This window comes from Schistocerca gregaria, chromosome 1 (assembly GCF_023897955.1).
Source record: "Schistocerca gregaria isolate iqSchGreg1 chromosome 1, iqSchGreg1.2, whole genome shotgun sequence".
NCBI classification, from domain to species: Eukaryota; Metazoa; Arthropoda; class Insecta; order Orthoptera; family Acrididae; genus Schistocerca; species Schistocerca gregaria.
Window position 1 is genome coordinate 737624264 of NC_064920.1, and position 1046643 is coordinate 738670906.

A 1046643-nucleotide genomic window follows, 5' to 3' on the forward strand; every position below is an offset into this window, starting at 1 on the left:
CGCAGTATTATTATCCTTTCGAAATTATTTGTCTTCATCATTTCATCCCCATCGACACGCAAGTCACCGAAGTGGCGCAACTCGAAAGACTTGCACCAGGCGAACGGTCTACCAGACGGGAGGCCCTGGCCACACGGCATTTCCATTTTTCCACAGAACTCTTTACAGGTGTTAACTTGTCATTTGCTCTTCGTGCCCTTTCAACAGGCTTGTCATCGAAGCGTAACACACGTGAGATGCGACATTACGGGGGGAAAGATAGTTCTACCTTTTTATGGATCACACAAACATTTTGTTGATTCACCATACAATTGCGACACACTAGCCAATAATAACACATCAATATCGGATTCACGTGTAACTTTATCTAATTTTTCCCGTCTGTCACCATAAACTTTTTGAACCGTAATATTTCGACCACTATACTCTGAATATTATAGTTCATAAGAGCTTCCAAATAGGATTTAACATCAGGGAGATATCGATGATCTTCCTTCCCGATCGCCATCATCATACCTCCGGGGCCTTGGTCAAATTGGCCGCGACAATTCACATATCATTGCATTTGGGCCATTTTCTGCGAGAATTTACTTTTGATCATTGTTCAGTTTAGAACTTTTCCCCACAATAAGCATACATTTTTATAACATCCCTATTCATATTTTATGGTGATCTGATATATATATACGTCGACAATAGTAGGTACTGAACTTCTGAAAGAAATATGGTCTTCATTAATCTATACGGGAGACATCTGACATTTTTAAATCCTAGATTACTCTTAGTGCCTTCGGTAGTCAGCAGGAGCTAAATTTTCGCCAAAGCAACTTTCTTTTATTTCAAAAAGAAAATGGTTGACGTGTAGGCAGGTGAATGCTAAAATGTATGTATGGATTCTTTGCTGCAAGAAACGGAGACATATTAGAGTAATATTTGATAAAGAGTTACCAAATCGGTAGATACGGCATTTGACTGTAAACAGTGAAACGTGTATTGTCATCCACGTGATTATTGGTATCCATTAAATTTCGGTTACACGATAAATCACAGAAATCTAAAGGCGTCATTGCAAATAGATACCTAGATATCACAATTATGAACAACTGAAACTAGAAAGATCACGTTCAAAATATTGTGGGGAAGGCGAGCCAGTGATTGCGTTTTATTGGCAGAAAACTTAGATGCAACAGATCTACTAGAGAAACTGCCTACACTACGTTTGTCCGTTCTCTTCTGGAGTATTGCTGCGCGTTATGCGGTTCTTACCAGATAGGATTGATGGAGAACATCAAAAAAGTCCCAAGAACGGCAGCTGGTTTTGTATTATCGCGAAATAGCGAGAGTATCACGGATAGGATGCGTGAGTTGGGACTGCAGTCGTTAAAATAAAGGCATCTTTTTTTCTCGAGGAGATCTTTTCACGAAAATTCAATCAGCAAATTCCTTCTCCGAGAGTGAGATCATTTTGTTGACGCTCGCTTACGTACGGAGAAATATCATCGTGTTAAAATAAGAGAAATCAGAGCTTCCGCATTCTTCCCGCGTTGTTCGAGAGTGGAACAGTAAAGAACCAGTGTGAAGGAGGTTCCATGAACTGTGCCAAGTACGTAAATGTCAATTGCGGAATAATGATACAGACGTAGGTCGTGGTCAGTGGATATGTGTACTGTCAGAATCTACGTTGGTTAAGATGATGGTAAAATGGCTAAGCAGGGATGGCTAGAGGACAAATGTAAGGATGTAGAGGCTTATCTCACTAGGGGTAAGATAGATACTTCCTACAGGAAAATTAAAGAGACCTTTCAAGAAAAGAGAACCACTTGCATGAATATCAAGGGCTTAGATGGAAACCCAGTTCTAAGCAAAGAAGGAAAAGCAGAAAGGTGGAAGGAGTATATAGAGGGTCTATACAAGGGCGATGTACTTGGGGCAATATTATGGAAATGGAAGAGGATGTAGATGAAGATGAAATGGGAGATATGATAGTGCGTGAAGAGTTTGACAGAGCACTGAAAGACCTGAGTCGACACAAGGCCCCCGGAGTAGACAACATTCCATTAGAACTACTGACGGCCTTGGGAGAGCCAGTCATGACAAAACTCTACCAGCTGGTGAGCAAGATGTATGAGACAGGTGAAATACCATCAGACTTCAAGTAGAATATAATAATTCCAATCCCAAAGAAAGCATGTCATGACAGATGTGAAAATTACCGAACTATCAGTTCAAGAAATCACGGCTGCAAAATACTAACGCGAATTCTTTACAGACGAATGGAAAATCTGGTAGAAGTCGACTTCGGGGAAGATCAGTTTGGATTCCGTAGAAATGTTGGAACACGTGAGGCAACACTGGCCCTACGGCTTATCTTAGAAGCTATATTAAGAAAAGGCAAACCTACGTTTCTAGCATTTGTAGACCTAGAGAAAGCTTTTGACAATGTTGACTGGAATACTCTCTTTCAAATTCTGAAGGTGGCAGGGGTAAAATACAGGGAGCGAAAGGCTATTTACAATTTGTACAGAAAGCAGATGGCAGTTATAAGAGTCGAGGGACATGAAGGGAAGCAGTGGTTGGGAAGGGAGTGAGACAGGGTTGTAGCCTCTCCCCGATGGTATTCAATCTGTATATTGAGCAAGCACTAAAGGAAACAAAAGAAAAGTTCGGAGTAGGTATTAAAATCCATGTAGAAGAAATAAAAACTTTGAGGTTCGCCGATGACATTTTAATTCTGTCAGAGACAGCAAAGGACTTGGAAGAGCAGTTGAACGGATTGGACAGTATCTTGAAAGGAGGATAATGGAATGTAGTCAAGTTAAATCGGGTGATGCTGAGGGAATTAGATTAGTAAATGAGACACATAAAGTAGTAAAGGAGTTTTGGTATTTGGGGAGCATAATAACTGATGATGGTCGAAGTAGAGAGGATATAAAATGGAGACTGGCAATGGCTAGGAAAGCGTTTTTGAAGAAGAGAAATTTGTTAACATCGAGTATAGACTTAAGTGTTAGGAAGTCGTTTCTGAAAGTATGGAGTGTAGCCATGTAAGGAAGTAAAACGTGGACGATTAAGAATTTGGAAAGAAGAGAATAGAAGCTTTCGAAATGTGGAGATACAGAAGAATGCTGAAGATTAAGTGGGTATATTACATAACTAATGAGGAGGCATTGAATAGAATTGAGGAGGCCAAGAGATGAATACACTAAGCAGATTCAGAAGAATGTAGGCTACAGTACTTATTGGGAAATGAAGCAGCTTGCACAGGATACAGCGGCATGGAGATCTGCATCAAACCAGTGTCAGGACTGAAGACCACAACAACAACAACAACAACAACAACAACAACAACAAGATGATGGAAAAAAGAAAATGGTCATATTCCACATAGAAACTGAAGACCATGAAACCATGAAAACACCAGATGGGATTATTAATTTTTTATTTTTAAAATTTATTTATTTATTTTTGTTTGAAATATGTATTTCATTAAATACTCACATGTTGTCTTTCGAGAGAAGTATTCAGTTCCTGTGGAGCAAGGTAAAGTAGCCCCGAAATTCTGATGTGGAGCTGCTGTACTTAAATATGACAACTCCTTTCTATTTTCATATGTTCAAATAGCTCTCAGCACTACGTGACTTAACTTCTGAGGTCATCAGTCCCCTAGAACTTAGAATTACTTAAACCTAACTAACCTAAGGACATCACACACATCCATGCCCGAGGCAGGATTCGAACCTGCGACCGTAGCGGTCGCGCGATTCCAGACTGTAGCACCTAGAACCGCTCGGCCACTCCGGCGCGCTTCGTATGTTCCTGAGGTAAAAGTTGTAATCGGCGTGCTGTACACAAGAGGGGCGTTCAATAAGAAATACAACACTTTTTTTTTCTCGGCCACTTTCCGTTGAGAAAATGTGGAATTCGTTGCGGATAATTGTGGAATATTCGTGCTTCAGCCCCTGTAGTTGCACGATGTTCCGATTGGAGGCAACGCTGTAAGTAGTCTTCAAAGTGGCGTCTGTAAAGGAGGTGCTTTGCAAGCAGAGAATTGTGATTTAATTTCTTTTGGCGGAAAACCAGAGCATCGTAGATATTCATAGGCGCTTGCAGAAAGTCTTCGGGTGTGAACAAAAGCGCGGTGAGTCGTTTGGCGAGGCGTGCGTCATCATAGCAACAAGGAAGCGGAAACCCGTCCGAGTCGTCATCGCAACAAGGACGCGCAATCCTGTCCGATCTTCTCCCTTGTGCAGGCTGGCCGCTCACACCTGTGGCTGCTGCAATGTTGGACTTGAACGTATTCGTCGCCACCATATTGCAAACGAACTTCTCCTTCTCCATGACAGTGCAAGGCCTGGCACAAGTCTGCGCAACCGAGAGAAGCTGACAAAACTTCGTTGTTCTGTTCTTACTCATCCACCCTATTATATCCCCGATATCGCACCGTCCGATCACATCTGTTTGACCCAGCGCAGGATGCACTCCCCGGGAAGGTGTACGTTGACGATGGGGACGTTACTGATACAGATAGACGTTGGCTACGACGTAGATCAGTGGAGCGGTACCATGCGGACGTACCGACCCCTCTGCCAGTTGCATTGAGCGGAAACTATTCTGAAAAATAGGGGTCGTAGCCAAAAGATTGGGGAATAATACAGCATATTGGGATCCTGAATAAAACCAGCCTCCGCCGGCCGTCGTGGCCGAGCGATTCTAGGCGCTTCAGTCTGGAAACGCGCGACCGCTACGGTAGGAGGTTCGATTCCTGACTCGGGCATCGATGTGTGTGATGACCTTAGGTTAGTTGGGTTTAAGTAGTTCTAAGTTCTAGGGGACTGATGACCTCATATATTAAGTCGCATAGTGCTCGGGGCTATTTGAACCATTTGAAAACCAGCCTCCTTTGAGAAAGAAAAGAAATACTGCATTACTTGTTGAGCGCGACTCGTACGTACTGTTTCCACCGAGTGAGTCTATGATGACCGGCATCTCTGCGGGACGTAAAGCTCTTAACGAAAAAAGTAAGCGCAATACGCAAATAAGATACTTTGTATGTGGTGTAGTAGGCTTGGGAAGCTGGAGAAGGCGCCCTTCGGCAGCGTCGCAGACGACGGACCGGAGCGGAGAGGAACGGCCGCAGCCCGGCGCGGCGCGCTGTTTGCGGAGGACGCCGCGGTGTTGCGCGCCGCCGTAATGACGTGGCGCGGACACACCCTTCCCGTGTAGCCGCCTTATAATGCCTCTCGCCATTAGCCCCCGGCCCTTGATTAAGACCTGAACAGTGCCGTCCCGCAGCTGTTTGCTCTGCCCAGACGCCTCCGCTCTGCCTCTGCCTGTTCTCCTGCACCTCCTCGCCAGCTAATACAGTGCCCGCTGCGCCCCGGAGTTAACGCGGCTGCAGCCGTCCCGGATTTTCGATCTAGTCCAGATTTCGCACTCGCTTTGGAGTGCAGTTCCCTTGGCATTTCTCCATTTTCAGTTTGACATCTTCATCTACGTAGCCCCGAGCTAGCGCATTTATGGTTCCAGCCAAGTCTTCTCCGACGTGTCTTACTTCGCAGTCTTGCTCCACTGCGCTGCACACGATTTCAACTGCAGAGATGTGTGTAAAAAAATGATTGCTGCTCCAAATGTCCGCCATCTTGCGAAAGCTGTTACTGTACACATCAATCCGAAGACGGTTCATGCGGTTCCCCGCACTCGCTTATGTTGTGCATGTCTTTTCCGAACTCCGTGAGTGCTGCACCGTACGCCCGTTCGAACTTGCTTACTGTACTTAAATCTTCGTCTCCCTAACTCACCCTACAGTTTTTTACCCACTTCCCCCTTCATCACGTTTCCCTCAGTTACCAAGTTAATTATTTCTTGATAGCCCAGAGCGTGGGCTGTCAATCGATTAACGTCTATCCTCGAGATGTGTGAGATACTTAACTCTTTTCGACGCAGTATCTATTCGTTGGTTATTGAATCTATCCATCTCATCTTCAACCTTCTTCTGGAGCATCACATGTCAAAACGTTCTGTTCTCTTTTTGTTTGTTGTGTACGTCGCCCACATATCATTTCTATATAAGGCTACATTACATACAAATGTCATGGGTTTTAACAAATGCGTCCATTATTTTTAGAGTCTCACTTTTTCCATGTGGTGAAACCTATTGTGGTTCCATTGTACAAAATAATGATTCACCTGTAATTTGGGCTCCGTAGAAAAAGGGTAAGGGGGTGGCTCTGATCCCTTACTTTTCAAAAAGAAGCGAGTAAGTGCATAATAATTTTAGTTTTATTTTCTGTTCAAAGTCTGTTGCATGTAATTACCTGAGTAGCTACTTATACTTCATTATTTAGTGTTGCCGTATTACATTTAATAATACAATCTGTCAAGCCACTATATACGAGGGCGTGCTGAAAGGTGATGGCTTCAGACTTTTTCTGTGAAAACTCTTAAAGTAAAACTAATGTTAATCTACATTGTTATTGTTCATGTCAGCATATTTGCAGCTCTGTTACAAGGCGGTTTGCAATGTGACTACGTCTGTTCATGAGAAACCGCGTGCTGCAATCGAGTTCCGATTCGAAGAGTTCATCTTCACATCCAGCGCCCTCTCCTTCAGAACGACAGTGCTACACCACACACCGAGCGCTGTGACATGTGCAACAAACCGACGGCTTCGGTTCACCGTCATCGATCATCTTCCATACAGTGCTGACTTGGTCCCGTCCGATTTTCGTCTCTTTCCAATACGTAAATAACACCTTCGAGGACTACTTCACTTTGACGGTGATGAGACGTTGCAAGCAGAGGCGAAGTTGTGGCTCCATCAGCCAAGTCAAATATCGTACAGATACACTATCAGCAAACCGATATCTCGTTGGGAGAAATGTGTCCGTCGCCAGTGTGACTACGTTCAGAAATACATACGTAGATATGATGAATAAAGATGTAGAATGTCAGTAACATTTGTTTTATGTAAAAAAAAGAACTGTACAAGTTTTCAATTAAAAACTTCCGACACATTACGTTTTAGCACATCCTCACACAGTGTTTCTAAGGCAAATATCACGATAAAATTTCATTTCCTTTGGTTGTTTATTTTAAATTGTTAACTGTAGTTTTCCATGAGCTTGACGATTCTTTCAGCCAGATCTTTTACAAGTGACTCGTAAGTAATAGATTTCAGCTATTAGTCGTCTTTTTTAAATTTTATTGGCAGATATAGATTTCATATTTACTAAATAGTTAATAGATGGCGCCAAACACCAGTCAGATGCATGTTATTACAATTTGGCTATTCCGCTATAGAGGTTAGCACCCGCTATATCTATGAACTATTTATATTTAGTAAATATGATGTTTTAATAAACGGAGATATAATATAAAAATAAATATATTTAAGCCATATCAACTAATAGATGTATACAGCACGTGTCTTCTAATGTTTTATAAACTCTAAATAATGTTTTTTTTTTAATTTAAAAAGTTTTACCCACCTGACGTAATTTAAATGTTTTAATAATAATAACGGATTCACAAGGAGCGAACATGGAAATTTTATTACTTGATGATAAATATGAAGTATGTTGGACGATAATTTAACTTATGTTTCATTTTATCTAATTAAATTTGAAGTGATTTACTTCCCTTGAGGTTTATACGTAGTTCACATAGATAGCGCCATGTAAACAATCGATGTATTCTCCATACTGCCTGTCTTCCGTAAGCAGTAGTATTCAATGAACCGTGTATGAAGCTCGACCAACAGGAATTACATGCATTGATCAAAAATGATAGTGGCATGTAATATACAAACCATATGAGTTAAGCCATTAATTGCAACTTTTTTTTTGACATCATCTAACTATGCACTTCTTGTATTCTTAGCATTCAGAATGGCTAGTTTCTAGCCGAAATCTAGATCTGCCAATAAAATTTAAAAAGGACGACTGATAGCTGAAATCTATTATTTACAAGTCAATATAACAGTCATTGAATGCAACAGCTTTCTGAATGGCAGGTAACCTGATCTTTTACAAGTGCCAGTTTAATAACTACTGTTAACGAAATCTTCATTTTCGTGCCAGTAAGAAAGATTGGTTTTAAGAAGTTTGCCATTCAAATCATAGGTGGTAAAAGATATTCGAATTTAATTAGAAAGAAACTGTTCAATCGCATTACTGATGATTTTTGGGGTATGATCGATTTCTACTTTAACCTCTTTAATACTTTTGTCTGATGCTTTTGCCTGACTGTTCTGTGTGTTGTCTATTTTCGTTTTTTATTCGGAAGACTTATTAGGATCAGATACGGTAACAGCGAGAGAACAGGAGGCACAGGCACCATAAATGATGTCGAAACACAGCGCTTTGCCTTCAGAAGGGGCGCAGAATCATGCTTCGACATACCGTGATACGGGAAATACAGTTAGCACAAATTGCCTTCGCTTCTTATGGTCATGATACAAGTTTATCAAGAAACATAAATATTTTCAAGCAGTAAATAACTTACACCGTCGACTTGTATGATAGCTTCTGGAGCACGAGCACGGAAAAGCAGTACACGAAATGGTGCTGCGACAAGAGACCGCCATTCTTTCCTCAAAACCCCTTCTGAAAATGATTTTATGTATTTGATGCATGCCAAATAAATAAAACATCCTTTTTTGCAAAATGTTTTCAGTCGAAACACATGCATTTTTGGAAGAAATCGACGCAGCACACAGACTGACTCCACGCTACAGTGCCTGCTACGTCAGAGCAGGACACAGAACTGTTTCCAGATCCAACATGTGTATAAATCATTGAGCCACCAACATAGTGCACCTGATTCAATGGAGCAAAAATCAAGTGGCACGAAAAACTGCTTCCAGGCTTTGAGTTTTCACTATTACCAACATCTGCACCATTCATCGAATCTGTAGCATAGCATAGTGCACTTACGAATGTAGTGTTATTCTTTTATCTCCACAAAGATTTAATGTCACTTTCGTTGGTCCAGAAAGGTGTTCATTTTTCGGGATCGCACAGTTTCAATAACTTGAGTCAGACGCAGAAGGTTTAATTACTAATAAAAATCAGTTTAAGAGAAATCTGCAGGATTTATGGGTGGCAAACTCCTTCCCCATCATTGAGGAATTTCTTAGTAGAACCGACTGCTGTGTATACGCTACTAATAAAATCAAATAATGTCACTGTTAGTATAATATAAATTCTATACAAATTCAGTGCAGTATTGCAATCATTGTAAATAAGTGTTGTACTCGTAACATGAATTTCATATTTGATAATTTGTGACTACAGTAGCCTAGGAATTACCGTAGGCACTTCAGTGTATTGAACATATCCATGTTTTATGACAAATTACCTTATATGTGTAAGAGTTTTTTGACTTATTCCACATCCATGAGGACCATCGAACTTGGGATCCGTGGAGGGTACATTAGCATATTTATTTTTCTTTGTAAATATTTATTGCGTATTGATGTTTTTCTGACATGTTCCGCATCCTGTAGGATCCCCTCACTGTGGATCTAATGGAACGAAAAATGCATCTGATCTGATCTAATCTGTAATGTACTAGCTGAATGCAAATGGCAGTCAACATGTTGTTAAAGGCTTGGTGTCAGATCGAGAGTTTAATGCAGTGGTAATTTTTGAAAATCCACAGATTAGTGACATTAAAGTAGTGCTGTCAGACTATTAATCGTACCAGTTATGTCAGAAGGGGAGGGGGAAAAATCTGTCTACAGTGCGTGCTGACTACATGAGATATCTTGAAGCAATGCAGACTGTGCTTGAACCTGCCCAGCTCCGTTATTGCCACCATTGTTAAGATATAATACCAATCAGCAGATTTTGTTCTCCTTTCCTTCATCGTGCATTATGCTCATTGGACCTAGATATGACTCTCATTGCACAATCTGACTGTTTTCAGACAATGTTGTTATTAATCTTTGCATTTGGATACACAAAATGCGATGAAAGACAGGCCACGTTTTACCACATACGACAACAGCAGCACATAGATAATCTGTAGCTGTTCAATTCGTCGATAATGTCAGCATTCATAATTTTATGTAATCTATATTTTTTATTGCGCTGAGAAATCCCTTTCATACTGCCCGAATCTTACTTTCTTGATTTTTTTATTGTATTTCTAGACAGTAATGTAAGTGGGGCGTAAAATAGACGTACTAAAATAGTGCACCTACCTAGGAAAATACCTCAGTTACACCAGCCTTCTTTTTTTTTCACTGCTCTGTTCTGATATATGTTCAAATTACTATTGAGAAAATATTTAATGCTTTGTTTCTTTTTCTATGTGCTGTGCTGCTGGTTCCGGACATTTCATCTACCACAGGGTGTAAGTAAATGAAGCTTTGTATTTCATGTTTTCTTTTAAATTATTGTTATTTATTTGTGTTGCATGTACAAAGTTTCATGATGATTAGTGTATATTTCTTGTTCTCGATTTTAATATGAACTTCACAGACCAGTATGTGCTTGTTGCTCTTGATTTTAATACGAACTTCATAACAAGGGTCTCAACATTTTTTACAGCGTGTGGAAACCGTGACGGAAAACAACGTCATAAATCTGGAAAGCGTAGCATGTTAAATGGATTGTAGAGATGTTAGTGTAATTAAAATTATAGATTTATAATATGATAGTATACAGTGTCAATAGTTCTCTGAGATACCAATGTCTTGGGTGCAATAGGACCCACAACCACAGCAATTGGTATGAATGATAACATTTTGTCTCATGCGCGTCACTGAATGGATAAAAATATTGATTTATTTTGCATTCATCAGTGTGCTGTTTCGTCTATGTAGCTACATTCAAAATGATTGTCCGAAATACGATCAAATGCGATCAAAAAGTCGTACACTTGAAAATAAATGTGTCTACAAATAAGAGTTGCATTGCATTTGTTCAGTCAGCCAACTCAAGACAGTGCCACAAGTATTATCGACAACAAACGATAACGCTTGTGTAATGGGTGCAGGTGACATTACATGTGTAGTATCTGGCAGTTCATAGCCGGGTAAACATGTCGTTTTTCCAAGAGCAACGAATTTTTATTGTTGAACAATATTCTGCCAGTCGTTCGTATACAAGTGCTGTAGACGTCAGTCATTGGATATATCTCGAACAGGATCAATCTCGCATTTCGGGAATGTGGATCAGCAGCAGCCAAGAAGAGAATAAGGAGACCGGCCATTTACACGGATGCTAAACAGACACAGTTGAGAGCTGTAATGCTGTGTTCACCTTCAAACAGTTTGGAGAGACCATCTGTCTAATTTCAGGCTTCGTATGATGTTAATCAGAAAGGATGCAGAAGTTCAAGTTTCATCCATACTCGTCTCATGTCGGTAGTGTTGGGGAATTTAAAGCTCCAGATAAATGAAAAGAACTAGCATACTGTAAGTGGTTTCATCCTTTTGTTGACACTCATGCAATTGCAGAAATGGCCGTGTCTGCCTCACTGATGAAGTATGGTTTCCCCGAAACACAAGAAATTTCAAGAAAACACCTTACACTGTCAGAGAACTGGAGTGTTGTGTGCCAGGACTCGTCATCGAGTAGTGGGCCATGTTTCCTTTGAAACCACATTCAACTGTGATGTGCAGCAAGACATCGTTGTACCGTTTACTTCGCTTCTTGAGGCAGATGAACTTTAGCCCCCTATATTGTTAATGCAGAAGTATGGTGCTACTAGCGACACATAGACTGAAAGAATGAATTTCTTAAGCGACTTGTGTGGTGATCAAACCATCCTTAAGGGATTATGTCACTCACATTCTCCCAATTCAGCATCTCCAGACCCCTTGCTGCGAAGCTATCTTAAATGACAAGTCTATAAAACAGGCCGCAGAACTATAGATTAACATAACGGAGCTTAACATCAGCGTCAGCATGTCTGAAAAGTGTCTTCAGATATGGTTAACGAGTACGTGCATGCGTTACTGAACAGGGCATCCATTTTGAGCATATCTTATGAACACTGTGTGTAAGGCGATGAAATACAGGCGGCCGGAGTGGCCGATCGGTTATAGGCGCTACAGTCTGGAACCGCGCGACCGCTACGGTCGCAGGTTCGAATCCTGCTTCGGGCATGAATGTGTGTGATGTCCTTAGGTTAGTTAGGTTTAAATAGTTCTAAGTTGACCTCAGAAGTTAACTCCTATACTGCTCAGAGCCATTTGAACCAGAGAGCCATACCTCGGGTTCTATTGGCGATAGAAAGGTAGGATCAAGTGTTTTGGATAGCCCTTGGGCTAAGGACGATTTGTATACCCAACAGAGGGACCAACTTACTGTAACCATCCTACAATATAGAGTCACGATTGAAGTATTACACACTTCCACCAGCCGAGGCAAATGGAGGAAATCAGTTGGTTGTGTTTACAACAGATGTGGTCTACAGTGCGCCTAGAGGGACTTACGTAGACACCATTTAGTTCATGGGCGGCTCCTGAGAAAATCCGAAAAAAGCTTTTTCATCCGTTTTTCGCTGGTCAGCAGCAGTTATCTAAATAACTAACGGCTCAAATTTTAACGGTATATTCTCAAGGCATTTATCCAGACATGCCATCTTCCTGTTTTCAAAAAAATCCTTAACCGCTGTCGAGAAAAACCACGAAAACGTGTTTTTTCAGTACCAAAAACTAGTTTCGTCTGCCAAGACGGTATGCGCATGACCACAATTCTTACGGTACATTCGAGATCCGGATCTCGTATAACCATGAAAATTTTCTTGATATGTGCATCTGTTCCCGAGTTACGGAGGTTCAAAGTTACCCTACTTGTACACGTAAATAGCGCGCGTAATATGCGGTGTGAGGCGAAAACGTCGTTTATAAAGTGACGTAGCACGGAGAAATATGATTTAAAGTGTCTCCATTATCACCAGAGAGGTTGTAGGAACCCGATGTTGTAGTACTGAAGCAGGTGTAATATTTTTGTGCACATAAAATCTGATCTGAGGTGTAAAATTAGCTTTGTGTTATTTCTATTTCAAACAAATAAACTGTCAAAATTTTACTGGCCTATAAGTCCTTTTTATATGGGTGGCATGCCTTGCCGTAGCAGGGAAAAGAGGGAAACTAGCTCAAAAATGTTCCTATTCGAGCACAAAAAGGCGAATATGCCCCAGTTTAAAAGACTGACTGAAAGTGGGATTAGTTGCCTGCTTATACCTTCCTCGGCACTTTGAAAAATTATCCCAAAAATTTTGACTTGTGAACATATTCGTACATTTTTATGCTGAGAAAGGAGGAGACAGTGGCAGTGGGAAAGAGACTGAAAAGTAATAAATGGTGGAAGTTATTAGATAGTCGTTGTGGTACAGAAAGAGGGAAGGGGGCAATGGCAGTATGAGAGAAAGAGTTTTACATAATAGCAGTGGAACATACTTGACAGTGACAGAAAAGTGCTTGGAAAAGAGTGAAGGAGACAGTGGAAGTGGGGAGATCCGGTGATAATGAGCGATAGAATCTATGACAATGACAACGAAGAAGAAGAGTGACAGTGAGAAGAGACAGTAGCAGTGGGAAGCAATGAATGAGATGATAGCAAGAGGGAGAGAGTGACAATGAAATGAGACAGTAGTAGTAGGACAGGAGGAAGGAGACTGTGGTTGTGATACAGTAGACTGTGACAGGTAGAGAGACCCTAAAGAGATAATGACAATGAGTCGGGCTTAGGGAGTGAGAAAGGGTTAGTGAGAGTGGTGGATATGAGAGACATAACAGCGGTGGACTGACGGGTTTGAGCGGGTTACCGATGTGGGAGCTTTTGAGAGTAAGGGGTGAGTTGCATGTTAAAGAAAGCGCGAATATGTTCACTTGCCAAAATTTTTAGGATTTTTTTTAAAGATACTGAAGAAGGTGGAATGAAGCAGCTGGTGCCCCGTTTTTCAGTCTGTCTTTGAAACAGGACCATATTTAGCTTTTTTGTGCTCCGATAGGAGCATTTTTCCACTGGTAATGCTTTTGCTGTTAAGTACAAAATGAAAGGGGCCAACAATATATTCGTTTGTTTACTTGAACACGATATTTAACAATACATTTAAGTTTACTTATTACCGACGAATCCGAGATATCATCAATCTATCTTACAGTGTAAGTTAAATTTTGGGGCATCTTCTGTAACTGTGTTTACATCTTCGTCAATACAGCCACTATTCAAGTTTGCATACAATCGATTATCAGATGGTAATCCGGCACAGGTATATCGTTTTGCATGTTGCGACGTACGAGCGTTCCAATGAGTAGACATCGCAAAGGTAGTAATGACGAGAGTGGTCTGTGGGCGGTCGCACCAAAAAATGTGTGCCGCCGTGGGACGAGCTAATAGTAGTCGCCTGCAGTCACCGCCGCCGCACTTGTTTTGCGTCGCGGACAGCCGTCATTGCGCACGCGCGTCGCGTGTCCGACAGAGCCCGGGAATCCGTCACCCAATCCGCAAAAACGGAAGCGCCCTTTGTGGGGCTGTTCGGCGGCCTTTTTAATCCCTGTCTGCGACGGCGGGCTTTAGATTTATGAGGCCATTAGGCCCTAATAAAATCACAGGGAAATGGTTATTAGGGTATGTCAGTATGTGAATTTATGGTCCGTCCTCATAAAAAGCGTTATACGCAGCCTAAAACTGATTCCTGTAGCCTTGTTATTCTTTATGTCGTTTGGAGCCGCCTTGTCAGTGATATACTTTCGGCTCCGACATGGTTTCTTGCATGGGACGCCAGGTCACTACGCCGGAATCTTAGATCGACACACAGATGAACATTGATTCTCTGCCGGCTACTGCAATTAGGCCCATTTCACCTTCGCCTTTCTGTTTCTTTTACAGAACACACTTCGCGAATTAAATTAGAAGCGCAACATTACAGAAAGCTTAGCATTAACAGACTTATTTGCGATCGTCAAGTACACATATTTCCTTGCACTTCCGAATCTACACCATCTTAAGCTCGTCCCACGAGGCTCAATCCTATCTCATGTACTGTCATTTGTGCTTGCTACTTATATTCGTTCTCTTGAATATGTTGTTTATGCCAGTGATTTCCAGAAATTTTAAGGTTCTGTGGTCACAGTGTCTATTCTGGGATATCGGGCATAACTGAAGACCCCGTTTGTAGTGGCTAGGAAGATTCAAACCAGGACCTAAATCCGAACAATGAGTAAGAAATTTCTCTGTTTCAACGGGAGCTATAATGCTGGCAACGCATGCTATCTTTCGATTTTGATCAGTACTCTCCAGTAGCCGTATCAAAGAACTGTGATAAATTTGACTATCTTCGTTTTACCTATACTTTCTTCAGTGATCTGAAATTTATTTCCACTTCTCCGGGCCGTCACCACACCCGTCTTCGGGCTGGAAGCTCATTGACTGGAGTAGAACTCTCTTTAGTGATGAGCCCCGATCACCAGTGAATGGAGATGCCCCAGACAGCGATGGGATACCAGCCGGACTGTCGCCCGCGATACGGCTCGACAGCCAGGCGTGGCGGTCTGTGGTGCCATTGCTTTTAATAGCAGCACACCTTTGGTTGTCATCCGCGGCACCCTCACAGCTCAGTGGTACGTCGACGATATTCTACGCCTCGTTACGTTGCTCTCCATGGCAAGCCATCCTGGACTTACATTCCAGCAAGACAATGCCCATCCGCACACCGCCCGAGTATCTACTGCCTGTCTTCGTGCTTGCCAAACCTTACCTCGGCCAGCAAGTTCGCCAGCAGTCTCTCCATTTGAGAACTTTTGGAGCATTATTGGCAGGACCCTCCAAGTAACTCGCGCTTTTGACGATCTAAAGCGCCAGTAAGACAGAATTTGGCACGATATGCCTCAGCAGGACAGCCAGGATCCCTGTCAATCAGTGCCAAGCGGAATAACGGATTGCACAAGAACCACAGGTGGTGCCACGCATTATTAACTTACTCGATGCTTGAAGCTCTTTCTCTTGAATAAATCATTCGATTTTTCTGAAATGCTGATCATTTGTTTGTCTGTACACGTACATGTCGTCTGCCGATTTCCGTCCCATTCGGGTTATTCCTTCTTGATGTGTCGCCTTTATTTATTTATTTACGAGAGTGAGTCAACTGAAAACCTTAAATTTGTAATAACAAATAGATATTTCGCGCCGTTATCCTGTAAGTTGGTAAGCGTGCTACAAACAGCGTGCATAATGGTCTGTAGGTGGCAGCATAGTGCAGATGCACACATACCGTCTCAGTGTCAGTAAAAAGATGGCCGCCCCACTTGCGACGTGCACCAGGGAAGAACAGCGTTGTGTTAAAAAGGTTCAAATGGCTCTGAGCACTATGGGACTTAACAGCTGAGGTCATCAGTCCCCTACAACTTACAACTACTTAAACCTAACTAATCTAAGGACATCACACACATCCATGCCCGAGGCAGGATTCGAACCTGCGACCGTAGCGCAGCGTTCTGTTATTCGGTTTTTGCGTAGCGAAGCTGTGAAACCTATTCGAAATTCATCGACGAATGAAGGTTCAGTACGGTGATGTACGTTTGTCACAGCAGCAAGTCTACGAATGGAGTAGGAAATTCGCAAATGGTGTGACTTCAGTGGAAGATGCTCCTCGTCCAGGTCAGGCACAGAACATTGCAGCAGTTGAAGGCATAGTGAAGGAAAACCGCCGATTGACACTGAATGACATTGCAGCATGTTTACAGATTAGTCACACCACATTGTGCATGATACGCTCCAGTTTCACAAAGTATCTGCAAGATGGGTGCCACGGCAGCTGACTCCTGAAATGAGAGAACGACGTGTTGATGCTTGTGAAGAACTTCTTTGGCTCTTTGAACGAGAAGGTGATGGCTTCCTTGCAAGAATCGTTATTACGGACGAAACCTGGGTTCACTTCCACCAACCGGAAACGAAGAGAGCTCCACCAACCGGAAACGAAGAGAGCGAGCAAGGAATGGCGCCAATTCTCGTCACCAAAACCAAAGAAGTTTCGAACAGATCCATCAGCATGGAAGGTTATACTGACTCCTGTTTGGGACGAAAAAGGCGTCATTTTGGAGCATTACATGCCTAGAGGGACCTCTGACGCCAATGCGTTATACACAGATCTCCTAAAAAGTCATCAAATCAGAGCGACGTGGATTACTGTCAGCAGGTGTCCTTTTGCAACATGACAATGCAAGGCCCCACACTGCCTGTACAACAGTTGCAACAATCACAGACCTGCATTTTGGGTGTCTTCCTCATCCACCATACTCACCAGACCTTGCCCCCAAGTGATTTCCATATGTTTGGACCACTGAAAGACGCAATGGAAGGAAAGAAGTTCCGTTCTGATGAAGAGGTACGCCACGCGGTGCATGAGTGGTTGCGCGGACTACCAAAAGATTTTTTTTCTGAAGGAATTTATGGGCTTTGTAAGCGCTGGAGGACTTGCATTGAGCGTGGGGTTGAAAAGTGATACAGCTTTGTACCACTTCTGCACAATAAGTAATATTTAAAAATATATTTAAGCTTTTCATTTGACTCATCGTCGTATTTATTTGGTGACCGGTTTCCGTCTCTTATAAGACAATCATCAGACAATTTTTTAGTCTGTAAACAAGATTATTACGTGTTGCAAGTAGACGAGGGATGAATACAACCATAGAAGTAAAATATCAGAAAATAAATGGCTGCTGTATGCTATATATGCTTTTTTACTTCTGTGACTTTATTCAGTCCACGACCATTTATAGTGTGTAATACTCTTGTTTACCGAGTAAGAAAACGGCTGACGATAGCCTTGCAAGGAACGGACACCGGTCACCATATGAAGTATATGTAGCTTACATTCGATCCAGACTGTGCTAGTGAAAGAATTTTAACATAATTTAATTAATCGCTGTATCTGCCTGAGCGCAGTGTTAAAACAATCTTATCCATTGTGCAACATTTTCACAGTAAAATTGCTTTTAAATGAAGACTTTGTTCTTATCACTAAATTTGAACATTCATGTAATCATCGGACTTTGTTCTTATCACTAAATTTGAACATTCATGTAATCATCGTCATGTCATCCTGGCGTTCTCGAATATATCTAAATAACTTTCTGCGGAACGTTCAACTTCGAGCAGTAGAGTGCGGAGCTGAATTGCACGTAATCTAGATGAATACTAGGCTAAGCTACAGTGCTTTCTCTGCACTAGTTGTTTCACACTTTCCATCGATTAATTGCATTTGGATAACTGTCTTCCGAATGTGTTATACCCATAATACATTATAAATTTATTTCTCGTATTCGGCCCATACATAGAGAAAGCGACTTCGGCCTGTCAATCGCTTGCGGATATTTCACGCTATAGTAATTTTACACTTTTTTTAATCTTCCAAATGCACTTATCAGCTACAATGATGAATATCTTTTTTTATTTTTTATTTTCAATGCTTTGTTGGGAAGTTTCTTTATTGGGAACTTGTTCACTCAGTGCGACTCGGGTTAAACCGGTTTTAACAGAATAGTCATTACTTTAAGGCGACTGGTTATGATGGATGCGCGCACCTGTCGATCTCGATTAGCCACAATGAGTGATGTAATTGGAGGGAGAGTGAAGACAGCTGCTACTCAGAGCATACATTAGTGTTCAGTGTAATACTTGTGTATGTACCTAAGCATTTCAGATTAGACGTACCTCCTAAAGTGCCTTTCATCTGCATCACCGGATATGGAGGCACTGCTTTGGATACCAAAAACCTTTGTTTAGAATGCTTTCACTAGAGTAAGACCTCAAAAGGACATGAAAGATATGACAAGAGATAAAACTCATTCGTTTATTTTAATCACACTCGACAAAAAGACATTTTCAGACTACCACAAACGATTCTCGGTATTGCTTCTCAACAGAGCTATGACGTTCTCGCTTGTTTGTAGGCCTAAGAGGATGATCCTGCAGGTTAGTAAATATATAACTCGAACAAAAGAAAAAAACTGTAAGGCATAATTATTACTTGTCGCCTTCTCTGATATATCAGTACGTAATTATGCAATATTAAACTCTAAAGCTACGGTTAGTTTCAAATTGTAGAGAGACTGGCTTCTGGGTATCCCATCAATGAAAAGAGATTTGATGTGGATATGAGAAAGTCGGATAGAGAATCTTCTTCAATATGGTTATATTCGGAACAATCCTCAGCGGTTTACTGGATGAGAACAGGTACCAGGATAAATGTTGATGGCAACGTTAAAGGCGCGGGATAGTGTGTTTATTATGTATTTCATTTTCTATATCTGTTTACCCACAAGCACATAAACCATAAGCCCATACTTCATTTACAGTCCGTTAGTACTGTGTGCAATTCTTGGAGGCAAAAGGGGTATAATATCGCTCTTACATTCTATAAATTTGGAGTAATATTTACTGAACTGTAGAAATTCCTTCTAAATTTGCATAAATGATGTATGACTGAGCAAATTAAGTTGCCGGGGCAAGGTTCAAGAACCATCGAAGCATGTATCTGGGTGACATCGCAAGCCAACCGCGATTTAGACATACCCTATGAAATCACAATATTAGATCAATCGGCGTACGCTTTGTCATTTTGATACTGCAGTTAATTGTTTAAAGAAATGAAAAGTGGCAATCCATAAAATATTGGCTACTGTTGTAAACGTCGAAAGAATCATGGATTCTTCTAGTTGCAGAAATATTGGTTCGTAATTCCGCATTCGCAGAAATATGTTACTCAGAATAAGCAAATAGCTCCTTCCACTAATTTTTAATGTAATTTCTATGGTAAATGTACTTAGAAGTCACCACCTTGAACAACACAATGTTCTTTTCTCCATTTACGCTTGTTTCGTTGGTTTCGCAAAATCACTTAGTTGTTAGAACAATAAAAGCACAAAGTGATGATGGTACAACCATACCGAAACACCGCTGTGTTACAGAAGATTGAGAATGTTGGCACTAACGTAACCCATCATTAAGCGACCACAAAATCTAAAGTAATGAGCTTCAAAATTCATAAGAGGACAATTCGTGTGTTATTCAAACGGCACGTTTCTCTCCGCGAAAGTAAACTTTGCGCCACCGTTCAGACTAAATTTGACTTTGCGTCAGCGTGTGGCCTTCTTTCGCACTAGAGCAAAGCGTTGTCGAAACAAACGTGAGCTGTGGCTACTTGGCGCATGCGCTTGTGGAACACTCGCGTGCTGCCGTATCTCCCCCTGCTTCATACGTATGCAATACGGGCCGCGTGCACATTACCCACGAACACGCATCCGGAATTTCTCGCTAAATTACACGATCTGCTTTTGTGGTCACCTGATAAGCGAGCACCTGCTTATGAAAATATATGCACAGACATTGTTATTGCAGGAGGTAATTGTGTCGCGCCTTATGAGGACATCATTTCTCAGGTGCATTATCTTTAATCCGAATGTTAGCGGATGACGTTTTGGTGCGTCTCGATCCTTTTAAGGTGTGCGGCTAATCTTTAATATCTTTACGTTACTTACCGGCCGGGTACCATCAGTCGTGATGCCGTATATGATACGGCCCGCTGTGTGCAAATTTCTACGGGTGAATGTTCACATGTTGATCGTTGCGGAAGTGGCAGGTAGACGCAGCTGCCTCTGTATCTCGAAACGCACAAGGAACATTAGACTGGCTATATAAGAAAAAACTACCCACCTTTCTACATGCACACAGGTGTTCGTTCCAGCCCGCCTCTGTTGCCTGTACGGCGATAAGGGGGAAATTTCTTGGCCTGACGTCTAAGACTGTGTTTTTGAACTAAAAGCTTTTTCCTTAGATTTTTCATTATCAAATAACTTTAGTGGTTAAGTGAATGGTGCTTTGCCCGAAAGAGAAAGTTTTATCTTTTGCAGTCTACATCTATTCTCAAGTATTTTCAATCCATTGGGTTCGGACAGGTGCTATGTTTGTCAGTTCATCAGTTACTGTTTTGTGTCCTTCAAGATAGGAAAAGTACTGCTTCACTGAAATTTGACGTTGTGAAACAGGGACACACGATCGATTTGAAATACAATCATTTATTATGAAATGTTTTGATCTCATTTCGTGGCGAATGATTGTAATAAATCCACCAAATGCGATCAAGACATTCGCGAATAAAAGATTGGAGTTCTCCTACATCCTGCAAAACATTGCCAGAACCGTTGCAGCGTAAGAATTACACTTTTTCTTCTTCACTATAGAGCCACCATCTTCCACCTGTTGCTTTGATAGTGTTTCAGCTCTGGTATATAGTACTAAAGATACGTACAGGGTGTTTTAAAATGAATATAAGGGCTTTAAGACTTTGTAGCATTTATTATATTCAACTTAGAATTATACATAATACATAAAATGAAAGAACAATTCAGTTTTTCTTAAAGGTGTTCAATGTAAGCACCATTCGTCACACATCGAGTCGATAGCGAGTTCTTCCCAAACCTTGATCAGCGTGTTTGTTTGTTTTTGTTGTGGTCTTCAGTCCTGAGAGTGGTTTGATGCAGCTCTCCATGCTACCCTATCCTGTGCAAGCTTCTTCATCTCCCAATACTTAGTGCAACCTACATCCTTCTGAATCTGCTTAGTGTATTCATCTCGTGGTCTCCCTCGACGATTTTTACCCTCCACGCTGCCCTCCAATGCTAAATTTGTGATCCCTTGATGCCGCAGAACATGTCCTACTAACCGGTCCCTCCTTTTTGTCAAGTTGTGCCACATACTCCTCTTCTCCCCAATCCTATTCAACTTCTCCTCATTAGTTATGTGATCTACCCATCTAATCTTCAGCATTCTTCTGTAGCACCACATTTCGGTAGCTTCTATTCTCTTCTTGTCCAAACTATTTATCGTCCATGTTTCACTTCCATACATGGCTACACTCCATACAAATACTTTCAGAAACGACTTCCTGACACTTAAATCTATACTCGATGTTAACAAATTTCTCTTCTTCAGAAACGCTTTCCTTGCAGCGTGTCTGGAGTAGTTTTTCTAAAGTAGGGTAGATCAGTTGGCTGGGGAGGCACATACACGTGACCTTTTATGAACCCCCAAAAGTAAAAACTCCATTCCGTCAGATCGTGTGTGAACATGGATGTCATGCAAAGAAGGCCTTTGCGGCTGGTCCAGTAATCGGGTACAACGTCCGTGAACCAATCGCGTACTGAATTATGCCTGATAGGCGGCCACGATCTCGCTGCCAAAAAAGTTCTGTGGTTCAGCTTCTTCAAATTCAGGAAAGAGCCATAGTTATAACGCATCAAGATAAGAGACACCAGTTTCAGTCGCTTCACCAAAGAAGAAAAGCCGAAAATATTCCTGCCGATATATGACATAAAAACATTGTTTAGGGGAATCTCGTTGCAACTGTAGCAAGTACAGGGGATTTTCTGACGTCCAGATGCGCACAATCCAGACGATCTTCGTCGACTGCGAGAAACATTTCGTTTGCAAAGTTGGCACTTTAGCCGTAGTCTGATTGCTTTAGAGCTTGTAACAACTGCAAATGATAAGGACGTAGTTGTAAGCGTCTTTAAAAATCATAACGCAGACGTCACTGGAATTGCCACTTCACCACTAGCCTTCCGAACTGGTTTCTTGAGGCTGCGCGTGAAACACTCTCACCTGTTCAACACGTTCTTCAGCGGCTCTTGGTCGTTCCATACCCTTCTCTTTGCGCAAAGATATACAAAGAAAACTGTATGAATTGCTTGAAAGTCTCTTCCGGTTTGATGCCAGATTCTAAAATCAACACGATCCAACTATTCGCTACCTTAAGGAGAACCTTCTGCTGCTGATTCCCGCTGAGAACTGATGTGCCAAGGCTGCAAATTGACGTCCTATATGAGCCTCCGTACCGTACGCGGCGCTTGTGCCGCCCACCACAGTTGCTGCCTTCCAATAGCATTTGTAGAATGCTGCGGTAACGATATGTCGCACTCAGAAACTAGTTTCGAACACTCGGGATGGTTGCCTCGAAGAACGTTCAGTTTTGATACGGAGTAGTCCATAGTTCCACGTCCCGTAAGAGGAAACACATTTTCTCTATTAATCAATTTACCCGCCAACCTAATTTCAATTGCCTCTTTATAAACACTGTTCCAAAAACCGGAAGTGTTGGCAACTACTACAGTTTCGTCAGATTTCATCCCGTATCCCTCGTTTAAACAGTGTTCTGGTTTCGCGATGTTCAACGCGCCTGTCCTTTGCTTTGCGAAATGAACCGCCGATATCAGCCTTCCCATGTTGACACGGAATTTTACATATGCCAGGCTTCCTAGGCCCCAAATCGTATTTCACAGAGCCGAGCAGTTGCCCTAATCTTGGAAGGTGGACGGAATACATTCTTAATGTTAAAAATTCTTAAAATTCTTCCAGTCGTAAACGATATGCCTCCAGCATAAGGAATAAAGGCCCCCGACCTATGCTACCTCCGGGGATTGTCCAAACGTCATAGCCCGACGATTCTGATTATCAGAGTATCCAGTTTCCTTAAAAACAACCATCAAATTTGCAAGTTCTTGGCTTAAACTGTCCGCGTCGGACAGGCATATTGTAGAGGTAGAGAGTTGTACGAAGGTACTGAGTTCGAGAGTACCCATTTGAACGAAACATACACAAATAACATTAGGAAAGTGTCACACTAGCGGTCATTTTTCTCATGCTCAATCCATGATCAGAACGGGAAGGAACTGTAAGATACGACACGCAACAAGTACACTTCGCCACGCACTTCACAGTGGATCTCAGAGAATGCACAAAGATGTAGAACACGATTATTATAGAAAGTTCTTTAAACAGATTACATAGGTATATGTGACACTTAACTTGCTCTATTCCGTGCTACTAACGATTTTTACGTCTAAAACTGCGCCAGGTACAGAGCTTTATGATTGAGAACGTTTCGATTTAAATTTGTTAAGCTTCACTCGTCTATTCCTTGCTTTTGAAAATTGTTTCGGTGTTTCTTATTTCTGTTGCTACGTTCTTGAAATTTTCTTTTTTGATTCAGCTAACGTTACTATATTTGCTTTGTATTAGCCTTCACTCTTTTCCTAAGATTCTTTTTCTAACTACACATCGCATTGTATAAATTTTTCCTTCGACTTTCTTCCCAGTTGCCCTTAAAACATCCTCAAACTTGTCACTTTCACTGGAGTTTCTTGCTTTATTTTCCTTGTTGTCGTTGTTACCGTTGCGTGGATCGAGTGTCCGTATTCATGATTTATTCATTTTCATACACAATTCTTTCCCGGTTTGAAACAAATCTCTGCTTCGTTTTTCCGCCTCCTCAGTGATAGATTAAATGTAAGCATAAAATCGGTTTTATATAGTCAGGATCGAAAGATGTATTTTAAGCCCACATTCAGTTTTCAGATTTTCGCAACAAATACAATTATATTTCACTCGTTTGCAAGGCAGTTTCTTTCAGTCTCTGCAGAATATTTTCTGCTTCAAATTTATACAGTGTTGCAGAAATGTGTTGTTAATAATATGGACCACCACCAATAAAATGTATTTGTTTTCTTTTCTTAATTTGTGCATTACATACTCCCACATAACACTTTATTCTCCGTTCCTTGCATAAATCAAACGCAACAGCACCGTCGGGACTCTCAGAGAAGGTAAAAGTAGATTACCTCGTGTTCTTTGCAGTAGTGGAAATGGTTCTGTGGAATGCATCCTTTATACGTTGAAAACTTCGCTTGGCGGCCACTCGTACAAGTTTATTATGCGTAGCGGCGTTCGTGTTGTTTTGCAGTTGTACCGAATGCGGATAATGAAACACAGCATTCAGCTTGTGTATGGCCAGGTGAGAAAAGAAGGTGGACATAGCTCTCGTCGTTGCGCTGACTTGACTGTTAACTTTCTAAGCGACCTAACAGTCACTAAAGAGCTACTCTTCTTCATACTCCCCGCGGCTGCGCTAGGTGACAAAATCTACTGGTCTTAATGTACTTTCCCAAACTAGGTGGTAACCACGTAACTGCAATCAGGCTCTTGGTGATACCTTTTTCTTGTTTTTAATGCTGCTATTTTGAGAGTAAGTAATCTAGCTTTTTTAGAAGCTACTCTTCTTTTCTTATGAATCTTCCGTGTCATTGCGTCTCTGCCAGTTTTTTAAGAGTTACTCTGTTACAAGCTACTCTTTTTTTCGTATGAATTTTCCATTTCATTAAGTCTCTGTGCACTATGATGATTTGCTGTTTCCATGCCGTCGATTCTGTAAGGACAAGGTTACTACCCCGCCCGAATATTCAGATTTAATGTATACATACTTTTCCCCAAATCTCTCTGTCGATATCGGGGTGGTTCCATTAATAAGACCACGGCCGACTGATGCCTTTCCCAATTATCGCCAACTGGTTACTCATTTATAATGACATTGACGTTGACATGAACATGTTATGTAAAATCGTTATTCATAATGTAGGTGTGCCGTACTGCCTTGTTGGATGTCGGTTATCACAGCGTTGCTTCTTGATGTTCAATGGAACTGTGAATATGCGGCCATTTGTGCTGTATTGGAAATTTGTGGTAAGGTCTTCTGGGACCAAACTGTTGAGGTCACTCTACTTGATCTAATGTAAACTAACTTACGCTAAGGACGACACACACCCATGCCCGAGGGAGGACTCGAACCTCCGGCGTGTGGGGGGGAGCCGCGCGGACCGTGGCAAGACGCCCTTGACTGCGCGGCTACTCCGCGCGGGTTATGGTGTATTAGTTCACTACCCAACATACATATAAATTTCAGCGAAACACACAGGAAGTTGCTATGCATTGCACTGTTTTATACTCACGAAGCTAGTTCACAGCCACATTGTTTGGATGAGTGCCCTGAAGATCGAAGTGCTGTCAATTTATCATCCTATGTTTTTCTGCTGAAAATAAATCTTTCTCTTTGCTGTTGTTCTGCTTCCACCAGAACTTGACTTGTCATCTTTATAAAATGGTATCATAACGAAAATCATTATTAAAAAATTACGATAAATTACCACACAGATACCGCAGCCTGTTTCTAAACTAGGATACGTCTGAACTAATGTCGGGCTCCTGCTGTATACAAATGTATTGGTGAAACTTTCATCGGGTCATTTCATATATAATCTTCACCTGTGTCTGTATCTCACACTTAATGAGTCAACTCCGTACACAGCGACAGCGAGGAGCTGCCATGGCCCCCGCCCTCCATAAAAAGTCTTCACAAACCAAGCTTGCATCCTGCCCCGCCAAAGAGATTCAGTTCATTATCACTTTGAAGGAAGCCAGAACACATAATGGACGATATTGGCTAGTAGCAAGTATACCCATTGTCATTTGTCATATGTCGTGAAATCTGAAAACTATTTTCCTAATTCACCGCGAAACTAACGTGAGTCCCCCCCCCCCCCCCTCTCCGCCCGTCTCACCATCTCACCATTATCAGTTCAGATCTTGAGTGCGCTGTTGCGATGAGCACTAACTGGTGGTCGGCAGACAAGCGTGGAGAGACAGAGATTTCGTGATCACCAGTTTGGATGTTAAGCTTCTCGCTAGTCTCATTTCTACTACTTGTCGTTACTTATTGTGCTTCATCTTCAGTGAGGATAGCAGTGTCATCAGACGAATCTTATCACTGATATCCTTTCACCCTCAATTTTAACCCTACTCTTGAAACTTTTTTTTTCATTTTCATCATTGGTTGTTCTATGTATAGACTGACCGCAGGGGCATAAGACTGCTTCCCTATATTTTTTTTTTTTTTTTTAATCCGAGCACCTCGTTCTTGGTCTTCCCGTATTATAGTTCCGTCTTGGTTCTTGTGCTGTACATATTGTACTCGTGTATTACCCATCGTTCCCTATACCTTGCTGCACCATTTTACATTGTTAGCTTATTTTACCATTTTACATTAGTGAACGCTTTTTCCAGGACGAGAATTCCTGTGTACTTGCCTTGATCTTTCCTCATTCTTGCTACCATTATCAAACGCAACGTCATAACGGCCTCTCAAGTGCCTTTCGCTTTCCTAAAGCCAAAATGATCGTCATTTAGCAGATCCCCAATTATCCTTTCTATTCTTCTATTCATTATTCTTTTCAGCAACTTGGATGCATGAGCTGTTAATACTGACTATGCGATACCTCTCGCATTTAACTGCTCTTGCTGTCTGCATCCTCCCGTTGTGTGGACGATATTTTTCCGAAATTATGATGGTATGTCCCCTGTCTCATATCATAGACATCAGCTTGAGTAGTCGTTTGGTTGCCACTTCCCCCCAATGATTTTAGAAATTGCGACCTTTCCCTCTGTCCTCTGCACTTAACAGTGAGATTCTCATTGCAGTCGTAATGTTTCTACCCTTGCTGTTAATTTCACCGAAACTTGTTTTGACTTTTCTGTGTGATAAGTCCTTCCGACGAACTTTTCTTTTGCGACTTATTCATAGTTTTACTACAGTCATTTCGCCTTGACTTCCCAGTACTTCCAATTTATTTCATTTTATAAGTGATTTATATTTCTGTATTCTTGTCTTTCTGTGAACGTTTTTATTCTTTCTTCTTTGAAGTATTTCTCCTGTTACCCAAGGTTTCTTTGTTATGTTTTTCTGTCCATCATCTGTTATTGCTCGTTTTAGAGATACTACTCTTCAACTGAACTGCGTACTGTGATTTTCCTTATCAGAGTATCCACGTCTTCAGCCAACTTCAAACACGTCTCATAATTCCTCAGTACTTCCGAATGCCACTTCCTTCACCATTGATTCTTTCAGGCGTTTCTGTTGAACTTCAGTGTACTTTTCATCAGTACTATATTGTGATCTGAGTGTATATCTGCACCTGGTTACACCTTAAAACCCAATATCTGGTTTCGGAATATGTGTCTGACCATGATGTAATTCGGGTGGAATTTTCCATTGCCTCCGGGCCTTTTCCGGGTGCACCTCCTCTTTTCATTCTTGGAACAGTATACGCTGTTACCAGCTGAAATATATTGCGGAACTTATGTTTTCTTCCCCCCCCCCCCTCTCATTCCTACTAACAATACCATATTCTCCCATAATCCTTTCTTCTACTCCTTCCCCTACCACCGCATTCCAATCCCCAATGACTAATAGATTTCCATCTGCCTTTACGTATTGAATTACCTGTTCATTATCCTCACATACCTTCTCTCTCTCTCTTCATCCGCTGGTTGCGACGTCAGCATGTATACCTGAACTATTGCTGTCGGCGTTCGTTTACTGTCGACTCAGATGAGCACAACCCTATCACAATAACTCACGCTCTGCCATGCCTTCCTATTCATAATGGATCCTACTTCTGGTATACCATTTTCTGCTGCTGTTGATATTATTCCATATTATTCTGTCCAGAAGTCTTCTTTGATTCTCACTTCACTGACCTCGACTGAATCGTTCCCCATTTTGCATTTTCTAGCTTCAAAAATGGCTCTGAGCACTATGAGACTTAACTTCTGAGGTCATCAGGCCCCCCTAGAACTTAGAATTACTTAAACCTAAATAACCTAAGGATATCACATACATCCATGCCCGAGGCAGGATTCGAACCTGCGACCGTAGCGGTCGCGCGGTTCCAGACTGTAGCGCCTAGAATCGCTCGGCCACTTAGGCCGGCTTCCTAGCTTCCCTACCACCTTCCAACACACCTCTTTGTAGAGTCTCTTTCCTCTTAGCAGTCCCCTCCCGGAGGTCTGATTAGGGGACTAATCTGGAATCTTTTGCCAATGGAGGGTTAATAATGTTCCTTTTTCAGTTAAGGCCACATGCTCTGTGTATGTACCTTATGCGTCTTTGTTGCAGTGGTTTCCATTGCCTTCTGCGTCCTCATGCATTTGACCATTGCTGATTCTTCTGACTCTTAGGGGCAGTTTCCTGCCCAAAGGGCAAAAGATTCCCTTAACCTTCATCCACTCTTCCGAACGCTTTGACAAGGATATTGGCAGAACGAGCGTTGCTTCTTATGCCGGAAATCTTCAGCGGCCATTGCTGCTGTTTTTTATTGAAAATTTAAGCAGTGGTTAGATTCGAATTCAGGAACTGTGATGTTTTGAGTGCAAGTCAAAGAATCTACCCCTAGACCACGGGGTAGACGTCGCGGATGAAAGACTAATCCTCAGATTAGTGTTCACGACACGTACATGTAGCAGCTGAAAAGCAGAGAAAATACTCTACGAACTTGCATGCATTAACATTGCACAATAAAGACTACTAATCAAAGACATCAGAGCATACCACTGCACTATGTGAATTGGTCGTCAGTTTATGGGCACATATGCTTGATCTGATGACCAGGAGGGCAGCAGTGAGGCGAGGACAAAGGAGTGTACTCCAGAGTCTCGATACTGTCGGCAGCATTCCGCACTACCTCAACAGAGGCGCTGTGTGTTGTTGGGGTCTTCACGATCGATATAACGATCAGGTATCGGGCCACGTACTTAAGTGGAAAGACGTGATAAGATCGGGGAAATAACTGCGGGAGACATCGAACACAAACGTCAGCTGAACACTTGGGGGTTGGAAGTCTGGCGGCAGGAGTAGGACCAAAATGACAAAGGCCGTGGGCTCTACAATTTTTCCCATATATCAGGGAACAGTTAAGGGTGAATCATACCATTCCCAGCCGTGGCACCGTTCATTTCCTGACTGGGCATAGCCGATATCCAGCGCACTTACGGTGCTTTCTCGCTTTTTGCGCACCTTAACTGCCACTGCTTGAACATGGATTCCCTGAACACGTTGTGCTGTACTGTGAGCGGTACTTACACGTACGGTGAAAAATAACAGTAATCACAACAGGAACAATACGTACACACTCAGAGGCTCACACAAATGGGAACAATACATCTCCGAGACGGAACACACTATTTATAAACAAGTGAGACCGTACTGGCGTCGTAGCAGACGTCAGAGATATGACTGGGGTAGCTCAGATGAGGACTCCAGTACTACGGACTCCTCCGACACAGAAGACATAACACACGATGAAGAACACGTAAAAACCCAGACATAGGAACACGAAACATAGTTCAAACCTAAGAAACATCATATAATCGTCGTCTTTTATTATACCAGGCGCCACGCTAAACCTGTTATTACAAAAACGTAGTTTTTGTAACAGGTGGCGTAGGTTAGAATAAAAGTACACTCTTGTGATTCAAATGGCTCTGAGCACTATGGGACTTAACATCGGACGTCATCAGTCCCCTAGATTTAGAACTACTTAAACGTAACCAACCTAAGGACAACACACACATCCATGCCCGAGGCAGGATTCGAACCTGCGACAGTAGCAGTCACGCGGTACCGGACTGAAGCGCTTAGAACCGCTCGGTCACCGCGGCCTCTTATCAATAATAATCGTTTGTCACTGAGTATGCAGATACGATGTAGAATGTATAACGTAGTGTGACCAATTATTGTACTGGGCACCCCTGTGAACCTGTAAAGCGCTAACCTAATATTAAGTAGACTGTCAGATCAACATTCCTTAGTAAGTATCCTCGGGAGACACTGCACTGAGATGTGGGGCTCGAGATCTCTTTCCGTGACCTCCTCCCCGGGCAGCGCATGTGAAGGAACCTGTACTACTCAATGTCTCCATCCTCTTTCATAATTATTCTTAAATCATTTTTTTATTTATAATTTCCTGGTTCCAATATGATGTATGATAGTTTTATAAGTACAATACACATGCCATTTACACAAAGAAAGAGGACAAAAGATATCCACGAGGCCCCACCTCCACGTGGTGCAGGGTGGACTACGGATCCCACGGGGTCAGCAGCTCAGCATGACAGCTGCGTGCTGAGGGGCCGTTGGTTCCGGCTTAAAGTGTACTGAGTGGAGCACTACGGCCCGCTCAAAACTTATTAGGAGTCGGGCCTTGGTAGTCCAAATGCAGAGATGGAAAAAAAAATCCTCGGGCGAGCCGTCTTATTGAAAAATGCAGCTGTTTTATCAGTATGTCAGTTTACATGAAACGACATGAAAACTGTTGCGCCGTTGTAGTTCTATTAATTTTATTAAAAATCTTACGGAATGTACATTTACATATAGAGCCGTTTATAGTTGTTTCAAAATTGGCCCAATGTTGAGTAGAGGCCGATTCCTTACCAGATGGTAGAGTAAATTGGAGTGCATTCCCCTCCAAAGGCATGGTCTCAGGCTCGAGTCCCGGTCTGGAATCTGTCTTAATCAGCGAGCGAGTTTTAAAACCGAGCACATTCCGCTGTACTGCGAAACATTAATCCTGTAAACAACTACTGGGCTGTAAATAACCCATTTCTCCGCGACATCCTTTCTTCCAGGAGAGCTAATGCAGCAAGACATGCAGGAGAGGTACCGTGAAGCTGGGGACAAGCAAAAACATACTGCCCGAACTGAAGCTGTATGGCCGAGTCGTGAGTCGTTCCCTAGATAGCTCAGCTGGCAAGAGCGTTGTCTACAAAAGGCAACGTTCCTGGTTCGTCTTCCTCTTCGGCAAACGGTTGTTTTTTCTTTTTAGACAGACAGATTTTTGTCGGTCCTAAGAGAGCTCAGCGATATGTGGAGTCTTTTCAAAATAAAAAAGTCCATTTTGTGTGATTTGATATCAGATTAAGGAACATAGTGGACTATTTCAGTCGACTTGTAGACGGCACCATTCCCATTCACTTTAGTGGTGCTGTCGGGTTCAACTTAAATTAATGGGCACGCGACTGTACAACGGGCATCGATCTATTCGCAGATGCCAGTGTCGTAGATCAGTCTAGAGAGAGCACACGAAAACACCGTGTCTGCAGTCTACACGGCTCAGGCAGCGACTGTGGCGGCACGGCCGGGTCCACCGTTCGGCATTAGCCGCCACGGACCTCTCCGATAATGACCACCGTTTGTTTTTGCTTGGACCGAGCGCAGGAAGTCGGCTGGCGTCATAAATTTGAATGAATTAGCGTGCGGCGGTGACGAGTAGTGACGACCGACCTCCACCCCTAGAGAACCGTCCCCTTCCCGATACCATCATCCTTCATTACCTGCCACTGCCAGCGTCGCGTGCCTCCTTTGGGTCGCCTGCCGGCGGCCGTAGCCGCCCCGTCCAGTACATGAGCGAAATTTTTCAGTTTCTCTCAATCTACGGTGAAGGAGAAGTTCTTATTGTACCTGTACATTTCTGGCGGTTCTAAAGTGCTGTTTCTTGAAGAACTGAAGATGATAACTCAGTACGAAAGAAATAGGCTACCTGTTGGGTGAAGGGCCGTTACCGAGGGCCTACACAAGAAATCCACGACCACAACGTCCAGTCATGTTGTTATGACCTCTTCTTCGATATGACGGCTACGGCATCACATATGTTTCCTGGTGATGTGCATTGGATGGGTAGATGTTTGCGTTGCCAGGTTGGCTGTCTGTACGAGTCTTCCTCAGTAGTAGCGTGTGCAAAAGGAGATATCGAAGTTGCAAAATATAATAATGATCGGCTTTCGAGCAAACAGGTGCAGTACTTTTGATACAGTCAAGCTTTCGATCTCTCGCCGTGCCTCTGTGTGAACGTGTGTTGGGAGTGGACTAAGTGCACTACTGCGAACACTCTCCATGGACTCACCGAGCCCTAAATGCCGTTGATGTTGGTACTGAAAGTCAACTACAGTAGTAAGTCAATGCCAACCGACATTCAACAGCTGAACACCTCACCATCCAAATAACAAGTAGTTCAGGGGACTCCGCTACATATGAGGTTTCGCAGCGGGCGGGCGGTACCTGAATATTAATGATAGTGAATCGACAGAAGGTATTTATTTAAGTTTGCAAGGAAGTATCGAGTCTGGATTAGCTATGATTGGAAATGGTTATCCTTCTCCGGTTCATCGCGTGTTGTATTGTATAGGGCGAATGAACGACGGCGTGTTCTTCGCATGACGGCGTGGAACAAATATGCTATGACTGCTGTTACGACACAAGGCAATGGAAGTTGCGTTATAATACGTGGGATGTTTTCGTAACATTTTCTATGAATATCTTTCCATGTGTAACTCAGTCTAGGTGTAGCTAGTTACGCAACCATCCTCAAAGATCACGATCATCCTTACATGTCGCGTTGTGCAACTACTAATACCCAATACATACATTCTGCAACAACAAGCAATGTTTCGGGAAAGAAGTTTGGAATCGAGATACGACGGTTGCTGCACCTTCAGTGTATTTTAAAGCTACGTATCCGGTATTCCTTAAGCCTAGACTGACAAAAAGTTACCTGCAGCGTAATGCTGTTATGTTGTTGTGTCTGTCGCTGAAGAAAATTGAAGAGATTTAGATGACCTGTAGTTTCGAGAACACTGCCACAGAAATTCTACTCTCTGGTTGAGCTTTTTAAACCCTGCGTTAGTTGTATAAGACGGATAACTGCACTCGTTAAGAGAGGCGACTTTGAATCACTCAACACAACATCACTACTTTGTGCATAATGTTGCTATACCACTTTCTGTTGCTTGAGAACACCTCTTGATGGGTTTCTACCAAAATAAAGGATAGGAGCTATGTCATATTACAAAAAGCTACAAAACTGGTGATTGATTCATGATACCTTACAATGTATGTGCTACATAAAAATGCCAGCACTTTTTTGCTGTTTTTTGAAAAGAAAGTCTCACATTTTATTCAATAAGAGATCCTATAATGATGGTTCAAAATGGTTCAAATGGCTCTGAGCACTATGCGACTTAACTTCTGAGGCCATCAGTCGCCTAGAACGTAGAACTACTTAAACCTAACTAACCTGAGGATATCACACACATCGATGCCCGAGGCAGGAATCGAACTTGCGACCGTAGCGTATCATGATGAATGATGCTAAAGGAAGACATATTAGGTAAGATGTAGAAGAAAAGACGGCGACTCAAGACAAAAATGGGCATCAAAACAAAAATACACACTCATTATATGTGCGGTAAAATGTGAGGTAAATATTTGTTACAGTGTGTTAAATCACTGCAAACACTTCCCTACATTACGTGTTTGAAGTCTCCCTCTGTTCCTCCCTCATCCTCGCTCGCTCGCTCGCTCGCTCGCTCGCTCTGCTTTGTGCTGGACCCGAACTCGAACTTGGCTTTCCCACTTAACGCGAGAAATTTCATTAACCCCTTCTGCCATCTGGGAACACTTCCCTTCCGACGCGAATTCCCAGCCTGTTACACACTACTGGCGTAGCGTCAGCTACCAGTGAAACCCTTACTTGCAGTCCCCGACTCCCGTAAGAGCTCGGGCACTGCGTGCACCCGCGATGACAGAAAGGGTCTTCGATCATTGTCATCTTATTGACATGTGTTTTTGCCTGACTGGATGGTGGACAGTCGTCTGTACTGAAATTTCACTTTGTCAAAGGGTGTAAAGCCAATCGTTAGACTACAGTAGTGGCCTGTGAGAATTTAGGTCACATCCAAGTTTCACGGATATCTTTCATGAGGACTTGTACTTACAACATGCACTTTGCCGAATAATGTGTTGTTTCTATTGGATGGTATCAGGGATCATATTTGTATACGCTATGTAATAGTATCCAAGCCTCATCCAATTACTAAATATTGCCTGTCCAAAATTCGTGTCAATAACCTACCCGAATGGAAAAACTAGTAGAAGCCGACCTCAGGGAGGATCAGTTTGGATTCCGTAGAAAGGTTGCAACACGTGAGGCAATACTGACCCTACGACTTATCTTAGAAGTTAGATTAAGGAAGGGCAAACCTACGTTTCTAGCATTTGTAGACTTAGAGAAAGCTTTTGACAATGTTGACTGGAATACTGTCTTTCAAATTGTGAAGGTGGCAGGGGTAAAATACAGGGAGCAAAGGCTATTTACAATTTGTACAGAAACCAAATGGCACTTATAAGAGTCGAGGGACATGAAGGGGAACCAGTGGTTGGGAAGGGAGTGAGACAGGGTTGTAGTCTCTCCCCGATGTTATTCAATCTGTATATTGAGCAAGCAGTAAAGTAAACAAAAGAAAAATTTGTAGTAGGTATTAAAATCCATGGAGAAAAAATAAAAACTTCGAGGTTCGCCGATGACATCGTAATTCTGTCAGAGACAGCAAAGGACTTAGAAGAGAAGTTGAACGGAATGGATAGTGTATTGAAAGGAGGATATAAGATGAATATCAACAAAAGCAAAACGAGGATAATGGAATGTAGTCGAATTAAGTCGGGTGATGCTGAGGGAATTAGATTAGGAAATGAGACACATAAAGTAGTAAATGAGTTTTGCTGTTTGGGGAACAAAATAACTGATGATGGTCGAAGTAGAGAGGATATAAAATGTAGACTGGCAATGGCAAGGAAAGCGTTTCTGAAGAGGAGAAATTTGTTAACATCGAGTATAGATTTAAGTGTCAGCAAGTCATTTCTGAAAGTATTTGCATGGAGTGTAGCCATGTATGGAAGTGAAACATGGACGATAACTAGTTTGGACAAGAAGAGAATAGAAGCTTTCGAAATGTGGTGATACAGAAGAATCCTTAAGATTAGATGAGTAGATCACATAACTAATGAGGAAGTATTGAATAGGATTGGGGAGAAGAGAAATTTGTGGCACAACTTGACAAGAAGAAGGGATCGGTTGGCAGGACATGTTCTGAGGCATCAAGGGATCACTAATTTAGTATTGGAGGGCAGCGTAGAGGGTAAAAATCGTAGAGGGAGACCAAGAGATGACTACCCTAAGCAGATTCAGAAGGATGTGGGTTGCAGTGGGTACTGGGAGATGAAGAAGCTTGCACAGGATAGAGTAGCATGGAGAACTGCATCAAACCAGTCTCAGGACTGAAGACCACAACAACAACAATCTACCCGACCTATCACCGATAATACTGACATATCGTTGAGAAATGATCAGTTTAAATAGTGATTGTCTCGCATCTACGCAGGGTCGGCATGGTTACTATTGGATTTGGCAAGGTTAATTTATGGGGTGGTCTGATGCCCTACCTGTCGCCACCTCGTACCCCCTGGGGCGAAAGTAGTATACCCCAGCTGTTTGCGTCTAGCGTAAACCATGAAACAGCGCAAACTTCTTCCAAATGTCTGCGAGTCGTGTAATTGGGGCGGGACATGGGCCCAGCCCGGTATTCACCAGTGGGATGTGGAAAACCACCTAAAAACCACGTCCAGGCTGGCCAGCACGGCAACCCGCGTCGTTAATCCGCCAGGCGGATTCGATCCGGGGCCGGCGCGTTACCCGAGCCCAGGAAGCAGCGCATTAGCGCTCTCGGCTAACCTGGCGGGTTACTGTGTGATAAACTATGTATAGAAAACGGCTTCAGTTTGAGAGTACGTGGTGAAAATGTGTTGTGTGAGACGACTAGCCCAAGATTGATGTATGTAAATTGCAACTTGGAGCCGTTTACTTCTTTTTCCTATAAATAAGTCACAGTTTTTCCAGTGCTATGACTTATCACGGATGTTTTCCTTTATTTTGTTTCATGTTGACTTCCTGATACCTTGGGAAACAACCAACTGCGTTCCTCTTCTTACGGTGTTGGCGATTTCGCGGGATGCTGCTACGTGTAACTACGGCGACTTTATGGGATGCAGTATGTGAGTAATACTTTCTTCCTCTATGTTACCTACGCGCGTTGGCGGCTGTGTGTGTGTGTGTGTGTGTGTGTGTGTGTGTGTGTGTATCGCGCGCGTTCGTGTCCTTGTCCGTTTTCGTGCGTGTGTACGCGGGCAGATGTACACCGTCATGCGCTCACGCTTTCTGCTTACAGGAATTGGACAAAAATATTGATGTGGAGAAATGCATGCTTGGAGATAAATGCAGATTAGGTTGCACTGTTGTATTTGACTACAGACGGCACCTGTGCAATGTCCTCAATACGTCGCAACCGCCAGCCGTTGTTAGAACAAAGTTCTGTGTCGTCGTGAGTGCATGATGTCGGAGCTAAGTGTTGGTAATTTGCGGAAGGGCTGCACTTCTGTCACGTTGAACGATTCTCTTCAGTCGTCGTTCGTCGCGTACTTGCAGGATCTTTTCCCGGTCGCAGCGATGTCGGAGATTTGATGTTTTTACCAGATTCCTGATATTCACGGTACACTCGTCAAATGGTCGTACAGGAAAATCCCCACGTCACGGCTACCTCGGAGATGGTATGTCCTATAACTCGTGCGCCTACTATGACACTACGTTCAAACTCTCTTAAGTCGTGATAACTTGCCATGGTAGCAGCAGTAACCGATGTAATAACTGCGCCAGAGACTTGTCTTATATAGGCGTTGCCGACCGCAGCGCCGTATTCTGCCTGCTTACATTGTATGTGAAATAGCATGCTTGTACCAGTTTCTTTGGCGCTTCAGTGTATTTACTTTTAGATTGCCGAGATTGGCAGTAGCTGGAATGGGCAAAAATCTGCCGATGAGAACTACAGTGTCTAGGAGTCAAGAGAAAGAGGAAAGATAAAAAAAATATATCACTTTAGTTTCTCACCGATTAATCGATATATCATTAACTACGATACCGGCAATACATATCGATTTTATTATCAGATGATGTCGGTGTTTGGATATACCGATATTTTTTGCTCATCCCTAAACTAGTCGGAACGACCACATTGACCATATTGCCGAAGGAAAGCTTTACTCCTCATTGTGATGCAACAAAGACTCTGAATATGTTGCGGGCCTCGAATGCACGTATAGCTTGTATGGCGAGACGCTTTTATTACTGCGAGGCTGCTGGTGCCGCGCTATGATTCACGGCTGACCGACAGCCTCTTTAACGTCGTTTCCCATTGTATGTTGATGCGGGCGCACACCAGCCTTATCGCGGGCCGCGGTCTTCTCGTGCGTCGCGCAGCTCGATGAAATCGCCCTTATTACTGCCTCCGGTTTCGTGCGCGCAATTTATATTTCGTCGTAATGCCGAGTTGCGTTATCGCTCCGTTATTACCGTTCTCTGCGTAATAGACGCCGACGTAACGGAGCGGCCGGGCGCGACGCGACTGCTTTTTGCCAGCGACCAGCTGCGTCGTATCGGGCGCGCATCTACAGGTGTTGCCGTGTATCGCATTTCGAGTCCCCGTGCTACAGCAATTATCGGTCCAGAATGGCTGTTTCTCCGACGACTGCTCCGGCGTAGCATTTCCTGTGCGTGTCTCTCGGCGCCCTCACGCCAACTCGTAACGTGCACTTTAGCTGTTACGATGTTGCATGAAGGGCTATCAATAAATGTCTAGTTTTTGTGCGTTGTTGCAATTCGCGTGTTCACACCGCAGTTACGGACAAGGAGCTCCCATTTGTTACAGTTACGGTTATACACCCCACGACTGTAGTAAAGAACAAATCCTGTCCGTCTACAAGAAAGATGGAATTGACGGTGTGCTCCGTTTATCGCTACAAATCATACATCTCGGATTACCTTGTACTATAGCTTGGTTTACATTGTGAGTAGCATGTGGTTCTTAGTCACCGTCTTTCTTAACAGGAAGAAGCAATTTGAAGACGAAGGAACTGGTTTCAAAGCCCACTCTATCGGCCCTTATTTATTTTTCCTCCACATAAGTCTGAGCAAGAGTTTGTCTAATGATCATTGCAATGAAATGTTAATTTTTTACCGAAACAACTCTATTGTTAGTGCTCGCGTGAACTAAAATTTCTGTCACGGTCGTATAAGAACCACAGCAGAATAAATTAATGAGATGAGGTACGATACTGTCGGAAAGTACTAACGACAAACAGATTGCGTACATGTTCCAACTGCATTCCAATCCCCACATCTGGGCAAATGCTGAAATCATACACAACTAAATTTCTATAAGTTGTGAAGACTTGTCAGCAACACTAGTTTTGGACTCTTTTTCTGACATAGAAGCAGGAAACCGAGCTACTCCTATATTACTGGATGTTACCGTGTCGACTTCCTCGTTCCATTTCAACGTGTCGACGCCTAACTAGAATTGGAGTCGTTCCACTAAGCGAACGCCTTTTTATCATTTATCTTAGTCGAAAGTAAGTGAATAATCGTAAATTCTAATCATTAATTATTACGCCAGTTACTGTTTTAAATTTGAATTATCGGGATATTCTCGGGATATTGGAACACCGTAAAAATTCTTGTGTAGCTTAATAGTACTACAAATTTGAAATTTGGTCTTTACGTTCTATCTTCGTCCAAATTAAAAGAAAAAAATGATGATTTTTGAAGGTTGTTTCCACTTTCGCTAAATTTGGATCATCACAGTGGAACAACGCCCATTAAACTTAACGCGACGGATGCCGGTAATTTGTGTGATAATGGAATAGACGTTAAATTGTGCCGAGAAAGATCCTACTCTGTGGTCATTTCACATTTTGTTTGAGCCAAGTTTATAATACAATAATTTTGTGTGATACACTCGAAAACACGAATCAGAAAAAAATTGAAGGGAACAGTATTCAGTTTGTTTGCTAGATTATATACTGTGATGGCGAGAATATTCGAGGATCAGTTGCTACATTCCCAGACGTTTGTATAGATACATTGTGATAGAAAATGTCATAGTTGATCAGGACAAAGAACTAATTTAAAGTTCAGTATTTCATAGCATATGATACCAACGATGCCTTGATGCTCCTGGCGTTAATCACATGACGAAGTTTTCATAAGTACCACGTAAATAACATTAAGTTCAGTTCACGCAGCCATTTCATATTTTTTCTAATTTTCAATACTCATTACGCAAGAACTCCTGCATAGGCTTTCCCCTTTAGCGCTGAGCTGAATCAGTAACTGGCGGTCTTTATGAGTATGCCCATATAGCAGTGGATGTAACTTAAAGATTTAATTGTTGTTTGGTCTGAGAACCGTTAAGTGTTCTAAAGCAAAACACTCACCACCCAGAATTTGTAATGGACTCCATGCCTTCCTCCAGTATGATAACCAGCCCACTCAGAGTTGTAGGGAGACCAACAGCTTAAAATTGACGTGCGGACCGCGGTACAAATGTAGACTATTTCTTATAGATGCAAAGGAATAAGAATATCCTAAGATCAACGTGGAATGAATCCTGTTCATTAGCATTTTCAATCCGACACCACAATGCGCAGCCACCAGCCTAAGCAAAAGGGATATTAAATTCTGACTTCCAAAGACGCAGCTGAATCTATCGAATATTATTAATACTTTATGACCTTTATGGGCGCTAATAAAACTGGGTAATGCAAATGTGTATGAGATTGCAGCAACCAACTTAATGTGACGAATGGACTGAAGTGAATGTGTTTCACATTTGGGAACACTACAGTGACAATATAGAAGAAATTACTCATCCTCTGTTGCCACAGCGGACTTCAACCTACTTAACTTGCTGCATCGTAAGACTCTAAGGAACAGACAAATGTATATTATTTATTACGTAGCTTTCTATTTCCGCTGAGAACTGTAGGAAGCGCAGGAAAGAGCAGAATATGGTAGAAACTTGTCATTATGTAGAAAATTGTATCGGAACTGCGACGGTCGACTTCTGAGGACTAGCGCCGATGTAGAGTTAGATAACCTGAAGTCAGTACAGAAAAGGAAGTTAGTTTTCAACTCTCAGGTATGATACGATATTAAGTTAAACCCATTAACTACAACAGTTTCGAAAAATATAGAAGCGGTATAGTGTTTTGCCCTAGTGATTCAATACAGAAAATACGGATACTAGGAAAGAAAAGCCATAGTTCTGGTATTAACAGTATCGGTACATAGTCAGCGATGCTATACATTGGTCACATTTCCTTAATGATTCACTTTTACAATTTCGCCTCTTTCAGGACACTATTATTTCGTTCCACTTTGCGCTAGAATGTTTAGTGTTCCCAGGAGGAATGGTCAATATTCAGAGCCATGCAAGAACGATCATTCGAAGCAAAAATGTTTAGTAAACGTGAGCTCTTTAAATTGCATACTTTAAGAGTTGTGAGTACTTCTTCATCCTTGATACTATGAAACAAATCTCTTCTACTGCAGCTCTTTGCTTTCCATATTTTCGGAGGAGATAGTATGGACTAAAAGAAGCAGAAAATGTGTAGTCAACAGGGGCTCTAAAGTGCATACCTCAAGAGCTATGAGCACTTTTTCAGTAAAAGAGATGGGTTTCACTGTAGCGAAGATGGAGAAGCGCCCATAGTTCCCAAGGTATGCAATTTAGAGCCCTTGTTTAGTAGGGTCTTTATTTAATGATTGTTCCCATCATACCCCTGAATATTGTCCATTCCTCCTGGGACACCCGGCATTGACACTTGCCATGTTTTTCGGTGTTGTACACTTGTTCGCGTGTTCTTTTTGCACCACTTAGGGCAAATTAAAAAGTGTACAGAGTGATACATTCATTAGAGACAGAAAATTCGGTCTCTTCCTTCGCTGAACTAGGTGACGCCTAAGCACAATTCGCCCCATTTAGTGGTAATAGGGTGTTCATAAATTAGTTACACGGAAGTAATCTTTCATTCTGAAAAACGTAAATTACTTACAGAATTGTTTGATACAACACTGAATGCAGTATATCTCCAAATATTATTTACAAATGGTCAATGTGGCTACGTTTTGTAACACGACAAGTGTCCCAGCTGATTTCCTGCCAAATTCTATGATGATGTACGGTGACAACTGCCTGTGTTATCCGTTTTCACAGCTCGTCTTGGAGGTGGTGGCTTGCGATATTTAATCCTAAACTGTCTCTGAGGTGTAGTAGCGGATTTGGATTTATGAAACCATAGAGAGACTTCGCACACACTGACCCATTGTACGAATCCATGATAAACTGTTGGAATAACTCATTCGCGCATGCCACCTAGCGCGAACGTCGGTAACTTAACAGACTTAGGCAGAATGAAACTTGATACAGTTCATGGAGTGTTGTATCCAACATTTCTGTAAGTTATTTACCCTGCCACAATGAAAGGTTACTTTTGTGTGACTGATTTATAAACACCCTGAATATTTCCAGAATGAGATTTTCACTCTGCAGCGGAGAGTGCGCTGATATGAAACTTCCTGGCAGATTAAAACTGTGTGCCGGACCGAGACTCGAATTCGGGACCTTTGCCTTTTGCGGGCAAGTGCTCTACCAACTAAGCTACCCAAGCACGCCTCACACTTCGTCCTCACAGCTTTACTTCTGCCAGTACCTCGTCTCCTACCTTTCAAACTTTACAGAAGCTCTCCTGCGAATCTTGCAGAACTAGCAGTCCTGAAAGAAAGGATATTGCGCGAGCTTCTGTAAAGTTTGGAATGTAGGAGACGAGGTACTGGCAGAAGTAAAGCTGTGAGGACGCGGCGTGAGTCGTGCTTGGGTAGCTCAGTTGGTAGAGCACTTGCCCGCGAAAGGCAAAGGTCCCGAGTTCGAGTCTCGGTCCAGCACACAGTTTTAATCTGCCAGGAAGTTTCACCCTATATATTCATGGGAATCACGAAAACCTTAAGAGCTGCAGTGTCCGATTTCTTTCTTTATTTGGCTAAAGCGTTTGCGGATATGTTTTCAATCTCTCTCTCTCTCTCTCTCTCTCTCTCTCTCTCTCTCTCTCTCTCTCTCTCTCTCTCTCTCTCCATCTCTCCCTCCCTCCCTCCCTCCCTCCCTCCTCTGAGCGAGGTGTCGCAGTGGGAAACATAAAGGACTCACATTTGGAAGACGGTCGGTTCCGTCCATAAAGTTTTAAGTTTTCCATGGTTTTTCAGTCGATTTGCATCCCCACTCCCAGCTTCTTCCCAGTCTCTAAATGACGTCGTCTGTGATGGGACGTTAAGCCCTTCTCTCTTTCTCCCCTGTCCCCTCTCTCTTCTTTACCATTGGCAACACTGAGATGATTCGACTGTTGACAGGAAGCTAAAAACCTAAATTCTCCTAGCACGGATACGAGCGGAAAACAGCTTTTGTTCGCGAGCTGTTCGACATGCAAGGAGGGGTTTCAGCAGGAACAGTTGGGTCAGCGGCCGCCAGAAGGCCCATTGTCCCAGGGGCAGGCTGTCCTTGCCGAACACTATCCGCGGAAATTTCGGCGGACAGAGCACGTTTTGGATGCTGGCCACCGGACTTTGAGAGGCGCCAGCGGGGGCATGACTCGGCATACGAATTTCTGGCGCGTATTGTCTGCTAATGGGCTAATTGCGATGACGATTGTGGGCGGCCGGCGGCAGAGGCGAAACAACGGCGGGCGTGCGCGGTGCAGGCGCGCGTGCGTGAGGCGCGTGTCCCGGAGGCAGAGACGCCGCGTGCTGGGCGCTCACGTCGCCACGACGCACGTGGGCGCTGCCTGCCTACCTGCCTGCCTGGTACACCTGCTGGCTCTTCTGCCGCCGCCACGCACTGAGAATACCCAAATGTGCGCTTCGCCTTTCGTTTGCCAATGACGTGAGACCTGCTGGCCATTAAAACTATAACGCCAGAAAGGGTAGCAAATACTCAACTTCTCCTTATTGTCCTAAGGAAGATGCGTGATTAAATTTGTACTAGATATGATAGATATACAAGGTGCGATGTCAGGCAACAACGGTGGCTCTAACCAGGCTGCACATCGAGTCGAACTCAGCTCGGGCGACAGTTATGTCATTCCACGCTTCTTCATCTCTGCCAGAGGTCACTCACAGCTGCTGAGTGGTGGCGTCTTAGTCTGTCGGCAACTCGTGATTATGTGTTTTCTTTGGATAAGAGTTTTGGAGTGGGTACCGGTCAGCACAGCAGTCGAACACCCTGCGTATCGAGGAAGGATAGGACACCATTGTCTTGCATTCGATTGTTGGAAGGTAGTATCTTGGAGAACTCGAAGATACGGCACAGCCAGTGTGCCAACACGTCAGAAATGTAAGGCCGCTGTCCAAATTATTGGCTATAAAACCAAGGGTGATCACATTGTGAACTCAATGCTACTTCGTACAATCGCGTCTTGTAGACAGTAATCTAGTCTGTAAACATTTTTTTCTCTTTGGGTCCCCCACGCACGGATATGTCCATCGCGATGCTCTTTGTAGAACTGAGACACGTAAAAAAAAAGGGGGCATCACTGTTGGCGCACGTATCTCTGTTGTCGCATCAAGGGAAACCGCAACTGTGGTGTCGTATTTGAGAGTCCATTCTCCCCCATACGTGGCGAGCGAGGCGGCGCAGTGGTTAGAACACTGGACTCGCATTCGGGAGGACGACGCTTCAAATCTGCGTCCGCACATCGCGATTTAGGTTTTCAGTGATTCTCCCAAACCGTTTCAAGCAAATCCCGGGTTGGCTCATTGATTCCTCTGAAAGGGCACAGGCGATTTCTTTCCCCAATTGGAATTTTTCCCCGTCTCTAATGATGTCGCTGTCGTCGGTGCAGTAAACACTTACCACCTCCACAACCACCACCACCATCATCTCCTCCTCCTCCTCCTCCTCCTCCTCCTCCTCTATCCCATAAGTCGCACGGCCCATGTGGAGATAAGCCTTGCTGCAAACAAGCCTGACCCAAGGTAAGTGACGTGGCTCTACGATCCTGTACGGCCGAGCTAACCATGTGCTTGCCCTCTTTGGCGCTAGTCGCTTGGGGCCCCTTGAAATCCTACATGGTGTTGAGGTTCACCCTCCTGACCCCATCGATTCCGTATTCGCGTGACAATAGTGGGATCTCGATCAACGCGAGCAGTAACATGGCGGAATGATAAACCAGTATCGTCCGCAGATCGTGGTCGTGCGGTAGCGTTCTCGCTTCCCGCGCCCGGGTTCCCGGGTTCGATTCCCGGCGGGGTGTTGTGTGATGTGCTTATGTTAGTTAGGTTTAAGTAGTTTTGAGTTCTAGGGGACTGATGACCATAGATGTTAAGTCCCATAGTGATCAGAACCAAACCAGTATCTCTAAAGGCCATGATTGTGCCGTTGTCAAACTCCGACATACGGTGGTAGACGTTTCTCCATTTTGAACGAGGCGTAACATGATATTCTCACAAGGAACTAACATTCAGACGCGATTACTGAACGAGAGACCTACTGCTTAATATTTCCTTATGCACAGAATATTATAGGTGACGTTAATGCTATCTACTTTGTGCTGTTGTGCGAGGCCTGAGCAACAAAGACTGAGCCTATTTTTTTCACTGATGTTTATTACTCCTTATCAATGTTTGTATGATCTTTTTCAAAATAACCCCTTCCTAGTTGGACTTTTCTCTGATAAAAAATGGTTCAAATGGCTCTGCACGGTTCCGGATTGCGCGCCTAGAACCGCGAGACCATGGGAATAAAAAGGAATGACAGAGTGCAAGACAGGGGCTATAAGGTTATGTGGTACACAGGTAATGTTGAATTGAGTCATAAACTACGTGACTTGGTTTGCGACGTGAGACAACGCATGACAGATAAAGTCCCCAGCCATTCCGGGAAAGTTCTGGTCGTTTCCTTGCAATGCGCTTCCTCAGTTTAGCCAATACTTACTTGTAATATACAGCTGTAACAGTAGTGTCAAGGGGAATGCTTGCTGCTAAGTTGTTCCACGAGAATAAAAAAAAAATGTTATCACCATCACTTTCCCTGCAGATGGAAGAAGTTTCGATTTTTTGGTGTTGGAGAATCTGGCGATTTCCGCTCTTTGCTGGCTCGATTTCTTTCATGATCGTAAAGAAGCAGCTATGTCTCATCACCGGTGATAGTCGATTCGAGAAACACATTCCCTCTATCTGCTAATAGACGCAACACTTCAAGGCTTGTCTCCATTCGCACAGCTTTTTGTTCGGGAGTCAGCAGACGTAGCACCCAACGGGCACAAACACTGGTCGTATGGAGATGATCATGCATAATCATAAAGACACTGCCATATGAAATTCTCAGCACCTCACTGAGCTAAAGAAATGTTGTCCGCCTATCCCCAGGAAAGTTACAGCAGATGTGTTGACGTTGACTTCAGTCACAGCAGAAGCCGAAACGCCAAACCCCCTTGCTTAACACATACAAGTCGGCCTCCTTGAAGTCTTTGAACCACTTAAACTTGGTTACACAAGGTAATGCACCTTCACCGCGCGCTTCCTAAGTTTTATTGCGTCATACAGCCCCACTCGCGTCTCTGCGAAATGCGAAGAGCGGCTACAGAACAGAGCATTACTACCAACCTACTGCCACGAGAGTGATTCATGGTGTACATAGGAAACTATCACGGAAGCTACAGGAAAAATCAATCTTAGTCTTTGTTGATCAGCCCTCGTACTAATGATTCGCTTACCGAAGTATGTAGTGCAGTCCGTGGTAGTTTGACGTTTGTTGCGTGCTGCCTTTCACTGAGTTGCATTTTTAATCTCCAGCAGCTCACTTCTATCACCTACAAACGACTAGAGTAATTACTGATTTTGTGGACGCTCCTGAATACACCTCTAGTGGCAGTGCAAAGTTTCGTACTGTATTCAGCATCATCTGTCCTGCCTCAGGAGGAGAATAGAGATATTACGAACAGTGGTGACCAACTGGATAGGGGATACCAGTATAGTAAGTAGTACGTTACACCCATTTTCAGCATTCTGGCGGCGGCGATTTGTGGTGGCTATAGTGATGTACTGTGTCGGCCCTAGCACGGACAGTCCGTGTCTCGCGACCTGGCCCGGCCGGCTTGCCAGAATCTTCAGTCGAGCGCAATACCCCAGGAATACTGGCGGGGTCGAGGCACTTCGCCGGCCATTCGCGTCCCCAGACCGCCGGGCCATCCTGTTACCTCTGTTGCGTGACGCTCCACGTCTTACTGCAAAACCTTTTGTTTACTGGTGTTGGCAGGTTCGCAGCGGTTTCAATGAATATTTAAGCTTCGCCGTAGTACCTGTTTCTCCACCATTTTTACTTCCTACCAGCATTTGCGTAGGTAGCTTTCTAATGATTAGGGGAGTGTATATGACAGATTCTTCTAACTGCACTTTTCAATTTCGAATTATCAGACGTAACTTTTCAGAATTAAAGGCATTGCATTCATGTATGACGGAATCGCTAATAATTACTGTAATAATAGTAGGAATCGTTTAGCTCACGAAATGTTTCGTAAGCTTTATGATGATGCACATAGACACGACCAACCCCGCTGTCGTTGGATCAGTCAGCAGAGGCAGTCTGCAGAACTAAGGGTGAGCGGTTAGCGTTTTATTGCCACGACCGCCCTACCCGCAGCTCGCCTTTTATCTAACCACAGTGTCCTGTTCTCATAAATTGGACAGGTAGCTGAAACGTCAGAAGACACGTAAACAGGCGATCGTGACCTTAAATGTCACGGTACAAATCAGACGTACCTTGATTGCCACTTTGTTCTCTTTCATAGTTTTTTTTTACTCTCTAAGTTTACATTTACACTCCGCAAGCCTTCGTATGGTGTGTTGCAGAGGATACAGGGTGTACAAAAATTGTCAACCTCCACCCCCACACCTCACCTACTTTTCGCCATCCTCTTACATTCACGTATAGTCCGCGGGGAAAAAAGATTGTACAATCGATGGAGAACAACATGGAAACACCAAGAACGCTACACATTCCCATGCCAAATACAGTGTAGGTAACTCGTTGGCATTCAAAACAACTTCCAGGCGTCTCAGAACGGTTGTCAGGAGAATTTCATACCATTATTCTTTGCAAAAAAAGTGGTACGTTCAGGTGGTGGCGATTGATGGGGGGCCGGCCGATGTGGCCGAACGTTCCTAGGCGCTGCAGTCTGGAACCGCGCGACCTCTACGGTCGCAGGTTCGAATCCTGCCTCGAGCATGGATGTGTGTGATGTCCTTAGGTTAGTTAGGTTTAAGTAGTTCTAAATTCTAGGGGACTGATGACCTCAGCAGTTAAGTCCCATAGTGCTCAGAGGCTCAAATGGTTCAAATGGCTCTGAGCACTATGGGACTTAACATCTGAGGTCATCAATTCCCTAGAACTTAGAACTACTTAAACCTAACTAACCTAAGGACATCACACACATCCAGCCCGAGGCAGGATTCGAACCTGCGACCGTAGTAGCAGCGCGGTTCCGGACTGAAGCGCCTAGAAGCGCTCGTCTACCGCGGCCGGCTTGCAGAGTAACCAAGGGGCCCGTGGAATAGCACGCTATGGCTGACCAAATCATCATTTAACCACCGCCTTGTTTCACTCTTTGTTACTTAAACTTGTACAGAATTTGGAAACAGTGTGGAAAAAGACTCATTCCACCAAATGACTTTCTTTTACTGCTCCGTAGTCCGGGTTTTACGGCTTCGGCACAACGTTTTCCCGTTTGCATCACTGGCTTCGGAATTATAGGTCGCCCTGCAACCCCCTGTTCAGCGCATGATGTATCTCTGCCTTTCATGTGTGCGAAATAAATTTTCGATACGGTGCCTGCTGACACATCAAACCCTTTGGCTCCCTTGGCTGCGGAAGCACGCACCATATGAGCAGCAGTAACAATATGCCCACGTTGGGATTCACTTTGCAGCGACATTACCACACACAACGCCGTTCTGACACGACTGCCACTGGCAACGTACTGAGGACGTTGCACAGCTGCCTGTCTTGGTCACGTACAACAGCGCCGCCAGCGGACTTGCCTAGCATCTGCATTTATATTCAAGCATGCGTTTCTCGCATTGTTCCCATGTTTTTGTTCGCCTCCTGTCCATTGCCTACTCTACACAAGCCGGAGCCTTCAGTGTGATAACATCGTACAGCTGCCAGAACGATGGCTCAACTTCCATAGCTGGCGTCTCGTGGATCATTAAAAACAAAACTGTTTTACTCTCTGACTCATGCAGTTGTACGTTTAACAAATGTACTCAAGAACTGATCACTGATACTTTCGTATTTAAGTAGCTACAATTGCAGTTTTAACAAGTGTCGATAATTATGAAACTCAAAAACGGAATATTACACAAATATATGGTAGGACGTGTTGTAGTTACACACATAAGCGTAATGCTACAATGAACATATGAGCTCAAGATCAAATTAGCAATACTATTCCCGTTTAAATGGCTAAGAATGGATGTTAATGAATGAATAAAATTGTAATACACGAAAATGAAAATTCCTTCCAACTGTCAAGCACAGAGCAGCATGAACGGTACGCGCATACATAACACATTAAAAACAGTTTTTTCATACCAACAAAAGTAAAAGATGGTGGCAACTTCTTATCGTGTATTAAATATTGTTTTTTAATGTTACTGTGCAATCGCTTAAGTCAAAGCAATTTCATTATTAGTTGTCTCAGTGTAAACAGGAAGATGCTGTAAAATGTCCGGTTTGACTAATAACACATTTCTGATAAAGAACTTCGACAGATTAATCCTTATAATCTCAACATCCAGCAGGAATTACTCGAAGAGAAATCTAAAAAAATTAGGAAAGTAGGAAAAAATGTACAATGCGAACACAACTTCCCTTTGAATAACTTAGTTTTGTGCACGGTCAAGGTTTTTTTAAAACCGGTATGCCCTTCATTAGTGTCTAATCAGCAAACCAAGAGATAAAACTACTATCAGATAAATGACAACAAAGTACGAGGGAGAGTCAAATGAAAACGATACAGATGGTAAAAAGTAAGTAAACCTTTCATTATTTCATAAATATTCAGACAAGGCGGTCAGCGCCGTCATGGAAAAACGTTTGCTGTTGCCTACTGAACCAGTGTTGTATGCAGGAGTGCACCTCTTCACCCGAAGGAAAATCGACGTCCATGAGCGTGTTTCTTCAGGGCTGCAAAAATATGGAAATCGCATGGGGAGAGGTAGGGACTGCACTGAGGATGTGTAAGGGCTTCCCTGCAGCGCAGTCGAAGCAACCTTAGCAGTATGTGGGCAGCCTCCAGATGAAGAGATGTAAGCCTGGGTACAGCCGTAGTTCCGTAGGCAACCGCAAACATTTTTTCATGAAGGCATTGATCGCATTGTCTCACAGTGAGGTAAATGTGTTAGCAGATGTGGCTATTAATTTTGAAATAATAAAGAGTTTACTAATTTTTTTCATCTGTCTCGTTTTCATTTGATTGTCCCTTATTTATACGTATGATTTAATTTCAACTGAACGCCGTAAAATAGCAGTAAATTTATAACTGCAAGTCTTACACTAATTTGAATTTTTGGAATTACTTCCACTGATAACTTGTGGAAAATTACAAATCGTTTATTACAGTAAGGTACAACTTGTCACCTCCTACAATGCTACCTACATTTTCATTCACGTCACTAAAGCTTTTCCTTCAAACTGCTCTTTAATTCCCTTACGAAGGTTTTCCTCCCGCAGTCTTCTTTCATTTGGAGCTTTCCCAGACGCAGAATTACTAAGTTCCCTTAAATAATGTTGTAGATGGGGGGAGGGGGGGGGGGGATTTATGGAATCGCACGTTGACATAATTTTCGTCGCGCTTGAGGGTACGACTCCTCGTTTACTTCCAAATCTTCAAAAGTGTGGTTTGTTATTAATTTCTTCTTGTCAAAATGGTTCTCATGGACCACAAATCTCTTTAAAATAACCCGGCTATTCCACGGAATCGCTCTGTACGTGTCCATATCTGCCGGGAATCAAAATGCTGTGGTGCAGCTACGTCGACACCCTGAGAAACCCTACATCTAAAAATGTGATTTCTAGAAAGTAAATTTTTATTGATTTAATAACACATAACACGTCTGTGCAGTTTCTCGTTTGGCTTCATGCTGTATTTCGAAATCACAAGGCTCCATTTTCAGGCACATAATGCTGTAACTGATGTGCAGTACATCCGTAATTGTATCCTTTGAACATGTGCAGCTCATCCACTCTGAATCAGCCGACAGGTCCAACTAAAGTACCATGTAGGTGATCTGTCTCTAACCTTAATTTGGTTACATTTTGGTGTAATCAAGTCAGCTTGATATATTCTGTTGAAGGTAATAATTGCCATGAAAATATTATCAGTTTACGGCCCCCACTCCGTCCATCAGAGTGGAAGCTACAAGATCCTGATGTTCTTTTTTGAAGTTTTGCCAAAGCATTTCAGGCACATTACCTTCACATAAAAAAACACCGCAGTGCGCACATTATTGAGGACCTATGTGTCGTGGCGTATTGGTGTTCTTACGCCGTGACACGTTCCATCAAGATCGACCATCTAAGAGGAAATGGACGAACATTTTACTATAGGCTAGCTGTTGCGCTGCGCCAGAAAATTGGCATGAGTTTTGAGGGAAAAAAAGAAGCTAATTTAAGAACTGACACGCCGGCTGGTGTGGCTGAGCGGTTCTAAGCGCTACAGTCTGGAACCGCGCGACCGCTACGGTCGCAGGTTCGAATTCTGCCCTGGCATGGATGTGTGTGATGTCCTCAGGTTAGTTAGGTTTAAGTAGTTCTAAGTTCTAGGGGACTGATGACCTTAGATGTTAAGTCCCATAGTGCTCAGAGCCATTTGAACCATTTTTGAGAACTAACAGATTATCTTCAGTTATTGATGGTAGCCTTAAAACTAAGATCCATATTGGTTTACACATGTCAGTATCCGTTCTTTCCACTGCCCATAGAGCCATTTGAACCATTTTTGAGGGATCCATATTGGTCTACATATGTCAGTATCCGTTCTTTCCACAGCCCAAAACATTTGTAAATGTCGTTTTCCACGAAGCTGCAGACGAGCTACGCAGCTCTTTGACTACTGGCGGAGCGAAAGATCACGTCTGTAGTAAATCGCGCATCCGCTGTCAACTGAGTTAAACGATTTTGTTCAAACTGATCCCGGCGAAGAGGGAAATAACAGTGACAAACAGTCCCTTAGAAAACGAAGCAATGTCGACTCTTCTTTTGCCAATATACTAGCTAAAATTGTGGTAAAAGTGCGATCACGGTGTCGGCGGAATTTCCATTGTCTGCTGCTGTTGGCAACTCTTTTTCTTAATGAATGATAATTAGTAGATCATTAGTCGGAAATAAGTAAGCAATCATTCGATCGTTCGTGATTTCCTATGCTTCGTAAATGAAGTTAGCTGGTATTTTGTTCCGCTCTCAGCAATATAAGCTGTTCTGTTAAGTTTCAATGTAATCACAACCTGTGAAATCGTGATATATTCGGGAAAAATACACCGTAAGTGCACTTTAGATGAACATCCTCACAGAAGAATGCCACCATTGATCTAAATTGTATTTCTATGATACGAGGGATTCATGTGTCTTATTTTCTTTTCCGTTCATTCGTTACAACATGTACCTCAATTCATCAGTCGAGCCTATCTTCTGTCGTACACCCACTGTGAAGACGGAGCAAGTTGGCATAGTAGTTGCGGCATTGTAGACTGGCATTTGAAGGGCCAGTTCTCCTGAGCATAAGGATTTGGATTTTCCGTTGTTTTCCTAAAACGTTTCAAGCAAATTCCAAGGTGGTTCGTTTCCAAATCTGTGACCAATTTTCTGTCCCATCCCTATCCAGCTTGAGCTCACACGCCGTCTCTGTTGACATTATCGGCGACGCGCCGTTGAACGCTATCTTCCTCTTTGTTTGAGCGTTCTGTGGCAGTTTTGCAAAAGGAAAAAAAAAAGTTCAAATGTCTCTAAGCACTGTGGGACTTAACATCTGAGGTCATCAGCCCCCTAGACTTACAACTACTTAAACCTAACCAACCTAAGGGCAGCACACGCATCCATGTCCGAGGCAGGATTCGAACCTGCGACCGCGGTAGCAGCGCTGTTCCGGACTGAAGTACCTAGAACCGCTCGGTCTAAGAGTCTTTTCCCTAAATTCGTCGTTCTAAAAGTAGAAAGCCCTAATAAGTATAATTATGAAGCTGAACAAGTTGAGGTTGGTATTTCGTGCTGTGTAGTAGCTTTAAAATTTTTGATCATCGTTGTATTGATTTCAAACTAAATAGTAATTTTCGTCTTTGTTATGTTCTCATATAAGTTTTGTAACAGTGTGTACGCTGTTGCGTTACTTCCTAGCAGCACCTTGCGAACCGCTACTCGCACCCGACATTGTTCTCGGCCAGCACACAGTTTTAACGTGCTAGGACGTTCCGTAATAGTGCACACACGGCTGAAGAATGAGATATTCATTCTGGAAACAATTTGTGGCTAAGCCATTTCTCCTCTTTTCTTCCAGGAGACCTAGTCAAACAAGATAAACAGGCGACCTTCTGTGAAGGTGGAAAGTAAGAAAGGAATACTGCCAAAAGTGAAACTGTGTGGACGGGTCGCGAATTATAGCTAGATAGCTCAGTCAGTAAATGCTTATAGGCAATGTTCCGGGTTCAATACCTGGTGCAGCTCCTAGTTTTAATTCACCATGGGGAGAGAATATAATAAGCAGCTTTTACTGCCAAAGCCGCAAACACGGTAAATAGAAGCTATCGATAATTGATGTAATTCATATCGTGATTTTGTTGATGTGCATGTTCTGTGTGTTCACAGTTGACAACTAATCTGCATAGACAGTACGACGCTGACTTCAAGTTAGTCATTAACCGAGTGGAGAAAGCAGACATGATTTCGAATTTTCTTATTTGGAGTCAGATGACTTATACATTACAGAATGTCGTATGTGTGCGCAAAATTATCAATGATTTCAGTAGTTTCCGGAACTGGAGCAACAGGTTGTGCAGTATATGCGGGAAAAAGGTAATGACGACTTGCCTTTATTCGAAAAATTGTCTGAGTGGAAGCACTAGATATGAAGAAATTTTCCAACACCTAGCAAAGAGTGTGTTAGATTGATGAAGAGGGTGAGATTTATCTTGTAACGAAAGAAAACTGCGTTTAGACTACTTAATTTGTTTATCCTTATATTCTGAGCAGTTATTCACTCAGATTGGATCACTGTTTCACTTTGTGTTCTAATACTGGGTAATAGTAATTAATAGTCTGTTTCTTAAACGTAATATAACGTTAAACCTCAAAAGATGAGATGCCTGCTTCTTGCGTAGTGATGTGCCCGGATTCCTGTTTCAGCAGCTGTAAAAGAAATGCGCCCCTTGCCGTTTGTTTGCATACACTGAAAAACAGCGTCTCGCAAAACATAGGCTCGTGTTTCCGCTGCTTTCGTGTTCCAGAGCGGCCACTTGGCGTATGATGACCACTGCGGAGACCCACTAACAACTCTTTCGGAAGGCCGATGATAAAAAGCAGAGTTGCTAATGAGCGAAGGGCCGGCTGTCGCTGATTGAATTACAGCGAGGACACCTGCCTAATACCGGTGTCGCGTGCAGCCAACAGTAGCCGAGCCGCTTGCTTTTTGCCGCGGCGCCCCGCGATGGGACCTGCAGCTGCCCATTCCTCTGCCTGGTCAGCCCTACCCGTTCCCAGCAACCACCATACCAGAAGTACTGAAGTGCTTAACAACGAAATCATTATATTTGACTCGAGCTCTTTGCACAAAACAATAATGGTTACCTGACATGATCAAATGGTTCAAGTGGTTCTAAGCACTATGCGACTTCACATCTGAGGTCGTCAGTCCCCTAGACATAGAACTAATTAAACCTAACTAACCTAAGGACACACACACACACACACACACACACACACACACACACACACACACACACACACATCCATGCCCGAGGCAGGATTAGAACCTGCGACCGTAGCAGCAGCGCGGTTCCGGACTGAAGCGCCTAGAACCGCTCGACCACAGCGGCCGGCTGACAGGATAAGTCAGTGCAGGAGGCGATCTGTAACTTTGTAATGCAGTCTTCTGTTGAAAACCAGCTTATTTGTCAAGATCTCTATATAAACACAATTACTGATTTACTAAGTTTCGCAATATGTATTGCCATTCTCAGATCCATAAAAATTTGCAGTGGTAAGTACATCATACAATGCTTACATCAATGTTCAAAGTTGTACATATGCTATGATAGAACACATGACATGCTATTGTAAAGCATCGACTCTGTTATGCATAATGTATAGTCCTCATGTGACAGACTGGTGTAAAGCTTGTATGTTGTAGCTGTTTTATGGATCTGAGGATGGCAATACATATTGTCGAAATTATTTATTAGTAACTGTGTGTACATACCGATCTTGGCAAATAAATCGGTTTTCAAAAGTATACCACAACACAAAGAGTAAAATTTACATAAGTTTATTGCAGTCAGGCTTAGTACAAGTACATAAGAATTAGAATCACGTGCTGCACAGGCACTGAAAGAATTTATAAACAATTGGCTAACCTTTGTCAGCGACTGTCTTGAGGTGCACACCGCCCGATAAGATGATGCTATTGTATAGTTTTTCCAGGGCGTTAAATTATTCACACAAGACAGCTAAAACATCTGAAAAACTCACAAACAAACATGGAAACAGATAAGGACACACACAACAAAAAATATGAAAACGGACAATTCCAGGCTAATGCGTAGGGTATGCTTAATAGAGATTAGCTGTAAATACAAGAAAATCTTTCATAATAAAAATTTAGAAGCCCATAAAAGCTGATATTACTAAATAAAATCACTATTAACCTTATAGGTATTAATTACCGTAGAGCAGGCACTTAGAGTAATTTTGCGCCAACACCAAAAGCACAATCAAAGTAGCTCATAACGTAGCGTACATGCATGAATGCGCGCGCGCGCGTGTGTGTGTGTGTGTGTGTGTGTGTGTGTGTGTGTGTGTGTGTGTGTGTGTGTGTTGTATCACCCCGATAGGTCGTGCAGGTGTATTGCTATTGTTGTGATTGTTCTGTACCAATCGGAAGGTCACTCCTGACGTCTTTTGTAATCAGACTAAATGTAATTAATAGGCGTTTTTTAAAATTTTTAAGCACATTAATGACTTTGGCTAAAGTAGAGAGAGTACAATTGCCAATAGCAATAAATGCATCTCTTAAAAAGAGAAGTTTCTTAACATGGAATATAAATGTAATGTTAGGAAGTCTTTTTTGAATCCATTTCGGTGGAGTGTAGCCTTGTACAAAAGTGAAATGTAGACCATAAAGAAGTTCAGACAGAAGAGTATAGAAGCTTTTGAAATGTGGTGCTACAGGAGATTGCTGAAGATTAAGTAAGCTAGTAACTAACGAAGCGGCACTGACTCGGGGAAAAAGAAATATTTTCCACAACTTCGAAAACAAGATTTCGATTGATAGGACGCATCTTGAGACATCAAGCACTAGTCGATTTGATACGTAAGGGAACTGTGATGAGGGGGGGGGGGGGGGGGGGGAGAGGAAATTGTCGAGAGGAACTAAGGCTTGAGTACAGTGACCTGGTTCGGTTGTTTTTAGGTTGGTGTAGTGAACGGTAATGAAGAGACTTGTATAGGATAGACAAGCGAGGAGAGCTGATCTAACCATTCTTTGGTCCGAAGATCACAGGAACTACAAGACGTTTGTGGACGGCTGACATAGGCGCACCGTCACACGTTGTGATTCACCTCATCTAGTGGTCTTTAAATCATGAACCATGAACCTCGCCGTGATGGAGTGCCGTGCGTGCTTCGGCGATACAGATAGCCCTACGGTACATGCACCCGCAACAGAGGGGTATCTGTTGACAGGGCAGACAAACATGTGGGTCCTGAAGAGGAGGGGCAGCCATTTCATTAGGTGCACGGGCAACAACCAACATGGCCTTGCTGTACATAAAATACATAAAATCAAGCCATAATTTTTCTCAAGGCCGTGCAGGCGCACTGTATAGTTAAAACAAAAGAGTGGCACCCTCTTGGGTAAAATTATCCAGAGGTAAAATAGTTCCCCATTCGGATCTCCGGGCGCGGACTACTCTGGAAGATGTTATCACCAGGAGAAACAAAATGGGCGTTCCACGGGTCGGAGCGTGGGAAGTTAGATCCCTTAATTGCGGAAATAGGCTTCAAAATTTAAAAATGGGAATGGATAGGTTGAAGCTAGATATTTCATGAAGCGTTTATTACTAAAAAATCTGTCACAGTTGCAGAACATATGTTTGGCGACCCGTTTCGAACCACCTGTTCCATTCTCAAACATAAACTATTGATTCTGCACTGAAACTGCCTGATCTTAACAACGATCATCACCATGGCAATACACACTACAGTTAGTTTGTAAATCACGTATTGCCATTGTGATGGTCGCTATTAAGACAGGTCAGGCTTGAGAATGAACCAGTCTGTTCGAAACGAGTTGCCAAACGCATGTACAGCAACTGTAATAGATTTGTTAATAAATGCTTCATGAAATATTAAAATAAGTTGCTAGTCCTGTTTCAATGAAATGTTGAAAATGAAAAAATAGAAGTTACACCTAGTGGGGATTAAGGAAGTTCTGTGGCTGGAGGAACAGGATATCTTGCCAAATGAGTATAGGATTATAAACACAAAACCAAATAAGGGTACTGCAGAGGTAGGTGTGACAATGAATAAGAAAATGGGAATGCGGACAAGCTAATATGAACACCATAGTGAACCCATTATTGTAGCCAAGATGCACACGAAGCCGACAGCCACAACATCAGTACAATACAGGGTTTACATAAAGTCCGGTAACACTTTCAGTTATTTATTGAACAAGAACCAAACATTTTACAATATCATACATATGTCATTTTGAAGAGAAACCCTGACAGTAGGTTTTTTTTTTCGTGTATACCGCCATAGCGTAGTTTGGTAATTGGCCGATAGTCAGCGCTAGTCGCAGAGTTCAGGTGCGGATCAAGCTTTCTGTGTGTTGGTGTTCGACAAAAACAGCTGTTCAGAGGATACTTAGAACGAAGTACGGGAAGAAGGCACCAAGAAGGAAGGGCATCTACCAATGGCACAACAAATTCGTTACGACGGGTTGCTTGTGCCCGCAAAGAGAAGCGGACGTCCCAGTCGACGACGCCGTGCTTGGACGGGTACGGCAAGAGTTCTTTTACCGTATTGACGTCTGCCGGTCACTCGTGGTTCGCATATCGACTGTTTGTAACAAAAACTTTCAGAGTTTCTCTTCACAGTGCGATATGTATGACATCTGTACAATGTTTAGTTCTTGTGCAATAAATAATTGAAATTGTTTACGGACTTTATGTACACCCTGTATTATGCGGCAACTAGCTCCGTAGATGAGGAAGACAGTGAAGAAGTCTATGGTAACATAAAAAAATTATTCCAGATAGTTAAGAGAGACAAAAATTTATAGTTGGTGAATATGGACCGGGGGAAAGGAATGAAAGAGCAAGGCACTTGGTAGAATTTTGTACAGAGCATAATTTAATCATCGCTAATATTTGGTTTGAGAATCCTGAATGAAGGTTGTACACGTGGAAGAGACCTGATGACATCGGAAGATTCCAGATTGATTATATAATGATAAGACAGAGATTTCGGAACCAAATTTTAAATTGTAAGACATTTCCGGGCGCAGATGTCGACTCCGACCACGATTTATTGATTATAAACTGTAGATTAAAAATAAAGAAATTGTAAAATGGAATGAAATTAAGGGGATAGGACGTGAATAAACTGAAAGAACCAGATATTGTAGAGAATTTCACGGGGAAATTTAGGCAACGATCCACTGGAACAGGAAAGGAATATAGAAGAAGGCGAATGAGTAGCTTTGGGAGATGAAATAATGAAGGCAGCAGAGAATCAAACAGGTAAAAAGACCAGGCCTAGTAGAAATTCTTGGATAACACAAGAGATATTGAATTTAATTGATGAAAGGAGAAAATATAAAAACGCACTAAATGAAGGACGTGAAGGGAAATACAAACATCTAAAAAATGAGATTGATAGGAAGTGCAAAATAGTTAAGCAGGAATGGCTAGAGGTCAGATGTAAGGATTAGAAGCAAGCAGCACTAAGGAAAAGATGCCGCCTGTAGGAAAATTAAGAGAGATCTTTGCAGAAAAGAGAACCAACCACCTGTATGAATATCAAGATATGACATGGAAAACTAGGAATAAGTAAAGAAGGGGTAGCTGAAAGGTGGAAGGAGTATATAGAGGACTGTATAAGGGAGATGAACTTAGAGGCAATACTTTAGAAAGGAATGAGGACGTTGACGATGATGAGATGGGAGATATGTTACAGTGGGAAGAATTTGACAGCGCTGACAGATCTAAGTAGAAACAAGGCCCCTGACAACATTCCATCAGAACTAGTGATAAACTTGGATGAGCCAGTCATGACAAAACTATTCCACCTGAAGTGCAGGATGTATGAGTCTAGTGAAATACCCCCAGACTTCAAGAAGAATGTAATAATTCCAGTTTCAAAGAAAGCTGGTCCTGACACGTATGAATATTACCCAACAATCTGTTTATTAAACATGGTTGCAAAATACTGACACGAATTCTTTACAGAAGGGCGGAAAAACTGGTAGACAACTTGTACAGACAGCAGTTATATGAGCCGAAGGGCATGAAAGGGAAGCAGTGGTTGAGAGGGGAATGTGTATTGAGCAAGGAGCAAAGGAAACCAAAGGACAACTTAGAGAAGAGATTAAACTACAGGTAGAAGAAATAAAAATGTTGAGGTTTGCCGATGGCATTGTAATTGCGTCACAGAAGCAAAGGATTTGGAAGAGCTTTTGGACAGTATCATGAAAGTGGGGTCTAAGATGAACATCAGTAAAAACAAAACAACGATAAGGGATGTAATCGATTTAATCAGGTAAGGGTGAGGGGATTACATTAGGAACCGAGACACTAAAAGTAGTAACTGCGTTTTGCTGTTTGGGCAGTAAAATAACTGATGGCTGAAGTATAGAGATTGTGATATGTTAGCTGGCAATGGTGAGAAAAGCGTTTGTGAAAAGCAGAAATTTGTTAACATCGAATACAGATTTGTTAGGAAGTCTTTTTCTGAAGGTATTTCTCTGAGGTGTATCCATGAATGAAAGTAGTACGAGGATGATAAACAGTTAGACAAGAATAGAATGGAAGCTTCTGAAAAGTGGTGCTACAGAAGAATGCTTAAGATCAAGGATCAGCTATTTAGTGCTGGAGGGAAGTGTATGTGCGGGGGAGGGGGGGGGCGGTTGAAAATTGTAGACACCAAGGGATGAATACAGCAAGCAGTTATTCGGAGAATGTGAGGAATGCACAAGATAGAGTAAAGTGGAGAACTGCATCAAAGCAGTCTTCGGAAAATGAAGTTTTTTTTTGTCATCAGTTTACTGACTGGTTTGATGTGGCCCGCCACGAATTCCTCCCCTCTTCTTACCTCTTCATCTCAGAGTAGCACTTGCAACCTACGTCCTCAATTATTTGCTTGACGTATTCCAATCTCTGTCTTCCTCTACAGTTTTTGCCCTTTACAGCTCCCTCTAGTACCATGGAAGTCATTCCTTCATGTCTTAGCAGATGTCCTATCATCCTGTCCCTTCTCCTTATCAGTGTTTTCCACATATTCCTTTCTCCTCCGATTCTGCGTAGAACCTCCTCATTCCTTACCTTATCAGTCCACCTAATTTTCAACATTCGTCTATAGCACCACATCTCAAATGCTTCGATTCTCTTCTGTTCCGGTTTTCCCACAGTCTATGTTTCACTACCATAGAATACTGTACTCCAGACGTACATCCTCAGAAATTTCTTCCTCAAATTAAGACCGGTATTTGATATTAGTAGACTTCTCTTGGCCAGAAATACCTTTTTTGCCATAGCGAGTCTGCTTTTGATGTCCTCCTTGCTCCGTCCGTCATTGGTTATTTTACTGCCTAGGTAGCAGAATTCCTTAACTTCATTGACTTCGTGACCATCAATCCTGATGTTAAGTTTCTCGCTGTTTTATATTACATAATTTCACCTCGGTATGTTGCTTGCGCTAAACCCACGCCTTTCAGAAATATTTTGCACATGACAACTTATGACATTGTTGATGGCTTGCGATTAGAAAGATATCTTGGCGACCTCATGTTGCTTTTCGGGAAAAGTTCCCGTGGATCCAATTGGCTCACCCTCTCCTTTCCTTACAATCCTATCCCATGCATCACAATTTGAATATAACAGCAGACTTCGCAAGCTCTCCTTGCAAACGCCCATGAAAAACCAGTCGTTTTAATTGTGGCAGATTGTTTGATGGTACATTTCTGTAAGCGATCGTATTTCTTCAGTTTGATTCAAAGCTGGTTACGATGATGGGTATGCAAGCGGCAACATTACTTCAGTAACTGTTCTTCAACTCTTCTTGGAGCTTGATACAATCAGCATGAGCCAAAAGTCAGCGGCAGACTCCAGTTTGTAGGAAGATTTGTCAGTGTGCGTAACGAGCTGTACAAAGTTCTTTTGCTATACATTTTTTGATGTCTTTGCTGAGTTGTAACTGACATGTACTTCATTGTAAAATTCTTACGAAACGTTAGATTAGAACAGTGTACTGTTTGTTCACTTGCAGAAGGTGGATGAATCTTTCAAAAAATACTAATGAACTTGCTAAGTGACGAAGTTAGCAATTGACAATAGCTCTTCCCACCAATTTCTCTCATAATGCTTGTCAGTGCCGAGCTTGTGCGTCAACTCAAAATGTTTACACCGTATGTGCTGCCTAGCTAGTGTAAGGTTAAGATTGCGCTATGTAAGAAGTCTGACATGAATTTGGGAATGCAACGGTAAAAGAAATAACAGTTGCTTCTGTGGAGCTCTCCGCACCCATCTGTATTTTGCAGCAATTTTTTTGTTCAACCTGATAGTGGTGAGAGAGAAAAAGGTAAATGAAAATCCATACAAACGAAAAAAGTAACAGTTAGGGAATATGGCACACTAAAGTACTGTAATAAATGATCATCCCGCCGTCTTAAATGTGCGAAGAACTCAAAACACAGTTAACGTCCTTAATGATACGCCTGTTTTTATACGAGGAGAAGTCAAAAAGCTAAGGGACTTTCGGAAAAAAAAGTATATTTATTCCAGTGATAGAAACCTGAAACACACGTTATTTATCTGCAGAGCATCCCTGCACTTCAACGCAATTTGCCTAACGTTTCACAGGTTTTTTTTTTATTCCGTCGGAAGAAAATTATTTAACAAAGGCATTCGCCAAACAGCCGTGCAAATAGATAAGTTAATTTTATTTTATTTTTGCTACCAATTTCGGCAATTCAGTTTGCCCATCTTCAGGCTCCATGTACCCCTCTCAGAAATTATCGATATTGGTATACTGGGGCCATCTGTTACTGGATGTCGTGAATTCTCAAGTGCTTCCTTCAAAGGTCCAAACATATGGAAATCGTTTGGAGCCAGGATGACACCTTTTCGCAGTATTCAGCGACGTTTGGATCTTATTGCTGGTTTTAGTTGAGTTCACAACTCATGACAATAGTCTTCGAAGGAGGCACTTAAGAATTCGAGGCATCCAGAAACAGATGACCCCAGTGTGCCAATACCGATCATTTTTGAGAGGTGCATATGGGGCCTGAAGATGGCACATTGAATTGCCAAACTGGTAGCGAAAATAAAATAAATTAACTTATCAGTTTGCACGGCTGTTTGGCGAATTTATTTGTTAAATATATGATCGGCCTCTGTCCCAAGCCACAATAGATCAACATAGACCAAAAAGTTTTTTGGTTGCACCTTTAACCGATTTTGCGCCGCATCAAATCGTCTTTTCCTGAGCGCTTCCATTAATGGTCCAAACTTACGGAAATCGCTTGGAGCCAGGTCTGGACTTTATGGCGAGTGTTCCAGCAATTCGAATCCCAACTCCTTTATTGTTTCGGCTCTCCGTTTGGCAAAATGTGGCAGAGCGTTGTCTTGCTGCAGGATGACACCTTTTGTCTTGCTGCAGGATGACACCTTATCGCAGTGTTCCGCGACTCTTGGATCTGATTGCATGAAGTTTAGTTCGCAACACCTCACAATAGTTCTCACTGATCTCAGTTTTGCCTCTTAGAGCGAAATGAACAGCTAAGACAGGTCCGAGAATTGTGTTAGCATAATCTTACGGGCTGATGATTGATGTTTAAATCTCTTAACTTCTGGTGGTGATCGGCGCTTTTAAAAGATGCTCGCAGTCTTACTTTCCGGTTCGTGGCGATGCACCCACGTTTGGTCTACAGTAACAATTTGCTGTAAAAATCCATCTCCCTCGCGATGATAGCCGGCCAAATGTTTACGAAAGATGTCCATCCTTTGCGCCTTACGCTGCGGTACCCGCCTTGCGCACACTTTCCGAAAATTTAGCCTGTCGTCTAAGATGGAATACACTGAGCCATGAATGATATGTAAAGTATTGGGGATTTCGTCCACTGTGAGTCGTCTGTTTTCCATCACCAAAGTCCCAACGACTTCCAAATTGTCCTCAGTTGTTGACGTCGATGGCCTGCCCAATCTTTCCTCGTCACGTAGAGAAGTTGTTCCCTGTTTGAAGTGCTCTATCCATTCGTAGATCTTGCTTCGCGATACACAGCTGTCATCATACTGCACTTGTGAGTCTATATGATCTTCGCATTTAAGAACATCATCTAAGAACATCATCTTCGTATTCGTCATCGTCTAACAACTCGTGAATATCCTCATCTAATTTAACGAGGCGGTTCAGAACGCTTCCCAATCTGTCATTGTAATATTTATAATCCGCGATTTCCGATGTGTCTGACAACCTTGCAACTTCCGCTACGAGTCGCGTAACGTTTTCTCTTTCTCTCATACGTTTTCTCTTTAGAGATTGTAACTGTGCTTCTGGTTTGTGTGCTGGCATGTCCATTCCGTCCGATTACTCGAAAGTTTAAAGCAGTGTCGGCTAGCGATCAGCTGGTCCTAGTAAGGCGTTATCTTTGGATCGCTAGTCGAAGTATTGTGATTCACGACAGCACTTGAATTCGACGAGTAATTTCCGCAGGTTTAACATCTTCCGCAAACAAAAAGCGAATCACTGCCGTCATTTCCTCCTAGGTGCAGATCGACGATGGAGCTGCCGTGCTTCATGGTCTGCCACAATACGACGACTGACGCGGGAATAAGAGGGACACGTTGTATAGAACTGTTGCAGAGGACAGTACTTCAGCCCTGGATACTAGCAGCGTTACCAAGCCCTACGGCGAGAAATTGCAAAAATCTATTTTTTTACTTTCCCTCGTACATATTTTAAATGTGAAGGTTTTCAATTTAGTTGTTAGCAATTGCAGAAGCAATGGGGAAATACGGAATAGTTACGCATATGAACCGGAAAAAAGAGAATCTAAGTGTATGGTTCAAATGGTTCAAATGGCTCTGAGCACTATGGGACTCAACTGCTGTGGTCATTAGTCCCCTAGAACTTAGAGCTACTTAAACCTAACTAACCTAAGGACATCACACACATCCATGCCCGAGGCAGGATTCGAACCTGCGACCGTAGCAGTCGCACGGTTCCGGACTGCGCGCCTAGAACCCTAAGTGTATGAGATGCTATCTTGTTGAAGGATGTTGCAAATTGCGTGGACTGACAGGAGGATTCAGGAGGTTCTCTACAGAATCGAAGAGTAGGAAATACGGGTCGAAATCTTTGACAAAGAGAATTGACAGGTTGATTGGACATGTTTTGAGACACCTCGGAATAACTTTCTAGGTACGTGAGGGAATTCTACTGGGCAAAAATTGTAGGGGAAGGCGAAAGTTGGGATATATCCAACAGGTAATTTATAATGGTGCGTGCAAGTGCTACTCTGAGATGAAAGGTTGGCACAGAAATTAATGGTAGTTCGCATCAGATCTGCCAGACTACCGATGAGCCAAAAAGTGCATAAAATAGTGTGTTTAAAACATAGAAAACTGTGTTTTAATATGAAAAAATGAACGGTTGTTCGATCAGAAGCAAACAAGTTCTTAAATCTGTCGAATCATTTGTTAGTCGTGTGTAAATTTGTCCGTGACACATGTAACAATTATATACATATCTCGATGTGACTATTTCTATCTGAAACCGCTTGTAATGAAATGTATGTACGTTATCGGAAATAGTTGTAAGAGATCACTGTAGTTTCCGAGGAGACTTGTGTCAAATGACACTTATTTCCTTACGAAGAATCTCATCAACGACTAGTCGTACTTTTTTTAAAGGAAAAATAAAAGAAAGTAGCTTTCGGAAATAACATTAGGAATAAAAATTACCATCATTGTTCACAGCATAGCTCTGCTCTGGCAAGAAGCCATACAAAATTCGGAGTGAAATTTAAATACTCATTGATACTAACAATAAATTGAAATAACTTTTTGACAAGTTCTTCCTGACCATAGAGAAAAAGGTGAGCTTCTTTGTGTGTGTGTTTGTGTGTGGGTGGGTGGGTAGGTGGGGGGGGGGGTGGTCGAAGGGAGCGAGGGGGTGGGTTTGTTACTTTGACACATAGATTTCAAAGAATGTAAATGCCACTCACTTGAATGGTTGATACATATTTCCGAAGAAAAATTTAATTTTGAAAATTTGTTGATCCGTTCTACATCATAAACATCTCATGACAATAATTCATAGACGATTCTAGAGAACTCATGTAAGGTATCAAAATAATTGTGGCGACCATAATTGTTTGATAATACTGCACATGAGCTATTATCAAGTTACCTTTCATTAGGAATGTGGGTGCACTCAAGGACTGTGATATGATTTTCAGATAACAGAGTACAGCAATCAGTCGTCCTTTTCTTTCAGGTTTCTTTAGGCAAATCTAGATTTCGGCCAGTGCCTAGCCATTATCATTCTACTATTTCATAGTATCAATGGATGTCCTAATACGTCAGTCCCCTGTTCTTCGGGCTTCTGTCACAGTTCGTTCAAGCCTACTTATAATGAAGGTAGGTTATATTTGTCTAATAAAACCTGAAAGAAAAGGACGCATGATTACTGTGCTCTATCATTTGAAAGACATGAGCTACTATGTTGAGTGGGTAACAGAAAAGAAAGGATTTTTTCACAAACAGGAACTTTTTTCTCTCTGATCTTATTTCAAGAAGCAACTGCTAATAGATTTTACGGACAGAACGTAAATTCAGAAGATAGCAAATGAAACTATTTTCCTGTCTAACGTCCTGTGCTTTATTACGAGCCCCAAAAATTGGCTCGCACTAAATGGCATCGTATGTAAAACAATATTTATCTCCGCTGACATATATTTTGTTTTGACGTGGTAAACTTTTTCCTCTGTCTCTTTTGAAGATGCAGGAACTCATTTTGATGGCAAGTACAATAGGTGGTAATCACCAACAACGCTAAAGAAATAAATGTGTGATGCAGGTATTCTATTATGAAATACGATCAGTAATGTTGATCTACTGAAGCAACTTTGGTGCTTCACACTTCCTGCTGTCATAGCGAACACGGTCCTAAATGTAGGTACCCAGCACCTGTCTAGATGCTTCTTTTTAATGGCATGCGCACTTCTTATGGTGTGGAAAAAAGCTCCGTGGGTTGTGTACTCAATTTTTGTATCCGTGACTTTAACCAGCGTCATTATTTTTTATTAAATGTCGATGTATTTTTTTGAAAAACTCTTTCATCCTTCGCCACAAGGGAGAGGACGAAGCAGACAGCTTGTCCAAACAGAATACCAATCAGATATCGAAGACGCTGATCCGACGCTTGGCCCTAGCGTGCGTGGCCCGACAGTTTGTCACGGTTGTTTAGCTTGTAGGGTCACAGGAGAATTTGTCACGCAGCAGGTGTTATGCCGAGTCACGAGGGCTACGTGTGGCCTGTGTGGACACATGCAGTCGCTCGGTTTCGTTTATGTTTGCGCTGTTCCGGAAGCACAAAGTGATTGTTTTGTAATGTCTTCGTAAATATTCCCTTCTGACTTATTGAAAATATTATTCTTTTGTAGTTGACTCTCATATGCAGGTTTATAAGATCATGAGAAGAAGACACAGTTTTCAGACGATATCATGCTTACGCCTGATCAACTACAGCAATTCATTCAATAGCGGAACGAAAGTTAAAAATGATGGTGAACACAAAATGTCTACTCCTAAATTTTTCGACGAACTTCTATATGTAAGTTATTCGCTCATCTTCGTATGCAAGCAATATAATAAATTTTAGTCAGATTTTAGGAACCGACTTCTCATGACACATTACAGAAATGGGGTGCAGGTAGTATACCATTGTGTTAACCAAGGCTTTGAAGTGATTGAGTGGACCAGGAAACCAGACTATTCTGTGGAAGACAGACAGCTGTTAACTGACTGTTTATCAAAGCGAACGGATCTTACCCGAAGTAATTTCTGGACACCTCTAAGTACCAGCGCATCCTAATGATGATGATATTGCATATAACTGTTTGTTAAACTAATTGAGCGATATTTGCCGTGCATAAATATGAGCAGTGGTGTACATAAATAATTAGAATCAACGAAAACAGAGAACAGAATACGAGTTAGATTTAAGGACTACAAACAGGTGCTTTATAATGCGTCAGTCAGATTCTGATTCCTAGTTCCTTGAGGATGACCACCAAACTTCAGAATTATTGTTTATTTCGAATGTTCTAAAAATGAATTCTGTAACAAGGCTTTGCTGATTATGGAAAGTAATTACTTTTGTGATGCATTAACAGATTAGGGAGTTGTCAGGTTAAAACCACAGAGTGTTTGAACATCCCTTCTAACTTTAATTTAAGTTACGAAATCAGGTAATTCGACTTTGAGCTGACATTTTACATCAATTGGTAGTGCTTGATAGAATGAGACTTCCACAGATTGACAGTTAATTCTATTTTTTCGATGTATCTGATACAGGAACATTCTCTTATCCAAACTAACGAGGCAAATGTCGCAGACTCAATTTAGAACTTTCATCAGATTTAGAAAATTAATTGCTTGCCCAGTGAAGATTTTCACATGTGCTTAACCTGCTGTTACTATCTGTACGCCGCAAGCGTCTTGCGTGAGAGACAATTAAAAGCGAGGAGTCAAGTAACTGCTAGGCATAAACTGCATTTAATACTGTATTTTGGTCTATTTTAGTATATGACACAGAAACTTTTCCAACATGTACATATATCCGTTGTTTCTTTTGCGATAAACGTGTTAGAAAACAACTACACTGATTCTGTAACAGTTCCTGTTGATGGAACACGAATGATTTGCCAAAAACTGTTTCACTTTGTTTTAAGGACTGGCATATTCTGGGCAGCAAAGACTACGGTGCCTCTTTTCTGAAGTTTGAGTTTTTACGTAGTTTTTTAGTTTTAGCTACGTAGAAATAATAATAGTTAATGTTCAAGCACAGTGGCTAAGATTATTTATGAGCAAGGAGAAACTAAATCGTAGAGACATAATACAAACTTCGTCATAGCAGGGCGAGAATGTTTTTTCACAATTGATTTATAAGTGACGAAAAATGTAGACTCTGAACATTCGAATTCTCATGGCATTCTTTTGCTGATTTGATTCTGATTGCAGTTCATTGCTCAATGAATATAAGCATGTGTTGAGAATATAATTTGAAAGCAGAGTATGATTCAAAGTCGTGTGTATTATTTATACAATTCCAGTAACAACTTCAAAAATATTGTGAAACATGTTTCATATTTTAAAAATGATATTTCTGTGGGAGAGTTTTGATTCGGCTACACCAACATTTGACCATACTGTATAATAGAAAAAGTAATCTGCAATGCGGCCAAGTATTTTCAGTGATCTTCGTCAAGTACCACAAGCCGAAATCACAGGGAACTTTGGCTTGGAGTGGACCTATTTTATGAAAAACATTTATTAACATAAATTACAAATGTTGCAATGTTTTATCTCATTAGTATTTCATACGAAAGAAAATTTTCTTTTTTTTTTCTTTAGTTGCAAGACGGGTAAGGCTATATTACTGTACTGCAATGCCTGTGTTGTTTCGATGTACTGTGCGATGTCCTTCAGACCTACCTGAGTGTCCGAAGGACCAGGCATTACTACGATCGTCAGCTGTCTGAAGTACAAGAATTATTTACGAATGTGATACAACTCCAGCTTCACTATTGATTGATGACAATGAAAATTTGTGCTGAGCCGTGACTCGAACTCGGATTTCCCACTTTACGCTAGCGGTCGCTGTAAACGCTTCCTCTGTCCGAGCCGCCGGCCGCGATGGTCCCGCGGTTCTAGGGGCACAGTCCGGAACCGTGCAACTGCTACGGTCGCAGGTTCGAATCCTGCCTCGGGCATGGATGTGTGTGATGTCCTTAGGTTAGTTAGGTTTAAGTAGTTCTAAGTTCTAGGGGACTGATGACCACAGCAGTTGAGTCCCATAGTGCTCAGAGCCATTTGAACCATCTGTCCGAGCACACAACCTATGCGGACCCAGATTTTCACGTGTCGCCGTTTTGCCTACATCTTTGTTTATAGTATTTCATGCCTAAAAGTATGGCCGCGATTTCAAATCATACGTCTCTCCCTGTACGGGACTCGCAGTACCTGTGCCAGTGTAAGATGTAGATAAAACGGTGACACGTGGAAGTTCGAGTCTTTGAGGGAATGGGCTCGGAGAGCCGAAGTGGTTAAGGCATCCGCTCCCGTAAGGCGGGGAATCAGAGTTCGAGTCGTCGTCCGGCACTAATTTTCATTGTCGCCATTCAATAGCACAGCTGGAGTTTCATCATATACGCAAATGCGAGTGTAATCCTAGAACGGATGAGGTTGTTTCGTTGCACGTGTTCTGCAACTTTGGCATGCAAGAGCGAGAAGACTGGTAGCTTTATTGTTACTTTACTTGTATTTTGTTGTAGTTTAATAGTCACCAAAAATGATTTAACTTTGATTTCTCAACCATAAGTTCATTGAGCGTGGTATATAGCAATTATAGCTTGTTAAAACTCGCACTTCTAAGCATTAGATCTGTGATAATTCTGAAATACTTATAGTATCGTGAATTCCTCCCTTGCGAGTTATTGAGTCGTGGCTGGTTGTCGATTTTCTGTTGTAAAACCAGGGCCACTTTGCTTCGGATGACAATGCGGTCGGGAGAACGCTCAAGTGAATTTACAAAACAAGTCAGCCACTGTAGCATACGCACAACAGTACCGCAACTGCAAGCGTCGTACGCGACTCGGCGTATTTCGTATGACGTCAGCGAGAACAGGAGACGTGCTGAAAGGACCGAAAATGTTGCGGTAAGACATGTCTGCACTATATTCCGAAGGCACGCCAAAGCAACGAGACACTACTGCGTGCAGTAGCCGCAAGTATTCTGAACGACGACATTAAAACTGAACCTGTGCAGAGGAATTTATTTCTCATTGGCTCTATTGCCTTCTGTGATACATCCAATTTGTTCTGTACTATTTATGTTTTGACTTGCTATGTTTTTCATTTGCATAGATTGTCTCTTTAATTTCGTACTTTTCGTTTCCCGCGACGTTTTCACCTGTCTTTTCATTTGAATATTTTTTTCTGTGATTGGATTGCGACAGTTGTCAGAATTGTGAACTCGCTAATTAATGAAAACGGATAGACGTATACATTCCAGAGAAAACTCGGGTACCAATGAATTACGTCTTTCGCATAGGCTCTCACTTCGCAGTTAGGTCTGCCTCGGTGGCTCTGCGGTTTCGCCTTTTACCGGGCGCAAGGGGCCTTATAATTTACAGCCGCTCCAAGCCCGCCATTAAGAGATAACCTAACAAAACAAGCGTGCGGACAACCAGTAATAAAGGCACCTCGCTGAAGTGGGTAACTGCCACTCGTTTTAATTAGGCAGACGTAAAGATAAACGTCTGAAATGCTCTGCCCTGCGCATAAAAGCGCACTCAACATCACAGTTGTAACGCGAAGACTCAATCCAGGGACTCATAAAGTAGGTCGTACTGTCTAGAATTAACCGTGAAACTCTTATCCCCCCAATGACTGGTTAAAAAGTGTGTGTGAGAACGCCGTCACACTAAAAAGTAACTGATAAGATTTCTTTAACGTCCATCATCTTACAAAGGACAAAAGTTAGCTACAAAAAACGTGAAATAATTGCCTCATCACGTGACTTTAAACCAAATAATAGGTGATTATTGAGCCATAAAATTATTGATCAATGATCTTCGAAATGTGCAAATAAAACTCAGTGACCATGACACTGTCAAAATGCCCTTCACAACTTTTTGCACAGAAAGAAGTTTGAGGTACCAAGTGTGCGGATTTTGCGCTACGTTCTGTTGAATTTTTCAGTACGTTTTTGTAAATCGACCATTAAACATACATTGCCAAAACAAGATAATCTTTCCTACCGGAGAAGGGAAAGTGAGCGCTGTCTAGCGTTGGTATGTAGGGTAAATTAGACTACGTTGGAATATAGGCTACGTCTGAATATACGTCCCAACGGATGCAGAAGTGACCTCCATAGGATTGCACGTAATATGGATAGTAGCGGTTGTCACACAGGATACACATAACCGTGCTCATGTTGAGTGGCCACTTGCATGGAGTTTGTACTAGGGTTCTTTTCTATATCCTGTAGCACCTGGTTCTCCGAATCTAGTGTACGCACTGCCCGCCCCCTCGCTGCACGTTCCTCTATCTGAAAGGATTCGCGATCACACAAACGCCCGAAAGGGCTTCAAATGTTGTTTGATGTGGTTGGTTTCTGAGAGGATATTTATTTGGTACAGCTGTGCTGCCCCTCGCTACTTCCATCTGCTTGGCCGTGCACAAACACCGGTTTTTTTTTCCGACATGACCATTCTGCTGCTTACAGTACGCTGCTTCGATCACACAGCCTGCAACAAACGAGGAACACACGGCACATGGTCAGAGGAACTGCCATTCGTTAGCGCAGGGTTCCTCCATTTGCAGTCACGAATTCGTCCTTGCAGTTTATCGGTCTTATTAACGTGCATCCTGTCTGATGGTATGAAACAACTTTAAGATGATATAGGCAGTCTTTAGAAAGAAGCTTTTAGAAGAACTGGACATGTGCCCTAAGCAAGAACGGTAGAAACTTACTGTGAAAGCTCATTTCTGTCTGCGCACAGTAGGTCTGCTTCCTGCATTGGCAACATTAAACTGGTCGAAAGCTGCTCTTCTGACGATTTCTAAGCATCTAAGTACTCTATCGATCTGACAATCACTGCTTCCTCTAAATTTGCGTCAGTACAGTCGTGGGCGCATTGCCGAGAAAAACCGTTCGTGGATAACAGTTTTGTTCAAAGAATGAACACCATTTGTTAGATGTACTTACCTTCCAGAAAGTCAGTGAGTGGATGATAGCTGACGCATATGTTGTTGTTATTGTTGTCTGCTGGTACAGTCAGTGGTTCAAATGGCTCTGAGTGCTACGCGACTTAACTTCTGAGGTCATCAGTCGCCTAGAACTTAAAACTAATTAAACCTACCTAATCTAAGGGCATCACACACGTCCATTCGAACCTGCGACCGTAGCGGTTGCTTGGCTCCAGACTGTAGCGCCTAGAACCGCACGGCCACTCCGGCCGGCTGGTACAGTCAGAGTTAAAAGCAGAATACGATCCCTGCCAACCATATGACAGCTGACCTCTTCAGCCGTGGTTTCATTGGAATAGAGATTTTACAGTGCACATTCTTTGAAAGAAGTCTGTTGCCCGCGTGACCCAGAAGACAATAAAAGGGCTGATTCTCGTATCTTCTTCATTATGTGCATAGTTACTACTGAGAAGGCCAAATCGTGGACCGAGGACTTCTCGTGTGAAGGTGAACCATTTCAGCTGTCCATTAAGACTGCAGGAGCATTGTCACTCTAACATGAAAACTGTATGGAATTCACATGCTCGTCGTTGTCAAGAGTTTGTTCCTGTCCCAAAGAAAGCGACTGTAAGTTTATAATGATGATTCTAACATTTTGATAGCACACCTGCACGATCATGGTAACGAAACATAGTTAGTATTTTAGTGTTTCCACTAAGAATCAGATACTGATGGCTGCGTCAGCTAGTCGAATGCGCTCCTGCAAGCGCTCCTTCTTACTTGTGCAGGCAGGTCAATGGATTTTGCTCCGTGTTGCGTAGGCTAACCTCAAGCATTCTTCTGTGACGTCACCACGACGGCTGTTGGTTGTATCCTCGATAGTTTATACTGATAGGTTTGAAACTGTGAACTACCCACGATTTCTGGTTTGCGACTTTACATCTACATCCATACTCCGCAAGCCACCTGACGGTGTGTGGCGGAGGGTACCTTGAGTACCTCTATCGGTTCTCTCTTCTATTCCAGTCTCGTATCGTTCGTGGAAAGGAGGATTGTCGATATGCTTCTGTGTGGGCTCTAATCTCTCTGATTTTATCCTCATGTCTCTTCGCGAGACATACGTAGGAGGGAGCAATATACTGCTTGACTCTTCGGTGACGGTATGTTCTCGAAACTTTAACAAAAGCCCGTACCGAGCTACTGAGCGTCTCTCCTGCAGAGTCTTCCATTGGAGTTTATCTATCATCTCCGTAACGCTTTCGCGATTACTAAGTGATCATGTAACGAAGCGCTCTGCTCTCCGTTGGATCTTCTGTATCTCTTCTATCAACCCTATCTGGTACGGATCCCACACCGGTGAACAGTGTTCAAGCAGTGCGCGAACAAGCGTACTGTATCCTACTTCCTTTGTTTTCGGATTGCATTTCCTTAGGATTCTTCCAATGAATCTCAGTCTGCCATCTGCTTTAGCAACGATCGACTTTATATGATCATTCCATTGTAAATCACTCCTAATGCGTACTCCCAGACAATTTATGGAAGTAACTGCTTCCAGTTGCTGACGTGCTGTATTATAGCTAAATGGTAAGGGATCTATCTTTCTATGTATTCGCAGCACATTACACTTTTCTACATCGAGATTCAATTGCCTTTCCCTGCACCATGCGTCAATTCGCTGCAGATCCTCCTGTACAACCCTCTGCTGGCGGATTGGATGGATCTGTTTCTGGAAGTAATCACATACTCAGCACTTAGTTAAGAAATTTCATGAAACTGGCGGCTATTATCACCCAAAATGCGGAGTACTCTAGTATGTGAATACAGTCTTCCGCAACAAAATGCTCTCTGTCGCGGCTCGTACTCCCACGACTGGCTGTTAATACTCCTTAAAGCCACAGCCTGCTAAAGACTCCGTTACGCTGTGGTCCCGCTCCATATCCTCTTTGGACATTCAGCAAATTTTAAACTGACGCGAAGTCGTTGTGGAAGTTGGTGGCGATCTTAACTGGCTTCATCACGATCCCCTGGCGGCTTGGAAAGAAAGATGGCCTGGTGGGTCCATGTTGACGGTTGCCGTAGCGCTCCTTTCAACTCTGCCAGAACGGAAAAAAGTAGAACCTGTGCACAGGTTAATTCTCGGTCAATGTGACATCTTTCTCTGTGACAGCATCAACGATTCAAAGCTTCAGTTACTGGGAACCGAATAACCGCTGTTTTATCGTACACACACACACACACACACACGCACGCACACACGCGCACACACACACACACACACACACACACACACACACACACACACTACGATCATTGAATAGATCTTACGCACACACACACACACACACACTCTACGATCATTGAATAGATCTTACACACACACACACACACACACTCTACGATCATTGAATAGATCTTCGCACCTACTTGCAATAGCAAATGTTGCCAGCTGTCAAGTATTTTCTGTCTCCTTACTTTCTTCGTTATTCTTCATCCATTTCTTTTTTTTTTGTGGGATTACAGAATTTGATGATTTTTTGAAGTAAACACAAGGATAGGCACCATCTTTTAGCATTTTCGTCTCTGATTTGGAAAGTGAAGTTTTTGAGCCAGAACAGTACCGATAACTAACCCATGAAAGATGCTTTGTGTAGTTGGTGTTAGAGAAGTTTAGTTAGGACTCCTTCATCCACGTGGTCCAGTAGATTCACGCCTCTCGTAATTTCGCCATTACACGATGTAATTAATTCACGGCCCATAAGGCAAACTTGCCAGACTTGAATCAATTTCCTAAACTCGTATATTTGTGAAAGTCTGTTGATAATGGTCGCTGTCCTTACGTGACTTGCGAAACAAAGTCAATTCCTATCTTATTGATTGGAGGGCTTCTACTATCTGATTACATTCAGAAATACTCAACATCCAAGGCCTGTACGGCATTCTGTGCACCGTTAACAATCTTATTTCACCTCTGAACTGGTTCTTTGCAGCACCCTCAAAAGCTGGTAAACCAGTATTAAATTTTGATGAATATTATGATTTAGCTCCTTCTCGTGTTATCAAGAAAAGCTCTGGTTTTGCGAATGCAGATAATGCAGTGTGTAAAGTATTATCGGAGTACTATGAACAGACCTACGTAACCAGTTACTTTCCGCATTGTTTTTATTTTTTTTATACCGTCTGGTTATCACACTCATTGTTTGCAGAAGAGATCCGGTTTGCCAAAAAGAGAGCTGATAAGTAACTTACAGGGCCGAAGGTTAGCAGTGGGATTCCTTCTTTCTATTCTTTTTTATTTTACTGTCTGTAGAAAATAATAAACATACGCATGACACCTTCCCCACAGGTAAATATACGCGGTGCCTCACAGGAAGTAGTACCTTTTAATTTGGTTATTATTAGCTTTAGCGTATATTTACGCCAGTGTAGCTTGTACACTATCTGATCAAAAGTATCCACGTGTTAGCGGGCATTAATAAGTGGTGTGCCACTCTTTGGCGTTATGATGGCTTGAACTCTACTGAGGACGCTTTCGTGAGGTGGTGACTGAAAGTCTGTGGAGCGGTGGCAGCCCATTCTTTCTCAAGAGCTAAAACTACACGAGGTAGTCATGTTGAACGCTGGGGTCCGCTGCGAAGTCGACGTTGTAACTCCTCCCAAAGGTGTTCAACTAGATAGACGGGGCAAACCAATCCATTTCAGGAATGCTATCGTCCATCATCCATTGCCTCTTAGATTGTGGTTTAGGATAGGAATCATTGTCATGCTGATACATCTCCTAGCAGTTCCTCTTCTGTACATAGTGTACAATGCTGTAAAATGTGTTCATATTGTTCAGCATTTAGCGTTTTCCTAAGCGTAATAAGGGAATCACATCGTAACTATGAACCCTCCCCCTCCCCCCCCCCCCTCCCCCGTACCGTAACACTATCTACTTCTTACGTCACTGTTGCCACTGCACATGATTGCAGGTAACTTTCTCCAAGAGTTTGCCATACACAAACCCTTCCGCCGGATTGCCACAGGGTGTAGCATAGCTCATCAGTCCAAAGCACTCGTTTCCACTCATCCACTCTCCAGTTGCTTCGATGTTTACACCACCTCAAGCGTCGCTTAGCATTGACTACAGAAATACGTGACTTATGTGGAGCTGCTCGGATCATTGTACCCTATTCTTTCTATCTCCATACGCACACTTATTGTGTTAGTTCGACTATTTGTAGCACCTTGGGACTCATGAGTGAGTCCTTCCGCTGTGATTTTTTTTACAACCAGCCTTCAGATTCCTCGATGGTCACTGCCCACCATTGCATGAAGTCTGCCTGGTTTTCGTTTAGCTCTGGTTCTTCCTTCGCTCTCCACTTCAAAATCACATGTTTGCACTTGGACAGCTTTAGAAGAGTTGAAATGTGCCTAATGGACTTGTTACTCAGATAACATCCAGTGACTACACCATGTTCTAAGTCACTGGGCTGCCTAGCGATCAGCTGTTACTATTTACCTGTTGACAACACAATACTCACCGCCTCCTTGTGCACTGGCGCGTCCGCTTCTCGTGTTATTTAGTGGTCAGTTCTGCATTACATAGTGGTTTCCATATACTTTCAATCAGATAGTGTACGTAACATTTACACACATTTTGTCATTCCCGAGAAGTCGAACACAAATTTATTTCTTAAAAAGTGTACCACACAAATATCTTCCATCATTGGTGCTGCATTGCTATAGAAATTCGCAGGACCTCCTCATTGCGTTCGCTATCATTTCCTGAGCAATGGCCTCTCGGACTGTGTATTTCAACTCTTCAGTATTTTGGAGTCAACGCGAATGTCTTTGTTGCCGAGATGAAGCTACAGGATGGGGAAAAAAAAACCAGAGGCTGAAAGAACAGGTGATACGGCTGGCTGAGGGATATCACCGAATTCACATTTGACCATCGGTGTCTGACGTGGAGCAGTGTCAATGATGGTGGCTGCAAGGCATTTCGTCTTAGCAGTAGTTGTTGTTTAACTCTAGTGAAGCAGCTTAAAGAGGATCTAGTGCAGGAGAAAGCCATCATCCCTCTTGAAACATCGTTGGTTCGAAATGCGTGAGAAAATTTTTCTTCAAACAATTTCATGGTTATAATTTTCTTGTTTCCTTTCTAGCCGCGAGTTTGCGAAAGGAAGATTTGCACTTCCACCGTAATCGTGTTTTTGGGGATCCAGCATCTGCGGCACTGTTATTTGCCATACTAAGATTCAGAAGAGAGAACCTCTGATAAAATAGACGGCGCCAACAATCTGTGCTCAACTTAGCGTAGTCCAGGTCAGACGTTAAGTTTTTAGAGCAAATGATCCCTAACTGATGCACCGATGGCTGTTGTTTGGTGCGGAAAATCCGTGCGATCAGCTGTTACTCGTCTCATTCATGGAGTTGTCGTTCTAATTACGGCGGTTTCACACGCTGTGTTTGATGTACGCAGAATACCATATTCTGACGTGAGGTTTACATACGTACGCGAGAGTTGCTGACACAGTTATATAGATCTGAAGAGAAACATAGTCATGTATAAAAAAAAGTGCATCTAGGACTGAGAAAGAAACGATGTATTAATTTTTTTTTAGGTATGTTTCAACCCTCAATCGGTTTTCTGGCGTACGAGGATACCCCTCCTACATTTCATTGCGCATGACGCCGGAATTTTCCGTACTGAGCACTTCTGCTTCTCAGTAGCTTTAGTTCAGTTCGTTATGAGCGTTTGTAATGATCATTCATTGTTGCGAGCTGCTGTTAATATGTCTTGGTAAGTAGAATAGGTTGCTGGCAGTATGACGTGACCCAACCACACAGTTTACGTTACGAACTCTGTAATTTTAAACGCTTTGTATTTCGTATTAATTACGGAAATATCGCTCGGCATAGCTAACAACGACAGAGTGGGCGTTTCAGATCCAGATTTTGAGGCCCTTTTCACTCACTGGTTACACGAGGTGCAATATCTTGAAGACAGTGATGCTAAAGCTGGCAACGAAAGTGATCCTGAATGTAACAGTGAACACGATACATAATGTGACCTGAATGCATCAGATATTGACGAGTTTGCGAAACAACGAAACAGAATACTTTCTATGAGCAGAGGAACCTAAGATAAATGTTCGATTGTCATTGCGTTGCCCAGTTCCCAGTGAGGCCTCGCGTTCCTGAGTGCAGAATTTTGGTTCAGTGAAACGGAAGAGGTGTTACCTGTGTCCTCAGTCGACGGATAAAAATACTAAAGAGGTCTATATAAACTGCAAACGCCATATTTGTGCTTCCTGCAGGCACTCAGTCGGCTTCGAGTGTGTGGATGAATGAAAATCTGCTCAGGTTCAGGGTTTGTGAAATCGCCTTCAGATGAAGCTTACCTGATTAATCTTTGTTCTGCTTTATGTTTTACAGTAGTGGACATAAATGCACTGCTTTGAATTACCAATTGTAAGCTTCTAAAATGAAATTTTTCACTCTACAGCGGAGTGTGCGCTGATATGAAACTTCCTGGCAGATTAAAACTGTGTGCCGGACGGAGATTCAAACTCGGAACCTTTGTCTTTCGCGGGCAAGTGCTCTACCAACGGAGCTACCCAAGCACGACTCACTGCCCATCCTGACAGCTTTAATTCCACCAATACCTCGTCTCCTACCTTCCAAACGGAAGCGGTGTTACCTGTGTCCACAATCGTCTCCTTGCAGGAGAGCTTCTGTGAAGTTTGGAAGGTAGCAGACGAGGTACTGGCGGAATTAAAGCTGTGAGGATGGGGCGTGAGTCGTGCTTGGGTAGCTCATTTGGTAGAGCACTTGCCCGCGTAAGGCAAAGGTCCCGAGTTCGAGACTCGGCCCGGCACACAGTTTTAATCTGCCAGGAAGTTTCACCAATTACATGATTTATAGTGTTTTTTGTTTCAATCATTAACAGAGAATGGTGCGGTAACGAGATAGTAATTTTTAAATCGGACATTGTTATGTTTTGATTTTGTAAAGCTGTTTTGATGTCAGTAAATACCAAATGATAGCGGGAACAGCCTGTATTGATTACTTTGTATTTCTGTCCAAATGCTTGCCTAGAAAATGCAGTAAGAAGCAGGGGCAGGTAAATATCCCAGGAGACAGTTTATTTCATAAAACATTCGCGACACCATGTGAGGGTAAATGAGTGAGCGAGACATGTAGCGCAATTGCACTAGCGGAAATTACCCACTGAGGCAGAAAAGTGCGCGCGGAAGATACCCTCGTAAAGGGTTAATGACGTATAAACTGCTTTGGTCTAAAAGGAAAAAGGTCGATAGTCGTCCTATGTGCTCTGTAAAAAAACTTAAAACTGATCAGAGCGAGTGCAGGTCTAGTCTGCTCCTTGTCGGATCTGCGCTATGGACAGACTACCGTAACGAGCAGGTGTGCATTCGTAACGAGCAGGTGTGCATTGCGTATCGGGAAACTACAATTTCCTAGAAATATGAGGGGTGACCTGTGTGCTCTTGTGGCCGGTGCGGCGCGGTGTGGCGCGGGCAGTTTTTGCGCTGGGCCCGCGGCCGGCAGAGACAGGCAGGCGGCGTCCGCAGTGACACGGCCACGCTATTGGCCGGGGGGCGGGGCCAGGTGGCGGCGGCGGCGGCGGCGGAGGCAGCGGCGACGACCCGCGGCCGGCGCGCCTCCCTGCCGGAGGCCGAGCTGCTTCAGTCTGACGCTCCGTATTTGTTTATTCTTCAGCAGCGGTCAAGATGTGAGCTTTCCATACAGATGTGTGTGTGGCAAAATTTATAATTCAAATGTTGATATGCAATAGGGGTGTTGGTGATCAAGCCGCTGAGCGCTCCAGCTCCAACATCATAATCTTCTCATTAGCACTTACACTCCGCTGTTGTTTATTTCAATGACGGATTTTTCAAATTAAATTTACGCTTTTATATGTATATGCGTTTCAGTGATGCTGCAAATGTAACTGCCCTCAAAAATAACCTGACAGCCTGCTTGTACAACAGCTTCAGTGCTCGTAACCGCTCAAGTAAACCGTACAAGAGTGTGTCCCTGTATCAGAGTTTATGATGCACCACCTAAACAAAAGCCCAGGTGATAATTCACGCACCACGTACATTTTATTTTTAACTGTAAAAATAACGATCAATGTAGTTAATCCAGGGCATTGATACGCGCGTGAATGAACACAGCGTGTATTTTGAAGTCAAAGTTTTTCGATACGTCTGCTCTGCTGTTCCGTGTATCGACATTTTATTAAGAACAGCTTCATCTCTTCCTCGCTAGCGAGAAAGGAAAAAAACTTTAGATAGCTTCAATATGCGTACTGCGTTAGCGATGTGGGTGTCCAACTTTATCCATTCAGTTTATTTACATCACTGTCTTCTGTGTCTTGAAAACATAATTATTTAAAACATATTGAACATTACCAATCGAGGAGCCGATTTTTTCTTGAGGTAAATGACAAAAAGAAAGTTTTTAATTGCTCTTGTGAAGTGGTAAGCAAGAGGAACTACAATTACATGTATGTAATAATCGTACTCTTGTCAAACTGGAACGCCAAAATAAGCTAATCAAGAGTACAACAGGTACTAAATGAAAGGAAGAGGTATGGGAAACACGGGAAATAACTAATCACTGTTTGTCCGTGCGATCTATTCCGTGTTGTATCTTCGAATGATCTGTTAATATCCTTCAGTTCGACTTCTTCGCAGTTCGTTACCAGCCACGTTAAATGGTTTAATAAATGAGCAGCATAAATGCTGCTAATACCATTGAATGTAGTGGCCAATTTCACATGCAACTGTGACTTATTTATACTGTATAGTGAAGTATAATACTCTACCCTAAGCATTGAGTTAGCCATAATAAAAGGAATGTGTAATTGCTTGGAGGGTCTGTTTATGTGCCGCACACACTCGTGTAGACTACAGAAAATTATGACATAAAAGTAAATGAAAACTCGACTTGCTGTGTTTCGATTTTGAAACGTATCAAGGTCATGCGACACAAAACACAGTGTTTATATAATCATTTAAAAGTGGAACATTAATTTTCTAAGACATAGTGCGCAAAATAGATAGAACGCGATCTTTCTTTATTGCAGCAACAACGGAGACTCAATCGATTGTAAATCAGTATCTTGAAACAATAAAAAAGAACTATTCAATATAACCGGCTTTTGCAAGGCTTATAGTCCGTTGCGCATTTTGTAGTAGTATCTCGTCCAACAAGAAATAACAAAGAAGTTATAATCCAGCTACTAAAAATGCCTATCAAGTGCCTCCAGCAGAGAAAGACGAGGTAAGCAAAAGAAAAAAAATTAGTACTTACTAACTAAACACTCATAAAAACCACGAAGGAAAGTTAGTGATGTGATGATTAATGTTTACGTCGTAATTGCATTTTTTGGTAAAACTTATCAGTCTCGATACTATTAGTAATAGTCCCATACGAGAACGAAATAGCTAAAGGGACGACTCGTGATGAAGAAATTAGTCACCGTGGAATCTCATCCACCGATTTCCTAAGAAGGATAAAGATGGAGTCTCGGAAGTGTGGAACAAAGAACGGCAGAGACCTCCAAAAGTAGGAGAAGAGCTTATGCACGAATTTACATTGGTGCGACAGCTGCCTATCTTTCAGAACAGCTTTTTAAAAAAACTGAGCTTCTGTTGCAGCTTCTTCAAGAAGATGCTTCTGTAACTCCACTGTTGCAAGGAAGTAGTAAAAGGTTAACGAAGTCTTACATATGTTTTTATTAAACTTGGAACTCCACTACTAATATGGAGCTAATAATGAAAAAGGGGAATCTGTTAACATGTGATCTAAATTTAAATGTCATGAAGTCTCTTCTACAGATATTTATCTAGGAATGTGGATGACAAGCAGTTCAGACAAGAAGAGAATGGAAGCGTTTGAAATACGGTGCTATGTAAGAATGCTGAAGATTAAGTGGATAGATAGAATAACAAATGAGGAGCTACTGAATCACTTTGGGGAAAACTAAATTTATGGCACAGGTTGACTGAAAGAAGGAAGAGGTTAGTAGGACATCCTAAGTCTTCAAGGAATGTCAGTTTGGTAATGGAGGGAGGCTTGGAAATTTGTGTTAAGTTCCTATGGGACCAGATTGCTGAGGTCATCGGCCCCTAGGCTTACACACTACTTAATCTAACTTACTCTAAGGACAAAACACACACACACACACACACACACACGAGGGAGGACTCGAACCTCCGACCGGGGGAGCCGCGCGAACCGTGGCAATACGCCTGAGATCGCGCGGACACCCCGCGCGGCGAGGGAGGCCTGGAAGGTAGCAGTTGTAGGGGGAGGCAGGGAATGAATATTCTGTGAAGAGACTTGCGCAGGACAGCGTAACAGGGAGAGCTGCATCGAAAGTCATCGGGCTGAAGTCAACAACCATGAAGCGTATAGAGTGTTGTATGAAACTGGGAACTAGCGTATTTATTTTACTGCAACATTTCATTGCACTGTATTAATAGTCATCAGTAGAATAGCGGTAGCTATAATAGGTTCTCAGATTCCAGTTTAGAAAAAAAAGTTCAACAAAAATGTATCGTATAGTGCAGGTGGATTCTTGCAGAAAGGAAGTTGGAAAAGTGTCTACTCCATCTCGTTGTTACGCGCAGTAGGAAGCAGCCCAACATCAGAGGGCATTTCCGCAAAAAAAGCACAACTATTTCGATGTCAATAGGACAAAGGAATTCATTTGCCGACTTACAAAGTTTTGTTTCTGTTGTTCAGCGGGGTAGCGCAGTGTTACTTTATTTTAAAATCCGCCTATATTATCACATATCCACGATTTCATACTGTAGATTTTAAGAAATTTCTTTGTGCAATATTTCTCGGTTGACATGCTATGAGAGCCTGTTACTGTAGAATTAAGACATGTTATTTGCATCTTGTTCAGTAATAACATGTACTGCTTCATTGAAGGGTGATTTAAGAAGGCCCGAGAACGTGGATCAACGGACGCCGCTAGGGCACGCTGAACGTCATGCGCATCGACTCAGCGGATTGCTGGTGATCGTGTACGTTAGGAGGGAACGACCACGACAAGATTGCAGAAACTCTTTAGATCGAGCTTAGCTTATGTAAGCTGTGTTAATAAAAGCCCCTTCTCCCAAGTGCGCTTGCTCAGGTTGACGTCGCTATCACGAGGAGTCACCACTGAGCGAGGTTTCCTGCTCACTGATGACCGTGTCTTTGCAAATCTGAAACTTCCAGAAAGATATGAACGCAGTTTTTTCTTCTGTCGTAACCCTGATCGCTACAACACGAACACTAGACGCACATAATGTTTAAGGGCAAGGAAAGAAAAAAAGAAATCATTCGACAAGGTCGTCCTTACAGCTGATGCACGCGTTGGAGACAAGATAATTGTCAGCGACTCCACAGTACTCGGGCTTGCGGTAACGCTGATGCAGGAAGCCACTAGTCACACACGTAAAACCGCCACTGCCGTTACTTTATTTACACCAGAGGAAGTCTTCATCCATGAGGAATGAAGCCCAACGTCGATGTTCCCGCACTCATCGCTCGCATCCACACCCGTATTAGCGACACACATGTGCGCCGCTGTGTACAAGCAGCTGTGACAGAGGTGAGTGGCTTGAGTTACCCACACCTGGAAGCAACCGTACAAGTTTAGCCGCACCGAGTCTACACCGAGGCTGTTAAATGATGAGTTCCATCAGTTATCTATGGTACAGATTACAACGACTTCATTGCCAGCTATTTCCCTTTGAAATGCATATTTAGTACCAGCGAAACTCGTCAAGGAAACTGGGGATGTCCTGTTAATGTACTGAGCAAAGCATTGTCATCATAGAATACATCCTTGGCAATTTTGTGGTGCGCTAGGCTACGAATGTATGTTCTTTGTCGAACTCGATGGCTAGGACGGAATGGAGTATATGGACAGCAGTGACATCGCGTTGCCGATACAAAATGGTTCAAATGTCTCTAAGCACTATGGGACTTAACACCTGAGGTCATCAGTCCCCTAGAACTTAGAACTACTTAAACCTAACCAACGTAAGGACATCACACACATCCATGCTCGAGGCAGGATTCGAACCTGCGACCGTAGCAGCCGCGTGGTTGCGGACTGAAGCGCCTAGAACTACATGACCACAGCGGCCGGCGTTGCCGATACACCTTCTCTGTTGAAACTTAAGAATTTGGAACGCGTTCAAATGCCGTCTAGGTACAAATGTTCCCACGAAGGACCTACAACTCATATACACACTGGCCGTGGATGAGTGTTCCGCGGAGAGCGGAGTGGGAGAGGGGGTCTTAGTGACCCCACCTGTCAGATAAAATTGTCTTATAAGTTTAAGAGTTCGTCATGATGTTAGTTGCGTCAATCTGTCAGAGGAAGTGGTTTCGAATAATCTTGTCTCCCAGTAACATTGAAAGTAATTCTAGCGCAGCGCCAACACAAATGATAGCTACTTATTTCGGACTAAGCTCTTTCGCGGCCTGAGGAGACACTTCACTCTACATTATCATCATTGTCTTGCTGAATAAAAGTGGATGCACCGATTAGCCAATTTTGCAGTCGTCTTCAGCAGTAGTTCCTCATTTAAGAAGATCTGCAAGAAACGTTACTGACGGTCCCTAATGCCGCCATAGGGACGTCACTGCGACCAGACCCTGCCGAGGAACACAACAACTCGACATATTTCGAAATTAGATTAAACACTATTAGATGTGGTCGATTATGCTACACGTAAAGGTCAGATATAAACAAGTCCTGAGACAACGTACTTGAGTCAGTTGAATAAATGTAACTGAACGCTAAAAAAAGAAAATATCGTGAACTGTACCCTTACGGTGCGAAAGTTCCACCAGAATCGATCTACCCGGTGGCAGCGAGCGAGCAGTTTACTATAATATTTCCTGTCGCCCCTCCAGATGAAAGAAACGACGGATGTCCTGCATGGCGTAAAGCTATGTGTTAAAAATATTCTGAGCCACGGAACCAAATGTGTTCTATTTTGAAAGCGACCACCTGTAACTTAACGTATTTGGTAAATACGTAAAATTACAGCCTCAGCCTTGTCCCTTGTCTGTCAGAATTCATACTCTTCATATGAAGGGCATAAGAAAATGTGTAATAAAATGTTTGCCCACTGCCACTCGATCGTTCTTAAACTCGTCACTGAGTAAGAAGACACAGACCGACGTCCAAAATCCGCACGTTAATACTCCGGACAGTACTTATTTAGTAGTTGAAGGACTCTCATTTTTTTTCCTCAGCCTGAATGACGAATTTAGCTCTTACGTGACAGATTTAATGTTTACAACATACTGCAGAGGATATACCCAGAGACAAGTTAAGAGTTGTTACAGCGCGTATAGATGCGCGGAAGCAGACATTCTTCCCGCGCACCGTACACACACGAAACGGGAAGAAGCCCAAAACAATGCCACAGTTGGGTGTAACATTTGCCATCTACTTGACGCAGTGGTTTACAGAGTGTGGATGGTCACCAGGATACATCAAACTGACAACTTCATCGTATAGTTGACTGGCTCAAAGATCACGTTTGCTAAATAAATGATACTTGGAGAATTACTGGAGAACAGTAGCACTTTGCGGGGGGCACTAAGTATATCTCGCTAACAGAATTCCAGATGGTCCCTCGAGATGCGTACAATAACTGACAGTGGCAATCTGGAATTCGTTGCATATGCTGTGAGTATGATAGAGGATTTTACAGAGTGCTCGTCGTTGCTACATTTTGTAGACTCCTGAGTTTTAAGCGTACTACCAGCCATTCTACACAAAGGCTTGCTTAATGCGCAGCACATCAGCGAGAATTGAGATTATTTCCATATTTGCATAAGGTGCTTTGCTCGTTTACGTGAGTTCTTCTGCATATTTTCCCCCAATTACGACGAGGCCAACCCTAATCACCTCATTTCCATTATCCCCTGTCAATTACTGGCGGGGTTTCCATCTAGCCGGCGCATTCCTCCGTGAGCCGCGTCCTTGTCCTGCGCTAACGACTCGGAGGAATAAAGCCACTCTCATTAATACAGCTGATAAATATTTTATCAGAAAAGTTTACGTCAGACTACGAAGTCGTCCACAGGTTCTAAAATAGGCAAAATTAAGCACTACAGTCAAAATATGTCGCAGAATTTTGCAGTTCAAATGTTTCATTTCTATACATCAAATATAAGCTTAATTTTTGTCCATATGCTTTTTACTTTTGAGGAGTTGGTGCAAAATGCTTGTCGCATTGCGTCGAGATTACGATATTGTGCTCTTAAGTTACCCATCACTCGCGTGACTGAAGCGGACACGGGGCGATAAAATTACCAGAATGAGATTTTCACCCTGCAGCGGAGTGTGCGCTGATACGAAACTTCCTGTCAGATGAAAACTGTGTGCCGGACCGAGACTCGAACTCGAGACCTTTGTCTTTCGCGGGCAACAGCTTTTGGTAGGGCACTTGCATGGTACTGTCCAATAGTAGGCCGCCTCCTGCTGTCCTTTCAGAACCTCTTTACCTTCTCCCTACTTTCCTTTGTCAGTTTCTCGTAGTTCGGCACTATCCCTTGTCCACCTAGTGGTAAACTCTGTCCTTTTCTTCTTTTATCAGTATCGTCCACTTCTGCTATATCTGTTGGATAGCATTTATTTCACCAAGTCTTCACTGCTTCGTACTTAATTCTCCAGTTAATGAAACACATTTTGTTCCTCTCGTTCTTCCCCCTACATTCCATAGTTTTCTGACTATTCTAACCACATCTGTCCTGGTCCACTCAGTCATGCCCCTTTTAATCTGACAGATCTTCCCTTGAAGGAGCTGGCGTTAGAAAATTTGTTGTGGCGTATTTGTTAATGGTTGATAAAAATGTAGCTATTTTAAATATACTGTGCAATGCTTTGATCGGACGTGACGTGCAGCAGATATAATATACTAGCAACAAAAATTACTGTAATTCCTCCTGCAAGAACTAAGATGATTCCTCTCTCTCTGATCAATATTTCAATGTTAAGAGGCCGTTTAGTGAGGATGTCTATATAATTCGTGCAGGTGAAAACATAACTGCGATGTGATAAATAGTTTTGGAAATATTTGAGGTTAACAGCTTAATTAATTCACTCCATATAGTGCACACGTGTGCCACAGTGAATGCAACTTAAAAAAACTGGTTGGATATAACAAAAGACATGATGATCCTAATCCTTACAGGACAAATAGATAAGCCACTGTACAGTGAAATGTTTGTCACTGTTTTATTTCTTCGCTTATGGACCGAAAATACAGAAACATTCTCTTTTACTCCATACGCGTCCTGCCTAACACCTCACACAATTTTTTTATGCTGTTTCCCTGACAAATGCACTGCACTGTGCCCATTTCCGAAACAAAATTAATATAAATCAGCCGTTCGCCTCCGTTCCAGTTGATATCGCTTGATAGTTTTGCCTTTGGTCACTAAATAATCGGATAGGTTGGAGACGTTTACCACTAGTAATTTAGCATATCGGGGTATTTCGTTTTGTTATCACGTATTTACTCACATTTAAAGAGAGCATCCAGTCAGAGCGCCAGTTGTTACGCATTTTGCACCAGATTTCTGAATTTTTCTTTTTGTGCTATTTCTTTAGTGTTTCCGAAATATGTGTCATCATATCAGCGGCTTAGATTGGTCACTCTTACTTTGTTGTGTCTGATCGTTGTCCCGTCAATTCATTGCTTTATTCACTGTAGATATTGCGGGCCATGCACCAGGCGGTTCTGTTCTTCCTCTTCCGTGCATTTAGCCTTTCATTTATCCTGATTCCTCCATTCTAAAAATTGTTGCTGGTATTTAAATTTCTGCGCCTTTTCCGCGGTGTTCTCTAGTGGTTGGTGGTGGTATGTTCTAATCTTGTTTTAGGCTGTCCATGGTTGTACCATTCAGGCTCTCATTCTCAAGTTGTTTATTCGTATCTTATTCGTACCATATGACTGTGTCGTCTGCAAAAACAAAGCCAATCTGCATGCACGCACATGTTTTAAGGTATTCCCAGTTTATTAGCTGTTACTATCCAATGAATGTGTTTGAGATCTCTTTGAGTGCAAAGAACTTATGTTGAACACAAACTAGTTTTAGTTAAGTTTCGCCACCATCTTAGGATTTTCATTCATTTTTTTCTCACCACCGTGAACCAAGATATTCTACATTGTTTTCTGCAGACACGATCCAATCAGTTGAAAGAAAAACCTACAACGATTGTTAAAGTCCTCAATATGAACTTTAATGCTGCATTTCGGCGCTGCGCCGTTAACTCGACGTCATTCTCCTGGATTGAAAGTGCCATAAAAGCTTTATCGTGACAAGAGGATAGTATGGTTCTGTGCTCGTTTTTTTTTATGAAGTGTGTGGTCACTTTCGGCATCTGTTCATAACGTGCTACTCTCGGCCTCTTGTTGAGACAACAGTGCTGAAAAGTGGTCGGGTAAATCGACAAAGGGGCCATAGTAACTAAAGATCCATTTTCTTACTTCCCTGTAATACGAGAAGTTCATTTGTGGGTTAAATATGTGGATCAGTGCACATTGTCGAGATATCCGTTTCGGAATAGTATTTACTTTGACGTACGGTAAATATATACTTCCTGGTGTTTTGGACAAGCACTCGCTTGAAACTCGTTTGTAGAACGCATTCTGATTGGTTTTTTCAGAAGCGGTTTGAAACACAACCTTACGCACCGGAAACAAGTCCTCAACCGAAAGCCGTGGGAATACAGGGCGAAACACACGAAACGCATTACTGACGAACACACCAGTCGCCCCTAGGATATGTGCTTGACGGGCTCAGCCAAGTGCTGTGTTTGTCTGGAGAAGCGTGAGCTCCTTCTGTGATTATCTGTTCTCTTTCCTTCGTTTCCTTCCCTTGGAATTTAAGTTCATTCATTTCAGTTTTACATGCACTCAGCTATTAATCACAAATCTGTTTGCATCCTTTTGCAGGTTTTTAAGGTATTCAACAGGAAACGCATTGAAAGTACACAAATGGTAAAACAAATTCGAGAGAGAAAACTAAAAGGATAGTATAGTGGCAGAAAAAGAAATTTGGGGTATATTCCTCGTTAGCTTTGTTACTAAACATAATGCGCGCAAGAAAATCTGCTGTTAACGAATTGGAAGTCATTAATCAATGACAGTGGTTGACACTAGCGTCATTTATCTACTGAAAGAATATAACCTACCCTCAGTTGTGTGGTATGATAGTCAACGATTCGCCGTGCAGAATAAAGTAATATATAGATAACGCGCACGAACAAGAGGAAAAACTTACAGAGGCATTATTAGTAAGAACATGCAGGGTAGGATGATAAATTTGTTATAGAAAGCAATCAGTGGGAAGCAAAATAGTATACGTTAGATATATGTCTAGAAATAAAGCATTTTGGTTTCGTGAGCAAAGTCGAGACAACAGTGAAGAAAATAAGATAAACTGACAGTGGGAATACCGCACTTCAGAAAACTGATGTTTGAAACGGAGTCGGAAGAGAACATCTACGTGAAAGGTGTGAAGTAACGTACATCACAAAATTTGGAATCCCTTGCAATTCGAGAGGTTTCTAACTTTTCAACAAAGTGCGGGGGTGTGGGCGATTTCTGCTACCAAAATGTATTTTTCCCCTTTTCTGATGATACTTCACAGATTTCGTCTGATGCCAGATGTCGAATAAAGAGAGGAACGATCGATTACAGTCGCATGACGAGTTATGTTTGGTGTTTCGCCATACGTGTGCTTATGGCGCTCTACCCGTTACTATTGCTCTGTAATATGTCTTCGTCTGTTTTACACTTACCCTTACTGCGAATCAGAAACCATGACCCAAAAATACGTAGACTTGGGAAGGCGAATTTTGCAAAAGTGCGCAAGTTATGGTTGTATCCAATTTATTTGTCTTGAATTAACATGTTGAAATTTCTCGTAGAATTTCGTACAGACAGGTCCCCAAAAAAGTTTGCTTCAGCCCTCTTCGCAAAATATAAAATGTGGCTTCATTGTTTTCCTGTGACCAGACGCGTCTCTGTCGGAATGTTGCTTTCGATGTACAGATCTAGTTGTCTTTCACCTTGAGACGTTGCAGACAGCCCCGACACAAAAATAATCCATTCTGTTTTATCTGATGGAAAGATTGTGGCCAGCGGTGTTTCCTGGGATGCAGTAGGTATTCTCATCATTTATTAACTTGCAGGATTAAAACAATAACTTCGGAGTATTGCACAAGTTGTTGTTACGAAACAAATATCTGACGAATGGCATGGATTGCCTGGATAGAAAAGTAAATACAGTTGTCTGGACAGCGCCCATACAGAAGCCTAGGCCCTTAAAAAAACTGAGACATTTGAAGTACGTGTTAATAAAATGTCCATTATGTTCTACATACTCCATGGTCAACTCATCGACTTCTGTGTGGAAACGATTGGAAAACGTTGTGCACCGTAATGATTTTACTGTACTCGTAGACTGGTATTTTGCAGACCTAGTTGGATTACACAAAACACAAATATGCAATCTAATCCTAGAAAATCGTTAGATATAAGTGGCTTGACCTGAAAGGAGACTAGTTGAAAAATGAGGGACTTCTTTGTACACCATGAGTGCTAGCGATGGAACAATTCACTTTGTCCTCTTTTCAGATATCTACAGAAGTTAGTTACCATTATGAAAGAAAACACACACAACACTGGTGTAATATTCTACAATATTTATTATTTATGTCACAAACCGGTTTTCGACTGTTAGGCCACCATTAGGTACAAAGAAAAGTATGTGGTGCACAGAGTATCTCCATTTCCAGAGATGAAAAATGTTAGTGTTAGGTGCAGGAATAAAATGAGAGAAATTAATTTAATGTAAATACGGTGCAAGATTATTTACGTAAGATAAAATATGGGAGACATTAATTAAATAGCTATATACAAATAGCAACAATTGTTCATAGAGGATAATAAATTGAACAATTAACTTTGGTGACACATTCAAAATGTGTGACTGAACAAAATAGTCTTGTGTTTAATAGGTTCATTTTTATCCACAATATTTTGAAAACTGACGTAGTCCCCCGCGCCATTTACCAAAAGCGATGATTTTGGACGTGCTCACTTCCTGAACCACCGACCGGACGCATCAGTATCGCGTCAGTTTGCTCGGCGTTTTCTATTTGGCATCAAAGGTAGCTGTCCTCAGAAAAAAATAACGGGGTGCCACTCTCTAAGAGTTGTGTCGCTTGCACAAGTGATGAGGGAGCGCGGCCGTCCCCCGGCGATGAATCGGCGAGTGGTCGGAGCGCTGTATCGAGTCGCGGCCGGCAGGTGTCCATTATTTAACGCGCGTCAAGGTAACCGCGCCCCTCGCATGGGAAGCCGCCACAAAAAGGCGCGCAGGTAGGGCGGGCCGCGGCGCAGCCGAGCGGTTAATTGTGTCACCCGAGGGGTGGGCCCGCACCGCCTCGTCTTTTTGGGCGCCGCGCGAACCTCGGCCCGTGTTCTCCGGGGCCCCGCCATAAACCCGCGCCGCGGCGGCTCCGCTCAAAGCGGCGCTGGCGCCACCGCCGTCTGCCCTCCCCAGAAATGACTCGTGACTGCTCCACCGCCTGCCCCGTGACCCCGCTCGCTTCTGGGCCCGGGTATCGCCTTACATGCAGGCCAAGCAGCAGCTCCAAACATCAGTGAAATGCTGACTGCCAGTGTATGGTGTTCAGATTCAGAAATTCGTAACTCAGTTGCTCTTAGCTTAGTTTCTAACAAGGGAACTTCCCCATCGCACCGCACCCCCCCCCCCCCCCCCCCCTCAGATTTAGTTATAAGTTGGCACAGTGCATAGGCCTTGAAAAACTGAACACAGATCAATCGAGAAAGCAGGAAGAAGTTGTGTGGACCAGTGAAAAAAATAAGCAAAATATACAAACTGAGTAGTCCATGCGCAAGGTAGGCAACATCAAGGATAGTGATAGCTCAGGAGCGCCGTGGTCCCGTGGTTAGCGTGAGCAGCTGCGGAACGAGAGGTCCTTGGTCCAAGTCTTCCCTCGAGTGAAAAGTTTATTTTCTTTATTTTCGCTAAGTTATGATCTGTCCGTTCGTTCATTGACGGCTCTGTTCACTGTAATAAGTTTAGTTGCTGTGTTTTGCGACCGCACCGCAAAACGGTGCAATTAGTATACAAAAGGACGTGTCTCTCCAGTGGGAACCGAAAACATTTGATCGCATGGTCATAGGTCAACCGATTCCTCCACAGGAAAACACGTCTGACATATTCTATACGACACTGGTGACGGCATGTGCGTCACATGACAGGAATATGTTGTGAACCCACACTTGGCGAATGGGTAAAAAGATTCTTCTACCTTGCCCGATTTAGGTTTTCTTGTGGATGTGATAATCACTCCCAAAAAAGTGATGAAAACATAAGAGTTTGTCACATAAACTGCAACAAATGAATGCAACAGTTTTACAGTCGCACAGTTTTCCCTGTGCCCTCTAAAAACATATGTTTTTAAAGTTTTCAATTTTTTCCGTGTGTAGACCGTTAAATCCTGCATATGTCCAAGCAAATCTGAACATGTCCTGGAATTTTGGAGAGCGAAGTTGATTATGTGTGAGTGACTGAACTTTGATAATTGTCTGAAAATAAAAAATTTCACTCGTGGAAAGACTTGAATCAAGGACCTCTCGCTCCGCAGCTGTTCACGCTAATCACGGGACCACAGCACTCCTGAGCTCATGCTCTCCTTGTTGTTGCCTATCTTGCGCATGGACTACTCAGTTTGCGTATTTTGCTTATTTTTTTCATAGTTCCACACAACTTCTTCCTGTTTCCTCGATTGCTCTGTGTTCAGCTTTTCAAGGCCTACCCACTGTGCCAACTTATAACTAAATCCGAGGGGGATGCGATGGGGAGGTTCCCTTGTAAGCAGGGATATTTGCGTGCTTGTCGTGTCCTATATTTGTCCACAGGAAAGAAATGAACGGAACATTCAGCTTAAATACTACTCACTAATGAGCACACCAAACAAAAACGTTAATCACCTCCAAGTGTCACGCCGTCTAGTGTCCTAACGACGGCCTCAGTTCGGCGAGGAAGTAAGTCCACAAGAGTATTCATGTACAGTACATCATATCCAGCTGAAGCTACTTATTGATGTGATCATTAAATCCCATAGACCTACCAGTTTGCGGGTTCGTACGCTGCTACGTTTCATCCACTGTTACGAATAGTCAGACGTTTTCTGCGGCATTAATATCCAATGATTTAGTCGGTCGGACGAGTGGCGAAATCCTGCAGGTGTCACAGCGCTTGTGTGTGGTCTGGCATAGTCTTGCCGAAGGAGATGGTGCTCCACATGTGGAAGAACTCTTCCGAATTCGTGCTTTCGGTTTTCTGAAGCTCTCGCAGTACACCAAAATAATTAAGTTACACACCGCCATGTTACTCACCGGACTCGAATTCGGGAGGATGATGGTTCAGATCCGCTTCAGGCCATCCAGATTTAGGTTTTCTATTATTTCCCTACAACCATTCCTGGATGGTTCTTGTGAAAGGGCACGGCCGATTTCCTTCGCAGCCCTCGAGACAATCCGTGCTTGAACTCCATCTCTAATGACCTCGATGTCTACGGGACGTTGATCCTTCTTCCTTCTTTGCCATGTCGCACGCTACAGTGAGGAGCCCTCTAGCGGCATAAGTTGCAACTTGCGTCAGCGAAGCGGGAAAATCAACCGAGCAATATGCATAACACGTAACTCAATCAATATTGAGAACAGAATAAAAAATTCGGAGGCCTTACCTTTCAACACGTCCTCTTGTAAGAACCCAAGGCAGCCTCTTGAAGCAGCAAATGAAGAAGCACAGTGGTCAATGAATTCGAGAAAATTCAGATTCAAATCACCTGTCAGGACATTTGGGTTTTTCTTAGTTCGTTACACCTTTTGCGGAGAATATCGGCGTGGTTTCTTTGATTAGGACATAATTAATCTCCTTTCCAACTTTTGTTTAAGTTAACCTTAAACATTTGTGTGTAGTGTCTTCGTTGTCAATGGGGCCTTAACAGTAATCTTCGTTTCTTTTATCGAGCTTTCCTTTCTACCGTATTATGGACATATTGCAATAAACGATGCAGTTTAACATGCACATAGTAGTTTGCTGCAAACTAACGGAAAGGGGTAATAATAGACTACATCTTTGTTTCCTATGTCTTTCATAAGGGTACGTTTGTCTATATATTTATAAAAAGGTCACTCGCTTAACACCATCATGTCTCAGGAGATGTCGAACTGTGACACCCATCCTCTGCCAACTAATTTCCTTCAACTAGTTACGGGAACTTGTAGGGCACATCCTACGACACAACAACATCATTGGAACAATAGCAGAAGGAGCTTTTGAGGGAAGGAATTGGCGGGGGTGACCAAGGGTATCATACATGCAACAGATAATGAATGACGTTGGATGTAACACATACGTGGAAATGAAGAGGAAGGCAGACAGAAAAGAGGTATGGATGGCTCTCTGCTGCAAACCAACCTCAGGATTGAACACTAAAAGAAAGAAATGAAGTTACGGGTGTAGCATTTGTTTTAATGCAATTGAATAATATTTTGCCAATACATTTTTATGTAGGTTGAGGGAATAAAGAGGTAGAACAACACGAGTTTCAAACAAATTTGTTGGTGTGTCCGTTGATTGAGATTAGGTGGTTTGACACTATGCGGTTAGATTATAAGCGGCTCGCTTGTGGGTTGTTTGTAGAGGCGAGATGGCGCCTCGAATGTTGGCTGATTTATCCTTAACAGCCCGCGAGGCCTGTGCCCACTTGGCGTGTGATCTCCAGGACCTGGAGCCGCGCAAAATGAGAACAAAGGTCGGGCGACGGGAAGGTGTGTATGCGGCGGAATGCCCCCCTCCCCTCCCCTCCCCTCCCCTTCCCACAAACGACAATTCTAGCAAGCAAAAGTAGTGGCAGGTCCCACACACTGTTCCCTTGCACATTTTTGAGACTGACTCATGACTTTGTAGCCAAGAACATGAGTGCAAGAATCTTGCAATTCGTACAAATATCTTTCCAAATGCATTAAAAGTATGTAATGTTACTTTTCATTTTCTGGCCCGGGAGAAGACTTTTCCTTCCAGAATTCTGCAACATTCGAGCCCTTTACGGTGCGGTGTAAAACATCTTCCTGAGTGCAGGATTCGCCCGTGGAGTCTCCATGTTCTAGGGACCGCAGGGATCGTGACACCCTCAAATCCTTCAGCCACCGGTAGATATCACGGAGAAAACGAAACGCCTTTTTCAAGGTTAGCGCCATCAGTTTTGAAGAGATGCACGCTTGGGTACATTTGTGATTTAATAGGGTACCGCAAACATTTTTCCATGAAGGCAGTGATCATCTTCTCTCAAAGTGGGATAAATTTATCGACAGTTTTGGTGATTACTTTTCGAATATTAAACAGTTAACTTACTTTTTATCCGTCTGTCCCGTTTTAATTTGATTGCCCCTTGTATTTGACGCAGAGAGCAATACTGCTGTCCTATCGAGGCGGAGAAATTCTGATATAGAAGGAAGTACCAAGATTCTCCGACAGTGGTTACTCACTTTTGCTCTTTCATTTTCCACTTCCAACAATCGTCATTAGCTGCTGGGCTGACAAGTAAGCCTAAGCTATCGTTAAATTTCATATACCACTTTGTTTTCACTTTCATGTAACTGTCTAACATGATTGGTTCCAGTTGTTTCTCATAAATAATATAACCCAAACATATTACTACATCCTTTATATAAATAAAACTGTAAATGTTCCTTTATTCAGAATCATATGTCTACAGAAGTTTTTCAAGAATTAAATTTTTACACAACAATCCAGTGGAATACGTACATGTTCCTTTATTCAGAATCATGTTTTTCAATAATTGCTTTAAAATTTTTGCACAACAATGCAGTGGAATATGTACATGTTTTATGTACCTCTTTTTTATATATATAAATAAATATGTAACGTGTAAACGAGAAGCGTCATTACCAAAAATATTGAAACTTCTTCATCGATTTACTTCAAATATTTACACAATACTTTAATGAACGTTCGGATGGACATGGGCTATATATTTTTAATATTTATATAGGGCATGAATTTTATTATAAATGTGTGTGTAATATATAAAGGGGAAACGTCGTTACCAAAAAACTCGGGTACTCGATGATTTATTGTAAATTTTTATCGTTACTATAACAAACTTTTGAACACACATAGGTTTATATATTTTTAATATGTACAGTATTTAAGTATATGTAGACTGTGTACACAGGGAGATTCAGGAGGAATGTCACATAATTTCTGAGCTGAATTTACATGTGAAAAGTCCTCTGAACGTGAGAGCAAGTTTCTATTGTTACGGAACTGGGACGGCTTGAAGACTACACACATCCATGAATCAGTATGAAGACAAGCGTGAACATAACTTACTTAAATGCTGTGGAGGCGTTCTGGTGAACGGCTGACTGATCCATCCTATTATAGGCGTTCAACCCCCCCCCCCATCCCCACTCATCTCAATGCACATGTTAGTGCGTAGGAGGGTATGGTGTGTTGCACATTGATCATCATCTCAGCGTGGTTTAATCCGGGCAACAGCGTCGGTGATGCGAGCCAGTTCTTCACATGTATTCACCTTCGTAGCGTACCCATCCCCCTTTAACTAGCACCATAAACAAGTCTGATAGGGTTAGGTCGTATGATCTGACAGACCAGTTAATGGGTCCGCCATGACCAATCCACTATTGAGGAAATGTGTTACTCAGATACCGGGGTACCTGTCAAACGGGGGAGGGGGAAGGAGGAAATGGAAAGAGAAAGGGGGAGGAAAGACTGGCATAGAAATGGGGAAGGAGGTTGTGGAACGAGAGGGAGGAGAGATAAGGATTGTTGAAGAGATGGAGCTAGAGGTGAAGGGAAGGAAAAGGTGAGCAAAGAGAGGGGGAAGAAAGAGGAGATGGACAAAAAGTGGGGGGGGGTGGGAGGAGGAGGAGGAGATGGACTGATACAGGGGCAGAAAGAGATTTCGATGCGTTCCCAATTCCCATACATGTCAGAAACGAGTCTGTTCGATTTCTTTCTCTTTCATTTCACCAGACAGAGCCACAGCAACACAGCTGGTTTTTATATGAAATGACGTCAATATTCTTACATTTCTTTACCTTTCAAATTAGTCCCTAATCTGTGCATCAAGCTGATAATTTATCAAGATCACATTAGTTATTTTTGGGAGTAAATCTTCGTTCCTAATATTAGACTTATGCTGTGTAAGATAACGCCTGTTTTTAAAGTTGTGATACAATTTCTTAGTAGCATATCGAGTGTTAAAAGGAAAGTCGAATGCGACAAGCTGCAACAGACTCTTTTTTCCTTGACCTAAATTGATATTACGTAAAAGTCATTTTTAAATTCATAAGGCATGTTCATAAGAGTAGCACATTTCTGTTTGCTTGCTGATTCCATAGATACATCCAATCCGCCTGATATTGTATTTTAGGATTCGCGTAAGAAGTCCAAACTTCGAATGTTGAAAGCAGTTAAATTTATGACCCCATATTCTGCCGCCATGAACTGAGGAATTATAGCAACTAAAGATCATAATAGGATAGTAGATTTCGTGGGGGACCTATTGATTTTGCTAATTCCAAAATTGTGTCACGTATTAATGAAAGACTTGTGACACAGTACTGAAATGCAATTAAACGACTGTTAGCAAAAGTAATGTTCACACAGCTGATGCTAGAGAACAAAATATCATGTTATAGATATACAGCTGTAATCTAAACGTGTCAGATGAGTTGATGTCGATAAAATATTAATCGTAATATTAAATTCCCCATAACTTCGGAAGTATTACGGCCTCGCAAAATGTAAGACCAGTGCAAAAAAATGTTTACCCTGATAAGTTCCACACATGATTTCACGCTCGTTTTAAAATTCGTAAAAATTATATTTATTTTTATTTTGCTATGATAGCAGAACGAGTTGTGGGAGGAATAGTTGACACAAATGTTGTTGCTATCACATTAACGTACATTGCAAGTAATTTAATGTACAAATCATCAACTTTTTATGCTACAACTAATATAGATTGAAATGTTGATAGTCATCATGCAGCTTACTCCACAATGAAGTAGATATTTATACTTCGTGACCTCACTTCACTTAAAATGGTGGGGAGACGCAGGGCTTATATTGTAAGAGACGTGACTGACAGTTCTGATGGAGTTAACATTGAGGTGGGTCGTCAGACCCTCAGTATTATATTTTACTGATTCCTTACCGAACTTAGGTTGCTACAGCTCAAAAAAACATAGCCAATGGTTGCTGACATTGTGAAATCTGATTGTGAATTCTGCTGACGTAAAAATTTTAATTCTTTGGAGACATGTTTTGACATATTATTTTGTACATGGAACACAATGCCTAACGCAGTTGAACCCTTTGACTAAACTACTGGAATGGACTGCTTTCAATTAATTAATTCATGATGTTATGAAGCCCGAAAGTTGGATTTGCGGCGGTGAATGGGATTTCAGAATTTGTTTATTGACCTCGAGTCTAGAAAACTCCACATAGGCGCTATTTACAATTCCTTCCTACACCATGTATCACAAGTATTTTAAAGAAGTTTCTCATGCACTTTCAGCCGAGAGAAGCAGCAACAGTTTCGTGTGTCGCGCTGATGGAGGCTTAGTTGTCCATTTGAAGCGCGTAGCGGTGCCAATGAAAAAAAGGCATATTTTAGGCCGTGGGCTTAAATAAATCCCTGGAGAGCAGTGTCACGGAGCTGAGTCCGGTATCTTGACCGACGGAGGTATTGTGAAGGGCCTGCGGCGGGATTACACGTTGTAATGCTGCGGCCGCTACCTGCTTACGCGCCGTCTGCTCCTGTTATTCTGTGACCCGGCAGACGAACGTCTACCGGCTGTCTTAACGGAGGGGCGCCCTCCCCAACATACGCGCCTCAGCCCACCTTGCGGGCTGTTATTTTGGAATCTCTTGAGGAGTACTGTCAGGTGGCAGACACCTGCTTATCTAATCGCAGATAAACTACTTCGTAGGTATTTAATTTCGTTTATCGCCGTACTGAAAGTAGCCGTTTCAGTGGTGCCGGTAAGGAAAACTGGTTTTTCTTGTTGGAATGGAACACAATGAGCTAGTGACGTTTATACGGGTGAACAACATTTCATTTCGATTCATCCAGTAAATCTCAGTCGTTCACTTCTTTCCCTTCACGCCCATATTTTTTAGGTCGTGGCACAGTACGAGGCGTTCCTAAAAAAATACTGGGACTGTTGTGTTGAACATTCTATTTAGTAAATGTACATTAAGTGATCAAAAGTATCCGGACACTTCCAAAAACATACGTTTTTCGTATTAGGTGCATTGTGCTGCCATCTACTGCCAGGTACTCCATATCAGCGACCTCAGTAGTCATTGGACATCGTGATCGGGTCTCACTTGTCATATGTCTGTAAGCGAGATTTCCACTCTCTTAAACATCCCTACGTCCACTGTTTCCGACGTGATGGTGAAGAATAATAAGACGCAAGTTGACAACTGACTGGACAAAGACGAGATTGGCTTCAGAAAGGTGCTACAGAAGCAAGTTCTGTGATTCGCTCCGTAATAGAAAGCAGATCGAAGGAAAAAATCAGATCTTTCCCTAGCACTGGTTGACTCAGAACAGCCTTCGACAAGTTGGAGTAAGATGTTCAAAATCTGTAGAACATCAGAGCAAAAGTACAGAGACAGACGGAATGTTCTGCATCTACAAAAACAAAGTTGAAGTAGTAAACGTGGAAGGTCACGAAAGACAAATTGGTGTCAAGAAGACTGTAAGGCAGGTTTGCAATTTAACATCAGTGTTGCTTAACTTGTACGTCGAAGAAACAATGAAGTAAGTGAAAGAGCATTTTGGAAGAGAAATAGCAGTAAAATTGGCAGACGGCATAGCTCTCCGGGCCGGAGCTATAGAAGAGTTCGAAGACCTTTTGAAAGGAATAGACAGAAGAGCAAAACTCGCTTCACACCAAAACGGGGCAGTGGAAGAAGTGAAAGAACCTCCCCTACCTAGAAAGCGAAATTACACGGGTTGGCTGCAGCCAGGAAGATATCAGAGGTAGACTGACACTGGCGAAGAACCCTTTTTTTTCCTTCAATAAATGAACCTTACCGATGGCTAAGTATTTCCTTTCAGTCTTGAAGGTTCATCAAACTGGATTAAGGGAAGGAGATGGTTCTGGAAAGAGCTTCCTGATTGTTCAGTTAATGCGAGTATGTTGCGTTTATGCTCAACAAATTGCAGTGGAACGCGCTACATGGGTAATATTCTGCAACACTGGAATTCTTATTCATAAATTTCCGAGTGAGGAAAGTTAATTAAATTCCTCATACATTTATTCTGCGTAATAAATTTCGCTTTAAAATTAAAGAAGTACGAGCTTACACAGATGCGTATATGCAGTCGCTCTTGTAATGTAGCGCGCAAAAGAAATAAGAAAAGAATAAAAATTCTACATAGCAGTGAAATTTGTATAGGATGTAGGGTAAAGCGAGGAGAGATGACATATTTCGGAAACGTTATGTAAATCCCGTAAAAGTGCATACATAAAAGTATAAATACTTTCCAGATGTTTGACACATATTTCTCGTCTTTGAGAAGAAGACCGCTTCTGCGAATATATAAACGAAATTGTGATTTTAAACAGTATCTAATAAGACTGTATTTTGTAATTCTCCTCCTAGGGTAGATAAGATGACGCAACATGGGTGCGAGAAATGCCACGTGATTGTATTTTGGAACTGCTTCGTTTACTTACGAAGACAAGTCTAGTCTATTGGTTTCAAACTGGCTTAAGAAGCTTTTCAAATCAGTGGAAACAAAGAAGGAATCACAACAGCAATTATTATTAACGCATGTCGTAACGTGAAAACTGAATGAAACTGCTCATTTATAGGTAACTAAGCAAACAAAGAAATTACGAGACAGGAAGTCTTATTGTACTTTCGTTTAACAGTAATTTTTGCTGTTTTTTTCTTTTCACGTCTTCCACAAAGGGCACACATGATGTTGTAAACTGAAGTCTCCATGCAACCAACATTTACACACTACACATTGTAATCAGTCAGCCGTAGATCGAGTTTCAGAGAAAGGTTCCAGACATCGTACACATTCATCTTCATTGAATTCCTCTGTGTCATTACAGGGGGCTGGCCGCATTTCTCAAACCATTTTCATTCCAAGATGCTCGATTTTTTATATGATTATAGGTATTCGGCATGATGTATTTACTCCACAAGCATAGCACAGATGATTTAGACAAATTGTACTACACTATAAGCACTAAATAGCCGCACAATAAGTTGGTACCCGTTCTAGGTTTACGTCTCTCCTACTGCTTTCATGCGGCAACTGTGTTGTGAAGAAGACTCACATGGATGACCAGCATTAAACACTCCGCACGCCAATATCATTAACCTGTCTCTCGCGTGCGTCATTCAGTCTTTCGTTAATTCCTTTGCGCGCACCCATCATGTAACAATACTAGCTGAAAAAACCGGTATTACTCGAGTTCTCATTTTAGCAATTTTCTAATAGAAACGAAAAAAAGACTTGTTTGTAGAATGAAATTTTCACTCTACAGCGGAGTGTGGGCTGATATGAAACTTTCTGGCAGATTAAAACTGTCCAGCACACAGTTTCAATTTGCCAGGAAGTTTCATATCAGCACACACTCCGCTGTAGAGTGAAAATTTCATTCTAGAAACATGCCCCAGGCTGTGGCTAAGCCATGTCTCCGCAATATACTTTCTTCCAGGAGTGCTAGTTCTGCAAGGTTCGCAGGAGAGCTTCTGTGAAGTTTGGAAGATAGGAGACGAGGTACTGGAGGTATTAAAGCTGTGAGGACGGGGTAGCTCAAGTGGTGGAGCACTTGCCCGCGAATGGCGGAGGTCCCGAGTTCGAGTCTCGGTTCAGCACACAGTTTTAATCTGCCAGGAAGTTTCATTCGTTTGTAGTGTAAAATCTTGGACAGTTTATGTACGCTGGTCGCAGCTGCTTCGCATGTCTACAACTCGATTATGTAAACATCCCTTTGACACGCCTCTTTGGGCGCTGATGACCACGCTGTTTAGCGCCCGTAAACCTCTCTCTCTCTCTCTCTCTCTCTCTCTCTCTCTCTCTCTCTCTCTCTCTCTCTCTCACACACACACACACACACACACACACACACACACGACACGCCTCTTCATATCTCTAAAAACGGCGATTGTTTTCATCTACAACCGTTTATACTTCAGAATTGAAAGCTGACAAAACCGCTACCGGGTGTCAGGGATTTTCTAAAGTTAACTCGGCTGTAGGAGTGTCGTAGTAGTAAAGAATAGTATTAAAATTTCATGTACGACACAAAGTTTTTTCACGTAAATCAATGTTTAGGACGTCATATCTCTTGAAGTATGTGTCGTACAATGATATATTTGTGAAGACATTTGTGGATGAACGAAATAAGTGTTAATAAGAGTTAGTAGCAAGGAAGTAATAAATTTAAAAGTGATGCACAGTGCGGTAGTTTTCACTCATCTCATTGTTTATTATGTATCTCATGACCTACGATAGGTTGGTAGTTCTTAACCCTGCAGTAATTGTTGTATGACAGTAAAGGATATGTGTACGATTTTGGTTGAAATCGGTCCACTGGTTTAGGAGGAGATGTGGAAAACTATCTCTCTCATATATATATAATGTTCACAACTTCTACAGAATTTGTAGTATGCCTGCCTCTACAGCTGCTAACTCGCTACTGACAGATTTGTGCAGCCGGATAGCGGCAACTATAAGTGCGTCTTCTCTATTACACGCATCAACTCTGCTAGCTGTATCCTAATAGAAATGTGATGGTTAGATTTGTTTCTTTTCTGATAATAGTCACTTACTGGCTGTTATACACATTGTTGAACAGTTGTTCAGTTCGATGAATATCAACCTACTGATTTCGCAGTCGAACAGAATTACGCTACTTGTAGGAAATTACAAGTCAATGATATATTGTAGAGCGGGACGGAGGCAAGACGACTCATCGTGTCTTCTGCGGACGACAGAGTCAAAAACCCTGCTTAAACTTCACTCAATATTCAGTCGGGCAAATTTGGTACTCATATCAGTAGAATGGTACAGTGAACACGGTGGTCGACTAGCGCGTGAAGTGATCATTAATGCCGTCGTACTTGGCAGTGTTAAAGAGCCGAGGTTTTACGTACCCGTGGACGAGAGCAGCTGAGGAGATAATACAGTACAAAATGGGAGGTTGGCCGTAATGAAATGCGGGTGGGTGAGCTCGCAGGTAGGCAGGCACGAGACGCGGCCGTCCAAATTAGCGTTCGGCAGCCGCGGGGCACGGCCGTCTCGCCGGCTGCCGAGGACAGTAATTGTGCTGTCGCGGGCCCCAGATGCTATCGCCTCGTTTCGTATCGTATCGTCTCCTATCGTATCGCGCCCCATCCCATCCCGTCCCGTCCCGTCCTATCGTAGCGCCGGTTCCCATCTGATAACGCTGCAGTAGTCTGCGTGCACAGTAGCCGTCCGAGCTCGCGGCCAATTGACTTGTTTATACGGCAGCGCCGCTATGTTTGCCAGCCGCTCCGGAATAATCGTGAATATCAATTAAGATGCCTAGATGCGACCGCCAGATAGCAGCTCCGGTCAGATGCTGGGCGCAGATAAGGGCGGGATTCGAACCCGCGCTCCCGCCGGCTTCCTAGCCTCTTATGCAGCTCGTCGCTGCATCGTTTACGTCGTTAACCGGTTGCGCCTCCAGTATGAATTAATGAATGATGATGGTGTTCGTTCGCTTTGTGGCCGAGTACCCAAAATGTATATACGTGCCACACCAGTAATGGTGGGTAGCCATTGACGAGCAGAAACAACATTGTTTATGAGCAGTTACACGTCGTAATTATAAGCATAATGTTCATGACTCCGTCTAGACGCTTAGGCGCAAGTGGGAAGTTCCGTTTCCAGGCTGGTGAAACAGGTTACGTCTCTGACATCAATCCCACATGCTGCTGTGACTGAGCGGATGGAGAAAATCACATGCATAACAATTTCATTTTGTTTAGATTGTTTACTTAGATATGGGGCGTAAGGAGACACGAGAGAATACCCCCCCCCCTCCCCCTCTCTCTTTTAATGTTCTGCTCCTGTTTCATAAGTACTTTCCCTACTGTCAGAGAGGATACACATATCAGATACACCTCTGAGAAGCCCACACATCGTTTTAAATTGAAGACATTAGTTGAACAGTTCGGAAATTGGGAGCAGTAGTGTGAGATATAAATGATAACAAATTGCGAATATTCTGATAAATTATGTTTTTTATTAGGTTGTAATTGTAAGCCGGCCGTTGTGGCCGAGCGGTTCTAGGCGCTTCAGTCCGGAATCGCGCTGCTCTACGGTCGCAGGCTCGAATCCTGCCTCGGGCATGGATTTGTGTGATGTCCTTAGAGGTTAGTTAGGTTTAAGTAGTTCTAAGTTTAGGGGACTTATGACCTCAGATGTTGAGTCCCATAGTGCTCAGAGCCATTTGAACCTTTTTTTTAATAATAGTAACGCACCGATACTACTACGTATTCTTTCAGTGACGACTACTTATTATTTTAGTGGAATACGTGGAAATTATTTTGATTGATAATTTGATTGAAATAGCGACAAGGAACTTGTCTTGGAACCGCAATGACCTGTCGTGGAAGGCATTAGCTTCTCCGTCTAGATTGTAAATGTCTCTGAATTACATTTCCTCATTGCCAAATTATCAAACACACTCGCGAGCGCACTAACCCTTATTAGTGTTCGTAATTTTGGAAGGGGACAGGTACGAATGCGCTGTGCAGTAACTGAAAATTACAAAAATATCTCAAATTATACTTCTCAGAACTTTTTATGCCTTATTTCTCTACCCAAAGGAAATCGAAGGAGAAGGTTTTAAGTTGCAAAACAGTAGGCACAGCAATAACAAGTTATTAAGTCTGGTGTACAATCAGTTGCAATTTCTCCTTGCTTTTATACTTCATTGAGGCGGTTAGCATTTCATATGTTCTTTACAAATTTTATTGTATTCATTGACCTTTAGCATGCGCCATACAGTTTCATCCTACAGCGTAGTACCTCTGTTTTGTGCTAATGTTCAATTCGGATTGTGGGTATGTTTGTTGTGGCCAGTTTCATATTGCGATCACCGTAAGATACGCTTTAAAATAAAACAAAATTTACTGCAGTAGTAGGAGATGTAATAGGGGTATAAAACAGAAAAATAGCGGCACCTATCATACCATATAGGAGTAAACCACAGCGTACAAAATAAAACGTCGCGCTTGCATCCTGCTGGTGAGGACAGGCAAGTGACGAAGCTATTTCCGCAGTCGTTCTTATTTATCTGTGTTCCGATGGCAGTAGGATGGAGTGCTGTAAAATTTCGGTATATCCATTGCCAAAACAAATGGTGTATCCACAGTCACGTGACATAATAGCAGTATGAATTGTTTATCACTCGGCATTCCTATGAATATCCACCGACTTTAGGAAAGGATATTTTGTGCGTTTAATCTGGGAAGCTAATTTAAACATAAAATAGTAATAAAGACTCATTCTTGCTACCAGAAAAAGGAAATGAATGTTCTCTGTGCGCTGATAAAAAGATTCCTGTCAAAAGCGAAACGTTACTACACTGCTCCAATAACCGAGCGAGGTGGCGCAGTGATTAGCACACTGGACTCGCATTCGTGAGGACTACGATTCAAACCCGCGTTAGGGTCATCGAGATTTAGGTTCTCCGTGATTTCCTTAATTTGTTCAAGGCAAATATCGCAATGGTTCCTAAGGGCACGCCCGATCTTTTCCCCCATCCTTGACACAATCCTAGTTTGTGCTCCGTCTTTGATGATCTCGATGTCGACTGGACGTTAATCCCAATCTCCTTAGTATTGTAATAGGACTGCATTGTAGCGCTTCAGTGTCATTCCTTAGTCTGTTCGAGAGGTGTAGTAAGATTTGGATATCAGTTGACTGCTAACTTTTTATCTAATTTTCGTTTGTTTCTTTAGCTACACAGTAAAACAGCGGTGACAACACCACAATCAAGGATACTTCATCATTGCTATTAGCCGACCTCACGACGGAATGTCGCTGAATATCCACTGATGAGCGAGAACATTAAGATCCCCGATCTACTTTTGATGTAAACCCGTCCAGGTGGTAGCAGAATGGCTGCTAGACACGTGTCCATCTAGTATCAGTGAGCGTGCTGTCCCTATGTAGAGTGGGGACGGCGCGTGATCCGTCTCGAGTCTGCCGGAGGGCAGATTGTGATGGCACGAGGCACGAGCATTTCGGAAACTGCACGACTTACCGGGTTGTTCGAAGAGTGCTGTGGTGAGTGTTTCATCATATGGCGAAGCCAAGGTGAAACCACGTCCAGACGTCGTCGGGTTTGGCAGCCACCCCTCATTACAGATGTCAGACGTCGTAGGCTGAGCAGACTGGTAAAACCAGACAGGCGGCGAACAGAAGCGGAACTAACATCAGACTTTACAGCTGCGCAGAGTGCATGTGTGTCTGAACACACAGGGCACAGAACACTCCTAACAATGGGCCTTCGCAGTCGCGGACCCTTGCATGTGGCAGTGTTAACGCCGCGACATTGGCAACTTCGACTGAAATGGGCATGTGACTGGACGTTGGCGCAGTGGCAGAGCGTTGCGTGATCTGATGAATCCCGATACCTTCTTCTTCATGCCAATGGGAGGGCGCGAATCCGTCGCCTTTCAGGGGAACAGTTCCTCGACAACTGTACTGTGGGACGGAGGCAAGCTGGTGGCGGTTCCGTTATGCTCTGGAGAACATTCACATGGGCATCCGTGAGTCCAATGGAGCTCGTGCAAGGCATCGTCACGGGTAATAAGTATCATACTCTGGTTACATACCGTGTACACCCCTTCATGACGATCTTGTTTCCCGGCGGCAGTGGCACTTTTCAGCAAGATATGTGTCATGTCACAAGGACTGGTGTGTGATGGAATAGTTCCGGGAACACAGTGGCGAGTTCCAGTTGATGTGCTGGCCAGATCTGAACCCGATAGAACGTATCTGGTGTGTGACTGAACGTGGCGTCAGAGCTCATCGCCTCCTCCCCGGAATTTACGGGAATTGGTTGATTTGTGTGTGCAGATTTGGTGCCAGTTCCCTTAAGTGTCCTACCAAGGCCTCGTTGCTTCCATGCCGCAAAGCACCGCCGCTGTTATCCGTGCCAAAGGTGTACATACCGGATATTAGGTAGGTGGTCATAATATTCTGGCTGATCAGTGTACATCACAAGTAAAACAGTGTCCGCGATTCGCCAGAACAGTGTCTTAACGTTTGCCGTGAGAGGTATGCAGTAGTCCAGTTTACTGGATGTTCCTAAATTCTAGAAGCATGTTGAGGCGGTTGCCGCTAAACAGCTAATAGCATTCAAGTGCGTCCACCTTAATGTGGTAGTCGGCAGTGAGCGTAAAGAAAGGAGACTTAATTAGTATCTCCGCAGGGACAGGAGCAATACGCAGGAACAAGTCCCGCGTTCCATACGCTGGGGCTGGCAGTCTGTACCTGTGATATTTTCTGTTGCCATTGGAGTCTTACACCCGCTGATGACCCAGATTAGCCCCTTCACTCAGTTCAGTATAACAATAGGATACATCGAAGAACTTACAACACAAAACAAAGTGGAGTTCATAAAGCATTTTGTAATGGTTAACCCGCAATTCCTTGCTAAGGTCAGCGGTGTCATAATTGACGTAGTCCAGAGCCCGACCTCAACCTGTATCCTACGCAAAAGTAGTTCAAAATATCCCCACCTAGAACTGCCACGTTAAAGTGTCAACCGTTGATGCCACCAACATACAACACACGAATATAAGAGATGTAATCCATGCCCTCGCGTTCAGGAGACAGCTTCCCATCACCTGGCTGTCTGCATATAACCCGTCGTATACAGGGGTTTCAAAATGTGTGTTGAAGGTTAAACACAGACAACCCGATGATAGCAGCTGTACTCCCGAAACGCAAACCTGTTGGTAACATTCTTTGTATTTGTGTGTTGTATGCTAAATAATTATAAAGATTAACTTCACACCTGCTGCCTCCAGTCAGTAAGATGGATAATGACAATAATAATCATTTTGTGTGACACAATGGCCTGGCGCAAGTCATTCAATTTGGCGCCACTTCGGCGAATTCCGTGTCCCTAATCTATCCCATTTATCCAAGCGGGGAAGGGGACCTACAGTTTAATGTGTGATGCAAATCACGTGCCGTTTCTGGTGATTGTCACATCGTTAGCAGCTGAAGGCGAGATTAAAGTGATGATCGAAAAATCCGTGGTCCGACCGAAAATTGATCCAGCGACTTCTCAGTTTGCTGGCACGTGCTTTACTGCTAGACCACCAGGCCCGACATTACGGACACTATCAGAATCTCGATTTTTTTCTTTTTGCTAGGTAGTGTGTGTGTTTTGTATTGAATTTGCGACCTAGAAACGACGGAGACGCTTCGTCCCGTCGCAGCCCTCAGTGGTTCACAACCCTGCAACAGGCTACAGCAGTGCACCCACCCCTTCGCTGCCCCACACCGAACCCAGGGTTATTGTGCCGTTCGGCCCCCAGTGGACCCCCCCCCCCCCCCCCCCCTCCGTCCGAAAGAACAGACACCATTTGACCATCGTCTTCTGTGAAGATACACAAACAGTGCCCGAACTCTTACGGAATCGGCAAAAAGCCGCGACTAATGAATATAATGAGCAAGGTCACCATGAATATAGTGCTGGACAATAAGTTTGGAATGTGGGTCTCACGGGAGGCGTACCAGAGATAAGTCCCTGCATTCACACTATCCTCTGTGTCCTCGGTGGTTCAGATGGACAGAGCATTTGCCATGTAAGCAGGAGATCCCAGGTTCGAGTCCCGGACGGGGCACACATTTTCAACTGTCCCCATTCACTTACACTCGTATCAATGGCTGTATGCAGCTAGGGGTATTCATTTCATTGTAATTTCATTCTGACGAACTGCATGGTCATCGAAGTAAGGGGAACCAGCCCGCATTCGCCGAGGCAGATGGAAAACCGCCTTAAAAACCATCCACAGGCTGGCCGGCACACCGGACATCGACACTAATCCGCTGGACGACGGATTCGTACCGGGGACCGGCACGCCTTCCCGCTAGGGAAACAGCGCGTTAGACCGCGCGGCTTGCCGGGTGGGCTTTGCTAGGTAGTGCTTCACAGCTGATAAACTCTTGTGTACAAAACACATACCCACAAATGCTAGGTGAACTGTTCTTATTTTAGAACGTTTCGGTCCTTCAGACCATCTTAAGGTGCAAGAACAGTAGTGCAGTACACACATGTTCACATTATGAGTTCCGAACATGTTTATCAATTCAGTCTTTGTCCAAAATTGCTTACAATTCCACATGAAGGAAAAAAAGAACTTCACTATCCTTAATGAAGAACATAAACTACTCAAATTCCTTTGAACAGTTCATGCCGTCCATTGAAGATATCTAATGTGACGATTTTGTTCAAATGAGGTTTTACGGGATTTTTGACACAGACTGACTTGATAAACATATTTGGAAATCATAATGTGAAGTTGCGTGCGGTGTACTGATGATGTGCCTGAAGAAGGCTTAAAAGTTCGAACCTGGTCGTAAAATAGCTGCAGTTCACGTAGCAGCTGTTGGTGTGTATGTGAGTTCAAAAATGGTTCAAATGGCTCTGAGCACTATGGGACTCAACTGCTGTTGTCATTAGTCCCCTAGAACTTAGAACTACTTAAACCTAACTAACCTAAGGACATCACACACATCCATGCCCGAGGCAGGATTCAACCTGCGACCGTAGCAGTCGCACGGCTCCGGACTGCGCGCCTAGTTATGTGAGGTCCATACAGTTCGAATAGAATAGTTCTAGGCGCATGTCGATCCAAGAGATACCGACACACACACACACACACACACACACACACACACACACAGCGTACCCGCAGGTGGCAGGGCGGGCAGCTGGTCCCGCAGCGAGGCGCCTCAGCTGCCGGTAATCGGCCCTCTCTCCAGATATCGGCCGCCAATTACGCTCTGGCGTCCCCGGCGTAAAACTGTAATAGCCGTACCGCTCCCGCCAGATCCCTATCGTGCAGGCGCTCATTCCCTGTTCTCACGTCGACCTGCGTGCAAGTCTTTGTATTTCCAAAGCTCTGCTTAGCTTCCGCTTTACACGGCCGTTAAAACAAACTTACATTAATGCTTCATCATGTGTCGTGTAAGTATTCTCGGGAATAAACCGAGACGCTCCAAAAGTACTCGGGTCTAGTAACGAAATGGTTGGCTCCGTGGCTGTTTGTGTTTGAGAAAGCGACAAGTGCATCGCTCCGGTTGGTGCTTATTCGCTTTCGCTTTCTTTTTCCTCACTCCCCCCCCCCCCCCCTCCTCTCTCTCTCTCTCTCTCTCTCTCTCTCTCTCTCTCTCTCTCTCTCTCTCTCTCCCTTCTGGTTATGATTGTAATAACGCATAGAAAAACAAACAAATGAATGACGAAGGAGAGTAGCAACGCGAAACTGGAGTACAATGAATCGCGGTATGTAAAAACTTAAAAATAATAATTTTGGGTGAAAAAGTTAAATCTATCATCATTCCGAAGGTTAGTTTGAACACGACAGAGCTTTAGTAGGCCTTGGCCTATGGAGGTGGTATGCCGTTACCTTCCTCCCACCCTGGAACTCACTCACTCAGCCTGTTGTTGAGAGGACGTACAGTTTAACATGGCAACTCGCCATCTTCCGCATCAATGAACGTTGCTAGAGGTGAAATAAATGGTAAATGAATGTTCTGATAAGCTAGAGAAATTATAGATGTAGGTACACTTTTGTGGTGTTTTGTCATATAAAAGCCGAGTCAACTTCATGTATTACGTAAACTGCTACAAGAGTAACCTCATGAATAATTAAGTATATGTAGTAGGACTTATCATAAAAATCCGAGTAAATGAGCACTTGCACTTCAGGTGTTACTCTTTGGACACTTCTCTCCGAGATGGGGAATTTAGCAGAATGTCTACTACGTTTGGTACTCTGCAGCTCGTAGAAATTGTAAATATATCATCTTATTAATTAATTGTTCGACAAAAGCTGCTGTATGGTAGTATTTTATTTAACCGGACTAGTTTCGGGCGTTGTCCATCATCAGCGGTCTGTATAACAAAAAAGACCCATATTTCTTGTAAGTTATTTATTGTGTACACTGTGGTGTTTTATGTATATGTGATTTTTCAGTTCACTGTAATTGGACTTGCCTCGTACGTGATGTTCTCTGCCGTAACCCAGTGACATTATTTCGTAATGTTCATGTAATAATATGTATACATGATTTAACTGCGTAATCACCGTACGGAACTTTTTTACGCAATATATCCAGTTGTCATTGGCAGTTGCTTTGGATGCAAAGATTACTTTTGATATATACCATAGAATATATATAATGCTACTCGTAATTTGTATTATCTCTGTTAACAGAACAACAGTTAAGTCTGACAAGTTAGTCAGCTGGGGCTTGGTTACCTGTTTTCACACTCCGTTTTCGCGTATAATCCCTGGTAAACCATTTCCTACACTTAATCATTACTCATCAGCACTTAACAACACAAAATAAACAAGGACGACTTATGTCTGTCGTAGATTGATGATGATCGTGATGTTTCTCACGTCAGATTACGGCGATGCTGTTGTATTTGGAGCAGTATCTTGCCACAGAAACAATTAGTAGATCTACCATGGCGAAATTTTTTATCCTGTAGTTTGGTAACTCGGTAACTGGCCCGAAAAGAGTTTTCGGCATTTTATTGCGACGCAATATAAACACGTAAGATATCAATATCAAACTGATCGAAGCAAGTCCGAACAGCAGGATATAATTTTCAAGTGAAGAACGGACAGCATAGCAATCGGGCAACATCGCGGCGCCTGCTATCTGCGATATGTAGAATTTAAACGACCGTCATATCGAAACAGAAAGGCCATGGATCATCATCCTTGATTTTCTGCTGAGCATGGGTTAAAGCTTTCGTGCTCATTTTCAGTTCTGCCTAGGTTTCTGAGTGGGGATATATTGGGCCAATTTTGTCCTTAGTTATTAATTTCTACAGTGGAGCCTGACCCAATCTGTCCGAGTAAGTGAACTCAAACATCAATCGATAGTCTGCATCAAAATACTATCATGAGTGCGTTGGGGCAGTCATTGTATATGTTGAGATAGGTGTTTGATAGGTCAGCCGCGGGCTAATTGTAATGAGCTAATGTAGCGGTTTTTGGTTTTAAGCTTCATTTAAAGCTGAGAGAGAATTTCTAGATTAATTACGAAATCCTCGGCTTCATTCGGCGACGACCATCCGTAAATGTGTTTTGAGATAAGTAAGGAGAGCTGTGAGCGGTTTGGCGGGGTAGTTCCCAGCAGGTGGCAGCCGTACCAGGTGCACGCTCCTTCTGTCCGCGACCGGTTTCCACTGCCAGCCACTAACCGTCCACCTCTCCTAGACACCAACTTGTCCGTTGCGCTCTTCGCAACTGAACTGTCTGTGAGCGCCCGTAACAAAGGCACAGCCTGAGCTGTTTCCTACTTCCTGCGCGTCACTTGTTTACTGTGTTGCTAAGTTCACACACTTTTCCTCACCTCACTGATTTTCAAGTATGTCTCCAGTTTCCTGTTCTGCCATCCATTTCGGTTGAACGTAGCGATACTACAGTAGCGCATGAACAGGACCATATTCCACTTTCCCTAGTTTTCCGGATCACCGGAAGCCAGTGCGCGCAATATCCACCATTATGAAAAACCAATTACTGCAATTACTTTCATTATTTACTTAAATGTGTTTCGGTGCAGTTGCAAAACGGCTTTGTTTAGTTTACTTATCTCCATCTTTTGTCGTTAGTGCAAGTATCAGTCTCAAGTGGCTCAGAAATTTTTGTTTTCAGCATTACCTTATCTGATTTTTTGGAAGTGAAATTGCAGTGTTTCATTGTACCTATTTCGAAGCGCAATCAACTTCTTAATTTTCTCGAGCTTTCATGTTTGCTGTTTTGATGTTTTTCGTGGTGGTTACAAATATTTCACTGTGTACTAACAACGTATTGTTCTACCCGAGATGGACACAAGCGAGCATTGCGTCATGTACGTCAGTGTGGATGATTGTTTAGTAACGACTTGGCGAAAAGCACGGTACAGTGGTACACCAGAACGCAAATATTCGATCAAGGAAAGTGCTCACATCCACTCCTCTCACACATGACAACGGAGTATATTTCTAAGGAAAACTAAAGTTGCTTGAATCCTAATGAAGTTGTCACAGACGGCGATGCAAATGCTACACAAGGAACGCTCGCAGTTGACTGTAATATAAAACTTTAGCATTCTGTGTGTCAGCTCTAGTTCAGTTTAACTGGATTTGCTACGATGCTAATGACGTGTCGAATTTTTTCCTGAACGGTTATATCTCAAAACCTGTCCTGCGACTCCATTTCAAGCTTTTCAGACTGTTTCTGACTATCTTGTATATGTACGTATTATAAGTTAAAGTACCCCGCGCTGCTCGTCGCCTGTATTAAGGTCGTTCTCCACAACTTCCTACTCCATCGCACGCCCTTTTCGCCACACTTACCCAGCTGCTTCGAGAAAGAGTTGTTCACCGCCAGGAGGCATGACTGTGGTTCTCCAAAGAGACGCCGCGCATCCGAAATGGAAGAAGTCGTACTGCATCACGTTGAACACAACCCGTCAACGAGTACACGAGCAATTCCTTTGGCTATTAATGAGTGGAAGTGTGAAACAAGTGATGTTCTGGGTTACTAGTAAAAGTGGTCGCGTTACCAACATGTTTTCAAATAGCTGTAGCACGAAAATGGTACGTTTCAGGAGATGGATTACAGTACAAAATATTATCTACTCACAAGTACCAGAGTACCAGAAGTGTGTAACGGGAATTTTCAAACACTCTGTATACCAGAAACCCCTATAATAGAAGACTCGCCTGTAGCTTTATTTGAATATTTATCTTAGGATTTGATGAAATGGATGAGAGCATCAGCAAAGTCTTGTAGCCCAGATGCAGATGCAGCGTACTGTATGGTGGAGCAACTTTTCTCGTTCTTATTATAACCCACCTTAACGGAGAGTTTATTGAGTAGACAACTAAAACAAAAAGGTCTTGTTTTCATGCATCGATAGGACAAGCTTAACGATTCTACTAATTGCTTCCAGTGCATGAGAAGTAATCATGGGAGAGGGGTGAAATGCCATTCCAATAGGTTGTCTATTGCTGTCCACAAGATTCAATTAAGTTGCCGCGCTAACGTCCCCATCCGACAGATGGAGCAACATCAGCAGAGAGAGCTGTTTCCATTCTGTGCACTATTGCCGAGAGACTTTGATGTTAATGCAGAATATTGGCGGAAAGAATCTATTCTCTGCCATCGATCTTCCTCTTGAATGTATATTTATTCCTCTGGCGCCTAAATGTATATTTACAAGAGAAATAGCATTTAATATGTAAAAACTTGCGAGTTGTACCTTGATTAAGATAATGCGTTAAATTTTTGGTCGTGACTTAACAGTCTAGGTGAAGTGATTCTCAATATAATAGAAGAGAAAAATGTTCCATTCTAAGTACAATGTATGAAACCAATAAGAGCAAGATGTACTAAAATCCATCGAATCCATATTACGCCAAGGAAACTATTGTACCATCGCTTGCTATAAGACTCTTACTGTTATATCGTTTATACAGAGTGAACCCGAACGCACTTGACGAAATTTCGGAGGGTGTTCGGGAATCCTTCGTGAGTATTTGGGTGTAAGCGATCCATGTTCTCCGTTAGATTGTTGCAGAAGAAGAACGTAATTTTGATTTAATTAGTCTGTTACCCCATCTAGCTTTGTTGATGTCAAAAGACCTTCACGACAGGGAAAGGCCTGTGGTAAGCAATCTGTATAACACAATGTATATAACATAAAACACAGCCTAATGAAACACCTCTCGCCGCGTTAACAGCTCAGCGTGTAGCGTGACTGTGTCACTCATTCACTAAACACATTCACCGTCAGCTGTTTCGTCAATAGAACTATGCTGTGTATCACTGTTAACGCACAGCTAAAACTGCTGGACAAAACAAACCCTAGACGGTACCGAGCAGTACTGAACGCGAGCTCGATGGCAAAGAGTGAAGCGAGCATTACTGCTGCCAACAGCACTTACCGCAAGTGAAATGGACAAGCTTGTCTTCAGACATGATACGCAGCGCACACCGCCGACATTTGCGCTGTTTGGCAGATGCTTTGTGTGCAACACAGTTTCACACACAAATAGGCGAAGGAAATCAAAATAAATGCAGTTATTCAGAAACGAACCAACGGAGACCGAGGATTCCTTGTACCAAAATACTCGGAAAATATCTCCGAACAAGCTCCGAAAATTTGTCACGTGAGTTCGCGTTCATCCCTGTTTATACGCAGTGCTGGCTATCGTAAATATCGTTGATGTGGAAGAAAACAGCTGTGAAGTTGCATGTGGGATGGTATCGAATGAACCTCGAATGTCGTGACGTGCCAGTCCACTTGCACGTGTTGGCACTTCTCAGACAGCGACCATCGCCCTGTGTACATTCGGTTGACAGGCTGCATCGCGAGTGCGGGCGACTGTGTCGCCTTCAGTAGCGCAGCGGAGGCAGAACCCGGGAGCCGGCCACTTAGCGGACGGCTGAACAGTTTTCCGCAGTTAACAACAGTCCTGCGAAACGCATTAGGCTGGCTGCCGTAATTCACATTAGGGACGGACAGGTGCACGTTGCACAGGGCTGCGACGCGTCTGTACCGCGTTAGCCTAAATACAGTTTCCGTGTCCGAGCATGTAAATGCCTTGTCGGGCCATTACGGCGTCTTGGAGGCTCCGGCGGCGCCGATAGGGCGCGGGCCAGCGGCCGCCGCCGCCTCGACGTCTCCGGACAGTTCGCTACTGCTGCGGAGTATAGGTGGCGCCATCTGTTCCCGCCAAGGCACTTCCACTCGTCAACCCCTGTCCCGAGTTCCTGTTACAGTTACGCCTGTATAAGCCAATGTAGGAGGAAGAATAACTTCCGAAGCTGTTCTCTCATGATCAATTTTTGGATCATCGGTCTTCTGACTGATTTGATGTGGACCGTCTCGACTTCCTCTCCTGTGCCAACCTCTCCTTCTCATAATAGCACTTACACTCAACTTTCACAACTATCTGTTGGTATGTATTCCATTCTCTGTCTTCCCTTAGCTTTCTCTAATACCAGTGCAAGTTATTCCATTGCTACCCTAGTACATGTCCTCTCATCTTCTATCTTCTTACCAGCGTTTTTAATATGCCCCTCTCCTCCGCAATTCTTGGGAGAACCACCTCATGTCTTATCCTACCAGTCTATCTAATTTTCAACATACTCGTGTAGCGCGTCGTTTCAGACGCTTAGATTCTCTTCCAGTTACCCAGTAATCTTGATTCACTTCCAAAGGTTCTTTCCCATACATTTATTTCTCAAATTAAGGCGAACCTTTGATAGTAGAAGTCTTTTGTTGACCAGGAATGCCCTCTTTGCCTCTGCTAGTCTGCTTTTTCTTGCTTCGGCCACCACATGTTACGTTGCTTACAAGGTACCGAAATTCCTTCACTTTGTTTACCTCGTCGTCCTCGATTTCGATGTTTAGTTAATCGCTATTTTCATTTCTGCTACTCTTCATTGTACTCGGTTCGATCAGGCCTCGGTAACCTCAACGGTGCCGTAGTTCTTTAATGAGTTTTATAGGCGAAGAAGGTCCATCAAACAGTTTAATCTTTTTTTAAGGAAACATTATCCCCAGACGGGCTTAATTTGTTTTTCCATTATCAGTGCTGTGTGTTGCTTTACAATGGCTTCGTAAGTTTCACCGACATGAATTTCTTTTCTAATAAAGTTCAAAGAAAAATAGAAGCTATTCGTTAAAGTGGCACAAAGCTGGTAAATATTTGAATTTAAATTTTTTTGTTAAATGCACACAAAATGTGAAGACCAGGTCTTTCAGTGCGTTTTCCGTTTCGTGTAATGTTGAGGGGGAAGTAGAGGGAAAACTGCACTTCCCAGTATTCTGTGCCTTCACGTTTGACTTATTCCTGCGATTTTATTGCGAAAAGCTTCGCTGCAAACAGTAACAAGCAATATGTCATTAATGGCCTCTCTTCAAGATCTCTGAAGAAAAGAGCTCCTAAGAAAGTAAAATATTTTTACGTAAAAAATGTGTATCGTTCAGCTATAAGAATTATAAATAATTTCCCTACCGATAATATACTTGCTTATTTGCCTGCTGTCACAAGCAGAAAATGTTATTTCGAACTCTCGATAACTTGTACTATGTGCAGAATATTGGAGACGTTACTTGGAATGCTATGTAGCACTGGGTCCTTCGCTATCTCTAGGGTGATTCACGTGTTACTGAGGTACTTTCAGGGATCAGTAATAAATTGTAAAACCCAGCCTGTTATCGATTATTATATTTTATGTGCGACAACAGTAAGTATCACGGTGGACGTAGATCCTTATAACGTCTTCCTGAGGAGTTTCATCATACTCGTGACTGGTTTTTACTCAGAACCAACATGGTACCGGAAACTCTGCATGTGACTACTGCGCCCGTCGCTGTATCTCCACTCCTCCCGAAACGGTTCTTCTTGCTTTTTAGTAATGCGCACGTTCTTCAAGCTTCTTTCAAAATCACAAGGGTTGGCCATTGCCCTATTAACTTTCTTTCGAATTTTTTTTTGTTTTCTTGTAAATGAGATATGTAAATACTGTCGAGGACGAATGATTGCAGTAACGTAATCTCGAATGAGTGTGAATGATTTACTAACAGATTGTTGCCATAGTTTTCATTCCTGTGTATTACAGGAAGACTGGGAAAGTGCGTTTTATGCCGTTCTGTTGGAAAACGTCTACAAGATTAAAGTCCAGAGACCTTTATTAAATTTCTTGTGGAAGTTCTAAACCACTCAGTGCGTTTCCTTCAACAAAGCGATAGGCAATTTCTTCTCCTTTCTCGGTTGAAGGAAGATAACTGTCCTACTGTAATAACTTCACTGCCTGCGGGACAAAAAAGCTTCAAAAAGAAGAGACAACTTACAACAGTTTCGTTTCTGTGTCTTTCTGGACTGAAGACACTCCTTGTAACGCCGATATTATGTTAGGAATGAGATGTTTATCGCCGCATCCACTTCCGGATTGTAATTTGTATTAATGGGATTATACTGTTTGTAACAGTAAACATCCGATATGTGCACTTGAACATGGGCCCTGGTGCATTTATACTGCCGTGAAAACGGGAACCCTTCTTACAAATACGATTTTTACAGACTCAGAGACTTATCTTCAAATGGTTTTGTTGTTCTCTCGTAACATTCCATGGCGGTCATTGTTCTTGTTGTGCCAGAGTAAGCCTAGTCATAACGGTTGTTATAAGAATGGTGACTGCATCCAAGTCCGAATGATTTACGCAATAATAGCTAGAATACTGAAAGCAGAAAAAAAATTATAAAATGAGGAACAAAGTTTATTGCAGAATCCGTATTTATAGACCCTTTTGTTATCCACTCAAAGAGAGAAAAACGACAATAAATGAAGGATGAAGGCGAAGCTACATTAGTGAAAATTGGTTACAAGCATTAAAACGGACGTCTGCTTGTCTCATGTAGGTTAGTCGTTCAGAACCCAAGTGCCCATCCTTAGTCTAGAAATGTTTCTGATCTGTCCGCCTCCGTAGCGTAGCGGTAGCGTTACCGCCTACCACGCAGTGGCCCGGGTTCCATTCCTGGCAGGGGAATGGGTGTTGTGTGTCCTTCATCATCATTTAATCATCACTGACTTGCAAGTCACCGAAGTGGCGTCACTAAAAAGGACTTGCAATACGGCGGCCGAACTCCTCCGAATGGGGCCTCCCGGCCAACAATGCTAAACGATCATTTCCATTTTATTTCTGATCTTCCTGTGCTCATCGATTCAACAGGTGAGAACACCTCCTTCAACTAATTTATGCTTCATTTCATATAGTTTCAGTTTCATTCGCTTCATAAAAGGGACTTCTATTTCCGTACGGTAATATATTCCTTGAAGATTCAAGTTTGCTAAGATCGATAGTAATTATTTTTATTATTACCGCTTTTCGACAGATCTACGTTGTCACATTGAATCTTGTAACATTATTAGATGTCCATGCTTTTTACGATTTTTACAACGCTGAAAGTCACATAGCGATGTTGCGTCAAATTGTAATAAAAAGTGGCAGTGAACACCAGCATGTCACATACAAAATACCACAATTAAAACATGTAGCATGTTGTGCTGATGTCCCAGCATACACATGCCTGTCGAAACTGTTAATAGCAATAAAAATAATTACAAGTGATCTTGACAAACTTGATTCTTCAAGAGTAATATAACCTTCACATCACCTCCAACGACTGACGCACTGTATAATAACGTATTGGTGTGTCGATGAGTTATTTACATTTCTTCCCGCTTTCCGCTTGATCTACCAAATATGTTAACTAGGTGAATTACAAGCTGAAAGTCAGAAAAAGCTCCAAACAAAAGTTCTTTTTGCAGGAAGATGTGGACAGAAGAAACGTAATAGACAAATCATCGTTAACACAATTTTTTTCGGGTCAAGTATTCTCACTTGCTAGGTTCACTCCATTTCATTTCGTTGCAAAAATGCAGAGCAAATGTTATATTTCGTTTCATTTTCGCAAATTTTAATGTGTATCTAACAAGCAAAATTTCTTCTTGCCGCCGCAGGTTATGTTCTGACAAAGCAAGACACGGATGCGAAATCCACTTGATACCGAGCGAGATGTCGTTAGTGGTTAGCACAATGGAGTTCGCATTCGGGACTTCGACTGTTCAAACCCGCGTCCGGCCATCCTGATTAAGGTTATCCGTGATTTCCTTAAATCGCTTCAGGGAAATGCCGGAATGGTTTCTTCGAAAGGGCACGGCCGACTTCCTTTCCCTTTCTTCCCTAATCTGATGGACCGATGACCTCGCTATCTGGTCGCTTCCCCCAAATCAACCAACCAAGCTTCACTAATGGAATAATGCGGCACAAACATCACTTAACTGGCACATTTTGATTGCTTTCACGTGTGATTTTATTTCAACACCGCAAAGGCTATGTATGGAAGAAGAATGCCCTTCACTTTTCAGGCACTATTCACTGCCCCAGTGTAGGAAATCAAACCATTCACTCTACGTAAAATTCATTAACCTGTTTAAAAGAAAAAAAGTCTTGTCTCTGGCTACGTAACTGTTAATAGGCGCGACAAGAGGCGACCGGGGAGATGGTAGATTAAGAGAAGTGCCGGCCGGATAGCCTTCGGTTCACAGTCCACGCCTACAATAGCGTGGGCGGCAGACTGCGTGGAGCCTCACTGTCAACATCCCCAGCGACACAAACACAGCTGTCTGTGCTATCAAAGCACACTTGTCCGGTAAACAAGGGTGCTGTAGAACAACACTGACAGTCACATGTGACTAACCGAACTCAAACGATTTCTCATAGAAAACCTTCCTCTCTTGTCTCAAATTCTGTAGTTCACAATTCTTTGGCTTCGAAACTATGCCGTAGATGAAAAATTGTGTTATAATACGCACTAACGAGACATTTTAGACGCTGTAACGTCGTTTTTTATTGCGGATAAAAAAATTTTATAAGTATCAAAATGAAGTCGTAAATAATCGGCATAGATGGCGCACATACAGTACTTTTTAAGCTTAGAAAACACATTTGAAAACTTACGAAATTATTTAGGTGCTTGGACGTGCTTAGCGTTAACTCTGAAGTTTTTCGTTGACAAATTGTAAATATGACCTTAAAGAAATGTTTTTGCTCACTTTCATGTGGGAAATACCGGATTCTCTAATGCTAATCTCTTAATGTACATACAATAAAATTATTAACAGAATGTCCGTAAAATAAAAAATCGCAGCAATAAACAATGATATAATTATGATACCCAAATGTAGAATATTTGCACTGGATGCATATATGAGATGAGCGAAAATTTGTTGTCTTATTCGATATTAAACTTAGCTTCGTTAATTGGTATGTTTTCCCACGTATTCTATGGGATTTATGCCTTCTTTTGTATCAGTTGTGCCACCACCGTACTTACTTATGCTCATCGAAACCTTGTGCCTATCGGTGTCGAAATTGATTCTGATTGTGAATTTACAGGACGCATGTAACAGGTCCAGATGAACTCAATTTTATCATCGCAAGTTTTTACCAGTCACCCGATTCCACCGTGACTGTCTCAGAATCATTCAAAGAGTAGCACGGAAATACCCAGATCATGCAGTATTATTCGTAGCTTAACCTATAGAGTATTGAATAGGACGTTTTTGGATTCATTGCAGGTGGTACGGACGGGCAGTCTTGCGAACTACTTTTGAACACATTTTACGAAAACTGTCTTGTGCAAGTAGTTCAGCAGCCCACACGTAATGGAAATATTTTAGACCTTGTAAACTTGGAACTGGCCTAACTTTATCGACGGTGCTGATGATGCCATCATAGTGACGATGGACGCCGCTTAATTTAATAAATCCATCAGAAAGGGTAGGAGAGTTTTTTTTGCTAGAAAGAGTGGACAAGCGCTTGTTGGCATCACACTTAGAAAATGAATGGGTGCCATTTAGTTCTGGTATGATGGACACAGAGGAATTATGGACAAAGTTTAAACGGATTGAAAATCTGGTCCTGGAGAAGTTTATGCCGAGTAAGTGATTAATGACAAAATTGGGATATTGCCGAGAAAGCAACTGTTGCATCTCGGTTCAAAAGAGGCCGAACATATGATGAGGCAAGAGTTAGTAGAAATTTGGTCGTCTCTAAAAAGATCGAGGCGCGAAGCGTACAACAACTTCCACTATGATGCCTTAGCGAAAGATGTCGTCGAGAGCTCGAGAAAATTCTGGCTCTGCGTCAGATCACCAAACGGGTAGAGTTTTCTACCTAGTCTCTTGTTCACCAGTCTGGGGTGACAACAGATGACAACAAAAGGAATGCTGAAGTTTTGAATCCTGCGTTTAAAAAATCATTGACACAGAAGGTTCATACAGACCTTCCATCGTTTGACCCCAGACTCCCTTATGGAGGACTTAGTAATAGCCACGCCTGGTGTAGAGAAAAAAAATACAGATCTATAACCTTTACAGCCGTATGCTGCAGAATTCTTTAATATTTTCTCAGTTCGAATATAATAAATTTCCTCGAGACGGAAGGTATTCTACCCACATATCAGCATGGATTTAGAAAATATCGCTCATGCGAAAATTAGCGTGCCCTTTTCTCACATATCCTGCGAACCATGGCTGAAGGACAACAGGAAGATTCCATATTCCTACATTTCCGGAAAGCGTTTGACACGGTGCTCCACTGCAGACTGTTAACGAAGGTACGAGCTTAAGAAATAGGTTCCCAGATATGAGAGTGGCGAAGACTTTTTAAGTAGTGGAATCCAGTACACTGTACTCGACGGCGAGTGTTCATCAGAGACAAGAATATCTTCAGGATTGCCCCACGGATAGGATTGCTGTTGTTCTCCATATAAATAAATGATCTGACGGACAGGTCGAGCAGGAGTCTGTGGCTGTGGTGTATGGGGAAATTTAGTCGTTGAGTGAGTTTAGGGGGATACAAGAACTTAATGAAGTTTCTAGTTGGTGCGATGAATGGCAGCTTGCTGTAAACGTGTGAAGGATACCGCACGTGGAATATCAGTGCGATCCATTCTTGATTATTATTCGAGTGTTTGGGTTCCACACCAGGTCGGTTAAAATGAGACATCGAAGAACGCACAGGAGTGCTGCTAGATTTGTTCCTGTAGGTTCGATCACCACACAAGTATTAAGGAGATGTTTCAAATGGGACGCCCTGGAAGGAAGACGTTCTCTTCGTGAAACACTGTTGAAAAAATTTGGAAAAAGAGACATTTGAAGCTGCCTGTAGAAATAGTCTACGGCCGCCAATGTACATTTCGCGCAAGATCCACGAAGATAAGGGAAATTAGGACTCGTATTAAGGAGGCATATTAACAGTCGTTTTTCCGTCGCTCCGTTCGCGAGAGGAACAAGAATGGGAATGACTAGTAGTGGTACAAGGTACCCTCCGCCACACCCCGTACAGTGGTATTCGGAGTATATTTGTGCTGTAGACGTAGTTGTAGAAATAATAGGGCGGTATGTTTGGCAAAACACGTCGTGTATTTACTACACAGTGTGCAGAAAGAAAGAAACCGGCGGCGCATGTTGAGGCGGGCTGTGGCGGATGCGGCAGCCGCGCCCATTGTGGTGTGTGGCGCGTGCCACGTGCCCGCCGCGTGGCCTCGCCCCGCCAGCCTCCGGACCCACCGCCGCTCATGCCGTATTCCTCGCCCGCCGCCTAGAGGCGCTTCTGGTTTCTTAATTGCTAAACCCCATTGTGGCTTCTTTCCTACACTAATTACTTCTCGTGCTGCGCCTAGAATCGTGATTTCTCCCCGTAATAAACCTTTGTTTGTGACGTGGTCGGTCCGCTCTTGACGCAGTTGCCGCATCCGCTTGTTGCTTCTGAGTCTTCCCTATAGGAGGAAACGTTTGTGTTCAGGGATAAGCCTCGGAAAATGATTGTCTCTCTCTGGCTCCTTATACCAGCTCCGCGTTGTTGATATGTCTGTAAAAAAAAATCTTGTTTACAATTTGTGTACTTTACCATTCTACAGTTTACATCATTTTCTGCATATTTAATGAACATTTCGCCTTAGAGTCGTAAGTTAAGCGATAGTTAAAAAAAGAAATCGAAGAAAACCAGAACTACTGTAAGAGTATAAGACGCGCACGTGGCACCAAAGGGTAATTACTGAGTGTGACGGCTCAGTGGTTGATTGACTGGACTCATGTTCGGAAGGAGAGGTGTTCAAATTGCCACCCGGTCTTCCAGATTTAGGTTTTCTGTGGTCAGTTCAATCGAATGTTGGGATGATTCGTCAGGCAGGTTAAGACTGCTTGTTTCTCTACCTGAGCTAGAGTTCCGCCTCATATGGCTTCAAGGTCAACTCGACGTTAAGTTCTAACCTTCCTTCCCTTTTCCGGGGGTACCCAGAAGGCCGCGTCACCGTTGTTTTCTGTCAGGCGATGCCCCGCAGTGGATTGTACGACGGTAAGTGGCTTGTATACGGTGTTAATTGTAGCATTTTACCACGAGTAATGGGGAAACGGAGTCATTTGCAGACATCTTTCTTTTCTGTAGATACCATGTGTGAAAGTACCATATTGACGATGTACAGTTAGGGCATATTCTTGCAGGCGATTTTTTACTCACCTAATACCACCATTCAGAGATTTATTGCGTTGTTGCGTTATAAAGCTTTGGCTACGAGTCATCTGATACAGAATTTTTAGAATTTTAAATCGAGATCTGCCATTTCCAGTATCCACAGTGAACATTGTATTGTATTTTATTCTATTCTATTGTATTGTATTGTTAACCGGAGACCTAGAGACGATGGAGAGGCTCCGACCCCGCCGCAGCCTCAGTCGCAGTGGTTCACAACCCCACGACGACTACCGCAGTCCACTTCACCCCTCCGCCGCCCCACACCGAACCCAGGGTTATTGTGCGGTTTGACCCCGGTGGACCCCCCAGGGAACGTCTCACACCAGACGAGGCAGATGGAAAACCGCCTAAAAACCATCCACAGACTGGCCGGTTCACCGTACCTCGACACAAATCCGCCGGGCGGATTCGTGTCGGGGACCAGGCGCTCCGTCGCAGTCCGGAAAGCCGTGCGTTAAACCGTACGGCCAACATCGAAGCAACATCGAATAAGGACTTCAGCCGTACCGAATGCAAATGGAAGAGCACAGTGAAAAAAGAAATATATATTATCACTGTTTCAATACGCTTTACACGGATTTCTGCCGCTAGTATACATTCTTACTTCTACTGTCGCGTCACTTATGCAAATGAAATAACATATATGTATTTATTTATTTAATCCAGCTAACAAAGATTTATTTCGTTGTTGCTACATAAAGCTTGCCCTATGTGTCACCTGATCCAGAATTTATGTTCGAAGCCTACCACGTCCAGTAATAACTATCTAGTTGTGCACAAAAAGAAGTATACGTAGTTTAGAAGCAGCAACGTAGGCCTGTCAGCCTCCTCGGGAACTTCTTAAAGTCTTGATTAAACTACATGAGTTCCCCGCATTGTCTCGTTAACCTCCTCCTTATACCTGTACGAGACACATTGAGTGTTTATTCTGCATGTGTGCTTTAACTCAAACTACAAATTCTATACAGGTTAATTATAAATTCCCATTACTGTCTTAAAGGGCGCTTACTGAAAACTGGGAACAGATTCAAAATATTAACTCGCTTGGACCATCAACTTCTTTGGCAGCACATAACAGGTGAAGCACGGACCCACAGAAGCGCTGCCAGTTAACATTCGGTGGCTGTTCCTTCGAGACATCTTGATATCTCCTCGAAATATTCGTGGGCTTGGGGCAACGTCGATCTAATCCAGTTGTTTTAATTTCACAATCCCCAAGATTTAGCGTCGTTCAGTTCTTTTTCATTTATTTTCCGATATACATGAAAAATCTCCTTTTAGGAATCCTGGTCGCAGCCGTAGAGATGTGACGCAGAGTCGAATTTTGCAAACTTATACAATAAGTCTTTCCGTGTGTTACATTTACAATAGTCACAGAAGGAATTATTTTTAGAAGCTTATAAGATAATGTTACTAACAACTGGAACAATAAAACATTCTCGTATATTTTCCAAGATATCACGTGGTTTGTGGTTCGTAATATTTTTCCATAAAAGAACAAGTGTCTGTTGTTAGAAATCGACTTAGCGTCATGCAGGTTGCGCCTTAGAGAATCAGATTGTACCAAGATAACAGAGGCATACTTTTGTCGTGCATTGGTCCTACCTGTTGTGGAAGAGACTCCTGTCCTCACAGAACCACACTCACTCTGTTGAGGAATAAGATTCTCTGTGTCTAGTTTCCTTTTCTCATTACCTTCAGGAACCTCATGGATCCAAAAGTAGGTCAACAGTATTAACCATTTCACCACCTGTATGACTGGTAACCCATTCTTCCAAACTCTACTTCTGATCAGACGACAACTTGGCTCCTGATACGAAGATAAGCTTACTGTTTATTGGACATACTTTCCTTCGTTCTGTTTGTTCTTGTAGTAGCATCTGACTATTCCCCTCCTCTAGGAGCACGTCATATCCTTCTTTGCTGTACACCCATTAGTAGGTCACACATTATCATGTGGATATATAGTGGAAGACTGAAGCTTCTGCATTCAAGAAGTTAAATTTTGCACATCTTACACTTCCCCTTACACACAAGTCTCCCTAAGCTGCTGTCTTCCTCTACCGCCAAGGACTCATTAATTCGACATTGCACCTGGACGTCGTCAGATATACCGATGGCTCCGTGAGTGGCTTGCTATTTTCTTTTGATTCATTGTAATTATTCCAGATATTTAACACGTCCTACCAGATAGTGCACGAGACCAATGGCTGCTTCAACTGTAACGATTTGGAGTCTGCGTGATATGGGAAGAAGGCATCCGGTGGTTGAGGAGTCGAGTCTCTCTTGACGTCTACATTATTAAACGATTAACTCGGACACAATGATTGCAGGTTGTCTATCTAACAGCTTCCAGGGGCAATAAAAATCTGATTTTCAAAAATGGTTAAAATGACTCTAAGCACTATGGGACATCTGAGGTCATCAGTCCCCTAGACTTAGAACTACTTAAACCTAACGAACCTACGGACATCATACACACCCATGTCCGAGGCAGGATTCGAAACTGCGACCTTAGCAGCAGTGCGGTTCCGGACTGCAGCGCCTAGAACCGCGCGGCCACAACGGCCGGCATCTGATTTTCAATATTTCATGCAATTATTGACCAAATTTAAAATGCTGTCATAATCTACACATTAAGAGATGTTTTGTTATGTTAAAATTTCACATTGTAAGACGATTACTACAGTTAGAAACTGTACGTATATATGTCTTAAGGCAGCGTAATTTGACTCGCAAACTGCCGGGATTTTATTTATCCAATATTTGAGAATGAGACCATTTAGCGACATACAACAAACTTTACACAAAACTTCAAACATTTACGAAACTTTTTCTCGACGACACCTCCCACAAAATAATACAAGGAAAAAAGTTTATCGCTTACTATGTTTTTGCTGTCCATGCAGTACAAGCATCAGACATGACGTTTTAATTTAGCACTTCGTTACTACTAACTCTATTTGCATCACATTTCGCAGACAGTATCCACTTGCCAAATTCTGTCATTGCGCGACGCATAATTCAGGAGATATTACTCATAAACCTGAAGCTACATGGAAAACTAGCTTTTCATGAAACGGAGCGCAAAGTACCAAGACTACCCCGACAATACTCATTCAGTGTTTCATAATGAGAGCACTTAGCAAATTTCAAAAAACGTTAAACATAATTTGGACCTTTTTTAAGCTTATTCTCCCTTACGGAGTTGAAATGAAGAATGGGAGGGCGGGGAGGAGGGGGGGGGGGGGGGGGGGGGGAGGAATTACTGTTACATACATAATATACTTTCTGATGGAGATAATACTATCGAACCCCAAGTATTTAATTTACTACATGTCTTCTCTGACCAGTAGACAATCTAAGAAGGCCACACACGTAACTGCAAACTTGACAAGCATGCATGAGAAGCACTCCTTGCATGAGAAGCACTCCTTGCAAGCATATTTGACCAACTGTAGGCCAGTTTTATGTAAGTATTAGGGGTTTTCAAAGTGCTTAAAGGTTGGATCGATTTTCAATCATGCAAACTTGTCCAACGGTACCAAGGTAAATATGCTTGAGTTTGCGTATCGACAATGTGCAGGCTTGTGCGAAAAAATGTCAGTTTTTTTAAGTAAAGACTAAACTGCCATTTGATTGTGTATTCTTATATTTATCTTTTGTGCTATCCATATTTCGGCCTTCGTGCCATTAGCAAGTACAACGCGAGAAGTTGTTAGCCCATTACTAAGTCATATTTGTTAAGGCAGTCCAAAGCATGTGAAGACGGCTAACAAATGTCTTTAAAAAGTAAATGTCCTTAACTTTTAGCATTGTACTTGATAATGACAGAAAAGCCGAAATCTGGATAGTACAAAGGAGAAACAATAATACACTCTTTTAAAAAGTGTTGCGTGACTGTGGATCAACGCCATCGAAAACTTTTTAAAATGGCGGTTGTGAGGCAATCTGTGTAAAAGAAATATACTGACTAATTCGAAGCAAATTATTAGAAAAGGTCTGGAAATTTGAGTATACGTAATCTAGCCTTGTTTCAACAGCATTAAATCGAAAGCCTATCACAATAATGTAAATAGGGATGTTGCATATGTTATACTTTTAAACCAATACAAAGCAGTTTACTATATCGCAGACATACTTATTAGACTATTGTTAAAAGACAAATTCTCCTAGAACGAACTGCAGTACGGGAAAAATGGAAGGTATTTATTCAGCTTGGGCAGGAAGAGAAGTACATAATTCGACACTCAAGAACAGATACGTGCTAGAAGTCTCCAACAGGCCTACCCATTAGCACGTGTTAAGTCTAACATTGCTGTCCGTCTTCCGTGTGGTGTTATAACTTGTCTGATGACTGTATCCTGCCGGCCACGGTGGCCGAGCGGTTCTAGGCGCTTCAGTCCGGAACTGCGCGACTACGGTCGCAGGTTCGAATCCTGCCTCGGGCATGGATTTGTGTGATGTCCTTAGGTTAGTTAGGTTAGAGTAGTTCTTAGTTCTAGGGGACTGATGACCTCAGATGTTAAGTCCCATAGTGCTCAAAGCCATTTTTGACTGATGGTACTTTTTAATGGAATATGCGAGTAATAGGAGTTTGAGATATCTTTCTGTATTTATCCTTAAATAATTATTCCTGTGATTTGCATATATCTCCAGCAATGAGTAAATGTGAGTTTACGTTTTTCGTCGCATTAGCCTGTCTCCCCCCTCCCCCCACTATGCATCGCAGAGGGAAAACTAACTGAAACGAGCAAGTCGTCTTCGTCCAAGACCCACATTTTTCGAAGAATAAACCGATGTTTGCACAAGAACACTCGGACTTCGTAGGGGGGAGGATTTTACTAAATGCTTGATCGTGCTAGTTTCGACATGCTCGCAGATACGTGTACGGACGACACGTTTCGAAGCGTGAATTGGTGTTATACAAAATGCACCCGAGCAACATAGCTCTGTTCTGCACACCCGCACCACAGCCAGCAGCCTTAGTCCGAGAGCCGTAACCAACTATGGTAGCTAGTATACCGCGAGAAAGAGATGAATACTTTTTCGAGGTAAACAGGGTGCACATTTTTCACCTTTTCAGTGGCAAACAGTACCTCTTTCAGAGGAGACGTTCCGATAGGACACGATAACTCGCCAAAGCGCGCTGATACACACGAAAACTCTCGTACCCGAATTTTCCATTCATTCGCGTAAATTTTCTATACGGGAGCGTTTGACAAAATCATAGCTCGATGGCGGGGATAAACCCTCCGGCAACATTCCATTAAGAGTACCATGCATATTCGGGCGTTAATTTGCAGCTGACGTGTGTGTGGGGGGGAGGGGCCCGGCGCCGGTGCCTGTCCGAGCGGAGGCCGGCGCGCGCTCGTGTGTGTTTTCCATTACCGCGCCGGCGGAGGGCCTGACTTTTTGACAGGGTGTGTGACGGTCATTTAGCAGTCCCGCGGGCGGCGGCGGCGGCGGCCGTCACGCGCGCTGCCAGCCCGCCATGCATATTTATAAGGCGAACAGCGGCACGCGCTCTCCGGCCGCGCGCGCCCTGAAATGTTTAGGGCCGAGTCGGAGGCACGGCCGGCCCCGGCGCGCGACGCCTAAACAAAATTCGCTCCACGTTTTTGTTAATCGACTGTGCGTGTTGCTGACGTGCGCTGTCGCTGCGAAAAAGGGGAAACACGGTTAGTGGACCGGCATCGCCGCCTTCTCGTCCTCTCGCCGGCCTCCCGCACCAGGTATCGCCCATCGCCCCCCCCCCCTCCCACCCCCGATCGGTATTGTTTGTGCCAATAAAATGGAGATTTGGAGCTCCAACCTCCTCTGCTCTGGATCAGCTCAGCTAATGGTGCTGTCTCTGCCAGTAAATTTTCAGTGGTTGCTGGCCGATTACCTACGTCTACAACTATGTATAAACCCTGCAGCTCAACGTACAGTGCGTGACGGACTACCAGCGGCCGTGGCAAGGGGAGGGGGGTTGTCTATGGGGGCTATAGCTCCCCCCCCCTCCCCGGCCTATAATATTAACTGGATAAAATTACTTCAGAAAACAGCAGATATTGAAATGTCCCCTTAGAAAATTTGTACATGACTGTGCTTAAACTGACACAATATTTTTTAGCGCAACGCAATCTGACTTTCAATAATCCCTACAAAAGAATGGCCCTGACTAACATTAACCTATACCTTTCACAAATCACTTACCTCCAAAAATCTTCCGTTACTCATGCTACTGCAATACAGCGAGCGCCACTACTGCCAGCTAAATAAAAGATTCAAACTACGGAAGGCACTAACTACTGATAGGCATAGTTAGCAAATGAAAGATTTTGATAGATAACAAACAATGTATTTACCTTAATAGTGTTCAAAAGTCAGAAATATATACCAGTTAATGGCACCCAATCTAACAAATTTCAAAACTCCGCCATTCCTCTCCCCACATCCACCACTGCTGGCGGCTCACCTCCAACTGCGCAACGCTACGCGCTGTTAGCATCCAGCTGCCGCTGCCCAACACTACAATGGCAGACAACAATGCAAACTAGCCTTAGACTGCACACAGCACAGCCAGTGATTTTCATACAGAGCGCTACGTGGCGTTACCAATAAGAAAACTTAAACACTATATTACTCCAACCGATTCAGTCATTTTTTATATAATTATGTAGCAATATAGCTTGCAATATATTCCAAACACATTGTAACGAAAGAATAAGAGCGGCAAATAGCTTACTATCTAAACCAGTAAATATTATTTAACTTAAAATAGGCGTCTTATCATTTATTAATTCACATTTTTTACCCTCAACTCCAAATCAGTTACCAAAAACTACTTTAAGCAACACCGAATTTTACCAGTTTGTCGGTAGAAGACCCCAACTCTCCTTTTATTAAGCCATATTCCATTCCCTCCAAACCCCCCCCCCCCCCATTAGCGCCCCCCATGACCGACTTCTAGAATCGTCCCTGTGGACTGCTATTATCATTTTTCTTTCCTGTTCCATTTCCATTTTGAGGAACGGAAAACAGAATGTCTGTATGCTTCTGTGCGTTCCAGTATTACCCTTCTTATTTTCATCATTCCTATGCGAGCTATTTAGTGGCGGCAACATAATGATCGCATCGTTCTCTTCGACTATGTTGTTGCTTTCAGTCTTGATACGGGTTCCTTGCAGATTTTCACGTCAGTTTTTTGTGTGCGCGCAATGTCATCTGGCCGGCCGAAGTGGCCGAGCGGTTCTAGGCGCTACAGTCTGGAACCGCGCAACCGCTACGGTTGCAGGTTCGAATCCTGCCTTGGGCATGGATATGTGTGATGTCATTAGGTTAGTTAGGTTTGAGTAGTTCTAAGTTCTAGGGGACTGATGACCTCAGATGTTAAGTCGCATAGTGCTTAGAGCCATTTGAACAATTTTTTTTGAAACGTAAACAAAAGAATACCTTGAAATTCTTGAGTCATTTTATGCTCTTTATGCTCTGTGTGTGCTTCCATGTGAATTGAGGACCGTGCTGTCTTGCGCTCGTTATCACAACAACAACAACAACAACAACAATAACAAAAACAACACCCATTTTCTCGGAAGATAAAATATCCATCGGGGGCATTGAACAAATGTCGATGATTAATTAGTCCCTGACTGTATACGGCGTTCAACCGTGCTGCACCCAATCAGCAACTATGAATTTAACTGAATTACAAAAAAGAAAATAAATTTCACGTAGATATAGTTGATTACCAGAATGCCAAAGAACATGACGAGGGATGAATCACAAGTCACCCAGACTAGGTATGCTGACTGAAGGGATACAGTGACCGTCTAACAACGGAATTATTTTGTTGCACTTCCCAACTTCGGGGACACAAATAGTATCATCACCGATTTAGACTTCTTAGCAAATCATCATCAAATGTTTTGAATTCATTGCTTAACAGCCCGTCAACTGAAGAGGCCAGGAGAGCGGTCTTATTTTTAACACTTTACTTGACTTTTTTAAATATTTAATATACATTTTCCCGGAGGGCTGCGTAATAAATTCTCAGGAGCGTAGGTTGTCGAAAAGAACACCGATGTAACATTTCAAGGAGTACTTCGTCAAAAAATCTCCTTCATCCCGCGCACTTGCTTCCCTTTCCACTAAAGACCATCTTAACATTAACAACATTGTAGTACTATGTTTGTATTAGATTTTTGTGATTGTTGATTAAAATGGTTCAAATGGCTCTGAGCACTATGGGACTTAACATGTATGGTCATCAGTCCCCTAGAACTTAGAACTACTTAAACCTAACTAACCTAAGGACATCACACAACACCCAGCCATCACGAGGCAGAGAAAATCCCTGACCCCGCCGGGAATCGAACCCGCGAACCCGGGCTTGGGAAGTGAGAACGCTACCGCACGACCACGAGATGCGGGCGATTGTTGATTATCAATGTTTTGCGGAGATGTTTCTTCTTCACGAAAGCTATTCCCTTGTTCCCTACGTATTGTTTATTTGAAGTTGCTCAGTTTCAAGCGGTCTCAGATACTGTGTTTACTGTGGTTTGTTGTCATTGGCAATGAACGAATGCGTTCCTTCGTTACTTCTGATAAGAGCCGAGTAATTTATAATCATGTTGAGTGACCTTTGTCCTGTATGCTCTCGCATGTTGTTGTTTCCAATCGATGAAGTAGTTGATGTCATGTGACAAACTGAACTAAACTGCTTTCGTTAAAGGAAATTTACCAGTGTTCTTATGGTGTTCTTTGGGATTGTGTGTACGGATTATGTTGCTCCACAGACATTGAAAAAGTAAACTGAATGCTCCTTGATTGCATCTAACGGCTGTAGAAAAAATATAGCGTTTCTGCAGCACTAATCGCTTGTTAATATTATGAACATAGTATTTACTTCCACTTCCCATAACTTTGCTTCCACAAAGTCTAGTAACTGATCAGTTTCCCGCAGAAAAAAGAGCAGTACCTAATGGCGACCTTATCTGCAAAAATATCTTATAATGTGCCTTAATTTCCAAATAAAGAACATGACGAGGTTTCATGTTCATTCATGTAGCAGGGAAAATGCAGAATGAAATCGGCAAGACATATCGTTATCAATACATGAAATGAAGTGAACGAAATGTGAAGCAGTAACTAATTAACGCCTTCATTTTCACTTACATAAATATGTTACACGAACGATTGTCGGTAGCTTCGCTGCCCGACGGTAATCCTAAAGACGAGATTGAAAACATTGCTATCACAGTGCTTGAGATTCTTCCTCCCGCTTCAGCGATTTAATGTAGGATAAACAATTATACGAACAAAACTAACAGCGGCTTCAGACCAAAATGTGATGCATGGAGAGAAAAGTGTCATTTCGATGCTTCTTCCTTCATGCATGCTGCCCAGTCAGAAGCTTCTTTTATAGTCATTCGAATAGGTAATTAAAGCTAAGCGCTGTGTGGAATCATCGAACGACCACTTGATCTGTGTTTCGAATGATTGTGTCATTTTCGTAATGAAAGTATTGATAGCTTTTTAAAATGCTCAGGTAGCAGCTAGAAAGCCTTTAAACCCTGCAAGTCATACAATAAAAATGTGGAGCTTGTATTGAGAGATGATTAACAATGGAAAACCGAAATGAACCCGCGCGGAGTGGCTGCGCGGTTTGAGGCGTCATGTTACGGACTGCGCGGCCCTCCCGCCGGAGGTTCGAGTCCTCCCTCGGGCGTGCGTGCGTGCGTGTGTGTGTGTGTGTGTGTGTGTGTGTGTGTGTGTTTTGTTCTTAGCATACGTTAGATTAAGTGGTGTGTAAATCTAGGGACCGATGACCTCAGCAGTTTAGGAATTCACACACATTGGACCTTTTTTGAACCAGACTGAATTTCTCATTGTGCAGCGGAACGTGCGCTAACATGAAACTCACAGGCAATTTAAAACTGCGTGTCAGACCAGGACTCGAACCTGGAACCTTTACCTTTCACGAGCAAGTGCTCTGCCAACTGAAGTACCGAAAACAGGACAATAGGTACTGGTGGACGGTTCGCTAGTCGTGATCGGGTAGCTGAGTTGGCAGTGCACGAAGCAAAAGAAGAAGGAAATTTGGTTATTAAGACTTTGAAATATCTTCCTTGATCAAATTCAGGTGTCTTTCTATTCATGTGAAGTCCCCTCCCCACCCACTTTCATCAGTGCTCTCTACTCGAAAAACAAAATACCCCCGCGAATTAGCTTTGAGGAAAGTTGCGAGCGAACTCGCGGAGTAGTAAAATACTAGACTCCTATTCGAGTTCAAATGCCCGCCTGACCATATGGAATATGGTTTTCTTTCGTTTCGCTTATGGCGAATGCTAGGATGGCTCCTTCGGTAGGACATGACGATTTCCTGTTCCATCCTTTTCCTATCCGAGTTCGTGCTCCTTCTCTAATGATGTCGTCGTCGACGAAACGTTAAACGGCAATCTTCCTTGCTTACAGAAAAAGAAACTGCATACAGAAGTAGAGATTTTACAAACATTCACTAAACTGAAATGAACTTCAGTCGAGAATAAAGTGGTAAAAACAAAGAATTTTTTGGCGGCACGGTATTCCTATTTATTCTTTTCAACTGAACACAGACAACTGGAGTACTTTTACGAAGCTGTTCTCCACCTCTACAGCGCCGCAAAAAAAAAAAAAAAAAAAAAAAAAAAAAAAAAAATCGCAGACCAAAAAATAATTAACATGGATTAATGAAACTATGGGAATACATTTGTCTAGGTAACATATTTAAGTGATTAACTTCGCTAGGTCACTGGTTAATGTAAGCGCGAGTTAAGCCATTGCAAATGTGAAGTGCTGGTACATTAATAACCAGTGTAACCGACAGAGTCTTGAATTCAAGCATGCAAACGTGCATTCAGTGTGTTGTGTTGCACACGTGTGTGTGTCAGTTTGTGGGATGGAGTTCCACATCCGTAGCATTTGATCGGTCAGTACAGCGACGGTTAGTGTTGCTTGTGGATGACGCTGGAGTTACCTTTCGGTGATGTTCCACATGTGCTCGATTGGAAACAGATCCAGTGATCGAGCAGATCAAGGAAACATGTCAACACTCCTCATAGCATGTTGGATTACAACAGCGCTACTCAGGCAACTGTTATCTTGTTGGCAAACACCCCTGGAATGTTGTTCATGAATGGCGGCAGAACCAGTCGAATCATCAGACTGACATACAAACTTGCAGTCAGGGTGCGTGGGGTAACTATGAAAGTGCTCCTGCTTCATACAAAATCGCACCTCAGTCCATAACACCAGGTGTAGGTCCAGTACATAGACAGGTTGGGAGCAGGTCCTCAACTGGCCTCCTTGTAACCAACACACGGCCATCACCGGCATCGAGGCAGAACCATCCTTGAAGTATCCGATTAGTAACAGTTATTTGTGTCACTGTGGTGCCAACTGCTGCTCGCATTGCTGCTGTAGCAGGCGCCGGACGTGGACGTGGACGTTCTCCCCCTCGGTAAAGCCACGAGGCCGTCCGGAGCCTTCCTTGTCTTCTTGCGGCTGTACATTCTCGTGACGGCCACTGCCAGCAGTCGTGTGCAGTGGTTACATTCGAGCCAAGTCGTTATGCAATACGGCTCAAAGTACATCCAGTTTCTCGTAGCCCTGTTCTTTAAAACTTAGTGCGATGTTGCAACTGTCACGAAATTTGAATAGACATCGTCTTTCAGATGTAATCACGCCTGCCAACTTTCTTTCATGTTGAACAACTCCTTTTCGGTGTTCCGATTTTTTTTCCGTGGATGGAATGACTACACAGCATAACTGAAATGGCGTGGGAGTCGGTACAGGTTCCATCAGACTGGACAAAAGCAGTAATCACACCTATCTTTAAACATGGAAACAGAAAAGATTGTAACAACTGCAGAGGTATCTCTCTAATCAGCGTTGTGGGTAAAATCTTCTCAGGTATTGTTGAAACGAAAGTGCGAGTATTAGTTGAGGACAAAGTGGATAAAAATCAAAAATCACTGTGGGTTTAGGCCTCTTACAGATTGTCAGGACCAGATCTTCAGCTTACGGCAAATAATGGAGAAGTGTTACGAGTGGAACAGGGAAATCGTATCTATGCTTTATAGATCTAGAAAAGGCATATGACCGGTTTCCTAGGAGGAAGTTATTGCCTGTTCTTCGAGATTATGGAATAGGAGGCAAACTTTTGCAAGCAGTTAAAGGTCTTTACATCGATAGTCAGGCAGCAGTTAGAGTTGACGGTAAATTGAGTTCATGGTTCAGAGTAGTTTCAGGGGTAAGACAAGGCTGCAACCTGTCTCCACTGTTGTTCATATTATTTATGGATCATATGTTGAAAACAATAGACTGGCTGGATAAGATTAAGATATGTGAACACAAAATAAGCAGTTTTGCATATGCGGATGACTTAGTTGTGATGGCAGATTCGATTGAAAGTTTGCAAAGTAAAATTTCAGAGCTAGATCAGAAATGTCAGGACTATGGTATGAAGATTAGCATCTCCAAAACGAAAGTAATGTCAGTGGGAAAGAGATATAAACGGATTGAGTGCCAAATAGGAGGAACAAAGTTAGAATAGGTGGACGGTTTGAAGCACTTAGGATGCATATTCTCACAGGATGGCAACATAGTGAAAGAACTGGAAGCGAGGTGTAGCAAAGCTAATGCAGTGAGCGCTCGGCTACGATCTACTCTTTTCTGCAAGAAGGAAGTCAGTACCAAGACTAAGTTATCTGTGCACCGTTCAATCTTTCGACCAACTTTGTTGTATGGGAGCGAAAGCTGGGTGGATTCAGGTTACCTTATCAGTAAGGTTGAGGTCACGGATATGAAAGTAGCTAGGATGGTTGCAGGTAGTAGTAGATGGGAACAATGGCAGGAGGGTGTCCACAATGAGGAAATCAAAGAAAAACTGGGAACGAACACTATAGTTGTAGCAGTCAGGGCGAATAGGCTTAGATGGTGGGGTCATGTTACACGCATGGGAGAAGCAAGGTTACTCAAGAGACTCAGGGGTTCAGCAGTAGAGGGTAGGAGGAATCGGGATAGACCAAGAAGAAGGTACCTGTATTCGGTTAAGAATGATTTTAAAGTAATAGGCTTAACATCTGAAGAGACACCAATGTTAGCATCATTCAATAGGGGATCATGGAGGAATTTTATAAGGGGGCTATGCTACAGACTGAACGCTGAAAGGCATAATCAGTCTTAAATGATGATGATGATGATGATGATGTAGTTGATAACTGATTCATGTAATTCTGCAGCGCGTATCACGATTGGAAAAATAAAGTTCCATTTATCGCCATGTTTGTACCGGGCTATGAAATATTCTCCTTGCCTTCGTATCCCCGCACCTCGCAAAAAAAAAGAAAAAAAAAATGAGGAACACGAACTGCTCCATTCAGCTACCTGTTTCCCTTTCTCCAGACCGCATCATCTTCGCCCACGTGCCAAAATGCGGCGATGCTGACACAAGCCTCCGACCGTTGTGCCGGTGAGTGTCATTATGGCGCTGTATCAGAGGCTCGTTTCGTTTCGACGTCTTCGTTCTCGTGCGAAATATTGGCGGCAGCTGCGGACGTGCCCTGGAAGGGTTCGGCGTGTAATTCGCGAGTGCGGCCCGAGTGTCGCGGTCGGCTCGGCGCGCGAGGTCACGGGCAGAAAGGGGAGTCCCGCGATAATTAGCCCGGCGGCCGCGTAACGAACCGAATGTCGCGGTAATTAAAGAGCCGTCTAGCCGCGGCCTGGGCTCATCCCTAATGAGCGGCCGTGTCCCGCCGCGGGCAGCGCGCCCCGGCGCCCCTCTGCCGCCGCCGGCGCCGCCGCCGCCGCTGCTGTCCCACGCACGCGGCTTATGTCCGCCCCGAGACTCCTTGCTGCCTCGCATGACTGGCTCACTGATTGCGAATCTGTCTGCTGGCAAAGTCTTCGCACGCAGCACATGGCCTCTGACATTTGTACACATACGAAGAAAATGGGGGAGAATTTCCATCACTTCCCTCAGCTACAGTGGAGGACAAATCTCACTACTACTGATAAGACGGATGCTTAATGTAATGCGTGGCGATGGACTCTGACCACCGTTACTTTTGTGATTTGGTGTCATCCAAACGGCTGCTGACAATTTTACTGAGTACGCTGTAAGAAGAAATAAAAACTTTGAGGCTCGCCGATGACATTGTAATTCTGTCAAAGACAGCAAAGGACCTGGAAGAGCAGTTGAACGGAATGAACAGTGTCTTGAAAGGAGAAATAAGATGAACATCAACAAAAGCAAAACGAGGATAATGGAACGTAGTCGAATTAAGTCGGGTGATGCTGAGGGAATTAGATTAGGAAATGAGACACTTAAAGTAGTAAAGGAGTTTTGCTATTTGGGGAGCAAAATAACTGATGATGGTCGAAGTAGAGAGGATATAAAATGTAGACTGGCAATGGCAAGGAAAGCGTTTCTGAAGAAGAGAAATTTGTTAACATCGATTATAGATTTAAGGGTCAGAAAGTCGCTTCTGAAAGTATTTGTATGGAGTGTACCCATGTATGGAAGTGAAACATGCACGATAAATAGTTTGGACGAGAATAGAAGCTTTCGAAATGTGGTGCTACAGAAGAATGCTGAAGATTAGATTAGAAGCCGATTCAGAAGGATGTAGGTTGCAGTAAGTACTGGGAGACGATGAAGCTTGCACAGGATAGAGTAGCAAGGAGAGCTGCATCAAACCAGTCTCAGGACTGAAGACCACAACAACAACACGCTGTAAGGTTTTCATATGTTTTCTGCCATTGTAAATAGTTCAGCTTAACGCATGAGCGCGTTGCGCGGGTAAAGGGTAAGATGCTCGACTCTGTATTTAACGTTACCTGTGGTACGCTTGATCGCTAATCAGTGATGCAGCGCTAGGGCATAGTGATTAGAGAGGCATAGTAGTGAACAGCTGAGGAGGAGAGCTGGTATGTGTGATTATGGGAGAATTTGTCGGGAATACTTCATTATGCAGATGAAAACTTGTTTGTAAAGACATTTTCTTGATTGTATGGGTGGAGAAGATTTTTGGAGGAATATTTCAAGGTAACCATTGCACCCTTAAGAATGGAAATAATGTTGGTCAGAACTGCTAACTGAAGGACATTTTTGTCCCTTAGATAACTAATAATATTCATGATTAATTTTAATTTCATCTCTTTGTTTTCATAGTGTCACAAATAACGCAGTTGGTTTAAAACTATGTAATTTTTTTGTAGTGACAGAATTTCATAATTGTTAGTCATGTTGTACAGTCTCCTTTGACAGTAATCTTTCTTCAGAGTTGAGAAGTATTTTATGTGGATATTTCAAGTCACACATTGAACTTCATGTTTCGTATCTTTACAATGTACTTCTTTATTGAGTTTGAGTTTAATAGTTTCCACTGGGTACACAGTTTCTTTTGGAATTTAATTAGGTTCATTTTCTATATTTCAAATTCAACATTTTACGAAGATTAAAGTTTCGTTTCACGACACTGTTCACAAGCGCAATACAGGGCCAACCAACAGTCAGTATTGTTCAGCAGTTAAATATAATGTCTTAAGGAAACGTTACACGAGGGGAAAGCTTTTGAAAAAGAACATTCAGTACTTAGTATATATGTAAATTACGTAAAAGCTTACAAAGTGAGCTAAACTTCGTATAGTCAGGACGCAGTGGAAAGTTGCCAACTGTAAACTTGAGGACAGTGTATGAGATAAATGCGATTTGTTGCAATGTTCTGCCGTAAAAAAAAAAAAAAAAAAAAAAAAAAAAAAAAAAAAAAAAAAAAAAAAAAAAACGCCGCTTTGATTTTCAGTGCGATATTATTACTTAATGTATGGCATACGGTTTCTTCTCAGAACCTGTAACGTTTTCGTAGGTAATGATTAACGTGAGACCATCTAACGTAATCATTCAGCTTTTCTCATCGCCAACTGGCATCCCATATGTCGCATGTTTCTCTTAAAGTATCATTTTCACCTTACGATAGCGCAATGTTTATTGTTGATAGTAGTAGTTGTACTTGTCAACATCTCAGTCTAGCATATGTATGTTCTTGGTTTTGGGGCGACTGCTAAAATTTTACGGAGTACATTGATGGATTATGAGGCAACTTCGAAAAGAAATTACGCATTATTATGGTATGCCAAGTAACTTTGAGTGCCCTCTGACCTGCTACAGGGTGACATTTTCCAACAGTCACCAAGTCCCTGTTAACGACGGTCGTAACTTCCTAACAATCGTTCGGTTCCTCTTGACGGCAGAAATCTGCTCGTCGGTGACGGTGACATTCGAGAAAACCGCTCTGCGAACGTCCTCAGCACTGGAAAGTCTCTCTTCCCCCCGCGCCGCCCCACCCCCTCCTCGAGGTTCCTTCCTTGCCGAAAAGAGGGAAATCGGTGTAAGATCTAGACTTGCCGATAAGCATCATGCGCCTCTGTGCGGCGTTGATCAAACTGTTGGTCCATCCAGAGTTAGGTTATCCGTGATTTTCCTAAATCGCTCCAGGCAAATGTCGGGATGGTTCCTTTGAAAGGGCACGGCCGACTTCCTTTCCCATCCTTGACATAATCCGAGCTTGTGCTCCGTCTCCACTAACTTCGATGTAGACGGGTCATTAAACCCACTATTCCTTCCTTCCTTCCTTCCTTCCTTTCTTGATCAAATTGTTGCCATCATTTCACTACGGCTAGACGTGACATTGCATATCGTCAATACATCGACAGATTTTGAATGTGAATCTGTGTGCAATTTAGACGTCCCCCCCCCCCCCCCACCCATAAGAATTGTTATCGTTCTATCTTATGTACTTCAGCTTGGAGTATGTTGCCCCTTGTCGCGCCATTTCAGTCGCACACTGTTCTGCACCAGTCATCAGTACCGCAGCAGAGTTCATCTACAACAAAACCCGGAACATGTTAGGATTTATGACAATATTCCATTCTTGTTGCGCAATTGTCATACCGTGAGACGACACGTGTAACATACTTTCTGATGTGTCAGTGTATATGTTTCAGTACATGCACCAGGAAAAACGTTTTGACGAAGTGCACACTATCTTAGCAATTGCACAATATCAATAACGACCGAATTCCTGATGGATCCGTACTGCGTAAAAGCACTTGCGGTGCTTGAGTGGCAGTGGGAAAACGGTATATGCCCTCAGCAAATTCTCCCATTGCACTTGAGCCAAAGTGATCTTTTCCTTAGACTGGTGTATAAATAAAAGGTAACAGTTTGTCGTATTGCGAACTATGAAGCAAATGGAAATGGCATTTGGTCGGATCTGTCTTGTTTTACTCTTTCAAATGTCGAAATGGTTCAAATGGCTCTGAGCACTATGCGACTTAACTTCTGAGGTCATCAGTCGCCTAGAACTTAGAACTAATTCAACCTAACTAACCTAAGGACATCACACACATCCATGCCCGAGGCAGGATTCGAACCTGCGACCGCAGCGGTCGCTCGGTTCCAGACTGTAGCGCCCAGAACCGCACGGCCACTCGGCCGGCTCTCCAATGTCTGTCCGAGTTTACATCAAAAGAGTGAACCACGATAGGGGTTCGGCGATGATTTGGCAGCCACATCTTTGTATTCCTTGGGCCTCACTTTACTGTCAAAGGTTAGGGGACTATGTTGGCTATCAGGTCAATGCCATGGTCTAATGTTTGTCCCCAGTGGTGATGCTGTATTCCAAGACGACAGGGTCCCCATTCCACGACTGTTTCAGTGAGCGCGAAGATCAATTGTCACATCTCACCCGCCCTCTTAGTCACCTATTCTCAATATTATTGAGATTTTGTGGTTCACTTTGGATACGAAGGATACTTAATCGCTAGCCATCTCCATCGTCTGCACCTGAACTTGCTATTGTTTTGCGGGAAGGATGGTACAGGATTCTCCTGAAAACCGTACAGGACCTGTATTTGTCGATTCCGAGGCGACTGGAAAGTGTTTTTAAAGTCAACGTTTTTCCTACACTGTGTTAAGCGTGGTAATGTATAGTACTAGTTGTGTTAACTTTTTTTTTTCCAGATCCTGTGCCTATTGACAGATTTGTTTCGTCTCTTGTCTTTCCAGTGTTACATTATGATGTATCAGCAATGTTACGTGTACCTACGAGCCGATCTCACAGTATTTTTTTGTCATCAGTCTTTTCGACTGGTTTGATGCTGCTCTCCACCTGTGCTAATATTTTAATCTGTACGTCACTATTACACCCAAGTCCACAGTAATCCGTTTTTCATATTCTATTCTTTGTGTGTCCCCTGCTATGTTTCCGTTCCAGTGCTCCTTCCAGCGCCCGGTTTAACAGTGCCTGAATGCCGTAGCAGGTGTCCCACTAACCTGTGGCTTCTTCTGGTGTTTTCCATTCTTCGTTTGTTCCATATTTTTTCAAGGGTTTCTTCATTTGGTAGTTTATCAGTCCACATAGTTTTTGGCATTCTTCGATTGTACCACATGTGAAAGCTTCCAGTTTCTTGTTTTCCGGATTTCCGATGCTCCCAGTTTCACTTTCCGTAGAGTACAGTGCTGTGCTTCATCCGTACATGAAGATACGTTTCTCTGCCCGTGGCAGTCTACTTTTTATATCCTCTTTTCTTCGACCGCACTGCATGACCTTGATTAATAGAAAAAAAGAATTCCCCCACTTCTTCCACTACTGTGTCATTTCCAGTTTCGATGTCGAGCAACTCAACAAGTTAGCTGCTACATAAATCCGTTTCTACTGACCATGTGTTTACTTGAATCTGTCAAGACTAAAAGTGACCGTATAACGGGGACGGAGGATAATTCTTCTTGGCTTTACCCTTTCTGCTACGACACTACTAAATGACTGTTGTCCGTAATTTGTGATAATATTACTCCTATAAAAAGAAAACTGCTTCTTTAATTGTGTGGGAAGGAAAAAGAATGAATAATAGCGACATTGTGTTTGAAGGACTGTAAGTAAGCGATTACGCCGGAGGTAATATATTTAGCGTTGTTCACAACACGCACAAATTGGAACAGTTAATTAATCTCTCCCTTGCGATTGTCATCTCGCACGCCTTCGTTGGCATGATGTGAGACATGAAAACAACAGTGAGGCATGGCGCGAATGCGAGCAGGCGCCTATGCTCGTTAGTCTCGCCTCGTAGCAGAAAGCCGTGGTCTGTTTGCAGCTGGTTCGACGAGACGCACCACCGAAGCCGCTTCGTTTTCGCGGCCCCTAATTTCTGGCAGTTTGGAACGTTGCCGATAGACTTGTGAACTACTTTTATTCACAATGAAAGCATACATCCATCATATGTTTCGCACGTTTGTAGTACAGTCTCTGATGTTGCGGACGTTGCTCTGGTACAATGCACTTCTAAAAATATTTCGAGAAACAGAGCTGAAGAGTCTTAAGAGTGTGTTGAAAACCGCTGGAGGACGGGAACCGACAAGCAGCGACGTTAACGCAGCCGGCTAACGCGGCGGACTAAAAGGCTACCCGCACAGCATTTGAGTCATGTCGTTTTTTTCGCTTTTCCTAATCTTTCCCCACGGAGGTGTATCGCTACAAAGAATTACAGTTCTTGGAAATGGAACAACAATAATAGTGATGGTAGTAGTGGTACGTTCGTGGCGAGGTATAACAAGGAATCGTGATGCAATGAACATTTATCTATATATTCATGTAAGTGTCGCATATACAGTCTACTTTTTACAAAGTCGGTACAGGAATGTAAACTAAATGAATGATCACTGCATCGCTATTCCTTATGACATCTTCATTATTCCTCGCCATGATTGTGCCAGAATTATTATTATTAATAATAATTATTAATTATTATCATTAAGAAGGGAACCGCAGTTGCATGGGCTAGCGAGTAGAATGGACCATGTAGTATTTCTCAAGTTTGCCGCATAGTAGGGAACGCATGCAGAGGCATCACTCTTTCAATTTCTAGACTTGATTGATGTAGGTGTTAAGTTAGTGTCTTCAAGTAAATTTTACCAATTTCTGACTGTCGAAGTCGGTAAACGGTGTAATTTTTAGCATCAGGTTATACTTTGAAAGGTAAGGAGTAATATTATCATAGTAATATTAATATTTAAGTAGTCTGTATCGTAATAATGAAATTGTATTCACTGAAACGTGTTTCTGTTTCCACCGTGTTTTAATGGAAGTGTCAGTTGTGTAGCATGGGTCCTACCAAAGTCAGGTGATATGGACCGTACAAGTAACCTTTTGTTTTAGGGCGCAATGCCGAGGTCGAACAAGCAAACTGGCGGTGAGGTTGGAGGGAAGTGATCCGAGACTGCAACTAATTTACCGAAAGTCGAAATTAAGGAAAGGTCTGCCGCCGATAGTGGAAATGTACCAGAAATACACACAAAGGAGATTAAAATTAGTTAGGCATCTATGACACCTATTATGGTGTTTCTCAAACCAAGGTTTGAAGAAAATTACGAAGAAATGCTTGTAGCACACATGATAGATTTAGATTCAAAGTTAATGCCGTTTGCTGTGATTGAGTTTCAAAAGTTGGCCTACGATTTGCCATAAAATTTAAAACTGCCTCACAGAATTAAGAGAGAAAAGAAATTGGCAGATAAAGACGTCTATAAAAGCACCCTGAACTGTCTTACACAAAACCTCAGTCCACAAGTTTAATTCGTTCTGTCGGATCCAATAGTTGAAAGGATCTTTAACCAAATTTTAGTTTTGGTATGTAAACAGATTAATATGAGGCACCCAAAACAAAGTTTTGAGAACAAGAGACGTTTGTGAAAAGCAATTTTATAAACTAACTACAAGTCCTAAAGGTCTGTATTGTTTTTTAAACTAGTCTCAACATCCTATACATCTTACGAAAAACTAATTTACCCACTTTATGTTACGAAATAGGAGATTTTCAAGCAGGACTTAGAAACGGTAGATCATGTGCAGAACAGGTTCTTAATTTAAAAACAATTTTGAGAGTGAGAGCTAGACAAAATAAAAATACAGTAGTTACTTTCGTAGACTTCAAGAATGCCTACGACTCAGTTGACAGACGAATACTATTCCAGATACTTTATGAATCGGGGATAGATGACAACACCAGAAGACTTGTTGAGCAAACGCTCACAGATACAACATTAAGAATTAAGTTTCAAGGCGAAATTTCTGAACCATTCAAAATCAAAACAGGAGTTCGACAAGGAGACGGACTGTCCCCAATTCTCTTTAACTTGGTTTTAGATAAAATAGTAAAAACATGGGAAGGCACATTAAAAACAAAATGTTTAGCCTTTTGCGGATGATATGGCATTGATAACTGAAACCGAACAGACGCAACAGTTATGCTTGATCTGTTACACGAGACTGCTGAAAACACTGGGCTAAAAATATCCTATGAAAAAAAACCGAGTATATAGAACACAAACCTAATACAGAAAAGTTTATGAAAACAAAGTATGGAAAAATTAAAAGAGTTGATAGATTCAAATACCTGTGGCGTGGATCCAAGCCAATGGAATGGATAACAATGGAATGGACAACACAGCAAATAAAGAAAGAATAAAAAAGTTAGAATTTGCGTATAAATTAACACAAAACTACTATAATAAGAAATCAATATCCATACAAGCGAAGATTAAAAATTATAATTTAGTTATTAGGACACAAGCAACGTATGGACCAGAGTGCCTAACATTGAATAAGAAAGATGAATTAAGAGAACTAGAAAAAAAGAGAGAAAAATACTAAGAAAAATTCTAGGTCCTGAGGCAAACAAGGAAAATAGGTGGATTAAAAGGAGAAACGAAGACCTATACAAAAATAAAGAAAAGATCACAGAGTCAATGTGGAAGAGGCGGCTAAAATTTTATGGGCATTTAAAAAAAAATGTGATAAACACGGATTACAAAGGAAATTTTTAATTACGTTAGTAAACTGAAAAAACTGTAGGATGGATAGAAGCAGTAAAGAAAGACGCCAACAAAATAGGTGTTACAGAAGAAATAATATGTGACAGGAATCACTTTAGGCTAGTTATAGAAAACGCGAACGATGAATAAGATGAGCCAAACCTCGACCCAAGAGAGTGTGGACAGATGAGCAGAGACGAGCAGTTGGCGAGAAAATGAAGTAGTGCTGGGAAGAACGGGAGAAAAAGAAATACCATAAATTTTAAGTTGTATGCGGTCCATAAATTTAAAAAAAATGTTAATTCACAAATTTCCCATATAGGCTAGTGACGGTAGTGTCTTTCGAAATTTCTTAAGTCCGTTTATTAATGTAAAACTAGAAACTAGAATTGGAACGTAAAGAAGAGATAATAAATGTCACCTCCTCTCTCCCCCCCCCCCCCCCCCCCGCGCGCTACCCACACACACACACACACACACACACACACACACACACACAGTTGTGACTTATTCCAACACTTCATGGTCCTGATTATCATCATCTTCATTAAGCACATTCTGTGTCTTAAAGTTCAGATAAAACTACGGATACACCTCTGATTACGAAGCATTACTGCTACGTACATGGTGTAAGCACTAAATTATGTTGTTAACCTAGATAATGGATCAGCGCAGAGCAACGAAGTTGTGCTTAGTGCGTTGAGTCCTTATGGAAGTGAATATCCGAAGAATCGGTGATACAGCTTTGCGCGAATATTTATGTATATTGTGGGACTATACATATAGACTGAGCTGGTTCGCCATAGGATCATCAGACGTTAAAAGCATGCAGAAACGCTCCCACCTTAAAATCGATGAAAATGTGCTTCAGGTACTTATGGTTCTCAGCGCGTCATATGTTTGTGAAACTCAGAAACACCTTTTTTATTTAACAAGTTAAATTTCGTTTTACGGCTCATACTACCCGACACTTTTCTTAGCATCTCGAATTGTAAGTCTTGGAAAATCTTTTCTTGTTTATGGGGTCGCACACTGATATGAATGATACCCCTTCAGAAGATGGGATGCCAGACATGTTAAAATGTTATTATGGGAAATTAAACGAGGGAACTGACGACACACAACTAGTTTGTTCACTAAGTTATGGTCCCTTCTGCCGAATCGGTAAATATCGCGAGTAGTCGGTAATATTCGTACCATTGTACCCTACTACTAATGTTTGCGATGTATCATTGGGTAACACAGACACAGGCAGTAAGCAGTAAACAACGTGTTTGTGTTGTCAGCACTGATCCCTACACCTCTTCCCGCGCACATGAGCCATAACGGCGCGTCAGACTGTAATCTTGTTTCTCTTTGTTGTTAAAATCCAGCAGTGGCGAAAGGGTAACATTCATCTCACAAGACAGCGTAAACGTGACGTCATTTTGACATCACACGCATGATCCATTCTGGCAAATTTAGGTGTTATGTATTATAACTTGCAGCACGCCATTTCAGAGCAACGATGCATTGTAAATACATCACAAACACGTCACCGTTACTACTAAATGCCAGTCAATAACGATTCCGTGATATTGGCCTTCAAGAGATAATGTAATAACCAAGACAGGAGATTAAAATCACATGATCAAGCGCTAGCGTAGTGAATAATCTCGTGGTTTACGAAGTCGAAGGATGTATGTTGGCATCCCACAACTTTTATTTTTAGCGTTGTTAATTCATTCGTGGACTTTCTTATGAATGTATGAATGTAATAAAACTTTGCGCTGCAGTATTCGGTGTTATTTACGTTTCCGACTGTTAAGCGAACGAAGGAGGAAATAAATACTCGGCGATTCCTGTGTTTGTGGTTAGGCAGGAACCTCAGACGACAGCTTTAATTGCTGCGACTGAAACAATTCATATCCTTCCTTCTCACAAATATTTGGTCGTTTATTACCGACCGTGTGGTTAGACAGGAACCTAAGAAGACCGCTCAAATTGCTGCGAATGAAATGAGGAGCAATAATATTTATATACTTCCTTGTCACAAAGTCGATAGCAATTCCTGCAGTTGCCAATATTGCGCGTGACGTCAAAATGACATCACGTTTGCATAAAGTCTTACCAGATGAGCGTGACCAGCAGTGAAATGGCATTCAGCGTACACGGAGTATCAAAACTTTCATTTGTGTGCGTCACGAGCTACAAACCCGATGCGAGCCGAGTGTCGGTAGAGATATCCGGAAATGCGTCCCGCACGCATCACGTGCGGCTTTATAACGCGAACGCCTTGCTCTTTCTGCCACGAATTTCTTCCACGGGTCGGATTGAAACAAACCGTGATTTACACCAAAAAGAAATGTTCAGGTACAGGTTTTTTGCAGTTACACCTTATATCAAAACGACGAAAGTTTTATACCACTTGTGGCTTAAGTGGCCCATAAGGCCGCCGTTCCACCATTATTACTATTCCTTTGTGAGGAGAGATAATTAGGTGTAGCGATACTGGTATTTGATGGAAGATTAGAAGGAAGAAAAGGAGACGTGACTCGAACGCAGTACTGACGGACTTCTAGCATGCCCCAAGCCCCTACCACGCCGTAGCGGAGAAGCGAGACAACTGTCCCCCAATGAAGCAGCTGACCGCCGCCATTTGCAGGGATGAATCCTAGTACTGGAGTTGTGGTTTGAAGTATATGAGACTCAACAAAAGCAAATTTAAGCACAAATTAAACACATGTTTGTTTAAAAAAATACTGAGTATTCGAGTCTATTTTAAAAGTATACTTAAATGAATGAAGTTTCCTAATTTTCGAAATACGTCTGCACAGAGATGCGAAATTTAAGAAGTTAAGGCTCTTTCCTGACAAGGTGGAGCGAGTGTACATCGAGTTATTTGCATTAGATAATTACATGTAACTTTAAAAGTAGCAGACAGTACGATTATTATTTAGTTCACGTAATTTTCCTGTCAGGTCCTGTTTGCTATTTGGCGACTACTGTGTACATTTTGCACGCTTACTTTTGTTTAGCACAGTATTGTCTACACTCGAATTTTTGTATGATTAATCGTAATAACCAATATCACTTTAAATAACGTAGGAATTTCATTCGCACATTAGTTTTTAACACTGATAACACCTCTGAAAGTGGTTGAGTTTGCAACATTTGATCAAATATTTGACCATTTACGAAGTATAATCGCCACCTGACAACTCGTGTTAAGTATCTAAACGCAATTATTCGAACTACCTCTGATACCTACTTAATATATATTTGATTGCCTTGGTAACCTGGAAAAAGAACGTTCAAAATTATACACACTGACAGTATTCCCACACTATTTAACCTAGGCCTATATTGCACTATTTCCAGGACACTATACCTTCTTCAAATGAGTTGGAAATCCAAATACTGTCGGTATAGCATCGTCCTTCAGTTGACGTCTATTTACATAATTTTCCATGTAACAATTCTCTTCAAAATGAAGAGAGCACAGAAAATGATTTGCTGTCGGTTGTTCTCTCTCCGAGTAGCAACTAACCATTTTCGATTTAGAAAATCATTCGTAAGGGGAAACCTAAACAGAAACAAACGCTCATGATCTGTTATTTCTCCATGAAAATACTATATATACGAGTAATATAAAGTAACAAACAACCAGAAATGGCTGATCTGTGAAATGTAACATTATTTCCGTCTTCGTACTGTTTCAGTTAAAAGCAGCACACGAACCATGTTTACGCACTGTTTCCCTGCAAATGGCCGCTTCTATCACGTTCAATATGGGGACGCGACACTAGCGCCAATGCGCGGTCTAGTTTTTATTTAGTAAGTCTATATCATTACCCATTAGCCAATTGCGCTAACGCGGTGCTCGACGGCTGGAGCTCTCGTATGGCAGTCAATAGGCTTCTCTTTTTCTAACACGCTTGACAACCCGTTTTTCTAGAACGACGTTAATCACATCTAAGTATGTACCACAGCCGTGTGAAAGATGAACAGAATCAGTGACCCGTTGGGTGTATATTTGCCTTGTTATTCCGAACAACCTTGTGGCATATTCAGTGTGATGTAGCACCGCCGTTCCCCTGCGAGTAGGCAGGCCGCCTTTCAGCCGTCCCTGTAGTGTGGGGCGTAGATCGTAGTGTGTGTTCGTCGCGCGCCACTTGGCACCGTACTCCCCGGGGGCTGCGCGTCACGTGTCTCACTCATAATCGGCCGATGGCTGACGCTGACGGGACCGGGAGACTAGGCTGGCAGCTGTAAAGTGATACGACAGTCGCGCGCTACGAATTGACGCGAACCCTTGCAATAAAATCGTCGCGCCCCGCTTTAAAATGAAAAGCTGCTCCTCCACTCTGTTGCAGCACATGCGGCCGCTGCTCCGAAGGGGAGTCTGTTATGAGATACTGCAGCTGTGGACGCGTGCAGTTAGCTCTATCAGCTTACCTTGTGCAACACGACCAACATATAGCCGTGACGACGACACGTGTCAGCGCACTATTAGTGGGACATTATGATTCACTAAATTGCCAATTCAAATCGTGGCCTATAATTCTCGATGTCCTTAATTTTACAGTACATAAGTAACTGTTACGGCCTTAGAAAAGATATACACATTGATTCCTAGATTCTAGTTCAAAATTGGTTCAAGTGGCTCTGAGCACTATGCGACTTAACATCTGTGGTCATCAGTCGCCTAAAACTTAGAACTACTTAAACCTAACTAACCTAAGGACATCACACACATCCACTTCCGAGGCAGGATTCGAACCTGCGACCGTAGCAGTCACGCGGCTCCGGACTGAGCGCCTAGAACCGCGAGACCACCGCGGCCGGCCCTAGATTCTAGTCTCTGTCACTGTAATGTATACCAAGTTTGCGTAATATCTGTCTACACATGCATGTACAGGAGGATTCAGCTATCCCCATCGATGTCGTGTTATGCCGCCCGCAATTTTATATCTGGCCTTCAAAAACGACTCGCGAGAATTTTATATTCTCTCGCTTGTTACGCGAAATTGTTAGTCCAACAGAAAAATGAACAGGGCCTTTCTGTAGGAAATTTATTTTAGTTAAATTTTGTACTGGGATACGTTTTAGTTGGAGGCCATAGTTTTCGAATTGTTGAAGAAATACTTACAGAAATTACCTTCAAATGCACCTTCACCACTTACTTTCATCCCTCACCAATCATGATTTCTAGTATGTTGTTCTTGGCGCTCCCTTCTACCTATCACTGTACCTAAGTTTCCGATTACACGAAATATTCCCGTAATTCGACCTCTTTTGGTCTCTCTGTATTGGGCTATTGCGCCACCAGTATAGTAGGCTACTTCGTTAACATTATTAATCTAAACGTGCCCATGAGGTTAATGGTCGAAAAAGACTTTTGTAAACGTTGCAATAAAACTAATTATGTTGACAATACGTTCCGATCTTAATCTTACAAGTACAGAATTTTCCTAGAAGGCCTGACGAATACAACGATGTGACTATTTTATGCTGTTAAATTCACAAAATTGTTAGGTAAAATTTACACAAACTTCAGCTGTTCTTTCCTATTGCGTTCGCGCTCGGTGAGGGCAAAATACACGGTGCTCTATTTATCTAAAGTTATTGAAATATCTCGAAAACTTCACATCACACATCAGATCCAAACAGTTTATTATAAGGGGGGGGGGGGGGGGGGACGACGACGACACATCCAGTGACACCAAACTCGAACCCCCACACCATCCACCTGTGTGTGTGTGGTGGTGGGGGGGGGGGGGGCAACTTAAAAATCTTGAATGAAAGCCCCCCACCCCCATATTTTTATTGCAGTTTCGGATTATAAGGAGAAAATAGACAAGCTGGAGCAGATTTTTTTATCGTTTCGTGACACATGGCGCTGTAATCGGAAAGACTGGGGATGCTATTAATTGGAAACATCAAAATTGGTAGAAAATCATATGCTTCAAAGTGCTATTCAGTGACAAGAATTAACCTCCCACTTCCATGCTATGAGGGTTGGACAGGCAATTATTTCTTAACTTTTAATGGGAAACCCCGTTTTCGACGTTAAAGTCGTATGGCTTGAATCGATGGGAGACCTCGAAGGGCAGGTTCAGCTGCCTGAATTGTAAAGCTTTTCGCTATCCTCCGCGTCCGCAGGCACCTTCCCTCCGCGAAGTAGGAGAGCTGTGTGCCGAAGTGTTATCTGTTAAAGTGTAGGTGACTGTAAGTGGTGAATGTGGAGTGTAATGCCATATTTGTGTTGGAGATGAAGAGAGAAGGGAGGGGGTGAAACAAGGTGTCCGCATATAGCCTGTTCCTTTTGAAAAGTAACAATGGGACCGCAGAGATTAAAGTCCCCATCCGACAGACGAATCTCCATCAACAGTGTCACCCACTATGGAGAGGTCTGTAATTTATGGCGGGACACTGGCGCAAAAATTGGTGATCAGAAACTTTATCCACCACCTCTCCATCCCTTGAAGACCAAATACTAGCAGTGAAAAATTCACATTTCACAGCATCAGGAACTTGATGTTGATGATTTTCATAATCGAAAAGTGTTTTGTGAATGAGCACTTCAACAAATTCAGACTGTTCCAAATTTCTATGCTAATGTCCTATTTTCAGATGAGTCTACATTCACGAACTATGGTGTTAGCATTAACATACTTTCCTAGAATTTAGGAAATCCCCACTGGTTACGACAAGTAGAACATCAGCGTTCTTGATCCGTTAACGTTTGGTGTGGAATCGCAGGGAACAAATTCATTGGTCCTTATTTTGTTGAAGCACTTTGAATGGGATTATATATTGAAAATCTTTGGATCAGGAACTACCAAAAATACTTGAGGATGTCTGGGACATTCGGCAGATTATGTGATTCAGCATGACGGTTGCCCAGTCATTTGAAGAAAGGATCAATAAGCGTTTTGAAGTTTAAGGTCAAACTTTTGAACACTTACTCTGATTGCGAAAAAACAAAAAAGAAAGAAAACACTCCGATATGTGAGAGGCAAGGACACTCACATTAGTAAAGCATACCAAAGCGAACAGAAAACTTGAAGGCCCACGTCGTTGTTTGTGGGAAACGCTATACGTAGTTTTTGACTTAGTGTTAAACGAATCAATGAATCTTTTTCTTATCGCAGTGCACTGCTTTTTATAATAAGTCAAAGTTCCTTGTATCGTGGGATACCACATTCAGAATAGGGTTTCCCATTAATAGTTACGAAATAATTGCCCATTCTATCCTCGCAGCGTGGAGGCGGGGGGTTAGTTCAAGTGTCATTGGATAGCACTTTGAAACATAAGATTTTCTACCCATTTTGATTTTTCCGCTCCACCATCTGTCGCGAAACGAAAAAAAAAAATGTTTCAGACCAAATTTATGTAATATTCTGTAGAATCCGAATCTGCATTAAAAAGCTGGGGCTTCGATTTAAGATTTCAAAGTTCCCCCCCCCCCCCCCCCCCCCCCCCCCCCCCCCCCCCCACAGACACACACACACACACACACACACACACACAGGGTGGGGAGTCGTGTTTGGTATTAGATGTCTCTCTCGGAGAGGAACAAATTTTAACTATTTAAATGTCTTCAGAAAAATTGAGCACCCTGTGTGTGCGTCTGTACGGTCTATAGTCTCTCTTATCTTATTCTGATGTTTTTGCGAATAAATTTACGCAAAAGAGTTTCGCATCGAAAGGACCATTTCCGTTAGTTTGATTCATAGCCACTGCAGTGTTATCTACTCCGCCGACAGTTTGAGCGCATTAGGATGGCACATCACCGATATTTGTCCACCAGCAGCGGCTGCCAACTCTGGACTCCGCGTTTCCGTGTGCAGTGATGCAGCCAGTAAAAAAATAAAAAAAAAAAAAAAAAGTTTGCTATCCTGAGATATCACTATCACGGATATTTCATTTGGTAATGCAAGGTAGAGAGAGAGAGAGAGAGAGAGAGAGAGAGAGAGAGAGAGAGAGAGAGATTATTTTCTTTAAGAGGTGACGTATATGCTTGTTACAGACGGCGCTGCACTGGGGCGCCAAGCACGGAAACGCGCACATCGTCAAGATGATGGCCGGTACTTACCACGCCGACGTCAACGCCAGATCCGTAAGTTACCTTCCGATACAATGCTAACAATTGTGTGTCATGTGTCGCAGACGTGCCTCAACGTGCTGGACTGTTCGTTAACTACTGTTGTCAGGCACTGTTGTTCAGGTGGCGATAACCAGTCTGGCCCGGGCATTTATTGAATTTTCTCCGTCATTTATTGTAATGTATAAGCACAGATGTCCCTGTCTAAAAACATTACAGTGGAAACATAATTGTGTGAGCCTGTTGGGAAATCTGGACCACAAAAGTATTCCACAGAGTAAGATAATGCGTCATCCAGCCGCTTCGCGAAGTGATGAAAATCCCTGCACACTCATTCTTATTTGTCACAAGGCAGGAAAAAACAAATCGTTAGGCGGCGTATCAGGTGAATACGGGCAATGAAATGTTAATTCTGTGCTGTTATTCGTCAAATAATCAATTATTTGAAGTGCAGTGTCAATGAAGGATGGTTTCATCGATGACTTTTGCCCAACAATTTATTGTATACCATTCAGCATTAATTCTTCTCAAGAGCGCGAGCCCCATGTAACTCCGCAAACTAATTGTAAACAGTCTTTTCTGAAACTTCCTGGCAGATTAAAACTGTGTGCCCGACCGAGACTCGAACTCGGGACCTTTTGCCTTTCGCGGACAAGTGCTCTACCATCTGAGCTACCGAAGCACGACTCACGCCCGGTCCTCACAGCTTTGCTTCTGCCAGTATCTCGTCTCCTACCAGTTCTGCTGGTTCGCAGGAGAGCTTCTGTAAAGTTTGGAAGGTAGGAGACGAGATACTGGCAGAAGCAAAGCTGTGAGGACCGGGCGTGAGTCGTGCTTCGGTAGCTCAGATGGTAGAGCACTTGTCCGCGAAAGGCAAAAGGTCCCGAGTTCGAGTCTCGGTCGGGCACACAGTTTTAATCTGCCAGGAAGTTTCATGTCAGCGCACACTCCGCTGCAGAGTGAAAATCTTATTAAGGAAACAGTCTTTTCTGAAGTTGACTGGTGGATTATCGCTAACGGAACGAAGAGAATCGAGACACTGTTGTTGAGTTAGGCCTTAGCGAAAGTCGTACATCATACAACGAAATCCTTTACGTGGAATTTTCAATTTTTCCATCGCGTTCCTTAAACGCTCACTGCTCACAAACTACTCGGTCAGTTTCTGAGCTGGTAGTATTTGAGCAATAAAGGATGACGAACTGTAAAATGGTAGTAATGGCACACGTGAATAGCGCCATCTAGTGCTAGGTCATAAAGAAATTCAAGGGCGGCCATTGTAGCGCTATAAATAGGCTATAACGTCAGCATTTTGAGCTTTCCGCTTCTGTCACATTCGAAGTGGCCCAAAATAGGCTGACAAGCCAGAACCTTTTGACCACTTGCTTGACACCTCTGAAATATAATACAGCATTTATTCTGCGTTGCATGGATTCGACAAGTCGTTGGTTGATTTCTGGAGGTGTGCGGCACCAGATTTCCACGCACAGGTAACACAGTTTCCATAATTGCGTTTCCGTCGTTTTTGGGCTTGGAGCTGGCACCCGATAGCTTCTCAGATCTCGTCTATTGGGTTTAAATCATGCAAATTTAGTGGTCAAGACACCTACTTGAGTTCACTATCGTGCTTCTCTAACAACTGCAGCACAATTCTGGCCTTTCGACGTGGTTAGTTATCTCACTGAAAGAGGACATCGTCATCTGAGATGACATCAAGAATTAAGGGCAGCATGTGGTGTGCAGTAATGTTCAAGAAGCAGTTCACAGCTGCCATGGTGCCTTCGGTAAGTAACGCAGGCCCCATGAAAACGCAGGTGGATTTCCTTGATAGCATAATACTGGCCCCACCCGCTTTCGTCCGTGGCGCGTTGCATGCTTCGAGCAGCAGTTCACATGGATGAAGGCGTATTCGGACAGGACCATCTACATGGTGTTACAAAACATGTGATTCACCCGACCAGGTGACAAGTTTCCACTGATCTGTGGTCGAATATCGATGATCCACGAAGTCGTAATTGGCGAAATAGTTGGGTCAGAATGGGAATACATGCTATGGAGCACCAAGTTCATCAAATATGCGCTGAATGAACCTTCTTTGCAGAGCAGGCAAGCAGCCGACTTACACTTCGCATGTTCTGTAATGGAGGGGTGACGGCCAACAACTTGTCGCCTACTCATGCTTTTATCATCCTTCAACCACTTTCCATTGATCTCACGACACTAGTACGTAAACAGCCGACGAGCTACACCGTTTCCGAGATTCTCGTCCCCAGGAGTCGAACTTCTAAAGCGTTTTCGAGAAATCGAGCTCCACAGTCGCTTTTGTCAGCGAATCGCTTTTAAACAAGCTCTTTACTTATCGCGTTACATGCCGGTAAGGCCACCAGCACAGCTTTATCTGTGACGGAAAGGGGGCACATCGGGACGCAGGCAACGAAGGGCAGTGCAGCGCAGGTTTTTGTGACTAACGGCCGTAAATGCAGCAGCGCAAATAGGCACAGGGCAGGGCAGCACAGTGCCTTCGCGGCACAGTGTCCGGGACATAGTTTACTGCGCGAGCGCCTCGCAGCTGCCCAGGGCTGCTTACAGATCACGTGTCCTCGCGGACTGGGCACGACAATGGAAACTGCCTTCCAAAAAGCGCACTAGCGCTCACATTGTGTCGCGAAGTACTTGTTTGCTGCGCTGGCCAGCCCTTCCTCACCTGCGTCCCAGTATGCGCTACTGCTTAATACTAGAACGGGTTTCATTGCATCGGCCTGCATTGAGCGATGCATTAAGAAAAAACGAAAGTCATTTTTTTAAGCGCCTTAAATTGATTTTATGAACCGTATGTAGTATGTCTGTACAGTAGCTGCAAATTTTCAAAGCGTCATTGCTCCACAAGAAACGTTAGCGTCACCTTGTAAACAAGAAAACGAAAGTTAAACGGTTTCGCTTACATCCCAGATCTCTGCATTAAGAAAAAATTGTTACTCTGTTAAATTAGTTCATTATACAATTTTCTACAGCCTTTGCTTGTCAGATTTTGTTTATTCAAATAAGTATTATTTTTTGTGCAGACATCATCTGCGATTATGCATGCTTGTGAAAAATGTATGGTAATATGCAAATGGATTAATGAGAGAAAGATATTTTACTAATATATATCCTTATTTTGTGCCGCACGTCTCGTCGGTCCGGCTTACTCAAACGGCAGAATGGGGTAAGTGCAATTCAGTCTCACATTTTATGATATTTTTAATGCAGCTGTGCCTTGTATTTCACCTGGTTGCGATTTCAACTCTCCAAGAAATTTTGCATGCATTTCGTGATGCGCTCGTGATTTAGTTGAATTAGATATGAAAATGGTTGGGAGCAGTGTACAGTAGTACAATAAAATACTGAAAAAACAGCTGCAGGCCGCACCAAATAGTTTAAAACAGTTTGTCTCCGCAGAACCCAAGTTAAATGCTATCACATATGTCGTATACTCAGTATTTCGCTGTTTTGGGTAAGGAGTATGCATATTCAGCGCCTCATACAAGCAAGTTGTCTCTCTTTCCTAACGAGCGACGTGGCGCAGTGGTCAGCACAGTGGACTCACATTCGGGAGGACAACGGTTCAAACCCCTCTCCTGCCATCCTGATTTAGGTTTTCCGTGATTTCCCTAAATCGTTCCAGGCAAATACCGGGATGGTTCTTTTGAAAGGGCACGTCCGATTTCCTTCCATAGTCCGAGCTTTTGCTCTGTCTCTAATGACCTCGATGTCGACGGGACATTAAACATTACTCTCCTCCTCCTCGCTTTCCTGTGTAAACTGTTATGCTTTGCTTGCTTTAATATTTCATATAACAGTATAATACGTGATATATAAGTCCTCTTTGCTGTGTGATTTATAATGCCTTACGTTGTCAACGCTGAACACCGAGAAAAGAGTAACCTTGATAAGCAACTTGCCGTCTATGACGTGCAAGGTAGTTTCCCAGGGAATTTTTGTCATGCCCGCTGTCGCCATTAGTCCATGCTCTCCGTCTGATACAATTACCGCCTTCACTCTCCTTGATTCATCGTGCAGTACAAAAACAGCAATATCGCCATACATACGCCTTCTCCCCTGTATCTCTTCGATTACCGGTGGCCCCCGCGGCTGCCGTCACGTTTTCTGGCAGTATTTCTAAACCCTCCAGTTCCGATCCGCCTTGTCGCCGGTCGACTGTTCCGCGTTTTATTAAGGGCGACATGTGCGATTCGGCACCGGCCGCACTGCAGCGAATCGTGTATCTTTTAAAATGAAACCCTGCCCTCCTGCGGCGCAGGGCTGTTCCCAGGAAGTGAGGAGCCGTGCGGACATAGGGACAGCCGCCGTATGTGCCTCGTCTCCCTAGCGGGAAGCTTCGCATTTTCCAGACAGAACGACACTCCAAAGTTCAGTCTTCTGCTGTAGGAAAAATGATCTTGCTCAATTTCTGTCCTGACAAAAAGTTACGTGTACAATACCTGATTAGAAGTATCCGGGCACTTATTAGTGGACATTAATATCAGCTATGCCGTCCGTTCGCCCTTTATAACGGCTTGAAACCGGCTGGGGACACTTTCAAATAAGGCGTTGAATGCCTCTGGAAGAATGGCAACCCATCTTTCCTCAGGAGCCGAAAGCAGAGAAGTTAGTGATGTTGGACACTGCGGTCTGGAGTGAAATCAACATTCTAACTCGTCCCAAAGAGGACCATTTCGGTCAGGTAGGGATGGACAATCTATTTCAGAAATTTTCTTGTCCACAAATCATTGCCTCAAGGTCTGTCTTAATGGTGGAGAGTGCATTGTCATACTAATACAAACAGGTATTGTCCTCAAAATGTTCGTCCACTGTATGTAGCACACATTGCTGTAAAATGTGTTCGTATCCTTCTGCACATGGTGTTTTCTAGTGCACAAAAAGGGGGACCACGCCCTGACCAGGAAAATTACCTCATCTGTAGTTAAGTTGGCATTCCACAGGATAGCAGGTAACATTCTCCAGGCATCCGCAAAACCCTTTCATTCGATTGGATTTCCACAGGACAGAGAGAGATTCATCACTCCGAATCACTCATCTCCAGTCATTCACAGCCCAGTGGTTTCGCTCTCTACACCACCTAAAGTGCCGCTTAGCATTGACTGCAGAAATGTGTGGTTTCTGAGGAGCTGCTCGACCATTTAGCCCATTTTTTGAACTCCCTAAAGCACAATCATAGTGCTAGCTGGACTGCTGGAAGCATCATGGAACTTGTAAGTGATCTCTTCCATTGATTTCTTACAATATTTTAGAACCACTGGCCACAGTGTTCAATGATCTCTGTGCGTCAGTCCATGAGGTCTGCCTAGTCTGGTTTTAGCTGTGCTTGTTTCTCCTCATTTCCATTTCACTGTCAGACCACCAAAGTCGACTGGGGTAGCTTTATAAGGTTGTTATTGTGGTGAAATCCGACGAGTATTCCATGATCAGAGTCAGTGACCTCTCCTGACAGACCCTTCAGCTGTTGCTGCTTCTCTACTGTCAACACAATACTCCCCACCTCCTTTTATACTGGTAGATCTGCCTCTTGTGGCATCTAGTGGTCAGTTCTGCGTTACATATGGGTTTCTGTATACTTTCAATCAGATAGTGTATAAAAGTTAACCGTAAAAAGAGTTTTATTAGGGAATTTGTGAAATTTGCAAGCTAAACCTTATCTAGACTCAAGGGAAGAATTAACACGCCACTTTGTAAGAGGTTGTTGTGCTACCATTATGCAAAATAATCGTCAGGGATGAAGTGAGATCGTGCCATAATTGAGGTGTTTGATTTGTATTTCATAGGAGCAGCATTTAAACCTCCTACCCCCTCCCCTGACAACGTTGAGTCTGCAATTTTCCTGAATCGCTTGAGACAAATTTTAGGTCACCCCCAGGTCCCTTGCCCTGCTTGTCGAACTACACTAGTAGCCCTTCAGTGATGTAATGGAGGTTGACGACTCATCATACTCCAGCCTACCTACCTTTTGGATGCTGTCATGATGTGACATTGTTGACATGTGCACAAACATAAACTAACGAATAATAGTCTAGTATCTAAATATTTTGTTAGTCTTTTCCTGTTGAAATGCCTGAAAATTAATTTTAGTGCCTGATTATGTGCATATAGCGTAAGTGCATGATGAAAGTAGCACTTATCTTTTGGTAACCTGAGCATGAATTCCTTTTCCGTTAATAACTTATAAGGGTTTACGTTTTCTGTAACTTCTGTTAAGTAAATGTAATACAACTGAAATTTTGATGTGTTTGTACATCCAGGGCTACACTCCTCTACACCTAGCAACACAGTTTGGTTATGAAGAAATAGCAAACCTTCTGGTGAATGCTTATGGTAAGTTTGTGCTCTGGTAGCTAGCTTTTTGTGGGTTTTATTTTTGCACCAAAAAATTGTTTCATGTGCAATTTTATAATTACTGTAGTTGAACTGTGAAAGTGTTAAATTTGGCTCCAGTGTAACTGATTAGTGTCACTTGAGAAAAGGCCTGGGCAGAGAAGAAAATTGGGTCCAAATTTATTGCCTATTTTTAGTTGCCTGCAATTAATAGTTTCACAGATGATCACTGTTAGTAATGTAACTGGTGTTCAGTTGAAACAACTAAATTTCATTATGCAGACACACTATGAGCATTCATTCCTTTTCCAGCCAGTTCTGTCGGGCTGAAGTAGTCACTGTACAATACTTGAGTTCCTACTCGTAGAATGCTATTATACACTCTTAGACACAAAAAAAAAGCACCATGAAGGGACTATCCAAATGGGGCTGGAATCAGTGGATATTATGTGCATGTAAAGACAAACAAATCATTATAATTTCAGAAAATTGGGTGATTTATTCAAGAGAAAGAGCTTCACAAATTGAGCAGGTCAGTAATGTGTTGGTCCACTGCTGGCCCTTCTGCAAGCAGTTATTCAGTATGGCATTGACTGATAGAATTGTTGGATGTTCTCCTGAGGGATATTGTGAGAGGGTTGGAGGGCCCTCCCCTACACTAAACATTCTCAATCGGGGAAAGGTGCAGTGACCATGCTGGCCAAGGGCAGGGTTTGGCAAGCACGAAGACAAGCAGTAGAAACTCTCTTTCTGTGTGTGCAGGCATTGTCTTATGAAATGTAAGACTAGGATGACTTGGCTTAATGGGCAACAAAATGAGTTGTAGAATATTGTCGATGTACTGATTTTCTATAAGGGTGCTGTGGATGACAACCAAATGAAATGAAATGGCATCCCACACCATCACTCCCGGTTGTCAGGCCATATGGCAGGTGACCGTCATGTTGGTATGCCACCGCTGTCTGGGCCATTTCCAGACACATCTTCAGCCTGAAATCTCGTTAACTGGAGAAGAATTGTCTTCAGTGATGAGTCCCTCTTTGGCATAAAGCTGCACAGAAAGTTTTACTGAAAGGCGATTCACTGGTAAACCAGTCTTGATGTTGTAGTGCATAGTTACATGTAACAACATAGACATGCATTACTGGCTTCTGGGCTGCCAGTCTCTTTCTATGTTAAGTACACTCTGTCACACAGCTACCCCACTACAGTAGCAGCTGCAGCGGGTGAATGCTTTCCTGTGTCTTTGTGGTTGTACAAGCTAGTAATATGTCTGTTATACCATGTGTGGCAATACGCTCCATGTCAGACTGCAAGTGAGTGGTTGTCTTTCCTCATTTTTATTTGATTTTTTCATTCTGCATTTTCTGTTAGTGTGGCATCTTTTATGAGATGAAGAAAATCCACTTCATTGGAACAGTTTCAGTTGTACTGTTCCACTACAGTTTGTATACTAATAATACTTACTTAAAAACTTGCACTAGTACATTAGTTATTATCTAAGAGCATTAATCATCTGTTTCTGCTTTTTTTGAAGGTACATTGGTACCTCTGAACCAGAACAATTCTATGCATTTCCTGAATCTACAGAACCAAGTATAATGCACTCATAGAAGGAATGGATAATACACACTTTCATTTAACTTTTGAATACACTAAGATTCCCAGTTTCTTAAGTCTGAGTGCATATTCCTTGAAGACTTTTGCTTCAAAACCACTGAGTTTAAAGTGAAGACACTTCAGACTGATTTTCAGCTGTGATGAGTGTTCCATTAATATATTTGAGAATGAATGTATAAATTCTAAGCTTTTTGGAGAGACTTGTGCATAATCTTAGAGTCTCTACTGTAATCAAAATAATTGCTCGTTTCCATAGCAGGAAAATACCTCTGGCAGTTGCCCCACAGAATCATTCCATGAAATGAATATTAATAATTATCATCTAAAGAATTTATTGTTAATTATTGTTGTCATAAGTACATAATGAATTAATTGTGAATGCTGAAATAATGAAGCTAAACTCCATACGCAGTCACACCACAAAGTGGTATAGAACAAGGTGTACAGAAACAACAAAAGCCACAGTTATATGATAAATATTGTCATGGTAGTATCTAGTGTGTAAATGACCAGACTTTTAATCTTGCACATATTACCCAGGTGCTGACCAGAACCTACGTGACTACAGTGGGCGAAAAGCTCGCCAGTATCAGGCAAGCCAGGACACAAGTGTGTCAGCCGACACATTCCGCAGTGAGTATTTGCCTCAGGCTCCTGGTAGTGCGAACCCTGAAGAATCTGACCAGGGACTAGGACTCCGCTTTGCTTCCACAAGGCGTTCTCGGCTCTCACTCCAAACCACTCTTTTTAAGCGTAACTCTCCTGCTTATAGATCACACAGACTGCAATCATCTAACAAGTAACATCTGCATTTCTCAGCTGATAAGGCATGTGAGGACTGGTGTGGTATTGGTCAGCTTGTTTTGCAAATCAGAAATGACATTTCAACTTAACACAATTAACAACAATGTAAAAGCTTTTCATGTTTCTGCAGAGGAATACTGATGTAGTATGTATTAAAACTAGCTTCTTTTTAGTAAGCTTCCACATACTTTATCTTCAATATGTGCAGTAGTGTATCATTAATACTGTTTCTTCAGCTCTATTTCAGTTAATACTTCCTTTGCAGTTTTTTTTAACTAGTTTCTTTATATAGCCTCATTTGTATCAAAAAATTGATTGATTGTGCTTGGTTTTGCCAAGAACAATGCTTAGAATGGATAGTTGCTGGTCTTGTGAAAAATCATCTGGTGAAAAACTGTTACATTACAGTAAATGTGTCCAGGGGAAATGGTGAAATGCATAAAGATTAAATGAACACCTTGGCACCTTGATTTTTCTACTTTTTTTCAGATCAAAATCAGGACGGTTCCTTCAAGATACTCTTGCTAGTTCCTTGCAATATTCGTGTTAACTGATAAAGTACGAACTCTCTCTTGATCGTATTTCTGATGAGTTGTTCAAGGAAAAATAATGAAGTTGAAGAAAATAACATAATGTTCATACAAACTGCCTCTTTAAGTCATGTGCTGTTTGAAAATATGGGATTTAAGTGGTTTTTCATAGGTAAATAATAGGAAATCTCAATTTCATACAAAGTACTGCATAAAAAACCACTATTAGAACTAACATAAAACAATGAAAATTATTATATGTATATTTAAAGTGTGTATCTTTATAGCAAGATCAGACAGAGCAATAAGCATATTAGCCTCTTGCTGCTGAGTGCTTTTTACACTAATTGCAGTATACGTAAATTCACCTAAACTGAAATTGGGCATGGGGCAGATGGAATGGCGGGTAAGGGCATAAAGGCCTGTTTTGTTCTTTCGCAGTAATAAATATGCCATCTCAGTCACATGCTTATAGTTTATTACTAACATATAATGGCCAATAATTAATGCTTACAGCAATTGAGGTGTTTTCTGGACCAACTCTGGACCAACGACTTAACTGAAAGATCCTGAGATCAAGATACAGAGCACCAACAGTTTGAGATAGTTTCTTTATTCATTCTAAACTCTCAATGTGGACTAAATTCAAGTCAAGTGTAGATGAAATATTATGTTTTAAAATATATGATATGATATATTTAAAAGTTACTGACTGATTTGGATTGATGTTAAGTGGTTGTTCCGGAGAACGCCTCAATTAGTGAATGGACAGTAAGTTGTTTTCTTCTTACATATAATTAAGTATGTTGTCAGATACTTTGTTCCTTGACAAAACAGCCGTTTATTTACTTACAAGAGTAAATTATGTCCTGCTTCTGTAAAATCTTTGAGGAATTTTTACATTTACATTTTAGTTAAATGGAAAGCTACATACTACCTGCCTGAAACATTTGTAAATTTGTAATGTACACTTTTGATTAGGTACTTTTCTATACAAGCAGTCTGATACTCTCGTAAAGTTACACACTTAGAAGATTTGTATGAGTGAATCTGGACCTGAGCAGTTGTTTCCTAGTTAAGCACGCTTCTGTATGTTTCGTGTTTCCTGTAGATGTTGATGATTCTTGATTTGAAATGTTAGTATATGACTCAGGTACAGGAAAATGGTGAAAAACACCATCCCAGCTTTCAGATCAGAGTCTTTAAAAAGTGTATATATATCACTTACAAAAGGCTGCTAGTCTATTTTAAGCATTGTTTTGGGGCTACTTTGCATTATAAGGAAGCTTTGTAACAAATGAAAAAGTTTTCAGTAGATGTAAAACCATCTAACTTTGATGTTTGTGGGATATTTTGTAAAACGGGTACTACATAGATGTAAACTATGTCAAATCTTGTACAGTTAACAAGTGTATGGTACTGTATGTTTTCAACTGAAGAGAGTGAATAGTGATTTTTCTGTATCTTTACTGTCGTTCATATACAGCCCATATCTTATTACAAAATCTTAGAATTGAACATTTTTGATACAAAATAATTAGCATAGTTTGATTAACCCATTAAATTGTAATGGTAATGTGTAATTCATTGATCAGTGAGTGTTTTGTAATTGCTTTGGATGTAGTTTTGTGTAGTTTCAGGTGTTAACTATTTGAAGTTAAATTCCAATTAATGAGGTATTCTTAATGTTCATAGTTTCCTACAAATGTACATATCCTTAGCAGCATGGCTAAATTATATTTATAAGAAGTAGAATGATGCTTTTAGAATGTTCTATTAGACTTACCACAAACCTGTGTAATAATGTTGAACTAATTTGATACAGATGTTTTATTTTATACACTAAATAATGCAAGGTATACCTGCTTCAAAAGACTGTAACCTTCAATCTGCTTCCTTACTCCAAACACATTGTTTCCATTTCTTGTTGTAGTGCTTTCTGTAGTTCAATAACGTTTATCTTGAAACAGTTTTATTTATGCTTCTTTCTCAATTTACTTGTAGTTCTTTTAATGTAATGAATTCTGATTAATACTTGCTTGACTCTGTTTTCGTTGGAGCTGCATGATATATCACAACTCACTTTTCAAACATTATACACTTTTCTTTTGTTGTAGGAATCAAGGCTGCCGCTACAATGAGGCAAGTAGTTTGCTTGTCTTAAAGTTGTCGGTTCTTCTGTAAGTGTTTGTAGTGGGATTTTGTGCACAAAGGTCTTGAATTATTATTCCATAATTCTCTAATGTTTATTTGTAAATATGGCATGTTTAACAAACCTTATTAATAATGTATTAGAGTGGTAAAGGGATAAAAATTGGTAACTATTTTAAATGTAGCTTTAGATCACATAAAGGAAAATATGTATGGTTGTTGAACACACGAAGTACTTTCTCAAAACCTGATGTCTTTTATGATCTTACACTGTTGCTTTCAACTGTATTTAAAAGTTCCAATTTGCAGTGACATTCAAGTTACACCAACTGCTGTTGGCTCATTGTATTCCAAGTGTGACAGACTTTTACATAGAGATATATATATGCAGTTTCAGGAATTTTCTGACGCTATAGTACTTTATATAATGTTCACCAGGCATCTCGCAAAAAAAATAAAAAAAATCATTTATGAAAGCATTCTGTATTTTTATTAAAATAATAGCTGTGTAGGGCTGCATGTTGATATTTGTTTACAAGCATATGTATTGCATACAGCATATATAGTAACAGGCACTGGTATTATTTTAAACCCTCCCATTACTCTTTTTTCCTATTTCATTCAAAGACACTGACCAGAAGAATGATTACCTTTATGCATATACATTTAGCTTAATTGCAACAAAAGAACATCACTTAAGAATATACTAAAATAACAAGGAGACAATATGGTTGACATCAAGCCACTGCCCTCCTAAAATTTACCAAAAACTTATTCATTGTCACCCTAACCAACTTTATGTTAGCCATAGCCACTGTGCCAAACCAACGTCTGTGGAAGCGAGGGTGGCTCCACCCTGTACCAGTCTCTTCATGTAATACATGAAACAGGCATTTCTCAGCATGCAGCAGTTTGGTCCTCTCGTACAGATTATTCAATAACATCTTTGTAGTCTGGTCTCATTACATTATATTAATACTTGTTCCATAGCTGATGAATACAACATTTCATAATGGTGTGGAACATGTCAACTTAACAAAAGTTTTCTTTACGTAATACAGTTTTTTTCTCCTAGTTTATATCGAAATTATTATTATGATTACTATTATTTTAAATTACTACTTGATATCAAAAAATTCATCTACTGAGTAGAAGGAGTTATAATTCAGAAATTTTTTAAATTTGTTTTTAAGTGCTTGTCGACTAACTGTCAGACTTTTAGTTCTATTTGGTAGATGACCAAAGATTTTTGTGGTGGCATAATTCACACCTTTTTGCGCCAAAGTCAGATTCAACCCAGAATAATGAAGATCATCCTTTCTTATAGTGTTGTAGCTATGCACTTTGCTGTTATTTTTGAATTCGGATGGGTTATTAATAACAAATTTTATAAGTGAATGTATGTATTGTGGAGGGTACTATGAATATCCTGAGCTCCTTAAATAAATGACTGCAAGATGACTTTGAGTGGGCTCCAGCTATTATTCTGATTACATGCTTTGATGCAATGAATACGTTTTCTCTTAATGATGAATTAGCCCAAATATAAAGCTATATGAAAGCAGTGAATGAAAGAAGGCATAGTAGGCTAGTTTACTGATACTTTTATTATCAGAATTTGCTATAGCGCTAACAGCGTAAGTGGCTGAACCTAAATATTTCAGCAGATCATCATTGTGTTTCTTCCAATTCAGTTTCTCACCAATGCACCCAGAAATTTTGAATATTCTGCCTTAGCAACACACTTCGGTTTTATGCCATTTACTGTACATAACTGCATATACCGCGTTTTCTCAAAATTTAGTGAGAATCCACTTGCAGAGAACCACTTAACAATTTTCTGAAAGACATTATTTACAATTTCCATATCTAAATAATGTTTGCTGGGTGTGCTGACTATACTTGAATCATCAGCAAAAAGAACTAGCTTTGCATCTTCATGGGTATTGAGTGGAAAGTAATTAATATATATTGAGAACACTAAGGGACCCAGTGCTGAACCCTGAGGGATTCTTGATACCTCCACAGTTAAAGGACTCTGCTCATTTTTGCAGACTATCTGTAATCTTAATTTCAACCTTCTGCATTCTTCTAACTAAATATAGATTAAACTGATTGTGCACTGTCCTACTCATACCACAATACTTAAGTTTATCTAGAACAATTTCATGATACACCCAGCCTTTGAGAGATCACCAAAAATCCTAATGGGTGATGTTCGGTTATTCAGAGCATTGAATATTTGATCAGTGAAATCGTGTATAGCATTTTTTACAACCAAATTGACATTTTGTTAGTTAGCTTCTCTTGAATACATTACTTTTTCAAGTATTATGGATAAAGCTGTCAGAAGTGAGATTGGGTGGTGGTTGTTAGCAGCAGACCTGTCCCCTTTTTTAAGCCATGGTTTAACAATAGCATATTTCAGTCTCTCTGGAAAAATGACCTGTTCAGTGAGCTACTGCCTATGCGGCTGAGAATCCTCCTTATCTCTCTCATTTCTTAATATAAGCATAGTTCATTTCTTGGCAGCCATAGACTTATTACTCAGAACTTCAAAGGATCACTGTGTCAGCCTTCAAAAGCTATATCTTAAATGGTGCATTTTAATAACCATTTCTCCACTGTGTACATTCATACGAGTAAGTTTGTCATTCACAAAATTCAACAGGATGGCAGCCGTATTGCTGGTAGTCTTGTTCACCATCAAACTATGAAAACATTCTTCAGCCTTTTGATGAAGCTCAGAATACCCTCGTTGTTCATCTCTGGATCCGAATGAAACTTAACTTGTTAGTTGAGTTTAGTTTTAATTTTTAAAAAGTTTTTAAAGATGTAACAGTTGGAATTTGCTACAATTTTCTTCTACTATAAGGTTAACTTCTAATTTATTTTTAAACACAACATAAAAATGTATAGATTGAATTCATAGGTTTTTAATTTTTTTTAATTGATACAAACATGCTTCATAATGAATCAGATTTAAAGGTTTGAAATAATATTTTTTAATCTATTTGAGGAAGATAGCAGTAGTAAAAGAATGCAGTATCCTTTGTGTTTTGTAGTCCCTGTGTATTTACAGGGTGTTTCAAAAATGACCGGTATATTTGAAACGGCAATACAAACTAAACGATCAGCGATAGAAGTACACCGTTTGTTGCAATATGCTTGGGACAACAGTACATTTTCAGGCAGACAAACTTTTGAAATTACAGTAGGTACAATTGTCAACAACAGATGGCGCTGCGGTCTGGGAAACTCTATAGTGCGATATTTTCCACATATCCACCATGCGTAGCAATAATATGGTATAGTCTCTGAATGAAATTACCCGAAACCTTTGACAACGTGTCTGGCAGAATGGCTTCACATGCAGATGAGATGTACTGCTTCAGCTGTTCAATTGTTTCTGGATTCTGGCGGTACACCTGGTCTTTCAAGTGTCCCCACAGAAAGAAGTCACAGGGGTTCATGTCTGGCGAATAGGGAGGCCAATCCACGCCGCCTCCTGTATGTTTCGGATAGCCCAAAGCAATCACACGATCATCGAAATATTCATTCAGGAAATTAAAGACGTCGGCCATGCAATGTGGCCGGGCACCATCTTGCATAAACCACGAGGTGTTCGCAGTGTCGTCTAAGGCAGTTTGTACCGCCACAAATTCACGAAGAATGTCCAGATAGCGTGATGCAGTAATCGTTTCGGATCTGAAAAATGGGCCAATGATTCCTTTGGAAGAAATGGCGGCCCATACCAGTACTTTTTGAGGATGCAGGGACGATGGGACTGCAACATGGGGCTTTTTGGTTCCCCATATGCGCCAGTTCTGTTTATTGACGAAGCCGTCCAGGTAAAAATAAGCTTCGTCACTAAACCAAATGCTGCCCACATGCATATCGCCGTCATCAATCCTGTGCACTATATCATTAGTGAATGTCTCTCGTGCAGCAATGGTAGCGGCACTGAGGGGTTGCCGCGTTTGAATTTTGTATGGATAGAGGTGTAAACTCTGGCGCATGAGACGATACGTGGACGTTGGCGTCATTTGGACCGCAGCTGCAACACGGCGAACGGAAACCCGAGGCCGCTGTTGGATCACCTGCTGCACTAGCTGCGCGTTGCCCTCTGTGGTTGCCGTACGCGGTCGCCCTACCTGTCCAGCACGTTCATCCGTCACGTTCCCAGTCTGTTGAAATTTTTCAAACAGATCCTTTATTGTATCGCTTTTCGGTCCTTTGGTTAGATTAAACCTCTGTTGAAAACTTCGTCTTGTTGCAACAACACTGTGTTCTAGGTGGTGGAATTCCAACACTAGAAAAATCCTCTGTTCTAAGGAATAAACTATGTTGTCCACAGCACACTTGCACGTTGTGAACAGCACACGCTTACAGCAAAAAGACGACGTACAGAATGGTGCACCCACAGACTGCGTTGTCTTCTATATCTTTCACATCACTTGCAGCGCCATCTGTTGTTGACAATTGTAACTACTGTAATTTCGAAAGTTTGTCTGCCTGAAAATGTACTGTTGTCCCAAGCATATTGCAACAAACGGTGTATTTCTATCGCTGCTCGTTTAGTTTTTATTGCCGTTTCAAATATACCGGTCATTTTTGAAACACCCTGTATATTGTATGTTGGTGCATGCAGCATAAATATCAACTGTATATGAGCTGCAAAACTACCTTCTGCATGGGATTATAGAATGAAATCTTCAAATAAGTTCACTGGTGTGTTTGTCTGTGTTTTAAATCTACTAACAGCAATTTTTGGACTTAAATAGGGCATGTTTGTGTGTAGTAGCGTGTGTGACCTAAGCTTGGATGTCATGTTCTTTCTTGAGGTGGGTGGCATTTTCCATTTTTAATCAAATTTTAGCTAACTGTAATGTCCTGATTATGAAATAACTTTCTTTTTTCTTGTTGCAGAAATCAAAGCAAGGAAAAAACAGGCAGGTAGGTCTCTTTCATTTCACGTCTTTATCAGTGTTATGTACATTTGCATTCTGCCTCTGATGATCTTGTTAACAACAGGAAATTTAACCATTATCTTCCTTCCATATCTTGCATGAAAGTATTTGCACAAATTAGTTTTCTTGCATCGTATTATCTTCCATAGCTAATGCCATTATGCCAGTAGAACATGGCCACAAGGAAGGAAGGTAAGGGTTTAATTTTCAGTTGGTAACGAAATTGTTAGAGACGGAACTTAGTATAAAGTAGTCAGATTTGACAAATATTTCACTACAGATGTCTCTAAATTTATTGCAGAAAAGGACTTAGGATTCTTGAGAATTGGTTCACTGAATGTGAGAGTGAAGAAAACAACTGAAGCATTCAGCAACTTCTTAGGTGTAGGAATAAACAGTGACAAAATACATAAAACCTGGGGCTCAGCTGATAATATACAGCAGGTAAGTGAAATTTAGTATTGTATAATTGAGTGTATTAATTCTTCACATCAAACTGTAGAAAAAGTAAAGGCAACCATTCATCTTATAACATAAGCATAGAGATAACATCACACGTGTGTGCGCGCACGTGTACTTACATACGTACATTTTTATCTGTGTGTGTGTGTGTGTGTGTGTGTGTGTGTGTGTGTGTGTGTGTGTGTGTGTGTGTGTGAAATGTATATTAATATGGCTACATGCAAGCCATTTACAGGTATTGTGACTTTATATCGTTGAGAGGATTATTCTTGTTTCTATTACTTATTCCATGAACTCAGTGCTGGTTAAAAAAAGAGATTTATTTTTAATGACAAATTTCAGTAAGTAATAAATATGTAGGAAACAGCCATTAGTATCCCTAGTTCCCTAAACAGGCTTTTGCAGGATGTTCTTCAGTCCACACCATGAATAATTCTTGTTAGACATTTGTGGACACAGAAAAATTTAGCTTGCCTTGAAGAGTTAACCAAAAAACCTAATCTCATGTGATGTTATGGAATAAAAGTAAGTATGGCTAACCAGCTTTTTTATTTTTATTTCACCTGTGTCTCACAAAATTCGCATTGCAAATAGAGATCAGCAGTTCTGTGGTTTTCTCCTCCCATTTGAATTTATTGTTGTTGTTGTGGTCTTCAGTCCAAAGACTGGTTTTGTTCAGCTCTACTCTATCCTGTGCAAGCCTCTCCATCTCTGAGTAACTGCTTACTTTATTCATCTCTTGGTTCCCCTCTATGATTTTTATCTCGCACACTTCCCTCCAGTACTAAATTGGTGATTCCTTGACGCCTCAGAATGTGTCCTACCAACCAATCCCTTCTTCTGGTCAGGTTTTATCACAAATTACTCTTCTCCCCAATTCTCTTCAGTACCTCCTCATTAGTTACTTAATCTATCCATGTAATCTTAAGCATTCTTCTGTAGCACCACATTTCAGTAGCCTCTATTCTCTTCTTGTCTGAACTGTTTATCATCCATGTTTCACTTCCATACATGGCTGCTATCCATACAAATAGTTTCAGGAAGAACTTCCTGACACTTAAATCTCTACCCAATGTTAACAAATTTCTCATATTCAGAAATGCTTTTCTTGCCATTGCCAGCCTACATTTTATATCCTCCCTACTTCAATCATCACCAGTTGTTTTGCTTCCCAAATAGAATATCTCATTTTGAATTCATTTTCAAGCTGTAATCCCAAGAATTTAATTCCGTCAACTTCTTCTGTCTGTTAGTCATCATATTTTAGATATATGCAGATGAAAGACTTTTTACAAGCTCTAAATTTCTTGTAGCCAGTTTTTTTCCTTGGGGTTTTAATGATAAAGTATTGACTAGGAACAATTTATCTATGTCCATAAAAATTTCATTAACTTTCTAAGATTATACTTGATTTTCTATTTATTGGAATTTTTTTGTCATCTGCAAACAAACTTTTAATAGTTCTCAGTTAGATGATGCCCAATAGATGAGTCCATGTCTCTTTTTTTAATGACACATTTTATTTCCTGTCACAGATATAAGTTTGAACCATTTTGCAACATATCCTGTTACAGTATAATATTTCAATTTGTTATTTACACAGCCAGGTGCCTTTGACAGATTGCAAAATACACAAGTAGCCTATTTATTGTCTAATGAATTAAGTACATTCTCACTGTATTTGTAGGTAACCTTCTCAATATCAGAATCCTTTAGATATCCAAACTGTGACATTTGCAGCATTTATTTGATGTCATATAATAATGAATATTCCTGGTTGGAATAATATGTAAAATAATGGAAAGACAACCACTCGGCTGTAGTGGACTGATGCGTGGTGCATAGAAAAACATACCAGAAAACAGAAGTCACACTAGTTTTCAAGTTCTTGCTCTTTCCTAGTAAAAGTACACACATCACAAACACCACTACACATACACCAAAATGTACACCCCTATTGCTGCAGCAAGACTGATTATTGATTATCGATTATAAAAAGCAGTTGCCTGAAGTGATATAAGTCGTGAGGGGGTAGGGAATGACATGCGAGAGAAGGAAGTGGCATAGCATGAGGCAGATCTTTTGACAGATGATTCAGCAGCTACACGATGAGATGTGAGGAGTTCAGAGGGTAGAGCATAAAAGAGTTATGGCCGGGGGGGGGGGGGGGGGGGGTGAGAGAGGGAGAAAAAATTATATCCACATCATCGAAACTAGTCTTCTGCCACTCACCCAACCTACACCCCATGGCTCATTAACTTCTAGTCGATCCAGGTGCCAGACCTATCCCATACGTTCACCCACTGCCTCCTAACACAGTTCAGTCATAGACATTTCCCCACAGTAAAAGGCAAGGGCAAGTGTGAAAGCAGATATGAACTAGGGTAGAGTTATTGCACAGCATTCTATGTGGGCTTGACAGTTAACCAACTGTCTACTTGCATGAAGGGTGACAGTCAAACTGTGGTAAACCACAAGCTTGACCATCCAGTTGCTGAACATGCTGCACACTACACCGCAAATGACTTCACTATGTGGACAGTTTGGATACTCTCTTTTGCCTCAAGTTTTCCTAAATTATGCAAGTGGGAGTCATCTCTCCAGCAAATTCTGTACTGTCACAATCCCCTTTGCCTAAATCTCCACTAGCCTATTTCCCACTGTGTCACCTTACCTTATCAGTCCACAACATTTCTTCCCCATTGAGAATGTGAACTGCTTTCTTCCACCACTCTCTCTCTCTCTCTCTCTTTCTCTTTCTCTCTCTCTTCCTCTTTTTATACCCCTCTCCCACCTCTGTCTTGCTCTTCATCTCCACCTTCCTTTCCTTTTCTTCAATCTTTCCCTTTCCTCCCCCTCCTTTTTTCCTCTCTCTATCTGTTTTATGCTCTACCCCCTGAAATCCTTTTGTCTTGTTGCACAGTCACTGAGTCATCTGTCCAAAGACCTGCCTCACATTATCACACTGTCCCCTCCTTGCCTTGTGTGTCCTTCCCTATGCCCTCCCACCTCCACCTGCCCAGGCAGCTGCAGTCAGTAATCAATAATCAGCAGTCTTGCTGCAGCTGTGGTAGTGTACATGTGTGTGTGTGTGTGTATGTGTGTGTGTGTGTGTGTGTGTGCGTGTGTGTGTGTGTACTTTTAATAGAAAATGAGCAAAAGCTCGAAATCTGGTGTGAATTTTGTTTCTATTATATGTTTCTATGCTTAACACATAAGTCTGCTGTAATTGAATGATTGCCTTTCCCTTATTTTACCTAATATTTCTTGTAAGATGGTTAAGAAGCTGACACTACATCACCTTTTCTAGAATTTTTGAGAATGCTGGCAAATATGAAATTAGATGAAAATTTAAACATATTTCCTTATCTCCTATCCTAAACAACAGCTTAACTCCAGCACATTTCATCCATTTGAAAAATGTTGCAATGATAAGTGACTGACTACACAGATAATGGAATATGTTACTAAATTCACAAGCCTGAACTTTCTTGATATTTCATCGTAACCACTGAATTTATTTATTTTAAAGATTTTAAGGTTGACATTACTTTTACAGGTGTAGTGAAGGTCATGTCATATTACTGAAGTTATTTGTGATGACTGGCCTGAGATATTCAAAGGCAGTATCTACTGGACCTGACAACCTCGTCTTTTCAGTAACAGTTATGAAATTCTTGTTACAAAGTTTTGCAACACTGCACACATCTGTTAACAATGTATCATTTACTTGAAATGCTATCTGCTCCTCTTCATGCTTGGTTGTACCAGTTTGCTCCTTGACTATATCCCTCATTGTCTTTATTTTGTTACTTGATGTGACTATCTTTTTCTGGTAATGCATTTGCTTTGATACCAATATTTTTACCTTTCATATTTTGCAGTATGTCTTGTAATGATCTACAGCATCAACATCAGAGCTGTGTTTGACAGACAGATACAGTTTCCCTTCTGTTTTACAAGATACCTTTATTCCTTGAGTAACCCATGTCCTCTTCCAGATTTTGCTCTGATCAGGTTTGGTATTGGGCTAAACTGAATTCAAATGAGGCAAGGACTTCAATAATAAGTGTTGTATTTTTCATTCATGCCATGAGTACTGCATACATCACTCCAATTCATGTCTCCTAAAATTATGAATTTTTGCTGTACTAACTGCCCTTATGAATTTACATCGGTGGATGTTATATAAATGTTCAGTATTAACATTTAATAAAATGAACTGCAGTTCATGGACTGAGAGGCCATCAACTGTTGGTTTTGTAATACAGTTTAGTTTGTTAGACCTTTCTATAAAGATATTATCGCTATTTGTTTATTTGAGCAATTAGCTTCCCTAGTTGGAAAGTTTACAGTAGGAGTTTAGCTGAATGATAGTATTACTGACTGTAACAATTTCTTACTGGTAGATTTTTTTAAAGAAAATCTGCATTAAAATTTCTTTATTGTTTGTTGTTAAATAGTACAGTATAACTTCAAGGTGATTTATGAACAGATTAAAGTTATCTGCAAGTGCTCAGTATACACATACTATTGTGAAGGATTTATTATGAAATTCAAGTTCAATCGCACTTACTTTGTATACTGATCTAGGAAAAACTTATGAATGTCTCTGTTTTTAAATTTATGAAAATTCCTAATTAATTTGGTAACTCCTCCTTTCTACATTTCTGATCGGAAAAACCACGATTGTAACCTAAATCCTGTAACACAACACTTATCATGATTATGTGATGTTCAGACAGGCAGATTATGTCCATTGGGTTTTATGATTCTAATTCATCAATGCTTATAAGTAGTTCATTAATTTTACTTTGTAGGTCTCAAGTATTTTGTTGCAATAAAGGATAGCTGGCATTTCACACTGACAGGTAAAATGGGTAGAAATAAAATTTCTACTGATCGCTGAAAATCTTTAACCAAAAGCTGTTTGTGCTGATGCAATAAGCCAGATTATATTATTTGGTTTCTTTCTCAAATTCAAGGTTTTTTCAAGCCTAACCTCTCATTCTTTCTGTTGTCTGTATCCTAAAAAAGGTTCTTCTCTGGAACCTGTAACCACTGGTATTTAATGACTTAGGGACAGAGCCACCCATTTCAAATTTCCTGCTATTATTAGCCCAGCCAGCTTGCCCTTCTCTTTCCTGTTGAGGTGGAGGCCATGCCTAGTATAATCCTATCTACTGACAGACTCAACAGGAACCGCACCAATATGTGGCCCTGCACCTGACATAAGCAGCTATTTCAAATGCAGATTAACTGTCCAGACCAAAGAGTACAAATGAGGTCAGTCATGGCATCTCATAACAGGTACAAACTGTACATTGGTATTTCTAAAAGCTGATACAGTACCTACAGATTGGAAAATTGCGCAGGTCGCACCAGTGTTCAAGAAGGGTAGTAGGAGTAATCCATTTAACTACAGACCTATATCATTGACGTCGGTTTGCAGTAGGGTTTTAGAGCATATACTGTATTCAAACATTATGAATCACCTCGAAGGGAACGATCTATTGACACGTAATCAGCATGGCTTCAGAAAACATCGCTCTTGTGCAACGCAGCTAGCTCTTTATTCGCACGAAGTAATGGCCGCTATCGACAGGGGATCTCAAGTTGATTCCGTATTTCTAGATTTCCGGAAAGCTTTTGACACCGTTCCTCACAAGCGACTTCTAATCAAGCTGCGGAGCTATGGGGTATCGTCTCAGTTGTGCGACTGGATTCGTGATTTCCTGTCAGGAAGGTCGCAGTTCGTAGTAATAGACGGCAAATCATCGAGTAAAACTGAAGTGATATCAGGTGTTCCCCAGGGAAGGGTCCTGGGACCTCTACTGTTCCTGATCTATATAAATGACCTGGGTGACAATCTGAGCAGTTCTCTTAGGTTGTTCGCAGATGATGCTGTAATTTACCGTCTAGTAAGGTCATCCGAAGACCAGTATCAGTTGCAAAGCGATTTAGAAAAGATTGCTGTATGGTGTGTCAGGTGGCAGTTGACGCTAAATAACGAAAAGTGTGAGATGATCCACATGAGTTCCAAAAGAAATCCGTTGGAATTCGATTACTCGATAAATAGTACAATTCTCAAGGCTGTCAATTCAACTAAGTACCTGGGTGTTAAAATTACGAACAACTTCAGTTGGAAGGACCACATAGATAATATTGTCAGGAAGGCGAGCCAAAGGCTGCGTTTCATTGGCAGGACACTTAGAAGATGCAACAAGTCCACTAAAGAGACAGCTTACACTACACTCGTTCGTCCTCTGTTAGAATATTGCTGCGCGGTGTGGGATCCTTACCAGGTGGGATTGACGGAGGACATCGAGAGGGTGCAAAGAAGGGCAGCTCGTTTTGTATTATCGCGTTATAGGGGAGAGAGTGTGGCAGATATGATACACGAGTTGGGATGGAAGTCATTACAGCATAGACGTTTTTCGTCGCGGCGAGAGCTTTTTACGAAATTTCAGTCACCAACTTTCTCTTCCGAATGCGAAAATATTGTGTTGAGCCCAACCTACATAGGTAGGAATGATCATCAAAATAAAATAAGAGAAATCAGAGCTCGAACAGAAAGGTTTAGGTGTTCGTTTTTCCCGCTCGCTGTTCGGGAGTGGAATAGTAGAGATAGTATGATTGTGGTTCGATGAACCCTCTGCCAAGCACTTAAATGTGAATTGCAGAGTAGTCATGTAGATGTAGATGTAGATGTACAGTCTTTACCAGGCCACACTTTATACTTTATACACTATCTCTGTCAATGCTAGCATTCAGCCAATCTACTATAACCATGATCCTAAATCATGTTGCAGATTATCACCAGGTTTTTAAAAAAAAGATGACCCAGTATTCTGATCATAGTTCATCCTGGAAAGGTGGCTTACACCTCTAGCATGAGAACTACCTAACAGCAAAACTTTGTTTCTCTTCACTAACTTACCTGCTGTCTTACTTTTCAGTTTATTGCTGAATGTTTGTTGTGCCCTGTCTACACGTACATGTGACTGAAGGTTATTAATTCTTAACTGAAGTAACAGGCCAAACTTATTTTTCACATTCACCACAAAGGCGTCAGATGTAGTTGTAAGTCAGCTCCTTCAGCTACTTGTTGCCACTTCACATGTCCCTGTACCCTTCTCCCCCCTTAACCTGTCCAGATCTTTCCTAGCTTTGGCTAATCCAGCCTGCAGGGCAGCAACTTTTCCCTCCTGTTTCACTATCTTCCTTTCTCTACCATGTGTTCTAAAAACCGCTGAAGACACTCATTTACTTTCCGAATTCCCATGCCACTACAGTTACCCCAATGGAAAAAAAACTGCAGCACCCATCTTACCACACTCCAGAACTAACTATTCTACATTCAACCAATATAAAAATAATACTTTGGTTGGAATAAGTCAATTAAATTAGTGATATATAAGAGTACTTATACACAGGTGTCTGCAAACAAACTAGTAATGCAAAAACTTTGAATGAAACATCTTAAAATTTGCACTCTTTTCCAGAAATGTGACATGGACTCAGGGCCAAGACACCACCTCATTCCTTCACAACCACAACACCTCTCCCATCTGCTTCATGTGGTTCTCCTCAGCCCAGCATGCCACCTTCCTAGATGTCTATGTCCTCCTCTCCGATGGCTCCTTGCACACCTCTGTCCATATTAAACTACCAACCATCAATAGCACAACCAATTTGACAGCTACCCTCCCTTCCACACCAAAAAATCCATCCAAACTGTATCCGCAGTGATACTTCCTGTGGAAGTTGCAAGTGTAAGACCTGCACAATCCACCCACCCAGCAATTCCTATTCCAGTCCTGTCACTGGTTGATCTTACCCTATCAAAGGCCATGTGACCTGTGAAAGGAACCATGATATACCAGCTCTGCTGAAATCAGTGCACATCTTTTTATATTGGTATGATTATCACCATCTGCCCACCACAATGAATGGCCACAGCCAGACTGAGCGAGAGCAGTGGACCACACTGTGTGGCACAACATGCAGCTGAACATAACATGCTTGATTTCAGTGGCTGCTTCACAACCCAGGACAATGTGGATCCTCCCCTCCACCACCAGTTGTTCTGAACTGCACAGACTGGGGCTATCCATACAATACATCATCGCTCCCAAAATTGTCCTGGCCTCAACCTATGATATCCTACTCACCCCACACCCTCTGTCCAACAGTTTCCATCCTCTCCGCCATATCACCTCCTCCCAACTGACTTACTGTGTGCCACTCTCTGCCAATGCACACGCTGGTCTTTTCCCTCTTTCTGCTCCTCTCCTTTTTCACTTCCCCTTTCTCCCCCCGACCCCCTCTTCTTTCCCTGACAGCCTCCCAATGTTGCGTCCAGCAGTCTTTTACTGCTGCCATCTAGTCCCCACAGGCTCCGGCAGACATCATTCTTGTCTCCTCACATCCATATACTGTTATTCCTCCCCTTTCCCTACACCACTCCAGATTGCTGGATTTGTTCAGTGTGACAGATGTATTTTGGCCACAGTGATTGGAGATAGCTGTAATGTGTGTGTGAGGTATGCCTGCTTATGTAAATGTAAAGGTTTTGGCTGAAAGCTCAATATGTAACAATCTTTTTGTTGTGCCTGCCTGTAACTCAACATGTCATCTTCACAATGAGTAGCAATCTACCCTTTTCATAACACTGTTGATATTGCAACCCATACTTTCCAGTGTTTGATAAATGATACATGAACAATATTTTCTGTCAAATGAGGCAAGTCAGCTGGTATTCTATACTACTATACAAAGACAAGTCATCATTTAAAGTTGTTACCATTAATTCAAATTTTTCTGCAGTACCCTAATTAACATTTTGACAGACAGGTTGCATCTTTTTTAATATACAAGAATATAAGTACTGGGATAAACACAACAGATACACGTAACAGAGACTTTATTCATAAATAATATATTGTTCTTCACTATTTACAGCAGTCTGCCCACACTGAGGTAAATTTTAGATTCAACAACTGTAGAAATCACCTGGTTTGGAGACAGACCTCTTCAAGCCATGATTGGAACACATTTTCATCTGGAATGGCAGTTCCATGAAGATTGTTCAATAGAGAGCAGGAAAGGTGAAAATATGAGGGCACATTATCATGTTCTGTATTAATGCTTTGTTTTTGTCAGTCTAGCAGAATATTAGTGGATGCATGCAGGTCATTGTACAGGGAGTTGTTGCTTTGTTTGAGCTCAACCATTCCTTTCTTTTCCTTTTGTTAGCATAAAGATATCAGTTCTTGTCACCAGTAATGATACAGGATAGGAATGGTCAGTGGTGTTCATAAGCCAATTGATGACAAGCAATCAGAGATGCACATATGGCCACTTGCTGATTTTTGTGATTTCGGCTAATAGCATTTGGTGCCCATACAGTTGATTTTTGAATATTCCCCATACATGGCGCAAATATTTCTGGCTTCCTCTGTTGCTGTCAGCCCTCTATTGAATTCAAACAGAAGAATATGTTGGAAATGTTCCAATTTCTCCACTTGGCACTCCATTTACTAGCATCCACAGCTCCACTCACTATCTCCAAATGACAAAATGATAATATGCAAACTTAAATAACAGCAGTGAACTACAAATAAGAAATGAGAATTGATAAATAAATCCATAGCAACCAGAATACCAGCATGCAAAACATAATTGCTACGAACATGTGCACCAATCTGATGTATCTATAATAATTTATAAAGAAGTAATGTTGCTAGCAAAAGTCACATAAAGTTCTTCACAGATTTAATTCAGTATTTCTCATGATACTCTGTGAAACATTTGGACAGACGTAGGTTGTATGTATTGTTATCAAAAATCGTGACGTTCTTGGCCAGCTTACTTCTGATTTTTACAAAGTTCTCTAATAAAAATTCAGGCAGGCAGACATAGTTTATATACTTGCTTATACAACAATGTACAGTTTTTCTTTTAAAATTGACTGCAAAAAAGAAAACACTGTGCTGTGAAAATGTGCAGTTTTGTTTTCTTTCTCATAGTCAATTTTAAGTTGTGTATAATTTTTAACAAACATTGTATACACAAATATGCACTGTTTTGTTTTCTTCCTTGCAGTCAGTGTTGACAGAAAACAGGAAAGTTGTAATAATGCTGAAACTTTCTGGCAGATTAAAACTGTTTGGCAGACTGAAACTCAAACTTCGGACCTTTGCCTTATGCAGGCATGTGCTCTACAGGAAGTTTTGTATTAGCACACACTCCACTGCAGAGTGAAAATTTCATTCTGTATTAATGCTTATTGAGTTACATTTGGCATACTACTATGGAATCTGAATCATTTGAAACTTGGTAATCCTACTGGTTTGCAGACTAAAATTACACAAAACACTGTCATTGGATCTATTATCCTCACAAATCCAAGGAAGATTAAGGTTTAATGTCTTGTCAACAACATAGTTATTGGAGCACAATCTCGTAATGTTTCAGGAATAAAGAATGAAAAATGGGGAAGGAAATGAGGAAATGACCATGCACTTTCAAAGGAAACGTCCTGGTATTTGCCAGGAACGATTTAGGAAAATCACAGGAAACTTAAATCAGGATAGCTGGACACAGATTTGTATCATCACCCTCCCAAATGTGAGTCCAGTATGCTAATTGTAGGGCTACAGCGCTCACTTCACAGGTGCAGCAGGAGGAGAGGTCTCTCATATTCTGTATACCAATGATTCTAATATATTTTACCACTCATTTTAAGCAATTTCATTTCCCAATCAAGTTTTCATTGGCAGTAACAATACACAAGACTGAAGGCCAGAGAGAGTGGAAAGAAGAGATGGACAGAGTAGGATGGTGGGAAGAAATGGAAATGGAGAGGGGAAAGGAGGAGATGGAGAGATACAGGGAGGAGAAGGAGGTGGACAGAGAGAGTGGAGATTAGGAGAAAGGCAGAGAGAGGTGGAGAGAAAGAGATTAAGATGTATATTCAATGCTCATACATATTTAACATTTGCAAAGCATTGTCTGTTTTGCTAAAGGATATCAGACTCAGTGAACATGGAGTCCACATTAGATAAGACCTGTCGTGTTGTTTGGGAACATGTCATTTAGGAAATCCTGTTCCCACTTGTGCCATTACATAGACTAAACAAAGTTCTGTGTTTTGTCTTCAGCCGAGAAAAGAAATTAGGTCTAACATACCAAGATTACAAACACACTTACTTCAGTGTAAAGCAACTCCCCCAACTTTTCATAAGGATATGGAAGAAAGAAACATCCAATTTGGGAGACTGTCATTCACACTGAAACATTTCATGTTGATATTTTGAGTGTCAGATGTAAACATTATTATTGTTTATTGTTTTTTGTGTGAAATATTGATTTGTTGCTCATAATCAGAAGAGTATGCTTCATACAGAAACATTCCATTTGCAAACTTGCTGTGCAAACTACCTGCCCTCCTCACATGTTTCATGGGACAATGTGTGAAAGATACTCTTACATATTTAACTTTTGGCTTATGTACTCTTGCTCATGCTGTGCTTTTGCATTGTGGGTGGAAGCAATTATGATAACTGAGAAGCTGTAGAGATAGTATAGAGGTCATTTTTCCTACGAACTTATACTGGTGTGTGGTAGTATCTTAGACGCAACAAATAGTGCTTTACTTCTAGTTTTTATTTGTCCATTTTCTCCCTTTAAACACATGGAAGGTGCCTCAGTGAATGCACTGAATGAGATGTTCAGTGGGTTAGGACAGTGGGCTCACATTGAGGATAAATAGGACTCAAGTTTCCATCCATATACTGCAATATAGGTTTTTAATGTTTTCCGTAAATTACTCACAGAGCATGCCAGGATATTTAGGATATTTCCTTTGCAAAGGATACAAATAATTTCCTTTCCTGTTGTTTGTCAACGTGAGCTTGTGTGCCTTTTCTAAGTGATCTCATCATTGATGGGACATTGAATTCTAATCTACCTTTTTTCCTTTCAAGGGATGTAGGAAAAAAGTAAAGGGCTGTAATGAAATTGTATATCAGACGTCTTCCCTCTGTAACAACATTACCCATGTATGTGGTCTGTCTGCTGCAAATCATTACGTCAACCAGTGCCCACCTGATTCCAAACTTATGACTGTCATTCCTGCTCACCTTAATCAACTTTACATTTATGAACAAATCTCTAAATGCATCCTCCTAATTAAATTTCACCTGGTCCTACCTCAAATACCAAGCCACTTTCCTTGATGTTGACCTCATCCTTACTGGGGGTCGGCTATACAGTTCTGTTCATGTTAAATCTAGTAACAAACAGTACTTGTTGTACTTACATTTTGACAGTTGCCATCCTCTTGATGTCAAATGTTCCCTGCCATACAGCTGTGACATTCAGAGCAAACATATTTGTTCAGATGCAAACTCTTTATAACAATACACAACCATTCTCACCTCAGCTTTCACTGGATGTAATTACCCACCAGCTTAGTTAAAAACAGATTTCCCAGGCTATCATATCCAACCCTGGTAATGCTGATTCCTCCAAAAAACAACTTAGGACCACTCCTCAAGTTTTCAAATCTTGTCTGGTACAGTCCTCAACAATCAGTCTTTCCTTCACAATCCGTCTGATAACCAACCCTGACTCAGAGTCTAGGGCAACTTTTCTGTAACTCTCCCCATCTGCTTAAACTAGCCAGTCCATTTCCTTTATCACTCTTCCTTCTCCTTCAACCATTCTGTCAAAAGAAGACGCCACTGCTCCAAAAACTTGCACATTTCCACAACTTTTATATGTTTTTGCTACTGCCATCACTTGGTGAGTAGAGTTTTTATCTGTCCAACTATATTAATCATTAAATCATGACTCTCATAGATTAATACCAAGTCTCAGTCTCAGAGAATAATACTTCCATCAAATGTGACTATCCACTGAAATAAGAAAATTACCATCATGGGGATTTATAAAAGGAAAATTAAGAGAAGAGAGACAGCAGGGATGATTGACAAATAAATCACTGAAAACACATGCTTGTACTTTATGGTAATATACTAATAACAAAAACAAAACACAAACTTCACAATATATGTATACAGGATGACAATTATTGAACTATGTGAAATAAAATCATCATAACTTCTGAACAGTTTGCGTTTGGACGTTCAAACCACACGGTTGGCCATGGGACGTGATGGGAATTAGTGCGCGCATACATGGTTTGGTTTAGCAACAAAGCCCACTTTCATGTGGATGGGTTCATCAATGAGCTAAATTGGCACATGTGTGGAAGTGAGACTCTGCATTTCGCGATCGAGAAGTCCCTTCACCCTCGACAGGTGCAATGTCCAGTCATGGAAAAATCAGTGCAATATTCCTTAATAGCATGGTGACTACTGAACAGTACATGAAGGTTTTGGAAGATGATTTCATCCCCATTATGAAAAGCATCCCTGGTTTCGATAAGATGTGCTTTGAGCAAGATGGAGCTTGACCCCATCAAAGAAGAAGAGAGTTTGATGTCTGGAGGAGCACTTTGGGGACTGCATTCTGGCTCTGTGGTACCCAGAGGCCACTGGCATGGGCATTGGCCGCCATATTCTCAGGTTCAGAACATATGCGACTCCTTTTTGTGGGGCTATATTAAAGAAAATGTGTATAGCAATAACCACACAACCATTGCTGAGCTGAAAACAGCCATTCAGGAGGTTATTGACAATCAACAGCATCGGTGTTCTGGCACTTCAGTGGGTCATGGAGAATGTTGCTGATCGCCTGTGCCACATCCAACGATGGCAGGCATATCGAACATGTCATAACCAGATCCTAGTATCTGTAGTGATGATTAAATGTTGAATAAAGTGTGTGCACACCGTAGTAGGTAACTAATTGATGAGTTTTCATATAGTTCAATAATTGTCACCCTGCCCACAAAGAATCCAAATGTAGCTTAAAAAATTATTTGTTAATACCTCTTTAATTAAAATAATTAAAAATTAATTCATACTTTTTCACTGTGGTGCTACAATCTATTATGAGATTCTGAATTTTATCTTCAAGCCAGATCTTTTCTACAAAGGGACAGTTTTTAGTTTTGCTTCCTTTCCAACTAGCTGACTCAACAATGATGTTGTAAATTGCCATATGTTGCCTTCTGCTAATCACTTACATTTTGTTAGTAAACAAACAGAAGGCTAGTAATACAGTATTTACAGAAAATCAGCAGTAATTGCGCACTACAAAAACTACTCAAAATTGCTAACAAATGTTATTAGAAAAACATGAAACAGAATCAGTAATTGCAACAACAGATTTAATGCTGTATGGAATGTAGTAAAATGAGACGCAGCGCAGTGTAACAACTTGCAGAACAGGATAACATCTCTATCAATTTAAATAGAAAGGCAGTAAATGATTGGTCACAGATGGCAGATATGTTTAATAATCACTTCTTAAATGTTGTAGAAAATTATGGCACAAATATTTCAGGAGAAAATTCCAAGAAGTATTTTGAACAAGCAACTTCCACAAAATTCTGTCATAAGGATGTCACACCCACTTCTTCTTCGGAAATTAATTACATATTCTCTGAAAAATAAAAGCTCATCTGGAACTGATGGTGTTTCCGACAGAATACAAGACTTGTTACTATATAATAAGCACAGTCTTTTCTGAAATATGTATTACATCACTAACTCAGGGAATTTTTCCAGAGAGACTGAAATATGGCATTGTTAAACCCCTGCATAAGGAATGTGATATGAAAGATATCAATAACTACTGACCCGTTTCACTACCGACATCATTTTCCAAAATTTTTGATAATTTTTTTTTTTAAATAGTGATATCCCAATTGACCAACATTAAGATCCTAAGTAAATTACAGTTTGGATTTCAAAAGAATTACTCATCTCAGATTGCTATTTACACATTCACTCACCAAATTCAACAAGCACTATATAACAGAATACTGCCAGACGATATTTTTGTGGCCTGTGTAAGGTATCTGACTGTGTGGATCACCACATTCTCCTGGATAAATTGTGGTTTATGGAACCATTGAACAATAAGTAAAAAAAGAAAATTATACCAAATAATTCAACCAATGTAAGCAGGGGAGATTCTTCCGACTGGAGATAAATCACTCATAGGGTTCCACAAAGCTCAGTATAGTCCCACTGTTGTTTCTCATGCATGTAAACAACCTTCCAGCTAAGATCATCAAGCAGAATTAGTTCTTTTTGCTGATGATGCATCTATTGAAATCATTCCAAACATACAGTTTCTCCATCAGCAGATGGTAGGCAGTGAGCAGTATGAAGCTCATCAGGTGAAGGCCATCATCACGAGTACATCTTTAGCTAGTTCATAGAGTGAGGTTGTACACTAGATTCACTACAGTATCCCAATCATGGAATTGAGTGCTGTTATTGTGAATGCCATCAATCCCGGTGATCAATTCATGATGCGAGTGGGAGTATTTAAAGGGACAACAGAATGGATCGTAAATAACTGTCTTAAAAGTATTATTGCATGGTTTTCTGCATACTGTCCCTCTAAAATCCAAAAAGACAAAATATGTTCACTTCTGCACATGTGGAGGTGCTACTCCAGTGCAACGTGTAACACATGGTGAGGGAATAATAACTATGTTAACTTTTAGGTGTCCCTATTTTGATGACAATTTAAACTGGAAAAAACACATTTTGGAACTCCTCAAACAACTTAGTTCATGCACATTTGCAAAAACAACCCAAGTCACATTGTCATAATTCTAAGAAATGTAATAAAACTATATAATTACTAAATTTATATAATTATATAATTACTACATGAATAGTTAGAACAAGGTGAAACTTAAACTGAAGATTAAGTTGCACTGAACAAGTTTATTGTTAATATTTCACATCAACCTGCTATGCTGTTTGTAGCATAAAAGATATTTTCGGGCTGTGGATTTAAGTTGTTTTTGCAATCCATGCTATATTGATAAAAAAAAATTAAGAAGTACAAAAACAAATTAGTTAATTTTATTTTGAAAACAGTACACTATTCTTATGTTTCTCGCAGCACTGCAATACAGTATGTTTGATTGTGTTTGCAAATTAATACTGCTCACAGAGGGAGAAACATACAATAGAACAAAATAGTATTCAATGTCGACAGTACAGTAGACCTATCTATGTTTCTTGCACATCTGCTGTAGGCCAAGTTAGTATTTCATTTCAGAAGGATGATACACTTTCACTGTCAGGAACAAACCATACACATTTTTTATTGTATCACTTTTCATCTGGCAGTTGTGATTTCTTCCTGTAAACAAGTTTCCAGGTGAAGTTGTTGGTATGAAGCTCATTGATGATTTCCATTGCTTCCACAACTCCTTGCATTGATGATTTTCATAAGAATATCAATCTCGATAACACCAGTTTGTTCTGTGCAGTTGTACCACACATTACTGTAGTGCCAATAGTTGAGAAGAAAAATAATCAAAGTCCCAGACTTGGGGCATTTCTGTGCCCCATTCAAACTTCCTACATCTGTTTTCATGGCAGGAAACAATGACTATGGTTCCAGAATGAGATTTTCACTCTTCAGCAGAGTGTGCGCTGATATGAAACTTCCTGGCAGATTAAAACTGTCTACCAGACCGAGACTCGAACTCGGGACCTTTGCCAAGTGCTCTACCAACTGAGCTACTCAAGCACGACTCACGCCCCGTCCTCACAGCTTTACTTCTGTCAGTACCTCATCACCTACCTATCAAACTTTACAGAAGCCCTCCTTTGAATCATGCAGAAGTAGCACCTGTGAAAGAAAGGATATTGCTGAGATGTGGCTTACCCACAGCCTGGGGGATGTTTCCAGAATGAGATTTTCACTGTCCAGTGGAGTGTGTGCTGATATGAAACTTCTTGGCAGATTAAAACTGTGTGCTGGACTGAGACTCGAACTCAGGACCTTTGCCTTTCGTGGGTAGTGCTCTCATTCTGGAAACATCCCCCAGGCTGTGGCTAAGCCATGTCTCTGCAATATCCTTTCTTTCAGGAGTGCTGGTTCTGCAAGGTTTGCAGGAGAGCTTCTGTAAAGTTTGGAAGGTAGGAGACGAGGTACTGGCAGAAGTAAAGCTGTGAGGACGGGGCGTGAGTCGTGCTTTAGTAGCTCAGTTGGTAGAGCACTTGCCCGTGAAAGGCAAAGGTCCCAAGTTCAAGTCTCATTCCGGCACACAGTTTTAATCTGCCAAGAAGTTTCAATGACTATGGTTGTTTTTGTGCACAGTCTGGAGCTGCTACTTGCAGAGTATGGATTTCTGCCTGTAACTCAATTTTCACCAAAAGTGGACTCGACAGGTTCTTGAAATCGGTGATTTTATAATGTTCTGGTGTGAGTCAAAATTTAGAAGGAAAGTGTTCATTGCTCAAATATGTGGTGCTCACCTATGGCCATCTTGTAATATATGATGAAAGAGTTACAGATTTTGACCACTACTGCACAGTATATTTGTTATCTCATGAAGTTTGTTTTAAACAATCCACTATAGTTCAAAAAGAAAATGATGTACGTAATAACAATACCAGAAGAAAAAAAAAACACCACGAGTAATGAAATGTTTGGGCTATTATAGAATGTTTGAATAGATTTCACATTTAAACACAACATTTTGTTCCAGTCTACGGAGGGTATTTTCAAGAAGGATTGTAACTTCTTTGAATGTCTGATTCATGCCCTGGTTCACTACCGACTGCAGCAAAATGTCATTTATGCATGCTTCCATGAAGTTGTGTTACGTCACATGTTTTGAATACTCTAGCACAATTGGCCATTGGCAACTGCTATCATCTTTTGTTTTGTTTGCACCTTCTTCAGCACTGTAATTCAGATGTCATTCAATTTGACACCTTACTCCATCCTATTAGTGTTTCTGGAGTGTTTTACAGTGTTTGTGGCCTCCCTGTATAGCCTTTTATGGTATCTAGTTGTGGCTGCCAGTACTTGACTCCTATCAAAATGAATGTGGTAGTGTCCAGGCTGCAAAATGTGTTCTGCAACAGCTGATCTGTCAGCCCCCACCCCCCCCCCCTTCTGTAGCTGCCCTTGTGCACTTTGTCATTTTTTGATCCTTCTTTTTTGTAGTACCCACGTACACCTTCCCGCAATGAGAAACAATCCTAGAAATTACTGCAGTTTGCGAGCATCATTGGTCAATTTTAGACAATCTTGTATCTTCTGGGTGGGCTTGTAGATAACCCCCATGTTCCGGTTTTTCATGTGACATCGCACCATTGCATGGAAGCAAGCATAATCAGAATTTTGCTGCAGTCTGTAGTGATCAAGGATGTGACTCGAACACTTAAAAAGTTACAATCCCCCTTGCAAATGTCCTTTGCAGATGAGGACAAAACGTTGGGTTTGGATGTGAAATCCATTTGACCATAGCATAATAGCCTGGAACATTTTATTAACTGTGACTTTTCCATTTATGAAAGTTTACATTGTACAATTAATTACTCCACATTAAGATTGTCTTTAGTAAAAAAGGGTCACACAATGCTGCCACCAAATGTTTTGATCATTTATCTAATAATATATAATGTCTAAAAAAGATGCTGTGACTTACCAAACAAGAAAGTGCTGGTAGATAGACACAATAAAAAAACACACACACAAATTTCAAGCTTTCGCAACCTACAGTTGCTTCATCAGGACAGAGGGAAGGAGAGGGAAGGACGAAAGGATGTGGGTTTTAAGAGAGAGAGAGTAAGGAGTCATTCCAATCCCGGGAGCGGAAAGACTTACCTTAGATGTAAAGGCCTTTACGTATGTCTGCTTGTTTCTGTATATGTGCGGATGAATGTGTGTGTGTGTGTGTGTGTGTGTGTGTGTACCTGTATACCTGTCCCTTTTTCCCCCTAAGGTAAGTCTTTCCGCTCCCGGGATTGGAATGACTCCTTACCCTCTCCCTTAAAACCGGCATCCTTTCGTCTTTCCCTCTCCTTCCCTCTTTCCTGATGAAGCAACTGTGGGTTGCGAAAGCTTGAAATTTGTGTGTGTGTTTGTAATTTTCTATTGTGTCTATCTGCCAGCACTTTCTCGTTTGGTAAATCACAGCATCTTTTTTAGTATATTTTTCCCATGTGGAATGTTTCTTTCTATTATATTCAATATATAATGTTTGGAAGACAGCACAGTTAAATTTGAAAACAAGCTGAAAAAGTTTCTCTTTGTCAACTCCTTCTATTCCATAGAAGAATTTCTAATTTTGTAATGTGTGTATTTACATATGAATGTGTGATGTGAATGCAAAATAACTCGTTTCACATCATTATGATTAAGCACACAAATGATCCACCAAACATGAAACTAACTGACACAAGAACATATATGGGTTAACAAGTATTTAACATATTGCCAGCACAGGCAGATGGCATGTCTCTGGCTGGCTCAGGTACACCATATGAAAATGACTCAGAGAAAAAGCATTTTATACAATAGAATAATTCAAAATGTGCCCTAAAGAGGATCTTAAATATTAATGATGTTTCATGTATATATATTTGTGTGTGTAATGAATATATCTTGTGATGTATGACAGACACTGACAGTTCTGTGTGGAAATCTAGAATGAATCATGCTGGTCATCAGTTACTGACTCATACTGGTTACAAGTTACTGACATGAGGTGTAACTCATATTATGTAGTGAGATTAGAGCACATATCTTGTGTAGTGATGACATCATAAAACACTTTTGTATAAGCAGCTACACATAAATGTAAAGATTTGCTGTGAGAACAAGTTAGGATCACTGTGTACATGATGTAATTTGCACATAGCTATAGTGTACCAAGGAGCCCTACTATTGCACCTCATCTACATGCCATATAAGGTATATTATGCAATGTTTTCACACAGTGTGAATTGTCAGTGTCACCAGGAGCTCATTATGTGAACAAATCTGCTGTAAGCCAACCTACAACCATACTGTGACAATTTTAATTATAAATTTGTGTTGTAATAAAGTTGTTGGGGTCTGACATTTTAACATTCAGTCTAATAAATTCTTTTTTTTCCCTCTTATGGATCTCCAAGAGGTGCTGAAGGAAGACAGGTCTGTCAATAAGTACGATTTTTCATAGCATGTTGTTCTTAGCAGTTTATGCATGAGTAAATTTGTTCCTACTTTTGCTGTTTGTGGCTGCTTAAAGATTATTGTTTCAGAAAAAATGGACTTTGAGATTGTTTAAAGTAAAGAATGAGGCACTTTAGTATTGTTTAGAATAAATAGTGGATGTGAACCATAATTAAGTTGACTGATTATCTATTACTGTTAGTATGATTAATATTATAGTAGCATTATGTTTTATTTTTTTGAGGGACTGGTGATTATTTATTATTGCTAGTGTGTTTAATATCAGTAGTGTGGTTCATTATTGTTCTCACATCTCTACATGCTGTTGGCTATTAGTGCTGTGCTCTTATTTAACAGATGTCACAATTAAACTTATAACATACGCATGTATAGTGTTGAAGTGTTCTGTTGTTATCTTACTACATCTACTTCTACATCTACATACATACGCCACAATCCACAATACGGTGCATGGCAGAGGGTACCTGATACCACAACTAGCATCTTCTCTTCCTGTTCCACTCCCAAACAGAACGAGGGAAAAATGACTGCCTATATGCCTCTGTATGAGCCCTAATCTCTCTCATATTATCTTTGTGGTCTTTCCATGAAATGTAAATTGGCGGCAGTAAAATTGTACTGCAGTCAGCCTCAAATGCTGGTTCTCTAAATTTCCTCAGTAGCGATTCACGAACAGAATGCCTCCTTTCCTCTAGAGACTCCTACCTGAGTTCCTGAAGCATTTCCGTAACATTCACATGATGAACAAACCTACCAATAACAAATCTAGCAGCCTGCCTCTGAATTGCTTCTATGTCCTCTCTCAATCCGACCTGATAGGGACCCCAAACACTCAAGCAGTACTCAAGAATAGCTCACACCAGCGTTCCATAGGTGCTCTCCTTTACAGATGAACCACATCTTCCCAAAATTGTACCAATGAACCAAAGACGACCATTCGCCTTCCCCACAACTGCCATTACATGCTTGTCCCACTTCATATCGCTCTGCAATGTTACGCCCAAATATTTAATCGGCGTGACTGTGTCAAGCGCTACACTACTAATGGGGTATTCAAGCATTATATGATTTTTTCCCTATTCATCTGCATTAATTTACATTTATCTATATTTAGAGTTAGCTGCCATTCTTTACACCAATCACAAATCCTGTCCAAGTCATCTTGTATCCTCCTACAGTCACTCAACGGCGACACCTTCCCGTACACTACAGAATCATCAGTAAACAGCCGCACATTGCTATCCACCCTATCCAAAAGATCATTTATGTAGATAGAAAACAACAGAGGACCTACCACACTTCCCTGCGGCACTCCAGATGATACCCTCACCTCCGATGAACACTCACTCCTACTTTATAGGAGCAGTCAGACAAAACATGGGGGAAAGATATAAGATTAAAGTGTTGTATTATTATTACTCTTTAAACATTTCTTCAGTCCTGAAAGCAAATGGAACAGTATATGGACTGGCCGTAACTGTAATTAAATGAGCCAATACTTCACTACGGAAATAACAGAGAATAGTTTAAATGCTGTTGACTGTGCACACTGTCTGCCGTTATGAAAAATGATGTTGATGCCCTTCTTTAGAAAGATGTTTGTTGGCTCTGCTGACCTGCTGCAAGTATTCTAGTGAATTCCTTGACACCTATGTTCATAAGAAAGCAATGGTGCATTTATGAAAAGGCTTGTCGTTTGACTCTTCTTATCATTTTTGAACTTGTATGGTCATCTGCTTGTTGTCTTTAGAGACAATAGTAATGGTAAGTATTCTCAATGCCTTTGAGGATAATAACAAGATACTATCATCCATCAATTCGTAGCTATTATGTGCAGACTTACAGCTTACTTTACAAGCTATCCAGCTGTATCACACTACTCCATCAGTCCACCAGACATTAAATACTTTGTTCTTGCAAATGCCTTGAAGCATGAGCAGTAATGAAATTATAACATCAAGATTCTGCTGACGAAAGCATTTAGACACTAAACATAATAGGCAGCTTCTTATTTAAAATATATATTTTAGTCTAGGGATTGTTCGAGCCATAAGAAACTGAAGATGAACCCCTTCACTTTTCTTTTGTGGGAGTTTTCATAGTACATTGTCACTTGTCAGAAAACTGTGTTCTATTATTATAACAGCTGGAATTTTTCGTTGATGTTGGAAGAATATTAAACTAGTTTGAACACCTAAATGCATTTAATCTTCCAACAATTTTGTAGATATATTTAATATCGTTGGCTGATTTACATGCGAGTGGCACACACAAGCTCTGTGGCATTAAATATAGGGTGACACAGAATAACGGGAATATCTGAAATGAGTAGTGGCAGCTATGGGCAGGTTGCAGCACTGCAGTTTCATGACAGTTAGTGAGTAAACTGTCCACAATTTCAGTAATCATGGATCTGTGTAACAGACAACAGCATGTGTTAGCCACAAAAACATTTTATAAAAACAATGATAGTTTGGTAGTGGCACAGAGGGAGTTTCGATAATTTAATTTAGAACATCATGATGCCGTTCTGTCGAAACACATGATAAAATGTTGGATTAAAAACTTTCAAGAGACTGGATCTACCCTCAAGAAGAAATGAACAGGACAAGCAAGAAATGTGTGTTGTCCAGCGGACATTGATGTTGTATGTGAGTCTGTGTTATGGAACACATGGCATTCAATTCATAAGCAAGCAGCAGTGGTTGGAATGTCCCAGGAGAGTGCTTGCAGAATTCTTCATCTTGATTTAAAATTTCATCCATACAAACTACAGATGGTGCAGCAATTGAAAGACAACAATTACCAGTTATGATTAGGATTCTGTCAACAAATGATAACAAAAATAAACAATGATGATGAATTTCTAAACAAGTTATGGATGTCAGATGAGGCACATTTTCATCTCACAGGTTATGTTAATAAACAGAACTACCATTACTGGTCAAACATAAATCATAACAAAGTTCATGAGTGCCCTTTACACGATAGTAAAGTGACAGTATGGTGTGGTGCTTCACCACATGGGATTATCAGACTGTAGTTTTTCACAAGTGAACAGGGAAACACAATAACTGACAATGCTGATCTTTACATGGAGATGTTACAAACTTTCCTTACACCTGTATGGAACAACTTTCCGAATGTTCAAGAAGCCCGGAGCGACATCACACACTGCACGGCAGTCAATGACATATGCATGAGAATTGTTTGGCAACAGTGTAACCTCACGATTCAGTAACATTCCCTGGTCCCCTAGATCGCCATATTTATCCTTTTGTGATTTTTTCTTGTGGGGCCACCTCAAGAGCAAAGTATATACAACTCAACCAAGAACCCTGGATGAGTTAAAACAGAGAATTTGGGACATAATTCATAGTATCCCAGCTGAGATGTTGCAGCAGTCAATGAGAAATTTTGACAGCAGATTTTACAAATGTCTTCGTACAGGAGTACACGATCTAAAGGACGTAATTTATGTATTACAATAAGAATCGATTTACTTGAAGCAGTTGGTGTGAATTGATAAAAGTCACATGTACTGAATATTAAATGATTGTGACTGGAAATATTCTTTTTCTAGCACATTGCAAACATCATTACAGAGCAGATTTATCAATATTTAACATTAAATGCATTTTGGGGGTGAATTTTGCTGATGATTGTGTTACAGTATTCTCCACAAATAGAAGTAAATCTCATCTTTTAGAGTGCATCATTCTTTTTGAGTCATAGATAGCACAGTATTGTTAAATTTGTAACAGATATTAGTGAAACAGAATCAGTATTGCTATTATCTCAATGGTCCTTTTCATTAAAGATTGGATCAAAAATTACTTTTAAGGGATTGCTCAGATTGGCATCATTATGTAGCTGGTTTTTTATACCTATTTTATTAGTTGATAGCTCCTTATAGAACTAATAATGTTCAACACATATATGACTGAACTGCAGGGAATATTGCAGTATTCCTTGGAAGATGTTCTTATGAACATTTAACTGCTAGAACATGTTCAGCATGATACAGACATTTTTTTATTGCATCTACAGTCCAAAATAATCAGGAGCAAAGTTGCTAAAACAAATAACTGTAATGCTAGAAGTTATTCAACAAGCACTTGTGAAGTTCTTTTGAGTATGCATATTAGATTATGACTTTCAGCTATAATCTTTGGAAATATTATGGTTGTCTGCACCCTCCAATGAGATCATTAATATACTATGAAACAATGCAGTAAGAAGCTGAAACAAGAAACAAAATTAAAGCAGTCCTACAGTCTCACAAGTAGTGTCACAGGATACACATGCACTTTGAATATTTAAACATCTGAGAAATGCAAAGAAACAAAAATATTTTTAAGAGAGAAAAAAATATATGTGATTTGTCAAAGAAATTTCCTCAAAAGAGATATGGCAGGCAAAAGATAAAAGTGAAGCTAATTATAAATGACAGAATGCACCAGAGACAAAAAGATATCCAAGTGCTAAAGCAATTTACCAAGCCCCAGGTTTTTATGCTACAATTTATATTCTGCTACAAATTATTGTATTTTTTAGAGCAAAATACTGATCATTGGTGATGCATGAAGTGTTATGCAGTGCATGGATGTTTCCTCCTATTTACAGCATGTAGCCAATCATGGTACTGTAACGCCACCCAAATGTGGAGAAATGGAATAGTGCAATAGTGCCATAGGATGAAATGCACATGACATTGAACAGGGCAGTTCAGTAATTTTCTTATTCACAGTGCAGTGGTTCTTGCTTTATTGATATGGACAAGACCATTGTAATGCTAATTAAAAAAAGGGTTCTAAAGCATGCTATTGTGTAACATGTTTTCATTAACATCTGTACTCATTTAACCATTCATCAAAGCTACTGGTGTATTCTGTACTAGAAGAACAGATTCACACCATTAGCTACTGCCGCCTTGTTTCACTGCCAACATACACTCCCAGGTAAAAACAGTAACTATGAGTCCGTTCAAAAAATTCCAGAACTTTGTCCACAAAATTTTTCTGTGCTTACCTTTAACTTACTGTGCATGGTCTCCTTCAAAATACTCTCCTCCACAATTGATACACTTCTCCCAATGCCGTTTCCACTTGCGAAACCAGTCTTGGTACACCTCTTGTTGGATCGTGTGAGGTGCCATCTGCAAATTTTCTTCTATCTTACCTGTCATTTTAAATCTTCATCCTTTCGACGGGGTTTTCAACTGTGGAAATTAAAAAAAAGTCCACAGGGGCCAATTTTGGAGAATACGGATGATGAGGCAGCACAGTGATTACATTTCTGTGCATTAGTCATGCACCAACAAAGATGAATGTGCAGGTGCGTTATTGTGATGCAGTAGCCATCAACTGTCTCATCTCATTTCAGGCCATTCTCACATTTTCTCATAGTCGTTGCAACACATCCCGATAGTATCATTGATTAACAGTTTGTCCATGTGGCATGAAGTCATGATGAACTAATCCTTCAAAGTCAAACAAAACTAGCAGCATGGCTTTGACATTTGACCTGACCTGATGAGCTTATTTTGGTCTTGGAGAACCTTTCCCAAACCATTGTGGAGATTTAACATTGGTCTCAATGTCATAACTGTTGACCCATGTGCCATCACCAGTTATGATTCTCTTAAGGAACATCGTCCCATTTGCACGATCCAAAAACTCTTCACAGATTGCAAGGTGAAGATCTTTCTGGTCTTGACTCATGAGCTGTGGGGTGAACTTGGTGGCAACACGATACAGTCCAGCTTGCTGTCAGGAATTCATGACACGATCTAACTGTAATGCTACATTTTTCTGCAACCCCTTGGACACCCAGTCTTCGATTGGCATGCACAATTTTGTTGACGTTTCTGACATGAGCATGACTGGTAGACATTGAAGGGCGTCCTGAATGAGGGTCATTTTTAAATTATTTGGCGTGTCTCTGTAAAGGTTTTCTTGAGTTTCATGCAAAATTTAATGCAGACTTGTTGCTCCTGTAGCTTGGTTGTCTCAAAATTTGCAAACTGTGTGACACAATGTTTTACTCATTACAGCACTGAACAATAACTGATAGACATTAAACACAGAAGTGTGCAGAGATGCCAACTGCATTTTGCTCCAATATACCATTGGTGCGAAATTACAAATATTCTGGAATTTTTTTGAACAGACCTCGCACACCACATTCAAACTTGTACATCTGAATGTCACATTACAATAATGGAATTCTGGGCTGAAACAGTAAGTAAAATAGAGGAAAGGCAATCACTCACCTTTAGCAGACTGATGTGTGGCACACAGACACACATAACAGTACGCTATTAACTAGCTTTTGAGATCTGACTTTTCTTCTGGATGAAAGTACACACATTCATGTACATAACTACAGACACCCAAATGCACACTACTGTCACTGCAGCAACACTGTTTTTTATTGCTGCTGTGGTTGTGTGTGTTTGGATGATAGTCGGCGTTTGGGTATCTGCGTGATTGTGTGTGTGAAAGTGTTTACTTTAAGCCAGAAGAAAAGCCAGAGGTCAAAAGCTAGTTAATACTATGTTCTGTTGTGTTTGTCTGTGTGCCACATATCAGTCTGCTAAAGGTATGTGAATGTCACATTATATACTAAGACTCATCACTGCAATAAAAATCCTACTCTGGTGCCATAGATTGCTGATGGCATTATTTACACCATTCAAAGTAAATCTGCACATTCAGTCCAGTGAAAAAGTGGTTTCTGGGCAGCAGCCTAACCATGAAAATCTAATTTTATCACTGTTTCATGGACTGTTCTCTCTCTGACTTCTGTACTTGAGCTTCTGTGAAGTCCACTGGTAGCTGATAAAGATGTCTACCAATTTTTTTTGTGAATTGTGTTTCAGAGTGATCAATATCAGTTATTTTTTCTGGTCTAACAAGAAATGATTGGGTTTAGTATTTGCATGAGTTTTCCACTTCACAATAATATTCATAATAATGCACCTACGTGGAAGTAACTCTGAGCATTCTCTCAGAAAGAGTTCATGATCTCATTTTCCCTTCAGTTGTGTCCAGTTTCAGTTTAATCATTTTCCTTCTTTGATTTTTTTGTGTCAGAAAATGCATTATGGCATTATGTGATGTCACATGAATGGTCTTCAGTGGCATGTATGTAGCATTAAGACACCATAGGTTCCCCCCCCCCCCCCCCCCTCCCCCTGTTGATTACATGTGGTACAAGTAGTCTACTAGTAATATAGAACATGTCATTTGAAATAATACAGTGAATTGCTAAGAAGATGAATTATTACTTTTAAATAACTCATTGTGCTCTATAATGCTGGTGGTGGTTGCATGATGATAGGACATACACGTATTTTGTAGTATATAAAATAGAAAGAAACTTCCACATGGGAAAATATATTAAATTAATTATATATTAAAAACAAAGATTCCAAGACTTACCAAGCGGGAAAGCGTCGGTAGACAGGGCACAATAAAATAACACACACACACACACACACACACACACACACACACACACACACACACACACACACACAAATTTCGAGCTTTCGTAACCGGCGGCTGCTTGTGTCTGTGTATATATGGATGGATATGTGTGTGTGCGCGAGTATATACCTATCCTTTCTTTCCCCCTAAGGTAAGTCTTTCCGCTCCCAGGATTGGAATGACTCCTTACCCTCTCCCTTAAAAACCACATCCTTTCATCTTTCCTTTTCCTTCCCTCTTTCCTGACGAAGCAGCCGCCGGTTGCGAAAGCTCTAAATTTTGTGTGTGTGTGTGTGTGTGTGTGTGTGTGTGTGTGTGTGTGTGTTGTGTGTGTGTGTGTTGTGTGTGTGTGTGTTGTGTGTGTGTGTGTTATTTTATTGTGCCTGTCTACTGGCGCTTTCCCGCTTGGTAAGTCTTGGAATCTTTGTTTTTAATATATTTTGTAGTATATTATGAGAAAATATATGGGTTCTTTTGCATTCCCTTCAGTTACAGATCATTAATGTATCTAAATTGTATCATTAAATAATTGACAAGAAATTTCCTTAGAAAAATAGCATTTAGTCCACCATAATGCAACACTGATATTTTGTTAGTTTAACAGTTTTTCATATCACGGGTTACCCTCAACAAATTGCAATATTTTTCAGGTTGACCGTCGCCGAATGCCACCACCAAAGGCAGCACCATTGAAGAAACGTCGCTCTAGACACGGTGCTGCTGACTTTACTGGTAGCTACAGCACACCAAGTACACCTCCAAGTCAGTCTCGCACTGCAAACAGTGAGCCAGGGCAGGATTCAGATTCTGACTCGGCATGTGGATTCGGCAATAATTGGCAAGGCACTGTTTGATTAATGTGTTGTGAATTTCATCCATGAGAGACTGTCTAGTGTTGGCTTGCTTGTTTTTGTGCCGTTCCAGTCCCAAAGTATTTTTAAAACATTTTAGTATTGTGAAACCAGTTTCTATAATATTGATGTAGTGGTATTCAGTTTGATGTATTGCTTTCTTTCCTTCAAGTTTTTCATATTTATTATAAAATTCTGAGTATTATTTTTGTATTTTTACAGATATGTTGTATGTTTGATAAAAGCTGTTATCAGCCTACAGTATTTTTACTTTTGTAGAATAGTTTCTGTGTTATCAGTTTTGCTTCATTTCTTTGTAAAATTGCCCTGAATTTTGTCCTAAATTCAGCATTAAAGTTAATTTAATGTCAATGTAAATCATTTTACTGCAGTGCTATAATTTAGTCTTAGAAGTAATTGTCTCTGCAAGTTGTTTTCTTTGTGATATATTGTCCTGAAGTAAACTTGTTCTCGTCAGCGTTCGATTCTAGTTTTTAGAAACATGTAGGAAAGATAGAAAAGGAAATAAACTGTTCAGTTCTTTTCGCATTCATGGTAATTAATAATTAGAATTTATTTTTATGTGAGAAATGTTGTACATTACTCAATGATTTAGTTGATGCACATGTGAATCTCAATACTTGTACTGTGTAGACTATGACTGATGGTTTACTGTAGAAATTAATGTAACTATGTGAATTAAATAAAATAAGTATTTTTAACAACTTACAGTTAAAAATTTTATTTGAATATAAATATGTACTGAAATTTCAGTTAAATGACTAAAATGTTGTAATTTAATATTGCCTGAATCCATACTTTCCAACACACCTTGCGAATGCTGAGACGTCAAATAAAATGTGATAATTACATCACTGACTGTGTGCCGTAACCTAAAATATAATAGACCTAAGCCAATTATGGACTGCTCTCACTTGGGCAGACTATGTGGACTCACTCATGTAAAATGTGTACAGATGTCTATATGTCATAAGTGCTGCAGATTTTTGGTTTCCCATACATGAGTACATGAATAGGTACCACGTTAAAAGGCCAGAGTGTAGATTAGAGGTATGTTAAGGGCATTTAATATCTCTTTTTCTGACCAAAAGAAGGTGTTAGTTCACATTGACTGCAGCTTCTTTTTACTCAACCTTCACCACATTTTATCCCACTGAAGCATGGTCCATTGCTTAAAGTCTGAGGACACTGCTTAGAGGTAGATGGTAAACAGTTTACCTGTAAGTGTTGTGGGTACCTGCTTGGCTACTGTATCTGCTAAATTCCTTTCCCCCGATTTCTACACGCCTTGGTATCCACCACAGAATGATAAGAAAAGAGAATCACAACTCCCATGTTAAAAAGAGGGAAATACAGGCAGATAACAGCATCTCTAGTAGTATGGAGTTGACCTAAAAAAGGATAAAAATTGTGGGTGGCATCCCTCCTAGCTTATGTACGTCGTAGGGTGTTTTTTTATATTTTTTCTTGTAATTTTCTTATCTCAGTTTTCTGGGCATGCTATGTAATTATTTTGACTAGCATCATCATAAAATAATTTAAACACAGCTATAGCACATTGCAATACAAACCTATTATTCATGAATATTTGTAGCTGCAACAATTTTATTTAATTTCAGTTATTTACACTACAAGCTTGTTTCTAGTGTTGTGTCTAGTTCTTGTGATGCACAAAACATCCTGGAGCTTTTATATGTTTACAGAAATCAGTATAAGTGTGTCAGTTTACAGGTCTATTTTTGACATTTGCATCTGACAGTCATTGCTCCTATGGTGTTTTCTTGAGCAGCGACTGTCAGACGCAAATGTCAAAAATAGACTTGCAAGCTGACACACACATATTGATTTCTATCAATACATGAAAGCTCCAGGACATTTTGTGTGTCATAGAACTAGACGCAACACTTGATATTGATAGTAAGTCGAAACAAGCTCAGAGTCTAAATAATGTCACAAGATAAATAAAAATTGTAGCAGCTAAATTGGACTACAAACATTCCTGAATATTGTCATACTTTACATCGTACAAGCCGTGGGGCCAATAGAGAAAAAAAAAAAAATATTATTTAGAGAATAATCAGCAGTTAAAGAGGTTCAATTAAGAAATCTTTATGACATTGTTAATTAATGAAGAATTCTAAAATTTGTTACAACTACATTTGAGGACTGTAATTTCTGAGTAATTGCCCAGCAAACTTGCACTACTGACTATTAATTTCTTAAAAAAATGTTCCTGCACCTTTTGATTGTAAATGCTTCAACACAAAAAAGAAGACATCAGCATTAAGTACTAAAATCAGGAAAGGCAGATAAAAACAGCAAAATGAAAGAAAACTTATTTTTTATTTCTCAAGCACACAATGAAAATTTTCTTTTGTCTTTTATATGGCTTTAAATCTTTTACTAATTTTGTTTTTAATAGCATTAAGTCTTTTATTACCGATGGTGTGTTTCCAATCTCTCACATACTTGTGAATCAAAAGAGGTAAACATTTTCTTAAAATATACTGTTCAGAAAAATGGGCTTTGCAAAATGTTATTTCCGCTGGAAAATTAAACAGTGAATAGAATGTATTCTCCATTTTTTCCTGATGTCCACATTCATCTAAAAATGCATACAGCTGACTATGAACATTAGCTATAAAGGACATTAAGCTTTCACTAGCGTACAATAATTGTGGGTTTAAAGCACCATATTCCTTGAAACTTGTAAATAAATGATGCTCTATGGGTGTTGATGCGAACAGAGTTGTTTTACATCCATGTTCCATAGAATGTAACCAGCTACATGTGCTAGTGCTTGTCTATCATTCATTACATCAGCCCTCCACCACCAACACCACCAGTAGCTTCTTCATTATTAGCAGGGACACTGTATAAAGTACTTCGATCAATAATGGAATGGTCTGTTGTGGAGTCAAGAAAGCTGTCATCACCTGCTCCCAAAAATTGCCTTAAATTGCTTAATGGCACACATCTGCCATCCTCACTATTACCTAGTGAATTTATAGGTTGGGCAAGTTGTGTTGGTGTTTGCAACAACACCTTGCTGCCTCACACAGCAAAATACATTCTCCAGTGGGTCTTGATTGGAAGCCCTTATGCTTAATTTTTTAATCTGTTCCAAAGGAACATCAGGGATCTTATTGTAGTCTGCCACCCATTTATGAAACTGAACATTTTTGTCTTATCTCTCCCTGTGTCTTGCTCCAACACTTTCCAATTTTCCATTTCCTTTAACAAACTGTACCACATTTCAATATGTGGGGACTGTGCAGAGGGGGGGGGGGGGGGGCACACTTGTAAGATTTGGTTTGCTTGTACATTTGACATCCCTAAATGCCCTAAATCGTGAAACCATGAAATTTCTTGTTTGCTTGCATTACAATACAATCCTCTCCAAATATGTTTCATCAAACATCACTGTTGTTCATTGCCTCAACTTCTGCTTTTATTACATTCATCACAGAAGTATTCAATCTTGGTTCAAAAGGTATAGAAGACAACAGAGATTTCAGATGCCTCACAGAAGGAAGCTAAAAATGAATGCAAATATTTGTGTAGGTGGGGTCTTCATTTGTATAAGGATAAAGCAAACACTTTGTCCTCAGATGTCCATTGCCTTGCATTTCCTGATTGATGAGGATTTCTTAATTAGCTGTTTGTGAAATCTTTGGCAACAGAATTTAAATTAGCTTCTATGAAAGAGAAAGTATTGCTGTCCTATGAATCTTTTGAGTGTTTTTAGTTCTGATTTTTCATGATGTAGCTTTGCTTTCAGTTTTGACGGCCTTGTTAGAGTATGCCTATGAACCTTTTACATTTTTGATTTCCTTGGAGTTAAGTCTGCTAAGCCCCATTTTCCTCATTGCAAAATGTTTCAGATTAGAATGTGTACTCACCATCTGCAGATACATTTAAGGGGAGATAAAAAGTTTAAGAGGGGCATAACCCAGAGAATGACTGCTCAGCACAGTTACACCAGTTTCACTTCTGATATTGGCATCTTCTGGTATTGGCATCTGTATTTCATGCTTGTTAGGCCCAATTTACTATTAACACCAGTTTAATGTGATCCACTTCTGGTACTAACAGCTATATGAGAATTACTTGCCACAGCACAACTAAAGCTTTGTAGTTCATGAACACCAGTTTCACTTCTTGTATTAGCAGCTGTATAATGAACACTTGCCATAGCACCTCTAGTGCTAGATAGGCCTAATTCACTATTAACAACTCTTTCACCTGATTCACTACTGACAGCAATTTCACAAGGAACACCTGCCACATGTTTTGGAAACACTCCCCTGTTTGCCTATGCCTAGTTTTATCCATAAAATGTTCTTCAAAAAAATGATCTTCAGAAACAAAATATGTAGCACAGCTCACATCAGGTGACAGTTTACAAACATTCTTCCACTGCAGAAGCAACTCTTGAGGTTGTTCTGGAAACCTGTAGAAATGCTTGTTGCTAACTTTCTCTGTTGAACCCATGTCATATCCAGATGAACAGCTGGGGAATTTACAAGAGTATTTCAGTGCAGAGCAAGATGATAGAATATTAACAACCACCATTGGACAGCTCTCATAGGTCAATTCCAGCTTCATTTGACCCCAGTGTCTGTAGTGGTCTGGAAGGAACTACAAGGCTTGTTGCCTCTTCTCCCATATAGCTTTCACCCCAATGGTATCCACTAGAATATTGACTAATATGTATGTATATTGGATGGAATGGACATATTTTTCTGCTGGGTTCATATATTGAACAGCTTGTTGGCCACTGGAGCAGAAGGTGAATTTTGCTATGTGAATACACCTTCTCTGTTCTTCTCCCCTCAGGACTGTACACACATCAATATTATAGAAAGTAAATTCATATAGTAAACATATCTTGAGTTCATGATCAGAGGGAACTACAAATCAGCCAATGTTTTTCTCTAGCTTTGACCAATAAGAGTAAAAAAAGCATAATATTGTAATGATCATACAAAATTACACTCTGTAAATAAAATCTGGAGTACTGTGTTCCTGTACCCAAGTAAATTTTAGCTAATTCTGAGCCTCATAGTTAATCAGCCTTGCAGCCAGCAAGCTCCTACACAGGGAATTACATTAGGGTGACACCAAGAGCCATTAGGTCACATTTTAGATGAATCCCAGATGGCTTCATACTGTACAGTTGACTGGGAAAAGTAATTTTCATAACTGGACATTTAATCATGTAGAAAACGAGACTGCAGATCATATGAGAAACAGAAATGGTTGGTGCTCATGACTAGTTGTTGCCAGATGCCCACTGGCACAGACAGTGAGTATTGTGCTGGTCCTGCAAGCACATGTATTCATTGGTGTATAACTTCAATCGTCAAACAGGAAGTGGGCATCCATGCTAGATGCTCATGGCAAGCATCCATGCAAGATGCTCATGGCAAGTGGCCAGCAGGTTTTGATTTTCTGCAGAGACCATGCTGGGCAATTGTGAGAAATTTCAACAGAGCAAGATAGATTGACTGATTTGGTGCAGGCAAATGTATTTTTGTATCATACATGCCATATCAATTACAATATTATGCCAAAAAAAGGTGGAATGAAATAGATAAAAGTGTAATTCAAACAGGTATTAATTTAATCCATTTGCATAATATCATTGTGTAAAATATAATTAAATTGATGTAATAGTATATTTGCCAACAAGTCATAATTATTCCCTTGCAGCAGCAAGGCCTGTACTGAGTAATAATGAAGTGTCATTCAATCATCTAAAACACTGTCAGATGTTATTTTTTGACTAGGTGGTTAATGATACGCAACTTGAATTAATCAAGACTTTTGATTCATTGAGCTTGTGTAATGTATTCTGAACTGTACATGAGGCATATGAAAATACATGAAAAATTTCTGATTAAAGACAGTGAAATTCATCATAGTTCTTTATTTACTATTATATATCCACTTTCTGCTCTTTCTCCAAGTGAATGCAATTGAAAGAAACAGTTGTCAACTTCAGATCTATTACTCATACATGCTACACAGCAGCTAACTCTCTTGCAAAGTACACCATTCAACAGTTGGGTCACTGAGCACTGCCTGAAATCTGTTTGACTGCAGTGGGCAACAGTGCATTCAACCTATGCAGGTAGAATGTTTGACTGAGCCTTTATTCACTTTTGTGTAACAGAGCATCACTATTTCTAAGTTGTAGATCTTTACAAGATCAAGGAATGAGTTGCTACTTCTAGCAGTATTAATTGTCCAAAGGTGGAGCTTCCTACATTCTAGAACCAAAGAGAGATGACAGCTGACCATACACCCCTGGGTGTTTCCTACACAGCCAGTGAGGGCAACACTATAATAGTTGCTGGTTAGTGTACGGTTCCTCCCAGGAGAAAGAGTACCACCCTCCAGAATTCAGGAAAGTCTACAAATAGCCAGATTCTATCATTTTTGCCAAAATGATGTCTTTCACTTCACTTTCTTAGTGTTGCAATATGCCGTAAAATAAACTTTTTAGAGGTTTCCAATTCACTCAAGATTTATTGTTGCAACAGTGCATATGGACTTAATGAAATGATTACATTTATGAATCAATAGTACAAGTGGCTCTGAGGTAGCAGATATCAATCCATGCTGAAACACCAATATTACTGCATGGTGTAGTCTCCACAGATTGCAATGTAGGTGCTGACTCTGGCATCCAGTCAATCCAACAGATGGTGAATACTGTCCTGGGATACATTAAGCCATACCTGCTCGACCTGTCACATAGTTCTGTAAGAGTTGTTGATTGATGAGTCGCATGAGTCACTTCTTGTCCCATCATACCCCACACATGCTTGATTGGAGACAAGGCCAGAGACTGTGCTGGGCAGGGAAGTTGCTGCACATCTTGCAGAGCATGTTGAGTTCCATGGGCAGTGTATGGGTGAGCATTATGCTGTTCAAACAACACACCATGTTCCTGTTGCAAGAACAGCAAAAGAACTGGCATAATAACATTCTGCTCATACTGAGCACTGTTTAGCATCCCCTTCAGAAACACCAAATTTGAGTGAGAGTTGTATCTTATCCAACCCCAGACCGTAAGGCCTTGGTGGAGCCAGTGTGTCTTGGACAAATACATTCTATGAGACAGCGCTCACACAGTCTACATCATATGTGCGAATGACCATCATTTGTGTGTAGGCAGAATCTGCTTTCATCACTGAAGACTAAGGCATATCATACCATCTTCCAAGTAATCTTCTAATGGCAACAGTCGAGTAGCACAGGTCAGTGCTGTGGTGCAAGTGGAACCCAGACTAGAGGTTTGTGTGCCTGTAGTCCCACTGCTAATGACTGGCTCCTAACAGTTCTTGTTGACATCTCTGGGCTCACAAGCCCTCTTATCTCTTCTGTGATAGCTTTACAATCTGCCACTGCTGTCCTTACAATATGACGATCCTGGGAAATGTCTGTGCTGGATGGACATGCGGAACTTCATCTATGAGTATGAGAATGTTCACGTGATCACTGATACCGGCATCATTGCACAACCGACACAACACATCCAGTTTGTGTGGTAATTCTTCAAAAGGGCCATCCCACTACTTCAAAGGCCACAGTTTGATCCCTTTCAAATTCACTCAGTTGGTTGTAGGAAACACAAGTGTGCCTCTGTGGCATGGTTGCGTGCTTGTTTCACCCTGAGCCTTCTGGCTGTGAGCATTCTCTATTAAAGGATAGATACAGATGGAATTCTGGTAGCTATTCCACTAAGCTACTTGTTAGTGGGCGTAATTAACACCATTATCAATACATCTACTACCCCCAGGTGGCATATGCCATGATTGGATCAAAATAGACGTCATCTTTCCAGGTGTACTAAATTTTTTTTGGCAGTTTATTTGTTCAAATAGCAGAGTATTTGTGCAGTCAGCATCAAATATTCAGCTCTGAGGACAACTAACTACATAGAGAGGAAATAGATAAAATTCAAAAGTATTGATACCTGCATGTGCCATGCATAGATGTGAAGGATGGGAGAGACCAACTGGGCTTCAGTAGCTACAAAATAAAAGATGGCTAATCAAAGACTTAAGCCAAATTCAATGGGGGGGGGGGTTTGGTTTCGGCGAATGTTTAAAGAACATCACCTGCCACTAAGGTAAATGCTAACTGTGAAGTATGAAGGAGGTGATTTTATAGTATGGGGGTGTTTTCATGGATAGGGTGTGGTCCCCCTATTTCGCTTAAGAAAACACTATATGCAGTAGGATATGAACACATTTTACACCACTACATGCAGTAGAGAACAGTTCAGACATGATGATTTTATCAGCATGATAATGCACCCTATCATACAGCAGTATCTGTGAGGTAATGGTTTGTGGAAATAACAGTACTGAAATGGACTGGCCTGCTCAGTGAACCTACCTGAATACCTTTGAGTTAAGTTATGAAAGCCAGGTTACAAGATTTTTTACACAAACACAAATGTATATATTTCAATGAAACATACAGAAACGTTAGCATAGTAGATATTACATCATTTTTCCATATTGTAGTGGCACCACCATTTAGGACAGGGAAAGTTAGTTTTGTGCGATATTCTGAGCACAAGTTACAGCTAGGTGCGGGCCGGATTGCAGAGAGTTACGCATACCAACAGTTGCAAAGTAGAATAGAGGCTACAGGGCTGTCAAATTGCTGAAAGAGTATATGTAGCAGTTTTTCATGTCGCAAATCACAGGCAGAATGGGCCCACTGGCCAACCTAGCTTGTTAGGAGTATGTGACACGAAGTGGCGTGTATGGCAAAATAGAGATGTACAGCCGCTTATAAATAGGTGCGGGTTTCTAATGAGATTCACTCAAATTTGGCAGCTCTCCTGGATGGTGGGGCGTGTCACACCACCAGCTACACACAGCAGCAGATGGGGAGCCAGCATTCCAGTCCACTGCAGGTCGCTGGTTCGACCCTCTGAGGCCGGCACGGGGTCTGTAGCCAGCCACCAGCGGGCCACACCACGGCTCGCTACCGCGGGCAGGCATCCTGGCTTCCAAAACATACTGGAGGCATCCTAAGGTGAAGGCCGCAGATTCAGATTCTGGATCGCATGACGCTTGTTGTCGCCACGATCTCAGCCATGCTGGCGAGAAGCACACAGTTAGATGCCTGCGGCTCTCACTGAGTGGCGCTGAGTCGGCAGGGACGCAGACCACTGAATTGGCTGCCGGCATCCTGACGACGACGCAACTCCGCTGGTGCACAAGGCCGACACATAGCAGTGCATGCACGGGTCACTAAGGCAGCCATTCTGCACCAAGCCGTTTTGCAGACAGCGAAATGGTGTCCTCAGCATTGGGGGTCCCAGTGAAACAGACTGAGGGGAGCATGACACTTTAGTTGGAAACAATAAATCACTTGGAAAGCTCAGACGAGTCTTAATATGGTGTCTTCTGCCTCTTCCTGCTACATTTGGTCATTTTGATACATTCAGTGGCAGAAGCTGCCATTATATTTGGTGTCAGAATAGTGGAAGTCGTATGTACAGTACGACATTTGAGCTCACCGCCCACATTACATTCACAAGATGTGGTGAGTTTCGGTACTTAAATGTTTTGTTTTGGAACTAACTGGGAATGATAGTAACACAATGGCAGAGTCAGGGTTGTGAGGTGTGTCTGAACCAGGAGTGATATGGATTTTGTTGGAGAAAGTAGCACAATTGACAGCAGACTATACGCAGTTGGGAAATGAATTAACATGTAGAAGTGAGCGGGAAACCGCATCTGACCAGTTGTTGTTGCAAGGGTGAAGGAGACTGCTCCAGCTGCCGCGAGTTTGATTATTCCATTTTCTGGCAAGGCATCTGATGATGTGCATTCATTTGTAGAGGACTCGGAGACTTCAGCAGTGATGAATGGATGGTCTGATGAGCAGTTGTTTCATATAGCCAAGATTAGATTAATGGGTGAATTGCAAACATATGTAAGGTGTTCTGAGGCATTGGCAGGACAGTTTAAGCAGTTAAAGGAAGGGCTTTTACAAAGGTACCAAAAACAGAATAGCTCTCAGTACTTTAGAGAGAGGATAAGTACAATGTCAAAGAGACAGGGGAAGACGATGGAGAAACTTGTGGACAGGAAATGGGTCAGAGAGGTGAAGCAAATAGTGACCTGTTGCAGGAGGCCAAGCAAAGGGCACTTGTATTTTTGAGAGGGGTACCAGCGCATATGTCACGGAAAGTGCGTGAAGGGACTCCGAAAGATTTGTATTCGGCCATTCAGCTGGTAATTCAATGTGCGGAAATAGACGTGGCAACAGGAGTACGCGAGAGGCAAACAGTGTTTACAGTGGGTGTGAAATGTTTTAAGTGTGGTCGTATGAGACATGTGCACAGGCAATGTTCCCAGTCACCGAGGAATAAAGGAAGGGGTGGAAATTGGCAGTGGGGAGGATGGAGAAGTGGAGATAGGAGAGGTGGACAAGTGTTAAATGGCAGAGGGGGCCCAAGACCCACCCAAGGGAGCTCCTGTTTCATTTCAATGCTACAAATATGTATGCAGAGATGGAATGTTCAGTGGAAGGATCCATAAGAACTAAAAAGTTTAAGATTTTGTTGGACACAGGGGTGCAAGTGTCAGTGGCTACTAGGAATATAATGGGATGAAAGAAGCTAGACCCACCACGTTATAGGCTGCATGGAGTGGGGGATAAGGCGGTCACACCTTTGGGGTCGGTGACAGTTGACTTTCAAATAGAGAAAGTCTGACTCAATGCATGCATGGAGGTAGTACCATGGGTAAGCAAGGGCTACAACATGATCCTAGGAGTAGATTTCTTGCATCAACATCATGCCAGAATTGACCTTGGACAGGGAACTGTGGAACTTGGTGGAATGTTTCAGCTAGGGGAAACTGTTGTCAATGCAGAGCTTTCACAAGGGGTGTTCAATGTAATGAAGAAATCAAGTGACCCACATACATTAGCATTAAGGCTTAATTCACATGAGTGTGTGTCTAGTGGCATCAGGAAGTTGCTTTGGGTAAGTGTGGAGTCAAATCTATCTGTGGGTACAGCATGTGTTATTGAGCCATTGGAGGATAATGAAGGTTTGGGTCCATTGCGTTGTTTTGTGAAACATAATGTTGTACATGTACAGGAGGGGAACAATGGGCGAGTAGTTTCCGTGAATGTGGATAATTTTAGCGCTGTAGACGCGAATTTGAGGAAAGGAGTTTTAGTAGCAAATTTGGATGTGCCAGATGAAGAAGACTGGTGTTCAAGAGGTAGGCAAAGCAATCAACCACTAGCTGCTGATAGAGCTGCATTGGGTGACAAAATTAAGCATTTGAAAGGAGAAGAAAGAGAGCATATGGAAGAATTATTGTGGGAATTTAAGGATTTGTTTTTCCACAAGGGCTGTTACCAGCAACTCCGTTAGTTCAACATAGGATACCAACAGGGAATGAAGCACCTGTTTTCAATAAACCATACAGAATACTGAGGTATTTGCAGCTGATTGTGGAGGATTTCATTGATCGGCAGCTTGCGGACAGTACTATAGAACATAGTAATAGTTGCTGGGGAGCAGGCCTAAAAAATCTATAGATGGAACTAAGAAATACAGGTTCTGTTGTGACTACTGAGACCTCAATAATAAGACAGTAATGGGTGCATACCGCATTCCAAACATGTCTGAGACTTTGGGTCACTTAGGACAGTGCCAGTACTTTTCTACAATGGGTTTGACAGTGGTTATCATCAGTTTAGAGGTGGCTCCAGATGATCGGCCAAAAACTGCTTTCTCTACACCTGGAGGTGCCATTTGATTAGAAAAGTGCTCCGGCAATGTTTCAGAGGTTGCTAGACAGTGTCTTGAGGGGTTTGAAACCATGGCAGTGTCTGGTCTATTTGGATGACATTATAGTGTTTCAAGTAGTATGGAGAAACATAGACAGCAGTTAAGGGAAGTCTTCATGAGGATAAGAGCAGCTCGTTCGATGTTGAGCCTGGAGAAGTGTCATTTTGCATTAGAAGAAGTAAAATATTTGGGTCATATTATCAGTAAGGTCAGAGTGCGAACAGATCCGAGGTTGGTACAGGCTGTAAGAGGATTTCGGGAACTGAAAACAGTTAAGAAAGTGCAGTCATTCATCAGAATTTACAATTTCTATCGAAAGTTGATGAAGGGTTTTGCAGATTTAGCACAGCTGTGGACGCAATTGTTAAGGAAGGGTGTGAAATTTGAGTGGACACAAGAGTGTAAGAAAGCAACTGACAAACTGAAAGAAGGGTTAACATCAAGTCCAGTTCTTGTGTTTCCAGATTTTGAAAAGGAGTTTATACTAACATGTGATGTATTGAATCAAGTGTTAGGGTGTGTTCTTAGTTAGGAAATTGATGGGAAAGAACAACCTGTAGCCTATGCATCTAGGCAGTTGAATGCAGCAGAGAGGAATTACTCAACAACTGAGAGGGAGGTGCTTAGCGTAATCTATGGAATCACATATTTCAAGCGTTAATTATATGGGAGAAGATTTCAGGTAGTGACAGATCATGCTGCATTGAAGTGGTTGTTGGGGTTGAGGGATCCGTCCACTAGACTCGCTGAATAGGCTGTGAGGCTTAGTGAATTCGACTATAAGGTGGTGCACAAGCCTGGGCAGAATCACGGTAATACGGATGCACTAAGGCACTAAGTAGAAAGGTGACAAAAGTACAAATCATAGGTTATGACCTAGCAGGTGGCAAAAATTACAGAATGTGGACAACAATTGTAAACTGTATCGGACACAGCCACAATTTAATATGCAAGATGGTCATCTGTGCAGGGAAACAAAGTTAGGGCCAGAGTAGTAGTGCCAGCGAAGCTGAGAGATGAGGTTTTAAGGGAAGCACATGATCACTTGTTATCTGGTCATGGCAGGTGTAGAGCGATGAATAGGAGAGTGGCAGAGAGGTATTGGTGGAAAGGTAAGAAAGTAGATGTGGGTCAGTATGTCAAGAACTGTATACCATGTGCACAGAGAGCAGATTTGAGCCGAAAACAGATAAAGCTACAACAATTCCGGAAGTGACATGTTCATTCTCTGTGCTGGGGATTGATGTCTTAGGACCTTTCAGGTGAACACCATCGGGAACAGATTCGTTCTGAAAATAATAGACCATTTTTCAAGGTAGGTGGAGATGGTGGCTATGCCAAATCAACGGGCAGCAATGGTCATGCAAGCATTAGTAAACAACTGGATTTTGAAGTTTGTGTACCGGAGACAATAATTACTGACCAAGGGACCAACTTCATGTTGGATTTAATGAAGGAGCTGTGTAAATTGTTGAACATAAAGACGTTGAGGATGAGTGCATTGTATCCACAAGCCAACGGAAGGAGAGAACGGGTGCACAGAACAATTGGGAAGATGCTGAGTTTTTATGTGGATTCTCATCACCATCAGTGGGACAAGAATTTGAAGCAGATTGTATGTGCATACAATGCAAGATTCCATACAAATACCAATTTGTCTCCATATGAGGTAGTGTACGGGCAAAAAATGCTGTCACCGTTTGATTTAGTGAGGCTACAGAAAGGAAGGACCTGTGAATCTGTACGTCAATTCACAAGGACAATTTGGGATGTTTGGAAACGGATACAAAAGGCGAATACAAAGGCTTTGGAAAGGAAGGAAGATGCAGTAAAGTGGAAAGGAAGTTTACTGCAGTATAGAGTGGGGCAATGGGTAATGCTGTGAAGCCCCTATACGCAAAAAGGGCAAACGAAGAAGTTTCTCATGAGGTATCAAGGTCAATACCGAGTTGTTGAAACTACATGCCCCATTAACATTAAGCTTCAGCTGCCAACTAGAACAACGACAGTACACATTGGGTGGTTATAGCCATTTAAGGGTTGCCTGGATGTGCTTCCAACCGTGTTACCGGAAGGAATGAGGAAGAAAGAGAGAGTGAAGAGAGGTGCTAAGCACAGAGAAAACCAGGAAGATAGAGTACAGCATGAAGTTGCGATTTAGAAAGTTGTAGAGTATTTGCAGTTTTTTTTGTTTTCCTGTCATGTATCACGGGGTTTGCTTAGAGTAATTAGGCATTATATTTTCATACGTTGTATGTATTTTTGAATATAGCCTGCTGCGGACAGCAGTCCTTTTGAGGAGGGAGAAAGGATGAAGGTGATCCCTGTCCTCAGGTCACTGAAAGGGGGAGCGTTGATGGTGATTCATCTCTTCACCACCAGAGTGGACACCTTACGGGTGCAGCACCTGGATGCGGGTGTGCTATACTCAAGGCAGGAAGATGTGATGGTGTTGAGTCACCAGTGGGCATTAAGGTTGGTATAGAACATATGGGAAATGCGGAATGAAGTAAGGAGGCTTGAGGAAGGGTTCGAAGAGTTTAGGAAATGTGCAGAGGGCAAGGGAATGCTGAAGGAAGTTTCATGAGGCTTATAAGACACTATGGAAGCAGGTGGGGTGGATGGAGGAAGTGGTACCATGGGTAAGACAGAAATGAGGATGGCTCAATGCAGGGGGAAAAATTTTAAAGACATTTTTTGGAACCGCAGATATAAAAGAACTGAACAATATGATGGAAGCAGTGAGGCAACGTGCAGAGGAGAGTAGGGCAATAGAAGCTTTGCATGCATCTCAGATAGGGACATTGGAAGGGAAAGTCCTGAATAACATACGGTTGTTCCGTGCATTAGCAGGGCAGGTAGTGGAATATGCTAAGGTGTCGGAAGACATAACAAATTGTAACCTGGGAACCCTACAGGGCATCTAGAAGTACTAGATAGCAGGATGGTGTTAACCAGACTTTTGCAAGGAGTAGCTGACAGTGTGTGGGATGTGCAGGGAGAAATAACGAATCTGCAAGATGCGCTGCATCACGTACTGCAAGTACTGATTTGTTACCGCGAGACCAATATTTACGCGGGTTGTACAAGGTGCAGAAGGAACTACTGTTAGGGTTATATTTAATAATGGAGCCCAGGAAGCAAAATTTGCCATTTTTCTACCATGTTGCAACAGTAAGGGTAACAACCGAGTGTATATTTTGGTCCAATTCCTGGTTATGGGAGAGAACACAAAGTTTCAGTGTTATGTGGTCCACCCATATCCAGTGAAGTGGGGAGCGTTGAGCAACTTTGTGGAAGTGAAAACTAAAGAGTTATTGCTGATCTTGGCAACTAGAAACCGTTACGCTGAGATGGCAAGGAAGGAATTACGAAGCTGCAATAGAGGGAAGGTAATGGTATGTCCAGCTGGGGTGCTAAGTACCAATCAGGACACATGCACGTTGCAGTTATTTTTAGCCAGGGGGAAAGGAATAGACTGTGCAAGGAACATTGCACAGCCAAAATTGAGCTTGCCACGGGTCGGGATGCATTGGATCATCCCCACCTACGGGAAGTTGGTAGTAGTACCAAGTTGTTTTGGGCGGGGAGTATTTGCAGAAGCGAAACATATAGAGCTCAAGAGGAGGGAATTTTAATTAATGAAATTAAGTGTAACATAATAGGACCAACCTTCCACCTGCCAGTGTCAATTTCAGGAGTCACACAATTGAATGTTATGCAGTCACAGCTGTACTGGCCAGAAGCCACTTTAGATATTTTGCCAAGGTAGAATCTGACCTTATTAAATCAAACTCTGGAGCCAGTTCTGTTGAGATCCATAAACTAGTTCATTTTAGAGCAATAGAGGTGCATATCAGCTGAACAGCTTGTGCAACATGCCACTCAGTATAGCGAAAGGCAACAGCAAATAACGATAATTTTTAGCACCTCTGTGCCAAGTGTCATTGCAGCCTTAACTTTGTTATGTGTTGTTTTCTTTCTGATCAGGCGGAGAGCTAATTCCAAGAGGGAACCAGGGGGAGTCCAAGTCCCAGTGGATAGGATACCGAAAGCATGGGATGAGTAGGTAAGGGGTTAATTGAGCAGTGGTTGCCCATTAAGGAATTTTTACGTTTTGTTTCATGTCATGGGTTTAAGGGGCATTAGACCACATTTAAGTTTTCTAATAGTAAGGAAATATGCCATAGGTACCAACCCAAACAAGTTGAGAGCTAGTTAAGGATCGACCCGAGGACTGGGTCTTTCCAAGCAGGGGAATAATGTCAGGTTACCCTCCATTCAGAGGCTCTCGCATGCAGCAACTGTTATTTTGACTTGTAAATAATAGATTTCAGCTATCAGTTGTCCTTTGGAATTTTTATTGGCAGATCTAGATTTCAGCTAGAAACTAGCCATTCTCAATGCACATCATTTGGTCAATGCATTCATTGAACTGTGGACAAAGCCTGACCGACATGCATTACATGCATTGACCAAAAATGATGTGCATTGAGAATGGCGAGTTTCTAGATGAAATCTAGATCTTCCAATAAAAATTCCAAAGGACAACTGATAGCTGAAATCTATTATTTACAAGGGGAATAATGTATCAGCACCACCATTTAGGATAGGGAAAGTTAGTTTTGTGCAATATTCTGAGCACAAGTTACAGCCAGGTGTGGGCCTGAATGCAGTGAGTTATGCATACCAACGGTTGTGAAGCAGAATAGAGGCCACAGGGCTGTCAAATTGCTGAAAGAGTATATGTAGTGGTTTTGCATGTTGCAAATCACAGACAGAAGGTGACCCTGGCCAACCTAGCGTGTTAGGAGTATGTGATGCAAAGCGGCGGGTATGGCAAAACAGAGGTGCACAGCCACGTATAAATAGGTTCAGGTTTCTAATGAGATTCATTCAAGTGTGGCAGCTCAGCTGGGAAGGCGGGTCACGTCACACCACCAGCTACACGCAGCAGCAGATGGGGCACCAGTGTGCCAGTCCATGGCGGGTAACTGTTTCGACCCTCTGAGGCCGACACATGATCCACAGCCAGCCAGTGGCGGGCACTCCACAGCTCGCTACCATGGGCAGGCGTCCTGGCTTCCAACACACACCGGAGGCATCTCGACGTGAGGGCCACAGATTCAGATGCCGAATTGTGGGAGCTTGTTGTTGCCGCGATCTCAGCCATGCTGGCGAGAAGCACACAGCTAGCCACCTGTGTCTCACACTGAGTGGCGCTGAGTTGGCAGGGATGCAGACCACTGAGTCAACTGCCGGCATCCTGACAACAGTGCAGCTCCGTTGGTGTACAAGGCCAAAACACAGCAGTGCGTGCATGGGACTGTGAGAGGGGTGGTTTAAGAGATTCCAATGAAATGAGAGCAACAACTCTTGCATTGCCCAAGCAGAGTGCAGTCTAGCATTGTGATGGAGGAGGCAGACTCCCTTCATCAGCATTCCACAGCATTTGTTCTGTATGGCTCTGTGGAATTTTTTGAGGATCTCACATTATTGTACGTATCATCCTTCAGGACATCAGTAAAATGATGTAAATTGCGCTAATATTTTTGTTTGCACGTTATAACAATGATAAATACTTCTAAGTGAAAATAAAATTGAGTTTTTCAATTAGCTTATCAACATAAATGACAAACGCCAACCAAATTCAGTACCCACCTCCAGAAGAACAGTTATCGGATTTTCACGTCAGTTTCTTTGCATCTCTTCTATTTAGTGAATTATGATCAATCCCCATCTATAGGGTAGTTGAAAACTTTCAGAAGAGACAGAATACTACACCTAGACAACGGAAAATGATGTAGCAATGCATGGTCGGAAACCCTTATTTGGCACAGTAGTGATGACACAAGACACAAGAAGGGAAGGGTACAAAAAGGGCAAAAAAACATGTTCATTATGCTTAGCACAGCAGAAACCATGAAATAAGAACAAAAATTGACAATGATTGTCTTCAAAGAAGATATTCAAATTATGATCCTGGACTGTGATGCAGGCCTCACATCTCCAATGCATGGAAGATCAGATGGTCTGGGAACACCAGGCATGTACCATAATTCCCCAGCAGCTGCCAAGGTCCATGCAACAAGTCCCTCAATGCTGTAAATGGGGGTTTCGCACAACAGTGTTTTGATGTATCCCAGAGGAAATAGCCAAGGCAAGTGAAGGCCGGCAATCCCAATGGACAGTGCACTGGACCGCCCCAGCTGATCCAGTGTTGATGACTGTTGTCTGTATTTATTCTCATTTCTTGGTTTGTACTGTATTAAGCATGATAAACATGATTTCTCACACTCCTCCCTTTCCTGTATTTTGTGTTGTCATTACGACACCAGGGAAGCATTTCCGAGCATGCATTGCTTAGTGATTTTCCATCATCTAGGTGTGCTCTGTCTCCTGGAAGTTTTTAACTGCCGTGCTGGATGCACCGTGTATTTCAGCCATGATGTTTTGTCAATTTATAAATGTGATTACATAGCTGGAGTTGAGCGTGGTGTGTGGCTATTAATGTCAATACCTGAGACCTATAATTAATTCTTAATTTTGCACAATGGCATAGTATTTGTTTCTGGAAGAAAAATTAGAACAAGCAGTGAAGGAAAAATTTTAAGCTTTTTCAGCTATCACCTGGTTCATGTTGAATAGTGCTGGAAGGTGTTCAAAGGTGTTCATGTACATTTAATTTTCTTTGTTTTTACACGAGAAAATTATCGTATATATTATAACATTTAAATCTCAGATGATCAGACTGCTACACATTTAAGCTTTCAAACAGAACAGTCCTATTTTTGAAATAGAAACCCCCCCCCCCCCACCCCCCCCATCTGTACACAGTCCGAAGCATCAACCAGAAAATTAAGGAAAGATATCTATTGAGGAATAAGCGAGCTTTATTGCATTAGCTATTTCTTCTTTTAACTTATTAAATGATTTGTCTGCTTTGTCAGTCCGGTAACAAGGCAATTACCCTTCCTCCTGGTGTTCTTGCATGAGTTAAATAAAGTTTGTGTGGTAATGTACATCTGTAAAAATTCACCAGTCCTAAAAAATGGCATAGTTATGGTATTGTATTAGGATGGGGAAAGTCCTTGATTATTTTCACTTTTTCTTCTAATAGTGAAACTCCTTGATGTCACATGTAATAACCTAACAATGATATCTCTTCCTCTCTACAAATGAATTTTCTCATGTCAATTTTAAGGTGAGATTTATCCAATCATTCAAGAAGCTGTTGCACAGCATTATCTATTTTTCTTCTGATGCTGAAGCAACAAGATTAGGAATATCTACATCTATATATATTCCTGTCTAGCCACCAACCTGTGTGTGGCGGAGGGCACAATTCGTGCCAAAGTCATATTTCCCCCTTCTCTGCTCCACTTGCAGATCGCATAAGGGAAAAACGACTGTCTGAATGCCTCAGTACGAGCTCTTATTTCCCTTATCTTTGAATGATGATCATTACTCGATTTGAAAGTTGATGGTAATAATATATGCTCTACATCCTCAGCGAAGATTGGATTTCGGAATTTAGAGAGCAGCCCCTTCTGTTTAGTGTGTCGTCTATCTGCAAGGGTGCCCTACTTCAAACTTTCTACGAGATTTGTAATGCTCTCGCGATGGTTAAAGTACCAGTCACGAATCTTGCCGCTCTTCTTTGGACCTTCTCAATCTCTTGAATCAGACCCAACTGGTAAAGGGTCCCATATAGATGAACAAAATTCTAAGACGAAAAACTAACATATTGTAAGCTATTTCCTTTGTCGAAGGACTGCATAGCTTCAGGATTCTACCAATAAACCACAATCTAGAGTTCGCCTTACCCATTAGTTGTGTAATCTAGTCATTCCATTTGAGATCATTTCGAATAGTCACACCCAGATACTTGACTGATGTTACCACTTCCAAAGACGGATTATTTATTTTGTACTCATACATTAATGGGGATTTTCACCTTGTTATACGCAATAGATTACACTTACTAATATTGAAAGATAACTGCCAGTCATTACACCACGCATTTATTTTCTGCAAATCCTCATTGATTTGTTCACAACTTTCATGTGATACTACTTTCCTGTAGACTACAACATCATCGGCAAGCAGTCTAAGGCCACTATCAATACCATCAACCAGATCGTTTATGTAAATCGTAAAAAGCAGAGGACCTATTATGCTGCCCTGGGGCACACCTCAAGTTACTCTTGTTTCTGTTGAAGTTACCCCCTTCAGGATGACATACTGCCCCCTGTCTGTTAGAAAACATTCTATCCAACCGCATATGTCATTGGATAGACCGTAAGCACGCACTTTTTGTAGCAAGCAACAGTGAGGAACTGAGTCGAATACCTTTCGATAGTCAAGAAATATGGCATCAACCTGGGAGCCGGTATCTAGAGCCTGTTGTATATCATGCACAAAGAGGGCCAGCTGTGTCTCGCATGACTGCTGTTTCCTAAAACTGTGCTGGTTTCGGCAGATGAGCTTCTCAGAGTCTAAAAAGGTCATTATGTCTCAACACAGAATATGTTCCATGATTCTACAACAAATCGATGTCAGTGAAATTGGCCGGTAATTATGTGCATCTGATTTTCTACCCTTTTTATAGATTGCTATGACCTGGGCCTTCTTCCATCCCCGTGGAATTTTCCACCATTCCAATGATCTCTGATAGATGATGGATAAGAATGGTGGTATATTTGTAGCATAGTCAACATAAAATCTTACGAGGATACTGTCTGGGCCAGATGCCTTTCTGGCGTGTAAGGATCTTAACTGTTTTACAATCCCAGATACTATCAGCAAGAGAAGGTATTGAATTATTTGTAGCGTTCATAGATTTTATGTACGACCAACATTTTTTGGGGTTATTTTTGGATTCTGCAGATAAAATATTGCTTTCAAATTCGTTAAAAGAGTCTATCATTGTCCTTCTGACAGCTGCTTCCATTTCTTATAATTTCTGTTTGTCTGTGGGGCAGTGACTACATTTAAAATGACTGCAAAATTCTCTGCTTTCTCAGCAACTTCTAATATGTAATGATTTTTTTTTTTTTTTGGCTGACATAGAATCCACAACGACATTTTACATTTTGGTCGCTAAAAAAGATCAGGTCCCTTTGTCGCCCAGATATCTAATATGTTCCCATCTCGAATTTGTTTTCTTACCAATTGCTCAAGGCTGTATGTTGAGAGCACTCCTAGAATAACTTCCCATGAATCTTTGCTTCTGCTCCCTGTGATAAACATGTAATTTTCCCAGTCAATGGATGCTAGATTATAGTCTCCACCTATAACTAATTGATAATTTGGATATTTACTTCCTAAGTACTCAAGAGTTTCCCTGAAATGTACTGTGACATTTGTTGCGGATGCTGGTGGTCTATAAAAACATCATAATACGATGGTCAATCCTTGTCTGATTGACAGCTTTATCCAGACTATTTCACAGTCAGACGCAGTATCGATCTCAACTGCTTTTAAACAGCTTTTAACTGCAATGAACACACCACCTCCTATAGCATCAGTCCTATCCTTCCCAAACATTGTCCAATCAGAGTTCAAAATTTCACTGCTTTTTATGTCTGGTTTCAACCAGCTTTCAGTACCTAATACAATATTGGCATTGCTACTGTTTATTTCGGAGATTAACTTGGGGATCTTGCTACAGACACTTCAACAATTTACTAACATGAGATTAAGCATATTTAAATCCTTTGGAATGACTTGTTTAGGCAAACTAACAATTTTTACAGTTGGCACACCCACATCAGTGTCATGAACTGGTAATTTTTTGGGCCAGCGGTTTGTTTCCCGAGGGCAGGAACATAATGTAAAAGACCCCCATCTGCACGCCACAAGTACTGTGGTACCCATGTAGCTGCTTCCAGTGTGTAGTGCGCCCTTATCTATCGAGGAGCATCCTACAACCTTCCACCCCATAGCGTAGGTCGAGGAATCTACAACTTTTTGGGTCCCATAGTCAACATAGCCTCTGGTTTAGATTCTCCACTCAACTCCAAACCAGAGGACCCTGGTCCACCCTGGGTATGATGATGCAAATCGTCACCTTAGCTTCCACTCCTTGAGAAATGGAGGCCGCCTTCACCAATTTAGCCAGCTGTCGAAAGGACCCAAGAATTTCCTCGGAACCCCAACGACAGGCATCTTTGGTGCCAACGTGCACAACAATCTGCAGCTGGCTGCACCCAGCATGCTCAATAGCCACCAGAAGAGCCTCTTCCACATCCTGGACAAGGCCCCCCGGCAAGCACACCAAGTGAACGTTCGACTTCTTCCCCGCCCTAGACGCTATACACAAAAGGCATATCATTTCAAGAGCTAACCAAATGGCATCTTCAAAAATTCAAAAAGGTACGATAACAGCTGTTTTAGGCACTTCTTCTGATGCATCAGGAATTTGGCAGTAGCATGGATAAAGTGACTTTTAGAGAATATCTTTGTGTTGGAGAGCTGGCAGTTGAAATCTTGTAAATGTGGTATTGGATAGCAGTCTGGCACTGTGACAGCATTTAAAGTTCTAGAATGTCCACTGGGATGCCAAGTTTCACCTTTCTTTAGAATGAGATGCAGAGGACAAGAACAGCATCTTATAGGAGGATGATGCATGCCAAGGCTGACGATGTTGTGAAATTCCAGTTTTGCTTGCACTAACTTTTCTGGTGTAAAGTATATTATGGCTCATGCATGCATTGGGGGAGGGGGGTGGGGTGTGGTGCTGTTGTTCTGATTGTAAGTTGCACATTTACTTCAGGAAAACCATAATTATGTTTCTCCATGAGAGTTTTAGGATATCTCTATAGCAGTTTCGACATTTGTGCTGTAGGTCAATCAAAACGACTACACTGTCAGTAGCTATACCTGAAGACCCTGTATTAGAAATTAAAGTTTCTCGGTTGGGTAAGTTTTTTGATTTAACATCAAGCAACAGGCCATAATGACTCAAGAAACTGGCACCAATAATAGGCTAGTGAACATCTGCAAGCAGAAATTGTCATATAAATCTTTTTTGAGGACCTACTTTGATATTCAGTAGTCATTAGCCTTACATCTGTATTATGAAACCATTTGCAGTGTTGAGTTGCCATTTCTGTACATATTTGTGTTCTAATACTACTGCTGGCAGTAAGAAAAGTCTGTCCTGGAACTCACCAAAAACCAAATATATATGGATACAACGTAAGAAGACAGAGTAACAAAGCAGATGGGAAGTGTTGTGGACTGGGTCATTAATTATTAGTAATGAATAATGAAACAACTGAGTTAAATAGTGAACCAAATAATCAGATTTTGTAAGCAGGAGTCATTTTTAGAAGTGCCACTATAAGCAATATTCAACTTGAAGAAATTAAATCAGAAACAGGTTGAATACGCAAGTGATCATGCAAACCTTAACTTTTAGAATGAACTAAGTGATTTAATTACTGTCAAAAATGTTAAAGTATCTAATCATGGCAGTGCAATTAACATGTGTGATGACGGTATAGAACTTGGTATTTGAAGTGATATAGATGATGTGATTAAATGTTTACTGGTATTAAAAGACAAATATTTAACTGAAGATCAGGAAGATGTCTTATCTGAAAGTTTGGAAGTGGACAATCATATATCTTTAACTCAAGCTCAGCTTGTGCAAGTTTGAAGTTTGTGAGCCTACTGTCAAATCTGAAATGAAACAGTTAAGCAAACAGGCAGATACCATGTTAGGATAATGATCAAAGTACTGTGACTCATGTTAAGAATGAAATGAAATGAAATGTCGTGTGGCTAGGGCCTCCCGTCGGGTAGACCGTTCGCCTGGTGCAAGTCTTTCGATTTGACGCCACTTCGGCGACTTGCGCGTCGATGGGGATGAAATGATGATGATGAGGACAACACAACACCCAGTCCCTGAGTGGAGAAAATCTCCGACCCAGCCAGGAATCGAACCCGGGACCTTTGGATTGACAGTCTGTCGCGCTGACCACTCAGCTACCGGGGCGGACATGTTAAGAACAGTCAGGCGTCAGACGTAGTTATTGAAAATCTAATTATTCATGCAGTGACTATGCAGAAACAGACATTTCAACTGAAGCAGATGACATTGAAAATGTGGAAAATGGCCTGTTTGCATTAGCCAACTTTCTAGCAAACTGTACTAAAAACTTTTTCAAACCTGTTGCATGTGGACAGCTCATTTGGAAAAAACACATGAAACTCAAACACATACTACTGTTTTGGAATGTTTATTAGAGTTTAGTGAACAATTACAGTTTGACTGGTGGGAGTCATATACAAAGAAATTTTGTAGTTTAAAAATGATGGAAGACAAGTTTATTTTAACATAGTGAATGATGTAGTCTTTTGCAAGACACTTGAATGTGGTTATAAGCTATATAGCTTTGATACATCAACTTCTTGCACTGTCCACTACATGATACTGTATAGAGTGGTTTTGAGTTCCAAGTGAAAGAGTAACAGTGTTTTGTAAAGGCAGAACTGTGTTTGTTAGTGCTAAAAGGTCATGTAGTTCCAACATGAAAGTAGATGCAAAGAGAAAATTAATTGTTAAGTATATAAGCAGATGCATCTATTGTTTCAAAAAAGATTTCACAAACAGTATTTAAAGAGAAGCCATGAAGAGCACATGGTAGAATAAATGTAATACAAGATCATCAGCGATGCACAGAAGTTTGTCTCCATAAGGGAAAAATACTAGTTTCTTAAATCCTGATTTCTGTATGGGCTGTAACTTTCAACACTGATTATGTTTGGAATTTATGTTCAGCTGAAATAATTTGATCACTGTTTGTCACTTGTGACTGTTTTGCGTTAGGAGGTACACTGTAATGTGATTACTGAGGTTAAGTTAGTCTTTGCTCATTCTATACTTTCTCTGATTTTGTTGTAGGATTAAGCTTGTGTTCAGAATATTTAAATGTTTCTATTTTTCTTTATGGTTTTTCTATTTGCTATTTGTATAAGGGATGTGATTAGTTGTACTTATTAATTTGTTGACTACAGTATACAGAAATTTATGATAGGAAATGCATTGCAGTATTTTGATTCAGATATTACATTGGGAAAATTACTATGATAGGTAATAATTGATATAGGATGTTTTGTTGAGAAAACCTTATATTATGCTCTTAGAGAGGATGATTTCTTATGTGGACTTGCCTACCAGACCTTTGTAGATTTGCTATATAGTTCACCTTGAGTAGTGATTAACACCTAAGAGGTAGTTTCATTATGATGTCTTGATGAGATAATAATTGTACCTTTTTCATAATAACCAGCAGTCAGTAAAATGTGTTCTACTATGATTGATGGTAGGGAATGTGATAACTCTTGACGTAACCTTGCTATAGGCAAGACTTATTTTCTGATTTATGTTAAGAAAAGTTACTGTATCAAAGCCAACTTTCTTTTAACTGTAATTTAATTTGTTTCTGACATTTGACTGTACAAGGGACTTACCAGATGTTATATATTTATGTTGAAAGTGAGAGTTTTATTATATCTGAAAGTCAAATACATCGGTTTCCAGCAGCCGGTTATCCAGTAAAGATTGGCTGCAAATTCCAAGTAAGTCACCTCGTAAAGAAGTGGGAGGTGGTTTGGGGGAATAAACCGAAATAACCCAGATTCACACTCACACTTTAGAGTGGTACATCCGTACAGTGATGGGTAATGTCTATGGCATGTTTGGGAACAACATTACCCAGTGCAGCAATGGGCTCCATCCCACAGGTCACCTATAATCGCAGTTGACTGTCATGAATAGAAATATTGTGATGGTTCACATCTAGTGACATATTTGTTATATAAAAATGCCCTTTCTCTGCAGTAGCTTACAATGTTACCCTGGTGCCCACAGTGGAAACACACTGGTATGTTTTCCTCTATAAAGGTCTGTTCTTCTATGGGGCATTATACTTGGTGTATGTGTTAATTCTACCTATGTTAGTTGGGTGCTGGGTTGTCATGTGATCGCTACAGTGTAAGTCTGAGTTGGCAGAGTCCATTCTTCCTGAAGCATTCAGAGGGTGGCATAAATTGGTGTTGAAGATTGATACACCTGTTCAACATTCTCTATTACTTCCTGATGTATTGAGTTCAAATTTAGGGCTGCTATCTCTTGCTTACTCAGTCTGACAGTTCTGGTTGCCATAAAATACTTCTCTCTTCTCTCACTAATGTGTGAATGAAAGGGGCATGGTTGAGATGGTCTTCTGCAACTGCCACAAAAATCACATCCTGGAGCTGGTCATACCGTTTTCATCCAAATCTTTTCTGCTGTGTTTCCTTTATGTGCTGACACTGCTTTATGAATTCTTTAGTTGTTGTGATATCCTTTACTGGAAGAGATTGCTGTGTTTTTTCTGCAACTCCTTTCTTCAAGCATTAGATTTTATCAGCTTCTGTCATACTCAGATTCACAATGTGGCATAGGATCAAAATATTCTCTATGTAAGACTGTCATTTCCCCATGATGTTGGGCCCTGTTCTTTAATTTTTCTTCCTCTAAGCAGACTTTCTCTTGATTGCTGACAAATATTTTCTTCAGCTTGGCCTGAAATTTATCCCAGATATTGAGCTTCTCCTTGATATTCTCAAATTAATGCAGTGCTGTGCCATCCAAGTAAAAGTACATGTTAGCCAAACTTATTTAACTTGTTTGAATCCTTTCAGCCATTTCTTCGGATCCTGAGCAACATTCCCAGAGGATGCTGGTGGAAGCCTGATGTCCAGCTGACTTAGTGCTCGCTTTGAATCCATTGGTCTCCTGGATATACAGACTGTGGGAATGATGTACTGCTTGTATTCTGATCCCTATCTGTGTAGGCAATGGCTTTTACATTGCCTAATTGGAGACATGATGATGCAGATTATTTGGAGTACCCAGCACATCCACCAAACAAAGTCACTTTGTAACCACATTCTAGATCAGATTTGAAAGCAGGGTCATCAATGACATACAACACTTAGCACTGAAGGCAGATATATTATGAACATCAATGTACAGCCACAAACAGAGCTGAACTGCTGCATGAAGAGTACAGCTATTATACAAACATAAAATATTCCAAAATATATAAACATTACAAGCATAAAATATTTCAAGAACCTTCCAAAAATGATAATTACTAAATAATAAAAATAATTGCTGGTGGTCGGGTTTGAACTGGTGAGCCACAGTATGTTAGCCGGTGATGCTAACCAGTATGCCACACTGTGTGTGCCACAGCTTGTGGCAATATTTACATCCATGCACCTCGTTCACGAAATCCTGGTATTTGTTTTTAATTGAAAGTGTCGCATTTATGTGCAATAACTATAATTAAAATGAATTAAACAAATTACAGGAATGAGGCTGAGTATGTCCATAACAACTGCCGATATTTCATTCCAAAGGCACAAATGCCTGTATCATCTGTTGAAACACTGGCATTTGTCATAGACATTTCCTGGCTGCATTCCTGTTTAGTTATTTTTCAGTATGCCAGGAGAAGCTTCATCTTTATCTTCATAGCATCTTTGACAATTATCAACCACTACATCAACGGGATTGACCTAATCACACACTACACCTGCATATCTCTAATGTCATAGCTTCAGATTCCAGTTTCATGGTTCTAATGCTTCTTGTGTCCAAACTGTATAAGGTTTTTATGAACGGTTTCACTTCTATTATTCTGTATCACTGCACACAGTCACTGCATTATCAGATACAAGTCGTGCCATTACTAACACTTCCCTTCCACAAATTTCTTTATATAAGGAAACGGTGAAAGTCAGAGGGTGCTAAATGTGGTGGATTTTCTAACAATTTGTACTTCAAATCCCTTAGTTTTCCCATTGACAAATCACCTTTGATGCTAGTGTATTGTTTGATGAAAAATTATTTTTTATTTCAGGATCCAAGCTTATTTTTCATGTTCTTTTTCCACCCAGGAAGGAAGGAAGAAAGTTATAAGAGCCTGTAATATAACTGATGTGTTGAAGAGTAATGAACTGTCTGATACTGTCATATTACGAACCATCTCATACCCGTGAATGTGTGACTAAAACATTTCCTTTTTAAACTTATTGTATGAAATAAAGAGTAACATTATGCCAAAGAATAATAATTGCACAACAGTTTATATGCATTCGAGATCTGAAAATATATTTTTATGTTGTATGTTATAAAAAAAAGGCAATCTAATATTGTATAAACCATTGCTTAATAATGTCAACTGATATGCTTTACATGAAAAACAGACAAAGATTGTTAAAACAGACATATAAATAAACAAAATGTTTAAATAAATGTGGGCAACTGTTTGGGCCTTACAGAAATGCTGCTCCAGTGGGGCCTACCTCTTTTGTGGGTATGTGTGTGGCATACATGGGGCTCTGAGCTATTGCAGTTGTTCTTCTCTTCCAGACTGCATTCCCTGCCCCATATCCCCTCCTTCCCATCATAGCTCTTCTGCCTCCTGCCACCCACCTTCCATGATGTTCCCCTTTGTGATGATCCAACTATCTCTTTGCTCCACTATTCCCTTTCTCTCTTTGTGTTTCATGTTTCCACTCTCCCCCCCGCCCCCTTTTTTTAAACCGTCTCTGTTCCCTCTTGGAGTTTGACCTTCCTTCGTCAATTGTTTTGAAAGTGTGAGCCATTTGGGAAATAAATCCCTCCCAAGCATCTCTGGCATTGGTTCCTCTCCTCACCCTCCATCCCGCCTTCCTTCCCCACCACAGCCTACCCCTCTCACTATATCACCAGCACGTGTAGCCAGTCTGTGTAGTGAGGCTGTTATGTACCCATCTGGGTGAGCCCCCTGACAGAACAGGGATCACATTGCTGGTAGTTGAGCTGTCACACCATCTGTGTATGCTGACGAGTGGTTGCTCGTATTTCTGGGACGTCGGAACTGCCAATAATGACCACCGTCACAGGTGGCACTTGCTGTGGCTGGGTGGTGCCCACAGGGTAAACCCATGATTGGAGTGGATGGTACCAGGGTGGACACAATGCATGTGAAGCATGCTAATGGAGGATCTCCATACTTCTGGCTGATCTTCTGTGGCTGCAGATTTCTCTCTGCTTCTACTTTACTTCCTTGGCTTTCCCTCCCTAGCCACCCCTGGGTGGAATGCCAAGCCTGTTGGCTTGGAGAAAAATGCTTTCTCCATCACTTAATTTGTTCTAACACAGACGGGGAAACTTTCACCACCATCAAATCGCTGTTTTTTGTAGACCGTATTGAAAATAAGTTTGGTGAATTTGACTCAGAAAGAGGCAGTCTAGTTCCATATTGACTAAAACCTCTTCTACCATTCAGTCAGCTTTCCTTTGTGCTTAGGAGACATCATAGTGACCACCACTCCACACCAGTCATTACAAATGATGTAGGGCATTATCTTCCATAGGGACCTTCTTCTTCAATCTGATGAGGAACCCAGGACTAATCTGGCATGGTGCAGCATACATTTCCTTCAGCCAGTCCAGAGAGGTCTGAGGACAATCACATTGATACCGACACATTGATCCTGGGTTTCAAGGGGATACGCTTCTGGAAAAAGTCAAAGTTATGCTTTACTGTTGCGAAGTGAAGCCTTGTAACATCTTATGTGCTGTTTTTGTTGTCTCCATATTGATGTCTTTGTGATGTGAAGCAAATCTTGTTTGCACCAGCTGCAGCCACCCTCTCCATGTGGGGAGACCTTGCAACCCCCACCCAAATGCATGAACTGTTCCAGCCAACTTTCTACTCACTTACCAGACTGCCTGATCTATGAAAAAGAAAGGAAGATTCAGGAATTTGAAACTCTCAACTGTCTCCAATCTGATCTTCCCAGAGGTCGGCTTCTACCAGTTTTTCCTTCTTTGCTTAGAACTGGGTTTCCATCTGAGCTCTTGATATTCATACAAGTGGTTCTCTTTTCTCCAAAGGTCTCTTTAATTTTCCTGTAGGCAGTATCTATCTTACCCCTAGTGACATAAGCCTCTACATCCTTACATTTGTCCTCTAGCCATCCCTGCTTAGCCATTTTGCACTTCCTGTCGATCTCATTTTTGAGACGTTTGTATTCCTTTTTGCCTGCTTCATTTACTGCATTTTTATATTTTCTCCTTTCATCAATTAAATTCAATATTTCTTCTGTTACCCAAGGGTTTTTACGAGCCCTCGTCTTTTTACCTATTTGATCCTCTGCTGCCTTCACTATTTCATCCCTCAAAGCTACCCATTCTTCTTCTACTGTATTTCTTTGCCGCATTCCTGTTAATTGTTCCCTTATGCACTCCCTGAAACTCTGTACAATCCCTGGCTCTTTCAGTTTATCCATGTCCCATCTCCTTAAATTCCCACCTTTTTGTAGTTTCTTCAGTTTTAATCTACAGTTCATAACCAATAGATTGTGGTCAGAGTCCACATCTGCCCCTGGAAATGTCTTACAATTTAAAACCTGATTCCTAAATCTCTGTCTTACCATTATATAATCTATCTGATACATTTTAGTATCTCCAGGGTTCTTCCATGTATACAACCTTCTTTTATGATTCTTATACCAAGTATTAGCTATGATTAAGTTCTGCTCTGCACAAAATTCTACCAGGCAGCTTCCTCTTTCATTTCTTAGCCCCAATCCATATTCACCTACTATGTTTCCTTCTCTCCCTTTTCCTACTGATGAATTCCAGTCACCCATGACTATTAAATTTTCATCTCCCTTCACTACCTGAATAATTTCTTTTATCTCATCATACATTTCATCAATTTCTCCGTCATCTGCAGAGCTAGTTGGCATATAAACTTGTACTACTGTGGTAGGTGTGGGCTTCATGTCTCTCTTGGCCACAATAATACGTTCACTATGCTGTTTGTAGTAGCTTACCCGTTTTTTTTTTTTTTTTTTTTTTTTTTTTTTTTTTTTTTTTTTTTTTTTTTTTTTTTTTAAATCCACTCCTGCATTACCCCTATTTGATTTTGTATTTATGACCCTGTATTCACCTGACCAAAAGTCTTGTTCCTCCTGCCACCGAACTTCACTAATTCCCACTAAACCTAATTTTCACCTATCTATTTCCCTTTTTAAATTTTCTAACCTACCTGCCCGATTAAGGGATCTGACATTCCATGCTCCGATCCATAGAATGCCAGTTTTCTTTCTCCTGATAACAACGTCCTCTTGAGTAGTCCCCGCCCGGAGATCCGAATGGGGGACTATTTTACCTCCAGAATATTTTACCCAAGAGGACGCCAACATCATGTAACCATACAGTAAAGCTGCATGCCCTCGGGAAAAATTACGGCTGTAGTTTCCCTTTGCTTTCAGCCGTTCACAGTACCAGAACAGCAAGGCAATTCTGGTTAATGTTATAAGGCCAGATCAGTCAATCATCCAGACTGTTGCCCTTGCAACTACTGAAAACGCTGCTGCACCTCTTCAGGAACCACACGTTTGTCTGGCCTCTCAACAGATACCCCTCCGTTGTGGTTGCACCTACAGTTCGGCTATCTGTATCGTTGAGGCACCCAAGCCTCCCCACCAACGGCAAGTCCATGGTTCATGGGGGGGGGGGGGCTTCCATGTATACAACCTTCTTTTATGATTCTAGAACCAAGTGTTAGCTATGATTTAGTTGTGCTCTGTGCAAAATTCTAATAGATGGCTTCCTCTTTCATTTCTTACCCCCAATCCATCTTCACCTACTATGTTTCCTTCTCTCCCTTTTCCTACACTCGAATTCCAGTCACCCATGACTATTAAATTTTCGTCTCCCTCCACTATCTGAATAATTTCTTTTATCTCATCATACATTTCATCAATTTCTTCATCATCTGCAGAGCTAGTTGGCATATAAACTTGTACTACTGTAGTAGGCGTGGGCTTTGTGTCTATCTTGGCCACAATAATACCTTCACTATGCTGTTTGTAGTAGCTTACCCGCACTCCTATTTTTTTTATTCATTATTAATCCTACTCCTGCATTAGCCCTATTTGATTTTGTATTTATAACCCTGTATTCACCTGACCAAAAGTCTTGTTGCTCCTGCCACCGAACTTCACTAATTCCCACAATATCTAACTTTAACCCATCCATATCCATTTTTAAATTTTCTAACCTACCTGCTTCATTAAGGGATCTGACATTCCACGCTCCGATCCGTAGAACGCCAGTTTTCTTTCTCCTGATAACAACGTCCTCTTGAGTAGTCCCCGCCCGGAGATCCGAATGGGGGACCATATTACCTCTGGAATATTTTACCCAAGAGGACACCATCATCATGTAACCATACAGTAAAGCTGCATGCCCTCGGGAAAAATTACGGCTGTAGTTTCCCCTTGCTTTCAGCCATTCGCAGTACCAGCACAACAAGGCCGTTTTGCTTATTGTTACAAGACCAGATCAGTCAATCATTCAGACCGATGCCCCTGCAACTACTGAGAAGCCTGCTGCCCCTCTTCAGGAACCACACGTTTGCCTGGCCTCTCAACAGATATCGCTCCTTTGTGGTTGCACCTACGGTACGGCCATCTGTATGGCTGAGGCGCGCAAGCCTCGCCACCAGTGGCAAGATCCATGGTTCATGGGGGGAGGACAGTCTTGTATGATCTGCATAAAGCCACATGGTGCCACCTCATCCTTGCCACCTTACACGAGTGTGGCCTCCACAGCCCACTCCCAGTTTTTATCCAGAACTTTCTTTCGTGTCACATTTTTCAGGTACAGGATGGTGCCTCCTGTAGCATCTCCCATTTGCAGGAGAATGGGGTTCTGCAGTGTTCTGTTCTGTTCTGAATGTTCCTTTCTTTTTATGGTTATCAATGGTGTGGTGGTGGCTGCAGGGCATACAGTGTCCTCCTCTTTGTATGCTGACAATTTACGCATTTATTTTCATTCGTCCACGATGGGCATTGCTGAATGCAATCTCCAGGGAGCAATACACCGAGAGCAATCTTGGGTTCTCACTTATGATATCCATTTTTCGGCTGCCAAGACCTGTGTAATGCATTTTTCTCACTGCCGTACAATTCATCCCCATCTGAACATATGTGGCGGACTCTCATCGTTTTTTGGGACTAGTCTTTGATGCCCAGTCAACATGACTTCCCCATCTTCATCAACGTAAGTGGACCTGTTGGTTGCACCTCAATGCTCTTCAATGACTCATCAGTGTCAACTGGGGTGTAGATTGCTCTACTTTGACATGGTTCTACAAAGCACTGGTCCAGTCCCACCTATATTATGAGAGTCTCACATACTTCTTGGCATCCCCTTCAACATTACAGATGCTGAGCCTGACACATCATTGTGTAGTATGATGAACAGCTTTTTGCCTTTTGGCCTACTCCCATGATCAGCCTCGTAACAGAAACAGGGCTTCCACCATTGCACGTTCTGTGCCAACAACTGTTGATCACTTATGTGTTACACTTCCACTGGAGCACCCAAATCACTGTCTTCTCTTTCCAGATATGGAGATCCACCTCCTGCAATGGCAGACTGGGTGTCGGATTATAGTCACTATCTGCATCCAGTCCCTTTTTTCTGAATTCCAGCTTTCCTTTCTACCACCTTTTCTCCGGTCCTGCTCATGGAGCATCCCTCATAACCTGTCTTGACCTGTCACAAGGTCTGAAAGATTCGGCTCATCCTGAGGCCATTCCCTACTAATTCTTCTCTCTTCTTGGCACATTTCAAGGTTCAGTAGTCTATACTCATGGGTCAGTGGTTGCTGGTCACACTGGCTTTGCTTATGTTCATGCAGGATGGAATGAATTCTAATCCTTGCCAGATGACGGCAGTGTTTTCACTGTGGAATTGGCAACTATCTCTTGTGCTCTTGAGCATATCTATTCCTGCACTGATGAGTCCTTCCTCATCTGCAGCAAGTCTTTGAGCAGTTAACAAGCTCTTGACCAGTGTTACCTTCGCCATCCCTTGGTCTTGACTATCCAGGATTTCCTTTCCATCCTTGAACAGTGTGGATGCTCGGTGGACTGTGATTGGACCCTTGGTCATGTTCAGATCCCAGGAAATATACTCACTGGCAGGCTGTACAAACTGGCTTCCAGCAAGCTGCCTCTTGTGATAAGTATCTGAGAATCAGACTTTCAATTGGTAACATGTTGTCAAGTTCTATGGATTTGGAATATGTACAGGCACATTCTAACTTTGCTGAACAAACTACAGGTGATAAAGGAGACCATGAACTTATGGAGGTCCTCCATGTGGGTCTCTTGCAGGTCTCCATTATCGTTTGCTGGTTCTGGATTGGCCAAACTTAGCTGGCTCACGGTCATCTCTTCCATTATGAGAGTCCACCTCACTGTTCCCATGATGCCCATTTGATGTTGGTCAACCTTTTGCTGGACTGACCTAAGCAAGATGCCCTGTGGCCGACTCTTAATCTTTGTGACTGTTGTTAGCGGCTGACCTGATTTTACAGTTTATTCATGAAGGAAGGTTTTATTATTCTCTCTAAGGAAGGGTGCCGTAGCCTTGTTAGCCCATTGAGGGGTTGGCAGGATGCCCTGTTGCCTCCTCAGCACCTAACAGGTGGTGGCTGTCTGGGCTTGGTAGTCCACAGCCTTCTCTTTTGCTCTTCTTCTCCCTTCTTGTCTGTTCTGTTGACTTGGTGTTCTTCCTTTGTTTTCCTGTGCTTCACTCAACGTGTCTGTGTTGCTAGTATTTGCTGAGTGTTATTGGGTGGTGTGCCTCTGGTAAGTGGCACGGATGTATGTCCCCCATCACACATTCTGCCTTTGGTCCCTCCAGCTGTTCCTTGAATGGAACATCCTGCATGCCCTTCTTCCTCTTCCCCCCCTTTTTTTCTTCCTTGTTCCTCTCTTTAGGCTTTGTTGACCTTTGAAAGGCCTTGGGGTTTCCTCTTCTTGGGTTTTGCACACTAGGCCCTCCCTTGGTGTGTAGTTTCATTGTGCCTATTCCAGGTAGGAGGAAGTGATGACCTCTTAGTATGGCCCCTTTAATGATTAAACCAATCAACCAACCCAATAACAATACAAAAATTAATTATACAGAGCACTGATACTTAGTACAGTAAACACTTCAAATTACAATGTAGAGTATACACTTTTTTTTTTTTTTAGAATTATTAATGTGTCATAAGCAAGAGGAAAAACTGAAAATATTATTAAATGAAAAACTTTGTAATATTACCATAATGTATTAAAGTTATTTGTAATTCAGTTTATGAAAATGCAATGTTCTTATTTGATTTTTAAAATTTTATTTAATTGTACATAGCAGAGGGACTGTTTGGTTTGCAATTTTGTGATATGTTGGACTGTGTTATGAGTTATTTGACTGTACAACAAACGCTGTCATTATTTATAAAGAGTCTGATTTGGCTAAATCCAAATCTGTGGATCACTGTAGTAAATCAATTTGATAATTATCCAATAATTCTGCTGTTTTGATCAATATGCTGCAGAAAATATGGTGGAATGGATAAACACTGGGATTCTAACTTCATAATTTATATCCTCAAGGACATGCAATGTAACTAACATATCACAAGCACAGTAATACATATGCACCTTGCAGTGCAGTTTTGTGTTGACTGTTTTGAAAATTGAAGTGTTTGCTATATTGATGAAAATAACCAGTTTCTGAAACCATGGTGTAATTGGATAGATAAAAGATCTACTCACCAAGTGGTGGCAGGAGAACACACACAACAGAGGTTAAGAAAATCTGCAAGCTTTTGGAGCCAGTGGCTTCTTCTTCTGGCAGATGGGTTGAAGGTGAAGGGAAGACAATTGAGGAAAAAAGAACTGGCGAAGTTTAGGAAATGAGGAGAGTTACGAAAAGTCACCCAGAACCCATGTCAGGGGAGACTTACCAGACAGTATGAGAAGGAAAGAATATTTCCTATGGACAGGAAGGTTGATATATTTAAAGAATGGAGCACAAGCTTGGGTTCGACCAACATACAGAAGAAAATCCATGTCCTTTTCAAAGGAACCATTCCAGCACTCATTTTAATCAATTTAGAGAAAATGTAGGGAATCTAAATCTACAAGGCCAATCATGGATTTTTTTGAGCCATATGGCCCAGAAGACTTTCTTATTTGCCACTTGTTCTACCAGTTGCAAGATATTCAGTAAGTAAAAACACATTTACACATTGCAAAACACTGAGTTTCTGAAGGGAAATCAGCTTCACAATTTTTGGTACACAGCCACTGGCTTCCAGTCATCATTTGACTACTCATCCACAGCATCAGATTTTTGTGCAAAATCAGTTAGATTCTTTTTAAAATGATCCAGGCATTGCTGAGAAGTTCCCTTTTTCATCTTCACCTTCATCTTTAGGGATATTGTGCAAAGCACTATGAAATTAATGGCAGGTTGTACCTCTTATTGTAACTGAATATTACGATTTAGTATCTTTTCCTTAACATATGGAACTTTGGAATAATGACTGTCTAAATGCCTCTGTATGCACTGTATTTAAGACTAAATTTGTCTTCTTTGTCCCTGCAGGAGTTGTATATAGGAGACTATTGTATATCCCATGATTGGGGACTGATGACCACAGATGTTAAGTCCCATAGTGCTCAGAGCCATATCCCAGATTCTACACCCAATAGTAGCTCTTGAAACTTTACAAGTGGGCTTTCATAAGGTAGCTGACATCTATCTTCAGACATCTGACAGTTCAGGTTTGTCAGCATTTTCAAGATACTGTCCTGTGAGTTGAACATACCTGTGACCATTCATGCTGCCCTTCTTTGTATATGTCCAACATACCCCACACTGGTTCTGTTTCATATGGATCCCACAGACTTTAGCAGTAATCTAAGATGGGCCACGAAAGTGTTTTGTGGACAGTTCCATTTCATGTTTCCACAGATTGTTGTATCTCAGCATCAAGTGCACAGTTTAATATTTCTGAATACTTAAAGCAAGTTGTCAATCTTTGAAATCTTATCGAGATGTGAATATTTGTGCAGCTTTTTCCAGACGGTACTTCAGTGTAGATAATTGCATCATCTGCAAAAAGTCTGAGTTTATTATTAATATTGTGTGCCAGATCTTTAATATACAACATGAACAGCAAAAGACCCAGCAAATTCTGAGATCATGCCTCAAGTTACACCTACATTTGTTGATAATTCTCCACCCTAGATAATGTGATGAAGCTTCCCTACTGAAAAGATCTCAGTGCAATTACAGATTTCCTTTGGTGCCTCTTATTGTCATACTTTTGTCAATGAACATTGGTGTGGTACTGTAGAAAGACAAAAATACTGCATCCATTGCCTTGATCCTCAGCTTTCAGGACACCATGTAAGTAATTGAAAGTTGGTTTCTATATGACCAATGTTTTTGGAATCCGTTCTGGTTGGCATGAATAATATGTCTGTTCAAGATAGCTAACAGCATAGCAGACTCCATACAAACTTTCACAAATGATGAATGATTTTCTGTCAGCACTAAACAGTAAAAACTGAATAATTTTATGATGGTGTACGAACAAAAATACTAATTTACTAACGTTTATAAAAAAAATTACTCTACAGAAAAATTTGGTACGACTTATGGAACAAAGACTAAATTTGAAACAGTAATGGAAATTCCTGGATGGAGCAGAACATAAAAATTAAGAAAAAGCAATTACTCACCTTAGCAGGTTGAGGCAAGCAACACAGGAGAACATAACAAAAAACAGTTTCTGAACACTGTCTCTTTTTTTGTACATACATTCACATCCACAACCACACAGACACACAAACATCCACTCTCATGGCCACAATTTCATCAATGTCAGTACCATATCTGTGGCCAGCTAAGAACTTTTCACCATATCCTTTTCTTCACAATTTTTTGATTAAGTGTTTGTATTCCTGTTTCATAACAACTAGCTGTATACTAAAATTATGAGATCATAGCATATTCAAGACCCATGAATCAAACACTAATAAAAGATATACTTAGCAGTTTCTCTTTGCTGACCAGAAAAATGAGCCTTTTTGATCTTGTCCTGTAAGTGCTCCATCAGTGGCCAAGTTGGTGCTACAGCAAATTAGCTTTACCAGCAATATACAGTCTATATAAACAAAAATCTTAACAAGCTTGAAAAAAATAGCTATGTGGTAACACTTACAGCAAAACATTTCTGGCTTTAGTAATACAATGTGCAAAAATGAAGTGAATTGATTTTATTACAAAGGAGCTCCTGTTCATCAATTATGAATATTCAGCTCTCATTTTGTGCACAATTGTGAATAATACAAACATGCATTAAACATGACTATGAAGTATTACACAAAGATTTAGGTTTGATTTACAACAGGAAATTATTCTGCTGTGTACGTTGTGTTGGGAAGAATAGCTGAGTGGATCTGTTGCTAGGGCCAGTCGAAGAACAGCAACTGTCAGATTTCTTGGCCTCTTTAAGTGAAGGGAACATTAAGCCCTCAAAAACTTGTTTTGACTACTTTTTTATTCCAGTTGTTTGAAGTAGGATATTTGGCTCAGATGACTGATATGTTCTCTACATCACTGTCAAATATTGATCCTTGACAAGAAGTTTATTTCTCTACAAATTGGATCCTGATTAAATCTAGTATTAGTTAAGGGAAAATAAAATTTTTGAACATAAAATGAAGGCTTTTAAAAGCTTTTGTCTTAGCTGCTGGACATCTCAAGAGGTGCTCCTGATACCATTGAGTGTTGAGCCAGTAAGACTCTGTGGTACCAGTAGCATCTCCAACGATGTCAAATGCAGCTCTAGACAAAAGTCAAGAATAATAAAATTGGAAAGTCCAGGATGGAATAATAAAGTTGCATAGATGGTGATCACAAAACTCAGTGGATTCATGGGCAACTTTAACAGATAATCAAAGAAGTTTGAAACAAAATTCTGACAACTGAATAAATAGCATGGAAGCAATGGAGAAACTTTAGTATTTAGAAAACTAAATTTCATATGATAGTCGATACCAGGAAAAGTAATGTGTTCAGTACAAAATACTCCCTGTGTTGTCAACTGATATGGAACTGAGAAAGAAGATTCAAGTGGGAAAAAAAAATAAAAATAAAAAAAAAGGAAAACCTAGCAAATGTGGCAGCATTGGAGGACCCTATAACCTAAGACATAGAAAGACGCTGGTTTTAATTTAACATTTCACTAAAATTAAAGAAAAATGAAGTCATATGGCATAAACGGCTGAGAGATCCTGACAGGCAGATTATGGTGTCTAATTGGAAAGGTTTTTTCTATCCTCTGCATCTGCAGGCATCTTTCCTTCACAAAGTATGAGAACTGTCTGTGTAAGTGTATCTGTTAAGCATACATGAATGTACTGATGTACTGCATATAGCCTACTCCCCTCGAAGAGTACCAAGGGGTCTGCTGAGCTTAACATCCCCATCTGACAGACAGATCACCATCAACAGTGTCACATGCCCTCACTTAATGAAACACTGCAGAGAGGTTTCGAATTTAATAGAGGATACTGGAGCAAAGACTGGTGACCAGGTACTTTACACCACCACCCATTGAATTGTTATGTATCACTTCATAAAAGTGATAAGTTACCCTACCTGCATCTGTTATAAATGAATTGTCGAAGATCATCATTTATGCATAGAAATCCCTGTAATATGTTGTGTGTTGTCTGCAAATTTGTTTATACATGCTTCAAATCAGGAGATTGGATACTGTGTTTCTACAAGCTGTTTACCACCATTCCTCACTTGTTGGGTAGGGGGTGGCCCCATGGAGGTGTGCCCTTTCTCAGAGACTGCAGCATTCCAGAGAGTGCTGAAGCTCACAACAATAAGAAGGATGACATCATGAGAGCAGCAGAAGTTTCATTCTGTCACTATTCCATGAAGTGGAAAGACTGTTCAATTAATGTAACAGATGTTAATGTCTAACAACAGACATGTATTAAAAGAAGCATTCCCTGTTTTCTTATTTACTTAAAAAAGTTTAATGAAGAAGGTATATTTTTCCTTTTGTGGATTCAAAGGGTAGTTTGGGCTTATGTTTCCAGCCTCAAGATTTCAGTCCATGGAGATGAAGTCAACAAGAGTAATCATGTAAACATGCAAAGTAAAAGGGATCTCAGGTGGACGTACTATGATTCCTGTACCCTTTCAGCTGTCACTTTTAATCTAACTAGAATTAGCTGAGGTAGACCACAGGTAATACTTCACCCTTCTGTCTCTTCTGCTTTAAAGCTAAAGGGCAACTTGTCAGCAGCATGCTGCATACCTGAACAATCACCCGGCATTTGAAACTTTGAGTAATTTTCAGATGGTTGAGGAAAGTGAGGTAATTTCCTGTGACCTTCCTGAGGAAGCCATCACTGAATTCATAAGAAGTGATTGAAAGCAACTGCAAGAAACTTAAATAATACTGATTTTGAAAATGTCTGTGCTTCAGCAACTGTGCATGCAAGAGCATCAATGGATTGTAAAAAATAGCCAACCAGTTCCAAAATACAGGTTTATTAAACCTTGACCATGGTTTTGATAGTTTTAACACTGTCTTCTTCAGAAGGCTATTAACAAAAATTGTGACAATGTGTGTATAACATATGTGATATAATAACAATAAACACAATTTCAGGAAATCTTTACAAATAATTTTAGTAAAGCATCCTCAAGTAGAAACACATATTTTCTGTTTTCAATGTGGGAGTCATTGAATCTGTCTAGTACATGTGCATGTCATCCACTTAATCACCATTTAAAATAAATGATATAAAAGTAGTTGCTCTCTGCTGTACAGCTTTGTCTTAAAACTTGTTGAAATACCACACATTTGTCAATGGATCCCATAATGTGTGGTGTGCTACTTGAAAGAGATGAAAGTGTATGTATGAGATTAAAATATAAAATGTGGCATTGGAGCCTACAGAGTGTAATTATGCCATGTACAGAGCTAGGGACATGTGCTGACTGCCAAAAAGTAGAGGCACTAACCTTAGGTCACCTCTGGTGGGTGATGCTCTTGCTTGTCCTGTATGTAGCAGCTGCAATGCCCAGCATGTGCAATTTACAAGAACATTTTCATCAGTACAATTAAGTATTAAACTAAAAAGTTAAAAGGACATAGTGTGGAGCAGGGGTAAGAAAGAGTGCCTTTAAAGTCATATGGCTTATAAAGAGCTCATAGGCTCAGGTAAACATAGTAAACTCTCTACAATATCACAAAAAGGCAAATGAACCACTTGTGTGTGAATAAGAAACTGTAACAAGCATGAGTGTCAAAGGAGAAATGCTTCAAGGAAATATACCGCCTGATCAAAAGTATCCGGACACCTGGCTGAAAATGACTTTAAAGTTTGTGGTGCCCTCCATTGGTAATGTTGGAATTCAATATGGTGTTGGCCCACCCTTAGCCTTGATGACAGCTTCCACACTCACAGGCACATGTTCAATCAGGTGCTGGAAGGTTTCTTTGGGAATAGCAGCCCGTTCTTCACAGAGTGCTGCACTGAGGAGAGGTATCGATGTCGGTCGGTGAGGCCTGGCATGAAGGTGGCATTCCAATACATCCCAAAAGTGTTCTATAGGGTTCAGGTCAAGACTCTGTGCAAACCAGTCCATTACAGGGATGTTATTGTTGTGTAACCACTCTTCTACAGGCCGTGCATTATGAACAGGTGCTCAATCATATCAAAGATGCAGTCGCCATCCCCAAATTGCTCTTCAACAGTGGGAAGCAAGAAGGTGCTTAAAACATAATTGTAGGACTGTGCTGTGATAGTGCCATGCAAAACAACAAGGGGTGCAAGCACCATCCATGAAAAACATGACCACACCATAACACCACTGCCTCCAAATTTACTATTGGCACTACACACACTGGCAGATGATGTTCACCAGGTGTTTGCCATACCCACACCCTGCCTTCAGATTGCCACATTATGTACCGTGATTCGTCACTCCATACAACATTTTTTTACTGCTCAGTCATTCATTGTTTATGCTCCTTGCACCAAGCAAGGCATCGTTTGGCATTTACTGGCATGGTGTGGCTTATGAGCAGCTGCTCGACCATGAAATCCAAGTTTTCTCACCTCCCGCCTAACTGTCATAGTACTTGCAGTGGATCCTGATGCAGTTTGGAATTCCTGTGTGATGGTCTGGATAGATGTCTGCCTATTACACATTACGACCCCCTTCAACTGCCCGCAGTCTCTGTCAGCCAACACACAAGGTCGGCCTGTACACTTTTGTGCTGTGTGTGTCCCTTCACGTTTCCACTTCAATATCACATTGAAAATAGTGGATCTAGGGATGTTTAGAAGTGTGGAAATCTCGCGCACAGACTATGACAGAAGTGACACCCAATCACCTGACCATGTTCGAAGTCCATGAGTTCCGCAGAGCACCCCATTCTGCTCTCTCAAGATTATTAATGACTACTGAGGTCACTGATGTGGAGTACCTGGCAGTAGGTGGCAGCACAATGCACCTAATATGAAAAATGTATATTTTTGGGGGTGTCTGGATACTTTTGATCAGATAGTGTATTACCAGTGTATAAAAGGCCCGATACTCACTGCATTAAGTTGACACCCCTGACATGAAGGAATACTGTAAAAGGACACATTGTGATGGAGAAACTGCAAATATTATAAGACAAATGTAATTTGGGAAAGGGAAGAATAGGGGGGGGGGGGGGGGGGGGGTGTAGATCGTGGCTTGTGAAGCATCATGATAAAGGAAGTCATCACACTGATAATACATGCTATATGAACAAATATAGTAGAAAGGGCAGGAGTGTTATCAATTAACCAGTAAAATAACAAAATAAAAGAAGCCACACCAAGCAGTGCATACATGCCTAGAAATCACGATGTTATAGCAGAATAAAACACACTAAAAATAAAAAAAGGGGTGGAATATGTCTAAAGGGGTTCATTACTAAAATGTTGAACAGCCACTTAACTGTGGATGATAAAGCATACAATGTAAAATGACAAAATAAAGGACATATTCTTACTGAACACAAAATTTTGAGGAAAACAAACACAATATGGGGGCCAGCACCAAGCAGTTAACTTGGCTACTTGGCCAGAACTAGAGGTTCAAAACCTTCCAGAAAAGTCTACTTGCAAGTTTGAAGCTGATCACTTACAATGTAGCCATTGTTTTCATCTGTATGTTTCAAAATTTTGAGCTGTTCACATAAACCTAATCTATCCCATTTTACTTCTTTGTTTTGGATAATGGAATTGGAGTATGACCAGCAATACATAAATGTTCTGAAAAGGTGAAATTGATTACATTACTCCCTTTCTTTCCCAATAGATATTCTTTATATCTCACCTTGATTGGCCTATTAGTTTGTCTAATATAGTGACTGGCACAACTGTTGCAGATCATTTTGTAAATGCCTGAATTTGAGAAAGGATTTTCAGCATTTCTGATAGTATGTAAAAGATGTTTCTTTAGGTTTTTTAAAATAAAAAGTTACTTAGCTTTTATATTTTTTCACCAAGAGTTGTTTAACCCTGTACAACACAATGCCTAAAAATCAGATGGTAATAAATCTGTTATTGTCCTCTTCACTATATGTGGATCTGTTACCTTACAGAGACGAAAATTTTTTGGTACTTTTGTTACTGAGTATGCTGCTTATATTCATTGTTGGTAGCAATGTATTTTATTACATTAATTTCATTTTGTAGTTTACAAGAAGAAGACACATTGTTATGACATGATTGACAGTGGAATGAAAAAATATTAATTTGCATGCTTGTGAATGAACAGAACCATCTGGGATAATATTATCTGAATGAGTTGGCTTATGGAAAGCATTAAAGCTAATGCTGTTAGTTGCTGTAGATTAAGATCTAGGAAGTTAAGTTCCACTTTTGAATTCTGGGTTTCTATTGTAAAGCATATCTTCTTGTGAAAACAATTGATTGTGTTGAACAACTGTTCTACTTACTGGTCATTGCCATCAGAAGCAATAATTATATCATCTATATAATGAGCATAAAATCATAGTTTTCTTTTTAATTCTGAGTTAGAATTAAAGACAGCACTTTCCAGAGAATTAATGAAGATGTCAGCTAGGATTGTCACTAGAAGGCTATCCATTGCTAGGCCTTGTGATTGTACATAAAACTTACCACTGAGTGTGAGATAATTATATTTAAGTACCACCTGTAACAAATTAATAAACTAAGCAATTTGTACCCCAGGTAATTTTTCATACTATAATAAGTTCTTGATAATGTTTAGAGTAAAATAAGGTAGGAATATTAGTGTAAAGACTTGCTATGTCAAATGAAACCAACCTAGTTTCCAATGTACATTTTAATGTTTTTATTTTGTTGTTTAACTCAGCACTATTTTTAACTGAAAATTTGTGTTTGATAATGTAAAAGTCTTTGATTTTGTAATAAAACCACCTAACTAAACTATTGCACTCCCCATCTCATTGGCTAAAAGATGGATCGGATGGTTCTGTATAAGTAGCTACAACTGACTTCTATGAACTGGCCTTTGTAGACCTGGAAAAGGCATCTGATAATGTTATCTGGCAAGAGATGTTCAGAGTGCTGAGGAAAATTGGAGTGAAGTACAAAGACATCGGTGTAATACTCAGTTTCTATAAGAATGAGGTGCAGTGATTAGGAACTGTCACCAGCAACAAGAAGCAAACATTAGAAAAGGGATAAGACAAGGATGTACTTTCTCTCCTCTTATGTTCAAAGCTTATATCCAGGAAGCTAAAGACCAAGCTCAAGAAACTGCTGAGGTGGGGATCAAAATGAGTGGGCAGAAGGTAGACATCCTACGTTATGCAGATAATATTGCTACAGTCACAGTGACAAAAGAAGATCCAGAGGAAGTCCTCAGAACAATGGAAAGGAATTTATGCACTCAGTATGGAATGAAAATAAACAAGAAAAAGACTAAAATGATGGTATGCAGTACGGAAACAGAATATGAACATCTGAGAAAGATAACTGGAAAAGAGGAGTGGAAGTGATAGAGGAATTTACCTACCTGGGAAGCAAAATCACAAGAGATGGCAGAACCCAGAAAGAAATCTGACATCAATATAAAACATAGCAACAAAGTGCCATCCTTTAAGAAGAAATCAGCCCAGCAAGTCATATCTGACAGGACCATGGAACTCCATAAGAAAAAGGCAATTTAAATATAGAAGCCTATTTGTTATACATTTTTCTAACCAAAGCATTTAAAGAGCTGTCTACTTGTCAAATTGATGCTATGTGAAATGGTATAAATGAATGGCTTTATTATCAGAAAGCTAAAATTATGGCTTCACATCAAAAGAAATTGTCAACATTTAAAAGTAGGACACAGGTTAATAATAAATGGTTCAAACAGCTCTGAGCACTATGGGACTTAACATCTGAGGTCATCAATCCCCTAGACATAGAACTACTTAAACCTAACTAACGTAAAGACATCACACACATCCATGCCTGAGGCAGAATTCGGACTTGTGACCATAAGGCAGCAGCACAGCAGCTGACCGGTTAATAATAGCATTACAATTACTGGAGATACTGTTACAAAGCATCATTTTTGTGATGGGAGTATTAAATAAGACTGAAATTATTTCCATTCAAGGAAAAATGTAATTTCACATAAAGGTATCAAGTATAATGCTGCCCCAGACCTCAATGATTCATCTGTTATTAACAATTTTGTAATTGATTTCAAAATTGGTGTAGACACCCTCAAATTTTTATAAGGTCAAACAGGCCAAGATTGCACACAACTGTAATAATACTATAGAAAAAGAAATGGTGTTAAACATGAACTTTTGTATAAGAGAACAAAAACAGTTTAATAGTATTATTCACAAATTTAAAGAAAATGATGCTCTTATAACTAAATCTGACAAAGGTCACTACCTATGTAAAAGAATATGTAGATAAAACTGTATAGTTTTTTGAAGAAAACGACATCATTGAGTTCAGTATCATGCCAACCGTTAACCTGCAAAAACAAATGCGGCAACATTTAGCTAATACTGGTAGCTTATTCAAAAAGTGGCTTGTCGATATGAATACAAAGCCTCCATTTCATTGAAGTCAGTTTAAGATACATAAACAAAGCAACCCGACCGGTCCTCTAGCCAATGGCACAGGGAGTGCACAGCATAGTTTAGCTAGGCGGCTTCATTACAAAATCAAAGACTTGTTCATTTTCGAATGAAACTTTACAGTTAAAAATAGTGGTAACTCAATCAAAAAAATAAAAACAATAAAATGTACACTGGAAAGTGGATTGGTGTCATTTGAAATCATAAGTCCTTACACTAATGTGCCTACTGAAATGACTCTCAAAATTATCAAGAATTCATTACAATACAAAAAATTAACTGAAGTAAATGGTGAAATTCTGGCAGTTTAGAAGGCTGCAGAGTGGAAGCCCCACTATCTGACTATACTTTCACAGCCCTTATAATGTGGCCACATGAATTTTCCCAATTACTGCTAGTACCATATTTTATGCACAATAAGACATACTTTTTCTTAGAAAAATTGCCTCCAAAATTCAGGTGTATCTTATACTCTAAATTAATATTAAAATGTCCAGTATTTGATTTAAAATATCCATCAGTCTCAAAACTGGCCATATATTCAATGCTGTGGGGAACCTATCTCTATCTGGCAACACTGGATTCAACTGGCAGCAGCAGTGCACCAATGGGACAAACATGAGTTGTGGGGATCCACAAGCTTGCTAACACTGTCTCCCTCCCGCCCTGACATCACAAGCCGACAACACTGTGTAACATACGATGCATCAGTGCTGTCTATTGTGCCAGTGAACTTGAATTGAAAGTGATTTCTATTATTAGTAACAGTACAGTATTTTTATTAGTAGGTACTTTTGTAATGGAAAAAAGGTATTTATATGATGTGGGAAATAAATTGGGAGTAATAGCATATGCATAAGAACATGGAAACAGTGCAGCTGAGTGGCATTTCGGCCCTCCACCACAAAAAAATCATTTGCGATTTCTACACAGATTGGTGGGCTAGCAAATAAGAACTGAAGTAATTGAGGAAGACTAAATTTGCAGATAGAGGACTGAATGCAAAATTACCAAAACTAGATGACATATTGATATGGATTCAGGGACACCATCAAAATGGCGTTTGAATTAGAACAAAAAAGATTCAAATCAATGCTTGTAAACTCGTCCTGCAGTAGAACTTAACAGACTTTAAGGATGGAGTTCGTTGGTGCCTCAGTTTTATGAAGTGCCATAGACTTAACAAGTGGACCAAAACCTCTCAGAAAATGCCACAAGAGTATGAAGCAAAAATATTATCTTTCCATTACTTTATTATTCCACTTTAAAAACCAGTGCAGAACTAAGCCAAAAAGCAAATATGGAAGAAACTCTTCTGACTTTTGATGTGCTCAGTAAAAGAACTGTTGCTATGAAAGGTGCTACAACTGAACTATAAAATCAAGTGGATATGAAAAAAATGCACCACATTGTTGTCCTTTCATATTGAGCTTCCAGTACTACACTTAATCCAACAATCATTTTCAAGCACAAAACAATGCCAAAACATTATGAAATAGCATCAGGTGTTGCTGTTCACATAGATGACAAGCATTGGATCGATGAGGCTGGTAAGAAATCATGGATTAACAGTGTAGGAGAGAAAGAAAGGTGCTTTACTTCTTGTGCTAGATCAGATTAGCAGTCATTTAAAAAATTCTGTGAAGGATAAATTGAGACAGGTTTTACTTGACAATTGCAACCTCTTGATGTCTCAATGGATAAACCTTTTGAAGTGTTTTTGGGAGAGGAATGGAACCAATAGATGATAGATGAACCTAAACATGAATTAACAATGAAGGGAACTTTAAAACAACCTATAATCAAACAAATGTGTCAGTGGATAAAATATTTGTGGTCTTGAGTGAGTGAAAACATTACTGTTAAATCTTTCAAGAAGTGGGACATAAGTAACATCTTTGATGGCAGTGAAGACCATCTTACATATGGAGAGGACAATGATAAAAATGAACAGGAAGAAAAAGAATAAGAAAAAAGTTCAGATGATGATTTTCAGGGATTTTTAAAGGTCAGTTAAATTTTATAAACTAAAATTTTTTTTAGTCAGGTTTTGCAATCTAAGAATAAAAATGGTATTTTTCTAAAAAAACTGCTTAAAAGTTAAGATGCGTCTTATAGTCTTATAGTTCATAAAATATGGTACCCATAACAACCTTGGGTCAAGGTCAGACATACCGATGATGAACCTGGCAAAGAGAAAAGTTAAGAATAAATGGACTGCTAGTACAATTAAGGTAGCAACATGGAATTTCAGACGTTTAGCAAGCACAGAAGAAGAGTTTTTAATACTTTTAAAACAGGTCACAGTAGACAAGTGACAAATATGTAGGAGACTATTTGATGTTATATAGTGGAACATGAAAACAGAAGAGAGGTAGCAAAAGGGGTTGCCATTTACATACATAAAATATGGGAAAAGTGAATTATAGGGTACAGTTATATAAATGAAAGAATTATAGTTGTAACTGTCAAAAAAAGAGAGACAAAACGTGACTGTCATTGTAGTTTAAGCACCTGATGAATGGAAAAAGAGGAGTCTGTGACAAACTGCAATTAGTTTTGGATAATCATAACAATAAGCATCAAATAATATTGTCAGAAGATTTAAATGTAAGGCCAGGGAATATACCTAGCCGATAGATTGTGGGAATGATGGGAGAAAACATCATAAATAACAACGGAAGACTGCTTAGAGATTTTGTTTCTTTTAACAAACTAAACTTACCCAATACATTCTTTCACAATAAAGATATACATAAATATACATGGTCAGTGCAAGGATTTAAGTCTAATTTTATTAATAAAAAATTAGAAGGCACAGTAAGAGACCCAAGAGAGTACAGGGATTACAAAGATTCTGACCATTTCTTAGTGATAACTCAAATAGATATGTAAACAAAATGGAGAAAGAACAAAAACCTGACAGAAGGAAAGATGAAGGAATAAATCTATAAGGTACATCTACTAAATGAACAAAGCCTACAGGATCTGTACCAGAAGACATAGAGGCGGAATGGGAAAATATAGAAACTGCAATTATGAGAACTGCTGAAGAAGCCTTAGGAAAAAGATAACAATTAAGGAAGGGTTAAAATTTGGACACCAGAATTAGATAAAGTTATAAGGAAAAAGCAAGATGCTTACGTTAAGTATCTTTATGAACTAACAGAGGAGAGTCATCAGATTACGAAACAAGAGAGAAATGCAGAGAATATAGAGGATGAACTTGAAATAGGATATGTAGATGATTTATGTATGGATGAGTTAAGAGAAGCCCTCACTTCCACAACAAAAAAAAGGTGTAAATTCTGAACTGCTAAAATATAAAAGAGATTACTACATTTATTTAATATGTACTGAAGAGGGGTGTTATTCCAAAAGCTTGGTCACAAGCAAAGATGATACCATTACTTAATAAAGGAGACCGCAGAAGCTGCAAGAAGTATAGAAGACTCAGATTATTTGACACCACAAACAAAGTTTATGCAAGAACAGTGTTTATTAGGCAAACAACAAATGAGAGTTTGGAGGGGCAGATTGATGACAGATGCAGTATTTACAATGAAACAAATTATCAAAAAACACGAAGAGTATAATAAGGAAACTCATTTAACAAGTATCGATTTCATTAAGGCATTCAGTAATGTTGATAGAGAGAAACTGTGGAGATTTATGAGGAAAAGAGGATCTCCACAACACCAAATAAACATTTTAAAAAGTCTGTGTAATTATAGGTGTAAATGGCACTCCAATGTAGCCTGTAGCCACAAACAAAGCAGTAAGACAAGGGTGCACTTTTTAACATTTAATTAGATGACACAATTTTGAAATGGAAGGAGATTTTTTAATGAGGGAATTAAGATTAAAAGTAATTCTCACTTGAACTGCCTTTTATATGCAGATGATGCCACACTGCTGGCAGATAATGAAAATGACCTGCAATGGGGAATACATTCATTAGGTAAGATTTGTGAAGAGTACCATTTTCAGACAAGAATAAAAAATCAGTTTCAGAGGAAAATATCCTGCACAGACAACAATTTTGATCAACAACAGAACAGTAGAATAAGTCAAATGTTTTAATTATTTAGGTTCTGATGTAACGTATGAGCATGACGAAGACATAAAGAAGAAATCAGCGAAGTTTGGGAATATACGTGGAACAATTCGTAGACGTATAAAACATAAAATGTAGAAAGATACAAGTTTAACATTTTATAAGACAGTGGCAGGTCCAATGTTTGTTTGTGGAAGTGAATCACGTGATACAAGTAAACATCAAGAAATTTGTTTACAAGCAATGGAGATGAGGTTTCTAAGAGCAGTAAAGGTATGCTGGATAATTTAACATCCTGAATAAAGTACAAGAAAATATGAGGAACTGGAGTGAACATCTCGAAAGAATAAGTGGAGAAAGATTAACTCTCCAGATAAGAAAATTTAAGCCAGTTGGGAGAAGAAGTCAAGGAAGACCAAGGGAGCAATGGGTACTGTAGTAGGCAAAACAAAACAAGGCGTAATGCTTGAAGCGAAGAAGAAGAAGAAGAAGAAGAAGAAGAAAAAGAAGATGATGATGACGATGGTTAAGTGAATGATATGCACATGCACTGTAGTAGGCAAAACAAAACAAGGCGTAATGCTTGAAGCGAAGAAGAAAAAGAAGAAGAAGAAGATGATGATGATGATGGTTAAGTGAATGATATGCACATGCACCAGACAGAGTCAATGGCTCCCACATCAAATATAGATAATAAGTGATTCTTCATGAATATCTTCACTAAAATTATTTGTAAACATTTCCTGTATATTTGTTTATTGTAATAATACCGAATCTGTTCAACACACAATGTCATAATACTTGTTAATAAGTGCAATACCTTTTGAAGAAGACAGTTTTAAAACTGTCAAAACAATGGTCACAGTTTAATAAACCTGTATTTTGCAACTGTTACTTCCAGTCCATTAAATAATAGTGACTCTTCTTCCTATAAACTGCAAGTCCAGTAACTTAGTATCAGGTGACGTGGGACAAATGCACTCCTGGAAATTGAAATAAGAACACCGTGAATTCATTGTCCCAGGAAGGGGAAACTTTATTGACACATTCCTGGGGTCAGATACATCACATGATCACACTGACAGAACCACAGGCACATAGACACAGGCAACAGAGCATGCACAATGTCGGCACTAGTACAGTGTATATCCACCTTTCGCAGCAATGCAGGCTGCTATTCTCCCATGGAGACGATCGTAGAGATGCTGGATGTAGTCCTGTGGAACGGCTTGCCATGCCATTTCCACCTGGCGCCTCAGTTGGACCAGCATTCGTGCTGGACGTGCAGACCGCGTGAGACGACGCTGCATCCAGTCCCAAACATGCTCAATGGGGGACAGATCCGGAGATCTTGCTGGCCAGGGTAGTTGACTTACACCTTCTAGAGCACGTTGGGTGGCACGGGATACATGCGGACGTGAATTGTCCTGTTGGAACAGCAAGTTCCCTTGCCGGTCTAGGAATCGTAGAACGATGGGTTCGATGACGGTTTGGATGTACTGTGCACTATTCAGTGTCCCCTTGACGATCACCAGAGGTGTACCGCCAGTGTAGGACATCGCTCCCCACACCATGATGCCGGGTGTTGGCCCTGTGTGCCTCGGTCGTATGCAGTCCTGATTGTGGCGCTCACCTGCACGGCGCCAAACACCCATACGACCATCATTGGCACCAAGGCAGAAGCGACTCTCATCGCTGAAGACGACACGTCTCCATTCGTCCCTCCATTCACGCCTGTCGCGACACCACTGGAGGCGGGCTGCACGATGTTGGGGCGTGAGCGGAAGACGGCCTAACGGTGTGCGGGACCATAGCCCAGCTTCATGGAGACCGTTGCGAATGGTCCTCGCCGATACCCCAGGAGCAACAGTGTCCCTAATTTGCTGGGAAGTGGCGGTGCGGTCCCCTACGGCACTGCGTAGGATCCTACGGTCTTGGCGTGCATCCGTGCGTCGCTGCAGTCCGGTCCCAGGTCGACGGGCACGTGCACCTTCCGCCGACCACTGGCGACAACATCGATGTACTGTGGAGACCTCACGCCCCATGTGTTGAGCAATTCAGCGGTACGTCCACCCGGCCTCCCGCATGCCCACTATACGCCCTCGCTCAAAGTCCGTCAACTGCACATACGGTTCACGTCCACGCTGTCGCGGCATGCTACCAGTGTTAAAGACTGCGATGGAGCTTCGTATGCCACGGCAAACTGGCTGACACTGATGGCGGCGGTGCACAAATGCTGCGCAGCTAGCGCCATTCGACGGCCAACTTCGCGGTTCCTGGTGTGTCCGCTGTGCCGTGCGTGTGATCATTGCTTGTACAGCCCTCTCACAGTGTCCGGAGCAAGTATGGTGGGTCTGACACACCGGTGTCAATGTGTTCTTTTTTCCATTTCCAGGAGTGTATTTTAGACAGACATGATTAACATCAAGACTACAAAATATCTTATCGAACAATTTTTGTCATTATTGTGAAGTTCAGAGAGAATAAAAATATTACTAATGTAAGGCAGGAAACTGAGAAACACATAGATACATTAACAAAAAATTACAAACATGTTCTATTAGCCATTTGTTTATCATATAAAGTACCTGAGTATCTAAATTTTAATATAATAGATGCTTGATGTAATACATTACAACACTTGTAATGAAACAAGTTTTCATACTTACAGTGCTGTAAAAACCAGTATATAGATTCAGAGACTTCCACAGATGAGAACTACACTCTAGTAGTTCAGCCATAACCAGAGAAGAATGGCAAGTTTTTCAAACCATAACCTTTTCCGTATCTTCAGAAATCCATTAAAGCAATATTGGAGGAATGAGCTGAACTTGAGCAGTATTACATAATCAGAGTTATCACTCATTTCTGTCATCATTTAAATTAGAAAAAAATGTATTTATTTAAGGTTACGTCATTTGTTCTAAGTTATTAAGTCCAAAATGTGATCTTTAATTTGTCTCACATCTCTGAAGATTCCAAGTAGTCTGGCTGCAGCGGTGTTTGCGTGTGTGTCGTGGAAAAAAAAGGTGTGGAGGGCGGGGGGACACCTTAGGAACAGATGGCTAGGCACCATGTATGTGTGCCTTGATGAAGACTGTGAAAAATCAGATCCTGAGCTATGGTGTTCAGGACTTTATTTATATGCCTCTCCACGTCTCATCATTTTCTCTACAAAATGACTCATTAACTGGCATTGTACCACTATTTATATATACATGCTAAATGGGAAAAAAACTGCTGGAAACTATGCCTGGGAGGATAAGGAGCAAAAAATGTGGCCGAAAATGCTTCCCAAGGGAGATACACCCACTAGAAGGTGGGGATAAACGCTCTTTAGGCAGTCAGCTTGGTATGAGTACCAGGTAGGTTACCTGCTAGCATGGGGTAAGCCAGATGATCATCAAGAATATGCTCCATGACAACTGCCACTATCCCTATCACTTACAATCTTATTGCCTGCAGATTTTTGCCTCTGCAGCAACAGTTTGGTTACTGGTTCATTAAACAGGCCACCACAGAGCTGGAATTTGTGTCACTCATCCTAGTCACAGATGCGGCCACCTTTGCAAGGGGTGATATCGGTAACCTTCACAACACCCACCTGCTGGATATGGAGAATTCTCACAGTATAGTATCAGAGAACCATCAACACTTGTTTTGCCCCGTGTGGGGGTGGAGATTATTAGCAACTGCCTCTTGGGACTAGTCATCCTTTCATAATGCCTCATCACAGGCAAGGTATATCTGCACTCTCTGTCAGTTTTCCCAGTGAATATGTTGCTTAAAAGTATCTCGGGCATGCAGCCAGATTAATTGATAATTGCGGAATGAATTTTTGAGAGATTAACCTCCCATCATCAAGTTACTCCCGCTGACTGACAACCTGGATCAGTTGGTGCGATATATAAACCGGTGGTTGTATCCCCCATCCACTGGCCCCATGTATGGATCGTGCAATGTGCCGGACATGATGTTGGCGGTAGTTCGCACTCGGGAGTTGAGTGGCAGACCTCAATCTGCTCTCCGTCTCTGCTGTGCTCGGTATTCCGTTTCAAGTATGTTTGGAGAATTTTCAGTGCCAGAGTTAACACATGTCTTTCACCTCTTGTTCTGCAACTCCAGATTCATTCTGTATATTAGCCATGTGGGATCTGGCTGCTGTCAATATTAAAGACTTTTCTATTTAATCATTAGAGCCCAGATTTTAATGACCTAAAAACCGCAAAATATACAAGCATTTACGAACTTATATATATATATATATATATATATATATATATATATATATATATATATAAAAGAAACTTCCACATGGGAAAAATATATTAAAAACAAAGATTCCAAAACTTACCAAGCGGGAAAGCGCCGGCAGACAGGCACATGAACAAAACACACAAACACACACACAGAATTACGAGCTTTCGCAACTGGCAGTTGCTTCGTCAGGAAAGAGGGAAGGAGAGGGAAAAATGAAAGGATGTGGGTTTTAAGGGAGAGGGTAAGGAGTCATTCCAATCCCGGGTCTGTGTATGTGCGGATGGATATGTGTGTGTGTGTGCGAGTGTACACCTGTCCTTTTTTTCCCCTAAGGGAAGTCTTTCCGCTCCCGGCTAGAAGTGATATCACTTTGCCACGAAGAAAAACAATCCTGATCCCACTCCTAATGATCCAACTCCCCAAGACACTATCCAAATTGAACCCTGCCTGCAACAGTTCCGTCCTCCATCACAGGGGGACCCACCTCCTCTTCCTCAAAATCACCCTCTCCAAACCTTCCAGGAATTTCTCACTTCTAGCCTTGCCTCTCAATCTTTCTTGAAAAACCTTAATCCTACTCCCAACATCACCACAGCCGAATCCCAGGCTATCCGTGATCTGAAAGCCGACCGATCCATCATCATTCTTCCGGCTGACAAGGGTTCCACGACTGTGGTACTTGATCGTCGGGAGTATGTGGCTGAGGGACTGCGTCAGCTTTCAGACAACTCTACATACAAAGTTTGCCGAGGTAATCCCATTCCTGATGTCCAGGCGGAGCTTCAAGGAATCCTCAGAACCTTAGGCCCCCTACAAAACCTTTCACCTGACTCCATCAAACTCCTCACCCCACCGACACCTCGCACTCCTACCTTCTACCTACTTCCTAAAATTCACAAACCCAAACATCCTGGCCGCCCCATTGTAGCTGGTTACCAAGCCCCCACAGAACGTATCTCTGCATACGTAGATCAACACCTTCAACCCATTACATGCAGTCTCCCATCCTTCATCAAAGACACCTACCACTTTCTCGAATGCCTGGAATCCGTACCCAGTCTGTTACCCCCTGGAAACCATCCTTGTAACCATTGATGCCACTTCCCTATACACGAATATCCCGCACGTCCAGGGCCTCGCTGCAATGGAGCACTTCCTTTCACGCCGATCACCTGCCACCCTACCTAAAACCTCTTTCCTCGTCACCTTAGCCAGCTTCATCCTGACCCACAACTTCTTCACTTTTGAAGGCCAGACATACCAACAATTAAAGGGAACAGCCATGGGTACCAGGATGGCCCCCTCGTATGCCAACCTATTTATGGGTCGCTTAGAGGAAGCCTTCTTGGTTACCCAAGCCTGCCAACCCAAAGTTTGGTACAGATTTATTGATGACATCTTCATGATCTGGACTCACAGTGAAGAACAACTCCAGAATTTCCTCTCCAACCTCAACTCCTTTGGTTCCATCAGATTCACCTGGTCCTACTCCAAATCCCATGCCACTTTCCTAGACGTTGACCTCCATCTGTCCAATGGCCAGCTGCACACATCCGTCCACATCAAACCCACCAACAAGCAACAGTACCTCCATTATGACAGCTGCCACCCATTCCATATCAAACGGTCCCTTCCCTACAGCCTAGGCCTTCGTGGCAAACAAATCTGCTCCAGTCCTGAATCCCTCGACCATTACACCAACAACCTGAAAACAGCTTTCGCATCCTGCAACTACCCTCCCAACCTGGTACAGAAGCAGATAACCAGAGCCACTTCCTCATCCCCTCAAACCCAGAACCTCTCACAGAAGAACCCCAAAAGTGCCCCACTTGTGACAGAATACTTCCCGGGACTGGATCAGACCTTGAATGTGGCTCTCCAGCAGGGATACGACTTCCTAAAATCCTGCCCCGAAATGAGATCCATCCTTCATGAAATCCTCCCCACTCCACCAAGAGTGTCTTTCCGCCGTCCACCTAACCTTCGTAACCTCTTGGTTCATCCCTACGAAATCCCCAAACCACCTTCCCTACCCTCTGGCTCCTACCCTTGCAACCGCCCCCGGTGTAAAACCTGTCCTATGCACCCTCCCACCACCACCAGTCCTGTAACCCGGAAGGTGTACACGATCAAAGGGAGAGCCACATGTGAAAGCACCCACGTGATTTACCAACTGACCTGCCTGCACTGTGACGCTTTCTATGTGGGAATGACCAGCAACAAACTGTCCATTTGCATGAATGGACACAGGCAGACAGTGTTTGTTGGTAATGAGGATCACCCTGTGGCTAAACATGCCTTGATGCACGGCCAGCACATCTTGGCGCAGTGTTACACCATCCGAGTTATCTGGATACTTCCCACCAACACCAACCTATCCGAACTCTGGAGATGGGAACTCGCCCTTCAGTATATCCTCTCTTCTCGATATCCGCCAGGCCTCAACCTCCGCTAATTTCAAGTTGCCGCCGCTCATACCTCACCTGTCTTTCAACAACTTCTTTGCCTCTGTACTTCCGCCTCGACTGACATCTCTGCCCTTACTCTTTGCCTTTAAATATGTCTGCTTGTGTCTGTGTATGTGCGGATGGATATGTGTGTGTGTGTGTGTGCGAGTGTACACCTGTCCTTTTTTTCCCCTAAGGGAAGTCTTTCCGCTCCCGGGATTGGAATGACTCCTTACCCTCTCCATTAAAACCCACATCCTTTCATTTTTCCCTCTCCTTCCCTCTTTCCTGACGAAGCAACTGCCAGTTGCGAAAGCTCGTAATTCTGTGTGTGTGTTTGTGTGTTTTGTTCATGTGCCTGTCTGCCTGCGCTTTCCCGCTTGGTAAGTCTTGGAATCTTTGTTTTTAATATATTTTTCCCATGTGGAAGTTTCTTTATATATATATATATATATATATATATATATATATATATATATATATATATATATATATATATATATATGACCTTAAAAAATAAAAATAACTTATATAAGTTTATTCAGAACATTCTTGTTGATTTTTTTATATACCATGTAACACAAAATTCACTTCTGAACAAATAGCAAGTATTAGTACTTACTTTTTGCAGTGTTTGAAAGTAACTGGCACTTATTTTTGGAATGTCTGCATGTATCCAGAAAAAGAACATGTCAAAAAGTAGAGTGAAAACAATAACATCTAACCAAACTATAAACCTATGTTTTCACTAATGCATACCACTTGTTTAAAGTATTCCAAATTAGATAACATATCCTGTTAATCTTCAGTTTCTGCAGAGCTGCAGTGGATTCAAGGTGCAATTTCAGGTTTTTCATTATTTTGTCTTACGGTTGTCGCCGAGGATAGTTTTGAACCTGGAGAAGTTCCTTTCAAGATGATGTGACTTACCAAACTAAAGCGCTGGCAGGTTGATAGACACACAAACAAACACAAACATATACACAAAATTCAAGCTTTTGCAACCAACGGTTGCTTCATCAGGAAAGAGGGAAGGAGAGGGAAAGACGAAAGGATGTGGGTTTTAAGGGAGAGGGTAAGGAGTCATTCCAATCCTGGGAGCGGAAAGACTTACCTTAGAGGGAAGAAAGGACAGGTATACACACACACACACACACACACACACACACACACACACACACACACACACATATCCATCCGCACAAAAACAGACACAAGCAGACATTTATAAAGGCAAAGAACTCTTTGCCTTTACAAATGTCTGCTTGTGTCTGTGTATGTGCGGATGGATATGGCAAAGAATTCTTTGCCTTTACAAATGTCTGCTTGTGTCAGTGTATGTACGGATGGATATGTGTGTGTGAGCGTGAGTGTATACCTGTCCTTTTTTCCCCCTAAGGTAAGTCTTTCCGCTCCTGGGATTGGAATGACTCCTTTACCCTCTTCCTTAAAACCCACATCCTTTCGTCTTTCCCTCTCCTTCCCTCTTTCCTGATGAAGCAACCGTTGGTTGCAAAAGCTTGAATTTTGTGTGTATGTTTGTGTCTGTTTGTGTGTCTATCGACCTGCCAGTGCTTTCGTTTGGTAAGTCACATCATCTTTGTTTTTAGATATATTTTTCCCACGTGGAATGTTTCCCTCTATTATATATATGTATCTCTTGCCATGAACTACAATGATTGTCTTTCAGAAGATATCTGCCAACTATCTGATACTTTCATGTACAAGCTCTGCCACAGTGATTCCCTCCCAGAAGTCCAGAATAACCTTCAATGCCTACCCAATTGCCTAGGCCCTTATCAGAACATATTCCCCAAATCTGTCACCCCTCCTCACCCCAACCAATTACATGCCAACTTTCCACATGCTACTCAAAATTCATAATCTATCCATTCTGGATGTTCATTTGTAATTGGTTATCGTAGCCCCCATGAAAACAATCTCTATCATAGTTGACCAACACTTCCAATGTCTGCAGCCTAATTTCCTATATAAAAAACATGAAACACTTCATCATTTGTACATCCATCATATTCCATCACCATCTAGACCCTTGTAGTGATTGCTGATACCACTCCCTATGCAATAATATTCCTCATGCAGCTAGCTTTGCAACAAGCAAATACTACTACTCCCAACATCTTATCAGCTTCAAACCACCATCTTGCCCAGTTACTGGGCAATTCAAAATGAACACAGCAAGTACAAATGGCTATAACTATTTCAGGCACAGTGATAAACTGATGAGAATTACAGGGAATAAACAAGAAAGTTCAGTTTTTTTATAGTTTTTTTTAAACATATATTATCAGTAATCTATATGAATCTCTTGGTCACATGAACAACATCCAAGTGATGATCCATTTCACACCGTACACTCTAAAGCATATGTAGAGTTATAAATATGTGTACATTGCAAGTGCATATTTTGAATCCTGGAATTGGTTTTGGCAAGGGAGGTGCACACATATGGTCTTTCACATGACCCCAATTAAGAGAAATCCATAGATGCCAGGTCCAGAGATCTATGTGGTCAAGGGCAAAACACACTGCTGTCATCTCCAGTACAACTTCTTCAGTTATCTGGAACATGCTGATTTAAAAATATGCAAACTTCTTATTTCAATGTGGGGGTACTCCATCTTGCTGAAAGGTGTCCACAAGCAGATCTTCTGCACCATATCCATACATGCCCCTAGTTCTCCAACTACCCTTATGAACAGGTTGCAGAGGAGAATCCCTCTATTACCCAATATCACCACTCCCCTTTTTCCATCCTCCTGGAACAACTTACTAACATCCTTTGACTACCTTCCAGGGCATCTCCTTAAAAGAGGAACAGATACGGAAATAGTCACCACTAAAGTGTGACCAAAAATGCCTCTGAATGCCACCCCCTTCCCCACCAGTGGCTGAGCATGCTATGGAGCACCAAATGCTTCACTTAAATACTTACAATTTGTTATTTCAATCTCTAATTGCCCTGCCCCACCTCCACCTCCACTCTGGCCTCATGATCCTTGCTTCATTCCATCAATCTCCACCCACATTGTTCTCTCTGCACCTTCATCTTCCTTTGTTCTATCTTGATGCCCCTCCCTCCATTTCACCATGGGTGTGTTACATGTTACTTTACCAGCTTCTACCAGGACAGACTTTCTGTTGTTACATTCCTATGATACCTTGTGTGTGTGTGTGTGTGTGTGTGTGTGTGTGTGTGTGTGTGTGTGTGCGCGTGTGTTTTTCAGTTAGTTAGTTATGAGGAAATTCATTGTGTGATGGTTTAGTGTCAATTTCAGTCTCATTTATGTGTCTGTTCACCACTCATTGTCCCCAGTATATAGTGTGTGGTTACCTTAATAGTTTCCATTATTTGTGCATAAAAATGTAGTTTGAAGTATAATTGTTATTTTTTATAATGTGTTCTTGTTTTGTTGTATTTATCCTTACATTTACATTGTACTTATCCTTGCATATTTTTTTTTGTACTTCTGTACATTGATTTCTCATTTGTAGTGTCAACTGCAGATGTTCAGCCACATAGAACAAACCAGGAAATTCTCCCAACAGAGCCAAAAAATAGAGTAGGGTACACACAATGCAGTGTGGATCTAAAACTGTGACTATTAGTACTACAACTAAACTAACTGAATGTATGTCACAGTTCAAAAAAAGATAAAGCTGTAACCTGTTTTCCATTTTGACTTCAATCTCTTCACAGCATTTCTTACCTTTCTTTCAGATGTCAACTGTTCCTTTAACAGCAGACATGACTGCCCCGTACACACATGTATCTACACATTAAAGCGTTTAATTTAGACCACGGGTATATCTGCATTCATGCCTTAGTTTCAAAGCAAAGTATACTCGAGACCTGTGTGAGAGAGGTGTGTTTCTACTGAAATATAAAATTCACCAAAACATACCTCAGTTCTTTCTCATTCTGTCATATAGGATAAATCTTATAATGCTATAACATATTACATGAACTTGTCATTTGATTACTTGTTAGGGCAGTAACAGATTCACTGAATGCAGTATGCCAAGATTCACTTATCTGCAGCTACTTACTATGTGTTAAGCATGCATGTAAGCCATGGTGAGAAAGGTGATTGTTTCTGATTGTTCGAGATATTTTTAAATATTGACAAAACAAAATCTTGCATTACATATAAATATTATGAACATGATAATTCTTATGGTCTTCAAAATGAATAAAATGGATTATTTTTAGGGTTGTTAAAAACAACTGTGTTTGAAATGCTTAGGTTATTACCTGCAGCACATTAAATTTTTGTATAAGTCTTTGAATGTCAATTAAATAAGCAGAATGCATACATTCAGAAATCAGTGTTTCATATTAGGTGAGTCATTTTAAGCAATTATATTGCTATACTTATTTGGAAAAAAATAGAAGCTAATAAAGTTATTGGTAGTTATGTAAGTAAATGGAATGTAAACATGGGAAAAGAAATAGGACCATGCGTTTGAAGTTACATTTAATACCTTTCTATATCCACAAGTTATAATATAATCTATATTATCATCTTCACATCATATACATATATATATTTATATATATATCGTATGTAGAGAGACTTTATTGCAAGAGACTCAATAAAATACATTCGATCTTTAAAGTGTTGAGCTGTTCCAGGGTTAAGTAACGTATTTAGACACCAATACTGCACAATTTTAATTGCGAAATATCCTGGAGCAGTCCAAAACACAGCCGATACGTTCACCAACTGTGTGAGCTAGCTGTTGACCCAGATTGTCAGATAATTTATCGAGTCTGTGCAATCTGCTGCCGAACTTGCAAGCTCAACAACTTGTTGGTTTTGGGTATAACGACAGGAGAACATAGCACATTGATCTTTAGTATAGATTGTACAGAGCATAATATAATATTAGCTATCAATATAATGCAACAGTGACGTGAGGCTTTTGTCGAATCTTTAACATATATGTTCACAAATCAGCTAAAAATGTTTATTGTTCACGAGATAAGCTCCGGAATAGCAACTCGTCAACAACTGAGCCCCATACATCTCTAGCTGATTAGGAACCAGGAGGCTTGACATCCGTTTCCGGAACGGACCAAGACACCCATAAAATTTAGAATTTTCATTATATTAGCATGTAAAATATGAAATGAATAAAGAACAGACAGACACGCACGGTTTGACATTGAGCTTGGAGGAGTCTACAGGGATGTGGGATATTGACTAGATTCTAGCGCGACCTACAAAGCGCCAATAGGGCACCAAGCTGAGTTACCAACTGGTGTTCCATCCAACCAGGTCCTGGCACATTGCTTGCAAAGGACGTCTCAAATACTCTTCACTTTCCTGCAGGCAATCTTCTTTCTCACAAGCAAAACTTCCAGTGTATTCGCTTTTCTTTAACTGTAACTTTATGTGCATATCTGTCAAGGAACCTTTATCTCACGAACTGGTATCTAAAATAGTCTTTCCTCATAGTGTGGAATGATACCAGTAAAGCCCTTTCATGTACCAAACACAGCTCATGAACCACAAACAACATTAATCCAACTACAGAACCTTCTTCAGAAAACCATACATTTTCAGTCACAAAGTAACTTCCTTCTTCACACATCACACATGTCAACAATCTGTACAGATCATAAACCTTTCAGAACACACTGGAGAACAACAGATCAGTACGACATCATCTGGAACTACATATCTGTGTTTGTCCATTGGCAGCATATGCTCAGAGATTCTGGATGGATTCTAAAAATATTTTGTCAAATCTGGGGAGCCCCACTCTTGGGGTAATTAAGGTAAGCTCACGAGTATACCTTAAATTTAGGGATGAATGTGAGCCATCCTCTTCAATGTCATATCAAGTATGTGATAGTGTGAGGTAGTAACCAACCACACATTATTCTATCTGTAATGTTGTACATGGAATGTATTGCAGAGAAATGTAGGAAGCATAACTGGCATACCTCTGGAAATGCTCTCAGAATACAATGACCACTCTCATTTTCATTTTTGTAGGCAAATATTCAAAGTATGCATATCTTCTCTCTGTACAGAAAAAATACAATCCATTACACACCAATTAACAAAGAGCATCATTTTTACAACCATCTTTATGCCTCCTTTCTCATCCTAGTTTATCGCCATTGGTCTTCGGTTGACCTGACTAGAAATGTTTGCATGATTGTAAGTCTGAAGTGCTTTTAGCAGAAATTCAGCAATGTCCATGTTCTACTACAAAACTGCTAATTACTCCAAACTTACATATGCAATTATTATGCGTTAAAATTTACATTCTTTCTGTCACAAGAAGGATCTGATTCCCAGACCTACATTTTATGACTGACAGCAAAATACATTTACACACTGTAGTAATATAACTGTAACAACTGTTCCCAATGTCTTGTTGTGCTCTTACACTGTCCACAACACATGTAACAGTATCATAACTGTCGCACTGTGCCAAGTCCACTGGTAAAATACCATACTTTAATGTAATATTTGTCATTACAGTATACAATACTAAGAACATAAATGCAAAAATTAAGCGTACATGCAGCCACACACAAGACACTTGTGTAAACCCATGCCCAGTTTTCTCTGCAGTTTTAAAAAGTAGTACACAACAGACACACATGTTTTATGACTAGTGGTAGTTTGCCCTGTGGACTGTTTAATATGCCCAAGTATTCATTTAATACTGAATGGAGAAGCAGTTAGCTTCTTTCTCTTAGTGGGAGTATGGGCAACTGACAATCTACCATAGGGCACATTATTAAATGATGGGGAAATGAGATCTATCTTAACCTATTTAGTGTCAACCACATGGGAAAAATAAATTACAGCAAAAATTATTTCTGAACATTAAAACCAATCTGCATTGGTTAACAGTTCTTTCACATTTACATTAAAAAATATGTCTTTCCATAGTTCACTGCGCCACTGCTTGTATGCTGTGATTCATGAGAACTATGGAATTTATTTAGGCTCCTTTAGCAATTGCTCACAACACATTCATTCAATGTGGAATGGGGTACATTTTTTCCTATACATTTTTATAAAAAAGGCTACAATTTAATGATATTCACAAAGTATAAAAGATTAATTACAATATCACACTCTTCATACAGCAGTGTTGTTGTGATTTGCTGATGAGTCCGCTGGCAGCACGAACTGTGACCCTGGAGACACCAGCATTAGTGGCTCTGTGTTGCGGCGTTTCATCTTTCCCTTCATCTTCTTCAACATTGTAGCCTAGCAGAGGATTTAGGAATGAAAGGAATGGGAGGAGCAAACAAAGCAGTGCAAAGGAAAGAGAAGAAACTGATGTCAATAATCAAAAGTGGACCACATTCTCACATAAACATTTTGTGAGTAATTATATTTTGATGCAAGACAAAAAAAGAAGCAGAATTAGATTAGTAAGCAAGAAAGCATAACATGAAAAAGAAAAAAAAGTGAGAGGAGTCTGAATTACAACAGCAATCAACCCAGTGAAGTGTGAAAGTGTGTGAAGCTTGGAAGTTCCTCTCACATATTTGTAAGGAAAAAGGGGAGTACACATAGACCATAACTCGGAATGCAGTCTGAGAACTTTTAAAACTGAAACATGAATACAACACAGGCATTATTTCATGCATATCCATGACTTAACTCCATTCTCAAACTAGATTAACAGTGACTCATAATGGAACACATGCATACACAAATGGTAAATGTTATAAGAAAATGATTGATCGAAATATCTTTTAAGCAACATTAAAGAAAATATTTAGACAGGATGAGATACAGCTCCCAGACTGCATAGGTTTCTCTACTCTGAGGCTGCTGAGAATGGATTTATTCATCACTGCTCTTGCCCCCCTCCCCATTTGCTGGCAGGATAGAGGGTTCAGTGTTTCGCCGCTTGATCTTATTTTTCTTCAACATGGTTGCCTGCAGTCAAGAGGAACGTGGGTTTATTAGTCGAGGAGTGGGTTAAAAGCCAACTGTGAGATACTACATACAACATGCAAATCTTATTGAGAGATATAGACAGAAAATTTTTAAATGAATTACTAATCTATCAAAAATCGCCTTTCTAGTAATAGAGAGCTATAACATTTATACAGAAAATAAAGCTAAAACAGCAAGTTTTAAATAAAATTTAGATATAGATAACACTATTATGGATGTTAATAAGTGTTTGGCTTTTCTTCTCTCACGTATTTCGAAACTACCAATGAATTTTGTGACACCTACGTGTACTGACTTGTTTAATTGCAAACAGCTTTTGAAGTTATAACCTAGTTTCTTGAAGTCTCGCATGAACATGGCAAAATTCACTATAAACTTCACAACCATAACTTTTTTACATGAGATGAAATTTGAAAATGTGTGATGAAAGTGTGATTTCATTAAATTCACCATATTAACAAAATAGTCTTGCTACATGCAAGAAGACTTGATCTGGACAATACTATGGTATACTAACACTAGTGACAAAAGGCACAAGAAATGAAAAGGATAGCAACACTGAAAATGTAGTCCTGAAGACCATTAATTTATAGCAGTAACCAAGCATGAAAAAAAATTTCAGTACAAAGATATTGCCAAAAATTACCCCAATAATATTTAGAAGGGAGAAAGTGATACATACTTTGACATTCATTAAGTTGTAAGAATGTCTGATAAAATGTTTTTATAATTTTTGATGTTTATAAATACACCAATGTGAACAAAAGAACTGACACAAGAAAATGGAATAAAAAGTTGGCAGCATAAATTCGTTCATTATAGTAGATTAAAAGGAAAAGAAGAAAACTGCAGAGGTGGTACACATTTCAGTGATATGGAAAGATCACCAATTCCACAATTAATGAAGAACATGTACTGGAGAGACTACAGAAATGATCCCCAATACACAACAGTTCATCCAGCCAGCAAGTGCTTAATCTATGACAATAACTTTTTCATACAGTCTGTAATTTTTTCACTACATTTCTGTAAATTCTCATTTTATCCTTCTTTCACTTCATTTTCATACCATTAGCTTAATAAAGCTCCCCACTCACACATTATCTGGACTGGATTTGCTCTGCAAGAAAACAGTAAGCGGTCTTCTGCTCTCTTCATTATCTTCTGCCTTTATAGTTAGCTACCTCCTCTTGCACTATTAATTATCAAGTAAACATTAATTTTGATTTCTATCTGACAGTTGCATTCATTGCATCAAATTCATTACCTAGACCTTTTTTGTTAAGAGACCAGAAGAGAATTACTCCCCTATCCTTTGCAAAGTGTTCCATCCTTCTACAGCTCCTTTTGTCTGTTTCTACTGTTTAGTTTTCAAAGCGCATTTGGTTTCAAAAACTCTGAATTCAACTTTTTTTAAATTTTCCCCCTCCTATGCAATTTTTAAAGCATTACAACAAGCAATACATTTTATCAACATCATCACATTTCTTACTGATCAAAACCAAATAAAGTGCAAATCCAAATTAAATCATGTGATGAAACAAATAAAACTTGACGCAGTAGAGTGATTATTTGGAATGACACAATAAGAAAGAGCGTGGAAGAGGGGGGATGACAATGGAAGATGACAAATATATAATCAATGGTATTCACAAACTTATCAGAATGCCTGATGCCTACCTACAATATATCTACCTCGTTTGACTCAATAAATATCTTTTGGCCCTTCATTCTCAGTGGTGTAGATGTCTATTTATTCATTATTTCCATTCCTCGCCCAAAGAAAGAAACTTCCTTGAATGCCTTGATTAATGTTGTTTCTGGGTCAGTTCTTGTTTTGAAAAATTGAGATCAGTTGTGAGCAGTTATAACTACACTGACAGAGAGAAAAAAATTACAACACCAAGTAGGAGTTATGTACATAAGCAAAAGTTGGTAGGCATGTTTCTACATTTGAAAGATGATGTCTATTCCAATTTCACGGCAGTCGCATAGAAGTGGTGCTAGTAGCGTCACTATGAGAAAGAAAATCAGGTTTGCTTTAAATACATACTGTAATGGTCTTGAGCATTAGTTGCCTTTGTGATTGGACATGGTGAGCTGTTGTTACTCAAGAATGGCTTTAAGACTAGTACCGTCACTATGAGAAAGCAAATCAGATTTGCTTTAAATACATACTGTAATGGTCTTGAGCATTAGTTGCCTTTTAGGTTGGACATGGTGAGCTGTTGTTACTCAAGAATGGATTTAAGGTGAGAAAGACCCCATTATCAACACCTCACTGAGTTTGAATAAAGTCATGTAACAGGACTATGAGAAGCTGGATGTTCCTTCTGTGATACTGCAGAAAAACTTCGCAGGAATGTAGCCACTGCACATGACTGGCAGTGGTGGTCATGAGACTGGGCTGAAAGAAAACTGAACTCTGGATAGCCATGTGGAACCAACGAGAGAGAAGGCGATCAAGGATAAATCCATGACAGGTGCCCTAGAGCATGCATTCCACTGACCCCAAACCACCCCCATTTGAGACTTCAGTGGTGTCAAGCAAGAGCTCACTGAAGGGCAGGGTGGAGGTCTGTTGTGTTTTATGAAGAAAGCCGCTTCTGCCTCGGTACCAGTGATGGCCATGTGTTGGTCAGAGGGAAGCCAGTTGAGGCCTGCAACTCAGAACGAATCCAGGTGAGGGCATGCAACCAACCTGTCTGCATCCTAGACAAACTGGACCTACACCTGGAGTTATGATCTGATGCGCAATTTCATATGAGAGCAGAAGCACTCTCATGGTTATCCCACACAGACTAACTACAAATTTGTTTGTCAATCAACTGATTCGACCCGTTGTGGTACCATTCATGAACAGCATTTTAGGGGATGTTTTCCAACAGGATAACACTTGTCTATATATCACCGCTGTAACCCAAGATGCTCTACATAGTGCCAAAATGTTGTCTTGGCATGCTCGATCACCGGATCTGTCTCCAGTCAAGGTCAAGGTGAAAGAGAAATTTTTTAACATGAAATGTAGGGAATAATATATTGTTTGTAACTACTTTGGTCCTTATTTTATGAGTTTTGTCCCGTAAGTGACTTATTAGTAATCACCTCATACACAATCCTCTATAATCTCTGCAAATTTTGTTATTTTAATAAATTTAATTAATTTAAATATGTATGTCAGCTAGCTGTAAGTGTAGTGTTAGCTGCTGCAAACAGAAGTTGTGCTTTGCTGGTGCTCCACAATTTTCAAAACTTTGACTGTGGTAAATTGATCTTCTGGTGCTCACCCTTGGCACCCTAGTGTAGAAGGTGTAACAAACTCAACTACTTAAAAAATTTCTGTGATCTGTACATTTATTTGCATATATAACCCAACTTCCAAATTATCACTTATGGGAGACCAGGTGTGCCAGATATGTCAGGTTCTAAATTCTAGATGCTAACTAACATTCTACTGTCTGTGTGATTTTCACATAACCTTTCACTGATTGTCTCAATACTTGTGTATTTCATGATATATTCTGTTTTTTCAAACATTTAAGAGTCCAGAGAGCTCATACTTTATTGTCAGTTGTGAACTTAATTTGCAGTTTTTGGAAACTTTTGGCCATAGTATCCTTTGTCAAAACCAATTGTTCCCTAATGTCGTTAGAGTGGAACCTTGCATAGTGATCATAATTCGTCCCAGTTTCTTACTCATAGTATGAAACACTAGTTAAGCAAAACAATTTATCCCACATAAATTAATGTAAAATATGATAATACATTACATGCAGAAAAGGTACTAAAAGTTTTATCTTATTCACGCTATTTATTCAAAGAAAATTATACATACAGTATTATGTACTTTGTAAATAAAATAGAAAGAAACTTCCACATGGGAAAAATATATTAAAAACAAAGATTCCAAGACTTACCAAGCGGGAAAGCGCCGGCAGACAGGCGCAATGAACAAAACACACAAACACACACACAGAATTACTAGCTTTCGTAACCGATGGTTGCTTCTTCAGGAAGGAGAGGGAAAGACGAAAGGATGTGGGTTTTAAGGGAGAGGGTAAGGACTCATTTCAATCCCGGGAGCGGAAAGACTTCCCTTAGGGGAAAAAAAGGACAGGTGTACACTCGCGCACACACACACACACACACACACACACACACACACACACACACACACACACACATATCCATCCGCACATACACAGACACAAGCAGACATATTTAAAGGCAAAGGCAAAGGCCTTTAAATATGTCTGCTTGTGTCTGTGTATGTGCGGATGGATATGTGTGTGTGTGTGTGTGTGTGTGTGTGTGTGTGTGTGTGCGCGCGAGTGTACACCTGTCCTTTTTTTCCCCTAAGGGAAGTCTTTCCGCTCCCGGGATTGGAATGACTCCTTACCCTCTCCCTTAAAACCCACATCCTTTCGTCTTTCCCTCTCCTTCCTGAAGAAGCAACCATCGGTTGCGAAAGCTAGTAATTCTGTGTGTGTGTTTGTGTGTTTTGTTCATTGTGCCTGTCTGCCGGCGCTTTCCCGCTTGGTAAGTCTTGGAATCTTTGTTTTTAATGTATTATGTACTTTATTATTCATGATACATAAATAATTCTTTTCACAACGAAACTATATACAGTCATTTGTTTCTGCCAATGCTTCAACACTTGGCAAAACTGCAACACAGCATTATCATCAAGTAAATTTGTAGTGCAAGTAGCCACTGCTTTATTGGGGTGATGAATTTCAATGTACGATGCAACAGATTCCCATGCTTTCAGCATTTCTCTTATTACCCCAGCAGTGTTGCTGCTTTGCTGTTGCCACTTCCTCCTCCTCCTCTTCTCAAGAACTCCTCTCCAAAACTTCATGCTGTGAAACACACCACAACTCCATAAGCACTTTGGCGGTCATTTCTTGGCTGTGATCTTCCACACGCTCACATTGATATCTTTGTTATCCACTTCTAGTCCCATGCTCTTGGCCAGAGACACAGTCTCACTGACTACACACTTCACTGACTCAAATAGTTCAGAGCTACATTCAGCAACACACTCTGTACGAAGCTTCTTCCAAGCAGAAGTAAGACTTCTCTTGGTAATCCCTTCCTATGCCTGGTCGATCATCTTGATTCGGGTAAGACAACGCACTCTGAACAAAGCTTCTTCCAAGCAGAAGTGAGAGTTCTCTTGGTAATCCCTTCCTATGCCTTGTCTACCATCTTGATGCAGGCAATGATGTTGAAGTTATATTTCCAAAACTCTCAGAGAGTGAGACTGGTAGCTTCAGTCAACTCGAAGCAATGCTCCAAGAATGCTTAAGTACAGAGCTCCTTAAAGTTAGAATTAAACTGCTGGTCCATAGGCTGGAGCAAAAGAGTGGCGTAGGGAGGCAGAAATTGGATCTGGATGAATTGAAATTTTTCAAGGAGGTGGTCTTATAGGCCTGGAGAATGGGCAGGAGCGTTGTCCAACAAGCAAGACGTGTCCTTTTTTTCCCCCTAAGGGAAGTCTTTCCGCTCCCGGGATTGGAATGACTCTTTACCCTCTCCCTTAAAACCCACATCCTTTCGTCTTTCCCTCTCCTTCCTGAAGAAGCAACCATCGGTTGCGAAAGCTAGTAATTCTGTGTGTGTGTGTTTTGTTCATTGTGCCTGTCTGCCGGCGCTTTCCCGCTTGCTAAGTCTTGGAATCTCTTCTGCATTTTACACTTCTTGAAGGCTCATGGAGTTTCTGAATGGTAAACAAGCAGCAGTTTGAGGTGACAAAGGTGGTCGGGTGGCTGGCAGCCGCAATCAGCTGACTGCATGCATATATCAATGAGGATCGCGTGCCAGCCATAAGGAGCGCTGACATGTGCTTACTCCTTGCTGTGGCATGCGAGCGTTCCATGATGTTTAAGTGATGTGCTAACTTATAATTGTTCCATTGTTGATTTCACCGAAGTTTGCTGTAACATTCCATTGGTTATTATTGTGTAATAACTGCCTATGTTATGTGTTCCTTCCTGAGTGATCTTCAATAAAAACATGATAAACATAGAAGACGTACTTCTTCCACAATAAGAACTTGATAGTTACTTGCGAGCCTAACGCATAGTGCGAATGCGATATCTGGTGACCCTGACATGATTGTGTCTAAGAAGACGATTCATCAGGACCAAGAAAGTAACATTTGTTAGCAGAAACATTACAGATACACCAGTAACTCCTGCAATTTCAAGACTGGCAGTACAATTACCAACATTATGGCCTCACAAGCTCACATTATGGTTCACACAAGTTGAGGCGAGTTTTCTCTGTGCAGGTGTGACGTCGGATTCCACCAAGTTTGCACTGGTAGTGAGCCATTAAACCATTGATACACTGTCGAAGTACAGGATATTATATCTCCGCCACTCAATACAGAGGCCTACACGAAACTCAACACTGAGTTAAATCGACGCGTATCCGCAGGCAGGTTCTAGCACAGGAGGACATTGGAGACAAAAAACCATCCCAGTACCTCCGTCACCTGAGGAGCAAAGTCAATGCAGGCACAATCCCAGACACGCTACTTTGTACATTATGGAGCAATAGATTGCCGGCCCATGTGAAAGCCATAGTTGCGTCACAAACCGATATGCAGCTTGATGCTGTAGCCGATCTTGCCGACCATATTCAAGATGCAATTGTGCCTGCTTCCTATTCTGATCCGTCGATGGCATGTTCCAGTGCTTCGATGGAAACTAAACCTGACTACAATAGTTTCATGAATAAAGTGGAAACACTTAACAAACAGATGAACGAGAACTTATTAAGCAAGGTCGACGCCCCTCAGTAGATGAATGAACTGCTAGCCGACCGGAACATTAAAGGACAGTTCCGACGGAGATCCTAGGCTGCTCTTCATCGCACACGCACACCTCTGGTGACGCACAGCCTACTAACATATGTGGGTATCACCAGTGATATAAAGAGCATGCACACAAATGTAATCTGCCTTGTGCATATACTAGCAACAAACATCACACAAATGTAAATGTACTGGGTAGATCTTCTGTATGTCTGTTCGTAACTGACCACAAGACAGGCGGAAAGTTTTTGATCAACACCTGATCCGACCTCAGCATTCTACCATGTGATAAGCTACAGAAATACCGTCTGGCCACCGCATTTCAACTGTTGGCTAATAATTCTGCAATCACGACTTATGGAGTACAGCATTTGGAACTAGACATTGGACTGAGACGTTCTTTGGTGTGGAACTTCACAGTCGCAGCTGTGATGAAGCCTATCATTGGTGCAGATCTTTTGGCGCATAACTGCCTAATGCCTGAGGTTCTCAATGCTCGGCTGCTGGACACAGTCACCGGGCTGTCCACTCCTGCATTCTGGTGCCACACTGCAACTTACAACGCCATGGCGATCAAGGCTATGGATGACAGGTACTCTAAGCTGCTAGCACAGTTCCACGCTCTCACGAGGCCTTCAGAGGCCCCACAAAAGGTACGTCATGATACAGTATACTACATTAATACAATTTCACACAAAACCCATACGATTAGCTCCTGACCGGTATGCGATCGCTAAGGTAGAGTTTGACACTATGCTCGCCAAGGGCATTATTTGCCCATCTAGTGGAGCATGGTCATCATCCTTGCATTTGGTGCCTAAAAAGAGCAGCATATGGTGGCCGTGTGGTGACTAACGAGCCTTAACGCAATAACAATTCCAGATCGCTATACAGTGCCTCTACTAAAAGACTACAATCATGCATTGCGTGGCAAACAGGTGCTTAGTGTGTTTGATTGTGCCAAAGCATACACACAAATTCCGGTTGCTGAGAGAGATATCCCGAAGACAGCCATTACAATGCCTGTTGGCTTGTTTGGAAGCTTATTTACGGCATTTGGCTTGAGAAACACCCACATGAGGGTTACCATGTTGTTTTCCTTACCTAGATGACATACTAATCTTCTCAGCAATGCCAGAGGAACATGAACAGCATCTCATTGAAGTTTTTGAGTGCTTTGACGAGTACGGCATTGTTTTGAATTTCACTAAGTGTGTGTTCCAACAACTGGAGATAACGCTTTTGGGTCACGTAATTTCTTCTGTGGGATTGCGCCCCTTGCCAGAGAAAGTTAAAGCCATTTTGAATATTCCTCACCCAGAGACAGCCAAAGAATTACGTAGGTCCTCGGAATCCTCAGTTTCTATCGCTACCATCTGCCACATGCGGCAGAACTCTAAGAATCACTTAGAGCAGTGCTGGCCACTCCAAAAACAAAAGGCAAACCACCTGTGCAGTGCTCATGGACAATGATAGATGTTTTTGAAACCACCAAGAAAAGCATAGCTGAGGCAATTCTTCTTACTCACCCTGCTTTAGACGTCCCTCTTGCACTCGTGGTTGATGCTAGCCAGGTGGCCATCAGCACAGGATTACAGCAATATGTGGACAAAGCCTGGCAGCCCCTCACTTTTTTCTCTCTAAACCCAGATAGCAGTACTAAAGACATTGTTCATGTGCCACTGTGAAAAGTAGAAGGTGCTCATATTGTTGAACGTTTAGCCCACCTCGCGTGAACGACTGGTGACTTCACACTGAGTGGTCGTTACTTGTTAAGTGAAATGCCACTCGTTAACGGTAATTTCTTTACAATTTGTTTTACTCATTATGCAAACTGAGCAATATGGGAGGGGTTTGTTAAGCAAGGTTCCAGTGTATATATTTATGTGAAATTTTGAAAATTGTGGGTATTGTGCATAACCTATTTCCTAGTATATCAGTGTTTGTGATTTACAGTTACTGTAAATAACTAATGTATCATGTCACATTAGTTTTGTCTTTTAAATAGAGGAGCATATGTATTCTCTGAAATTATTGTAAATTAATGGTATTGTCAGATTTGTTAATGACTGTAACCTGAAAAATGTTTCAAAGAAAAAGTAAGTTTTGTACCAAGTTTTTCTGTTGTCATAATACAGAACAATGGTTCCCTTTTATGGAAATGGCAGAAAGATACGGGAAAGAGCACCATGTGCTTGGGGGCCTCATTCAACATGTCGAAGAGGTAATTCTGGCATGCACTGAGAGAACAGAGGGTAACCAACTGTATATTGTAGCATTTACAGGAACAAATGACACCTGTCATCTGGGCCCTGAGATCATACTTGTATCATTCTAGCGACCGTCAGTGACAGTTGCGAAAACCAGCCTGGCTCATGGGGTTTCAATGAAGCCCACAATCTGCAGAATTGTCCTCAGAAATAATGGTGGCCCCTGCTTTTGAGTCAAGTGGAAGGCTTGAACCACTGACGGTGAATGTTCTGTGCAAGCTTGGCTATGACTTCTCAGATTTGCGATGCAGCTTGAGAAGTGTAAGGTCCTCCTAAATGATGCAGGTGTGCACTTCACACCAGAGACTGCTGCCCAGGTAATGATGTCCGTGGGGTGCACACAAGAGCTCTTAGGTTAGGTGGCTCTCCATACAGATAATGACAGCAGTGGGAGACCTGGAAATATCAATGTACTAGCCAAACGAATGCCATCCACAGGCAGGAGTGGTTAACTGCTGAAGTATTTACAATGAAGTGTCAGAGTTCAAAGTGCTCCTAAAAGCCAGGGAAGCTCACATAATACTAGATACAGAGATATTTGTGGAAAATTTAAGCAGATATTGAAAGTATAGCTTACTTAGAAATGGAGGTGGTCTATTTGTATCAGTAGACAAGAAACTCAAATCTACTGAGACAGAAATTGGAGCTGCCTGTGAAACTATTTGTGCAAAACTCAAGTTGGTATTAGATCTTGGCAGAAAATTCTAGTTGATTCCTCCTATTGATCACCGGACTCACCACCTGATGTAACTGAAAACTATAGAGAAAACCTAAGTTCACTAGTTCCACAATCACACTGTAATCACTGGAGGAACTTTAATCATCCAAGAATCAATTAGGATAATAACATTTTGTTAGTGGTTGGTATGGCAAGACATACTGTGAAACATTGCTGAATGCCTTCTCTGAAAACTACCTAAAACAGATGGTTTGGAACCCCATTCATGATGAAAATATATTAAGATATAATAACATCAAATATACTTGACTTTATTAAGGATGTCCATATGAAAACTGGTATCAGTGACCATGAAGTCGTTGTAGCAACAATGAAAAGCAAAATACAAGGTGCAATTATAGCAAGTAGAAAGATTTATATGTTCAGTAAACTAGATAAAGAAGCAGCTGTCTTGCATCTTAATGAGGAAATGGAAACTTTCAGTTCAAATAGGAGCATGTATAGGAACTATGGCTCAAGTTTAAAGGAACAGGCTATTTGATCGTGCTTTGGACAGATTTCTACCCAATAGAACAGTTTGTGACGGGAATGAAACACAGATCATTATGTAATACATGTAAAACACAGCAGAGGGCTATACATAGAAAGATGTCAAATGATGATGTCAAATGTGGTTGTCAACAAAGAAATGCAGGAAACCTTCAAGGACTACCTTAGCAAAATATAGTTGAAAGATCTTTCGCAAAACCCAAAGAAATTCTGGTCATGTGAAAAGACTATTTAGTTCAGTCACTCATTGATTAGATAGGAACTGAACTGAGGGTAGCAAAGCAAAATCAGAAATGCTTAACTCCATTTTCAAATGTTCCTTTAAAAAGGAAAAATCCGCGAGTATTGCCCCAGTTTAATTCTTGCGCCACTGCAAAATGAGTGAAGTAGATATTAGTGTCAGTGGTGTTGAGAAACAGCTGAAATCATTAAAACTGAGCAAAGCTCCAGGGCCCAAAGGAATCCATATCAGATTCTACACAGAATTTGTGGCTCAGATAGTCCCTCTTTTAACTATAATCTACTTTTAATTCCTCAAACAAACACTGTGCCTCACACTTGGAAGAAAGTACAGGGTGCATTGGTCTACAAGGAGGATAGCAGAAGTGATCCACAAAACTACTATCCAATATCCTTGACATTCATTTGTTCTAGAATCTTAGAAGATAATGAGATATCTTGAGCAGAACGACCTCCTCCATACCAACCAGCACAGATTCCAAAAACATAGCTCATGTTGGATCCAACTCACACTTTTTTCAGATGACACACTGAAAGCCCAAGAACTAGGCAGTCAGGTAGATGCAGTATTTCTTGATTTCTGATAAGTATTTAAGTCATTATCACAACTACACTTACTGTCAAAATTACAACTGTGTGGGGTATCAAGCAAAACCTGTGACTTCTAATCAAGCTGTGGGCCTCAGTTGCGCGACTGGATTCGTGATTTCCTGTCAGGAAGGTTGCAGTTCATAGTAATAGACGCCAAATCATCAAGTAAAACTGAAGTGATATCAGGTGTTCCCCAGGGAAGCGTCCTGGGACCTCTGCTGTTCCTGATCTACATAAATGACCTGGGTGACAATCTGAGCAGTTCTCTTAGGTTGTTAGCAGATGATGCTGCAATTTACTGTCTAGTAAGGTCATCCAAAGGCCAGTATCAGTTGCAAAGCGATTTAGAAAAGATTGCCGTATGGTGTGGCAGGTGGCAGTTGACGCTAAATAACGAAAAGTGTGAGGTGATCCACATGAGTTCCAAAAGAAATCCGTTGAAATTCGATTACTTGATAAATAGTACAATTCTCAAGGCTGTCAATTCAACAAGTACCTGGGTGTAAAAATTATGAACAACTTCAGTTGGAAAGACCACATAGATAATATTGTGGGGAAGGCGAGCCAAAGGTTGCGTTTCATTGGCAGAACACTTAGAAGATGCAACAAGTCCACTAAAGAGACAGCTTACACTACACTCGTTCGTCCTCTGTTAGAATATTGCTGCGCGGTGTGGGATCCTTACCAAGTGGGATTGAAGAAGGACATCGAAAGGGTGCAAAAAAGGGCAGCTCATTTTGTATTATCATGCAATAGCAGAGAGAGTATGCAGATATGAAATGTGAGTTAGGATGCAAGTCATTAAAGCAAAGACGTTTTTTGTCGCGGCGAGATCTATTTATGAAATTTCAGTCACCAACTTTCTCTTCCGAATGCAAAAATATTTTGTTGAGCCCAACCTACATAGGTAGCAATGATCATCAAAATAAAATAAGAGAAATCAGAGCTCGAACAGAAAGGTTTAGGTGTTTTTTCTTCCCGCGCGTTGTTCGAGAGTGGAATAGTAGGGAGATAGTATGATTGTGGTTCGATGAACTCTCTGCCAAGCACTTAAATGTGAACTGCAGAGTAATCATGTAGATGTAGATTTAGATGTATTCCTCCTGGTCCTTGACAGCATATTGAACTTATTCCGAAAATTTGAAAGTCAGACATCCAACTACTACTTCAGAATAACTGATAGATTGAAGCAGGTCATTTTTCAATATTCACCAAGATTATGAAGCCATGTGTAAAGCAAAACAGGAACAGCATGCAAGCTACGCAATATTTCATCGCATGTTCACAAATGAATACCCTACCTCATTTTCTGTATCTAAAAAGGATTTATGTGACCTGTTTAATTGTTACATGACGATAAATAAAAGTGAAATCTGAAATCAAAGAATGATGACCATTTGGTTGAGACGAGACATTATAAAGATAATGCCAATGGTATAGTGACATTATATGACCTTCAGGCTTTTGTACTCTTTCCAAAGAGTGATGTTTCCACGTTTTCCTACAAATCAAAAGCAATTCTCAACTTCATTATGTATGAACTCAAGACTATTACATGTTACTGCTATGTGTAGGATGAGGTGAATGGGCATCAGGGGCTGAATGAATTGGAACTTGCATGTTAATGTAATTAAAGAAGGAAGTTAACATTGTGCTTACTGCCCACCACAAGATTGAATGCCAGATGGTGAGATTATGGGCATGTGGCATGTTAAGGAAAGTGTGCAAATGGAGCAGAGACAAATGGGGAAATCCATAGATAAGTGACAAAGTGCATATTTTTTTAGCCTGGCACCTGGGAACAAGCACCTCGGAAATGGCAAAGCTGGTCAGTTGTTTATGTGTTACTGTCATGGGCATCTATGGAAAGTGGTTTATAGATGGGGACACCATGAGTAGGAACAAAGTGTTGGACATCTACACTTCTTCACAGACAGTGGAGGTAGGGAGGCTTGCCCCTCTGTAAAGCAGGATAGTGGCAATCCATGGCAGATCTGACACTAATGCATACGTAAGCATTTTGGAGCACATTGTTGAACATGTGGAATCTGAGTTGGACCCAGTGGAACATATCTAGTTATCTGGGATGCAATCAGGTGCCAGCTTCCCAACCACAAACAGCAGACCCATAGTTTACAGGAACTGCGACCTGTACATAGACAGATGGTGCACATACCTCCAGAAACTACCAAGCATTTGCTGAATGCATGCTGTGCAGAGCTGCTGCTATATTCTGTTCTAAAGTTGGATCAAAACACTATTAAACAATGGGTTATAATATTCTGGCTCATCAGCGTGGCACATGGATGCATGCATCTGTACCTGCTCACACGTGTAAATCCATTTGAGCTATAACGTAACATGGTGAACCTTATTATATACATGAACGATGTTCTAAGCATTTGTAAGATGTGAAGTTTGTTGCACCTGTTGTTATTCACTTAATAAACACAAAAAATTATGCATGTGAAACTAACCAAAATTCAGTGTGTGAATGTCAATTTTTCAGTGAGGTTTATTACGAGGGCTGCTATATATATTTCTGGCCTAGGAAACACTAAGTGTTGCCAGGTGCAATCTGACATTTCCATTGGAAAGTTTGACATTTTTTAGCATAAATGTACTCAGAACTTTTTGACTTACGACAATTTTTTTTTCTTTTACAGGGACTTGAAGAAATCAATTTGGCACAAAAATGGAATTAACTCGTGAACATTTTCGTGCGATCATTTTTCACAACTTTCGACGTGGATTATCACGACAAGAGTGCATCGATGAACTTAAATCTTTGTATGGCGACGAAGCACCATCCTATAGCACTGTGAAAAACTGGTACAACGAATTCAATCATGGCCGACGCTCGCTCAAAGACGAATTCCGTGAAGGTCGTCCAAAAACAGCCGTTGTGCCAGAAAACATCGATGCCGTACGTGAACTGATAATGCAAGACCGTCATGTGACATACCGTGAGATAGAGGCATGCCTAGGCATTTCTCCCACCAGCATACATTCGATATTGCATGAACACCTGGCCGTAAAAAAGGTTTGTTCTCGTTGGATCCCGCACAATTTGACAATCGCTCAAAAGAAAGCTCGTGTGGATTGGTGTAAAGAAATGCTGAAAAAATACGATCGCGGTACTTCAAAAGACGTTTATAAGATCGTCACAGGTGACGAATCATGGATCTATGCGTATGAGCCCGAAACAAAACAGCAATCGACCGTGTGGGTCTTCCAAGACGAGCCAAATCCAACGAAAGTTGTTCGTGGAAGAAGCACTTCGAAGCAAATGGTCGCCTGTTTCTTCGGCAAAACTGGTCATGTGGCGACTGTTCCGCTTGAGCAACGTAGGACGGTCAATTCTGAGTGGTACACCACCATTTGTTTGCCTGAAGTCTTCGGAGAATTTCGAAAAATGAACAAGAGAAGACGAATCATTGTGCACCATGACAATGCGAGCTGTCACACATCGGCTCAAACCAGCGCCTTTTTGACCGGCCAAAACGTCGAAGTGATGGGTCATCCGCCGTACAGCCTTGACTTGGCACCCAATGACTTCTTTTTATTCCCACACATCAAGAAAAAAATGCGTGGTCAACGATTTTCGTCGCCAGAAGATGCTGTTGCAGCATTCAAAAACCATGTTTTGGAGGTGTCTCAATCGGAGTGGAAAAAGTGCTTCGAAAATTGGTTTGAGCGCATGCAAAAGTGTATAAATCTTGATGGAGAATATTTTGAAAAACAATAAACCATTTTCGTTGATAAATATTCGTATTTTCATTATTAGGCCAGAAATATATATAGCAGCCCTTGTAGTTTCAAAATTCTGCTTGTATTTGCAGAAGTTTCAATGTAAACTTCATTTTAGAAATTCATACAGTCTACCATGTTCCATATTGACTGTAATCAAGCTCATAACCAATATGATTGCCATCAATGTAGAGGAAATAAACATATGTCAGATATGTTTATTTCCTCTACATTGATGGCAATCATATTGGTTATGAGCTTGTATGTTTATGAGCTTTATTTGATCACCATTTTACATGGTAGTACATTCATTGTTTTGTATGATCACTCATTATGTGGAATATTTGTGCATGATTAGCACTGAGTTTGGTGACATAAAAAGAGAAGCACATGGGAAAGGATTTTTTCCAGGCAGCTTTAATAACACTGACCATGGCACAGGGAGGCCCATCTCAATCTCATCATTACTGATGGCAATCATATTGGTTATGAGCTTGTATGTTTATGAGCTTTATTTGATCACCATTTTACATGGTAGTACATTCATTGTTTTGTATGATCACTCATTATGTGGAATATTTGTGCATGATTAGCACTGAGTTTGGTGACATAAAAAGAGAAGCACATGGTAAAGGATTTTTTCCAGGCAGCTTTAATAACACTGACCACGGCACAGGGAGGCCCATCTCAATCTCATCATTACTGATGGTCACAGGTACCAACATTATTGTGATTCCCAAAAGGAAAAATGGCAAAAACAGTTTGAAAATGACTGAGTTATTCTGCATAAGAGGAGTGTGAAGGACATGTCTTTTTGAATCCCATGTAATGGTCAACCAACATTAAGTCTGTTTATAAGGAATGTGTACTGAAATCCATTACCTATCAGTGTTGAAGGACCTTGTGAATTCACATGACAAACACATTGTGAATTACTCTGTAATCTGCTTGGTATGTGTAACATTTAATGCATACTTCTATGATCCAACAGAGTTATCTACTATTTGAATACTGAACGTGTGACAGCTACCTACTCCCTTGTTATCATGCCTTGTTACCATTCCCTTTTGGAATTTATACCATGTTGCAAATCTACTCTGCAGAAGCTGCAAGAGTTTATAAAGGTAATTACTGAAAGTGAGTTACACTGTTTTCTACAAGAGAGACAGAGAAGTTATGCAAATTTCTCCAATTATTTCAGGAAGACCATATATTTGCTTCCAGCTTGCAACTTTTTTTTTATCATTTTTTAAATTTCTTATATAGAAAAGGTTGGTGGTGAATTCTCATGTGGTATACACTTTCCTCTCTCTCATATAATTATAAAAAGTAAATGTGACATAACACTGCATTACTGAACAGCTAAATCAATTCTCGCTAATTTGACTTCTCATTCTTGATTTTAAATTGTGTGTCGATCATTACAGGATATTCACTTTTTCTTACATGTCATCACAACTATGGGTCTAATTGTGTAACAGCTATTTTCTGGTTTCATTAGAGTAATGCTGCCACTTAATAACATTAATTATCTCCTTCAAACATGATATATGGTGAAGTGGCTTTGTGCAAATCATCATGCCAGTAACATGCAATGGTTTGTATTTATTTTAGCATATGCAAAACATATATAATCTGCTCAAAATGTTCTGTGTGAACAATGCAGAGATTCTAATATGTAGATGGCATGAAATATTCCAACTGATATTGCTTAAGTCACAGCAAGTTTTTTCAGACATTGAAACCATGTGTAATTTATTTTGGTTTGTACCTGCCAAAACATTCTATACCTGTCGTCACTTGTATATTTATTTCTGTTACAGAGTCTAGAAACACTTATGTCCAGAGACCATAACATTAAGAGAGTACATCTATGAAAAGAAAATAATATATTTTCCTTTCGTTCAGCATGATTCAAGAAGTATCTCAAATTAACAGTGTTTGTTTCTCTGAATAATTAATAAAGTCCAAAGATGGAAAATTATCATGAGTGTGCACACTGTACAGTTTTTAGAGCATATTTTCAAACAAGGTTTGACCCATTTTCAGAGCAGCCAATGAGATATTTTGCTTTAGTTTGTTACCACAGGTGAATCGTGAGTCTGCTACTATACCCCACAGACAAAAAAGCAGTCAAAGCAATGGAATCAAGTTGATTCACCACCGCCAAAGAAAGCAAAGGCAACATGGTTTGTGAGAAAGGTCATGGCATTTGTTTTATGGTATGCATAAGGTATTCAAGTGATAGATTATCTTCCCAATAATACCGCACCATCCTAATGGACTACCTACAGCAAAAAGTACATAAAAAAGGCCAGGTCAGGCAAGAAAGAAAGTCATTTTCATCAAGACAATGTCCATCCACACACAAGTGTCTTGGCCATTGCAGAAAGACATGAACTAAGACATGGATTGTTGCCACACCCACCATACTTGCCTCTTTTGCCTTCATCACACTTCCTCTATTCCCCAGGTTCAAAAGTATCCTCTGTGTATGGAGATTCTCTTCAAACGAAGAACTGACAGTTGAAGTTCATGAATATTTTTTAAACCTGACGAATCACACTTTCTAGATGGTGTTAAGCCATCAGACCATTGCTGGATCAGATGTGTTAGTGTACAGGGAGACTACATTGAAAGATAAAGAAGTTTCACTGAAGTAAGTTATTTCTTTCTATGCCATTCCCAGAACTTTTCAAACTACCCTCGTATAACAGACATCATCTATGAAAACTCAGTAATTGCACCAAATACTATTTTGTGAGTCAATAACATACAAGATGAACAGTACTGTTGTGACCGTGGTACACAAAAACATGATCACTTCCACCTTTATGTTGTTAGATTAGAAAAAAAGTTTTGCACCTTGTGCATATCTATGAATGTAAGTGGGCTTAGATTCATTGGGAAAAGGGAATGAAAAAATAAGCTTCATAGAACTAACAAAATATTTTAACTGTGGAACAAGACCATAACCAAAATAAAGACAGTCTCTTAAAAAGTGCACATCTGTGATATCCAAAACTGCTGCTAGGTAACATACAATACAGGTTGCTCTGTCCTGTGCATATACTGTGCATAGATACATCTTGGTATGTCATCCATAAAGTGTTTGAGACTATACTGCTCAAGCCATACCCATTCTTCTATGGCAGACCATCCCAAAGTCATTCAGTGTAAGACAGGTTCCTATGATGATAACATACTGCAAATACCAATTGGTCTCAAGCATGCTTCATTGGGCCCATGTCAGCAAATTATTTTTTTCAGTTGATTCCTGTCTTCTGGAGGAAGGTATTCACTAGGTGGACACAATTTCCTCATGCATTATTATCTCGAAAGATGAAACCATCATTGTTAACCAAGACAATAGACTGAAGGATCATGGCCCAATATGGCACATCTCTCGAACAGAGATGTCTGGCATCTGATATCGATATATAACATTAGCACAAAACATGATTGCACATCTCCCTGCTGAATCTATGATAATGCAAGTCTGAGACATGCATGCTGCCTTCACACTCTTCTTCAATGGCCACCATGTGTCACACAAAAGCAGCACGTGTCAATGAAGAGAACCAACCACCTCAGATCAAAGTTTCATTCCAGGTATTCCCATGCCCAACATCTTTGTGCACCAAACTGTGGCTGAACTGATCGTATATGGATGGGACATTTCCTATCTGAGTCAACACTGCCATCCCAAATGCCTCCAGCAAGGCAGCAAGCATTTCTGTTGCCTCCTCCTTGGGGTACTTACAAGCCACAATTTGTAGGTAGCTGACATCAGCTAATGTTGACTGTGGCTGATCGCTATGACCCAGAGCTTTACTGTTATTTGTCTTACAATAGCAGTTTAATGTTCAAACTTTGTTGTTGTTGTTGTTGTATATAACAACTGGCAGTCAACTTCTTTTTGATGGTTATGCTTCTGGCATAACAGAGAAAGGTGGGTCTACCTTACCTGATTTTTTTTTTCTGCTTGCTTTTCATTAACAGTGGATATACCATATTGTCAAATTCTTATTCAAGGACTATTTCACAGAAATTCATTATTCACCATATAATTTATCAACTGCTGATGACAGTGGTGTATTTAGTTCATACAGGAACGTGGCTTTTAAGCAAATGTTCATAATTTACAATATCTGCAAACCATGTGCACATCAAAACTCAATACTGCTAAAAATGGTTTGTTGTAAGATTAAACAATGGAAAATCCAAGATGGAATGTAACAATATTATGAAAAGGAAAGTTGCTTCTCACCATATAGTGGAGATGCTGAGTCACAGATAGGCATAACAAAAAGACTCTCACATATAAAGCTTTTGGCCATTAAGGCCTTTGTCAACAATAAATGACAGACACACACACTTACACTCATGCAAACACAACTCACACACACTACTGCAGCCTCGGGCAACTGAAACGACACTGTGACAGGGTTTTTGTTGTGAATAACTGCGGCTCAGCAGCTCCGCTAAAAGGTGAGTAGCAACTTTCCTTTTCATATTTTTGTTTTAAGACTGACATAGCTTATTTGAAAGCCCTCATTTTCCTCTTTTGAGAAAACATTTTACTTTTTCTGGGAACTTAGTATTTCAAAAATTACTCCAACTTAAATTTTTCATGTCTACATTGTTCCTATCTATAAATGATGTATTTCCAGAACTGAGTATTATTGTTTTGTAGCTCTGATTTTTCTGTTTCCAAGAAAAGGAATAGTGTTACTTAAATAACATCTTGGTTTATTAATTATTCCAATTCAACAAATTTCACTATGTAGAAAAGTCTTGGAAAACTATGGAAATCCCCGAGCACATTAAAACTTCCCTCTAATAAAGTAGTAGCTATTATTTTATCATTTTGTAGTTATACATCTTTTAGTTAAACAAAGTTACTGACTGCCTATTGTATCTTTCATTTTTCTGTATTTAATGCTAATATCCAAAATATAATAGCCTTATTTTTTAAAATTCTATAATTTTTGTAATACATGTGTCTATTAGTATGTGTCACTATCAAGGCCTGAGTTAGCTGCCTGTTCTTGACAAAAGGTGAACATCAATGTCAGTCAGTGCCCATTAACCAAAATGTGTAAATCTACACCTGTTTGCAGTCAATTGCTTGTAATTAAAAGCAGAAGACCTATGTCAATTCTGTTTAAGAATTCTATGAAATCACTTGTAGGCAGTGTAATCTGTCAATCTGTGTAGTGATTTATGAAAAGGATAGTTACTATTACTACTCACCATCTAGAGAAGATGCTGAGTCCCAGATAGGCACAAGAAGAAGGCTGTCAGAAAGTAACCTTTCACCCAACAAGTCCTTCATTGAAAACACACACACATACACACACACACACACACACACACAAGGCCTGGTCAGGCCTCAGCAGCCAGAGACTGTGGCCATATGTGCGTGAGTTGCATTTCCGCGCGTGTGTGTGTGTGTGTGTGTGTGTGTGTGTGTGTGTGTACACAGGGCGCGCACGCATACCTGTATTTTGTCTATTTTCTATTAAGGCTTTGTTGACTGAAAGCTCTCTTTCTGACAGCCTTTTGTTGTGCCTATCTGCGACCCAGCATCTCTGCTGTATGATCACTAGCAACTAACCTTTTCATTATATTGTTACATTCTGCTTTGGTTTTCCCATTGTTTACTTTGTGTAGAGAAACCTAGAACAGAATAATAATGAGCTGATCATAGAGCTGTTTATCAATAATAAATGATAATGAACTGGAAAAAGAAAAATCAACTGTTTTGTATTATATCACTATTTATTTGAATAACTTATGTATTGGAAGAAGATTAGACTAATGGACTTTCATAAAAATAAAGTGCCATATGAACCAGGTTGGTAAGGTTTCCTATGGTTCCTATTATACGAGGAACTGTTACTTACTGGCTGGCATTTCATAACATCATCAAAAACAACTCATGACTTTTAAGTCATACAGTGTCATTACACTATTTTCAGACATTGTAAAACATGTATATAAATAGTGGCAACATATTAGACAGGAATACATAGCCATTTGTAAAATATTAATTAATGAAGAACCAAAGGAAAAACTAATTTAGGTGTACCCCTGACTCTGTGTAGAGGCTGAAAGGTACTCTATGCCTTGGGGTCTTGTTGAGTTCTAGCAATTTCAATTACTTTTGACCACCACTAAGACTGACTGATAGATCACACATCCCTACAATATAATGGAAGATTAACGGAAACAACATGCCTTGTTTCTTATGTGAAGGAAACACTGAGGCCATGGTTCACGTCAATGTTCATTTTTGTCTTTATACAAAAAACTGAAGTCTAGACATACAATTTGATGCCAATGGGGACTTTTACATTTGATGAAAATGTTTGGCTTCTGCCAGAGGCTGTGCAATAGGATTTTGTTATGTTGGTTATTGAATACTTCAGACATTGCCCTTATGATAGCCAAATGCATTGGAATTAATATCTGAATAGCTGTGGACTACTGATGTTCTTTATAGTTATTAATCCTTTCACTGCTATGGGCAATAATATTTGCCTAAAGCAAATTATGTCATGGGTGCTACTGGAGCGCTAATTCACTTATGTCATTTTTTTGTACCCAGTGCTGTGCTCCAGAGTCTTTATTGGCACAGCATTGCATATACATGTGTAAGTATGATTAACTGTTCAGTGAATGCTGACATCTACTGATGACTCTGTCTTGAAGAAGCTTCTGATTTCAACATGTTTTTATTTATTCATGTGGCATAGGACATGGTGCAAGCCTGCCTGGGTGATGCCACCTCTGTGAATTATGTGTCAGAAGTCACAATTTCTAACTGCCCATATATATGACTCTTACGAGTGCATTTATAATATGCTGCCTTTTTGTGTTGCTGTTGCTGATAATTATGTATGAAAGGAAAGAGTGAACCTGGTGTTGGCACATGGCCTACTCCTCTTCAATAGCCCAGACCAATCACTGAGCTTAACAACTTCGTCCAATGAATGAATCACAGGGATCCCTCTATGAGATACATGAGGTTCGGAATTTAACACAGAACATTAATGCAAAGTTTAAATTCCTAATTTAAACCTCCACAAATGAGACAGATAACATTTCTTTTGAATTTCTAAAATGATTGGGGGAAGTGGCACTCAAGTGATTATTCGAATTATTCTTTAGAAACCATAAGACAGGAGACATACTATTGGAATTTCAGAAGAATAACATTTACCACCCAATAACGAAGACAGCAAGGGCATATAAATACAACAACTATCACAGAATCAGCTTGACAATTCATACATCCAAGTTTCTAACAGGAATAATCTTATAACAATGTACGGAAAGTTCTGGTTGAGAACAACGTATTATTTAAGAATAAAGGAGATGACTCGATATCCAAAGGCAGAAGTGCTTCATCACCAATAGGTATACAAACAAAAGGTACAGAGCTTTGTTAGCTTTCAGAATGAACTACTTTTTTTCAAGCTTTTAGGAAAAACATGCACATACGCACACACACACACACACACACACACACACACACACACACACCTGTCTTTCTAGATTGTGCTTATTCAACTGCCAGCTCTTTCTTGGTCCATGGTGAGTATAGTGGGGGAGGTGGGAGTGCACAACCTGTCCCCTGAATCCATCTCCCTACTCATCCCAAAAAACAGCCCACATACCAAAATCTACAAATCTAACAACCCTGGGCACCCCATTGTGGCTCGTTACAGTGCCCCCACTGAAAGAAACTCAGCCCTTGTTGACCAGCATCCTCATGCACCAATTGTCCAAAACCTAGCCTCCCACATTAATAACACTAACCACTTCCTGTACTGGCTCTCCACCATTCCCACACACCTGCCTCCTGGGTCCCTACTCATCATTGTTGATGCAACCTCCTTATACATCAAAATCCTTCATGCCCATGGTCTTTCCATGATTGAACACTTCCTCTCCCAACACTCTGCAGATTCCACACCCATCACTTCATTCCTCATACACCTAACCCACTACATCCTAATCCATAACTACTTCACCTTTGAAGGGAACATTAAATAATAATAATAATAATAATAATAATAATAATGGCGCAGAAACGGACACCCACATGGCACCCTCCTATGTCAACCCCTCCATTGGTCACCTAGAGGAAACATTCCTAGCTTCCCAAAATCCCATGCCCCTGGTGTGGTTCAGGGTTATTGATGGCATATTTATAAACTGGACCCAAGGCTAGGACACCTTATCCTCATTCCTCCACAGTCTCAACACCTCTCCCATCCACGTCATCTGCCCCTCTTCCACCCATCATCACCTTCCATGATATCGATCTCCTCCCCTCAGATGGGTTCATCCACACCTCGATACACATCAGACCCACCAATCACCAACAGTACCTGCACTTGGACAGCTGCCACCCATTCCACACCAAAAAATCACCCCCATACAGCCTGGCCACCTGCGGAAGATGCATCTGCAGTGATGAGAACTCCTTCGCCCAATATGCTGAAGGAGTCACAAAGGCCTTCACAGGCAGACAATACCCTTCAGATCTAATGCACAAACAGATCTCCAGTACCATATCCTCACATGCAAAGGGCATTCAAAAAGAATTGAGCCAGAGATATAATTACAGAAACCAGTGCCTGTATGTTGGAAGTATTGACCCTGGCTGTTGAGACACTTGTCCCACTATGACACAAGGTGGTGAATGGCTGTCTCATAAAATTCCCAGGGCTGTGGTGTTAAACAGTTCCGCACATACTTCTGAATGTCATCGACTGAAGTGAATTGTTTATCTCTCAAAGCTGTTTTGAGGGGTTTTTAAGGGGTGTCGGTGGTCCTGGGTAATGAGTACATCCACCAGCTGGACGATGTCATCGGTAATGCAGTGTGATGCTCCAGACAGTGCATCATCAGCTAACAACACCTGTCCTTCCCTGAACTGCTTGTGCCACGCCTTGACTCTTGCAAAGGGACATGCAGTGTTTGCTGTACACTTGTGACATTCATTGATGAATGTCCATTCCTCCTAATCCTTCTGCTGTCAGAAAATGAATAACACCTCTTTGCTCTTCTTTTGACACCTCCATGTCACTGTTTGCAATGAAACTAGCAGCATTGGACGATTGATGCATGTTGCTGCTAGCTCGGCATAGTCACATGACGTGCATGTGTGCCCTCTAGCGATGGGATGTGAACTTCTGTGCTCTGGTTAGAACTACACCTCGTTACACATGCCACGATATTACCCTCCTGTCACCAGTTTGCGCATTCCACACTCCAGCTTGTTTCTTTTTGAACGTCCCTTATACACTTGATCCTCACATCCATCTCAAGAACCAACAACAAAGAAGTGACCCCTTGTCACCAAATACCATCTAGGACTGAAACGACTGAACCACATTCTTTGTCAGGGCATTGATTATCTATCATCATGCCCTGAAATGAGGGACATCATACGTAAAATACTTCCATCCCCTCCCAAAGCGGTGTTCTGTCACCGTCCCAACCTCCACAACAGCCTACTTCAACCCTATGCCACTTGCACCCCCCAATCCACTGCCATAGGAATCATACTATTGTGGAAGACCCACATGCAAAATCTGCCAAATCCACCACCCAGCGCTATCCACTCCAGTCCTGTCATGGGTTTATCCTACCCCATCAGAGCCAAGCCACCTGTGGAAGCAGCCATGTTGTATACCAGCTCTGCTGCAATCATTGCACACCATTTTACTTTGCTTTTACAACTAGCCAACTATCAAGTAGAATGAATGGCCACCGTCAAACTGTTGCCAGAAGCAAGATGGACCACCCAGTGGCACAACATGCAGCAGAATACAACATGTGAGATTTCAATGGGTGTTTCATATGGTGTGTGAGTGTGTGAGTGTGTGTGTGTGTGTGTGTATACACCATCCCCTTTTTCAGCGCCCCCCATCCAATTCATGGCAGCTAGTTGTGCACTGCTGTCTCTTGTCCTAGTCAGTGAAATAGCATGTCCAGCTGTCTGCCACTGCCCCCTCTACCTGCACCCCTAGCTAGCCTCTAGATGGCTCCCCACTCTGCCAAGAGCCGTTTGTCCTCAACCCACTCCCTGCCTCTCACCTCTCTCCATCCCTCAGCCCACCACAACTGCACCACAACCTCACCTCAGTACACTCACTGTGGGCAAGGAAAGGGCTGGCAGTCAACTGAGCACATTCTAGGGAGACAGGCATGTGCATATGAGTGAGAGTGAGTGTGTGTGTGTGTGTGTGTGTGTGTGTGTGAGAGAGAGAGAGAGAGAGAGAGAGAGAGAGAGAGAGAGAGAGAGTGTGTGTGTGTGTGTGTGTGTGTGTGTGTGTGTCTGTGTGTGCCAGCTTTCCCTAAAAACTGGAATCGGGAAGTTCATTCTGAAAGCTAGCAAAGCTCTCTATCTTTTGTTTGTGTACTTATTGACAATGCAGCGCTTCTGCCTTCCTTTATTCTTAAATAATTCAAAACTGAGGATCTGTCAGATGATGATATGTTTGGCTTTAGGAATGGTAAAGGCATCAGAGAGGCAATTATGATATTGCACTTGATAATTGGAATAAGACTAAAGAAAAATCAAGGTCCTTTCAAAAGACTTGTTGACCTAGATAAAGCAATCAAAAGTGTACATTGGTGCAAAATGTCTGAAATTCTCGGAAACTCATGTATAAATTGCCGGGAAAGATGGCTAACATACAATATGTACATGGACCAAGAGGGACAAAAAGAACAGAAGATCAAAACAGATGCATTCAGATTAAAAAGAGTGTAAGAGAAGGATGTAGTCTTTTCATCCCTATTGTTCAACCTGTACAATGAAGAAGCAATGACAGCAATAAAAGAAAGGTTCAGGAGTGGGATTGAAATTCAGGGTGATGGATACTGAGGTAATATTTGCTGCTGACACTGCTATCCTCAGTGAGACTGAGAAAGATTTAAAGGATTTACTGAATGAAACGAACAGTGTTAGAGCACAGAGTATGGATTGAGAGTAAGCCAGAGAAAGACAAAAGTGATAAGGAATAGCAGAAATCGGATTAATGATTAAATCAAAGCATCAAAATTGTGGAAGGGGAGGAAATCTGCTCCTTGGAAACATAATAACACTTAATATATAAAATAAGGAGGCTGTGGGAACACAGTCAAAGAGAGCATCCCTCATTAAAAAGAAATCCTATTAGTATCGTAAATAGACCATAACTCGTAGAAACAATTTTTGAGTATGTACATGTGGAGCACAGAATTGTATGGAAGTGAATCATGAATTGTATGAAAAACCAGAAAAGAATAGAATGGAAGTGTCTGAGATGATGTATTTAAGAAAGTGGTCCTCGACAGTATTGGTGAAGAAAATAGTACATGGAACACACTGACTACAAGAAGGGATAGGGTGACATGAAATGCATTAAGACATCAGAGAATAGCCTCCATGATGCCACAGGGACCTTTAGAGAGCAAAAGTTGAAGGGTGAAAACAAAAAACTGGAATATATCCAACAAATAATTGAGGACTTTGTGTGTAAGTTGTATTCTGAGGTGAAAAGGCTGGCATAGGAGAGAACAACATGGAGAAGATTCTGATATAAGATTTCTTACAAATCTGTGACATTGCTCTACCAGTGATACAGAAGATGCAGTAAGGCATTAGAATTAGAACATATGTCATTAAATTACTGTGGTGTTTGAGCTTTTCATCAAGTCACACAGTATCATTCCCTCTGATAAAAGATAAGTAAATTAGAATGCCTGGCTAGAAATAACTGAACCATGAAAACTTAAGTAATTTTAAGTGCTCAGGAGATGGAGTAAAGTCTCTTTGGTTATGAGGTTCTGAACAGTAAATGGAAATGCTGAACAGTAAATGGAAATGTGTTGCAAATATACTCAGCATTAATCCCTTCAAGCAATTAGGAAATAACAATGAAGCCATTACAATTAATGTGCTGTGAACTTCTGATGAACAAAAGCATTCAGCTCTGGAATGTAGACAACTGCCAAGTGTATGCAACACTATGGTAACAATCACAGTGTTAGGCATGTGGCAGAAAAAGCATTAACATGTTTCCTGTTATTGTTTCTACACTAAGAGTGATCTCTATAATCTTTAATTATTTTCCTACATGCATTTTTGTTTTACTGCTTCGTCAACTATTTGAACTTGAGCCACATTTCTTCTGCATGTTCATTTTAAGAGGTTACTGACTGTAGCCGTTGTTTGAGAGATGAGGCAACCTCCTACTTGTGTAATTTACTGAACATGTGTTATGATTATGGGAACTGAAGGGGAAAGACAACAGATACCACTGAAGGGAGGCTACCTCTCATCTGTAGTGACACACACACACACACACACACACACACACACACACACACACACATGCGCGTGCGTGCACATGCGTGTGATCACTGCTGCTTATACAAGTAGTAGCAGTCGAGTGTTTGTCATCAACAAATCTAATAGATTTTCATAATGGTAAAATTTAGAAATGGTCTGTTCTAGGGAATTTTAAAGACTTTTAGAATAGCTTTACAGGGAATTCTGTCTCATCTATTGCTTCTGAATCCATTATTTTCTCAGTCTATCGTGGAGTAACTGAAAGCTCCTTCAATTAATACACATTGAAACAGACCATATGTACTAGTGAAATGAAAGTTTCCTGGAAGTTTTCTGTTACTTTGGTGGATGAGTCCAGTCGCTGGTAGAAGAATTCAACTACAATTTGTTTTCTTATCAGTTATAGTTAATCTTGTCTCAATCATTTTGCATGAAGATTGTATTTCTGCTTCATTTCAGTTTAATAACTCTTGTGACTATGTAACTGTCTTTACTTTACTCAGTATGATGGAAGGCACCTCAATATGATTAAAACAGTAATGGCCTCTATGTCTTCCTTGGTAAATAAATTTAGTGATCTTTTTCATTACAGGCTCAAATAGGATAACTTAGATGGAATTAAATTCAATAGAAGTTAAAATTCAAAGTATTAATGAACACTGAGATTTGTACGCAAGTTACAATAGTTACTAAAAGTGCAAAATACCAACATAACCACATTCAGTTTCTCCTTAGGCTGCCTTTTATGTTTACAGTGCTAGTTTTCTAGGAGCTGAGTGAAACTGTGATACAAAATTGGTCTGGATTAATAGTATAGCCACTATGCTTTCAAATATAAAATTTCTTTTCCTGCACAACACTTCTCACTAATGTTGCTGGATGAAGATGAATACTGGCAGTGATTTGGGTAATGTCATTGATATAATTCTACCCTATCTGAAGCTACGGCGTAATATTTTTTATGAAGACGTATCAGAACAACACAACAATCAGTAACACTAATCATGAACAGAAATATAAGACTGTATGTGAGAAAGTTAAGATATTGTGTGGTTAGCTAACCAGGAGGTGCATGTATCTCACAAGGCAGCAGTCCTCAAACTTATCACTTGTAACAAATCAACCTGTGACACATTGTATTATGAAACTTGTCTTTTTTTATGCAAGCAAAGTCTGTTCCTTCTATCAATATTGTTTCAAATATGTGCCCCCTCAAGGATACTGTATCTTTTACACACCTTTTGGCATGTAATAGAACCTTTAGAAGAGCTCCAGTTGTTCACCAAACCTGTCTAAAGGCGATAATAAAAGCTGAAAATTGGTGGAATATGAGTGATAAAGATACTTCATTCTCACCATGATTGCATTCAAAACGGAGATTGTGTTCTTGACACAGAAAGCAACTGGTAAAAAGTAAAAACGCTTTATTACTGGATTTTATGTAACTTCAAAAACCAAACAATTAAAACACATCCTTACTTACAGCATATACAGGATGTAACAAAACAATATCGAAAGACTTTCCATGCCTGGAAACATCATCCAAGGATACTAAAGAGTATTGAAGTTATCAAGGCTAATGCCTGCCACTAGGCCACACTTTCATCAGCAAACATGTTTGTATGCTGATTGACTACAAGTAGAATTTATCAAAATAAGTTTGACATCATTCAGGTCAATAGATGATGTTGAGTGTATCCACACCTGACACAACACTGCATCAGTATACAAACTTACATCTGCTGCTGAAGAGGTGACCTGGGCAGACAAGGAGTCACTATGCTTCGGCACCCTTTGTTTCATTGGATAATTTTCCAGACCCCAAAGTTTTCTGATACCATTTTATTGCACCCTCTATATCATAGGTACTATTATTACAGCCAGCTTACACATAGGAAAGAGTAAGTCAAGCATTAAGCAACTAATTATTTCCAAGAATTACTATCAGCACATGTAATTACCTTTAGAGCTGATTTAAGTACAACAACGTCACCAGGGCTTTGCACCCATGGTTCTCCATCAACCTGAACTGGAATATCTGAGTTCAGATGAATTTTGATGTGTCCTCCCTGAAACATGGAAAAACATTCATGAAAATCCTCCTATTGAATTAGAATCTTAGAACATATTCTGAGCTCAAACATAACGAAGAATATTGAACATAATGACCTCCTCAATGCCAATCAACATGGATTTTGTAAATATCCATCACCTGAAACACAATTTGCACTCTTCCCATGTGACATACTGAAAGTTTTGGATCAAGGCAGTCAGGTATATGCTGCATTACTTGATTTCCGAAAAGTATTTGACTCAGTACCACACCTACAATCATATGAGGTATCAAGTGAAATTTGTGACTGGACTGAGGACTTTTTGGTGGGGAGGACACGACATGTTATCTTGGATGAAGAGTCATTGCCAGAGGTAGAAGCAACATCAAGTGTACCCCAGGAAAATGTGTTGGGACCCTTTCTGTTCATGTTGTATATTAACGACTTTGCAGAAAATTTTAATAGTAACATCAGAGTCTTGTGCTGCTGCAGCTGCTGCTGCTGCTGATGATGATGATTATGATGATGCAGTTATCTATAATGAAGTACTATTTGAAAGAAACTGTGTAAATATTCCGTCAGATCTTTATAAGATTTCAAAGTGGTGCAGACATTGGCAACTCACTTTATATGTTCTGAAATGTAAAATCATTTGAAGGAATCATTTGAAGGAAGTACAGAGGAAATATATGACTATATAAAAGCTAATGTGAAAATCATAGCAACAGAGGTGTTGGGTAAAAAATATAGCAACCACGACCGTGCAGCAGAGTGGTGGTCAGAGGAACTAGAGGTCCTCGTTAGAGAAAAATGAAATGTGATCCTTCTGTGGTTGAATGATAAATCAGAAAAAACAAGATCAATATACAAGGAAAAGAAGAACGAAGTGATGAAAAAAATACTGATGGCAAAAAATGAAGCATGGGAAAGAACATGTGCCATGGTGAATAGCAAATTAGGATTTGGGAGAGCAAAAGAAGCATGGGCAGTATTTAAAGGGCTTCGACAGGATACAAAAAGAAAAACTAATCTCCAACTGATAACACAAAAGGAATGGGAAGAGTATTTGCGAAAATTATTAAACGAGGACAGAGAAGAATATCTAGAAGAAGGAACAGGGGAAGATAAAGGACATGAAGATGATGAGATCCAGATTTTAGAAAGCGAAGTACTTCAGGCGTTGAGAACGGGGAAGAATGGTAAATGACCGGGACCAGGCAATATCAATCTGGAGTGTCTGAAATATGGTGAGACAAAATTGTGAAACTGATAACACAGCTCTTCAACAAAATGATACATGGAGAGTCAATACCCAACAAGATGAAGCTAGGTTACATTAATACAATATTTAAGAAAGGGGAACGCAAAATTTGTTCAAACTATCGAGGAATTTGTGTTACAAACACATTAATGAGAATTTTTGCGAAAGTAATTAAAAACAAACTGGAAAAAAATTTTAGAACCCAAGAAGAACAATGTGGATTCACGGCTGGGAGATCATGTGTAGACCATCTTTTCACATTACAACAGATTTTGGAGAAACATAGGGAAAAATAAAAAAAATATAGTATTAATTTTCATAGATCTAGAAAAAGCGTATGATACTCTTCCAAGAAAATTACTTTGGAGAGCACTACATATGGCAAATAAATCCTTCCTTGATTAAAATAATACAACAGACGTATAAAGATAACATTTGCCAAGTGAAAGTTGGTAATAAACTTTCACAGAAATTTAGAACAAGCAAAGGCCTTTTACAGGGATGTCCCATGTCACCACCATTATTTAAAATCTATATAGATATTAGCCTTAGAACATGGTCTAGTAAATGTAATAGTATGGGATTAGAAATAAGAGATGGAGTTTACCTACATCATTTATTATTTGCTGATGATCAAGTAGCCGTAGCACAAGATGGGGAGGATGCTAACTATAAGTGCAATCAACTAGCAGTAGCATACAAAACTTGGGGTTTGAAGATTAATTACCAAAAAACAGAATACTTGACTAATGGTTCAGATGAGCTATACATTGAAGGAAAGAAAATCAAAAAGATAAACACTTTCTGTTATCTGGGATCCATTTTAGAATTCGAGGGAAAATCAGAGTCAGAAATCAATAAAAGAATTAGTAGCAGACGGAGGGTCATTGGGATGCTTAACTCAGTCTTATGGAGCAGGAATGTAATGAGCAGAACTAAAAAATTAATATACAAATCCATAATAGAGACTGTGGTTCTGTATGGACTGGAGACCTGGACAATTAACATGAAGCACATTAAAAAAGCAAGCTCTAGAGATGGACTTTTGGAGAAGATCGGCAAGAATCTCCAGGATAGAAAAGATAAGGAACACCGAAGTAATAAGGAGAATGGAAATAAAAGAAAGAATATATGACGTAATGGATAGGAAGAAATTACAGTGGTACGGGCATGTACGACGAATGGAGAAAACCAGAATACCAAAATTGATACTGGAGTGGGAACGGGAGGGGAGAAGAAGAAGAGGACACCCTATGACCACCTGGATCTAAAATGAACAGCACACAATGAGGAGAATGGGCACAGAGGAAGAAGACACACAAGATCGAAACACCTGGAGAAATATTTTGAGAATATAGTTTAAGAACGGTTATTGTTTGTATTGTAATTTCCAAGTAAATTATTAAGTTGCTGATAAGCCTCTGTAATGAGGAAAAGCTCAAAATAAAAATAAAAATAAATGTAAAATTTTGCACTTCAGAAAATGAAAGAAATGTAGTATCCTATGACTACAATATCAATGAGTCACTGTTGGAATTGGCCAACACATACAAATACCTGAATGTAACACTTTGTAGGGATATGAAATGCAATGATCACATAGATTCAGTTTTGGGTAAAACAGGTGATAGACTTCGGTTCATTGGTAGAATACTGGGGAAGTGCAATCAATCTACAAAAGAGATTGCTTACAAATCACTCATGTGGCCAGTTCTAGAATATTGCTCAAGTGTGTGGGACCCATACCAGATAGGACTACATGGGATATTGAACGTATATGGAGAAGGGCGGCATGAAGGTTAGTTTAATCCATGGGAGAATGTCACAGAGGTACTGTAGGACCTAAACCGGGAGATTCTTGAAGATAAATGTAAACTATACCAAGAAAGTTTGTAAACAAAGTTTAAAGAATGGGCTTTGAATGATTACTCTAGGAAAATCATGAGGATAAGATTAGAATAATTACTGCACACACAGAGGCATTCAAACAATCATTCTTCCCATGTTCCAACATGAATGAAACATTAAGAAACCCTAAAAACTGGTACAGTGGGACACACCCTGTGTCATGCACCTCATGGTGGTTTGTAGAGTATAAATGTAGATGAAAATGATTAATTTCTTTTCTTTCACATTCTTGTGTTTTCTAATAAATGAAAACAAAAAAATATTAATAACATATGTATAATTGTTACATATCACAGGAATGAAACAATATTGTAGCAGAAGAAGCTGTGTAGCACTATGGTGTAGTGGTTATGATACTAAACTGCTGCATGAAGGGTCGTGAGTTCAGAATTCACCTGAACTGTACAACTTTAATTTTTATATTCGGTTCAAGTACATTCTAGAGGTATCCCCAAATGGCAAGAATCGTTGTACTGGAATGTTCTGTAGCTGTATATCTACTGTATGTGCAAGTGCTGAATAAACCTTCATTAAGCGAAGTTGGTGTTCATCATTCATCTAATTACACCTTCTTTTATGTGACATTATTCTGATGGAGATGCTGGGTATTGGAACTTGTGATAGCACACATTATCGATGACACAGTGGCTCCCATCAGGCCACGACAGAGCTGCTATTTACGTGGCGAGAAACCTGAGTTCGAGCCATATTCAACAGATTGCAATCTACCGGATACAGAAGAAGAAGAGGGCGTTATGATGACAGCAACTGTGAGCCACCACATGAGACATACTTCCAGGTTCCCTGGTGATGATGGCCAAGATCTAAACAAGTGGCTGAAGGTATATGAGTGTATAGCCAAATTTAAGAAATGAAATGACACCATGTACTTGGCTAACCTATTTTCCTATTTGGAGGGCACTGCCAAGCAATATTATGAGAAGAACGAGGAGAAGTTCACAAGATGGGAAGTATTCCAGGCAGAACAGCGCAAGTTTTTTGGCGACAGAAGTACAGGGATGAAGATAAATTAAAGTGCAGGGCACAGCATCCAGGAGAAATGACAGCATCCTACATTCAAGACATCTTGGAGCTGTGTAAAATAGTGGACCCTAGAGTGAAGGAGGAAGATAAGGTTGCGCATCTCATGAAGGATGTTGCTGAGGACATGTATCAAGCCCTACTCCTGAAGGAGGTAGACAGTAGACTACTGAAATGGTGCCAGTATATCGAGACAACGCATCAAAAACAAATTACATGCAAGTCGCTTGAACGGCTTCCAAAAATCATATTGATGCCTGTGATGGGAGAAGCAACTGATTTCACAGGTGTTCTTCATCAGATAGTGAGAGGGGAAGTTCAGAAGGCACTTGGATTGCACGGTGAGCAAAAAACTGAGACGCTTCAAGAGGTCATAAGGAAGGAAGAGGAACAGACATTGAACCCAATTTCTCAAACTTCATTTCCCTTTAAAACGGTAAAAAAGTCAAGACCCAGGCACAGTTATGTTCCTACAATGCCGCATGAGGAACCTATTTGGGCACCAAGGAAGACTGACGTCGGGACCACCCAGGATAACCAACCAGTACGTTTCCACTGCGAATGACCAGGACATGTGGTGTGCCATTGTCGAGAAAGGCAGCAGATATTTGATGATGCCCATGCCAGAAGACAGCAGACCAATCTTTGCCGACGCCAACTCCGGGACGACGAAGATGAACATTGTCTTACAAGAATGTAGTCAAGACATCATTCTCCGATGGGAGTTTTTGAAACCTTCTGAGGCAATTATAGATTGTGGTCGCTCGAAGATGAAATACAGTGGACAGGAAGGTGCGCATCCGAGTGTGTGAAGAATATGTGTGCTGGATGAAGTGATCATTCCTGCAAGAGATGTTTCTGGCTAGGTTTATTTAGGAGTGTCCGTCACTATGTGTCGCACTATCGAGAGTGCCAGAGGAGAAAGGCAGTTGCTCAGAAACCACCTGGCCGACTGATGTCAAATCCACCAGCTGAAATGCCTTTTCACTGTGTTGGGATTGACCTCCGTGGACAATTTCCAATGTCTGCTAGTGGCAATAGATGGATTATTGTTTGCACTGATTATCTGATGTGCTATGCTATTACAAAAGCCATGAAAACAGCCGAAGCACCCGAGGTAGCCAAATTCATCATGGAAGACATTGTATTAAAACATGATGCCCAAGGTCGTCGTTAATTATGGATTGAGTGAAAGCTTTTCAATCGAATCTTGTGACAGAGATAAAACATCGGTGCAACATCACTTATCACATGACAACTGCCTACCATCTGCAAACTAACAGGCTTACTGAACGCCTTAATAAGACCTTGGCCGATATGCTATCAATGTTCATCAATGTTGAGCAGAGCAACTGGGATGAGGTGCTACCTTTCATGACGTTTGCCTACAACAGTGCCAGACATGACACCATATGATTTATTCCATTTTTCATGGTGCATGGGCGTGAGGCGACGATGGCGATGGACACTGTGTTTCTGTTACATCCTGATGACATGGATGATGACTACATTGGCTAGTTGTTAACCAGAGATGAGGAAGCTCAGCAGTTAGCTTGAGTCTGCACGCTGCAGGCTTAAGAAAATGATCGCCAAAGGTATGATGTGAACCACCGCCCTGTTGTCTACAAGCCTGGTGACCTCGTCTGGATCTTCACTCCTGTTCGGAAGGTTGGTCTCTCTGAGAAGGTCCTCAGGCGCTACTTTGTACCTTATAAGGTTGTAAGACAGTTGTCTGATGTTACTTATGAAGTTGAAGATTTCGACCCCGACGCAAGACAACAAAATATCAGAGATATTGTCCACATCCTTCGAATGAAGTCCTATAAGGATCCTACCACCAGGGTAAATTTGAAGCTCCAGCAACAGCCAACAGGCGGAAAGATGACAAAGAGCGTAACAGCAAAAGAAGTTCTAAGAAGATCACTGCCAGGGCAAGCATCAGTCATCGAGAGTCAGAGTATACAGGACCGATGACTCATTCCCAGACTAGGAGGACATAACACCGAGACGCTGTTCTTTCAAGGAGAGAGAAATGTTGCAGAAGCTGAGTAGCACTGTGGTGTAGTGATTATGATACTAAACTGTTGCATCATGGGTTGTGAGTTCAAAACTCACCTGGGCGGAACAATTTTAATTTCTATATTTGGTTCGAGTACATTCTAGAAGTATCTCCAAAAGGCAAGAATCATTGTACTGGAATGTTCTGTAGCTGTATATATACTGTAAGTGTTCTGGCTGGAGGAAGTTCGCTCCATGCTCTTGTATGTGCAAGTGCTGAATAAAGCTTTGTTAAGTGAAGTTAGTGCTCGTCATTCATCTAATTACACCTTCTTCTATGTAACATTATAATGAAAATATCATTCAACGGTTATGTCATACCAATTCAACACCTTACTACAGTTAGTATTGTATGTGGTACTGATTATAATTTGTCGTAATGTTTTCTTCTAAACTGATTTTTATATAATTGATGAAACATTTTGTAAAGAAAATGAATCATGAAGGAGAGGCCTATGAGAACTCAAAGGAAAAATTCCCATGATTTAGTGAATCAAATGTCAAAGACAGATTTGATAAATTTTTGGAAACAAGCAATTTGATGAAATTTTGCATGGTGATGAGAAGGCTGCCTGAGAAAAGTTTTTAAAACATTTTTCTTTCAATTTCAACAATACAGTGGAGATGCTGAGTCACAGATGGGCACAATGCAGATATCATTGTTAATTCCATCCTGGATTTTCCATTGTTTGATTTTTTTTCAATTTCTTCAGAGATAAGAGAACAGAAATTACAAAGAGTGTGTCAGTGAACTGTTGGAATATTATGAAATGATGCTCTATAACGTGTCTCTGAAATGCACTCCTTTCAAACCTATCACAACTTCTTCCCTGAAAAATGCAGAGCAGTTTCTGTGAGCGATTACATCAGGATACTGCAGTCATGGAGAAGAAGTACAAAGGGAAGTGGACTGCTATTACTTTGGCAGACTACTGCTGGACTAATGCATGAAATGCTCCAGATGTAGCTTATAAGCAACAATTCAAGTGGAAATGGGCAGCCAATATAGAGTTTGATCAAAAATTCTTCTTGATATCTGCAAACCAAGGACTAATGGCATGCTTCCAAGTATACAACTGAGTTTTTGTTTCCATTATATGCAGGTCATTAGGTGGCACTTAGTGTGTCCACATCTGTCACAATAACACTGCCTTAGTACACAAACAGGAAACAACAACTGCAAAAACAGTGTCAATTATCAACAAGGGCACTCATGACACAATAGCAAAATTCAGTAAAACAACTCCAAAATAACGTTCATTCAACCAGTATTAGAGAACAAAAGATCATGTTCCAAACAATGGAAAATCCAGGATGGAATGTAACAATATTGTGAAAAGGGAAGTTGCCACCCACTATATAGCAAAGATACTGAGTTGCAGATAGGCACAACAAAAAGACTGTCACAAATATAGCCTTCGGCTAGTAAGGCCTTCATCAAAATTAGACAACAAACACACACTCACACAAACACAGCTCACACACACATGACAGCAGTCTCAGGTGCAACTGGCAAGTGGCAACTTTCCTTTTCACAATATTGTTAAAAGGTCATGTTTTACAGTTACAACTGTGACCAAAGTACAGCAGGTGTATTAATATTAATCATAATTTTAAATTCTCCACAACTCAGAGAATACTGCAGACTTCCAAAATTTAAGAGCAGTTTTGGAAATTTCCTTTAATAATACATTTTGCACATTATTTTACAACTGTTTTATATTTAGTAAAAATTACATTTATTTTATTTTGCTAAGATGGCAGACCTATTTGGTAAAGGAACAGATGACACAGTTGTTGTTGCTACCACATTAATACACATTATGATGAATTTAATATTCAAGGGACAAACTCTTTTATGTAAAAACTAAGCTGACCTTCAGGCAGCTTAATTCTACTATAAAGTACACATTTATATTTCATTTTTGTGACCTCACATCCCTTAAAATAAAGGAGAGAGGCATGCATATAAATAGATTTTTAAGAAACACCAACAGGCAGTTCAGCATGAGTAAAAAGTGAGGCAGATTGTCTGACTGATAATATATCCATTTTTGAGATTGTCTACCACAGTTAGGTTGACATCACTGGAAAACTATGACTGTTGTCTCTGCTGTTGTGACTCCATTTGTCAACTGTATTTATGTTACAAATGTAATTACGAAGACACATTTTGACTTATTGTTTGGTACATGGAACACAGTGCCAGCACAAGTGAACGATGGGCCGAACACCTACAATAGACTGCAGCTGGTGTAATTCAACATTGTAAGTTGACAAAATCCACAGAAAGTGTGTACTCAGAATTTAATTGATTATTGTCTTTAAGTATTAGGAAAACTTACAAAGGATTCACAATTATTAACAAATTTTCTGAACGAAACATTTCTAGTGTATACTGCTACTTGAATATGAATATCAATGGCATAAAACAGACATTCATTTCCGAAATTGGAGCTACTTCTTTCTTTTAATGGACGTTTTTCATCATATAACATCTAAATAAATGTAGAAACCATAAACAGAATTTTTGCATATTTGGAAGGATTAGTGTGAACTATTGGCTGAACTGACATAAAATAAGTAGCAACACATCTTGTGATGTTCCAGCGACAATTTTTGTAATTTTTCTCACCTTAAGAGTGAACAACAGGCACATTACTATGACATCAACAATGAAAACATCATCAGGTTGGGCTTGCAGAAACAGAAGGTGAACTTGTTCTGTGATGGATTTATGAAACTAGTTCACAATACCTAGTCATCTTGTTGAAAACTAAACATATCAAACAATGGGAAGTCCAGGTAGGAATACGAACAATATTATGACAAGGATAGATTGCTACTTACCATAAAGATGACATGTTGAGTTGCACACAGGCATGACAAAAAGGATGTTACACTAAATGTCCTGCCCGTCTATCTTTACAGTGAGTAGCAAGCTATCCTTTTCATAATGTTGTTGATAAAACTAAACATAAGTAATGTAAGCACTTGAAGACTTTGTAAGCAACATTTTTATGTTTTATTTATTAAATTACTGTTACCCAGACACAATTACTGTGTTACTTATTAGTAAACCACATGCCTTAATTAATTACTATCTTACTTTTACACTATTCCATCCCCCCCCCCCCCCCCCCAATCCCCACCAAGTCTTACAAGTGCCACCATTTCAGTCTTATTTATCTTCAGAAATTCGTGTTACCACTTTTGAACAGTTCCAACTAAATAATAGTAGAGTACATTCATGTTTTATGCAGTGTATGTGCAAAATGTCATTGAAAACATGACACTACACTGATATCTGATTAAAATCAGGATTTTGTTAGTTGAGCCTGGAGGAAACAAAGATCTTTGACTGTGTTACGTAACAACATGAAAATGACAACAGAATCAATGCAGTCTCCACAGTATACTCTCATTAACTTCAAACATGGAGGTTTAATGTACTGGTTTGATTGACTGCCTCTGAGAAAGTAAAACATGAGTAACTCACATAGTCATCAGTCTAAACTTCTTGGTAGCAGTCCACTGAACTTTGCAGGTGTGACTCTGCTTTCCAGTGCATAATTAGCTCTCACCATCCACTTGAACTGAATTTACACTATTGTCTTCTATTTTTCGTATGCTTTCTGTGTACTAACTGTTCAACCACAGACAGATTGAAAATAATCAGTTAGAAATTTTAAGCTAGTACTGTAGCTGAGCACAAGCAAAGTACTAAGATATTAGCTGTGACTTTTTGTTATTTCAATAAGGCAGATCTTTACATAAGACAACAGCAAATGTAATGATAACTGTGTCTGATGAAATTAGCCCAGTCCAGTCTAAAACCACAAGGGGCATTCACTAACATATAGTGACAGCTGGACACCTCTGATACATGACACCTGTGATTAAAGATGTAAAATAGAGCAAATACCAAGACAAAGTTTTTCTCACACAGCACATTGCTGGTGGGGAATTGTGGATCAACTACAACCTGATGGCTGGATCCATTAGTAGCTATTTTGATCTGTACTTCTTACAATGCAAACTTGGTTTGTTGTTGTATTATTCTACAGCACACTACACCATGTTCATAATTCTGGAAGCCTTTATTTCAATAAATATCTCATTTTTCTGAACACCATACTTAATTTGTGTCATTTTGTCATCTTGTAAAATGTTTAGTCTCAGTAGGAATGATGTTACCGACCAACCTATACACAAACCAGTTTTGTATGACAATGCCACAAAATCAAAAGATGAAATTAAAGTTGTTTTATTAACTTTTTACAAAACTTTTTCATCACTGAAGCTGCATGCAAGCAAACTTATTATGATTACCTGAGCAATCCTCATTGCAGACCGGAGGCCAGACTGAATCTGACCTAAGTGAACAACACCTGTGACACCTACAACTTCCAGCATTCCATCCCAATGATTTGGTTTGGAGAACTGATCTTCCTTCTCTGGTCCCCACGGATTTGCTCCTGAACCCCAACTGAAAAATAAAAGTCAATATAGGTTAATGCACTACTGAGAAAATACACTGTCACATGAACTGAAAGGAATGCACAAACGCTGTTATTCTGAACAACTTGCTATCAAAAAATATCTTGTGACAGATGGGGAAAATTCCATCTAACTTAGAGTGAAGGCTGTAATGAAGGGTTGAAAAACCATTAACACCAGTATTGCAAAATCTTCTCATCTTCTATCATACAGTTGCATTAGGTTTATTGCACAAGAAGCTGTATACACCACCAACAAACATAACTACCAAACACAAATCCTAAGGATATTATAATTACCATTAGGCTGCTAGTCTTTTGACTGACATAACTTCTAGTAGAGTAAAAAAGTCTTGTACTGGTTTGATAGAGCCTCCCTTTAGCTGCCTTTGTAACCAGTCTGCGACTCAAGGCATACTTGCTGACTGACTTATACAATATTTGGACCTGTTTATAAACATGGAGATAAGTGGAAGAAATAAAAAATCAAGAGAAAGTATTGCAGACAGAAGGGAATGGAAAAGAAACTCAATTGAAAAATAAAAGATAGTGTGGCCCTCTTAAAGGGTCTAATAACAGGAGGGAAAACTGTATTCTCTGTTAAGGTCAGATGAATGTAAGAGCCTTGAAGTTTCTTTCTCACATGTGCAGATATTGGAACGGGAATTTAAAATTATCTTAGCTTCAAGATACATACCGATGTACTTGGTATAATATCTGGAGAATGTTCAGGATTAAGATATTTGGTTTTATGTACCCAAATGATTTGCCTATTGTAACTAATTTTTTCTGAATATTTATTCTTTGTCAGGTCAATAAAGAGGCAAACTGATATTTTTGCTGATGTATAAACAAGTGTGATCCCACAGATTGTGCTATCCTCATTGCAATGCTTGTCAGTGCGTGAACTAGTATAGTTGGCTCCTGGAGGGTGCATAGCTCAAATTTTATAATGTGGCTGTCACCATGCATAAGACCTTTGTGGGTGAAGGATATGTGTTTGATGGTACTACAAGGTGTGAAGAATATGAGAGCACTGAAAGCCCATTCAGGAAAGAATGAGAAGGATTTAAAAATGATAATAAAAAGTTTTGATCATGAATCACTCATTGTCTCTGCATTTATATTCACATGTATACTTCATAATCAAGTATGCAATGCTTAGTGGTAAGTGATTCACATAAATTTTTAGTAATGCCATTCCAAAATATTATGTATGTTATTCTTCAAATAAACGGATAGGTGACCCACTGTAGAGTATTTAGTGGTCTCTAGACAGATTCCACCATACTGGAAGTGCAGCCCGGGGATTTCACAGATGAAGAAATTCAGATGATTTCCAGTTCCAGAACATATGGTATCCCAGAAACCTTGATCAGAACTGAAATAGGATCAATTTTAGTTTATTGATGAGTTTAAGCTTAACACATGAACATCACTCTCTCTCTCTCTCTCTCTCTCTCTCTCTCTGTGTGTGTGTGTGTGTGTGTGTGTGTGTGTGTGTGTGTGCGTGCACTTGTGCTAAAGAGAGAGAGAAGGCAGAGGAGGAGGGGGGGGGGGGAGGGGGGAGGAAGAGAATGTATACAGTCATCCAAATTGATGTATTCCTTAGTTTCCCTAAATCAAATAAACTGAATGCTGGGATTATTTATTTGAAAATCACTCTTTCCACAAATTATCTGAATATTTATTTTCACTAACTGCAAACTTGTTTTAGCTACATAACACATTGCAGTGTCCATTGTAAAGCTGCATGAAAAGTAGTAATGTACTGTAAACTGGACTCTGCATGTACAGATGCGGGTAAACATTTTCTTCAAAAACTACCACTGTAACCCAGTAAGTATCTGCTAACAATAGCAGAGAAACAGCAGCTACCTAGTACATGTGAGAAAGCACCAGTTTCTTTCAAAGTAGCAGCTTACTTTCTAATTTACTTGATTAAATTTAGCTGGCATATGTAAAAATAGTACTATATACACCAGACTCCTACTTTGTGACACAGCCTTCAACAGACATTTAGTGCTGGTGGTCACAAGCCTGACCCACTATTAACACTACCCCAAGATTGCATTACAGACATCAACGCAACCTGCCAGGATGTTTTCAACTAATCCTCACGCAGCCGCCACAGAATCGAGAGGCACCAGCCTTGCTAATACATGTTGCCCAGATTGGAGAACACAGTGTTACTGCTGTGGGCACCACTTTCTTACAGAAAATCACATGTTCACCAAATACTATGCCAGTATCCATCCACTGATGGGTAATAAGGCTATTGCCAGAACACTCTACAAACAGTTCACAATCTGGTTTCAATACTGGCTGCTTCTGCAGCCCATCAAACAGAATCCTCTTCACCTTCACCATGATTACACTGCTGGACATCTGTTCACTACCCTCGAGTACCTCACTGTGCAGGACCTGCATACCAGTCGCCCTCAAGTGCAACACATCACTGGACTTCTGTCAGCCACCCACGAGTGTCATGCTGCGCTGGACCTGCACCTCTGCTGCCTAAGCTCAACACTGTGCAGGACTTCGCTCTCAGCTATCCAAAACTCACAGCCTCACTGGACCCTACAGCTAATCATCAGTGAGCACCATGCTACTCATCACTGTGATCATCTTCCCTGCAATGTCAAAGATTTACTTTTCAGTTTGTATTCAAGTAGCGTGGGTACTCATCCCCAGAAACCGTGTATTGAGTTCTGTTTCTAAGTTGATAAACAAGTAATTATTTCTTCTGCTTGTGCATTTCAGCTGTCACCAGTCACACTCCTAGGTCACAAATACTAAACTAGTGACAAAGGTGTCTCTTGCATGTTGATAGTTGCCAGATCGACAGTTTCTGGAATGTTGGCAACAATATTTGGAACACGTCTACACCTACATCTACATCTTTGTGATTACTCTGCTATTCATAATAAAGTGCCTGGAAGTGGGTTCAATGAACCACCTTCAAGCTGTCTCTCTACTATTTCACTCTCAAACAGCGTGTGGGAAAAATGAGTGCTTAAATTTTTCTGTGCGAGTCCTGATTTCTCTTATGCAGCACCAACTACAGCAGACCCCATTGTCCACCAATGCCAGCCCTACTGTTGTCAACCATCTCATCATCAGCCCGGTTGACATTTGGCTTTTCCGTAGCCTGTCTTTTAATGACTGACCCTTTCACGGCTGGCACTGTCTATGCTGATGCTGCTCCTCTCATTGTCAGCCCAATCAACACTACCAGCTGGCCAGGCTGCTTGCATCACTGCCACCACTTCTCAGGTTTCCATAGCTTATTTCCTATTGCCTTCTCTCCAATGCCTCTTGTGTCCATTGTGCATGCAATCACTCAGTGGTGATAGTGCTGCCCTCTGCACTGACTCTGCTGACTGCTGGTTGTTTTCTGAGTTGTCTTCGCATAATAAATGTAAGGGGGACCCACTCTAAACCGTTTGCTCTGAGGATCAATCGTGTGCTGTGAATTATTTTTAAGTGTGCCTGCTAGTACTTGGAATGCCCCAATGGGCAGAAGGATCATTGAATAATACCCCTAAATAGTTCGATAGTTATGTGCAGTACAATGCATGGTGGTGGAATGCCTCATGAGTCGTTGTCAGGTGGACCCACAAGTCCAGAGGGTTTTCGGGAGCGGTTTGCAAAATGTAATACTGCACCATGCCCTTCAGCCAGTTGACGGCATTCGTTTTGTAGTGGGAAAGTAAGTGGTATCTGGGTGTAGGAGTTCTCTGGCATGACAGACTCTGGCTGACGTCACAACAGGAGAGCCAGCCTACGTTGTACAAGATCCCAGCATCTGCCTGTCCCAGCACGTCAGGCGGTGTGCAGCTGAATCGACGACGGCAGAGTGCGAACACTAAGGGTCGTTGGTGAGATGGATGGAATGGAGGCACTGGTGTGTGGCTAAGTTGCCGTCCACCACCACGTACTACAGAGAACGAGCGTACATGGGCAGGTATGGGGTGTGAATGGCTCCCCACACCCTGGTCCACCGGATGGTTGGTTGTTCGACATTTTTAAGGGGTTGTCATGCCTGAAAGATGTAGTAGTAATCTCTCGTGCTCGGCGTCCTTGTCGCTGGTAGATCCTCAGTCATGTAACTCAGTTCGATCAGAAAATCGCGGATGTGAGCAAGAGACGTAGCTATGTAGCCCACAGTGACCGGTGGATGAAGATCTCATGGCGCAACGATCTGTGGCAGCGTCGCCATCAAACTGTCGTTGGTCGAGGTCCATGCGAGCCGCATAGGTACAATGCCCACACATGGTTGTGGATGTGAGTCAACCCCAGGCCCCCTGTCAGTGGAGGCCTTGTTAAAGTAGTGTAGTGAACTTTGAATATATGACCTGCACTCACAAACTGTCTGTAACCTGCCTGGAAAGTGCAGGCCATGGCGGCTGTTAGAGGTAAAATGCGCACAAAATAATTAAGTTTCGATGCTAGGTAAGTGTTGACATAGCACATTCGGAGAATCATATCCATATTGTGGAATCTGCTATCACAGAGCAGCGCTTGTGTCCTGTCAGGTGTAGAAGGCCTCTCCCGACATACATGTATGTCATCTTGCGCATTTTGACGACGACGCCTGATACCGTGGCATAGCGGCACAACCACTGAAGCGTCGCTTGGATTTTGTCACTCGACTGCACCAAGAGCACCACGTCGTCTGCGAAGGCAGCACATCGGAAGGTCACATTTCGAATGCTGCTGCCTTCCAGTCATTGTCAAAGCACATGGTGTGCAAGTCCCAGGACCACCGTTAAGAAGACTCCTAATAAAGGACATCCCTGTCACACCGACCATCCAAGAGGTGATGTGTTCAGTCTGATGTCCGTTGATCATAATCTGGGAGCACACCCTGTGGATTAAGGGGAATATCACCCTTGCAGACACCTGCGAGATGCCCGTGTGTTCGAGCATGGCGTGAAGGAAACTGTGGTCGATACAGTCAAAGGCATGACGAAAATCAACAGCGACAAGAGTGCCTCGGAGGCAGCAGGCTGGTGCCAGCACCATGATGTCACAGTAGGCACCAAGCGCCCTGTGGATGTTGTTTCCTCCGCCTAAACATGTCTGGTGAGGATGGATCTTGTGTTCGATGGTGGTCTGAAGACAATTGTGGAGGATGCGGGTGAAAAGTTTATAATCCTCATTCAGTAGTGTAAGAGGACGATAGTCGTGACATTGGTGAGAACCTCTCGTTTTGGGAACTGGTATCATGATGCCTTCGAGGAAATCTGTGGGGATGGTAAAATCGTTGCAGAGGAGGTCTTGAAACATCTGAATCCAATGAGCACCCATCAGGGGATAGAGGGTGCGGTAGAATTAGTTTGGTAAGCCATCTGGGCCCGGTGACTTGTTGGGGGCCCCACGTGCCAAAGCCGATGTTACGTCTTCAGCAGTTATGGGAGCCGTCTGGGGCCTCTACTCTGGGGCCAGGCAGGCTGCACACGAAGTCTTCGTACTCGCGAACAGTCTGTGGGTTCTCAGTCTAAAACGACTTGTAATGCTGGAGTAAAGCCGAAGCGATGGCACACTGCGAGTTGATGTGTCCACCCTCTACTGATGTTATAAGGTGGTGCTTGCCGTGGCGTCTCTCTCTGATAACTTGATATATGGATGCCATTTTGGTGGGGATCGTATCCTGCACCCTTGCCCAGACTGGGTTTCCATCAAAATGTTCTGCAGAGAGACAGAATAGGTATGCTTCGAGACGATTAACCCCTGTCTGCCGTTCACGTGATGGTGGCTGGTTCATGAGTTCTCTCAGTGCAGTGTAATAAAATTCCGTCACCCGATTCCAACATGTTCTGTCATGGCCATATCCCATGAGTGTCTGTCGAAGGGCTGGCTTGGCACGGTGGAGCCACCAATGTAAGGTGGAAGGATGTGCATGCAAACTCTGGAGGCAGCGATCCCACAGAGCAGCGATCCTCATACAGATAGGAAATGTTAAGCGTCCATGGACCGCGGCTGCGGTATTTGAGCTGTCGGGGGAGTGTGACTGAATAGATGTATGCCAAATGCTTGGTGAAGACTGTCGGCCACAGTTCTGCATCCCTTGTCATGGCACGGAGTCCTCATAAGACGTATATCTGGTCAAGGCAGCTTGCAAAGGTCCTGAGTTCGAGTCTCGGCCCAGCACACAGTTTTAATCTGCCAGGAAGTTTCATATCAGCGCACACTCCACTGTAGAGTGAAAACCTCATTCAGGAAACATCCACCAGGCTGTGGCTCAGCCATGTCTCCGCAATATCCTTTCTTTCAGGAGTGCTAGTTCTGCAAGGTTCGCAGGAGAGCTTCTGCAAAGTTTGGAAGGTAGGAAACGAGGTCCTGGCAGAACTAAAGCTGTGAGGATGGGGCGTGAGTCATGCTTGGGTAGCTCAGTCGGTAGAGCACTTGCCTGCAAAAGGCAAAGGTCCCGAGTTCAAGTCTCAGCCCGGCACACAGTTTTAATCTGCCAGGATGTTCCCACCTTGGCGGCAACACCTCATGCAGATGGCAGGTACGTAACTTCCGATGTTTATATGCCATTGTGTAATTGGCTGGCAGTTCCGCCAGCACTGTTGCTTGATGGGATGCTGTAGGCTGTGTATCCATAAATATTCAGTTGCAGCTCTGGATGGACTTTTTGAAGGAGGGTGATAGCCGGTCTGCCACCCGCAGCATATCATGGATGACCAACGATATGCTGTTAACGTTGACTGTGCTCACATGGTAGGATTGGGAGATCTAAATGCAAATGAGTAGATGCAAATAGCGGCTTCTCGGTGATAATGGGGCTATTTGGCTACTCTTTCTTTGCAGCATGTATCTTTAATGCGGCTCTTCTATGGGTGTTAGGTTCTCCCTGTGCAGTGCGCCGGTCCCGTGCAGTGAAGGAATGTCAATGGTATCTTGTGTGTCTTCTGCCTCCATTTCAGCAGCCCAGTCACCGAGCACTGATGGAGTCAGTGATGGCGCGTCGTCTTGGGCGTTGTGCTCCATTACCTGGTCTTTTTTCTGAGGGGCTCCCGCATGAAAACTTTGCACTGAGTGAGGCCGCCGTCCTGTCCGTTGTGTCAGATGCCTGCCTTAGGGCAGTGCTGGTAGATTCCGTTGGCAACGTCGTTCAGAGATGAGATCGGCAGGGTTCTCCCTGAGTCTGCCCTGTTGGTCATCTGCCATTGAGAGGTGGCGTTTCGTATGACACTTTGGCAACCGTTTTGTCTGCGTCTGTATGTCTGTGTCCGTTGAAGGCCTGGGATCAGTACCATCTGCCATAAGCCGGTATCCAGAACTGATGCCTCTGGTACGACGACTGTGACAGTGGTGGCACTGGCATTTTGTCTTGCAAGGGTGTCTCGTCGTGCGGCTCAGCATTCACGGTGGTTTCGGCGGCTAAGCTCGTGGGTACATTTGACTGCAGCATGGGCGCAGCATCTGTACCATTCCTCTTACAGATATCGGTAGCCCTGCCTCAGAGGGTAATGCATTTGGTATCCTCACCTTTCACTGTTGGCTGCTTTCTGAGTCATTCCAATGGTGCTAGTATGGTCAACAGTTCCGTGACAGTACTTGCCTACTCTTCCCATTGTTTGATTGTTCTTCTTCCCATACTGGAATAACACGTACACCGGCATTGCCAGTGGACAAAGTGGTTCATTAGTTAGTCCTTGCCCTCCGCTTTGCTTTCCTGGTTGACTTTCCTGGGTGTGTCTCAGCTGCCCTCAAGCTCAACACTACATGAGACTTTCATCAAATCCGTGCACAAGCCCATGACCTCGATGCCATAGCTAATGGTCCATGAGCACCTTACATATTGCCACCAGCTATGGCTTTGTGGACCTCATCATTGTGAGCACTCCCCAGGCTAGGATTGACTTTCCAGTCTGTATTAAAGTACTTGGACGCATGTACCCAGAAACTGTGTATTTAGTTCTGTTTCTAAGTTAATAAACAAAAAGCTGTTATCTATGCATTTGGATTGTCACCTGTCACATCCCTAGGCTACCGACACTAAAAATAGCTTTAAGTGATATAGTAATAGAATATTGTTAACACAGTACACAGATTTAGTTCCTACAATTTCCCTGTCTTTTGTTAATATATACGTTGACTTGTTCCACATCCCTGAATATTTTCCTTCTTGATGGGATCCACAGAACATGGATGGATTAATTAATGAATGTATGTGACAGTGCACTGGTGAAGCACTTATGTAGTAGTTGACATCAATTCGTATTACAATAGACAATTCAGAGCATTTCAAAATTATCTTAAGTGTGTTCTGTACTGAAACATTAATTAGCATGTAAGTTGCTTAAAATACTTCAGGCAGTCTTTTTTATATTCATATGTTTTCTGTATTTCTTGCTTCTGGAACACTCACAGACAAAATCAGGTGACCAAAAATTCTGAGCACCATGTTGTTGGGCACATGTATTACATTAAGATAACAATGGAAAAGTAAGACAGTCACCCTGATTTTTTTCCCATTGCTGAATCATTTGGGGAACAAGATAAGACAATTTTAGTGAAGTCTGCATACCTACACTGAGTGTTCAGACAATCCCATTACAAATTTCTAGAACTTGTAGAAGGGGGTGAGTACATAATATTTTGAATAGAAACCCATGTCTAGAAACACCCATTTCCATTCTATGACAGCTTCAATTAAGATGTTTAATTAATCCACTTCTGCTTGAGGAAATGAATGAGGAGGGATGAAGTACTATTATTTGGTAACAATTCAAATAAGCATGTTTGTTTGAATTAACACTTAAACATTACGTGTGTACATTATTCCAAAACAAATGAGAACCCAGCATACTATACATACAGAACAGTACTGGTAGATTAAAATAGTGGATTGGTGTGGCAACCACCATTGTGGTTACACACACTGTACTTATAAAGAATGATCTGGTACACACACTCTATCCCATCTGGTGTCTCTTCAATTTCTAGTGCAGCAGCCAGAACTTGCACCAGCAGATCTTGTAGATTAAACTTTATATATGATTCCACAAGAAGTAGTTCACAGGAGTTAAATCTGGCAATCACAGTGCCACACAGCCCAACATCATTGGCCTATCCATCTTTGACATTATCATCTGTTAAGATGTCTCCGAACCACATATGGGAAGTGAGCTGGTGGACCATCATCCTGAAACCACATTTCTTGATGGATATTCAGTGGCACAGCATCCAAGAACGGGTCCAATATATTGGCTGGACCCATAGTGAGCAACTTTTATAAGTGGTACAGATGTAATTGCTGCTCACCCAAAATGTCCCAGATGATACTGTGACTAACACCCATTGCATGTGCACTTGTTTGAGTACTCATTTCCTTGTTTGAGTACTCATTTCCTTCAACACGATGCAGTACTTATTCTTCAAATTCACTAGTCCTGCCTCCTAACAATGGAGGTCCCTGTTGTTGGAGACCACTGTGCAACTTGGGCAAAATGTTTGTGCAATGGCATGCTGCATTTCAGAAAACATTCATGAAACAGGCAACTAGCAGCTCTTCTGTTACCTTGAGAATTGCCATACACAAGGAGCATGTCTGTGTATTCCAAAGACGTGTGCTGAACCATGTGTACTGTATCGGAGCCACACAGGCTTCACAGCAAGGCAGATGTTAAGTGAAATTGTGTGAGCATCTGACGTAGTACATGTCATCCTGTCTACCACACTGCATACTAGGACAAGCAACTCTGAGACTTTTCTCTTCTCCTCAGCAAACATGGATGCATTACACATCTGAACCAGTACGTTTCCGGACATGGGTTCCTATCCCTTCTATAAGTCCTACATGTTTGTAACAAGAGTTTCTGAACACCATGAAGGTTCAGATCCACACTGTTTTCTTGTATGTAGGAGGGTGCACACATGTGTGCACACATATAATCAAGAGCATCAGATGAAGCTGGTGTCATAGTGATGCTTTAGTGGTAGCTGGGCAAACCGGTGACACACTATAATTCAGATAGTTCAGATTGTCACACTGACCTTTAATCTTCTAATGTCTGTTACACTTTAACTCATGCATAATGAAATGATTCCTGCCTATGTCAGTTCAACAGCTTTTTATTTGTTTTAAAAAGTTTTCAAACTGACCTCAAAATGTTGAGAATTATGATGCCCTCGACTTGTGGCAGTTCCACATGCTTTCCATCAACCTCTAGACGAACTTCTTTGTGAAGGTCTTTGCACATTTTTCGTCCAACCATCTTACGAAGTCCCATTTTCACATAGACTCCTTTATTGTGTAACCTGTAACAAATGATAAAAGATAAGTTGAAAACAGTTGTATCATAGGGATATTATTAACAAGGATCAAGTTTACAAATATGTCATTGATCACACAGAAACCGCTGTGAAGATTCATTTAACAGTTCTGTTATGACCATTACATTTCTTTCATTCAGTTTTGGGATAGATAATGGCATTGCTCCTATTCTCTGCTTGCAAGTTCTGTACACAAACATGACATTATATGAGTGGTAAAGCTCCCTTCCCGATAAGCAAACTGCAATACACAATGAGAGACATGGAGTCCATACAATGGGTAATAAGTAACTCAACGGATGATATAGTAATAGTTTAAAGGGAAAATGGTTATAAGTACCATATAATTTTAACAAGGAAGACAGTTATCAGATGTATATTCCAGTCTACATATTTTCTTTGAAATCAACTAACGACATGACACAAGACAAGAACATTTGCTGTAAAAGGCACCTAATGGAATTGTGACACATATGCAAGATATACCTCAAGAGAGACTTACTGTGTTTAGTATCTCTCTGCTGGTGGCAAACAGAATGCTAGTACTGCATGTGACAACCAGCGATGGAAATACGGGATGAACAATGAATTACCCATACTGTTCATCTGACTACCTACAGTACTTTTTGGTAATATCTTCCATTGTTAGACAAGCATCTTTTGGAGATCAGCATTGATGAATAGTGCTCATGTTTGGATGTTACATGTGTATTCAATCAAAATTAAATAGAGGAAGATGTAGCCACTATAAATAAATAATGTCCTCTTGTTGCAGGTACTCATCCTCCAGAGCAACCACGTGTGTTCACATTAACATCCATTACATGGAACCTAGGTCTACATTAACCATGAAAAAGACATATGTATCACTGCAGGATTTCATCATTGCATTGACATACATGCCTCTAACTGACACTGTCCCTAACAAGAACAATTGTCTCACAATATTGGCTCCTTTGCACAATAACAATAGGAATTTGACATGCCCCAAGGGTATGGCTGAAGAATAGATGGAGAGAATCACTTTCCTCAATAAATTGCTACTTGTCTGTGAAAGGGGCACAGCCTCATACTTTCTGAGTCCACTGAAAGTGGCCAGAATCACAGTTGCCACACCTGAAACTCTTTTGTGTGTGGGGAATGCATCTTGTTGTGTCACTGAGAACATAGAACATCTTCTAAAAACTAACATTATACCATCAAGTAGGAAATCTGTGGGCCAGGAACTGCTGTGAGGTCTCTTGCCAGTCCATTTGCTGTATTGAGTAACTTTTTTGAGCATTTAAGTCAAGATAACAATCCTGGTCATGGTACTAACATGTACTTGACTTTCACTTTAGTGCCACAGAAGTTTCTTTCTTCCTGCAAACTTCTCACATTCATGAATTATGAAATTCAAGTGCTGGAGGAACAACTTTCTCCGACTTTGGCCAGCCTCTAGTCTGCCAATGCTCCAATCATACATAATGTCGTCCATATGTGTTTCTTGTGCTTACAATTCTCTATGTGCAAAATGAACACAAGATGAAGTCAGAAGTACTAATAATAGACATCTGTGCATGCTGAGTGTTGCAGCAATCTCATACTGCACCGTCACGTGTCTCACATTTATCCATGTTGACCTGCCACAGTTCAGCACATGTAGTGTCTTCTAGATGTAACGACTTTTCTTGGATCTTGAAGTTATTTTAACTTATGCACACCAGGTCATTTGAACTTGCCAAGATAAGCATGCAATACCATAAAATGTTGATTGTATAACAGTTTTCCAAAAAATTAAATTGTCAATTGTATGACACACTGAGACATTTTTTTCTTTTTGTCTATTATACTGAGTGAATATCCAAAATCACATGAATATAGCAAAAAAATTATATATATATATATATATATATATATAAAACAGAAAGAAACTTCCACATGGGAAAAATATATTAAAAACAAAGATTCCAAGACTTACCAAGCGGGAAAGCGCCGGCAGACAGGCACATGAACAAAACACACAAACACACACACAGAATTACAAGCTTTCGCAACTGGCAGTTGCTTCGTCAGGAAAGAGGGAAGGAGAGGGAAAAATGAAAGGATGTGGGTTTTAAGGGAGAGGGTAAGGAGTCATTCCAATCCCGGGAGCGGAAAGACTTCCCTTAGGGGAAAAAAAAGGACAGGTGTACACTCGCGCACACACACACACATATCCATCCGCACATACACAGACACAAGCAGACATATTTAAAGGCAAAGAGTTAAGGGCCCTTAACTCTTTGCCTTTAAATATGTCTGCTTGTGTCTGTGTATGTGCGGATGGATATGTGTGTGTGTGTGTGCGAGTGTACACCTGTCCTTTTTTTTCCCCTAAGGGAAGTCTTTCCGCTCCCGGGATTGGAATGACTCCTTACCCTCTCCCTTAAAACCCACATCCTTTCATTTTTCCCTCTCCTTCCCTCTTTCCTGACGAAGCAACTGCCAGTTGCGAAAGCTTGTAATTCTGTGTGTGTGTTTGTGTGTTTTGTTCATGTGCCTGTCTGCCGGCGCTTTCCCGCTTGGTAAGTCTTGGAATCTTTGTTTTTAATATATATATATATATATATATATATATATATATATATATATATATATATATATATATATATATATATAAAAAAAACAGAAAGAAACTTCCACATGGAAAAAATATATTAAAAACAAAGATTCTAAGACTTACCAAGCGGGAAAGCGCCGGCAGACAGGCACATGAACAAAACACACAAACACACACACAGAATTACGAGCTTTCGCAACTGGCAGTTGCTTCGTCAGGAAGGAAGGAAGGAGAGGGAAAAATGAAAGGATGTGGGTTTTAAGGGAGAGGGTAAGGAGTCATTCCAATCCCGGGAGCGGAAAGACTTCCCTTAGGGAAAAAAAGGACAGGTGTACACTCGCACACACACACACACACACATATCCATCCGCACATACACAGACACAAGCAGAAATATGTCTGCTTGTGTCTGTGTATGTGCGGATGGATATGTGTGTGTGTGTGTGTGTGCGAGTGTACACCTGTCCTTTTTTTCCCTAAGGGAAGTCTTTCCGCTCCCGGGATTGGAATGACTCCTTACCCTCTCCCTTAAAACCCACATCCTTTCATTTTTCCCTCTCCTTCCTTCCTTCCTGACGAAGCAACTGCCAGTTGCGAAAGCTCGTAATTCTGTGTGTGTGTTTGTGTGTTTTGTTCATGTGCCTGTCTGCCGGCGCTTTCCCGCTTGGTAAGTCTTGGAATCTTTGTTTTTAATATATATACAAAGTTGATGTGACTTACCAAACAAAAGCGCTGGCAGGTCGATAGATACACAAACATACACACAAAATTCAAGCTTTCGCAACCAACGGTTGCTTCTTCAGGAAAGAGGGAAAGACAAAAGGATGTGGGTTTTAAGGGAGTGGGTAAGGAGTCATTTCAATCCCAGGAGTGGAAAGACTTACCTTAAGGGGAAAAAAGGACAGGTATACACTTGCACACACACATATCCATCCGCTCATACACAGACACAAGCAGACATTTGTAATGGCAAAGAGTTTGGGCAGAGATGTCAGTTGAGGCGGAAGTACACAGGCAAAGATGTTGTTGAAAGACAGGTGAGGTATGAGAGGCGGCAACATGAAATTAGCGGAAGTTGAGGCCTGGTGGATAACGAGAAGAGAGGATATACCGAAGGGCAAGTTCCCATATCCAGAATTCTGACAGGTTGGTGTTAGTGGGAAGTATCCAGATAACCCGGACTGTGTAACACTGTGCCAAGATGTGCTGGCCGTGCACCAAGGCATGTTTAGCCACAGGGTGATCCTCGTTACCAACAAACACTGTCTGCCTGTGTCCATTCATGTGAATGCTCATTCCCACATAGAAAGCTTCACAGTGTAGGCAGGTCAGTTTGTAAATCATGTGAGTGCTTTCACACGTGGCTCTGCCTTTGATCGTGTACACCTTCCGGGTTACAGGACTGGAGTAGGTGGTGGTGGGAGGGTGCATGGGACAGGTTTTACACAGGGGGTGGTTACAAGGGTAGGAGTCAGAGGGTAGGGAAGGTGGTTTGGGGATTTCATAGGGACGAACTAAGAGGTTACGAAGGTTAGGTGGACGGCGGAAAGACACTCTTGGTGCAGTAAGGAGGATTTCATGAAGGATGGATCTCATTTCAGGGCAGGATTTGAGGAAGTCGTATCCCTGCTGGAGAGCCACATTCAGAGTCTGATCTAGTCCCGGAAAGTATCCTATGACAAGTGGGGCACATTTGTGGTTCTTCTGTGGGAGGTTCTGGGTTTGAGGGGTTGCGGAAGTGGCTCTGGATATTTGCTCCTGTACCAGGTCGGGAGGGTAGTTGCGGGATGCGAAAGCTGTTTTCAGGTTGTTGGTGTAATGGTTCAGGGATTCCTGACTGGTTCAGATTCGTTTGCCACGAAGACCTAGGCTGTAGGGAAGGGACCGTTTGATGTGGAAAGGGTGGCAGCTGTCATAATGGAGGTACTGTTGCTTGTTGGTGGGTTTGATGTGGACAGACGAGTGAAGTTGGTCATTGGACAGATGGAGTTCAATGTCAAGGAAATTGGCATGGGATTTGGAGTAGGACCAGGTGAATCTGATGGAACCAAAGGAGTTGAGTTTGGAGAGGAAATTCTGGAGTTCTTCTTCACTGTGAGTCCAGATCATGAAGATGTCATCAATAAATCTGTACCAAACTTTGGGTTGGCAGGCCTGGGTAACCAAGAAGGCTTCCTCTAAGCGACTAGGTTGAATAGGTTGGTGTACAAGGGGGCCATCCTGGTACCCATGGCTGTTCCCTTTAATTGTTGGTATGTCTGGCCTTCAAAAGTGAAGAAGTTGTGGGTCAGGATGAAGCTAGCTAAGGTAATGAGGAAAGAGGTTTTAGGTAGGGTGGCAGGTGATCAGTGTGAAAGGAAGTGCTCCATCACAGCGAGGCCCTGGACGTGTGGAATATCTGTGTATAAGGAAGTGGCATCAATGGTTACAAGGATGGTTTCCGGGGGTAACAGATTGGGTAAGGATTCTAGGCGTTCGAGAAAGTGGTTGGTGTCTTTGATGAAGGATGGGAAACTACATGTAATGGGTTGAAGGTGTTGATCTACATAGGCAGATATACGTTCTGTGGGGGCTTGGTAACCAGCTACAATGGGGTGGCCGGGATGATTGGGTTTGTGAATTTTAGGAAGAAGGTAGAAAGTAGAGGTGCGGGGTGTCAGTGGGGTCAGGAAGTTGATGGAGTCAGGTGAAAGGTTTTGAAGGGGTCCTAAGGTTCTGAGGATTCTTTGAAGCTCTGCCTGGACATCAGGAATGGGATTACCTTGGAAAACTTTTTATGTGGTGTTGTCTGAAAGCTGACGCAGTCCCTCAGCCACATACTCCCGACGATCAAGTACCACAGTCGTGGAACCCTTGTCCGCCGGAAGAATGACGATGGATTGGTCAGCCTTCAGATCACGGATAGCTTGGACTTCAGCAGTGGTAATGTTTGGAGTAGGATTAAGGTTTCTTAAGAAGGATTGAGAGGCAAGGCTGGAAGTCAAAAATTCCTGGAAGATTTGGAGAGGGTGATTTTGAGGAAGAGGAGGTGGGTCCCGCTGTGATGAAGGGCGGAACTGTTCCAGGCAGGATTCAATTTGGATAGTGTCTTGGGGACTTGGATCATTAGGAGTAGGATTAGGATCTTTTTTTTTTTTTTTTTTTTTTTTTTCGTGGCAAAGTGATATTTCCAGCAGAGAGTACGAGTGTAGGACAGTAAATCTTTGATGAGGGCAGTTTGGTTGAACCTGGGAGTGAGGCTGAAGGTGAGGACTCTAGAAAGGACAGAGGTTTCGTATTGGGAGAGAGGTTTGGAGAAAAGGTTAACTACTGAATTAGGGTGATGTGGTTCGAGTTTGTACTGATTGGAATTTTGAGGTTTTGTGGCACTTCATATATATAAACAAAGATGATGTGACTTACCAAACAAAAGTGCTGGCAGGTCGATAGACACACAAACAAACACAAACATACACACAAAATTCAAGCTTTCGCAACCAACGATTGCTTCTTCAGGAAAGAGAGAAGGAGAGGGAAAGACGAAAGGATGTGGGTGTTAACAGAGAGAATAAGAAGTCATTCGAATCCCGGGAGCGGAAAGACTTACCTTAAGGGGAAAAAAGGACAGGTATACACTCGCGCGCGCACACACACACACACACACACACACACACACACACACACACACACACACACATAGTCATGACGGAACTCTTCCATTTGGTGCAAGATATACGAGACAGGTGAAATAACTCCAGACTACAAGAAGAATGTAGTAATCCAATTCCAAAGAAAGTAGTTGTTTACAGGTGCAAAAATTACTGAACTATGAGTTTGATAAGTCATAGTTGCAAAATAATGACATGAATTCTTTACAGAAGAATGGAAAAATGGTGGATGCCAACTAGGATACAGCGAGCGTTGGAGGTTTGCAGCCCTGCAGCCGGGCAACTAGCGTGAGTTTTTCTTGATGCAATAATTTACTAACAGCCATATGTATTGTAGAAATTTATTTTATGAACTTCTTACGTGCTACTAGTTTTGGCATTACATTGAAACTGGTAGCACATAAGAAGCTCATAAAATAAATTTCTACAATAGATACGGCTGTTGGTAAATTATTGCATCAAGAAATATATGGCAGCCGTTGTCCCAACGATTACAGTGTGAGTTTTGGTGCTCTTGTAAAGATAAGTCATTTTAGATTATAATAACATTTACTTTAGTACTGATTACATGGTAAATAGGTGTATTAGTATGCTTTTTAAGCATACCATTAAAGTTTCCATTTTTCTTTACATAATATAGCAGAAAATGCGAAAAGATCTTACAGTTGTATTTTCTGTTTACGTTTTGCCAAAGCAAATCTATAAAATTTTGATTAATTGTACTTTGCTCTCTCCAGAAATTGAACTGTAGCGTACCTCTTCATTATTTAACTCACATTTCCGGAAAGTAGCATAAAGTTTAAGTTGTTGTTTTAGAAACTTTGCACTGTTGTTTTTGTTTACATACAGTTGCATATAGGCCAAATTTGTGGAATCATATTTTCCTGTTTATCTGTAATTTAACTGACTTATTCTTAATAAACTATTATGGTTACCATGAGTGAAAATAGCTTGACTTGCTGTAGAATTGTTAGGTCAGGGCTTTGGTGTTACGGGGTGCTGTAGTTTTTTCCATGTGGGTGACTATAGCGGTGTGGGAATAAGGGAAGTAAATGAGAGTCATCAGTGGCTTTGAAGGATATGTAGTAGAGATAGGAAGATACTAGAAAAGGAGGGGAAAATCGCCACCCTTCAGGCTGAGTTAGACAAGGCCAGGGGAGATCTTGACAGGTTAAGGAGGGAGAAGGGTAAAGAGAGGTGGGAGGTGGCAACAGGCAACAGGAGGAAAAGGCCTAGAACTTTGTCTGACAGCTTTGTGGTGAATGTGGTAAATAGATTTGACCTGTTGCTTCAGTTAGAAGCTGGTGAGCCTCAAGTAGTTGCAGCTGTAGACAGGGCACAACAAACTTTCAGCAGCAAATTGAAAAGTAAGAATGTAGGGAAATCAGTAAACAGAAAGAATGAATGTTGTTAGGTAGTTCCCATGGAAGAGGTGTTGGTCAACTTTTGCAGGATGAACTAGGATCAGAATACCAGGTCACCAATTCTTTTAAACCTAGTGCCGGTCTGGAGCAGGTAACATAAGATTTAGGATCACTTTGCAAAGATATCACTAAGGAAGACACCGTGGTTATAGTGGGTGGGCCAGGTAATAGTACTGACAGAGATCCTGGGTACACTATAGAGTGTGACCTGGCAAAGATTGCGTGAGCATTGAAGCATATTAGTGTTGAGTTTGTATCTGTTCTTGGGCGCCATGACTGACATCATTTGAACTCTTCTGTCTAGAGAGTTAATTTGGAGTTGAAATGGCTGCTTATGTCGGGTGCAGGGTCACACATTAGTTTGGTTCCTGTTAATTCTCTAAATAGGTGGGGTTATACTAGGCATGGCCTTCACCTCAACAGGAAAGGGAAGGGTGAACTGGCTGGAAAAATAGCAGGAAAGTTAAAGGGAGAGGCACTGTCACAAGTGAAAAAATAGCAGTGGTTATTTGGTTAAGAAAAGACCCTTTTTTTAGGGTAGGAAGGACAGAAAGAAACCAAGTTTTAAGAGAGGTTAGGATTGAGAGAAAACTTCAGATTGAGAAAGAAATCAAGAAACATAATTCTAGCTTACTACATCAGCATAAACAGCTGTTGGTTAAGAATTTTTAACAATCAGCAGAAATTTCAAATCTACCCAATTTTAAATAGGTCGATGTGAAATGTCAGCTATCTTTATTGCATCAAAATATTCGAGGACTGAGAAATAAAATTAATGAATTAATTATCTGCATAGATGAATGAGAGTCCTCAAACCCAGCTCACATAATCTGCCTCTCTGAACATACTGGTATAGAACTTTTAAGTGTTGCAGGATTTAGGTTAGCATCTCACTTTTGTAAAGCAGAAATGGAGAAAGAAAGAGTGCCACATTCATCAGGAACTGTCAAAAATTTAAGAACATACGCATTCATAAATTTTGCCCAGAACAGCATATAGAAGCATGTGCAACAAAAGTAGTATTTCACAAAAATTCCTTCATAATATTAAGTGCATATCGAGCACCTGCATGTAACTTTAATCTGTTCATAAACCACCTTTAAGCTGTACTGGCCCATTTAAATAAATAAATAAATAAATAAAAGAGTGGTTGCTGCTGATTTCAGTGTAGATTTCTTTAAGGACTCTCCCAATAAGAACTTATTTGAGTTAGTAACATTATCATTCAACTTAATTCCCACTGTAAAGTTCCCCACTAGGGTAGCCAATAGCTCACAAACAGCAATTGATAATATCTTTATAGAAAAGTCCAATGAACAAAATTATATTACAAAACCAATTTAATGGCCTATCAGACCATGACATGCAGCACCTTCTGTTAAATGTTAATACTGAGCAGAATATAAAATCTATTAAATCTGAGGTCAAGAGCATAATCAATAAACCAAAAATTGATTATTTTTAGACACACCTCATAGACATTCCCTGGAGTGATGTTGACAGTGCTCATGGCATGAATGAAAAATATAACACTTTTGCTAACAAAGTGCTTACCTTATTTGAACACTCTTTTCCCCCAAAACTAACCACAGTTACAGAAAAGTCTACAAAGAAGCCATGGATTACTCAAGGAATAGAGATAGCTCGAAAACAAAAATGAAAATGTATCTCAATCCGAAACAGTTCTGATGTTGATGCTATAGCATATTACAAAAAATACTGCAAAATATTAAAGAATGTAATATGGACATCAATGCAAATATATTACAAGGGAAAGATAGTCGTATCAGATAACAAAATAAAGAAAATATGGGATATAATGAAGGGGGAGGCCAGTAGAACCAAAAATGAAGAGGGACAAATAGCATTAACAGTAAATGATACATTGGTGACAGATGTGTATAGTATTGCAGAACTTTTTAGCAAACATTTTATAGCTGTTAGTGAAAAGTTGGGGTTTTCAGGTTCTGTAGATGCTGCTATGGAATACTTCAGACCAGAAATTTCAAGTAACTTCCATAATATGACTTTGACTCTCACCACCCCAGCAGAAGTAATGCCCATCATAAAATCTTTAAAATCAAAAACATCTAGTGGGTATGATGAAATATCAATAAAGTTAATTAAAGAATATGATTCTCAGTTAAGTAATATATTAACCTTTCTGTGTAACCAGCCATTTATCAGTGGAATATTTCCTGAATGTTTGAAATATGCTGAAGTTAAGCCACTGTTTAAAAAGGGAGGTAAAGAAATAGCATCAAATTTCTGTCCAACTTCACTTTTACCAGCATTCTCAAAATTTTTAGAAAAGGTATTGTACGATTGGCTTTATAACCATCTTTTCACAAATAACATACTGTCAGAGTTGCAGTATGGATTTCTAAAGGGTTCTGTTACTGGGAAGGTTATCTACACTTGCAGTGAAAATGTACTTAATTCATTAGACAAAAAATTGCAGGCAACTGGTATATTTTGTGATCTGTCGAAGGCATTTGTCTGTGTAAATCACAATATCCTTTTAAGAAAATTAGAATATTGTGGTGTAACAGGAAATTCTGCAAAATGGTTCAAATCTTATATCTCTGGTGGGAAACAAAGGGTGTTATTAGGAAAGATAAATGGATTAAGCTATCAGGCATCATCCATCTGGGAACTGAAACTTCCTGGCAGATTAAAACTGTGTGCCCGACCGAGACTCGAACTCGGGACCTTTGCCTTTCGCGGGCAATGCTGTGGCTAAGCCATGTCTCCACAGTATCCTTTCTTTCAGGAGTGCTAGTTCTGCATGTTTGCCAGAAGAGCTTCTGTAAAGTTTGGAAGGTGGGAGACGGATACTGGCAGAAGTAAAGCTGTGAGTACCGGGCGTGAGTCGTGCTTCGGTAGCTCAGTTGGTAGAGCACTTGCCCGCGAAAGGCAAAGGTCCCGAGTTCGAGTCTCGGTCGGGCACACAGTTTTAATCTGCCAGGAAGTTTCACATCAGCGCACACTCCGCTGCAGAGTGAAAATCTCATTCCATCTGGGAACTAATTACATGTAGGGTCCCACAAGGTTCCATCTTAGGGCCCTTACTTTTTCTTGTGTATATCAATGACCTTTCAACAGTAACATTACCAGATGCTAAGTTTGTTTTGTTTGCCAATGATACAAACATTGCAATAAATAACAAATCAAGTGTAGTTTTAGAAAGATCAGCTAATAAAATATTTGTGGACATTAATCACTGGTTCCTAGCCAATTCATTGTTACTAAACTTTGAAAAACCACACTAAATGCAATTCAGAACTTGTAAGGGGTGTCCCACGAGTATATACTTAACATACAATGACAAGCAGATAGAAGAAGTGCAAGTGTTCAATTCTTGGGATTATGGCTTGATAATATATTCAACTGGGAGGAGCACACCACAGAACTACTGAAGCGTCTTAACAAATCTCTATTTCCAATGTGAATTGTGTCAGACATAGGTGATATAAAAATAAAAAAGATGGCATACTATGCTCACTTTCATTCCATGTCATATGAGATTATTTTTTGGGATAATTAATGAAGCAAGCAAAAGTTTTCTGGGCACAAAAATGTGCAATAAGAGTTATGTGTGATGTGAACTCAATAACATCCTGCAGAAGCCTGTTTAGAGAACTACGGATACTAACTACTGCTTCACAATATATTTATTCCTTAATGAAATCTGTCACTTTTTCAAACCAATAGCTCAATGTAGACTGGCAATGGAAAAGAAAGCGTCTCTGAAGAAGATAAATTTGTTAACATCGAGTATAGATTTAAGTGTCAGGAAGTCGTTTCTGAAAGTATTTGTATGGAGTGTAGCCATGTATGGAAGTGAAACATGGACGATAAATAGTTTAGACAAGAAGAGAATAGAAGCTTTCGAAATGTGGTGCTACAGAAGAATGCTGAAGATTAGATGGGTAATCACATAACTAATGAGGAGGTATTGAATAGAATTGGGGAGAAGAGGAGTTTGTGGCACAACTTGACAAGACGAAGGGACCAGTTGGTAGGACATGTTCTGAGGCATCAAGGGATAACAAATTTAGCATTGGAGGGCAGCGTGGAGGGTAAAAATCGTAGAGAAAGACCAAGAGATGAATACACTAAGCAGATTAAGAGGGATGTAGGGTGAAGTAAGTACAGAGAGATGAAGAAGCTTGCACAGGAGAGCCGCATCAAACCAGTCTCAGGACTGAAGACCACTATAACAACAACAGCTCAATTCATGGAATCAATACTAGAAATAAGAATAATATTCACAAGGATTTAAAGTCACTTACTCTTGTACAAAAAGGTGTGCATTATTCAGGAACACACATTTTCAATAACTTGCCAGCAGCCATAAAAAGCCTAACAACCAATGAAATTCAGTTTAAGAGAAGCCTAAAGCACTTATGGTGGCCAACTCCTTATACTCCATTGATGAATTTCTCAGTAGAACCAACTGAAAGAAACTTCCACATGGGAAAAATATATTAAAAACAAAGATTCCAAGACTTACCAAGCGGGAAAGTGCCGCCAGACAGGCACATGAACAAAACACACAAACACACACACAGAATTACTAGCTTTCGCAACCGATGGTTGCTTCTTCAGGAAGGAGAGGGAAAGACGAAAGGATGTGGGTTTTAAGGGAGAGGGTAAGGAGTCATTCCAATCCCGGGAGCGGAAAGACTTCCCTTAGGGGAAAAAAAGGACAGGTGTACACTCGCACACACACACACACACACACACATATCCATCCGCACATACACAGACACAAGCAGACATATGTGGACAAAATCATGGTGAACTATCCCCACCACATTGAAAAAACAAATCAGTATTATATTCACATTGATTTTTATAAGAGACTTTGGGCCTATGACAACATGATATTACTATTTATTACATTTAATGAAGAATGAATGACTTGCAAGAATGACAGCTCTCCACCACTTATGAAGCAACTTATAAAATTTCAGTACTAGCACCCTTCACAAGTCCTGTATTCTGGATCGTGTAAGAAATGCTGATCAAATACTCAGTGAATAATTATGTTATTTGAAACATATTAACTGTGGGTGGATTTTTAATCTATTCATTAAGAACCTACAATTTGCTGTGGGCTACTTGAGGTATTGGAAGGTTCCCACAGACAATGTGTTAATCCATACTGTATGTGTAGTCATCTGAGTGCTCCTGAAATATAAATGCTGTATGTCTGGATGCTTCTGGAGTGAATTTCTTGTGTAATCTTCTTGTTTTAAGAATCAAATAATGAAAGTTGGTGAAGCATATACTTCAGCCTAAATAATCCATTTTGTTAGCTTGAGTATCAGAATAATGTGTACTCTTCATTATATTTTTTACATTTCAGTTTATCAATTGGCATATCATGACGTCATTGTGTGTAACAACAGACTTACAAAAAAATGACTGTTGTGAAGTTCTGTTTCAAGTCCATATTCTCCAAGATATTTAGAAGCTTTGCATGAAGTTAACTTGTTGGGATGTCAACACTTCTATTAACAGAGTAGTATTTATCACACAGTTCACTAACTTTAAAGTGCCAGCAATCTCCTTGAAATGTAGAAGGATGACACTTCATCAAAACAGACTGAAGATTTTGAACCCATATGAAGAATGGCAGCAGGAATGGGAGAATGCCACAGAAATGCTGGAAAAGCTAAAGAGGCAGATGGTTGAAGATAAGAAGTCAACCATCCCTTGAAATACTAGTTACAGAATCCTAAGACCTATAATTGTGTGAAGAATCTAGGAATATACAACAGATTCCTGCATTTCATCCCCTTAGGAATCACAAATACACATTTTGATTAGTTACAATATGTACAGAGGCATTTAAGCAGCAGTTCTTCCCATCATTAACAGACAAATAGAATTGGAATAAATCTTAATACATGCTACTTCACTTCACAGTGATTTGCAAAGTCTGGATATAGTTGTGGAAATTTATATCTTTTCATGTACAAAAGCACATTGCAACAATCTGTTTGTCTCTGATTCTGTTTCTTACACACTGTTTTGCAGTTGATTTCTCAGCAGAATTGGTTACAAAAGCTCCTTTATTGTCTAGATAGAAGTTAAAGAACAGTGCAGAGGTTCATGTTCATCTCATAAGCAGTTGTGATAAAGGTAAATCAAGACAGAGCCCCATTTATCTATACATGAGTAATGCAAATGGGCTGTTACAGAATCAAGCTGCTGACTAATGACCTCTTTTTCTACGCATCCATTTAGTTTAATGGAACACAGCTAACCTCGAGGTTGACTTGGTAGTCTGTTCACTGTCCTCCAAGATACACAACATCCCACTGTTCTGTTTAGCAGTGGTTGCTGAAACACATACAGAGCTTACAGTACTAAAGGACTGACAATGGTGACCAGTCCCTAGGACTGAAACCCCAGGTTTGCCACACCCATACACAGCCATTACTGAATGGGTTACCTGTGGTGTTCATCATTTAGAATGAGCAGTACAGGAGAGGGTGCAAACTACCATTGCCCCTGCTCTTATGGTATGATAAAAAATTGGTGTTCTATGATAAACATCAATGGCATAATCTGGATATTAAGGTAGTAGTTTGAATTAAACAGCAGTTATGTCATTCCTATTAATTATACTGTGTTAAATTTAGCCTCAACTAAGCACAAATAGTGCAGTTAGTTAGTATTTGCACATACCCCAGATCATAGCTGCAACCACCTGCTTTGATATGGAATGCATCAGTTTTAGAATTATACATTGTCTCCTCGATGGAAAATGTGGCAACATGCTGACCATTTACATGATTTATTAAGTTCTTTAATTTTTTAATTACATTCATGTAGTGATTTACATCCATACACTGCAAGCCACATTGTGGTGTGGTGGAGGGTACTTCTGGTACTGCTATCTGTTATCCCTTTCCCTTTTCCATTTGTGAATGGCACATGGGAAGCATCATTGTTGGTAAACCTCCATATTAGGTCTAATTCCTCAGCTTTTCTTTTAGTACTCATTTCACAAAACATATATGGGAAGAATTAATATATTGCCCAACTGTTCCTGGAACATACTCTCTAAGAGCATCAATAGTAAATCTCGTGATGATGCACAACACCTCTCCTGTGTTATATGCCACTGGAGTTTGTCCCTCTCTTCCCCTACCTCAATTTAAAATGCATGGGATTCTTAGTGTTTGGCCGTAAAGAGAGAGAGTTTCACAAATTCGGAAAGTCAACAATGTGTCGGTCCACCTCTGGCTCTTATTCAAGAAGTTTTCAGCTTGGTATTGATTGACAGCGTTTTGAATGACCTCCTGAGGGATACCATACCAAATTCTGTCTAATTAGTGCATTAGGTCATCAAAATCCCAAGGTGGTGGGAGAGCCCTGCCCATAATGCTTCAAACGATCTCAATAGGAGGGAGATCCAATGACCTTACTGGCCAACGTAGGGTTTGGTAAGCACAAAAACAAGCAATAAAAACTGATGTCGTGTGCAGACAGGCATTATCTTGCTGTAATAAACACCTCGGATGGCTTGGTATCAAGGGCAACAAAACAGGGCATATAATATCATTGATGAACTGTTGTGCTGTAAGGGTGCTGTGGATGACAACCAAAGGTGTCCCCCTATGAAAAGAAATGACACCCCAGACCATCACTCCTGATTTTTGGGCTGTATGGTGTGTGGATCTTATGTAAGTAGCCTGCCAGTGTCTGGGCATCTCCAGATACAGCTTCACTGGCCATAGGGACTCAATTCGAAGAGGGACAGTTTTACTCCAGTCAACGAGATTCCAGGCCGAAGACATGTTCCAAGACACCCCGAATAGCTCTGAGTTACCACCCTGTCTCTCAAACGCCACAGGGGCCGACAACCAGGAGTGTTGGTCTGGGGTACCACTTCTTTTCATAGCAGGGCCCCTTTTCTTATAAACTTCAGCACTCTTACAGCACAGTGGTATGTTGACGATATTCTATGCCCCATTCTGTTGCCCTTCGTGGAAAGCCATCTTGGACTTACATTACAGCAAAATAATGCCTGTTGCATAGGGCAGTAGTTTATGTTGCTTGTCTTTATGCTTACCAAACCCTATGTTGGCCAATAAAGTCATTGGATCTCTCAGGAATTGAGAATGTTTGGAGCATTATGGGCAGAGTCCTCCAACCAGTTTGGGATTTTGATGATAAAATGCACAAATTGGACAGAATTTGGCACAGTATCCCTCAGAAGGACATTCAAAAACTATCAATCAATGCCAAGCTGAATATGAGCCAGAGGCAAACCAACACATTATAACTTGCTGAATTTGTTGAGTTCTTTCCCTAGAAATAAATAACCATCCCATTTTTATGAAATTGTAATCATTTATTTGTCTCTACATATACATCATATTACCAATTTCCATCCCATTCACAGTTCCTTCACACAGCACATCTGTTAAGCACATATCAAAAGCAGAATAAAAAAATTGATCCTTTTGGGTAGTAATAAACTGTAACATAGGTAGGTGCAAGGAGCAACAGCAACCTTAGAATAAAGCACAATGGAAAAATAATTGAAGAGGTGATGTAAATTTTACAACAGCTGACAAAACTAATACTACTACATATCAACTTCAATGTGAAAAAAAAAACATGTTCCTACACGCAGTAATGACAACAGAAATATAATATCTTATTTGTAAATTAATAAATAAAATATTTTATGGATCTGATAGTCTACTAGAAACAGTACTAAGACATAGCAGAAATGAATTTTATCTTGTGGACATTGTAATGTAGGCACTAGTACATGTTGCAGAAGTCAGAACATAAAACAATGGTCACTTAAAGCTAAGTCTATGAAACCACAGTATATCATGTAAATTAATGTGATAGGCCCTTCTTCTAAGCTTGTAACAGTAAGTAAGTAATGATGTTATTTAGGACTGTGTATCAACAATCACTTGAGATTTGTTGATCATACTTTTGTTTGTAAAACAGCTTGCAGTTGATGTTCAATATTTTACTTATAGCTGTAAGTTTCTTGGGAAGCATTATGAGATTTGTTTCCATGTTATTTGCAGTTATTTTAATTTTTACACCATGTGTTCTTACTATTGTATTCACGCTTATTATGTTTTTATAGGCGTTATTATCCAGGTTGTGTCAGCTGTGGGTTTCACAGAATCCTCATCCATGACTGATCTATAATCAGCCATGGAGCCCTTATGTATTACCACAAACATAAATCCTACACATGCAAAAAACTTCTTGTATGTGATGGCCTCCTGACCACAGACTGAAAAACTATCAGACTGTCTCCACCATGAATCACATCATACTTACTCAAAGTGTATGGTTATGCACCCACCAGCCAAATCAGATATCACATTTCCCATCAGACCTACCACCTCTCTTCATCCAGACAAATATCTGCACTCACTCCCCATTGTGGAAGAAGGCGCACGATGCCTGATCATTTACTTATAACATCCTTTCATTAAAAAGGCTACACATTCTCCACTGAATCTTCCTTGCTGGTTGTTCTGTATACTAGCTATCTACTGCTGCAACAAACTCATTTTATTTTCAGCACCTCAAAGCTTTCTTTTAAGCATCTAGATCTCAATGCATCCCGAACAACTCCCCTAACTTTATATCATAGTACAAGAGCAGAAGAACATCTTTTCCTACAATATCTGCTCCCTATCAACAAACAATTTTTTTCTGAACATCCTCTTGACTTATTTCAGACACAGTCACACACTGTGACACAACAGAACCAGTTTTGGCTGGTTTGTATCTATGAGTGCCTGTGGAATGTGTGCCCTAGTTTTTCCATTCTCCATACTCTTCCAGTGTGTCAAATAGTCTGCCTGTCTATGGCTTCATAAGCTTTTTTGAAATCCACAAATGTTGCTAACTGTTATTCATCTGTCTGACCTTCTGGAATGTTCACAGATTCCAAATCTGTTCAGTACAGGACCTCCCTTTTCTTAAGCCTGCTTGGTACTCACCTATCTTTGTCAGGTTGTGATTTTGAACTGTTTAGTTATGCTTTGGAGGGATTCTTGTAAGTGGCTAGTAATAATGAGATACCTCTGTGATTATTAGGGTCTGACTTGTCATCCTTTTTGTTAACTGCTGTGGAATTTTCTCTGTAATCCATATTTCTGTGAGAATTTTCTTTGTTTTCTTTGTGACATTTTGGTCTTTGAGTTTCCAGATCTCAGCAATAATAGTATCTTCTCAAGGGCTCTGTTCTTTAAAATCTCCCCTACTTCTGTGATGGTTAATGATTTCAAATTTGGATTTGGTATCATTTTATTGATGTGTAATTTTTCTTTAGGCTTTTTGCAATTTTCTTTACTATGTTTCTGTAGCTCTGTCTTTCTTTTGAAACAGATACCTGGAAGCTGATAACCCTTTATATTTTCCCTAAACATTCTGTGGAAATTTTTCTTGCTATTTCTCTTGAAGTCTTCATTAGTTTCATTTAGTCTACTATTGTTGTATGCCCTTGTAACTCTTCTGGTAACTTTATTGCTAAACTTCTTCCATGCCATGATACTATGTTGAATGGCCTCATCACAAGTTGCGTTCCACAGTCTATATTTGCGTTTCCTGGTTGATAGACCCCAATGCACAGCTTGCTGAATCGTCTCACAAGGTCTGTCCACTTCTCTGTTGTATTTTAATTAATTTCTTCAATGATTTTGCCTGTTTTTATCTTCAAGTATTCTGGGTCTTGTCTTATAATTTTGTTCTGCATTGTCTTTCTGTTTTTTGGGATTGGCCTAATTTTTATTTGTAGTAGGTGATGGTCTGTCTCAAACAATTATTTGCATGTCCCCATGTTCTGAATTTCTCTTGTATGGCATCCTGGATGAAACAATGTGTAAAATAAGGGAAAGGAAAGTCAACCACTCAACTATTTGGCTGGTGTGTGATGCATAGAAACTCTTAACAGAAACAGTATTAACACTAGCTCCCAAAATATTGCGAGCACACACACGCGTGCGTGCACACACACACACACACACACACACACACACACACACACACACACACACACACACACACTCCTGTGGCCATGGCAAGACTGATTATTGAAAGCTTTTACCTGGACTGATGGAGGTGGAGAGGGTGTGGGGATAAACACAAGAAGGGGGGGTAGCGGGACAGAGGTAGGGCTTTTAACAGATGACTTAGAGGCTGCACAACAATATGAAATGAGTACAGAAGGTAGAGTGTAAAAGAGATATAAAAAGTCTGAGGGATAGAAGGGGAAAGAGATTTGGGGGGGGGAGGGGGGGAGGAAGAGAAGGCTCGCAATTGGGGGTATTTAACTGGGGGAAAAGGCAGTACACGATCTGGACACGTAAAGGATGGTGTGTGTTGTTGTTGTTGCTGTTGTATTTATTGGTCCTGTTGTCTACAAAGTAGATTTCGCGTAAGACATTGGTCAAGTCAAATTATAAACATACAGCTGAAAGGCATTTCTAGGCATATGTATTTAAGGTTACAATAATACATTTTACATAAGTATTTATATAACACACACTTCCTAAACTTAAATACTCTTGAATAGAGTAAAAGCGGTGATGCTGTAAATATTACTAGAGATTTTCCAAAGATATTGACCTCAGTAATCGCTTTTATGTTTTCAGAAAGTTTGTTATAAAGCTTAACTCCCAAGTGAAAAGTACCTTTTTGGCACAGAGCTGTACTGATTTGGGTTATATGTAAGTTTCTGTTTTGTCTGGTAAAGTGATCATTTATATCACAGTTTTTTTGCAGTCTTCAGTCCTTAACTATTACATTTATTTTAAAGAATAGAAGGATTTCCATTATGTATTCACATGGTGATGGAGGAACACCAGATTTCTTAAACATAGGTTTACAAGAGTATCTAGGCTTGCACCCAAACAAGATTCTAATGGCCCTTTTTGGGGTTTAAAAGTACTATTAGCTATTTTAGAGTTTCCCCAGAAAGTGACCCCATATCTCAGACAAGAATGAAAGTAGGCATGATATGCATTCATTACTGTTTTCTCACTACAGCATAATTTTAGTGAGCAAAGAAGGTAACATGTTTTGCTCAGTTCTGCATTAAGATATTCAAGATGCTTATTTCATTTCACATTGCTCTGCAGCCAAAGTCCTAAGAATTTGGTTTCAGTACAGTTATCAACTAGTTCAACATTGATAGAGACCAAAGGGATAAACATGTCCTTGTAGGGAGCATTGTGGAATTTTAGTGCAATGGTTTTTTTACTGTTTGTTACAAGCTTATTATTCTGTGCCCAGCTGCTAAGTTGTTTCATGACCACATTTACTAACTGCTACAACTGTTCATTGCTGTCTCCTTTTAGTAGAATTGTGGTGTCATCTGCAAATGTAATTGTTTTATGTGCATCAACATTTAAGTTTAGACAATTTATGTACAGCAGGATAAGAAGGGGTCCCATTACTGATCTTGGGGTACACCACATTTAATTTGTTTATAGTCAGGCAAGTGTTCAGACACAGTGTTTAGTTTGATATTTTTGTGCTTGGTGCACACTGTCTGCTTACGGTTATTCAGGTAGGAACTGTTCCATTTGTTGAACAGACCTAGAATACCATATCTTGCACCTTTTTGATAGCAGAATTTTATGACCCATCATGACAAAAGCTTTTGACAAGTCAATACATACTCCTATTGATACCTATTTTTAGGATGGAACTGATGCACTCATAAACAGCAGTTGTCATTGGCCTCTTATTTCTGAATCCATGTTGTTCATTACATAGGATGCTGTTTTTATTTATAAATTTTGTAAGTTTGTCATATGTAACTTTTTCTAATACTTTAGAGTTGCAGGAGGAAATTGTGTTGGGTCTCTAGTTATTTGCATTATCTTTCTCACCTTTTTTATATACTGGAATAACTTTTGATGTTTTCAATACATCAGGGAAAGTGCCTGCCTGAAGTGAGCAGTCACATAAGTGTGTGAGTACTTCAATTGGGTTTGATGCTCTCTTCTTTAATATTGTTGCATGTATGCCATCAATATCTCCAGAGTTGGAATTTTTTTGGCCTTTGATTGCTTTAGCTACTTTATCTTTTGAAACAGAACTGATGTACATTGATCCTCTACATGCACTTATTTTACATAAATTTGCTGGGTGCTCTTAAAGTTTGACTGCAACATATGATCAGCAACACCTATAAAAAAATCGTTAAATGTGTTGGCTATTTCTGTGAGGCTTGTTATTTTTTTACTTTTTTGTGATAGTGCTATATCATCATCATCATCATCATTTAAGACTGATTATGCCTTTCAGCATTCAGTCTGGAGAATAGCCCCCTTATAAAATTCCTCCATGATCCCCTATTCAGTGCTAACATTCGTGCCTCTTCTCATGTTAAACCTATTACTACTTAACCGAATCCAGGTACCTTCTCCTTGGTCTGCCCCAACTCCTCCTACCCTCTACTGCTGAACCCATGAGTCTCTTGGGTAACCTTGCTTCTCCCATGCATGTAACATGACCCCACCATCTAAGCCTGTTCGCCCTGACTGCTACATCTATAGAGTTCATTCCCAGGTTTTCTTTGATTTCCTCATTGTGGACACCCTCCTGCTATTGTTCCCATCTACTAGTACCTGCAATCATCCTAGCTACTTTCGTATCTGTGACCTCAACCTTGTCGATAAGGTAACCTGAATCCACCTAGCTTTCGCTCCCATACAACAAAGTTGGTCAAAAGACTGAACGGTGCACAGATAACTTAGTCTTGGTACTGACTTCCTTCTTGCAGAAGAAAGTAGATCCTTGCTAAGCGCTCACTGCATTAGCTTTGTTACACCTCGCTTCCAGTTCTTTCACTATGTTGCCATCCTGTGAGAATACGCATCCTAAGTACTTGAAACCGTCCACCTGTTCTAATTTTGTTCCTCCTATTTGGCACTCAATCCGTTTATATTTCTATCCCACTGACATTACTTTCGTTTTGGAGATGCTAATCTTCATACCATAGTCCTTACATTTCTGATCTAACTCTGAAATATTACTTTGCAAACTTTCAATAGAATCTGCCATCACAACTAAGTCATCCGCATATGCAAGACAGCTTATTCTGTGTTCACATATCGTAATCTCACCCAGCCAGTCTATTGTTTTCAACCTATGATCCATAAATAATATGAACAACAGTGGAGAGAGGTTGCAGCCTTGTCTTACCCCCGAAACTACTCAACTCAATTTACCGTCAACTCTAACTTCTGCCTGACTATCCATGTAAAGAGCTTTAATTGCTTGCAAAAGTTTGCCTCCTATTCCATAATCTCATAGAACTGACAATAACTTCCTTCTAGGAACCCGGTCATATGCCTTTTCTAGATCTATAAAGCATAGATACAATTCCCTGTTCCACTCATAACACTTCTCCATTATTTGCCGTAAGCTATAAATCTGGTCCTGACAACCTCTAAGAGGCCTAAACCCACACTGATTTTCATCCAATTGGTCCTCAACTAATACTCGCACTTTCCTTTCAACAATACCTGAGAAGATTTTACCCACAACGCTGATTAAAGAGATACCTCTGTAGTTGTTACAATCATTTCTGTTTCCATGTTTAAAGACTGGTGTGATTACTGCTTTTGTCCAGTTTGATGGAACCTGTCCCGACTCCCAGGCTATTTCAATTATCCTGTGTAACCATTTAAAACCTGATATTTAACTGTATTTGATGAGTTCAGACTTAATTTCATCCACCCCAGCTGCTTTATTGCACTGCAATCTATTGACCATTTTCTCCAATTTCTCAAATGTGATCCTATTTCCATCATCATTCCTATCCCATTCTACCTCGAAATCTGAAACATTACTGATCGTATTTTCACCTACATTGAGCAACTCTTCAAAATATTCCCTCCATTTGCCCAAGGCATCCACAGGATTCACCAGCAGTTTTCCTGACCTGTCCAAAATACTTGTCATTTCCTTCTTACCTCCCTTTCAAATACTGCTAACTACACTCCAGAATGGTTTTCCAGCAGCCTGACCCATAGTCTCCAACCTGTTTCCAAAGTCTTCCCAAGATTTCTTCTTGGATGCTGCAATTATCTGTTTGGCTTTGTTTCTTTCTTCAACATAACTTTCTCTGTCTACCTGAGTTCTAGTATGTAGCCATTTTTTATACGCCTTCTTTTTCCTTTTACAGGCTGCCTTGACTGTGTCATTCCACCAAGCTGTTTGCTTCATCCTACTTTTACACACTACTGTTCCAAGACATTCTTTAGCCACTTCTAGTACTGTGTCCCTGTACCTTGTCCATTCCTTTTCCAATGACTGTAATTGACTACATTCAACTAACTGGTACCTTTCTGAGATCGCTGTTATGTACTTGTGCCTGATTTCCCTATCCTGAAGTTTCTCCACTCTTATCCTCCTGCATATGGACCTGACCTCCTGCACTTTCGGCCTCACAATCCCAATTTCACTGCAGATTAGATAATGATCAGTGTCAACAAAGAATCCCCTGAATACACGTGTGTCCCTCACAACCTTCCTGAATTCCTGATCAGTTATTATATAGTCAATGACAGATCTGGTTCCCCTGCCTTCCCAAGTATACCGGTGAATGTTCTTATGTTTAAAAAACAAGTTTGTGATTACTAAGCCCATACTGGCACAGAAATCCAAGAGTTGTTTCCCGTTCCTGTTGGCCTCCATATCCTCTCCAAATTTACCCATAACCTTTTCATACCCTTCTGTTCGATTTCCTATTCTGGCATTAAAATCACCCATGAGCAGAACACTGTCCTTGTCCTTTACTCTAACAACTTATAAAAACTATCCATCTTATCTTGATCTGTCCCTTCACAATGCGAATATACTGACACAATCCTAATTTTCTTGCTAGACGCTGTCAAATCTATCAATGCCCGTCGTTCGTTTACATACCTTATTGCAACTATGCTGGGTTCCATTTCTTTCCTGATGTAAAGCCCTACACCCCATTTTGCTATTCCTGCTTTGACTCCTGACAGGTAGACCTTGTATTCTCCCACTTCCTCTTCTTTCTCACCCCTTACGCGAATATCACTAACAGCTAAAACGTCCAGCCCCATCTTACTTGCAGTCTCTCCCAGCTCTACCTTCTTCCCAGAGTAGACCCCGTTGATATTAAGAGCTCCCCATCTCATTACCATTTGTTTGCCAAGTTGTATCTTAGGAGTCCCTGGTTTGTCAGTTAGAGGTGGGACTCTGACACCTCCAAAGGTCCGAGGCATTTTGCTCTGATTGTTGCCAGCATCATATTTAAAGTATCAGGGAAGCAGGTTGCTAGCTTTACTTTCCCAGAGTCCCATTGGGTTTTACCCCTAACGGTTGAGGGACTAACCGGTGGATTTGCTAGTCTTTGCCATATGAGCACAAAGGTGACCACGACTCAGAATACATCCGAGATGCCCAGCCTTATTCCAAAGTAACTGGTATCCCGACTGTCGGGACCTCTTTCTTGGCCACTCATACGTTGCCCGTGGTTCATGAACTAGGTCATGACTACAGGAACCCACACCATGGACCACGATAGTGCTATATTTGTGCTATATTTGTGCAAAATTGACTGTATTCTCCACTTTCTTTTTTATGACACTCTAATACCTGAATTATAAATGTGTTCATCATTATGCATTATTTTTCCTGCTTTTATTACTTATTAATATTTTGGAGTATGCATGTACTTCAGGCAAGGAATTTTTTTTTATTTATACATTTCATGAAGTAGTCTTTTCTTCCGACATGAAACCGTTATTTCCCTTGTAATCCAGCTGTTTGCTCTAGAGTTCCCCTCTATGGTTACAGTTTTCAGTGGGAATGCAATTGGAAAGAAATAAGTATCAATGAAAGTATTGAATTTTTCCATTACATTGTTCATTTTTTACCATTCTGACTATTTTTCTTTCTGTAATAAGCTGTTGAAGTAGTTTACATTATACTGATTATAACTTCAGCATGAGGTTCTTAAAGACATGTTGTAACTAATACTGCCTTTTATTTTTATGCTTAATATTTGAGCAAGATGGTCACTAAAATCTAGCTTGCTATTTTTCCTGCAGTAGTAAGAAGCCAAAATGAATTTGTTTATCTTTGTATTCTGGATTAATTCTGTGTTAAGTCAGTGTTCGGAAATGCACGAGATAGCTTCATAAGTTCATCTGTTAACAGTATGTTAATTTCATCGATCTTATTACACAGGGACTGCACATTACCACAATAAATTTTAGATTGATCATATTCACGATTTGATGATTGGGAGTCATATTTACAGCATCACATACCTTTAGTTAAATAGGATCGTCAGTGGTGTTGTATTTTCGTTCTTCTTTCTTGTTCATTTTGTTTTCCTTGCTGTTGTTAGAAGGATGTACAGGAAGCTGACAGATTGTTCTATTCCTTAGAAGTTTTTCTTTAATTATTTCACTAACACAGTCACAAACAAATCTTTTCCCTTCATAGTGCAAATGCATTCCATGCCTCGTGTGCAGATTTCGATGCAGCCTGATTATATCCAGTACATCACACTTAGCATACTGTGAACACAGTTTCCTTATTTTAATGTTTGTTTTCCAAATTTCTTTGTTTACACATGAACTATAAATTAGATCATGCCTATGAGGCAGTATGGCAACTACCATGTTTCTGCATCTGTTAGCTTGTAAACAATTCAGTAGTGTTTTCACACAAACATCTGCTTGATTTTTTGCCACATCGTTTGATCCCATTATACAGATGATAAAGTCATTTTCTTGCATTAGTTTCATATGAGAGATAGCCTCTACAACATTTTTACATCCGGCCACTGCTTTCACTACACTAGTCACCACTATGACGCGAACGTTCATGCTGGATAGATTTCTGTAAAGACTCTGTGTTAGCAATAGTGCATTACCCTTTTTCCCTGATAATTTGTGTTTGTTGCTGAAATTTTTTGAAAATCCACTATTCATTTTCAGCTCACTGATTTTTACAAGTTCATGATCATTTGGAGAGTCGATATCATAGTCACTTGTATGCAAAGCATGATATTTGTTTTTATTGAAAAATTTAACAGTTTTAGCAGAGTTTGTTGTTCTTTTTGAAGTTGGAAAACTATCTTTATATGACACTTTTATCCACTTGGATGATTTAGTACTTTTGACATGTATCACTTCACTTGGTGTTGGCTTGATCGTAGATCACAATTTTCTTTCTTGAGTGAACCAATATGCTTCTTAAAGCAATGACTATGAATTGTAAGCTTGCAATTCATTCTTTTAGCATTGTTATTTCAGTGTTACAGTTCTTACAAACTCCCTTTTTAACCACCTAACTAAAACTATATCTCAAGTTACAATCACACATTTCTACACTCGCAGCCATCTTGTCAGTGTTGTGGACAGAAGAAAGATGGAAAAAGATACGGTAATGCAGTGGGAAACAGGTTAGTGGAGGTTTAGACCGGAGGGATTGTGAGAGTGTGGAATATGCTGGTAAGATTATAGGTATGTGGCCATATACATTATAAAAATGGATTTATGTATATGTGTATGTTCCAAATCTCCTCCCAAACCGCTGTACCAATTATAACCAAAGTTGGTACACATATTCCTTAACATCAGGTAATAATCGCTGAGGAGGTAACAACAACCTACCTATCATAGTTCAGGAGATATTACAACAGAAACAATGAGATGTGTGAAAAACTGCCACATCATGCATGACATTTAAATTTATTACTTCTGTGATACTACCTTTACTCGTAATAAATTTCCCAGTCGGAATTCACATATGCTGCTAAATGCACCTACAAAATTATGTCATGGTACCTCACATCAGGAGATATGATATCACAAGCAACGAGATGCTTGGAAAACTGCTGCATTGTGCATCACATTTAAATTTATTACTTCTATGCTACTTGCTCTATTTGCAACATATTTTACAGACTGTAGCCACATACGTAACTAAATGTACCTACACAAATATGACATTGTATGACACATAGTTCAAGAGATATGACATCATAAACACTAAGATACATGAAAAATATGCCACACCATGCATGAAGTTTTAATACTTTTATTCTTGGCTACTAAGACACTCTTACTGTCAAGTCAATTTAAGGAAATCCCTGACATCTGGCAGTACTTTTGGCAGCTTTGAACTGTGCAATGGAAATTATGTAGGTGAAAAGAACAGCCATCTATATAGCCATGGAGAGGTGTTGCCACAGAGACTTTACAGAATCACACTCTTTACTCGCAAAGCAGCTATGACCAGAGGACTAAAACTGTTTGATAATTTCAAAGGTGTTATCACAGACACATAGAAATGAGATTTTTTGATATTGCATTACAACGACAGTTCATTTTTTGTTTCCTAACAGGAAATAGCCAAAATGAATATCCGGGCAATGCTGAGTTTGTCAGCTAGTGTGAGCATGTGTAATAAGCTGTTGAAGTTTAGGACACAGTAGTAATATAAATAGAATAATATGATCTGTATAGAAGAGGAAGTCATAGGGAATAACCCCCCCCCCCTCTTTCTCCAACAGCTTATCCCCTACAGTCCGATAAAAATTACTGTACGGTTGACACTTCACAAGCTGGAGCTAGTTTCCTCAAATCAAAGTTCTCAACATCACACCCGAATCTTTCACCTTTGCCAAACTGTCACAACAATTGGTCCGTTCATTACACATATTCATGCACAGCACTAACCAAACATTGTTAAGTACTTCCATAAATGATGTGATTGAGCATCAGTTACACAGTTATCATAATCACAGACACTGGCTTCCATTAGATAAGCTTTGCACCTCACTGCGTAAAGCTGAATTTTTGATGGCTGCAGTTCATCATTGTGACTGGATACCTACAATCCTAAATATAATTACTTAATCCAGTGTTCTGGTGCACCAAATGTGTAACATATAAAGCTGATTTGTAGAAAGTCATAGGTTCAAATCTCATCAAATTTGTGAATTTGTTTTATTTATAAATCTGATCAAAAGAGTTTTACTATTATTTTCATTCAATTAATTGGTTTAAATGTATTTTTTTATGTCTAAGTCTTTGCCGCATCATTTTCATCATTGAATTGATGTTTTTATTTGCTTTTATTTTTCTTCCTATCATTCAGTATTTTTTATTATTTTTTTAAATATGCCTGTGTTGTCTATAAGCTGCAGCCAAGTGTCAACAAGGACTGTTCATCAGTTTATAACACTGGGACCTGTAGCCAGTGTAACGACAGTTTCAGGCAAAGAGTGACAATGAAGAACTGAAGTTTGCTTTTTGGCATTGAAATTGAATTTTTTCTGTCTTAAGTTTGCTCACAGAGGTTAGCTTTAATCACTGTGAACAAAGTGATCATGGTCTTAGTTCTGCTGCAGATTGTTGACTGCCGTTTCCTTGGATACCGTGCACATCATGAGGTTGTGGTTAGCTTAGGATGTGAGTTTAAATTCATGGCTACAAAATGTGTTGTATGCTGCAATTTAGTCATTGGTCAGTTGTTGACAGGGCATCTCAGATTTCCAACATACTGTGTGGCGGCCACTTCCATCTTTCTCCTGCTTTAAACATTTAACAGCATTTATGAAGTGATCCACCATGTTTGTGTTTGGGACAAATTCCACCACTTGTGAACCAAGTGCTATGTGTCACCACACCAGCTGCAGTGAACACATTAACAAACATTTGTACTTTGGTATGAGAGCATGATACCAAATGTTCTTATGATTTACTGCTTCTTTCTGCAGACCTGCAAGTGAGGCAGGTACAACGAGGCACAGAAATGCCATGACTGTTGTCAAACTTGCACCAGTTTCAACACAGATTCCTCTTAGTACTGGAATGTCTTCCACTGCCTCACTGGCAAACACCTCAACTTCCTGTTACGTATTCCTGCACAATATTCACCCTTTGTCTGATAACTTAAGCAAAACTAAACTCATTGCATCCTATCTATCTGACACTTCTGCATTCTCCGATGGCCCTGAGTCTGATTACACCTTATTCCTCGAACATTCTGGTCTAAACTGTGGGAGATGATGGTCATGTGTGCATGAGATGTGCTCGCTTGTTTCAATGAATGCCTGTATGTTTCTCTTTGTTTTTCAGATAAAGACTGTGGCCGAATGCTAATCAGTGTCATTTAATTGTGCTTGTCTCAAACTTAACATGTCATTTTGATGGTAAGTGGCAATCTATCTTTTCTCTACATTGTTGGCATTCCAACCTGGATCTTCCATTGTTTAAAATACCTCTAACACTCAACCACATACTAAAACAGAAACTTTATCTATTAACCAAACAACAGAGAGCCCATTACACTAGCTAATATATTGACTGCTGTTGTACTTCAATGTAAAGCCAATGCTACTACATTAATCAACAGCTAATAAAGAATCTGAATCCGAACTAAATCTACCAAAACCACTAACCAACTGATGATGTGGACTGCATTTCCCAAACATGTTTCCACAAGAATATTCATCTACAGATTACTTCAACCTCAAAAGCAATAACCACACATCATGTTCACCCATAGACCCACAATACCAAGCACCACCAGACAATACCAAGCACCACTAGCATTATCAACGATGTCACAAAAATTGGCGGAATAAATAAATAATTGTATATGTACCTCACTGTATTTACATTAAATTGTTACATGAAGCTGGGCTGTACAGATTTTATTCTTTTCATTTCTTTCTATTGTGGCTGTTATCCTTATGTACCTGTCAATTTTGGAAGACCAATACTGATCTTAAATGCAGAATAGACCATTTATTTCAATTGAAAAGGCTGAGTGAAAATGGTTCTGTCCCTACTACATTCTCGTTAGTATGCTTTCTCTCTCTCTCTCTCTCTCTCTCTCTCTCTCTCTCTCTCACAAAAAAAAAAAAAAAAAAAAAAAAAAAAAAAAAAAAAAAAAAAATTTGGAGGTTCAAGTGGCTCTGAGCACTATGGGACTTAACATCTGTGGTCATCAGTCCCCTAGAACGTAGAACTACTTAAACCTAACTAACCTAAGGACATCACACACATCCATGCCCGAGGCAGGATTCGAACCTGCGACCGTAGCAGTCCCGCGGTTCCGGACAGAGCGCCTAGAACAGTGAGACCACCGTATGCTTTCTCTATCTCCATTGGGGTGCATACTCATTTCATCAGGCTCCAATAAATAATGCAAACCCCTGCATCTGGCCTGAGATAAGATGAGTCATATTCATCAACAGTGTGTGTGACGGTGATAGTGATATAATGTAGTGTGACGTGTGATCACAGTATGCAGTGAATGTGTAGAAAAATGTAATGACATTCTATACGTAATTTACATTTTCATAAATTATGCATTTTTCATAAATTCTATCTGTGTGTACTAAATATTTATTAAATTTGGATGCATTAGATTGCTGCATAAGTTTGTAGCAGTTTTGTTTTGCATGTTGGTATTATGGTTGCTATGGGTTTATTTATCGACTGTCATTTTTTTTTTTTAGTTCACTGTTGCTATTTAAGTTTACATATTGACATTTGAAGATAATGGATGGACCGGTGGACATTAGAAAATGGAGTGCCAAGTGGAGAAATTAGACCTTATCCGACATATTCTTCTATTTGAGTTCAACAGAGGCATGGCAGCAGTGAAGGCCACCAGAAACATTTGCACCATGTATGGGGATAATGCCACTGGACAGAGCACAGTAAGAAAATGGTTTTCTGATTTTTTTGACATCAGTGGTTCTCCATATTCAGGAAGATCTTTGAGATTTGATTAGGATGATTTAAATGCATTAGTCCACAGTGATCCACGTGAGTGTCCTTGAGAACTGGCAAATGTGATGAACTGTAATCATTCCACCACTATGCAACATTTGCATACAATGGGAAAGGTTCAAAAATTGAGTGCATGGGTACCGCATGCTCTAAGCCAAAATTTCAAAAATCAGCAGGTGGCCATATGTGCTTATCTGCTTGCTCATCTTCGATTAACTCATGAACAGCATCAACCATTCATATCATTTATCATTACTGATGAGAAGATATGGTGTCTGTGCGCTAACATATGGAAAAGAAAGAAATGGTTGGGCCCATACAAAGCAGCAACTCCCTGTACAAAGACCGGGACACATCCACAAAAGATAGTGTTATGTACCTGGTGGAACAGCGACAGTGTAGCATACTACGAGTTGCTTCCCTGAGATGTAACCATCACTGCTGACATTTGTTGTCAACAACTGAGAGATCTTGTGGATACAAGCCAACAAAGTGACCAGGAAGATTGCATGAAGTGATACTACTCCATGATAATGCCCACCTGCATTCTGCAAGACAGACAAATAGCACTATGCGGGAGTTGGGTTGGGAAGTAATTTCGCACCCATGTTATTCACCTGACCCTGCACCCTCAGATTTTTGCCTTTTCTGCTCTCTATCAAACAACTTCTAGGAACTTCCTTTCCGGATGTAAATGTGCTCCAAAAATGGCTGAAATAGTTCTTTGCCTCAAACCCAGCTATGGAATCAAAAAGCAATCCTAGCATTGAAACACTGCTGTGAATAGTGAAAACTTTTAAAGAATGTGGACGTGACACAGTAAAGAGCGCAGGATAATTAAAGATCTGTTTTTAAAGACTTCACAGACATTAAACTCCATATGAAAAAAAAATTGTGCCAGGTACAAATGATATATAACTGATGGCTAATTTTATAGGATGTGGAGAAATAATTTGTCCACAAGTGTAGGGCAGAAAACAGCAACAAATGAAGGAATTTGAGAACAGCAACTAGGGGTCTCAGTTGCATATTTTTGGCACTACATGAATGTAGTAGAAATCTGACATCTAAACATCTGCTCAAAATGAAAAGTAATTCACAGAAAATGTATAAATAAACAAAATGTTTGTGCTATAATGAGAACAAGACAAACTTAAAGCATCATATACAAGTCTATCATACTTAGGTAATGTGCCATATAGCACTTTTTTAAAAATAAAAATAATCACGTGTCCATGTTTCATGTTACAAGTACAAGAGCTTCTTGTTTGTTTAGGAGCTTTAGAGACTGAGGGTGGAATAGACGTACTATGCCTGTCTGAACATTATATAATCACAGATATGTAAAAGATAAATGTAGGTGGATACAGGCTTGCAGCACATGTAAATGTAGACACTATGGAAAGAGGAGGAGTTGCCATATGTGTTAAAATCTGACATAGTGTGAAAAATTTAGAAACTAAAAAGTTTTGTGTAGACCAATGTATAGAAGCATGTGCAAGTGAGCTTAAACTAAGTAATGGTACTATTGTAATTGTAGCCATGTAGAGGTGCCCATTGGGAAATTTTCAACTATTTCTGAAAAACTTGGATTCTTTGTCATGCCATCTATCAGACAGATGGAAGCAAATGATTGTTTGTGGGGATTTCAATGTAGTCTGAAAGAGTCTGATAGAAAGCCTGACATTGGTTTTTTCAATTTGATGTCAGTTATTAATTTTCCTATTTGGCTGGTACAGGAAGGCAGGGCACTGGTAGATAATGTTTTTATACACCATAATAAATTTAAGCAGACAAAAGCTTTTCCTGTTAAGAATGATCTGTCTGTTCATGATGCACAGCTAGTTTCAGTACATGGCATATTTCCACACAGTAATGCAAAACAGTCCTCCAAAATAGTGTGTTCAATTAACGATTTAACAATTGATAATTTTAGGGGAAGCTTGCAACAGTCAGACTGGAATGAGGTGTACAGGGAACCTGATGCTAATTCAAAATTTAACCTACTTCATGATACCTTTGTGACTATATTTCAAAACAGTTTCCCTAAGAAAACAGTGAAACATAATTGTATGAAACCACTAAAAAGTCGTGACTTACTGTAGGGACAAAAATATCTTATAAACAGAAAAGAGAAATGTACCCTATACCTAGGATGAGTAATGATTGAGAAACAGGGGAACATTATAAAAACTACTGCATTGTATTAAGAAAAGTTATTAAAAAGTCCACAAATATGTGCATTATGTCTGAAATTAGCACATCTGATAATAAAATTAACACAATTTGGAATATTGTTAAAAGGTAAACAGGACAACCGACAGCACAGAAACACTGTATTTCTATCAAACTCAATGAAAAGTTTGTTAACAAAAAGTCAGAAGAAAATATTTTTTAAGTGTTGTAGAGAAAATAGGACCCAACTATTCATTAGAAAATAAAAAGGCAGTATATGCAAGAGGCAATTTGATGAAACAGAAATTCAACCGAAATTCAATCCACCTCTTTTACTGAAATTAGGAAAATAATAAATTCACATAAAAATAAAAGCTCACATGGAATTCATGGCATTTCTAACGGCATACTAGAAGCTTGTTCCCAAAAGATAAGTAGGATTCTCCACCACATGTGAAGTAGCTCACTGAAACAGGACATTTTTCCAGTTAGATTGAAATATGCTGTTGTTAAATCATTGCATAACAAAGGGGGTAGGTTGATGCTAACAACTACTGCCCCATCTCAATTCTAACAGCTTTATCCAAAACTCTTGAAAACATAAAGTATTCAAGAGTAGCATCACTATTTGTAAAAATGAAGTATTAACAAAATATCAATTTGGTTTTCAGAAAGGCTGTTCAACAGACAATGTATACATACTTTCGCTGATCAAATATTAAATGCTTTAAATAACCGAACATCACCCTCTGGGATATTTTGTGATCTCTCAAAGGCTTTTGACTGTGTGAATCATGAAATTCTTCTAGATAAACTTAAGTATTGTGGTACCAGTGGTACAGTGCACAAATGGTTTAATTTGTATTTAAATGGAAGAATGCAGAAGGTGAAAATTATCAGTACAGATAGTCTGTAAAACTTATCAGAGTTCTCTAACTGGGGAGGCATCAAGAATGGTGTCCCACAGCCTTCAGTCTTGGGTCCCTTAATGTTCTTAATATATAGTAATCACACCCAACAAACAAGAATCAGCTGAGGAAATTGTAAATAATGACTTTGAGATGATTATTAAGTGGTTCTCTGCAAATGGACTCTCATTAAATATACAGTATGTACAATTCTGTACTGTAAATAGCATAACACCATTGATAAATATAAGCATTGAACAGAAGTCTGTTGCTAAGACTGATTATTCAAAATTTCTGGGTGTGTGCGCTGATGGGAAATTGAATTGGAAAAAAACACATTGATGATCTGCTGAAATGGTTAGGTTCAGCTACTTACGCTATTACAGTTATTGCCTAATTTTGGTGATAAAACACATCAGTAATTTAGCCCACTATGTATGTTTTCATTCACTGCTTTCATATGACATCATATTTTGGGATAATTCATCATTAAGAGAAAAATTATTCATTGCACAAAAGCATGTAATCAGAATTAACAGCTAGAGCCCACCCAAGATTACCCTGCAGATATTTATTTAAAGAACTTGTTATATTCACAGTACCTTCGCAACACATATATTCACTTATGAAATTTATTATTAATAACCCAACCCAATTTAAAAATAATAATGAAGTGCATAGCTACAACACTAGAAGAAAGGATGATCTCCACTATTCTGGGTTAAATCTGACTTTGGCACAGAAAGGAGTGAATTATGCTGTCACAAAACTCTTTGGTCATTGGCTAAATAGCAGTAAAAGTCTGGCAGAGAGCCAACCAACATTTAAAAACCAATTAGAAGAATGTCTGAATGACAACTCCTTCTACTCAATAGATGAATTTTCAGATAAGAAGTAACTGAAAAAAAGTTTTGTAAAGAAAACTTTTGTCAAACTGACACATTCCCCATCATTATGAAATGTTGTATTCAAGATCTATGGAACAAGCATTAATGTTATGTGTAATGTAATGTAACAATATGTCCTAAAAAGGTCAAAGTCAATGAAAATCGAGTATGCTCCTGTACACAGACTTGCAACCACTTAATCATCATGAATATGTCACAGCAAATATTCTAACTTACTACTTTCATGCTGACATAGAATATAGTGACGATACAGGGATTAGTGTGTTTTCTGAAATACATCATGAGTTGTCCCAATCACTTCTGTTGCTGCCATAATGTGAGCCATGAAGTTCTGTTCATCCTCAACTGATGTCGCATACACATTGTCTCTCATGGTGCCCCACAGGAGAAAATCCAGTGGGTGAACATGGAGGTCACCACATCCAATCCATCCGTCAGCAACTTTCCTGTCTAGGTGACCTTGGACAGCATGTGGAAAATGTGGAGTTGTGTCATTATGTTACAACCAAATGTTCTGCATTCTGCCTATCTCCAAGTGGTACATCCTCCTCTAGTCAAGCAATATTTGTTTCAAAAACATGGAAGCTATGAGCATTCAACCTTTGACATATCACATAGGGGCCAATGTGTGAGTCATTCACAACTTCCTTCTATATAGTTACAGGGAATTGCTCTCAATGACAATGGATATATGTTGCACAAGGATTCTGTAGTGCCAAAATGTGGCTGTCAAGTGAATTGAAAATGCCTTCACAGGTAAAGCCAGCTTCATCTGTAAACAACACACGTTCAGGAAAATGTGACTGTCGTTTTACTTGTTGTATGTATCAGTCAACAAATTCCAGACACACTACCTTTGGTCACTGGGAAGGGTGTAGACCAATCTCATGAATGATGCTCCAGACATGATGCCAGACCACACCAAGTTCATGAGCAATTCAACTGGTACTTGTCACTGGTTCTTGATCTATGTGGTGTAACACAACTTCGTCAAACTCAACTGTAAACACTGTGTGACTCGTGCCTGTATCATTCTTATTATCCTATAAGGATGTGTCTGTCAACTGACACAAAAGTTTGTTGATTTGAGGCATGGTGCTTCAGGAAGGCAAATCTGCAACTGTGAAGTAGTGAGTAAAATTTGATAAATTTTTTATTTTATCCACCTCAGTTGCATGAAAATGAAATTATTTGCTGCAGTGTTTACTGGTTTCAGGCCAACTCACCCATTCTGAAACCAAACATGTTGTTCTTCGCCACAACTAGTCTCATAAGATGATGCCAAAAGGCATGAACAGCTTTCTACAAGAAATTCAAGCTGTGAGCAACAAATATTCTCATTGATAAGACAGCCTATGTGTTTACTGTTATAGCCAAATGACACCTGTTACATTTAAGAACAAAGTGTGTAGTTTGAGAATGTGTGAGTCTGCCTCAAACCAGTAACCACTGCAAAAATTAGCTGTACAGTCATGCAACTGAGATGTACAAAAGAAAAATTAATGAAGTTTTCCTTGACCCCAGATATTTTCCTGAGACAGCTTGCAATGTGGGTAAAGTACAGATAAATCCAATGAGCCACCATTCCATTGCCATGAGTAGCACCACATGCCAAGTGCATGTCAATGTGCATATTCCACATGAAATTACACTCCATGCTGCTGCTTCACAACACTCACTCATTCATTGATGCCTACTCTGGTCAGACCACTGTACCTACTCAGTGCGATGAAATGGTATTTAAAACAAATGATTTGCATTGAAAATCAGTCCCACCTAGCAATAGTGAGTAGAGTGCTGTTTTATTTCTCTCTTCCTCCCCCCCCCCCCCCCCCCCCCCAAATCTGGAAAACACTAACAAGTTTGAGACATGAAGACCTTTACACAGCCAGAGTTGATGTTGATGCATGTAGCGCCATAAATATGCAACTGCAGTACCTAATTCCTACACTCAAATTCCTTTATTTCTTGATGATGATGATTATGATGTTTGGTTTGTGGGGTGCTCAACTGCGGGGGTCATCAGCCCCTGTACAAAGTCCCAATTTCTTACACAGTCCAATTTTTTACACAATCCAATCTATCCACTGTCACAAATGATAATGATGAAATGATGAGGACAACACAAACACCCAGTCCCCAGGCACAGAAAATCCCCAACCTAGCCAGGTATTGAACCTGGTACCCCATGATCGAGAGGCACCAATGCTAGCCACTAGACCACAAGCTGCAGACCCTTCATTTGATGCTCTCTTTCTGCCGTATACTATATGGTGAGTAGCATGTATTTTTCATTGTTGGTACTGACTGCCAGACGCACTGTTGTGCCTATCTGCAGCTCAGCATCTCCACTATATGGTGAGTAGCAACTTTCCTTCTCATAATATTGTTAATCAGTACCAATACTTTGAGAAGTACCTAAACTGGGCTTTAGAATCACAACATGCTACATCAGATTTTTGCAAATTTTGTGCACAAAATTCTTGTGTGTTGGGGTATAGCAAGGAAAAAGGGTGCAGAAATTGAAAAATGTATTATGTTTGTTCCAAGCAGTCTGATGTAACCAGTAATAATGGAGCAAGCTTCACACTTAAGAACAACTTTGATGCCTTCCTGCTAAGGATTTGAAACACTCGAGTAGAATTCAAGAATGGGTCGCACTAGTGCTCTGAATGCAGTAGCCTCTATAGATGAGCAATACTTTCCTATAATTCTTCTAGGAGACAAAAGTTGACCATTCACCTTTCTTACTCGCAACCTTTATGTGATTGTTCCATTTCATATTGCTTTGCAACATAATACATACATATTTAACCAAAGTGATTTTGTCAAGAAGCTAAATACAAACATCACAGGACTTTTCTCCTATTCATCTGCACTAACTTACATTTTTAAACGTTTAGAGCAAGATGCCATTCATTTACCTCATAGAAATTCTGCCTGTGTCATCCTATATCCTCCTAATGTTAATCAACAAAGACACTTTCCCATATACTACAGCACTATCAGCAAACAGTTGCAACTTGTTGTTCTCCCTAGCCATGATACTGTTTATGTATATAGGAACAAGAGCTGTCCTATCTCATTTCCCTGGGGTAATCCTGATGATGCCCTTCACTCTGATGTCTCTTTTGTTTGTGCCTGAATATGCTGAAGTGCACTAATTTCAAAATAATCTTCTACCTTTACTTGACAGTGGTTTCACTTAGTTCTTTCAGCTTTCTTACAGACAGTGGATGACACCAACATAAATTTTCCAAACTACTTCCTTCAGCCAACAATATAATAAGGAGAGGAATGAAGGAAAAACAACTATTTTACAACTAAGCAGTAGGATTTCCTGGGATCCAGGTCACAAGTTTTTCCTACTGTAATCTTGAATGGTATTGTTACCTCCAGTCATGTCTCTCCTTTTGCCAGATAAACTAACACATGGCTATTATGCCACTTCTCAAGCAACAGCAAACTGATATACAAAAATTAACTATTATACAAAAAATTAACTAACTGTCCACATTAAACTTGACTTTTAACATAATCAGTTCTTTTATTACCTGCTGTTAAACTTATTGGGGTTCTCCTCTCGAGCATTGTGGAAATCAAGGCAGAGATCAGCATCAATTCCAATACCAAAATAGTTATTCATCACGAAAATTTGCGTGTTGTCTTCACTTGTGGATCCAGCTGCAAAGATCACCATAAAAAATTAATTACTGAAATAATAATAAAAATATGACATTGAGTTACATATAAAAATAATATATAATATGTAAATATGTTTGCACAAAAAGTCCTTAAAAATGAGAATTTCTTTGCTGGAAGCAAGATACTAACGATTTTCAATTTTAACACTCATACAGACTAAAGAGACTGATAAATAACCAACATTTGGCTTTCAATGGATAATAAATATTCAAACATAAAATACTGTTGGTAAATGTAAATTATGCGTAAAACTTCATTTTAACAAACAGAAAAACAGTTACATCAATTTGTATTAGTATAGACTCCTGATTAAATGAATAATACATTGATGATGAGAGTCAAAATCAACTATCATGGATTGTAACAGTAGATTGTTCTCAGTAGAGCAAATCCCTAACCAGTTTAATACTGGAAAACAACAATTTATCAGCGGTAGCCTGACCATTGCGAAACACATCCTCACTATGGGGTACGGATGCAAGCTCGCTCCATGCATACATCACTCGCTGTTTGAGTACTTGCAATATGGCTGCCTGGAGTGATAAGCACTGAAACTACAAGAGGCTTCACATTCTATTTGTAAATAGGGAATGTGGGGAATGTTTCCACTGAGTGATATAGAGGCCCTGATATATTTGCCAATATCTCTCACTGGCAACACTACAGAAACCTAATCTCCAATCAGGTGCACTCTTTAATTCATCTACAACAACCCACAAGTGGAACACCCCATGGACACAAGTGTGCTTCTGTGGCATGTTAGGTCACCAGCCTCAGTCCTATTGAGTACATCTTGGATACCAATGAACAAGATGTGTGCACCTTCAATTCAGGTCTTGATCAATCTATATGAATCGGGATTATGACACAAATGCTTTGGCGGCTTGTGGAGTCCATGTCAAGATATGCCAATGTCATAACTGGGGCAAAAGTAGGTAGTATGTGCTACAAGGTAGATGTCTTTACTGCAATTTATCATGAGAACATCATTTGCATTCAAACAAACATGATATATTGCCCATTATGTCATATGTAGACATTGCCATTTTTAAAACTTTTAAAATACACTTATGTTCCCATTTTTAATTTCTTTGACACAGCATGAAGTTTTCATAATACTGCTATTAGCAAAATACGTTCTACAATGATAAAAAACATGGTAGCTCATAAAATTTTTTCCAATTAGATTTTGCTGAGACTTGCAAACAAAAACTGAACAAAGAAACTTTAAATTCTGAGGGTCATATTAGAAATAAGAGATTTGAGAATGCTTGTGAAGAGAAAGTTTTGATCACCTCAGTGTCAATTTCCTTTATTATTGTTTTCCAGTATATTCTACACTGCCGGTATATTTTGGGATATTTAATACTGAGGCTGTCATTGAGTTAACCCCATCATCCAAATTTGGAATCTAATGTATCACTCCCAAGTTTTGTTTAATCAACAATCAAAAGTTTCTGAACCTTTAAAAAATTAAATTTGAACTTGGAGTGAAACTCCAGTTTTTGTTGGGAAAATGATAAGCATACATGCTTGAGAACAAAAGCAAATAAAGCCAAAACAAAAAAGTGGAAATCAAATGCCAATGATAGATGTAAATGTGGTAACTGCATGACTTCTAAAATGTTTCTCAAATTTAAAAATCAAAACTATTATGCACGATACAATACTCAATATAATGCAAGTTTTACATTACAATTGTCACTAATATCTTCATAGCAAATAGTTATATAAACAGACACACAGGTATTTTCATGCAAGATATAGTAGCATACCAGAACAAATCATATGTTTTTATCTGAATTTTGTTACATAGCATCACATTCATTCAAGCTAAGAACATTTACAAAAAAAGCACAGAGGTCACAACAAATACACAATTAAATGATGACATCATTACACACACACACACACACACACACACACACACACACACACACACACACACATGCACACAACATACACCACAGGAAAGCAAGACACACTGCTCTCTTTCATGGTTACATTAGAAGATGCATGCACACCTATTAATGATTTACTCTCAGAAATAAAATCAGTCTGAATAGTGTGATTGGAAACACAATATATTTTCTGTAATATTAAAAGCTTTATTGTGCTTGACAGGTAGCTTTGCATGAGGTTTGAATTCTTACTCACTTCCCAATATATTTACTTTGTACTGGTAATTTGCTGTTAATAATAAAAATGAGTGCCCATTGTGCTGCGAAAAATACAATGATGACTGAAGACAGTGAAATAATTTTCATACTGACTTTAGCTCCTTGTGTAGAGTACAATGCTTTTGATGGTAACCATCATTCATACATGAACTAAACACACTAACAGCTTTCTGGACTGTCTGAAATCTGTTCGTATTCCACACCCATCACTTATGTCACTTATTATATTTAAAGTAACCTTCTCCTGCATATGCATGTAGTCATCTACTGTGAGCATTTCCTAGACTAGTGACATTTCCCGCAACATCTTAATTAATCTTATGCTCACTAATAATCACTACACCTTTGTTGAAAAAAACGTGCAAACAGCTTGCAGGAATTTGTCTGTTACCTCACAAAATTCATTTAAAAGCAAACAATGATGTTTGATTAACTCAAAAAATTACCAATTGAAAATAATACATTTCTTTACAAATCAATGCTACTGAAAATGTCCAAAAATATGAAGAATGGCTTAGCAAATGATAAGTTCTGATTTTAATTCAAGATGTGGAGGAGTTATTACAGGTTATGTCTCACACTGAGACAGGATAGTGATAAAATAATGACAAGGAAGGACAAGTATTTACCACGCCATGTCTGCACCAAAATCATTAATTTCATATCATAAGAGTGATTTCAAAATCACAAAAGAACATGAGAATATTTGAGAGATTGCTCACAAAAATATAATTTCTATTTTCAGTTCCAAAACCTTTTACACATTCTAGCAAAGTTACAGCAGATATTGTTCAGTTTATTAAGATACACACAGATATTTCATCAATTACAGCTTGGGATTCAAAAGGACTGCCTAACATAACTACTATTAAAGACACAATATGCAGAAAGTTACGCTAGGATGTTTGAGTAATACAGATAGGGATGCCACATCATTTTCAGGGGGGAGAAATCAGAATGGGTGTTCCCCAGGCTTTGATATGGACCCAAACAGGGATGTCACATCATCTTCATGGGGATAAATCAAAGTGTGCATTCCACAAGATTTGATCATAGACTTATTATCGTTCTTTCTCTATGTTAATAGATAAATTCACTCAAATGTTATACTATAAATTATAAATTCTGAGGCTCAGTTAATACTTATATTTATCTATAAACTGAGCAAAGAAACACCAACAAGAAAAATAGAAGATGATTGTTTGGATCAAAGTTATTACTTAGATTTTCACAAATACATTAGTTTTAAACACTGAAAAAAGACAGCTCATTCAGTTTTGTGTAATGAAATATACCTCACATATTAATGTAGTGTATCAATAAACACACCTGCACACATATGCATGCATGCATGTACACATGAACCGACCCACCCACCGTCACACACACACACACACACACACACACACACACACACACACAGTGTAAAAAGTTCCAAGTTTTTGGGTGTGCAAATGATCAACATTCAATTTGAGAAAGAAACGAAACAGCATAATTTTAGAATACTGCATCCATAAAAACAACTGTTAGTTGAAAATTTGTGACAATCATCAGAAATTTTATATCCTCTCTTTTATATTTAATCAGTATAAAATGCCACCTGTTCTTACTGCTAAGGGTATTCAAGGAATGAAGAGTAAAATTAATGAACTACTTATTTGCAACAATGAATTAGAGACATCAACACAGCTGACATAATCTGCCTGATCATCATGTGGCCAAAGGTACATAATTGTTACTGGAGGAGAAATGGAGAAAGGACGAGTTGCCACATTCATCAAGAATTGTCATACAACTAAGAACTTAGGCAACAACAAATTTTGCTTTGAGTAACATATGGGAGCATGGGCAACAAAAGAAGAATTTCGTAACTTCCTTTCTTTCTTTCTCTGGGCCTTGTCCCTCACCAATTCAGAGTTGGCCTTGTCATTACGGATTTGGTAATGTTAGTTGCAGAGGGTGGCCAGATGCCCTTCCTGCTGCCACCATGAATCCCCCAGCTATCTGTGTCTAGTGTAAGCCATGAAATAGTGTGAATGAGTATAAATGTCTGTGAGTCATGTAACTAAGGCGGAACATGGGAACCAGCCCAATATTCAACAAGCGGGACATGGAAAACTGCCTAAAAACCACATCCAGGCTGGCCGGCATACCAGCCCTAGTCATTAATCTGCCGGGAAGATTTGATATGGGCCAGCGCGCCTACCTGAGTCCAGGAAGCAGCGCAGTAGCGTTCTCAGCTACCCTGGTGGGTAAGAATTCCATGCTGTTGTTGTGGTCTTCGGTCCTGAGACTGGTTTGATGCAGATCTCCATGCTACTCTATCCTGTGCAAGCCTCTTCATCTCCCAGTACCTACTGCAACCTACATCATTATGAATCTGCTTAGTGTATTCATCTTTTGGTCTCCCTCTACGATTTTTACCCTCCACGCTGTCCTCCAATACTAAATTGGTGATCCCTTGATGCTTCAGAACATGACCTACCAACCGATCCCTTCTTCTAGTCAAGTTGTGCCACAAACTCCTCTTCTCCCCGATTCTATTCGATATCTACTCATTAGTTATGTGATCTACCCATCTAATCTTTGGCAGTCTTCTGTAGCACCACATTTCTAAAGCTACTATTCTCTTCTTGTCCAAACTATTTATCGTCCATGTTTCACTTCCATACAAATACTTTCAGAAATGACTTCCTGACACTTAAATCTATATTCGATGTTAACAAATTTCTCTTCTTCTGAAACGCTTTCCTTGCCATTGCCAGCCTATTTCTGTGGAATCCAAACTGATCTTCCCCAAGGTCAGCTTCTACCAGTTTTTTCCATTCGTCTGTAAAGAATTCGCATCAGTATTTTGCAGCTGTGACTTGTTAAACTGATTGTCAACACCTGCTTTCTTTGGGATTGGAATTGTTATATTCTTCTTGAAGTCTCAGGGTATTTCGCCTGTCTCATACATCTTGCAGTTTTGACTAGACTGGCTCTCCCAAGGCTGTCAGTAGTTCTAATGTAATGTTATCTAGTCCCAGAGCCTTGTTTTGACTCAGGTCTTTCAGTGCTCTGTAAAACTCTTCATGCAGTATCATATCTCCCATTTCATCTTCATCTACATCCTCTTCCATTTCCATAATATTGTACTCAAGTACATCGCCCTTGTATAGACCCTCTATGTACTCCTTCCACCTTTCTGCTTTCCCTTCTTTGCTTATAACTGGGTTTCCATCTGAGCTCTTGATATTCATACAAGTGGTTCTCTTTTCTCCAAAGGTCTCTTTAATTTTCTTGTAGACAGTGTCTATGTTATCCCTAGTGAGATAAGCGTCTACATCCTTACATTTGTCCACTAGCCATCCCTGCTTAGACATTTTGCACTTCCTGTCAATCTCATTTTTGAGACACTTGTATTCCTTTTGGCCTGCTTCATTTACTGCATTTTTATATTTTCTCCTTTCATCAATTAAATGCAATATCTCTTCTGTCACCCCAGGATTTCTATTTGCCCTTGTGTTTTACCAACTTGATCCTCTGCTGCCTTCACAACTTCATCCCTCAAAGTTACCCATTCTTGTTCTACTGTATTTCTTTCTCCCATTCCTGTCAATTGTTCCCTTACGCTCTCCCTGAAACTCTGTACAACCTCTGGTTTAGTCAGTTTATCCAGGTCCCATCTCCTTAAATACCCACCTTTTTGCAGTTTCTTCAGTTTTAATCTACAGTTCATAACCAACAGATTGTGGTCAGAGTCCACATCTGCCCCTGGAAATGTCTTACAATTTAAAACCTGGTTCCTAAATCTCTGTCTTATCATTATATAATCTATCTGATACCTTCTAGTATCTCCAGGCTTCTTCCATGTATACAACCTTCTTTCATGACTGTTGAACCAAGTGTTAGCTATGATTAAGTTATGCTCTGTGCAAAATTCTACCAGGCGGCTTTCTCTTTCATTTCTTTCCCCCAATCCATATTCACCTACTACGTTTCCTTCTCTTCCTTTTCCTGCTATCAAATTCCAGTCACCCATGACTATTAAATTTTCATCTCCCTTCACTAACTGAATAATTTCTTTTATCTCATCATACATTTCATCAATTTCTTCGTCATCTGTTGAGCTAGCTGGCTTATAAACTTGTACTACTTACTGTATTAGTCATGGGCTTCATGTCTATCTTGGCCACAATAATGCGTTCACTATGCTGTTTGTAGTAGCTTACCCGCACTCCTATTTTCTTATTCATTATTACACTTACTCCTGCATTATCCCTATTTGATTTTGTATCTATAACCCTGTATTCACCTGATCAAAAGTCTTGTTCCTTCCGCCACCGAACTTCACTAATTCCCACTATATCTAACTTTAACCTTTCCATTTTCCTTTTTAAATTTTCTAAACTACCTTCCCGATTACGGGTTCTGACATTCCACGCTCCGACCCGTAGAGCACCAGTTTTCTTTCTCCTGATAACGACGTCCTCTTAAGTAGTCCCCGCCCGGAGATCCGAATGGGGGACTATTTTACCTCTGGAATATTTTGCCCAAGAGGACACCGTCATCATTTACCCATACAGTAAAGCTGCATGCCCTCGGGAAAAATTACGGCTGTAGTTTCCGCTTGCTTTCAGCCGTTTGCAGTACCTGCACAGCAAAGCTGTTGTGGTTAGTGTTACAAGACCAGATCAGTCAACCATCCAGACTGTTGCCCCTGCAACTACTGAAAAGGGTGCTTCCCCTCTTCAGGAACCACACGTTTGTCTGGCCTCTCAACAGATACCCCTCCATTGTGGTTGCACTTACGGTATGGCTATCCATATTGCTGAGGCACGCAAGTCTCCCCACCTACGGCCAGGTCCATGGTTCATAATCCTTTATAACAGTAAGTACATAATGGGCACTTGTAGAAAATTTTAATCAGCTCATAAAATCACATTTAATCTCTATTGGCATATTTGCAAGAAAAAACTAAAAATAGTGGTTGTTAGTGGTTTGAATTTAGATCTTCTTAGAAAACTGTTCCAATAAGAATTTATTCCACTCAGAAACATTCCCATTCAACTTATTTTCTACTGTAAGTTTTCCATCTAGGGTAGCTAATTACTCAAAAATATAAATCTTTATAGCAAGGTCTGACAAAGAATATTATATTACAAAACCAATAGCCAATGAAGTCTAATAAGGCTTTGACAAGCAGTTCCTTATGTGTAATGTTGATATTGATCAGGATACAAAAGTTATTAAATTAGGGATCAGGAGAATAGTAAGTATGTCAAAAATGGAATATTTTTGGAAACTTCTCAAAGGCATAAACTACAACGATATATAAAGGGCTGATGACATGTATAAGAAATACGACATACTAATTAATGAAATACTTACCTTTTTTAAAATTGTTTTCCCATCCAATAGTAACCCAGATCAGACCAAAGTCTATAAAACTGTCATAGATTACTCAAGGAAGGAACATATCTTGTAAAGACAAAAACGGAACTGTATCTGTCCCTCAGCAGAAATAGCTCTAATGCTGATGTTCCAGCTCACTACAAGGAATATTGCCAAGTACTGAAATAGCAATACTGAGATTGAAGCAAATGCATTACAAGGAAAAGGCACCCACATCAGGCAAAAAACGAAGGAAGTATTAAAATACAGAATATAGCAAAGGAGCAGACTGGCAGAGACAGAAATATGAAGGAGACGAGAGAGCTTAAGAGTAAATGTTATGCTGCTGACAGGTGTGTGCAGTATGCAACACTTTTTAACAAGCATTTCAGAACTTTTACTGGAAAAATGGTACTGGCTGCCATGGATTCTCTAAGACCAAATATAACAAAAAAACTTCAGTAACACCAGAAGAAGAAGTGTTCTTCATAAATCTTTAAAATAAAAAATAATAATCTAGTTGCTGTAATAAAATACCAAGTAAAATCAAACAAAGGAAAATCCAAGAGTATTCCCTGTATTTAGTAATATATTATAATATTTATGTAGTCAGTAAATTATCACACTAACATTTCCCAATTGGCTGAAATATGCTGACATTACCCTCAGTATTAGAAAGGACAGAAAGAAATACCATGAAATGTCTATCAAATTTCTCCTTTATCAGTATTTGCAAAATTTTTTGAAAAAGCTATGTACAAGAAGGTTCTTAAGCATCTGAATAGAAGTAATATAATTACTGGATTCCAAGACCTTCTATTATGCAAACAACTGTTTCTCATATATGCCCAAACATTTTTCAGCACCTTTGCGCCATCATCAGTAGGTACTTTTATTCAGTTCTTAATTTTTCTATCTCATTGGGTTTTGTAGGATTCTCTTTGCATTTCTGTATATTGGTAGCTTGTCACAGTTTAAGTATGACACTGATATTCAGTAATACTAAGAGGATCCTATGGAACCCAGCAAAGTAGAAAAAAATTAAGAAATGAATAAGAGATTAATTATGTCATAAAGGTACTGAAACATGTTTGGGCACATAGTTGTTTCCATAATACACAGACTTGAAATCCATTAATTTTTGTCGGCAAATACTACTAGAGCTTCAAAACCAAATAATGAATAGCATATTATGTATTAACAAACAAACAGTTCAGTTTTCTAAAGGGTACTAATATAGAAAAGACTATTTAAGGAGAGTGTACTTAATTTTTTAGAGCATAAATTACTGGTAACTGGTATTTTACGTGGTCTGTCAAACATGTTTGTATGAACCACAATGTCTTTTGAAGTAAATTCGAATGAAATGGAGTAAGAGGAAATGCCACAAAATGGGTCAAACCATATCTCTTTATCAGGAAACAAATGGCGTCAATAGGAAATAGTCCTATATTACACTATCAGTCATCATACAATTTTTAATTAATTCATGCGGTGTCACAGAAAGTTCTATCATAGGGCCCTTACTTTTTCTTGTGCATATTAATGACCTTTCAACAGTGAAATTACAAGATGCCTAGTGTGTTTAGTTTACAAATCATCATTACGTCCTCCTCGCGCGTGGCAACAGTGACTCCATCAGTCGTTTCGTCTGTATTGTGGTGGGCTTGGGCATGGCTTGCAAAACTGAGCTTTGCTTTCAAGATCCAGTCACATGAAGTGCAACAGAGTTGCCCAATTGAGTTATATGTATAGATGTAATTAGGCTTGGGTTAGATTTGCGGAGGTTTCGTTCATCGTCCAGGTTCTTTACGCGGATATGCTCAAATTGTTCTACACTCTTGTGTACAGTTGAGTGCCACTCTGATCGGTGCAATGCAAGCTCCTCCCAACGTTTGCTCAGAATGCCACAGGCTGTGAGGTGGAGTTTGATGGTGTCTTTATATCACAGGTGTTGGCCACCTTGCCGCCACTTTCCACATGAGAGCTCTGAGTAGAACACCACTTTGGGAAGGCTACTGTCGTCCATGCATATGATATGGCACTACATCTCAGTTGGTGTTTCATTAAGAGAGCTTCAATGCCAGGCAGTTTCACGCAAAGCAAAATCTCCGTGTTTGGAACACGGTCTTCCCATTTCATGTGGACAATTAATCTCAGACAGTGAAGATGAAAGGTGTCTAGCCTCCTAATGTCAGCTTTATAACAGCACCAGGTTTCTGAGGCATAGAGTAAAGTTGGTAATATTATTGCTTTGTAGACTGCAATTTTAGTTTGTACTCTAAGATCATGTGACTTCCATACTTAGTGATTCAGTTTGCAGAAAACTGAGGCTGCATTGGCTATACGAGCTGCAACTTCTGTTGTCAGGCTGTGGTCGCTTCTAATTTGGCTACCTAGATATTTAAAGTGTGACACGTTTTCCATATGCTTGTTGTCCAACTTAATACTGCAGTCATCTGTATTGGAAGTGGTTGTTGAAGGGTTTGCGTCTTGGTGATGCTTATGACTAAACCAAATCTTCTGCAGGAGTCATTTAGCAGGTTCATGTATGTTTGGAGAGATTCAAGAGAGTTAGCCATCATGCATACGTCGTCTGCGTAAAGAATTTCTAAGATAGATATTTTATTTACACAACTTTTTGTTATGAGGCAAGAGATGTTGAATACACGTTTGTCTGTTCTCGAGTCAACACCCTTTTGACAACTGCAGGCTTTGGTCGAATTTCTCATAACAGCTGCAAAATAAAATGAGAAGAGTGTGGAAGCCAGTACATAGCCTTGTTTTATACGGCATGTCACAAGAAACTGGTCTGAAAGCTCGTTTTCATGGCGTACTTTTGCCATTATGTTTTCATGTAACTGTCTAGTCAAGTTAATAATTTTGTCAGGGCAGCCGGTTTTGTTTAATATAATCCAGAGAGCTTCACGTGGAACTCGGTCGAATCCTTTTTCCAGGTCTACAAAGCACATGAACAAAGGCTGATGTTGCTCTAAGCTTTTCTCTTGCATCTGTATGCCACCCACTGTGCCTCTGTTCAGGCAAAAGCCACACTGGCTCTGGTAGCACTTTTTCTGCAAGGTGTGTTAGCCGGTTGTTGAGTATGTGTGCCACAACTTTCCCTGCTGCTGAGAGAAGAGAGATTCCCCTGTGAGAACTGCAATCAGAAATGTCACCTTTGCCTTTGTAAATCTTGCAAATGCAGGCATCTTTCCTATCTTGTGGAATTATTTTGCACTCCCAAATCTTTGAAATTATAACAAACAGTGGGTTCATAATGTTTGGTCCAGCATATTTATAAAGTTCCGATGGTAAGTTGTTTAATCCTGCTGATCTGTTATTTTTCAACTTAGCCAATGCTGAAATGAATTCACTGAACAAAGGGGCATCAGCAAGCTGTTCATCAAATGGCAGGCCTTCAAGTGATTCTATGAATGGAATATCAGTCGTCTGACGGCTGGGATTAAGAACGTCATCAAAATGTTCTGTTCACTGAGCAAGGATATCACACTGTTGCACCAGCCGACAAGTTTTATCTTTGTCATAAACAGGTGCTATTTTCCTTGATTTTTTCAGGCACTCGAAGAATCTGCCTGTTTGGTTTGTGTCAGCATATGATTGCATTTCACTGGCTTTATTCAGCCACCATTTGTCTTTGAGGGCACGCACCTTCACTTTCAGGTTGTAGTGTGCTACTTTACACTTGTCAAGATCAGAACTGTGAAGAGATCCTCTGAAATCATTAACAAGCATTTGATCCCTGCATCTGAATCATCAAACCAATGTTGGCTCTTTTTCTGAGGTTTTCCCAAGAGCAATAAATAGCCAACCAAGTATTGTGTAAGAAAGATTAGTTAATATTATATTCATAGACACTGTTCCTACATGTCTTTTTGTCACTAAACTTTGAGAAGACACACAGTATGTAGTTCAGAACTTGTAAGAAGTTTTCTCCCAGTATATGTTTAAAATATGATAAGAAGGAAACAACAGAAAATCCAGGATGGAATAGCTACAACATGAGTAGGATAAGTAGCTGCTCACCACATGCACTAATTTGGGCATTAGTGCCTGGAGTTGGTAGTGGCCATGTGTGTGTGTGTGTGTGTGTGTGTGTGTGTGTGTGTGTGTGTGTGTGTGCGTGCGTTTTCTTTTGCCTGCTTCTGATGAGGGACTTTGTCCAATAGCTAATATAATGTAGCAGCCTTTTCTTCCTTGTACCTTTCTGCCACTCAACATCACCTCTATGTGGCTAGTAGCAATCTATTCTTTTTATATTTGTGCTGTGTGACGACAAGCAGATGAGAATTTTAATTTCACGTGAAATCAATACCATCATCTATAGACCTGGCCCAGGAATTGGGGGGATATTAACTACTGCTGCCTAGTACATTTATTCCTTGATACAATTTTTCATAAATAACATGTCTCTTTTTCAAACTATGGGAACTCCAGGCTGGAATATCAACAATATTAGGAAAACGATAGCTTGCTATTCACCATAAAGAAGACCCATTGAGTTGCAGATAGGCACTATAGAAAGACAGTAACACATTATAGCTTTCGGCCAAAGCCTTCTTCAGCAAAGAAAACACACTCACATACGTTCTCATACACAAGTACACCTCATGCACACATGACCGCTACCATCAGCAGCTCCGACTGAAATGCGACTTTTTACATGAATAGCAATTTGGAGTGTGGCAGGGTAGCAGGAGGGATAGCAGAGTACAGGTGGGGGGAGAAAAGAGTACTGTCTGACAAGACTGCCAGGCACTGTGTTGGAAGGTGGGATCTGAGAGAGAGAAAATGGGGAGGGAAAAAGGAGGGGAGCAGGGAAAGGGAAAGGATGGGAGAGTGCATTGCCAGAGGGTGACAGGTTGAGGTTGGAATAATTTTGGGAGCAGAGAATGTGTAAGGATAACTCAGTCTGTGCAGTTCAGAAAATTGGTGGTGGAGGGGAAGGTACAGGTGGCCAGGGTTGTGAAGCATCAATTGAAATTGAGCATGTTATGTTCACTTGCACGTTGTGAGACAGGGTAATCTATTCTGCTCTTGGCCACAGTTTAGCAGTGGCCTTTCATCTTGGTGTAGAGCTGGTTAGTAGTCAAACCAGTATAAAAAGCTGTCAGTGGTAGCAGCAGAACTAGTATATGACATGGCTGCTTTTACTGGTGTCCTGTCCTGCAATGGGGTAGGATAAGACTGTGACAGAAATGGAACTGGAAGTGCTGGGTGGACGGATTAGGTAGGTCTTGTATCTGGACCTTCCATCTTCCACAGGGATATGATCCTGAGGCACGTGGTTGAGATTGGGAGTGGCATTTGAATGGACTAAAATGTTGTGGAGGCTGGGTGAGTGATGGAACACATCTTAGGAGGGGTGGAAAGAATCTTGGGTAGACTGTCCCTCATTTCAGGGCATGACGATAGACAATCAAAGCCATGTGGTTCAGCTGTTCTGGTCCAGGATGGTATTGGGCAACTCTTTTGTACCTGGCTCTTGGGAGTGGTGGGAGGATTGGGGGTTTGAGGGGAAATGGCATGGGAAATCTCTTTACAAACTAGATCTGGAGGAAAGTGGCTGTCTGTGAAGACCTTGGTGAAACTTACAGCGTACTGGGAAAGGAAGTTCTTGTCAATGTAGGTATGCCATCCCTGGGTGACCAGGCTGAGTGGAAGGGATCTTTTGGTGCAGAAGGGATAGCAGCTGTCTAAATGCAGGTACTGTTGGTGGTTGGTGGGTTTAATGTGGACAGAGGTATGGATGGAGCTCACAGCGAGGAGGGCGTCAATGTCCAAGAAGGTGGCACACTAGTTTGATGAGGACCAGTCGAAGCAGATGGGAGAGAAGCTGTTGAGGTTGTGAATGAAAGAGGATAGGTTTTCTTGGCCCTGAGTCCAGGTCATACAGATATCATCAATGAACCTGAACCAGATGAGGGGTTTGGGGTTTTTGGAGGCTAGGAAGATTTGCTCTCTATATGGCAGTCACGCGTGAATTATGTGTGCTTTCATGTGTCAATGTGTGCCGTGTGTATGTTGTCTTTGCTGAAGAAAGCTTTGGCCAAAAGGTGTAATTTGTAACAGTCTTTTTGTTGTGTCTTTCCACAACTCAACAGGTTGTCTTTATGGTGAACACTCATTTATCCTTTTTCTGATATTGTTGATATCTCTTTTTCAAACCAACAGATCAGGTCATAAGATGAATAATAAAGATATGAATGACCTTCCCAAAGATTTGAAACCATTTCAAGGTATACATTATTCAAGAAGACACATTTCTAATAACTTGCCAGCTTCCATACCTCATAGTTTCGAAAAACAGGTGTAGTTTTTTTTCAGTTTTAATGCATGAATAGTGATTTATACATCTCATAACAAATACTTACTAATCATTTTATTAAGGTATAGGACACTTGTCAATAATTAGTTATAAAATTCACTTACATAAAATTGTAGCTAATAAGATGGAGTACAACTCAAAAGTTAAGAAGATTTTCAAAAGAACTGTAATACTGCCATCGATAAATGACACCCTGCTTAAATTATCAGTTTGTTCTTTATAAACTCTTCCACTGAATAGTAACATTTGCATATCAGAGTTTCTTCTTTCAGTAGATGTAGCTTTCTATTTCAGAAAAGTTCTTGTCTTGCAGTCTGATGAAGATTTTTATTCCCTTATATTAGGGAGCCTGAGCACATGGTTTTAACTGAACAATAACAATAAGAAAAAGAAGAAGAAGAAGAAGAAGAAGAAGCATAAAATTAGTTGTATTTCTTGTGATATGAATTATGAAAATGATTTTTCATTAATAGTTTTAATTTTCTGTATAAAAAGATGATCATTAGATATGTGTATAAGGAGAGGGCTGTAGATAGCTCCAGGTTTTTAAATAATGGATGACATGATTCCCTTTGGTGTGCAGCACGTATTTCTTATGACATTTTTTCTACGTCTTCAATATCTATTAGATATTACTAGAGCCACTTCATAAAGCAATGCCATACCTTATTACTGATTTGAAATAACTGTAGTGTGCAATTTTGCATTTGCCCACAGTAGCGGGACAGAATAATGTTTTCTTTGCAAATCCAAAATTTGTAAGTGCTCAGTATGCATATTCCAGTTCAAATTCTTATCACTATTTAGTCTTACAAGTAAAACAATTGCCAGTTCCTTATTTTGCTACTTCATTTTAATTTGCTAACATTTTGACTGCTTGGGCCTGAGTTGTACCACAGTTGTTCTTTCAGAAGTTCAGAGTCAACACATTTGGTTATTGAGTGTATGCATCATAGTTACCAATTAATGTGGATGTATCATCTCAAATGATCGAAGGAAATTGACGAAGATTCGAATTGTGAAATGATTTGGGTGAAGGTCACGGTTAAAGCAGGCTCAGACATGGTAATTGGATGTCTCTATAGGCCCCCGGGCTCAGCAGCTGTTGTGGCTCAGCACCTGAAGAATAATTTGGAAGATATTTCGAGTAGATTTCCCCACCATGTTATAGTTCTGGGTGGAGATTTTAATTTGCCGGATATAGACTGGGAGACTCAAACGTTCATAACGGGTGGCAGGGACAAAGAATCCAGTGAAATATTTTTAAGTGCTTTATCTGAAAACTACCTTGAGCAGTTAAACAGAAAACCGACTCGTGGCGATAATATATTAGACCTTCTGGTGACAAACAGACCCGAACTATTTGAATCAGTTAATGCAGAACAGGGAATCAGCGATCATAAAGCGGTTACTGCGTCGATGATTTCAGCCGTAAATAGAAATATTAAAAAAGGTAGGAAGATTTTTCTGTTTAGCAAAAGTGACAAAAAGCAGATTACAGAGTACCTGACGGCTCAACACAAAAGTTTTGTCTCAAGTGCAGATAGTGTTGAGGATCAGTGGACAAAGTTCAAAACCATGGTACAATATGCGTTAGATGAGTATGTGCCAAGCAAGATCGTAAGAGATGGAAAAGAGCCACCATGGTACAACAACCGAGTTAGAAAACTGCTGCGGAAGCAAAGGGAACTTCACAGCAAACATAAACATAGCCAAAGCCTTGAAGACAAACAAAAATTACGCGAAGCGAAATGTAGTGTGAGGAGGGCTATGCGAGAGGCTTTCAATGAATTCGAAAGTAACGTTCTATGTACTGACTTGGCAGAAAATCCTAAGAAATTTTGGTCCTATGTCAAAGCGGTAGGTGGATCAAAACAAAATGTCCAGACACTCTGTGACCAAAATGGTACTGAAACAGAGGATGACAGACTAAAGGCCGAATTACTAAATGTCTTCTTCCAAAGCTGTTTCACAGAGGAAGACTGCACTGTGCTTCCTTCTCTAGATTGTCGCACAGTTGACAAAATGGTAGATATCGAAGTAGACGACAGAGGGATAGAAAAACAATTAAAATCGCTCAAAAGAGGAAAGGCCGCTGGTCCTGATGGGATACCAGTTCGATTTTACACAGAGTACGCGAAGGAACTTGCCCCCCTTCTTGCAGCGGTGTACCGTAGGTCTCTAGAAGAGCGAAGCGTTCCAAAGGATTGGAAAAGGGCACAGGTCATCCCCGTTCTCAAGAAGGGACGTGGAACAGATGTGCAGAACTACAGACCTATATCTCTAACGTCGATCAGTTGTAGAATTTTGGAACACATATTATGTTCGAGTATAATGTCTTTTCTGGAGACTAGAAATCTACTCTGTAGGAATCAGCATGGGTTTCGAAAAAGACGATCGTGTGAAACCCAGCTCGCGCTATTCGTCCACGAGACTCAGAGGGCCTTAGACACGGGTTCACAGGTAGATGCCGTGTTTCTTGACTTCCGCAAGGCGTTTGACACAGTTCCCCATAGTCGTTTAATGAACAAAGTAAGAGCATACGGACCATCAGATCAATTGTGTGATTGGATTGAGGAGTTCCTAGATAACAGAACGCAGCACGTCATTCTCAACGGAGAGAAGTCTTCCGAAGTAAGAGTGATTTCAGGTGTGCCGCAGGGGAGTGTCATAGGACCGTTGCTATTCACAATATACATAAATGACCTGGTGGATGACATCGGAAGTTCACTGAGGCTTTTTGCAGATGATGCTGTGGTGTATCGAGAGGTTGCAACAATGGAAAATTGTACTGAAATGCAGGAGGATCTGCAGCGAATTGACGCATGGTGCACGGAATGGCAATTGAATCTCAATGTAGCGAAGTGTAATGTGATGCGAATACATAGAAAGATAGGTCCCTTATCATTTAGCTACAAAATAGCAGGTCAGCAACTGGAAGCAGTTAATTCCATAAATTATCTGGGAGTACGCATTAGGAGTGATTTAAAATGGATGATTTAAAGTTGATCGTCGGTAAAGCAGATGCCAGACTGAGATACATTGGAAGAATCCTAAGGAAATGCAATCCGACAACAAAGGAAGTAGGTTACAGTACGCTTGTTCGCCCAATGCTTGAATACTGCTCAGCAGTGTGGGATCCGCACCAGGTAGGGTTGATAGAAGAGATAGAGAAGATCCAACGGAGAGCAGCGCGCTTCGTTACTGGATCATTTAGTAATTGCGAAAGCGTTACGGAGATGATAGATAAACTCCAGTGGAAGACTCTGCAGGAGAGACGCTCAGTAGCTCGGTACGGGCTTTTGTTGAAGTTTCGAGAACATACCTTCACCGAAGAGTCAAGCAGTATATTGCTCCCTCGTACGTATATCTCGCGAAGAGACCATGAGGATAAAATCAGAGAGATTAGAGCCCACACAGAAGCATACCGACAATCCTTCTTTCCACGTACAATACGAGACTGGAATAGAAGGGAGAACCGATAGAGGTACTCAGGGTACCCTCCGCCACACACCGTCAGGTGGCTTGCGGAGTACGGATGTAGATGTAGATGTAGAAATAGAACTGATGGATAGCTGACACTGATGGACAAATCATTTAACACAGAACAGAAATGATTAGTACCAAGAATTGTCAACATTCTCCACACTGAAGGATAATTTGCTGCATATGTTGAGGTAATTATTACTTGTCTTTGGTGACACAGGTATGACATAGGTTGCTACAGCACCAATGCAGAACTTCAACATTTTCATTCCCTTAAAAAAAACCATGCAGGACAGTGAGGCCCAACCCATAAGTACCTCTCAGCAAAGTACAGCGCCTGAGCCATAAATCTGATCAAACATTATACAGACCTCTTTCTGAACGACAAGCAATTTAAAAATTAGCATAAATTTCAGGCTGTGGTAGCTAAGCTTTATCTTTGTAATATCCTTTCTTTCAGGGGTGCTTCCCATAAGGTATGCAGGAGAACTTCTATGAAGTTTGGAAAGTAGGAGAAGAGATACTGGTAGAAGTAAAGCTGTGGGGGTGAGTTGTGCTTGGATAGGTCAGTTGGTATAGCATTTGACAGCGAAAGGCAAAGGTCCCAGATTCAATTACCTGTCCAGCACACAGTTATAATTAGCCAGGAAGTTTCATAACAGAATTTTGAGTTTTGTTCATTTTTTCATTAAAATTCCATGTCTCGCTGATATTAGTAATACTACACATTGACCATGTTTTATTGTTTCGTACACATCACGAGCTTTATTTTGAAAACTCTGTATTTATTGTACTAAAACCATTACTAATGATTTTTAATCATCTGTTCATTATTTTCACTTTTTGTTGAGTTGTTCAATTAATCTGTTCTAAATACAAAAACTCATCGACTTCTTCTCTAACTTAATGAGTAACATGTAATATTTTCTATTTGATGAGTTGACAGTAGTTTTATTTCTTTCTAATTAATTTTGAGGCTTACTTTCAAACTTTTTCTATCAACTTCTTCCACTGATTAATGAGATTGATCTGTAACAGAGGTAAATAGATGAATATTATAAGCTAAAAAAAGGTAGTTTGGGTATGTTTGAATAAAATGTCTTACTTTTTTCAGTTTAGGGGTCTGAATACTTCCTCGCAACAGGTGAGAATAGTTTTCTTAAAATGGAATTTCCTTACTTAGCCCGTCTTTTAATTTTGAGTTTCCCACTACCCTCATTAAGTCCAATGGTAACAGTAGTATTGACATACACACTATCCATTATGCTAACAGAGGGTGATAACAGCTTTGTTTATCAAGGAGCTTAATTTTACTTTAATTGACGGAGGTTTGAAATTCTTTGTTTTATATAAGCTGGAAGCTGGAAGCTAACTGACCACTGTATCAAAATGTAAGAGTTCATTGTGAACTCTAGGGTGGTAAAGTTCATACAGATATTAATTTTATGTCTTGTATTGTGGTTCTGACACAATCCAACCATAATTAACTCTTTATTACTAATTCAACTGTCAATAAGGCTAGTAAGTGAGTGTAGGAATTCTTAGATCTATCAAGAGACCTCTGTAAAATGTAAAGTTCTCTGTATACATAGTATTCTTTCTCCTTGCTTTGAGTGAAGGAACATTTTCTTTATTTTAACTGCATTGTTTACAGCTCACCTTTGCTGAATGAATATGTTCAGCATTTCCCCAGAATATAATTCTGTAAGACAGCATAGAGTGAATGTTTTCAAAATAACCCAGGATTTAGGTCTTCAAGAAAACATAATGAATGCTATGTTTAAGTGCAAACAAGCCACATTCAGCGTACTTATGTATGCTGTTTATGTATGCAAAGCCTTCATTGCATCTTGTTATCTGGCTGGATCCAAAGGAGTTGTACAAACACTGTTTAATTTAGTGTATTACCATTAACGTAAAATTTCCCTGCTAGCATCTTATTTTCATTTATTTAATATTGCATGATATGAGCCTTTGTGAATATAATACTTAAACTGTTTGCTGTAAACCAGTAGTACAAATGGTTAGTCATCTTGTGGCCAGTGTTCAGAATGATTTACTCTATAGCCTTTTCTGCTATCAGCATAAAAAATACAGTTTCTTTTATGTAGATTGAGAGCAGTCTCTACCTCCCTATCGCTCTCACCCCCCTCCCCCCCTCTCTCCTGCATATTATCAAAAAACTTCAAACAAAATATAAATGTAAGATAATACAGTTGATTGAAATAGCTTTCCTTCTCTCTTGCATCTTTGTCTCTACTTATCCTCCCTACATGGAGGTATCTCACATATTGGTGTCTAAGTGACCTATTCTCACTATAAATAATATACCCCAACCTACACCCCTCCTCTTCTCCCTGAATAAGGAAGTAATAATTCTGAAAGTTAGGATTTGTCATCAATTTTATGTGTCCTGTAGGACTAACTACATATTTCGTCTCCTGAAAGTAATTACTGACTAGCAGACCTATCTCACACACAGTGAATATATCTTTAAAATTTTAGTACAGCTATTCAACATCTTACAGTTTTTGTATTACTTCCTAATTTCCACATTTTGATAACTATTTAAAAGATTAAAATGCCATAGGGAAACACTGCACAACAAGCATTTACATGGCTTACAGCTCTACGCTGTAAAAAGCAAAGATAACAACTAAATATATTCATATTACGCATGCAGGTTTCATTCCACAACAAGAATACAACACCACAGTTGTAGGAGGAGGGCCTTGGAAACTCGTAAGAGTTAAACATTATTTGGATCACAGCAACAAAGAAATGAGTCAACAGAATTTCAGATTGTCTCTGCATCTACCATCACCACAAAGTGATTGTACCTTGAACAGGTTTTATTTTAGCCCATACAACAGACAAGCAAGGTGAATGAAGACACTGAAATATCACAGTTCAGTGATGTGGAATACATACCACACACCCCCCTCCTCCAACTGCCTCTAGCCGGAAAACCTTTAAGTCTGTCAGACTGAAGATGATCTGGAGAGAGACAATATCGACTTCAGTCACCAACATATAGCAAACTACCTTGTCTGAGGGATTGTATGTCTGTGCCCCATAATTACTACAATTTCTAAACTAGTAAGCTAAACTCTACAATAATGAATATGAGCACAAGGCTGATTATATCTTGAGATCAATGTAACATAACTAGCACTGAAATGCTTAAAGCAGATAGTAGGTTATACATTACACAATGCTTGCAGATAAAATGAAGCCATATTCCTGCAGAACATTTTGTGACATCAAAAATTACTTGTTTCTGTTATGCCTAATGAATATTAAAGCATTTTTGTTATCTTGAGTGGAAAAAATCTTAATTAAGTAGGTAAAAAAGGTGCTATAAATATATAAAAATAAATGAATGCTTTCTACATTTTGTCACTGACCTGTAGAATTACCGGTGCTTAATGGAGCACCTTTGTCTTCAGCTTTGTCCTCAGGGTGAAACACAACAGTCCATCTGTCCAATCTGATTTCTTCAGCATCAATTACGTCTCTAAGAAGGTTCAAAGGATCTTCACCACCAGTATATCCTGGGCCCCACCGCAACACACGAGCCAAATCATTTCCTAGAATCACAGAACATATTCACAAACAGTTCTTAAGCATATCTTCAATTACATGACTTCATATCATTCAGATGAACTGTCTAGTAGTAAAGTCATATACTCTCACTGACATTGTGAGAAGTAATTTCCATTCTTTTTCCCCATTCACCTTTAGACGAACATTTTTAAATTATATTGTTTAATTTTTTTCACCACTGTCAACATTGTCATAATGAATAACTTACTTAATTTTAATGAAATACATGATATACTTACAAACTAAGAACATAAATAACTTAGTTCAGAAAAATAAAATTTCATAAACAAATACAGTTAAAATTTAATAAGAAATGTACGAAAGTAACACCAAGTCTTGAACCAATACAGTGTGTGTGACCTCTCTGCAACTCTCTATACTATGCTGCAATTTTCTTGGGGAATTATAATCTAAGATGTTATTTAAGGCATGCTGAAGGCTGGAAACAATATAATGTGTTTGAAAAACATCCATTATGCAATTGACAGACAGTTATATAAGGTATATTATTACACTACATTGTCTCGAAGAAAATTTCCTGCATTTTGAACTTAACATCATATCCAATACAGTCTTAGCATATGTTAAATAAACTGAACTTACATTCAGCAAATTTTTAACCCAAATACTAACTGTATTGTCCTGTCCAAACTAAGTTTATCAGCTTTGTGACATAGTATTTGTGAAGCCACATATCAAGTAGCTCATGTCAATTAATATTTTATTGGAAGCTTCAAAGTTATCAAGTTATCCTCAGAGTGATCTGCACTGAAACACTAATTAGCATAGAATATCATTCTAATTATGTGGAACCAAGCTGCTGTATGGAATTTCTAGAAGACATAACGGTTGTTAGGTATTTGTGCTCTCTAGAGTACTAAAATCCATCTGTGAAAACATCAGGTTGTAGAGCAGATTAAAATCCCGGTAAAAGTAAAAATCACATTTAAATAGCTGCAGGCATTTGCTAATACATCTACATCTACATCTACTCAGCAAGCCACCTAATGCTGTATATTTCTATTGTAACCAATCTAATGGTACAAGAAGAAAAAAATGTTATTGATGAATCACCTTGCGATGGTTACAGTTGACTGTCGTATCTACCAAAATTTCATAGGCGTTCTGGACTATGATTCAGAATGTCTCTATACTTAACCAGCACTGAAATTCTTCCATGCTGATAGAGAGATAGTGATCTGGTGATCTTATTTCCAACCTTTATATATATTCAGATTTTTCTTGTGAAGCAAAGCAGGAAGGTTTTACACATAATTTTTCCTTTTAAATGAATACAAATTGTAGAACATGACACATACCGGACAGTGATTACGTACATGATCTCATTTTCACATCTTATAAACAATGTAAAGTTTATAAGTGTAGTTTTAACAGTGAAGAAAATGGGGAAACCAGAAAAATGACAATCTGTGGAAGAAAAATAGCTTTAACACAAACTGCAGAAAACTACAAAAACCAAAGCATGTGATAACAACAAAGAAAAAGAAAGTAAGAAAACCTACTGATGATGCTCAGTGAAGCATTCTGGGGAAGTGTTTGCTCATGGTGGATCCCCTCCAAAAACAAATAATTGTAGTCTTTTATGTACTTGAATGAACAATGCTGAAAGACACTGAAACAGGCTTGAGAGTTCCTTTTGGATACATGCTACCTATTGACTATTGTAGAAGAAGCATTTCACACGGTAGGGTCTCAGTCTACATTAAAACCAATCTTGATTTATATTACTTAGTCACAGAACTTAGCAGTGTGTGCCTTGAAAGCACATTTGAAGTATCTCGTATGGTAATGTTCACAGAATAAATGTAATTGTCTCAGTTTATTGAATTCCAAGCTCTGGTGAGATTGTATTCATAGAAAAAATTAATACTGTAACACCATAATTATCCAAATGCAAATAACATATAATTACAGTTGTATTACGAAAATTATATTTGCTGCTGACTGTATAGCTGAGATGCTGAGTTGCAGATGGGCACAATATAAAGAGTCAGAAAGTGAGCATTCAGCCAACAAGGTCTTCGTTGGAAATATACAAAAAACACACACACATGTGCGTGCACAAACACAACTCACTCACACATGATCACAATCTCTGGCTGCTGAGGCTGTTGTGGCCTCAGCAGCCAGAGACTGTGGTCATGTGAGTGTGAGTTGTGTTTGTGTGAATGTGTGAGTATGTTGTCTATTTCCAACAAAGGCCTTGTTGGCTGAAAGCTCACTTACCGACTCTTTTTGTTGGGCATATCTGCGACTTAGCATTTCCACTACATGGTGACATAACGTAAATGTACAGATAAAAAAATTTCCTCACGAAGTGTCAGCAGAGAAACAAGCACACAAAAGGATTTAACTTTCACAAGCTTTGGGAGCCTATGGCTCCTTCTTCTGGTGGAAGAGTTGAAAGGAAAGGAAGAAGGGTGAATAAAAAGAATGGAGTGGTTTAGGGAAGGGGTACAGTTAGAAGACACTATATGGTGCGTAGCAACTATCCTTTTCATAATATTGTTACATTCCATCCTGGATTTTCCACAGTTTAAATTACAATTGCACTTGATACTGACATATATATATATATATATATAATAGCAAGGAGAAAAAAATATGATTTACATTGTAACACACTGAAGTCATTGACCATTACTGTCTCAATGAAAAGCCAACCAACCTCAATGCATGTATTTATAATTAATTAGTAATGTACAGGGAGACTCTCTTGAATGTAGTGTTGTAGAATTAGGAATAGCAAGGGCTATGGTTTCAAACATAAAATTCAGCTATCATTACTTCAGAAAGACAAGTGAGGTATAGAATCCTATGGGAATCCAATGCAAACAATATGATAAAGCAGTTAAAGGAAATAGCTTGGTTTCATAAGCAAATCAGCAAAAGATTTTCATTGACCCTTTTCTTTAAATTCATAGCACATAAAACAAATACTGGCTCTGAGGCATACATATACACACACACACGTCAAAAAAAGTTTTGCATCACCTTGGTTCCGAGAGTTCTGGAACCTGTATAGAAAATTGGAATAGAGATAAACATAAACATCATTTCCACCCTTTTTATTGCTCATGAAAACCACACACTGCATGTTGCACCACCACATAGCAACACCTTCAGAGGTGGTGGTCTAGATTGCTGTACACACCGGTACCTCAAATACCCAGTAAGTCCTCTTGCATTGATGCATGCCTGTATTTGTTGTGGCATTCTATCCACAAATTCATCAAGGCACTGTTGGTCCAGATAGTCCCACTCCTCAATGGTGATTCAGCATAGATCCTTTAGAGTGGGCCGGCTGCGGTGGTCTAGCAGTTCAGGCGCTCAGTCCGGAACAGCGCGACTGCTACGGTTGCAGGTTCGAATCCTGCCTTGGCCATGGATGTGTGTGATGTCCTTTGGTTAGTTAGGTTTAAGTAGTTCTAAGTTCTACGGGACTGATGACCACAGGTGTTAAGTCCCATAGTGCTCAGAGCCACTTGAACCTTAGAGTGGTTGGTGGGTCATGTCGACCATAAACAGACCTTTTCAATCTATCCCAGGCATGTTTGATAGGGTTCATGTCTGGAGAACATGCTGGTGTCCCTAGTCGAGTGATGTCATTATCCTGAAGGAAGTCATTCACAAGATGGGCATGATGGGGGCGTGAATTGTCATCCATGAAGACGAATGCCTCACCAATATGATGGCGATGTGACTGCACTATCAGTCGGGGGATGGCATTCACATATTGTACAGCCGTTATGGTGCCTTCCATGACCACAAGCAGTGTTCATTGGCCACACATAATGCAACCGAAACCGCATGGATCCTTCACCCTGCTGCACTCACTGGACAGTGTGTCTAAGGCGTTCAGCCTGACCGGTTGCCTTCAAACACGTCTCCAACGATTGCCTGGTTGAAGGCATATGTGACACTCTTCGGTGAAGAGAACATGATGCCAATCCTTAGTGGTCCTTCTGCAATTTCAATAGATAGTGGAACTTCCCATTTCTCAGATGCAGGCTTTAATCCCTTGTGGCATACCATTCATGAAATCATCAAGCCAACAATGGTCCAAATTGTCCAATTTTTCAATGTTGATTGGGCATAAGTTACAGAGAGTACTTGTTCACTGTCATCATCCATAAACAGCACATTTCAATCAACCCCATACCACCTTTGGTTGGGTTCATGTCTGGGGAACATGTTGGCCTCTTCACTCTCTGATCCAGCATGCTGAAGGAACACGTTCATGAGAACAGCACAATGAGCGAGTGAGTTATCATCCATCAAGAAGAAATTGTCATCAAAATGTTGCTGATATGGGCTCATTGTTGGCTGCATAATCTCGTCCCTGTATAAAAGAGCAGTGAGAGTGCCCTCAACAACCATGAGAGGTGTGCTGTGGCCCTATGTAATGCCAACCCAGAACATAACTCCACCATGACCTTATTTCACTTGTGGGACACAGTGTTGGAGGCATTCACTATAACTAAGATGTCTGTAAACACTTTCTCTGTGATTATCAGAGTACAAACAGATCCAAGTTTCATCTGTAAACAACATCTGAAGCCAATCCTGGGGTGTCTTTTCTGCATTTTTTGCCTATCTGTAATGGAGACCATCATGTTGTGGTGTATGAAGTGGTGCTCGCACTGGTCATCAGGAATGGAGATTTGAATCGTAATCATTTTGTGACAGATTGATGTTATACATGATATCCTGCAGCCTCTTCAAATGCTGAGCTCAGTTCTGGAGCACTCAACCCATTGTTGATTGTCCCTTTGGCTCAAAAGCTGTAAATACTGATCATCCTGTGCACCTGTCCAACATGGATACCCTGTATGGTGTAAGTCTCTAACACTACCTGTCAACTGGAATCATTTCCAGCTCAGCAGTTATTGTAGAACACTAGTAGACATAGTAAATTCATCATTTGATAGTGGTGTATTTCAAAAACAGGATAAAAACTGCAGAAATAACACCTCTGTATAAGAAGAGTGCCAAATATGGAACTGTTAATTATAGGCCAATTTCATTTTGTCAGGCTGTAGCAAAACTCAGGAAAAAGATGTTCCTTAGTAGATTAGCAGCTTTCTTAAACAAAGAAATGCTGATAAATGACCCAACACATGAGTTCTGAGATGGAAAGTCAACCTTGTCAGCAATTTCTGCCTTTTTAAATGAAGCACTAACATATATATGTATCTGGTATGTTTCTTGATCTTAGTAAAGCCTTTGACATTATTGATCATGACAGGCTCTTGTGTAAGTTAAGTAATTACGGAATTACAGGCCATTCTGAACGTAGTTCCAATTGTAGCCCAATTATCACATGTTCCACACCCAGGAAGATCGCCTCTTTTGTGGGTCTATGGAATGAATAATTAATCTAATCTAATCTAAAATATTACCAAAATAAAATTCAAAGACAATTAAATTCATTTAATATCTAATTATTACAGAAAATATATAAATTACATTTAAAAAATGAATTATGGAGACCCACAAAGCTCTGATCTGGGACCAGTCCTATTTCCACTGCATGTAAATGACTTGACCAATACAATAAACAACAGAATCATAGTATTCTTTGCACATGAGATTTATGTTCTAATTACATCACAGACTAAGGAAATTCTTTGGGAAACTGCAACACCAGTAATGAAGAGTTCAGTGCTGAGATTCAGGCCCAATTTTTTTTTAATGTTTCAAATGAGAGTAATACAAAATTTTTAGGCATGCATTCAGGGGGATCTAATTAAATACAATTACATATATCATTAGAATTCTTACTCAGAATACAAGCTCATTAATGGTGACAGTGTAGACCTCTTTTTAAAAGTTGGAAAATACTGCCTCTACCTGGGTTTTACAGTATATATATGAAATAGTACCTTTGCAAAAGCAGAGATCTTAAAAAAAAGAAAAGTATGTGTAAGTTAGTTTCAATGTTTGTTGGGTGGTGATTGTGTGCTATCAGGTGGTCAGCAAATGTTGAGTGTGAGCTATTGCTTTTCAGTGCTCTGAGGTGTTCTGCGTACCTGATTCTGAAATTCCTACATGTTTGGCCACATATACAGATTGACAGCAATTGCAAGTAAGTTGGTATTTACCGGACTGGCTGTATTTGTCAGTGTTTGCGGTATTTCTTCCAAGACTGCTTTGTATTGTGTTGTTGGTTCTGTATGCTATGCTGTGCCCTTGTTTCTTTAGTATATTACCCACCCTGTGTGTGACTTTGTTGTTTGTACGTCATCATGTGCCATTTGTTGCTTACTGTCTGCTGATTTGTTGTGTGTTATGTTGTGTTTGTTTTGTGTGTGTTTCATGGTGATTGTTGTTTGTTTTTGTATTTTGTGGTTTATTTTGTCTCCTCTCCTGGTATCATATCCATTCTCCTGTGCAATTTGTTTTATTGTGTTCAGTTCTTGTGTGTAATCATGTTTGTTCATGGGTATTTTCTTCAGTCTGTGAAATAAATATCTGAAGCTGGCTTCTTTGTGAGTAATGGGGTGACTGGATTAGTTATGAATAATGGTGCTGGTGATTGTGGGTTTTCTGTAGATTGTGAATTCATGTTTGTTGTTTCTTTTGTGCATGGTGAGATCTAAGATATTAAGTTTTTCATCTGTTTGTGTTCCATCGGTGAACTGTATTGGTGGGTGGATGGAGAATATGTTGTCATGATCTTCTTTTATGCGAGACTGTGGTTCATCAATTAAGCAAATTATGTCATCTACATATCTGTACCAATATATTATTTTGTACTGTTTTACTGAATGGTTAAATGATGATGGCATCCTCTTGGGTAAAATAATCTGGAGGTAAGATAGACCCAATTCGGATCTCTGGGCGGGGACCACTCAGGAGGACGTTGTTATCAGGAGAAAGAAAACTGGCATTCTACGGATCGGAGCGTGGAATGTCAGATCCCTTAATCGGGCAGGTAGGTTAGAAAATTTAAAAAGGGAAATGGATAGGTTAAAGTTAGATATAGTGGGAATTAGTGAAGTTCGGTGGCACAAGGAACAAGACTTTTGGTCAGGTGAATACAGGGTTATAAATACAAACTAAAATAGCGATAATGCAGGAGTAGGTTTAATAATGAATAAAAAAAATAGGAGTGTGGGTAAGCTACTACAAACAGTATAGTGAACGCTTTATTGTGGCCAAGATAGACACGAAGCCCATGACTACTACAGTAAGTAGTACAAGTTTATAAGCCAGCTAGCTCTGCAGATGATGAAGAAATTGATGAAATGTATGATGAGATAAAAGACATTATTCAGTTACTGAAGGGAGATGAAAATTTAATAGTCATGGGTGACTGGAATTTGATAGGAGGAAAAGGAAGAGAAGGAAACGTAGTAGGTGAATATGGATTGGGGGAAAGAAATGAAAGAGGAAGCCGTCTGGTAGAATTTTGCACAGAGCATTTATAGCTAACACTTGGTTCAAGAATCATAAAAGAAGGTTGTATACATGGAAGAATCCTGTAGATACTAGAAGGTATCAGACAGATTATATAATGGTAAGACATTTCCAGGGTCAGATGTGGACTCTGACCACAATCTATTGATGACGAACTGTAGATTAAAACTGAAGAAACTGCAAAAAGGTGGGAATTTAAGGAGATGGGACCTGGATAAACTGACTAAACCAGAGGTTGTACAGAGTTTCAGGGAGAGCATAAGGGAACAATTGACAGGAATGGGGGAAAGAAATACAGTAGAAGAAGAACGGGTAGCTCTGAGGGATTAAGTTGTGAAGGCAGCAGAGGATGAAGTAGGTAAAAAGACGAGGGCTAGTAGAAATCCTTGGGTAACAGAAGAGATATTGCATTTAATTGATGAAAGGAGAAAATTTAAAAATGCAGTAAATGAAGCAGGCCAAAAGGAATACAAACGTCTCAAAAATGAGATCGACAGGAAGTGCAAAATGGCTAAGCAGGGATGGTTAGAGGACAAATGTAAGGATGTAGAGGCTTGTCTCACTAGGGGCAAGATAGATATTGCCTACAGGAAAATTAAAGAGACCTTTGGAGAAAAGAGAGCCACTTGTATGAATATCAAGAGCTCAGATGGAAACCCAGTTCTCATCAAAGAAGGGAAAGCAGAAAGGTGGAAGGAGTATATATTGGGTCTATACAAGGGCGATGTACTTGAGGACAATATTATGGAAATGGAAGAGAGTGTAGATGAAGATGAAATGGGAGATACGATACTGCGTGAAGAGTTTTACAGAGCACTAAAAGACCTGGGAAGAAACGGGAGTAGAAAACATTCCATTAGAACTACTGACGACCTTGGGAGAGCCAGTCCTGACAAAACTCTACCATCTGGTGAACAAGATGCATGAGACAGGCGAAATACCCTCAGACTTCAAGAAGAATATAATAATTCAAATCCCAAAGAAAGCAGGTGTTGACAGATGTGAAAAGGTATTAAAACCCATGGTATTAAAATCCATGGAGAAGAAATAAAAACTTTGAGCTTCGCCGATGACATTGTAATTCTGTCAGAGACAGCAAAGGACTTGGAAGAGCAGTTGAACGGAATGGACAGTGTCTTGAAAGGTGGATATACGATGAACATCAACAAAAGCAAAACGAGTATAATGGAATGTAGTCAAATTAACTCGGGTGATGCTGATGGAATTAGATTAGGAAATGAGACACTTAAAGTAGTAAAGGAGTTTTGCTATTTGGGGAGCAAAATAACTGATGATGGTCGAAGCAGAGAGGATATAACATGTAGACTGGCAATGGCAAGGAAAGAGTTTTTGAAGAAGAGAAATTTGTTAACATTGAGTATAGATTTAAGTGTCAGGAAGTCGTTTCTGAAAGTATTTGTATGGAGTGTAGCCATGTATGGAAGTGAAACATGGACAATAAATAGTTTGGACAAGAAGAGAATAGAAGCCTTCAAAATGTGGTGCTACAGAAGAATCACATAACTAATGAGGAGGTATTGAATAGAATTGGGGAGAAGAGGAGTTTGTGGCACAACTTGACTAGAAGAACGGACCAGTTGGTAAGACATTTTCTGAGGCATCAGCGGATCACAAATTTAGCATTGGAGGGCAGCGTGGAGGGTAAAAATCGTAGAAGCAGACCAAGAGATGAATACACTAAGCAGATTCAGCAGGACGTAGGTTGCAGTAAGTACTGGGAGATGAAGAAGCTTGCACAGGATAGAGTAGCATGGAGAGCTGCATCAAACCAGTCTCAGGACTGAAGACCACCACAACAACATTTGGTATTTTTTGGTATTAACATTTTGTCAAAGATTTGTTTTTCTATCTGATTGAGGAAAAGTCACAAAATCACAGAGTTAAGAAGTGACCCAACAAGCCGATTCCAAAGTAAGTTACAGAAAACCCTGTAAACATAGAAACAATTTTCACTGAAACACAGATTTTTTTTTTTTTTTAAAAAAAAAAGATACCAAAAGATCCCAAGGCCCCCACCCAAAAACTATTGCCTAAAGTTCACAAACCCAGAGCACCTATACATCCATTGACAAACTTTATTAAAGTACCAACATACTACTTAGCCAAACACATACACACTCTGCTACAGAGAGTATACAAATACACTGAAAACAGAAGTCTTAAGAACTCCAGTAACTTAATAGAAAAAATAAGAAATGAAAACATACCAAACACAGCAATATTGATTTCATTTGACATAATTTCCATATACATACACATCCCAAATGAAGAAACCACGAACACCATAGAAAGAAACCTCCAACTACAGGGAAACATACCCACAACAAACATACAAGAAATATCAGCCATACTCAGGCTCATCACAGAGCAAAACTACTTAACATTACTTAAGATTTTACTCTCAACAAGATGGACTACCCATGGGATCCCCAATCAGTGGCCTCCTAGCTGACATTTTCCTCAATCAGATAGAAAAACAAACATACATCCACTCTTTTTGCCAATTAGCTATAAACAGAACTTTGACATAATGTTATAAACAACACATAGTGCATAATATTTACAACAATTATTCATTCAGAATTGTAAATATTATGTACCAAAAGTTTCATTATATGTTAATGTGTAACAACAATTTTACAGTTAGAAAATAAAAATAATCCACTGAAGATAGCACTAAATGTGCTGAAACTTGTCTGGGTGAAACAAAACAGAAAAACAGTGTCTTTCATAAGGCAGAATTTCTCTTCCCATTTCGTAGCAAACACGGACATAACAAAAAGAACTGCAACACCACAAGATGGGTACGACAAAATTTGAACACAGCTTGCCCGCATGGCTTGAGCACCGTCACTACTTAACCACAACATAGTTGCTGATTTAGGATGCTCTATATTGCACTTCTTGTTCTTCGACCATTCACTGTTTCTACTGTGCTTTTTTCACAGCTTAGTACAACTTCAGAGATGCTTGATCTGTGTTCAGTTTTTGATGGGCCATCCACTGAGCCATCTTACCACTTCAGCTAATCAAAAATATCGAAGACAATGATATTTCCAATAGATAACCAATGTCAAAAGAGTCTGACAAAAGAAAAAAATGATCAATATTTTTCCAAAAGTTTACTTAGGAAATAACAAATATTATGGCGTCAAGTCAAATGAAGAGAACTTCAGCACCGCGACTGAACGGCGACGCCTTCAAGACTAGTGACTTGGACAGAAGCGTCAACGCTTGTTACTTCGCTTGTATGCTCTGTGTGACACAGACTTGGGAACTCTTACACTGAGGAGATTGCTTATTTTGTATGATGCCCTTTGCTTTTGACATTTCTGTGTAATTGTCAAAGTTAAGTATTGTTATTTACTTTTTTGTAATAAAACTCATTAAATGGATTTGTTTGAATGTTTGTCTAGCGAGCAGGCTACCTAAATCCCACATATTTGACAACAAGCATGGAGACATGATAATTGACGGCAATAACAAACTGTTCATAAACCAAAAATACTGTAAAAATCAAAATATGTTACAACGTGAAATTCATACACTGCTACTGCACAACATACGAAAAAGCCTTAATACAACAGCTAAATTCAAAAACAACAGGAGTCGCAGCAAGCCCTCTTAACTTAAATATAATAAATACATTTAAGGAATAAGAAAAAAATAAAATAAAATAAAATAAAATAAAAAGGGGAAATGAGATCAAAAAATCGGTTTTATCAATGTACACCAAAGTGCCAACGAAACTGGTATAGGCATGCGTATTCAAATGCACAGACATGTAAAAAGGCAGAACACGGCGCTGTGGTCGGCAACACCTATATAAGACAACAAGTGTCTGGCGCAGTCGTTATATCGGTTACTGCTGCTACAATGGTGGGTTCTCAAGATTCAATTGCGTTTGAACTTGGCGGTATTATAGTCGGCACACAAGCGATGGGACCGGCATTTCTGAGGTAGCGATGAAGTGTTGGTTTTCCTGTATGACCATTTCACGAGTATACCGTGAATATCAGGAATCTGGTAAAACATCAAATCTCCAACATCGCTGCGGCCAGAAAAAGATCCTGCAAGATCAGGACCAACTCAACTGAAGAGAACTGTTCAACATGACGGAAGTGTAACCTAACCACAAACTGCTGCAGATTTTAATGCTGAGTCATCAACAATTGTCAGCGTGTGAACCATTCAATGAAACATAAAAGGCTTTCAGAGCAGAAGGCACACTCATGTACCCTTGATGACTGCACAACACAAAGTTTTATGCCATACCTGAGCCCATCAACACAAACTTTGGACTGTTGATGACTGGGAACATGTTGCCTGGTCAGACAAGCCTCATTTCAAGTTGTATCAAGTGGACAGACATGTACGGATATGGAGGCAATCTCTTGAGTCCATGGGCTCTGCATGACAGCAGGGGACTGTTCAAGCTGATGGTAGCTCTGTAATGGTGTGGGGTATGTGCAGTTGGAGTGACACGGGACCCCCGATATGTATACATATGACTCTGACAGGTGACATGCATGTAAGCATCCTGTCTCATCACCAGCATCCATTCATGTCCGTTGTGCATTCCGATGGATTTGGGCAATTCCAGCAGGACAATGGGACACACCACATGTCCAAAATTGCTACAGAGTGGCTCTGGAACACTCTTCTGAATTTAAACCTTCCACAGGCCACCAAACTCCCACGCATGAATATTATTGAGCATATCTGGGATGCCTTGCAACGTGCTGTTTAGAAGATATCTCTACCCCCTTGTACTCGTATGGATTTATGGACAGTCCTGCAGGATTCATGGTGTCAATTCCCTCCAGCACTGCTTCAGACATTAGTTGAGTCCATACCATGCCGTATTGCGACATTTCACCATGCTGAGTGTCCTACACAATATTAGGCAGGTGTACCAGTTTCTTTGGTTCTTCAGAGAGAGATTGTGTGTGTGTGTTTGTTGTGTGTGTGTGTGTGTGTGTGTGTGTGTGTGTGTGTGTGTGTGGGCGCGCGCACGCGCACGCACATACATTTTGTATGGTTTTACAAGTACACATAAGTATCTACTGTAAATGGAAGTGTCCAAATTTGATAACCAGTACACAGAAAATGCTCAAAGTGGGCACTCCTTAAAAATGTGATCTATTGTTTGCAGTTCTGCTTCACAGTCAGGAGATGGATGGAAAGCACATTTCTTTACAGTTTAATCACATCTCCCTTGGCCCATCTTATTGTATTCCAGCTTTACCCAGGTTAGGTGTGGTAGTTGAAATGCCTGAACCTTCCTTGTTGGATGTTGTACCAGGTGAACGTTATTGGGTGCATGCTCATTCCATCATTGTCACCACTCGGAGGTCACATCGAAAGAACTGGTAATTTTTGAATTAATCAGGGGTGGTTTGCATGTTTTAAAATAAGTTGTTGGTTGATCTTGCAGGTCACCATACAAGGGAGATTTCTTATGAGGCGTGACCTTGACCAAGTTTACCTTATCTGCTTCCTCCTTAGGTCTTGCGGAAAAGTATTACTGAAGAACAGGTAATCACTGAATTGGAGTAGATCTAATGTTATCAGTGTATACTCTCATGGCTTTATTAAGCTGCAAATGTATCTGTATTGTGTGGGTGCTGTTTTTCCATACAGCAAGCAGGGCAATATTCATATGAAAATTACACAAGAGCGAGTGCAGCAGAATGTAGAGTATTACGTCCACAACCCACCTGCTTCCGCCACTCTTGCGAAGCATATCAAATTTCTCACAAAGCTTGGTGCACTGATGTTAGAATATCAGGGGCAAAGTGATTCCTTGATTATTGGATTGTAGTTAAGGGGTACAGCGGTTCCATCAAAAGTCACATGTAGCTTCCTTTGGGGTTCTTCATTAGTAGATCAAATGCAGTAAACTCAGTTTTATTTGGGTTAGTATAAAGTCTTCATTTATGAAAGTAATCACCCAAATTCATTAGATCATTTGTCAACAAATTTTCATAGCATATAAGATCTTTACTCTGGAAGACTAATGGTAGGTCATTTACATACAGGATTTTGATGGAATAGATCAATTAGAGTCTTCTATCTGCTAGATTATCCATTCAGGAACACCTTAAAGCACCTATCAGAGAGCATGTTGTTCACTAAAAATGCTAGCTTTTGACACGAGAAGATTTCAATAAACTTCAAAACTTTGACATCAATTCCTCCCTCTGCACAGTGTCATAAGTTGCACAAAATCTGAAGCTTACTTGAAACCTTATTGAAATCCAGCTTCTATTAGAGTTGTCACTGTTAAGACATGGCCACAGCAGCTTTGATGTTTCCTAAAGCCACCTCTTTCAATGGCCTCTTGACTGTGATTTAGTACAAGCTTTTCTTACAGCTTTTAGTTCATGAGGAATGGTGATATCGGTCTGTAGTAAGAAGTAACTGTTCTTTCTCCACCTGGTTTCAGGATGGCAATTACATTACCCAGATTGAAAAACTCTGGTAATTTTTCAGTCCTCTGAATCTCACTGGAACACAATTTTGTTTTAGGTCTAATGGTTTTAAGAATCTCTAGATATATGCCATCAAAGCCAACAGCTTTATTTGCCTTTAGTTTCATCAATGAAATGCAATAACAGTGTGCAAAATCAGACACTGGCAGAAACAGAAAGAATGACAAAAAGTAGATATTGATTTTCAAGATTTATTAGTCAATTATTTGTTCACCAACAAAAAACTGGCAGAAACAGAAAGAATGACAAAAAGTAGATATTGATTTTCAAGATTTATTAGTCAATTATTTGTTCACCAACAAAAAACTCACCTGTACCCAGTGGCACAATAGCACATGCAGGGGATGAGCACTCACTATCCTGGCCAACATTGTCCAAACACTGTAGTACCCAGCCGATTGTCCCATCACCACCACAAACAAGAATTTTGTAGTCCTTGATATGACGGAACACATATAACCTGCAATTTAAATATTAATGAAATTATAAAAACATCTGTTTTTTTCATGGAGTTTAAATAACTTTTTCATTCCATAAAATGTGGTCTCCACAATGAACGTCTCTAAATTTTAAAACTGTATACAGACTGTGCACTTATATACATTCTGAAAGATAACACTCAACAGGTTACAATTAAGGAATGGCTCACTGATGATCCTAAGATCCAAACAACAGTAAATCAAAAATGAGGAAAAAATCTAACTGTGTTCCAATTAAAGTTTTGCTGTATGTGTAAAGCCTCTAATGTAATTTCATTCATTATGATATGTAAACATAGAAAATTAAGTCATAAACCAAAACAATAAAGCCTTCATTCGCACAGTTCATTGTTTGCAAGATCCTACATTCTACATAGAAGCTCTATCTGGTGGTAATATATCTAAGTCAATACTTCGTGCATTGTGTCCTGGCTGTAATAATGCTAATCATTTATGAAAATAAAGAATCGTATATCTGATGGATACTGTTTTGAAATGGAGCTCTACACACCATACACCTGGTTTATAGTTAGTTAAATTTTGTCAGTGCCACTGGAGACCAGATAAAATGCTGTTCAGTTGTGAATCACAGGCATTAAAGTGTGGGCACTCTGGCAAAACAATGGCTAAAGGATTTTACACTTTGGCATGCTGGATACCACAATTATTGACTACATGTCCAGAATGACCCGTATGATGTCTACAGGATGAGGAGCTATGACAACTCTTGGAAAAGATGACAAAATATTTTTAAAAAGTGATAAATACTTTTTAAAAAGCAGTGGAGTATTTTTAAAATGTGACAAATTAATTCCATAAATGGATATGGCACAAACAATTTTTTTCATTTTTTATAATCCCCTATCAAAAAGGCCAGTTAAGACCATCATAAATTTCTCTATTAAATTATTTCCTGGATGGGGTAATGCTATTTTTTTTCTTTACACATGCAGGTACATTGGTAATTTAGTATTGGTAATCTTCAATCACAAACAAAATTTATGTCACATTTTTACAACTAATGACATTCTGTACTTCAATATTGGAAATATTTTTGGATTACAATTTCTTTGGAGTCTTAGCAAAAAATGAAGTAAAATACTAGTTTTTTTTCCTCGACATTTTTCTGAATAGTTTCCACCTCCATTTATTCCAATCTTTCTTCTATTTTCATGATTTTTGCTCCCTCGGGTATACGCTGGGCCAATTTTTCTGCCTTTAAATTCTTTGTTTAGTCCTTTCTTCACAGGCATTTGACTTTGAAAACATTGTGTGCATTTAGTGAATATGTCTACAAATGAAATTGTGAATTGAAGCTCTGCTTTCATTGATGGTTTTTTAAGCAGTCACAGTGACAATGTAGGATTCTGACTGAACAGCAGCAGAATTCTTTTTTAGAGCTATATGCTTAAGAAGGTAATATTGAATACCATCCCACAGTTCCAAATTCCTATTGGCTGAAGGTCCTAAAGAAAGCCACCTTGTGGTTGTATGCCTCAAAAACTTGTAATCTGGTATGTTAAACTTAGACATGCTTCAAATTCTTCCAAGTGAACAGGCCATCACTCAAAGTAATTGTAAGTACTGACCAGAAATTCAGATTCTTCTCAAACTAAACGCTCCAAAGCCTTTAAACAGGCATTATTCATTATATGAATATTGCAAGTTTTGATGTTTAGAAGCTGTCTGCCTCAGGTCTCCTACACATAAATATTTAATTGCATAAAAACTGTTATACTTCTGTTAGGTCCATCTGATTCCAACATAAAGCATTTATTTATGGAAAATTGGCCTCAGAGAGTGCTTCACATAATTTCATATTAACATTCCACCATCTACTTTGTCAATAAAGAACTTCCTTGCCTGACGTATGGTTACACAACTCTTACTCACCAACTGAAATGTGATGGTGTCAATGAAACTCAACATGTAATTTGATGAAAATGCTTCTCCTAACATATTTTCCCTGACATATGGTGCCAGTCCATCATTATTAGGTATCTAATTTTCTTAACAAAAGTGAAAAATGTTCAGGAAGAGTATCAGGAAACATCTTCTTAAAAATTTTACAGATATAATTTGACAAATTCATAGAGCAACTGGAAATCACTGATTTCATGTCCAAATGAATTTAGCAGTGGTGTAACTATCAGAGGTACTTAACATCTGTACTGTTGGCACATATATTAAACTTGAAACTCTGATCTGAAAGTTCTAAATGCAACTGATGTGATCTAAATGTAACTGATGCAATCCACATTTAATTTTGAAATTACACTTACATTTTGTGTGTGGTAAACAATGGCCTGAAAAACATTTGTCTCAAAATTAATACAGCAAGAACACACTCTGAAAAATAGTTCACTTTCACTAAATCTTTTCCCCTACACAGAGACTTTACTTTTCAAATTATCTGTCTTTTCAAGCCAGCCACATCAAAATTTGTATTTTCCCATCTCAAAAAGTTTATTTTCAAAATTTAACAGAATAAACTACCAGAGAAACCAATTTCTTAGCCAAGCAAAGTTGAGATCACTATATATACTAAAGAGTCAGTACACAAAACTTTTTTTTTCGACCTGATGTTCAAAGAGAAGGTTAGTTGAGAGTAAAATGATGTAGCTCAGCGAAATACTTATTCAGCACCTACACAATACAAGAAAATGAGCAATCCTTGAAATTTCAAGCTGATTTGGCAGTGGCACAAGAATAATTAGTCTCCGTTGGTCCATCCTTAATTATTAGCTTTGCATTCTGTAGTTTGCAGTAGTAACTTTAGGTCTAGACCAGAAGAAAGGATTACAACCAAATCTTTCAAATCTGTGAGAAAATGAAGGAGACATTGCAAGTCTGATTGCCTCAGTATAGCTGTCTCTGAGAAGTTCCACGCCAATCTGATAGTACAGGGAATAAGGTGCAAGCTAAGTGTAATAAGAAAAGTTTTAAGAAGACCAATGTCTTATTGCTGGGTTTAGCCACATGAGTCAAATGTCAGAAGTCATTCAGAACTCTTTGGGAACTGATTACTACATAGCTAGTATTTTTAAGCTAAGTGCAGACTTCAGTGATGTCACCTGTGTTTCAGACTCTTTGTGGGTGGAACTTGGGAAGTACCATGTAATAATACTAGGGAGTGCAAGTAGCAGTTTGGACTGTAACTTTAATTATATAGATGCACTACTGCAAATGCTTCTCATATTAGTGTGAAGATTATGCTGCTATCTGAACAGTATGACAAGCCCTTACTCAAAGTTTTATGGAATGTATTAATACAGAGCTTGGAAAATCACTCACAGGAGAGAAATGCTCACACACAGATTTGATTTATGCACTGTCTGTCACTCAGTAGCACATACATGGCGTGGTTTACATTTGAAACATTTGGTCAGGAGCATCCAATCTGATCAAAGCAGTCAGTATACGTACTATCTCAGTGATTTCCAATGTGTTCACTAGAATTTTTAGGACAAATTCATTTCGAAGACAGAGCTTAAGAATAAATATACTCACAGCGAAAACAGCTCTATTACCACAAAATACTGCAGCTTGAAGAAAGCCACTGACATTAAAGAAGAAGCATTTAACCTCCTCCATCACAACATTAGAAGTGCAAAACACAAAAAGAAGAAACTTCTCATAACTTCTCAGGAAAACGAAAGTATAAATGAAATGTCAGTGATCTTATGCATATTAGAACATCATGTGGAAATCACTGAAACTCAACAGATTCATCATGATGGATACAAGCTTATATCATCTTATGCAGAACCAATAAGAAGCATTGGGGTAAAGCTATAGATGTTTGAATGTTGTGCCACAAAAGTAGATGAGGAAACACGCAAGCTTATAGTACTAACAGTATACAGGTTACCAACAGAAAGTACCTTACTATAAGGATTTAAGGATATGTTGTTGTTGCTGTGGTCTTCAGTCCAGAGACTGGTTTGATGCTACTCTATCCTGTGCAAGCTCCTTCATCTCTGAATAACTACTGCAACTTACATCTTCTGAATCTACTTACCATATTCATCTCTTCGTCCCCCTTTATGATTTTTACCCTCCACAGTTTTCTCCAATATTAAATTGGTGATCCCTTGATGTCTCAGAATGTGTCATATCAACTGATCCCTGCTTCTAGTCAAGTTGTGCCATAAATTCTTTACACCCCCCCCCCCCCCCCCCCCAGTTCTATCCAGTATCTCGTTATTAATTACATGATCTATCCATCCAATCTTCAGCAGTCTTCTGTATCACCACATTTCAAAACCTTCTATCCTCTTCTTATCTAAATTGTTTATCATCCATGTTTCACTTCCATTCATGGCTACATCTCATACAAATATTTTCAGAAAAGAATTCTTAACACTTAAATCTATATTCAATGTTAACACATTTCTCTTCTACAGAAATGATTTTCTTGCCATTGCCAGTCTACATTTAATATCCTCTCTACTTTGGCCATCATCCATTATTTTACTGTCCAAATAGCAAAACCCGTCAACTACTTTAAGTTTCTCACTTCCTAATCTAATTCCTGCAGCTTCACTTGATTTGATTTGACTACATTCCATTATCCTTGTTTGGCTTTTATTGATGTTCATCTTAAACCTTTCAAGACATTTTCGATTCTGTTCAACTGCTCTTTGAAGTCTTTTGCTGTCTCTGACAGAATAACAATGTTATCAGCAAACCTCAAAGTTTTTATTTCTTCTCCCTGAACTTGAATTCCTTGCCTAACTTTTTCTTTGGTTTCCTTTACTGCTTGCTCAGTGTACAAATTGAATAACATCAGGATAGGCTACAACTCTGTCTCACTCCCTTCTCAACTATTGCTTCCTTTTTGTGCCCCTCAACCCTTAAAACTGCCATCTGTTTCCTGAACAAGTTGTAAATAGCCTTTTGCTCTCTGTAATTTACCACTGCAACCTTCAGAATTTCAAAGAGAGTATTCCAGTCAACACTATCAAAAGCTTTTCTAAGCCTACAAATGGTAGGAACGTAGGTTTGCCGTTCCGTAACCTGTCTTCTGAGATAAGTCGTAGGCTCAGTATTGCCTCTTGTTTTCCTACATTTCTCTAGAATCCAAACTGATTTTCCCTGATGTTGGCTTCTACCAGTTTTTCCACTCTTCTGTAAAGATTTTGTGTAAGTATTTTGCTACCATGATTTATTAAACTGATAGTTCAGTAATATTCACACCTGTCAGTGCCAGTGTTCTTTGGAACTGGAATCATTATATTCTTCTTGAAGTCTGAGGGTATTTCACCTACAGGTCTCATATATCTTGCACACCAGATGGAAGCAGAATGTCGTCTACTCCTGGGGCCTTGTTTCGACTTTGATCTTTCAGTGCTCTGTCAAATTCTTCTCGCAGTATCATGTCTCCCACTTCATCTTCATCTACACCCTCTTCCATTTATATAATATTGTCTGCACGTTCAACTCCTCTGTATAGACCCTCTATATACTCCGTCCACCTTTCAGCTTCCCCTTCTTTGCATAGGATCGGTTTTCCACCTGAGATCTTGATATTCATACCGCTGCTTCTCTTTTCTCCAAACACCTCTTTAATTTTCCTATATGTGGTATCTATCTTTCCCCCAAGTGATACATGTGTTTAAATCCTTACATTTGTCCTCTAACTATTCTTGCTTAGCCATTTTGCACTTCCTGTCCACTTCATTATTCCCTCTCGCCTCCTTCATTTGCTCCTTTTTTTTATATTTTCTCCTTCCATAAATTAATTAAGGACACAGTGCAACAATTTGATTTTAGACTCAACAACCTGCATCGATTTAACTGTAAAACCAATAATTAATGTTTTATCTGAGCATATGGTCAAATGTTAACAATAAAATTTACTGGCCAATTAGGTACATAATATAGAAGCAAAGTATTGTATTGCAGAATCTTAAACAATGACAAGGTCACATTTTTTAGAGAGAACTTATCTGAAGAACGTTGGGGAGAAATTTATAAACCAGAGAGTGTTGGTGGAAAAATTAACTCTTTCTTAAACTTGTACCTACAGCATTTTGACCCAAAATCAAACAAACACGAAATTGAACAGACATGAGGAAAAAGTGGTGGATAACTCTTGGGATTAAAGTTTCTTGCCTGAAAGAGAGAGCTCAATGTACAAGCAATAGTTGAAACTTAAACTCTGAAACTGCCAATATCGTAATATACTCCAGTCTATCAGTAAAAAGCAAAACTCATGTGCTGTGCTCAAAAACTAAAACACTCCAGAACAAGGGAAAAACTATTTGGAACATTATTAAATAAGAATCAAATAAAAGTTTTGATTCAAATTGAACAGAGCCCCTGAAATTAGGTCTGGCAGAAATTGTGATACTTTCAAATCATTGGTCACCAAATTCAATGATTACTTCCTCACAGTGGCAGCAAACACTGCACCCTGTTATAAACAACTAAATACTGATGCATCAGATTTACTTGTACAGGCGCTGCAAGCACCACCAACAGACATTAGTTTCTAAACATGACCCCTAAGGAGATTAAGGACTTCATCATGTCACAAAAATTGAGGAATACATTCCTCTTTGAAATAGTGAGAGGGGGGGGGGGGCAGGGAGGGAGGAGGGGGGAGGGAATTTGTGTGTGTCTGTTTCATGTATCTTGCATATTAGTTGGAGGGATCTCAGATGTTATGGAGGAATGTCATCTGCTACAGGGCTTTGTTTCATCTTTGGTCTTTCAGTGCCTTATGAAACCCTTCTCACAGTATTGCATCCTCCATCTCGCCTTCATCTACTTCCTCATCACTTTCTATGAAATTGTGCATAAGTTTATTTTGCTTGTATAGCCCTGTTATATATTGCTTCAATGTATAGACCTTCCCTCCTTTGCTTAGTACTTGGCTTGCCATCTGAGCTCTTATTAGATGTATAAGACATTCTCTTTTCTTCAAACATCTCTTTAATTTTCCTTTAGGTGGCATCTATCTTTCCCATAGTCACACATGCTCCTATAGCACTGCATTTCTCCTCCAGCCATTCCTGCTGTGCAGTTTGCACATTCTGTCAATCTCATTTCTATTTCAGTTGCAACATTTTTATATTTTACCCTTTTGTCAATTAAAGTGTACTAGCCTGAGATTTCTACTGGCCCTTGTCTTTTTACCTCTGTTCCATTCACTTTTTCTTCTCTCAAAGCTACCCTTTCCCCAGTTTCAGTCGATCATTGCCTAACGTTCCCTTTGAAATTCTCGACAACCTCTGGTTATTTCTACTTATACAGGTCCCATCTCCTTCATTTCCTACTTCAGTGCAGTTTCTTACGTTTTAATCTGCAGTGAATAACCAATAAGTTATGGTTTGAGTTCACACCTGCCTCTCGAAATATTTTTGCAGTTTAAAATCTGGTTTTGAAATTTCTGTCCTACTATGAAACCTTCAGTGTTGTCAGGTCTCTTCCATGTATACAACCTTCGTTTATGATTCTTAAACCAAATATTAAGCAGTGATCAAGCTGTGCTCAGTGTAGAATTTTCCTCTGTCTTTTTTTGCCCTGGCTATATTCTCCTACTAGTTTTACTTCTTCTCCTTTTCTTGTTTTTGAATTCCTGTCCCCCATCACAATTGCATTTTCTACTCCCTTAACTATGTAAATCATTTTTTTCTCCCCTCATGCATTCTTTCAATCTATCATCTGAGATACTAGCAGGCACACTATTTGTGATGTTATAAAGACTCATATTATGCAATCCAAAACAAATAAAAATGACTTACAAGCAGGTATCAAAGATCACATACCAGATAAGGCTTCAGGTGTTAATTTTTTGGGCTTCCAGGTGAATAATAAACTGAAGTGACACCAGTATGTAAATAACCTAATAAAAATGGCCACACAAATGAAGAAATTTAATCAAAAATTCTTTACACTTACATAATGAAAGTTTTAAAAACAAACTGAAACAATTTCTGCTTGGGTACTCCTTCCACTCCAAAGATGAATTTTTCACTAGACAGTCGTTGTGTGGTTTGAAAATATTTATCGAAATACTGTTATCAGATGATGATTTATAAAAAAGTCCAGCATGTAAATGGGCAGCAGTTAGCCATACTTTAACAAAGAAGATTTATCTTATCTGTTAAGGTAATGACATGCCATAGCATGGAGCACAACAAGTAAGGTTAAAGCAGTAGACTGCTGGTAGCTGCAACTGCAACAATAGAAAATATACCAAATAACAAAATTTTATTTGCTGTATGCATACAGTATAGTAGGAAGAGTACAAGACTAAATTTTGAAGGTTTTTGCTGTAGAGGGTGCAAAAATTTAGTACACAGAGCTGCCATCTCTGCAGCAATAATGGCTCTGACTCAGCTGGGTATCGGGCCAAACTGATCTTGAGCTTGGATGACTCCACTCCACACTTGTTTGGCTCTATGCTAGATTTCATCACTCCAGCTAACTGTAAAGTTGTGGTGCCTCACAACAATCGATGTCCAGATGTTTTCAGTGGGTGAGAACGTGCAGGACAACACAACAGCTTTTTTGTTGAGGCAGATCATGATAGCATGCGCAATGTGCACTTTTACGTAATCTAGTTAAAGAGAATAAGATGCACACATCAAAGATATGTAAAGACACTTGCCGTAGCACACGAGAAAAATGTAATGACCGGTGTGTAAATTACCAGCTTTGCAAACCACATATGAACATATTATGTACCCCATTAGTATCCGATACAATAACACCAGGAGCTAGATCCCTATGATGGTGATGAATGCAATTTGGCAACATTAACTATTAATGTAGGTTGATTCTTACAACTATTAACTATCCTTGGAAAATCCACACATGGATGTGTCCATCTTGATAATGTATGCAAAGCTGGGACTGGCTGAATAGATTACATGGTGCCACTCCCGTGTCTGAGATGTCCCCTGCTGCTGTGGCAAGAAAAGCAGTAACAATAATCACCGTGCTGACAATCTATGGTACCCAAGACATCATAACACTCTCCATACGGATCCTTTTCATGCTGCAGACTAGTTCATATCCTGACTTATGGAATGCGATGTGGCTGTATGATCCCACATGGCTGAGCAAACAATATATCTGTTCTCTCTAGGGCTAAGAATGTGAGGCCATTGAGATCCTGCATTGTGTTGAGTATGACCCTCCTGAACCCATCAATTCCATATTCACATAACAGTCATGGGATCCCAACAGCAATATTGTGGAGCAATAAACTGCAATCTCGCTAGGCCTCAATCCTGCCACTGCCAAATTAGTGTGTGTGTGTGTGGGGGGGGGGTTTGTGATTTACGTGCTCAATGCCAAGGTTATCAGCACCTGTCAAATTAGGACATGTGCTGGTAGACATGTCTTCTTCTTACACAAGGCATCTCGCAAAATATCAATTTGCTGAATGACAAACCCATTGTATAATCTTGCAGTATTATGGAAAGGAAAATTGTCACTCACCATACAGTGGAGATTCTGAATCACAGATAGGCACAACAAAAAGACTCTCACAATTAAAGCTTTCGACCATTAAGGCCTTCGTCAACAATTGATGACACACACACACACACAAATGCAACTTGCACACATGACTGTAGTCTCAGGCAACTCGAACAGAGGCTGGAGTGGGTAGGGGCAGGGATAGTATGGTGGGAATGGCAGACTGTGAAGTGATGCAGGTTAGGTGGTGGACAGGGGAGAGGTGGGGAGATCGGGGGGAGGGGAGGGTACTGAAAATCTGGGTATCGATTTTGGTCATACCACAATTCTTACTAATTCCACCAATGATTGTCTCCAGCTTTAGTAAACTGCAAATTTAACATTCCTGAACGTGATCGGAAATTAATGACTTGACATATAGGCTGCCCTGCATGACAGGTCTGATGTGGGAGTAGTATCAGCCTGCTTTATCAACCTGTTCATTAGGAGCTATACATGTAAAAGGGGAGGAGTAGACAAACACAGAGTAGGGGAGGAGGAAGAAAGAGGGGGGACGAGGAGATGGACAAAGTGGGGAAAGCGGGATATGGGAAGATGGAAGGGGCAGGAAGATACAGTCAGGGACATGGGATGGTGGAGATCGAGAAATGGAGGGGAATGATAAAATGAAGGGTCAGAGAGAGTAGGAAGGAAGAGATGGAAAGAGAGAGGAGGCAGGATCAGGCAACTGAGAGAGGAGGGGCATGAGGAGATGGGTAGAGATGGGACAGGAGGAGACCGGCATAAAGGTGGGAGGAAGATATAGGGATGTAGACAAGGGGCAAGGAGAAGATGGACAGAGGGAAGAGAAGGGCACTGACAGAGAGATGGGAGAAGGATGAAATGATCAGAGAGAGGGGGAGATGGAGATAAACAGAGTGGGGGAAAGAGGATATGCACCAATAATGGAGGGAGGAGGAGATGTGTGCAGCATATGTATCAAATATCTATGCATGCAAAGCCACAAGGAAAAGACTCATTCTCTTAAAAATAAATAATCTGGCAGACAGGGTGAGCAGCAGTCTGTGGGTGTTTGCTGACGCTTCAATGTATGAGAAGGTGTTGCCACTGAGTGACTCTAGAGTATATATGATACAAGATGATTGAAACAAAATTTCTAGTTGATGTGATGAATAACAGCTTGCTTTAAATTAGGAAAATGTAAGTTAATGCAGATGCGTAGGAAAACAATCCCACAATGCTTGAATACATTAGTAGTGCGATGCTTGACACAATCATGTCAATTAAATGTCTTGGAGTAACATTGGAAAGTGATAGGAAATGGAAGAAACATGCAAGGTTGGTAGTGGGGATGGCAAATGGTAGACTTCAATTTACTGGCAGAATGGGGAAACGTAGCTCATCTATAAAGAAGACCACATACAGAACACTAACATGTTTCATTCTTAGTTACTGTTTGAGTGTTTAGGGTCCCCACCAGAACCAATTAAAGAAAGACATCGAAGCAATTCATGAGGTGTGCTGCTATTTTGGTTACCAGTAGGTCCCATCAATATATGAATATTACAGAAATGTTTCATGAACTTGAATGGGAATCCCTGGAGGGAAGTCAATGTTCCTTTCACAAAACACTATTGCAAAAATTTAGAGAACTGGCACTTGAAGCTTACTGCAGAACAATTGTAATGCCACTGACGTGCCGGTGGTCTCGCGGTTCTAGGCGCGCATTCCGGACCCGTGTGACTGCTACAGTCGCAGGTTCGAATCCTGCCTCGGGCATGGATGTGTGTGATGTCCTTAGGTTAGTTAGGTTTAAGTAGTTCTAAGTTCTAGGGGACTAATGACCACAGCAGTTGAGTCCCATAGTGCTCAGAGCCATTTGAATCATTTGAACCACTGACGTGCATTTGGTGTAATAACCATGAAGATAAAACAAAATAAATTAGTGCTTGTATCAAAGCATACATATACTTGTTTTTCCCTTGCTCTATTTGCGAGTGAAACACGAAAGGAAACAACTAGTAGTGGTACCGTAGACCACAAAGTTGCTTATACATAAAAAAACGGTTATTAAACAGAGTAGGTTGCCCAATGCATTTACTGTCCTGAGTAAAGTCTATGACATCAAAACACTGAGCAGATATTGTAAAAATGCATTTGCATGCACACATTTCAAAACAGAGAATACAGACAACATGACACCAACTGTTTCTTGAATAGATGTGATGACTTTGCCTGAAAGACTGCTTGAAGTTCATCACAGTGACAGACTCTATTCTGAAATTAAATCAATCACTGATATGCCATCTTTGTCTAAACAGAGGACTTTCATTTGGAACATGCAACTAACAGAACAGAGATTCTGCTAAAAATGCAAACAGTCCATCTAATCCATATGTTTCACTGGAGAAATTGCCCCTACTTCAATACATAACATCTAAATCCAAACACTAAACTATACTCAGCTACAATTAATAATGTCTGTGTTTCAAGGGCGAGTAATCTGTCTAAGCCGTGTGCACGCACTTGAATGCAACACCATGATGGAACAGAGACATTGTCTTATGAGTTTTCCACTACGGGGGATGCCCACTAACGATCAGCCAATATCAGCACCCCTGAAACCTCTAACAAATACTTATTCCACCTCACTATTCCCCACAATGTTTCTTCACTTATGAAATTGCACTACTTATCACTAGATGATCCAAAATATGGCCTCCAGATCTTCCAATTGAACACCTGATTGCCAGAGATTTCTACTGAAAACTGATTAGAGATCGAGATCACCCTCATAAGCACTTATAGTAACATATCAGACTTGAATCAACATGACATACACTGAACTAAATGACCTTATGGGTATTTGTGTAGTGAATGAAATAAGTACCACATAACTCAACATTCACAAGTATTCTGCAAGTCTTTATTGTAACTTAAACCTTAAATAATATAACATCCAAGGAATATCAACATGTGTCACAACAGCTGCCAGTGTATAGGTGTTGGCCTCTTGTGTCTCTTGATCAGCCACAGTGTTGTTCAGTGCTGAAGATTTGTTGCAGGTTGGCAGAAAACTGACAGAACTGTGTTGCTGAGATTCCTCTCCATCGAGATAGTCAGGTTTTATTTGCTCTACTAAGATTGTTTCATGCCTGCTGTTTTCACCAAATATGAAGGTGTTCATTCCTTTTGCCAGCACTTTGTAACCACAGGTATATGGTGAGTGTAATGGCAGTCGTAGGGTGTCATCTCTGTCTCTGGGTTAGATATGTGACACGCCAGACAGGGCTTTGTGAATGAGAACATTCCTTTCAGCCTGCCCAACAAGTGGGTCAGTATGCAACTGCACCATCTCTGAGTTCAGCTGCCATGTAAAATCACTTGTTACTTGTGCCAAGGTTGGTTGAAGAGTTGCTGGTACAATAAATTCTCCCAATACTCATAACTGCTCACTGTGGACCAACTGAACAGGTGAACATTGGTGATCCTCCTTTACAGCTACTTGTATGCCCAGCAGTACCAGCCACAAAGAGTCCATACATGTTGACAAAGTAGAATGTAAGTGCTACCTCTAGTGTGCAGTGTAGTGTCTTCACCATCCCATTACTTGTGAGGGTCGTTGCAACAGCATAATCAAAGGAGATGTGAATTGAATTGACATTCACAATCAGTCGTACAGCTGTGAGCAGTGCCAAACCTCGAACACTACATGAGCAACAGTGCCTGTGCCAGTGTCTCTGTGGAGATGAGTGGTATCAGAATGGCTTCAGGCCACCTCTTGAAACGACTGACTGCCTTAAGTAAATAATGATGGTCACATCCAAATATGGCAATGGCTCAAAAATGTCAACCTGTATGAGTCCAATCCTCATTGTCAGTGTTGGGAACTGCACCACTGGTGGGAAGGCATGATCTCTGACTTTGTTGCACTGATATTCCAGGCTGGACCACGCCCACTCTAAAGTCCATCTGTATTCCTGGCCACATCACCTTGCTTGCTACTAGTTTAGTACTTGCCCTGACACCTGGATGAGCCACGTTATGTAACACATGCAACACTTTATATCAATATTCTATGGGGATGGCGAGCATTGTTTGTCTGGTACTGTGGCACAGCAAATACCCATGGTAAAATATGGAACCGGAAGCCGTAGCAGTTGCACAGCTGCTTACTCACACCAAAGCAAGTCATGTAATGTAGTGTCCTCTCATTGTTTTGCTGCTATTTTATCCCATGGCACTGCCCATAGACTGGTACAATTTCATGATAAGATTGCCATGAATGTGATGCACTTCAGTTGTAAATTGTGTAACATATTCAACCTGTCTACTTTGGTCTGGTGATCCACAATCTGTTGCACAATGGAAGAAACTAGTGAACAGTTTGTGATCAATAAAGATGGCAAAATGTCTGGCTTCCACTAATGACCAAAAATGCTTGACTGCCTAAGAAATCACCAGCAACTCATGATTGATAGCACTCCAATTTCTTTGCCATAGAGTAGTTTGTGATCAATAAAGACTGCAAAATGTCTGGCTTCCACTAATGACCAAATATGCTTGACTGCTTAAGAAATCACCAGCAACTCATGATTGATAGCACTACAGTTTCTTTGCCATAGAGTAAGGTTCTGTGAATAAAAAGAGAGCACTTGTCAATGGCTGTCCACTTTCTGCTGCAGTGTTGCTCCAATAGCATTCTGGCTCATGTCCACCATGAGAGACCAGTGGTGAGTCAATGCGTGGGTGAGCCACCCATGCCACTTGAACTAAATACTGTTTGACTTTAAGGAATGCTTCTTCACTTGTAAAGGTCCAAGTAACCTTCCGGCTACCAGTGCATTAAGTCATTCCTGTTGAAGTGCCAGTCCAGGAACGTGTCACCAGTAGTAATTTATCCTCCTTAAAAACCTGCGGAGCCCTTTGCATGTTGCCGACAAAGGCATATAATGCACAGCTGCAGTTCATCCCATAAGTAATGTGAGGCCTGCTGCCAAGACTAAATATCCTAAAACTTGAACAATGGAAACTTTGGGTTGGAATAAAAACAATGTAAGGAGTAGTTAAAAGTCACACACAAGAGGCAAAGGGTAACAATCAGGGATTGTACATGTGTTAAGTGCCCTGTGAACCCCAAATTATAACCAGCATCTGTCTTTCTCACACATCATGTGGAATGTGGATGCCCAAGAACTAATAGATCTGTTCACAATATCAGCTTTCTTTGAAACCTGCTTGTGCTGCCAGGAACTTGTGAGGTGGAAGCCTCATGAACTGAGCAGACATGGGTTGTCCTGATACTGTACAATTATGGTCCCCTGTCAATGGTGGCCTGACAGTTAAGGGATGTAAATTCCTGTAGCGGACAACTGAAAAGATCATCATCCTGAACTACAGTGACCATTTCTGTAGGCCAACAAATGTTCCCGTCCTGCCACGCCATTTCATTTGATTCTACCAGTTTTTTGAGCATACAACGGTTTACCAAATACAGTGACAGACAAAAATGCAGGAAAAAATTTGTGCAATGTACAGGGTCAGCAACAATGGCAACAATAAATGTCCACGTAACTTTATAAGGAAGTCCCAGATAGAATGTCATTGTTCATTCACTATAAAAGTGTCAAAGTGGAAGTCATTACCTGCAGTGAACACACATTGTGTCAGTTTGTTCATAGCAGTTCACTGCCATTTATGGTAGATGCTGCGTCCGAAAAATGCCTGTTGTACCAGCACCAATGTGATGAAGTTGCATAAAATCTGCATCCATTATCTCTCCACTGTCTTATCTGACTTTCAGAAGGACGCTCATAGTGACATCAGAATGTGTTCTGTTGTTCTAACAGCTTAAAATTTGGCTGTGTGACCTGATGTCCCAACAGGTCTAATCTTTGTCTTTGCACTGGCACATCTGTGCTCGTCGTATGTGATTCTGCATTCATGTTGACGTTATCTGCTTCAGTACTTGCTACACAAGTTCTATCGACCACACTTTCCATTTTAACACTTACTGGGATTTCAGACAGGGTAGCTGCTATTGGGAAGCTTTCTGTGCTAATTCCCACAATGGCAAATTTCAATGAGCTGCCACAACTGAGAGGATGTCAACCAGTACTTTGACTTTTCTGGTATTATCTCAGGCCCAACTAAGTCATTTAAAGCACACAACACATGAGGTGGCAATCTGTTGTCTAACTGCTCCCCATTGAAAGCTTTTAGTAGTCAAATCTCCACTGACAAAGTATAGTTCTGTACAAGCGTCTCCTTTAGTGAATAGTAGGAATGTTGCTCTGGTATATCTTTGATTTCCTCTATGGCTGCTCCTTCTAAACATGCCACAGTTATTATGTATTTGTTTTTGTCTGTATGCATTCCATGTTGCTGCAAGGTGCACTCTATACTGTACATGGATGATTGTGCCAGAACAGCAGAACCTTGATCTGACCCAGCCAGTTTATGCTAGATGTATCTTGCCAATTGCTATTGGCTACTGTTCATTGTAGAAAAGTTGGAGATGTGGTGGCTGGCTCTGACTGAACTTCTGTTTCCACCAACCGCAGTGGCGCATCTGTTGTTATGGTTTATTAAGAAAATATAGTTCCAAACCTCTTATTTAGCAAATTACATTGGGGTCACCGCTACTGGTATTTACACAGCAAATGAAATAGCTATCACATAACTCAGACAGGCAAGTATTCTGCAAATCTTTATTGTAACTTAAATTGTACCTATCACAACATCCAAGGAATAACAACATAAATTCTAAATTGCTAATAAATACTCTTCGCTGAACCAAATATTCTTTCTCTGCCTCTTGCTCCACCTGTGCTCACAGTAACTGATGTCATCACAACCTTAATGGAGGTTATTCAATTACTTCTTCCTAAATGGAGTACAAACTTTCCTTCATTGCACAAGGTACATCATTCTCAAGACTCACCTTTTCCAATGCAGACAAACGCATTCAAGGTTCTTTGGAAAACTGATTGTGATACACTCAGCACTCCAAATGTGGATGCAGTGAAGGATATCTCACTTCAACCAGCAACTAAATGCCAAGTTCTTCAAGTCACTTCACATTTATCTAATTCCCTCAAACTGTATTCACAAATTACTATCTGTGAAAAATTGTTGTTACACAAGACACGTATCTGAGTTGTCACTTGGGAAGAAATTTTTTACTTGAACACATTGGAAAGAAATGATACTTATGATGTCCCGTATTGAACTCATACACAAAATATGCACTCCTTGATGGTTGCATGTATCTGAGTTTCATTCTGACATTGGTTCTTGGGGTGCCTTTTGTGACAGGACTATTGAGCTGCTGTCTACACACCAGTACTAACAAAGCCCCCATATTTTGTCTGGGTTGCAGTAAGGTGAGACTTGATATAATTGAAAAGGTAACTACTACATTTGGAACTCCTTGCAGCTCTTGTTCATACGAGACTCCTGCAGTACTTCCAGAATGCTCTCAATTAATCTTTGAAAGACAACTCTCTGGATGCACTCAAACATTACCTTAGACTGACTAAAAATAATCATAACCAATGGAAATCCTTGTCTGTAACCATCTGATGGTAAACAACGACAGTACTTTGCCATATCAATAGATTTACTGCCCAAGTCATGACAACCTCAAAGATCAATTTTCAGGAAGTTTATCTGCAAAAGACTTATCCTTCATACAGTGGTACAGACATCCTAGGCTGTCACATTCTTCAGATGCTTGGTCTCAGCAGACATTACCATGCTGTGCACTTTCAGAAAATTGATAGAGTCATTCATATATTTTCACTATACATACTGCTGAATCCCCATCAGTCTTCACAAAGTTCATTTCTTACTGGAAAGTAATACACATTACTTTACTGTAAGGCTCCTATGTTCTTAACTGAATACATGATGCATTAATACTCTCATCTGTGATTTAGCATGTGAGGCACTACAATGCTCTCATGTTGTGTGGATCTGCCATGCACAACAAGAATATGCTGGACTTACAAAACATAGCTTGCCCTATTGACTCAGTGACTGCCTGCGTTAATGGTTTCTTCAGGAAGAACTCATATCAGACTCGGAGAACCATCTCAGATTACTGGTCATTTGATTGCTATTCAATGGTCAACAACTACTTTATCGAACAGTTCGAATCTTGTAACCACATCATACAGCCAAAACAGTATTGTATAAATATCTTGGTGTAAGATGGCTAAGAATCAGCTTTATCAGCGAACAAAGGAACCACTCCAGCTGATTGTTTACAGCTGTGAAAATCATTTGCTGCTTCAGGAAATAACTTGGCCAGCCATCTGTTAATCAAAACTCAATAAAATATCAATAAATGTTACAGCTTAGTATTCTCAGCCACAACAATGTAGGCCAGTTATTTGGAGCTATGATCTGATGTGCCTAAAGATATAATTGTATTAAATGCTGTGTGAGAAAAGCTCTTAGATGAGCTCAGATCATGCAAGAGTGTCTCATGACTATCTTACCACTGAGCCAGTGATTAACTCTGAACCCATTCCATGACATTTAGCTTGACTGCCACTTGTTTGTAATATGCTGCCACAATATTTCGGCATAGACTCTTCTGCCTATCTTCAGGTGAATACTTGTGAAAATACAATGAGCTCTCATATTCAAGAACCCCACTATCAGACGAATCATCTACTTAGCTGTCATTGCGGATGCACTGCTTAAGCACGTGTGCTACAAGTCAATGTGCTGGACTGTGTATCCTCCAGAGTGAATGCTCGCCTAATCAGTCTCAGATTGACTGATTGTCTTCACATAGTAAAATCACAGAATTAACACTAGGTACACAAAGGATGAAGTTTTTCAATGACAGAATTCTATGCAGTATCTATATTGAAAATGCCGATGCAGTTCCTGTTGGTAAGAGATTCAGTCATATATCCACTGATTTATTGATGATGAAGCTCCAGAAGTTTTATATATGGTCCTCAATCTTTGTTTCATTATATTTCATCGAATCAACAGCTAAAATACAGCATTTGTCAAGAGTGGACTTGCCGGCTTGGAGAAGTTAAGTCCACTGCTGTGAATGCAATCCTGAACAGTGCCGTATATAAAATTTTCTGCACTCACACAGAATCTTATAAACACCTGCTTTGTGCAGCTCAAAGTCATCTTTGATAGATCCCAAAAGAGCCAAGATTTTTGGTGGAGGATCAAAGATCACTTAAACCTTATGTCCTCTTAACCTTTTCATGGCTGTTGGGAGATGTATGTCCCACTAAAGTAATACTCAGTTTCAAGCAATAGGACATCTATGTCTCACATCTGCCTAGTGCTAGTATGTAGCAATATGCTTTCAGAACTTGGAGAAATATACTACAGTCCATGGGGTGGATATATAATACGCTGTTAGTGATCAAATGGGGTCGTACGTCTTTATTTTCATGAAAATCAGATCAAATCACCATCTTCTCCATTCCAAGAATGTCTGAAGTGACTACAGTAATTATATTTTCTTACACATCACTTCATTGTTTGAAACATTACTGCACAACTCAGCAATTCTACTGTTTTGTACATGATTTGTATGTAATGGTACATATATGCCCCAGAAAACTTCACCAAATGCAGAAAACATTAGTGTGTGCTATGTTAAAGCCATCTTCAAATGTTATGTTGAAAACGTGTGTGTGATACATAATATTTTTCATCATCAGGAGAATAAATATGTTTTGGTACTGATTTGTTGTACTTTTGTACATAATTGCCATGCAGATGAAAACATTATAAAATTAAACATTTAACCCCGAAAATCCTAGGTTCACATGAAAACATGAATCTAGTTAGGTTTGGCAGGCATATGTGTCTCACTTCATCTATTTTCAAAATAGGCCAGCTCAAAAAAATTTTATGGTGAGAACGTATTATTTATCACAAAGGTTGGTTGTTTTTGACCTTCTATTTTTCAAAAATGTGCAAAATAAATTTTAACCACAAAAGGGTTAATACTCTAATAATTATAGTGGAAACATTTCAAATATATGGTAGATATGTTGTTGTTTTGAAGGCCTCTTCCTCTTTCTTTTTCTGCCACTTGTACGTCTATAGCACTATCATTTTTTGCTGAGATGAATAGCCATTGTTCAGGAACACAGTTTGTAGGTGTCTCAGCTCTGCTTCTAGGTTATTGACAGCTGAGATGGTATGGGCTTGGTGGATCACGTTCTTCAGAACACCTATTGGGTGCGCCAATTGGTAGCAACTAGTAGCCTGAAATCACAAGTTTGAATGAATGGGCTTTCCAAATACTGAATAATGAAGTGTGGCACTGCTCTTATGTCATTCCACGATGAATAAAAACACCTCCTTTCTCTACCTCCATAGTAACTTTTATTTTTTGGTATACACAACTCAGACTGCCCAAACCATGAGGGCAAACTATAAACGTATCATCAACATACTTCCAAAACATTGTAGATTTTAAAACTACTAAGTTGAGTGCTCACTCCTCAAAATCCTCCATAAAAGATTAGTAACCAGGAAGACAAATGACTCCCCATGTCAACACCATGAGAGTGTTTGAAAAACTTATTGTTAAATAAACAGTACATCAACAAGAGAGTTTGCTCCAACAACACTGTAGTGCCAGCTGCAAATCTTTTGCTGATGGGATTTGGAGAGTCTACCAGAGGCATACACATCTGTAAAAACTGAAATGACCTCAAAACTGATCAACAAGTCATTGCTTTTGAGTTTAAGTGACTTAAGTCTGTCGATAAAATCAACAACATTTCTTATATGATGACAATTGCCTACAATGAGTTTGAGTATAGATGCCAAGTACTCAGCAAAAAATAGCTGGCGGTTCCAATATTGTTCACAATGGGTCTTAGAAGTCAAAAGTTCCACTGTTTTTCTCATTAAACAAATCTTGATATATGTTCCGTCACATAATAAAATACTGATCTTATTAATATAACTTTTCTGTGGTATAAGTGTGGCATGGGTACCTTTATCCATTTTGAGTACAACTGTATCAGTGTCTATTCATAATTTACAGATGGCTGCCCTCTCCATATGTAAAATGTTGCTCTTTGGTGCTGTGGCTCTCATCAACATACAGGAAGATTCCCAAGAAATTTCGTCAGTTGCATGTGCTGCAAGCCGATATTATTCCAAACTTCTCTAAAATTATGTATTTTGTTAATACTGCAGCTGAAAATCACACCAAACACAAAGCAAGTATGGAACTGTTAAGAGAAAGGATTCATTTTAGTCAGCATGAATTTGATCCTGTGTCCAGCAGTATGCATTATCTGCATTTAGAAGTGGCTGCAAGACTATCTTCATCATTGTGAGACTGGGTGGATGGGGTGGCATGGACCAAGGCAAACTGGATCGACAATAAGGCTATGATGAGGCAGACAGTGAAGTTTGACCAACTTTCAACATTGGTCTGTGGAAAGTTCCTACTGAATGATCTGTTCGCAACAAGATGGGGAAATCTACACATGATTAAGTGTGTCTGTGTTGGCAAGAGGACATAAATTAATCCTGACACTTGTTTCATGACTGCTAGTGGATTTTGTCAGCTCCACTGAAGAGTCTGTGTGCCATCTTGCAACAGACACAGCATAGAAAATTTGTTGGAGTAACATTTCACCTATGGAAAGGGCAGCTCTCCATAACTTACAAACAGACATAGATATGGCAAATCCTTTCCCCTAAGCAGCACGAACTTATACATTACTTTGCATAACAATGGCGCTAAACCATCATGTCGGGACAAGGTCAATATTCTAGAAATTAGAGGGTACTCAGTCGGAAAACCAGTAAGATCAACTTTGGAAGAGGGAAATTGTGATGTGCAAGTCAATCTATAGGGAGCAGAGAATCCCAACACCATGTAGAGATTGGCAGGGAGACAGCACAAATGCAGCCAACACAAATGGTCAAGACAACTAACATGTGAAAGCAAGAGAAAGGCGTGATGTGGAAGACAAATCTGTGTAAGTCAGTCTCAGCATATGAACTGACTGGTCTATCACTGCCAGTGTGAAAACACTTGGGTCTGTGAGTCTGTCCATAGTATACTCTGCACATGTCATTATTAAATGCTTTCCACACCCCTCTGTCAGAAGACCCATGCTAGCCCAGCTGTGTCCATGTGTATGTCTGCAGGTGGGATAATTAATCTCTACCCCTGAAAATGCCACATAGAGTGAAAAATGGCCTGGTCTCTGCTGCAAAACTGGAGAGGGTGAGAGAGTACCTGGCAGCAGGTCTACCAGCAAAGTAGGCAACGATGACTTAGCTGATTCAGCCTGAATGGTGGAAGTTTGTGGAAGCTGGTACAATGGCTGGTCTGCCTTCATTGGCAGATGCGATGTTTCATCCAAGGATGAGTGGCAAATGGGTGCACATTGCAACTTCTGGTGCACACACCGCCGCAATGGGCTGTTTTCTACAAGGAAAATGCTGCAACCAAGCCAGTTGCCTGGCTGTCAGAGAGGTGACGGCATCATATGAGCCATGGATGCAACTGATTTGAATGATGGGCCAGCTGTTTCTGACCAACATCCACCTCAAACAAATAGAAACTTCTGTCATCCACCACTAAATCTGGCAGCCACTCCTGCTGGTGGCCAAAGACCCAAACAGCAGTCCTGTGAGCAGGCATTCTGGATATTATGACTTGGAGTGTAACAAATCCAAGAGGCCCAGCACCTGTCACACAAGCACACATTCCAGCAGACTGAACCCATTAACCAGCATCAACTGGCATGTGGCCAGAGTTGTTGTGGGATGAGGCAGACATGAACTTTGGCTTTTAAAAATTCACACGAATCACTAGCCTTGGAGTTAGAAGCTGGGTGAAATGGGGTGAAGTCAGATGCTATATACTGTTGTGAATGCAAAAATCTGCAAACACAAACAACACAAATTGCTGACTAGTCTTCCACATCTGCAAAACGCTTCCCTCTCAAGTCTCTTTTCATCCTCGGGAATAGGATAAAAGTCCGAGGGAGCTAAATCTGACGAATAGGGCACGTGGATCAAGGTAGTCGCCTTCGTTGAGGCCAAAAACTGGTGAACACTGAGAGCCGTGTGCACGGGAGCATTGTCGTGATGCAGGAACCACACGCCAGAATCCCACAAAGCCGGACGTTTTCGCGACAAACTTCTGCGAAGCCATTTCATAACCTCCAAATAGAGACAGGTTTGAACGTGGCGATCCCTTGATCTCCGGTAAAAAGCTTCAGCACGAATTTTGCTGCCACTCTTCACATCCCCAAATAGATGGTCAACATGTGAAGAATTGAGCTCCAGGACAATCTAGACAAGTTCTTGAGTTGGTTGATTATCCTGCATCGATCTTCACTGATGAAATCACGGATTTTGTCAATGTTGTCTTCGCTTAGAGCAGCTGAAGGTCGACCGGAACAGGGCTGATCTTCAAGCCCCATTTCTCCCTTTTTAAACCGAGAAAACCATTCATACACTTGCGATTTACTAAGAGCGTGGTCTCTGTAGGCTGTCTGAAACATTGCAACAGTTTCTGCTGCGTTCTTGCCGAGCAAGAAACAAAACTTCACTGCCGTATGTTGTTTGTAAGAACTAGTCATTTCCTCATGTCATGTCTGCACTATGCGCATACTCAAAGAACTGCCAAAGAAACCACACTTCTCACTGTCTGGTGACGCCACATGGCACAATGACTCAGCAGAGCTCTTACTACAACCCTCTGGCGGCGCAACCTGCTACTACAAGTACACGATGTGCAGCATTATGATTCCAGTTACTTTTGGGTCCCCCCTCATATGCCTTACATGGCAGTGCAGCAAGAACTGGCACAGGTAATTCTTCCACTTTCTTTAGACTCATGAAAACCAGTGAATGGTGTCAGTGGGTGACAGGGGAAAAGACTTCCCTGTACACTCCTGGCCCACCACCAGCACAGCGTGAGAGTGGATCAATTTCACATTTTGTGAGTAGCTTCCGATACACCTTTTGTTGTTGCTTCTGGAGGCACAACTGTTCCTGCCAGCAATGCATAAATACTGGGTCAGTGGTGACCATAAATTAATACTATGAAAAAAATTAATTAAAAAAAGTACCACAATTGTAAGAACATCTTTCGCCAGTTAAGTAACTGTACAGGCGTGACAACTAGCATGTGGAACCAAGAGCACAGCACAATGCAGAAGGAAGATCTATGTTAGTCAATCTCAGCGTAAGAACTAGCTTGCCCAGTCTATTGTTGCTGGCATGCAAACATCTGGATCAGTGGAGTTGCCCATACTATGCTCCAAAAGCACCATCTGTGATAGCTATTACCATGACTTTGCTGCAAGACCCACACCAGCTCATTTGTGATCATATGCATCTCCACTGGAAGGGTGTTAAACATTGTTCTAATTCCAGCTCACTTCTTTCTTGGAGAAAAACTTACAATTACAAAGAACCTATAATAACAAGAGACTCAAAGAAGGAATAGCAGCAGAGACAGAAATTCTTAAAGGAGTTTTGCAACCAATAGGAAAGCACTCAGTCTGGAGATTCTACAATGTTCAACAATAATATGAGATACCATTCTGAGAGACAGTGATATAATTCTGCAAAAAAAAAAAGATGTTTTATCATACCAGTTTTGGGAATGAGCCTGAGCTGAAGTTTCACCACAAAGCCACAATCGATAAATACATACTGCGGTCATGTGCACTCCAGACAGGTACCAACTCACCCAATTCAAGTCTAGTCAAAGCAAGGAGGAAACAGAGACTGAACGGTTGATCTCTAATTTATATCTCTCTGATTTGTACCTTCATTTATAGAAATTAATTGAAAAGACTGTAAGTCACTGTTTAAGTCCTTACACATTATTCCATAGATAGTTTCTTGGTATATACAGATCACAGACTGTGACCAAGTTTGTCTGCACAGATAAAGCAGAATTCTAAACATCAGGGTAAGAAATTTGGAAATTAATTCTCCTTAAATGTTAGCATCATCTCCAAAATAAAAATAACCTTCTTTTCAATAGCCTTTATCACAACAAAAATAAAATTACAATTTATTGCGATCAAGGTTATTAAAATTTTTAACAAATAATACAGATTGCTGTTTCCTTCATTTGATGATCTCAGGTCTTAAAGACAATCCCTTCAAGAAATTATACCTGTGTTACAAGAAAAAATTTCTCTAATATGTCTTAAGCTTTAAAAGATTATTGCTTTCTTTAGTCCATTCACTTCCATCATTATCTCATCTTTGCATGTCAACTTCTGCATGAGTACAAGAACAAAACCCTTCTCAGCTTCAAAAATGGGCCAGTAATGGGCATGAAGCAAAAAGGCTATTTATACCATGTAAAAATCTCTTGCACACATGCTTGACAGATACTGTATTAACTTGAAGATTGTCAATTTTAGAATTCCCTTTGTAACGTTGCATCAATAAAATACTGAAATACTTCCACTGCTGACTAATCATTTATAGTGGAAGGAGATCCAAGTTTTGGTGCCTCTGACCACCTGTTAGTTACTGCAGTTGGTTGATTATTTCTGAAGGAGCTCACAAAATCATTAGATACAATTGAACCTGAAATCACATACTTGAGAATGCTGATTGTTGGTATTCACCTGTATAGTTAACTGAAAAAGTGTAATATTGTATGTGAATCAATTATTTTTTCAATATTGTCTTCAATTTCAATTGCTAACAAGTGCATGGTTTTCAACACCATTTCTCGTTTACTATGTTGTAGAAGAGGTGCTTACGGCTGCTCAATGCTGAGGTTATCAGCATTTTTATCACATTCTCCAGCTGTTTCCTTTCGGCAGGCATATATAATCCACATCTGCACATAATTTTTCTAAACTGCACATTTCTCACTTTCACTCAAACTAGAGGTACAGCCAGCCGAGATTCTTTTGGGATATTTTTATATCATCTTTTCAAAAACACGTAATGCTGACCTCAGATTTGCTGCTTTCCATTTTGTTTTCCGTCCTCCTCCCTTAAGATGTTCCTGATACTGTTAATTACTAATTGGTTGAAATTGTTATCTTCTGTTATTATTGTCTAATTTCTCTCTTCTCTTCCCCTGGTGGCAGATGAAAAAGTCTTGGCTCCCACAACCGCAGATTAAGGCATAAATTGAAAAGGGTGCTGAAATGATAAACAAAAAATCTAAATGATATGACATAATGGTCATGCACCAAAATAAATATAAAAGGACATGAGAGCATTATGAAAAAACAACATAAAATTTAAATAACTCTATGCCAGGGTAAGATTTAATCATGTATAAAATGAATGGTAGTTGAAGATATTTATCAAGAATCTTAGCTGAGGAATGCACTGTCTGCTGTTTGAAGAGTATCTCAGATTTAGGAATCATATAATGAAATATGATTCTTTAGCTCCTTGGCACCTAAACTGCAGTTTTTATTTATTTCCTCAAATTCCTTGGGACTAAATGAATCGAAGGTGTTAGGTTACAGAACATCAATTAAAAAGCCAAAATTTTGGAGCAGATCATGCATATTAGTACAACATTACTATATGCATGATGTAACTTGGCACTTTTCTGGGAGCAGAGGGTTAAGTGGGAGTTGAATGACTTCTAGTTGGTACAGATTGCTTCCACCCTTTGCCAACCTTGGTTAAGAAACAATACAGTGCTCTGTAGCAAGGTAGCACTGGACTGGGCATTGTGAAAGCAATGTTGATTCCAGTGTGCTATTTGTCGTATTAGCAGGAGAAGGAGGACTTGTTCTTCTCACACCGCCCCTCCCCTCATCAGCAGCCTATGTATTAGACAGCCACTAAAAGTGTCAAGTTATATTGACTGTATAATACACAGATAGGATCCTAAACCACACTTGGGAGGTTTTAGATAGAAATAATTGAGAGTACAACAAGGCAGACTTTCAACTCATTTAAAAATCTCAGTATTTTACATTTCTGTTGAAATGTTATTAAGAAGGGGGCCGGTGCACACATTATTGTACAATACATACACAGAAATATTTTCATGCACAAATTGTTTTTCTATTCGGTGTTCACTGAGTGAATACTGTAGTCGCTTCACAAAGCGTTCATATTGTTAGCCACGCTGTACATGTATTGGGATGGCAGGAATATGATTTCTAAATATTTGAATAATCCCCTATAAGAAACAGAAAAGTGACATTACACACTATTCTACAGTCTTTCTCTAGGTAAATATTTTCTTTTGTGAATTCACAGAGTTCCCTAAGATGGTGAAACCAGATCATACAAAACTGTTAAAGTAATAAAACACACATTTCTTCTTCAAGATCAAATCGAAAATCCCAGATGGAATAACAACAATATGAAAAGGACAGACTGCTACTCACTACATAAACGAGGCATTGAGCTGCAGACAGGCACAATGAAAAAGAATGTTAGAAATACACTGATCGAAAAACAATTGCAACGCCACGAAGGAGTTGTGCAACATAAACGAAAGTTGGTAGGTGTGTTTAATACACATCTTTCAGATGATTTCTAATAAAGACAAAATTTAGCACCAGTCACATAAGAGTATTCGCAGTTGAGTAGCCGAACTGAGCAGACCGCTACTCTCTGCTACTTGGTGTAGCTGCCAGAGGATAGCTCTACAGAGTGGTCACAAGTAAGGTGAAATGGGCGTAGCTGCCAGAGGATGCTCTTCAGAGCGCCGCAGATAAGCACAAGCCGCTGAACACATCCCAGTGCTAAGCAGCAAGAACTTTGGCTCAACTACCTCTAACCTTGGTTGCAAACCCCCGCAGGACTCTCCTGTTCTCTGGTTGGGTTTTTCAATGCCAGGAGCGTGTTCATGTTGGATAACCCCACGTACTGTAGGCCATTCTCTTCCTTCTGCATTCTCTTGTGCCACTCATTGTACTTCCCACAGACAGGCCACAGGGATTGCCCTCTGCTGTAGACACACGAAGAATACTGCATTCTCAAGAAAAAAAGCAAAGCTTGTTGTTTTTCTAAAGAATCACAGTTGTCACACACCTCACAATCTATCCCAAATAAAGTATCCTTAAGAAGGAAAGATAACCGATGCTTCATACATGTCCCATACAGTGACCCACAGCAAAGCTGCAGCACAAGAGGTGGGAATGCCGGTTGTCCTCACCAGCATCTCCTTCCCACTCACCACATTCCAAGAGGCAGTTACCTTGAAGGATCAGCAGATCACTGAGCATCAAAAGCTGATCAATCTGCTTGTGCAGAGTGACCACACACAAACACAAACACACGTATCACTCACACAAGTGCCTGTCGCACATATAGAAGACATGTTCACTCTACCACCTACAGTGAACCAGGCATTGAATGAGCCGGAGCCAGAGCTGACAGAGGACACAAACAATACAGAAGACAGACCATGGTGGCAGATTGACCGACACCACAAACTCCACAAAGACATGGTGACAAGTGAGCCCACAAACTCAAGAGGCAACTGCTGAGTGCTGTTGCCAACTCTGACAATGTCAAATAGCAACATCAGCAATGGAAGGAACAACACAAACAACCCTGAGACAGCAGCACACCCAAGTACACAAGCAGCTACGCAGAATCCGAACACATCCTCAGCTGGCTTCCCACCAAACATCATATACAACAATGGAGAGCTTAGTCTCCTAAACAAAGAATTTAACAATAAGCACAACCCCACAACATACTACTCTAAACCCACCAGGGCCCACATCACACTGTATGTAGTGAACAAGACCAATTACACAAATCTACTGCACTTTCTAAAAGAAAAGTGAGTGGAACACTTTACCTACAAAGTCTTTTTGGAAAAGGCAGCTATATGTGATCAAGAAGGTAGTTGCTCGAACACTGACTAAAACAGTACACGACAAACTCGCTGCCTGAGGCTGAGAATGCATTCGTGTAAATCGAATGACTGAGTTCAGCACAGTGAGACCATCACACAATTACATATTTGATCTGGCTGACATAGCCAAATCATGCGACTTGCTGAAGATGAAGTTCTTTCTTCACATGGTCCTAAATGTACAGATATACAACACACTGCGAACCCCCCAACAATGCCACAACTGTCACAGCTTTGTGAATATGGGTATTCACTGTGGTCTCACTTCCCACTGCCGCAAATGCACTGGTGGTCACACAAACCAACATTGCAAACTCCTCCATACAGATCCATGCAAATGTGCTAACTGTGGTGGGGCACACCTGGCTACACCCCTTAAGGAGTCGAATATCCTTTTTTGGAGTGGTAGCTGGCACCCCCAGCAGTGCAGGGCAGACAGAGGCAACTCAACTCAGAGCTGTGTACCCACAACAAACATCCCCCAGCAACAGACACACACCACCATTCTGCCCCCCCCCCCCCCAGACCATGGATTGCAGCCCACCCCAACCCACAGAAAATGCACCAACACAGGGACTGCCACAGCACCAGAGAAGGTGGAGGGGGACAACAACCAGAACAGAGGGAACACAAACACACCACTAAAAGGACACAAACAGGACACCAACATGCATACACACAACTTGGACATCAAACCAATGATCCACACAACACATCGACTCTCCTCAGAGACTACACAGGTGCCCACAACTACTCCACAAACAGCTGACTCACAAGCCAGACCACACCAGACATCAACACAAGCACCAAAGGCCGCCATCACAATCAATAACCCACAGGCTGACACTCCCATCAACTCAACACTCTGAAGAATAATGGAGACATCATTTCCTGAACTCACAACCACCGTAGTAGTCATGAGGATTATGGGGTGTGTCTCACAACTCTTTACACAGTTCATGTTAGGCTCGTTCAACTGGGCTAACATACAAACTATTATCACACCACTGTTTATACCAATACATGGATAACATGCAACACCAGCTTTGAAATGCAAATGTCAACACAAACTCACAGATCCTGTTTTGAAATGCCAATAGGATCATAAACAAAAGAACCAAAATGGTTGCATTCATGGAGCAAAAGGGTATCTGAATTGCCCTTGTGAATGAAACACAGATTATGCCTCACAAACCGCTAAACATCCCTGGTTATTACATCTATTGTACCAACTGAGAGGACAGCAGGAAGGGGAGGAGTGCCACAGCCATCATCATACACAAAGACATAGAACACACAAACATCGAGCTCCATGCAGAGGCATGGCCATCAGGGTCAAGTTCAATGGAGCTAATACAGCACTGGTATCCCTATAGAAACCACCACATGGCACTGCAGGTAATCGCCGCTGGAGATTTAAATTCAAAACACCCAGCCTGGAATTTGTGAATACATACCTTCAACAGCAAGAAACTATACGAATATGCACTAGGCTGAAACAATATTATACTTGGGCTGGATATTCCCACGTATGTGCCCGCACAGGCTAGAAATGTTACACACAGTCGTCATCAAGGGGTCACATACACACTCAATTTTACAGTTGAAAATGATCTGGACTCAGACCACATGTCTGTATTACTGCACACAGAAGAAACACTGCAGGACACAGAACCATGCAGAATACTCATCTACAAGCACATGACTTGGACCCTGTTCAAGGAAGCACTTGATAGTCATATTCCAGACACTCATGAAATTAACAACATGGTATAAATTGATGAGGTGGTGGAGGCTCTCACTACTGCTGTCCGAGACGCAATGTCTGATGCCTTCCACATACAACTCCACAACAACACCCTATGGCCCTGCCCCAAGAAATCCCGGGCCTTATCTCAATGAGGAACCAGCTCAGAAGATGCTAGCAGCATACCAGGTGCCCGTTCTACAAACTGCATGTTAACAAGACTACAGGGACTAATATGGAAGAAAATACAAAAAGTACGAAATGAGCAATGGAGGCAGAAACTCACAACGCTAGATACCACACACGCTGGTACATGCTGGCATGTGGAAGCTAGCCAGACACTTCACCAGGGAGAAACATTACATTCCTACTCAACAAGGATCAGATGGTCCTGCATACTCTGTACAGGAAAAGGCAGAGCTTATGCCCAAGACACTTGCAGCGTCCTTCATGCTGAATCTGGCTCCATCAGACCCAGTATCCACACTTGAAATGGATTAGGAGGTTCATGACTTGTAGCCCAGTGCTCATGGGACAAAATCACATGTACTAGTACAAATGAAATTACTTGAGCTATCAAGCATGCCAATGTCAGGATATCCTGATGGCATTCAAAACCATGCCCTCCAGGAGATCACAGATAGGGGCACAGTATACCTTGCACACATAACGAATGGCATCTAAAAACACCAACACTTCCCTGACTTTTGGAAGGCAGCCAAGGTCCTGATAGTCAAGAATTCAGGGAATACCTCTCCGTCCCACAAAATTACTGACCCATCAGTCTGCTGTGCTCACACAGCAAGATTGTTGAGAAGGTAATACTAAAACACCTCACTAGTCACTGCATCGCCAATGACACCCTAAAACCAGAGCAATTTGGCTTTAGCAATCTCCACTCACAATGCAACTCATCCATGTAGTTGAAAATGTAACACATGGCTACAATGTGAACAAAGTCACACGGGCTGTGTTCCTGTACATCAAAAATCTAAAAGCTTTTGACCTTCTCTGGCACAACGGCCTTATACACAGACTAAGTATACTGGTTTCCCTGATGGACTTATACATCTCATACACTCATATCTCATGAACAGATGTTTCAACACTGATGTGCAGGGCAAACAATCGAAACAACACAGTATCCAAGCTGGAGTATGCCAGGGAAGCATTCTGCGACCCATCTTGTTCAACATAATGACTTTACAGCAACACAAAAAACAATGTTAGTCATCTACACAGACGACATAGCCATCCCTGCACAAGACTGGAAACTGTCGAACATAAATTCACGATTACAGATGGCTCTAAGGACAGCCGAGCCTTGGTTGGAATGGTGGCATATTAAAGCAATCATTAACAACTGTGAAACTGTTCTGTTCATATGCAGTCCAAAGCCACTGTGCAAACATCAACACTGTAGAAAGGTAACACCCATGTACAACCAATACGTTTCCGAGAGAAAGTCTGATACCTCCATGCCTGACTGGACTGGAAACTTACGTGGGGTGACCACGTAGAACACATTGCCAACAGGGTGCACTTGAGGCTCAAACAACTCTGGTCTACACTCAGCAGGAAAGTACACTAAATAGGAGGATGTCAAGGTCCAAATACATGACACTGATTAGACCTCTGATGATGACGTACACAGCTCCTGTCTGGGGATATGCAGCTCCTACACACCTTTGGCACCTGCATATCATACAGAATAAAGTGCTACACATCATTAGCAATGGTCCATGCTACCCCCGCACTGTGGAACTTCACAATGAATACCGCCTTGCAACTCTCAATCAAGTATTCAAAAAACTCGCCACACGACTATACAGGAACTAGAGGCACTTGAACAATCCTTTCATCCTGACTCTGGGAAACTATGATCACAATCACACGTGGAAGCATAAGCGTCCAAAGACACAGCTAGCTGGGACATAATCACCTATGATGAACTAACATACATTCACAAGCAACAACACTGGCATGCCCTTGCATGTCAGCAACTCTGACAGAACATGTCAAATGTTATCACATCTGACCAACAGTCTACAGCAGGGAAGCAGGCAAGCTTGCACACTAACACACAAACAAACCACCAACACTACCCTACACTGTGAATTCAAAATATGACCTATTGAACACTAACCGATGGTGAACCCAACTGTTACACGTATACTGATGCTGACTGAGAAGCCAAAACGGGTACTCAGCTGCAGCTGCCAAGTAACACCACTCCCCATCAGAGGTATCTGCCTGCTGATACCCAAAACAAAAACCTGCCCTTGCATGACCTGTTGCAGGCAACAAGAAAGTTGCAACTGCTCTTACAACCTGACCCAACTATCGTAAAGCTTTTCTTCCCTTGCCTCTTGCCTTGGCACTTTTTTTCCTCTGCCATTCAAACTGCTACTGTTCGTTCAACTTTCGGCCCACTCTAGCTCCAAATGGGCACATATTAATGGTTAATTATAATCAGACATACACAAACATCAAAGTACCCACCTTCCTACAAGACTTCACTTAGTGAAAACGAACCAATATACAGAGATGACAGTAGACCATTTATGTTGGCCATCATGCCGCTGTGGGCTTGGAAAGAGGGGGGGAGAGAGAAAGTTGCACTGGTAGCATCACTATGAGGATGCAAATCAGGTTTGCTTTAAATACACACTGTAATGGTCATTAGCGAAAGTTACCTTTGACAATGGATGTGCTTACTTGATGTTAGTCAGAATGCCTTTAAGGCAACAAAGATCCTATTATTAACACCTTATTTAGATTGAATAAGGTTATGTAATAGGGCTATGAGAAGCTGTATGCTCCTTCTGTGATACTGCAGAAAGACTAGACAGGAATGAAGCCACTGTATGTGATAGCTGGCAGTACTGGCCATGAAATGTACGGTCGCGAGAAAATTGGGTTCTGGATGGCCACATGCAACTACCGAGACGAAACACTATTGTGTTCGGCAAATGGCTCTGATGCAGCGTACTGCATCGGCAGCAGCAATATGAGCAGCAACTGGCCACCATAGTGACACAATGAATTGTTAAAAATCGGTTACTTCAGAGGCAGCTCCCAGCCAGACGCCCAGTACTGTGCATTCCACTGACTCCAAACCTTCACCATTTGTGACTTCAGTGGTGTCAAGTAAGAGCTCATTGGGGTGCAGGGTGGAGATTCGTTACGTTTTCTGATGAGATATGGTTCTACCTCAGTGTCAGTGATGGTTGTGTGTTGGTTATGAGGAGGCCAATTGACATCCTGTGATCAACTTGTCTGCATGCCAGGCACATTGGACCTACACTTGGAATTACGGTCTGAGGTGTGATTTTGTATGGTAACAGAAGCAGTCTCGCTGTTATCTCACACATCCTGACAGCAAAACTGTATGTCAATCTGGTGATTCAACCTGTTGTGCTGCCACTCATCGACAGCTTTCCACGAGTATTTTCGAAAAGGATAATGCTAGCTCATATACTGCTGCTGTAACCCAACATGCTCTACAGAATATCGACACATTGCCTTGGCCTGCTCAATCACCAGGTCTGTCTCCAATTGAGCACATGTGAGGCATCATCAGATGAAAACTCGAGCATCATCCACAAAAAGTGTTAACTGTCCCTTTATTGACTGACCAAGTGTAACAGGTAAGGCATTCCATCCCGCAAACTGACGTCTGGCACCTGTACAACACAATGTGTGCTTGTTTGCATTTAACATTCTGACAGTTACAACAGATATTAATGTACCAACATTTCACAACTGCAATGGCTTATGCTGCACTTATATTAACCTATGATCTTGAAATGTCGATAACTTACGAATGATACCTACGCAAATGTATTCCTGAAATTTCATTACTCTAGATTGATTATTTTTTGGTGTAGTGGTTTCTTTCCATGAGTGTATTATTTTTTGGTGTAGTGATTTCTTTACATGAGTGTATTTCAGCTTTTGAATACAGCTTTTCTTCAGAAGTAGAAAACTCACACGCATTCACACAAGAACAACTCACACACAAATAGCCAACATCTTCAGGAGCTAACATCAGACTGCAACTAAGTCTTATGTGAGCAGGAATGTAGTTGGAGTGGGTATTGGGGTAAACAAATGGTATGGGATGGAGTCGCACAGGGATGGAAGGGTAGGGGTGAAGGAGAAATGCTAGTGCTCCCTGTACGAGTGTGCAAGAAGGACATGAAAGGTCAGCAGCATTGGTTGGCTGGACTGGGAAGGGGGAGAGAAGAAAGGGGGGGGGGGGGGGGGAGTAGGGGGGAAAGGGACAGGAAAGAAATGTAAAAGACAAAAGGATTGTGTAGGTGCACTGAAAAGACAGAAGGTGTGTGTAGTACTGGAGTGGCAGGAGAGAGGGATAGGCAGGCAGAGGGCAGCAACTAGCGAAGCTTGAGGCCAGGAGGGTTATAGAAACGAGGATACGTTTAGGAACAGCTCCCACGGGCTCAATTCAGAAAAGCTAGTGTTGATGGGAAGAACCGTGATGGCACAGGCTGTTAAGCAATCATTAAAAAGAAGCACATATGTTGGGCAGTATGTTCAGCAACTGGGTGGTCTAGCAGTCTGTTGGCCACAATTTGGCAGTGGCCATTCATACTGACAGAAAGCTTTTAGCTGCCACATCCACACAAAATGCAGCACAATGATTGCAGCAAAGTCGGTACATCATATGGCTGCTTTAACATGTGGCCTGCCTTCGATGGGGTAGGACACGCCGACACGCCAGTGACAAGAATGGAGTAGGTTGCAGTGGAAGGATGTACATGGAAGGTCTTGTTACTGGGCCTATTGCACCAATATGAGCCATGAGGCATGGAGATGGGAGCGGTGTGGAGTGGGGATGGACAAGGATACTGTGTATGTTGGATGGGTAGCAGAGTATCGCAGGGGAGGGATGGGAAGGACAGCGGGGAGTATATTTCTCATTTTAGGGCAGCTGGAGAGATAGCGGAACCCTTGGAAGAGAATGTGATTCACTTGCTTCAGTCCTAGGTGATACTGACTCAAGAGATGAGTGCTCCACTGTGGCCAGACAGTTGGTTTGCGAAGGCTGACTGATGACACAAGGCATAGGATGTCTGTTTCTGGATAAGAGTGGGAGTCTTCAGTCTATGAAGACGTCAGTGAGACATTTGGCATATTTGGAGTGGGCCTGCTCGTCACTAAAGAAGTGACAATATGGGTGACCAGACTTTATGGAAGGGGCTTCCTCATGTGGAATGGATGGTAGCTTTGAAAGAGGAGGTATTGTTAATAGTTGGTAAGTTTGATGTGTCCTTGAGGTAGAGGTTGACATCAAAGAAGGTGGCTTATTGGGCTGAGGAGGACCAGATGGAGCAAGTGGGGAGGTTGATATTCTTGAGGAATGTAGATGGCTGTCCTCTCCCTCAGTCCAGATCACGAAGTGGGTTAAGAGCTGGGATTCTAGATAGTTATGAAGGATATCCCTAGACAGCTCTTGAATAGGTTAGTCACACAGATGCCCACTGCTTTTATCATGGTGTTGTCTGTAGATGGTACCTTCAAAGCAGAAGTAATAATAGATGATGATATAGTTGGTCGTGGCGACCCGGAAGGAGATTGTACGTTCAGAGTCAGTGGGCACTGGGGGAGGTAGTGTTCAGTAACAGCAAAGTCATAGGCATTGGAGACTTTAGGGTACAAGACTGTGGCATCGGCAGTAACGATCAAGTCGTTTGGTGGTACGGGAACTGCAACTGTGGAGAGCTGGTGCAGGAAATGATTAGCGTTGTTTATATGGGCGGATAGGTTACGGGAAATTGCTGCATATGTTGGTTCACTAGGGAAGAGATTCCCTTCGTTGGGACATGGTATCCAACCATAGTGGGGCATCCTGGGTGGTTGGGTCTACTAACTTTAGGAAGCATGTAGAAGGCAAGAGTGTGGGGAGTGGTGGGAGTGAAAGAGAGACAGGCATTGGGGAGATGTTCAGGATGGACCTAAGGATCTCAAAAGAGATTCGAGACTGTCCTGATTTAAAGAGTGGTGTCACCTTGGCCTGTCTTGTAGGCAGACACATCTTTCATATGTTGGAGCCCTTATGCCGGATAATGCCTTCGATTTATGACTACTCTCATGGAGCTTCTGTCAACAAGTATGATTATAAGGTCGGGATCAGGTTTTCAATTGTGGATTGCGATTCTTTCTGTAAATGTGAGCTTGGTTTTCACGTTGAGGGATCTGGGGAATACTGTAGAAGAAATTCTGGAAATTTAACAGGTTATTCACTGACAGTGTCGGTAGACAACAGTTGGATGGATGATCAAACTGATGGGTTTGGAATGAGCCTGATTATTAGTGTTAGTAGCAAAACAATTGATCAATTGTAAGAATCAAGAGAAGGAGAGAATGTCTTCAACAAGCCCAGCATGACTGAAATTGGTGGAGGGTCAAAGGGTAAGGTCTGTGGAAAGAACTGGCATTTCTGTGGGACTGAGACTTGTGGAGGACAAGGTCATGACAGTGTTGTCGGTCTGTTTAGGATCTGGGTTCTGTAAGGTGGCAAGAAGGACTTGGGAGTGGTAAATGTAGTAGGTCTGCAAGACAGGGTTTGGCAACTAACCTAACCTCCTACATAAAAGAGGTTCTTCCCTCCACCTTCTCTCCACAGTTCCTGTTCCTTTACATGGTGGCAGCCTGCTTGTCACTGTCAGTGCCACCTCCCTCCACACTTAACATTGCCAACACCCATAGCATTAACCATATTGAACACCACCTATCCCAGTGCCCCACTGCCTCGAAAACTACAACCTCCTTCCTCGCCATCGTGACGACCTACATCCTCACCCCTTATTAATTCACCTTTGAAGGCATCACCAACAAGAAATCCATGGTACAGCAATGGGCATCCACAGCACACCATCCTTCACTGATAGCATCTTCATGATCTGGACCAAGGGTGAGGCCATCCTATTTCACATTCCTCAAAAACCTCAACATCTTCTCCTCCACTGCTCCTCCTCAGCCACCTTCCTCAATGTCAACCTGCACCTCAAGGATGGCAACACCTGTAACTCTGTGAACATCAAACCTACTAACTACCAATAATACCTCTACCTTGCCTTGACACTTGCCACACATTCCACATAAATAAGTCCCTTACACACAGCCTAGCCACCCATTGTCGTCACATCTGTAGTAGCTAGCAATCCCTCTACAAACATGCCATGTGTCTCACTAGGGCCTTAAAAGAACAAAATTACTCTCCCAAACCTTTTCAGAAACAGATCTCACATGCCTTGTCTTGCCAGTCAGCTACTATTCCCCACACATGCACTGTCCACCTTTGTCTCACCCATCAGCTACCAATCCCCACATACCCATTGTCCCTAAACTTCTCAACTATCTCTCATCCTGCCCTGAAATAAATGAGAAATATCCGCCCCACCCAGCCGAACTACACAATATCCTTGTCCATCTGTACTCTTCCCGTGCTATGCCTCATAACTCATATTGGTGCAACAGACCCACATGCAAGACCTGTCCCATACATCCTACCACTACCACCTACTCCAGTCCTGTGATTGGCATCTCCTACCCCATCAAAGGCAGGCCACATGTAAAAGGAGCCATGTGATCTACCAACTTAGCTGCAGCCATTGTACACGTTCTATGTGGGCCTGACAACTAAAAAGTTGTCTGTCCACATGAATAATCATTGCCAAATTGTAACCAATTGACAGCTGGTCCACCTAATTGATGAAATGCCACCAAACACAATGTGTTTCACTTCAGAGACTGTTCAACAGCTTGTGAGATCTGGATTCTACACAACAACAGCAGCTTTTGCTAACTGAACAGGTGGGAATTCTATCTACAACATCTCCATCATTCCCTTAAACCTTTCAATACCAAGAGGAAGGGGAGGGAGAGTAACTTTGTGCCCACCTCCTGAAAATATTGTAATCTAGTCAGGTGCTTTATATCTAAAAATTTTGAAAATAATATTTATTCATTTTAATGAAGTCTTCTGCCAGATTCCGTAAATGTTTTAAATTTTGCAGTTAAATTTAACCCTTAAATTTCGGTCTCATTAGTAGATGTAACATTTCACACTGAACGACATATTAAATATCTTCAGTTTCAGGACCCAACTAACACATCAGCATCTCTTTAAAAAGTATGAAAAGTACGATGATAGTATAAGTCTACAATAATTAAAATTTTTGTGGCAGTCACAAAATACATACTCTCTACCCCCTCCTTGGTAGTACACATTAACCCCCTGTCCTCAATCTTCACTAGTCCCTGTCCTCCACCTGCCTGTCCTCTTCTCTGCTTCCACTTCAGAACTATGTGTATCTCCTACCCTGTCAATTCTCCTACGCAGTCATTTTCTCTTCTCTCCTCTCCATTTCCTCCTTCCCCTTCCCTCACCCTTCGTCTAGCACAACCTCCTGAGCAAAACTTCTCATTGCTGCACCTAGTAGCTCTCTCCTGTCCCTATCATGTCTCTGCATGCTCCCATGGTGGGCACTAACATCTTCCCTACCCCTCTCCTGCTATCCTTCCCTCTCCCTGTCCCACACCTCCTCCATATCTCTGCTACCCACCCCAGTCAGACTGCTACTCACACCTGATAAGCCACAGTTGGGCCTTGTTGCTTGGAGACACTGGTCATAAGTGTTTATGAGTTGTTGTTGTGTGAATGTGTGCGAATTTTCTACCTCTGAAGGAGGGCTTTGTCCAAGATCTGAAATATTACTGGTATATGTTTTCATTATGCCTCTCTGCAATTCAACACCTGCTCTATGTGGTGAGTAGCAATCTGTCCTTTCCATATTGTTGTTATCCCATCCTGGACATGCCATTGTTTGACTTCGGTTAATGTCCTCCTTCCAGCCCACATTTCAGTGCTCTTTCCTGTTACTAACCTTTATCGCATTTTGTTACACAGTGTCCACCCTTTTCTGTCTCTAATTTGCAATATTATTGTCTTTCTTCCTGAACTGCAAATACTCCGACTTCCAAGCAACACGATATGATGTGGAATTCAAATTTTTTGGGGCTGGTGCTGCCACCTGGAAAGTAGGAGTAGTAGATCTTTAACCACTAGATGGTGAGAGCTGCATACCTGATAAATCAGTGTGTGGAGTGGCATTCAGTTGGGAGGACATGTTGCGTATCCACAGTGATTTCCATAATACTCTATGTTTGGTGTGTGGCTATTTTATGATGGATCTGCAAACAGAACAGCGCATGTGTATCAAATTCTGTGCATATCTCGGGAAAAGTGGTACGAAGACCCTTGCAATGATTCAACAAGTGTTTGAGGGACAGAGCATGAGCTGTACACGTGTGTTTGAGTGGCATGCTCGGTTCAGGGCCAGCCGTACATACAACAAAGATGATGCTCACACTGGAAGGCCCATTAGCTGCACAACACCAGACATTGTTGCCAAACTTCAACAATTGGTTCATGCGGGTCGACGTCGAACCATTCAAGACCTTGCAGATGAAGTGAGTATTGGTTAAGGGGCATGTCAACGAATGTTGACTGATTAATTGGGCATGCATCATGTCGCCGCAAAATTTGTGCCAAGGATCTTGACCGCCGATCAGAAGGCACAGCATGCTGAAGTGTGCATGGACCTTCGTCAGACCGCATCTGATGATCCAACCTTCTTGTCATGTGTTATCACCGGTCACGAGAGCTGGATGTACAGTTATGACCCAGGGCCAAAGCAACCATCATCCCAGTGGAAGAGCCCAGGCTCTCCAAGATCCAAAAATGCGAGATAAGTGAAGAGCAAAGTGAAGAGCATGATCATCGGTTTCTTTGATACCAAGGGAATTGTGCACTAAGAATTGGTCCCACCCAACCAAACACTGAATTCTGCATATTACTGTGATGTTTACTAGTGGTTCCGTGAAAACATGCGGTGACGATGGCCTGAACTTTGGCATCAAGCTACAAGACATGGCTACGTGCTCCTGCAGTTTGTAGCCACAGCATCTTGTGTCCTACATTTCTCCTGCCAATATAATTATTCCTACGCCTCCAAACTGATCACACTATTCCACTTCACACTCACGTATTTTTGGGTATTTTCCTGTGCCACATGCACTTCACTGTATCCTGCACAAGTCCCCTTCCCCTTCCTCCTCATTTCACTCATTCAAGCTCACATCGTAATTGAACTACACTAGGTTTCCCACTCTCCCCTCTTTGCATGTATCCAGCCACTGACCCGTGTCCCACTCTATTATCATCTTTTTCTTTCAACTTGAGTAAATATACAGCAGTCAGTTGCTAATAATCTGCTTATTGCACATCTAGATTTCAACCACTGTGTGGCTATTATCAGTGCAATAAGATGTAAGTCAGATCATCATTATTGTTTGTTTATACAAACAGCCCATACTAGACTATCCATGTCAGCATTTCAGTTGATGGTGAACTGAAATACTGACATGGATAGCTTGGTAGGGGCCATTTGCATAAACAATCAAAAATAACAATTTGACTAGCATCTTACCATACTGATGATAGCCACACAAAGGTTGAAATCTTGCTCTGCAATAAACAGGTTATTAGAGACAAATTGCTGTACATTTTCTCAACTTTAAATAATAACAGTCACTGACCGCATCTATTCCACATGGAAGAGAACCTCATAATTTATCTCTTTGTACATTGATTTTATTTTGTTTTTGTTGTGTGAATGTGTGCCCACCTTATTCAGGTTTCATTTTTCACTATAATTCATCTGTATTGTCATTTTTGTGATTTTCCCACATATTTCTACACAATTTTATATATTTGACTCTTTTTTCATCCTTGATTATGGCTCCTTCCTCCTTCAACTTGGGTTAATAGCGAGAAGTTTCCCTATCCCTAGCCAGAACCCAATCCCTTATACAGTTTGTGCATTGTTGGGTAGCTCATGGAACCCCCCCCCCCCCCCCCCCCCCAACCATCTCAGGCTGCAACCCTTCCTTTCATGACAACTCCTATCTAATCAAATTCCATCATCAATAGTTTTCACCAACCTAGACCAGCAGAACCATATCAATCAGTCCTGAGCCTCCTTGCACTACTTGCTCTCCATCCATAAAATTCTTCTGGTTTGCAGTCCCAAATTCCTCCATCCCATCTCCCAGTCTGAAAACTATGCCCTCCATGAACTTGAGAAACATGCACAATACCATTTCAAAAAACTGTCCAGGCTCTTCGCCTCAGACCCCCCCAATGGACTACCACTGCCTACCACCACTATAAGAACCTCCATGTGACCTCCCCTGCATCCCCTCATAGCTGCAAAACCCTGCCTTGCATACCTGCTACATTTACCACACCCTCAGAAACCCCCTCCTATGACCCTACAGACCCTACAGGCTAAACAGACCTGCACACACTCGTGAACCTGTCCTCCATAAGTCTCAGTCCCAAGAAATATCAAAGGTCTTACCTTTTGCCTGACTCAAATGCAATCGTGCTGGGCTCATTAAAGACATTCTCTCCTTCTCTCAATCCCTACAACAGATCACTTTTTTTTGTCACTAACCCTACTAATCAGACCCAATCCAAAACCAATACTGAACCCTGCTTCACTCAGTTTACTCCTTCATCCAACCATGATCCTCCCCTACTACCCGTAAATCCTCTCTGTTAACTTTCCAGAATGTCCCAACCTTAAACCTTACCTCTAAAACATTGTCCAGGTCCCTCAACCAAAATGAAAACCATTCTCACATTTGCATCTAAAAACTGATTCTGCCTTATAATCATACCTGCTGACAGAGGCTCCACCACTGTGGATATGAACTGCTTTGATGATTAGCAGGAGGACTCCACCAGCTGTGACATACATCCATATACAAGCTCTGCCATAGTGATCCCAGCCCAAAAATCCTGCAGGACACACCAGAACCAATCACCTGAGTCTGTCTCTCCCTCAACCCTGCGCTCATACCCTCTACGTGCTTCCTAAAGTTTATAACTCCAATCACCGAGGATGCCCCACTGTGGCTGATTACAGTGCACTCACACAGAGAATTTCTGCTGTTTTGGACCAACACCTCCAGCCTATTACTTGTAACCTATCCTCCCATTTAAAACACACCTGCCATTTCTTTCAACAACACTTCACAGTTTCTGTTCCTTTGTCATCTGATGCCTTGCTTGCTACTGCCGATGCCAGCTTCCTCCACATAAAATCCTTTCCCCAATTGAACAATATCTACCACAACATTCGTCTGACTCCAAACTTACAACCACCTTCCTGGTCATCGTGACCAACCATATCCTCCCTCATAATTACTTCTCATTTGAAGGCATCACCCACAAACAAATCAGTGGTACAACAATGGGCACTGCATGGCACCATCTCATGCTAATTCATGGACCATTTACAAGAATCCTTCTTAACCAACCAGAATCCCAAGCCTCTCACTTCGTCCAGATACAATGATGCCTTCTTATCGACACTGACTAAGAGAGAAGACACCCTCTCCACATGCCTCCCTGGAACTCTCCCTATAACATATCCTTTGTTCCTGCATGCCCTCTGGTCTCAGTCTTTACTAGTTCCTATTCTCCACCTGCCTGTCCCCTTCCCTACTCCTACTCTACTGCTACACATGCCTCCCACTTTGTAAATGTAAGTATATAATTGTTTCCTCTTCTCTCCTCTCCCTTACCCCCCCCCCCCCCCCCGCCCCTCCCCTTTCCCAGCACAGTTTTTCTATGCTGTACCTAGCAGCTTTATTCTCCTGTCCCCACCACTTCCCTACATGCACCCACAGCCAGCACTAGCATCTTCCCCCATCCCTACCATCCTATCCCTCCACTTCCAATCCCGTGCCTCTTCCTTATCCCCACTACCCACCCACTCAGGTTAGATGCAGCCACAGTAGGCCTAAGTACCCAAAGAGAGAGAGAGAGAGAGAGAGAGAGAGAGAGAGTGCGTATTTCCTACTTATGAAGAAGGATTTTTCCCAAAAGCTGAAATATTTCTAAAATATTTCTAACATTCTTTTTCACAATGCCTGTCAGTGACTCATGCCTATTCTATGTGGTTAGTAACAACCTATCCTTTCAACATTGTTGTTATGCACTTTTTTCCCAATGTCAATGGCAGAGGATAACATTCTCAGATGAAAAGATTGTATAGTTCTTATTTCCAACTCAAAATCATGATTACAGTATTTTTCATTTATCTACTATCCTAATCATTCAAAAAGTTTAATTTCACCTATTTTTAAATAATACAGAGACAGCAAAACATTGCTCTTGCAAGAATAATGCCAGAAACAGCAGCACTGTGTTACATTGAATAATAATTTGTTACCTGCAGGCCACATGCTAAAGTTAGAGACCACCTCATTTCTTAAAAAATTACATTACATTACATATATTTCACAAGATCACTTGCATTTTTTGTTGAAGTCTATTTTTTTAAATCATGTCTCACATTCGGCAGCAGATGATTGATAGATGTCAAAGTAATACACCAAGCACTTAACACTATACATCACTCCAATTATGTTCAACTTTCTTCCCCATTTGTTGACACTGGAGAAGAACATTCTGCTTCCTGCTGTTTGAATATGAAATGAGTAACCTGTAACACTCCAGCTTATGCTTCACACAATCAAGTACTTTTAAAATCACAGAAGATATTTCCTGGTCTCAAACTGACACTTTTTCCAGTAAATGTCACACACAAAAACGTACCAATTGAGATCATGCAGATGGTCATTTCTTGAAGGAATAACAAAAACCTGAAAAAATATGTGTGTTGAGATATGCACTAATTTCTGGTGTTTCTTCAAAACACCAGTAATAAGGAAATATTACAAATGTGTACAACATCTGTCTTCCCCATTTTATAAAAGGGCATACCAATGACTATAGAAATCTGTCTGGAAATTGATAACACTTGAAAATCACATTGCTCAGGCAACTTGGATTAATACTAATACAAAGTCTGGTCAAAAAATTCGGTAATATTAGTAATTTTGCTCCAATGGTACAGTGGAGAGAAATGTGGCTGGCGTCCTTGCACATGCCTGTGTATATTGTGTACTGCTGGAAGTTTCACTGATGTACATCTGCTATTTATTATTCCATGCTGTATAGAGTTGTCTCACATTTTGCGAATTTCGAGATGGCAGAGTTAGAGGAGTAATGCTTCTGCATTAAATTTTGCGTAAAACTCAAGAAAACCTTCTCAGAGACACACCAGATGATGACTCTTTAAGCTGTACTCAATGTTATGAATGGTTCACATGGTTTAAAAATTGCTGGACGAAAGTTAAAGATGACCCTCGTTCACGATGCCCATGACGTCTACGTTTACATCTACATCTACATCTACATACATACTCCACAATCCACCATACGGTGCGTGGCAGAGGGTACCTCGTACCACAACTAGCATCTTCTCTCCCTGTTCCACTCCCAAACAGAACGAGGGAAAAATGACTGCCTATATGCCTCTGTACGAGCCCTAATCTCTGTTATCTTATCTTTGTGGTCTTTCCATGAAATATAAGTTGGCCTCAAATGCTGGTTCTCTAAATTTCCTCAGTAGCAATTCATGAAAAGAATGCCTCCTTTCCTCCAGAGACTCCCACCCGAGTTCCTGAAGCATTTCTGTAACACTCGCGTGATGAACAAAACTACCAGTCACAAATCTAGCAGCCCGCCTCTGAATTGTTTCTATGTCCTCCTTCAATCCGACCTGATAGGGAACCCAAACGCTCAAGCAGTACTCAAGAATAGGTCGTATTAGTGTTTTATAAGCGGTCTCCTTTACAGATGAACCACATCTTCCCAAAATTCTAGCAATGAACCGAAGACGACTATCTGCCTTCCCCAAAACTGCCATTACATGCTTGTCCCACTTCATATTGTTCTGCAGTGTTACGCCCAAATATTTAATCGACGTGACTGTGTCAAGTGCTACACTACCAATGGAGTATTCAAACATTATGGGATTCTTTTTCCTATTCATATGGATTAATTTACATTTATCTATATTTAGAGTTAGCTGCCATTCTTTACGCCAATCACAAATCCTGTCCAAGTCATCTTGTATCCTCCTACAGTCACTCAACGACAACACCTTCCTGTACACCACAGCATCATCAGCAAACAGCCGCACATTGCTATCCACTCCATCCAAAAGATCATTTATGTAGATAGAAAACAACAGCGGACCTACCACAATTCGCTGGGGCACTCCAAATGATACCCTCACCTCCGATGAACATTCACCGTCGAGGACAACATACTGGGTTCTATTACTTAAGAAGTCTTCAAGCCACTCACATACTTGGGAACCAATCCCATATGCTCGTACCTCACTTAGGAGTCTGCAATGGGGCACCGAGTCAAACGCTTTTTGGAAGTCAAGGAATATGGGGCATCCGTCTGATATCCTTCATCCATAGTTCGCAAGATATCATGTGACAAAAGGGCGAGTTGCGTTTCGCAGGACCGATGCTTTCTAAAGCCGTGCTGATGCATGGACAGCAACTTCTCTGTCTCAAGGAAATTCATTATATTCGAACTGAGAATATGTTCGAGAATCCTGCAAAAAACCGATGTTAAGGATATTGGTCTGTAATTTTGAGGATCAGTCCTTCTACCCTTCTTATATACAGGCGTCACCTGCGCTTTTTTCCAGTTGCTCGGGACTTTACGTTGGGCAAGAGATTCGCAATAAATGCAAGCTAAGTAAGGAGCCAATGCAGTAGAGTACTCCCTGTAAACCTGAATTGGAATCACATCAAGACCTGGTGATTTATTTATTTTCGACCCATTCAGCTGCTTCACAATCCCAAGGATGTCTATCACTATGTACTCTGTATGGGAATCTGTATGAGACTCAAATGGTGGTATGTTTGTACGATCCTTCTGCGTGAAAGATTTCTCAAAAGCTAAATTTAAAATTTCAGCTTTCTTTTTGCTGTCTTCCATTGCCAGGCCAGACTGATCAGTGAGTGACTGGATGGAAGCCTTCGACCCGCTTACCGATTTTACGTAAGACCAGAATTTCCTTGGGTTTTTGCTAAGGTATGACAGTGGTAGTGTTTGTATGCTTCACGCATTGCTCTTTTTGCAGCAGCACAAATCTCTACTAACTTGTGCCTGTCCTCATTCTCCCGATCTTTCTTGTACCATGAGTGCAACTGTCTTTGCTTCCTGAGCATTCTCCGAATTGCGCTGTTAAACCACGGTGGGTCTTTTCCATCCATATCCCACTTTTTCAGCACATACTTCTCCACTGCGTGATTTACAATGTGTTTAAAATTTTCCCATAATTCTTCCACATCCATCGTACCGGAAGTAAATGAAGTCGATTCATTTACTAAGTGGGAAGCTAACAACTGCTTATCTGCCCTTTCTAGTAAGAATACTCTCCTAGCTTTCTTGGCCGACTTTTTAACTTTCGTAACCATAGTTGTAATGAGAACATCATGATCACTAATCCCTGTCTCAACACTGACACCAACAATGAGGTCTGGTCTGTTCGTGGCTACCAGATCTAAAATATTTCCATTACGCGTTAGCTGTCGATTTAGCTGCTCAAGACAGTTTTTGGATAATGTGTTCAAAAGTAATTCGCACGACGGCTTGTCTGTACCACCTGTAATGAATCCATAGACATCCCAGTCTATACTAGGTAGGTTGAAGTCGCCTCCGACTAATATAGCATGACCTAGGTACTTCTGCGATACAGAGTGTAGACTCCCTTTGAATGATTCTAGATCTGTCACGGTGGAACCTGGCGGCCGGTAATAACACCCAACAATTAACATTATTTCTCCTAGCCCTGTTAAATGTATCCAGATAACTTCACAATCACACTCTAATTCGACCTCAGTAGACACAATATTTTTGTCAATTGCAATGAAGACACCACCTCCTATGGTGTTTAATATGTCTTTCTGATACACGTTCCAACCCTCACTAAATATTTCAGAACTTGCTATCTCAGGGTTCAGCCAGGTCTCAGTCACGAGAATAATTTGCATGCCACACGCTTCCTGGAGGGCAGTAAATTCAGAAACTTTATTCCGAACACTCTGAAAATTTACTGCTAATATCTTGATAGCTGAAGTGTCTTTACCCTGAGTGTGTCCTGATTTCCCTGCATGCACGTCGACGTCGACTGGTGAGTGTTCATCTCGACACCTCGCACTACTGCCTAGCCTAAAAAAAAACCATGTGCACGCCACAAGTACTCTGCTACCCGAGTAACCGCTTCCTACCGACAATGCTCATGACAGGAACATCAAAGAAACTGTGCTTACCAATTGAAGACTGACTGTCCAAGAGACTGAAGAAGAATGCAACATTTCAGTAAAGTCATGTCATAAAATTCTGACACCACATCTTGAAATGCATTCTGTTGCTGCCAAGATCAGAAAGACCTTTGCCCTGCAATCTGTGAAGAGCTTTTGGATCATGCAGATGAGAACGAGGTGTTCTGTAAGACAATCATATCTGGTGATGGGATCAAAGTTAAAACCACATTGAAAGGATGAAGATTTGCAAAGACAGACAAGATGAAAGAAAATTTGCAGACGGCGCTTCACATGATCCAGAACTTGTAACTGAGGGCTAATTTCTTATTGTCTGATGCAGAAAGATGCATACAGAGACTGCTTCCAGAAGTCTAAATGACATTCAGAGTGGCATATTAATTGCAGAGGAGATTATTTTGAAGGAGACCATGCACAATAAGTAATTGTTGTTGTTGTTGTTGTTGTTGTTGTTGTCTTGAGTCCTGAGACTGGTTTGATGCAGCTCTCCATGCTACCCTATCATGTGCAAGCTTTTTCATCTCCCAGTACTTACTGCAACCTACATCCTTCTGAATCTGCTGAGTGTATTCATCTCTTGGTCTCCCCCTACAATTTTTACCCTCCACGCTGCCCTCCAATGCTAAATTTGTGATCCCTTGATGCCTCAGAACATGTCCTACCAACCGGTCCCTTCTTCTTGTCAAGTTGTGCCACAAACTCCTCTTCTCCCCAATTCTATTCAATACCTCCTCATTAGTTATGTGATTCTTCTGTAGCACCACATTTTGAAGGCTTCTATTCTCTTCTTGTCCAAACTATTTATTGTCCATGTTTCACTTCCATACATGGCTACACTCCATACAAATACTTTCAGAAACGACTTCCTGACACTTAAATCTATACTAAATGTTAACAAATTTCTCTTCTTCAAAAACTCTTTCCTTGCCATTGCCAGTCTACATGTTATATCCTCTCTGCTTCGACCATCATCAGTTATTTTGCTCCCCAAATAGCAAAACTCCTTTACTACCTTAAGTGTCTCATTTCCTAATCTAATTCCATCAGCATCACCCGAGTTAATTTGACTACATTCCATTATCCTCGTTTTGCTTTTGTTGATGTTCATCGTATATCCACCTTTCAAGACACTGTCCATTCCGTTCAACTGCTCTTCCAAGTCCTTTGCTGTCTCTGACAGAATTACAATGTCATCGGCGAAGCTCAAAGTTTTTATTTCTTCTCCATGGATTTTAATACCATGGGTTTTAATACCTACTCTGAATTTTTCTTTTGTTTCTTTTACTGCTTGCTCAATATACAGACCGAATAACATTGGGGAGAGGCTACAACCTTGTCTCACTCCCTTCCCAACTACTGCTTCCCTTTCATATCCATTGACTCTTATAACTGCCATCTGGTGTCTGTACAAATTGTAAGTAGACTTTCGCTCACTGTATTTTACCCCTGACACCTTTAGAATTTGAAAGAGAGTATTCCAGTCAACATTGTCAAAAGATTTCTCTAAGTCTACAAAAATGCTAGAAACGTAGGTTTGCCTTTCCTTAATCTTTCTTCTAAGATGAGTCGTAAGGTCAGTATTGCCTCACGTGTCCCAACTTTCTACCCATCTATGTGATCTACCCATCTGATCTTCAGCATTCTTCTGTAGCACCACATTTCGAAAGCTTCTATTCTCTTCTTGTCTAAACTATTTATCGTCCATGTTTCACTTCCATACATGACTACACTCCATACAAATACTTTCAGAAATTACTTCCTGACACTTAAATCTATACTCGATGTTAACAAATTTCTCTTCTTCAGAAACACTTTCCTTGCCACTGCCAGTCTACATTTTATATCCTCTCTACTTCGGCCATCATCAGTTATAGCAAAACTCCTTTACTACTTTAAGTGTCTCATTTCCTAATCTAATTCCCTCAGCATCACTGACTTAATTCAACTACATTCCATTACCCTCGTTTTGCTTTTGTTGATGTTCATCTTATATCCTCCTTTCAAGACACTGTCCATTCCGTTCAACTGCTCTTCCAAGTCCATTGCTGTCTCTGACAGAATTACAATGTCATCAGCGAAGCTCAAAGTTTTTATTTCTTCTTCATGGACTTTAATACCTACTCCAAATTTTTCTTTTGTTTCCTTTACTGCTTGCTCAATATACAGAATGAATAACATCGGGGACAGGCTACAACCCTGTCTCACTCCCTTCCCAACCACTGAAGCAGTCGACTCTTTATAACTGCCATCTGGTTTCTGTACAAATTGTAAAGAGCCTTTCGCTCCCTGTATTTGACCTCTGCCACATTCAGAAATTGAAAGAGAGTATTCCAGTCAACATTTTCAAAAGCTTTCTCTAAGTCTACAAATGCTAGAAATGTAGATTTGCCTTTCCTTAATCTATTTTCTAAGATATGTCGTAGCGTCAGTATTGCCTCACGTATTCCAATATTTCTGCTGAATCCAAACTGATCTTCGCCGAGGTTGGCTTCTACCAGTTTTTCCATTCATCTGTAAAGAATTCGTGTTAGTATTTTGCAGCTGTGACTTATTAAACTGATAGTTCGGTAATTTTCACGTCTCTCATGAAAAGGTAAGCATAGAAAATTTTTGTGGGCAAAGTTTCAGAATATTTTGAATGGATCTCATATATGTTGAACTGCCCTCATAAGCCTGCTTGACATTTCATCATATTCATTTAAGTCTTCACGCAAAACAGTTTAAAACTGATTTAATTTGCTTTTTGTTTCTTTGTTGTAGCAGCACATAATAAATTGTTTTGGAGAATTGGTTTCTATAAGTTATGCAGTCCTAGTCCTGCCAATAAAATGGTGATTTCAGTTGCCACTACAGACAGTTTAGTTACTTTTTTCCATCTGTCTCACTTTCATCTGACTTCCCCTTACAGTTAATGAAATATTTTGCACAAATTTGGCAGCTCACAACCATTTAATTTCCCTACTGTGGAGATGTAATACCTTTATTGGCCGTGAATAACAGCCAACCTTCCCACTTGTTTTCTCCAGATAATGTTTTATTCCAAAACCCTGTACTCAACATTTCCAATTTAAAATTAGCACTAACTTGTATTACTTGTATTCTTCAACACTGTTCATTATCCTCCTCTTCTTTACCATTGCAAAACTTCATTGTTTGTGTCTGTATGTTAACTTCATTGTGTGTGTGTGTGTGTGTGTGTGTGTGTGTGTGTTTTTACAATGGCCTCTATGTTACTGTGTTCAACCAGTACGTTAACATTATTGTGTGTGTGTGTGTGTGTGTGTGTGTGTGTGTGTGTGTGTGTGTGTGTGTGTGTGTATGTGTTTTTACAATGGCCTCTATGTCACTGTGTTCAACCAAACTTTTATTTTTCTGAATTTTTTTGAGCATAACAGTAATGACAATCTATTAAACATTAAAAATGTTTCTTCGTTAGCTCACCAGCTTAATAAAGTACATCCAGTGGCTGCCATTATTTTTCATTTACGTATCTGGCAATAAGTGATCATTTAATGATAGGAATGTTACATAAACATAATTATTAATACATGACATTTACAAAACCAAATTGGTACATCTCAAGTTTTTAACACTACCAATTTAAACTCCTTACACTAAATCAGGGAACAGGAGTTGACATCATCTGATGCCTCTTATCAAATTCCAAGCACAATTTAAAAGTGTTATTTTCAAAAATTTGTTACTCTTTTCAAAGTCACAGCATTATCAACTCTTCCACCCCTATCTACCTATATTTATGACCTAGTTCAATACCTTCCAGTGAGACATATGAATATGGAATCCAACAGGCTGATAACATCAATATGTATTTACATGGGGAAGCAGGCAGGAATGAGAAAGTGGTCACTCTTATTTCCAGGCTCCTTCTAAGTACATGTTCTGTGTCTTAATCATGTACTATTTTTCTCAAGTTACAACACACTGTCCTGCACAAACATATACACATGCAATCCCCCCTCCCCCTCTCGCCTCACACACACCCACACAAACATAAACAGAGTCAGAGAGTACAGCTTACTGCCAGCCTCAGCATTGTCTTCACTTCATGCTGTGGCGTCATTACTCTAGCACACAATAAAATTTCTTGTGCCATTTGAGTCAGTCTAAAACTTTGAAGAACCATCATAAAATACCAGTCTATTTTGCAAATCAGCATTATAGTTTCATATGAAATCCATCCCCTAGCATGTCCTATCTAACAACTTAACTTGCCTTAGCAACATCAAAAGAATGATAGTAAAAGATGCTCTGCTTCCTTTCCTATTCGACACAGCAGCTTCTCATTACATGCAGCACTGTTATGTGGTCCTATGACACTGCTCAAAACATTTTCAAGTCATTGACACTGTTGCTGCCTTCGCTGTAAAACTTAACTGCACACCCTCCTGCAGTCTCTCAGAATTTCACTTCATTGTACTACTCTTTGGGTAGTACAATAAACCTTTAACAATGTACTCTGTAGATTATACCAACACCCCAATGGTGGGGTCCGATCTGACTTCAGGTGTTACCTGTGGCAGCTGAAAGAAAGTTGGGCACTTCACACCAAATCACATTAATTGGTCTGGTAGTGAAACTCAGCAAGAGATACACTAGAGGGTAGCAGTTAACCTTTCTGGTTTCATCTGTCCACTTCCCTTTCCAAGAGAAAAATATCAATTACATTAGATTACATTTACTTTCGTTCCAATTGTTCCATAGTGAGGAGGTCCTCCAGGATGTAGAACATGTCAGTTAAACAATAATACAGGGCAAATATTTACAAACGAAACAAATAAGCTAATGTACCTTCCACAGGTTCCAAGTGGAATTATCATCATTTTTTTTAATGAACACTATATGAAAGAATCATTTTACAAGCATTCATTCACTAAGATCGCATCAATGCACTGAATTTAACATTTAAAAAAAATGTTTTATTTATTTATAAGGTACTAAAATATAATAGAACTACTAGAACACTTATTTACAATGAACACATTACTGCACTGAAATGGTGCATAAGTTAGATCGTTCTGAACTGCATGTAGTGTGTTTTTTCAATGTTTAGTGACAAAGAATTGGCTAGGAACCAGTGATTAATGTCCACACACACACACACACACACACACACACACACACACACATACACCCCCCCCCCACACACACACACACACACACACACACACAGAGAGAGAGAGAGAGAGAGAGAGAGAGAGAGAGAGAGAGAGAAATTCATCAATTGAGTAGAAGGAGTTGGCCACCAATAAATCCTTTACGCTTCCCTTAAACTGAATCGCATTGGTTGTTAAGATTTTTATGGCTGCATGCAAGTTATTGAAAATGTGTGCTCCTGAATAATGCACACCTTTTTGAACAAGAGTAAGTGACTTTAAATCCTTCTTGTGAAGATTATTCTTTTTTCTAGTATTGATTCCATGAGTTGAGCTGTTGGTTTGAAAACGTGATATATTTTTAATGACAAATTTCACTAAGCAATAAATATATTGTCAAGCAGTAGTTAGTATCCCTAGTTCCCTAAACAGGCTTCTGCTGGATGTTCTTGAGTTCACACCACATATAACTCTTATTGCACGATTTTGTGTCTGTAAAACTTAAGCTTGGCTTGATGAATTACCCCAAAAAACAATCCCTTATGGCATTATGGAATGAAAGTAAGCATAGTATGCCAGCTTTTTCATTTTTATGTCCCCTATGTCTGACACAATTCGTATTGCAAATTGAGATTCATTAAGACGCTTCAGCAGTTCTGTGGTGTGCTCCCCGCAGTTGAATTTATTATCAAGCTGTAATCCCAAGAAATTAACACTGTCCACTTTTTCTATCTGCTTGTCATTCTATGTTAGCCATATACTCGTGGGACAACCCTTACAAGTTCTGAACTGCATGTAGTGTGTTTTTTCAAAGTTTAGTGACAAAGAATTGGCTAGGAACCAGTGATTATGTCCACAAATATTTTATTAGCTGATTTTTCTAAGACTACTCTTGATGTGCTATTTATTGTCATGTTTCTATCATCAGCAAACAAAACAACCTTGGCATCTGGTAGTGTAAGTCATTGATATACACAAGAAAAGGTAAGGGTCCTAAGATGGAACCTTGTGGTACCCCCACATGTAACAAGTTCCCAGTTGGATGATGGATGATGCCTAATGGCTTAATACTTGTCAATGATATACTCAAGGTTGTTGTGACTTTTAATACACTCATTGCCTTTATTGCAAGTGACTGTTCAGTATTGTTTTATTTGGTTTTAAGTAGTAACAACAGAGAATTTAGAAACAAGTAAATTTTTGAGAATGCTTGATGAACAGTTTGATAACTGTGGCTCTAAAAGAGATTTTGAAGCTCCAATATGAACCCAGATTTAGAAGATTCTGTAGATACAGGTACCTATAATTCTGTTATTTTTCTTGTGATGCTTATTCCATTCTCATTGCTAACAGCTAAAGGTGATGACAACATTCAACTATCAGAAGCATCAGCTTCAATACCTACACCTCAGAAAGAATAGAAAATATCACACAAAAGGCTCTCAGGCACTGAATGTAGATGGATTATGTTACATGTAGTGCTAAGATTTTTTTTCTAAGAAGCTACTGGTGCAATTGCACTTATTGACATAAGATATCAAATCAGCTGTTTATAACTGTTTTTGTCTTTTATGCCAGCTGAAATGAGCAGAATTACAAAAACTGAGACAAATCAAAATACAAGTGGGATGACCATACAGAAGTGAAGACAAAACACACCAATGTACAATAATATCTGGTACAAGTGGAACAAGATGAAAACATATGAAATTAGCTTGTTTTCCATAATTGTTATTTACTTCAGTGTTCTCAGAAAGCCTATACACAGCAACTACTGGTCAATGAATTTAGTTCTTCATATTCCTGGTAACAATTCAAATACTTCTTAAAGGAAGGTGACCTTTTTTTACAAAGGCTGTTTTACTGAAACTACTTCTTTATCCCACAATTAGTTTGTTTTCTTAGCCATTACTGAGTGTTTAGCCAGATAAAAAGGTGTGCTAAACTAACTACAAAGTACTCAAAATGTGTATGTACTTTGACTACCTGAATTCAGGCTTCTCATCATTTTTTGGCATATGTTAAGCTCTTTATAGATGATGGATTTTGAGGCCATGTAAAATTTTATATGTACCTAAAAAATAAGCCAGAGAAATATGAAATGAGGATATTTTCTCAGGTGTGTGATGCAGACATTGCCTATGTTCCGTGAAAGGAAATGTATACTGAAAAGGAAACAAAATAGCCTGGAGTTATAGCACTACTTGAGGTCCTCCTCAAGAATGATTTAGAACAGGGCTTCACTGTACACAAGGACAAGTATTACAGCTTGCATCCTGTCACAGAATTCATGTAGAATCGTAAGACAAAATGTGCTGAAACTTGTATGGTGAACAGGAAGTAGATTTCCACAAGCATACTGTGGTCCAACAGAAACTGAAAAACTGTAAATTTTTTCACCTATAAGGAAGTGCCCATTGTGCATGAAATGTATGAACTTAAAGAGACACACTGAAGAGGTCAACATTTCCACAACTTATGTAGTTGAACTTTTGTTAACAGGATCTGTTATGAGGTCAGACAAAAAGTTGGGCAGGCTACACACAATTTACAAACCAGAGTTATACAGAACTGACTAAACAACAGCATACTATACAATTAAAATAATAGTAATAATAATAATAATTACTGCATTTGATGTGGTGGAAAAAATTATGTTTTCATGTTTTAATCATCAATGTCACAAACACTTTACCTACATTTTGGAACTACAAACAAAGCTGAACAAAAAATATTCCAGTTAGCAGAATTCTTATAGAGTTACAAGACAGTTTTACTATGAAGGTGAGACAAACTTAGCAAGTAAGATTTCCCATAGGAACATTACTAACAGACTACAAGGAAGACTGATAAGATACCTCCATTTGATAAGAAGACAGACCCACCACATGTTTGTCTGAAGCCAGCAGACGAGAGAAGAAAAGTCCACCCGGAAGAAACTGTCTGTATGCCTATGCACACTAGTGTGTAAAACTTAAGGCTGAAAGTAACTTTCAAATGGTGTGTCACTGCTAAGTAACATAGCTTGATAAAACTTGAACCATACACAGAGAGAACTGCTACAGGAGAGTATAAGGAAATATGAGATAAATAGAAATGCCCCTTTTATTCAGAGACAATAATTACATTGAAATCATCGCAATTCATAATGGAGTATGTGATTAACAGAGATAGTAATGCACGTTCTGCAACATACTGCCATACTGGTTACAAGGTTGGCAAGGAGTTTTTGTGGTAGGTCATTCACTAGTGCAGTTGATAACTGCTGGACGGTCAATGTAGATGTACTGTAATACATCTCCCCAATGTGTTCCAAATGTGCTTGATGGGATTTAACTGAGAGGAATGTGCAGGCCAGTCCATTCACTGAATATCCTTATGTTCCAAGAGCTCCTGCAATGCTCGATGTGGTAAAGCACTGCCGTCTATAAAAGTGCAGCCAGGGCCAAGTGCATACTTCAAGCAAATGAGGAAGAAGTACAGCATCACAATAACACTGATGAGTGTACCATACTCAATGATTTGGAGCTCAGCACATCATTGCAACATTTTGCCTCCCCACACCGTAACACCTGTACGACCAGAACTATAACATTCAACAATGTTCGTTGGTACATTACATGTTCCCACATATCACCACATGATAGCATGTCCAACAATAAAAGGAATTTTGTTCATGTGTGGGTCCACAGATTCCAAGAATTTTTTGAAAGAAAAGACTGTCTGCAGTAGGCTGTATAGTTATTCTTTATTTAGTCCGAATGTGTATGTCGTGTGGTTTGCAAATGAGATGAAGTGGTTATTTGCTCTTAATATGCTGTTTTCGATCTCAGAGTGTAATGCAGGTGTCTACTGTGGACACTGTTTTCTTTCACAATACTGGAAATTCCTGGGCGGAGCAATATATGAAAGAAGGGAAAGGCAATCACTCACCTATAGAAATCAATATGTGGAGCACACAAACATGTAACAGAAAGCATCATTCACTCTAGCTTTCGAGCATTAACTCTTCTTTTTTAGTCTAAGTATGCATATTCCTATGCACAACCATATAGAAGAGCATGTGATTGCATTCCTCATTTGTCCAGTCCCTATGCTCTTGGCACCATCACCATTGTAGGCAATGAAATTGTGTACCTTGCAGTCCTTTTAAATATGGTTGCAACTGCACTCACTGTTTGACAAGGGAAGATTTCTTTTGAATATGGGACCCAAACAATAGGTTCTATAAGAAATTCATTCGACCACAGCATAATACACTGGAATATTTTAATAAGTATAACATTATTTGCCATGAAAGTAATATTTTTTACATAGTAATGATTGTCTTACCATAAATTTCAATGCAGGCTTGTAGATATTAAGCTAAAATAAGAAATAACAACAGGAGATGTTGGTATTACTGGGAAGTAGTAGTTATTTTTGCTAAATAGTGGCCTTCTTGTTCATTTTACAATGTTAAATTTAATTAGTCACCAAATATATTTCATAGCAGTTTAGTGGTAGTTGGTTATTGCTGTTATGAACATTCATTTTATTTTGTTAATATGGTGTTTTAAGTCATGCCACATCTACAAAGTTTCTCTTCCACAGTAATAGTTATGATACATGGATGGCTGTGTGAACAGGTAGAAATATTTAGTATAGAATGGGAATTGTTCCAGTCACATAAACTTACACTGACTTCTCCCAGTGTTTACTGTTTATTTTTATACAGGATTTACTATCCTCGTCCCTTCCTCTCTGTATAATTTCCACCAAAGTCATTTTTGAGCATCATCTCACCATTTAATGCTTCACATTTGCTGTTAAAATGCTTTTATTTTGCTTTTAAATTTTCACAATCAGTCCTCCCTACTTCACACTTCTTTTAGAGCTTACTGTCTCAAAAATTATTGTGCATCTCCTCCTAGTACATTTAATCGCTTTCCCTTGGGCACTTCTTACCATCAGTGAAATCTGTATGGTTTTCTACATCCTGTCTCTTCTTACCTCTGGTCTCTCTGACAGCTGCAACTTGCCATATTTTTAAGTCTCATCTGAAGTAGTTCATTAACGTTTTCATAAAGTAATGAAGTATAATTAATTGTTGGTGCTTGACAGAAGATGGCAAAATATTTAATATGTAATACTTTCCAGATCTTCTGCAATTTTTTACAGAACACCAAGAATGTGTTTCCTTTTTAATATTAATGAAACATATTTTAACAATATCACAAAAGAACACTTTCCTGGGTTTCTGTAAAGCATTTTTCTTTCCCATGATTACTGTCATGTCTGCCAAGCACCAACAGAAAAATCAGGTGTACGTATAAATCATAGCTTCTTCCCCTCACCCCTCTGTTATAAGTTCATGGACTGGTGGCCACACTCAAATCTTATTTTTGGTACAGGTAGTAGTATTTTCTATTATCAAATGTATATTTAATGTTACTCATTCAAAATATACACATTAAAAATTATGTACATGATGCACCTTTAGCATTTGAAGTACCCAACACATTTGTATTTATAGTTACACAAAATTAAACCACTTTTATCATACTGGCAACGTGTACATAAAAGAAAGACACAAATATATTATAAATACCCTGGGAGTGGTCCTCCATTATCAAGATCAAACACTTGATAGGGATTAAGCAGTTTGCGGAAACTTGAGATCAGCTCAAGACCCTGGCATCCACCAGATTTTACATTCACAAACACCAATAGGGGTTGCACGCCAGCAGGTACTGTGCTGGGCTCAATGTTTGGGAGCAGCATAACTGTAAAGTAATATTTCACTTTCTTACAAGCAGAAGATAATTCTTCTAGAAAGAGTAATACAATTCAGTGTTTATACAAATACTTCTGTGCTCTAAAAAATAAATGCTTTATATAAAAAATTACACGTAATACCACATCAAAATTCTCTGTTTATTTGCTATGAGCTCCTAATTTTATTATTCAAGCACCAATGAAGCTCTTGCAGTTATTTTGATTTGTTTAATAATAATTAACTATGCACTATAATACAACAGTTAATATCATATAAAAAACTACACCAAGTGCAAACAATGTAGCATTATAGTACTATAGAACTCCATGAATTTTATAGGCAGTTTGCTCTGACTCATAAATGACAATAATAACTGGAGGCCTGACAGGTTTGTTGGCACCTGATCAACATGTAAACTGGTTGCAATGATCCCAACTCTGAGAACTGGAAGCACTCAGATCTTGGCTGAGACTGCTGTGAGCATAGTTCTGTAAAGGTTTAGCACTTCCTCGGCTTCAGAAGGACTGAGTAGTCAGGGGTCCTAACCGGCTATGATAGTTCTGGGGACATGGCTATTACAACCAAGATGAAAAAAGTTAATCTAGCCTGTAAGTGGAACCAAAGTTAGCATTCACATGTGGACGACAGAGTAACCAAAATTAAGAGCAACAAAGCAAAAGTGGAAATGTTGAACACTTCTTCCAAATGCAGGGAGTGGACAAAAATATGGAAACACTACAAGCCCAACACATTACAATGCCTAATATGGTGCAGGAAAATTGCTGTCATTCAAATCATTACTGGCAAGTTCAGATAATGATTAAGGAGCTGGATAGCAATCACACACTCTCCTCTTCAAAGTAGACCACAAACGCTCAATAATACTGAAATCTGGTGACTGTAGTGGTCAGGGTAGAAGTAGCAATTTACCCTCATGCTCACAAAACTAGTCCTGGATGGTGTGAACTATGTGAATAGGTGCTGTGTCATCTTGGGACACAGGATCACCATTTCAAAACACACACTGTGCTGTGGGTTCCATCTGATCATCCACAACGGGCCATACAACACCTGGCAGTAATGAAGCCTTACAGAGTAACCATGGAGCCCATGGAATACAATGGTACAGCTGCCCAAATCAACACTGAATACCTGCCTAGTTTCAGTCTTGGGACCAAACCCCCACCATGTTTCACTCTTGATACATAAACTCAGCCAGAAATTGGATACGTGTAAAACAAGAATCATCCGACTAAATGACTTTCTTCTATTGATCGACAGCCCACTTTTTAAGACTTTGGCACCACATTTTCCTGTTACAAGAATTTGCGTCATTGTTTGGTGCTGGAATTCCAGCTCATCCTGCAATTCTTTCCTTATGGAGCTTCCTTCAAGTTGTTTTGGTGCTGGCAGGGTTTATGGGTGTGACATTCAGTTCTCCAGTGACTTTTGCAGCTGTCATTGTCTTTTTTTCTTCACAATCACCTTCACTGACTGTCCACCATGATCACTCAATATACACTTTTGTCCACGTGACTTAGATGATGTTTCTTCACTTTCCCTGCAAGTGGTATAAACTTCAATACAGTGCCTCTTGAAACACCTTGGTTACAAAAGCATCCACTACATGAGCACCAACAATTCCAGTTCACGTACTTCCTCTATAATGACCTTACTACACAGAACACTACTGTTCTGACCACAACTGACATTTGCAATGTATTGGGGACATTGTGCATTTGCCTTTCATGGTCAAATGCAAAAGTGCAGCCTACAAGCTTGGCTAGCGTCTGCATTTATGTTCAATGTTCAAGCATGTGTTTCTCAAGGTGTTTCCTTTTTTTTTGTCCACTGGCTACATTTCTTTACAAAATAAGATTCAGAAGTATCACTCCAGTTTAATTCTCACACAAATGCAAAGATGAATAATTTAGACTTTGCTGTAAGTGATACTGAGAAACAGCAGAAACTGGATGAAGTCCAAGAGCTGATGGAATCCCTATCAGATTCCTTACAGAATTTTTGGTTTTTAACCATAGTATACCTAGTATACCAACAAATATTTGCTCCCAGTTTGTGTTTTTTATTGATGAACCTGGCTACAGTATGTACATGTATGACTTACTACCTGTAAAATGGAAAATAGTGGGAGAAGGTGTATCACATCAGGAACAACCCTAAGTTTGGGGGGAGAAAGGGGAGGAGGGGGCTTGTGAGACTGGGACATGACAAATAAAAATAATCAATAACAATTGATATTAGAGTAAATCCCTAGTTTTGGGGCTGCAAAAATGATTGGTGACAATTTTGTTGACATCTAAGTCAACATTCAGTTCAATAACATGGAGAGAACTCTGGTACAACTTTCACTGCAAATGGTGTACCTAGTTCTGTGTAATAGATTTGAGGTCATCATGTCACAGCCATGGCCAAATTGATGTTTGCTTGCTCAAGAATGGATTCACACAAGAATTTATTTGTTCTTGGGCCTGGCAGGAAATAATGTTTTGAATAAAGTACTGTGTTAATAATATAATGAGATTTTTTTATAATTTATATAGTGCACTTATATATTTAAAAACATCTAAATATAATTTATTTCATCTTGTACAACAGACAGATTTGTTCCAATTTCTGTCTAATAGAAGACTATGACATTTGAACAATGAAATTTGCTGGGTCATCAGTAATGTAAAGAATGATCATGTGTAATTCTTTTTCATTCTTCATAGACACCTTAAATTAAAAACAGATTACACATAACATAAATTTCTCATGTCTCTAGCTGGGCAGTTCTTCAAATTGGTGCAACATTGCAATAACTGTCACTCCCATAATCTTCTGGAAAAGTGTTAAAATGGCTCTGGGATATCCTTATACAAGCAACGTCAGGGGTCAGTCCACCCCCTCCTAGTGCTACAGACAGGTGTAGTCAGGTGAGAGAGCTGCAGCTGAATTTTGGCATGGTCTGTCAGGCTCCACTGTTTGTTCTATCTGGATGTCTCTTGACTGGGGGCGTTTGCAGAGTACTGTGGACAATAACATACACCTAACACAACCCAGTTGAGGGCTTCCTTCTCCGTTTAAGAGGCAATCATTGGTCCTAATTTCAATGACTTACTGTAGTGTGATGTCCCAAAATCACTAGTCCATTTAACATAAAATATATTACCTTCATCCAAGTTCGGTTGCCTCGCCCTGTTTTTTTGTAAGTCTATCATTGGTCATAATTTCTATCACGTCCTTTATAATGATGTTCCAAAATCCACTGGCCTTGCACAGCATTCTGGTCCATTTAAAATAGAATATATGACCTGTGTCCAAGCTGTGTTCAAAGGATGTGAGTTTATTTTTCTGTACAAGGTGAACATATATGGTATCCTCCAAGAAGCACTGCTGAATGCAGCATCATACACACCCGATCTACAGCCAGCATTCACACTGAATCCAGTAGATACCAGGCATGCACATTACTAGTGTATCCTTGGCTCAGCCAACTAGATCTCTGTCTTCATTGGAGGTCAACAATTCGTTTTAACAATATGATTCTTCAGGTTCGTTGTGAGCTTTGCTGCTGGTAGTCTCAATATGGAGAAACTAGATAGAGTATGTCTTGCCATCTTAATTTATCACTGTAGCCATTACTCCAGGGGCCTTTCCTCAGGTATTACAGCTCAAGAGGCAGACTTCCCTGGTCATTTACTGACAGAGTTCAGTGGGCAACAATTCTTAAAACCATGCTATGCTGGATTGATTGGCACCATCTGGAGGCAAGTAAAGATCCATTTGTGCTGGTTCCCCGTATACGGATGGACATAACTTTTCATCTTAATTCTTCCGCATCCAGATGTCAATGAATGGGAGTCAGCCATCTATCTTTTACCACTTCCATGGTCAATTTTATGTTTTAACCACCCCTCACCATTAGCTGTATAAAGACAACAGGGTGCTGTTTCACACTTCATTTCACTAGATGATGTTGGGATTGACACTTACTGAAACAACACGAATTTTTGACAAACTCACTGTAAATATAAAAATTTTATACTAGTTCATGGCCAGAAAGAAAACAGGTTGACACTGATTATACATAACAGTCAAATTGCACATAAGACAAAAATGCAAAAGTACAGACACGTTACATTAAAATCAATCTACACATAATTTACATTAGATTCACACAACTTGAGAACAAATTACATATAAATGATACAAATCTACATTTCCTTATATTAATACTGTATTTATTTGTTTTATTTTCTTACATGCATGTAAATAATTCAATGTCTGGTAGGAGTCTGTCTGTGAAAAGCTTCAGCTGGTTTGCTCATCAGTTCTTTTATATTTTATTTGCTAAGTGGGAACCTGTTAAAAAATTTCTCCTTCATTCATAGGATTCTTATTAAATATGTTAAGTCTTTTACTGCAAATGCGATAATTATGTCTAGATTTGTTGTTACATTTATGATAGGTGGATCTGTCTAGTTTAACACAAAAAATGGAATCCTTACACTTATGTACAACAGAACAACAGATCCACTGCTAAATTAAGAATTCTTTAATTTTAATTTCACACAAATCCTGTGGTTTCAGTTTCCCTAGGCATCTGATGGCTTACTTCCATTATTTTAAAATTATCTTGATACACGTTTCCGCTGCACCGTTTATAAGGCATTGTGCACCAAAAGAGTAAACTTTGTTTGTGACTATGATAATGATTTACAGAAAAAAATAATCAACAGTCACCCAAATTTTGATTGAGAAATAGCTACTTTAGAAATAATGAGATTCTGCACTTGATATCATACATGAGGGGATCAAATATGAATGGAATTTTTGTTCCTGAACATCAACAGTAGGTAGGACTGGCACCACACTCGTGCTATGCTTAGGCGGGACTGTTACAAGTGAGGAGTGTGCTGTTAGATATTTACCGGCATTTCGCTCATGATGTCTGAGCAAGAGGTGTTCCCCTCCATTGCACAACGCGTAATTATCAAATTTCTTGCTCATGAAGGAGTTACAGCGGTGGAAATTTGCCAAGGATTGACTGCACAGTTTTGCGACAAAACATTATCAAGGACATGAGTGTTTGCCTGGCATAAAAAGGTCAAGGAAGGGCAAAAACGTGTGGAAAATCAGCAACATGTTCACCGTCCTCGGACCAGCATTACAGACAAAAACGTTTGTGCAGTTAAGGACATTATTGACCATGATCAATGGGTGAGAGTATCAGAAATTGCACAAAAAGTTGGAATCAGTTATGTGAGCTGTCGAGTAATCATCACAAATGTCCTACAGTTCCGTAAAGTGTGTTCCAGATGGGTGCCTAAACTTTTGACTGAAAATCTGAATCTGAGATGTTTGGGGGTCTGTCAGAGGCTTACAGCAAGGTATGCGAAGAAGGTGATGCATTTTTGAGTCGGATCGTCACCTGCGACTAAACATGGGTTCACCACTACACTCCAGAATCCAATAAAGGAGTGGTGACGGACAGGGGAGGCAGCATCAGCGATAGCCAAGACTCGACTGTCAGCTGGCAAGGTTCTTTCAATTGCTTTTTTTTCGCTCAGGAAGGCATTTTGCTGATAGATTTTTTGCATGAGTGATGCACAGTCAATGCTGGTTACTACTGCAAACTGCTGAACAAGACAAGAGTTACATATCGCTGCAAAAAACGAGATCAATCGATTCCCGACAGGTCATCCTCCTCCATGACAATGCGCGACACCATACTGTAGCTCTAACTGTCTCCAAGCTACAGGAAATGCAATGGACTACACTTGAGCATCCTCCTTACAGCCCGGACTTATCACTCTGCGATTTCCATTTATTCAGACCGCTTAAAGAACTTCTAAGAGGGCGACGATTTGAAGATGGAGAGAGTATGAAAGACTTCATGTGCAAACTGGCTGGTGACCAACCCAGTTCTTTTTATGATGACGGCATCAAAAAGCTGCCCATTTGCTGGGACAAATGCATTTCTAAAGCAGGAGACTATGTGGAAATATAAATTATAACTGCCTTGAGTTTTTCAATAAATAAATTTAAATAAAAATAAAATGCCTTTTATATTTGAACCACTCTCATTTACATATTGGTAAATTTTAAGGAAACACAATATCCACATTCAAATGACTGTTGAATAGAAGAACTAATTCTGTCACCATGATAAGTTACCAGTGAATACCAAGGGCCTGTACAAGAACTTGAGGATCACACATAAGAACTGTAAGATTCTCATCTTATCAATTGAAAACTGTCACAAGTTGGAAATGGTAATTTTTAACCTTATACGGGAGGATGGAATAAAATCTTACACCACATTTAAAGAGGGTGGATGGTTTACATAAATATGTTGATAGAAAAACTAAAGCTCACATTATGTAATGGAATTTACACTTAGAAGTTGTATTTCGAATGTAGTATTTCCATATAATGCCACTGCCATCAAGCTGCATTTTCATAATACATTTTTTCTCTCTTATCCTCAATAACAGCCTTTTAAAATTATTAACTCTAAGTTGCAACCACATTATAGCTTTTCTGAGAATTGAACTTTATAGAAACTCTCTGTTATCAAATAGTTTGTTGACCTAATCCCCAAAACTTCCCTTTTTGACCACTGGAGCTCATCCAACATTTCATTATCATTATCATTTCAGAAAATGCAACAGAAATTAGTATTATGTGTCCACTGAGTAGTAATAAGAGAGATACTAACATAAGGTCAAGGAGTAATATGAGCTATACAACTGAGATGTTAGGAGCACTTACCAAGAAGGTGTTTGTCTTCGAACTTTGATTCCCGAAGGATATATAAAGCACGAACTGCTTTGTCTGCATCTTCATAAGTAATAACCATGGAACCATATTCATAATAAATTGGCCCAATTGAAGAAAATTTATTTTCTGAAATAGGTAAATGAATACGAGGTTCATGAAGAAACATACATAATTCTTTCTTAGGAAATGATGAAGAAATAAGTAAGTAAAAATTGATTATGAAATATCAGTTATGAGCCAACCTTTCCCAAGAAATTCAGTTAGCATATTCTCATAATTTCTCTGTGAAATATTTGGTGGTAAATTTCCAACAAACAGAGCAAGATTTGGACCATGTGGATCTTGCTTCAGTTGTAAGTAGAACCTCATGAGTTCCATTTGCCGGATAGAATCTTTACCCAACTGCTTCACTATTTCCCAGGGCTTATCATCTCTTGAAAGAACATGTTCCGTAACTGAAAAAGACAAGCATTAACAGGATTCGCCATAAGTAATTACTTCTTGGTTATGTAAGCATTGCCACAATAAAAATACAAACACACACACACACACACACACACACACACACACACACACAGGAGAGAGAGAGAGAGAGAGAGAGAGAGAGACATTTCCTACCTCCCCTGTCCAGCAGAATCTGGCTTAGACGATAATCTTCTGCTTTAGAATTATCAAGTCCAAAGCGACCAAGTGATTCACGGATGAGATCATCAATTGTAGTTTCTGCATTTACAGGAATAGTGCAATAGGCCTCTGAAACCTGCAGTTTCCCTGGATAAACTTTCACTTCACCACTGTCATTATCTCGGTCTCTGTAAATCAAATAGCATAAAGCACATAGAATTCAATTTCAGCTGTATGTTTTCTCATTTAAATGAATTATGAGGAGGAATTAACAAAATTTCCATAACTCATCCAGAAAGCAGTCAAAGGTGCAGACTGGGGTTTATGGCCCACTGCAAGAATACAAGAATGCATGGAATTTCAAATCTAAGTTTTCAATGGCGAAATCAGTTTCCTGTAAATTGGTGAAAGAAAAAATGCTTGCGATTACAAGGAGAACTATTCAAGATTTCCTTCTGTTGACTTTGAATACACAAATATTATATTACTATGTATAGGACCTACTTTTTTTGTCTGTATAAAGGAAGACTACCAATCAAGAGCATAGAGCAGATAAAAATATGGTACACAAACAAATAAGGCAGTGCACTGAATACTACAGATCAACTATCATAATGTACACACATTCACGGTTTTATTAATTTTGTCCTCTGTTTTTTCTTCTACTTTGTTTTAGCGAAACATCTACATTCAAATTTATGTTACCTAAATGAAACACAGAAGTGTATGTATCCGTGAAAAGTGGAAATATACTTTTACTGTGACAACCAATAACGGTACCACGGAACATAAGATTTAAGAGTGCCTTACAGCAGAAGTCTAGGAGACAAATACGTCTTGGAACAACAAGAAAAGTGAATTTCAAAGAACATAGTATTTTGCTGAGATATTTTTATAAAGGTCAACAAAAGCATTAGTGCTGAAGGTCGTAAATATGACAGTAGGAGAAAGAAGAGCAAAAGTGTGTGAAAAGGGTGAGAGGTGAGTAAACTATATAGTCCTGGCATTCTGGTGCCACCCTTAACAAAATATACACAAAAAGATAAAATTAGAATTACTTGGGCTGGGATTAATAAAATCTAAGTATTCTTCTCAAAAAATTAAAATTATGTGAAGGTTTTTGCAGTCAGTGTTCTTACTGACTGAGTTATTTGCTTTCACGGCTTCAGTTCTGCCAGTATCGCTCTCCCACTTTCTAAACTCATAAGCTTTTCTGTACACCATTCTGAGCTACCATTCCTGAAAGAATGGAATACTGCTGGTCTAGAAAGGTATACAGAAGAGCTCCTGTGAAGTTTGGAATGTAGGAGAGAGGTACTGTCAGAACTGAAGTGTGGGTGTCTCTCAACTCATGCCTGCATAGGTTCCAGATTAGAGTTCCAGTCCAGAACACAGTTTTAATCTGTCATGAAGTTTCCAAACACCAAACACATTCCACTGACAAGTGAAAGATTGATTACGGAATATCCAAAGAGCTTACAGATCTTCTGAAGACAGCAAAACTCAGCTAAAACCAGAGATTGACATGAAATATAGCTGGACCATGTACAGAGCAAGGTTAAAATATGACATACAAAGATAGGAAAACCAAACTGAGAAATTCTGTCAATATCATTACAGTAGACCCAGAAATATTTATGAAAAGAATGACAAGATATGTATCAACATAGTCCTCATCTGTAAAATCAGTAAAGACAATAATTTTCCTAAGCAAAATACAAGAAAGAATCAAAAAATTAACAATCAGTGCCACTGGACATGAGCCGTATAAAACTATCACAGCGGACAGTAAATAACTGTTGCTTAGCTGAAATTTATCATGTTTCAGAATATATGTGAAGTTACATATTCATCTTCAAAGTTTTATCAATGAGTAGTGACCAGCCTTCCACTTCTGCAAGCAACAAAAAATAATGAAATAAATTAAAAGAGTTATATTTACTACAAGGGGCAGTCAAATGGAAACAAGACATATGGAAAAAAGTAAGTTATCTGTTCATTATTTCAAAAATAATCACCATAACTGATAATATTATTCCCTCTGTGAGACAAGACAGTCAACGCCTTCATGAAAATGTTTGTGGTATTCCATGGAACTATGGTTGCACCCGGGCACGCACCTCTGTGCATGAAGCAAATCAATGGTCATGAATGTTCTACTTAAGGGTTCCAAAAATAAGGAAATCGCATGGGCAAAGAGCAGGACTGTTTGGAGGATGTGTAACGGCTTCCCAATGAAACTTCTCCAGTGTACTCTAAAATAACCTTAGCAAAATTTGGACAGGCACTATCCTGCAACAGACTGATGCCATCCATCAACATTCCTGGGTACTTGGACTTGAATGCGCACTTCAGTTTTTGCAAAGTGTCACCATAGATGCCTGGATACAGCTGTTGTTCTGTAGGCAACCACAAACGTTTTTTCATGAAGGCATTTGGCCATCTTGTCTCACAGTGGGATAAATTTATTAACAGTTATAGTAATTACTTTTGAAATAATAAACAGTGTACTTACTTCTTTCCATTTGTCCCTGTAATATTTGTCTGCCACTTATATGTAGTCATAGAAGTCGTGCATGGTTCTGGAGGGAAAAGATCCATAAAAAAGAATACAGGTATTGAGGAATGTATTTAGCATTAAGTAAACCTGAGAAATACAGCACCTGAAACGTAAAAAAACAGCAGGCCGCTTTCCTTCTTTGCGGTGCAGGTTTGTCACAGGATGAGAATCTGACAGAGGAGTTTCAGCAAGTCTTGATTCTTCTGTAGCGTATATATCCGTCAGATAAAAATTTGCTGAAAAATAAAAAATGTATAAGTTTTCTTAATAATGTTAACACAAAACAGATGGATTGACTCCAAAGGTATTATAGCTACGACTACACACAAATAACAAAAAATATCAATAAATGTATTCCACATGTAGACTGTAGAGCTCAACCATTGTAAAGCTCAACCACTTCACATTGAAACAGATGGAGATAACTGACTCAAATAAAATAGACAAATATACAATAACTGAAGATCTCTCAACCTTATGAATATTGCAATGCATGTTTGATTCCAAATTGTTCAAAATTACTCTGGTGTGCAAAACTTAACGACAAAAGTAACTTTTGCATGATTTGTCACCACCAAGTAACATAGTTCGATGAAACTTGGAGAATACTTAGAAAGAACTGCTACAACACAATACAGAAGGTAGCTGAAGGAAATATGCAGTGAGATGAACAGAATGACCTTTTTATTCAAAGACAATAATTATATTGAGGTCATCACAATTCATGATGGTCCCCTTGACACTACAGAAGTTGGAACACTGTTCTTAATAGTATATCTTATCACCACAGACAGAAATTTATGCTCTAAAACACGCTCCCATATCGGTCAGATGGTTGGTAAGGAGTTCTTGTGGTAGAGCATTCCATTCATCCACCAGGGCCGTTGACAACTATTGGATGGTAGTTGGTGCTTGTGGATGTGCTGCAGTACATCTCCACAACACATCTTCCACATGCTAGATGGGATTTAGGCCGAGGGAACAGGAAGGTCAGCCCTAGCCAAATATTGTCTCATTCCAAGAGCTCCCCCAACTGCACTATACAATGCAGTTGCACAGTGTCATACATAGAAATTAAGTCAGGGCCAAATGTATCCTGAAAAGATGTTCATGGGGAAGGAGTACAGTTCAACAATAATGCTGACTGGCAAGTGTACCATGTTTAGAGATTTGGAGGTCAGTAAGCCCATGCAACATTATGCTTCCCCACACCTTCAGACGTGGACCACCAAAACGATTAAGTTTGACAATGTTCCAGGGAGCATTAAGTGTTCCCACATGTGGCCATAAAAGGATAAATAATGTCCCCAGGAACATTATGAGTCATGATGACTTCAGTGCGGCTATTGTCTTTGAATAAAAGTGTAATTTCTGTTCGTCTCATTGGGAATTTCTTTGAGCTACCTTGAGTACTATACTGGAGTTGTTCTATGTATGGTCTGTGTGTTATGGAGTCATTACCTGCCAGTGACACAGCATCCAAAAGTTACTTTCAACCTTAAATCTTACACACCAGTGTATAATCACCTACACCTACAGCATTCATATTTATACAGCACAGTCTGTAGTTTTGCATTTGTTTATAAGTGTACCCTTTGTAGCCTACTGAGATGACATGGAAAAATGGAAAGATGAAATAATGATGACAGTGTAACTCCTCATTTCTACCCTAAAGATTTTATTTTTATTTTCATAACTCACATAGCTGATTCAATCTTTTGTGCAACAAAATTAAATTTTTTACTTCTGAGACACTATGATTAAAATTCGACTATGATATCTAACTTGAGCTCTGCCACACATAAACAAAACTTTCATGCAAGACAGGTAGAGCCCCATCACAGCTCCCTTTAACAACAATGCCACCGTCACCTTAAGACACCCACCCCATTACTGTATTGTATTAACCTCTCATACATACATTAAAAAATTACAATTTTACAGGCTCATTTTTTTTTTTGGAATATCTTTACATGAACAAAACTATTTACATTGGTATTTCTGTAAGTTTATTTTTATGTCTCTAAGTCCAACGGAAAGTAGACACAACACAAAATAAATCATCATTTCCAACAGTTTGAAACATTATAATAAAAACAAAATGATCTTGCATCATTTTTTTTAATCCTGTAGAACAGTAACAAACAGAAACACACAACGTAATAACTAAACTTCCATTAAATTTCCAAGCATAAAGATACTTTCATATATTAATTTCTATTGTCCACATTTTCAGTTCTTATTTCTGTTAACAGGTCACTACTTTTTACTGTCACTGTACTCAACAACAGTGAATATAATTTCATATGCATGGCAATATCTCTCATCATACCTAAAGATCATGTCCTCTCACCACAGACAACACTATGAGCCAGGCATGGGCAACCTTTAATGACCCACAGGCCTAATCCATACACTTACCTAAGTTCATGTGCCACCTCGTCATGTGATACGACAGTAGTGCTCCTAGCATATAACGTCACACATATAGCATCCACATCATTAATAACGCACACCATTAATAACACACTAAAATGAAATGCACCACTTTCCCCACACACCATGCCAACAAATTAAGACCTCAGAACAAGCATTTCAGAGATACTTTTACTTTATGTTAACAGCATTTTCAGGTATTTACATTTATTTATACACAGTTTATGCACCGTTTATTTACTTATGATGTTTTACAATAGTTGGCTCAAAACCATCCATTGCAAAATTCTGCATTGCTGTTCGTAATGAAAGAATGTTCATGATAAGTAAATAATGTAAACATCTGAAGACAGAATGCCAGGCATTTTGAAATGTCATCATGGAAAAATAAATGCCTATAAAAGCAACTGGTTTTATTTAATTCATTATAAATCATCTTCAGTTTCAACAGCTGCAGTCTCCTATGTTCATAACAGAGAATAATATTTACCAACGTAAATACGAAAAAGCCAAGAAACACAAAGTATGTCAGTGAGATGGTTCAGCAATCTCAGTTGAACAAGCAATTAAGAGTAAGTTTGCAATATTTGGTCACATTAAGGTCATTCAAATGTTTGAAATTTAGTGTGTTAATGTCCACAAATAATATCAGCAAGCATTTTTAAATATTTTTCCAAAAATACTTTCAATGACAGGGAAAGATTATTTCTGTAACACCAACTAAATTAAACCCTCATTTCTTTATCAATTTAAAAAGCTAATAAGTTTCAATCACTTGAATGTAGCATATATCAGCTGTAATTATACAGAAGACAAACTTGAAAAATGTGAACATCAGAATGACAAACTGTCAAACTGACAATACTCGCCTTCACATGCTCAACACACTTTGGAAATACTAACAATGGGTATTTTGATTGGCATCAATACTGTCCCTCAATATTTCTGATAGTGACAATATGATAGTATTCCCCCTCAGATGGTCATTATATTGATGATAATATCGAATGTATAAGAGCTCCTTAACTTCCATATGACATTTCTGCCACTGCAGATGATAGGCACAAATTACGTGTTGTTAGCAGTGTGTAAAATGGCCAAAACTGCTCATATCTTTGATAGAGGCCATAAAATGCATCCCAGAGAGACTAAAATGTTAGCAATTGCTCTCTCTCCCACAAATTTCTTTCAGAAGTCTGACTGCGAGCAAACGCAGACCAAAACCGACCTGTGAGCCGCCAATTGCCCATCCATGTTCTGAGCCAACCAATGTTACCTAATGTGATAGTAGACAGTGACTGGGAAGGAACAAAATTGCACCAGTGAGATTCTTTATTTCTTCACATTGATGTTTATTGAGTATTCTAGCATCAAGATGGCTCCCCAACACCTTCGATGCACAATCTGTCACTGCTGTTAGCAAGGGAGAAGTGTGTTGTACCTGCTATTACATAGGTCTCTTTAATTTAATTATTCATCAGTGTCTGATTATCTAACCAAGATGATACTCATCTGTGGTGTGACTGCTGTTTTTGTTACATGTATCTGTACTCCACGTATCAATTCACTATAGCTAGTGTGAATCCTATTTCCTGTAATGCGTTTCTGTTCTCCGCACATCAATCCACTACAGGTGAGTGGTTGCCTTTCCCTTATTTCATAAGATGATTATTCCAACTGTACAAACAGGACAGATTGCTATTCACCACTTGGAGGAGGCCATAGCAACCATAAATAGTGGTCATGTGCATGTGTGACTAATTCTTGTGTGAATGCATGTGAGTTTTCTGGTTCTGAAGGACATTGCCTGAAAGCTGAAATATTTCTAACGTCCTTTTCACTGTGCCTGTCAACAACTCATCAATTCCTCTATGAGCTGAGTAGCAACCTGTCCTTATCATATTATTGTTGAAACTTCCTGGCAGATTAAAACTGTGTGCCCGACCGAGACTCGAACTCGGGTCCTTTGTCTTTCGCGGGAAAGAGCTCTACCATCTGAGCTACCAAAGCACGACTCACGCCCGGTACTCACAGCTTTACTTCTGTCAGTATCCCGTCTCCTACCTTCCAAACTTTACAGAAGCTCTCCTGCAAACCTTGCAGAACTAGCACTCCTGAAAGAAAGGATATAGCAGAGACATGGCTTAGCCACAGCCTGGGGGATATTTCCAGAATGAGACTTTCACTCTGCAGCGGAGTGTGCACTGATATGAAACTTCCTGGCAGATTAAAACTATATGCCCGACCAAGACTCGAACTCAGGACCTTTGCCTTTTGCGGGCAAGTGCTCTACCATCTGAGCTACCGAAGCACGACTCACGCCTGATACTCACAGCTTTCCCGAGTTTGAGTCTCGGTCAGGCACACAGTTTTAATCTGTCAGGAAGTTTCATATCAGCGCACATTCCGCTACAGAGTGAAAATCTCATTCTGGAAACATCCCCCAGGCTGTGGCTAAGCCATATCTCCGCTATATCCTTTCTTTCAAGAGTGCTAGTTCTGCAAGGTTCGCAGGAGAGTTTCTGTAAAGTTTGGAAGGTAGGAGACGAGATACTGGCAGAAGTAAAGCTGTGAGTACCGGGCGTGAGTCGTGCTTCGGTAGCTCAGATGGTAGAGCACTTGCCCGCGAAAGGCAAAGGTCCTGAGTTCGAGTCTCGGTCGGGCACACAGTTTTAATCTGCCAGGAAGTTTCATATCAGCGCACACTCCACTGCAGAGTGAAAGTCTCATTCTGGTATATTATTGTTATTCAATCCTGGGCTTTAGGGATGATAAACCCATTCTTTATGCATTATTTTACAAAACTTGATCTAACTGTCTCTGTCAGGTATTATGGCCAATGGTCTTACATCCAGCTGAAGTTCATGCAGCAAGCACATCCAGTGCCTTAGTAATGGCACCTAATAAAGAAGACTACATCAATATTTTTGAGATTTTGTGTAGAAAAATGGAATATCCTCCAGAATGAACACCCAGAAATATACCTCCTATGAACCATGTGGGCTTTTCTGCGACTACAACTTGGTATTCTTTACATTTACACAACATGCAGGTTAATAGCATGAATGTTATATAAAATGAAAGGAGGTCATAAATTTTACATTTAAAGAAATAAGTTTATCACAAACAAAGATTTTTGTGACAGAACTACTCACTATATTTCTGTAGCATAATAGATTCAACATCTGTAGAATTATGTTTGTATACGGCACATTATACATATCTCAAAGTTCATATTCATCCTATATCATGTTAATGTTTTAAAATATGTAGGTGTTCATGTTATTTAAAAAGTATCTGATATTCTTACATGAGATGGTACTGATCAAAACTAGAAAAAGAAGTCTCACAAACATAAGGTCAGTAACATATACTTGTGTATACTCGTATCTGTATTCCGTGAGTCACCTCGTGGTGTGTAGTGGAAGGTACTTCCAGTGCGATTAACATTATCCCCATGCCCGTTCCATTCGAGAATGGTTCATGGAAAGAATGAAGTCTCTAAGTCTCTGTATGAGCTCTAATTCCTCTGATACTCTGATCATGATCATGTAGTGAAGTATATGTGCGGTGAAGTAATATGTTGCACTGCTATCCTCAGAACTTGGCCATTGGAGTTTGTTGGGCATGCTGACTGTTAAGGTACTCTGTAGTTTGTTTACTGTCACACTTGCTAATTAAAAATATTTTCTTATCTTCCTTAACATTCCTTTAACTGTTTTAATGATGGATGCTACAATGGTCATATGGTCACTGATTACTTCCTCTACATTAACTATTTAGGAAAGTTTGGGGCTGTAAGTTACCAGAACGCCTCCAATTTTGCCCTCTAATTGCTTGAAGTATTTTGCAAAAATCATTCAGAACAGTCTCCACAAATCCATATCTCTGGCACCAGTTTTCTATGTTCTCACATTATACAGTTGGCAAATTGAAGTTTCCCCCTATTAAAAAAACATTACCAGAAAACAAACTTTTGACATTCTCAGAGTTTTCTCTGAAGAATTCTGCCACTACAGTTCCTGATGGTATAAAAGCGTCTGATTACCATGTTTGACCCACCTTTGATGCTTACCCCCACCCAGATTATTTCACATTTGGAATATATAATAGTCTCACAAGATACTATTCAACTGTTTATGGTGACAGATACTTTGCCACCATTATGGTCCAGCCTATCCTTGTGATATATATTCACATCTAAATTCAGGATTTTATTGTTGTCCATTTCCTGTTTCATCCACCTTTTCATTCTAAGTACATTGTGGGCATTATTACCTTTAAAAAGTGAGACTGATTCTGGGACCCTATTACTTGGCAAACAAAACTAGTAATCTTGCCACAGTAGCAGCACAATCATATTTATACCCAAGAAGCACGGAGGAGAGGTAGTAACAGTGTATACTCCTGTAGTCTTAAAAGTGGAATGCTTTCATTTTCTTCGTGTCTCTATAAGGCACTGAATGAAGTGGCCATTTAGAACATGAACAGAAACATGATGTACAGAATATTGCATCTGTGATGCTCGTGATGCTTTGCTGGCAGTATCCAAGGAACTACCTTCCTCAGTCATGTCACTATTTTCCACAGCGGTGTTTGTTAATTCATCATCTGCTGTTTCAGTCATGAATTATATTGCTGACTCTTAATTAGAACCTATGCTGTCTAATTTATTATATTTTCAGTTTCCTTGCCCATCATAGTATCTCTCCTGCAACAGTCATCACAAACTTTTTTGGCATGATACATGGCCTTTCAAGTCTTCTAAAGTCATGTCACAAAAGTAAATGCTGATACCACAGCATCTAAAGCAAACTGACTGACTGGTCTAGTGGCTAGGAGTTTAGACTAGTGCCAACAATGTTCCAGTTTGATTCCCAGTAATCACTTCAAATTTCTTTGAGGCAGAGAGTGCTGTAAGCTTATATACAACACCTAGACATGCGCTGTGGCACAAGGCTGCCAGCACGATACACTTCAAATAGTCTGCCAGTGGCAGCTGTGCAGGCTGGCCACCAGACGTCACCTGCAGTGGGTCACAAGACTAGTGCACACTGCACGACATTTGTTATGTGACCTACCGGAGGCTTCCTCTACATAAAGATAGCGCAGCCAGTCCACCCCTCGGATTTTGTTCTATTACTGATTGTACTGTTAAGGATTTTGTTCTATTACTGATTGTACTGTTAAAAAGGGTGGCTAACAGAACATGAAAAAAAATCCCTGATAGTTCCATGCATGGGGAGCAAGATGGTGTCTTAAGAAGTGCCTGATAAATTAACATCCAGCAGGGAGTGAAGTGGAGGGGGGCAGGGGGAGGGAGTCAGCTTCTCACAATGACAACTTTTGTTCCCTCTCAGCTGAGATATAGCAGCCATAACCAGTAGTTGGATTGCAGTTTTTAAAAAATCAATCATTTTTATGGAATAATGTTAATACAATTAACACACTTCAGTGTATGATTTATAAAACTCAATAAAATTAAATTCCGATGCTAGGTTACACATAGAGAATTTCCAGGGAAATCTGGGGGAGTTTTAGGTAAAACGTAACTCCCTAAAAATTACAGGTATTTTAGAATAACAGCTACCCTGTGTTTCCATGTTTGTCGTTTACTTGAATGTGGATCAATAAACTTTTGTTCTTACGGGCCGCAATACTGGTTGTGCCTAGCATCATGACAAAAATATCCAGGAGGCCCATTCAGCCTTATGAGGGCAATTGGAAAGATACTTGAATAAAGTCACTGAAGTACAGTTACGTCAACAAGCATTCACCAAGTAAGACATCACATGTTTATTTATTAGCAGCAAAGGCATCATCTGTTACTTTTTCAAGTAAAAAGAATGAGATGCTTGCATGTAATGACTATGACTTATTCCTTGCAAGAGTCCAGATCAGTTGAATAGGATTGAGGTCTAGATGGTATGGTGGCAATATGTAGGGAACCATTTTCTCACAAAATTCGGTCAGTGGAAAAAAGAGGTGGAGTCTGATTTTCCTTAATTAATGCCAACAGTTTGGCTTTCCTTGCCTCTAATTATTTTTAATTTTTCTGTCCATTTCTTCAAGATGATAGAGATCGCAGAAATTGCTGTCTAGTAATACAGTTGAACTCACAAGGTTGTGTGAACCTTTTCCCAAAACTGTCTACCACAAAAAATATTAAGTGATTGTCAGGAGTTGAACCTGGGACATTGGCATTACTAAACAAAAGCGCTCTTCACTATACCTTACAGTCAGTTTATGTCCAGTGCTGTGTTATTAGCTTTTACTGTTGTGACGTTAGATTTGAAAGAGTGTGTATCATGACTACTGGAGGACAGATACCTTGGCAGACAAGAAAGTTGAAAATACACTGACAGAAAAATTTCACAATATCAAAAAGTAAGTAATGTAGAGTAATGAAATTTCAGGAATACATTTATCTAGGTAACATATTTAAGTGATTAACACTGCAAGATCACAAATTAATGTGAATGTGAGAGAAACCATTGCAAATGTGAAATGTTGGTAAATTAATAACCAGTGTAACCACCATAATGTTGAAGGCAAGCATGCAAACATGCAGGCATTGTGCTGTACAGGTGCTGGATGTCAGTTTGTGGGACAGAGTGCTATGCGTGTTGCACTTGGTCAGCCAATACAGAGACAGTCAATGCTGACTGTGGATGACACTGGAGTTGTCATCCGATGGTGTCACATACTTTGTCGACTGGAGACAGATCTGGTGATTGACAAGATCAAGGAACATGTTAACACTTTGTCGACATGTAGGGTTACAACAGTGGTATGTGGGTAAGTGTTATCCTGTTGGTGGAAAAAACCTGGAATGCCTTTCATTAATGGCAGCACAACAAGTCAAATCACCAAACCGCCATAAAAATTTGCAGTCAGGATGCATAAAATAAAAACGAGGGTGCTGCTACTGTCATATAAAACTGAATCAAGACCATAACTTCAGGTATGGGTCCAGTGTGTCCAGCTTGTAGACAGGTTGGTTGTGGTCCTCAGCTGGCCTCCTTCTAAACAATGCATGTCCATCACTGGCACCGAGATGGAACTAACTTTCATCAAGAAACACCACAGACCTACACCCTGCCCTCCAATAAGCTCTTGTCTGGAACCACTGAAGTCACAAGTGGCAGTTGTTTCGGGTCAGTGGGACACATGTTACAGGGCATCTGGCTCGGAGCTGTCCTTGAAGCAACTGATTTGTAACAGTTTCTTGTGTCACAGTGGTGCCAACTACCACTCAAACAGCTGCTGCAGATGCAGCATGACACACCACAGCCATACTCCTAATGTAATAATGGTATTTCCTCTCAGCTGTGCCAAATGGCCGTCCAGAGCCTGGTCTTCTTGTGATCATACATAATTGTGATCACTGCTGGCAGCATTCAGGTACAGTGTCTATATTTCTGCCAAGTCTATCTGTAGTACCAGTTAGTTAGTTAGTTAGTTACGTGTTCCATTGATCAATAGCATGGAAAAACCGTTATGATGTGGAACGTGTCAAATGCACAAGAAATGCGCACAGGAAACAAGTTTTTTTTAAATTATAGTGTTATACCTAAATATTTCTCTAAATATTTCTATTATCTATCCCATTCCCTTAAATGGCACAAAGTGCATATATTATATCTCCAGATTTATTTACTCATATTCAAGAATTCATCTATGGTATAGAAGGAATTTCAAGGAGGTATGACTTCAGTTTGTTTTTGAAACTACTACTGCTGTCTGTTAGACATCACCCCGAAGAATATCCATCTTCTTGCAGCTCTATTAGATGACCTTGATCAAACTCACGTAGGTGCTGATAATGGGGTCTTTGTGGTCTTAAAGACACTCTTGACTAATATCAACTCACCATGTACAACCTGAGGTAACTAACGCTCAAGGCCATTACATCACTTATTTAAAGCAAATCTGCTTTGCATCCTCATAGTGGTGCTACTAGTGCCATTTTTATTTGACTGGCACCAAATTTTAATAGAGATCATATTTGAGATGTAAAAACATGCCTACCAACTTTCATTTATGTCGCACAATTCCTTCTTGGTGTGGCGATTTTTTTTTTCTGTCAGTGTGTAATAAAATTGGTTGGCATCATGTTCCTCCTTCAGTAATTTGCACACCACAGACTTACTAAGTTTTGCCTGCAAAGAGTTACTTGCACCTTCTATTGCCCCTCTTTGCTGCTGTCACACCTATCTCACTCTCATTGGCAGTAAGCTTAATGATTTTCACAATCATGTTTCATGCTCATTCTGTGAGGTGCATGCTACCTTGAATTGGAATGTGGTCACATGACTAAATTAGTTCCTGCTGAGGCCAGGTTACCACTGTGCCCTGCTGATAATATCATGAGTGATATTTACTAATACTACATTACAGTTTCTCATAATGATATGAGAGGCAAAATGTTTCTCTAATGTGCTTCAGATTTTTTAATTACATCCAGTAATTCATCACTGACCTTATGAAGAGTTTCCTCTAGTGTAAAAGCTTCCTGATACATACAAGAGATATTCCACTACCCAAGTAGTAACTTCCTTCGTATAGTGCACATCTGACCTATCAAGGGACCCTTCAATCCTCCACTTATATCAGAGATTGAGAAATCAGCATCTAAAATCATCACACAATCATCTGAACTTTTGGTTCATATCTTAGACTTGGCCCCAAAGCAGAGGAACATGATCAATTTTGAATACAATAATGCAAATAGTAAGCCTTGCTCCCAACCCATGTGTGATGCTAGTTGGCTTCTGCAGTTGAGCAATCCATCTAAAGGAGCAACAATGGCCTCAGAATCCAGGTAGCAAGGATCAGTGATGCCATGGGAACATTTTGTATTATAATAATCATCTGTTCGATGTAGTTATCACAGTCTTGAGCCCTTCTTCTTAAAGAATCATGGCTGCCCTCAGATGTGGTCACATGAATGGGACACATGCTCCTGTAGCATGCCGTGCACTGATTGTGAGTGTGTAATACATCAATGCTTTTAAATATCTCCAAACCCATAAATATAAGATACCAAGATCAGATAAATTGGGAATCCTCACTACTGGAGCTTCTTGACAGCTGAGCCATAATTCATTAGATGTTTGTGTGAGATAATACTGTAAAAGGTACAGGAAAGGGAGTTGTGCTCTGTCATTCATATGAAATGGAAATGAGCGTACTGCATTGTGGGGGCGTTCGTCCTCTGAAGGCAAGTGCTTATTGCATTCGACACCACATTGGGCGACTTGCGCACCAGAGACGGGGATGAAATGATGATGACGACAACACAACATCCAGTCCCTGGGCGAAGAAAATCTCCTGCCCCAGCCGAGAATCAAACCCGGGCCCCTTTGCGTGGTAGGCAGTAACGCTACCACTATGCAACGGAGGCGGACTGTCATTCACAATCTACACCTGATCTCTTTCTGTAGGGGTAATGAACTCTAATAGTCTCAGTCATTTTTTATGCAAAAATTGGTGATAAAAAGTACCCATTAATTTGTCACTAATCTTGTTTAGATGCTATCCCAAACTCAAAATGTTACGTATGGAATGGCAGATGTAGGAGACAGCTGCAAGTGTTATACATTACAGTCAGAGGATTAAGCACAGAGAAAGAAACACAGCCAATAAGAAATGTGTAATGAATGTCAACAGGGAGACAGTTTATACTACTCTGTACTGGTCCGTATCACAACTAGTACATGTTTTTTCCTTCCCTCTCTCCTGACGAAGCAGCCGCTGGTTGCGAAAGCTCGAAATTCTGTGTGTGCGTTTGTGTGTTTTATTCATTGTGCCTATCTACCAGTGTTTTCCCGCTTGGTAAGTCTTGGAATCTTTGTTTTTAATATATTTTTCCCTAGTACATGTTTATGGACACATGTTTATTAGAATTTTATTCAGAAGTTTTGGCCAGTACCATCTCCTGGAAGAATATGGAGTGCCTACGGAATGAAACATTTTGCATATTGTCAATGTATAAGATAATTTATTTATTAATCCATTGATGCAATATTATGGATTCTGTATGTTTCTTGCAGTTTGATTTTATGAAGATACCACCTGACAACGAGCCATACTTGAAACTGATAGCAGAAAAGTACATATAACAAAAACGTGAGCTTGGTGGAATTATTGTACTGTCAGTACTTGTAAAATACTTTTTTATCTTTTATTCTGCTGAAATAAAATACTGTTTCTGCAAGATGCAGTTAGCTACTTTAAATAATATTCTCACTATATGCTTTGATAAATGAAACTTTGAGTGTATGGTCTCGCAGTGACATGACTGAATAAAATCTCCTCAGGCTTCCAGCCATGACAAATGGTTAAACATCATGAAAGTACACAAAATATGTTAGTATTCTTGTTTGCCAGTCAAAAGAATGAAAGAGACTGAACGTTTTTATCGTACTGAGATTTTTGATTAGTTGATCTCGTGTTTCAATTACCTTTTGGTATGTTATTCATATGAATATCAAGTAATTTTACATTCAAGATTTCATTTAGTGTCCAATGATCCATTTCCGGTACTTGTCAATAATAGTTATTTGTTCAATACTGCATGATGTATGTTTCTGTTAAATTAAGATTTAAGTTGTTCACTGTTAACTGGCTAATTTGTTCAGCTGGCATTTAAGCTGTGTGTAGTTTGGCTGTTTGGGCTCTTGATTAATATGCTTGAATCATCAGAAAGCATTACAGATGCAGACAATCCTTTACAAATTTATCAATGAGTATCAAAGCAAAATGTCCGCCAAGTCCTGAAAAACCAGACTATGTCACATTTTACATTCTCTCATGATAAGTCTAGTTTTACTTCTATATGGAAATCTGTGAAAATAGCATTCTGTCGTTTGTTGTGCATGTAAGATTATAGCCTTAATAGTATTCTACATACTGTTCACAGCCATCTCCACCAAGGCAACATACATGGAAAACGGCAGTGGTAATTTGTGAAATTTATCCAGTATTACAAGAAAGAGTGTTTATGATGGATTGGAACAGTGAAAGTCAATCTACCTTAAAACAGGGTTTAACTTTCCCCTAAATTATGGCTCTTGATATGAATTGGTGAGAACTATAAATATGATTGACCCATTCTTGTGTCCACATGGTAATTTGGACTGATTCAGAACATTCATGAGCAGTCACACATGTATTCAGTCCCACAAAATCCTCAGGTCTGAACAGAACTGAAAGTCACTGGGTCTTCCAGAGCCATTGCAACAAACATCAGTGATGGCATCCAACTAATTTGGGCAACCAGCACAATTGTTGTGTTAGAGGAGGTTGTACATTCATATTTCCTGCATCCTGAAATTTGTTCTAGCACATGTTGGCAAATCACAGACATTACCAAAGTTGTGAACATGTTCCCTGATGCTAGAATAAAGGTGACTAATTTCTTGTCCATTTATGTTACTGATCTTTTGGTCAGAGGTAAGAAAGTAGACAATGACAATGTAAAAATGGCATTCTTAAGTTACCACAAAGAGATAAATTCATAATACATTTGTCAAATGAATATGAAATTGTCTGTTGAAGGAAGCAACTGACACTCATATTTTACTGAAGAAAAATGTATATCTGTAAAATACGAAAGACAAAATATAAAAATTAGAGACATTTTGCCTCTTTGTGTTATTAACAACTGACAGAACAAGATGGAATGTAAAAGATTAATATATACATTATGTACCAAACAATACAGATATTTGCCTTAAGGTTCTGAATGCTCCTATTTTACCAAAGATGGAGAAGAAATGTATAAAGAAATGGGATGGAAGAAAGGAATTCAAGGAAATGTCAATAAATAATACAAAGCTGAAAATGGTTGTCAGAGGTTCAAACTTATCATATGTAAACTATTAGCAATTTTTACACCATAATAGGAAATGAGGAATGAGAAAAATTCATTTATCACTAGTGTATTTGATATGTTTTGTATGTGAAAACCTGATATCTGGCCATTATTTTCAGACAGTTTCTTACTACTTACATAAATGCTGGACTAGTTCTGTGAGCAGGCTTCAGATACGCCACATTAAAACACATAAATACAATAACAATGCAAAACCATTTTATACAGGTAGACCAGACAGAGGACATGTCCAGTCACACATTAAGGTGTGGTCACATTGAGCCGATACGGTATGCAATACAATATGTTGCAATAAAGGTAGTGCAACATGATGCTTATCGCTGCGCCATTTGTGTTCCCACTGGGATGAAATGCAATGCAGTATGGTGAGCAAAGTACCTGCATTATTACAAGCAGCAGGTCAGCACAAATTACATTTCTGTGGTTTCATTTGCAATCATGAGCTTTTCTGAAGATGATGTTATTATGGCATAGCATTATTTAAAGTTCAAGAAACTGAAAGGTAAGGAAGTACTGGGGGGCACCTGTACCGCAATATTAATAACAGACAGTTCAGCTGTGGTGTTTCACGAGCTCTAGTTCAGCTGTGGTGTTTTGTCAGCTCTCTCGACAATAACACAAATTCTACAAAACGAGTCCAAACAGTTTCCACTTTCTGAAGCCACTAGTATCAGTTATTCTGACAAGGAATGACACAAATTTTTAACTCGCTATTTCTCCTGCTGAGAAGGTAAGTTGGTGAAAGTGTGTGAATGTCATTAAAAATCCCACTATCAAAAGTTTATTTTCAGTAAGATTACTTAGTGTGGTACTTTAGTCAATGAAGTACATACATAAATAATGGGCACAGGTTTAAAAGCTACAAGTGATTCAGCTTCAGATGTATTCACAAGGAATGCAGCCAGATTTGAAGTTAGATCAGTCACCATTGATGTAGCAGTTGCCGGTGAATTACATGCAGGGATAGACAATGTATTTGAAATGGAGGAATCCTATGGACATGTAGGAAAATTCCAACATCTCCATCTTGTTTTTGTACAGCTTCTCATGCAAAAATAGTAGGCATTTTGCCTTTGCAACTCTTCTAAACCTGTCACTATGTTTCTTGAAATCAGGCAGCATGACTGAAAACACATCCAGTCAGCATCATCAACTGATGAATTCTGGTGTCTTTTAATTTCATTAAGTTTCTCAGTTTTCAGCCTGTCAGCAAATGTTTCCCTAGCATCACTCTTGCTGGCTTCAGCTTTTCTTTTGGAGAGAGGTCAACCACATTACTTGTTTCTTCTGACATCTAACAACTTTCCACTTCCTGAGGGTCTGTGGCAGACAGCAGTGCATTAAAACTGCCATGCTGTCTTTATTTTCCTTAAGTGGTGGTACATGCTCAAAAGAGGGGAACACCTTCATGTACGGGCAACGAGATGAGAGGTGGGGGGCCCAAATAATGTGGTTTCTTGATTAGACAAGGGCTTTTTTCAACGAGCTGAATGAAAATGATCATCTTTGAACTACCCTCCAGTGTAAACAACATGTTGACTATAACCAATACGGAAAGAAATGCACAGGTCAAGACTTCTTTCCAATTTGACAGCACAAATGCAAGTGACTGGGTCGTAGTGTCAAGTGTGGTGCATCTAGATCATCGTGGCCAAACATAAAAATGTATATACTTGAGGACGGAAAGACGTAGGGTTGTTCTTCCAGCACTAAAAACAATTTCAGTATGTTAGCCGCATTTCTTATGCAGCAATATATGCCTTAAAATGCACCAACTGAAAACTGGGCAGTGACTTAATTCTTCACTGCAAACTTTTCAAAATATGCACAGTGTTATATTTTAATTTGAAGTACCACAATAATTATGGGCAGTAGTGACAAGAAAACCAGCTCTCTATTAAGCTGTGATATCAGCCTATAAGATGTGAAAAAATCAGTTTTTTTCCAAAGAGTTTTCTCAGAATTAAATGGAAAATACTGTGATGTGGATAATATGTGTGAAACCCAGGACAGTGTTTTTAATTTTTTACAGGAAAAGTAAAAGTTTTCTGAGATACTAACTACAGAGACGTACCTTTGCTTCGTCTACATAAAACAATTTTTTTGGGGTACATCAGATGACATGAAATTTCCCTCCCCATGTGTTGTACAATACCAGTTGCATGGAGTGACCAGTATGCCCTGTGGCACCAGGCAATGCAACAGAGATGCATATTGGTGTTGTATTCCTGTCATATCAAGTGTGAACCACATAAGCCACTTCTACTGTTTCTATGTGCTCCGACAACGCAGGTTGCTTCTGCGTCGTATTGCTTGTTGCACTGTGTATCATATCACATATTGTATTGCCTCAGTGTGAATTGAATCTAATTCCTTGCTCATTGCTTTCCCACTGATTGATTACGTGTAAGCAATATGCATATGTAGAGCAGAAGGTTTACATCCCTGAATCCTGCATTCATTCAACACACATGATAATATAATTCCATTAATTTAGTGTTCTATTTTGTTCTGAGCATACATTTTCCAGTATGTATCAGCTGTCTTTCATACATAAGTAAATTAAACATGAGGAAAGCTGTTACTCTCCGACATAAATCAGCACACATTTTCTAAATGAAAAGGTATGTTCCCTTTCATGTTACATTTAACAAATATTTATGGAGTTGTTGACTTCACTGATTTCGCCACAAGTCTTTATTATCCATTTAAACAGCCTTTAATTACAAAACTTTGGTCCATTATTACTTATATTACCATTCTTGAGGTGACGCTGCCAGAAAATTATGAATGACTGTTCTCACTCAATCCCCTGTGCCTTTTACGATGGTTCTCCCTCCCCCTCATTCTTATATACCCATAGTACTCCATGCACCCTTCAGTTCCTGTTGGTGAGACTCCTCGACCTGAAAGCTCAAAATCCACCATCTTCAGTGTCTTTAACAAAATACTTTTAACCAGACTTCCTGCATTACAGTAACATACGGAACATATGCACTATGTGATCAGAATTATACGGACACCTGGCTGAAAATGACTTACGAGTTTGTGGGGCCCTCCATTGGTGATACTGGAATTCAATATGGTGTTAGCTCACCCTTAGCCTTGACGACATCTTCCACTCTCGCAGGCATATGTTCAGTCAGTTGCAGGAAGGTTTCTTGGGGAATGGCAGCCCATTCTTCACGGAGTGCTGCACTGAGGTGAGGTATTGATGTCAGTCAGTGAGGCCTGGCATGAAGTTAGCGTTCCAAAATATCCCAAAGGTGTTCTATAGGATTCAGGTCAGGACTCAGTGCAGGCCAGTCCATTAGAGGGATTTTATCTGCCACAGACCTTGCATTATGAACAGGTGCTCAATCATGTTGAAAGATGTGATCATCATTCCTGAATTGCTCTTCAACAGTGGGAAGCAAGAAGGTGTTTAAAATATCAATGTAGGCCTGTGCTGTGATAGTTCCACACAAAAGAACAACCTACACCCTGCCATAGGATTGCCACATTTTGTACCATGATTCATCACTCCACACAACATTTTTCAACTGTTCAGTCAACCAATGATTACACTCCTTACTCAAGGCGAGGCATCATTTGGCATTTACCGGCATTATGTGTGGCTTATGAGCAGCCACTAGACCATGAAATCCAAGTTTTCTCATGTCCCGCCTAACTGTCGTAGTACTTGCAGTGGATCCTGATGCAGTTTGGCATTCCTGTGTGATGGTCTGGATAGATGTCTGCCTATTACACATTACGACCCTCTTCAACTGTTGGCAGTCTCTGCCAGTCAACAGATGAGGTCGGCCTGTACACTTTTGTGCTGTACGTGCCCCTTCATGTTTCCGCTTCACTATCACATCAGAAATAGTGGACCTAGGGATGTTTAGGAGTGTGGAAATCTTGCATACAGATGTGTGACACAAGTGACACCCAATCACCTGACCACGTTCGAAGTCTGTGAGTTCTGCGGACCGCCCCATTCTGCTCTCTCACAATGTCTTGTGACTACTGCAGTCACTGATATAGAATACCTGGTAGCAATTGGCAGCACAACGCACATAATATGAAAAACTTATGTTTTTGGGGATGTATGGATACTTTTGATCACATGGTGTATACAGTTGGCTGCAATTATTTGAGTCAGTACCACTGTGTATGTAGGAGAGAGCTTTCACTGACAAATGTTATATACGATAAAGAATGTACCATCTGTGGTGGGGAAGCCTCAAAAATTACGAGTTCTCCATATTAGACAATAAAAGAATGAATGCGGAAACTTAATAACAGCACTTATAACAGAATGCTATTTTTGGTATCCATATGTACTGTTATCCTCTGAAACTGCACACATTTAATTACAATAATATTATATGTAGTAGCTTCCTTTTAGAATTACAACTGCTAAACACAGAAAATATATGTTACGAGCCTCACTATAAGATGGGCAATATATTAGTTAAACAGACGTAAGTGTGCAACAATAGTGGGCCAGGCACTCTGCAGTAAAAGCAAGCAAGACAAAGCCCTTCTTGTGATAATTTGAAAATGTAAGCTGACAAATTAATTTAGTCTATGTCATCACAGTTATATATTGTGTTATTACCTGGATCCTTAGTTATATGGAATGCTCGAAGTGCTGCTGTGAGGAATTGTTCTAATGAAGCCTGTCTTGGCACAGTGATGACACGGAATATGCGCCTTCGATATGAACTGTTACCATCATAAACTTTCACCATTTCTGTAATAAAAATTAAAATTCTGTTTGTAAAACTGTTTTATAAAATCAGTAATTCAACACTCAGCATAATTTGACATTGCTGTTTATTAAAAAATGATTATAGGCATACTGAATACCATACAAACAGCATACATTCTTCCAAGCACTTCCCATTTATATTCTCATTTCAATCATCTGAGTACCAAACAAACAACATGCATTCCCTCAAATACTTTCCATTTACATTCTCACTTCAATCATCTATTCATACCTGAGGCACTGATTCGATCACATTCACCAGATACCATCAAGAAGAACCTTCAGAGATGTGGAATATGTCAAGTTGCACTTTAACAGAACCAAATCATATAAACTTAATTTGTACACTAAATTAACAACAAACTATTACTACACTAACAATGAACTATCACAATACAATTTACTGCTATTTGTGATTATACCAGTGAAACGTAAACCAATAAATTAGCAAGAAAACCACTACTTTTGCAGCAGATGTGCTGTTTCCTCAGCTACTTTAAGTAGCTGCTACTAGTATTTTTTCAAAGACAATGGAAGGCAATACCTCTCTAATAACAACTTACAATTCACCATCACTCAACGATAAAATTACAAGGCCTAGCAGAAATCCTTGTATATCACAGGAGATATTGAATTTAACTGATGAAAAGAGAAAACATAAGAATGCAACAAATTAAGCAGGCAAAAGGGAATACAAACATCTACAAAATGAGATTGACAGGAAGTGCAAAATGGCTAAGCAGGAATAGTTAGAGGACATATGTAAGGATTTAGAAGCATATTTAACTAGGGGAAAGGTTAATACCACCTACAGGAAAATTAAAGAGGCATTTGGAGAAAAGAGAAGCTGCTGTACGAACATCAAGAGCTCAGATGGAAACCTAGTACCAAGCAAAGAAGAGAAAGCTGATAGGTGGAAAATGGAAGGAAGGTCTATCAAGGGAGAGTAACTTGAAGCAGTATTATAGAAAGGGAAAAGGACGTAGATGAAGATGAAATGGGAGATATGATATTGTGAGAACAACTTGACAGAGCCCTGAAAAATGGCAGTTATAAGAGTCAAGGGGCATGAAAGAGAAGCAGTGGTTGAGAAGGGAATGAGACAAGGATTAACTTATCCCCAACGTTTTTCAATCAGTAATTGAGCAAATAATTAAGAAAAGTTCAAGGAGAAGAAATAAAAACTTTGAGGTTTGCCAATGATTTTGTAATTCAGTCAGAGGCAGCAAAGGACTTGGAAGAGCTGTTGAATGAAAAGGTCAGCATCTTGAAAGTAGGATACAAGATCGACATCAACAAAAGCAAAACAAGGATAATGGAATGTAGTCGAATTAAATCGGGTGATGCTGACGAAATGAGACACTAAAAGTAGTTTATGAGTTTTGCTATTTGGGCAACAAAAGTAGCTAATGATGGCCAAAGTAGAAAGAATATAAAATGTAGACTGGCAATGGCACAAAAAGTGTTTCTGAAGAAGAGAAATTTCCTAACATGGAATATGGATTTAAGTTTTAGTAAGTCTTTTCTGAAGATATTTGTATGGAGTGCAACCATGTATGGAAGTGAAATGTGTACAATAAACGGTCTAGATAAGAAGAGAATAGAGGCTTTTCAAATGTGGTGCTACAGAATAATGCTGAAGATTAGATGGGTAGGTCATGTAACTAATACTAATAGAATTGGGGAGACAAGAAGGAATTTGTGGTGCAACTTGACTAAACCAAGGAATTGGTTAATAAGACACATTCTTAGACATCATGGATTCTCCAGTGTAGTACTAGAAGGGAGTGTAGGGTGGAAAAATTGTATGAGGAGACCAAGGGATGAATACAATTAGTGGAAGGATATAGGTCACATTAGTTTTTTGGAGATGAAGAGGCTTGCACAGTATGGAGAAGCATGGACAGCTGCGTCAAACAAGTCTTTGGACCACAACCACATAATGCCACTTTATGATAAGGCAGGTAACAGAAATGTTCAATCATTGAATCTAGATAAACAGATGACTAGATAAACAGATAACTTGTAGGAGTAATCACGAATAAGTTTTGCTTTTAATTTTCTTTTGAAGAAGTGAGAATTTCCGATTTCTTACTTCGCATAAAATGGGAGTTTTTTTGAGACATTTCCAACAAAAGACACAGCTTAACTCTGAGATAAAGTCTACAAGAAAATTATTTTTGTATTTTGAATTAGAGTTCACATTTCTGTTGAGAGCAACAAACATCATCAAGGAGTAAATATATTGGATATGAGACTAAAATATACTTGGATGTGAGACTGTGGCATTGATATAAACATCGACCCGCAAATGAGGACTCTCTCTTCGCTTTCTTTGGACAAAAAGTTTGAGATGATTCAGTCTGTTTATGTGACTTGTGTATACACATGTAGATGCTTTTACTTAAATATACATTTGTATCGAAATATAAAGGGGAAGTGTTTGATTTCAGGATAGAAACCTATCACATTCCAACAGTGATGACTCTGTTACAAAGTTAGGGTACATTTCGTGTCACCCCCCGCTGATTCATTGTGCTACAAGTGATTGCTTACCGCCTTGACTTCTCCGCACAACGCTTTCCTCGTGGACTTGGAAGCTCAAACCAACTTTCCAGATGTATTCATCAGGTCTCACGCGAATATATTTTCTCCTGCAGACTACAATCCACATACTACACCCATGTCACCTGAGATGTTTGCCTCATCACAACTGTTTGCTACACCTCCGGCCAAAACAATGGACTCAGAATTTGTATTGTCAGATTGTGTTCGTCACTGTGAGCAGTTTAGCTCAGACAATATTCAGAACAGTGTTTATTGTGATCATAATCCGAGCGCACATGTTAGGTTTCCTCCACAGCTGAACATTCATTCACAGTGTGCTCCCACAACCATTACTGCAGTGCCATGTGCAAAGTCGCCATTACTGCAACATGTAACATGTTTCAATCAGCTGTCCTCTGCACTTGTTATGACACCCATGAATGCTAGCGAAGGACATACCATCACTAATAGCGCACCACGGGCATTACCCATGGCTTCTTCGCAGGCAACTGATCATAATAGTGTGAGTTCAGTTTACAGGCCAGCACCTGGTGCTAGTGTTGTGCAGCCGATGGAGGCATATCCCCACCCCCATCTTGTGACATACATCACTGCACAACAAACTTTGCCGCCGCCATGTGTTGTGCACTTTAATACATGTTACACACACATTCACAATCTGCCCCCCGCTCCCCCCCTCTACCACCCCTGCCCACACAGAGGGCTCCGGCTCCTGTCATAAACCTACTCACTGTTTCCACAGCACCAGCTGTGCCTGCCACAATGGTCTTCCGCATTTTCTCCAATGTTGGACATTTCAACGCGACACCCCTGGCTGGCGTATCAGTTTCGGGGACCCTGGCTCCTACTGCCCCTCCACCCATTCTTTACATGGTACTGACCATGACTGCCGCGAAGGCCTTCCGTGACACAACAGATATGCTCCGTGGTCACACACATGGAAATTGTGACATACCCCCCCCCCCCCCCCCCCCCCCCCACACACACACACTTTCCGCCTTTTTTCCCGTTTTCTCTGCAGGATCAAACACACCTTCTGCGTCAGACTATTGTGCTACCATGCCCTGGCCGGAACGGAATTTCACGGCTCACAAAAACAATTCAGCGTTCCCAGAGGTTCCTAATTCTCCACCGTCTCCTCGCCCTGGATGCTTACCGAAGTTACTGCCACTGTCAGAAGACAACCCTGTGACATGGTTCCCTTTGGTAGAGCACATTTTCAGGCTACACCACATTTCTGATGACACCTCCAGGCTTCTGTGCCTCATGACACACTTTCATGACCACTCAGATCTGATCCTCCCCCTGGACACCTATCGAAGTTACCACTGCAGTCAGAAGACAACCATGTGATGTAGTTCACTTCGGTAGAGCACATTTTCAAACTACACAACATTTCCAATGACAACTCCAGGTTCCTGTGCCTCATGACTCACCTTCATGACCACACAGACCTGATCTGTGACCTGCTCCTCTCTCTGACACTGGATCCAAGGTATGACTTTGCCAAGAAGACGATTATTGAGTGCTTCGCCTCTTCCCTCCAGGAGCTCATCCTAAAAATTTTGTATGAAGAACACCTTGTTACCAGACACCAGCACAACTCTGGCACTGCCTATGGTTGCAGGCCAACAAGCAAACTATACCAGATTTAATACTTTGGGCAGTGTGGTCTGCTAAGCTACCCAGCAATCTCCACACACACCTGCTACCACATTCCTTTGAGTCAATTGGATCTCAATGGTGATTCAATGCCAAACAAAAACAAGATACAAAAATTTGCAGGAAAATATTCGGATGAGTTATTCGTGAAGGAATTTGGATAAAGGGTCTATCAAGGAAGATCTACAAACAGACAGAAACACAGACGGACACCTTTAGAAAAATAAGGACAAAATTCTATGGACATATCCATAGAATGAACAAGAACCAGCTCACAAAGTAAATCTTCAAATTAGTAAATCTACATCTACATCTACATTTATACTCCGCAAGCCACCCAACTGTGTGTGGTGTAGGGCACTTTACGTGCCACTGTCATTACCTCCCTTTCCTATTCCAGTCGCATATGGTTCGCGGGAAGTACGACTGCCGGAAAGCCTCCATGCGCGCTTGAATCTCTCTAATTTTACATTCATGATCTCCTCGGGAGGTATAAGTAGCGGGAAACAATATATTCGATACCTCTTCCAGAAATGTACCCTCTCGAAACCTGGACAGCAAGCTACACCACGATGGGAAGCGCCTCTCTTGCGGAATCTGCCACTTGAATTTGATAAACGTCTCCGTAACGCTATCACGCTTACCAAATAACCCTGTGACGAAACGCGCCACTCTTCTTTGGATCTTCTCTATCTCCTCTGTCAACCCGACCTGGTATGGATCGCACACTGGTGAGCAATACTCAAGCATAGGTCGAACGAGTTTCTTGTAAGCCACCTCCTTTGTTGATGGACTACATTTTCTAAGGACTCTCCCAATGAATCTCAACCTGGCACCCGCTTTACCAAAAATTACTTTTATAAGATCATTCCACTTCAAATCGTTCTGCATGCTTACTCCCAGATATTTTACAGAAGTAACTGCTACCAGTGTTTGTTCCGCTACCATATAATCATACAATAAGGGATCCTTCTTTCTATGTATTCACAATACATTACATTTGTCTATGTCGAGGGTCAGTTGCCACTCCCTGCACCAAGGGCCTATCCGCTGCAGATCTTCCTGCATTTCACTGCAATTTTCTAATACTGCAACTTCTCTGTATACTACAGCATCATCCGCAAAAAGCCGCATGGAACTTCCGACACTATCTACTAGGTCATTTATATATATTGTATATATTGTGAAAAGCAATGGTCTCATAACACTCTCCTGTGCCACGCCAGAGGTTACTTTAACGTCTGTAGACATCTCTCCATTGAGAACAACATGCTGTGTTCTGTTTGCTAAAAACTCTTCAATCCAGCCACGTAGCTGGTCTGATATTCCGTAGGTTCTTACTTAGTTTATCAGGCAACAGTGCGGAACTGTATTGAACACGTTCTGGAAGTAAAGGAAAATCTACCTGGGAGCCTGTATCTAATATTTTCTAGGTCTCATGAACAAATAAAGCGAGTTGGGTCTCACACGATCACTGTTTCCGGAATCCATGTTGATTCCTACAGAGTAGATTCTGGGTTTCCAGAAATGAAATGATATGCGAGCAAAAAACATGTTCTAAAATTCTACAACAAATCCATGTCAGAGATATAGGTCTATAGTTTTGCGCATTTGCTCGATGACCCTTCTTGCAGACTGGGACTACCTGTGCTCTTTGAAACCTTCCGTTCCTCTAGAGACTTGTGGTACATGGCTGTTAGAAGGGAGGCAAGTTCTTTCGTGTACTCTGTGTAGAATCAAACTGGTATCCCGTCAGGTCCAGTGGACTTTCCTCTGTTGAGTGATTTCAGTTGCTTTTCTACTACTTGGATACTAGCAAAAACAAGACAAAATGGATGACCAAAACAGAAGAAGACATTAAAGAAGTTGGAATCACACAAAATAATATAAGCAATCAACAACAGTCTCACCCCCCCCCCCCCCACCACCAGAAAAACACTTCAACAAAAACACACAGAAAAGAAAATGAAAAATAAATGGTTGGCAGAATGCAAGAGAGAAAAGAGCAAACTTATTACAAGGAAGATGCACTTATACAATTCACAAATATTTCAATGTGAAAGTTATGTCATTGCCATCTAATGGTAAATAGCAGAACTCCTTTGAATCATATGGTCTCGTAAAGCAGTTGGGTGGCCTTTTGCATACCTCTTATGTCCACGGATGACACCTGTGTTGTGACAGAGGGTTCACTGAAAGAAGGTGGCATGGCAGACGGCACATAGTATCAGTGTTACAGGATGGCAACTGCTTCACACCACTGTTGCACAACAGGAGGTGCTTTGTACCAATGTTACTTTGCAGGGGGTGCTTTGCACCAATTTTGCTTTACAGAGGGTAGTCATACCAATGTTACTTTGCAGAGAATGGTTTGTACCAAATTTACTTTGTAGAGGGTGGTTATAATACTTATAACAACACATAAATGTTAAATAAGGGGAGTAGCCATTTATCGAATTGTTACAACCAGTATATTCTTTTATACTCAGTTGTTTATTTTCTATGAAACCCATCCAGTCATCATATTTAGATGCCATATGTTAATAAAAATGATCGGCTGATTTTATTATTTCACGTTACATTGGAGTTGGTGCTTCATGCCACTGTTAAGGATGCTCGGTAATAATGTTACATGGCAGAAGGTGCTCCATAGCATTCTTGCAGGGCACATAGTGCTTCGTTCCATTTGCACAGCAGAGGGTGCTCCATACCAACTGTGCATAGCAGAGGGTGCTTCGTATCAGTGTTATGTAGAGGGTGCTTTGTACTAATGCTCTGTACAAAGGGTACTTTGTGCTAATGCTGCATGCCACATGGTGAATCATACCAATGTTAGGAGCCAGGAAATGCTTCATCCTAATGTTGTGTGGTAGAGGATGTTTCATACCAATGTTTTGTGGCAGGAACTGCATCCTATGAATGTTGCTTGGTCAGGTGGATAGGTGCCATAGCAGCTATTAGCTCCCATGAGTGCCATGAGGTGTTACTCCAAATGCCAATTCAATATGCAACAGATAACATTCGTCCCTCCTCAGAACTTTTCTAGCGTGTACTGCATAAATTGTTTAGGTTTACCAGACTTTGGAGCTAATATTCAGTTACCTAATGTTGTTCTCTATAATAATAATAATCATAATTCTATGCAGTGGCCTGTCAACAACTACTATTCCAGACAAGTTATCCGGCCGTAGATACTTAGTGCTACTCGAGCAAAGCCAGCACAAGCAGATTTTTCCTGAATATGTTATTGATACAGCAGAAGACGATGTTGGTTTGTGGGGTGCTCAACATCATGGTCATTAGTGCAGGTACAAGTTCCAGTCTTTCCACTTCCAGTCTTTCCACTACCAGAATGATGATGAAATGATGAGGACAACGTAGACAATCAGTCCCTGGGCGGAGAAAATCCCCGACCCCGCCGGGAATTAAACCTGGTACCCCATGATCCAGCAGGAACTACGCTAGCCACTAGACCATGAGCTCTGGATGATACAGCAGAAAACAAATAAATAAAACACACACACACACACACACACACACACACACACACACACACACACACAAGTAATTCTATTTTTCTAAGAGGAAACGTATTCAAACTTTATGTAACAGAGGACATAAAAAGCAGGTAACATACCTTCATCTCTGTCTTCCTTCTCTTTTCCTTTGTCACGTGCATGTGGTACGTCGTCATTATCACGGTAACGTGTATCACCACTGCTGAATTCTTCCGATATGCTTCGAGCTGCCAAACAACATAACAAATCACATTTTTCTTTGAGTTTACAAACTATTACAAAATATAGTATTAATTAAAACAAATTTAATCCTTATGGTGGGAGAAAAATAAAAGAAATCAAGGACAGGATAATGTACAAGGAATACCAATGTAAGCAAATGCTTGAAACATGTGCTAAAAACATTGAACCATCTCATACAGAACAATATAATGGCACCAGCAATCAACATCTTCAAAATAATAATTCTGTAGAACAATTAAACATTAGATGCTCTTAGATTGTATAACCTTGAGGATTCTTAGTGTCCTGTCTTTCCATACAGTATTTGTTTCAGTGCCAGACTCAACTTACATGTACAATATGTTATTGTCACTACTGGACATTGTGTTTCCTCAGCTTTCCATGACATGCAAAAAACTTTCAGTAAATGATGAGCATGGCAACTCAGGAACAAAAAGCATGACTAAGGAATGAATGTAAATGTGGTTTTGTAATATGGGAAGATTAAATTTCATAATGAAATGGCAGATAACAACTGTAAAGGCACTGAGCACCAGACAGACAATATAAAAAGACTATTACCAGCTAAACTTTTAGACAAAGCTATCTTCAGAGACCTAATCGACACGCAAGACTACCATGCACACAGCTAATATCTCTCCTGGTGTTTCAGACCAAATGGGGTGAGCAGTAATTTTGTCTAAAGTGAATGTTGGGGACTTGAATGTAGCATGGGTGAGAAGGAGGGGTAAGGAATTAGGTAATAGTGTACAAATGTGATTCATATAGATACATACAAGGAAAGCAACTGGTAACTACACAAGAAGGCAGGGGGCACAGCAGAAGCCTGCTAATACAAACACTGGGAAAATAATACAAGAGAAGTTAGAAAACTGAAAGTGAAATAAATTCAAAGTGAATTTAGTACAAAAGTGAAGTAAATACAAAATAAAACTATGGTACATAAGAGCCTGGATTAAGTAGATAAGCACTGGAAAGAAAGCATATCTGGAATGGCAACAGAATAGTGTAAGGAGATGGGAAACTGAGTGGGGGAGAGTCACTAAGAGGACAGGAACTGTGGAGACTGAGGTCATGGGATTGAATAATATATTTAAGGCATTATTCCCACTTGGAATATTCAGAAAAGAATAGTATCACTTGAGAGAGCCCAAATGATAGGGGAGATAAGTCATCCAATAAAGTAAATTAGATAGTGAAGTTTGTTAGCTCAGTGCTCTCTCTCTGTCTCTCTCTCTCTGTCTCTCTCTCTATCTCTCTCTCTCTGTGTGTATATGTGTGTGTGTGTGTGTGTGTGTGTGTGTGTGTGTGTGTGTGTGTGTGTTGCTATTATCAATTCTGTGAAGTAGGACTTTGTACACTCAACAGGGAATCATCATTTCTACATGCCCGTCTGCAACTAGAAGTGTCTGCTATTCAGTGAATAGATCCCTTCTCATATATATATATATATATATATATATATATATATATATATATATATATATATATATAAAAATAAAGTTTCATCATGGATTTCCAATCCTGTGTGCATACTGACTAAGAATCACATAATTCAGGCACAAAATCTACGAACTTATCCACAGTCAGAATAATTATTTTCACCTGTGCTAAAGGAAGGTAGGATGATTAGGAATTAACATCCTTTCAATTATGTTGTTACTAGAGATGAAGAATAAGATCAGATTGTGGGAAAATGGGGAAGGGGGATGATTGTTTCCTTTCCAAAGAGTCATCCAGGCATTTGACTTAAGTGATTCAGGAAAATCAAACAAAATTTAATTCTGGATGACCGGAAAGTGAATGCAACCACCATCTTCCTGAGTTTGTGACCAATGTCTTACCATTGCACCATCTGTGGTGAAATATATAGTTGCATAACTTTGTGAAATATATTTAGGTGAGCCTGCCGGTGTGGCCGAGCGGTTCTAGTTGCATCAGTCTGGAACCGCGCGACTGCTACGGTCGCAGGTTCGAATCCTGCCTCGGGCATGGATGTGTGTGACGTCCTTAGGTGACCTCAGATGTCAATTCCCATAGTGCTCAGAGCCATTTGAACCATTTATTTAGGTGAGCTACCAACAGTAATGAAGTTTTAATTTCTCATCTTGAAAAAATCAAGTTGCGACCATCATACTTGATTCTCTGTCAGGCCTTCTTTGTATATTCATTCTTCAATGCATTTTTACTAATGATGGATAATGTTTCAGAGCCATATCAGTGACTATGACAATCAGACTACCAAAAAATTTATGAAGGAATAAAATATACAATATCACCAATAAGCATGTAAGAAAGATTTATCCAACTGAAATAATTATCACAAAAAAAACACTATGACATAACTTCCACATTACGTGACTTGTAACTAGCTAGTAATGATATATCTATGGCGGAAAGTAAATGAATAAAAATTTTCTGATATATCTTCAAATATTTTACACTTTTCTTCAGTCACTTTTGTATTTGCTTGCTTGTTAATGGTGTTTTGGAAGGGCTACTTTTGTTGTTCACTTTATTATATATTAAGAAAAGAAATGTACTCAAATTTGACAATGCCTTCAGTTTAGTGTATTACCTGCAGAGGTTTATTCTCATTTACCTTTGATCATGGACATAATTTCAGTTCTAGCAATTATATTTTGAAAATTTTGATTACTTTTTACTTCATAAATCTCACTGCTTCATACGTAACTACCAGGTCTCTTGCTGTATCCATCTTTTGTTTATAACTTTGCCCATATATCATCTCTGGACTGAAGCTAGCACAGTGCTTATCAACATACTATCTTTAACCTTCTACACTCTTGCCACCTCCCGCTTCGTACTCACCAGTCATTCTGTCCCTTTGAAATTTTATTGCCTTCTCAATTGAATTTTTCTTATCCCATAATATCAGCTATGACTGCTATCCAACATATCCCTTTACTTTTCTGTTCTCTTACCACCGAAGTTACAATAAAGAAACTTTAATACAATTCCACAAGTAGTAGAGATTGTTCCTTTCAAACTTTTTTTCTTATCAAGAAACAAATATGTATCCAAGTCCAAATTAATATTGCCCCCTCATTATTTTTTTACTTAAGTTTCCAATTTTATTTTATTTTTGTATGGAAAATTATACATACAACAAACACGTAACACACATTTCACAATTTAATGTACATTTAGCCTGATGCTAGAACCACATCAGGTACTGTTTACAATTACATAAGAACAAATATTTATTTTACCCACACTTCAATTTATTCTTTTTGAGTTCTTCTTGGCCTGCAACATTATAGACAGCTTGTAAGGACTGCGTACATTCAGTAAACCGAAATAATGCTGTATGCCCAGACTTTTTAATACAACCATATTTTTGGTGCTATAATCTAATTTTGGCTCCATCGCTATTACAAAGCTATTTCCATAACATATTGTTAATGCTGCTGCTGTCTCATACCATGTACTAGTGCCTATCATTGGTATTGTAGATAAGTAATGTCTCAGCAGTGTCACAGGTTGCTGAGCAATATTTGTTAACACATAGTTAACATTTTTCATAAGATTGACAGCTTCATTTGCTCAAATGAAGTTGTAAAATTAGCGAAAAATATTGAGTACATGAAGCCGTCAAACTTACAAGAAATATTAAATACCTTTTAACATATATTTCTCAGCAATAAATTCCACTGCTGAGATATCACATATTTATAATTTTGTCTGTGATACACCTACATTACTCAGCAGTACAAGGCATTAGATAGTAATGGCATTAATGATGTGTTATGGAAATAGCTTGATAATGGTCATGGAGTCAAAATAAGCTTATGTCACCAAAAAATAATATCATAACATAGCAGTATTTTGGCTTACTAAACATATAATGTAAACTGTAATTTGGAACATAAGCAATATATGATATGAGACTGCAGTCATGTGTGTGTGAGTTGTGTTTGCCTGGGTGTGTGTGCGTGTTGCCTATTTTGACGAAGGCCTTATGGACCGAAAGCTTTATTTGTCGCAATCTTTTTGTTGTGCCTCTCTGCGACTCAGCATCTGTACTATATGGTGAGTGGCAACTTTCCTTTTTATAGTACTGTCACATTCCATCCTGGATTTTTCCATTGTTCAGTAAATGAAAAAGATGACACATTTGAGTTGCAGACAGACACAATGAAAAGACATTTACAGATTAGCTTTTGGCCAAAGGCTTCATCAGGGAAGGAAACATACAAACTTTCATTCACAAAAGCAAGCAAACTTCACATGCACATGACCACCACCTCTGCAATCCAGACCACAATGGCATTGAGGTGCTAGCAACTGTAGGTCGTGGTCATAAGTGTGAGGTGTGCTTGCTTGTGTGGATGATCATGTATGTGTTTCCTTTCCTGATAAAGGTTTTGGCCAAAAGCTAATGTGTAAGTGTCTTTCGTTGTGCCCATCTGCAACTCTATGTGTCATCTTCATGGTGAGTAACAATCTATCTTTTCCTTATATTGTTAAACATATAATGGCCTTTAATTTATTTGTTTATTTTACCTGACAAGTATCTGGCCTTCACACCCTCACTTAAATATAATCATATATCTTTGCAAATTTTGTGTTTTGCAGTTCAGAACAACTCCCACTGACACTTATTTGGCCGTAAGTCTTCTTTTGAGCCTAACTATTATGATCTCAATCCTTCAGCACCAATTGAGGCTGCAATAGCCTCTGGCTTATGTCTCATGACATATGCCCAGAGACCATCTGGAAAATATGGGTCACATCTGACTCATTCTCAATTTTCTAAAATGCATCCACAACAAATAATGAGACACCAATATTTAGTTTTTGCATCACTAGTAATACAGTAGTTTAAATCATGAAAATTGTTAATTCAGAAATATATCCATTTCAGTCAGTCAGTAAATAAATTATATTTACTAATTAATATATCATACTGATGAAACACAAGCACAAAAACATCATTTGATTTATTTACCAAGATTTTTCCAGTTATAATTTTTCAACATCTACATGGGGCTTTCTCCCATTCCATTTACACAGGAACAATAACTGATTCAATGCCTCTGTGTGTTTTTTTCGCAACTGCTATAGGAGTGACACTTGGAGACTTTAATATACCACTAGATCCATCAGTTAAAGTTGGTTCTAGAAATTTTCTATGCACGTTTTCATGGGATAGTTTGCATCTATCTGCAAGTGTCTGCCAGTTCAGTTCTTTCGGCATCTTCATAACTTGATCCTAAGGGTCTAAGAGACACTTGACCATTTGTACTGCCCTTATTTGTATCCATCCAATTTCGTCTGTTAGTACTATATGGTACGGATCCCACACACTTGAGCAATATTCTAGGATGGGTTGCACAAATGTTTTGTATACAGTTTCCTAAGTAGACTGATTGCATTTGTCTAGTATTCTACCAATGAAATGCAGTCTACCACCTGCTTTACCTACAGTTGACCCTATGTAATTGTTCCATTTCATATCCCTTCAAATTGTTGTACCCAGATACTTATATGAGTAGACTGATCCTACTATGACTCTGATATTATAGCCACAGGAGACACATTTTTTCATTTTGTGAAGTGCACAATTTTACATTTCTGAACATTTAAAGCAAGTTGTCAACTTTTGCATCACTTTGAAAACTTATCAAGATCTAACTAAATATTTGCACAGCTTCTTCCAGACAGTACTTTGTTACAGATAACTGCATCACCTGAGAAAAGTCCAAGGTGGCTATTAATATTATCCTCAAAGTCATGAACAGAAAGGGTCCTAACAACTTCCTGGGGAACACCCAAAGTTACTTCTAGACCTGTTGATCATGACTCTACATCCAAGGTAACTTTCTGCATCCACCCTACTAAAACAATTCACACTCCAGTCACAAATTTTGCTTGATACCCCAATACCACTGTGCTTTTGATAATAAGCACAGTTGTGGCAGTGAGTTAAATGCTATTTGGAAATCAATGAATACTGCACCTAACTGCTTTGATCCAGGGTTTTCAGTATGTCAAGTGAGGGAAGTGTGAATAGGGTTTCACATGACCTACGTTTTCAGAATCCATGTTGGTTGGCATGGACGAGGTTGTTCTGTTCAAGATATCTCATAATGTTTGAGCTCAGAATATTTTATAAGATTCTACAACAAATGGATCACTTCTGCTACACTTTTTGTGGAATAGTGTGACTGTGCTTTCTTCCAACTACTGGGTGCAGTTTCTTGTTTGAGGAATCTTCGGTAGTTTATATTAGGCTGGCGCTTCCCCAAGGTGTAACCATCACTGCTGAAATTTATTCTCAACAACTGAGACACCTGAGACACAATCCAAGGACAATGACCAGGAAGACTGTGTGAAGTGATGCTATTCCACAATAATGCCTGCCTCTTTCTGCTAGACTGACGAAAAACACTAAACAGGAGTTGGGCTGGGAAGTCATTCTGCATCCACCTTAATCAGCTGATCTTGCCCTGTCAGATTTTCACCTTTTCCATTCTCTATCAAAGACTCTTTGAGGAATTTCTGTTCTGGATGAAAATTCGCTCCAAACATGGCTTGACAAATTCTTCACCTCAAAACCACATGATTTCTACAGTCATGGGGACCGATGGCCTTTTGAAGTCTGGTCCCTTCAACCCCCACAAACCAACCAACCATCTACAGTCATGAAATTGAAAAGTTACCCCAGTGTTGGCAGACTGTTGTAAACTGAAGGAGAATATGCACTCCTGGAAATTGAAATAAGAACACCGTGAATTCATTGTCCCAGGAAGGGGAAACTTTATTGACGCATTCCTGGGGTCAGATACATCACATGATCACACTGACAGAACTACAGGCACATAGACACAGGCAACAGAGCATGCACAATGTCGGCACTAGTACAGTGTATATCCACCTTTCGCAGCAATGCAGGCTGCTATTCTCCCATGGAGACGATCGTAGAGATGCTGGATGTAGTCCTGTGGAACGGCTTGCCATGCCATTTCCACCTGGCACCTCAGTTGGACCAGCGTTCGTGCTGGACGTGCAGACCGCGTGAGACGACGCTTCATACAGTCCCAAACATGCTCAATGGGGGACAGATCCGGAGATCTTGCTGGCCAGGGTAGTTAACTTACACCTTCTAGAGCACGTTGGGTGGCACGGGATACACGCGGACGTGCATTGTCCTGTTGGAACAGCAAGTTCCCTTGCCGGTCTAGGAATGGTAGAACGATGGGTTCGATGACTGTTTGGATGTACCGTGTACTATTCAGTGTCCCCTCGACGATCACCAGAGGTGTACGGCCAGTGTAGGAGATCGCTCCCCACACCATGATGCTGGGCGTTGGCCCTGTGTGCCTCGGTCGTATGCAGTCCTGATTGTGGCGCTCACCTGCACGGCGCCAAACACGCATACAACCATCATTGGCACCAAGGCAGAAGCGACTCTCATTGCTAAAGACGACACGTCTCCATTCGTCCCTCTATTCACGCCTGTCGCGACACCACTGGAGGCGGGCTGCACAATGTTGGGGCGTGAGCAGAAGATGGGCTAACGGTGTGCGGGACCGTAGCCCAGCTTCATGGAGACGGTTGCGAATGGTCCTCGTCGATACCCCAGGAGCAACAGTGTCCCTAATTTGCTGGGAAGTGGCGGTGCGGTCCCCTATGGCACTGCGTAGGATCCTACGGTCTTGGCGTGCATCCGTGCGTCGCTGCGGTCTGGTCCCAGGTCGACGGGCACGTGCACCTTCCGCCGACCACTGGCGACAACATCGATGTACTGTGGAGACCTCACGCCCCACGTGTTGAGCAATTCGGCGGTACGTCCACCCGGCCTCCCGCATGCCCACTATACGCCCTCGCTCAAAGTCCGTCAACTGCACATACGGTTCACGTCCACGCTGTCGCGGCATGCTACCAGTGTTAAAGACTGCGATGGAGCTCCTTATGCCACCGTAAACTGGCTGACACTGACGGCGGCGGTGCACAAATGCTGTGCAGCTAGCGCCATTCGACGGCCAACACCGCGGTTCCTGGTGTGTCCGCTGTGCCGTGCGTGTGATCATTGCTTGTACAGCACTCTCGCAGTGTCCGGAGCAAGTATGGTGGGTTTGACACACCGGTGTCAATGTGTTCTTTTTTCTATTTCCAGGAGTGTATTATTGATGACTAAAGTCTGTATTATATATATATCTGTTGTGTTTATTAAATTTATGGAAAAACACTATGGACTCAGGCACTAAATAAATAAATAAAACAAATAACACTGAATAGTTAAAAGAGGGGCTAACTCAGACACAAATTCAGTATAGAATCTGATTAGGATTCCATCACACCCTGGAGCCTTAGCCAATTTTAACAATTTCATCTGCCTCTCATCACCACTGAGATTAATATCTACTTCACTCATATTTTCAGGCGCCATGTCACTGACTGCAGAGACCGCCCCGCCGGAGGTTCGAGTCCTCCCTCGGGCTTGGGTGTGTGTGTTGTTCTTAGCATAAGTTAGCCCTCAGCAGTTTGGTCCCTTAGGAATTCATACACATTTGAACATTTTTTCATATTTTCAATCATACAAGAACTAAATCTGGGCAATACTCTTGGATTTTCCTTTGTAAAGAAACATTTGAACATGGAGTTAAGTACATCTCTTTTTGCTTTGGTAGTGTTAATTTTAGTTCTTATCTTGTCCATGGGTGACTGTGCCACTAACAGCCTCTACACACAACCAGAACTTCTCTGGGTTCTCTGAAAGATCTTCTGGCAATACTCTGTTATGGTAGTCACTGAAGGCTTGATGCATTGCTCTCTCGACACACAAACATGTTTCATTCATCACCTATCTATAGCCTTCTCTATACACTGATTGTATGCGACGGACAGTCCCTCACATCCGGAACTGTTCTAGTGGGTGCCTATATCTACCCAGTGCACGGTCAAACCATTCATTTAAACTTGATGCATAGTTCCCTACATGCTACTGTCATGAGCTAGTAATTTCAAGTTCTGCGGTGAGATATGACACAGCTTTTTCTTTATCTACTTTACTGAACATGCAAATCTTTCTACTTGCTTTAGGTGCCCCTTATACATTTTTGCTACAACTACCTCACAATCAGTGTTACCAGTTTCGATGTCGATATCCTCTAGATAGCTTTTAGAGAATGCATATAGTAATGTTTCACAGGATCTCTTGCAACACTGAAAACTGTAACTATCCAATTATATTGTTGGATGACTTAAATCTCCTCCGATGATTACAATATGATTAGGGAACTTAACATACTAGTGAAGTGAGATTTTCTCTACAGTTTTTGTAAGCTGACAGGAGCTTGATAGCATTTTATGAACGCAGTCTACAGCTATTATTGCTGATCTTTATAGATTTATTACAATTTCTTGTATCTGGCTTTGAGTACATTAAAGTACTAATTAATGTGTGGGATAAATAGCTTTTACACCTTAACAAAGGCACATTACAGCTAAATGTAAAATGTATAAAAAATGTTCACACTTGAGTTGATACTATAACATTCTATTGTGCCTGTGTTCAAGTTAGACAAATGGATTAGATGCACAATGTAAAACACATGAAGTTGTTAGTCTCTTCATCTTTAACTCATTACCTTCAAGCACATGATTCTGTAGACAGTTACAGAAGGCTACAACAAATGTACATGATACAATTCATAGAAAAAATGTTGACTGCTGGTGCAAGTTTTAAAAGCCAGGTACAGTGGCAGGATACCACATATTTTTTGAAAACTAAAAAATAAGGCTACTCACTAAGTTCTGAGTGAAATGTTGCATCAAACTCTCAAAAGAATTAGAATAAATTGAGCATTTCTTACCACAAGTACTATATCCTAATAAGTCTGAGTGTGGCACATTCAAGATGCTTGGGTGTTTGGCACATTAAAGCAGCAAAGCTTTGATTTTAAAGAATGAAGCAGTGCAGCATGCTGTAAACATCAACAGTATCAAATGACATGCAAAATAAATAAAAATATGAAATTATAGAGACTGGTTCACTGCAAAACGTAAGTAAAATACATTCACAAAACTCATGATAGTAATACAGTTGATATTTCACTTTGATGTACACAACCACTGTGAGCAAGCAACAAAACTGAAAACATTAGCTAGGAATATGGAATACAGGAGAAAATGATGTGACTCAAATGAAATTGCTTCCAAAATATGAATTTTATTTATGACCTGATCTCCATTAGTCTTGTGAGCTGCTATGCAATACAGGACTTTGAACTGTAGAACCTTGTGTTTCTACTTCGCTTTTTGTTTTAAAGCAATGTTTAGTACTGACTGTTGTAGTATCATATCACATAGTCAAACAGTGTGAAATAATAATTTAATCAAAGGTCAGTGTACAGTGTGATTAAGTGATTTGAAAATAATGAAAAGCAACATAACTGTTGTAACTTTCAATTGAATTTGTTCTCATGTCAGAACAACAATAGCTGTTATGTTAAATGAGTGAATTGAGAGGTGAAGGTAAAAGGTACACCTGCATCTATTTGTCAACCTGAAGATATGAGATACTACACCAAACCACAATCACCTGTGATAAAGGAATTATTCACAGTGATAAAAAAAACTGAGCCCTGATACACTTATGGACAGTTTCCTGTTAAATGAGTAACAGGTGTAGTAATAGTTCTAGAGATCTGAAATGAATGTCTTTTTTAATTACCTTGCAACAAAGATACTAATATCTGATACAAGTGCATCAAACTATTCTAATTTTCAACTATAAAGCTAGTATGAAGACAATAATGTTAAAAACTTTGTTTAGATATAATTTGAGACACAGTAAACAATTATGGTATGTTTTTAATTTTCTTTTGAATTTCTTGCTTTACATTCAGACGTGAACTTGCTGCATACCTTTGGATCAAAGTGCGTAACTCCACTCCGAACACTAGACAATGAAGTAAAGGTCTGCCAGAAAATCATTTATGTGTCGCATTCCTTCACTCTATTTGCAGATGAGGCAGTTTTCATTATGAAATGAGAATTTATTGTACACAACTGTCACTAGTAAGCATATGAAAATGCACATTCCATTCAAGAGCATGGTCAACAGTTAACCAAACATAATTTAACTGCTAATTGCAACCTCCAACATAACAGTTACTAAATGAGACAAATTTCCCTGAATGTACATATTTCTGCATGTTTTTTGCCAACTGATCACCTTTTTATGGCCTTAACTTCACAATGGCACATTTCCAAAATATGACTGCTTGGAAAAGTTTGCTCCGTTCAATAACCTCTCTTCTACTCCTTGTTATTACCAAGTTTTGTTCCACACCCTTTGTTTGCAAGTTACACCCAACATTAAATACAACAGCACGTTATCCAACAAGACTAGTTGATTTCTTTGGATAATTCTTGCTTCTCACTGCATATAAACCAATGTGTGTTAATTATTGACAGTAATTCTGATAAGAAGGTGACCATGAATCCAGGTATACTGACTTCTAGTGCCAGTGCCCACATTATCACTCATTCAAATGCTTTGAGTCCACAGTATTGCATCTCAAGCACCAAGAACAAAAACAGAATACAAGTGCTGAAAAAATTATATGAGGAAGATTACACTGGAAGTACAAGCAGTATGTCACTGAAAACAAAAAATAGTAAATAGAACACCACTATTAGGTGTTAAAATGATGGATGGGATGGGCACATAATGACTGACAAGGAAGGCATGAAGATTTACATTAAGATGAATTACAATGCTATTACAGAGTACTTAGTCCCAAGTGTTATGTTTGTCATACACTCTCCTCCGATGATTACAATATGATTAGGGAACTTAACATACTAGTGAAGTGAGATTTTCTCTACAGTTTTTGTAAGCTGACAGGAGATACAATTAATTATGTAATGTGCATACTGCATTGCAATGAAAGAAGATATTTTGTCTGATTGATTTCAATTAATTAGACTAATGTTTACATCATAAATGAAGTAATTGTGTATTTACACACTGTAGTATTGTCAACGAACCTGCCTTTAAAAGCAATCATGCACACGATGCCCCTGCCCCTCCGCCACCGCAAAATAAACAAATAAATAAAATAAAAACAAATAAATAAAAAACCTGCAGCATTAGTGATTGTAAGGATATCAACAATGAAAAATGTACACTTACTTAGAGAATTGTCTGTGAGAATAGCTTTCAATACTTGAAACATAGCACTATTTTTTTTTAATTTGTGATAAGAACGCAGAAAACAACAGAATATCTTGTAAAACTCAGATACAGTCAACACAGTAGTATGATTATTGAATGTCTAGAGAAACGGATTCAAAATTGTGAACACAAGAGAAGAATTAATGAAACCACAGATGCTTTCTGTCTATTAACTTATCTGTTACAGTTCCACGAGAGAAGGACTTACATGATACACGTAAACATTATTGTTTCAAAAATGTGTATCACCACCATACCTAAAGCTATGGATATTTCCCACAGGAGTCGTATCTGATTTGCAGTGATCAGCATCACATTCAATACTCCTACCTTAATATGAGGTTGCCTTTTAATTTTGTATGAAAACAATTCAAGAACGGTACCAACTAGTTGTTTCTCGAAACAAAAATCACCTCACATGAAGATGAGCAAAGAGAAATTAAAATGGTTGTTTTCTCCATCAATGAATTAATTGTTTGAAATGTTGTTTGACAGATAACATGCTCATGATGAAGAACAATGTTACATATTTAGTTGCGTTTTCCTCATTTTATTGATGTCTTAAGGTAAACAAATTGTTGTACACCATTCCGCAGTAAATATTCTTTGATGCTCTGAAATACTGACCACAATATGTCCAAATAACCAAGGAAACAGGCAATCATTTTCTTGCAAGAACTTTGTGAAAGAACCACTTTCGTTGGCAATGATTTGGTTTGGATAACCCAAATAGTTGACTGCTGCTTTATTTTCACCTCATAGCAATAAATCACAGTTTCATCTCATATTATGATATTGCATAGATATTTAGCATTTCCATGGTAGCTTCTTATGTGATTGATTACCAAATTTTGAATGAGGTGATTCAAGGCATTGTTCTTGGGGTCGGTATTTACAAAAATCATAATCATCTGATGACCAGTATCACATGCCATGCAGCTTCCATATTTTTACAACAATGTGTCTTTATATTCTAGCTCTAGACATATATTCTGACTGTAACATACTATTTGGCTAATTTCTGAGCTGCCATTGTTTTAAAAATAAACAACTGAAAGTTATTCACACAACAGTAATGTCACATCTCAACAGCATGGTCATTTGTAAAAGCTTAAAATGTGACCCCTGTATGTCTCATACAAGGCAGAGAGATACTGCAGTGTATGCAGGCCCAAATAACAGTTGCATCAATGTTTAATCTCTTTCTACAGATACAGCATACGTGTAATATACAGGGGAGTTATGCACCAGTGCTTCAAATATCAATGGAAGCAAGTACATGTCAGACTGTTATCTGCACATCTCTAGTATGCTTACAGCTGGTTCAATGTTTATGTCATTTAGGAGTTTTCTGAGCAGCTGTTTAGGGCAATTTCTTCCTCCTTTGTCATCTACTTATTTCACTAATCCTTTTTTCTATTTCCTTACATCTTATGCTTTTAATACAGGAATTATTTCCCAAATGAGTTTATAAATCATCCCTGAGGCATGAGAAATAATAAATACATTCAAAAAAGGCCAAAACACTTTTCAGTTCATTGCTTCTGACAAGCAAGCAAATTATTACAAAACTGCCACATGCAGTTAGAAAGAAAATAATATTTCAGATAGAAATTTCAGCATGTAATGTTGCACTGCTTGGAAAGCTCTTAAGAATAGGCGGAAAACAAAATTTCACTACATAATGAATAGAACATGAGAGAGTGAGTACTTCAAACATGAAAAGATAGTGTAACAAATTTCTATGCCATCTTATCATAGTTATAACCTCAGACCTAGAATTTCCATGTGTCCAAGTATTTTATGCATTCTCTTTTCCGGATAAAAATTAAGTTGCCTTTTTCCTCCGCAAATTGAAGAATAACATTGCTGTTTAAGGTCCACATAGATCAATTTTTGTTTCTATGTTTGGCAGCACCACAATACAACCTTTGTGTATGTGATTAGAGGACAACAACAACTCCCCCCGCCCCCCCAAAACCTGTGCATAAGGGTGGAAACGACCCAGACAGTGCTATGGTGGGCAGAAAGAGGGTGACCCTGTGGCATCGACCGTCAGCGGTGGGTTAGGAGGGCTATCCGTGGAATGTCACCAGAGGGCAGGGTATCGCACATCACCTCCGATCCTTGTGGTTGCAGGAAGGTGTACCGGGGTGCCTGCAGGATGCCGGCGGCCAATGGCCAACAGCAGTGAGGCCGACTCGAAGGCCTCATGCACACCAGAAAGAAGCAAGGGGTTGGGGGACATGAGGTGCCATGTAGGGGTACAAGGCCACAGTTGGTTATGGTGGTGGCACTGTGTCTGTACTAAGGTCACACACTGCCAAAGGATCATGTCTACCGTGACGGGAGTCCAAGCAGCCTTGTCACCATATGAGTGGGCCCCCACAACCGTGCCCGGGGTGTAGTGGCGAGAGGGTCGGAAGCAGGGTTCAGAAGGTGACAGAATCAGCAGACAGAGCAGGGTCTGTTGTTTCCGCCCATGGAGGAGTTCGGCCGGACTATGACCATCCACTGGCATGGTGTGATAAGTGCTCAGGAATAAGGGGAGGGCCAATGTGGTGCCAGAGAATTCGACCACTTTTGTCTGTCACTGCTTAAACGTGCTCACCAGTCATTCTGCTGTGCCATTGGAGGACGGAGTGTGCATCCACAATGAGTAACCACATAAATCCCAAGAACAGACCCGCTGACTGAGGCATGGGCCAGAGGGTAAATGATGGGTGGTGGGCTGGACTGGTGACACGGAGACACTGTGCACCCATGGACCAAGCATCCGAAGTCACCACTGATGCCAGGGCAATACACATTCTGGCAAGCCAACGCCTTCATACAGGACATCCCCCAGTGTCTGCAGTGCAGCAAGTGTAGGATGTGGTGGGGCAAATCAGGTGGGATGAAAGCCCAATGGGCATAAGCCTCCGCCACAAGCGAGAGCCTGTGGGAGAGGTGCCACCAGGGGCTGAATTCAGTTTTCTACCGGCAAGTCAGACAGTTGGGCCAACTATGGGTCATGTAGCGATCATGTTGCGATCCGACAGACGAATGCCTTCTTTGCTGACCCAGAGCCCCAGGTATTCAATTCCAGGTGAATGAAACTACACTTTTCCAGTTGACAGCGCAAGCCTGCGGCCAGCAGAGCATGAAAGACGGTACCGAGGTTTTGAAAATGCTTGTGGCGTGTACGGTTGGAGACCAAGATGTCATCGAGATAATTAACACAAGTTGGGATGGGCTGTGTGAGCTGCTCCAGGTACCTCTGGAAAATGGACGGTGCCGACGAAATACCAAATGGAAGGCACTTGTATTTATATAATCTGAAAGCCGTGTTGATGACCAAAAGGTTCTGGGATTCCTCATCTAACAGTAACTGATGGTAAGCCTCCACTAGGTCAATCTTAGAGAAGTATTATACGCAAGTTTGGCGAGAAGGTGTTCCTGCTGGGGAATGAGATAAGTTTCAATCAGGGACTGTGCATTGATTGTAACTCTGAAATCCCCACATAGGTGAAGGGAGCCTTTGGGTTTCCTGATCACCTTCATGGCTCTATAATACGAGCAGCCTGCAGTTGATAGAGCTCTTGCTTGACTGCTGGACATAAGGCCACTGGACTGTGTCGAGCCTGGAAAAACCATAGCTGAGCATCTGGCCACAGAGCAATGTGCACCTGGAAGTCTGAAGCATACCCTAAGTCAAACAGAAACACAGAGGCATAGGCTGAGCACAGATTGTCGAGGTCCTGGAACAGGATGGCAGTGGAAACGACCTTAACTTCATCAGAAATCGAAAAGCCAAACAGCATGAAAGCATCGAACCCAAAAATGTTTGAAGCCAAGGGATGGACAACCACCAAAGGGGTCAGGAGCCGAGGAATGTGTTTATAGGTGGCCAGGTCTGAGAACTGCCCGTGGAAGGAGACAGAACCGTCATCATACATGACCAATCGCTGAGAGGTGGGAGGCAGCTCCTGGGAACTCAGGCATGTATATGTCACCAGATTGAGCAAGGAGATGGTGGCCCCCATATCGACCTGGAGCTGAACATCCACATTAAAAATGCGGAGTGTGAGGAACAACTGCAGCAGCAATGGTGTGTCCAATGGAACGACTGACTGCAGGATGTGCACAGTATCCTGATGCCCCATGGGTGAGGGGCGGGAGCGGGTGGAGCGGCTGTGACAGACAGATCAGAGATGGCTGTCTTTCTAACAGAGCAAGCACATCTTCCAACAATGCGCACAGACTGGACAAGAGTGGGTGGAAAAGCACTGTGTGAAAGACAGAAGCGACCCACATGACCACCGCCAGCGGTCCGAAGCCACAGAGACGTCGGACAAAGAGAAGTCTCGATGGCGTTGCTCTCTGTGCGCTGTACCACACCGACGGTGTGAGGGAGGCGCTCACGGGGACCATTCATTGGCCGCTTTTGTGATTTCAAAGGAGTGGGCTATGCGCACAATGTCTTCCAGTCAGGGGTTATCGAGTTTCAATGCAGCTGTGTAAACCTCTGGATCAGGTGCCAGGTGAGCGACTATATTGTGAATCAAGAGTTCTGCATAAGACACCTTCCAACACTGAGTGGTGCAAGTGAAGTCACATTTGCGGCTGAGACCCTGCAAGTCCGTGACCCTGAACGGTATGACTGACCGGGCTGTTTATGGTACTGGTGGAACTTTAGCCATGACGCCACGACGTGGTGGTGCTGGGAATAGGAGTTAGTCAGCAGCACTCATATCTCAGTAAAGGAGAGAGCCACAGGTAAGACAACAGTGTCAATTTGCGGAACAGAAAGAACGTGTCTGGTGATGTCCAGGACAAGAATAACGACTGCTGTAGGGAGTCATCCATGACCCGAAATGCTGTGAAATGTTGCTTCAGATGATGCAAGGACATTTCCTAGTCTTCCTTAGTGTCATCAAAGGGCGGAAGTGACAGTGGATGTGGGGAAGTGTTAGAAACTGGGACATCCAAGAGCTGGTGAAGGAGGGCGTCCCAAGACGTGACTTTGTTCGTCAGCAACTGCAAGGATTGCTGTAAGATGTAAGATGTCTAAATGGCACTGCTGCTGCTGCATGAGCTGCTCCAGCAGACAGACAAACTTAGCCTCCATGTCACCGAACCTTTTACCTCGTCGCCAGTGTTATAGCCTCGAGCGACTGGTGGGCGGTGCATGGCAGAGAATGGAGACATGAAGCCGCCAGACAGGGGAGCCGCCGCTGGAGGTATTGCTAACAACAAACAGACAGGACAGACAAATAAGTAGGAGATGACAGACACTATGACTGACCAGGACACAACAAGCAAGCACGCAGGGACTGAGGGGATAAACATGGCGAGGCACAACAACGCAGGAACACTCCAAACAATGACAGTAGATATCTCAACACACAGAACTGGAATGCAATATGGCCGAGATGCACACACAAACTATTGCAAGTACCAGACTGCCAGAGTAGCGCCACGCAGCCATCTAAATACCTGACTGTGGGAAATGCAATTGGCCGGGGACTTCACGTGATACAGAGACTTCACATAGTATGGAGTGTGGCGCACTCACATGGCGTGGCTCATGGTGCAGGCATGCGCTGGAGCACAGAGACCCCTAGTGGGTACCCAGGTCCATACCCTCTGGCACATATTCAACTTCCGCATCTTCGAACACCAAAACTTTTGGCAAGCTTCTCATCAGTTACTGTTTTGTAAGAAAATAGCATACCTGTCACATAAGTTTTCCATGGTTAATAGATGATTAACCCTGGAAATCATCTCTCACAGATATACTACTTTCTTACAAAACAATAACTGATGGGAAGCTTGATTAACAATCAGTGTTGAAGAAAGTACTGCTTGTCAACATTCAAATATTATTCAATTGATATATATTTTCCATTCTTACCAGTTTCTCTGTCGTCTGCAAATATTAATATATGGAACATTTCAGAGAATCAGAAAAGGAAACTCACCATTTTTGGAAGATAATAGAGAGACTGTCAAATGGTTGAATAGTAATGTCTCTCTTGCACGTTGTCTGTGCTCTGGTATTTCTAGCAATATCCCACACTATTCTCCCTATTCTGCTCCATATTCACCTTTAAATTCCAAACTACTGTAGTTGTCTGTAGCTTTTGATCTGATTTTATTGTGTAGGTCACTTAATGGAGCTACCCATGAACACATAGCAACCTATCCTCAGATGTTAGTCATTAATTAGCATTGTAAAATCTTTCAACTTTTCTTGAAGGAGACGATGTTACATACCCATGGCATTAAATTTCATTCATTTATTTAGTCATCATGGTCTCAGATCCCATCAAGAATGAGAACCTCCAGGAACGTGGAATGCCACACAGTGTAACTTCTTGAGAGATTAAAACTCCATGCAGGACTGGACCTCTTACCAACAGACAGGCAACAATGACTTGTGAACTGCCCAATAGTTTCAATTTTGCCAGTATCTCTCAACGACATTCCAGATTTTACAGAAGGTTGCCATATACTATGCTCGACCAGTAGTTCTGACAAAAAACATGTTGGGAAGGAACAGATTCATCACATCCTAGTACTTGAATGAATCTTTAATTTGGAAGTGGAGCATGTCCTGTTTTCAAACTTGTTGATAAACAGGAACAATTAGGGCATGGTATGAGTTATGCATGGATACCTCATTTGGTAAAAACATTGACTATGAACGGCAAAGGGTACATTAATCAAAGTGAAGAATCTCTTCAGAACTTAATCTCTATGGTACATTAATAGAAGTAAAGACTTCTTCATAACTTAATATAACTGTAAAATGTAAACTTTCACAATTAATAAAATATTTTGGGCTATTATGCCATGTTCAAAGAGATTTCACTTTAAAATCCAACGTTTGGGCCACATGGTTTACTGAAAACCCACGCACACAGACCATTATTTACACTGGGGTTCAAACCACCACCCACAACAAAAGCGAGACGTAATAAAAACTTTGTCGGATAGAGAAAGGAAAATCTGTTGAACCAGACCTGCTTGACACAGAATTAAAACATCTCAACAATGCATTGCTCAAGAATGGTTATTTATTTACTGAGGTGAAAAGAGCATTAAGACCACCGCAAAGAAATCATAGTGATTCTCAAGCGCCAGTGAAATTGAAAGTTTTCCCGCCTTTCATTAAGGACGTGACTGCCTGCACTAGAAAAATCTGGACGTCATGGCAATTTACACACACACACACACACACACACACACACACACACATACAGAAGGCAGTAGGTACAAGATAATGTAAAATCGGCCAAGGATGCTCGCCAACTGCTGAAAAAAGCTGGAATTTATGGGATTCTGTGTAGTTGTGGGGAGGTGTACGTGAGTACTACAAAAAAAACTGTCAAAAAATGACTTGAAGAACACAAGGGCAATTGCAGAAGAGGGGAGTTGCGGAACATGTTTTACAGCCAGGAGACCACCACATTCATTTTCATAGGACTCCAGTACTGGCAGCTACAAGTGGATACCATAAAAGACTGTACAGAGTGGCAAGAGATTGTGAAACACCTCAGGAATGTCAACAGGAAGGAGAGGGGCATGAAACTGAATGAAATTTGGATTTCAGTGCTGAAGATGTGTACCAGTCTTCCACCATGGGATGATAGTAACAGCGGATGAAGGCAATTGATAATGGCCAATTGCACTCGCGTATTCAAAACATGTGATGTCACACCGCTGCACAGGAGCTCATGGAAGAGGAATTTTTCTAAGTCAGTAGCAAGCCAGGGTGTGAATCAGACATTCAACAAAGCTACAATCCCCCTTGGAAACGTTCTCCACAGATGGGGATGAAATGACGGGTTTTAAAGTGTGATCCCTTCAACCAATGCATAGTAGCACAGAATATTTGATTAATTGTGAGGATTTAACCAGTATACTGTATTAAAAACAAACTCTGTACTGCTCAATACTATTTGTGCTTATGCCACCTATATGTAACCTAATAAATTAGCACAAAATCTGCTACTTTGGAAAAATCTGCAGCTTATTCATTTATATTAAATAACTGTCATTTATCTCCTACTGGCAGCTTAGTATGTACTTAAACAGATATTTTTAAACAAAAATATCGTAGTTACCTATATATGTAACAACAGATACTTGTTGCCAATACGACTGCTATTTGTTATGCAAGTTTACAATGAACTGTGATTACTCTCTGTGAAATTTATTGCAAATAGAATTAGTAGCACATAAGTAATAAATTTAAATGCCATGCATGATGCAGCACTTTTTCCCACATCTCACTGCTGATTATGTCATATCTCCTGAACCCCCACAGCTATTGTTGCCTCACAGTGAAGAATATGTGTAGCAAGTCTGGTTGCAATCAGTCCAGTGGTTTACGAGCAGATGTGGAATGTAAATACACACATTTTCATAAAATGTAAAGTGTTAGGCCAAAAGTTCACAGGAGCATGTGATACTCCATCGAACATACTTACCTCGTGGAGTTAAAATTAAAACAGGTTGTAGAGAGGGTAAAGTTGACCACTTATCTTGTACATCCTTTCTCAGCTCAAACACTCTCTCTCATACACACACACATGCACACAAAGCTGGTCACATTCTCCCAATATATAATGCTGTCTAGTTGGACTGCATTGCAAGGACAATAATGTAGTCACATGAGAGAATGAAGGAGTGTGTAAGAATGTGTGTGTTTTACTTATCTCTGAAGGAGGATATTGTCTGAAAACTCAGCAACATTTTTAGTCTTGTTTGTGTGCCTACCGGCCATTTATTGCCTCAACTACTCATATATTGTGAGGGATATCTCTACTCCATTCATTATTCATATTTCACAAAGAACTTTCCTGTAGCATATAAAATTAAAACATAATAGGCAGAATTATACACATGACTGTTCTACCTGCATAGTTTTAATTTTATTGATTTGTTTAAACTGATATGATTATAGCCACCACGCCCTCTCTTACATCAGACCATGGTTTCACACATAGATCATTGCTTCTACAATGGAAGGAAGATTGGGCTTAATGTGCTGTTGACACTGCGGTAATTAGAGACAGAGCACAAGCTCAGATTGCATCAAGTATGAGGAAGGAAGTTGGCCATGCCCTTTCAAAAGAACTATCCCGGCATTTGCCTCCAACAATTTAGAGAAATCATGGAAAACCATAATCTGGATGGCCGGACACAGGTTTGAATCATCGTCCTCCCAAATGCAGGTCTAATGTGCTGACCACTGTGCCACCTCAGTCAGTCCTACCTAAGAAATACAATTTTTAATATGACAATAGTATTAAAATGATCTGAGCAGCAGTATGAGTAAATAACACTATCTATGAATTAATAAAGTTAATATTGGCAGTAATTGTACTACTGCAGCTGCTGCCACTAATAGTGATATGACAATAATAATAATAATAATTATTATTATTATTATTATGACAATAATTATGGTCTGTGAATTAAAAAGGAAGGCAGATTTGCATCCTGGTGTGTGATACAATCATTGCACATCACATGATGGCTAACAAAGTGTGAATGTACATGTCTGAGAAGGTAGCTAGATGAAAACGGCACAGGGGATTGAAAGGAAGAGGTACAGATTAGCTGGAGAAATTATATATGATAAGTTGGTGGGAATTACGTACAGTAAGCTACCACTTGTGGTGTTATGAGGTAAAGATGTTCAAGGAATGGAAATCATCTGCTTGGCGCAACAGGCGCCATGACCACAGGTACTGGATTTTAAAACAAGCTATTTGATAAGGCATGCTTTTAAATATGTAGACTGCTTCAGCCACATTAATTTCATTAATAGCTTTCTGGATGTACTCCTCTGTGACTAGCAATGTAGGAGCTGAGACTGGATACTGTACTAACATAACCCTAAACCTTCAATTTTGGTGTTTGTCCTTTACACTGTACTATAATTAAGGCTACTATTGACTAGCAGATACCACAATAGCACTCATCCAAAAAAACACATTTTGCTGTTGAGTAATGGAATTCATGTGTTCACTGCAATGTGGTTAGGACACTGGTCTTGTATTTGGGAAGATGACAGTTCAAATTTACCTCTGATCATCCAGATTTGAGCTTTCTATGACTTCCCTAAATCACTCCACATAAATGCTGGGACAGTTCCTTTGAAAAGACACATCTGATTTCCTCACTCATCCTCACACATTTTGGAGGCTCTTCATGGACTGAGCTCAACATAGCACTGACCTTTGTGGTTACATAAGAGAGCACAGTGGGGCACCTATGTACACTATTTCTCTGCAACTTTCATCACTTATTACTGGTACATTGTTGTACATATGTTTTGGGACTGGATTAATTTAAGTCATTTTTCCTGGAGCTTGCATCTTTTACAAATGTTAATGTAGGTAGCATACCAACTAGTATAAGGAATGTACCTTGATACATGTAGTCCTATTCTGATCTGGAATATATTAACCAACTTTTCGATTTGGGCTTAAAATTTAGTCATTTTCCTCACTATTTTCACTTTATTTCACAACCTTCAAAAGAGCCTAGTCAAGTTCTACATGAATTTTCTTGTCCTTGGATTGATGTTCATGATACTATCTCTTCCCTAAGACTTGTACCATTATCCTCTTTACTCACCTACTGGTAATCTTTCAGTGTTAACATCAGCTGCTGGCGAGATTGATCCTAAACTGAATTAATAACAAAATTATGTAACACATTCAAGTTGAACTAGCTGCTTTCTGACAGAACAGAAAGAAATTTAATTGAAACAGGTTTTTAGAAGGCTTGAAAGTGTCCATAGTATTAGTTGATTTTACGGCAGCTTACAATTCCACTTGGAGGGAAGGACTCCTTCTGAAATTCCTAACAGTATTCTCCTGTAGAATTATAACACAACTATTAAACAGCATGCTGTGTGACAGGTATTTCCAATTTATTCTATGTGAAGAAACCAGTGAACGAAGAACTCTGAAAAATGAACTCCCAGAGGATTCTGTACTTGCACCAATTTTTCTCAACCTTCTGCAGAAGTTCCCCACACTGATGGCAGGAAATTCAGTTAGAAAGGTGCCATAGCCATTGCTGTCCATGGATAGTCTTAGATGAAACAGAAAGTAATTTGACGTATGATTTCTCAGATTTCTCAGTCTTGTGGTAGCACAATCTTGGGTGGTAACTCAAACCCAGCCCAAATAAAATAGAATGATAGTGTTTCTGCCTCAATAAGAGACAGGCCAATCTTTAACTGGAAATGTATTTTAACTGAGATGCTGTATAAAACAGCTCTAGTCCAAAGCGTTCTGAGTCTCTCGCTTGCCAGGCATTTGACCTATCGACCACACTTGACCTATACTTCAGCCAAAATCCCTACCAGGAATAATATCCTCCAAAAAATGTGTGGTATTTCAAGGGGCTCAACAGTTGCAATGCTCCATTGCTATACATTGGGATTAGCATACAGAACAGCAGAATATTATGTTCCTGCATGACTAAACTGCAACCATACCAGCAGGCTGAACGCCCAACTCTATACAACAATGTGTATGATCACTAACAGTCAAACCTATATTTTCCACCTGATCTCAGAAGGCAGGAAGCTTTGTTGCTTGAGTTTAACACAATATTTGACAATGCCGAGCCCCTATTCATGATTGTCTCCCAAGTGCTATATCTGACAGGCTATAATCCAAACAACCAACAATAACAGTGATGAAGGATTTGATATATGCCATAAATTGGAGCTGCTATCGGCCAAGCATGCACCACCAGGAATACAAAATTACCTAAACACCTGCATTAATCAAGTAGGCTTTGATTTCCCTCAACAAATGGATGGCATTTAATACAATCTGCACAAACTATGGAATACACAATGACTTTCTTTTGAAATCGTGCAAAAGGGCCTGCCCATTTTGCAGCTGAGGTGAGGCACCCCAAGACCATTCAACACAATATGTAAGAGTATGCAAGGAGTGTGAGAAAAGTAACGAGTGATTTTTTTTTATCTAGCACAACAATATTGTCCCCTTCAAAGTTGTTCCTTTAGGCAGGGCAGCTAAGCACTTGCAGAGCTGTCATTCCCAGTGCTGGTAGCAGTGCTGAAATGCTTCAACTAGCGGAGCCTTTAATATGTCAGTCACATTGTGTTGAATGTTCGAGAGTTCCAAAATGACGTTCTTTTTAAGACACTTTTCAATTTCAGGAAAAGAAAAGACTCACAAAGACTCAGATCAGGTGAATAGAGGGATCTGGAAGAATAGGAATGCCTTTTGATCTCAAAAATTCTGTGATGGAAGTGGCCATGTCACATGAGACATTGTCATGTCTGCAATGTCTGGTTCATCAGTTCTCCATCTTCCTGAGCTTTTCAAGAACACATTTGTAAAATACTTGGTTGACAGTTTGTTCTAGAAGAACAAATTCTGCTGTCACAAAACCAAAGCAGCATTGTTTTGATTTTTGATTTGCATCTTTGAGAATTTTTGGTCAAGAAGATGTCTCAATGTGCCACTCCTCACTTTGCTGCTTTGTCTCAGGAGCATACTCAAAAATCCAGGATTCATAACCTGAGAGACAAGACTGAACCATTCGTGGTCATTGGTAATCCTCTCAAGAAGTTCAACACACATTTCCTTGATTGTCCTTCTGCTCAGTTGTGGGGTTTTTCAGCACCGTTTTGGCACAAACTTTTTACATGTGCAAAAATTTGGTCAAAATTTGATATATGGTGAAAGTGTTTAAGTTTAACACATCACCCATAATTCTCATTGTTAAACATCAGTCTGCTCTAACAAGAGCACACACACGTTTGATGTTTTCATCCGTTTTTTAAGTTGAAGGCTTCCCTGAGCGAGGTTCATTGTCAATGTGTTCTCGGCCCTCCAAAAATGATTTGTGCCAGTGAAACACTTGTGGTTTTTGTAGGGAATGTTCCTGTAGACCTGTTTCAATTTTTCAAAGGTCAAACTTGTGGAGTCCCCGAGCTTAACACAAAGCTTGATGGCATAAAATTGCTCTAAATTCCACTGTTCCATTTTTGTAACAGACAACAAAGTCCAATGAAGGCTATATGGAGCTGAAACTTGGTCTGAGCATCTGGAAGGGACGAACACATCGATCTGCACAAGTAGAAGAACACAGCATTGCCATATTGATCGCAGTGTTGTCAGTCTCATCACTTTCTCACGCACCTTGTACTATAGCGCTGTGTCCCACCAATGCAAAAGGTTTCCTGATGCTGTTCCCAGATGTGTTGATTGAACCTAGAAATTAACTTTAATATTATAAGTATTTCTTACTAAACTATATAGCAAGTAAGTAAGGCGTTTCCAAGCTCTTCTTATCTATTTTCATCAGTATCACTGTTTTGGTCTGTAACCAGATGTATAACAGTACTGTGTATTCCACTATACGCTACTTAAATGAGTAATTCTGATAGCACCTACTTCATTACACACAAGTTGACATGTTTCACAGCAACCAACTTACTCCAAACGTTTTATTTTAAATGGCAATATGACAATCCCTATGGGGTAAATTGACACAGATTCTCAAAATGTCCAGTTACAGAGCATGGACCCTTTGGTTCATCCTTATAGCATCAGTACTTTGGAATTCCACTGATGGGGTCATTCTGCACAGTAAGTGCCAGGTTCCTGATAAAAAAAAAACAACCAGCAGTCCAGGGTTTGAGTGGGATAGATTTAAAAAATTGAAATAAAAAAACTGATACAAATTGCATTAGTACTGGAATAAAGATTTCTAGACTTGATCATAGATTTTATACTAGGCACTGCAGAAAAAATTGGTTCCATGAGCAAATGAGTGCATCATAATAACATACATGAAATGTCTGTGGTAATGAAAGATGAGGCACATCCCAAAAGCTGAGGTATGGAAGCACAGCATTATATACACACACCTAGAGAGAATGGGTGGATATTTTCCAAGCACTAATCTATACCAGATGTATATTTTTTCATGTGTATGAAATATAAACTTGTTGCAACTGTGTTTACCCAAAAGCATTAATTTCAAAGCACTGTTGATTAATACTGTACTCTACCTTTGTTTCAATTAACAATTTCATCTGATCTATCTGTACATTCTGATTGAGGTTTTCCATAGTTTCCTTGACTTAGGTAATTGCCAGTATGGTTTGTTTAAGGTAAACACCAAGATGGTTCCTTCAGTGAAGTCATGGCCAACCATCTGTCCTATCTTCTTAAAGCATAATTCTATATGCAGAGTGTATGCACATTTTTGAAATATTTATTTTCGCTGTATTGTGAAGACAAATCCTATATCACTGGTAGATGATCCCAGGATACATAAATCAATAAATAAATTAAATAAATAGCTTTTAAGGTTGAGTAGCAAAATCCGCTAAACTTTGGGTGAAGTCCGATTTTAATACGCAGCATCAAGCAATGGGTGGATCTATCTTCAGGTTTCAGTAGAATTGTCTTGTCACCTTATTAGTTTTTTCTCCCTCCATATGGCCACATTACAGGGACTTGTTGGATACAGGCTGTTTAACTGAGAAATGAGGTAGGGTGAAATGATGTTCAGTGAACAGATATTATCCAAGTCAATCAAAACATTTGATAAGGACAAATGCAATTGAAACCAGTCAGTTTTAAACAGGGCATGTAAGTATACGATCATTACAGCTGAAATAAATAAGTAGATGGAAAAATATGATGTATTTATGGATAATATGAGAATGCACAACATTTTAAAATTTCACATTGTCTATCTCTTGAATAAAAAAGACATTTTTAATTTTAATGATTATTACAATACCCTTCATTCTACACCCTGGCAATTTTGTTTCAGCTTCCAAAGTGTTTCACTGTTATGTGCATTTATAATTTGGAATACACATAAGAGGATACAAGGAACAATTACTGAGCTTAGATTGATTGAAAAGAAAAAGATGAATTCATCAAAACACATTACATATCACTTGTTTTATTTGCTTTAAGATGCACCAGGTCGTACAACCCACAAGGAAGAAACAATTCGTTAATGGCAGTCATTTGAAACGTAACACATCAGACATTATTTGTGCTGATGTGCATACGATAAAGTTGTTTGAAAACGGGTTTAAATGACACAATGTCCTGTATTTGAAACAAATGTATAATGAGTTCAACAGTGTAAGTCAACTGGAAGGAGGATCAGTAATAAGTTGTAATTATTATAGTGATATCAATTTCAAAACAAAGTTTCGAAATGTACTTCATTCAATAGCACAGCATAAAGTTCAGTCTCATTACAACACTAAAAGAGAACAAAAATACATTATTAACAAGTTTATGCCAAATCTGAAAATTAAAAAGGCAGCTTAATAAACAAGACTCTAGAGAAGAATAATGAGGTCCTTTCTTAACATTGTAATGTAGTTCAGACATTCAGATGCTGACAGGATATCTTTAATGCAAACAACTGTCTTTATTTGGTTACAACCAAATAAAAAACTTGCCTGGATGATGCTGGTCTCACTTTATTAAATAGTCATTAGCCCTCTTCACATGAGCGCAAAAGTATATAAACAGACACACACACAGAGAGAGAAAGAGAGAGAGAGAGAGAGAGAGAGAGAGTGAGGTTTCAGACAGTCGTTCTTCCCACAAACCATACGCGGCTGGAACAGGAAAGGGAGGTAATGACAGTGGCACGCCACACACCATTGGGTGGCTTGCGGAGTATAAATGTAGATGTAGATGTAGAGTTCATAGACACAATCTCATTCTTCACCATGTGGTACAATAAATCTTTTGGCAATGTTGCTACAGGTGTGCATACAAGGAAAAAATTACTCAGTCACCACAAGCTCCATCAATAGCAATCACCTCCTATCACAAGCGTCATTCTACTCTTCGAGCATTTATTTGTCTTTAGTGCCACTGTCAGACTGCCCACAATTTCTTTATCTGTCTGCATTTCTTTTATGTACTTTTAACAACAACATTACATTAAAACTTTCCCCTCAATCCTCATAGTTTATTATCATTGCAGTTAACTAAATTTACTACACATTAAACCCAGAATGCTTCCCTGCCAGTGACTCCGTCATGTTTTAAGTTACAAATGGTATGTCCTAGAGGAGCACCCAAAGTTCACCTGCCTCTTTGCATGTACATTGGAGGTTCACTGGGTATATTTATGAGGCATATGACAAGAAACATGAAACTTTTCTCTTGACAGTTCTTTTTCACAAATTGTAATTTTTCAACTCAAAATGTTTCAATTTGGAAAAATAAACTCACACCCACATCTATAGTTCATAACTACTAAAGTAACTAATCATAATAAATCTCTTCAGTCATTCAACACGTTTTGAATAATAGTACTCATTCTTCTGTCAATAAATTTTATATATTGCATCAGTCAATATGCTGATTTAGTACAGTCGCTCAGGGTTGTATCACCATACCCATTACCTATTTAATAGTATGCCACATCATACTGTGGCAATAATTATTATACATACATATTTGCACACTGTAATTCGTACATGACATGTTCATTCTACAGCCAACATTATCCACATTAGTAAAGATATACCATGTGAAATATTTTACAAATGATTAGCTTTATGGTGACTTGTTTACTTTAAACCTTATTTCTAAGACCTTCCAATGTCTATTCAGTATGGTGACTAAAATTGCCTAACTACTTTCATGACACACAACACACAGTGTTATCATTCTTGTTCAGTTATCCTTGCTGCCTCTATAGATCATCATACACTGTCAGTGACAGTTTCTTTTAGTATGGAAGCAACAAGACAAAGACATCTAGTGAACAACAATATTGTTAAGTGTTATGCAGTTTTTCAGGCTGCTATTTAGGACAAATATTTCACAGAACATAAAAACTTATACATTACTGATACAGAATATTATTAACAAAAGACCTCAAACACTAACTAAAGGGTCTGACTAAGAGCTAACACACTGGAGAAAATTTTCTACTTCACAATATGTTTTAGCAATTTTAAATGTTTTTGGAGCATTTCTGTTTGTCTGCAGTTACTGACAGCTGGATTATTGTCATATGATACCTCAACATATTCTGTTTCAAACCAGATTTGCAAGTCTATTTTTCACGATGTTAATTATCTAAGTGTTAAATGACTTCAGATTACACAAAGAAGAAAAAAGAATTTGATGTAAAGGATGTAATTTAAGAAACCTCAGATCAGGTCAGAATTATTGGCAGCATATAAAATTAATAGTAAGCAGCCACTACTTTATCCTCTGAAATACATATAGTGGTTGTATAACATTTTCTTGTGAAGTGTAACTGAAGATGGAATGAACATGATGCACCATCATGATGAGAATGATGCAAGAAGGAATTTAGATATTCAGTTAGTGTTCAATCTAAACTTATTGAGGAGTCATCAGTAAGAAACTTAAATTTTGCCAGCAATAACTTTTCTTTCTTATACGAAAAGAAATGAATCTTAGTGCTGAGCAAAATTACAAGCCCACTCATTTATTTCTTTCTATATGCACAAGCTTTCTGTGTTTAGTATAACAGCATCTATCATGCAGCAGTCACAGCAGTAATTTTTGGTTGAACTTAAAAACACAGAATTGTGACTTATCACAATATATGCAACAAGACAGGCTGTGAGGGATTTATGTACCTCTCATATAAGGAGGTGATGTGTGGCAACTGCCCTTGCAGCTGCGAGGCAAAACAAGTGATAGTCCCTTCATGACAGCTGAAACTCGGCTTCCACTATCATCATAGCCTGAAAATTGCAAAACTTGGCAAACATTATCAAGAAACCTAGACCTACAACTTGTGATGAAAAACAAACAATGTGAGACTCACAACACAGATGATGTCACAACTCATGCATGAAATTAATAGGTGGAAGAGGACAAAAATAAACAGGAGATATTTAAAAAGGTCAAGATGAATTATTCAGAGGTATTTTAGAAATGTGTTAAAGTGGCACAGATTATATATTATAATCTAAATTTTAGTTGCCACAGCAAGTAGTGGAACCCACGTGGAAACTATTATAACGATAATTGCAATTATGCACTTATACCAGTAAGACCTGTCATTAACATGCACCGAAGGAGAATGAAGCAGATATACTAGATTATACAGGGTGTCCCAGAAATGTTGCAATAAACTTCAAGGTGTAGTATAAGGTGCCTTGACAAAGAAATTGAGGATAGGAACCCATGTCCAGAAATGTAGCCCAATAATAAAACAGAACATCGAAGTTATGGGTGCTGGCACCTCCTACTAGGTTAGGCATTCAGCAGCAAATATAACTTTGGACACTGACAGACCATAGGTGGAATGTTGTTTGTTATTCAGCAATGATGACTGTTTGCCATGATTGCCAAGGGACAAGATGGTGTAAGCTGCTGTGTAGACAGGTCTTGTCTCCTATGAGTGCAATGCTTTGTTGCCTTGGTGGATTGTGGTTTCAGACATAGGTTGCTGCCTTCAGTTTATTTTTCTCCTGCACAGTAAAAAAAAATGGAGATTTTAGAGGGCTCAAGGAAAAAAAAAAAAATTGCGAGTGGAAACCCGTGTCTGAAACTGGCATCCACCGAAACAACAGACTGAGTAAGTGACTTTGGTTTATTTCACATTATCTGTTTCTGTTTTGTCATTCTTGTTTTTCTTGTAACTGCAGCATAACTTGAGTACATGAAAGACTGTATTTGATAAAGCTTTCCGGACACTGTACATTTATCCAACATAAATTCTGTATGTTCTGCTCAGGCAAGACCTTCCTGCAGAAGAGCTAGCTTCATATTCTCCACTGGTGACCATGGCAATCAGTCACAATCACTGAATAAAAAACAACATTATGAGACATACCGCCTACAGTCTGTCAGCATAAAAAGTCACATTTGCTGCCAAGGAGTTGGCTTCTGGTGCCTATAACTTCAATGCTCTGCGACATCGTTGGACGAATTTCCGGACACTGGTTCCTATCCTCGGTTTACTTCTCAAGACACCCTATACAAACACTCCAGGGTTGTTGCAACATTTCTGAGAAACCCTGTATAATGCGTGGAAAAACATTTTTCCTATTATAAGCCAGTCCTTCATGAAGCACTGTAAGCTAATGAGGTAGTGAGGAAGTTACTTTGCTTTACTTGACAGTATCTGTTTCTGTTTTGTCATTCTTGTTTCACTTGTAACTGCAACCACACCTTCAGTACATGAGAGACTGTATTTGATAAAACTTTCCAGCCACTGTCAATCTATCCAACATAATTTCTGTTTGTTTTGCTTAGCCAAGAAATTGTAAGAGAATGCTGTACATTATAACAAAAAAATGTGTGCCTTTGAGGATCATGTGATGTCACACTATGTAGTGTTTCGGGATATTTGTAAACATCCCAACATACCATTGGAAAGCCGTCGACAAGAGATGCTCTTGAATAAATTGAATAAGAATAAATGTAGTGGGAAAGGGAAACTGTGTGTATTCCTTTCTTGTATGCAGTGAAGGTGGAGCAGGGGTGGAGCCGGTGAGAAGGGGACCAATAAAACTGGTATTACAACCACTGGTCATCCGAGAGTCATTTGTGCCATGGTGCAGAAAGTGCCTGAATCCGAGAGCAATGGAGTACACGACACACTAACAAGGGCATAATGAAAAATTGAACAGCAATAGTTGTTTATCTGGTTTGCTCTCTCAGGTCCTAAAGTATGCATGTACAGATGTTTTTGAATGTACTCATGAGAATGGTATTACCACAGAAATTGTTTGCTGCATTGTTAAAAGAAATAGTGAAAATATTGGGCAAAATATACCCCTGTTGGTGAGAAGTGTGGCTATTTATTTAGTAGCACAGTAGAGACAAATTGCAGAAGCATTTCAGGAATCTTCACCGCAGTTGGATTAATAAGGAGGTGGCATGGAAGGATCCGGACCACCAAACAACTACTCTGAGAAGAGAGGATAAAGGTAATATTGCTTTCATCTGGCGGTGTATTAGGGTCAGCAAAATATTGATCAGTTATATTGGCCAGGGTTGCAACTTCCCACTAGTGCCGATATAAGACCCACCACAAACCCTACAAAATATAAATCAGCAGGAGAAGAGGGAAAAATACATCCCATGGGGTGACGCTGAAAAACACAAATGGAGAATGCACCAGCAAGTAAGTACATAAAATTGATCTGAGTCAGAATTACGACTCCAAAGAATAGAAGGCAGAGAAGTTGCCCCTGGTAACCAGTGACCAACAACAGTGGCCTATAACAGATGAAACAAGAAATCAAAAATAATTCAGAGCTTCTTTTGAATGAATTGTCTGAGAAAGATTAGTAAACACATAATGAATGAAAACTATAATTTACTCTCAGATATCTGAAACAGAAAAAAAGAAGAAGACAGTGCACCCATATTACAAACAGTGAGTGCACGGAATTAGTTCAAAATTTAACAAAATCGTTTCGACGGGATAACACATATGGCGGACATCGATCCTGCAGGAGTTATCAACGCAGAGAGGCGAGCAGTTACGCGAGTACGGGGTGCTGTATTGTCCAGTCAGCAGCAGCACACAGCACGGGAGCAGACGTCGGCTTCAACTTCAGTGCCAGCTTTGGCTGTTCTACAACCAGCAGCAGTTCACAGTTCCGCAGAAGGGTGAGCCGTGAACATTTAAAAAAGCAGAGACATTTCTGTGAGTATAGGGTTTGATATTAACATTGTCGATTGGTAATCAATAGTGTATGCTGATCACAAGAAAGATGTCAATGCAAAACAAGGAGTTAAGATCGATACTAGAAGGTACAATTAAGCAGAGAAGGATAAGGCAATACTAAAAGGTATACTTCAAGAACAAGCAGAGAAGGATAGGGAAGGACAGACAACGGAACTAGTAGAATTAGTTAAGTCCATTAAGGAACAAGTTACTGAATCAATTGATGACATACTCAGCCATAAAATACAAGAGGTTAAAGCTAACTTAGAATCTAACTTTAATGCACATATTAATGATCAAAACATTAAAATAATGGAAATAAATTCTAGAGTAAATGAATTATGAGAATCAGTGCTAATAGAGGTGCAACAAGTTGCTAAACAAGTGTTAACAGATCATTTACAGGAAACTGTACATAGATTAACAACCTGACAGTGGACGGGCTGTGTAGATAATGTGAATTCCTAATTCCAAGCAGTAGGAGCTAGTATTTCAGACAAAAACAAGCGTATCATGGAAAATGCTGTAACAGGGATAACTGATGCTATAAAACATTTGGAAAAAACGTTTTAAGTTATTCGTAGAAAAAGAAGTAAAAGACAAAACAGAAATAAATAATGACATCATCACTTCTGGGGAAGGTACAATTAACAGTAAACAAGAACTTGATAGAATATGGAAAGCAATAGATGAAATTAAAAAATAGTAAACCTGAAACTATGATAGGAGTAAGTAAAGATGTAATAGAGGTTTATTGATAGGCAATGCATTTAACTTAGCAAAGCAATTTCCAAAGTACAAACCATTCAATGATGTACACCCAATTTATTTTTTACGAGGGTTTGCCAGATCTTTACCTAAAAATTGGGGTCTTTGAAAGTTTTACAGGAAAACTTTAAGAGGAAGTACTGGTCTTCAAGTACTCAGAAGAAATTAATCTTAAAGTTATTAGACCCTACTCCATACAATAATTCATGGGGCACATATAAAAAGTACATAGAATGGCATTTGACAAAATCAAAGTACTTAGATGATCCAATAGATGAAACACAGTTAGTAAAAGTACGGCAAGGAGTATTGTACAGAGGGTGGAAAACTGTGAGTGAGTTATTAAAGTTTATTGAAGGTTTAGATGCACTGAATACTGAAAGAAATGAAAATTATTCAGTGAATGACTGCAATATGGGGAATAGGAATAACAAATCCTTTCCTAATTCCTTACTGTGGACAAAGGAATCAAATTATTGTAGAGTAAGCAGTAATGAAACTGTTCACAGCAGGGATAATGGTCTAAATCACAATAACCCTAGAGGGGGAAGAATTCAGACCGATAACATCAACTCGCAGGTGTTTACACCTCAAAACCAACAAATAAATATGCAACGAAATAATGACACAGGGGCAAATCAGCGTATTGTTGAAGTAAGTTCCAACCGGTATCCAGTCATAGTGACGGAAAACGAGAACAATCCTGGGTCAAGGGCCAGAATCCAGGGTGTCACAGAACAATACTCAGCCCATATATAAGTAAAATGATTGCTTATAGTACAATATCACCTATTAACGATTGGTTATTAGCGGTAGAGGAAAATTTAGAAAAAGTGCAACGCAAACCAGTTGTAATCAGAAGAATAAGAAATAAAGAAGTGGAAATTTACACAGATTCAGGAAGTGAAGTATCAATAATTTTGGAGGAATGGCTATTAAGTGGAAGAATAAAGGAATTTCCTAAGTTACCGGTTACGGGACATATTGTAGGTATTACAGGAACTAAGGGCAATGTAGTAATATGGGAAATAAGGATTACATTTGAAATAAATCAACTGGTGTTTGAACAAACCATGTTAATAGTCCCTACAATAATATGCAAGTATTACTAGGAGTAGATTTGTTAATCAAATACGCAGTGGTAATAAGACTTTCAGAGTGGTTCTTCTAAGTGCAATCTAGATAACTATAATAAAGAGATCTTGTTTAAGACAGATCGTTGTCAAGCACTACATGGGAGTAATAATTCATGATTAATAGCGAATATGAGTTCAATGGAGAAAGATGTAAGTAATCTACAACAAACTGCAAATAAAGATTATTTGTATGCAAAGGCTTACGAATTGGAACTGTTAAACCTTTACTCAAAAGGAAGAACTATATGGAATATTATGCAGATATTCAGATTATTTTTAGACAAACCAGAGAATATAGGAGATTATGTGTGTAGTTTTAACATCAAAAGTAAGGAAACTTTTTTCTTTTGACCTTACCATGTACCTATCAACGTAAAACAGGAAGTACAGGAAGAAATAGATAAAATGTTAGATAATAGTGTTATAGAAAAGAAGTACAAGCATATACAACAATCCACTGTTAGTTGTCAGAAAGGCACTTAGTACTAGACGCGAGAACCTTAAATCGTCACACTGAACCGGAGAGAGATCATCCCATATCCATAGACGAACTACTTGCATGTTTTGCAAAAGCAAATTAATTTAGTTCCGTGGATCTGATGTATGGGTACTGGCAGGTGAAATTGACTAAAGAATCTAGACCTTATACTGCATTCCTATATGACAAAAAGGCATACCAATTTAAAGTTTTGCCAGTTGGGTTAAACATATCAGTATCAGTGTTTATAACAGTGTTTGTTTCAGAAACCTGGAAGAAACATTGTGATTTACTTGCAAGAGCACTAGAGAAATTCTATACCAAGGGAATAACTATTAAGCTCGCTAATCACATTTTGGATGAGAACAACTAAAATTCTTGGGACATCTCTTAGGAATAAGAGGAATTAAGCCAGATCCAGAGTGCATTAGAGCGATTAAAGACTGTCCACATCCACAGAACGTCAAACAGTTACATTTCCTTTTAGGATTAGTGGGATTTTATAGACAATATTTACAAAGACAAGTCATGAATAATAAACATCTACCATTGCTATTAAAGAAAAAGGCGAAATGGATATGGGATGAAAATTCAGAAAAGGCATTCCAGGAAGTAAAGGATACCCTAGTCAATGCTCCTATTTTAAACCATCCGAGTCTTCATCAACCATTTGGCATCGCAACAGATGCATCAGAATATGGCATAGCATCAGAAGTATTTCAAGGGAAATGGGACCCAGAAGAGGGAGAACATAAAACCATAGCTCTCGCTAGTCGCAGCCTAGACAAACATGAGCTGAATTATACAGCAACGGAGAAAGAATTACTTGCTGTGGTATGGAGCTTAAAGAAATATGAAACACTGATTTGGGGTTCAGATAACATTATTTATACACATCACCAAGCACTGATATTCTTAATGGAAAGTCATTTATTACATAGGATGCTCATGAGGTGGGTATTGTTTTTACAACAGTTTCAGATACAAATAGTATACATCAAGGGAACATTAAATAGCATACCAGATGCTTCATCACGACTGCCATTAGGAATGAGTAATTCTCAGAGAACTACTGGACCAGGAATGATTATCATCATCATCATCATCATCATCACCATCATTTAAGACTGATTATGCCTTTCAGCGTTCAGTCTGGAGCATAGCTCCCTTATAAAATTCCTCCACGATCCCCTATTCAGTGCTAATGCTGGTGCCTCTTCTGATGTTAAACCTATTACTTCAAAATCATCCTTAACCGAATCCAGGTACCTTCTCCTTGGTCTGCCCTGACTCTTCCTACCCTCTACTGCTGAACCCATGAGTCTCTTGGGTAACCTTGCTTCTCCCATGCGTGTAACATGACCCCACCATCTAAGCCTGTTCGCCCTGACTGCTACATCTATAGAGTTCATTCCCAGTTTTTCTTTGATTTCCTTGTTGTGGACACACTCCTGCCATTGTTCCCATCTACTAGTACCTGCAATCATCCTAGCTACGTTCATATCCATAACCTCAACCTTGTTGATAAGGTAACCTTAACCCACCCAGCTTTTGCTCCCATACAACAAAGTTGGTCGAAATACTAAACGGTGCACAGTTAACTTAGTCTTGGTACTGACTTCCCTCTTGCAAAAGACAGTAGATCGTAGCTGAGTGCTCACTGCATTAGCTTTGCTACACCTCGCTTCCAGTTCTTTCACTATGTTGCCATCCTGTGAGAATATGCATCCTAAGTACTTGTAATCATCCACCTGTTCCAACTTTGTTCCTCCTATTTGGCACTCAATCTTTCCCACTGACATTACTTTCATTTTGGAGATGCTAATCTTCATACCATAGTCCTTACATTTCTGATCTAGCTCTGAAATATTACTTTGCAAACTTTCAATCGAATCTGCCATCACAACTAAGTCATCCGCATATGCAAGACTGCTTATTTTGTGTTCACATATCTTAATCTCACCTACCCAGCCTATTGTTTTCAACATGTGATCCGTAAATAATATGAACAACAGTGGAGACAGGTTGCAGTCTTGTCTTACCCCTGAAACTACTCTGAACCATGAACTCAATTTACCGTCAACTCTAACTGCTGCCTGACTATCCATGTAAAGACCTTTAATTGCTTGCAAAAGTTTGCCTCCTATTCCATAATCTCGTAGAACAGACAATAACTTCCTCCTAGGAACCCAGTCATATGTCTTTTCTAGATCTATAAAGCATAGATACAATTCCCTGTTCCACTCATAACACTTCTACATTATTTGCCGTAAGCTAAAGATCTGGTCCTAACAACCTCTAAGAGGCCTAAACCCACACTGATTTTCTTCCAATTGGTCCTCAACTAATACTCGCACTTTTCTTTCAACAATACCTGAGAAGATTTTACCCACAACACTGATTAAAGAGATAACTCTGTAGTTGTTACAATCTTTCCTGTTTCCATGTTTAAAGATTGGTGTGATTACTGCTTTTGTCCAGTCTGATGGAACCTGTCCCGACTCCCAGTGTATCCTGTGTAGCCTTTTAAGACCTGCCATTCCACTGTATTTGATGAGTTCAGACTTAATTTCATCCACCCCAGCTGCTTTCTTGCACTGCAATCTATTGATCATTTTCTCCACTTCCTCATCATCATTCCTATCCCATTCTACCTCGAAATCTGAAACATTACTGATCGTATTTTCACCTACATTGAGCAACTCTTCAAAATATTCCCTCCATCTGCCCAAGGCATCCACAGGATTCACCAGCAGTTTTCCTGATCTGTCCAAAATACTTGTCATTTCCTTCTTACCTCCCTTTCGAAGACTGCTAATTACACTCCAGAATGGTTTTCCAGTAGCTTGACCCATAGTCTCCAACCTGTTTCCAAAATCTTCCCAAAATTTCTTCTTGGCTACTGCAATTATCTGTTTAGCTTTGTTTCTTTCTTCAATATAACTTTCTCTGTCTATCTGAGTTCTAGTACGTAGCCATTTTTGATTTGCCTTCTTTTTCCTTTAACAGGCTGCCTTGACTGTGTCATTCCACCAAGCTGTTTGTTTCATCCTACTTTTACACACTACTCTTCCAAGACATTCTTTAACCACTTCTGGTACTGTGTCCCTGTACCTTGTCCATTCCTTTTCCAATGACTGTAATTGACTACATTCAACTAACTGGTACCTTTCTGAGATCGCTGTTATGTACTTGTGCCTGATTTCCTTATCCTTAAGTTTCTCCACTCTTATCCTCCTACATATGGACCTGATCTCCTGCACTTTCAGCCTCACAATCCCAATTTCACTGCAGATTAAATAATGATCAGTGTCATCAAAGAATCCCCTGAATACACGTGTGCCCCTCACAGCCTTCCTGAATTCCTGGTCTGTTATTATATAGTCAGTACACCGGTGAATGTTCTTATGTTTAAAAAAGGAGTTTGTGATTACTAAGCCCATACTGGTACAGAACTCCAAGAGTTGTTTCCCGTTCCTGTTGGCCTCCATATCCTCTCCAAATTTACCCATAACCTTTTCATACCCTTCTGTTCGATTTCCAATCCTGGCATTAAAATCACCCATGAGCAGAACACTGTCCTTGTCCTTTACTCTAACAACTACATCACTGAGTGCCTCATAAAAACTATCTATCTTATCTTGATCTGTCCCTTCACAATGTGAATATACTGACACAATCCTAATTTTCTTGCTAGACACTGTCAAATCTATCCACACCCGTCGTTCGTTTACATACCTTATTGCAACTACGCTGGGTTCCATTTATTTCCTGATGGAAAGCCCTATACCCCATTGTGCTATTCCTGCTTTGGCTCCTGACAGGTAGACCTTGTATTCTCCCACTTCCTCTTCTTTCTCACCCCTTACCCGAATGTCACTAACAGCTAAAACGTCCAGCCCCATCTTACTTGCAGCCTCTGCCAGCTCTACCTTCTTCCCAGAGTACCCCCCATTGATATTAATAGTTCCCCATCTCATTACCATTTGTGTGCCAAGTCGTATCTTAGGAGTCCCTGCTTTATCAGTTAGAGGTGGGACTCCGTCACCTCCAAAGGTCCGAGGCATTTTGCTCTGATTGTTGCCAGCATCATATTTTTAAAGTACCGGGGAAGCAGGTTGCTAGCCTTACTTGCCCCGAGTTCCATTGGGTTTTACTCCTAACGGTTGAGGGACTAACCGGTGGATTTGGTAGTCTTTGTCATATGAGCACAAAGGTGACCACGACTCAAAATATGCCCGAGATGCCCAGCCTTATTCCAAAGTAACTGGTATCCCGACTGTCGGGACCACTTACTTGGCCACTCATACGTTGCCCAGGAATGATTTTTAATATAAATTTTATGAAAATAAGCTATACGAAAAATGAAGTACAAGTATTAGCTAATAAAATCAGGCAAGGAATGAAAGATGAAGAAGAGTTAAATCTTAAACAGTTGAAGTATGAGAAAAATGAGTTACCACCCACAAAAGACAAACTTTGGACAGTGATCAATAAAGTGTTGTCTTGGAGAGAAAATACAAATACATCATATTGGAAATTACATGTACCTGAGTGTGCGCAGACTGATTTAATTTGGTTTACAGGTAAAGGTTATTGGCATTTTGGAATAAGAAAGTGTATAAAACGTACGATAAAGTTTTACCATTTTAAACACCTAGGTAAGAAAGTTTTAAGATTACTAGGAACCTGTCAAGTCCGTCAAAACGTGAAGGAATATAATAAAGGATCACATTACACAATGTATGCTATAATATCTATAGCTTTTCATGATTTAACAGCTTCAGATTTTTATAGACTATTACCAAAAAGTCAAGGAGGCGTCAGATATATTTACGTTCTATTAGAGTGTTGGTCTAAATATGTTACATTACATTCAATTAAACAAGCTAACACAGAGAGAGTTATAAACTGCTTGCGCAAATATTTTGTAGAGGTAGGAAAACCTAAGAGATTATCAACAGATAATGGTTCACAGTTTGTGAGTCAATCATTTAAAGAGTTTCTAGCATGGGAGAACATGAGACATATTATGATTTCAAAATATAATCCAAAATCGAATCCGTGTGAAAGAGTTATGAAGGAGTTAGGACATTTATGCAGAACTTACTGTTCACTGAGACATACAACTTGGGCAAAATTAGTACCAGAATTTCAAATGGTTTTGAATGAACTACCCCATTTGTCTACGGGATTGTCTCCCATAGAAATACTATGAAGAAAATTTATAGGGGAACCACTATTAAAGTTCTTCGAATGGCCAGAGGTACAACAGGAAGAAAGTGCTACGTAGACAAAATAGTAGAAAATCATTCGTAGATCAGCTAATAAAAAATTACAAAATTATAATACATCAGCAATAAACCCAACATTTGAAATAAACAATCTTGTGTGGTAAAAGAAGAACATTATAGTTCTAATCTTAAAAAAGAAACGCAGAATTTTTTTTCCGAAATATGCAGGACTATTTAAGGTCGTGGATAGTCCACACCCGAAAGTCTACTATTAAATTGAGCCACATACTGGTCAGGAGAAAGGTTTATTTAATGCCAACAAACTAAAGAAAAATAATCAAACGGTTCACTAAATAAATATAAAAAAATTATATATATAGTCACATCATAAAGCAGGAGGGGAGAGAGGATAAGCAACCAAGTACTAAATAGTATTTGACATGACTATAATAATACGATGACAAATAGAAAGATAGGGTACAGGTACAGAAAATGGATTAATAGATGATGGCAGTAGAAACAGTAAGTTTTTGAATTGGTAATCTGGCTGGAGCTTGGGTTTAAAGAAAAGAGAGAACAAAAGAAAGAATAGAGTGCAATTAAGAATACTTAGACATTTAGTGTTGTCAACAGATGAGTTAAGATATAGAGAGGGTAATAAGCAAAAGACTTAACACCTGAAATAGAGTACAGACGCGGAAACCAAAAGGTAACCTCAAAGTAATATGGGAGAAAGTAGAAGAAAAAGTAATGGAAGATATAAATATATCTGAAATGTGGAGTTTACTCTCTAATAAGGAATGATGAATAAAAGGCAGAAAGGTAGACCTAAGAAAGGCTGACCTATACTGTGTGGGCGGGGGCATCACAAAGGGGATTGACCTGTACCTTAGTAGAATAGGAATTAATATGGGGCACTATCACACCGGATGAAATAGATATGTTTTACTGTACTAAGACACAGAAGTGTTCTTCAATGGAGGGGGAATAAGTTTTTGTTAAAAGGTTAATTCATGGATTATTCTTAAAATTGGTAATAAATAACAAGTGGTTTTTCCAAATGGCTTATAGTAAAGAGGTGAAAGGATTTGAGTGCAGTGGTGGAGACAACATACACCTCCACATTATTGCACACAAAGGCTTTGCAATGCAAGTCCATACTCTTGGAAGGTGGGATGTTAAAGAAGTTAAGTTCTCTAAAACAAGAAGTGTTAGATGTCAGTACAATGGAAACTCAGAAAGTTTATAATCAGTATAATAACATAAGATGAGCTATCTATGTAAAGAAGGTTAATATTGCTTTACCTATTTAAAGATGAATAATACTATGATTGTCCACAGCTCGTGGTCTTGCGGTAGCGTTCTCACTTCCCATGCATGGGGTCACGGGTTTGATTCCCGGTGGGGTCAGGGATTTTTCCTGCCTCGAGATGATTGGGTATTGTTATGTCATCTTTATTATCATCATTCATCCCCATTACAGTTGGAGGAAGGCAATGGCAAACCACCTCCACTAGGACCCTGCCTAGTACAGCAGTGCGGGTCTCCCTCATCGTCCCCTATGCTCCTCGGAGTATGGGACCTCATCACATCACAATATTATGATGTCTAAGTGTATCAGAATAAATGTCTCACAAGTACCCAGTACACAGATCATAAAATTGTCTTCATTGAAAATGGTTAATTGGTTATGAGGTCTAGACTATCACAAATTAAAAGGAACTTAAGAACAGCATTAATGACAAGTAATACGTTTGTATTACTATGCACGTTCCTCAGATACTTCAGGTGATCTAGAAAAGCTAGCCATAGTATTAAAGAAGGTAATAAGATATGAGAAATAACACTACAAGTATGAATAAAATGAATGAATCTGCCAAAACAGGAATAATATAGTTAAGTAATTAAGTGAATATAGTCACCAGTGATCATTAACTATTATAAAAAGTTATGTTGGAGAGATCATGTAAAGGCAGCTTTAAGATGTAAGAGTAGGGTAATAATAATAGAATTGTTAACAAAAATGTGTATGTAACTAGAGACTTAAGCACGAGATCTCTTGTCTGAGTGACAGGATATGTAGTGTTTCAGGATATTTATAAATACCATTAGAAAGCCGTGGACAAGAGATGCTCGTGAATAAATTGAATAAGAATAAATTTAGTGGGAAAGAGAAACTGGGTGTATTCCTTTCTTTTATGCAGTGAAGGTGGAGCAGGGGTGGAGCCGGCAAGAAGGGGACCAGTAAAAATGGCATTACAACCACTGGTCATCCGAGAGTCATTTGTGCCATGGTGCAGCAAGTGCCTGAATCCAAGAGCCATGGAGTACACGACACACTAACAAGGGCATAATGAAAAATTGAACAGCAATAGTTGTTTATCTGGGTTGCTCTCTCAGGTCCTAAAGTATGCATGTAAGGATGTTTTTGAATGTACTCAAGAGAGTGGTATTACAGTAGCAATTGTTTGTTGTTTTGTATAAATAAATAGTGAAAATGCTGGGCAAAATATCCCCAGCCAGTCTCAGGGAACACCTGATGAAGACGTCAAATAATGACGCCAAAATATCGTGTTTGGAAGACGCTGACATCCGGCAGAAAATCCGATTTCCACGAGATGTCAAAATATACCCCCGTTTGTGAGAAGTGTGGCTATTTATGTAGTAGCACAGTAGAGACAACTTGCGGAAGCATTCCAGGAATCTCCACCGCAGTTGGATCGACAGGCAGGTGGCACGGAAGGATCCAGACCACCAAACAACTACTCTGAGAAGAGAGGATAGAGGTAATACTACTTTCATCTGGCAGTGTATTAGGGTTGGCAAAATATTGCCCTGTTATATTGGCCAGGGACACAACTTCCCACTAGTGCTGGTATAAGACCCACCACAAACCCTAAAAAATATACATCAGCAGGAGAAGAGGGAAAAATACACCCCAGCTACAAATACAAATTTCCAGGATTCACACTTCTGTGAGGATTTCTACTATCTCTTGCAGTGTCTTTAACATATGGCAATAATTTGGTAATGTGAAAAATGTCAAGTTGCAGCGTAGTTCAGAGTCCAAATCAAATTTTAGGTCCTCCTATAACTGGCTTGGTAAGTCAGTTCAAAGGCTAGAGTAACACATGGACATACATACCACCTCCAATACAATCACGTTAACAGCTGATTTATTTATTGATATGAAATCAACAGCCAAATTACACAAGACAATAATGTGTGTGTAAGACAATAATGTGTGTGTGTGTGTGTGTGTGTGTGTGTGTGTGTGTGTGTGTGTGTGTGTGTAAATGTGTAAGGATATTCAAGTGCCTGCATGCATGGGAGGGTAACAAAGTTCAAACGATTTAGTTTTGACAAGGACAATGTGTTTCATTCTTGTCATATAACTGTAATGTATTCAAGTGCAGTAAAATGTGTGGACAATAAAACTCAAATAAAATCACTCAGGCATTAGTTTCAATGAAGTCTACAAAATCAGATGTGCTTACTTGAAGTCAGTGCACTTGGGAGATTTTTTTTTTTTTTTTGAAAGGGGGGGAGGCCAGCAATGAACTATCATACCAGTTCAGTGACAAAACTGATTCCAAATATCAAAATTTGAGTACTGTGGAATTAAAATCGTGGTTTGTTGGACAACTTACTAAAAAAAAATACATTTATGGCACACAGTTGATATTACTGGAGCAATCAATGTAAACACAACCTTCAGAATTACGAAATGCAGAGTGTCATTTCTTCAAAATTCAGAATTACAAAACTGATAGAGTGCCACACTCTATCATTCAGTGTCAAATTTAATATGTCATTAATTACACGCAGACTCTTTCTGGGATGTTTTGCCTTGTACTTCATGTTTGCCATGCCTGCCATCTTTTCTTTTTCCTTTTATGTTTTGTTGTCATTTATTCTAGACACTGAAAAAAATCTCTTTATGCAGAACCTTCCAGTGAGGAGAAGAACACTGAAAAACACCTGGCTAGTTTTTTTTCAGTAGTTGTCAGTTGTAGCTGCCAAGAATCACACTGACAAAGACTGACTGTGTAAGAAGAAACTGTCACACATAGGTTCCTTGCCTCTCAGCAACCGATGCATTATCTATCACCTAATCATGATAGCCTTCAAAGTAAAATCATGTTACAGAACAAGTTGCCCATGATGCTCTGATCATGGAGTACTTGGTAGTTCAGTGGCAATAAATTTTCCAGGTAGTCCAGAACGGATGAATAAATTAATTTATTCACTGACAAGCTCATAGCTCTCTCATCATTGTCATATTCATTTCTTCTTTATCCAGTATCAGGCCAGGTTGTAACATTTATGATACTTTTCCACTTTCATTTGTCTTTCCACCATTCTTCTTTTATAAATGTTTTCTTCCAATCCACATTTCTTCTTCTTAAATTTGTCCTTCCTGAGTCAATGCATCTCACTCCAGGTATCCCTCTTGCCCTCAAACTTGGTCATCTTAATTCATTTTGATATTCTTTCATCTTCATTTTCTTTACATGTCCAAGCATTTCAACCTGTTCTTCTCAATTCTGTCATTCAGCTTTTCTACTGCAATTTTGTTTCCAACAACTTCGTTTCTCACTGTGTCTCTTCTTGTCTCCCTAACATACTTCTTACGGATTTCATTTTAATAGTTTGGATTCTATTCTCCTCTCTTTTGTCACTGTCCACCTCATTGGCACCCTTCCTTCTGCAGACTCTCACACATTGGTAAAATGCTTTGCTCTGTTGCACCCTTTTGCTAGCTTCTGTCTCCATTCTCTCATTTTCCATTACCACACTTCCTAGATATTTAAAGGTATCCCATCCTTTAATGCCAATTTGTACCTTGCCTTCTCTGACGCATCTGGTTACCACCATAGTCTACTTTTCTCCATACTGCATTTCATTCCACATCTCTTGATTTTTTTCATTGAAGATATCTATTTATTCTTGTGCTTCCCCACACCACAACATCATCAGAAAATAGCAATAACTTCATCTCCATTACTCAATGGACTTCTTTTGCCTCTTTCACAATGTCACCCATAACCATTAAAATAATAATAGTGACACAACACTCCTTGTCTCAACCCCTTGCCATTCCTAAACCAATCATTTCTTCCAAATTGGGTCTTAAATTGTTTGTTTGTGAACTTCCTTTCTCTCCAAGATTACCAACACCTCTTCTCTGTGGACACTGATATAAGCCTTCACTAAGTCAAGAAATGTCAGCACCATATGTTTCCCATACCCCCAGTGCTGTTGCATCAACTGTATCACACTGAACAAGGTGCTGCAGGGGTTAGTATACTGGACTTGCATTTGGGACGACGACAGTTCAAACCCACATCTAGCCATCAATATTTAGGTTTTCCATACTTTCCCTAAATCACTCCAGGCTTACGCTGAGATTGTTCCTTTGAAAGTGCACGGCACATTGCCTTCCCAATCCTTGACACTATCCGAGCTTGTGCTCCGTCTGTAATGACCTCGATATTGACGGGACATTATATCCAATCTTCCTTCCTTCCTTCAACTGTATCACAATAAAGCTTGACTCCAATGTTAATCTACGATCTACCATGTCAGAAGCCCTACTACTCCTCTTCTAACTGACCTTCTACTTTTTCCCTACATCTTCTTTCCGATATCCTCTCCATTATTTTAACTATTTGTGATATGTCTGTGATCTCTCAATAGTTATCAAACATTTTTCTGTCTCTCCCCCATTCTTCAGGCACATATCCAATCTTCATTCCTTCCTTTCTTCTACTGTATCACAATAAAGCTTGGCTCCAATGTTGATCTACCATGTCAGATGCATCTTATCAATCTATATAACCATTGTAGCTCTGTAGGTCCAGCAGGCTTTATCATCTCCACTCTTATTTCATCTTATCAATCTATGTAACCACTGTAGCTCTGTAGGTCCAGCAGCCTTTATCATCTCCACTCTTATTTCATCTATCCTAGTCACCTTTCTGGTTTTCATTCTTCTCAGTGATAGTTCTACTTCTAACAATATAATCTCTTCCTCTTCTTCCAGGCCTGGTCCCTGTGCCATACTTTTATTCCCTTTTCGATGCTGTTTTTCACATTTACTAGTTTGTCAAAGTAGTCTTTCCGTCTTTCCTTATCTCTTCTGGTTGCTTTATTAGCTCTACATTTCCCCTTTCATCAGCTTTAGGTAAGTACTTTCCTTCCTTTAGCTCATAATTCCATACAGATCCTTTTACCCCAGTAATATCCTTTTCCAACTCATGTGCGAATTCCTCCCAGCATTTCCTCTTTTCTTCCACTACCGTTTTCTTACACTTCTTTTTACTTCCCTGAAATTTCCTATACTTTCTTAATTTTATCCCTGTTCCATTCTTCTTTTATTTTACTGCTTCCTTCACCTGCTCATTCCACCATGGTGTCTCCTTATCCTTTGCCCTCCCAAACATTCTGCCACAGGTGTTTCCTGGAGAGCTTAGAATGCCTCTTTGAACTTACCCCATTACTCTTCCTCATTTCCACATTCAGTGCTTGGTTTCTTTAGTGTGAGTAACTCCCTAAACTTTTTTTTAGTATCTTCCCATCTTTTAGTTTCCACGCTTTCATTTTCTTTTCCCTTCCTGTCTATTTATTCCATTCTACCCATCCTCATCTTTGCGACCACTACTCAATGGTCTCCATGAAAAGCTTCTACTGGGACTGCAGTTACATCCACCAACTATCTACGATTTTGCTTTCCCAGCAGGAAGTAGTCAATATCCGGCTTCGTCCTTCTCTCTCCCAATCCATATGTTATTATCTCCTGGCTATTTTTCTTCCTGAATCATGAATTGCCCACAATCAAACCATTTCTTTCAGAAAAATCAATAAGTTTCTCTTGACCCTTATTTTTTTCCCCATTAGCCATACTGACCAATTATCTCTTCCTTCTTTAGTCTTTCCTTTCCCACCTGTTCCTTTAAGTCACCCCTCCCTATTGCTTCCACATTTGCTATTTCATACTCGTAATTTCTCTAGGAATTTCTTAATTCCTTGATGTTCTTCCCACAGCTCTCTATAACAGGTATATTACTATACCTACAATCCAAGAACAGCAGTTCTGACTCTGATGCTGACAAATGAATTTGATTATGTCAAAAGATTAACAACAACAATGCTGCTCAAATATGTTTCCAGACAAATCCAATGCATAGAAGCAATGAAGAACAGTAAGATATTTAATTTATTTCCAGTGATTGGATACAGAAGTGCAATTCCCCATTACTTTTTATTGCACTTACAGATGTGATTATAAAGGAAATCAAGGAGATAGGCAATCGTGATCTCAATGCTTTAATATTTGTTGATGGTGTATCAAATCGGTGGGAAACAGAACAATAGGACAAACAGGGAAGAGAAGATGAATGGAAATCCAAGTATAAAGAGCATCAACTGACTGTAAGCAAAAGCAAAACTGTAGCAATGATTAGAAAAAGGATATCTGTCCAGGGCAACCTGATGCTAAGTGGAAAAAAATTGGATGTGTGGAAGCTTTCAGTTACCTGGGAAGAGCAATATCAATGAATGCAACTGCCAAGTACAGAAAAGAGTAAGAAAAGGATCTAAATTTTTTCACCAAGTGTGGAACCTTGTTTTAGACAAAGCAGTTCCTGCGAGAGCCAAACAGACCGTTTAAAATTTACCTCCTGTCAATTGGAGACTGTGCAGTTAACAAGGAAAATTTTAGCAAGTTACAAGCATTGGAAATGAGGTTTCTGTGTTCAACCTTGCAGAAGACTAAAGGAGATAAAATTCTGGATGAAGACATCAGAGGCGAGATGCAAGCAGATGTGACAGTGACTGAGAGTCTGAGTACTGCAATGCTCAAGTGGTTTGGACATGTGAAGAGGATGAAGGACAACTGCCTGCAAAAACAATACTTGGATAGAAATGTGCAGGAAAAATACCAACACGACAACCCATAAAAAGATGACTGCATCAGATTAAGGAAGATCTGAAGACTAGAGAAGAAAACTGGGAAACTATATCAAGACAAGAAGTAACTCACGGTAGAGCAAAAGGCAGTCAAACATGAAACCAGTGTGCTGGAAGGGTACAAAGATGACGACGATCATGATTACCGGATACATCTCAGTACTCCCTTCTGATTAGTGGCCAATGAGCATTTTTCTTGTGTGCCTTGGACTATAAGTATGCAATCAACATCTACAAAAAACATGTCGTTTGGTTTTTATAAACACTTGAGCATGATCATTCCACTAATTAAAGTAATTATATACGCCCAGTATATTACCAGTCTTCAGCAAAGTATGTCAGTACTGTCAGCATTAATGTATGGCTCTCAAAAATGTGACAGCTTAATTTTCCAGACAGTAGAATGAAATGGTTCTAAAGTTACATGAGAAACAGACAATGGCATATTGTCAATGGCAATAAAAAGTCATTGTTTGTCCTCATTTTTGTATATTAGTCACAAGACCCATAATTCACAAACACATATCAGTACACTGAAAGAACTGACAATTAACTGCTTATATACATGCATTTACTTTAATTTCCATGCCTGCAGATTTTTATGTTCCAGAGTAGTTTACTGCATTTACATCTATATCCCACTGTACTTCATATTCAGAATTATCATTCCATTCACGTATGGAGTGTGGAAAGAATTACTGCTGAAATACCTCAGTGGGCACTGTAACTAATTTAATCTTGTGTTCCTGATCTCACAGGAGCAATACCTAGGAAGACGTAGTGTATTTTGTATCACGGCCAGAAATAGAAGACATAAATATGGAGGTAGTTCGGAACAAAGGTCACAACTAAAGGCATGGCACTGCTGAGACAAACTTACAACCAGCAGACATAAACATGGAGCTGAATATGGTAGATGTTAATGACAACATGGGGGTACCTTGAACTCGGTGTTAGTTCCTCCACTATTGGAACATGGCTGAGACAGTGTTCACTCTTCCCATGATCAACAAATCATGCCAGTGGCACCATGTGACCTGGCTGTTTATAGTGCTGTAGTATGAATCACGAACGATGACAGTCTATGCAGGTCCAGGCACAGATGGGCGTTGCAGTGTTGGCAGTGCCAAGAATGCAGTAAGCGCATACAAGGGCTTTGTGTACGAAGAAAGCATGTATCCTGCAAATTATGTCTCTCTCTCTTGCTTATGTATTTTGTTGCTTACCAACATCATCAGCAATGACAATGCGCAACAAGTGGAATAAATATTCACTAAATAACTTGCTATGATCATGTTAAATGGTCACACTGGCTACAATGTTCACACCAGAGCACTCAGAACACTACTGAACACTCAATAGCTGCCAGAGAATGTGTGATGTCAGGTGCTCAGAACAAGCCTAAACTCAATCACCATCATTAATTACTCCAACTACAGCAGTATCAGCTGCAGGCTCTTTGTGTTTGATTCTTGCCATTCTTCATATGCTTCAAATTTTTCACCCTGTTGTTGACATTGGTGTGACCTGGACTCTGTTTATGGATCAGCCTTTTGACTAACGAGTGACTGCAATGCATCAGACCCTGCAGTGGATTGCCTTATGGGCAGTCTAACTTCCAACTTGTGAGGGAGTGCTGCCCTGGACTCCACTGCAGATCCTAGCTGGACTCGGTATGTGATTGTGCTGCGTATTGTGGTGAGTGTGTAATAAGTACTAGTTGAAATAGAAAAATGGCAATAGATGTAGCCTTCAGCTAAGCTATTAGAGCAATAATAGTTTTAAGTAGCTGTAGAGGAACAGCACCAACAGCAGACAGATATGCTATGTCATCAGCTTGAGTAATCACCTCATGCTGGAAGCTAATGGTCCCATTGCAGTCACTGCCCCTCTGCTGTTTGCATCCAATGATGCATATCATTGCTGCTTCAGGCAAAATTTCACAGCACTTAAGGTGGTAGACAGTGAGCTCCATTGAGCTTTTTTCTCGTCATGGGCTAAGGCTGAAGTGAGTTTCCCTTTTAATGGATCCGATCACCCCTGCCTTTTGCAGAGATGTGTAACTTACTGGAACTTATTACAGTCAACGAAGCCATGTATTACTGGCCTGATTGCGGTTCAATAATTATCAAAAAGGCAAAAACAATCAATGCAGCATCAGTTGTTGAGCTTCACAGCACATGTGGCAAATGTTAATTTGCCTATGAAAACCCAGCTTCTACGAAGTTGTGAGCCAGCTCACTCTTTTGGGACATTGTAATTCAGTTCTCACCAGAGGAACAGGTCCGGCACTGAAACTTCAGGACCCCATCCTGGAAGGTGTATTAAGTATCACTCAATTATTCATAGTTCTGCAAGCAGGTGAGTAGCACATGTTGGCTTCCTCCAAAGTAACTCAGTTCAAGTCATGGCACAGTCTTCCTCACCATCAAATGGCATGAAAGTTTGATGTCGATGCTAATTGTTCCCAGCATGTGAAGAGTTTTGAAAGCTACCAACAATTCAACTGCTCCCATTGTCCAGCAATCTATGCAAAGATCAGACGTGAAGGGCATCTTGCCATGGTGTTCCACAGCAATCACACCCTTTTACACTCTTCAGGCCTCAATTGGCAATACTTGGACATAAACAGCATAAGGCTACAGACAGCAGAATCCACTTATACCATCAATACGAGTATTCATGGACCTAATTACAGGCTCTATGAATCAATGGGTAATGCAGAACTGTCATTGTAGCTATAGGTTTGCACAGGCATATCGACAATGCTACCCAATCTGAAAACCTTCCACAATCTGGGATCCCCAGCACTGTTGCAACCTACAAGAAAGCTAGATGGATACGGCAACCACCACATCCCACTCAAGGAAGCAGTTTTGAAAGATGACAGTAATATGAATGTCACTTGATGTCTGGACTTTCTGGTAGTAGATCATCTGGTAGTTTTTGTGTTTACTATCACTGATAAAGTATATTTAGTAACAGATACAATTCCATTTCAGTTCCTTAAGGTATGTATAAATCATTTCCTGACATATTTTCTCTTAGACTGGGCTGTGCAACTGACCATGGAGCCGATACCACTTTAAAGCCATTGGCTGCCTCCGTTTCTTTCAGCCTCGGGCGATTCCATTCACATAAAAAGATGCAATAAAGGCAGAATTGGACAGATTAGAGCAGCAGGGAAATCTCAAACAATTCACTCAAATCAATGACAATGCCACTAGTGACCATGAAACAATCAAAACAGAAAACAACATCTTTGCAGTGACTTCAAAGTAAGAGTAAAATTTCCAGTTATTGACATCTATCCAACTCAATGCCCAGATGGATCCCTAGCCAAACGGTCCAAACTAGTATTTCTCAAAGGCTGACCTTGCAGTTGTACACCTGTAGACCCCATTTGATGAAGAGCATATAAAAGCAGCTGTGATAAGTACATCATTCGCTCTGTACCAGTTTCAGTACCAGCCTTTCGGCATTGCTAGTGCACCAGGATTGTTCCAGTGATATTTAGAATAATTGATAAGAGGCATACTATAGTTAATAAACTATTCAGATGACATCATCATCATCATGGGAACTGACCAACAGTAACAACTATCAAATCTCACTCATCTTGTTCAAGAAACTGCAAGTAGCCATGCTACACTGCAACCTGAGGAAACTCAAATTCCTCCAGACCAAAATGGAATACCGGGGCAAATATTAAACAAAAACGGCATCCATCCTATGGAGCATAATTTAGAAAACATCAACAAACTGCCAACACCCAAAAATATAAAACAATTACAATATCTCATGGACAAACTAAATTATTGTGTGAAATTTATTCCACACACAGCTACCACTGCCCACCATCTTAACCACCTAACTAACTATGGAAGAGGTGGCATATTTCAAGAAGACAATAGTCTTTGACACGATATACGAAAACTGAAGGAATATCTCCGATCCATCCCATACATAGTCTCATTCCAATCTTGTTAATTGTTGATCTTAGCAGCTGGCACAATGCTGCATGGCACAGAGGTCACACTGTCTAAAAAAAATGCTGAAGGGGTTGAACAGCATATGTTAAAAAATGATGACCCTTACCCACAGGAGTTACCCCCAGATAGAACAAGAATCCTTAGGTTTCACGTACGGTGCATACGGTACCATGAAATTTCACACTTATCTGTATGCAGCATACTTCCACTGATCATAAGCCCTTACAATCAATATTCTGGCCCAGCAATATGTTACCGGAGCAGATACCACAACACCTGAATATATGGGCCTTGCCCCAAGTAACTGCAATTACATAATTCACTATAACTTTGTAATTTGAAATACTAATACCAATGCATTGTCCAGCCTGCCTCTGGGTACCAGCCAAGCATGGAGATATGATTCCAGACTGACTTGTTAGCCCAAGACACTATGCAGAACTTCCCTATAACATCCACCAACACAACCTATGCCACAAGACAGGGCTCCCCTCTCCAGTGCATCATGAGCTGGTTTTTGTCACGGCTGGACTCCTAAGTTACTAGCCTCTGCAACTTCCCCACTATGGACTGTCTTTCACTTTAAATATTGCCATTCAGTTGTTGTTGAAGTTGGAGTATTGGCACAGATCACAATGACTTCTGTGTGGTCATTCACTAATAATGGAGCTCCAAAGAGTCTTATCTTCTACAATGGGGCTGCTGGGGAATGACCAGCATGAAGAATATGGCTTGCTGATATGCATATGAGCCACAGATAGATCGAGACATCTGCATCTTCTGTGTAACAGGTGCACTGTACATCATGCAACTCTGCCACAAAGCTTCACACATGGCCACCACTCTGACAATCATTGGAGAGTATACACTTGGATTTTGTGGGGCCTTTCCTGCATCCAATGTAGCTCACAGTGGTGAACACACTGCTGAACTACCCTTATGCAGTGAATATATCACAGAATCGGTGTTTATTTCTGCTGGCTGTGCACATGCCTCAGCAATGCTGTCTCTGCTGTTGTGGTCTGCCTCTGGAATTAGCTTCATATCTATGTCTGCTGTTTCTGGCTGGCTTTCGCAGAATACATTTACAACTACATACAAGCTCCACAAGCCACCATAGAGCGCAAAGTGAAGAGTACCTTGTACTGCTATTAGTCATTCCCTTTCCTATTCCACTCACAAATAGAGTGAGGGAAAAATGACTGTTGGTATGCCTCCATACAAGCCTTAATTTCTCTCGTCTCGTCTTCATGGTCTTTACACAAAACATACATTGGAGCCAGTAGAATCTTTCTGCAGTTAGCCACAAATGCTCATTCTCTAAATTTTCTTAATAATGTTTTACAAAATAACATTGTATTCCTCCAGGGATACCCACCTGAGTTCATGAATCATCTTTGTAATACTCACATGTTGATTGAACCTGCTGGTAACAAATCCAGCCTCTGAACTGCTTTAATGTCATCCTTTAAACCAAAATACATGCAACCCAAATACTCTAGCAGCATTCAAGAATGAGTCACACCAGTGATCTGCCTAAGTTGTCCTGTGTCCTTTTACAACCACTCAACGATAACACTTTCCCGTTCACTACAGCGTTATCAGCAACAGTCACACATTGCTGCTCACCTTACCTGTCATATTGTTTATATATATGGACCACAACCCCAGACTTATCACACTTCCCTGAGGCACATCTTACTCTCTGAAGAAAACTCACTGCCCAGGACAATGTAATGAGTTTTATCACTTAAGACGTCTTCAAGCTATTCACATATATCAGAACTTGACTATATGCTTAGATCTTTGTTAATAGTCCATATTGGGGCACTGTTCAAATGATTTCCAGAAATCTAGAAATATTAAATCTTTCTGTCTCTCTTCATCCATGACTCACACAATACTGTATGAGAAAAAGACATGCTGAATTCTGCACAGTCAGTGCTTCCTAAACTTGTGCTGATTTGTGGACAGACTCTTTTAAGTCTCAAGGAAATTCAGTACACACTATATCCAAATTTAAAGCAATAAACCGCTATTTCCCCGTTATGTGCGTAATTCATGATATAATCATACAAACTGTAGACAGATGTCCATATGATTGTGTTCTGCATGGAAGATGCATTTTGGGCAATGGAAAACCACACGAATGATGACATCAGGGCACCTATCAAGCAGAGTAGTGTTTTCTAGGTGGCACCACATCCACAATTGCTGTATACACAGTCAAAGAAAGTATGGTATGGCACAAGAAGACACCTACCAGACTCTTTGCAGTGAATGGCCGTAGGAAGAATGGAAGCAGGAGAGTCATAAACCGATGTGGCCTGATGGCTTAATGTGAATCATTCTGTTGTTTCTTGGATGTGCCAACAGTTTATAGAGACCGAAACTGCATCACAAAGACCACGGCAGGGCCGACCATGTGTGACACCAGAAAGAGAGGACCTTTATTTGGCTGTAACGGCATGACAGTACCATCTTAGGAATGCGCAACAACTGGCATCTGACTTTGCAGCATCCACTGGATGTGTTGCATTGAAGCAAACGGTGTAGAAAAAGCTTCCACAGTGCGGCCTGATGTATGTGTGCCTCTGATGTGTATTCACAGAAGAGAATGTCTACAGTGGAGAATCAACATGCTACCTGGACATTTGAACAGTGGACCAACGTTCTTTTCACACATGAGTCCTGATTTAGTCTGGTGAATGGTTCTTGTTGGATTTGTGTCTGCATGGAATGTGGAACATGATTTCAATACCCCCAACATTGTGGAAAGAGACCAATATCGAGGAGGATTGCTAATGGTGTGGGCAGGGATAATGTCGATCACTCGAACATTTCTTCATGAAGATAAATTCTTCTCGGGTTGACAGCCGAGTCAATGCGTTGTTCTCCAGCAACGTTTCAGCAAGTTTCTTACTTGCCATCTTCAGGCGAAGTGTCGGGTTCACGTCTCGTCCGGGTCTTTATAGCCGCTGGACCACGGGCATCTCTGCATCCTTGGCCCGGTTCGGGCAAATCAGGCGTGAGCGGAATCGGCGCGGCAGCGCGTGGTGGGGGGGAGCCGCAGGCGCCGGGCCCTGGCGTCTCATCTCGGTGCGGCCTGTTTATTCCATATGCCGCCACCGACCTACCTCCATCGGAGCGCTCTCGTCTCATTCTTGATAATGTTGTATTCCACGCGCTGCTGAGTTGGAAGCCACTGTCCCGATTGACCAGGTTGTCACTAACCCTTATCTCCACTGCCTCTTTAATAACTGAGTCCCAGAAACCTTTCGCTCTACACAGTCTCTTGGTTTCTTCAAACTGAAACGTGTGTTCTTCACTGAGGCTGTGCTCCGCTACCGCGGATTTTTCTTTTTGTCCCAGGCGGACCTTCTCACATGTTCAGAGATGCGTTGCGTTTGCAACGCTGCGTCTGCCCAATATATTGTTTCCCACATTCACAGGAAATACTGTAGACACCCGGAGTTCTTAGACCCAAGTTGCCTTCATTGAGCCCAGCCTATTTCTGATTTTTGTTGGAGGATGGAAGATGGTTTTTATCTTGTTTTTCTCCAGTATCCTGGCAATCTTGGCCGTGGGTGGTCCTGTGTACGGGAGGAACGCCATACTTTTGTTGTTCTCATCTTCCTGAAGGTTCTTCTCCTTCTTCTTCTTGCTCATATGGAGAGCGCGTCTAATCTGTGTGTCAGAGTATCCATTCATCTGGAAGGTTTTCTTCAGGTGCTGAATCTCAGCAGATAAACTGTCCTTGTCGCATATGTCATGAGCTCTGCGGACCAGGGTAGTGAGCACAGATAGAGACGTGAACCCGCCACATGGCCTGAAGATGGCAAGTAAGAAACTTGCTGAAACGTTGCTGGAGAACAACGCATTGACTTGGCTGTCAACCCGAGAAGATGGCAAGTAAGAAACTTGCTGAAACGTTGCTGGAGAACAACGCATTGACTCGGCTGTCAACCCGAGAAGAATTTATCTTCAAGATTCGCCGAGAAAGCCTGCATTCTCATATAACGCACCTCTACGGGGAGGACATACATTACAGTGTCAAATCGCTGCAAAAACTTCGGATCAAGAAGGCAAGTTTGCTCAGCAGACTCGCGTTCTTGCAGCGTTGTCGGGACAAGGACGTACTGCCGCAGTTCACACACCTGCGACATCCTATAAATACAGCAAGAACCAAACGCATCCTGCAACGTGCCAGTTCGGCACTGGTGAGGGAGCACATACGCATCACATGGTCTGAACTCGACAAAATTGGTTGCGCATTACTCGCGTGTCATCTGAAACTGGCTTCGACACTGTCACCTTTCACATGGGAGTGGGTGGATGGCAATACCTTCACATCCAGTGAACTATGCAAGCGGAAGGCCACCACGAAACAACAAAACAAGTTCCAGCGACTCCCAGGTGCACAACGGCAGGAGGCTGACACCGAGGATTCGAGGACCATCGTCAACTTGGCCAGCAAGGAACTGAATGAGGCGACAATTTCCGTGCTATCCAAAGGACTGAACTTTGCACCGGTTCTGAGCACATTACCCAAACTAGAGATCATCAGCAGCGTCGAACAGGCCAAACGTGGGCTGCCGTCTGAAGCCGCTGAAGAGGTGAGAAAGGAGACCTGCAGAATCCTGGACAAAGCGAGAATGCCGAAAACCAACATCTCAGCGGCGGAACGCAGGGCGATACGCAGCCCCAGAGAAGATGAGGATACGGTCGTCCTACCAGCAGACAAAGGCAAGGCGACAGTGCTGCTAAGAGCGGCTGATTACTGGGACAAGATTAATTCGCTGCTGCAGGACCAGGGCTACAAAGAAGTTGACAAGGACCCTACAAAAGCTGTAACTAGAAAGACCATCGCTCTTCTCAACAACTCAGGTCTGGACCAGAAACTGATAAAAAGGCTTCACCCCAGAGCTCCGGTTCCACCACGGTTATACGGCCTCCCCAAGATACACAAGAGGGAGGTACCATTACGACCGATAGTAGACACGATCAACTCTCCCACCTATGGTATAGCCAAACACCTGGCGCTACTGCTTAAGCCTCTCGTGGGGAAATGTCCCCACCACATCAAGAATTCTACGGAGTTTGTTAAGACACTCAAGGAGTGGCGTCTTGACAAAAATGATATTATGGTCAGCTTTGACGCTATATCCCTTTTCACAAGGGTACCGTTAGAGGACTCCCTGAAACTACTGGAAAATCATTCCGACGAAGACACAGTGGAATTATTCCGCCATGCACTCACGACCACATATTTCCAGTGTGGCGGCAGGTTTTACCAACAGGTGGATGGAGTCGCTATGGGATACCCACTGGCACCATGTATCGCTAATCTGTACATGGAATACTTCGAGGATATCCCCTTGGAAACAGCACGCCTTAAACCCAAGGTCTTTTATCGGTACGTGGACGATATCTTCGCGGTCTGGCCGCACGGCGAAGACACTCTAACGGAATTTCTGAACCATCTGAACAGCATACACGAGAACATCAGGTTCACAATGGAAATGGAAGAAAATGGGTTCCTACCCTTCCTCGATATCCTTATAAAGAAGAAAACGGACGGCACACTGGGACACTCGGTCTACCGAAAGAAAACGCACACAGACCTGTACCTCAACGCCAACAGCTGCCATCACCCAGTACAACAGAAATCCGTGCTCACTACCCTGGTCCGCAGAGCTCATGACATATGCGACAAGGACAGTTTATCTGCTGAGATTCAGCACCTGAAGAAAACCTTCCAGATGAGTGGATACTCTGACACGCAGATTAGACGCGCTCTCCATATGAGCAAGAAGAAGAAGGAGAAGAACCTTCAGGAAGATGAGAACAACAAAAGTGTGGCGTTCCTCCCGTACACAGGACCACCCACGGCCAAGATTGCCAGGATACTGGAGAAAAACAAGATAAAAACCATCTTCCATCCTCCAACAAAAATCAGAAATAGGCTGGGCTCAATGAAGGACAACTTGGGTCTAAGAACTCCGGGTGTCTACAGTATTTCCTGTGAATGTGGGAAACAATATATTGGGCAGACGCAGCGTTGCAAACGCAACGCATCTCTGAACATGTGAGAAGGTCCGCCTGGGACAAAAAGAAAAATCCGCGGTAGCGGAGCACAGCCTCAGTGAAGAACACACGTTTCAGTTTGAAGAAACCAAGAGACTGTGTAGAGCGAAAGGTTTCTGGGACTCAGTTATTAAAGAGGCAGTGGAGATACGGGTTAGTGACAACCTGGTCAATCGGAACAGTGGCTTCCAACTCAGCAGCGCGTGGAATACAACATTATCAAGAATGAGACGAGAGCGCTCCGATGGAGGTAGGTCGGTGGCGGCATATGGAATAAACAGGCCGCACCGAGACGAGACGCTAGGACCCGGCGCCCGCGGCTTCCCCCCACCACGCGCCGCCGCGCCGATTCCGCTCGCGCCAGATTGGCCCGACCCGCGCCAAGGATGCAGAGATGCCCGTGGTCCAGCGGCTATAAAGACCCGGACGAGACGTGAACCTGACACTCTGCCTGAAGGTGGCAAGTAAGAAACTTGCTGAAACGTTGCTGGAGAACAACGCATTGACTCGGCTGTCAACCCGAGAAGAATTTATCTTCAAGATTCGCCGAGAAAGCCTGCATTCTCATCTCTTCATGAAATTGTATGGATCAACTACAAACGTTTAACTGCTGTCAGGTATCATAACGAGGTCTTGGGTCCTCGTGTACAGTTGTTGCGAGGTGTTGTGCACCCAGACTCCGTACTGATGGACAATTTTGCTCCACCTCATAGAGCACAAGTGGTTGATGTTTTCTTGGAAAAGGAAGATACTGCATGTGTGGCGTGGCCTGCTCACTCTCCCAATTTGAACCCCACAGAGCATGTCTGGAATGCACTAGGGACATCAGCATCCACTAACCACTCTCCAAGACTTGCGAGTAGCTCCACAGGAAGAATGAGCATTATTGCTGCAACATGGCATTGAGGACATTATTCACAGCATGCTCAGTCATTGTCAGGCCTGTACTACTCTACTGCCAGAGGTGGTGAAACCCCGTAGTGAGCACATTAATCAGTTGTCGCAATATGTGTCAAGTTGGAAAAAAATAAGAACATTTTCTTCTACTGTTATGTACGTTGCAGTTGCTTATGTTCTGTATTCTTTACATTGTTTTTACTATGCTATCACATGTTTATGCTGTTTTGTGGCAAAATAAACACAACCTCGCAAAATTTCCTTTTGTTGCTTTAATTTTGGACACCAGTGTATTTTAACTTAGAATATGCTAAAGAATTCTGCAGCAAACCAATGTCAAGGATACTGGTCTGCAATTTTGTGGGTCTATTCTTTTAGCCTTCTTATACACAGGAATCACCAGAGCTTTTTTCAGTCACTAGCTACTTTGTGCAGGGTGAGAGATTCAAGATAAAGGCAAGATAAGCAAGGGGCTGATCCCAAGACGTACTCTCTGTAAAACTGCATTCTTTTTTGATGTGAGAGGCAACATTTTCTGCTTCCTTAGCATTTCCTGAATTTTATATTTCGAGCATAATTTCATTGCAACAGGTTTCCTGGAGGGCCATAAATCAGGAACTTCGTAATGAATGCTTAAGTAATTTACTGTTAAAATTTTGACATTTGAAGTGCTTCTGCTTTGAATGCATTTGATCTCACTCTCCAACTATCTACTAGCCAAAGAAAACCATGTGCTCTCCACAAGTACTCTGCTGCCCGAGTAGCTGGTTCCTTTGTGTAGTGCACCCTTCAGCTATCATACACAGCCTATAATTCCCCGTCCCATAATGCAGGTCCAGAAATCTGAACCTAAGACTGTCATAGAATCAAGATAGCCTCTGCCTGAAACCTGGCATAACAACTTGCCAGTCACTATGTGGTGAATGTGGCTGCCTTGCATCAGATATGCTTAAAGGTACGTAAGGTGCCCCCTGCAATGCAAGTTCCACTGCCACCTCCAAATCCTGAAAGAGCAGAGTGCAGTTGGTTGACCACAGCCAACAGTGTCTTCAGCCATTTGTGAACTGTGGCCAGCTTCTCCTGAGACCACACACAGCATGTTCACTACCGTCCAGCATACTACTAAAATTTTATTGAAAATTATATGTAAGTAAAAAATATGAAAATGAGCCTTGTTGTCTTGGACAAGGATCTGCACTACTACATTTGATAAGAACACAAACATAAGATACTGGGAGAAATCTGAACCTGTCACTAACACTAGTTCACTCCACACTGGCGGACACAAACAATGTACTCTCCTGCTGGTTCTTGATGTTTATCTTCTAGTGCCCAGAACTTCTGGTTTTTCACCATTTCTGGGATGCTCTTCCATGGGTTGGGCAAAGAAAGCTTCACACCATTCATGATTTCTTTCTTTGTATGTGATGAACATCCTCTGTTAGTTATTTTTGGTATGGGTTCCACATAACACTCATACAGCAATATTCTAGAATGTTCACAGAAGTCCCTTGTTAACAATCTCATTCAGGGACTATCTGCATTCTTCCAGTATCCTGTTAATGAAACAAAGTTCTCATGATATCATTCTACGTTACACCTTCACAAACTGTTGTATCTATGTATTTGCATGGCTTTAGGATTTCACTTATGACTCATTGATATTGTAGCCAAACAAAACTAAGGTTTGCATTTTGTGAAACACATTATATTAGATCCAGAACGTTTAAAGCAAGTTTTCAATCTTGACTGCACTTTCAAATCTAACCAAAATTTGATTAGGAATTTGTGAAGCTTTTTTCATACAGTATTTCATTATAACTGTTATATGCAAATAGTCTAAAGGTTCCATTGAATATTGTCTGTGTGGTAGTTAATATACAACATGAGCAGGAAGGGTACCAACACACTTCCCTGGAGGATACCTTAAGTTACTTCTAAGTCTGCCAATGACTTTCCATCCGAGATAACATGTAGCATTCTTTCCACCAAGAAATTCTCAATCTAGTGACTAGTTTTGTTTAATATGCCACATGAATTTTGATACATTAATAATAGATGGTGTAATACCTAGTCAAATAGTTTTTGGAGTTGGCCGGCATGTTGGAAAATTCACTGCATGGAGCATGAGTCACATTAATTATATTACATGATTTGAGGTGAAAAATATTCTTTTGTTGTGAATTGTTTTGTTCCAAAATATTTACGCACCCCCATTTGTATTCAAACCAGTTCTGAAAACTTCTTTCTCCACTCTTGCAGTTGGTGTCTCAATAACAATTGTTTTGGAAAGATTCAACAACTTCTTACTGTGATGGAAATTGCAGTCTACAAATTTTTGGTTTGATTTAAGGCAACAAAAAGAAGTTATTAGGTGATGACAATCTGAATACAATGAATGAAAAAATGGCTCTTATGTTTTTGCTAGTCAAGTAATTAACTGTTTATCATTGTGTGTCACAGATGGAATTGTCATGGGGAAAAATTATGTGACTTTTTGTGGTTGTTCCAGATTTCATCGATGACTTGTGGCAAATAATTTGTTATACACCAGTCAGCATAATTTTTGACAATATAATGTAACTGGATAGATAAAAAATCTACTCACCAAGCAGCATCAGAACAAGCACATAAAAGGTGGTTATAATTAGGGAAGCTTTCAGAGCCAGTGAGTAACTCCTTCTTCAGGCAGAAGGGTTGAAGGGGAAGGAAGAGGGGTGAAGGAAACGGACTGGAGAGGTCTAGGAAAAGGGGTAGATTTTTGAAAAGTCACTCAGAACCACAGGTCAGGGGACACTTTCCGAACTGGATGAAATCAAAAGATTGATTGATGGGGACTGCACCAGACAAGATTTGAAAACCTAAGAGCTTAAGCGTGGAAGACAGGGTAATATGCAAGACAGAGATTTCTGCTTAAATATCATGCACAAGTTAATAAGAGTGAGAACCAAAGTGCATTATATGTAACAGAGGTGGGAGAGGAATGAGCAAAAAGTAGACAGGTACAAAAATGAAATATGTAGAAAACTAAAACCGAATGAAGAAAGGAGTAGTTACTGTGAACAAATGCTGAAAGGAAGAAATTAACACAAATTAAGGCCAGGTGGGTGGTGAGAAACAAAGGCATGTTGTAGCACTGGTTCCCACCTGCAGAGTTCTATGAAACTGGTGTCTGGGGGAAGAACCCAGATGGCACATGCGGTGAAACAGGCATCGAGGTCACAGCTGTCATACTGTAGAGCATGCTCTGCCTATGCCCATTCATCCTAATTTGGTGGTAGTCATGCCAATTTAAAGACTGAACAGTGTTTATATAACAGCTGGTGTATGATTTGTTGTTTCACAGGCTGATGTAGGTGGTGGTAGGAGAGTGCACAGGGCAAGCCCTGCAGCAGGGATGGTCACAGGGGCAGGAGCCATAGGGTAGGGAGATGGGTGCAGAAGGTGCATATGGTCTGGCAAGAATACTGGGAGACTGGGAGGGTGACAAAAAACTATTCTAGATGTGGTGGGCTTAACCCCAGACAGAACTGATCTCATTTCAGGAGATGATTTTAGGAAGGCATAGCCTTGTTGAAGTAGCCAATTAATACACTCGTGCTCATAAATTAAGGATAATGCTGATACATGGTGAAACAATGCTCTGATGGGCGGTTTGTGGGTTTAAATCCCCTCAGGGTATGACCATGCGGTGCATTTGACCTGCGGTCGTCGCATGGTGGCGCTGGCAGCAGTCCACACACGCAGAGGTGTGTTGTTGCATGTCAGAGTACGGTCCAGCGAGTAAGTGTGCAGACATTTTCAGACGTGCTAATGGTGAGACTGTGTGTTGAAAATGGCTCAAAGAACACATATTGATGACATTATGAGGGGTAGAATAAAGGGGTGACTGGAGGCTGGTCAAACACAGCAGGTTGTAGAATGGGCCCTCTGTGTGCCACAAAATGTGATCAAGATTATGGGGAATGAATCCAGCACGCTTGACCTATTCAGGGGGACCCTACATTTCTCCACCCGATAGCGGAGGTCGAGAAATTTGCACCCTAGCTCTCCGCAGAATCGTCTTTTCATTGTTCCTGTCTACAACTTAATGATGTCATCTTTACACTGAGTAGCAGTCTATCCTTTCCTCAATATTGTTATTATATCGTTTTAACATAATTGACTATTGTTTTATCTTAATTGTTCACAGAATATTTCCAAAAGATAAAGAGATGTTGTGAAAGCACACATAGTATCCTTCTTATTTTCAGCTCTGCTATTACTGTACAATACTATGTGCCCCTTACTTATTATTAGGTACACAATTTTGTGAAATTTCAAGGAAATATTACAGAAAAGTAGCAATAAATTTTGAGGGCAGGGTTCTCATAAATGGCACTTCAAGCTTGAAGATGAGAGGGGCCTTTTAAGATTCTTGTGATAAATTTCCTTATTAGTTGCATGAAATTCACCTGTATTTCCTTAGGCAGCTGTCCTTTTTACTAGTGATCTTTAGCATCAATGCTTGTTGTTGTTGTTGGCTTCACCCTAATGAGTGGTTTGATGCCATCAATACTTACATTGGCTTTAATTTAATTGTAGGTTAAATGGTGTTATTTTCCACTTTACATTGTAAAACAGTTGCAGCCAAAAGCAGAAAATGATGTTTAAAGAACTTATAGAGGCCATGGACCACATTATAAGAAATTAATTTAACTGCTAGGAAGGAAAGTTGCTACTCACCATATTTTGGAGATGCTGATCATGATAGGCACAACAAAAAGATTCACACAATTATAGCTTTCGGCCATTAAGGCCTTTGCCAGTAGTAGACACACATACACACACGCACACACACACACTCACACAAACGCAACTTGCACACACGTCTGCAGTCATGTGTGTATGTGTATCTACTGCTGACAAAGGCCTTAATGGCTGAAAGCTATAATTGTGTGAATCTTTTGTTGAACCTATCACAACTCAGCATCTCTGCTATATGGTGAGTAGCAACTTTCCTTCTCTGGTATTATAAGTGCTGTGTTTGTGCTTTATTCCTTTTAGCCAGTTGTTTCAGTTTGTTTATGAATCAAATGTTGTCCACATTCCACTAGAAGCAGTTTATATTCTTAGGGAATGACTTAAGAAAAATTTTGGAGTGCAGCTTCCAGGAAATTGTTTACCAAATGACAACAGGAGATTTGTAGTGATGTAGGGATTGGTACAACTCTTGGAAGTTTAGATTAGTATTACAATTAGATCTTCAAATGTAAATATAGTCAATAACTTAGCACAGAGCATTTATGCTGAAACTAATGTAGCAACAATTAGGTGAACCCCTGATAGAAGCAGTGGGCAAAACATGGGGGAGTTGAAAACACTTAAGATGAAATTGAACTGACACTTTTGCTATGCAGTCTTTATGCTTGTTCCTGTTACTTATAAATGTAAGACAGTAACTGAATAACTTGTAATCAAACAGAGGATATCTAATTTCTTTAGCTGTAGATGTCTTATGTACCCGCAAAGCATTACAAAGTTGGTGCAATGCAACATTCATGGCCTCAATTTCTGCTATAGCACCTGCCAAGGTTAAGGTAAAAAGAAAACAATTGGCTAATAATTCAAACCTAAAGTTCTGCCTTTTCCATTAGAGAGTCATCTGTGTAAATATGGAGCCAATCTTTTGATGGGTGCTAGCTTGTAACTGCATTGTGCAGATGACACTAAATATAACAAAACTGACATTTTCATGTGAAGGTCACAGTTAAATTGACATTAATAGTAATAACAGTGTATAAAAGTGGAGAATGAAGTGGTATAAAGTTTTCTTTTCCTGCAGGTGGTGTTAATCATCTCTTATGTTACATATTTTTTGAAGAATCCCTTTTTGTATTTTCAGGTTCCTTATAAGTCTGGTCGGTGACTGACCAAAACTAAACTCGTTAGCTTGTCATATTGTAAAATTGGTAGCCTTTCTGTGTCAGACATACAGAGCCATCATCCCTCCACCCCACAACAATCTCCAGGGCCAAAATCACTCCAACAATCACGTCCATTTCTCAACTGCGGATCTACTCCAATGAATATACATCAAATGATATTAGCATAAAATCTGTTTGTCTGTGGAGATAGGAATGTTATACCAAAAAGGGGAAATAAAGTAGACTCACCTACACCTACAATTGTACTCCACAAGCCACAGAATGGAGTGTGGTGCAGAGTATGTATAATACCAGATTCACTTTCTCCTTCCCATTCAGTTCATGGATAGTACGAAGAAAAACAAGCTGTTGACATCATTCTATATAAGCTCAAATTTTTCTAATTGTGCAATTGTGAGCATTGCATGAGATGTACGCTGGAGGAAGTAATATATTTCTTGACCTGCCATGGAACAGGGACTCTTAGAATGTTCTGGGTAAAGCTCACAGCAAAATACAATGCCTTTCTAGTAGCATCTCCCACCACAGTTTATTTAGCTTTTCTGTAACCCTTCGACACTTCATGAAATTGTAAAAAAAAAAAAAGGATAGCCTTTCTGTAAATCTTCTCTATATAGTCTGTTAATCCAATTTCACAATAAAATTGGCCAAATGAGTATTTTGTAAGTGATCTCTACCATGTGTGAAATACACTTCCTTGGAACTCCTTTAAAAATAATAATAATAATAATTATTATTATTATTATTTGAATCTTGCATCTTCTTTCTCCAAAGCTAGAGGAGTGGACAAAAACACGGAAACACAACAAACACAACACATTTACCCTGCCTAATGCATGCACAAAAACCATTGGCATTCAAAACAGCTTCTAGTCATCTCGGTATGGATAAATACAGGTCTTGTATGGTTTACAAGGGCATCTTACACCACTCTTCCTGCAAAAAAGCGTAACAATGGTGGAGGTGGATAGAGATCACTTATCCTTCTCTCCTAAGTAGACCACCAGAGGAGATGTGATAATTAATCCTCATGATTAAAAAACTAGCCCTGGACAATGGGAGCTGCGTGAACAGGAGCCCTGACGTCTAGGAACACAATATCACCACTGAGGAACACATTCTCTACCATGGGATGGACTTGATCAGCCAAAATGGTCACATAATCCTTGGCAGTAACGCTAACTTGCAGAGCAATCATGGGGCCTATGAATACCATGATATGGCTGCCCAAATCATCACTAAATCCCCTCCATGTTTCCTCTTGGCAGCAAGCAGACTGCATCGCTGGCTTGGGATGGTGTACACCAGGCGTAAACTCAGCCAGAAGTTGGGAACAGTGAGAAACAAGACTCATCTGACAAAATGAATATCTTCCATTGTTCCTCAGTCCAGGGTTTTATGGGTTTAGCACCACATTTTACTGTTATGGGCATTTGCATCACTGATGAGTGGTTCTGGAATTCCAGCTCACCCTATAATTCCCTGCTTCTGGAGCTCCCTTCATGTTGTTTTGATGTTGACAGGGTTTGCAAGTGGAACATTCAGTTTTGCAGTGACTTTTGCAGATGTCATCCTATTATTTTTTGTCACAGTCCTCTGACCTTAGAATCCCAATCACTTTTACAAATTTTCTTTTTGAGATGATAAATTACAGAATTTTTAGGAAACAGAGAATTATTCGAGTTGGACAAGAAGTTAATAAGATCATAGCGGGATGTGGAAGGGAACCAAAGAGCAATGAAAAAAATCAGGAGATAGTTTTACAACACAGAAACACAGGAAAAAAGGAAATTAAAGTTTAGGTCTTATTCCAAATAAAATGACATGTAGCATGGTGGAAAGATCGAGTAGCCCTTTATCGCCCCAAACACAAATACTGAATTTTTTTCCCCTCATATTATCTCTATACACTATGGACATACAATTTCAAATTTATTTTACATGCTGTTTTTTTCTGATTCTTAGTATTGAAAGTACAGTTTACAGTTACTTTATTACTATGATATAAAGTTACTGCTGAAATATTTTTAAACTGAAATATTCAAAAACACTGTGTGCTCAAAATTTCAACCCAATTAATATGTGTCTGTTACTGTATTAATATATCTCATTTTAAAGCCCTAATTTTTCTTGATAAAAAGAGAACTTTGTCTTCCTTCAAAGTATTGTGGTTTACAAAATACTACTATTTTAAAATATTGTTCGTGAAAAAATATAATATTGCCCAGTTTTTATTTTATAAGCCTTAAAGAATCCGGTATTACCATTTGGTACCAATAAATTATTTGTTTCTAAAAATATAAATGAGTTTGGGGAACATATTAGTCAATAAAATATTTCAGGTAAGCTTTTTTTCTTTTCTTAAAACAAAATAAAAAACTCTTGGCAATCTCTAGTACAAAATTTAGGTAAAATTTTCACACCTAGAACTTCATCAAAAAATCAGAGCCCACCATAAAAGCTGTTTACAACTTACCTATTCAATGTTTAAACAAAATAACTCAATTCCTCTATTTGTCTACATCTAAATGGATACTCTGCAAACCACACTTTAAGTGCTTGGCAGGCGGTCAATGACCCACCTTCACAACAATTCTTTACTATTCCAATCTCAAACAGTGCATGGAAAAACGAACACCTATATCCTTCTGTGCGAGCTCTGATTTCCCTTATTTTATTATGATTACCCTTTCTTGCAGTGTAGGTTGGAGTCAACAAATTATTTTCGTATTCGGAGGAGAAAGTTGGTGATTGAAATTTTGTAAGAAGATTCCACCGCAATGAAAAATGCCTTCGTTTTAATGATGTCTACCCCAAATCCCATATCACACCAGTGCCACTCTCACCCCTATTACTCTTAGCGTGCTGCTCTTCTTTGAACTCTCTCGACGTGGTCCATTAATCCTATCTGGTAAGGATCCCACACTGAACAGCAGTAATCAAAAAGAGGACGGACAAGTGTAACGTAGGCAGTCTCTTTGGTAGATCTGTTACTTCTTCTAAGTGTACTGCCAATAAAATGCTGTCTTTAGTTCACCTTCCACATAACATTTTCAATGTGTTCTTCCCAAATTAAGTTATGAGTAATTGTAGTTCTTAGGTATTTAGTTGAATTTACAGCCTTTAGATTTGACTAATTTATCATGTAACTGAAGTTTAATCGATTCCTTTTAGCACTCGTGTGAATGACTTTTCATTATTTAGTGTCAATTGCCAATTTTTGCACCATTCAGTTATCTTTTATAAATCATTTTGTAATTCGTTTTGATTTTCTGATGATTTTACCAGACAATAAATGGCAGCATTATCTGCAAACAAAGACAACTGCTCAGATTGTCTCCTAAGTCATTTATATAAGTAAGAAACAGCAGAGGGCTTATAACGCTACCTACTCGATGACTTTCCATCAGTTACTATGAACTGCGACATCTCTGACAGGAAATTAAGAATCCAGTCATATAACTGAGACGATCTTTCATAAGCATGCAAATTAACAAGCCACCTGTGAGGTAATATTCAACTACTGTCTGAGAATTAACAGTATTAACATACAGACTGAATTTATTAACTGCAAGTGTAGGCTAAAACCATTGATGGCCTAGATAAAAAGAAAGGGGAATAAGCTTAGTTTTATCATGAAGAAGCAGCACATTTATCATTTTAAATAGGGAGACATGTGCAAATCACGGTGATGACTGAGTTGATAACAGGAGTATGACATTTTGTTTTATATAAGACAGCAGACCATAAAAATAGTTTATGAGGTTACAGGACTTGGTATATCCAAATTGTTTAATGTAAATGTAGTAGTGTCGGATTTATACTATTATGCTACATGCGAGGAGGAATCCCATGTTAGCCCTTTCGGTAAGTGGTGCTGCTATATGGTGGTAGCAGACATAAGTATGATGCAGGCCACCACACAATACTGAGCAAGTCAAGCCAGGAAGACACAGCCCAGAGATTGTGCATACCACTGATAAACTAGATAAACAGAAAGGAGAGTTTTACCATGAAGAAGCACAACACTTATCATTTTAAATAGTGTTAAATGTTGAAAGTGTGACTGTTCAAATTCTCCTGGTGTAATTCATGGCAAAATAGATCACAAGCACAGTATTCTGGCAAGTGATCACATTTCCATCATCACGTGTGCTGATGAGCTGACTGTCTAGTAGATAGCAAGGCACTTTTATCTCCTCTCCCCCTCCCTCTGACTGCTGCTCCAAATGTAGTCCACACTCCACAGTGGGCACATGGCCAGCATTTCCTCCCCTTCCCTTCTCCTGCCAGTTTGTTGCCCCATCCACAGTTTGCACACAGGGATGCATGCTGGCAGAATCTCCACCGTTTCTCTGCCTGCCTCTGGAGTCAGTTCATTATGGGATATCTCCTTCCTCTTTTTAATCAAACTAAGAGTGGGTTCACAGGTGTGTGGATTCACAGGCTTTACAAAGGATGTAGCCACTATAACGATTGACCAGAAGCTCTCTTACTTGAATCTCAGCAGATTCTTTAATGACACAGTTCTAGAACTTAAATATCTGTGTGAGCACTCTATTATGGTCCATTCTATACAATTCTGACAGTCAGTGTTCCATGACTCCCACTTTTTTAGACTATAGCATCTGGTATGCTGTTAGTGTTCACAGCAAAGGTCTTCAATAGTATGCACCGTCTGACTTATGTATGTCATGCAGCACTGACAAGGGATCTGACAGACCCCAGACTTCTTAGTCCAAGGTCATCCCTGACATTACCAAACAGTGCTGAAAGTTTTAACTGATGGTCACAAGACATTCTCACTTGGAGTTCCTGGGACATTCATCCTATCTTTCCGAATAATGCACCAAAAAGGAATAACACAATGGACATATCCTCCTGAGGCCCCCTTCTGTTGCCATGAGTTGTACAGCTGGTGTTATTACATAGGGCTCTCTAAATTTGTCACTCTATATAGCTGTTCTTTTGGAACACCATCCTCAGATATTCAAATTCTTTGTTGAGATTCTCATTGTCAGAAAGGGCTTGAGCCCTATGTACCAACATTTTGAGTACCCCTTTCCTTTGTGGATAGTGGCAGCTGTGTGTACATCTCCTTATGATACAAGCTGTGGCCCAACATGCCATCACCTCTTCTTTTCAATAGCACATCTATAAAGGGGAGTACTCTATCCTCTTCAACTTCCATCATACAATTGATGCCTTGGTGTATGAAACTGAGATATATGAGGAAATTAAGGTGTTGTCAAAAAAGGTATCCACTGGTCTCCACTGGGCTGATTCCAAGGACTTCCTTCTCAAAATATTCTATACACACACTGTTGTAAGTTGATATTCGCAATGATCTTAAAAAGGTTGGTTATCTGTATGTCAAATTTCTCACCAGTTCCAAGGATTATTGTAAAAATACTCTGGTGAAAAGAGAAACAACATCGATGCTCTTGAGGATGTTGGAGTCCTTAAGCTTAAAGTTGTTAAAGTGTCCTACAGAATCTGTGGAGTAGCAAATGCAATGTGGACATTTCCTGACCTAAGAGCTCAGAATATGCTTCAGGTTTTAGCAAGTGACTGTGATGGAGCACCAGTGTTGCTAACAATGGGGCTTAAAGGCTTTGTGAACCTTTGGGAGTCCATGAGGTCTCAGAGGAACCAATACTCTTTGTCTTAGATTCTTAACAACTTTGTTTAGTGAGTCGGACTCTTTGCAAAATGTCACTGTCATCCTCTCCACTCTTGTGGTGGGGTCAGTATCGACTTTCCTATATGCACTGCCTTCCAGCAGGCTCTGTATCTTCCCAATGTAATCCTGATGAGACAGAACAACACACATTGCCTTAGTTGGCTGGTAGCACCACATCTGGATGTTTCTTAGTTCCTTCAGGGCTGACAACTCCCTGACAGAGATGTTTAGTTTCAAAATGTACTTTTTCAGCTGCTTCAGGAGGACATCCTACAGCTGCCTATTTCACTGTCCTCGTGACATCTGTGATAGATGCAGATTTAGGAGTTGGTGCAAATGAGTCCTCTCTTAAGAGCTGAAACCATTTCCTTATCCAGTTGCTTGGCCAAGAGATTGATGATAGTGTTGCAGCAAGCATCAGAGGATTGTCTCACTGATATAAGGTCAGATTTTGATGTTTGTTGTCCAATGGCCTTCCTCTGTGAACAGTCTGCTGTGGTGTCCAGGTGATGCCGTCAGTTCACTCCCAAGTCAACTAAATGAACTGGTTCGCCAGCAGCAAACTTAATTCAAATATTTCTTTGTTAGTCAAGCAAGTCCAGGCAATAGTGATTACATCACACTCCCTCCCATACCATGGCTAGGGTGGCTTGTTTTTTGACTTTTGTGGCTACCGCTGAGTCGATACGATGCATTACCTTGGTGACGTTCAGCACCAAGTTCTTCACAGCATCTCACAAGGAATGCAAAGGTATTCACAAACAGAACCTCTGATGGCACAGCTTGTCACATTTTTTCATGCTGTGATACATCTCCTCCTTCTAGAGGTATGTGATTCTTCAACCACTCCTGGCATGATGAAATAGTTGAAGGGTGAATGTCCAGATATCAATGTTCAAAAGGGACGATGTTTTGGCAAGCAACAACGTTGCCATCAACAGGTGTGCTGATTAACTGGCTGTATAGGAGCTCCTCTACAGGCAGTTTAATTATTGCAGTGTCTGAATACAAATAGTGCTTGTCAGTGTTTCATGCAATGCCCAGTCAAAATGGGAAATGTTGCTTTGTTTCTCATACAAACAGAAAAAAATTGGTGCTATGTATAGTAAGCTTAAATGTAGTTTTGAGAACTTAAAAGTTGCAGATCAGACATTTCTGATATGTCCAGAACACAGGATGGTTTGGTGTCAGGAGTCCATGAAAGCAGATGGTGTAAGATATTTGAAAATCTGAATAAAATAAGAATAAAGCACAAAGAAAGGCAATCTATAAAATAAATAATGGTGGAGGTAAATCCGATAGAAAATAAATAATGATAAGCTCATGTAAACAAGACAGCAAATGCGGACTGTAACTTATGACAACTGTGCCAGAGAATCAATCAAGGAAAATTTAAAATTTCAGAACAGGAATAAAGATGAAAGGAAAATATGTGCCCATGCTGAAGTATGTAGACAGCACAGACCTTCCATCAAAATGTACAATAGACATAGAAAAACTGGCTTCTTAGTACACAATTGAAATTAATGATAAACAAAACATTGACAAAAGTGATTACAAGAAGTAGGTAGGAGAATAACAATATGGTTATTCTTAAAATAGTTGCAGATATGATACGAGTCAAAGTAGTTTGCTGCTTAGGAAAGAACTGAGGAAGAAGTATCTGAAACTTTATATCTACTGCATGCATAGGATCAAAATAATGTTAAGAGAAAATGTCACTAGCAACAATTTAAATTAATGAGGCAGATACATTATGAATAGAAGAGGTACCAGTAAGAAGGAAGAAATTTATGGGAATTCTTGAGAAGCAACATTTTAGACAGATGATTAAGGTTTATATGAGAAAATACAAATGATTGAGTTGCCACTTCATAAAACTTCTCAATGGTGAATTAAGAAAAAAATCTGATAACTAGTGAGAAGATGGGGAGGATTGATCACAAATACAAGTCTTAGTGTTGACAGAGGAGAGGCAGTGCACAAAAGAAGTTCTGAAAAACTCAGTGGCAGTCTGTTTTGGAAAACGAGTAAGGAAGATTAGGATTTAATGTCCCAGTGACATAGAGTGCATTACAGGTGTAGCATACACTCTGATTGAGGAAGGATGGGGAAGAAAATTACACGTCTTTTTCAAATGAACCACACTGGCATTTCCCTTAAGTGATTTAGGGAAATACCAAATGTTTAAATCTGAAGTGGTGGAACACAAAACAGAACTTGTGTAGAGAAATTTCATATGACTGTCCATGGGAAGATAATTTGGCAAAGTATGAAAGGACCAGGAAGCTTCACAACAGGACACACTCTGCTGCAGAGTGAAATACTCATCCTGGAAATGATTCCCTAGGCCGTAGCCAAGCCATTTTTCTACAATATTCTCTCTTCCAGTCGTCTTTACTCTCAATGGATTTTTCTGTCAATAACCCCTCTATCTGAGTTTGAAATCAAGTCTCAACAATACTTGGCTGTGATATAAAACAACTGATGCAAGTGGGACACATTGATGTTTATCAGTGCCCTTTAGTTATTTTTCTTAGGTTTTGTTTAGCTATAATTGCGTTTATTGCTTTCCTGAAGGTTTCAACTCAAATAATAACCTCATAACAGTAGACCTGTACATGTTATAGGTTTGCCTAACTAATAAACTACTACAATTACACCCCATTCAAATTCCCCAACTGCCTCCATTTAACAGAAAACGACAAGGGTGAGACATTATGTCTGCATTTATACAGAGTTCACAGGAGGAATGGTCAATATTCAACATTCAGCAATATGACAAGAAGGTTGATTTGCAGCAAAAAACTATTCCGAATGGTTTCTGAGAGCGAACATATTCAATATCACTTTTGTATGTTTTCCCTGAATAACTTGAAAACTGCGGCTCTTACCAATAACATGTTGCAGCACAAAAGTAAAGTACATTGAATTTCCTACAGAAAAGTCACATTCATATTTTTCGCTGTATCAAATTGTTCAGCTCAATTTCCTCTGCACTACAATGGTGCCTTGTAAACTATGACAATGAACTGAATAATACAGAAAATAAATAAAAATGTACATCAAATGTGGTCCATCTTGGAAACCATTCGGAACATGGCATATGTCCATATGTTTTTTGGTTCAAATGACCGTTCATGCAATATCCCCGAATACTGACCGTTCTTCCTGGGACACCCTGTATAACCCCAAATGCATCGCTCAAAATCACACGAAGTGAGATATACAGAGACTTTTATCCACATAATGATTACGAATAAGTGAAACTATTAACATTTAAAAGTAAGACAGATATTCAAGGTGGCAATAGCATAAAGAATTTGAAATGCATGAGAAAAGGAAGGGCAGAACTGGTCAACATATCAAGAGAAAAGGCAAGACAGAACTGGTCAATATGTAAGTCAACAAACGAATAATAAAACAAGGGAAGATGGACAAATGTAATACAAACAAATATGCCTCTCTTTTCCCACCTCTTTAAATGTGTCTGACTTACTTCAGTGCAGTAGTTGTGTCATTCTCTCTCTCTCTCTCTCTCTCTCTCTCTCTCTCTCTCTCTCTCTCACACGCACACAGACACACACACACACTACTATAATTAATCTTCAGTTTCAAGAAACCCAGACAACTGGGGGGAAAATTAAAAAAAAGACTGCCACATTTGTAGGAGGCAGCCAGTTTAAGCTTTCAACTAAGAATGTCACATTAAAAAAATTATCTTACTACAACTGTGAACTGAGCATGAAGAGGGCTTCAGAAAATGACCAGGACCAATAGGTTTTTCCAGGTATCTGCCATGAAATCTATTTTGAGAAAAAATCTGACACAGCACAGATACCCAAAAAAGAATTCAGTATAATATTTAAGGTATATGCATATTAGACAAATAAGTGCATTTATGTGTATGACACGAAACAGGAAAGAGAAGTGTACACAATGAGGCTGTTTCCACATTTCTGAAGGTCACATTTCTGCAGGTTCTCCTTCACATCAGGCTTTTTAAAAATATGTTTGATGTGTGTGTGTGTGTGTGTGTGTGTGTGTGTTTGTGTGTGTCTGTGTGTGTTGAGGGGGGGGGGGGGGGGGGGGAGAGGGGGGTAGGAAATGTAGTGTAGGGGAGGGGAGGGGGAGCACTGAGGAAACATTCAACAATTAAAACTTCAACTCACTTCATAAAACAGAGCACTCTTTGTCATAATCAGAGGAGACAGAGTGAGAGGGTAAATAATGAACATGAAAAACTAATATGTAAGAAGTAGAAAGAGGCATAATATTGATTGTTTTCTGAACGACATGTTGTGACACACAAATGGACTTCGGGGTATTTCTTGATTAAGTGAACACAATGCATCAAACAGGTAGGGATAATAATCAAAAAATCAAATTTTTAAGATGCCGCACCTGAGATGATCATAATACAGAGGAAAGAAAGTATTCATGGATTTTTATTGCCAATCAATTAACTGTGAATCATACAATATACTTCTGTTAAGCAGAGAATTGTGTATTATTGCTCATTCTTTTGTATCTGGAACAAAAAATTTGCATAACAATTGGAATTCTATCCAAGTCACAGAAGAAAAATTTATTTTTATTTAATAAAGCAGTTTTTTACAATAGTATGAACACAAGGAGGCAACACAGCTAAATCAAGGAAGAACTGTTGCCTACAAAAATGGAATGAAATGAATGTGAATCATTTCTTTTGTACAGAAAAACAAGACTTAACAGGAGGTAATCAGTCTAAATATGACAGGGAGAATAAACTGAAAAGATCAACTGTCGAAAATAAGAAGATGACTGAAGAAACAATATTGCTTAAAAAAGCTTTCAAATATAATTTACCCTTAGCCAGCTAACATGAAGACTGTACGTAATACATAGTATTGTATCCCTACTGAGCTATTCAGAGGTCATTGGTCTCATGAACAGAAAGGAACTATTTTTAAAGACAGGTAATAAAGAAAAATCTTGAGATTAAATATATATGAAACAGGAAATACTGTATCTGAAGATTAATGGTATTTCAATTGTTTACATTACAATGGAATAAGATTAGGTCATATGCATGTCAGTACACGAAACATGATGATTAAAAAAAATCATGGCCTTCAGAGGGCTTGGAAAACCAATTTTTAAGCAGAGCACTAAGTGATGAGATCTTATACACAACAGACAAACAATTTTTAAAAATGCCTTGTGTGGGTTTTAGCAGACATTGTGGCAGGTAAACTAACTAAACAAAATTTATCATTGGTTTTGTGCTAGAATCTGAAGTAAAATCTGAAATAAAATTGTGTATGTGTTTTTTTGCATTAGTTTATTATGGTTATTTATGGGAAACCTCATTTAGTGGATTTTTAATAACATATTTACAATGTAGTTGTTTCTTAGATCCAAAGAAAAGGTGGATGACAAGCAAATAGTACTGAAGAATACACACAATCCTGTGCATTGCAAAGTGAAAATGGCAGTGGCACATACACACAATCATGCTTTGCATGCAGAAGCAGTGATATAAAAAGACCGTGGAGCTGATTTCAGTAAACATGTTTAAAAATTCCAACTGAAAATTAATAAAGAAGCCAACTATGAAACTGTACGCTAAAATTATGTCATAATTTTCTGTTGCATTGTTCAAATAAAAGTATTATGCAAAACATGTTCCAAAATTATGTGAACGAACTACAAAAAAATTGAACAATTTTGGACATGTCTCCTCAAAAATGCTACTTGCAATATTTGAATACTACTGACTTTTTTCCTTCTTCAAAATTTTACAGAAAAGCAACTTTTGTTAAGGTGCAAAAAACTAAACTTAAACTAAATATACACACACACTTTAAAAATAAAAAGTAATTGGTGAAGTAAACTGTAAGAATTAAATTACAATTTACATGACATTATTGGTCATACTTTCAATGAGCCACACTCAGAAAAGTAAATATAAAAAAGTAAATATAAAAATAAATTGTTGACACTCCACACAACTACACAATAAAAGTATTACATTAAAATAAATGAACTCTACCACACAATTTGAAACAAAATCGTTATGCATTCCACAAAATGAATGCAAGAATAAGACGGAAATAAGACATAAAGAAAAGGAGCTACAACAAAATGTAATTAATTCTTGGTAATGCTGTAATCAAAAGCTTACTAAATGCATTTACAGCATGACTGTAATAGGATTTCAAATTTTGATTCAATAGAAGATTTTAAGTATTTGCAGTTCTTTAATTTAGTGGGATGTAAGATACAAAGTACCACAGGTTCCACATTTTGCACCGTGTGAAGCCTTTTTTTATTTTTATTTAATTTTAAATTTCCAAACATTAATTTGTTTCAGAGTTCATGAACAAAAAACTATCTTGTCATGAGATCTCTCTTCTGGTCCTTAGTGATTGAATGATTTATTTCCTTTTTCTGCTAATGCTTGATACAGCTTTATTCTGTTCAGTATACAGCATTTTATACAATTCCTTACATCTTTATGGCACACTCTTCTTGTATCTTTGCTTCTTTACACGTCTTTCCATTTCTTCCACTAATCTGAATACCGCCAATTATTTAGTTTTCATGCTTCAGCTAGTATACTGCCAGTGATAAAGATTTCATACAAAATATTTCTTAAACCACAATAAACACAAAGGTTACCATTTAGTTTATAAACACTGGATGCAATTACTATGAGACGTGCATAAGCCCACTAGTTATCAAATGACAGTATACAATACAGTACTATGAAGTCACTATAATTAGGAGAGAATTTATTGTGGGCGGTAATAACTTAATTCGTATGTTTAGAATTTAATTTTAATTGTTAATGATTAATCTTAATTTGACATTGTCCCATGCTCAGCACTCTATCCTTATTTGATTAAATCAACCATTTCATATCTACTCTTATTCACAAATAAACACACTGTCAGAAAACAAAAAATCCAACACCCTCAAGGACTGTGTTCAGGGGCTCTTGGTGTAAACGTGCATACTGAGGGGTTACTGTGTTAGTGATCCATTTGTCATGGACATCGGCAATCAGTTGGCACTCACGAGGCCTGTCTGTGACCCCCCCCCCCCCCCCCCCCTTCCTTGACTCTCGAAGCAGTAACTATCCAGGGTTTAGAGCTGAATAATGTCTTCAATATTATTTGTAGAGAGTACAACCATAGCACACCAATGAGTACGTACTCGTGCTGAACAGTTTCAGCCGTTTGAACAGCATCACACTGTGGGCCTGCAGGAAACTGGATGAACTTATTGACAGACTACTGTGCATATTGGGTACAATGTACACTGGTGTGTTGCTGAATTCAACAGTGGCCTGGGAAACATTCCCACATCTGTAGATTAGGTTCTGGATCTCTGCACAGTGCAGATACACATCAAGATTGATGCATTGTGCAAGTAGGGATGGCTGACTGAACATCACCCAGAGACAAAATCCAGGCACATGTTGCACCAGCTGCGTTATTAGCACGATTGGAAACTGTCCACTTGCATTGGGATTAAGATCACATGTGCCTCTGACCAGGTAAGCACTGACACCGCGACATAACCCAGCATGGACACTCTGGTGTCATACAAGAGTTGATTGGAGAGTGGAATGGCACTCTGTCATATTCAGTGATGAGAGTAGATTCTGCGTGAAAGCGAGTGATGGACGTACACGCACACGGCATACCCGGTGCACTGCCTGTTCCAGAGTGCATTCGTCCACGACACACGGGTCCCAATCTAGGCTTCAAGGTGTGGGGTGCCACCAGTTACAACACGCAGTCACATTTTGTGTTTCTGGAAGTAACACAACCAGTGCCCGCAACATTGCAGAGGCTGTTATCTCCTTGCTACTGCCATTTCTTTGACAGGAAGGTAATGTGCTATTTTAGCAGGACAATGAATGTCCATATACAGCTGCTGTGACACAAAGTGCTCTATGCGTTATACAACAGTTGCCCAGCCAGTGAGCTCACCAGCTCATCAGGTGAACATATATGGGACATGATGAAGAAGAAACTTAACTTGTTTTTCAGAATCTGCAAGAACCACTGCCCAACTGCAACAAAAGATGCAAGATGCTTGGGACAATCTATTACAAGATGCCATTTGGCATCTTTACAATTGTTTGAATGTGAGATTGCCCCAGAGGGAAATACACAGTGTGTTGATGTGACTGGGCAACCTTTGCTGTGACATGTGTGTCATTTGGTCTGAATTTATTACCATATACTCTTAGAGTGATGATCTGCCTATCACCTTACTTGTCAATAAAATGACCCTCTCCTTGAAGGGTTTGAGTTTTCTTGACCCTTTCCTTGAGGATGTTACATTTTCTTTTTCTGACAGTTTACAGTCCACAGAGTGCAATGGGGATATTTTACATGTACCATGAGAATGATTTCCTACATGATGATTTTTGGTAGTAACTATAACTGAAGGTTATTTTCAATAACACTTTTTCCTTTTCTTCGCTTCAAATTTTGAATTAAACTTTATATTTTTACTGATGAAGATATTAGAGCATAAATAAACATCATTTGGCACAATCACTTTAGTACCTTAAACATGAGACTGTTGGTGGGGCTACAAATGATGACAATTATAGTCATTTATTAGATATTAATTAATGAAAATTACACCAAGTTATTTGAAGAGAACATCTGTGTTAACGCAGCGGTATTACAGTAAATGATTGTGCTAGCCATTAAAAGTGCTAGCTATTTCTGTTTGTATCCCAATATGAATATTATACACAACAGCACTTTATGTCACTCTCAAGAGCAACTTTTATTAAACAGATGAATATGTTGCTATATGTACACTGATCACTTACTATAGTACCTTGCTAAATACTGCAGACAACTTTAAATTTGCTTAGAATGCATTCTGTTTTGTAGCATTATAATTTCACTGATGAAGTATAGCATTATAATTTCACTGTTGAAGTAAGTATCACCTTAGGTATTTAAAAACAAGTTTCGAACACAACTTCAGAATAAAAGGTCATCATGCAAATGCTGTACAACTACAATACAAACAAGTGGTAAAAACTGTACACAACAAGAAAATGTAACAGAGATTTGCAGGATGTAAATAATAAAATGTTGCAAGCTATTACTGATCTATAGTATTGTCATTACACAATGAAATTATGAAATGGAATGTTATGGTTTGATGAGGTAACACTTACGGCATGAATACTCACGGGACATGGTCTCTTTCCGTCGGACCTGCACCCCTATTATTGCCTCCATTGGCACCTCAGTGCGGGGAATGCTAACAGCATGTGGGGGCAGATATATGGGTTCCAGGTTTCCGAATGTACACTCAGGAGGAATGCTCTTACGGCACACAGCATGAGACTGCATCAGAAGTAAGTTACATTATTACACAGGTAATGTATATCAAATGAAGAAATTACACAGAAAAAATAGAACATTATCCCATAGACAAACTGTCTATCAACTGCTATGAATACATTGGTTTTTATTATTATTTGCAGCATCTGAACAAAGACAAAATATTTAAATGACAGGCAATTAGAATACATCACCTGATTAGCTTTACAAACTGTGTGAATGAACAAATTATATGTGTGCAAAAATGTTTGTTGTACCTCTTGCACTGACCAGTGTACAAAGAATACTATGCTACTTTATTCCATTTTCGTATTTCTTCCATTTCCACTTCCTTTCCACAAGAGCTATTCAGTAAAGGTGCTTTTGTACAAAATATGTTCAAAATGTTGAAATGTAGGACTCAAAATTATATGTTGTATCCAATGATTGTCCAAACCACCACAGTAGGTATTTGAATATCACGTTGCTAACAATGTAAGCTGCCAGTCCTCTATAATGCCAGTTCTGTAGGACAAATGGAAGTGGGACTCCTACAAATCCTACAGTCTGTCATTCAGCGTACCACAATTCTGTTCACATGGCCATTACAGTCTTAGCTGTTTGTGGTTTTCAGACAATGGAAGAAGATGCAATGGCATATGTGCCATCAGTATAGACAGCTTTGAACCATCAGCATACACTTCCTGGGATACGCTAACATTGAGGGGAAGTATTATGACCAAGGAGAGAAGTTGGCACTCAATCCACACTGTGTATCCTGTTACCCAAACAGTCCAATGAACAACACTCAATTAGGCCTACTGATATGTTTAATACAAACTTCACTGTTTTCTTTTTTAATGTTCTTGTCCCATTCAGCTTCTCTCATATGTTGGTAGTGCACCTTTTGATATTCATGAGCCATGCCCACATTTGCTTTTAACAATTATGGAGGAATGCATATTTGAAAAAAATTAAAAGGCTATTCTTTAGTACAATCCATAAACTAATTAAAAAAGAAACGACTGAAATTAAATCACATTGGAAGAATTAATAGCGATACAAAGACTTGTAACTACAAAAAATTAGCTTAAATCAAGTATGGATAACAGACACAATGACAAATAAACAAGGACCCTCAAAGTTCCAGAATCATATTTTCCTTCCTGAGAGAAATATATAAAGAGGAAGAGTGTGACAAGGAGCAAAGGAACAGAAGTTGGTCAAGGTAATGATGGGAACATACGGACAACGAAAGTATAATTAAAGGAAGGACTGCAGGGCACTTATAGTTCATGTTAATGACAAGATCATCAGCTCTGAATAAAAACAGCAAGTAGAGAGAAGCATATTTTAATTTTCTAGTTAAATCAGCATTATTTTCACAGATAAATGCTCCACCTCTGTTATGAAACATTGTGATTGTGTGACTGAGTGTCTTCCATAGCTTTCAAACATCTCTGCTTATATACCCACCGTGATCTCATCCCATAAGTTCAATATGATTTCCAACTGTTCCTAAAAATATAAGGAATGTCCCAAAAACTATCACAGTAACCTCTCATCACAATGGCAATCCTCCACACATCCACCTTTCATCTACTCCCAAAGTTCCACAAACCCAGGTTATTATATTCCCACAGAAGGCTTCTCTGATCAGCATCGCTATCAAATTGTCCTTATTCAGGCCATCTTGAGGATTACTCATTAGCACATAGCACTTAAATTCTGCTCCTTCCTCTAGAACCTCAATTCCCAAATCTACTCCACCTGATCTTCTCAACAAGCTACCCTTCTGGATGTTTATCTCCACCTATCAGCTAACTCTATAAACTCTTTTGGGACTTAAAACCTTTCAGTCTATATTCTGACACTTTGCCACTAGTGACATTTAACAGCAGTGTTGGCACCTGTGGATGCATCTACAGTCGGAAGCAGCAGTTATACAAATATGTCGCCAACCTTGCCACAGCCATAGACAAACAATATCCAGTACAGAAAGAGATTTTCCACATCTTATATACACGGGAAAGGAGCAAACTTACTGTGCAACAGCCACCAATCAATACTTCCCTTATCTCTCAGTATCAGTCAAGCCTTGAAAACTCAACCAAATCCTTTGCTGAACATTTATTCCCTACTACTGTTTCTAGTACGTGACAATTTTCTTGGTACAACCTGTTCATCAAATTGTCTATTCTCATGGCCTGAGATGACAGTTATTCTAGCTAAAATTCTACCATCCCCTATAGCAGCTCTCTATATCACACCCAACTTATGCAGTACCCTAACCCATGTCTCTGCCATCCTCACTTCCAAACCTGCACCCATTCAATCATTTCTTCAATGGATGACACAAGTGCACAACCTATTCCATGCAATTGTCAACCGCTTTCAATTTTGAAATGTTGTCCAGTAACATACATTTCCAATCCCTTTAAAGGAAGAGCCACATGTGAAACCAACCATGTTATTTACTAGCTGTGCTGCAGTCACAATGTAGAGTGCTATAATGTCAGGGTAACATTTAATCATCTTTTACCCACTTGAATAGTTATGACAAATGCAGCTACCCAGTTGCTAAACTTGCTGCATAGAACAATACAAGTGATTTCAACAGCTGCTTCAGTATATGTTCCATGCATCCTACCCACACATCCCCTTTCCCCCCTCCCCCTCCACCCATCTCCCAATTCAGCACCAGCCACCAGCTATGTTGACAATACACGTGGGAACTGTCCCACTCACATAGCTTCTATTCTTGCAGTCTCTCTGGCCCAAACCTACAAATGTACTCTTGCCTGCTATCCCAGTTTCACTTCCATGATGACTGATGACACTCTTTCCTTTCCTGCACTTGTCCAATCCATTTCTTCCCTGTATTCCACTTTCCCACTCATCTCATCTTAATGTCTCTCTTGCATGCACCATCACTCTCAGTTTTGTGTGACTGTTACATCATTCTGTCCTCATTTTGCTACTGCTGCTGAGAGCAATCTAGCTCCTGCCTCCCATCACCTCCTTAACCACTTATTTCTATGCACAAGGTTGAAGCAGAAATGATGTAAAATGTAGACTGGCTAATGGCAAAGAAAGCATTTCTGAAAATAAATCTGTTAACACTGAATACAAATTTAAGTCTTTTCTGAAATTATTTGTATGGCATGAAGCCATGTGTGGAAGTAAAACAAGGAAAGTAAACAGTTTGGACAAGAAGAGAATAGAAGTTTTTGAAATGTGGTGATACAGAAGAATGCTGATGATTAGATGGGTAGATCATGTAACTAATCAGGAGGCACTGAATGGAATTGGAGAGAAAAGGAATCTGTGGCACAACCTAACTATGAAAAGGGATTGTTGATAGCACACATTCTGAGACAACAAGAGGTTGCCAATTTAGTATTGGAGGGAAATTGGGTAGGGGTTGGGCGGATTGTAGAGGGAGAATAAGAGATGACTACAGTTTGCAAATTCAAAAGGATGTAAGTTGCAGTAGTTATGTGGAGATGAAGAGGCTTGCACAGGATACAGTAGCATGGAGAGCTGCAACAAATCAGTCTTCAGACTGAAGACCATGACAACAACATTACTCCCTTTTCACTGATGCATTCCTTTAGTCACTTTCCCAGGCCGGGCGGAGAGGCTGAGCGGTTCTAGGTGTTACAGTCTGGAACCGCGTGACCACTAGGGTCGCAGGTTCGAGTCCTTCCTCGAGCATGGATATGTGTGTTGTCCTTAGGTTAGTTAGGTTTAAGTAGTTCTAAGTTCTAGGCGACTGATGACCTCAGAAGTTAAGTCCCATAGTGCTCAGAGCCATTTGAAACATTTTCCCAGACCCATCAAAGAGGACATAGCTGTTGTTATGGTCTTCAGTCCAGAGACTGGTTTGATGTAGCCCTCCATGCTACTCTATCCTGTGCAAGCTTCTTCATCTCCAAGTAACTACTGCAACCTACATCCTTCTGAATCTGCTTTGTGTATTCATCTTTTGGTCTCACTCTACAATTTTTACCCTCCACGCTGTCCTACAATTCTAAATTGGTGATCCCTTGATGCCTCAGAACAAGACCTGCCAACCGATCCCTTCTTGTACTCAAATTTTTCCACAAAGGACATAGTCTAATCAGTTGTATTATCATGGGTTTGGATGCGCTTGCACACTGCTCTGTGAGTGTGTGGTCATATATGAGAGAAAGACAGAGAGATGGAGGTTACTTAAACTGAGAAAAGATTGAAAGGTTTCCTGTGTTTGTGTGTATCTATGTATCACACACGAAACAGTTACAGATGAGCAGCTGCCAAACATCATTAACGTTTTGTACAAAATACGCAGACAAAATAAGTAACATCCACAAAAGAAGACTCCATCTTCAGGAATTTAGGCTGTTTAATTGGCAACCACCTATTAACTTTCTGCATGTGTTTAGCAACAGTGTAGTCTATTTAGGCAGTGAATAAAATTTAGAATTTTATGTTCAAATCGACAAAAGCCTAAGTTTTGGCTATATCTACATAAAAGGCAACAAAATATCTACAATTATAAAGATCAGTAGGCAGTTTTATATTTGAAGAAAATGTGTTCAATGTGTGACCTGTAAAGAATATGGTTAAACATGGTTTGAGGGAAAAGGGAGGGAGCAGCATATTTACACCAACTGTCGAAATGTCACTGATTGGAGATGAATTTTTATCTTAATTCAGAATATGAACCCACTTCACGGATTCAAAATGTTGTGTAACTCTAAACTCGGATTTACTGAATGTGGTTCAATTTTGATGTAAATTAGCACGACATGCTCGGCAATACTGTTAAATCAGCTATCAATATGTTTATCGGTCCTTCACTACAAATACACTCCTGGAAATGGAAATAAGAACACCGTGAATTCATTGTCCCAGGAAGGGGAAACTTTATTGACACATTCCTGGGGTCAGATACGTCACATGATCACACTAACAGAACCACAGGCACATAGACACAGGCAACAGAGCATGCACAATGTCGGCACTAGTACAGTGTATATCCACCTTTCGCAGCAATGCAGGCTGCTATTCTCCCATGGAGACGATCGTAGAGATGCTGGATGTAGTCCTGTGGAACGTCTTGCCATGCCATTTCCACCTGGCGCCTCAGTTGGACCAGTGTTCGTGCTGGACGTGCAGACCACGTGAGACGACGCTACATCCAGTCCCAAACATGCTCAATGGGGGACAGATCCGGAGATCTTGCTGGCCAGGGTAGTTGACTTACACCTTCTAGAGCATGTTGGGTGGCACGGGATACATGTGGACGTGCATTGTCCTGTTGGAACAGCAAGTTCCCTTGCCGGTCTAGGAATGGTAGAACGATGGGTTCGATGACGGTTTGGATGTACCGTGCACTATTCACTGTCCCCTCGACGATCACCAGAGGTGTACGGCCAGTGTAGGAGATCGCTCCCCACACCATGATGCCGGGTGTTGGCCCTGTGTGCCTCGGTCGTATGCAGTCCTGATTGTGGCGCTCACCTGCATGGCGCCAAACACACATACGACCATCATTGGCACCAAGGCAGAAGCGACTCTTATCGCTGAAGACGACACGTCTCCATTCGTCCCTCCATTCACGCCTGTCGCGACACCACTGGAGGCGGGCTGCACGATGTTGGGGCGTGAGCGGAAGACGGCCTAACGGTGTGCGGGACTGAAGCCCAGCTTCATGGAGACAGATGCGAATGGTCCTCGCCGATACCCCAGGAGCAACAGTGTCCCTAATTTGCTGGGAAGTGGCGGTGCGGTCCCCTACGGCACTGCGTAGGATCCTATGGTCTTGGCGTGCATCCGTGCGTCGCTGCGGTCCGGTCCCAGGTCGACGGGCACGTGCACCTTCCGCCGACCACTGGCGACAACATCGATGTACTATGGAGACCTCATGCCCCACGTGTTGAGCAATTCGGCGGTATGTCCACCCGGCCTCCCGCATGCCCACTATATGCCCTCGCTCAAAGTCCGTCAACTGCACATACGGTTCACGTCCACGCTGTCGCGGCATGCTACCAGTGTTAAAGACTGTGATGGAGCTCCGTATGCCACGGCAAACTGGCTGACACTGACGGCGGCGGCGCACAAATGCTGCGCAGCTAGCGCCATTCGACGGCCAACACCGCAGTTACTGGTGTGTCCGCAGTGCCGTGCGTGTGATCATTGCTTGTACAGCCCTCTCGCAGTGTCCGGAGCAAGTATGGTGGGTCTGACACACCGGTGTCAATGTGTTCTTTTTTCCATTTCCATTAGTGTATTAATCATGCATAGCAAACATAAAATGTTTATAACTGTAGGTTTCATGTTGTAAAAATGGAGGAAACCAAGTTGAAAAAACTTTTCAAACTTCTTCAAGACATTCCTCTACTTCTGAACAAAATAAAAATAATTACACATTTGTAAATCAAACGAAAAGAAACAATATAATTCTCGGCACTTAAGGCTCTTATCACTGAACACCCCCACCACAGTGGTCCAGAACATTAGTAAAACAGCAAGTGGCATATTCACTTGGTATGTTTTTAAAACTTACTGTCATTATAATACCCTTTGTTAACAAAATTTTGTTGGGAATACGAAGTCAGAAACTTATAATTCATGACCACCTGCCATTTTTCATTAGGTGGCACAGCTGATTCAACTGTAAACACAAACTGTAGACAAACATGGTGTCATGTAAGGCTTTCAGAAGTGATGAAAAAATACACATTACTGGCTACAGATACTGTGGTTTTCTGTGTGGAGAAAAGTTTTAATAGTTCATGGGTTTTAAAGCCATTGTTATTCAACACCGAAGAAGCTATCAACACAGAGTGTGGCAAAGGTACACATTTGCATTGTGTTTTTAGGTAGCACTGTGAACAACCTGAATGTTGATTTCACCACCAGAATAATTTACTTGGGGTGCTTCATGGCGAATTGGTACAGCGCTTGACTTAATCACATCTCTGAACAGACTCGCCTGACCAGGAATATGAGGACCTATAGTTTAACATGGTCTCCAGACCATGATGAATATTTTCACTCTAATTGACTTACATGTGCTTTCCATTTCTTTTCATCGCCATGCAAGCAGTGAGATGGCACAGTAGTTTAAGCACATCTTCAGTAATTAAAAATTTAATACAAATTGTGTCGTGACTACTATTCAGTCCTAGGAAGCATTTGTGTAAAAGATGCTCATGCTCAGTCATTATTGGCTGCAATCAAACTCTATATAGCTAACTGCTCATTTTAAATAGTTTTAATGTCAATTTCTCATTCAGGTGCTAAGTGACTTCAAAATGTTTTAAACTTTTTCACTTATTTGTTGTCTGCTAGAATTCTTATGACAACAATTATTATCTGCCCATTGACACATTACTTACACTGTCGATACTCTCCTTACCATAACATTTCAGACATAAAAATTTTTAATCTTTAGCAGTTTAGCGGTATTAACAACAACTTGTTTATTACTTACTTCTTTTCAGGTTGTACTTGAGAAAAAAAAATTCTGTTCTTCTGTGATGCATTATGTTGTCTACTGATTTTTCTAACAGAATAAGGCTTGATCCATTAAATTTTGGTAGACAAAATTTATCCTAGTTCACAGTGCAATAACATAAGATTAAAGTTTATCCAGTGCAGATTTCTGATTCAGCTTGATCAGAGTTCATTTTTTGTGCAAATCTAAGATCAAGTGCTTTTTTACAACTGGCCCTTTATGTCTCTAGTTCTTAAAGCTGAGCTCTCAAGATAATTACAGTTTTTAGGCCCACGAGACAGAAAGTCTAGATGATTAAGAACTGTCATTAAAGTGAAAAGCAGGCAGACAGAAATTTATGAAAGAACTCTCTAGCCTCAAGATATCAACTACAGAAGACAAAGTAACTGAAAATGATGACAGATCCTATCTCATTATCACCTTATCCCCAGAGGACTAAATAAAATAAGTAAATATGTAAAATAAGGGTAAAGCTGTCACTCACCTATTGTGAACTGATGCAATGTTGTGTTTATGAATACGTACTTTTGCTAGGAAAAGAGACGGAAATTGAAAGCCAATGAATACTCATTTCTGTTACACGTGTCTGTGTGCAACACATCAGTTTTCTACAGGTGATTGACTGCACTTTCCTTATTTTATGTATTGTTCTCCCAAGGATTCTCTACTACTGTTAAATAAGTATATACATTTTCAATCACTCATTTTATTGCACTACCATGCTGTGAAACTAACATTACCACTGAGATGACTGGGAGGAGTTATCTAATGACAGTACGAATAATGTAAACTTTAGACAAAGTCACTTATGTGATACTCGCAATTAAGACTTTTTGAAATTATATCTGAATTCTAAAAATTTACTTTCTACTACTGAGATATGACAGTTAGATTCTGTAATGGAGATGTTGACTGTGAAACGAAAGGAAGATGCTGAAATAGAGATGATGTTCATCTATGATAAATTCACATATAAGTAAGCTTGTATGGAACAAATAGATAATGCAATAAATGTGTGGCTTGTAAAGGACCCAAAATTTTACAGTAAAATGACCAATGTTGAACTGATCTTTTGTGGGAAAAACTTGTTAGATTTTATTTCCTCTTATACCTTCTGAAAACACTTCCCTTCCAAGTCTATTAATTAGTTTATCACTCTTACCCTTCTCTAGTTCACAATCTACTTTCTACACTGACATCATGGTCACTATTTTCTCTCACTTCAGGATTACTTTTTTTGTCATAAATCTAGCTGTCTTCCACTGTCTCTCCTCAACCCAAATTGACTGTCTGTACCATTTTTTCTTCCACCTCTCCATACAGTATGTAATCTTTCTTTGCTCAAACACTAAATTATGAAAATCTTCGATGTTAAAAATCAATTTTATTTGCTCTGTCACTCCTTCAAGTTCTGGGGTGGAGATTAATGCTAATATAACAATGCTAATATACTTCTGACTGCTTGTGAGCCACTCCAGCACCCTTAACATTTCTACCTCAAAATGACCATTATTTTTCTTACTGCATTTATTACATAGGCCTACTATATTTCATGCTATTAATACTTAACACAAGACAATGATAACAAGACTGAGGACACAAGCTAAAGAAATAAACAAGGATTCACCATAAAAAGCAAGAGGTACAAAAAGAAGAGATAGCTAGTGAACATTTTCTCACAGCCTGAAATTTAGTAATTATTTTGAGATGGACATGTCAGCCATCACTTTTAACTGGTATCTCTTTACAGCTATACAGAAAATAGGCTATACAAACTAACAAAGATAAAAAGAGTTTATCATCACAAACCGTCATGCCACACCACTCGCATCGGTATCCTGACAGACATTCTGCTGACCAGCATGTCTTCTTGCATACAACACACTTCGAGTTGCTCGGCAGGTTACCCTCACGCCAGTGGTGTTCATGGTGTACCGATGACAGCTCCTTGCCAGGGAGATATGTTGCATTTTCTTTGCAGTCAGCCACTGCAAAGTCCTGGCATTCTACGTGTACAAAGTACTCGCAAACTGAAATTGAATGTTGAAATTTTATTTACTGTCAAGAATATGCTGAAACACTTATAACATAAAAGGTATTAAAGGTTTTGTGCCTGAAAAACAGTGGAATTTGAATGAAAAGAAACAGATTGAAAGTGTCTGGCCTATATATAAGCGATGGGTACAGCTTCGAAAGGAAAGTTGAATGTAAATCACAATACAAATTTTATGAGATGGGAGAAACACTGTGTATGTACACAGAGCAACATTTCAAGTCTTTTTAACTTTGAATATTATAGATACTGACAAATTGCCTTTTAAAATTTGCTTCCTATTGCTGCCCAAGTACATACAGCTTATACGCAGAAAAACAACATATCATAGATAATATTTTTAAAGCCACTGGCTTCACACTGACCAAATACTTGCTTATACAGGATGCCTCAAAGTCTTTGCATCAATCTTCTGCAGATGACAGATCACATCACGTTCATTGATGCTTCACAATTACACTACGTGTCCTTCGGTATTTGCAGGCCTTTAGATGATGAGATTACACTTAACTAGCACAGTGCAGGTGTGCTGTATACTACCTACCATGCAGTAAAATGATATAATGGTTTTCAACAAGAAAACCATAAGAATAAGTGTCTCTAAGTGGAGAAAGTGAATCAGGAACTTTAATTTTGCTCAGTCCAGCCCCTTTCACACAAAGCAGATGACTGATTACTGACAACACACATCACGTATGCACATACCAGATGACTATGCCCTTCTGCCACTCAGGTGCAAAGGGATACCTAGCATCACCGAGAAGCATCAGTGAACTTTTCTCTCTAACAAAATATTTTTCCCCAAGCTACGCTCCATCACCCCTAGATGCTTGATGTAAGGTCTTTGAGACAACCTGCACAGTGAAATTCCTAAGCTGGAACAGAACTCCATTGAGATAGAGCTCTGCACTGCAGACACATGCAAAATGAAAACAATGACACATAGCACCTATGTAAAATGGTCACAGAGATACATTTGTGGGAAGATAAAATTATGTGCCAAACTACAACTTGAGACTTGATCCCTGACTCTGAAATGCAGTCCACTACCAGTTCTGCTATCTATGCACACTTTGCAAACCAAGTCAATGTTTAACTGTACAAGGCTGTCATTACATCAGACTCTCCAAGCCCTATATTCTTTCCACAAGATGTGCTGCTCCAGCAAAATAGCTGGTGAGTCTGTGTTGCACTGGAAAAGTATGTAAGGAAATAATTAATATGTTAAAACTATATCTGTCTGTAAAGTATGCACAGATCATGCAACTGATAGTGCATTGCTACAAAAGGCATGAACCTGGATTCAAGTCATGATCTAGTGCACAACTTCAGGTTGTACAGCTGTTTAATAGGCATAAAATTTATAAAAGAGGAAACAGTATGCACTATTTGTAACTAAAATTGTAGAATGCAGTAAATTTCATCTTGTTACATTCAATCTTACTACCTAATATATTGAATATTTCATAACAAAAGCGTATTTATAGAAGAGCAATATGAAACCCATACATATGAACCACACAGTGCTTAATTCAAAACATAGTTCATTGAAACTGTTGTGGTTATACGTTCATATTAATGCTGGTATAAATTTTGACATGTGAACAATGAGACCTTCTGTAGGTCACTAGGCTTCCGTGTTTTTGCCAACAAATCATCTATACTGGATTAGCTGTTATTAACCAGATTACTACATTTGTCTTTTTGTACAAGCACCTGCAGAAGGCAGAATGTGGATGTTGGTAACAAAGAGTGATCTGATATTTACAAGTTTTTATGTCAAAAGGCAACAAAAACAAGAACATTACCACTCAAACCTACTTTTCCTGTCGAGATCATGTTAGTTTGCTTCTTTTTGTTTTGCTATCGTTTACATGTTGTAAGTTACGTCATCCACTGGTTATTTCTTGAGAATTGTAGATATGCCATGTTAATGACATCATCAATTTATCAGCATGGAATAGTGTAGTCTCATATTGTGTAATCAGCATTTGTCATTATATAACCATTTTGTGAAAAATGTAACACATCCGTATACAGGATATCCCAGGAGGAATGGTTTGTATTCAGAAATATGACAGAAACAATTATTTGATGCAAAAATGTCTAGTTAACCCAAAAATGTCTATTTAACATGAAGTCTAAAATTCATTCTGTAAGACGTATGAGCACTTCTTTATCTTCAATACTGTGAAACAAATCTGTTCTATTGCTAGTTCTTTGCTTTCCATATTTTGATACAGTAATAGGGGCCAAAAATAAGTAAATAAATAAAAAGACCTGTGAACATGGGTTCTAAAGTGCATACCTTAAGAACTACGAACACTTGTCCATCTTCGCTACTGTGAAACATGTCTCTTCTACTGAAGAGTTGCTCATAGTTCTTAAGGTGTATATTTTAGGGCCCATGGTTACTGGACATTTTTACTTGTTGATCCATACTACCTCCTCAAATAACATGGAAAGCAAAAAGCTTTCGTAATATCGAAGATGAAAAAGTAATCACAACTCTTAAGTTATGCATTTTAGAGCCCATGTTTACTAGACATTTTTGCTTCAAATGATCATTTCTGTCATATCCCTGAGTACCTTTCCTCCTGGGACACCCTGTGTACTTAAGCTCACAAGACAAAATATTAGTCACCCCTTAAAAGAAAACACTGGACACTTTGATTAGATTAGCCCATTCCCATCTACTTTGTTCAGTCTAGGTATTGTGCCATCTCAAAATTAAGTACCGCAATCAAACTAACTATAAACAGAATAGCGACATCTGCTCTAATTCATCATCACACTTTGTCATCAGTACTAAATAGGCTAACATTTTGAGAATTTCCAGATTTTCTCTTGATGTCAGGCAGATTTGCTCAGTTTCGAGTTACCCATCAAGTTCATCTGATCCACACTGCATTGAGCTACTACTAGCAATATGTTAGGCTTTTATTTGTCATATAGGAATTACATTTTACAAACCACTGCTTTCCGCCCATTTAGAGTAACCCTTTCTAACTTTTAAATTAATCTACGCAAGATTAATTGCCGTTAGCTGGCAAAGAGAGTTACACACAACTTGAAAATCACTACTAACTGTGCAGATGCATTTGGTTTGAAAGTTAACAAAACATTAGCTACAGATAAGGACATGATACAATTAGAATTCTACATCTAAAGCGTATGTGTTGTCTGATCAGGGACTTCTGAAAAGTTTGTTGGACTTATAGGCGACTTTTCTGTGTTTGCACAGAAACATCACCTGGAAGGAAAAGACAATGAAAATTCTTTTTTTGTCTGGTAAATAGTTTATTATTTATCAGAACAATGTCTGGAAACTGCCTGTGGCCGTAACAGACGTATTCAATAAATTGACGTAGCACAAGAACAGGAGTCGGTAAATAGGATCGAATGCTGCAAATTTTTGGGCGCACGTACTGATAAATTTCTGGGTGCACATACTGATTAAAGCATATCGATAAGCATATTGCTAAATTTCCAAAATAATTAAGTTCTGCTGCTTCTGCTCTTGGCATAATTTCTAGACTTGGAAACAACCGAATTAACCTCCTCACATGCCTCCACACGACAACGTATTATAGAATAATATTCTGGGGCAGCGCACCACTTAAAAAGTAAGTATTGATTGCACAAAAGCGATTAGTACGAGTATGTGGCATATACCCGCAATTGTCACATATATCCCTCTTCAACGAGCTTAGCATTTCATCTGCACCATTACAATACACATATTCGCTAAATGAATTCGTCATAAATGATCCATTACATTTTGAAAAGAATAGTCATGTCCACACCAACAATACTATGGGGAAAAATGATATTTATGGCTCATTGTTAAAGTGGTCAACGGTCAGAAAAGATTTCATTACCCAGAAACAAAAAATTTTGATTATAACACTAATTACGTATACATATCCTGCAAACAGACTTTTGTTCCGCAACATTTCGATAAAATGAATCGTTCAAATGATCTATGTAACTAACCGTAATCCCTGCTGCACGAAGCACCAATACGAGGCTGACAGCGTGTAAGGCAAAAACTAATTATAAGCAGCGAAAGACGATAATACACAAGGTGACAGGGACCCATTTGCACGTCAGAAATGAACGTTAGTCCTTAGAGGCATCGATGTCGGTCGGTGAGGCCTGGCATGAAGTCGGCGTTCCAAACCATCCCAAAGGCGTTCTATAAGATTCAGGTTAGGACCCTGTGCAGGTCAGTCCATTACAGTGATGTTATTGTCGTGCAACCACTCTGCCGCAGGCCGTGCATTATGAACAGGCGCTCGATCATGTTGAAAAATGCAATCGACATCCCCAAATTGCTGTTCAACAGTGGGAAGCAAGAAGGTGCTTAAAACATCAATGTAGGCCTGTGCTGTGATAGTGCAACGGAAAAAAGTGGTGTAAAGCTCCCTCCGAGAAAAACATGATCACACTATAACACCACCGCCTCCGAATTTTACTGTTGGCACTACACACGTCGGCAGATGGCGTTCACCGGGCATTCGTCACACCCACACCCTGACACCCTGCCATCGGGTCGCTACATTGTGTACCATGATTCTCCACAACATTTTTCCACTGTTCAATCGTCCAATGTTTACGCTCCTTACACCAAGCGAGGTATCGTCTGGCATTTACCGGCGTGATATTTGACTTATGAGCAGCCGATCGACCATGAAATCCAAGCTTTCTCACCTCCCACCTACCTGTCATAGTACTTGCAGTGGATCCTGATGCAGTTTGGAATTCGTGTGTGATGGTCTGGATATATGTCTGCCTATTACACATTACGACCCTCTTCAACTGTCGGCAGTCTGTCGGTCAACAGACGAGGTCGGCCTGTACACTTTTTGTGCTGTATGTGTCCCTCCGCGTTTCTACTTCACTATCACATCGGAAACAGTGGACCTATGGATATTTAGCAGTGTGGAAACCTCGCGTACAGACGTAGGACACAAGTGATACCCAATCACCTGATCACGTTCGAAGCCCGCGAGTTACGTGGAGCGCTCCATTCTGCTCTCTCACGATGTTTAGTGATTATGATGTATCCGTGTACGAGAAATGCCATGCCTTTCGCTACCTTTTGTTGTGTTTTGCTCTTGAAGATGCGTTAGTTTCAGTTATGCAAGGTTTCATTTTCAGATAGTCACGTTTCTTGAAGAACAAGGATGAGAATTTTTTGTCGGTCGATTTCTTATGTGAGATTATGTAGTTTTCCTGTTTGGATCAATGTATTGATATTTAGTGTTCCAATGAATGTTTTCTGCTTGTATAGTAGTTTACTAGAGATCTCCGATATTCTCTGCTGTGCTAGCCTATACTCCCCAGCATCCGAAAGTCCATATGCCGAAGGGCGAGTTCTGTATCACCTGGGGTAAAGCTGAATTTACTTGCAGCACATTCATGTTTGCTTGTGTTTCATTGGTTTGGCCTGGATGTCACCAGGACCAGATAGGGCCAGAGGTTGTTGAAGCTTTTGAAACAAAATATTTTCAGCCGAGGTTATTGAGCTAACAGACACTGACTGGAGTACCAGTGATTTTCACTAAGACGTGTCTGGATTTTGGGCCCAACGGGCTGAATAGCCGTTGAGGATTGTGTTAGTACTAGGTCCATCCCAAGTATTTGATTTACTCGATACCACCCATATCTGGGAGGCTTTGCCCTATCCGCCACCTGAGGAGTTGCCCGATGGAGGCTCTTAACAACCTCACATGGGATTATTATTATTACTATTATTATTATTATGTCATCAGCAAATCCGATATAATGTATCTTCTTCCCACCACTGAAATAGATGTGTATTGTTCGATTCAGTATTTGCATTAGATAATTATAGGTTATAATTACGTTGCATTGCAGCTAGTAGACATATTCCTCACTTTTTCTTAGACAGTTGCTACATGTTGCTCCATCAAAAGAATTTATGCGTGCAGCATTTTGCAAAACAGACGTTCAAATTATTGGATTTCTGCAACGTCAGTTCGATACCAGATCGTTCCAATCGGATTCAGCCAGACAGCTTTATGTAGATATCCGTCTACGTTTCTTATCATATGGTAGACTTCGTAAACCACATTCCTAATCGGAGCGTTGAATCTAGATCAGTTACCTATGACAGGGCCTGAACTCTTAAACACTGTGGAAAATACTCATACAATGTGCTTATTACAAATGCGTTATTTAAATATAATTATATGAAGTAACTAGATAATTTATTTACAGGACCACAGCCCCATCCATCAGAGCAGAGCAGTGCAGGATTGGTTTCAGGGCCAAGAGAAGATAAAGCTGTTGCCGTTTGTTCCACCATCACTGGGTTTCAACCCAATAGAGAATATGTGGGCAGCGGTAACGAGCCATTGCCATGTGGACCTACAAATGCAAGCGACCTTCGGACGAGTATAGAAAACGTAAGGTGGGAAATAAACCATCACGCTACACTATCGAGGGCCTTCGTGGAATCAATGCCCTGACGCCTTCGACAAATCGTAGTACGTGGGTTGGTCACTAAAAGTATACTCGTCCACAAAACCCATGTGGACAATTATCTGATAATTAGTAAAGTTTTGCTTTGTCGCAGCTCTTTGGCATACAAGTCTATTTACGTTCAGTCTCCCCCTTATGACCGTGTGTGTGTGTGTGTGTGTGTGTGTGTGTGTGTGTGTGTGTTTTCGTGATCACAATCTGAATCAATACTATCAACATTAGAGAGAACGAGTAACAACAAATATTGCATCAAATATATCTTAAAGTATTGTAATGCAATGACTGCATATTATGTAAATTAATTAAGATGTATTAACTCCATAATATCGTTAGAAGAGACTGTGCGCTCTTGTCGCGGCTCGTGACAAGTGCAGCGATTAGCAGTGCCCGATACCGCCGCGATTTGTGTATGTTGGCTGAGCGTGGAAACTGCAGCAGACTCTTCGCCATAAACAGAAAGAAATCTCCTTGGCTCTCAGTGCAGTCAGCAGACATCACTGCCTGCATGGTCTTATAGTAACAAACGTGAGATTCTACTCACAGGTGCCATGGATCAATTGGAACGGGCATCATGTATTAATCAAATGGTTCAAATGGCTCTGAGCACTATGGGACTTAACAGCTGTGGTCATCAGTCCCCTAGAACTTAGAACTACTTAAACCTAACTAACCTAAGGACATCACACACACCCATGCCCGAGGCAGGATTCGAACCTGCGACCGTAGCAGTCGCGCGGTTCCGGACTGCGCGCCTAGAACCGCGAGACCACCGCGGCCGGCATGTATTAATCATCAGAATATTAACCAGTGATGAAATGACCACTCTATTTGTATCCCAAGAAAACGGGAACCTTATCGCAAAGTAATCAAATTTATCCAACATACAAAAATTAAGTGCAGAGCTTTCATGCACGCAGTAGTAGCACACAAGGAAATATTATGTCTTGGAGGCGTATACGTCATTTCCTCCTCTCATATCAACGCTCTTGTTGTAGTACGACGTGAGAAAATAAAAACTAAAGTTTCTGAGAAGCATATAAGTTATTTCCTCTTCTCATATCGTAGCTTTTGTTTTAGTATGAAGTGAAAAAATTAACAGTTTTGGGTTCTGAAGCATAATATGACACTAGATTCTTATCGTAGGCCCTATAGGAAATGCAAGAAGCAAGGAGCTCTGCATTCTTTCGTCGAGTAGTCTGTTTCCTTCCATGCATTACTATCGCTCGCAGACTTTTATTTAAGGACTTGCAGGGATCAAATTCTTCAGCAGAATGAGCCTTATGTTACTGTGCTAATTGCGGTATGAATGCAAAAAAGACGAGTTTCCCTAGAGCAATGAAGACATTTTGCACTTGTCTGTATTCAGCAATGACTGCAAGCTGCCACAACACTTCACAGAGTTCATGTAGCAAGCAGCACAACTGTGAGTGCACTTCATACTTCATTCCAGAAGTCGTCAGGGGACGGACGGAAACGTCAAACTAACGTCGCTTTCCGAGTCATATTCGATCCAAAATGAGGTGTTATTAAGATAATTGAGTGTTCTAGCAATTACACTTTAATAATCCTCATATGGGTATTCCGACAGCCAAAATAACCCGTTAGTGTGAAACCATCGGAAACTACATTAATATCAAACTGCAAGGAATCGAGACAATACGTGACTCCTCCTTTCGCTAGGTAACGTCTTACTGTTATTTAGGATTCTCTCTGTCCTAGGCGTAATGCAAATGGAAATTCAAATTCATGAGGCGCTTTCCACTATTCTTGATAAACATCAGAGACTTGTAATCACTGCAGGTAACAATTGTGTTGCCGGTTGTTGTGGCCGAGCGGTTCTAGGCGCTTCAGTCCGGAACCGTGCGACCGCTACGGTCGCAGGTTCGAATCCTGCCTCGGGCATGTATGTGTGTGATGTCCTTAGGTTAGTTGAGTTTAAGTAGTTCTAAGTTCTAGGGGACTGATGACCTCAGGTGTTAAGTCCCATAGTGCTCAGAGCCATTTGAACCATTTGAACAACTGCGTTATGATAACGGTACAGATTGTCAGTGAAAGTGGTGGTGCTATGCTGTCAAACCGCTTACAGTAATGTTAATGGTAGCGCACATAATCTAGCGCTGACCACCTAAGTAAAGATAGTGTGGTGGCGTCGTCGCTTCTCTTTATTTGGCATCAGCTTGAGTAATTTAATTTAACGAACATAGCCCTCCATTCACGAGCTACTAATGATGCAGTATGTCTACAGAGATCATCGTGCGGGCATTACATTAATTCTGCAGTGAATTGCTTGACAAATAATAGTGTAAGCTATGCAGCTGAAATGACTCACTACAGCTACTCTATGTTGCCCTTGGTTAAGGAGCAGCTCGTTGCAATGCTGCTTCTACTGTTCGCAAATACTTGTATACTGACCTTTCGTTATTTGACCAAATATGCGCTACAGCCTGAGTCGCAAGTTCTGACTTGTGTTAGCGACATCACACAGCAATGACTGAGGAATGGATGCCGTTCAAGTACCGTTACATTGATGGCAAGACAAATGTTCGCAAATCACCTGCATTGCCTCAAAAAACAATTGCATCTTTAATATTCAAGGACAGACGTCCACTATGTCACAGGGCGCTGAAATACAGCAACGCGGCAAATGAAAATTTGTGGCTGACTGGTGCTCGAACTTGGCCCTCCTACTTACTATGCAGACGCGCTGACCATTGCACTAACGGGACGCAACGGCCAACCTACTTGCAGGACCTATCTACACATGCCCCTCGTCAGACGCAAATTCTCATCTTTGCCGCATACCACATCGCGGTATTCCCGCGCTCGCAGCCACACTGTATTCCTGCGAGGATTCGGATGCTGTCGTGCGTCTAGCACCGAAAACTTTCGATGGCCCGTCGAGACCCGAATAATTATACAGGATGTTTCAGGAGGAATAATAAATATTGTATGGGGTGGTAGTATAGACGAATTGCATCAAAAATGCCATATAACACGTGTACAATATTTCTTTTTTATTACTGGACCCCGTTGTCTACACTGCCTTGAAAATGAGCTTCCTGTATAATTGGAAGAGCATGACGGGCCTCCTGCACATTCTAGTTTTCAGGTGACACATCATCCAAACCTAACATTTCCCAGAAGATCGATCAGTGGATATGGGCAATTTTCTTGGCCATCAAGGTCCCCGGACCTTATCTCTTCAGATTTTTGTCTGTGGGGATGTTTGAAAGGCGAAGTCTACAAAGAAAAAGTAGACCCAAGAGCCGATTTGATCGTCCGGATTATGAATAGTGCAGCCTCATAAAAGAACGCAAAGACGACCTCAGAAGAGCTACATGTGGTTTTATCAAGAGAAGTCAAAAGTGCATTGAAGTTGATGGGGTAATTTTAGAAAATCAACTTTGAACGTCCTCATTTGCCTTTGCATTGAGTTTGTTAGTGTTACATACTAACAGCTGTATCTCTGTACTCAATAAAAAGTAAACACATTTATATGGAATTTTTTTATGCTATTCGTCTATACTACCACCTGCTAAAATATTTACTATTCCTCCTGAAACATCCTGTATATGCGTATATGTGTGGTGTCTGTTTTTTCGGACATGTCCGTAAGAAAAGACACCACGAATCCGCTTTCGAACCTGTTCAGGCACAAATTTGTATTTGAACGCCCTGTCACACCCTGGACATCTGTCCTTCGATATTTAATTGATTAACGAGGCTGTCTGTTTCGATTCGTAGTGTCTGCTCTTTCGGACATGTCTGAAAGAATACGGAGCTGCATTAACCTACTGTATTAGTACAGTGATTATTTAAATTGCATTTTCCATTAGTTTATTAAACACAGTAGTAGTCATCAATGAGGAATTAATCACCAACAGTGTATTCTTTCACAATATCTAAAACAATCTGACAATGTTAAGGTAGTTTACAAATTCTACGCCTGTAGAAATCTACTGGCTCTAACGATGTCATTAAACCAGTGTAGTTTGAAGAGCATTTTCGTCTAGAAATGGATTGCTTTCACAGTTAATCGATGAAGAGCGGGAAATGTAAAATTTTACGAGTATACGATCAGAGGGATAAGTGCCTGAGAGATGACATCCCTATCAATCCCCTTGATAGTTTTGTTTCTCAAATCAACATAGTGCATTATCATGCAGTAGCACACGTGATGCAGTTTTGTCGGTCGATTTTCTTACACTGCGACCGAAAAGTGTGTAAATTGTTGGCAAAAAATTCCAGTTGTGATGGACACACCGTTGAGTAAGAATTCGTAGTGCAAAACACACTTATGGAGCTATCAGATAGAAAATACTATCTTCATACTACGCTTTGCTCTAGTTTACTTCTTTTGTAAGGGGTCAGCCTTTCATTTCTTCTTAGGAAGTTAACGACAAAAGCAGCATAACTCGTCACTAGTAACAGTACTATACGGAATGCTCAATGAGCGACCTGATGACGTTCAACCAAACTGCAATATTAGTCCGTTGAATTTTGTTGTTTCGAATCAGAGCGTGCAGTGCTCCTACACCACACTTTTGAACTTTGCCTGTTGAATGCAATTGTCACATGATGATTAAATGGTAATCCATCACTTATATCAGTAGTCGAGGCTTCCTTAACGTGGAAAATCATTCATGCCAGAACGATCTCTGTTGAAACAAGAGTACCTTTTTCTGGCGACTTTTCCCAAAAGCACTCGCTCCACACACAGTTGGAATCTTTCGAGCTGCATCCTTTGCATTCACCCCTCTATTATACGAAAAGTAAATATTGTGTTGGAGATGTTACACCTTTTTCCACTTGCTACCCAATTTAACAACACTTAACCGTAGTTCATGATTTTCAAGTATGCAAAATCCAATGCGTAACTTCAAGATGATAACTAGAACTTCAAATTCGAAAATGACAGTTGATACAAACACCGGCAGCGTCGCGCCGCGTTCACCTGGGCCGCAGCCGATTTCAGACGGCGGGTGGCGTCTGGCCAGTGGCCAGTAGCCGCTGCAGCGCAAGCAAACGCCAAGAGCGTAAGCTGTTCTGATCACGACGCAGCCACAAGCTGCCACGCGGAATTACTTCTGGAAGTATTTGTTATTACTTGTGGGTAGAATGTGAAGCGATTTATCTCCGAAGTTCAATCAGGCTCATAACTTCCGACGAGCGCCGAGATGTGGTGGGGGAAAAAAAAGCGCAGTTGGACGCAAACACGCGACTAAAGTTTAGCCCGATCCACACGCAACGATCTGTCTGCGCAGATGTCTGTACATGCTAAAGATCGCTGCAAATGTGGTGTGTTCACACGACACAAACCCCAATCTACTACTCGCCCTCCATCTGTCGGCGTAGAAAAGAAAAATCAGTGGCAAGCGACTACGCTCCCCGTAAACGTCAAAAATTTAATTCAGTTATTTTGAAACATAGAAATGGAGGAAGTTCTGTTGTTGTCTGTGCTCGCAACTTGTGTTGCAAAAAACATTCAGACCAACCACAGGAAACAGAGAAAGCGGTCAAAATGGTGTAGACAGTGGCTGCTAAAGCGAAAGCACGTAAATTTACTGCGAGAGTTGGAGGGCGAACCTAACGACTGGCGAAATTATTTGAGGATGGATGCCAAAACTTATAATTATCCCTTATAAGAAAGCCAAGCTTATCAAAATACCATAACGTTGGCTGATATACATGATCCACTCCTACACCAGGTCTTCCAGATTTCTGAACTTTGGATAACTCTTTTCGGTAAACAGTTCGCAACGAATTTTTCTTTTATTACTGTTTCTCTGTTTGCCGAGGCGTTAACTGGCCGTAATTTTCCAATTAGAGCATTGTATGCTGCTGTCTTTTTGTCTCGGTCACTATATTCTTTACTTTTAATCTTCCACAAACATGTGTGGTTTCTATATTTTTCAATGAATTCACTTACAAACTTGACGAGTATCAGCCATTTTAATGCCCTGTGCGCACAAATACAAACACTAGACTGAGCAAACAGCTGTTTCGCGCCAGATTTGCGGCGATCTCCTGTCCACACGCTCCAACTTATCTGCGCAGATGTGGTTGGAACCCACAGATTTGACAGGTTTCGCTCAAACCTCCAACTCCAACTTCCAGGTTTGCACACACCTCAGGTTGGTGCAAATCTTCTGTCCACACACAACGAACTGTCTGCGCAGATGTGATGCGCGCAGACAGATCGTTGCGTGTGGACGGGCCCTTAGATTACCACTAGACCACGGCCTCAGATACCACAACAATATCTCGGAAGTAGACAACACTTCCTCCTGACGCTTCCATACCGTACAATGTTGCCAGATTGTGCAGATGACCGCGGACTTAGCGTTGTGAGGGGCGGTTGGTTTTATGGGCCATCTTAAGTGAACGACTCGGACTTACTCTCTGTGGCGGCCGGCCGGCGGTCGGTGTTTGTCTGAGACTGTACCTCATCCACTGGCGCAATGACAACGCATTTGCAACGCAGCCTGCTCTAATTGTTGTGATGCGTGCCTTGTACGGCTCTCGCCGTGTTGCGTGTTCTTTTGTTGTTATTACTTGTGTCCGATTGGAATCAATTAATTTGCGCCAGGCTGGCTGAAGCAGTGGAGAGGCATCCGTTTCTATACAAATCAAGGTTTGCCACAGTATTCCAGCAAAATTGCTGTGGAAATTGCTTGGGAGGCTGTAAGTTTAAATGGTTCAAATGGCTCTGAGCACTATGGGACTTAACATCTGAGGTCATCGGTCCCCTAGAACTCAGAACTACTTAAACCTAACTAACCTAAGGACAACACACACATCCATGCCCGAGGCAGGATTCGAACCTGCGACCGTAGCAGTCGCGCGGTTCCGGACTGCGCGCCTAGAACCGCTAGGCCAGAGGCTGTAGGAAAAGAACTTTATGCGAGTGGTAAGTACGTTGTTCGTTACTTCAGTAGTATCATTATACATATGAAATCGCGGAAAATGCCTCTAGCTACTGTTTTGTTCAGTAGCGTCTGATTTTGTTTAAATTTATTGTGAACAATTTTTATTAGAGCAATAAAAAATCTGTCATACGCTTGCGGATTTATCTTGGAAGTTGGGATTATATTGGATGGCTGCTACAAGTATATTTAGAGTTCGTGTCTTCATATTGATCCCTGGAGGTGTATTGTAACACGAAAATAATTGTGTTCAAGTATTCAGGACGTGCAAAATGGTGCTGTTGCCTACTGGGCCAGCACCGTATTTGGCATGGAATCCATTATAAATGTCAGGGATTTTGGTAGTCAGTGACTCGCAAAGCCTTTGGTAGAAACTATCTGGAATGCTATGTAACAGATTCAAAGGCGGTGTACGAGGGTGGTTTGAAAAGTTCTCGGAACGGAATAGGAAAAAAGTACTTACATCACTGAAACTCCTTTTATTTTTCAATGCAATCTCCTTGTAGACTAATGCACCTGGAACAACGATGTTCCAGTGCCTTGATCCCATCTCGAATATGAGTTTCCTCCAGGCCTGCTAAGTAGTTGTCAATTCCAGCTATCGCTACGGTCGCAGGTTCGAATCCTGCCTCGGGCATGGATGTGTTTGATGTCCTTAGGTTAGTTAGGTTTAAGTAGTTCTAAGTTCCAGGGGACTGATGGCCTCAGAAGTTAAGTCCCATAGTGGTCAGAGCCAACTCCAGCTATCAATTCTTCGTTAGAAGTGAATCTTCGTCCACCAAGAAAAATTTTTACTGTGGGAAGAGATAGAAGTCTGACGGGGCCATATCAGATGAATAAGACGGGTGTGGCAACAATTTCTACCTTAGTTCGTGTAATTTTTCCATGGCAACGGCATATGTGTGTGGGCGCAAGTCAAGATCCCCGGCACCCGTTTTGCAGACAATTTTTTTATTTCTAATTCTTCAATTAAAATGTGATATAACCCTCTAAGATGACACTGGCAAGAGTGAGTAGTTTCACACACTTTCAATCGGCGATCCTCAATGACCATTTTGTGCACTTTTGCAATGATTTCTGGAGCTGTGACACGTCTTGGCCGACCAAAGTTAAATTCATTTGTCCACTTGGCAACAGTTGAATCTAAAAGAGTTGAGCCCCCATTGCATTCTGGAAATCGGCATGAATGTCCTTTGCTTTCATACTTTTCTTTACGAAGGACTTAATTACTGTTCGAATCTCGATTTCGGTTCTAGGCGCTCAGTCCGGAACCGCGAGACCGCTACGGTCGCAGGTTCGAATCCTGCCTCGGGCATGGATGTGTGTGATGTCCTTAGGCTAGTTAGGTTTAAGTAGTTCTAAGTTCTAGGGGACTGATGACCACAGATGTTAAGTCCCATAGCGCTCAGAGCCATTTGAACCAATCTCGATTTTTTTTTTTTTTTTTTCCATCCCTGCAAACCACTACGCAGTATCAACTACAGAGCCACGTCACCGCCATAGCTCTCTTCCAAGAGCACTGACCTGACATGTGCTTATAGAGAACAGTCCAATGAATATCACGTGAACACCTTGTTGTGCTAGCGCTGACCTCTCGTGGTGATTCCGAGAATTTTTCAAACCACCTTGTATTTGCTTGTATTGTCGCTTGTATATTGGCGAGTTTACTGAAAGATTTTCTGTAATATTTTATCACTGTAGGTCACAATGTGTAAACTACATCTCACCTATTTTAAAGAGAGTCCATCGCGGTGCCGGTGTTTTTAAAATGTGCGGTGACATTCCATTTGTCATTGTTAGCTAGCGAGCTTTCTTAGTGTGTGTGGGTGCGTTCTTTTAATTGATATATATAGACATACAGTGGCCAAATAAATAATTATTTGATATCGAAATAACTAGTACATAAAAAATACAGTGTTTAGTTAACAGTCTGGTGGAAATGACGATGTCACCCGACACTGACGTTATTGTGAGATGTTCAGCTGTCATTATGGAATAGTGGGGGCTGCAGAAGATAACTACCACTGTATTTATACGTGTAATTCATAATAAAGCCAACTTACCTGACAACTTTATACTGCATCAAATTAGGAAGAAAATTTTTCCCACTAAGCAATAAACTAATTTCACATTAAATCGATAGTTGCGTCAAGGAATACAAAAACGTGTTTGCTCTTACAATAGAAATTTGCTTGATTTTCTAGAACACAAGGAATGGATCGCAGCGATCCGTCGATTGTGATATCGCCTGCAATCAGTCGCTTGTCTCGAAATGAGAATTCATTTAGTTAAAGATATGAAAGTCGTCCGTTAACCACTGTGCCCAAATTTTTGTGACTTAAAATACTTGGACAATTAGCACTCAAATAGCCTGAAGATATCAATAATATGACATACAAATGATGTACATCATATGTAAAGTGAGTTATAAAATGAACTTTATAGAAGCCTGGAAATGAAACTGCAAAATAAAGTTAATTAATGTAAAATCTCTTATGTTTTGGTTAAAGAAATCTTATCCTTTGAAGACGAACGAAAACTTTTTATACCCAACTTAGAGCTATTCAGTGTGTGACAGCATACAGAGTGTCTCAAACGTGAGGAAACATCTGTTGTCTGACAACATGTGCTTGTACTTAAGGAAAATATTTAACAATTGCTGAAATAACTGGTGTGTGCGCTTCGAGATTTTCCTTTAGTTTCGGTACACGAATATCGATGTTTCACAGTCGGACATTTCATTTGGTAAAACATATATCGGGGTATCTACCGGGTGCGGCAATTCCAGGGGGCGCCAAATTCATATTCTTCAAGAATAAAATCTTGTTTCACAAAGCGTCTAGCATGCAGTGTACGTTGGTGTGTTCATTATTTATGTGATTATGAAACGCATCACTGTTGGTTTTTGAACATTTTTGAACACTCCTACTTTGATCATTAGTTGATTTTTGAATGCGTGCATAATGTACGTGATCTCTGCCAGGGGAATCCCTGTCGCATCTAGAAATAAAAACAATTTCCCGCAAACAAAAGGGGCTGGATCTACACGAGACGAGCTTAATAAACCCGAACGGGTGAATGCCAATCGCTGCTTGTTTATTTGGTTGATTGGGTGTGCGAATGATCAGCGTTATTATAGTTATTAGCGAAATCCATAGATTCAGACTACCAGAGTGAAAAGAAACAACCAACGGGAATAACAGTTAAGAAAGATTACATATTATCTTCTCAGTTCATCCGAGAAGTTGAAATTTTGACAGAAATTTTTTGCCAGATTGCTACACTACCGAGGTCCAATTGTACAGTCCCTGATTAGCAGACGCTTAATGTCCTATTCTCGGAGTAGCGCGGAAAACGCCTAACCGGAGAATGAATGCGGTATAACTAAACCGGTGATTGTGGCCGAGTTAGTGAAGTTAACTAGGGAATAAGTTTTAACAATGGCAGGAATAGTTACAGAATTGGTGACGACAATATTGTTTGTTAGAATGAGGAAGGAGAAGAAACGGGGACATAAATTCTATGGAAGATGCGACGGTTCCAAACTTATGTAAAAATTTCGTCCTACTACTTTTCGATCTCATGCTTGAGAAACTGGAGCGTATGAATGAAATATGAAACTATTGCTTAAGACAAAACTTTTTGCTCGTAGTAGGCCTAATGGGCGTTTGATATTGGTATTTTGTGAATTATATTATGTCGTGTTATTTATGTAAATGAGGTACACAAAAATTAGTGTTACTTAAACATCGATATACTGACGATTAATCGCTAGTATCTGCACTATCGTCACTACCGGTAGTCTGGTTTAAGGGGACACTGCACGTGAAATTCGTTGAAATTCGACATTTTCTGTTTTCTACTCCATAATGTGTAATTATGTAATAGGCGTATTTAAACTGTTTTAGCATGTAATTATCTGAACTGTTTCTTATTTAAATTGTTTTGTTAATTAAATTGCATTGTGTATTATTGAGAAAGAGCGGGAAACCGCGCATAGATACATTTTGAGAAAGAGCGGGAAACAGCGCGCAGTAATACATCTGTAATGGTAGCAGGGATTGTCTGCACCAAAAACCATTGTTGGCGGCGAGACCGCACTTTTGTAGCATTGAGCGTTGGAAGCGAGCAGTTGCGAGTAAGATGTGAGACGAGGCAGTCGTAGCTAGCGAGACATGAGAGGAGGTCGCTGTAAGCGAGGTATGAATTAACACTTTGAAAGAAGCGGTGTGCTCGCCAGCCACTCGCTATATGTAGCGCAATGCTAGTTTTTAAGAATTTTTGTAAAGAACTATGCCCCTTGTAATTGTTTGTCAAGATCGTTCTCAGAATATAGTTATGTAATTTTGATGGAAAATTAGGTATGTAGCGCAACGCTACTTTTTAAGAATTTTTGTAAAGAACTATACCCCTTGTAATTGTTTGTCAAGATCGTTCTCAGAATATAGTTAACTTCTACCAGATTAAATGCATTAAGAATTTTCTATCCCAAAATCATTCACGTAAATGCTTTACGGAATTTATTGTTATCTTAAAAGAAAAGTCTAAACTGAGCTTCAGCTTTTATCAAATCTAAATTAACTTCAACTTAAAGAATTCCAGTCACAAAGTATTATGAAACTCCACCAGCAGCTTATAATTATGTTAAAGAGAAGTAAGTATATTCATTCCACAGTTTGCTGTAGCAGTCAGATGGCGATCCAGTATAAATAATTAAAGGTAAGAATCAGTCTTAATAATTTCAGGTAACGACTGAGGGCCACGGCGACAACACATTTTATGTTTCGTCGTAATAATCAGCAGGTAGTCTTGACAGAGCAGCAGTTAAAAGATTTTAAGAGACGCAGCGTTCAGTCAGCAAGCAAACGTTCATCCAATATTAGACGGGAAGGTTTCACTTGGCGATATCCATTCAGTACGACATTTTAGTGAATCTACTGTGGATATGAATATACTGACTTTGATAATAGTGTGAATAAGTTACTGTTAAGTGGCGCAACGCATATACTAAAGTGTATAACTTTTATTCACAGGTCATCGGCAATTCTGTTTGCTTTATTGATTCGGCGTTGAAAAGTGTTTGTTCAGTGTTGAATCCGCTTTGAACAGTGATATATTTTGTTGCGTGTGATGATTATAGACAATGTCCCGCAGAATAATTACTCGTTCTCAAACTGATAAAACTTTTTGTTGCGTGTGATGATTATAGACAATGTCCCGCAGAATAATTACTCGTTCTCAAACTGATAAAACTGTACAAAATACTGACGAGAGATTCTTTTCTGGAATAGGCAGTAATAATACGTGTGAAAACCCTGATTCTGAAACGTTAGGTGAACAGACATTTAATAACTGTAACAATATGGAAGCGTTTAACGAACAAGTAACTTCAGAAATGCCCACAGACAATGAAACGGTAGTGCAAAATAATTTGGCATTAAATGCAACAGACGGTACACAGTCACAAATTCCGCATAGTAGACATAACAGTTTCAGTAACGAAACCACTACAATGCAGTCAGACAGAGAGACTCCATTAAGCACTGATTTAGATTCAAACGGTACACAGCTACACAACCTGCGTAGCAGATCCAACAGTTCTCATGACCAAAATTCCGAAATTACGGAAAACGTGACGCAGTCACAATCATCTGAGGATGTTCAAATGAACACAGATCTACAGCCTTTAACAACGAATACAAATACACACAGAAGTCAATCCGAAACGGATCCAATAATGGCATTTTTGCTACAAATGAGACAAGACATGAATCAAAACTTTAACAGAGGGTCACAAGAATTAGAAAAAAGGTCACAAGATCTAAAAAACGAAATTAAGGCAGAACACGCACACACAGATCAGAAATTAGACAACATGTACCAAAATCTAAAACACGAAATCAAAGTAGAAATTCAAACAGTCGCTGAAAAATGTTCACAATCAACACAAGAATTACGCGACAAAATTCAAGAAATATCCGATAACCAAGCAACATTTGCAGTTAGTATACGGGAAACAATGACAGAAAACTTTGCTAAACAAAACGCTCAGATTGATGAACGTTTTAACAATCACACAGAAAACTGTTTGATACGTCACCGTAAACTGGTGCGATCGCAGGATAAAGAACGAAAAGAATTACTACAAACAATCACTAAACAGCGTCAGGACGACAAAAAGAAAGTGTTTGCCCAGGGCAAAACATATGTAGACAATCACATACAGTCGATCTCGGAAGAAATCGAAACGGTCAAAGAAACAAATAATCAAATACAAGACAGGCTTACAGAAATCCAAACACAGACAATCGATGTGAAAACTTCTACAGACACTGAAATCCAGAATGTTAAAGATAAATTAACAGAGGACGTTCAGACACTAACTGACAAAATAGAACACATAGAAATTAACCATGACACAGAAAATTTAAAGGCAGATTTTAAGAAAGTCACCAAAAGCAACCGTAAATTACGAAACGAACTGACAGAAAAGATCAATGAACTCACTACAAGAATAGATCTTTTAGATACTAACAATGACGAGAGATCAGACGACACTGCACCAGTCCCAGTGCAACAGAACTCTAATAGTAATAACACGCCATTGACAAATATACAACAAACTATCACAGATCTAAAATCGCGTAATGATTCATTGCATCAGCAAATAAATTCTCTACAGCAAGAGATAGCGGACGCACAAGAAACCGCCGCACATAATCATTTTCAACAGAACACACACCGTTACGAAATGCCTCAGATCCATAATACATATAATGTTGGTAGACTTCAGAGAGTATGAGATTTTACCCAGGAAGAAAGACACCCGAATCCATATTCAAGACAATACGACAACACTTACACACACAGACATGACAGTTTTGATCACAAACATTTTCTTTCAGTTAGAAAGTTTAAAACGTTTAAAAACGACAGGGCGCAAATACATCCGTTGGATTTTATCCAACAGTTCAGGGGAGCACTTCCACCATCATGGCCAGTACAACATAAGTTAGAATTTATTGTCAGTTTTCTTGAAGGAGAACCAGCACGACGAATGCGACCAATTGCTAGACAATGTTTTTCCGTAGAAGCATTTGAGGAAGCATTTTTATCAGCATATTGGTCTGACACTACACAAAACAGCATCAAAGATCGGCTACTTAGTTTGCCAAACTTTGAAAATTCTACCTTTCCAACAATCACACAATTTTTCGAGTACATGGTGGAACAGAACCAGTACCTCAACGAGCCATACAGTCAATCGGCATTAATACAGCTTTGCATTTCAAAACTGCCCAGAGCTTTGAAAGTGTCATTACTGACAGGGCAACAAAAGGACAATGTATCCGCTTTTAGAGACATCTTACAACTATTAGAAGCACACCAGGCAGACTACGCATTTGTTAACAAAAATTTTTCACGACAGAACGGAAAACAAATAAACTCAGCTACTTTTGAACAAACACGATTTGGTAATAACAATCCGAGTAAACGCTTTCGCAGCGAAAATGACAACGAAAACAGGAGTAATGAAAAACATTATACTGACACGGTAAATTTATGTTCAGGACAGCAACAGAATCCGAGACTTAACACGCAACCGAATAGGTCAAATTTCCATATGAATCATCGCTCAGATAATGCGACCGGGGAAGGCCATTACGCGGGTCGACCGCAAAATGAACAAAAACAAACGTTTCTACGGGGTGCAGGTGGGCTGCCGTACAGTCACAGTTATAACGACAGGAGAAAAGAAAACGAACACAGACCGCCGAGGACGTTCCACAATGACAATTTTAACGGAAACTACAACAGGGCCCAACAGCTGCGTTACCGTATGAATGTACCAGACACCAGATTTCATCCACGAGACACTGCTAATAATCAAAACGGCAGAACTGTACAGTTGATAGAACACATACCAAACTCCCAAGCTGAAAATCACATATCGGTGGCCGACATACAACAATATATACCGATCACCGAGCAATCCAGTTTTTATTGTCTGCAAAACTTACGCACGATAGATTAAGCCGCTGGAAATTATACTTACAAGAGTTTGATTTTACCATTATACACATTCCAGGCACGCAGAATACTGTTGCCGACGCATTGTCGAGGTCCATTCACAATAAACGCATGGAGAAAGAAAATACCTTTTACTACAACAACCATAGTATTATGTATATTAAACAAGTAGCTTTCGAAAACTTTATATCAGCAGCATTACAGGATATAGAGAGAGAACAGTAGAAAGATGAAACACTGAAAGAGATTGTAACGCTTTGGAAAGACAGAAGTAACGCTAAAGTCAGACTTCATTACACTGTACATCAAAATATACTCTTTATTCGACCATACCGAGACGGTAATAATTGGCTTTTATGCATTCCGGAAGGGATCGTAAATAAACTGATATGGTATACACATCTAAGTTATGGACACTACGGAGCGAGGAAATGCTTTCTGATTCTGCGACAAAATTGCCACTTTAATAACATGGAAAAACACATAAGAAAAGTAATAGCATCATGCAAGATATGTCAAAAAGCTAAATCATCAACAGTGTCACACATTCCACCATTGTATCCCATCATACCGGTTAAGTTAAGACACATGGCAGCAGTGGATCTTTTCGGTCCAATCCCCAGAACAAATAATGGTTATAGTTATATTTTTGTAGCTGTAGAACTAACATCCAAATTTGTAACATTTTCTCCACTAAGGAAAGCAACAGCAAGAACAGTATCAAGAGCGTTTGTAAGAGATTTTCTATCAGTAGTAGGACGTGTACAGAAGGTTATTTCGGATAACGGTCCGCAGTTTAGGTCAGACGTATGGAAGAAAATGTTAGAAAGTAAGAACATAACACCTATTTACATATCAAGATATCACAGTTCTTCCAACCCATCAGAAAGAATAATGAAAGAGATCGGGAAGTTATGCAGAATTTATTGTCATAAAAGACATACAACATGGGATAAATATATTTTACAGTTTCAAGAAGTGATAAATGCAATACCCAATGAATCTACGATGCTATCACCAACCGTAATACTGACAAATAAAGACCCACCGAACAAAATTACCGAACTAATTACTTTTCCTAAGACGCGTAGGCTTCGACATTGTGAAATAATAGACACAGCATTAGCAAACACTAAAAGAGCTGCAGATCGGCGGAAGAAACAACAGAAGCAGGTAAGTCGACTACAGAAGTACGAGATTGGCGACAAAGTACTGATTCGCACTCATTTTCTTTCCAACAAAGGTAAGCACAGATGCCGTAAATTCGAACTTCTGTATGCAGGCCCTTACAGAGTTCGTAATATTCCACACGCTAATGTAGTGCATGTGGAAACGCTACGTAAGAAGAAATCATTAGGGAATCATCATGTATCCAACGTGAAACATTTCTTGACTTAAATTTTTGCATTTCAGCTGACGAAAGGACGGCGTGACACGTAAGTATGCAACAATGGTAGTTTCAGCGCGCTTCAGTAACAAACAAAGCCGCGACACGCAGCGGGCCGCTAATATTTCACCGTACCTTAAAGAACACAGCAGTACTTAATGATGCTACGCCAGCCAAGACAAATAAAAACACGAGAAACATTTCCTAACTTAAAGAGAACATGCAGACAACGACACGACGTATGAATTTGTGCACTGAGAGCTCATAAATGAAAGAAATTTTTTTATAACGTGACATAATTACTTAAGAAAATGTCGATTTTTGCGATAGCTAAACTGATAATATAGATCGTTCATTAATCAATTATTTTAGTGGTAACATTACCATGTACTCTTTATTCCAGAATGCAGCATTGTTGTCACACGTCATCAAAATGAAACGTAGTTTTAGTTAGAATAAGGATGTGAATCTTTAGGTCACGCAGATAGCTGACGCTAATTGTCATTACAGAAATTTTATAGGTCATGCCGGGAGCTGACGTGATTTTGCAGCAGTTAATATTATGATAAAGTGTTTTATAGGTCATGCCAGGAGCGGACGAGAAGTACCAGAAGATGTTTATTGAAGTCATGCCGTGCACTGACGATAATTAATACTGAATGTTTTATAATAAGTCATGCCGTGCGCTGACGTTAATTAATGCTGAATGTTTATAACAGGTTATGCAGAGAGTTGACACAGATGCAGAAGAAGAATGTGTATGTTATATTAGTATATAAGAAATGTATAATGTTAAGAAATAATTTTGCTAGCATGTGACACATTGCAACACTATGGATGGGGACCACACATTACAATGTCTAACCAGAATAATGTTTACCTTAATTTTCAGCTGCAAAAGAATACTTTAAATAATTTTATGACAGTAATTTTATTGTATATTATGACCTGACATTTGACGACTCATAACTGACGACTACACCCCTGAATGGAAGATAAAATTTTAGGACAGTAAGTCAAGAAATGCACTGTCAACAAAATTTATAATTAATGATGTAAGAAACTAAGATATGTAAATACAGAATAAGTAATAATGTACTTGTCTATAACAAATCTGTATACTATCAAATACTGAATAAGTAGGAACTTTTATGTCTTTTATATATGGGAATAATTTTCTGAAAGAATTCTTAAATTAAAACTACATATTGTTACAAATTACGACACAACATATTTTGTCATAGGGAAAATTATTTGGTAGTCAAATTATGGTACCAACAATGTCCGTGAACCCATTGCCAAAACAATTTTACCCGTACCTTAATTCCTGTGCATCCCCATGGTTATTGAGCACAGAATCAGTGAATTGTGAAACACGTGACTTCAACCAATGATGTTCTCGACGAGGTGTTTGCATACCTAGATGTACACCACAGCCTGATGTATGTCAATTGGTGCCTGCATACCTAGATACACACCACAGTATGATGTACGACAATAGGTGTTTGCATACCAAGATGCACACCACCAATCTTAATGGACCATTGGAGATGGAACTTAATCCTGATGTGGCTGCGGCAACTCAGGCTATTCGACGACGTACTTAGTGTTTGGGTACACTAAAACTATGGAGCAAGGCGATGATGGAACCACATGGCGAAACCTGGTGTTGTGCTATGTGAGGGAAAGGAACAGACTTTTGAGTGCATTCACAGACAGTTGCCAGTGCTTTGACCATGCTATCCAATTCCTTTTGTACCTTCCTTAATTGTGGTACTAAGAGATGCCAATTTGAATTAAATGTTTCATAATGTAAACTTTCAATTGCTTCATATGATCTGTATATTGATTTTCACATTTACTCTTATTCTTGTTGTTAAATTTAAGGGAACCAAATTTTACTTGATGTACAATTCCTACTAAAACCCTTTCTATTTACATATTCTCTTTATTAGAGGTAGACAAATCATTTCGTATGACAGCATTTGTGTATACACTTTGTTCAAACTATTTTCTATAATCAAATTTTATACTTATGTTGAGTCCATATGACTCAACAACGTAGTAAAATTTTAAGAAAGCCGAGTAGCGGCATATGTAATTATGTAATAGGCGTATTTAAACTGTTTTAGCATGTAATTATCTGAACTGTTTCTTATTTAAATTGTTTTGTTAATTAAATTGCATTGTGTATTATTGAGAAAGAGCGGGAAACCGCGCATAGATACATTTTGAGAAAGAGCGGGAAACAGCGCGCAGTAATACATCTGTAATGGTAGCAGGGATTGTCTGCACCAAAAACCATTGTTGGCGGCGAGACCGCACTTTTGTAGCATTGAGCGTTGGAAGCGAGCAGTTGCGAGTAAGATGTGAGACGAGGCAGTCGTAGCTAGCGAGACATGAGAGGAGGTCGCTGTAAGCGAGGTATGAATTAACACTTTGAAAGAAGCGGTGTGCTCGCCAGCCACTCGCTATATGTAGCGCAATGCTAGTTTTTAAGAATTTTTGTAAAGAACTATGCCCCTTGTAATTGTTTGTCAAGATCGTTCTCAGAATATAGTTATGTAATTTTGATGGAAAATTAGGTATGTAGCGCAACGCTACTTTTTAAGAATTTTTGTAAAGAACTATACCCCTTGTAATTGTTTGTCAAGATCGTTCTCAGAATATAGTTAACTTCTACCAGATTAAATGCATTAAGAATTTTCTATCCCAAAATCATTCACGTAAATGCTTTACGGAATTTATTGTTATCTTAAAAGAAAAGTCTAAACTGAGCTTCAGCTTTTATCAAATCTAAATTAACTTCAACTTAAAGAATTCCAGTCACAAAGTATTATGAAACTCCACCAGCAGCTTATAATTATGTTAAAGAGAAGTAAGTATATTCATTCCACAGTTTGCTGTAGCAGTCAGATGGCAATCCAGTATAAATAATTAAAGGTAAGAATCAGTCTTAATAATTTCAGGTAACGACTGAGGGCCACGGCGACAACACATTTTATGTTTCGTCGTAATAATCAGCAGGTAGTCTTGACAGAGCAGCAGTTAAAAGATTTTAAGAGACGCAGCGTTCAGTCAGCAAGCAAACGTTCATCCAATATTAGACGGGAAGGTTTCAAATGTACTTTGGACGTCCCTGAACATTTTGGTATATAATACATTAAAATCAGACAATTGTGAGACCTTCAAATAATATTGTGAATATTGATGTGTGACTGTCAAATTTCGAGCCTACGCATATACTACCACATTTGAGCAGTCATATCTTGGGAACTACACAGTCTAGAAGGCTGTGAATTGCTTTGATTTGTGCCTACTGCTAGTCTCAGATGTCGGCATTACGAATAAACAAATCAGTCCTTTGTTTCTGATACTAGTTTTCGTTGAAAGTAGTGTGAATATCGGCTATTTTTGTAGTCAGCTAACTTCTATTGCTTTTTGTACATAAATAAAATGACTAAGCGTAAAAGTAACTTCAAGAAACGCAAATTTGCGGGTAACATACGTGAGACCCTCATTTTCTTCTGAAGTACTTGAAAACACATGTGCTAGCAGTGAAGGAAACCACGATAATGTTTCTGAAGTGATCATGCCCCCTAGTGCATCGAAAAGGAAAGTAACTTTCGAAACGGGTGACAGTGATAAAAGTAATATTATGAACAACGTCATTATTGATCTGCAAATCCATGGACAAGTTCTTTCTAAAACTGTCTCTTGCTGTCTTTGTGGTGGTGAAGGAGGATATTGGAGCTAGAATAGGTGTTGTGTCTAAATTAACTATTAAATGTCAGAAGTGCAAAAACGAAAAAGCATTTCGTACTTCATCAAAATGTTCGGGTAACGAATTGTATGAAAGTATCGTGAGACTGTTCTATGGCCTTAGATGCATTGGTAAATATGCAAGTGCTGGTAATGTTATCTGACTGTGTTGAAGTTGTCAAAACCACCAACTAGGTATACGAAAAGTGTAACAGCAATTGGGGACATTGTAAATGCTGTGGCTGAAGATTCAATGGGTGCTGCTACATCAGAAGCTGTTGAAAAAAAATGAGAGCGACACAGACATCAGCATTGCTGTGGATGGATCCTGACAAAAGCGTGGGTTTAGCTCTAAAAATGCTTTTACATCTGCAGTAAGTACTGACACTGGAAAAGTTTTGGATTTTGAAATTCTCAGTAAATACTGAAGGTTGTACAGTGAACCAGAAGAACAAATTACTTCATAAGCAGCAGTATATAAAAAATTATGATGGCACAAGTGGAGGAATTGAGGTAAAAGGAGCAATTAACATTTTCCAGCGTTTGCAGAAGGAGAGAGACGTCATATGTTAATTACTTAGGTGATGGAGACAGCAAGGTTTTCATTGCAGTACAGAACAGTAAGCCATATGATGTTCACGTCTGCATAACCTAAAAACCAAGCTGGCTAACACAAAACTATCTGATGACAATACAATAAGATGTGCTGGATGACTAATAGACAAAGTAATCGATGAATTACAGGAAGTTTATGGGAAGGCCATTAGAGATAACTGTGACAATTTAGAGAAGATGAAAAGAGCAGTGTGGAGCACTTTCTTTCATCGAATATCAAATAATAAAAAGCTATGTCATGACCAGTGTCCACCTCCACCAAACACTGGGTGTAAATATAAGTATGCTGAATTTTCTGGCACCCTACATGAATTTACACATAAACATTCTCTTCCTTTGGGAGTAATGGAGGCAATCAAACTTACTTACAGAGATTTGGCAAATCCTGAGCTACTAAAGAAGTGTTTACATGGGAAGACCCAGGCTGTGAATGAGTCCTTCAATAACGTTGTGTGGTCCGTGTGCCTAAAAATGTATTTGTTGGTCTTATGACTCTAAAGTTAGCAGTGTCTGAAGCTGTAATAACTTTTAATGATGGGAACTATGAAAGACTTAAGGTTCTGGAGAAGTTAGGGGTAAGATTTGGACAGAGCACAGCTAAAGGACTGCGCGAACTGGATGAGCTTCGTGTGGGTGAAGCAGAGTTAGCTGCTCAGCAAATGACAAAAGAAGCAAGAAAGAAAAGGAGGAGGCAAGCACTGGGCTGTTGTGACACTGAAGAAGACACAGACTGTGAGCCAGGGCAATTCTACTGCATAAAAGACGCACAAATGCAAGTCTCTATAAGAATTTGTAATAAAAACAAGTTTTAAACTTGTGGCGCCCTCTACTCACGTCGACTGCTGTGTCCGCACACGTTAGTTCCGTTCGCGCCATCCATACATACTGTTGTGTCGCTAATTCAGTGACTACACGGCAACAAATGAGTGGCGTTAACCGCCAAGTTTGAATCCGACGCTTGGAGCACTGAATAATGAAGCTGCCTACTCCTTAGAGTTATAACTTTTGTTTTTATGTTTATTTTGTGCCTACGTTACTGTTTTGTTGTTTACAAGTTACATATAGCAGCTATGCTTCTTTTTTGTATTATCAAGTAATAAATTGTTCAAGTACATTCTCAGCGCGTGTTTGAATATTTATTAAGTACACGAAGAAAATATACCCCTCAGTGGTGACCCCGACGTGATCGGCGCTGAGAAAACCGGTCTCGCAACAAAACTGATTACAGAATGGAATCGCCTGCAGTATCGAGACTGTTCGCCTCCCACCGTTTTGACCACATAATATTCTATGGTTCGCTCAGGTTGAGGCCAGTGCGAACAAGAGGTGACCGAGGCGTGTAAGCAATGGCACCCCATACCATCACGCCGGGTGATACGCCAGTATGGCGATGACGAATACACGCTTCCAATGTGCGTTCACCGCGATGTCGCCAAACACGGATGCGACCATCATGATGCTGTTAACAGAACCTTTATTCATCCGAAAAAATGACGTTTAGCCATTCGTGCACCTAGGTTCGTCGTTGAGCACACCATCGCAGGTGTCCTGTCTGTGATGCAGCGTCAAGGGTAAGCACAGCCATGGTCTCCGAGCTGACAGTCCATGCTCCTGCAAACGTCGTCGAACTGTTCGTGCAGATGGTTGTTGTCTCGCAAACATCCCCATCTGTTGACTAAGGGATCGAGACGTGGCTGCACGATCCGTTACAGCCATGTTGATAAGATGTCTGTCATCTCGACTGCTAGTGATACGAGGCCGTTGGGATCCAGCACGGCGTTCCCAATTACCCTCCTGAACGCACCGATTCTATATTCTGCTAACAGTCAATGGATCTCGACCAATGCGAACAGCAATGTCACGATACGATAAACCGCAATCGCGATAGGCTACAACAACGGTTCATCAGGCAACGCCGGTCAACTGCTGTTTGTGTATGAGAAATCGGTTGGAAACTTTCCTCATGTCAGCACGTTGTAGGTGTCGCCACCGGCGCCAACCTTGTGTGAATGCTCTGAAAAGCTAATCATTTGCATATCACAGCATTTTCGTCCTGTCGGTTAAATTTCGCGTCTGTAGCACGTCGTCTTCGTGGTGTAGCAATTTTAATGGCCAGTAGTGTACTTACGCAGGAAGACACTGAAGACAGAAAGCTGTCTCTGTACCTCCGACATCTGCACAGTAAGGTCTACGTGTACTCCGGCCGGATACACTGTTACGCACACAGTGGAGCAGCCGACTGCCAGCTCAAGTAAAGGCGATTATAGAATTCTAGAGGGATATGTCACAAGACGTCGTAGCGGACCTGCTAGACAGAATACAGGACTCGATCGCGCCATCCTCATGCCGTTCAACAGTGGGGGCGTGTAACAGCGCATCGACGGCGACCGAATGCCTCGCCAAAGCGGTTGAAGCACAGCAAACAGATTGGCGAGCTACTCTCTGACCCAAGGCTAGAGGACGGTTTCATGGGAGGTCTAGAAGTCATTCCTCTAAGAACTCTCCAGTTGCGGGCGGCACATTTGTACCATTGAAAATTCAGAGACTATACACAGAAACGCACTTTGCCATGTGCTTTCCAAAACAGCAACGACAATCGGTAGTAGGCGCATCTGATTGTCAATCGCCGCCTCTGCGCCCCTTCATAACTGATCGGAAGCCTGGACGGAAGTCTATAGTTGACAAGAGATATGACTTACGTATTTTCCACAAACCCTGTTACATAATTATCGACCGCCGACGATGTCCTGTCTCTCCGTGGCACGCTACACACAGAACAGGATTTAGTATTATGATGTGCCTTCACATGAAACTTTACCATAGCGGATGTGATACAACTCGTAATCAGAGCTGGATTTCTATCACATTATCGTCTTCTGCCGGACACCGCCAAAGTACGTACGCTTCGTCTACAGCATCAACGGCCTACCTGCTGCTGGATTTCGACTCAGCGCATCTGTGCACTGCGCCAAACATACCCAGTCAACAGACAGCGGAAACGCCGAGCTACTGAAGAAGCTCCAAGGTATCACAAGATCTCCAGGCGCTCCGGAAAAGGTACGTCACCACTGCAGTAGCATTACCGTAGGCTCCAAGACGCCTCTGCAGATCATTATGCCGTTGCCAAAGCAGAGGTCAATGCAATGTTGAAGGAAGGCATCATACGCCCTTCCAGTAGTCCATAGTCGTCACCCCTATACTTAATGCCAAAACACTGTGCCGCGAGGTGCCCAACTATATTTAGTGTGCTAGACTGCGCCGAGGCTTATACACAGATTCCTGAGGCTGAAGAGGATATACCAAAGACGGCTATTATTATATCATTTTCCCTCTTTGAGAATCGAATTATGATGTTAGGGTTACAAATTGCTTCGCAGGTTTGGCAAAGTCAATAGACTCAGTGATACAAGGATGTTTCGCATAACCTGACGACATCCCTTCTTTTTCAGCTACGCCACAGGGATGCCAACAGGATTTAGTCGAAATCTTTAGACGCGTAGACAAATACGGGGTTGTGTTAAACAATGCCCATTGTGTTTCTAGGCAGCCAGGGAGGGATCTGTTTATTACGCTACCTGATCCCACCAGCACGATCGTTCCGCTTCCGCAAAAAAATGCAATGTGATATTGAATATTCCACGGCTGGAAACCCCAAAAGGACTGCACCGCCTTCAGAAAATTATAAATTTTAACCGGCGTCATCTACTCCATTCAAGAAACTCTAAACTGCCACAGTGTTTGGTTCAAAAATGGTTCAAATGGCTCTGAGCACTATGGGACTTAACATCCATGGTCATCAGTCCCCTAGAACTTAGAATTACTTAAACCTAACTAACCTAAGGACATCACACAACACCCAGTCATCACGAGGCAGAGAAAATCCCTGACCCTGCCGGGAATCGAACCCGGGAACCCGGGCGCGGGAAGCGAGAGCGGCACTGTTTGGCCCTAAAGTTAAAGGGAAAACACTAGTACTGTGGACAGACGCTATGAGGACCGCTTTTAAGCCAGCCAAGCAAAGTGTAGAGAACACGTCACTCCTTGCATGCGTCACATTACAAATACGTCTCGCACTGATGATGAATGCAGCGCAGTTCTTCAGCATTACGTAGACAGTGCGTGGCAGCCACTCGTGTTTTCTACTTGAACAAGGGCTCTCTGTCACAACAGAAATGAAGCACGTGCGATCGTGAACTACTCGCAGTTTACGAACCTATTAAATACTTTCATACGCATTTGGAGGTGGGAGAAACTGTAATTTACGCAGACCAAAAACCAGTCGTCTACACTCAGGAAAAATAATGACAAATGCTAACCACCGTAATATAATCAACTGGAATTATTGACCAATTTCCGGCGGAGGTTCGAGTCCTGCCTCGGGCATGGGTGTGCGTGTTTGTCCTTAGGATGATTTAGGTTGTGTGTAAGCTTGGGGACTGATGACCTTAGCAGTTAAGTCCCATAAGATTTCACACACATCTCAGCATCATCTATTGGCCAATTCAGCACCGATATACGCCTCGTATCGGGAAACGACAACATAGTAGCTGACTGTCAATCCCGTGTAAATAGTATAACGAATGCAAAGGATTTTACCCAACTCGCCGAAGCACGAGAGTCGGACTATGAGCTTCACGATCTTCTGAAAGACACTTCCCCCACACTGGAAAGATGTACACAACTCATTTGGCGTCAGTGAAAAATGTGATATATTCTATAAAGTACTGATAACCTGGAGTTCCCAAAAAAAAAAGTTTCATAACAAGTCTAATAAATTACAGTTCCCGTATTTTTTGCTAGTACATGTGGCGATACGAAGATCAATGGCGACTGATGCTAAACATAGCAGTTCAGTTTCCATAGCAGAGCTTCTCAACACAGTGACGTTCGTGAGAACTTCATAACACCACAGTAGACTGTGATAGCATTACGTGAAGTTACTTGGCAAATCGCTCGAGTGTGGCGAGTAAAAACGAGCGACAGGTTGCAGCGTAATGGGTCTATCATTCCCCTGGAGCCAATTGCAGAGGGGCGGCAAATAGTGTCCAAGACAAACATGATTTTTCGGAAAATACACTCCTGGAAATTGAAATAAGAACACCGTGAATTCATTGTCCCAGGAAGGGGAAACTTTATTGACACATTCCTGGGGTCAGATACATCATATGATCACACTGACAGAACCACAGGCACCTATGAAACGTCCCCTTTTGAAAAATTATAAAAGACTGTGCTTAAACTGACACACAATATTTTTAGCGCAACGCAATCTGACTTTCAAAAATCCCTACGAAAGAATGGCCCTGACTAACATTAACCTATACGTTTCACAGATCACTTACCTCACAAAAATCTTCGTTACTCAACCTACTGCAATACAGCGAGCACCACTACTGCCAGCTAAATAAAATATTCAAACTACTGAAGGCACTAACTACTGACAGGCATAGTTAGCAAATGAAAGATTTTAATACAGAACAGACACTGTATTTACCTTAATAGTCATAATATATAAATCAGTTCGTGACACCAATTCTTACAAATTTCAAAACTCCGCCATATCTCTACCCACGTCCACCACTGCTGGCGGCTCACCTCCAACTGCGCAACGCTACGCGCTGTTAGCATCCAGCTGCCGCTGCCCGACACTACAATGGCAGACAACAATGCAAACTAAACGCAGACTGCGCACAGCACAGCCAGTGATTTTTCATACCGAGCGCTAAGCGGCGTTACCAATAAGAAAACCTAAACAGCCTACTTACACATAGACACAGACAACAGAGCATGCACAATGTCGGCACTAGTACAATGTATATCCACCTTTCGCAGCAATGCAGGCTGCTATTCTCCCATGGAGACGATCGTAGAGATGCTGGATGTAGTCCTGTGGAACGGCTTGCCATGCCATTTCCACCTGGCGCCTCAGTTGGACCAGCGTTCGTGCTGGATGTGCAGACCGCGTGAGACGACGCTTCATCCAGTCCCAAACATGCTCAATGGGGGACAGATCTGGAGATCTTGCTGGCCAGGGTAGTTGACTTACACCTTCTAGAGCACGTTGGATGGCACGGGATACATGCGGACGTGCATTGTCCTGTTGGAACAGCAAGTTCCCTTGCCGGTCTAGGAATGGTAGAACGATGGGTTCGATGACGGTTTGGATGTACTGTGCACTATTCAGTGTCCCCTCGATGATCACCAGAGGTGTACGGACAGTGTAGGAGATCGCTCCCCACACCATGATGCCGGGTGTTGGCCCTGTGTGCCTCGGTCGTATGCAGTCCTGATTGTGGCGCTCACCTGCACGGCGCCAAACACGCATACGACCATCATTGGCACCAAGGCAGAAGCGACTCTCATCGCTGAAGACGACACGTCTCCATTCGTCCCTCCATTCACGCCTGTCGCGACACCACTGGAGGCGGGCTGCACGATGTTGGGGCGTGAGCGGAAGACGGCCTAACGGTGTGCGGGACCGTAGCCCAGCTTCATGGAGACGGTTGCGAATGGTCCTCGCCGATACCCCAGGAGCAACAGTGTCCCTAATTTGCTGGGAAGTGGCGGTGCGGTCCCCTACGGCACTGCATAGGATCCTACGGTCTTGGCGTGCATCCGTGCGTCGCTGCGGTCCGGTCCCAGGTCGACGGGCACGTGCACCTTCCGCCGACCACTGGCGACAACATCGATGTACTGTGGAGACCTCACGCCCCACGTGTTGAGCAATTCGGCGGTACGTCCACCCGGCCTCCCGCATGCCCACTATACGCCCTCGCTCCGTCAACTGCACATACGGTTCACGTCCACGCTGTCGCGACATGCTACCAGTGTTAAAGACTGCGATGGAGCTCCGTATGCCACGTCAAACTGGCTGACACTGACGGCGGCGGTGCACAAATGCTGCGCAGCTAGCGCCATTCGACGGCCAACACCGCGGTTCCTGGTGTGTCCGCTGTGCCGTGCGTGTGATCATTGCTTGTACAGCCCTCTCGCAGTGTCCGGAGCAAGTATGGTGGGTCTGACACACTGGTGTCAATGTGTTCTTTTTTCCATTTCCAGGAGTGTATATTATTGTTAGAGTAAATTCTATGGGCCAGTTATGGTCGCTACGCCACTGCTCGGGCGTGGGGCCCTAAATGTTTTCGTTACTTTTTTGCGTTCTGTTGTTTTCGTAGTTGCATCTGATCCTGGGAATTGATTGGTTGGTTGGTTGGTTGATTTGAGGGAAGGTACCAAATAGCGAGATCATCGGTTCCATCGGATTATGGAAGGAAGTCTGCCGTGCCCTGTGAAAGGAACCATCCCGGCATTTACCTGAAGCGGTTTAGGGAAATCACGGAAAACCTAAATCAGGACGACCGGACGCGGGTTCGAACAGTCGTCCTCTCGAATGCGAGTTCAGTGTACTAACTCCTGCGCCACCTCGCTCGATTTCGGAATTGAAGCATAGTTATATTTTAATTACCAAGGCGATATTCGACATATCGATGTGCAGCGACCGTTCCCACATCTTAAGCTGGGTTTCCACATGCAACAAAAGAGACACCGCCTGGCTGCAACTCGAATGGCGTCACCGAAGTTGCTTGTGGAAACACGCAACTTCCTGTGGCGCCATTCGAGTGACGCCCCTTTAATCATGCTATGAAAGTTAAAATTGCTTTAACTTTTTCCTTCCCCGAAGACTGCCATCTCGTAGCTGAATTTCGAAGTATTCTCACAATGCTTTGGGTTTCGCGTCAAAAACTTTGCCATGTGTGTGTTTCGCAGTACCTAAAAATGTGAATCAAGTGGTTGTTACAAATGATGAAAATTACTGCAATACTGGCAGTATATTCAGCTTCCACTATTGGCAACATAAATACGCTTAAATGCCTGTTCCGTGTATTTTAAAAAAGAAGTAACAAGGTTTCAGGTGGTAGTATAATTTCAAATTGACTGTAGCTTTTAATGAACGGACATGAACATCCTATCACCAACTAAATTACAGTGTCTTTTAGTGCAATTGCAGAAAGCATTATTCCAAAATTGGGTATATAATAGCTTTAATATTTGTTTTATTTAACTGATACGTGGTGCGGGAGTGAAAATATTAGCTTTCAACTGAGCCTTCAGGATTCGGCATCCAACACGTCACACAAGAACTCTGACATTGCACTTTGAGAACGTGGTATAAATACTGGAAAGATGATATGTAGTCGCCAGGTGTCAAATATCGAAATGTCACGCCTAGTTTCAATCGGTCAGAACTGCAGATCTAATTTGAGTGTCGGATTTTTCAATAGAGGTCGAGTCATATCTCTACAAGTGCCCGAAATTGGCTTTCATTATTCGAAAATAATTCTAGAATGGGTTTTTGTTTACGGATGTTACGTCCGTTGTAAATTTGGTTGATTGCACTGCGTTATTTCTGGGTAAAATCTACTTCCAAATAGGATATTTGTAGTTTCTTCTTACTGAATTCTTGACCCAGTTCTAATGCAATAACCTGAAAGCCAATGCCAATATCCGTACGAAAAATTCCGCCTGACGCCATACTGAAAAACAGTGGCACTGAATTTTGACTGGAGCGTATGACCATTTATTTCATTGAGCTCTGATTCGATAGTACACATTCTGATCAAGTTCATCAATGCTTTCAAAATATTTGTTAAATTGTGTAGTCAGTCTACATAGGTGCTGAACTCGATGTTTTTTGTTTTCGGATTTATTTCATTGAGCTCTGATTCGATAGTACACATTCTGATCAAGTTCATCAATGCTTTCCAAATATTTGTTAAATTATGTAGTCAGTCTACATAGGTGCTGAACTCGATGTTTTTCATTTTCGGATTTGCTCTATCGCATGTTGAAGGCTGTTGGCTGGAATTCCTCAACATTAGAGAGCATTTCACACAACTATTACATATCCACATTTTCATCACGTGAAAGATCGTAAGAAAGTTGTCGAAGTAGTTTTAATGAATATTCACTATCAAAATTGGAACGCAAAAAATTTGTATTTATAAAATATACTACTGGCCATTAAATTTGCTACACCACGAAGATGACGTGCTACAGACGTGAAATGCAACCGACAAGAAGAAGATGCTGTGATATGCAAATGATTAGCTTTTCAGAGCATGCACTCAACGTTGGCGCCGGTGGCGAGACCTACAACATGCTGACATGAGGCAAGTTTCCAACCGATTTCTCATACACAAACAGCAGTTAACCGGCGTGGCCTTGTGAAACGTTGTTGTGATGCCTCTTGTAAGGAGGAGAAATGCGTACCATCACGTTTCCGACTTTGATAAAGGTCGGATTGTAGCCTATCGCGATTGCGGTTTATCGTATCGCGACATTGCTGCTCGCGATGGTGGAGAGTCAATGACTGTTAGCAGAATATGGAATCGGTGGGCTCAGGAGGGTAATACGGAACACCGTGCTGGATCCCAACGGTCTCATATCACTAGCAGTCGAGATGACAGACATCTTAACCGCATGGCTGTAACGGATCGTGCAGCCACGTCTCAATCCCTGAGTCAACAGATGGGGACGTTTGCAAGACAACAACCATCTGCAACAACAGTTCGACGACGTTTGCAGGAGTATGGACTATCAGATCGGAGACCGTGGCTGCGGTTACACTTGACGCTGCATCACAGACAGGAGCGCCTGCGATGGTGTACTCGACGACGAACCTGGGTGCACGAATGGCAAAACGTAATTTTTTCGGATGAATCCAGGATCTGTTTCCTTCATCATGATGGTCGCATCCGTGTTTGGCGACATCGCGGTGAACGCACATTGGAAGCGTGTATTCGTCATCGCCATACTGGCGTATCATCCGGAGTGATGGTATGGGGTGCCATTGCTTACACGTCTCGGCCACCTCTTGTTCGCATTGACGGCACTTTGAACAGTGGACGTTACATTTCAGATGTGTTACGACCCGTGGCTCTACCCATCTTTCGATCCCTGCGAAACCCTACATTTCAGAAGGATAATACACGACCGCATGTTGCAGGTCCTGTACGGGCCTTTCTGGATGCAGAAAATGTTCGACTGCTGCCCTGGCCAGCACATTCTCCAGATCTCTCATCAACTGATAACGTCTGGTCAATGGTGGCCGAGCAACTGGCTCGTCACAATACGCCAGTCACTACTCTTGATTAACTGTGGTATCGTGTTGAAGCTGCATGGGCAGCTGTACCAGTACACGCCATCCAAGCTGTGTTTGACTCAATGCCCAGGCGTATCGAGGCCGTTATTACGGCCAGAGGTGGTTTTCTGGGTACTGATTTTTCAGGATCTGTGCACCCAAATTGCGTGAAAATGTAATCACATGTCAGTTATAGTATAATATATTTGTCCAATGAATACCCGTATATCATCTACATTTCTTCTTGGTGTAGCAATTTTAGTGTGATGAAAGCGGTAATGAAAGCATGTAAGTTGAGCAGACACGGACGGGGATCACCCTGGCGAACATTTATAAGGGTAGCTTGTTATTACGCAGAGCCTGTGAACGAGCATCTCGAAAACGGCCAATGTAGTCGAATGGTCACATGCTACTGTCGTGAGCTTCTATAGAAAGAGGACGGGCAGTGAAACTACCACCACGCGCTTAATGGATGGACGTGCAGAAAGTGGGATTCAGAGGCTTGTCTGCTCTGTGAAGTGCCTAAAGCCCACAATGCTGGTGCACGCACAAGTGTTTCGGAGGTCCATTCATCGTACATTGTTGAATCTCCGCAGCAGGCCACCTCTTCGTGTTCACAATTGGACTCAACGACATCGTCAGTTTTGACTGCAGTGGGCACAGGACCATCGGGATTCGACCGTTGATCAGTGGAAACGTGTCGGCTCTTCGGGTGAATCACATTTTTGTTACAGTAGGTCCACGGTCGTCTCCAGAAACGTCGTCATCGAGGTGAACCGCGGCTCTAAACGTGCAGTGCGCCAAAGAAGCAGGCTGGTGAGAGCAATATTATTGTATGGGAGACATTCTCCTGCGCTTGCATGGAACCATGCTGACGGCTGCGAACCACCTGCATCCCTTCATGCTTGATGTTTCCCCGACGGCGATGTCATCTTTCAGCAGTGTAACTGTCCGTGTTTCGGAGCTAGAACGGTGCTACAGTGATTTGAGGAACATAATGATCTCACGTTACTGTCTCGACGGCCAAATTCGCCTAATGTAAATCCTATGTAACCCGAGTCCTAACGGGCGCCATCGCCCTTGCGGAAATCAGCGGCCTTTTACTTACGCAAATTACATGACCTATGCGTAGACGTTTAATGGAACATACCTCCCAAAGCTACCAACAAACTGTCTGATCCCTTACACACAGAATCAGTGATGTATTTCATTCCAAAGGCGGAGAAACAAGCTATTAAACAGGTGGCCATAATGTTCGGCTGTTAACGATAACAGGAGACTGGGTATTACGTTAATTACATTTTCCTTTTCGTACTGGAGAAGTCACTGTCACGTTTCGTGACTGGAGAACATGGAAGTAACCCCATTAAAACAGCATTTCCCCATTTATATCATTCCATTTTCGTGTTACTATGCACTTTTGATAGCTGAAGCGATGCTAGCGATCCAGGCAGCTGGCTTGTAGTAGTCTGAGGCAAAATGTTGCATTTTTCCCCCTGTAGAGTTTCGTGACTGTTTGTAGACTGAGGCTCAATGTTGGCACCACGACAAAAACACTATTATATTACCCGTCCACGATATTATTGCGCTTGGCCTTTCGTGGACGTTGTCGGGAACACGCGGTGACGTACAGTAAAAAAAAAAAAAAAAAAAAAAAAAAAAAAAAAAAAAAAAAAAAAAAAAAAAATGGCTCTGAGCACTATGCGACTCAACTGCTGTGGTCATTAGTCCCCTAGAACTTAGAACTACTTAAACCTAACTAACCTAAGGACATCACACACATCCATGCCCGAGGCAGGATTCGAACCTGCGACCGTAGCAGTCACACGGTTCCGGACTGCGCGCCTAGAACCGCGAGACCACCGCGGCCGGCTGACGTACAGTAAAAAAGTATAGTGGTGGCTAAGGAAAACACATCGCATTGTGAATAATTTCAAGACAGTTGTGCGTATACTGTCAAGTGGTACAGCGGGCCCTCGTGAAATATGACGATAAAAATTCAGGATAAGCCGACCGAAGCGCCCTCACTCCCAAGGGTAATAATATTGTGGTGACTAATACTATGCCCATCATAAAAATAAACCTGACGTAAACATTACACATCTATTCTTCCGCGTTCACTGTAATCTCAATGGCGTAGTTCCACGTGAAGCGGCAGCCAAGCTGTGTCAAGTACAGTCATACGATAATAAGGATATATTCTGTGCTGTGCGTTACGCTCAAATCGACTGTACGATAATGTGGGACAGCTTTACCGGCGCATTTAACCAACGCTTTCTAGACAGGTGGTGTTGATTTAACTTGAACAGCTCTGGCCAGCCAGCTGATCCAACTAACCTGCAGATGTGAGCAGTTGCAGTTATGCCGTGAAAAGAGACGAGCATAAGAAGAATATAGCTCCCAAAGTAATTTAATTTTTAAAGAGAATGAAGTAATATTCGGCAAAACTTCAGCAATGTCGCAAGACTCTTAGGGGACCATACGGAAAGCATAATATACTCTCTTTCTTAGCAAACATAGTACTGTAATTAAAAACAAGAGTGATGAAAATTTTTTCTACTCGAGATATGTGTGACACAAAAGCGTATTGCACGGATTTCACTGTACAGTTAAATATTGAAGCCACTGAAGGTATTACAGTCAGTCGTATGGTAATCACTGAACTCATTCCATATCCGAATCAGAGTGATACACTTCAGTACTGGAACTGTAATCTGCTACATTGATAACGAGTCGATCGGCAGCAGAATTCACGAAGACATCCAAGCCCCACATTTGCTTCTCTTCTTTTGTGTCGCGCCGCTCTGTTATCCCACCAGCGTTCGGCAGTGACGTATAACAAAGCTTCGTACATTAGTTCCAGGACTTCTAGCAGCGTAAACGCCTCGTTATTTTTCGCGAAAAACCCTTTAACTTGGCTCTAGATCAGTTCTGATTGGTTCACATTGTAACGGTACGGTGGCAATTATAAAAACGCAGCATTTTTATGCTGTGAAAATTATTGTTTTCCGTGTGTCCACGACGCTTTTCACTCTGACTCGTGTGAGAGCACGTCTGCAGTATTTTTGTCCAAAAATTTGATTTATTATGCTTCCTTAATCTAAACAACCTTTATTAACAATCTTTTATAAAATATCAATAATTAAGAATTTGTATTTGCAATGAAAACTGGAATTTTGTGTGCAATATGTAATTAGAAACACGAAATCCTGCGTTTTTCATTAAGATAATGATTAGATGCGTTTAATTAGCACATATTTGATGAATTTTACATTACAAACATGTAGGTATTCCAAACTGAACGGAAAAGGAAACACCAAAGCGACATTTAAACAGTCGAAGCATGTGTTATACCGGATCACGATTCTGAAGCGCTACAGATTCAGCTATACATCCCGTTTACAAACTCCACTTACCTTTAGTAAATACATTTCCTAAGAAAACCTCAAGCGGATTCTTTCTGTAAACTTGTGAAAAACCTTAAGAACAACCTGTTTCTCACCACTTTTTAACGGTGTTCCACTTGCATGTTTACTGCAAAGAAGAAGCAGCGTCGGCCATTTTCACACTACATTTTCACACTACATCTTAACCACAATAGTAGAGAGACTGCGACTGTACACGGTTTTTGAAATCAGAAACTAAGGTATGATTAAGGAAAACTTTAATGGCTATTAATAATTAGAGTATCTTAAAGTTTGATTTGCTGTAAGATAGTAATAAGTAGGACCTACTTCCAAGAGCGCAATAACACCAGTGTACGCCTGCTACGGCTGCTGACCGAACATCGCGTTTGTTTTTGTTTACATCAGGTTTATTCTTATGATAAAGAAAGTATACAACATAGAAGCGTAGGCCGGCCGGTGTGGCTGAGCGGTTCTAGGCGCTTCAGTCTGGAACCGTGCGACCGCTACAGTCGCAGGTTCCAATCCTGGCTCGGGCATGGATGTCTGTGATGTCCTTAGGTTAGTTATGTTTAAGTAGTTCTAAGTTCTAGGCGACTGATTACCTCAGATGTTAAGTCCCATAGTCACAGCCATAGAAGCGTAGCAGGCAGCTGGCACTGCCAATCACAAAATAAAGGATGGCGGTTATCACTGAAAGATCTGGTTTTCAGTTATACCGGTTTTATCAACACCAGTTTAACTGGACTGTTAAATCCGCTCGAAATAACCGGTTTTATTCTTTTTTTTCTGTAATAAACGGAGAAATCGAACAAAGATTGGCAAATTTTGACTCTCTTGGTTCCAATCCACATAGAATCAAAATATTAAATTAAATGGGCAAATAAAAGAAAACTGTCTGTCCACCATTCGCTCCTTTTCTCTAAAAGTGATAAGTGGTTGACTACTACAACAAATCACCAGTATTCTCCTCGTGATCCAAATTTTTTTGAAATTCTTCTCTTAAATCATTTTGTAATCGGAGATCATACGACCACTTGAACATTACGAATAGTCAGTGCTAAAGAGTGAAAAGTGAGGATGAAGGACTCTATTTTTCCTATTAATTTTTTCAAGGGCTACAAGCAGATAAAGACATGTTGCATAGGCAGAGACAGCACATCAGCTGCTGCTTTCTATTTTTATTGTAAACCATGAATGAACTGTTAAGTTTTTAGTTTTCTCCTTATATTATGTTGCAAGTTTGTTGTGGCTCCTCCATTTTTTAATCTTTTGAAGCAAACGGCGCATTGTACTTCACTGACACCGCATTTTGTAAAACACTTACAGTCTAGGGATAGTGGCGCTCTGTGCATGTACACACGTGGCATCTAATAGGCCACGCCACATGGTAACGGGTACATTATCGTCTCAGCAATGCTGTTCCAATTCTTATGCCATGTGTTCGTTGCTCGTTTCTGTCCACATTGCTATAAAAATAGCACTATTAGGTTTTCACAATTTTTACAATAGCGCAAAATTTTAAAGCAATTTAAATTTTACGAATAAAATCTACTCGCTCTTTAAGAAAGTAAAAAAAATAGCACTCTGGTATGGCTAAATGACACTTCGTTTTTTTTTTACCACGTTAGTAGCAAAAGAACACCTGTTATAACCGAGACCAAACAAATGCCGAAAAATATCGTTTATTTAGAACTGAAATACCGGTATCAGTTTTACGGTTTTTCCCATCCCTACCACAACGTGGCCGACGGCCCATGCGCACGAGGAAGCTTTGGGTAAATTCCACGAGTGGGCCCTCAACGACATACAGTCTCGAGTGCCATTAGTCTCACACAGCGAAATCTAATTCCTCCGTTACGTATTATGGAAAGTTGTTGGAAATTTTGTTGGGATTTCGAATTGCTTCCATATGAGGATAGCAAGAAATATGCGAATGTTGATTTTCCTTTGCAATTGTACTGCGCCAGTGTCACAAGAGACACCTATAAGAAAGGACACATGGTTTGCAGTTCCAACTTATCCACCGAGAAGAGCATCATTTTAGTTTCACCTAATTCTCTCCCCATATTTCTGACTGACATAGCAAGAGTATAGCGGGGTTTAGGAAAAAAAGGGACTGCTGCAGCCGGCTTACACAGCACGAGGAATAGCGCACGAAGAAGACGTGGCTGTAAGTAAAGTTACTTCTGTAACTAAACAAACGTTCGTCTTTTGTCGTTGCTCTAGCGAACACTGTAAACACTATTCATGACTGTACCACCAGAGTCGTGTGTCGACATAGTCTCACGTTTGACCGACACTGTTAGCGGCCCGCGTGTTCGATAGGCAATCATTCTTGTAAATACGGAACTTTGCAGCTCCAGTGCAGCCGGTCGCTTTTTACACCTGGCCTCAGAGCTTGAGGCTCATTCTGTGTTTGGCCGCGAGTATTGCACCCTGGAGCTACTCGAGTGTGTCAGTAAGTGCCAATGGGCAAAATAGTGCCCGTGTGGAGATGTCTGCCTAATTAGTATACTATACTGCCAGTGAACTGGATACTGAATGTTATGTTAATTTACACTGTGTGTCGATTTAAACTTATTGCTGTGCCACCTCACATACTGGCCGAACATCTATACAACTTAGGTGTTTGTCTTTATTAATAAATAGTTTGTTTGGAACTGTGTCACTGTTCTTTATCGTTTCAGGGCCGAGCGCGGCGCAACATTGGCGATGAGTTGTTTCGAAACCTACGGCTCTGTGTTCTCTCGCCAACAAATGGTTCAAATGGCTCTGAGCACTATGTGACTCAACTTCTGTGGTCATTTGTCCCCTAGAACTTAGAACTACTTAAACCTAACTAACCTAAGGACATCACACACATCCATGCCCGAGGCAGGATTCGAACCTGCGACCGTAGCAGTCGCACGGTTCCGGACTGCGCGCCTAGAACCGCGAGACCATCGTAACCGGCCTTTCGCCGACAAGCCATTACTTTTGGTTTACTGTGTTTGTGTGCTCTTTTCGAATAATCATGTCTGCTCCATCCCCGTACTTTCTGTGGCACAAGCTGTTCAGTTATAGGGACAGCAAATTGAATTAGGGCTGCAGAGCATCAGTCAACTGACGCTGAATCACAACAAGCTGCTTCTGGACCCAGGTGTCGAGAATTTGGCGGCCAGCAAGAGGAGTGGGCCAAATATCACACTTCTCTGCTTACAACATAAAAGGTACGGAGCGCAAAGCTCGTTTTATTGCTAATGCTGGTGCCGAAGTATTTCGTTGGTGCCTTGAACTATTCTCAGAATATCGCCTGGAGGACGTTATGAGCCGTTGACGGAGTGACTGGACGAATCTCAGATGCATGTCGCAGACAGAGACGATGTCCGTTGAGGAGTCGCTTCGTGTCGCCCCAGAGGATTGAGCTGCCGCCTTGGAAGGCCTTTGAACAGCATCTGCATCCTCGGACGCAGGCTTGCCCCCTGTAGCCAGTCATTCTGAGTGGTGTTCCCAGCCACTCGCGAGGCGGATTTCTAGATACCAACGTGCACACAGGGGCCTGCCATAATCACAGGCCGTGTCCCCTCAATAACGTCTGCTTAGGACCCCTGTCCCCCTCCCCCCTCCCCTCCCCCCAACTGCTGTTGGTCTAGGTCTCAGCAATACACAGACATGGTGCCAACCACGACCATGCCTATGAGCCAGGCCGGTATTTACGTCCAGCCTCGGAACTCGAAGCTCAGTCTGTGTTCACATGCGATTGTTGTTCCACGGAGCTACTCCAGTTTGTCAATAAGTGTCAATGGATAAAGTACTGTCCGTGTAGTCTACGAAGAGTGGCTCCGCCTAATTACTATGCCGTACTGCTAGTGAACTGTGAAATGCACTTTGTGAAGTGCATGGCACAGAGTTCTTCACGTCGTATGTTACTTGGACTTCTTCTGTTGCATTTGCCTGTGGAGCGCAAGAAGAATGATTGCTTTAATGCCTCTGTGCTGGCTGTAATTTGTCTAATGTTGTCTTCGCGGTCACTGAACGAGCGACACGAATGGCACTGTAATATATTCCTAGGTTCCTCGCTTAATGCTGCGTCTTGGAACTTAGTAAGTAGGCTTAGCGTGTTACCTGGCGTCTGCCTGCAAGAATCTGCCCGTTCACATTTTACAGCATCTCTGTGATGTGAAACTTCCTGGCAGATTAAACCTGTATGCCGGATCGAGATTCGAACTCGGGACCTTTGCCTTTCGCGGGCAGGTACTGGCACAAGTGAAGCTGTGAGGAGGGGGCGTGAGTCGTGCTTGGGTAGCTCAGTCGGTAGAGCACTTGTCCACAAAAGGCAAAGGTCCCGAGTCCGAGTCTCGGTCAGGCACACAGTTTTAATCTGCCAGGAAGTTTCATATCAGCGCACATTCCGCTGCAGAGTGAAAATCTCATTCTGGAATCCCTGTGATGCTCTCACTAGGGGTAAACAAACCTCTGGCTAGTACTCAAATAATAGAGTACAACTCACTGATAAAGGCGTTATGCGAAATGAAATATGGAACAAGGGTTGTATATTCTCTGCTTTAATATATTATGAAGAGGAACAAACGTTTTGTGTGATGTACACGTACCTAAAGTCTTCTCGATTGGTCCAGTTTATTGAATGACATACCTATGTGTGTGGATTTTCTGAATTATATTCTGTTGTGTGAGTGTGAAAGAGTATTCTCAACAATGAGTCTAGTTTGGCGAGTTGCAACAATTGTGGTGGAGCAGTGTACGCGAGAATAAGTCGCTGTGCGTACGTCTAGCAGGGCACATTTATCTGGCGCGTTTACTGCGTAACATGATTTGCACTCTGTATGTGTAGTAGTGGAACATGATCATTAAAGAAAGTAATAACGGTCTTGTAGGTTGCTTTGTGGAACTGATAAAAAAAGACGTAGGCTTTCTTCCGTATGTGGTGACGTAAGTGTTAACATGCAACCGTGACAGATCTTTTCAGAACCTGACAGTAGAAGACCCTATCAATAAAATTTGTGCGCTCGCTTCCAATGCAGTCTGCACATCAGGACGAGGACGAAAATAATACCGATCGAGAGGGTAAAAGCGGAAGAGCTTACAACATGGCGACATGTACATGACCGATGAACGACATGCAGTTTTCGGATTCATCTGAAGCAGATCGTAGCAGCGCCTGGTTAGAAACTAGGAGTGCAACGTTAAATCTCGATATAAGAAGAATTGACTGTTAAGTTTTAAATTTTATTAAAGCGATTGTTAACTGTGCCGAGCTTAGCGAATCGGATAGAAAATTGCTAACAGTACAAAGAATAGTGAACCTGAACTTCCAGAAAATGATATTACTTATTCGGAGCAAGAAGAAAATGCAGGTAATTTCGAAACCAGCCACATAAATGAAAACGGTATTGTGAATTTGCTAGTTAAGCAGCCCCAAATCGTGTGCTAAGACGTATTAGGAGAGACACGGATTCAGACATTATATGAATTCGTTCAAGGTTCAAATTAAAAAAAAAAAAAATCGACGTAGGAAATAATGTCCTACAGGAAATACACTATGAATTAAGAAATACAAGATGTGAACTTCTTGATTTGATTTCTCAAAAGTATGGTGTATTCAAGGTCGAATTTCAGGGCAAATGCGATAATCTAGAGAGCGAAATCACTGCAGTAAAAACGTAATTCGAAGAACAATAGGCTAGACTCGGCGTCAAAAATCTCCAGCTGAACCTTCTGATTGGATCAGACAGCAGAATCAAGTAATTGTTGCTGTAAGGCAGAACTTCAAAGGGAATATTTAGATGATCCAGTAAAAGATCAGGAGTTAATTTAAACTTTAATAGAAGTGTAACTATTTTGATGCAAGAAACATTGGATTTACCTGTGCAGATGAGACTGAAGAAGTACGTATCATATTAGATCGTGGCGAACACTGATCAAGGAAGAATACAATGTGATGGAGTGAAGTTTGGCAGAAGACATTGCAAGGCACATGAAGATAGGTTTCACATAATTACAGGCAACCAAATCACTTTGATTGAAGGGAAGATGGACCACACAGAAACATAGATTTCAGACAATCTAGTGAACATTGTAATGGTTGCGAAGAGATTGTTGACCAGATAATGATCGTCAAACTCAACACAGATTGCTCAGTAGAGGAAAGAGTGACGAACACATGCATTTCTAACACTCACAGTTAAACTTGAAGTTTCAAATGGGATTCGGTCCACAACCGTAACTGTAGTTAATTCGTCAACACTTACCATTAATGATATTCAGCGTGATATGGGTTGTGGCATGAGAGATGGCTTGATGCGAGAGTTTGAAGTGATTACTGAAGATATGTTGATGCCCAATATTGACATTAATATTTACAGTATTAGTATTTATGGGCTACTGGACAGCAGTGTCACGTCTGTGCACTATCAAATAAGCTGTGTGTACAGTAAAGTGAAATTGTACAGATCCCATCTTTTCCTGTGTACATAGTTGTGTGCATAATCTAGTGTAGTGTAACGGGGAATAGAAGCAAGCTGATTAAGAATTACTAATGTTTTACATTGATGGGAAAGACTGTGAGCAAAGTGTCTTGGTAATTCAATCATTTGTTGTGTATACTTTGGGGACAGAATAGATGAAGATGGATGAATGCAGCCAAATTATACTCTGGTTTCCAAAATTAAAGTAACAAACCGCTATTTCCCCATCTGCGTCTAATTCACAATACAATCATACAAACTGTCAACCGATCTTCGTACGATCGTGTTCTGCACGCAAGATGGTATACTGGTCAACGGACAAGCACGCTAACGCCGGCGTCAAGGTACCCGTCAATTGGATGAATGGTTCCCGGATAGTCCGGCATCCACGATCACTGTTCTGCACAGAGAAGACGCTTACCAGACACTCTGCAGTGGAGGACCATAGGAAGAATGGAAGCAGGACAGTCGCATACTGATGTGGCCTGAGGCTTACCAGACACTCTGCAGTGGAGGACCATAGGAAGAATGGAAGCAGGACAGTCGCATACTGATGTGGCCTGAGGCTTGTGAAACGTTTTGTTGTTTCACGGATCTGGCAACAGCTTATAGAGACCGAAACAGTACCCCGAAGATCAGGGCATGGCTGATACAGTGTGATATCAGAAAGACAGGGCCGCTATTTGGCTGTAAGGGCACGACGGTACCGCCATAGTATCGCAATGCAAGTAGCATCTGACCTCGCAACATCCACTGGATGTTTGTACGGAGGCAAACGGTGTACGTCCGCAGCTCGTGGTCTAGTGGCTAGCGTTACTGCCTCTGGATCACGGAGTCTCCGGTTCGATTCCCGTCCGGGCTGAGGATTTTCTCTACTCGGGGACTGGCTGTTTGTGTTGTCCTCTTCACTTCATCATCATCATTCGTGACAGTGGCTAGACTGGATTATGTAAAAATTAGACTGTGTAAAAATTGGGACTTTGTACAGGCGCTGATGACAACAGTTGAGCGCCCAACAAACCGAACATCACCATCAAACGGTGTACGTAAGGCTTCGGAAGAGTGGCCTTTATTGTCGAAGACCTGCTGTGTGTGTACCTCTGACGCGTCTTCACAGAAGAAAACGTCTAAAATAGAGTCGCAAACATGCCACCTGGACGGTCGAACAGTGGGCCAATGTTCTTTTCACAGATGAGTCTCGATTTGGTCTGGAGAGTGATTCTCGACGGATTCACATTTGGAGGAAACGTGGAATACGTTTTCGGGTTCCAAACAATGTGAAAACAGACCAATATCGAAGATCGTTGATCGCTCGAACACCTCTTTATGAAATTATACGGGTGAAACGGCAAGGCTTAACTGCTGTCAGGTATCGTGACGAGATCTTAGGGTCTCGTGCGCGGTTGTTGCGAGTTTCTGTGTGCCCAAACGATGGACGATAGTACTCGACCTCATACAGCAGGGATGGTTGATGTTTTCTTGGGAATGGAAGTTGTTACACGCAGGTCGTGACATGTTCGTTCTCTCGATTTGAATCCCATATAGCATGTCTGAGCTGCACAAGCGAGACGGGTTTGCATCATGCCAGCACTCACCAACCACTCTCCAAGACTTCCGAGTAGCCCTAGAGGACGAATGGTTGTTGTTGCCTTATCATGAGAGTGATGGCATCGTCAACAGCATGGCCCGTCGTTGTCGGGCCTGTATTGCAGCCAGAGGTGGTCACATGCCACAAGCAGCACATTAATCACTTGCCACAATATGTGTGCAAATCCGTTAAGCTGAAAAAAAAAACAACGTTTTTGTCTGCCGATATGGGTGTTCCAGTTGTTTACGTTCTGTATTCTTTACATTATTTCTACTTCTCTATCACCTGTTTACACTGTTGTGTGGCAAAATCAACGCAGCTTTGCAAAGTTTTCATTTGATGCTTTAACTTTGGACACAGCAATATATTCAAAGGGTAATGACGAAAACAGAGTTGCATTTAGAAGATGTGTCAACAATGAAGAGATTGGCACCAACTGTATGAATTTTTATGTAATTACGTAGATAAGGGAGGACTGTGGCACAGATAAACGTTATTGATTATGTTAGAGAAGTAGGAGGCACCCAAAAGGAAGAAGAAGCAGATGACGACCTTTCTTAAATTGATAAGACAATTCAAGTGATGTGAAATTAGACAGAAGATAAGAAACAAGAATGAAATGAAGTAGTTCATCAGTATGCTATAGTATTTTCTAAGAAGGCAGGATTAATTAAAGGTTATATTAATCGGTTCTGAGTCATGAGAAGAATATTTGGAGACCATTAATGAAGTTCTGGCAAGCTTTCAAAAACTCAACAGTAATTATTAATGCCGAGGAGACCAAATCGTTAAAAAGTGCTGCGCTGTAAATAAGGAGACAAGAACAGCGAGAAGCTCTCATTCACATCAGCCTTAAACTGCGTGAGGCAAAATTATTACTTATCCAGAATTCCACTCAATTTTATTTAGGAACAGATTTCAGCGATTGGGCAATAGCTGTGGAATTGTTATCAGATGTGTGATGTCGACGACGTATGATACACAGAACGACAGCATTTTCAAGTCGCTCGCTCACTGCAAGGGCGAAAAAAGTATACAGAAACTGATAGAGAAGCATTATCTAACATGTCGGGAATTGGTAATTTTATCTGTTGGGAAAGCATACAATTGTAGTTACTGACTACAAAGCTGCAACTTATCTAGTGAGCTACCATCTTATACACAATCATATTCATTTTACAAGAATTTTACTTTGAAATAAGGTATGTGTGGACAGATTAACGTCATACCTGAAGCAAGTATCCAAAAATTTAGGTAAAGAGTGTAATTTACGGCATATGCACATCTAAAAAAGGTCAGCAAAACTCTCTCTCTCTCTCTCTCTCTCTCTCTCTCTCTCTCACACACACACACACACACACACACACACACACACATCAAAGTTGGTCAGCAACAATGTTATTTCCTCATCTTGTAAAAAAAAGTAACGTCAGTAAAACACACACACACACAAAATGTTTATGTCACTTGTTACAATGGTATCTCCATGTCTAAAATATTTAAACGGAATGGAATTTCCATTTGAGGCTATGTTATTGGTGGTTCATAGGACAAAGTGTCAAAATCTGATGTTTATACATAATATCCTGCACTAGAAAAATATAATCGATGGTATTGATTGGTAATTGTTGTTTTTTATCATAAATGATTTTGACCTACCCAAAGTTATGTACAAAAACAACTTTCCAGGAAGACTGCAATATTTGCCAATAGGAATTATGGTGCCATGTTTAGTTAAAACGTTTGCATGCTGTATTTTCCATGGTCGACAGCTGAATAATACCAAAATTCTAATTATAGTGCACCAAAATACAAGATGTTAGAATACACAACTTAACTGTGGACAAATGATCTGACTGAGCATCATTATAGAATGTAAAAATGTGTTTGACGAGGACTTTATTGCACAGTATTACTTAAACTGTATATTTTCATAATACGCAAGGAGATCATCATAATAATACAAAACGTTTACAAACAACATGGCCAATAACCGTGGCAGAACAAGACAAAGATGAAAGATCAATATCTCAAAAATACAATTTTTGTACCAAAATAAAATTATTTACCAAAAAGTACAGATTTCGAATAAACACACACACACACACACACACACACAGAGAGAGAGAGAGAGAGAGAGAGAGAGAGAGAGAGAGAGAGGTTTCTTATCGTAACACGAAAGTAAAACTACAGATCTCTGATTGCGAATCAAAATTTTAACTTTGTACCAAAATAAAATTGAGCTATTTGTCAAAATAAGATTTTGGGCAAAAAAGACACTTGGTGCTATCGCTAATATCTTAATTGTTCTGCAGAATTAAAAAATGCATATGGCTTGTATACTGGCACTACTGATAAAATTTACAGATTAAGCAACACTTGTTGACAACCTGTTTTCAATAACCTTATCACACTTACAAAGCACAGTGGATCCAGAATTAAATATTTATACATCTAAATTATCTGTATTGTTTGCCAAAATACCCATGCTTGCTGATTGGAACTACTGAAATAAATTATAAGTTTGCTGACGAACATAATTCGGTCTTTGTACCAGGCATTAAAGAAGACTAAATACTTAAAAATTGGTTCTGTAACATTAGGAAACACATATGGGGTGTACTCCTGGTCTAAGTTACAGTGTAAAGGCCTCTTGTCGATTAGAATTACCAATCTAAATACTATTTATCCCATGTCTAAATTTGACAGAAACTCGTTTCTAAAACTGATATCAAAGTCAGTCAAACATTATAGTGACCCCATGCAAGGGTGTCAATTTTATTTTTCAGAACAAAACGTTTGTCATGTGTTGATTATGCTAACTTGTACAGTGGAAACTATATGGCTAAAAAGGCAACATAGTGATATTTGACACAAATAAATAGGAATTCATAACTGGAATAGGCACACAGATTGTTTAAAAAAATGTAAAACTGGAGTAGTTGACCTTTCTTGTGCTTATCAAATATTTCCCAGCGCTGTCATCATGCATTTTTTCTAAATTTCCCACTACCCTTCCATGCCGAACTTTTTTTAAACTTCTTGCCAGCACTGCCACTTTTCGGATTTTTAGTCAATGGCAGTGGAAACTTGAACTGGGGATCAAAAGCCTTGTAGCTGATGGAGTGAATGTGCATTGGGTAACTGCCATTACCTCAGATTCATGGCTGATACTCATGTGCACTGATGCAATGAAGCAACAACAGTAAGATATACTTCTGAAGAAATGACAGCTATACAGTTTTTCCCAGTAGTTGCCACTTGCAGTAGCTGACACCCAGTACACTGTGCCACAAGTCTTGATTTGATAAGTCTCAGCTTGCTGACTAATCACTTTTGCTTGCCGGAATGAGCCACAACTTCTTGACACAGGTCTCGGCTTGTACAAAACGTTCTCGGACTTCTTGCTGCGTCAGTTCTAGGTAAAACCTCAAGCTTTCGACGATTACCTCCATCATCTTCGTCAGGAGCGAATAACTCGGTTACTTGAGGCTTTACTCTGAACTGACGCGGCAATAAGTCCGAGAAAGTTTTATACAACACTGTTCTCATACAAGTCTCAAACTGCTTAATCGATTCCATGATTAGACTTCTGTACATGGGCACTGACCCAATCTCCAAGCATGTCACATTTTGTCGAGTCAAATACATATGCAGGGTGATGATAGTCACCGTGTCAACTGACCAGCATCCCCACCCCAACAGTATCTGGGACATAATGGCAGCTACTATGTCAACTTACCGTCAGTGCTCCTCCAATTGCATTCAGGGTAATGACATACATTTTTCTAGTGATTCTTTGACAACGATGCTGTGAGGCATTCCGTTCTATCTCGTTTTTTGACAGACACTCTGATCCATTCTGTTCTATTCCACTTGTTTAGTGAAATTCTGACCCATTATGTTCCATTTTTTAACATTCTGTGTCAATGAAATCTAAGCCATCTGCTCTGCTCCGATACATTCCATCCCATTTTACTCCCTTTTTAATGAAATTATGATCCATTCTGTTCTTTTCGAATTTGTTACGTTTTTTTAACGGCCTGACTGAATTAAATTCTGATTTCTTTCACTCTGTCACTGCTCCATTCGATAGTATCAGCCATGCATTTGAGGTAACGGCAGTTACCCAATGCACATTCACACCATCAGCTACTAGTGTTACAGCACAGTTTTAAGAACCAGTATCTGACGGTCCCAGTAACTGCCACCACTCTCCAACACACTGCCAGCTACTGGTGTCAGAACATTATGTAAGTTCCAGTTGCAGGTACCACCTTTGCCCTGCCGGGTAATAGTGGTCACCTTGTAAATTGATGATCATTGTCCCACTATGCAATTTGTTACATTTTAGCTGTAACATCATGATGTATGGGCAGTTTATTATAACTTTGCTGTAACATGACGATGTATGGTGCAACTTTGAGCTAATTTGCTATTAAATTGCGATGCATAGGGCAAAATTATGTAGTCTCCAATGTGTGATTGCAGAATATGATAAACTTACTCCATGGGGTTGTATCCGCAGTAAGTTGCTGATTGCATTAATATTGGGTAAGATGATGTACTGGGAAACATGTTTCAACAGCTCCAGCATCCCATTGGATTTGTTATTGATACAGACAAATACCGTTTCACATATCAACAAGGTCATTTGCTGGTGGTAGACATTCTGATCATATTGCTATGCTAAGCATACTCCCAGCATGGAATACGTATGGATGAATGTTGAACTAGCTGAAACTGCTTCTTGAGAGCATAAATGTTGACAGTGCCAACATCGAGGGAATAATGGTGTCTCGTTTGACAATTCTCGTAATGTGCACCTTAAGCTGTAACGCAGAGCAGCAGTATTTATCCTGTGTGTTTTGTGATGTTATTGAACCAATTTTTATGTATTTTGGCTTTTTAATGTGTGGTGCACAGATCGAATTAAGCTTGTCGACTCACTTGATATTTAGTAGTAGTGGCAACAAGGCAGCGGTGAGCATTTCGATAAGCAACGTAGACAGTTTAGATGTGTAAATATTTTATTACAGGGTGCACTGTGCTTGCAAAGTGTGATATGGATACCTAGCCTTGATTGTAAATAAGGTACTGTTTAACCTGTAAGTTTTATTAGTAATTTCAGTATGCCAGCCATGTGCTTCATCATTTTTTAATAATCTTGTAGTACATTCAAGTTATGATGAGAGTGCTATGGATGTTTTGTGCTCAAAATCTCACATATTTTTAGAAATAATAAACTTTTATTTTGGTGCAAAATTAGATTTTCATTAGTAGTCAGAGATCTGTAATTTTATTCGGGCATCACGATGAGCAACCCTGTGTTTGTGCGTGTTTTACTCAAAATCTTAACTTTTAGATAAACAATTTTATTTTGGTGCAAAGGTTGTTTGTTCGAAATTTATTCATTTATTTATTTGGCCTCCAGCAGCTAATGGTCATTTAGCTAGAAGTTAAATCAGAGATATTAAGTAAAAACCATAACTTAATGACAGGGCAGTAATACAAGTGAGTATTTTCGAGATATCGATCTGTCATCTCTGTCTTGCTCCAAAACTGCCTGTGAGCACGCCTCGTTTCTGTCTTGTTCCACAACTGTCTTTCACCAGGTCGCTTGTAAACATTTATTACTATTAGGGTCTCTCTTTGAGTTACAAAAATATAAAGGTTAAATGATGCATCGCAATAAATATCTTGTCAAAACACCTTCTCTCCATCATGTTACGCTGCTTTGTCAGTTCAGTTGTCTATGGCTAAGTTGTGTGTTTTTACATCCCGTATTTTGTAGCATTACAATCAGATATTTGGTATTATTTAGTAGTTGATTGTGGGAAACACAGTCTGTAACTCTGTAACTGTTTTAGATAACCTTAACACCGTGTTTCTGGACAGTATATGTTGCATATTTCCTTGAAAGTTGTTTTTGCTCATAACCTCAAGTAAATCATTCGTAGTAAAAAAACTATGACTGCCAATCAGTATCATCAGTTATATTCTGCTAGGGTAAAATACGATGCACTTTTTTTTCCTCCCTACAATGGTGCTTGCTAAAGTGAAACATTTGTGAAAATTTTGTATAAAAGTCAGGTGATGACAATTCTTTTCATGAACCATCAATAACATAGCCTCAGATCGATATGCCAACTCTCTTCACGTATTTTAGACGTGGAGATACCATTGTAACACTTGATATAAACATAGCGTGTGGGGAACATGGTGTTGATGACGCACTTTTGCAGACAATTTAGGTGTTGAATATACATTGAGACACTTTACAAGCATCACAGAACTATTTAGACGCGGAAAATATTTAATTTCAGGGTCCATTGTGCTTTACACCAAGTAAGATACAGGGATCGAATTATGGAAGTTCTCATGTGCTGCTTAATCTACGAATTCATGGCATAAACACTGTGTGTATGAGTGTTTCTGACATATTTCATATGTGGGAACACTGCGAGTTATACTCTTCTCATGATTTTTGGATAAATACCTCTGAATATGATGCAAAAGATTCGGATGTTCAGATACTTTTGAGCATAACTAAGATGATTTCTATACTGTGATTCGCCATTTCATTTTAATGGCCAGTAAAATATGAGGGTGTGCTGAAAGGCAAGTCTTGAACTTTTCATGTGAAAACTTTTAGAGCTTTTTAACTTGTAAAACAGACTTTATTAATATCCTACATCTTTATTTTTCATATCTACATATTTGCAGCCCTCTACCGCTAGAGGGATCTGAATTGTAGCATGGAAAATGGCAGTGTGTAACGTAACTATTTCAGTATCTGAGGAACAGCGTACTGTAATCGAGTTTTAAATTCGAAGAGTTCTTCCACACTTGTAGCACTCTCTCATTCAGCGCGACAATGCCAGACCACATACAAAGACTGCGACATCTACAACAATCCAACACCTTGGGTTGACTGACTTTGATCACCCTCTTTACGGTTCCATCTTGGCCCCATTCGATTTTGGTCTGTTTCCAAAACATAAAGAACACCTTCGAGGACTTCAGTTTGATAGTGATGAAGCGTTACAAGCGCAGGTTACGTTCTGGCTCTGTTAACAAAGTCGAGCAGTATACAGCGATTGTATTAACAAACTAGTCTCTCGTTGGGAGAAATGTGTTCAGCACGTCCCCATACTAGGCTCTAATTTAGGTGGAGAGGGAAAGGGAAGTGGAGGAAGTTGTGAGGCGGAGAGGAAGAGAGGGGAAAGAGATGGGGTGATATTATGATGTCTCTGAAATGTGGGATGGTGTGTCAAGTGATGATGATGATAACGGCGTCATTGATAAGGAGGGCATGGCTTGTGACGTCATGGATACTAGGGCAATCATCTTCTGGCGCAGTGTCGTAATATTTATACTAGCGGTGCACTCCCTCCATCCGGCTGCGGGCAGCTGGTTACTGTCCGGAAGGCAGGCGGAGAGGGCTGCAGTGGTGGGGGTACCAGGCGCGCCGGCGGCTGCGCGTGGATCTCAGAGCATTCCAGAGGCGTCTTTTGTGCTGGTTGGTGTTCGCCCTACTCTCTCGTATTGCTGCCACGCCTCACTACGTTGGTATCCTTCGTCCCTATTGAGCGGACTTTTGTGAATCCTTACTTCCAATGAATTCCTTTATACTGCTGTCCCAATATCAGGCTGCTCGGCATAAATCTTGGTGATCTGAAAGTCATTAGTGAGAGCTTCTTTTACGCTATGCCCTGCTAGCGCTGATTTCTCTTTGTGTCCCACTTGTACACCTGATGTGCTCCTCACAAAGTTTCGAGAACCCGATGTATCGGTGGCCAAATTCAAAAGAGATTATAAATTTCACAGATACTTTAGCTTTTAGTGCGAAGGTACTCTTTCGTTTTAAGTGGTGGTCATAAGGCGGTTGCTGTGTTGGATTTTTCAAGCAGCATAGTAATTTTGTCTGAGAATAGTCCCAATTGAGGAAGGAAAGTGTATCTCTTGTCCTCTTTCTCCTCTTCTCGGTTTACTGCATCTGTTCTCTTTTTGAATGCCCTACTGTTGTGTGCTTCAATTTACTCACTTTCGCTGAAGACTTCCTTCAGTTTTAATCCGGCTGAGAGGCTATCGACAGCGCAGATGACTCGCTCCCTATGTACCAGGGCGGTTAACACTGTCTGGCGGTGTGCCGGATGGCGGCAGTTCGTTGCACGCAGTAGAGCTATCGGTAGATCTTCCTACATATTGCATGGCTGAGTGTATCATCGGTCCAAGAAAGGGAAACAACCATTCTCCTCCCTTTCCAAAGAGAAGGGAATGTTCTGATGGATACTCTTAAAGTGGTCAAGAAACCCATCCAGAGACTGCCATGCACTCACATCGACATAGTGGAAGAAAGACTTGAATTTTTGACGAGCTGTTTGAAGAGGCACTTCCTCAGTGTGTTCTACGTAGATATTTTACATCTCAGGAGCCAGTGGGGATCCCATGGCCACTCCATACATCCATCGGTTCATAAAACTCTGTGCAGAATTTGAAATAGGTGATCGTCAATTCATGTTCTTAATGTTTACCTATTTGCTGCTCGAAATGTTGAGTAAGGAGCCCCAAGGAGTCTTGCAGAGGTACTTTCGTGAAGAGTGACATAATGTCGAAGCTCACGAGCTGATAATCCAGTAACGACAATACGACGAGATTGCGTCCAGCACCATCAAGAACGAAGGACGCATTCGTAATGTCCAGAAAGACGCATCCGGAATGTCCAGATAGAGATTCGAGAGCAGCCTCCGGCACACCCATTGGCCCCCGCACTGCAGTCTCACACCCCTCCCTAAGACGTTACCCGCCGATCTGACAGTTTCCAGACACCCACAACCAAGTGGAAGGGTCGCACAGCTAGTGTAAATATTACGACATCTGCCGTACCTGAACACTTCGCCAGAAGATGGTGAGCATCACTCTCTCCGAAACATCGTGGCTTTTTAACACTGCCTCACGGCTGTAAACCCGAGAGATTCCGTTCAAAAAATGACGTAATTCAACAAACAACTCAGCGTATACAGAATGTGATACCAGGCTAAGAAAAAATATTTCACCCCTTGATGCAGTGATCAACGAAACGTATTAGCGTCAAAAGCCTTTCCTGAGGCTGACAGTGTAGAATCTTACCAATAAAGTTAGTGAGCTCACGTCTTACGCAGTCCACACGTCAGAACGGGGACTTTAATAACACCCATCGACAGGGTAATAGGGGAGAAGCTTTCTGTTTTGAGTAGCTGCACAATCACACCAGTGAAATCAATGGAAAGAAGCAACGAATTAAAAAAGTGATTGCCCTACTGGGCAATCAAAATTTGGATGTAGAGAGTTTTCCTTTAGGAAATGAAACGGACCAAATAAAAATGAGTACTGACAGTTAGGTGGTAATTTAACGCTAAAATATCAATTAATGGCTTTTCAGTACAACACTACCAGCAGCAACTAATTGAAGACGTCGAGCGGCTGCCTTGATGAAGTATTGTGGGATTTACACAACGTGATCATACGACAGATGCGAGAACTGTATATTCACTACCGTGGCTGTTGCAAAGGAAAATGCGAAACGTGTTCAGATACATATCTTCAGCTCTACGAAACCATCCATGATCAAACAACCATTTTTTGATATAATGACAGGTCTGAGTAAATACCTGAGGTGAAAAAAATGGAGGTACATGGCATGCGCATAGGTATATCTAAGCACGGTTTTTTAAGGCATCTAAACGACGTGGATAGACTCAAGAGGTCATGCTCCCTTTTCAGAAAATGACGCATCTCATCAACTCCTCGAAGTAGTAATCCTGATCTGCGACACGTAACATAACGTGCAAAATAAAAGAGAAACAAGCAAGAAAAGGCAACGTCTGTGTTGTACGAACGATTCTCTTAAATCACTGTGAAATTATTGTCGTGGGACTCAGTCTAGCGCAGTGAATTGCTACATCTCCATTTTTACCATCTTCTGAGTAGCTTTGACTGATGAAGACACCGTTAACGAAGAAGATTCTTCAGCTGATTGAATTTCTGTACTTGCAAAGATAACCACGAGAAAAGTACTGCCGGCCGTTGTGGCCGAGCGGTTTTAGGCACTTCAGTCCGGAACCGCGCTGCTGCTACGGTCGCAGGTTCGAATCCTGCCTCGGGCATGGATGTGTGTGATGTCCTTGGTTAGTTAGGTTTAAGTAGTTCTACGTCCAGGGGACTGATGACTTCAGGTGTTAGGTCCCATAGTGCTCAGAGCCATTTGAATCACTTGAGAAAAGCACTGCGTCTCAAACCTAGCACAGTGATAGAAGATGGATACAAGAATAGAAGAATTATGGGCGTAGCATTTATAGATAGACCTAGTTACCGCATTATGATATCATTCATACCAAACTGTTGGTGAAAAAAATCTATGAGACGACCAATTATTTGAAGCTAATTCAGACCATCTGAAATCTTATCCACAATTGGAAGTTCCACATTAAAAAATTTGCCACAAAGCAGTGTGATCACCCCTACACTACTCTAAACACCAGCCTCTAATACCAAATAGTTATATGTTGTAAGCTAATGATAAAGCAATATCCACGTAAGGAAGATTATTTGAAAATGTGAAAAGACAACCTACGGAAGAACTTTAAAGCTTGTATCAGTACTATGTGAAAAACAACTGAAACTTAACTCTGCTAAAACGAAATTTGGGTTTTTATCTTCGCAGCTGGCAATCATCTAAGAGCTTGACAAAATGAAGGCGAAGCACGATTACATTGTCAGTTTCACTTACATTAAGGTTGCTTCAGGCCAAGTTCAAACTAGAAAATTGTTTCACTATCACGTTGCAGATTAGTGGTAGGAATAACATACTTCAGAAATTAAACAACAGAACTTGGAAAGCCAAACTATCCGTTATTAAAACTAAAGTTTTAGTGAACTTAATATGCTTCTCCAGTAGCGAGTATGCTAACCCAATGAGTCATAAATCACAAGGTACTGGGAAAATCGCCTTCCCTCAATGAAAGTTGCAGATTGATAATTGACTGTCTACGACCAATCCCAAATGGAAAACTATATTATCTGTTTGCCATCTCATCTGAAGCAAGCAGCAGCAGACCATAAAGAGAGAGCAACTATCTACTTCTTCACAATCATGGCATGCAATCTTCTCCTCCACGACGAGAGTCCTGGAACACTTTTTTAGATCTCTTGCATACATAAAGCAACAAGTCACTTCCAGACTGGATAAGTGGTTGAAATCCAAGGGAAACCACTGGATCCCACCATAAGAAAAGGTCGCGACCGGATAAAAAGAGTTGGACAACATACGACCACTTGATGCTTGAAAATCTGTATACAGGGTGTATCATAAACAGTAAGAGACACGGCTGAAAGTATGTAACAACAGAAGCAAAAATATTTCAGCATACATGGGTCCGGAAACGAGACATGTGCGAGAGAACTGCAGGCGTGTAGTAAGGAGCCGCCACTCACTTCAGTACCAGATAGTATCCTAGCTAATACAACTGTACCAGAGCGTGCTGAAAAATAATACCTATTAACTTTTTATGTGAAAACTCTTGAAGCTTTTTAAATAAAACAGACGTTGTTGACATTCTACATCCTTATTCTTCATGTCTACATATTTATTTCTCAACATAGTCACCTTGGCGATGAACACGTTTTTTTCCAACGAGGTACCACTTTTTGATAGCGTCACTATAGGATGTTTGACTTTGTTGAAGAAGCCACAGTTTCACCTTTGCTTGGATCGTTTCATCGCTAACAAAGCGAAGTCCTCGAAGGTGTTCTCTAACTTTCGGAAGTAGATGAAAGTCGGATGGGGCCAAGTCGGGACTATATTACGGTGATCGATGACAGTGAAGCCAAGCCGTCACATTGTTGTTTGGAGCTCTCGAGAGTGTCGTGCTGAAAGAGAGGGTGTTGCATGTGCAGACGAATTCTTCGAATCCGCAACTCGATCACAGTACGCTGTTTCTGAGGCACCGCTGTAGTTACGTTACACACCGCCATGTTACACGCTACAATTCGGAGCCCTCTAGAAGCAGAGAGCTGCAGATATGTAAATAGTAAGACTAAAGATGTATAATGTTAAAAACTTCTATTTTATTTAAAAAGGTTTAAGAGTTTTCATAATGGAGAATCCGAAGGAATTACTTTTCAGCATGTACGTTTACTTCAAGCGTGAGCTTCGTAACTAAGTCGTAATCTAATTGTGTTTAAATTCCACCCAAGGCCTACCTTGACAATAAATAGGATATTACTCCATCGAGTTACATGTAGTGAAGTTTTTTCGAACTAGCACTACAACAAGATTCAAAAATTTATTTCTGTTGCAGACGAATATCTATGTTCTACTTATTTTGAAAGGGAAAAAAACACATTTAGACCATCACCAGATATAGGTTTATTTGTAAAGGCCTGGCTGAGAGCCAAAGGAAGGACAACTAATGTCGGAGAGATGGAGAGGGGTGTCGCTTGCTTCGAGAAAAGTTCTCGAACCGGCGCTGACCACAGGCAGCTCTTTGAATCGACTTTGGTCAGGTGTTACTAGATGCAAAGAAACACTGTACTTGGTGGGGTTTCCTTGACGATCCAAGGCCTTGCGAGTGAGCCGGCCCCGCGGTGGTCTCGCGGTTAAGGCGCTCAGTCCGGAACCGCGTGACTGCAACGGTCGCAGGTTCGAATCCTGCCTCGGGCATGGATGTGTGTGATGTCCTTAGGTCAGTTAGGTTTAAGTAGTTCTAAGTTCTAGGGGACTGATGACCACTGATGTTAAGTCCCATAGTGCTCAGAGCCATTTGAACCATTTTGAACCTTGCGATTGTGGTGCAAAGTAGTTCCACATAATTATCTCCATGTTATGTGCAGTGTTCTTGGCAATAGCTTATACCATTACAGTCCATTAGGATGAACGAAGCTTATTTCTGGACTGAAACTGTATAGTGCTTCAACTTGTGATCATTTCTGACTTTTTAAGTAATTATGAAACAACTTTTTTTCAATATATGTGGTACGACTAACGATAATATTAAGTATCTTTGTTGCACGGAACGGATATTTGTTCGCCGAAATAAAACGTGCGTTGGGACAGCCACGCAGAAATCACAGTGACGTGCAGGCTACAGCAAAATATAAGGTTTTCCTGCCGTTTGTTAAAAATGTAACGGAAAGAATAGGGACGATCTTGACGAAGCGGAATATTACCGTAATTTACAAGCCCACCAGGAAGATACAGGAATACCTTAAGGCTGCCAAGGACGCTCGCAAACCATTGGAAGAAGCTGGAGTAAATAGGATCCCATGCAGCTGTGGAGATGTTTATGTGGCTATCACTAAAAGAACTGTTTCGAAACGTTTGGAAGAGCACAAGGGCAATTGTACAAGAGGAGAAACGGAACGATCAGCTGTTGCGGAGCATGCTTTCCAGCCAGGCAACCACCAAATTCGTTTCGAGGAGACGCAAGTACTAGCGGCCACAAGCGGATATTACGAAAGGCTCTACAGGCAGGCAATTGAAATCGCCAAACACCCTAATAATTTCAATCGAAAGGAGGAGGGCGTGAAATCAAACGGTGTATGGATGCCGGTGTTGAAGATGTGTACCACCCGTCCACCACTGGGTGATGGCAACGGCGATCGACGGCAGCGGACAGCGGCCAATTGCACTGACGTTTTCAAAACACGTGACGTCACGCCTCGGCGCGGGAGCTCGCGGACACGGAATTTAGCGGCAGTCAGTAGTAGAGATGGGTCGAACTCGTTCATTCCCGTGAACTACTTCATTCATTTCACTCTTTGCCGTGAAGCGTTCAGTCATGAAGTACGGAAGCCTGGCGAAGTTGCCCAGTTCGCCACTCAGCCGCGGCTACGCTCTCTTCGCCTCGCTCGTACAATAAAGCTTCGTAATACTTCATAATTTTACCAACAGATGGCCGAACTATGCAGTAACGTGCACGCAACGTTTTAGCTCTTACAACGTCTGAGCTAACTTAAATAGAGTATGGTCGAAGGGGACGAAGGAAAGATAAACAGAGAAGCCTGTCACATATAAAGAAGGTATTACATTTAATCTTGCTCGACATTTTCTCATGAAGCGCCCAAAAGTCTTTATCTGCCAAGTGAAACATTATTTGTTGTATTCATGGACTGAAAACTAGGGCTACCAACGAAATGCAGTCCAATTTTATGTTCCTTTAAAAATTTAATCCAAAATAGAATGTGTATGTTTACCACTGTCACAAAGTATATTTATCTACTTTAAGTAGTTTTCCTGTAGATTTATTTTTGTTGAGAATAATAACCCTCTAGACTCAAAACGTAAACTGTCTCTTGTAGTCATTGGTACGATTTCAGTGTTATTAACAAACCTTTTATTTTCATGTTGGCTGTGCGTGCTCACACAGCCAGCCTCATCGTTTGTATCTGTAATATTCATTTGTCCGCAAGCGCTGCCAACGGTAGGCTACCGGTAGACGCGAAATATAACTGAACTGCACAAATAGTCACGGGTAATTATGTCAGCACTGCAGGAAGCAACTGACGCTGCCTTCCCCTCGCCCCTCGCCCCTCACCACAAAAACCCCATGCAAACCTATCGTTTCCCACAAATGCCGCGCGATTCGTCGACAGGCAGTAGAGGAGGAACTGAAGTGAAGGGAGAATAAGTGACGTAGCGCCGATGTAATGGGATGAGGAAGAGGGGAAGAGAGTGAGTCAACTAGAAAAAAGTGCGGAGTGTGTTATCTGTGAAGAGTTTGAAGTACCAGTTCATTGAAATTGAGTGGTTAGTTCACACTTCATTGGAGTGAAGCGTTCATTTAAACGACTCATTCACGAGCTCCCCATCACTAGTCAGTAGCGAGCCAGTGGGTGTGTTGGACCTTCCATCGAGCTACAGACCCTCTTGAAGATGTCCTCCGCAGACGGGGACGAAACGTTGGGAATTGACACAGAATTCATCAACCGACCACGGCATAACAGCCCGGATAATTATAATCGACATGACATTTCGGGTCGTGAAAGTCTACATTTTAGTATCTGTCTATTCTGTGGCGGTCATGGTTGCAGAATTCTACACCTGCGTTATGCGGTGGAGAAGTACCCCTTTGATAGATTAGGGGTGCACTACACAAAGGAACCCACTACTCAGGTACCACAGCACATGGCTTTTTTTAGGGTAGGTGGTAGTTTGGGTCTTCTGATGAATTTTCGCCATTCGATGCAGACAGTGAAATCAGATCGCGCAAAAAGAAGAAACACTTTCGGCTGCCAAATTCTAACCTTAAGCTGTGGAATTATCCTATTCTCTAGGAAAGTTGCCGTCCTCAAATTATTCACGGAACCGAGACGTGCCAGAAATGTGAAGCTGAGGCTCCGAAATTTTAGAGAGGCCTGAAACACAAATCGAAAAGACATATTACACGCAATAGGAGGAGGAGTGTTCATTGCTGTCGACAAAAATATTGTGTCCATCGAGGTCGAAATTGAATCTGACTGTGAAGTTGACTGGACACAAGTACCAGGCGTTGAGGAACACAAGTTAATTCACGGATGTTTTTATTGGCCGCCTCATTCTGCCGTAACAGTTATAGAATCATTCAAGGAAAATCTACGCTGACAAGAGAATCGTGCCTACTCGTCATCAGCGATTTCGTCCAAATTTATGATGTCGGGTGGTTCTAATTAAAGCGTAGCTACTCAAGGAAGTCTATTATGGGCTGAAATTATCGTATGATAGCGGAACTTGGTAGATATGCTATGCGTTAATGTAGAACCAATTTGAACTGAAAAAACAGTTCCATTTACGGCCACCAGGTGTATATCTGGCAGTATGACATCCAAGCTGTCATTTGACAAGCATAACGTGAGTGAACAGTATGGCTACCGAGAAGAAAGACTGTGCGCTGTTGATGAAACTGTTTTATATGAACGGTAGCAATTAAAGTTATTCAAAATGATGGAACACAGCAATCAGTCGTCTTTTTCTTTCAGGTTTTGTTAAGGAAATCTAGATTTCAGCTATTGCCTGGCCATTATCAAAGCACTATATCAAAGTACCAATCCATGACCTGGTACTTCAGTCCCCTGATGTTACGGTTTCTGTCACAGTTCGTTCAAGACTACGTGGAGGAGGCCGTTCAGTCTTGTACGAACTGTGAGAGAAGCCCGAACAACAGGAGACAGGCGTACCAGGACATGGACAATGATATAGTGCGTTGATAATGGTTAGACACTAGCCGAAATCTAGATTTACTTAATAAAACCTGAAAGAGAAGGACGACTGATTGCTGCGCTCTGTCATTTGAAAGTCATATCACAGTAGTTGAGTACACCCATATTCCTAATGGAAGGTAACTTAAACCAATTACAGTGTTTCATTGAGAGAGAACCGTTGACTCAAAGGTCTGAGGAGAGACCCGATGTCATTAGATGGTTTAAATAAGATGATGATAAAGTTCGAAATGACGGTTGAACTTGGTGTGATACCTGGAAGAGGATGGCATCGTACCCTGTTGGAAGTTATTAATGAGGTTGCTGTTGCTGTAACTGACAATGCATCATAAGATCCAGACGGTGCAGCGACTGAAACTTCATGATGCGCAGCAACACACTGAATTTTCTTTGGCACATATCGAAGTAGATGACAAGTGGTCGCGAAATACAATATCGTGACGAGGCATATTTTACACAACAGGGTGCTGTGTACACGAAGAACTTCTGATTGGTTGGTTCAAATGGCTCTGACCACTATGCGACTTAACACCTCAGGTCATCAGTCCCCTAGAACTTAGAACTACTTAAACGTAACTAACCTAAGGACATCACGCACATCCATGCCCGAGGCAGGATTCGAATCTGCGACCGTAGCGGTCGCGCGGTTCCAGATTGAAGCGCCTAGAACCTCTCGGCCACCAGCGGCCGGCGAGAACTGCTGAATTTGGGGTAATTTTAAACTGGCGTGTTGTGCACCAAGAGCCATCGCACTCGCCTTATGTGATTGTGGTGTGGATTCACAAGCAACGTAATTCTCGGTCCGTTCTTCTTTGAAGAAAATACAGTTGTCCACCTCCAAAGAACGGAAAATGTCAGACTTCCAACACAGCGTTGGCTTACAAGCAGAGGAGAAGAAGTGATCGAGGACGACCCAGGACACGCTGCAGACAACTGAGACACCGGAACGGGCAAAAATACCTAACCCATGAGGTGAAGAAGAAGAAGAAAGAAGAAGAAGAAGTATTCCTTATCAACGAGTCCACATCCACCAAATTTAAATAAACCAGATAAAAGAATACAAGTCAAAATGAGCCTAAAGAGAGATAGCAAGGTCTGCTATACTCACAATGTGTCATAAGGTAGTGCCTCACATGGAGGCCTCTTTGACAGGAAGTAACCAGGAAACAGCCATGTAGTAGTCTTTACCGACAGCATCTTCTTATCGCTCCCTCTCGCTGACATATGATCCTTTGCCTTAACAGCGGAAACATTGCGTCTAGGAAAAACTGCATTGTGGTATAGTGGGTATTGTGCTGGCCTCTTTGATAATTAATACTGTCAGTTCGGTGCTCCGAATTCCGATGTGCCTTGGTACCCAGAAGAATGTTATAGGGGAAGAAACTTGTCTTGAAGGAACTGGACACGTTTCTCTGCTGACTATAGGCACTAGGTCGCCTGTAGCGCACTCAGGGAATCGGAGGATACGAGGAATTTCGTAGCTGGAGTACGTCTCACCTGTTTCGCTGCCCTCAAGACTGCAATTACCTTCGTATCAAAACGATGAAATTGTTCGATAAGTGAACCTTGAGGACACAATCGAGGCAAAGAAACGAGCAGAAAAAGATTGTCCCCAACTTAGATCGTCAGTGTAAACTGAGATATAGTCGCAAAGCTCACATAGGATTGAACATGAGATTATTTTGATATTTGAATCTAAGGTAAGTTTCTCACATACTGAGTAATTATGGCTATCTTGAGAGCTCAGGATAGAAACCAATACCATCTCTAGGTAAATACTGCAATTAGGCCCGATATCAAGTGCCACTAGGTTTCTTTCGTGTGGATTCCAAATAGCTTTGTCGCTTGAGAGTCGTTTCCATTGATTGGCTCTCAACACAGTGGTAACAACAGATCAGCCAAGAACGGATATTCCAGATGCTCCGTGCGCAATTGCTACTGGGTAGACAGAGATTGGGGGCACCTTTGGCCAAACATATCTGATGCTGTACTGCAGCTGTGTTATTCAAATACGTATATCTGGCATCCTTAATCTAAACAGGTACGCTCGAAAGCGTTATAAAACTGGAGGAGAGAGCTTTATAAAATTGGAAGAGAAACACTGTCTGCAGAGCAGAACAGCATGACCTGTGGCTAAGCCACATGAAATTGTTTACTACCTTCAGCGCTGTTGTTTTAAGTCCCACAGGTGCTATAACCACCTCAGCTTGTGCAGGGCCAGAAACTAGAATGGAGTCATTACTTATGTAGACGAGGCACACAAGCATCGTAAACGTGGAAGCGCACGCATGTCGTGTTCTCTGGCTAGAGTTTTAACCTCTACGTGCAGTCCACCCTACATCACGTTTTGTGTCTCTTGTAACTGACGTTTTGCTGTTGCGGGAACCTTACATGGAAAAAAACTGGTACACGTTTATTCAAATTTCTTTATTGGGTCGCCATAAATTAAAATTATTTCGATCTTCTCTGCAACATATACAACATCCACTACACTGGCTGTGCAAGAACACGCTCCACAGAGGAGTGATGCCGAGACTTTCGGTGTTCGTGCTTATGACGGCCCCGGCGCTGCAGTGGGCGTTGAGCGATGGGACGAGCGAGTGAGCATTTATGTGTATCTGTGGCAGGTGTGGCTGTCACTATCACTTTATGCACATTTTACCATATTACAGTGGTTGTGGTTTGTATTCCACCGGTGGTCGCGTAGAGCGAAAGTTACATCGGTTGGATGGAAACAAACATCGAAATCGATTAAGAGCGGGGTTCGAGGGCGACATTCCGATGGTTTGAGGAGCCAGCACACTCGACCCGCAGGGAACAGAACATTACTTTACCATACAAGTATCTTATTTGCCAGAAATATCGATGTCTAGCCATATTATTTGTACTGCACAATCACATTTGCAACGCTCAGGTAATGTTTGAACACCACTACCAGCCGTGTCAGCCTGCGTAGCCGGGTGGTAACATTCTCGCCTCCCATGCAAACGGGCCCGGGTTCGATTTCCGGCCGCGTTGAAGATTTTCTCCGCTCGAGAGTGGGTGTTGTGTTGTCCTAAACATTTCATCCTCATCAGCGACGCGCAAGTCGCCCAGTGTGGCGTCGACTGAAGTAAGATTTGCACTTGGTGGCCGAACTTCCCCGAATGGGACCTCCCGGCCAACCATGCTACACGCTCATTTCATTTCAGTACCAGCCGTTACAATATAAATGTTTACATTTACATCGCAAATGAAATGTAGAATCAAATGCGTCGGTTCTTATTTGCAAAAGCAGGCACACTTAACAAACATCTTTCAATTACAACGCCCTTTATCACGAATGGAAAACAATCGTTTGAGTACACCGTACGTATTTGTTGACGTATAATCCGAATATGTAATAGAAAAGTGGGTTTCCCATTTGAAAATGCAAAGTTGACTCTGTCCACGCAGGAGGGGTGGTTAGTATGTGGCCAGCTGTAGCGCACACAAATGTTCCCTTAACGAATATTAGCTTTTCGCCTAGAACACTTTTTGCGTGGGAAGCAACGTCTTCGAGATATTTACTTGTATCAAGTTAAAACAAACGTCCTGTATTTCCTCGTAAGAAAATCACTTCATTGCTTCTCCTTAGCTATTTCCCGCCTCCCTATCGGCGTCGAAAATCGTTCTTTGTATCCGTTCGGTGTCATGCAGCATTTCCCAGGTCCTACCAACTGTGTACCCTTGATCTCGTTTGGCATTGTGAATCGAATGTCAGTTGCCTGAATCATAGTAACTTACCGCATGGGCCGTAACTCTCGTATTTTCCGGTTGTATTTTGTAGCCGTTCTCTTCACATTGTTCCACAACAAGTGTTTTATTAATGCAGATGATTTGTCCCACTTAAATATTGTCACTACTGGTAATACTAAACACCTGGCACTGTGATTTATGCAAAACCTTTCACAGCGGCTGGTTACTGTAACAACGTTTATCAAGTATGTACGTTACAAGTGCGAAGCTACGAAAAATCTCTACTAGAAGCTCGTTTAAGGTCTGCCATTCTTTTTCAGTTGCTAGTACAATATTATTTACTTTAGAGATAATAACTAAATTATTACTCGTCTTTTCCAACTGAATTTAACGTTTCTTTCTAAACAAAAATGTAACATCTAATTGTTTTAGGCATCTTCAGACTATAAAGTAAGTAGATATTATAATAATTATTAATTTTACTATAAATATTTCGTATTTATTAATTTGGTTTAGATATATAGGATTTCATAACAGCACGTTTAGGTTAACTCATTACTTCTATTAGTTATAACTAATTTCCACTGAATGTGCACAAAAAATTACCTGAAACGAGTCTGATTAAGAAACGAAATAATATCTAGTTAGAAATACGTGACGTAGGTGTTCTCCCACAATATAGTGGTAAACATAATGTTCTGGTTGAGCTCTGGAAGGACCATTGCATTTGTGGGCAGAAAGTAAGGTAGATTTTGTAGACCCGAATGAGCCTTCAACAACCTCTGGGATTATCTAGAGAATCGGGTATGTACTACTTAGATTCGTCGAAAAACCCCACATCTTTTCACAGTGTTTTTTGGAAGAATGGGGAGAAATTTCGCCATCATTGTATTGTAGCTCAGTGGAAAGCCTTCCTCCGTGATTAGAAGCTGTAATAGTATGAAAGGCTACCAGTTACATGCTTAGCGTTTTTGGGTCGAACAGCAGTGGCAACTTAGAGACTGTAATCCCGCAGAGTATCTTTAAATTGGTTATCTCTCCGTTGGTATTAGAAACGGCAAAGCAATTTATGCTATACATTACTATGGCGATAGTAGTGAAATGCTATTAGCAGACACCAAAGCACCAGCAACGGGATCAGGCCCACGGGCGGCGTGATTCCTATTGCTAAGCTGATTATGTTAGTTCCTAAGTTTCATTCTCAGTGGTTCTGTTTTTACTTTTCTATGAATGAATACAAAACTATGAATGTTCTGAAGTGCTTTTTTATCGTGTGAAACAGATTTGGTTTTACAAGACCGCTGTCAGACAATAATCAGACGATGGCCTTGCTTGGCGAAAACCAGTTCATAAGATAAATAAATACAGTTGTTCTTTCCATTGGTAAAATCAAATTTTGCTATGAAACAGCATCTGTTGAAGGCATCATTGGACCGTTGTGCTGGAAGCTCACATGGCCATTATTATTGGCTTTCGAAATCAGAACAAATAAATATTCTTCAGATAGCTCTTCAGTTGCTCTAAAAAGTCTCTATTCAGTGACCAAACAGGAATAAATGGTTACCAATACTATGGATCAGACTTGGGACACCCCATTTTGATCAATTTTCTACGTGGGAGGGCTATTATTATATTATATTATAACTTCAAGCTATTTCGAAATAAGAATTGATTCAGTATAGGGATTTTATACAGAGATCTGCTTGTAGTCTTGAAATACTATGGAGCGAAATTTTCTGGAATGTACCAGGCGCAACAGGAAAAGTGAAAAATCAATAATTCGAAAAATAGTCCAGTGGCGCGTAGAATTCTCACAGAACTCCTCTTTAATTTTGAAGCAAATTACTGCCCGAGTCTTCACAGTTTCCAAGGACACGTGGTGCCGTGCCGGTCTCAGGACAAGTGTCCACTTTTATGTAAAGAGACTAGCTGGCTACTCCAGCACCGCCCAGTTATTTACCAAGATTTCGCAGTACACAAAGGCACGTTTAGTTCTTTACAAGATTCTATGCTCTTATACTTGTTCTAAGAGTTAGCAATTGGAATTATAAAGCTCCAGTAGTTCAGTAGTTCTCCTCAATTAATCTTTGACTTACACGTCAATGGGAACATTACTAAACACCTTTGCTGCATTTTAAAAACTTCGAGTTCCACGCTAACATTAGTCCATTTAGAATATTTTTACCTTTCAGTTCCCACCTCGAAGCCTGAGAATGAAATTTAGGAACTAACATAATCAGCTTTGCGGCCGCGAAAGCTAAGGATTCGGTTTTAGCATAAACTATTTTGAATTATTTCTAAATGTTATCCCCCTGTCAACTCTCTCCACTGTTTAAAGATGTTAAGAATGTCACAGCCAATTTCCGGATAGTAAACAATATGTGTATCATATTTGGTTTAAATTTTTCCACGTGATATGGAGTTCACATCCATACTCCTACCCATTACGGGTGCCGAGGTTGTCTTATCCTGACAGAATCTTTTTTTGGATGGTAAGTCGTACGTGTACCAAATTTTGCTGGAAATGGTTAAAGACGTTCACAAAATAAACTGGAACACGCAAACCATGTGTTGCTGTATAATTCTCTCTCGGGTTTCCTGGCAGAGACTATTTGGGAGGACCTATCAGATAACAAGGGAACGCTAACTGGAACAGGCATGGAACGTAGAACACAAAGATAGTGTGGGAAACTAAAATATCCACAGGTTGAAATGGAAAGGATTTTGACAGATATTTCCGGAATCAATGCAATTTGATGGTTAGTATTATTAATATTGGCTCAACTAATGGGAAGGCAGGACCAGGAGTAGTAATGAATACGGAAGTTGACACTAGCGTAATTGGGTATATACAGCAAACCGAGAGAATGTTTATGGTGAATTTGTATGGATATCCAAGACATTGTAAAAATAGGTACAAGTATGCAAAACAACTAAAAGATGGCAATGATATTAAAGAATATGTAATACCATAAATGACCTCGTAAAATAAGTCAAAGTGGAAGGGAATGTAAAGTAATGAGAAACTGGAACTCCGCCGTTGGCGAAAGTAGTGAACAGAAAAAAGACGACATAGTTCGATCTCAGCAAAGAAGTGAGAAAAGAGAAAGATTAATGGAATTTTCTGCTTGGCACGAGTTGGTCATTGCGAATACACTGTTCGAGAATCCTTGTAAAGGAAATATACAGTGAAGATGCCAAAGGCTCAAGAAAATAAAATGTTGAGTATATTTTGGTGAAACGAAGTTCCGGAGTCAAGTTAAGTACAGCAAGAGCTATCCACAGGCTGACATTGATAATGACCTCAATGTAGCACTAATGAAATATCTGTTAAAATTCGAGAAGTTAAAAAGAAAGCAGCAGAAGCAAAGTAACCTAGACACATTGAAGTACCTAAAAACGCTGACCAGAAAACATGGCAAAATACATTTCAGTGTGTGTAAACCGAGGGAATGGTTGCAGAGATGCAGAAAATGCACCAGAGTAAATACTAATATTAAAAGGCAGAAAAGAGAAACTATCGGTGATAGAAGAGGTGCTGAAATCAACAAAATTTCAGAACTAAAGATGTCTACAGAGGAAACTAACAGCATATATTACTCATAAATGAAATTTACCAGAAATGAAGAAAAGTTACTGAAGGATGAATGAAGTAAATTTGTCACGTCATAGAAACAATGTAACGTAGATGTTGCGCACATATATCACTTCAGAGATGATACAATAAGGTTCACAGCGAATAGAGCAGAGAAAGGTGATTGGAAGCAGAAACTAAGGCGAGAAGACGGAAACATTACCTGCAGGTACTTTATAGTTACCCAGAAGAAATTAGATCAACTGAAAATGACGACTTGGTGCAAGAAGATGACACGAGAGATTTGATCCGTAACTTTGAAATTCAAAAAGCTTTTCACGAACTCGGAACAAACAAATGTTGAAATATTGATAAAATACCAGTGGAACTCTTGGGGACTTCAGGCTAAGGACCAAACCAACAAATACACAGGCTCATGAATGAAATTCATGAAACTGGAGAACGCCATCAGGTATTGAAAACGTTTCCGAACAAAACAAGAGCGAGTGTATGTGAAAATTTCCGCACAATCACCATAATATGTCTGAAGTACTCACAAGATTATCGAATACTAGAAGGAAAACAGAATGTAAGGAGAGCGAGAGTTTCTGTAAAAGCATGTTAAGCATTGCGGTTTATGAGAGAGGGCTGTTTTAGGAAAAATAGGGAAACAATACTTGCATTCATGGAATGGAATTTGTTATTATTCTTAGGCAGTTTGGTATCAAGTGCAGAGTGGGAGACTTGATTACTATGTTAAAAAAAGAAAACAGTTTATCCGTGTTGCTTTAAAAAGAAAACAGTTTATCCGTGTTGCTTTTAAGTGTGCTGTAGCATTCAATAACTGTTGCTTGCCCTGCCATAATAATGTATAACTTACTTTTTGGAGTCTTCTCATGTAAGCCAGGGTTGCATACACTGATCAGCCAGAATATTATAACCACCGACCTACTATCGATATAAACCCGTCCAGACGATAGCAGCGGTACCTGGCAAATAATGACTAGTCAGACTCACGCACACTGCATGTACAGAGTGGCGCACAAAATGTGTTACCAATTGATTCTTTCACAATTTACGACGCACATTAGATATCCCGCTGGGATCTCTACAGCAGTACCTGCAGAGCTTGGAAACACAAATGAGTTACGAAATGACGTGTAATTCAAGATACTGACGCTAGGAGACTACTAAGCAGCAATGGCTGACAATGGAAGACTGACGACACAACAACGATCGGCAATTGTGTTACTTTTTCATGAAATGAAAGGCCTTGTGACTCAGAGGCGTTTTCGACAACAGTTTAACACACGATGCGTCCCTTGCAAAAAGACCATCCACAGGTTGTACGATAAATTTGTAGTGGAAGGAACAGTATTGGAAGCGAAGCGACTTCGGCCTAAGCCTGTTTGTTCGCCGGAGAATATTGAAGCGGTACGAGTTGCTGTACAGAGAAGTCCCGGGAAATCGTGCAGAAAGGCAGCAGTGCAACTGGGAATACCCAGACCCGTTCAACGCATTCTTAAAAATGACCTCCATATGTACCCATACAAGATGACGTGTGTACAGAAGCTCACTGAAGAACACAAGCAGCAGAGACTACTGTTTGCTCAGTGGGCGGAGGATAGGGAAGAAACTCTCAACAACGTTTGGTTTTCAGACGAGGCGCATTTTCATTTAGACGGTGTGGTTAAGAAACAAAATGTACGCTTTTGGGCCACTAAAACCCACAAGTGCTTCATGAACGACAACATTATTTTCCGAGGATTACAGTGTGGGTAGCAATTTCCAGTCACGGACTTATTGGAACCTGTTTCCTTGAAGAAATTGTGAACAGCGAGCGTTATTTGAGCATGCTTCGCAATAGCTTCATTCCACAGCTTCTTGCTACTGCCTTGCCCTTCAACAAGCAATGGTTCATACAAGATCGAACAAGGCCACAACTGCAAACACTGTGTTGGAGTTTTAACACGAACATTTCGACATGTGGATCATTTCACTCAGGTTTCCAGGTCGCTTCAATGACGGACGAAATTGGCCCCCAATAGTCCAGACCTCAATCCATGTGAATTTTTTCTTTGGGGTTTCCCGAAACGTCCACCTGATTTAATGGAGCTCAGAAGACTTATTCTTCAAGCTTGCAGTGAAATTACGGAAGACATGTGCTGTAGGGTAATCACTAGCTTCAGTGTTTGTTTGAAGGAAGTTAGGAAACGAAATGGTGGACATATTGAGCATGTGCTAAGTTATAAGCATTCTCTATGGACGGCTCTTCATTGTAGTATATGTTCCTGTCAGATTGTATTGACAATAAAGTTTATATTCAAAAACAAAATGGTAACACATTTCACGCGCCACCCTGTAGTATCAGCGAGCATGCTGTCCGTGTGTAGAAAAGGGAAGGCGTGCGTTCTATCTCAGTTTGACCGCGGGCACATTGTGGTGGCCTGGACGCTCGGCACGAGCATTTCGGAACTTACACGGCTTGTCGGGTGTTCGAGAAGTGCTGTGGTGAGTGTCTTCAACACCTGGAGAAATCAAGGTGAAACCATTTCCAGAGGTCGTGGGTTTGGGCGGCCACCCCTCATTACAGATGTCGGACGTCGTAGTCTGGGCAGACTGATAAAACAGGTCAGGCGGCTAACTGTAGAGGAAGTAACATCAGATTTTAATGCTGGGCAGAACACAAGTGTGTCTGAACACGCAGTGCACCGAATACTCGTAACGATGAGCCTCCGCAGCCGACAACCCACACATGTGCCATTGTTAACACCGCGAATCCGACGACAACGGTTGAAATGGGCACGTAACCATCGGCACCGGACGTTGGCGCAGTGCCAGGGCGTTGCACGGTATCATGAATTCCGATACCTTCTTTATCATGCCGATGGGAAAGCACGAACCCATCGTCTTCCAGGGGAACAGCTCCTTGACACGTGTACTGATGGGGAGAGAAGATTGCGGCGGCTCCTTTATGCTCTGGGGAACGTTCACGTGGGCATCCATGCGTGCAGTGGAGCTCGTACAAGGTTCCATGACGGCCGAGGAGTATTGTACACTGGTTGCATACCACGTCAACTCCTTCATGAAGATCATGTTTGCCGACGGCAGTGTCATTTATAAAGAAGGTAATGCGCCACGTCACAAGGCGTGGAGTGGTTCGAGGAACACAGTGGCGAGTTCCAGTTGATGTGCTGTCCCCCTAACTCACAAGACCTGAACCCTATCGAACACGCTTGGAATGTGATTGGACTTAGCGTCAGAGCTCATCGCTCCCTACCCGCAATTTACGGGAATTAGGTGACTCGTGTGTGCAGATGTGGTGCCAATTCCCTTCAGCGTACTAGCAAGGCGTCGTTGCTTCCATGTCACGATGCGTCGCCGCTGTTATCCGTGCCAAAGGTGTACACACCGGCTATTAGGTAAATGGTCATAGTGTTCTGACTGATCAGTGTATTGTCACCGCATATTAATACAGTATAGTATATTGAATAGGGGGTGACGCAAGTGTTGATATGAGAGTTGTACGTCAAACACAGAGAAATAAATCAGTTTTATATAATTCTCTGATGGCATAGCAACTATCGTCGGAAGTGAACAGGAACTGAATCAGGTGCTTCATGAACCTAGGACATGGGCTCGCTGGTGACTCTAATACACACATAAACATAAAGGAAACTGTGGTGACTTCAGTGGAATTATGACATTTGAATAAAAGTGTAATTTTTGTTCGTCTCATTGCATATTTCTTCCAGTTGTCTTTTGTAGTGTACTGTAGCAGTTCTTTTTCTATGTGTGCTCCAAGTTACATCCAGCTATGTTACTTGGCAGTGATGCATCATGCGAAAGTTATTTTGGTTCTTAAGTTTTGCACACGAATATACTTACGACAATAATACTCGAAATAAACTTAAATTTACAATTTTTTTCGTGTCTGGTGCTACACACACAAATTTATTGAAAAACAATTCCACTCTGACCCTGCCTGCAATAAAATCACTGTCACTCTTACCAATATCAGTTGATTTCGACTCTTTACCATTTTCAAGTACGTATTCTTACTTTCGAAAATTTACACCGTCACCCTTTGCGGGTGTATGCAAATGTACATCTGCCAGTTTAATTCGTAGCCATCGTATTAAACACGAGCGACTATGGGACGTTGTTCTCGCTCGTGTTTAGTACGACGGCTGCGTAGTAAAATGACATACTGTATACACATTTGTAGCACCCACAAAGACTGGCAACCTAAATTTACGTGTATAGGACTACACAGTTGATAACTGCGAACAGTCGTAATCAGCTAATAGTGGTATAAGTGACGTTGATTTTATTACAAGGAGGATGTAAAATGGAATTGTCTTACATTTAAATTAATTTTGTATCTCTCCCTGTGGTTCATGTGTTTTTCAAGATAAAAGTCCACTCCCGATGAGAAAACGCTCATTTTAACTAGTTTGGAAAGAACAAACAAAATGTTTATACCATGACAGAATCAAAAATTCCATATTGCATTTCTGTAGACACAATATGGAGAAGAGATATAGTGTACAATGTATTTTTCACAGACGTTCCTTGCGCAGTTCTCCGGGATGTTATTGCATGGTTTCGCCTGCAATGGGGCTTCATTAACAGGAACTGGAGTATTTTCTCGTCCAGTCAGCTTTTTCCGCTTAAGATTATTGCTTAACACCGGGCCCCAATTATCAATGCGCCATTCAGTAATTTCGATCTGCTTACTTCTTTGGTAATCCTCACAGTCAGCCTCAGAGACATAATGTAACCTCACAGTAGTGCAGTCTGACGGTCAATTTCTGTTGTTTGAATGCACCTGGTGGCTATAGTTAAAAGGCAGCCGCTCACAAAGGGCCAGTGCGGGCTGTAATTATCCTATGGCAGCGGAGGTTTGTAGATATTCTAATGCGTTAAAGCGGAACCGATTTACGCTAGAAACAAATTAGTTCCAGTTTTGGCCACCAGGTGAAAATCTATCGACGAGATGCTGTACAGCACCAGATTTGCACCAGGTGGTCAAAATTTGAGCTTTTTTTTTTTTTTTTTTTTTTTTTTTTTTTTTTTTTTTTTTTTTTTTTTTTTTTGACGTACATTGGTTCTGCAGTAACGCATTAGCTTATCTAGCAAGTTTCACTGCCATGCTATAATTTCAGCCCACACTGGGTTTCGGCGAGTAATCATAACCATCCGGTATGACTGCATGGAATATTGTAGCCGAGAATCACTGCGCTCACCACTAGGCTCAACTAGAAGCCTACATACTGATGACAAACTCTACACACGGTGTATGCGACTGGTCTATCAGCACGACGTAGACTTCCTCAATTTTACACATTGCTACAGTGAATTCTAGTGACGCCTATAAAGATACAAGTCGTGCTTCACGGGCTGTGAATTTTCTTCACTCATAGAAGTCTTGTTTGAATAAACGTCTTGTTGTGTCTCTAATTTAAGTGAGTGGTTACGTCTACAAGGATATTCCATTACTACATCTCCTTATAGTTGCATGAGTTCTGCTATGCTCTTGACATTTGGCACCACAGATTCTATAAAACTCAAACGTAAGGTGGCGAAATGAGGTTTACTTACTTTCACAGTGTATTGACAAGCTGTCATCGAGCTTCTTCCTGCATACATTGCAGAACTTCCGTTTGTGGTGTGTTTGTTCGGACCAGCAGTGGGCCACGGGATTCTGTAACATAACAAAGAAGAAAAATTAACATATATGAGTGAGGCAATGGAAACATATATTGTAAGCAACTTTTGTTAAAAATGTAATGCATCTAGTTTTTCCTCTGGCACGTAAGAGGTCTTTCACGTCGGCAAAACTTTGTCACAAATTGTAAACATTTGGATTAATCAGGATTAGTCGCTATGGTAGTAAATCGAACACCTTGAAGCAAAGTCGCACAGCATGTTATACTAGACGAGCAAGATTTCAAGTGGTAAATAATTTATGTACTGTGATATTAGGTGACATGAAAATCTTGGCAAGAAAAACTCTAAAATTGCAAATTTCAGGTGAGATATTAACATGTCTGTAGATATGGTTCAAATGGCTCTGAGCACTATGGGACTTAACATCTGAGGTCATCAGTCCCCTAGAACTTAGAACTACTGAAACCTAACTAACCTAAGGACATCACACACAGCCATGCCCGAGGCAGGATTCGAGCCTGCGACCGTAGCAGTCGCGCGGTTCCAGACTGAAGCACCTAAAACCGCTCGGCCACATCGGCCGGCTATCTGCAGATATAGCTTTATTTTATTACATACTGTAAATTTAATTCTACTTGTCAGGGCGTGTGAAAACGTTTTCTAAATTTTTTTCAAATTGTGCAGCTGAGGCGGGACGTGGGTATCAGCCCGGAATTCACCTAATCGGATGCAGGAAACCGCATAAAAACTCGATCCAGGCTGGCGGGCACAGAGGCCGTCGTCGTTTATCAGCCGGACGGATTCAGTCTGGAGCCGGCGCGCCTCCCTGGATCTCGGAAGCGGCTTGTTAGGCCGCGCGGCTATCCCGAAATGTTTGCCTACTTATAAATTTTGATAACAGTTTCACAAAATTCATCTAAAGAATGAACAGCATGGCCTATCTACCTTCTTCAAGTAAGGTGAACAGAATCGTAAATCCAGCGAATAGGGTCAGTACAAAAAGTACACTCCTGGAAATGGAAAAAAGAACACATTGACACCGGTGTGTCAGACCCACCATACTTGCTCCGGACACTGCGAGAGGGCTGTACAAGCAATGATCACACGCACGGCACAGCGGACACACCAGGAACCGCGGTGTTGGCCGTCGAATGGCGCTAGCTGCGCAGCATTTGTGCACCGCCGCCGTCAGTGTCAGCCAGTTTGTCGTGGCATACGGAGCTCCATCGCAGTCTTTAACACTGGTAGCATGCCGCGACAGCGTGGACGTGAACCGTATGTGCAGTTGACGGACTTTGAGCGAGGGCGTATAGTGGGCATGCGGGAGGCCGGGTGGACGTATCGCCGAATTGCTCAACACGTGGGGCGTGAGGTCTCCACAGTACATCGATGTTGTCGCCAGTGGTCGGCGGAAGGAGCACGTGCCCGTCGACCTGGGACCGGACCGCAGCGACGCACGGATGCACGCCAAGACCGTAGGATCCTACACAGTGCCGTAGGGGACCGCACCGCCACTTCCCAGCAAATTAGGGACACTGTTGCTCCTGGGGTATCGGCGAGGACACTTCGCAACCGTCTCCATGAAGCTGGGCTACGGTCCCGCACACCGTTAGGCCGTCTTCCGCTCACGCCCCAACATCGTGCAGCCCGCCTCCAGTGGTGTCGCGACAGGCGTGAATGGAGGGACGAATGTAGACGTGTCGTCTTCAGCGATGAGAGTCGCTTCTGCCTTGGTGCCAATGATGGTCGTATGCGTGTTTGGCGCCGTGCAGGTGAGCGCCACAATCAGGACTGCATACGACCGAGGCATCATGGTGTGGGGAGCGATCTCCTACACTGGCCGTACACCTCTGGTGATCGTCGAGGGGACACTGAATAGTGCACGGTACATCCAGACCGTCATCGAACTCATCGTTCTACCATTCCTAGACCGGCAAGGGAACTTGCTGTTCCAACAGGACAATGCACGTCCGCATGTATCCCGTGCCACCCAACGTGCTCTAGAAGGTGTAAGTCAACTACCCTGGCCAGCAAGATCTCCTGATCTGTCCCCCATTGAGCATGTTTGGGACTGGATGTAGCGTCGTCTCACGCGGTCTGCACGTCCAGCACGAACACTGGTCCAACTGAGGCGCCAGGTGGAAATGGCATGGCAAGACGTTCCACAGGACTACATCCAGCATCTCTACGATCGTCTCCATGGGAGAATAGCAGCCTGCATTGCTGTGAAAGGTGGATATACACTGTACTAGTGCCGACATTGTGCATGCTCTGTTGCCTGTGTCTATGTGCCTGTGGTTCTGTCAGTGTGATCATGTGACGTATCTGACCCCAGGAATGTGTCAATTAACTTTCCCCTTCCTGGGACAATGAATTCACGGTGTTCTTATTTCCATTTCCAGGAGTGTATAAACGCATTTTTCACAAATTAGTCTTTCTTTTTCACTGAAACAACACATGGCTCATGATACTGGTTGACAATTATTGAACTATACGAAAAAAACGTACGTTAGTTACAAACAACGCATGCAAATACTTTATTCAACATGTAAACGTCACTACAGATATTCGGATTTAGGTTATGACATGTTTGGTATGCCTGCCATCATTGGCGATGCTGTGGCGTAGACAAGCAGCAAAATTCTGCATGATCCGCTGAAGGGTCGGAACATCGATGTTGTCGATGATCTTCTGAATGGCTGTTTTCAGCTCATCGATGGTTTTGAATTATTGCTGTAAACCTTGTCTTTAACACAGCCCCACAAAAAGGAGTCGCATGTGTTCTGATCCGGAGAATATAGCGACCAGTCGAGGCCCATTCCAGTGGCCTCTGGCTACACCAGAGCGAGAGCGCGGTCCCAAAGTGCTCCTCCAGGGCCTCAAACACTCTCTTACTTTCATCGGATCGAGATCCGTCTTGTATGAACCACATGTTGTCGAAAGGGGAGTCACTTTGGGTAATGGCTATGAAATCATCTTCCAAAATCTTCACGTAATGTTCGGTAGTCACCGTGCCATCAAGGAATATCGCACCGATTATTCCGTGTCTGGACATTGCACACCACACAGTCACCCGTTGAGGGCGAAGAGACTTCTCCATCGTGAAATACGAATTCTCAGTACCCCAAATTCGCCAATTTTGCTGATTGAAGAACCTATCCAAATGAAAGTGGGCTTAGTCGCTAAACCAAATTCGCAAGCGTATACTAATTTCCACCATGCCCCGATGCCAACCGTGCAGTGTGAACGTCCTAGCGCAAAGTTATAACGATTTTATTTCCTATAGTTCAATAATTGTCAGCCTGTATCATTCACTGCCGTTGCAACGACATTGTTCCGCGGCTACTGGATCACCGAATTTAATGTTGCATAGTTAAGAATATGCGGCATTATCTTCATTTGTTGGTTCAGAGAATTCCGAGGAACCTGACTCTGATAATTTGTCCTGTAGATGTAGTCTCTTCTTGATGTTTCTTCGATGTGACTGGCTAAAAAAAGACTTTTTCTTTTATTTTCCAGCTTCTTTCTGTTCACATTTTCTGTGAATGTGAGAAGCACTGGTGTCCGTTTTCTGGCTGAAGACAATAAGTCGTGGAATGAAACAAAATAATTTGGTGTGCCATTGTCATCATGAACTTAGCGGGAGATGACACAGGCTGACGCTCATTTACCTTTGTTGAGTTTTCTTGGCTTGACGATGTATCAGCCGGCAAGGAGTCATGTTCAGCCACTGGTCTTTCATTCAATTGAAAAATGCCTTTTAAGTGAAATCCATTTTTACAATCATCCTTGCGGTCCTGAAAATGTTTGCAAACGCGCGTTTGTTGGTCTTCGTTGTCCCTTGATCTTTCTTGTTCCTCACTAAATATTGTTTGACCAACTTATACTTTCGATGGAAAATCTTTTCCACGCTGATAGCAATGCGGCACCCCGAATATTTCCATTTACTCTCAGGGTAAGTTTTATTGGCGTTTTGAAAAACATTCTCGGTTCACAAGGAAGTTTTGCTTTAATTTTTCCCCATGTGCAATACAAAACGCAAATAAAATAATGCAAAACAAAATAATGGTTTTAATAAGCATACACAAAAATATTGATAGTTATCACCCACATTAAAACTCACACGATTCAACGCAAATGCAAAACTTTTTTTTATATTTTTGTGAAGTTCATAGATCTGCGCAAGGATATTGACGCGCCGGTGACATGATAACCTCTTCTGCACCAATAAACTTACTGTGCGACAGATACGTAACAAATAATTGAATTGTCAGAGATATATTAATTTGAAACCATAAATATCTTACAAAGCGAAATATTTTTAGAACTTAAGACTCAGAGCACAGTGCTCTACAAAGTTTTAACGCAGTAAGTGACGCACTTGGGCTGTGTCTTCCGCTTGACATCTTATGCACCGAGTGCCAGCAGTCAACCGCTGTATGACAACAGTTTCTTTACCACTTCGTATGTGACGCTGAAGAGAAGATTTCTAGAACTCACCCGGTTCTGCCTAACTTATCCTAACTACTTAATCACATGCCTGTTAAGTGTTTACTGAGATTTAAGGACCATTTCAGACAGAAGATACCCTTTTTCTTGAAGTTTCTGCTGAAAATCGTATATACGAGTTTCAACTATTGAAGATCATTTTATACTATTTCCAGCTGGATTGCTTCTCCAACTCCTCTAATTGTGGTTCTTCTTTAAAGTAGATGTGTCAGTTGAAGCACTCCCACAAAAAAGTCACAAGCAGTCAGCTCAGGGGATCTTGGGGACCCAGGGATGTCGCCATCCACATCTACGTGATTACTCTGCTAGTAACAATTAAGTGCCTGGCAGAGGGTTCAATGAACCACTTTCAAGCTGTCTTTCTACAGCTTCACTCTCGAACGGCGCGCGGGAAAAACGAGCACTTAAATTTTTCTGTGCGAGCCCTGATTTCTCTTATTTTATCGTGATGATCATTTCTCCCTATGTAGGTGGATGCCAACAGAATGTTTTCACAATCGTAGAAGAAAACTGGTGATTGAAATTTCATGATTGCCACTCCGATTCAGGTATCATGTCTGTGGCACTATCTCCCCTATTTCGCGATAATATAAAATGTGCCACCTTGCTTTGAACTTTTTCAATATCATCCGTCAGTCCCACCTGATACGGATCACACAGCGCCCAGAAATACTCCAGAATAGGGTGGACAAGTGTAGGGTAAGCAGTCTCTTTAGTCGATCTGTTGCACCTTCTAAGTGTTCTGCCAATGAATCGCTGTCTTTGGTTTGCTCTACCCACAGCATTATCTATGTGATCGTTTCAACTTAGGTTATTTGTGAAATCATTTTCCTGGAAACATGTTGCTAACAACGTGCATGAAACGTGTGGAGTTGTAGTATCATTTGGAAAATAATGTTTTTAATTTTTTCCCAGGCGTCTTCCCAGCAGTGGAGGCAAGAAACTGCCGAGGATGGGAACGTGACGCTCATCGGTGACACAGTGACATCATTTACATCTTCAATAAACCGCGGGTTTGTGATACCGATAATGTCAGTTCTATACGATCTTGTTGTATGTACTAAAGGAGAGGTTTGTCGCAGATTTTAAGAGGATTATTATCGTCCTGTTAGCGGCTGTGTTGTTTTTTGACCTCTCCATTGAAAAGTAAACGATTCTTAGTATTCATGACAATTAACTTATTTTCATTTTCTTCAAGTGTCTCTTGCATCCGAATAGCATTGTCCTCTGATTACTCACTATATGATGCCGTAATGCATTGACGAATACACCTCTTGTATGGATTAAATTTTAGATCCTTTCGCAAATTAATGCGCACTAATCCACGACAGTCGTAATACACCTGATGGCTCCGTGCATATCGTCTTGGTCTCCGAAACAGCGTTTCTCTTTATCCTCCCGATATCTTACAACTTCATTTGGAATAAGTTGCTTTTTCTTTACAGTATTTCCTATTGTTATGAGACTGTATGCTTTGTATCGTGGCTGGGAATCGTATCTCGACACCAAAGGTTGAGACGTGCATTAAAAACCCGCAGAGCTGCCGTGATGGATTTGACACATACACATCATATGCGAACAAGGACAGGGGCGTCCTCAGAAATTTTTACTGGGGGCGAGGGGAAGGAGGGGGTACAAGACTGTTTTTTACATAAGAGAATTGATGTTTATGCACTCAGCATATGAATCATACTCTATACTACATTTCCACGGGATGGGAGGGGGCAAACAATTGTCAGTGACTGGCCCATGTAACAGCAACAAAGCAGAGTGAACAGAATGTCACCCGTAAGGCATTAGATGCCATCTTACATGATAACATCACAGGCTTGTTGATCAGATGATGAAAATGATCTGAAAAAGAAATCCAGAGAAGCCTCCAAAATACTTAGGGAGCATGTAAGTTGTTCGTAATTAATTTCCGTTCCTCATTACTACGATTTGCATTCAGTAAAACTAATAGTAAGAAAAGCATGTGCTAGACTGACATTCATAGGAAGAATCTTAAGGAAATGTAAATAATCTCCGAAGGAAATGGCCGAGAAAAGATTTGTTCAGCCGATTGTTGAGTATTGCTCATCATTCTCGGTCCCTTACTAGGTTAGATTAGTAGAAAAGACAGACAAGATCCAACAAGGGGCGGCGCGTTTCGTCACGGCTAGAGAGCGTTACGGAGTTTCTCAACAGAATCCAATGTCAGGCGCTACAAGAGAGGCGTTGTGTATCGCGGAAAAGTTTATTATTGAAATTCCGAAGTTTTACGTTCCGGGAAGAGTTGGACAACATATTAATTTCTCCAACATACGTCTCGGGGAATCACGAAAAATTTCGAGAAATTAAAGCTAATATGGAGGTTTACCGACAATCATTCTTGCCAAGCGCCACTTGCGAATGCAGCTAGGAAGGGAGGTCAGATACTGTTATCATACGCCGTCAAGTGTCTTGCACATATTCAATCTCTACATTTCAGGTATCAGTCACTTCTTCCTATTGTGACTTAATCGTAATAAATATAATGGTTTCTAAATCTAAATGAAGCGGAACAAGTGGCTAGAACTATCGTATGTAAACCATATCTTAAAAGCATGTAGGTTGAAATGTGTATATATTCACCCAATTAACGGACAGTATACGAATTACAGACTTCACCTATTTCTCGTATCGTACATACTTGCTCAAACAAGGACAGAAATTATTTCCAAGATATTAATTAAACCTTCATTTTATAACGATAATTTGGTATTATTTCTCTTTTGCCCCTATAGCACAACAGTAATTCACTATTGCATTTACTTTTAAATACGAATTATAATAATCTTTAGGGCTTTTCGTAAAGCCTAAATAAACAGTGCTATTTCGAAGTCGCGCTACAATACTAGTTATGTATGTTGTAAATATTTGCAAAAAGCTAAACTCACTCGAATGATATTTCTGCACTGTGAGCACTTCCAACAATTGAAACTATTTTGTCTCTCTTCATACAGAGCACATAATATTTCTTTTAGTAGTTATCATATTACATTATATGAAGGGGTTGCCGGAAGAAAATGTTAATCCACGTGAGCATAATTTTATGTTGTACCATGTTATATATTCGTTAAATTCAGAGACAACAACATAAAACACAGTAAGACAAAGCAGTTTATATAATATACATTTAGTGCTAGGGGTACTTACCAGTGTGTGGCGTACTCGAAGGAAGGCAGGAAGATTGGGTTTAACGTCCCGTCGACGTCGAGGTCGTTAGAGTCAGAGCAGAAGCTCGGATCGTGTCAAGGACGAGGAAGAACAGTGGCCGTGCCGTTTCAAAGAAACCATCCTGGCATTTGCCTGGAGCGTTCACTAATCGTGCCTTGTTAACACTACACAACATGACCTTGCTGTGTCGGTACTGCGAACGGCAGAAAGCATGGGGAAACTAGAGCCGTTATTTTCTCGAGGGCATGCAGCTATATTGTATGCTTTTTGGTAATGGCAACCACTTGGGTAAAATACTACAGAGTGAAATAGTTCCCCATTCGAATCGTCAGGCAGTGAGGATATCGTCACCTGGATAAACAAAAGTGACGTCAGAAGGTGGAATGTTGCATCACTTAATCGGTTAGATAGGTTACAGAATTTAAAAAGCGAAATGGGTAGTTTGAAGTTAGATATAGTAAGAATTACTGAAGTGCACTGGTAGGAAGAAAAGAACTTCTAGTCGGTTGTTCACAGGGTTATCAAAACAAAACAAAATGTGGGTAATACAAGAGTAGTCCTATTAATCAACAAGAAAATAAGAATACGGCTAAGCTGCTACGAACAGCAGAGTGAACGCATTGTTTCAGCCAAGATAAACACAACGCCAACACCCACAACAATAGTACAAGTTTTTCTGTATGACGAGATAGAAGAAATTTTACAGACAGTTGAAGGAGATGAAAATTTAACTATGTGTGGGGACTGCATTTCAATAGTAGGAAAAACAGAAGAAGGAAATTAATAGGAGAACGTGACCTGGAGAAAAAGAAACAAATAGGAAGATGCTTGGTAAAATTTTATACAGAGCATAATTTAATCATCGCTAACGCTTCGTCTAAGAATCGTGTAAGGAGATTGTATACATGGAAGAGACCTGGAGACACAAGAAGGTTACAGGCTGACTATATATCGTTAAGATAAAGACTTCGAAACCAGATTTTACCCAGTAAAACATTTAGGTGAATCAGGCGACGGCGAATACATACGTCTAAAAATGAGACTGACGGAAAACGCTAAGTGGCAAGTTAGATATAGCGGGAATTATTGAAGTGCAGTGGTAGGAAAAACATAACTTCCGTCCGGTTGAGTACAGGGTTGTCAACACAAAACAAGATGTGGGTAACATAGGAGTAGTCCTAATAACCAACAAGAAAATAAGAATGCGGCTAAGCTACTATGAGATTATAGAAGCATACATGTCTAGGACAAATACAGTTGCAGCCTACAGGACAATTGGAGAATTTTGCAGAAAAGAGATGCAGCTGTCTGAATGTCAAGATCTCAGATGGCAATCCAGTAAGAAGCAAAAAAGGGAAATCTAAAGGGCGGATAGCAAATACAGAAGGGCTGAACGATGGAAGTGGACGTGAAGACGATGTCATAGAAAGGGAAGAGAAAGTCAATGAAAATGAGATAGGAGATATGATACTGCGAGACACAGCACTGAAAGATCTACGTCGAAACGAGACCTCTGGAGTAGACGACATTCACTCAGAATTATTAAAATCATTGGGAGAACGCGCCACAGGGGAACTAGCCTCAGACTTCAAAAAGGATGTAATAAAGCCAATTTACAAGACGGCAGGAGCACATAAGTGTAAATACTACCGAACCATCAATTTAAAGTCATGTTTGCAAAATGCTGACGCGAATTACTAACAGAAGTACAGAAAACTGATAGAAACCGACTTCGACGAAGATCAGTTTGGGCTCGCGAGAAACACAGGAATAGGAAAATGCGAGACAATATTCACCCTAAGATTTATCTTAGAAAATAGGTTGAAGAAACCTATTTCACAACATTTAGAGACAGCTTTTGCACCATAATATTTAAAAATTTTGATGGTAGCAAGAATAAAATAAAGTGAACGAAAGTTTATTACACGTTGGAAAGAAACTATACTGCAGTTAAAAGAGTCGAAGGGCGTGAAAGGAAAGCAGTGGTTGAAAAGGGAGCGAGATACGGTTATAGCCTGTCCTCGATGTTATTCAATCTATACATTCATCAAGCATTAAAGGAACCAAGAAGAAATTTGGATACGGAATTGAAGTTGAGGAAGAACAAATAAAATCTCTGAGGTTTCCAGCAATGTTATAATTTTGTCAGAGGACTTGGAAGACCAGCTGAACGGAATAGATAGTGTCTTGAAAAGAGGTTCATGATAAAATTTATTTGAGACAAGAAGAGAATGTAAGCTTTTGAAATGTGGTGCTATAGACGAACGCTGGAGATCTAATATGTAGACTGAACAACAAATGACGAGGTACTGAACTGAATGGGAGAAAAAAGAAATGTATGGCACAACTTGATTAAAAAAAGGTAATCAGCTGATAGAAAAGTTTCTAAGACATTAAGGCATTGTCAGTTTGTTAATGGAAGAAGGTGTGTGTGGGAGGGGGGGCGGGGGGGGGGGGGGGAGGGGGGAAGGCGGTAAGAATTGTAGAGGAAGACCGAGCTTCGAGCTTCGATACAATAAGCTGATTCAAAGGGTGTAGTTATGCAGACATGAAGATCTGTATCAAACCAGCCTTCGGACTGAAGACCACAGCAACAACAACAGGATGAACATCAACAAAAGTAAAACAAGGCTTATGGAATGTAGCCAAATTAAATCAGGCGATGCAGAGGTAATTAGATAGAAAACGAAACATTAAATGTAGTAGATGTGTTTTGCTATTTGGGCAGCAAAATAACTAATGATGGCCGACCTAAAAAGGACATAAAATGTAGGTTGACGATTGAAAGAAAACATTTATGAAAAACAAACTTTTTTTAACACTGAATTCAAATATGTTAGGAAGTCTTTTCTGAAGATATTTGTCTGGAGTGTAGCCCTGTACAGAAGTCAAACGTGGACTAAGAGGAGTTCAAATTCAGACAAGAAGAGAGAGTGTATATTGAAATGTGTCCCTACAGAATAGTGCTGAAGATTAGATGCGTAGATCGAATGAGTGAGTAATGAGGAGGTACTGAGGACTATTGGCGAAAAATAGCTTTATGGTATAACTTGATTATAAGAAGAGATCGGTTGACAGGAACCATCCCGAGGCATCAAGGATGTAATGGAGGGAAGTCTGAAGTGTATAAACTGTAGAGGGAGACCTAGTGTAGGTATTAATAAACTAAGCAGATTCAAATGGATGTAGATTGCAGTAGTTGCTCAGAGATGAAGAGGATTGCACAGGATAGACTAGTGTGGGGAGCAGTATCGAACTACTCTTCGGACTGAATACTACCACCACCACAAAAACAACAATGTATCCCGGTTACGGGAAACTGAAACGATTCTTTTAGATCTATGAGGAAACAAGGTAAAGAACAAAGTACATGAGAAACTTTGTTTTTTGCACATTCCAGACATTTCCTATGTAAGCTGAAAGGTACGGAACTTGACAAGCGTAAGCTTAAAGGAAAAAAGTATTAGCCTAGGATATTGATACTAATTCATAAATAAATGTTTATATGTCTGAATTATTTGTTAATGTAAAGTACTAAATTGCATGAGCTATTTGTTTCTGGGTTTACCGAGAAAATGTTCTCCTTCTGGGATTCGTACAGTAAAACTCCCTCCATAGCTAACATTGCATTATGTTTAGTTGGCCGCTGTTTGCGGCGAGTCGAACGCTGGCGACTGGGGAGTGTCTCTAAGGCAAACGTTATGCTCCAGAAAGAAGAAATTCTCATTCATTGTTTAGGTCTCAGAGAAAATGAAACTACGATGTGTTACTGTCGTTCGTAAAAGAGATGAAGAAGAACTTTCAGAATTAATATTTAAGAGCGTTCGTCCTCTTTTGCTTATCTGTTTGAGTTGGAATGTTAAGACGGAATGTTGAAATACAGAAAACATTTACCTTGAAGTATAGTCTTGTTATTTTGGAAAAATGAAATGTTATTTATGAAACGCAAGGTAAGACTCACTATTTCCAATACATCAGGAAGATTCATTTTATAACTACTTAAATAAAATCTTCTTAATGTAACGCGTTTTAGAACGTACTAAAAAGTATAAACAATTTCTTCTAGCCCGATGCGGATTGCTAACCCCATACAGATAGTTCCGAAAATTTCTGTTTGCGAATTTTCATAGTTACCACTATACATACACGTAAAATTTAAGAAGGAGAAGCAATAGATAACCGATGCATGAATAGTTCACCTAAGCCATTAACAGTTTTATTGCACTGTTAATGATACGAACTGTTGTGTGGTTTCTCTCAACGGCGGTTACTCTCTACGCTACTTACTGTTATCTATTACATACATCTCACGTTTTCCGTTTTCCGTTTTGTAACTATTGTCATAACTATTAAAAATTCAGAAGCACAAATCTTCAGAACTATCTTTAATATGAATCTATCTACATCTACATATATACTCCGCTAGCCACCAAGCGGTGTGCGGTGTGTGGCGGAGGGCACAATTCGCGCCAAAATCATATTTCTCCCCCCCTCCACCCTCTGTTCTACTCGCGGATCGCGCGAGGGAAAAACGACTGCTGAACGCCTCAGTACGAGCTCTTATTTTCCTTATCTTCGAATGATGATCATTACGCGATTCGATTTGAAAGTTGGTGGTAATAATATATGCTCTACATCCTCGGCGAAGATTGGATTTTGGAATTTAGTGAGCAGTCCCTTTTGTTTAGCGCGCCGTCTATTTGCAAGTGTGTCCCACTTCAAACTTTCTATGAGATTTGTAACGCTCTCGCTATGGCTAAATGAACCAGTCACGAATCTTACCGCTCTTCTTTGGACCTTCTCAATCTTGACTGATGTTACCGTTTCCAAAGACTGATCATTTATTTTGTACTCATACATTAATGGGGGTTTTTGCCTTGTTACACGCAGTAGGTTACACTTACTAATATTGAGAGATAACTGCCAGTCATCACATTATGCATTTATTTTCTGCAAATCCTCACTGATTTTTTCACAGATTTCGTGTGATACTACTTTCCTGTAGACTACAGCATCGTCGGCAAACAGTCTAAGGCCGTTGTCATTACCATCAACCAGATCGTTATGTAAATCGTAAAAAGCAGTGGACCTATTACGCTGCCCTGGGGCACAACTGAAATTACTCTTCTTTCTGTTGAAGTTACCCCGTTCAGGACGACATACAGTTCCCTGCCTGTTAGAAGACTTTCTATCCAACCGCATATGTCATTGGATAGACCGTAGGCGCGCACTTTTTGTAGCAAGCGACAGTGCGGAACTGAGTCGAACGCCTTTCGGAAGTCGAGAAATATGGCATCAACCTGGGAGCCGGTATCTAGAGCCTGTTGTATATCATGCACAAAGAGGGCCAGCTGTGTTCACAAGACCGCTGTTTCCTAAAACCGTGCTGGTTTCTGCAGATGAGCTTCTCAGAGTCTAGAAAGGTCATTATGTCTAAACACAAAATATGTTCCATGATTCTACCGCAAATCGATGTCAGTGAAATTGGCCGGTAATTATGTGCATTCTATTTTCTACCCTTTTTATAGATTGCTATGACCTGGGCCTTCTTCTATAAGGGGCTAGGGAAAAATGTTTTCTGTTTTTAGTCCGTTTTAAAAACGCATTATATTATAAAGTTTTTTCTGTTTAAATTGTTTTAATTTATACTCTTATGTGTGTAAAATTTTCAATTGATATCAAATATTTTGATGACATTACAACAGACACATGTGGAAAATTTCAGGTTGATTTCAGTTTCTCTTCATCTGAGTCAATATATTGCTTCCTCCTACGTACATCTCGTGAAAAGCCGGTGAAGGTAAAAATAAGAGAGAATATTGCTCACAGGGCGACCTACCAGCAATCGTTTTTACCGTGAAACATTCGGGATTGGAACAGCAAAAGGGAGAAAAAAAATCAGTGGTTCACAAAGAACCCTCCGCTACACACCAGACACGAAAGACAGTTAATATTACGCTGTCATACAATTCTGAACTATGTTGAAAGTTTCAAGTCACTACCCCATCGGGAAGTTAGTTTAAAATCAACTGCAAATTTGCACCGGGCAGACAGACAGAAAATCAAAGTACTCTCCGCCACACACCAGACACGAAACTGAGTTAGTATTGCCTTGTCATCCAGTTCTGAACTGCTTAGGGTTAATTATTTTTCTATGTCTTGTTGTTTTTTCACATAAGACGTAACACCGCTTTTGTTTTGTGAACTGTTATACATATCGAAACACGGTTTTTGGGCAGATGATAGAGCGTCCAGGACCACGTTTTTTTTTTTTGTTTTTTTTTGTTAGGTCAATGTTTGTAGTCCTATTATTAATGGAGATATTGAAGCAAGTACTTTTTATAGCTGCATTCGATAGCTCTTTAGAAGACAATTACAGTGATACAGCGTTTGTTAATGTTGACGTTGAAACCTGTCGCCAAAAAGCGGAGAAATGTCCTAGAATTTGAGAACACTGTGGCCGGAATTGCCATAAGCGGTGCAAGGCTGCAGACACCGTCAAGCATAGCTCTCGTGCTACACTGTGTCTGAAAGTCATCACATTCATTTACGTCTCTGTATTGCAGCCGCTCATTTCGTGCACACATGTACATCAGTGAGGAGGAGTTGGATACACTACTTTTACATGGCAAATTTAAAAGAAATGCCACAAAAACAGTACAGCCGTATCGGGCTACGTATCCGGATCTCCCATGTCCGACGCGCCAATCAATTGCACAAATGAATAAGAAGCTAGTGGGGACAAGGTGCTTGAATGTCAAAAAGAGGACAGAAAGAAGGCTGCAACAGACAGAGAACACTAGGTAGCTGATGTGGCTACGACCCTAATGAATATGCACAGTGATATGAAACATATTGCCAAGGAATGTGGAATCAGCCAGACGAAAGGCATTCACATCCTGCATCGACAGAATTTCCATCCGTATCATCAGTCACTACGTTGGACGCTCGACTACGGTTATTTCGAACGTTGTACAGAATTTTGTCGGTTTGCTCTCCAGCAACTGAGAGACGACCCTACGTTTTTCACGGAGTGCTGCACTGAGGAGAGGTATCGGTGTCGGTCGGTAGGCCTGGCACGCTGTCGGCGTTCCACAGCATCCCAAACGTGTTCTATAGGATTGAGGTCAAGACTGTGCAGGTCAGTCCATTATAGGGATGTCATTGCCATGTAACCACTCAGCCACAGGAGATGTGTTGAAAGATGCAATCGACATCCCCGAATTGCTCTTCAACAGTGGGAAACAAGAACGTACTTGACACGATAATGTAGGCCTGTGCTGTGATAGTGCCACGCAAAACAACAAGGGATGGAAGCCCCCTCCATGAAAAACACGCTGGCAGATGACGTTCAGGGGGCATTCGCCATACCCACACCCTTCCATCGGATCGCCACATTGTGTACCGTGTTTCGTCACACCACACAACGGTTTTCCACTGTTCAATCGACCAATGTTTACGCTCCTCACGCCAAGCGAGGCGTCGTTTGGCATTTACCGGCGTGATGTGTGGCTTATGAGCAGTCGCTCGTCCATGAAATCGAAGTTTTCTCACCTCCCGGCAAACTGTCATATTACTTGCAGTGGATCCTGATGCAGCTTGAAATACCTGTGTGATGGTCTGGATACATGTCTGCCTATTACACATTACGACCCTCTTCAACTGTCGGTGGTGTCAGTCAAAATACGAGGTCGGCCTGTACGTTTTTGTACTGTACGTGTCCCTTCACGTTTCCACTTCACTATCACATCGGAAACAGTGGTCCTAGGGATGTTTAGGAGTGCGGGAATCTCGCGAACAGACGTACGACACAAATGACACCCAATCACCTGACCACGTTCGAAGTCCGTGAGTTCCGCAGAGCGCCCCATTCTGCTCTCTCACGATGTCTAATGACCTCTGAGGTCGCTGATATGGAGTACAACGCACCTAATATGAAAACGTATGTTTTTGGAGGTGTCCGGATACTTTTGATCCTATAGCGTGTCTCTCTGTGTGTGTGTGTGTGTTGTGTGTTCCAGCTAACTTTGCCACCCGATACATCTCCGAAATGAAACAATATCTCATAAATGCGATTGGCTAGGCATGGACCTATGTCAGCGGCTCACAAAATGGTCAGGGATGCACAAACTCAACAAGTGAATTAAAATGGCTTTCAACACAAAGTTACGTTTTTTAAAAAATGAAACGTGTGTTTTTTTCTACCGAAATGAAAACGTTTAGTGAAATTAGTAATGGCAAACTGGGTTTCACTGCTCTAACCTTACACCTTTTGGAATATTTAGACTTTGATAAATGGAAACGGTGTCACAGTTTCTGCCGTAATGCTGTAATGCGGGTTGCCTGCACTGTCCTGAAGGCCGATGTAGACAAACCATGTTCAGTGCATTACGTCAGTAACTGTGGCGCTTAAAAGTCTACGTATTGCAAAAGGTTTAATGTTTACCATAGCGAAAACAAGTCCGTCGTCGCCCTTAAGCGGTCGCGCGGGGTGTTGAGAACACCCCAGTTATCCTTATCGATGGATTATTATATAATGGATGAGAGTATAACGTCATGTACTTTTGTGCCTTTCTAGGACGTAATATGAAAGCTTTGAGTGACAATAGAACTTACAATGGAAGAGCAAGTTCCAAGAAAACACGCAACAATGTGCCTTGGGGTGTTGGCACCCCGAGCGACTCTTATGCTGCAGTGTTGCGAGGAAGTACACAGTTATGTTCCGTAGCAGCTGCTTGTATTTTGTCGCTCTGTGCAGTTAAAAACAGCTATGGATCATTACGAAATAGAAGAAGAAAGAGTGCGTAAGCTTCTGGAAGTGGTCTTAGACGAAACCTTTGAAGGAGGAAAGAAGGAAGAAGAGGAGGCAGAAAGTTGTGAAGTTCTATCTCATCACAGTGACGCACGAAAAATGCTGTGGACTGTTTTTCGACATTTATAAATGACATAATAATTAGAACGATTACATCGTGCAAAATTATTTACATACAACACGTTACATCAAATTTCACAAGAGACAGTAATGCCAAACCAACGAATGAGAAGAAATCAGATCTCTTCTGGGTCCGTTGATATTGGCTGGGCATTACAGGGCAGGACACCAAAATCTGGGAGACTTATGGGACACAAATGGTTTTGTAATTGGAATATTTCATGTAACATTGAGTTTACAGCGCTTTCGTTTCTTGTTGCGTTGTTTGAAATTCGATGATATTCGAGACAGACCACAGCGTAGAGAACTTGATCGCGTAGCTGCGTTCAGAGAAGTGTTTGAATTATTCATGTCAACCTGTGTCACTAGTTATACTGCGTCTGAATATACGACAGTGGATGAACAACTGGTTGCATGTAGAGGCAAATGCAGTTTCCGACAGTATATACCAAGCAAGCCTGCCAAATATGGTTTGAAAATTTTCACCTTATGTGACGCAAGAATATGGTAGACTTTGGGAATGGAAATCTATGTTGGGAAACAGCCAGAGGGTCCCTTTGCACTGTCAGACTCGCCTAAGGAGATTGTAAATAGAGTTGTACGGCCTATCGAAGGTAAAGGGCGCAATGTGAACTAGACAAATGGTTTTGTTCCATACCATTGCCTGAAGAGCTCCTGAAAAACAAACTTACAGTAGTAGGAACTCTTAGAAAGAATAAGAGGGAGACTATGATTGCACGAGAGGCCGTGAACTTAGAAGCAACCTTTTTGGATTCAGGAAGGATATGACCATAGTTTCATATGTGCCAAAGAAGGGCAAAAATGTTATTCTCCTTTCATCTTTGCATCATGACGGTGTCATTGATACTAATACTGCGGAGGAAAAGAAACCAGAAATTATAACAATGTACAATAAGATCAAAATAGGTGTGGACACAATAGATGAAATGTGCGCTACTTATTCAACCTCAAGAAAAACTACACGCTGGCCACTTGCCCTATTTTTCCGAATGATTGAAATTGCTTGCATTAACGCCTCCATCTTATACGCAAATAATAACAATGAGAAGATTTCCCGAAGAATGTTTTTACGTGAGGTCGGAAGGTCTTTAGTAAATCCCATAGCGTGCAAGAGAGCAGCAACTCACTCCCTGCCTAAACAGGTCGACAGAAAGCCGCTAAAACGGCGGGAATTGAAGACAGCAACAATGTACCACCTTCTGAACAAAGAATACTTAAGCCCAGGCGCTGCACAGTTTGTCCTCGGAGTAAAGAAATAAAAGTTAAATCGCACTGTGCTCGATGTTTCAAAGTTATGTGTGTGAAGCAGATGAGAAATGTGTGTGACAAGTGTTGCGATAAAGCACCTCTTGCAGCTAGTGATAGTGACTGATTTCATAAAATGTTTGTATTAGTTGACTGAACAAATGTTTAATTATATGTATAATGTCTTATACCTGTAACATAGTATGAAGACTAACGGAAATAAATAATTAAACAAAATATTGTAAGAAAATGGGAATTGTTGCATATGTTTCAAATAAAGTAATATTAAATGAAATGATAATGTACTAGGAGATACTATTGTAAATAGCCATTTGTGAAGTAAACATATTCATATCAGTGATATGCTGCACAGCAGTGTCATTATAGCCACTTTTATTTGGGGTGATAGCAACACACCCCGCGACTATTGGCGTTACGAAAAGCCGCGCTACCGCATAAGGGTTAAGTGTACGCCTGATTTTTGTTTACGTAGCAAACATTTACGTGTACCATTAACAAAACAAAAGGAACTGTGTTGAAAATTATGTTTGTTTCCATTTATGGATTGAGAATTCCTGACCATTGTGTGAACCCCTGACACAGGTGCATTCTTGGCCAATTGCATTTTTCACATTTTGTTTCATTTCGGAAAAATACGAGATGGCAGAGTTAGGTGGGGCACTGTGTATATACAGGGTGTCTCTCTTATGGGTCGTCAGGCGCCTTTTCTCTGGTGTTCCCGCACATATTTCAATTTCGTTTTGCAGTGTGTAGCTGAAGTCAGTGTAAACAAATACTGCTCACCAAGGCTTTCATGTGACACCCAGTGCCGACAGAAAGTGTCAGTTCGCGTGCCGCTACAAACAAAATATTTTTTAAAGTGGACTTTTACGGGTCCATTTGATTGAACGGTCCCAAATTAGCCTTGTGCGATATTTGTTTTATCGAGTTTTATTAACAGAGAAAGTAAAACACAAAGAATAGCCGATAGCCCTGCAGCAACAGCACCGCCCAAGTCCGCGCCTGACTGCTTCCGGAGCTCAGTACCTGCTGCTGGAGTACCGATTAAGTATAAATTTCATTGTTTCATAATTAAGAGCTATAAGCTCTCGTTCAGTAGAAGAGATTCGATCCACAAAAGTGAAGATGTACAAGTGCTCATTATGCACTCGAGAGCCCATGTTTACTGGTCCATACTTCCATCTCTCAAAATATGGAAACCAAAAAGCTGGCAGAAGAGAAGATTTGTTTCACGATATCGAAGATGAAGACATGCCCATAGCTCGTCAAGTATGCATTTTAGAGCCAATGTTTACTGGGATTTTTTGCTTCCAGTGTCGTGTACTTTCAACTGTATACGTTTTTGCCTTTAATTATGACACGCCATATACTTAATGGCTAGGAGTACAGCCACAGTAACTATTTTTCTAACAGTTACGTGACTTTAAATTGCTGACATCATAAATACAATCCCAAAGTAACTCACAGCTCCTAGTTTACTTACTGAGTAATATTTTCAAATATTGCATTTTCTCATAATGCAGTGATGCAGCGTACAAGGATATTCAGTAGTGGTGGGTTTGGTAACTCTCGCCTCTAGTTCATATAGCATGGCGCACAGGGAGGTAGGGGTATAGTACAGTATAGGGCAGGAGGAATGATTACACCCTTGATGAGACAATTGATGTGCTGCTCATAAGAGGGCGAATTTTGCTGCTTTGACACACTGTGTGCCGCAACAAGCCAGATGTTGTAACGGAAAGACTTCTGGCAAATTAACGTATGACGTTGTGCCGAGTCAGAGAGTTTTAATGAAGCACGAGGGCCCACCCGGTGACGCAGATACTCATATTCCGCACACGCCTCCATCTCCGCTGCCTTAAGCGGCGCCTAGACGATCGATAATACTGTACAATATTTGCTGATGTGAAGTAATATAGAACGTGTAGGGGTAAGACTGAGAGATTGTGTAATAATATCGGTAACATCAAAAACTTTTAAATGTATTGTGCTGTCCCGGGGCGTGGTGCCGTCTTTGGCAAGTATTGACAATATCCTTAACAGACTCTCACGTGCTACATAGACAAACGAGGTTAGATTGTGTTTGTTGTTGTTCTTGACATGTGAAAATTAAGTTCAAAACAAAACCAGAGAGCATTATTATTGGGGTACACCGAAATGTACAAATTATTGCCGGCATTGTTGAATGTCGTGGAAAGTGAGTGCAAAAGTAGACGTGTTAAGAATGATTTATGGTATAATTCGGCTTTGTATGGATCATCGGTTAGGGGTAGTGGTAAACTCTTTTTACTGTTTCTTCTGACTCATTTGATGTGCTACTCCACACCTTCTACATCTACATCTACGTAGATCTCTGTAAATAACATTTAAGTGCCTGGCAGAGGGTTCGTCGAACCATCTTCACAATGCTCTATTATTCCAATCTCGTATAGCGCGCGGAAAAAACGAACACTTATATTTTTCCGTGCAAGCTCTGATTTGCCTTATTTTGTCGTGGTGATCGTTTCTCCTTATGTAGATTGGTGTCAACAGAATATTTTCGCATTCGGAGGAAAAAGTTGGTGATTGGAATTTCGTGAGAAGATTCCGTCGGAAAGAAACATGCCTTTCTTTTAATGATGTCAAGCCCAAATCCTGTATCATTTTAGTGACACTCTCTCCCAAATTTCGCAATAATACAAAACGTGCTGCCCTTCTTTGAACTTTCGCAATGTACTCCGCCAATCCCATCTGGTAATGATCCCACACCTCGCAGCAGTCTTCCAAAAGAGGACCGACAAGGGTTGTGTAGGCAGTCTCTTTAATAGATTTGTTATATTTTCTAAGTGTCCTGCCGACAAAAGCAATCTTTGGTTAGCCTTCCCCACAACATTTTCTATGTGTTGCATCCAATTTAAGTTGTTCGTAATTGTAATTCCTAGGTATTTAGTTGAACTTACGCCCTTTAGATTTGACTGATTTATAGTGTAACCGAAGTTTAAAGGATTTCTTTAGTACTCATGTGGATGATCTCACAGTTGTTGTTATTTAGGATCAATTGCCAATTTCCACACCATACAGATATCTTTTCTAAATTGTTTTGAAATTTGTTTTGATTTTCTGAGACTTCACTAGTCGATAAACGATAGCGTCATCTGCAAACAGCCTAAGACTGCTGCTCAAATTGTCTCCTAAATCGTTTACGTAGATGAGGAGCAGCAAAGGGCCTATAACACCACCTTGGGGAACGCCATAAATCAGTTCTATTTTACTCGTTGACTTTCTGTCAGTTACGACGAACTGTGACCTCTCTGACAGGAATTCACGAATCCAGCCACATAACTGAGACGATATTTCATAAGCACGCAATTTCACTACAAGCCGCTTGTGCGGTACAACGTCAAAAGCCTTCCGGAAGTCCAGAAATACGGAATCAATTTGTGTTTCACAAGAATGATGTTTTGTAAATCCGTGCTGTGTGTCAATAGACCATTCTCTTCGAGGTAATTCATAATGATCGAACACAATATATGCTCCAAAATCCTGCTGCATATCGACGTTAATAATATGGGCCTGTAATTTAACGGAATACTCCTACTACCTTTCTTGGATATTGGCGTGACCTGTGCAAGTTTCCATCTTTGGCTACGTATCTTTCGTCGAGCGGACGATTGTACATAATTGTTAAGTGTGGAGCTACTGCGTCAGCATAATCTCAAAGAAACCGAACTGGTATACAGTTTGGAATGGAAGCTTTTTTTATTAAGTGGTTTAAGTTGCTTCACTACTCCGAGGATACCTACGGCTACGTTACTGATGTTAGCAGCTGTAGTTGATTCGAATTTTGTAATATTTACTTCGTCTTATTTGGTGAACGAATTTCGGAAGGTTGTGTTTAGTAACTCTGCGTGCAGCACTGTCGTGGACAATATTTCCGTTGCTATCGCGCAGAGAAGGCATATGGTGAGGTTTTCATGGGCCAGGAAAATCCGCAGACCTGCCCCCAATAGAACATGTGTGGGACCAACTCTGACGTCAAATACGTCCTAATACCAGTATCCAGGATATCAAGGACCAGTTACAACATTTGTGGGATAGCTAGCCACAGGAGAGGATCTGCATCCACATCTACACCCACACTCCACAAGCCATCACATGATGCGTGGCAGAGGATATCTTTTAGCACTACTATTCATTTTCTTTCCTGTTCGACTCGTGATGGAGACAGGCAAAAGATCGTCTATATGCCTCCACATGAGCCCTAATTTCTCTTTTTTCATCTTCGTGGTTTTTCAGTAGATTCGTTCTGTAGTCAGCATCAAATGATGATCCTCTAAATTTTCTGAATAGTGTCCCTAGAAAATAATGTCGCCTTCCCTTCAGGGATTCCCACTTGAATTCCCGAAGCACCTCCGTAGTACTCGCGTGTTGATTTAACTTACCAGTAACAAATGCAGCAGGTCGCCTCTGAACTGCTTCGATGTTTAACTTCATTCCGACCTGGTGGGGATGCAAAACTCTTGAGCAGTACTCAAGAATGGGTCACACTGGTGTCCTATATGCCATTTTCCTAAAATTCAGAACTCGACCATTCACCTTCCCTTCTACAAACTTTACGTGATCATTCCACTATATATCGCTCTGCAACGTTACGCTTAGATATTTAATAGACGTGATTGTGTCGAGCAGCGCCCTACTAAAAGCAGAGCAAAAAAATTGAGTTAACTGACACTAACACTTTTCTACGTTTAAAGCTAGCTGCAATTCATCACACCAAGTAGAAATTTCGTCTAATTCGTCTTGTATCTCCCAGAAAGCCACTCAACTAAGACACCATCCCATACACCACAGAATCATCAGCAAACAGCCAGAGATTGCTGCTCACTCTGTCCATCAGATCTTTTATGTATGTAAAGTATAATAGCGGTATTCGTTAACAGTCTTCAATGGGGCAACGTGTCAAACGCTTTTCGGAAAATTCAGAAATATGGAATCTCCCTATTGCCCTTCATCCGTAGTTCAAAAGATATTATGTGAGAAAAGTGAAAGTTGAGCTACGCACGAGCGATGCTTTCTAAAACCGTGCTGATCTGTGGACAGATGCTTTTCCGTCTCAAGGACATTTATTATATTCGAACTACGAATATTTTCAAGGACTGTACAGGAAACCAATGTTAGGGATGTTGTCCTGTTATTTCGCGGGTCCGTTCTTTTACCCATCTTGTATATAGGAGTCATCTGCGCTTTTTTCCAATCGCTTGGGACTTGGCTCTGGGCGAGAAATTGGTGATAAATACAAACGAAGTAAGGGGCCGGTGCCGTAGAGTACTCTTTGTGACACCGAACTGGGATACCATCTGGACCTGGAGACTTATTTTTCTTCAACTCTTTCAGTTACTTCTCTGCGCTAGATATGCCTATTACTATGTCGTCGATACTGGAGTCTGTGTGATGGTCAACGAAATTTAAAACTTCATATTCCCTCTCGCTGCCTTCTACAGTCATACCAGACTGGACCAACGAGTGACTGGGTAGAAGCCTTCGACCAGAATTTTCTCGGGTTCTCGGCGAGAGCTTTTGCTAAGGTATGACGGTGGCAGTTGTTGTATGCTTCGCGCATCAGTTGTTTTACAGACACACAGTCCCATTTGTGCGTTCCTTTTCAAACCAAGAGACCAAAACGCTTTGCTTCTTCAGCATTTTCCGAATGTTGTTGTTAAACCACGATGAGTCTCTTCCATCATTAATCCTCGTACTCAGCACATAATTTTTCAGAGCACGACTTACAATCCGATTAAACTTTGCCCATAATTCCTCTATGTCCATCATACTGAAACTAAATGATGTCATTTCATTATTTGAGTGAGTTGCTAACAACTGCTTGTGTGCTCTTTCGAGCAAGAACACTCTCTTAGTCTTGGAGATTGATTTATTTACTTTGGTAGCTATCGCCCTGTCTCTATAGTGACACCGTCCACAAGCTCAGGACTGTTTGCAGCTAAAAAGTCCAAAATATCGCCACTGTGTGTGGGCTGCACAACTGCTCAAGGCGGTACTTCGCAAGACTGTCTATCCGTATCTCCTGCGATGACTCCACAGACGTCCCAGTCTACACTCCGTAGTTTAAAGTCGCCTCCAACTAATATTGCATGATCTGGGGATTTCCGCGCAAGTAACCGTAGATTTCCTTTCAATGACACTACAACTGTCACTTCACAATCTGGTGGCTGGTAAAAAATCCAACAATTAACTTGATTTCACCTAGAACTGTTATATGAATCCATATAACTTCACTGTCACTCAAATTCGATCTCAATAGAGACAATATTTTTGCCAACTGCCACGAACACTCCCCCTCCTATGGCGTGTGATCTCTATCTTTCTGATATACGTTACACGTCGCTAAATATATCGGAGCTTTCTGCTTCGGATTTCAAGCAGCTCTTGGTTCCGAGGATAATTTGAGGGCGACAAATTTCCTGGAGGGCAGTAAACTCGGGAACTTTGTTACGAATACTTCTACATTTCACTGATAAATGTTTGACAGCCGAAATGTCTTTATTCTGAAGCTGGCCATATGTCGCTATCTGCGTGTCGACTGGCAAGTGTCCATCAATGTATTTCAAACTATCACCTAGTCTAAAAAAGCCATGTGCACATCACAATTACTCTGCTACCCGAGTAGCTGCTTCCTTTGTGTAGTGCATTCCTGACCTATGAAGGAGAGTCCTACAATTCTCCACCCGATAACGCAGCTCCAGAAATCTGCAGCCAAGATCGTCACAGAGTCGACGAAGCCTTTGGCTGAGACCCTCCACTCGGCTCCAAACCAAAGGACCACGATCAATTCTGGGACCAATGCTGTAAACTGCGAGATCTGCTTGTACCCTGTACGCGAGGCCAGCAGCCTTTAAAATTACCGCCAACCGCACGTATGAACTCAGGATGACCTCAGAAAACCAGCGCTAGGCGTCAGTGGTGACGACGTGAGCCACGACTTGCAGAAGATTAGGAGATTGCACTCTGCACGGTCGGCAGCCTCCACGTCTCGGATGATCATTTCGTCTACTCCTCTCCTTCGGGATGTTTCTGTTATTTGTCAACCAGTGTATATATATAGCAAAACATCCTTTTAGGTGTTTCAGATTTGACGTTTTTTGTACATGTGTCTGAAGTTTGGTACAGTTTCGCCAAATGGGACAGGTTTAGTGAACCAAGTGTCCAAGTGAGACACTCGTTACAAGCAACTTAGTATAACGGATTTTTTTGGCTGCGAACGGTTGTGGGCAGTGTATGGTATGGATTCAGTGTAACAACTAAATTCCATGATGAGCCACGTCTGGGACTGTGTTCGACATGACGACTCGCGCAGATGCCATTACTCGTGCAGACCCGCAGATCAAACTTGAAAATTAGCTCTACAGCTATTGTGAGTATTCGATGCGTGTGTCCAATGATTAAGACTTGGGTATTCAAATATGTGGTCAAGTTGGGTTCCACGAATGCTCACAACAAACCACAAGATTAAAAAAGAAAGAGCCGTTTCATCTGAAGGAGAAGTTTGAGGCGGACTAATGGGTTTTCTGTCGCCAATCATTGCAGGTGATGAAACCTGGGAGCGTCCTTTGGAACCAGAAACACAAATACCATCACTTGAGTGGCAATACCCGTAAAAGTAAGTTCCAAAAGAAATGTTACTCCAACACAATGTTACTCCACACACAAGTCTGAGAACCCAGCAGTGCAGTGCCAAATAGGGTTGAACATCACTGTCTGATCCACACTGGCGTCTCAGACTTCCACCAGTTTGGGCCATTTAAGACTTCTCTACGTGAGATATACTGTGAAGATGAAGAGTAAGTCATGCAGTGACAACATGCCTACGAGCACAGGACAAGAGCTTTTACCAACAGCAAGTACATGCTCTTTCTCAGCACTGACGTATGGCGATTAAACGTGATGGAGACATGGAGAAAAATACTACATGTAAAAGAAATGTTAATTGATAATGTCGCCGAATTGTAACGCTTAAGAACGAATATGTTATGAGAAAAAAATTATGGGATATTATTTATTGAATGATTATCGTAGTTTGTCTGCAAGTAGCAATCTGTGAACCATATGCGTGGGGGAGGGTGATTGAAAGTCTCTCTGTGCATACGCCTCACAATGCAGTAATACAAACAGAGCTCTACAGTAGACGTCACGTAGAGCTGTCATTGTTAGCCCTACAATATCGCCAGCTATGATTGCAACGGTCATTGAAACTAGTAATTATAAGTTGCCCAACGTAAGCAAAAATGCGTTACTGTTTCTGAGATAACTTTGTAGAAATAGAGACACTAGCCAAGGAGTCTAACCGAAGAAAATTAAATTTTCAACAGTTGCTAACAATGATAATCGTAATCATTTCAAAAACAGCAACAGTATAAGACAAATAATTTTATGCGCACTTCGCCATCTTTTCTATATTTTGGAGTGTGGCAGTGTATTCTGGAAGGAAGCCTCATCAGACTTTATATGAAAAATTAAAAAATCTCATAAATTCATTAGAAAATTACGAAGACACCTTATGGCTCCCTCTGTCTATAATTTATCTAAATTCAGACTCCTATTAGCTGCATGCCAAGTAGCAATTTCTATTGTACACAGACTTCCTTGTTGCAAATGTAAACTCTTCATAAGAAATCATTATAATCATGTAAATATAATGCAAACAGTACGACATAAACAGTAAATAATTGCCATAATTCAGGATTTAGCAGCTTTCTCGTCAATTTTAATTCTTTGAAATTGGCGTTTGTGAGCCGTGTAGTGTCTAGCAGTGAGCCGATGGTTTACTGTTGATGATGTGTAAATAACAGTAATTTCTATCAGCTGCTTATATTTACTATCTATTCTTAGGCTCGTTCCACGTTTCTGAAGGTTCTCATTCTTGACGCAATCTACAGGACGGGGCTAATGAACCAGTGGTTGAACGAATGGATGAATGAAGGAATATACAAAATAGAATCTACAACAAGACATGTTTTCAGCATACTTTCAGGATGAAGTACATTATAAGAAAGTCTGTTACAAAGAAATCTGTACACAGATAACTCTGGAGCAAGTAAAGAGAGCCAAAGATAGGAGGCGGGTGGGGCACGGAAAATGGGAGCTGAGTCTTGGGCAGACGTGACTCTGTTCTAATCATTGAAGCTTCGTTTTCACGTCAAAAAGGTAAGAATAGGAGAAGTACGAAAACATAGGTTTATTCTCACATTCTCTGATGCCATTTGCCAATTTTTCCAATTTTTAAAACGTTTAAAATACACAGTGCATTTTGAGCAGTCTGGCTGCATACTTAGGTGCTGTGTTAAACATTAATATGGCAACGTTGTTTGCCCATTCCGTGAATGAACAAAATTAAGTTTAAAGAAAATTAACATCGTATAAAGCATCGCATTCGGTCGTTGCTGTATTCTTGTTTGAATTTCACACACATAATGCATTCCGAATCCCTTGGCTTCATCTCCAGTATGACAGCTGTGAAGTGGATCAGCCGTGTTTCGCATTTTATAGCAGTTGTTTGGAAGTGACAGCGTAGTTCCTTTGCAAGAACACCTCTCAGACTTTCCCCGTATCACATTTATACCATTTTCAACGAGGTCTGAACAAATTGCGTTCCGGATTCCAAGCTTGGCATAGAACCACCGGTCCTGACTAGAGCATGAGACACACAAATATCGATCACCTGGACCAAAAATTCTTCGCTTGCACCACGACGGTGGTGTCTTCGTATTTAATTTGAAGCTCATCGGTAAGGCAGCGATCGAATGCAGCTGATTTCGTTTGCTGCTTGAGTCGAGTGCAGCGTCGTCGGTTTCTTAAATCTTTGTTCTACAATTCTTATAGTTTGCCCGATATAATACACACAAGGCCTAGTGTCATTTAATGCAGCACTCTAGGCATCGTGGGTTTGTTGTAGGAATCGATACACACTGGAAAATTTTCCAAGTATTCGCTCAATCATCTCGGTTGCTGCACCTGGGAATAGGATTCGTGTGAGTCAGGCATTTTCTTCACTGATGCCTGTCTTCTCTGCACGGGAATTTGGCTTGTGTCGCACATCACTGTCAGTTTGTTGTCCAGTCATCGTTGTGGTATTTAAAGGCGTACACAGTGAGATGCCGAGGGCGTATAACTGTGCGGATCCCTCCTGCCCCCTTACTACCTCCATAAAAAATTACGCTCCTCGTAAGCGGACCTCTCATCCTGGCTTCCCACACAGCAGACAGACTGAAGAGAGTGGATGGCTCTGGGTTCTACAGGCTTCAAGCAGCGCTGTGTTTTCAGTCCATGATTTCCTTTTTTTTCTTTTTTTATCAGGAGGAGTAGACTATAAAAAGGAAGTTACATATTATTATAGATGGCCAAGTAACTTTTATTGAATTCTGCGCTACACTTAAAAATGACACAGTTACATGACACATTTTTCAGCATAGTCTCTAAACAATGAGCGCAGCTTTTTATCCATTGGTTCAGTTCTTCGACAGTAGAAATCTGCTCCTCGATCGTGCAGTCATTCGAGAACCACTGTGTGAACGTCCTCAACGTGGGTATCTCTCTTTCCTTTCGGATGTTCTTCCAGTTTTACGAAAACATGGAAATCACTTGTGCAAGATCTGGACTGCATGGCGGATCGGCTTCACCCGCGTCTGTGTAGCCTTGGTCAAACTGTTGGCACCATTCTGCTCCGACCTTTTATTTGGTGCATATATAGCCTAGCCAGAATTTCACGGAGAATCTGTGTGTAGTTTAGACATTTTCCGGCCGTATCAATTGTGCTGCGCTCGTACTTCGGCTGTGAAGTACGCTTCCGGGGGCTGTTCCATTTCACTCCAACTCTGAGAAGCAGCTGTTGTTCGTACCAGAGCGTAAATGTGTCTTCAAGGACTCATTATCTAAATTCAGACTCTTATTAGCTGCATGCCAAGTACCAATCTCCAATGTACACACTTTCTTGTTGCAAATGTAAACTCTTATTCTTCAAAAGAAATCATTATAATCATGTAAATATCATGCAAACAGTACGACATAAACACTAAATAATTATTATAATTCAGGCTTTAGCAGCTTTCCTGCAGTCTCCCCTGACAATGCGCCAGTCTGTTGAACAGCGGTCTTAGTGTTGGGTCGGCCCCTGTGGCCGAGCGGTTCTAGGCGCTTCAGTCTGGAACCGCGTGACCGCTATAGTCGCGGGTTCGAACCCTGCCTCGGGCATGGATGTGTGTGATGTCCTTAGGTTAGTTAGGTTTAAGTAGTTCTAAGTTCTAGGGGACTGATGACCTCAGATGTTAAGTCCCATAGAGCTCAGATTTAGAGATGGGCAAACTCGTTCGTCCTTGGGAACTAGTTCACTGCTGGTCGTTCTCTTTTGGGAACCGTTCATTTTTAGTCGTTCATCTTGGTGAACCGTTCCTTTGCACCCGTTCGTTCGCGAACTACCCATCTCTACTCAGAGCCATTTGAACCACTTTTTTCTTAGTGTGGTTCGACTAGTGTAACTTACTTTCTAAAGTCCATAAGTACTAACCACTGTCTAAAACTACTGGAAATGTGAGTCCAGAAGTTAATTTCATTTATCTGAACGTTACCTGCCTGACAGAAAATTATTTGTTTATTTATTGTTTATTTGGTTTGGCCATTAGTTCTTAAAGGCCCTCCTTTACGTCTGACCGGGAACAACACATACAGAAAATGAATGACAGTCATAATTATAATAATTTGCATTATAATAAAAAATAATAATTGGCAAGATGAATAATAATAGCAGCACTAGTAATGAATGCAAAATACTGGAGGAATTGAGCACGATATTAATTAGTTATTACATAACAAACTCAGTATTAATAATTCGCGTTATTAACAAAAAGTAATAATTTTCAATATTAATAACAACAATAATAATAGTAACAGAAGTAGTAATAATAAAATAATGGAGGCATTAAGAATGATACTGACTAGTTTACCACTTTTGAAGTGTTGTTTGGTATTAGAATAAGTGTAAGGGATAATGAATGAGGGCATGATTGAAATGAAAAAGACAGTGGCTGCTAGGAAAGAGAGAATTTCAATACAGAACTCTGCAGACAAGAAGAGGAAAAAGTGGGGAGGGATGAACTGCAAGAGGAGACTGCTATTGTGATAAAAGGTGGGCCGTTAGCTGTCTTTTGAAGCTTGAGAGGTTTTTAATTTCTCTAATATTTTGAGGAACGTTGTTCCAAAGTGGGGTCCCTGATACAAAAAAAAAAAAATTAGAGAACTTAGCAGTGTTGTGCAGTGGTGCAGAAAGTATTTTACTTTGTGGAGAACGAATGTTTCTGTTGTGATATTCAGATAGTATTGTAAGGGTTAACATAAATAGGAATGAGTGCAATGATTGAGAAGACTATACAGCAAACACAGGATATGACAATCTTTACTCTTATAATTGTTCATAGACAGGAATAATACAGTATAAATAGCATACATCGCAAATGTATCGCACGCAAGCACTCCTCGCTAGATCGAGCTGACGTGAGCTCTCATACGAAAGGCCTTAGAGAACACAATGACCATTATCAAGGATGGGGAATATTACTGACTCCGTGAGTTCCTTTTTAAGCTCGAGAGAAAATAATATTTATCTTTCTGTAATGAATGAAGTGATGCTGACACCGTAAAGATTGCAGTTGTGTGTTCAGTCCAGTCTAGTTGATGAGCCAGAATTATCCCCAGATTCTTTGCAGAAGAAGGCAAGGTGACTTCTGTGCTGTATAGTTTTAAGGGAGGAAGAGAGTCTCTATAATGGGGAGTAATAAGTCTCTTGTGGGCGAATAAAGTAGCTTGCGCTTTAGATAGGATAAGTTTCGAACCTATGTTCCGCACCCATTCTGAGAAAGCAAGTAAGTCAGCATTCACGATCTGATAGTTACAAATCTCATACAAATTATACTCTTTCAATTAACTAAACTGGTAGCACTGGCATGTTTGATTAATAAAAACAGTTTCTCATTAGTCTGAGTTTTATTTTGTAAGGAATTGCGCTTTGGTTCCTCCCCTTGCACACTTCACCCCCACATCCCCTCTCCCTCCCTCCATTTCAGATCCTCTTGGTACAGTCATCCTCCGTGGTAAGCGAGACTCCCGCTCAAGCGTGGCCAAAGAAAACCATTATCAGCGTTCGGATGCAACAGTTTTTATTAAAAAAAATGATCCCTGCTTATCCATACCGGTTCAAGGTGAGTCATCGGAGTAACCGTAACTGCATATGTTGTAAAATACACATGTACAATTATAAAATAGTGAGTAGACGATGTCGACCATGCTAGAGAAGAATTGCACAGCCGCTTTGAGCACCCGTATCGAAGAGGACCTAGAAGAACACTAGCCAGATCAGGTTCCATTTAAGAACAACCTCGAGACGAGACACATAATTAGGTTTCATAGAGGTTTACCCTTAGTATCCAGCCAAGCATGAGAGTCCTAGCAAAGTCGTTCACCTTAAAAAATAAAGAAAGCGAAACAAATGAAACTAAGAAATAATAATGTATTTTAAGTGAAAAAAGCTACTCTAACAATGGTCGAGCGATAGCCATACAAAATGGGAATGAAATTTAAGGAGTAGTAAAATCAAAACAAGACAAATAGAAAACAAGTGAGCAAACTGTTTGTTATTTCAAAAGTAATCGCCATAACTGTTAATACATTTATCCCCTGTGAGACAAGACGGTCAATTACCTACGGGACCATGATTGTATTAGAGCGTGCACCTCTTCGTCCGAAGCAAATAGACGGCCACGAATATCTTTCTTCAAGGCTCCAAAAATATGAAAATCGCATGGGGAGAGCTAGACTGTATGGAGGATGTGCAGGGGCTTCCCAGCGAAACTTCTGCAGCGTAGTCGAAACAACCCTGTCAACATCTGGCAGTAGATTTGCTTCAGACGAAGAGGTGCATGCCTGGTAGAATAGTTTCGTTAGCAACCGCAGACACTTTTCCATGAAGCCATCTTGTCTCACACTGGGATAAATGTATTAACAATTATAGCGATAACTTTTGAAATAATAAAAAGTTTAAGTACCTTTTTCCTTCTATCTATTTTTCATTTGACTGGCCCTTAATCTGGAGATTATCAGCGGCGCTGATAAAACTCGGAAGATCAGATATAAATACAAGATTTATTCGAGAAACATCAGTTTTGAGAACTAAATCTCGTCGCCAGCAAACGACAAGAACAATTTTTGTCACATGTACCACAACCGACTTTTGCAACTGTTTACAACTATTTGCCACCACATACGTTTCTTCCTATAAAACATTGTCATTGGTCTGGAATCACATTTACAATTTTGGTTTTGTTTTAGATATAAAAACAATTTATTATATAAGATAGTGAAGTTTGATTTTTACTTAATTGTCAGATCTATAAGGAAAAGCAAAATCAAACTTCGTAGATTTATCTAACGTAAAGTTTACTGCTTTAAGCTCTAGAGCCAAAATCAAAATTGTAAATATGTTTGACTTCAAACCACTGACAATGTTTTACATGAATGGAACGAAAAGCGAGTTGTGGAATAAATATGTATTTTCGTAGTAGCAAATAGGGATTTGAAATACCTTAAGCACTCGTACAGCAAATCTAGCCATGCGAATGAATATCAAACAATCATATGACGATGGTCTTGTGACACCAAATCGGCCAGGCAAAATAAAACTACAAAAGAAGAAAAAAATATCCATGCAGCCGATGTCTAAGTTTAAGTATCAAAAGGGTTCATGAGTTTCGTGAGAGTTACAGGACACAGTGCGCATAAAACATTTCTACAAATTCATTCGAATTTCAAATGCCTGGAGAATCTGCTGTCAAGCAATGTTTGCCAACAAAACGTATCAGGTACCCTCGTTATGGCGGTTTCTTCTTCCGCAGGAGATGAGCAGCAGGGACTAGGCGGATGTCAGCTGCTGATCTCTCTGCCCAATTACGTCAGAAGTAGTATATACAGCTTATATTGACTCCTCCGCAGCGCTTCTTTTGAACAAGTGGATAACAGTGCGCAAGTAAGCCTGGGAGTGTTTATTTTTTACGCCTTACTACTATACAGAATACAGAAAATAATAAAAATAAAAAATAAATACTGTTTTTGAAATTCCTCCACAAAACAAGACGCAACAAATATTCCAGAAATATAATCAACAACAGCTGACAACTTGAGTAATTTAGAACTGTATACCCCCAGCGTACTGAAGCAAATCATTTAATAACAGCAAGTCTTCTGGTCCAGATTGTATACCTCTTAGGTTCCTTTCGGAATACGCTGACTGAATGGCTCATTTTTTGCAAACCATTCGCTCGACGAATGATCCGTAACAAAATAATGGAAAGTTGCACACGACAACGAAATAGAAGTAATCCGATAAACTACAGACCCATATTACTGACATCGATTTGTAGTAGTATTTTGGAACACACGTTGTTTTCGAAATTATTAGATACCTCGAAACAAACGATCTATTGACATAGAACCAGCAAGTATTCGAAAAATACGACTGGCTCTTAATTCACACGAAGTAATGAGTGCTGTCGACAGGAGATGCAAGTTGATTCCATATTTCAATATTTCCAGAAGACTTTTGGCACAGTTCCTCACAAGCGGCGTATAATTAATTGTATACCTATGGTGTATCGTCCCAGTTGTATCATTGCATTGCCGTCAGAAAGGACACAGTTCGTAGTAATTGACGAAAAGTCGACGAGTAAAACAAAACTGATATCTGGGGTTGTTATGGAGAAAAAGGACGAAATGAAAATTAGTGTATAGCCTCCCGCAATCATCGGAGACGAAACACAAGCTTGGATTCCTTTTAGAGGAACCATTCCCGCATTTGTCTTAAGCGACTTAGGAACATCAGAATGTCTCTGTGTTCACCAGGAAGTATTATAGGCCTTCTGCTATTCTTAGTATGTGTAAACTTGATTCTTGAATCGTTTGCAGATGATGCTGTCGTTTACAGTCATCAAATTTCAATACGAACTAAAAATGATATAAACAAGATATCTGTATAGTGCGAAAAGTGTTAGTTGAAAGTTAAGTTTCGGTTACACGATAAATCATCGAAATTTAAAGGTTGTTGATTCGACAAAAATAGCTAAGTATTACCGTTACTAACGTCTTAAATTAGAGCCATCACATATGAAATGTTGTGGTGAGGTGAACGAAAAACTGCGTTTTTTGGCAGAACGTTGAGAAGATGCAACGCTCTCTAACAGAGAGACTGCCTCCTCTACGCTTGTACGTCTGCTTCTTGTTACTGCATGGTATGGAATTCGAAAAAGTCCAAAGGAGGAAAGCTCGTTTCGCCTTATCGCGAAACAGGGGTGAGAGGATCAAGGGTATGAGTTGCGGTGACAATTATTGAAACAAAGACTTTTTCGTTGCAGTGAGATCTTTTCACGAAATTTCAAATACCAGCTTTTCCACCACATGTGAAAGTACTTTCTTGACTCCTATTTACATAGGAGGAAATGTCCATCGAGCGAAAAAAAGAGAAACCAGGAGCTGACATGGAAAGATTTGGGGGTTCATTTCTCCGAAGTGCTATTGGAGAGTGGGATAGTCGAGAAATAGTCTGGAAGTGGTTCTATACACCCTCTGCCAAACATTTAAGTGCGAATCGCAGAGTAGCCATGAAGGGGTGCTTCGTAGACAGCCAGCACGTGAAACGTACAACAACAGAATCTACGTAAATTACTGCACGATGTACTGCGCCGCTAGTCGGGAGGCACTAGTAGCGTTCTTCTACGAAAGTAAAGACTGCTTCCCCCGGCAGAAGCATTAGTGTAAGACTGAAGAGCGGCGCGGCGAGGCGCCTGGGCAGCCCGCAGCCCGCACAGCACAGCACAGCAGCCGCCCGCCAGCCTGCCTGCTCGTCGATCGATGCGCGGCCGCTGCTGGGCGGGGCTCGGTGTGATCGTCTCTGCCCGCATAGGCGCTCCTCGCCGCACTTGTTGCCATCACAGTCCAACGTTCTGTCACTCCCTGTCCTACAGTTTATCGCATTGATTGTGCGTTTTGTAAGATACATATGACATTGTTTCAACATTGTCGGCGTGCCAATGTCCGCAGGAAGTACATTTAAATGAGGAACACCTCACTATTTACAGTAATAGAGAAAATAGCAGAGCAACATTACAATAGATCATCATCAGAATAACACCACATTAACCCTTCCTCCTCGTTTCTCCGTGAAGCCCTTCAAATAACCAATAATCTGATCGTCTCAGGACCTACACTCCCAGCGTTTATTCTTGAGGGTATTTTTGTTCTGTCTTTACAGCTACAAAAATTGGTGATTTTTTTCAACAGAAGAGTTTCGCTTTATTGAGGTAAAGCATCATCAGTGGTCTGTAAGTTATTTACATTTTGATTTGTTTTTTAGATCTAAAAACAGTTCGTTAAGAATAGGTTGATTAGCACTTACGGCGATTTTTCGGCTGATTTCTCGCTTACATCAGGAAATGCCGTCTGCTATCACATCGTTGTTTTTCAAAGACGTAAGCAAGAAATCAGCCGAAAAATCACCGTAAGTACAAATCAACCTGAAACTTCCTGGCAGATTAAAACTGTGTGTCGCACCGAGACTCGAACTCGGGACCTTTGCCTTTTGCGGGCCAGTGCTCTACCATCTGAGCTACCCGAGCACGACTCACGCCTCGTCCTCACACCTTTACTTCTGCCAGTATCTCGTCTCCTACCTTCCAATCTGGAAACAAAAAAATGGTTAAAATGGCTCTGAGCACTATGGGACTTAACTACTGTGGTCATCAGTCCCCTAGAACTTAGAACTACTTAAATCTAACTAACCTAAGGACATCACACACATCCATGCCCGAGGCAGGATTCGAACCTGCGACCGTAGCAGTCGCGCGGTTCCGGACTGCGCGCCTAGAACCGCTAGACCATCGCGGCCGGCTCTGGAAACAAATCAACCTATTTTTAACGAATTCTTTTTCGATCTAAAAAGCAAATCAGAACGTAAATAACTTAATTACAGACCAACCACTGGTGAAGCTTTACCTCAGTAAAGCGAAAGGCGTCTGATGAAAAAATCACGCATTTTTGTAGTTGCAACGACAGAACAAAAAATCCTCAAGAATTATAATGCAACTACGGACACTATGGCCACACAAATGAAGAATCTCAGCGTTTAGTCTCTCCCTGACAGCTCTTCGATCCACTTCCACATTCTTCAACCTCTTTTCCCAATAGTCACAACCCCACTCTCCCAATGTGTTAATACAATGAACAGATGTTATTAAGACGGAAAACGAAGTATGAAAACTACAAGATAAAAGCGTATCGGTGTAAATACGTACCAATTTTTGGTAAATTTAGTGGAAGTGCGACCTCTAAGATGTGATCAGATGAAACCAAACACAGATTTTGGCAAAGCAAACTAATAACTGCTAGTAAAATTTTATTCATGTTAAAGTTGTTACGTGAACTGTTTCGGACTGTATCACATGTAAAAAACTATACTATTCTATACAAAATCACCTGAAGACGCTTTTAATATAAAATGCGAAACTCATTTGGAATATGAATAAATATATTTCAACCAATAAAACGAGTTTGAATTTATAATACGAACATTTAAACCATGTGAATTGAATATTTCGGCAAACAAGCTCTGCATGTCTCTCTGTAAGTGCTCGCTACAATGTACCACTAAGATTGGAGCTAGTGACCAAGTAAAAATTATTTTTTATGCCTGTGTGTGAGACGGTCTTCCGCAATAGCTATTTTTATTTGCCCAAATCTCGATATATGTAGTGTGCCGTTGATGTTATGTATAACGTTCTGGAACTGTGGGTGTAGATGGGCCATTACGCAGTCCATCATAAGTAACATCTAAGACCGACGTATATGACAGTACACGATAATAGAAACAAAAATGTTCCGATAAACATGGGTCGTAAAAGGACAGACTTCATTGGGAAATATTGTCCTAGTTAGTAGAAATACACTGACGGGGAAAAAATTGGTACACCAAGAAGCAGTTGTGCGACATGAAGGAGAAAGTTGGTAGGCGTGTTTCTACACCTGAATGATGATATCTGTTCAGATTTTACGACCGTTGCATAAGAGTGACTTTATTAGCGCCACTTTAAGGATGCGAATTAGGTTTGCGTTAAATACACGCTGTAACGGTTTATGCGGTAGTTACATTTCAGATTGGACGTGGTAAGTTGATGGTGGTCAAGAACGCCTTTAAGGCGACAAAGACGCCATTATAATCACCTCACTGAGTTTGAACGAGGGCGTGTAATAGGGTTACGAGTAACTGGTTGTTCCTTCTGCGATACTGCAGGAGGGTTTGGCAGGAAAGTAGCCACTGTACATGATTGCTGGCGGTGGTGGTACGGGACTGTACGGTCGCAAGAAGACCAGTCTCCAGATAGCCACGTGGCGCTACGAGAGAGAAGACCAAAGTGCTCGGCGTATGGCTCTGGCGCAACATACTGCATCTGCAGCAGCAACCTGAGCAGCACCCGGCACCACAGTGACACAAAGAACTGTTACAAATCACTTACTTCAAGGACATCTCCGAGCCAAACGCTCAGAAGCGTCCATTCCACTAACCCCAAATCACCGCCATTTGCAACTTCAGTGATGTCAGACGAGAGCTCATTATGGTTGTGGGTTACGAAGAGCCCAGTTGACGGCTTGCAACCAACCTGTCTGCATGCTAGACACACAGCACCTACGCCTGGAGTCTGGGGTACGATTACTTATGACAGTAGAAGCACTCTCGAGGTTATCCTACGCACCCTGACTGCAAATATGAACGTCAATCTAGTGAATCGACCTGTTGTGCCGCGATTCATCAACAGCATTCCAGGGGATATTTCCCAACAGAATAACAGATAAGCGTTATCCTCGCCCACATACCGCTACTGTATCCCAACATGTTCCGCAGAGTGTCGACATGTTGCCTTGGCCTGCTCGATCGCAAGATATACAGATACATCTACATCCATACTCCGCAAGCCAACTGACGGTGTGTGGCGGAGGGTACTTTGAGTACCTCTATCGTTTCTCCCTTCTATTCCAGTCTCGTATTTTTCGTGGAAAGAAAGATTGACGGTATGCCTCTGTGTGGGCTCTAATCTATCTGATTTTATGCTCATGGTCTCTTCGCGAGATATACGTAGGAGGGAGCAATATACTGCTTGACTCCTCGGTGGAGGTATGTTCTCGAAACTTAAACAAAAGCCCGTACCGAGCTACTGAGCGTCTCTCCTGCAGAGTCTTCCACTGGAGTTTATCTATCATCTCCGTAACGCTTTCGCGGTTACTAAGTCATCCAGTAACGAAGCGCACTGCTCTCCGTTGGATCTTCTCTATCTCTTCTATCAACCCTATTGAGTAAGGATCCCACACTGATGAGCAATATTCAAGCAGTGGGCGAACAAGTGTACTGTAACATACCTCCTTTGTTTTCGGATTGCATTTCCTTAGGATTCTTACAATGAATCTCAATCTGGCATCTGCTTTACCGACGATCAGCTTTATATGATCATTCCATTTTAAATCACTGATAATGCCTACTCCTGGATAATTTATGGAATTAATTGCTTCCAGTTTCTGACCTGCTATATTGTAGCTAAATGATAAAGGATCTTTCTTTCTATGTATTCGCAGCACATTACACTTCTCTTCACTGAGATTCAATTGCCATTCCCTGCACCATGGATCAATTCGTTGCAGATCCTCCTGCATTTCAGGACCATTTTCCATTGTTACAACCTCTCGATGGAGTTGTTGTCTCCAGTTGAGTACATACGGGACATTATCGGACGAGAACTCCAGCGTCATCCACAAACAGCATTAACCGCCCCTGTATTGAACGAGTAAGTGCAACAGGCATGGAACTCCATCGCAGAAACTGACATCCGGCACCTGTACAACACAATGCATGGACATCTGCATGCTGCATTCAGACTTCTGAGGATTACATCAGTTATTAATATACTAGTATTGCACATTTGCAATAACTTATTTCGCACTGTGATCTTGCAATGTTAATCACTTAAATGTGTTACCTAGACAAATTCTCGAAATTTTATTATTCTACATTAATAATTTTTTGTTTTGCGATTTTTTCCATCAGTATATATTTTAAATATAAGCTGTTCGATTAAGTTTCCATCCACTTGGACTTCAGTTTCCCCCATGGCAGACCGTGGAAGGAATGAAATATTATTTTTACACGTAACATGCTTCCTTTTAACACTTTCGCGCCTGAACGCGAGTAGGACTCGGGCAACAGCAGTTAGACGGACGGCGCCTGAGTCTTCTCCACGCAGTGCGTAAAACTTCGTTTCCTTCCCTCTTCGGTAAACATATAGGCAGCACAAGGAAGGGACTGTGCGTTGTGCTACCACATAATGTTCGAATTCTGACCTATCTGTAGTCTAATACAGCGCCTTGTGTATTGCTGTTCTGTGTTGTGTACACTCTACTTTCGTCTGTCAGTAAGAAGCAGAAGGGAAAAACATGCTGAAAAGAAAGTCCCTGTTGGGGTCCAAATCTTCATGTCACAGTTTGAATGCCTGAGTATTTCAGAACATAGCCCTCTCCGGCAAATTATGTGTAAGGAAGGCGTCTAAAATTTTTTATTTGGAATAAAAACATGACTCAGTAAAACTGTTTGCATGTCTGTTAATTTTACTATCGCATAATCGTGCTTTTACGAATAGTTAAGCAGGTTTCGTCGTTTCACATGACACATCACAAGTATTTGCTGCATTTATGATTATAAAGCTATGATCGTCGGAAATTATGTTAAAAATGGAAATGAGCGTTTGGCGTCATTGGCCGGGAGGCCCCTTACGGGGCAGGTCCGGCCGCCTTGGTGCAGGTCTTATTACATTCGACGCCACATTTGGCGACCTGCGCGCCGGATGGGGATGAAATGATGATGAAGACAACACAACACCCAGTCCCTGAGCGGAGAAAATCCCCAACCCTGCCGTAGGACGGCAACCCGTCACGTTGACCACTCAGCTGTCGGGGCGGACATTATATTAAAAGTAGCCGTCCGGCAGCCCCAACTACCATGACTGAGGCCAGCGTGCCGGCCGGAGTGGCCGTGCGGCTCTAGGCGCTACAGTGTGGAACCGAGCGACCGCTACGGTCGCAGGTTCGAATCCTGCCTCGGGCATGGATGTGTTTGATGTCCTTAGGTTAGTTAGGTTGAAGTAGTTATAAGTTCTAGGCGACTGATGACCTCAGAAGTTAAGTTGCATAGTGCTCAGAGCCATTTTGAGGCCCGCGTTAAGGAAGGTATTCCACGTATTGTCCTCGCAACTCTGCATCCTTCTCCGCTGCCGGTTACGAATTATATCAAATGCTCCTGGATCATTTAGTAAATCTTGACAGCACTGTAAAATTCGCTGCTCCACTTCTTCAACAGTATTTTACGCCTTAACTTTTAATATGATCCTAGACAAAAAACTGCATATGATCGAGGGCAAGTGATTCTGAAAATCAAGATAAAGGTCCTGCATGACCTGTGCATCTTGAACCACATTGCCGTGCTAGACGTCGTCTAACACTAGCAGCAAGATGTGCCGGTGGCTCATCATGAATGAACTACATCTCACAACCATCGGCCATGAGTGAAATTCGAGCCCAGTCAGATGAGGACTTAATCCAAAAGTTTGAACTCCAAATACTTTTGTACTTAATTATATATATATATATATATATATATATATATATATATATATATATATATATATATATATATATATATATATATATATATATTACGAGGTGCATTCGATAAGTAATGAACTTTTTTTTCTGAAAGCGGGTTAGTTTTATTCAGGATTCTAATAAACTATACTATTTTCCACTGTTTTGATTATAAAGCACTCCGTCATCAGGCCACAAGTGGCCTATCGGGACCATTCGACCGCCGTGTCATCCTCAGATGAGGATGCGGATAGGAGGGGCGTGTGGTCAGCATACCGCTCTCCCGGTCGTTACGATGGCTTTCTTTGAACGGAGCCGCTACTATTCGGTCGAGTATGGCATCATGAGGCTGAGTGCACCCCGAAAAATGGCAACAGCTCATGACAGCCCGGATGGTCACCCATCCAAGTGCCGGCCACGCCCGACAGCGCTTAACTTCGGTGATCTGACGGGAACCGGTGTATCCACTGCGGCAAGGCCGTTGCCCCTTCTGATTATAAAATCCTATTTTTCAAAGTAACTTCCGTTCAATACGACATCGTTAAGCAACCTTACTGGGAAGATCTGTGTGCCCGCATGGTACCACTCTAATGGTCGACGTTGGATCTTGCTGCATCAATTAATTCCCCAACATCAACTACTGCTTCCCTTGGAGTGCATCCTTCATTGGGCCTATACCGCACAGATGGTCCTTCGTTGCTCTTCATGGTCTTCTATTAGGCAGTGAGGAGGCGAGCGTACACATACCTTTGAATACCCTGACTGATGGACGAGATGTCAGCACCACCAACAAAGACGTCCAATTGAGCAGGTAGGTGCTGCAGTGTGATCAGTCGATCACTTCAAATTGGAGTGCCCGCACGTTCCAGCATCGCAAGAGTCACAGCTGTGTGCAGGCGGTCGGCACGCGGGAGATCGAACAGGTTTGCGCGACCTTGTTGCGATGATGACAGAAGCCTCACCCAACGACTCACCGTGCTTTTGTTCACTTCCAGGTCTCCGTAGACATTCTGTAAACGCCTACGAGTATGTGCCACGCCCTAGTTTTCCGCCAAAAGAAACTAAATGACAGCGCTCTGCCTGGAACACACATCCGTTACAGACGCCATTTTGAGTGTTACGTATAGCGCTGCCACCTATCGGAACTTCATAAAACTATAGGGGCTGAAGCAAGAAGATTCCACGATGTCCCACAACAAATTCCGCATTTTTTCAACCGAAATTGGCCTAGAAAAATTGCTCTATTACTTACTAAATACTCGTCGTAAGTTTCTCCGGACCATTTTTCTGTCTGTATGTGAAGGCTAATCTCAGGAGCTAGTGTTGGCATTTTGATATGCTTTTCACTAATAGATAGACTGATCCAGAAGGAACTTTTTGTGTATAATTTATTACCGCTACGCGACGCAGATGATCTGGCCCAAGATATTTAGTGCTGCTCGTGCGAGGCGAGGCAGGTCACTAGTATCATACTGACGTGAGTGGCGCCTCGTAACCATATACCCTCAGTTATCTCGCAAACTGCTCCTTTGCAGACCACCGTTTGCTATAATCACCTTGCTTCTATTATTTGTGTCAGTCTTCGCTGTTATAGTTGTTACTGTGTTTAAAAGAAATATTCATATGGTATGATTGGCTGGGAGTCTCTCAAGGGGGCTGCTCAGCGACCTGGCGCAGGTCTTTACGACTAGACGCCAGTTCGGCGACTATGTCCCCCTCCCGCCCTACCATAGCAATACACAGGGCAATTGGGACCTACAGTATAACGTGGAACCTGAAACACATATCGTTTCTGGTATGTCTGTACAAGTCGCCTAAGTAGCGACTTAAAAGTAATGTTACACATTCAAGGCACCCTGAACCTCTCAAAAAATCGTAATATTTTGTTTGATGCAAAATGAGCCACCTTACAAAGCATTGACCTGCTGGAACTGAGGCCCAGTGCAGACCAAAATGAGCAACAAAAGCCGTAAAGAAACAGCAGCTAGTTCGGTGTTGCTTTGAAACATGCACGCGACGGTGAAGGTCTGCAGAGAAATACGCAGAGATGTTTAGTTTTGAAAGCGAGCGGTGACACTACCAAAATCACTCCAGAGCAGATAGCAGACGCAATATCTCACGAAGAGGCAGCTCGATCATGTACCAGCTATTTGTTATAAAAGACCAACTGTATTGCCATCCTCTACATTCAATTGCTACTGTCGACGGCGATGGACCAAGTTGCCAGAAGTTCAAGGTAATGAATTGGATTCGGTCAGAAGACTGAATTTTTTTTAATGCTATGGTGTCATTGCGAGATACTTCGGGCTCTCATCATCGCTTTACCTTGCATCTCTCACTTTCGTCCCTACTGCGGCTGTAAGTCTTGGTACGACTTCCTCAGGATATCGCAACTGTGGCTACACACGATAATGTGTGAGTTCTCAACGGACATTCACAATACTCAGTACCACAATATTTTTAGATCTCACTAGATTTTTTAAATGCAACAATTGGTAACTTTCTTTTAATGTTCAAAAATTTAAAATTATGCATTTCAGAAAACATTCAAGTGGTGCATCAATTTGAGAGTGTACGAAACGAAATGATCGCTTAGGTTCAGTTGTATGTAAAGCGGCTGGCAGATTTTTGTTTATTGACGGGACTGTGACGCTTCAGTTCTGTGACGTCGTCGAACACCCGTCGAACCGCTGTGACGTGTACTGCTCGCGCCGCCAGAGTATTTTCGTTGACCGCAACTGTTGAGTGGGTGCTCCACGGCAGGCTTCGGCGGTGCCGTTTTCCGACTGTGCTCTTCCCTGTCGAGCCATCACGAAGAAGAGATCGTATCACACCACGCTGGCAGCCCGTAGGTTGAACGTGCCTCTACTTGGGGAGGAGGCGCACTTACCAACTAGATTTGCCGCCGGCAATTTACCTAGGGTCGGCGTCGGCTCACTTTGGTTTTCATGAAATGGAGTCCCAAGTGTATTGTATTTTTGGCTCGCTAGGGACTTGTCGGGCACTCGGTTACGGACGTCTTCCAAGCTTTTCTGTAGACAAATTTAAAGGTGACTGGGTTCTTTATTTGTGTAAATATTTTCTGGTTCATTACCATCTAGTAGTCATGCGTTCCATTTTAAATTAGGTGGCCATTTAAAATGCAATTGTGTTTTTTTTCCTAAGCCTGTCTGTGTTAACTGGTAGACGTCCTTATTGCTAGTGCTTTCAGTGTTGAAAGTTTCGGGTGGTCTTATTTTGACTCTACTGTGTATCTTGAAGCCTCTGGTAATTACTTCTCGAGATTGACTTTTTTTGGAACGATCTATCAGGATATGATGTCCTAACTCGTGTTGCGGACTCGACTTAAAAGGAAAATGTAAATAGCGCCATAGATCCGAGGTTTACAGGCTTCTTTTAGCAGCGGTATTGATAACTGGCTAGTGTGAGAATTAAATTTGATAGATTTCTGTAAAACTCATTCTGTTCTGTGTTTTTTTTTAGTGGTCGTGTTTTGAGGCCAGTATAAAATGTGTACTGAACTGTAAATGTTTACTGGGGCCCGTCTCTTAATTTTGAGTTGTCAGTTTTTATCTGGTTAATAACGCGGCACCACCATTTCTGTCACCACGGAAAATGAAGAGTCTGCAAAGGAAACTGCTTACAAAACCTGTCTTACAACATTGCTTAATTGTGGTGAGCCCATACCAAATAGGGATATTGAACGTATACAAAGAAGGGCACATGAATGGTCACAGGTTTGTTTGACCAAATGCTCGAAGATAGACGCCAGCTACCTCCTGAAAGCTTACTCGTGAAATTTCAAAAAAACTGCATTAAGGTACCGTAGGGACCGCAATGATAATATTTAGACTAATTACAGCGTGAGCAGAGGTATTTAAGCCGTTACACTTCCCACTCTCTGTACGTGAATGGAATTGGAAGAAGCGCTCTTAAATGGTATGATGGGAAATAGCCTCTGATGCTCTTCACAGCGGGTTTGCTGAATACAGACTTAGGTATCAAGTATGTGGACGTGGGTTATGAGGCGGGCAATGCCAAGTGCAGGGCCAGTCTTAGCTGTGGGTAGTTCCCATTCGGTGTTCCTCACACTCATCGCCCTCCTTTAAGGAAGTCATAATTGGCTTACACCAGGGAAGTCTATTGTGGACACTGCCGAGCGCTTGTGTTATCCGAGCTGCACAGGTACCTGTCTGGGCAGTTACAAGGAAGTGGGCAATGCGTGTATCTATGGGATGCTAGAACTGTTGAATTTGTTATAATCTGAAAATCTCTAGTAACAGCTTTGATATTAGCAGTATTAACTGTAAGTTTCAAATGAACATATGATAGTTGCGCGGATAGTTTACTATGCAATTAAGTATCGCCTTTGCAGTTTAACTGTGAAATACAGGTTATCCGATTATCAGTTACATTCATCGACAGGTACTTTTTAAAGAAATTAATATGCACACATTAAAACATTATTCTTCATTGGTGTCTTCTCAAACACACGAGAGGATGGACGCTTATTTTGTTCTTTTGTAGCCGTATGGTAAGTCACCAAAAAGCGGATCAGTAATCAGTTACTACAAACAGTTCAGAACATTTTGTAATAAACTTATTTTTAGGTGGTAGCTCAAGTTACACCAGGGACATAATCGGAGACTCGGAACCAAATGTGTATCTTCAGTTACCAGAATCCTACTAGAATCCAAACGCTTTCGGCACAAATGACTTAGGAATCGAGCTACTTTCCTTAGTTTCAGGAGTTTACCTTTTGGTAAATGAAGGTGGTTGATTTTGTATGATTTGAAGCGTTCCACTACAGTACTTGCAACTGTTCATCGTGTACTACTTCTCACGACTGTTTAATTGGTAAGTGTTGAGACACGTACTCACGGAAATCCAAATCAACAGATATCGCTCAGTGGAAGGAAAAGAAAGAAAAACCATGCCAATAAAGATGGATCAAGACCGGATTGGAGACATGGGAAAGGAAACCGGGTGTATAATTTTAAAAAATCGTTCTACCGTTTGATTTAAGCGATATAGAAGAACGTACGAAAAACGTGAATCTAATTTGAACCACATTTCTCCAGAACGGAAGTCCAGTGTCTTTATTACGGCGCCTCCCCAATCGCTCCAAGCAATAGCGACAAGACCTCTGGATCTGACTGGAAACCTGTCCGATTCTAAATAAAATTGATTCTTCAATTTTGGTCTCCAATTCGAAAACTGGTTTGATGCAGCTTCCCATGCTAGTCTTTCCTGTACAAACTTCTTCATCGCTGAATAGCGACTGCAACCGACATCCGTTTGAACCTGCTTACTATAATCACGCCTTGGTCTGGCTAAAACATTTTTTACACGCCATACTTTCCTCCATTACCAACCTGACAATTCCTTGATGTCCCCGAAAACCCCCTATTAATCGATCACTTACTTAAGCTCAGTAAATCTCTGTTCTCTCCGATTACATTTAATAGCTCTTTATTGGTTATTCGTGTCACCCATCTAATGCATCTAAAGTTCAGCATTCTTCCATAGCAACAGGTTTAAAAGCGTCTGCACAATTCTTGTCTGAACGAATTAACGTGCAGGTTTAATTTACGCGCATGACCACACTCTACAGATAATAATTCCTAACAATTAAATGTATGTTAAACTTTATTATTTCAGAAACATTTTTGTTATTGCCGTTCTAGTATTTACAGCCTCCATTCTTCGTCCTTCGTCAGTTATTTCACTACCCAAATACCGAAAGACATTTACTAATTCTAGTATCTCATTTCCTAATCTAGGTCCCCAATATTGGCTGATGTAATTCGACTACATTCTATTACTATAGATTTCCTTTTGTTGATGTTCGTAATATAAGCTCCTTCCAAGACATTGTCCATTCCGTCTAATTGATACTTTGAGTCCTTTGCCGTGTATGACCAAATTACGACGTCATCGGCAAACCAAAAAGTTTTTATTTCTCATCTCTGAATTTAAATTAACTTTCCGTATTTTTCTTTGTCTTCCTTTACTGACTGCTCTATTTACACATTGAATATCAGAAGCGATAGGCTACAGCTCTGTCTCGCCCTCATAATTATTGGTCCCTTTTTTTCCCTGTTCTTCTTACAGCTGCAGCCTGATTTCTGTATTAGCTGTAGGTACGAGTAACCTGTGTCTCCCTGTTTTTGTCCCAGTGCCTGAAGAATTGTGAAGAGTGTTTTCCAGTCAACATTTTTAAAAATTTCTCTAAATCTATAAGTCGTATAAACATAGGCTTTGCTTTCTGCAGTCTATCTTCTTAGATAACTTGTAGGTTGAGTATTGTCTAGTGTGTTCCTGCATTACTCCGAAACCACAACTGATAATTCCTGATGTCACCTTCTATCAGTCTTTTCAGTCTTCTGTAAATAATTTGTGTAAGTATTTTGCAACCACGACTTATTAAATTCACTATAGCCGACATATTCGTCGCGAGAGAACAGTAACTGCACTGATATTTAAAACAATTCTAATTTATTCTTCAGTTTCAGTTGCACTTTTTAAATATATGGCATGTTTCTGCCACTGTGGATCATTTTCTAATCCGTGTACTTACGCCAGAAACCTATCATTGTAGTAATGTTATGTGAGACACAGCGGATAGCTGATGCAACTACATTTACCTGAAGAGTGATCGAAACATGCTGCATATTAAAAAATGTGTAACCAAGACTGAAGAAGAAATGAGAATGGTTTTACTTATTAAATTGGTGGTTTGGTAGTACAGTGACAGCAATGGAAAGTGCCACACGATGGCGCAGCAGTACGATATTTATCAACTGTTGTGGAGATTTTCAACACATGATGGGTGTTAAATGATCAAACCTTCATTCATTTTTTTTTCACACATCTTCAGTCTGCAGCTCGTGTTGTAGTGGTCAGCTTCGCTGTCTCTAGATCGAAGGGTCCCGGGTTTGATTGCCGGCCGGGATGGAGAGTTTCTTCACTCGAGGACTGGGTGTTTGTGTCGTGCTAATCTTTTCACCTTATCTTGATCGATGTGGAAGTCGCCGAAGTGGCGTCGAATAGAAAGCCCTCTACCCGTCGAGCTAACAACTCCAAACGGCGTCTTCCAGCTTATAACACCACACGTCATTTCATGTAACATTTTCGATCATAGCGGAGACAGTTTAACCGAGTTAGTACTCTGACAAATGCTTGACACCGGGTCCCGTGGATAGCTTGCTGCCGTCTTTATTTCGGAGACCAATACTACCTTGCACGTATCGTCTATCCGACCACCTGAAATCTAAGGCTTCGGACAATTTATGGGTGGCCATAATTTGTGCGGCCATTGCAGAGGTCTGATGTCAAGTATGCAACTTCGATCTATTCCAACCTTCAGTGTGGCAAATCTCTGTTTTAGCTGCTTATTAGTGTAAAAGTCTTGTTATACAACCTGCCTTCGTGGGTACTATGTGCCCCATCAGTTAACAGTATCCAGTTGTAAAACGCTACTCAACAGGCACCACGTATTTCCGATCAGTCGCCACAAAGATGGCGCGCATAACAGGAACCTCATTATGCTTCCGTCACAAGATATATCCGCCGATAGTTGTATCTGACGCCACAAAGAGTGATGGAACCAGGCACTATTCCGCACATCTGACAAATGGAGCCGATTCGATCTCCGATCGCGGATAAAAGTGGACGCACACTTCACTCGGTCAGTCACCGGTCAGTTACCACGGTTGCCGACCAGTAACAGACGCCAAAGAAATGGCGGATCGTCAGTTACCGCCATATTGACCAGCTATCAACAAGTGACCATCGGAAAATTAAGGGCGGGAATTCATGGAAACCACAAACTATTTAAAAGATGCACCAAATGACAGTTTTGAAGATAAGCCAATGAAATTTTGTACCATGCTTTACATGAAATTAACAAATTTACTGGTTCAAATGTCTCTGAGCATTATGGGACTCAACATCTGAGGTCATCAGTCCCCTAGAACTTAGAACTACTTCAACCTAACCTAAAGACAGCACACACATCCACGTCCGAGGCAGGATTTGAACCTTTGACCGTAGCGGTCGCGCGGTTCCAGACTGAAGCGCCTAGAACCACTCAGCCACAGGGGCCAGGAATATGCAATAGTGTACGTTTTCATAGCATTCGTCTAATGAATCTTACCATGTCTTTACTGGTACTTTCCTTGGAGTATATACATTTAGCTTTTTGTGGAAGGTGAAATTTTTATTTTCAAAAAATAATATACCTACCTTCTTCTCAGAAACTGTTCAAGAGATTTCTATAAAATTTTCTCTGTTTAATGTCTTTGCATATAGTACGATTGTCTCATACTTTTTTTTAATATATCGAATACGAGAATTTTAATAATTTTTAACTGTAACTCCGTAAGTATAATATAAAATTCATTCAAAATTCCGAGTACTTTGTCCATATCTCATCTTACACTCAAAATTTCAAAATTTACTCTCGAGACAATATTTATTTGGTTTATGGAAATGCGTGTACAGACTGTCTCAATTCTAGCCTTTATATATTCTGAGGAAAAGGTACATAAACTTTGAAAAGCATAATTTTCAGGAAAAGCAATTTAAAGGTCAACCTAACTTTTTTTCTCATGTCATATCTCCAGAAGGCTCCAGATTTGTACTCAAGGTCCTGTATCCTTTCAAAGCTTCTATTCTGGTTTCTTGCTTTCTGCCTTCTTTCTGTTGCCAGGTATTCATTTGATTTTTCAGCTGCAGAGAAGCGCTGTAAATAAGTTTTTCTCAAGCTGTCTTGAGTGTTAATTTCCTATCTTAGAACCCGTTTCCCGTAATACTTTCATCCTCCCTACAAGAACTGCATCACAAGTTGCAATTCTGACAACTGTAGCAAATGAAAATATGGTTTCAGGGAATTGTTCCCATATGAGTGAATTTAGGGACAAGAAGATACGGAACATAGGCACAGATGATCTATAAAACCAATGAGTAAACTTCACAGCCTTCTAGATTAAAATCATGAGCGCTAGCAGCTAAGGACACAGGAGAAGGGGTAGAAGAAGGGGAGCAAGAGAAACGTGATAAAACACAATTACTGAAGACAGGGGAAAAGAAAGTGACCTCACTGAGGAATGAAATGCCAAAGAAGAGAATAAAGCGTAAGTGGGAGAATATGAGAGCGTTCGCTTTAGGGGAAACTGGGCATATACGTTAACTTTTAACAAAAACGTATGAGGGTGACAAAAGGAAGTGCTACAGGTTCTTAAACGTAGCAGAGCACTGAATTGTGCGCAGCTCGGAAGCAGCTGAGTAACTTGTACCAGAGACGGAGCCCAGCAACAGGGCAAGAGTTTACTTTATGGATGGTACGGCTAGGATACTGGATAAATGAGACCTTATGTCTCCATTATAATGAGATGCCAGATAATTAATCTCTCATGCGAGGTACTGGGATGTACGCGCGCAGAGTAGCCGATGAAATAGACATAGCATGTGCTAGTCACGTGACGTGTAATGCAGCAACCAACCTCACTGGGTGTATGAAGCATTAACATGGTCAAACAGACAGACGTTGCAGATGTAATTCTAACCATATAGTGGTCTCGGCACTCATACCGTGCTGAATTAAATCGCAAAAGTGCGGGTTCGGTAGAATGAGTAGTCGGACAGGTTTACGTTTCACACCTTGTGGAAATACGTTCCGAAACTTTGTAAGTGCATAGAGGCAAACGGGAACCTTCCTGCACGAGGCGGCAGTATCGTTTGCCCAGTTGAGATGCTCATTCAAAGTTACACACAAGTTGTTTTCTCATGCACAGGTTGGTATCGGAAAACCGTCTGGAAGAATAGGATGCATTTGTTCTCGGAATTCAGGAGTTATTAACTTCTCTAGAGATACTAAAATTAGAAATTCATTCCTGAAATTCAACTGTAACAGCTGTAGGTGTGTTATCAAAACCTACATATGACCAGACGTGAGGGTGTGGGTTACATGAATTAAAATCTGCGAGAAGAAATAGATAGGTGTCTGACGTATAGAAGGCTGATTCGTTCCGAAGAGAGTGCTGCTATATCCTAAGTCGTAAGGCCATAACTCGTGACAAGCGAGAAATTCGGATTCGAGTCCCAGTCCAGTACAAATTTCAATATGGCGCTTTAGGTTGTACATCTATACCTACTACAATTAAGATGAATTTCAGGAATAAATTCCGATGCTGAAACTGTAGTTTGTCATCAAATATAAATACACTAAATTTACTTGGTACTTTTTCGCATTTAGCTTAAGTCCCAATCTTTGCTCTCATCTTACCAGTGACCACAGATCATCATTCACATTGACGATTGTAATGCTGATGTCTAAACGTTCTGCGACAGACATGGCCCTTAGTACCACGAAGCAATGTCACTTACAATAACGTTTACCTAACTTTGCGCCAATAGATCTTTGGATTGAGGGTTCAGGTTCTCCACATCCGTGTTTCGAAACATCTAAGAATCACTCATTTACTAATTGAAGTACAGTCGTTTTCTAAGTAAAAATGTTCTATTTTGCAGTAATAAAGGCAGAACAGCTGTAAAATTATGTGCACCGGTCTCTCTGTGCAACGCTGGTACTATGAGGTGGGAAGTTGTGGTCTCTGTCTTTATAGTCGCTTGGAATACCGATGCATTGCCCCCAAGTATTGCTCAGACTATGCATACGAGCTGCACATATGCATCCATGATTTTTGATCGAGATCATCGGACCCGAAAACTGAAAACGATTGTCTCACTTTTTAATATTTTGCGGTTATAAGTCAGTATGATGTAGGACTCGGGTTTTTAATTGTGAGACATTTCCGTGGGCAGATGTGGACTCTGACCACAATTTATTGGTTATGAACTGTGGGTTAAAACAGAAGAAATTGCAAAAAGGTAGGAATTTAAGGAGATGGGATCTGGATAAACAGAGGAACCAGAGGCTGTAGAGAGTTTTAGAGAGAGCTTTGGGGAACTATTGACAAGAACGGGGAAAGAGATACAGTAGACGAAGAATGGATAGCTTTGGGAGATGAAATGGTGAAGACAGCAGAGGATCAAGTAAGTAAAAAGACGAGAGCTAGTAGAAATCCATGGGTAACAGAAGATATTTTGAATTTAATTGTTGAAAGAACAAATTATAAAAATGCAATAAACGAAGCAGACGAAAAGGAATACACGCTTCTCAAAAATGAGATCGACAGGAAGTGCAAAACCGCTAAGCAAGGATGGCTAGAGGTCAAATGATGTAAGGATGTACAGGCATGTGTCACTGGGTAAGACAGATATTGCCTACAGGAAAATTAAAGAGATCTTTGGAGAAAAGAGAACTACCTGTATGAATAACGGGAGCTCAGATGGAAAACCAGCCACAAGCAAAGAAGGGAAAGCACAAATGTGGAAGGAAATGGAAGAGGACGTAGATGAAGATGATATAAGATATATGATTCTGCGTGAAGAATTTGGCACAGCACTGAAAGAGCTAAGTCGAAGGCCCCAGGAGTAGAGAATATTCCATTAGAGCTACTAATAGCCTTGGGAGAGCCAACCATGACTAAATTCTTCCATTGGTGAGGAAGATGTACGAGACAGGCGAAATACCCTCAGACTTTGGATTCCTTAGAAATGTTGGAACCCGGGAGGCAATACTGACCCTACGACTTATCTTGGAAAATAGATTGAGGAAAGGCAAACCTACGTTTCTAGCATTTGTAGACTTAGAGAAAGATTTTGACAACGTTGACTGGAATACTCTCTTTCGAATTCCGAAGGTGGCAGGGGTAAAATACAGGGAGAGAAAGGCAACTTACAGTTTGTACAGAAACCAGAGGGCAGCTATAAGGGTCGAAGGACACGAAAAGGAAACAGTGGTTGAGAAGGGACTGAGACGGGGTTGTAGCCTATCTCCGATGTTATTCAGTCTTTGTACTAAGCAAGTAGTAAAGAAAAAAAAGAAACATTTGGAATAGGAATTAAAATCCATGGAGAAGAAATAAAAACTTTGAGGTTTGCCGACGACATTGTAATTCTGTCAGACACAGCAAAGGACTTGGAACAGCAGATGAACGGAATGGACAGTGTCTTGAAAGGAGGATATAAGATAAACATCAACAAAAGCAAAACTAGGGTAATGGAATGTAGTCGAATTAAATCAGGTGATTCTGAGGGAATTACATTAGGAAGTAAGAACAATGGCTCTGAGCGCTATGGGACTAAACTTCTGAGGTCATCAGTCTCCTAGAACATAGAACTACTTAAACCTAACTAACCTAAGGACAGCACACACATCCAGGCCCGAGGCAGGATTCGAACCTGCGACCGCAGCAGCCGCGTGGTTCCGGACTGAAGCGCCTAGAACCGCTCGGCCACGCCAGCCGGCAAGAAATAAGATATTTAAAGCAGTAAAAAAGAGTTTTACTATTTGGGAAGTAAAATAATTTATGACTTTCGAAGTAGGGAGGATATGAAATGTAGACTGGCAATTGCAGGAAAGAGTTTCTGAAGAAGAGAAATTTGTTAACATCAAGTATAGATTTAAGTGTCAGGAAGTCTTTTCCGAAACTATTTGCATGGAGGGTAACCATATATGGAAGTGAAACATGAACGATAACTAGTTCAGACAAAAAGATAATAGAAACTTTCGAAATGTGGTGCTACAGAAGAATGCTGAGGATTAGATGGGTAGATCACGAACTAATGAAGAGGTACTGAACAGAATTGGGGAGAAGAGGAATTTGAGGCACAACTTAACTAGACGAAGAGGTCGGTTAGTAGGGCACGTTCTGAGACATCAAGGGATCACCAATTTAGTATTGGGGAGAAGCGTGGGGGGTAAAAATCGTAGAGGGAGACCAAGAGATGAATACACTAAGCAGATTCAGCAGGATATAAGTTGCAGTAATTATTCGGAGATGAAGAGGCTTGCACAAGATAGAGTATCATGGAGAGCTTCATCAAACCAGTCTCTGGACTGAAGACCACAACAGCAACAGTAACAGCAGCAGGCCACTGAAAATTTGAGTAGTGTGTTTCATATTGTTGAAACGCTTATGCCTAACATTTAACCCGGCGTAATGTGGTTCATTGGGAGTTGGATATCGCTAACAAAGTTGATCTGAAAGAGGCTAGTCTTTCAGCTATTCGTCTACCTTTCCTATAACTTGAATCTTTGATGCCGTAAGTACATTGCATTAATTGTTTAGGAATCATAACAGTAATAATGGCAGATAAGTTAAGAGAAAATTAATTATACTTTACAATGTGTTGTATTTATCGTTCCTCTCTCGGAGTTGGTGATAGTAATGGCGGGACGTGCTCTTACCACTAAATTTTGTTTATGTAGTCCATAGCCGTCACGTCATATACTTTTTCCTCTGTTCGCTTCTCACCAGTAACAGCAATAAACTTAGTTGGGAAGAAGCAAATTCTAAGTGAAGCGCAGATCGTGCTTAACAGCACCCGTTAACGTAACTCTTCCCAAGGAAAGTTCCGATGCTATATTGTCCACCAAGATGACAGTTGAAACACTGTTCGGCTTTGGGTTGTTTTTAAATCCGCCTTTTTATTCACCCAGGCGAATTTTAACACTTGTATGTCCTCTTCTGCGAGTCAAATTTATTTCTATAAATTATAATAGAAAGTTTATAATCGTTTCTATATTGCAGGTCCAAAAATTATAACACGTGTATTTTGTTCGGTTTGCTCCGATTGCTTACCTGAAAGTTTCATTGCTAGCAAAAATGCATATGTACAGATCGGTTTTTATGCCCTTTTCTGTCGTTCTGACAACAAAATAGCCATGAAGAAGCCTACATTTTCGTGGATAATGGTTATGTATGATACTGTACTTCTGTTTTCCGTCCTGTTGCCTATCTCTGGTGGATATCTCTTTCTACTGCTATTGATTGCACTGTTTCTACACCTTTTTTTCTTTTTTTATAATGTCACTCTCACATTTACTTCACACGTATTATCCACAAAACATGATTTGAGAACACACTCTGTTTCCATATCCCTTAAGAGGTGGTACGTTGTCGCTGCTCACTTATTCATCGTTTGTCTTATGTTTAATATAGTTCTAATCTTGAACGGTTCGAGAGAACTGTGTGTGTGAATGTTGTAAAAATGAAAAAAAATGAGAGAGAGAGAGGGGGGGGGGGGCGAAGAGGTGTGGATTGGCAATGAGACAACGGATGCTTTTGGATATTATACTATCTATATCCAATTTATGTTATTGGATATTGAATATAACATTATATCCAGAAACATCCGTTTTCTCAATCGCAATCAAACCCACCCGTCTCTCCAGCTCTCTCTCTCTCTCTCTCTCTCTCTCTCTCTCTCTCTCTCTCTCTCTTTTACAGACATTCTCGCACGCGCGCGATCGCATACGGATACACATACACACACACACACACACACACACACACACACACACACACACATACATTCACATTACTTAAATTCTCCCACAGCAGAGACACGTCAACAGTTCTTAAGAAACGTTTAAAATTAGCGCAACACTGAACGAAGGAAAGCAATGAACAAGTGAGCAACGGCAACAGCATAGCACCTCTCAAGGAAGATGGAGACAGAAGCGTCAGCTCATATCAGGTTTTATGGAAAATACGTGTGAAGAAAACGGGAGAGTGAAATCACAGAAACGTCAACCGGAGGTACGCAACAGAAGGGAAAACGTAAGTACAGTATCATACATTTTCACTACACACGAGAAAATAGGCTTCAGAATTGTACATATTTCATTTATGATTAGTTTGCAGATGACCTGCTGTCAAAACAACAAAAAGGGGGAAAAACGATCTGTAAAAATGTAGTTTCACTAGCAATGTAATTTTCAGGTCATCAAGCGAAACAAAACAAAGTACACCTGTTATAATTTTAGGCCTACAACAGATAAAAGATTATAAACGTCGTATGATACTTTACAGAAATAAATTTGACACACAGAAGAGGACACACAAGTGTTGAAACAGGCTTGGGTGAATAAACAGAAATAGTGTTTTGCATAAGGCAGATGCAGATTTAAAAAAAAAAAATCCAATTTAGAAATCGTAAACAAGGAAAAACGTCATGAGGAGTTTCAAACCTAAGCAAAATGTTTCACTGTTAGGCTGTTTCTCCTATTTAAATGCGCTGTAAACGAGCCACGTTCTCATTTCACTGAAAAGCAGCACGTGTTGTCTGCATCTCGCGCTCAAGCCGTTTAGTTCTTAGCATAATTCCACTAAACAATTTTCCGTAGGTGCAGAGTAAGGCTACGGGTGTTCTGTTACCACTCGTTGCGGCATGGTTAGGGCTGTCTCGGGTCTCCGCCACACGTGTATGCCATATGCGAAGCCGCACTGACACGCACCGTACACAGCTGTCACAGACGTATCACTCTGCGTTTCATTTGCCATGTTAAAACTCCGCTGTTGTTAAGGAAGGAGACCATTCATCTACAGTTCATCACTGAGAGAGGTAATTAAGCGAAGTGATACCACATCAGTACTGAAATCATCTTGCATCAAGGAATAATAGTAACTAACTACGTAACGTAGGTATCCAAGAACAATTGGTTTCGTTATTAATCATTAATCGTTACTGACCTGTGAATCGAAACATCACAAAAGTTTCATTATAATAGCACAAGGCAGGATATAACCACTTCCACGAGGACAATTCTTGCCACAAGTTCAATATTCAATGAAAACTGCATAGAAATGTTAAATACACTTTTTTGCCACTTATTTGTAACGGGAAATAAACCGACGATTTCCTTGGACACGTCGTCGTATGGAGGACGTGTCGAGCACTATTTGTTTGGAATGATTTCAGCTACACACTGCAAAAACGAAATTGCAAATATCTACAGAAACACCACAAGAAATGCTGTATATCACTAGTTCTTGTGCCTGGTGCTACGCTTGATCCCCTCGTTGTGTAGTATCGTGGCTGCGCGGTTGTAGCTGTAGCGTTTGTGGAGATATGAGTGTTTAAAGTGACATTGTTGTGGTATCAGGACATTTTCTGTCTCTTTCGCATCAATGTGTTATTCAAGGGGTAAAATTCATGATTGCCCCATAACGTTCTCTAATTCATACGAGTATTCCCGATTGTTAACAAATGTTTGCAAGTCTTCTAGAATACAACCTGCAAACAGTATACACCGAATTGGTCCGCAATCCGACAAAATTATCTTAACCGATGACTTGCAAAACACAGTGAAGACAAGGGAACAACTAACCGAAAAAAAATATTGAAAAGAAATGGTCAAATATTTTGTGAAATGATTTGTCTAAAATTAAGAAATTAAATAGAGTAGACGAATATTGTGCATGCATTTGAATGATGCTCGACATCACGTACAGGTAATGAGGTGCCGACAGAGAATTTAAAGTTCAAATATCACACCAGTACAACTTTTTGTATTCAAAATAGCTACGCCTTTAAATCTTCAATCGGCAACCCATTTGCTGTATATGATTTTGAGCATCTTCATTATTTTTAAAGAAACATTTTTTTTTAAAAATTGACCGTTTTCCAAGATTTTTTTATTTTCATGTTTTGTTTCAATTTTTTTAACTATCGTTTTTTTCCATTTCACTCTCTTTGCTTGGCTATGAAATTTCGTACAAAAACTCTTTGGGTAGTTTCTTGTCAAATGACTAAGGTTATTTGCAAACCTAGACTCACGTTCGGAAATTTGATACTCCATTTGTCCCTTTTGCACTCTCAATTCGGCATTGAAATTCGGTCAAAAGTCCATTGAGTAATTTTTAGGGAGTCTCATTTTCGCTCCTCTCAAACATTCGTCTTAAAAGTGTATCCGCTTACATAAAGAAACTACGCAAACAAGGAATGGTTGTGTGAGTGAACGATTTTAGCAAAAGGACATGACGTACCTTAGTTAAACAGCTTTCATTAGAAAACACAATAGACCTCGATCCTGCCCCCCAATGAGCTCTCGACGTCACTGAAGTCGCAAATGGCGGTGGTTTTTGGGTCAGTGGAATTTACGTTACAGGGCGTCTGGCTCGAAGCTGTTCTTGAAGTAACCAATTTGTAACGGTTTGCAGGTGTATTACGATTCGCCAGAGCCATACACTGAACACGGTGATCTTCCCTCTTGGTAGTTAATGCGGATGAATAGGAGAAACAAATCTGTAACGTTCGGATACAGCGTTAGTAATCTACTGATTGACATAGTCATATCCTTTAACTATCTGGGCATAACGTTGCAAAGCGATATGAAATGGAACGAGCATGTGATTAACGTGGTATGGAAAGCGAATAGTCGACTTCGGTTTATAGGGAGAATTTTAGGAAAGTGTGGTTAATCTGCAGTAGAGGACACTGGAGAGACCTATTCTTAAATGCTGCTTGAGTGTTTGGGGTCCGTATTAAAGGAAGACATCGATGCAAGTGAGAGGCGGGCTGCTAGATTTGTTACCGGTGGGTTTTAACAACACATAAACGCTACGGATATGCTCCATAAACTCAAATTGGAATCCATGGATGGAAGGTGACGTTCTTTTCGAGGAACACTATTGAGAAAGTTTAGAGAACCGGCATTTGAAGCGACTGCCGAACGGTTCTACTGCTGCCGACATACACTGCGCTTGAGGACGACGACAGTTAGATATGAGAAATTACGGCCCGTACGGAGGCACATAGTCAATTTCGACAGTCGTTTTTCCATCGATCTATTTGCGAGTGGGACAGGAAAGGAAATGACTAGTAGTGGTAGAGCTGCCCTCCGCCACACACCATACGGTGGCTTGTGGAGTATCTATGCGGCATAATTTCTGAACGTTTTGCGTTAGGACGATCAAACTGCACGGTTCGCCGCAGGGCATGATGGGAATTAGTATGGTTTGGTTTAGCGACGAAGCCTACTTTCATTTGGATGGGTTCGCCAATAAGCAAAACTGGTGCATTTGGGCGACTGAGAATACTCTTTTCGCGTTTGAGAAGTCTCTTCACCCTCAACGGGTGACTGTGAGGTGTACAGTGTCCAATCATGGAATAATCGATGCGATATTCCTTGATGGCACAATGACTACCGAACGGTACGTGAAGGTTTTGGAAGATTATTTCACCCCTTTTGTCCAAACTGACCCTGATTTTGAAACGACGTGGCAAAATGGCTCTGAGCACTATGGGACTTAACATCTGAGGTCATCAGTCCTCTAGAATTAGAACTACTTAAACCTAACTAACCTAAGGACAGCACACACATCCATGCCCGAGGCAGGATTCGAATCTGCTACCGTAGTGGTCGCGCGGTTCCGGACTGAAGCGCCTATAACCGCTCGGCCACAGCGGCTGGCGACAAGGCGTGGGCCATGCAAGACGGAGCTCAATCCCATCGAAGCAGGAGAGTGTTCGATGTCCTGGAGGAATACTTTGGGGATCGCATTCACGCTCTGGGGCACCCAGAGGCCACTGGCATAGGCCTCGATTGGCAGCCATATTCCCGTCCGACATATTCTCCGAATATGAACACGTGCGACTCCTTTTTGTGGGTCTATATTAAAGACAAGGTGTACATCAATAACCCCAAAACCATAGGTGAGCTGAAAACAGCCATTTTGGAGGTCATCGACAGCATCGATGTTCCGACACTTCAGAGAGTCATGCAGAATTTCGCTATTCGTCTGCGACAAATCATCACCAACGGTGACAGGCATATCGAAAATGTCATAACTTAAATGTTGAATGAAGTGTGTGCACGCTGTAGTTTGTAACTAATTTACATTTTTCTTACATATAGGTCAATAATTGTTACCGTGTAGATCTAGATGTAGATGAAGTGACACTTGCCCATCCGGAGCGCGGTCTTCTTGCGACCTTACATTCTGATGACCATCGCTGCCAGAAATCATATACAGTGGCCACTTTCCTGCGAAGTTTTTCTGCAGTATTGCAGAAGGAACATCCCGCTTCTCGTAGTCCTGTTACACGACCTCGCGCAAACTCAGTGAGGTGCTGATAATGGTGTCTTTGTCACCTTACGACGTTTTCCCTCCAAAAATTTATGATTTTAATTGTTGAAACCCATAACGCTCACAACAGTTACATCGGGTATTTAAAACAAACCTGATTTGCATCCTCATAATGGCGCTACTCTTATGCCACTGGCGCAAAATTTAAATAGATACCTGTCATACACAGAAATACGCCTACCAACTTTCGTTTAAGTCGCACAACTCATTCTTTACTTTTTGTATTCGATGGTAACAAAAGGTTATTTAGTTATCTACTGAATTTTCATACTGATTTACTGATCGTAGAGCCACCTATGTATTACACGGCTGATTTCAAAATATATTTTAGGATTTTCTTTCCATGATGGTACTAAAGTTTCGTTTAAATAAATATATAACATTTCCAAAAAGTAGCTAATATTTTATACACTCTCATATCACCTGCGGATAACAAATAATCGCTTGCAATGGATAGCTGTTGACCAGATTTTACTAAAAGATTCCGTAGTTTTTTTCTGATGATTATCGTTCCGCCTTTGGGAAAAAAAATAAATCTCCATTTGATGATGCATCACACACGTAACATGTGGACTCAACACTCTGATCGGTTTCCATTAATAAAAAGGATATTATTTGTCTTATGTTTCCTTTAAACGAAATAAATTCAGTTTCTTGAGGAACATCTTGCCTGTACTGTAGTGTACCTTTTGCCCCTTGCAATATTAGATTCATTCCACCTGCTTTATCATTCTTGAAACGCTTTTTTTATCAATACTTTTTTAATTAATGGCGATTTGAAATGATATATTTGTAGTACGATCATTGCCCCTTTGTTTATCTGTCCACATGCTCATTGGTTATTATCTATGAGTGGCGGCCAACCTGCATATGTCGTAACTACGAGTATTGCATTCCTTTTTATACGTTTCCTTGTTATCTAGAAACAGTTTATAATGTGTGTGCATAATAATGGATGACTTAAAATTTGGAAGGACACTCTTACTATCTGATATGATAAGAAGCTTGTAAGTGAACTGTTTTGCAATTGACTGTTGCTTCCCGAACGATATTTGCTTCCGCGGGGATCACAGATGGTACCTTGGTAAGGGAAAATTATTGCTGATAACCAGTGGTGTATACTAGGTAAGACTGTTCACCAATATTCCAAGATATAGCGCCTTGTGTCCATCCAAGCCAGTTCTATTGGTGACAGATCTAGTTGCCTCGGAGCAATTTCAGTACACCTGGTCGTTTTCTACATCTCCACTGAATCAGTTGACTTCCAAAATAGGTAAGCCATTGCGAGTTTAATCACGTTGACTGATTTACAATGACAAGGCAGTTTCAGGTATAAAATGCGCTTTATTTTACAATGAAATCCCCTTTTACGTCGATCCACTTGTCCAATGTTTTCCCATTGAGTGAATTGCAGTCAAGAATTGCGGTTATGAAACGCCTCCAAAAATTTCATCTACAATTGTCTAACCTTATGATTGGACTCATACCGTTTTCCGGATACAAATGGTTTTGTATGTGGGAAATGATAGATTTCAGAGGCTGACAAATTTTATGAGTCGTGTAAATATTCCAATGATTTGTTCGTGAAACACCTCACCTTTCCACTATCAACGATAACTTTATTTTTATTTATAATTCAGATCTCTAATACGTATTTGTTATTAGTTGGTCCAGGTGATTGTTTTGTTTTCGGCAATTGCTTTATTTACTATTCACAAGAGATCTATAATTAAAAAAAAACTGACAGTTACCTTTCCAGCAGAAGAAATCGTCTACACCTTTTTTGATGCAGTGTTTTCGACGGTACGTGATACTTCTGAACAATGTCTTTTTTTCTCATACCATATCATTCAGACATCGGTTGCCGCTTCTGTCGAAGACAAATAGGTCTGTCGTTGAAATACTGTGCATGACCTTTTTCATTCACGTAGGGAAAAACCAGGAAACAGCTTTAAAAATAGTTTCCGTAGAGCAGGTGGACAGCGGGACATCTCAGTCACGATGAAGAAAGGTAAACTGCCCTACGAGGCAAATACGACTGATTAGACACGTCAGCCAAGTTCAAAGATTAAATTATCTAAAAGGCTGGCATGTCAGAACAGTAACACGATTAGCATAATGTCTCTCGTATGACAATGGTATCTGAAATTTCATGTTCTTCCGCTTGCACACATTGAGCGTTCGAAGGAAGTAAATAAACTTATACACTACACATGGGAAATTTTATATATTATTCTTACTTGGATGGTAAAGGTACAGATCAACCTCATTATTACTATAGTATTTGATGATATAGCACCATGCAACCCAATGCACATGAAATTAGAATTATATTAATACCTTCAGCTGCTGGCGGGCGTTGATATACACTCCTGGAAATGGAAAAAAGAACACATTGACACCGGTGTGTCAGACCCACCATACTTGCTCCGGACACTGCGAGAGGGCTGTACAAGCAATGATCACACGCACGGCACAGCGGACACAACAGGAACCGCGGTGTTGGCCGTCGAATGGCGCTAGCTGCGCAGCATTTGTGCACCGCCGCCGTCAGTGTCAGCCAGTTTGCCGTGGCATACGGAGCTCCATCGCAGTCTTTAACACTGGTAGCATGCCGCGACAGCGTGGACATGAACCGTATGTGCAGTTGACGGACTTTGAGCGAGGGCGTATAGTGGGCATGCGGGAGGCCGGGTGGACGTACCGCCGAATTGCTCAACACGTGGGGCGTGAGGTCTCCACATTAAATCGATGTTGTCGCCAGTGGTCGGCGGAAGGTGCACGTGCCCGTCGACCTGGGACCGGACCGCAGAGACGCACGGATGCACGCCAAGACCGTAGGATCCTACGCAGTGCTGTAGGGGACCGCACCGCCACTTCCCAGCAAATTAGGGACACTGTTGCTCCTGGGGTATCGGCGAGGACCATTCGCAACCGTCTCCATGAAGCTGGGCTACGGTCCCGCACACCGTTAGGCCGTCTTCCGCTCACGCCCCAACATTGTGCAGCCCGCCTCCAGTGGTGTCGCGACAAGCGTGAATGGAGGGACGAATGGAGACGTGTCGTCTTCAGCGATGAGAGTCGCTTCTGCCTTGGTGCCAATGATGGTCGTATGCGTGTTTGGCGCCGTGCAGGTGAGCGCCACAATCAGGACTGCATACGACCGAGGCACACAGGGCCAACATCCGGCATCATGGTGTGGGGAGCGATCTCCTACACTGGCCGTACACCTCTGGTGATCGTCGAGGGGACACTGAATAGTGCACGGTACATCCAAACCGTCATCGAACCCATCGTTCTACCATTCCTAGACCGGCAAGGGAACTTGCTGTTCCAACAGGACAATGCACGTCCGCATGTATCCCGTGCCACCCAACCTGCTCTAGAAGGTGTAAGTCAACTACCCTGGCCAGCAAGATCTCCGGATCTGTCCCCCATTGAGCATGTTTGGGACTGGATGAAGCGTCGTCTCACGCGGTCTGCACGTCCAGCACGAACGCTGGTCCAACTGAGGCGCCAGGTGGAAATGGCATGGCAAGCCGTTCCACAGGACTACATCCAGCATCTCTACGATCGTCTCCATGGGAGAATAGCAGCCTGCATTGCTGCGAAAGATGGATATACACTGTACTAGTGCCGACATTGTGCATGCTCTGTTGCCTGTGTCTATGTGCCTGTGGTTCTGTCAGTGTGATCATGTGATGTATCTGACCCCAGGAATGTGTCAATAAAGTTTCCCCTTTCTGGGACAATGAATTCACGGTGTTCTTATTTCAATTTCCAGGAGTGTATATCAACGGGGACAGGTGAAAATTTGTGCTGCGACCGGGACTCGAACACGGAATCTCCTGCTTACATGGCAGACGCTGTATCAGTCTATTTTTTTATTTTGTTCGGTATTGTTCGTTGCGTTTGGTCTGGGCGGACGTTACAAGACATTCGTTCAAGTTGATCGTTGATTTCTTTACGGTTTTTATTACAGAGGGCGAGCAGCCCTCTGACAGAACACGCTGAGCTACCGTGCTGGCAACCATCTGAGCCACCGAGGGCACAGATGATAGTGGGACTGCAGGGACTATCTCGCGCACGCCTCCCTCGAGGCCCACATTCTCACCTTGTATGTCCACCCACTATATTCGTAGTGTCCCACCCAAACACACTCATCACTCGCGAAAGACATTCTTACCAAGTCCCGTAAGACTTCGGGGAATATGTGTGCATCCGCACAGAAGAAGAAGGTCATGGCCGGTGTTGCCAGATCTAATATTCGGACATGTCCGAAAGAACAGACACCATATCCATATAAGTATACAAAGCACATGACGTGCGCGTTGCTAGCGAATGACTAAACGGTATCGGGAAAAGCAGGGGTTTGTATCCTTATGGCAGAGACGCGTTGTAAACTATAATTAGCTGGCCGAAGTGAAAAGCGATAAATTAATATTAGTGCAAGTGTTTACAGTGAGGCGGGACTGGCACCCCGCCAGTGGCTCCACCTGTCTCCAACAAATCTCAGTGCGCCAGGGGGTCTCCACCAAGTCTTGCTCACCGTGTCTACTAACGCCTTTTCGCACGTTTGCCAAACTCTGGACTGTCTGATGTGTAATATGGACAAGGGAGCCGGAACATAACGGGCATTAGATTTGGAACATCTGAAACAACTGACACTAAATACGAGGAAACAAACTACTGCTAGTAATAAGTTTTTAGGGAAAACAATGTCATCATAACACAGAGGTTATGAATTAATTCCGAAAACTGGCACGTGTGATAGCATGTGGTAACATGAGTAAAAACCTTCCAGCAAACTTGTGTCCGCAAGCCGTTTACGAGATAATGCCGAAAGAATGGCTCAAATTTCACCCGTGAATGGGGAATGTGATACGTGCGTGATGAGGCACCGGAACATCTTGTTTCTGATGTAAGACGACATCTGACGCACCAGTACAATCCAAGATAGACAGGTCGCCCAGACCTCGTATCTTGGCCTCCGAGATCATTTGATCTCAATCCTCTGGATTTTTCTGTCTGAAGCAGTCTCATTAATTAAATGTATAGCACTCCCGTTGATGCGGCTAACGAACTAGAGCAGCGAATTCTACAGCCTTGTCGAGGTCTACGAGATGATCCGTAGGAGTTTGAAAGAATTTGTGACTGAATGCACGAGCCGAATATAGTATGGCATCGAAATACGTAGACCAAGTGATCAGGCATCAGTGTACAGTAAAATGTAATATATAACGTGCTGAAGTACTTTTACATTTCTTGTTAAGGTAGACCATGGAGAAATTTTAGCACAATTAGTCAATTTTTCCTATTAATTGTGATACAAACTGTACAACTTCTAGTTGACAGATTGCTTTCACTCAGTCGCGTGATTGCTGTGGCCAAGTAAGTCTGGAAAGATAAACAACGTAAAATTCACTGATAATTCTGATCAGTTATGTACCTAATCAAGTCACTTGTATCCTTTCCGACGCAATTTCCAAAGAGGTTACGTTGTGGAAAAACATATTTATATTTGTCGTTACACACTTCCAGGGCTGGTAGTGAGGACCTAGTAGATACCTTTTTGAATATGTACGAACGCTTCTTGTTCTTCAGGAACCGACATAATATGAAGTATTCCAATCTCCAGCGTCTGTTCGGAGAGAGAGCGACAGGAATTTTATGCGACTCCAGTAATTACTACATTTGCAAGCAACATACGAGGCCGTGTTCAAAAGTAACACCTCCGAAGTTTTTATTCTGTTCGCAGTATAGGTTGAGATATTATGTCATACATATTACTCGGTCGACTTTCCCGCTTTGGTGACGCAAGTTGCAACCCTCTGCCGCTAGATGCCTCCGAACTGTACCGCGAAACGTGGCGATGTGTAACGTAACTATGTCGGTGCGCGGAAAACAGAGTGCTGTAAGCGGGTTTCTAACCGCAGAAAACGTGCCTCTGACTGAAATTCACAGAAAACTGGAAGCTGTGCACGATGACGACCGTATCGACATTAGTAACATGTGACACTGGGTTGTTCTTGCTCGTAACGAAGGAAACGGTCGCGCTAACCTCAACGTGTGACGCAGCTCGGATTGGGCGAGCGCGAACGACAACCGACGAGACTCATCGGAGTCCGGTTGATGAACATCAAAGAAAATCGTCAGATAACACAGACACACCTTATTTTAGGATATTGCTCAAGCGTGTCGGGGCCTATCGCAAATAGGACCAACAAAGGATTTGAACGTCTGTAAAGAAGGACGGCTCGACTGGTAACAGGTTCTTTGACTCACGGAAGAACGTCAGGAAAAAGTTGAAATTCCTTAATTGGCAGGCTCTTGTAGGTAGACGCCAGTTTTCCTACGTAAACAGACTTAAAAATTTTCAAGAACCAATGTTAAGTGAAGAATCTAGAGATATTCATCATCCTTTTACATATCGCTTCCGTAAGGACAATAAAGTTAGACTAATTACAGCCCGCACAAACGCATTTCAGCAATTATCCTTTTCGCGCAACACACGGAACTGGAACAGTAAAAAAATCCTAATATGTGTTACAATGATAAGTACTCTCCGCCATGCACATTATAGTGGTTTACAGATACGTATGAAGACGAAATAAAATGCAGTAGTAGCTTCCTTATCACAACTATGCATGGGATCTCCTATAGTGGAACCTATCAGTCTGCAATTCCTTATGTACCCGATAACATTTAACATGTACGTCTGAAGCATGTAGTAAGTCTTACATGATAATGCGTCACAGATACTGAATATAATTTGCACATATAATGAACCACGCCTTCTTTACCGACAAAGGTTGCACATTAGTTTAAGGCATTGCAATCATCTTAGTAAGGAGTGTGATTCAAATCCCCGTCCAGTGATGCAGATCTAGAATTTCCATACTTTCCGTACTGTGGTCAAAGTGCGCCTTCTGAGTGATTCCCAAATCGTGTGTGCTTGACACGTGGAGCAGTGTATCTGTGATGCTGTGTAGACTCTGGGCTATTCACGTGCAACCGTCTCATGGGCGTACCTTGTGGAAATTTTTTTTCTTTTTACAGCTATTTATTTTGGCCCACCGTCAAGAAGCTAAGGTGGACTGCGGTTCCTTCCGTTTTGTACGAATTTTTGTACATTTCGAGGGAGCTATTTTGCAGTGAGTGCTTGTTTTTATTTTCTGAAATTAATTTACCGTCTAATTTAACTAAATGTCTTACGAACCAAAAACTGACAGTTGAGGAGATCGAATATTGGATAAATCTTCTACTCCGACTGTCTCTTATCAAAAGCGACAGGACTGTAATGTCTCGGAATTGCAGTGAGTGTTGCGCTCTACCGGCTGTTTGCTAGTGACATACCTACTTTACAATGCTAAATTTACAACCAGCACCCAGGTCAGACCCAGCCTCTTAAACGCTAGAGCTCTGGCTTCCTAGATGTATTTCCCTACATATGGTTTACAAGGCTAAATGGTGCTACTTCGTCATGCATACAGCTAGTACTAGTAACAATTTTAATGATTTATCTTTATAAAAAGAAGAAATTGTGCATAGAATTAGAGCATATTTAGAAACTATTCGTCTGATTTTACTGAAATACTGCTATATAACGTGAACCAGAAGTCCGCAGATTAAACTTCCAGTACAGATAGAAACTAGAAAAAATATCTAATAAACATAAGCTCTAAAACGCATACCTTAAGGACAATGGCCAATGGCCCATCTTCGCTACTGTGAGACAAATCCATTCTACTGAAAGCCCTTTGCTTTACACGTTTTGAGAAATATACATGGACAAAAACAAGAAAAATGCCCTAGTAAACATGGCATGTGAAGTGCATAGCTATGAGCACTTTTTCATCTTCGCTGCTGTGCGACACATCTTTTCCACTGGACAAGTGCTCATAGCTTTTAAGGTGTTATCCACATCATAACCCACGTTTACTGGACATTTTTATTATTTTTATCCGTACAATCAGCTCTGAGAGTTGGTCGGTGGAATTCTACACTCCCGGAAATTGAAATAAGAACACCGTGAATTCATTGTCCCAGGAAGGGGAAACTTTATTGACACATTCCTGGGGTCAGATTCGTCACATGATCACACTGACAGAACCACAGGCACATAGACACAAACAACAGAGCATGCACAATGTCGGCACTAGTACAGTGTATATCCACCTTTCGCAGCAATGCAGGCTGCTATTCTCCCATGGAGACGATCGTAGAGATGCTGGATGTAGTCCTGTGGAACGGCTTGCCATGCCATTTCCACCTGGCGCCTCAGTTGGACCAGCGTTCGTGCTGGACATGCAGACCGCGTGAGACGACGCTTCATCCAGTCCCAAACATGCTCAATGGGGGACAGATCCGGAGATCTTGCTGGCCAGGGTAGTTGACTTACACCTTCTAGAGCACATTGGGTGGCACGGGATACATGCGGACGTGCATTGTCCTGTTGGAACAGCAAGTTCCCTTGCCGATCTAGGAATGGTAGAACGATGGGTTCGATGACGGTTTGGATGTACCGTGCACTATTCAGTGTCCCCTCGACGATCACCAGAGGTGTACGGCCAGTGTAGGAGATCGCTCCTCACACCATGATGCCGGGTGTTGGCCCTGTGTGCCTCGGTCGTATGCAGTCCTGATTGTGGCGCTCACCTGCACGGCGCCAAACACGCATACGACCATCATTGGCACCAAGGCAGAAGCGACTCTTATCGCTGAAGACGACATGTCTCCATTCGTCCCTCCATTCACGCCTGTCGCGACACCACTGGAGGCGGGCTGCACGATGTTGGGGCGTGAGCGGAAGACGGCCTAACGGTGTGCGGGACCGTAGCCCGGCTTCATGGAGACGGTTGCGAATGGTCCTCGCCGATACCCCAGGAGCAACAGTGTCCCTAATTTGCTGGGAAGTGGCGGTGCGGTCCCCTGCGGCACTGCGTAGGATCCTACGGTCTTGGCGTGCATCCGTGCGTCGCTGCGGTCCGGTCCCAGGTCGACGGGAACGTGCACCTTCCGCCGACCACTGGCGACAACATCGATGTACTGTGGAGACCTCACGCCCCACGTGTTGAGCAATTCGGCGGTACGTCCACCCGGCCTCCCGCATGCCCACTATACGCCCTCGCTCAAAGTCCGTCAACTGCACATACGGTTCACGTCAACGCTGTCGCGGCATGCTACCAGTGTTAAAGACTACGATGGAGCTCCGTATGCCATGGCAAACTGGCTGACACTGACGGCGGCGGTGCACAAATGCTGCGCAGCTAGCGCCATTCGACGGCCAACTCCGCGGTTCCTGGTGTGTCCGCTGTGCCGTGCGTGTGATCATTGCTTGTACAGCCCTCTCGCAGTGTCCGGAGCAAGTATGGTGGGTCTGACACACTGGTGTCAATGTGTTCTTTTTTCCATTTCCAGGAGTGTAGTTTATCCAGAATGCTTGCCGAGCGTCCGCAAAGGCCCGTGCGTCTTACAGGGCTGCACTATCATCGAATACTCGGCGTAACGTGGCGATGCGATGAGTGCCACCTAATCTTCGAGAAAACGCACGCGCACTCTCAGCATTGCACTGACAACTACAGTGACATCATTACTCGTACAATATTGTGTTTGAGGTGTCATGAACCATTCTCTCTGACATTACAGAGATCTTGATGGCGACTGTATTTACTTCGCCCCACTTTCCATAACCCCTTAATACAGTGTATAGAACTGCAGCAGGTGGCAGTGGATGCCTGTCAGAGCTGTACACGACACGCTCTCAAACAACATCTTTCAGGTTCCAGTTGCTTCACTTAAAAGGGTTTCTCGCTGCGTAAGTTTGCATATTTTTTTGATATATCGGACGAAAGTCGTGCCTGTTTAAGAACTGAACCATGTTACAAATGATCTTCACAAGTTGCATCCCGGTGCTGCTGCAGCTCTTTTCCGAGGAAGAATACGCTCTTCCACGCTTAAACGCGCTCCGACAAGTATCCACACTCCGCAGTGTCAGACGGGATTTGCTAGTGAGCCTCATTCCATTTAGCTTCGGCATGTTTTTCCCATTTTCAATAAGTGTCGTCGAACAGGCGCGCAAAGCTATAGGTCTATTTCTCTGACGTCGGTCTGTTGTAGTTTGCAAATTTGTTTTATGCTCGAGTATTATAACGATTCCGGAGACCATAACTCTCCTCTGTAGGAATCAACATGGGTTCCAGAATCAACGATCGTGGGAAACCCAGCTTGCTCTTTCGTCCACGAGATCCAGAAAGAAGTAGATACCGGCGTCCAGGTTGATGCTGTGGTTCTTGACTTCTTGGAAGTTTTTCGTACATTTCCCCATTGCGACGTATTGACTGAGCATACAGAATATCAGAGTAGGTGTGTGACTGCATTGAAGAGTTTTTTGCAATCGGAACGTGTCACATCATTCTCAATGGAGAGACACTTTCAAACAACGAAAAAGTAACTTCGGACATAGCCCAAGGAGTTGTTGTAGGGCCATTACTTTACGCAATATATGTAAATGAGCCACTGGATACATTTGGAAGTTCCAAGAGGCTTTTTGCAGATGATGCTGTTCATTTTCATCATCATTTTCTTTGGGCCTTTGTCCCACTTCAACGTGGGGTCGGCCTTGTTACTATGGATTTGGCGATGTTAGAGGATGGCTGGATGCCCTTCCTGTCACTATCCAGTACCCCCCCCCCCCCCAGGATTGAATGAGTGTACCCCACCTGTCTGCGTTTTGTATAAGCCATGAAATAGTGCGAATGTGTTCAAATGTCTGCGAGTCGTGTAAGTGAGGCGGTACGTGGGGACCAGCTTGGTATTCACCTATTGGGATGTGGAAAACCACCTAAAAACCACATCTAGGCTGGCTGGGACACTGGTCCTCGTCGTAAATCCGCCGGGCGGATTCGATGCGGTGCCGGCGCGCCTACCAGAGTCCAGGGAGCAGCGCATTAGCGCTCTCGGCTAACCTGGCGAGTGTGGGGATGATGCTGTTCTGTCGCTAAAAATCTGTAGGGAAATGCAGAAAGACTTGCACAGGATCGACACTTGTTGCAGGGGTTGTCCCTTGATCCACAACGTAAACAAATGTAAAATATACTGCACATAAAAATGCAGAAAGACACGTTTTTGTATGATTACATGATTGCAGAACAATAGCTGGAAGCAGTCACATCCGAAAACATGTAGGAGTGATTTAAAGTGGAACGACGACCTAATACTACTCGCAGATGCCAGATTCACTGGAAATGTAGTCCACCTACAAAGCAGGTAGCTTGTAAAAACCTTGTTCGACCACCACTTGAATGCTGCTCCTCAGTCTGTCCGCACTAGCTGGGACTGGTAGATAACTTAATAAATTTAGAACAAAACCGCTGCTGTGAATGTTGGGAAAATTATTTCCTAGCCACACACAGATGATTGAATCAACCACTGGCTCTACGAAACATGCTCTATGTATGTGAACATGTGTGTAGATTACGGTAGGAAAGATTCTAAAGAACAAAGCAATAAGAAACAATCTATTTAAATTTCTATCTTGTACGCTATAGATCGAAATTAAAATATAACGTAATTTAATGTTGTACATTATGATTCAGTTCATATTGCTACTCAGTTGTACGCATGTAATTGTCTTGTTGTCTGTTGTAGAGCTCTGTTATATTTAAGTTGAAGAAATCAGCTTAAATTTTAGTTTGCTGTTAATTATTTTACAGACGGCATCCCTCCAGAGGAAGATCGGCATCTATATCGGGTTCCAGGGAGAGGCCCCGCTCATGCAACAATTTCTTCGTTCCTTCTTTTCTCCGTTCCATTTACACTTACCAACGTTTTGCTCATGAGTGATATGATGCAAAAATTTTAATCCTACGCTCCACTAGTTTGTAATAAATTTTAGAGTAATTCTGCCGCGATATAACAAAATATGCGGCATCTGTGCCGGGTTTACCGTATAGATAATGAGCTGACACGTAGTGGGAGACAATGGGGTAGAAGGAAGTGTGACCTCTCGTTCACCATTCTCTTATTGCTGTATGGGTAAACAGATGACATGAGATGTAAATATGTGGTTTTGTACTAAACAGACGCACTGCTACTGCTTATGACAGCTGCGGACACTGCTGTGGCTGGCTGGTACTCACCTTGATGAGACTGGCTGCGATGCTGGAGCAGGGGGAGACCACGGTCTTCAGGCAGCGGTCGTGCACTACGAAGTTGCACACTGAAACACAGAGGGCGCACTCTGTTAGCTACCTGCCGCAGCAGCGCGCGACTTAAATTCTAGGTATTCGCCATCAACACAGTCAGCCATCGCTAACTTTTGTCGTAGTTTCAGATCTCAGTATCCATTACGACTAGACAGAAACGATGAGGAGGAGCTTCAGTGCTTTGCTGAGCTTTACAAAAAAACTCTCCGAATACTGGGAAGTAAAAAATTAAATGCACAGCATGAAGCAGAAACAAAACATAACTAAAAGTAAAACACTATAGATCCGCAGTATTAACACTGTATGCATCTCATAATGATAACACTCCATACATGAACACTAAATTCACATATACTTGTGACAGCAAAGAGTGCACAATGGCTAATATAAGCAAACAATGCAGAGAGCAAGAAACATTTTAAAAACTAAGGAAAAAATCGAAATATTACAGAAATACGCATTCACGACCAAAATATCATACATAAACACCTCTTTGCTGCTATACATATGTTAACTGGTCAGAACTGAAACGGGCACAAAACGGTCTAATGCCCAGAAAATGTACAACCAAGACTAAACATTGCTTCAGCAGGGTCAAATCAGGCAAGATTCACAGATCACGCAGTGAGTGAAAACAACACCACTAAAAAAAAAAAAAAAAAAAAAAAAAAAAAAAAAAAAAAAAAAAAAAAAACAGAGCAATAAACAGAACAAACGACAACATAGTCACACTAAACCTACAAGAAAATTAGGAGCACGGTAAGACAACTGCAGGAAATAAGAATGATGTGACGTGACTGGATAAACGTTGGCAATAATTCATTTCTTATTTATTGGCTGAAAATACAGGGAAATGAAGCCACGCATACCGACTTCCGATCACTGCCAAATTGTTCATAATAACAATTCTCAGTACAGAAGTCTTGGAGTAACAAAGTTTGTAACTACAAAGAAAAATAGTAGGGTTCCCGGGTTCGATTCCCGGCGGAGTCAGGGATTTTCTCTGCCTCGCGATGACTGGGTGTTGTGTGATGTCCTTAGGTTAGTTACGTTTAAGTAGTACTAAGTTCTAGGGGACTGGCGACCATAGATGTTAAGTCCCATAGTGCTCAGAGCCATTTGAACATTTTGTTTTTTTGAAAAATTATCGTCACACATAAAAGTGTGTCATCAAGCTACGTTGCATTCAAGTGTACTGAAGTGTCATACAGCGACAAGTTTTAAAGAAATAAATGTAGGACGGTTAATATTCTAGAGTTTTAATGATTTTAATCATATTCATATATCAATGAAAACGGCGCTAATAACCGCACTGTTAGTCTGAAGCACATTGGAATAATCATCACCGTTTACGCTACTGTAACCTACTTATTAGCGTCGCTATTACAACTCCGCTGCTTTAAGAACAGGCCCAGATGACTGTCCCAATAGCTTGTAATCCGAAGAGAGCAAAGTAATACCTGTCCTTCAACAGCTCCTTGAGTCGCCATTAGAGCGAGATCAACAATGAACACTTTTAGATGTTGTCAGTAATGTGCAAATCTCCTTCACAGTATTAAGTCCATTGCATAATAAATTAAATGGGGCATCCAGAAAAAAGACGAAATGAAACTTCACGGGTTAAGAGGATACGCGATGTCATATCAGTGATTACAAAATCGAGTCAAATATACAAAGAACTTGGCGAAATGAACCAACTTATTAGCATGGTCTGGAAGCATGCATTGATTCGGTTGGGAACGGTGTCATAAAGCCTCTTGAGGCAAACTGACCCACAATTGTTGTACATGGTTCTTGGTATCATCGATGAACGGAGATGACGTTCAACTTGGTCCCAACAGACATTCTATCGGGGCAGATTGGGTGATTTACTGCTCACGGGAGGACATCAGCATCACGCATCCAGTTCATAGAGACACGTGCCAAATGTGGACGAGGGCTTTCTTACTGAAAATTGTGCCATGATACTGTCGCATGAGAGATAACACACGAGGACGCAGAATGTCCGTGACTTATCGTTGTGCTGCCAGAGATCCGCATCCACTACCATCTGTGGCCTGAAGTTATAACCGACGACTGCCCACGCCTTGATATTAGGAGTAACATCGCTTTGCCTACCCGGACTGCCACCATACTCACCAGCAGTGGCCATCTTCTGTAGTGAAGAACTACATAACGCGACATTCGTCATCAGTCCACGCTTCCTGATCACGGCACCACTCCAAACGCAACCGTCTGTGTGGCGGTGTTAACGGCAGCCTAGCTATGAGACGGCAACTCCCTAGTCCAGTTGCTGCTAGTGTATGACGAATGATGCCGTATTACATAGATTGCAAGCAATCGACTACTAATTCTTCGACGGCCAGAGCAAATGTGAAGGGGCTATGATGTGATTGGTGGACAATACGCCAATCCTCCCTTTTGGTGGTCAGACGTCGTCGACCGAAATCTTGACGACGAGTGTTCCTGTCCTTCAATAAGTTGTTCATAATGTGGGCCACAGTCATAATATATTTCTTTAAAGTCAGTACCGCCATTAGACTGTTGTTTACTTACAGCGTTACATTTACACTTCCACAATCATGATTTCGGCTTCAGAGTGCCATTATCAAGTGCTTTCTGAAAGCAGATTAGACAATAACACTAAAATACTTAACAAGTGATATAAACGTACAACAATCCATATTTGTGATGCTTACTTAAAAGTGTTATAAATTGCCTAATATGGTATACTGTCAAAATACACTATTAGACGCATTGTCTAAGAGTCGACATATCTGGCAGAGCTTACTGCCTTGATTCATTACTGATGTAACAACTACCACAGAAAATAAATTGCTTCCTTTTTTTTGTCATCAGTCTACTGACTGGTTGGATGCGGCCCGCCGCGAATTCCTTTCCTGTGTTAACCTCTTCATCTCAGAGTAGCACTTGCAACCTACGTCCTCAATTATTTGCTTGACGTATTCCAATCTCTGTCTTCCTCTACAGTTTTTGCCCTCTACAGCTCCCTCTAGTACCATGGAAGTCATTCCCTCATGTCTGAGCAGATGTCCTATCATCCTGTCCCTTCTCCTTATCAGTGTTTTCCACATATTCCTTTCCTCTCCGATTCTGCGTAGAACCTCCTCATTCCTTACCTTATCAGTCCACCTAATTTTCAACATTCGTCTATAGCACCACATCTCAAATGCTTCGACTCTCTTCTGTTCCGGTTTCCCCACAGTCCATGTTTCACGACCATACAATGCTGTACTCCAGACGTACATCCTCAGAAATTTATTCCTCAAATTAAGGCCGGTATTTGATATTAGTAGACTTCTCTTGGCCAGAAATGCCTTTTTTGCCATAGCGAGCCTGCTTTTGATGTCTTCCTTGCTCCGTCCGTCATTGGTTATTTTACTGCCTAGGTAGCAGAATTCCTTAACTTCACTGACTTCGTGACCATCAATCCTGATGTTAAGTTTCTCGCTGTTCTCATTTCTACTACTTCTCACTACCTTCGTCTTTCTCCGATTTACTCTCAAACCATACTGTGTACTCATTAGACTGTTCATTCCGTTCAGCAGATCATTTAATTCTTCTTCTCTTTCACTCAAGATAGAAATGTCATCAGCGAATCGTATCATTGATATCCTTTCACCTTGTATTTTAATTCCACTCCTGAACCTTTCTTTTATTTCCATCATTGCTTCCTCGATGTACAGATTGAAGAGTAGGGGCGAAAGGCTACAGCCTTGTCTTATACCCTTCTTAATACGAGCACTTCGTTCTTGATCGTCCACTCTTATTATTCCCTCTTGGTTGTTGTACATATTGTATATGACCCGTCTCTCCCTATAGCTTACCCCTACTTTTTTCAGTATCTCGAACAGCTTGCACCATTTTACATTGTCGAACGCTTTTTCCAGGTCGACAAATCCTATGAACGTGTCTTGATTTTTCTTTAGTCTTGCTTCCATTATTAGCCGTAACGTCAGAATTGCCTCTCTCGTGCCTTTACTTTTCCTAAAGCCAAACTGATCGTCACCTAGCGCATTCTCAATTTTCATTTCCATTCTTCTGTATATTATTCTCGTAAGCAGCTTCGATGCATGAGCTGTTAAGCTGATTGTGCGATAATTCTCGCACTTGTCAGCTCTTGCCGTCTTCGGAATTGTGTGGATGATGCTTTTCCGAAAGCCAGATGGTATGTCGCCAGACTCATATATTCTACACACCAACGTGAATAGTCGTTTTGTTGCTACTTCCCCTAATGATGTCAGAAATTCTGATGGAATGTTATCTATCCCTTCTGCCTTAGTTGACCGTAAGTCCTCCAAAGCTCTTTTAAATTCCGATTCTAATACTGGATCCCCTATCTCTTCTAAAACGACTCCTGTTTCTTCTTCTATCACATCACACAAATCTTCACCCTCATAGAGGCTTTCAATGTATTCTTTCCACCTATCTGCTCTCTCCTCTGCATTTAACAGTGGAATTCCCGTTGCACTCTTAATGTTACCACCGTTGCTTTTAATGTCACCAAAGGTTGTTTTGACTTTCCTGTATGCTGAGTCTGTGCTTCAGACAATCATATCCTTTTCGATGTCTTCACATTTTTCCTGCAGCCAATTCGTCTTAGCTTCCCTGCACTACCTCATTTATTTCATTCCGCAGCGACTTGTATTTCTGTATTCCTGATTTTCCCGGAACATGTTTGTACTTCCTCCTTTCATCAATCAACTGAAGTATTTCTTCTGTTACCCATGGTTTCTTCGCAGCTACCTTCTTTGTACCTATGTTTTCCTTCCCAACTTCTGTGATGGCCCTTTTTAGAGATGTCCATTCCCCTTCAACTGTACTGCCTACTGCGCTATTCCTTATTGCTGTATCTATAGAGTTAGAGAACTTCAAACGTATCTCGTCATTCCTTAGAACTTCCGTATCCCACTTCTTTGCGTATTGATTCTTCCTGATTAATGTCTTGAACTTCAACCTACTCTTCATCACTACTATATTGTGATCTGTGTCTATATCTGCTCCTGGGTACGCCTTACAATCCAATATCTGATTCCGGAATATCTGTCTGATCATGATGTAATCTATTTGAAATCTTCCCGTATCTCCAGGTCTTTTCCAAGTATACCTCCTCCTCTTGTGATTCTTGAACAGGGTATTCGCTATTACTAGCTGAAACTTGTTACAGAACTCAATTAGTCTTCCTCCTCTTTCATTCCTTGTCCCACGCCCATATTCTCGTGTAACCTTTTCTTCTACTCCTTCCCCTACATCTGCATTCCAGTCGCCCATGACTATTAGATTTTCGTCCCCCTTTACATACTGCATTACCCTTTCAATATCCTCATACACTTTCTCTATCAGTTCATCTTCAGCTTGCGACGTCGGTATGTATACCTGAACTATCGTTGTCGGTGTTGGTCTGCTGTCGATTCTGATTAGAACAACCCGGTCACTGAACTGTTCACAGTAACACACCCTCTGCCCTACCTTCCTATTCATAACGAATCCTACATCTGTTATACCATTTTCTGATGCTGTTGATATTACCCGATACTCATCTGACCAGAAATCCTTGTCTTCCTTCCACTTCACTTCACTGACCTCTACTATATCTAGATTGAGCCTTTGCATTTCCCGTTTCAGATTTTCTAGTTTCCCTACCACGTTCAAGCTTCTGACATTCCACGCCCCGACTCGTAGAACGTTATTTTTCGTTGATTATTCAATATTTTTCTCATGGTAACCTCCCCCTTGGCAGTCCCCTCCCGGAGATGCGAATGGGGGACTATTCCGGAATCTTTTGCCAATGGAGAGATCATCATGACACTTCTTCAACTACAGGCCACATGTCCTTTAGGGGCAATTTCCCACCCCTAGGACAAGAGAGTGCCCTAAACCTCTATCCGCTCCTCCGCCCTCTTTGACAAGGCCGTTGGCAGAATGAGGCTGACTTCTTATGCCGGAAGTCTTCGGCCGCCAATGCTGATTATTTATCAAAATTTAGGCAGTGGCGGGAATCGAACCCGGGACAGAAGACGTTTTGATTATGAATCAAAGACGCTACCCCCTTTTTTTTTTTAATCTCATTTTGTTCGCTATTGTTCGTTGCATCTGCTCGGGCCGGACGTCGTAAGACATCCGTTTAAGTTCGTTGTTGATCGATTAGCTCAGTTTTTTTTATTACAGAGGTATGCTAACCCTCTGACCGAACACGCTGAGCTACCGTGCCGGCTACCCCTAGACCCCGGGTACTTGCTCCTAGCCTTTCCTATCCTATTGGACACTGAGTTCAAAGACTCACCTGCTTGTAACAGGAATTTCTTTGACCAAGACAATTTGACACTTAGCCAACTGTTATTCAGTCAAGATGGTGTACTCAGTAATGAAACAAGGCAGTAAGCTCTGCCAGATACGTCGACTCTTAGACAATGTGTCTAATAGTGTATTTTAATACGACAGTATGCCTTCTTCGGCAATTTACAGCACTTGTAAGTAAGCATTACAAACATAGATTGTTATACGGTTATAGCACTTGTTATGTGTTTTACTGTTATTGTCTAATCTACTTTCAGAAGACACTTGATAATGGCACTCTGAAGCCGAAATCATGATTATGTAAGTGTAAATGTAACACTGTAAGTAAACAACAGTCTAATGGCGGTACTGATTTTAAAGAAATATTCCTGCCCTCTCGTTCGCACGCAGCCCAGCATCGGTGATCACTCAACCTCTGCCGCTGTTCACGCCCCTTATATCCCGCATCAGGCTTGGTAACAACACTAAACACTTAGTCGGCCGTTCTATCTGTCACAGAGAATCCCAACTCTAATTATTTACAGACTCACCGATGGCGTATACGTGTACGAACATACATTAACATCTGACCACATCTCGTTGGAGCTTGCCTTTTTGGTCTGATCAGCCAGAGCATTATGACCAGTGCCCGCCGCCACGTTGGATGCCGCCTGGTGGCGTTTCGGGCACGTGACGCATAACAAACGTATGTAAGCGGAGCAGACGCGGGCAGCGGATCACGCTACCGAAGATATTGGCTGCAAATGGGGAAGTCCGTTGAAATAAGCGACTTTAACAAAGGGCAGATTATTATTACTCGCGGCCTGTAAACGAGTATCTCGAAAACGGCGAAGCTGGTCGGATTTTCACGTGCTACTGTTGTGAGCGTCTGCAGAAAGAGGAAGAAGGATATGGAAAGTACCACTCACTGGACCCTATAATTGTGCACCGTGGACAGTTCTCGGGTGCGCTTGAAACTGAATTAAGTCTCAAGTTACCTCGGGAAACGTTTGTGCACGCTATTGTACATTCATAAAAAGTGTGTGCAGATACTTAATGAACTTTCATGGTGATCGATCAGTGATGATTAGAATACGGGATCTTTGATTAACACATTACTTTCAACTGGCTTTGAAGCGATTTGTTATAATAACAATCCAGTTGCCTGATTTCGTGATTGAGAGCAATAAAAATCAGGTGGCATGCTTTTATTTTGAGACTTGGATTGTAGCGGTGTTGAGATATTCCCACTTACCAATCCATTATTCACTGTTTATTTCTCGCATACTTGCATCTACGGTCGGCGTGGAAGAAAGTCAATGGGATAAACGTAGACTTCCGCGTCCGTTGTCACAGCCAATAAAATTCTTCAGTGTTTGAGGCCGCATTGTCGTCTGTAAACTTTCGACGTTTCGGCGATTGTTGCAAGGCGCGTTCCTGAGGGTGCATTGCTACTGCTCACTGCAGTTAGCAATACACCCTGTGGAACGCGCCTGTTCTCTGTGAGCAGTTAGCAATACACCTTGAGGAACGCGCCTTGCAACAATCGCCGAAACGTCGAAATTTTACAGATGACAATGCGGCCTCAAACCCTGAAGAATTTTATCGACAAAGTCGATGGAACATCGAGACAATTTTAGAAGACACTGTGGCGATGCAATGGCGAGAGTTCAAAACTTGTGCCGGACCGGGACTGGAACTCAGATGCGCCGCTCCTGTAGAACTTTTGCCTTAACCGGTTCGGCCATCCGGACACGCTTTGCGTCAAACCGAAATTCCCAACTACCCGCTCGCCGCACTGCGACGACCCCTGACCATTAAACCCCTGATTCCCGTAAGATTCCTCGAGCTCAAAACTCTCCTCTGCAGTACTCTTCCTTATGTTGTTCATATAATCTTCCTTATGTTGTTCATATGACAGGAGCTGTTTCGATCAGTTAAAAATTTTAAATGCGTTTAGTCCATTACTATGTTATGCACTTTCTGCTTTCTTCTATGATTTCTGTTTTGGCGTGTCCTTCACGTGGACGATCTCCAAGAAAAACGTGGCGATGTTGAAAATGGGAGCGTACTCATATCGAATTTTCACCCACTTTGAATGAATTTTGCCAGCCGGTGTTGCCAAGCGGTTCTATGCGCTACAGTTTGGAACCGCGCGACCACTACGGTCGCAGATTCGAATCCTGCCTCGGGCATGGATGTGTGTGATGTCCTTAGGTTAGTTAGGTTTAAGTAGTTCTACGTTCCAGGGGACTGATGACCTTAGAAGCTAAGTCCTATAGTGCTCAGAGCCATTTGAACTATTTTTTTGAGTGAATTTTCTTTGGCGATAAACCACCGCCAACAAAACATTTTATGGTGACTTGATATTGAGTGCTTTCCACGTCAAAATTGTTATGCTCTGTGTAATCATTTCGTCGTTGTTTGTAATTTGTAGTCCAGAGGTGTACGAGTTGAAACGACCCCAGTAACCACTCATACATGAATCGCAAAGCGTACGCGTCTTCGCAGAGGTGGCAGTGTTTTTAGTCGCGGCCAGATGGGCGCGCTGTGCGTGGCGCCGCAGCTTGGAGAAGCGCCGGCTGAGGCGGCGCCGTCGCTCGGTCGCTGCTGACGTCACCGCGGCCTGGGACTGGCAGCGCGCGCACGGCCGGGCCACAGCACCGCGGCTTAAAACAAGAGCGGACGCTCTCCAGCATACATTTGTGCTGAGGGTACAGCGTACCGATATTATCCATTTTCTGTCGCATTAGCTGAAAGACCGAGGGAATATGATTGTCTCTATGCCTATACAGGCGATACAATTATATTCGTCTTATTCCAAAGCCAGCCGTGGTGGCCCAGCGGTTCTAGGCGCTTCAGTCCGGAACTGCGCTGCTGCTACGGTCGCAGGTTCGAAAACTGCCTCGGGCGTGAATGTGTGTGTTGTCCTTAGGTTAGTTAGGTTTAAGTGGTTCTAAGAATAGGGGACTGATGACCTCAGATGTTAAGTCCCATAGTGCTCAGAGCCATCTGAACCATCTTATTTTATTCTAATTATCCCAACGTGAAATGAATGTTAGTGGCAGCGTAGTGGTCCACAGATTTCCCTCAATTTACTCAACATGACTTTAGGAGAAGTACGTCGTCCCTCCTCCAAGAATTCCAATTTAAGTTCCCTGAACATCGTTGCTATATTTTCGTGTAGGCTAAAACGGTCTTACGATCCTAGGCGCGATCCTATGAATTCGTTCGGTGTTTGCTGTCATGCCTACTTAAGAACGACTCTAAATACTAGAAAAATATCCTAGGATTAGACGCACTGGCATCTGGTATCCGATTTCCTTGAGAGATTCGTTGCATTTGCCAGAACCCTTCTAACCAATCTAATTCTTTCATTGTCCGTTCCCTGTAGCTGAGTGGTAGCCGGCACGGTAGCTCAGCGTGTTCGCCCAGAGACCTGGCGTGTCTCTGTAATAAAAAAAAACTGATTGAAAAGATCAACAACGAACTTAAATTGATGTCATGTGACCTCCGCTTCGACCAAATACAACGAACGAAATTAAAAAAAAATAAAAAAATAAAAATAAAAGTGGTCAGCGCGACAGAATGCCAATCCTAAGGGCCCGGGTTCGATTCCCGACTGGGTCGGAGATATTCTCCGCTCAGGGACTGGGTGTTGTGTTGTCCTAGTCATCATCATTTCATCCACATCGAAGCGCAAGTCGCCGAAGTAGCGTCAAATCGAAAGACTTGCACCCGGCGAATGGTCTACTCGAAGAGAGACCCTAGTCACACGAAATTTACATTTATCTTTATTCTTTCATTCAGTTTCATTAATACTGATTTTACGTGATGGTCCCATTTAAAAGACAGTGGTGTGCAAAACTTACGGGCGAAAGCGACTTTCGCATGATGTGTCACTGCCAAATAACATAGCTCGATGAAAGTTCAACCATGCACAGTAAAAACTGCTACAGAAGGTAAATGAAAGAAATACGGAATAATTACAATAAAGTCACCGTGATTTATGATGTCAGTTGGACATTACATACAGCGGGAGATTGTTCTTAATTGGATGTGTGATCAAGACAGGCGTCAATGCATGCTCCCATGCTAGCTAGCCACAAGACTGGTAAAGATTTCTTGTGGTAGGGCGTTCCATCCACTACCAGCGCGGTTGACGAATGTTTGATGGTCGTTAGTGCTGGTCGGGGAAACGGGGAGTCCAGTCTACTCACCGAATATCCTCTCGTTCCAAGAGCCCTCCCACGTGCGGTATCCACAAAAATGAAGCCAGGGCCGAATGCACCCCTGAAAACAAGCATATGCGGAAGGCGTACAGTGTCACAATAACGCTGATCGGTGACTGTAGCGTTCTAAAAGATTTGGAGTTCAGTACCTTCATGCAAGATTATACTTCCCCACACATCAACACCTGACGACTAAACCCATCATTTTCGATAATGTTCTGGGTGCATTACGTATACCCACTCCTCGCCATATCAGGGTACATCCAACATTGCCGTCCGTGGTGACCCCACACCCTATTGCGAACCATGTATCGCCTTCTGTAATGTCCAGGCTACCACCGTGAAACGCGATGACTTCAGTGTAATTATTGTCTTTGAATAAAAGTGACATTCCTGTTCGTCTCAATGTGGATTTCTTTCATTTAACGTCTGTGACATACTGTAGCAGTTCTTTCGATGTATGATGTTCCATTTAGGTATGTTTCTTGGTAGTGACACATCATGCGAATGAAACTTTCATCTTTACGTTCTGCACACCAATATAGCTTCTTGTTATTGCTCCTAAGCAGTTACACGGTGTGACGACGTTAAAGTCGTCAGCATTATCCTTATAACCAAATACTTTCTGTTTATAGGCACTGTGTTATGTCAGCCAGACGGACCTCTGCCGCTCCTACTTCGCACTTCATCTCCCATCGGCGTGCATTGTTTACTTCCCCCGTTCAGAACAAGTACGGAATTGTGCATCTACGTATGTACTCTGTAAGTCGCCTTACGACGTTACGGTGAAATGTACTACGACTACGATTGTAATTCCATTTGCGGAAAGAAAATGTGTTCCTCTATACCAAAATGTCTTCATTTTTACTCTCGTGTTCAATATGTGAAGTATTTGTTGGACGAGCTAAGATGTTACCCCGTGTTGGAACGTTTGCTTCAAGACTATAATGATAAGGCTCTCCGTGGAATATAACATCTTACATGTAGTGTCCCACAGGTACTTGTAGAGCACTTCCGTGGCGTTCTTGAAATCTCTAATCCGATGTGTTACGATTAATCGTACACCTCCTCCATGGTTGAATTAGAAGTTTTTAGCGTCTTCTGGTAAATCCCAGTCTGGTAAAAATATCTATAGAGTCAGCGTTCAGGTACGCTGGGTAGAATTTTTGTAGCCTACCTATATTACTTTCAATAGTCAAGTAACTTAGGTGCGGCATGGGGTTTGCCATAAGCGCTCTGCAGTTTTTGAATTTCATCACGTTGTTAGTATAGATAGATCGGTAAAAAGTGACGTGGTTTTACAAACGCGTTTCATAGACATTTTCCGTTCGGTATCGAGGGGTTCATTACTGACAGATTCTTGACTTTTGAAGCGGTGCAGTGTCAGGCAATCTAAGATAAAGTTTGCCGTTGACTCCCTGAAGGACAACGTTTTATGATATCACCTGAACAGGTTGGCAACGAAATATCTCATAGTTCGTCGTGATTGCCTCCTGTCTTTTTGAGAATTGCACTTCAGTGCCCAAGCCCTGCTCACGTTATCCTTAGAGGACCAACATTCAACTGGAGACTAGTAGATGTCTCTTGGAAAAGTTTGCTCCGATTCAGTCGCAAATCTTGAAAATAGAAGGGACAGTATGCAGCCATACACGCGAATGCACCGTGCATTTGGACAACGGACCAGCATGAGAAATCGTCCAAATGTAGCCAGTTACATGGGACATCAATCTGCCAGCCAATCCCTTGAAGCTCATACTCCTTTCAGAAGATTTTCTGGAACTTTTCATACCCCGTAGTACCTCCTTAGCACTCCGCCAACCAAAAACGCGTCTCTGCTTTTCGGCGGGAATCGTGTCCCAGCGGTTTTCGTAGGAACGTTCCTCGGAGGTCAGCTCACGAGGATCGTTACCTCCGGCCCATTCTGTCATCGCTGTGGGGGTTCTGCGGCCTCCAGTATTTTAAACCTTCGTACATGGAGAATTTATCCAAATTTTAAAAATTTCGCTGTTGGTTGGTTGTATGTACAGGGCGCTCAACAGCGAGGTCATCAGCACCCTTTCTAAACTAATGAGGCGAATGAGGCTAAAATGTTTAAAGCTACATTTCAAATGCTAAAACATGAAAGTAAATCTTATAAACCCTGGTCCACTCACACTCACACTTACACACACAAGCACAAAATGAGTGATGGCGTTACAATTGCCTCAAAGATACAAGATCATTTATGTTTCCTACATATGTATTAATACCGTCACCTACTTTGACGTGCTTGAGGTGATCTAGAGTTGTAGATTCTAATTTCAAACATTGTCAATTTCTGTAAAGGTAACAGCAATTCTTTTTATCTTTTTATTTGTAAGATGTGAAATTGTACACCTGGAACTGTCTCCGACGTATTTAGACACTTTTATTGTTAGAAATATACAGTGATAATTAATTTCTCTATAGCAGGCAGACTTTTATTTGGGACAGAAAGTCCCATTAAGAAAGTACGGACTTGGTTCCTAGGGTTAGGCGAAAGAATAGATAACACACACGGAACGCAATACAGCAACTGAAAGGATAACTGGCGAAAACTGTTGGCCAGTTATGATAGCAGATTCTGCCTTGGCGTGGGTGATTAGGCCCACACACATTGGTAAGTAAAGCAAAGCACGGAAAGCTGATAGGTGGAAGAAATATCTAGAGGGCCTGTATAAAGGAAAGAAACTTAAGGACAATATTATAGAAAGAGAAGAGGATGTACCTGAAGATATGATACTGCGAGAAAAATTTGACAGAGCACTAAAGGACCTCTGTAGAAACAAGGCACCTAGAGCAGACGACAGTGCCTGAGAATTATTGAGGTCCTTGGAGCAGCCAGCCATCACAAAAGTATTCCAACTGGTATGCAACATATATGAGACAGGTGATATACGCTCAGACTTCAGGAAGAATGTAATGGTTGACCAAAAAAAAGTTTTCTCGGTATACTATCGCGTCATATTACAAAAAACTGTAGTTGGAGAAACAATCGTTTTACATGCGGCTGCAGTGGCTTTCTCCTAGGTCTGTTGATGTATCTTTCCTATCCAGAATCACTTGTATACTGTAAGAGATTACGTCATAATTTTAAAAAAGTTGATATAATTGATCGCATGAGGCAGAAGGAATGGAAACTTTGTTGTAATAGGTTTAGGTTCAAGTGGACGTAGGTTGCAGTAGTTACTCAAAGGTGAAGAGGACTGTACAGGATAGGCTAGTTTTGAGAGCTATAGGAAACTTCGAGCATCAGTCTTGAGAGAGCAATAAATAGCCTACCGTACATCTCTGCTGTTTTTTGGGTGAATACTGAATGGCAGGGACTTTTATCCAGCTTATGCTTTTGGCGTTGCTACAATGGTGACAAAATGTGCTCTCCAACATGTGTCAATTCCCGTGGCTGGCAAGCGTAACTAGACCTGTCCCCAATAACGACCAAAGGTCTGCTTCATAGCTAGGAGGACGCTGTACAAGACACAGATGATCGCTTTAGAATTCTCGTATACATCCTCTCTATTTAATGAATCTAACGTCACTGATGGCGGACTGTTACTTCAGGGTGATTATTCTTTATTTTCTTTTTCTGAACAGTATCTAACGATGTAATGAGAACGAAGATCAACGTAGTCAAACAATAACTTTAAAGCTGCAACGATTCACCGGTCACTCCTGCAAGTTTACTAACCTCATCGATCAACCCTACATTAGAGCGTTCTCTCCGTTTTTTCTTATTTCCTGGAATCCAGCAACGAACATCTTTGGTCCATGTACCACTTATTCGCCTCGCTAGAGAATGGAAAACATAAAACTGGCCCAGAGAATATTTAATTCTTCTTTAAATAGGCAACCCAACTTACATTATCTACCCCAGGCGCAAACTGCAAATAAAGCAAGTTTTGTTGAATTCTTCGGGCCAGTTACATTCTGCCCCCCCCCCCCCCTTACATATGTTGCTCTCGACTCTATTTCATTTTCATTATAGCGACAATCACAACTAGTCTTCTCCCTGATCATCCTTCTGTTTTGCCGTCTCTCCTACTAACACCTAACATCTGTCTCTCCGTTGATCACCGAAGATTCTCACTTTTTGAAAGGTTTTCGCATTACTATGACTACGTAATAGATAAAATATAAGAAAACGTTGATATAATTGGTCACATGAGGAAGAAGGACTGGGAACTTTGTAGTAATAAGATAGGTTCAAGTGGGCGTAGGTTGCAGTACTTATTCAGAGGTAAAGAGGCTTGCACAGGATAGACCAGTATGGAGAGCAGCGACTGCCATTCATTTTTAAAGGACTGCGACATTCAGTCTCTAGACTGCCCATTTTTCTGCAAACACAACTGGACCTGTGCACCTTTTCTACACCGCGAACAAACAGCGAAGGATAAACAGGGCTTACACCACGGTTCTGCCGAACTGAAGAGAGTCCTGCCGACCAAAATAAGCCGCACCAAATGTTGAAAGAAAGTGTCGCATCTCACTTCTAAATGAAATGTCGCGCTACATCGAGAAGGACCGAGCAAATCCGTGACGTACAGAGTAGTGCCCAGATAGATCGAGCCTCGTGCCGCAAGCTGGCTGCACACTGTACATGCGTGAAGATTTGCACGCTGTGACCGACCCTGGTATCTGCTGAATATGGAAGCTAGGGCAGCAATTACAATTCACTGTCATGCCCATCGAACACTGTAGCGGGATCCTCGTCAAGTGAAATGACAGTAGAAGCATTTAAAATGGAACGTTACTGACTAGAGACAATATTGAGGCGTTCCACAGCTTTCGTGGCGGCTTTCGTAACACAGCGCCCCGAATGGCCCTACAAAGTTCCCTCACACCACCTGACTGTACAGTCTGTGTGTCGAACATCGATGTGATGTGACAGGCAACAAGATTCATCTAACTCTGCAACTCGTACCTATTATTTCATGACCAAAACAAGACATTCTCATGTGTTATAGTCGCAACTAATGATGTCGTTGCATGAATTAAAAACATTCGCATCGTCATCTGCAAATCGTAGTCCGCAGCAAGATGTGATGACTGGTACGTTCCAAAACACCTGTACCTTCTCCAACACAACACTCCACTATTAGTTGTCCCGCAGAAGAGGTTTAGTCGACTTTCAAGCGTATGTTATGTTTGATGAAAAACATAGTGAATACCGTTTATGTAATTTGAAATATTCATCTGATAATAATCTTTTTTGAGGTCACTAAAATTTTGTTATCCTATGTACCAGTTATTTTATTTCTTAAGAAAAACTTGTTTCAGACTTTCTGCTCTCCAACCGCTTTTCTTACGTTAGTAAACAAGAAAAGCATTCTTCTTTTCCCCAGCGTCAATCCCGTTTAGTATGGGGTGCGCTTTTTCAGGATTTGGCAAATTTTATTTTAGTATTTGTCCTTGTGGCTGGATGGCCTTCATGACGCCACTGTCGTGAAGGTAAGCTAACAGAGGGAAGTCGCGTGCGCTACCAGTCTATAAATCGTGTAAACTTTGTTCGGTATGTAATCGTATTTTAATTTTTCGTGTGTCATATTTTCTGGGGTAGAACGTGGGGTCAGGCCGCCATTTGCCTAAAGGAGTGTGGGCAGCCTCCTGAAAACAAATTTAGGCTAGACGGTGTACCTACTCCCGGTCGTTAATCGGCCGCGCGGATGCGATCCGGGTCTGGTTTACCTCCGTGACTCGCAAGCTATAGCATTCTGCGGGATACGCTGTACGCTATACTAGCAGACAAAAAAGAGTATTACATAGGACAATATCTAGAGAGCGAAATGCGAGTGGAATTATTTACTAGATTTGCTAATGCATCGCCCAGTAACATCGACAAAGCTACCTGTCGACACAAGCTTTCCGCACAACCAAAGTCACACTGCCTTTACCATAGAGTGTGACAGCCTCCTGTGTAACTGTACAGTGTATAACCCTGCCGCTACCAGTGTCCACAGGTTTAATGACCTCTTCTTCTTAACGGACAACACTTGTCTAGCTTCCGATGCACATTGAACTCATAATTTTTGGGCGAGATCGAAAGAGTTGTCTAGATGTATACGTGCACTCTGAAAATTGCTGCAACCTGCCTTGGTGACTAATTAGAGATTGTTGGGTAGGCAAAGAATGTTAACGTTCGCCAACGCTTCAGGTTCACGCGGAGATAGTATCTCGGCTAGGACATTCATCATCAGGAGGACAGAATGTGTTTTGCCTAATAGTACGGCGCAGCTGGTTCAATTTGCCATTACTGTATCAATATCATCAGTCACGGTCGAACAGCTACAACAGGACAGAATTTGCTCCCATTGTAATAACAGTTTATGGTAGGTCACTCGAGCAACGAAGGGTACAAACGGTTGGAGAAAAGCACAGGCCATTCCCACCTTCAGGAAGTGTCGTCAGGAAGATCCTCATAATTATAGGAATACACCGCTGACGATTTGATATAGAATTAAGTAACTCATTTTATGTTTATATATTATGACCTGCTTGGAAACTGGAAAGCGCCTCTACAGTAATCAACATTAGTAACAATTGTAAAGTACCTAGGAGTACCAGTGTGGGGTGCCCTAAAGTGTTCACAAAACCAGTTGTACGAAAAGCAGATAACAGGCTAAGATTCATTAGAAGAATGCTGAGGAAACATACACTGTTGCGTACTAAAAGTTCAACACGCTGAAGACGGAATGCAACAAACGTAAAATACTTGAATATGACAAAGCCTAGTATTTCAACGCTATCGCATAAAATTGACAAGAATGACACCATCCACTTTCTACATATAAGAAACGCAGCGGGTTTCTCATTCAGAAATCGCATTTGAATGTTAGCTGTTTGAAAGAAGGTCGTCTTGCAGCTCGCATAAGAAGGACAGACGTGTTTCAGCATGTGTGGGAATTCGACAACGGCAGCATCGTGGGTTATGGAGACTGCAGTGTAACGTCCCGCTAAATTGCATTTCGCAAAGGTCATGATTCCACTACTGTCACGTAAATATGAAATCGATGGGTTCTGGAGGACCATACTCAGTGCTGCGCAGGATATCAGAGGCAACACGTAACTAGCGCCCGAGAGGACCGACAAAGTGTTCGTTTGGCTGTGCAGCGATGAAAAGCTACAGCAAATGTTCTTGAGTCAGCATATATGAATGTTTTCAGCAAGTCGAGTATCCATATGGACAATGTGACGACGTCTGGAACGCCACTTACTATTAGCATGGCGGACATTGTTGAGGCTTCCATTGATGCGACAGCAGAGAGGTGCCCGCCAGCAGTGGTGCACCCGACCACAACACAGCACACAGGAGTGGCACTGCGTCATCTTCTCAGAGATTAGTACAGCATCAGAATGGGCATATTCGTGTCTGGAGGCTCCGACGAGAACGAACGTTACGAGATTCCAACGTTATATAGGTCGAGCAAGTGATTTGCTTTTTGGGTTGCTACGCTGACACTGTGCTAACAGCGGCCATGCATCACAGGCCATGAAGTTCATCACAGTATTATTACGTTTTCATACCTCATGACGATGCCAGTCACGGCTAAAAATGTTATTTGCTTCTTTTACTAAGTTTAAGGACACAGATGAATCTGATGATAATCGTACAGTTCGAAAACGGTGTTTGAATGAAACAAAGAAATTACAGTCAAAGACCCTTTTAGAAGGAAGGAAGGACAGAAGATTAGGGTTTAACGTCCCGCCGACATCGAGGTCATTAGAGACGGAGCACAAGCTCGAACTGTTTCAAGGTTGGAGAAGGAAATCGGTCGTCCCCTTTCAAATGAACCATCCTGGCATTTGCTTGGAAGGATTGTCCGCCCCTGGTACCTGAGTGGTCAACGCGACAAAATGACAATCCTAAGCGCCCGGGTTCGATTCCCGGCAGGGTCAGAGATTTTCTCCGCTCAGGGACTGGGTGTTATATTGTCCTAATCATCATCATTTTATCCCCATCGACGCGCAAGTCGCCGAAGTGGAGTCAAATCGAAAGACTTGCACCCGGCGAACGGTCTACCGGACGGGAGGCCCTAGTGACGCGACATTTACATTACATTTACTTGGAAGGATTTAGGGAATTCATAGAAGCTAAAGGATGGCTGAACGCGGATTTGAGCCGTCATCCTCCTGAATGCGAGTCCACAGTGCTGAAGTGTATTTTGGTTTCTACAAATTCTTAAACATTGGATAGCTTAAATTTTCAAAGTGAACATGACACTACTCGTCACGATTGCTTTTTGTTCGCACAGTTGGGCAGTAGGGGCTACATTTGTGACCTTTTAACCGATCGTTGTGCCCTATCTCCAAGGATTCCGTGAAGTTGTTTTTTGACAAAATAACGCAGGACCATGTGTTACTCATGCTGTCCTGGTCTACCTCAATACATAGGGTATTCGTCTGTTGCCCGGGCCAGCACGTTTGCAGATGTCTGCGCCATTGAAAACCTCTGGTCATGCACCACTGTGGTACTGGCACACCATCACTCGCCATCCTGGAGCCTACGGTTGATGTAGACTGGTGCAGGGTTGAGGCAGCACTGCACAGCGTACCAGTACTGGCCATTCTAGATCAGTTCCTCTCGATGCCGAGCTGGGTAAAGCCAGCGTTGCTTCTAGAAATGGCAGCAAGTTCGCACCCTGTATGTTCGGTTGTTAAATTCGACCGCAAAATATTTGCATCTGAGGACGCAATTTAATCCGTAAATTTTACAGGTGGACCAGTAATTTAGAAGGACCGTACAGTGTTTCGGATTCGCAGCTCGGTTGTGCGGCTTGCCTATTGATCGATATTCACAATTAACATAACATTAGCAAAGCAAAATGTTCATTTCAGCCATTTCGCGTAAAAGTGTACTGAACAAGAGCTACGACAGCCAACCGACCGACTCCCCTTTCACTACTGTTCTCTAGCAGTGGCGCCCTCGGAGAGGCGGCCTGCTGGTCATTGTCCGCACAGATAACTTCAGAGAGGGCGGCGCTCACCAGTGACCAGGTCGAATATAGCGACGGAACATTGTACTTCCAGAAACAACCTATAGATTTACTAACATTCTTCTTACCATACTGCCGCGCGGGAGTAGCCGAGCGGCGGAGGTTCGAGTCCTCCCTCGGCATGGGTGTGCGCGTTTAGGTTAAGTAGTGTGTAAGCTTAGGGACTGATGACCTTAGCAGTTAAGTCCCATAATATTTAACACACATTTTTTTTCTTACTATACTGTTGTTGCAGTTGTTGTGGTCTTCAGTCCTGAGACTGGTTTGATGCAGCTCTCCATGCTACTCTAACCTTTGCAATCTTCTTCGTCCCCTAGTACCTACTGCAGCCTACATCCTTCTGAATCCGCTTAGTGTATTCATCTCTTGGTCTCCCTCTACGATTTTTACCCTCCACTCTGCCCTCCAATGCTAAATTTGTGATCCCTTGATGCCTCAGGACATGTCCTACCAATCGATCCCTTCTTCTAGTCATGTTGTGCCACAAAATACTGTTCTCCCCAATTCTATTCAGTATCTCCTCATTAGTTATGTGATCTACCCATCTAATCTTCAGCATTCTTCTGTAGCACCACATTTCGAAAGCTTCTATTCTCTTCTTGTCCAAACTATTTATCGTCCATGTTTCACTTCCATACATGGCTACACTCCATACAAATACTTTCTGAAACGACTTACTGACACTTAAACCTATACTCGATGTTAACAAATTTCTCTTCTTCAGAAACTCTTTCCTTGCCATTGCCAGTCTACATTTTACGTCCTCTCTACTTCGACCATCATCAGTTATTTTGCTCCCCAAATACAAAACTCCTTTACTACTTTAAGTGTCTCATTCCTAATCTAATTCCCTCAACATCACCCGACTTAATTCGATTACATTCCATTATCCTCGTTTTGCTTTTGTTGGTGTTCATCTTATGTCCTCCTTTCCAGACACTGTCCATTCCGTTCAACTGCTCTACCAAGTCCTTTGCTGTCTCTGACAGAATTACAATGTCATCGGCGAACCTCAAAGTTTCTATTTCTTCTCCACGGATTGTAATACCTACTCCAAACTTTTCTTTTGTTTCCTTTACTGCTTGCTCAATATACAGATTGAATAGCATCGGGGAGAGGCTACAACCCTGTCTCACTCCCTTCCCAACCACTGCTTCCCTTTCATGTCCCTCGACTCTTACAACTGCCATCTGGTTTCTGTACAAATTGTAAATAGCCTTTCGCTCCCTGTATTTTACCCCTGCCACGTTTAGAATTTGAAAGAGAGTATTCCAGTCACCATTGTCAAAAGCTTTCTCTAAGTCTACAAATGCTAGAAACGTAGGTTTGCCTTTCCTTAATCTCACTATACTGTATACGCACAATAAGTAAGGTTTCAGTATTTGCTTCGCTTCCTGGTGTTGTAATTGTGACGGCCAGCAGTGTAGCTGTGGAGCGGCCGCCCGTCGCCGCGCAGGGGGCGGCATCGCGTGCGGGGCGCACGTGTGGGTGGGCGCGGCGCAGTGGGGCAGCCGCAGAGCAGGCGCGGCCGCTCTCCCGGACCTACGCCAGTGGGTCAGGGCCGCGGCGCCGCGCGGGGCTCGCCAGCGGGGCTATTTTTGCCGCGCTCCCTCACCCCGCCCCCGCCCCCGCCCTCCTACCACGTGTCCCTCCGGGCCTGATTAATCGTCGCAGGCACGCCTGTCCGGAGAGCGCGCCGCCAGCGCCACCTGGCCGCACGCCGCGCTCTGCCCGCCGCCGCCCCACATGCGGGCGGACAGCCTCACACGGACAACACCAGGCCAAAGCGTTCACTACCTGACAACGAAAACACTGTACTTCTTCCGTTACGGCCCCGGTTGGGTCACGGCTACCCTCTTGGATTGCGATTTCTCCTCCCACAACCTCTTCGTCCACCTCTTTTTCCGAGACCTTCGATATCAGATGTTCAAATGTCTATGAATTCCTAAGGTACCGAACTGCTGACGGTATCGGTCCCTAAACATACACTACTGGCCATTAAAATTGCTACACCGGGAAAAAACGCATATGATAAACGGGTATTCATTGGACAAATGCCGGCCGCGGTGGTCTAGCGGTTCTAGGCGCGCAGTCCGGAACCGTGCGACTGCTACGGTCGCAGGTTCGAATCCTGCCTCGGGCATGGATGTGTGTGATGTCCTTAGGTTAGTTAGGTTTAAGTAGTTCTAAGTTCTAGGGGACTAATGACCACAGCAGTTGAGTCCCATAGAGCTCAGAGCCATTTGAACCATTTTCATTGGACAAATATATTATACTAGAACTGACATGTGATTACATTTTCACGCAATTTGGGTGCATAGATCCTGAGAAATCAGTACCCAGAACAACCACCTCTGGCCGTAATAACGGCCTTGATACGCCTGGACTTTGAGTCAAACACAGCTTGCATGGCGAGTTAAAGGTACAATTGCTCATGCAGCTTCAACACGATACCCCAGTTCATCAAGAGTAGTGACTGGCGTATTGTGACGAGGCAGTTGCTAGTCCACCATTGACCAGACGTTTTCAATTGGTGAGACATCTGGAGAATGTGCTGGCCAGGGCAGCAGTCGAACATTTTCTGTATCCAGAAAGGCCATACTGGACCTGCAACATGCGGTCGTGCATTATCCTGCTGAAATGTAGGGTTTCGCAGGGACCGAATGAACGGTAGAGCCACCAGGCGTAACACATCTGAAATGTAACGTCCACTGTTCAAAGTGCCGTCAATGTGAACAAGAGGTGACCGAGACGTGTAACCAATGGCAACCTATAACATCACGCCGGGTGATACGCCAGTATGGCGATGACGAATACACGCTTCCAATGTGCGTTCACCGCGATGTCGCCAAAAACGGATGCGGCCATCATGGTGCTGTAAACAGAACCTGAATTCATCCGAAAAAATGACGTTTTGCTATTCGTGCACCCAGGTTCGTCGTTGAGTACACAATCGCAGGTCTGCTGTTCGTGATGCAGCGTCAAGGGTAACCGCAGCCATGGTCTCCGAGCTGATAGTCCATGCTGCTGCAAAAGTCGTCGAACTGTTGGTGCAGATGGTTGTTGTCTTGCAAACGTCCCCATCTGTTGACTCAGGGATCGAGACGTGGCTGTATGATCCGTTACAGCCATGCGCATTAAATGCCTGTCATCTCGACTGCTAGTGATACGAGGCCGTTGGAATCCAGCACGGCGTTCCGTATTGCTCTCCTGACCCCACCAATTCCATATTCTGCTAACTGTCATTGGATCTCGACCAACGCGAGCAGCAATATCGCGATACGATAAACCGCGATTGGCTACAGTCCGACCTTTATCAAAGTCGGAAACGTGATGGTACGCATTTCTCCTCCTTACAAGACGCATCACAACAACATTTCATCACGCAACGCCGGTCAACTGAACTTTGTGCATGAGAAATCGGTTGGAAACTTTCCTCATGTTAGCACGTTGTAGGTGTCGCGACCGTCGCCAACCTTGTGTGAACGCTCTGAAAAGCTAATCATTTGCATATCACAGCATCTTCTTCCTGTCGATTAAATTTCGCGTCTGTAGCACGTCATCTTCGTGGTGTAGCAATTTTAATGGCCAGGAGTGTACATACTGCTTAAACTAACTTATGCTAAGAACAACACACACACTTGCCCGAGGGAGGATCCGAACCGCCGGCCGGAGGGGCCGCGTAACCCGTTACATGGCGCCTCCAATGGCGCAGCTACTCCGCGCGGCCACCTTCAGTATCCTCTTCTCTTGTCTGCTCTACTGGTGACACTCATTTTTCCCCCTGTAACCTCTGTTGGTGATCTCTGGCGTACTGGTCTGTCTCTACCTTCTCCCTCGCCTACCACCTTCATCCTCGGTTCCCATCAATCCTTACAGCTCTTGTCTCTCCTCGTGTCCTCCCCACTATTTGCACACTCTTTTCGTCATTCTATCGCACAGTGGTCTCCCTTCTTGGGAGTATGTGGGTGGCAACCATACGGGCCCTTAGCTAAGTCTGGCATTGCTTCCACTTACTTGTGTCAGACTACTGCTTTCTGCTTTCCTGTCGGCCTCTATTGGTCAACTCTTGCTGCTTCGACCCCGACGGTATTAGGTTGCGAGGCCAGAGGGTGTCTTTCATTTTCTTTTCTAACACATGGCTGTTATCCGAATGGCTCCCGGTATAAGGAGACCAACCTTACCAAGTGTCAACGGCCAGTAAGTGGTGTATGAGCGGGTAAGGAAAGGGCACCCCCTTGTCCCAGGGATGAAGGGATGAGGAATTGTCCCTAAAGGAAGAGGAACCATTAACATTGTCAAAGGCAGGAGGATGCAGAAGGCAACGGGAAACCACTGCATTAATGATCCCATACAGGATTCCCTAATAGAAATATGGCTACGTCCAATTCAAAATTTTCCGGAGGGGGGGGGGGGGGGTTTCTTGGGCAAGGCTGTAAGGAGTAAAGGATTCGTATTAATACTGGCCGTGTGTTCCAAATCTTATCCTGATTTCTCCCAGCTCGGTACGGCTGCTGTTTGCAAGATTTTGTTGGTCCGCCGCCGCACTAAGAAGGGATTTAGTGTCCGGTCTGTAATGTACTCCGATGGATGAGAACTTTAGCTTCTGTCACTGACTCTCGTGATATGTCATTTGATAATGATACGTCATGAATGATTAGTCTGTAGCGTCAGCCACAAATCGAGCAACTGTGGAACGAGAACTGTTCACTACAGGGAGTAACATTAGCGTTTTGGCTGAAGATGGGTTGGTGAGCACCAGCTGAGCAGCGGGCTCTACATTTTCTTGATATGTTGCCAAGCTGAGATAGGACTTAGGTTCTGGTCCGTAATGTATTCTTATGAATGACAACTTTAGCTTCCGTCACTTAATCTCGTGATACCTCATGAGATGAAAATGATCACAAATGACTGATCTGTAATGCAGCCACAAATCGGGCAAGGGTACAACAAGAACCATTCACTACAGGGAGATGCGATTATTGTTTTGGATGGGAGTGCGTTGGTGGGCATCGCATCTGTCTCTCATCTCCTCTTTCAAGGCACAGTATTTTCCTCAGTTCTCTAGCTGTTGGAAACATGTTTTGAAGGCGGTTGCCAGTAGCTTCTAAGTCTTATATGAAATGCATGACCTGTAGCTCTCTATTAGCCCATTGTCACTATCAGTTAATAATCGTCTGCAATGGTATAAAAGTTCACATGTTATTTGCCAATAACATCGTATCAAGATGCCACACGTGCCGCTGGATATAGCTACAAAAATATATCATTTTATGACACTTAGTTCAATAGATATGGCGTCAAATATAGAGATGCGTCAACAACTGCCGCATCTTACATGCCATTTTAATTTACTACTTCTTTACTACGAATTCTGTTCGCAACACAGACAGTATCCACACATGCCACTGAATGTACCTAGAAAAATATATCATTATACGACACAAAGTTCACGAGATATGACGTCATAAACACTGAGACGTGTGATGAACTGCCGCCTCATGCATGACTTTTTCATTTACTACTTCTATACTACGATCTCTGTCCACAACATATTTCGCAGACAGTAGCCACATTTAACATAGGACGTACCTGCAAAATTATATCACTGTACAGCACATAGTTCTAGACATACTACGTTACGAGCATTGAATTGGGTGACAATGAAACTGCAGAGCGAAATTCGCCGGTGATACAGATTAAACATGTATACAAGTACATTTGAAATGTGTTAAATGTATGTGAAATGTGTTTGACGTGTGTGTACACGAGCAAAGCCATGGGTCGAAAGCTACCGTGGAGAAATAAGGGAAGGGGGGGGGGGGGGGGAGAGGAGATGGACAAAGAGGAGGAGGAAGGAGAACGGCCTTGCCGCAGTGGTAACACCGGTTCCCACTACATCACTGAAGTTAAGGACTGTCGCGATTGGCTAGCACTTGCATGGGTCACCGTACGGGTCTGCCAAGTGCTGTTGGCAAGCAGGGTGCACCCAGCCCTTGTGAGGCCAATTGAGGAACTACTTGATTGAGAAGCAGCGGCACCATTTACAAAATTGACAACGCCTGGGAGAGCGATGAGCTGACCAAATGTCCCTCCATATCCGCATCCGGTGACGCCTGAGAGCCGAGGATGACACGGCGGCCGGTTGGTACCGTTGGGCCGTCAAGGCCTGTTCGGACGGTATTTGTATACGACTGAAATCTTTTCCATGCTCTTTATTAGTCCCCAACTGCTCTTGATTCTTCCTGTCATATATATTCTCACTGGTAATTAAATCTGTCCACCTTTTTCATACTGCTTTCTTGTGCTTACGAATTCCCACTGGTATTCAGTGTCTATGTATTGTTGTAGGCGATCCCCAGCACCACCCTCTTAGCTATCTTTTAGGTTGCGTCTCCTTCTGTTTCTGTTATTGTCCCTGAGTCGCAGTCCACTTGGCCCCAATTATCTTTTTTGTCCCTCGTGTTCGTATTTAGTATTCCCATTTCATCGTTTATTGCTCTCCACTGTGTGGCCATTTCTTCCAGCGCTATGATGAACAAAACTGGTGACGACCCATCTCCCAATTTTAACACCGACTTGGTTCTCAAACTCTTCCAGTGGTGCTCCTCTGAGTCTTAACCTTGTCTTTGTGTCTGTCGGAATTTCCGTCTCCAGTTCTCGCGTAGTGCCGTCTAGTTCTCTCTTCTTTAGAATCGTTCGAAGAGTGCTTCTGTCATTGCACTCATATGCGTTCCTTAAGTCTACAAAGGTTACTACCGTCTTTTTGTTCTTTAAGGCTCTACGTTCTATCAGTTGTCTCAGGGTAAAGATCTGTTCTATGCATCCCCTTTCTTCAGTCTGGAACCACGCGACCGCTACGGTCACAGGTTCGAATCCTGCTTCGGGCATGGATGTGTGTGATGTTCTTAGGTTATTTAGGTTTAAGTAGTTCTAAGTTCTAGGGGACTGACTAAGATGTTAAGTCCCATAGTGCTCAGACCCCATCCCCTTTCCCTCTTGAATTTCGCTTGATAGTCTAACTGTGCTTTCTATTCTCTTCATGAAGAACATCGACAGCACCTTGTAGCCGGTCTTGTGAGATACGTATATAACTCACATGCACCAGTGTGCGAAATATATGTGTATCTCTTAACTGCCAGTAGCGATATTGTAGTTGTTTGCATCCTTCTTTCCCCCTTGTTATGTACCGACGCGATGATTGCATTCTTCCAGCCTCCTCCGGTAACTTCTTTATCCTACAAATCCGGCTGATAACCTTGTCTACCGCTTTGTCTCCTCCGCCCCCCTCCCCTCCCAATTTAATCATGTTGGCTGCTATCCTATTTTCTCGACTTGCCTTAATACGGTTTATACCGCCTGTGCGAATATATCCTTGGTTGAAATCACGACTGTCTCTCTCTGCTGTGTCCGACCCTCATTCCAGCTCATCTTCAGATGGTTCGCAGTTTAGTAGGTCATATTACGAATATACCCACCGTTCTCCTTCGAACTAACCTCAAGTTCCCCATCATTATCTCTTATAAACTTTTCTGCCTACCACCCAGTCAGATTGTTTTTGATGGTTGGGTTGTTTGGGAGAAGAGACCAAACAGCGAGGTCATCGGTCTCATCGGATTAGGGAAGGAAGTCGGCCGTGCCCTTTCAAAGGTACCATCCCGGCATTTGCCTGGAGCGATTTAGGGAAATCACGGAAAAACTAAATCAGGATGGCCGGACGCGGGATTGAACCGTCGTCCTCCCGAATGCGAGTCCAGATTGTTTTTGAATTTCCCGAGAACTCTCAACTATTAATTTTTTCTAACGTTGTCATAGATCACGTCCGTTTCCTGCTTCATCTTCTGTCGTCGTTCCTTCTTATTATTCTGGAAGCTTCCTACATTACTCCCATTTTCGGGATTCTTTTTGTTGTTCCAGTCTCTGTGGGCTTTCCAGTGGTCTTCAGCTGCTTCTTCACAGTCCTTATTCCACAGCTACTCTTTCTTTTCTTCCTTTCCTTACAATTCAGCGAGTTTCCCCATTTGCAGCTTCTTTGAATGTTCTAATTCATTCCTCGCGTTTGTCTCGATTGCGTCTTAATTCATTTGTGTCTATCTTGATGTTTCACACGGCTCTATTCGCCTGTAGCTGTCTACCACTTTCCGGAATCCAACGGCACTTGACTTCTGCAAGATACTTATCCAATTTTGTTCTTGTGTTTTTCCTGACTTTGGAGTCCATGACTTCTTTAGTATTTGTTCGACTGATGGCTACATGATCAATCTGGAATTTCGGAGTGGTGGCGCATGGGCTGGCTCATGTCTTTTTCTTACTCGGTCTGGCCCTAAAGTGCGCCATCAGTCTCATTTTTTATTCTCACCACAATTCCGTTCACCTTTCCCCCAATTTTTCTGCTTCGGTGTGCTGAATGCTCCCCTATTATTCTCTTACCTAGGGTGCCTTTTCCAATCTGTGCATTGCTATAGCCTTTGAGTATCTCCACTTCCCTGTGCGGTGGTTTTCTAGTGTATTATCTAGCTCCTCCAAGGAACTATGTACTACTCTCGGGTTCTTCCTTTTCTTGTTATTAGTCGGTGTGTGTCCGTTTGCTATTGCATACTTTTTTGTTCCCTCCTTGAATCATCAGCGTTGATATCCTTTCTGACGTAGTATTCACTTCTGTTATTACAACATGGGGTTCTGGAACATCAATAGATCTTTCCTCAGAGCTTCTCAACATGGCGGTTTACCTCCTGAAGGGAGAGATAAAAACAAAAAGGGGACATTCATAGATCAATTAATAATTAAATTATTTCAAAACAGTCACATCTATTACTAATATTTCTTTAAATTTCTTTACTTTTTTTCAAAAAATAGGGGCATTTGGCTGTTATGTGAAGTGGAGAAGCCACAACTTTAACGGTCGGCATTAAAATGTTGGCAAGTCCTTCTTCCAATCTAGGTCAACTATGGACCACGTTTAAGCCGCTAAATTAATTTGCGGTGTCTCCAGTGCTGCTTCACCTTTTGAAATGGTCTCGTGTATTGAGGCAAGTGCGTTATTTGTGCAAGGACTTGTTGCCACTACGCGCCCAGCGGAAGACGTCAGTTATTATGATCGCTTGGAGATTGCAAAAAGTCTGCTTACCCCAATATTGCACACGGCCAAATACCCGAGAACATTTCGAAATCATCATAGGCGAGTTAAACCTAAAATCATATTGCTTCATCTTTTCTCTGTTTTTCCTTTCCTCCCTTCTGTTGTCGATTTTCTTCTCTGACTTCTTGGAACTGTTTTATCTTTGGAACCTTCCCGCCATCTTAACTTTGTCTCTGGTTTTTTTCTCTCTTCAATTTGTTGTTTGTTTATGTCAGTTGGTTGCTCTCCGAAGTCAGTTCAGATTAGCTTTTAAGTTTTCAAAATTCTGAGAAATGTTTCTGCTCAGTTTGGTAGAATTCATTCTTTGAACGTGTCCATAACATATGATCACTGTTATTTGATGTGTGGGCGCATATAGTGAATTTTTCGCAATGGGTCACTTGTGTAGCATGGTTCCACCGAGCTGCCGCCTCGTTACCCGCCCAGTAGACAGTTCGAATCAACGAAGTTGGAAGAATTTTTCTGCACCACTATTTGGCGGGCAGTGGGAAGACAGGTCGTGAAGGATAGATTCTGATCGTCTGATGTTGCGTCCGTGTACTGTATTAAACGGCAATCATCTCAGCTTTGTCTCAAGAAGTGAGAGCTTGGTACCATGCTGACGGTTGTAAGAGGGCTGCATCTGTGTTGGGAGTCCCCTGCACAAATATTGAGCCATGCTGCCACTATAGCCGTCCATTATTGTTAAAATGTTACCTTTGCAGGATTCTGTGCACGAACTGACTTCGATTACATCTACATCTACATGACTACTCTGCAATTCACATTTAAGTGCTTGGCAGAGGGTTCATCGAACCACAATCATACTATCTCTCTACTATTCCACTCCCGAACAGCGAGCGGGAAAAACGAACACCTAAACCTTTCTGTTCGAGCTCTGATTTCTCTTATTTTATTTTGATGATCATTCCTACCTATGTAGGTTGGGCTCAAGAAAATATTTTCGCATTCGGAAGAGAAAGTTGGTGACTGAAATTTCGTAAAAAGGTCTCGCAGCGACGAAAAACGTCTATGCTGTAATGACTTCCATCCCAACTCGTGTATCATATCTGCCACGCTCTCTCCCCTATAACGCGATAATACAAAACGAGCTGCCCTTTTTTGCACCCTTTCGATGTCCTCCGTCAATCCAACCTGGTAAGGATCCCACACCGCGCAGCAATATTCTAACAGAGGACGAACGAGTGTAGCGTAAGCTGTCTCTTTAGTGGACTTGTTGCATCTTCTAAGTGTCCTGCCAATGAAACGCAACCTTTGGCTCGCCTTCCCGACAATATTATCTATGTGGTCCTTCCAACTGAAGTTGTTCGTAATTTTAACACCCAGGTACTTAGTTGAATTGACAGCCTTGAGAATTGTACTATTTATCGAGTAATCGAATTCCAACGGATTTCTTTTGGAACTCATGTGGATCATCTCACACTTTTCGTTATTTAGCGTCAACTGCCACCTGACACACCATAAGCAATCTTTTCTAAATCGCTTTGCAGCTGATACTGGTCTTCGGATGACCTTACTAGACGGTAAATTACAGCATCATCTGCGAACAGTCTAAGAGAACTGCTCAGATTGTCACCCAGGTCATTTATATAGATCAGGAACAGTAGAGGTCCCAGGACGCTTCCCTGGGGAACACCTGATATCACTTCAGTTTTACTCGATGATTTGCCGTCTATTACTACGAACTGCGACCTTCCTGACAGGAAATCACGAATCCAGTCGCACAACTGAGACGATACCCCATAGCTCCGCAGCTTGATTAGAAGTCGCTTGTGAGGAACGGTGTGAAACGCAACCTTTGGCTCGCCTTCCCGACAATATTATCTATGTGGTCCTTCCAACTGAAGTTGTTGTTATGTCCCATAAATGTCCGATGGGATTCATATTGGGCCACTTGGGTGGCCAAATCATTCGCTCAATTGTCCAGAATGTTCTTCAAACTAATTGCGAACAATTGTGCCCGTGTGACGTGGTGCATTGTCATCCATAAAAAAAAATCCACAGTTGTTGGGGAGCACGCGACTGCTACGGTCGCAGGTTCGAATCCTGCCTCTGGCATGGATGTGTGTGATGTCCTTAGGTTAGTTAGGTTTAAGTAGTTCTAATTTCTAGGGGGCTAATGACCACAGATGTTAAGTCCCATAGTGCTCAGAGCCATTTGAACCATTTGTTTGGCAACATGAAGTCCGACTGCTACGGTCGCAGATTCGAATCCTGCCTCTGGCATGGATGTGTGTGATGTCCTTACGTTAGTTAGGAGTTCTAACTTCTAGGGGGCTAATGACCACAGATGTTAAGTCCCATAGTGCTCAGAGCCATTTGAACCATTTGTTGGGGAACATGAAGTCAATGAATGGCTACAAATGGTCTCCAAATAGCCGAACATAACTATTGGCAGTCAATCATCTGTTAAGTTGGACCACAGGATGCAGTCTATTCGACGTAAAAACTGGTCGCACCATTATGGAGCCACAACCATCTTGCACAATGACTTAACAACAGGGGTCCAAGGCTTCGTAGGGTCTGGGCCATTGTATTGTAGGTTGACCGGGGACCTAGAAACGACGGAGAGGCTCCGTCCCCGCCGCAGCCGCAGTGGTCCACAACCCCACGACGACTACTGCAGTCCACTTCACCCCTCCGCCGCCCCACACCGAACCCAGGGTTACTGTGCGGTTCGGCCCCCGGTGGACCTCCCTCCAGGGAACGTCTCACACCATACGAGTGTAACCCCTATGTTTGCGCGGTAGAGTAATGGTGGTGTACCCGCACGTGGAGAACTTGTTTGCGCAGCAATCGCCGACATAGTGTAGCTGAGGCGGAATAAGGTGAAGCAGCCTGCATTCGCCGAGGCAGATGGAAAACCGCCTAAAAACCATACACAACCTGGCCGGCTCACCGAATCTCGACACAAGTCTCCCGGGCGGATTCGTGCCGGGGACCAGGCGCTCCTTCCCACTCCGGAAAGCCGTGTCTTAGACCTCTCGGCTAACCCGGTGGACAGGGTCTGGTCCATATTCTAACCCTACCATCAGCTCTTACCAAATAAAATCGCAACTCATCAGACCAAGTTTTCCGTAGTTTAGAGTCCAATCGATATGGTCACGAGCCCAGGAGGGGCGCTGCAGACGATGTGGTGTTAGCAAAGACACTCGCGTCTGTGGCCATAGCCCATTAACGCCAAATTTCTGCGCACTGCCCTTACGGATACGTTCCCACACTGATTTCTACGGTTATTTCACGGAGTATTGTTTAGCACTGGCAACTCTACGCAAGTGCCACTGCTCTCGATCGTTAAGTGAAGGCCGTCGTCCACTACGTTGTCTGTGGTGAGAGGTATGAATGTAATCTGATATTCGCGGCACACTCTCGACACTGTGAATCTGGGGATATTGAATTCCCTAACGTTTCCGAAATAGAATGTTACATGCGTCTAGCTCCAACTACCATTTCGCGTTCAAAGTCTGTTAATTCTAATCATACAATGAAGGCTTTCACGACCGGATGGTACTGTTGTTGATAATTCTTCCGGGTTATATGGCCGTGGTCCATGGAATTCTTCTATTCCTAAGGTTTCGCCCAATATTACGTTGGACATTCTCAGAGGTATAGCGAGTCCTGCTGAGTCCTGCCGACTGACGAGTCGGGCGTTGGAGAGCGGCCTAAATACCGAGGGAAGTGGGCGTGGTCTAGCTTGCACATAGTAGCAGAGAGAAAAATAGTCAAAGATAAAATGTAACTATCGGCAACAGTCCGACATAGATAAAAATTACTTATCGATCCAGTAACGCTACTGTCCATATCTCTCTTAATTCTAAGGCCTCTTCTTTTCTATTAAAATTATCTTCATGTTTATAAATTTCAATAGCCTCCCTATACAGTCGTGGATAATAGTTCGTGGTAGCACTTAAAACTGTAGTTTCAGAAAACTTAACTATATGGTCACCTGACTGAAGCGCATGTTCCGCAACGGCCAATTTATCTATTTTTCCCAGTCGGAAAAGACTTTTATGACGTTTCGGAACATGCGCGTCAGTCAGGTGACCATGTAGTTGAGTTTTCTGAAACTACAGTTTTAAGTGCTACTACGAACTATTATCCATGACTGTATAGGGAGGCTATTGAAATTTATAAACATGAAGATAATTTTAATAGAAAAGAAGAGGCCTTGAAATTAAGCGAGATATGGACAGTGGCGTTACAGGATCGATAAGTGATTTTTATCTATGACAGACTATTATCGATAGTTACATTTTACCTTTGACTAGTTTTCTCTCTGCTACCAGCTGCAAGCTAGACCACGCCCACTTTCCTCGGTATTTAGGCCGCTCTTCAGCGCCCGACTCGTCAGTCGGCAGGACTCAGCAGGACCAGCCATACCTCTGAAGACGTCCAACGTAGCATCGGGCGAAACGTTAGGAATAGAAGAATTCCATGGACCACGGCCATATAATCCGGAAGAATTATCAACAGCAGTCTGTTAATTCTCGTCGTATGGCCGTAATCAGTCCGGAAGTCTTTCCACACGAATCACCTGAGTGCAAATGACAGCTCCGCCAATGCACTGACCTTTCATACCTTGAGTACGCGACACTACCGCCTTCTGTACAAGTGCGTATCGCTATCCCACGACTTTTGCCACCTCAGTGTAATTTGGAGCAGCCGGCGAGTAGACGGCAGTCGGCGGAGTGAGGACGGAGAGCTTGGGTTAGCAGGAAGATGCCTGCGGGCCGGCGCGGCAGTGCTGCTGGTGGGTGGGATCAATAAGGCAGGCCAGCCGGGCACGGCGACGCCACGCGGCCGACGCCGAGCCGGCCGGCCGGCGCGGCGCAACGGGCCGCCCGCACCTGGCGGGATGGTGGCCCGCATCCCGTGCCTCTGCCACAGCCCGACGCGCCTGCTTCACGTCTTTGTTGACAGACTACATCTGCTTCTAGACCAGCGTCGCTGCTCCGGAAGATGCCGTATGGGACCGTGGCGGAGTTTCGCGTAGTGTACCAGGTTCGACGCCCACTACTCCCTTTTCTGTTGTATTTGCTGCCAGTAAACGGCAAGAACGTTCGTCGGTACCGAGCGAAGTGCCGCAGTGGTGATACTCCGGACTCGTTCTCGAAATGACGGCGGTTTGAATAAAAAAAAATGGCTCTGAGCACTATGGGACTTAACATCTTTGGCCATCACTCCCCTAGAACTTAGAACTACTTAAACCTAACTAACCTAAGGGCATCACACACCTCCATGCCCTAGGCAGGATTCGAACCTGCGACCGTAGCGGTCTCTCGGTTCCAGACTGTAGCGCCTGGAATCGCACGACCACTCCGGCCGGCTGTTCGAATCAACTTTTTTCGGCACTGAGAGGGAACCCTGATTAAACGAAAAGTGTCGAGTCAGCAGATGACGAGATGATCTAGCGCCCACTATTGATTATGGAAGTCTGAACTACAGCCACAAAACTAGGCAGGACAATGACTCACCCACATGTTGCCAAGATTGTTTTGAGAACGCTGGAGAATTTTCGATGGGAGGCCCTTACAAATCTTCCATACAGTCCCGATTTCTCCCCACGCAATTTCCATCTTTTTGGATTCCCGAAGAAAGACACTGGTGGCGCTGAAGTCATGGACTGTTCTGCTGCTCCCGGCGGAGGTTCGAGTCCTCAAAAATGGTTCAAATGGCTCTGAGCACTATGGGACTTAACATCTGAGGTCATCAGTCCCCTAGAACTTAGAACTACTTAAACCTAACTAACCTAAGGGCATCACACACATCCATGCCCGAGGGAGGATTCGAACCTGCGACCGTAGCGGTCACGCGGTTCCACACTGAAGCGCCTAGAACCGCACGGCCACACCGGCCGGCTTCGAGTCCTCCCTCGGGCATGGGTGTGCGTGTTTGTCCTTAGGATAATTTAGGTTAAGCAGTGTGTAAGCTTAGGGACTGATGACCGTACCAGTTAAGTTCCATAACATTTCACACACATTTCAACACACAAAGACACTGGTGGCTGTCGATTTGCTTCGGACGAAAAGGTGCACACCTGGATCTAATCATGGTTCCCTAGGCAACCGCAAACATTTTGAAATGACACTGGTCATCTTGTCTCACAGTGGGGTAAGTGTCTTAACAATCACGGCGATTACTTTTGAAGTTGTAAACCGTTTGCTTGCTTCTTTTCCAACTGTCTTGTTTTCATTTTACTGCCCCTTATAAATTATATCTTCTTGACATTATTCTCGTAAATCTCTTTCTGGCAGCTATCTTCCCCAAGTGTAGATATTACGTTCTCGTACCACCTTAAACTGTTTCCAGCTCACTTTCTTAGATACATCTCGATCACGGATCTTTTGGTCGCCGGCCACAGTGGCCGAGTGGTTCTACGGGCTTCAGTCTGGAACCGCGCGACTGCTACGGTCGCAGGTTCGAATCCTGCCTCAGGCATGGATATGTGTGGTGTCCTTAGGTTAGTTAGGCTTGAGTAGTTCTAAGTTCCAGGGGACAGATGACCTCAGAAAAAATGTTCCAATGTGTGTGAAATCTTATGCAACTTAACTGCTAAGGTCATCAACCACTAAGCTTACACACTACTTAACCTAAATTATCCTAAGGACAAACACACACACCCATGCTCGAGGGAGGACTCGAACCTCCGCCGATGACCTCAGATATTAAGTCCCATAGTGCTCAGAGCTATTTGAACCATTTAGATCGTTTGGTCAAATATTTATAATGTGCGTTGCAACGTATTTATCTGCAGAATATTGCAGTGCTTGTGTTGTTAAGAAGAACGAAGCATGTTCCTACGGACATGTGTGCATGCCAGGCAGCGACTTCCAGTTAAAATGTCCTACCCTTCACGGGAACTACACGATGTGTGTACGAGTACAAGTTGTCACACATTAACAACGAATTATGGAAGTTCCGATCTGGTTGTGAGTCCTGCACAGCTAGCCAAAGTGGTTAAGGCGACAGCTCGCTAAAGCGGGGAGTACATGTGCGAATATCGGTCCGACACAAATTTTCATTGTGTCATTCCCTTATACAGCTGATGGTTGTTCCTATTCGCAACTGTGGATACATTTAATGTACCTTTATTTATGTCTAAGCTCAGGTGGTCTTTGCATTCAGCGATCATCATCAGAGTGTTCCTTAGTTACAGCGTTTATAAAAAAGGACAAAATGAAATATATTTATCCCGCTCTACAAATACGCAGAATATAAAAACACACGCACAAGGGTTAAAGCATGGTAATATATTTACTCATCTGCTCTAGCACCGTAGCAGACGGTGTGCTGGCAGACGCCTACCTTAGCCACTTGAAAACCCAGGAGTCATCTATTGCGAAAATTCTATTACACTATACAACGTTGCTTACGTCTAGGGTAACAGATCCTTGAATTTCGGAGGAGTATGCAAATTATCTAAAAACGGAATTTAAAAAAAAATCTCACCATCTCGAAGGGCACTGCATGTGGGCTTACGCCCGAGGGACTGATGGAGTAAGTATACACTGTCTGATCAAGTCCAGACATTCCTATGTAAAGCGGAATTAACCACTAGATGCCACGAGAGACGAATTTGCCGATGATGATGATGATGATGTTTGGTTTGTGGGGCGCATAACTGCGCGGTCATCAGCTCCCGTGCAAAGTCCCAATCTCTACACAGTCCAGCCGGCCGGAGTGTCCGAGCGGTTCTAGACGCTACAGTCTGGAATCGCGCGACGGCTACTGTTAGTAGTTCTAAGTTGTAGGGGACTGATGGCCTTAGAAGTTAAGTCCCATAGTGGTCAGTGTCATTTGAACCATTTTTACTCAGTCCAATCTAGCCACTTTCACGAATGATGACAACATAAACACCCAGTCCCCGGGCACAGGAAATCCCCAACCCGGCCGGAAATCGAACCTGGAACCCCGTGATCCAGAGGATGCAACGCTAACTACTGTAAAAGTGACCGGAACGGCCGCGGGGTTGCCGTGAAGGAAAGCCCGGCGGGACCCACGGAGCGGCCCGCGAAGAACACAAACGGGACAGGGCGGACATAAACAACGAAGGACAACCGAGCGAGACCTTACGAACCACAACAAACAAGAAACAGCGGAGTCACAAGAAGACCTAACAAATCAACCACGTCCAATCTTACACGGAACAAAGTAACAGAAATAAGCTGTCTGAGGCGAGATGTCAATAGACGTACGCAAAGATTAGACTGACTGGCTGAGCGAGAGGCAGGCGCTTAAACACATGATCGGGGATGCCGCGATTGGCCGCTGGGACCACGTGTTCCACTGTGGCGCCGTCCATTAAACGTGGTCCAGAAGGCTTGTACGGCGCCACGGCTTACGGCGCGATGGTGCAGAGACCTCTAGGGGTCTTCGACGTCCATGCTGTCCGGCGCGGATTCAAAATCTACGGAGCGCGGTGCCAGGCTAACCATTAGACCACGAGCTGCGGACGGATTCGCCTGTGTAAACGGAGGCGGAGGGTATTGTTTTTCCAGTAGAAAAGCAGTAACAGGAGAATCCGTCGGTCAGGAGAGTTAAATGATTTCGAATGTGGACTAATCTTTGGGTGTCACCTGAGCAACAAATATATCAAGGGTATATCAGCCCTCCTAAAGTTGCCCGAGTCGACTGTCGGTGATATGATAGTGAAGTGGAAACGTGAAGGAAAACCCAGCTAAACCAAGACGAGCTAGACCTCATGGAGTGACAGACAAGGACCGTCGAGGATTGAGGAGGTGGTTTTAAGAAATCGTATGAAATCAGCGGAAGGAATCACTTGAGATTTCCAAAGTACTACCAGTAGTCCAGCTAGCACACTGACTGTACATAGGGAATTAAAAACAATGGGCTGCTATGGTCGAGTAGCTCTTCCAAAAACACAAATTTCTGTAGTCAGCGCCTAGCAACACCTGAGGTGGTGAAGAGTGCGACGCCACTGGAGAGCGTATATTTGGAGACAAGTGGAATGACGAACCATGCTATGCCATGTGGCAATACGATGCAAGTGCTTGGGTTTGGCGAAAGCCTCTAGAACGTTACCTCACTTCATGTGTAATGCCAAAAATGAAACTCGGAGGAGCTAATGCTACGCTAGGGGGTTCTACTTTCTTGATTAGGATACAGTTCCCTTTCTGCGCTTACGAGAAAGTTACACGCCGAAGGATATGAACTCATTTTACAGCATTTTGTGTAACATACAGAAGAGGTACAGTTTGGAGTCGACGACTGTATCGGCATATCCTGTCATAGAACAGTATCTGTGAGGTAATAGTATTTAGTCAGTAATATTTCTGAAATGGACTGGCCCGCTCTAACCCGGGATCAGTCAGAACGTCTACCTCGCTCCAGACCGCTGCGTCCATTACTACCTTTTCTGGTTTGGGCTCTTGAGGAAGAACAGGCTGACATTTCTGTACAGCCATTCAGAAACCTCACTGAAAGTGTCCCCAGCACAGTTCAAGCCATCATATAGGCGAACAGTGGACCCCATGTTAATGTCGTCTAATAAGTATCCGGATACTTGCGATCACATAATGTAAGCTCCTTACGGATCAACCAAACCACCCTTTGCAGCACGCTCTCTCTGGGACCCCCCACAGGAGTCACATCATGAATGTGCAAGCGTTATTTGCCTACATAATGAAAAACAGAGTTTAGGCTCAGGTGCACCGGAGACTAGTTTTGCTTCTGACTGTGTATCCCAAGATTTAGTGAGTTCTGTTTGTTAAGAAGTTTTTATTCCGTTCGTTCATTGCGCTGCTCCATATGCATGTGCACTAATGGCCGAGAACATTGCGACTTAGTGCCCCCCCCCCCACTCGCCCCCTTGTGGCGTTGCAGGTACATGGCACGGGAAGCAAACCATATAAGCGGAGCAGTGACTAATGAGGAAATCACTCTTACGAGAATTCGGGCCGAAAATGGTGAAATCCACTGACATAAGCGACTTCGACAAATGGCTGATTTCTATGATCTGTAGCCTTGGAATGAGCACTCGAAAATGGCGAAGCTAGTGCGCTCTTCACGTGAGCATGTCTGGTGAAATTAAATTACAAGTAGGCTACAGGCGTTGGACGTCAACGTGGAGATCGGAGGCTTGCCCGCTCTGTAAAGTAGAGTAATGGCTGATCTGCGGCAGATCTGACAAGAGTGGCCAATGTTTGTGCAAGCACAAGTGTTTCGGAGCACTCCGTCCAGTGCACGTTGTTGAACACAAGCGGATCACTCCCACATGTTGTTATGTGACATCGTCCATTACGACTCCAGTGGGCACTGGATAGTCGAGATTCGACTGCGAATCGATGGAAACGTGTCGCCTTGTCGAATAATCACGTTTCTTCTGTACCACGCCGATGGTCATACTCTCTCTCTCTCTCTCTCTCTCTCTCTCTCTCTCTATTCGTTTAGTCGGTTCCGTCGCTTCGTGACCCCATGAACCAAACCACGCCACTTTTTCCTGCCTTGCGCTTTCTCCCGTAGACCTTCCAGGTTGGAACACAGTGTCTCTGTGATGCCATCGATCCATCTCATCCTCTGACGTCCTCTTCTTCTAGTTCCTTCAATCTTCCCCAGCATTAATGTTTTTTTTTCAAGCGAGGCATGCCTTCGCATTGTGTGTCCAACGTAGGTCAGCTTTTGTTTTAACATTACACCTTCCAGGGAGAAATCTGGATTTATTTGATCCAATATTGATCTGTTGGTTCTCTTTGCAGTCCATGGAACTCTAAGAAGTTTCCTCCAACACCACAATTCGAAGGAGTCAATTCTTCGCCGTTCAGCCTTTCTAATGGTCCAGGTCTCACATCCATACATCACAACTGGAAAGATCATAGCCCTCACAATACGGATCTTTGTTGCTAGTGTTATATCTCTGGACCTTATAACCTTGTCAAGGTTGGACATCGCCTGTCTACCGAGCAACAGGCGTCTCCGGATTTCATGGCTGCAGTCGCCATCAGCAGAGATCTGGGAACCGAATAAATGAATGTGGTCGCTACCTCCATGGTTTCTCCTGCTATATCCCACGAATTGGTAGGTGTAGTTGCGAAAGGGACACCACGATTCTGCCGAACTCAGAGAGACGAACCGAGCAAAAAATGCCGCACTGCAATGCTAAATGAAATATCGCCCAGTTCCCGGCGCTCCCGAGATGGTCCAAGCAAAGCCGAGTGACACGTCGGGAAGCCCGGGGCCCGCACACACTGCACGTATGAAGTCTGGCTCGCCGTGGCCGGCTCTGCGCTAAAGGAAGAGGGAAGTGATGAAATGGTGCCCCTACCCTGAGGCAAAGGGAGCCCTCATCCCTCTAGCTGTCAGAGAAAGGGAAAAATATAGTGTAGTTAGGTGTTTTTCTTTCAAGAAAATGATTTAGAAGTCGGTATTATGCCGGTTATTAACAGGATCGAAAATGAAACTTGTTTATGGCTGCTTTCAAGTCGCCTTTCGTCTTCCAAAATATTAAAAATACTCCATACCGCCCCCCTCCCCCAGGTCTAGTCTCCCCCCCCCCCTCTCCCCCCGCTTTCCCCTCGTATAGGTGATGGAATGACACTAAAGACGGCGGCGAGACTGACACATGATACTGTCAGCATACACCGCGGGCCTACAGAAAATAACAGTGGTCGGAGGACAAGGCAGAGCGCTGGGAGCGGCGACAGAGGTACGCCGGCAGTCGGTAGGCTGAGCGGGCGCTGCGGGGCGCGGCTGGGGCCGTGCCGGCGAGGGCCCTCGAGGGCTGCGCTGCAGGCCGCGGCGCGCCACTCGTGTTCGAGGGCCATCGTGGCTGCTGCTGCTGCTGCACGCCCGCGGCTTCCAGTCGCGGAGCCCGGCCACCTGCCCAGCACGCGGCTCTACGCACAACTGGCCAGCGCTCACCTTGTTGCAGTCGTTAAGCGCACAGTCTCCCACACATCTGGGTAGACTGTGGTACGATGGACTACGCAGAGCTGTGCGAGATTGTGAACAGTGTGGCAAATTCCCTTTCCTTTCACTTGTACGATGAATACTTCGATAGGTATCGTGGAAACCCACAAAACGGGCTTACAGCGAACGCACTCAGTGAAAGTGAAAGTCTAGTGACGCGAGAGAAGACGTAATTAGTGAAGCACTACGTGAAGAAAACGGGAAGGTATCGTCGCTGAGTGACTACAGGTGGATACAAAATTACACATACAAAATTTCTAGGTGGCGTGATAAATGGCATCTTGCTCTTAAAGCAGAAAAATGTCTCCAGAATGAGATTTTCACTCTGCAGCGGAGTGTGCGCTGATATGAAACTTCCTGGCAGATTAAAACTGTGTGCCCTACCGAGACTCGAACTCGGGACCTTTGCCTTTCGCGGGCAAGTGCTCTACGACCTGAGCTACCGAAGCTTCTGTAAAAGTTTGGAAGGTAGGAGACGGATACCGGCAGAAGTAAAGCTGTGAGTACTGGGCGTGAGTCGTGCTTCGGTAGCTCAGTTGGTAGAGCACTTGCCCGCGAAAAGCAAAGGTCCCGAGTTCGAGTCTCGGTGGGGCACACAGTTTTAATCTGCCAGGAAGTTTCAGAAAAATGTCATTTAATGGAGTAGGAAAAACACGCTATTATGTCCGAATACAACTGTTTGATACAGTCAAGGCGATTATATGAACGTCTTATTTCAATATTGGTACAAGTCCATTTTTGTTCCTTCTGAAATACAGAGTCCTAAAGTTAAATGAGTGCTGAAAAATCTGCAGTTGAGATACCACAAATATTCAAGTATATATACAGATTTTTCAGCGCTCATTTAACTTTAGGACTCTGTATCCCGAATCAACAAAAATGGACTTGTACCACTATTGAAATAAGCCCTTCATATACGAGGGTTCGAAGTTACATAGTGGCAACTATTTATTCACAACCGATATTAAAGAGTTACATGTTTGCACCTGTTACTGTCCCTCAAAATAGTTACCAGCGTTGTGTAGAACCCGTTGCCAGCGATGTGGAAGGCGTAGTATACCATTAGCAGTCTGTTCTGTTGTTGGTGCGAATGGAGCGGGAGCGGTCTAAAGTTATGGCGATTCTCGTGAACGACTGTGAAGGTGTTATCCTAAGGCATAACGTTCCTCGACGGCAGACCATCAATGCTCGGTATTACTGTTCGTTTTTGGAGCATCACCTGTCGCCGTTTTTGCGAAATAAGCGGCAACACTTTCTGCGCTACCCAACCATCCTTTTGAACGAGATGCGGGGGCGCATACACCGCAAGCTGTGGCTGCTCTGTTCGGTTGATGGGACTGGGAAAGTAGCCCGCCCGGTTAGCCGAGCGATCTGACGAGCGGCTTTCCGGAGCGGGAAGGAGCGCCTGGTCCCCGGCACGAATCCGCCCGGGGGACTTGCGTCGAGGTCCGGTGAGCCGGCCAGTCTACAGATGGTTTTTAGGCGGTTTCCCATCTACCTCGGCGAATGCAGGCTGGTTCCCCTTATTCCGCCTCAGCTAATGTCGGCGATTGCTGATCAAACAAGTTCTCCAAGTACGCGTACACCACCATTGTCAACCACGCAAACATAGGTGTTACACTTGCCTGGTATGAAACGTTCCCTGGGGGAATCTAGCGGGGGCCGAACCGTACAATAACCGTGGATTCGGTGTGGGGCCGCGGAGGGGTGAAGTGGACTGCGGTAGTCGTCGTGGGGTTGTGGACCACTGCGGCTGCGGCGGGGACGAAATCTCTCCGTCGTTTCTAGGTCTCCGGTTCACATACAATACACTAGTATACTTGGATGTACTGTACCATCCACCATACTCCCCGAACGTAAGTCCTTGTGACTTTGATTTGCCTCCGAAGACGACGGAACCACTTCGTGGCATTCACTTCAGAACTGTTCCAGAGGTTAGACAGGCAGTAGACAGCTCCATTCGCACCATCAACAGACCAGGCTCTGCTAACAGTATACTACGCCTTCCACATCGCTGGCAAGGGGTTCTACACGAAGCTGGTGACCACTTTGAAGGACATTAACAGGTGCAGACATGTAACTACCTTGTATCGGTTGTGAATAAATAGTTGCCACTGTAAGTTCCAACCCTCGTATCTAGGTGTAGCCGAGCGATAAAAAACGGAATGAGCACGCCAGGACGGCAGTAGGGAAGATGAAAAGTCAACTTCGATTAAACAGGAGACTTTTAGGGACTTTTGGTTTATCGGTAAAAGGAAACGTGTGTAGAACACTAGTGTGACCCGTTCCTAAATACTGCTCTGGTGTTTGTGATCCATACCACATCGAATTAAACGAAGACAAACACGCAATTCAGAGGCGGGCTGCTAGATTTGTTACCCATAAGTTACGGAAATGTTTCGTGAACCTAAATAGGACTCTCTGAAGAGAAGGAGACGTTGTTTTCGAGGAAAGTTGCTGAGAAAGTTTAGAGAACCAGTGTTTGAAGCTGAGTGCTGAACGATCCTACTGCCGCCAACGTATATTTCGCGTGAGTATATCGAAGATAACAGAAATTACAGCTCTTACGAAGGTACACAAAAGGTCGTTTTCTCTCGCACTGTTGGCGACTGGAACAGGAATAAAAAAGGACCCTCGACAATCCACCATACGGTGGACAGCGACATATGTACGTAGATGTAGGTGAATGTAGAAACTCAGCGCATCGGTGTATACTACCACTTTCGCCTCTATCACCCTCATTTCACCAGGACGACTGTTGAGCTGCACAGCCACAGGCACTGAAGAGGGTGGCACCAGAACGTTTACCCGAGTGCTAACCATTATTACCCAATAGTATTGTCTCAGTCAAGTAGTACAGCCGTCTTCGTTTATTTAAAACAGGTGACCAGCGAAGTGTATGCGGTATAATCGTGTCTTAAATACATGGCAAAACCAAGGTGAAACCACGCCCAGACCTCGTGGGGTTGGGCGGCCACCGCTCATTACAGATGTCGGACGTCGTAGGCTGGGCAGACTGGTAAAACAGCACAGGCCGCGAATTGACTTTCATGCTGGGCAGAGTACAAGTGTGTCTGAACACACAGTGCACCGAACACTCCTAATGATGGGCCTCCACAGAAGACGACCCCTGCATGGGCCAATGTTCACGCCACGACATCGGCAATACAACTTAAATCGACACGTGACCATGGGCACTGGACGCTGGCGAAGTGGTAGAGCGTTGTCTGATAATCCCTATCCTGTCGTATTCCAGGGTAACAGCTCCTTGACAACTGTACTGCGGGACGGAGTTAAGCTGCCGGCGGATCCATTATGCTCTGAGGAACATTGATGTGGACATCCATGGGTCTAGTGGAGCTCGTATAAGGTTCAAATGGCTCTGAGCACTGTAGGACTTAACTTCTGAGGTCATCAGTCCCCCAGAACTTAGAACTACTTAAACCTAACTAACCTAAGGACATCACACACACCCATGCCCGAGGCAGGATTCGAACCTGCGACCGTAGCGGTCGCGCGGTTCCAGACTGTAGCGCCACCTCGGCCGGCTCGTATAAGGCTCCGTATACTGGCTTCAGACCACGTACACTCTTTCATGACGATCATGTTTCCCGGGGACTGTGGAGTTTTTCAACAAAATAATCCGCCCTGTTACAAGGCCAGGAATGTGATGGGAGTCTTCGAGCAGCACAGTGGCGAGTTACAGTTGATATGCTGGCCCCCCAACTCCCCAGATCTGCAACCGATCGAACACATCTGTAGCCAGTTTTCATCGCCACCCTCCCGGAATTTACGGGAATTAGGTGACTTGTGTATGCAAATGTGCTGCTGTAAGCCTCCAGCGACCTACCAAGGCGTTATTGCCCGAAAGAACCATGTTCGAAAGAATAGACACCACGCATTCATATTATTAATTCGCCTAGATGGGCAATGGATCCACATTCTTCGGTGCAGATGCGCATGTACGTCTGGCCTCCTGCGGGAATCTCAAAGTAGCGAGTGTGGAGGAAATGGACAGGGACTGCGGATAGGTGGCGCTCGGTGGCAATCTCAGTCGGCCGTGAGGCGTGCGCAGATATGGCTCTGAGTACTATGGGACTTAGCATCTGAGGTCATCAGTCCCCTAGAACTTACAACTACTTAAACCTAACTAACCTGTGACCAAAATGGTACTGAAACAGAGGATGACAGACTAAAGGCCGAAATACTAAATATCTTCTTCCAAAGCTGTTTCACAGAGGAAGACTGCACTGTAGTTCCTTCTCTAGAATGTCGCACAGATGACAAAATGGTAGATCTCGAAATAGACGACAGAGGGATAGAGAAACAATTAAAATCGCTCAAAATACGAAAGGCCGCTGGTCCTGATGGGATACCAGTTCGATTTTACACAGAGTACGCGAAGGAACTTGCCCCCCTTCTTGCAGCGGTGTACCGTAGGTCTCTAGAAGAGCGAAGCGTTCCAAAGGATTGGAAAAGGGCACAGGTCATCCCCGTTTTCAAGAAGGGACTTCGAACAGATGTGCAGAATTATAGACCTGTATCTCTAACGTCGATCAGTTGTAGAATTTTGGAACACGTATTATGTTCGAGTATAATGACTTTTCTGGAGACTAGAAATCTAGTCTGTAGGAATCAGCATGCGTTTCGAAAAAGACGGTCGTGTGAAACCCAGATCGCGCTATTCGTCCACGAGACTCAGAGGGCCTTAGACACGGGTTCACAGGTAGATGCTGTTTATTGACTTCCGCAAGGCGTTCGATACAGTTGCCCACAGTCGTTTAATGAAAGTAAGAGCATATGGACTATCAGACCAATTGTGTGATTGGATTGAGGAGTTCCTAGATAACAGAACGCAGTATGTCATTCTCAATGCAGAGAAGTCTTCCGAAGTAAGAGTGATTTCAGGTGTGCCGCAGGGGAGTGTCATAGGACCGTTGCTATTACAATATACATAAATGACCTGGTGGATGACATCGGAAGTTCACTGAGGCTTTTTGCAGATGATGCTGCGGTGTATCGAGAGGTTGTAACAATGGAAAATTGTACTGAAATGCAGGAGGATCTGCAGCGAATTGACGCATGGTGCAGGGAATGGCAATTGAATCTCATTGCAGACAAGTATAATGTACTGCGAATACATAGAAAGATAGATCCCTTATCATTTAGCTACAAAATATCAGGTCAGCAACTGGAAGCAGTTAATTTCATAAATTATCTGGGAGTAGACATTAGGAGTGATTTAAAATGGAATGATCATATAAAGTTGATCGTCGGTAAAGCAGATGCCACACTGAGATTCATTGGAAGAATCCTAAGAAAATGCAATCTGAAAACAAAGGAAGTAGATTACAGTAAGCTTGTTCGCCCACTGCTTGAATACTGCTCAGCAGTGTGGGATCCGTACCAGATAGGGTTGATATAAGAGATAGAGAAGATCCAATGGAGAGCAGCGCGCTTCGTTACAGGATCATTTTGTACTCGCGAAAGCGTTACGGAGATGATAGATAAACTCCAGTGGAAGACTCTGCAGGAGAGACGCTCAGTAGCTCGGTACGGGCTTTTGTTAAAGTTTCGAGAACATACCTTCACCGAAGAGTCAAGCAGTGTATTGCTCCCTCCAACGTATATCTCCCGAGGAGACCATGAGGATAAAATCAGGGAGATTAGAGCCCACACAGAAGCATGCCGACAATCCTTCTTTCCACGAACAATACGAGACTGGAATAGAAGGGAGAACCGATAGAGGTACTCAGTGTACCCTCCGCCACACACCGTCAGGTGGCCTGCGGAGTATGGATGTGGATGTAGAACCTGAGGACATCACACACATCCATGCCCGAGGCAGGATTCGAACCTGCGACCGGAGCGGTCGCGCGGTTCCAAACTGAAGCGCCTAGAACCGCTCTGCCACACCGGCCGGCCGTGCGTAGATAGTCGGCCCAGTTGCGATAACACTGTGTCCTGATGGCGTAGTAAGCAGGAGATCTAGGGTTCGAATTCTGGTATATATTTTTCACTCGTCGCGCTGATACCGCGTAATGTTTCGGAGCAGCAGCAATTAATAACCTCTTCCCTTTCCACTCCTTTCACCCCACCTCCATCTTCAATTTACATGCAACGTATCACAGCTGCGGATTCCGCGTGGTGTCTGTTGTTTTGGACATGTCCGGCAGAACAGACATCATGCATTCACATAAAAAACATTTCAAGCTGCTTCAACTGTGACCTAGAGTTCGTCAACCGTAGTGGCTGACAAGTGGTTGTGTACTAGAATGTCAGCAACCCATGACACGTGTTTTCAGTGGGAGAGGGACCTGGACAATTTGCTAGCCAGGGCTGCAGACGTACCCCCTCCGTATCGAGGTAGCTCAGGCCAGTACGGACAACTTATGGCCGTGCATCATCTGGTTGAAACATAATATCACGGAGACTTTAAAAATAGGGCGCAGCCACATGGCTCAACACGTCACAAATGTACGCAACGGCACCCCATGTCTTCACGCCAGGTGCTAGCCTGGAATGCAGTCAGGTAAAGCTCGTTCTCCCCGTAGTCTCCATACACGGATACGTCTATTCTATACTGTAAACTGGATTAGGACTCTTCTGAAAACAAAGTCTATATGGATTGGTGCCACTCGTGTGTCGAGGCTTTTTGTTCAACACACCAATGCCCACATGCCTATCACTGCTGCCGCGTTAAGAGAAACCTCAATAATGGTTACTGTGGTAACAACCCTTGGTAGTGCAGACGCCGTCATGCCGCCCACATGAATACCTGTCTTGTTGCGAACGAGCCTGTTTACGAACTCAAGTTACGCGGCGTGCCTATGCGAAACTGCACGTCCAGTCAACAATGTGACTGTGTTCTCTGGCGCTAGTTGCGTGTGTCTGGTGGCATCCTGCATGGCGTTGAGTAAAATCATCCTGACCTTATCGATTCCATATTCTCACGGCTTTTGCAAGATTCCAACCAAATAATACAAGCAGCAATACCACGGAACGATAAACGACAGCCGGCCGCTGTGGCCGAGCAGTTCTAGGGCTTCAGTCCGGAATCGCGCTGCTGCTACGGTCGCAGGTTCGAATCCTGCCTCGGGCATGGATGTGTGTGATGTCCTTAGGTTAGTCAGGTTTAAGTACTTGTAAGTCAAGGGGACCGATGACCTCCAATGTTAAGTCCCATATTGCTCAGAGCCATTTGAACCGTTTCATAAACGACAGTCTCGATAGGCCACGATCCCGACGCTGTCGATTTCCGACACCAACCGGTAAACGTTTGAAAACATCCAGCTTACGAATGCGATTTCTGAAAGAGAAGCCCACTGCATAATCTTACACATAATGTTGACGGCGTTACTCCCACCTACCCTGTAAAGGTTGCAATAATAAGTTAATCATTCAAGTATTCAAACATTTAGCATGAGAGGAGTTCAGCAAATTATGACACTTTTTTTTTTCTACCGGTTTCAGTTGAAAAAATGCCGAATTTGTGGTGGGACGCATCAGCCTCTATAGTTTCGTGGATTTCCGATGGATATCCACCGAAACATGGCAGTGAACAAAAGGACGGTAAGTAGGGACTATGCCGCGCGGGGTAGCGGTGCGGTCTGAGGCGCCTTGCCACGGCTCGCGCGGTTACCCCCGTCGGAGGTTCGAGTCCTCCCTCAGGCTTGGGTGTGTGTAGTGTCGTTAGCGTAAGTTAGTTTAAGTTAGATGAAGTAGTGTGTAAGCCTAGGGACCGATGACCTTAGCAGTTTGGTCCCATAGGAACTTACCACAAATTTCCAAATTTTTCCACTTGGAGCTTTGCATCGTAATTCAGATTAACACGGGTACTGCAACACTGTATTTATCGGCCGACACAGCGCAACCGACTTTCAAATAAATTGTCTCACCAATACGGGGATATACATAATGGATGTACGAGTACAGGCTGTAGACACATGGTTCATGACATATGGAAGTTTGAGTATAGTCGTGAGTCGTGCACGGATAGCCAAATGGTAAGGCGACGGCTCGCGATAAGCGGGAAATCAGGGTTCGTATCGCGGTGCAGCAAAAATTTTCACTGTCGTCATTCCATTCTACAGCTGATGGTTGTCAATATTCCGAACTGCGAACACGTTTAATAGACTCTCATTCGCGGTGATCGATGGATCACAATCAGATACCTGGCTGCACAACTGGACTACTCTGTTGGCAGTGTCGATACACTCGTCCACCGGTTGGGGTATTCGAAACTGTGTGCCCGCTAGGTTCCTAGCCACCTAACAAAAGACATTTCGCGTTCCATCTGTTTGGCCCAATGAAGAATGCACTCCGCGGGCAGCAGTAAGTGGATGGGGGAGGTTATCGATGCAGCAAGACGTTGGTTCCGACGTCGACCAGTAGAGTAGCCTTGCGGGCATATGGCCCCTCCCAGCAAAGTGGCGTAATGGCGTCGCATTGAACTAAGATTATGTTGAAAAATAGGGTTTTTTTTAGCCAGAAGAGTGGGGTAATATTGTGTGTTGAATCCCGAATAAAACCGAACTGCATTCAGAAAAAAATGTGTTGCCTTACTTATTAAACGCGCCGCATATATTAAGCAATAAACACACATCAAAAGAAGTTTTGCATCACCCCGGTTCCCACAACTTCTGAAGATAGACGTTGACTGTGGATATTGTATCACAGACACAGTCCCTTTGAATGTTCAGAGATGTCACTAAACCCGCCTAATGATGTAAACAACAACGCATGAGCAGCGCCTATTAGACGGAGGGGGTCCGACAGACGATCAGTTCCATCATTCCACCAGGAATGAGCTACACGGCTCGTGTTGTCTGTAGTTCAACCATGCCAAGACGGTCAATACCGCGGTTAGATCGCGTCCGCATTGTTACTTTGTGCCAGGAAGGGCTCTCAACCAGGGAAGTGTCCAGGCGTCTCGGAGTGAACCAAAGCGATGTTTTCAGACATTTAGGAGACCAGACAGAAGGAACTGTCTATGACATGCCTCGCTCAGACCGCCCAAGGGTCACTACTGCAATGGATGACCGCTACCTACTGATTACGGCTCGGAGGAATCCTGACAGCAACGCCACTATGTTGAATAATGCTTTTCGTTCAGCAACAGCACGTCGTGTTACGACTCAAACTTTACTCCCGACGTCCATGGCGAGGTCCGTCTTTGCAACCACAACACCGTGTAGCGCGGTACAGATGGGCCAAACAACATGGCGAATAGACCGCTCAGGATTGGCATCACGTTCTCTTCACCGATGAGTGTCGCTTATACGTTCAACCAGACAATCGTCGGAGACTTGTTTGGAGGCAACCAGGTCAGGCTGAGCGCCTTAGACTCACTGTCCAGCGATTGCAGCAAGGTGGAGGTTCGCTGATGTTTTGGGGCGCCATTATGTGGGGCCGACGTAAGCCGCTGGTGGTCATGGAAGGCGCCGTAGCGGCTGTACGATACGTGAATGCCATCCTCCAACCGATAGTGCAACGATATAGGCAGCATATTGGAGAGTCATTCGTCTTCATGGACGACAATTCGCGCACCCATCGTGCACATCTTGTGAATGACTTCCTTCAGGACTTCCTTCCTCCTCGACAAGAGTGTCCAGCATGTTCTCCAGACATGAACCCTATCGAACATCCCTGGGATAGATTGAAAATGGCTGTTTATGGACGACGTGACCCACCAACCAGTCTGAGGGATCTACGACGAATCGCCGTTGAGAAATGGGACAACTAGACCAACAGTGCCTTGATGAACTTTAGACAGTATGCCACGACGAATACAGGCATGCATCAATGCAAGAGGTCGTGCTACTGGGTATTAGAGATACCGGTGTGTACAGCAATCTGGACGACCACCTCTGAAGTTCTCGCTGTATGTTGGTACAGCATGCAATGTGTGGTTTTCATGAGCAATAAAAAGGGCGGAAATGATGTTTATGTTGATCTCTCTTCCAATTTTCTTTACAGATTCCGGAACTGTCGAAACCGAGGTGATGCAATACTTTTTTTGTATGTATATCGATGTGTGTTTTGCTTTGGAGGTATATAAATTTCCTTAGCCACTAAAGGCCAAGCAGTGTCGGATATTTATTAAGTTAATCGCTAGCAGAACGATACCTTACGAAGAAAGTCGCACAAAGATGTAGCAGGAAGCTAGAGGTTGCCATTCGGTCGGCAGGGTAGAGGTGGTCTATGGACAGACTGCAGAACGAGCTGTGATGACAGACGAGTGTGGTATACATAGGCTTCGCTAGCTCTAATTCATACTCGTATACCGCTGCTTACAGGCACGAAGGAGCAGCTGAGTGACGAACGAGGAAATTCTGTCCATCTATATTAGTTACTAGTGGAAGTACACTGCCAAACAGCTGCACGTGTTAACCTTTACGAAATATGGTGGCACACTCTTTCGTCAAATGAAATAGCTCCTGCAGTATGCCTGTATAAATTAGTTATCATTCATCAGCGACTGGTCTGCACTTTTCCTGCTAGCAGTGAGCGTACACAATGGAAACCTGAAGTACTGTTGGCCTTTTTGCCGAACGTGCAAAATAAATAATATATTATTATTATTTCCATGTTCTGGCACTTATTATCATTCGCCTTCTTGCTATCCAGTTCAAATTTATTAAGTGTGAATCACGATCCCCTAATCTTGTACATCTTTTAAATGTTCTTTGTTTATGATCGAACTAGTCTTGTGGCACAGAAAAGATCAACCAGACAAGCGGAAAATGTGTACTGCTATTCTTCTTGGCCCATCAGCCACTACCGGGTCGATGATGTTTTTCCACTTCTTTCGCCGCGTGAGATTAGCCGAGCGGTCTAATGGCGCTGCAGTCATGGACTGTGCGGCTGGTCCCAACGGAGGTTCGAGTCCTCCCTCTGGCATAGGTGTGTGTGTTTGTCCTTAGGATAATTTAGGCTAGGTAGTGTGTCAGATTAGGGACTGATGACCTTAGCAGCTAGCTCCCATAAGATTTCACACACATCTGAACATCACCAGTTCTTTCCTTCACATAAAATTTTATTGGATGTCGAATGTGTGTAAATAATTGCTTAGCTGACTTGTTGCACTTCTGATGGCTGCAACTTCCTTTTCAAAATTTGAGTGGTGGGGCCCTACAGTTTGATAGAAAGAGAAAATTTTTCTGTATATTCCTACGCCAACGTTTCCTTGTTTTTCCATTAATCAACCATCTGTGTAGATGTATCTCAGATTTTTTTTTTACAATGCTGCAGCTCTCATTATTAATTTATGTGTTTACATTTTTTATAAGTTTCCATTATCTCTAGCTGGTGTTACAGTCGAGGAAGAAGAATTGGAGAAAGTGGGAGAATAAAATTTAAGGCATCAGCTTTCGACATACACTCCTGGAAATTGAAATAAGAACACCGTGAATTCATTGTCCCAGGAAGGGGAAACTTTATTGACACATTCCTGGGGTCAGATACATCACATGATCACACTGACAGAACCACAGGCACATAGACACAGGCAACAGAGCATGCACAATGTCGGCACTAGTACAGTGTATATCCACATTTCGCAGCAATGCAGGCTGCTATTCTCCCATGGAGACGATCGTAGAGATGCTGGATGTAGTCCTGTGGAACGGCTTGCCATGCCATTTCCACCTGGCGCCTCAGTTGGACCAGCGTTCGTGCTGGACGTGCAGACCGCGTGAGACGACGCTTCATCCAGTCCCAAACATGCTCAATGGGGGACAGATCCGGAGATCTTGCTGGCCAGGGTGGTTGACTTACACCTTCTAGAGCACGTTGGGTGGCACGGGATACATGCGGACGTGCATTGTCCTGTTGGAACAGCAAGTTCCCTTGCCGCTCTAGGAATGGTAGAACGATGGGTTCGATGACGGTTTGGATGTACAGTGCACTATTCAGTGTCCCCTCGACGATCACCAGAGGTGTACGGCCAGTGTAGGAGATCGCTCCCCACACCATGATGCCGGGTGTTGGCCCTGTGTGCCTCGGTCGTATGCAGTCCTGATTGTGGCGCTCACCTGCACGGCGCCAAACACGCATACGACCATAATTGGCACCAAGGCAGAAGCGACTCTCATCGCTGAAGACGACACGTCTCCATTCGTCCCTCTATTCACGCCTGTCGCGACACCACTGGAGGCGGGCTGCACGATGTTGGGACGTGAGCGGAAGACGGCCTAACGGTGTGCGGGACCGTAGCCCAGCTTGATGGAGACGGTTGCGAATGGTCCTCGCCGATACCCCAGGAGCAACAGTGTCCCTAATTTGCTGGGAAGTGGCGGTGCGGTCCCCTACGGCACTGCGTAGGATCCTACGGTCTTGGCGTGCATCCGTGCGTCGCTGCGGTCCGGTCCCAGGTCGACGGGCACGTGCAACTTCCACCGACCACTGGCGACAACATCGATGTACTGTGGAGACCTCACGCTCCACGTGTTGAGCAATTCGGCGGTACGTCCACTCGGCCTCCCGCACGCCCACTATACGCCCTCGCTCAAAGTCCGTCAACTGCACATACGGTTCACGTCCACGCAGTCGTGGCATGCTACCAGTGTTAAAGACTGCGATGGAGGTCCGTATGCCATGGCAAACTGGCTGACACTGACGGCGGCGGTGCACAAATGCTGCGTAGCTAGCGCCATTCGACGGCCAACACCGCGGTTCCTGGTGTGTCCGCTGTGCCGTGCGTGTAATCATTGCTTGTACAGCCCTCTCGCAGTGTCCGGAGCAAGTATGGTGGGTCTGACACACCGGTGTCAATGTGTTCTTTTTTCCATTTCCAGGAGTGTATAAGACGCACGGCTACATTTATCTCGTTGACAGGCTTAATTTTCCTTCTTTCGCCAAATCACAGTACAATTTGCATAAACTCACCTTGCAATAGCTATTGTGACACAATTTTGAAATAGACTGTCTTATTAAACAACTAATTGGCGACAAGAGACATAAATATCTTACAGAAAATATCATTGTGTTAGTTTGCATTAACAAAAAAACGGTTCAAATGGCTCTGAGCACTATGGGACTTAACATCTGTGGTCACCAGTCCCCTAGAACTTAGACCTACTTAAACCTTACTAACCTAAGGACATCACACACATCCATGCCCGAGGCAGGATTCGAACCTGCGACCGTAGCAGTCCCGCGGTTCCCGACTGTGCAGCAGAGCCGCTAGACCACCGCGGCCGGCTTGAATTAACATAAGAGAAGAAATTTCATGTTTCTTTTCATTATAGCAAATTCTCTTTTCACTAGTTATGGGTGAATTTTTTAAAATTACAGTACTTGACTGAAAAATGTTAAATAAAAACTATAACTTCGATTATATCGATGTAGATAAGAAAGTTCTGTAAGTAATCATATGGCAAAATACTCTCCTGTTTGTGCACTATCATTTGCCAAAATCTCGTTTCAATATCTCGAATTATTCAGGAGGTATAAGGTACGTTGCGAATATTTCATTCCCGCACACGAGCAGTCTGAAGGGAGCACGCCACACATGTGTAAAGCCATTTTCTTGAAACTCCAAGTCTGAAGAAAAATTCAATGTCATAGTTCGGTTTCATTTGCAGCAACATATGGCGTAATACGCACTAAACACAAAATCATAGCGACCTCTGTTTTCCATTGCAAACTTTTCGAATTTGTCGCAGCGGCTTACACAAACGGGAATATCGCAACAAGTATGACCACTAGGGAGATGATGGGCATAGTACCGTGAGGCTGGCACGTAAAGCTATACAAACCGTAAACATCAGTTTTTTACTGTATACTTTCTGTAAAATCGTGTGAGAAATACTGCAGAGCAAACGAGGCGCACGTGACATTCTACTCAAATGGCACTGCTGTACTTGGACTAGCAGCGTGTTCTGTGTGGCGTCCGTAGGCGCGTACGTTGCCCGACGGCTGGCGCGCTGGTACAGTGCTAAACAGCATTGCAAAATTTTCCATTTCAATGTCTCGAAAACGTTTGGGAAGCGCATCACAGTTGAGCAACATTTGTTTTAAGTCTTAATATGTACTACGAGGGTCAGTCGAAAAGTTTCTATCCCAAGGTAGTTACCGTAATGTCTCGCACAAACAACAACACCTACTTTTATGGTCACCCGTCGTGGGTATGCAAGTCAAATGTCACGGCTCCAGCTTCGTTAGTTTTGCTGCTAGGATGCGCTGTAAACCATAGTGTAAGCAAAGTGCCGAATATCGAGAGAATCAAGAACCGTGCTGTGATTGAATATCTTCATTTGAAAGGAATGACACCCAACGAAATCCCAGAGGATAAGCGGAATAAACTTAAGGACAGTGGTCCGTCTTATGCAACAGTAAAAGACTGTGTGTCTGACTTGAACCTTGGAAGAACGATTGTGGAAGATGCACCAGAGAGGGGAAGGCCTGTCACCGTTGCCACTGATGAAACAGTGACTGCAATTCACGATACGATTTTGCAGAATCGTCAAACAACGTTGCAGCATATTGAAACCACATTTGGAATCTCCCATGGCCGTGCTCATGACATTATTATGGATATTTTGGGAATGCAGAAAGTTTCATTTCCGTGGGTCCCGAAAGACTTAAATGCAGATCGGAGACGGGAGCGTGTGCGGTGTTGTGAAGAAATCGTCCGCCAATTTGAAGCGGATGAAGACGGCTCTCATGCAAGGTATGTGACAAGGGATGAAACGTGGCTTCACCGTTCGATCCTGAGACAAAAGAACAATCAGAACAATGGAAACATCCTTCAACCACTACCCGAAAAAACATTCCGGGTGTAAAAATCAGCCGGTAAGGTGATGAAAACGGTCTTCTGAAGGGGTAATTATGAAGGATTACTTGCAAATGGGCGTAACTATCAATGACTCATACTACTGTATCCTCCAGCGCCGTTTGAGAGAAGAGATAAAGAAAAAAAAGGCGCGGAAAATTGACGCGGCGGAGTTCGTTTGCATCAGGACAGCGCACCGGTGCACAAAGCCCTCGCAACACTGGAAACTCTGCGACTGCAGGTTCGAATTTTTATGTCATCCGCCATATTCTCTAGATTTGGCTCCAGCAGAGTTCTTCCATTTCTGAAACCTAAAACAAGACCTACAAAGGACGACGATTTGACGATGATGATGATGCAGTGATCGATGATGCGAACGCTTGGGTGTACTCGAAATCGAATGATTTGCAGAAGTTATCTGAGCATGCCCCTAAATGTGTTAGTGTGCACGGATATTATATTGAAAAATGAATTAGTTCAAAAATGGTTCAAATGGCTCTAAGCACTATGGGACGCAACATCTGAGGTCATCAGTCCCCTAGAACTTAGAACTACTTAAACCTAATTAACCTAAGGACATAACACACATTCATGCCCGAGGCAGGATTCGAACCTGCGACCGTAGGGATCGTGCGGTTCCAGACTAAAACACCTAGAACCGCTCAGCCACTGCGGCCGGCAATAAATTACTATTACGAAATTTCTGTCACTCTGTCCGCCTCCATAGCGTAGCGGTAGCGTTACCGACTACCATGCACAGGGCCTGGGTTCGATTCCCTTCCTTCCCTTGTTGTGTCCTTCATCATCATTTTCATCATTAGTGACTCGCAAGTCGCCGATCTGGCGTCACCTAAAATGAACTTGCAATACGGCGGCCGAACTCCCGCGAATGGGGGCTCCCGGCCAACAATGCCATACGATCATTTCATTTCTGTCATTCTCTATTTTTTTACACTGGGAAGTTTTCGACCCCCCCCCCCCCCCACCCTTGTACAATCAAGCGAAATATGAGAAAGATGAGTGATCCTTTAGGTATATACGTCCTCTGTCAGGGTGGATGAGTCTTCAAGACAACATATCGGCCGGCCGGTGTGGCCGAGCGGTTCTAGGCACTTCAGTCTGGAACCGCGCGACTGCTACGATCGCAGGTTCGAATCCTGCCTCGGGCATGAATGTGTGTGATGTCCTTAGGTTAGTTAAGTTGAAGTAGTTCTAAGTTATAGGGGACTGATGACCTCAGATGTTGCGTCCCATAGTGCTCAGAGCCATTTGAACAATATATCGGAGTTCTGTCTCGTTTACTTCCGACAGTATACTTCGTGATGAAGGAGCCTTGCATCCGAAAACTCTGTTACCGTATTTCTTTGAAATGTGCGGTCCCTGTATTTTTGCTGGCTGTCCGATCTTAAAAAAAGGGGGGCTTTGTTTGGCATCAGTAGCATTCATTGTCGCGTAGCTGCGGCGCGCGCTGCCTGCACGTCTGCAGAAACGAAGCGCGCGCACGTGTGTGGGCTGCGGGCCGCTTTGTGCGCGCCGCAGTATCGCCATTCCGGGCGGGCGCGCCTTTTGTGGCGGCGTCACTTCATTATCAGCGGCGGCGCCTTCCGCCTTCCGCCGCGTCTCCGGCCGCCGACACTCGCGCGGCGGCCGCCTCGCCGCTTCCACGCCGCCTGCCCCGTCCCACCGCACTATGCCACCACCTGCTGGTAACCGCGCTAATCGCCGTTCGCAGCTGCCACTGACTCGATCGGCAGCTGACCTGTCTCCACAGCTATCTGGACACAAGCGGTCTGCGGAGTTTCCCACGGTTGTCAAAGGGCACGTGGTGAGCGACTCCTAAGGCGAACACACAGTGTGTCCATAAAGTCCGCCATCATTTCAGATCATAATCCGGAGACCACCAGCGATCCACCACCGTGCTGTTTTATAAAATCCTCATATACCAAAATTTCAAAGGACAATGAGGTTCTAGTGGTTGTCACGACCAGATCTTTAGCTTACGGCAAATAATGGAGAAGTGTTACGAGTGGACCAGGGAATTGTATATATGCTTTATAGATCTAGAAAAGGCATATGGCCGGGTTCCTAGGAGGAAGTTATTGCCTGTTCTTCGAGATTATGGAATAGGAAGCAAAGTTTTGCAAGCAATTAAAGGTCTTTACATAGTCAGGCAGCAGTTAGAGTTGACGGTAAATTGAGTTCATGGTTCAGAGTAGTTTCAGGGGTAAGACAAGGCTGCAGCCTGTCTCCACTGTTTTTCATATTATTTATGGATGATATGTTGAAAACAATAGGCTGGCTGGGTAAGATTAAAATATGTGAAAACAAAATAAGCAGTCTTAGTTGTGATGGCAGATTCGATTGAAAGTTTGCAAAGTAATATTTCAGAGCTAGATCAGAAATGTAAGGACTGTGGTATGAAGAGTAGCATCTCCAAAACGAAAGTAATGTCAGTGGGAAAGAGATATAAACGGATTGAGGTGGACGGTTTCAAGTTCTTAGGATGCATATTCTCACAGGACGGCAACATAGTCAAAGAACTGGAAGCGAGGTGCAGCAAAGCTAATGCAGTGAGCGCTCAGCTACGGTCTACTGTCTTTTGCAAGAAGGAAGTTAGTACCAAGACTAAGTTATCTGTGCACCGTTCAATCTTTCGAGCAACTTTGTTGTATGGGAGTGAAATCTGGGTGGACTCAGGTTACCTTATCAACAAGGTTGAGGTTACGGATATGAAAGTAGCTAGGATGATTGCAGGTACTAGTAGATGGGAACAATGGCAGGAAGGTGTCCACAATGAGGAAATCAAAGAAAAACTATAGATGTTGCAGTAAGGGCGAACAGGCTTAGAAGGTGGCGTCATGTTACACGCATGAGAGAAACAAGGTTACTCAAGAGACTCGGGGGTTCAGCAGTAGAGGGTAGGAGGAGTCGGGGCAAACCAAGGAGAAGGTACCTGGATTCGGTTAAGAATGATTTTGAAGTAATAGGCTTAACATCACAAGAGGCACCAATGTTAGCACTGAATAGGGGATCATGGAGGAATTTTATAACGGGGACTATGCTCCAGACTGAACGCTGAAAGGCATAATCAGTCTTAAATGATGACGATGATGATGGTGATGATAATGTGGCTATAACTAAACTTTTGCTGCTTGAGCCAGTCTAGACGGAAAAGTACTTACCGCGTGGGTTCCCAATTCTATACGAACCATATTCAGGCGGTGCGCTGCAGGAATTACGTTATTAATAGTGTTCGTGCCACGACTTGCCATTATGCGCCGGTACTGGTACGGCGACGTAGGGTTGAAACACAAGCGTCAGTGTGCAACACACTTGCAAACGGTCAAATGGATCTCGACGAGGCGAGCGGGGCTTTACTGATAAAACTGTTTTGTCGAAAGAACACCAATAGTTCCACTGTCTTCGCGAGTATCGACGCATGAAACGAATACGAAGAGTTCCTATCACAGCACCGGGGTGGAAGAACGTGATTCAGAAGCTCGAGTTAATTGGCGATTTGGTAATTGCTCCTGGGAGAGGTCGATGGCCGATGGCGCCACAGCTTGCTGAAGATGTTACTGTTGGCATGGATGAGATGTTTCAAATGGTTCAAATGGCTCTGAGTACTATGGGACTTAACATCTGAGGTCACCAGTACCCTAGAACTTAGAACTACTTAAACCTAACTAACCTAAGGACATCATACACATCCATGCCCGAGGCAGGATTCGAACCTGCGACCGTACCGGTCGCGCGGTTATAGACTGAAGCGCCTAGAACCGCGCGGCCACATCGGCCAGCTGGCATGGATGAGAAAGATGGATGAATGTGCGACCTTCAACCAGCGCTCGAGCTGTGTCAGGACAGTTGAACATTCCATGTTCCACCGTTCGAAAAGTGCTGCGAACAATTGTGAAATAGTACCCGTACAAACTTCACGTTACTGACCAACTTTTGCCACATGACACAGGGTGGAAGTTAAAGACTAGTCGTCTTGGAAGATTTTGGATTTAGTTAAGTGACTAAGCACACAGTACGCTCACTGGGGTGGTGAACACTCACAACTGTAGCATTTGCGAATCGTCACCTACGACGAACGTTCATGAAGTACCCAGCCATAGTGAGCACGTCACTAGTGCTCTGGTTTCACTTTTCGTTGAGGAACTCTGACTCCAGGGACCAAGGACACGCAGCGAGAACGATCTGCTTCGAAAACATATGGTCCCTGCTCTATGCTAGAGGGGTGCTTTGTATTCAACTGTTTTGATACATAATGGAACTCCACATTGCTCGTGAAGTCACTCGGTTACTCCGTAACACGTTTGGAGAAAACCGAGTTAATGACCGATTGTTCCAAACTGCGTGGCCTCCAAGATCACCAGATTTGCACTGGTGTGATTTTTGTCTGTGGGGCTACCCGAAAGACCGGGGTTTTCAACGGGACACTAACAAACGTTAGAAATTAAAGATGAACGTAGCGAGGGAGGTAGCGAACACCACATCTGACGTGGTTCGGGCAACAGTAAAGCAATCTAGTGCAGTTCCAGATTGTCGTGCATGCAGATGGTCTTCACACTTACAAATATTTCCACGAAGTTTGACTGTCCTACGATCACTGGAGACCCTGCAAAGTACCGAAAGTTTAATTACAACCACTCTGTATGCCCCATTCGTCGTTCGGAAATCATCAAGGTGATATAAGAATTCTGTCCCAACAAACAGGTTTGATCCCTTTATTAGTTCGTGCACGAAGAATAGCAACGTAATTGACTGGAGTTGTGCACACGCCATGTTGTGTAGCCTAAGGCTCATGCAATGGCACCTTCACGACTCATCCACCACAATAGTACAGCCCGTTCGTTCAAACTCAGGTATGGGGATGCACCTCAATGACGGAAGATGATAGACCTATATCTCCACTGTGCATTAGGCCACACGCAACATCAAGTTGCGGGCTATCACGGATGTGTTCACGTGCGTTCTTAGGGTTTTCGGAGCCACAAATCATAATGTTGTTGCGGTTCACATGTATAGAAATGTGGACAGTTGCTTTATCTGAAAACAGGCGCTTTTTCTCTTAGTAATAGTCAGCGAGTATAGAGACCAGTATGGAACATGCAAATGCATACCGCTGAGGAAGATCGTTTGCCTTCAGTTCTTGAACCATTCGCACTTTGTACGCGAAACGACGTAACCAGTTATGTAACATCAAAGGTTGAGCTTGCTTCCTGCAGTTCGCTTGATGTACAACGAATTGACTTCTTGGGGCTGCGTTGAAATGAAGCTTGCGATCTTGAGGCACAAGAGGGTCCCCACTTCGAGGTAGGTTTTTTTCACAATGAATGTTGTAATATAAATACGAGGATCTTTTTAGCAAATTATAATTGTATATGATTGCGTTGTTAAAATGTTCTGTGCTTATTGGTATTCTTTTGGGCATCGGAGTTCCTTACATATTTGTTGAAGGTGCAGGCGGTGGAGGACTCCGGGGACACCGGCGCTTGTCGCAATCACGAAAATTCTCTTCCTGTAATTTTCCTCTACACTAGAATTTGTCGGACTAGCGCCAGGTGCGCGGTTTCGTTTACAGATCCATTGCCTTTTCACAGGTCATTTCCAACAAATCTAAGTCTTCTGCTCGCCTTCCCTAATTCTAATTTTACTTTATTGTTTCTTAGCGTTAACCCTCAAATTTATACGATGTGACGTGCTCAAGATAGTCTTCACTAACACCGTAATCAGATGGTTCAAATGGCTCTGAGCACTATGGGACAACATCTGAGGTCATCAGACCCCTAGACTAACTAACCTAAGGACATCACACACATCCACACCGGTCGGCTAATCAGATGGTATCGGCCTCTTTGTCATTATAACATATATTAGCTGAGGTTTATCTACATATGAAGGGAGCTACTATTCATTAGGCTAAGTGGAAATTTTCCAAGTCTGCGTTTCTTTTCGCTCGTGCAACTGCGATACGTTTCTGTAAACTGCAATATCATCAGCGAACAACTTTATACTAATACTGATCAAGTCTGATAAATCGTTTATGTATGATGAGAACGTTAGAGATTCTATAGCGCTTCCTTGCCGCACAACCCGTGTTACTTTCGTTTCCAAGGAACATTTCCTGTCCATACTGGGTTCTACTAATTAAATATTCGTCTAGCCAATGAGATACTACGAAGATACGATGTACCAGTGTCGAACAACTTTCGGACGTCTGGGAAGGTAAGTCTACCCCGAGATGACGGCTGGATTATATTTAGCAAACACGCAGGCGCAACATGGGTGTGTGAAACTGAAGAGAATAATACACTGAGAAATCTTCATGATACCATATACATCTACATCTAAATGGATACTCTGCAAATCACATTTAAGTGCCTGTCAGACGGTTCATCGAACCACCTTCACAATTCTCTATTACTCCCATCTCGTATAGCGCACGGAAAGAATGAACACCTATATCATTCCGTACGAGCTCTGATTTCCCTTATTTTATCGTGGTGATCGTTCCGCCCTATGTAGGTCGGTGTCAACAAAATATTTCCGCATTCTGAGGAGAAAGTTAGTGATTGGAATTTTGCGAGAAGATTCCTCGCAACGAAAAACGCCTTTCTTCTAATGATTTCCAGCCCGAATTCCATATCATTTATGTGACACTCTCTCCAATATTTGGCGATAATACGAAACGAGCTCCCTTTCTTTGAAGTTTTTCGATGTACTTCGTCAGTCCTACCTGGTAAGGATCCCAAACCGCGCAGCTGTATTCTAAAAGAGGACGGACAAGCGTAGTGTAGGCAGTCTCCTTAGTAAGTCTGTTACATTTTCGAAGTGTCCTGCGTATAAAACGCAGCCTTTGGTTAGCCTTCCCCACAAAATTTCTATGTGTTCTTTCCAATTTAAGTTGTTCGTAATTGTAATACCTATGTATTTAGATGAATTTACGGCTTTTAGATTAGACTGATTTATCGTGTAACCGAAGTTTAAAGAGTTCCTTTTGGTACTCATGTGGATGACCTAACACTTTTTGTTATTTAGGGTCAACTGCCACTTTTCGCACCATTCAGAGATTTTTTTTCTAAATCGTTTTGCAGTTTGTTTTGCTCTTCTGATGACTTTATTAGTCGATAAACGACAGCGTCGTCTGCAAACAACCGAAGACGGCTGCTCAGATTGTATCCCAAATCGTTTGTATAGATAAGGAACAGCAAAGGGCCTATAACACTACCTTGGGGAAGGCCAGAAATCACTTCTGTTTTACTCGATGACTTTCCGTCAATTACTACGAACTGTGACCTCTCTGACAGGAAATCGCAAACCCAGTCACATAACTGAGACGATATTCCATAAGCACGCAATTTTACTACGAGCCGCTTGTGTGGTACAGCGTGAAAAGCCTTCCGGAAATCCAGGAATACGGAATCGACCTGAAATCCCTTGTCAATAGCACTCAGCACTTTCTTGTGAATAAAGAGCTAATTGTGTTTCGCAGGAACGATGTTTTCTAAACCCATGTTGACTGTGTGTCAATAGACCGTTTCCTTCCAGGTAATTCATAATGTTCGAACACAATATATGTTCTAAAAATCTGCTGCATATCGACGTTGACGATATGGGCCTGTAATTCAGTGGATTACTCCTACTACCTGGTGTGACCTGTGCAACTTTCCAGTGTTTGGGTACGGATCTGTCGTCGAGCGAACGGTTGTGTATGATTGTTATTTACAGAAATGGATGTCAAATTATTTTCTATGATGATGATGAGGATCGTGATGACGAAGCAAGTGTGTGGGGAGTGTAGCGAGGGCCGGGGCCGGGTGCAGGCGGCGAGATTCCAGCGCGCGGCGATCCAGCGGCCGGGATCGGTGCCCCAGTCGATACGGCCCGGCTGCAGCGGTGCAGCGCGCGCATGCGCACGCGACCTCCGCTCCGCAGCGTATCGAGCCGCGTGTCCCAGGCCGGCGGCGGCGGCGGCGGCGGCGGCCGCTGCGGCTCGGCCCCGGCTCTGCGCCATTCATGTCCGCCGCAACCTGCACGCCGCCGGCCGTACACGCCGTCCTCACACGGGACGAGGCAGCTGGCGCCGGCGTGGACGCGGACGGGAAATCCGACCTCACGAGACACTGCACCTTCCGACTCGAGTGCTCTCCGGCGGCAGCGTTCGGCTGTATCTGGCTAGCAAAGCACACAGTATGATTCCGATAAACGACGCTTGTAAAACTCTTTACGTTAGCACTATTAAAACGCACATCTCCTCCCTTGTTCTAATGCTTAGTCATTTTGTTCTGCCTCTAGTATACATACATAAAAACTTTAATGTCCATCAACAAGTTATAAGACACAAAGCAACGACATAAGCTTATAAAAGTTCACAAATTTGAACACTCACTCCTGAGTATTACAGAAAATATTGCTGTTAAATTAATAAAAAAAAGTCCCACACTTCCCCAGAAACAGCGAAGGTGAAAAAAAAAAAATCTGGATGCGGCAAGACGCAAACCTGCTACACATTTCATCATATCTCGGCGCCCCTAGCCACTGCGCTTCGTTGAACTAGTGTAATGCAGCTTTTTGTATTTCATATTAAATTCTACTGAAGGCTTCAGTCGAGATATGTTATTAACTGACATTTAATAATAACAAATGTCCGGCCCCGGTAGCTGAGTGGTCGGCGCGACAGACTATCAATCCTAAGGGCCCAGGTTCGATTCCTGGCTGCGTCGGAGATTTTCTCCGCTCACGGACTGGGTGTTGTGTTGTCCTAATCATCATCATTTTATCCCCATCGACGCCTAAGTCGCCGAAATGGCGTCAAATCGAATGACTTGCACCAGACGAGCTGTCTACCCGAAGGGAGGCCCTCATCACACGACATTTCATTTCATTTCATTATAACAAATCCTATCCAGAACGGTACGTTTATGATGAATCTGAAATTTGCCGTTGTCTTAAAACGGCATGTTTCCATAACGCGCGAGTTATAATGTAAAAATAACGCCGCACGTAAATGCTGTAACCGATAATACGACGTTTCCTGTCATTTTATTACAACAGATCGTATCCATAATGACGCGTTTTTCGAGACATTCTCAATTTGCTGCTGTTTCGAAACAGCATACTTCATAGGACGTAAGTTATAATATAAATATGGGCTTAAACTGAAACGACGAATTCCAGTAAGGTGTCTCTCAAGTTATACTTGTGACGTAGATATCGTTCTTGCCTCTTAACCTGGTTCAACGTTTCGTAGCACGTTGTTAAAATACCGCGCAACTTATCTTGTGTCTTACATGTGAATATACTTCCTGACCATGAAATAATGGGAAGTGACATCTCAAAAATCGTACAGCTCGACGTTGCCGGCCGTTGTGACCGAGCGGTTCCAGCCGCTTCAGTCTGGGACCGCGCGACCGCTATGGTCGCAGGTTCGAATCCTGCATCGGGCACGGATGTATGTGATGTCCTTAGGTTAGTTAAAGTAGCTGTAAGTTCTAGGGGACTGATGACCTCAGATATTAAGTCCCATAGTGCTCAGAGCCATTTGAAGAGCCCGACGACAGCGTCAGCTGCCCCATCACGTGTGAGGCTGGCTGTACGGTGCAGCCAACACACTGTCCTGCTCGTCAGCCTTATTTTCATTCTCACTCAACACAGCGGCCGATATTCGCCAGGAAGCCCAACCTAACAATGCTCTGAACGGGAAAGACTTTCTCTAGAGGGGAAAAAAGACCTTCGCTGTCTAATCCAGAATGATACTTGATGAGAACGTTTACTGTCAACTAGAAGATGGAGACAGAAGAGAAACGGAACGTCGTTATCTATTTGCAAGTGACTTTTGTCATTTTCGTAATGAATAATTGGTTCAAATGGCTCTGAGCACTATATGACTTAATTTCTGAGGTCATCAGTCCCCTATAACTTAGAACTACTTAAACCTAACCAACGTAAGGACATTACACACATCCATGCCCGAGGCAGGATTCGCACCTGCGACCGTAGCGGTCATCCAGTTCCAGACTGTAGCGCCTAGAACCGCACGGCCACTCCGGCCGGCAATGCTAGAAGTCTTGTAATTTTTTGACTTTTTGGCGGCTCGTGTGTTTAATGTTACAGGGGGTGTACAAAAATATGCGAACACCAAAGAAACGCTTTACCTTGACTAATACGGTGTAAGAAATCCACTGGCATTCGAAACAGGTTCCGTTTGTCTCTGAGTGGGTAAATACACATCCTGAATGGATTTCAATAGAATCTTATACCATTCTTTCTTCAAAACAGTGGCAAGTTCAGGTAACGATGAAGTAGGTAGTCAGCGATCATGCACCCTTCTCTCCAAAGTAGACTACAAAGAATCAGTAGTATTGAGATCTGGCGACTGTGGTGGCCAGGGGAGATGCGACACTCATCGTCGTGCTCCCAAAACCAGTCCTGGACGATGCGAGATGTGTGATCAGGAGCCTTGTCCTCTTGGACCACGGCATCACCATTGGGGAGCAAACGTTCTACCATGGGATGGACCTGATCAGCCATAACTGTCACGTATAATCCTTGGAGTAATGCGAGCCTTCAGAGTAACTATGGGGCCCATGGAGTACCACGATAGCGCTGCCCAAATCATCACAGAAGAACCTTCGCCAACTTTCACTTTTGGGATGTAAACTTCGCCAGAAGTTGGGAAAAGTTAAAACGAGACTCTTCCGACCAAATGGCTTTCTTCCATTGATCCGTAGTCCAGGTTTCATGGCTCCAGCAGCAAGTTTTCCGGCTACGGCAATTTGCGTCAGTGAGTGGTGTTATAATTACAGCTCGCCCTGCAGTTCCCTGCTTACGGAGCCTCCTTCGGGTTGTTTTGGGGCTGACAGCGTGAGTACGACATTCACTTCTGCAGTGCTTCTGCGGCTGCCGTTCTCTTATTTATCGCCACAACCCCCTTCAATGAGCCGGCCGGTGTGGCCGTGCGGTTCTAGGCGCTACAGTCTGGAATCGCGTGACCGCTGCGGTCGCAGGTTCGAATCCTGCTTCGGGCATGGATGTGTGTGATGTCCTAGGTTAGTTAGGTTTAAGTATTTCTAAGTTCTAGGGGACTGATGACTTCATAAGTTAAGTCCCATAGAGCTCAGAGCCATTTTTTTGAATCTCTTCAACGACTGTCTGTCATGCTCACTCAACACGCTTTTTCGTGCGCATTAAGGCAGGGGATCACTTTGTCCTCTTTCCCTATATTCGGTATAAATCTTCTACATTTCGGCTCCCTTGGGTACTAAGGCACCCACCGTATGAGCACAGACAATTTGCCCACTTTCGAATTCATTTCGCTCTGACATAATACAGTCACAACTACACAGAACACTGACCGCACCTGACAGTGCAACACACTGAAGACATTGCACTGCAGGATTGTCTAGCGTCTGCATTTATGTTCAAGCATGCATTTCCCACGGTGTTTCCATATTCTCAATCTTTACCTGAGGAACTGATTCTCCTCCAGATTGTTAGGGACACTTGCCATGACTTTACTACAGTATTAATCTCACTTGAGGGGAGCATTATATTATGACAAAATACGTACTTATATCGATAATAAGGCTGATATTATTATGTTCATTACAACTACACTGACGGAAAAGAATCGCAACATCAAGAAGGAGTTGTGTGACATACTCGACAGTTGGTAGGCGTGTTTCTGCATCAGGAAGATAATGTCTATTCTAATTTCGCGCCAGTTGTATAAGAAAAACCCCAATAGCGCCGCTGTGTGGCTGCAAATTGGGTTTACTTTAAATACACGCTGTAACGGTTGTGACAGTCAATTACCTTTGAGACTGGACGTAGTGAGCAGATTTGAGTCAATAATGCCTTTAAGGGGATGGAGGCCATTACCAACACGTCACAGAGTTTGAATGAGGTCGTGTAGTAGGGCCACGAGAAGCTGGATGTTCCTTCTGTGATACTGCGAAAAGACTTGGCAAGTACGTAGCCGCTGTACATGACTGCTGGCGGTGGTGGTCACAAGAACGTATGGCCGCAAGAAGACAAGGATCTGGACGGCTACGTGTCACTACTGAGAAGGAAAACCACCAAGCTTGGCGCATGGCACAGTCGCAAGTGACTGCATCTACAGCAGTAATCTGAGCAGCACCTGACACCGCAGTGACACAACGAACTGTTTCAAAGGGTTACAGCTCCGGGCCAGACGGCCTGCAGCGTGCATTCCACTGACCCCAAACCACTGCCATTAGCGATTCCAGTAGCGTCGAGAGCTCATTGGAGAGCAGGGTGGAGGTCTGTTGTATTTTTTTTAATGAAAGCTGGTTCTTCTTCGGTGCCAGTGATGGCCGTGCTTTGGTTAGGAGTAAGCCTGTAACCAGTGTGTCTGAGTTCTAGACGCACTGAATGTACACTTGGAGTTCTGGTCTGGAGTGCGATTTCGCATGACACCGGGAGCGCTCTCATGGTTATCCCAAGCACCGTGACTGCAAATTTGTACGTCAGTCTGATGATTCGGCCTTTTGTGCTGCCATTCACGAACGGCGTTCCGGGGCGTGTTCACGCACATACTGCTGCTGTAACCCAAAATGCTCTACAGCGTATCGACATGTTGCTTAGGCCCGCTAGATCACCAAATTTGTCTCCAGCCGCGCATATACAGAACATCATCAGAATACAACTTCAGCGTTATTCACAAACTGCATTAGCCGTCCCTGTATTGGCCGACCGACTAAGTCCAACAGGCATTGAACTCCATCCCACAAACTGACATCTGGCACCGGTACAACACAATGCATCTACGTTTGCAAGCTTGCATGCAACATTCTGGCGTTTACAACGGTTATTAAGATACCAGCATTTCACCTTTGTAAGGGCTTACCTAGCTCTTACTTTAATCTGCGATCTTGCAACATCCCGAAATTTCATTATTCTACATTACTTACTTCTTGGTGTTGTGATTTTTTGCGTCAGTGTATTTTAATCACCATAGTCGTTGTTACTATGGGTAACCACTTCACTATACACGTCGCATATCCAATGTTGCCTTGTTAGCTGTAAGAAGGAGCCTGAAGGCTTTAATCTTACCGGCTGAAATAAATGTATAAGTAGACAAATCAATCTCTGCTTGTGTTCATTACAAAACTTGTAATGGGCAGTTACATAAGAATTATGGCGGTTTTCTTCAAAGAAATGGATCAAATGGCTCTAAGCACTATGGGACATAACTTCTGAGGCCAGCAGTCCTCTAGAACTTAGAACTACTTAAACCTAAGTAACCTAAGGACATCACACACATCCATGCCCGAGGCAGGATTCGAACTTGCGACCGTAGCGGTCGCGCGGTTCCAGACTGTGGCGCCTAGAACCGCTCGGCCACCCCGGCCGGTGTGGTTATTTTCCTCTCATATGTGGCCACCTACACGAACTACCAGCAAGTGAATCAGCTAATCTGCCTTTTGTCAAAGTGTGGCACAGGGTACCTTTTATAAATCATTCGTTAGTATGCTGAACGGAATGGACAGTGTGTTAATAGGAGGATATAAGATGAACATCAGCAAAAGAAAAACGAGGAGAACGGAATGTAGTCGAATTAAATCGGGCGGTGCTGAGGTTATTAGATTAGGAAATTAGACGCTTTAAGTAGTAAATGAGTTTTGCTATTTGGGGAGCAAAATACACTCCTGGAAATGGAAAAAATAACACATTGACACCGGTGTGTCAGACCCACCATACTTGCTCCGGACACTGCGAGAGGGCTGTACAAGCAATGATCACACGCACGGCACAGCGGACACACCAGGAACCGCGGTGTTGGCCGTAGAATGGCGCTAGCTGCGCAGCATTTGTGCACCGCCGCCGTCAGTGTCAGCCAGTTTGCCGTGGCATACGGAGCTCCATCGCAGTCTTTAACACTGGTAGCATGCCGCGACAGCGTGGACGTGAACCTTATGTGCAGTTGACGGACTTTGAGCGAGGGCGTATAGTGGGCATGCGGGAGGCCGGGTGGACGTACCGCCGAATTGCTCAACACGTGGGGCGTGAGGTCTCCACAGTACATCGATGTTGTCGCCAGTGGTCGGCGGAAGGTGCACGTGCCCGTCGACCTGGGACCGGACCGCAGCGACGCACGGATGCACGCCAAGACCATAGGATCCTACGCAGTGCCGTAGGGGACCGCACCGCCACTTCCCAGCAAATTAGGGACACTGTTGCTCCTGGGGTATCGGCGAGGACCATTCGCAACCGTCTCCATGAAGCTAAGGCTACGGTCCCGCACACCGTTAGGCCGTCTTCCGCTCACGCCCCAACATCATGCAGCCCGCCTCCAGTGGTGTCGCGACAGGCGTGAATGGAGGGACGAATGGAGACGTGTCGTCTTCAGCGATGAGAGTCGCTTCTGCCTTGGTGCCAATGATGGTCGTATGCTTGTTTGGCGCCGTGCAGGTGAGCGCCACAATCAGGACTGCATACGACCGAGGCACACAGGGCCAACACCCGGCATCATGGTGTGGAGAGCGATCTCCTACACTCGCCGTACACCTCTGGTGATCGCCGAGGGGACACTGAATAGTGCACGGTACATCCAAACCGTCATCGAACCCATCGTTCTACCATTCCTAGACCGGCAAGGGAACTTGCTGTTCCAATAGGACAATGCACGTCCGCATGTATCCTGTGCCACCCAACGTGCTCTAGAAGGTGTAAGTCAACTACCCTGGCCAGCAAGATCTCCGGATCTGTCCCCCATTGAGCATGTTTGGGACTGGATGAAGCATCGTCTCACGCGGTCTGCACGTCCAGCACGAACGGTGGTCCAACTGAGACGCCAGGTGGAAATGGCATGGCAAGCCGTTCCACAGGACTACATCCAGCATCTCTACGATCGTCTCCATGGGAGAATAGCAGCCTGCATTGCTGCGAAAGGTGGATATACACTGTACTAGTGCCGACATTGTGCATGCTCTGTTGCCTGTGTCTATGTGCCTGTGGTTCTGTCAGTGTGATCATGTGATGTATCTGACCCCAGGAATGTGTCAATAAAGTTTCCCCTTCCTGGGACAATGAATTCACGGTGTTCTTATTTCAATTTCCAGGAGTGTAACTGATGTTGGTCGAAGTAGAGAGGATATAAAATGTAGACTGGCAATGGCAAGGAAAGCGTTTCTGAAAAAGAGAAATTTGTTAACATCGAGTATAGATTTAAGTGTCACGAAGTCGTTTCTGAATGTATTTCTATGGAGTGTATGGAAGTGAAACATGGACGATAAATAGTTTAGACAAGAAGAGAATAGAATCTTTCGAAATGTGGTGCTACAGAAGAATGCTGAAGATTGGATGGTTAGATCACATAACTAATGAGGAGGTATTGAATAGAATTGGGGAGAAAAGAAGTTTGTGACACAACTTGACTAGAAGAAGGGATTGGTTGGTAGGACATGTTCTGAGACATCAAGGCATGACCAGTATAGTACTGGAGGGCAGCGTGGAGGGTAAAAATCGCAGAGGGAGAACAAAAGATGAATACACTAAGCAGGTTCAGAAGGATGTGGGTTGCACTAGGTACTGGTAGATGAATAAGCTTTCACAGGATAGAGCAGCGTGGAGAGGTGCATCAAACCAGTCTCTGGACTGAAGACCACAACAGCATCAACAACAACAACGTTAGTTCCCTTTAAAAAAAATTGATCTTGGGATAGCTGATGCTCTAGCCAGCTTGTTGATGTTTGAATCCAAGCTACATTCAATTTATTTGTAATTTCTGAGTTTCTGCTTCCTTCCCCGCCCCCCCCCCCCCCACCCTCCCCGCCTTCTACTAAACACGCACAAACACACATTCTTGTGTTTCATTTTTACTTCATTTCGTACGTGTTCAGGGACCGACAGTTAGGATACGTTTAAACCCCACATACAAGCATCGGGCAAGAGAGGGAACCTGTGGCCATCAATTGTCAAAGCAGCGACAGCATCTACATCTACATCCATACTCCGCAAGCCACCTGACGGTGTGTGGCGGAGGGTACCCTGAGTACCTCTATCGGTATGCTTCTGTGTGGACTCTAATCTCTCTGATTTTATCCCCACGTTCTCTTGGCGAGATATACGTAGGAGGGAGCAATACACTGCTTGACTCTTCGGTGAAGGTATGTTCTCGAAACTTTATCAAAAGCCCGTACCGAGCTACTGAACGTCTCTCCTGCAGGGTCTTCTACTTGAGTTTATCTGTCAACTCCGTAGCGTTTTTGCGATTATTAAACGATCCTGTAACGAAGTGCGCTGCTCTCCGTTGGATCTTCTCTATCTCTTCTATCAACCCTATCTGGTACGGATCCCGCACTGCTGAGCAGTATTCAAGCAGTGGGCGAACAAGCGTACTGTAACCTACTTCCTTTGTTTTCGGATTGCATTTCCTTAGGATTCTTCCAATGAATCTCAGTCTGGCATCTGCTTTACCGACGATCGACTTTATATGATCATTCCATTTTAAATCACTCCTAGTGCCTACTCCCAGATAATTTATTGAATTAACTGCTTCCAGTTGCTGACCTGATATTTTGTAGCTAAATGATAAGGGATCTTTCTTTCTGTGTATTCGCAGCACATTACACTTGTCTCTGAGTTCAGCTACGTATGTTATTAGGGTTATTGCAAATTTTGGTGATAAGAATCTCAGTAAATTAGCTTACTATGCTTACTTTCATTCACTGCTTTCGTATGGCATCATATTCTGGGGTAGTTCATCATTGAGTAGAAAAGTATTCATTGCTCAAAAACGTGTAATCAGAATAATTGCTGGAGCCCACCCACAGTCACCCTGCAGACATCTATTTAAGGATCTAGGGATCTTCACAGTAACCTCACAGTATATATATTCACTTATGAAATTTGTTGTAAATAATCCAGCCCAGTTCAAGAGTAATAGTAGTGTGCATAGCTATAACACCAGAAGACAGGATGATCTTCACTATGCAGGGTTAAATCTGACTTTGGCACAGAAGGGGGAAAATTTTTCTGCCACAAAAGTCTTTGGTCACCTACCAAACAGCATCAAAAGCCTGACAGATAGTCAACCAACATTTCAAAATAAATTAAAAGAATTTCTAGATGACAACTCCTTCTACTCATTGGCTGAATTTTTAGATATAAATTAAGGGAGGGAAAAAAAACTAACTTAAGCATTAGTGTCATGCAATATTTTGTGTAATGTAATATCTTGTACAGACATCTTTCTTTAACCTGACACATTCCACATCATTACGAAGTGTAGTATTCATGATCTATGGAACAAGTATTAATCTAATCTAATCTAATCTACATTGAAATTCAATTGCCATTCCCTGCACCATGCGTCAATTCGCTGCAGATCCTCCTGCATTTCAGTACAATTTTCCATTGTTACAACCTCTCGATACACCACAGCATCATCTGCAAAAAGCCTCAGTGAACATCCGATATCATCCACAAGGTCATTTATGTATATTGTGAATAGCAACGGTCCTATGACACTCCCCTGCGGCACACCTGAAATCACTCTTACTTCGGAAGACTTCTCTGCATCATGGTACACGATGTAAGGAGGCTTTCAAGTTCGATTCTTATACAGAATGAAGGAGATTTGTTCATTATGTGCCTGTTCGTACTGTTAGTAATCTAATTTTATTTTCGCTAAACTATGTCAGAAATATGTAAAGAAGTGAAGCACAATCGCCAACTCCCCTCTAGAAATTGATTTATGTGATTTTGTAAGTAGATGGCAGTTTTACGATGGAGAACAATAATATTTAATGTCAACGCATCTCTTATATTCAAGCATCTTTTAAAAAAGAAACACAGTCGCGACGGTAATAAATGATCTCTTTCCACGAAAAGAGGCGCAGCCCATTTTCTTCTAGTTTATGAGCAAACTCAGTGTAGTTTTTATGTTCGACTGCAGGATGCAATTCGCATCTCATTATTCTGCGACATCCAATGAAGTGCACCACCACTGATTATAAATGACTAGGCTATACATCCCCTATACACGTCCACCATGTGTACAACTAAAAAGAAAACTTCCACTATTTTTCTGTAAAACTACCGATCACCGCAGAATGTCATCATTATTTCGAAGTCGTCATTGGAGTAAAGAAAAAGAGAGAATTTAAGCTCTGAAGAAAAAAACATCTATGTTAAGCAATTTCTTTCAGCTTGATGGACAAATTACACTACCTGAGAGCGTATCTCGCATTCAAATCAGTTTCTGTAAATAAACTGTCATGCACGCGTATATTACAAACATTTCAGACAAGCAAAATAATGTTAGAGAATACAATCTTTCATGCCATTGGCTCAATGTCGGAAAAAACACAATCATTTTACACTCGACAACAACAACATGCTATAATTCAAGAGCATGTTACTGTTTTGTACACTATGGCAAGTCCCATTTTACCAATGTGAAACTCTATCACACCTGCATTTACGAGAGCCTGTATAGTAATCAGATCTCCTATAAGATTTTACTGCATCTCTCTCTCTCTCTCTCTCTCTCTCTCTCTCTCTCTCTTCCGTTACACCGAAACTAGTTACCGTCTGCAATCTACTCGCATGTCGGCAAAATATAAATAAATAAATGAAACTCTAACGAGCTACCATTCAAATAGTATGTACTTTGTAATTGGAGATTGTGAAGTATGAAACAACATAGGACTTACGATAACACCTGTTTTTTAAACACACTATTGTGATGATAATAACAAAAAGAGTCATGATTCCATAATAGATATCTATTACTTTTATGAACAAAATCGATGTAGGTTTGACAGAACTATCTGTATCCAGACTTTAAGCAATTATACCACTCATGGTGATAGAATCTCCAATAAGTTTTTACTGTGCCTCTCTCTTCCAATATATCGAAAAAAACAAATACCATCTGCCAACTGACATCAAGCATATTACATATACATGTATCACTCCAATGGAGCATGTGGCCAGTGCTAGAAGGCCAGTGCTCAAAGACTTGCACAGATATATGTAAAGTTTTGTCGACTGTACTGGAGGAAGACCCTATCCAACAGACTATCAGTCACAAGAGAGGGTTCCTGTGTTGCTCTTTCATAAGCAGTTTAATACATTGTTTTTACGGCTGTAACACATCCAAGCAGTGTATGATTACAGTTATATACACCGCCCTACAGTTTGATTTTCTACCATGACATCGAGGTCTGCCGGCCGGCGTGGCCGAGCGGTTCTAGCCGCTACAGTCTGGAACAGCGCGACCGCTACGGTCACAGGTTCGAATCCTGCCTCGGGCATGGATGTGAGTTAGTTAGATTTAAGTAGTTCTAAGTTCTAGGGGACTGATGACCTCAGAAGTTAAGTCCCATAGTGTTCAGAGCCATTTGAACCATTTGAACTTCGAGGTCTGTGTCAGCTGCTAAACCGATATTAACACGTTTCGATCCTTTGGCTCTCACAGAAAGCTGAACATTGTGTTGTGTAAGCTATGCAGGTCCCACAGCACACAGGTTGGTAGAGATAAAACACAGAGGCGATGTTTTTCATTGACGAAAATGTGTAAGACATCGCAACATATGCAAAATTGAAGAGTTTGCGGCATTGTAGAGCGTTTCCAACAGCTATCAGAAGGTGATGAGCTATGCAGTTAATCTCGCCATCCACAGTTGCAGGGTAGCGGAGGTCTCAGTTTTCCGTTCCGAAGAGCATTGTTTCCTTATCTGGCAGGCATGTACGTGATTACTGTTCCGATGTTGACCATTGCCAGAAGGTGCCGTTGAAGCATGCACGAGGTAGTAGAAATAAGAAGAGGTACTGTTATCTTATGGGTGAAAAAAATAAAAATAAAATAAAAACACGAGAAGGGCATGCCAGCATATGGAAACAGGACGAGTCTGCAGCATTGAGGAATGCTTCAAAACAACTGTCTGAAGGTTGCTGACCTCTACATTTGAGCCCATGCTCCATAGTGACAAGCAACAGACGTCCGGTGTTCCGCCAAGGGTCCCTCCATCCCAAACAGGTGGTGTCAGTCAATTATTATGCGGTAATCAACAGTGTACCAGTGCACAAAAAGAATGGTTCAAATGGCTCTGTGCACTACGGGACTTAACTTCTGAGGTCATCAGCCCCCTAGAACTTAGAACTACTTAAACCTAACTAGCCTAAGAACATCATACACATCCATGCCCGAGGCAGGATTCGAACCTGCAACCGTAGCGGTCGCGCGGTTCCACACTGTAGCGGCTAGAACCGCTCGGCCATTCCGGCCGGCTACCGGTGCACAGACAAGACAGGGAAGACACTGTTGATACAGAGCGATGTATGGTAATACACATCACAGTTGATAGCGTGATTAATTTTAGCAATTTCACCAGTTGTTCCGTGATTTCAGTGCCAGCCAATGACACAGCACAATGCTTCTCCATTTCTGCATCGTCGCTAAATCACCCCTCCACTACTTTGAAAGTACCTTATGAATGCAGACCGATGGCTGTGCAGTACATCCATTCAGTCATATACATCAAAGTATACCAGTTGTACCGTAATTTCAGTGCCAGCGATTGACACAATAGAATGCTTCCCAACTTCTGTATCATCGCTAAATTACCCCTCCACTACTTTGCAGCTACAATATGCCAGCTTGCGAATGCAGAGAGATGACTGTACAGTACGTCCATTCGATCATATACACCAAAGTATACGACAGCGTCCTATACTGATAAAATTATATTATCTACATATTTCCAGCACATCGATCATAGTGCGGAATTTACTATTACGACTGGCCATCTTCCCCTGTGTGGCTGGGCGTCACAGAGTATTCATGCACTCGTAGGAGAAAGTCGGATACTGACAGATCCCTGCCACATTGTCCTTGACCAATTCCCCCTGCAACATCGTACCCATGACACCCATCCAAAAGCACAAGATCTCTCCAGATGCGTGCATGTCGAGGAGGGTAGCGCCTCTTATTGGTGTATAGTAGACATGAGAGTTTTGCAGTGATATAAAAGACAGTTTATAAGAAACGCGTGGTTTAGCCATGATGGAGCTCCAGACGGATGGAGTTTGAAACATTTCACGTAAATCAACCATGCTATCAATTCTGAACTATTATTCACCGTCTGTAGTTAGTACGAGCAAGGTACCAGCATGAGAGAAATGACTGTAGAGCATAAACACACACTCCTACGGTTACACGGTTCTGAACGTAAAAGATGCGATATAATTAAGGCCACATCGTTTCCGAACTGTTAGTCATGTGGACTGCAACGCTCTTAATAATCTAAAGGAGGATATTTTTGTCCAACATCAGACATACAACCACCACACAAGTTTCCTACCCCAATTACAATGGTGACTAACTCAAATATGATAAAACACTTCCTTCTACTCTATTCCGGTGTCCCAGGATTGTATCATCAGTGTATGTCCACCGCTCAAGCTGCTTATAAACCAACTAGAACAAAGTCTGGAGACTGCTGTTCTGTCTCTTAAGAAATTAATGTATTTTATATGTCTTTTTAAACCAGATATGTACGTACCTTCAATAACACTTTCCACATCAGTTGTGCTTCTAATTAGTAGTAGTATCGGTTTTGACAGACGCGGCTATGTCTCACTACGAAATAGAGCGAAGAAAAACCGACATGAATATTTTCGAGAGCCGATACATTGAGGTACCACCGACACCCTGCTGCACGAAACTGAACTACATGCAAAGAAGCAGTACGATCATTAGTCAAAGGAGATGTAAGAGTTTTATTGCTGTTTACAGTAGTATCACCACAGCTCCAGTGGCATTCATCTCGCACAAAGAAGTTCTGGTCTGACGCTACGTAGTTTTGCTGATATGTAGAATAACATAGCAATCTCATCCTAACAACACATCTCTCGAATATACCCCCTTCACACTACTTAAGGTGATGTGTGTGACATTGGTCGCCTCTCCTATAGAACACTCTAGGAAACGGCTTAAGTCTGATAAACACATTGATTCTTCTTCTTCATACTTAAAGAATAACATAGTTTGTGAAAACCAGTCATTACTCGATAATATCTACATTCGATTGCATGTGTGAGAACACAATTATGGATTGCGAAACATATGCTTTACCTGCTTTAATATAGCACCTCTGTGTAATACCTATGTCGCCCTTACGTGTTACGAAAACCCACATAGTTTACAGGGGGAAGGGGAGGGTTAAAAGTGAATGCAGCCAGAGCAGAATTTTTAAGCTTTCCTCGGTCTTGAGTGTCCAGGTACCCCCAACTCCCTCAATTCGCCGCATTTCATGGTACTTTCCCTCTAATTTTTTGTATTCTCAGTCAATTTACGTAATTAGTCGTATTTCCTTAATTTTACTTATTTCCCATCAATTTGTCGTAATTATGCTAGGTACTCCTCGATTTATATCGATTTTATGTCTTTTTCATTTTTTTAAATATATTTTACTGTATGTATATGATCATACTGTAGGCGTACTAATGCGTTGTTTGATTTTGTACAAGGATATTTGCGTGTCCTATACACCAGCCTACAAAATATCCTAAGAATTCTCCTCCTCCTGATGATTTACATGCACGCATTTTGGATACGGAGATCATGAAAAGTATAGTAACGCTTACTTTGGGGCGATGTGGAGGACAGTCCAGTGTGTGTGAGATCGATGACGCAGCTGTGCACAACCAGGATGGCACCGTTTGGGAGGCGGAGCTGTGTCGCTATTGTTTAGACGAACAAGTTGCACTTGGGGTGGCACTCGATTTATCTACTATTGTTTATCTGACTATACACGCTTTTGTGCTGGCGAGGGACCATCGCCTCCAGGCAGTCGGCGACCACAGGGAGTTGATGCCACCTCGGACATGGATGTGTGTGATGTCCTTAGATTAGGTTTAAGTAGTTCTAAGGGACTGATGACCTCAGAAGTTAAGTCCCATAGTGCTCAGAACCATTTGAACCAGAAACTTCCTGGCAGATTAAAACTGTGTGCCCGACGGAGACTCGAACTCGGGACCTTTGCCTTTCACGGGCAGGTGCTCTACTATCTGAGCTACCGAAGCACGACTCACGCCCGGTACTCACAGCTTTACTTCTGCCAGTACCTCGTCTCCTACCTTCCAAACTTTACAGAAGCTCTCCTGCGAAACTTGCAGAACTAGCACTCCTGAAAGAAAGGATATTGCGGAGACATGGCTTAGCCACAGCCTGGGGGATGTTTCCAGAATGAGATTTTCACTCTGCATCTATGTGCAAATTCACACGAATCATTGCGTAGAAGGAAACGCAAATGAAATTCTGTACAGTCTTGGACAAAAAAAAAAAAAAAAAAAAAAAGTCAAGTGTACAGGCAGCGTAGGTGAGGTTGCTGAGATATATAAGGGACTGTAATGAATTGGACTGTATTTAGCGGCTGACATGAAACGTAGATACGGGGTCATGGTATTTTACAAGTGTCGCTGGAAGCAGACTCACAACACCGGGTCCCTGCTCAGGTTGGACAGTGTCCGGGGAACGTAGTTTCCCACTGCTTTTACACAACTCCAGCGACACTGGCCCGCACATATTTTATGGACATTACGGAAAAGCTAATTGAGGACAGCCACACTTGATATAATGCAGAGCACCACCGATTGCTAGTCAAGCAGTCGTTTCTGCCACTGTACCATCGACCCCGAAACAACGTTTAGCTTTCTCGCTGTGACACCTCTTAGAGCGTCATTTAACTATCAAGTTGTGGTAGGATCTATCCGTCGATTTATACAGATATACTAACGATTTACTGAAACTCATTTTTCTCAGCATGCAATAATACTCGGCGACGAGAATTGTCTGAAGCCAGAAATTGATAGCAACGAGACTTCCAGATAAATCGAAGTGTTTACATAAAGCCAGCGGCCATGCCATGGGGAGTGATGTATTTGTAGTAGCGGCGAAAAATCATTAATCAACTGAATGAAAGGTAGATATTGAGTCTGCGTGTTAAATGATTTGAGCACGAATAAAACTTTATACTGAAGTTATAGCTGGATCCTGCTATCAGCTGAAAACGTAACATTACTTCAGAGATGATTTACATTCCGTAGTACGTAGTTATCGTATTTATAAGTGGAAAAGGGGAGAGAGTGAGAGGAAAGTTCTTTAAATAGTTAAAAGAGCTTCATCTGAAAAATACCCAGATTAGAACAGACCTGGATGTTCAGGTAGACAGGAAGCTGTGAAAAGTGATGATTAAAGGACCAATAACAACAATGAGAAACGCTAAGAATGCAAGCAGAGAAGTCTACATGTTCAGCAAAATACTTAAGAAGGAGGTTATTATAGAAGAAATGTATTCGTTTTTGCTAGTACGATTAGACTTCAGCTGTTCAATTTATTAGTGACATGAAAATTTGTTCTGGACAGGGACTCAAACCAGGATTTTCGCTTTACGCGAGCGGTCGCCATAATTACTTCGCCTAACAGAGCCCGATAGGAGGAAACAATGTTGAAGACTTCGTACAAGATTATTGCAGAGGACACATCCTCACAAAGTAAACACAAGAGTCGAGAGGTAATGTTCTTTCTTTTTTTTTTACCACGGTAACTGCACAAGTCGGTCCATTTAGTCCAACAACTCTGCAATACCCTCAGTAAAATATACTTTGTTCGCCTGTGTAAAATAACGTCTGTCTCAGCTTCTCTCGTCCCTCTATCAGCGCTTCTTCAGGTTTAGGGAGAAACAGTAACCGCTGGGATTCGAACACGACAGACGTTGTATGGCATTCACTTTGAAGTATTTCAATTTTAAAAGAGCGATCCGACGTGTGTTTGACAGCACGTTATCGTGTGGGGGAGAGATTTCTTCTTTGCAAGAAATAGACGTTCTGCGTGAATGCCATCTACATACTCGTCCAGCAGTGTACCGTCGTATTAATAAACTATCAGTTGCCAGTCTTCCCTGTCCGCAGGTGCACCTCTGACTGGTGCCAGCCAATGAGAACGCTGGATGCGTATATTTCGGTTGACAGCCTCATGCAGCTTGAAGAACTTTTGTTTCGCCTTTCATCCTGAGCAGCAAAATAGGACAGAAGTGTTACTGATTCGTGCCTTATATATTTGATGCGTGTGCATTCTGCCAGCAAATTTTAACAAAGAAGTAAGATCGCAAAAAGCATTATGGAAATCTTGAGGGTGTTTGGGCTGTGTTATATCGTGTCCCTGCCGGCCAGAGTGGCCGAGCGGTTCTAGGCGCCACAGTCTGGAACCGCGAGACCGCTATGGTCGCAGGTTCGAATCCTGCCTCAGGCATGGATGTGTGTGATGTCCTTAGGTTAGTTAGGTTTAAGTAGTTCTAAGTTCTAGGGGACTGATAACCTCGGCAGTTAAGTCCCATAGTGCTCAGAGCCATTTGAACCATATCGTGTCCTTCTCGCGTTGCGATTTGTATTTGTGCATATGTTGGATTGCATCAGAAGACGTGGTGAATGGTGTCCATCGCCGAGTTAATTATCTGTAAATTCAAGTTACTTGCAAACAGGTTCTCTCTCATACAAGGCTACTTATCAGCATGTATTTATGCACACTGAAGCGACGAATAAAACTTTTTACAAGTATAGGATCGAAACATGATCTCCTGCCCCCTTGACAGATGCGCTATTCACTAACGCCACGCTGGCACAGTTGCTTTGAACCACTCCACAGACTGCTCCAGCATGCCTCACTCCTCAATCCAAATTCCCGTTCACACCCAAGCCCACTTGGTATTTGAGTTTAGGGAGAATACCACACTGGCTGAGGTGTGAATGGGAATGTGGATTGAGGAGTGAGGCATGCTGGAGTAGCCCATGCAGCTGTTCAAAGCCACTGTGCCTGGGTAGTGTAGTGGTTAGCCCATCTGCCTAATGAGCGGGAGACCTTGGTACAAGTTTTCATTCGCTACTTCAGTCTGCGTATATACATCATAGATCTCTGAGACCTGTAAAGCTCTGTGAAACTATATACAGCAATTTCATTTGATTAAAACACCCATGTGTTTCAGGCAGCATCCTCCGTTTCGTTGGATTCTGAGAAGCTGTTCCAGTACAGTTGGAGAGCCTCTGCAATGCTGATCATGTTTACGAGAAATACCAAGTGGGCTGGAGTGTGCACAGAAATTTGGATTGAGGAGGGAGGTCTGCAGTTGTGCCAAGCCACTGTGTCCGGGTGGCCTAGTGGATAGCTGAGTAAAAGAATAAAGATGAACTTGAACGTGTGTCAAGTGATGTCCGTCCACAAGAAAATGCAATGAACAATCACCAACAAATGGGGAGAAAGGTCGTAAGCGCGACCGTCTAACGAGCAGGAGACTTGGGTTCGAATCCCAGTGTTGGTACAAGGTTTCATTCGCTTCTTCGGTTTGCATATACACATAACAGATGTTTGAGACTTGAAAAGGTCTCTGCAACGATATAATTTCATTTATTTATCAACAGTTCGTAAACTTATTTTTAAGTACTTCTCTGTCATGATGTTTGGAGGAGATGTTAAATACTATAATTGAAGTTTGTCCTTGACCACACCGGTTGACTTTGTATATCAGATTTCTTCACGCATTATATTAGATTTTTCGTATACTTGGACTCTGAGACTTCATTATCTTACCTCTTTCCTCCGTACACAAATTCTGCAACGTCCATCCTACTTCTGTATTTGAGTACTTAATACTTGTGTGATACAAAACGTGTTCCATTCCCTTGTATTGCAGTCTGCTCAGGGGCTACACTATTCAGGCTTACGGTGCTTGTATTTATCTTCCGCGATAACTTTTCAGCACTACAGGTAAGGAGACACTTACGCCGTTCTTTGAGTTATACGACAGCAGAGACGGCGTCCTCCAAAATTAACGTTCCCAGTACACGAGCTGTCTATTTTCAAGACACATTCGTACCCCTGCCCCTCCCCCTCCACCAATGTTCGTCGCGTTTTGAGTGAACTTTGTCATCTTCAAAACACTGATTTCAACTCGACTCAGATATTCAGTACCTTTGAAACATCCCCCTAGAAAATTAATGAATTACTGTGCTGGTAAACCCCTTACGTTATTTAATTTTCAAACAGCTGAGCAAAACTGAACGTACTCAGACATTTCTCTCTTTACTTATTCTGATCAACACTGAATTCACAAACAATATTTTTAGCACAACGCAATCTGACTTTTAATAATCCGTACAAAAGAATGGCCCAGACTAAGTTAACCTATAACTTTCACAAAGCACTTACCTCACAAAAATCTTGGTTACTCGAACTACTGCAATACAGCGAGCGCCACTACTGCCAGCTAAATAAAAGATTCGAACTACTGAAGGCACTAACTACTGATAGGCATAGTTAGCGAATGAAAGGTTTTAATAGAGAACAAACAATGTATTTACCTTAATAGTCATAATATATATAGCAGTTCATGACATCCATTCTTACAAATTTCAAAACCCCGCCATCTCTCTCCCGACATCCACCACTGCTGGCGGGTCACCTCCAACTGCGCAACGCTACGTGCTGTTCACATCCATCTGCCCAACGCTACAATAGCAAAAATTCCAACAATGCAAACCAGCCACAGACTGCACACGGCACAGTCAGTCATTTTCATACAGAGCGCTACGTGGCGTTACCAACATAAAAACCTAAACAGCTTACTTACACCTTGAGGTATATTTCATGGCAGTAAGCGGATTCATAATCTTGTATGAACACTCAGATGAAGTTCCACAAGAAGTGGCAAGTTTACAAGTTTCACATTTTTCTCACCCATTGCTTTCGCTGTCCCTTAGTTTTGATATTCGGCGACGTGGCAGTTTTTCATGGACTCGATGACGGTGCGTTTAGACAAGTCTAAACACCCTCGAATAATGTTTATTCGACTATTACCTGCCGGTGTTTAACAAATGCTAGATCCATCTACGGAAAAATCTAACCCAAATTTCATGTAAAATACGTAAAACACACAGTCCACCAACATCCTTGTCATGTCAGACAGACCGCTTACCTTCAACCGGCGATTGCTGCGTAGAGAAATGTGTGTCTGTGCCATAATCTTGTCGGTTGCACAGGCATTTTGAGATAGTGACAAGTGGTCAGCTTCAGTGGACACACAGCTACTATTAAATTCCGTAGAGCAGTGGTCGTCAAAAGTTTTGTTCAAGAGCCAATACTGACGTTCTGTGGTAGCACGTCAGGCCGGATACGTACCGGTTTGACTATTAACTGGTAACGTATACAGATTAGTATGTTTTGAGCCCCCAATAGGTTAGCTCTAGCAAGAATGTGATAAGTTGACCACCGGCCACTAAATACTGATCGTTAAAAGTCGGCACCATTCGTGTCGACTGTTCTGTTTCAGATTCCTGCCAACCTCAGCGACACCAAAGTTGCGACGCTGCATAGGCTAACGAATTGCTTTTGTGTTGCCTGTGTGAGCGGATGATTAACTGATTAAAAACAGTAATTATATTTAAATATATTACGCAATATGAGACACGATTACTGATGTTTACCAGAATTAATGTTTTGAATGTCATTTTTCTTCTACTCATTCTACTCATTATGTTGTATTAATACACCCTTAATATAATTTTACATTCCTTGCTGCAAATGCAGGATGATTCCGTGATGGTATTACACATTTCCAAGGATGATGGAGAAGTATTAATTCAAGGTAAGGACCTTGGTCAGGAAAAGACCGAGTCAGAAGTTACAAGCGAAAATCTTTCTGATACCTCTGCCACTGGAACACTTGTACTGATACTGTTGTTGCTAAGACTGCAGGGTAGGAAACTATCAGAGGCTGTAATAGGGGCCAAAACAAGAAGAAAATTTCCAGTAAACATGTGCTCTAAAATGCATACCTTAAGAACTATGACTGCTTGTTCACCTTCCCCATTTTAAACACATCTCTTCTACTGGACAAGTGCTCATATCACTTAAGGTATGCATTTTAGAGCCTATGGGTACTAGTAATTTGTTTCCTGTTTTGGTCCATACTACTACTTCTCAAAGATGCCTACTTTTCTATCTTACCCGGTACATGTATCCCACTGTCAGAGCTAGGAGAACGGTTTTCGCTTATAAACTTCGAGTAAGTCGTTTCCGAACGTGGGTGCCTTTCCTCAGATTGATACATTTACCCTTCTCCTTAATCCCCAAAAGTTTGTAATATCACGCAATCATCCTGTATGTACCGCATTTGTTGATGACAATCTTTATAATGTACATTCACGAATCCATGTTCTTTCCCTTTTGAGATTTATACCATAGCAGCTGATCTGACAACCTCTAAGCCAGCAATGGCCACTCTACTTGCTCTATGCCCCTGAGGTAACCAGCCGAATTCGCCACCGTCAGTGAAAATTATTCATATCTTAAAATGTTACTGTGCCTGAATTTTTTTTAGTTGTTGTTTGTCACTGAGCAGGAAAGCTTCACTCTTAAGAACATCTTGCTGTTAGTTGCTCGATGCACTGTATGTTATTACAAATACGGCTGACAACTGCGGGCTGCAACCAACCAGAACACTAATTACTCAAAAAAAGTCAGTGTACATATTTCAGCATTTTTCTGTAAGACCACAGCTGAAAAACTGCAAGACTCTTCTTTTCCCCTTTGCTTGCAGCCTATGAGTGATTTCAATACAGTGCTTGCAGAAATTCCTTCCTGAAATTAAGACCTACACGGCTTCTTTCGGCGAAGAGTAATCTGTTTACCAGTGCTAGTGTGCTTCGTACAAATATCTCCCCCTACCACATTGTGTCATCCGTCATTCGTTATTTTGTCTGCAGGGCTGCAGATTTCATACACTTCGACTGCTGCATGCCTCCAAGGTTGTCGGTAATCATATTTCTGCTACTCGTCATTACTTTTGTATTTCTTTGTTTTACTCTTAGTTCATACTCCGTACACAGTAATCGAGTCACTCCGTCAAACAGGCCGGTAATCCTTCCGCACTTTCGTACTGAGTAGTGATTCATGAGTGAATTCTATCACTGATATCCTACTTGATATTTACAACTTGTACAAAATCCACGGGACAGTTACAAGAGTCTAAGGGCATGAAAGGGAAGCATTGGTTGAGAAGCCAGTGAGACAGTATTGTAGCCTATGGGCAAAGTTATTCGATCTGTACACTGACCAAGCTCTGAAGGAAATGCAAGAAAAATTTCGAAAGAGAATTAAACATCAAGAAGAAACAATAAATACTTTTCTGTTTACCGATGACATTGTAATTCTGCTTGAGACAGAAAAGAACTTGAAGGAGCTGTTGAATGGAATGAACAGCGTTTTGAAGGAAAGATGTAAGATGTACATCAACAAAAGCAAAACAAGGATAACTGTTCAAATGGCTCTAAGCACTATGGAACTTAACATCTGAGGTCATCGGTCCCCTAGACTTAGAACTACTTAAACCTAACTAACCTAAGGACAGCACACACATCCATGCCCGAGGCAGGAGTGGAACCTGCGACCGTAGCAGCAGCGCGGGTCCGGACTAAAGCGCCTAGAACCGCTCGGCCACAACGGTCGGCTAAGGATAAGGAAAGCAGTTAAATTTAATGAGGGGTTGGAGTACAAAATGAGACTCTAAAACTATTCGATGAGTTTTGAAATTTGGGCTGTAAAACAGTTCATGATGGCCGACGTAGAGTGAATGTAAAATGTAGAATAGAAATGGCACGAAAATCGTTTCTGAAGAAGAGAAAAATATGTTAAAATTGAATATAAATATGTTAGGCCTTTATCTGTAGTCTTGTAAAGAAGTGAAAGGACGGCTACAAATAGTTCAGACAGGAAAAGAATAGTTTTTGATAAGAGATGCTATAGAAGAATGCTGAAGATTAGATGTGTAGGTCATGTAACTAAAGAAGAGGTACTGGATACAATTGGGGAGGAAAGAAATTTGTGCCATAACTTGAGTAAAAGAAGGGATGGGTTGATAGGACATGTTCTAAGAAATCAGGGAATCGTCAGTTTGGTATCGGAGGTAAGCGTGGGGGAAGGAGGGGGGGGATGTAGAGCAAAAGCAAGAGACGAGTACGCGTACCTCAGCTTAAAAAAAAAAAAAAAAAAAAAAAAAAAAAAAGTTGCGCATAAAACTGTAAAAGGAGAGTACTGCAGGGAGTGCGGCTCCTCCGACATAGATGCAGGGGAACTGGGCTAGCGGCGCGGTAAACACGCTAGCCGCCGTTGCGCCAGCAGCTGTGTCAACCGCAGCGCGGCATAAAAAGTGCCAGATGCCGGCCCATCGCTCCAGCGATATACACCAGCGCTCCCGCACCCGCGCCTTCGCGACTAGCGGCTCGATACGCGTCGATGCTCGCTCTGCTTTTTTTCGCCTCTCTGTGTGTGTGTGTGTGCCATTCTGGACGAGGGGACGTCTGCACGCATCGGGCGACACGAAAAGTTCTCGCGCCGAGGGCGCTGCCGCTTGCCGGAGGTGTCGGGCTCAATACGCGGGCGCGGGAGTAACAGGTCCTGCGGCTGCGGCAGCGCGGCGCCAGTGCGCATGCGCGCGGCACGCACCGTCAATAGCGGCGGCCGACCCGACCCGGAGTGCCGCAGGGCGGCGCCACGCCGACACCGCCAGCCTCCCTCGCGCAGCCCGCGTCTTCTCCACGAGCAGCTCCCGCCACTGCGTCCCAAACCCGCTGTCTACAAGGCTCATTCCGAAATTAAAGCTTCTTTTTTGTGGTGGCTTGTGTCCAAGCCAGATTATGTTGGTTTTGTACCAATTTTCGAATGTTCGTGCTCATTTCCCGTTGGTTTCGTTGTTCTGCGACAGACAGCAGCTGCAGGGGTACGTTCCAACATGCTATCTGATAGCTGGCCGTTGTGGCCGACCGATTCTAGGCGTTTAAGTCCGGAACCGCGCTGCTGCTACGGTCGCAGGTTCGAAAAAAATGTTCAAATGTGTGTGAAATCTTATGGGACTTAACTGCTAAGGTCATCAGTACCTACGCTTACACTATACTTAACCTAAATTATCCTAAGGACAAACAGACACACCCATGCCCGAGGGAGGACTCGAACTTCCGCCGGGACCAGCCGCACAGTCCATGACTGCAGCGCCTTAGACCGCTCGGCGCAGGTTCGAATCCTGCCTCGAGCATGCATGTGTACGAAGTCCTTATATTAGTTAGGTTTAAGTAGTTCTAAGTCTAGGGGACTGATGACCTCCGATGTTAAGTTCCATAGTGCTTAGACCGATTTGAACCACTTTGCTATCTGATAATATCGAAATGCAGGTATAAAACTGGGACATTCTTTTTCCTGGCCTTTATCTCGTACCTGCAGGGTGTCGGCATGTTATTCTGGATTGGACAGTGTTAGTGGTACAGGATGGCCTGATGCCTTTCTAGTCCCCATCGCCGGCCGTGGTGACCGAGCGGTTCTAGGCGCTACAGTCTGGAACCGCGCGACCGCTACGGTCGCAGGTTCGAATCTTGCCTCGGACATGGATGTGTGTGATGTCCTTACGTTAGTTAGGTTTAAGTAGTTCTAAGTTCTAGGGGACTGATGAACTTAGACGTTAAGTGCCATAGTGCTCAGAGTCATTTTTTTGTCTCCATCCCTTCCCCAGCCCCCATCCAAGAGACGAATTTCGTGTATTACAATCTGTGCAAGTCTATATATAATCCATGAGGCAGCGTGAGAATCTTTTTGAAATGTTTGCGAATGGTGTAAAATTGTGGAACTTGGGCGGGACTTGGTTAACAACCCGTCGGATATGAGAAACCACACAAAACCACATCCAGGCTGGCCTCGTCGTTAACCGGCCGGCAGATTCGATCCGGGGCCGGCGCACTTCCCCGAATCCCGAAAGCGGCGTAAGTACACTACTGGCCATTAAAATTGCTACACCACGAAGATGACGTGCTACAGATGACAAATTTAACCGACAGGAAGAAGATGCTGTGATACGCAAATGATTAGCTTTTCAGAGCATTCACACAAGGTTGGCACCGGTGGCGACACCTACAACGTGCTGACATAATAAAAGTTTCCAACCGACTTCTCATACACAAACAGCAGTTGACCGGCGTTGCCTGGTGAAACGTTGTTCTGATGCCTCGTGTAAGGAGGAGAAATGCGTACCATCACGTTTCCGACTTTGATAAAGGTCGGATTGTAGCCTATCGCGATTGCGGTTAATCGTATCGCGACATTGCTGTTCACGTTGGTCGATATCCAATGACTCTTACGAGAGTATGGAATCGGTGGGTTCAGGAGGGTAATACGGAACGCCGTGCTGGATCCCAACGGCCTCGTATAACTAGCAGTCGATATGACAGGCATCTTATCCGCATGGCTGTAACGGATCGTGCAGCCACGTCTCGATCCCTGAGTCAACAGCTGGGGATGTTTGCAAGACAACAATCTTCTGTACGAACAGTTCGACGACATTTACAGCAGCATGGGCTATCAGCTCGGAAACCATGGTTGCGGTTACCCTTGACGCTGCATCACACGTGTGTTGCGGTGGTGTACTCAACGACGATTTTTTTCGGATGAATCCAGGTTCTGTTTACAGCATCATGATGATCGTATCCGTGTTTGGCGACATCGCGGTGAACGCACATTGGAACCGTGTATTGGTCATCGCCTTACTGGCGTATCACATGGCGTATTGGTATGGGGTGCCATTGGTTACACGTTTCGGTCACCTCTTGTTCGCATTGACGGCACTTTGAACAGTGGACGTTACACTTCAGTTGTGTTACGACCCGTGGCTCTACTCTTCATTCGATCCCTGCGAAACCCTACATTTCAGCAGGATAATTCACGACCGCATTTTCCAGGTCCTGTACGGGCCTTTCTGGATACAGAAAATGTTCGACTGCTGCCCTCGCCAGCACATTCTCCAGATCTCTCACCAACTGAAAACATCTGGTCAATGGTAGCCGAGCAACTGGCCCGTGACAATACGCCAGTCACTACTCTTGATGAACTGTGGAATCGTGTTGAAGCTGCATGGGCAGCCGTACCTGTACACGCCATCCAAGCTCTGTTTGACTCAATGCCCAGGCGTATGAAGGCCGTTATTATGGCCAGAGGTGGTTGTTCTGGGTACTGATTTATCAGGATCTATGCACCCAAATTGCGTGAAAATGTAATCACATGTCAGTTCTAGTATAATATATTTTTGCAATGAATAACCGTTTATCATCTGCATTTGTTCTTGGTGTAGCAATTTTCATGGCCAGTAGTTATGAGCGCTAATATACAAGAGTAACACGAGGCGGTGGGTAGTGAGTCTCAGTAGAGGTGAAAAGGCTGTGCTCGAAAAGCCGGTTGACAATGCTCAGTTCTCATCCCCCCTTAGCGAACAGTTTCTCGATCAACTCACCAGTGCTGATGGAATCCCGTGCACAACTGAACGTCGACTATAATGCCACGGACACTAAGCTCGGTTATTGCTAAGTGTCGATATTTATACGAGGCAAAAAAGAAAATCGAATGTAAATTTATAGGGACCTGTTGGACCAATACTACACTAAAAGGGACAATTTTCTGAGCACCATCATCACCAGAGATAAGGCGTGGTATCAACAGTACGAACTGGAGTCCAAAGCACAGTTAGTGAAGTGACGACATGCGAATCCTCCAATAAAAATGATGTTCAAGACACAGCCAACGGCAGGCAAAGTGATGTACAGAGTCTTCTGGGATCCTTCTCTCTGAGCTAATGGAAGACTGATTACGCGGCGAATATTTTAGATCTCAGGTGTTGTCGTCAGAACTGTAAAATAGTGGCTACCCTCAGCGGCAGTATGTCATTATAAGCCCAGCATGCAAGTAATTGTTTGTTAACAAAAATGCATAACAAATCCTGGTGACTACGTTGAAAAACGACAATATGTAGCTGAAAACTTGCTTTGTTCCATTGTGTTAAAGTGCTTCCCGTATCTCTTGTAGTTACCATAAAAATAAATGATAGTCATTAGTTTTTGGATGGCCCCCATATTACATGATACACTCCTGGAAATGGAAAAAAGAACACATTGACACGGAGCTCCAACGCAGTCTTTAACACTGGTAGCATGCCGCGACAGCGTGGACGTGAACCGTATGTGCAGTTGACAGACTTTGAGCGAGGGCGTATAGTGGGCATGCGGGAGGCCGGGTGGACATACCGCCGAATTGCTCAACACGTGGGGCGTGAGGTCTCCATAGTACATCGATGTTGTCGCCAGTGGTCGGCGGAAGTTGCACGTGCCCGTCGACCTGGGACCGGACCGCAGCGACGCACGGATGCACGCCAAGACCGTAGGATCCTACGCAGTGCCATAGGGGACCGCACCGCCACTTCCCAGCAAATTAGGGACACTGTTGCTCCTGGGGTATCGGCGAGGACCATTCGCAACCGTCTCCATGAAGCTGGGCTACGGTCCCGCACACCGTTAGGCCGTCTTCCGCTCACGCCCCAACATCGTGCAGCCCGCCTCCAGTGGTGTCGCGACAGGCGTGAATGGAGGGACGAATGGAGACGTGTCGTCTTCAGCGATGAGAGTCGCTTCTGCCTTGGTGCCAATGATGGTCGTATGCGTGTTTGGCGCCGTGCAGGTGAGCGCCACAATCAGGACTGCATACGACCGAGGCACACAGGGCCAACACCCGGCATCATGGTGTGGGGAGCGGTCTCCTACACTGTCCGTACACCTCTGGTGATCGTCGAGGGGACACTGAATAGTGCACGGTACATCCAAACCGTCATCGAACCCATCGTTCTACCATTCCTAGACCGGCAAGGGAACTTGCTGTTCCAACAGGACAATGCACGTATGCATGTATCCGGTGCCACCCAACGTGCTCTAGAAGGTGTAAGTCAACTACCCTGGCCAGCAAGATCTCCGGATCTGTCCCCCATTGAGCATGTTTGGGACTGGATGAAGCGTCGTCTCACGCGGTCTGCACGTCCAGCACGAACGCTGGTCCAACTGAGGCGCCAGGTGGAAATGGCATGGCAAGCCGTTCCACAGGACTACATCCAGCATCTCTACGATCGTCTCCATGGGAGAATAGCAGCCTGCATTGCTGCGAAAGGTGGATATACACTGTACTAGTGCCGACATTGTGCATGCTCTGTTGCCTGTGTCTATGTGCCTGTGGTTCTGTCAGTGTGATCATGTGATGTATCTGACCCCAGGAATGTGTCAATAAAGTTTCCCCTTCCTGGGACAATGAATTCAAGGTGTTCTTATTTCAATTTCCAGGAGTGTATTTTAACGCGAGCCTCGAAATCATGGTATGGCTAAATGCTAAAATTCGTAAAACGTACGTTCCCACAAAAGTCAACCAATATACCTACTTCGTCTAAATCTACAATGTGTCCCTGTATCCGTAGGTCAAACAGAACTGTATACTATAGTATTAAAAATTCATTATAAAATACACAGTCCACCGCATTTCTTTAATTAAAGACCGCCGATTTTGTTTCAACATCAGACCACCTTCGGGTCTCTTGCACCAAAAGGTGAAAACCAAATAACAAGCGTGTAAATTCTAATACGTAACAATTAAGTGTACAGGCATTACACGTAGACCATCATATAATAATAAAAGAGAGAGCTTATAAAAGCAACTCAGCTATGCATGCTCACAATTGCAATACCAAGAATGCATAGCTGAGTTGCTTTTGTAAGTTCTCTCTTGTTAGCACGTGACGGTCTACGTGCAATGTCTGTAGACATAATGATTATGTATTAGAATTGTAAACACTTGTGCAGCAGATTGTTGGGCGGAAATGGATTGTCATCAGCAAAAAAAAGTGGTAAATCTGTGTAATTTGTAATACAGTTTTTAACCTTCCTAAAATCTGTTCAGCACCGCCAACTTCTTGTTCTGGAAAACATAGAAACAAGAGTTGTTAAATAAATAATGCCCTCAAATTTCTTTCTTCAGCCATAAATATGTATAGGAAAACGTCTTTTTAGGTTCTTCAAGTTTGATGTCTTTTCTGTAAGTGTGGGAAGTTTCTAACAATTCTGACAGATGTCAGTAGTGAACCACCAAAATAACTTCTACAAACAACTTCTGTAAATAGTAATTATGCGCTCGATAGGAGTGTTATTAGACGATAGATAAAAGAGAGCTAAAGAGTCAGAAAGAGCAGAAACTGTGAGCTTCACTATCGGCCATTTTCGGGACATCTTTTCATAGCCATTGCTCCCGCTATGGTGAACCACGCGTGAGCTGTTATCTGTGCTGGCCTGCGCATCGTCGCGACTCTAGAACTGGCTCTATATTGTGAACACACACAAACGTATATAAGGGCTTTACAGAACTATTAATAGTTCCTTGGACAATATCCAGCGTTAGTTTTACGTCTTAAAATTTCTTTTTTTTTAAGAATGGCATGGTGTGCCGTATTTGCTAGAAATAGGCAGAGGTGATATTCTGTAAGCTCGTATTTCGTTCTTTAGGTGACAGTGCGAAACTGTATCCAACGCCTTCCAGGAGTCAAGACACAAGGCATCTGCGTGGGCGCCGGTATCTATTGTCTTCCGAGTCAATCGTTGTCTGCAGAATGCAAGTTGATTCCTATGGGTGAGAATTCCTGTCTCAAAAAGGGTAAAAACACGGGAATACAAAAAAGGGTTGCAGAATTCTACAACGGACTGATGTTAACCATGGAGGCGTACATTTGTGTGTCTGTCCGACAACCTAAGCATATTCACAATCAACAGGAAAGCGTCGTTTCTCCGGTGACCTACACACATTTCACGGGAAATGTAAATGTCGTCGGGTAGACCGTTCGCCTGGTGCAAGTCTTTCGATCCGACGCCACTTCGGCGACTTGCGCGTCGATGGGGATGAAATGATGATGATTAGGACAACACAACACCCAGTCTCTGAGCGGAGAAAATCTCCGACCCAGCCGGGAATCGAACCCGGGCCCTTAGGATTAAGATTCTGTCGCGCTGACCACTCAGCTACCGGGGCCGGACATTTCGCGGTAAGACCATAAAGGCGAACTGAGACAGATTCGAACTCGTACTGAGGCTACCCAACAAAATCTAGCCGCTCTCCGTTCGCTAGTTGATCAGGGAAGGTACCAAAATTACCTCTTCGCCACAAGCCGCATGGTGACTAGTGGAATTTGACCTATAAGGGACTGCCAAATGAATATCGAACACCAGGCACAATGGGACCATGGAATGATTCCATTCAGAAGGAATCGCCACACACTTTAAAACATTTATGTCTCTCCGAGACGAGGCGATCAATTCCTGTTTTGTAGAACGCGGTCGACCGCCGACGGATCTACATCAATACTCACTCTTGCACTTTGTCGTCCGACTAAAACCGACGTCCGCGCATGTCTTTCTTCATGTCGTCAATGACGTGATAAGATTCGGGCTATACGGAGGAAGTTGCAGTGTTTCCCAAACAAATTGCCGAAGCGTAGCTTTCGTCCGATTGACAGTGTGGGGGCGGGCGTTATGGTGCAACAGGATGTTTCCCCTGCTCGTCGAGTTTCACAATCAATACTCAGTGCTATGAAGACACTTTGCAGAAACGGCGACGCACTATAACGTCAAAACACCCTATAATGATGTCGGATGGAATCATCCTTACGTCCTCTTCCAGGATTAGCCTGTTAGCCTGTTCCAACTTCAGTTTTCTTGCCACCTCTTCATGGGTCGGACAACATATCACGTTCCGATAGGATGATATCTAAGGGCAAGCATTGAAATTCTGTTGTCCTCCATCCTAAAAATGCTGTTTTCACAATTCATCTTGTTTTTAGAAATTCTGTCATTCGACAAGAATATACATAACTGGTGTCTTACCTGTCATTGCGTATTTTGTATTTTAGGGAATATCTCTGGCCTGATCTGAGGAACTGCATTTCAGACGAGTCTATTTGGTTTCGGCAGTTTGTTCTATTCAGCTACGTCTCGCTTCCATAAAACAGTGTTGGCACAGCCATAAAATTCCTGTCTTCTCCCATCTTACCTTTCAATGTTCTCCGAATTGTTGCACTCGCACATATATTGAGATCGAAAAACCTTTTTTTTACTTCTTCATTATCGTCAAAAGATAAATGGTTCAAATGGCTCTGAGCACTATGGGACTCAACTGCTGTGGTCATCAGTCCCCTAGAACTTAGAACTACTTAAACCTAACTAACCTAAGGACATCACACACATCCATGCCCGAGGCAGGATTCGAACCTGCGACCGTAGCAGTCGCACGGTTCCGGACTGCGCGCCTAGAACCGTGAGACCACCGCGGCCGGCGTCAAAAGATAAATCACCATCAACTTATGTGAAGTTTGAAACTTGTTCTATCGGTTGATTGTCAATTGTCGTCTTGGCTCCAAGTGGATCTTTTCCTTCCTTGCTATAGCTTTCGTATTTGTCCTATATGAGAAAGTTATAGCTTTTATAAGTTGTATTTAGCACATCTAGTAATTTTTTAACTTTATCTTCATCGTACTGCAGAATGCACTGATGATCTGCATGACTTCGCACCGCGATTCCTCACATAGTAGCAATACAAAAAATGTCACACAAAGCCGGCCGCTGTGACCGAGCTGTTCTAGGTGCTTCAGTCTGTAACCGCGCTGCTCCTACGGTCGCAGGTTCGAATCCTGCCTCGGGCATGGATGTGTGTGATGTCCCTAGGATAGTTAGCTTTAAGTAGTTCTAAGTCTAGGGGACTGATGACCTCAGATGTTAAGTCCTATAGAGCTTAGAGCCATTTGAACCATTTTTTTTTTCACACAAAATTTCGGCCTGTGCATATTTCCGTTAAAGATTAGCTGTCTGGCAACACTGTAATCACATGTATGGCAACTATCTCTGTCAGCATATAGTAGTAGTTCTGTGGCTAGCGTTTTGGAGTAGCATGCAAGAGGTCGTGGGTTCGATTCTGGGTCGAGGCATATTTGTTTTTATTTGCCAGTTTCATTGTGCATATAATACTGTGGTAAATACCGTTTCTTAAGCCACACGTATCCGACGTTTACATAGCACAGTGTTCTGTAAAAGTGACCATAACAAAAACATGGTCAGACAAGTAAGAAATAGACGTTGAAACAAATTACGTGTCATAGGACAGAATAACTACAAAAACATCTACTAGCCATTTATACTGCATGCAGTTCGTCCGCACAGATGTAACACATTAGCAACCAGCGACAATAATAATTATCATGTTAATGACCGCATGACGCTTACAAAAGAATACCTTATAGCAGATTCTCACAGCGACCCTCCGCACGTCCAAACATTGCGCGACCCTCTGGATTATACATCTTTGGGCTCTTCGCAACATGGCTGCATCCACGGAGAGAAGAGCAACATGAATACACCTTATAAGTCCTTCCATGCGTGTCGGTGGAATAGAATACACGTGCTCCTTCAAGAGTCCTCAAAGGAAGAAATCCAGGGGATTTGGGTTAAGTGAACGCGGGGGCCATACAACTGGGCCTCCTCGTCCGAGCCATTTCCCTGGAAACGTTCTCTTTAAATACCTTAGCACATTACCTCCAAAGTGTGATGTGCTCCATCTTGTTGGAACCATAATCTCAGCCGAACACGAGGTGGAACATCTTCTAGTGCGTCAGGCAAACGGCTTGAAAGGAATGCATGGTACCTTCGGGCAGTCAATCGGTCAGGCAACAAGAAGAGACCCCAATTCCTGCCTCCCAACATTCTGACCCAGTCGTTGATGCCAAAGCGAACCTGATATCCAGTGCCGCTGGTGACGTGCGTCTTAACGTCACACCAGTGGTGGGTATTGAGCATTCTGAAGACACCTACACGAGTGAGCACTGCTTCATGAGACCATATTACAGTGTTTATGAAGTCATCGTTGGCGTCCTGTAGCTGGAAACATTCACAGAATTGTATCGGCAGACTGCGGTCCGCAGGACGCAAGTGTTGCGTTAAAGAACAATGACAGGGGAGCTGCCCATGTTCGTGTAGCATGTCAATGACCATTCGTTGCGAGATACGCAGCTGCATTCCTATGCTACGTGTACTGCGCTTGGGTTCTTGGTGTGTGTTCTCCAGAATAGCTTTCTCAGTAGCTGGAGTACTGCGCGCTGTGGACATCTGTCACGTGATGGTGGAAGGAGAGGACTTGTCTCCCGAAGTGGAAGCTCCAGACGATGAAACTCATCTTTATGTGGATTACGTCGACCAGGAAATTTAGCAGCATATTCACGAGCGGCAACACCAGCCCGGTTATGAGATGCACCAAGGACTAGAAGCATATCCACATATTCATCGTTTGTGTATACCCTACGTCTACTGCACTATTTTAGAATAACACGAAAAGAAAATACGATATGTGTACGAAAGTACGTAGAGTCTGTCGCGGGCGCGTTACTAGCAATTAGTTCCTGTCTGGTGATCAGCACATATAGCACAAACACGTCATTAGCATCAGCGGACTGTTCCACCTAATGCGGATCGCCTCTCTTACAGCTTTTGTTCTACAAGATTAATATCAATCTGTCAAATTTACATTTTTAAACTACACTGTTTCCCTAACGGGAATGGACGTGATAGTTCCACGTTTCCATCCATAATAATAATAACACATTGAGATAGTTACTAAACAGCATGGGTTTATCAGACTCAATGCTGAAAGGCATAATAAATGATTCCATGGTGATAATATATAGGAATTGTAAACGAGTTTGGAAATTATTTGCAAATCACGTTGCTAGCCCTACTGTTGACGAAAGGCCCTAACGAAATGAAAGTGACCTGAACATCGCAGGAATAAAGGTTGGTACTAACTGATGGGACCATTTTGGGAGAGTACATAGAAAACAGGTTTGGAATCTAGCAGATGCAGTGCTGTGAAACAATATACATATATTTGAAGATCATATGTATACAGTCATTGAAGAGCACTGAGCGCTGCAGAGAGGCTGCATTTTTTGTGTACCCCTTGATTAATTAGAATTCCTTCCGTTGACTCTTGCCCCAGATCTAAAACAATTTTCGTCTTTGCATACATATCATGGATAGTTTAAATCAAGAGTTTGGCGTATCCAGTTTTTTTTTCATTGTGGTCGATAACTGCTAGCTATCTGTCACATCAAAACCTTTTACGTAAAAAACGACGGAGATTTAGAGTTTCAAGTTAAATTCTCTTCTCTTCTACAATGTCAGTTTTACGCTAAATATACCATCTATGTAAGATCTTCCAGTAAAAGAGAGTGTACTATAATCCTAACCCTGTTCTTTGCTGTTAGTGTATATTTTATATGGCACATTTAGCAGACTTGTGCTACATTTCCTGGACAGCCAAAATACATATTTCTACGGCCCAGATCTTCGAGTCATTCACAACTGGGAAACGAGTCGCGCTGAAGAGTGAATGTGTTGGAAAGGCTTAACACGATGGCAAAATTTCATGGTCGGAGCTATGTTTTTTTCCGATGTGATAATTAAAACTTTATGACTGCTCTCATAATTTAAGAAGAGGCAATTAAAAGTTTCGGAAGACAAGGCGGTCCTTATTGTTGTAAACTGCGTTGCATTTTAATGGCAATAGACGAGTCTCTACTGTGTGGAGAAGACCCCATGCCTCTGTGCGAGAAATGCTGCGCCGTCCGCTGTCGTCGACGCCTCGTGGGCGCGAACCAGCCCAATTGGCACGAGCACATCTATGAACGGGGCTGCTCTTTGCGGGGCGAACTGTCTTAGACGGAGACAGTTCGTACAAATTTGACAATCTCCCCGTTTGGAAGGTCAGTGCTTACATCTAGGCCGTCTCGAGGTGTCACCCAAGGAACGAAATCAGCTCCGCCTCAACCACTTTACTTATTTTAATACGTCGTTCATACACTTTTCCATTCTCTTTTAGCCATTTCCCCTTCTGCTTGACAAAAGGTGGGGTTATTCTACAGGTAGCTTTCTTGCATCTCGTTTTCAGAGCAAGGAAGGAAAACTAGGATCTCTTTTTGCATGAAGACATTAACACAACACATGCTATACCAATCGATTTTTATCATTTTGTGCTTCCGGAGCAGTCGTGTTGCTACAGATAACAAATAGTGCAGGCACAACCAATAAATATTGTACCACCGAATCAAAAAGCAGATAAGGTAAAAAGTAAAATTAAAATCTCAAGAATATTTTAAAAATAAGGAACTAATTTTTAAGTTGCTTCATTACTCTTAGTACTCAAGCTGAAGTTGCAGTTTTCAGACTTAAGTCAAGACCACTTATGATAAAACGCAACTGATTAAACATCTCTGGATAAAGATGTAAAGGAGAATTGTTTTACATGAAATCAGCGGTATCGCATTACCATCATTAGAAACATTAAGTTACTGAGGTGCAGTAAAAAAAATTCATACTGCGTTCGCCACAGCAAATTTTCATTATCACCAGTCCCTTTCTATTCCACTGACTGTCTACATTATCCCTTCCTCCGTTTTTATAAAGCGGTTTCATTAATGAGGGCACTAATTGTTCAGGAAAGTGACCATTCCTAAGGGTAAAATTACAAATATGGCTAAGTAGTGGGCCAACATAGGCAGCGCAGCAAGTAATGCACTCTTCACTGACACATACACTGAACATGTACACAACAGTCTGACATACGCAACACCTGTCAAGTAAACTAGCGTTGCGTGTATAATGACCACCATGTCAAAGAAACACACGCATGCTCTTCGAGAAAGGCGCATTGAAGAAAGTGCCTAGATGATTTAAAATTTGGGAGAGTTTGACTTAATAGGTGTCAAAGTAGGCGTATATGCTATCCCCTCCCTCCCTTCCGCTGACTCTCTCGCCATCTTTCACACTGACACCAGCCCACTTCCACGGAACGACTCACAGAGGCGACAGTGTTAAAATGCGAGAGACTGGGAAATGTTCAGTATGTCCAGAAAGATTCGATCTAAAATGATGGGTGATTCTAAATATTTCTGTTTGCTGATGACACTGGCTTGGTAGTGAACGATGTTGCGCGTAACATATGCAACGTTTCAAATAGTGCACTTCCCGGGCTGAGTTTACGACTTGTAGAAAATAAACTGATGCTTGATGCTAGATTACAGCGAGACTCGAGTTTTAGTTGACCTGTGTGTTAGAAACTGCAAAAACAGACATTTTGATTGCACAGAATGGTAATATGACTAGTGAGTCGGAACAATCCAAATTCAAAGATGTTCAGATAGATGCTCAAAAACTGAATGCTACTATATTTACCATTAGAACAGCATCTGACAGAAAAAACGGTGTACCAAGATGGAAATCGGCAGATGTACATGAACAAACAAACAAATGATTACAATTTCAGAAAAATTCGATGATTTATTCTAGAGAAAGAGCTTCACAAATTGAACAAGCCAATAACGCTTTGCTCCACCTCTGCCCCTTACATAACTACATCTACATCTACATTTATACTCCGCAAGTCACCCAACGGTGTGTGGCGCAGGGCACTTTACGTGCCACTTTCATTACCTCCCTTTCCTGTTCCAGTCGCGTATGGTTGGCGGGAAGAACGACTGCCGGAAAGCCTCCGTGCGCGCTCGAAACTCTCTAATTTTACATTCGTGATCTCCTCGGGAGGTATAAGTAGGGGGAAACAATATATTCGATATCTCATCCAGAAACGCACCCTCCCGAAACCCGGACAGCAAGCTACAACGCGATGCAGAGCACCTCTCTTGCAGAGTCTGCCACTTGAGTTTGCTAAACATCCCCGTAACGCTATCACGCTTACCAAATAACCCTGTGACGAAACGCGCCGCTCTTCTTTGGATCTTCTCTATCTCCTTTGTCAACCCGACCTGGTACGAATCCCACACTGATGAGCAATACTCAAGTACAGGTCGAAAGAGTGTTTTGTAAGCCACCTCCTTTTTTTGTTGGACTACATTTTCTAAGGACTCTCCCAATGAATCTCAACCTAGCTTGGTACTGATTGATGTTATTAGATGTCCTCCGGAGGGATATCGTGCCGTGTTCTGTCCTGTTGGTGCGTCAGATCGTCGAAATACTGAAAACTGCCCATAACGCGCCAAACGTTTTCAATTGGCGATAGATCCGGCTATCTTGCTGGCCAAGTCAAGGTTTGTCAAGCAGGAAGACAATCAGCATAAACTCTCGCCGTGTGCGGGTGAGCATTATCTTGCTGAAATGTAGGCCCAGAATGGCTTATCATGAAGGGCGTATAATATCGTCGACGTACCGCGGTGCTGTAAGGGTGCAATGGATGACAACTAAAAGGGTCCTGCTACGAATTGAAGTGACGCCCCAGACCTCCTACTTGTCGGGTTGTTTGGCGGGCGGCGGTCAGGTTGGTATCTCACAGCTGTCCGGGACGTCTCCATACACATCTTCGGCCTGGAATCTCATTGACTGGGGTAGAATTATCTTCAGTGACGAGCCCCACTTCGAACTGAGCCCAGATGACCTGCGAAGACACATCACCAGGGGACATAAACAACTGCTTCAAGTCGATACAAACATTCTTTCGTAAATTGTTTCTGGTGACGCAAGTTGGATTTCTGGTTATGACTCTGGACATAATATAAGAGTCGCAGTATAAGAGTTGTTCATCTATTTTAGTAGTGGGAGTGTTCACAAACAGTTCGTGTCTCTTTATTAGGAGGTCAATAACGCTCTAGTACGATATTCTAAGAACAGACTCAGCTCTATGACTTCTGCCTGCTCCCTCAGGTGGAAATCAAGTTGACGGGGAAAAGATCTGACACAGCACAGTAGATTCAAGCGGAATCGCAGAGGGTTCTAAATACGCTAACACTGAGAGACTTCCATCATGAATCTCATAAGAAACAGGAACGTTGCGATTGGTGTATTCTGTCCCAAGTCGACTCCTTTGAAGGTGACGGTGCATCTATGTAAAAGGTAATAATTGTAACTAATATATCTGTGGAACTTCTTGATACCGTTTAGTATGTGTAGCACTACACTAGAAGTGCTAAGTACCTAGAATCACCCGAAGTACGGTAACAATGTGCATTTACGGTAGCAAGCTTTTACTTGTCCCTGAAATCTCGGTCTATATACTTCTCAGCTCAGGTGGAAAGCTTGACGGGTAGCCTGCGTTGCAGGCGTAGACACAAGGTGAGATAAAAGGAATCAGCATCGTACGTAGAGGCTCTGAAGGTAAGTTACACACCTCGTCCCACGCTTAAAACAATGTGCAACATGACTGAAGAGTATATGTTCTGGGTGTTCTGAGATTCTTCTGCAGTAGGTTAACATGTGGATTACAGCCTGGGGTAAATAGGCGCAGCAACTGGAAACGAACTCTGAAGTACGTGGAACAGTACGATTTCTATGGGCAAAACGCCTAAACAGCACACACTTGCCCTGTGAACCTGACGGTATGTGGACCAAATTCCGTGTCGCGTCCAGCTGTGGTGAAATAGTGTGAACAATCTGATCAAAGCCCCACAAGCGTAGGTGATGTTTATCGGGAAGGAAGGCCATCTACAGCGACCACATATGATAATGTCCAGATAGTCGAAGAACATACTCGCAGCAATCGTAGTTTTTCCAACGATGAGGACGTTCAGACAGCGATTCTCGAATGGAAACCAAGAAGCGGATTTATACAGTCGAGGACTCGAAAATTTGGTGAAACGTTTCGAGCATTCTTTACAGCGTCTTAGTTATTATGCTGAAAAATGGTGTCATCTACCAGTGTAATTTTGAAGTCTAATGCAGGATTCCATAAAGTTACTTGGCGTGTCATAATAATGTGCCACTTACTTTTTGAAACCCCTCGTACGAAGAACTGAGTGATAGGTGGACTCCTTAGATAAACGAGAACCAAACAAGCGATTGTTGGAGTTGTGATTGTGATGTGTTAGAAACCAGGAGAAAATTCATCGATCTGCCGCGGAGAGGCCGTTGGCATCTGAAATATCGTTTTTGTTATGTTGGTACATGTCGCGCAATATCGTCAACTAAGTTTTAGTTTTTGAAATGTCCTATTGTATTCCGTTCAGTTGGATAAACTGGAATACTGTTCAGTCACCAAATGCTTTGTTCTGGGCGATTTGTCAACGCCAACGGAAATTAATCCACTGTTGTTAAAAGTTTATTTGAGCTCTGCGCCTTCATTTCCAACTATTAAGAAATAGCATCCTGAAATCGGACATGGGCTTTCTTCTCTTGTAGCTGATGAACTTGAAGGCACATCTCAAAACTTTTATCACAGACAAAGATATGGAGAAACTATTGGACGATCGGGTATTAGAGGTGTATCAAAAAGCTGATAGTACACTTTACACGAAGAATAAACTATTAAAAATGTGATGTAATTCAGGCCATAAGTAAATGCGAAAACGAATTTCTAGCAGTTTCTGATTTCGTGCACCGATCTGTTACCGTGGGTGACATGTGGGTCTATTATTCTGCACCAGAAACGAAACAGATATTTCACCAGTGTGCGTGAAAAAAAGCTATGGTCCTGTAAAAAAGCTATGGTCCTGTACAAAAAAATGAGTTAGATTTTTATCTGCCGCAGAAGCTACAGCCAATGTTTTCCGGGATACCAAAGGAAAACTTGTCGATTACCTTGAACGTCATATCCTAACGGAAGTGCATCGGGGGTTACTGGCGACAGTTATCTATTGCCGGTAGACGTACCTACCCGTCGGAATTGATAAGTTTACACTTGTAGGTTCTGTTGAATTAGCATACTTTGTGAACACTCCTTAGTGATGAAATTCTTTCTACTAATTAGTCTGCAAAACTGCATTATGTTTCTTGTGATAATGCATTTGAAACGTTCACAATATTGAACTATTAATTTGTAATGCGTCTGCTTACTGCTACAGTCGTCTCTGTCACAAACCTGACAAAACATTTTACATAAACAGGCCTATATAATGTCTTTAAATAAAACCGATTCATAAGTCTATGGAACCAGAATTTTCCGCGAATTCTTTAATTCTAGTAATGAAGGCTATGTATTATTTTCACGGAATACCCTCTCTCATTAAATAAGTCTGCCCAGAATAATGCAAATGGTCATCCCATTTTCTGTATCCTTGATTAGCCCAAATACAGTTCAAGAATACAACGAAACAAAATTGGCTGAAGATGTCACTGTCTTCACACATCGTTTCTTCGTGAACCATGCACAACACCAAGTTTCAAACAGAAACCTCGAATATGTTCGCATTAGCATCGATCCTGTACAGTAATTAAATTTTCGAGCCCTACGTATTAAACACGATAATCTGATGCTGACGTCAATGTTACTGCTTGCTGCGAGTTTGCGAAACAGGCTGCCTTTTCATGTGCGTTACCTAAATTACAAATGTATGCGCTAATTTAGATTTTTTTGGTAACATAATCACCGACTTTCCTATGCATGTGTTTAAAAGCAAAAGCAGAAAACAAAAGGCAATTGCGGAAGTTATTCCTGCGCTTTCTGATCCATGTATCGCCTCTAAGCCTACAATTTTGAATTAGATTAACTCTTATATTTATAGTCAATTAATTGTTTCTGAAGAAGCTAGTAAGTTACGCGGTTTGGAAACACGCAGAGATTTCGACAAGAGTAGAATTGTAGCTGAAGTAATCGTTCTCTTTGTAGTCGCGGAACAAGATTGTGTACAACTGAGATGAATCGAGAGGTGTTAACTGCGTTAACAACCCTGACCAGGGGACGTCTGACGATGAAAATAAACTATGGTTTTATTTTTAGCCGAGTGACCATTTTCATGATGAAATAAGTTTTTTATATTATTTGGAACCTTATCGAGAGTGGATTCATCAGATCTAGAGCTTCAACGTTGAATTGTCCCACCGTTCGTCTGGAAAACTATGAGCAAACTTGAGCTAGAGAGGCCAACTCCGTGCTATCTGACCTGGTTCAGAGGAAGCAGGAAGTGGTAAACCGTATGTACTCGCAGAAACTTACAGATGTAGATACCAGAATCTCAGGACAGTTATAGAACACACTTGAAATGAAAAAAACTGCAAACGAATAAAATATTTCTACGAAGAAACCCCACGTTCAAAGAAGAGTAGTTCCTTTGATGTAGAATTTATTTAGCCATTACCAAAACTTGTTATAGCGTTGCGGAAGGTATTTTCAAAGGGAAAACACAGTCAGCATTTGAGAGCATGGCAGCCAAATCTTCCGGATACTCCTGTCTAATTGTGCTTCAATATCGCATTTCTCCTCAAATGAATGGCTGCAAGATCTGGCATAAGTTTGCGACTCTTCCAAACACACACTTTTTAAACGATTTGACGGTATACCACGTGCTTTCCAGAGGTGTACCCCTTAAGTCTCCGCCGCCACTGATTTAATCAACGTCGCAAAGATTCCTAAGAATCACCTTGCAGAAAATTATCAAATTCTGAGCTGACAGAATATATATAAGGATCTTTATCAATATGCTGAGTACGTCAATGTTCTATCCAATTACACTGCCTGTTTTATCATGTCGTGTATAATAAATACATTTTAAAAACCGACTCTTCTCACTTAATTTAATTTTCTATAATTATTTTACGAATTCTCAAGCGGTAGTGGTAATCCTGAAAGATGACACAGGTATCAAACTTTCGCCTCATACCGCAGCAAAGGGATGCAGCTCTTCGAAATTCCATCAGACATGCTGGTTCTCACTCTCGTCCGTTCGTCCGCTAAAAAGACGATAGAAAGTATTAAAAAGACGATAGAAAGTATACATTTTCGGCTCAATCGAACAGTGACATCTTCCACGGCTCCAGGAATTTCTACTGGTACTCTTGTTGCGAACAACGAGGATGAACGAAAAATTTTATTTTCCTCAAAAGCTGTCGTCACTCTCGTATTAGAAAATAGTTCCGAACTTCTTCCAGTATTTTATATTTTATCTAGAGTAGACATGAGAATTCACGCAGATATTTTATACATACAGAACGCCACAGGTGTGCATCAATTCTGGACACATCCAGACACAGTGTGATTCACAGTGACAAAGCAAAACTTCATGGTGGTGTACGCTCTCGCCTGTTATGCAATACAGTGACTACGTTGAAGACAATTCCTGCCCTAATGAAAATATCAGCAGATTTCTCGGTCACCCGCTTCCAGCGCCATTACGCAAATGGGGTTCCCTTGAGCCGATATTGAATTTTGGAAGTACGGTCATCATCATACAGACTATTCTCAAGTCGAAATATGGGTACTAGTCTGAATAAAGCTTTGGATATGATTTGTTTTGTGCGTAATGTCAGTCAGTGGCCAGATAAACTGTTTACAGTAATGGGCAGTTTCCATGGCTCAGTGGTTAAGTCCCGGAGTAGACAACCACATGTGTGGCATTCGATTCTCGGTCTGTCATAGGTTGTTTATTTTTCACTTATCACTTCATTCACCTCTGGAAATGGTTTTGAATATGAAAAATGTCAGGCTGTACCATAGATCGGAGTCCACACTAAATTGAAGACCCCCCCCCCCAGTCCAATCGCATTAAGTGACTTGATAAGTCTGTTGAGTGGCTGGCGGAAGGCAGAAGAATACCACCTCCAATAGGAGCATGTCTACTAGAGCCCTATGGTGTTCTAGACAACTCTTGGGTTTGATGACAGCTTTACTTTTTTCACAAATGACTCTCTATTCAATAAGCTACTTTAGTAATAGATTTTGTATGTGTTCACAATATAATAATTTTACTTCCTGTCTTGTCAGTCATGAAAAGCAACGTTTATTTTATTCTTATTACAACTGAGCTGCAAAGATGCAGATTCTACTGTGATCTGCGACCAGCGACTGCGTTTCATATGCTAACATCAGGGAAATTCCCAGCAGAAAAAGAATCCTGTCTGTCAGCTCAGTTGACAACGGTAACAGTGTGACAAGCGTTTTAAAATTCTGCTTACTGTTACGCCTCCTGTAATGTATCGCACCTTCCCTGGTTTCGTGATTTCATGTAACACTTTCGTCTTTTTTCATCAGGTATTCTTTGCTGATGATTAGTCGCTCACTTGAACAATTTGTTCATTCTGTGCGAGAGAACTGCTAATTTGTGTTCACGAGGAACCGTCGCACTAATTTTGATCGTGAGAAAAGACGTCGTTCAAACAATAAGATATGTATGTTGATAAGGGCACTGATGACCAAGTAATTGAACGCAGAAATCCAACATCATATTAAATCAATTTGCCGTCCGCGGAATATCGTGTTACACTTGGTAAATCTGCGGCACGCAACCGTATCTATAGGAAACTCAGCAAGCATCGTCGTTCGGAATAATCGTGAAGATTTGTTTGTGCCTGAGTCACTTCCGGCTGCAGTGTGTGATGCAGGCGGTGATTATTGCTAATACACCCATGTGGAAATATTAATTTCATTCGACAGAATAGTCGTGTTTTAGTTCAATTCAACATCTAGAAATACAGTCGCATGTACAAGGAGATGAAAATGGAAAATAGAGAAAAATCACATTAAAGTATTTGTGGACTCATTTGGTCCGATATTCTTCATACTAAGACGCGTGCCACACTTCCTGCCTGATGTTGTAGTCCGTTGCTTTAGGACAAAAGAATAACAGTTGGGAAATTTTTGTGTGGGTTATTGAACTATTGTCAGTGGAGCATCAAAGTAAAACAACAAAATGACCAGCAGAGCACGAATCGAGAACAAATATTATTAGTAATGGATTAAAGATGGATCCACCGTTTTTGCAAGTACACAACCATTGTTCTGCTTGAATACCCAAACACATTTCATACAGCTGTAGCATCCTCAGTGGGCTTTTTTTCTTTTATTTTACCTAAAATACATACATCTTTTATTTGGGGCAAGAAATAGGTTACGTCGGATTTTGTTGTTGTTTGAACGATTTACGCACTTTTCTCTTTTATTCTCATCTTGTGTGTCCTGTGGCTGCAAAGCGAAATCGGCCACAGTCCAAATTAATACACTATGTCATCAGATGTTAGGGATGTTAGGGGATCGACTGCAATGAGTTTTTGTTTAGAAACACATAGTTTAAAATGCATATTCCGGCAAAATCGTCGCATATGCTCCTTTTCAGCCTTACCATTTCTCTATTTGGGTTTCCTGCGCTATTTCTAGTTTTTATTTGCCCGTCATACGAGTTTTTGTTGTTGTTTATGTGTTTAGAATGACCTGTGGACATAGGTAAAAATTTTTTGCGAGGCTCTGGTACGGAGAACTATTTTGAGTGGTTTGTTATGCAAGTATTATGTTTTATGTTTTACAGCGTTTTACTCACGTTTTCTGCTGTATTGATGGAATCTGCATCTTGTTACGTTGCTGTGAACTGCGTTCACAGTCCACTGCAAAATTTGTTTTCGAAGCACTTTTGACTGTCGTTTGATTCACTGTTTTGTTTTAGATAGAGGGTGAAATTTGAATTTGTTGAATTTGTTTTTATTCTCCCTCTTTCTCTCTTTCTCTCCTTTCCTCCCTCCCTCCCTCTCTCTCTCCCTCCCTCTCTCTCTCTCTCTCTCTCTCTCTCTCTCTCTCTCTCTCTCTCTCTCTCTCTCTCAATCTCTCTCTGTTTGTCTGTGTGTGTGTGTTTCATTGCTGTTATTCGATAGTTCGTTGAGAGAGATGAGTAATATTTTGTTGCAGAGTAGTGTTCAGTCACTGATGATTGTCGTTCCCTGTGTGATAGCATTTTTTCTGTTATTAAAAGTGGTATAGATGATTACTGTGTTTTAGGATATGGAAGTCCGTTTCTATGCCACTGGGGTGGTGGTTTTGTTAATGAGGTGGTCTGAAAATATGAAGCGCGTGCTGTCACTTTTCCGAGCTCATCAATGTTCTTAGTATCTTATCCTGAAATATCTGCATGTCTGTCCTGTGCATACTGAAGCATTGTCTTTTTATGTTAGCTGGTATATACGTGCTTTGTTGTATTTATCCTTGGTGGTGTTGTGTATTTTTAATTTTTTCTGCAGTGTGTTGTTTGTTCCATATGCCACATTTATACTTTGTTTTCGCATAATATTTCTTACTCTGTGTGTTATTTTGAAGCCAAATGCCGGTGTGTGCCAGGTTTTCCTGTATTTGTGTTCTTTATGTTTTGTCCGTTGTGTGGCTGTTACTGCTATGATGTGCTGTAGTACTGTGTTCTGCGTACGCTTCTAATGGTTCAAATGGTTCTGAGCACTATGGGAATTAACATCTGAGGCTATCAGTCCCCCAGACTTAGTACTACTCAAGCCTAACTAACCTAATCCATGCCCGAGGCAGGAATCGGATCTGCGACGGTAGCAGCCGCGTGGTTCCAGACTGAAGCGCCCATAACCGCTCGGCAACAGCGGCCGACTGTGCATTCGGTGCCAGTTGTATTCTTATTTCATGGTGGTTTGTCTACAGTGTCTATTTTGTAACCATTGTCAGTGTCAACCCGTTTTATTATTGTTTTGTTGTTATAAATGGTGTCACTACACCGGTTAGGGCAAATTCCTGGATTATTTCTTCGAAAAAGCCTACGGTCGCTGGCTTCCTCTGCTCTTCGATAAATCGAGTTCGTGATTTGTTCTACGATTTTTTCGCAGAACTTTAGTCTCTGACAATCCCATGGATCGGTGAAAAATGTTGAATTGTGCCGAAGTACGGATTCCACTCTAAGCTGTGGGTCTTCTCAATAGCTGGCGTCAATATGTGACGTGCATATTGTAGTGCTTTAGGTGCATAAATAGATACATATTTGATGGATTATTACTGATCAGGATACAGTTTGGTTGGTGTAGTGTTCTAAACCAAAAATTTCTCTTGAATAAGATCTCAACTACTAAATAACAACAAATTCATTATTATTTTGCTTAATCGGCGTTGTGACAATACTGGATTCTACACTCTTCAAAAATCGATGTAAGTCTTCGATCTCTATCTAATCGATTACTTAAGACAGTTCGTTCTTTGCTGATTGTAATCTAAATTTTCCGTAGTAACGGAAGGCTCTGACGGGACATAACACTTTTCTCATTAGTCTTCTTACTCATATTTAGTATATCAGCTTTTTTCGTGAAATTCAATTTTTTTCATTTGGTTTCCCTTTTATAAATTATCCCCAGCATTGCCAACATTTATTATAAAACAGAACAACCTCTCATTCACAGTGGCGTAGTAGCTTTTGTGGGGCTTGGCTTCCATGAACTAAACCCACATGGCACGACGTCAGAGCGCTGCTCAACTAACATTTCTTGGCGGAAGCAATTGAGGGTTCGTAGTCAGCGAACGAGGTCATAATACACCGATATACATAATTTTTCAAATAAAATATGACGTGAAACTTCCTGGCAGATTAAAACTGTGTGCCCAACCGAGACTAGAACTCGGGACCTTTTCTTTTCGCGGGCAAGTGCTCTACCATCTGAGCTACCGAAGCACAACTCACGCCCGGTACTCACAGCTTTACTTCTGCCAGCATCTCGTCTCCTACCCTCCAAACTTTACAGAAGCTCTCCTGCGAACCTTGCAGAACTAACATTCCTGAAAGAAAGGATACTGCGGAGACATGGCTTAGCCCCCAGGCTCGATGTTAACAAATTTCTCTTCTTCAGAAATGCTTTCCTTGCCATTGCCTGTCTAAATTTTATATCCTCCCTACTTCGACCATCATCAGTTATTTTCCTCCCCAAATAACAAAACTCATTACGTAATCTAATTCCCTCAGCATCACCCGGCTTAATTCGACTACATTTCATTATCCCCGTTTTGCTTTTGTTGATGTTCATCTTATATTCTCCTTTCAAGACACTGGCTATTCCGTTCAAATGCTCTTCCAGGTCCTTTGCTGTCTCTGAGAGAATGACAATGTCATTAATTATTTTTTGGTGTGGCGATTTTTTCAGTCAGTGATGTGTGGTGTTTGTTCTGCTAGACATGTGCGGCAGAAAAGACACGACGTATTAATATACAGAGGGGTCCAAAAAAAATGTATTCACAGTTTAAAAGACCATAACTGGCAAACAAATTGACAGAGTTTCACGTTTTTGGTGAAAGTGTAGCTTAAAGTCCAACTTAAAGATATCACTCTAGGTGTTCGAAATGGTCACCATTAACATCCACACACAAACGATGCCGCCGAACTGCAGCACGAACTACAGCCTGCAACGTGTTCAGTTGGATATTTGCACATGAATGTACGATGGATTCTCGAAGTTCATCCAATGTGTGTGGCTTTTGTCGATAAACGACGTCCTTTAGTGTTCCCCACAGGTAAAAGTCCAGAGCAATTAGGTCTGGGGAACGTGGTGGATACTTCACAGCACCTCTACAGCCTATCCATCTTCCACCAGCACAGTTACCGGTGAGGTGTACCTTCAGAAGCTTCAGACATCCATTTTTCCTACCATCCGAGACTTGTATGGAGACGGAAGAGTTTACTTTCAACAAGATGGATCCGCAGATCACTACCAAGATCGTGTTAGGACGTATCTCGACGAAAATCTAACAGCAAGATGAATAGGCCGTAGAGGTGCTGTGGAGTATCCACCACGTTCCCCAGATATAATTCCTCTAGACTTTTACCTGTGGAGAAAACTAAAGGACGTCGTTTGTAGACAAAAGCCGCGCACATTGGATGAACGTCGAGAATCCATAGTACATTGATGTGCAAATATCCAACTGAACACGTTCCAGTCAGTAGTTAGTGCTGCAGTTCGGCAGCATCGTTTGTGAGTGGATGTTAATGGTGACCATTTCGAACACCTACAGTGTTTTAAGCTACACTTTCACCAAAAATGAGACAACTCCATCAATTAGTTTGCAATTTATGGACTTTGAAACAGTGGATACATTTTTTGGACCCCTCTGCATACTCGCCGATTGTTTGATAATGAGACTCCTTAGTGACTCCCAATACACTTTCAACATAATTTCAATTTTTTTCTAAATTTTCTCTTGCTTACATTGTTAACGCCAAATACTTAACGCATTTATAAATTTATTAGAAGTTTGAAGTGGCTTTACACATGGGACTTCGAATCTTTATAGAATATAGGATTTATTGGTAGCAAACTAACAACGGCGGTGGGACGAGACACGAGGTGAGGATAGGACAAAAATGGGAATAAGTCGAAAGAGGGAAGCTGGGAGGATCCACTTGACCTAGTTACGCCAAGGTGTGTGAGGGTGGAAGAGAATGATCCCAGTGCGTAGGTCCCCTCCGGCACACACTGCGGAAGGCGGCTGTAGGCTGTGGTGGGAGAGGGTGTGAGTGATAGAGGCCGCTGTCAGTGGTGGGTCCCCAGGGACGGCGGCGGCGGCTGTCTTGCGGCCGGAGATGCCGGAGGTGACCTCGCGCCGGCGGCGGCGGCGGCGGCGGCCGGGCTGCGGCGCGGGATCAATAACTGTCTGCACAGCCGCCGCCTGGCCCGTTGCTATGGGCGCCGCCGCGCTGCCACTGCAGCTCACACTCGCCCCGTCCTCTCTCCCTCTTCCTTTTGCACCTCACACTGGGATGATCTCACGTGACCGTGGATCCAGGCAGTCACACGGATGCACTCATTCTCGACTCCTAAAAACAAATTTGACTCGGCACCAAACCAGCCTTTATTAACAACAGTACAATCGTGCAGGGGATCAAACATAATTTGTGACTGGACTGGAGATTTCTTGACTAGGTGGATGCACTAGTGACGGAAGATGTACGTCTCCAAACGAATTTTCACTCTGCAGCGGTGTATGCGCTGATTCGAAACTTCGTTGCTGATTCCGAAAATCATTTGACTCAGTACCATACCAACATTTATAATCATAAGTACAGACATGCGGTGTGTCGAAATAAATTTGTGAGTGGACTGACGATTTCTTGGTAGGGAGCATGTTTGTTACCTTGAATAGAGAATTATCGAGAGATGTAGAAGTAACTTGAAGCTTGATCTAAGGAAGTGTATTTAGATCGTTGATGTTGTACATTAATGACCTGGTAGACAATATTGTTAGAAACCTCAGACTTTTTGTAGATGTTGCAGTTATCTGTAATCAAGCACGCTCTGAAAAAAAAAATGCACAAGTAACCTCATAAACGCACAATAGTTCTAAGCTATGAGTAGTATAGAAACGAGTCACAACTGCATAAGTTAACTCATAAAAGTAGCCAGATGTAACAACTTGTAGGGATATGAAATGCAATGTTTATGTAGGCTCGGTGGTAGGCAATTCAGATGGTAGACTTCAGGCTGAATGGTCAGCGTCACAGATTGTCAATCTTCTGGGCCTGGGCTCGATTCCCGGCTGGGTCGGGGAATTTTGTCCGCCCCGGGACTGGGTGTTGTGCTGTCCTCATCATCCTATCATCCTTATCGACTGCAGGTCGCCGAAGTGGCGTCAAATTGAATGACCTGCACCCAGCGAACGGTCTGCCCGACGGGAGGCCCTAGTCATACAATTAAATAAATAAATAAAAATCGGCAGGATATTGGAAAAATGGAGTCCGATTGCAAAGGAGACTGCTAATAAAACACTTGTGCGTCCAATCTTAATACACTGCTCAAGTTTGAGGGACTCGTGCCAGCGCCGGCCGGTGTGGCCCTGCTGTTCTAGGCGCTTCAGTCTGGAACCGCGTGAGCGCTACGGTCGCAGGTTCGAATCCTGCTTCAGGCATCGATGTGTGTGATGTCCTTAGGTTAGTTAGGTTTAAGTAGTTCTAAGTTCTAGGGGAGTGATGACCACCGATGTTAAGTCCCATAGTGCTTAGAGCCACTTGAACCATTTTTTTTTGACTCATGTCAGCTAGAATTAACAAAGGATAACGAACGTATACAACCTACGCAGCACGAATAGTCACACGTTTGTTTGAGTCAGGGGGGAGAGTAACGGAAATGCTCAAAAGCCTGAATTGGTACACTATTTAAGACAGATGACAGTTATCCCGAAAGCTCACTTACAAAGTTTCAAGAACCAGTATTGATGAAGAATCTAGGGCCTTGTACGTATCACTCCTGAAGGCAAGACTAGACGTAGAGGCGTCCAAGCAATGTTTCTTCAAGGACTCCATACGCGATTGGAAAATAAAGAACACGTATCATGTGGTGCAATGCTAAGTACCCTCTCCCATGCATTTCGCAATGGTTTCAGAAGAATATACGTGTATATAGAATACGACGTTCTCATTGGATTGTGAAACCAACCGAACTGTCATACTGCCGAGTGCCACGCCCGTAGTAAAAATAAGTTAATTTTTTTGCTGCAGATTACGATTTGATACTTTTTCCGCGCCCAAATTTATTTAGGAGGGCTTTCCGGAAAGTAAACTCCTTTTTCATGTAGCGTGAGAGGTACCAGCGGGAACGGAACAGCCGCTGTACTGACTCACATAGCACTAAAGTATCCTCACAAGGGAAACTCACCATCAACCCCCCCTCCCCCCCCCCCCCTCCCTCAGATTTAGTGGTAAGCTGGCCCATTGGATAGAGATCACGCATGAAAACACGGAGAAGGTGTACTTAACCGTGAAAAAGGAAACAAAATCGAAACAGCAAACGGTTCAAGATCAAGATGTGCGACTTCGAGCGAATTACTACGGCCACGCCATCATTGTTTTGTGGTCATGGTGTTAAACTGCGAAGGGGAGATCCGTGTTCAAACACCCATTGTGCCCCATTTTTTCTCACAAAATTATGAAATTTCCGTTTTCGTATTGACGTGTCTGTACTCTGTATTCAAAGTTGAGTGTGTGTCGTAGTGTAACGTCCGTTTGCAACATCGAAGTTTTACGAGAGAACTCCCAGACGCGAGTACCTCATGTTTGTTCTACACAAGCACCCCATGTTATGACTCTTGCGTTCCGTATTGGAAGTTTTGACTCTTGAATTCCTTTGTTGAGACATAGTTCGCACCCGTTTATTTGTTGTTTTAATTTCTGTTAGAGGTCTATGCGGCCTCTCGCCTACGCTCACTATTCATCAAATTTACTTGCGACGGTAATATATTCTTAGCGTACGACTCAGGTTGTACAACCAATGTACAGCATGGCAATTGCCAAGACTACAGAAGGAGAACAGACCGGACGGAAAGTTCATAATTGTGTGAAAAAAAGGGGCGCAAGGGAAATTTAAATACGGCTTTCCCACTTTGCAGTCTAACACCGTCACCACACAACCACGACGCCGTAAATCTTGCAGTTCGCTCGATGTTGCACATCTTGAGCTTGGATCGTTCACAGTTTCTATTTTGCTGCATTTTCACAGTTCACAGCACCTTCTTCCTGTTTTCATGCTTGATCTGTGTTCAGTTTTTGATGGGTTACCTATTGGTGCATTTTGCCGTTAAATCTGGGAGTTTCTCCTGTCAGAACTGCGACAACGAGATAGCCACACTGCTTCTCATTCGCCTACAACAGTCGTTCAAAACTAGCCTTGCGATTGAAAAGCCCTTCTAATATGAAATCTGTTATGTAATGTAGTTTTCAGTGGCAAAAACATCTCAAAACTGTTGACATTCATCGTAAAATTTGTGCGTTTTGTCTGACCGAATCTGAAGACTGAAGGTGTTGTGCTTCAGTTGTGTCGTTTGTTTAAAAGTGGAAGGACGAATGATCATGGTGACAGAAGTGGCCGTACATCTGTAGTCAGATACGAACTGGTACAGAAAATTGAAGAAAAAATTCGTGAAATCTGCCTTTCACAACTTTCTTCACATTCTTCAAAGTCTTTGTGTGATAAAGTGACCAAATAGCTGGAGTACCATACGTTCGTTAGGTTCAGAAACTCGTTTCTAAGAACCACAAAACTCAATGTACGACTCTTCTCTGGACGTTTTCACTACTATGTGGACAGAGAACACCTACTGAACAGAATCGTGGCCGATGAAGAGACGTGGTAGACGCGAAGGCAAAATGGGAGGTGTAATGTTATCTACCTCGCCAAAAACACTAAAAAAGCACAACAAACTGTCAACCACAAAAGTTACGGCCACTGATTTTGAGAAACTAAAGAATCTGCTTTGCGGATGGCACATAGAATGACCAGGACTTCTCATTCCTAGTGTGAGACAAAAAGGAATCCGATAAACACATTTAAAACAAGCAGAGCATTCTATTGACTGTCTTATTCGTAATGTTATAAATTTCAGATCACCTCACTGACATTGGAGCTATCACCTAGGACAAAAGCTTTATTTGAGTGTAATGCAGTTTCACTGAATCTGCAAAACATATGGGTTGTAGTACCATTTGTTTTTGGTCGTGGATTTTAGCCTACAGTTAATATATCTAGCAACAATTTACCTAGAAGACAAGACTAGACACCGTAATTCATGTTTGGAGGCAAAAACTGATGAAATTATTCCAATGTTTAACATACATGGTGACTGCAGTACATATCGAATAACTCATCGAGTTGACTGTCCTATGCGGAAACACACACACACACACACAGTCCCTCATGTTGATCCAGTAACAATTTTAAATAGCTCCAACCAAGTTTTCGTAAACATTTCCGCGGTCGTCACTCAAGTACCGGCAGTGATAATCCCTCCCCAGATATTTCAAATTTATGATCCGTTTTCTCCACTAACACTTCGGAGGGATTTGACTGAAAAGAGTATTGTGAGCTCTACAACGGTCCAGACTGCCCATATGTCTAGGGAATGAAAGGTACAGACAGAATAATGGTCTTACATTTAATTTGTTTCTGTAAGACAATTGGTGCAATAATTCTTAACATGCCTCTTACCTGAATACTACTGCGTCGTGATACTCGTTATTACGCATAGAGTCTCTAATAGGCTTTTGCCGCTGATCGGCGGGCGCGCAGGTGTTTCTGAACGAAGGAATAATGTAAATTTGAGACGCAAGTGCAGTTCTTTTCAAGACCGCACTTCTCTGAGGTTTTTGAGTTCCTAGCTCGTTGTATTACTAGTCGTCTCACACGTAGTCCCGAATTATTCAGCGAGTATTACGCGTCTATTATTAAGTTGTGACGTTGGTGCGCACATTGAGCTCTGCAATCCATGCAGAAAGTATATGCCGCTCTTGGTGCGTCATTCTTGGTCTCTCGGAAGCTCTCCGCTGTTAGTTCAAATGTTGCCACCATTAAATATTTGTAAAACGATTTATAAGACATCTTTCATTCAAGACGTAAGTTATTGTTTACATATGCTGCAAGGAAAAAAACGACGGCCCACGAAGGAATTATCAGCATAGCACAGAAATCGGTAAGCGTGCTGTACTTATCCAGACAAACAAGTGATATCAGTTTCAGAAAATTTGATGATCTATTGAAGAGGAAAAGTTCCACAAATTGAGTAAGTGAATAACTCGTTGGTACACCTCTGGCCCTTATGCAAACAGTTATTCCGCTTGGCACTGATTGAAGAAGTTGTTGGTGTCCTCGTAAGGGATATTGTGCAAAATTAAGTCCAATTGGCGGATTAGATCGTCAAAATCCCGAGTTGGCTAGAGGACCCTGCCCTTAATGCTCCAAAATTTAACAGTTGGGGTTAGATCCGGTCGACCTTGCTGACAGAATTTGGCAAGCCGAACGGAAGTACTAGAGACCCTCGCCGTGTACAGGTGAGCATTATCTTGCTCAAATGTAACCTCAGGGCGTAGAATATAGCCGACGTACAGCAGTGCTGTAGGGGTCACGTGAATGACAAGCAACGGGGTTCTGCTATAAAAAAAAATGTTACCCTCCGACCATGACCCCCGGTTGTCGAGACGTAAGACGGGCGACGGCCAGGTTAGTACCGCACCGCTCGCTATCCGGGGCGTCTCCAAACTGTCTTCACTGGTCATCGGGACTTACCACTGAAGACAATTCTACTGCAGTGAAAGAGATTTCAGTCTGAAGACGCCCCGTACAGTGGTAGGATACCATCCTGACTGTCACCTGCCGTACGGCTCGACAATCAGGAGTGCCGGTGTGTGGTGCCATTTCACTTCGCACCAGGATGCCTTCGGTTGTCATCCGTAGCACCCCTACAGCGCAGTGGTCAGTCAACGATATTCTGTGCCCCGTTCTGTTGCCCTCCGCTGCATGTCATCCTGGATTTACATTTCAGCGAGATGATGCCCTCACACACGGCGAGAGTTTGTCTTTGTGGTTGCCAAACTATACCCTGACCAGGAACGTCGCCGCTTATCTCCGGAATTCAACGGGAGCCTTACGGACAGGGTACTCTAACTCAAAAAACATTCAAATGTGTGTGAATTTCTAAGGGAGCAAACTGCTGAGGTCATCGGTCCCTAGACTTACACACTACTTAAACTAACTTATGCTGAGAACAACACACACAAACCCATGCCCGAGGGAGGACTCGGACCTCGGGTGCATCCAAGTGAGACGGCGCCACTAACAGCGCGGCCAGTCCGCGCTGCGGTCCTCTAACTAGTTCAGGATTTTGACGATCTAACGCGCCACATGGACAAATTTGGCACGTTGTCTCTACGGAGGACATCCAGTTACTCTATCAATGAATGCCAAGCCGAATAACTACTCGCATACGGGCCAATGCGTTACTAACCTACTCAATTTGTGAAGCTTTTTCTCTTGAGTAAATCATCCAGTTTTGCTGAACTTGCAATCATTTGTGTGTCTGTACATGTACAGCACATATACAGATTTCCGTTCTATTCGTATTATTCCTTCGTTGTGCGTCGTTTTTTTTCTTTGGAGTGTATTATTAGAAAAAAACAAAACCTATTGTTAAATAAAACTACATTTCGATAATTCTAACAAAATTGTTGCGATTTAAACTGAAAGTTATGTACTACCCTCGAACAAAATACGTTAACCTGTATTCGGTGGCCAGACCTGAGCGTACTGAGAAGGATTCGTGCCTGAGTAACGAGAATAAAACACGATAAATTCGACGCAGACCGAATACTGTACGAATTACAAGAAGGAATGAAAACGAGCGAGTAACGATATACAGTCAGTGTGGCAAGTCCTTACTGACTCTGTCCGCTGCGGAATTGGATACAAGAAATACCGACTCGTTCAGAGTCGAACCCGAATTGCAAGCGGGAAATAAAAAATGGGATTAACGACACATCTTACTCCCCACTTGGAGTCTCAAAGTATCTCTCTTCCCCCGTAACGAATTAATACGATTTTTTAAAGTCTTACACAATCAGTGCACTCGTGTACATCAGTCTAAATATTGAGAGACTATTTGTACAAATTACTGTTTTTTTTTTCCTCAAACAATAAAAGTAGGCCTAAATGACTTTAACTCTGAGTCGAAGAAAAATTTAAATGTTCAAATGTGTGTGAATTCGTAAAGGATCAAACGCCTGAGGTCATCGGTCCCTAGACTTACACACTACTTACACTAACTTACGCTAAGAACGACACACACACACACACACCCATGTCCGAGGGAGGACTCGAACCTCCGGAGGAGGGAAATTTAAAGTTTTTACACGAATCTTATGTGCACTCCATGTCAGCCCCTTATATACGAGAGACGTCCCTTTCGCATCGGTACCTCTCAAACGGATGTAGTGCAATGACTGTTGTAAGATTCTTTCTCAGTTTCAAGAAAATCGGTGGTTCTGGAGCGATCATTTATTTCTATTGAATGCTGGTGTTAGCATAGCATTACGAAATTGTCGAATAATTTATTAAAATTTGTACATTTTGCGTAAGCCATTGTACCACATCTAACAGCCACTCTTTCTTATTACACTCATGTATGGAGTAAAGGAAAATAGTATTTTGTATTCCTCTGTATAAATCCCTACCTTACGATTATGGTATAAAGTACAACGTTACAATAGTAGTAAAAATGGTATACACTGTTGAGTTACGTTATTGTAACAATTCATGAGCTTTTAGAGCAGATGATAGACGAGATAGAAGTGACTTATTCCGGCGCCGTTAGCTGTCCGTGGGTATAGGAAGCCGTGCTATCTGCTGTGCTTCCCACAGCTGTTGAGGAGTGCGTAGTGGAGTTTCCACGTAGGGAACTTTACGATCACGCTGATAACACCGATGTTCAATGGGATTCATTTTCAGGGAACCTGGAGCTGCTGCTTTGACGTTGTGTGTGCATTTCTACACATTTGCAAACATTCCGGGCTCTCTCTCTCTCTCTCTCTCTCTCTCTCTCTCTCTCTCTCTCTGTGTGTGTGTGTGTGTGTGTGTGTGTGTGTGTGTCTGCGCAGGATCACTGTCGCGTCACTGTTCTATACACGACGTGGACGTTACTATCAACATCAACTACCAGGCAAAGAAAAAAAAGTCAAGACAGCCCTATCTTCCGTGGGCTGTTTTCGGTGCTCAGAGCTTAATGCAGCACTCCTTCTGGCATGTCGATATTATCACTGTTGTACACCTTGGACCAAAAAGATTCTTTAGTTGCAATTGTCAATTCACAGCTTTTCCTGCACTCTCTAGTTTCTTTGAGCAGTATCGATTCTGACAGCTATTCTTCATGGAAAGCAAATAGGTGCACTAATTGCATTAATATGCTACTCTCTCCGCTAGAGATCAACATCACCTAAGAAAGTTATGTTGTGGGCTCCTAAAACGAATCAAGCAGCGGTATTGACCGAAGAGTGTCACGCTCTACAATATCGCACAGTTAGTAGCTACTTCCCGACAAGACTCCTCGCTACACGAATTTCAACATGGTTAGAACTTTGATTATTTCAGTTTGGAATTGACACTTATACGGAAGAGATGGATACCACGTCTTGCTCGGGAAATCCATAACATATATGGTCCAGGGGAGTGAAGTTACCTAACGTGCTACGAGAACGTCACAACACTTCCCTATTCCCTTTACTAATTCTCCCCCCTCCCCCCAATCCCTCCACCTTCCTCCAGCGCTCCCTCATCACTGTATTTGCGAAAGTATGGGATAAAGAACTTAGAATAATAATTAGAACACCATGGTAGTTGAAACTCCGTCAGCAGACTTCTGTACTGAGATCAATGAACATTGCGACCAATCACCTCTCGCTCTTCGCCTCTCTTCCTATCAAGAAAAGAAACAAATGTGAAAGGAAGGAATAAGAGAGGTGACACATTTATTTCTTGTCAACATGGCCGTCGTTGGAAACGAAATGTTTTATCAGTTGGCGAAAGAATCGTCCATGGCCTGTTTCGTGAATCCCTCCGGCATTCGCCTAGCGTATTTTTTTGAATCCAGTGGAAACTTAATTAGGATGACTTTACATGAAATTCGACTTCATCGCTGCCGAGGAAAGGACAAATCTAAGAAAGCCCCAATGGATATTAAAGTGCAAGGTGTTTCAAAATGATTCGTATCATTGTGCAGGACTATATCTTTCATATTAATGAAGAAGATAATAACTTGGCGTAAATTTTAACGTACTCTTAGGACTACAAAGTCTTAACCCCTTCACTTCTCTTCATGTTTTCCAGCAAACTAGCAAACAAGCATGACACAAACGCAAATGAAATATTTTTTGATGATCTGGTAAGGCATAAATGGAGGGTCACATATGTGGATGTCAAGTCTCCCTTATAGTGAAAGCGCACTAGTCTTTGCTTTGTATTTTCTTTCACCTATCTTCAAAGAACTGTATATGCTAATCCACACGGAAAATAAGATTCTTAATGTTAATATTTTTGGAATATATAATTTCTAATACAGTTTTTTGTTGATGCTCTAAACAATTTCATAAATGCAAGAAAATGATAACCATACAATAACTTCTTGAAAGTTATAATTTGCTACTGCCAGTAAATAAATCTTTGCCGTACATTTCATGATACGCTTCAAAATAATTATTTTCCCTAGTGCATAAATACATTCCACATCTGACGCAAATGTCTCTTATCTTGAATTGCAGCCAGGTATCCTGCATTTTGACTGATTCCTTGCCTCAACAAATTTTGGTAGTTGTCCAGCAGTTTAAAACTTAACCTCTGAAACTGGTTGCAACACAACTCTTCGCGGCCTTTTATTCACATTTTCTATATCATCAACATCTTCAGCGTCTGAGGAATTGACTGTACAAGGAAGTCATCTTCTCCTAGCTACTGGCACGTCATCTTAACGCTCTTATTGTTTCCCAGCCAATTTCATCAAACTCGGCAGGACAATCTTCAGTCAAAAACGAGAATTCGTCATCTTTCCAATCAGATATTTCCACACTGATGTCATTAAAAAGAGCTTCCAACTGCTCATCAGTCAATATCTCATGCATTGCTGTAGAGTGTAGAAATAAGTTATTGCAGTATTCCATTATCGAAGACCAAATTGAAAATAGCAACTATTCTTTATGACCTGAGGACCTTCAGAAAAAGTGTTATTTCATAGTAACGAACAAAACTTATTCAAATCTGAACAAATTCTCGACAGCTAGAGTAGTTAGCAAACATTAGCAAAAAAACCCAGACTCTCGGCCTAATATTTAAGCACAATAATCATTAACATGTCTTTTCGATTTGTAAAAGTGACCATTGTCTACGTACGACCAGCTGTAAACTAACATTCGAATCGTATCTTTTGAGGTGCTGTGCCCTGGTTATTAAACTAAGAACTAGAATATAAAACCAGCGCACCATAGGTCCATAAGCGAAAAAATGCGCCTATTTGCGGAGAAAAAAAAATTAATGGACGAAGGTCCACATATGGGGAGCGAGGGACAAAGAGGTTAATATTCGAAAGAACTACCCGATTTCGCAGGAGCTTATCTGCCACACGTACAACATCGGAGGTACTTTTCACATTTCCGTTTAAGCTCAAAGTCTTCATTTATCTTTCACAATTGTTTATGGGTCCTCAACTGTAAGCACTATAAACATTCAGACGATAATCAAAGTCGTTCCATACTTTAGCAAGGATGTCTGCGCGGAGTGGCCTCGTGATTAGAGGCGCCATATCACAGACTGCGCGGCCCTCCCGCCGAAGGTTCGAGTACTCACTCGGGCATGGGTGTGCGTGTTGTTCCTATCATGAGTTATTTAAGTAGGGACCGATGACCTCCGCAGTTTGGTCCCTTAAGAATTCACACTCTTCACTGCTGCTGTTATGCGGCGTTGCGGGCAAAGTTGTTGCAAGGGGCCACATGAACGGGGTCTTCTTCAAAGCCAACCAAAGACAGAGCTCACCATCTGCAGCATCGTCGACAGAACCGACTGCGGACCTTTGGTGCAGAGCCGGGTGGAGGGTCTGAATCAGAGACTCAGACGGTTTTGCGCCCGTGTTGGCTGCAGATTCCTTGACTTGCGCCATAGGGTGCTGGGGTTTCGGGTTCCGCTGAATAGATCAGGAGTTCACTACCCTCAGCTGGCGGCTACAAGGGTAGCGGAGGCTGTGTGGCGTGGACTGGGCGGTTCTTTAGGTTAGAAGGCCTCGGGAAAGTACGGGGTGGGCTGCAATCTCAAAGGGTACATGGTACATACAGGACGTGCTTGGATCAAGGAACAGTCGGAATTATAGTTGTAAATTGTTGTAGTTGTGCTGGAAAAGTCCATGAGCTTCAAGCGCTAATAGAAAGCACAGAAGCTGATATCATTATAGGTACAGAAAGCTGGCTAAAGCCTGAAATAAGTTCTGCAGAAATTTTTACGAAGTCTCAGACGGTGTTCAGGAAAGATAGATTAGGCAGAATTGGTGGTGGAGTGTTTGTGTCTGTCAGTAGTGGTTTATCTTGTAGTGAAGTCGAAGTAGATACTCCGTGCGAATTGGTATGGGTGGAGGTTATACTTAACAGCCGAAGCAAGTTAATAATTGGCTCCTACCGACCCTCAGACTCCGATGATATAGTTGCGGAAGAGTTCAGAGAAAATTTCAGTCTCGTAACGAATAAATACCCCACTCATACAGTTATAGTTGGTGGGGACATCAACCTTCCCTCGATATGTTGGCAAAAATACTTGTTCATAACCGGTGGTAGGCAGAAAACATCTTCCGAGACTGTCCTAAATGCTTTCTCCGAAAATTATTTCGAGCAGTTAGTCCACGAACTCACGCGAATTGTAAATGGTTGCGAAAACATACTTGACTTCTTAGCCACAAACAATCCAGAGCTGATAGAGAGCATCATGACTGATACAGGGATTAGTGATCACAAGGTCGTTGTAGCTAGGCTCAATACCGTTTCTTCCAAATCCACCAGAAACAAACACAAAATAATTTTATTTAGAAAAGCGGATAAAGTGTCACTAGAAGCCTTCCTAAGAGACAATCTCCACTCCTTCCGAAGTGACTATGCAAATGTAGACGAGATGTGGCTCAAATTCAAAGATATAGTAGCAACAGCAATTGAGAGATTCATACCTCATAAATTGGTAAGGGAGGGAACGGATCCCCCGTGGTACACAAAACAGATCCGAACGCTGTTGCAGAGGCAACGGTAAAAGCATGCGAAGTTCAGAAGAACGCGAAACCCCGAAGACTGGCTAAAATTTACAGACGCGCGAAATTTGGCACGGACTTCAATGTGAGATGCCTTTAATAGGTTCCACAACGAAACATTGTCTCGAAATTTGATAGAAAATCCGAAGAAATTCTGGTCGTATGTAAAGAACACGAGCGGCAAGACGCAGTCAATACCTTCGCTGCGCAGTGCCGATGGTACTGTTACCGACGACTGTGCCGCTAAAGCGGAGTTATTGAACGGAGTTTTCCGAAATTCCTTCACCAAGGAAGACGAATGGAATATTCCAGAATTCGAAACACGAACAGCTGTTAGCATGAGTTTCTTTAGGGAGTGGAATGGTAGAGAGATAGTATGATTGTGGTTCGATGAACGCTCTGCCAAGCACTTAAATGTGAGTTGCAGAGTAGTCATGTAGATGTAGATGAACCAGCACAGCACCTTAAAAATGGTGCCCCCATAAACTTCAGGTTCGATGCTTAAGTTGGTATCCACCCCATGTTTCCATCTTCATTCAGTAGAAGGTACACTCTTATGAAATCGGATCGATCTTTTTGAAACATATTGTACGTGATGGGTCATTTAGTGAGGCTATAATCTGGAGATGTAGTTAAACCCTATACCGGTCATACTTTAGTAAACGCGAGAAGGTGGGAAATCTTCTGCTTCAGCTTCCGACGGTGGAGAGGGGTCTGTCCGCTCGCTTGGAGACGAGGGCCCTGGGAACTCTGGATACAGAGAATTCAGCCGGTTCTTAGAAATGTTTGTCAAGAAGTCTTTCGACCCCTAGAGTGGTTATTCAACCGTAGCGGCTGTGGGGACACCGAAACTATTTTCCAGGCGTAGAACGGAGGTCTCTCGGGAGCCGCCAAACGCCAGATACTACCAAGTTAAACCGTTCTCGGAAGTGTTTTTGTCACGACGACTCTAGGAACTCCGAGGCTGTTTTGCAAACCGAGAAATGGAGGTGTGTCAGAAGCTACGATGTGTTGGATTTTTAGTTGACTGTAACAGTTGTGTTCCCAGGACACAGCTATGACGGGAAATTCATCTGAGATGAGTAAGCGAGGCAGTGGGGGAACTGAGTGACCAATGGCAGCTCGTCGTTATGATTGTTTATGAGACAGCCAATTAAAAGATGGCAGAGGCAAAATCTGTGTATCGGGCCAGGAGGGGAAGAGCAGGGAACGCAGCGGGTGGCGATCCAAAGACAGGGCAGGTAGCGTAAATGTGAGGTGGCGACAGCTGCTTGAGCGAGTTGAAAACAGCCCGGAGGGCGAGGGGGAATTTCGGTAAGGACGGAGAGAAACAGCGCTTACGGTCAAAGATAAAGCGCCATAGTAAACTTGCTATAGTTTCATTTACGCGAGGGATGAAGTAATCCTGATTGGTCGAAGACCGGAGGACGGGTAGTTTGTGGGTCTTACTAGTTGTCACGAAGAACTGAAAATGTCAAAGGGTGTCAGAGAGGCTAGATTAAACCTTATTTATGACAATTTATTAGACAATATAAATACCGAAACTAGATGAAACTCTACTAGTCAAAGTGAAAAAGGATGAAAGTGGTTATTTTAGAGATTTAATTTATACTGCCAAGTCCGATTAACAGTTAGTTTCTGTGGGTATTATGTGTCCTATGTGCCGTTATTTTCTTTTGAGTGACCACTGTAATCTTTGTGTGATGACATATTATGTTTATATATATTGTTTGTATTGCTCAATTCGTTTCCCTACGGTTCAACGACCCTTATGAATGCGACTGTCAGGTGGACCATGATATCTGTTTTTAATAATTATCCTTGTCTCACGGGGTGAATCTTTTATTGTAAGGCTGGCTATCCAAAATAATTAGAGTTATCGTTGTTGGGAGAGTGAGAGTTAAAGACTGCCACAGTAATTACGTTGGCTTAAGCAGGACATTTAAGGAAGGGATCTTTGCAACTAAATTTACACCCAGTAAAGAAAATAGTGCAGAGATTATGGCCATCTTCAGCCTTTGCAATATCAGAACTGGCGGCAGCCCATTTTACGTTTCCTCCCACTGTTCATATCTTTTCTTCTTTGTTTCGTCTTCTTCAGAACGAACAATAAGACTCTCCCCTGAAACACGTAGGAAAGAAGAAATAACGTAGAGGAATACCTCCTATAAGTTTTAAAAGACTGTCTCCAAAGAAATACAAACGTTATTTCCGTATGTAACGTTTAGTGGACTCTATGGATCCTAACAGCAGTTAACGAAAAAAATTCCATTCTTAATATGCTTGTCGAGTAAAGCTCCTCCAGTTTTTTCTTAAAATGTAAAAGACTGTGCACTGTGCACATTATTGGTCAAAATCTTTCCCTCTCCGTATTCACCAACTGAGAAACAATTGTTATCGACATACGCCGACCTTGTCTGCATTTAAAATATCGTGGTAAGGGCACGAGATGACAAAATCACCTCCAATGCGATTTTCTGTTTAACCAGTAGGGAGCGCGAACGTCCTAAAGAGCAGTTCCCTCGGCGCTGCAAGAGCAGCGCCCATTAGAACAGCAGAGTGTGATTGAAAGACACACCTAGAGGGAAATACACGTCGCAATGGTCGAAGAAGATTAGTGTTAATATTTCGTCGCCGGCGAAATTATTGGTGACATCGCAATAGTCAAGTAATGGCAGTGGGCAACCAAATAGTATCAAGTGAGAAACCGGACGCTGTGTTCACTGAGGAATTCAGTTTATTTTAGAGTCGAACGGGAAAGGCTGGTGCTCTGAGACCTCTCCGCCATTAAAATAAACAACCGCCGAAGTGAACGACCCATGGACCCATGGAATCTCCTCCGTCGAATGACACTGGTGCTGCACAAGGGGCAGCCTACAGGAGCACTGCCCACCCGGAGGGACGTCGGTTGGCTGAGGTTAAGGCTTATCGATTATTCCGTGGCCTCTGAAACGCCTGTCTTAATGCCCGACGCCACCACGTCAAGCTTCCTAACCGAGAACAAGCTAAATGGTCGATTCTGCCATCCCTTGCGACGCTGACATTGTTATCAAGAATACCATCAAATAACACTCTTTTCTTCATCAGAGGTCAGAAAACTCATAAATGCAGCACTCTCCTGATGCCAGGTCTTAAAGCAGTATCCTCCTCCTAAACATCGAGGATTTCCTTCCGCGTATTACTGTTTACAAGAATTATTGCTGATAAAGGTTCATTATGCGCGTGTGGTTGTGTGTGTAGGTTTGGGGCGGAGGACAGTGGATGAGACAGAGTTGCCAAATACACTCATCGGTTAGACCATTTGGCCCCTCCCACTGAGCCGCCCATCATCGCAATGATTACTTCTGTGGAACACCTAGGATGCGTGTCAGAGACAAATAGTATAACAGCGAAGACCGAAACTATTCCCCATTAAACATAAAAATACAGCCGAATATAAACTTGGGTCTGAAAATTCTACGACATTCCATTACGGCGCTCGAGCACCTAGCAAAGAGCGAGTTAAGAGCGCAACAAATGCATGGTACTCTGAGCAGTGTCTCCAAGAATGTGAGACCGCACGCACTATCGCCAGGTGTATTGGAACTCGCTGTTGACTTTAGCTGTGGCCTGCATTTAGGCAAACGATGGAAACTTCGTCCATAGTGTTATCATCCATTCCTAAAATGGAACAATTTCCAACGAATATACCGAGAGAGATATCACAGTGGTTAGCACACTGGACTCGCATTCGAGAGGAGGAAGGTTCAAACCCACGTTCGGCCATCTTGATTTAGGTTTTCCGTAATTTCCCCAAATCGCTGCAGGCAAACGACAGGACGGTTCCTTCGGAAGGCCACGGCAGACTTCTCCATCGCTCCGTGATCCGATGGGACAGATGAGCTCGCTGTTTGGTCCCCTTCCACAAATCAGCCAACCAAACAACCAAGCCCACCCGGCTAGCCGTGCGGTCTGACGAGCTGCTGCCCGAGCGGGAAGGCGTGCCGGTTCCCGGCACGAATCCGCCCGGCGGGTTTGTGTCGAGGTCCGGTGTACTGACCAGCCTATGGATGGTTTTTAAGGCGGTTTTGCATGTACCTTGACGAATGTGGGCTGGTTCCCCTTATTCCGCCTCAATTGCATTGTGTCGGCAATTGCTGCGCAAACACCATTTCCACGTGCGCGTATACCATAATTATTCTACCACGCAAACATTTGCGGTTACACTTGTCTGGCATGAGACGTTCCCGGAGGGTCCACTGGGGGCCGAACGGCACAATAACCCTGGGTTCAGTGTGGGGCGGCGGTGGGGTGGGTGGACTGCTGTGGCCTGTTGTGGGGTTGTGAACCACTGAGGGCTACGACGGGGCGAAGCCTCTCCCCTGTTTAATGCGTACATACATACATATAACCAAAAGAATAAACAGTTAGTGAAAGTGACACATTACATGTGAGTATCCCATAGCGGGGAACGTAATCATTCCCAGACTCTGATCATTTCTCACTATACATTTCATATCGTTACAGCAATAGAGTACTGTTACATCACATATTTCCAGTTATCTATTTATTAAATCATGGTTATATTAGGATTGGTTCAAATGGCTCTGGGACTTCACATCTAAAGTCAGCAGTCCCCTAGACGTAGAACTACTTAAACCTAACAAACCTAAGGACATCACACACATCCATGCTCGAGGCAGGATTCGAACCTGCGACCGTATCAGCAGCGCGATTCCAGACTGAAGTGCCCAGAACTGCTCGGCCACAACGGCCGGCTATTAGGAATGCGTCTTGGAATTATATAATGATGTAATCGTACAATTTTTTGGAATTACGTTCTGTAGTTTTAAGGCTTTATTAGTAACTTCCTTTAACGGAAGTATAAGATGAAGTACAGGATATAAGAATAAATTTTCTTATGAGTCTTCGAATACTTTCTTCGCACATGTGTTTACCAATGACGTGCACTTTTATGGTTTACTTTTGTGAGTTGGTGTGAGCATCGATGTAGAAGTTTAAATATACAGTATAATACTTCCTTAAGTCCATTTAGTTCAATTCATACAGAGTATAATGTATGCTATTATACTGTGGGTGACTGAACTACCTTTTCACGATATACTGTACTTTGAATTGCGGTTATCAACACGGATATGAATGCTTTACAACAACTTCGAGCTATATTTTATTTGGAGTATTTGATTCAATGCATCCACATTATTTCGCATGTGATTATACTAGTAGCTTGTTTGAGTGCCGTACTTTTCACGACATATTGCGCGTTATTTTCAAAATTTCTATTTTAATTTTTGAGTAATATACAGCGTGAACATTAACCAAACCAACAAACTGCGGGGACGGATTCCTGACTGGAAATGGAGGAAAATAGGTCCTGTGAACACGTGTCCAGAAATGGACGGTTTGTGTCCAACGACAACAAATCGTCCCCGAACGCAGGACAGAGCTGCACTGTATCCAGTTCACAACAGATGTTCAAAGTGGCCCCCTTGGGGCGCAATGCACGTCGGATCATGCACTGCCGCACTCTTTCGCACGTTCCGGCCTCTCTCCGAATAGCGTCACAGGCGTGGTGAACGCGCGGTTGAAGGGTCTGCACATCGGGAACTGATTCAGCACTCTCAAAGGTTTGCAGATATCTCCAGAGATAAAAATCCAGGGGGTTTAATTCTGGTGATCTAGCAGTTCACGTTACAGGATCTCGCGTGATATCCAATGACCGAAGATATTGAGATGTCGGCGAACTGCAATGCGGAAGCGAGGTGGTGCTCCGTCATGCAAAAACCGGGTAGCCCATCGTATTGCCAAACGCACATTCTCAAGCAGACCAGGTAGAGTATTCCGCATGTATTCCAGGTGCGTTCCTCCGTCGAGGCGTTGTGGATGCGTAACTGGTCCGAATATGTGGTAGCCACGAATCGCTGCCCGCACGTTGAAGCTCAACCGATGCTGATGAGACGCTTTAAGTATTCCCCGAGGATTGTCTGTAGCCTACAGATGACGATTATGCAGATTGATGTTGCCAGTTCTGGTAAATGTTACTTCGTCAGTAAAGAGGACTGATGGCAGAAATCCGATAACTTTGATGGTCTGCTGCAAAAGCCATCGACAAAATCCTTACACTCGTTGCAGATGATAGGGATAACGGTGGTTGCCGTGCAGGATGCACATAATCGTACTGTAGCTTACATGTTGGCGGCCACTTGCCTGGAGTTTCTTATAGAACCCGGTCCTCCAAATCGGGTGTACGCACAGTTCACCGCCTCCCTGCACGTTCGTCTGTCTGAAATGACCTATGATCACACAGACGTTCAAACAGGGCTTGAAATGTTGTGAGATGTGATCGGTCTCTATGAGGGTACTTGTTTTGGTACTATTGGCTGCCTCTCGACCGTTTCCAACCGTTAGGTCGCATACAAACATCATCTCAGCTTGTTCCCGACATGAATACCGGACGATTCAGCTGCTTATAGTACGCTCGCTGCGTCAATCACACAGCCTGCAACACACAAGGACCACATGGCACCTGATCAGAAGAACTTTCATTCCTCAGAGCCATCTACCGTGGCAACGATGCATTTCCGGGCACATGTTCACTGGACTTTATTTCCTCAATTTCCAATCAGAAATGCATCCCTCCGGTTTGTCGGTTTTATTAATGATCACCATGCATGATTTTCAATTAATTTTGTAATTTTGTATGTCGTAACACAGCATTATAAAGGAACTGGACGTAAGTTGAGTTTTCATTCTCTTAAGTCTTACACGCAGTGATGTTTACAATATCCTGCGTACTAGATAGACATGGATCCCTAGTTTTTGCCTTCAGGACTTCTGTTGTTCTTATGCATTAGAGAGGCCAAAATTTATGTCTCAGGGCCACAAGTAAGTAATGAAAGTCATTAACGTCGTCACCGTCATAATCATTATCATATAATTTTAAAGGCAGTGTAATTACTTGAATGCTTTTCATACCCATTTTTAGCAACAACAGTCCTGTACATCTGAACAGCAGGCACTTTGCTACTACCAGCCCGTTCCGATAAGGGAAGGGAAAAAGAGTACAGTGGTACTATCAGTAACGGTATTCCAAAAAATGGTTCAAATGGCTCCAAGCACTATGCGACTTAACATCTGAGGTCATCAGTCCCCTAGACTTAGAACTACTTAAACCTAACTAACATAAGGACATCACACATATCCATGCCCGAGGCAGAATTCGAACCTGCGACCGTAGCAGCAGCGTGGTTCCGGACCGAAGGGCCTAGAACCGCTCCGCCACAGCGGCCGCAAACGGTATTCCACACACTTTACATATGACTACTAATGTCAGGCAGATGAGCATCTAATTGTGTAATCTATTATTGATTTGTAATTCTTACCTTAGCTATGGCGAATCATCCTGTTGATATACATGTTTTTCTTGTTTCTTACTTATTTCTGTTACTTCGATGTATTTTAGGTGCACTTGCTAGTGACCTAAAAGTTGAAACGACCAGTAGCGCGTAATAAATATTTAATTACAACTAACTCCGTGCGAATAATGGCTTCTTTCACATATTATAACTATTTTCGATAAAGCCTATGAAACACGTAGCAGTGATACAGAGAGGCCAGTTGTGTGAGGCAGGATGCGAATTCGTAAGAACTGCGATTCAAATCCCATCCGACCACCCATATTTTGGAGTCGTGTTGCTTTCCTAAATCGGCTTAGATCCATGTCTGGATGGCACATTGCGAAAGGTAGTCACGGCGGATATCGTCCCCCATTCTTGAGCAGACGGAGCTGTTGCTCCTCTCTATAAAAAACCAGTCAAATGAGAGCAAAACAGACAGAATAATAGTAGGTAAACTGTTTATTATTTCAAAAGTTAATGCCATAATTGTTCATATATTTATCCCAATGTGAGACAAGACGGTCAATATCTTCGTCGAAAAATTTCGTGGTTGCTTGGGAACCATGATTGTACCCAGGCGTGCATTTCTTTGCCCGAATCAAATCTGCGGCCACGAATATCTTCTCCAAGTTGTTTGGGGAGAGACCGGGATTGTATGGAGAATGTGTCAGGGCTTCCCAGCCAAATTTTTTGCAGCGTACTCGAAACATCCTTAGCATACTCGAAACAACCTCAGCAACATGTAGGCGGGCACCCTGCAACAGAGTTAGGCTGTTAGTCAACTTTCCTGGGTGTTAAACTTGATGGTGCGCTTCAATTTTCGCGTATCGCTGTACGCTAATTGTGGCACCGTAGTGGCAATGAGCAGCGGGCCTTCGCAGTCAAAGAAAAAATTCATCACGACTTTTCTCGGAGCGGACGTGCACGGCTTGGGGATGAACCTTTGTGCTTCCATTGTTGGCTCTGACGCTTGGTCTCCGGCTCAAAATTATGACACCATGTTCCATCTTCCGCAACAGTACGGGAGCGGAAATGATATTCTTCAACGTGTACCGTTCCAGATGCTGCAGTGATGTCTATGTTCTGTTTTTCCGTCAGACTGTGGGAGTCCCACTGCGCACTGACTCTCTGGAACTTTCGATATCCTTCCTTGATTAAGTGAACGGTACTACGACTGATGCCCAACATGAGCCGAACATCTTTTAATGTCCACCGTCGGTCATTTCTGACGGCAGCATCCACCGAAGCAATGACAGAATGGGCAATGACACAGTGAGCCTCTCCTGGTCGACTTCTATCTTTCACTGCCACCCGACCTTCTCGAAACCGTTTATTCCACGCAAATACACCCACACGTGACATACTGTGTTCGCGATACACAGCAGATATTCGGGTAGAGGTAGACACGGCGGCCGGTCGTCACTGCGCGACCCTCTGAATCTGATAATTCCTCTTTTTTATTAATATTAATGTAAAAATATGAATATGAACATTAATATTATATTTAGAATGGCGGCGTACTCGCACACCATCGCATAGAAAGAAAATTTCGAATTGCCACGAAGCAGCAAAACAAGCGTGAGAAGCGCAAAGTCCACCTTGGGCCTGCAATTCTACGCAAGTACAATTATTCATATTTTATTGCTTACCAGACCTGTCGACCTCGGTCTACCGGACGACTGTGTCACAGTACAGTAAATATGTTCCTGTGGCGGCAGCCGCTAGCATTCCCCCGTACCATATCGCGATATGGCAGTGTGCAGACAGCCCTCAGGCTACTGTACTTTTGTCTTTTCTGTAATGATGTTGACGACAAGGCTTTACACTCAAACTTTCCTTATTCCTTGTCTGCGTGACAAAGGCGTATATCGTGAGGCACAGTGACGGCATGCGCAACGATGTGCCAGTGTGCTGGTCGGTGATGGATTTCGTTACGCGCAACCAGCAGTTCATGATTGGCTGTTATTCTAGAGTGCAGTGTTGGCAGTTACGACGTACCTTTCCACCTGAGAATCGTGCCAGGAACGCTGGCAAAGTTAGCGTGTGTCATATAGATGCGTACCAGAGTTGGTATCTTACAGCAGTGCCACCACTGCCCTACAGAATGGAAACGAAAGTTATCATTAGAGCCTTATGATTAGTGGGCAACAATGATAAATTGCATTTTCAGGTGGTCACGGCCAGGAAGACAAATCTGCTAGATCCTCAGTATTCATAATTATCGATGTTTCCTTATCGTTATGAGAGGAAACTGCAAGAAGCCGGTATCAGACACGACAGTGCGATCCGATCCCCTAATACATGCCGGCCGCGGTGGCCGTGCGGTTCTAGGCGCTGCACTCTGGAACCGCGAGACCGCTACGCTCGCAGGTTCGAATCCTGCCTCGGGAACAGAGGTATGTGATGTACTTAGGTTAGTTAGCTTTAAGTAGTTCTAAGTTCTAGGTGACTGATGACCTCAGATGTTAAGTCCCATAGTGCTCAGAGCCATTTGAACCCTAATCCATGACATCAGAAACCGAAAGCCTACCCAGTTAAATAACTGGAATGTTTACATTTTAATTAAATCACTGTTTGGAATATGTTAATCCCTAACGAACAGTTATGTAACTGGAATGCTTGAATTTTAATTAAATCAGTGTTTGAGGAATGTTAATTCGTGACAAACAACTTCGTTATTAAGATACTACATTTTTGCGGCAGCATTCTGCTATTCGCAAATAGCATAAATTTCAGCAATTTTAAATCAGTATTTACAACTTGCGGCAAACTACTAGTGATTTTCCTGTCATTTCTTGGGCAAATTGCACACATAAATAACTCACGAATACTAGTGTCTGTCTTTCTGTCTCTCTCTCTCTCTCTCTCTCTCTCTCTCTCTCTCTCTCTCTCTCATATATAATGTGTTCCCCCCATGAACCATGGACCTTGCCGTTGGTGGGGAAGCTTGCGTGCCTCAACGATACAGATAGCCGTACCGTAGGTGCAACCACTACGGAGGGCTATCTGTTGAGAGGCCAGACAAACGTGTGGTTCCTGAAGAGGGGGAAGCAGCCTTTTCAAAACTTGCAGGGGCAACAGTCTGGATGATTGACTGATGTGGCCTTGTAACACTAACCAAAACGGCCTTGCTGTTTTGGTACTGCGTTCGGCTGAAAGCAAGGGGAAACTACAGCCGTAATTTTTCCTGAGGGCATGCAGCTTTACCGTATGATTAAATGATGATGGCGTCCTCTTGGGTAAATATTCCGGAGGTAAAATAGTCCCCCATTCGGATCTCCGGGTGGGGACTACTCAGGAGGACGTCGTTATCAGGAGAAAGAAAACTGGCGTTCTACGGATCGGAGCGTGGAATGTCAAATCCCTTAATCGGGCAGGTAGGTTAGAAAATTTAATAAGGGAAATGGATAGGTTAAAGTTAGATATAGTGGGAATTAGTGACGTTCGGTGGCAGGAGGAACAAGACTTCTGGTCAGGTGAATACAGGGTTATAAATACAAAATCAAATAGGGGTAGGTTTAATAATGAATAAAAAAATAGGAGTGCGGGTATGCTACTACAAACAGCATAGTGAACGTATTATTGTGGCCAAGATAGACACAAAGCCCATGCCTACTACAGTATTACAAGTTTATATGCCAACTAGCTCTGCAGATGACGAAGAAATATGAAGAAATGTATGATAAGAGAAAAGAAATTATTCAGGTAGTGAAGGGAGACGAAAATTTGATAGTCATGTGTGACTGGAATTCGACAGTAGGAAAAGGGAGAGAAGGAAACATAGTAGGTGAATATGGATTGCACAGAGCATAACTTAATTATAGCTAACACTTGGTTCAGGAATCATAAAAGAAGGTTGTATACATGGAAGAATCCTGGAGATATTAAAAATTATCAGATAGATTATATAATGGTAAGACAGAGATTTAGGAACCAGGTTTTAAATTGTAGGACATTTCCAGGGGCAGATGTGGACTCTGACCACAATCGATTGGTTATGAACTGTAGATTAAAACTGAAGAAATTGCAAAAAGGTGGGAATTTAAGGAGATGGGACCTGGATAAACTGACTGAACCAGAAGTTGTACAGAGTTTCGGGGAGAGCATAAGGGAACAATTGACAGGAATGGGGGAAAGAAATACAGTAGAAGAACAATGGGTAGCTCTGAAGGATGAAGTAGTGAATGTAGCAGAGGATCAAGTAGGTAAAAAGACGAGGGCTAGTAGAAATCCTTGGGTAACAGAAGAAATATTGAATTTATTTGTTGAAAGGAGAAAATAAAGAAATGCAGTAAATGAAGCAGGCAAAAAGGAATACAAACTTCTCAAAAATGAGATCGACAGGAAGTTCAAAATGGTTAAGCAGGCATGGCTAGAGGACAAATGTAAGGATGTAGAGGCTTATCTCAATAGGGGTAAGATAGATGCAGCCTACAGGAAAATTAAAGAGACCTTTGGAGAAAAGAGAGCCACTTGTATGAATATCAAGAGCTCAGATGGAAACCCAGTTCTAAACAAAGAAGGGAAAGCAGAAAGGTGGAAGGAGTATATAGAGTGTCTATACAAGGGCGGTGTACTTGAGGTCAGTATTATGGAAATGGAAGAGGATGTAGATGAAGATGAAATGGGACATACGATACTGCGTGAAGAGTTTGACAGAGCACTGAAAGACCTGAGTCGAAACAAGGACCCGGGCGTAAACAACATTCCATTAGAACTACTGACAGCCTTGGGAGAGCCAGTCCTGACAAAACTCTACCATCTGGTGAGCAAGATGTACGAGACAGGTAAAATACCTTCAGACTTCAAGAAGAATATAATAATTCCAATCCCAAAGAAAGCAGGTGTTGACAGATGTGAAAATTACCGAACTATCAGTTTAATAAGTCACAGCTGCAAAATACTAACACGAATAATTTACAGACGAATGGAAAGACTGGTAGAAGCCGACCTCGGGGAAGATCAGTTTGGATTCCGTAGAAATGTTGGAACACGTGAGGATATACTGACCCTACGACGTATGTTAGAAGGAAGATTAAGGAAAGGCAAACCTACGTTTCTAGCATTTGTAGACTAAGAGAAAGCTTTTGACAATGTTGACTCGAATACACTCTTTCAAATTTTAAAGGTGGTAGGGGTAAAATACAGGGAACGAAAGGCTATTTACAATTTGTACAGAAACCAGATGGCATCTATAAGAGTCGAGGGGCATGAACGGGAAGCAGTGGTTGGGAAGGGAGTGAGGCAGGGTTGTAGCCTCTCCCCGATGTTATTCAATCTGTATATTGAGCAAGCAGTACAGGAAAAAAAGAAAAATTTGGAGTAGGTATTAAAATCCAGGGAGAAGAAGTAAAAACTTCGAGGTTCGCCGATGACATTGTAATTCTCTCAGAGACGGCAAAGGACTTGGAAGAGCAATTGAAGGGAATGGACAGTGTCTTGAAAGGAGGGTATAAGATGAACATCATCAAAAGCAAAACGAGGAGAATGGAATGTAGTCGAATTAAGTCGGGTGATGCTGAGAGAATTAGTTTAGGAAATGAGACACTTAAAGTAGTAAAGGAGTTTTGCTATTTGGGGAGCAAAATAACTGATGATGGTCGAAGTAGAGAGGATATAAAATGTAGACTGGCAATGGCAAGGAAAGCGTTTCTGAAGAAGAGAAATTTGTTAACATCGTGTATAGATTTAAGTGTCAGGAAGTCGTTTCTGAAAGTATTTGTATGGAGTGTAGCCATGTATGGAAATGAAACATGGACAATAAATAGTTTGAACAAGAAGAGAATAAAAGCTTTTGAAATGTGGTGTTACAGAAGAATGTTGAACATTAGGTGGGTAGATCACGTAACTAATGAGGAGGTATTGAATAGGATTGGGGAGAAGAGAAGTTTGTGGCACAACTTGACAAGAAGAAGGGATCGGTTGGTAGGACATGTCCTGAGGCTTCAAGCGATCACAAATTTAGCATTGGAGGGCACTGTGGAGGGTAGAAATCGTAGAGGGAGACCAAGAGATGAGTACACTAAGCAGATTCAGAAGGATGTAGGTTGCAGTAGGTACAGGGAGATGAATGAGCTTGCACAGGATGATTAGCATGGAGCGCTGCATCAAAACAGTCTCAGGACTGAAGACCACAACAACAACAACATAATGTGTGAAACCTCCTGGCAGATTAAAACTGTGTGCCCGACCGAGACTCGAACTCGGGACCTTTGCCTTTCGCGGGCAAGTGCTCTACCAACTGAGCTACCGAAGCACGACTAACGCCCGGTACTCACAGCTTTACTTCTGCCAGTATCCGTCTCCTACCTTCCAAACTTTACAGAAGCTCTTCTGGCAAACATGCAGAACTAGCACTCCTGAAAGAAAGGATACTGTGGAGACATGGCTTAGCCACAGCCTGGGGGATGTTTCCAGAATGAGAATTTCCACTCTGCAGCGGAGTGTGCGCTGATATGAAACCTCCTGGCAGATTTAATCTGCCAGGAGGTTTCATATCAGCGCACACTCCGCTGCAGAGTGAAAATCTCATTCTGGAAACATAATGTGTGTGTATAACTTTATGAAATTGTAGGACAAGTCATTAGTTCTCGTTTTTTCAGTGGAGCGTGTGAAGTGCTGTCATTGTCGAGTTGATGTCTGTGACAAAAGCTTTTGGAGTACCACAGTTCGTGCTTCTGTGGACGGGGTTGTGGAACTTACAAGATGCAATCTAAACCGGTAATGGAAAGTGGCTCACCTGTTTCTAATAGTTCCAAAGAGGTCGTTGAGCGAAGTGTCGCCATTTGATATCATTTCATGCTCTAGTCAATGAGAAACTGCGGAGAGGTATCATATTTTACTGCCTACGTGGGTGCAATGTCTGGTGATCAAAAATTCCATCACTGTTTTCCTTTCTCTGCTAGCTATTAGGGACGGAAATATCTTTCACCACATATGTTCAAAAAATGTTTAAATGTGTGGTAAATGTTATGGGACTTAACTGCTAAGGTCATCAGTCCCTAAGCTTACACACTACTTAACCTAAATTATCCTAAGGACAAACACACACACACCCATGCCCGAGGGAGGACTCGAACATCCACCGGGACCAGCCGCACAGTCCATGACTGCAGCGCCTCAGACCGCACTGCTAATCCCGCGCGGCTCACCACATATGTGTACGCCGTAAAATATATTTTCACATCTTATGTTTATACTACATTGTGACTTTTTTTCTAATCAGATTAAGTCAGCTAGAGCACTTTAGGAGTATTATATGCAACAATTTGCTTAAGCAAACATTTCGTGAAGCGAAATGTAGTTTATTCACCTATTCAGAATAATTGCCTTTACTTTATACAGCATTTCAAAGATGCAAAATCAAGATAAATGTAAAAGTAGTGAAAGTAAATAATTTCAGAAGCAAAAGACGTTTTATTTTTTAAAAGCTTTCAGAAGTAGGTCACTCATCATTGATATCGTAACTGAGGAACAACGCAGCCGCACCAGAATGCTTCAGAACTGTAGGTGAATTTTACGTGTACCTCGGAAAATAAAAATTTCGTGAATGGAGGCGGAGCTTGCACGAGTATACTTTCATTTGTTATAGCCATGGATATACGGCAAAGTATAAAATTAAGTATTTGGTTGCTGCAGTTTCCCGAGCGTGATTTGCGTCTGCTGTAGCTCTGGATCGACGTTTCGCCGAAGTTCTCTGGCACTGCCATCTCGGTTGAGTCCACAGCTCGCCGAAGGCAGCGCGGACGCTCCTGAGCTCACGAAGCGGCCGAATCTGCAGTTGTACCACAGATCTATCACACGCCAGAGAACTTCGGCGAAACGTCGATCCAGAGCTACAAAATTAAGTATTTTTCCACGAGGTCTCTTGTATTTCCTCCAATATGGGTGTTTAAGACGTCGCAAATCTATTTTTTAATGTCGAACATCACTATCGCCCTCGCTCTACCTATCCTGTTCGCGACAAGAATGACGTCAGACCTACGTTTCCCATCGCTGACCCCGAAGCCCAGGACAGACGCTTATAAGCCACGCCGGTGTGGCACGCAGGCAGCTGCCGCGGCGTGAAGGTAGGGTGCGGCGGTGCCGGGGCGACGGCGTCGCGGGCCCCGTGTGAATGGAAGCAGCTGGCTGATAAGAATAGCACCATTAAGCAATGCAGCGGGCCTTATCTGCGGGCCGGCGGCGCGCATGCGCAGCTCCGCCGTGCCACTGCGGGCGCCGGTTCGACCCGCGCTTGCCCTGCGGTAGGCGCGTCCGCCCGACCGCCGCGCGCTCTGCTAGCAGCCCGCCGTCGCGCTGCCACAGTTACAGCACACCGTTCTAGTGGGGGGCCAAAATGTGAACATTTTGCAATCACCAGCTCTGTTCTCGACGACCTAAGGGACTCGAATACACATCCTAGAACCAAGGAGGACTACAGCAGCCACCCTCTGTGTGTGTGTGTGTGTGTGTGTGTGTGTGCGTGTGCGTGCGTGTGTGTATCTGTGTGTGTTGCTAGGAATCCTACTATATTACAAACAACTTTTCAGTGAAAGATAAATCGTTACTTTCCTGCGCCAAGCAAATACTGCAACTACAATCAATCTGAATTTGTTTCCGACAAGTGTGACAAGGACATCCGTCTAATACGGAAAAATTTCTGTGCTAACACTCACTAAAAAAACTGAAGATAATACCTGACGTATGCAGAAATATTAACTCATACATTCATTTGAATCTGCTCACCGTTGTGGAATTACTCACAACTATTTTGCGTTATGTCCATCAGAACCTGATTTCTCTTATGAGCAACAACATTACCAATCTGATCCTTACATGGGACATACTCAAAACCGCCACATACAAAAACTATAACCAATCAGGACTGGAACTCGTGAACGTGACTGTACTAGTAACTAACGGTACCCGAGACCAAGATCGCCAGTGCCCCAGAGGACTTACCACGCCTAGACAGGCAGCAACCCAACCACTGTGACATACTCCGGCGGCATTTACCCGTATTTTCGGTGTGCCGCTGCCCATTCCAACAAACCTTGAACAGCTTTAATATTTTCATCAGATCTTGCTTCCTAAATATTTTACTCTCTTGCAGTTTTGTAATCGATTTAGAAACTTAATGAAATATTTCTTAGCGGGATTTTACGACGTTGTTATGAAACTATAATATAGTTACGACCCGCATTAAGTACCTACGGACGGACGATTTGTCTGGCGTGGCGGTTGTAAATTTTCTACACAGACCTTCCTCGTGAATCAATCTGTCTATTACTGAAAACCATATCAAAATTCCTACTTAGTTCCTACATAAGCGTTCACATACAAACAGAGAAATACGGCGTGAGTTTAGTTTGTAATATGTATAGATTCAGGACAAACTTCCCTGCTCACTGGCACTGGACTCGCATTCGGGAGGACGACGGTTCAATCCCGCGTCCGGCCATCCTGATTTAGGTTTTCCGTGATTTCCCTAAATCGCTCCAGGTAAATGCCGGGATGGTTCCTTTCAAAGGGCACGGCTGACTTCCTTCCCCGCCCTTGCCTCTCCGATGAGACCGATGACCTCGCTCTCTGGTCTCCTTCCCAAAACAACCCAACCCAACCCCCTACTCTCTGGTGTTGGGATGGCTGTCTATATTCCTGCTTTTCCTGTTGGATACCGCCTCCTCTGTAGTTCAGCAGCTCGTAGATCCCGTCAATGCCACGAGATGTCACTCCAAACACCATTTAAATATGTAGCAGATTTGATGATGATGGTGTCCCACACTCCGAGGACCGTAGGGGACGATGCGGGAGACCCGCACCGCCGTACTAAGCAAGGAGGTAGTTCGCCATTGCCTTCCTCCGACCGTAATGGGGATGAATGATGATTATGCATACAACACAACACCCAGTCATCTCGAGGCAGGAAAAAAATGCCCGCTCTCGCCGGGAATCGAACCTGGGACCCCGTGCGCGGGAAGCGAGAACGGTACAGCAAGACCACAAGCTGCGGAGAGCATATATATTCGGTTGAAAACTTCCCAGTTTGTTGTGGAATATTCACGCTTCAGCCCCCATTAGGTTATAATAATGGCCGCGGTATATGTAGCCTTCAAAGTGGCGTCTGTAACGGGGAGCGTTTGAAGTAGACAGCAGTCACTGAGTTTCTTTTGGTAGAAAACCAGAGTATCGCAAATATTCATATTCCCTTGCAGAATGCCTATAGTGGTGGCAATATACGTAGCTTTCAAAATGGACTCTGTAACGAAATGCTGGAAAGCGTGGACATAACCATTCGAGGTGATCGACGGATCACAATCAAACATCTCGTGCACAGTCCGACGTCTCTGTTCGTAGTAACGGCACATTCGTCCATCAGTTGGGGTACTCAAAGGGGTAAGCCCATTAGGTTCCTCGCCTCCTAAGAGAAGGCCATAACGGACAGCGAAAGACCATCTGTGCCGAAATGCTCGAACCATATTGGACTGATCGTGACAATTTTTTGTCGAACATGGTCGCAGTCGATGAACAGTGGGTTTATCACTTCGAATCGGAAACAAAACGGCAATCCATGAAGTGGCGCCACACCACCTCTCCTCCGATGGAAGAGTTCAGAGTCATACTATCAGCCGGTAAAATCATGGCGACGGCCTCCTGGGACTCTGAAAGTCCTCCTTCGTGGAGCAACGATAAACTCTGACTAGTGTCGTGGTTCACCCAGGAAACTCAAGAAATGACTTCAGAGTCTTCGTCGGCATAAAAAAAGCAAACGATCTACTCTTTCTCCACTACAACGCAAGCCCTCACACAGATTTGCGGACCAGAGAGCAGTTCAAAGAACTTCATTGGACTGTTCCTCCTCATACCACCTGCAACTCAGATCTCGCACCCTCCAGTTTCTATCTGTTTGGTCCAATGAAGGATGTACTCCGTAGGAAGCAGTAAGTGGATAACGGAGAAGCCTGCCGCTGTGGTGGAGCGGTTCTAGGTGCTTCAGTCCGAAACCGCGCTGCTGCAACGGTCACAGGTTCGAATCCTGCCTCGGAAATGGGTGTGTGCGATGTCCTTAGGTTAGTTAGGTTTAAGTAGTTTTAAGTCTAGGGGACTGATGACCTCAGATGTTAACTCCCATAGTTCTTTGAACCATTTGATAACGGGTAGGTTACTGATGCAACAAGACGTTGGCTCCGGCGTTGACCAGTAGAGTGATACCATGCAGATGTGCAGGACTTCTCAATAAGGTGGAGTAATGTGTCGCAAAGAACGGAGATTATGTTGAAAACTGAGGTCTTTAGCCAAAACAATGGGGAATAATATGGCGTATTGGAATCCCGAACAAAGCCAACGCGCTTTCAGAAAAAAATGTGTTGCAATGCTTATTGAGCCCCCCCCCCCCCCCGTATGTAGTAGGTATTATTAGAAATAAAAATACAATTTATAATTTTTTTCCTAAAACTTGTTTCAAAAATGCAATGCAAAAACGGTTTATTCGGTAAGCTAGAGAAAATGAAAAACCGGTTTTGCCTTCAATTGCAGAAGCACGGTATTCTAAACATTACATTCAAAATATCTGCTGGCCGGTGTGGCCGTGCGGTTCTAGGCGCTGCAGTCTGGAACCGCGAGACCGCTACGGTCGCAGGTTCGAATCCTGCCTCGGGCATGGATGTGTGTGATGTCCTTAGGTTAGTTAGGTTTAACTAGTTCTAAGTTCTAGGGGACTAATGACCTCAGAAGTTGAGTCCCATAGCGCTCTGAGCCATCAAAATATCTGACCTAGTACGTGAAAGATACTCCATAGCGCTGGGACTCACGGACTGGTCAGTTCTTAGGAAGTTGCCCCGAATTTGTTACAAAACTTCTCGAGTAACGCTTTATTCCTGTGGTTTCTCATAGCATGTGACAAGAAACAATGCGTTATTACGACGCGTACACAGTTTCATTCCATCTGTGGACGGCCACAAACATGAAATAAATACAAAACATCCACACGGGCCGACGGGCGGCTAGCGCGCCCTCTCGCTGAATATTTGAAAGCGACGCGGAGGGCTTGACGCGGGGACTGTGGACTTAGCGTCCCGGTCCCGGACGGCAGTAATATTTGACGAGGCGGGCGACCGCCACTTTGTTGCGCGAGCCGGGAGCCGCAGCCCTAATGAGCCAGCCGGGGTCAACTGGGGCGCCATTGTTCTCGGCGCGGGCCGCCGGCCGAGCATCTAATGAACCATCCGGCTGGAGGGCCGCCGGCCGCGCCACCAGGGCGATTATTTTCAGAACATCCGCCAGCGAGCTGATCGCTGCTTTCGTCCCAAGGACGGCGCGTCGTCGCAGGCCCACTGATTAACCAGTTGCTGCGCCGCCTACCTGTTCCGCGCTACACGTGCCGCCGCGGTCCTTCTCCAGCCAGCGTACAGTGCGTTTCCTCCCTTCTTCTTCCTCCCGCAGATGTGCGCCGCGAGAAACATCGGTGGTACCTAGAGCTCCGCTCTACTAAAACTCCAGTTTGGTAGTTTTCGTACGCTACATAAAGGACGTAGGCCTAGTAAATGATAAGCCTATTGAAGTACTGGTAGCATTGGAAGGGAAAAAAAAACGTAAATAAAGGTGTGAGCAAGAAACTGGGAGTTGACGACTTCTCTTTGTTTTTTGTTTAGCTGTTTGTTTTGCACATAATTAGAACCGCACATCATTCAGTGTTAGTCCACTGTGCAATTTGTATCCTTTGAGAATACAAATTGCATTTTATAAGTAATAAAAATCATTTGTTGGCCTAACTTCTGGTCTTTTATGTAACCAAACCAAGTACATTTAAGACGCACCAACATAAAACAATACATATTATTATCGTTATTTTCTACTGAACACAACGTTCCTTACCGTAATCAAAAGCAAGAGCTACCTGTTATTATTACTAAATGTGAAAGCTGTTTATGAATAACAGAAACATGTTTTATATAATTGCTTCCAAGTTGCTGCATTGGTGTGCAAGTAACAGCCTCTTTCGACGGTGAACGGCAGTCAGCAAGGGTGCACGAACCAGGCGCCTTCTGCAGAAGTCCACACGGCCAGCTAAATCACCCGGTCTTAAACCCATAGAAAATGTCTGCGATTATTTGGAACGAACAAGTAGCGAAGGGTAAACAGCGCTGACACCACGCTTCCGCCGAACTGAATAGGGTTGAACCGACCAAAAAATGCCATATCACAACACTAAATGAAATGATGCGCTGTACCGAATACTTCCGGGATGAAAGAGCAAAGCCGACACAGGCCGAATCTTGTCCCGCACACCCGAGCGGCATGAAGTCTGGCACGATGTGGCTGGCCCTGCACTACAGTTTTCCTTTCACAGAAGGAAAGAAATTTAGGGCTTGGCGATGTGTCAACGAGAACACTAGAGAAGGAGCGCAAGCTCGGGAGCTTGGATTTTTGCAAGCAACCATGTTGGCATACGCCTTGAGTGATTCAGGAAATCACGGAAAACCTAAGACTTGGATCGCCGTCCTCCCTATACGATCCCAGTGACTGAAAACAGCACCATCGCTCTATGTGTCCTGTGGTACTAGCGGACTGACTTAAAGATACGTGACGAAAATACACCGCTTCTTTCAATCCTCTATGTCTTTTGGCTTTATTCGGTTTAGTTAATGTGCCTAACTGAAGAACAATACACAACAGCTGATGTGTCACAATTTCTACCCCTCTGCTTAGTTGCGCGAAGTCGCGAAAACGCGTCCGAACCTCGTCCCAGAAGCCCCACACCTGTACAACACATGCTGTTTCGCTACGCGACGCCACTGGCGGAGGAACTGCTCACTGGGAGGACCCTGAGTCAACTTGACGCATTGATGTATTAGATCAGTAGTTTTTGTTGAGAGTCACCTGGTTCAATTTGACGCGAGGAACATCAAAACATCTGAATTCAGACCTTTTACCCAATCAGAATAACTAGCATATTTGTTGTCCAGTTCGCTGCACAGCTAAAATGAATCTTCTATTTGGTGCAACAATCTGACACAACTACTCGTAATCCAATCTTGTAACAAATGTCTAGCAAAGTTTCCAAGACATATGGAAAATTTTTTAAACAGTGGTCATATCAAGGGCTAATCCTGGAACCACACAAATGAATTCACTCTGTATTGAACACTAAACTGCTTCCTCACATGGTGAAACGAGGAACATGTTCAATAATTACTCCTCCGATAACCCGTCCTTACTGGCTGGCGAAAGATACGTTTGAGTTTAAACGACTGTCTTTCAGTGGTCTTCTTCGTAGAGAGTTAAATTCCGTAGCTCTCTGCGCATTCTCTGCGCATTCTCTGTGCATTCTGCCTTCCCCAAAACTTGGCGACGGTGAGGAACTGTATCGACAGCATTTTGAAATTTAAAAACACGGGTGGGGGGGGGGGGGGTCGGAGGGAGCAGCTTGGCCCCATTCCCTACTCCTACCGCTTTCTGGATCTCGTTAATGAATAGAGTACAAAATAGTTCCATAATTATATAGTTTTACATAAGTGAAATTGGTCAGTAGCCTCTTGTAATCTTTCTTACAGATCAGAACGTCCTGAGCCTTTTTTCCCACTTACGCCAGAAACATGTAACTCCTGATCACGAAACACATTTCTATGTTGATGAGGTATCGAGCAGGCTCCCCTTTCCGCTTTTGACCGTGGTATTTGCCTCGGGGAGACTCTTATAATCTTAGAACCTGTCAAAACACGATGTTATATAGTAGTCTGTAAAGATTAGTTATCAGCTGCAGAAGCGTACAGTCGCATTTACACCGTCCAAGTTGCCTGACACTAAATGTTGTGTCTCCCAGTATATCATCTCGGGCTAAAACTCTTACACATGCAGTGTTTGTATCGAGTTATGAGCTCGAATCTCTGCAAGTCACGCCCTAGAATGCTCATTATTATCTACACTGATCCACAACGTCCGCACTTTTCCCGTCTTTCTTCTCTTCAACTTCCGCAGCTTTTATTATAAATAATTCGGCTACAAGGTAAAGTCCGGCCCTAATTAATGCTGCCATCTTCCACAAATCAATAAAATGGGACAGGCAACTCGTGTAAATAGGTTCCCCGTAAAAATGACATACGCATTTTCTGGCCGTAAATTGGGATTACGACTGGGTCCGCAGTGCTCTGTGGTTCGGACAGTGGATGCGCGTCCGAGCAGACAAGAGATCCAATACACGTGCGGCCATCCTCATTCAGTCTCCGTTGTTTACGCAGGTAAATACGGGATGGATCTGTCATTAGGTGAAAGCTAATTCCCTCCTGCATCCTTTCTGAATGACTTGCGAGCTAATGCTCCATGTCTCCGATGAGCTCGACTTCTCACATTTACACTTTTTAAAGCCACCGTGGCTCAACTGTTTTGACAATAAGTGATTGTAAATTCTTGTCGATATACCGCATTTCTCTTTCTTTTTCTTGAAGGTACTGTTCTGGCGTCATATATTGCTGCTATCTCTTCTTGATATATTCCATTCTTCTCAAGAAACAGTATCAGTATTAGACGAAAAATCCAATGATTTTATATGTCTAATGCAAATAGATCGTCTGATAAGAGTATTAACACAGCCAAGGTAACACCACGATGTTGCCATCCAGGTATCAAAGATCCACCTCAGTGATTCACAGTGTGAACGGGCAAGCAGTTCTTTAAAGCGCTCATCACCACCTCTTATAAACGATATACCAGACCTATCTGACGGTAACAGTTTAATTTTTCAGTTGTCAGTAAAGGTTCGGTGTGTTCCATGTCCTATCAATTTGTCTGTATAGTGTCATCATAAAAAAAAGGGCCTTGGAGATTCCCACTCTACCGCGGCTGCAGACTTCACGACACTCTCAGTTGATTTTCTTTCCAGAAAAGGACCGTTAAAGATTAACAGCTTGTTGATTTAGAAGCCCCTCGAGACAGATAGTAACTCATTTACGACAAGGATGTGCCTTGGTCAAGGTGAAGAGTGTCAGGGAAGCCATTGAAATTTTCAAGCGTGGTGGTCCGACAGTGATACGAAAGATACAGAGTGACGCTGCTGAACGAACGGTTAGACAATGCGTCGCATTGACAAGGGCTCTCTGTTAGTAAGACTTTCCGCTGGACTGATAACCCTGTCGCCTGTATGAAAGTTGTCGCGTGACGTCATCACGTGTCAACTTAATGAACGACTGAGTAAAGCGTTCGGCTCAGTTAGTAGCACCACTCTGGTGCAAAAACTGAGAAACATCGAACAGCAAGTTTCTAGAATTAAGTCCTTCCTGGGAGCTCAGCGAACGCATGCATGTGCAAGCGGTTGTGTTGCGTTACAGTCTACCTTCAGGGGCAGGTGAGCAATGGAACCTGTGGGCATCGCGTTACTTTCCACAACTGAACCGGCAATGTGTCTCTGTCATCAGGCTCAGTCTGCAAACATGTGCTCACTTCCACTCGTATCTGCTCGTTTCCAAGGAAATTATTTTGAGATATTTGCTGCTTTTACAGAGTGTAAGGAATATATTGCTAAAATTCGATATGCCAGAATTACCCCTCGCAACGACCGAAGTTTTTGGGGTCACATACCCATATTCATATTTTCTGCACTATCTGTTATTGTGCATCAGTAATGAAAGCAAATTCAAGTGCTTATCAACAGCTAGTATGTCTATAATGTAAATGAACAGCCTATCTACAAAATAAAAAGGCTGACGTGTCTTGCCTGAATGTAAGAGAGAAAGCTCCATCAGAAATGCCGTTCTTTTTGTGACTTTTTAGCGATAGGAGACTAATAATTCAGTTACTTCCTCTTTTACTGTAAGTTGTTTTGAATGATCGATTCCATATGCTGAAATATCTAAGCTACAAAAGGCCGTTAAAGACCCTGTTAGAATGACACACAGTATCTTATGCAGTTATTCAGTCCCGCTGCTTCTACTACAAAGGTAGATTTATTCGTATTTATAATTCTATTATAGAAGACAGGTAACCTTAGTTTTCCAACATAAAGGGCAAATTTTTTATCTTAAGACAATGAAATATCTCAGAAACTGGGCATCGGATTAGAAAACGTGTTCATTATTTTTTTAAATGCTATCAGGCGATACCAATTCTGACCCCGTGCCCTCCCGCAGGGAGTGGCAACTTTGAAATCTTAAATAGGAGCTTTCAAATGTTAAATAGAAACTTTGAAATCTTAAATAGAAACACTCGATTTTTATTGTAAATTCAGATTCTAAGGGAGAAAAATGCGTAGCTTTTGTTTGTAAAACTTTTTTTCGTTGCGCGATAGACGGTGCTCTAATACCGAGTTTCAATACGGTATTATCTCGATAAAAAAAAGTATTGCCGCGGAAAAGAAAAAGAGACGTGTTCACTAACTGTGAAAAAGAAAAGTTGTTTGAAATGTGTCCTCTCACCAAAGGGGTGCCTATTTGTAAAAATTACTTAATAGCATGCTCAGAAAGGTTGCCTCCTACTTTTATGGCCTTCTTTGTCCGCACATGGAATGACTCAACGCAACTGACAAGTGCTTCCTATGTAAACTGCTGACATCTACTGGTGATACGTTGAATCATATTATAGCGCGTTGTTGGCACTTCGTTATAAATTTTCCACTTCAAGTAACCTCACAAACAAAAGTCAGACGAAGTAAGATCTGGCGGTTTTGCAGGTCAACATACTGGACCTCTTCTTCCGACCCACCGACGATCATACACGTGAACTAATACTTCCCATGCTTCTATAGAATAATGTGCCGAGCAACCATCATGTTGAAACCACATTATTTGTAACAAGTCCAAAGGAAGGACTGCAAGGAGTATCGGAAGATCCACCAAGAACGTTCGATTTTTCTCACCATTTAAGGTGCCATCGATAAAGAATGGACCAATGAATTTGTCACAAGTTATTTCACTGCAAACATTCACATTCTACGGATGCTGATGTTCAACTTGGCGTAAACGTGTGGGTTTTCCACATTCCAATAATGAATGTTGTCTCGATTATTATTCGTACCGTCGTTTGTGAAGGTCGACTCGTCAGAGAACAATACTCGAGCAAATGAAGCTGATCTTTCTCTGCTACGAAAACAAAGAGTACTCCATCACAGATTCCAGAGAAGTAAAAACTTAACTGACAAACAAAACCCGATAGGAATTAAAATGAGCGTAAGGAGAGCAATGAGAGAAGAATTCAATGACATTGAACGTAAAATTTTATCAATCGATCTGAGTAAAAACCCTAAGAGGTTTTGGCCGTATGTAAAATCAATTAAGTGGGTCAAAATCATCTACTCATTAACTCAGTGATCGTATTTGTACCGAAAAGTAAGACAACAGGGAGAAGACCGAGATACTGAATTATGTCTTTCGAAATTGTTTCACCGCGGAAGATCGTAAAACGGTCCCTCCTTTCAATCGTCTTACGAAACTCGAAATGCCAAATATTGCGATAACCAATCGCGGAGTAGAAAAACAACAACAATCGCTTAGTAGTGGAAAGGTGTCAGGACTGGCTGAAATATCTATAAGATTCTACAAAGATAATGCGAAAGAACTTGCTCCCCTTCTAGCAGCTATTTATCGTAGTCGCTTGAGCAACGAAGGACAAGTCTGGAAGAAAGGACAAGTCATTCCCATTTTCAAGAAGGGCCGTAGGATAGATGCACACAATCATAGACCTATATCGCTGACGTCAGTCTATTGTAGACTTGTGTAACATGTTTTATGCCCAAGAATTATGACGTCTTTGGAGAAGGAGAATCTCCTCTATAAAAATAAACGTGGATTCCGCAGAGATCCTGCGAAACTCATCTCGCTCTGTTCCTCCATGAGATCCACAGCGCAATGGACAATGGCGCTCAGGTTGACACTGTGTTCCTTGCCTTCACGAAGGCATTTTTCGCCGTGCCGCAATGCCGTTTAGTGAAAAAACTACGAGCTTATCAAGTATCGGAGCATATTTGCAACTGGACTCAAGGCTTCCTTGCAAAGAGAGCTCAATACGTCGCCATTAACGGAAGAAAATCGACAGAGATAAAGGTAATTTCTGGAGTACACCAAGGAAGTGTGATAGGACAGTTATATTAATGATCTAGTAAAAGACTTAGGATGCTCTCTAAGGCAGTTCTCAGATGGCGCGGTTATCTATAACAAAGTAACAACGCCAGAAAATAGTAACTATTTGCAGAATGACATCCAGAAAAGTGACGAATGGTGCATACTCAGGCAGTTTACACTGAACATAAATAAATGTAATATATTGCGCATGCATACACTATTGATGAGAAACCACTGGAAACAGTATCTGCCGTAAAATATCTAGAAGTAACTATTCAGAACGATCTTAAGTGGAATGACCACATAAAACATATAGTGAGAAAAGCAGATGCCAAGTTCAGATTCATAGGAAGAATCTTATGGAAATGTAATTCATCCACGAAGGAAGTGGCTTACAAAGTGCTTGTGGACCGATTCTTGGGTCTGATAGAAGAGATAGAGAAGATCCAACGAAGTGCGGAATGTTTCGTCACGGAATCGTTTAGTCGGCACGAGAGCGTTACGGAGATGCTCAACAATCTCCACTGGTAGACATTACAAGAGAGGCGTTGTGCATCACGGAGAGATTCACTATTGAAATTTCGAGAGAGCGCTTTCCGTAAGGAATCTGGCAATATGTTACTTCCCCCCACATACGTCTTGGGTAATGACCATGTGGAGAAAATTCGGGAAATTAAGAGCCAATACAGAGGCTTGCCAACGATCATTCTTCCCACCCGCTATTCTCGAGTGGAACAGAGTCGTAGGATTCAGTTAGTGGTACAAAAAGTACCCTCCTCCATACACATATACCATTAGCTGTTTTGCGGAGTATGATGTCGATGTAGATGTATTTCCTGAAGCGACCACAGGCAAAATGTTTGCCGGTTCTGGAAATCATTGCCATGAAATTCCTGCTGGAGAGAAATATGAAGCGGGTAAGTTTCAAAATTCGCAAACAGTAGTCTAACTAATTCCCGATTCGGGTGCTAATTTGGGAGTTATGATTCATTGGAACTAATATCAGAGTTTCATTATTCTCTCCGGGACTTTCCTTCGACTGTCGTTTCTCGTAGTTGTAAAGTTCCCACTGTGGAGAGCTGACGAATAACTGAACAAAAAGAAGCGCGTCATCGTACCCGGTCTGGAAAACATTGTGCGTAAAGAGCTGCCACCTTTTCCATAAAAGTGAATCGTTTCAGTTTTCTATTTGTCGGAATAGCCTGGATTCTAACTAATAACGCAGTCAGGTTATGAGGGAAAGTATTTAAGAAATGAGGGACGATGTGCACGCAGTTTTAGATTAGATTAATTATTCATTCCATAGACCCACAAAAGAGGGGATCCTCCTAGGTGTGTAACATGTCAGATAAACACATTACAAAAATGTAATTAGAAAAACTTGACTTTCATTAATTTTAATGATCCTTAGTCAATAAACAGTAAAATTATGTACATGAATTAAAATTAAACTTCTAATACTTACATCTGCTTTAATTAAACCCATCCATCATTCACACAGTCGCTAGTTACTTGGCTATTACAACCACGTATTGTCAAAAATTAAAGTGAATCATTCATTTCACTGATCCTCAGTTAAGACCAGTCAAACTATGTACAAGATTTAAAATTAAACTTCCACTATTTACAGACTTAAGACTTACATCTGCTTTCCATTCATCCATCATTCACACAGTAGGTAGTTACTTGGCTGTTATAACCAAGTATTGTCAAAAAATAAAGTATAATAAATTTTAATTAAAACGGTCTACTGCACTTGTTGAGAAATTCATGAGTGGAAAAGAAGGAGTTGGCCGCCAAAAATTCTTTCAAATTCGGTTTAAATTATGCCTTGTCTGAAACTAAACTCTTAATGGTTGCTGGTAACTTATTGCGATCAAGTCAAAAGATGAATGAATGGATGTTTCAAAACAGCTACACGGAGAAAACTGCAGAACACTTAGTCGTTTGCCACACACGTCTGTTTTTATGGTTTTTGATCTAGTTCATTTTTCTCGAGACAACACTGCTTTGGGATTCAATTGTGTTATTTTTCGCTTACAGCGCCAAGTATCGCGCAACGACAAAAGTGTTACACACAAAACTTCCGTATTTTTTCCCGTAGAATCCGATTCAGCAATAAAAATGGGACGTTCCTGTTTTAGAGTTTGAAGTTGACCATCTTCACCCTCTGAGTGTAGGGCACGGGAGCCGTCATTGGTGTAGTTGGATAGCATTTTTAAAAATATTGAACACTCATTTTTCCGTTTTTAATCCGATGCACAGTCTGAGATTTTTCGTTATATATCTACACGCTGATAGAGATGAATTCATTTTATTTATGAAACCGTTACTAACCTGAAAGAAGGAGTGGTTTCACCTTAGACAAATCATGGTTGATTTAAAGATACAACAAAAAGACAAATGTAAATTTCGCTAGCCGCACAGATGGGTTGTTCTACAGAGCATTCGTTTCCAAACGACTGTAACGCTGTAATTACGGTGTTTCCGCGCAACGTATTACGAACGACACGATGTAGGACAACAGTTAGGGAAATTATATACCTTAAACTCATGAGTGATGCTGTTGCAACTAATTAACATGATATATTCGTCAATCAACACATGGCAAGTAAAGGGAAGCAAAGCAGCTCTGGCACGCATACAGGAATGAGGACATTGTGACTCTCGTTGGGAACAAAGAAAAGGTGAAGCGTACCATATCGGTGGTATCACGGAAAGAAAAAACCGTCTATGAAAAAAATATATAGATGCTGCTCAATGTTTTACAAAGGATCCTACTGGAAGAACTGCTCGCTGTAATTAAGAAAGTATGGCAAATGGGTGCCAAACTCCATAACTGATATGAACGGGGTCTCTCTAATTCCAACTAAGAGTCAAATATATACCCCCTAACTCGGACTAGTGCTTGGAAACACGAGCTGGAGCGCCAGTTCTAATCCTGGCGGAAGCATGAATTTACATAGCCGTATTTTGGTCGAAATGGAGGAGAGACATTTCGCCGAACAATTCTTGGCGACGAGACTCAGTTTGAACGGCTTGTTTCGTTTCACAAATCCATCCGCAAAGTCTCGTGGAGGCACTGTTGGTGGTGATACGTCTGCCTGATGATAACATGAAGTCCTACCCATAACTGTTGCTCTAGAGGAATAAACTGTGTGCTGGTGTCCTCTCATACCACACTCGCACATAACACAGGACCATCAGCACACTGCACCAGCGTATCACAGTCGTCCTTAAATACAGAACAGGTCAGAAGAAGGTAACTCTAAAGTACTTTTAATGAGGTCTTGGGTGGGACCGAAACACGGTGTTCCTGTATTGTGGCAAATTCTCATTAACGGGTACGCGATTGGCTTTGACTCGGGGCTTGCGCAACGAAGGCGGAGCGGCCATTCACATAGTCACTTTCTCCCCACTAGTCGCTTACCCGTGTCGGAGGATAGAGTGGTAAGTCCGTATCTCCGCTTCACTGCTTTGCCTCGAGACAGACTTGGCGCTTATTCCTCAGGCAAGAAAATGGCTTATCTTTATGTTATCCTAAGAGACGTTTTGGTGTCTTTTCTTGGATCGTTCACGTCATCGCGTACCACTAGTTTGTAGACTGTTCACGATTTTGACAACGCGTCCATACCACCGAAGCCGACCAGTTCATCATCTCGGTAAAGGGAGACGTACCATATCTCTAGCAGATTCTGTTCAAGTGCCTACTATTGAACGGAGCGTATGTAATTCCGTAGCATGGTAACGTATTACAGTGTCCAGTATTATCATCCAGCGATATAGTGCAACAGGGTAATGGCGTCGGCTTTTCGAAGAGTTATAAGGACGAATAGAGTCACAGAAATCTGACTTTATCGCCACGCTGTAGAACCACCACACGAAAACAATCAGAAGGAACTAAATGTATTTGTGAAACTAATAAATCACTGAGTGGTGTAAACGCAAGTAAAAACTGAATTCACAGAGAGAGAACGTTTGGTCTACAACGTGGAGTAAGTTTTAATTTTTTTTAAAAAAAGCTGGCTTCTGTAAAACACAGTGTTTTCCTTTTTCTTGATATTTACACAAAAGTGTGCATAATAACATCCCACGAAACACGCTGTGGACGACAGCGCATCTAAGACTGTTGCTCTCGTGAACGAAATGTACAAAACAATTAGATTTTGAGCAAAGAAACACACGATTTACGACCATTTTGCGGCGGAGAATCTGTCAAATCCTAAAATACCCGACAACAGGCCATCCTGTAAATCCTAACCTTTAAATTAAGGCACCTACACAGGTGAGCAATCACAACGAAATGAATTAACATTTTACAGCTTTAGGCCTAAAACAGAAGACCAACCAAAAGTTTATATAATATTTTTACATGCATGAAAACGAGTCCCACATGATAAGTATCCTAACACGTATGGGTATATAACTAGAAAAAGTTATTTCACAAACACAGAAAACGCCTATAGGAGAATCTAACCTTACCAAGACGGTTGATGTGAGATATTAATTGCCAACTCCTTCAATAATAATCATCAATATCGATCAAATTAGGTTGAGATGGACAGCCAACTGGAGAACTGAAGAGCAAGCTTCTCAGTAGTTCATGGATTTCTCTCAGTCGTTGCTTGAGGATAGCAAATACAGCGCTAGAAGCTGATCCGCTGATTAGTAACACAGTGCAATTAGCAATGCGTAGTATTGGTGGTATGTAGTGATTTTCTATGTTGTAAAGTAATACAAATAAATGAAAGCTGTTATTCTACAGAACACTGTCGCATAGCTCCGTTTTATATCACTAGCCTGTGTTTGAAAGTAACAAGTAGGGCCGGCCAACCAAAAAGTAAGTTTCGAAGGTGACTCCTAATAACACTTGGAAATGAACTCTATTATAACCTTATTGTTGACGTGAAGTTAATGTGAGACCTTAATCTTCCTTTCTTCCTTCTGGTATGGTAATGTGCCATGCAACGCTTGCTGATAGATACACATCACCATTATTTAGCTATGTATAATCCGCCACATGTGTTTATAGACGAGAACGATTTGAAATCGTCCCGTGTAGGCGAGAAGAGATTCGTATTTTCAACGCACGACGCAGCAGACATTTTTATTTGTGTGTATCTATAACACTGATATGTACGTTAAATCCTAACTTACTTCCTACGAGATTCGCAAACATTGCTGGAATATGCAGCCAATGCCATCCACCATACTGTCAGAGTAATGGAATCGTCAAAAGTCCCGCAATGATAAGGCACTGAGCATATTCTCCCATCCAGATTTCGTTTTTCGGTGTTTTCCCTAAATCGCTTTAGTCAAATGACGGAACGCTCCTTTTGAAAAGGCCACGACCGATATCATTCCCGGTTCCTGAGCATTATGAGCCTGAGCTACGCCTCTAACAATGTCGTCATCGGCAGAGCGTTAGTAAAACCCTATCTTCCTTCCTACTTGTCTTCCTTCCCTCCTTCACAATAACATAAGTCTCAAAAATTCAAAGCAGAACTGTAAACGTGACTTGCCCAAGCGAACGAAAATCTCAACAAAATACGATAACACGCAGTGAAGATGGTGACAAAGTCATTTGCACGCGACAAGCGAGGAGCATGTTCGAACGCATTAATTTACTGCTACCATATAAGATACACACAAAAATTGCAGTACTGGAAGGAAACACGGAGAGCCGCACCGTATTTCAACGAGGAAAGAACAAAACAGAAAAGGAATTACGTTACTGTCTACCTAAGGCTACTTTTATGCGCATACATCGGCGAAAAAAAGAGTTTTTCTGAGGTGACAGCCAACCCTGAACGCACAGCGCACTGAACATCCGCCTGGAGACAACCCAGTAAGCAGTCTTCCCTTACGTAATTCCCCTCGCTACATTTGTCATCTACTAACTCATCAGCACGACTGTTCGAATACTCTTTGTTTACGCGTCGCAGTACGATCGATGTTGCCTGTCTCTTGCGTAACATCTCACACAGCTTCTACTCCGATTCGAGATGTCGCAACGCCAGACAAATAAGCGGGACCCATTTTAGAAGGAGGCATTAGTAAATGCGGACAAGACACAGTTTCACGACGCCCTGGAGGGCTCCATCGTGGACAACGAACGAGCCGCTGTTCTCCCCAGCATGATCTAACTTGCTTCATCTGCCTCCTCCTTCCCCCTTCTTTCTATCTCGAACACACACACACACACAAACACACACACACGGGCGTATTTCAAGCCAGTGTGTATAGTGGCGTCAAGTGCGACGTCGGCGTTACGTGACGTCACACAGCCCCTGGATCAATGCACGCACGCAGCGCCTCGACGTGGCCGGGCCAGGAGTTACGGAAGGCGCCTGCTGACGCAGTGTCGCGTTCCCTTAGCACAAGGAAGATCTCAGCCTCTTCTTTTTTTTCAACAGACGTAGTGCCAGTGTCATTTTACTGCAGTCGTCTTGACAGGAACTCCTCGCAGTTCACAATGCAGTGATTGAACAATGTAACTGTGGGAATCTTGACCAGGCGGGAGCACCTCCGAGGTCAAAGATCGATTCGTAATAAGCCGACGCCGTGAATAATCTACAGAGGCATAAAACCAACACTACGAAACGCAGATATTCTGCCATTGTGTTAATTTGTGTTCCAGAGAATCAGTCATCAAAATGTATTGCCACTAAATATTACATAACACGAAAGAAATCAGTTCTAAACGCAATAAAGAGAGATCCACGGTACAGCCATAAGCTACGAAATAGCAGGGGGCACACAACTTGCTACTCTTGTTTTGATTTGCCGAAAGTGTACATAAATTCAAAACACCTGCCAATTAAAAGTACACAGTAAAAAAAAAGTATACAGTTATACAGTAGTACGTACTGTTTTCCGCCATTGGTATCTTGAGTGATCTGCGCGACAGAATGTCATACCTAACGGCCTGGGTTCGATTCCCGGCTAAGTCAGCGTTTTTCTCCGCTCAGGGACTGGGTGTTGTGTTGTCCTTACCATCATCATTTCATCACCATCGACACGCAAGTCTCCGAAGTGGTGTCAACTCGAAAGACTTGCACCTGGCGAACGGTATACCTCCGGGAGGCCCTAGCCACACAGCATTTCCATCTACTACTGTGTTTCACAAAGTGTATAATGATCATTCTGCGTATTATTTAGTGAATTATCTATTGTAGCATAATGTGTAAAAAATCAGGTCTGAATTTAAGAAGAGAAACAATTATCATATTCCGTGGAAGATACTCTATTGACAAAATCGTAGAAACAAAGAAGGAATCGTGAGTAGATCTAGACATATAACTAGTACGTCACGACAATAGCCAGGTTTAAAGTCCTTTCCGTTCAGACAGACATGTGTTTATAATTGTTAGAAACTGTAGTATGTTATATTCGAAACTTGATCATGTGCGAGTAAGTGCTCTAGGTTTCACTTCAGCTAAACGATTCAAAATGGTTCAAATGGCTCTGAGCACTATGGGACTAAACTGCTATGGTCATCAGTCCCCTAGAACTTAGAACTACTTAAACCTAACTAACCTAAGGACAGCACACAACACCCAGTCATCACGGGGCAGAGAAAATCCCTGACCCCGCCGCTAATCGAACCCGGGAACTAAACTATTCAGAAGAAAATCAATCAAACTCCTGTTTCTCTCGAGTCTCAAAGGCAGTATCACACATCTTAGGCGCTGTGTACGTTACAGTGCCTAATAATCGTAAGGGTATTTCATGTAAAACATTTTTTGCGTAAATCGGGCCACCAAGGAAGATGTATAGGAGCACATCAATTTGTGCTGGAAGTAGAGCAGTGTGAAGTGGTCGCATCAGGTGAACACTAAAAATGAGCGTGACACAGAAGAAAAGTGTACATAGTGGCAATGTTGAAATATTACACCATCCGCAGCAAACTTTTTTTTTTTTTTTTGCGGAGCTGGGTTCATTAATACGCAGTCAGCACCGAACAAGTGACAATAAACTAAGGAAGGTCAAAGTCGTAAAGTGTTTACTGCTACTATTAATATAATATGTTACACGAAGGCTAAAGCTAGGGTAACAGCTGTACGTGGAGCAATAAAGGCTGTCCAGAAGAAGCCAGGGACAAAGTAACTCAATTTACAGTAGTAAAAAATGTAAAATGTGCATCCCGTTGGGCTCTTCCACACGTCGGAAGTTTTATTCACATATTAGCAATAACTCGGCTTCCCTCGGTTACTTGTTTTTAAGTAACGTCATTCGCACCGCCAACCCTCCATTAAGCGTGAAGTGTCATTGGGACTGTCATTAATTAATAACTCAACGAAGGTGTTTGAATGTGACCATAGTATCAGTCTTTTTCAGTTATTTCCCATGTCACAACCTCCCCCCCACCCCTCACCTAAGCATGTTCTAACCCCAGTGTTTTACCCGATAATAATTGATGTGTGTTCAGAGTTTGGCTAAAATGGTTCCATACATTCCTCACTTACTCTTTACATGTCGCCCTCTCTTCCCCTGCAAACCATTATACCCTATTCTACAGGCAAGTTATCATCAGGTCTGTTATCATTCAACCTGGCAAATATTCTTCATTTAAGTTATTTTTGAGGTATCTCTTTCCAAGTCAACCCCACCCTCTCCCACCTATGCTAAAGATGCTTTATTCCCGAGATATTTTTCAGATATTAAGTCATATTCGTATCAAGTTTAGTTTAAACTGCTCCCGCGTTCTAAATTTACGTACCGAATGTCGCAGATGTCACCCCCTCTTACCGCCACTAACGGTTTAACGTTATAGGGATTGTCATTAATCAAATTAGCAATCCCGGAAACTATGGACTCCACAGTAACATCGGAGTTTTCTGTTATTTTTTATTTATCCCTCTCCACCCCTAATAGTGCTAGGAGTGTTTTAACCTAAATAGTACATTTTTCCATACAGTAAGCCATACATCTGCACAGTTAGGCTCAAGCTGCTCCCGACTGTCCCAAATTATACTTCCATGCCACCATTTTCTGGCCCGACTAATAGGGGTCTCTCACCCGCATCATAACTGTCTTTGGGTATTAAGTCATTGGCATACCACGTGTGACTGAAATTACGAGATGTGCAGGGTGTTTCACAATTCCTGTTATAGGCTTCTAGCGGTTATAGAGGGGACATAGTAGATATTAGTTCTGATAAGGAACACATACTCGGAAATGTACCATTTGGGTGTAAAAAAATTTGCAGGTCCGATCACTTTCAAATCTCCCGCTCCACGATATGAGCACAGCGGAATCAATAAGCTCTGACCTATGTGCTCTATAGGAGTCCATGGAACGGGCAGTGTTTCGAATCCTCGTCATCTGGTTCTCTTCTGCGTGGCGAAGGACGTCGTCTTCGAAGTGGAGAATGCGGCGCGTCCATGGAGCGCCACAATCAAACCTCCTCTACCAATTTCACGCAGCCGTTGTCCTAATCGGACGAAAATGATACGTGAGGTGATCAAAAAGTTTCCGTGTGCGGCGTGTCTGCAACGCAGCGCGACTCCGATACGGGTATATATGCACCACCATATAGGTAAGGCGTTAGTGCGGCATTCGTGTCTTTCCGAGGTGCTTACGGTAAAATGCGGAAACGTGAACTATGGCGACGATATTATCAGATGCTGCCTAAGATCAAATATCGTTAGATATACAACGGAGAATGAAGAACGTTTATGGGGCAGCATATCTGTCGAAAACCACCGTTGTGGAATACGGTGCTGATGCTTCACGATCCCCATATCGCAAATGTCGTACCGCAAAAGTAACGCAAACTCAAATAGGAGACACGCGAGCACCCGCCATATAGTCCTGAGCTCTGCTCATGCGATTATCACCCGTTCGGTCCCTTAAAAAAAAGGCCTTCAAAGGTCAAAGGTCGACGAATCCTATCGGACTTTTTCAAACAGCAGGACCGGGTGTTTTACCAAATGAGTATCTTCAACCTGGTGGGACGATTTGCCTGATTGGCTTACCGATTCTGGACTGTACGTCCTTCAAACGGAACCTTTTTAATCGCCCCTTCTGACGACATAGCGCTCCTCTCAGTTCCTGTGCGTACCGCGAAGAGGTAGATTTGAGAGCAATTCCATCTTCATGCGCCTATACGGTGACACTCGACTCGGAGATAAGCCGGTTTGAATCCTGGTGGTGGAAAATTTTCACTCTCAGTATTTGGGCGGCAAGGGTAGGAGAAATGGTGGCGTACAGCTCCTTATCACTAGTCTATGCGGCAATGTCCTGCATTCAATTCCAAATCTCTCGTCCATGTCACATGAAATGGATTTGACACATTTGACGGTGTCGAATGGAGACCTGTGTATGTTCATAATCACACGATCAAAAGTATGTGGGCTAGGTTAACAATTTCAGTATCTCATGCAATTATGATCAATTTCTGCAAACAAACTTTGCTAGAAATGTGTGATGCATTCAGGGTATAGTTTTCCACAGTACTTTGTGTGTTGTCGCAACTAGTCAAGAGCTGTTGTCGGTAATGCGCACGCCGTTCCATTCACACACGCTCTCGCTCGGTGGGCTAATCGCGACAGTTGAGGACCATCTGGAAAAGTGCGACGGGTAACACGGGACGTGTACACACGGGTGTTATTCTGTTGGCAGCGAAATTGTACCTGAAGTACAAGGGACGTTGGGCGTTCAATAAATGATGCAACACTTTTTTTTCTCGTCGATTTCGGTTGAAAATGCTTGATCTATTGTGGGGCATCGTCGAATATTCTCGCTTCAGCTCCTGTAGTTTCATGAAGTTCCGAAAGATGGCGGCACTGTACGGAGCCTTCAAAATGGTGCCTGTAACCGTTCCAAGCAGAGAGCTGTCACTGAGTTTCTTTTGACGGAAAACCAGAGCATCGCAGATATTCATAGGCGCTTGCAGAATGTCTACAGAGACGTGGTGACCAATAGGACGGTGAGTCGTCGGGTAAGGTCTCTGTCATCATCGCAACAAAGTCGCGCAAACCTGTCCGATCTCCCGCGTGCCGGCCGACCGCACACAGCTGTGACTCCTGCAATGTTCGAACGTGCAGACACTCTCATTCGAGGTGATCGACAGATCACAATCAAATACCTCGCTGCTCGTCCGGACGTTTCTGTTGGTTCTGCTGGCTCTTTCGTCTAGCAGATGGGGTACTCAAATCTGTGTGCTCTCTTTGCTTCCTCCCCCGCCTAACAGAAGACTATTAAGAGCAACAATCGACTACCTGTGTGGAATTGTTTGCGCGTGACAATTTTTTGTCGAATATCATCACAAGCGATGAAACATGGGTTCATCACTTCGAACCGGAAATAAAATGACAATCCATCGAGTAGCCCCACATCACTTCACCTCCAAAGAAAAAGTTCAAAACCGCACCCTCAGTTGGTAAAGCCACGACGACGGTCGTCTGGGACTCTGAAAGAACTATTCAGTTTGATTTCCTCATGGTGCAATGATCAACCCTCAAGTGTATTGTGCTACCCTCAGGAAATTAAATAAACCACTTCAGCGTCCTCGTCGCCACGAAAATGCAAAAGGACTTTTCTTTCTCCATGACAACGCAAGGTCTCACACAAGACTGCCCACCCCCTTTTCATACAACCTTCAGCCCGGATCTCGCAGCTTCCGACTTCTATTTGTATGGTCCAACGAAGGAATCACTCCCCTGGGAAGCAGTACGTAGATGATGAGGAGATTATTGATCCAGCAAGACAGTGGCTCCGCCGTCGACCAGTAAAGTGGTGCTAGCGAGCATACAAGCCCTTCCAGTAAGGTAGCGTAAGGCCATCGCATTGAACGGAGGTTATGTTGAAAAATGGGCTTTTATATAGAAAATAGGGGGAAATAATATGGTGTATTGAAATGTTGAATAAAACCAATGTGCTTTCAGAAAAAAATGAGCGCTCGTCGTATTTCACGCAATAGTATAACTTTCGGTTTTTGCCTGTAATTAACGCGGTCTGAACTTGAGAAGATCCGATGTTCCTTCCATTCTGTAAGAGCAGATTGAGAGGGATAGTTGGGTTAGCTTTGCATCTTCCTCCGCTTTCTAGGTTTTACAAAGCATAAGACTTCTGATGTCGACTTCATTTATGACTTTTCTATTCACGATACATTTGGGCACTTCAGTATTGCTGACGGTGGCCCAACAACTAGTGCGATACAGTTTGGAACCTAAATAACAGCAAACGAGAAGAAGATACTAGCTGTTATCGACAATACAGATGCCTATTTCTGACTGCCCCTCTAGTTCTTGTACACTAAGATTCCAATAGAGGAAGACCTCAACCACCAACCGAGTCGTGAGGTACGTACTTCATATTTCTCTTGTGCACAGGGCCTCCAATACGGAGCATGCAGATCTGCATTAAATCCGCCTAAGCCGGCCTGGGTGACCGAGCGGTTCTAGGCGCTACGGTCTGGAACCGCGCAACCGCTACGGTCGCAGGTTCGAATCCTGCCTCGAGCATGAATGTGTGTGATGTCCTTAGGTTAGTTAGGTTTAAGTAGTTCTAATTTCTAGGGGACTGATGACCACAGCAGTTAAGTCCCATAGTGCTCAGAGCCATTAGAACCAAATCCGCCTACTCTGTTATCTTTACGCCTAGAGTCCTGCACGACAAGGCAGGAAAATGACGTAAGGCAGTATCGAGCACATCATCAGCTGTGACCGACACTATCCCAAAGAGGCGACCTACAAGTAATACAGTCGTCAGGGCTCAGGTCGAAGCGGGACTCGTCACTGAAGACAATTCTACTTCAATTAATCAGATTCCAGATGAAAGACTTCTCTGGAAACGTTCCGGACGGTGGTGGGATACCAACCAGACTGCCGTCCGTCATACGGCCGGACAACCAGGAGTGATGTTTTGGGGAGCCAATTTATTCCATTGCAGAACCCCTTTCGTTATCATCAGCGACGCCCTTACAGCACAGCGGTACGTCGACGATATTCTAAGCCCTGTTTTGTTTCCGTTCATGGGAAGCCATCCTGGGCTTACATTTCACCATGATAATTCCCACACGCACCCGGTGAGAGTTTCTACTGCTTCTCTTCGTGCTTGACAATCTCTACCTTGGTCAGCAAGATCAACAGATCTCTCCACAAGTCAGAACATTTGGAGCGTTATGGCACGGCCGACCACCCATCTCTGGATTTTTGGTGATCTAACACGCCATTTGGACAGTATTCGATAGGGCAGGAGGACATCAAACAACTTCCTCAATCAAGGTGAAGCGAGATAACTGCTTACTTAAGGGCCAGAGATGGACCAACGTGTTACTGACTTTCGCAATTTGTGAAGCTCTTTCCCTTGGGGAAAAAAACACAATTGTTCGGAATTGTGATCACTGTAATCATGCAATCTCAGTTTTAATCACAATTCCTTCGTGGTGCGTCGCTACATTTGTCTTAGACTGTACTTAAATCACAGACGCACATTTTCACACACCCACACAGGGTGATGGTATAAAATTAAGACGGTAAGAGTAACACCTGAAAATGGTTCTTGGCCGGAATCAGCGGATTGTGATATAAATGACAGTGACTGCGTAAGAGCCAAAGTGGAAAAGGAATTGTCTTTTAATGTAGGACAAGGTACACCCGCAGACAGACGATGTGAGGAAAAGAACCAGATCGTAGAAACAGGAGGTAAATTTTGCGAAGAGTGAAAAACACATACGGGGCGGCCCGAAGAGCGAGATAACGGCACAAGAAAGAAGATGAAGGGTCTCTGCGCTGAATTCACATTCAATCCTAATTTTTCCAATGAATTTTCAATCGATCTAGTGTCACTACAGAGGAATAATTAGTTGAAAATGGCTCAAATGGCTCTAAGCACTATGGGACTTAACATCTGAGGCCATCAGTCCCCTAGACTTACAACTACTTAAACCTAACTAACCTAAGGACATCACACACATCCATGCCCAAGGCAGGATTGGAACCTGCGACCGTAGCAGCGGCGCGGTTCCGGACTGAAGCGCCTAGAACCGCTCGGCCACAGCGGCCTGCCAATAATTAGTTGACAGTTGACTATAATCACGGACAGATTTGTCTTTGCTTCCGTCTGATAGAATTACATATTCTAGGATGTGACTATTACGATTCAACGTTTCGCTGGTCTAGCACTGTGCTGGTTTCGCCGACACGGCAAGCGGAGACCGTGCGGCATGTGCTTGCCACGCCCATCCTATCCAGTAACCACCGCTGCCGTGTAATCCAACGGAGGTGAATGCACACCGATTCGTTAAGAAAATAAGGTCGCTTTACAGTGGCACGAGCAGCAGGGCCGCCGGTTCGAACACTCGTGTTGAGTGCAGTTACCACAGCCGCCCTCCAACACTTCGTCTGCTCCGCAGCGGTGTAGCGTGGGTTTTGGTATCCCACTCCGCCTGTGTCCTGAAACGCTGCACCAGTGGTGAGCCACGCTGTCAGGAGAAGGGCAGTGGTGCTCCACATTGGGGAGCGCGGCCCGGCCGCGGCGCACGTGGTCCCGGCCGCCGCCCGTCGCCCGCCAGTCGATACCGGCAACACGGCTCGCTGACGTCACACTTTCTCTGGTCCCTCGCTGGCGGGCGGCGACACGTGCGGCGTGTCCGCGGCCGCCGCCGCTTCCAGAACCCCGCCGCCGCCGCCAGCACCCCTGCCGTTCCTCCCTGCGTGCGTGTGCGTCTCTCGTGACGTCACTCCCCAGCCGCTATTGTCCCTCGCCTCGAGCCGAAAATCGAGCCGTCTTCGTAGCAGCCACGTACCTCTAACCCCGAATTCGTGACCTCTATAACGATAGAGGCGCAGCCTCGTACCGAGACTGACGTCATTCTCCAAGACTTCAATGCTGATCTGGTTGCTTCCGTAGGGCTGGAATTTGGGGTTGTCAGCTGTTACATATTTTATCATGGAGAATAAAGACTGCTCGCATAATGTATCGTCTCCACTCAAGTCTTTTTTTTCTTTTTTTTTCTTTTTCTCTTAATTTTATCGACTGCTGTCAGTGTTTATCGGTGACTGCATTACTTTCGTAAAATAAAGGACAACCGCCGTCAGTTGCAGTCGTGATTTATTTCCTTAATAATGAAATAACGTGGCTGAAGGTAGTTGTTCTTCATTTTACAACTGCTGTTTACTTTCTATCGATTTCCAAGCACCCATGGCTTCATCTTCAGTCACTATATTACCCGGACGACGAACACACTTCTCCCAACGAGAAACCATTTTGTTGACACTGTCACTGTAGAATGTTTGACAGAGCCACTACCTTATCTCTGCTTGCACCGCTTCATCACTATCAAAGTGAAGTCTTCGAATGTGTTCATTATGTTTTGCAGGCCGGCCGGGGTGGCCGAGCGGTTCTAGGCCCTACAGTCTGCAACCGCGCGAACGCTACGGTCGTTGGTTCCAATTCTGCCTCGGGCATGGATGTGTTGTAAGTAGGCTCTTTAGGTTTTTTATTGGTAACGCCACGTAGCTCTCTGTATAAAAATCACTGGCTGTGCTATGCGCAGTCTGTGGCTGGTTTGCGTTGTTGTTGGCTATTGTAGTGTTGGGCAGTTGGCTGTTAACAGCGCGAAGCGTTGCGCTGTTGGAGGTGAGCCGCCAGCAGTGGTGGATGTGGGGAAGTGAGATGGCGGATATTTGAGAATGGATAATCTGGAGGTGTGTCCATCAGAAACAGTACATTAGCAAGAATGTGTGTCATGAACTGCTATATATATTATGACTTTTGAACACTATTAAGGTAAATATATTGTTTGTTCTCTATCAAAATCTTTCATTTGCTAACTATGCCTACCAGTAGTTAGTGCCTTCTGTAGTTTGAATCTTTTATTTAGCTGCCAGTAGTGGCGCTCGCTGTAATGCAGTAGTTCGAGTAACCTAGATTTTTGTGAGGTAAGTGATTTGTGAAAGGTATAGGTTAATGTTAGTCAGGGCCATTCTTTTGAAGGGATTTTTGCAAGTCAGATTGCGTTGCGCTAAAAATATTGTGTGTCAGTTTAAGCACAGTCATTTATAATTTTTCTAAGGGGACGTTTCAGTGTGTGATGTGCTTAGGTTAGTTAGGTTTAAGTAGTTCTAAGTTCTAGGGGACTGATGACCACAGCAGTTGAGTCCCATAGTGCTCAGAGCCATTTGAACCATTTTTTGCTAGGGGACTGATGACCTCAGAAGTTAAATAAGAGCCGTTTGAACCATTTTTATGTTTTGCAAACAGACAAAAACCGAATGGGGCCAAGTCGGGAGTGTATAGAAAATATGATACCGCAGTGCCGGTGTTGTTTAGAATAACGACGCAATGTTCCTTGACGTCCATGCGTGTCCGAAGAACACGCACTTTGGCCTTTGCTACCGCTATGAAATACATGAAATGTATTCGTATTTGCGACTATGGACAACCATCAACTGTGTAATGGAATGACGACAATGGAAATTTGTGCCGAACTGTGACTCGAACCCGGATTTCCCGCTTATCGCGAGTGGAGCCTTACGTTAGGCTATCCGATCACGTTCCATCGCCAACCCAAGCTTCCGTATGTCGTCAGCCATGTGTCTACATCTGCACTCGTTCCACCACGTATATTCCTTTACAAGACAGACATTTTAATTCAATTTCAATTAAAATATTTTCCCTGTACGGGAATATACGTAATGAATGTACGTGGTTGAACACATGTGGACGTCTGGATCTCGGTCTGGAGAGCTCATTGACTTCGAACGTGAACATGTCAACGGCTGTCACCTGAGTAGCAGATCCATCAGGAACGTTTCAACCCTTCTAAAATCAATGGTGGCTAAAGACTTCCGGCATAAGAAGTCATTGTCGTCCTGCAACGTCGTTACCAAAGAGGGCTGCGGAGCAGGCGGAGGTTCAGGGTACTCTCTTGCCCTATAGGCGGGGAACTGCCCCTAAAAGACGGAAGAATCAGTAATGAACTACGGCATGAGGATGTAGAAGGCAATGAAAACCGCAAGGGAAACACACAATGTGTATGCACAGGATATGAGGCCTGTAGCTGATAAAAGTGTCATGATAATCTCTTCATTGGCAAAAGATTCCAGACCTGTTCACCATACTGATCTCCGGGAGGCGACTGCCAGAGCGGTGGTGACCGTGAGAAAAATATTGAATAAACAATGAAAAGGTAACGTTCCACGAGTTGAGGCGTGGAACGTCGAAAGTTTGAAGGTAGCAGGGAAGCTACAAAATTTGTAAAGAAAAATGCTAAGGCTTAATCTAGTGAGGACCAATGAAGTGATATCAAAGAATACAAGGATTTCTGGTCAGACGATTACAGGGTAATGTCAACAGCAGAAAATGGTATGACGGAAGCAGGATTCGTTATGAATAGAAAATTAGGACAGGGAATGGTTTACTTAGTTGGTTGTTCTCATCAGAATTGACAGAAAATCAACACCGACAACAATGGTTCAGATATACAAGCCGATGTCGCAACTAGAAGAAGAAGAGACAGAGAAATTATATGAGGATATTGAACGTGTAATTCAGTACGTAAAGGAAGACGAAAATCTAATAGCCAAGTGGGACCGAAATGCAGTTGTAGGCGAAGAAGTAGAAGAAATGGTTAAGGAAGAATATGGGATTTGTAGTAGGAATGAGACAGAAGATTCAGTTTTGCACTAAGTATGAGCTAGTAATAGCGAATACTCTGTTCAAGCAAGAATCACAAGAGCTGGAGGTATGCTTGGAAAAGGCCAGGAGATACGGAAAGATTCCAGTTAGATTGCTTCGTAGTCAGGCAGAGATTCCGAAATCAGATATTGGATTGTAAGGCGTACCCAGGAGCAGATATATACTCAGCTCACAATTTAGTAATGATGAAGACTAGGCTGAAGTTTAAGAGACTATTCAGTAAGAATCAGTGCGCAAGGAAGTGGGATACGAAGAACTAAGGAATAAAGAGATACGACTGACGTTCTCTGAGGATGTGGACACTGCGGTAATAAATAGCTCCGCAGGCAGTTGATCTGATGAGGAATGGACGTCTCTAAAAAGGGCAATTGCAGAAGTTGGAAAGAAAAACATACGTACCAGGAAGATAAATTCGAAGAAACCACGGCACAAGCACTTCAGTTGATCGACGAAAGAAGGAATTACAAAAATGTTCAGTAAAATGCAGGAATACCGAAATACAAGTCACTAACGAATGAAATAAACAGTAACTGCAGGGAAGCTAAGGAGAAATGACTACGTGAAAAATGTGGAAAAAAAACGAAGTGACTTTCGGAAAAACCGTCTCTGAATATAGAAAAGTCAGACTAATCGTAGGTGAAATTAAAAGCATCGGCGGTACCATTAAGAGTGCAATGAGATGGCTCAAATGGCTCTGAGCACTATGGGACTCAACTGCTGTGGTCATTAGTTCCCTAGAACTTAGAACTACTTAAACCTAACTAACCTAAGAACATCACACACATCCATGCCCTAGGCAGGATTCGAACCTGCGACCGTAGCAGTCGCACGGTTCCGGACTGCGCGCCTAGAACCGCGAGACCACCTCGGCCGGCCCACCTAAAAGGCAGGATTGTCTATGAAGAAAAGAAGAACAGTTCAGTACCCTAATCTTCCATCTGCTATTCGACCCATTCCACATTCGGATAGTTTACCAGTTCCTACTCCACCCGAAAATTGTGTGTTTGAAGTAGAAAATGAAGACAGTGTGGAACAAGAAGAACCAAACAAACCTTCACATCCCATGACACTGATTTTGAGGGAAAAGATGATAAACCGCACAGACTGAGGCAAATGGAATTCAGTGATCTCATTAGAGTCCTTGGCCTGTCAAAGGAGAATGCAGAAATTCTTTGGTCCCAACTACAGCAATGAAATCTTCTCCAAAGTGATGTGAGAATCTCACAGCACAGAAAACGTCACATGGAACTGCTTTCCTTTTTTGAGAAGAAAAATAATCTTGTTGTTTGGTGCGACATTAATGGCTTGATGAAATCTTTGAATTTGAACCATGATCCAACTGAATGGAGGCTATTCATAGACTCCTCCAATCTTAGTTTCAAAGCTGTGCTACAACGGGAACCTTCTTTCATCTATTCCTGTAGGTCATGCTGTTCACATGAAGGAGACATATGCAAATATGACAGCTCTCTTGGACTCAATTAAATATCACGAACACAAATGGAAGATCTGTGGTGATCTAAAAGTCATTGCCATACTCTTAGGAATGCAATTGGATTACACAAAGCATTGCTGCTTCTTATGTCTGTGGGACAGTAGAGATAGGAAATTGCATTATATTAAAGAAGACTGGCCTGCAAGAAATCTTCACCCTAGCGAGAAAAATGTCGTTGCCAAGCCTCTTGTGGACCCAAAAGACGTTTTTCTTCCACCCCTGCATATCAAGCTGGGTTTGATGAAAAGCTTTGTCAAAGCTATGAACCGAGAAGCACGGGCCTTTAAGTACATAAGAGAGAAATTTTCGAAATTAAGTGATGCAAAAAGTTAAGGAAGGCATTTTTGTCGGACCACAAATAAGAGAACTTGTAAAGGATCCTGCATTTGACCAAGGTTTGGAGGGAAAAGAAAAGGAAGCTTGGAAAGCCTTCAAGGGTGTTGTTCATGAATTTTTAGGCAACAAAAGAGATGACAACTACAAGAATTTGGTGACAGTGCTCCTGCAAAAATACCGTAACTTTGGATGCAACATGTCTCTTAAAATACATTTTCTCCACTCCCACCTAGACTTTTTCCCTCCTAGTTGTGGAGCGGTTAGTGATGAACATGGTGAGAGATTCCACGAGGACATTTCTGTTATGGAACAAAGATATCAGGGCCGTTGGAATGAAGTAATGTTTGTGGATTACTGTTGGTCTTTGTGTAGGGATTCTGCGGAACTCCATTACAAGAGGGAAGCTAAAGGACGACGAAGTCAATAGGCCACCACATGATTCTCTTCAGACACGACCATCTGCGAAGTATTTTTCCAGCAACTTAGAACTCTTAGCATGTAATTACCAGTTAAAAAATCAAATGCACTTTCAATGTTGTTAACATGTATGTAATTAAAACGTATCCTTTTCTCTCAATTCGTTAATATGTAATACTTCCACCTTGTGTATATCATAGAAACTAGAGCGAATAAAAATTTTTCATTGTTATATTTGTTTTTCTCAACCCAGAATTAGTAGGAATTGCCACATGAAGTGCTTGAAACATTCAAAAATTATGTTTTTGTTGCCAAGTGTTATGGAAGCAAGACTGAAGAAAAAGCTAGACACGTTCATAGGATTTGTCGACTTGGAAAACTATTCGACAGCATAAAATGGTGCAACATGTTCGGAATTCTGAGAAAAATAAGGGTAAACTATAGGGTTAGTCGAGTAATACACAATATGTACAAGAACCACGACGGGACAATAAGACTAGAAGACCAAGAACGAGGTGCTTGGGATAAAAAGGGGTGTAAGACAGGGATGTAGTCTTCCATCCCTACTGTTTAATCTATACATCGAAGAAGCAATTGCCGGCCACGGTGGCCGAGCGGTTCTAGGCGATTCAGTCCGGGACCGCGCGACTGTACGGTCGCAGGTTCGTATCCTGCCTCGGGCATGGATGTATGTGATGTCCTTATGTTAGTTAGGTTTAAGTAGTTCTAAGTTCTAGGGGACTGATGACCTCAGATGTTAAGTCCCATGTGCTCAGCAATTACGGGAATAAAGGAAAGGTTCAAAAATTCAAAAATTGCTTAGTGCACTATGGGACCTAACATATGAAGTCATCAGTACCCTAGAGCTTAGAACTACTTAAACCTGACTAACTTAAGGACATCACACACATCCATACCCGAGGCAGGATTCGCCATTGTGACGTAGCGGTCGCGCGGTTCCAGACTGAAGCGCCTACAGCCGCTCGGCCACAACGGCCGGCAAAGAAAAGGTTCAAGAGTGGAATTAGAATTCAAGGCGAAAGAATAACACTGATAAGTATAGCCGATGACGCTGCTGTTCTCACTGAAAGTGAAGAAGAATTACAGGATCTGCTGAGCGAAATGAACAGTCTACCGAGCACGTAATAGGGATTGAGAGTAAATCGAAGAAAGAAGAAAGTAAAGGCAAGTAGCAGAAATGAAAACATCGAGAAACTTAACGTCAGAATTCGGGACCACGAAGTAGACGAAGTTAAGGAATTTTACTACTTAGGCAGGAAAATAACCCAAGACCAAGACGAATGGAGCAAGGAGGACGTAAAGAAGACTAGAACTGACAAAAAGGGCATTCCCGGCCAAGAGAAGTCTACTGGTGTCAAATATAAGCCTTAATTTGAAGAAGAAATTTCCGGGGAAGTACACTCCTGGAAATGGAAAAAAGAACACATTGACACCGGTGTGTCAGACCCACCATACTTGTTCCGGCCACTGCGAGAGGGCTGTACAAGCAATGATCACACGCACGGCACAGCGGACACACCAGGAACCGCGGTGTTGGCTGTCGAATGGTGATAGCTGCGCAGCATTTGTGCACCGCCGCCGTCAGTGTCAGCCAGTTTGCCGTGGCATACGGAGCTCCATCGCAGTCTTTAACACTGGTAGCATGCCGCGACAGCGTGGACGTGAACCATATGTGCAGTTGACGGACTTTGAGCGAGGGCGTATAGTGGGCATGCGGGAGGCCGGGTGGACGGAGGGTTGTAAAAATCCACATATGAGCGGAAACAATCATTCTTGAATTCCAAATTGATACTAACAATACACCTAACACAGTAACTGGGTGAACGGAGTTAGAAAGAGTGGGGCACAATGGTGGCGAAGCTCCTCATAAGCCACACATTTCTGTAGTCAGCCGGCCGCTGTGGCCGAGAGGTTCTAGGCGCTGCTGCTACGGTCGCAGGTTCGAATCCTGCCTCGGGCATGGATGTGTGTGATGTCCTTAGGTTAGTTAGGTTCAAGTAGTTGTAAGTTCCAGGGGACTGATGACCTCAGACGTTAAGTCCCATAGTGCTCAGAGCCATTTGAACCATTCTGTAGTCAGTGCTAAGGATGCTTCAGCTGGCGTAAAGAGCGACACCACTAGACAGTGGATGACAGAAGATGAGGAATTTGAAGTGATAAATCACGCTATGCCCTGTGGCAATCCCATATAATGGTTTGCTTTTGCCCAACGCATGGAGAACGTTACCTGCCATCATGAGTAGTGCCAACGGTGAAGTGGTCTTATGGTAACGGGATGTTTTTCGTGGTTAGGGTATGATCCCCTTCTCAAAAAAAAAAACCCTAAATGCGGAAACACATTTTACAGCGTTGAGTACTGCATACAGCAGAGGAACATTTCGGAGGCGATGATTGTTTGATCATCATGACGATGCTCTCAGTCATAAAGTGGTGTCTGTGAGACAATACTTTGTTGACTTTAACATTCCTGTAATGGAGTGGCCTGCACACAGGCTCGACATGAACTCAATAGAACATCCTCGGGATATTTAGAACGTCAACTTCACTCCAGATCCTAGCGTCGAACATCACTATCTTCTCTGGTTTCGGCTCCTGAGGAAGAACTGTTTGCCCTTACTCTATAGACATTCAGACACCTCAGTGAAAGTGTCCCCAGCAGAGTTTAAGCCGTCCTAAGGCGAAGGGTGAATCCACTTTGATCAAATAGTGTAGCTGCGGTAGTGTACCACTTCAATCACACCCATAGTACATGAGGATGAAGTAATTGATACGAAATTTATGGCAAATAAACTAATACCACAACTGAATGGAGACTAAATGCGATGATGGTACACTTTGACCGAACGATACCGAACTGATATTCTAGTATGTCCATGCCTATGAGATGTCTTCATTAAAATTTCGTCATTATCCTGGCTAATTTAGAACAGAAAAAGGCCACGTAAAATGTTTAAACACTTGTTTACCGGAATACAGAACAAGTAACTGGAAATGCAGAAACGAGTAGCCCTTAGGGAAACAGCAACCCAGGAGGTAAACACTCTGTTATGGTCTTCTAAGATAAATTGGAAAGCAAATAAGATTATCTACGGAAGTATTGTAGAGCCTGTGACGAACTATGGATTCGAGTGCTAGGAGCTCCTGGAAACAATAAAAACAAATTGAGAGTTGTAGAAATGGACTATCTCATAGGATCGCTTAGAATCTCTCGGCGAGGTCACATAAGAAATAAAATGACTGGGAAAATGACGCAGACTCAAGAAAGCATCACAGATTGAATACTACAACAGGAGTTCGTCTGGTATTGACATACTCGTACAATCCAAATTACAGACGGCCAAAGAAGATCTCGATGGACGATCCTCATGGAAGAATGAGAAGAGGATAAAGGAGACCACGAGAAAAAGAGAAATGGAAGAAGACGAGGAAGCATGGGAAGGTAGAAACCGATGGCGAATGACATGTGGGATGTAGGAACCCCACAGGAGAGAGAGAAGAGAGCCATTCCTGCAAATGACAAATGCTGTGAGTACATAATGGCTATTGGGTGTGTCTGACGTAACTGCAATTTTCCAGGCGAAGGTCACATGCCCGGAGTTTGTGCAAGTGCAGCTTATCGACGCCTTTAGTGCTTCGAAAACGTCAAATCACTGCCATGAGGACATCATGTCACGGTATCGCACAACAGTTGTCTGTAGTGCGTTGACCGCAGAACGAGCGGTGACGAGATGGACTCAGCACAACACTGTCGTAAGACAAGTGGGCATGATTCCTCCAGTAGTAATATACCGAGTTTTTCGATTGGCTCTGATGAATAGAGAGGTGAAGACAGCTGAAATTCGGACAGAGGTTACAGGGGGAGTGTCACCAAAAACCGTCGGAAACGGATTACTGGTAGCTGGGTTGATGTTACGACAAGTACTTGTATGAGGAGAAGCCGAAGTTAGCTGAAACATTCGGTGGTATTGTGTGGTGTTCAACGGCGTGACACGCTTATGTTTGTGGCTTCCAGATCGACTCCATCATGTGAAAAATCACAGGAAGCAGCGATTCTACAGGCACATAGTCTTCATGACTATATTCCCACAGGATCATGCAAGACCCTACACTGCAGTTCACACTAAAACGTCTTGAGGACATCGGATTCATGAATGGCCTACCCGATCCCCTAATTGGTCGTCACCCATAGAACATGTCTGGGTTTCACGCAACAATAAATTCCTTAAGATGATCCTTTGTCTGTTTGCTTCCATGTCACTACAAATACGCGAATGCATTCGTGCCCATGAGGATCACACCTCAAGCTTACGCTGATGATGGGCATCATAGTCTAGCTCTAAATGTGAAAAAAATGTAAATTCATGGGGATGAGTAGGAAGAACAAACCCCAAATGTTCGGGTACAGTATTACTGGTGTCCTGCCCAACACAGTCAAGTCGTTTAAATGTCAGGGAGTAACGTTTCAAAGCGATATGAAATGGAACGAGCATGTGAGAACTGTGGTGGGAAAGGCGGATGGGCGTCTTCGGTTTAGTGGGAGAAATTTAGGAAATAGTGGTTCACCTATAAACGAGACGGTATATAGGACACTGGTGCGAACTATTCTTGAGTACTGCTCGAGTGTTTGGGATCCATACCAGGTCGGATTGAAGGAAGACATCGAAGTAGATCACAGCCTGGCTGCTGGATTTGTTACCTGTAGACTCGAACAACAGTAAGTGTTAAGGAAGTGCTTCGGGAACTCAGATGAGAATCACTCCGCGCGACCGCTACGGTCGCAGGTTCGAATCCTGCCTCGGGCATGGATGTGTGTGATGTCGTTAGGTTAGTTAGGTTTAAGTAGTTCTAAGTTCTAGGGGACTGATGACCTCAGAAGTTAAGTCCCATAGTGCTCAGAGTCATTTTTTGAGAATCACTGGCGGGAAGGCAAAGTTATTTTCGAGAAACGCTATCGAGAAAATTTAGAGAATCGGCATTTGAAGCCGACTCCAAAACGATTCTACTGCCACCAACATACATTGCGCGTAAGGGGTACGAAGGTAAGGTACGAGAAATTAGGGCTTATGCGGAGGAATGTAGACAGTCGTTTTTCTCTCGTTCTATTAGTAAGTGGAACAGGAAAGGAAATGACTAGCAGTGATACAGGGTACCCTCCACCACGCACCGTACGGTGGCTTACGGATTATCTATGTAATATAGATGTAGATGTAAATTTCTGAGTGGAATGAATGTTTTCTGACTCAGTATCAGTTTTGTGAAGAGTATCTCCGCAAAGTTTGATAAATAACGGGCTGGTGCTTCACGGTGGAGCCCTTTCCATTTCCCTCAGTGTATAGACCCTAATTGAACGAAAGTGGAAGAAAATACGGGACATAATTCGTGTGTACATTTGATGATCAGTCACTGGAACGAGACGCAGGAAGTATCTGGCCGGATGATCTGACAACGACTAAGAAATTCGCTATGCGCAGCGTGGTTTGTTCATACAAGGCGTGAACATGACAAAAATGCTCAACAGACGCTCTTGGGAGACGATACGGGAAAGACATTGTGCATCGTGGAGAGCCCACGAGTCAAGAAACTTATTACTTCATCCAACATACATCTCTCGTAATGGCCACGATGGTAAAATCGCAGAAACTCTAGCTTTTACAGAGGGCTACCAATGCAGAAGTAAAACTGCCCTCACATTTCGGACAACTTTGAGGTATTTGCCTTGAAAATTACTTCCACCGCCCGAAGGCGAATCATGTATGATCCAACGTGTGTAGTCACCTCAGCTGCAAGGCAGTCACTTTACCAATGTCTGCTACCTATATTTATTGACACTTTGTCATCCTCAGCGACGATTTCTGGGAGAAAGAATGCAAGATAAGATATTATCTTTAGTAGAGTCACTGGAATACTGACTCAAAAATTAAGACAATGGAGAAAGAAATACATATTGTGCAGTTTGTAATTCATTGTTTAACACCAGCTGTTCACGTAGCATATTATGTAACTAAGATCTGTTATTGACCTCGTATGATTTGTCGATTTCATAAAATATTTCATTTATGATATATCCAGGTCGATATCGGACTACTGTAAGGATGTAGGTACAAACAAAGGACTGCGAATGTATTGTAACAGATAAATACTTCTACTGATCGACGAAATTAAAAAATGTTAGGTAAAGAAAGAAATACAACAATTAAGTCACCTCCTAATTAAATCAATAGGAAATGCAAGAAATCTGAAGCGAAATAGCTGCGCAAAAAATGTGAAGAAATCTTCTACATAGTCTTCAGGAGGATGGGTTCAGAATGAAGAAAATTCAGTATAACTTTCGGGAAATTTAAAATCAAAGACTGCACACGGATAGGTGGAAAGAGCACACTGAATGTCTCTGAGAGAATGAACTGATGCCGAATTCAGGGATATAAGGGTCCAGTATTAGGGTCAGATTTTGATACGGCTTTGAAAGACTGGAGATCAAGCAAGCCAGAAATTATAGACAAAATTTCTGCGGAATTTTGCAGGGAATTAACAACCAAACGATTAATCAGCTTAGTGCAAATAATATATGAGAATGGAGACATACGACTGACTTTCTGAAGAATATTATCCACGCAATCCCAAGGATAGCTAAGGCAGATAAATGCGACAACTATCGTTCTATTTATTTACGTCTCATGCATCCATGTTCCTGACAAACATAATGTACCAATGGACCGAAAAGAAAATTAAGGCTCTGTTAGATGACGATCAGTTTGGCTTCACGAAAGGAAAAGGCGTGAGACAATTCTGAAGTTACGCTTGATAATGGAAACAAGACTAAAGAACACTAAAGACACTTTCATAGGATTTTTAGACCTAGAAAAAGTGTTCGACAATATAGAGTGGTGCAAGATGTTCGAAACTAGGTATACGCATGAAGAAAGACGGGCAATATACATTCTACAGAAAGATCAAGAGGGATAAAAAAGAACGAAATAACAAGAAAGAAGTGTTTGGATTAAATAGAGTGTAAGGCATGGATGTAACATCAGTGTTCAACCTCTATGTCGAAGAAGCAATGGAGAAAATAAAAGAGAAGATCATCAGTAATATGATCCGCTATAGTTCTAATTTTTATTTTAGTCCCTAAAAGGAAAGCACGGCCGGTTTCGGAACCTGTGTCCCAACTTCAGGTGCATATAAAATGTGTGTCTATAGAAGTCGAATAACAGAGGTTAAATTAGGTTAAGAAAATAACTGTAATAGAAGAAAAAATTCATTGTGGAAATACACGGTTCAGTACATTAATGTGATCACCACCTATATTCGACGTCATAGTACAATAACCACTCAGAGACAGCAGGTAGCAGCATTGGCAGGTGGGGGGTGTATAAAGCGTGTCTGGCAGCAGCGCTGTTTTCCTTTATTTCTTCCCTCTTTTTTTCCTCTCATTAACGACCCTGTTTCGTCGCCCCCTTTCTCTTTCGGTGTTTAAATTCTTAATGTATCTTCTCCATTTCCATCTATGACACCCATAGTGGACACGGACATGAAGAGAAGAACGACGATAGCCAGCGGCTCCTGGATTAGACGGAAACTCACGATTTGGTCATAACGAACCACTGCTTCAAAAAGCGTGAAAGTCACCTAATCTCGTACTATTGTAGCTAGAACAAAACTCAGACTATGTCCTAGTAAGACGTCGGAACCTCAAAGATGTGTTAGACACGAAAGTTGCCTCATATGAAACCGATCAGACATCTCTAAGCTTTGAATAAACCCACCATGTTATGGGTACTCTGCCAGAAGTGAAACAGCAAGAATCAAATAGTGGCGATTCAAGGAGAAGGGGACTGACATATGACAGAAATTACGATTATACCAATTGTCGCAGTCGAAGACAGCTGGATTAAATTGAAGATATCTGCTCATGAAACCGCAGCCTCTATTCTAGGAACAACGAAGCGAGGACGACAAGAGATCAAAAAAGACTTGTGGCTTTGGAATGGCGATGATGGGGATGCTGTACATCAGAAGAAAAAATGTGCCACGAGTATAATGCAGATAAAAACACTACCCTATTAGGATGCCTACAAACAAGCTCGCAGAGAGGCGAAGAAGGTCACTGCAGCCACAGGAACAGACAAGTATTCAGATCGCTACACGAAATATGAAACACGCGCAGGAGAACGTGACATTTATCGACTAGTCAAATCAAAACATCGAAAAACGGAAGACAACCAACATTTTTACGGCGCCACTGACGAGGCTGGTGTGCTGCTGGTTGACCAGAAGAAAGCAAGGGAACGCTGGCGGAGCTACTTTGAGAGAATTTCGGCGGAGCAATTTCTCTGTCTATCAATACTAACCATGTCAGCTGTTGAAGTCACGAAAATTAACGTTGTCAAAATCGAGGCTGTCCTGAAGGAGATGAAGAGAGGAAACCACTGGTCCCTATGATTTCCTATCAGACTTATGGTGTTGTCAACAGTGGAATGCAGCAGGTTGACTAACCGATCTTCTCAACAAGATCATCAAAGAAGGTAGGGTACCAAGGTAGGGTACCGCCCTCCCAATTAACCCTGTATGTTGTACGACAATGGCGCATAAATGTTTTCCACGAACTCCCAAATAGCCCTGTTATTTCTTATACCGTGTGACACGTAGTTAGGAGCCAACCAACCAGAAACACTACAGTTTCTCTACGGCTTTCATGCACCGACGACTACGCGTAACCACTTAGGAACAGGTCCACAGCAGACAAATCACAGTTGATAGCGTCACCGTTGGAGGATTTAGAAGTATAAGCTGTTTACAAACAAATACCTCACTCGCGTTTCTCATCCCATACCTCGTACCGTCTAAAAAGTACATTTCCGACCATTGGTTCCCCGTTTCAAAATTAATTTTAGTACCCCTCCCGTGTTTATAATTTCACTCCTAATCTTTGGAGCAGCCTGCATACAGCTTTTCCACACATGTCTGCTCCGCATTTCGTTACACATGTGACTGGCAGCCTTTGCTGCTATGCAAGTGGTCTTGTTGCACTGTTTGTCACAGGAACTGGGAAATTTGGGAACTGCGCGGGATAACATTTACGATCTCCCGTTACATATCTAGTGTTAACTCTGATTAATGAAGCAATGGCTGGGCTGGTGGATATGTGGCGGTAGGTGTTAACTAAGCAGCTTAACGAAAATTAGACATAGAGTGACATTGCTGGAAAGTGCGGTTTGCTTTCTTTTACACAATGTGGGTTGTTTTTTGTTTACTGATTTTTTTAAATTAATTTTCTCATTTCTGGTATGTCTGCGTCCACATCTAAGACTCACCGATAGCGAATTTTATTGAAACGGTGTTCAGATGAAAGAGAACATAAGAAACAGTTTTCTTCTAGTAGCCTCACATTTCAGACAAGGTCGTTCAACCAGTCAGCCAAAAATGCCATACAGTTGTACTACGTTTGCATCCCAACAGCAATAAACGAAAGAGACTGGGGGCAAGAAAATGAACAAAATTTCTTTGTTTGATTTGTAAGCACAGCCTCATTCACAAAATCTTATTGGTGTAATGTGACGCCTCTGACACAGTAAACAATTTCATTATGAAAAACTGGTGTTTTAGCCAGTGTCTAATACACGTAATAAACACTGGTTAATAGCTGAACAATAATTCGATTGAGATATTTTTACTTACAGATAAGCGCTGAACACTTGCACCGGGTGCAGACTCGTGACAAAGAACTGCATGGGATAAGGCATTTTCAATCCCCTATTACATATTTGACGCTAACTCACATAATAAATGAGTAGACTGATAGATGTGCAACGGTAGGTCACAACTATGGCCAGCGATGTTTTCGCAAGGGCAGAGAATTTAAACTACTGCACAACTGTGCCCTCGTTACAGAGAACAACTTACAGAGAACAACTTCGCGATGTAAAGCAGCTGCAAATTACAAAAAAATAGAAGATACAGAGATAAACATTTAATGTAGGCATCGCACGCAACAGGGCATTACTGCAGATTAAAGAATAACTAATACAATGTTTGTCATTTTACTGCACTCCGTAAAAAAACGGTTCCTATCACAGAAAGATATACTCAATTCAGCAATAGGCCTACTACTAGCTTACTAGTTTCATTTAATACACGGCTGACTCGATTTTTCAATAGGTCCTCCACATCTCAGAAATGCAGGAACTTGTATATTATACAGTCTGCTCAAAATAAATTGCTACGGCTCGCCCACAATCCTTCTGGTATTACTTGCTATACACCGGCAACAATTTGTATCGAATTGGCAAATTCTGAAAATCTGTGTCTTTAGAGAAACCACAATTTACACTCATTTCGGGTGTGTGACGTGCGCAGTTATACAGCTCATTCTATGAAATTAATGTGAAAAAACCTATAATTGTGAAATTCGATTGTACAGACCGTCTGGCTTTCCATCATACGAAAGCAGTGTCACAGGCCTTGATCCAAAAAAAGTGCACAGGAGACCCACAAGCCTTTTACATTCTCCGACGTATTACGTTGTCACACGCAAAACAACTACGTTTTCACTGCGGTGGTTTGTACGGGAATTGAACACTGCGGTGTTCGAAGCAACCTTTTAGGCTGAAGACAGAATTATCTTAAGATGAATTCAGTGAACATCATTGGTACTTTGTAACATGAAATTCTACCGTTGTCACTCCGTAACTGATACGATGCGCTCATTCAATGACAAAGACTAGTCTCGCTAGAGTAAGTAACCAAATATTTAAACATTTTTGGGGTGGGGTCATAACGTAATGATGATCGCAAAGTCATGAAGATCGAATAGTACATCAGCCCTAGAGACACCAAACAAATGTGGTGAGAAAATGCTGCTAACTGGCTACGTAAATAAAGAAGAATGACGACTAGATAGCAGTTTGCAGTGAAGAGACCCGTAATTTCAGACCGCAGTGGATCATTTCAGTGACCAATCCAACAACCTTCCACTTCTTATTTATGAATGTTTACGTTAAGACAACAGACGTATGTGCAATGTACTACAAAACAGGGATCCAAACAGGTGCCGTAACTTAGACGGTGACCGTCCGGACTTTGGTCAGGTTCCATTCAGAACGTCTACATAAATCTACGAGGGTAAGTACGAAATGCTTACAGGTCTACATCTGACGAGACGTAGGCTGTACGACGGCTCGAATTTTTGTGATCTGATACAGACTTCTCTCTATTTTCCTCACTGTTGTCGTTATCATCACTTCACCATCGTCGCCGAGCGAATCGGCGTCAAAATAAAAAGAGCTGCACCAGGTAGCCGAATATCCCAGATGGAGTATCCCGGCCAAAAATGTCATACGATCACTTTATTTTCACTGTCAATCCAAAACCAGTTGATGTTTTAACGGTAATGTCCTCGCTGCAAGCAGGAAGTTATCGTGTTCACCAAGATTTGCAGTAGGTTTTGCAGTAACTTACCTGTGCGAGGGGCTGATCACGATTCTGGCACTTACCTTCGTATCCATAAGCAAGCTGTCTGTAGCTTCTAGAAGTAAATGCAATACAACTGCAGTTCCCAAACTTTTCAGCCTCGACATATTTGTGAAGTAACTCGTTTTTCACTGATTACTCCATAGCGTGATCCGACTGTAAGGCGAAACCAACAACTAAAGTCGATAGATGTTGCTCTAGCAACATAACACTCACAGAAATATTTATTTTTTAGCTACTCAAAAGCCCTATTTTTATCAGGCAGATTATTGTCTTGGCCAACGGCCTTGCCGCAGTATAACACCGGTTCCCGTCAGATCACCGAAGTAAAGCTCTGTCGGGCTGGGCTAGCACTTGGATGTGTGACCATCCGGTTTGTCGAGCGCTGCTGGCAAGCGGGGCGCATTCAGCCCTTGTCAGGCAAACTGAAGAGCTACTTGATTGAGAAGTAGTGGCTCCGGTCTCGTAAACTGGCATAAGGCCGGGAGAGCGGCGTGCTGGCCACATGCCCCTCCACATCCGTATCCAGTGACGCCTGTGGGCTGAGGTTGACACGGCGGCTGGTCGGTTCCGTTGGGCCTTCGTGACCTGTTCGGGCGGAGTTCAGTTTTTAGTTTTTTTAGATTATTGTCTTAAAATATTCAACTGCTGAGTTCTATTTACAAATTCTTAAACAAATATGCGTTCTGTTGCGCGTCTGCCAATTTCTGCGGAATGAATTTTGGGAACAGTTGCAGTACAAGACAACATACTATTTGCGACAGATTCGTATGCACCTCCAGTACGTTAATGGCAAGTAAACCTTCACGCTGGAGCAGTTGTGCCATTTGTGAGAGCCGTTGAAGTAATACGAAATAAACTTTATCCTTACGCGACCCATAAAGCACGAATAAGCTGTGGATACTCAGTTTCACGACGTGAACTTGAGGCTCTCTCTGCCCATAACGCACACCTGCGCTCAAGGCGTGTGCGTGGAACGCGCCAGTGAGATACTGATGTTGACGCACAGCCGCCGGGAACAGTGGTGCAGGACTATTGTGGCTGGAAGCGGAACTGTAACGACAGACCGCAGGCGCACAATTATCTGTGAGTGGAACCTATTAAAACTATTTATTTACACTTTATCCGTATAAAACTTTTGTTAATATGAGCATCATCTAAGCCAGTGGTAGTCTATCTGGCCCATATCACCCTCTAGTGGGCGTTCCAGCTTTCAATGGTGGGCGGTGGACAGTATGTGTGTTAAAACATTTTCAGTGGGTTTTCATAAAATACTGACAAATAGTATTTGGTAACTAATTATCATTATATGCCTTAATTTGCTGTATCTCTAGTTTATAAATATTATAAAGTTACTCTTCTACTTTGTAAATCACCATTACTGTGGAAACGGTGGGCGGTTAGAAAAATTTACTACTAAATGGTTCAAATGGCTCTGAGCACCATGGGACTTAACATCTGAGGTCATCAGTCCCATAAAACTTAGAACTACTTAAATCTAACTAACCTAAGGACATCACACACATCCATGCGCGAGGCAGGATTCGAACCTGCGACCGTAGCGATCGCGCAGTTCCAGGCTGAAGCGCCTAGAACCGCTCGACCACACCGGCCGGCTTTACTACTAATAGAGATATGGAAATGGGCGGTAGGTAAAAAGAGTTGACTACCTCTGATCTATGCGCTGTTGCTCAAAACTGCTCGTATTGCGGAATATTGAAACGAGTGAAAAGAAAGCACTGTATCCGCAGCTCAGGCGGCGCGTTCTATTTCATTTCACGAAACTGGGTTATCTGTTAATGCCGTCCTTCTTTCCTAGCACTGTAGGTACAATACTTGTTTCCTTGACAGAGTACCGCTCAACCTGGAATGTAACAAAATGAATCATCCGATTTTTTAAAAAAAAATCGTAACTGTTGTGTTATTTGAGATAATATGTGCGTGAACAACGTACTGTTGGAAAGAGCAAACTCTGTAAGTTTTACTTGCTTCTCGCTAGGTAGCAGCAGTATGCGCCCACTTCAGTTCTAGTAAAAATGGTGAGAGGAACAGCAGACAGCATTTTGTGTTCTACGTTTTGCGCAGTGCGGGTCAGTAATAACTGTTCAGCGTGACTTTCGTACTTGATGTGGTGTGGATCCTCCTACAGCACAGAGCATTAGATGATGGCATGAACAATTCCGAGAAACATGTTCTTTGTGTAAAGGCAAATCGCCGGGTCGTGCCCCAGTGTCTGACACCGGCGTCGAAAGCGCATCTGCCATAGTTTCACAAGGAGTCCGTAGAAATCCGTTCGCCGTGCAGCTCGACAGTTCAACATGGCGTGTGTTGCGTCGACGTTTATGCATGAAACCGTACAAAATTCATCTTACTAAAAGCTCTCCGTGAAGGTGACAAACAACAACGTGTGTAGATCTGTAATTTTCGTTCTTGGCAAGTTGGAGGATGACAGTTTTCTTCCACACTTAGTCTTTAGTGACGAGACAATATTACAATTAAATGGAACGGTGGACCGTGATAAAGTGTGAATATGGGGTACGGAATAAATAAGAACCTTCAGAGTGATTTATTGGGTACTTGGGATACGGTGTGGCTTCTTAATTGTGGGCGGAAGGCACTAAAGTCAATAACGAAGAAGCTACTAACATCTAACATGAAGAAAAAACGCTTGTTTTGGGCCAAAATATAGAAAACTTTGACCTCCAACGACAGGAAACGTGTAATTTTTAGTGATGAGTCACGTTTCACTGTTGAAGGATGCATAACAAGGGTCGTCAGGCGAAGCATCCATGAGGCACTGCGAGATGAGCATCTTGAACAGAGTGCAAAATTGATCCTGGGACTGATGGCATGATAACGCAGTTAAATATATGGAAATCCGTAGGTGCAGAATTGTGCCACTTCCCAGACCTTCGCAGATGGTGGAGGAACATTTCAGCATGATGCCCTCTTGTAAAGCAGTCAAGACTTTCATGGAAGAAAACAACTTTAATGTGCTACGGTGGTCTGGAATTCACCAGACTAAAATGCTATCGAGAATTTGTGGAGAAATGTGAAAAGGCGTCTAGGTAAAAATGGACTGTTGAACAAAAGAATCCATGTTAGTAAATGTGGTAAAAGTGTGATTTCAAGACGACAAACTACGAAACTTTTGCTCTAACTCGTATGTCACAACGTGTTCAGGAGCTCTTTGAAGTAAAAGAAGGCCATATTAGTTTTTAATATCCAGTATTCTAGTAGGCTGATGCATAAATTCGTAGCGTTTTTTTTTTTTTACATGTTGGTATTCCGGTCGCTATAGCTTTGTTTATCCATTGTCAACTTTTATTTGTAGTTCACTGTTATTATTTGTCATTTGGGATTAAGAGTAGAATTGTAGACGCTAGAAAATGGAGGCCAAGAGGAAAAATCGGCACATTTCCGACATATACTTCTGTTTGAGTTCGGCAGAGAGGTGACAGCAGCGGAGGCAGACAGGAACAATTTCGCCGTGTATGGGGATAACGCCATTGCACAGAGCACGGAAAGGAAATGGTTTTCTCGTTTTAAGGAGGATCGTTTTGACATTAGTGACTCTTCACGTCCAGGAATACCGTCGGGGTTTGAAGTTTAAATGCACTAATCCTCAATAACTCACATCAGTGTACTCGAGAACTGGCAAATGTGATGAACTGCGTTCATTCTACCATCGTGCGAGTTTTGCGTGCAGTGGGAAAGGTTCAAAAATCGGGTGTATGGGTACCGCTTGCTCTAAATCGAAATCAAAAATATCAGTGTGTTGCGATATGTGCATCTCTGATTGTTCGTAATCAATTGGCTCGTTAACAACACCGACCATTCTTATCCTGTGTCGTTACTGGTGACGGGAAATGGCGTCTTCATGCTAACATAAGGAAAACAAAGGAATGGTTGAGCACAAACACAGCAGCAACTTCTCGTACAAAGAGCTGCTCACATTCACAAAAGATGATGTTGGGACAACTACCTTGTAGTATACTACGAATTGCTTCCCGGAGTTTCAACCATCAAGCGCCGATATTTATTGTCAATAACTGAGACATCTTGCAGATTCATTCCAAGATCAACGACCATGAAGACTGCGTGAAGTGATGCTACTTCACGATAACGCCCGCTGACAAAAAACATTATGCAGGAGTCGGGTTGGAAGTCATTCTGCACGCACCTTGTTCACCTGATCTTGGGCCCTTCTGTTCTCTATCGAACAGCCTTCAAGGACCTTCCTTTCCGGCTGAAAATGCGGTCCGAACACGGCTCGACGAGTTCTTCGCGTCAAAACCACGTGAGTTCTACAGCCACAGTAGCGAAAAGTTACCCTGGTATGGGGACTGTTGGAAATAGTGAAGGAGAATATGTTATCGATGAAGAAAGTCTCTGTTACGCGTATCTGTTGGGTTATTAAACTTATGGGAAAACGCTACTAACCTACGCACCAACCCAATACATATGTAACTAATAAACGTACAGAGTTAAAGTTTAATCGTCTTATCCCAATTAATTTGCACCCTATTATATTTATTCTATTTTACTCTTTCACTGTCAATTTTCGTTTATTAACGAAAACGTTAAAGGATGATTATTTAAGTAATATCGTAAGCAGAAGTAACAATATGAAAAAAAAAAATATTTAAAAAACATTTCCCGCCGTTTGGTTTTCCAATGCGGGGAGGGGTAGGACATACAGGATTAGTTATAGCCGGCCGCGGTGGTCTCGCGGTTCTAGGCGCGCAGTCCGGAACCGTGCGACTGCTACGGTCGCAGGTTCGAATCCTGCCTCGGGCATGGATGTGAGTGATGTCCTTAAGTTAGTTAGGTTTAAGTACTTCTAAGTTCTAGGGGACTGATGACCACAGCAGTTGAGTCCCATAGTGCTCAGAGCCATTTGAACCATTTTTTTGATTAGTTATACGAGTGTGTACCTCCAGGGTTTCAGAAGACCACTGCGCAAAAACTATAAGGCACACAGAGACGGACACACACCAGCAGGCAGAGCACCTCTCGAAGTTTGTAATTAATGCAGTGGGTGCTCAGTACGGGAACCGTTTATGACGCGGCAAACGTTAATACTTGCGTGTATTTCGTTAACACAAATTGTCCGGGAAATGCAGACCACTTTGTAGATATGTACATTGGGTTGCCTATCAGCAGGCGCGAACTAATTATATGCGACAATCCAGAGCGGATGATTCGTCTACTGGTTCTGACCCGTCTGCCCCTTAGTGCAACTTCGCTACGGCACTGATTACGAATTGAAACTAGAAGAGATTATCTGTCCACTGATATGTCATTTCTTTGTAAGTGCTGCAGTTTTCGCTCTTGGGGACCCACACCAGATAATACTGAAAGGGAATATTGTAGGTATATAAAGAAGGGAGGCACGAATAATCACATTCTGATGCACGGGAGAACTTCACGGAAATCTTGACAAATTTGAATTGGCAATTTCTTGAAGACAGACGTCCTTAATACCGTGAAAGCCTAGTTACAAAATTCCAAAAACCGGTTCTAAGCAAAGATTCTAAAGATATTCTTCAGCTGCTTACACATTCTACGTGATCACAAGATTAGATTAATTACAGCACGCAAAGAAGTATTTAGGCAGTCGTTCTTCGCGTGCTCCATACGGGGTTGGGTAGGATAGAAACCATAATATGTGGTGCCAGGCCAAGTATCCTCTGCCAAACACCTCACACTGGTTTGCAGAATGTGTATCTACATCTACACCTATACTTTGCAAACCACTGTAAAGTGTGTGGCATTGTACCAGTGCGTGTCCCACTGTACCAATTACTAGAGTTTCTTCCCGTTCCGTTCACGTATGTTAATGGATATTATGTACGAGGGGTGTTTAGTAAGTACTGCAACATATTTTTTTTTTTCTCGGCCAATTTCGGTTGAGAGCGGTCATTGAGTTTCTTTTGGCGCGAAACCATAGCATCACAGATATTCATAGGAGCTTGTAGAATGTCTACTGAGAACTGACAGTGAAAAAAATTACAGTGAGCCGTTGGGCGAAGCGCCTGTCACAATCGCAAAAAGGTCGCGCAAACCTGTCTGATCTCCGGCGTGTCGGCCGGCCGCACGCAACTGTGACTCCCGCAGTCTTGGAACGTGCGGACACTCTCATTCGAGATGATCGACGGATCATAATCAAACACCTCGTTGCGCAATGGGACGCCAGTGTCAGTAGTGCTGACACACTAGTCCACCACTTGGGGTACTCAAAGGCGTGTGCCCGCTGGATTTCTCGCCGCCTAACAGAAGACCATTGTTGTTTTTGTGGTCTTCAGTCCTGAGACTGGTTTGATGCAGCTCTCCATGCTACACTATCCTGTGCAAGCCTTTTCATCTCCGAATAACTACTGCAACCTACTTCCTTCTGAATCTGCTTAGTGTATTCATCTATTGGTCTCTCTCTACGATTTTTACCCTCAACACTTCCCTCTTATACTAAATTGGCGATCCCTTGATGCCTCAGAACGTGTCCTACCAACCAATACCTTCTTTTAGTCAAGCTGTGCCACAAATTCATCTTCTCCCCGATTTTATTCAGTACTTCCTCATTAGTTACGTGATATACTCAGCTAATCTGCAGCATTCTTCAGTAGCACTACATTTCGAAAGCTTCTATTCTCTTCTTTTCTAAACTATTTATCGTCCATGTTTCATTCACATACATGGCTACACTCCATAAAAATACTCTCAGAAAAGATATCCTGACAATTAAATCTACATTCGATATTAACAAACTTCTCTTCTTTAGAAATGCTTTCCTTGCCATAGCCGGTCTACAATCTATGTCCTCTCTACTTCGACCATCAGCAGTTATTTTGCTTCCCAAAGAAACAAAACTCATTTATTACTTTAAGTGTCTCATTTTCTAATTTAATTCCCTCAGAATTACCTGATTCAATTCGACTACACTCCATGATCCTCGTTTTGCTTTTGTTGATGTTCATCTTACATCCTTCTTTCAAGACATTGTTCATTCCGTTCAGCTACTCTTCTAGGTCCTTAGCTGTCTCTGATAGATTTACAATGTCCTCGGCAAACCTCAAGTTTTTATTTTTTCTCCGTGGATTTTAATTCCTACTCCAAATGTTTCTTTTATTTCCTTTTCTGCTTGCTCAATACACAGATCGAATAACATCGGAGATAGGCTACAACCCTGTCTCATTCCCTTCTCAACCACTGCTTCCCTTTCGTGCCCCTCGACTCTTATAACTGCCGTCTGGTTTCCGTAGAAATTGGAAATAGCCTTTCGCTTCCTGTATTTTATCCCTGCCACATTTAGAATTTGAAAGAGAGTATTCCTGTCCACATTATCAAAAGCTTTCTCTAAGAACATCATAGAGAGCAACAAAGAACCATCTGCTCGAAATTGCTTGCACGTACAGGGCTGATCGTGACAATTTTTTGTCAAACATCGTCACAGGTGATGAAATATAGGTTCATAACTTCAAACGTGAAACAAAACGTCAATCCATGGAGTGGCGCCACACCACCCCTCCTCCGAAGAAAAAGTTCAAAGTCGCACCCTCAGCCGGAAAAGTCATGGCGATCGTCTTCTGGGTCTCTGAAGGGGCTATCCTCTTTGGTGTCCACTCTCATGGTGCAACGATCAACTCTGAGGTGTACTGCGCTACCCTCAGGAAATTGAAGAAACAATTTCAGCGTGTTCTTCGCCACAAAAATGCAAAAGAAATTCTCCTTTTTCATGACAAAGCAAGACCTCACACAAATCTGCGCACACGAGAGAAGCTCACAAAACATCATTGGGTTGTTCTTCCTCATTCGCAATATAGCCAGGACCTCGCATCTTCTGACCTCCATATGTTTAGTCCAATGAAAAATGCACTCCGCGGGAAGCAGCGGATGGATGATGGAAGGTTACTGATGCAGCAAATCGTTGGCTCCAATATCGACCAATAGAGTGGTACCGTGCGGGCATACAGTACTTCCCAGTAATGTGGCGTCAGGGCCGTTGGATAGTATAGAGATTATGTTGAAAAATAGGGTTTTATAGCCGACAGAGTAGCGAATGATACGGAGTATTGGAATCCTGAACAAAACCAACCTGCTTTCAGAAAAAAAGACTTGCATTACTTATTGAACGCCCGCCCCTCATAGATACTGGACGCGGGTTCGCCCAGTTACGTAATGATGACGTGGTGCGCGCTGTCAAGTGTGTGCAAATAGAAATAAAAGAGAGAAGAGACAATATTTATTTTGACTCTGTATTAGTTTTTGGGCTGTAGGTTGTGGTGACAGTCTGATCTGTTGCGTTGCTCGACGTCTAGGTTAAGTTAGAAGACGACAGTCTGGTTATGTGTTGTCGTAGGAATGAGTGCTATCGACAGCGGATCTAAAATTGATTCCACATTTCTAAATTTCGATAACGCTTTTGACACCGATCCTCACAAGAGACTTCTTATCATACTGCGAGTCTATGGAAAATCGCCTCAGTTTTGCGACTGGATTCGTAATTTCCTGTCAGAAAGATCACAGTTCGTTGTAATCGAAGGAAAGTCGCCGAGTGAAACAGAAGTGGTATATGGCGTTCTCCAAGTAAGTGTTATAAACCCTGTGCTGTTCCTAATTTATACAAACTATTTAGGAGACAATCTGAGCATTCGTCTTAGAATGTTTACGAACGATCCTGTCATTTACCGATGAGTAAAGTGATTAGAGTATCAAAACTAACTGCAAAATTATTAATACGCGAAATCGAAAAGTGCCAATTGACTCCCAATAACGAAAAGTATGAGGTCATTTACACGAATACTAAAAGGAATCCGTTAAATTACACAAATCTCAAGGCCACCATTCAAATAAATACCCATGAATTACAAAAGCTTAAATGGGAATGATCACATACATAATGTGGGGAAGGCGAACAAAACACTGCATTTTATTGGCAGAACACAGAAAATGCAAGTCTACCATGGAGGTTCCCAGCAGTAGGCTTGTCCGTCTTGTGCTAGAGTATTTTTTTATATTTAATAAAATTGCAGCCAAATAGCCATATACAGCTACTTTGCTTAACATTTGACATTTACATTGACATTTTACATTTTTGCATATTCATTTATAGATTTCACTCTTTTACTGCACAATTCTATGTGATATCCTCACAGGCTCCGTTACACGCTCACACAGACATGTTGTGGTTAGGTCGTGATAAGTTTTGTTTTTGCAAATTAGATGATGAAAGCCGTGAATAGATATTCTAGTAACGATATGTCGCAGTTCGAAGTTTAGTGCTGTCCATGAGCGGTTCGTCATTGCTTCGGTGCCATAGAGTATCGCTGTGCGGTATGGAAACCTTACCAGACAGGATTTGCAGAGGACATCGAAAACGTCCAAAGAATGGCAGTTCGTTTTGTATTATTTTTTATTACCGCGAAATATGGGAGAAACGTTCGGTATAATAAAATATGAGAAATCAGAGCTCGTAAGGAAAGATGTAAGTGTTCAATTTTCCCTCGCACTTTTCAAGAGTGAAAGAGGAATAGTCTGAAGATGGTACGATGAACACACTGCCAGGCACTAAAGTGTGAATTACAAAGTAGTTATGTAGATGAAGATGTGAATTTGCATACGAAAGCTTAGTTGTAATTGTATGCTGATCTGTTGCGTAGTTCCAGGATTGTATTAGGTTCTAAGGTGACAGTTTATTAGTGAGTTTGCATAGCCATCGAATTTGATACCATGAGAATAGATGTAATTCTTGAAATGTTATGTTTTTTAAGAATACCAGCTTTCACTGAGTAGTTTATGTCCGCCGTTTAGATGATGCCATGGTTCAAAGCAGAAGAGTGGTATCGGTAGGTTCAATAATCCTCTTGAGTGGGATGTGAACATGGCTCTTCCGATCAGATGCAACTTTCTTAATCCGTGAAGTGGCATTCGCCCTTACAGCTAGTGGTATGTTTTTAGTGTCTTCCGTAATTTGTGTCCTGATATAACTAAAGTAGCAAAATAGAAGTGTAAATACTGATTTTTTTCCCTTAGTTTTTTAACTCAGGATTTACGAGTAGACCTATTTTAAGGTTTTACTAACACAGGCAAATAAGTGAATGGCCGAGGAAAAATCCTACAAACATTTCCAATATTAAAGCGTCGCAAATTATTTTCAGGGTTATTGTTAGGTGAAAAGTGCAAAATCGTTGAGCATTCCGTTCCGTCTCAAAGATCTAGGAGCAGGAAAATGTGTCTGAAGTAGTACCGTTTCCAACGTTTTGACATTCTATCATTCAGATCGCCGCTATTTGTTCAGCTCCTCAGCAGACAAGTCGCAATAAGGCAGACCGGAAATCAGAGAACTCGGCTTTGACAGTCTACTCCCACATCAGTAACTATGAGAAGACTGAATTACGTGAAAAAGTTTGGTAGCATATGGCGTGGCTCATACCGTCATGTAGATATGGCGCAGAAAAGACTAAGGCCTAACAATTGCGCCTTGGTGGATATCCCATTTCTTTCTAATAGTATGACGGTTAGAGTGATTGTCGTCGCATGAACCGCGTCACTGGAAAACTGACAAGTTGCATTTCTTGAGTTTTTCAGATTGTGATTTTCAGCTGTCAAACGGACCTAAGTAACAGCACATCTGTCACTCTGTGACAAATTGTTATACTTCTTTTGACATATCGTCGCCAACCAATCAAATTCAGTCAGTACACGTAAGAAGGTCAATCAAATAATGCTATAAATTTACATTCCAGCAAACGTGTGCTGTATGACTGAAGCGCATTGCACCCATACATCTCACCCGCCTCCCCTTGACCCAGTGCCGGCCGACGTGGCCGAGCGGTTCTAGGTGCTTCAGTTTGGAACCGCGCGACCGCTACGGTCGGAGGTTCGGATCCTGCCTCGGGCATGGATGTCTGTGATGTTCTTAGGTTAGTTAGGTTTAAGTAGTTCTAAGTTCTGGGGGACTGATGACCTCAGAAGTTAAGTCTCATAGTGCTCAGAGCCATTTGAACCTGACCCAGTATTTCTCTCTGCCTCTTTATCTCCCGATCCTGTCTCGTGAAATGTACAAGACAGGCATTTTATGAATAATATGTAGTAACTTCCATTATATATGGTTCGAAGAAGTGGCGCACTAGCCACAGCAGTGACACGCTACCACCTACGTGAGCCCGAAACTCAAATTCTGACCCCGGAAAACAAAGACACAAACAAGATTTAAAATAGTGCTCATCTTGCTTGATAGCAACGAAAGCGAAGGTTTTACATTGTTAATGAGTGAAATGGAAAGTAAAGGTAGGGGGCATCAGTAATGCAACGGATGTGCTTCTCAGTTTTCACATTTGTGTTCATGATGTGGCTGTCTGGATGTTTTGTTCTCGCTGTCCTGGGAACTGTGAATTGCTTCTGTTGCCCTGTGTGTCGTTAAGTGTAGCCACATACGACACCGCAGTCGTCCTGTAAAACAGTACTTATGGACCAACATACACGAAAATAAGGATCAGATCAACAGTCACAGAGCACGTGTGAGCAGCACTAAGCTTTGCAAAACTTCCGTTGCGCTTCATTTACCTTCTGATAGAAACATTATTTTCTTACGAATCACCACAGCGGATAGAACTGATAATGGTAGGTATGAGAAATTGTATAGGAAATACTTCTTCTCGCCCACAGTTGTGAAATATGTATATATTTAGAGCAATGTTGTCCAACGGATATGTATGCTTGGGAATGTCGTGTTTTCATGAATGATAACAAAATAGATAAATCCATAACGTTCGATCTAAGGCGCTGCAGTCATGGACTGTGCGGCTGGTCGCAGCGGAGCTTCGAGTCCTCCCTCGGGCATTGGTGTATGTGTTTGTCCTTACGATGATTTAGGTTAAGTAGTGTGTAAGCTTAGGGACTGATGACCTTAGCAGTTAAGTCCCATAAGATTTCACACACATTTGAACGTAACGTTCGAGTATCGATCCGCCACACAGTTTTAATCTGCCAGGAAGTTTTATATCAGCGCACACTCCGCTGCTGAGCGAAAAATTCATTCTGGAAGTAAAAACAAGTTTGTATATTTGTGTTTTATTTGCATGCTATGTCCAACGTGGATAGCGTTTGGCCTATTGGTAAAGCCATATTGCGTTAACACGCTTGGTTAATCCTTGGTGTTCCAAACGAGTGTAACCGTTTATCTGGCCCTAGTAATGTCTGTGTGTCGTCATGCTGTAAGACAAATGGCAAGGAAAAGTGAAGCGTTAAAATTTTAGCCAATACCTTAATCGTATGCGTCATGATCAGAAGGGATATTTGTGCTCTTTTAATGCTCTGTGACCAACCAGTGTTCTGATGTTAGCATTAAGAACAGGCTTCCATCGCGCGGATTTTATGGTGGCTACCTGTCACCGTAATGGACCGTGTGGCGCTAACTGTAGCACCCTGGACCCATACTGAGACGGGGCTCACATACGCGCCCGTCTACCGTGGTCTGTAACACATCCGCGGGAAAGTTGGGGCTTTGCTTTCGATTATGTCATAGTTTATCCCTTACCACGCACTACACCGGATGTATCTTTTTATGCCACTCATGTTTCCGATGTCAACGAATAAATTCTACACTCCTCGGACAGCATAAAGTCGAATTGGTATTTGTCAGCAAGACGTTTGCATCATTCATTTACGCCAGCGAAAGTACCACTGCGTTCATCTGAATTTTTTTTACCTTAACAGTGTTTGCACTGTGATTTACGTTCCGCCTTCGCCACCGTATTGGTAGCGCATTTTTCTTCCTTATTTCTTTTATTTCATTTGTTCTGAAGAAGGTGACGTACAAATAATGTTATATTTTGAATACATTATTGTCTTGATGCACTGTGAAATTGTTGAAAGCAACGTCAGATCCCCTAAATACATTTTCTACTCAACTTCCTTTGCAAGAGCAGCTCAGAAGTGCTGGATTTCGGAAAATTCGCAGTTGCTGTAAAGGACGCAGAGAACAAAGAACTTAGTAATCTCATAAAGTTTTCTTCCAGTTAAGTTGCCAAAAAAGAGGAATTTGTAACTAATAGAGCGCTCCAAGAGACTTTGGAATCAGCAGTAAGTGAAGCAGTGAAATAAGTATCAGAAGTTTCGAAAAGCAGTGACGTGTTTCTAAGCTGAAGAGTATCTCATGACAGATACATCACTTCCCTTGGCCAATCCTATATCGGCAAGGAGAAGAAGTCAGCTCAGAAATCGGCGTCCCGCCGTGGTCGAGACGATCAAGTACGGATCACGAGCTGCAAGCAGAAGAAACTCAACCTCGACCTTTTCAGGGACCAACCCAGCATTCGACTCGAGTGATTTAGATGAAACTAAATGAGCAGTGTCGGACGGATATTTAAACCCTGTTTCTCCTCAGTACGAGTCAAAAGCATTATCGCTGCGTCACCTCTTTCAACGGAGCATTAGTGCAGCGGGCTAATTTTATTTTTATTTATTTTTTGAGTGTAACAATGTGTAACGCCAGAAGACTTGAGAAATGAAAGAATATCTGCACAAAAGGGACTGACATTTGACCCTGAACGTATGTAAATATAACGTATTCCTTATAAATAGGCGAAGGCATACAGTATTGATCGCAAGCAGTAACTAGTGTAAAATATTAAGATGGTCCATAAGTTCATAGAGATTTTGTTTAGCATGTTGCTATTCTGGTTGCTGTGAGTTTATTTATCGCTAGTCTGTATTTTTTATTTGTAGTTCATTGTTGCGGTCGAGTTTACATGTTGTCATTTGAAGATAGTGACTGGAGCTGTGGGACCTAGAAAATGAAGAGCCAAGTGGAGATATCGGAAAATTTCCGACATATTCTTCTGTTTGAGTTCAGTAGAGGGTGGCTGCAGTGGAGACAGCCAGAAACGTTTCCGCAGTGTATGGGGATAATGCCATTGGACAGAGCACGGCAAGAAAATAGTTTCTCCGTTTCAAGGAGGACCGTTTTGCCTCTCCATGTTCAGGAAGGCATTCGGGGTTTGATGAACATCGTTTACGCGCATTAATGCACAACGATCCAAGCCAGTGTACTCGAGAACTGGCAAAGGTGATCAACTATGATCATTCCACCATCGTGCGACTTTTGCTTGCAATTGGGAAGGTTCAAAAATAGGATGGATGGGTATCGCATGTTCTAAATCAAAATCACAAAAGTTCGCGGGTGACCATATGTGCATCTCTGCTTGTTCGTCTTCAAATGGTTCGTGAACAACACCGACCATTCCTATCCTGTATCGTTACTGGTGACGAGAAATGGTGTCTTTATGCTAGCATAAGCGAAAGAAACGAAAGGTTGAGCACAAACACAGCAGCAACTCATCGTACGAGGACCTGCGCGCATCCCCAAAAGACTATGTTATGCATTTGGTGGAACAGGTCGGTGTGGTATACTACGAATTGCTTTCCAGAGTTGTAACCATCAGTGCCGACATTTATTATCAACAACTGAGACGTCTTGCAGACGCAGTCCAAGAACAACGACCAGAAAGACTGCGTGAAGTGAAGCTGCTCCACGGTAGCGTCCGCCCGCATTCTGCTAGACTGATGAAAACCACTGTACAGAAGGTGTGTGGGGAAGTCATTCCGCATCCACCTTATTCACCTGATCTAGAGCTCTCGGATTTTCGTCTTTTCCTCTCTCTATGGAACAGCCTTCAAGAAACATCCTTTCTGGAAGAAAATGCGCTCCGAACATGGCTGAAATAGTTCTTCGCTTCAAACACACGTGATTTCTACAGCTACTGAAGCGAAAAGCTACCCTAGCGTTGGAAAACTGTTGTAAATAGCGAGGGAGAATATGTTATTGATGACTAAAGTCTCTGTAATGTGTATCTGATGTGCTTATTAAAAGTATGGGAAAACGAGCTTGTGCACCAACCTAATACTTAGGAGCGACCTAAAGTTAAATGGCCACATAAAACAAATCGTAGAAAAATGAGAGGCCAGCTTGAATTTTTTTGAGAGGAGGAAATATAATTCATCCTGGAAAGAAATATTCTAAAAAACTTGACCTACCGATTCTTAAGTATTGTTCATTAGTCTGGGACCAATACAAAGTTCGATTAATAGGAGGAGAGAGGGAGAGAGAGAGAGAGGAAAGATCCAACGAAGAGCGGCGCGTTTCATCAGGGATCATTTAGTTGGCGCGAGAGCATTAAGAGATGATCAACAAACTACAGTGCAAACGCTACAAGAGAGGCAATATGCATCACTTAGGGATTTACCGTCGAAATTCTGACAGGGTTCCAAGAACAGTCGAGCAACATATTATTTCCTCTCAAACGCGGCCCGCGAAAGGACAAGGATGACAAAATCAGAACTCATACGGAGATTTATCGACAACCTTTTTCTCCACGTCCCACTCCTGAATGGAACAGGGAAGGGGGCAAGAGACAGTGAGCCCAGGAGTGCACATCGTGAGGTGGCTAGCGAATTACAAATGTTAACAAAGATGTAAATGTAACAGTGTAGCCGAGCGGTTCTAGTCGCTACAGTCTGGAACCGCGCGACCGTTACGGTGGCAGGTTCGAATCCTGCCTCGGGCATGGGTGTGTGTGATGTCCTTAGGTCAGTTAGGTTTAAGTAGTTCTAAGTTCTAGGGGACTGATGACCTCAGAAGTTAAATCCCATAGTGCTCAGAGCCATTTGAACGATCTGTAACAGTGTAATTGTGTAAACTATTCAGGCTAAGAATATTCCTGTCAAACTAAGCAACGAGCCAATCTTTTGCGTAACCTTCTATCGATCTGAATCCGCTGCCGTTATTTTTATGCGTTAGTGTCAACCCTTCAAGCCTTTCTTAGGAACGTCATGAAGATACAAGTGGCGCTGTAGGTTAATAATTTATGACATCATTTACTACTGCTGTAGATTGTTTCTACCCTTACAAAACGTATAATGCAAAATCGGCTTTCTCATCAGCTATGCTGAACAGACTTCTGAATCGTCAAAAAACTGCTGACACAATGCTCGTTTGAACAACTAAGCATCTTTGCACTGCTAAACTCTATACTCGGTGCTGTAGATCTTCGAAGTGAAATTCGATTACGAATGTGCGTTTACACAATAAGAGAAACGACTAGGCCAATCAGTAGAGTGAAAAGCCGAGACTGAGTCCCCCCTCCCCCCCCCCCCCCCATCCACCCACAGAAAATTCGCTGTTGGCTGTTTTGTGAGACCCATCTCGTGCGCATTGCACAACAATTAACCTTGGCTTTTATTCAGAACATGAAGAAGAGCTGCCTTCTCCCTCTGAAGCCGCTGTAGCGAGCTATAGTGGTCACAGCCCGCTCGTTGTACGTGCAACAAGCGGCCATTTGTGAAGGGCTGGCGGCGGCGCCCACCTCGAGATGGTATCGTCTCGCCTCGCCTCGCCTCTGTGGCGGATCGCGGGACTTGGATCCGTACGCGCCTCTTCGCAAACCCTCGTTTGCTTCTGCGACGATCAAGTCCTACAGAAATGAAATTTATTCTTAAGACATCCGTAATTAGCTTCTGCACAGCGATATCCTAGAGTTTACAGCGTATATAAATTGAAGCTTCATCTCACTTGTTTGTTTTAGTAACAGCGCAGATTGGTACAAGATTATTAATCCGAAATTTTTGGAGTTCGTTGCTCCGTTGCTCCTGGAATTTTTTCGTAGCGCTTAACCTGACTTACACCTCTGATATTGCTGAACTGTATGTCCCACTTAAGACTGTATGGCCTCATCTCAGGTCCGAGAAATTCATCGGTATGCTCCTTCCAGCAGGTCCACTCCTAGATATCACTGTGCTGCCAGTTGATGACTGATAAAAGATTGTCAGTCGTCATTCTGAGGCAAATTTAGGAGTGGGCAGACCAGTAAGTCACAGGTTCGATCCCTGATCAGTCATCATTCCTTTCACCTCTGGTAATGTTGGCTAAGATGAAAAAATGCCGCGTTACACCGTTGTTCGGAGTCCACATTAAACTGTAGGTCCTATGATTGGCTGGGTAGGGCAATAAAAAGGTCGGACACGTCATACCACCTCCTATAGGACTGTGGTGTTACAACCAACCTGCGAGTTGATAACAGTTTTTATCTTTAGAAGATAATTCCATGTTTACTGGAGTAAGTTAACACTTTTCTTCTGCTGTGATAGTCTAAATTAGCATTAGTCTTCTTGGCAGATGGAATCTAGTACAGTTAAAAATAACGAAGGTTTGAGTAGGTCTGGAAGACAATGAAGAGTTTAGAGGAGCGCCAACCCAAGAAAGGATAGGATTAGGAGATCTGTGGAGATTTTAACCACCCTCCTCCCCAGTAAGATTTCGGTACCTTAGCCATGGTGCCACCTCGCTTTCTCGCTATATATCTGAACTGAAATTCCAGTTGTTCCAGCCCACTGTTGCTAACTTTCATTTTCAGGCAATATTTGTTCTATTAACTAAATTCTTTCACGTTCATCTTCCGAATCCGAATGAAATACTTTTCTGCTCGGCATCGGGCAAATGATGAGTGCCAGAGGTCCTTCACTCATATTGAAGGGAGAAAATACTCGGATTCTTGACCCAACAGTGCAATACTTCATAAGAAGGATCTTTTAGCGCATAGGGTCATTTAACAGACATAGAATATCCGACTCTGAGTATTAGGATTTTCATTTTATTTAATATCTAGGTTTCCGTAATTTTACCTATCTGCTGCGGGGTACCTATGCACACAGATTCGAATGAACGATAGCCGGCTCCACGTCCGACTTATCTGTTTATCCGTTGGTGCGTACCAAAAGCCCCACGACACCTGCAACGTCAATACGTGCACGCTGGCGCAAGGCTGCGCCTCGACTCCCCGTCCAGATCTTCTCTTCCCCTACATGCAACAGATCGCGCAAGCATCTTTTCTCAGCCTGAGACGACAACTTCAAGGGCAGTACTTTCAGTTCTTCGCGCGCGAATTTTACTGGCGCTGAAAGAAGCGATACAGGTGAGATGCGTAATTTCAGATCAAGCAACACGGCGGTCGCCGCCTGTGCGGAAAGCGCCCACACACACACACACACACACACACACACACATACAAAATCGTCTACTAGCGAAACTTTGCCAGCTCACCTTCGCAGGTATATCCTTGTTGTATAAGGCCCCATAGCATATCGGTGCAATGGTGACAGTAGGTGGGCTTGTGAAAAGTTTTCTTGCTGAAGCTGTGCCCGTGGCTTGCTGGGGGCTCGGCCGAGACCGACGCCATGATCCCCGACCCACTGCGGCACCGTTCACGCCAGATTTTCACCGTGAAATAACACTTCGCACACACATATTACATGTCTACGTGATTTCGGAACCGTACACGAACATTGTGATGCCGTAAGGGCGCCCTGAAACTCGGAGTTACATGCCGAAGGCGCATTTCCGGAGGCCGTCCCTTTCACAGCTGACCATCACTGGCGAGCAAGGTGCCTCCGCGCAGCCGCAAGACGCAGCCTACAGCCGGCGCGCGCAGCGCGCTCGCGATCGGGCGAGGTCGCCATTCCGCGCTTGACTCAAATTTCGAAAACCCGGCACCAGGAAATAACAATACAGAGCTTGTTACGAAATGTAATTCGTCAATTTTTTTCTTTAGCTATCGTCTGCCTCGAATACAGTCTTCGTTTTTCCGCCGTCTGTTGCAACATGAAATTAGACATGAGCGCAACGGCAATTATTGAACAGTTCGCTCGGTGGCGACTCTTACAGCCTCTAGCGGACAAAGTCACAACTACATTTGACATGAAGTTGCGCGCGGCTGTTATAAAACCCAATGAACACAGTTGACAAATGACATACCTTCTTGCGCTTTCAATGTCAGTCTTCTAGTCCTTATACTTCTATACTTCCTTTCAGTATATTTTATAGTTTTTTCGCACAGTAATAGTACTGGTTTACTCCTGAAAATTGACTTCACTTTTGATAGTTGGACAGATATAACATTTATGCATTGATGGAAAAAGTTGAAGCATGCACCAATAAATGATGCTGATGATACATCTAACAAAATAGTACAGACAACTGAAGAAAATTGTTTTGTTGCATTTTATTCACAAAATAAGATAACTCAGTGCATTCAATAAACTTTTCATAATAAATACATTTCATAATAAAATTAGAATCGCATTCGCAAGTGGAATGTTAACAACAAATATGTTTACCGTCCTCTACAGAGACTCATTGATAAATTTACAAGTAAATAAACGGCCTTACAGGCAGCGAGAGTACGTTTAAAAAGCTAATTATAGCTGTATGTATCTCTTCAAGCGATCACACTTTGCCGTTGATGTGATCTTATTGTAGAAGGAAGAAGGCAGTTATGTGTTCATAAATGCCTATTAATTGACCATATATAGAGTTCAGTCTGGAGAACTTCTCCAAAGGTATTTTCCATGGCTCTTTTTTGTGAATATGATCAATAAAACACGTAATTGCTAACTTTTCATACAATTCTCAAGTCAGCTTGAGTGAGTAATAAATGAGAGTGAACAAAAGGGACAATTTTTTATGTCTTAAATTTGGATTCTTGTTAGTAATATATGTTTCAAATATATCTAAATGAGTAAATGTGGTACTGTAAAAATTGAGTGTCACATACAGCCCCCAAAATTTCTAGAATTTCTAGTATCTATACAGGCTTCAAATTTAGACTGTCAAAATAGACGACAGAAAATGTGGTTGATTCACTAACTACTCAAACCTTTAAAAATTGCTTAATCAGGTAAATTGAAATCTTGAAAACTGCAAAAGAGGAAGAGTAAGTTAGTGCATAGCTGTGCATTACGATCTCCTGAGCTGTTTTTCTTTGCGCCTATACTTGTATATCGTAATCGATCACTTTTTCCTCTTATTACAGCAAAGGAACTGTTTAAAAAGTGAGAAAGCTAAAAATTCTTAAAACAACAACAAAATTGTGTCTGTCAGCTCTTCACCAGATGTTACTGTTTTGTTAACTGTTAAGTAGATGCTCTGGTTTTATTTCAAATATTGGTTATACTGATATTTACTTTAATTCTGATCTTTAGTTGCATTTATGTTTAATTTGTGATGGTCTACTTATGATATTGATAAAAAAAGGGTAGTAATTCTACTCCAAATATGTTTGAAAATGCCTAAAAATAATGTCTTAATTGACAGAAAGGATTCTGTTTGGGAATAGGCAGCTGCTTTTTCACTTAGGTTATTCAGTTGGTTATTCAACCACTTTTTGTAAGCCTACAGACACCTACAGTTGAATCACATGTTCTGTTCGTCCATTAAGAATCCTTTTCTCTCACTGTGGACATTATTCTTTACCGTACTAAGAGGCAATGCACTTTCAGAATCCCTATATTCAGATAAATTATTGGAGAGACTAATATGAAAGACAGAAACAGGGTAAGCAAAGTGCCATCATGGTGGCAACTCCTTTCAAATAGGGGAACTGCACTGTTGAGTTAAATGTATGCATATGACAGGCAGGTCACTGTTAGCAGTAGCAGGACAAAATAAAATATTTTAAACTAGATGGCTATTTCCTAATAATAAGTAGTTACTATGGACAGCATCAGTAAATCAATATATTAAAATAAAAAACTGTTATTTCTTGAACAGTACTGCAGAGTACAGTCACTTCAAATAGCTGCCATTGTGATGCGTTATGAAGACTTCACAAACAGCATGATCAAATGCAAAGTGGCGGATTTCTGTTGCCTACAAAATGGAGGGTTGCATCATTTCTTCAATAGCCTCAGTAAGATAATTGGCCAAGTAGGGCCCAATGACTTCACAATATTGGATGAATTAAATATTGATGCAAATTCTTTCAATCCAAGTAATGTAAAATTATGAGACATATTGAGTTTATATAATCTTGCAAATGTGGCAATGACAGACACCCGTATGAGAGATTACACCTCCAGAATGACAGACTTTGCCATAAATAGCAAATATGATGAAGCTAATATTAAGTTCAGTAACTCTGAATTCCACTTCTCTGATTATTAGCGCCAGTAAGTTAATTAGGTACTTAGACGTGGGTTCTCCAGAAACTACAAAAACAATTCAGTAGAAACAAAGCCTAATCACATTAAAAATGCACTAGCTAGAAAGAATTGGAACAATGGCTACCAGTTCAAAGGATCAAGTTATACCATGGATGAATTGTACTCAGTTCTGTAGAGGTATTTTGAAACTTGCTGTACAATTAAAACAAAAACTGTTTGCAATCTGTGAGAAACAAAATTTAAGTTCAAACTGCCAGCTAGATTAGTCAAGTCCAGGCAGAATATCCATTTTATTTATTTATTTCATGTTCTGTTGATATTAAATAATGAGCACGTCATGTGAGATGTGGAATGAGTCAAACTCAAAGACGTTTTTAAGCAATCATGTTTTAAATTATTCTACTTTGTTTTTAAAAATTAAAAACCACTAGATTACATATACTCCTTCGAATACTAAAAAAAAGATAGCATGGACTTTGTTGACACAAAATATCAGAAAAACTAGATAATATGTACATAAAGGTAGAGTTATTTTATTATTTACAAAAACAGATAACAGTATTACAATTTTGTATGTTATAATTTGGAAAAGAGCAAAAATACGTATCCACAAGGAGTTACCTGATGGAAAAAAAAAAACCATCAGATAGGAATAATAGGAATAAAACAGTGTATGTATAACAGTTCAATAATTTATCATAGGTAATTAATTAGTACTTTTTAAATACAAGCTCCTCTTTTTATGTGTAAAACACTTCTAATGAGCAGATGGACATATCTGAAAGGGATATTTGATGACAATCTGCCATAAACGGAGCAGCTCTAGTTGAACAGGCATCTGACAATGAAACAGGTGGAAGTGAGAGGATTAGCAAACACCTTACCCACACTCAAAAATAGAAAGCAGTTCTAAACTCCCATGAATCCAAGCCTGTGTACTAGATGGCAATAACTCGTGCATGTGCAGAAGGGCATGCTTTCAGGTCATTATTGTTTAAGGTTTACTGTTGTTAACATCTGTGGCCAGCAGCTACTTCAAGTTTTCATATTGGTGATGTTGCAAATTTTTCAATGATTACGTTTTCATAAATGCAGTTATTAAACAAAAACTTTCTGTTATACAAGCTGTTTCAGAAAGCATTCTTTGTATTCTAGAAAAGGGATGCACCAAACAAACAGCAAGCATCCTAATTCAAACATAGTGAGGAAAGTTGTCTGTATGATCATTATGACCTGCTGTATCATAATAACGTAAATCAGAAATCATTCATTTCTGAGTAAACATGCATTTAACTTTATGTGAGTGACTTTTTATTTGTATATGCAGTGCTGTTCTTGAAAGAAGGTCACATTTAATATGATCAAACCTTCAGGGTCTGATCACAAAATTGATTAATAATAAACACAATGTTTATCCTCTGTACAGTCATCCAATGTTTACACTCCTTACACCAAGCAAGGCATAATTTGGCATTTACTGGTGTGATGTGTGGCTTATGAGCAGCCGCTCAACCATGAAATCCAAGTTTTCTCACCTTCTGCCTAACTGTCATAGTACTTGAAGTGGATTCTGAAGCAGTTTGGTATTCCTGTGTGATGGTCTGGATAGATGTCTGCCTATTACACATTGCAACCCTCTTCAACTGTCAGGAGTCTCTGTCACACAACAGACAAGGTCAGCCTGTACGCTTCTATGCTGTATGTGTCCTTTCACATTTCCACTACGCTACCACATCAGAAGCAGTGGACCTAAGGATGTTTAGGAGTGTGGAAATCTTGCATACAGACATATGACACAAGTGACACCCAATCACCTGGCCACGTTAGAAGTCCTTGAGTTCCATGGAGTGCTCCATTCTGCTCTCTCATGATGTCTAATGACTACTGAGGTTGCTGATATGAAGTACATGGCAGCAGGTGGCAGCACAATGCACCTAACATGAAAAACGTATGTTTTTGGGGGTGTCCAGATATGTTTGATCACATAGTGTATATTATGTATTAACCTTTGCAGATAAATATGTTACGTATTAAACCTTTACACACTAATGCAGTGTGATATGTACTATACCTTTGTAAACAATACGGCATTTGTAAAAGTCATCATCTTATGACTACATGCAGAAACAAATGTAAATAAAATAAAATCAAAAAGAATGTGCTCTCACCCCCATGAGATATTGTTCTGATGTTTGGGATTTAATTTTTAACAGTGGTACAATATTTGAAAATCAGGAATTTTACACCTCCACCTCTCCTTCCTTTGTGATCTAAATATTTGGAACAAAAAGTTCTTTTTTTCTGAACTGGCTGCTTCTGACTAAAGTACTTGTGTGCATTAAATGATACTTATGATGATTGTGTGACTAACATTTAGGCTGTCTCTTATGGTTGGGTATAGCTCAGTCCATCTGAAACTAAATGTTATTATTAGTCACAAATAGTCTTAAGTACAGTGTCATATAAGTGTGAGAACCACTGTAAAGTTTTGAATTTTTAGTTTACATAATTTCTGTTCATCATACTCTTCTATAACTGTCACTTCATCAATGTTTAGTTGAATGACTGAGAAAAGTATTCTGCTAGACACTGAGGAGTAATACTATGCAATATCTGGTACTATATTTGTAGTTGGATTGTCAAAATCACAATTTGATTGTATTTTAGGTTGTCAGACACTGAGATATCAAGGAATTTTGTCCATGATATATAGTATTGTAGGCAGTGGTTAGTGTATAGTGCATGTTGAAGGTCTGTGCAGACTGATGTTCTACAAAACTGGATGTGCATCTAATGGATGACCACTGCTGATGCTGTGTGCAGATTCTCTGTTATTATTTTGCTGGAGAGTTACTCATGTCAGATCAGGGATAGATGAAAGTGCCAGAGAAAATCTGCACCTAAGATTGGTTGACAAACATCCATAACCACAAATTGTCATGAAAATTTTTCAAGGAGGCCAAGGTCTATGGTGCATTTGACAGTTCCATAAAGTTTGATATGAGAGTCTTCCACAGAACATAGTTGGATGGCCAGAAGGTAGCTCTGTTGGCATGTTCTTGCTGGGAATGTTCCTGACTTCCGAGCTGGTGGCAATCATAGTATCAATTTGTTAAGAAATCCAGCACATAGAGCCTACTGCAGTCACTTAGAGTCTGTGAAAATTGGGTTTGGACCATGTGTCTGAGGTGTGGGTGACATCTTTGTGCACTATGATCTGGATTGCATCTTGCAGTTGGGTGGTTACATGGCGTAGAGCAGTTATACACTTTGTTGCCGAAGTGAGTGTGAAACCGAAACAGCCGAGATTGTGTCAGTGGGCCTGTCAGCAGAATGTTGTCACTACAAGGAGGCATGTTTGTTGTGGCTGGATGGAGGTCAGCATCCTCACAGTGGGGGCTCCTGGCATCGTAATTGTGAATGTATGGAATCATTTGGATCACATCAACTGCTATCGAATATGGGCAGTGTGTCGCACTAGTGACATCCGTGCTAAGCGAGTCTGGAAGAGCTTGGGTTATGTTGGCTGCTCATGACTGCTGCCAACATCATGCTTTGGGAATGTAATTCCATTGTTGTCCAGTAATGTTGTGTTGCAGGATTGCAAAAAGGTTGTTGGCTAGGACTAAACTGCATTCTATTGTTTCATTTTCATGCAAGATCATTTCCATCTGGATACTTGGTGGTAGTTTGATGAGCCATAGTGTTCAAGGCATAATGTCTGGCTGTACAGAGATGCTTCCAAAGCTGAGATGATGTTCTGTTCTCAAGTGTTTTCTCGTAAATCACCTGATGCAACAGTTGCTCTGGTGCTTTTTGCAAACTGGTGGAGCAATGCCTCCTTGACAGCTTCAAATCTACTGTTAGGTGGAGACGATATTATGATGTTACTGATAATGTGGGCATGCTCTTCTGTGTCATTCAACAGAGTGACAAACTTGGAAGTGTTGTCAGAGATGGCTCTGTAGAATGGAGTCAGTGGTTGAAAACTATGTTACCAAGTTTTCTGGTTAGAATGGTATAGCTTGGGATAAAACCTTTGTCATACATATACCTCACAAAAAATTTGTTGTTGAGTTCCTGGGTCATGTAGTCAGGGAGGTAGTGGACAACATCCCTGTGGTGACATGCAACATGGCTGATAAACCAAAAATCCCTGTGACCATGAAAAGCACAGGTGGTAACCCAGAAATCTTCTCCCATGGCTCAGCCAGCTGGGCCTCACATGGAGTTGCGAGTGGATGTGGCTGGAAAGTGGACTAGTAAAATCCGATGACATGAGATTGTTTAGGCCTGTAATAGGCTGAGAAACATGGTCTTGTTGTTGGGAAGATAGAGCACACTCATGACCAAAATCACCAAGGAGATCAAACATCATTACACATTGTTCATGCACATCTAAATCATTGTCAGAATCAATGATATGGTATGGAAGAGGGTCACTGTTATGTTTCACATATAATGTAGGTTGATCTGTGTGCTGAGAAACATAATATGAAGCCCCATGAGACTTATTTTCTCAAACTTGTTGTTCACACAAGTGACAACAGTGAGAAGACTCCATCGTCAAATGAAGACAATCAGACAAAGCATACTGATTAAGTTGTGGGAACTGCTGTTGCTCATTGCAGTATCACCACAGTAGAACTTCCTGGGGGAAATACTTGCAGCGAATAGCAGAATGCAGATTTAGGTTGTTGAAATACTGTTTATTACAATGTGGAGATACTACCCCAATAGGTGTGCACTAAACAACCCTTCACGGTGAACTGAAAATAGCAAAGACAACTTCCTTGTGCAAGCTGAACTGCTGTCTACAGTGTCTTTGTTTCTCGCTATCAATGGTGACACACACCGTGTAAAGAAATAAAGGACAAAACTGCCATATTTCAAAAGACACGTGAGAGTAAAGAGCATCCTTTATTAAATTACACAAAGTATCAGACATACTTTCATTATGAAAAGGAACCCATATAATGTACATGGTGTCAGTTCAACCACCACCCTAGTGTCTAGTATCTGAAATTACTTCTGGTATGACTAATGACCGAGATAACTGAAAGCTTTTATCTTGCAGGAACTCATCAATAAGACTATTATTAGGTACAGATCCACAGGTTATTGCAAGTCTCATTACAACAGTTGATATAAAAGCTTTACAGCCACTGCAGAACCACTCAACAACTTAAGAAAAGCACTTACATTCCATTGTAATAACAAAAGCTATATATTACCTCACTATTTTAAACTGATGCCTTGAAAATCTGGATTCTGAAAAATATGGTTAAGACGTTAAATGCCTAACAGTAACAGTAGTATTGTCAGTGAACTGGGAATATGACAGAGAGGCTAAAATTAGACACACCAAATGTGAAGTTAAAAAAAGTGCAGACATATTTCATCTGAGAAGACAGATAACAGTGTATTAATATGATCCATGCAAGTGACAGTGTGTTACTTTTTGGGACTGAAATGATGTCAGAACCAGCCACAAATGCAAATGTTTATATGTGCATGACATAAAATTGTGCCTCATTAAAAAGAGAAAATGCATGAGTAAATTATGTAACTGATAAAATGTTTGAAAATGGATCAAAATTTAATTGATTGATTGATTGTTTTATTGGTCCATTTCATCATTTTGGACATAGTTACAAACTGATATTGGACAAGTCAGTTTTTGTGAGATGATGAGATGAGACAACATGAATTAATGTGAAGATTATAAATTTATATCTACTAAAATATAAATAAGCTCACTTACATAAAGCTATAAGCATATGTAGGCATACAGATTACTGTCTTCATGCTCTTCTCAAGATTGATCATAGCTTTTTTTATACATAAGTGTTTGAAACAAATTTACTTTAAATCATGAACAAATTTATGTTAAATCATGACACTTTTCTTATGAATTAACAACAAGTAATCTTACTACAAAAGAAGCAGAGTAATATTTATAGTTTTTGTAGCATCTTCATGACTATAATTTACAGCTTTTGCATTCATATGAAAGACACAAATTTAAAGATTAGAAAATATTTACAATTTATGTTACTGACTGAAGTATTCTACAGGAACTTGTACAGATTTTAGAAGCAGCTAGCTTCACTAACTTCTATATAGTGTAAGTTTTATTTAAATGTACATTTTAAGAGACATTTTAAAATTCCTTACATTTTTTTGTGCCTTAATTTGGTGTGGTAACTTGTTGTAAGGTTTTATCCCTGGTAGTTGCAGCCAATCTATTCTAAGTTTTGATTTTTGCACATTCACTATACAGTTCCGTTTTCTGCCATTTATTGAACTTATGAACTGCTTCATTTTTTGCACTACCTTGTCTTGAGTGTTCATTATTTTCTTAATGAAAGATGTAACTTCCAAAATGTATAAGTAAGGTAGAGGAAGAAATTGTAGGTTCTCAAATACTGGCCTGCATGAGCTTCTAGTAGTTACATTTACAATGTTCCTTATAATTTGTTTTTGGACAATGAAGCAACCTCTACTGACAGGTGAGTTGCCCAAAAATATTATGCCATATTTCAACAGTGATTCCTTCTGTGTATAAAATATTTTTTTAATCATTTTTTGTGTCATGTAGCCAGTAAGAATTTTCAAGCAATAGCAGGTTGTACATAATTTCTTATTGATGAAGCTTATATGTTTGTCCCACTTTATGTTATCTTGGATCCATATTTCAAGAAATTCAGTGCTGTTTATGGCTTCTATTTTTTTCACATAACATTATAATATGGCTTGAGGGCTCTATCCTTTAAATTGTATCTAAACACATTGTTACTTTCTTTTCAACATTTATGACAAGACTGTTCCTGGAGACCAAACAATTGTGTGGAACATACAAACTTTTATTTCATTCTACAGTTCATCAGCAGTCTTCCCTTTTATCAGAACATTGGTGTCATCTGTATATTTTATACAAGTCTGGGAATGGGTTGCTGACTTAACGTCATTTATAAACAGGAGGAACAAGACTGGACCTAGAATGGAGCCTAGGGGCACACCTTATTTAACACGCTGTTCCCCTGATACATATGTGTGTTATTTCCTAGCTGATATTTCAGTTCTGCTATTTGTTGTTTGTTGTTCAGAAAGGATTGTATTCATTTGTGTCTCAGTCTTCTGACACCAAAAATTCCAATTTTGAGAGTAGTGGTTTATGGCTTATGACATAAAAGCTTTGGTGAGTTCCAAAAATATAGCAGGTAAGGGTTGTTTGTGGTCTACTGAGGTCAGGGCTTCATTACAAAATCAAAGATGGCAGTTTCTGTGGACCTACATTTACAGAAACCATACTGTGATTTTGAGAAGAGGTTATTTTCTTCTATAAAATGGACCTGCCTCCTATAAATTTCTTTCTAATATTTTAGAAAAGCCAGACAGCAAAGAGATTGGTTTGTAATTTTTACCTTTATTCTTTGACCCTTTTTAAACACAGGCCTCACTTTTGCTATTTTCAACTTTACAGAAAAAAATCCCAGAAGCCAGTGAGGAATTACAAAACATCTGGAAATGGTTTTGCTATTACTACTGAGCATTTCTTTAAAATACCACCAGGGATGTATCAATGCCATATGATAATTTTGATTTTAGTCCTCTATTGACATTTGATACTCCTTTCCCATCTGGTGGATATAAGAAAAGGTACTTGTTAAAATGTTTGGAACTTGTAATTTCCTAGTGTTTGAGGATGACTTTTGATAAGATTTTCTTCTAGTTCTATAAGGTAGCTGCTTCTATTTTAGGCTTTAAATTAAAAGTTAAAAGGAGGTTTAAAAGATCAGTCTTTTGTTTTGAGTCTTTCAGAAAGCTAATATTAAAATTCCCACACATAATGAGATTTTTGCACCTTTTTTGTTAAGATGTGGAAGTATGATTCCAAACCTGTTAACAGGGTAGGTGTATTACCTGTTGGAGCCCTATACAAGCAAATAATAGCTACATTTTTAGCTAAAAATTCAACTCAAGATATCACTAAACCTCTTTCTTTACATATGTCTTTTGGGAAAATAATCTGTGCAAACTTTATACCATTTTTATATATATACAACTTTCTCTATGGGTCTGTATAGTTCAATATTAGAGAAGGTAGTTGCTACTCATCATATAATGGATATGCCGAGTTGATGGTTTCAGTTGTCTGAGACTGCAGATGTGTGTGCAAGTTGCTTTTGTGTGTGTGTGGAATGGCTGAAAGCTATAATTGTGTGAATATTTTTGTTGTGCCTATAGCGACTCAGCATCTCCACTATATGGTGAGCAGTAACTTTCCTTCTCTAGTCCATCCTGGATTTTCCATTGTTTGGTCTGTATAGCTCTAGAGAAATAGCTACCTAACACAAAATCTTGCACACAGCATGTTTAGTTTTACTTCTTCAAGCCAATGTTCTGTTATGCAAAGTACAGTAACAAATTTTATTTCAGTCTCTAGAAGAACTTGAAGGTCACTAACTTTATTTGTCAGTGACTGCACATTTTGATGAAGCACTGAGAAATTTGCAAATAACTTTGGGATTTGAAACTTATTTGTTGCATAGTGGTGTAATTTTGTTTCTTTGTTGTTCATTTACAAGTTATGGGAGGTGCCGTGGCCATTTATTTTGTGTGCTTCCCCTCCTACCTGCTTCCAGCTAAAAAATCATTTGCACTGAGTGAGTGAGATAGAGATGAGGGGGAGAGAAAGGAAGGCAGAACTGGAGAGTGTGTTCAGGGGGAGGAGTGCTTTTAGAATTCTGTTTTAATTTTCAGTTTCAATTGGCTACAGCAAATGTACTCTTTCAAAACCACAAAAGATGAAGATGTATTTGAAAAAGACTGGGAACTCACAAAGATTCATCTGGACTACATTATTGTTAGAGAAAAGTTTATGAGCCAAATAACATAGATTAATAGATATAAATCAGAGTATAATACAGTGATGATGAATAGAAAGCTCAAATTCTAAATCATACAAGATATTGAGCATGTAGAGTATTTATAATCTAAAAAGAGTGAGCCAGAATGGATGTTCTCTGAGCCAGAGACTTTAGGGCATTCATTCATTCATTCATTGCTTTTCTCTATACTCCTTCAAAAATGAGAATTCCAGGTACATGGAATGAGTCAAGCCACACATTTACAAAAGGCAGAAATCATAGCCTATCAACTTAATCAGCATACTGTACCAATAGTAAACTACCACTATAGAGACTAATGCTATTTTTGCTTTTGTCAGTTAAATGTAATCAATGAAATTAGAAAGAAAGCTCCCAGCTAAAAAAAAAAAAAAAAAAAAAAAAAAAAAAAAAAAAAAAAAAAAAAGCTGCTGCATTTTCCATTTTACAAGTTAGCTGATGTTTTTCTGCTTTTATAACATCAATTACATGAAATTTGCTCAAAGATGCTCAGTTCTGTATGTTCTATTTGTAGCATAACTTTTACTTGACTACATTGGTGTTTTCCACAGTTAGCTGTAGCTGCTGCAGATTTCCATCCAAATACTAATTTGATGCATCTCTCCATGCTACTCTATCCTGTGCAAGCGTCTTCATATCCAAACATCTACCACAGCCAACATCTATCTGAACCTGCTTACTGTGTTCACCTCTAGGTCTCGCTCTACAATTTTTATCCCCCACACTTGCCTCCAATAACAAACTGATGATTCCTTAATGTGTCAGAACATGTCCTATCAACCGATCCCTTCTTTTAGCCAAGTTAGGCCACAAATTTCTATTCTCTCCAATTATATTCAGTACCACTTCGTTAGTTACACAATCTGCCCATCTAATTTTAAGCATTTTTCTGTCCCACTACATTTCAAAAGCTTCTGTTCTCTTCTTGTCTGACCTGCTTATCATTCATATTTCACTTGCATACAAGGTTACACTCCAGACAAACACTTGCAAAACAGACTTTCTAGCCCTTAAATTTATATTGAGTGGTAACAAATTTCTCTTCTTCAGAAATAATTTTCTTGCTGTTGCCATTCTACATTTTATATTTTCACTACTTCAATCAGAATCAATTATTTTACTACCAGTTAGCAAAAGTGTGCTACTACTTTTAGAGTCTCATTCCCCAATCTGATTTCCCTCAACATCAAGTGACCTGATTTGATTACATTCCCTTACCATTGTTCTTCTTTTGTTGTTTCTCATCTTATATCCTCCTTTCAAGACACTTTCCCTTCCATTCAACTCCTCTTCCAAATCCCTTGCTGTCTCTGACAGAATGACATCATCATAGGCAAATCTCAAAGGTTAATTCCTTCTCCGAATTTTTCTTTCACTTCCATTACTGCTTGCTTCATGTACTGATTGAATTTTTTCAGGGATAGGCTACATCCTTGTCTCACTCCCTCCTCAATTATTGTTTCCCTTACATGCCCTTCAACCCTTATAATTGCCATCCGATTTCTGTGCAAGTTGTAAGTACCTTTCACCCACTATATTTTACAACTGCCACTTTCAGAATTTCTCCAAGTCTACAAATGCTATAAAAACAAGTTTGCCTTTCCTTAACCCATCTACTGAAAAGAAATTGTACAGTTAATACAGCCTCATCTGTTTCTACATTCCTTCAAAACCAAACTTGATCTTCCCCATGATTGATTCCCACCAGTTCTTCCATTGTTCTGCAACTGTGACTTACTAAACTGATAGTTGGGTAATATTCCCACCTGTTAGCACCTGCTTTCTTTGGAATTATTGCATTTGTCATGAAGTCCAAAGGTATTTTATCTGTCCCAAACACCACCAAACAAGTGGAACAGTTTTGTTATGGATGGCTCTCTGAAGGATATCAAGAGTTTTGAGGGAATGTCAACTCCAGGGGCCTTTTTATGACTTACGTCTTTCAGTGCTCTGTCAAATTCTTCTTTCAGTATTACATCTCCCATCTCATTTTCATCTATGTCCTCTTATCTTTCTATAATATTGCCTTCAATTTGATTTCCCTTGTATACCACCTCTAGTTACCTACCTCTGCTACACTTAGTTCTAATTACAGTCCATTACTATATCCCTTTCAAAACAACAACAAACACTGCTGCTTACCTTGTAGCTGGCAGAACTTTTCAATCATTCAGTCTAGTTATCAGTAGTAAGAATGGCTAGTGAGGTATATTTTTAATTTTCTTTTGAACTGGCATAGATTCTTAATTTCTTATTTTATTTTGGATGGGAACTTCTTGAATACCTTTGATCAGGGTACATAATTCCATTCTGACCTCTAGACAAGGAGGTAAAGTAAACATGAAAATAATTTTTGTATCTTGTTTTGTGATTGTGTAATTACAGTTCAGTTGAAACTGACTTTTATTGTCAGCAACAGAACTCACTAACAAGTAAATGTATTGGGAAACAGGTACACAAATTCCAACATCCTTAAAAAGGCTTCTGCAAGATGTACAGTTATTTACTTTCCATCATTTTCTTGCAGTTCAGTTCTGCACTTTATTTGCTTTAGATGCACTACCCCAGAAGATAATTCCACAGGGAGTAAAAATATACAAGATAAGACACGAATCTTGTGATTAGATGAACATAATGGCAGAAGCACCTAAGAACAAAACATGCAGAACTGAGCATCTTGATTAATTTATTTCTTGACTGCATTTTAACTTATTATCCAGTCAGATGTTAAAAATTTTCACAGTGTGTTTCATCTAGCATACAATTAATATATAGTTCTTTTGCTAACAATTAACTATTTTGCCTATGAAATCACAAAATCTGAGACCATCCCAGGTTTTCTGTTGTTTGAACCTTTGCAAAATTAAAACTTAAACTGATATCTGAGACCACTTGTGAGTCTGTTCACCTATAAGCTGAGCTGTGTGTGGTAAGACTGAATTTTATTTATTTATTTATTTATTGTCCTCTGAATCAATACTGTACATGACAAGCACATGGTGATGCACAAACATACATTTGATGTTGGCCATTGTGATGATTTGCTGGCATGAAGTAATATGCCAAAAGTTTACACAGACATGAGCTTACATACATATTTTTTGAGAAGATATAAACACACAAAATTATGACCACACAAATTACATACTCATTACACATTTGTATTTTAGTGCTGTATTCCTCTTAACACATATGCACAACAGTACCTGGTCGGATAGTCTTTCTGCACTTAATTTGCTTAGTAGGCAGAGGTGTGCCTTTCTTTAACATGGAGTTTCATTTTCTGTCTAGTACCATAGTCAAGGTCATTTACATTTTTTTTACATTTTGTAGTATTACTTTTTACAAATTTGCATAATTCTAGTATATACAGGCTGCAAAGGGGTAGGATGAGCAACTTTTGGAAGAGAGGTCTGCAGCTATCAGTTGGCTTTAGATCCTTGATTAATATGCTTGTGTCATCAACAAATATTACAGTTTGAGCCACATTTTAAAGTCATTGGAATATCATTTGTTTAGATTAAAAAAACTAAGCAAATGCATATTGCATAATTTATTGCAGGACAAGTATAATTTTAAGGAGGGGTTAATTAAAGCTCAATAGGTCACCATAAACACAGCTAAAACAAGAACAAAAAGTCACATATAACTCCAAATATATTCTAACTTACAACAGAAAGAAAGAAACATAAAAATGCAAAGAACTGGATTGATCAGAAGAATATATTTTCTTTAAGGATGAAATTAACAGAAAGTGTAAGGAGACATCGAGATGAATGCACGTAAGCTGGCACTGATACTGCAACAGAACATTACAGAAGGTGCCCATGAAGTGTGGTGTGGACAGAGCTACTGACTCAGGTATTTACCTGTCAGCAGCAGTAAGCCTGGCCCTGCAGTCCTCATAATGATTTCAACTACCTCAGACACAGTTTTACTTCACACTATGTTATGTTTCTTTGTACTCCGGTCAGTTGTTCATGCTGGTTGCATTTGTGTTTCTAGCGTTGCTGACTCTGGGTCCCAGGGTCCCAGGTTTGATTCCCGGCCAGGTTGGGGAATTTTTCTGCCCAGGGGCTGGGTGTTTGTGTTGTACTCATCATTTCATTATCATCATCATTTGTGACAGTGGCTCAATTGGACTGCTTGAAAAATCAGTCTGTGTAAAAATTGGGGCTTTGTAGGGGTGCTGATGACTGAGCAGTTGAGTGCCCCACAAACAAAACATCATCATTTGTGTTTCTCTCTGCTCATCTTTAAGTGACAGTTGGACCCTCTGCTCCCCTGTAGATTGACTTGCACATCAAGTTTAATTCCTTCTTCTGGTATTCAGCTCCCAGGCTTTATTTTGAGCCAATCTCTACTTGTAGAGTAACATTAGCATTTGTGTTGACAGTGGCAGATCACACAGATACAAAAATGACTAACTTAGGATGTTTTCATGCATATGATGCTTTCCTCATTTTTTTTTTCCTTTTTTTTCTTTTTTTCCCATAGTGTTAATCTGTGGCCAGCATCAACATGGCATTTTGGTGATGCTCGCAAGAGCAGTTGCACCTCCAGTAGCAGCAACAAAAGATGCAGTTGGAAGATGCAGGAACTACTCATGCAGAATGCAGAATTGCTCCATACTCACTTGATAGTGGGCCAGGCACTAGCAGAGAAGCTTCCTCCCCCACCACCCCAGATGCCGTTTTCTGGCTTCGATGAGTTTAAGGAAAGGTGGGAGAATTAGCTACTCCAGCTCTTGCTGCACTGATTATTCAAGTGAAGTGATGTCATGGCGCTGACCATCTTCACCTATGCTGGGCTCAGTGGTATGCATCAATCAAAGTGTTGTAACCCCTTGACACAACATTGTTCGGGTTCTCTGTTTCGCTCTCCTGCCACACCAGTTTCCATTTAGTGGACAAGACAATGGCCATGTTCCATTGTCATTTGGCACATGTTTGACAGGACTGCTTGCATGTGGATGTCATGTGTGGGGTATATTGCAAAATAGGAGACTTGACAACAGTTTGTGACAGACGGTGAGCCATGGAATAGTTGTTGGAGGCCCAGTATTTTTCCTGGACTTAGAGGCTGCCTCCAACACCCTGAAAGCATTGCCCCAGCATATTCTGCTGCCACTGGTAGTGGCTAGATGATCTACTGAGCTTCATGTAGACACAAGAGCAATGGTCAGTCTCATTAACATAAGTACGTAACGGCTCTTGAATTGCACTGCGTTGAAATCGCCACTATGTCAAGTTGTGTCTTGTGGTAAACAGTGTATTCCTTTCAGATGACAGTTCTCTCCCCCTTCTCCCTGCATGTTATGAGAATGCAGAATGGCAATTTATGTTGTTAGTGGTGAATTCACCATTGACGCAAAACATTTTTGGGTCAGATACCTTTTCTGTTTTGGCTTCCAGGAAATTGACAAAGTAAATTTAGTGTCTCCATTGGCCCCTTTCAAGGTTTGGGCTCCTGTCTGTGGTCACACAACTTGCTGTTCAAAAATACCTTGGGTTGGGCAGAAAATTTCATGGCACATGTCTCCTTTAAGACATCACTGATACCTCAGTTTTCTCAATTCATCCCATTCCCTTCACCATGTGCAACAAGGTCAGGGCCAAGTTGCTCTTTTGCCAGGTCCTCGGAGTCATTTCTCCTGTTTTGTCATTCAGTGAGCCACTCCTTTGGCGTTAACTCAGAAACCAGATGGTGCCTTGTGCCTTTGCGGCAATTTTGAATAGGTGGTCAATGCATAATGTCATAAATTCGTATCCAGTTCCACAACTGGAGAAGTCATTGGCAAAATTGTCTGGGGGACAGTATTTTTCAAGCATCAACTTACATGTTGCCTACTAGAAGTTGCAGTTGGACACAGCTTCTCAGAATTTGTTGGTGCTCAATACCCCCTTTCAGTTTTACCAGTTTCATAATTTGCCTTTTAGAACTTCATCTGTGCCAGAAATTTATCAACAATACTTGCAGCAATTGGTTTAGGATATTTGCTGCTGCATAAGCTACCTTGATGATATCTGGGAATGGGCTCTACATGAGAGGATCACTTACAATATAAGCTGTCAGTCATCCAGTGCCTCATGGAGAATGGCCGTCATTGAAAACTGGAAAGATGCAGTTTTTTTTCCTAAGGTGCATATACTTATCAAATGTAATCTCAACCCTACAGATGAACATGCCAAAGCCATTGTCAATCTGCCAGTGCCCAAAACGGGCAGGAGCTCCAGTCCTTTTTGGGCAAGATTTTATTATTATGTTAAGTTCATTCCACAGGCCAAATACAATTGCCATCGCCTTCACCAGCTTCGCCAAAAGGGTGTCAGGTTTGTGTTTTCTGTGGACTGTCACTAAGCTTTTCAGTGGTTCATGCAGAATTGCTCTGCTCCATTTTTCTTCTTTTGTGGTGGGTAAATCATTAATCCTGGCCCTCCAATGCTTTCCAGTATGATATTGATATGGTTTGTTGCATCAGAACCCAGATGGCACCAAGAAACCTGATGCTTACACATCAAAGACACTTTCCACAGCACTGTGTATGTACTCACAGTTGGAAAAGGAGGCACTGGCTATGATTTTTGGTCTTAAAAAGGTTTGCATTTTGTTGTACGGAACAATGTTCTTATGCATCATTGACTGCAAGCCCCTCAATTCCATCTCTGGCCCTCACTCTAAGCTACTGGATCAGATTGCCCATCAGTTGCAGAGATTGGCCTTCTTCTCAGTAATTATAGCTATGAAATTCGTTACTGGCCCACTGCCAAGCTCGCAAATGCTGGTGCTCTGTTGCGGTTCCTGGCTAGTCCATATCAGCAGTTCAATCGACGAGAGACTCTAGTTTTTACTTTGGATGATACCTTGCAGCAGACAGTGCTGAATTTTGCTTTAAAGGCATGGAAGGTCACAGCTACCATGACTCCTGCCCCAATTTTCCAGAAAATGGTTTAAGATGGGATGGCCCCTGCACACACCTTTGGGAGCAGCTTCAGTGCGGCATACATTTATTCTGCTACAGGATTGGCTCACCGTTGTCTATGAGGTCTTTGTATTTGCCAAGGAGTATCAAAGCCTTTGAACAATCATCTCTCTGTAATTGTATCCTCATATACTCCATTTGCTGCATGAGATATGTCATCCATGAAGGCCTTTATGTAGCACCATGTCTACTGGCTGGTGATTGATCATGGTATTGAAGCCTTGTGCAGGCTTGTGCAGCCTGTGCACAGAATCAGCCTGCACCACAAAGTCATATTTACCTTTGTCTTGTTCCAGAGAACACTTGGGACAGGGTGCATGTCAACTTTGCAGTTCCCTTTTGAGGTAGCATGCCATCGTCGGTGATCGATGCATTGACAAACTTTCCATATGTTGCCAAACTTTCCTCCACAACACTGTCAGCCACTATTTTCATGTTGTCAGTGATTTTTGCTATCCAGAGCTTTCCTTTGACCCTCGTCTCTGATACGAGATGGAAGTATGTGTTGTGGGAGTTTACACATTTTTGAAACTTCAATGGTATCGACCATCTGACTACTGTTCCATTTCACCTAGTATCTAACTCATGGTGGAGTGATTTGTGTGAATGTTCAACACTCAAATGAAAAATTGCATGTGTGCCACATCCCATGATGATCCACCATCTAGTTTTCTTGCCACGTTCTGCACGACATTGGTAAACAGGTGCAGTCTGATGGAGCATTTGCATGGCTATCAGAAACAGGATCTTTTGGATTTGTTGCACTCCAAGTTAAAGGCCCTGGACCATTGTATCCCATACATTTTCCTCAGAGATCTGCTGTTTGGACCTGATCGTTCTGCTTACAGCAAGGGTTGCTACTGTATGTAGTGGTGGGCCATGAAGGTTAGCATTTGTTCATGGTGGATGTCAGTCAGGAGTGACTGCAATCAGTTGCACCCATGATCTATGGAATTCCTGCCACCACTAAGTCAGCTGAGCGATGGGGTGGTCCAGTGGGAAGGGCTTCCAGTTGTGGCAGCATATGTCCCTGCAGCTGCCCCTCCAAATCTTTCACTATCCTATCTTTGTCCACAGACTGGGGTGCTGACAGGAATAGCTCCTGCAACTACTGATGTGCAGCCCATGGAATATGACCTGGTGCCTTTCTCCTCTACTCACCACTAGTTGAACCCTTGCCTGTCAATGCAGGTAGACCAAATGTCACTCCAGCCTCCACAATCCTTAACCCCTCCAATGGAGCTCACTGCAACAGTATTGTGTTCTTCACTGGTCAATCTGCTGCCTGGGACTCTTGCACCCTCATAGTTTTGTGACAAAGGACACAACAGAAGCAAACCATTTTTGGCCCTATGTGGCCTCTTCAGGGGGCAGTGATTTAGTATCCTCACTGGTGGACATTGAATGGATGCAAATGTGTTGGCACGGATATTGCAGTGGAATGATACAGAACACTGTCATGGAAGGTCCACACAAAGCATGGCACGAGCAGAGCTGCTGACTCAGGAGTTTACCTGTCAGCAGCAATAGGCCTCGGCTGGCAGTTCTTACACTGACTTCAACTACCGGAGACTTGGCCTTCAGCTTGCACGTGCTAGTATCAGTCATTCATGCTAGTTGTATTTGATTATCTTCCGTGCCCATCTCTGACGACTCTCTGCTCCACCATAGACTGACTTACATATCAAGTTTGGTTCCCTCTTCTGGAGCTCAGCTCCCAGTACTTATTGTCAAGTACTGTCAGCTCATATAATTATGTTTGTGTTGACATGACAGTTCGTGATGTTGTTATGCCTTGTGCAAATATAAATGAAGCAAAACCATAATGGATGAGATATAAAAATGTGAGATAAGGTACATTAATTCTGCATACAGAAAATAAAACTGATTTCAGTGATGACAAAGACAAACATGTTAATTTGCAAGATGCAGGCTCTAAACCTCTATAAATTTCAGGCAGATGGCAGGAATACATAAAGGTCTATCCCACAATGAGATTCAAAAGGAGGTTAATGCAAAAGAAGGAAGTGGCCTAATATAATGTAAAATATTAAGCAAAATCAATGGGAGTCATGGTAGCTGGTGTTTGTTTTGATTGTATGTCCACATTCTGTAGACCACATGTTGTGCACACAAGAATACCTTAATATAAAGTCAAAGAATAGGTCCAAAAACTTGAAAATGGTATGGGTGCAATATAGAGAAAGAAGAATAAGCTATATCTACAAAAGCCAAGTGGAAAATGAAAATAATGTGTTAAAAAGTTGTAAGACAAGTTTGCCTCTGTTGTTGAAATTGCATGAAAAAGAAGCAATCCACTGAACTGGAAGAAAATTTCAGGCATGATTATAAAAGTGCAAGGGGCATAGATATCAGTGCTAAGCCTATCAGATGAAAGCACTGAATATCTGGCTGAAATAGTAGTAGACTTCAAAGAACTATTTGATGGAGTATACAACCTACATAACATTATTTAGAGGGAACTAATGCAGAGCAGTTCAGAGAACAATGTGTCTAGTCGAACATCAAAATTAAGAAATGTCTGTTACAGAAAGTAAATGAACTGTACTGCTTTGGAATCAAGTTTATACAAGGTGGCAACATTAACAAACGATACCATAGGAATGTCTGCCTCTGTTGTTGAGTGGTTAGTGTGGATGACTGCCATATGTGGGACCTAGTTTTGATTCATGATACTGCCATAGATTTTTCTTTGGTGGGAAGACTGGTATGATGTACACTCAACCTCTTGAGGCTAACTGAGGAGCTACTCAACCAATTTGTAGTGATTCCAGGGTCAATAAACCCGACAATTACCAGGAGAGCAGTGTGCTGACCACTTGTCCCTCCATGCTGCATCTGGTAACACCACTGGGAGTGAATGACATGGTGGTCAGTTGGACCTGATTGGTTCGTCTAGCATAGGGGTGTTCAAATTTTTTGGCTTGGGATCTACTACAAGCAATTTAGTCCATCCAGAAACTGACTGACTTGAAAATTCATATTAAGCACAAAACAACACTACAGCCAAAATTAACCATTTTAATTACAAAGAATACATAAAAGTTAATTTTCCACCCGTCAAAAGTTGTAGGCCTACGACTCAATTTTAAAGTTATTACACATGTGAAAAAACTTAAAATATATACCATCATAAATGATAAAAAAAATTTAGTGAGATACTTGGGTCTGCATAGCATTGGCAAGTTTATTAAAACCTGGTGGGCAATTTATGAGAGGCAACCTAATGTAATCTGAAATATGAGAATCAGTCAGTTTATTTCTACACATGGATTTCACAATGTTCACTGTTGAAAATGTGGCCTCACTAATTTCCTACAATAAAAAAGAATACTTGTTTTATATGAAATATCTTCCAAGTCCACTTTTTTGAAAGGTTGATCCATTAAAGCTAGAATAGGTTCCACTGCCTTGAAATCTAAAAAGTGGGTTTCAAACTCTGTCTTCAGTGCTGTCATGTTGGTCATATACTCCTTTGCAGCTTCTTGATCCAGTGATGTTTGTTAATGTTACAGTTCTGATGACATTTGGAGAAAGAGTTTAACATTTAATTTCTGTAACCATGCTATCCTATGGTCAAATTTTTGGCTGAAACACTACAGAAAACATAAGAGTTCTGATAGTTTGTTTTTTTCCTTGAAGTTCTTTGTTTAAGTCATTTAGTTCAGCTGTCAAATTAGTTACAAATGCAAGATCCAACAACCAGCACATATCATACACTTGTGAGTAATCTTCCTCTCTTTCAGACACAAAAGATTTTACACTCGTAGAAGTTCCTCTAAATCAGTTAGGGTGCATACTTCTTCTCGCCATCAAACTTTGATAGGCAGTTGCAGATCTCCATAGTGGGTATCAAATTCTTCTAACGGCAGTCTTAAGTTTCTTCTCTGTAATGATTGTGAGCAAACTGAATTTACAATTTTTGTGACAATACTCATAATATGTGCCATTTTCAATATATGCCCACAAAGAACTTGCTGATGCATGATACAATGATACTTCAAGAAAGGTGGGAAAGATTCATCATTTGCACACAAGGTAATAAATTCATTGTGTTTGCCTACAGTGCCAGGCATTCCATTATTAGTAATAGATGCAAGTTTCTGAATTGGCAAATCATATTCAGAAATTAAGCTTTTAAATACACTGTAAAAATCTTCTCCTCATACAGTGTCTTTCAAAGTCAAAATTGTATGTACATGTTTTACATTCAGATGTGACAATATCACACTTACAAAAATCATAACCTGAGGTGAATCAACTCCACCTACTGACTCATCTAACTGCAATGAGAAACACAAGCAGGACTGCAATCTTGTTATCAATTGGCCTTTTATATTCTCTACTATTAATTACACTTTTCTTGTTATAACAGGTCTTGACAGCAACACATCTCTGGTGGCTGATATTCTCTCTGACTTGTTTTTAAATATGGAAAACAATGACTCACTAGCTGCCAGAAAGCACTTCTTAGCAAATGTGCCATCATCAAAATGTTTTGCATGTTTCATCAGTATTTACAACATGCAAAATGATGGTAAGTATGCTGGAAGACTTTTTTGTATGGGCTTTACAGAAAACAGCTGTTGTAATTGGAATTTTCTTTTGAAATTAGGAAGTTTCTTCTCCTCATCTTAGTACCAACAGTTGCTTCCAATTCAAAGTCTTTGTGAACTGTACTAAAATGAAGTTTAATATATCATTCTTCTCAATGAAAGAGGCAGAGACAGTGTCGTCAGGTTTACTCCTTACAGATACCATGCAAAACACTCATTGTCAACACATTTGCACTTTACAAAAACAGCTCATTGAAACAGATTTCAGGCATGGATTTCGAATATTGACTCATTCAGTCTTGGCAATCAACTGGTCGATCGGGTTTGATGGGTTAAGCACCCCTGATGTAATGCTAGAAAGTGGAACTTTAATTTCTTACTTACCATAGGAATAAAACTATATTCAGAGTGGGGAGATGTTAAATATGGTGCTGCACCATGTTTGATACATGGCCCCTACTTGTTCTGTACCGACATTGGAGGACTCTTCAGAAACTGTGATATTGGCCTACAAGGCAATTACAGGGTGGCTATAATTAAATTGTCACTACCTGGGCCAGTGTAGATGGAAAACTATTCATAGTATGGGTACCCAATTTTATAGGAATGATGTTCAGACTGTGCACTGCGGGATTTGCATTGTTGGTATTGTTAGTGTCATGACTTGCAGTTAGGTGCCGGTACTGGTACAGACACACAAGCATCAATGCACATTACAGTTGGAGACAGTCAACATGGGTCCGAACATGGTAATCAGGACTTTACTCATAACACTGTTCAATCAAAACAAAAGCAATAGTGCTCCTCTGTTCACAAGTATTACCCATTTGAGGAATGTGGAAAGGTCATCTTTCTCCACTGAAGAACATGATTTGGAAGTTCGAATAAACTGGTGATTTGGGAATTGCTCCTGGGACAAGCTGACAGCCACTTGCACCACAAATTGTTAAAAACGTTACTGGTGCCATGGCTGAGAATGCTGGATGAAATGTGTGATCTTCAAGTAGTGCATGAGGTGTGTCATGTCTGTTGTCTGTTATCCACTATTCAAAAAGTGCTGTGAATAATTGTAAAATGGTATCTCTAGTGTGGTACTAGGCTGCCACACATACTGATGGTCATCACACTGAGCAATGTTTGCAACCTGAAATGTAAACATGGCATGCCATTAATAAACATTACCTTCTCATGTGGAAATTAAAATGTTTCTCTTTCAATGGTTTATTCATCATTTCTCTTCTACATGTCTATACAAGTACATCCACAAAGTTTCATGTCCTATGGTGACTTGTTTTTCATGGAGGCCCTCTCCAGTAGAACAGTTTTATTATAACCCCCTGTACACTGATACAGTGACCAAACACACCCTTACCAGATACGACCAAGAGAATGCCACTCCTCATATACTGCTCAGACATCGATTTTATCTACTACTACATACTAAGTGTGTATTTAGTTTGACTGATGTAAATAAATTATTAACAATGAAAAAATGTAAATAGATAAAAATATTTTTTTAATTGAGGTCAAGTACAGGAGAGTGGTAGGCTGTAAGTATATGCTGGGAAGCAAGTTTGTTTCTCTGCAGTTCAGGAAAAGTAGGGCTGGGTGGGAGGAGACAAATGGCTTGTGTGATGTAGCACACACTCAGGTTTGTGACAAAGTCATGCAGAAGGGCTGAGGCCATTATACGATTAATTCAGCACATCCGTATTAACACTTTAGGCAGCTAATCACAAGAATCCATTTGCTGTTAAAACTTCTTTAATAATGCATTTCAGGCATGGCCCACTATCAAAATATAAGAGAAAAATTAATACACAGTAACATATCCACCGGTACCTATCTATCATACTGAGCACCAATATTACAACAGATACAACTTGATATGATATTTTGTGTTATTTCTCTGATACTGTAATGATGGGTCATGCCTGAAAAATGTTGATAAAAAGGTTGAAACAACAAGTAGGCTCTTGTGATTAGTGACCTAAGGCACTGATAAGGATGTGCTCAGTTAGACACTCAGATCCCTTGAGACATCCTGCAGTGCATGCTCAGCAACTTGGTACTGTTTTTCCCAAGGCAGACATATCTTCAGTGCACAGTCATGTACACAGCCAATTCAGATGCTGTCATTCTTATAAAAAAATTTGGAAAAAAGAAAGAAGAATCAAATGTTTTGTGAAGTTATTTGTCTAAAAGTAAGAAAAAATGAATTATAGAAACACCTGATGTCGCTTTGAATGAAGCTCAAAATTATGCACAGCATAACTCAAAAGTATATGTAATGTTCCTTAAATGTGTTTTATTTAGTACTTTTAGACAAATCAGTCCACAAAACATTTCACTGTTTTGCTTTTAAAATGTTTATTTTCAAGTTTTGTTCACAAAGCATGATCTTTTTAAAACCTCATTTGCTTTCTTAGCATCTTTTTTTCTCAAAGTGTCCTAAATTTAGTACTTGATGTGAAGGAACCCATTTTGATAGTGAAATATCAGACCAAATAACATTTTATATTCAAAATAGCTATGCCTTGGAGAAGTCAACTTTTTACACCACATTTAGATGGCTAGTCTCTGCTTATGAAATATTTAAATTTTTTATCAAATCATTAATTAAGTTTTTCTTAATTACCCTTATTACTTCCAAGCAATTAAACATTTTTTTGCAAAACTAGATCTCTCACTGGTCAGTTTGATACCCCATTTTTTTCACATCTCATTCTTTGTTTGGAGATGAAAATTTGAACTAAATCCATTGTGTAATTTTCCCTCAAATTACTAATTAATTTATTATTAATTCCCCTTGTGACTTTCAAGCAATTATTATTATTATTTTTTTTTTCAAAACTAGATCTCTCACTGGTCAATTGGATGTCACATTTATCTGTTTCCAATTTTTTTATAGACCTTATGTTGGTCAAATCAACATCCCATGTGTCTATTTTTCATTCTTCATTAATACCTCCACATTCACACTCATCTGGAGCATTACTTGGGTCTGAAATGAGTATCCTGAATTCCTCTGCAACTATGTGCATTCTGACTGAACGGTATCATTTAATCTAAAGATCCAACATGTGAATTCCACTAATAGTTAGCCTTGTAACCAATTCTGATGTGTAATGAACCCCAGAGCAATTTTAGGTAGACTGTGTAGTTCTCATTCTTATGGCAATAATCTAAAAAGTATTGTGCCAACACCTCTCCTTGTAGGCTTTACAACCCACCGAAAGGTGTGCAATTGAGCTGTTCATGAAATCCTGCTGCCAAGGCTGGAATATTGCTGGCACAGTGGGATACAAGACCCCAGACTGCCACAGTGGTGAACTGAATGTCATCATGCCATGACCAAACATTGTGCTGCCTTGGACTCTTATATGAGTGAAGGTGGGCCTGGTACAACAAAGCTGGGCAGAACTACAGGTATTCACCACTCACACTCTAGCAGTACCTTGTTTTCAACTAATGTTAATGCTGAGACATACTATAGGCCAGCCATTGGTTACACATAGACCAATCAGCTTGGACTACCTTATTTATTTATTTAGACATCAAGTTCCATAGGACCAAATTGAGGAGCAAATATCCAAGGTCATGAAATTACAACATAAAAGTAATAACAGATAAAAATAAAATGTTTACGAACCTGAAAAAAGTCAAGCCATAAGTTTAAGTAAACACAATCAACAATACAACAAGAATGAGCTTAATTTTTCGAGGTACTCCTCGACAGAATAGAAGGAGTGACCCATGAGGAAACTCTTCAGTTTCGATTTGAAAGTACATGGTTTACTCCTAAAATTTTTGAATTCTAGTGGTAGTTATTGAAAATGGATGCAGCAGTATACTGCACACTTTTCTGCACACAAGTTAAGGAAGTCTGATCAAATTGCAGGTTTGATTTCTGCCAGGTATTAACTGAGTGAAAGCTGCTTATTCTTGGGAATAAGCTAATATTGTTAACAAGAAATGACAGTAAGGAATATATATATATATATATATTGAGAGGACGATGTCAAAATCCCCCGACTCGTGAACAAGGGTCGACAAGAGTTTCGTGAAGTTACACCACTTATAGGGCAAACTGCCCATTTTTGAGCCAATGACTAGCCACACAAACCGCTAGCTGCTGGTGCACGAGCCACTGATATACTCACTGGCACAGGACTCAAGCCACTGCCACCAAGAGTTCCCCTTCTAATGTGACATCATATGGTCTCTGGGCATCTCCATGTGGTCCTGGATTCAGCACCTACATACCAGCATGCCACATACCTAACTGACTGCTGGGAACAGCCAACTGTCCAGCACATGCTCCTGCTGCCAGCTGAACACCTGATGTCAATATTGTCTCTGCAAGGCAACATATGCTGCCACTTCACTAAAGCAGCACTAAGCCACCCTCTGTACTCAAACTGCTGTGAGGGAATACTAAAAAAAATTGATGGTGGTTTGTGCCCAGTTCGGCGTCGACAGTGTAATTTTCTGGGGAATAGTGCTCTGCACACTCAGTCTTCAGCAATAATCTGTTTTAAATGTAGAGGGCCTGGGTATTATGCCAAAGAATGTGCATGGTTAGAGCTCAGGCATAATGACTAGAAGTGTCTATAGTAAAACATGTACCAACTGCTGCCTGAAGCTGTAAATTGAACTCTTCTGATTCCATAGTCACTAGGGAGCTGGTAGTACATAACCCATCATCCTGCTTATGCCATCCTGAAACAACCATCCTGGAATTTAATAGTGTCTGGACCACCACCCCCCCCCTTCCCAACATTATAATAATTGGTGTCAGAAGAAAGCCAAGGACAATTAGCAAAGTCATGAGACTGACATCAGCTGCAGCATCATCTGAACTTTATTGTCCGAATTGGAGGATTGGTTGTAAGGTGTGAATGGTGAAGGTAGACTTAGTGATTTGAGTGACTTTAGGTGAAACACACAGCAACTGAAGCTGGTTTGTGCCCAGTTATGAGGGGGCAGTGTAATATTCTGTAATTTTATGAGACACAGTGCTCCATGCATACAAACTTCAGCAGTGGTTGTCCTTTGTACTTTGGCAATCACTGTTGCCACAACTACATCATGGTCACTGATACCAATTTCAGTGTGGACATCTTAAAAGAGGTCAGGTCTATTGGTTGCCATTTGATCTAATATATTTCTAACATGAGTGAGGTTGCAAACTATTTGTTCTGCATAGTTTTCAGAGAAGTCATTTAGTACTGTTGCACAGGATGTTTTTCCATGCCCACTTCTAAAAAAAACTTTAATTTTCTCATTTGAATATTGGATGATTAAAGTCTCCACCAGTGATCACAGTATGTTTGGGGAACTTACTTACAAGTGAACTGAGGCTTTCTCTAAAGTTTTTGGTTACATCAGGAGAAGAGCCTGGTGGGCAGTAGAAGGATTCAGTTACCATTTTATGCCCATCCCTGATACTGAGTCTTGCCCAAACAATCTCACATGCAGCTTCAGTTTCCATCTTGGTGGATTTGAGTTTCTTCTCTATTGTGACAAATACACCATTTCCCATTTGCCCATCCTTTCAATAAACACTTAAATGTTCCTCAAACATCTTGCTGCTATCAATTTCATATTTCAACCAGCTTTCTCTGCCTAGCATTATGTGAGTTGCACTGCTTTTCATGAGCCCTTCAACCCTGGCACACAGTTGTGAATGCTTCAGCTGTTAGCTACTAGGATTTTAATACTCTGGCCTGTAGGGGGCACTCTTTTGGACCTTGCACTCATATTTCTGAGTCTCCTACAGCTGTCATTATCTGGACTGGATGGAGTGTCGCCTAATCTCAACAAAACCCTTGTGTGCATCCCACACACAATCAGATACCTGGGTAGTGACTCTGACATGTAGTGTAAACCTGACCCATTTAGAGGAATCTGTCAGTTTTCAGTCCTATGATACAAGTCCAGAAAGTTGCAGCCCAGCTTGTCACAGAACCCTTGAAGTCTCTGGTTCAGACCTTCCACCCTACTCAGAACCATTGGGGCCATGATCATTTCTGGGAACTATGATGGAAATTGCAGTTCACTGAAACTCCATGCACCACGCTGGCTTTCTCAACCTTCTCTGCCAGTCACTCGAATGTTCCATGTATGAACCCGGAGCCCAGGAAACAGGTAACATTCCAACATGTGCTAAAATCTGCAGTTGGTTGCATCTTGCTCCCTTAATGGCTGATAGAATAGCCTCTTCAACATGTTGAGTGAGGCCCCCATACATATAAACTGACTGCATCTGGTGTTCCTTCCTGTACCTTGGTGGCATTTTCTTAACGTGTACCATTATTCACCATATTTTTGAAATGTTGACAATTAATAGACCCCAATTCTTTTGCATTTGTCTCCTCTTGACATGGGACAAAGCAGGTTTCCAAACAGGTGAAGTAAGTCCCATTGGCTCAATCTCAGTTTCAGTGAAAGACAGCTTCTTGAACTTGTTGGTTAGGGAAATTGAGTCCTCCCTGATCTGTTTACCTTGTACAGAATGCCTAGAACTACTACTGACACATCACTCACAGTCAAGAGGATGAGTAATTACAGATCCTATACTTCCTGAAGTTGAGACAGGATCCACAGTACATGACTCTCAGGAGCCCTTCAACACACCGATTCACAGTAGCTGCCAATCATTTGACAGCAGTCAAGGTGATTTTCAGCTGCTTACAAATGTCAACTAACTCGTCCTTTGTTTGAGAACAGCATTCATAGTGGGGCTGCCTTGTGGCTGGTGCAATGTTTTACAGGGCAATGAGTGAATAACTTTAAACTATGCTTGCTGACAATTGTAAGACATTTCCAGGGGCAGATGTGGACTCCGACCACAATCTATTGGCTATGACCTGTAGATTAAAACTGAAGAAACTGCAAAAGGTGGGAATTTAAAAAGATGGGACCTGGATAAACTGAAAGAACCAGAGGTTGTACAGAGTTTCAGGGAGAGCATAAGGAAACAATTGACAGGAATAGGGGAAAGAAATACTGTAGAAGAAGAATGGGTAGCTTTGAGGGATGAAGTAGTGAAGGCAGCAGAGGATCAAGTAGGTAAAGGGACGAGGGCTAGTAGAAATCCTTGGGTAACAGAAGAAATATTGAATTTAATTGATGAAAGAGAAAATATAAAAATGCAGTAAATGAAGCAGGCAAAAATGAATACAAACATCTCAAAACTGAGATCCACAGGAAGTGCAAAATGGCTAAGCAGGGATGGCTAGAGGACAAATGTAAGGATGTAGAGGCTTATCTCACTAGGGGTAAGATAGATACTGCCTACAGGAAAATTAAAGAGACCTTTGGAGATAAGAGAACCACTTGTATGAACATCAAGAGCTCAGATGGAAACCCAGTTCCAAGCAAAAAAGGGAAAGCAGAAAGGTGGAAGGAGTATATAGAGGGTCTATACAAGGGTGATGTACTTGAGGACAATATTATGGAAATGGAAGAGGATGTAGATGAAGATGAAATGGGAGATACATTACTGCGTGAAGAGTTTGACAGAGCACTGAAAGACCTGAGTTGAATCAAGGCCCCCGGAGTAGACAACATTCCATTGGAACTACTGACGGCCTTGGGAGAGTCAGTCCTGACAAAACTCTACCATCTGGTGAGCAAGATGTATGATACAGGCGAAATACCCTCAGACTTCAAGAAGAATATAATAATTCCAATCCCAAAGAAAGCAGGTGTTGACAGATGTGAAAATTACGAAACTATCAGTTTAATAAGTCACAGCTTCAAAATACTAACACGAATTCTTTACAGACGAATGGAAAAACTAGTAGAAGCTGACATTAGGAAAGATCAGTTGGGATTCCGTAGAAATGTTGGAACACATGAGGCAGTACTGACCCTACGGTTATCTTAGAAGTTAGATTAAGGAAGGGCAAACCTACGTTTCTAGCATTTGTAGACTTAGAGAAAGTTTTTGACAATGTTGACTGGAATACTCTCTTTCAAATTCTGAAGGTGGCAGAGGTAAAATACAGGGAGCGAAAGGCTATTTACAATTTGTACAGAAACCAGATGGCAGATATAAGAGTCGAGGAATATGAAAGGGAAGTAGTGGTTGGGAAGGAAGTGAGACAGGATTGTGGTCTCTCCCCGATGTTATTCAATCTGTATATTGAGCAAGCAGTGAAGGAAACAAAAGAAAAATTCAGAGTAGGTATTAAAATCCATGGAGAAGAAATAAAAACTTTGAGGTTTGCTGATGACATTGTAATTCTGTCAGAGACAGCAAGGGACTTGGAAGAGCAGTTGAATGGAATGTATAGTGTTTTGAAAGGAGGATATAAGATGAACATCAACAAAAGCAAAATGATGATAATGGAATGTAGTTGAATTAAGTCGAGTGATGCTGAAGGAATTAGATTAGGAAATGAGACACTTAAAGTAGTAAAGAAGTTTTGCTATTTGGGGAGAAAAATAACTGATGATGGTCGAAGTAGAGAGGATATAACATGTAAACTGGCAATGGCAAGGAAAGCGTTTCTGAAGAAGAGAAATTTGTTAACATCAAATATAGATTTAAGTGTCAGGAAGTCATTTCTGAAAGTATTTGTATGGAGTGTAGCCATGTATGGAAGTGAAACATGGACGATAAATAGTTTGGACAAGAAGAGAATAGAAGCTTTCGAAATGTGGTGCTACAGAAGAATGCTGAAGAGTAGATGGGTAGATCACATAACTAATGAGGAAGTATTGAATAGGGTTGGGGGAAGAGAAGTTTGTGGCACAACTTGACCAGAAGAAGGGATCGGTTGATAGGACATGTTCTGAGGCATTAAGGGATCACCAATTTAGTATTGGAGGGCAGTGTGGAGGGTAAAAATCATAGAGGGAGACCAGGAGATGAATACACTAAGCAGATTCAGAAGGATGTAGGTTGCAGTAGGTACTGGGAGATGAAGAAACTTGCACAGGATAGAGTAGTATGGAGAGCTGCATCAAACCAATCTCAGGACTGAAGACCACAACAACAACAACAACAACAACAACATGCTTGCTGACTATCTTTTAATCTGTTGAGCTAAAAATTTTGCTAATTCCCTATAAAATGTGAAGCAAATACACAAATAGAGATTTCTATTAAGACAACAGAAAAACCGGAGGTAAAAATTACTAGTTTCCTAAAACTTTTTGAGGTCAGTTATAGTCGCTAACAAACTTGAAAATAGAGTTGATTTACAATTAATGTAGATACTATATACTCCTCTTGAAAGTGAAAATTAAATGTAACACAATATGTTCATTACAATATCTGATAAATATAACACAAATGCTGATCCAATACTATGAATTAGTTTATGCAAAGAGCAATGGTAACTTCCAAAAATTCTCACACATGTTTGTTTGCATTGGTATACACTGAAATTTTGGATGATCTATTCTTTGGAAGTAGCTGTGAGTCACAAATGCTGATTTGCTTCCAAATAAGTTACCCACAACTCTCACAGCTTAAGAAAATTTTCAAAAATACAGTTTTGTAAGCATCAAAAAATTCTGAGAATAACCTATTTCTGATATAATTATACAATGAAATTAGAGAGCAATTGTTTTGAGTGAGGATAAGCCTACTTTTCTCAAAAAATTTAAACAAGCACAAACAAGTTTAAGCATACAACTAATGATAATATTAAGAGTTTATTGCAATACTCACAAATGTTCAAATTTGACAATACCTCACAATATAAATGAGTATTAATACATGCAATGAAAGATTATGCAGACACAAAGCAAACATAAAAAATATGTGAATCTAGAATTTCAAATCAATGCAATGTTGGGACCATTGCTGTTCATGTTGTATATAAATGACCTTGCAGACAATATTAATAGTAAAATCAGGCATTTTGCAGATGATGCAGTTATCTATAACGAAGATCTACCTCAAACGAGGTGCATAAATATTAAGCCAGATCTTGATAAGATTTCAAAGTGGTGCAAAGATTTGAAAATTGGTTCAAATGTTCATAAACGTAAAATTGTGCACTTCAAAAAAATTTTAAAAAAATAGTATCCTGTGACTATAATATCAGCCAACTCACACAAATAGCAAGGTGTAACACTTTGTAGAGATATGAAATAGAATGATTACAAAGGTTCAATCGTGGGTAAAGCAGGTGGTAGACTTTGGTTTATATGTAGTGTACTGGGGAAGTGCAATCAGTTTACAAAGGAGATTGCTTGCAAATCACTCGTGTGACCCAACCTAGAATATTGCACAAGTGTGTGGGACCCACACCAAATAGGACTAACAGGGGATATTGGATGTACACAGAGAAGGGTAGCACGAATGGTTACAGATTTGTTTAATCCATGGGAGAGTGTCACAGAGATACTGAAGGAACTGAACTGGAAGACTCTTGAAGACACACACAAACTATTTCAAGAAAGTCTATTAACAAAGTAGATGTAGAATCTGGCAGTCTCACACAAAGGAAAATTCCAAAGTCAGCTTTTACTTATAAATAAATTCACTGATTGCCTGGATTTTTTTCTCAGAAGAATCTATGACAACTTCTACACTGACATGCTGAATGTGACACTGCAGTGTCAGTTTATCTGTCAAAACTACGAAAAAGTGCAGCACCAACAAAGCACATCTTCTGTCTGGCACAGCTAAATGCATCCATCAGTGGGAGAGTCCTATCTGCCCTCCTAAACGTCCAGTTCACTACTTACTGACTGACTGAGTCACACTAAGACTTGAGCAGTTATGGGTGTACACATCTCCACATACCATGTGATGGACTGAACAAATAAGAAAAAGACAGTCAAGTGTGAAAATTGCAAACAAGAGTATAAGAGAGAGTAAAAGTAGTATTTAACAAAGAAATTTCCCAAACAGCCATGCAAATTGAAAAGTTATTTTGTTTTAATTTTCGCTACCAGTTTTGGCAATTCAATATGCCATCTCCATGCCCCACATGCACCTTTAAAAAATTATCAATATTGGCATACTGGGGCCATCTGTTTCTGAACGTCGTGAATTCTCAAGTGCTTCATTCGAAGATCTGACTGCAACTCAAGTCTTCAAAGAAACCACTTGAGAATTGACAACATCCAGAAACAGATGGCACCAATAAACCGATATCAACAATTTTTTAGAGGTCCACATGGGGCCTGAAGATGGCATATTGAATTGCCGAAACTGGTAGTGAAAACAAAATAAAATAACTTTTCAATTTGCACCGTTGTTTGGCACATTTCTTTGTTAAATATTTGACTAGCTGAGGTCCCACATCCACAATGGATCAACTGAGACTAAAAAGTAGTATGTTAAATAATTCACAGGTTAGAAGCTGTCTGGGATTCAGTGGACTGAATCTTCACTACGAAAGAAGAGCATTGAGGCAACACCCCTCTATGCAGACTTCACAAGCAGTGGAAAGGCAGGGAAGTGAGCTGACTAGGACATCCTACTGCCAGCCTGGAATATTGCTGGCACAGCATGGTGCAAGGCTCCATTCTGCCACAGTGATGAGCTGAATTTCCTCATGCTATGTGGGGCCCAACACCGCACTGCCTTGGTCACCTACACAACAAAAGTGGAGCACTGTCACAGCTGTATTTACTTGCTTCTCAGTCCCTAGTAGTACCTTGTCTTCAAGTACTACTCATGTCGAGACATGGTCAGTGCCAGACATCGGTCCCATGGGGGCCATGCAGTTTCAACCACATATAGCCACATGAACCGCTAGTTGCTGGTATGGGAGTTCTACATCTACATCCATACTCTGCAAGCCACCCAACGGTGTGTGGCGGAGGGCACTTTACGTGCCACTGTTATTACCTCCCTTTTCTGTTCCAGTCGGGTATGGTTCACGGGAAGAATGACTGTCTGAAAGCCTCCGTGCGCACTCGAATCTCTCTAATTTTACATTCGTGATCTCCACAGGAGGTGTAAGTAGGGGGAAGCAGTATATTCGATACCTCATCCAGAAACGTACCCTCTCGAAACCTGGTGAGCAAGCTACACCGCGATGCAGAGCGCCTCTCTTGCAGAGTCTGCCACTTGAGTTTGCTAAACATCTCCGTAATGCTATCATGGTTACCAAATAACCCTGTGACGAAACGCACCACTCTTCTTTGGATCTTCTCTATCTCCTCCGTCAACCCGATCTGGTACGGATCCCACACTGATGAGCAATACTCAAGTATAGGTCGAACAAGTGTTTTGTAAGCCACCTCCTTTGTTGATGGACTACATATTCTAACGACTCTCCCAATGAATTTCAACCTGGTACCCGCCTTACCAACAATTAATTTTATATGATCATTCCATTTCAAATCGTTCCGCATGCATACTCCCAGATATTTAACAGAAGTAACTGCTACCAGTGTTTGTTCTGCTATCATATAATCATACAATAAAAGATCCTTCTTTCTATGTATTCGCAATACATTACATTTGTCTATGTTAAGGGTCAGTTGCCAGTCCCTGCAGCAAGTGCCTATCCGCTGCAGATCTTCCTGCATTTCGCTGCAATTTTCTAATGCTGCAACTTCTCTGTATACTACAGCATCATCCGCGAAAAGCCGCATGGAACTTCTGACACTATCAACTAGGTCATTTATATATATTGTGAAAAGCAATGGTCTCATAACACTCCTCAGTGGCACGCCAGAGGTTACTTTAACGTCTGTAGATGTCTCTCCATTGATAACAACATGCTGTGTTCTGTTTGCTAAAAACTCTTTAATCCAGCCACACAGCTGGTCTGATATTCCGTAGGCTCTTACTTTGTTTATCAGGCGACAGTGCGGAACTGTATCTAACGCCTTCTGGAAGTCTAGGAAAATAGCTTCTACCTGGGAGCCTGTATCTAATATTTTCTGGGCCTCATGAACAAATAAAGCGAGTTGGGTCTCACACGATCGCTGTTTCCGGAATCCATGTTGACTCCTACAGAGTAGATTCTGGGTTTCCAAAAACGACATGATACTCAAGCAAAAAACATGTTATAAAATTCTACAACAGATCGACGTCAGAGATATAGGTCTATAGTTTTGCGCATCTACTCGACAACCCTTCTTGAAGACTGGGACTACCTGTGCTCTTTTCCAGTCATTTGGAACCTTCCGTTCCTCTAGGTACATGGCTGTTAGAAGGGGGGCAAGTTCTTTCGCGTACTCTGTGTAGAATCGAATTGGTATTCTGTCAGGTCCATTGGACTTTCCTCTGTTGAGTGCTTTCAGTTGCTTTTCTATTCCTTGGACACTTATTTCGATGTCAGCCATTTTTTCGTTTGTGCGAGGATTTAGAGAAGGAACTGCAGTGCGGTCTTCCTCTGTGAAACAGCTTTGGAAAAAGGTGTTTAGTATTTCAGCTTTACGCGTGTCATCCTCTGTTTCAAAGCCATCATCATCCCGGAGTGTCTGGATACGTTGTTTCGAGCCACTTACTGATTTAACGTAAGACCAGAACTTCCTAGGATTTTCTGTCAAGTCGGTACATAGAATTTTACTTTCGAACTCACTGAATGCTTCACGCATAGCCCTCCTTACGCTAACTTTGACATCGTTTAGGTTATGTTTGTCTGAGAGGTTTTGGCTGTGTTTAAACTTGGAGTGAAGCTCTCTTTGCTTCCACAGTAGTTTCCTAACTTTGTTGTTGAACCACAACGGGTTTTTACTGTCCCTCACAGTTTTACTCGGCACATACCTGTCTAAAACACATTTTACAATTGCCTTAAACTTTTTCCATAAACACTCAACATTGTCAGAGTCAGTTACTCCTAGATCTGTTGGTAGCAAGGCCTGTGCCAGTACCAGAAGAGAGTACCACCTCTAGGGTGACTTCATCTGGTCTCCAGGTGTGTCTAAGGATTCTGGGTTCAGTGCCTGCAAATCAACACACCATTCACCTGACCGACCACTGGAAATGGCTGGCTGCGCAGCATACACACCCGCCGCCTGATGTCAGTCTTGCACCTCTGAGGCCACATCTGCCGCTACCACTTCACTGAGGCAGCACACAGCTGCCCTGCTCAAGGCCAAGTACACTGTCGTATATTATGCTGAGGAAGCAACTGTTGCCCGGGAGGCCACACATACACCACCGCCTCACCAGCACCGACCTCTGTATGGGTGTCTTACTGAATAAAGAATGTTATTGCTAATTGAGCTCTTCTCATCCGTGGGTGCCAGCCAAGGAGCTTACACATCTACATCTACACTACATAGATATTCCACAAGCCACCATAAGGTTTATGGTGGAGGTTACCCTGTACCACTACTTGACATTTCCCCTCCTGTCCCACTCACAAATAGAGCGAGGGAAATATGAATGTCGGTACATCTCTGTATGAGCCCTAATTTCTCGTATCTTATCTTTGTGCTCCTTATTTGTGATGTATGTTAGTGAGAGCAGAATCATTTGGTAGTCCGCTTCAAATGCCGGTTCTCTAAATTTTCTTGGTAGTGTTTCCTGAAAAGAACACCGCCTTTCTTCCAGGAATTCCCATTTGAGTTCCCAAAGCAACTCCATAACACTTAAGTTTTGTTAGAACCAACTGGTAACAAATTTAGCAGCCCTTCGCTGAATTGTCTGTCTTACTTCAATCTGACTTGCTACGGATCCAAAACACTCGAGCAACACTCAAGAATAGGTCGCACCAGCATCCTATATACGGCCTCCCTTACAAATGAACCAATCTTTCCTAAATTTCTCCCAATAAACTGAAGTCGCCCATTTGCCATCCCTACCACAGTTTTCTCCTCATATCACTTTGCAACATTACACCCAGATATTTAAATGACTAGACTGTACTAAGTTGGACACTAATAATACTGTATCTGAACATTACGGGCTTGGTCTTCCAACTCATTCACATTAACTTAAATTTTTCCACATTCAGGGCTGCTGCCATTCATCAACCAACTTGAAATTTTGTCTAAGTCATCTTGTATCTTCCTACAGTCACTCAACTTCGACACTTTATCGTACACCACAGCTTCATCAGCAAACAACTGCAGACTACTGCCTGTCCTCTCTGCCAAATCATTTGTTTGTACACAGAACAAAAGCGGTCCTATCACACTTCCCTGGAGCAATCCTGATGATACCCTTGTCTCTGATGAACACTCGCCATTGAGGAAAACATACTGGGTCTGGTTTCTATTGTTTAGGAAGTCTTCAATATCTGTGAATGTATTCCAAATGCTTGTACCTTCGTTAACAGCCTGCAATGGGGCACAGTATCAAATGCTTTCTGGAAATCTAGAAATATGGAATCTGCCTGTTGCCTTCATCCATACTTCTCAGTATATCGTGTGAGGAAAGGGCAAGTCGAGTTTCGCATGAGCAGTGCTTTCTAAAATCATGCCGATTTGTGAACACTAGCGGCTTAGCCTCAAGAAAGTTTATTATATTCGAACTGGGAATGTGTTGAAGGATACTGCAGCAAACAGAAGATAGGGATATTGGTCTGTAATCTTGCTAGTCTGTTCTTTTACCTTTTACCTGTTTTGCTTGGGGCTTTCATGATAAAGGCAAGCTAGGTAAGTGGGCAATGCCGTAGAGGACTCTTTGTAAATTCGAACTGGGATTCCATCCAGAGCTGGTGATTCATTTCTTTTCGAATCTTTGAGTTGTTTCTCAATGCTAGGTATGTTTATTTCTATGTCATCCATACAGGAGTCTGTCCAACAGTTAAATGATGGTATGTTTGTACAGTTCTCCTGGGTGAACGATTTCTTGAATGTGAAATTTAAAATTTGGGCTTTCGTTTTCCTATCTTCAACTGCCACACCAAATTGGTCGATAAGGGACTCAATAGAAACCTTAGACCCACTTTTAAGGTGTGACAACGGTGGTAGTGGTTGTATGCTTCGTGCATAGATCTTTTCATAAATGCATGAATCTCTACTAACCTTCACTTGTCGTCATTTGTGCATCCCCTTTTGAACTTAGAGTGCCTCTGCTTCCTCAGCATCTTATGAATTTTGATATTAAACCATGGTGGGTCTTTTCCATCCTTTGTCCACTTACTAGGCACGTAATTCACCAGTCCATGACGTACAATCAGCTTAGACTTTGCCCGTAATTCCTCTACATCGGTCTTACTGATACTAAGTGATGCCAATGCACTGTCCAAGTAAGCTGTTAATAACTGCTTATATGCTCTAACTAGCCTTTTTGATTGATTTATTAGGTTCTGTAATCACAGTTGCTGTAATGAAATTGCTAATCCCCATTTCTATATAGACATTGTTGATAAGGTGTGGCATGTTTGTAGTTACAAGCTCTAGAAAATTTCCATTGTGTGTGGACTTCCAAGCTAGCTGCTCAAGACAGTATTCAGAAAATATGTTCAAAAGTATTTCACGTGACTGTCTGTCTGTACCCCCTGCAATGAATCCCTAGACATCCCAGTCTATGCTCATCAGGTCACCTCCAGCTAGTATAGCACAATCTTAGTATGTTTGTGCAATTGACTTTCTTTGGATGACTCTAGAACTGCCATAGTGGAATCAGGTGGCCAGTAAAAACATCCAACTATTACCTTAGTTTCACCTACACCTGTTTTATGCGACCAGACAACTTCAGTATCACACTCAATTTTGATCTTAATAGAGACAATATTTTTGTCAGCTGCATTGAAAACTCCCCTAGTCTGTAGTAGGTTATCCATCATCCTGCACATGCAACCCCGAGATGATTATTCTGGCATTTAATGGAATCTGCACCCCCAACACTATTAAAAAAACGAGAACTTACACTACTTCAGAAATGTGAAGTCCCTGGTTAGCACCTTTCTCTCAGAATAAATCAGTGGGATATGCAGTTCTTGGAGCAGTGGAACAGATTATGAGCGTTGTAAAGCAATTGATAAGCCATCTTTTTTTCATGACACTACAAACAGGTCTGAATAAAAACCTAACACACAATTTATTCTTATGTGACATATTGTGCAAATCACATTTCAGCTCACTCTAACTTTTATTATCAGCAACAAATGTTATTAAGAAGTAACTAACTGAAGTTTGTTCAGTTAATAACTTCTCTGAACTGATGTCCACACATGCACAAAACTGTTAAGTGACATTTTTCTTTTAGTTTGCTGTAATTGATAGACAAGTCTATATATCTCGCACAATGAACTAAATTTAGTCTCTATAGCCATATTCAGGTGATCGGTACATAATGGTAACACAAAATTGCATTTGGATCTTGCACAAATATCTCAAATGCTCAGACATACTCTGAAGTTGATTTAGCAGTAAACAGAGCATTCCCATTACTTGCACACAGATGTTTTCTCACTAACCAATCTTTCATTCAGATATTCTTGAAGAAATGTCACTGTAGGTAACAGGTCCTTCTTGGCTTTGAATACATTCTACTTTGTATAAACATCTTCACATTTAAGAAAACATGTTATAATACGTATCCCTGGGATTGATATTTTGCTTATTTCCGTAACTGGACAGTGCGTGCATTTCTTTGCTGGAGAAAGTGTGGCACTGAGGGACAGTAGAGCATATGACACTTTATTCTTACTGAGATGGCCACTACCATCCGGTAAGACAGCCAAGGCATATTTATATAAGTCACGGAGCAAAAGGCCTCGTAAGGACCCTCTATTAATAATAATAATAATAATAATAATAATAATAATAATAATAATAATATAGCTATTTTTGTCCAGTAAAATATGTAATAATGGATAATCTGTCTTGTGATAGAACCTGCATCCAGTGTTTATTGGACTAGGTCATGGAGGGCATCTACTGGTTCTGGCACTTGCACTTTAGAATGAATAAGTTTGTGTCTGGAAATTGTTCATGAGAAATAGCACAAATCAGGAAGAACCTGCATGATGAATAGAATTGTAAATACATTCAGATTCAATCACTTCCATCCTGCTCCAAAATAAATTAAAAGTTCAGTACTTAATGCCATAAAAAGAAACTTTTTCAACTGGCAATGGGTGTTGCTGTTTTCTCTTTTGGTGACTCCAATCTTCCTCATGTGAAACAGCAACATTTAACATTACAATGTATTTCTCTTTATTGGGTGAAATAAACTTGACCTTGATTTCTGTATCTTACCTTTTCTAATTTCCTAAAATTCATCAAACTAATAGGATCACTGCCAAACTAGTTTAGTGGTCCAAATATTACAAGTTGTGTTAGACTAAAACTGTATCAAACAATCAATTCATTTTATCTAATATGCACAAGAGGTACACAATGGTCTGCAATATTAAATCAGAAGGTATAGCCATTAGTACATTTCATTCGTTTGAATTTAAACCACACCGTTCAGATGTTTTACAGAATACCAGCCTAAAAATTTTCTCATGGTTCAACTGACTCATCAACTCTCCACAATTTTATCCCATTATTAATGTCTGTAGTGATGTTCACCCTGTTACAAATGGTGATAGATTAGAGTAGTACTTGTTCCATAGATCATGAATACGGCACTTCGTAATGGTGTGGAACGTGTCAGGTTAATAAAAGGTGTCTATACAAGATATTACATTACACAAAATATTACATGACACTTAATTTTTTTTTTTTTTTTGGCGGGGGGGTTAGGGAAATTACCCACTTATTATATCCAAAAAATTCATCTACATCTAATGAGCAGAAGGAGCTGCCATTAAGAAATTCTTTTAATTTCCTTTTAAATGCTATATGGCTATCTGTCAGACTTTTGATGCTTTTAGGTAAGTGACCAAAGACTTTTGTGGCAGCATAATTTACCCCCTTCTGAGCCAAAGTTAGACTTAACCTTGAGTAGAGAAGATCATCCTTTCTCCTAGTGTTGTAGCCATGTACACTGCTATTACTTTTGAATTCGTTCGGATTATTGAACACTCTTTTACTCAATGATGAGTTACCCCAGAATATGATGCCATAGGAAAGCAGAGAATGAAAATAGGCATGGTAAGCTAATTTACTCAGATGTATATCACCACCATTTGCAATGACCCCAATAGCATAAGTAGCTGAACTCAAAAGTTTCAGCAGATCCTCAGTGTGTTTTTTCCAGTTCAACCCCTCATCAACGCATACACCTAGAAATTTTGAATATTTTACCTTAGCTACTGATTTCCGATCGAAGTCTATATTTATCAATGGTGTCATTCCATTTACTGTGTGGAACTGTATATGTTTTGTCAAAGTTTAATGAGAGCCCATTTGCAATGAACCACTTAATGATTTTCTTAAAAACATTGTTTACAATTTCACCAGTTAATTCTTGTCTGTTGGGTGTGGTAGCTATACCTGTATTATCAGCAAAAAGTACCAGCTTTGCATCTTCGTGAATATAGAATGGCAAGTCATTGATATATATTAAGAACAACAGAGGACCCAAGACCGAACCTTGTGGCACCCCATTCTTGATTGTTCCACAGTTTGAGAAATCAGCAGTTTTTTGCATATTATGTGAATTGCTTATTTCAACTTTCTGCAGTCTTCCAGTTATGTATGATTTAAACCATTGGAGCACAGTCCCATTCATACCACAGTACTTGAGCTTATCTAGAAGTATTCCATGATTTACACAATCAAAAGCCTTTGATAGATCACAAAAAAATCCCAACGGGGGACTTCTGGTTACTCAGAGCATTTAATATTTCATATTCCGTCGAAAAACCCTTTTGGAAACCAAACTGACATTTTGTTAAAACTTTATTTTTACAGAGGTGTGAAGCTACTCTACAATACATTACTTTTTGAAAAAGCTTGGAAAAGGCAGTCAGAAGAGAGATTGGGCAGTAGTTGACATCAGACGCATCCCCTTTTTTATGCAGTGGTTTAACAATGGCATACTTCAGTCTATGTGGGAACATACCCTGCTTCAGAGAGCTATTACATATGTGGCTAAGAATCCCACTTCTCGGGAACAAGCATTTATTATCCTGCTGGAAATGCCATCAACTCTATGTGAGCTTTTATTATTGAGAGGGTTTATTATCTTCCTAATTTCAGCAGGAGAGGTGGGTGGAATTTCAATTGTATCAAATGGTGTGGCTATGGCCTCTTCCATTAATTGCCTTGCTTCTTATAATGAACATTTAGATCCTATTTTCTCTACAACATTTAAAAAATGATTATTCAAAATGTTTTCGACTTCTGGCTTCTTGTTTATCAAGTTTCCATTCGGTTTGATGGTGATGCCATCATCCTGTACTCTTGGTTGCCCTGTCTCCCTTGTAATAATATTCCAAACTCCAGGATAGCGGAACAATCCTTATGTCAGTTACGCATGAAATAAAATATATTTATCAACACTTTGAAGCATTGTATTTGGTACATCAAACATTGTTTTTGCTAGTTGAAACAGGCAATACAGTCATCTGTCATATAACCCCCCCCCCCCCTCCCTCAAATTGCAGGTTTAACATATGATTTTGCTTTCAGGAACAGTAACAGCAGCCTTTATTTATTAGGAATTGTGGACATAGTATCAGAATTTTTGTGGCGTTCCATGCCATTAGCATTCAATAAATGCTTATTATCCATCCTTTGTTAGCAATTTTTTTTAACAGTCACAAATTAATAGATCTCCGTGCATGTAACCTTATAAGAATGTGGTTTATTAATTAATAGCTCTCATTCCGTGCCACTTAAACTCCCTGCTAAAGTGAAACTTCTCTTAAATACCACCACAGTCTTATTTTGAACCTTACAACTGGTCTGAATTAGTCATTAGGTTACTTTGCACAAAAAACAATACTGTTTTCTGCAAAATTTTGTTATTGAGCGACACTACTATCACAGGTTCTCTAGTTCCACTTACCTAGAAATCTGTCATTTATCTAGATTTTATATTTACTATTCTTCTTATGACTCACTGAGTTTTTGTTTAAGTGTGACAAAGTGGAATGTGGGAATTTTATCAAATTCTTGCTCTTCATACACCACTCACTGCGTTAGTTGGTCTTACTCCTCATTACCTTGAAGAATATAATCTTCTTCAAGACATCTTCCCAATTCTCAAAGATACTCCGTATGTAAGCATGGTGCGTAGTCTTACGGCTGTACAAGAGTCTGACAATTACTATGGTACTATTCTTTTACATTGCTGCTGCATATTTGAGTGCCTTCAAGATTAAAGCCACCTAGAGTCTTAGCTGTTGCTGCATACAAGATGCTAGGACAGTATACTAAGGAACACTTCTCCAGCCTTTGGAGTAGGCGTGAAACCAGATGTCAAAGGAATGCAAAGGCATGCTGATAAAACAGGTCAGTAAAGCCCAAATGACAGAAGTTCTCAGGGAACTTAAAGAGAAATGTCTGGAAAAAAGGCACCATTGTTCTTGCAGAGTACAGTCAGATAAATTTAAAGAACTGGTATTAATCTCTTTTAGATTATCGACATTGGCACCATGATAATAAGATGACAGATTAGAGTACATATTAGTACATGTAGACAGTAACTTTTCTCTCAGTCTATATGTGAATGGGACACACTGGCTGAGTGTTATGTTTTATGGTGATCAGAGTATGACAAATTACTCAGTATGCAATTTCTGTTGAAGAGGATTTAATTACAATTATAAGTAGGGTAGATATGGATCATGAAGTAATTTATTGCACTGAAATTCACAATTAAATGTTCTGTACAATATTTTTTATATATAAACATAAAATGGAAATATCATCAAAAAATAAATATACATGGAACATAGTGACTAGAAATGATTTCACAAAACAAATACAACAATGTACATCAGGCAATTTACTTACACAAAACAATAAAATACTTTGGAGATCATTGTACGCCTGGATGCAAACAAAACAAAGTAAATGGTCCCTTAAGTCACTGAAACACAACAGGTATTAAGTAAAATAAGAAAAACACTGAATACAAACTACAATACACCATGTTACATTTTGGGGGGAGTATTGGACAATGTGTGAATCATTTACATTCTCATGTACAATAGTAAACTGGAACAAAACTTACTTTTCCCTTTTCTTTCTTTACAATTTAAAATTAAACAGCATATTCACTGTCTGTTGCCTAGTTACAACTACTTCAAGAAAGGGAAATGTCTGTAAGTTCATCTCTCAAACTTACATTAACATTTAATCAACAGAGCATGAAATGTAAACAATTTATTAATAATAATTTTTAACATAGACTTTGATCAGAATATTATAAACTATTTGTTTTACTCTTTATCCTTTACAAATAAATAATATGCCTGTCTCTTACAAAATGCATTGATTAACAAGCTTTACATTGGAACAGAGGTAAGATTTACCAAAGAGAGTTACAGACTAAACTATGTCAAACAATCCAATTTTATCACAGGTATTAATTTTTTTTAAGTATGTTCAGTACTCACTTTGCATAATTATGTAAATACGACAGGCTAACAACATTTTTAGCATTGATTTTAATTAACAGATTTGAAAAATTACAGCAGTGTTTTTCACCTGTTGTTCTGGGTTACCAAAATACTGATAAGTAATTTAGAGAAAACAAAAGATATTATAAGTACAGAACAGGATGTGAAGAAAAAGTAACTCTAAAACAAAAGAATATATTATTTGTGTGGATAATAAAATAGTTCATCTTCACTGAAATTAAAATCATGGTACAGAACGGAACAAACATGCAAAACTTTTAGCTAGCTCAAAATGACGTTGTATGACAAGTACAGGACTTAAATATAACAATTCAGTATCACAGATTCTAAGATTCCGGAGTATGTAACATTCTAAAGAGAGCAATTGACTAAAAGGATAAAGAATGAAGAAAAGAAATTGTCTATTTATGGGAGAAATGGATTAGAGAGTTAGTATAAAGAAAGGTTAGGGTTTAACATTCCATCAACATTCATTAGAGACTGAGCACAAGTTCAGGGAAGGAGGCGGAAGAAAATCAGCCATGCGCTTTCAAAGAAACCATCTCAAGATTTGCCTTAAGCAATTTACAGAAATCATGAGAAACCTAAAAATGGATGGCTAGTTGGGGACTTGAACCATCTTCCTCTCGAATTTGAGACCAGTGTGGTAATGAACCATGAACCTTGCCATGATGGAGAGGCTTGCATGCTTCAGCACGCAGATAGCCGTACCATAGGTGCAAACACAATGGAGGGGCATCTGTTGAGACGTCAGACAAACGTGTGGTTCCTGAAGAGGGGCAGCAGCCTTTGCAGTACCTTGTAACATCAACCAAACTGACTTTGCTGTGCTGGTACTGCGAACGGCTGAAAGCAAGGGGAAACCACAGCCATTATGTTTCTGAGGGCATGCAGCTTTACTGTATGGTTAAATGATGATGGCATCCTCTTGGGTAAAATATTAGCAAGGTAAAATAGTCCCCTATTCGGATACCTGGGCGGGGACTACTCAGGAAAACATCATTATCAGGAGAACCAAAACTGGCATTTTACAGACTGGAATATGGAATGTCTGATCCCTTAATCACATACGCAGGTTAGAAAATTTAAAAAGGGATAGGATAAAGTTAGATATAGTGGAAATTAGTGAAGTTTGGGGCAGGAGGAACAAGACTTCTGGTCAGGTGAATACAGGGTTATAAATACAAAATCAAATAAGGGTAATGCAAGGGTAGGTTTAATAATGAATAAAAAATAGGTATGCAGATAAGCTACTACCAACAGCATAGTGAGCATATTATTGTAGCCAAGATGGACACAAAACCCATGCTTAGTGCAGTAGTTCAAGTCTATATGCCAATTAGTTCCACAGTTGAGGGAAAGATTGAAGAAATGTATGATGCAATTAAAGAAATTATTCAGATAGTGAAGGGAGACGAAAATTTAATAATCATGGGGGACTGGAATTTGATAGTAGGGAAAGGAGGAGAAGGAAAAGTATTAGGTAAATATGGAATGGGGCAAGGAATGAAAGAGGAAGCCACCAAGTAGAATTTTGCACAGAGCATAACTTAATCATAGCTAACAGTTTGTTCAAGAATCACTTAAGAATAAGTATACATGAAAGAGGACTGGAGACACTGGAGGGTTTCAGATAGATTATATAATGGTAAGACAAGACAGAGATTCGGGAACTAGGTTTTCCAGGGGCAGATGTAGACTCTGACCGCAATCTATTGGTTATGAACTGCAGTTTAAAACTGAAGAAACTGCAAAAAGGTGGGAATTTACGGAGATGGGACCTGGATAAACTGAAAGAAACAGAGGCTGTAGATAGTTTCAGAGAGAGCATTAGGTAAAGACTGACAAGAACAGGGGAAAGAAATACACTAGAAGAAGAATTGGTAACCGTGAGAGATGAAATAGTGAAGGCAGCAGAAGATCATGTAGATACAAGGACGAGAGCTAGTGCAAATCCGTGGGTAACAGAAGAGATACTGAATTTAGTTGATGAAAAGAGAAAATATAAATATGCAGTAAATGAATCAGGCAAAAAGGAATACATACATCTCCAAAATGAGATCGACAGCAAAATGCCTAAGCAGGGATGGCTAGAGGGCAAATGTAAGGATATAAAAGCATGTATCACTAGGGGGTAAGATAGATATTGCCTCAGGGAAAAATTAAAGAGACCTTTAGAGGAAAGAGAACCACCTGTATGAATATCAAAAGCTCAGATGGAAAAACAGTCCTATGCAAAGACAGGAAAACAGAAAAGTGGAAGGAGTATATAGAGGGTCTATACAAGGACAATGCACTTGAGGGCAATATTATGGAAATGGAAGAGGACGTAGTTGAAGATGAGAAGGGAGATATGATACTGTGTGAAGAATTTGACATACCACTGAAAGACCTGTCGAAAAAAGACCCCAGGAGTAGACAACATTCCATTAGAACTACTGATAGCCTTGGGAGAGCCAGCCTAGACAAAACTCTTCCGCCTGGTGAGCTACATGTATGAGACAGGGGAAATGCCCCCAGACTTCAAGAAGAATATTATATTCCAATCCCAAAGAAAGCAGGTGGTGACAGCTGTGAAAATTACTGAACCATCAGTTCAATAAGTCACGGCTGCAAAACACTAATACGAATTCTTTACAGACACATGGAAAAACTGGTAGGAGCTGATCTCAGGGAAGACCAGTTTGGATTCCATAGAAATATTGGAACACGTGAGGCAATACTGATCCTACGACTTATCTTAGAGAATAGGTTCAGGAAAGGCAAACTGACATTTCTAGCTTTTGACAACGTTCACTGGAATACTCCCTTTCAAATTCTGAAGATGGCAGCTGTCAAATACAGGGAGCAAAAGGCTATTTACAATTTGTACAGAAACTAGATGGCAGTTACAAGAGCCAAGGGGCACAAAAGGGAAGCAGTGGTTGGGAAGGGAGTGAGGCAGGGTTCTAGCGTATCCCCGACATTATTCAAGCTGTATACTGAGCAAACAGTAAAAGAAACAAAAGAAAAATTTGGAGTAGGAATTAAAATCCATGGAGAAGAAATAAATACTTTGAGATTTGCTGATGACATTGCAATTCTGTCAGAGACAGCAAAGGACCTAGAAGAGCAGTTGAATGGACAGTGCCTTGAAAGGAGGATATAAGATGAACATCAACAAAAGCAAAATGAGGACAATGGTATGTAGTCTTATTAAATCAGTTGATGCTGAAGGAATTAGATTAGGAAATTAGACACTTAAAGTAGTAAATGAGTTTTGCTTTTTGGGGAGAAAAATAACTGCTGATGGTCGAAGGAGAAAAGATATAAAATGCAGACTGGCAATGCCAAAGAAAGTGTTTCTGAAGAAGAGAAATTTGTTAACAATGAGTATAGATTTAAGTGTCAGGAAGTCTGTTCTGAAAGTATTTGTATGGTGTGTAGTCATGTATGGAAGTGAAACATGAATGATAAATAGTTTACACAAGACGAGAATAGATGTTTTGGAAATGTGGTGATGAAGAATAATGCTGAAGATCAGATGGGTAGATCACGTAACTAATGACGAGGTATTGAATAGAATTGGGGAAAAGCCGAATTTGTGGCACAACATGACTAGAAGACAGGAAATGTTCTGAGGCATCAAGGGACCGCCAATTTAGAATTGGAGGGAAGCGTGGAGGGTAAAAATCGTAGAGGGAGACCAAGAGATGAATACACTAAGCAGATTCAGAATGATGTAGGTTGCAGTAGTTATTCGGAGATGAAAAGGATGGATAGAGTAGCATGGAGAGCTGCATCAAAGCAGTCTCTGGACTGAAGACAACAACAACAACAACAACAACAATGTGGTAATCACTGTGCCACCTCATTTGGTTTTTTACAGTTAGGAGTACACTACTACAGTAATGCATATTATCTGTTTAAAGTTACTACTGATAGCCACTAAACCTTGCTGTTATATTGTATTAGTATATGAATATGTTCTTCTCCCCCTAAGGAAATAATATTTTCTCAGTTAGTCAACATACTCAGGCCATAAAAAAAATGGTTTTAGGTGATGATTCTGGGTTAGTTCCACCTAAAAAAAAACTGTTTTGAGCTACAAAGACCGAAAGCTGTTCTCCAACATCTACATAATTCTCAATATAAAAAAGTTTTTAATGATAACTATTTTTGGGCTTTTAACTGATTTTTCACTGTATATTAAGAACAATAAATGGCAAAACTTTAGGAAATGAAGATAGCTGGAAGAAAAGTAAATGATATCAAATAGGATATAATATGGTTGTCAGAAGTGCAGTAAAAATGAAGACCAAATAGAATTCAAATTAGAGCGTATGTAAGAACAACATAAAAATTTAAAAAATGATTCTTCAGTCGGCAACTTTGTGGATGATACTAGAACTGACACAGGTCATAGACTTGGAGAATTTGTTGAGAAGATGAATATGTTTGTCCTTAACACATTACTGTAAAAGAAAACAGAACTGGACTTGACAAGGACCAAATGGAACTAAAAATGAAATTCACTAAACTTCATCAACCAAGAAAGAAACTGTACTGGATGTTGTGGACATAAATCAGTTGTGCATTACAAATGACTGCTAATGTGCAGAGTAAAATTGAGATACAGAGCGGTAAAAAACAGACTCATCAAGTAAGAAATCATAAATGTAGATTACGAGACATTATTTAAGGCGAAGGTGTGACATTTTAAATTATACAAGTTGAGCATCTGAGACAAAATATGTAGGATGATGATGATTAGTGTTTCAGGCCGCACAACAAAACATATGTAGGAGCTACACACACCCATACCGCTATTAGTTCAACAATGTGCACTGCATGTTCTGTAATTTTAGTTATAATGTCTTAAGACTCCTGTTTCCAATCATTTCACATTTTTATTTTCCTTCTAGGACTGCTCAATTACTGGTGTTTCAATCATTAGCAAACACACGCATTTAAACCCGAATAAAAATTTTAGTTTCATTTTCATATGGTATTTGGAGTGTTTATTTAAAAAATCTATGCTATTTATACTTTTTGTCCTGCAGTCACTTACAGTCTCCAATTCTTACAGTGTTTAATTAACCTAACCACAATCTTAACTTTTCTCGCTACCACTCACCACGTTAAATACTATGTTAACAACTATCTAACTTCTACTATTAAGTCACAAAGAGGGTGGTAAGTATGATGTTTGACAAATTATTGCGTAACTATGAAATGCTTTAAAAGAATAAAATATAGATCTGATCTGCAAAGTAATATCTCATTCTTGCTGCTTACAGGTGACAAATTTCATCAGCATGTTATCAATAAATATGCGCGAGAAACTGCGAGCATGCCAGCTGTCATACAAAAGACTTGACTCAGTCAGTACTGCCACACAAATTAAAATTTTACACTAAGATTTTATTTAAAGAAAACTTACAGATACTCCCCTTTTAAATCTAGACCTTTTCATTTACTGCATCAGGAGTAGTGACAGACATTTGCTGAAGCAAGACAGAAGACCACTATCACAAGCACTGAATTTACAAAAACAGTTAAATTAGTTTCCTGGATAAAATATTTCTACTTATAAATGTTATATGGCACTGAAAGTAAAGCTTAGTACTACGACATAGAAAAGGAAGCCAAAATGTGAAACAAACATTGTGATGATCAGTATCACCGTGAAGAGCATTGTATTTACTAAACATGAAAAATGTTGCAGTCTTTAAATTTTTATTTTCCATGATACGAACTCACTACTGATAAAGAAGACAATTATGGTAACATCTCTTAAACCACATCAAAAATAAAACCATCTATGCAATGATCATAAAGATTCCATAACTACCAAGAAATAAAATCTTGTTTTAGATATGTTCAAACAAATTGTAATGTCTTTTCTTTAAAAGACAACCAGATATCTACTAATTGTGTCAAATTGTACAAAACAGAGAGTAATTAAAGTATTTCATATCAACAACTATAAGAGAGATTTGAGTAGTGGGGTTTAAAAGAGAAACTATTTAACTCTTCCTCCCTCCCCAACCATCCACACACGAAATTGTTAAAAATATCTGATCTTCATGTGATTGTGCATACCTATAAAAACTGGAATGATTAGTTCCACACAAAAGCAAAAGTCTTAACATCTGTGCTGCAACTAAAATAAGATGCCAACACATAATGTCAAACAAGTCCTATTAAAACTAATGTATTGGTAACATGTATCAGAGCAATGCAAACAAAATGTTAGAATTCTGTATCCAACAACTTTCAATATGAGCAACAATGTCTGATTACAGGTTATTATTATTATTTCAATTAAAAAGATAAATATTATTGTTTCTGCTATATAATAATATTTTTTGGTATACTTTCATAAATTACCAATTTCACTATCACTTTCATGTGCCAAAGGGCCTTCTACTTGTCTAGTATATTATAGTTACATACATAAAATTCATAGTTTATCAATATAGCTCCTCCCACAATGATCCTTTTGCAGTACGATCTAGGTTTTTTTTGACTAGACGTGTTTCTTACGCTCCCTAGATGTTTATTATACATCACAGTATAGTTACAACAGGTTGAGCACTTTTACAGTTGTCAAGCAATATTTGACAAGTCATCAAGGATCATTCTGAAGCTCGTGGAAAAATTTTGTGCACTAAAATCATTATTTTTCTAATGCACTTAAGTTCCCATTGTCCATCAGTGCAGCACTTGAATTTGTTCATTCAAGTTTGGTGCATTACTGATTTCTTCCTTCAGGTAGCTTTTCGAGTCTATTATCCTCAAGATAATACAATGAACACTTTTACAATTTATTTACAAACTTTCTTAAGCCCTTCAATTATGTGGAGGGATTGACATCAGACAAAAATCCACCCATTCAGTCAGTAAAACATTAAATTCTAGCTACCATTCAATAAAATGGAGAACAGGTACTCTAGCAAGTCTAAATATACATTTTTTCTTTCCTAACGAATTTTAAGCTTTATAAATATAAACTGACTTCTGTTGATCATTACTAATACATGAATATGTTGCAGAATGAAATACCTAGATGTTTAAACATTATTAATCCATCTGAGAAAAAAATTCTAAAGAAAAAACCTCTCATGAAATCTTGTTCTATTTCTTGAAAAGTATTTTACATGCAGCTGGACAAGTGAGTCAGTGCCAGAACTGTTGAAACAGATGAATAAACTAATTATGTATTAAGCTACAGTACATTTATTGCTATTTGCTGGTTAAAAAAAATTCACACAGCTCACATAATAGCAAAATCGCATGAATGTCCAGTTCTTCATTTCTTTTTAAAATGACCTTTCAAACAAACACAACAACATAAAGAAAATCTCATTCTGACAATAATTAGAATCCATAACACTGTACTATAAATACTAATAATACATTAATTGTACAAGTATCCTGAAATTTACAGATCTGGAATCTACAGATTACAAAAGAAGAAGAAGAAGAAGAAGAAGGAAAAATGGGACACACTACAAGCAAACAGCAATAAAGACACTATTTTGGATACTTCATCTACTTTTAAGTTGTGGGAACACATTCCAATATGCATTTCTTATGTAAAAACTTCAATAATAATGTCATTTTAAAACAGTACTTTTTGTGAGTGAACAAGCTAATCAAAAGGCTGAAGTGTGCTAGATTTAGAGTTCACTTGGACTAGATTTAGAGTTCACTTGGATTGAAAAAACCAAAGCACAAGTAAAAACTTGTGTGCTGACAGATCCTTTAAAACAAATACAGTATATGGATATGACAAAACAGTCACATCCAGAAATACACACTTTTAACCACCCCATCCAACTAAAAGGTAGTAGCACATACTTTTTACCAATATTTGTGTCGGTATTATCTCTGTTTATACCTTCCAGTCTGAGATCTCAATATCAGGCTCTTGCACTGACATGCTTCACTTTGCCCTTACTCTCCCAGCTGCATCATCAGAGAGTATATGAGCCACTGTTTCTGAAAACTTTACTGGACATTAAATATCATGATATCACTTATCTAGGGAAAAAAAGAAAGAGTAAAGTCAGCTTCATATGGCAACAGATTACACCCAATGACAAATAATGGATAAAGAATTATTATGTAGACTAGGTTCATTGAGAAGGACTGGAAAACACTGTCTGGCAAAGGTATTCCTCACCTCTCAAAGTGTAAAGATAAAAGAATGCCTGTCAAAACTATACAGTGCTAAACCTGTTTTCCTAAATGACATTTTCAGACTGAACAATGATGCGCTCACTGCGGAATGAGTCTCCAGCGGACCAGCAACTGCGACGACACGTAAATATAAGCACAGTTCCATATTCTACATGGGAACTTGAAGACACACCTTCTCCTGAACAAGCTACTGTTAAACGTAGTCGAGGAATCAGTGTAGGTAGCAGCTGCAGCTCAAACATCATATCACCAAGACAATGTGAACACCTTGCTGGCGATTCATTCATTGGCTGCAGCAATAATGGCCCACCACCTTCTCGGCAATACCTGTAAGTTTAAAAAAATATAAAATTGTAATGTCTACAGTAATTAATATTTAACTGTTTCTATATGATTAAAACTGAGAACTTTATCTCTTTAATAAGAGTGTCATGATTGCTTCGTGTAAGAAACTATCCGAGCTGCCCTCCATGTTTACACAGAGTGTGGGAAGCAACATCCATGACTGGTAGCTCTTGAGCTGAACTGTGTCCCTTGAAATTAAAGTTGTGGATTTTAATTGTGCCACATTAGCTAATAAAAAGAACCTCGGGGCAAGGGAAAGAACGGACTTGTTGTCAAATGTAACGTAGATTTCTTCTGCAAAGGAAAATTATTATTACGAGCACCACAGGTCATGCAGGTCTCACTCTTGTCTGTGGAATTCTATCCCGACAATTGGCTCCTTGGAACTAAAATTCTCAATCAGCAGCAATTTTGAACAATCAGCACTCCAGTACAAACAACACTAGAATGTGACAGCACAATGTTGCTGTACCATAGTATTCACTGGACACAGTTCTGCGTGTTGGTTGAATTTGTAATACTACTACAGTTTTAAGAGTAAAAAACATTTAAACATCCATTCTTCCTCCTGTTTATCAAGTTTTATTAGCTCATCAGACAAAATGTTTCATCATCCTTAAAAATGTGCACTGGTTCCTTTGGAATGCTGTACAGTTGGGTGTACCTGGCAGTTTTGTAACCCTCCATCTCTTATGCTGCAAGTCATGGTAGTTAATTGGGGGGAAGGGGGGGGGGGGGGTGCCAGTTGGTTGTATTGGAGGTGTGCAGGCAAATGGGTGGACTTCAAGACCTGATACAATGGCTGAATGGAGCTACCCTGTTTAGGCAGGTACATAAACACACAGTGAAAGAAGTTGCCCAATTTGATAGTGTATCAATGCAGACTGTGCAACTTGTCTACATGGAATTGTATACCATTCACAAGCATGTAACATGTACATAACTGACAGAGACTGGAGACAAATGTCACACCGTGTCAGTGATAATTGGTTTAGAAACTAAGATAATTTCTGTTACCAGTGAATATACATCCATCTAAATCAGTTTCCAAATGAACAATTGAGAAGGAAATTGCATGCAATTGGCATTTGGAGTTAGGCAAAATGCCATTGCTCGTTGCAGCACATAAAGCTGCAAGTTTTTTATGGCCAAAACAACAAATAAGATACAGTGTGGGGCAAATAAAAGTGGCCCAGATGAGTGGAGACGATTGGACATGAATGTATGCATGTAACCAAAACCATCACATGTACACTCACCATGTGATTTCCACACTGGTTCAGAGCACAGTAGCGGCTTTGTCAGCATGAGTGGTGCAGTGCAGAGGAGATGATGGTAATCACAGTGGAGCAACGGGTGTTCAGTGTGAAAGTTACATGACAACAAAGTCATGGAAACAGTGCGGTCAGTTGTTGCTGAGAAGTTTAATGGTGTCAAAGTGCTAGCAAAGAATGCCACACAATCCTTAGTCTGAAAATGGTGTCAGACAAGATCTGTTTTGAACAAGTCAAAAAACATTGAAAAATGTGCCCACACATCAGAAAATGTGGCTGTAGTTCAGCAGAAAATACCCTTCAGAGTCCCACAAAATCAACCCAACGCATCTCACAAGAGACTGGAGTATCAAGTCGATCATGTGGATGAATACTCTACCTGCACCTACACATGCATCCGTACTGAGTGTCTGTTGTTCACGCATTAAAACTAGCATAAGCTCCTCAGCACCTCCAGTTTTGTGAGTGGCTGTTCACTGAGATAATGAATGGCTTGGATAGGGATTTGTTCTTTATGCCGCAAGAAGCCCAGTTTCACCTGAATGGTTATTTCAGCTCACAGAATCACAGGCTCTGGGCACCAGAGAATCTGTATAACTTCCACAAAACACCATGACATGATCATAAGGTTGGGTTTGGTGTGCAGTGTCTGCACAGCACATTATTGTTCCCATCTTGTTTCATCGGACACTGACTTCAGCACATTGCATTGCCAACATTTTGAAACCATTTGTGGCAGCATTAACACAGGAGGAAAAGATCTACAGTTACTTTCAACAGGATGGAGCAACTGCCCTTACATACAGCCAAACCTTGGAGCACATTTACACAATCTTCATGCCTGACAGTCGTTAGCAAAGGTCATGGCCCCAGCTGGCCACCCACGTCACATGATCTGTCAGTGTGCAATTACTTTGTGTGGGGAGTCCTGAAGCCTAAGGTGTATCACAACCACCCTCATAGTCTTCAAGAATTGCAGTAGAACATTTTGGATGAGTTTGAAGCAATTCCAGCCCAGTTTCGATTTGCCTTCAGCAACTTGCTGACCAGAGACAAAAAGTGCCAAGAGATGAATAGTGGTCACTTTCAACATCTGCTATAGTGAGGTTAGTACCGTATTTCCAGTCCTCTGCTACGTTTATTTGTATCCTGGAACTCAGTTCTCCAAGCCACTTTTATTTGGCCTACCCTGTAGTAATTGACTAGAGGCATGTAATGTGCTCCAACGGATCACAATTTTGGTAGTCTCCGAATGATGCAATGTGCTACAACGGATCACAATTTTGGTAGTCTCCGAATGATGCAATGTGCTACAACGGATCACAATTTTGGTAGTCTCCGAATGATGCAGCGATCAAGTGTACTAATGGCATTTAATCTACAGTGTGTGGTTCACACTGCAGGTGGATCTGTGAGGCTTTGGTGGTGTTTTTTCATACCATGGTTTAGGCCCATTCATTCAGGTTACTATGAACATGAACCAGGAAGTTAATGTCAACATTTTTGTGTTAGGTGTTGCTCTTTCTTCCAGATTATGTCGTGGATGACAACAGCCATGTTAACAGGGCTACACACTTACATTCATTGTTTGACAAACCATGAAAAGAATTTGTGCAACATGTTTTTCCAAGTAGAAATAGTAACTTCACATATGAAGTACAACCTAGTGACTTAAGTCTTGATCTCTCTATGCTTCAAAACCAGTGAATGCAGACCTAATACCTACAATGCCAGTCATACTTGACTATAAGATTTATGAAAACACCAAAGTGCAAAATGTTTGGGAGTTGGTAACCATACCAAGTGCACTATGATTCTTGCTTGTTATTACAGTGAAGACTGTTTTTGATAATGCTGAACAGTGTATTACTTACTTCTCTGTGCAATTCACTAAAAGTGTGGCAACATGGGTGACCTTACTAATTTGTTATGGGAGCCAGTTGGTGGAATGTAGCAACTAGAAGCAACTGTATCAAAGACAGTCAGTGTCTTTATGTAGATGGATAGTAACTGTTTCCAATGTGGTTGAGGTTTTGGTAGTCGTACATGCAATACAGAACAAAATTATGATTAAAACTTGCTCACAATGAGGCATATCACTGAACATAAGTTACAAACAACTGTGGAGCTAAGACTACATAAAGTGGTATCAAAAGTCAATTAGCAGATTGATCAGATTGCATGCCTACCTTTACATTCTAGTAACAATTTCACTACCAGAACCTTTCCAGGCTGGTGGCAATCTCCAACCTCTGATCACCACAATTAACACGAGTACAATGCAAGGAACTGATCTAGAAGAGGGTAACATGATCTACTAACTTTTTTGTCTTGTTTTCACTAAAAGGATTGCTCTAAAAATAAATAGAATCCACAGAACCTTCTTAAGTGGACTGCCTAATCTATTGTTAACAGAGGAATGTGACCACACTTTCATTGTATTCCATTGGAAAAATTAGCATCTATGAACAAATTACAACCAATTCTGGGCATGATCCTATTTGAAACAGTATTCTCTTGCCTTCTTCTTTAAATGTTGTTTTCCACAAAAAAAGATGTGGAATGCAATAAACCCAGAGTATTCTTGGCTCAGTTAAAATTTAATTTCTGATTTTTCGGTAGACTTAAAGCAAACAGTTGCATGTAAGCAACAGTGGCAGCCTATTTATGAGTAGTGCTTGTGTGCTTGTGATTCCTGTATAGTTGGTTTAATGGGGGAAGACAAAAGAATTAATATTTATCAAGCAATTTTTAAAGTAATAAATATTATGAAAAGTATAGATTGCTACTCACGGTAAAGATGGCATGTGGAGTTGCAGACACGCATGACAAAAAGACTGTTACATATAAGCTTTCGCCCAAGGCCTTCTTCGGAAAAGAGAAATGCACACACATTCACACAAGCAAGCAGTTGTCACACGACAGCTACCTCCAACCACTCTGGCCAGACTGCAACAGAAACACACTGAATGGATGCGGCGGGGAAGGGATACCACGGTACAGATGGGAGACAGAGGATTTGGCAGTGGGTGGCAGAGCATGCAGGGACTAGAGGCAGTAGGTAAGGACTGCAGAAACAGTGTTGGTAGGCTATAGAGGAGGGAGAGTAGTAGGGGAGAGGAGAATGGGGGAGCTGAAAGAAGAGGAGCAGAAGAGGGTAGAAGACTGGTGGTTGTGCTGGCAGAAAGCAGCGCACAATGAGAGTGAGGGGAGGTGCATTGTGAGGAGCTGACAGGACAGATGGGGTAGAAAAAGTTGGGTGGAGGGTGTGATAGCAGTTTACCATAAGTTGAGTTGAGGATGATTTCAGAGATGGAGAATGTGTTCTAACAGTAACACCCATCTGCGCAGTGCGAAAAAGCTGGTGGTGGAGGGGAGGACAAAAATAGTCCAGGTTGTGAAGCAATCATTGAAATCAAGTATGTTAGATACAGCTGCAGGTTGTGCCACAGAGTAATACAATTTGCTCTTGGACACAATATGATGGATGCCATTCATCCTAATGGATAGCTGGTTGTTAGTCATACCAATATGAAAACTGATCGATGAATGCAGAAGAGCTGGTACATAACATGGCAGTTTTCAAAGGTTGCCCTGCCGCAGATGAGACAGGATAAGCAAGTGACAGGACTGGAATAGGAAGTGGCTGTGTGTGTGTGTGTGTGGGGGGGGGGGGGGGGCAGGGGGGGGGGGGCAGGGGGGGGGGGGGGTTGAGTTGGTAGGTGAATTGGACAAGTCTTTCACCTCGGCCTTCCACAGTGATATGATCCCCTTGGCAAGGGGCTGGGATTGCGAGTGGCATGAGGATGGACAAGGATGATGTGGAAGTTGGGTGACAGAACACCCTTTTCAGGAGGGGTGGGAAGCTCCAGTAGTTTCTGTCCAGGATGGTATTGGATGATGAAAGGGCACTCCTTTGCAGCTGGTTCTTGGCAGTAATTGGAGTACTGGGGTGGGGGATATGGCACAGGAAATCTGTTGGACTAGGTCTTGGGAATAGTGGGTCTGTGAAGGCCTTCATGAGATCTTCAGTGTACTGGGCAAGTGACTTCTCGTCACTGGGCATGCTGTTCCCGGGTGGCCAAGCTTTATGGGAGGGATTATTTTGGTGTGGAATGGATGACAGCTGTCAGAATGTAGGTACTGTAAATGGTTGGCAGATTATATGTGGACAGAGGTGTTGTTGAGGCCATCAGAGAAGAGGTGGTCAACACTGGGGAAGGTGCCATGCTGGGTTGCGGAGAACAAAGTGAAGAGAATGTGAGGAATGTGTTGAGGTTGTGAAGGAATGGTGGTAAGGGTGTCCTAGCCCTGGGTCCATATCATGTAGATATCATCAATGAACCTGAACAGGACCAGGGGTTTGGGGTTTTTGGATGCTAGGAAGGTTTCCTCTAGATGGCCCATAAACTGGTTGGCTTAGGAGGAAGCCATACTAGTTTCATGATGTGTCACACATTTGTTTTTATATCTTCCCTTCAAAGGAGTAGTTATGCGTTAGGAGAAAGATAGTAAAGTGTACGAGGAATCAGGCAGTGGGTTTGGAGACTGAAGGACGTTGGGAAAGGTAGCATTCAACACGGATAAGACTGGGCATGAGGGATGTCCGTGTGTAGGGAAGTGGAATCAACAGTGACAAATAGGTATCGAGGAAGCATAGCAGTGGAGATGGTGCCAGAGTCGGTGAAGGAAGTGGTTGGTATCTATGATGTGGGAGGCTAGATTTCAGGCAATTGGTTGGAGGTGTTCGTAAATGAGAGCAGAAATTCCATCAGTGGGAGCACAATATCCAGATACAATGAGGGGTCCAGAATTGTTGGGTTTGTTGTTTTTAGGGTGTTTGCATAAGATAGGCATGCAGGAATGAGGAGCAGAATTGATTTATGGCATACTTTCTGGCGTGGGCTAATGCTTTAAAGCAAGGATTGGACATTATGTTGGACTTCTGTGAAAGGATCACTCTGGAAGAGTTTACAGGTGGAGGTGTCAGATAACTGGCAGAGGCCTTCCACCAGGCAGTCACTGTGATTCATAACGACAGTGGTGGAACCTTTGCAGGTAGGATGATAAGGCCAGGACATTTTTTGAGATTGCGTATGGCTGTCCTTTCTTCTTCTGAAATGTTGGTGTTCTTAGGAAGGAACTTGGGGAAGAATGGTAAGCCCAAGTTGGAAGTAAGAAACTCCTGGAATGTGACCAGGTCATAGTTAGGTGAGAGGTGGGGATATCATGGTTGGATGGTAGTGTAAAATGGGAGAGGCAGGATTCATTATTATGATGATTATGTGTTTAAAGGCACCAAACTACTGGGTCATTAGTCCCACCATTTCATGAGTGAAACACGTAAAAAGGTAAAAATCAAAACAAGGGGGACTTGGCTGCTCCAACTATATAAGCAAGTCAAAGAGGTAACTCAGGCAGCATCTTGCACAAGAGTGTTGCAAGGCACAACAAGGTAGGAGGGTAACCTGTGGCTGCATGTGGGGTACCTGCTGCAGGGGGAGCTCTTCCCCTCACAACCACCCCTAACACTGAAAGTAGAGGAGTATTATAGTTTAGAGCAAAATCTCCCCCCTCCCCCTTAGGAAATGCAATATTTTCGTAGTGGTTGTGTCATCATATGCAAGCATCTGAGGTAGTTAGGTAGTAAAGCTGAGAGCATGCTGCACACCAACTAGCAAGATGCACTCAACAAGAACACGTGCTACAGTCAGTAGACTCCACAGCTACAGGATGACGAGCCTCCCAATGCAGAAGGAGCTCATTGGTGTGTCTCCAAGAGGCCTGGAAAAATGTATGCCAAACAGTAATGGACCTTTTAATCGCCCTCAACTTGTTTTGGGTCATAGTAGCCTGTCATTCCAATTCCCAGACCCTCACAGTATTGCATCAAAGTTGTAATCATAAGTCAGTGCCCAGTATTGTGAAGTCTGTAGTTGTCTTTAGCTAGAAGGTTGACAAGTTCAATTCCTGGAATGCCTATGTGGCTCAGTGTCCAGATGATGGTCACTGTCTTTGCAGAGGCACAGATGTCAATAGGTCTTGGAAGTTGGTGACCAAATGATTTTTGGCATAGCACAGGGATATGACTTTTAAGCAACTCGTGGAATCACTACAAATCAGAAAGTTTGTTGTGGTCAGGGACTTAACATACCACAAAACCTGAGATATGGCAACCAGGCACTGCAGGCACTCAGCAGAGAGTGCTTCTCATGCCCCCTTGCACGTGCAAAAGCATAACCAACCCTGGTGCTGACTTTCGATCTGTCCACGTAAATGGATACGTAATTAGAATAACTGTGGAGGATCAAACAAAACAGTTGTTGTAGAAGGGTGGGATCAGCATCCTTCTAGGGGCCGCAAAAGAGGTCCATCCACATCACAGGATAGGGCCACAAGGGAGTCGAGATGAAGCTCTAGAAACACAGACTGAAGGAGGTTGGTTGATGTCCCTCAGTAGAATGTCGAGTCGAATTCCAACTGGTCTACCCAGTTCCAGCCAATGTGCAAACAGTCTGAGCTGTTGGTTGTGGAACAGAGTTGATAGACATGGTTGAGTAGGCATCTGACAGATTGTGAAGCTCATCAGTTAAAGAATGGCAAAAGAGAAAAAACATGACTGCTCCTTGACAACACAAACTCATCCATCTCGTGAGATCTTAATCGAAAAGGACACATTCATGAAAGTGATATTCCTCTCATCTAGCACAACCTCATTATTACAGCTCTTGGGTCAAGATGTTATAGAGAGGTTCAAACAGTTTTACAGAAAAGAACTCTCGTGTTGTTATTGTCAGAAAGAGAAGTGGACGCAGAATGAAGTCTGTCAAGAAATAAAAATACTGATTTGGGAAATGTGCCCTACATGATCAGACCAGCATAGGATAGTGTAAAGAACAGAATTTGAAAAACGGCTGGAATAAAATTTTGGGTATGGCGGAAAGTCCTCAAAATCTAATTTAAAATGATGAACAGATTGGTGTGTCCAAAATGTTCAATATGCAAAAAGAACTCAATTGCCATGACACTCAAGAAAGATGAGTGCTGATGATGCAGATACAGGGCACTAAATCTTGCAGGATATTGAAATTGTAAACCTTGTCACTGATAAAGCTGAAGCAGCCAGCATCTCGTCAACTAGTGGTCCAGAAAATGAACGTGACAATATTCTGGCTGCTTCTGAAGCATTTACTTGTTCACATAATGTCTTCCGATGGTTTGAAGCTCAAGATAAAAGTGACCACTATCAGATATCTGCCCCCCCCCCCCCCAAAAAAAGTGCATGACTTACCTGCTTGAAAGCTGGTAGGCTTGCTTAGACTGACCATACTTAGATTTTTTTAATTATTCCTATATATACATACTGTACATGCAAAATGTATATCTATTACATATTTTTGTATACTAGGCAGTACTACACACTCTTACTGTACTTGACTTTGTAATAATAAAAGAGATTAACATTGTTATAAATATACTTAATTTTTAATGGGTAAATTAGTAAATAAAAGTATACAGTTCGATTATCCAAATAAACCTGTTTTCTGAACACCCATGTCCCTCAATTAGTTTGGATAATCAACACTCTGCTGTAGAATTGACCACACCTTGTCTCAAAACACTCACTGAAGATAGCATTGTGTCCACAGTGCTAGAGGAATGGCGGCCCCTCTGCACCCATCAGGCTGAAGTGCCAAACTTGACCTTTTCTCTCACAAAACCAGTAGTGTTTACGTTCCCACTACCTCGACCCCCCCCCCCCCCCCCCCCCTGCCCCGCCACTTCCAGTTTCACAATGCCTCTATCAAAACTTCTGTAACTTCTCCACATGTGAACCCACTGTGTACATGCTTTATAAAAAAAGTTTGATGGCATGTAAGAACTGATAAATATGGATTGCAACAGGCTAGTGACTGTTGATAAATTGCTTACTTATCCATAGTCTTAAAAATGACTAATTTCAAAGAGACATTTTATATTTTTTGCCATTTAGCAAATAAAACTTACCTTATAATCTGACCTGGATTACGCTGTATGCGAAGCAGGAACTGATGGAACATTTTATCGCCATGGGCTGGAATACTTTTTTCATATTTTTCTTGTGTTAACTGGTCACCTTGACCCATGGAAACCATTTTTTCTTGCTCTGGACTAAATGAACCTTCCTCACTATTTTGCTGATACTCTTGCAACAATTCTCGGACATGTTCTGAAAGAGGTGTAATTGATGGCGAACCACCCAAATTCTCCTCATCAACACTTATGAAGTAGGGAGTAAATTCAAGTGAACAGGATGATGGCATTCGTTGTCCACTTGCTTCACTTGAGTTTCTGAGAACTGCTGGCAAAGGTGCTGTTTCTTGCAGCAATGCTATAAGGTCATGTTGAGGGGCTGTCGGTGTATCGATGCTGACCACTTCACCTTCATCTCCTTCAATCTCTGCTGTAGCTGCTGGGGAAATGAGACATCCAACAGCTCCTCCTTCCTGAATTCCTGCTCCGCCCTTCAGTTCTCCACAATTGGCATTCCTTTCATCGAGGTTCAGATTCCCAAGCTGCATTCTCAAGTCACACTGATTATCTTCCATTTCATTATCATCATCTGGCACATGTTCACAGCTCTCCACATTTTTTATGCAAGCTATTACATTACCATTTTCTTCATTGTTATTAACATTGTTGTCATCATCCCAATCATCAGCCTCTTGGCACCAGTCAGTAGTAGTTCCAGTATTGACAGTGACTGCCGGTGAGGCAACACCAGGATCAGAAGCAGTATCAACTGTTTGGCTACGCACACAGATCCAGCTGCATACATAAGAAATAGAAGTTACGGGGCAATACACTGTAGGAATGAGACTTATTCTACAATATATGTCGTTCTCTTCAAACACAAAAATGAAAGAGCTCTCTTTAGATAACATAAAACTGTCCAGCCAGTTTGTGCTATGTTGTGTGTGGTAAGAATACACTATGACACCCAATAACAATTATACAATAAAAATTATTACAGACTAAGTATTCAAGCAATCTCCATGAACAGAATATGATGGAATATTTTCTTCCAATCACCTAATCAACTAATGAACTTCTCGGCATGTGTCTTCTTCCTTGGCTACGTTATGCTTTACATTGTAAAGTTCTGAAATATTACACTTTGTAACTCAAAGGGTTGTTAAGCCCTCTCGCTCCCTTTCGCCTTCACTATTCCTTGCTAACTACTATCTAGAGGACATTCAAAAGGGAATCTAAGGCCTATATTGTTATGCAAACATCTAATCCTCAACTCTTAATTTGCAGTAGAACTATGTACACCAAATTTTATGAAAATTGCAACACAGGCAAGAATGATCAAAATAAACTCAAACTTGATAGATGTGTAGAACTGAAAATTACAGAGAGATGGAGTGCACATACACCAAAAAGCACCCTTTTCGAGTGACTGGAAATTTCAGTGTCACATTTGAATGAATGTCAAATGAAGGGGAACTGTGAAACTAAATTGTCATTACCCCTGCATCATTAATGACTAGTTCAAAAGATGAACAACAGACCTGACAAATTTTGGGTCAACCAAAAGTTGTGCCTTTGGCCCAATTTAACTTTGTTGTGTTGTGTCATTGTGCTGTGACACCTTTGTAATGGATATTTGTTTGCAGAGTACATGTTGGAGTAAGCAGTGGTACACTATAGTGTAGGATGATTGCGTTTATAATCTGTTTGTGAGTGACTTTACTGTGACATTGGATTTATTGGTGATTTCGGAGGTGGTAGTCGTTCACTTGTCCATAAGTTATTTTATATTTTAATCTTGTTAGTTACTGGCTATGAATTAGTTTTCGGTTTTCGAGCTGTTAGTTTGTCATTTGAAATTTGCTCATCTGTGGAATTTAATTGTGTGTGTTCTTCATGGATCTAATGACTAAATTCAAGTCATTTAGTAGTGGCAGCTATGGACAAGAATATGGCTGCGACTATAAAATTTCCACGTTATCTGGCTTCACCGGACAGCAAGAGTTTTCATCAGTGCAGCCAACTGACAAAATTCAAGAAAGTTGCTGCTTCTTGAACCTGGGACCACTACATGTGGTAGCATCATCATGGTAACGTTTAGAGGTCTATTGGGGATTGGGTTTCTGGTTCAAGAAATCTAGCCTGGCCATAACAGATACTGTTCTGCTAACTTATTATTGGTGTTATCATTTGTCTGTCTGGTTTTTTTCACATGAGATGAGCTTCAGGGGTAGGCACAACTGAGATTGGTTTCCTTTTTTCATGAGATTCCTTCACAGTTTATAGAGTATAGGGTGATCTTTATGAGAGGCCTGGAGGAGGGGGGCGGGGGAGGGGTCACTGCAGAAACTGGTGAGTCACACTTAGGAAAGACTAAGTATGGGAGGAGTGATCGGCCTGTGGGGAACATGGTTGGTGGGGGGGGGGGGGGGAAGTACCCTGACGTGGTTTTAGGGTGGTGGGGAAGTGTACAAAATGGGTTTAGGTTGGTTCAGTAAAAGAACATATTTAACAGCATTTAACTATTGTTTCAGATACTTTTTCTTAACCACGGATCTGGGTACTATGGGCTTTTGACATTTAACAGTGAACCATAGCATAAAGGTTAAAGATCATGCAATGGGAGCCTGTGCCGGTACCATAGTGCGTTATTGGGGACTGTGAAGTCTGTTACAGAGATTGAGAAGAGGTGCTATTCTATTCTGGTTTCATCTTCATGAGCATTGCTGAGGAAAGAAAGTGCTGGAAAATGGTATTTCAACGTCTCTTGAAGCTTGTGGGGAAAATGTACATTTCGAAGGTAGGCAGTTAAACATGTGAGAGGGAAGGTATTGTTTAATGTGGATTGGGGCATTGTGGAATGGAGTGTGCCCTCCTCCCCCCTCTTTCTTTTTAGGGCAAGGGGGACAAAATTACACTTGTGTTAATGCGTTTTGTTTGAATTTAATATTATTTTTGTTTGTATGTTTTTATGTGGGTACTGGATGGGAATGGGTATCAGTTGGCTGGTGGGAAGAGGAAAAAGGGGGGGGGGGGAAGTTATGGTTAGGGAGGTGTGGGTCTTAGTAATGGTTGTGTGTGTGTGTGTGTGTGTGTGTGTGTGTGTGTGTGTGTGTGTGTGTGTGTGTGTGTGTGTGTGTGAATTAATCTGTTAGCTGACTGAGTGACAAGTATGTTCTTATGGTTTTTTGGTCTTTATATATGTAAGAAATGTAGTGTGTTTGTTTATGTATATAATTTTCTCTGAGATATGAGTATTGAAATTTTTGTTGAAGTACTTTTTTTTTTTTTTTTTTTTTTTTACACATTTTCAGTTTTCAGTTGGTAGTTGAACTTCACATTTATTAGTTTATATTGGAGGATCTCATGGGATGTGGCCTCATTAGGTTTAGAGATTAGTTACTTGTGACAGTTATGGTTTGGTGGCATCCTCACCTGAAATTAGTGTTCAATGTGCTGAAGGTATGTGGGAGTTGCTGGTATTGTGGGCTTCATTTGAGCTATATAGCTCAAATGAAACTTTCAATACAGAGTTTTGGATTTATGTGTGGGTTCGTGATATCACAGTTCAAAATCAATGTGCGGTACTGCGATTATCAGTAATACTGAAAATTTTGATTGCCACACCATGCCACTCTGGTTCATATAGAGCTTCCTGCTATCTACTTGTGGAACCAGTATATATAGATGAGGCTCCTGGACTGTACAATGTGCCCAGTATACAGTATAACTGCAGCCTTGTCCACAAGTTTGTAAAGGTCATACATCTACATCATTAATGTTGGCTTAACAATGGAATATAACACTGGTGTGGACTTGTCTGTATCAACATTATGTTGCAGATGAGTTTAGTAACAGATATACAATTGCATCAGATTCTGTTGACACTAAATCACAAACCTCTCAGACTGCAATGGGCACAGGACATGATAACTGGCAAGCTGAGTGATGAACTTTTAGTGTTTCTTGAAGAGTCCCAAATGAATCTGTCTCAGAATTGTGATCACACTGTGTTAATTGCCATCATGCTGACCAAAATCTGTACATTACATTTTAAAGTGCCAGAAGAAGAAACATCTAGTATGGTAGTTTGAGATGTCACCAGGTAGAGAACTTATTTATAATGAGATAAACTGAATAGCAATACCAAGGAGAGGTAAGAGCAAGAGAGATTGCCTCATTTTTGGACGACTCCACATGCCACATTCAAGGTGAGCCGTGACTGGCCACAGGAGTTAAGAAAGTTTAAAGTCTTTCTTCAAACAACCAAATGTCCCTCCACAATGGATATAGTGAACAACAGGTACTGTTGGTTCCCTGGTCTGCACATTTGCCTGACTGAGAAGTACATGAAATATGCTTGGAATTTCGCTCATCAACTTGTACACTACTGCCCTCCAGCAATCAGTGCTGAAGTGGACTGAAAGTGCCTTGGAACACATTTTAAAAAAATTTCTTTGTTTTCATTTCACAACATTCAGAGGTGTTGACTGGCACAGAAATTTCAAAGTCTGACATCAAGTACCATACGCTTTTGTATCCCAAACACTTGTGTATTGTTGTGCGCCTAATTTTTGTACAGAGGGCATTTCAGTCAAGTGTATCTATCCTTCACAGTGTTGCAATATTCACAAATATTTGCAGAAATCATATCCACTCAAACGATATTACTCCCATATACAAAATCAGAAAATGCAACATTGACTATGTCAACAGGGTGAGTCTGTCAACAAAGAAGTCCCTTTCACACATACAAAAAATCACAACCTCAATGTAATCTTCAACAAAAATACAATATTTTCTGCTTTTTGAAGTAATGTATTCTATACACACTCATCACGCGCGTACTTTAAAACGATAAAAAGAAAAATTACTCCTTATATAGGCGACATAAGTAAAAACAAAACTTGACACGCATACGCTGAGAATACAAATTACGATGTAAGTTCGTCTTCTTTCGCGCCCATGTTCACCAGTCTTTGGAAATCTACCAGCCACCCGAAATTCTAGATGTCAATATGTCTATTATGACCTAATGTACATCTATAACAAATATCTCACCTTTCGCTTTGATTCCAGCAGTTTGGATTTATGCAACCAAAAATATATAAAGTTCTGTGGTACGGAGAATTTTCGAGGGGAGCATAAATCTGTACGATCAGTGGAAGTACGAGACCACACAACTGACACGACGGAGTCGGAATTCCATCGCATGGCCAATCCTTAAAGTAAAACAAATTATAATTTCACTCAAGATTCACAGAGACAAGAGACACTGGCATTAAAGTAACTGATTCTTTGACAGTTATTTCCACTGGAGATTCACAGAGACAAAGTGCCAGGGTCATTAAAGCAACTGATCCTTTGACAGTTATGAGAAAAAAACAAAACTGCGCAATGATATACAACATAAATAATATTCACAAAAAAAAAACGCATTTGACAAGTACTGCGTATCACCGCAGTACTTAAATATCTCATTACCACCAGCCAACAACGTATGTATTCACTAAAATTAATTTCAGAACTTATTAAGATGGTACGCACCGGTTTACCACCGATTTTATTTGTTGTAAAATTAACAAAAGACTTGTGTTTTTCTGTGATTATCTCATCTTCGAAACCCAATAAAACCCTACCACCTTTCCTGGCCATTTTCCTGCAACATAAAATATTCAGTACAAAACAAACACAAATTCCGTCTGCAAGGTCAAAGACTAATAACTACAGATATGTCAGTGGTTACAAAATGCTACGCTGTTTGTCAATATTTTACACTCACAATCTGAACGCCTAACCAACCGCAAGTAGCGGTCTGCGCAAATATTTGCACACATGCCTGCGCAAGCAACAAATCGCTGAAAATGTGGTATATTTACATGACACAAGTTCCAATCAACTGCTCGCCCGACATCTGTCGGTATAAAAATGCTATTGTGGGAACAAGAGACCGTCCAGAAAACTGCATTGTTTGTTGCCCTTGAATGAGTAGCTGATTTCGATAGTTTGAATTTTATTTTTTGTTTTTCATTTTTTGTTTATAGCTGTACTTCCGACGTTACTCATAATAGTCAAATGTCTTTAAGTATATCTGGGTTTGATTTCTGACCTATATAATTGGTGACCCCGAAAACAAGTTCTAACAACATTTTTTTTTTTTTTGGATTACATACATTAAACATGGAGGGCGCAAATAATTTTTTGCAAATCATTGGTGACGAGGTCCTGTAACTGCAACAAGATATTGAAATTTTAGAACAGTCGACGCTGAGAAACGACAGCAAGACGGACATGACGTGATCACAAACTCCAGCGATAACTACAGCGCCGCGAGCGCACACCAGCGCCGAAAATTTTCCTCGTGCAGATTCGTCCGCGCCAACTGCGCCGCGCCTACAATTGCAGGCACCTCCATTTACGCCTCCACAACCGAACATATGGTTTGCGATCTTGGAAAGCATTTTCGCACAACTATGAATCACAGAGGACTGTGAACAACTTATGCCGGCAATTCCCCATCAACAAGAATATCACGCCCTGAAGACTTCGTTAATCACTCACTGCCCGAAGCTACCCGAACAGAGGCTCTCACAAATGCTTTACCAGGCGAAACGTGCAGACAGAAACCCGTCATAATTCTGGAGACATCTACGAGTGATAATGGACTTTAGTGTAATATATAATGAGCTGCTGCTACATATCTGGTGACAAAAGCTTCCATCTCAAGTACAGTTGACATTAATAGCACATGAAGGACAATCATTGGATAAATTCCTACAAGTAGCCGATAGAACATATGTCACACTGGAGTCAACAACTTTGGCATGTGTAGCAGCGACAAATACTAGTGCCACAACAGAAGGTGACAAACATCACAGTTTTAGGTGGAGTAGATGTTGAATTGTGCCACCGCATCTTGTCGACAATCACCAGACATCGCTGGGGAACTCTGAGAGTTACTAACCACAAATGGTTCAAATGGCTCTGAGCACTATGGGACTTAACATCTATGGTCATCAGTCCCCTAGAACTTAGAACTACTCAAACCTAACTAACCTAAGGACATCACACAACACCCAGTCATCACGAGGCAGAGAAAATCCCTGACCCCGCTGGGAATCGAACCCAGGAACCCGGACGTGGGAAGCGAGAACACTACCGCACGACCACAAGCTGCGGACTTACAGACCACAATGGGACGAATTGTCACGCAGTTAAAAAACTTGGAGTTACGGATGGACGCTGATAAGAGGACACAGTCGCCTCGTTCATCCAATCTACAGCCGTCACACACCACTCAAGGTCAAATACTGCCGATGATATCTGCTAGTACAACAGACGGTTCGGCGTCCGTAGGACAAAGTGCACAAAACCATGTAAATACCCAAATGGGAAGGGCAGCTCGAATTAGGCGCCATGGGCTGCAGCATTTACAAACGCCGCTGCTGACGTAAAAAGAGTCAAATTGCAGAAACTCACACATGGACACATGTCGAAGGTAAGGCCCATGATGGTACCCTTACCATTTTTCTGACGAGTCGCAGCGCGACAACGCGTCGGTTCCATGTGCTTGATGAGATTTCAGGCTTAAGATTTTTAATAGACACTGATTCAGAGGTCAGCACCCTTCCAGTCACGAGCACAGTTAAGATGACAATGGAGGAACCCTTGCAGTTGTTAGCAGTGAACACCTCCAGCGTCAAAACGAATGGGTGCAAAGATATGAGAATAGACATTGATTTTCCTACTCCATACAATTGGAGTTTCGTGGTGGTAGACATTACACAACCCATATTAGGCGCTGATTTTCTGTCACACCTTGCACTGACTGTAGACTTGGCAAACCCCTGCCTTATGAGTGGGACACAGTTTTATGGGATGAAGGTAATTCAGAGAGGTTCTGTGGACAATGTAATAGGAGTAATTAATGATGCAAGTAAACAGTCAATGCCACATATGTCAGTGCAACCAAGCAGTGTTATGCATAATACAGTGCATTATATATGCACGACACCAGGTCAACCGATTTTACAACATGTCCATAGAATTGCTCCAGAATGGTTGGCTGAGACTAAGGCAATATTTGAGGATATGCTCCATGCTGTTACATGAAGGTCAGACAGCACATGGTCGTTCCTGTTACATCTAGTGCGGTAAACGGACGACACTTGGTGCCCCTATGGCAATTACCATAGGCTGAATGCAAGAACAGTCCCAGATAAGTACCCAATACCTAATATCCAAGAACTTACTTATTCTCCAACCGCTGCAAAAGTATTCTCAGTGTTGGATTGCTGGAAAGCTTACAATCAGATCAGAGTGGTGCATACTGACCTTGCAAAGACAATAGTTATTACACCTTTTGGCCTGTTTTCGTTTATGCCATTTTGTCTTAAAAATGCAGCCCAAACCTAGCAGAGATTCATTGACGAAGTGTTACAAGGCTTTCCATTTTACTTTGCTTATTTAGATTATATTAAAATATATTCAGCTGATGCACTAGTTCATGATAAGCATATACATGAAGTGCAACAGAGGTTGTGGAACTATGGAGTGGTGCTAAATGAAGACAAGTCTGTCAAGACAAAAGTGAGGTAACTTTCGTAGGCCACAGAGTCTCAGCTAATGCGATCCGACCTTTGCCGGGAAAGATTGCCACATTGCGTAATCTACCAAAGCCAATGGACTATAAGCAACTTAGACGATTTTTAGGCATACTAAATTTTTACCACCGTTATTTGCTGGTAACAGCTGCCACCCAGGTACCACTAACAGACGCGCTTGCATGTAAGAATGCCAAGGCCAGGAGACTATTACAATGGTCACCAGAAATGAGTAACACTTTCAGGGAATTACCAACCAGCCTTCAAGATGCAGTGTTGTTTGCACACCCTGTCCCAGGTGCACCACTGGATATTGTGGTCGATGCCAGCCAGTTCGCTGTTGGAGCACCACTACATCAAGAAGAGAATGGACAATGGTAGCCTTTGAGTTTATTTTTCAAAGACGTTACTGCACAGACAGACGAAATGGGGTGCTTATAATAGGGAGTTACTGGCGATATATGAGAGTGTGAGACTTTCCGGCGTTACATTGAAGCCCGATCAGTGACAATTTTCATGCGTTATAAACCTATTGTGTAAGCATTCCACAACATCAGCGACAAATGTTCGCCACAGCAGTTCCGACACATAGAGTTCGTCAACCAATTCACTACAGACATGCGACATGTTAGAGGCACAGGGAACATAGTCGCCAATCTTTTTTCTCGACTTGCAGCTTAGTCAGCATCTGAAATCACGACGACCTCGCTACAGCACAAGAGAGAGATCAAGAGTTGCAAAACTTGCTAACAGATCGACACACAGGATTGCGGCTGAAACAAATAGAAGAGCCAGGAAGCAAGATCAAAATATGGCGCAATATATCATAACAGAGTCCATGGCCATACATTACACAGCGATTCCACAAAGAGGCTTTTGACAATGTCGAAAAATTTAGCACACCCAGGTGCAAACACCAGTATCAAGTTGCAAACTTGGTGGTTTGCGTGATTGTCAATTAAAAAGGATGTCAGGAATTGGAGTTGTTTGTGCCTTAAATGCCAGAATTGAAAATCAGGATGACTTGTTCAAGCAAAGGTCGGAAATTTTGCAGGTTTGCCAGCAAAATTTGGTCACATTCACCTTGACATGGTGGGTCCAATGTCCATGCACCTCAAGACAATAGCAAAGGCATTTGTTGTACATTGGTTAGCACGTTTCGAATACCTCCTACATATTACAACTGATCAGGGTCGATAATTCGAATCTAAACTCTTCAATGAATTGGCTAGGCTTTATGGATTCCAGCATCACCACACAACCAGTTATCATCTGGCAAGCTACAGTATATTGGAAAGGTGGCACAGAACACTGAAGGCGGCTCTCATGTGTCACCGAGAGAGTTGGACAAAGGTGCTGCCACTAGAACGTCTAGGTTTATGGACTGCATAATAGGTAGATATAGGTGCATCAGTGGTAGAGATTGTTTTACAGAGAACAATTGAAAATTCCTGCAGACTATCTCACAATGGCACCACTACAACCACAAACAGAGCTACCACTGTTGGCACAGTGCAATCGTGACCACATGGCAAGGATTAGAGGGTCACCAGCATCCCACCATGGTGAACATTTAGTCATCGTGCACAAAGCGTTCGCGGATTGCCCACATGTCACGCTGATCACAGATGCAGTACGAGCTCCCCTTCAGCTTCCTTATACTGCGGCGATATGCCCTTAGTATAGACATCTCGCAAAATGGAATAAATGTCAGGATGCCCATTGAAAGAATGAAACCAGCATGGAATTTACCATCGCTGAAGCATGAGAACACTCCTCCAGTTCATGACGATCGAGGGTCAGGTGAGCCTAAACCCATTTAGATGGAACAGACAACGCCAAGATGCCAGAGGACTATATAACAACCAGTCACACCTGTGCTCACACTGATATCTCAACCAGTCGTCTGTACATGAGCACATGTCAAATTCAAGTACCTCTACATCCCAGGTGCTCCACACTTTAAGGGGAGGGGACAAGAGACCGACTAGTGAAGTGCATTGTTTGATCCTTGGAAAAGTAACTGATTTCGATGGTTTGTTGTGTCTTCTTTGTTTTTTGTGTTTTTGATTAGAGATGTACTTCCGATGTTACTCCAAGTAAATAAATATCTCTAAGTATATGTGGGTTTGATTTCTGACCTACACCATTCCAGTGGCATGCAACTAGGCTGTCCCAACCTCGAGTTTATTTCACTAACTTAGAAATTCGTAGTGAAAGAAATTCTGTTATGTTTTGTGTTAATAACTTGACTTGCAAAAGAAATGCAAATAAAATGCAAGAAACAGAACTACCAATAAAAATAGTCTAGATAGTTGTGTGCGTGTGGGTGCTATTCTGTCATTCTGTGCAACGGATTAATCTGAGATGTACCCTTTACCCTGTGGCTCCTGCAAGATGCAATTTCCACCCCCTCACTAATACAGAAGTCAGACAGACGCTCCTAACGTTATAAAGAGAAACGCCTGAAAAATTTTCAGCAATAAATATCTTCTGGAGTCGCCCGCTGTAAGGAAATGACACAACAATTCACAAAATTTCTTATGTAACTAGTGGGATACTTAGGTACTGGAGTAGTGCTAGTTAGTGTAAGAAAAACATGAAAGTAACGAAAATTATTATTTATTTTGCAAAAATTCTGAGAAATCACAATGGCACTTTTAGTTATGAACTGAACAAGTTATTTTTGAGTTCTTTTCGGAATGTGAAGTTATCTCTTAAGGATAGGATTCGCTAATGAAATTTCTATACAAAGTTTAAGATTGTTATCGAGTTGGCAGAATGGCTAAGAACCACACCTACTCAACTTGAATAATTATCCGTTAGAATGTTGCTAGGTACGGTAGAAGCTGTCGCGTGTGAGGAAATGTGGGGCTTGCAAGAGCTGTAGTGCACAATACTGTAAGCTGCTGTCTGTGCCGCTCGTTGCTGACAAATAAGATAACTCTCATTCTATCTGGATTTACCTTTACCAATCAAACTTTTCCTACTCCTTCATGAATTCAAGGACTCCTATTCGCCCCTAGTCAAACTATTGGCGTAGTACACCAAGTACACCGGTCAGATAACCAGTCCACTGTGATGCCACTCAAAAATTCGCTCGCAGGCCTTTAACTATAAGTCTGTCTGTTCACACCACATAATAAGTGTGGCGGCCAACACAGTGAACAAAGCTTAATCGCAAGGACTCAATATAGAGTCGCACTCCGATTTGTTCTCGACAGAGGTGCTCTCCCAGTGAAGTTCTGAGGAGAGACTTGTTCCTCGCTCTTTGAGTACATGTACGAGCGCACACGCTCTCGTTACATGTTCTCGCTCCAAGAGCGACAACGGAACGACCCCTCTCCATGCCAGACGTGAAGGGGTATATCTTTCGGTCTCTTCCAGTACTCCTTCAGCTCAAGGCGTCAGGAATATCGTCTGCCAATCGGCATTGCTCTTCTAAAACGGGAGAATGATGTTTCGTTTAAGGCGACCAATCCGGAAATCTGTAGCATGGGCGTTTGGCGTTTGCTGTCTCCCTGTGAAAACCTCTGAAGCTGCGTGCTATGTTTGTAAAGAATTCGAAGGCTGGGCGCTCCCACACAATGTAGCGGAATTTGCTTTTAATCCGAACATGGGGTCGTTCTTCCCTTTTACTCGGGCAAACGCTGTCCGCTGCCCGGGCGGTCGCCGTCCGACGTAGATAGGCTGAATCGTCCTCTGAAGGGACTGGCCTCTCTGCGTGCAGTCCGCCTCTCCCAAACTAAAGCTCTTGTGACCGTCGTGTCTTGAATTTGTGTGTATACGCCACGCCTCGAGTATCTCAACCCCGGTGCACACTTGATATTTGCGTATCGTTTACATGAATTCATACAACATTGACTTTATCTTATCGAGTTTGGGTTCGAATGAAGCTTCTTGATGTGTGGAATATGATTGTGAGGGTGGTATATGTAAGCAATTAACGTCAGGAGACTACAATTTCTTACATAGTGACAGCTTAGAGAAGGCGTTTTCACGCATAAATTTATTTTGTGAGTTGCACGGCGAACTCGATGATGGAATGATATTTGCTGATGTACCTGGAAATATATAATTATCTTTTGATTCTCATAACCCCTAGTATAATAAGAATAAACACTTGTATAAGCAGAACAAGAAGGCGGCGCGTATAGAAATTGCGGTTGTTGTTGTTGTTGTTGTCTTCAGTCCTGAGACTGGTTTGATGCAGCTCTCCATGCTACTCTATCCTGTGCAAGCTGCTTCATCTCCCAGTACCTACTGCAACCTACATCCTTCTGAATCTGCTTAGTGTACTCATCTCTCGGTCTCCCTCTACGATTTTTACCCTCCACGCTGCCCTCCAATGCTAAATTTGTGATCCCTTGATGCCTCAAAACATGTCCTACCAACCGATCCCTTCTTCTAGTCAAGTTGTGCCACAAACTTCTCTTCTCCCCAATCCTATTCAATACTTCCTCATTAGTTACGTGATCTATCCACCTTATCTTCAGTATTCTTCTGTAGCACAACATTTCGAAAGCTTCTATTCTCTTCTTGTCCAAGCTAGTTATCGTCCATGTTTCACTTCCATACATGGCTACACTCCAAACAAATACTTTCAGAAACGACTTCCTGATACATAAATCTATATTCGATGTTAACAAACTTCTCTTCTTCAGAAACGCTTTCCTTGCCATTGCCAGTCTACATTTTATATCCTCTCTACTTCGACCATCATCAGTTATTTTACTTCCTAAATAGCAAAACTCCTTTACTACTTTAAGTGTCTCATTTCCTAATCTAATTCCCTCAGCATCACCCGATTTAATTTGACTACATTCCATTATCCTCGTTTTGCTTTTGTTAATGTTCATCTTATATCCTCCTTTCAAGACATTGTCCATTCCGTTCAACTGCTCTTCCAAGTCTTTTGCTGTCTCTGACAGAATTACAAGGTCATTGGCGAACCTCAAAGTTTTTACTTCTTCTCCATGAATTTTAATACCTACTCCAAATTTTACTTTTGTTTCCTTTACTGCTTGCTCAATATACAGATTGAATAACATCGGGGAGAGGCTAGAACCCTGTCTCACTCCTTTCCCAACCACTGCTTCCCTTTCATGCCCCTCGACTCTTATTACTGCCATCTGGTTTCTGTACAAATTATAAATAGCCTTTCGCTCCCTGTATTTCACCCCTGCAACCTTTAGAATTTGAAAAAGAGTATTCCAGTCAACATTGTCAAAAGCTTTCTCTAAGTCTACAAATGCTAGAAACGTAGGTTTGCCTTTTCTTAATCTTTCTTCCAAGATAAGTCGTAAGGTCAGTATTGCCTCACGTGTTCCAACATTTCGACGGAATCCAAACTGATCCTCCCCGAGGTCTGCATCTACCAGTTTTTCCATTCGTCTGTAAAGAATTCGCGTTAGTATTTTGCAGCCGTGGCTTATTAAACTGATAGTTCGGTAATTTTCACATCTGTCAGCACCTGCTTTCTTTGGGATTGGAATTATTATATTCTTCTTGAAGTCTGAGGGTATTTCGCCTGTCTTATACATCTTGCTCACCAGCTGGTAGAGTTTTGTCAGGACTGGTTGTCCCAAGGCCGTCAGTATTTCTAATGGAATGTTGTCTACTCCGGGTGCCTTGTTTCGACTCAGGTCTTTCAGTGCTCTGTCAAACTCTTCACGCAGTATCGTATCTCCCATTTCGTCTTCATCTACATCCTCTTCCATTTCCATAACATTGTCCTCAAGTACATCGCCCTTGTATAAACCTTCTATATACTCCTTCCACCTTTCTGCCTTCCCTTCTTTGCTTAGAACTGGGCTGCCATCTGAGCTCTTGATATTCATACACGTGGTTCTCTTCTCTCCAAAGGTCTCTTTAATTTTCCTGTAGGCAGTATCTATCTTACCCCTAGTGAGATAAGCTTCTACATCCTTACATTTGTCCTCTAGCCATCCCTGTTTAGTCATTTTGCACTTCCTGTCGATCTCATTTTTGAGACGTTTGTATTCCTTTTTGCCTGCTTCATTTACTGCATTTTTATATTTTCTCCTTTCATCAATTAAATTCAATATTTCTTCTGTTACCCAAGAATTTCTAGCAGCCCTCGTCTTTGTACCTACTTTATCCTCTGCTGCCTTCACTACTACATCCCTCAGAGCTACCCATTCTTCTTCTACTGTATTTCTTTCCCCTATTCCTGTCAATTGTTCCCTTATGCTCTCTCTGAAACTCTGTACAACCTCTGGTTCTTTCAGTTTATCCAGGTCCCATCTCCTTAATTTCCCACATTTTTGCAGTTTCTTCAGTTTTAATCTACAGGTCATAACCAATAGATTGTGGTCAGAGTCCACATCTGCCCCTGGAAGTGTCTTACAACTTAAAACCTGGTTCCTAAATCTCTGTCTTACCATTATATAATCTATCTGATACCTTTTAGTATCTCCAGGGTTCTTCCACGTATACAACCTTCTTTCATGATTCTGTTGCGGTTAATCGCTGTGTAAATCAAGATTATTTAGCATCACTGAAGTGCATCTTATGCAATAAATTCGTGTCAAGTGGCATCAGAACATGCTCAGTTATGTACAAATGGTATCATTCGCTTTGCTTCGCAAAAACAGACCAACAAAATATCTCATGTGTGTGTGGTACGAATAGCAACGGTCGTTCAGCTGCGACCTAAATGTGAACCTAAAGTGCTAGAGGAATTTGCAAGAAGAATTGAAATCAACAAAAGAACACGTTACGCAGCTGGAAAATATGGTAAAATACTTATGCAAATCACCACATCAAGATCGAAGACATATCCAGACTTACAGCGAAAGAAACATGCAAAATCTAAACCTATTTCAGATGCTCTAAAACTTCCTTCAGGAAATAGAGTCTGAAATTTACATTTAGTCGACGAACTTAAACGTGTTGAGTCTTGTGAATCAGATAAAGTGCATCGAACAGGATTGCACATAAGAAAATGCTTAAAGCACGAGCTGTACTGTCGTAAAGGCAAGGTAAACAAACCGCTTAACAACGACTCTCAAGCGATAAAAAATAATACTGATATAGTTCTGCTTGCTGACAGCCACAGCAGAGGGATTGCAGGAATGCTTAGCTACCACCAAGAAGTAAATATTACCAGCGTTGTGAAACCTGGAGCTGGATTACAGGAAATCTTGAAGGACTACAATAACAAAAACAGTGTACTACAAAATCAGTGTCTAGAGATTTAGGCGGCGCTAATGATGTGTACAAAACCGAACACAAAATTGCAACGACAGTACTAAGAGACACTGCGAGTAAAACAGACGATCAAAAGGCGATTGTGACAGGTATACCACATAGGCATGACCTGATTGTTGTTTCCTGCCTACTTGTCAAAGATGGGATGTCGAGCAAACCTGCTTCTCGAATCGCTAGACAACCATTCAAGCACATAGTATTACTGAAATTTATTACAAAATGAAATGATTACGATACTTAACTTTGGGAAATACATTTGTGTCGCAAGCAAAGGGCGACAGACAAAAGAAATCTCTTCAGTATACCCAATGCTACGTAGTGGCGGCGAAATGACTAGTGTATATGTTATTCTAAAACCTCGCTGCTGTAGAACTTGGCCTACTGCTAGTTTTCAACTGGGCCTTGCCCAGGAGGCACAGCGCTTATGTCCTATTCATGTAGAGGGCATTGTCATCCTGCGAGAGGGATCAGTCAGTGTACAATTGGCTGACGTCTTCTTCACGTCATTCTCTGCTCTTAGCTTCCAGACCGGCGTGCCAGCGCTTGACTTTACGACGGAACACTTACCTCCTCTCCTGTTATAAACAAAGACGTCCAAGTGGCCAACATGACTTACAGACAGATTTGGATTGAACATCCAAAACATACTTTCTTCAACGTAAATGACCTGGAAAGAAAACACTTTGCAGCACATGGCATGCATCTGAATAAAAGAGGCAAATCAATACTCAGTCAGAGAATTAAAGTGTTCCTGGAAAGTATTCATCATAGAAATGAGAACTGTGATACTATTGCACTGCCATCAGAAAAAAGAGCATGGAAAGCGTCGTACACAACCAAGGCCATCATAAGCCTGTAGAATCCTTCTCTACCAGCTGATTCAGAGGTTGGGAAGCTATCACTGCAAATCCCTCTGCACTCACAACAACAACAGTAACGCTAGAGTGCACTAAATCACCACCAGCAAAAGAAGAGGAACAACTGTAAGTCCATCTGCACACACAGCAACATCAACAGTAGAAGACACAGAAACACCACCAACAGAATAAGAGGAAACAACTGTAAGTGCAATGTGTAGTGTAACAAGCAGATGAAAAATAGTGCCACCATCCCATCTGAAGAATTTTTTAACATCAGGCATGAAGAGGAGGAAACAACCATGGTAAGCAGAATTAAACATTTAACAATACTGCATCAAAATATACAATCCATAAAGAATAAAGTTCAGCAACTAGAATTAGAATTACAAACACTGGACAGTGCCATTGTATGTATCACTGAACACTGGTGTGAGGAGGATGAAATTGTATATTTTCCATTACCACCATATGATTTGGCCAGTTAATGTGACAAAAACTTCATGAATGGGGGTCTTGTATTTAAGTGAAAAAAGGTATTACAGTTAAAATCAGAAAGAACCTTGTAGCATTAAGTGAAGACAAACATTTTGAATTATCAGCAGTTACAATATCACAAAACAACATGTCAAAAAAATTAATAGCATTTTGTTTGTTTAGCTCCCCTAGTGGTAACATGGACATTTTTTTCTCAAAACTCAGTCTTTGCCTGGACAAGGTATCTAGTCCAAAAATTAACATTCTCGCATGTGGGGATTTAAATATCAAAACAATGAAATTAGATGATATTTTCAGTACATACTTGAACATCCTCTGTAGCTACAGCATAATGTCACTCGTAAACTGTCCATCTAAACCAAGTAAACAATCTTCCTCAATAGTAGACAATGTGGCAACAGACAGAGAAAGAAAGCACTGCAGGTTACTTGTCCAAAATCTAGACCTGTCACATCATCATATCACTCATAAATGTCCAAGTAAACTGAGTGAACAATCTTCCTCAATAATAGACAGTGTGGCAACAGACAGAGAAAGAAAGCATCATCTCCGTCAGATATTAAAAACAAATATTTATTAGAAAGGTCTGCTGAATTGAGTGTATACAGAAGGGTCTCCTCAGAATCAAAGGTATGTCACTTCCCATTCCAGCTCACCATGAAAGGTAGGTGGAAGAGCATGCAGAAACAAATGTAAACAAAATGTTTAATAAGTTCATGACAATATTTAAACCAAAATTTGAAGAGGCATTCCCCAAAACATTGCATTCCATTGGAGCACAAAAAAGATATGGGTGACCAGAGGTACCAAAAAATCATCTGAAACTCTAAGGTATCTCACATGCATTAAAAATAACCATACTGACCCAGCCTTTTCCGAATTTTACAAAAATTACAGAACTTATAGAATGGATTTGGTAGCTGTAAAAAAACTTGCAAACAGTAAAACAGTAATGTAGGCAGATAAACAGAGGCGAAGAAATCTGGAACATAATCAAACAGGAAACAGTAAATATTGGACCAAACCACCTGGAAACACAGATTATAAACAAAGATGTTCAAATCAGAAACCCAAAGGAAATAGCAAACTTTGTGAATGCTTACTTCAGCAGCACTGCAAAGAAACTGCAAGAAAAATTTCCAGACACATATGTTTAACACCACCACGACCAGCCATGACACTCAATGGTGCTCTTTCCAACAACAGAAAATGAGGTGGCACTTGAAGTACACCAATTAAACAATAAATATCCACAGGCTTAGATGAGCTCCCAGTCACTGTTCTTAAGAGATGTATAAACAACATAAAAACCCTTAAAATAGTAATTAATGAATCTTTCAGATCTGGCTGATTTCTTGAATACCTGGAACAAGTAAAAGTAAAACCAATAGTAAATATGGTGATTCAGAAAATGTAGAAAACCACAGACCAATTTCTTTATTTTCTTGTAGTACCGAAACAATAGAAACCATGATGAAAAATAGACTAATGAAGTACATACATAAATAAAACCTTTTATGCAATGAAAAGTTCGATTTCAGGGCCATAAAAAGTACAGTCAGCTATAGAATAATTTACTTAAGTTGTATTTGAAGTACTAGACAAGGGCGAGAACTCAACAAGCATTTTTTTTGGATCTGTCAAAGGTATTCGACACAATTGATCACAGAATTTTACTAAACAAATTAGAAATATTAGGAATAAGGGTATGGCACAGAAAACTGGGTGCAAAGTGTTGAAATCTCACATATTTCTGAAAGACTAGTAGTAAAACATTAAATCTGAAGTATATTAATATAGGCACCGCCCCCCCCCCTCCTAGAAGTAAATTGGGCCCAATCTTCTACATTTTATATATAAATGATTTCCCACAGAGTGTCGGGTATCGAGGAAAAGTACTATTTGTCAATGACAACACCAAAGGCATTACAGATAAAAATTCAACTCAGTTAGCAGAAAAAGCAATGAAGCTCTCAGAGATGTCCACAATTGATCATTGAGGAACAGAGTAACTTTAAATGTGAAAAGAGTGACTGTATAAACTTCCAATTAAATAAAAGACAAAATGATACTATATTAAAAGTAAATAATGATGTATTAGATTGCGCAACTGACACAAAATTCTTGAGGATGAATGTAAATTTTAGTTGCAATGGACAAAACATGTAAGAATTTTGGCAAAGAAACAACCCTCAGCATGTTATGCCCTGTGTATCCTTGCATCTGTGTGCAGCATTTCATGTCTCAAAGCAGTCTACTTTGGATATATGCCTTCAGTACTCAGTTATGGGATAATGTTTTCGAGAATAAGTGCTGTGAACATACAGAGCTGTATCAGTAGTAAAAAATAGCTGTAAAAGGGCACACTGCAAAGATTTATTAAAAAAACTAGCAAATCAGACAGTTCCATGTGAATGCATCTATCAAAATGTCATGTGTATAAGAAAACTCTTAATCTATACACCACAAACAGCACAATACATGTCCATGGAAACAAATGTAAACACTGTTTACACTTGAACAGAAGAAACAAGTCAAAACCTCAGAATAGTGTATTATGCTATAGAATAAAATTATACAACAGACTGCTTCAAGACATAAAAGATGCAAGTGATCACCACAACTTTAGCCAAAGCCTAAAAATATTTACTAAATAATAGCTACTACACTGTAAATAAACATTTAAAATGATATGGATTCTAACTCACTGTTCATAAACAACGCACTAACAATTTTATGACATGGTTAGAAAAGTAGAACTAAGTAAAATGCTGTAAGAGGGACGTTTGTATTAATAAGAAATATTGTTCAAACATTTGACAACATCCATATAATGTATATTGTTCTATGGATGAGTAAATAAATCAGTCAGTAAATCAATCAAGCAATTACTACATTTGGGCAGCTGATGCTGAGGTTAAGATTCATGGAAACAGAAAGAAGCTTTTACTAGCTTCGATAATTGTTGAAACTTCAAGTTAAATATAAATGTCAAGAGATAATTAACGAAGAAACTTCAGCTGCAGTCCATCTGCAACAGATGAACCTTTAACTTCTAGTCCTGCACTGTATGCTTTCTAATAGGTCATGAATCAACAGTTCTAGCGATAGATTACAGTATAGGTGGATACCTAAAATGTACCATATCAGCGAATTAACTTTAACTACTGCACAATTTAAGTAAAAAATCACAAAAAGACAATAGAAGGAGTCAACGACTGCAAATTTACCACCCCACTTCAGTTGGATAATATCAATGTGTGCACCAATGTGAATGTGCACACACATACACACACACACACACACACACACACACACACACACACACACACACACACACACACCAGTTATTTTTTTACAAAAAGTACAGAAAATTTTACATAAAGAGTCAGAAAGTAAATAATTATTTGGATTACTAGACTATTCTGTTGGTTGTTGGTAGAATATTTTATAAATTATGAATGAAGCAACAAAGGAGAACGGGGTAATGTTCTACAATGATAGTATCGTTACATGACAAAACATCTATGTATCGACAAATTTGCTTGCACTTCTTGAATGGCAGACTTAACAGTATGTTGTTTTGAGTCTCTTATATTTGAAGTGTTCTAAAAATTATGGTATTGAATAGAAACAATGGTCTAATAAGAATGCTGATGGGGTTTTACAAAAAATGAGAATAATAAAATTATGCTCATTTTATGTGGAAGACTATTGTAAATTTCTGTAGGACTACTTGTAGTTTTCAAAGCTGATTAACGTACTGGCTGGACATTTTTGTTTATCTATTAAATTCTTTCAAAAACGTTTATAAGTTTCTAGTATAGACACACAGGGAAGCAGAAGAATGGGTGACTATTGAAAGAGGGGCTTGGTTGACTCTTTTTCTTCGGCATGTTGCATTTATTTTACACTTCTTTTCTCAGTTAAGGAAATGTGTGAACTAGGTGGTGGAATACCCCAGAATATAAATTCGTGCTATATGGTGATGTGGAATTTGGCCAAGCAGGCAATTTGGACGGTGTGAAAACTCATTTTAAGAGAAAGTAAGTGTACACTACAATGTATTTTATTTAGTGTTGTATTTTGTTTGTATATATGTATGTTATTTGAAGACATTATTTCCAAAGAAGATGTAATTTTGTTGGAGTTTATTGTCACACTGGCATTGCAAGCACCATCTTTTAAATTGAAATGTTATTATGTTTATAAATTCCTTATTTCCCAAAAATCATCAATTGAGTTGGGTTGCACTTTTCTTTACAGTTGGCTGTAGTTGCTTCAAGGACTTCAGTGTATTAAAGTTATTTGTATCACATGCTAAAAAGCATTTGTTTGAGCTCGAGTTTTTAGGTTTATATATATATATATATATATATATATATATATATATATATATATATATATATATATATATATATAAAAGGAAGAGACAAGAGACACCTGAATGGATCCTCGAGAATTTAATTTCTTGTACTGAAGAAGCTGTGCATTTAGAAAACATGGTGCAACCTGTGATGCATGTTCATAATGAAGTTTTACTCTTCCATGGTGCAGTCACCAATTTGAAACATCCTGGCAGATTAAAATTAGTTTCCAGGCTAGAGCTTGAGACTGAGACCTTTGTCTTTCAAGGCAAGTTCTCTACCAAGCTATCCACATGTGACTGATGATGCACTCTCACAGCCTTACTTCCACACAGCATCTCCACTTGAAAGCTAAGGATGTTTCAATGATGCCTGCCATCTGGGCTCCAAGCTCATACATGGAAATTCCAGTTACTGATAAAGAAGGTTAACAAAACCAGCCTTGCTCTCGGAATCCCAACAAAGATAGTGTGTACTATAGCTACCAGAACGGACTGTGGCTCCCATGCTCTGAGCTGAACAGAAGACTAGTACCAAACTTGTGCCAAACATTTCAAAGGTTCCATGGCAAGCTGAGTTGTGACTGACTTCTTAGACAAGTGCCAAAGGGTTGAGAACTGTAGTGACCTCCTGAATGAGTCAGGTGTGCATAACACATCACCTGCGTAGCTGAGTGTGTGTGGTGCACACATGGTTTTTTTTAAGGCAACGCTACTCCCCCAAAGTATTAGGTTAAAATACAAAGAAACCATCACACACATGGAAATAGTAAATTTCTGGTGATAAATGGCCAAAACACTCACTGAAAAGCGATAGAATTTAAAGCACTGTTAAAAATAATATAGCTCATGTAATTATAGGTACAGACAGTTGGTTAAAACCCAAAACTGGTATCAGTGAGATTTTTAGGATAATTTTAGTGTGTATCGAAAGGATGCCCCCCCCCCCCATGAACCATGGACCTTGCCGTTGGTGGGGAGGCTTGCGTGCCTCAGCGATACAGATGGCCGTACCGTAGGTGCAACCACAACGGAGGGGTATCTGTTGAGAGGCCAGACAAACGTGTGGTTCCTGAAGAGGGGCAGCAGCCTTTTCAGTAGTTGCAGGGGCAACAGTCTGGATGATTGACTGATCTGGCCTTGCAACATTAACCAAAACGGCGTTGCTGTGCTGGTACTGCGAACGGCTGAAAGCAAGGGGAAACTACAGCCGTAATTTTTCCCGAGGACATGCAGCTTTACTGTATGATTAAATGATGATGGCATCCTCTTGGGTAAAATATTCCGGAGGTAAAATAGTCCCCCATTCGGATCTCCGGGCGGGGACTACTCAGGAGGATGTCGTTATCAGGAGAAAGAAAACTGGCGTTCTACGGATCGGAGCGTGGAATGTCAGATCCCTTAATCGGGCAGGTAGGTTAGAAAATTTAAAAAGGGAAATGAATAGGTTAAAGTTAGATATAGTGGGAATTAGTGAAGTTCGGTGGCAGGAGGAACAAGACTTCTGGTCAGGTGACTACAGGGTTATAAACACAAAATCAAATAGGGGTAATGCAGGAGTAGGTTTAATAATGAATAGGAAAATAGGAATGCGGGTAAGCTACTACAAACAGCATAGTGAACGCATTATTGTGGCCAAGATAGATACGAAGCCCACACCTACTACAGTAGTACAAGTTTATATGCCAACTAGCTCTGCAGATGACGAAGAAATTGAAGAAATGTACGATGAAATAAAAGAAATTACTCAGATAGTGAAGGGAGACGAAAATTTAATAGTAATGGGTGACTGGAATTCGAGTGTAGGAAAAGGGAGAGAAGGAAACATAGTAGGTGAATATGGATTGGGGCTAAGAAATGAAAGAGGAAGCCGCCTAGTAGAATTTTGTACAGAGCACAACTTAGTCATAGGTAACACTTGGTTTAAGAATCATGAAAGAAGGTTGTATACGTGGAAGAACCCTGGAGATACTAAAAGGTATCAGATAGATTATATAATGGTAAGACACAGATTTAGAAACCAGGTTTTAAATTGTAAGACATTTCCAGGGGCAGATGTGGACTCTGACCACAATCTATTGGTTATGACCTGTAGATTAAAACTGAAGAAACTGCAAAAATGTGGGAAATTAAGGAGATGGGACCTGGATAAACTGAAAGAACCAGAGGTTGTACAGAGTTTCAGGGAGAGCATAAGGGAACAATTGACAGGAATAGGGGAAAGAAATACAGTAGAAGAAGAATGGGTAGCTCTGAGGGATGAAGTAGTGAAGGCAGCAGAGGATAAAGTAGGTAAAAAGACGCGGGCTGCTAGAAGTCCTTGGGTAACAGAAGAAATATTGAATTTAATTGATGAAAGGAGAAAATATAAAAATGCAGTAAATGAAGCAGGCAAAAAGGAATACAAACGTCTCAAAAATGAGATCGACAGGAAGTGCAAAATGGCTAAACAGGGATGGCTAGAGGATAAATGTAAGGATGTAGAGACTTATCTCACTAGGGGTAAGATAGATACTGCCTACAGGAAAATTAAAGAGACCTTTGGAGAGAAGAGAACCACGTGTATGAATATCAAGAGCTCAGATGGCAACCCAGTTCTAAGCAAAGAAGGGAAGGCAGAAAGGTGGAAGGAGTATATAGAAGGTTTATACAAGGGTGATGTACTTGAGGACAATATTATGGAAATGGAAGAGGATGTAGATGAAGACGAAATGGGTGATACGATATTGCGTGAAGAGTTTGACAGAGCACTGAAAGACCTGAGTCGGAACAAGGCCCCCGGAGTAGACAACATTCCATTAGAACTACTGACGGCCTTGGGAGAGCCAGTCATGACAAAACTCTACCAGCTGGTGAGCAAGATGTATGAGACAGGCGAAATACCCTCAGACTTCAAGAAGAATATAACAATTCCAATCCCAAAGAAAGCTGGTGCTGACAGATGTGAAAATTACCGAACTATCAGTTTAATAAGTCACAGCTGCAAAATACTAACGCGAATTCTTTACAGACGAATGGAAAAACTGATAGATGCGGACCTCGGGGAGGATCAGTTTGGATTCCGTCGAAATGTTGGAACACGTGAGGCAATACTGACCTTACGACTTATCTTAGAAGAAAGATTAAGAAAAGGCAAACCTACGTTTCTAGCATTTGTAGACTTAGAGAAAGCTTTTGACAATGTTGACTGGAATACTCTTTTTCAAATTCTAAAGGTTGCAGGGGTGAAATACAGGGAGCGAAAGGCTATTTATAATTTGTACAGAAACCAGATGGCAGTAATAAGAGTCGAGGGGCATGAAAGGGAAGCAGTGGTTGGGAAAGGAGTGAGACAGGGTTCTAGCCTCTCCCCGATGTTATTCAATCTGTATATTGAGCAAGCAGTAAAGGAAACAAAAGAAAAATTTGGAGTAGGTATTAAAATTCATGGAGAAGAAGTAGAAACTTTGAGGTTCGCCGATGACATTGTAATTCTGTCACAGACGGCAAAGGACTTGGAAGAGCAGTTGAACGGAATGGACAGTGTCTTGAAAGGAGGATATAAGATGAACATCAACAAAAGCAAAACGAGGATAATGGAATGTAGTCCAATTAAATTTGGTGATGCTGATGGAATTAGATTGGGAAATGAGACACTTAAAGTAGTAAAGGAGTTTTGCTATTTAGGAAGTAAAATAACTGATGATGGTCGAAGTAGAGAGGATATAAAATGTAGACTGGCAATGGCAAGGAAAGCGTTTCTGAAGAAGAGAAGTTTGTTAACATCGAATATAGATTTATGTATCAGGAAGTCGTTTCTGAAAGTATTTGTTTGGAGTGTAGCCATGTATGGAAGTGAAACATGGACGATAACTAGTTTGGACAAGAAGAGAATAGAAGCTTTCGAAATGTGGTGCTACAGAAGAATACTGAAGATAAGGTGGATAGATCACGTAACTAATGAGGAGGTATTGAATAGGATTGGGGAGAAGAGAAGTTTGTGGCACAACTTGACTAGAAGAAGGGATCGGTTGGTAGGACATGTTTTGAGGCATCAAGGGATCACAAATTTAGCATTGGAGGGCAGTGTGGAGGGTAAAAATCGTAGAGGGAGACCGAGAGATGAGTACACTAAGCAGATTCAGAAGGATGTAGGTTGCAGTAGGTACTGGGAGATGAAGAAGCTTGCACAGGATAGAGTAGCATGGAGAGCTGCATCAAACCAGTCTCAGGACTGAAGACCACAACAACAACATCGAAAGGATGGGCTGACGAAAATTGCAGATGATAAGTAGAGTAGATAAGAAACGTAAATAGACTCAGACATAAATTGAAACTGCATGTGGTGGGCATAAACTTATAGTTGGATACGTCTGTCAACCAACAGATTCACCCCTAGATGTAACCAAAAGTTTTCCAGGAGACCTCAGCACACTAGCATGTTTATTACTTAATCATTATGTCTTTATCAGAGAAGACTGTAGTCGTACAACAGTCAACTGAGACAATTGCGGATCTGTAATAGGTGGATATGACAAAGCCCCTCCTGAACTTTCTGTTATTCGAAAAATTACATAGAATAAATAGTTCAGAATCCCACTCCTGATGAAAATAAATCCTGACCTCTTTGAAGATGTCCATGTCGAAACTTGTATCTGTGTCCATTAGTCAATTTAGCACCAATAATTACTAAAATACAAAGGAAACCTGAAACAAGTACGCAGGTTTATTCATTAGTCAAACTAGATGTAGAGGCAAGAGCATTACATCTCAATGAGATGCATTAGCACTAGACAGAAACTCATAGAAAAACTGTGGTTCAAAGATGACAGGATCGTTGACCATGAACTGGATAGATATGAAAATAATAGCACAGTTCATGATAGCAAGACCACAATATGGTACACAGTCCTGGTAAATAAACTTCTAAGGAAAGAGCAACTGATTAATTAGTGTAAACTAGAGGATGAGAGTATAGATAAGGAGATGCAGACCAAAACATATTTGCTTGCAGTAGCAGTAGCTTACTAAAAGAGGTCTCACAAAATCCAAAGAAATTCTAGACATATGTTTAGCCTATCAGCTGCACCAAAATTAGTCACCATACACTCTTGTATGACACAGAAGCTGCAATTGAAGATAGCAAAACAAAATCAGTAAAGCTGAACTAATTTTCCAATTGTCTACAGAACTCAGCATGTTGTCCAGGACCACTATTATTTTCTGTATACAGAAATGGATCGGCAGACAGGATGGGTAGCAGTTTGCAGCAGTTTTGTGATGATACTACAGTGTGTGGGAAAGTGTCATTGTTGAGTTTCTGTAGGAGGATACAAGATGATGTAGACAAAATTTGTGGCTGATGTGATGCATGGCAGCTAGTTATAAACGTATAAAAAGTTAAGTAATGCAGATGAGTAGAAAAAACAAACCCATAATGTTCGAATACTGCATTAGTAGTGCTCTGCATTACACAGTTTTGTTGACTAAATATTCAGGTATAACATCGCAAAGCTATATGAAATGGAATGAGCATGCAGGGATGGTAGCAAATAGGCGAATGGTCGATTTCAGTTTACTGCGAGAATTTTAGGAAAGAGAAGGTCATCTGTAAAGGAGTCCACATATAGGACACTAGTGTGACTCTTTGGTGGGTACTTTAAAGTGTTTGGGATCCTCACCGGATCGGATTAAAGAAAGATATCAAAGCTATTCAGAAGTAGGCTGCTACATTTCTAAACCATGTGCTAGGGTGATGGAGATGCTTAGTAAACTCAAATGGGAAATACGGGAGGGAAGATGATGTTCTTTGTGAGGAGCACTATTGAGAAAATTTAGAAAATCAGCATGTGAGGTCGACTCAAGAGCTACTCTACTGCTGCCAATGTACAGTTCGTGTAAGGACCACAAAGATAAGAAACAAAGAGATTAGTGTTTTTATGGGGGCATACAGTCAGTCGTTTTTCTCTCACTCTATTTGCACGAGGAACAAGGAAGGAAACAACTAGTTGTTGTTCAGGATACCCTCCACCATGCGCTGTATGGTTGCTTTTGGGGTATATACGTAGATGTAGATATAGACGTTACTGTATATTGGAAAATTGAGAATTGTTGCCCTAGTTTAAAACTCGCAACACTACAAGGATGAGTTATGTAGAAGAGGAATATAATATATGTTCTAGCTCAGTTTTACAAAATCGTCAAATCCCTCAGAATTTCATGTTTTCCAATTTTATGGAAGATTTACCTGGAATATACATTTATATTGTACTATACAGATTCCAAATGTAAATGAAGGTAAATGAGCATTTTCACCATAAATTTCGAATGTTGTCATCATTTGTGCATAGATTTTTCAAATATATTTGAAACATTTCAAAGTAATTTCGAGAAATTTCAATCATAAAATTTCAAAAGATATCCTCATTTTTAGTTTAAAAATTATATATCATAAGAGTCATTATAATCTCCTATTTTTTCTTCATTTATATTTGATATTTTAGATATTTTCATCCTCAAAAAATTGAAAATTCCATCCACTTATCAGTTTCTGATACTTGTTTGGCTAAATAATTTTAAATCCTTTATTGAGCTCGAACTCCTCATTTTTTTCTCTATTTTGTACATAGATAATTACATCCAGTGATGTTATATAAAACAACTACTTCTAGTTCATTAATTTTCTCAAACAAATTACAAAAATGCTGGAACACAAATGAACAATAAATTTTCTAGCTCATGGTTCATCTTATGTAGACAATAAAAACAAATGAAAAAATTAAACATTTTTCTATAAACTTCTGCGTTTTTCATCGTTTTCACAGCTGCTTGATGCGTTTTAATGCTTTATTCGACATTTTACTGAACATTAGGCGAAGACTAGACAACAAACAACAAAAAATGTCGCAATAGCTGTAAATGAAGGTATTAGGTATATATGACTATAACTGAATAAAAATGAATCTAATTAAACGAAAAGTGTAGGTAAATTTCTATAAATTATTGTTTAATTGACACAAGAAGAATGAACAACAAAGTGTAATCAGACAACAAAAACTAGACACCAAAGAAGGACATCAAATGGACAGCAAAAATAGCACAGCAAAAATTTTTATGAAATGGTCAACAAAAATTGGTCAGCAAATGGACAACATAATAGATATGCAATGGAGGACAACAAACGTATCTACAACTATTATAACTAAATACATACCCAGGAAAACATCATACAGCATGTGGGAGAGGGTATCTTTACCACTACTAGTCATTTTCTCTCATATCCCTCACAAATAGAGTGAAGGAAAAACGACCCAATTTCTCATATCTTATCTTCATGGTCCTAACACAAAATGTACATTGGTGGCAGTAGAATAACTCTGCCATAGGCTTCAATTGTCGAGTCTCTAAATTTGTGCAATAGTTCTTTCAGAAAGAATCACTCCAGGGATTCCAATATGAATTCATAACACAGGCAGAAAATAAAGGTAAACTAATAAACATTTGTCATAACTGAAGGAAAATGAAAAATATTAGGTAAATGAAAGAAAATGAGTACAACATTGAGGTGAATGATGAAAATTTGAGGTAAACGAATAGAAAACTTAGGTAAAGGAAAATAAATGAAAAAATGGTGAAAATAAGGGAAAATATATACAGCATTGAAATAAATGATTAGAAATTGAGCTAATGAATTAAAAATTCATAAATAATAATAGAAAATTCAGCATGTTTATTTGATGTAAGTGAAGGTAGATGGCTAAAAAATTTGGCAATAAAAATGAATACATGTTGAGATAAATGAATAATTACCTGAGGTTTATAAATAGAAAATTGAGGAGTAAAAGTTGAGGTAAAATTTGTTAAATAGATGTAAAGGAATGGAAAATTAAGGTAAGTAATAGCAAATGAACATTACTGAATGAACAATTAAGATAGATGATGCTAAATGAATGAAACTTTGAGGTACCTAATGTAAAATAATGGTAAATTAAATGTGTTTATTAAATAGATGAGCTAAATGAAAGATAAATTGATGTAAAGGAATAAAAACTTGAGGCAAATGAACTAGAATTTGGGGTAATTCTGCTACAACAATAAAATGAATGATAAATGGAGGTAACAGAGTAAAATATTGAGGTAACTGAAAATCAAATCTGTGATGCTGAAGAATTTAGGTAAATGAATAAAACACTGGGGAAAATTGAGTTAATAAGTTATTAATTATGGTAAAGGAAATGAATAATATGCTGAGGTAAATGAACATAAATTTGAGGTAAGTGATGGTACATGAGAAAATAATGAAGTAATTGAGTAACAAATTGAGGTAAAAGAATGAAAATTAAACTGTGATGTAAGTTAAGGTAAATGACAGAAGAATCAAGGTATATGAATAAAAATCAAGGTAAATAAAGTTGAATGAGGAAATAATTAAGATCAATGATTACAAATGAATAACATATTGAGGTAAATGAATATAAAATTGAGGTAAATGATGACTAATGATACAATGTTGAGGTAAAAGAATAAAATAACTTACATGAAGGTATATTAATAAAACTGTGATGTAAATTAAAATAAACAACTACAGATTTAAGCTGAATGAATAAAAATTCAGAAAAGTAAATATAATGATTAAATAGTTAATTTAAATGTGAGCAGATGAATGATATACCGAGGTAAATGAAAATAAAATTACGATAAATGATGGCTAATAAATGTGTTGTAGAGGCAAAAGAATAGAAAATTTAGGTGAAAGAGAGGTAGATGCCTAAAACTCTGAAGTCAAAGTTAAATGACCAAAAAATTAACAATAATTAAAGGAAAATTGAGAAAAAATGAAGTAAAATGATTAAGTGAAACAAATGTACAAATTACTGGGATAAATTAATATAAAAGTGAGGTAACTAAAAGCAAAAAATTTAAAATTTAAGGTAAATTAGTAGCAATTTGTGGTAAATGACGGAAAATATAGAGGTAAAAAGTAGGCAGATGAATGACACACTGATACCAATTTATTTAAATGGCTGTAAATTAATGAAAGTTATTAAATAACTCAGTTAAATGAAGACCAGTAAAAAATAAAATTAGGTAAGTGAATGAAAAATTAAGGTTCTTGTCAATTAATAATTAGAGTAAGTTACTGATCGAAATTAAGTACATGATGGTAAATAAATGAAAAATTAAGGTAAATGTTGGTGAATGATGACAAATTGATGTAAAAATAATGTAAATCATAGTTAATGATTTAAAAATTAAGTACATGTTAAAAAATGAATGAAGTTTTAAGGTAATTATTTCAAATTAATGTAACTTGATGAAAAATTAAAATAAGCGATGATAAGCGATTGTAAAACAATAAAAAAATTAATTCAGATCAAGGTAAATGAATGTAAACAATTGAAAACAAAAAATTGAAGTAAATGAATAAAAAACTGCAGCTAATTAATTTAAATGAATTAAAGAGACGAGAAAATTTAAACCCAACAAAACATCAGCTTTCAACCTTCAAAAATACTCTATGTGAAAATACTTTGCCCTTGTATGAAGACCTGACAAGTCTTTTGTACATTTTACCACGTTACAATATACTGTGGTAACATTTGGGTTTTGTAACTAAGACACAAATTATTGAAATGAATTAAATATACAACTTCATTATTCAGAATTATAAAAAAGCGAATATTCAAAGATACAAACAAAATTTTGCCCTTTCTTATTTTTTTGCAAATTTAAAGTGCATGTATGGCAAAATATAATTGTTTACTGTTACAGCTGTTTGAATTGTAAATTACTCTTGTTAAGTGAGGAAAGGGCACATAAATCATTGGAAACATACACCAAAAGTTACAGAAGAGAAACTAGATAAATCTGGCAACAGATGCGATTTATACATTAGTTTTAACACGTTTCACAAATACAATCAAATGTTCAAGACATTAATAAGTGTCCCAAAATTTTCAAATAAATCTAGTTGACTTATTATTGTTTTTCATAAGCTTGCTTGGCATGCATTTTCTCCATATTATTCTGCAAATTGCAAAATTTGAAGCATCAGCTCTCTTCTCAGTTGTTAGCCGCAATTATAATTCTTGCCAGTATGTCGTGTTGAAGATTCTTCATGGCTTGGATTTATTTCCTGGTTTCCGATTGTTCCTCCTGCTGTAAGTCTCAGTATCTTCTGAGGCTTGATTTCTAACTTCAGTTTTTTACTGGTTTTTGAGCTACGTGGAGCAAACTCAGCTAAAACTATTGGAGATTCATTGGTGGTGTCGGTCCCCACACTTTTACTTCCTCTTATTGTTTCAATTACCATTCTTTTCGAGAGATGTCTTACTTTTTGCTGAAGGGGGAAAGGAATACCACTTCAATTCGCTGCACATCTTTATAGCTGATCTATCACCAACTCCTGACCACGTTTCTTTGAAGCACATCGCCCTCTCCCATGTTTTATGTTATTACTAGTGGAAATGCACTGTGCACTGATTCCAGCCACATTCAACATAAAATAGAAAAAACAACCATTGACCAACTTCTAGTATTGCTGTTGACACAGTACACTTCATAAATCTGATCATTAGCATCAACTCCACTTTCATGTTTGTTGTAATAGTTAATAGTTTTGGGTTTGCTGTCTTCACATGTCAATATTATTTGCATCATCATTATATATGCTAGAAAGGAGTACCACATTTTTTTGGTTTTGGACATACAAAACCAAAGTGCCATTTGAATGAAAATCAAATATGCTCGATTTTACATGACACTCTGTAACAGTCTTGAAAGCTAAAGGTTTACGTACTTCATTCTTTTTTCAGTGTTGCAATATACTAAATTTCTTGTCTACAATTTCTTATGCCACTGCCACATCCGAATTATCCATGTTTATGTTACAACCTGTGGTGTGCAGAAAGTCATCTAACCACACCAACGAATGAGTTACTGACATCAAAAGGTTATCCTACTGGTTATTAACTAGGATTTCCAAATAGTATGTATTGAAAACATCACTGTCAACCAACAAAAAAATTTTCTTTCTGTAATTCTGAGGTTTTGATGGTACATATTGTACAAAGGTATATATTCCATATATTCCCCAGGAAACTTTTAACTTTTCATAAAGTGTTACATTAGCATATTGGAGAGGAACTTTTCTGGTAACTTCTGATAAAATTTTGAAAAACTTCACAAATCCAGCAAAGATGATAATGTTTCCACTGCTCCTCTCTTGACAGTCTGTCAGCAACGCATTAGCATTATTTACCTTAGTTTATCATTCATTTACTTTCACTAACCATTTTCCTACATCATTGATATTCCTACCTGGAGTCACAAAATTTTCATTTCTAAATTCATTTCTTATTATTTACCACAATTTTTATATAATTTACCTTAATTCTTTATTCATTTATCTCAGTTTTACACTTATTTATTTTAGTTTTTCATTCATTTTAATCAATTTTATATTGATTCACCTTCATTTGTGTTTGTTTACCCCAATTTCACGGTCTTTTACCACAATTTTTATTCATTTTCATCAATTATTTATTTATTTATGTCAACTTTTAAAATCCTTTACTTTCATTTACCATTATCTTCCATTTGTTACCTGAAATATTCATTCATTTACCATTATTTATCTTAATGTTTCCTTCATTTACACCACTTATCATCATTTATCTTCATTCTTTATTAATTATATTTAATTAACATCGCTTACTTTAACTTTAATTTATTTATTATTATTTACCTTAATTTTTCATTTCTTTACATTCCTTTACCACCTTTTATCTCAAATTTTAATCCACAATTTTCTATACATTAACCTCAATTTTTCGTTAATTTACTGAACGTTTATTCCTGTTTTGTTCATTACCTAAATTTTTAGTCATTTACCTTCATTTACCTTATATGTCCAACTTTTATTCTCCCGTATCAATTTTTAATTCAGCCTTTATTTTTGTTTTATTTACTTCATTTTTCAGTCATTTACCTTCCTTCTTTGTTCATATACCAGAATTTTTTAATGACTTACCTTTATTTGTTTCATTTATTTATTCAATTTCTTTCATTTATTGCAATTTTTATTTGTTTACCTCAATTTTCTAATTTGTTACCTTAATTTTGTTTTCATTTTATTAGAATTATATTACTTTTCAGTTTCCTTCAGTAGCCTCAATGTCTCAACCTCTTTCCTCAATTTTCTATTCATTTACCTCATTTTTGTATTCATTTTCCTTCATTTACATCATTTTCCATATTGTGTCATTTATGTCAACTTTATTCATTTACTATTATTTACATATGTTTATATTGTGTATTTCAATGTCATTTTTTTCCATTTTGGTTGTGAATTTGGTATAATTTGTGTTGTCCAATTTCTTTTGTCCATTTCATGTAATTTTTTGCCATCCAATTTTTGTTGTCTGGCCAACATTCTCATAATTGTCCATTTCTGTTGTCCAAATGAAACTGCCATTTACAGTCATTAGTTTCATTTTTCATTCATCATTTTTATCCCCTTACATTCATTTATATCATTTACATTTATTTATGCCTGTTGCCACAATTTTTGTAATATTAATAGTGAGGGGGAAAAGCTTGTTCCATCTCTTTATAAATAGCTTGTTCCATCACATTATATTAAATACTATAGATGCTTGAGAAACTTTTATCAGTTTTCCAAACTTAAGAAATGTTATATCTTGAGTGTTTATTTAATTCATAATTACATAAATGCACTACATTTCCTTAATCCCTCTACGTTGCCTTGGGTTAATGAAGTTTGATTTTGTATTAAGAGTTCGTCTGCTGGTAGTGGTGAAGCAGAGATTTGGTCACTCTGTAGGTTGGTTAGTGCCAACATAAATTTGGAATAAAGAGAGTGATGGTGAACCTTTTTGCCAGGGGTAGTTCAGTGTAGTTAACAGTTGACTGTTGTTAACACATGACTCGTGAGAGCTGCCATTACGGTGACACTCTGGGGGAAGCTGTTGAACTGAGCAGACAGAATCGAGGGCGATCTGCGTCTTTGCCTCCAGATTCTCTATGGGATCAACTATAATTTATTATATTGTTATTAATCGGCGCTTTTTCAGGATAGAAGTAGTTAGCATGTCGGTACAGCCATTCATTTTTAAGAAATTCTACCTGCAAGGTAAAAATTTTCAGTAACGGTTTCTTTTCCAGAGGTGGGCATGGGGGATCACATTATCCATTTGTAGTAATGCAATCAGTTAGTGACTTCAGCACACGAGAGCAGCAAAAGTATCAAAAATTATGTAGTTCCCTTTTTAGCAGTAGTGTATTGCAATTTTAAATTTCTTACTGGTCTTGCTAAAGTAACATGGGGACCTCACCCTGCCTAGTTACCTTAACATGTAGTGTTAACTGCTGGTGGGAAATTTAGATGATGATTCTGTGTGAAACCTGCTAAGGTATGTGTGTGTCTTGTATGAATTACTTAAGGCTCTAAGCATATGACATAATATTTTGCCAAACTCATAAATTTTGTCCACTGATCTTTTGATACATGACTACCCCCATTTGCAAGCAGCAACCTAGACAAAGCTCCACATCCTAACTAACTGGAAAATAATAGGTTATGTGTGTGAATAATTGTTAAGATTGGAAACAAGAATGAACAGAGGGATGAGAACAAAAAAATTAGCCGTTGGTGTCAATCACCCACACTGTGTCAAATTGCACCATCAGAGGGCTACCAGTTCGTTTTTGAAAAAGTTCTACATCTACATCTACATCCATTCTCCGCAAGCCACCTGACGGTGTGTGGCGAAGTGTACCTTGAGTACCTCTATTGGTTCTCCCTTCTATTCCAGTCTCATATTGTTCGTGGAAGGAAGGATTGTCGGTATGCCTCTGTGTGGGCTCTAATCTCTCTGATTTTATCCTCATGGTCTCTTCGTGAGATATACGTAGGAGGGACCAATCTACTGTTTGACTCCTCGGTGAAGATATGTTCTCGAAACTTCAACAAAAGCCCGTACCGAGCTACTGAGCGTCTCTCCTGCAGAGTCTTCCACTGGAGTTTATCTATTATCTCTGTAACGCTTTCGCGATTACTAAATTATCCTGTAACGCAGTTAGCTGCTCTCCGTTGGATCTTCTCTGTCTCTTCTATCAACACTATCTGGTATGGATCCCACACTGCTGAGCAGTATTCAAGCAGTGGGCGAACAAGTGTACTGTAACCTACTTCCTTTGTTTTCGCATTGCATTTAATTAGGATTCTCAGTCTGGCATCTGCTTTACCGACAATCAACTTTATATGATCATTCTTTTTCTATCAGTCCTAATGTGTATTCCCAGATAATTTATGGAATTAACTGCTTCTAGTTGCTGACCTGCTATATTGAAGCTAAAGCATAAGGGATCTTTCTTTCTATGTATTCGCAGCACATTACACTTGTCTACATTGAGATTCAATTGCCATTCCCTGCACCGTGCGTCAATTCGCTGCAGATCCTCCTGCATTTCAGTACAATTTTCCAATGTTACAACCTCTCGATATACCACAGCATCATCCGCAAAAAGCCTCGGCTCACCTGAAATCACTCTTACTTCGGAAGACTCCTCTCCATTGAGACTGACATACTGTGTTCTGTTATCTAGGAACTCTTCAATAACACAATTGGTCTGATAGTCCATATGCTCTTAATTTGTTCATGAAACGACTGTGGGGAAATGTATCGAACGCCTTGCGGAAGTCAAAAAACACGGCATCTACCTGGGAACCCGTGTCTATGGCCCTCTGAGACTCGTGGACGAATAGCGCAAGCTGGGTTTCACACGATAGTCTTTTTCGGAACCTATGCTGATTCCTACAGAGTAGATTTCTAGTCTCCAGAAAAGTCATAATACTCGAACACAATACGTGTTCCAAAATTCTACAACTGATAGACGTTAGAGATATAGGTCTGTAGTTCTGCATATCTGTCACTTCTTGAAAACGGGGATAACCTGTGTCCCGGCAGCGGTGGTCTCGCGGTTCTAGGCGCACAGTCCGGAACCGTGAGACTGCTGCGGTCGCAGGTTCGAATCCTGCCTCGGGCATGGATGTGTGTGATGTCCTTAGGTTAGTTAGGTTTAATTAGTTCTAAGTTCTAGGGGACTGATGACCACAGCAGTTGAGTCCCATAGTGCTCAGAGCCATTTGACCCATTTTGAACCTGTGTCCTTTTCCAATCCTTTGGAACGCTACGCTCTTCTAGAGACATACCATACGCCGCTGCAAGAAGGGGGCAAGTTCCTTCACGTACTCTGTGTAAAATCGAACTGATATCCCACCAGGTCCAGTGGCCTTTCTTCTTTTGAGCGATTTTAATTGTTTCTCTATCCCTCTGTCATCTATATCTACCATTTTGTCATCTGTGCAACAATCTAGAGAAGGAACTACAGTGCCGTCTTCCTCCGTGAAACAGCTTTGGAAAAATAATTTAGTATTTCAGCTTTTAGTCTGTCATCCTTTGTTTCAGTAACATTTTGGTCACAGAGTGTCTGGACATTTTGTTTTGATCCACCTAGCGCTTTGACATAAGAACAAAATTCCTTAGGATTTGCTGCAAAGTCAGTACATAGAACTCTACCTACTCGCATAGCCCTCCTCTCACTACATTTCGCTTCATGTAATTATTGTTTGTCTACAAGGCTTTGGCTATGTTTATGTTTGCTGTGAAGTTCCCTTTGCTTACGCAGCAGTTTTCTAACTCGGTAGTTGTACCACGGTGGCTCTTTTCCATCTCTTCTGATATTTCTTGGCACATGCTCATCTAACACATATTGTACGATGGTTTTCAACTTTGTCCACTGATCCTCAACACTATCTGTACTTGAGACAAAACTTTTGTGTTGAGCCATCAGGTACTCTGAAATCTGCTTTTTGTCACTTTTGCTAAACAGAAAAGTCTTCCTACCTTTTTTAATATTTATATTTACGGCTGAAATCATCGATGCAGTACCGTTTATGATCGCTAATTCCCTGTTCTGCGTTAACTGTTTCAAATAGTTCGGGTCTGTTTGTCACCAGAAGGTCTAATATGTAATCGCCACGAGATGGTTCTCTGTTTAACTACTCAAGGTAGTTTTCAGATAATGCACTTATAAAAAATTTCACTGGGTTCTTTGTCCCAGCCATCCGTTATGAACGTTGGAGTCTCCCAGTCTACATCTGGCAAATTAAAATCTCCACCCAGAACTATTACATGGTGGGGAAATCTACACAAAATATTTTCCAAATTGTCCTTCAGGTACTCAGCTACAACAGCTGCTGAGCCAGGGGGCCTATAGAAACATCCAGTTACCATGTCTGAGCCTGCTTTAACCGTGACCTTCACCCAAATTATTTCACATTTCGTATCTCCGTCAGTTTCCTTCGATTTTATTGCACTTCTTATCGCTATAAACACACCTTCCCCTTCACTGTCCAGCCTGTCTCTGCAATATACGTTCCAATCTGAGTTTAGAAATTCATTACTGTTTACGTCTGGTTTCAGCCAACTTTATGTCCCTAGTACTATATGGGCGTTGTGACCGTTTATTAGTGAGAGCAGTTCTGGGACCTTTCTATAGACGCTCCTGCAGTTTACTATTAGCACAATAATATTGTTATTCCCTGTTGCATTATGCCTACTCCTACCTTGCCACGTCTCAGGAGGCGTCTTGTCGGGCCTAGGGGGGGAATTCTCCAACCTAAAAATCCCCGTGTGCACTCCACACGTACTCCGCTACCCTTGTAGCCGCTTCCGGCGTGTAGGTGTAGTGTACGCCTGACCTATTCAGGGGGACCCCACATTTCTCCACCCGATAGCGGAGGTCAGAAATTTGCACCCCAGATCTCCGCAGAATCGTCTGAGCCTCTGGTTTAAGCCTTCCACTCGGCTCCAAACCAGAGGACCGCGATCGGTTCTGGGAACGATACTACAAATATTTAGCTCAGATTCCACACCGCGAGTGAGGCTTTCCGCCTTCACCAACTCCGCCAACTGCCTGTATGAACTGAGGATGACCTCTGAACCCAGATGGTAGGAATCATTGCTGCCGACATGAGCAACAATTTGCAGTCGGGTTCGCCCAGTGCTCTCTGTCGCCGCCAGCAGGGACTCCTCCACATCTCGGATGAGACCCCCTGGCAAGCAGACAGAGTGAAAACTGGCCTTCTTCCTCGACCTTTCTTCTATTTCCCTAAGGGGCTACTAACGTTGGAGCTCCCAATCATAAATAATCCCCTCCCTCCATGTGCCTGCTCGGACCTTCCTGAAGGAGCGGCCACATGTCCACTCACAGGCAGAGCGGGCGACGCCACACGGCCAGCCTCCACATTTACCCTCCGCCTCGTTCGCCACGAACGCCGCTGAACCTGCCACTCCCCTTGGGGAGAAGGCGGCCCAACCGCGCCCTGTACTCGCGAAGATGTCTGGACAGCAGGGACAGTGGGTGAAGCATGTAACACCTGGGGTGTACCATGCGACGCACCAGACTCCCCACTGCCGCTACACTCCGAGGCAGCAGCCTGAAGATGGCTGACTATGGCCATCAACATGTTCAGCTGTTCGCAAACAGAGGCCAGCTCCTCCTGCGTTTGTACACAACAGTCACACATCCTATCCATCCTAAGAAATCAATTTACTGTAGAGAGTTGAGGATGCTTGGATGTGCCATAAATTTTTAAAGAAATTGTTTTTGTTTATATGAGAGGTGTTTGTGTCTGCTTAATTCCCCCATGTTTTCCCACAAAGAATCTTTGTATAATTTGACTGAGGAAATGGTGCTGAGAAGTAATTGAGAGAGTGACCATTGAGGAACCGAAGTGTGGTTCTTTAATTCATAGCGATTCAGTCCAAGTAAAAGCATGGGATTGGAATTTCAATAACTGTCCAAGCAGACAGACTACAGATGCAGCAACATAAATCCCTCCCCTTTCCCAGTGCACAATATTATAAATAAGACGAGATTTCTGATAGTATAATCACCTTCTGTGCGAGAGAGTGTTGAATAAATTTCTGATAATATGGGCACCTTGCTTTGTTAATAGGCCGGCTGCGGTGGCCTTGCGGTTCTAAGTGCTGCAGTCCAGAACCGCGGGACTGCTACGGTCGCAGGTTCGAATCCTGCCTCGGGCATGGATGTGTGTGATATCCTTAATTTAGTTAGGTTTAAGTAGTTCTAAAGTTTAGAGGACTGATGACCTAAGATGTTAAGTCCCATAGTGCTCAGAGCCATTGCTTTGTTAATACAATTATGAGATCGCTTAAGTAGCAAGTAAAAAGTTGTTATACCATTTGTACAGTATCTGGGAAAATAATAAAATTTTATCTGAATTTAATTTCATAGATTCAGTGACTGATCATAACAGCCCCATCCTGTGTAGAGAATAATGTTAGTACTAAATTGAAGTCATAGTCATCTGGTGGGGATGAAAATTAACAAGTATTGAGAATATAGATCATGTTAGATAGTGGTGATTAATTATTTACCCACTTGGTTGATTGAGCCTACTCCCCACATTATCCGTTGCGTAATCTTAATATGATAACCACCTAATCAATGAAATATTGACTTCGGTCCAGTCCGCTGTCAATGAATCCATCTGAGAATTGAACCAACTCGGTTAGAAGCATATATATGATATGCCTTGGCACACATGCAACAGGCACACTCTAACATAGATTGAGAGAGAGGGAAAAAATTAACAATGGGGAAGGTAAATGTTCAATAGTCCTTTTTTGTTGTCCAGTGTTTAATTAATGAGCTATAAATGATAAAATAAAATATGGAAATGTTTTAAAAAGCGGTGAAAGTGTTTCCAAAAATAATGAAATTTCTTTCTTACTTTTGGTCACTTACTTTATGTGTCTATCTAAGATGAGATGTAAGACAGAAAATTTATCACCCATTTGTGTTATAGTATTTTCGTTAGTAGTTTAAGAAAGTTAATGAGCTAGAGACTGATGCTTTGTATAACATTACTGGATGTAAAATAGAAAATACAGAGAAAAAATTTAAATGGAGCTCAATAACAAATTTAAAATTTTTTGCCAAACAAATATCTGTAACTAATCAGTGGATGGGGTTTTCAATTTGTTGAAGATGGAAACAATAAATTGAGATATAGAGAATGAAAAAAATAAGTACATTATAAAAAATATCATCATATACAATTTTTAAACTAAAATTGAGAGTATGATTTGAAATTTTTGTATCTAGATTTTAAGGATATATTTTCACAATTTTTGTTTGAAGTATTTGGAACTTATTTGAAAAATCTTTGGACTAATGTTGTGAATATTTAAATTTATTGGTGAAAATTCTCAAAAATAATGAAAAATTCCCAAAGACACTTGAAAGTACTTGAAAAAGCAGAGTCTTTTATCTTCTTTTAGATTTATGATCCATGTAATAGAATATAAACGTATACTCTGGGCAACGTTTCCCAAAAGTTGGAAAAAATCTTGAAATCCCAAGGAAATTTCGAGAAATTTTGCGATTTTTGACGATTCCGGTAAAATGAGATACAACATATATTTATATTCTATCTGTAGATGTTACTGTCAGTGTCACTAATTAACCTCTTTAATCGCTTAAAGTGACTTAAACTCCAAAACCTGATAGAATCCCAAACAGTATATGCTCGGTTTAGTGTCTGAGTTACTCTCTTTTAGCCATCATATACTGCAGATCACTCAACAAAAAAGGTGTTTCTAATAGTTGGAAGGAAGTATGTGTCACTGCCTCTACTAGAGGGTACAGAAGTAATCCATAAGACTAGAATTTAATTTTTTAACATCCATCTGTTGTAGAGCCTAAGCACATGTTCTTTTCCCAGACATAACAAGGTACCTGAATGACCCCTTCATGCCAACGAAAATGGAATCCATAAACATCAGTTATGTGAAATTAACTTTGCTTTTCTTAGATGATGTGTTGAATGAAGTAGATCAAAGAGGCCAGGCAGATGCAGAATTTCTTGACTTCTGGAAAACATTTGATTCAGTACCTCACCTATGCATATTATCAAAAGTACAATTGTATCAAGTGAAATTTGTAACTGGATTCAGAATTCTTGGTAGGGAGACACATCATGATATCTTGGTATGAGAGTCGCTGACAGCTGTAGAAGTAGATTCATTGGTGCCCTAGGAAAGTATGTTGGATCTTTGGTCTTTATATTGAACATGAATGACTTTGCAGACTATATTGATAGTGATATGATACTTTTCATTGAGGCTATAGTTAACTATTAAGAACTACCATCTGATAAAGCTGCATAAATATTCAGTCAGGTCTTAGTAAGATTTCAGAGTGGTGCAGAAACGTAAAACTGTACACTTCACAAAACGAGAAAAGGTAGTGTCCTATAACTACAATTTCAATGACACAATTTGTCACAGACACCCCATACAAATGCCTGAGTTTAGCAAACTGTATCAATATGAAATGGGATGATCACATAAGCTCATCCAGACGTAAAGCAGGTGGCAATTTTCTGTTGTCTACAAAGGCGATTGCTTGTAAAGCACCTAAAATTTTATAATTCTTCTGGTTTTTCTGGTGATGTATTGAAGTGTTGAATGAACTGGTCCTCTGCCTTTTGCTCTCGTCGTTCTCGCACGATATTTCGATGGTGTGACTCGCTGTCTTCTTCAGGTGCTCCCTGAGATTGGTTCTTGGTCTTTTTTTCTTCATCCATCGTCTGATGCTCTGTTTCCTGATCACGTTGTCATGCACTATGTCTTTGGACCGTGCTCTCTAGTTGTCCTCTCCTGCAGCTGGTGCCCTCCTGCCGTCCGCACTCAGCTTTGCCATCCATTGATGCCGTCCCAATTGTCTGATACTCTGTTTAATGTCTGTGCCACGCCAGGCGTCCTATCCACCAACTGCTGCCACCTAGGTCAGCCTCTGGTTGTGTAGGTCATTGTGTATTATGTTCTTGCCCGTTGGGGCAGGCGTCGAGAGTTGTACTTCTCTTCGAGTGCTCTAGGTGTTTTGTTTTCTCCATTGGAAAGGTTAGGTGCTCTGTCCTATTGTTGGACATGCCTTGTAACATGTCACGTCTGGTACTTGACCAAGTGCTCTTTCCTCAGTCTCCACTCCAATTTCTATTTGTCATGGAATCGCGATGCTGCCTCCATTGTGTTTTTAGAAGCTCTAGTGCTGCAGTCTAGGTAGAGCTGAATTGGTATCCAGTGCCACAGTTATTGAGATCCTCTGAGCCTTGAACTCGATGGGTTCTTTTATGAAACTGTCCCCATATCTCAGGATCTGCACCAGACACTACAGACTGGAAGTGACCTATCACTAGAAAGGCTAAACAGGCAGACGTCAGACTGAACACTTGAACATTCCTGCAGAGCAGACAGACCACCTGGAGCAATAGATCATACCAGTCAGCTGAAAGACATAGAAGAAATGATACCAAAACCTGAAAAACCAAGGACTGACCCGTGCTTCTATATGCCGATCTAACTGCCTGAAGACATACATAGCACTTAAAGAGCTCTTCCCAATGACACAATCAGGCTTCCAGCACGACCACTCGACCAATGACCCACTGATTAAACTGACTGAGAGACCAACAAAGGGCTTCAATGGAGGTCACTGTGTGCTTGCAATGTTTTAGGACATCTAACGTTCATGTGACAAGCTCTGTTACATCGGAATACTCCACAAGCAAATACAAATGGGCCTCCCAACCAAAGATGTAATATGGACATACATCTCAAACAGCACTTGCATGGTACATGTCAGCAGTGCAACATCCAAGCTTGGTGGACAGTGGAAGTGTTTAAAATCATAAGAGTGTTCCTGAAGCCACTCTGTAGCAATTCAGGACTCGTAAGCTATTGCATTGTCCTGCTGCAATTGCCCAAATCTATCGAAATGCCCAATGTACATGAATGGATGAAGGTGATCAGACAGGATGCTTACGCATGTGTCACCTGTCAGAATCGTATCTAGACGTATCAGGGGAGCCACATCACTTCAACTGCACACCACCCACACCAAGCCTCCACCAGCTTGAACAGTCCTCTGCTGACACGCAGGTTCTATGGACTCAGGAGGTTTGTAATGTTATGTGAGCCTCACTGCCCTTTTTTAAACTAATTTCTGCCTGATTTTATTCTGAGAAGCTCAGTAATGCATGTAAATGTGATTCAAAAAGTACTCAAAGTGAAGTGAAGTGCAGCTGGACAGGACGAAACTCTTTAGCGCGCAATCCCCACAACGATAGAAGTTGTGAATATTTGATTATGGACTCTAAAAAAAAGACAATTGATTAAAAAAAGAGGACTGTTAATCTGTATCTTGTGAAACGAGGACGTGTTGCTAGGTCGTCGCTCAGAACCTGTAATGAAAATTGCTATAGTTCTGATAAAACTGAGTAAAGTATGTGCAAGAGTTGCCAGTCATTTATGTATACAAATTTTCTGGAAGTGACGAATAAAAGTATCTTGTTTTTGGAAAAGGAGGTGAACTTTATTGTCGTCGCCGTCTATCAATCGACAGTACCGTGAGTGTAAAAAGTTCACTAAACTACTGGAAAAGAAATGCATTCTCAATAGTTTTCATTCAATATGTAACAACCTCTCATAATTTCTTAATTACAGTAATTGGATTATGTTCTTGTACAATAGTATGGTGCTGAACTCCACTGACCAATTTTGATGTAGCAGGACGTGTATCTTGAAGGAAGTTTGTGAGCCAAGCAATCTTCTTTTCTCACGAAAAGCAAATTGATGTTTGATCTTAAGTTTTCTCTTGTTGGGTAGGTATGTTATGCCCATTTTCGTGTTCAGGTGTTTGTCCAGAAACACGCCAAGATAAGTGACAGTGTCGTTACTTACAACAGTGGTCCCTTAGGTATGCAAAGCTACGAAAACTTGGGCTCAAAGTTATCCGCAATACACCAAGTAACTAAAGGAGTCATATTTTAACCGTTAAAGAACAATAACTTCCTACAGATTATAATACGTCATCAACTGGTGCAGAAGCTGATCATTCAAGGACACAGCAACCAAAATTCAAGTACCAGTTGCGACTTAAAGTAAAAATCTCAATCAAAAATAAATCTCTCTCTCTCTCCAAACACATATATAAATATTCGTATTTTTAAGATAAAAGTCATTTTATAGGTTGTCTCCATGCCTGTATTCGTCCATCTGGTCAATACAACTGAAACGACACTCGGCCTCCAGGTAACATGTTTCCAGTCAACCGATGTCGATGTTGACGAGTCCAGATGAGGCCTAAAGTTTTGTGTCTTGCAATCATTGAGAGTACATGGCTGGGCCTTTGGCTCCGAAACTCCATATCGATGATGTTCGTTGAATGGTTGGCACACTGACACTTGTTGATGGCCCAGCATTGGAATCTGCAACGATCTGCAGAAGGCTTGTACTTCTGTCACATTGAACGTTGATCTTCCGCCGTCGTTGGTCCTGTTCTTATTTGATCTTTTTCTGGCCGCAGCAATGTCGGAGATTTAATGTTTTACCGGATTCCTGATATTTACAGTACACTCGTGAAATGGGCATATGGGAAAATTCCCACTTCATCACTGCCTCAGAGATGCTGTGTCATAACGCTCGTGCACGAACTATAACACCACGTTCAAACTCACTTCAATCTTGATAAACTGCTGTTGTAGCAGCAACAGCGCTGACCTATCTAACAACTGTGGCAGTCCCTGTTGTCTTTCTTTGGCGCAACAATGTATATGCTGTATATTGCCGGTATACCCACTGTAAACAACTCCCTCAGAGACAGTATAACTGACGAAAAAACGATATCAGCCCAATAACGACATCCAGTTGACACTCTGGAACACACCACTAAGACTTAACGACACTGTCACACACCTTGGCATGTTTCTGGACAAACACCTTAACAAGAAAGTTGGCCTAACATACCTACCCGACAAGAGAAAACTTATTATGGCAGGTTCATATACTACTCTACTGATATGACACAACCAAACAGTCATACATACATAGAAGACGTACACAAGATCAGTAATACAATATGACACTGCCCCCTTTGAAGGCATTCAAGAAATTAGTAGCAGAACGACTACGTTCGACCAAACGATGGTTTGTACAAAGCACCCAGTAATGACGTACATGAAGTTACAGAAGTTGAAACCCTGAAAATCCTATAAGCTAAACTAAGAGCCAGTTACAGAAAACACATTCTTACTAACCAACAAGACGTGGAAGAAATTCTGTCGACATGACCAAGACTAACCAGGCGGCCCAGATTCAAATACATACACCCAGCAGATACATTAGCCCACACATAACACCACTAAAGATAATCCAGACCTCGCCACCACAAAGGAACCTCTACCAAGAGAAATATTAGCCCCCCTTCAGCTACACCAAAAACAGAACAATTACGAGCACACTGGCATATACACAGCAGAAAGAGGAAAAACACACCATAGAACAGAATGTTCCTCTCTCTCTGTCTATCTCTCTCTCTCTCTCTCTCTTTCTCTCTCTCTCTCTCTCTCTCTCTCTCTCTCTCTCTCTCTCTCTCTCTCTCACACACACACACACACACACACACTATAACACTAGATTTAAGTACACTAAAACTAAGATAGCTATAGAAACAAGTGTATGCTTATAAGTGCCCCAATACTGCTCCTCACCCACAGTGAAAAGTAGCTAAGCTGAATGGATATGGCTAACCAAAATGAAAATCCATTTATAACCATAATGATTTTGTTAAAAAAATCATTGTAACTTAATCGACACCAGTATCTATCCACTGTAATACATAACTAAGTGAGCAACCATGACTGTACCACAAATATATCACCAATATCCAAAGATGTTTGCACTCTCTCTCCTTAATGACTTACCTTATCCAATTATAATTTATTTTAATATACCTATTTCTTATACACATATACTCAATTCAATTAAGGATTTTATTTAATTTATACATGTAACCAAATGTGGCTTTTTCATACATACTAACATAATAATCTTGTAACCTGTAATATATGAGTAATATTAGCTAGCTGTGTGTTAGATTTTAACCTTCAGTTTAATTCCTTTTGTTATAAAATGCCAAATCGTAAAGTTAATTTTAATTTTTTTTATTTGTATTGAAAAACATGATGATGTAAATTTTGTAAGGCATGGCTAATTGCACCTATGCAAAAGTATATATATATAAATAAACTGTGTTTGCACGCCGATCAGTTGAAAAGAGCATTCTGGAAGCTCTCAAGTAGCCCACTCCAACCACTCAGGGCGAAGATCACAAAGTGTAAAAAAGGCTCTTAGGCTTCCAAGTAACGGTTAAGCCTCTTCCATTGCACCTGGACATGGAGCCACAGTGATTCAGGTGTCAGGACCCTGGCCATGTGACAAAATATAGCAAATGTGTGCCAAGATGTGGCAGACGTGCAGTAAACCTTCACTCGCGAATGTGTAACAACAAAAAACGTCCTGACTGTCTGTGTTGGTTGTGGAGGCCAGCATGTGGCATTGTGGAGAGGATGCAAGGTCTTCTCAGACAGCATCGGCGCCATGAACAAGAAGAAACTGGAAAACCAGAGAATTTTGGTAAAAGAAGATGTGGCCTACAAGGAGCAAACATGACAAACAAGCTACAGCTGCCCAGTAGGCCCTGCCAGATAAAGGCATGCATGCCTGGACTCTGTAGCATGAGCATGTAAGGAAACTGGCTTGTGAGAGTGGTGTGGGAAACCACAGACAAATGCAACAGCAGTCGCTGCATGACTGCTGAAAAGACGACTCATGGAGGCCATGGGAGCGTCCAGCTGGGCAAGTGAACAATGCTGTCAGGGACACTGGAGGATGCAGCCACAGCCAAGCTCTGTAGCATTCGCCCCCGAAAAGCGGACAAACCAACATCATCTCGTAGAGCAACGTCGATGACTGGACGTGCAGTTGCGAATTGCAAAATCAAAATGTGACACTGATAGAAATCAATCTGTGACAATGATATATTATGATTTTCAACTTTGGTATTTTACCACATAAATTTCTGTGTGCTTTTACAGTTTTAATATACTAATTGTCAGCTATTTACTGTTTCTTTTTTTGTGTACATTCAGGTACCTGAAGATATTCATGAAGACTGAAACAATAGCGAATAAAACTGTTTAATTTAACAGCTGAATAAGTTTGTCATAATTCATTCCTGCAGTATATCACATCTGTGGAGAGGTTAGCAGAAATATTTAAGATTAAAATTGAGTTCAGGCTAACACAAAGGAAATTTTTTGGGACTCCTGCTGTTGATGTAAATTGATGATGTAACAGATGTTTTACAGATGCAGATATCTATAATGAAGTACTCTAACAACACGAGCTGCTCAAACATTCAGTCACACCTCGTTAGAATTTCAAACATGCTCCAAAATTGGCAACTCTCTTCAAATATTCCAAAATATAAAACTGTGCTCTTCACAAAACGAAAAAAAGGCCGCTGTGGCCGAGTGGTTCTAAGCGCTTCAGTCCAGAACGGCGCTGGTGCTAGCGTCACTGGCTAGAATCCTGCCTCGGGCATGGATGTGTGTGATGTCCTTAGGTTAAGTAGTTGTAAGTCTAGGGTACTGATGACCTCAGATGTTACGTTCAATAGTGCTTAGAGTCATTTTAACCATTTTTGAATAATCGTAGTATCCCATAAGTACAATATTAATCAGCTGCAGCTGGAATCATTCAGCACATACAAACAAATAGATGTAGCAGTTTATGGGAATATGAAGTGGAATGATTATGTAGGCTCAACTGTAAGTAAAATACTGCACAGTCTTTGGTTAATTGGCAGCATACTTGGAAAATGTGATCTGTCAACAAAGAAGGTAGCTTACAAAAGCCTTTTGACCCATCCTAGAATATTACTGAATTTTATGTGACTTGTGGTTATGACATATGGTTGGTCAGTAAAACACACACTAAGAACTGTACATACATTTATTGAACACTGAGACATAAAGAACAAACATGGCAGAACACACGTTGTGCGCCAAGAGAAGACATAGAACAAAAGCAGTTCAAAGAAATAAGAGTCAAAGATATGGCACTCTGCCCCAGAGATGGCACAGATGTATAGCAGATAGGACGAATAGATGATGTGCAGCAAGAACAATTATAAGTTTGTTTGATGGACAGACTACGTCACAGACATGTTCATAAAACTTAACTAGCAAGTGCTTAGAGATAGATATCAACTACCCTGTGAAAGTCTACTTACAACGTTTCAAGAACCAATATTAAGGGACAAACCTAGAAATATATTACTGCCCCCTATGTATTGCTACTGTAGGAACACAGAAGACAAGATTAGACTATTTGACACACACACACACACAAACACACGTACCTGAATGAGCAATAAACCTAACAGCTAATACATTGAAATCTACCCTCTGACAAGCTCTTCGTTGTGGTTTACAGAACATGCATATAGATAAAGACATATTGTAAGAATCGTAACTTGTGACTGATCTCAAATAAAAATAATCAAACCACAAGGCAGAAGTTCTGAGAAAGAGAATGGGACCCAATTGTGAAAATGTAATGTGGATGGACACAAGCAGGAGACAGCTATCACAGTTTTATGCAAACCCTCACAAGGAAAATTCTGAACTTGTCTCGTTCGAGGAAGAAATGAAACAATTCGCTCATAGAAATTCATTAAGATCTATAGGCAATTGATGTATATGAGGAGATCTTTCAAGAGTAACAAAATTCTGAATATTAATTAACAATTATAAATTTCTCGAGAAACAGCATCAATACACTACAGGATGGGTAGAAGAATGGCGTAAGGAAGACATCGGATAGATGAAGAGATACAGAAATGGAAAGAGTAAAAAGAAGTTGTGTATTCAGTCCAGATGTGCTTCATAGTTGGGTAGAACAATTAAAAATTATTATTAGAGGGAAACATTATCTGTAAGAATCGGTAGTAAATCTAGAAAATAAGAAAACAGTTTCAAAAATCTGTGATATTTTCTCTGTGGTGCAAAATGGTTAACAAGACAGAGAAGAGTGTTCAACTACCAAACAGTGTTCGAAGAATGAGAGTTTTTAAATAATGAAAAAAAGTGGTTTCTTCTTGACAGTGCCTTCAGTACCATAGATATATCGCCAAATGGGAATAAGTAATTAATTATGAACATATAAATGCTTGCAGTGGCGTAACATCTCTCAACAAGGGCTCGTGAATTCCACGAACATCAAAAATACATGCCAAGGCGTGGAGAATACTACATACTACAGTGGCGAAAGACATAGCGATAAGGCCTTCATTGTTCGCCACGGCTTCGGACCAGCCTCGCATCTTCGACTATCTCTAGCAGCGAACTGTGCCACGACGAGTGTCTAATTTAACGAGTGACTTCACGATAAACAATCCGGATTTGCACCGACTGAATCTATTCCTGGTACTTCAGACAAATGTGCTGCAGGGTATCAGAATAAACATTGGCCACTTGACTCAGTAACAAACACTAATCTAAGTGCCTTCGGCATTTGCAAAGCACAAGACGTCTCATGTTCCAGTGCTAGTGATTATGAGCGTTATGACACTAACTTTAACGACCTGAATCATACGAACACCTCCCAAAGTGCAGTTATGGTTGAACAACAATGGCCCACACCATAGGACTCCATCTCTCTGTTTCGTCACCCATCTACCAGTGGACTGCGGGATCAAAGTTTACACCATCTTTCAGTACCTGTGTATTCCGATTTTCCAAATGTGGTTCCGACCGTTGCGACTAAGCACGATTTCTGCGATATAGATTATGACGTCACTCATATCCCGGCCGTGCCAGCTACGCCAGCCATGCCGCGCATCACAACCGACTCGCTTCTGATTCAGCACTCTGTTTTGCATGTGCATCACCCACACCCAGCACCAAACCAACTATGGACTACGAGGACGTGTTTTTCACGACTTCGTCTGGCAAAGTCAGATACCGCTGTCTCCTGGTTCAAGTGATGTCACACCCGCGTCAGCCGCGTCACGAACGACTGCACGTCCGCACGAACTCTATGAGACACCGCCTGTGCCGCTGGATAATAAACGGACCACGCCTTCCTTCTTTACGGTGCCACGACCTCAGGCGTACTCTCACATACATTTTCTGCCGTCTCAGACATCTGATATAGGGGAAGTCTTGCCTACTACGTTGGACCCGGAGTTCCACTCACACGCTCGGCCGTTCTTCGAACAGCCACCAGAGTTCTATACACATCCACTCGTGAGGCCGACGACACTCATGCCACGACCTGAATCGCCTCATCACGGACCTCCCTATGTCGAATCGCATTTCCTACCGTCACGCGCACCGACGCTGCGTGCCTCCCGCGTTTCCCGTGCAGTGCCGCACCTTCCTCGCGATGATGCTTTACAATCAAAACCACTGACGTCCACCATACCGCCCACTACCGTCCGAAACTACCGTTGTTCCGTGAGAATTCTCCCGCGATGTGGTTGTCTTCAGCGAATGTTTGATGTCAGCCAATGGCATCATTATGGACGACGAGAAGTTCGCCACTCTTCTTAACCACCTCAGGGACAGTGCTATCTTTATTAGCGACTTGATTTTGGGCGTTCCGGTTCTACACAGATACGAAACACTCAAGACGCTACTACTACAACGACTAAGTCCGCCCCTGGTAGCTGATTGGTCAGCGCGACAGACTGTCAATCCTAAGGGCCCAGGTTCAATTCCAGGCTGGGTCGGTGATTTTCTCCGCCCAGAGACTGGGTGTTGTGTTGCCCTAATCATCATCATTTCATCCCCATCGTCGTGCAAGTCGCCGAAATGGCGTCAAATCGAAAGACTTGCAACAGGCGAATGGTCTACCCGACGGGAGGCCCTTATCACACGCCATTATTATTATTATTATTATTATTATTATTATTATTATTACAACGACTAAGAGGCACGCCTGAAGAGCAGCTACATCTTGTCATCAACGAGACGACTTTGGGCAACAGCACGGCGTCTTCGCTCTTGCGCCGCCTGCGAGCTCTAATTGATCCAGTGTTAGTGCCTGATCGTGTGTGATGGGCACTTTGGCTCCTAAAACTGCCAGAGAACATCCAAACAGCGATTCTAGTGTATGAGGAGGCACCTCTGGAAATTGAAATTTGTGGTAAGTTCCGATGTGACCAAACTTCTGAGGTCATCGGTCCCTAGGCTTACACGCTACTCAATCTAACTTAAACTAACATGTGCTAAGAACAACACACACACACCCATGTTCGAGGGAGGATTCAAACCTCCGACAGGGGCAGGCAGGCGAACTGTGGCAAGGTGCCTTAGACTGCACAGCTACCCTCCGCAGCCAGGCACCTCTGAATTTAAGCTTCGTCCCACTGACAGAATGCAGACACTATTACAACACTGCATTCTAACCAACGAGCAACAACGCTACACTACAGTCGACACCTAGTATGCCTACACCGAAGCCGATTTTGCACGATCCCGGCCGAGCCGCAGCAACATACTGTGCAGTCATGAACTGCCCTTGACAGTCAGACAGACTCAAACTGGACTGTACCTTCCTCCTCTACCACCCTGAGCACCTTTCACAGCTCCAGTGTATACCAGTCGCCTACTGTGACAGCCGAGGTTGTTGCCTCCTCACATGGCCACTGCCCCTACTCTATAAACAAAACTCGCGCTGACCAAGTGCATCACCTACTTCCACTCCCAACACACACCAAAGGTACTGCTCATTTCACACCAGATTTGGGCAGGCTGCACAACGCTGCAGACAACCCTGCACCTACCCAAATTAGAACACCAAACTGATGGAGACGCACCAGGCTGCTCTTCATAATGTGATGCTTCCGCACTCCACGACAGAACAGCACCAATGTAGCGCCGGCCGAGATGGCCGCGCTGTTCTAGGCGCTACAGTCTGGAACCTCGCGACCGCTACGGTCGCAGGTTCGAATCCTGCCTCGGGCATGGATGTGTGTGATGTCCTTAGATTAGTTAGGTTTAAGTAGTTCTAAGTTATAGGGGACTGATGACCTTAGAAGTTAAGTTCCATAGTGCTCAGAGCCATTTGAACCATTTTTTTAACCAATGCAGCATTTTAATGGGCAAGTGGTTGCTGACAGTACTACTTGTTCTCACAACTACTGCACTGTCGCCATTGCCACTGCAAGTGAGCATGGCCAATGACACTGCAAGCACAGTTTCTGGAGCTGCATACACATGCCTAACCTCAGACCAGATATACTAATATTTTGGACGTTCCTAGTGGCAGAGACAGTTGAACCAGTACTGAGAGCCGATTTCTTCTAGCACTAACAACTACTGCTGGATTTAAATTTCACCCTCCTATTAAGATGGAATGGCTAGCAGCCGATCTGTAGTGTAGCCAATGATACATTATTTGCCAGCACGTAATGCCCTCGATAACACTACCACTGCTCATCATACCAATCGACCTGAAGCTACAAAGCGAATGACTCTTCAACCACCTATGTGTAAAGGCAGACGAGTACTCATCATTACGTATGACAACGAGGTCATGAGCCTCTACAACAAACAACTACGGAGACAAATTGTGGTCCCCACTGTATCACCACAGGAAGTTCAACAGCATCTCGTCGACCTTCATCATCTTGACACCGATCACTACCGTGGCACTACTACTATAGACACTTCTCAGCTTAGTGAAGCATCACACTCCCCACTCAATTGTGCTACCAAGACAATGCTGTATGATGTTAACAGCGATGGACTCACTTCGTGCTCTCCCTCCAGAGCACACACAATCTGTGTCTTGCGGGATGGTTCAATTCACCACATTACAACCACACCAGGTCCATCTGTCTGACACTGCCTGTGTCGTTTAGTTCCTTACAAACATTAAGTGGCTTAAGCTGCAGTGGGGGAACTTTTGCAAATTGGCATGGTCAGGCAATAACACAGTGCTTGGACCTACCCAGTTGAACTATTTCCTAAAAGAAAAAAAACTCTATTTGGCGCCTATGTGGTAGCTACCGCTACCTCAAAGTCTGTACAGTCATTGACAGTTATCCACTCAGAACTCCCACAATTTTTCCCACGTCTTGGCTAGGGCAAAAATTTTCAGTGTCATCAATGCAAAACAGCATACCTGCAAATTCCGATGGTGGCCAAAGACATACCAAAAACTGTGATAATCAGGCCATTCAGTCTCACTGAGATGCTCTACATTTCGTATGGATTAAAAAACGCGGAACAGAAGTGGCAAAGATTTAAGCATTTGCCCTTTTTCGTACGCCTGTTTGGATGACGTAAAAAACCAGCAAGACCACCACGACCACCTGCATATCATCCTTGATGAGCTGGTCTCCCACAGCGTTATGATAAACAATGACAAGTGCCAACTTCAGCAACCCCATTTGCCCTTTGTCAGACACCACATCAATGCATCCGGGGTTGCACCCTACTCCTGTGAAGATTGGGAAGATATGTCTCCTCCCACTTCCCAACAACTAACAAACTACCAAGAGCTGCGTAGGTTTTTGGGGGTCATAAATTTCTAGAGGAACCAATTGTCACATGCCGTTGAGACTTTACTACCACTCACACAAGCATTGCACAGCAAGAATACATTTGGTAAATGATGCATCGATTGGACACTGAAAATGCAGATGGCCTTTGAAAAAATAAAAGAACATCTGTCACATGCCATGTCCCTCGTCCACCCATCCTCGATGCACATCTAATTCTCATAGCCAGTGCTAACGATTACGCGATCAGGGCTGGTTTACAGCATGAGATCGGTGGAATCACTGAGCCACTCAGGTTTTTCTCATGCAAACTTACCAACAAACAGAGAAAATGGTCCACATTTGACGCAAACTACTAGCCATATATGAAGTAGTTCCTCACTTTCGAAATGATGTTGAGGGGAGACCCCTTGCCATATATACAGACGATCCCCCACTGGCAGACATATTCCGCAACCTATCGGCGGATAGTGCACCCAGGAGATTTCACCACCTGTATTTCACAGCATAGTTCACTACCAATGTGCGATACACCTAAGGTGCCTATGATATTGTGGCACTCCCCATATAAAGGCTATCTCTGCCCAGAATCTCAAGTTGATTCCGTATTTCTAGATTTCCGGAAAGCTTTTGACACCGTTCCTCACAAGCGACTTCTAATCAAGCTGCGGAGCTATGGGGTATCGTCTCAGTTGTGTGACTGGATTCGTGATTTCCTGTCAGGAAGGTCGCAGTTCGTAGTAATAGACGGCAAATCATCGAGTAAAACTGAAGTGATATCAGGTGTTCCCCAGGGAAGCGTCCTGGGACCTCTACTGTTCCTGATCTATATAAATGACCTGGGTGACAATCTGAGCTGTTCTCTTAGGTTGTTCGCAGATGATGCTGTAATTTACCGTCTAGTAAGGTCATCCGAAGACCAGTATCAGCTGCAAAGCGATTTAGAAAAGATTGCTGTATGGTGTGTCAGGTGGCAGTTGACGCTAAATAACGAAAAGTGTGAGATGATCCACATGAGTTCCAAAAGAAATCCGTTGGAATTCGATTACTCGATAAATAGTACAATTCTCAAGGCTGTCAATTCAACTAAGTACCTGGGTGTTAAAATTACGAACAACTTCAGTTGGAAGGACCACATAGATAATATTGTCGGGAAGGCGAGCCAAAGGTTGCGTTTCATTGGCAGGACACTTAGAAGATGCAACAAGTCCACTAAAGAGACAGCTTACACTACACTCGTTCGTCCTCTGTTAGAATATTGCTGCGCGGTGTGGGATCCTTACCAGGTGGGATTGACGGAGGACATCGAGAGGGTGCAAAGAAGGGCAGCTCGTTTTGTATTATCGCGTTATAGAGGAGAGAGTGTGGCAGATATGATACACGAGTTGGGATGGAAGTCATTACAGCATAGACGTTTTTCGTCGCGGCTAGAGCTTTTTACGAAATTTCAGTCACCAACTTTCTCTTCCGAATGCGAAAATATTTTGTTGAGCCCAACCTACATAGGTAGGAATGATCATCAAAATAAAATAAGAGAAATCAGAGCTCGAACAGAAAGGTTTAGGTGTTCGTTTTTCCCGCTCGCTGTTCGGGAGTGGAATAGTAGAGAGATAGTATGATTGTGGTACGATGAACCCCCTGCCAAGCACTTAAATGTGAATTGCAGAGTAGTCATGTAGATGTAGATGAGATGGACTTTGATAGGATCGCAGATGCAAAAGCCACAGATGCCGATCTCCACAGCTTGTTTAACAAACCAGACAGTGGACTTCAATTGCAACACACGCTACCAGTCGCTAACAAACAAATTTGGTGTGATGTTTCGAATGGACAGGCCCAACCAGTAGTCCCAGAGCTGTAACTCACCACAATTTTGGACTTTCTACACAACCTTGCACATTTGGGTGTATGCCTATTCACACCTCATCACGGGACTGTTTATCTGACATAACATCGAAAGGGTGCAAAAAAGGGCAGCTCGTTTTGTATTATCACGTTATAGGGGAGAGAGTGTGGCAGATATGATACACGAGTTGGGATGGAAGTCATTACAGCATAGACGTTTTTCGTCGCGGCGAGACCTTTTTACGAAATTTCAGTCACCAACTTTCTCTTCCGAATGCGAAAATATTTTGTTGAGCCCAACCTACATAGGTAAGAATGATCATCAAAATAAAATAAGAGAAATCAGAGCTCGAACAGAAAGGTTTAGGTGTTCGTTTTTCCCGCTCGCTGTTCGGGAGTGGAATAGTAGAGAGATAGTATGATTGTGGTTCGATGAACCCTCTGCCAAGCACTTAAATGTGAATTGCAGAGTAGTCATGTAGATGTAGATGTAGATGTAGAACATTAAAAAGGATTGTGCCAGGACTTGCATTCTGTGCCAGCAGGCAAAAACTGGCCACCACACACAGCCCCCCCCCCCCCTTTGTTAAATTCCCGATTCGAAAGTGACGATTCCAGCACATCCACACTGACATCATAGCCCACTGCCCGAATCACATGGTTACCATTGCATTCTGTCAGTGATAGATAGAATGAGGGAAGGAGACCATGGCAATTTCCGATGTATCAGCAGAGACAGTACCAAAAACTTTACTCAACAGATGTATTGACAGATTCGTTTGTCCGGCCACCTTAACATCAGAGCAGGTTCGGCACTTCAAATCAGTACTGTTCAATGACTTATACCTCTTATGCAGATGGTACTCATTCCAAACAACTGCCTACCACCCCCAATCCAGTGGCCCAATCCTATGGCTCCTTGGAATGGTGCTATCAGATGATGAAAACTACCCTCACGTGCCACTCAGAACCGTGGGTGGAGGCCCTTCCTTGCGTTATGGGGATTCGCACAGCACATAAAGATGATCATAACGTGTCGCTCGCCAAAATACTATACAGCGAGCCCCTCACCCTGCCTACTGTGTTCATAGTCCAGGACTTATGAGACTTAGTCGTACGCATGCACACACATATACAAAACATTCATGCGCCACCGCCCTCTCCCGTCACATGACACAGCGAATTTTTATTCATAAAGACATGACCACATGTTCTTATGTGATGCTACATACGGATGCAGTCAAATCCGCCCTTCAACCCCCATTGACGCGATTATATCGAGTGTTGAAACGAGATGCAAACACTTTTGCTGGAAAACAAACAACAAATGTCAGTGAAAAGGGCTTACACAGTTGTGGACTTTAGCGGACCTGCCACAACAGATACTCCTCGGCCTACCGCATCTTTTATATACATTAATCAATTTCCATGTACATATGAATCTCCAAGAATTTCTGCTTGACAATATATCTGACATATTACGCCATACTGACCCTGTGGTTACCGCTATCTGTACAGGCAGGTGGTTGGGTGCAAGCACCGTCACACATAGTTTCATGCACACCATTCCTGTCCCACCAGAAGTTGGGACTCATCTCTCGCTTTTCAGCAGATAGTATATTCACCATTACCGACGTGGCTTACACCATCGCATACTCCGGAACATCGCCTGTGGACGCTACAATGCAAGGCAACACCACCAACTTGCCTTCCTCTTCAAATACTACCGCCAAACCAGCAACAATTAAAAGTTTATCAAACGTTTTGCAACGTGAAAAACCAAAATGGCGTTGTCTACTACTGAAATATGAATAGTACCCAAGAGTAGTGTGGTTCGTTGATTTGATTATGCCCACTTTGTCACTGTCTGCCAGATAAAACGAAATAGGCCTTCTAATATTACAGCAATTGTAATTCCCACCAAATAAGAGAGACTGTTTTGACACAAATGGTGATTTTTATCTATCTCATTTAAATAAATAACATGACAGACTATAATTAATGAAGTACCAATATCTAATGCATACCAGGTCTATTACAAGCAAAACGTTATATGTTAGGAAATAATTTCACATTTCATTTATATGCTCCACTTTCCCAAGCAAGAGATCGAAAAATAGCAGTAGTACCAAATTTTTATGTAAATTTATATTCATCATATTCTTCGATATAATTTGTGTAATGTCCCTGTCTCTTGTCCTTCCTCGATCTAACAACCAACCTTGTCATTAGTAATTCTGTAACTACTCCTGCCATTGTCAAAACTTATTCTCTATTTAACTTCACTAACTCTGCTAGAATCACCAGTTTAGTTATCTTACGTTTATTCTCTGTTTAGGCATTATTACGTGTTTCCCGCACTATTCCTAGAATGGAATTAAGTGGCTGACAGCCAATGACTGTACAACTGGCCCTTAGTAGTGTAGCGATCTGGTAAAAATTTTCTCTCAGAATTTCATTTTCTTAGTTACACCGAGAAGATAATATGTATTCTTTCTTAGCTGTTATTTCTGTTAGTCGTTTATTTCCACTCTGTTAGTCTGGCACATAAACGAAGAGCGATTGGCATGCGCCCGATCGGATTAATTCGACTCAGCTTGTATAGCCTTATTCCATTTTGTCTGTGGGGAATTTCTTCGTTTCTAGATGCGACGTTCTTTCCCTGGTAGAGACATCAGGTACACTATGCACGCATTCAAAAATCAGCTTATGATTCGTTAAAATATCAACTTAGAATGTATTCAAAAAATGTTCAAAGACCAAGTGATGCGTTTCAAAATCATATGAACCATCGATTTACCAACATTCGCTGAATGCTAGGCGCCTTTTTCAAGAAGACGAATTTGGAGTCTCATGAAATTTCCGCCGGAGTAGTTACCCGAATTCCCGAATTGCCTCCCCCCCCCCCCCCCCACCCCGCTTTAGATCCGGGCCTACAGGTACCCAATCTGCGACATACTCAACATGTAGATATTATACATAAATATTCCAAATCTAAATCTAAATGTTCTGCACTACAACGTCGATTGTAAATGTGGACTGTGGAATCCGTAACATCACGGAAGAGTGATAACCACACAGAAATAGTTTGCGCAACGAACTTTGTTAGCTGCCGTGGTGGAAACGATATGGTATCAAAGTATATATTTACACTTGACAAGTCGTCGAAGACCTTTGCATCGCTGTTTGTGTATGACATGTGACATTTGAGTGTGATGGGAGTGTAAACAGCAAATAAGAGAAAATATTTCGTCGTGTTATATATCGTCGAAGTTACAATCTGATGGAAGTAAGCTGTAGGAAAAGTGAATTATTTTGTGTCCGTTGATGCAGTGCTGGCAAAAACATTACTTAAGTGGTAAGCAGAAAAACCGTCGCGTGATAACAATTACTTTTAAGTAATAAGTATTTTTGTAGTGAGTGACTGGTTCAAAATTATTTGTAGTTAGTAGTAATTTCCACTCAGATTACTGTAAATAGGATAGGATGAAATGACACTTCATTACTTCATCTTTATAGCTCAATTGAGTTCGAATACTTGTCTGTCATTAATATCGCTTAAAACACAGAGACGCAACGGTGCATTTAATCTGTTTCCACGAAATTATGATTACATGTAATCACAACTCTGTCCAGCGTCAATAACTTTGGTTTCTAAGGGTTGCTGTCGGCAAATGTCGGTGTACTTTCTTTTTTTTTTTGTTAAGTTTGCAGCCTTCGTTTAATGTAGAGGAGTGAAAACTCTGTAGCGCAACCTGTGTCATTGAAATATTCTATAAATAAAAAATGTGTAAACCTCTCTCATTCGTTTCTGATTTTCTTGTTCATCAAATTTACTCGGAGTCTTTTGCTTCTGGGTCCTCAGCCACATTGAATTTTTAAAATGAAAACATGGTTCCATGACTGCATTAGAAAATTGCCTAACAACCAAAAACTGCAATATGG

At 41.1% G+C, this 1046643-nt stretch overlaps 5 protein-coding genes and 1 pseudogene across 12 annotated transcripts in view; 2 read left to right on the forward strand and 4 right to left on the reverse strand.

Annotated features, from left to right (window-relative positions):
• The first annotated feature begins 43093 nt into the window (after nucleotides 1-43093).
• On the forward strand, nucleotides 43094-200582 carry LOC126271741 (ankyrin repeat domain-containing protein SOWAHA-like). The gene is made up of 10 exons (XM_049974178.1): nucleotides 43094-43255; nucleotides 123385-123530; nucleotides 129924-130098; nucleotides 154391-154480; nucleotides 157590-157667; nucleotides 160759-160831; nucleotides 162992-163084; nucleotides 170866-170892; nucleotides 171208-171350; nucleotides 199651-200582. The coding sequence occupies exons 1-10, from the start codon at nucleotides 43094-43096 to the stop codon at nucleotides 199852-199854; spliced, it is 1191 nt and encodes a 396-aa protein (XP_049830135.1). The 3' UTR covers nucleotides 199855-200582.
• Nucleotides 200583-261048: 60466 nt separating this feature from the next.
• Nucleotides 261049-923622, reverse strand: LOC126267225 (diacylglycerol kinase theta). 8 transcript variants are annotated; one of them, XM_049972211.1, is made up of 20 exons: nucleotides 923232-923602; nucleotides 723647-723726; nucleotides 651744-651846; nucleotides 573538-573758; nucleotides 564074-564245; nucleotides 483655-483762; nucleotides 475635-475769; nucleotides 456800-456932; nucleotides 454131-454324; nucleotides 453755-453967; nucleotides 453504-453638; nucleotides 446559-446733; nucleotides 388330-388478; nucleotides 373862-374044; nucleotides 373386-373451; nucleotides 352916-353045; nucleotides 314731-314886; nucleotides 304445-304601; nucleotides 293752-293859; nucleotides 261049-263828 (listed from the first exon to the last, which is right to left on the reverse strand). In XM_049972211.1, the coding sequence occupies exons 1-20, from the start codon at nucleotides 923365-923367 to the stop codon at nucleotides 263697-263699; spliced, it is 2886 nt and encodes a 961-aa protein (XP_049828168.1). In that variant the 5' UTR covers nucleotides 923368-923602; the 3' UTR covers nucleotides 261049-263696. The 8 variants fall into 8 exon arrangements, with proteins under 8 accessions (XP_049828168.1, XP_049828184.1, XP_049828193.1 ...); XM_049972227.1 differs by having other exon boundaries at nucleotides 261049-264509; XM_049972236.1 differs by having other exon boundaries at nucleotides 261049-264509; nucleotides 564089-564245; nucleotides 923232-923601.
• Nucleotides 692871-692988, reverse strand: LOC126287581 (5S ribosomal RNA; annotated as a pseudogene).
• A 21997-nt stretch (nucleotides 923623-945619) lies between the features above and the next one.
• On the reverse strand, nucleotides 945620-946554 carry LOC126271874 (general transcription factor II-I repeat domain-containing protein 2A-like). The gene is made up of 4 exons (XM_049974268.1): nucleotides 946417-946554; nucleotides 946213-946326; nucleotides 945878-946146; nucleotides 945620-945782 (listed from the first exon to the last, which is right to left on the reverse strand). The coding sequence occupies exons 1-4, from the start codon at nucleotides 946552-946554 to the stop codon at nucleotides 945620-945622; spliced, it is 684 nt and encodes a 227-aa protein (XP_049830225.1).
• A 21609-nt stretch (nucleotides 946555-968163) lies between these two features.
• Nucleotides 968164-992692, reverse strand: LOC126267254 (programmed cell death protein 2-like). The gene is made up of 5 exons (XM_049972290.1): nucleotides 992571-992692; nucleotides 992336-992447; nucleotides 991850-992010; nucleotides 986783-987583; nucleotides 968164-977483 (listed from the first exon to the last, which is right to left on the reverse strand). The coding sequence occupies exons 2-5, from the start codon at nucleotides 992441-992443 to the stop codon at nucleotides 977201-977203; spliced, it is 1353 nt and encodes a 450-aa protein (XP_049828247.1). The 5' UTR covers nucleotides 992444-992447; nucleotides 992571-992692; the 3' UTR covers nucleotides 968164-977200.
• A 52385-nt stretch (nucleotides 992693-1045077) lies between these two features.
• LOC126267261 (putative serine protease K12H4.7) overlaps nucleotides 1045078-1046643 on the forward strand; it is a 92539-nt gene continuing 90973 nt past the window's right edge. The window contains exon 1 of the mRNA XM_049972329.1: nucleotides 1045078-1046056. The gene's annotated coding sequence lies outside the window, so the exon portion shown is untranslated. The remainder of the gene's footprint in view (nucleotides 1046057-1046643) is intronic.

Bases quoted from the DNA above. Each gene is read 5' to 3' on its own strand.
- LOC126267225 (XM_049972211.1), bottom strand. From the start codon at position 923,367: ATGGCGTCGGTCTCGGCCGAGCCCCCAGCAAGCCACGGGCACAGCTTC. The intron at 723,727-923,231 runs GTGAGCTGGCAA...TCTGTGTTTCAG, and splicing joins ACAAGGATATACCTGCGAAG to TGTGCAACTTCGTAGTGCAC. The intron at 314,887-352,915 runs GTAATAAAAGAA...CATTTGTTACAG, and splicing joins CCCAATAAGTTTAACAGCAG to GTTACACAATAAAGGAGTCT.
- LOC126267254 (XM_049972290.1), bottom strand. From the start codon at position 992,443: ATGGCCAGGAAAGGTGGTAGGGTTTTATTGGGTTTCGAAGATGAGATA. The intron at 987,584-991,849 runs GTGAGATATTTG...TTATGTATGCAG, and splicing joins TGCTGGAATCAAAGCGAAAG to CTGGATCTGTGTGCGTAGCC. The intron at 977,484-986,782 runs GTAAGTTTTATT...TTAAACTTACAG, and splicing joins AATCCAGGTCAGATTATAAG to GTATTGCCGAGAAGGTGGTG.
- LOC126271741 (XM_049974178.1), top strand. From the start codon at position 43,094: ATGACGATTGTGGGCGGCCGGCGGCAGAGGCGAAACAACGGCGGGCGT. The intron at 160,832-162,991 runs GTAAGTTTGTGC...CATATTACCCAG, and splicing joins CCTTCTGGTGAATGCTTATG to GTGCTGACCAGAACCTACGT. The intron at 171,351-199,650 runs GTAAGTGAAATT...AATATTTTTCAG, and splicing joins CAGCTGATAATATACAGCAG to GTTGACCGTCGCCGAATGCC.
- LOC126271874 (XM_049974268.1), bottom strand. From the start codon at position 946,554: ATGAAACATGCAAAACATTTTGATGATGGCACATTTGCTAAGAAGTGC. The intron at 946,327-946,416 runs GTTATAACAAGA...TTCTCATTGCAG, and splicing joins ATGTGTTGCTGTCAAGACCT to TTAGATGAGTCAGTAGGTGG. The intron at 945,783-945,877 runs GCAACTGCCTAT...TGTGTCTGAAAG, and splicing joins GATACCCACTATGGAGATCT to AGAGGAAGATTACTCACAAG.